Raw genomic sequence first — 1,071,811 nt, 5'->3', positions numbered from 1 at the left:
CTGACTCAATTCTCCACTAGAGTGGATGCTACCTTAGCCCAAGTGTATAAAAGCCCAATACCCCAATAACCCAACTTTGAAATCAGTACATCCGAGCCTCAAATCGATCCGATCTATTGTGACTCATGAACCCAAAACAAAACTTGGATCTATCTTGTTTGCCCTGAGCTTCTTTATACGAACCCCACTCCTCGCACGCAATCACTCACCATTACCCCAACACCAACCTCCAACAACTCAACTCAGCCAGACTTTACTTCTAACATTCCCCCACCTACTACCTACCATCTATCAACGACCAACATACAAGCAAAACAAACCCCCCCAACCAAATAAACCCCCATCCGAAACAAACCCTCAACCCCAACCATCCAAAATGCACCTACAAACCGAACCAAGAACACCCTCAAATCCAACCCCCACCAGCGCAAGCACAAGCACCCAGACAGCAACCACCACCTCAAACCAACCCCCAAAACAAAAACACCTCTACTTCGCCTACGGCTCAAATCTCTCCCCAACCCAAATGTCCACCCGCTGCCGAAAAAACCCAACCTCCTCAACACCCCTCGCAATAGCCTTCCTCCCGCACTGGCGCTGGCTAATCTGTCAAGCGGGCTACGCGAATGTCCTCCCACCACCCGACCTACGCACGGGTAAACAGAACAGTCAAGCCGCGGACAAGGTTCCGATTTCGTCGCCTGGTTTAAATGGGGTGGATGGCGTTTATGGAATTCTTTATGAATTGGATCCTGCTGATGAGAGGGTTTTGGATAGATTTGAGGGTGTTGATTATGATGCGCCGTTGGCTGGGAAGGAGGGGGTGGAAGGGAGGAAGGGGGGAGGAGGTGGTTGATATCTCGCCGAGGATTCGGCCAAGGGAACAAGGTCTTGGTTCTTATAATAAGTGGTTTTTGGGTGCGAGGGTTGTGAAGTGGTTGTCTGGGAGTGAGAGTGAGGGGGATGTACTTCGTGTCCAGCACCAAGTTCGAGATGATACTGATGTTGATGCTGGTGATAATACGGAGGAGGAGGTAGATATTCTGGTTTATGTTGATGAGAATAGGATTGTGGTTGGGCCGCCGAAGCTGGAGTATATTGGGCGGATGAATCGGGCTATTAAGGAGTGTGCGGAGCTGGGTGTTGATGAGGGGTGGATTGGGGGGGGTTATGAGGAGGTTTATTCCTAAGACATGAGGTTCGGTCCGTATGGGAATGGTTGAGTCTAGTTGAGTTGAGGGAGATGGACTTAGTAACTAGTAGTTACATGGTGCATACACAGGTGGTGCATAGGTAGCTGCTTTTTATTGTGTGATATTCAATACACATTACACATTACACACTTGCTCCGAGCTGGGGATAATGGTGCTATTTATCTATGGATCACTGCGGTACTCGTACTCGTAGCTCATTCCCTTCAAGCTGGTACGATACTCTACTCGATATGCTAAGATGGGATAACGTGGTGTATATGGCAATGATTGCTATTGTAGCGAAACAAGAAGCTTAAGGTATCTGTCTATAGAGTATGGGGTTGATTAGATTTGATTGTTGTTAGATTGTTGATGTGATGTTGATGGATGCTGATATGGATGTAGAATTCGGGCATGCGAGCCCGGCTCTACACACCACCGACGAGGATCCGCAAAGCACAGCACAGCGCAGCGCAGCGAAACCAAACCAAGCCAAACCAACCAAGCCAACCGGAAAAAACGAAGACTTCAAGGATAAAAATAGAAAGCACGCCAATACGGTGACATGTCGGATGAACGTGGGATGGGCCGTTCGGGAGTGGGCGGGCTAGGCCAGGCCAGGCCAAGCCACCGAAAACTGAACTGAGGCTGAGCTGGCGCGAAACACACCGCCGGGTTTCGGCTGGGTCGGGACATTATTGCGATCTCGGTAGATCGCGGAAAGCGAAGTGAATTTGGTGAAAACTTTTGTTAAACTGCGTCAGGCAGGAAGGGACGGTCGCCTCTTAAGTCGAGTCGATACCGATTCCGATGCCGATGCCGATGCCGATGTCGATAGCAGTGCACTGGCTTAGGCCTGGCCGGTCAGAAGGGTGTAGACGGGGGCGGGGAGCTTGTCGCGGCCGTGAAGGAATTCAAGCTCGAGGAGGAAAATGAAGCCGAGGAGTTCGCCGCCCATCTTCTTGATCAATTCGCCACCGGCTTGAGCAGAGCCTCCTATGAGAGTCGTTAGTATAAGACTTTTTCTTCTTTTCTTTTTTGGGGGGGGTTCCGGGGGGGGGTTGCGATTGCGCTAGTAGCAATGCGCCCGCATAATGCATGTGATTGCACATATACATACCGGTAGCAATGATATCGTCGACAACAATAACCTTCTGACCAGGCTTGATAGCGCCAGCCTGCATCTGGAAGAAGTCGGTACCGTACTCCTTCTCGTAGCCCTGAGTTTCACAGGGACCGGGGAGCTTGCCCTGCTTGCGAACGGGGACAAAGGCAGCACCCAGGCGCAGGGCCAGACTAGGGCCCATCAAGAAACCGCGGGCCTCCAGACCGACGATGACATCGGGCTTGACGCCGCCGGCGTTCTCGAGGATGTGCAGCTCCAGGGATCGGATGAGAGCCTCGTGCAGGGTCGGGTCGGCGAAGATAGGCAGGATATCCTCGAAGAGAATGCCGGGGGAAGGGAAGTCCGGGAACTGACGCAGGGCGGCGCGCAGGCTTACTTTAAGACTGGCGAGTTCGGCGGCGCGGGAGGCATGGGCGGCGGGGTGTCCGGTGACTTGGGCGGAGGCATCGGGGGCGGAGGCGGAGGATTGGGACATGATGAAGAGAAGAGAAGAGAGAGAGGAGAAGAGAAGAGGGAGAGGGGAAAAGGAGGGGTAAAAAAGGGTAAAAAAGGATGTCGAGATAATGGAGGAGGGGACGAAAAAAATCAGCGGTAAAATTACGGTGATAAGGTGTGGTGGCCCTCTGCCCCTCCAAGTCTAGATTTAGTATTGAGGTACGGTATGCTAGTGTAGTATACCACAATTAGTTTGTATTCATTCTAACATCTAATATAATATAGTAGTCTATATAATATAATGTCTATATAGTATTATATTATATTATACTATACTATTATATCTGATTCTCTATTTCATGATAATCATACACTCTAGTACCCCAGTACCCCAGTACCCCTGTACCTATCTGTACCGCCACTATATGTACGAACAGCGGTCTACGTACATCTGTATCCCCCCGTCACGCCATGCATTCGACCCGGTTTCTAGAATTCCGCCTACCTGAGGCTACTCCGTAGTGGGTGGCCAGCGCAACAAGATCGGCCAGGACTAATGCTCCTCTTCCTGCAGCGGGCCAGGGCAGTTCCGCTCCCCAGCCAATCACAATCCACAACCCGCTCACCTTTCATGCCTATCACACCATACGGGGCTGCCGGTAGGTTTGGCTTGTTTAGCCTTCTTTCATACCGAGTACTGTACATACTTACTTTGTATGGGTGACTCACACGGTCCCTGCCCATCTCTGTACAGTGTCGATCTAGAACCTCTGGAACCGGCGGCCTGACCGAGGAACATGGCGGGGATGGCGTTCTAAGACCATCAGGCCACAGACCCATGGCGAAGACGGTGTTGACACCAGTCCAATCATGCGTGAGGAGATCGGGTGGTGATTCTGAAACTCGTCCGCGTGCATTAGTGCTGCAGCGAGGCGATCGGACGTTGCGTCCAAGATGAATCGGTTCTGCAGTGGTGTGTTAGTCCAACAGGGGAGTGGGAGTACAGAGCGGCAATGGAAAGGTGAACTACTAGAATACACTACCAATTAATTATAGGAAAAAAGAGCAAAAAATATATAGAATAAGTTTAATAAACGCAGCCATCAATTTGGTTGATTTGGAAGAGAAGCAAAAAGATATCTCAGGTAAGGTTTGTAGGAATAGCCGAACGGGGGGGGGTCGAACCCCCAACCTTGAGATTAAGAGTCTCACGCTCTACCGATTGAGCTAGCCCGGCTGGGCTGTTGTTTGGGACGGCAGACTATGGCTACATGAGGCAGAATGATGGGAAGATCCCAGGGCCACCATGAAGCATTCGAGGAACCAACAGGTAGACAAATTTGGATATTACAATATACACTTAGGCTGGTATGTATATGATATCTGCTGGTATTTTTCGATTTATACTATACTATTCACAGGCTAGTATTAGTAGTAGAAATTTCTCTTCTTAGTACTACTTCTGGAGAATCATACAATCTATTGCATTTTTGCTGGTGCAACTGTCCATGGATACTACCAGTAGTATATATATCCGGCATGCCAAGCTAGCCATCCACTCGAAGCACTAGCAACAGCCTGAGCATCGCTGTATTATAAGGACAATACTAAATATTATTTTAAGATATGAAATTAGATAGGCTTCAATCCCACTACCACCAACATCAATGTAAGTGCTAATTCATGATGCCCATTGCCCATCTACCCAGATCTACCTAGTACATCCACGTGACCGCACGGACCACCTCGCTTAACGTTTTCCCGGAGCTGCGCCCTCGGTATAAATCTGCCGCCTGCAGCTTCTTCCTCCTTCATCTCCTATGGGTGTTTGCATCGAGCTTGGCTCTCCTCTGCTCCTAAGCTTAATGATGCTTCTTTCTTTGTAATACTATTATTGGATTTCGCAACACCATGCCTGCTCCGATCGAGGACCATCCGTTCGATCCGCGTCAGGACCAGCTGCAGGCCGTGGGCAAAGCCTTCGATGCCCTCCTACTAACCCTCTACCGACTTACCAATAGACACAATGACCTCAAACAGCACTCCGAGGATGTCTTCAAACAGGTAATTACTCCTTTCTTCTTTGTTTTCGTTACCCCTTTCCCTTTCACCACCCTCCCCCAGTCTCACATGATGAGAAATTAGCTCTAGATCAGGAGCCACTTATGTGGCGATGACGGATTAACATGTATTATCTGATTGAGACTTGCTTTCATCTGCCTATCTTTGAAATGTTCCTTTCATTTTATGACCCTGGCTAACCTGAAACGCAGTATACAGCCGTGACGCGACAGCTGGCCCCACAGGATAGGCCGCATGCGATGGAGGTGCAGCAAACGTTACTGGATCAACAGAAAGAATTGTGTCTAGGCCTTGTGCAGCACAAGTCCCCAGTCGAAGAACAGTCGCTCAATTCAATGGATGTAATCAAGACGCTCGTTTCACACCAAAATGTAGACGAAACTGCCTTCCGGGCCATCGTGGACGGGGTGAAGGGATATAAAGCTTTGCTCCGCTCTCAGGATGGCCAAGGCTCTTCTCCTCCCAACTCCACCACCAACTCGTGCATGCTCGCCAGAGGCCCCGAAGACCCTTCGGTGTCGCTGGAAAAAGACTTCACCACCAGCGGGACTCAGGGTAACCTGCACTGTCCTTTCTCCAAACCTCCACGATCACCCCACCCAGGCTCCATGCAGAACGGAGGAGCTGCGAATAGTGAGGGGCCTAAGATCCGCATCGATACCTGTGGTAATCCAGACCCGGACCCCATCAAGGCCGACATAGAGGAACGACGATCCAGTACAACCCCCTCGGCTCATACCTCGGGGAGTCGATGCCCCGTGTCTCGTTGTCCGATCCGGTACCTGGATAAGCATTCACCAGAGGAGATCGCTGAATACGTGGAACGTCACAAACATGAAATCCCTCGCAGCCATGCCATCTGCGTTAAGCGATATCAGCGAGACCCCCAGAACATGCGTCAGCTGGATGCCAAGTATGGCGGATTAATCAACATGATCAGTGGTCTCTCCGCGAAACACCAAGCCTTCCTCCCGCAACAGGCCAACGGCAATGGCAACGATGACCAGGCTTCCCACTCCGCATCCACCGAACGAGTCGAGAAATGGGCCGAGAACGTGGACCCCGTCGCCCCCGACACACTGAACACGAATGAGAATGGCCATGACCATGGGCAGGAGAACGGACACGGACACGGACACAAGGAGGAGGATGAGGGGGAGAACGAGGAGGATGATAACAGCCGCGAGAGTCACTTTGACCGGCCCCTTCGAGAGGTCCGAGTGGGTGAATCCCCAAGCAGGCCTTGGGGAATTCATGTCCCACTCGCCGAGCAATTATCTGCCCCAGTGCCTTTCTCCGGATCGGCGTCTGGTCCTATGTCACCACCAGCCCCCGTGGGTCCTCTTGATACCTCACCCGGCGATGCGCCGGCAAAGCCCGCTGGCCGCTGTCCCTTTGGCCATGACGCTCCCAAACCAAAGCCCGAAGAGCCTGTTGTCAAACCCGAGTCTCTCGGATCACCGTGGGCCAACTGGGGCAAATCACTCGAAGAGAAGCCTGTGGATGAGGGTGCTGCAGGCCAGCAGCCGCCGCCGGAAGAACCTATCTCGTCGCAGTCAGAGGCCAAGCCTCCACCACCAGCACATATCACCTTCAACGGCCCCGTTTTCTTCGGATACTCCGCTGAACAAACCGCCAGCCTGATGCAACAGCTGGGCAATCTGGCCAACTTCAACAAACCCCCCCTCCTAATCTACTGGCCTCTGCGTGACTGCATATTTCTTTCTTTGCTTTGCTTTGCTTCCCTTCCCTTAACGATCCGATCATGATACCACGACCAACCTACTGTACAAGTATTCTAGCGAGCGCATCAATAATACCACACATCAACACATTAATTACCACTACACCTGAATAGCCAGTAACCAAACTAGAAGCCCAATGTAAACGTAAAAACTTACTCAAAACGAGCATCCTTTCCCGCATTCCTTCATTCCCCGAGGGAAACCATTGGAAAGCAACCCCCACCAACCGCGCCCCGCCTTCTTATTCTCCGCCTTCCACCAACATGCATCGTTCTCGTCTCTTCTCTCGTCTGCCTTTCAAATCATCTCTTCATCCATCTCTCTCCCGTCCTCAATTCATCCCCTTCTCAAGAATTACCAACATGTCTGCCAACTTTACCGCCGTCACTGCCCAGGATGCCTGCCCTCGTGAGTCACGTCACCCAACCAGCTGGAGCTGTCCTGTCAAGCCAGCCAGCACCAAGCCAGAAACCCACCCCTAAAGTCCAATGCTAACAATTGATTCTCCCAGCTGCTGGCCCTTACGTACGTTCCCCTCAGAAATTGAATTGAATACCCCTCCCCTCCTCGCTCCCCTTCTCCCTCCGAGCAACCAAACCAAGCTCCAAGCAAACGGGGAGCTTCCCCGCCAAGCGAAGCAACGCAAAGCAAAGCAAAGCACCAACATGACAGAAACCCCCATAATAAACCAAACTAACAAAACCCCCCCTTGAATCCAGTCCCAAGCCATCCGCGCTAACGGCACAATCTACGTCTCCGGCCAAATCCCCGCTGACGCCTCCGGAAACCTCGTCGAGGGTAACATCGGCACTCTGACCCAAGCCTGCTGCAACAACATCCAGGCCATCGTCACCGCTGCCGGATCTAGCGTTGGAAAGATCGTTAAGGTTAACGTAAGTACTTCGCTGAACAGTTCCAACTATACTCTATACTATAGTATGTTTTTGCCGCGCAGTTACAGGTGCTAATCCCTTTGCTACGCTACAGGTCTTCCTTACCGATATGGCCAACTTCGCTGAAATGAACGCTACCTATGAGAAGTTCTTCACTCACAAGCCTGCCCGTAGCTGTGTTGCTGTTAAGCAGTTGCCCAAGGGTGTTCCTGTTGAGATTGAGTGTATTGCTCTGGAGTAAATTGGATCACGCCTGGAGGTCAGATCTTATAGAAAAAAGATTCAATGATTCAATGAATTTCTTCGATGTGCTTTCAATTTTTTTTTAGTAGAAGTGTAGATTTGCTTTTGCTCTTAATTTCTCCCTCCCCCCCTCGACTCTAGTACTTATAGATTGTTTCGTAGATATGATATACTGGTTTTTAATAGACATTCTGAATAAGGGGAAAAATGAATGAATTGAGAATGAGAAGTATGTACATACACACCGCAGGAATAACCAACCATGTACAACGCATTTTCATAGTAGAGAAACAAGTTCGAAAAGAAAGGAAAACAGTCCAAGTCCACTAACATTTATAATCGATCTCCGGGTATACATGTATTTGGGGCAAAGTAGGAAAACAAAAGCAAAATCAAATGATGTGCAGATTTGCAATAGGAACACCCTGAGAGCGCATGGTATACCGCCTCTTAATCCCAATCCCAGTCGAAGACTGCAAAAGTGCATACGTCTCATCACCCCCACCAACCATAATCAAGCTTATGAGATGATTACGCGGAATACCACTAGCAGAAACCTGACTCTCATCAAGATGAGGTCTAATCAGCGAAGACTCAGCGCGCAACGCTGCTAGCGGCGCAGACCCCTTCTCGATATTCTCTTGCGGAGAACTGGGAGGTTGTTGTTGGGACTCTTCGTCCGAGGATACGACGATGACTAGTTTAAGTGCTGAGCGCGAGGGCCGGAATGCGGCGATATTGCGCAACTTTTGCGAGAAGGTACAGCTGCCGCGTTTTATGACGAGGACTTCGTGTGTTTGTACAATGTCTCGCAGGATGCGGTCGTCGCAGATTTCGTGGGCGAAGTAGATCGTTGACCAGGTTAGGGGGGTCTTTGGAAGGTTTGCTGAAGAGTGACATTGTTATTGCGTCTTCGACGTCGGGGAGTGGTGCTGCGCCGATACCGGTGGGTAGGGTGGCGGGGAGACTGAGGCGTAGGGGTGTGGTGGTGTCATCATCATCTTCGGGCTCGGAGTCATCGCGAAGTAGGGCGGAGACTGAGTTGACGAAGTTCGAGAGCATGCTTCTCATGGTTGACTCGGGGGAGTCGACTGGGCTTTCGTCGTCGACGACGGCGGCGGGAGCGGGCTTGCGACGGCCGAGGTTAAGGTCCGAAGTTTCTTCACTTTCTGAATACTCTGCTGCATGTGGTTCATCTCCTGGAGCAGCTGAAGCATTGCGCTGGCGAGAGGTTTCTGGCAGAACGTCAATGACGAGGTCTAGCATGGCCGTGTCGCGAACCCGGGTGAAGTTCGGATCATACGGATCAACGATATCAAAGGTGACCTGGCGAGAGATGTATACCTTCTCATCCTTTCCAAGCGGTACATTGTTGATCACTTGCACCCGGTATCCATCTTCGTCATCGTGGCCAAGAGAGACGTCCTGCACCATGCTCAAGCGGAGCCCTCCGATTGTTTTGACTAGAACACCGTCTCTTACCCGTTCCAGCGCCCCCGGACCTAAATTGACACCGCCTGGAAGAGATGGGAATGATATGTCCAATGTGGGACGCACGGCCATCGGTGCACTAACTGCGTCGAACGGAACGAGTTGCGGCGGAAGTGTCCAAGGATAGAAGGTATAGTTTGTTGGAGATGACAAATCGGAAACAAACACACTCTGGTGCTCGGGCGATTTCCCTCGAATAGGGCCCTCGGGTGCTCCGCGACGAGGTCGAAGATGTAGACGCGCCAGGCTGGCAGCATGGAATATATCGGGTCGAGAGGCTGTAAAAGACACGCCGAAAATAGGCGAGGCGATTGCTTGACAGGTATCCTGAGGGGGATTTTCAGAAGACCACGATTGCGTCTGGCGGGAGGGCTGCTTGGGAGCAGTTCTTTTCTTCGGGATGATTAGAGGATGGCCTTCGGTGTTGAAAACCCACGGCGCATCGATTTTGTTCAATGGGTGATCCGGAGTAAAAAGGAGAAACATATACTTGGCCGTTTCACCCAAAAAGAAGCTCTCCATGCGATCGATCATCTCACCAGTTTGGACATTCCGGAGACCTGCCCATCCACATTGGGTCCAACAGCGCCTCTTGATGTCACGAAGAACCATTTCTCCAACATGTAGGTACCAAGGGTCTTGTGTAGATCGGTAGATGTAGTAGGTTGATTCGATAAATTCAGGTCGACCTCCATACCAGGCAAGACCCCCTTCAATGTCACCCGTGGCCACGTTCCACCGCTCGGGAAGGGCTGAGAAGCGTGTCCAGATTGCAGTGGTGAGGAGATGGATTTGAATTGCTTCGTCTACCTTGCCATCCAGGGCAAGCAAGCCCGGGTAGTAAGCACTCAAGCTATCGATCCAAAAGGCCCGCGTCGCGCCGGTGGAGACATCTCCAACAACTAGATGAGGATGCTGGTATCCCTCCCCACGGTACAGATGACGATTGATCGAGGTATGTGAATCTTCCCAAACCTGGAGAAAGGCATCTGCAGAGTGTTGATAGTCTGTCAAGGGGAGATAATGATCATCCAGCAGACTCCAAGGGCTGGAAGTGTCAAAAGGTGGGCGCTCCCCCTCGGAAAGAAGAACGTGTGATTTGACCGCATATTCAAAGAAACTGTCAATTCCAGCACCAATCTGTCATAACCAGTCAGATATCATCCGTGAACTTCAAAAAGTCTTCGCTATATTAACTTACTCCTGAATAGGGTCCCACCCATTTCCCGGATTCTGCATCGATCCCAAATCCAACAAGTCCAATCTCACTTCGACGGGCCCAAACTGCCCAGAATGCTCTTTTGGCCAATTCCTCATACCGGCCATCGCCAGTCAATCTGCTGAGAACGGTGAATTCCAGGGTAAGACTGCCGGCGCCGGCACTGCATGTCTCCGTGATTTCCGCAGAGTTCATATACGCATACTTCCGCTTTTTGTCCTTCTCCTTCTTCTTGCTGGAGTTGGCATTCAGAGGAGAGTTCTCGTAGAATGGAATGCCGTGTCGCAGATTCACTCGCGGGTAAGGAAGGCCGGTTTCCGTATAAAAAGCCGGGAGCAGACGATGCGCTAGATCAACTGCTAATCGGAGTAATTGCCCGTCGTATACGAATCCATCCACCCACATAATGCCATGGTCTTGCTTGGAGAATCCGCCCTTGTCCCAGGCGCTGGCGTATTCGGCATCCCGTTCTGGCGGGTTATATCCTGTGATGGGTAGTTCACCGATAGCAAATAAGTGTGAACTTAGGAGTCCGCCTGGAGAAGTGTCAGCTAAGTTTCCAAACAATGGTGGCAATGGGATCATACCGAGCCCTCGAATCACAGTTTCAAATACCTGCACCTTGCTATCGATATCGAAACCCCTGCTTCTCTCACCCTGACCAGCAGGGCCCTGCGATCCATCACCATAGAGCCTCACAAACTCCTTCACACCGCCCTGGAAATTCGACAGAGCGCGATCGCCACTCTCCGGACTTGACGACAAGATCGCCAGGGTCGATAAGCTGTCGATCAAAGTCAAGGAGTAATTTCCGAGGACATCATTGTGTTCATTGTTCTTTTCGTCGCGGGTCAAGGGGCCACAGGTCAACGGGCGCAATTCGTCTTCGGGAAAGGCGTGATCAAGGTAATTCTCGAAACCATGGTAGAACATGTGTTCTGTTTCCTGTCTGCGCGATTCACGGACGAGAGGGTTAGCAAGGGCACAGTAATACCGGAGAAAGCAACAACAATCCGACTTACCTGAGCTCTTTAATTTGGTAGTCTCGCATAGCCTGCGCCGACGTAAGCCATAGCGACAGCAGGACGGCCCAGACCACCATCATCCACGCGCGACGGGGGTTGAACATCTGTAAGCTCCAACATCGCGAGCGCATCACCGGAAAGGGTGGCCACCGAGGGGCATGGACGTGCCAGTGAGGTCTGTTAGGTTACAGAACTCGATCTTCGATTGTGGTGGGCGTTGTAAAGCGTGGCGGACGGGGATGGCGGAGGGAAAAGTGTCTCAGCGGATTTCAATGGCGGGTCGATTCGGTCGATGCGGCCAGATAAGCCTTGGCCGCCCGCGATGATCTTCGAGTACAGGAGAACATCCGGGTTATTTATAGTACTGTAGAGTTTAAGTGCACTTGAAACCTAGTTGGATCATCTTATTCTATTTTTATTTCTGGAAATACTTTACCTACAATAAAATTGTAGTATTTGTTAGCTTTCTGCAGTGGTGACTCCCCTAAATAACTAGCAGGAAGTTCTTATACCCGGGGAGAGTTGTATATTTCCGAGTTTATAGAGATTTGTTTAATTATTCAAATAAATAATTAACGCAAACACTATCCTTCGGTAATGGAATAAAGCAACAATATAAGTGATTTTCATAGATCTTGGGCGATTATCAAACGGTATATCAGAGCACCCTAAGACACAACGCGATATTTTAAGATCTATGTGACGTATTGTAGTTACTAAATTTACCAGTTTAGTTAGTAAACGCGACGGTATATATTGCGAGTTTGTATGTCAAAATAAGATTTAGGTAGGGGCTGAGTAAGATGTTAGTATACAGTCCTTATTCTGCAGAATTACACAAGTGTTCTTTGTAGCTTTCTTGCAGGTTTTGGGATATTGTCAGAATCCCAGAAGAGCTGCTGGCTGTACACTGGGTCATGTCTTCCTGCCTAGGAAGCTGTATAATTATAAATTTTCAAGACACTTTCTATACTAATCAATAACAAAATTATCTTGTCAGTTAAGGACTTGGAGACTGAGATATATCTAATAATCAATTTAACCTGTAATTAAGCTTAAACATAACAAAAGAAACGAAAGCACTTCCGAAGTGAAAAGACGGCAGGAGCGATCCTGTACTCCATCACCAAAAATAGTGCCTACCAACATTCACTGGGGTACAAAACATCCAAACATTTTCAGTTCAAGCATCCACCTCAACTCTGTCTCTTATTTCCCCATACCACAAGATCTCCCTTTACCTACGCTTACTTACCCACTGGCAGGCGATAGCTCTCTTCTTTTCTCATACTGCAATATCTCCCTGTGGCCAGTCATACTTGCCCATATGTTAACAGCCCGTACTGTCATCATGGTTCCTTACCTTCCCCTGGAGATCATGGAGATGATTTTCTCCAGTCTTGCCAGCCCGGAAGATGGTATCGGCTTCGCCCTAGCCTCAAAGTACACTTACGATTGTTTCCTGTCTTTCTTGGAGCAGCGAAAGATCGACAAAAAGCTCTCAAAGCTTCTGCCGATTGAAGAGACTCTCCACCGTCAACCGTTTGGTGCTGTCGACGAACGTGGTCACCTTCCACGAATCCGACTTCTTCCATGTCTCCAGACCGATCGTTTGAGAGCATGTAAGTTGTGTTTGACTTTGCACCCTGTTGAGTGGTTATCTGCGCAGTCAGTGTCCCTATGTTCAATCTCTAACTCCTGCGCTGTGTTGATAACTCACCAAGACTAGATCCATGGCAGCCGGGACACAGGATCTCCAATCCACTGATCAGTTCCAGAATCGCGGTAGCCTGCCTCATTCTCGTCACCCGATGGTTAACGTCTGTCCCTGTATCCGCATAACTTTCGACGAAGCGATACATCTTCACCGTGGCCTATCCAAAAATGCCGGATCGTGGAATTCCTTTGTGAGACCTTTGCCTCCGAATAGTCCTGCGGTACCTCTTTACACTCACGGCTCAGTTTTCTTTGAATCCGAACACCAGTGCAGCTATGTTAGCTCTCCTGACCCGGACATGCCAATCCAAACAAAGTTCACACTTGTCGATGGAAAGCTGCACTTGGTAAACGTGATATTACTTGATCGCGATGCCTACAACTACTTGATACCTCGGGCTTTGTACCCGCTTTACGCCAAGGAATGCTTGCGTCAGATTTTCAGTCAAATGGGACTGGGCTTCTGGGGTCAACGATATGATGACTGTGGTTTTTCTGGCTACGAGGTACAACTGGACGGCCGGTTCTTCTTGCAGATTCTCATTATCAGAGATTTGGGAGATGATGCCTGGCCGAATATGGACTGGGAACGGAATTGTCATGAGCGAGTGAGTTGTGACTGACCTGAGTAACCACAGATTTGATGCCTAGATTCCAAGGCGTTGAATCTGTATTTGGTTGCCATGTCTCGGGGTGGGTGTTCCTGTTACTGCGACGCACTTGTGGATGTCTGGTGCATCATCATGGTTAATATTGGCCAAGTCCTGGCAAGTGCCGCTTGGTCAAAGGCAATAAGGAGCTCGGAACTCTATGGGAGCGCTTCCATGTTGGTCAGGGTCGAGGTGGATTCTGCATTGCCTTCCATCTTCTTCTTTCTGTCTGTTTATCTTTTCAGGTGCGATGGATAATCCATGGCCCCTTTATTATCTTACTGGGCTGTTCATATGGCGTGAGCTTGTGTTTAGTGCCTTTGGCGTTTGTACAGCATTTAGGGAGTATTTAGATGCTTCTTTTAACCTTTGTCCATGGTTCCTTTTCTTATCTCCATGCTTAGTATTCCGTTGAATGCTCCACTTTAAAGCTTGATCAGCTTCATTGTACTGACCTGTTACAGTGTGGGTGTTTTCTTTCTTATTTTCTCTGCTTATCTTTTCGGCTAGGGCAGAAATAATTGATGGGCCCTTCTTCTTTAATTCCTTTCTAGACAGTTCCCATGGTATACTTCATGTAAGGAGCTTCGGTACGATAAATGTCGAATACTGGGAATGTGCAGACAACAAAAGTAATAGGATTAGATAGAGGAAGATAAAAAAGATGAAGAAGACAAAGTAGACGCCGACAGAGAAGGCAGAGAAGGCAGAGAAGGCAGAGAAGGCAGAGAAGGCAGAGAAGGCAGAGAAGGCAGAGAAGGCAGAGAAGGCAGAGAAGGCAGAGAAGATGAAGCTGGAGCATCCGGAGCAGATGGAGCAGATGGAGTATCCGGAGCAGACAGAGCATCCGGAGCAGACAGAGCATCCGGAGCAGACAGAGCATCCGGAGCAGACAGAGCATCCGGAGCAGACAGAGCAGACGCAACAGAACAGGAGCAGAATAGGAGAAGAAAAGGAGAAAAAAAAGGCTCGGCACATACTCATCAGCAAGACAGTAACTAGAGGCTCGTCACACTTTATCACAAATTCAATCCTAGTTCGCGGCTAATGTTGACCATAAGGACGGACCGGCCATCAGGCAGTGTCTGACTACCCCCCAATGACCCACGAATAGGATCCACGGACCCAGAAGCCCGGTCCAACTTGGCTAAAGGAATTCTCTAGCCAAGTTGAATCGGGGTCTGAGGATCGGGGGAGATCCGGCGGTGTTATGCCAGGATAGGCGTTCAAGTCGAACATGAACCAGTTGACCAATTGCAGTTTGCCACCATTTAGTTGAAAATATGAATTGATTTGAATGTCCTGGTTTGGGCTGCCAGGATAGATGCACTGGTGTTCAGATTGAAAGAAAACGGAGCCGTGGGTGTGGAATGGTACCAGAGGAGGTATCTGCATCTCCGCCTGCGCATGCTTAAACAAGCCATGCGCAATATGCGCCATTCCGCCCACAGTAATCTGCTTACACGGACAGATATAAACGGGGAGACTGCTATGAATCAGATCGGTGGATTGAAGTTCAGAAGTCCCGTTTCCGAGGTCCTAGGGTCTTATTAGTTATCAAAATTATACGGGGTTTGAAAATAGTATAATACTAACTGCTCGTAGAGCCATTCCGCAGGGTGAAGAGATACACACAGCTGACAATAGACCCACCGCTCGTTTTGTAGGGATTTAAGTACCCTAATCCGTCCGATTTGATTACGAACGTCACTGGTATCGAACGGTCGGTGGTGAAGGGCGGCTTCAATCGGTAGAAGCTTCGAAAGCTTCATTCCACAACGTTCAAGGAACGAGAGAAAGCAAATGTATGCGTATTTTGAACTCAACGCAAAACCGATACCATCTTCTGGGCACGCAAGGCTGGATAAAACAATCTCCATGACCTCCGGGGGCAGGTAGCTAACCATGTTGTCAGAACAACAAGAGATAGTGTGTGAGAGGAAGAGAAATCGATTGTTGGTGAAGTGGGGGATTGCCTTGTGGTCTGGTTCAAGCTCTGGAGGTTCGATCATGTTGCATGAAAAGGGATGAAAAAAATCCGGGGTAGGTCCAAAATGCCCCAGTGAATGCTGGCCGGCGTCCTTGAAGGAGGAGTTCAGGGTTGCTCCTACCCATCCCCGGCACCAGTGCGTCGCCCACAAGAGCATTTTTCTGTCAATATAGGAAGCTAGATAGGCTATATACTATACTATTAGTATATTTTGCAATAGGGTAGTGGAGTGAGCTGTTGAATTACTTATTGAATTATTTATTAAATATATAGTGAATTCAGGTTTCTATATTGGCAGGAGGTAGAGTAGTTAGTGGTTACAAAGTAATACGTATACTAGCCTCAACTTATTTATGTAGGCAGTATCCATGTCAGAAATTAATTATCTATGAGTTTGCTTGCTTCATTGTTTGAGTTATCAAAGGCACTTAACCTTAGACCTGGCACTCACCCTCAATTTAGACCCGCCAAGACGCCAAGGAGGGTCCAAATTTTGACCCTGGACCCTCTTAGGTAACATTTTGTGACATAAATATGCCTAAATAGGTAATTTTCTGCTCATAAATAGTGTTCTATACACTTTTATGAAGAAAGATACCCTCAATGAGGGCCCCTTGGCGGATGGAGGGTCTGGACCTTGGACCCTCCAGCCGGGTCTACTTAACCTGATATCCGAGGAAGGTGGGATGTGTTGTAGATAGATTTGTCAATCCTGTTGATAATTGATACGGTACGGGAATTATTTACTCCAAGCAGTTTGGCAATCCTTCTAGTAACCTCCTCGGCCAAGAGTAGGTTGGTATTCGCCGTGGGAACACCATAGGCCACCATTCCCCATATCGGAATGCTTATCTGCGCTTCTGGCTCGAACACTTTGGCCCATTGAACATGGTGCTTCTTTTTGCCCCACCAGTCGTACGGGCACGCAGGCTAAGCTGTTGAAAATCAGCGATGGAATCTTACCGCTATGATCGCATGGTTCGGCGAAGACTTCTCTACCATATGAAAACGAAGGTTCCTTCGGAATATAGGGATCGTCATGTGACAATACTAGTGTGTCAGGATAAAACCCCTTCTAGAGTAGCCTTTTGGCATAATTAACTAACAGTATCGTGCTTATAGGTGCTGGTTACCTTGATAGGAGCCGACACGCACAGCCATTAGGTCGACATGACGTCCCCGGATGGAAGTCTCTAGGTACCGATAACACAGCTTTAGCCAGTGCTCCGTTGACGTTCCGTAAACACGCCGCTTCCCTCACTCGCTCAATCTTCTCAATGCTATGGTCCCGAAATACGGGCAAGTGTGGCTCGAAATGATCCGGATCCACACTTTTCTATAAGACATTCGTGCCTACCTGGACCGAATATGGCGAACATTCAAGCACACGAGAGAATAAACAAACGCTAAACAAGCTCGAGGGAATCCAAGGTGGACGCGAGGTTGAAGGTGGAGAGCCTCAATTTCGGCCCGGGATCATGGACATGTACTACTTGTGTGGTAGTGCGAAGATGTGGACTATCATCACCGATGACGGCAATTTAGTGACACATCTCGTATCCCTGTCTCACTTGGGACTTTCCTTTCTACACTTTTTCTGACAGCAAGGCATTTATTAAAATATGGCAATAGTAACTGGGCTTGGACGCTAGTAGCCCGTTCCTAGTAAGCACTTTGCTCGCAGTCTGTTATGTCGACCATTGTTCACGACTGGAATTTAGCAATGTGACTGTCGTTGCTCGGAGGCTTATTCTACCACATTGCAAAATAGGAATCGAATAGCTCTGGTGATATTGCTCTTAACAAAAACTCACCTTCTTCTGCCTATTACACAAACAACCCCAGGGAAACGGGCGCTGATTTCATTTGATCCTCTTGGATCTCCTGGATCAGCGCATTGGCTGGATAATCTTCCAGATCTAGATCCATGTATCCGATATTGGGAGCCCATTTCCGTCCCGAGACAAACAACGAATGCCCATTGATGCTCACATCGCTGAGAATCCTCAGCAGACATTGACCTGCGTCTTCCGCCTGCGCAAACTCTACTCCGACTTTTGAAACATGTGCGAACACATCATCGGATAGGATGTTCGTCTTGACGTACCTTGTAACTTGATAAGCCAACGAAATATACGATACTTGACAATATGGTGCTTACCATGGAGAGATGATGTTCACCCGACTACCGTAGAAGGAAGCGGTTCTTCTCAATGAGTGCATGATTCCCCGCATGGCCCACTTGCTTGCACAGTATTGAGGAGCCCGTGGACAGTCCAGAAAAGCTGCACCTGAGCCAATCAACACCAAACAAGTATCCTCTTGCTTGGGGGAAATTTGTTGACCGTTTTGTCGAATAAAATAATGTGCGGCTAATTTGGCGGTATATAAAGCACCTTTGATGTTCACGTCAATGAGGGCCAGGCTGGGCTCTTCCGGTTCCTGATTGTCGCCAGAATACGAAAAAACCTCGTCTTGGCGAAAAACCCCCGCATTAGCTACGACATAGGAAATATTCCCTGATTGAGAAAAAGTGACTGCCTCTCGAAAAAGATGGACTTGATCGTTCCACTGGGTTATGTCGCAACTAATGAATTTGGTACTTTGCGCGATACATTAGTGTCATAGTACAGAAATGCAGCTTGAGCCGTGTACCAACCCATGGAGTTCCTGTGCTAGTTTGCTTCCTCTTTCCACGTCAAGGTCGCCGATGCAGACCCTCGCTCTGATGATTTTGTTAGTCAAATTCCCTAGCAACATCACGGATTTTTATCTCGTACCCTGCGGCAACCAGAGCGCGAACGTAAGCCTCTCCTATGCCATTGGCACCTATCCATGGTTATTGAACATTCATTGAATTGAAGTGGACATTCTAGAAAGCAATCATACCACCAGTTACAATTGCAGTCTTTCCCTTGATATTTCCGACATCGAAGGGCTTATTACAATCAACAGGCCCTGAATGTGTATAGCCTTGCATCGTATATGGAAAAGGTCGTAGGTGAGCCCCAGTGAACCAGTATCGATATAATCCCTATTCCGACAACTGCTCGGGAAGCTGGGTGTTGAGGAGAACAGAGGATTCTGTTGCTCGAAACAATCCACCGCCAAGGTTTTTATACTTTTTATTATCATATGAGTATCATGGAGAACGTCGTCATAGCTCCAGAAATAAAAATAGTGGTACCAATGTGAGATAACTAAGCCCTTTAGGGTTATTGTAGACTCACTTAGCCACAATTCAGTATCATTAACATAACGCACAGCTCACCAATATGCACAAGACATCTGAGCGCTCCACTAGTCTATTTCAAGTTAGACAATATAAGCATCTTGCATTAGCGTATTCTTATTCGTAGCTGAGCCAATGACATCCACGTTTGGCATAAATACCCAGCTTTGGTCCGAGGTTTAAGTACTTTACTGCAACCGAGTCTCAAACGGCCCACATTCAACCTTGGCTTGGCCTACCTTTGCAGTAAGTCTGACCTAGTGGGTCGCGTTGATGACCTCGGACTAGTTACATACTTCCGCTAAATCCGCTCGCTGACGCAACTGACGTTAGCGATCTAATTATTACCCTCTACAATGCCACTATGCTGAGATCATGGCCGGGATGTTCGTCAGTTAAAGGATAATCTAGTGAAGAGTGTTCGTCGGTCTCCCCAGAAAAAGGTCAGCAGATGTTGCAGTGACGCGCCAGGAAGGTCTACTCAGCCCCACCCTTAAGTCCGCTTTGCTTATGTCGGCACTCCCTAACGAGGAGGCATCTCCAAAGTCCAAAGGGAAATACTATATTACTGTGTATAACAACGACTTATCCATCGTTACCATGGAATAAAATACAGCCCGGCAGGGACTACTCGCTAGTGGCTAACATTAGACTCGCTTATCTTGACGTAGGGTTCGGGAATGAATGTCTCAGAGTGTAGGGTTAATTTGATCTTGAATTTAATTGTACAAGGTTCACCCTTGCCTTGACATTTGGGGTTTCTTGATAGAGCGACATTTCCTGTGGGTCTGCAATACCCACCGTGAGCCTTACTTACTGCTCAGTCATCATAAGCCAAGACGGCCATGTGGCCTAGTAGAGCTGTAGAGCAGAAAACCCCATCACAGACATTTTTTTATTCGCATTGTTCAGATAGGATCACTAGGCCCCGTCAACACGGGCTGACTCGTGAGAATGTGGAGCTTGTCGCCACCCAAAGGGTCAAGATCTTATAAATTCATGGCCGTGTCATTCCATTTAGCTGAAGCGTTTCGGCTATAAATCTTTCCCCATTTCCGGAACTATATCTGTCTTCGCTTTCCTCTATCTACAATCCAAGTTGTTCCTTTGTCATGGCACTCAGCAACGCCACTGCTATCAACGCAACGATGCGAGCTGTTGTGTGGCAAGGCAATGCCTACAATGTTAGCGTTGTCGATCTGCCTATGCCAACCATCATCAATCAAACAGATGCTATTGTTCAGATGTCCAGGGCAGCTATTTGTGGATCGGACTTGCACATCTATCGTGGGACGAACGTGGGTGAGCCAGCTCCATTCGGCCTTGGTCATGAGGGAGTTGGCTATGTATCCGAGGTCGGGTCTGGCGTTGGCTCGCTCAAAGTCGGTGACCCGGTGATTGTTCCTTTCACTGTTGATGAAGGTCACCTGCACTCCGACCTCACTTCGCACATGTATGCTGGGTACGGCAACGGAGGGGATCTAGGTGGAACTCAAGGTAGTCGCTTCCTTCGTCTACACAACTTTGGCTAACATAGACAACACAAGCTGAGTACCTGCGCGTCCCCTTCGCGGACAACGGCCTTATCCCAGTTCCGTATTTAGAGTATACGAACTCAACTACAAACGAATCTGTTTCTCTGGCAAATGACTACCTTATGATGTCCGATATCTTTGCCACAGGCTGGACTTCCCTCGATTTTGCCGGGTTTGAAGCAGGTGACACTGTTGCCATTTTTGGAGCAGGCCCGGTTGGCTTGATGGCTGCATACTCAGCTACCCTTCGAGGTGCCTCGACTGTATATAGCGTGGACTACGTCTCTGATCGGCTCCAGCTAGCTGAATCGATTGGAGTCATTCCCGTCAATTTCCTCGATTCCGATCCGGTGACGCAGATCTTGGCACTCGAGCCCAATGGTGTTGCTCGAAGTATTGACGCAGTTGGATACGAGCAAGTGAACAGAAACCTCACGGTCCAGTCGGATGTCATTATTCGCAATATGTTGGCCGTTACTTCCTCAGGTGGTGGTATGGGCACTGTTGGAGTCTATAATCCAGAGTCCCATAATACAGCGACAGCGCCGCGTGCTTCTTCCGTCAACACGCACTTCAATTTCTCCCTTACGGATTTCTTCTTTGGAGAATTCCAGTGGGGAGCTGGACCTTCGAAGCCGATTGATCTCGCGCCGGAACTCTTGCATCTCGTTGCTTCAGGCAAGGCTAGACCAGGTTTTATTGTCAGCGATGTCATTAATATTGAGGACGCACCGGACGCCTATGCCAGGTTCGAGAGACATGACTCCATAAAGGTCGTTATCGACTTTGGTCTGTAAAATTGGAGTGTGAATATTACATTGACTCAGAGATAATCCCTCAGATTCGGAAACGGAAGACATCTAGTTACAACGAGGGAATGCAAAGTAACGTCTCCATCTCCCAGCACACTACACTTAAAAGCGAGATTCCCCCTGACCTATGCTAATCTGTAGAGATATAATATCCTTTAAATGTTCATCTCGGCACTAGCAAAATAGTTCGAGAGATTACCAAGGATACTGATCCGGCCAGTATTAATAGCGAAAAGGCTGTTTAGGATAGCTTTACAGATATAATTAAAGAATTTAGTAATAGCTACTGGGTTAGAGGTAGCTACAGCCTTATGAATAGTGGTATTTGCCGTAGCTAAGTTGACTCTAGAGTACTCTATACCTACCAGAATCAGTACTAGAGGGTTCGTATGCTTTTTGGATTATGATTAATCTCTCTGGAGGGAAGCGAGGGAAGCCCTCAGTAATGTCGGTGTAGATATCACTCAAGGCAAGTTGCGGGGTCCCACCAATCCCAACAAAAGCGACCATGCAACTTGAAGTGATTATTTAAGTCTGGCAAATACATCAAGAGACATAAAACTCATTATAATCCACGAGTTGAGTAAGTTCAGCATTCTCCAGATATCGTTATTGACACGGTGGTGAAGCCACGTATGGAGATTCGTTGCCGTTTGGTCTCCTGAGGATTTGTGGGGATCGTCAAGTCGGTAACCGGAGAAAGCTTTTCTATAAAGGGCCTCATTTAAGTCGCCAGTCATTAATAATTCAAATACCGTAAAACCTACTAACGTGACATACAACAACATGTCCTGGAATCCATTTAAGTCCGTTATATACTAAGCCACCGACTTGCGGGCGAAGCCCGAAGTTATAAAAGAGAGTGTAAGTTACGTTGATCTCGATATTATTCTCAACCCCTTATTTTCTATAAAGAATAGTCTTATAAGGCTCAACTACTACCGGGTAAATCAGACCGTAATCCTGGTTCGGTGCCGGACCTAAAACCCCAGTCCCGAAGAAAGTTGGTGCACCACCACTCGTCCTCTGCTGGCTCCAAAATGGTGAGATGACATTGATGAGAGTGGTTGCGACGACAATTTCCACGTTATTTATACCCTTCTTGAGATAGGTACCGATATCGGCGCGAGCCAGGACGGGGTCGAGCGGCGGTATGAGCGCACCGTTGACGTAAACGCGTGCGAAGTGCACGATTGAACCGAGGTCGATGATAGCGCCCGCTGCCTTGCTCTTTCCGGCTGGTGGCCATAGGAGGGTTGTGGTGTAGTAGCCGCGACCGGAAACGTTGGTGAGGTTTGTGTTTGGGATGTGGCGCCATGGAACGAGGGTTTCAAGGGTGTAGGAGGTGTTTGCCTTGACGGTTGAGCCGTTGAAGGCGTAGAGGTCAGCCGGCGGCGACCAGGCTTCGATGGTCAGGTTCCAGGGACCCAGGGTGATGGGTGCGAGATTTGCGGTTGACTTCACGGAGTACGTACTGGCGGACACTGCGGAGATGGCGACGGCATTTGGTGGTGCGGCGGTGGCGGAGGCTTCTACTGCTTTACCGTGCTTGACGCCGATGATGACGGTCTGATTACCAGCGATGGTGAGGGGGATGGTGATGGAATTGCTTGTCTTGGTGAAGACGGTGATGGGCGTGATATCGCCAGTCCAGGCGTCGTAGAGCATAGGTGCGCCGGTGGTGGCGAGTGTGATGTGTCCAGTAGTAGAACCGCCGGGGAAGGCTATGCCAGTTGCATCGTTGTACAGCATAACGTAAGTCATGGCATTTGCGGTATCTTCGCGCCACTGAGAATACCAAGTGCCGTTGGCGCTGACTTGGGCTCGTGGGAGTACGCCGATACTGGCGAGCGAGGCGGCGAGACCAGCGAATGGTACCGTGTGCACGTTCTTAAGGGACCTGATAGATTGCAAGGTTTTGTTAACGTATGCAGCGCCGGTTGGATTGTTGCCCCAGAATAGAGTAGGGACACCGCCAGCGAAGACGACAGACAATCCTCGGTGGGCATACATCGCAATGTATTTGGCGCCCTCAACCGTCATAGTATCATTTGCCCTGACAATCAAAGCTCCGAATGCTTGGCGCTCAGGTGCCAACACATTGTCAGCTACATGGGCAGCCGGCAACGCGAAATTGTCGGGGCTCAGGTATTCGTACGTGTAGCCTATGACAGTCAGTTCATGTAAGGACCAGATGGTGAGACAACCACTCGTGTATGACATACCGGCAGCTTGGAAGTCAGTTGGCATGTACGATGTGCCCAAGGAGTAGCTGACAGCCTTCAGGTAGAAAGCAACGTCGACCTTCGGGATACCAGTTTGCAATACCCACTGGTTGCGAGCGGTGTAATTCATGAACTCTCCGTAAAAATCCCAAGCGGGCTGCCTCGGTCCGTGCATTTCGCAGTATTCAAAGTCAAATCCTGCAAACCCGGGCCAAGTCGTGTTTGGATAATAACCTGAGAAGGGGTATCCGTGGAATACATGAGTGTTTATTCCTCCGGCGAAGGCCCGTTTGACGTCCCACAATAAGTTTGGGATTGTTTCAGCATAAGCTATACCCATGTTTGCGCCGGTCTCGGAGGATATAACACGCTTTTTAGCGAGGTTCGCCGGCCCGGAAAATTGACGGAATGCATCAATGTTGTGGCTGAACCCAAGGGTCTCAGTTTCAGGCGCATTGACGAATGGAATATTGGCAAGCATGTCAAAAGGTGCGTTGTACGATGGCTGTGCTGAGTACTGTAGGCCTAAGCTGTTCGCCCAGTCGTCCATTGTTTCGAGGTAAATGGAGTACATGTTTGTAAGCTAGAATCTTGTCAGTAACTGTTCCGAGTTAAAGTCTGAAATATACGCAATACCGTTTGCTTGTAGTCCTCGAGGTGGCTCAAACCAGCGTCAGATTGATCTGTGTTGTAGAGTGAAACCGTGACACTGTTCACGAAGCCGACTCGTCCTCGGACGATGATTGGAAGATACTTGTTGATGGAGTAGCCGTGTTCCTGCTGGAAAACCTTGGGAAGTTCTGCGCTCCACCACGCATATCTTGGGAAGAATTCCTGGAAAATATCAGAAAGCTGCAAGCAAACGCCAGCTGGGGTAAATGCCTACAATGGAATCTTCCCAGATGTAGTTGCCGACTTTCTTTAGAAGCTTCCCAGTTGTCCCGGTGAAGAGGTACTTGTTCCAGTATTTGATGGCAACCTGCGCACCTCCGACGGTAAAGTGATCCCAAACATTAGATCCGTTGTTCCGGAAAGACGCCGGTTGCGATTGTGGTACGCCAGCCTTGGCGGGGAAAGAGTCTGAGTTGATGTCCAGCGGACCAACTTGTTCACGCTGATGAGTGAAGATAAGATAATAGACAGCCAGAATGTAGTGTGTTCCGGTAGCGTTGGGAAAGGACAAGGAAATCTGGCCTTGCGCGTTGACTTGATGGGTCACTTCGGTCAACGAGGACGTCGACAAGACTGAAGCTGCGTTGCCGACACCTTCAGAAATGACTAGCCCCGTAGATGCAGGGATCATTGGACCAGTGCCCCAGCCAGGTAGCGTGCCGTTAAAGCTACCACCGACGGGTACATTGACATAGAAAGGTTGAATGTCACGTTCCAGATTCACGTCATCGTATTGACTGGGTACACCAGCGCCACCGAACCCGACTCCAAGAGCGAAATCAATAATCATGTTGTTAGCATTGGCTGCTTGGACTGCCGTGTCCTGGATATTGGTCTCTGTAGAACATCATAGTCAGTAGCTATTAATTATACATGCACCAAGAAGAACCCAAATCCATACTCCACACATCTGTGCCCCATCCATACACCGCCCAATCCGTTGGAACATATGCGGGATATGCTGGATTGGTACCGCCGTATAAATAATACCTGTAATGAGATCAGACCGTCAGCGTGATGAACAACTTGCGAGAACAAGAACCTAGCAATACCCAAACAGCTCCATACCGCCAGCTCCTTGGGCGGCGGCCTCGGCAACGTCGTTCGCTACGCCCGCCGGCTCGACGGATGCATCAGGAATCCAGTAACGCCATTTGGGCCGGATATAGGCGGAAGGGTTGTTGAATGAACCATAAGGGATGTTTGGATTATTGACCTGATCATTCATGCCTCGACCGTGGCAGAAAGGTAGGACGAACAGGACGGCTGCCGCAGCCAATGCGTAACTCGAGCGAGCCATGACTTGAAAGCTCAATACATGCATATGTTGCCGCTACTATTCCTCTGAATCCGAGAGAGGTCGTGATGGAGGCTCTATATGACCTAAAAAATGCAGGCGATGAACGTGCTTGTCTGCAAAGGCTGCCATATAATCAACACTGACACGATCTCGGCATCCTTTCTACCGTGTCCAAGGCAGAGCAAGTGCGGGGGCTGCGGGGGCAGCTGGCGCAGCAATGCCTTTCTTGACATTGGCTCGGGTTAGGATTGTACCGTATAGAGAGGGAAAGACAAGGCCGAGTCCAAAGGGGGTTGTCCAAAAAGGGACATTGTTCAATTTGTTTCGCTTAGATGCAAAGGGGATGGCTCGCTCGTGATCAGTGTGCTCAATAGTTTTACTACTGTGATACGGCCAGTATTTAGACCCTTATAGTATTCCGACAGCTAGACATTGGACATGGCGGCCCATGGAAAAAGGGAGTCGATAAGCTGTCCATGGATGGTAGGCCATTTCAGTGGAGTACCAGAAACCATGAGGTAGGGCCTACGAGAAAGGTTAGACACAGAAATTGGGGCCCGGCAAAAGACTCAAATAGGGGGAACCGCTTTGGGTGGGGCGGTAGGCACGGATATCGCCAGCTTTGTGCTGCGGACGTCCTGCATCGCGCGCTGCTGGCCCGAGATGCTGGGGAGAGTTTTGACCCATTACCCGGTCATATTAGCAGGGTGATGCTGCGGTACATAGTACGCCACTCACCCAATCCGATCGCCTAACATCGGATGCGCAATTACAAACTCGATATTACTGTACTGACGTGAAGGAAGAAGCGGGGACCTTGACGATGATCCGGGATCAAAGTAATTCGGATACTATCTATGAGTAAAGTAAAGATACAACACAGTAGGTCGATTCTAGTGCATTCAGGACTTATTGATGCAGGAGAGTGAGCGGAGGGGAGGCAGTAGGAAAGAAAGTGAGGAAGAATGTGCTACGGGAAGGTCAGATTCCTCCCTTTTGTGGTGAGCTGCGGACGTTATCGAGGTGAGAAGGATGGAGAAACATTAACCAGATGATAACAAGAGCCGAAGATCATTGGCATTTCGGAAATCACCATCGACGACAAAGACGTTCGAAGGTTCGCTGCAGAGAATTTTTTGGCCCCAAAGCTTAAACTCCATACTCCCCACGACCCTGATATCTCGACTCTACCTGAAGACGGCGCAGTATCTGCCAGAGATTGTTTAGTTTAAGACTTTCGCTGGGAAGGCATATCATGCCCCCGTGTCAACCAGCTGAGATTCAACAGACAGTCTATTGGCCCGGTTGAATCCGACTTGATTATGGAGTTCGATTAATGGCAGTACTTCCTTGAAAGGAGCTTGATCAAAAACTGGTCATAACAGATTGGTAGAGTGCAGCCAACGCGACATACAAGATACAGACCTCCGGAGCCTGACACAGAATACCGGTTCAGCATATACCCCCTGGAGCTCGCATGGCCTGACAACGATTCTTCTCTCTCGCTTCTCAAAAAGCAATGGGCTATGGAAATATTCTCCAAATTTGTTGTGCTGGAGCACAGCTTACGCACCTCTTGCATGAACCGTGAATAATGCCTTCAATATCACTGTGATACCAGAATTCCAGCACTCACTTATCTACAACCCGAGCCGACATCCGCGCAAACCTTTTCTCAATGATGTCCAAGCCAGATGCCACATCCTACGCATACAGTGTGAAGATCATCCCAGATCCCAAGCAGAAGTGCCATATCCGACAGATCTTTAGCTCGTTGGAAATGGGCTCAAATAAAAGGCTGCCTGCCTGCGACAGATGAGGCTCAGTGGATCGTGACCTGCAAGCCGCTCCCTTTCAAAGAGACATTCGCCACATGTGATCCCGACACGAACGAAAAGGTGGTCGATGAGATGCTGCCGAAGGGTTTGCCATGGTCAGCGTGACTAGAGAAGTTACAGAAAAGAAAATAGTTGGCATGTGTTGTGAGTTTCGCATTGTACAGATCTTAATGAATTTTCTTCTAATACTTTATGTGAAGAGCCCCGATACGATGAAGATCAAAATCAACATGTGATACTATTTACTGAAATGACGAAGAGCGGGAAGGAAGAAGAGGAGGAAGTGATACATGGTAACTAGATGCAGAAGAATGTCTAGATGCTTAAGCACCAAATATGTGATCCGTCGCGCCACCTCCATCCACGAAAAAGCAGTTTCCCGATGCACAATAGTCGTGTTGTTCAATTTTTCTCAATAGTAGCCATATTGTACCAAAACCCATCCAATCACTGTTATTGTCATCGCCATTTTCAGTGAGCCTAGCCTCCGCCCTGAAATTGATAGAGCTCGAGCGGTAACTTAATATCAAGAGTATTGTATCCCGTTCCTTCACCCTTTAATGGCCGAAAGTACGGGCGAGCTGAACGAGGATGGAATTGTAGTCGTAAATACCAGAGGTTCGGGCAGAGGCAACCCGAGGGAGGACCATTGCCTGGACATGACTATCAAGATTTAGATAGAGATAGTAGAACTGAGCTTTGGCATCACCGATGGCCTCACCATCGACGGTGAGTTTGCCTCGTATGGCAGCGTCCCACGTATCAAATCTGGTCCTTGTAGTGAACTTTTCAGGATGCGGAAGCGATGGTCTCGGGCGTTTCTCTTGTCGAGGTTGGGCTTTAGTGAGAAGCTCATGGAATGCTTCAGCTTGGCTTTTTTGGATCTGAAGTAGATCGGATTGCGCTTGTTGCTCCTTGAAGATTGCGTCGATCTGATCGATCATGCACTCCATTTCGAGGTTTGATGGAAGGTTGCTTTGTAGTTAGTATGTGATAAGTCCAGATAAAGTATGCTAGGAGGTGATGAAGGATGAAAAGTTGGTGATATGAAGAGGGAAAGGAGGAGAGAGACGACGATGAAGCCATCTAATAGATATGGCAAAGACGGCATGGCGGCCTGAATGCCTGAGACACCAACGCTCAATGCAACAAAGATCAAAATCAACATCAAGCACTATGTAGCATTCAAGAAGGATTTTAAGATGGGAAAAAGCAGATACACGTGGTGGCCGGGCACAGATAGCACCTAGTTGCTTAGACTTCCTATACAAAATAAAAGTAGAGCCAGACACTATCCAAAGGAACCTAGTAGTATACTCGGTCATTTTAAACGTATTTGTATTTTTATTTGTATTTGTGCGAGCAGGATTCGTGGAGATACCGTAGGAAGCTATAGCTGTACAGTACTCCGTAATCAGTACGTAAATCTATACCGAAAAAGGAAAGTCCAACTTTATTACGGACCACATAAACTCCAGCCAGATATGTAGATCCATAGATAAACAAATCGTAAATCAAGGAAGCTATTTCCTCCACCTGAGGTGGGTCCGAGTCATTGCGGAATCGGAGTTGGAGTCGGGGTCGGATATTTAACTTCAATTCAAATTCTATATTGCGGAGCATCATGATACCTGCAAAACAACTTAAAGAACTAGCATCTAGTGCTAAACTTGGAGGCTCGAAGTCATAATCATAAAAGCCAAATACAATAATCCAATGCATTGCATCCAGTTTGGAAACCCAACTCATTCCAACAAAAACAAAACAAAAAACAAAACAAAATCTCCCAGCAAGCAACTTGCTTTCTCCGAGTCATCCCATCCATAAACAACCTGGGCACTTATCGTTCCGAGTCCTATTCATATATCATATCATCCATACCTACTAACCGCATAACCTCCCCCGCTACGGTAATTTTGAGGGAGACCATTGCTTATAAAAGTCGGTTAGGGGGAATAAAGAAAAGAGAAAAGAGAAAGAAGAAAAAGAAATAGATTCCAGGCCCGAATTAGTTGCATGAATGCCCAGCATTTCAAATGGTCAACCTTACAAGACGAGTGAAGATAGAAAAAAGAAGGAAAGGTAATAGAAGTGTCACAAAATGATGAAGAAGGGTTGGTGTTGGGGTTGGGGATTGGTTTTGTCAAAAAAAAGAGAAAGAGCCAAAAAGAGGCAAAAAGAAGGACCAACAGTTTCAAAACTGGAATCAACAAAACTGGAATCAAGAAGAAGGTAAAAAGAAGGAAAAGAAAAATGAAGTGAAGTGAAGGAGGAAGCAAAGCGGCAATTTTCGCTGCTAGTATACTGACTGGACTGGACTGGAAACCCTATCCAAGTAAATGTGCAGTGGGTAAAGTCCATGTCGAAAGAAAGCAAAGCAAGTGGCAATGGGCGGGGGGAATTAGGTTAATCACACGAGTCGAGTAATAAGTAGTAGTAATAGAAAGAAAGAAGAGAAGCGAATCGAAGCTCGTAGGTCACAGTGCAACTAATCTCGAATACAGAATCAAAATCTCAGTCTCCGGTCAGTTCCCAGCATCGCAACAAGCAACAAGCAACAGCAACGAGCCTTGGAGAGAGCAGATCAGATCAGATCAATGAAATGAGGGAGGACAAGAGGGAAATGCAACCAAAGACTAGGAAGACAAAGACACCAACGCCAATCTCACAGCATGCGCACACGAATAATCCAAGCGGAAGAAAATGGATGGGAAAAAAAGAGGAATGACCAAGGGTGAGAGTATCGTATCCGGTGGCAAAAAAAATGAAAGGAAAAGGAGAGGGCAAAACAAGACAAGACCGCAACGCACTAAATCGATCAAATATACAAAAACAAGGGTATATCGGAGAGGGTTAAACACCTGAAGAGAACCATCAAGACTTTTAAATCATCCCATGTCTGGACCGGCCTCGACACCGTCGATGCTTAAAGGCATGTTTGGATCGAATCCAAAGCCAGTCCCGTCACCGTCAGTGTTAAGGAAGGTGTCAAAGTCGAAGCTCTCCAGGATATCAGGGTTATCCAGAGCGCCGAAGTCAAGATTGAAAGCATTCTAGAATACCGGAATTGTTAAGAGGTGTCCAATCACACACGAGGTTTTAAAGGTTCGCACGGAGCTTACATCAGGAATTGAGAGATCATTGTAAGATTGCGGGTTGGGATCCATGGTAGGCTGGACCATTGTTGGGGGAGCCGGGGCCGAGGTGGGCTGGGTTTGCGCATTGGCACCTCCGTTGGCACCGGCCTTGTTGAAGGAATTGGGATGTTGAGGAGTGACAGGGGTGGATGGAGTAGGCGTCTGAGTCGTCTCTCCAGCTTCGGTAGCTTGAGCATTGGCGGCATTGGCGGCGGCAGCAGCACCCTTCTTAGGCCGCTTGCGGGTGTTCTCCTTGGCGCCTTCTTTCTTGGCCTTGCCGGGAGCTGCCTTATTACCCTGCTGAGGTGTGGGGGGAGCGTTTACACCTGTCTGGGGAGATTGAGGGTGGGCGCGGCCGGCAGGACCAGTAGGCGGGGCCTGAGGAGGAGGCATCGCATTCCGTTCTTGGGGAGTTCCGGCCTGGGGCTGAGATGCGGGTGAGTGCTGCGGCGGCATTGGCTGACCGGGCTGCTGCCACTGCCCACTGGGCATGCGGCCGCCGGCACCGGCAGGAATGGGCTGGCCCATCTGGGGGCCAGTGAATTGTGGGTTAGAGCTTGGGGGACGCATGTTGGGGTTGCCTTGGAAGAACTGAGCCGCCATCTCGGGTGGCATTGGGCCGCCGTTCAGATTCATGGATCCAGGAGATCCGCGGTTCTGGCCCATATCGCCGGCGCTGGGGGAACCAGGAAGACCACTCTGGGGCATCTTAGGTGTACCCCGCTTCATTTGTTCACTGGGGTTCGGCGAGGCACCTGTGCGACTGCCCTGTGGGGAAGTGCCGGGTGGCAGCTGTCCTTGACCGGGCATTGGTTGACCATCACGGGCCATGCTGTCCTGCTCCTGACGAGCCATCATCAAACGCCGCTTATTCTGCTGTTCAAGCAGCATAAGTTGCATCTGATAATCCTGGAGAGCATGGTTGCCGCCGCCTTGCTGGCCGTTTGGTTGTGGTTGCATGCCATTTCGAACCTGGGGCATTTGACCGTTCTGAAAGTATTCGGCACCCACCTGGAACATTCCTCCATTGGCATCCTGCATCGCCACAAGATCCGTCTGATTCGGCATAACGCCGGGATTCATCATACCACCGTTCGGAAGACCCTGGGGAGACAATGCTGAGCGAGTGTGATGAAGGGCCAAGTCTTGAGCATATACCTGCATAGATTTTTGTTGCGCAGCCTGTCCTTGCTGGAACTGCTGGAATTGCGCCGGGTTCATTCCCCTGTTCATTCCATTCTGCATCATAATAGCCTGAGCCTGGGGGTTAGGCTGTCCTTGCATTCCCTGTCCCTGACCACGTCCGTTAGGTGCGAGCTGTTGTCCGTTAACGGGGCCTCCTTCCAGGCGCGGGCGTTTCGATGGGGATGGGGCGTTGTCCGCAGATGCTGGGGACTGGGGCCGATTGCCGTTCATGTCCATGTCGGGCTGGTCACGTTGCATCTGCTGCATGATCTGCATCTGTTGGTTCTTTTGGAACTGCTGGGCCAATTGCTGTTGCGAGCTGTGTAGTAGATTTGGGTGTCAGTATCACTTCAGTATCACTTCACGTCCCCTTCGAAAAAAGGATAAATAGCATCATGTCCTGGACGTACAGGCCAGTGGTGTTTTGCAACACCGTCTTCTGAAGGTTGGGGGGTACAGGGTGCATGCCATTGCGACGCATGTTGAGCGGCATCTGGCCAGGCATCAGCGGCTGTTGCCGCATGAGCTGATTCTGTTGCTGCTCGCGAACACGCATAAGCGCCTATTGAGCAAGTCAGTTCGATTACCAGGGCGAGACAGCTTGGTGGGCCCCAAGCGAATTCCATGAACGAACCTGATTGTGTGAGAGATATTGCCGAATGTCGTGGTTGTTTCCTCTCTTGCGCTGAGCCTGCCAGAACTCCCAGAAGAGACTCCACCAGTCGAGCAGGAAAGCTGTTTGCGTACTGTCGTTGGGAAGGCTAGCACGAGGCAGATCATCGGGGATTTTGATCTTCTCGCCATCCTTGCCGTCGGTCATCATGTCACCATCGATACCGTTCATATCGTTCTGGCGATTACCGGGACTTGTCTTGGTACCGGGATCCGTGTTGATCTTCATTGATTCTTCGCGGAGAAGAGCGCGTGCACAGTCGTGGTAGCCGCGTTTCAAAAAGTAATCGTAGATATATGTATTCAAGTTGTTGAGACTCCCATCGGAGTTGCTGTTCATGATTTGATCGTTACGAGGGGCAGTGGAGCCGTTGCTCATCATGGGGATACCACCGACGGGGCCTCCGACCCCGGGATTCATCCCACCGGCATTCATCTGGTTCATGGTGGCGATCGGGGGGGACTGGGGCCGCCCTTGCCTATTTACTGTCGGATGCGAATTCAAATCGAAGGTGATGATTAGTTCCAGGCGCGCGTCCACCGACTCAGGCGATGAAGCCTAGGCGCGGGGGTGGGACGTGCAACGCGTGGGAACGGGGGGGAGGGTGGGAAAGGGTGGAGGAGACAAGACGAAGACCGAAGCGGTGAGCGCTTCGAGTCTAAGTTGCAATAGTCTGCGACGATGACACGCGTGGGAGTATGAGGGCGCAAGATAGAGCGAGTTGGTTCTATATCACGGATGGTGGGATGCGATGAAGAACTGCGGCGACTCGGGGAGGTCTTTTCCGGATGGAGGCACGCCACGCGGTGATGTGATAAAGAGTCTCGAATGGAATAATTGTTTGGGGGCGCAATCGACAAACTGAGACGAATCCAACTGTAAGAAAAAGTGTATAAGCGACGGAGATGCGACTGAGTGAGAGGCTCAAAATGGCCAAGAGAAGGGAAGAGAGGCGCGATCGATGATAACGGCAGTACCAAGGAGGCGGGAAAAAGCGCACAGGTTGGAAGTGGCTGGGTAGGGGAGGGGAGGGGGGGGGAGAGGCGGAACGGAGGGGAGAAGAGTGGCCAAGGCGATGGTTGGAAGTGATACTTGGAAGAAGAGGTTGACATACAAGACACCAAAGAGAGTCGGTCGCAGGGGGGGGTAAGTAGTGAGGTACGGAGTAGTCAAGGTGAAGTCGAAGGGAAGTGGATCTCAGCAAGGTGGAAGGGGACTGAGACTGGAAGGGACAAGACTGGAAGGAGCGGGTTCGGGCTGTCGCTTGTTCGGAACCGGATTATCTTGTTCCGGAGAGCGCAGTCTGCGTATTTCTGGGACTGGCGGGAGTAGGGTATCGATATCAGATATATCAGATATCTAGACCACAGGCAGGGTATAGATGTATAGATATAGAGAGGTCGAAAGATGGAGAAAGTAGGTAACCAGGGAGAAGGTTGTAGAAATAGAAGAGAGAGAGAATGTGTGTGCTCACTGGCATACAGCGATGGCGATATAATGCACTCAGCTGCCCCAGGGCCCCGTCTATAGATATGATAGATGAGAGATGTATCGCTTCAAGATCGGCGATCGGGCCAATCGGACACTGCAGCCACTATCCAAGCCCAGATATGAGAATGCAGAGGCAAATTCGATCTGTAGAAAAATCCGTGGAGAAGGACCAGAGAGGTGAAAGAGAAAGAGAAAGAGAGAGAATGAAGAGGGGCGCAGTATTAGAGCGGTACGGGTATTGTTACACCACCACATCAGATCATCGCTGCCCTATGACGGACATCCCACCAGAATTACTAGTACGAGCTAGTAGTACCTACCACTGGCACTAGTATAGTATACCAAGACAAAATAGAGACATCATATGGAATCATCTCGCGTGGAGATTATCCTTTTTCTTTCTCTCTTCTTTCTCTCAACGGTGAAACACTTACCCCTGCAACACGATAAATCGCGTGGCGGGGAACTGCGCTTGTTCCTACAGCGCGATAGATCAGAAACCTTACCTTACTCCAGGGACGATCGAACCGGATCGAACCATATCCGAGTATGTACGGAGTAGAAGTAAGAATTTTCTTTCGTTAGGCTTCTTTCTGTCTCTCTTTTGTCTTTTTATAAAATTGTGAACATTGTAGAAATATTGTAGAACATGGTAAAATATCATCCCTGCCAACGCCATAATACATGCAACCCATCACTCACTCATCCTCCGGCGGCATCTCGTCCTCAATGTATCGTACCAGCGACACTCGCATCTCCGTCGTGTCGTCACCGCGGAGCACATCGCTCACAAAGTGCGCCTCGATCTGCATTTGAACCTGGATCCCGGGATCAACGTCAGCGGTCAGCGGTCAGGGTCAAAGCGAGCAACAGCGATCGGTCCCGACGCAAAGGTTAAGGTAAGGTGCATGGTCTGGGTCTGGGTCTGGGTCTGGGTCCGATGGAAGGGGAGGCTGGGGCAAATAAAAGAAAGTTTGTAATATAACACATACCATCTCTAGCGATCCACGCAGCACACCGCAAAGGATATTCGAGAACCATAGCTCATCTTGTGCGCGCCCGTCATCCGGTAGCTCGACAAAGTCCGCCAGCGGGTTCTCGTCGAAGATCAGGGAGAACTGGTTATTGTCGTTTGTCCAATTGGTGACTGTTGGTGCTACATTCAGAAAGATCTTGAAGCCGACCTGTTTGTCTGTCTGTCAGTTATCTCTCTCTGCAACAGTACTCTGCAAGTGCCTCGTGTAAAGCACCCGTACCCACCTTCGCAATCATATCAGCCGTCTCACGGAAATTGGCGCATCGACCAACCCCAGACTTGGCCAGGAAGTCCTCAATCAACCGCATCCCAATGTTGTAGCCCATCTTCTCCAATTGTTTGTTCACTTCTTGGTAGTCGCTGTCATAGTCTTGGCATAGTTGCGCAACGATTGTGCCGTAGGTTAATGTGACCAGCTCCGCGTTGACTTTATCGATTCTCGTCCTGACGGTTTGTTCGTTAGCCCGGTTGTCCGAAGTATAGAGGCAGTGGCGCAAAGCAGGCAGAGGAGATCAGGACAGGACGGGATGGTATGATATGGTAAAGGCAAGGTATCAAGCGCCACCACATCGCGAGTAAAGTAAAGTGAAGTGTAAAAGCAATACTGACTTCCATATTCTGTCAAGAACTAAGCGTTAGTGGAGACTCCGACAGAAACCAGACAAGATCAACTCAAACTCACTCTTCCCCTATTCTGGAGGCCTTTGTAGCCGACATTATTTGCTGGACGGGCACACCGACGACGTAGCGTATTTGAACTGGTAGAGAACGGCAATACCCAAACACACACAGGCGAATGCGACAACGGAAGAAGCAAGGTTGATTGCGGGGAGGAGGGAGTAACTAGCTGGAAGCTCTGCCCGTCGTACACAAATCAGGTTGACCGCCTTTGGGGAGAGGAGGGGAGGAATATCATTCTTCCCGCTGAGCTCCTCCAGCGGGAACTTTCAAGGTGAATCTTTCGTCGCTCCGCTCCGCACCCACGACCAACGCCCACAACCACCAGCTCCAATTACGAACCCCCTTGGCCCATATTTTTATATTTGTGCCCTATACCTGGGATTTACAGGCTAGCGCTGCTGCGATCATGTCTGGAGAAAAGCGTCCCGCACAGGCGGCTTTTGGCTCGGCCAACCAGCTCGTCGTCAAAAGAAATAAGCCCGATGCAGAGCTCAATCCTGGCACTGCGGTAGTCAAGGGCTCGTCTCAGAACGGAGCTCTTGTGCAATCGGTATGTTTGGTTTTGGCTTGTTGGATTAGGAATCGAATTGTGGCTAGAAAGAACCTGGCTAACCATACCCTCGTTCTCCCTCCCTACAGGTCCCGCGCACCAGCGGACTAGATGCGCCTATCATGGAACTGACAGGGCATTCCGGAGAAGTCTTCGCCGTCCGATTTGACCCAAGTGCCCAACATATCGCATCCGGCTCGATGGACCGATCAATCTGTACGTTCACCAGCTCCAGAAAGAAAAGAAGAAAAAAACCGAACCGAACATAATCCACTAACCGCGAACGCTCCACAGTACTATGGAACACATATGGCCAATGTGAAAATTACGGCCAACTGAACGGCCACCGAGGCGCCGTCCTAGACCTCCAATGGGCCCGCGATTCACGAGCACTCTTCTCCGCATCCGCCGACAAAACACTAGGAAGCTGGGACGTGGAAACAGGCCAACGCGTCCGTCGCCACGTAGGCCACGAAGAGATAATCAACTCCCTCGACATCAGCAAGCGTGGACAAGAACTTCTAATCAGCGGCAGTGACGACGGCTGCATTGGAATCTGGGATCCGCGACAAAAGGACGCGCTGGAATATCTCGAGACCGAGCTACCAATCACAAGCGTTGCGTTGTCCGAGGCCGGCAACGAAATTTACAGTGGTGGTATCGATAACTCTATCCATGTTTGGGATTTGCGCAAAAAGAGCATCGTTTATTCTATGACTGGTCACAATGATACCATCACATCTTTACAGATTTCGCCAGATGGGCAGAGTTTGTGTTCTAACTCGCATGATTCTACGGTGCGGACGTGGGATATTCGTCCCTTTGCGCCGGCGAATCGACAGGTTCTTACGTTCGATGGTGCGCCTGTGGGTTTGGAGAAGAATCTTATTCGCGCGAGCTGGGATCCGAAGGGAGAGAAGATTGCTGCTGGTAGTGGGGACCGGAGTGTTGTGGTTTGGGACTCGAAGACGGGTAAACTTCTATACAAGCTTCCCGGTCACAAGGGTACTGTCAACGACGTACGATTCTCGCCAAACGACGAGCCTATCAGTGAGTACAAGCTCGCAATATCTTCGCGCGAAAATGATGCTTTGTTCCGATTTGATAAGTGGCTAACTATTTCTTTCTCACAGTCGTCTCCTGCTCTTCTGATCGCAACCTCATGCTCGGCGAACTTGGAAAGTGAGGAGCCCAGCCATACAAAAATAATACTTGTAATGATGGTTAAGCGGGCGTTGAATTATCTTTATACACATCATCTCATCATTGGACTCTGCCTATTCTATTTGTTGGGTAGAGGTAGATCCAAACTCAAACTCAAACCCAAACCTTATGAATATCAGCTGTACTATAAACCCATACACATTCACTATATGCAATCTAGCTTGATTTGATGAATATGTCACGGGAAGTAGGAGTGTTTCATAGCCTTGCTTAAAGGGATTGGTCGCTAAAATGGATCGGACAGCAACCGCTGTTCAATTCAGTCCGGCCGAGTCCATCTTGGTTGGGCACGCTCTGTATATCCTCGATCCTGATAAAATACGGAAATTGTATTCTCACCCGAGCAGAGTCCAATAATCAAGTCAATGATGTATGAATTGTCCACGGTATCACCGAGAATGTCTAACATCAACAGGGCGAAGTTGTCGACCTCCACAGCACGTCGGCCAGTCTATGTCAAATTCCCTTGACTGGATGATGTAGACCGAGCAGAATGGCAGGCATACCAAGCAAGAGATCTACATCTACGAATAATCGGGATATACGAAGAAACTGTAGAAGAGAGATGGATATCAAATTGGAACCTATCAACCGTCGAGCTGACTTCAGCCGACTCGAAAGTCTGACTATTCTAGATCCCCACAGCCGGTGCGCTGCTCAATGGTCGACTGAACCCAAAATCAAACCCCATCTCCCAGAATCAAACCCATGTCCATGAACATGGGGATATCCATGGGGATAGCAATAGAAGATAACAATAGAGATGGAAATTAACGTTCCTCCGCAGCTACAAATCAAACCAAAGTACATAGACTTGATTTGATTTGGTACTCAGAGAAGTTGAACACGAAACACTGCCAGTCCATTTTCAGCAGATGCACCGAGATAAATGTTCAAATTCTTCCTTCTCACCATGGTATGCTGCTCGGGTATCACCCTCCGTATCGTGCTGTCGGATGACGATAAAGTATCCGACTCCTTGTACTGAGAAAAGTCAAATAGAGAGCCAGTATCGACAGATGCAGAATGGCTCCCAAACTCAAGGGATGTAAAGGTTGATGACTGAGGAACTTGAAGAGCTGGAACCGCTTCTCGAGGCGCTGAAGACTCGAGGCATAGTGACCACGAGTGGATCAAAAGCCGCTCCGCCCCTCTCTCGCCCCATCCGACAATATCGTCTGGAACATCCTGGGGTTTTGGCACACGTGCGTGGATAAGAGGCGGCGAGTGCGTATGGGTGCTTTTTTGTGGGGGTATAGATGCCCTCCAGCGCCGTGATGATTACTGATGAGAAGACTCACGCACTATTTTGTATGCCGACGCGCCGCCAACATGAAAACACAAAACAACAACAGACATAAAAGAAACCACAAACTCAAGATGCCTTGGAATCTTGATAGCAAAACCAAGACATCAAGCCGAAAGCATTCATGGATTTGCAGGACAACCATGAACCACACTGGAGCACAAACCGGACAAACCTTCAGCGCAGACAGACCTTCTTAGCTTCACATCACTTGTATCATAATCATGGAAACATCGGGCACAGGCATATCCTCAGTCATTTTTAGATTGAGCGCGCAAAACGAAGCTCGACCTCATTTTCGAGATCTCTCAGAAACTTCAGATCCCTCTTGTATTCGAGATCATCGAAGTCCAAGCCCGCATCCTCACGGAGCATTCGCAGAAGATACAGGATGACCTTCATGATGCCCAGGGACTCCGCCGAATTAGCGCCCATCTGATTGACATTTGCCAAAAAGATGGGACTCGCGCGGTTCAGGAAGGGGTGGCCTCGGTCAAAGAGAGCAGAAATTGTGTACTGCCCCCGGGCAGCTCCGTGATCAGGGGGGGTTAGCTAGCTGGTAGCGGATTTTAGGGAGTTGGACGTTGATGACTTCGCAAATTGCTGTGTTTGTAGATTGATACGTCAGTCGCGAAATCGGCCAGAAAAAGAAAAGAAGAGGAGGGAAAGGGAAAAGGAAAAGGAAAAGGAAAGGGACAGGGACAGGGACAGGGAAAGACTGTTGGGCAACTGGGTGTTTGTAACATACCAGTCATCAAATCCAGATAAGCAGCATTTCCAGGAAATTTCTTCAATCTTTCCTGGAGAGCTTCTAGCGTTTCGAGTCGATTGTCGACTTTCTCTTCGACTTTGATGTCTGACAAACGACTTTTCTCTACCGGGACACAATTGGCCTTGGTACCCTTGGGTTGAGAGTTTTTCAATGGCAATTTCTTCCGACCTTCATTCACGGCGGGGATAGGGCGATAGGTTGCCACGGTGCTCGACGGCAACGGGTCCGGCTTGATCCTCTTCGCTGGAGGGGGCGGAGCTCCACGGTTTCGACGCTTTCTCGAAACATTTTTTGCCTTTTCGCGACGTGATCCCCTCCAGGTAGGCGAGGTCAGATTCGAGTACCTTCCTCGATCATCAGAAGAAGAGGGATCAGCCGACAACCGCCGACCCCGAAGCTGCCCAGAATTGCCTTTGGATTTGATCTCGGGCAAGTACTGGGATTCAGCCGGCAGGATGTATTGATTGTCATTAGAAACCTCGTCCAGGATCAAATCACGGAGAGCAATATGGGCAGCCCTATTTCGCGCCTCCTGCTCCGTGCTGTACTCTCTGGTAGCGTGGAAGCGCTCATTACCGATAGCTACCTCGCCGTGCCATTGGTAGAAATTGGGGACATGTGAATAGTAAAGAGGAGGACCCAAATCTCTCTCTTGGCAGTAATCTTGGGAAGACGAAAAGAAAAAAAGTCAGCTTTGAACTAAATTCAATCTTGAAGATATAGTATGAAAAGGAATGATAGGGGGTTCTCTTTTCTCACCAGCCAACAGCTTCGTCCAATCCCACTCCGGCCCAATGGGACAATCCATGGGCAGGGGTGGGAACAACCAAGTCGGGTTGTACTTCTTGAGCTCTTCGAGAGCAAGACGACAACCCTCAACCCTGGCCCTATCAACGGTAGCGTAGATCGGTTCGACCAGGATAGTATGGCCGTAAAGCGTGAGCCTTGCACCTATCCTTGACCCGTTCTTGTCGCCGAATTTAAACTCGAATCTCGGCTGCAGCTTAGCCATAAGATTGATGACCCCCAAGGCGAAGAGGAGCTGGATTCTAGATTGGTATCTCGGGTCAATGGAACCAAGATTGTTCTATTTCGTAACGTCAATTAGTGATCCAAGACAATGACAATGACAGCTCATGGGAATAGCGCTGGCTAGATATTACTCACCCTTGGATACTCCTCAACGACAAAAGATTGATGATGATTTAGACTAGGCGTAGAGATGCTCCTGACCTCGCCCGGTTCCAGGCTGCTCTCGGTCTTAGCAAGAGGGGCAATCGCACCACCAAAGCCAGAGCTTGGAAATGAATCCAATATTGAAGATAAAGAGTAGGTGGGATCAACTGCTGGAGGAGGATGAATTGAACGGCTTCGGGTTCGCATCGGGATAGAGAATGAGACAGGCGCATAGTCCTGTTGACCACCTGGCCAAGGGTTGCGCAAGCTGCAGAGCTCCCGAGACTCGTGCTGGACTGCCATTGTATTGGGAACACTGCTCGTGTCCACAGGACTCACGCCCAAAGGAGTATTGTCCCACATTGGGAGTTGATCAAGAAGTGCTGATGATTGGAAAGTACTCGAGCTTCTGTTGACTTGATTGGAGAGTTCCACTGAACTAGCCCGAAGACCGCTGCTCGGGTTTAGGGGACCCAAGGTAGAAAAATCGTTGCAAAGTATTGAAGGCTGACTGCAAGGAATTGCGGACGAGGTTATCTCCAAGTCCAAGGGACTAGTTTGTACTGGCTCAAATGTAGCAGAGATATCGCTTGTCATGCGCTGCCCGGAACTAGTGTCGCGGTTTGGTTCCGACACGATGGGTTGAGAAGACTGGAAGACGGTCAGAATGAATTCGAAGAAAAGGGGAAATGATGGGAGTATACAGGGCTCGGTTCACTTACGAGCTCTGCCCTGGCCCTGTCCTCGTGGAACATGTCCATGGAAGTACCTGGAGCGATTCCATGGACATCCTCAAGGGTCACATTACTATGATTGCTTCTCTCGTGCGCCATTTTGAATGGAATACTGTGGTCTGCGATGCCTTTTTCCGGTTCCTTTTTTCCAGGAATCATGGGGGATTCTGCTTCGCCCTCGAAAAGTTACTTAAAATTGAGATCAAAGATTTCTGGGGCTGTACGAACGTCGGTTAAGGTATAGAAAAGGATGGAAAGGGGACACTCACAATCGACCTCAATCGAAAATCCACGGAGCCAGCCAAAGGCACCTTCAGTCTGAGATTCAAGAATGCAGATAGAATCTGCGGGTGTGGAATTGGCAATATTGAATAGGCCCGCGATTTTCTTGACTAAGGTTGGAAGTCCTGCGATTGAGAGCTCCGAAATTCACACTGCTGACGGTGGTCAAAATTGAATCTACCTTCCGGTTGAATCTGTATGTTTATGCCAGTCGAGCAGCGTGGATTGATCTGCAACACAAGAAAGGATTTGAATTGAGGGTGTTGACTCGTAATAGTTCTGCGGAGTAATCGGAGCACACAACAAATAGAAAGGGAGACAAAGAGCCTGATGATGGACACACGTGTATCACGAAGAGTAGATGGTAAATGGAAGGTCCAAGGGAAGTGATGCAGACGCACCGAAAAGTGATGCCAAAAGCGGTTTTCCTTGCCAAGATGACTCTCAAGGTTGAATAAATTCCCCGATTTGTCCCAGGAGAGTCGAAAGTCGAGCAAGAAGTGTCAAGATCACGGAAAGTAGTCGGGGTATTTCGAAAAAGCTTGAAGTTATTTGGGGCGTCCGGTTAGGTCACAATAAGTGCCTGCGAGCATAAAATGCAAGGTAAGGAAAAGAACCTAAGGGTTTGGGGTGATATGGGATAGTGTGAAGCCACTAAAGCAGAGACTTGAAGTCAGCTTTGGAATCCTTGCGAGAACGATGGCCTGTAAGACGGAAAGAAACTGACCTTGAAAGCACGATTTGATGAAACCGCGTTTCACCTTCCAGTTGATCTTCCAGAGCTTGGTGATGAGGCTTGGTGATGAAGTTTCCAACCTCCACTCTGAAAGTCCTCAAGAAGGGGATTTGAACTTGAAAACTGAACAGGTGAAAATGCCCCGCGAGATTGAAGTTGAGCTCGTCGAAGAATGTGAAGAGGAGTTGGGGGTGTTGAAACTTGCAAAGTTTGATACGAAGATCACAAATTCTGCAATAGTTGTCGACTTCGAATATGACTGATGGTATTGAAAACAGCGCCCTACGTGCAGCCGAAAACTTGAAGCTGCAGAAGCGGAATCGATCTTGAAACTCCACACGAGTAAAGAACCTGAAGGTCAAAGCTGGAGATAGTAGCCAGTCGCAAAACTTGGCGTGAAGATCGAAAAAGTTGTTATCGGTGTCCACTCCTGAAGTGTGTAAGAGTATGGGAGAAGGAGGTCCTCCGAATACTTAAAGTTGCAGAGGCGAAGTTAGACCGCAGTCTTGGACTCAAGAAACAATGCCTCACTGTCAAAAAGAGAATTGATAACCTCGTCCCTCGGGACGTTTTGCCAATTCGAATGAATCCCTGTCAAAAGCAAGAAAGAAGCCCTGGCCGGACAACCGAGGGCTGACAGAATCTTTGCGTGGACCCTAAGGTACCAAAATGCCCTTGAACTTCAGTGAGTACACAGAACCAGGAGGCAGGAGATGTATTGGAAGAAGGAAGCAATGAGGTCAAAATACGGTTTTGTCCTGAGGCTTGTGAAGGGAACACCTGAGGTGTGTGAAGAGAACAAGGCCGCTCAAAGTCTTGACGCGACTTGAAACAACTTGAAGCTGCAGAAGCGGAGTTGAGTTTGGCAATTGGATGAGTTAAACGACCTGCAAGTTGTCCCAATGCACAGCTTAGAGAACTTGCGAGTTTGACACCCGCAAAGGATTGCGGTTTCAACTTGAAAGTTCAGGAGAGAGAGTAGAAAAGGTTGAATACCCGTCAAGTATTGCAGTTTCAAAATAGAGGGTCCCGGAAATGTAGCGATTGCCGAAAGCGTTTCTTTTGTTAAGACAGCAAGAAAGTGACCTTGGAGATCAAGCGGAGAAGAAGTTTCTGAATCTCGAAGGTGGTAGATACCCCTCCTTTTTTGGGACCGAAATTCAAGGGGGTCTTGAACTCGAAGAAAATGAACCAGGCAACAGATCTGGAAACTCGCAATTAATCGCGGTCTGAAATCGGATATCCGAATACCGCGACGAAAGTTGTGTCGGAAGACTGTCTGAGAGACAGCGTCAGAACGCAAAGGTCCACAATTGAAAGTAAAGTCCTTGCCGATTGTACAGATTCAGTAGAGCAAAGCTCTTTCTTGATCACCACTGAGGTAATTAACGGAGAGGTCTTGAATGAAGTCAAATTACCAGGGTCTCAATGGAGAAGCTGTGTCAAATCCAGAGAACCAGCCTTGGAATAAGACACTGGTTGAGTGTCGACTTGTTGAAATACCAGATGCCGAACGGAGGAAGTGTGTTAGCTTCGAGTGGTAGACGCGATACCGGAAGGATGAGGTATAGGCTTAGAAGGAAATGCCTTTCGACTCGAATAACAAGAGAAAGGATTGTGGTCTCAAAGCGGATATCCGCACTCTGCGATGAGAGTTGTGTCGAGAAGACTGTTTTGAAAGACAGCAGTGGAGCAAAGTTGCTCGTGATGGATGCAAAGTTCAGGGTCACTGTTGCGTTGCCAGATATCTTCAAGGGCATGCAAAAGCAAAGCTTGTTTGAGAGATATTAACAGCCTGAAGAACCTGCGGTCTCAAAGCGGATATCCGCACTCCAGTTATGTGGATAGAATTGCCAGTGAATATCGGCAACGAGTGTCGAAGAAGAGCAGTCTCAGAATCCGGATTGAAAGGAGTTGTTGAAGTTGTGGTTGGCACAGACGTCGATTGATGGTGAGGGAACACTGGGTTGTTGTAAAGTTGGACCCAAAGAGAACCACCGGGTGTTGGTACTCTCAAACAAATCCCGAATTGGAAAATCAAGGCAGAGATTTGAAGTCGAATTTGTGAACGACTCGACCTCCGGTGGAGTAAAGAGACGTTTTGGATGACCACCTGCAAAAACGAACAGTGGCACGAGGTGAAAACTTTGCAATCAAGAACAGTGACACGAGCTGGAGCCTTTGCAATCTCGGTGTCTGGTAATCACAAAAGTCAGGGTGTTTTCCAGCCAGCTGGTCAAAGTTGAAAAGGAAGAGGGTGAAAGTATTGCGAGGTGACAGTATTCCAAGCTTTTGCAAGCTCTCTGACTGGAATCGATATTGTCGCAGCTGCAAAATGAATAGAATTCGGGTTCCGTTTGGGTCTCTGACTCGGTCACAAAGGAAGAGGGTGTAGGTGTAGCTTTGCGGCCGCCGCACCACTTCCAGAGCTGAAGACTTACAGCGCTGAAGAATAGCAATCTTTTGTGACTTCAGTGCCTTTAAGCCCGCACAAGGAGAATGTAACTGTACTCCGAGGCCTTGTTGGCACACGAGATGTGAAATATGTCGGAAATAGCAGTTACTGTTTGGGTTGAGATTGAATCGATTCACTGGATCGTTGATGTGGAGAGACCCTGTCGATTTTGACTTGGGATATTCCCAAAAATGGCGATCTTGAATCTTGGCTTTTGGGATGGTAGCACCGTATAGGGAAGTCGAAATACCACAACTGAGTCACAGAGTAAGCCAATTGAAAGGTGGGAGATGTGTAAGATACTGATGATAGCTGAGGTGCCTGATAAAAACAAGGTCGGAGATCACGGAGAATGACTCGCACGGGTTTGAACAGTATACTTGAGGGTGATGGAGAGCAGATCACTTGGGGTGATGATTGGAGAACACGGATCTTGAACCGCGAAGAGAGGGTGTAGTTGTACTGCAAGAATTGTCGACTTCAAGATAAAGATCACGATGTGGTGACTATTTTGTTTTGGCGAAGGGATGTTTTTGTCGATTTTGACGTGGACGCGGAGATGCTTAGAAAAACTTTGAACCACGAAGGATGAGGCTCTTGAATCTTGACTTTGCGACTCTAAAACTTTGACGAGGAGTAACACTTTCGAAAATTGTATCCGAGAGTAATAATTGAATAATTGGAAGGCGCGATTTCGGAAGATAGTTAAGGTTGTGCCTGAAAGCCGGGCAAATGATCCACGGAAATAATGAATCGCTCGGATTGGAACAGTACCGGTTGTATTGGAAAGATCAAAGGTCGAGAAGCGGGTGACGAATAAAGTTTGAAAAGTGCAACCGTAAGGACGTAGAACTGTTTTCTCGCTGCAGGTTGTGTTCGTAGAAGTACTCCCAGATGGAGATCCTGGAAGTATACCAGAGCACGAAGAGTGACCAGAGTGCAATCAACGATTGAAGGGTGCAAATATTGAAGAAACTAGCAAAACTAGCTGAGGGGCCAAGTTTGAAGTGTTTGAAGGACACCGCAACCGAGTAAGGGCGTAGGCCCTTTTTTCTCGCTGTAAGTTGTGTTTGTAGACCCGGAAGTATTCCCAGACAAAGGTCCGAAAAGTGCAACTGGGTGCGAAGAGTGCACCAGAGTGTAAAGATCGAACAGATATCAGGCAAGTTGGAAAATTGATTGACAGAACCCGACTGAGGACTTAAAATAAGAACAACTTTTCTTTCGCAGCAGGATGTGTTTCCGTCGTGGAAGTGAAATGGAAAGTGTCGAGGGTTCAAGTTCGGATTTGATGGGATCTAGAGATGCAGCCTTGCTCCTCGTTCTCGTGAAGTTTGATTTCGTCGCAGCAATGGCAATGAAGGCCCAAGAAGAGTTGAAAAATGCACCAGAGTACAATAATCGGAAACGTAAGATTGAGAGGCAGCCGACGGACTCGAAAATTGTAAAAGGCGATGGCGTAAAACCAGATGGACGGTAGAACACACGCGTATCCGACGGCGTAAACTTCTTTCTCGTTTCTCGCTCTGATCGAGAAGTGTAGAAATGCGAAGGCGTGAAACGCGAGTGAGGGCGTATGCCTTTCCGTCTTCTCTTCGACGCAAAGTGTGCGCAGATGAATGAAGAAGGATATCAGGTATCGGCTGATAACAGCGAAGTTCGAAGGACAACGGAGAGTAGAAGAAGAGCTAGGATCGAGACAGCGATGCGGGCACTGCAAGACAGCGATGCGAGTGCCACAACTCGAAGACCTTTCGACGCGCTCCCTGTGAGACCTGCGGTGTTGATGACTTGAAAGGCCTCAAGTTTTCTTCTCGATACGAAGTGCTTCGTATGTAGAAGTAAGGAGACGGAATTTAAAGGCTTCATTCAGAGTTGAGAGTTGATCAGAAGGATACCGGAGACCGAGGGTAAACCTTGGAGGAAGTCGAAGCTCCTGAACTGAGAGTTGATCAGAGCGACGAGGGTAAACCTTGAAGGTCGTGACTTGTTTCAGAATCCGAAGTCGGGGAAGACACATTCACGACTGGAAGTTGAGAAGGAAAGGGTATGGGGAGGAAGTTGAAAAGGCAAGGGTATGGAGCGGATATGAAGAAGAGAAGAAGTTGACGATCCCAGCCGTAAGAAATAAGCGAATGTAAACAAGCATCAAGAACAACGGCAGGCACGCGTGTAGTCATCTCCGGCAATTAGGAAGGCACGACGGTACGGTAAATGTTATAGACCCCCGTGCCCCGGAGTACGCGGGATAGAGTACAATACTAGACACTGTCTGTTTGGTGAGTCACTAGGTATACCTAGATGCCTTGAGGCATATCTTATATTATGCAGATTGGAATGCCGATTCTTGAATTTGTTCTAGGTTGATCTTTGATATTGGATATCAAATGCAGGGAGGTATGCCAGGGTCACCTATCATGGAATCTATGAGGCCGGGGAAGTAGATCGGAGCGGAGAAAGCCCTAACTCGAAGATAAGGATTCATTTTTGGATACGGGGACAGACGATAAAAGTTATAAAACTGAAGTATACCCCTTAAGGTATACATTAGACCTTCTTGGGAGTCACCATGTTATCCTCCTTCTCCTTCTCGACCGCGGTCTCGACCACCTTCTCAATCCCCTTTTCGTTTTCCTTCTCATCGTCCTTGTTGATGTTGATTGAATTTCCAGTTCCGCTGGTCTTTTCCTTCCGGCTCTTGATAATCGTACTCGGGCTGCTTAGCGTAATGGATTCCTGAAGAACAGTGAAATCTTCCTCATCCATGAGAGCAGCCATGCTTGGTTGTTTGCTGTGTTCGAAACTCATCCCCGTAACGCTGGATATAGCGCGGCTATTCGACGAACTGTAATCGAGCATTGGGATATCGTCACGGGAGGCACGCGCACCACGGTGCTGCCAGGCGGGATCGATTGGTACATCTTCTCGGGACGAACGAGCACCACGCTGTTGCCAGGCGGGATTGGGATCAGTCGTAAAGATGTCGTTCTCTTGGTCAATATCCCACCGAGGATCCTGTGTACTATATGCAGGCCAATGAGAAATCGGCACGTCAAAGATACTGCTCGTTGCCCAATTGGTATAGAATGTCGGCGGGGGCGCAGCTCGGGGGACAACCTGGCCGTGAATAAGTTGCAGAGGAGCGCGAGACTCTTTGGTAGGTGTGTTGTGGGCGTGGCCCTCTGCATCTTTGGTGTCGATTGAGGCTGAGCTGTATTTGCGATGCCACATGCTGGGGTTTGGCCAGGCAATGTTCGAATACTCGAGGATATCTGCAAGGATATCAATCAGTCAGGTTATGGAATAGAAGTAGATGTATAAGGTCTGATAACTTACTCAGCGGAGCATGCTGGAACGAAAGGGCGACGACGTCTTTGACTCTTTCGAATGGCGGCGAGCGATGCGGACGCGAAAAACCCTCTGTGAGAACGATCTTGATTCTACCGTACGAATCGCCGGCATCCCAATGTCGTTGTTCCAAGATGTCCGAATGAAACTGGGGGAAACGGAGGACGTCTTGATTGCCGTCTCGGTCCATCTCTGTTTACCTTTGTTAGAATAGAGAATGGCCAAAGGGAGGGAATTGCATCAGCATGAGCGCCGACGTACGAGAACTGAAATCTGGATTCGAGAGATTAGCACAGTCGTCTCAATCGAGACCGACCATAACTCACTAATAAGGTAGGGCCAATTTGCCCTTTGCGAAAAGATGCCGCCTCTAATTTCCGCAGAAAGTGGTCAACAAAGAACTGCCACGATATGCAGGATCGAGGTCCAGTACTCACCCGACACAGTCCCCATCAACATACACCCTGGCCTCGTAGAGTAACATATCATCCAGTTGCATGACACTTTCAATCAGACGACTAGGCCGAGGCTTCTCCCAATTATGAATCGAAACTCGAAAGCCAGTGTCCTTGGGTACGCTGGGGATGAAGGTTGTAAGAATGGGCAACTGGCCGACATTGCCATGGTGAGGATAGAAGTAAGTATTTGCTGCACCGAACGTCGAGTGGTATTTCAAATAGGGTGAATCGAGGTCCTTTGTGACGAAGCACTGAGTTTTGAATTCCTGAATCGGAGCTTTCGACTCGTCGGAGAAGAGTAGAACATCCCAGTTCTCGTAGCGCATGGTGGAATAGCCGCAGGGTAAGCGAAAGCAATACAGTAGGCTTCAAGTTGAGAGTTGGGGGTAAAGGGGAGACGGTTGGACTTTTCGTAAATCAAGTCCCCCAAAACTTGAAAGCAAAGAGGATGGACAGAGTTGGGAGGTAAAAGTGGAAAGGAAAAGTTGAGGGGGAAGTTGACGGGGCTGGAAGGTAGTCGATGCCGCACCATCTGATAGAGAAGGTGCAGGATTAGTGGAAGGTGCATCTACTGCTGTACCCTAACTACTACATAATGTCTAGGTATAATAATACTACTCCTAGTACTTATATGATTTGACAAGATACGATATCCAAGATCAAAAGTACAGACCAAAAGATTGCCAACCAAGTCGAGTACACACATACTCATACAGTCAATCTAGTCAAGTCCAATGCAAGAAAAGGCAGAAGACAAAGAATAGGACCTCCCAAAAGGTATGCGCCAAACGAAACCAACCCTTGTAGGACACATGGGTAGAGTGAGTGAGAACAATGAACGCAAGGTAGGGGGAATCCAAATCTAAAGCTACAGAAGAGGGAGAAGAAGAGAAAAAAAAGAAAACAAGCGAGAGTCCGATCAAGGCTGAGGATAATTCTCAGGGAACCAAATATCACGCCAAAGACCACAGCAGTCAGTTCCAAAGATGTATCCGGGACGCAAAAATGTGGCAAATGCAGGATGCGCATGCGTATGCATATGCATATGCCGGTTCGAAACAGCGTTCAAACGCCCAAGCGTGGCAGATAGAAACCAAACAAAGAATTTCAAGGACGGTGTTGTACATGTAGTCAATCTTACAATTTGAAAGAGACCAAGAATAGAAAAAGACTGTTAGTTAGAGCCGTTCCAAGACTGGCGGGATCTTCCATCTTCCATCTTCCAGGGGACGAGAAAGAAAGCAGAACGCATCTTCGAAGCGAACATAATTCAATTTGACTGCTGGTGGATTGCGAGGGAGCAAATGTAAATTGGAGGGTTTAAAGAAGAGGACATATGAAACGTGAAAAGACTGGAGGAGAGATAATAGGGAAGAACTTGAAGAAAGTAAATGAGATTTGGAACTTTTGCAGAATGCCTTGCCCAAGGAGTATAGTAAAAAGAAACGCATAAACAAATACGCACTTTCGTTACACGCGAACACGACCCCCAGGGCGGGGTTGGATAAGAATAAAACAAAAGCAGGTTTCACCGTAAAAAGTTCGAAGGGGTTCTCATCAGTTCATCGAAAAGGCAGATTGGTTAAGAAAAAGCAGATTGATAAAAGGAAAAAAGAGTAGAGATCCGTACGAAAAGTGGTGGGTGTACAGAAGATAAAGAGAAAAAAACGAAGCAACAGCAGCAGCATCAGATAAGAAAAATGAAATAAGAATGTGGGGGGATTGGGGTTTCGAAGGGAAGAAGAAAACGAGCTCAAATCTTACTAAGATAAAAGCGCTCAGGGAAATGCGTAGCAACAAGAAGGAGAAAGATGCTCATCAAGAGCTATAAGAGCGCATTGATGAAGTATCGGTAGGAACCAGGGAAAAAATAGCAAATTTGTTATGATAACACGGGAACCCATCATTGGAATGACGCAAACAACTCCTGCTGGTGCTTTTCAATCAAAGGAACGCTTACTGGAGAGAACGTGAAGAGTCAGCCGACCGAGCCTGTAACTCAAGAGTGTTCTGGGGCCGGGCTGCCGGGGTGACTGCTAACCTTCATCGGGGCAAACCCGCCATACTGGTGAGCCGGGGGCATCCCCATGGAGGGGTACATGGGGGGCGGCGGGGGAGCGGGGCGGTAGGGGCTACCGGCAGGGCCGGAGTTGTTCTGAGAGCGACCCCAGCTCAGACGAACGCGAGAGTTACCGATGGGGTATCCCTGCATCTGGTTGATGGCCATCTCGGCAGCGTGGCGCTGAACGAACTGGACAAAGCCGCAGCCCTTTCCAGGGGGGATCTTGACGTATGTGATCTCGCCGAATCCCTGGAAGAAAGAGCGGAGCTCATCCTCAGTGACGTAGCCAGACAGACCACCAACGAAGACAGTGGTGTTGTTGGGGTCGGTGAACTGGTTCATGGGCTGGGGAGCACCGTAGAAGGGCATGGGGGGGACCGCCCATGGGAGGGTACATGCCGGCGGGGCCGGGACCCATACCCATGTTGGCGCCAACGCCGGGGCCCTTGTTCTTGGGGGTAGCGGTGGAGATGCGCATGGGGCGGTTGCCACAGTAGACACCCTGCATCTCGGTGAGGGCACGCTGCTGGTCATTCTCATCGGAGAAACGGACGAAGCCGTAGCCGCGGGACATGCCGCTGATAGGGTCGGTCATGATCTTGGCGGACTTGCACGAGGGGAAGCGGCTCTGGAAGAGAGAGACGAGAACGTATTCGTTCACCTCTGGGCCGAGGTCACCAACGAAGATGGAGTACTCGGGACCACGGTCGTCACGGCTGCAGAGAGAAGTCAGTAAAAACGCTTCAGGATAGAACAATAAATCCAGTCGATTATTACTCACCTGCGGTCAGCGAGACCGCCGCCGGTAGCCCAGTTCAGCTTGAAGACCCGGTTGGTGTTGGGCATGGGGGTGCCGTTCAGGGAAAGGGCCTTAGCGGCGGCGGCAGGGGAGGAGAAGTCCACGAAGCAGTATCCAGCATTGCTCCTACTACCACCATTAGTATCCTTTTGGAGAAAAAAAATATAGGAGGAAACATTTCTTACCCAGAGAACTTGTCACGGATCATCTTGACGTTGACCTGCTCACCCATCTGGAACCAGAGGTTGCGGATGAAGTTCTCATCGATCCAGGGCTCGAGCTCACCCATCCTATGTTGGTCAGCGCTTGGTCCGCAGGGATCTGGGAAACGGATTTGACATACCAGAGAGTGGTCTTGCCATCGGCGCCCTGCTGGGGGCCGGCGGAGTTGGGCTCACCAGGAGCGGGACCCTGGAAGGAGGCAGCGGCCATATCGGGCTGACCGGCCATGGCAGTGTCGGCATCGGGAGCACCGGGGCCGGGAGCGGCACCATCGGCCTGGTTGGGGAAGGAATCGAAGTTTTGGAAAGACATTTTGTAAAGCTCAAACTTGTCCGAGAATCGACGTAAGAATATAGAACGGCCTGCGACGAGAAGTTCGTGGAGTCGTTAAGGGAGAGACGTGAACGAGCAATTCGTAATGAACCCGAAACGAAGAGATGGGCGTTAGGATTCCTGATGAAAGAGATGTTAGAATGGGTGAGGTGAGAGAATTGAGCCCAGAGCAAGCAATGCGATGTGAAAGGGAAACGATGCGACGCGGGTCCAGATGCACATGTGCGGAGCGCAATCAGGCAGGCTGTAAGAGGAGATGCAGACACCCGATGAGCGGAGATGTGAGAGCTGGAAATGATCGAAGTGATGGAAGTGATAGAAGCGAAGCAAGCGATGAGATTCAACGAAATGATTTGCGTGATTCAAATCGACGAAAACCTCGACGAATGGATGCCTGGTAGTAGGTAACCAGGGTGCGCAGCGAGATCTGGTAATGGGAGCTCAAGAGGGAGGAGAAGAAGAAAATGGGATCGCCGCAGGCAGCATTGTCCAAAAAATCCAATGCGCCAGATTGTGAGCGACGTCGTCGTGCAGTGCAACTGTTGTTGTGGAGTGGGTGGTTGCGCCGGCCGTTTCCGTCCAGCGCTCCACGCACACAGTTCGGTGATTGCGACCGTCTTCGCCCCCAGTGTATCCACTCTTCGCTCCCAACGAGACCAAGACCACTCCTAGCTGGCGCGACCTGATGCGACCATGTTTTCCATGTTGGCGACAAGCAAGGAGCACTGGAGATGAGCGGCGCGAGATCCCGGCAGGCAAAACGAAAGTCCCGGCTGGAGCGGACGCGCAGGCGGAAAGCGAGGAAAGCGACCGATAGGAGACACCCGGCGACCGAGAAGAATGGAGGATCGAAGATCGAAGAGGCGAAGATGGATGCGCAGCTTGCTTCCCTTGGATGGCTCTGGGCGGGATGGAATGGGATGGGTGGTGGTGGGGAGGAGATGCATAGGCATTGGGAAGGGCGATGATGAAAGAGGCTGATGAGAAGTGACTTTGAGACTTACCAAGGGGATTTTGGAATTAACCTGTGCGAGAAAGCTCAAAGCAGAAGGACGAGTGAGACCTGAAGAAAGCACAACTCCCGAGAACGGCGCAAGACAGAAACAAATCCGCGAACCGAAGGGAACAATAGGAAAGAGGAAAAAGTTGGAGGAGGGGAAAAGCGATGAAGAATGGAAATCTCTTGTGAAGAGAAAGTCGCAGAGGAGGGGAAGTGGGCTTTTGCGCGAATTTGCTTGGTATGTATGTATCGTGGTATGGGATGGTTATGTATATGTATTACAATACAGCGGCGGTGGTGGTGCTGAGTGGAAGTATACAGCTTATTGCTTACCTTATACTAACACTACTGTAGTTCATCTACGGAGTACTCCTGCAAGGAATATGACTTGTCGCAGACCCTAGCTTCAGAGAACTGTATTCACAGTATCTATACCTGTACCCGTACCGAGTACAAATATGAGGACTCTATTGACCGGCGGAGCTGGTCAATAGAGTATACATACGGAGTACTATAGCTATAGGTGTACTCGTACCCACATACATACACTCTTCATCAGCTCTGTGAGCTGAAAGACTGAGGGGCGAGCTCAAAGCTCCACAACGCCACAGAACCATGGGAGAGTAACATAAGCGATGTGTTTCAGTCATTGAGATACGGTAACCACCTATGGTCATCAGGGTACTCGGTACTCTGTGTTGCCATCGCCATCGCCATGCCATGCCATGCCATCAACAAAGTCTAATAGCGCCAAAGACAAAGATAATGAACAAACCAACTCTATGCAAGGTATCCGATTCATCCTTGCTGACTCGATACGTCACCCGCAGCAGACCCAGATCCGTGGGTGGAGTGGCGGGGTCCATACAATACCGTCAGCTTAAATACTCCGGACAGAGACTACCCAGTAATGACTCTAGAGAAACCGGTTTGAAGTGTCCAGCTGGACATGAACAGCATGACCATAGCGATGGCCATGGCACAGGTATGAGCAAGGAGGACGCTGATCCCACCACATCTTCTGCTTTGATTTTCGATCGTCTCCCCTTGGTTCATAATATGAACTCATATCCCGTCGGGGTCTTATGTTATGTACCTTACCATTCAATTACTGTACCCTGCTTACTGTACCAGATTACCAGTTACCGCAATCCCGTGAGATCGGATCCTTGCATCGCATCGGCTAATTCTTCGCATGATCGATTCCTATTTTCCTCAATATACGAAGTACTCCGTAGCTATATACAGGTATGTACTTATTTATCCCCCCCCTGTCGATTTAACCTAGTGGATTCGCTGCGACCCCTGCAGTATGGGGGGGAAGAGCAGGGGAGGGGGATGTAGAACCCGCGACCCTATGTTCTGCAAGGCCGATACTGTATATAACTGTACTAGTAACTACCGACCACCCCTACCTCATGTACTTGGGTATCCCTGCCTGCCCTCCTTATAGTGCTTACTCTATACCGTGGAGTATTATATAATTTAGCAAGGTCCAGGTACAATGAATTGAATTGAATTGAATCGACCTGAGCATGATTACAGCTTAATAATGCTCTGTTCCGCGAACCATGGAACGAACCTCGGACAACTCGGATTGGTAGGGTAAGCCCTAGCTACCTCAGACCTATGCTGTGTATAGGATTATGTATGTATCCGTGGAATATCAACAAAGAAGAGAAGGGCCTATTCATGAATACATCAAGGAAAAGAATTTTTTGGACAATAATTTTTTTTAAAAAAAAACTACTTCCGCTTCCCTGAACACATTTGAAGCGTGGCTCAGGCCCGAGGCTGAGTCCAGGACGTGAAAAAGAGAAAACTCCACTTTCAGGGCTCGCATCCACACTAGTTCGCGACGCTTCATCCAAAGAGAAGCCCCGGACTCGCTTCGTTCAATACCGCCCGCGCTCCTCGTATTCCCCTTTCCAAACAACCACACCATTACTCCGTACGCCGCTGAAACATGTCTGTGTCAAGTTTTACTTGCTTTTTCGCTTTTCGTTCTTTCGGGATGGGAGCTATCGTACTAGCTCCAGAACTGCCCAGCAGAGCAGAACAGGGCTTGGCTTGGCTTTGGGTTTGATTCCCGATGACCTGGTTACATACAGTACCTAAAGTACGTAAACCCCAAGTCTCGGGCTGCGCTTGGGTTTTTTTGTGCCTGAATTGTTTTCAGCTTCCCCACTGTATTTTCTTTTTTTGGGCACACCTGTCTCGAACTAGTGTTTTCGAGAAGGTTCTTTTGTTCCGTTTTCTTGCGGATTTTTAAGAGTGGGACTTATGTTGCTGTGAAGGGAGTCTAGATCTTAGTTTGAAGGTGGATGGTCATTAGCGTACAGAGCTACACTAACCTTGGAAGTACTTTACAACTGATCTCTCTTAGTTCCTACTACTATATACTAATACTATATATCCAATTGCTTCAAAGTTATTATCATATACCAGTACTATTTAGTACTACTAGTAGAAAGCACAATCTTCTAAAATCAAGAACCAACAAAGCTTCAACGCAAGAATAATATAATACTATATGCATACTACTCCATCCTTTGGAAATAAACCCATCACATTATACTAGTATCATATCGCATCTAAATCACCCTCACCCGCCCCCCCTAATCATCATCCGCAAGCAACATCAACGTCCGATCATAAACCCTAGTCGCCTCCAAAACCCACGGCTGCTCGCCAGCCCCTTCCTCCTCCTCCCCTTCCTCATCGTCTTCTCCCACAGGTAGTACAGAAAAAACCTTATACCGCGTCGTCTCCGCAAGACTCCGAATCCGCACCTTTTGCGTCTGTGTCACCAGAACGGGGCCACGGCCCGTCTGTGCTTCCCGGAGCGGTTCCCGCGTCAACGGATGAATACCCGTGCAGAGCGCGACGAAGACCTCGTCGAATTTATGCAGGAGGGTTAAAGCGGATGGCCCGTCGAATGGGTGTGTTGGTAGGGCTGTTTCGGTAACTCCCGCGAGCGTTATTAGGCTTTCGGTTTGGATTGAGGCTGGTTTGATTCAATTAGTACTAGTACATGAAAATGAATAGTGGATATAAATATCCGTGGACAGCCACAACCAACTCACGAGAAGCAGATCCCCAAAGTAAATCAATCAACGCATCCACATCAGCAGCGAACTCGGCAAAATTTTCATACCGCCGGTGCGAGACGTGGGTGTCTGGTGCATCCATTCCCATCTCGGATTTCATTTGTCGGTATGTTATGCGCTCGATGGCTGCGCTTACGCGGCCGCGGAGTTGGGTTTCTTCTTCTGAGCCTGGGGAAGGGGTTGGTTTTTGGGGTGGTAGGTTTAGGGTTGGTGTCCATGATTTGGTCTTGTTCAAGTTTGTCGTGGATTGAGCTGAAAAGAAGCCGTTTGAATTGGTATTGGGGTTGGGGTTAGTTGAGTGCTCATGGATGCCGGGGACGTCTTCGAATTCCTCGTTTAGGTCCGAGTCTGAGTCACATTCGCGGTCTTTGGTGGTCATTTTGATCTGATTTGAGATGATATGAGGCGTGTTCTGAACTTAAGTTGGCTTCCTGCGTTATGACGATCTGATACCAGTACTAGTTAGTATCGGATACCTACTACTACACCGTCTTCCAGGGTTCTTTGATAGCTTTGAGCTTACTGCGGGGTAGAGCTGATCGGTAATGGTAGTGGTGATGGCGGGAGTCGGCGTACCCAGGAAGCAGGTAAGCTGTGCGGAAGGAATAAGGTATTTCTTGTACGCCTGGTCTCAGCTGGAAGAATGGGGTTGTGCAACGAATTAGTTTATGAGGAGGTACGAAGCTTGGAGCTTGATCGGCGATGTCATGCCAAGCCTTGGTCTGTGCGCGGGAGTGATGAGATCCATTTCGTTCAAGTTGTACGGTGTATCTAGGATAGAAAAAAGGACAGCTAAATAGGCAACAATCAGGGCTGCAGAGACAATGATTCTGACATCGGGAGGACGAATTTTTCAATGATAGTCGGCCTCCTGGGAGATAGTTCGAAGGGTGACCACGCCATGGTGACATATACTAGTACTGGTGGTGGTTTATATATTACTCGCTCTATACCAAATTATGCCCACAGCTCAGGCGAATTAGTTTACTAGTAGATTTACGCTCAGCACAAAAAGGTTGTAAATGGAATCTATATTCATTTCTTGATTTGATATTCGAACATTCGTAACTATATTCAAATGACAATTAGCACAAGTCAGACCAACAAATAAGATCGTGAACAAGGTAATCAGGGAGAACTCCATGTCAGAGGTCGAGAAGATTTGATAATGCTGGTTTTTGTTGACATGGCAGACAGCGGCTAGCGCGTCTTACTACACTGGCCCCAGCGTACTCATCATAGAGTGAAGAAGATGGAAAGGAAAGAGAGTGAAAAAAAAGGGAGAGGCGGGGGAATTTAGAACAACTCACCATATACCAGAACAATATCCCACATCGGAAAACTCCACAAACGCCATGATGATGCCACACTCACTCCGGCTAAGAAAGAGGAAAAGTTAGCATAAACACCGACCAAAAAAAGCCAACCCTGCTGGGGTCAGAGAATGAAACTCACCCTAATCTTTCCTCTCCGCTCCTTAATATCGCGCAACTTCCGCTTATCCTCATCGAAAGCCCGAAGAAGCTGATTCTGCTTCTCCTTCCTCTTCTCCCTCGACTGGAACCGATAAAAGTCCTCAAGACCCTCATTCTTCTTCTTCTCCCGCTCAACAAGAGCCTTAAGCTCCTCCTCCCTGGCAAGCGAATTAAGCTTCGGCCCATGCGAAACAGTAACAAATCCATCCTCATCCGGCTCAGTAAGTCTCCTCGCCTCCTCACGACGCCGCGCCTCAGCAACCTGTTCAAAGACAGTCATGAAATCATTCACAGATCGTAACAGCGCCGCCCGATCCGGATACCGCAATTTCTCATGCGCCATGTACCGCGCCACGCCGAGGTTCGCAACGCGGTCAGCGGGCACACCAGCACCCCAGGAAATCAGCGTGCCCTTTTTTGATGCCTTGAGCGCCGCTTTCAGACTGCTTTCCATGGACGGTTTATCGGCGAAAATGACAATCGCGTGTGAGCCGGATTTTTGTAACTGTCGGTCCCAGGTTGAGGGGACTTTTATTTCGTCGAGAGTTTCTTGAAGTTCGTCGGCTGTTGCGAGGGCGCGGGCGCGTTTGCGTTTCTTGCTATTTCCTCGTGAACCGTGTGTGATGCCGGTTTCTGTTGCGGCGGCGGCTGCGGCGGCGCTGCGTTTCTTGTTGCTGGGAACAACATCTTCGAATTGGACTTTTTCGACACGGCCTGCTGAGAGGGATGTGGCGAATAGGGCGCGGAGGTGCGCTTCTGTTGTGTCGATGGGAGTGTTGACGAGGAAGAGGGAGCGGGCGGAGTCTGGGTCTGGAATTCGGGGTTCGTGAGGTCGGATGTAGAGGTAGTGCGTTGCTGGCTTGGGGTAGGCTTCTGTGCCTGGGAGCTCGAGGGTCAGGGTGGTGTACCCTGCCACCTCCACGGAATCTTTCTTCATTCTTGGGGTGGGGAATGGGTTGTTGGATTGCGGGTGCTGTTGAGAAACTTTTTTGAAGGTTTTGCGCTAGCGTTGGGATTCTGCCGGGGTTGATGGGCGGTGGAGGGTGGATAGGCGGTGAGGTCTATGCAGTACATACATTGATGAAGATGGGATGGAATGGGAAAAATAATTGAATCATTGGATAAGCTGGGGGTAATTATAATAATTTACAAAATGTCGTAGCTCATAATAATACATAATTGTCGTTTGATTTGTTGAAGGTTTCGTTCAAATCGTGGTCATCTTTATCGGTAGTATCATAGCTTGTCGGGATCATTGATACCTCCATTCGTAATGATATAAGTCGCCTCTCGCTCGGGGCAGTCTAGAGCCATTAGCATCATCCAAAGCATTTCTTCGATAGGGCGATAACTAACCAGGCGAGTCTTGAATTTTGGCCACTCGTTCTTCACCACGACCCTTGCGGAGAAGCACACGGGTGGTCGACGCATGCGCAAGAACATGCCCTCCAACAGGCTTCCGGCCATCAGCTCCAGCAAACAGTGCACTAGCACCAGGGTCACTCTGAACTTGGTTTGTCTGATATGGTATATGTCAGAAATCACCTCGACGTGTCTATCCACTCGGGAAGGAAAGCTCAAAAAAGCAAAAGAAAGAATCTCACCATGAGAACACAAACATTGAATTCTGCAACCCACGATCAAATCAGCCCAAGAAGTTGCAAAGCGCACCTGGACAAGACTCGGACTAACTCACCCTCAGCCATATGCGCTAATTTCATAAGAAACTGATTAAGCTTCTGCTGTCTCTCAGCAAGTTCCCCCCTTCCACAATAATCGACCCGAAAGCAATTCATAATCGAATCAATAACAAGCAACCGAAATTCTCCTCCCGCAAACTCACAACTAAGCGTATTCAACAACTCAAGCTGATGCTCACTATTCAGCGCGCGCGCGTAGGCAATATTTTCCTGCGCAGTCTCCGGCTCGACCCCGAATCGTTCCGCAATTTGCACAATTCTTTCGGGTCGGAAGGTCCCCTCGGTGTCGATGTATGCGACTTTTCCGTTGGCGCCGCCGAGACTGCGCGGGAGTTGGGCTATTACTGACATTGTGTGGGAGAGTTGGGTTTTGCCGCAGCGGAATTCGCCGAAGACTTCGCTTATTGACATGCTTTGGAAGCCACTGGGATGAAATGGGTTAGATGGGGGTTGGTGTGCATGTAGATATATTGGATTGGAAGTTGGGGAAGGGGAGGGAGGGAGGCAGGGAATGACTTACCCGCCGAGGATGGAGTCGAATTGTTTGCTACCGGTTGAAATGCGGACGACCTTTTTGCGTTGGTGGAATAGATCCATGGCGGTGATGAATCCTGATGCAGATGGCTGGAATGGGATGAGATCGTTAGAGTCAGGGTCTTGTCGTCTCTATTTGATTGCGAAGCCACACCCATAATAGGGAAGGCGAGGGGAGAAATTTACCAGACATTTCTGAATCGCTTCTTTGACCTTCTCGACCTTGATCTCGCTGAATCCCTTGATTTTCAGAAGTGTTTTGCGCGTGGCGCCGTGGACGGACTGATGAATTGTAGTATGAGTGTTAGTATAATGAAGCAAATTTGTCTCGGACGAAGTTGAAGCCAAGGCCAAGGCTTACGGCAACGGTGTAGAATCCATTTGTTTTTAGTTTTGTGATGTCTGCGGCGCCGATGCCGTGTGCTTGAATGCTGTCGATGTCGACGATGAAGTTCTGGACGTATTAGTGTTAGTGGTTGAGGGTGATGGAAGGAGGGTGGGAAGAGCGTACTTCGTCGTTGAATTCGTCGTCGGAGAGTGAACCTGCCATTGTGATGATTCAATTGAAATTTCAATGGAAGAGGTGGTGATTGCACTGGTGGTGGTGTGAGGGAGAGGAAAGGAAAGAGAAGGAAAGGTGTCGGAGGGTAGTCTGGCTGCCTACTACTACTACTACTACTACTACTACTACTATAAGTTCCGTCCCTTTCCCAAGCAACCATGACCATAAATCTGCTGCAAGAAAAACTACAGCCTACAAGTAAAGCATTGAATAACGATTTGCGTTTTCATGTTCTCAGCACCGAGGATCTTCTCTTCCCACCAAAGGCCTTTCCAACAAACTTCGCCAATATTCTCTCTGCAATCCACACATCCATATCCATCATCTCATCTCATCTCATCGCCACCTGCTTCACGCCACTCGTCTCATATCTCTCTTCTCTTCTCTCCTCTCCTCTCCTCTCCTCGGCCCTAGGAAAACCGAACCGCAATCAAGAGTAGAATCGAATCGAACTTTATCATATAGAGAAAGATTCATCCATGGGGAAAACATATAGGACAAAAGACGCCAATCATGAGACTTGAGCTTTTTGCGACAGTATCAAGTTAAATCAAGTCAAGTCAAGTCAGGAAGAGGGTAGGGGGGATCGTTCGTGAATCAAAAACCAAAAAAAGTGGGAATAACTTTTTTTCCGTTTGATCGTCGTATACATGATAAAATATAAGGAAAACAAATAAAAAGAAAGAGAAGAAAAGGCTTGGAGAATAGTAAAAGGCTGATGGGAAGTTTTTTTTGTCGAAAATCAAAATCAATCAACCAAAGGAAGGGGTCGGAAGTGGTCAATATATGCAAAGGAGAAAGAAAATGGGCGCAGAGACTCCGTAAAGGAAGAAAAGGATCGAATCGGACCGTGGCCGTGGCCGTTCAGGGAAAGAGTTGACCAAAATACAGAGAATTGAGAGGAAGAAATGATGTTCCGAGCATTCCAGGGAAAAAAAATTGAATGGTGGTGAGACATTCAATCCAACAGAATGGTCTAGTAAGCTCTCACTCCTTATGCGACAGCGGTGGTAGGCGCCGCAGGCGCCGCAGGAGCAGCATCAGCATTAGCCTCGACAGCGGGCGCAGCAGCGGCAACGGCAGCAGCGGGAGCAACAGGGGCATCAGCCGGGATGACCGGGGCGACGGCATCGACAGCGGGAACGGCGGCGACAGCAGCAACAGCAGCAGCACCGGCCTCGGTGTTGGTGTTGGTGGGGCAATCGCGAGAAATGTGACCGGCCTGAGCACACTTGTAGCAGACCTTACCGGCGGAGCTGAGAGGACCACCGTTAGGAGCGGTGCAATCACGCGAGATGTGGCCCAGCTTGCCGCAGGCGTAGCACTTCATGGCCTGAGCTTGGCAATCGCGGGCGAAGTGGTTGGGTCCACCGCACTTGTAGCAGGTAGCGGCGCGAGGGTAACCGCCAAAGTTGCCGCGGAAGCCAGGCTGGAAGTTACCGCGAGGAGGACGGGGAGGACCTCCAGGTCCGGCTCCGGCTCCAGGTCCAGCTCCAGGTCCAGTTCCAGCGCCGGGGGCGGCGGGGTTGGGGCAGTTGCGGGCAAGGTGGCCGGGTTGGCTGCAGTTGTAGCAGCGGCCGTTGGCACCGCCGTTCAGGCGGAGAGTCGGGCAGTCGGCCTGGACGTGGCCGAGACCCTGGCAGTTATAGCATTGCTTGGCTAGAAGAGGTCAGCATGACTGAGGAGGGAGCTAGGTATGTGTATATTTCTTACTCTCGGTGGTGCGAGGACGAGGGCAAGCGCTGGACTCATGTCCTATTTGGAGATCAATAAGAGCTGGCGGAGGAATGGTTATAGACGACGAACATACCCGGCTGCTTACCTATGAGAAACAGGTTAGTATGGGATTCCAAAGCAAGTCAGGGAAAGATAAGAGGGAACTCACAGTTATAGCAGAGACGCTCGGAGGAGGAGCAGACCTCTACGTTAGTTAGGTTAGCGACATGCTTCAAGATTGGCCAAAAATTCACGACATGAGCTCATATCGGGGCCGTGAACTCACCAGCGTAGTGGCCAATGTTGCCACACTTGTAGCACGCGCGACGAGACAGCATCATCTTCTATATTCTATGCAAATGGTTAATACCGAGGTAAAACGCAGAATTGCACCGCATGACGCCGCGAGCTTGTTGTCCCTCCGCTCCCCTCGCATGGTGTAATATTATGGAATGCGCAGGATCCAGCGAATCGATACGTCAAGCTCCGAGTAATCATCCAGCCGTGGCAGTGTTGATCGTCGAGTCGGAAATATTGGGGATTGCCCTCGTGCGGTGCGGGATGGAGGGGAGCAACGTCGATCCGCGGGGTGCAGCAAGCCAACAAGCTCGCGACAGAAAGGGCATAAATGGAGCAAAAGGAGTCGAAAGTGGGAAGTTCTCACATACCCTTCCAAAAAAACACTTCGATACCTTGACAGATCTGAGCGGGGAGAAAAGGACCTTGGTCAGCAAGCTGAAAAAAAGAGAGCACCACGTTCTTGACAGGCGGGGGGAAAGGGAAGGGAAAGAAAAAAGAAAAAGGAACACACAAAGTGGGGTATACCGCACAACGCAGAGAGAAGGGAAAGGAATAAAAAATAGAATCAAAGAGAAAAGAACAAGAGCTTGAAATCACTCACCAACTCGAACTCAAACACTCACAAACGTTTAAGAAAGTCTTGAGTTTTGTGGAAGGAAAAGTTGCAAACTCGACAAAATTGGCCTGCCGGACTTTTCCGCATTGCGTAAGGCCTTGCTGATTCACCCGCCCTGCCATTGGACTAGGGGAGTACTTTATAACATTCATATTAACATTATTAACATTCATTTTGACATTCAGGTAATCTACAATAGTAGCAGTTTAGTAAAAGTGAATTTCATTGAGACTACGAGTACGGAGACTTTGACATGAAGGGCTTGGAATTGGGGGACTCCCTGCATTCCCGCTGCAAATATGATTAATGCAACGCCGGTCCCTCCATTCTCCGATCTGCGATACGATACGATGCGATGCGATGCGATGCGATGCGATTCTTCTTAATAATGTATTTCATTTCTTCGTTCTCAAGCTGCATTAAGCCCGAGATGTGCCTGCACAGGGCGCGTACATGTTTTAAACTTCAAACAAAGAATAGGGAGTGCTTCAAAAAGCTTCAAGGTACGAGGAGAGCGACACCAGGTCGAATCTACTCCTCCTTCTCCAGAAGAGCCGGGGCCTTGACCTCGCGACCGGCCAGGAATTCAAGGTTCTCACCTCCCTGTCAAAGGTTAATTATAATTAGTCATTGTTGCAAGTAAAAGGGAAAAATGGTATAATCACTTACATAGCTGATCAGCGGAGAAACTTCCACTCCAGTCGCCTCGGCATCGGTAATGACAATACCGCCAGCAGCCTCGAGCCACCGTTGTCCCTGCTTCATGATATCGTCGCGGCTGGTATCGGGATCGTCCTGCCCGGTACCACGGGCGTTCTTGAGCGGCGAGAACTCATCCTCACGACGCACCTCAATACTGGCAAACTTGTTCAGAGGAGTCATGGGGAAAACGTCAAAGACAAACTGCTCCAGCTTGATGCCGTTGGGCTTCTCGGGCTTCTCGGCCGCACCGGTCTCCGTGTTCACGAAGGGGATCTTCTTGCGGGCCACGTGGTGGGGCAGTTGATGCGCCCAGTTCTCGATGGACTCGAAGAAGCGGAAGGAGTAGTAGTGATTGACGATGTTGGCGGCGCGGTACTTGAGCAGATCGGCGTTCTTGGGGTCCTTGGCTTCGGCGGTCTCCTTGTCGATCTCGGAGTACTCGACGACATCAGGCTTGCCGTTCTTCTGTAGGATCAGACCGACGGACTCGGTGGCGTCACGCTTGCGAACGACCTTGGTCGCGATGTCGACGTCGTGGGCGGCGGAGAATCCAATGAAGACGGGGTCGGCGACCTTGACTAGGCAGTTGTCGACGCAGTAGGCGTGGATGTGCTTGATGCCGCGCTTACGCATGTCCTCGCGGGCACCGGAGGTGACGAGAGCCTGGTAGATACCACCGTTTCCATCGGGAGCCACGGCGGCCTGGTATTTACTATGTCAGCGAATGTGTCGAACCATATGAGGGGGGGGGGGGTTTTGCGATTGTGGGGACTCACCTTGCCCTTGTTCTCTAGAATAATCTTGCCCTCGTTTGAGATGCAAGGAAGAACACCTTGCTCAAAGATGAAGATGTTCTTCTTATCGAGACCGAAGTAGTTGCTCTTCTCGAAGAACTCCTCGGTAGGACCGCGGGTAGGACCGCTGGTCATGACATACCAGGGGATGGTGGCGGCGGTGACACCGTGAGCCTTTGAGGCCAGCTCCTGTAGCTTAGCGATACGCTCAGCCTGGAGCTGGAAGAGAGACTTTTGGCTCAGCAGACCGATGTCGAAGCAGCCCTTGGGGGCAGAGCTACCGAGACGGGTTCCCTGGCCACCAGCCATCAACACCACGGCCACCTTGTTATCGGCCACCTCCTTCAGACCGGCATCGTACCACTTCTTCAGGTCGGCGGGGTCAGAGTCGAGAATGGAGGCGGTCGCGGACTCGGGCAAAGGCTCGAGCGTCACTGCGGTCTCCTCGGTCTTGGGGGGGGGTTGAGCGCCTTGTCGGCCAGCTCGTTGATGCGGGTGGGGTTGAAGGTGGACAGCTGGTGGAAAAGACGGGACTTCTCGACGGTAGGCAGCTCATCGATGAAGGCGAAGACTTGGCCTTGACCGGCATCGGAGTACTTTTTCTGTAGTTGCTGGAGCTCCTCGGCGGAGGGCTCGCGGGGAGCTTCCTCAGCACCAGAGAATTTTCCAATTAAATTGGAAACGGTTTCTTTAATTGCAGCAGCCATTGTGAAAGGTGGAGGAGGAAAGGAGGAAATAATTAAAGTGGGAGGAGAGGGAAGGGAGAAAAGAAGGGAGAGGAAGAGGAAGAGAGGAAGAGGAAGAAGAAAGAAAAGAAGAGGGGAAAGTGGCAAAAGTAAATAAATTGAATTGACGCGGGGTGAAGCTGAAGCACCCAACAAAAGTGGCTACACCGTAAGTTTCACCACTGTACTCCGTAATGTACTGCCCTCTGGAATGTGCTAGTTGCTGTAGTACTTATTTTTAGCGTGAGACGAATGAAACCCATGGATCGCGGCACTAGCAGTCAATCGAGCCTGAGACATGTCCACTGCCACTCCTCGGCGGGACCCGCTGGCGGGGCGAAGCTGCCATTCAAGTTGATATTTGAATTTGCATCTGCATGAGCATTTGAATTTACATGAGCATTTGCATTTAGTGGAGAGTGCAACGGGAGTGCCTTGCGAGAGGGGTTTGTGTAGGCCTTGGGGGTAGTACTAAGGATAACTAGGTGTAGATATAGATATTGATACTGCTAAGGCACCAAGTACACCCCACTCTTCAACTAAATTAGTCGCTATGACAACAGGAAAAATTAATCAACTAGAGAACGAGCTGGACAATGGAATTCACTTGCCTCCAGATCTCATCGATTAGTCTACTAGTATTTTCGAGTTTGCTCTGTTGTGCTAGTCATCCTCTTGTACACCTAGTAGGTACTTACTCCAACGTAGACAACTTTACAATATTCTCAACCCTTGGCTATTTTAAATCTAGTGGCACTGGCACTGCCAGTAGTATATATAGTTGTGATCTGATACACTACGTTAATCCACTTACCAGTTGACAGCCTCACACGAAAAAAACTAGTCGCAATCGTTAGCGCCAATAGCGCGGGGTGATCTGGCGGGGCACAATAATCCCAGCTACCACACATTCTTTACCCAAAAAATGACTACGAGTAGGACCATGGGAGACACATTGCTACCGTGAGAATGATATGATATAGTATAAGTATGGTCTGAACTCCAGTTAAATACAATGGACCCCCTCTCCATATCAACCGGCATCGCCGGCCTCGTCGGCCTGGGCATCCAAATCGGCCCCGCCATCCACGACTACATCGCGACCGCCAGAAAAGCCGAGCAAGACATAAGTTGGTACGCAGACGAGGTCGACGCCTTGATAGAAGTCTGCGTATGTCTGGACGACTTTATCAAAGCAGACGCTGCATCGCAACGGAATCATTTCCGAACAACGGACTCGGTTCTCGGCCGTACGGTTACCTCTTGTGACGCGTCGCTGCGCAAATTGGGAACCTTGCTCGCGGTCCCGGTTGATTGGACGCAGAAGTTGAAGTGGCCTTTTAAAAAGAAGAAGGTTGATGAGATTATTTTGAGACTTGGGAGGTATACGGCTTTATTTCAGTTTTCTTTGACGGTTGAGGGGTAGTAAGTTTTTTTCCTCACCCGCCCGGTTAGGGCTTTTTTTTTTCTTCTTTTCTTTTTGGGGATACTGTGAGGCTAAGTAAAGCTTAACAGTACGGTCCTTTCAAATACGCCCAAAGATGTCGAGGATCTTTTGAAATTACAGGTGGAAGCTTCGCAGAAGCTTCACGAGATTACAAAGGATATCGATGCGCTCTCTGTGAATGCAGAGAAATACCGCAGCACAGCGGAGAACATGTCGTCAATGCTCGAGGGTATCCAGTCGCTGCGAGAAGCTTCTGATCAACTATCATCTATCCAGCGGGATGTAGGTAGTATCAAGAGACAGCTCACTGATACCTATGACATGGAAATCCTCGAGTGGCTGTCACCAGAGCATGGACGTGGACGACACTCCGAAGTGCGTTCAAGACGAACGCCAGGAACGGGAAAGTGGCTGGCAGATACGTCAAGTTTTCAGAACTGGCTTGATAAAGAGTCTTCGCAGAGAATCCTCTGGCTTGTTGGTGATCCGGGTTGTGGGAAGTCGACACTACTGTATGTATAGGGCCTGACCCCCCCCCCCCTCTCTCCCCTCTCTCAATTCTCAATGCGCGAAATTTCGCTAATTCTTTTATAGATCTTTCGTGGTGGACGAATTGAAAGAGTCACATACAGAAGACGAAAGTGCCATTGCATATCACTACTGTGACTACAGGGTTCAAGATACACATCCCCTTGTCGCTGCTCTCGGGGCTATCCTCCGCTTACTGCTCGAACGCAAGAAGATCATCCCGCCGATGCTGCGCGATACATTTGAGAAATCGCGACATGAAGGAAGAAAGCCATTCCCGTCGGAGCTAAAAGAGATTCTCTTCTCTGTCACGGCTTCGTTCGAAGATTGTTTTATACTTATCGATGCCATGGATGAATTTAGCATTTCTGACACAACACATCTCCCCCAATTTATCCACACTTTAGACGAACTAGCTACATCTGGCGTCAATATTCTAGTAACGAGTCGCGCACCGCCAAGTCCGCCGTTGAAATGCAAGCATATCGTCAAAACGATCCATGCAAATGAGACCGATATCAGCAGCTATGTCGCCCACGCTCTGCATACGGATGATTCCTTGGTCGATATCCTTGATAAAACTTTGGAGAGAGATATCAGTCAAACAGTGGTTGAACAGGCAAAGGGGATGTAAGTGGTTATCCTGATCTGATCAAATCTAAAATTACCATGAATATTAATATTAACTTAAATATGAAAAAGGTTCCTCCTCGCCGTCCTCCACCTCCAAAACATCCGCGGCCAAGTAACCCGCTCCGGTGTCCGCAAAGCCCTAAAAACCCTCAGCGGCGGTCTAAGCGACGCCTACAAAAAGACCTTCGAATGCATCCAGCACCAATCGCAAGCTCGGCAAAAATTAGCCTTCGACTCACTAATGTGGGTATCAGCATCGTACCGTCCGCTGAAAAGTCTCGAGCTCCAACACGCACTGGCAACACAACCAGACGACGAAAAATGGGATCCGGAAAATATCCCTTCCCTCCGGTTGATTATTAGAAGTTGCTGTGGTCTTTTGGCTGTTGATGATCTTGATAACTCGGCGTCTGATGTGCGTTTGGTGCATAATACGCTTCATCACTATTTGTATTCTTGTCAGCCGGAGTGGGATAGGAGAGCGAATCAGCTCATTACTCAAACCAGCCTGACATACCTGCATTTCGCATCAGAGCAAAGTCAACACAGTACCAACGACAACAGCGCCAAGAGCAGAAAATCACCACGACAAAAACTAATCCTAACCCCCTTCGCCCGCAACAACTGGGGCCACCACGCCAAACGACTAAACCCATCGATCTACGAAAAACAAGCCCTAACCCTCCTATCAAACCGCTCCCATCTAAACATCATATACCCAAGAAGCCCACGCATAACCGGCCTCCACATAACAGCCACATTCGGTCTAACGACCCTCCTAACAACCCTTCTGTCGCAAAAGCCACAATCTCAGCCACGCAATAACCGTGACACCCTAGAAGACTCATCAGCTTCAGCTGGAGCCGCACTCTGCAAGGCATGCAAATATAACCACATAGACTGCGCATCAATACTTCTATCTCACGGCGCGAGACCAGATCCGCCGGCTGTGAGTATCACGCCGCTATACACCTGCGTAAGCAACCAGAATATCGCACTGGTGACGTTACTCCTCGACTCCGGCGCGGATCCGGATCGATCTTGTGCGGATGGGTGGACGGCTTTGCATAAGGCGGCTGATGATGGGAGTTTGGAAATTGTGAGGTTACTTGTGCAGAGGGGGGCTTCTTTAAGTCGTTCTTCTGCGCGTGGATTGACGGCTTTGCATCGTGCTGCGGGACGGGGTCATGTTGATGTTATTGAAACTTTGTTGGCGCATGGGGCTAGGGTTTGTTGTAAAAGTTCGGATGGGTGGACGCCGCTTCATGGGGCTGCTTCTGCGGGGAGGACGGAGGTTGTTTCTTTTTTGATTGAGTATCATGAGATGCATTCTGGCGGTGGGGGCAGCCGGCCCGACGATGATTTTGAAGAGATACAGAATCTGGCTGATATTGCTGGTGGGGTGAATTTCCGGACGAAGAAGGGCTGGACTCCTCTTCATCTTGCTTGTCAGGGGGCGCATGCTGATACGGTTGAGGCGTTGCTTTCTGCTGGTGCGAGTGTGGGCGTTGCGGATAAGGAGGGGGATTTGCCGCTGCATATTGCGGCGAGGGAAGGGAATGCGGGGATTATGGAGGTTCTTTTGCGTGGGGTCGAGAGGAGGGCTGGACAGTTAGAGTGTAAGAATTTGAAAGGGTGGACGCCGTTGCAGGAGGCGCAGTTGAGTGGGATTTATGAGGCGGAGCAGATGCTTTGGAGGTTGAGTGGGTTGAGTTTGGAGAGTGTTCATGGTGATTCTGATTCTGATTCTGATTCTCGTCCTGGCCTTGTTTATTCTGATGCTGCTATCCGAGCGGAAAAGTTGATCAAGGCGATTCGAGTGGATGATGTTGAGGCTGTTTCTGGGTTATTGGGCCTTTCTGATGGAGGGGTGGTGCATGAGCATCAGGCATTGGAGGCGAGGAATCAAGGAGGTCGCTCGCCGCTTCAGCAGGCTCTTCTTTTCGGTTCATTGAAGGTCGCGAGAATGCTTCTGGTTTCTGGAGCGAGTGTTCATGCGAGATCGGATCCGGGGCAGTGGTTTGCCATTCATTATGCTGCGCTGTCGGGGAATGCCGGTGCCGTGGAACTGTGCTTGTCGAATGGAGCAGATGTGCATGCCCAGACGCAGCAAGGACAAACACCTTTGCATCATGCTTGTCGACGTGGCTCGGAGGACACGGTGAGATTGTTGTTGGATCAAGGTGCACGGGCAGATGCTGTAGATGATCGCGATTGGATGCCAGTGCAGGTTGCTGCTGCTGGAGGCCATGAACGGGTTGTCCGGTTGCTACTGAAAGATGGAGAAAAGGACAAGACCGCGAGATTCCTAAGTATAGAATCGATCCAGTCGTGCGCAGCACAGGGAGGACATCATGGACTGGTGGAGCTGACTCGGAAATGGAGATATTCCTGGTTGACATAGTCAACTCAGCAACGTTTGTGATTTAGATGGGGAATTAGGATCATTAGACTAGTGTACATGGACATGGGATATAATTTGTTCTACATTTACTATACTCATCGTCGCCGGTCGTACCGATCATCTCGGTGTCGGTTATCTCGGTGATCATCTCGGCGATCCCGATCACGTCGCGAGTCTCGGCGTGGACTGCGACTGTTTGATCGCCGACGGTATCGATCGCGACTGCGGTCCCGTTCTCGTCGGGGGCTGCGGTCACGATCGTTGCGACGAGGAGGTTGAACAGGTTTGGATGGCTGGTTGGATGGCTGGTTGGATGACTGGTTGGATGGCTGGGCCTTGTTCTTGCGGGACTTGTCGAAAAGCATGTTGTACGACTCATCATCCTCATATGAAGGGGCATCGTCTGTTTCACGATACTGGCGTTTCTGTTCAAGATCATCAACACCACCGAAGCCACCTCGATGGCGGCGCTTGGTGACAGTAGCGTTGCGCCAGCTCTCTGAGAGTTTGGAGACACTTTGGGAGAAATCGACGTGGATGCGGTGGTCATCGATAAGCACACCCTGCATCTTGAAATAGGCCTGCTCACAGTCCTTTTGATTATCGAATTCGATAAATGCATATTGCAAACTGTCGCCGGTACGCTTATCACGAATCACTTCGCATGAGAGGATTGTACCAAAGCGACTAAAGATCAGGTTAAGATCCTCATCTAGAGTTTCAATTAGCCGCGTCATTCCCGCTATAAGGATACAATATGACATACCTTGTGTGACAGGATTCAGTTTACAGACGAAGAGAATATTCTCCGGCGGCTTGACATCGGCAAATGGCAGATCACCCACCATTTCCAAAGTCAATGCCTGCGCGCGAGCTTCACGCTCCCGGCGCAAATTCTCCATAGCCTCCTCGTCCATATTATCGTCGAGTTCTTCATCATCCGCGATGCGCACGGTAGCCAATTGGGCCTTGGATGGCACCGGGCTCTCTGGTGGCTCAACCAACCCAGCGGGATCCTCGTAAGGGTCATCGAGCACGACTGTATGGCGAATTCGAATATCCTTCAAAGGGCGTTGACGTTCATCCACGAATGACTCGTTAATCTTCTCCAATACATCGAAGCCCTCAACAACTTTTCCAAATATAGCCGCTTTCCCATCAAGATGATCCTGATTGTCGCCCAGAGTAATGAGGAATTGGCTTGCCGCCAGTCTCTGGTCGGGGTCGTTCTTGGCTGCAGCCGTTGCCATGCTCACCGTACCGCGTTCGGTGTGCTTGAGCTTCGGCGGCAGGTCGATTGGAAAGGTTCTCTTCGACGGGCCGTCCAGCACACCCCAAATGGAAGAGCCGCCATCGCTTTCCGGGGCTCCAGGACCAAGTGGATCGCCGGTTTGGAGGGTGAAGCCTTTTTGAACGGTATGGATCGGGGAGAAATTGTAGTATTTGAGTTTGCAAAGTTTGAGGAAGCTATAGAAAAGGAATCATAGTCTTAGCAATTTGAATCCAGCACAGCAGCACAAGTACAAGTGACAGGGGGGGGGGAGTCGCAAGCTAAGGCTGGTTCTGCAGGGAAGTGGAAGCTTGGGGGCACTCACTTTTCACAGGCCTTGGGCGACTCGTCGACCAGCAGGTCAATGACGATATCGCCCAAGGAGGTTTCCAGGAGGGCACTCATGGGATAAGCCTGATTGGCTAGAGGTGGCAGTTGTGGTGGTAAAGCAGAAGCAGAGAGGAAGTTGCAGGAAAAGGAAAAGGCCAAGTCGCGCAGCGCAGATCAAATCGGAGCTCGGGCCTCAGTCACCGCGGGGAAAAGGCAGCCGCTGCCAAGCTTGTTTTGATCAACTTCAACTTCCCTTCTTCCCTTCCTCCCTTCTCTTCCACCACACAGTCCAATCAATTCCTCCCTTTCTTTGTTTTGTTTTCTTTATTTGACCCCCCCTCGTGCTGGGTATCGGACTCCCTATCACATCTTCGGGGGCATTTTGATCAACAATATGCCGTGAAAGCTCTCTCCCGATGATGGTCCCGGGTGCCTGTGCAACCTTACCTTGTCAATCGAACGGCATATCTTCCGGCTGGTCCCTGTTGGACAATCCGAGTTTACTCCTCCGGCCGAGATGCAGATCTTATTAAGGAGCTTGATCGTGTTTGTCCTAGCTCACCGGCTCTCAGAATAGTAGCGGCTGCACGGCAGTCCTAGCTAGAAGGTCGATCCAGAATTTCCTTCTCTCTTTATTCCAAAAAAAAGAAGGAAAGGAAGAAGGAAGAAACTTCTAACCAGTCCATGCTTTGCCGGAGCCTGTCTCGCCCTGCCTTTTTCGAATTACCTTGTGTTCATTGTGCCTCGGACGGGGACTGAGATCACGATGACACTTCCCGTCCATCCTCGGTATACAGTACCACTGGGCCTCAGCGTAGTGGCATCTACATTTCGTTCCCGGTGACTGTTTCACCGCAGAAACCCCCAATCCAAAAGAATGAAGAAAAAACGGGCGGGGAGAAACGGGCGGTCTCCTGCAGCGGGCTCAAGCGGCGCCGTCGTGGTGACAGCTGTCACCGGGAAATGGTTCTACATACCTACATAGACATGGAATCCTGAAGGAGATCGCCATCGAGGGTATCAACTTCTTAGAACCGCGCTACCTCAGCCCCCAAGCCTCCGATCGCCCTGATCCTGGCCAGGCAAGAGTCTAACTTTGGCCTATGGATTGAGACCAAGAGAGGCAGGAGGTGTGTGGGGTTACAAAGAGGAGTAGTAGGATCTCGGGTAGGAAACTCCTTCGCTGCGCAAGATGAAGAGCCGGCCTCAATTCCAATGAGCGTTCCTGGCGATTAGTGAGAACAGTCAGCTGGCCTTGCCCCAATTTGATCTCTCTTTGTTTTCATTTCGTCCTCTTTTTATTTTTTATTTTATCTTATTTTAACCCTTTTCTTTTTATGCCCCCATATCGTGCATCGTCAGACCTAGAGACTGCGTGGTTGGAACTCAACCAATCCCATAAACACTAGAGATTTGGTTCTTTCAAAGATGAATTGGGTACCTTCGTCTCGTGGGGTTTCCCCCAGAGGGACCCATGGGATCTTGACTCATCGACATGGGGGTAGATCCCAGCACCTCAGAGAGATCCAGATCCAGATCCACCTACATATCTCCAGCAATCGCCTCCACCTGCTCTCAGACCCATCGTGGCTGTCCCATGTGTAAGCAACGGATCTGTATATCCCGGGACATTCTGCATCTATCTCCTACTTCTTTCAGACTCAGACATGAATCCCGAAATCATTTCTTCCAAAGGTTTTATGTTTTGCTTTGTTTTCCATCGGCTCCAGGCTCTTTGGAACCTATCCTCCTGTCTCAATTTATGGTTCGCCCCTTTTTGCTTTTTCAGAGATTTCCATTTCGATCTAGCTGCGCCCCGGAAGCGCTAAGATTTCCCTCCCATGTCGTTGATCAACCTTAAGACCACCAATCTTTGCCGACACGACTCATTCTAGAGACACCGTTGCGGGGCCTGCCAAGGTTGAGATGTGCGCTTGATCGTGCCCGTCGATCAAATTGACAGGTGTCAACTCTTTTTTTTCTTTTCTTTTTCTTTTCCATTCTGTTTCCATTCTCGTTTGATCTCCCAATCCATACCCACCAGCTCGCACATCATTAAGACATTTGTCGTGTTCGTGGTCTGAGACAGAGCAGAGCTCAGAGAAAGAACCAAGACACAGAGAAACAGAGAGACACAAGAAGGCCTTTCTGTGTCGGTCTGGTGGTCTTGTGGCAGAAACCTCAGAATCCACCCCCCGGTCCTTTCTTTCCCAGCCATCTCAAATGGGGAGGCAGCTATCGCCTCAACTCAACGTCCCGTGTTTTAGCGGCCCGTGTTTGATGCACCAAGGAATGCTTTTGCTTTGACGACCAGGGGCCTCAGCTTCAACGCTACTCCCAATACTATTTGAAGCGCTATCTCTCGAACTAACCCTCTGTCGTGAGGTGCATCGAACCCTGGTCAAACCGGGCGTCGTACTCACGCCAATCAGCTTTCAGACCAATCCAACTGGGGACAGCAAACATTCTACCAGCATCGATATTTCCACCCGGAAGCATTTCCGGATCGACACTAGGATCATCTTTGCAAACGTAGGCGGCGGTCTGCCGTGCCTAGTTGCCAGCTGAGGGAGTTAACTAGGACGTCGCTCCACATGTTCCCAGGGACCACCCAGACAAATTCAGAGACCTCTCCAAGCGCCTAAACTGAACAACGACCAAAGCGTGATGGAAGGCGAAAAAGGGAGTTCATCCCCAATTGGCTGAAACATCTAGGCGGAACAGGCTCTAATCTCCCCGTCTGGATTTGTTCTCGTCATGGCCATCAGGTCATGTTCCGTGTGACGTTACTTTGTGAAACCAAGCCTGTTAAAACGCCGGGGACGGTCTTGCTGGTCTTTCACCCTGAGAGAGAAAGAGGAGAGAGAGACTGGGGGAATCTGGATTTCGATGCACTGCGGAACTGTGCATATCATTTCCCCTGGGTACAACGAGTCTTAGAACAGGAAATAATTAAAATAGAATTAATAATGATGATTGAAGCACATAAGAAGAAGAAAAGAAAAAAGACGGGGAAAAAGGCCATCGCATTCATTATAGTACTTCCGGGGTTCGTACTGACGGTGTACGCCTAGGCCCAGGCACTATAGCGCTCCCAGGACACGATCTAGGTAATTGTAGCCATAGATGAAGGGGGGGCAAGAAACGATCTAAAGCACAAGAAAGGAAAAAGAGAAATTCAAATTCAGAATAGGTAAAATCTGGAAAAAGAAAATCCAAACCCCGAGTGACCGGGGGGTGTTTTTAGCCACTCTCTGTCTTCCCCCCCTCCAGAAAATCCCCATATCATAGAGCAACCAAAAAGAGCAGGCAACCAGACCGACTCCCGATTGTTACCAAAACCTGGGCTTAAAAATATAGCCCTACATCTCCCAGATAAAAGGATCTTCCTTTTACTTATCTTCCTTGCCAGCATGCCGTTCTTCCTCTAATATCTTGCTATTCTTCCTTTCTTCTCTACGGATCTCGCATAACTATCTCGGAGCTCTACGTTTAAGTAGGTGTATGTTTGAGCTGCCGTTTGTTTCTTTTACCCGGCTTTCATTGATTTCCCTCAGAACGGCAAATGGACTCCTTCTACTCCGAGAAGGCCAGGTTCGAAACGTCTCGGCACGACTCTGCTATCTCCATGTCCCGAGCAATGCTGAGCATGAAACAACACGAAATGGGTGATCGAACCAACTGTATCAGCTCGGTAGGAGAGATGGATAGCAAGCGTAACCCCCAAAGGCGTCGAGTTCCTGTCGCAGTATGTACCCATCTCCCTTTCTTGCTTCGGTGTGAGCTCATTCTTCTGATACCATCCAGTGTGGTCGATGCCGACGACGAAAGATCAAGTGCAGCGGGGATTCTGGCGATGGCCAGGGCTGCTCCAACTGCCGTAGTGCTGGAAATACGGACTGTCAGTTCTTACGAGTATGTCCTTCTTCTCCTCCATTTTCCTTCGTGAGAAGAGTTATTGTGTCTACTAGGGAAGCAGAGCTGACCCTGGTGAATTCTAGGTGAATTCCAGTGCCGTTCTTCCCAAAGGTACAGGTTGGCCATACCCAAATGCAGTTGGGATGGCAGCTTCTCCCCGGATGAGGGTATATACGCCACATGTATCTGGCAAGTCGACGATCCTTTCTATGGGCTCGCCACAGACTCGCATGTCCGGGTTCCAGCGAGCCTCGGATTTCGATCTTGGAACTGATGCGCAGGGCTTTCCGCGGCCAGTTGGTCTCGATTCTATTCATTATGAGAATGAACAGGGTGGGAACTATAATCAGTCCCCAGCATATATGCTTCCCAATGGTCCCTCAGGGATGCTGGACTACGAAACATCGTCATGGAGCTCTAAGAACTGGGAAAATGTGTTGAACGTCAACAGATCCGCTAATGGGGGCATCTATTCTGACACCGATACGAATGGCCCTATGGGACAATCCCCTTACAACTACATGGTTACAAGTCAAGGCATTCCTTCCCATGAAATTTCTCAAACGACCGCTGCTGCCATGAACATGGTCTCTGTCTCAGAAGTTCCAGGGTCAGACCGAACACTCCCCACACCTACTAGTCGGTCACAGCAGGCCCCAGGCAACGCATCGACCATGAAAATCCTTGCAGAAGGCATGTCCGGACTCTCCGTTCCGTCCGACTTCAAAGGGTCCTACTGGAATCAAAGATGTGTAGACCAAAACCAAAGAACCCATACAGTTCCCAGCAATGCGCCATTCCAGAGCAGCACATCCCAATCCACAAAATGCAACAGCAGCAGCAACAGCAACAACGCTGCCCCCGAGCTTATCTTCCCTTACCTATCGCTCTCCTCCTCTACAACCGATGGTTCCTCTCCATCTCTATCAACTGCAGTCCCAGCATCCTCCACAACTAGCAGCAGCAACACCTCATACGCCGGACTATCAATGGAAACTAGTCTCGACAGCCCATCTCAGGACTACCACACCCTACCAAGCGATACTCGCCTAGCACGCAGCTTTTCCCGAGACGAAAGCACCTCCAACCAACGCCTTCTCGCCTTGTCGAATGAATGCTCGCCAGATATCTACGGCTACAGCAGTACCGAGAAGAGCAGCAAAGGCCGACCCGATGAATCAGGGTGCTCTTCAACTCTCATAAGCGGACTACCCTATACAAGAGTTCGATATGCCGACCCCCCCAAGCAACATGTTCCCATGCGGTTTGCTCCCGGATAATATACAGGAGTTCCACCACCGTGGTGTGGCAGGAAACATGCACCGACCTCCCGTCTCGCCGCTGGGCAATCAAGGTGCTTACTAGAGGGCCGTTTACTCTCCTTTCTGCCTAATCCTTGCTCGCTTTGTCTTTCCTCGGATTCTGATTCCCGTGGTTTGATATTCAGAAAAGGGAAGATGCTTGTACGTGGGATACTTGCTGGCTTGAGCTTGTGCACGTGTCTCAAATGCACAGAACCGGCCGAAACGGAGTAAATAAACTCCCCTCCCCCCGTCAATCTAAGCTCTTCTTCGAATGACGCTAGAGGTCAATGGGGAGTATCTTGCTTCGACTGGACTGGATACACTGCAGTTTTGGCACCTGCGTCTGCACTTTGTCATGACCGACCCTTTCTTTATTGTTGGACCCGTCTCGTCTCTTGTACATGGCGGCTTATTTTGTACCTGATCTTGTATTCATCGAATGGTTTGGTTTGGCTTGGTTGGGTTGGACTGTGCTCTACTTTTTTTTTCTTTTCTCTTCTTCTCCTTTCTGTCTTCCTTGTCCCCCTGTTTTCGCTCGTTTGTTGTATTTTTTGCTAAGTGATATGATTTGCTTTACCTCCGCCATCTCCACCCATTATCTGTCTTGCACTTCTTACTTCTCCTTGCAACGACAGCCTCAATTTCAGATCTCACTTAATACCCCCCATCCTGCGAGTCCGTGGTTTCTCTATACAATATGTTTTTTTCCCTGTTCCTCTTTCACTTCTGTTTTCTAGCTTTGTATAGGTTGTTTTATCTCAAGTCTGTCCTTGATGAATTCGAACTACTAACTCACAACCAATTTTAACAACACCCTCCTCTCGCATTGCATTACATTACATTCCTAGCTCCAACCTTTTTGGGTACATTATGCTCAGAACCATGTGCCACCACATGAGGAATCCCGACTTCCATTCAAGGATTGCCGGGCGAGAAAACCCTGGAACCAAAAAAGAAATGAAAATTAAGCTTGATCTCGCGGTCGATGTCACTCACTGTACCTGCAGTGCGCGCGTGTTCTCGTGCCTCGTGTTTCCCAGTCATACACAATACAACTTGTCTACCAATGACCAGATTCGGCAAATTTCGTTCTTGATTTGGTATGTGCTTAGCTAGCCTGCTAGGTAGAGTTACAGGAATCAAGGAAGGGGACTATTTTCGAATACCTTTTACCCGTTCTGTATTTTCTTTTTCTTTTTTTGGGGAATGTTTCTTTGGCTATTTTTATCATGGCTTGCTGGGTGGGCTTTTTCTCAGTCTGGATGTGGTAAAGAATTTTGTGTTATTTTCCCCCTTTCTCTTTCCACCTATGTGCATTTCCCGAGATGCCCAAGAATCCCGAGAAAAAAAAAGAAAAGGAGAAAAAGAACAAGGGCTATGCGGTCAGTGCGATGTGTGAGAGGGTTGTTTTCTGTTGGACAGCAGGAAGGCAGATTCATGCCCGCGGGGAATACTGATTTTTATCCGCTGAGTTTGGTGGTGGAGGCTTATTTTTCTGGGGGTTCTTTCTTTCTTTATTTCTTTCTTGGTTTTTTTCTGGGGTAAGTAATAGGATTCAAGACTTTGTCATTTTGTGTGGTTTTATTTCAGTTTTATTCCCTCTCCTTTCTTTCTGGATCACTCGCTCACTTGCATACTTTCCCTTGTCTCTTATTCGTGAGCGATGTGTTTGGGGTCTTCCTCTTATCAACTTAATAGTAAATTAATTTAAGCTAATTAATCCATTCGTTCTATTTCTCTCGAAGCACTCGTGACTATCAGTATCCTGGATGGGTTTTCTGTTGCCTACCAACATAGCTACCCTGGCGGTTTCAGCGTCGTCGTATTCTGGAGCCTGTATACTTGAGAGATACTTCGATCTCATGTACCCATGTAACATATGAGATGTACACAACTTATAATCAAGGGGCGATGAAGGACAGTATCAAGCCCCACAAAGTCAATAAAGGGACTCCGAGTTAACTCAGCCCTATCCGTTGACTTCAAGTTTGCGAATATCACCATGAATTCTAAACAAATATCATCTACACCACTCCCAAGTCATCTAGATCAAGCGAAGCTACCAGGCAAATGACCATACAAACCCCAATATACCCCACTCAAGTCCAGGGCCTTCAATTGAAAATAACCAGTAGGCAATGAAAAAGACACTGGCATAACCCCACGGCACCGCACTCCACGAGCTGGCTGTGTATTCCTGCACAACACGACTCCACACAGATACTAGTATTTGGAATCTTTAGCATAGAGTCCTGCATGTGGTAACCTTCCAATTCTTCTCCTTGCTCTCTCTGGGATTATGTACCAGCACGCACTAAACGGGGGAAGTGTACAAAGAGCCGCCTGAGATTAATTCAAGTTTGTAAGAGGGCAAACAGGTTCGATATATCTTCCGCTCAACTTGGCGATGCACCCACCCCATTCCCCCTGACTTGATTTCCCGATTGAGACGAGATCGTGATTGGAGAATTTTGCAAGGTTGATTGGTGGGATCAGACTTGGAGGTGTACTACATACATAGTACTAATACTCTAGAGTCATTGTCTTTAATAGCTCTGCTGTTTAACAATGGATGAGAGTAGAATAGATCGAGCGAGCATCACAATCAATCTAGTGGACCGGCTCATGCCGGCTGCGATTTAATATAGACTCGGATCAGTGCACTGGAACGGCATATGTGAAGACGCTGTGTACAGACGGTCGACTGCATCATTGTCTCTCACCGGCTTTTCGGACAGCGGACTGCCGGTAGTTACGTCGAATGTGGATTTTTTTTTTGGAATTTGAGTTGAGGGTGTGCCTGGGTGGGTTGTACGACACGATAAGAGTTTGATCCCTTCTGATTTCGTCTTGATTTTCTTTTTCCAGTGTTAGCCTAGATGGGAAACCACAATTACTGTAGTGACTGGGGGGTTCAGGTCCAGGCCCACCCCGGATTCTGGGTGGGACTGAAGCGTCGAAAGGGTTTAGGGTTAGAGAGTTGGCCAAGCACATATGGATAGCACATGGTGTACGAGAGTGTACATGCCAGTAGCCAGATTGTGTAAACCACTCACTATTACTACACTGTGATCTACGATCTACAAGACGACACGAGGGAATCGATGAACAGAAACAAAATATGTAATTCATCCGGGACGAAGCCCGTTCTCATATCCCTCGCTGTTTTGATTCGAACCCGATGATTCAAACCACATAGAACAAAACAACACTGACGCCTTTCTTCTTTTGAAAAGGGGATCATCAGATCACCGGTCCTCAGCAGCATAGCATCAGCCATCCCCGGGGCACCGGTAACAGGGGAAAGAGTTCCACATCCATTCGGAGACGGCAAACGACTTGTAAATTTTTTGGGAGAAAGCTAAATGCAAATGCCGAGAGCCATCTCCGGTTCACACCGACCACGTCCTATCGCTTATCCCAGTCGTTATGAAAAACCGAAACAGGCGGGACTCCCAAACCACCAGGCCACCAAACGTATCCATCGCGCCATGAAAATCCATGATTGTGAAGTTATGCGGTGTGAGACATTTAGTCCTTGTTCTTCTTGGGGCCCTTGGTCTTGGCGGTACCGCGGAACTTCTTGGAGCGGTTCTTCCGTTGCTTGCCTGGAGGGAGGGGAAATGAATGTTAGCATTGGGGTTCGTGGGCGAGGGAAGGAGGTCGACGTACGCTGCTGGCGGGAAGGCTTCTCGACCTTGGTGGCGGCACCAATGCGAACCAGACGGTAGGCGGGCTCGAACTTCTTCAGGGCCTCCTGGGAGTCGTAGACCAGGGCGAAACCAGTGCTCTTACCACCACCGTACTGAGTGCGGAACCCGAAGACGGAGACCTGGTCCTTGTTGGACTTGTACAGGTCGGCCAGCTTCTCGCGGAGCTCGTCCTTGGAGACGTTGGGACGGTTGGGGTGGAGGACATCCCTAAACAAGCACGAAAGTCAGTCGCGCAGTTCTGTGTGAAAAGTATTTCCAATCGATGATGGGTGGTCGGATTCGTGGTGCGATTCTCGATTCTCAATTCTCAAATTCTCGATGCTGGATGTTGGATTCTGGACTCTGAATGGGTCGGATGTTCTTGTCTTCTTTTCAATCCTCCTATGTATGTGTTCGTAGATGTATGCCGATGTCTTGTGTGGTCGTGTCGCATCTCATTTGTCCAATCTCGAATTTTCGAATCTCGAATCGAATCGCCCATGTCTCCTCCCACCATCGCAGAAACCAAGGGGGAAAAAGAAGGGAATTCTTACACGACCATCTGCTTGCGAGCCAGCAGAGGGTTGCGGATGAACTTGCGAGTCCGCAGGGTAACGGGGGTGTCGGCCATTTTGGTGGTGTCGTGGTGATGCAGAGAGGAACACTGTGGATAGGCGACGACTTCAATTCAATTTTCGTGCGGTGCGTTCTCGGCTAGGGCTTGGCGCTAGCCATTTTAGGCGGTGACTAAGGGTGCATCTTAGTCATCATATCAACAGAGTCACCTGACCATGGTCACCTGCTGCCCCGGAGCTGATCAGCTGACCCTTATCGATAAGCAATTACATGCCTGAATCCACAGGCAGAACATATTTCTGCTTCTGCGGGGATCGATCTCCAATTCGCAGAAAGAGAAACAGAAAGACACCATACAACTCAATCCCACAGCAGAATGTCCCACCTCATTTACACCCTCTCCAAACAGTACTTCCAACTGGTCGATGTCCATCAACTATCAATCCCACCAAACAATGTCCTAATCCAGCCCGCCGTACAAGAAGCCTTGTACGAGCACATGTTCAACGAATCTCTCACCCCACTACCACCAACAACCTACCGATCTCGAGTTCTGAAGCTCCTCCTCGCGCGAATTGAAGAAGGAATCACAGACCCAGAAGAAGATGTACGTAATAGCGTTTCCAAACCATCCACCACGCCAAGAAAAGAACCCGGCGCAATTATATCGCAGAAATCGCAAAGACATTCTTCAAATCTAATATCTGACTCTTTTGAAACCAGGAAATTCTCGACTCATTAATGGAAACATGGGCCAACCTCCTCACAACACCCAAACCCAGCGCCCTGGACCAAGCCCAACAACTCTCTCAAATAAAATACACCGCGCCTACATCTACACCCTCAACCAGCACCAGCACCAGCACCAGCACCAGCACCACATCTCCCCGAACAGTAACAATATCCGAATCCCGCGGCGTAATCCTCTCAGGCGGAACAACAGGAAACAGGACCTGGGAAGCAGCCCTTCACCTAGGTTCATTCCTCGCAACAGCGGCCGGCGAGACCCTCATCCGCGGTAAACGGGTCATAGAACTCGGTGCCGGCACGGGCTTCCTCTCACTATTTTGCGCGAAACATCTTGGTGCAAAGGCTGTTGTTGCGACAGATCGGGAGCCGTTTTTGATTGATAACATGCGGGCTTGTGTGGAGGTTAATAACAGAGAAATAGAGATTGGGGAGGATGGGAGGGTAGCTAGGACTATACCGATGTACCCGGCCATCTGGGACTGGGGTACGAAATTAGAGACTGTGGAAAATGAAGATAGAGAGGGAAATGAGCAGGACTCTGTTTCGGTGGTGGAAGAAGAGAGTGTTGGCTTTGATATTGCGCTAGGGGCTGATTTGGTGCGTTTTTCCTTTCCCTTTCCCTCGCCTCGCCTCGCCTACCAGCAGGGATGAATAGGAAAAGATGAACCTTTCGTCCCAGAAAAGGTCATTGGTTGATTTGCACCTACTGACAAAAATTCTTCCCCCTCGCAGATCTACGACGCAGATATAATCCCACTACTTATATCGACGGTACGAGATCTCTTCGAGAACTACCACATCGGGCAATTTATCATTGCGGCGACATTAAGGAATGAGAAGACGTTTAAGACGTTCTTGGATGCTTGTGGTGAGTCTTTTCCTCCCTCTTTCCATTTTTTGGGACTGGTGAGATGCTAACTGCGGCGATGTATAGAAACGAATTCTTTCACTGTCGAGACGCTCCCGTTTCAATCTACAGCTGAAGAGGAGCAGACGGGGTTCTTTCATTCGACTAGTATTCCGATTCATACGTATCGGATTTTGCCTTCTAAATGAGGGGGGAGGGAAGGGAGCCTACGATATTCGAAATACTAATACTTCAAGAGAGTCGTTCCACGATGGATGGATGCCAGTGTATACCTAATGGTGACTTATCGGGCTCTTTGATGGATGACTCGGACTCAACCCGGTCAGGGGAAGATGTATTACTACCTAAGTTATGACAATGCAACATATAGACTCGGAGTTTGGGGCCAAGTGAGGTCATTATTATATTTAAGAGATTGTATTATTATCATTGAAGCTATACCAGCAGCACAACACAAGACAAATGTTCGGCAATAGTATCTAATAAACGAATGTCTCGGGGTATCACGAAATTATCTGCAACGCCAACAAGCACCATTCAGATCCCTACCAGGAGTAAAGGATGAAGACAAAAGAAAGAGGAAAGAAAACGATAACGAAAACGAAGACAAGATAGCAACAAAACCGAAACCAATGCAAAGCCGTCCATGCGATTGAAAAATTGAGAGAAAAATGCAATGCAATGCAAGATAGATATGGGTGATTGGGTATTGAGATCAAGGAGATTCATAAATAGGGAGGGAGATGGAGAGGGAGTGTAAGACCGTAGCCCCAGACCCAGACTCAATCTCAGGATCAGCTCTCCTCGGCAAGACTCTCGCGAAGCAGATTCTCGTCAATGCCTTGTGGGTGAATTGAGACCGGGGCTCGGGGCGGGGACGGAAACCGAGTATTGGGCCTTTCTGGTTGACGCCTGTGAATCTGAAGCGGAACTGGGGTGGCGAGTCGAGATTGGGAGTCGAGGAGAGGGAATGAGTTGTATTATTGGATGTTGGTATAGGTTGCGAGGTCTCCGGTTCATGGTTGGGTTGTGGTGGAGGAGGTATAGATTCGGATTCATGTTCAGGGCCGGGTCCAGGGCCAGGCTCGTTTGGAGCTGTCGTCTCGTTCGCTTCATTCTCATCACACTCCGTCGGGACAGGTGCTGTACCCCACTTTCCAAGAACCCAGCCTCCCATGCGTCGACCTAATGTCGTCGTCTTCCGCGGGACCGGGGTGGTAGAACTGGTGCTGGCACTCTCTGCCGAAACAACAGACGCTGTTTCCGTCGTCACGCTGTTACTGGCTGCCATGGAGGCGAGTAAAGATCGAGATGACATCTCCGGAGCCCTGGCGCGGTCGACTGTGATTATTGGCGCGGAAAGGACGGGTGGCGTGGAGACCAGCTCCACGCTAGGTGAGACGATGCGTTGTGGGATGCGCATGCCTGGATGCCAGCCGCCCATTCGGGAGTGGCGGGTTATAGGGGTATGAATGTCCATGCCAGCTACAGAAAGTAGACTGTCGTGGGACGATGATTTGCGGAGTGTAGGTAAAGGTATTTGGATACCGAATGGGTTGTCTGTGGGCTGATCGCCAGGTACATGTTGAGACCAAATTCCAGATGATGATGGTTCGGATTCTTCTGGGATGACAGGTTCTGCGAGATCCAAGAAACCTGTTCGGTCATAGTGCTCGTCGTTGAAAATACCGGACGAATTCTCGGGGATTTCAGGAGAACCGAGCCCTGGCAATGGACGGAATGGCATGTCGATACCCTTGAGGGCTCGGGCTTGCATGAGAGGCGATGAAAACACGGTGCTTTCAGGGCTTGTCGGTTCAGAGAAATCCATGCCGCGATCAACACGGTCGAATATTGAGGATGTTCGGAATGCAGATTGCGGCGAACTGGCCAACGAATCGGCGGGAGGTGATTGATAGGACCAACGGCGAGAAGAGGACGGTGGTGGGATAGAGACAGAGGTGTGAGAGAGGATCGTATTCAAAGATGAACCGGAGGATTGGGAGCGATGGATAGATCGACGAGGTGAATTCGTGCCCATCGCCGAATGTAAGGGAACCGGGCTACCCAGGGAAGGACGCTTCTTCTTGACGCGACGATTGGCCGAACCTTTATCCTTCTTCGTCGAAGGGGTGTGGTAATGATGGTGAATATGGAATTCCTGCGAGACGCGACGTTCCTTCGACTCCAGCTCCTCACACAGAGTCGGCGTGCGCGCTCCATCAGATTGCTCCTCACCTATACCGGCCAGCGGCTGATGAAACAGAACCTGATCGCGGAGGTTTTGGACCTCCTGATTAGAACTTTCCAGCATCTCACGCAGCTCCATAATACCAACTTGCAGATTCGCATTATCCTGCAGGATATCCTTAACGAACCGCGAGACGACTGGAGTGCCAGGATTGCGGCCTATTTCGGACGCTGCAGCAGCACCTTTCAAGCGACCAGCAGCATTATCCAGCTCGCGTTCAACATGTCGTTTCCGCTCCATGCGTTGAACAAGCTCCTCGTGCCTCTCACGCTCCTCTCTCGCCTCAGCCTCGATGCGCTCAACCTGATCATTCAAATCACGTAGCGCACTCTCAGCATTCCTCCACCGCTGCATGGCAGATTTCTCATCTTCATGCGCAGAAGAGAGGCATTCCTGTAATCTGGACTGCTCAGTCTCCACTAGAACAAGCTGGGCCTCAAGCTCAGCCGCCCGCGAAGCGGCAACTGTCAACCGGCGCAGCTCAGCCTGCGTACTTTCCAGCGTAAGCGTAAGCGACTCGACACGATCATCCGACTCGGCAACACTCTGATTCAAGCCCTCGAGTTGCTCAAGCAGACTTCGGTTCTCCTCGACGATACGCGCATTCTCGGCCTGAACCAGACGCTTCTCGCGCTCCAGTGCATCGACATTATCGACTAATCGCTGGCGATCCTCTTCCGCCTCCGCCATATAACTCTCATGACGGTGAAGGAGAGCCTGTAAAGAAAAAGTCAGCGACGACAAGCCCAAGGAATCTGCATCTGCATTTGCATTTGCAGAGTAATCATAGAAAGAAGTGGCCATGACGGACGCCAACGCAGTGGGTGAGGACGGTAGACCTCGGCAGGAGAGATGCCATGGAACAGGATGTGGACTTGGACTGGTAGTGGAATGCAAATGGAATGAACAGAAGTATGGGTCGGGAGTTTGGATTGTTATCCGTTTCGTCATTAATCCCTTCGTTGAAGAAAGGCGGGGAGGAATCTGAAGAAAATCCCCGGCCCAAAAAGCAACGATCTGGAATTCCAAAATTATGCATCAAACATGCAGCAGCCTCAGCCAGCCCAGACCCAACCCAGCCCAGCTGTGCCACGTCGATGACCCATCGACCCACAGGATATCACATTGGCGCCCGACAGGTCAAGAAAATGAAAATGAAAATGAAATGAAAATGATTGCCAGTTGCAAAACGTACCTGTCCTAAGCGCGCCGCCGTCGCAAGATCCTTCTCCAACCCTTCCAGCGCAAGAGAATTATGCTCCAACAGGGCACAATCCTGGCGTCCACAGCAACAACGTAGATTCGCCGGGGCTGTTGAGTAAGTCGGAATGCCCGGGACGATCTCAGGCTGGGTGGTTGGGCAACAACTACCGGCACCAACAGTGTTGGTGCCGGTGTCGTTGTTGGCGGAGGATATCGCGGAATGCGGAGAGGAATCCATCGCAAGAATGTGGAGCTGGAGCTGGCCCCCTCAGGTCGACGGGGGCGGGCGGATCATTCGACGGGATTGGCGAAATCAGTGCGGGTTGAGTAGGGCCGAGCTCAGCAAAAGGAATAGCACCAGGAACAGAAAAGAAGACGGTGAGGAGGCGAAAGAGGGGGTGCGGTGCAGTTGCAGGTGGAGGTGGATGGCGTCTTTGGGGTTGCACAGCGGAGAAATGGTGTCAGCTGATTTGATTGGCTGGTGCCAGCTTAGTAAGGTAAATTGGGCATACAGTATACAGCTGGGTACAGCTGGTATAACTGGATATAGATCGAGTTAGATGGGAGAGTATGAATATCAACAGAGTAGAAAAGAGAGTGCTATATCAAGTACGTGATATTAGAGAATACTTGATTCCTAGGTATTTCTCCAGCCTCAAGGGTGACTGTATTCTTGCCACTAGGCTCGGAATGAGTACATGCCAGATACTGGACCCTTGCATCGCCGTACAGATGAGAGAGATCTGGTGGGGTGAATGACAAATGTGAAACGAAGAGAGGTACCCGTTCATCTTCTAGGGCATGCTCAGCGGGGCCTGTTGTGCGACTGTGAGTATTGGTTTGTAGATACATTTGTTCCAGCTGTGGATACGAGTACGAATACTTGTAGTACCAGTGGACGGGGTAGTTAATGTCTGGGAAGACTACTAGTAGGCTCATGCCCCTGTCCCACAATCTCCCGAATCTAATCTTGCGCAGCTACGCCACCGTTGGGTATAGATCGAGTTGAGTGGGAGAGTATGGATTTCTATGGAGTAGACTAAAGAGCAGATGCTCTGCAGGCGATAAGGGCCAGGCCATACCTACCAGTAAATATACCTTCAATTTCCAAGGTTGCAATGCGAAAAATGTCCAAAAAAATAGCGGATAACTGCCCCCACGCCGATGGACGATGGACCTCGGCATTACATAAAGTACTTTCAAGTTGGAAAGTTACCAGTAGTAAAGATCAAGATTCGACCGATCTGATTGATGACTAACCGAGCACAAAAGTGAAGCACTCAGGCACAAGATAAATATCAACATATACTAGCACAGTAGTAGCATTCAAGGAACGTGCTAAATATAAGAAGACGCAGATTGGTAAATACCTTACTTAAATTTGAATCCTTTGATACTAGTAGTTCAAAGTCCTTTGCTCGAGGAAGAAATCACATACCAGTAATCGGCATAGAAGAAATCACAAATCTGGGAACCAAAGCTAGAGAGGTATACTGGTATTAGTATTAGAATTGCTAAATAAAACTACAAGTCCCCTTAAAGGTTGAATAAGAAATTTGATTATAAAACATACCTCACTTTCCTTCTCCTTAACTTCCGTCGGTAGATCGCAGCACCCACAATAATGGGAAAGACCACAAGAAGTTTCATCACAATCCAAACTTCCTCCACAATAGCCCTGGAGGGCCGTATTCTACTCCCCGCATCTCCGGTGGGTTACAAAGGTGCCAGTAGTTTATTGCTTGTTGTTGATAGCCAACAGTCGACAACATGCAGCCTGCCTGCCCTGCCAGCCTGAGATCCATACTAGTTACTGGTTAGTAGACACCCAGACCTCAACACTGGCAGCAGAAGCCAAATGAAAGGGAAATAACGAGATGAGGTCATAGCAAGGCAGCTTATGATGATTTATAGAAATATGGAGTGGAATGTAAAATCTAGAATAGATCATCTCTTCTCGATTACGACTGCGTATGGCAGAGCATGGCAAAGTAGAATAGAGGAGAGAAGAGAAGAGTAGACTAAGCGATTAACATAATAATGATACTAGTAGACCCGAGGGAAGTTTCTGAATTGAAATCGAATCAAAGTATCACAGAGACAAAGGGGGAGAGATGATTGAGCTGAGCTGTAGAAAAAAAGAAGAAAGAGATAGAGAAAAAAAAACACCCAGCGCCTTTCAAAGCTCAAGATAAGCTCAAGTGGAACAGAAATAGAAGTCCAGTTCAAGCTTAAGTCGAAGCCCAAGCCAAGCTAAGCTAAGCTCGGCTTGTCTCAACTCAACTCAACTCGACTCAACGGGCTCATCATAGCAAAAGATCATTCCGAACATTGATAAACGCCCCAGCGCCGCCCTCGCTGATTTCATTGACTAGCACTTCGGTCTGTTGATAAAGCCTCTCTAGAGCTGCTTCGGAGTTTTTGCCTAGCGAGACTGGTGGAAAAGAAATTAGGTTAGCAAGGGTGGTCTACAAATAGGGTAGAAGACTCGGCCCGGGAGGCTGAGGTTGGGAGCTGGGGGACTCACCAAGAATAGCCGAATTCAACTCCTCAGCAACAGCATCCCGCCCCTCAGGATCAAGGTAATGACCATGCGGCGACCCCTTCGGATCAGGATAACAAACTAAAGAAAAAACCTCATCAAGCATCTTAAGATCAAGACCGTCATCGCCAGATTGATGATAGTCAAGTCGTAACTGCTGCCCATACTCCACGGCTTCGGTAAGAAGTTCATTAAACCGTTCATTCCGTTCGTTCCTTTCGTTCGTCTTGGGACTGGGACTTTGACTTTGGTCTTCTGTATCCATGCCCATCCCATCATCCCACCCGCCATCATCAAGTTCCATTTCCTGGCCGAAGACGGCGTGCTCGTCTAAACCGGGCGAGGTTGAGCGACGGCGCTTGGATGCTGATACTGGGCTGGATGCTGAGAGGAGCAGCTCTTGCGATTTGCGCATCATTTCTATGAATTTGCGGCAGCGAAGCTTGAAGTGGATCTGTGGGTGCTCTTTTAGGACGTCGGCGTAGTATGCGTTTGTGTGCTTTAGGGCTTTGTCGATGTCGCCGTCTAAGATTGCGGCGCGGATTTCTGGTGAGTGTTGTTAGCATGGGAATTTGAATTGGCAATGACAGTGGCACTGAGGAAAAAAAGGAAAGGAAGTACTTACTATTCCGATGAACCGCATGATGATCTTCTTCGACCTCATATTTCTTCAGCGGCGCACCATGTCCGCTTTGCAACGCTGCAGTTTCCGTAGCCACTTCTTGCGCGAATGCATGTGCGGTCTCGACATAGCCGTCATGGGCTAGGAATTGGGCCACCAATTCTTGCAGAAGTGATGATTCGTCGAGGGGTGGTTGGAGGGTATCCGTGCTTGTGGTGTTAATTTCTGCTTGGATTGATGCTCGCTCGTGCTGTGAAACGGATTAGCCACATGCATGAAATGCATGAACGCATGAACGTATGAATGAATGCCGAAAGCACTTCCAAAGCCCTAGCTAGGCCAAGCCTAGTCTAGAGTAAACAGAACAAAACTGACCTTAACCATCCCATCAATATCAAAAACAAACGGCTCCTGACCAAAATTCGTCTTCAAACAAACAGGAGGCTGCCGTTTCATCCCAACCGAAGGAAAAAGTTGAATCTCCGGCAACCCAGAGAACGCCGTTCCCAAAAACACGCCATTCTTGGTAAAAAACGCAGAGCGAGTTGAGAAATTCACCCCACACCCGACCGTATCACCAACGCCATAAGTCGGCCCATAACTCCGACCCTGGCCCTGCGATTCGCCAAAAAAGGACTTCCCGTCATCGCCGTGGTAGGCCCATGATTCGGTTTCCCAGCCGGGTAGACGCTCGATCGAGGCTTTGGGACTTGAGAGCCCGATCGCTACCATCCTGCAACAAGAGCCGAGATCAGTACGGATTCCACTTGCGCCCGAGGACGAGGAGGTGTTGGTGTTACTGCCGCTGCCGCTGCCGCTGCCGGTGTTATTATTATTATTTGCATCTGCGGCTGCGGTCAGTGGCAGCATAGTAGTAGTTCGCACATACCCTTCCTTCGGCTTTGACTCGATTTTGATCTCGAAGTAGTAGATGCCGCATTGGGGCGGCATCGGGTTGTCGGCTCGTAGGGCGGCGGCTTCGTGGTCGTTTGTCTTATGCTGTGGTCCTGTGTAGCGCACTTCGAGCCCGTCGCTGGATATTTCGAGGATGTCGTGGCGATCGTCTACACCCCACTGTGTTGGTAGGGGCATCGGGGTATCGGTTGCTGTTGGCGGTTCCTTCTCGATGATATCATAGGTCATCCCGCGGTGCGAGGGTGCCATGCGTGGTAAGTGGACATTGCTGGATGATGTGGAGAGGGGTTGTTGGGGGTTGTTGTTCGAGGTGGAGGTCGTGATAGCTGAGGCCTCACGTTGTTGAGCTAGTAGCTTTGCTCGGTGGGCGGCGTCGAGGCGGGAGACGTAGCGGGAGTCACGGAGGTAGGAGGGGGTGAAGAAGGAAGGGGAAGCATCAGGAGGGAGGGCGAAGGATGAGGGAAAGTCTACGGGTCGCAGACTGGCATATTTGCGGGAGAAGGTGGGCAGGGCATCTGAGGACGTCATGTTCCTCCAAGCGGAGTTCATGTGCATGTCTGCGGCATCCAGGCCGGATAGTGGCCGATGTGGACGGCCGTCGTGGTGAGGGTGAGGGTTGGAGGAGGTTGCAGATGGGTAGGATAAGTTAGAATCGTGGAGGAGGTTGGTCAAGGAGCCTGAGATCGGAGGGGAGATAGCGGTGCCCGACAAGACGGAGGCGTAGGAGAAGCGGCGTGGTGGGCCGGGGGAGATGCTACTAGTTCCACTTCCACTGCCACTCCCGTATGTTGGAGCTCGAGCTCCCGCTCCACCGGGGAAAGGAATATCAGTCATCTCGTCGTACCCACCCCCGAAATTCGAATTCGAGTGACGCTCACAATCCCCCTGTTGGCGACGGTTCGTGCCTGTTTCGTGCTTGGAACTGAGGGGGGTTCTCTGCTGACGTTGCGTGACAAGCGGGTCATCTGGTGACCGGAAGCAGCGAAGCCGCGAAGCCGCACTAACGGATAACGCTTGAACGCGGACGAGGAGAAAGTTATCGGTAGAGGAGGGACCTGTCGGAAATAAGTTCCTTTTCTATTCCTTAGGAACAAAAACAACGAGAGGTCAGTTTGGTGTAGTGATATAGTCAAAGACTGCGGGGAAAAGGCCGAAGAAAACGGAGGGGGAGTTGCGCAGGTGGTAAAGAACCCTAGAAACTTGAACCGTCACGAGGACCGTTCTCCGATCTAGGCGTTTTGTAAACTACCGGGTATTATTGCAAGGATAGTAAGCAGGGGGATGTGGAAGAAATGAGATTAGAATTAAATTACAGAGAGAGGAAGAAAGGGTTTCTTTGACAGAGGACTTAATCTACTACGAGTAGTAGTAGTAGTAGTAGTAGTAGTAGTAGTAGTAGTAAGTAAATAGTTACTACTACTATGGCTGCTGATCTATACCTACTAGTACTCCGCACTATCCACAGAGCACCGTGTTTGAGTATAATAACTTGAATATCGTTGACAATTAAATTTTGGAGCAAAAGGCAAGAAGAAATAATAATAATAATAATAGTAATGATAATAGGGTAGTCCTTCACCCTTCCCAGCAATCAAACACCGAGTCTCAGACATGATAAAAATATGATACAGTAATGTAGTAAGACTCCGAGTCCCAAAATGAGGATATTCCAATCCAAGCATGACAGGCCGGGATCATCGACCAAACATAACGAAATCCGAACCAAAACTTCCATCAAAACGCCACTTGAACCCTAGATCCGTAAAGGCACACACACAAACAAAGAGAGAAGAAGAAGAAAAAAGAGAAAGGCCAGACATATGGCGAGAACACAACGCGCAAGTAAATGCGTAGATGCGTTTAAAGAGAAGAAGAGAGACAGCAAGAGAATCAGATAATCAATCTAGGGAGATCCCCTAGATGTAATATACAACAACCACCTCAAGCAGCCATTGCGATCGCCGGTGATGAAGCCTCGACCAAATTAGACGGAGCCGGAGTAACATCGCCATCACCCGAGTTACTCTTCTCACTGGGGACAGCACTGCTACCGTTCATTGTATCGGTGCCGGGCGCCGTCAGAGTTGGCTTTGTATCGCTATCACCACTTTCCAAGGCTGTTGTCGTAACTGTACTACCATCGGCATTTCCTAATTTCGCCAGGGCATGCGTTTTCCATGATGGGAGTTGCCAGAGAATACCCGTGAAACTTCTCAGGCGGAGTGGTTGTTTTTCCCATTTGCGACAGGGAGATCCGGTGCGGTCTAAGGCGCGGAGACCAGCGTTGATGGCGCCGGTGTTGGCTTTTGGTCCTAGTCGGTGTGCGGCGGCTACTTTGCCCAATTCGCCTTCGTCACTGTGTAAAGTGTTAGCTGTGTTTGGCCAGGTGGTTCCGCGCAGGGTTGACTTACAGTCTGAGCTTCTTCTTGGGACCTGGTCGACCTCTTGCTTTTGCGGGCTCTGTTTGGCTATTTGCGCGTTTGTTGCCGGGCTTGGGACCCGGAACGCCCTTCCGGCGTGGTGTGTCGCCAGGAGTTGCGCCGGTGGCTGGTGTTGAGGTCGCGTCGGCTTCGGAAGCATTGTCGGCGGATGATGGACGAGGTACAGGGACTTCGGAGGATGATGTTGGGGAAGAGTGTTCGTTTTGTTCGTTGGTCTTGTCGTCGGTGGGGATGGGTGTGGCGGGTTTCCGGTCGGCCGGGTCTAAGAAGCGTTGTAACAAGTCGGGCGACAGTTTCAGTGTGAGGACGAGCGAGTTGACGGGTTTGGCGGCGGCGGCAGCCCGGTTGGAGCGACCGTTTGGAGTGCCGGCGGGCATGATGAAGATGGTGGTATAGCGGGTGGTGGAGGAGATGGGATGGATGAGAAGGGATTGGAATTCGGATGAATGGTGAGAATGACAGGGGTGATTGTTCCACCGCCCGGGGCGATCAGAGTTGGTATTTCAGGTTGGTGGTAGGCAGTTCAGGCGTTGCGATTCAGGGTGAGGCGAAAGTCGAGGGTGATGGTATGGTTGGGGGATGAGATGATGGATTGAAGATGAGAGGAGGGTAATGTGAGATGAAGATGGGAAAGGGATGGGAGGAAGGGAGGGGGGGGAAAGGGGCGAAGTGGACTGGGCCGGAGGCACAAGGCCGTGTGGATGCCATCTCGTCTAATTCTGCGATGGAAAAAGGTTTCTTTGCTGAATGCTTTGCGTGGTTCGTTTTGACGAGGATCGCGGTCATGTAATTACGGGGGCGGGTGGCCAGGTGGGTGCCAGGGAGCCCAGGTGAGCCCGGGTATGACTGTATTGTTACAGATTACAATACAGATCTATGTTGACTGCCTAGTATAGTAGAATATGTACAGCAGAGGAGTGGAGGAGTAGAGGAGAGGAGAGTATCTAGATACTATAGGGTATAGTAATAGTAATACTACAATAGATATAGACATATCTCTACTTGCCTCTATTGTACTTCCCTATACCTATACCTATACCTAGCCTCCCTATACTGGCATGTCAGCACTGGCACTCCGCCATCTCCCGGATTGCCCTCGCATTGGCCCGCTTCCATGCTTTTTTCGTTTTACACCTGTGTACTCCGTACAGTAATGATATCCAGTACTCAGTACCAGTAGAACAAAGACCTCATTCACTTCTTTCGCCGCAATTTCTATAACTCCATTTACACTTACACTTACCAGCACTCCATATAGTTATATTCATTCACATACCAACTATCTCGAGTACAAAGTACTACAACCCCGGAGAGAAAATTTCACCCTAGCGTACCAAACTTAAGTTGACTCGTCATCACCATCTGAAACAATCTCACAGCTCACAATTCACAATTCACCCGGAAAATACAACCTAGAATGTCTACCAGTAGTAGTTGTCTACTCTGTACATGTCTAGACATCGAGAAGAAAAGGTACTAGTACTGTACTTGCACATAGAATGTCTCCACTTATTTACTCGCTATGTATGCAATAATGTACTCTATATGACCAGACCATGAGATACCTCCACATGACCCCCAACAATCCCCTTCCTACGTCGAGCCAGACCCATCATTCGCCCCAGCATCAACCATACCCTGTCGCCTCTGAATAACTTCCCCAACAGCCTGCTGCACCCCCGGACTCGACCGCACCCCAGCAAGAACAAGAGCCTCCTGCATCCCGCGTCGCAAACCAGAAACAGTTTCGCGATCGCCGCGGAACGGCGCCTGCGCCAGCTGAAGCGACCGTGTAGCTTCCAGATCCGTCTGCTGCGCCGTCTGCACCAGCTTCACGACCTGCTGCATCGTTTGTGGAGAGACGCCGCCGTCGCTCCGAGTCGCTTGGGCCTGGGCCTTCGGAGCCATTTGTGAGATGAAAATGTGGATTGTTATTGAGAATCGACGCGCGATCGTTAGGACTTGGAATGGGAGGAGGTGGAATGATTGGGCCGGTAGCCAGGCGCTGAGTGCTGAGGGGAGATAGGCTGCTGGCATGAAGACGGCGCGGGGACGGGTGATTAGGGCTAGTTCGAGGACGACCATCGCGGCGAGGGAAAAGAAGCGCCACTAGAATGGTTACAGTATCAGTATAAGTATCGGTATATGTGTTGACCTCGCGACAGTATAGTAGGCCGGTGGTGGTGTGGTGACTTACGTAGCGTCCGAAACCTCCCCACCAGAGCCAGTTCAACACCAGCATAGCCGCCAACGACATCACAAATTGCGGCAACACCAGGCGGGTAAGCGAGATCATGAAAAACTCCTGCGTAGTCTTTAACTGGCCTCCCCATTTCAACGCATCGGGGCCGAAGCGATCATAGGCGAAGCGCTGGACGGGGTCAAGGAGGGTTTCCTGGGCCTGGCGCAATAGCATAAATAGAATATCGGTCCCCTCCTGGTGACCGATTTTATCAGGATGGTAACGCGCAGCGAGGCGGCGGAACTTGGACTGGATCATCTTGTCGGTGTCGAAAGGTGTTACGTCCAATAGTGTGTAGTAGTTGCCTGCAACTTGTACTTGGTGAAAGGTTTCGTAGAGGGTGTAGAGGAGGTAGCTGACGATGACGAAAATGAAGATGCGACGGCGATGAAGTTCGAATCGTGGGGTTTGGGGCATTGGCTTGGGATCACCGGCGCGAATGGTGATGCCATAGTAGACGCTTTGGAGGAAAGATGTGGCGTACTATGTTGTGTTGTGTTAGTAGAGATCATAGTATAGCTCTCGCTCTCCGCACATCGATAACACCAAGTAATCAACTTACGCCGGGTAGCACCGCCCATCCGATGAGAGGGAGAAGCGACATGATTGCGGTGAATCGACCAGCTTAAAAGGTCAACATGAGATGTTGGAGAGTCCGGGATTCATTCACAGCATCGCACGAACAAAAGAGAAAGAGAAAAGGACTGATGCAATGAATTGGTGTTGCCCCAGGGTGGTCTTCAATGAGTGTCCAGACCCACAGCCAACTCCAAAGCGGTGAGAGTTCTGCCCACCGAAGTAGAAAATAATTTTAATTTTGCGGCTTCATTTTTTTGGAGAAGAAGAATATCCCCAACAGCAGATCCCCCCCTCCACACACGACAGCTCAATTGCCGGTCTCAATCATGGCTGTCGACGCAATGGATCTGGACAGCTCCCCCCGTGACGACCACGGACGTGGAGCGCAAACGCAAACACAAGAACAAGGATGCCTCGCCCTCGAAGAAGCGCAAGCAGACCGAGCTCGGTGAAAAGAAGAGCAAGAAGGAGAAATCTAGCAAGGCGACTGGCACCAGCACCAGCACCAGCGCCACTACCACTACTGCTGAGTCCTCAGATTCACCATTCTCCCTGATTACCGCTACGATGTATCTCCCTCTATCGCCCATCTCTATCTCGCCCACTCACGCCTTGGCCTCGCTGCTCGCAGAGCACCTCTCCCCACTGCTATTGACCTACTACCCCCCCCTTGAAGGGAATCGTCATGGCCTACTCCAACGCCTCGATCTCCAGCTCCAAACCCTCATCAAAACCCCGCCCATCCTCCGACCCGAACCCGCAGCCTCTGACACTGGCCCGTACCGCAGACGAGTACGGCGTGCTGTACGTCTACCTGACAGCAACCTTCCTCGTCTTCCGACCGCAGCGCGGCCACATCCTCGAAGGAAGCGTGAACGTGCAGTCTGAGGGTTTCCTTGGCGCCGTCATATTCAACCTCTTCTCCGTCGGTATCGAGCGCAAGCGACTACCGCCTTCTTGGCGCTGGGTCCAACCCGGCGAGGAAGATGAAAATAACGATCCTACAACCGGCACAACAGACGACGAGTCCGGTACCAGTGTTGACGGCGTACCTGTGAACTTCGATGTCGAGAAAGAACTCTTCCAGCCGACTGCTCTTGCAGCGGACGAATTGGAGCTCGAAGATGGCGAGGACGAAGATGAGGCGACGGGCCATTTCCAGTCTGTGTCTGGACACCGTGTGCGCGGTAATTTGAAGTTCCGCGTCGTTGATGTCGATGTTATTCCCGGGTCGGATCGGGATCGTGGCTTTTTGAGTGTCGAGGGTACGATGTTGTCGGTTGAGGATGAGGAGAAGCTTTTGCTTGCAGAGCGAGAGGGTCAGTCGCTGCCTCCAGCTTTCTTGTCTACGACTAAGAGGTCGAATCGTGTTGTTCCGATTTCGATTGAACCTGCTGCGGAGGCGGTTGTTTCTACGGTTGATGTTCATCTGGATGGGGAGGTGGACGAGGAGGAGAAGCCTAAGAAGGAGAAGAAGGAAAAGAAGGAGAAGAAGGAGAAAAAGGAGAAGAGCGAGGACAAGGATAAGTCTAAGCGGGATAAGTCGAAGCACAGCAAGAAGAAGAGCAAGGAGTGAAGGGGGCAAGATACTTGCATCTGTGATATTTCCATTCCATGTTATTTACATTCGCGGAGGGCGTTCCGGCTAAAAGGATTACTATGTACAGTCATGCCAAAGTCTACGTGTATACACTACGTTGCCTTATACGAATACTCTTCCAGTAGTAGTAGTAATAGTAGTAGCCTTGATCCAAGTAAATGTGAACGTCAATTTGGCCTAAACATAGATAGTCAATATAAAAATGGCAATAAAACTTGAACCATACCAAATCCAAATCCAAACATACTAGTATCAAACTCCCAAAACATCCACCCCAGCAATAACATCCTTCTTCCCAATCATCCTACCAACCCTCATAAGCGCCGCAACCTTAGACATAACCGGATCAACTCCCATAGTAGCAACCGCAACAACAGTCTCCCCCTTAAAATAATACGCCACGAACTTTCCATTCTCCGGTTCTCCAGAGATAAAGATATCATCATACCCATTCACCGTATTACCAGCATACCGCATCTGCGCTCCGAGCGCAGACCAGAAAATCGGTATAAACTTCTTTGGCTTGAGTTTGCCAGCAGCGCCAGAGTGCAAAATCGCACGAGCAGCACTCCGCCCCGCATTCTGCGCTACGTTCCAGTGTTCAATGCGCGTGTGTGATCCGTTTCCACCAGGGCCGGTGTAAGGGAATGTAGCTATATCACCGATAGCAAAGACGTCGGTGTGAGGACCAGTCGAACCCGAATCCAGGCCTTGAACAGCAAAATTCTCATCCGTCCGAACAGACCCATCACCTTCAAGCTGAATTGCCTCATTACCCTTCAAGTAATCCGTCGCAGGACGCACGCCAACGCCTAGAATGACGATATCTGCGGGAATCACGGATCCGTCTTTGAGATGGACTGCAGAAACATTGTTGGAGGTGGAGTCAGAGCTGGCCTTTTCAACAGAAGCACCAAGTATAAACCGGATGCCCGATTTCTCCAGATTTTTCTGAAAAATGCGTCCTACTTCCGCGCCCATGACGCGTTCCATTGGTGCTGATTCCATGCCGATTATCGTTACGGCGTGGTTTTGGGGATCTTGTGACGCGATGGCGTTTCCTACCTCCATGCCGATGAAGGATGATCCTATAACGACAATTTGCTTTTTTCCGTCGTTGCTGCTGTTGGTGCTGGTGTTGATGCTGGCGATTCCATCTAGGATAGATTGAACATCATCAACATTGCGAAGCGTATATACGTTCCGAGTCTTCGCTTCGTCCTTGAAACCCGGTAGTGGCAATCTTCGCGGAACACCACCCGTCGCAAGAACGAGTTTAGTATAGGCATGTTTCTCCCCAGATGCCGTGGAGACGATTTTCTCGCCAAAGTTGACGGACGTAACTTCCTGAGACAGGATCTCGATGCCGGCATCTTGGTACCATTCTTTTGGCCGGAGGAGGATCTTTGATGGATCTGCGATGAGGGCTTTTGAGAGTTTTGGTCGGTCGATCATTTGGGCTGTTGGTTCTTTTGTTAGAATTGTTATTTTGCCGCGGTATTTGTTTTCGCGGAGGGCTTGGATAAGGCCTATTGTGCCGCTTCCTCTGTTTTGTATGTTAGAGATCGGTTTAATCTGACTCTTGGGAGTACTAGTACGTACCCTCCAATAACAAGAACCCTCTCATCCGTAGAGACGGTGCATTTCGAGACGGGATTTCGATGTCCGGATTTGATATCTGCTTCTTCGGCTTGGATGTAGATACCATCGGCTTTTTCGATGATCTCGTATTTTTTCAGGGCGTTTAGGGCTGGTGCGTCTTCGACGTCACCGGTTGTGATGTTGAAGCAGGCTGGGAAAAGTTAGTGCTTTTGTCTTTTGGCTTGTTTGTTTTTAATATCAACTTGAAATGAGTAGAGGAGAGAAGAACAAGGCAGAGTCAAATACTATATATAGCGCTCTGCTCTGATCTGCTCTACCCAGAGCACCGAGCTATAATCCCCAGAATAAATGGGAAAGGCCGGGCTTTTTTTGGGGGTTTGCACAAAAAGAAAAGAAGAACCTACCCCCCATGCCACGGACAAGTAAGTCTCTCACCCTCAAGAACCCCACCCTTCAGCGGAGCCCCATAATGCGTGCACCGTGGACTCAGAGCGTGGACAGTGCCATTCTCAGATTTGACGAGGAGGACTTTACCATCTTCTATTCCTTCGACGTCGACTTCGAGTTTGTCGTGAATGTTGTCGAGAGAGGGGATTTTGAGTTTTAGGTATGTCATTTTGGATTCTGGTGATGAGGAGGTGGAAGAGAAGGTGGAGGTAGAGAGGTGTCGATGTTCGGTGCGTACAGCTTTTGTTTTGTCAAGGGGGGTTGGGGGATAATTTTGGTCTTGAATTTAGGCTGCGACTGGGACTGGGACTGGGGCGGGCAGTGTGATATTTTCTGGGCGGGGAATGGAATTGCGGTGGGGGGTACTTTTTTTCTTTTTGAATTTGGGAGGGAAGAAGAGGAGGTGTGGGTTTAGCTTTAGCTGTAGCTATAGCTATTGAGAAATGGGTAGGTTTAGATGATATAGTCCGAGAGCAATGATATGGCAATGAGGGAGAGGAAGAAGAAGAAGAGGAGAAAAGAAAAGGATCCGATTGAGTCTTCTGTCTCTGACCCTGACCCTGCCTCGACGAGTAACAGTAAAAGTAACGCAGACTGACGCCAGAGGTGCCGCTAATTGGCGATGGATGGTGACGCAGGCGGGGGAGGGGCATTGGGGGAGACGGATTGGAGTGGGAGAATGCGGAGGAGAAAAGATCAAGTCAGTTCACCTAGGAAGGAAGGCATGGAATTTCCAAGCTGCACTTCAAGCTTTTATCAAGTTATTTAATTTCAAGTTATCTTGAACCTGCTCCGGTCGTGGTGCTGCATGCGGTGATTGTGCTGTAGTTCGATGCTCGATTGTTTAGTGTTGATCGTGACATCACATCGAGCCAATCAGCGAGGAGATAATGTCAACATTTCCTGTTTGCTGCTTGGTTGATGCGGGACTACATTTAACGCACTGCAGTACTGTGTATATTGCAGCCCAAATTAAGGGATCCAGCATAATGCGTCCTACTAGTATCATTCAAGTTTCTCTCTTCATTTTCATTTCTTGCAGAATAAACTATGTACTGACATAATGGCGGAGCGTCGCTACCTAAGCCTAAGCCCAAGAGAATAAATGCATTGTGGATCAGAATGATACATTCAGAAGAACCGTGACATTAAAGTAATTCCATTCTTTCTTAATCTTAATCTTCTCCCCGAAAGTAGGGTCCTGTCATCTCGCTGAATCGAATCGAATCGAATCTGATTATTTCAATTCTGGTAGGCTATGTTGTACTAGTAGTATGTATGTAAAGAATGTCCAGATCCATCATAGGTAGATACATCGAAAAAGAACGTGGTAGATAGATACAAAGCCCCAATGCACAGCATGGGTCGGTAAGGTGGTGAGTTGGGTTGGGTTAGGTGTATGATATCTTGAGCCGAGAGGCCCCATAGGTAAGTGAGTACCTCCTATCCAAAGGAGTGAGTGAGGGATAGGTAGGTAGTAGTCCGTTGATTCCCCGGCACATGGGCACATGGGCACAGGCCGGGCACGCAGGTAGGCGAAGCGATTCCATCAAATTCTCCACTCAGGTTTCTTGGGCGAAGGTTTCTGCTTCTGTTTCTGCTTCTCAACCCGCGATTTCTCCTTCGTATTTTTCTTAGCCTTGCGTTTTGGAATCTTGCTCGGAGACTGCGATGACAACTGTAGAAGTTGTGCCTTGGATGAGGCACGAGTGCGGCGCGGACGATATGGTGTTTCAGTATCATTAGTACTGATTGCCTCGGTATGGTCCGTTGCCGCGAGGCGAGGTGTCGACGTATCGCGTGGTGGGAGGATGGGAGATGAAGTCTGCGTGAGGTCGATGTAGTCGAAGACCTGCGATGCTTGGACTTGAGATGGAGGTGGAGCAGAAGCCTGATCCTGATCCTGATCCTGATCCTGACCTTGAGACTGAGACTGAGATGCAGAACCCTGTGCCTGCGAAGACCTCTTCCTAGACCTCGTCGAAGCAGCCGGCGGCGTCAAAGATTTCAGCAATGGGGAAGGCGAGTGTGAGTATTTTCCGATAGCCGGGTCCGAGCCTGGACTAGAATTTGACTCTGGTTCTTGCTGTGCGCTTGTTGGGAGTTGGCGCGAGGAGAGAGAGGGGGAGCGCGAGTGCGAGTGCGAATGTGATGGCGAGGGCGAGAGGTGGAGACTTGATTCGCCGTGTAGGAGGGTGTCTTCGTCTGGGGTTTGGCCGAAATTGAAGTCAGGGAGGACTTCATCGTCTTGAGGGCCGTCGCCTCCTGGTGTTGGTCTTGTTTCTGCAGCAGGTTCCAGTTCCACATCAACGCCGACTTCGACTTCGACTTCGCCTAATGCCACACCCGAGTCTGCACCGTGTTCGTTATCATCATCATTACCAGACTCAGTCTCAGGAGCGTGCAAGCTGGCGAGAAGTGAATTCTGGCTCGAGTCTCCTCCGAACTGGTGTGATGGAACGAGGAGAGAGTAGTCATTGATACTCGTAATCTGGCCACTGGGCGGAATGTGGGATTGGTTTATGGATGCCGAGGCGAATGATAATGCCGAGCCATCTTGGTTGCTATCGCCCAGCATTGACGGTTCACCAATTAGGGTATGGCCCAGCATAGACTGTTGTTCGTCGATGAGGGTGTGGCCTTCTAAGTGACTTTCCTCGTCGGCTTCGTTTAGGCGGATGCTGATCCCCGCGCCGGGCGACGATCGCGCGGAGTGCGAGTGGGAGTGGAAACCTGAGAATGAAGGGGATGGTACGGGGGCAGAGTCACTGTGCTCTTCGTCCACATCTTCGGTCCTTGGTAGTCGCACGCCACCGGGTGTTTGGACGGATGGCACGTCGGAGGTTCTACCGGGGGTGTTGGGTAAATTGCCTGCGACGCCGGCGCCAGTTACAAACGTGGTGGTACTCGGATTTGGATCATCCAGATCCATATCCATATCGACCGGGGGTGCGGATGGTAGCGCTACCGCTAGATGGGCGTATGTATCTGGCATTGAGTCTTGAACTACAGAGACACTTTGACGAGTGAGCGAATGAAACAGCAAGCGAGTTAATTGACTGACATGCTACCTTCACGAACAACGCCATTCCCCATTTCTACCGGTGGGTCCTCGTTCTCTAGCTGCGCGGGCCGTAGAAGCTTGGGTTCGCTGAGTTCCGCAAAGGCGAGGTCACGGTATCCGTCGTCCTCATCTTCGTCCATCCCAGGCGTTTCGAATCCATCATATAAGCGCGGTCCATCGTCTTCGCCAGCGGCGTCTACCGTTGGTCGACGGTCTCGCAGGGCCAGTCGTACTTTGAGAATACCGCCGTCGAGAACTTCGTGGACTTCTGCGACTCGGTACTCGGACATTCGGGGTTGCCAGTTGGTTGCTTTAGACATGTCTAATTGTCGGAAGGCGATAATTGATCCGGGTTTGGTTTCATCTTCGAGGAGGTCTGCGATGGTGGAGGGGTCGGTTGGGAAGATAGGGAGGTCATCAACATCGGCAGCGGTGACGGTTTGCTGATTCTCATGCTCATGCTCGTTCCAATTCTCGGCATCAGCATCGGCGTCATGAGCAGGCTCCTCCTCGTAGTTGAGTTCCATGTTACTCTCATCGTAGTCGTTGTAACCCTCCTCATAGGCATACCCTTCCTCATCATACTCTTCATCCCCATAATATTCATTGTAAACCTGAATTCGTTGCTTGCGCTTCCGCTTCTTTCCCCAGCCCATTCGTTCACGGAGAATCTGGTCTGCTTCCTTATCCCAGCGATTTTTAAACGGGAATGGAGGCGCCGTGAGGTTGATGTCGGTGTAAATACACTCGGTGGCACTGATATCGAGCTTAGATTCCCAGTCAATTTCCTCATCGTCATCGTCATCGTCATCCACCGCAGTCTCCTCAGGCTTCGGAGGTCCTTTTTGCGATGATTTCCGTCGAGAATTAACGGCGCTTGCCTGTGCGGCTAGCTTTTGGCGCGTTGATTCTTCGTCCTCTTTGCTCTTGGGAGTACGTACACCCAGGGATCCAAAGAGAAGTCGACGTGAGCTGCCGATGTCGAGAGTTCGTCGGCGAGAAGATTGTTCTTCGGGTCTTTCGTTTTCATCTTCGGGGCTTGCTTCGTTCGTCGTCGCAGGTGGCACGTTTTCCTTCTCGGATGTCTCGTCTACAGCGACGCCGCCAGATGAAAGGTCGCGAAGCAGCTTTTGACGTCTGGCTTCAAACTCAGCCTGCTCCTGCTCCTTTTTCTCGGCCTTGGAAAGCTTGGGTTTCGCAGGCTCTTCCTTTGACGTTGGGGTAGAGATCATGCTAGACTCATCGAAGTGCCAACCGCCGTTTGCCTCTGTCACTGACCGCAAGGCCGCAAAGTCAGCCTCGGCGGGTAGGAGGCCTAGTTCTTTGAGTTTGGATAGACGGCGGCGCAGTTTGAAGCGTGCATTGCTTTTCTTGGTGCGGATGGACCCTTTGCCGGGAGGGGCCATGACGTGAGCCTTTTTCTGGGAGACTTTGTCTTCTTCGCCCTCGGAGTCGGAAGAGTCATCGGAGGATTCATCGGAGCTGGAGTCGGAGCTTGAATCTGAGGAGTCGGATGAGGCGTCTGACATTTTCTCGTCCGAGGAGTCGGAGTCGGAGGAGTCAGAATCGGACGCGACGCTGGACTTCTTTGAAGAGGAATGGGTGGACTCAGCCTCAGACTCGGAAGATTCAGCCGCGCCCTTCTCGATTTGCGAGGGACTGAGAGGGTGTTCACTTTCGCCGCCCTGGCTGAACCTAACAGCCTTGGAATTACGTGGGGACAACTCATCCACACGCGAGCGTTTGCTAGAAAGAGACGAAGCACCCGCCACCGATCCTCGACGCAAACTATCCGCCGAAGAAGGCCTCTTATCCACCAAGCTGGAGCGCAGTGCGGGACCAGTACCAGGGATAGCAGGATTAGCGAGTTGGCCATGATTTCGAATATCAATGAACTGAGACGCAGGTTCATCAAAATCCGCTTTCAATGCTTTAAGCTCACTCTCTAGCTCCGCCTCTTCGGGCTCAGAGATGTCCTCGTCCGCATCCGCATCCGCATCGCTATCCTCCTCATCCACAGAGTGGTCACGGCCATGGTCAATCGGGTGCCGAATGACAGTCCCCATCTCAGAGACTTCCGGATCAGCCGGCAAAATGGAGAGTTCTTTCCCGAAGCCCGCATTCGGCGGCAGCCATTCACCATCACCTTCTTCATCGGCATTCATTTCTTCCTCATTCGCATATCCGGGGACCCCCTCCCAGCCCGAGAAGACAGTGCGTCGTTTCTTGCGCGGAGGGATGGTGATGGTGGGTCTGGTCGCGGTACTCCGTTTGGAAAACGGGGAGCCGAAAGGAACGCCATCGATTAGGTGTCTTCCTTCGGGGGTGATTTGATGACGACCGCATAGTCTTCTAGCGCGTAGATCTGCGAGTTCCAGAGATCGAATTCTGCGCGTTGCGTTAGCAGGTGCCTTCTAGAAAGAATATATAGAGAGAGCAAGCGAGGGAGAAGGAGTATCGGGGCAGACTTGACTTACACAACTTCATCCCCATCCCTAAGTAACCCCCCAATCTCCATAAAATGAAGACACTCCGACCCATCAACTTCAACAACATAATCCTCCAACCCCCACGTCCCACTAAACTCCGGATCAAGGTCAAACATACTCGGCTCCGTCTCCAGCGGGACGACATCATTCACATCCTCTAACAATTGCGCGACCGTGTACCCGCCGATGCCGCTACTCCCTCCGCCTCCGCCTGCGAGCGCGAGGTGCGGAGTTCGAGTCGACGCGATTGCGCCGCTGCGTTGTTGCGCGTAGCCATTTCCATTTCCCACAGAGGCGGGTCCAGATCCGGGGCTCGTCGTTGTTGTCCAGAGGATGCGCGTGATGGGGAGCCCGTGTCGGGAGATTACGAGGTGGAGGCGCATTGTAGATGGTGATGTGACGTGACGTTTGACGTTTGACGTCTTGTGGGTGAATCAGAGCATTGGGTCGGAGAATCGTGATTGGGATGGAGATAGAGGTAAGAATTGCGATTGCAATTCAGGTGTACCTTTGAGCTTGGTTGGGGTCGCGGTTTGTTTTGTTATTGTTAATCGCGAGTCGGGAGAGAAAAGAGGGGGTGTTGCTGCTTGGTCGGGGTAAAGTTCGATAATGCTTTTTTTTCAGCACACGATTTTTGGGGTTCTTTGTTCGTTTTGCCCGGGGTCTTGCCCGGGGTTGGTATGATTGGAAGGGTGTATCGTGTATCTGTTAAGATTTGGTTCGTGTTTGTTTCCGTGTTTATGTCTGTGTTTTTTGTGTTGGTGGTGTTTTCCTAGGACACGCGACCTGGAGGTTGAAGGTTGAAGATGGAGAAGTTCAAGTTGGACGAGGATGGGCCGAGCAGAAGCAGCTGCGAGAGCTTGGGGCGGGCTAACCGTATTGGGACGGATCGGCGGAGTAGAACTGCACGAGGGATTGAGATGATATGGATATGATGGGTTGAACTGGTTTGGTTGGGCTGGAATGCAGTGGCGAAATAGAGAACTGTACTTTGTTTAGCAGTACCTTCCAGGGTTATGTATGAATACTCCATCTTCAACCCTGACACGGCAGGACACGGGCAACACCCAAAGAGGCCATCTACATACAACGTCATCCGTGCCTGACAGCCTAACCTAAACAACATGCTATGCTACCTTAGATTACTAGTCTGTCCTTTTTGTCTTTTTGAACCAGCTGTCTAGGTCATATCATATGTATATACCTCCGGTAAACATAATCTCGTCCATTAAATGTTCTATGTAATTCTTCTCGTGTCCGACTGAAAAAGCGGTGACTCTTCAACAGAATGCAAGGACTTGGTCATGGCCAACCCAGAAAAAAGAAAAGAAAAAGAAAAACCAATAATAGCCCACTTGGTTCTAACCGTAGGGTATCAAATATGCAATCACGGAAGATGGGATGCGATCTGTCATTTGGGCCACTATATTTGACCAATATAGTATGCATGTGTGAGTGGGGGTGTGTGGGTATAGGTATAGGTGCATCTTGGCCTGGCCTGGCCTATCCTGGCCAAGCCAGTCCCGTCACAGCTATGTACCATCAACGCTGTCCTTCCGAACTGCGCGGAACAGGTTTTCGACTAGGCACACCGAGATTCATCGGGCGCGCATGACTCTGAGAAGTCTGTCTCTGCGCCGCACCACCAAGTGGCTGTTGCTGCTGATTCTCCGCAACGGGCTGGTATACAGGTGGACTCTCGTCATCCACAGGATTCCGCGTGAATTTAACCGTACTCTGAGATCGGCGCACCGGGGAAATCGGAGGGGATCCGGAATTCGACTCGGGCGGGGTCGTAGGGAGCATATCAAAGGATTCGGACGAGGACCGGCCTTCGCGGATACTCGCACCGCGTGCCAGTGCCGCCACCACGAACCCCTCAGCCGCCGGGCCCTTGCCAGTCTGGACTGGGGATTTACCATCAGTTCCTGGTTCCACGGAGCTTCGGGAGGAGGTGGAGGCGTCTGGTGGGTGATACTCGCGACGTGGTCCATCCACCGGGGCTGAGATTATCTGCCATGGCATCCTCGTAGCTTGGGGGTGCGTCGTCGTAGACGGCTCCGGCGTCTGCGGGAACGGGTTCGCCTTCTGGTCTGGGGGGCATTTGGGGTCTGGGTTGTTCGGTAGAGGTTGGCCAGGAAGGTCGGGGTGCGATTTTGGTCGGCGATGGTTGGAGTTTGGCGGCTGCCATTGCGTCTAGGAGGGCTTGGGGCGGTGCGATTCCAGAGTAGACCTTCACGGGCATTCGTAGGGGTAGAACGATGAGTTGAGGCTGTAGAATATTAGCCAAAAAAGGGTTGCGGAGAGGGGGAGGGAGTATATCGTACCTTCATATCTCCAGGAGTGCCGTGCATTAATCCAATGCGAATTTCCAGCTCATATCTTCTCTCAATGTTGCAGGTCTCGAATGATGGAGCTACCGAGTTTGGTAAGGGGAGGTTGTTCCATAGCGTTGGGTCGATGTTCCAGTCGGTTCCGGGCGCATCGCTGGCACTCCCCAATGCGATGTTCATGTTACTACGGCTCACAATAACCCAGGAGCCGATCTCTTCACGGGTAAGATCATGAGCGACAATCTTGGTGAAAGAGATCAGTTCGATCTGCAGCATTTGAAGATAGATGCGATCGGGTGAGTCGGTTAGATTTTTCAGTATCAGTCGAAGCGGCACTGGCTCATTGCATGTTAAGATCGAAGGATTTGGGAGACGAGCATCCAGCGTCACCTTTGGAGGCTCGGCAAGGCCATCCTTGAGAGAGCTGGCACTTCTTGAGAAAATACTCTTCTTTTTGATATTATTTGGGGGACTTGAGAATTGGTGTTTTCGTCGGGCATAGGTCTCTTCGTTAGGGTTTCCGATTCTCGGCGGTTCAATCGGTAGGAAATTCAATGGTATGATCTATCGAGGGGTCAGCTTTGGTCGGGGCAACTTTAGGAACGATCCACTGGGATCGGCATCGGCGGTGGAACCTACAGCTCGAATATTCTCTTTGTAGAATTGTGGGCGGATGACTGTGACTTTAACAAAATATTTGATATCTGCCATGCCGGAAAAGCCGCTTAAGCTTGGCGGAAGGGTCTTTTTCACATGGCGGTTGGTGTCGCGGGCCATTTCGACTTTGTACCCGGTGAAGTTGAGGTTGGTGAGCATACTATTGTGGGTGTTGCAGGCATTATTGAAAGGGAACTGGTAGATTGTCAGCGGGGCTCTTCATTACCCGTATGAGCATCTGGGGGCATTGGGGAGCATTTGTACCTTGAAATGGAAGGGATATTCATAAGAGCCTGGGGCAAAAGTGTAGGAAGTGGCGGGTTGTCCGGTTTGCATGACTGCCGCGGTAGGGAAAACGGTCGCAACTTTGTACAAGATCTGCCATGAATTAGACACTGCTTCCATGGATTCTTGAGAGCTGGTTTCACCCTGAGACAAGCTTACCTTGTGATGCTCCAGCTCCGTTCGTTTCTTATCCGAGTTCACATTGTGTGGGTTCCGAGGTCCCGAGAGTCGCGTTCGACTCTCTCCTTCCAGCTTGACTTGAATGCCTCCAATGGCGGCTTCGGTCGGAAGGTGGAGAACGACCTTGCCAGAGAGAAAGTCGAGATTGGTATAGTGTTTGTGTTGGCTATCAAGCAAGATCGTCGCCGTAGCGGCCATGACGGCGGGCGCCCGGGGGTTCGGGGGTCCGGGACTTTGGTATTATTTCGTGGAGATCGATGGGGGCGCGAAGGGATTGCGAGTGCAATGGGGTATAATGGATGGCGACCAGTATCAATTGGCGGCGGAGAGACAAAGCTAAGGGGGAGGGGAGGGGAGAAGGTGAGGGTGAGATGGAAGATGGAGGGGATTAAATGCAAAGCCGGGAATGACGTTTTGGGGCACGCGCAGATCAACTGACTGCACTACTCTGTTTGCACAGCACTGTAGTGGTAGACCCTGATAGGATCAATTAATGTTAATTCTAATTCTAATTAATGCTAATTCTAATGCTAATACTAACACTCATGTATGACTGCGCCTCGCTCAGCCACACCAACAAAGAAGTAACCCTGGAACGTGAAGTACCGAAACAGGCTGGGTGATCTCATAGATGTATGCTTTCTCATAAGGCTGGAGTAAAAAAGAAGATTTGACAGTGGGCCATAGCATAGTGGATTGCGAAGAATTATCAGGATCGATCGGTTAATTTAAACCGAGTTTTCCAAGCACAGATTTTACTTAAAAACTACCCTAACTAAAAAATAATAATAAAATAAAAACTGGCATCTCCAGGCACCAGAATTCCCCGCCAACACCGACAACAGCCAGTGGAAACTCGAACTCGGAATAGGCATCACTCGAACCCTGCCATGGTTTAATTATAGCTTGCAGTTGCAGCTCGTGAAACACCTTCGGCTCCTCAATTATTCCATCTGACTAAAACAGAGTTTACTGTTACCTAGTAGAAATAGAGATCCGAGTACCAGTATATACATTCTGAGCCGATCCCGTTTGGTCTGTGCCCGACTCGGATGATCTACCGTATATCCGAAATAAACCCGAATATCCGAATATCACTCCAGACACCCTATCAGCCACAATTCAAGAGAAAGAATTTCGGCCAGAGTGTGAACTCGAGAATGTGACAACTTGAAATCAACGAACTAGGGCCGAGGGTTCACTTGTAGAACTACATACTTCAAGACACGATTGAAAGTGTGTCATTCTTTCTCACCACATCTGACCTCAAACTGCTTACACTGTCTTCAACAAGTGCCCTCGCATCAGGGTATTCTTCTTTCCAGCATCGTTCTATCACAGTCCTAGCCGCCAGCCCGTCAGCCGACGGGTACCCTTTCGAGCCAAACAGATCATCAACCATTTCTCGGTATTAATGCATCTCCTCTCCAGATCCAAATATCTGAGCAAGGGACTTTACGAACCCTGTGTCTGAATGAGCGAAAGAAACTATAACCAGATCTTTGGGACTGAGTTCTGTATACTCGGGATGGCATTATACCTAAAAATCTGTGGCTTTGGTTTGCTCGTGGCCCAGTAGTATGGAATTCCCACCGTCCACGGTTTCTGAATCTTGCGTCTTTCGGGGATTTTATTTTGGGAGAATCCCGCTCAGTTGATCAGGTGAGATGTGATCTGTATCCAGACTAAAGTATGATTAGCATCATTTGAAACATTATAATCACGGAATTGACAGGCCCCACAGAATGTCATAGAATATGCAAAAGAAGCAGCAATTTCTACCAATTCACTTTCGATCTTCCGATCTGACTTTCGAGGCTTCAGAGGATTCAGTCGGGGTCGGGGTGGTGGAAGAAGAGTTCTCCGTGGTGGTTGGGGTTGGCAGACTTGCCATGACACCCGATAAAATTATCGGGTCAATAATTATTGAATTGTATTATTGTAGCGTTCCGGAAGTCTCCCCAATCTCGTGCCGAGTCTTTTCGCTTTTTCTCCACATGCCCAGCTTCACTTGCCGTCAGACTATGGAGCCGTACGAGTGTTAGCTTCCGTATCTGGACCGAAAGACGTGGGTAACGATCCGAGATTAGCTTCGCCTCGGCATCCGCCGGGGGGTTGCGATGTCGGTTGTAAAAACCCTGCTTCAAGCCCCATATGGCCGAAGTGTTCCTTTCGAAGAAAGCGTGAATATAGTTTTATAATTAGTATAAGAGTCTCTCTCAAGGCTTCAATCACGGCGTGTTCAAGGGCTTCCTTCAGTGTTTCCGCCGCGGTCTCTCAATCGCGGAAGCGACGTGAAGAGGGAACATGGAAGGCTGAGATCGCCGTCCAAGCAACCGTTCCCGGGCATGCATCGGCCTGTAAATTTCAATGTCTTTAAGCTCCGTGAGGCTCGCGGGTCGTGAAAAAGACTGCCCCATATCCCTCATTTCAGAAAGAATCCCTCCTCATTCCACTTTGACCGGAATGGACGGAGATGAAGCCGCCGCCCCAACCTCAGCCAGAGTCAACTTTGCCGTGCGCTGCGGTGGCTGTATATAGTTAGCGAGAGAACCGGAAAGATGAGATGGAAGAGGTAAGCCTCACGCTATATCTATCTCAGGACAAACGGCGGGCAAACGATGTGCAATCGGCGTAATGAAAGCAATGCTATGCATGAAAGGGTAGAACTTACTCATGTATGTATGAAGTGTGATCTGACAAAGCCGCATGTTCGAGGCTGGAGACATGATCATCTCAATAAGAGTATTCTTAGTTGTGCCTGGAGGGTAGACTTCCATATATCGACCGGACCAGAATTCCTTGGATGTGGATTAGAGTCATCCGGACCTGTTGCAGGATCACTAGATGGCGTCTGCGAAGGCTGCTTCGTCATTCAATGGGAATTGGTTGAAATTCTAGGGTGCTGCTGTCTGTTTTTTCCAAATAGGGCATTGGCAGATTCACTGGCTAGGCACCCATCTGCTATAGATAAATGGTTACTTCAGCCCCCAAAGCCGCAATTTTCTGTTTGTGCCCAAGGCAAGACATCAGCTTGTACAGTATTTCTGCCTGGTGATGAGGGATTTTTGTTAGTATACCATTGAAAAGATCAGACCTTTTTTGAGATGCTGCAAGATTGCTGGGGAATTCTTTGGACGTACAGACATTGCGATGCAGGTAGGTTAGTCGATCAAATCTTTCATGAGGTTATCGATTGCCTTTTAAAGGTCTTGAGGAGAACCTTGGAATTTGACGATTCACCGATTTTCAATTATTGCACCGCCATTAGACATTGTTGTGGGATTGTCCGGGCGACTCTGAAACCCCTACTTCTAGAGCTATTGATGGTTAGAGTTCTTCTTGGCCGCTCATTGAATTGCAAGGCTCATGCAGATATTCCCGCGTACCCTCGTGAAGTACCGGTTGACCCAGTGTACAAGATGAGGAATAATTTTGATCTGGAACGGAAACATACTCATGATCAAGTCAACCGGTCCGGTAATCTGATCTTCCTGAGTTTCGGAATGACCTTATGTCAACGTGTCAAGGAGACTCCCATTCTTCCTTCCATTCATTCCACTGTTCGCTGTGTCTCCGGTACCCTGGCGAGCGACTTGGCGGTGCTTTTTGCTGTTGTTGTGCTCATTTTGGACTCGTGCTTTTCTTGAATATGTCTTCCGAAAATGTTCTTGCTGTAATTTTCAAGTCAAGAGAAGGCATGATCGAGAGCAGTGGCTCGTGATGCTTTCAATCTAGAGGAAGTTGGTATGAGACTAAGGTCTTGTGATGATGTTCGTGTAACAGTTCTTGACCCTTTCCGAAATATTCAGTAGTATGAGAAATTGATCTCGGCAACAAAGGTTTGGATCCAGTCTTGCTGGATATAGATTGCGCTTTTCTGGAAATCAGAGGAAAGGGAGGAACCGCATAACATAACAGCTACCGAAGCCAAAGGTATCTCTTTTTTGATCGTATCGATTTGTTTGTTCTCGAAGTCGCTAGGAATACCGTGGTGATATTTTCAGTTGTCCCGCGAGAATAAGAAATCGCGGCCATCTTGGGTTTCCACTTCACAGTTCAACCCCCCCGCCTCTGTTTGATATTGATCTCCTGGCGGTCTTTACGACGCGGCTCAAATACCACACGGGCTCTGGCCTCGCCGGGTGCTGATTTCTTCGTGGGCGACTTTTCAATGCCCCATGCACAGCTTTCGTCTATCGCACAGTGTGCAGTAGCTGCAAAATAAAAGCGAGTCGAATCCGGGTAATAGGCCCCGATTCGTGTGAATGGTTTGGGATTTCGGACCATGCTTCCACAACGATCTCATACACAGCCCGAATGGCGACCTTAACGACAAAAACCAGCTGAGTATAGTGACCTTGACAAGTGGAAGATCTTGATGAGGCCCCAAATCGCAGCCCATACGCGGTAAAAAGCTACTTGGTTGCCGATCCTTGGATGGAGGCAGGGCAGGTCCAATGGCCCTGCAGGACTCCCCAAGAGAAATATCATACAGTAACTGCAATCAATATATGTTAGCCTCCGTCTGGGTACGAGGATCGCCAGGATTTCAAGTTCAATATGGTATCTTACTTCTGTACCACTGACAAGGGTACCGGCCCCCGGACCAAGGCCTATTCAGCAAGCGGAATCAACAAGGCGATGAAATCACCTCGCCAAAGGTCATAATTAAAATTCTGGGTTCGTTGTTGATATCGGTTACCCCACGTGTCGGAATTATTTCCGAGTATCTTGAGGTCCCGGTAGGAGATATGCTGTTCGAAGATTTCGTTTTTCCATGCAAACGCCCTCGCAGTTGGCCTGTGTCCTCGAATAGAACCTGTTCTGAAGACATGGATTTCATTTTAGGCGCACAAGTGATCATACTGTTGGTGGGAAACAACGACATGAAATAAAGGAGCAGGTTCGAGAGTCAAATAGATGTAAGCAGAGGTAAATAACTCGGTTTGCAGATAGGTTGAGGATATCGCAGAATACATTCCCTCTTCCGGTTATGTCGGAGGTGATTCAGGGTAGTTGCTTAGGCTACATGAATGGGAAATGGGAAATTGTAAACAATGGGCTTTGGAAGGTGGCGATGGGATGGGAGAAGGAAAGAGCGAAGCTATCAACACTCTACACTCTACACTCTACACTCTCGACACGGAAGGAATGACCAACCTAGATGGAGAGGGTATTCTCTGGCACAACCAATTAGAAGAGCAGTCTTGACGTTGGATGGATGCTATTCGCTGAGTAGACGCAATGTATCCTGCAAGTATGTGAGGATGTGATGTGCTGGCATAAGCTTGGGGGCCAGCCTGAACCGCATGGATCACCCGTCGAGGTTTAAAATTGCAGGATTCCCCTCTTTATTTTTTATTTTTCTACTGTTGTCTAATCCACAGAGTTAATGAAATCTCGGTTTCTACCAAGATCTGCCTCCATAAAAATGGGCGACGACATGGATGAAGGCTACGAGACTATCGTGAGCTCGACCTCATGTCAGTCTTGCACAACCTGGGCAAGTATTCAGGGTACTTTGATTGATCCGCGCGAGACAGAAACCAAGGAACAAGTAATCGCCAAAATCGATGCACTCTACGAGTCTGGCGTTCCCTTTTTCACCAAGAACGCAATCCGTGCGTTGTCAGACCAGCTTGAGACCAAAACCACACCCGGAGATAAAATCATCACCAAGGACCTGACCGGTGCGAGTATTGAATGGAAAGTGAAAATTGGAAAGTCTATCAAGCTCATATATGGCGAGGATCTCCCGGAGAACAGGAAGGAATGCTCCTAGTAAGACTTCCGCCGATGGCTGGAACTTTGAGTGGGTGGATAATTAAATCGGCAGCTAACACCACCAAGCTCTGAAGCTGGGGTAGGGTATACATCTAGACCATCCCTCAAACAGTCGTTGGACTGGTATGGCGTTCAGGACACGGCTTACGAACCCCTGTCTTTGACGTACCGAATTCGCCAGCTTGACCCCAATAGTAAGACCGGGGAAACTATTCCTGACGACTTGGAGGATACAAAAGACCGCGAAACGGTAGCCAAAGACTTCCGAGAGAGGAGTCAGGCCTGGGAAGAAAGCGAAACATGCCAGCGTTTCAAATCGATCTTATCTTCAGAGGTCAGCGGCCATAATATCAACAAGATCGTGGGCCTTGCTTGCGGTAGCCTGGCCTTGCCGAATAACGAAAGTGCTACGAACCAAACCGCGTTACTACTCACCGTGAGAAATTGGTTGAAAGACCGAGACCAGAACACCGATATATCTTGTTACATCCAAGATCCGATGAACACCTCTGTTGACAGGGAAGTTCTCGCAGACATCGGGTTCGAGATGATTGACGATCCACGCGGCTGGCTTGAGATCGACGAGCGGTCGGTCGTGCTCTCGGTGGCTCCCAATGTTCCTGTTAAGGAAATTCTCGCGGACACCGCGAGGCCTGCTGTTGTGATATGGAATCGGGTTGGAAATGAGGATACAAAATCGTGAGTTTTATGGGTCATTATACGGACGGCTTTTGTATTATAGGTCTTAGGACTGATATCTTTACTAGGACTGACCCCAACACGGCACGCGTTCGGAAAATGATGACAGGGTATAAATTGCATGAGTTCGGAGATGAAGAGAGGTGGTCAGATGTGGTAATCTATACCAGGGAGTCCAAGGTGGCCCCAGTTCCCGAAGAGGATGGTACTTTCCTAGACTAGCCCCTTGAAGATGGCTAAGGGAACCAAGTGTCTATTGGGACTTTTGAGTTGCATCAATTATCGACCAGTTTCGAACTGTCTGCACATGTAGGGCTTCCACTTGAGTAATAACAAGGATTTAATTTATAATCTTAAAGATAACTTCAAAGTTGAGCATACGGAACAGACAGGTCATACCGGTTTAAATTAGCTAAAACCCCCCACGAGATCTTTCATTAACTGCACACAGCAGCAGCGGACAGTCAACCAATTTGACTTTGATAATTGAAATGCAGTTGCATCGCGCTTTCACCAGCGCGTTCCCCTTTCCCTCTCTCTATATCGACCCACCCTCTCCAAAGTCAACATGGTAGCAGAAAGAGGACTGTACCCTGCCAGATCAATTAAGATTGAGGTAAATCTTAGAAAATCCTATTGGGAATGGCCTGGACAGCCATCGTGCCACTTCCTCGATCTGTGAAGACGCGGATTTGCGCTCACCAGATGAGACCGTTTACCGCTTAAGCGAGAGGGCAAGGCACAGGAATGCGTCAAAACCTTCTTTTTCGCGAAGATATCCTCCGTTTTCACAACAGTTTTTCCCAAGTTTCATTCTTGCTCTAGGGAAAAATGTTCCCTCCAATAGCTGATGCACATTCCAAAGTCCCAATCAAGCTCGACTAACCCTCGTTGGGGTTGTGATTATGCCAATCATTGAGCAACATTCCGGCCCTTCAAAAGGCAAAAGACTTCAAAATATGAATGGCACCCTATCCTGCCATATCCTGCCCTGTATTTAATTGTTTTGTTCTTGGCTCATCACCTTGGCCTGGTCAGATTTCTATTCAGCTCGACGACGTCCTTCCACCTCGGCCTGCCTTCGCCATGTTTGTCACTCTTTTAGGCTTGTGTATAGCCACGCTGGCCACTCCCTCGATGGCACGCATTGCTCCACGTGCTAGCACCTATCCGGCCCCGGGCCCTTGTATGGGAGACTGCTGGACACATGATCCGTCCATGATCCAACGCAATGTCGACATGATGTACTTTCGCTTCTCGACCGGGGCGGGCGTTAACACCATGGTTTCGCCTGATCTCGAGGGTCCATGGGTGGATTTGGGTCCAGCGCTACCAAAGGGTTCAATTATCCAACTGGACGGTGTCGACGACATGGATATTTGGGTAGGCCTTCCAGCGAACCCCAATTTTGACATATTATATGCAAAATACCCTACTGACGCTAAAGTAACTTAAACCAGGCTCCTGATCTACACTATGCGGATGATACCTATTATATGTATTACGTGGTATCCAAACTCGGCACGCAGACCTCTGAAATTGGCGTGGCGACCTCCAAGACTATGGACCCGGGCTCATGGACGGACCACGGCGTAATTGGCCTTCCTCCAAATAGCGCCTACAACCGCATCGACCCCAATTGGATCACCATTGACGGCAAGCAGTATCTGCAATTTGGCTCTTACTGGGAAGACCTCTTCCAGGTCGAGCTGGAAAGCCCACTGCAGGTCAGCTCTGAGAGTCCGCACCAGTTGGCTTACAATGCCAGCCTGAATCACCGCGAGGAGGCCTCTACCATGTTCCAGCACGGCGATTACTACTATCTCCTGTTTAGCGGCGGTATTGCAGGGTCGTATACGGCGGATTATCCAGCTCCAGGCGAGGAATACCGAATTCATATGTGTCGTTCGACGAGTGGGACTGGGGACTTTGTAAGTGCTGTTCGTCATGATATACTGCGTTAATGAGACTGACTGGTTTCCGTGCAGGTTGACAAGGCTGGTGTTTCGTGCTTGGATTCCGGCGGTACTATTTTATTAGAGAGCCATGACCAGATCTATGCTCCCGGTGGACAGTATGTACCCCATATTGCGTTCCTAGTTCACATATACTCCACGGACAGCTTGCTAACGAGACTTTCTAGGGGTGTCCTTAATGATGAGGACAATGGCCTCATCCTGTACTATCAGTACTATCCGCTGAGTCTGAAGGAGGCTGGCGGTGCTGGCACGGCTGGCTTCCTGTACGGGTGGAACAAGCTGGGCTGGGAGGATGACTGGCCGTACGTGATGGCCACAGACGGCTACTAAGCGCGTTTTTCCCAGACACTGCAGCGCTGGTTTCCTGTTATGCGCTGGAACACGCGTGTTGTGACGGGGTTGAGAGTGTATGCCGGTCTTAGGGAGGAGGTTGATTTCTTCGTTGCTGCCTTTTTTGCGAAAAGGCCTTGACCGCGACAAGACGCGAGCACTAGAATGGATGGAGGAAGGTCTAGAGTGCCAGGCATCTGTATATGTGGTCAAAGCACGATTGAGGATTCAGCGTGTTGTTCCAAAGACGCAAGAAGAAAAATTGTTGTAGTAACTGAGAGGAATTAATGTAATACTGCAAGTACGTTGAACCCTTCTATTTTAGACTGGAGACGCGAAAATTTAATTCGAAACTTGATAACCCGGCTGGGGATCTTAGGAGGTGACCGGAGAGGCAGGCAGCCAGGGACCGCAATAGTCGGGTTGGACGATTCGATCCAGTTGTATGAAGACAAATGCTCCACCTTTGTGATGCATGGGTCGATCTTGTCTTTGTTTGGAAGATACGGGCGCGTATATTTGTAATCCAAATCGAATCCATTGTTGCGTTGCTTGGCTGGAGATACTTTATTCTGATGGCCTCGATGGTGAGAATAAGGAAGGTTGGTGATGATGAAGTTTGATGATAGTAAAATATCGGGAATGGAGGTGGGTTAGAAGAAGATGAAGAAGAAGAAGAAGAAGGAAGAAGTTTTACATTTATAAGTGTAAAAGGTCGGGTCCGCGGAGAGTTCCAGGATTATATAAAGATTGTGCATCCGAGTCCGAGTCCGAGTTCAAGGTTGTGTTGGCCTTGGGATCAAGGCAAATCATCCACCAACCCATCGCTCTCATAAACCCTCCTTAGCCAACATATCTATCCCAAAATAAACAAATTAGCATCCCACAAATCCAACCCAACCCACCACAGCAAAGCAAAGCGTAAAAGCCAACCACTCACCAGCAATATCCAAATAAAAAGCAATAGCATTAAACTTCCTCGGATTCCCGAAAACCTCCCCAGCCAACCACTTAACCCGATTAGTCCAATTAATCAAATCCAAATGACTAACGCCCACCAACGTCCCCTTATACCCATTCTCCCCGCCCCAGCGACTACTAGCCACACTGACAAGGCCATCATTTGGCCCCTCCGTCTCGGCAAGAATTTTATGCGATAGCCGAAATACGGACCAGATGCTCGGCTCGACGGCGGCGCCGTAGGAGAAGTATCGTACGTCTTCCATGTCGGGCGTGTTGGGGTTGAAGGTCTCGGCCATGTATTTTTGCGTTAGTTGTTCGAAGGCGCCGGTTTCGACTTTTAGTCGGTTTAGTGTGTAGTAGATTTGTGGGAGACGGTCGGCTGGATTGGGGGTTTAGTTTGGCTCTGCATGGTGTGTGTGTGTGTGTGTGTGTGGATATTGCGTACCTCCTATTTGGTTAAAAACGTAGTCTGCCACAGATGATCCTGTCGCGAGAGAATTAGTGAGATACGCTCTGACTGAGCCGCGGCGGCGAGTTGGTCAAACCTCGATGTGGAGATGCGATGGTGGTTAATGATGAGACTTTGAAGTTTCGAGATTTAAGCCGACTAATCATGTATCGAGAATCAAGGCCGCTGGGGAGAAATGTTGTGTTAGATTGAAGGAGACTGAAAGTAGTAGTATGTTTGATTTGCGAAGGAGAGAGCGCAGAACATACCCCTAAAGCTGGATTAGCGAAGTTCAAAATCTCAAGAATATCATACTAATCCAATCAAGAGAAATCACTCACCATGCTATGTCTATAATGGCAGACCGAAGCGTTAGTACTGGATCTTAAACTCAACATAGAGTCTTTACATACGCAATAATATTCACATCCTTCCCCCTCGCCCCGGCTTCAATATCCCGCGCCAGTTCCTCCGCGCGCTGCTCTATCGACGCGGACGGAGGTACTGTAGCAGTGATAACCTCCACGCCTCGTGCTGTCAAGGCCTCCCGAATCCCACGCCAGTATTGGACGCCAGGGGGGTAGGGACCGGCCAGGCGCAACTCATCGAAGCCGAGGAGGCCGTGCGCGAGGACGATAGGGTGTTTCGGGACATCTGATGGAATTAGCTAGCTATTCGCGTGTATATTTGGGCCTGGATAGGTCTTTTATGTACCGTATTTGTCTCGGATTAACGAGTACTCGTCGTGAATGACTCGTCCATGGTCTTCTAGCCGGGGTTCGAGGATGGGCTTCAGTCTGTGCGCAGATGTGTGGATGGTCCGATGTATCGCGTATTTTGGGATTAGATGAGTACAGCTGGCAATTTTCAGTGTGGCAATCCTGGGATTCACCGGTATTCCCATCGTTAGCCTTTGTTGTGGCACGTTGTAGCTTCCACGCGATGACGCAACGGAAACATTTGATGGGCGGAGCCGGCGGGTTGTCCGGGGTAGAAGAGTTGAGTTGATCGGGGTACAACAGGTCTATTGCAACGACCATTTGAATTCAGTCATATTTAGGGGGTAATTTAAGACTACGCAATCTTACTTGTGTTCTTAATATGAATACCTGATATTCGTATACATAGTGCTACTTGACCAACACATACGGTAGACACCACCAGCTATAATACCCCAAAGATACCTTAAGACATACAAGATAAAAAAGATCATATTTCCCGAACAATGGATATCGATGAACAGCCACGAAAGCGCATCTTTATAGCGACAACCGAAGAAAGATAAACGAAGATAAATAACAAAAAATAACCAAGTGTTCGCTTTATGCCTTGGCAATCTTCTCGGGCACCTGGGGCTTGACGTCGGTCGTCGCCTTAATCAGGTCCGCCACCACCTTGTCACCCTGCTTCTTACCAGAAGCCTCAATTCCCTTCAACTTCTCCTCGGCTTCCTTGTTCGCATCGGCCTCGGCTGTCTTGAATCCGCTCGAGTGCTGTATAGATAGTTAGCATGGATGTAGCGGCGGCGGCGGTGTCCGTGCAGCAACAAGCAGCAACGAAGAGTCTCACCTCAGCCTCGAACTTCTTGTACTCATTTTCCTTCTGGTTGCGGTACTCTTCAATCTCCTTCTGAGCCTCGGACTTGGCGTCTCTTATCCGCTTGGTGCGGTCTGTCACGGATTATGTCATGTCAGATCAGATCTCAATCGCATATCGACGTAGAGGAGGGATGGATAAGGAGGAATGGGGGTGATTCGCAATATCGTACATTCTCGGGCTAATAGGATAGAGCATTAGTAAAGCTAGTTTGGTCTGGTCTGAATAGACATAGAGGAAGATGAGGGGGCGACGAGGGGACACATACCTTGCTGCACAATCTTCTGAGCCTCTCTCTCAGCCTGAAAATAGCGATTAGTACAACGACACCACAGCTAGAATAGCATATCCCCGTCTAGAGTGCCCGCCACATACATCGAGGAGGGTCTGAATGCCCGCGGAGTTCTGAGCCGACTGTTCACACGTTTATCGTTAGCACCGCCACCAAACCAAACGACCTCGCCAGGTCCCCAAAGCCCGTGCAATCTCACCATATTCAATCGGAGGCCCCTGATATCTAGATGGAGAAGGCGAGAGGGCGACAGGGGGGGAATTCAAGATCGAGGAGAAGCGGAGCTTTCGATTTGGAGCTCCAGCTCGATCGGCCACGCATGATTGTCTCCGGGGGCGGTGGGGGGGTTGGTTCTGCCAGTTCATACCGCCCTTCTCCGCGGTCTCGCCCATTTTTGAATGGTTTGACCTGCTTTGATCTGCTTTATCCATATCAATCCGACAAATACCCGGAAGAGACGAGGTTGTTGATCACAATGTCTCGTGCTTCGAAGTTGACTCTCGCTGCTACCGGTCTGGGCACGGCTGGTATTGTCTACTTTGTGCACTGGGCCCAGGAAAATGATCGTGCGGTATGTTAACTGATGGGCGGTGGAAGTTTCTTTGCGCCATTGGGGGAAAGAAAGAGAGAAGATCATGGGCTAATTGAAGTTATCTGCTTTAGGCTATGCACCGTGGTGTCGAGCGAGATATGGAAAAGCAGCGCATTCGCCAGGAACGCCAGGCCGAGTTTGAATTGCAGAAGGCTCTCGAGAAGGAGTATCTCAAGCTTCAAACAGTACACAGTACAACCGATGATTCGAAAGTGGGAACCAATCCAAGTACGAATACAGGGACGTGATTTGGATTATTGAATATGCTATATGCTCGTTTTGTCATTCAGCAACTGGATCTTTTGGAATGCATATCTGGTATGTCTGGTTCTGGGTGCTACTTGTTGTTTCTCGGAGGCATGGAACTACTGGCTAAATGTTGACTTTAGGAGTTGGAATTCTCGACACATCACATATCTTGTATAACGTTGGTGCCGTGTACGATTACTTTGTATTATATTTCACCACGAACTCATCTCTTTTACATCGATTTACGATACATATTCACCGCTATATTTGCCACTCACATTATTTTTTTGCAAGGGCCACGATCTGGCAAAACGATTATGGATAATCTCAAACTATCATACATGATTGTGCAACAGACTTTGGCAATATTAATCATAGATGGACAGGCTAATACCTTGATACTGCTTCCTTCTCAGCTGGTGCTGCCTCGTCCACTTCCGTGGATTGCCTCTCAGGCTCTCCGTCGTTCGCATGCTCAGACAGCACATGCTTGGGAATCACGACATCATCCTCGCCGTTGAAATATTCCGTATCTTTGATATGGAATGTGGCAATATAGGTGAATATGAGGACACCAGTCGTATAGAATGTGAAAATAACAGCGGCTTCCTTCATAAATGGGACTTTAAGAGAATCCACACCGAAACAAATGGCCTCACCAGCACCAAGGAACCCACGGAAAACACCCTATATATCAAGAGCCATTAGTCAGTAACTCTTCGGTTGGAAACAGGGAAAGAGTTGGAAAAACCCACAGCATAATTGGCCGATTTCTTGGGAGAGTTTGTCAGAGCGCCTAAGAAATAGAGCACTATGTATTGCCACAAAGACCCAGTGACCCAATTTAGAACAAAAAGTACCAGAATTGGCCAGAAATTAGGCTCAGTCCAGTCCAAGCCCTGGGCAGGGGGATTATGGCGGTCGTAATTTCTGACCCGAATGATCTCCCAAATCCACGCGCCGATGAGAGGAATTCCAACCATGGCTAGTCCTAGAAAAGCTCTGTTTCGCCGTTTCCACTTTTTGTTGTCCAGGACGTATTGTAGGAGAATGCCGCAAGGAATTTGTATAACGACTGCTAAGAAAGACAGTAAACACCTGGTGCGTAGGTTGTTGTGGTAAGCGTTGACCGAGCCGCCATAAACCAGGAAGGTTTCAGCAGGGAGGAAAGCAGGGACCTTTCAAGCGATTAGCATGATGTATGAAAACAAATGACTTCAATTCAATCTTTACCATAATAAGAAGCTTCCAGTCACGAAATATCTCCAAATTTGCTTTGAGCTCTTCCTTGAATCCCCGCGACTTGACCGGAGCAATCTGCGTTCCATCGTCTCGGATAACGCGAGATGGAGGCATCAACAGGAAAGCAGCACATGCCCCAACACCCATCATAACCATGAAGACGATATAGACAGCCGGTGGGACACCGGTAGTCTCACTCTGTGAAAAAAAAAAAAAAAGGTCAGACACATTGCGCAATTCCGAGAGAAATTATTGGAGTAGAACATACCGAGTCCTTGTTAATGATCAATGGAATGATACCACCAATCACCGACCCAACAGCCTGAAGATTAACAGACATAGTGATATACGCTCCTCGATCTTGCTCTTCAGAATAAGACATCGCAATAGATCCCATCGTAACGAAGATAAGACCAGCTGAGATACCAACAGCCGCGCCGGCGAAGATTGGAAATCCACTCTTGCCTGTATTATCAAAGTACATCAAGCTACCGACGTAGATGATATAACCAATTACCCCAATACAAGCCGTGATAGCAGGGCCAATCGTGTTGAGAATTGTTCCGCCGAAGGAAGCGGAAAAGAACCACACAGTGCAAAGTGTCGCATTGACTACTTGCACTGTTGAAGCGGAATTCGGTTTGCCGCCGCCTGCTCCTAGAAGATTCAGGGAGACGTAGAGACCGGCTGTGAGTCCGACGAGAACGCCGATAAGAACACTAATACGTTACTTGTTAGTAGTTGAATGTGCCGCATTCGACATCGCGGAGACGATGGGGGTTGGTTTGCGTGGTGTCAGTGGGTGTGCCTACTTTTGCCAATAGGGTGAATTGAGCCTTAGTTCGGGTAGCAAGGGGAGCTTGATTTTTTTTTCATAGTACCGAACCATTTTGCACCCTGTAGTCACGGTGTTAATTTCGAAGGTTTATGGCGTGAACTTGAATGACTCTCATGAATTCACGCGGGTGTTCGTGTGAGATATATACTACTAGTAATCGACTCGGATGATTCGGAGTTGGAAGCTAGGTATCGACTGCTGGTTGATTCCACGCCTCAATTCTCCCTGAAAGTTAATCCCTTTTTCTCTATCACAGAGGCCAGCTCCTTTGATATGATGTCGATAAGATATCTTGAGCTGTGGGGGAGGCGTATTGAGCAATTTGCGCTTATCTCCGTCGTCCGTGCGCCTTTCTGGTAGATTTTGCTGGCTGCGCTCATCTCCGTTGCCAAGCCATGCGGGGAGATATGCTGGTGAATCGCAACATTTCCCACTCAGCAATAGAAGTTATCTCGGATTTCTACACGTGGAAGTAGTAGTGCATGACCCGAGCTTCTATATTCCATTCACGATGTTTCCTCCAAAGACGATGTCACGAGAGAGGCGTGTAGTACCACAACGGATCTTGGTAAATTCTTACAGTTAACTAAGTTTTCAAGTTTGATTCGACTGATTATGCGTCTTTTATTGAACCGTAGAATCAAAAATGTCCATTTTGAATATTTGGTTTCTATTGTGATTGTGCACTTTGCATCTGGAGGATTGGAGGAATCTAGATCACTAAACAGGAGGCGCAACATTTTCGGACGATGCTGGAGGGCTTTAAGCTAGAACAGCTACTATGAATGTTACAGATTCTGACCTTTTTTTAAATATATTGATGAGCTGTATGATGAAGAATCATTTCTGAGTTTGATAAATGGTCATTCAGGGTGTAGGCATTCGAAAGAATGAAATCTAAATTCAACCGGGCTTTGCTCCTATGCACCCCCTTCAACAGTTGCCCCTGGGATCTTGCCCGCTTTGAATTCGTCCACAATTTGTTCCATAGTAACCCATTCCACGCCCTCATGCGAATTGATATGGTCAATAATATTCTCATGCATGAGAATCACCTGTGGCTTCCCGCTCACTTGGGGATGGATGGTCATCGGAAAAATGAAAGTGTCATATTCCCGGTAGAAATAGTCAAACTGTTTCTTCCACAGCTTCTCAATGACATCTGGATCAACATAGCCGTGAGAGTTAGCTGCTTTGCTGACAACGAAGGGAGGCCAGTCGTCAAGGTGCCAATTAGCTGGAATCTCGACCACTTTGCTCGGCGTGATCTTAGTCATGGGCTGCATCCAGGTTGACGCTTCCTTCTTGGAGTCGGTTTCTTGCCATTCTTCTTCGCCATTAGGGACATAGTATGGCTGGCAATCATGATGCATGAAAGAATGGTCGTACTCCTGAGATGGTGGTCCGTGATCAGTATTTCTGTTAAAAGCTTAGGTCTTGGGCTCTTGGTGTCTTGACTCACAATACCGAATTCCTCCAGTACTCGGATTGATTGTTTAGATGTGTTCCATGCGGGAGCGGTCCATCCACGCGGCCCTTTTCCAAGGAAATTTGTGAGTACATCGATGGACTTCGTCATGATATCACGTTGCTGCTGCTCATTCATAGTGGCAACGAATTCATGGGAATAGCCATGAAGACCACTAGAGAATGGTTAGGTTTTGGTATACTCATAGATAGAATAGAGCGATGATTATAACCCACATCTCATGTCCAGTATCGCGGACCTTTTTCAGCTGACTCGTGAAGGATTCCACAGAGTGGCCCGGAACGAACCATGTTCCTTTAATTCCGTACTTATTGAACAGCTTCAGGATACGATCGATCCCAACGGTGGCTCCGAAAACACCACGAGAGACATCGGTAGGACCAGCAGGCTCTCCTGAACAAGTATTGATCCTATATAACCTGATGAGTTTCTGTCCTTTCTCATACTATGTTCCCATAGTGCTCTGCTCTCACGTACCACCCACTGACAGCATCGACATCGACACCATAGGTAACCAGAACTCTTTTGACCATTTTGAAGAGGTATTTGAGTCTTCACTTTATTTGTAATTCAAGATTTTCTCCCAAGTATGATAAGTATATGAGGGAGATAGGGGCGGTGCTTAAATTTAAATAACGATTTAGGTTTCCGTTATGTGTACCGAGTTAATATAACCAAGATAGCTCATTATGCTGCCCAATGAAGACGAGATGCTCCGTATCGTAGGTCGGCTATATCCATTCCGTCAAAAGGGAAAGGCGGGGTGTCTTGACAAATCACAGAGGCTCGGGCTGTCCGAATCTCATGACTTGTTGGGACCATGCGCTTAAGTCCGTCGCCCAAGTCCGTCGCTCAAACCCGCCGGTCTGCTCGCCATGTATCAGGATCAGATCAGCACCATTTTGCCTTATGGCGACTGCGTCCAATGAGAGCGCAAATTTTATGTAGAGATATCATGCTAATTTAGAATATAAATGTAAGACGTTAGATCAGATAATCCACAAAGCCCAGACTTGTCCGACTATCGAAGTTTGCTAGCAAAACAGAGAAAGAATTGTGTTCAGGATGAAACAAATTGTGTGCTCAGGGACCCCTTACGAGGTTTGTTTCGGACGATATTTTCCGAGGAAGGAAATCCGTGTAGCTTACATGTTTAGATTGGCTATGTTCATGGCCAAGGCTCGAAGGAAGAAATTCAACGGAGCCTTGATCTATATGCTGCTCTGTTCTGGAATAAAAGTGGATTTCGCTGGCCTCAGGTTCAAGAATTGGCTAGAGGCTTTGAGACCATAATTCTTACAGAATGGCCTCGTTATTACCAAGAGCTAAAAGGTGAGTCTTACGCACGAGCTGTATGATTAGAGTCACCAGCTTAAAGCCCTCCTAGGTGTCGCAAACGGAGCGGAACAGGATATTATTGATATTATCGCATTAAATGTACGAACCGAAATTGTATTCGGACACTTTAGTGATGGTTGTACAAGTGCATACTGGAAGCAAGGGAATGAGGCTTACATAGGCCAAAATTGGGATGTAAGTAAATCCATCCGCAGCGGAGATGTGAAGTCGGTTCTCTAATAGTTGTCACAGTGGGTGGAAGCCCAGCTACCTAATTTAATACAACTCACAATTTTCCAAGAGGGACTGCCCGCGATCATAATGGTCACAGAAGCCGGAATTATTGGTAAGATAGGCCTCAACTCGGAAGGAGTGGGGGTTTGCTTCAACGCGATACGTGCAAATGGCGTCGATAAAAACCGTCTCCCAGTCCACCTTGGGTTAAGAATGGCACTGGAAAGCAAAACTGCCAAGTTGGCAGCGGAAATATTGGAGAGTGTTGGCATGGCCAGCTCAGCATATATCGTGGTTGGCGATGCGACAACTGCAATTGGACTTGAATTTACGTCTACGACTTTTCTCAGGGTACCAGTGAATGAGGATGGCTTCTTGGTTCATACAAACCATATGCTACTTCAACATGAGAAAATCTACGAGCCAAAGTGGCTAGAAGATTCTTATACACGGTTGCAGACCATGGGGCGAAAAATCCTTCAAACAAAGGAGCTGTCTCGAGAGAATTTTAGCGGTCTCTTCGAAGATGAATACGACTTTCCGCATTCCATCAGTCGAGCACAGGAGGGAGCTAGCGATTTTGCAACGCTTTTCAATATTGTTATTGACTTCAAGGAGGGGCTGGCAGTGGTTAGAGAAGGAAGACCAACTAGCGATAAAACTAGCCGGACAATGTGTTTGAGATTTGAAACCTCTAGATAGATGGGAATAATCATACGGCTCAGATAACTTCCGCCAGGAGAGGTAGAGTCATTATAACATAGCTGAAATTCCCATAATATGTGTTGTAATTTGATACCATTGTTCAAAATCATGATGTTCAAAAGGGTTTACTGGGACGTGAACTACATTGGGTCTGTTAAGGATGAGATTTCATCTGTGTTCAAATAATGAATAATCGCTATCAGAATATGGCCAAACTCCCGAATTAGTGATCTGTGTGAGCAAAATAAAAGAACCTTAATTGCAGTAAAGGGGTCTGCATATCATGGGATTCATGCGCTTCGGAGATAGGCGCAGGCTTTTGTCCACGTCTCCACCTCCCCCACACCTGGATTTCCGATAACGGTTGGTGCCCCCGCACGGATTTGCTGCGACCTGGATAGGATAGGAATGACCTGTTCCGGACTATATCTTGGCCTTTTATACGTATCGAGTAGTAGAAGAGGGGCGACGTACTTAAAGTACACCTGGAGACCGAAATTTAGCAGTCCAAGAGAATCTGACCGAGATCAGCACTATATACCAGAAAGGTTCGGATTTCGCGGAAATGGCGGCCAATTCCAGCGCACTTGAAACTGTTGATGCGGACTATAAGTCGAGAAGTATACTCGACTTGATGGGGTTGAAGGGGAAGGTGACGGTTGTGACAGGTATTTAGAACGGACATGATACTTTGATGCTTGGCTAATATTTACAGGGGCTGCTCGTGGAATCGGCCTAGCTTTGGCTAGAGGAGCGGCTGAATTGGGTAGTGATGTTGCCATACTGGATACTCTCCCTGAACCTAGCGAGGACACGAAAAGCTGGGAGCAACTCGGCGTTCGGATAGAATATTATAGGTGAGGATCATTTCCAGAAAGGACTGCTGGTGGAATAACTTCTGAACTGATATGATATAGGACCGATGTGACCCAGCTCGACCAGCTGACTGAGGTTTTTAGTAATATTATAGCCGACTTTGGACATATTGATAATTGGTATGAAGCAGATTCACAGAGTAAAATTACTCACAACTGATATTTTCCATCTAGCATCACCGCAGCAGGGGTAGTTCTGGACAAACCATTCCACGACCACGAATGGAATGAAAGCGCGAAGGTATTGAATGTCAATGTAAGTGCACCAGATATTAATATAACACTAGATATTGATATCTATCAGGTCATGGGAACGTTTTTCTGCGCCCAACTAGCCTCAAAAGCCATGAAAGAACAGAATAAAGGAGGCAGTATCGTCATGATTGCTTCAAACGCGGCAAATGTCGCGATCCCATCCCGGAATATGTCAATCTACACAGCCTCAAAAGGGGCGATTCAATCTTTGACTAGGGCCTTGGCTGTGGAACTGGCGGAATATGGAATAAGAGTCAATTCCGTTTCGCCTGGCTTCATTGCAACAGAGATGATCATGAAGGCATGCCGGAAGGATGCAGAACTTTGGAATGTTTTCAATTCCAAGCCGCCGCTTGGACGAGTCGGTACGCGGGGGGGATTTGAAAGGAATTGTTGGGTATTTATTGAGCGATGCGGCGGCTTATACTACGGGGACCGATGTTGTGGTGGATGGTGGACTGGCTTGTGGTCACAATTGATTTCAAAAGGGATACTATCAGGTTTTAAATCAAGATTTCATAGAGTTGTTTCTTCTGGGAGGGCAACAAAGAAAGCATAAAGTGGTCGCACCCCTATTTCCTCCTACTGTATCAGGTCCTAGACGCAGCGTCTTGTAGCGACATTCTCAATGCATTGGCGCTTGGCCATCTCCGCGAGCACTGCTCTAGGAACAATAAACAATTTCCGTATGCCTGGTAGCTTTTATGTAGGTTATGGGTTTGAATTGCGCCCGGGTGCAGTTGATACGTTGATATCTTGGAGACAATAACTAAGCCTGCTCGGTATGCCCATGAAGGACTCAGCGCGGTTCGGATATAGAACTTCTGGGAATATATCTCAAGTAGACACATTGCGCTCTCCTCGTCATCCGATCGGATCAATAAGCGTGTCTCGTAGACGGTTGCAATAATATTAGGTATTGATCGGATCGGCATTTGCTCAATAGTAGAGACATAACCGTCAAGCTCCTGTAGTAGTGACGTGGCATCAACATTACCCCGCTGGGACCGGAAACAAGCTTGAATTCGATAGACCGCACAGAGGACATCTTGAGGTGTGCTAGATTCAGGATCTATCACAGGCTGGGGCAGAAGTCCCGGGCGATCCAAGGCTGTAGCGTACTGATTTTCGAGACAGTAGATCGACTTGTAAATTTGCTCACTTTCGTTTCCCTCGTTTGAATTATAGCCAGGTTTATCAACAGCTCCCAAGTCAATCGCTAATCTAGCAGCCAATCCGACGAGTTGTCCAATATTTCCCGCTTGCGGGGAAAGCAAACTATGTAACGCAGCGAGAGTTACTGTTTCAAGGGTGTGCATGCTGATATCTGTCGCGGCTTTGTCGAAGATCATGAGTCCTCTGCGGTGGGACGCATCAGCCAGCTTTTGGTAGTAATCCATTCCCTCGTGGTTTGGTAATTCGTCGAGTACTCGATGACTTGCTATTGAATAAACCATTTCCAGCATGAAACGTTGCATGTGAGTCAAATCTGTTTCATTATTTTCGACCAGCCACTCCGGCGAGAGGAATGGCAATGTCTCATCCAGAAGTGGATAGATACTTTGTATATCTGAGAGATATTTCGCCACTAGATACTCAAAGGTCTCTTGATTGGGTGTCAAGTCCCCCTGAAATTGTACATTGGGCGGCGTAGGCGCTTGCGATGCTGTGGCCTCGGTATTTCTGACGATTGACAAAGCCGGGGCCAAGCACGATAGGGGTCCAATATAGCGGCTAGTGTGTAGCATCATCTCAATCTCCGAATATATCAGGCTGCTAGGCGAAGCCAGAGAATCGTCATTGCTGTCGTTTGGTTTGTTGCATTCCTTTTGTGTATTTTGAAGGCGTTGAATGAGTCTCAAGACATATCTGAACGAGAATATGTAAGCCGTAGATAAGGATTTGAATGCAAAGGATTATACTGACAATCTTGAAATATCCCTTTCCGTGACATGATCAAAGAAGATGCACTCTGCACCCGCCTTGGAGCAGTTGCGACAAGAGGGCAACTGGGTATCACATCTGCGCTTATTTGACCTACACCGACGACAGGCCGGTAAGGAACCAAGGAGCTCATCAATATCGAGCGAAGTTGATATTTCGTGCTCCATCGATCCAGTCCATCGCATCGAAGTGTATGGAAATATCAGCTAGATATACGCTCTCGCATGGATTGATGCCAGGTCGGACTACCCCGAGGTGGACCCCAAAAAGCGGGGGTGATCCCGGTTTCGGCGCCGGGTTGATTGTAATCCAGACATCATCTTGCATTGGCTGGTGTTTCCCGGGCCGCTTATCTGTTTTTCTGGTTGGGAATTTGGAATATTTGATTGGCCTGATAGAGCGGGGAACCAGATTGGGCACAGCAGTGGCCATTCCCACCTTGAGGCAGGTAAAATGGTCAACGATAAGATGTGTGGGGTAATGCGCTCATCTCGGCACCAACAGGAGCGACTATCTTTCACTGCATGTCGCTCATTTAGCGTGCATCGATTTCATGTACATGGCTCCATCAAGAGTACGCAGAAGAGTGATAGCCTGTGCACGATGCCGGGTGCGAAAAATAATGGTGAGTGGCTTTCTGAATGACGCTTTGATATGAGTGTTGAGACTCCAAGCTTAAGCAAAATGATAGTGTGACGCTCGCTCTCCGAGCTGTTCCAAATGTCTCGAGGTTGGTGCTTCTTGTGTTGCGTCTGGAGAATCTAAAGAGCGGACAGTGCCTCGCTCCATTGTTCAATTCCTAGAGAATGAACTTGACAGGAAGCAAGCACTCCCCTCGGGTTCAGAGACCAATGATGATTCAGGCCAAATGCTCGCAGAGCAAGTGCTGGATGATCTCACAACCCCATTCCTCGGGCTTACATCTGCAGTTCCCCTTGTACGGTGTACGGTAGCAGGGACAAAGTTGCCATCTACAACCTTTCTCGGTGCCACCGAGTCCAATGACGCACAAGGACAGACAACCCTATTATCCACGAATCAGCCAACAAGCGGCCTATCCACGATACCAAAGTCCGTCGCAGACTTCCTTTTCGAGAACTATATGACAAGAGTGGTCGCGCAATGTCCGCTATTCTATTCCGCCGACCTAGTGGCTTATTTTGATTCCGTTTTCCGTGACCCCCTTCGGATTCTCGAAACAAATACCTCGGATAATCCACGCGCTACCTTCGTCATCGGTCTTATCATGGCAATCTCCCTTACGACCTCAGCACGAACTCAACAAGTCTGGGCAAATTCGATTGCGACCGGTCTCGTGAAGGAGGCAATGCAGTACATACAGGCTGTTTGTACGAATGATATATACGGATTACAAGCTCTGCTGCTACTGCTTCAATATGCGAATCTTGATCCCACCGCGGCGAATGTTTGGCTCCTATCGGGCTTTACAACACAAGCATGTATCGATTTGGGTTTACATATCGAAACTCCCATGACTCAAAGAATGGATCCCCTAGCAAAGGACATCCGGCGAAGGGTGTTTTGGTGCGCATACGAAATGGAGATAGCAACATCCGCGGCACTTCTGAGACCTTCCACCTTCTTTGGCCTCGCGATAAATGTCCCATTTCCTGCAGAGGTGGACGATGAACTCATATCACAATCCGGTATTGACATGAGCGGCTACCCGACAAAATTTGCATCCCGACGGATCTGGCAGTTTCGTCAAATTGAGGCTGAAATTCTTTTGGTACAATTTCACAACGGGGCACTACCATCCCCGTATCTCACACTTGACGAGTGGATGAACGGGATAAAGCAACGAATCGACAATTGGAAGCAGGAAATTCTTTGGACAGCTTCTCTCAACGCCGATACAACCAAAACGTCCCAATGGGAAGAGATGTGTTTATATGCCGATATTGCCCGAGACGTCATAATCGTGACATTGTTTCGCCCAAGTCCCAGAGTCAACGAACCAAGCTGCGACAATCTCATGAAGGCTTTTCTAGCGTGTATTGGGGTCGCCGATGGTTACTGGAAACAATCAAATCTCAGTTTTGGTAACAGCAAATTCGTTTTTCACCCTTGCTACCACACATTCTCCGCCGGTATGCTATTCTTGAGAACACTACAACGATGCAAGGATGTTATATCTGCCACGTATAGTTTGAATGAGGTTGAGAATTTTATTTCCTGCTTTTCCCGACTTTTCACGACAATCGCTGAGCGGTGGCCGGCTGCCTCGCGGTGTCTTGAGGAGTTTGAACGATTGATGGTTCCGGTCAAGAGGGAATATGTCGACTATACAGTGCAGAAGGCGAGGAATGCCCCTCAAGGCCCGTCTTATCACCACATCTCAACATTTGGAGACGAGGGAGAAGATTTGACAATGGACTCTTCGGCATGGCAGTTGGACAATACTAACTTCGCGCCTCTTTTGACTGCAGGAATATGGGACCATGAAAGTCCCGAGCTGGCGCTCTCGTTTCCTCTGGATTGGAATGCAGAATTTGATTTCGGAATGAATTGACTTGAATTTTATTTTCAACATTTCAAGATCTTTACAACCAGTTACATAGTAAACAGGCTTCACACACCATAATCCACTTCATCATCGATTCCTGTATCTCCATTCTTTGAACACTCGTTCCAAGATTGCCCTTTGTTTCCCTATCCCCCGTCTGGTCGCTTCCCACACTTGTTGCACCTAGTTGTATTGACCTGAATCACAACAAGCACGACTCTAGCTAGGGACTTTCATTGCTTCTTCAAGTATCTTTGCTGCTCCTTCCCGTAGATCGTCTGCTTTGTTGTGCAGCTTGTCTGCTTCTTCGCGTAAATTGGCCTTGGCCGCCTTTTCGTTGGTATTAACTGCTTGTTCGCGTAGTTGGTTTGCTTCCTCAACGAGCTTGTTTGCTTTCTCAACGAGCTTGTCAGCCTCGTCACGCAACTTGGCCTTGGTTACATCCTTGCGAGACTTGACTGTTTCTTCGCGAGATTGGATTCGCAAGGGCGGGGCTGATAGCAGCGGCTGATTCTTCATGGATTAGTTAATTTATTCCTCACAAATCTGAACTAGAATATTGAATATTACTTCTCGACTGTCTTCACCTGGTTGCAAAGGAGCTTCCGTCGATGTCTGCGGGGGCTGAGTCTGGGCCTGGGCCTGGGCCGGAGCTTGAGCTTGTGAGGTGGCTTGCTCTTGAGCAGGGCTTAGGTCTTGTTCCTCCCGGCGTTGTGCCGTAGTGTTTATGATGATAGTCATATTAACTTTCTGGTCGTTCATGGCACAGTGGTCTGCGGTGTAGGTTTGGCTCACGGTCCGAGGGCAGCCATCGTGTGGCCCAAGTGACTTGTTAAGACAACTCATCGCGCTGCCCTTAAGATAGAGAAGAGAAAATGAATGGTGGTTGATGGATGGAAGTTAAAATAAACTCGATGGTTGGTAAATTTTGGTGGTGGGTGGGAATCAGTGTAAAGTGGATGGATGTTGGATGGGATAAGGAGGTGGTGGGTTGATGGAGGAATGGGATATGCCCAGGTGGGCACATCATTATATAGTGCCTAGTACTCCTTACGGTACGCCGGCTTTAAAAGACCCAGACACAAGACAACTGAACAGAGAGTTGATTAGTCAAATACTCCTTCCAAACAGAAACGCCATCCCGTATTAACATGCTCGCTCGTCAGATAGTGGTATGTACAGTGCAGATTAGGGTAGTATGCATTTTGGCCCTCTACCGGGAGGGAACGCCCATCAAGTCCTCTAACTCGTCAATGGTGAGAGTGCTTCGTCGGCGATTGCTAGAACGAGTAGCTGTCTTCTCCGGACGACTACGCTTTCGGGTCTCGCCCTCTTTGCGCGCTTGCTCGGCAGTGCGAGCTTCATCTTCGGCTGCAGCGAGCTTCTGGCGAACATTCATTCGGGGCTCAGTGCCAGTTGTTTGCTTATCACAAATCAGTACTAAACCGTGATATTCGATGCGATTAAACTTACCTGACGAGTGCCAGTGGTTTTTGGATCAGACTTGCGGCGGGAAGACCGGCGAGTGACAGTTTCGGATTTGAGGACCTTGACCTGAAGATTCTCCTCGGTGGCATCGGGACTGGGAATGGCTGGAGAGCCTGCCAGGCCTGGGGTAAATGACACCTTGCGATGGCGTTTGGGCTTGGCAGCCAACGTCGCATTATCGCTACGTTCCTTAAGCGCGCGTTCCGACCTTTCAGGCACTTTGCGGATCTTGGATCGAGTTTTGGGAGGATTGGAGGCCTCAGCCACAGTCGAGTCTTCAGCTTCGCTCATCGGTTCATCCTCCCGGTCTTCAAGAATAGGCGAAATAGTGTGTGCACCTTCTCTGCTCTGCATGCTAACATCCTCGGTCGAGGTAAAGCTCAGATCAAGGTTCATGCCTCGCGTCAACTCTTCCACTTGTATGGAGCCACCACCATCGGCCAGGCGTCGCTGCCATCCATCCATCATGGTGACAGCCTGTCTCCATCGGGTCTCCATTTTTTCCCATCCCTCACGAAGTCTGATGATTTCGTCATCTCTGAGTTCAACTTCCTCTAATGGCACGAATGAGGGGTTGGTAAGCAGGGTTCGCAGGTGGTCAAGCACGGTATGCATGCGGAGGGACAGCTCCTCGCAGGACGTAGGAAGAGAAGTCACGGCGCTTGTCGACTTGCCATGCCCAACACTAGTAGACATGGTCGAAGCCTCCTCTTCATTTCCATCTTCGTTTTCCGGTAGCCCTTGTAGCTCCTTAAGCGTGTCTACCGTGTTTCGCGCTAGCTCGATCAGTGTGTCGTTCTCATCGCTCAAGTTTTGGCAGAGCTCGGTCAAGAACTCTGTTGTTTCCTCCTTGAGATTGTATTGGGGGTCATGGACTCTCTCGCCACCACTTGCACCCAGTCGAGATCGGTCCGCCTGGGGGTTGATGTTGATTGTAGTAACGCTCAACCCCTCGCGTTTACCCCGCTGTCGTTCCGCAAGGTGAGATTTGAGCTTTTGCATTTCAAGGTCGCGTTTGCGCACATCATTGGCGCATTGCGCGCGAACTTGCTGGACAGTGGTCTTCATACGCTGCGACTGTTCTTTGAGACTGCGAATGGTCGTCTCCGCACCGGTCATGTTCGATTTCAATGTGCGCTGCTGGGCTTCGGCGAGAGCGAGGGATCGCGACAGTTCAGATGATTTGGTTTTCAGTTTCCCCTATGCGATAATCTCGATTAGATTTATGGTTTGGTATGGTTTGGCACCTCCGTGCTGCCTCGTGATCAACGTACAATTTCGGTCGTCTGTTCCGATTCAGTTACGCGCAACGCCCGAATGGTTGTCGCGAGACTCTCACGGTGGTCGGCCTCGCGCTACAAGACAGTTAGAAGGATTGCGACACCAAAAGAAGAATAATAGTGACGAACATCTCTCCTCAGCACCAGATCGTTGACCAGGTTGATGATCCGCGCCATGGTGGCTTCTGTGCCTCCCTCTTCATTGTCGGGCTCCGCGAAATCAATGGGGCTCCCGCTCTTCAGGAGACCCCTGGCTAGTAAAATATTGTTGACATAGGTCGACGCAGCCTGCAAGTTGTGCGCCTCCATGGCGATGGTCGATTTGCTTGAAGTGGAGCTGGGGCGAGCTCAAAGCGGAAGAAAGTAAACACTGCAGGAATATATGACTAAGCGGATCACGTGCCATGCCAGGGCGGGCTTCACCAGAATGTCATTTCAATCCTGGTTTGATCTCTTCCAACTTGTTGAAGACTCAAAGACCATCGAGTTTACACTGCTCGACGGTCTGTATGTGAGCAGGCATCATGCGGTCCACCCCGTCGGCCTTGCATTCGCAGGGCCAGAAGCTCTATCAAAAAGGGGACTTCAAGGCGGCCATCTCGGCGTTTACAGAGGTACCCCCAATTTCCATTCTAACCCAATATGGCAGGCTGTTGATCCTTATCTCTAGGCCTTGAAGCAGAAGGATGCCGACTCCGTGGGTATCTTGGACAACCGAGCCGCAACATACTGTAAACTGGAGCAGTATGACCAGGCGCGCCGAGATGCAAAACATATGATTAAACAAGCCAAGGAGGATGAACGGGTAAATAGTCCCGTGCTTGTCGATTCGTCACGACGCCATGTCTCACATTTTACTTACTAGGGTTACTTGCGATGTGCCAAAGTTCTCCTACTTGAAGCTAAACCAGACAAAGCATTGGAGATCTATGCTTATGGTCTCAAAGTGCTTCCAAATGGACACCCTCGTCGCGAGGTACGTTGCATCACGATATATGGGGGCCAATTCTACTTACTGATCTCGCCATAGACGATGGAGCAACTGCACAAGAAGCTCGAAGATCGAATGAACCTGAACAGGAAAGATCCTTTTACAATGCTTCCTCTGGAAATTGCAGCGCTCGTTATCCAGCACTTTTCATTCAAAAATATTGTGTAAGTGGATACCGAATCCTTTGCTTTGCGCTCGAATTTCCTCTAATGGCTTTAAAGGGGTATTCTTCGAGTTTGCAAAAGCTGGGAGCGTTTTTTTGGCAACATGCGCGAGCTCTGGATGAAGATAGATCTGTCTGGGGCTCGCCAAAAGGTGCCATGGACCGCCGTTAGGGCGTACATCCGTCGCTCTCGGGGGTTGCTCACTCATGCGACATTCAAGAACCTCGCCTTGCCGTCGACGCCAAAAAGCATCGAGTTCCTCAGCAGATGTCCGCGTCTAGAGCATCTCGAGCTTTGGGTCAACCACGACTTTAAGGATATCTTCCGAAGGTTTAAGGGCTGCAAGTCCTTGAAAAACTTCATCTTATCGGCAGAGGTTTCCGTGCCACATAGCTGTCTTGAAAAGCTCTTGACCCAATTCCCAAAACTCGAGCGGATTGAACTGTGGAGTGTGAAGCATTCCCCTCTTACTATCGGCGAGGGGAATTGGCCGCAAAGCCTTCCCAACTTGAGGAGCATCACTCTGGCCACCCAGCAAGCGGTGTCGACTGCTCCACCAACCGCTCTCGTTATTCCAAATCTAGATCATGTAGGTCCTACTTTCTTCCCCGGCTATCCATGTCTCAGTGTTGAAAACTGACAACCCGCGAAGAGTCTCACAGATATTCCGAACTACCCAAACCTACAAGAGCTGCGATTGGATTGGGAACCTCCAGTCTATAGACCTTGGTTGTTCTTCCCCCCGGACGATGCAAATGAAGACCCGCCTATTCAATTCCCACCACTCAAGCGCCTCGAACTAAATGGCTTGACGATTGGCAGCAACTTCTGCTCAATTTTACCAACTTCAATTGAATATCTCAGCCTCAAAGGGGGATCCTCAAGGTCAACTGCCAATTTCTTCGACACCCAAAAGCTTGAGAAGCTCAGCACTCTTATGCTGAAAGATGCTGGCTGGGTGAACGTTACTACAGCCACTTTCATGATCTGTGGCACCCAAGCACCTCTCCGAGTCTTGCATATCGACGAATGTTTCAATCTGTCGGACGGATGCTTCATGGAAGTGCTGCGGTATGCAAGCGAACACAACCCGGAAGTTTTCAACTTGACTGAGCTGAGTCTTGTACAAATGCAAGGCTTTGACGATTCTTTCATGAATCGTGTCTGTGTACAGTTTCCAAAACTGAAAGTCTTGAATCTTTCAAAAACCCGGATCACGGGCTGCACTATCCGCGATCTCGCTGATGCGAGATCAAATGAGTCTTCCGAGCTACCAAGCTTGGACCGCCTCTGTGTCCGGGGTTGCGAGAGTGTCTCTTCTGACGCGGTCACCTATGGCCGTGAACGTGGGCTAGACGTTATCACTTGAGCGCTTTTCATCTAATGCGATATGAAACCTCGGCGAATTATGTCGAACCAGTGCAGAGACACCTCCTCACTGCCTACCCCTCTCCGGATAGCCCATCTGTGACTATCTGTGCGCGAAACCCCTATTCAGGATCCGTGAGCTCTTCCCAGCGTTACACCGCCAATTTGAAATCTTCTAGGGATTCTTTTCCCAATTTGGGACACTGGTTCAAACTCGTGATACATGATGGATTTTCTTTTACTAAATTCCGCACCAACACATCTCACAAGCGGGGGAAGGACCGTGCGAACGATGATAGCGACGTTGCCCAATGTTTCTAACCACCCGCTGAAGAGCCCCCACGCGAAAACCCATTGCTTCTCAGTCAGAACAAATCTCGAACACAACCATGAACTCGAGATTCAAGCGACACTCCATTTCCCAAAAGCCTGGCAGCTCAGCAGGCAACCCCCACTTTAGATACCCATTAGTTATACAAGAATGAAACATTTTAAAAGAGATAAAAACCATTCTTATGAATACCATCGGACTAAAACTGCAATTTTATCAACACGCAAACACAAACATAAACCTCCCGTAGCATCTAGGTAGTTGGTCATGAAATCGTGATGCGTATGCAAGGTAGAAAAGAAATCGGCAAAAGCGCAGCGAAAAGAAAACAAGATGCAACTCAATCTCAATCTCAAACTGAATCGGCCATCATTTCAAACCCCGCGCTCCTGGCACCACCTCTCAACCTCCTTAGCCAACTTCTCCCTCTGGTCCCTGACAAGTTCCATCATAGGCTCAACCTGCTTCCGATGCGACGCAATCAAATCCTCACTGCCCTGGATAGCAACAACGCCCTCCTTGGGCGAGAGGTATGTGTCATAGATGGTGACCATGAGATCCATAACGGCGGAAAGCTGGTTAGGAAGCCACTAAAACGAAGAATACTAGTCAGTATCGTTTTCATACCTCATTTTCACCCCGGGGGAGGAAACTCACAGTAACAATCGGACTTCCGCCAGTAGCAGTGGGATGCGGTGTGCGACGAATAATATACTCACGCGCGAACAACCAATGACGCCAGCGGAACGAGCGGACATGGTTAAGAACCTTGAGGAACAAGACAGCCGTCTCTGAGTCCTGTACACAGTAATCCCGGACTCCGATTTCGGTGGACTTTTCGCGAATGTAGGTTAGGAACTCGCGGTGGGGGAGCGGTCTGTAGGCGCGGAATTCGTGGAGGATTTTTGTTAGGGGCGTTTCGGGCATGGGGATTTCGCAGAGATGGTCGAGGAGAGGGATCTATGTGTTGGATCTGAGTGTTAGCGGGTGCCAGAATATATGGTTATATTTTGGAGGAGGAATGAGGAGACGACGTGAATGGATGAATACTCACGATACTATCATTTGCACCGCTCTCTCCGCGGAAGTGGAGGGGTTTGTTATCTTCAACGCCGTCGTAGATCACGCCGTTCGGGAACATGGATTGGTTGGTGATTCCGAAGATGAAGACGCGGAAGGAGAGGTAGTCGGCTGGCTTGGAATTTCCCCACATTGCTAATTTGTCAGGTTAGATTAGGGTATACGAGCAACTGGTGGTTGATTGACTTACTCTCCATAGCAGCCTCGATCTTCTCCATGGTGTTCAGGATGAGGCGGAAGCCATCGTTGACATCCTGTCGAGGACCGTTTTGCTCGAGGTTGTCGACGACCCGAAGAACGCCGTTGATCAGTGAGCCGGTGTACTTGACCATGTCAACGTGGGTCAGAATGAATCCGGCCTCGGAGCTCTTGGGGTCCAGGCCCTTCTCGAAGGCGCGGACTAGACGGAGGTTGGAGTAGTCATCGAGACCCTTTGCAGGGTCGGCCATTGTGTAGTTGAATAGCGCATATGAAGCTGCGTAAGACATGAAAGGAGGTAGATCCAGACTATGATGATGTTAGTTGTGTGTCATGGAAGTGGAAATATATCGTCAAGGATGTTCAAGTCCCGGGGCATGCGGAATTTGAAAAGGAACGCGAAGTAGTTAGAAGATAACTCACATCTGTGCACAGCGGTACATAGGACGGGCAACAGACTTGGGGAGAATATCCCGACCAAGACCATAGCTCTGGTCCGGCAACTTGTTCCAGTTCTCCCAGCATGGCTCAAGGAGGTAGGAGGAGGCGACGAAGGTGTAGTCACGGAAGATGGCAGCAATAGTAAACTTGTCATAAGAACCATCGGCGAGACGTAGCTTCTCGACTTCATCAGTGAGATCGGTCAGCTCTGACTCGACGGCGGGGCCTAGCTCATAGGTTGCAAGCAGACCCGGCTTGCCATCGAGCATGACAACAGGGGCGCGTTCCACCAGAGAGGCAAGAGCCTTGAACGCTTCGGGCAGGGTAGTGGGAGCAGTGGCATAGGGGAGGAAGCCAGTGGATGTGGTGATGGTGAAGGGATCGAGGGACTGGGAAAGGGTAGAAGGGTCCTCATGGACATGAGGGAACTTCTTCAGGGTGGAAGGGGAAGGGAAGGACACTTGAGTTCGAGTCATGATGACGACGACAATAAGTATCAGATAGAATGAAAGAGAAGAAGATAGGTCTTGTGCTTGGGTGTGATGGGCAGGGGGGTATGTTGATGTCTTGGTGAGGCGGAGTGTGGAGGAAGGTTTGAGGTAAAGGCTAAGAAGGAAAGCCAAAGACCAAGTCCGACTAGATATTTTGGGGAAAAAAAGTAAAGGAAAAGAAGTGGGAGAAAATCAGATTTCTGGGAGATGCTTAGAGAAGAGAAAAGGAGCAACCTTGGGCGGGTGCGCAGCGGATTCTTATAACCTCAGAGGCCGGTATCAATTCCGGCCTCATGTCGAACGGCGCAGCAATGGCGTGGATCCGGTTACATAAAACTTCCAAGTGGATTCAAATCGCACGGGCATTTTCAGTCACGCTTATAGAAGTTCAAAATATGACCCCTGGTCATTTTAAGATGTTCCCCCCCTCCTTGAAGGTATTCAGAATATCTATACATCAGCCCTGTCAGGGAGGGCAGAGAAGGGTCACGGGAGGACACTAAGCCTATTTCGGTAGTAGGTCAGTTCGTGTAGTGAGTGCTTTATTGGTGTATGTCAGCACTCAGATTGATCATCAACAATTCTATTGGGTACCGCATTACCTATAATATCGCTTCAATTAAATATATCCGCCTCAGGAGCAAGCTGGTGGTGTGATTTTGCTCACTGCGCCCCTGATGCAGACCCTATACCTGCTCCAATGCCAAGCCAGATGATCCAGATCCCCCGCGCCGATTGGTGGAGATCCCCAATTTTGAGTTTGTTAGCGCTAGGAGGCCGGAATAGAACCGGCCTCCGAATATAACCGGCCATCCCGACTGTATCCGGCCACCATGAAGTAGATAACGGAATATGTTCACAGGCTCACCAGAATGACCTCCACACACAGAAAATAGAAATTGTGACTAGCCACCAGCCCAGAAAGTGAGATGTGTGCATAAATTGTGTGAATCAGTTTTCCAGTGTGTGACTCGGAATTTTCAAGATCTGGCTGGGTGCCTAGGTGATATATGTACACAAGTATTAACTTTCCAAACCCTAGAGGTTCCTTCGAAGATTTCAGGTTTTAGTGACTCGGAACCCGATCTAACTAGTGACGTGTAGAACCAAAACCATATGGATACTATGTACTATGTGGAGGGAATCGCCCCCAGAGCAATATCTAACACTAAATACTAAACTACAATCAAAGGACAAACATGAAACAAAGGCCATGAAGGCCACAAAGCAGCGTGGGATGAGACTGAGCCATAGGACTGAGGCGTCACCGGTGTCAGTACAACGAACGAAATATTTTCACTGTATCTATTTTGATCAATATCCATTTTGGTAGCGGATGGTCTGTATTTTGCTCAAGCTGTAGGAGATGTACTATACTGTGGGATATATTGATGTATTGATTGGCTGAAGTGATTGGGAACAATTTGTGAATCGTTACACGGGAGTGTCTAGCACTATGGAATCTTAGTGGAATCATCTGGCAAGGGCCGTGTGGATCGACCTTTTGGCACTACCCATTTCCTGGTGAGAGTCAACCCAAAGACTCACTCTCTTGGCCCCGAGTAAAGACCTGGTTCCGGTAGCTTGAGCCCATGGCTTCGCCTGGTGAGGATAATTTACCCAGTAGCCAGAACCATGGCGACATCGTCAACCTCAGCACCGTCATGATGAACTATTCACCTCACTCCTATGCCACTCTGAACTTTAGCTTCCACAGCAGTACAGTGGAATATGCGAAGAGCAATGATCGGGTTCAGACATCTCAGCCAGACCGCGAAGACCAGGCGGTGTACACCGCCGAACCTGCACAGAATAAGGCGTCTAATGTGTCCCATTCGACTACACTTATCAGATAAGTGAACAAGATCGACGAGGCCAACGCGGTCGAGGCAGTCAACAAAGCCAATCTCACGACTCAACACGGCGGACTAGGCCAAGCCCTTTTCACCAGGCCCAGTGCCCATGGCCCAGCAGGACCACTTGACCAATAACTATTTGCATGAATCGTCAATACAATTCAAGGTCTACAGTCTACAGCGGTACGCTTGGTTCCACTTGGTACTTCCAGAACACAGAGAATGAAGCAGACACCAACAAAAGGTTCGAAGACGGCAGATGAGACTTTGGCCACGGAGGCGTCTGTGCCTAGCCTATTGAAGAGCTGAAAGTTTGATGAGATCTCAAGTCGGAGGCATAACCTTTCTGGAGCTTGTGATTCTATTTCATTCGATTCCCATTTCAACTGCTTTCAATTGGGGTCAGATTTGCAGTAGAGGAAATAGATTCATCTAGCTGGGATCAAAAGGATAATCTAATCTACACTTTTATCGCGCTCCTGCCGGCAGGAAGTATGGAGAGTCCAAGGGATGGACGACTCATAAACACTAGAATTATGGGAAGAGATGGAGAGCCGCGGACATCCATCCAGATCACTACTTTGCTACCACTCCCCCTCCTAGATACTTAGTCATTGGGATAAATTGACCACGTTTATAGTTCTGAGCCTCTTTTAGTGTCACCCTGGCTGAAATACCGGGTCTTTTGCGGGTATTGAGTGCGGAGTGCTGCCTGGCCCCGGTCCAGGCCCGGCGTTGGCGTCGGACTTTGTGCTGTTTGCATGGCGAGCTTCTGTCTTTCGTGCGTTCACATCTTCTTTCTTATTCTCCCTTCTTCATCCTCTTGTCTATCATTACCATACAATAGTTCTTTCCTCCAGCCTTCCTACGAACTCTGTCACAAAGCTTCACGACCAGTCAGCTATCCAACGTTCTGACATCAAAGCCATCATCCGGTGAGTTTCAAGCCATCGAATCCTTTTTAGTTAATTTGATAGCTAACCCGGAACGTAGAAATGATGGAGGGTGATCGGGAGGATCAAACTCATGGCCACATTTCTTACCATAACAGTCAAATCAACATTGCCCTGGCCACCAGCAACACGATGTCCGAGTGCAATTTCGTCTTCAACCATGAACTTACGGGAGCTTCTCCCACCGTGAATGATCAGGCCCAGTCGACTCGAGGAACCAATAAGGATGGTGCTGTACCGACGGCTCAGACTTACCAGACTCCAAAGAGTGGCGAGTTTAACACAAAGAAGTCCAACACCAAGGAGTCCAAGCCGGTGGGCTTCGCCCTATCAAGCATACAAAACACACCTAAAGTGGTGATTCCTGGCCTGACCCTCCTTCAAAATTCGGAGAGACGATCCCATTCAGGTAAGTTCAATCTCCGATCCCATCCATGCGCTATTTGGTAACGTATCCATTAACAAAAAGTGTAGAGGGACCCTGGGGCGGACAGGCCGCATCCCGACCTGCCATGATCCAGAACGACGCCCAAACCTGGGAAGATCTTCCCGAAACCGAAGCCTCGCAGAATACTCTGAAAAGGGTGAAAGTATTTACAGTTCCGCGACCCCGAAGTGACTGATAGGTTGACTGATGAGACCCTTGAAGGCAGCTCCAGTCATGCCGGGGAGCTGCCCCAGTTCCGAGGACGCAGCATCGCCCCCTTTTTTTAGTATGTTTCATTCAATTCCCTCACTTTACAACAATACAAATAATACAAATGCTAATGAAGCCTTTGAAGTCAATAATTGATATGCTGCAGGTGGACCTGGCTACTGTCCAGCAGCTCAAGAGAGATCAGCACCGTCGGTCACGCCGTGACGCTTGATGGCATCTACGAGAGGTGGAAATAACTGTACGGATATTCGCGATGTCTCCATTTCTTCGACTGATCGGCTCGGTTCGAACTGTGATAATATCTACTCTACCATCTGCACTCTACGTTGCAATAGTCCTTCTCTCCTATTGTGCTTAATAGTCAAATAAACCAAGTGTTTCTTCCGGGCCCCAAGCGCGAAATTACTCGTGATCCCGGTAAAAGTTTGAACATGACCATTATATGGCGTAGATAGCTTGGAGATGGTACTTATCAACAGATAGTGGGGTAATTAAGTAGCTGTGGACTGTGTTGACGAGGAGTGGCGGCTGGGTGGGAGTGGCGGTTTTTAGGAGTAGCAAAATATTTTAGTTCATACAACTTAAAATCCTACGCCGGCCGGGTATATACTTCGGTACCCTGCATGATAGGTATCAAAAGTTAATATACTAGTTCAATGAGTTCGTCAAAAGGGTGGCAGAGACCTGGCGTAATAGGCTGGCTCAAATTTATAGAGCCAATGCAGGCAATTTTGGGATACTCCACCTTAGTAGTTTTCTCCGGTCCTGGCGCAGCTAGATCTTCTTTCCTGCCATTCATACCTTTCCATCTCGCACCTTCCATCAACTTGCATCCTCCCTGCTACACCCCTTTGGTTTCGTCTTCTTACCTATCCACCCGCCAGCCTCCATCACCACCTTCGATCAACATCCATTCAGCTTCCAGGAGGCACAAAGGGCACCACTCGGTGAGATCCACACCATCTGACATTTCGATTAATGCTAAGAGCTAATGTCGCGCCCAGGAATCATGGCATCCCCACACAAAGAGGATGCATATGGCCGGCTCGTGAATAACCAAGAAGTTCAAAACAGCGGCGTTTTTACGACCAATAATACGACTTCTCCGAACAACACCATTACCACGAACAACACCATTACCATGATCAACATCACAAGTGGAGCTACAGGACAGGGATATCCTGTGAATGTCCATGATCAGACTATGCCTGCCGACTTGAATGAGACCAATGACGATCCGGTCCCGATGGATGTGCCAGAACAGAATGGCAACCCAAATATCGAGGAGTTCGGCCCGGACGGATCAGGCCTGTCCCTACCGAGATTGTCAAGTGTACCTAGGGAGCTTTTTTATGGCCGCCCGGGCCGTCTTGGGATTATTCAAGGGGCTCTTACAGGTATACTTGATCTCTGATCCTTTCCGTACGATACTTGATAGTATATTTGCTGACAACATATTCAGCGGAGTTCCGAATCGCAGATCCAGCGCGAGACACCTTGGTCAAAGAGGAAAAGTACCGCGAAAACTCCCCCAATCCCGAGCCCTTGGCTTCTCGACCCGTGAAGGGAGCTCTAGGCATGAACAGCTTGCGCCGCTCGGAGCCGATGTCTGCTATGGTAAGCTTGATTTCATTGCATTCCCCATCAACAAACCAAACCACGCACGCACTAATGAAATCTTTGAAGACTGTCGATGAGCTTATGGCCCTCGGAGCAGCCACGCCTGACCCATTCGAAAGGGAACGAAGCGATAAAGATACATGATTGAGATAATGGCCGGCGGGGATAAATTTGTGGGGATTTGTATGTTCAATCCATGTCCTGTTCGATTTACATTTTCCCTCGATTTGAGTAATAACGGCAATGTAATATCAATTGTGCTCGCAACCTAATGGTGCTCCGTCGCCGCAATCAACCCAGTGTTCCTGCCAGCACAGCAGAGTCCCAAAATTACTTGTGCTCCCTATTCGAAGATCGAAAGAGACTTTTGTATGGTGTAAATGAAATGAGAATATGCTATATGACCAGGAATGGATACGGGCACGAAGCCCGTAGATAGCGATGATGCCAGGAACTTGAATGGTAGATAGTCAGTATCAACGTCGTAACCAATGTTCTACTAGTTAATACCGGGCATTCTACGCGGGTATATACGAACTACTCAGTACTAGTACTGTACCCTGACTCAGAGTCCTTGAGATGGAGCAAATAGTATAGTGGAATAATATCTCGGATAAATTAGGAGAGCCATGGTGTATAGTATTAGTGAAGTCCCAATTCATATCGGAAATACTAGTAGTGATTTTGGGATGCCGGGCTGGTAGTAGTATAGAGGATTGTACCGCTCCCCGGACCCGGTGTTGGGGCTCGGAGCCGGCCTCGTCGGGCTTCGTTCTTGTGGACCTTCCATCTTGCATTTGCTATCCAGTCAATCTTCCTCCTTCTCCTCCTTTTTCTCCTCGCCTTCTTTCATTTTCTCTCTTTCGACTCATACATTCGTGAGGTTGGTCGGCTTGCTTTGAAAGTTAGTTCAGGCCATAATTATCATTAATCGCGGCAGTTAATGCTGCCCTAGCCATCTCCAAGCACCCAGCCATTGGGTCTCTCGTCAAATCTATCCCGAGGCGAGCCCCAGTCCAGACGGAGCTGAAAGTCTCCAATGACAAGAAGAATATTACCACCAAAGAAACCGAGAAACAAACCAGCTTCAAAGATCGAAGATAAGGTAATCTTGAGTGAATACGTCAGCAGGGATACAAGTAACACGGGCAGTGACCGGGCGTCCGAAGTCCTTCCGGGGTTCATGGACTAATATATTCTGTTCAACAAGGAGCAGCTCCATTCCACAAGAGGAGGCCCGTCACTGGTATGGTACAGCGAGTGCCATGGAAACGGATTTCCGTAGGCCAGATGACCGTCTCTGACTGGGGGGGGCTTTGGAGTTCCAAAGAAAACAGCCCTTTTCCGGTATGTCTGAACTCTGAGTACATCCACGCAAGATGTGATATTGCATCTACTGGCAGGGGGTTTAGAGAAATCTGGGATGGTCCTAATTCAAAGGGCCTACTATAAGAGGACCTATTCCGATATCTGTCTAATGGCGGGGCTGATTAGGACCCTCTATTGAACTCGAGGTTTGTTCCATATCCTGATTCGCAGATCAAATCATCGATTGGCTGACAAAACTATTCCACACAGTTCGATCAAGCTCGACGCAAACTGAGGTCCGAAGGCGTGGTAGGCAATATGTTTGGTGTGATGATATCCCCGAACTAGCAGTGGTTATTTGATCTTACTGAGACCGAGAGCAGCCTAGAACCTGGCGAGGCCAGAAGGATCTCTACGCCTAGTCTACAGCGTCATCAATCTTACGTCTTCGGAGAGCCTGAACCGGAGAATGATATCTAGGCAGCGTAATCCGCATGTCTTGTCATCGTCATTTTCTCAGCTGCCTAGCGTTAACATGCTTGCTGTAATCATTGGGCTCTTTAGGTTCTTGTAGATATGCTCCCAGGTATACTTCCGGATATACTTTGGAGTACCCCAATGTCTCCACTTTTAAGCTCGGCTGGCGCAGCCTCGGCTCAACCTCGGCTCATCGTCTTCTCCGCATCGCATGCGCGCGCCAATCTTCCATGCTTGAAAACGAACCCCCAAACCACAATTTTCCTTGAATTCGGAGATTGAAGAGCCTCTCAATCAGAGCAACAGAAAATCATCAATTTTATCCAAGAGTGCGCCCACAACTTCGCCCACAACCCCACAGCACAATGTCTGAGCCCGCAAAACCCTTCAACGGCTGGGTTGCCCATGACGCCACAAACCCCTTAGAATTTGGAACTTTCACGCCGAAACCATTCACAGAGACAGATGTCGAAATCCGCGTCACACACTGCGGCATCTGCGGCACAGACGTACACACTCTTCGCTCAGGCTGGGCCCCAACCGACTACCCCTGCGTCGTGGGCCACGAGATTATCGGCATAGTCGAGAGAGTTGGCTCCGGTGTACCGACACTCAAATCATCAACTGTATCCCGCGAAATTCGAATCGGTGACCGTGTCGGCGTTGGGGCTCAGAGCGGCTCTTGCCTCAAAGCGGACTGTGAAGCTTGCGCTGATGGAGAGGAGAGTTACTGTACCCGGATGACGGGTACTTATAATGGACGATACGGCGACAAGAGCAAATCCTACGGCGGATTCGCAGAGAAATGGCGCGGCCCTGCGCATTTCGTTTTCAAGATCCCCGATGCATTGCCCTCAGCTGAGGCTGCGCCTTTACTTTGCGGCGGTGTGACTGTTTTCGCCCCCTTGAAGAAATACGGCGTTGGCCCCGGCAAGAAAGTTGGTATTGTGGGCATAGGAGGACTAGGACATATCGGTATTATGTTTGCGAAGGCACTTGGCGCTGATCAGGTCGTTGCTATTTCGCGGTCTTCGAGTAAGAAGGCCGATGCGATGCAGGGTCTTGGCGCGGACTCGTTTATCGCGACCGGTGAGGAGAAGGGATGGGCGAAGAAATATTCACGGACTCTGGATGTGATTATTTCCACTGTCTCTGGTCCCGATATGCCCCTGGGTCTGTATCTGCGGTTACTGAAGCGGGATGGTGTTTTTGTGCAGGTTGGTGCACCAGAGGAGCCGTTGCCGGCTCTGGCAGCTTTCTCGCTCATTCAGAAGGGGGTTAAGGTCACTGGCTCGAATATTGGGTCCCCCGAAGATATTCGGCAGATGTTGAGCCTGGCAGCGGAGAAGAGGGTTTTGCCTTGGATCCAGAAGAGAGATATGCGCGATGTTAATGCTGCGCTGGTTGATATGCATGACGGCAAGGCGAGATATCGGTACGTGTTGCAGAATGGGGGGAAGGAAGCTAAGTTGTAGATACTATGCAGATTGATGAGTGCGTACCTTGATGGTCGGGGACCTTGATAGAATACAAATTCGGAGTCTAGTGTTTATTCTCGAGCCGGGACACCCCAGCCGACCTCGGCATAGCATTAAAATCAAAAGCTTCACCCGCTGGCCCTGTTGATGTCCCACAATCCATACCATCACGGCATCCACAATTCTTTTATTGGAGACCCTCAAATATCTCCTAAGGGCAGAAAGATCATTTATATCCCAAATGGCATTGATAGCCTTCAATTCTTGCCCATCGCTCAGATTTGGGAAATCGATAACCCCCGCCGAGTTTCAAGCTTTGAAATTCCGACCAAGCTCTGTAAAGGGCCTATTATAGAGTTGTCATCAAATGAGGAGTTTTACTGTATATGGTGTCAAGGACGAACCGATATTTAAATAGGAAACTTCCCTAAGAGTCAAATCCAGCTCCAAACCTTTGAAAACCATGTCAATATGGTGAGATTTACACCTGATAGCAACCAGGTCTACATTTGCATGGAAATCCAACTGCCAGAAGTTCAAATCAAAAATTATATCTGGGACATTCAACAGGACGATCTCAAAGAGCTTGCCCGTGGAGGTTACAGTGTGTCCCGAAACTGTTGCCACCACTTTCACTCTTAATCTCTTTTTCGATCTCGATTAGCTAAGCAGAGTAATCTAGTTATATTACGAATAGCTTCGGATTATTGGTCTTCCTGTGTATTCAAAGAATACAAGATCATACGTATCACACTCAAATTAGAAGACGACGCTTTGGTTTTATTACTGCATTGACGACCCCTCAGTAATTAGAAGCTTCTACGTAATGCAAACAAAGCAAATGATTGAGCCAGAGCCGACTCGCGACACCGACTCTAGGTTATGATAGCAAACTTCACCCCTAGTTATGCATTCCGCCCTTCACCTAATTACCACTCCTAGGATGCTCCGTAACCCCAGGTTCGCCTCAGCAATAAATAACAATCTTTTTCAAATCTCTGAGTGAGAAGCAAATAGATTGGAAGATGGTTTTCACCAAGCTTCATCCGGTATGAAAAATTGACTGGAAAGTAAAGGGGAACAGCCGATTCAGGTGGGAGAACACGATAAGGAATGTGGCTCTAGCTCCAAGTGCTCATTAGCCTTCATTTCTGCGGGATAAATTGGAGAAATTCCTTCAAGGAAGAGTCCCACGTAGCTGAAGAGTCAGGTCGGTCAACGATCGCAAACACAAGAATGTAAAAAGAAATGACACAAATCCCTTGATATTAATTGGACCGCAGCTTAGGAACAATTACTTGCGTGGGGTAAGCTTCACACTCGAGGCAAGGAACATAAGGTAACGATCATCTTCAACTTTATAGAGGACGATAGTCTTTCCGGGGGCGCAACAGGCAGGCCGTCTTTGGAGGGACGGTGGAAGGGGCCAGAGCATCGCTGACGCACCGTGGAGAATATATTTTTCCTTGCGCGCTCTGTTTACCCTCTGCCCAGGGAGTGGATAAAATAATTTTTCTTCGATGTCTTGGGTGTTGCTGGACTTAAGGACCTGCTCGAGACTATGGGGCTTTTGGTTCCTGGGAGAATGTGACCGTTGCGATCGCAAAACCGAGGGCATTGATCAGTGCTAAATAAAATCGAGTAACAAAGGTGATATTTGACCCCGCAATCGCGATCCTGCGCCTAATGAGTCTTGCGCCTAGTTACATACAATATGCTATACTGATGGCTACAATCATTATAGCGGATCTAAAATAATGACTTGAAACACTGGTGAGGCCAGCCGATGGCCGAAGAGAACATCGCAAGAGTGCCTAGTGGCGACTGAGATTGGGATTCGGAAGGAAAGCAAGCAGGCCCCAGATGAAGATATGGCTAGTCATGCATTGTATAGGGGCCGTGCTTGGAGAGTGCGAGAAATATGACTCGACCTGATGAACATCCGATTGCCAAAGTGGTTGCAGATATAGCGAATACAGAGTAGTGGGCAGGTCGATATTCAGTAGGTAGCCATAGGAGATTGACTCTGTTATAGGTTACCCAGGAAAAATCATCATTCAGACTATATCCATGTTTCTCGCGCAAGAAGGTCAAGCCATGAGTTATGGGTGTTTTTGAACCAGTTGAATCAATATCAAATGTACCAGTGGCCAGGTGCAGTTGGCTTAGGTTGACTTCATCAAATTGAAGGAAATGAGGTGAGTTGACATGAAGCATTGAAGCGCATAAGCCGGTGGCCGGATCCCAAATCCTGACGGTCTTATCAAATGACGCTGATGCCAGTCGGCTTCCATCTTGCGACCAGGCGATTGAGAGGACTGCGTCACTATGTCCCTCCAGAGTTGATGTGCACTGGCCAGTGGCCGGATCCCAGATCCGGACGCTCTTATCCCGAGATGCAGATGCGAGTCGGCTTCCATCTTGTGTCCAGGCGATCATGTTGACCAATAGGTCATGTCCTTCGAGGGTTGAAATACATTGGCCAGTGACTGGTTCCCAGACCCTCATGGTGTTATCATACAACGCCGATGCAACTCGGCTTTCATCTTGCGACCACGCAATTGACGACACCGGCAGACCATGACCTTGGAGAATTGACACGCACTTGCCGATAGCCGGATCCCAGATCCTAACGGTCGTATCGTAGGAAGCCGATGCGAGCCGGCTTCCATCTTTCGACCACGCTATTGAGAGGACCGAGCCACTATGTCCTTCGAGGGCTGATGCGCACTTACCGGTAGCTGGATCCCAGATCCTAACAGTCGTATCCCAAGATGCCGCTGCGAGTCGGCTTCCATCATTCGCCCAGACAACCATATGGACCGGTTTTCTATGCCCCTCGAGGTCTGAGTCCTCTCTGGTGACAGGATCCCAGATCCTGATGGTCCCATCAAAGGACGCCGACGCAAGGCGGCTTCCATCTTGAGACCACGCGATCGAGTTAACCCAGTCGCCATGGCCTTTGAGTGTTGATATACATTTGCCAGTCACATGATCCCAGATCCTGACAGTCTTATCCCAGGACGCAGATGCCAATCGTCTTCCATCGTTTGCCCAGACAATTGTATTAACCGAGTCACTATGCCCCTCAAGGATCAAGGCGCATTGACTGGTCACCGTATCCCAGATCCTGACAGTTTTGTCAACTGACGCTGATGCGAGTCTGCGTCTATCTGGTGACCAGGCAATCCAGTTGATCGAGTCACAATGGCCAGCGAAGGTTGATAAGCACTGGCCAGTAGCCGGATCCCAGATCCTGACAGTCTTATCCTGGGACGCTGATGCGATTAGGCTTCCATCTTGTGACCACGCTATCGAAGACACCGAAAGACTATGACCTTTGAGAATCGACAAACATTGGTTACTAGTCGTAGCCCAGATCCTAATTGTCTTATCCTGGGACGCTGATATGAGTCGGCTTCCATCGTGTGACCAGGCGACCGACCAGACCCCACCCTTATGGCCTTCAAGGACTAGAATGCATTTACAGGTGACCCGATCCCAGATTCTAACCGTCTGATCAAATGACGCTGAGGCGAGTCGGCTTCCATCTTTTGACCAAGAAATTGAGGGAATTGAGCCACTATGTCCCTCGAAAACTGACGTGCACTGGCCTGTGGCCGGATCCCAAATTCGTACAGTCTTATCCTGGGACGCTGATGCGATTCGGCTTCCATCGTGTGACCATGAGATTGAAAGGATTGAGCCACTATGCCCCTCGAAGACTGACGTGCACTGGCCTGTGGCTGGATCCCAGATCTTGACAGTTTTATCCTGAGACGCGGACGCGAGTCGGCTTCCATCATGTGACCATGATATCAAAAGGACCGGACCTGTATGTCCCTCGAGAGTCTGAAGACATGAATTCCAGTCCTTTTCTACCACTGGCTCATTCAAAACCCAGTGAGGTCTTTCTTTTCGATAACATGCCCTCGTGACACTCTGCGTTGGACTGAAGATTAAAGGTGAATAATATATTTGAAGAGGGCTATTTTCAATAGCGAGCCTGTGATATCGGAAGAATCTGGAGGCGTCTTGAACTCGACAGGAAAGGGATTGTAGTTTTCCTCTTGTCTATCATGATGAAGGATTCATTTGTCAGAACTGAGTATACTTATAGCACTTCAGCAATCACTCACCTGAAGTAAGTCTTCCAGCTTTAGAATCGCTGCTATACCCTGTGATAGACTTCCCAGAATGCTAAGGGCTTCGAGCCAGTGAAGATATTCATTTTTCATGAAGATATCCACGCATCCACCATCGTCAAGACTAACATCATTAACTTTATCAGACCAACCATTCTGAAGATGATCAACCCAATGGACACAGGCGTATTTCACAGCCGCTAATGGATTTGGACTGGGCTGTGTGACTTCTTTGATCGCAATTCCAGGAAATTTGATATTGAGGATATCCCGCTGAAGCGTCTTGTGCATAGCTTGTAGAGAGCGCGAGAAAATTTCGTAGTGTCCAGCTTCCTTGCCTTTAGGAAAAATTTCGTGTCGTGTCTCCTTCAGTAGGAACTCTATTGCAGACTGATGGACGAAAACGATGCTGGTCTCGCGTAATGTCAAAAATGAACCACAGGTGGCCACTATACCTTTTAGGGCTTCATATTCAGGAATATCAATCAAAGAAAACAGTTCATCCAGTGCGACAGGCTGATACGCTATTGACATGAGGCCCAGTATTCGTTTGCAGAGCTCGGCATCTTCCGAATGGTAAATCTGATTAACCATCCGACGATAGAGAGCATCAAGCCCAGCAGGGAAAGCTTCCAGCTTCTTGAGTGCATTCCATGGCGATGTTCGCGCAAGCTCTTGACAGACCAAGGCTACCCAAAGGAAAGTACCTTGCGATTTTGACAACAAGCGACAGCAGATAGTGTCACGAGTTTCAACTTTGTAGTTCTTTGTCATGGTCAAATGGCTGATCTTGTGAAGAATGAACTTGTTCACGGCTTCCGATACATAGGCTTCATTTCGTTCCAAGGGGATCAGAGTGGTCTGCGTAGTGTTGAGAAACTCCTCGATATCAGGCCAGTTGCGACTCGAAACAATCCACTTTGTCTGCGGGTAAGCAGAAGATGTTTGAGTAATCAAGCCGAGAAGTGAGGGTAGTCCTGTTGTGCATTCGTCGAGCGCGTCGATGATCAGATACGTGCTCTGTAAGTTCGAGTCTCTGAGCATATCCGTAAATATTCGCGAAAGAGCATGCCATGCGTTTATGTCCTCGAACAATGCCTTTCCAGACTTATTATACTGACTTTGTACGTGATACAGAAGATATGGTTTCTTTTCGATGAGCGAATATATTAAGCCGCGAAGAACAGCCGTCGCAGTGTTGATTCGTACGTCTGTAGCTTGGCAAAAAAAAAGATAATGTTTGCTGTGTCCCCAAGTGACTGTGCTAGCTCATCGATTATACCGCAGAGGAGCATTGTCTTTCCTTTGCCTGGGTCACCTCTGATCCAGAGGAGACGACTGCTCGGATTGTCTTGCCATTGTTGAAACGCTTTGTTGTCTAGAATCCAGCGATATGAATCTTTGAGGAGCCCCCCCGTTGGTGTTCTCGATACGCTCTTTATCATCTTGAGGATTTGTTATCCGTAGATCCCGCAGGCATGCTTGTTGCACAGATTCTGATTGTACTAAAGACGTCTCGCTAATTAGCACCGTCTAATAGAAGTAAGATCACCAACTCACGAAACTGCGCAGTAACATTTCCATTGATGACAGCGGCTTGCAACCCAGAGTTTGAGTTGCCAAATGATGTCGCAGATGCCATTATGGAAAGTGTATTCACTTTGGATGGGTTCTCAACACGATGGTTGCCAATAACCCCGCTCTTCGGTAATGGTCGTATTCTGAGTTCGGATTAATTACAAGCCCCATCGCTCGGCCTCTTGTTGTCACGCTATATTCATAGCCTGGTGTAGACTATATCAAATTTGGAATAGCGCGCTTCAAATTAGAGGCTAGGTAAAGAATCTGATGTAGTAAGGTACAATCGAATACAAACCCACCCGAGCGGTCGATACAGTGTGTAAGAAACAATACAGGCTCCAGTGCCAAGGATACATGGATTAATTCACAATAGGGATTAGCGGTGCGTAATAATCCGGATTCAAGAAACAATAAAAGAGGGAAGGTGGTGACACCAGTTTCGGGACGTACTATACGTGAAGGTTACGGACATATGGCTTTTCGCAGGATGGAAGACATTTGGCACTTTTGTTTGCCGACACTGCCGCATCCATTAAGGTATACGATATTTCAAGTGCAACTCACTTTCACAGCATTAAGCTTGACTTCTCGACCTCAACATTCCAATTTTCTCCCTCTGGCACGCATATTATCACAGACCGGGACACTGTGACTTTGCCTGGCAAATCACCGTCATCGTCGTCGCAGCCTTTTATCACTAGATCATGGACACAGGAGGATGGCGAAGATGTCGTGGGAATCCCATACGCAAACAGGGATTCCCTGATTAGACTAAATGGCCACTCAGTTGCATTCAAGGGCTCGGTGAATGGGGTGTTGTTTGTGAGACTTGATGAGGGGGTCAAATCTATGACTTTGTGATTGTACTTCTATTTATCGAGAAGGGAATTTCTGGAGCTACAATTGTTTTATTCAACGTCGATCGAAACTCGGACAACTATGCTATTTCGAGGCGGCGTTATTTTTGACTAATGCACAATTTGATTATTTCAATAGTCCCCATTACATAAGAGTGCCGTAATCCACGCGGTGGGTAAATTGAATGATATCCTTTGATGTGGAAATCAGAGAAAATACAAATTACAACAGTGAGACAAAGCCATTGATTCAGCATGAGGCCCTCTGATTCTTTCTTCTCACAGACTTCAAAGCGAAAAGTGGAATGAGTGGTGTCCCATCAAAGCAGTCGAACTAGTATATAGTCCCCACCAAATACCCAGTTCCACACCAATTCAATTTCCCACGCCTTTATTACTGCGCCAATCAGATATAGAATTAGATAAATCTTCAGACACATATATTACCCAGACGACAACATTCCCCGGTGTCCAAGTCATCGCTGGTAAGTTTTATACAAAGTCGCAAGAATATTGTTTATTATCATGCTAACACTAGACTAGTGACGATTGCAAATTGACTGCTTCCGTTCGGTGTATCAGAAAAGGCCATTTGGTTGAATGTAAGATTCATAATCGGTACCACAAGCCCGGAAAACTTTGTGTATCCTGCCATGAAGCTGAAGTGAGACAGACACAGCAAGCAAGCAACAAGAAGAAAGACGAGGGAAAGTAATGAGAGACGTTCTAATTGGTACTAGTAAGATGAATGAATCCCTTTCGCTAACTAACCACTACTACTAGTATATTTAGGGCTTCTTTCGACGATGCATTGTAGCTATATATAGCTTTTCCGTTAGTGAGATTCTTAATCTCTAGCTTGAGGCTTTTCCAGTCCCGACTTCCGCACAAATCCCCTTTTCGCTGTAGGTATAAGAGGATCTACGTAGGTTTTGAAGATGTTGAGTTGGTGACAGCAGCTAATAAATTAGAGAGACCCATTTAGATTGTGATTTATTATTTCGCCTTTTTATTCCTAATCCCTTTCGATCGTCTGACTACTTGTACGAAATTTTCCAATGTTGGAAGAGGGCATATTTTTATCTCTTGAGGACGTCGGGAGATCCTGCAGCAATGCTGAGAAAACCTGGAAACACTACTAGTACATAGTACACAATGGCTCGGGTTGTCTGAAATGACCATTTTTCATAAAGTTTCTACTTCGCTTTAAAGATACCTAATTCTCTGAATAATAAGCCAAAGGAATTTTGGCATTGTCCTGCATTGCGTAAAATAATTTCTAACCGTGGAACAATATCGCAATCATCTTGCGTGTGGTAGAATAGTATATTAACTAACTAAGTGAAATTTGGAAATTGCAAACCCGTTAAACTAACTAAGTTTCAAGGAAATTAAGAGTATTTTTGGACAGCGATGGATTTCGTTAATTGAAATCATCGCAATTTAGGTGGAATGAAATTGCGATAATGCAAAAGGCAAAATGTCTGCTTTCCTATTGGTGGTGACTGCTACGTCTGCTGTTTCGGCGGCGATCCTCATAAATGGCTCGGGATACGCAGATACAGCTATCGCGTTCTGGAAATGGGAACCTGCTCCCTCTTATTGGCCATCGCTATGAACCAGATGTTGAGTCGTTTCGACTTGATTGCGTTATCACGTTGTATATTCCGCATTTTTTTCATTTCGCCTTCGTATTGTCCCCACTGGGGCCAAAATTGTGCATTCCCCTACGAGAACAAATTTGCTGTGTACTTCATCAAGCCGAGCTAGTTAGTACCTGGAACTACATATCAGCGGACTCAATTACGACTGCGATTCTAGCATGCGGAAGATAAAACAGATTCGGTTCCATATAAATTGCTGGACGAGACAAACGAATGCAAAAAAATATTTTTGTGAATTCTGACTCGGGGCATTTAACTATCAGCCAGAGAAGGGATGTTTTCAATTCGTAAATATGAAATTAGCCTCCGGGAAATGTGTCTGTGATTCCTCAAGTACTAGACTCAAAATGGCGGGGACGCCGCAGAGAGCACGGATCAGGGTTGAAATTAGACCTCGGGCTAGCAAGTCGGCTGTATCGTTTATTTGAGGTTCACGACACCATCGAATGGCGTAAACGGAAAATATTGGAAATCGGGTCTTTTAGAGGAATGTGGGTACAAAGCGTGGCAAAACGTTCCAAGGAGGGGGCGAGGTTAATTTCCCCGCTCGGGATGAGCGAGTCTTGGAAACGGAAAGGTCTCACCTCATGGTTCAGATCACGAGCTAGACAACTCGGAGCTTGAGAGCAGAGCATTCAGTGGGAGATAAGGACTGTGTGACTGCCATGCGAGTGTGCATTGATTAAGCTGATCGGGCCCTGTCTTGGTTCCTGACTCTGAACTCATGCATGGTGGCTTGTCGACAAGTCGTACGCCACTCAGCGCTCTGGTCACACTAATTTCCACGATCAAACTGCTTGCTCTAACCGAGAAACTCTTCATGAGAGCCCCTAAATAAGTCGTGATTTTCACTCCGTTTTCCCTGGCGAAAACCGGGGCTAGTACGGGGTACGTTGGGGTCGATCTCAGGAGATGTCTTTGAACACAAGGAAAGTCTGATATATTGAATCGAGGACCCGTCGTCGGTAGATCAAGCGAGTATATTAAGATAGCAAAGGAATCAAAGCGACCGAGGTCCTCATATGCGAACTGCTCGAGCAAAATGCTTATGAAAGAGGAGATCTGTGGACGAGGCTTAGGGGTCAACCAACAGGAGGGCTCAAGGATCACAAGATGGCGAGGAACAAAGGAGATACCGAGGCGCTACAGGGAATGCGTGGCTTTGGCCGCCCGGTCGTGCAGGCGGTGCCCAAAATCCAGCTTTCTCGTTGCTCGCTGAGGTATTGCGACCGATGGAGGATCAATGCGATACGACGAATCCGCATTGCTGCTCCACTTTCCCCGCATGTTGATTGCAGATCGTATTCTTCCCCACGGGGCTCTATATCGTCCGGCCAATGATGCAATATGTAATAGTTGCTGCAGGGGAGCAGCAGCTCGCTTCCACACGCGCATTTATGTACTCCTTCCCGTCACCAGATTGAGTTGGAGACTTTGTTCCGCTAATTTCCTGTCAAAATGTCTCCCACTAAAGGAAAACACATCCTGGGCGCAAACCGGGGGCCATTGCTCACCCATGGTGACGACAGCTCTCAGGGGCTCGAGAAAGTCGAGTCGTCTGGAGGCCTTTCATTACACAGAACTCCGACGCGAACGGAGAAGCTGCGCCGACACTGGAAGCGATTTTGGTTGATTTATTGTGTTGGCAATGTTATTTTTCTCGCGATTCTCCTTCCTGTCTTGTGAGTTGCCCCTTCAGGTAGAAATTTCGCGAAATTCAACTCTGACTCCTATCTAGCTTCCTCGTCGCGATTCCTGCGATCGCGCAATTGGTCGTCAACAAATCCGACATTGTACTCGTCAATGCGGTCGTGAATGACCCGCAGCCAAATTCGACCATGTTAACTTTGCAAACCAAGGTGGATTTGAAGATCGCGCTCGCTGCGCGCATTGAAGCTGTTACTTTCCACCTCTTCCAACGAGACTACGGCGTCGATGAGGCGTATGCAGACATCGATATCCCGGGTCAGACTATCAAGGGCAACCACACTCTGGGTATCGAGAATGTCCACACTCCGATCTTGAACCAGAAAGCCTGGAAGGAATTCGTTCGACAAGTCGTTTTCCAAGAGTCGGTTTCCCTCGCTCTTGATGGTTGGACAAATGCCTACCTGGGAGTCCTCAAGTCGCACGTTCATCTCGATAAGAATGTGGTTACACCAGGTACGGACTAGCTGTTTTGCTTTTTCCCGCCTAGCCCCTTGCGCCTTGCTCCTTGCCCCTGCTTTTCGTGAACCAATAATTGTCACAGATTGGTAAATTGTGATTGCAACTAGTACTAACCAAAATTAATAGGGTTGAATCAGTTCGATGGATTTGCAATCTCCGACGCGACCCTCCTACTCCCGGCCGAAGACGACGGCACGAACCTCATCGGCAACGTTACCCTTCCAAACCCGACCGTTATCAGCTTAGAGGTCGGAACACTCGTCTTAGATGTCAAGAGTGCTAACGTTACCATCGGAAACGTGACGATCGACGATGTTATCCTTAAACCGGGCGACAATGTCTTCCCAATGAAGGGCATCCTCGATATCCGAACAATCTTCAAAAATCTCGGTGATGTTCTTAAGGCCCAAGCTAGCGCTCTGAAGAATGGATCATTGGCCATAGACTCAATCGCCAAGTCTGTCGAATGGAAGGGCACACCTGTCGATTACTACGCCGATATCCTGAAGACTCTTACCTTGTCAACCGAGATCCCCCTTGGCGACACTATAAAGAATACGCTCAAGAATCTGCTTCATGGGAAGAACCTGACAAGTGCGCTGTCAGGTCTCATAGGTGATAGCAATAGTTCAATTTTGTCGAGGTCTGTGGGCGATAAGGAGCGTCGTGGCCCGGTTGACCTGGCGCCCTTCCTGAAGGAAAATCGCCATGTGCAAGACTTCTTCGGCGATATTGACGCGGATCAGCGGGATACATTTATTAATGCGGTAGCTGCAGCCTACTCGAATCTCTAACTATAATTAATGAATTTATGTTTTTATGTTTACGCGCTCGCTTCATTTCACGTAGATACAATTACTCGCGCGTTCAGTTCTGGTCGCAGGATCCCAGAATGTGCAAAGGACCCACAGCGCGAAACATTTTGATTTGCCGAAGCGTGTAGACTGGGTCGATGAGGGCCATCATCACGATCAAGAGGGCAGTGAGGGCCAGCATAGTTAAGCTAATCGGGATAGCCATGAGGGTAAAATCGACGAGGAAGGAGATGAGGAAGGAGATGTTTATGGCCGATATGGTGGCGATGAGGGCTAGAATAGCGAAGATAGTGAAAACGACTGTAAAGAAGCTGGGGATGACAATGTCCGAGACTTCCTTGAGAACAGCCATGCTCCGTCAGTGTTGACTCTGGCCGGAAAGATTGCAGTAATCACGAGACAAGAGTCGGAGATGGTAGTGGCCATGGCGGCGCCACTGATGGCCATAATGGTGGATGATATGGGGAGGAGTGGTCGGATTGACGAAATTGACTGTAATTGATCTGAGATTGATAGTCTTTGGATGAAAGGTGACTGCGTCGATAGTAGGGAGAGGTGGTTGTGGTAGTGATGGCCAGTTTGGTTATTGGCTGCTGGGGAAAGTGAGAAGACGTGAGAGGCGCGTCAATTTCCTTCCCTTTCCCGTGCGGCGCTCCATGGCGGCTCGGTAGTAGTTACTGATTTCAAGCAAATTATTTCTGACTCAGGCTATTATTTCAATACACATCTTAATACAATATCCATTTGGTTTTCAAATCATTCCTGCTACCTAACCGAGGATACTTGATTACCACCTTGACATTATTATGATCTAATCTTGATATATTCCAAATGTTCCTTAAACATTGATTGTCCAAATATTGGAAGTCTACGTGAACAGGCGGCTGCTGGGACGGTCAGCTTGAATTTTAGACCCACTGAGCCGGTTGCCGCTATGAAGCGCCGCATTCATAACAGAAGAGGATGTGCACGTGGAAGAATGACTACGTGGAGGTAAGAAGGCATCATGAATGGCATTTATGGAGTGGTGGGCAGGTGAGAAGTGAAGCTATGTGGACATGCACCCCCCTCCCCCACGAGCCAAAGATCCTATCATGCCGCGGATGTAGGATGCTGTAAAAATGAAACTCGTGTACATGAGAACACCCCGCCATGCAAATGTTGTAAAAGGTGAGAGTTCGTTGAAATGGGCGCCATCATCAATGTCGTGAAGGCGCGTGTTGGCAAGCAGAGAAGAACCCAGGACGTCCTCGCTGGCAGAGGTGGAGGACCGATTGGAAGCTCTCAAAACCCCCATGCCAGTTTGAAGGGTGGTGGAAACTCTGTGGCTCTTTTTTCAACTCGTATAACTCGAACGCGCACAGAAGGGGCATAAAGATTCTCCATATGAGAATCATGGCCTTCAAAGTCAAGATTTGCGAGGAATAGCTGAACAGCATGGCGCCCGTAGTGAAAACGGCGATGAAGGAGGCGAGAGGGATGGCTGTGTTTGTCAAAATGGCGTTTGCCACGATCTTGTCTTGAATGACATGAACATGGACAGAGTGAGTAAAGGCCACGCAAGAGAGGATAGAAAAGCTGGTGAACATGGCGTGAAGGGCGAAGGGCATGGCTGTATCTGTGTCCCGTGCAGCGTCATTGATGGCGAGGATGACAAAGATGGGGGCAGTAACGAAGAAGGAAAGGCGAACGAGGTTGTTGATGGCCTGGCCAGTGGTCCTAACTGCATCGATTTGACCTGGGAAGCCACAAGAGCAGCAATGAACAAGGATGAGTCGACCCGTGACAGTGTGCATATTGTCGCAAAAGAGGGCCACGGCGATGGCTGAGATATGGAGCGGTCAAATTGACAATATTGACTGTAAGTGAGACTGAGTATATACATTTTTTGGACGAAAGATGAGAGGAACAGCGGCTGCGCGATAGTGACTAGAGATGTTGGTGATGGCAAGTTCGGTGTTTGGTTCAGGTTCTCTGGTGAAGAGATAGATGCGGCGCCCCGTCGGTTCCTCCCCTGCGGCGGTTCTTGATGGCTCCGTAGTAGTCACTGACTTTAAGCAAAGGTTGTTTTTCAGCCTACGGTATTATCTCAATACATATCCCATTAAACAACCACATTTTCTGTCTTAGGTGTGATCAGTGCGCGCGATGGGATCCATTGCGCCTTTGTGAACCTTACAATGTACAAAATCAAAATCAAAATCTTGAAGAAACGATCGTATGCATCAAAGTGGACTGCTGTTTTCGAACTTGATACTCTTGTAGATCTATGATAATGTCAAAGTGGCAAGGTATTTTCACCCCGGCTCGCCCAGTCGTATATTTGTTCCCTATTGGCAACATTTTGCGCTCTTGTTGATATTCTCAATATAATGCACAAAGGGCGAGTAGTTTAAGCACAGGACTTTTTACTGCCAGTCAAGGCAAGGGTTGATAACTTGGTGAGTGATGTAGTCCATCCAGACTGGAAGTACTCCGCATGCATAACGTGGGGGCCATTCTGCCTCAAGTGAGGGGCAATATTCAGCCTCACTATCAGGTGATTACGGCGCTAAGGGCTCCCTACCCCTCTCATCTCGTCGATTGGGCAGCAGAATGTCCCGTATGCGCTTCTTGAGGCTGAATGGTTTCTCCCCTAAAAGCCTAAACCGTTCCCTCTATTCACACCCTCTCCCACCATCACCGAAGGTCAACTTGACCTGACCAGCCCATTCCTGTTCACAATGTCCAAGCCAGAAGATTTCTCTGTTGGGTGGATTTGTGCCATCCCCACCGAGTACGTTGCTGCCCAGGCACTGCTCGATGAAACTTACGAAGTGAAGTTTCACCTGCCCAATAACAACAATGATTACGCCTATGGGAGAATCGGAGACCACAACGTAGTGATCTCAGTCCTCCCTATTGGCGAATATGGAACAGCGCAAGCATCTCGGGTGGCCGAGGGAATGATGATTAGTTTCTCAAATCTCCGAGTTGCGCTGATGGTTGGTATTGGCGGAGGAGCACCGAACCGGAAGCACGATATTCGGCTCGGTGATATTGTGGTCAGCTCGCCTTCTTCTGGAGAAGGCGGGGTTTACCAGTATGACTTTGGAAAGGCCATTCAGGGCAAAGCTTTTGAGCAAACAGGGTTTCTAAATATGCCACCTCCTATATTGCGGGCGGCGGTAGCCGGACTCAAAGCCAAATATGAATTGAATGGACATACCTTGGAAGAGACCATCGAGAAAGCTCTTGCGCTGAAACCACGTCTCCGCAAGAAGTACAGGCGTCCAGACCTTGCGTCCGATCGACTGTTCCGAAGTGAAGTTGTCCATCGATCTAGCGATGAGCCGTGTGATCCAGGGTGTGGCGATAACCAATCCGATCTTGTGTCACGCGAGCCACGCGACGAAAATGATGACAACCCGGCAATTCACTATGGTCTTATTGCATCGGGCAACTCACTCATGAAGGATGCCATCATACGCGATCAATTTGCAGCAAAGAAAAATATTCTATGCTTTGAGATGGAAGCAGCTGGCTTGCTCAATCATTTTCCTTGTCTTGTGATCCGTGGAATTTGCGATTACTCCGATTCCCATAAGAATAAGGAGTGGCAGGGATATGCAGCCATGGTTGCCGCAGCATATGCCAAAGATCTGCTGTACCGAATCCCCTCGCAGAAGGTCAAGGAGCAGCACACTGTCGCAGACACTATGAAGGCAGCTGAGGTCCATAATTACAACTTTTCTTTCGGGGACAACAATCGTGGTGTTCAAGTCGGCTGGAATGCAGGTTCGATCAACGAGGGTCAAGGTCAAAGGGCAATGCCAGCCCTGCAGCGTTTCGGAGTCGCTGAAAGGACTCGGGAGATGTAAAACGCTTGCAGACCTCGATCGGTCGTTTATATATTTGATTCCACCATCCTGTCTGTTTACAATGTCTAATTCACGAATTTTTGCTTCCGAAGCACTGCTGTTGCGTGATTGATTAGCTCTAGATTGAGAGTTATAATTACAACTCTCAGTATTCAGGATCTCACCTTCATTTTTCCTTTCGCTAGTCAGCTCCGGTCATTGAGAATGGTTCCAGAATGATGATGCTCGTGATGCCGATAAATTACCGATAGATACCAGAATACCGTATCTTCATTACAAGACCATGCTGCTCTCACGTGATACGCATCGGCTCCGCAACTGTCGGTTCCGCAGCGAAGACCCGCTTTCCAAGATCGAACTTCATTGTTCATCAACTTTTCCCTTTAGAAACTTAACTTCGTTTCTCATTCTTCCTCACCAGTCAGTGCATGCAATTGTTCCGTTGTCCAAATCAAAGAACGAAACCTTGGAAATCGCGAAATCAATCATAATGCCGAATCAACCAACCCTCGTCTTCATACACGGTTCATGGCACACACCCACATGCTACAACCCACTAATCAAGCTCCTGGAACCAAAATTGAGATGTGTGGCGGTATCTCTACCCTCAACATCCGGAAATCCAAAAGCGACCTTTAAAGACGATCTCGACGCAGCTCGGACCGTCGTTTCCGCCGAGACAAGCAACGGCCGCGATGTGGTTGTCATTGCGCATTCATACGGCGGTATAGTGGGCGGTAGCGTTATCAAAGGCTTCGCAAAGTCAAAGGAATCACCAGCCAGCGATAACCAGTCGGGATACGTCATTGGTTTGATCCTCATAGCCTCCGGCTTTAACCTAACCGGGCTGTCCTTCATGGATCCATTCTTCGGCCATCCTCCACCTTCGTGGCGTGTGAATAATGAAACCGGCTACGCTGAACTCGTCACGTCGCCCCGCGAGTTATTTTATCACGATTTACCGGACGACGAGGCGGAGTACTGGGTCTCTCAACTTACTACCCAGAGCCTGAAGGCGTTGTTTGAAGGAGGCGAGTTTACGTATGCTGGGTGGCAGGATGTACCGTCTTGGTATATTGGGACTGTGGAGGATCACGGGTTACCGGTTCTTGCTCAGCGGTTGTCGGTTGGTATGGCGAGGGAGATGGGGGGTGTTGTGGAACATCGTGAGTTGCAGACCAGTCATTCGCCATTTTTGAGTCAACCTGCTTTGACGGCGAGAATAATACTCGAGGCTGTTGCTGCGTTTACGGACTCAGGGCGTGATGATTCCTCGCCGGCCATTGATGGGGACGAGACTTCCATAGTTGTCCCGCGCACGACCCTCTTCAAACCATTGTCCTGGTTCAAATTTGGAATACCGATGGCATTTGGCCGCTTTATGGGGAGAGGATTTCTTTTGTTTGGATGGGTGCGGAGGGTGTGGGCAGCTGGGCCGCGTTAGGGTCGGTGGGTTGGTGCGTCTGCTCGGTAGTGCAACCCTCGAAGGCTTATTCTAATAGAGGTTACTGTATAATACGAGTCACTTGAATAGAAGATATACTGGAAAATTATTTTGTGCCTGTCGCTTTGATGGGGAGGTGCTCTTTGAAGTCGTTAGAGCTTGGCAGCCGACGTCCGAGTCGACAAAGACGAGTCCAGGACGAGATGAGAAGGACAGAGAGGGTGATATTTTTCCCTTTGTTGTCTGAAGGTGTATATGATTTCTAAATCTCTGGGCTTCCTTGCCACATATTAAAAAAAAATTCGAATCGATTTCATTCTCCGAAAAAGAACTTGTTTACAGCACATCTAAGTCCACGGGAATATTTGATCCCTCGCCATGCCTCGCCGAAGCAATTGAAACAAGCAGCAGACCAGCTATGCTGAAGATCCAAGCTCTTCCGAAGAATATGTGCCCAAGAATCGAAAAAGAGAAAATGACCCCTAAACCATAAGGAAGTCATCAATTGAATGGCCATTTAGGCTTATCGAGATGTGTAAAGCCCCAAGAGGTCATGTCAGCGCCCGGATATAAGTGGTTAGACTTGACATATTGAAAATCCAGCCAGAGATCCTTGAGCGAGAATTCCATAGACATGAACTCGTAGAACCGGAAGAAAATGAAGTTTATGTGGATTTTGAGTCGGCCATCGTAACCATCTTCATCAACCTCCGACAGGGGCCAGTCGGGATCAATTGCCCATAAATATCCCCAGAAAATCTCCGAGCGCATGCCAGCTGTACCACAAGATAGTCGTGCCTCATCTGTTACCAAAAACAGGACGTTTTTGAGAACACCGGGCTTTAGGTCATCTCTCTCGCGGCGATTCCGAAAGTCCCTGAGCCTTATATTAATAATGCTCACGATTTCATGGTAGATAATATAGACACTTACTGCTGCAAAAGGGTGAGTTCACTCTCTTCTGTCTCAAATGGAAGAAATTGAGCGAATTTGTGATCGTGTATCTCCTCATATCCTGGGAAAAAATGAGGCATCTCAAGAACGGCGTTAAAAATTTCCATAAACTCATCCCATCCAGCCATTGCCTTCTGATGATAGAAAACACAACCCCAGCTCTTATCGCCTTCTCGATCGATGATCTTTTTGACCCACCCTTGCGGCATGTTTTGTGGTGGCTTTTTCTGTCGCTCTGCTTCTCTCGCCTGGAATTCCTCACTTTGTTTTCGGGAAAATATCTCATCCACAGCTTGAACCGCCTGGAGCTCATCTGCTGTCAAAACAGCCTCCTGGGCTCTTTTTCTTTTGGTGAATAGATCAGGATCCTTCCGCGACCATTGGGACCGATTCCATTCGTCACCCATTTCAATCATTTTCTTAATACGGAACTGATCACGAACGAGACGACACTCCGGGTATGTCAGGGATTCAGCATTCGTGACGGCTTTTTGCAGCAAATCTTCAAGCGAGATTCCCAGGAATTTATTGGCGTTGGCTTGCATCTCCTCTAGGGGTGGCCATTCCATCATCCGGTGTTTTTCCTCTAGCGAGATTTCCGATGGGGATTGGATTGCTTTGTCCCAGAGGGGCTCTAATTGAGCGAACTCTTCCAGTGTTTTTGACATAATCGAGGTAAATTGGCTTGTGCTGAGATTCGGTTAAAGAATTCCGTCTCTCAATCTCTTGAAAGGCGTGGCTGCGGGGATGCAAGGGTCTTTATAGTCATCCATATTTCAAGAATATTTGCAAACTACAATACTAGTTCAATACCCGTTTTGTACGCTATTTTACTGTCTGGGCGGGGCTCAGGATACGCTAACATAAGTTATATGTATGCTATCCGTGGACGCGACACACCGTAATTTACAGAAGTTCTATGCAAATTATTACTCCAGGGCTGTGCCACCGCCCATGGAAAGTGCCATGCCTCGTATATTCGAGAATGATTTGAAGAACCTCCTTGAGAGGAAGAGAAAAGAGGAGTAAGTAGCCCAAATTGTTTTTGGAAGCGCCATGCCGATGATATTTCTCTTTGTCTAGTTTCATGGTTAATTCCGAGGTCTCGGGCTATCATTCAATGTGGCAAAGCGTCTTCAGCAATTGAACCGAACGAAGACATGGCTAGAAGGAAATGGCGACGAGTATAATTTCTTGCCAACAGTCAAAGCTATCGCGAGTGCCTATAGGAAGAAGGAGCTTGACTGGAATCTCGGGCTTGTAACCTATTGGAGCGAGGGCAAACAAATCTCCCAGCCCAGAGTCCATGATATGGAAGTTGTCGCGATTGTTACCAAAGACCCGAGATGCAAAAGGGGTTTTTGGGTAGAACGAGTACGTTGATTATCCGAAGAGAGAAAGAAATTACTTTAAAACTAATTATTCTTTTAGAGCCGCTTGGCTGGCCCCTTGCCACCTGGCCCGAGTAACTTAAATGCCCTAGCTGGGAACCACTACAGATTGTATCCGAAACAGGTAGATACCTTGGGCACTGGTCCTAGGGTTGATACCTCGACCTGTCTATGTTACGAGCCCACCGCAGAAGCGGGTCCCTTTCAGGTCAAGGTATGATCGCCCCGTGGCTAGGGTTATTTCAAGATTGGATATTCATTTTGAGTTCTGTTCAGATGAATCTGAAACTCAAGATGTCGGAAGATTCTCAACCTTGGAGTTTTGAGTTCTCGGACGACAGCGGTGCCGATTTCATGACGCTATATCAGGACGACGTTTTCACTCTTTATAATGCGAATCAGCCCCCGCCGCACAGTTCATTCATAGTGCAGCAGGAGGATTATGGAACGTCGCTCCCATTCTAGGAGTAGTTGAATCGCGCCTGGGGGATGGTACCAGTGTCTTTAACTATGTTATCACCCTCTATTTTAACCTCGAGTCTGCCATCCCCGAGGAAGATGCGGCAGGTGAATGCTAGAGAAGACTATTTTCCCATCGAAGTTCTGGTGCGGGATGGAAATATTCAGGCTGTTCTTGCGCCTAGACTGAACGGACCTGCTCTGAGAGTCTCATTCAACACCGTTACATCCTGTACTGATATAATCCGACTTTATGTGATTTCTAACCTAACTCATGGTACAACATATGTAAAGAGGCCGCATTTCAGAACTCGTCTGCCAACTCAGTTACCTGCTGGGCCGAAAGATCTTCTGCCAGATCACACTCCAGTTACCCCTATGGTTGATCGAAATGCATATGTGGGAGGTGGCCCGGTCAGGGTGGTACTCAGGGAGATCTCCCACAATATGTCCCGGGAAATTATGGAGAAGGGGGCGCCGAGGGAGGTGCTGCATCACAGAGTATGCCATTTCCCTACCAATATTCAAGTTAGCTTCTCTAACAATTATTCAAGTTCCTAATCAGGTTGAAGCTCTGCTACATCCCTGTTGCAATCCCGCAGGGGTAAAATTGCAGGCTTCTTCGCCTCGTTCCGAATACTTGAATGGCTTATACCTACGTACCGGATTTCCCATCCAAAGTCTTGGCTCTCCCCTTCCGTTTTAGTGCTCAGTGAGAGCCGCTTTTGCTCATTGAGTAGATCTGAGCACGTCTCTGAGCGCGCTGAGCGGATCAGTGATCATCACGTGACTGCTCTGATTTGCTCTCTGAGCCATTGCTTACATGAGAGCCAGCGGTCTGACCAAAGCACCTCAATAAAACGCAGCGCGCTACCCCTCACAAATCATGGGCGTGCTATAAGCGGGAGTTGACTGTAGCATTCGAACAAAGGTGCTTCATTAACCGCTATCTTATAAAAAGATTTCTAGATAAAATTATATATATATATATATATCGGTTGTTACGATTGCTTGGGAATTTCACTCTTTAAACAAAACGAATAGGAAATGTCGTTCGGCGATTAGAATTCGTTTTCGAGGAAAGTGAATGCATGGCCAACTTGCAAAACATGCTGCGAGACTCCATGGTCTGGAATGTGGAAATCCTGATTTGCAGCCACGAAATCAAAGCTTCTCTGGGGCGAAATTCGGTTTTTGGAACAGACTGATTCTTGTTTGATGTGGGATTCAGAGCGGGTTTAGATAATGGCTCCGTCGTTTTGCATTTTTGAATTCGAAAATTTCGTCCCTGGCTTATGGGCTACAAGCATTCATGATGGACGTCTTTAGAGCTTCCACCAAACAACCGCTGTCAATTAACCCTAACACCCCGAAACGCTTGCAAGATTTATTGCTGCTACTGGCAAAAGTGTTGCGCCGAGGCGTCGAGGCCGTGGACATCTTGAAACTCCATAGATCACCTGGTATCCAAGTTAGACCAGCACCTTGTGAGGCAGAAGGAACGTGGAGATGCGCGAAGTCTAAGGGGAAGTGGCCTCGACATATAATAGCGCTATTGTGGAGGATTCGTTGTCATTGCAAGTACCCTCGACTTTATTGACAAACCCTATCAGGCTGGCCTACTGCAACGGTGTGCAAGAGGTGGACGAACCCTGAGGATTATTCAGTAGCAGAGAAGCAGCATTCGGTTGTCCGTTCGAGACTATGCCGGTGCAGATGGTTGGACAAACCCATTCCGTACGCCCACTGCCTCCCTCCCGATGTTTGACCTTGACCTGCGGCGGCATCGGCGTGCAGGCGGGGTTTCAGCTGGGACTGAGGCTGAGATCGGCGGTCGCTTCCATTGGTGAAGTAAGATTTCCAGTGTGAAAAAATTGGCCAATCAGGCGATATAGAACATCTCGCTAGTTCTGGAAGCTGGAGAACCCCTGGCGAAGTGGCTTTGCTAGAGTAGTGGTTGTGGTGGCAGAGCCAAGTCGCCGTGATTCGAGTCGCGCTGATTCGAGACGTCAGCACTCCGCCAGCCCAGCGCCAATGCCAATGCGTCCTGGGTCGTGGCTCAATCGTTGAGATTGGCGTGGATGCTGAGTCGAATCGATCGGATGCCCAGTGATGTTAAAATTTCATCCCGGTCTGGAGGCCTGCTGGCGAGTACTGTTCCAATGTCCCGGCCATGCGGCCACCCTGCAGTACTCATGCTCGGAATGCTTTATCTATTTGTTGACTGCTCCCCGTCGATACAATACCTATCTGTTATAAGAAAATTCGAAAACAAATTAAACCCAGAAAAACACACAAGTCTTCTTTACTACTGTAGACCCTCACTCAGATCGCACTGAAATGAGTTTGGTCAGGCCAACCCCCACTACCTTTTCTTGATCTATTTCTGGCTGGGTACAGCCACTCCAGCTAGGATTCATGCCAGGAATACAACGCTGTAACCCAAATGAAGATTAGCGTTTCACGGTATAATTATACATAAGATTTTTGTGACAGCCTGGAGACACTACTGAGAACAAAAACTCTTAGCTTTCTGGGGTGAAGATGGTGCAGATAGAAGCCAAATGATCCACTAATAGCCCTCTACGCTGTCGAGAGCATTGCAATACCGCTCCCTATCAAAAAGAAATAGTGTTATAACATAATTTCGAGGGATAGTAAGGGTTTCTATCTGTTTCTGCGAGAATTTGCAAAATTTCATTCAAGTTCACGTTTCGGAAGTTGAGATCTGTGTTTTTCCGATCAGTAAATTTAGCGGAATCATTTTGAAAGTCACTGTGTCGGAATCATGGGGAGTTGCTGATATTTTTGCTGCCAACTGGGACAGCTCAAATCCAGTAGGATGTTTGGCTTCCGGAATGATGGTGGTAGAAGGGGGCTGAGTGTAAGGGGCAGCGGCCGAGCAAAGCTAAAAGCACGGGAACCATGACCAATGAAATCACAGGCTCGCCTGACTGTACCCATTCCAGCATACCGCCTCCTCCTTAATAGGCTACAAGAACGCCAGGAACTTAATCTCAGATGATCACATCGATAGGTCGATTACTTGATCGTGTTGTAATTCAGATGTAAAAATTGTATTGTTGTTCAGAGGGAAACATAAGGCTATATATACAACGTGAAGACCAAGTTGATTTCCAATCTTCGTATAGATATCTCGGGATTAATTCCGATGGTTCGGCTTGGTTCCTGATCTGCACCAGCCTCCTATCATAACACTATGTCGTTTCTGTGTCTCAGACCCAGCGATATGCTCCTTTCAACATAGCAGACCCGAGAGCGCTCCAAGGGTGTCCTATCCCACGACCCTAGTGTCCACTGATTGTAGGATCGGTCTCGCAGTCGTGTGTCGGGTAATTTTCAAAGTGTTCCCTTGTCGCCTGCGGCTAGGGTTAGCCCCTGACCCCTGAGCTCTCGCTCCAGCCGTAGCCCTAGCCAGCGGACAATGCTGGCCGGTGGTGACTCTTCTTAGCTCTGCAAATACCATCCAGGCTAGGTATTCACAGGTTCCCAGCCGGCACCACGGGGAGGTGAGAGTCGTCGCCGGCCACGCACTCTACAGTGTAACGATCGAAGCTCTCTCGGTGCCTGAGCACGTGACGCAGGCAGCCGCTCATGTGTAGATAGTTGCGATGGGAGCTTCTCTCCTTCTTCCCTTCTTTCTCTCTCTCAGCTTAATACCTTCGTTCAATGCTACTGCTATCTTTCAAAGCATCTGAGTCCTTACATACAGTCGTTCTCGAAATCGGCTTGACCAATATACACAATATAACTATTTTCTGGACCCACAGCCAATAAATGAAAGCCTCATTGCAATCATAGTAAATACGAGAAACCATCACGCCGCCGAGGCAGTATCTTCTGTCCGAGAGTTATACCATAGCCAGCTCAGATTCCTCCGCCGAACACCCCGCATGTACTTGACTTGATCCGAAGAAATGTCTCGAATGCCATATGTCGGCATTGTTTCAATAAGTTGTCGGATTCCGCAATATATCATAGTGGTGATTGCACCCCCCCAGGATGAACAGACCAACAACTAAACTGCCTTTGTCATCGCTGTCACTCTTCATGGTAGCTGTGTAGGCCGTCGGCTTAACTGGTGCCTTTTTGGTTTCCATATCAGAGCTAGTTACTAATAGTAGTCCAGCTTAGGTTTAGACTCACAGGATCGACGATTGTATGAGGTTGTGGCTAGTCCCTAGTCCCACTAGAACTCAAGTTCAAGTTGCTTAGAGAGCGAATTTTTGACCCTTGGGAGTCTAGAAAGTGGCTCGGTCAAAAGGAGCATACAAGTAATAACTATATTTGTGCGCATTTCAGATCTTTTATTACCTTCTCGGATGGTGTTTATCCCTCGGTTCCCTAGCGTGATCTGACATCGTAGATACATGTCGCACTACGCCGGCCAATCATGTTATAGAGCGAGTATCCACTCCTTCCCACGTAACCTGAGACCCGCCCCTCAGTTCGCCATTCGATCCTCTGCATTGACGTTTCACTCGAGCACACTCTATCGTCACGCCATCTCTACTGTGTATGGTACTGTGTATGGATTTATGACACTTTTACTCGGCTCTGTCCAAAATCACTTCCACGTACCTCGGATATTTCTTACATTGGCTGGTCTTTTACCTTCAGGGCATGGAACCTACCTTTCGTCAGTCAATTCATCGATCTGTAAAACTGAAATCCCGAACAGGCTGTATAGCCTGTAGGTGCGTAGTGATTTCCTCCACAGGGACCATCTAATGGACTATAGGACCCGCAAAGTGAAATGTGACGAGGAAAAGCCCTATTGCCTACGCTGTCGAACCTCTATCCGATCCTGCTCATATGACAATGCCTTCGAGGCGCCGGGCCCGGCATCTATTCTGCGTACGTACTCTCCGCTTGACCTATCTCTTCGAGAAAATCGAGAAGAAGTAGCACTTAAGTACTATTTTGAACGAGTCGGTCCTGCGATCGGAGGCTGCTTTGATGTCTCCTTTTGGCAAGGAATAGTCCTAGAGACTTGCCGCTCTGAACGAGCAGTATGTGACGCCATTATTGCTATCAGCGGGCTATACGAAGATGGGGACCGCCTTGCTCGTACATCAACGGTATCTACTGCAACGGAACTAGGGCCCAAACAACGCGAAGCACTCAGGTGGTATTGCCGATCAATTTCCCAAATGCGTCGGCAGATAAAAAAAAAATGCCACTGATATGTATATCGCGCTTGTGACCTGCATCCTATATATCTGTATCGAGACTCTCCAGGGTCATTTTGAGAAAGCCCTACATTTATATGACCAGGGTGCTAGTCTCATCGCAGCTCTGCCTGACAGAAGAGATGCGTCTTGGAATTCGTCAGTCCTGCGAGATGTTATTGTCCCATTATTCCTCCGGCTGGGTACATTCGCGTTGGTAGCTACGCGGTATCCGATTAAAAATTCGTCGGCAATTATTGCATTCACGGAAACTGCGCTTTGTACCCCCGACGATTATCGAACAACGATCATCTCGCTAATAGCGGAAACGATGCTTCTCCAAAGAGAAGCAAACAGACAAACCCGTGCTGGAGAGGTCGTGAGCAGGTCGCCCCTATTCCAGTCGCGTCAATGGGATCTTCAGTCCAAGCTCCAGCGGTGGAGGGTCGACTTTGCCATATGGGGTGAAAAGGACTCTTCGTTCGCAAGAACAGCTTTTGCAGCAACTCTATTGAGTTGGCACGCAGCCATATCAGTCATGATTTCAAGTTGCCTTAAACAACATGAGACCGAATATGATATGCATTTTGGTCAATTCCGGTCTATTGTTAGCTGGTCAAAGCATATTCTAGATCTCTCAGCGACGCCAGGTCGATCACAATCACCGTTCACATTCGAAATGGGCGTCGGCATGCCTCTATTTTTCACCACTGTTAAGTGCCGTCATCCGACCCTACGCCGAGACGCACTGGATCTCCTTCGACAAGCGCCTTCGGTACAAGGTTTCTTTAACTGCCCATTATGGGCTGCTCTGGCCGAGAAGGTCCTTGAAATTGAAGAGGGACGGCTTTCCGAAGTAAGGAAACGGGTACCGCTGAAAGGAAGGCATCTCAGTTTGCCTCCGCGCGAGGACGAACTGGTCATGGTTGCGCCTGAAGAGTGGTACCCGTCCACTGCCGACAGGCAGGAAGAACTTATTCCAGAGAATTACAGAGTCCATGATTATGGAACTTTTCGTCTAGCCAGTTCACGCCTTCGAGATGGTCTGAGCTCAGACGAAGCGAAAACGTTTCTTCGGTTTACGCGAAACAGACGAAGTGCGAAGGGGGAGTGGTATTTAGAGGAGCTTTTCTGCATGATGTCTTGAATAGCGGTTACCGAGGCTTATAAGGTCTGCACGCTGGATACGTTGGCAGCAAGAGTTATTCTTGCCATTGTTACCCAATGGCTTTTTACAAACCCACATCTATCCATTTTGGCTTTAGCGAGAACCTCACTCTAGGTTCTTCAACTATAGCCACATCCATGACCGACTCGAAGATTACTCTTCAACACATAGATAACGAGTGAAAATTGACGTAAAAGAGGCTTTGCATCATCACTAGCTACAATAGAATTCTTCTGAGCACGGCTAGCCTGGTTGGTTACTGACGAACGCCGGCAACAAATGAAGATTTCAACTGAGAAGCTATGGAAACGAAAGACCGAGTCACCACCAGGAAAGTGCGACAGCTCATGGACACCGTGAAGATCACTCTAAAGCGTTCCAGGAGCAAAATGTAGAATAACAGGCGTTAGGAACTGGCAGCTTGGATTGAATCTTCGGATACGACATCGAGGACAAAATTTTGATATCTATAGCTCCGAGGGGTTCCATTTTAGAAATGTTTCGAGCGGTCGCGAATACACGGTCGCCTCGTCGGTGGAAATCTTTGGCAAGTGCTGCTTCCATGTCGCCGTCGGAGCAGCCAGTAATGAGAATGGTGCGAACCATCACGTCTAATGATAGGGCAACGTGAGAGGGGGTGTCAACAGTAGTGTCTGATGTATTGCAAATACAGCTGCATGGAAAGATCTGAGGGCCCTGGACCTTCATATCCAGATTATCAATCTGCGGATGGAAATTCGCTCGCACGGAATACCACTAAGCATCCATTGTGGGTCCGCTGTATATGTATGACACGGAATTCCGGGGATGACCAACGAACCAGCGACGGAAGTCACGGCCAACATCTAAAGCCGGGAGTTCCGTTTCTCAACATCGGACAGAATACCTGGTAAAGCATCAAGAGGTCTAAGGGTGGCCACAATCGCTAAGTACAGTTGGCTGATATGATTATGGTTCTTCTAAAAACCCTCCAGACTGCCAATGTCGATAGTTCCCCTTTAGTGGACATCTACCAAAGAAGGCCATACCAAATCATCCGGTGATCGAATATACTCCATGTCGATATAGAGTTTTTTAAGTTTAGCGAAGAGCGCTATTGGTCATTGCTGATAAGACGGATTTCTTCAAGAGCTGGGAGAACTGACGGAGTATTTTGAATACCCATACCCGTAAGTGTGGCTATAAACTCTCCTTGACGACGTTGACAAATAACGCCAAGCGTTGGTCGATTTATCAACGGCCGCAGCGCTTCATGGCTCAAAATCAATGAAATCAGATAGGAAATTGTATCACTTAGTCCTACTTGCCCGGATAATATAACTTTGATGAAATGGGACAGATCAACTCACGCAAGGATTTCGTTGAAGGATTTCGAATTTTCTTGATGACCGACAACTTGACGAAATAAGAACTCAGTAGCTACCCAGCACCATTTTCAACAGACAAGGTAACATTTCTTCAGACTCTTGAAGTTAGCTATTAGAAATATTTAAGAGAGGAATTCCTGCATTTGTCAGTAACGTTTTATATCCTGTGACATTGCTCGTTCCAACCTCAGGAAAATTTTCCATTGAGCCTAATTTCAAAAAAGGTAAAACAACTGCTGGCAGTTTTCGGGTCTCTATAATAACAGGAGAGGGGGTCTATCCGCTAACGAAAGAAAGAGTATTATCCGCCGTCGACAACCCCTCTCTTTGCGAGGGGCTTAGCAATGCTCGGTTAAATATTAATCTGAGAGATCCCTGTAATTCCGATAAAAAGTAAGCACTGTAATGGGGAATTCCGCTCTCAACACCGGTATCCCATAGTCAGGTGATTGGGGCCTTAGTAACAAGGCAGCCATATCGTTTCGGAAGAATAAGTAGCGTTCGTTCGATAGTATCAATAACAACATGGGTGTTCCCCCTTATGAATTATTCTTTCTGCGGGGTCTACTGAGGCTGAGGTTGCGGTATCGGTGTATCGCATGTCCATGAAGACTCGAATGTCTTACTAGTCGCATCTCTATAGCGTCACGCTCTGTCTACTACTCTCCTGCACTCTGCGAGTGTGGTGGTTTTGTCTTCTTGTGATCGACCCGTCTGCTTGACAGACTGCCAGCGAGCATTCCCATCTTACAGCACGTAATATTGAGCGGAATCACTCCACATAGGACACCTCACCGCAGGCCCAAAGGCGAAGGGATATTAGCAACAGCCCACTGGCTTAATATAAGAAGGGAGGAGGCCGAGAAGCTTAAGGTACAGGCGATAGAGACTTACAAGAAGAAGTTCGGCAGAGATTATCCTGACTTGCTATTAATTATAGCCAATCTATCTGATCGATTATAACATAATTCAGAGAACAAAAGACCTTTAAAGTTGTATTTCATCTCATTGTGTCTATACTGTGTTTAAGGCCTTTTTGCTTTTTCATTGGTCGGTTTGGTCTGGCCTGATCTCTGATTTACAAATTAATCTAGCACTATTTCCCCCTAAATAGAATAGTTGTTTACTGAGTATAATAAGTAAAGACAGTCCATAAATTTCATTCTATAGCTATTCTATACTGTATGAAATCAATTTCCATCTCATAGTCTAATAGAGATGAAGACTGCTGTACCCGAGGACGCAAATCTTCTAGTTCTCTCTCTGCCCTTTGCTCCTGGACTCTTTAATCGCTATTTTTAGATCCTCTGCCAGCTTACCCACTAATCGAAAGTCTTGAGGGGTGTTGTATGATCCATTTTAATAAAATATAAAGTAAGTCCTCGACTGATCGAGCCACTGTATCCTATAACTGTTTCAGGAGATTATAACAAACGCAGTAGAATTTATTCTCGATCTGCTGCAGGCCAATCTCTTAAACTAGTTCTTAAAGGTCTTGCATATCGGAGCCTAATAAGGTTTGGTGGTTAGAGTTATTGAAGTGCCGTAGATACCCCTTAGAGGTATCTTCAAGATATAATTAAATTTCTACGATATCTAGTAGCAGTGTTCTACATTATTTATTCTATTTAGAATATAGCAACCTGGCTAGAGGCACTTATTATTATACTAGGCTACCCTCTGAAATGATATAGCTATATTATATAGAAACAGAGGTCTTCTATCTTAAATAAGCCTAGAAAGTAGCTATATAAGCACCTGCTCTTTAAAAATAAATTTATATATCTTAATATAAATTTTATTTTTTGCTTGTCTATTAATTATAACTACTTTCAAATATTAATATCTAGGAATCCTTGGTAGATAAGAAATATATTATTTTTCTGCAAAACCAAATTTATTAATTCTATTTAAATTTAATAAGTTAATCTTTAATATAGAAAGAAATTTCAGAATATCAGCCGCTATAATTATAGATAATTTCCCCTGGTGAAACTTGAGTAATTGGAAGATAATGATCCTTTATAATATATTTATATTTTTTATATAACGAATACCTGTTACTCTAAAGGCCTATAATATAAAAAAGTATCGTAAATTACTCTATACGGACAAAATCTGTGCTATAGGTATTATTGAGCGTATTGTTTAATTACTTGGGGTAGTACTCTCTACTTTAGTACTACTATATACGGCTACAATATTTACTGGACCAAATATACCTCTGTTATTATCCTAGTTAAGCTTTATTAAGGTTATTTAATATCCCTGTCTGAAGAATTTAAGGTTGACTCAGTAGAAGATAAACCTAAGAGAAAATTCAACAGGTATATAATATCTAAGCATCTTGACATAGGTTTGTTACCTGTTAATTTTAAACTAAACTTACCTGAACCACTTCTTTAAAGTTTCTAGGTACCTTTATTATCTGCGAATTATGGAAATATGAGGAGGATTTAATCTAGCTCTCTGAAACTGTAATAGGCTCTAGGTCACAAGCTGCTAATACCTAGTATAGTTAATTAAATTCCTAAAGCCCGGCCATAAGGCCTAAATTGATTCTTCTTCAACCATAGATATTACTTATCTTGTTGGACTTCTACATTATTGCAAAGTAAGAGGTGCTGACCGGCCCTCGATGAATTGCTCAAAAGTAAAAGTTTCATTTGAGCCCTATATTTTATAAATTATGGGTATTGGCTATTTATTGTATAATGATAGTAAAGAAAAAGATTCTGACGATAGGTCTAAGAGGTTATTGTTCTATTTGGCCTTCTTGATTTGGGCTTATATAGCCGGGCTGCTTGCTATAGTCTTAGCTATTGTCTTTGGTATATAGTCCCTATTAAGTAATAATTATGGTGTCTATACAGTAGTCTACTCTACGGTAAGCAATGGATAGATAAATTGTTGGACATTGGCATTGATAGGTGAGTAGTTATTATTATTGTGCCTAATAAGTGCTACAGCAATCTTAACGTTGGCGTATTATATCGCTCTTAATGGTACACAGAAAAAACTTTAAGCTGCTAGTTTTGAGGCCAAATTCGGCAGAATTTTTGCATTTATATTGTTACTAGTACTTCTTTCTAATGCGTCTTTGGTAGTCTGGTTAATCGTTCTAATATGTTGTTATATCTAAAGGATGTACCCTATTACTATAAAATCATCTTGCACAATTAGACTATTTATAGTAGAACTAACAAACATAATTTAGTATTATATACCTCATTAAATTAGAAACTATGAAGATACTTTATAGGTGATCCTTACAGTTTTGAATCCTACATAAAATTAATATGAATATCCACCGAATACCTGAAAATAAAACCTCAGAAAATATTATAGGATTCAAGTTGCTATGTATATTGATATGTTTTAGTCTGAGACTTATAGAGTGGTTGGTTTGAGTCAGTATAGTCGGTGGGAGTGGAACTTAAAGAAACGCGATTACTCTGCTTTTTGAATTCATTTGGTCCTTTAACTTATGGACTTCCTTCCAGAAACGAACCTAATCTTTGCCTATACGCTCCAGACTAATTTTGAAATTCTGTAGAAATATTTGAAATCAGATTTATCTCTATATTCTCTTTGTTTACTTGGTGCCCTATTTATTAATGTACTAGCCCTTATCAGGCAGTAGTTCTGCCTATCGCTATGCGCTTAAGTATCTGCTTAAAGATTATATAAATTATATCTAGACAGAGATATAAAATAACACCTTAATAAAGCTCAAGTATAATACCTAGGTACTATGAAGTTTATTTTGGATTATTGGTTTATGCTTCATGTTTACGTTTACTTGACGATATTTTTGTTTTTTGCTTGGTTGCATGGCCTGGCAATTGCGTCGCTCTTTAGGATACAAGTGAATTTATATTGAAATCCGGAGAGATTTTGTCCTAGTTGAACCATTCTGACTGGGTATTTTTAATTTCGATCCGATCCAAAGCTTATTTTGACGACACGCCAAAACCGAGAGAGGAGTAGTCCCGTGACTAGAGATGGGCGCTTCGAACACCAGGACTATGATCAAGCGTCTTACGTGTAGAGCAGACGTGAACTTGTGGTATAGGATGTAGTAAGGGTAAAATACATGTTGCATTCTGATTTAGTGGGCTATTTACCAGGGGATTGCCACTACTGAACACGATATGCGAAGCCCGCGTCGGTAGGTCAAGTTCTCGGGTTGGTCACAGAATAGCAGGCTCCATATGTCTTGTCGTTATTTGGGGTCATATTCTAGTGCATATTGGCGACTTAGAGATGTTTTCTACGGATTTAGGGCCGCTGTCCCAGTAGAAGCGTGATGTTAACATGGGATGGGTGCGGCGGGCATCCGCGGCGTCCTGCTGGTGACGCTCGTGGAGGAGATGCTTGGTCATTCTAGGCACATGGAGAACGTGTAGATCATGAAGAGAACAAAGAGCCCGTGGAGCGTTGATATCGCAAGGGTGGCGCGGCGTGACTCGTTGCGGCTGGCGGCCGGATGGCTCTCGATGCTTGTCCAGCGCTTTTTTGACGCCCCCACGGGATCTTGGGGTTTGACATTGATGGAGAAAATTAGTCATAAGATTGCTCATGTATTCAGTGTACGATATTGTCCTTTTTGGTCCGCTGAGCTGGTGCATGACGCGCTGTGGCAGCGGGTATGGCTCTCGACGCACGCTCGTTCCACGCCACCACGGGCTCTTGGGGTCTGATATTGGTAGAGAAGATGATTTCTACGATTTCCTATTCTCCCCGCATACGGGGTTATCCTCTCTGGCTTGCTTGGATGGGGCACGGCTCGCCGTGGCTGACGGTTGTATGGCTCTCGACGCACGCTCGTTCCACGCCACCACGGGCTCTTGTGGGTTGAAATTGATAGAGAAGATGGGTTCTACGATTGCTTATTCACTTCGAGTATGATATTATTATCTCTGGTCTGCTGAGCTGGGGCATCGATCTGATGCTGCGGTGTCAACACACGGACCTCGCCCGTCCACGTCTGTGCTGGCAGACTTTTGATATTGATATTCGGGGTGTATAGGAATGTATACACGTAAATGACATTGCATCTATCAAAATCTAGTCAAATCCAGCTCATTTGTAACACCTGGTATACCCCGTATACACGCTCGCTGTCCCCATACTGTCCGCCGGCATCCATCGTCCCATACATAAACTCCATGGGGACGCTTTGTTGTTGTGGTTTCGTACGGCGTGCCTTCCTTGCCAACCTCATCCGAGTGCAATTTGAGTCACGATGATGGCATCTTTCCCGCGGTCCTTCCATCTTTTGGCAATTTTTTGGTGTGTTTTGGCACTCTTCGACAGCAGGAACGTCCTCGCTCTAGGAAAACATACAAAACCCCCGCCGCGCTGCCACCTTTTCCTTTTCTTTTCTCTTCTTCCTCACACCTTTTGGCTGGTTTGCTGCTTGTATTTGCTTCTGCTCTGGCGTTTGCTACCCCCATAGGTGTTTGGCTCTTTTTTCTTTCCTGCTGCTGGTGATTCGAGATGTTTTCTTCGGAAACTCTCGTTTCTCCCCTGGCGGCTCGTTTGCTGCTAACTGGCTCTGCTGATCTGCCCAAGGTTGGTACCCAGTTAGTAGTTCAGGCAAGTTGCCCCCCCTCCCTCCCTCCCTTCTTCTTCACCCCCTCCCTTGTGCGAAGTGTCCTTTTTGTACCCTTCTGCGTTTGCGAGCGTTCCTGTTCTTTCCCCCGAGTGGCCTGTCCTTCATGCTTCCCATTTTGTTCCCCCACCTCGTGGCATCCTGAAGGTTCCGGGAGCTTCCTCCGGGTCATCTCACGCTCGGCGTGTGGCCTTTGGAGAAGTGACCGTTGACAACTACCCCAAGTGGATTGGCCAAGCGTCCTCTTGGGAGGGGTCACCATGGTGTCGGGCTTCCTGGGGTCCTGTTGGTGAGTCTGAGGAGGATTCGGACAGTGAAGATGACCCTCTCGATCTCTTGACGAATTTTATTCCATTCGGCGATGATGCGGAGAGCGAGCCGCCTGTGGTCGCTCCCCGGCAAGAGGAGGAGGACATCACATGGAATGGGGTGCTGCTGGGTCTGTCCGGAGCTTACCCGCAAGAGGAGGATCCTGAGATCGATGATGATTGGAGTCCGTTGGTTTGGGCATGCTCGTTGGTTGCCTCTGCCGTGCGTGTTTCTGCTCGCGTTCTTGTTGGTGCTGGTGTTGTTGCTGTTGGTCTTCTCCGTCGTTTGTGGTGATCATACGGAGTTATTCCTGTCCACTCCTTTAGCGCTCTGTTTTTTTTTTTTTTTTGCCCAAGCTATGTCTGTCCTTACCTTTTCTTCCTGGCTTGCTGGCTTGCCTTTTTTCTTTCTTGTCGTGCGTTCCATTGGTACAGGACCTTCGCACGAGTTCTCCGTCGGAGGCCTTTGTGCCTCCGGCCTCTTTTCTGCTGATGTGTGCCTCATATAGGCGGCCTGTTAGGCATTTAGATTCGCGGTCCGTTGGTTTGTTGCTGGAGCGGGTCTGGGCAACCCGTGTCCAGGTGGCTTTGGGTGAGTTCTTCCATCGTCGCGATCAAAATTGGTGCTCTGACTGACTCTCGCAGGGGGTGAACGAAGAGCATCGTCGTTCCGCGCGCCTGGCAACCGCCCGGGACGACGATGCTTCAAGGGACGTCCCCGACTTCCGATCCCTCGCCCCGTTCCATGCTGACCATGCTGGGCTCAGGTCCGTCTTTCTTCTAGGTACGATTCCCCGACGCCGCCGACCGAATCGAGCGTGCATCTCTCAGGTAAGTTGCCCCCGGTCCTTTCAGGTATGTTGCCCGGATCTTTGAGGTAAGTTCCCCAGTCCCTCGCTTCGTTCTTTGCTGGCCCTGCCTGACAACTTGACAGAGATGCATTGCCGCCCACATCGCCAGTGCGTTTGTAAACGCATCGTGGCTCGCGCGGAGAAAGCCCTAGGTAAGTATCTCCGGTTGGTCCAATGTGGACGATGACTGACTGCCGCAGGTGGGAGATGCCTGAATCTGACACCGAGGTCACTTGTGGTAGCTTTGGGGTGAAGGGTGCCCCGGTAAGTAACCTCCTTTCCTTCATGATGACTTGAGCTGACTGCTTGCACAAAACAAACAGGGAGGTTTGGTCGGCCGCGTCGGCGCAGAGCGGTTGGGGCGATGCTTCACTGTTGTTGCGTGTTGAGGTTGAGGCTTGGACAATGTGCATAGTAGACTCTAGTTCTAGCCTTCAGGTAGACCAGTGAATTGAATCTATTTTCTACTACCCAAAAGTTGTCCTTGTCTCTTACCATCATCGTACATCGAAACACTGTTCCACAACTCGAAATGTTGCCCGGTAGAACTATAGCCGGTCCCAGCCAGTCCCAGCCTCTCATCGCATCCTTCTCCCACATCCATGACCCACTCACCAGCCTCGATGAACCCTGTATCTTCGAACATTCTTCTCAGCAAAGCAATGCCAGCATCGATTCAGCAAAAGCGGATAAAAATGCCTTGAAAAAGGCCGGTCGCAAGCAGTTTCACGGGGCCATGAATTCACTCGCTCGCTCGGAGAAAGGCTCGATTGCACGCCCCCACGAACGACCATAGCCTCCCCCCTCGATGTGTCAACCCGGACGAGTATATCGACTTGTCACCGGAGTTCTGGAACAGTACGATCGCGATGAGGAGCGTGGAGTCGACCGGTACTACTGCTGCTCTACCCGGCTGGTCTTGGAGGTCGACCATGAGATGATGAACACGAGATTCGCCCAGTGGGGTGGATCCGACTCTTCGCAGGGCTAAAGGACCGGCGACAAAAGACTCGGGGAACGTTTGCTCGCACATGGGTCTTCGCGATGGATGGTATGATGCTCGTCCGATCTATGGCAGACTGGTACGTAGGGGAGGTTCGGGTTCAGGGGATGCACTCGTATAGCGCAGACGGTTTCACCGAACAAGCGGTCGAAGACGGGTCGAAAATTGAATCGCTCTCGGACTGCGTCTTTCCGCATTTCTGGATGGATCTGTAGATTCGTGCTTGATCATGGATGTAGGGCCTGGCGGACAGCGAAATGGACACGTTCCTGCTCAGCTTGGCGATGCTGTATGCCTCGGCGTATGCTGGCGTTGGAAAGGACATTCACTGAAGGATGTAGCCGATTGGGAACGCGGATACTCCAGGATAACATCTTCCAGGTCCATAACGCAACCGATCAAGGGGTTCTCTTACGAGCGTCGAGGAAGACGAAGACAATCGCCCTACCGATATATTTTACCGGGATCATGAAGTCCTTGTCAAATTTGACATGAAGGGAGAGGGTAGCTGGTCCGGCTTCAAGTCCATGATTGAAATCCTGGGCTTGTCTTCATTGGTCATTGAGCAGTCCCGCTGTGCGTGAATTTGGTGGTATGTGGCCATTTCCTGGGGGTTTCTAGTCAGTGTTTGGCCTGGACAGTAGTAAATTGGGCTCACTTTGCAAATAGAGGTTGGATTTCTCCAGTTTCTGTGGTTGAGGCGTTGTTGATGTGGGTCTTGCGGGGATTTACTGCATCTCGTATTGGGCGCGTCGGCCGGAAGGCGGTGTAAGGCGAAATAAAATGAGTGGCAGTATGGGATATCCTCGCAGGATGGCGGCGACCCTTGCAGTGGAATGCAATGTGCTACATGTCAGACTCGTGGTTCGGGGTTCGGACACGTGTACGAAGTGAATATGTCCATCGGGTTGCCCAAGGGAGTTTTTCTTCATTTTTTTCCTTTTTTTAATATCGTGGATTGGATATTTTCTCCTATCTGATGATGTATGCTTCCTTGTTTTGCGGGTACATTGCCGGTACCGGGATGAAGTAGGATACTCACCAGTCTCATTTCTGTCATGGGAACTTCAAAAAATCCTTGGAGAATCATGCGTTAACGGCTTTTGTGGAATATTTCATGTCTCGGATTACACTATACAATGTTCTAACCTCCTTTGCCTTCTTCCATCCCGTGAACTGGCATCATGTAGTTGCCATGGTTTATCCCGGTACCGGAAAGGCATAGTCATCCACCGGGGACTATTGCAATATTTGACTATCAACTTTTAACAAAAGACAACATCTTTTCCTATTCCCCTTACTCGACTACTTCTGCACCTCTACAAACACTGAGGCTCTAGGGGGGCTCGCTGCCATCGTCAATATGACCAGCGAGAACACCCCATCCCACCCTGCAGCTGCGGCTGAAGACTGCAAAGAAGCACAACTTGCCCCGGATCCAAATCCCACCACCGAACAACGCGACTTCTCAGTCTTTACAGTCGGTCAAAAGAGGGCTATCGTGGCTACCGGATCTCTCGCTGCATTCTTCTCGCCGTTGTCATCGAGTATCTACTTCCCTGCGCTACAGACGATCTCGAACGAGCTGGGCGTTTCCATCTCAAAAATCAACTTGACAATAACAACATATCTGGTGAGTACCACCCCTGTACCTTTCTACTTCCAGATCTGACAGACTCTACTATTCCAGATTCTACAAGGCTTCGCGCCCATGCTGATCGCCGGCTTCTCAGATACCGCCGGTCGACGCCCTTCGTACATCATTTGCTTCACAATCTACATCGCCGCCAACCTCGGACTCGCTCTACAAAATAGCTATGCGGCACTCCTAGTGCTCCGATGTATCCAGTCAGCCGGGAGCAGTGGAACGGTGGCCCTGGCAAACGGCCTCGTGGGGGATACCATTACATCCGCAGAGAGAGGCTCATACATCGCATTCGCATCTCTCGGCTCAATGCTAGGCCCGTCGCTGTCCCCCGTTATAGGCGGACTAATAAGTCAATATTTAAACTGACATTGGATATTCTGGTTCCTCCTAATCTTCTCCGGAGTCTTCACAATCTTCCTCATCCTCTTCCTACCAGAGACATGTCGGAAAGTCGTCGGCGACGGATCGATCCCACCACCACTACCCAGCATGTCCGTGACCGATTACATCCGACACCGTAACAGAAGACGACGCGGCTCAGTCTCAACCCAAGAAATCGCCGACGCGAGAAAAAATTACGCCTTCCGCTTCCCTTCACCAATGCCTACCCTCCGCGTCGCCACGGATCTGGAAACCGGCGCGATCCTCCTGACAACGGGCCTCATGTACGCCGGCTTCTACGCCGTAATGACAGGCGCAACAACAACCTTCCACGAAGTCTACCACTACAACAACATCCAAACAGCGCTGATGTACATCCCCATTGGCGCAGGAGGGATAGTCTCAGCCTTCACGACCGGCCGATTAGTAGACTGGAATTACCGTCGTCACGCGAAGCGCGCCGGCCTCCCCGTCCAAAGAAACAAACACCAAGACATCAGCGACTTCAATATCGAAAAGGTTCGCCTCGAACTCGCTATTCCGGTATACTATGCCAGTAATATCCTCATGATCGCGTTCGGGTGGGTAATCGGGAAAAAGGTTCACGTTGCGGCGCCGGTTATTCTGCTCTTTCTCTCGGGTTGGGCTTTGAATGCGACTTCTCAGATTTTAAATGCGCTTATGGTGGACCTTTGGCCTGGGAGTTCGGCTGCAGCTACGGCGGCGAATAATCTTATGCGCTGTGAGCTTGGTGCGGCTGCTTCTGCGGCTATTAATCCTATGCAAGAGGCTATGGGGTGGGGGTGGGCTTTTACGACGTTGGCGCTTATTTCTATTGCGGCTTCGCCGACGCTTTGGGTTATGACGAGGTATGGGATTGTTTGGAGGAAGAGGAGGATTCGGAGGGAGATCGAGAGGGAGGAGGAGAAGGAGAGGAGGAAGTTGGAAAATAATGGTGTGGATGGGAGTGTTAGGGGTTGAGCAAGTGGCTCGTTGTTGTGTGCTTCCAGGGCTGTTTATAAAAATAGCCAGGTACAGGAAAGATTCAAATCAAGTTGAACTATCCTCCAGGCCATTTCTGGCTTAATGAGATCTCTTGTGGTCGTGGGAAGATTCGTTTGTCGTAGCGGGTCGGCACGAGTAAATGAATTGTGAAAGACACGGAGGAATATATTGCCAACCGATCTTGAGAAGATGAAAAAAGATCGCAAGTAGAAAGAAAATCACAAAAGCAAACACTGGAATAATAACCCCCACAACGCCGATAAGTAGAATTGTCGGTTCAATCAGCTTGAAAGTGTGCTCCAAGAGCATCATTACCCTCTCATTGTATGTTTGGATGTCCATGATATGATTGCAATATAGTGAATCCGAGTGCGGAATCTTCGTGGGTAGATATGTTTCTATCGAGTCTCTGAGAGTAGAGTCTTGTTCGTGGTTATGTTGAAAATTGGGGGAATTGCTAGGTAAAGGTAGTAGACTAAGAGATAAAAATCATAGATTTACCAATATGTACTAGTAAAGTGGTTCTATTTAGTACTGATAGATATTGCATCATCATTCCAACGTTCTTCATTTGGTACCGCTGCTGAAAGGATCCGCGGCTAGATAGTAAGTCTAACTTAGTCTACAATAGTTGCAGCATATCGAATTTGAAGGATTCCTAAAACGATACATAGGGTTCATAAAAGTCACGGGATAGCAAATATTAAAGCTGAGAATGGTCCAACTGTTTAAGCAAGCGGCCCTCGGTTGTATGTGTGCTATGAAGCTAGCTAAGGCACTGGGCAGGTTCAAATCCAGTGTGCTGGCCATCCGTCAATAATCAGCTAGTTTCTCCTGCCAATGAACTGGGAGGATTGAATAGTTGTATCTGGCATGAGCGAATCCAGAAACACCTTTATAAAAATGATACCCAGAACCGGGATGAGGTAAACTATTAAAACGATACCAAGAGCGAAGAAACCACGCACTGCCAGACAAATCACACTAAAGATAAACTGCCACTGTGTTTTAGTTGCTTTAAGACCATCATCGCCTTCTCATTTTATATTTGGGGTCCGTCCTTGCAAATATTTCAGTATAGCAAGTCAGAGGGAAAATGTTCCTGAGGATGTGTCTCTCAAGTCTGACTTGAAAATAGAGTGTGGCTTGTAGTTGTGCTTCGATAATTGGAGAGCTACTAGGGTTAATTCAATCCAATTTCATCCAACATTCTATTTCCTAATTGAGCCACAGTTGTGGAGTGCTGCTAAAAGGACCGCCCATTTTGTAGAGTGTCTCATCCCCTTATACTATCATCATGATACACATATAGCGAGTTTCGAGGGATGAGTTAGATAGTAGATTATGGTATTCATTATCAAAGCATTTAGAGTAGCGGGAACTGCTGCTGGTAAGAAAACTTCCGATACTATATACTATCAAGGCCCCCGGGCTGTAGCTTCATGTGGGGTATGAGGCATATCCGAGGCGGATAGCGGTGATACAGATGGCGGCCAGGTATCGCCAGTAGTTTGCGGAGGTAGCTGAGATAAAGGTGAAACAGTAGACTCCAACTCAACGGGCCTGTCCTGCGGGTCACCACCTGACAGTTCGAAGGTATCAGATGGAGGGTCAGTATGCAGCTCAGCCCTTTGAGGAGAAATCTGGCCATTGGGCTCATAGGTTCCCGTGGGTGGCACATATGGCGTTTGAGAAGGTAACGCCACGCTTTCCGTCTGAACATTGTTCGGACGATTATCTGTAGTAGCTTCAACCGGAGACACAACAGCAGGCTCAGAAGAGAAACACGGCGAGTTCAGAGTCCGCATAAGTGACGCAGTTTCTGGGGGCGGCGTGATGTCCCCACGGAGCAACTCCTTTGCGGTGACTTTCCGTCCATAAATCTTCTTATTTGCATCGGCCCGTTCCAGCAGGACTCCGCCTTCAAGCGAGACACCGCCGTACAGGCCGCGAGTCTTAGAGTATGAGAGCATGCTCGCCACGCCTTTCCTACTAGCTGTACCAGTTGCCTCGGCAGTACGTCCCATAGGGCCGGCAGCCATCGATATATTTAATCCCAAAGTTAACGAACCAAATGTAGCCAGCGCATTCACGGCCTCATCGCTTGTAAGAACAAAAACAAAATCTGTCAGCTCTAAGCCAAAGAGGCCCCCAACCCCAGCCCCTCCGGTCATCAGAGCACATGGGGCAGACCAGCGGCCATCAGGTAGGCGAGCGACGATCAAGCCAGACCCCAAGCGAGCGGAGCCGAGAAAACCTGCTCGTAAAGAAGTCAGGATGACAAGGCCCTACAAACATGAATCATGGAAAGTCAGCCTAGTAGAAGAAACTTCTGAATATGTAAATGAGATGACCTTTGCTTTGGCAAGAATCTTGTGCGGAATTCCGATGTCAAGCTTGATATAGCGAGGATTGATGAACGAGTCAAGAATCATACTAGCCTTCTCGCATTCGCCTGATGAGGTTGTCAGTATTATTGGGACTTTTTGTGATTAACCCTAACCCCCCCCTAAAAAATAGAAAAAGAACTTACTAGCCAGTGAGGCTGGGAATGGGTTATGTATCGACTTCCCGCGACCGGGCCTTTTTTCCTTTGACATGATTATAGCAGATGTTAACAAGCAGTCGTAATCGGAACACCTTTGTTATTCGTAAGGTCAAAATTCGTGTTGTGAGCAGGCCATAAATGGCCCCCACGGCCGGATCAACTATTTTTACCCCTGAGTCTTGAGTTGTACTACTCGTATTAGAGCCTTGTTCCTTTCCTTGTTCATACTAGTGTCTTGGCAGACGCTTGGCACACGATAGCAAACAAACAAACAAATAGCCATGGAATATCAACCAGTTGGTGTTTGCATCTTGGTACACCCCATTGAAGAAGCCTTCATTGCTAGACGGATAATGAATATATGTTGCATCGCGTCCGAAAGGTGTTCTGTTATGGGATACGAGAGCGCAGGAAAATTGTTTACTACAATCGGTTATTTAATTTCTTTGTCATTTCGTATCCCATGTATGTGGCGCTTTGTTCACAATTGGGAGCGAGCTCGAATCTTTGCACCTAAGAAATATAATGGAACCACGAGCAAATAACTTGCCCATAAAACTCCTGCCATAACACCAAACTACTTCAGAGGACCATCACGGAGATACCAATCCATTGACCGGAATGAGACACCGAATACTAGAAGGGTTTTGATGACATTTACCAGTAATGCTATGTTCGCAGCTTTGTAAGGATAAGCGTCGACCGTGTAGGTGAGAAGAATATTTGCAGAAGCAGCTAGACCCAGCGAGAGCATACCCCATCCAAACGCTGGTCCAATCCAATGAGTGTGGTGACTCATGGTAAGGCCGATAATGAAGTCACCAGCAGGGCTAAGAACCCCGCCTACAGTGACTAAAAGGAGCCGGCTTTCTGGGATATGGATCCCTAATTGTCGCGTTGCAGAACGAGCTGACAGGCTGTCCGCCAAGATGCCTCCGATTGGGAGACCGACCGACAATCAGTCCAGTCAAAGGAGCAATATTGAAAAAGCCGATAGCTCTTGCAGTCCACAACATAGGTGGCTCTTGGAAGACATTGGAAAAGACAAAGGAGCGGGCAACGGTCCATCCAATCGTTAGGCCGAATACAATAGTCGTCACGAGAACAGCAGGCTGAGAAAGCATCAAGAATGGCTGGTATACATACTGAAATGCATTTTCGTCTCGATTCCAGTCTGAGTTTCGAACTTTAAAGGACCGCGACACCCATACATCCCAAAGAATAACCTCTTGTTGTGTGTTTGGGATGCTTTCGGAATGCTCAGCAATTTCTGCACCCTCTTTGCACGCTAGTACCTCAGACCGGTCGCAATAGTCGACGGATAGTGAGATTGTGGTGGTCTCACATAGCATCAAAATTCAAAGCAGCATAATGGCCCCGGAAAGAATCGCCAGGAGCGTGAAGTACCATTGCCAATCGCCCATCCCCGTTCCGATGAGGCCAGCGAGAACAGGTCCAAGAGCAGATCCGGCCGCCATGAATGCTACATAAATAAGCAAGGCGTTTCTCATTTCACGTCTCATCCTTCTGGGCATTCTCCCATTTTGATTCCACTGCGCTAATCATCAAGTAATTCTTGTATTTCTATAGCTATACGGGCACTCCTGTTACAAAACATATCAACAGGCCCAAACAGAAGGTGAACTAATCTCCCTGCCTGATATGAATCGCCCCAAGGGAAATACGTAACCTCAAAAGCTCCATCTTTCTCCACCTCAAAAGAACAACTGTATTTCGCGAAATCCGCGAGTTGATTTGACTAATCTACTGTCACTATTGACAACCGATCCTGCGACTTGCTGATATTGTTTCTGCTTATCTCGGCAGCAGTGCTTTTCCTGGTTTGGGTAAACTCCGTCGCCGCCCCCAAGGTTGAGCTCACTCAAGAAGGCCTACTACAGCAACTACCGTATTGCTTTCCATTTTGACAATATGTTAGAGGTCTCAGTCCTAATTGTATGACGAGCTAAGCCCATTGTGCACTAGACGTCAAATAGAACTTTATGCGGGAAGAAATCGTATGGAGGATACAACAAGAACCGAATTGACGCAGGTTGATGTTTAGACGCAGAAGGATATAGAACAAGAAATGAGAGAGGCGAGATACCACCTGATGGGAACAGTCTACATGAATAGAGTCCATGTAGTAAATTCAAATTTATTGGGATACAGTATCAAGCGAATGACGAGTTAGATGTACCTGATGTTGATCGGATAGAAAAACAGAACAGATTTTGTATACTTCCAATAAGCGGGTGCGTGACTGTCTCTATTGTTGCGGCGTGAAAATTGATGAGCGCATAGCTTGCGTGAAAGGTGCTTTATGTGAATTTCAATGCTGGGGCCATCTAGATAGAATGAGAGAGCGACGAGAAGAATGAAAGTGAAGAGCGGACTTTCCCTCTATGAAAAAGTGATCCCAAATCGGTCCAAGATAGTAGGGTGGAGCCGAAACTAACACCGGGGAGTAACCGGAATCTGGATCCCGGTCCTGCCCCGGCTGCGAGTACCTCTCACCCAACTTTGAGCAAAAGAAAAAAAAGCCAAGTCAGTCTAGGTGATGTGACAGCGCTGGTACCATGGCTTTGACGCGTGAAAGTGCAGCCTTAATCGCCCTGGATAGCCCGTTCTTGGCAACCACATCGGCTAATGGCACAGCCTGCCATTGAGCAAACTGCCTCCTGCATTTGACCCGTGAATACAACTCGCATTCCCTCGCATGTAGCCAATACCTCGGACAGCTACACTTAGGATTCTGTGTGGTATAAGGAGAGCACCGAAACCACAACCACACCTTCTTCTAAGTAAGAAACGTGCGTACTTGTGAGATCTACACGTAATATGCAGGCAACGAGTTCCTGCTGTTTGTCTTGTTTGGCTACCCGTTGGTAACCCACGGCTCAAGAGAGTCGCGCCTGGCCTGGGCCCTCGCTGCTGGTGAAAACGTTGGACTATTGAACCTCAAAACGAGGGTCACGGAGCGACACTCCAATGGTCACCCGCAGGCAAGACCGAGATTCTAAGTTTGAAGATAGCCTAACTCAGGCGCAGTTAAGCGGGCTCAGCCACATAATTTATATATCTAGAATGACCGATAGATTATTATTTGTGTTGTTTCAAACGGCAAAAATGCCACACCATAGATGGGAGGGTTCGGAGATTTACGGGTTACACGATTCATATTGTATCCACACAATATCCGCTGTAACAAGTCAAACTGACCCGGTTCTCACTACAAGACACCCTTTCAACGCATCATTCCGTTCTGCTATGACCCGTACCTTGTTGCTTCTTCTATTCCCTCTCTCCTCCAAAGCTTTTGGAAACAGCATGATGGCCTAGTTGATATTGAACCGATCTGGCTTTAGCCCTTCGCAGAAGGAAAGTACCAGAATAAGACATTACTGTAGTCAGTTGTAAGGTTTTCGCCCAGTATCCTTTGATCTAGTGGTATAATAATGACGCCTAGGCGAGAAATCCGATACACCAGACAGAGGAGAAGCAGGTGATATGGTGGCGTCATAGACCACGGCTACGCTTTTGTCAAGACATGGAGCGGTAACTTACCGCCTAGATAGAAGTCATCTTCGATGACAACTTTCTTTTGTGTTTTGTATGGTAAAGTGGTGTCATTGGCAATAGGGCGTCGTCACAGCGTGTATCTTAACCATCTACCAGGTATTTTTTACCTGCTCCATGATTTATATTCTTTCCCCTATCAATATTTGTCTTCTGAAGATTAATCTCTCTTGTTTTCGCTTCGTTACGCATTCGCCCGAGGAGATTACTAGTTTATAATGTCTCAGCTTCCTATAATAGTTTGAGAAAAACTGTAAGCATGGTAGTTTGGTTTCGCCCTCGGATACCGGTCCGAGGCAAGAGCAGGTTTGCGGCTAAGCGCCTCAGTCCGAACTAAACCTTGAGACTTGGAAAGAAACTATGTGGCAAAAAAATGCCAAAACGTATGCTTTGGGGGCTCTTGACTTCCTTTTTATAAGGAAATGCTGTCCTTAATTTTTCTAGCTCTTCACACGATTCCGAATTTGTCCTTTTGATTAACCGCCAAACATCTCCTTAGAATGAGAGGGCAAGGCCTTGTCGTCCTATTTTGGGTTCTAGGGGGGGTCTAGCCACAGTAGTAATAGCCTTGCGCGTCTTCGCCAAGGCGAGGATCGGTCATTTACGTGTGGACGATATGGTCATGCTATTTGCCTGGGTAGGTGGGTTGCTGCCGTGGGATGTGCTTCACTTCTAATTCATTTTTGACTCACTCTCATTGTTCTCCCCAGAGTCTAGCCATTACCGCCTCCTCCCTGTTTACGGTTGCTGTGCATTATGGTTACGGGCAAGATATGCAGGTACTTCTCTCGGAAAATTCCGTCCTTGCAGTCAAATACTATATTATCACTCAGGCGTGTGTCATTGGCAGCACTGCTGCAGCCCGCGTGGCCTTTATCATCTACCTGCTGGCCATACTAGGGGGCGAGAAGAAACATTGCATTATCTTGTCGACCCTTGCAACTCTGGAGGTGGTCATTAACGCTGTTTCTATCATCCTGATATTTACCAGCTGTAAGAATGTGCGGACGATCTGGAACAAAGCCATCAACAGTGAATGTGGGCCTCCTGACCGTCAGATACGGTATGGCTATTTCCAGAGCGGTATGCCTTCCCCTCCATTTCCAATCAAATTATTTTTTATCGCCGCTGTTGTTCTCTTTCCTGTATACTTCCCCTGGATAATGTACCACTTCATCAACTCGGCTGACTGCCCCCTGATCAATAGCCTTCAACACTGCCGTCGATCTTTACCTTGTCGCAATCCCGACATTTATCTTCTGGAGGCTTAATCTTCGACTCAAGGTAAAGATTAGCCTTGTTGTGTTGATAGGTCTTGGGCTACTGTGAGTAAATCCTGCTTTTGGTACTGTTCGCCGTTGACAAAATAAATCTGATCACGCTAAATCGATTCAGGGGAACGGCGGCTTCTTTAGTCAAAATTGTAACTCTTGAGGAAATTGCTAGCGCTAACATTACGGGGGCGACTGCCAGCCTAATACGCTGGGGTCTTATTGAAAGCTATATAGTGATTATTACTGCGTCCTTACCGTGTCTGCGGTCACTGGTCATCTCAACCGTCCATTACATAGCGGCCAGCTTCCGTTCCAGGTTTACGAGCCGCAATTCCCGTCCACAAGGGAACCAAATGACATGCTGGTGGGGCAATTCACCTTCGCAGAGTCAAGGCCCTGACAGTGAGAGCTCCGATCATGTACTCCCAAGTTACGTACCCGCCGACAAGCATCGGAGTAGTGGGTTTTCCAGACTGCGTGATATTGAAAGACACTCGTAGCCACTGCCGTCGAATTTGGCCACAGCGATAGTAAGGACGACCCAATGGGACTCTTCGTGATTAAAGAATTATGTAATCGGAGTAAAGTTCCCGGAAAAGGTGCGGCCGATTTGAGATGCAAGATTTAGAGAATTCAGATCTAGCTAACGATGAAGCTTAGCTTGAACCCTTCTTATATCTACATTCATCCATACTTATCCCTGCTACCAGGCCCTGATTTCCCACAGTATGATGACCGTCCCGATATGATTCAACCACCCGATACAGATAGCAATGCCGTTGATCGATCGGTCTATTTTTCGTCACTGGCCTCCATCGTCGCTAAGCCTTGCAATATCCGCCGTATTAACATTGATTCCGCTTCCTCAAGAACTGATTTCGCTAACTGACGCCAGTTCTTCGCTGAGACGGTCCTATTCACAGTTATTTGCAGATTCGGCGCTGATCAAGGCTGAATCGGAAGTAGCCATCTAGCTCTAAGTATGGATGAGTCGTCGCTTTCAAGAAGCAGGGATTAAATATTACAGAAATACTAGTCGTTCCTTAGTTTTTATAACTATTGTAATGGGGAATTCCGCTCTCAACACCGGTATCCCATAGTCAGGTGATTGGGGCATTAGTAACAAGGCAGCCATTTAGTTTCGGGAGAATAAGTAGCGTTCGTTCGATAGTATCAATAACAACAGGCATGTTCCCCCTTATGAATTATTCTTCCTGCGGAGGCTACTGAGGCTGAGGTTGCGGTATCGGTATATCGCCTGTCCATGAAGACTAGAATGTCTTGCTAGTCGCATCTCGATAACGTCACGCTTTGTCTACTACTACTCTCTCCTGCACTCTGCGAGTGTGGTGGTTTTGTCCTCTTGTGATCGACCCGTCTGCTTGACAGACTGCCAGCGAGCATTCCCATCTTACACTATTTTTTTATGATTTTAAAATTTAAAAATAAGGCCTGGAAAACTTATTCCTAGGACATTACTAATTTGAACTTAGATATCTAGGAGAGCCTATAAAATCTCCAAAGCCTGAAGAATAGCAGCAAGGCTCTGATTTGCTCCCAGGAACCAAAAGATATCGGGATAATCTATGCAGAATTTAAGTCTCCTGGGTGCGAAGGTGCCCTAGGAGATACATTGTGGGTCCTAGGGGCTAGTGATAGCATTCCGAGGAGCCAATGCTACGGTCCTAGGAGCAATATATCGCACTCCTAGGTCCCCCTTGTACCTAGGAACTAGTACGAAAGGTCCTGGGCACGATGGCCCACGGCCCTAGGAGCTTTAGTGTCAATTTCATAGGTCTCCGGAATAAGCAAAGTATCGAGCATGTAATTCAGCTCGTAATGTATAGGCATGGCTAGGCTGATTTGGGATTGCCTCCAGGAAACTGGCTGAGTGAACTCACCAAACCTAGAGAGTACCATTTCGGGCTGTTACGGCTGCACCCAGTCATCATCTGAAAATGGCGGGAACTGGTTCTGGTGCTTTGGCTTACGGGGCACATTGGGCTATATGATATGTGGAGTACTAGCATTGGAAACGTTGACAGGAAAAGAAGTGATCGACTTCAGACGCGACTTGGATAAATAGACAGTACGTGACACATGTTGCCTGATTGGGTAGGAGTTTATCTGGGCGGCGGGGCACTATTCATAGTCTGTGAGCTGTGAATGCGAATGCGAATGCGATTATCTCAAGTTTTTACGAATAACTATTTTTGCCGACCCCACAAGAAAATTCCGCTTGGGGTTAGGAAAAAAAAGTCTCACCGGAAGAAGGCGTCGCGCATTGACTAACTGTCGTAAATGAACTGACAAACTAATGAGGGGTGGTAGTTAACTAGTCCGTTATTAGCTTTCAGGATTATTCAGCATGTTCAAGTTCTTAGTGAACAGTTTCTCAACTTGATTTTCCAATCGAGACCTGGAACATAATTTGTCGAAGGCACTTTACGAAGTGAAATTCTTGAAGCTTTCTGTTTGCCGTGCCTCGATCGAAACTGCTTTTTTCTTTTCCCAGACGCCGAAATATCGAGAAATCCTTGTCCACTACCCTTTGCAGAGCTCTCACAGCAAAAATATTTGTTTCTCCTAAATTTCGCAAGATCCAGCAACTCTTACACGATGAGTCCTCTTCAGAAAACTACGTTTGTCTACGCAATCCACAATATTCCCCTCCATTGTGATGTATATGAAGCAGCCGGCTATCCCGTCGATGCTCCTGTTTTCCTTTTCTTCCATGCCGGTGGACTTGTTGGCGGTGATCGGCGTTTTGTTCCCCCTTGGCTCCAACAGGTATGATTGGTTTAAGACAAACCAAAACGCAGCCGTGGACTAATCAGATAACCATACCCAATGCAGCTATGCTATCGAAACAAATGGCCTCTTATGAGTGCAAGCTACCGTTTACTCCCACAAGTGAACGGAAGTGGCTTACTTGAAGACGTCAAGGCTGCATATAAATTCGCCGGGCAGTTGGGAGATTCAAAAAGGCATCTGATTGTAGGAGGGGCAAGTGCAGGTGGGAAGCCTTCTTCAAACCCTCTGGCAGTCTGGATGATCTTTCTAACTTAGAGAAGGTGCGTTCATGGCTGCAGTGGCAATCCACCATCTGCAGCCGCCGCCTTTAGCACTTTTCTCGATTAGTGGCATTTTGACGTTTCAACATCCTTTCTTCAATTCGTCAATCAAACTTGATCAGAATTTGGCGCAAGCGGACATTACTCCTTATCTCTCGGGCGCGGTGACCGTTGGTTACAACCCTGCTTATGACGAATGGGCTTTCGATCCCGAGATGTTGACTCCATCGTCTTCGATGAGAAATCACAATTATGTTCGCCCCACCAAGCCAGCGACAATGTCTTCTACGGATGCAAGAAGTTATCAACGCCGTAAGCTCTACGAATTTTTCGTGAACAAAAACATGTACGTCGAAATGGTAGAAGGGGTGGATCTAGGATTCGATTGGGCAACTGAGCGGCACAACAAGTGGAATGATTGGCCTCCTACAATTATCGTCCAGGGTGATAACGATGATGATGTGAATAAAGATGTCGCAATTTATGTTGCTAAGCTGCTTGGCGAAAAAGCCAAGCTTTTCCTAGCTGAAAGAAAAGGCCATATGTTCGAAGCAACTGCTTTTCTGGATGACGAGGTTGAGGGATTAGACGTCGTGAGAAGAGCCGCTCGGGAGCTGGAAAATGTCATCGAAAGGAGTAATTACCCTGGCCTGGTCTGATAGTGTTGGCAATTGAGGCGGGGAAATTGCCATGCGCCCCTCTGCTATGGGGAAGCAAATTATTGTGACTCTTTTCTTCAACAATAAGAATCAATTTCAGATCATCGATCCCACTCGGATTTTCTGAAGCAAATGAGGTTGGCATCCTACTGATGCTTAAATCGCGTCACAGACCTAGTCCAAGGGTCGACAAAGATGTTCGTTCCCACTTCTTGTTTCCCAATTCAGACTCGCTGGCCTTTAACTATGACTGCTAGTCTAGGCTGTAATAAAATCCCAAATGACATTCCAGAAAGCATTCGCTACAGTACCCGTTTGGCCTCATGTCACAGCGGAGAATTCCCGTCGTGGGGTAAGAAACTACCGGTCATTAATTCCCGACTATATCTAACTAGAACGGGCGAAAATGATAGCATCATCATAACTCTTGGTCCGGCTCCACTTCCCTCGGATCCGTGCATCTGCGCAATTAGTTCCCAACTTTTCCGGGTGATGACAAATCCACTAGAGATCTTAAAGTTGTACAGATCACGCTGATTCTCCGCTCGTAAAAATTGGAGATGGGGGTTCAGGTTGGTTGTCGAAAATTATGGAAAGCGCTTACACCTTCGTAAGCGATTGTTGGAAGACAAAGGGTAAGGCTATCCCAGGTGTTATTTGACAGAACCGCTCGAAACGCCGGTATAACCCGAGTTATCAAAACCCTGTATTATGAATATTAACCGGGGTGTATTCGGCGTATACAGTGACTGACTCTGAGGAATCCACGCATCCTCAGCCAAATAATGCTTCCAGGCGCCGTGAACAGGTGCGGAAGGCTCAACGGTGAGATTTTTCCACCTCCCTCTCGGAGCCACCACAAATGAGCTTATCAGACATAGAAACCACCGTGAGCGGAAAAACAAGTATTTCACGTCTCTCGAGAAAGAGGTTCTGCAACTTCGTTCCCGCGATACGGCCCTGTTGGAAGAGATTGAAAAAATCAAAAGCTACAACGATTTACTTGAAAGCACTCTCATTCGTCATGGCGTCGAAGTCCCTGAAGATCCACATCGGCACCAGTCTCTTACCATGGGAGGTACCTCGCCGTCATCTGATGACATATTCACTAGTGATTCTCGCATGAATGATGACCTTCGAATATGCTCAGGGGCGCCGAATCAGGAAGATGACAGAAACCTACGCCGGCCACTATACGGCTGCGACAAAAGTGGAAAACTGCCTTTTCAAGCTTATGAAGATTCCACTGGTCATCATGAGCTAGAGGCATTTCCAAGTTCTAGTTTTGTTTTAGGGAAACAAAAACTCTCAATATCTCACGGTGAAGGCTTTTCTCAGATTGGAGTGGATTTCATTTTAGAGTAAAGTTTTCCTTCGACTATGGGAGAGTTGGACTGAGCAGCTGAGAGTTCACATATAGGCTTGAACGCCCTTGCATCCCTCATATGTATTCGGTTTACGAACCTTCCGTTGAGCCTCGTGGTCACGCTCTGACAGAGTCCGGACCGTTAGTGGATTGTTCTAACCCTCGGATGGAAATGTCAAGCGACGGCACAACTTGGGAATCTTCAACAGCTGCTTTGCAGCGTCTGTTATCTCTCTCAGAAGAGCTTTTGCTATGCAACGAGATCACCCCTGTCCAGGCGTGGGTCTACTTAACACAACAGGAAAGCGGATTATGTGACAAAACAAATACAGTTCACGAGTTGTTGAATAAATCACTTCCGCATATGAAATGCTACGGGTAAGGTCCACTTTTCTCTGTTGAAACATGTCCCTGGGAATCTCTGTTAATCTTTCAATTTGAAGATTTGGAGCCGTTGTAGATGGCAAAATATTCCGGGGGTTAGTCGCAGAGGCTTTCGGTTAGCTCAAAACATTCATTACGTCTCGGATGAAGGATACTATCCCCTACAGGCGTTGAAGACAGCCTTTGGAATGACGAAGGCGAGATAATGTACAGCAAAGCAAACAAGCATCTTCGGGACTTGCAACCCGTGACGCAGCCGTGATTCAAACGAAGCTTTCCGACCAAGAGAAAATGTGAAAGAATGAGCTATTTCATCTTTGCTGCAATAATAATGACTTGTGGACTTTTTAGGATGTGCTTCACATTATGTCAAAACACTATATCAAGGACAGCAGAACGAGGACTTAAGATACTTTTTCTGATATATAGGACCGATAATTACTCTCTCATTCTTGCATAGGTTGACCAGAGAATTGGTCTTCTTTTCTAAGCCAATGATATTCATTTTCCATTTGGTGTTTGTACAGCGGCTCTCCCTCGTCCGATCTCGACAGGTCACGAACTAGACCTGATATTCGCCGGGTGCCAGCCAAAGCAGCGCTTTCGAGCTCAGTATCATAGAATAAGAATCTTTTCTACAAAGCCAAGTATAATTTCTACTCCAAAATGGTTTCTATTATAGATGAATTTTAGCTGAAAGAGATTGAACCATGGTCTGGAGCTCAAAATACCTCATAACAACGCCTTGGCAATATGCCCATCCTTGATTTCCTGGAATCTTAATTATTTGACTGCTTTCAATACTCAATTATTGTCATGACTATTTATATACATATTTAGGTGAAAATTTCCAGTCGACGCATGTGAAGGTTGACGAATTCAGCGTACTATTTGAGCACTTTCACCCACGACCACGAAACCCCAGTAGGAACCGACACCATTTCATCAGCCGCGTGGCAATTCTGCGTGACTTTGAAGTATCATCGAATCTCCTTTCGAAAACGGCGAAGATAAAACTGTGAATAGCGTTCAATGAGCTTTTGCTGCCATCTTATTTATCCGTTTGATTTTCGGGATAACCTTACGCGTGGAAGGATGGTAGTTATTCATGATTTCGAGGCCTGGTTTCTCCGGTTTGAGAGCTGAGAAGATCAAGGGCGTGGCTGTCCTGCGTATCTTCCGGGCGGAAAGTTATACTCATCGTCTAGATGAGTCTTTGCCGCGAGAAGACTTCTTTCCCAGGAACCAACGAAGATGCGGATACGTCTTTTGGCGGTTTCCCATAGTTCCGACATGATGAAGAGGATTTGATGTAGAGATGACGGAAAAGCTATCGACTCGAAAGGGCAGAGGTGCGACGACACGAAATTTAGCAACGGGGACATATTGTGGCCGCTTTATCAACAGGGCCGCTCCCCTCTTCTCCTTCCCTCAGAACCAAGAGGGTGGCAAGTGGGTATGTGATTCCGTAATCAACAACACAACAAGGTTTGTTTGGTCATAAGCGCAGCTCGCGATTTCGGGGGCGACCTAATCGAGGTCGTTTCGCTTCCGACTAGCCGGATGGCAAAGGGCACTTTAATTCACGAATCTCTACTTAGTTCGAAGCCCTGGTGAGGCAATACTTGGATGCGTTTGAGCAAAGTAGCGGGATGGGTACCAGATGTTTCGGCGGTGGCTAGAAGCTTACAAATCTGCCGCCATACCCCGATGACTGCAAAACATGCTACAAAATGTTGTAAAGGGAACCAACAGACGAATACTTTTACAATAGCTCGTTCATCGGATCTAAAAACCCTTACGATCGGAATCTGTCATGGCCTGTCGAGCTTTTGCAGTTATCGCCGGCGTTGGACCCGGGGCCGTAAGTAATTAGGCTTTTTTCTTAAGCCGCCGTCTGTGCCAACTAAAAATGGCGCATCTAGGGATCTGCAATCGCGAAACGATTTGCGAAATCTTACCCTGTTGTCTTGCTTTCCAGAAATGCCACCAGTTACCAGCCCGTCGTTCAAGAAATCTGCTCGGCTGGTGGCTCGGCTTTGGGAATCAGTACGGACCTGTCTGACGCTCGCAGTGTTACTCTCGCGTTCGAAAGGATTGCGTCCGAATTTCCCAACCACATGCTTGTTGCGGCCGTTTTCAACTCCGGGGGTGGCTCCGCTCGGAAAAATTTCTTGGAGTTGAAAGAGGAAGACTATTGCAACGGACTAAAACCAGCGTAAGTTTTGAGAAAACATCAAGATCTTGGGTCTTGCCTCACAGTGCCAACGCAACTGATCCATTGCTAGGGTGAGTGGCTTCAATTTTGCTCAGCTTGCACTACCGAGGCTTCTAGACGCTGTCGGCAGATCTGTGAATTCTCCAACTTTAATTTTCACAGGCGCCACAGCTAGCTGGAGAGGTTCCGCAAAATTCGCCGCCATAGCGTCTGGAAAGTCCGCACTACGCACTATGGCACAGTCCATTGCGCGTGAGTTTGGACCTCAAGGTCTACATATTTCACATGTTGTCGTTGATGGTGTCATCGATAGTCCGAGTGCTCGAGGCATTTTGGACGAAGTCCCTGATGCCAAAGTGAGCCCTGATGCGGTAATTTTCCCTGCTGATCCTATGAGAGAGCTGCATTCATCCCTAGACCCTGGCCTTCTTGAGAGAAAGCAAAATTCACCCATAGATCTACTTTAACAATCGCGATGAAGTTTTGAGCCTTAGCTGACATGGTAATAGATCGCGGATACATACTGGCATTTACACACTCAACCACGCTCCGCCTTTGCGTTTGAGCTCGAAATACGACCTTACATCGAAAAGTGGTAGTTGATCGGACCTGGAAGGTTTATCCGGTTTGGCTTAAAGTATGAACTGTATATCTTGATAGCCATCAAAAAAATACGAAGGGTTTCTAATAGAGAAGCCCCCTCCCCTCCCTGGAAAACAAGTTAGTGATGTAAGCTCCATAATTCTTAAATAGGGGCCTTAAGTAACGCCTCGAATTTTCAAGCCAAATTTTAATACAGTGTCTTCATCAAGGAGGAACTACACCTTAATTTGAATAAAACTTTAAAGGGCTTCACGCTCCTTGTTGAATTTTCCATTTCGCTTTTTGACAACTCTTGCCCGAATAAGATTGATTCGTCTTTCATCCGAGGTAAGTTTGGCTACGTATGAAACAACCCAGCCTTATGCCTACCTCTGCTAGTCGTCGCAAATGCTATACATAGCCACGAAAACTGGAACCTGAGGACCTAGCCCTCGAACATTGGCTTGAATTTCTTCCATATTAGAGAAATTGAAAAAAAAAACTTCATCCAAAACCGTCGTCGCATACAGCCCTACTTCATTATAACAAGGACAAATGAATATAAAAAATGCAAGATTTAGACGCTAGATCGAGAAGATAAAAGATATTAATGTGATCTTCTCTAAATCCGGCGCAGTGCCATTGCTAATTTCTCCCATAACTTCCATTGAATGGTGTTTCTCAGGAATAGGATCATAAATATAAGGTTCAGATTTTATTTTTGCAGACATCCGTCAAGCTGGGCAGATTATGTTTATCTCAATTCGGTGATGTGCCTGTCTATTCTTGTGAAAATGCAATATCTATATGAATAAGGAAAAAATGATAGTGTCATCAATATGATTCGGCTCCACTTTCTCCGCTTTTGACAAAACTGCTGGATATCCCCACCCGCAAGCTGAAATGCTCTCAATATGACCCCCATTCCAATTAATAATTTGAAAAAATAACCTAATACCCACCCGAGGCACGGTAGGATACCGTCGTTACCCACATTGCATAATCGAGGTTGATTATTCAGCACCCGGGACATGCATCACCTCTTGGTTATAGCTTTTTGCCTGAAGTCGTTGACGTAGGCGACACTGCATAGAGCCGAATTAAAACCCATCACGTTCCTGGAGCTGTCAATTTCTTGATGGATAGTGGCCTTTCCCAGTTATATAAATCTTGCCCACGTCTGTAATCTACCGGCAAAAATAACCACTTTGGCACAGTAATTGCTCAGCGACGATGTCGAAGCTATTCACATCTCTTCAGATAGCCGATGTTACCCTGGCACATCGCGTGGTCATGGCCCCGATGACCCGCTTCCGCACCGACGAGAATCATGTCCAGTCTTCTATGGCTGTTGAATACTATGCTCAGCGGGCCTCTGTTCGCGGAACTCTTCTCATCACAGAAGCTACTTTGATCTCACCTAGCCACGGCGGTTTCCCGGACTCACCAGGGTTGTGGAACGACGCCCAAGTAGAGGGATGGAAGAAAATTGTAGATGCAGTGCATGCTCGAGGTTCTTATATCTTCGCCCAGTTGATTGCAACGGGTCGCGCCGCAGATCAAGCCTCGATAAGGAAGGAGGCTGGTCATTGTACTTTGTCGGCCAGCCCGATCCCGCTGACGGATAATGCATGCATCCCGATCCCAATGTCGGAGCACCAGATTGAGGCTGCTACGGCTGACTTCGTCAAGGCGGCGCAAAATGCTATACGAGCAGGTTTTGACGGTGTCGAGCTTCATGGCGCCAACGGCTATCTTCTGGACCAATTTTTACAGGACACATGCAATCAGAGAGAGGATCGATGGGGTGGAAGTATCGAGAACCGAGCTCGATTTCCCGTCCAGGTCGCCGCTGCAGTTGCCCAAGCAGTCGGGGCCCAAAAAGTCGGCTACCGAATCAGTCCGTGGAGTACCTTTCAAGGCATGCGAATGGCTCATCCTATTCCTCAGTTCTCGTATCTCATTGAAAAATTGCGAGAGTTGAAGTTAGGATATCTTCACGTAATCGAATCGCGAGTCGTCAACAACGTCGATATTGAAAAGACAGAAGGGATTGAGTTCGCGCTCGAGATATGGGGACAAACCTCTCCAGTCCTGGTGGCTGGTGGATTTTCTCCAGCATCTGCGAAACACGCGGTTGATGTAGAGTACTGGAACAACGATGTCGCCGTTGTTCTGGGTAGACATTTTCTCGCTAATCCTGACCTTCCCTTCCGCATCAAGCACAACATGAATCTTAACAAGTACGACCGACCAAGCTTTTACACACCCAAAGTCAGTCGCGGCTACGTTGACTACCCTTTCAGTCCTGAATTCCTCGCGGGGGACAGCCAGATGCATCTGTAACCTCTTTCCTTTCATCCAATCATCATGTATTCGCTTGATTTTTCAATGGATACCTTGACTTATCGCAATTTGGATTTGTTTCAGCTATCGGGATATCTTATTGCCCTAACCGCGACGTTCTTTTCTAATTTCCTTCCTAGCTCGTCAGTCGAGTTAAAAGGATTTTGGCACTAGCTGAACCAATTCTTATGTCTGGTTTTAGCTTCTTGCTCAATATGTAAATGCAAATAGCTAAAAGCGAATTTTTTCCGACCCTCGCCGAGATAACGTTCATCCGCAAGTGAGCTCAAAACACAGCAATAGTACGTTTCGAAGGTCTCAAGTGTATGAGCTGACCAAATTTCCAATTGTTCAATTACATAATTTTCCATGATTTAGCACTAAAATTGACAGTTTTGGAGCTCACAGAATTGGACCACAGCTGACGGAGTGATCGCGTCCTTAACGAAATGGCTCCGGTCAAAGCTCCTCTCGGCATCTGATGGCGCTTAGTTGCGGCAGGATTTTCTCATCGAGGAAACAATATGCCATAGTAATAAAGAGAGAGCATTACTTAGTGAAAGTAACAAAAATTAGCATGGCGAGTCAAAGACTTTCTAGAAGGAACGATTCATTTATAATCTACATGCTAAATTTCCGAATGTTGAATGTGAGCACTGGGAAATATGCCGGACACTCTTTCCACATGTGAGGTTAGCTACGCCATATCGACCGAAATCGCAAGACTGTCTTTAAAGCTGGGCTGGATTAGTTTACAAGTGGGCGTGGTATGCGCAGAAATGTGGCAATATTTCTGAATTGCGGGAAATGGCATCTCTCTATATAGAGCAGAGAATAAAGATACTAAGAGTGGACGATAGAAAAACAATCAGAAAATAGGCTTAGAAGCGGCCATTTTTTGAAGACCTCGTAACAGAGCACTGGTTAAATTTTTAGGAGAAAACGCCGAAAATTTAACGGATCTAAATAATATACCGAAACGTTGTACACATTAAATGTGGGGTAGCGGAACATTGGATAAAAATCATATGATTTACATTTATTCTAAATGTAAATAAAAAATAGTGTAGAAATAAGGCTATAATAATAGAAGTGCCGAGCAGTGATCAACTATTTCAAGTGCAATTATAATCATACGATATCTCCTTTTTTTCTTCGATTTTGTTACCAAAAGACAAGGGAAAAAAGCATAAACCTCGGAAGCTCTGAATGTCACCGCAAAATACTGGAATGGCTTCGATTATCTCATCATGATAAACAACCAATAGCCTTGGAACTTGAATTCAAAGGACTATAGCTTTCCCACTCCCGCGTTCGAAGGAACACTGCTCTGGGCCACACTATACGTATCCGCCGACGCAATATTCTTACCACTAAAGTTGACCAAGAAGCTCGTATCCGACTGACTGAAAGATCCTGAGCTTCCAAATCCATTAACCTGGCAAACGTGTCCCAAATAAGTCGAACAGACTTTATTCGTGGTGGCATCCGGCGAGGTGAACAGCTGTCCCTCGACAGTACCATCAACAATAGTGGCGATGTTTTGGAAGACATTACCCTCTGCGAGAACATAGCCGCCAGATCCAATCTCGAAGGCATGGCCTGTGGAGTCATACCAGTAATTGTTGACCTGGAACGGTGGTTAGCGTGTGATTTCAGTGAAGAGGTAGAAATGTGGAAAGGCTTACGGCATGAAGTAGGGTATTGCCCTGGACCTTGGGGCTGCGACCGCTGAAGTGATAGATATAGTTGCCCTTAAGGGTGATCAAATCGCTAGATCCAGCGAAGTAAATGCCCCAGTAAGCATAACTGTTGCAGGTGGCCGAGTAGCTTGTAACGCCGTTGAAGTAGTTGTTCGATATAGTTACGCGCTTCGATGCGTCGGTCCCCAGGACGAGGTGCTGACGGCCAATGCGTGCGGTCTGCAATAATTAGTATTAGCGGGTGTAAGATTAATTTTCGCGGGCGACTGACTGTAACATGATCAATCCAGACCATGTCAGCATTGTTGATGGTGAGTGCGTCACCTCCCCAAACATATTTCTCATTGATATCGGTAATAGCAATATTTCTGTCGGAGTGAAGTGTCGTTAGCAAATTTCCAAAAATATAGAATTACAGAGTGCACACCCACTGGATAATGATATTGCTTGCGCCGCTGACAATTCGCAGCCCCTTGCCCTTGATCACACCGCTAGAACCAGATCCAATCAAGGTCTTGTCCGAGTTCACTGTGATGCCAAGGACGCCGGCGTTATAACTGAAACCGTTAGTTTGTAAATAGGTCGGAACAGATATCCACATACTATGAGACGGAGACCTTGGCAGCACTGGCCTGATAGTTGTCACACCAACTGTTCTGGTTAATTGCCAACTGACACGACGAACCGGTTCCCCATGGCGCGCATCCAGTCGCTGTCGTTGTACCTTCGGTACTAGTGAAGTCGAATCTAGAAATCATAGGGTCAGTATTGCACAAGGCAAAGTTTCTAAACAACGTACGTTTTCGACAGCACGATCACACGAGCAGAGCTGTCTCCAAGATAAGATACAAGCTCGGCGGTGGTACTGGGATAAACGGGCGTTGCACTTCCACCACCGGTAACACCCTTTGCGAATCCTTCTGCAGCGCCGGAGACACCGACAGCACTAATGCTGCGTACATAACTTGCAAGAGCAAGAAATAGGATTTGGCACTTCATTTTTGCGGGTGTTGCTGCGCAAGTTCAATTCCCGGATCTGAGCAGAGTGCCAATCTGATTTTCTCTGCAAGACTGATGACCATCGCCGGCTCCTTTTATAGTTTCTTTTGTATTGATCGTGCCATGACACATAGTACGGAATAATTCGCCTCCGTGGAGGTAGCACCTGAAGCTAAGCCACTCAGCAAAGGAATCCTTGAGTAAAATCACTCTTCATAGGGATCTGGGCAATGAATCTGGGTACACTTTCCTTAATTGGTGGATTGGAGAAATGGTCTTCGAAGGTGACAATCTGCAGCCCCGCAAATGGCTGATCAGTGGTGAACAGGCTTGAACTTTAAACTCATTTAGCGTCTTATACTCTGCAGCTTGAGGGTAAAAAGGACGGATTAATTTATTGCAACTTCTTGGCAGGTATGGGGCAACAGATTGCACCAATGGAAGATTGTGGAACAAATTCGAAAGCTGGAAACTTTCTCTCACAGGGAATTTGGCGGTATGCAGCTCTTGGGCTGAAGAATAACTAAATACTAGTTGCCATGCATGGATCTATTGCAAAATAAATGCTTTATACTGTAGATCATACGAGGAAGATTCGGCGATTCACTATAGCCGGTCTTGCGCCACATTCTGCTAGCGTGGTGGCTTCTCTATTATCGTATGATTTTTATACAAGTTCTTGAATATATAAACTAAAACAAAGTTGACCAATATCAAATAGGATGGTATTCCATGTGGGGTGTTTGGCAAAAGACTCGGACATGAGCCGATCGTCAAACTTGGCGTGATAAGCCAAGCTTGATCTGAACAGTACTACGATTTTTTCCTTGCGAAACGCTTTAGCTTTTGCTCTTCAGCCTCAGAGGTGATCCACTCATCAAAAAATGATATTTTTCTGCTTTTGGTTCCTATTAAACCCTACTAAATGAAACCTCCGTTCAAAGCTCTATTCCTGAATCATAACAAACGGCAGAATATAATCCTTCTTTCCAAGCGGCACACCTTCCTTGCGCAAGATCCCATAAGCAGTAGTGACATGGAAGAAGATATTCGCTTGGAAAATACCAGCGTAAGCGACACCCGAAAAGGGCTGCAGATCGGGGCCGAGAGGGGCAGGCGTGACATCCTCGCAGTGCTCGACGATGTAATCCTTGTCGGTGGCGTCGAGAGCCTTGAGGGCCTCGTCAATGCGAGTGTGCATTTCTTCGTATGTGTATAGATAATCTTTGCTCGAGTCCTCGTTGGGGAACGGTGTGCTGTTCAATTTCGCCAGGACCATGAGTGTTTGTGTGGTCGAGGCGAATATTTGGTAGCTTAGAGATTTCATGTCGGCGTAGAGGCGGGCGGATGGGAGGTCTGAGGCATTAGGCTGTTCTTGGGCCTTGTGGAGGATGTCTGAGAGGGTGGTTAGGGATCGCTTTGTTTGGAGGACGAAGCCTTCGTAGATCGTGTAGACCATTGTTCCGGCTGGATTGGATTGGATTGGCTTCGAAGATGGATGGAGGTTCAGGTTGCTTTGTGTCTAGGGCGAGGAGGAAGAGTTTGCATGTTCGTGTCGAGGTGTGCCGATCAATTGATTTATAGGTCTAGTGTCGGGATTACTGCGGATTTGGCGATGGGGGGCCTTGATTGAGGGGTCATAAGCACTAGTGATCAGCACGTGAAAGACAGCAGGATAAGCGCAGGTACACGAACCATCTACGGCTAGAGTAGTCTGATCACAGAAATAGACCTTCCCACATTAAGATAGAGTTCTTGGACTGGATGAATCTGTTCGCATTAATGTGTGGGATTATCTATTCTCGCATCAAGACTTGACGGATTCCCGATTGTGTTGAACCACTCATCTAATTAGCTAGTGACAGGACCATTCCCTTCTTGATGTTTGCCATCATTTCCTTCGAGCAAGGGTCCTTGCGATCTGAACTGTTCTTCTTGCGCTTGGCCGATGTCCAGCTCGTCACATCATACTTGTCCCCGCCCATCTTCTTCCCCTCTCCCGCTGGGGTGTACTTCTTCAAAGTCTTCGTCCATTGCCAGGGATCGTTGTCGTTCGCATCATATTCAGGGAGATTGAATGCACGAGCCTTGTCCGAGAGTTTCTCGACGCTCTTCTCCGTACGAAGGAGCTCTGGCAGGACGATATCGTGCTTGAGAGCATAGGCTAAAACCTTGATGTCAAGGCCCTCGAATTCCAGGCCATAATTTGCCAGTTCGTATGCATTTCCAATAGCCAAGGACATGATAGCAGCCAGATTTTTCACCTCTGAGTCGGGTTTCAGGAGATCGAGGCTCTCGAGTTTGGCAAGCATCGTGAGGAAACCATTCTCCACAAGCGCCAGGAAATCAGCGGGTTCCTCCGACCTAGCATCAGCCTGGTTAATCAATGACCACAATTGAGAATCTGGGTGATCACATACCATCCCATGGAATTAATTTCTTCTGCCCCGAGGAACATGACAAGGGCTTCGCAGACTGCCCACTGTTCCCTCCAGTCGATCGCCTCATTGAAGTCCAATACCTGGTTTTCTATCACTTCGATCGTTCCCCAGGTATGAAAATCGCTGAACATCAGGATTCCAAATGTTTCCGGGTTTCGATATGGAAGTTGTTCGCGCATCATGTTGAATCGCCATACGCCAGCCCGGCTAAGAGAAAATTTGGCTTCTGGGTGTTCGGCGAGCGGTTTCATGCAGGAGCAGGTCCGGCCACCATCACAGGGCGGTTCCTGGTCTCCTTCCTATAGATCTCGTAAGCATTAGGAAGCAAATTTAGTAGGGGTCACTGGGCACACCTCGTCATCACTGGCCTCGCGTTGGCGATGGCGTAGAACTTCCTCCGGGATTTGCTCGAGCAGTTGTTTGCACACATTGAGGTATTCAAAGGGGTTCTGGTCGGGCTTTGTCATGGCCTCACGAAAGGCCGCGTCCGAGTTTCCAGAAGCAGAGACTTCTGACCAGCGTGGGTGTCGCCAGAGTGATGGCTCGTCGGGCTGGTCCCCGGTGGCATTGTTGGGCTTTTTGGCAGCGCTGCTTTCTGCGGCAGCATCCGATTTTCTTTTGGGTGCCATTTTATGGGTATCTTCACTCTTTGAGAGAATAAATAAATGCTAGTAGGGCTTAGAAGAGTGAGAGTTGAGGAAGGTAAAAACTTGCTTGAAAAATTGAACATCAAAAAAAAACCACAAGCAGAAAGGGAATGCCTAGGTCACGGTACAGGTTCCACCTAAGAAAACATCAGCTTCAAGCAAAGTTGATAGTCATCGACATGGCGGGGCAATATCTATAGGAACCGCCGATCGGAGGCCCTGGGGAACGAAGAGTCTACCAGCAGAGCGGATAGAATTTCAAGGCCTTACTAGCAGTAAAATAGTAGTGATTCGTCCATCTCGCAAGCTAGATTTGTGTGAAAAGTCTTTTTGGGAAATCAGAAGGTTCCGTCGGAGCGGCTGGCCCCAACATCATGTGAAATTATTCGATTTATGTGAATTGGCAAGAATTGTAGACTTCACGACGAGGTGAGATGTGATGTATAACATATGTTGCTTCTTCTCTTAATGGACCGAGCTCGTGTTCAAGTTGCTAGCCGATGGGAATAACTTCGTACATCGTCATCGAATATGTAGAATGCCAAGACCGGGACTTACATTGCTCAGCCATGCTGTGGCAGTGCAGCGCAGGGTTGGAGATTAGGCGACCCACCTAGAAATATGCGGCGAAACGCAATAAAGTAAAGTCATAGTTCCCATCACTCACTTACTATCTCGAACTTCCACTATTTTCTCACATTTACTACTTTGGTAGTTTCTCAACCAGCTTGCGCGGCTTTCCCTACCGAGCTGAGTTTCCAAGAGAAATTGAACATTCACATTATATTCAAGTTTCTTCCTACGTTCAAATATACTATTCAACCATGTCCGCTGATATCGGGTTCGCGAAGAGTGATCAATGGTCTTTGGCAAGTGATTCAACGAAAGTCAATAACACATTTGGAAGCGATGCATCAACCATCGTTCCCCAGTCCCGCAACTCAGGATCAAGATCAAGGTCGCAAACTTTGGTATTCTCTCGCTTGGCGCCGCTGAGAGTGAACATGCGAATATCTGCAAAGCACCACGAACAAGCGCCACTTTATTTCATACATGTCGGAGGAATGCTAGGTGACCATACCGATATAACCATGCACGAGGGCGTCGATAAAACTGGCCGGGTACTCGGAAGTTGTCGATTCAACAAATTTCGATCTTCAAAAATCCACTTCAAGTTGGGTAAAGGTGAAAATTCCACCCTCGATCTGGTCACTCAACATGGATACTACCAATGGTCGATGCCTCGAACTTTGGAAACGAGCGACCGCAAGGAAGATGTTGGGGAGAGATTCTTTCTTTGGAGAAGATCTGCCGATCTGGATCGGGACCCGAGAAATGCAGATGCTCTCAATTTGGACTTATGTAGTCCCGAACCTTATGAAGTACATGCTACATATGCGGGTGCATTACCGGGGAGGGGGAAAGGGGGTGTGCTTGAGTTCAAGGATGACTTGGGGGAGGACTTCAAGGTTATGGCCGTTCTGACTCTCTCTGTATTGGTGGAAAAGGCGAGACAGAAACGAGATCGGAGTGGGGATAATACTGCTCGAATGATGGCTTTTTGGTAGCGCTGATCGAACGCGGCGTCCTTCAATCTCCACTACGTTTCGTAGTCTAATCTAGGCCACTAATCGTCATTTGGTACTGGTATGGAAATCGCAATAAGTCTGTCATTTCTGAAATACTGGATGAAAACTATTTAACATGCAAATACAGCTTTGTAAGCTGTTTACCTAATAATGCCAAGCAATTGGACGTGTATCCGACTAGTAATGGTATACATGTCGCGACACTACGAATATTCATATACAAATACTCAAAGTATACCATCGTCAGTAATTATCAGCGTACACGCCGCCTACTCACTTGAGTGCAGTGATTGGCAGAAGAGCTGGCTTGAGTATCATAGATGGACCAAAGGGGATTAAAGTAGTCCAAGGTTGAGTAAACAGCAAGCACGTCGCAGGTGTCAGTTCTCTCTGAGAGCACCTTGAGGGTAGCGAAAATCCGGGTTCAAATCCCGGACATGGTCTATTTTCTCCATTTATTTTTCGTGGCACCAAGGCCTCAGGCATCTGGTTTGCCCTGCTCAGTTGCGACCTCTCCGACGCCTTTTAATGATAATTTCCAAGTTTAAGGTCCTGTCATCAAGTCACTAGCTTTGTATAACAAACATATTCCGCACATAACTAATATTTGTCCGAGATGTTCCCCACCCGCGCACAGTGATTGGCTGCCATAAAGAGGGGCTAGAATAAAAGTGGGGAATACTGCTATAGATATTCAGCCTAGGTGGTGCAATGGCAAGCACATCGCGTTGACACCTCTCTGCAAAATTGAGGGCCCTCTATTGAGGGCGGCGAAGATCTAGGTTCAAATCGTGGCCTTGGTCTCAGTTTTGTGATTCACTTTGATCTATGGGCCTTAGTCATCCATGTCCCTTCCCACATATCTGGTAGCATTCAGAGCTCTAGCTGTGCATCTTTCTAGCAATTCTTTTTCTTTCTTTTTTTTTCTGAAAGAGCTACTATTGGATATCTTATTCCATTATTTTTATTTCATGGTTCCGTATACCCTAGAAGTAAATTATTGGTGCAGTAAGAGTTGCCTTTCAAGCTCTTCCCAGTCAAGCTCAAGAGACCCTGAAAGCATTAGATCATCGGTATTGTAGACCGTACACAAGTCGTAAGGCAAAGATACAGAGGAAGGATCGGTAATTTTGCCTTCACTATTCCATAACGAAGATAAGTCCGTAGGATGGAGCGAATGAAGATAACTTGGCAGGTTGGCTGACTGGTTGACGTTCTCCGGCTGTGTAGAGGTCGCGGCTTGAATTATCTCAGCCACTGGGTCACACCGCAACGGGAATGTAAAATATGGAGTCACAGCAGTAAAATCCTCTGGGGATGCGCCAAGATCGTTGCACATCTGCTCAACGTCAGCCTTCCGAAACAAGAAAGCTTTGTTCCCGCTCACCAAGGTAGTCCAACAACTTCATGGCAATTTTCGACCCATGACATATTTTCTGCAGGCCAAGGAGGCTAATTTTCCAAACAGAGGGTTTTATAAGTTGCACCCGTACGCCCTCGAAATAATTATCCTGATCAGGGTTTTCCTATCAAGAGCGATAACGGTGACATAAGATATCAAACAATGGCTCAAACGATAGATACACGACACTTAAATCATTAGTGGGTAGCATTTGGAATTATCATAAAAGGAGAATGAATCTCCCGTTTGGCCGAGAAGAATCTCCTTGTTGTTCAAACTACCTTTTCTAGTAATACATGTCATCCCATGTACAACCCATAACACGGCAAGCTGGACCCCTCAATTGAAAACTACGTTGATCTGGATCCACTCCATGTGCATACATTTTCCGTGGACTTGCAGACAATATCCGGGTACTTTTTCCAGGAGTGACACTAAGATATAAATTAGCAAAGATCCTGTGAGGAAATGCTCTTATAAATACCACGATGCTGACATATTAGAAACAAACCGCGGCGGCAACAAAGCTTATAATCCAATTGTTTGATTAAATTCGATAAAGACAAGATGCACCTCGGTCATATCATATTTGGTCTTCTTTTTGCTCTCGCTCATTTCTCTAGTGGTGACACTCTACTCGATCCACCTGAGGACCCCTCCGGTTTCATAATATCGTTCGTTGCCTCAGACTATTTCCCCAAATCTAAAGGCAATCTAAGCCTCTATGATGTAGATGCCTACTATAGCAACTACGATGCCAATACAACTTCATGGCTCAAAGCACTAGATCCCAACACTGGTGCCACAGATGAAGACAAAGCTAAACTGCTCACTGAGGCGGCATACGCCAAAAAGTTCGATGAGCAGGATTCCGACATGGTAGAGGATGCCCAGTCTTTGCTAGCCGCTGTTTTTGGAAATATAAGTGCTTCCGTGGACGTACCTGCCTTTCAGTTGAGTTCACGGCATGCTGTGATTTGGGAAGATTGTATTTCGTTCTTCGCCTGCAAGAGCGGAAAGAGGTGTGCGTTTCGTCTCAAAACAAATCGTCGTCCACGCAATGTTTGTGAGCAGCGAGGTGGTTCCCACTGTTGCATCAGCTGGTCTACATATACAATCAGCAGGTGGCTCTTCGCATCTACTTGGACATATTGCGATGGTCTGGTCCGTGAACAAGGGAAAACGAGCGCTTCCTGTAAGGGCTTTGGGAGCAGGAATGAAAGAGGTAATATATGCCTCAGCAACCGTGCTGGTTCCTGTACTTAGTGATGTCGTCTGGTTTACAGCATCTTGTAGGTGAATTTGAAGTAAATTGAATATATTAAATTTTAAATCACGTGAGTCTTTTTACTCCTCTAGTTACTTCCATCATCGTCATTTTCCTCACTGTCCTCCTCGATAGTCTCTGCTTTTTTGCTGGATAAAGTCAGATTATCCCATTCCTCAAGAAGCCGATCTAGTTCAGCCTTATCAGCGGCTGCGCCAATTCCTTCCTTGAATTCCGTAGAGACAGCGAAATTCGGATACAGGCTGCTAAACCTCTGACGATCGCTCGCAGTCCATAGCTCTTCTTCAAAATCACGGAGAAGAACCACTGCCTCGGCAGGGAGATTAGACTCTTGCTTCACAGCTGTCAACTGTATAAGGCGAAGCATCCCCTTGGCCAATTGCCAGCGACGTGCAAGGGCGCGAAGGCTGGTCAGAACGTCTGTAAATGATTTCTTTTCTTCCTCGTGCTTGAGACCACCGAGTAGTGCGAACAGGGCCATGGTGGCATATTGCATTGAATTCATGGGCATGTATTCCACTGGCCAAAGTGAGCGGAACTGGTTGAGCACAACGCCAATTTCGCGGGCTGATGTTGTGCGGATCCCTTCGATTCTCTCCCTTTCAGCTGATTGACTCTCATCAAGGCCTGGAAGAATAAAACCGAACATGATCAAGACTGCGTTATGGTATCTCATGCTATCACGGTCAAATTAGTATTGATTGTTCGAAAAAGGGGATACTACTTACTGGAGATCCATAACACCAGGTGTTGCGTTGCTTTTCTGGTCAATGCATTTAGGGAGACCTTCAGCCCAATTTTGTAAACGATCGTAAAACCCTTCAATCTTTGTGGCGTCGAGACTAGCGGGCTTCTCATCCCCAAAGAGATAATCAGACACCTCCCACATAATGATGCCGAGATCAAATGTTCCGTTCTTCACACAGTTGGTGTGGGCCAACAGCGCGTCGGCTTGTCTGGGGTATGGAGTCCATTTGTCAGCTGGGTGATGATCCTGTGGGAAATATTCGAGCTGCGGCCGTTTTATGATTGACGGTTTTTGTAAACTTAGTGTCGCCACCCTTCAAAGATCCATTAGTTGCAGCAGTAGATATCTGGCAGTGGTTTTGCTCACGGATTCAGGCTGAACAGGCCATGAAGTGCGGTATTAATGCTTCTCGACACTTCTTGGACGTCGCCCTTTGTTTCCCTGATGAAGAATTCTCGTCTATTCATAAATTGGCGAGCGCAGTCTGCTATCTCCACCAAATACTGCCAACCAAGTCTATCTTTGCCCATAACACATGCACTGATTCTTTCTGTTAGTTCCCACTGGGTGCATAAGACACTGCAGAGAATATATACCTAGTATAGATGTCTCCTCTTGCTTGAAGGTTCGTGAGTGTCAACTTTCCTTCTTCTTCCCCTAGAAGACGAACTGCCTCTCTTAAAAAGTGCTCGCCCCGAGAGCTTGGATCATCTGGATTGGCAAATCCTTCAGGATACCAGGTATAGAACTAATTCGAAATTAATAAGTCTTGCCATCTTAATTGGGGAGTAATTTCAACGAGGAAAAACTGAAACTCACACATCCGACAGCCAATATGCTGTTGACCAAAAGCGGAGAGCAAAATTTCGAGTTCAAGTCTTTCGAGCGCATATCCCTTAGAAAAAGGTCACGATCCATCCAATTCAAAACAGGATGTTGCCACGTGAAGTAAAGCGAAATAAGGTGAGACACAAAGCTGCTGTCCTCTGTCACCGAGGTCCAAGGTTGTGCTGGGACCTCGTAGAGAGGTATATCAGATAAACTCTTGATATCCATGTATCTCGTCGATGTCTTTCTCCGAACTTTGGTCGGCATTTCGTCGGCAGTGCTAGAACTAGGCTCTGTATCGAAGAATTGTCGAATCTCACGCACAGATGCATTGCTCCGGATCAGATTCAGGACTCCAGGAGCCGTTCGGGTGTTATCACTGCGAATAGTTTCCATCAATTGTAGAAGCAAGTTCCGGTCCTGCTCCAGAGACTGGATCTTTCGTTTGAAGGCGACGCGTCGTCGGCCATCAGTGTCAAAATCTAGTTCGCACTTTGTATCTGCTTTACGACATGGCTCGCATGGTACGCCCCCGACACACTTCAATTCGTGTCAGGATATTCGTTATATTGCCAAGTGGGACGGACACGAGAAACGTACTCTTGACTTGCGCCTCCGGCATGCTGAACAGGCGCTGCTGGCATTTTTCACGAGTTTCGGGTTATTGGCTTCCGGCCTTTCGGGTGCTCGAGGCTCATCGGCTGGTTGGGGGCGGATAGCTCTATTTGAGTCCCGTGCTGTCATCTTGCGTTGGCAGAAAGAGAACGCTCAGGGTGAGTTGGACAAGTGGTCGTAGGTCACCGGAGAACTTCTCCTGCCTTCCGAGTAGTTAAAGTGGGGGGGAGAGTGTACGCCTTGATTTGCTAGGATTCTTTTGGATAATCATTATCTAGCTTGTGAGTTTAAGCCTCAGTATTTCTGTATGAGTATGGTAAAGTACTTTTGCACTGTTGCTAGGAAACAAAACTTGTTGCTCTTGTCGTATCAAGGGATGAGAGGCTCATGGCGGTATCTGAAATGCCGAACGGCTGGAGATGAACCAAAAAGACCCGGACGGCCAAAAACTTGGAAATTTGTATTTTTTTGCTTAACCCCGCCATCCGGGCAAAATAGCAGCCAATAAGATACTTCGCAATTTTTTTCCTGGCCATAAGCCCACGTTACATGTCGCGTTCTTCTTCGGTGCTCCGTACTCTACCTATGAATATTGCTGAGATAACAAATTTTGGAAGACAATCGTTAGTGTCAACATAGAATTTCATCGAAGAGAAACATCCGCCCCTCAGTATTCAATGAAGTGCTGCGTGGTGCGAAGGAAAATAAATGTGCAGCCACACCAAAAAGCATCTGAAGGTTCCTAAAGGGTCCTCCACGGCAAATCCCAGTCGTAGCTCCGCGGTCTGGAAGTTCCAAACCCACTGGGAAAATGTCACCGTGGTCAAGTAAAAAAGACGAGATGGTAGGTAACTGGACACAATGGCCGGGTTGATTGTATTTTATTATACTAGTGGTTGTGTGTCAAAAATCTTTCTTTGCTTAACAGTATATCGTTGTATAAATGACGTACTGAAAGCAATCGCGAAGCAAGGGCTATATTGTTGGTGCTTGTGTATATGAGAATTCTGTCCGTAGTAAGACCTCGGGAATAGTGAAACAGTAAAGGCTATAGATATGTACTTACTGACGGGAGCGAAAACGAAATGAGATGAATGACGGATGATGGAGGGAAAAGCGCTCAGAACGAAAAGTAACACTGTATACAAACACTAGTTAATATCAAAAGACAAACGTGTAAGAAAGACCCTGAACCTGAAGCAGTGCGGCTGACTTAGTCGCAGGCCTGAGGCGTGAGAGGCCGCAGTAGTAGGATAGCATCCTCGGGATCACTGTGGAAAGAGGCGCGTAGTGCCCGGGGGTGAAATCGCTCCCGGCCGAAACAGACCTCAAGAATAGCTAAACCATCGTTATACTTCATCGAGCACCATTCCATTCGGGGACCTCGGGCAATGGGCTGAGTTTTGATGTTTCCCGTTAATTGGGCTAAAATATCCAAGTGGAACTCTCACTATGTCCGGTCGGAACCAGTCCAAGCGCTGTCAAAAGTACCCGCGGGCCTGGTTCATGCAATTATAAATGGGAAAAAGGGTAAAGTCAAAAGACTAGCCTCATCACAACGCCACTAGGCTGTTCCGGAATGGTCTGGTCCCTACGGAATACAAGGATTGAGCCCCGTGGACTTAAAACTCCTCACTAACCTGAGCAGTAATTAAACATTAAGGGAACCAAATTATATAGTATAGGAAGGACGTGTATCCTATATCTAGGTACATATACAACGTGAACAGATGTCCGTCCTTCCATGGTTCCTGGGTTCTCTCCTTGACTCTATCAGCCACATTGGCTATGCGATATGCACACTTGGATGAGCACTTACGAATTCCACACTAGAGAAAGAGTGAGAAAGACTTCCACTGTTAATTTTGACTACTGGTTGTCCTCCAGGTAATGATCTATAGTGTGGGGTGCGAACGTCAAGACGTCCGTGGTAAGGTTTGTGGTAAAAGCAGAGTGGCTCTACTAGCGCATTAAAGCTTTCTCCAATTTTGTTTTCATGTGAATCTTGTCTGTACTAGTATGTTTACTGGCAGAACAGTGCGAGACATGCTGACATTAGTCACCTCCCTGTGTATGCGTAGCGCAAGGCTTCTACTTGATGGATATGGCTCGCTAAATACCCTTGGAACTTGATTCGAAGGGTTTCATCAACCAACATACCCACTCAATTTACCAAAGTGAGCCAGAGTATTAAATGTTGGACTGTCAAATGCGAACTATGCTTCCCACTGAAAGTACTTCAAGTATTTTTGCGCACCTGAGAAATCATGCAATCTACATTCGCCTTGTAAATACAATCGCTGGGGAGGGGTCGGGGCGCTACCTCTTATTAGCTAGTGGCATGAGTGGCATAGCTGATGCTCCTGATAACCGGGATTTGCTAACGCCTTGTGGCGTCGGTTTTATCCCGCCGACGTGTCATATTGTATTGCATGAACCAGATTGTTAGCTAGGACGGAGGAGTTCGTGGTCGGCCCGGCGCACAGGCCGTGAATCCGTGCGCTGCAAATCCTCGTATTCTACCCCGTCAAATACTCTATAGCTGATTCGCTCTCCTTCTCAGAGACTGACTCTTCCATTATTCCTACGCAAAGGGAACTGCATACTAAGAAACTATTTTACGAAATAGGCGTAGAGTGGAGGAAGATCTAACTGCGCCGGCGATTCTTGGGGCATTAAGCCGAATTGTTTAGGCGAACTGAACAGAAACATGGGTTTTGTTGATTTCCATTATTCAGACAATATGCACACACACCAAAGGAGTACTCGTTGTTTTCAGATACAAGGTAACCCATCAACATTATGATCAAACCTAATTATCTACATACACCTACGAATAGTCTGATCTCACTGGTATTTTAGCCCGTTTGACGTTAAAGTCAACGATAACAACGCCAGGCACTACATAGGAGCCTCGCGCTAAGACGCAAGGATCGCCATTGGAGGCTTGAGCTAGTTCTCCGCGCGTTACCGATTCGTCTTGATACATGCATAGTTTGCGCCCATCAGGAAGGATCGACGCCCGGGAAGATGTTCCGGCCATTAGAAAACGGCCCTCGGCAAAAGCCACACGTTTAACATAAAAATGCATGGCAGAATCACAGGGACCTGGGATGCCCCGGAGGAAGACTCTTGCCTTTTCGCGGGCCTGTCATTCATTTCCGTTTTCTTATCTTCGATATACTCTCAATCTCCAAAGCCTGTCTCATGCATTATCCAACGCAAGGAGATTATATAACGGCGCAGAAAAAGAAATAAAGAAATTTTCGACTACTTTGACAAGGTACTTGGTGGCATTTGTACGCGACCAACAGGTGATCCACATTCCAGCCCTGTTACATTCGGCCGAACATGAAGGCAGCCTTTGACATGCCAAATTCCATGAAATTTTGGTGCAGCGGGAAATATCCTCTTTTAGCTCTAAGTTTTTTTCTTTTGAAAAGTCTGGTTTCTGGTTGGCCAAGTCACAGAAACTCCTTTCAAAGTTGCTTCATAGACCGAATAGCTGGGATTAGCTATAACTTAGAGCTTGTACTTTTGCTATTGGCTCGTAGATGTATCATTTCCTCTCATGCAGTTGTCCTCATGATACGGCTGACGGAATGAACCGTGCTAATGAGCATGTCAGACACAGCAGAGACAGCCGGCCCTTCCAGCCAGGGTATATATGTCTGGGGTAGATTCCACACCCCAGATTTTGTCAGATCTAGCCGTCGACACAGCTTTTCCTTTTTTTCTCCTCACTGACAGCGTCTTTGCGATTCTTCTACGGCGGCATTTTTAGCCTCAGAGCTCTCCCATTTTCGAATTCCAGTTTGGCATTTCGCCAGGCTAAGGCTCAACTAAGACAGCTTTGGGCAAAATTTTGGTTATAAAGAGAAGTGAATAGGTCTTTATCTCATGGCATGGTAGCCACTTGTGCTGAATTCTAGATTCAAATATGCTGACTGCCTGTCAGGAGAAAGCGAATGTACCCACGGCAGCAAAATCAAACAAAATGCCATCCACACAATTCTTACTCGTATATCTCGACGCGAATGGACAAATTCGACTAGAATCATCTGGGCCAATTGCGGATAGTTGCCACACGGTACTATCCATGAAGGTGATTGATGCATTTCTGGCAGCAGTTCAAATGTCTAGAGAAGTCTGCGTCCCCAACCACCAAGGTAGTTATCACTATCATCCTAGCAATGATCTCAATTGATGATAATCAACAGTTGAGCCCAACGTAACACTTTCCCCTCGTCAAAAAGAGCCGGATATAGAGAAAGGTTTTTCTCATTCATTGATGTCCATCCAGAGGCATTCTGGAGGTGCCAAGCTTGCGAATAATCGGCCCATGAGACAGCCTATCACCGAGGCTGCTAACCTTCAGCCTGTTTACAATCAGCCGTCGCCCTTTTCCCCCAGCAAATCTTCCGAATATAAATGGCAGGGCTTTTCAAAAGAAACAGACAAATCTGTGGGCGACAAAAAAGCCGCGATATCAGTCAAGAACCATGAGCTCTTGACCCTTTATTATGAAAAGGCCTTCGAGAATATCCAGCAGACCAATTGCCGGACTCTAGCTAAAGCCTATGTCAAGCTCGTAGAGCCTCAGAAACAAGTGAACTACCCATACAATGGACGAAAGGTCATCGCAGGCACTAAAAGCCAACTTGATCCTAATGAGACTAAGCCACCGTGGTGGCCCTCGAGAGTCACCCACCGGGAGCCAGATCACCTTCCTAAATTTGGTAAGCGAATTATCATAATGTAGATGCTAAGGTAGCTAACCTGATAAAGAACGCATCCAGCTTCTAGTTCATATTCTTTGCGAGCTGCGCACCAGCCATGGGATTTCGGTTGCAAAACTTAGAGAAGCCGACCAGCAAGTTCGCCATCAGATTAATCCATCTGAACGATTGCATATCTTGGACGAGTTATATCGAGTCAGGCAACAAGAGGAGGAGTTCTTAGACGGACACAATGGTTGGCTTTATGACATATTCTTCAATAATGAGTTGTTTTAACATTTAATTTCCTCTGCAGGCGAGCGAACGATGGCTTGGATCTCCTACGCAAATTTTCCCGGGTCTTTAGAGGCTTCTGGCCAGACAAGCGATACTATCAACAGCGGCTCTATCCACACTATTTTCACTCGAGATATAAAGACTTCGGACCACTCAGCATCACCTTGGAACAATCACACCCTCGGAAACAAGATTGACACGGATGATAAGAAAGATATGATCTCGTTAAAAGCCTGTTCTGAATATGGCTCTTCGGTTGCCGCTCGACCTTTGAAGAGGAAAAAGGTTGCAGAGGTCCACTCAGCAGCTCGACCAAAGAGCTCTCTTCTTCCTACGCCCTATCCATTTCCTCCTACTATTTCCGATCAACTGTCTCTGGTCGACTACTATGACCCGGCCTTTCTGATCCAACCCCTCAAACTTCCAGAACCCAGCCACTCGATAATCAACATACCAAATCAACCATTGCAGCATCAGGAAGCGTGCGACAGTTGTCTCCAGAACCCCATCTTCGACACCTCGGCCCAATACTGGCCAATGCTCGATCCAATCTGCCATCTCACCCCCAACATTGGTGTACCACAATCCCAACCACTTGCCCCAGATTCACGATTTAATATGCACTTTCCCTTGATGCCGCTTGATAGCATGGCTGCTCCCAGAACACCAGTCTGTTCACTCCCAAATCCAATAACACCGAAGGCGGAAGCGGCTCATAACCCGACTCGGAGTTTTAGGTTGGCCTGATGCAGAAGCTTCGAGTGGTTCGTGGTGCTCGGTATAATATACGGACCGAGGTTTTGACGAAGGTTGGATCCGTATAAGATCAAAAACTTGAACAGTATCTTCTTTTTTTAGCGCTCTTCTGCCTTCAAGCTCCCTTTCCTGTCTCCTTGGCCTCTTTTCATATTTGGTACTTTGTCTTCAATCATATTTATTCCCAATACATATCGGGCATGAGCAACCATTCAAGATTTTCAGAATCTATCATAGTCCCTCTGATCCATTACCCCCAAACACTACCGTTGAAATCTTCGTGTGAGATAACACGGTACGCGCCGCACTCAAAAGTACTTATCAATCAATCCTTACTGCTGGGGATGACCACAAATGCATGCTGATCAGCCAGCCATCTCTCAAACCTTGCATGAGCCTAGCCTGACCCTGAGCTTAGGCCCTGGCCCTGAACCGATAAAAATCCCAATCCCTAACCAAACACGAACAAAAAAGTCAAAATCAAATTTAAAACTAAACTCCAGGCAACCCAAAAAACTAACTTGAACCCTTGATTCGAACCAAAATCGACATCGACAGTATACCATCCTCGGGTGTGAAAACGAAAGGGAGCATAAAACTCCGTCTGCATATTCAGCGCGAAACAAGCAGTTCACGCTTAACTGTTTCGGGCACTGGCTACGAAGTATGTGAAAGGATTCTCTACTCTTGAGTGGGATATAGGTAGAACTATCCTACTACTATTGTCCCCGGCTATAGCATACCCGAGTAGGTCGGATTTACCTGATATACTCGACCGACCACGTATGAAAAATTAGAATTGCCATATATAGTGTAAGAAATAGGAATAGATGGCGCCACAGATACTACATACATTAATATCCTGTTGCTTTCCAAGGTTGAAAATAAATCAGAAATGAAATAGAGATAGAGCTTAAACGCCTTCGATTTCCAAGTTCTCAACATGCCCTCTACGATACTCTAGATCTCAAAATGATAATTGTGGGGATGGTCATATTGACAACTCGGCCAGGAGGAATATATGTGTCTACAAGCAGACCGCACAAATATTACGCCCCGGCCCATTCTGTGCCGCATTTTCCATCCTCTCAGGTGCCTCTCATCGAGTTATCCAAGAAAGCCAAATCCAGATCCTGAAATTCATTGTCCTCAATTCTAGCCCCTGTCCCACGGTATTCAATCTGCTGCATGGGATCCTCTGAGAGAACTTCTGAGAGTACTGGCGCAAAGATAGCAGTTGCTTCATTGTTCGTTCTGTTGCTATTGATTTCATTGCGGTAATAATTATTATAGGAATCTTGAGGCAGTGGCGTTGCAAGAGACGTTGGCTGTGTGTGCGTCGCTGGTCTCTGCTCTCCTTGTATGCTGACTGGGGTTTGGCTCTGTCGGTAGTATTCCGGTGGCTTATATGGTGCTTGGAAACTCATCTCGTCAGTGTGACTCTCGCCCGCAGCTTTATTGACCCCAAAATACGGCGGTGGGCGGCACAGCTCTCGTACTACAATTTCTCTCCTTGCGCATGCCAAAACATATAAAACCCACCCCTGCAACGTGGAAGGAGATTCTACTGCATCTCGATCTCCCCGGTTGGACTTGGCTGTTCACCTCGGTCATCTGCTTCACCTTGGCTCTGGAATGGGGTGGCCTAGAGAAACCATGGAGTGACGGCTCTGTCATCGCCACTTTGACTCTTTGGGTTGCCTTGACTATCGCATTCGTGACCGTCGAGTGGTTCCAGGGCGAGTACGCCATCATGTCCCTGAAAATGTTAGCGGACCGTAATATGTAGTCGATTCTCTTATACGCGTTCATGTGAGTATATTTCACAACTACTTAGCTTTGGCCAAAAGACCCCGGAACTTGCCTGCTTTGAAGTCAACGGAGCTAACTTGCGATTATGTTCTTCAGTGCCAACCTAGCCAACTTTCAGATACTATTTTATCTCCCCATATATTTCCAAGCCGTTCATGGCATGTCCGCTATCGATAGTGGCGTCAACTGCCTTCCGTTTATGGCCTTCTACACCTGCGGGGCTATAGTCAGTGGTGTACTCGTTGGGAAGACACGCTTTCTACAGCCCATCGAGTTCGGTAGTGGGCTGATAGCAGTTCTTGGCGCCGCCATGATCTACTGCATCGACGTCAAAACCTCGAAGGCTTGGTATGTTGGCGCTCAGATCCCTTTCGGGCTTGGAATCGGTCTAGGAAACCAGGTTCCGGTGACAGCGCTACAGGGTTTTGCGACGCCGGAAACAGCGGCAGCGACAATGGGGGTAGCTTTCAGAGAGTACTAACAAATCCTATTGACTTTGACGTTGATGATCTCCATTAATCTTTCCCCAAGTGGCCCAATCTATCAGTGGGGCCTACTTTGTTTCGGCCGCTAATTCTATCTTCGACAACTACCTACTGCAGACCTTGGCACGTACTGCTCCTCAAATTGATTCATCAGATATCTTGTACATTGGAGTGTCGGAACTTACAAAGCAATACGAAGGGGAGCAGCTGGCTTTGATTCGAGACGCATATATTGTTGGGATCAAGGATGTCTTTGCCTTCGCCTTGGCCGGTACCGCCCTAACCGTATTCCTGGCCCTTGTGATCGCGTCCAAGAGGCTTCCTTCCCATGAGACGAAGGAGGTTGAGGATAATGAGGCAGCGGCCAAACAGCGTACCAGAAGGGTTTAGGAAACACTAGAGTCGATTAGACGTCATTTCATTTAAATAGCAAATGATGCATAACCAGTAACTTACTGTGTCGGCATGTACTTTTTAGGTGCGTTGAGCTACTGTTGAACGACGAAATTCCCCGAGCCCCGATCTCCCTGCAGTGGGCCTTTGGACGCCAGAAAATTACATTCAGCCCCGTTCAAGTTTCCATTCCACACTTGTTATGTGCTGAGAAGATGAGGTATTTGAGTAGGTATCGCGTCATTCGCGTATGTATCATCGAAGCCAGGTTGAGGAATGTCGTCACTAACAAAAGTCAGATGTGGCCCATGTATATCAACTTGAATTCATGGTCGTATCTACCTCCCCCTATACCTGCATCTTTATCTGCTAACAATTTCCTAGCCTGACTTAGGTAGTGCGAAAAAGCCCTCATGGCCCAATATAGCCTCCAGCGTATCGATGTACCAAAACGTAAATCTAAGTACTAGTATAAGCATTGAACAATAAAGAAAGCAACCACCCCCGCCACAAAATTAGAATTGAGAATATTAGACCCTCATCAGTCAGCCGCTGCTTAAACCTTGCATGGGCCTGGAGCTTGAAGCGATCAAAATCCAATTCCCCACCAAACACGAATCAAAAAAGTCAAAATCAAAATTCAAATTAAACTCCAGGCAACCACAAAGAAACTTGAACCCTTGATTCAAACTTGAAGCCAAAATCGACACTATACCATTCTCGGGTATGAAAACGAAAGAGAGCACAAAAATCCATCTGCCTACTCGGCGCGAATGAGGCAGATCACGCTAAACTGTTTCGGGGAATGGGTACGAACTATACGAAGATATTCCCCACTATTGAGCGATATGGGTAAAACTACACCTACTAGTACCAGCTTTAGTCTAGAAAGCGGAGTGGAGAGCAGAGCAGAGCTCTGGTCTGGATTGAAGCAGGGTTGTTAGTAGTAGATACTTACTAATGTCGTCTTGTGTCGTCTCGTGTCCGTACCGATGCCCTATTTAATATGCCATCGAGAGAAGAGAAGAGGAGTTGAAACATGGATAGTAAAAATAAACTGGCTTTTCATGGGTATATAAGTAAAGTACTAATAACTAAATGGATCAAAATATCCACAAATCTTTAACATTGACTCGACTCGACTCGACTTGACCTGGAACAAAACCAGCTCCGATCAGACCAGATCAGATCAAGCCAAACGAGCTTTTCCTTTCTGCACACTCCTTTGACAACTCACTCTTTCTTCCAAAACTTGAACTCAACCGCCAAAATGCCCACCCCAACAGGCTGGAAAGCCTACGAATACAACCCCTCAATGGGCGCAGCAATCCTGTTCATAATCCTCTTCGGCGTAACAACAATAATCCACACATGGCGACTCTTCAGTACGAGAACGTGGTTCTTCATCCCGATGATGATAGGCGGATACTGTGCGTAACAGAACACCCCCTGCTTCACTTCTCTCCCTCTCTTCTCTGCCGTACGCAACCCTCGCTAATGAAGCCCGTCATCGTTTTGTTGAATTGCAGTCGAAACAGTAGGCTACATAGGCCGCGCAATGTCCGCAAAGCAAACTCCAAACTGGACAACAGGCCCATACATCATTCAAAGTACACTCCTCCTCATCGCGCCGGCTTTGTTCGCGGCGAGTATTTATATGGAACTTGGTCGGGTCATTCTTCTCGTGAGGGGGGAACGGTTCTCGATTATAAGGGTGAATTGGTTGACGAAGATTTTTGTTGCGGGTGACGTTTTGAGTTTTTTGATGCAGGCTTCTGGTGGGTTTGATTTTCTCGTTTCCTCATTTCCTTCTCTGTCCTCTGCCCTGCTATTCCTTCGATGCCATCCGAGTGTTGTGCTGTGTCAATCGCTAACCACCACGCGAAACAGGCGCCGGCCTAATGGTAACAGCCGCAAACGGGGGCTCAACGGACTCAGCAGGCACAGGTAAAAACGTCATAGTCGGCGGCCTATTCGTCCAAATAATATTCTTCGGTTTTTTCCTCGTCAGCGCGATCGTTTTCCAGCATCGTTTGGTCTCGTCGCGGGGCGGTGGATATGCGTCCAGCATTGACCACCTACCCTGGAGAAAACATATGTTCGCGCTGCACACGTCCAGCGTGTTGATTCTGATTCGTTCCATTGTTAGGGTTATTGAGTATGTGCAGGGGACGGATGGGTTTGTTATGAGTAATGAGGTGTTTATTTATGCGTTTGATGGCTTGTTGATGTGGGTTATGTTGGTTATTTTTGTGGTTGTTCATCCGTGTGAGGTGGGGGTTCTTTTGAAAAGGGAGAAGTTGAGGATGGGGAGGGGGTTTGGCGTGGATGGGGCTGAGCCTTTGGTTTAGTGTTAGGCGCTGCAGTGTAGTGGGTTGTTTGTCTGGGCCTGTGGCCATGCCATGGTCGTTTTATACATAGCTGGTAGCTGGTGGCGTGGCGGGAGTTGCGACTTTATCGTGGATCCATGGAAAAGCAGCGTGCGTTTATGTTTTCTTTTGCTGCTGTACACTATTATCACTAGCGTGGCGTGTCGATCTGAACTGATCTGAGCTGATCTGATCTGTGCAGTGAATATCAAGACGTATGGCACGAATCCGTGACTCGGCACAGGTTTCGCTCTGCCTCGTTTTGCCCATCGCTTCGCTTCGTTCCGCATTTCGCATTTCGCATTTTGCATTGCTCTGCTCTGCTCCGCTCCGCTCACGCAACCATCTGCTCAGTATAATTCGCACCAAGTATAGCCCTCATAGCCCAATCAACCAAAGGTCTCCACTGATCATCAAGAATTGCCCAAACAGCCTTAGCGACTCTAACACACCACTCCCCAAAGCACCACCGATGACGCATAGCCTGAAGCAGAACGCCATAATGAGCCAACATGACAAGGGCCATCGGTTCGCGCTCACGAAGCAATTCCATGAATCGCGCTGGTAGTCGAATCGCCCAGCGACCCGCTATCACGCTGGCAGTCATACCGCCGTAAACCCAGCTCAACATCTCGGCGATATTGTCGATGGTTGAGGTGTAGATTTCTGTTTCGTGGGATTCGTTTCGCGAGCCGCAGACTTCGTTCGCTTCGTGGAGTTGGTTTATTGTTGCGGCTGCGTCGGCGGGTAAGGGTGCTGCGGTGATGGGTTCTACTTGGAGAATTGGGGCGAAAGTGCTTTGACTTAGATAGTCTGATGGGGATCGGATGACTTGTTGAATTCCTCGCGTTAGGACGAGAACTTGATATAAATCGTCGACAGAGGTCCAGGGGTCTTGGACGTCTGGCGGGGCGGGGAATCCGAATGTATACACGACGACGATACTTGCGAAAGCAAACATGGCTTTTGCATTGGACTCGGTTATATCGCCGAGTATCTCGCGGAATAGTGCCAGGGCTTGATTCTGGTGCGCGACGGCTCGGGTTAGGTAGGACGAGCGTGAGGGTGGATCTGAGTCTGTGCGCGCGAGATGGAGAGCTGAGACTGCGAGAATTCCGTGCATGAGGAATGGGTGCGAGAGAGCTTCTTCGGGGACATTGTTGCGCCAGACTGGATCTGTTCGCTCGTTTCGGGAGAGCGTTTGGAATGTCATGTTACACCATTGCATCATGAGTTCCAGATCGTGCAGGTTGAGGACTGGGACTGTTGAGCTTGAGTCGGCTAGTCGGTTTAGTAGGCCTAATGTGTCGGCGGGTGTGGTCGGGCTTCCTGTTGATACGGATACTGAGCCCATGGAGCCTATGCCACTCATGAGGTCACGCTCACGATCACGATCACGATCACGGTCTTGGTCGGATGGACCTTGGGGTCGCTCCTCGTTTGCCCAGAGGAGAGAGGTGGATGAACCGTATTCGCACTCGGCATGGCGTTTGGCGCAGTTGGAGCAGACTGGCCTCGCCTCATCGCACTGTGTCTGGTTAGTCACGAACTTGAGCTTAATGATTCATGCCGGAGGGGAATGAATACCTTTACCCGTCGCCGCTTACACTCCAGGCAGCCATGGCGAGATTTGCGGTGCGGTCGTCTTAGGGCCATTGTCAGGGAGCCATATCTGGGGAAGTAGTGATAATGGAGGGAGGGGTGTAGAAAGGGAAATAAACTATGAGGTCAGGCTGGGCATGGGCATGGGCATGGGCATGGACATGGACATTGGCATGGGGAAACAAGGAATAGTATACGCGTTAAACGAAGACAAGGCTGGGGATCAAGGCTGGGCATGGGGCAGAAAGGGAAAAAATAGCAGTGACAGGCTGCAGGCCAAGCAATTCGAATGAACCCCAGAGTTACAGAAGCAAAAGTCCAGTTAAAAAAAGAAAGAAAAAGAAAGAAAAGAAAGAGGTGGAAATTCCCGACTGGGCAGCAGGCAACAGGATTGTAGGTGAGTTAGTTAACTATGGGGCTGACTAAGTGGTGAACCCTGTCGATCAAACAACAAAAAGGCTTGTCGATCTGAAACATTGTCTTTCGCTTCTGGGTACGGAGTATGGGTATATAAGGGTCCTCGTACATGATGGGGCGGAGTCACAGTACATTCCAGGGGAGTTTTAGACCGAGGGCCAAGAACCTGATAGCCTGAGGTTGTGAACTTGGCAGCCCCGGGGGCCATGCACTGCCTCAATTGAGTGCAACAATGTGTGAACTAGCGCAGGGTTTAGTGTTTAGCTACACCGATTGGATTGAGTGGGGAGACCAGGATGGCTCATTTGGCAATATTAGCACGCGAGGCTTAAAAGAGTCAGTAATTCTAGAGAAGGGAATACCTACAGGATTGTGGAAGCGGGATTACGTATAATCCACTAGATTAGGCAGACTTTTAAAGTATTCCTTTCGAGTATTCCTTTGAGTATTCAAATAAATAAATTATAATTCATGAGAGATGCCCGAGTGTGCGGCCCGCGGGATCCGAGGAATCCGAATGCCAAGCCGGGCGTCCCGAAGGCACCGAAACACAAAATAACCATAAAAGGGTACCCTAGTGTACCCTAGGGCAGGGAGAACCAGAACCATACATCTGATCCCCACCCGATCTTTGGAACTCCAGAACGCTGCAGCCTGAACCTGAGCCTGAACCGAACCAACCTGAAACAAACGCTAATCTACAAAACGCTCAATTTAACTCTCTTCTCCATGTGGCACCGACATGCCATATGGCTTTGACTCTTTGACTCTCCGGTGCCAGTGCACGGCCAATCCATTGAGCAACCTGAGTGGCAGACTGCCACTGGCAGTCCATTGATTTAAGCTGCCGCCGCACTGGCACTAGCACTACTGGCCGCACCAGCGGCAGCAGCCTCATTCCGCCTCCGAGTTTTCTCCGCCAATGTAATACAAGTCATCAAGACCAACAATTGGAACCGCTCGCCATGACAAGCATTAATAGTCAACACGTGGTCAGAACCCTTGAACCCGCAATGACTAGCAAAGACCGCTGCAACGGCCCCGGTCCGATCATGTACCAGGTCTAAACTTCCCCCTCGCGTGAGAGACATCTTATGCGTTGGGCGCCAGGTATATTTCTCCAGTCTCCCGTTGATTTCTGCGGTCATTTTGTATTTTGAAGAGCGCCAGCCGTCGCGGTGGAGGGTGTCCCAGCGTATGGAGTTGGAGTTGGAGTTGGAATTGGAGTTGTGGCCATCGCTGAGTCCGATCTCGATATCTGAGGAGAAGTGTTTGTATTTGGATAGGGCGATGATGGGTCCTTCTTTGTTGGTTGTGTGGAAGGTTAGGTCTGGTTTTCCAGGGGTCATTTGGGAGTTGTCCACGTAGAGGTTGTGAGAGCCGGTGATTTCGTAGTGGTGTTTCCAGAAGGTGGTGGTGATGTTGTATCGGGCTGGGAGGGAGGTGTTTTGGGAGTAGTACATGGTGCAGGTGAGATGGATGAGATAAGATGAAATGATAAAGTCCTTGGCTTGGAGATGATGATTTTATTGATGAACTTGAACAGAGGAAATGATTCCATTCCAGGTTTATATATTCAATTCTCCTCTTCACAGCCCTCTCCCTCTCCTCTGCTCAACAGCCCTGGAGCAAGGCTGAGCCAGGAGTTCTTGAACGAAGCAGCCAATCACCCGGGGCCCAGCAATCCGCCCCCACGAAAGATGATCGCATCTCACCACTGCCAAACCAATGTTCAACCCTGTCGAGTCTAAAAAGAGTAGTGTCGATGCCAATCCGCCAAGCTCGGCCAGCGCACTGAGATTTGGCCCCCGCGCTAAGCCAAATTGGCACTCATGCGCCGCCGGGATGGCGTGGAGCGGAAGATGGAGCAATTTTCTTCGGTGGCGGAGCCTTTTTGCGGAATCTGGGGGTTGAATTTGAAGTTGAAGTTGAAGTTTTTAGGCTTTGACAGACTATTGCTCGTCTTGGCTTAGGGGATGTCAGCCATATTTGGAACAACTGAAAATAGACTACATGGGTAGGTATACTTGCTGAGTTCACGATTCCCGACCGGAGTACAACTTAGATCCGATATATACATGGCGGTGCTTACTGGATTGTGTTAATGATGGAGCCAGAAAGGAGTGAATATACTACTCGAATATATAATACTGAACGCTGTTCTATCGCAAATAGCATGTGCAGTTTAAAAACACGAGCATTACAACGACTTATACTTGTGCTGGTGCAAGTCCACGTGACTAGCACGTGACCCGGCGCGTCGTTTTGCAGATTGGCAAACATCCGATTTGGGTAGACTTGAAGCTCCAGATGGACCTTGCCTAACCTACAATTCTCTCCCCTTCTTCCCTCTCTTACATTTCTTTCATTCCTTCTTCTCACCGCGTCACTGCGCGCTATCATTTCGACCATTTCTCCCTTCCCCTGATTCCCCACGAATTGCATTGCTGCTCCTGCAGCTTGCGGCCCAAAACTGCTCCGTCCATTAATTCTTTGTTTCGCACACAATGTCTTTTGAAGTTCCCTACGACTCGAGTCCACCGTCCACCCCGGATAAGACCAAGACTCAGAGCTTCTTCAGTCACGTCTCGACGACCCCGGCCGGTCTACCGCCATCAGACGCCTCCTTCACCCCCCAAGGCAACCCGACCTCTACCATCTTCAACACCTCCCAACTCGAGTCGCATTCCAAGCAGAATGATTTCGCGACCTCTACCAACTCGCTCTTCACAAAATCCGGCGGTTTCAAGAAGGGCGACAGCATTTTCGGCTCGTCCTTCGGCTCCGACTTTGGCATGCCCAAAGCAAAGGCCCCATCATTTGGAACAAAGCAGACTCGTTTCAGTGCTGCGACGAATGGAGGCGGATTCGGTCGGCCCGGAGGTCTTGCCCAGACAAACAACTTTGGCATGTCAAATGGCTTTGCGTCATCGCAGATGAGCGACTTCCAAGAAGAGTATACCAGAGACTTCGAAGACGAAATGGAACCCGAGGAAGAGCAAGTAGAGGAGGAATACGAAGAATATGAGGAGGAGGACGCGGAAGGTGATATGGATGTAAGCATTCAGCGGCCATCAAACCGCCTCAGCTTCCTCGATTCCAACTACGGCAACCCACTGCCACCGCAATCAACCGGTCTCAACTTGAACGAACCGCGCAAACCCATCTACACAAATCCCACCGATGCGAAGCGCCCCAAGCTTGACGAACGATGGGCCACCCGGTCGCCTCTACGCAAAGGAAAGCTGTCTCCGAAGAAAGCCTCAGCCATGCCCTCCATCCTACACAACCTATCCTCCCGATCCCGCAGCGCTGCGGTCGATGAACCCGCCGATATGATTATCAACACCGAGGACTCGCTGGGCCGGTTGTACGATGAGCTCCGCGAGGCCGAGTACCGACACATTGACCTGGACCAGACTCTGGCCTACGTCGCGAACCGATTGATAAACACCTGGGATACATGCGCCGACCGTAGCGGTATTAAGCGTCCCTACGGCGTCGGGTCTAGCATTGGCCCCGGCGAGCAAGCACCAGCTCTGGTCAAGGCCAGCTTCCTCGCTTCTCTTCTTCTTCAGATCCACCATCCTTCCCGCGCTTCCATGCCGATTGCCTCGGCATCCAACCCGGCCGCTCATGCCGCCAACAGCATGGTCAAGGCTCTTCAGCGTGCCAGCGTTGCTACACCAGTTCCTCAGATTCTCCTTGATTGGCTAAATGGCAACCATGCTTCCCAAAACAACGACCTCCAAGCCCTGCGCTATGTCGAGCCCAACCCTGCGGCATCCTCCAACTTCTGGGATATCATCAATGCGGCCATTCTTCGAGGACGATTCGCTGAAGCAGCTGAAACCCTTCGATCCGCCGATTTCAATTATGCGCGGTCGGCTCTGGAAGATGGTCTGCCTCAGCCCGGTTATCGTGGTGTCCAACTACAGAACATCCAACGCTGTGTGAACAAGGCTCTTCAAATTCTCGACTCCTGCCCCGGCTTCTCAGACGACGACTGGGACATTACCGGTTCGGACTGGACTCACTACCGCAAGCGCGTTCTGTCGGCCGTGGAAGATCTGGAAGAGTTTGCTGAAGGCGAGGAACGAGAGGATGCGGCCGCGCCGCAGAGTAATGGATTCCAGGCTGTCAACTTTGGCATGGCGAACTTCGGGCAGAACCCCGTGAGCTTTGCGCAGTCAGCGCGCATGGCGGAGAGCCGTGTGCCATGGACCATCTATACGAACCTGCGATCTCTGTACAGGATCATTCTCGGAGATACCACTACCATCAAAAGTTACTCACAAGACTGGGTGGAGGCTACCATCGGTCTGACTGTTTGGTGGGATGGCGAGGATGACGATGCCGCCGGAGGAATCGATTTCGGTGCCAGCGCCAACAGCATGGACTTCTCACGATCGCGCGGCTCCCGGGTGAATCTACGAGCTGTTGATCGCAACATGCGAGATGCGTACCTTGCCCGTTTGGATTTGGCCTTCGGCAGCGCTACCAGCGAGCCGTCTGACGGTGCGGGCTTCCGCGTGAACACGATGAATGGCTTGGAAGTCGGCCTGGCTTCGGTCTTTGAGGGTAATGTCAACGGTGTGATTGAGCTATTGCAATCTTGGTCGCAGTGCGTTGCCGCGGCTGTCACCGAAGTGGCTAGTCTTGGAGGCTGGTTAGAAGCTGGCTCTAAGAAGATGCCCGGTCTCAGTGATAATGACCTGATGGTCCTCTCATACGGACAGAATGGTCCCCCGTCGCGTGGACTCAACAGAGATGACATCCTCAAAAGCTATGCCTTCGGCCTGTTTGACCGTGGCTCTATCGAGAATGAGAGTGGCACCCGCGAGGGCTGGGAGATGGCGCTCGAAGTGCTGAGCCGAGTACAGAATGCGGATTCGATGAAAAAGGCCGTCTCGGAGATTGTCGACAAGTTGCCGCTAGAGAACACCGCCCAGCTGGACAAGTTGGTGGTACTATGCTCTGATCTGGGATTAGAAGATCAAGGCCGTAAAGTCTCGGAGGTATGTTCACTTACACCCATCGCCGAAGCATCAGCATAAGCGCAGCCCCAAATCCCACCCAGCCTGAGACGAGACTAACATTGTTCGTTACCCACCAGCGATACGGCGACATGACAACGGAGAAAACCGACAATTTCGGCCTGGCACTCGTGTGCTACGCCCGCGCTCAAAACAGGAGAAAGGTCAAATCTGTCGTCGACCTGCTGATCTCATACTCTCTCGTCCAATCGCGCGCCTACCCAGCCACAGCCGATCTAGACCCGGAGCTGCGCTCCATGATCAAGGACCCCAAGGCGTGCCTGTCATCTATTGCCTCGGTCGACGAAGAAGCCGCCCGCATTCTCCAATTCTACCTCAGCGGCTACGCCACACTGCGCCGCTTCTACGAGATCCGCGACGAGGCCTGCTCCCTGGCCGATGGTCAGCGGCCCCGCTTCAAACCGCTCGCCAGACGCCGTGCGGCGGCCAAGGCTTTGACTGCTGTCATCAGTAGTGCTGCCGATAATATCTATGGCGGATTGTACGACCCGAGTCGGGATTCTGCTGTGCAAGTTGATGGCCTGCTTGCGCTGTTGGGCGAGGCGTTGGTTTTTGTTAATCGTGAGTTTTCTAATGCGATGCGCACTGCGCATTACCCTACTCTGCCCTAGCATGGTATGGTATGTAACTAACACCCCATCAACAGAACAATCACCAATCCTCACAGTCCAAGAACAATTCACAATCCTCTCCGCAATCGAAGATCTCGAAACAATCACCCCGCGCGTCTTCGCCCAATGCGAAGAATGTTTCCGCTCAACCCTCCTCTCCGCCGCCAGTTCTGATTCCTCTTCTACCTCTGGCTTAAACTTAAATGCCCACGCCATCCTCAAGAAATCCGTCTCCTCCCTCTCAGCATCAACATTCTCCCTCATCGGTTCCTCGGACCTTCTTCCTTCTACCTCTACCGCTACGTCCTCGGGTGTGCTGGTTCCACCGCCTGGTTCTGAGTCTGAGCGCGGATGGGATTGGAGGATTGGGTTGCAGGTTGATACGAGTGGGCGGGATGTACTGTCTTTGTTGAGAGTTGGTCTTGCGAGGGGATTGAGTTTTGGGGCTTTGGGGCGTGTTTAGGGATGAATGCTGCAGAGTGATCTCGCTGTCGATGTTGCTGTTGAAGGTCGTTGCGAGAAGTATGTAGCAAGAAAACACGGCAAGGGTGTTGGCGTTTTGTTATTTGTTTTAGCGGCTCCTGGCATTATCGTGGATGTTGATGTGGCTTGTTAGTTGGATTGAATCATAATTTTATTCCATCCAGGTAGATTGATACCCCCGAGGTCGTAGTCTTCAAGTTGCTTCAAGTTGGAGGTGATGGAACCTGGCAGTACGGACTTGGACTGGAGTACTCGTACTACTAGATGTTAGTAGTAAGTAGAGTGGCATGCATCAACTGTGTCTATACTAGTAGTACTAGTAGGTACCTAGCCTCGTCAATCTATGCGCGAGTACTACCTACTATAGCACTAGTAAGCAGTACTCTCAGCTCGATTTGACTCCCGCGACTCGACTCAACCTTGGAATTCAAATAAAATCCCGGCAAACGCGCCATCCATCTACACATACCTAGGGAAAATGAAGTCGTAAACTTGCAGCGCAGCGCATCACAGCGCAAAGAAAAAGCAAAACAAGGAACATAGTAATCCTTGGAAGAACCCTCAAACAAAATCTCGGGCTCTAACTTGAATCCACCCACATGAAACAAACCCCGTGCACAGCCCGCAGTAGTCCCCGTTGACCCCAGCTGAGCCGAACGCTGCCCGTTGCAGATGCAGATGCAGATGCAGATGCGAATAGCACATGGGATGGGATTTCTCAGCCCTACGAACCATGGGGGACCCGGGGCCTGTCAGGATCAAGAGATAGTCCCAGCATTGTGGTGCGTATGTGGGATAATTAAGTCTGACCAGGGTGATGTATTGTCGGGGTCCGGTTTGGTATGATCTGCTTAAAAAAAAAAAAATCAATTTCAGGCTAACCTTAGGAATGCTTTCTAGGTCAGTGGTAGGGATGGGCCGTCAGCAGCTGAACGTGGGTGCCTGATAATTTGATTTGCTCCACTATGACATGAGTAACTATTGTTCGTGTGTCGGGGTTCATGAGGAAGGAGGGGAGGTTTGTCATTGGTTGTTTCTTTTTTTTTTGCTTATTTTTTGTCTGCTTCTGCAACTTGAAGGTTTGGGCTCTTCGTACGGAGTGACCGAGTATGTTGCTAAAGTAAAAATGAAATGTCATCCATTACTCGTAGTAAGTTTCGCCAAAAGCTTGGGTGGGACTAAACTCATTAGGGCATGTATCTATTCTGTCTATGGAGTAATCGGTCTTATTTTGGTTACAGAGCACAGTAATTTGGATATCTCCAGCCACATTTCCATATAATAGAAATAATAGAGATAATAGTGGAGTGGAGTGTATGTATAGATCGCCAGATGCATACCTAGGTATATACCAGATAATGTCTGGCAATTCTTGGCTTTACCTTTCCGTTCTAGTGCTCACCCCCCTCGCCGCTTTTACTCCCTGAGTAGAATTAAGCACGCCCCTGACCGGCCTGAGCTGATCATTGGTCATTATGTAATCAAACTGAGCCTGATCGAAGCACCCTGATTTGCTCAGTGAGCCTGCCCTAAGTACTACAGTACATATGATCTGATCACTGACCCTGACCATCCATGGGTGGCTCCAACTTCAAGATTTCTAGTAATTCTTGATTAAATGAAATTATAAATAGGGGCGTTAAATGTAAAGGAAGTTCTATCTTCATTAATTGTTTACTTGTCAGTATGTGCCCATCTACTACACTTTTGTAACACTGAGAAATGGAAGTTTTTTTTTTTTTTTGGTGTAGCAAATTGCTGGAAATTTTGAAGGGTAAACCTCCACGCACCGAGCCCCACACGCCACGTCTCCTACTTAAGTAAAGGTCCCTCGATCTCCCAACGATGCGACATTAGTATTATTTAGTATGGCGCCCAGAGTTTTCGAAAATTTCTTCAAACGAGAGAAAAAGAGAAAATGACCGCGATCGACCGTCGGAAAGTTGGCCTACAGCAATAGGAATTTCAGACCCAACGTGTGAAATCAAGGGGGACCGATTTAATGGATGGAAACTACCAATTCCAGCTCCGGGAGAAAGGTCCTTGATATCATGTAAACAGACGCGCGCTGACCAACATGCGAGTGGATTCTTTGGACTACCCCCCCGAAGTGAGAAGAAGAATATACATTGAATTGATGGGGAATCGACGCGTACATATCGAATATGCGTGGATGCTGCAGTCTCCCTTTGAACCGCCAACGAAACGGGGAGGTAAACGCTGGGACTGGTGGCATAGTGTTTGTCAGGAAAATGACTCTTTTGTTCAAGATACCTACCTTGAATCGTGTCCCGATCGCGGCGACGAGAGGTGGAATGCGAGGCAGAAGGGGGTGTCAGTGAGACCAACGCCCGGGACAAAATTTGAGGGTGTTGAGTGGCTGAGGTGCTGTCAAATTGGGTATGTTGACTTGGTTGGGCTGGGTTTATTGTACTGACTCCATTGAAATCAGGTACGAAGAAGCGCTGCAAGTTCTTTATGGAACAAATGTTTTCGTCCCACGAAAAGGGATCGATTCTCTATTCATCTTGTCAAAAATGTTGTCACCCATTTGCATACAACTTATTAAGTCCCTGGATATTACAATTGGATTTTACTCTTGGCTTGGTAGTAGCCAACACGTACAGGCCTGGGAAACAGTTTACCCTGCTCTCTTCAGGCTTCTTGAGAATGAATTTTCCTCCGTGCAGTCGCTTCGACTGACAATTCACTTCCTGGATTGGGAAAGGGCGAAGGATACTATGACCGAGGAGAAAATGAATGAGATAATGGGACCGTGGGATCGTCTCGCCAGGAGCCGAGAGTGGAAGTTATTGCAATTATGTGTGCCCTTTGATTGGCAACCTGCAATGAAGCCGAGAGCCGAGGCTCAGGGTATATGGGAGCTTACGCACACGGAATGGTATCATAGATTAACCTTCGCTGAATGTACATGAGATATTTAGTAGGCTTTAAGCATGAGACATGAATCTAGCAGTAAAGGCGCTTTATTTTATGAGCTCATACATAGACTAAAAGTATGAGGCTGGATAGGCAAAAATTGAAATAGAAATCAAGTACTATCTAGTTGGTAGTTGTCGCCGGCGCTGGAGTTCCACTGGTGATTGTGGTGATAGGTCCTCTAGTTCCAATGCAAACGAAGACAAATGCTTGCAGACCTGCACAGTCCGTGTTTACAGCTAGATTCCAGCTATAAAATTCACTATGTTGATGGTGTTAGTTGGGGAAATGAGTTAGGATATGCCTAGTAAGAAACTTACGATGTAGCAATACCTGCTTAGGAGGCTATATCGCCACATACCTCGTCCTTCTGGACATCGTAGAACCGCAGGCAACCGTCCACCATCCCAGTCTGATATAAGTTAGGCTGAAACCTTTCTTTGAATGAAGTTTTGTGGGTTAAATCCTACCTGGGTCGGAGTTGGCGTGACAGGGACCGGTGAGCCAGTGGTGATGGTTGTTGCATATCCAGACTTCCCAATACAAACGTATTCGCTTGCTTGAAGACCCGAACAGTCTCCATTCATGGCAGGGTTCCAGCTATAAAAGTCTTTGAGTGTAACACCCGCATCTTGTGCGATGTCATAACAGTCCTTGTCTTTCTCAACCTTGTAGAATCGTATACAGCCGCTTGTCATTCCAGTCTGCTTTTGTGTTAGTACTGTGCGGGCTTACAATATCCGATTGAAGTTTACATACCTGAACGGGCGATGGAGTGGTTATGCTAGTAGATGTGGTTGTCGCAGTTGCTGTGGCAGGGGAGGTGCTGGATTGACCCGACCCATCGGTGATGGTTCCGGCGGTTGTCGATGAGCTGGTATCGTTGCTGGGACCTCCAACGCATATGTAAGTATCCGAGCTAAGTCCACTGCAATTTGACTTCAGAGAAGGGTTCCAAGTCTCCAAGTCGGAAACAGAAGTTCCGTTTGTCTGAGCGATTGTTGTGCAATTGTCATCACTGATATAATTAGCTTTGTCATTTGAGCGATAGAAAGGGAATACGAACGCGGAAACGAGCCAGTAGTCTGCACAGTCCGAGATAGTATCAGAAGGAGTTGTCGGAGTCGGCAAGCTAGATGCTGATGCAGTTCTAGTGGTAGGAGCTCCTGTAACGGCGACACAGTGGTAATCATTCATCACGATTCCAGAGCAATCGGAATTCACAGCCGGGTTCCATTTGATGAAGTCTGATTTTGAGAAAGTGCCAAATTCTTCCGGGATCAAATCGTAGTCATCTCCGTCAGTTGCTTTATACCAAGCAGTGCAGCTGGAGATGATACCAGTTTGTACGGAAGATGGCAATGAATCAGTAGTCGAAGGCATGGGCAAAGCAGTCCCGTTCCAGATACAATAGTAGTATCCTGTCTTAATATCCGAGCAGTCGCTTCCAACGGCGGGATTCTACTCGATGAATTGTTTTCCGAAAGAAAACCTTGTGAAGCGACGATACTTGCACAGGTATCATCCTACTTTGTATCAGCAAGCATTCCAAGGTATCAGTAGATATGATAGAAGCTCCTACCTCATCCATAATTTAGTAGTCCTGACAGTCACTTGCAATACCGTCTTGCGCAGGAGTGGGAGAAAAGTTTGTATCCATTGGGGCCGGGGGCAAATACGACCATGTAGGATACCATTGAGAAACCGCAGTCTGGTTTTGACCGATTGAACTCTGTGGCTTTGTTCCGACGCAATACCAATACCCATAGTGTATACCTGTACAGTTTTCGCCCACAGCGGGATTCCAATTAAGGCTATAGTCCTCGAATTAGTGCTGTTTTTTTAATCGGGCATAATCAGCTTACAGATATCAGCGCGCTAGTTATTACAGAATAGATAGCCTATTAGGCCTATGCCGATTTCAGAATAGCTAGAGCCATACTAGGGAACAAACGCTAATTAGATATAGAACATCAAGGGGCAACTAGGTATCGAATAATCACTAAGCAATACTCAGTGATCCCTGAGCAGCCCTGAATAGTCACTGAGCGATCAGTATGCCTTAGTCAGGCATCACATGACTGGGCTGATTCGATCACTGAGTCTGAGCCCGTGCTGACATCTACTCACTGGGCCTGACCCTGAGCGCCCTCATAAAAGCGGCGGCAGCCGAGAAAGGAAAGCCCCACCTGGCAGACAAAATCTGGTGTGTATACGTGCATATATTATGCAATGTACCGCTAGTACGCATGTACTCGTACATATACTCTGCATTCTGCATTCTGCATTCTGCAGTCACCGACTATTCCCCCGCAAACCAACATCTAATGTATAGCAATCAGTCACACATTGACGGTGTACTCCCAAGCTGGCACCATCTGCATCTGCATCTGCACCTGCATCCGCGGCCGTGACTAAACTAAACTAAACAAGTGTACGGAGTAGCATGTAACTCACAATTTCCAGTGACAGAAATGAGGCGCAGCCCCCACCTTGTGCCCGGCTTCCCAGGCAGAAACTCACTAAATCAGACTAAGGCAGCGTATTCCATCATACTGGGAATACATCTGACCAGTCGGAGGAGTGTGCTAGACTCTAGCGTGACTCCACTCTAAACGCAAAGCAGGGCAATGGGCAATGGGCAAGGCAGAACATGCGGAGCCAAGCCACAGATGAGGATGAAGGTGAGATCCACTTGTGCTTTCAGCCTCGCACTGCTTTCCTGCTCACCAGCTCACCGACTCCATCCGCGAAATGGATGTCTGACCGCGGCGGGATTTATGGTGTGTTCACCGTTTCTTTGCCAAGCCACACCACATTCCTCCCTTTCTCCCTTCTTCCTTTTCCATTTTCAGTGTGTTCTATTTTGCTCTTTGCTTTCTTGGTTTAGTTTGATAGGATTCTCTTTCTGGTTTGGCGTTGATTATGAGAAGTGTGGCGAAGGAGAGAGCTGGTGGTGGGGCTGTGATGGGCTGGTGATTTCCGAGTTTGAGTTGAGTCTTGGTCCCGACATGACGCATCGCGTCTGTATTGTAGAGTTTGGTATGGACATGAACATGAACTACGAAGTAATTACTATGGACTTGTTTTCTTTTACTTTAATTTTGATTTAGTTATTATTGTTTTCTAGTAAATTGTATTGAACTAGAATGTGTTCATTACCTTAGGTTGAGTGCATCACTTCTTCCAATTGAACGACTGAGCAGACATCAATATCATAACATCTCCTTAACCCAACTTACGAGCAGAAACCACCTACTCCGTACCTTCCGTAAATCACCTACCCCCCTTATTAATAGCCATCCGAACTGACTAAGTGGATCGCCAACCGGGGTACGCTAGGCCACGCTGTACTCCATCAGGGCAAGATCCCCCAACGCTAACTGGCTGAGCAAACAATACCAAGCTAAGCTCTCCGACATCTTCAGCTCGTCGTATCCACCGATTGGCGCGTGCGTCGGTCTTTTCCGGTGACCCCTCCCACTTTCACTGACCTTTCTGCCTGGGGCGGCCAGTCCAGTCCCATAGGGCTGGCCGTTGGATGGCCTTGCATGCGGGTCTTGCACTTGCTCTGCTTCACGGGCCAGGGCAATGCGCGGTTCCACTAAGATGATCTGCGAGGAGTCAGAGGTGAGCGATGGAGTCGTTTGGTTTGGTTCCGTTTGGTTTCGTTCTGTTCCAGGTGTATATAACCGGCCGGGATTGTGACTTCCAACGTTCTTTTTCTTCATTGTGCAGACCTGTCTTTCTTTCGACCTCCCCAAGTTTCTTTTTATATTCTCTTCTTTTCTCTTGCAATCGTTGACGACTCTCTTTATTGTGTTCGGTTTTGACTTCCACTTCCACTTCCTCTTCAACTTGACTTCGGGCTGGAACTCGCTGCATTCGCTTCGACAGCTTTGAACTTCTGCATTTCTCAACCTTACATTAACACCTTCAACCATCACCACCCTCATTATCATTTCGCTTATCTACACTCCCGTCAAAATGTGCTACAAGGTCGTCGAGCGCTACTCCGTCTGCAAATGCGTTTACTTCCAACACTCCATTGACCCTTGTTCCGCCTACGGCCAACGCGGCCACTCCATTCAAGAAAAGACCGTGCTGGTTGGCTACGCCTGTGCACGACACTCCTCCCACTCCTCCCCGACTTCACCAACGACTGGCCGCTGGCCTGATTCTGGATACTCTAGCTCGAAGGGATCTGGCAGGTAGATCGGCGTAGAGGGGTGGTTTCAGTCTACAGGTTAGACTGGCTGGTCAAACCACTTGCTATCACTACGTTTCTACGATTCTATCTGTCACGCTACCCTATGCGATGCTATGATCTTCCTCCGGGGAACTCTTCTTGATGAAGAGTTCGGTTCGGTTTTGTTTGGTTCGGGTCGGGGCTCATGAGAACAGTTATGGACGATGCGATGATGAGACAATGTGCGACAATGTTTAATTTTCAATTTCATGCGGTTACGAGGTCTGACTGGAACACTTCTGCTCTTCGTTTCTCTACAATCACAGAATCAAAATCATCACCCCGGGCGGGTGAGACATGAATGATGAGTGAGGGCAGGGGGAGGGGAAGGGGAATCAGGATGGGCGCCGGTCGCCTTTTCAGCTTGGACTAATCTATGTGATTGATCAGATTGTGTTTCCGGGCGAAATACAATAATCGCCTCACGACGTCTGGTGGTGGAATTCGCTGTACGATGGATGAGGAAAAGCACTATATTCAATTCGTTTCTCGCATTTGGTATCGTGTTTGTGGATTCGCGGGACGACTTGTAAAGTACATTGCACTGCTCCTTTTTTCTTTTATCTTCCTTGGCAGCTTCCAAGACTAGCCATGTTGTTTCTACTCGGGTAGTAGGCTGCATGGGCTGCTTGAAGTTGTTTTGTTTGTTTTTCGCTTTTGACTTTTGACTTTTCTTTTTCTTCTGCGTTCTTTTTGCTGCGCTGGTTCTGTAGCACTGCATCCTGCATGGGCGAGCGAGTATATTCTGTCGTTATCAGTTAATATGAAACAACATCCACTCTTTTTTTCGTGTTTGGCGCAGTAAAATGTAGAGTAGAGAGAAATGCGTTGGGATGAATATGGAGTCCGATGTCATTTTATTGCAGCTTCCCCTTGCCTGAGATAATAGACCCAGAAACATGCGTTCTATTGTCTTGAATCATGAGTTCGGCAGGTTTCAGACCTGGTGTATTATAATAGAATCCGAATGTGCCAGTGGCGCTTGGTGAAATGCTTGGTATCGAGTGCCTTCTCCTTGGGTTATGTGTCAGAGACCCGGGGGCGCCGTTGGATGCGCTGTCTCAGCCACTCGATCTGCTGACATTCATTTATCCATTTACTGCCAATAGAATACATGGAATGGGAAAGATGAGATCTGCATTCCGATTCGCTGGCTCGGAAATTAAATGGAGGAACTGACACTCAGCCTCAAATTGGTCAAACTTTGCTGACAGCCCCTTCGCACTTTATCGATTAGTTGATCCATTAGTATGACATTCAAACACACTCAGATTTTGCTTCACCCCAGAATCTTTTACAAACATCGGTTTGCTCTCTAAGTTTGATTCAAATGCAATTTGGCGATTTTTCGGCTTTTCCTGCCACTCTTCTCCATCACATCCGACTGCCCCGCCCGGAATTCCCGAGTTCCCCAGTCCGGGGCAATCGACTGCTATAAAACTCCCCCCTCACGCCACCTGTCGCAGAAATTCAAAAGTAGTACATATACTATACCAAGGCTACATCATGTCGACCGATAACCCCCCTCACAACCCTCTACAAAGAGGTCGACGGCAGCAAGATCTCCACCGACATCTATCTGCCCCCGTCGGACGCGTCGTCACCCCAAAAATATCCCGTCGGTAGGTCCGAGCAATCCCGTCTAATCGTCGCGAGAATCAAATTTAACATACTCACAGTCATTGACATCCATGGCGGCGCTTTCATGCTTGGACACTCCCGCATGGTTTCCATTCCCCAGGTAAATGACTGCCTGGACCGAGGCTGGATCGTGCTCGTTCCGAACCATCGGCTTTGCCCCGGTGTGAACCTGTTAGACGGGCCGATGCGGGATATCCGCGATCTATTAGCCTGGATTCACGATGGCCACCTCGATATATTCCTAAAGGACCACGGACCTTATCAGGCTGACCTGGAAAATGTCGCTGCATTCGGAACCTCGTCTGGTGGGCATTTAGCTCTTAGCTTGGTATGTATCCTCCAGAAACCAAGCATCTACCACGAAATCCATTTTTTTGGGAGTTCTCAAGCTAAAGAAATACAGGGTTTCAACGTCCCAATCCCCGCGAAAGCAATCCTCTCCCTGTACGGTTCAGTAAACTTCTCAAATCCACTCTGGTCAAAACCAATCCCCCACGTCGCCGCGAAACTACCCAAAGATCTTTCCCCGGAATTCCTCAACAAGATCTACGACGAGATCCCCATCCCGACGGATTCCTCTGTCTCATTAGAAGGTCAGACTGAATCCGGCGTGTCGAAGGGTCCTGATTTCTCAAAGGCCCGAGACGCATTCGCTTTTACCCAGATTGCGGGCGGAACGGTCACAAGTGCTATTTACCCTCAGGGTCAAACTATTGATACTAAATTTGATCTTGTGGATCCGGCGAGGAATATCACGGCTGAGTTCCCGCCGACCTATATCGTGCATGGGCAGGCTGATACGATGGTTCCTATTGATCTTAGTAGGGGTTTCCTCGCTACATTGAAAGGGGCGGGTGTGAGGTGTGGAATGACTGAGGTACCTGGGGAGGAGCACACTTTTGCGGCTATGATGGAGGTTGGGTCGAAGACTTGGTGGTTGCAGAGGGAGGGGTTTGATTTCCTTGAGGGGGTTATTGGGAGAGGGCCTAAGTAGGGGTTGGTTTCAAGTTGCTTGAAAATAGGGGCTAGAGAAGGCTATTTTCCCATTTGTAGATAGTTTTGCCTTTTGGCTTGGTCAAATATAGAACGAGATTTAATGATCTGAGGAACAAATATCCATCTTCATCCTCGAAACACCTATTCTCGCGGAAGTCTGATGAATGTCGAATGATGGGGTTCTTTGTGCTATACGCTTGTGACGAATTTACCCGCTAATCCAAGGGGACTGGGTAACTGTAACTTCCTGGCTATGGTAGATTTTGATTATCTGCCCTCCTCGCCGACCAAGCACATCAAGAATAAGCGACTTTGTTCCTCGACTCGTCCATGAATAAGTTTACATCGCGAAGGGGAGTTCTTGCAGCTTGGTTGTAGGGGGGGATTGTAGCGAGTATTGTGGTAGTACTGGCCTGCCTGTCCCTTGGAAGGGCCAGAACTCGGAGAACTAGTGTTCTGAGATCTGTAATTCTGCAGGTTGAGGTACCCAGAGAGACTTGAAGAAGCCTCGATAAGCTCGGCAAAAGACCTAATTGGAGAGATTGTACCCAGTTGTCAAGAACGTAAGACAGGGTATATGACTTTTTAAGAATGTACCAACCTGACAAATGTGCCCCGAAGCATAGCATTAAGTAACTTGTTGCGTGCCTCGAGCTTGCGACGATACTTACGCAAAGTATCATCTCGAATAATCCACTTGATCCATTTTCATGAGGCCATGATCTGGGGCTCTCGGATATCGAGGCGCGTCGGTGAGGCCCTTGGTTTGTCGGTATTAGACCATGAAATTGCCGAGGTCCTGTCCCTTGGGAGCTTTTCAGTTCTCTTTGTGATGCACACTTTGAGCAATGTCTCCTGGCAAGACTGAATGGGTCCCAAGTATTAATCTATTTGTGAAGGTGAGTCGGACTGAGCCATTTTTCTTGCCATGTCAACTTCGTGTTCTCTTTTAGAGCTTGTAATGTGTGACGGACACGCCATTCGTGAATTAGAAACATGGTGGCGTAAGACAAAATTGAAGTTATCATCATCGCCGTCATCAGGTGATGTCGCGTGCTGTTGTTGTTGTTGCTGTTGTTGACGTTCAACTTTTGATCTTAAGGTTTGGTCGCAAATCGAGTCCGGACGGCCTATAAACATATTAGCTAGACTTTTTCACAGAAGTTTATCGTATGTAGATGTTTACATTGACAGTCTGTGTTTGTAGGGAAGGGGCAACGTGTTGCAGTAGAGGCGTTGTTTTCTTCATCGTAGCACTGGTCAGGACGCCTCAGTGGGTTCGAAATTGTACTAAATTCCTCAACTGATCAGTGCGTCATTCACACAGAAACTCCAATTGGCTTAAAATCACCATTAACTTTCTATCTAGGAGCCTATTGAAAACCCACTGTTCTTCCAGGTCTATTGATTTCATAGCAATAATCTCATCCGCCTTCGACTTTGATACAAATTGCTTTTAATTGGGTACGCAAAAAGAAACATTAATGTCATTTTCATGATAGAGGTATTTTTTATGTAAATGAAGCGTTGTAGAATGTTGACTTAAGTATTGTGATAGTAAATATCCTTGCTCCTGAACTATACCTGGTTTCACAGCTGTGAAATACTTCTGGCAAACTCCTAGTCGGGTCTCGGCAAACCCTCCCCTTCCCCCCCAACCAAACCGAGGTAACTGGGAACTTCCCCTCATTGTTCTGCTCCAAGAAATAAAATCTGCCATTAACAACCCCATCATACTGCTTTTCTTTCGTACTTCATTGGGTACAGACTCTGATACATTGGGTTTCTCCAAATATGATATCTACTAGTAGGTCGGTCTTGCGCCCCAAACGCATACGTGCCTTAAGTCAGAACTGAACACACAAGTATTTTGTCCGTGGCCAGTGAGCCTGCATTTCCAGGGTTTCCCACTTCGATCGGTAGAATATCTCTTCTTGCCTAGCCTCTCTTTCGAAAGGGTTTGCTATGGCCTCGGAATTCAACAAGGGGTCGGAACTCGATGCCCATGAGCGGGGTATATCTGCCGCGGTAGAAACTCAAGATTCACCCACATCTCCACCCGCTTTTATCAAAGATGATGGCCTTCATGGCTCTCTTCAAGTCGTTGGTGCTTTTTTAATTTTGTTCAATGTCTGGTGAGTTGAACCATATGCTGTGCTAGAAGTAGATCCGAGAAGCTTATTGTTTGAAAGGGGCATAAACTTTGCGTTTGGAACATTCGAAAGTTTCTATGCACTTACTTACATTCCATCCTTCACGGCATCTTCCATATCATGGATTGGTACCATTCAATCTTGGCTTCTGATTGCCTGTGGCCTATTTTCCGGCCCGCTTTTTGATCGTGGCCACTACGCGGTCATGCTCTTGTCTGGAAGTATTTTGGCCGTTTTTGGGTTCATGATGCTCAGCCTCTCTCATGAATTCTACGAAATCTTCCTAAGTCAAGGTGTATGCATGGGGCTTGGATTTGGACTGTTATACACACCCAGTATTGCACTGGTTAGTCGCTCTTTTACACGCAGGCGAGCTTTGGCTCTGGGTGTAGCGACAAGTGGTGCACCCGCAGGAGGCATCATCTATACCATCATGTTCAACCAGCTTATCCTCAAGACAAGTTTTGCCTGGACTGTCCGCATTATGGGGCTGGTGATGCTTGTCTTGTTTACTGTCGCTGCTGTTCTTCTCTTCTCCCAAAGAAAAGCGATGGAGAAGATTGATGACAGTCGACCCAGAAAGCTGATTGACTTGAGAGCATTCAAGGATCTTCCTTTTTGGAGCTTCACCATCGCCAACCTTTTAATTTACCTTGGTTACATAACGCCGTATTATTACATTCCGACCTATGCGCAGACGACGCTACACACATCACAGTCGCTGGCTTCCTATGTCCTCGTGATCTCACAGGCTTCATCAATAGTCGGCCGCGTTGGTACAACCTGTTTAGCTCACTACTACGGCTCAATGGTCTCATGGATTCTTTGTGCTTTGCTCTCGGGCATTCTATGTCTGAGCTGGATAAGTGCCAACACTCTTCCGCGTTTTATCCTATATTCGGCCTTTTACGGTGAGCAAGTCTCTTCTTTGCGAGTTTTAAGCGGATGTATCTAATACAGTATTCTAGGTGGCATATCCGGTGCCCTGGTTCCTCTTCCACCAAGTGTCTTTTCACATGTCTGCCCAGACTCCACATCCCTGGGAACCTGGTTCGGAATGGCGCAAAGCATCAGCAGCATTGCGTCGCTGACGGGACCTCCAATTGCCGGAGCACTCGCTTCTATTGGCTCTCGTAGTAGTGAAAATCTCAATTTTCTCGGCATTCAACTATTTGGTGGTATTACCATGGTTCTTGGTGCATTTGAATTGATGTTTTTGTGGTATTTACTTCGCAAGACTAGAGACAAGAAGGGTCTATTTTGAAGTAAATAAACCTTAGCAGTCTAACATTATAATGAAAGCTCAACAGTGGCAGTGTCTTTATTTCTGACGTTCTACAGATGTGAGGGGTGGTTTAGATAATATTTGACGTAAGAGGAAAAAGACTTGACTATCAAAACCCCGCATTGACTAGGAAGAAATTCCTATATCAGATCCTTCAATATCTAGGGGATCTACAAGATCATTGATACCTTGCGGGCTCCACCTTCCCCTCCCATTGATGTCTAAGCCCAGAACTTGAAACGAGGTAATTCCAATAAATTTACTAGTACGTTTGTAAGAAGAAATCAAGAGATCCGAGTCATTTCTCATTATTCATAGCATCTGAACTAGACAAAAAGCCTGAGCAACGAATAACTCATGACATCTAGATGCTCTTCGGAAATATCTCCGCGGGGCTATATCCCAGCCTGATTTATATTGCAAATGGCTAAATGCAGGACACAGAGCAGAATTGTCCTTATGGCTTGCAATGCAAGGTCGCAAGATAAGCTTGTCAATAACAGTATTACCGGGTCTGATCCTCATGCAAAGAACAAGGAAAGGAATCAGCGGCATGTTGTCTGGCGCATCGGATAGGGTTCATCGATGTCTTTTATCCTCTGCTCTCCCTCCGCAACGGTTAAATTAACAGTATATTCCCCACTCGCTCGCGGAGTGAAGCCTGTTCACCCGCGGCGAAGGGTTATATTTCTTTTTTTGTGATTTTGTGTTGGTTTTTCGTTATCTTTCGTAGAAATCATCAAGCAAAGCAAAGAACGATGACCGGGGCTCCTGCGGCCAAGATCCAGGTGGATTATTCGCAAAGCAGTATCTCATTGCCCAAGGGTAATGATCGACTGAAAGCTCCTAGCGGCGGACGACGATGCCCTGGCGACGGACACCACGGCGAGCACGGCGGTACTCCTCATCACTGTCCTCGGATTCGGAGCAGCTGGCCTCGGAGGACTCGGAGATGTAGCCACAGCGGCTACCACCGCAGTCCAGCTTGACACGGTCACCCTTACGAGTGATGCCGTAACGTTCACAGCGGCACTGCACGGGGGGGATCGCTCATAGAGGACAGAGAGGACGGCGAGGTCGAGCCCGAAGAGCGGGACGACAGGGACGAACCGGCGGAGCTGGGTGGGCTGTTGGAGTAAGAGTACTCATCGGACAAGCGGGAGCCCGCGAAGCGACGGGTGAGGTCGTCGACGGTGGGAGCGTACTCGGCCTCGCGAAGTTGACGGGAAGCGTAGGGCTTGGAGGGCTTGGGGTGCTGGATTCTGGAGGGCGAGAGAGCGCGGCCAGTAGCGACATTGGTTGAGGCACGGTGAGCCTTGGGGGCCTCACTGCGACGGCTGGACTTGCCACCGGGGACATCGAGGATGTTAAGCTTGCGGCCGGTGGTGGGCTCGACGGTGTACTCGACGGCGGGATCGTGCGAGACGTGGTGGCCATCCATGATATAGTAGTACCAGTAGCGGCTACCGAGTTGAAGCATGGAGGATTGGAAGCGGAACTTGCCCATCCATGCACCTGGTTTGTCCTCGGCGGACAGAGGCAGTTGACGAGAGTAGTTGTCCCAAGAGCCGACAAGGTGGACGGTCCTGACGTTGGACGAGGTGCGCAGAGAAAACTTGAGTTGAACGGCGGCCATTATGAAGACGTGTTAAGGTCAAAAGACGATGCAAAGTTGTAAAGATAAAGTATAAAGTTGTCGTAGATAGAGTAAAACAACAAAACTACCAGAGTTGAGTTGATGTTGATGCTCTTTGAAGGGAACCGGTCCACGACAATGAGAATATAATAAGTATATCCGAGCGAGATTAGATTAAAATTGATTTGTTGATAGAGCTGGCACAGCAAGGCGTACGTTGACCGGCAACGATGAGGCACAGACTGTAAAAGTTGAAAGAATTCGAGTGTAAAAACCGGCGAGGCTGAATAATGGGGTGGGCAAGGACACAGAGAGCGCAGCTCGAACTGTGTGCAGAGTATGATTTTGGTTGGTTGGAAATGTGGCTTAGAAAATGGGGCAGTAATTAGAATAGTAGAATAGTAGAAGAAAAAAAAGAACTTGACAACCAGTGCCGGAGTTCACTCGAAAAATGGGCAGCTCTAACAAACAAACGCTCGCTGAAGAAAGAAAAGAAGAAATCCGCCTGGGCGGTTATGGCCAGTTTTAAGGGAATCGAATCGATCAGCGCTGCAGAATGTTGGCCCCATCGATGTGGGCGGGTAATTCTCGCGATTCATTGGTGCTTGAGTGTGTTGCGCAGTGATGGGCTGGCTGCAGGGTTGATTCCCCGTCACATCCAATTGATTATGCCGAGTTGACGCTCGCGGTGAGACCTAGCATGAGGGGCTGACCGAATCAGATCTCAGGATCCCCATTGTTCACAATCCCGGGCTTCTAGCTGCTGTCAACTTGTCTTGTTCTCGGGACGGCCTGCATGAAGGTCTGGCCATGTACCGGGTACAGGGCACCCCAGCCGCATGTTAGAAGGTTATTAGCAGACGAAACCGTGGTTGGAGTGCGGATCAATCCCTGTGGAAGGATCTAAGGTCATGTTTGTAATGAATTAATTGCAATTAATGGAGAAATGCTTTCATATTGATTGAATCCTCTCCCGCGACGGGACGGAAATAGGTGCAAGTACCAGGTACAACCTGTCGATCCGGTCGCAAATGACATATATCCCGTGTCATCTGGATTCTGATGCGCACAGTCCATTCCCTCGTAATTCGGAGAATTTCGCCGACTTGACTGGACTCGACGAGGCGGGTCAATCAAAGAGGAAAGTGCACTGTCCCCGCACGATCCGACCGCCCAGCCTCTGAATTATCATTTCCTCCAACAAAGAAGAACTTGATACAGAGGATAACTCATGAATATGATACTAGATTAAAGGAGAAAAGTCAGATCCAATCAACACATCACCACTGCTATTCAGCAGAGGCTCCCTGACGTAGAATCCTTCTTATCACATCGTGCAGCACTGCAGCACTGCATCCTGCAACAAAAGCCACAGCACGCCCAGTCCAAGCCCCAAGCATAACGAATCAAATCCCTGCCAAAATATCAACAATTTATTGGCACCGCAAGACGCGATCCTCCAACGGCGTACGAATTCTTTCAATATTGTGGCGCGGAGCAGGTCCCAACTGCGAACAAATACTTGAGAGGTGAGTAGTTGCCAATGGATCATAGCGTAAATATGCCGATTCTCAACAAAAGCGTCTGGTCAATATCGGCAACGCACAGCCATGGATAATCTCTCAGTTGGACAGTGATGTATGCTAGATTCACGTACAAGCATGTAACCTAGGAATTAGAATCGAGCCTCAGGTTCTCTCATGCAGACACAAGTACATACAGCAAGGGTCTATCGGGGCTATAAAATATCGTGTCCCCGTCCACTAGTATGCAGAAACTTCGAAGTTGTACTAGGATATGTAGCCCTGGAGGTAACCTTGGGGAAAAAACGTTCAAATCTCGTCTGGTTTGATCAAGTCATTTTTTACTTTGGTTTAAATTGCGACTACGCGTTCACTGTCATAATATCATGTCCAACCAAAGCATCGCCGTGGTAGGTAACCAGAATGCGCTTCGACACTGTCACGCGCAGCCAGGGTGTAAGACTAGTACGATCTCGCAAGCTCGTGCATATTAGGGTCCTGCTATCCTAATAGGGGAGATTCTTACCCTCGATTTGCCAGACATTGTCCAATACATCCATCATCCATCTATATAGACTGCATAATGTCCGGGACTATCCTATCTCATCACAAGTTGTATGGGGGTCCTCGGACCCCACCCTCATGATAAGCAGTACCGCCCTCTCCTTTTCCATTGATATAAAAAGAACCTCCCACCTACCCGCACGCATCCTTGTGTATTGTCAAATGTCATGATACCGTTGGTCATATTAGAGAGTGTCTAATTCAAGCCTTTTGTATTGGTTTACAAAGTCTTCAAACAGCTTGTTGAAAGCCAAGAGGTCCAAATGGTTCAGGAGTTCCTTGCTATTCTCCTGTTCCACATAGCAAAGCATGTTGTGGATGTCCCAGGTTATAGCCAGCAGGTACCCCAACTCAGATTCCCTAAAGACCTGCTCGCCCGTATCTAAGTCACCAGTCTCCCGGTTCCACTGTTCGACATACTCCTCGCAGAAGCGCCTCTTCTCCTCTTCCGTATAAGGCCTGTAGCTGGCCGTTGTGCCGTCCTCGTCAACCCACCTGAATACCTTTTGCATAAAGTGTCCACCAATATCAATGCCTCGGTAGTTTCGAAAGACGAACTCAAAGTCTATTAGGACGACCTTGCTTTCTCCTTGTTTGGGGTTGTTCTTCACCATCACGTTCGTAAATGGTACATCGTGAATGCACCATCCTTTCTTCCCCCCCTATTGACTCCAGCCTTTCTGTTACCCGCCTTATATTCGACGCAAAGTCGTAATCAATGAGATCATCCATGTTAATACCTCTTCCATAGAAGAGGTTTTTAAGCTTATGCATCTTATGATACTTTTTAAGCCCCCCTGGTGATGACATCGTAATAAATCTGAACTGGTTTCTCCTCCAGTTGAGTCTTCGTGGAATGAAAAGTGGCATAACCTCTGGCCACATCGGCTCGGATGCTTGCATCTTCCACATCTTCAGGCTCCAAATTGCGTGCATCCAGAAACTCGTCGACCCTTCCCAACGTGCCGTCCTTTGTCTGGAAGAACCCGTAAACCTTAGCACCGAGGCCTGACTGACCATAATCGTGACATAGCTGTGCCTCCTCGAGCTTGTTGGGGACTAAGTCCTTGAACACGTCGATTATTTTGTCGTGTTCACTGTGGAGTTTGAGGAGAACTTTGCAAGGTTCTAGATCCGCATCGCCTTCAATCTTTGGTCGTTCTATTACATAGTTTTGGTTTGCTCCAGCATTTCTTTTCACAACCAGTGTTTCTGGATCCGGGATTTGCCAGTTGTTAGTAGCAAACATTTGAACGATATCTTTGATGGCAGTCTTAGCCAATGGGCCATCTCGAGGCAGGGCCACGGAGACGATTTGACAGGTTACCATCCCGTCATGGAGGTTTGGGAGGGTAAAACGCTGAGAATTCGGCTTTGGGGGAAATGATTGCAGAAAAAGAGCCAAAAAGATGTTGAGAGAGAAGGAAAATATCAGCGGCGTAGCGAAAAGAGGAGCCAGTACTATTCTTCCGCATGTGAAGATTCCCCAAGTGTGTGGTATCTACTGTGCCAATTTAAAATCGATTGCCCCGTCCCATTGTGAGGGATTCTTTCGTCAGTCGATTGGCATGAGCCAGAATGAGTCACCCTTTGTCATTTCTCACGGCCAAAACTCCAATACTACCGTGCTTAGCTAATAGTCTAATAGTGAAAGTTGTGGCATCACCTTCGGGACACACTGTAAGCGCACAATATTAAGATGATACAATAAGAAAGTTTGCCAGTTGTTCAATTGCTATCTTAATGCCACTAATAAAACTGCGAGAAGGGCCTTCATCACTAGGAGCGGGAATGTTTGCCATTAGGACCTTGGAATGAACGGAAATGCTTCTGTCTTGGCGGCTTCCCGAAAGCGTTTAGCGTGTTCGGCGTCCTGAAAGAGCCTGTGGATACATATAAAAAATTGTATAAGGGAGAAGAGATAATAAATGAAGACTTCCTAGAGAAGGTGGTATGGCGCTTTTTGTTTCTTTCGATTTGTGGCATCACAATGAAGGCAAACAACTGCAGCGACTCATCACCTCCACCATCAGCGAGAACCAATAACAGCCCCTCGAGCACGTCCTTGAACGAAATGGAACAAGACTGCGATTTAACTTTCCCAGACGGTGGCTGGCGCGCATGGGGCGTTGTTCTTGGCTCCTGGTGTGCGATGGTGCCGTCTTTTGGACTCATGAATACGATTGGTGTGTTTGAAGCATGGCTGGCAGACCATCAATTAAAAGACTATTCGAAAGCTTCCATAGGCTGGATATTTAGTCTTTATATATTCTTCCTTTATTTTGGAAGTATCCAAGTTGGTCAGAATTCCCGCTTGAATATTTTAATCTCCTTTTTCCAAGTTAATACTTAGCAGGGCCTATTTTTGACGCGCATGGGCTAAAGCCTTTACTGATTCCTGGGTGTGTCGGACTTGTCGCATCATTGATGGTTTTCAGCGTGGCAGAAGGTGTGTTTACTCCACAAAATCGAGCTTGATTCGTCAGGTCTAAGGCGTTTCTTTTCTAAAAAAAATCAGAATATTATCAATTCATGCTGGGGTTCAGTGTTCTTGGCGGTATTTCATCGTCCATGGTTTTCACACCTAGCGTTGGTTGCATAGCTCATTGGTTTCTTCGACGCCGTGCTTTGGCTACGGGAGTAGCAGCGACTGCTGGAGGAATCGGAGGTATTATTTTCCCTGTTCTGGTCTCCAATCTCGCTGGGAGCCTAGGATTCCCATGGGCCATTCGAATCGTTGGCTTCATAAGTGTTCTGTTCTGTTCTGTGCTCTCTCTGTGGCGCTTTTGAGAACCAGAGAACCTTTATTAAATCCGGTACAGAAAGGGAAGATTGATATCAAATCTTTGAGTGAACTCCGCTTCTCATTGTTGACGGCTGCCATCGTTTTAATCGATTTTGCTCTACTGATTCCGTTGACTTATCTACCTTCATATGCTCAATCTCGTGGCCTGGGTGATTCTTTTGCATACAACCTATCACCTATTCTGAACGCAGCGTCAATATTAGGACGGATTGTCCCGGGATATTATGCTGACCGATTTGGGCGTTTTAATGTGATGATCGTAACGGCATTCGTCTGTTCGGTGATTACTTTCGCTCTCTGGCTTCCATCCCAGTCCAATCGCGCCGCCATTTTGGCGTACGCTGTGCTTTTCGGATTTTGGAGTGGCTCTGCAATTAGTCTCTCCCCTGTTTGCGTTGCGCAAATTTCCAAAACCGAAGATTTTGGAAAGCGTTATGGTACTACCTATTTTCTGGTCAGTCTGGGTACCCTTGTTGCTATTCCAATTGCTGGCGAACTTTTAAAGGTTCAGCCACCAAATGGGGGATTGGATAACTATTATGGCTTAATTGTCCTTTGCGGGCTGGCTTATTTTTTTGCATGTCTTTTTTTTATTTTATCTAGAGCTGTGAGCGTTGGTTGGGGATTCAAGGTTTTTTAGTGTTTTACATTAAATGTTGATGGCAAACTCGAGTCCACTACTTTTGAACGCTGATATTAACATTCCGGGATTACCCCCTTAATAAAACCTAGTATCTCTTGGCGGTGAGCTCGTGAATCACATGAACTTGAAGGAGTGTAGGCGGTTGCGCCAGTTTCGGAACGTACTAGTAGTGTACAAGCTATGCGAACTATACAAAAAAGCAATATGATCCATTGACTATGTATGACCAGATGAAAGAAGATGCGATGTGCCAACCTCCAGACGCCGCAACAACCCAGCGGACGCATTTTTCGAAATCATTAAAATACAATAAAGAGAGAGATAGAGAGGAAAAGGAGATAGAGTCAAGTCCATATCAGAATTACCGCACCGATACACCCGACCGGTCGGTAAACATCCGAGCGGCAATGTTCATCGAGGCCAGCTCTTGGAACAGAAGCTTGGCGGCATAGGGGATGTGTACCTGCGAGATACGGTGCTTGTTGTTGCAGAGACGGCACTCGAATAGACCCTTCTTCAGTTTCCTGTTCACGTGGTTAGTGGATTGTCTATATATCGGGGAATGAGCTGAAAGGGAAAGGGGGAAATATGGACTTACGCAATGGGGGTCATCAGACCGCAGTCGTCGCAAATGTGGACACGGAAAGGATCCGAAACGTCGAAGAGACGCTCCTTCAAGAATGCACTGGCGCCGTGCGCAATCATACAATCACGTTCCATCTCTCCGAAACGCAGACCACCGTCACGGGCACGACCTTCAACGGGCTGGCGGGTGAGAATCTGGGTAGGACCACGGGCACGGGCGTGAATCTTGTCGTCGACCATATGGCGCAGACGTTGATAATAAGTGGGACCCAGGAAAACCTGCGCAACCAGCTTCCGACCGGTGTGGCCGTTGAACATCACCTCGAAACCGCGAGATTGGTAACCGTGCTCACGAAGTAGACGAGAAACCGAGTCGACAGTGACATCGGTGAACGGAGTGGCATCACCCTCGAAACCACGCAGAGCTGACACCTTACTCAATTGACACTCGATCAAGTGAGCAATGGTCATACGAGAGGGAATGGCGTGGGGGTTGATAATCAGATCAGGCACAACACCCTCGCGGGTAAAGGGCATATCCTCTTGTCGGTAGGTGATACCAATGGTACCCTTCTGACCGTGACGAGAGGCGAACTTGTCACCGATCTGGGGAATCTTGGTGGTGCGCATACGGACCTTAACGAATTTAAGATCGTCATTTCCGGTGGAGATCAACACCTGATCAACAATACCATTCTCGGTACTTCGCAGCGGTGTGGACACATCGATCTTGGTGTGGGCCTTAGTACGCTGACCAAGCTCCTCTGCGTCGGCCGCCAGAGGTGCGGTCTTTCCGATGATGATATCCTCTCCGGAAACACGAACACCGGGAGCGATAATTCCATCATCATCCAGCTTGTCGTAGGTACCCTTGCGCATACCGATGGTATCGGAGCGCAGCGGCTTCTCGAATCGTTCGACAACCGTCAAGCCAACCATCTTCTCGGAATCGGTGTATGTACGGTAGAACAGACTGCGGAACAGACCACGATCGATACTACTCTGGTTCATGATGACGGAATCTTCTTGGTTGTAACCAGAGTAGGTGGCAATGGCGACAATCGCGTTCTGTCCGGCGGGCAGCTCGCGGAAACGAAGGAACTCCATTGACCGAGTGGTGGCCAAAGGCTTCTGCGGGTAGTAGAGAATATTCGCCATAGTCTCCATACGCTGCGAAAAGTTGGTCAAGAAAACACCCATGGCCTGCTTACCCATGGCAGACTGGTAGGTGTTACGAGGCGACTGGTTGTGATCGGGGAAAGGAATGATACTGGCGCAGACACCGAGAATCATACTGGGGTGGATCTCACAGTGAGTCCAGGTGTGTGCGCGCTGGCTCAGAATGGAACGGACTCGCTTGTTCGGGTCACTGGTCTCGTCCACGGGCAGTGCATAGCCAGCCTGGAGCTGCTTGGAAATCTCCAAATCTTCAGGCGTCATGACAATCATAATGGTCTCTTCTTCTTCCGCGTCCACGTATTCAACTGCACCGGACCGGACCAGACCCTCCCATCCGAAGTAGCGCTCCCGGCGCTCTTCCACGTCCATATCAGGGGGTAGGTCCTTGTCCTGTTCCAGCTTATTAATGTGCTCCTTGTTGAGAATCAACGATCCAGCGTTCTCGCTCTTCGGGTCATTGTCAACCACAAACAATGGACGGCACACACGACCAGTATCGGTGAAAATCTTGAACTCTCGCTCGCGGATATCCCGAATCAAACTGACTTCGTGAGAAATCATGTTTCGTCGACGAAGAGATTGCATGGTGTTGACCAGATGCGATGGGTCACGGTGGATACCAACCCAAACACCGTTGACGAAGACCTTTGTGGCATTCGGTGTCACTTGGGGCTCGAACTCTTCTAAAACTTCCATATTTCGCTGAATCATGAAGTCAATGATGGGCTCACTAGGAGTACCAACAGTGATATAGCACATAAGTGCCAAATTCTTGACAAGACCACAAGCCTGTCCCTCGGGTGTTTCTGCGGGACACACCAAGCCCCAGTGGGTGTTGTGAAGCTGGCGCGGTTTGGCAATCTTACCATCACGACCAATAGGTGTATTGGTACGGCGCAAATGCGAGAGCGAAGAAGCGAATGTGTAACGACTCAGCACCTGGGACACACCGGCCTTGGCGCTAGCTGCCTTCTTTTGTTCACCCCAGTTACCAGTGGCAAGGGCATACTTCAGACCACCTGTCAAGGTGGCAGCCTTGAGACCAATGTTCAAGTAGATCTCACGGTTGGTCTCAACGCAGCGCTGAACGTAACGCTGCAAATCGCGAGTAACACGAGTGAAAAGAACACGGAAAAGGTTGGCAAGAAGGGGACCACCCAGGTCGAGACGCTTCTTTCCGAAGTGATCACGGTCGTCAACGTCGCGGCGACCGAGAGCACACTGGAGAAGACGGTGAACCATATAACCCAGGAAGAAAGCCTTGCGAGTTTCACTACCCTCGCTCTGCGAAATGTGAGGCAGCAACTCCTTCTGCATAATCTCCCGAGCGTACCGCACACGGCGCTCGTGGTTCAGGTTTGACTGGGATGAGCCACGCTTGGCAATGAAATCCAGAGCAACCTCTCGGTCTTGAATGACGAAACCCTCCTCAATACACGGCTTGAGCATCTCCAGCATCGGGGTATCATTGCGGTCGTAGCAAATGTGGTTGAGGATATCTTCGTCAGAGACAACACCGAGGGCTCGGAAAACAACGACAATGGGGATATCGGACTTGACGTAGGGGAGGGTAGAGCGAATAGTTGGGCCAAATCCACCCTTGGCGCTGTCACCCTTGGCGAACAGCTTGAGCGCGAGCTGGGAGAGGAGCCGAGATCCCTTCTCAACGGCACTTCGAATTTCGGCGACGTAGGGTGTCGGGCTCGGAGGCGCCTTCTTGAAGACCTGCACGATGTTTCCAGCACTGCGCTCCTGCGCGATCAGAACCTTTTCACTACCGTTGATGATGAAGTAACCACCGGAATCGTAGGGGCACTCGTTCCAGGCGTAGAGGGACTGCTCGTTCAGATCCTTCAAGATACAGTACTTGGACTTCAGCATGATGGGCATCTTTCCGATGAACACTGTATCCTCTTTCCTTTGTTGCTCAGGAAGATCCTTGGTCTCCCATTGCAGGTATGTTCCACGGTTCTTCCGATCCTCGTCGGGCTCGGCCTCATCCTCATCGCCATCACCGACCATGCGCTCTCGGCCTTCCATGATTTTCTTCGAGACGTTCAGATACAGCGGGCTGGCGTAGGTCAGGTTTCGGAGGCGGGCTTCCTGCGGCAACATGATCGTTGTCGCACCGTCACCTTCTGTTACTGATGGTCGCGAAAGCATGATGGTTCCGAACTTGAGTTCATAACGGCGAACGACGATTGGGTCGACTTCGTCTTCGGCGGGTGGGAGGGTTTGATCGAGAACCACTTGTCCTTGTTCCTCCACTAGCTCCTGCATGGTCGAAGAGATGAATTCATCGAAAGAGTCGAGCTGCTGGGAGACGAGACCCTTGGTGTCGAAGAAGGAAGAGATGACGGACCAGCAGTCCTCGGAGGTGATTCCCTCATCCGCGTCGTCGTAAAACTCATCCTCGTAGGCTTCGTCGTAGTCGGCCATGGTGGCGATGTGGTGAGAGCTCCCTGGTGCGATCACCAAGGAGGGGGAGGTAAGAATGGGGAGATCGGGGTGACGAAAGTGAAAGGCAAGGAAGCCTCAAAAGCGCAGGGAGGCGCGTCGGCCGAGGAAGGCAATCTAGCCCGTGAGAATTCACCCAACGCGCAGTCCCACCTGTCAGTGACTAGAAGCAGGATACGACGGTCGTCACAGGCAAGCGAAAGGGATGCGACAGTGAGGGGGTTGGAGGGATGCAGAGATCACCGATGGCAGTTGAAGACTTCAGTTGATCTCTAAGCAATTCGAGGCTCCGCTAGGTTGGGTCACGTGCCATGGATGTTGATATCACGTGATATACACTATACAGACGTGATACACACTGGAGATGGTTGACTGGGATCTAGGCACCGACTGAATAATTAATTCCAAGTTAAATACAGGTTTAGTTCCATCCAAGATGTTACTATTCACTTTCATTGGAAGACTTTGTACTATTTTCCCAGTGTTAGACTCCGAGGAGCATTAGTACCTTCTCAATCCTTGGAAGTGACCTCCGAGTCCGCGATAGTATATATTCCCCTTCCAACTTGATCCTAACAGAAAGTTTTTCCAAGGCAGGTATTTTTGTTTTACTCAATTAGCATAGTAGCTACTACTGGTAGGTATTAGGACCAGCTTCAAATAATGGTTCAAATGGTTTCAACTTGGTTCACTGATGTGTTCATTGGATTTCAGTGGATCATCAAATACTATATTACATTCCAACAGCTAATCTCAAACAAACTGCAGCAAAGTGCTGAGCATATCCTTAAAATCCTTCTGACCGGGCTCTCCCTCGTCAAGTCCCTGAAGTTGTTCTACGAATCAATAGAGTCAGCACCGAACCAAAATACTCTCCTCTCCATATAGAAACACAAACATACCTTGCAAAGTACCGCGAACCAAAGACAAATCCTCGTCCCGGTCTGCAAGAAGCGCAACAACCTTCTTCTTAGCACCGTCATCTTCAGCAATCAGCCATGCCAAAATGACATCGATGGTCTAGAATTGATTACCATTAGTACCGGAAAAATTCTTTAAAAACCAAATGAAAACCACTGCACTAACCTGCAGCGAGAAGAGTCCCGAATCGAGTCGACGTGAGAGCCACTCGCCTGCCATATATTCTTGATCTTCCTTTGAATAGTCCTTGCGTTCCTTCTCAATAGCTTGTTCAACTGGCGAGACGCGGGCAGCGTACTCCCGACGTAACTTGATCAGTTTACCAATCTTCTCATAGTCCTTCTCCATGAACTTGGCCAGTGTGCGAATACGCGGTGCCGACCCACCGGGCAAAAGCCGGAGCAGCGAGGCAAAGATGCCCAGAAGATGTTCGATATTTTGTCCCTCTTGCTGTGATGGTGTAAGATTGGAGACGAGGCTAGGGTAGGCTTGGATTGGATGCTGAGTCTTTCTTACCTTTTTCATAAACATGCCGAATACTGTTCGGAGACCAGCTGCTTCAATGAGTCGCTCGCACGCAGGACCGCCGCCGATTCCGCCGAAGGCGTGGTCGAGAACCCGTAGAGCGCGCGGCTTGCTGAATTTTCCTTCTTTCAGCATGATCTGTGCTAGTTCAATACCCTCCGCTTCAATGAACTTGTCCTTCCCCGAGTCTTCGTCCACAAGGCAGATGAGGCAATCGAAGAGATTCTCCACAAATTCCTCCTCATCCGAATCCTTCTCCGGATCGCGTTTCCGGTACTGACTGAGAAGTTGGAGGATGAGGTCGATGCCATCAAGACCGATGAACCGTTCTCTGTTTTTGGAGGATGATTGCAGGAGAATCGCCAGGATTTCTGCAGAGTATTGTTTGTTTTGGGTTACGGGGGATTCCTTCTGTTGGATGCGGGATAGAATCCAGGGGAGGATTGAAGCGTCTTGTCCGATTTTCTCCGCGAGTGCGGTTTGAGAAGCTAGGTTCTCCATGACACCTTGCAGAAGTTAGTGGGCGCTGACTTAGCGGGAGACGGAGACATACCAAGAATGTAGTAAACACCTGCCCGATCAGTGTCGACATTTTCATCTAATCGAGAGAGATTGGAAGCCAACAGCTCAATAAGATCGGCATCTATCTATTATATTGTTAGCTTTTATTATCGCAGCACATATTATAGCACTTACCATCGCATTGACTAGGGCATCCCATTGCTCCTGTTGGGCCTCCACGTCCTCATCTGTAAGCTCGCTGATGATTTGGACAACACCAATCGCGATATCTGCATTTTCGTGTGCGAGGAGCGAGATCAAGGATCCGACACAACCCATCTTGGCGAATTCCTCATAAAGTTCTGAATGTTCGGACAAAATCGACAGTCCCTTGATCTCAGTGTCGAGGTCGGCTTCCGAGGCCATGAATCTGCGATACGATTACATCAATATACCCCTGCTCCAGTTTTATTCGATACAAATATTCAACCTACTTTTGAGGATCATTCTCGAACTTGGCTCGTAGCTCGGCGTTCTTGGAGATCTTCTTCTCAAAGTTCAGCGCAAATCGGCGCACCCACGTCGTATCGAATTTCTCAGGCGCAGCTTCGTCTTCCTCTTGTTGGTCGATGTATTGCATTGCCTGTGCCGTCTTTTGTTCCATACCTCCGCCAAAGAATCGGCCTTCTTCGTCGTCTGGTACGTCATCTTCGAAATCTGGAGGCAGCTCGGGGCCGGCCTCGTCATCGTCCTCCATGTCGTCCTCCACCATCGGTTCCTTGCCCTTTCCTTTCACGTCGCCATTGGGATCGGTCTTTGCTGCCTTGTAGAGCTCATCTTGGGTATGTCGTTAGCACAGAGTTCGTGGTAAGTCGGCGAGTGGGAGGAGGAGGAGCGTACTAGGATCTTGGACGGGTTCGAACTTGCGCTTGGAGCTCCCGGAAGCGGACTGTTTGAATGGGTTAGTGATACTGCGGCGATTTGAGGTACATAGGTTGTATATAACTGACCTTGAAAAGCTCATCAACGCTCGTCATAGCTGCGGCGTGATGTGTTGGAAGGAGATGGTAGCGTGCGCAACGCTCTGGGGTAGGAGGACCACGATTGATCGGGATAATCAGGGTCGCAAAGAGGAAAAGAATAAGAGCGCAATTCCACTAAACAAACGCCCTTGGCCAGGGAAAGGGCATATAGTTATAAACCGAGCAAATGCAAGTTCGTCGCGAAGTCGCGCAAAAGAATGCGGGCGGCGGAAGGAACCAACCACGCAGTCCGCAGATTTCTCGAACTCCGCCGAAGTCAACTCAACTTCACCACTCAACTTCAACTCTCATCAATAACTCCAACTACATTTCCACCTCTACCTCCATCTCTTCTATCCTACCGCAGCAATGGCCCCCAACCGTGTCGCCCTCTCCAAGAACGCTGGCTCCAACAAGAGCATGTTCAACACCGTCTATGACGAGGCCACCAACCCCGAGAACACCACCATTGTCCGCAGCCTGATGGTCTTCACTGTACGTGCAGGGCTTCCCTCGACCTCAACTTCGACCTCCGCTTGAGACCATCCAAACTGACCGTTTCTTCTTCTTCTAGGCCGGTGTCGCCTTCCTCCACAGCAGCCTCGGCGAGCTCCTCCTCCCTCCGTAAGTTGCGCCACGCCGCGCCGCCCGCACCGATGCGATGCGATGCGATGCGTCCATCGTCGACCAGCCGTCAGAACGAAACCGTACTAATTCATCATCACAGTATGTAAAACATTATCCCTCGAACCTACCGGATGAATTGTCGATCAATCCCATCCGTTTTCTCTGGATTCCATGAAGCATATTGGCGTCGGTTGGGGAATCGTGCATAGGCATCTCTCACTCGATTTTCTTCTGGATCTTTCTGTATAATAGCCTGTTGGACGGGGCGTATGTTGCTGAGAACTATATGCGTGCCCTGCTCATTTTGTCATGAATACCAATCTCGATTAACTACTGTTTCTTTCATCTGGTGGATAGTACTAGTAGGGTTGTATGTAGACCATGCCTTGACCCGCGATGGGGAGTTCGCATCTACTTTGGAAGAATTTGATTTGGTCAAGATGGTCACGGGATGATGGAGTTCGCATATGAGTTTCACATCATAATTCTCCACTCAACTTGGTAGCTCTTCCACGCCGTCCACATTCTCTACCAGGAATTTCCGACCACCCGGAACCAAATCAGTGATACCAGGAATGGCATTCTCGCAATAAAATTGGAACTCGGATGGAGTGCACAACTCCTTTCCAAGAGACCCAACCCTTTCAACAGTAACACCATGTTTAGTCCTCTTCTCCGAACCTTCCACCTTTTCCCCAACCAACCATCGTTCATCTATAGTCCCGAGATAAAGATCCAAAGTATCTGTTTTATCTTCAGATCGCCATATCAACGGACTCCCGCAGTTACCGCAAAACCCTCGGAGTCGCCGGGGCGAAGATGAGTATTCTTTGTAGGTGGGAAATGATGATAATGCCGGGACGATTTGTTCAGGCGAAATAACCATAAATTGGGTTAGGAGGCTGGCTGTCCATTTACGGCACATTGTGCATTGGCATGTTGCCGACTGTAACAACCTTCTGGTTAGATTTCAACTTGCATTTTGATGTGACTAGGTTTGTCCTTGTCTGGCCACTTACTGGTGGTGGCCATGGTGTGTTCTTGTCAAACAGAATCTCGTACTTGATGGATTGGCATAGACAGCCCCCCGATATTTTGTCTGGCTTGGCGCTGTCGTGAGACATTTTCTTTCCTGGGGAAATTCAAAATTTTGGAAATCCATATGAGTTTTGAGGGGAAATAAAAGGCATATTGCGGGGAAATGCCAGTATGAACCCGAGTATAAATGTAACTTGAACCTAATGCCGTGACGATGATAAGGATGACTCATTCAGCGCAAACAGAGTCGAGGTATTCAACATGCTTTAACCCATTACTACTACCTAACTACAATCTCCTAGTACGGTGCACACAATAGTATTTCCTCTCTTCAATGAGTATTGAAATAATACAAGTGATACTATTTTGGTGCGACTAGCGATACTATACTACTTGCTGCAAATAGGGTGAAACGAGACTAAGCTTACCTTAGTTAGAATGGTGGTTCCACTAGCGAATGCCGGTAGTTATAAGACACGCGTTGCATCACGAACCAAAAACCAAATACTAGAAATCTCTATCCAGGAAAAGAAGATAAGACCATACCAGAAGCTGCCCCAGGGTGCTTCCTGAAGGTTTAGATAATGTCGGCATTTGAAAATCGCTTAGTCAGTTTGCGTTGCAGGGCTTGGCACGATCATTTGCTCAAGCGGCAATGAAAGTGTCAGTGGCTGTACTTGACGACTAGCTACTATATGTGGTCATCTAAACTACTAGTAAGATGGTGTTAAGCTAGAGCCATTATCAATTTGGTGGCTTTTCACGTCTATTTCTCAATCAGTGAACGAGCAAATTCTTTGTCTGTTGTTCATTGGTTCTATAAAATTCCTCTCACTCGTGGTAAAAAGTATAGGCTAACCCAGTTAGGGCAACAAGCCACATGGCGCCCGGAAAATTGGAATACTCGCTTAAGATTGGTTACGGTTCTCATGCTACGCTCGATGACACTTCCGTGGGGGCAAGTTGATTCCAAAGTTCAATCAGCTTAAGGAGGTGCTAGCGTTGAACTTCTATCCTATGATTGGCCACCCAAATCACTCAACATATAGTCTACTACTACGCGAAGGAATCGCATCCTCTTTTTAGCCCTGGAGCGAGACACCTTGAATATGGAAGATGCGCGATTAACGAGTAAAAAGAAGCACTGGCGAAATTATAAAAGGGCTATGCATACCACTGTATTTTGTATTTTTGGATAGTTTATTTCTTCCTCCCGCTTCACAAGAGAGTGCCTCTTATCTCTATAATGGCCAATTCGGGAACCGCCCTGCGCTGGAAAATTGGTGACGAAGAGGCAGTGGATGAGATCTCAGCGGAGAGAAAAGACACTGAGTATGATAAAGACAAGGAAAAGAGGCTTCGTCGGCACTCAAGCTCGAGGACGATTGATCCGAAATCTGCAATTCCTATTGAATATCGGAGCCTGTATTGACCCCCCCATCGTTACTTTATGGTTATCCTAACATTCGGCTAATGGATTGGTATCAGTTCGTTCGAGATTGAGGATGAAGGAGAGAGAAACAAACGATTTAAACGCCAGGCAGAAAATGATAAAATGGTCGAAGGTAGGTCTCTCTTTGCTTTATCATGATGAATTATAGTTGGTTAACGCAGAAGGTAAAAGAGTGGCGCAATATTGAGTGGCACACCTTATCCGCGGAAGAAATTCAAAAGCGTCTCGATGTAGATGCATCGCTTGGAATCTCCAGCGCCTCTGCTAAGGAGCGTCTTCAGAAATATGGCGCAAACAAAATCTCTCCGCTTCCAAATTCTTGGTTCTGGAGGATTCTGGGCTACTTCTTCAAGGGATTCGGCTCGATTCTTATGATCGGTGGTATTTTGGTCTTCGTCTCGTGGAAGCCGCTGGGTGACCCACCAGCGATTGCCAACTTGGCTCTTGGTATCGTTCTCATTGCAGTGTTTTTCATTCAGGCCGCTTTCAACGCGTGGCAGGACTTTTCATCCTCTCGAGTGATGGCCTCCATTACTGCAATGCTTCCTGAGTCATGCCTCGTTCTCCGGGGTGGCTCGCGTGTGGAGATCTCGGCTACTGATCTTGTTCCGGGAGATATGTTGATCATCAAGGCTGGGAACAAGATCCCAGCAGATATTAGGTTTATTGAAGTTTCGCATGATCTGAGTATCAACAGATCAGTTATCACCGGAGAGTCGAATCCAATCAAGGGCAGTACTGAAAGTACGTCTGACAATTATCTTGAGACAAGGTGCATTGGACTTCAGGGAACCCATTGTGCCGCTGGTAATGCACTCGGTATTGTGGTTGCTGTTGGCGACTCCACGATTTTCGGTCGAATCGCGAAATTGGCAGGCGAACCAAAAACTGGTCTAACAACAATCGAAAAGGAAGTTTTTCGCTTTGTGGCTCTGATTTTTATTATCATGGTCACTTGGATCATCGTTCTGGCTGCTGTCTGGTATGTTTGCTGTGTTCATTTATCTGCTGCCCTATCATAGCTGAAATTTTTCAAGGGGCGGCTGGCTTCATAAAGTTCATCCCGACTATATCAATGTGCCGACGCTTATTGTGGATTGTGTGAGCGTGGCCATCGCTTATATCCCCGAAGGTCTCCCCATCGCCGTCACAGCCAGTTTGACTATCACTGCAAATATCATGAAGAAGAACAAGGTTCTGTGCAAGTCGCTCAAGACTGTTGAGACTTTGGGTTCTGTTACAGTTATCTGCACCGACAAAACAGGTACACTGACCAGAGTAAGCATCGATCGTGGATTGCGAGCAGGGGTGTACCTTGATGCTGACATTTTTATAGAATCGCATGGCTGTTACCGATTATGCCGTGCACGTAACGAAATCTATCCTTGATTCAACAGGCGAGCACACAGCGGCCAAACTGAATGATCCTGTTCTTCGACAAGTTCAAGCCGTCACAGGTCTTTGCAATGCGGGTGAATTTGATACTGAATCGGCGAATGCTCCACTTAGCGAGAGGCGTATCTTCGGTGATGCCACAGACCAAGCCATTCTGAGATTTTCCGAGAGCCTGGGATCTGTGGCTGAGCTTCGCAAATCCTGGCGAACACTTTTCACCCTTGGATTTGACAGCAAGAATAAATTCATGATCAAGGTGATCAAAGCGGCCAGTCCAGAGGCTCCGACTCTCGTTCTTTCCCCTAGTGAGGCTGGGAAATTTCACTCCAATGATGTGTATGTGTTCCGATCAGCCTATAGCTAGACATAAATTAATTCTTTGCAGGCTTTTCACTATCAAAGGCGCTCCCGATATTTTGATTGAGCGGTGTTCACAAGTGCTTTGTCCAGAAGGCGAAGTAAAATCTTTGACGCAGGCTGATCTTGCCGCCTTAAAGCGCTTGAAGGACGAATGGTCTTCTCAAGGCAAGAGGGTCATTATGCTAGCTCGCAAGGTTCTCGAAAAAGACACGATATTAGCCAGTCCTAGCTCTGTGGAATTTGAGACTCAAATGCTTCATGAAGCTAGAACCGGTCTTACCCTGGTCGGAATGGTTGGATTAATTGATCCGCCACGATCTGAGATTCCAGAGGTCTTTCGGGTGCTCCGACAGGCACAGATACGGGCTTTCATGGTTCGTTTGATAATTCCACGTTGATGGAAAACCCCATCTTACTAACTATATGATACAGGTTACTGGCGATTTCGGACTCACGGCCCTTGCAATTGCCCGGAAATGCAACATTGTCACCACTGATTTCGTCCACGATGTATCCTCTCTTTCTAAATCTGCCATCTCAGATGAGAAAGAAGGATTGATATGCCAATCTGCCTTGTCAATCAGTGGACCAGAGTTGATGACTCTCAACGATCATCAATGGGACCAGCTGTGCAAGTATCCTGAGATTGTCTTCTCTCGTACTACCCCCAATCAGAAGCTGCGGATTGTGCGTGAGCTTCAGTCAAGAGAAGAGATTGTCGGAATGACAGGAGACGGTGTGAACGATGCTCCCGCCCTTAAAGCAGCTGATATAGGAATTAGTCTCGCCAGCGGCTCAGATATTGCCATCGAGGCTGCCGATATGGTGCTGCTCGATTCGTTTGCTGCGATCGTTGAAGCCGTGCGCTATGGGCGTGTTGTTTTCGACAACCTCAAGAAGACGGTGGCCTATCTTCTACCGGCTGGCTCATGGTCTGAGTTCTGGCCTGTGTTCTGCAATCTGGTCTTCGGAATTCCTCAGATTCTTTCTTCCTTTCTCATGATCATCATCTGGTATGTTATCAAAACGGAATGATCTTATTCGTATTGCCGAGCTAATTCATTTTGAAGTTGTTTCACGGACTGTGCCGCCGCTGTAGCATTGGCATATGAGACCCCAGAAGCAGATGTTCTGTTCCGACCGCCACGCCATCCGAAAAAGACACGACTCGTCAACTGGAAGTTAATGTTTCATGCTTATGCTTTTATTGGCATGATTGAAACAGCTTTATCGTTCACCATGGCATTCTGGTACCTGGAAAGGAATGGAATTCATTTCTCAGATCTTTGGTTCAAGTTCGGAGAACTGCCTCCAGGCGTGACGGAAGACTATTATACGGCCAAGGTCAATGAAGCAAGTTCGATATACTTCATTAATCTTGTGGTCATGTAAGTGCCTCTAAAGCTCCTTGATCCTCCTCTTTGCCGACGATTAACAATTTCCAGGCAATGGTTCAACCTGATGGCGGTACGAACGCGTCATCTATCAATATTCCAACATCCTCCAGCGTTCAATAAGCAGACCCAAAATCTGTATTTATTCCCTGCGATTGCATTTGCACTGGGAATCTCGGTCATTTGGCTGTATGTCCCCAGCTTGCAGGTCGTTCTAGATACTTCGGGTATTCCTGCCGAGCACTATTTCCTCCCAGCTGCGCTTGGCATCGGGCTATTGTGTCTAGATGAAGGGCGAAAGGCTGCTGTTCGTCGTTGGCCTAATGGTGTTCTGGCAAAGATGGCTTGGTAATCCCTTCGTGTAAGGACTGAACCTTTGTGATGGCTGGTGCGGATTCGGAAAGGGAAAACCCCCCCAAAAATGTCATCGTGCTTTTAGGTACCTGTGAGAATTATGGCGAATCCATTCTGATTACGGACCTAGAATGCTATCATGGAGGATCAAAAATATGATGATTTATATATAGAGAGGAAAGAGGCGACCCTGTGGCATCTTGTCTCAACATATATGCCCGATATAACTTGCTCTAACTGTATGCTGCCACGCGACGAAGCTTCACTGACATCGAAGCTAATTGCTGATTCTTAAACACCTAATATACATAAAAAAACATTGTGGACACCTTATAATCAAGGCCAACGTCACAGGATCCTGCATCCCAAAATGCAAGAGGTACATATAAGCTCACCGTTGTTACACATCCCTGGCCCGAATGGAAATATCTTATCTAGTACTACGTACAACTAGTAGATGTCAAAAATTCCCACAATCTCAATCATTACTCCACGGAATTACCCCAGGGTCAGGTCGCCTGAGGATCCACGTAAGCCTCCACAAAACCCCACATCTCCCCAGTTCCGAACACCGCCTTTGGCCACTTTGCCGTCTGTGGCCTCGCCAATTTCCATGTCGATCGCATCCAAGACCTGCGGCAGTTGGATTTCACTAGCCGCCCTACCGAGACCTCCGTACGCTTTACTCCGTACGGCTTCCTTCAACCGAGCAGGCATGCAGAGCCCCGCTTGAAAGCCATGTCTCTGTCCCCCAATAGCAATGCGCTGGCCCTGAAGCGCAAACTGCAGGGCGCGGACAGTCGTTTCGAGCCCGGAAAACGCCATCATCTTCAAGGCTACGATCCACAGGCCCCATGGCTCTCCGAAGGGAAGCAGCACAATGGCTGGAGTCGGCTCGGCCACCCGGCCGTGCAAAACTCATTGCCACTGGCCAATATGGTCTCTGCCGTGCAGGACTTGATTGACCCAGACTTTGACCCGTTGACGGCTATGTTGGATGACGAGCCTAGATTTTTGAAGCCGTTGCCACAATGCATTGCGCCGGAGGATGTCGAGTTTCTACGCTTTCGTGGTGCCTTGTCGATTCCGGAGAGTGGTTTGCGGAACGAGTTGCTTCGGTCGTATATTCAATGGGTGCATAGCTTCATGCCAGTGCTAAATCTACAAGAGTTTTTACGATGCGTCGCTGAGAATGACCCTAATGGGAATGTTAGTGTGTTGCTTTTTCAAGCTGTCATGTTTGTTGGCACGGCATTCGTCGACCTTCAACATTTGCAGGATGCGGGTTATTCCACTAGGAAGGATGCGCGAAATGCATTCTTTACCCGATTAAGAGTATGATACTTCTCGCAATAGTGGGGAGCTTTCTATTAACATCATATTCGATAGTTACTATACTCCCTCGATTGCGAAGAGGATCGCATCGTTATCCTGCAGACAGTTTTGCTGATGACCTACTGGTCTGACCCTTGGAACAGCCTACAGCGCGATATCTGGGACTGGATCGGAGTTTGCAATATACAAGCGCAGTCGATCGGATTAAATACAGACCCCTCATCAGCGAGAGATATGGACCAAAAAACCAGACGATTGCGCACGCGAATTTGGTGGTGCTTATATTCTCGCGATCGTCTCATAGCCATGGGAATGCGACGACCACTACAAGTTAATGAAGGCACATGCAATGTCCCGATGCTTAGGATGGAGGATTTCGACTTCGAGCCATTTTGTCCATCTGCGGTCGCTCAATTTCGCTGTCGTCAACTTGAAGATGTCTCGCATCAAAAACGACTGGCAACGATGTTCATTGAGAAAGTGAAGCTTTGCCAGTGCATCGGGAGAGTATTGTTCGCACAATATGCCCCTTCACAGCGCCAATTTGGTGCGACGGATCGTACAACTGTCACGATTGTCCCCAGACAAGCTTCGGAGTCAGAATTTACGCGATGCAGCCAGAAACTCGATTCATGGCTAAGTTCGTTACCGAAAGATGCCCAATTTATCCCGGCATCAAAAAGCAATTTCCGCGATGGTGAAGACGTTCTGCTTCTACATGGAGCTATGCTACGTATGCTCTTCCACGCCACAACCAGTTCCCTCCATCGACCATGGGCGGCAAATTCGAAGGATCCATCAAAGACCGGAGTGGAGTGGCGTGACGCTGCTCGTAAGAAAATGCATGACGCGGCTGCTGGCATCACGCATATCATCCAGGGCCTGAACCAATTGAATCTGACGCGATTCCTGCCCCAATCTGGCGTAACGGTTATTCTCCCCGCTGCAGTTGCCCATTTATCAAATTCAATGTCAGACAACCCGGCTGTACGTGAGAGCAGCATTTCCAACTTCCACCGATGCATCAAAGTTCTGCACTGTCTGAAAGATATCTACCCAGCGGCCGAAAGCGAGTTCGCGAATCTCGAAGCAGCCATAAAATTGCGTTCTGGAAGTGCCAACTCAAACACATTCTTCCAAATCATGCAGAATAACTTTGACCCCTCACCCTCACCCACCAATATGAATCCACCAAGGAGACCAAGCATGGCCGAATCTATCGCAACGCCAATGAGTCAACGACATGAACAGAGCAGAATGTCAGATACTATAAACACAGCGCAGTCTCGTCAACGAACACAATCTACATCCTCCACACCTCGACCCAATATCCAACAACACCAAAGACGACCCAGCGCAGTGACGCCCATGAACGAATTCCCAAACCTAAACCTCAACGCCAATCACACTGACCAGAATACTCAACACCAACGCCGCCCCTTCCCAAACGACTTCGACGACCATTTCGCCGTAACAGAAACTAACCTCAACCCATCCGCCGATAGCCCCTTCAACTTTCTAAACATCGACTTCTCCACCTTCCCAAATTTCGCCGAACAACCAAGTCAAGATATCAACCCCTCCCCCTCAAATAACGACCTGGAAGGCATGGACTGGACGCAAGCACTATTCAAGGGCTCGTTAACAACATCCGATCTCGAGAAGGACCTTTTTGGCGAATCTAGTGCGAATGAGAATAGGAGGACGCAAAGTGTGCCGAATCACCCGGGCGAAGGTCAGGAAGAGCGGGATCTTTTCCCTTTCGCTATGAAGGATGATCATGGGAGTCGGCACCATTCTGCTAATCATGTAAACCCTGGTATTACGGGGGATTTGGATCGGGATTTGGGATTTCAGACTGGTGATGAGATGTTCTGATTGGCTGTGAGTAGTTTGTATGAATGTGCAAAGGCGAGCAACCTCGGGCTTTTATTTGATGTATTTATGGCCTTGCGGCCTTGCGGCCTGGTGACTTGTATTTTTAGGGTGCTTCATCCCGGTGTTGAGGCGAATGGTCCCGGATTTGTGACTCCGCGTTTGCGAAACGATATACTATATGGATATTTTGGGCTATGAATTAGGTATGAGATAAGACTGTTGATAATGGTACAGAAAAAAGGAAAACCACAGAGTTCCTTACTTTACAGGAGTTTTTCAGTACTGAATTCCTTTAAAGTAAGGAACTCTGTGGTATTTTTCTTCTTTTCTTCTTTTTTTTGTAATCTGAAACGGAGATATGGAGAAGCAAAACTAGGAAACTCAATATAGAATGTGGTCAAAGCTCTGCATCAAGCAGGCCAAGCTTGAAGAACGTCTTGAATGGACCTGCATGACCAAGTGAACTGGTCATTTACTTATACTACCAGGTAAAGATAAATCATTCACTGACGTAAGCTCGATATTCTCTATCTCTATTAGTGGGATATCATGACACTGTACCGCCTCTATCAGATACACGGTCTTAAAAGCAAACAGCAAACAAAGCTACCAAGATAGCAAAGTCTAGGCGCCACCAGTCAAGCCAGGCCCATGGAGCCAAAGCAGAAAAAAAAAAAAAAAAGGCAAATCTACTTCTGTGTCCAGCGATTCCTCTCATCTCCGTCCTTCCAATCCTGCTCAACATAGCCAAGCGTCTTCTTCACCTCTAGAACCTTCTCATGGTCGCCGGTATTTTTGCCCAGATTATCGCTAAGCTTGACAGCTGGTCGACCATTTGCGGTGGCGATTTTAATGACGATGTTTAGGGGCTTGGACTTTTCTTGCGTTGATGTGTTGATGTAGTCATCTAGGACTAAGTTAGTAAAGGAAATCTGGGTTGTTTGTGTAATGCACTTACTTGTGAAGAACGTTCCCACGCCAAAGGTGGGTGTGAAACCAGCCTCCTCGGCAATAGTCTTGTATTCGAGACAGTGCTCAATATCCAATGAGTCGGAGAAGACGACAACCTTCTTGTCTGTGATGCCCTCACGATCGTAGAATTCGCGCACCGTCTTGACGAAGAAGGTAGGGTCCCCAGAATCTTGACGAACACCCGTGTAAACCTGGGCGAACGTCTTGCCATTGTTGTTTGTCGGAGAAGGGTCAGACTTTGGCGTTGAGATGGGCTTGCGGAAAGCGTTCAGGAAAGCGGGCGTTCCAAATGTATCGGTGAGAGCGATGCCGAGGACCTGCAGTTGGATGTGAGTAAGTAATGAATCGGTATAAAGAAGGGCACGGCAAATAGCTTACACCCTCGCCAAAGCAGCCAAGCCAATACTGCAAAGCCAATTCATTGGCATTCTTGTAATCATCCGTGATAGCCGCGATAGTCATGTACCATTCGTGGGCAACCGTTCCAACAGCATTGGTGTCGTACTTCATGGCAAAGTGCACATTGCTAGTGCCGGTGAAGACACCCTTCCATCCCTGCTTTTTGCCTTCGGCAGCGGCGCGACTGAGTCCCTGCATGACGAGATCGTGGGTGTGATAGTCTCGGCGGCGGCGCGAGCCAAATTCGGAAAACACGCATCCGTTCTCTAGCAAGGTACAGCCCTTGCGGTAGGCCTTTTCCTCTTGTTGGTTGTAGTCCCACTCTTTGTCGGTGAACATGAAGTAGGCTTGGCTGGTCAAGGCCAACAAAGGAATCTCATAAAGAATCGTGTCCAGCCAAAGTCCTTTGATGATGTACTCAATATTTCCCTCATCGTCGTCGCTGCCGGTATCTTGTGTGGGGGTGAATTTGATCTCGATCTGTTCAGCGGGTTTGAGATGGAAGGTCTCGAGGAAGGTGATGTATGCGTCATTGAGGTAGGGGCATTTGCGCTTGAGGAATGCGCGCTCTTCGGCGGTGACGCGAATATTGGCAAGCTCTGGTGGGTGTTAGCTTTGAATAGTAGAATAGTGATAGTCTGACTATCGCTGAGTAACACTTACTGTCCATCTGTTGCAGAAGCCATTTGTGCGCCGCGCGTCGCAATTTCATATGCGGGGTCCGATTCGTGAAGCTGTAGGTCACATCTAATCGCGAGTTAGGGATTCTATCCTTCGATTCTGGACCAGCTAGACTCACCAACATCAGGAAAGTATTTCAGGATAGCGCATTGCATGGTCAATTTGTAGAGATCTGTATCCAAGAGCGAAGAGATGCCCTCCGGCAATGGAGGGGTAGCTTCCTGGACCATTTTGCTGGTGGGTTCCGGACAGACAGGATTGTAAGGTGGAAGGGAAGTATTGGAAGGAGGAAGTTCAACCAGCAGCAGGGCAGAACAGAGGAGAGAAAAGGAAAGAGAGTAACGGGGGAGTCCGGTCAAAGAAGCAAAGAAGCAAAGAAGCAAAGCGGACGAGGGCGGATTTTCCTTTTGCGCGCAACGCGGGGAAGACTCTGTTTGCCTTGTTTGCATGAAGTATACGCGTTCTGCAGTGACTAGCACCAAGAGAGTGAGTGTTATTCTAAGTGATGTTGCTATTTATTCAGTATTTTTTTTTGACTTGAAATGTTCAGAGGGTCTGAATTTGCCTACTTCTTTGATTCCTTTCAGATAAAGATAGCTGTGGCTGGTATTGGTGGCTGCTCTACAGCGCGGGGAGTCATTATTGGGACAAGTTAAACATACAATATACTAACTAGTAACTAACCCAAAAGACCAAGAGGAAGTATAAGAAAGTACTACTAGTAGTATATGCTACTAGTGGGAAGTAGTATGTCCATGACTTAAACTGAACACTGGCCACTTATGCTAGTACTGGTGCAGACTATCTATGTAATCATGTTCACTTTCTACGCTATCGAGCCATTCCGAGGCTGTATATAACCTAATCTTGATCAAGATTGTCTTTCATTTTTTGAATGATCATAGCATAAACAATTTCTAACACTCAGAAGCACACCCAGGAAGCAAAGTTCCAATGCAATAAGTACTAGTACAGAATAAAATCACCAACATACCCACTGGCAGGTGTCTGTCTGTCTGTCTGCCGGTGAAAGCTCCCTTCTCTCACTCTCACCACAACTCTCCTTCTCCCTCTCTTTTTCACTACATGATAATTTCTCATAACCTTCATTCTGATGAATTTACTCTCTCTTGAAGTCGATTCTTCTCTCTCTACTCTGCTCTGCTCTTCTCTTCTCACTCTATGAACTCTGTATGAATCCATATCTGCCCGAATCTTCAGGCACGAATAATAACGTGACCACGATGGAGTCACCTGACGCCATCCCAGCGATCGCCACCGTCAAAAGTCCGACGACATCCCTTCGATTAACCATCCGTCACGAGCGGGGCAATTCCGAGGAATACCAGCCGTCCGAAAGTGCATCATCCTCGAGATCGCGTCCTCCTCGTCGCCGCAAATCTACCAACCCGCGCCTCCGTAAGGCCCTGACAGCACCCCGTCCACCGAAGTCACCGCAACCGAAGCAACAACCCAAGCGCCCAGAGATGGCCCACGGCGCCGAAGACTGCGCGACTGTCCTCGACCAATTCGTCCACGATGTCGCCAACTTACCGCTGGAAATCAACCATCTGATGGAGGAGATTCAGGCGAAAGACAAGGTCATGCAGGATTGTCGGGCCACCATCAACTCGCGCGACGGCAGCATCCAGAAATTCATCAAGCTGAACGGCAGTCTGGCTCCAAACCCGAAAGAAGAGCAGTACAGCAAATCAGTACTGCAGAGTCTGGACAAATGTTCGAACTTACAGGATGAAAAGATCCAACTCAGCGAGAAAGCATGCGTTTCTCCTAGATCGCCAGATCAAGCGCCTTGACGTGCGCATTCGCGATCTAGTGAACGAAGGCCTCCTCTCCAACGACCCTCCTTTACCCTCAATGTTCGATAAAAAGGCCGACTACCGCGAACCGCCAAAGGTGTTCTTCCCGGATTCCACTCCCTCCGAAACACCCGCATACTCGACCCCCCTCAACCCGACCTCGGGAAATTCAAACCCAATTCTCGCTGCCGCTCATCGTCTCAGCCAAGCAACGCCGCGTATCTCGACCGCTGCCGCTCTGGCCGCAGCACAGGGTAGCGGCCGGAGCTCGGCGCCAGCTACACCTGGCGGCGCAGCGGGCATGCATCTCCAACAACGGCAGCGCGAATCCTCCGCCGGCGCAGTGGACAGCAAGCGTCGTCGTTTAAACCCACCATTCGGTACACTGCCCTCTGCATCGTCAAATCTTCGCCAGTCATCTCTTGGCCCTGGCACACCCAAGGCAGGAACACCGACAGGAAGTCGAGCGGGAAGTGCCCAGCCTCCTCGCGGCGTAAACGTCGGAGTTAAGAAAGCGCTCACGAAGAAAATCGCCCCCCCACCAACAAGTCAAGAAAATCAAATCGTCCGCTGGTACGAAGTCAAATAAGCGCTCATCTAGCGCAAGTGGTCGGATCAAAGCGTCGAAGAAATCCCCCGGTGAACGCGCGGATGATGATGACGACTCCATGCTCAGTAGTGCGGACATGTCTGAGTCGGATAAGAATGATGAGAGTGCTGAGGATGATCTTGATGATGACGATGATGAGGATGAGGGTAATGAAGATACCAAGGTGTACTGTACTTGTCGGACTGTCAGTCATGGTGATATGGTTGCCTGTGATAATGATAATTGTCCGTATGAGTGGTTTCACTGGAAATGTGTCGGGCTCACCAGGGAGCCCGTGGGTACTTGGTATTGTGATGAGTGCAGAAGTACCCTCGGCAAGTAGAGTCTCGATTTGCGATCGAAGGTTTGATAGCTGGCATGCTTCGTTTTCATTTCTCAGTTTTTATTCTTTTTCTTCGGTTGATATCCCCAAGGCGTTGGGTAATGATTTTTTCTTCTTTTTTTCATCTTTCTCTGTGGCGCTCGTAAAGAAATTGGCGTATATCAATGTACAATTACTGTGTTCAATACCAATCTGAAATCACTCTTTGTGGCCGATTCTTCGCGGTTCCTAGTACGCATCAGATCACTCTCTTTACCTCTAATCTATCTTGATGTTGATTGTTCTAAATGATGCATCGCAACTCTAATCATCTAATACCTGGTGTAACAGCTCAGGACAAATGAAGTTGGTCGGGCCTCAAAGTGTAACATTCAACGATATACTAAGTATGGAGAGGAAGAAGGAAAGGACAATGGACTCGGAAGCACCTAAATACTTCCTGTACGAAAGTCTGGTGCAGTAATCATGCAATGTGTTACACCTGGCGACTTCAAGAAGAGGCAAAACGTATGAAAGCCTCGCGGCCTGACATGTTGGATCTCAGAACAACAGTGATTTCATGCCAAGCTAGGATACCAGAACGATAGTCAGGAGGAATCCAGAGTAACCTCATTGACCCTCGATATAACCAGTCGCCATCGAGAAGAAAAAGTCTAGTAGCATGGTCCGATTTTGAGAGTGCGCCGGAGGAATCTGGAAAGAGATCGATCCAGCCACATTTTGTCTTCAAATACCGACCGTCAGGTGTGAATGACGGACTGTATGCGCACCTGTATCCAGATCTCAATCGAATAGTCTCAGGTCGGTTCTGAGCATCACTGGGATGTATCGGATCCCAGATGTGAAGTTCATCATTGCCGGCCATGGCTCCTGCTAGGCATTTTCCACCTGTAGACACGGCTAATCTGTCAACCGGGGCACCAGCCGGAGTCACATCTATCCATTCCCCGGTTGCCAAATAACAAAGACTTAGAGAGAACGAGGCATTTCAACTCCCCCAGTAGCCGCGGGATTTCGGGCCTTGTATTCTTCACGGCAGAAGAGTATTGTAAAAGTACATTTGCAATCTTAGCAAAGAGCTCAATGATCGCTATGACGCTTGCAGCTGACGACACGCCGTCCATTGTCTCAATGGTACAGGTGATAAATCAGGGAAAGGGAAGCGGCACCAGCAAGAATCTCACTCAAGTCAGCAGTGTTTGAGCCAAGTAGTGAATGAACGAGGCAACTGGCGGGGTAAACAGGACCCACACGTGTCGAATGACTTGAGGCTATGCATCTTTGAAGGGCAACAACTTCAAAAGGTCACAATTACTTTGACCGGTATATTACTAAGACAATAGTATATCCAATAGCGGAAATTGAGATGGCTTTCCCAAATCGGCTTTTATTATAGAGTTAAGTCTTCGGGCCGTGATTACATTCGATATCAGGACATTCTTACAGTACCCAGTAATACTAACTAGTGGTATAGCACCCCAGGTCCCTCATTGCCTGGTCAGCGCAGGAGATCATGACAACAGTAGTAGTACCTCGAGGAATACTACTAGCTGAACTGCCACCAATCGAAATTAAACAGATATTCAGTGGTGTCGCCAGTGAAAACAAAGAAAAGGTCGTGAGTGGACTCGGCATTGCTGATCGAACAACTTGTGGTTTTCCATATCTCCCAGCCTCCTGTTGAAGGAACAGAACAGGTTCCAATTAGTTTTCCATCCTTGCTATCCATATGAAGCTCGATACTTCCACCATTGCTTGCGGACGAAACTCGAGCGGAAAACTTGTGTGCCCCTTTGCCGAATGCAATACCCTTGACTTTGATATAGTCGCCATTATTGATGTAAGCGACATGAATGCCGCCGTCACTGGCGCTTTCCACCTCTATGCCATCAGACCAAGCAATAGTCTCCGCTTCTTGGCGGGAATATGGGTCCAATGTGCCAACCTGTGCCGGACCTTGTGTGGACATGTTTATTGTGGGAATAGTACCGTCTGAATTGTAGGCAAACTCCTCAACAGCCACAGACCTTGTGAAGCCGCCACCACCAGGAAGAGCTCCATTGTGGTAGAAAAAGTATGATTTGCCCTTGAAATCCACAATTCCTGGGTGATTTGTGAAGCTAGCACCCTGCGTCGGCATTATGACCCCTCGATAGGTCCAGGGTCCAGTAATGCTAGGACCAGTCGAGTATTGAATGTTCTCGGAACAACAATTAGCAGCAAAGACCATATAATAAAGATGACCGCGCTTATAAACCCATGGTCCCTCTTCAAAAGCGGTAGCCCGCTCAGTTTCGGAACCGCCTCGACTGCCGAATCCTTCAACTGTGAGATTGACTTGGTTGAGACCCCCGGTGTAGGAAATCATGTCCTCGTTCAACTTCACGTACCAAAGACCGGGGTTCCCCCAGTAGAGATAGGCTTGGCCATCATCATCGATATAGACTGTGGGGTCAATTTCGCCATTTTCGACCAGAGGATGTCCCAATGCGTCAGTGTACGGGCCAGTGATGCTCTCACTGACGCCAACCCCGATGGCCATGGAGCCTGTTGTTTTATGGCGAACCGGTGCATAGTAGTAGAACTTGCCATTCCGATTAATGACCTGTCCAGCCCATGCGTTGAGATCTGCCCATGCAAAGGTCTTTAGGTCCATCGGCGAGCCATGGTGCTGCCAATTCACCATGTCCGCTGACGAGAACAGACGCCAATCTAGCATAGTATACCACGTCGAATTATCTTCATCATGTCCGGTGAAAACATAGACGCGGCCATCGTGAACCATGGGAGCTGGATCTGTTGTATAAATGTCCTGGGCGATTGGGTTGTCGGCTTGGACAAGACCCGCGCAGGCAAAGAGCCATCCGAGAAGCAACAGGAAAGAAAAAGTATAAGTCCTGCCGACTGCCATTTGAAAGCACTTCCTTTCTAAGGTCTTTGGAGTATCTAGCTAGATATGGATAATATGACTCTTAATATTGAAATAAAATAGGTTTCTTGGAATTTAAGTATCGAGAGCGCAGCGCCAGGTTGAAGCATTACCCCATATCATTTACCCCGAGGGGTCTCGCCTGCATGAGTTTAGCCGAATCATCCATTGAAAATCTCGAGCCAAGGGAGAATATTCGGTAGTTTCGAGATCTCTAACCTGTAGAAGCAGCGATCATCGCAGATGGCACGTGTGAAGATAATGAAAACCATGCCCGGAGAACCCCACATTCTTGGCATTGAGAGGATTCTCCGCACATTGTACGGCAAAACAGCCTCTCGGAGAATTCATCAATCAGCCTAATTAGTAGACAGGGGACTATGTAGGTGCTTCCTCCGATGGAACGTGACGGAAACAAGAGTAATATGTGGTGAGAGACAACCTTGGAGATGCAACCAATGGGCGGATCGTCCCGCATGACATGCACGCTATTTGCAGGGTTTGCGGCGGCATTTCTGGCAGCGATACAGCCGAGTTTGCATAGACATCCATGGATACTTGTATTCACTCGTGTATCTACGTAGCATCTCTGCATTCCAATTTTCGTCACGGTACACTTGAAGCTCTCTGGGGCTGGAAAATCTGCCGGCGGCCATGGGGGCCAGGGGAAGCGAATATATATCCACGGATCTCTTACCCACTACTACTTGAATGAGTCTTCGTTATCAAAATCATCAACTTCCAATCAACAACCTTGTAACTTGAACTTAAAGTTTCCATGAACCAACCGATTGCCAGTGGTAGCTCCAAGTCTTAAATATTTCTGTACGGAATATAGTAGCACGTGATGTAATAGAATGTATTGTGTGTCTGTGTGTTGTTAGAGAGAGGTGTAGGAAGTGAAGGTGGAAGCTATGGAGACATTGCTGACTAACAATTTCTTTTTAACTATTAGGCAGTCATATCACAGGTATCATTCATGTGCTATCACTTCCTCCAAATCTGTCGTCGGTATCATCAACCTTTGGACCAGCCACGGGGCCAGCTCACTGCAGGGACCCCACTAAGGCTGCCGGAGGCTCAGCAGCCCCATCGGACCCCGCTGCGAGAGGGCCAACGTCGACTTGGGAACAATGGATTAATTTCACCTACATAATAAACTAGTACATATACCGTGACCTTCCAAGGTTCTCCATATATGGATCTACCCACTCCCAACCCCGAGATAGCGTTCATCTCCGGCCCTATCAGTACGGACCCGCAAGAGAACTACCTTCCCCTCCATTATGCCCCGACACTCGATCAAGCTGTCCAACGAGGCGACCATTTCGTCATTGGCCCCATCCCCAGCGGCGTGGATGCAGAAGCCCTTGCTTATCTCCTCGCCTGGCCCATTTCGCCAGACCGCATCACCATCTTCATGACTCCCGCCGAAGATGGGATGTGGGGCACCAAATTTCGCGGATTCGGGGTGAAGGTTCACGTTGTGGAGGGTCAAATGCCACGGGAACGAGATGCGGAGTTAACTAAAGCGAGTACATATGATATCTGCCGCGTACGCACCAAGAAAGAAGCAAAGGCATTCTACGGGAAGTCATGGCGCGATGGGTTCGTGACCAATACCGAGCGGAACTGGAAACGGCGGCGAGGAATTGACGAGGATGTGGTGATTGAACCAGAGGAGATTAATCGTTCTTTGGAATTTGATGATACGCGGTCCTCTCTAAACGATGCCAAGACACGAATGGGTGTTCTAAGTCGATGGGTGGAGATTCTACGTCGACATCATTAATTGGAATGGCGAAATAAGAAGCAGCCTGAGGCAGCTCTCAAGTCATTTCGATGCCATTTACATCCGCGCTATTTTATGAAGTATTATTCCATAATCCCGAAGTGTGGCGGTACGCCATGTGATAATGGTATTCTTGACCTGTTAGGTATCTTGAACTAAAAGACATCTGGATACCCAATAACAGCAATTTCGGACCATCTCTCGCGCCCAACTAGCTATCTAGAGATCCTCGTGATTGTATGGACTTCAATTATTGAGAGCCTGAAATCTTATTCTGATATTCTACTGTACACACGCTTTCCCCTTCCTTCAAATTACCCAAAAATATGCCAAACGCGGTATCTTAACCCTCGAGCATGTCTATCGCCATTGAATAAGCCCTCCACTTAGCCTCTTCTTGCACGGGTCCAAGATTCGGAGCTTTATCCCAGCCATGCTCACACTGCTCCATTCTATGAGCCACAACATCATCAGAACGAACAGTCTTCTCTTTAACAAGGGAAGCAAAATGTTCAGCTTCCGGCGCCATATTATCCCTCGCGGCAGTTATAACCAGCAACTTCGACTCAAACCCCGAAAGATCTGCGAAAAGTGGAGAAATCCGCGGATCCCGCGCATCGACACCAACAGGAATATAGCAACGATGAAAAAACCGAGCTATCCGTGGCGGAATCACTTTTCCAGAACTAGTATCAGGAGCGACCTTTTCCGCTGGATCCGAGGCCAAGTCCACGCCAGGATAAAAAGTCAGGACGGATCGGAATGTATTTTTGGGCATAATTGCGGTTGCGGCGACGATGGCGAGATTTCCTCCAGCGCTGAAGCCGGAAATACTCAACCGGGTCAGATCGTACTTTTCTGCCTGTCCCTGTACCCATCGGATAGCGTCTTCCGCGTCGTTCATGGCGGCTGGGAAAGGATTCTCGGGTGAAAGACGATATTTCACGTCAATTACGGCGTACTTTGTGTTTTGGGAAATGTGGTGGCAGAATTCATCGTCGGAGCCGAATGCAGGGAATATCATTCCACTGCCGTGGAAGTTTATTAGGACTGGTTGTGGAAGAGATGTAGATGGGTCGTCTTTTGTGTATAGGTTTGCCGTGATGGTTCTGCCCACATCTCGACTTGGGATATTTAGAGTGGAACGGGCATGGCTTGGAATTGGTGCCGGGCGTGTTAGTTTAAACACGGCCCGTAGAAAGTTCACGGTGATTCGGAGGTAGAGATTTCTGAAAAATAGCGTTATTCGCCACATAGTTATGATGACAGAGGCACTCTGATGAATTTCGCTGGATGTGGTTGAGTTTGTCGATTCTTTGAATGAAATTAAGAACAAGAGATATCTTTTTTGGTTTTATATCTGTGTTGATGAAGTAGAAATGGATATCCAACCCATCGGAGTCCCAAAAAAGAGGACGAGTGGAGTTAGGCCACCCAATCGGATGCACCAGGAGATGCACTAACGAGCTGCAAACCCTTTTGGGAAATAAGCAGATCGTCGGATCTCGATCATATAGAAACGATATCTACTCTTTTTTCCTCCTACTCCTCCTATTTCTTGAAAAGTCCGAGTCTGCAGGGTGGATGTGCTGGAAATATGTTGCTCGGGTACCCCGGCAATCCTTTCAAGTAGATACAGACTCAAGTTCCTCAAGCCCCTGCAGTGTCATGATATTATCGCAACTTGAAGGCCGCTGTGTCAGAATATGAATTGTGAATGGACACTCTTATAATTGATGGCTCTATTGATGACATTAATATTTGCAAATAAACATGTTCAAGCAATAACTACAGTGGTACGAGGATAGCCGACGACTAGTACCTCAATATAGAGAAACACAAATAGAAACGAAAATGAAGTCATTGAATTCGTCTATCATATGGCTATCACCAGATACCTAGCAAGATATGAAAAAGGTGATGACCATCATTTCAGCTCCATTCCATTCCTTTCCCTTGTCTTTCCTACTTTCTTTCTCCTCTACATTGAAAGTCGGTATGTTAAGCGAACACGAACTGGCTCGGCGCATCCACTCGAGCCTCCAGAAAGACAGCTATGCCAAAAATCAAAAAGCAACGCCAACGCTATGCACAGTTTCCTTTTTTGTTTTCCTCCTTCTGTATGCAAGTTGGCTGGCACCTTTGCCATGCCATGGTGAGGGGAATGAGAATGACGTGTTCCGCATTCCTTGTCGGGGCTGTCACCCTCAACCGCACCCGGGATGTACATAATGAGGACACTTGTTGCCCAGCACAGTACACTCAGTGAGCAAGTATTGGTTATGCTGAGGTGCTGCTGACTGGTTGGTGCGACATGTGACGGAATGGGTGTGATTAAGGTGTGACATGCGGGTATCACATCATGTCAATCAACTCATCAAAACCCGAGGACCTTTTCCTTCCACGGGTCGAAATATTCACAGGTTTCGGGGCTGATGGCCGCGCCGGGGGAGCAGAGCTTGAAGTTTGGGCAGGGTCCGCAGGGCGATTCGGTCATGCCGTTCTTGCCGAGAATATCGAGAGGCGCAGGGTCGACGCCTTCAGTGGGGGTCTTTCGGGCCTGAAGGGCTTTGATGATATCGGGGTTTTTAACGGATTTGTAAGAGCGGCCTTCGCCGAGAGAAACGAGCTTTTTGTCGTAGCAGAGCATCTGGAGTAGTTGGATGACGCTCTCGCTGTGGAGTTGGACAGGCGTGATACAACTCTCGTTCACGGCTTTAGTTATATCTTCCACGGAGGGGTAGCCCTTGTAGTTCATGGGATAAGGGATGAAGGTGCGTTTCCCGGTTTCACCGTTGACTTCGGCTTTGCCAGTGGCAGTCTTGACACGCTTGGCGCTGCGGCCGCGATCACGATCGACGGTCACTTCGTACCAGCTCTTTCGGCTTACGGTGTACTCGATGAAGCCTGCCACGGTGTTGATGAAGTTGGTGTCGAGAACGCCATCTGTGAACCAGGCACCTCCGGTAACGTCCTCGTTTGGTGCCAGGCCGGACAGCATGTACATCTTCCGGTTGGGGGCTCTGACATTGTGGATGCTTTTGATGTAGTTTTTGCCTTCGAGCGATTTCAGGCAGCGGTCGAGGATTGATTTATGCAGGTTGGTACGGTGTTGAATATTGCGTACCCAAACGCCGGAACGTCCAGTCGAATGGACGACATTGTAGACTAAGGCCTCGTCGGCGTTGAGGCTGGAAAGTCTGCACAAAGGAAAGAAGAAAAAAGCTGGTTAGAACTTGGTTCCCTCCTCGATATACCCTTTCCACCAAAGGCACCGAGTCAGATTGTAGTACTTACTTTTCTGCGTCTTCACGGGCAATTACTTTCCATCCGATGCGATTCTGGCTCTGGTGGAGCCGGAACAGTTTCTGATCGACCAGAGACTGGGTGCACTGGAGGAGTAGCGCAACATCGCCCTTGGGGACGACATCTAAGTCAAGAAGATCGGGCTGGTAGAATAATGTATCCGGGTCGAAAGTATCTGCACAAGCGTCGTAGAGCTTGGAGGCGAGCTTCGCGACACGGGAGTCCGCGGCGGCGGCCATTGTTGGAGGGGGGGTTTCGGTAACAGCTCTAGGGAGGAGGGAGGGACAGGATCATTGGAGGGGGGTGGTTCATGATCGAATCGCAATGTTGCGAGATCTGGGTAGAGTCAGAGGAGCATGGCGGCACTCTTTCTCTTTGTGTGATGATTGAGTCAAAAGTCGAAATGAATCACTGTGGTTCTTTTTTTCAGGCGGGGAGCCCCATTCCTAACGGGGTTTAGTGTGAGGAGCTGTTAATGCCTGGAAAGTCAGGTGTTCAGATGAGTCATCAGGCCCAGACAGCAGGCGGTGAAGATAGAGCTGATGGGCAGGCAGAATATCTGAGTAGTCAGCAGTCCTACAAGGCGGTGACAATGTCCATTCAGGCATAAAGGCATCGAGGCATCAAGGCATCAAAGAAATTTCAACACGGTCATGGTTGGAGCTCCAAGCATGGGCATAGCTTTGTTGCTCTGTCCGAAAGAGGAAATAGGGCTACTCTCTAGGGCTGATTGGTTTTGAATCATTTCCTTGATTGTTCGTTGTTCATTCCTCTACTCATTATGGTCTGATCTCATCACTAGATATGTTGTATGGCACGAGTATCTACCATAACCCATTCTACCTTCCACCCTTAACGAGTCGTATATCCTCCGTTCGCAAAGATCGTCTGTCCGGTGATCCAAGGGCCCTCCGTGCACAGGAAGCGGATGAGTGGCGCGATGTCCTGCACCATCGTCAACCGATTGCCCATACCGTTGGCTTTATGGAATGCCACAGCCTCGGGTTCTTCTTGTGGATAGAAGAAGGCTGTATTTCATAGATATTAATGGTTAGCCACCGCGTTGGCTGTCCTTGAAAGCGGAACCACTTACGAGTGTCCATCGGGCCTGGAGCCACATTGTTCACACTCACGCGTCGTGCCTGCAGCTCCTTGCACACGCCACGAGTGAAGTGCTCCACTGGTGCCTTGGATCCTGCATATGAGGTGTAATGTCCAGTAAAAGCGCCCAACAGAGCGGTCACGATGCTGATGATTTTGCCTTCGTCGGAGACGTGGATGGCTGCAGCCTTCAGGATGAAGAAAGCAGCCTTGGAGTTGATTCTGCGAAAGAATTCCTGTCAATTGAACTGTTTGTCTTGTAAAGATTCCGAAGGGCAAGCAATTCGAGGACGCTCGAAGCAGAGAAACTCACGCAAACATCGAGTCGTACTCCTCTTCGGAAATCTCGGTGATCGGCTTCTTTAGCACCTTGCCCACCGTATTGACAACGATGTCAATCTTTCCAAAGTCTTTGAGCACCGACTGGAATAATTTGTCCACATTTCCCGCGCTGGTCAGGTCACCTTGGTAAAAAGCGACCTTCTGGTTGGGGTACTTCTGTCGCAACTCAGCTTCCAGTGATGTGGCGCTGGCTTTGCTGCTCTCGGAGTTATAGTGCAGAGCCAGATTTGCTCCAACACCAGCCAGTTCTCTCGCTGACTCGGCCCCGAGGTTCTTCACACCTCCAGTGATCAGTGCGACTTTGCCGTTCAATGCCATAGTGAGGGGATATAGGATAAGATCTTTCCAAGGAGAACCAAGTAGGAAGGTGAGAGACGTGGAATTAAGAATTTTGCGCAATAGAAGGATCATTTAGCACGAGAGGCATCGCAATCCTTTATACCCCTCTAGCAACATTACGTCTCTGTGCAAGGCATACGAGTAGCTGAGAAAACCCCATCCTCTATAAGCACGGTTACATCACCTGGTTCCTACAAAAAATCATCATTGGTCGAGCTAGCAAATAGAATTTCCCAAAAATCAGATACATAGCGGCAAGATCAGTTCCAGCTGCATCGGATCTTCGGGCTGGATCTCGGAATTGGGTGCTGGATTCTGGAGTAATGCTCACAGCCAATGGGTTTGCTCTCTCACGCTGCGGCGTGGAGAATGCGGCGGTGGGTCGGTGCCCACACCGTCAATCACTGGCGTCATAGAGTTCGGTTCGGCTGTAAGAGATACGTACGAATTAGATTCCTGTCTCAGATTTGTCCCGGTGGACCTGTCGGTCGCGGGTTTATCTTCGTAGACCGTCGGAGAACGTTTATTTAAATCCGAAATTATTTGGCCGGTACTGTTATTCCTTTTGGTGTCTTTTCGCAATCAATTCTTCCAGGCGAATGAAGTGAAGTGGGTAGAAATCCTTGCAATTACTCAAGCAGAGAAAACAAAAAGTGAAAAAAGACACTATTCCTGTCTCGCACATACTGAACTATCTCTTATTCTGAAGCATCTCAGCCGACATGTTCTTATCTCAAGTTTCCAAAATTCAAAATGCCGGCTCCCCCTTTCCATTGAATTGCCAAAGTTCAATTTGGTTCATACCATTTAACTGACGGTAATATCAGCAGAACCACTGCTGAAGTAACCCTCCGTAGCCACAATCATATAGTTGAACGACCCCATATCCATACCCAGGTTCTCCCAGGCAGTGAAGTGGTTGCCAGTAGTGACGGTTCCCTCGGAACGCTTGTTCTGGCGAACAGACCAGTACTGGGTGAAGGTAGCAGTACCTTCAATAGAAGGCTGGTTGACTCTCTCGCTGGTGTAGATATCGTAAGTGCTGCCGTCGCTAGTAACGGTGCCCTTCTTCGTTGCGCCAGAAGATGGGTTGTAGGTGCCAAAGTCTTCGACGATATAGAATTCGATGAGGGGGTCTTGGGTCCAGCCGTAGACGGAGAGGTAGCTGTTTCCTATTGAAATTGTTAGTTTGATGGAAAGTATTTGAGACACTGGGTTAGGAAAATACATACCACTGGGGTTGTAGGAGCCGGAGAAGCTCACCGAACTAAAGGAATAGGTCAGTCTCTAAGTAAATTCAACAATATACTGGGCAGTGATAAATCCTACCGACTGCCACCAGGGTTCCATCCCTTTCCAGCGACAAAGTTCCCATTGTCGCCAGTCCAAGTCACGCTGTATTCACCAGCGGCGCCGTTGGAATAGGTGACGTCGCCCGAGCCGTCCGTCCAGAACGAGTAGTAGTAACCATTGCTGGTTCCAGTTGAGCTGGATGTGTAGGTCTCTCTCTTGGAGAGCTCGGAGCTGGCACTGAGGGCTCCAGCAGCCAGAGTAAAGAATGAGAGCAGGGAAGTCAAAGACGGCATTTTGGTTTGTGAAGCTGGTTGAAACTGTTGAGCTGTTCTAGCTGTCAAAATCGAGACGGTATCACCTTTATATCTCAGATTCACACCCAGGGCCTAGTCTTCAGGGATAGCGCCATTTCCACAGACTAATCCACAGAGTAAAGCGCCACCTCTTCAGCCAAAACAGCGAAGTTTTACCGGCGGATAAATGGACCCCCATTGGCACCGCAGGAGATCGGCATTCACCACAGTTTACGCGATGCACATTCTGTGGGTATAGTCCTGTGAATAGGCTAGAGTGAAGAGCTCACAGTCCTCAATTTATCAGATTTCCAAGTACTGTGTCCCCAATCCCGGAAGCGTTGTCCGGATGGGGAGAGAGCCGAGAGACGGAGATGGACAAAATAGTAATGGTGTAGATTGGTTTCATCTAATTTGCCGAGATTTAGGCGGGAAATCTATTTGACCCCTACTCCGTGTTTAAGCATGGGTTGTTTCGTTCTGCTTTAAGTGCTCTTTTGCTTTGACTTTATTGGTCATTGGGTCTTGAAACTTGTCGCTGCTTCATGTTGACATGGCATTTCTCCACTTTTTAGTGGGCTTAGTGCCCCACATCGTTGCCCCTGTCTTGTTACACATTATTTTATGATTTAGCTATGTCAGAGGCAAAGACATTCAGGTCTATTTCTAGGGGCTTTCCGGGTGTTTAATATAGGCTCATTTCTATATTGAATCTGGGCATCCGTCTCATATGGCTAGTCTTGGCATTTATTAGGGTTGGCGTGTGGAAAGAAGATGAACAGAAGAATGAGATCATCCAATACACCTGGCTTGCCTTTGAGTACCTTTGTGCATATTGGACCTATCTTAATTGAAATGGTTTGAGCCGACAAATTTCGGCATACATTTTGGTCTCCAGCATGCATTCAATTTAAAAAATCTTCTCGCTTTTCCTATTAACAGCTTCGCAACCCACTAATTCAACCAGTTACTTCTACCCTCACCAAACTGTGCTGTAAATATTTATACCTCTTAAGTGCCCAGGTGGGGGTAGTCTCATTCACCTGGGAATACTAGTAGTAAGGAAATGGTCTTGATCAAAAGCCTATTGCTCTACTCATTGACATACGGGATGCCGCCAAATTGCGACCGATGCATTCAAATGAATCTCCAGTGCCCGCGATTCAATAACCATTTTTTTGATGAAGAAGGGCAAATGCATCCCATATGTTGGATTTCTTTTATGGGTACAAATTTTCAAACCTTGGGAGCGGATCCGCTCGTTATATTGTAGAGATCGGTCGATCGGATATAGCCATGGAAGTATGAGCTTCCCCACATCTCCAAGAAGAGGGGAACCCCGGACAGCCAGCAATGTAACAACATAGAAGCATACTTTCCAAAAGAGGGGTCGCACCAGCTCGGTAAGCTTTCACGGTCAGTTGCCTCGGTACTGAAAAGACAATAGTTTGTGATTCTTATAGCCTTGGAGAAGACAGTTGAAGCTATAGTTATCGACTCAACTTCTACATCACTTGCACTTGCACGGATTGTTCACCATGGGCTCTATAACCGAAACTCGGCAGTTTGACATCCCGAAGCTTTGTAAAGCTGGGGTTGTGGTCAATGAGGGGCCCGACTTTCAGGTCGAGGTGCAAATGGTGCCGGTTCCTGAGCCTGGTATGTGCTAACCGGAATAATCTCTTTGTATGGAAGAAGATACATGCTGAGAGAGGCTCATTAGGACCCGATGATATACTTGTTCGACTCAAGTTTACCGGACTTTGTTCATCAGATATTCATCTCATGCAGGGAGATCTTGGTATGCCGCCCATGTCAACATTTGGCGTGCGATCTCCGGGCCATGAGGGTGCCGGTATTGTAGTAAAGGTCGGTGCAAATGTCAAAAACTTCAAGCTGGGCGATCGAGCTGGAGTCAAACCGATTGTTGATACTTGTGGAACGTGCTCTTTGTGTTTGGTCGACAAGGAGACATATTGCAAGGCCGCCATTCACAGTGGCCTAATGACGGCTGGTTAGTGAAAAAAAGAGGACATCCATGGTGATAGATTCTAGTACTCACTCATCTAGGCACATATCAGCAATACCTAGTTTCACCCGCCCGATATGCATCGCCCATCCCAGATGGAATTCCTGACGAAGTCGCCGCACCGATCATGTGCAGCGCAAGTACAATCTATCGCTCGCTCGTCGAATCCAACCTTCGTGCCGGATCCTGGGTAGTATTTCCAGGAGGTGGTGGTGGTGTCGGAATCCAGGGTGTACAGCTCGCCAAGGCAATGGGAATGCGGCCTATTGTTGTAGATACCGGGGCCTCGAAACGCGAACTGTCGCTTAAAATGGGAGCCGAGGCTTTCGTGGACTTTGTCGAAACTGATGACTCCGCAAAGGCAGTCATCGAGATTGCCGATGGGGTTGGAGCCCATGGTGTCTTCGTCACTGCACCTGCGGCGTATAAGACTGCCGTCTCCTTCATTGGAAATCGGGTTGGTTCTATGATAATGTGTATTGGGCTGCCACCTGCGGGTACAATGATTTTAGGGACAGATCCTTGCGAATTTATTTTTAAGAATCTTACTATCAAGGGGACCTTGGTTGGTAGCCGAAGTGATACGGCTGCAGCGTTGGATTATGCGAAACGGGGTATGTTACATCAAATTTGCGAGGTTTATCCTATCAATCGGTTGCCAGAAGGTGTCGAGAAATTGCGCAAGGGGCAAGTTGCTGGGCGCATTGTGGTGAATTTTGATTGGGAGGAATAATTTACATATAATTGATCTATGGTATATCGTTTCCCAGTTGTACAAACTTCTGTTCATCGGTCACACAAAGGTATTTTGGAGTGACATCGGGTTCGGAATGTGTAAAAAAAAATTCATCTCCAATGCCGATGGTTAATATCAGGCCCATTCAAGGATTGATACGAAAATGAAGCAAAAAATGGACTCGCGGGGAATCGAACCCCGGACCACTCCCATGCTAAGGGAGTATTATACCACTAAACCACAAGCCCAATTGGATGAAAGAATGGGTTCACTTTAAGCAATATGAACTAGAATACTGAAAGATAGATTCACTAGATCTTATTTTTTCACAGAATACAATATTATGGGGGTCTATAGGAGGGATTTGATCCTGCTATCTTCCAAAAATAACATTGATTGATTTCTAAGGCTCCTTACACCATTTGGTAGCCAATGGCGCTATGGTAACTTTCAAAGTTGAAGATTCATCGACATACTACCTAATAGGTAATAGCACTGACGCAAAATATATTTCCACACAGGTAAATTTCCGAGGTCGGAAAGACCGCCAGGGCTCAAACTTGAATCTTCCAGGTAGTAATAGTAGTAATTAGGTAGTTCCGTGACCTTTGAAGTTATTTTCTTCCAAGATTTCGAAAGACTATTGTCGATTGCCAGGTGCCCGATTCTGGCATCTGGGCAGCAACCTTCAAGGTGGAACATGCATCCTATGATTAAGGAACTACTCTGGAACTTCAAGTCTAGGCGTGAAAATACGGCGTGCATTGGGAATTGAGAGAGATACTAAAGTAGAAGCTCTTGGCGAAACCGGATGATGAGAGAAGTATTGCTAAGCATAAATACTAAACAAAATCCTCCATTGACTACCAGTATGGGCCCATGTTACTACTAACGTGAACCTCTCTACTCAGCCTTAAAACACTCCAAGCTAGCCACATAGAATGGCCTGCTGAACCTCTGCGTCTTCTTTCCGTCCTCGGCAGTCTTAGGGACTTCGATAGTCCAGTCGTCTCCCTGGCAGCCCGGTTCCCTAACATTGTTAGCCATATTCATGGATTATTTTCCATAGTAGTAACATACGTGTAAAAGATACACTTAGGGCGATCATCTCCTAATTGGCTGACATCAATGCTTCTCACACTTGTAGTGCTAGTATTTAATTAGCAATAGCTACGTGCACTGGGACGAGGAGTCATACGGATAATCAGTGTCGTAACAGCCAGTATCGGGGAGGATACTAATTGGATCTTCTCCTCCATCTATGTATTTGATATTCACCTAAATGTTTATCAGTCTCGGTGGTTCATGGTAGCAGAGTAGTTGTTCATATACCTCCGCAGCCACACCATCAGCCAAGGCAGGCGTGATGTATGTAACGAGAGCAAGACAGAAAGGGAGCGAGAATTTCATATTGAATGAGATGAATGCGAACCTGAAATTAAATAAGTGTCTAGAGGTGGAATGATTTCTTATTTATAACCCAAGAACTATCAAGGGGCGTAAATAATGCAGCTGATCGTTGTGTGTAGATCGTTCAGCTAATCTGTACCTACACAAAATTACTTCGCTTCTCACATTCACCGCTACTCTAAGCTAAAATTATGCATGTACTTCGTATAGAGAACCCAAATGTACCTCCACATTTTCAGGTACAGAAGTACAGCTATGTGAGCTGAAAAATGCAGAATACCAATAGATCAAAGCAGAAGCCAATGAGATGATAGACCATCATGTCGATCTTATCCGATTGGAAAAAATTGTACTACATCTTAATTTTCCATTACCTACTTGATCTCCATGACAGGATCTTGTGCGAAGCTGTTGGTCAATCTGCCGAGATTTTCCCCAGCCTCTCAACCCTATTCAAGTTGATCGTCAGCTGCGGGTGGCTTCTATATGACGGTTTTATTGGTGTTCACATGGAACATTAGATTTGAGACATTTACACTCTCTTGCCAATATATATATTGTATCCGCTGCGGTTGAGATCACAATTCTGGCTTCGTATTACAGATACTCGGCCAATATTTCTCCTCGGTATAGCCCCTGGTTTATGAACACTCAGCTGTTTGTTACAATATCTCGCGCTAATATACGCTAAAACTGATCCAATGGACTGGCCAGAGAGTGTAAGCAACAGAAACGGTTCTAGTAGTAATTGGAGGGGAGAGCAGAGAAGAGAGAGCAGCATTTAAAACAGAGGTCACCGAAGAAATGGGAGGAGGAGCCGGCAACATAGGCAGTGTACAGAGTACAATTACAGCATAATGGGCTTAGGTGTTACACACTAATAACCACCAGCCATATGTAAATTCTCATGAGGAACACTCTTAATTTTGGGACGCTGGCGTTCCCCTTTTCTGCCGGCCTAAATTGCCTTGGCCTACTGAGCCAGTTGCTCCTAATTATGGAGCGCCGTCCTGCGATCGCGCACATGGAACAGAATATCAACTTGAAAATCTCCAATATTTCTAGGCAGCCAAGATTACGGCGGCGCGAAAAGCTAGAAAAGTGCGACTATAATGTCCTCTTACTGCATTTGGAGTCTAGACTCCACGAGAAACACGCTCAGCCACTGACTTGGCGCTTAGCCCCCGGCGATCTCTGACTGTCGTAATCATCCATTCTTTACCTTTGGGATCATGGGTTAAATCACCCCTCTCTCGACGATTTCCTTCAATTTCATTCCCTCCTTCAACGATTGCTTTCAAATTAATCCGTATACGTATCAGCCGTGCCTTTCTTTGAGGACCTTTCTTTGAGCACCCCTTAAGTCGGACACGGTGTATATCAAGGGATCGTTGTTTAGCCCCCGCGATCGCGATCGCTATTGCGCACGCGCCGACACATTGGAACGCCCTTCCCCTTCATCAGCAGGAGAATCGACCCTTCGCCTCGCTGGAGCGCACTCAATTATTTGGCGGAGAGTTATATACTAAAAAGGCACCGAAATGGCTTTACAAGATTTGCTAGCGCGCATCTCTAAGCTCCTCGTGCTATCATACGTGATCGACTGGGTCTTTATCATGTAGGTCTGCCGCCATCGCACACCCACCTGGTGCCCAAGAGCATGAACTGACAAATCGCCGTAGTGGAATTGCGCTCATCGGATATGGATTTTCCAAAGTCGACCCCAGCCAACACCCCTTCTCCCTAACCGACCCGACTATCGCCTTTCCCTACAAAGAAAATGAGACTGTATCGACCGCAGCTCTGATCCTTGCTGGATTGCTGGCTCCCGCCGTCATAGTGTTTGCTGGAGCACTCTTCATTGTTCCCGGAACAGCGGCTGAAGGTGGTCCGCGGCCTTCCAAGTCGCAGATCCTACGGCGCAAGGTCTGGGAATGGAACGCAGGATGGATGGGTCTGGCCGTGTCGCTAGCGGGCGCATTCATGGCTACCCAGGGATTGAAGAGTCTATTGGGGAAACCACGTCCGGATATGCTTGCGCGATGCAATCCGGATCTCAACGCCATTGAGGAGAATCTTGTCGGTGGACTTGGTGTTGCCGGAGCACCCATAATCGTCACCTGGAAAATCTGTCAAGACCAGTCCGATTTCCTCAAGGTGGATGGGTTTACCTCTTTCCCTTCGGGTCACGCCTCCTGTAAGTTTCACATCAATTTAACTAGTAGACTTGATAACTACCGGAGGATTATGTGCTAACGGGCCATGCTTTAGTTGCGTTCTCTGGACTAGCCTACCTGACGCTATGGTTTTGCGCCAAATTTTCCGTTGGCTTCCCATACTTGTCATATTTCCCAACTGAAGGCCAAAACTATTCCGACGACCGTACTTCAGTGCGAACCCGTGGTGCCGCACCGCCAGTTCTGATGATGATATTCGCACTCGTACCTACCGCAACGGCAACCTTTATCGCAGCATCGCGCTGGGCTAATTGTCGACACCACGGCTTTGACGTGTTATTTGGCTCTGCGCTGGGAATCCTCTTTGCCTACATTGGATTCCGCATGTACCACCTCCCGATCCAGCGTGGAGCTGGTTGGGCTTGGGGACCGCGGGCGCGCCGTCGAGCTTTCATCCGAGGCATTGGATTCCCCAGTTCTTTGGGCATAGATAGTTGGTCTTATGCCCCTGAAATCGAGCAGGGTGGTCGGAACGGAATCCATGCAGAGTCCAATGTTGTTCATGATGATAGCTACGTGGAACGTGAGGCTGAGCACATTCCCATGCAAGAACAACCGGCGCATAGTCCGGTTGAAAGAGTATAAGAGGAAATGGGGAGAAAAACTTATTTAATGGGCTCATAGATTGCTTTTCACAAGCAGCGCCCTTTCTTCGCATTATCCCATTCGGCATAGAGGTGTCGACACTATACATAATAAAGCCGGTATAATTATATGGATATGACATAGGTACTCTCACATAAAGAATTCAGCAGCATAGCTGCCAGTGCTCATTATAATTATTCCTTGTCAATATACTAAACAAGCTGAATATACTCATCGGATGTATTTCCATCTCTATCGAATGGTCCGATAATCCGGGAAACCATCCATTCCATCCCATCTATTCGCGCGAACCATTTCGCGGTATGGCGTGTTAGATCCATTTCTCCTTCTCCATTGCATCACAGTATCTCTAGACACACCAAGCGATTGTGTGTTACAAAGTATGAAAGGAGAAAAAGCAAATACAATCAAAGAGGTCAATGAGAGACCAAGCGGGTGTATTCAATAATTTAGTGCTTATCCTAACCGGATGGCCGTGAAATTTGTCATGAATAAACAGCTTTGGCTGCATTTGACCTAGCTACCGCAGCGACGTATCCATGGATATTCCCCTCTGAAGCAAACTGGACGGCAGAACTATGATACACATTCCTGCTTGCCATAAATGAAGGGTTGTAGAAGGCAAGGGCAAGGAGCAATGCAAAGGCAGACATAAGAGGTTCGATCAGCGCCTATACCACGCCCGGGTGATCTTTGTTCTGCGCATCTTCTTTTGGAGAAGAAAGATGCCCTGCAAAAGCGCCTCCGGGGTTGGGGGACAGCCAGGGACGTAGATATCGACAGGGACGAGACGGTCCACCCCGCGGACAACGTTGTAACTGTAGTGGTAATACCCTCCCCCATTTGCGCAACTACCCATGCTGATGACCCATCTGGGCTCGGGCATCTGGTCATAGAGGAGTCTCAACGCTGGTGCCATCTTGTTGGTCACGGTGCCGGCCACTATCATCACATCGGCTTGTCGTGGGGAGGCGCGGAAAATGATACCCAGTCGGTCTTGATCATAGCGGGGCATGGACGAGCCCATCATTTCGATTCCGCAACAGGCGAGCCCGAATGACAAAGGCCAAAGTGAGCCCTGTCTGGCCCAGTTGATCAAGTCGTCTGCCTTTGTACTATCGTTGAAAAGGAAGTTAGAACCAGGCGAGATATGACTATAATCTGAAAGCACTTGGATAGAGAACTCACAGAACATATCCGGCAGCCCCATCCATTGCATCGTTCGACGGCAGAGGAGAATCTGAAGGTTTATTAGGGCTTGACAAGTTGCTGTGACACCGTACTGGCAACGCTCTAGGAAAAAGTAGACACTGTGACAGCTTTGTGATGATCGGTCGACGGAGGACGCCTTGAAGGGGGGCAAAGAGTGTCATTTTCACCGAATGAAATGAGTGTTGGAATTGAAAGTTTGACGTGAAAACGAAAGACAAAGATAGGAACGCAGAGTGTGATGCGGAGAGTAAAGAAGTTCTGAGAAAAGTATACTCAGTCACACCTGCTCTGCCTAACAATAGCCAATGAGGGAAAGTAGAAGCTTGGAATGACCAATCAAAAGAATGAAAATTCGGCGATTTGGTGGGTCCAAAAATGGCCGATATTGCCGAACTTATAAACGCCGAACTTAGCCTCTGACAAACACCAGCAATAGTCATTCCAGATATGAAATGCCCGGAAGTCGGCCATCAGTTAAAGTGGCATGTACATCTTGTCATGATAGGCGGGTTAAATGTGATCGAAGTGAAGGTGTCTCGTGTTCCAACTGTCGAATTGCCCAACGTCATTGTGAGCCGATCATCTCACGGCGTGGACGGTATGTGTATGCCTCACCTTTGAGAATTATTTATAAAACTAATATAGAATCAGAAAACGCAAGCTTCCTCTGATACCTAGTCAGAGTGGATTTAGCAGCAGCGCCCAGGAGTATGCCCGAAATGAATACCCCCCTAGAAGCTATGCTTCGGGCCCACCTAACAGCCACTATGCTCAAGAACAACAGCAGGAACCGTGTTTCCCGGCTCAGGGACCTAATGGGAAAACGCCATATATTGGAGATAGCTCTAATCTCAACTACTTGGTCCAACAATTCGGGAACCCCTTCCGAGGTACGACAGATATAAGGCCGCTTGAGGAGCGCTTGCAAGGGGCAATGCTAGCTCGGCTGGGAAAATCGACGGAACAAGAGATTAGGAGAGTTCACTCATATACTACTGACAGACTTCAACAAGAGGGTGCTTTCGATCTACCCCCGCTGGAGATCAGCGGGAAGCTTCTCAACGCCTACTTCTTTCATTCGCTCGCGTCGTTGCCCGTGATTGACAGGTCACAATTGCTTGAATCTATCAACCAGGGCACAGCCTCAAACTTGCTTTTGAACGCCATCTACCTCGCTTCTACTATATATTGCTCGGATGAAACTATAGCTGATGCTGGGTTTGTGTCTCGATATGTGGCTAGCCTCACGTTCTACCGCAGAGCAAAATCCCTTTACGATGCCGGATATGAAAACGATGCGGTCGCGACCATTCAAGCAACATTTCTCATGTGCTATTGGTGGAGTGGTATTTTAGAGCCCAAGGATACGTGGTATTGGCTTGGGATATCGGTGGGAATGGCGCAAGCTTTGGGCATGCATCAAGAGTGGGGTTGAGCTTGTCGCAACCTGCGTGAATATCGCTGAAATTTCGATAGGAAGTCATACATGCGCCTGAGCGAAAAAGACCGGAAAGTATGGCGGAGACTATGGTGGATGGTTTATGTTAGTCAACTGCAACAGTTTTGTTCCCCTTTTCTTTTCGGCCTGCTGACACGGGAATAGGCCATGGATGTCAACCTGTCCATGCTGTTGGACCGCCCGCCACGCGTACAGGGAAGACTATGCAACGTGAAACCTCTAGCGGAGGATGATTTTGAACAACCGACAGACTCTGCTGATCAAGAGACCTTCGGCGAAACTCTCAACGCGGCAAATCGCTTCACTATAAATGCTGTTCAACTGGCTCGGATAGGTATCCGCTTTTGGGTCCCACTTCGAGACTGTTCTTTTGCTAAGAGCGATGCTAGTGGACCAATTTTATACGATCAAATTTGATGAAACAAACTCTCACTCTCAAGATGTCTGTCTGGACCAGATTTCAAGGTGGTCCTCATCACTCCCAGCGGAATTGCAAAATGTGTCGATGAACAGCAGCCCTTGGGCCATGATTACGAATCTTTTGTACCAGTTAGTGACACGCTCAAGCATTACCTTTCTGGGGATTTCTGCTAAAAAACATCAGAGAATACCGACTTCTGTTGCACCGAAGCAATCCTAGATTCTCGCACAACACAGGACCAGGCACTCCGACATTTGAAATCTGCACGCAAATGTTTCATATATTAGAGTTCATTGTCGCAAATGATCTCATATACCCAGCATCCGCCAGCATGTAAGTTGCTCTACACTGGTGATATTTATTTGCCCAAGATACTGAGTATGTTTCTACTAGTGTTGCACCCATTTTGTCAATCCTTTCCATCTATATTGTCAACATTCATCGGGGGGACGCCGGCATCAAAATGATTTCCGAGAACAGAGCACGCTTCTGCATGGTAATACTTGAGAAATTACTTGATAGGTTCCCAGTGGTGGCGTCTTTCTACCCCATCTACGAGGCCCTGCTAAAACGCTACGCCGTGGATGTTCCTGCGTATGATGATAAGACCAGATCCGGGGGTTCGGAAACGGGGCATCCTTCAGACGGCATGACCGGTCTACACGTAGACGAGTGTGACGCCGGAAATATTGAGGCCAGCGGTGGCTCGATCCTACAAGACAGCACGAGTGGGACATTTCCATTCCCACTTCCATTTGGAAATCTGTTTGAGGAGTTCCTACTCAGTTCCCCGCCCCCCAAAAGCTAGGAGGATCCTCGAAAGCCATACATTACTATTGCCGTTATTAATACGAGAGAGCCCCGAGAAACAGAATCGTAGGAAATTTGAGAAGGAACCTAGCTCGTCGACTATTTTAAGTCGCAATGAATAGCATCGAGAACATGCTCCGACTCTCCACTATTCCCGTTGATGGGTATATCTTTTTCATGATCGCCAGAAGACCATCGGAAAACCCTACTCCCAAATACTCAGGGATAGCTTCCCCTTCGGGATCTCTCAGCCTCTCCTATGCTCTCTTCTCACGCTGAAATTCTGCTTGCCAACGATTCTTTTCTTGTTTGAGGATGACGTTCGATGGAAAATCAAGAAGTGAAGTCTTTGCTTCAAGTTCCACACGATATACTGTTCTGCGCTGATTGAGCTACCCCATCGTTCTCGCTGTGATTATCGTTTGCGGTTGCGAAAGCCTAACAAGATCCTCAGTTCCAAGCTAGGAAAGGCTCTCTGTACGCCCGCCCGGTGGCCCCACGGATTAATAATAATAGCCGGCTTTAACGGGGATTAGGTAAAAGGTACCGACGGTCCTCAAGCTTTAAAGCGCATCCCCATTCCAACACGTTAAACCTTGAGAACAACCTAGCTTCCACCTCAAATAATGGCCTCATTTCTTATTACCGGTTCCTCGCGTGGCCTGGGCCTTGCACTTGCCACCCGACTTGCATCTCTACCCAGCGGCCAAGTGGGAACTATCTTCGCGACCGCTCGTCAGGATAATTCGGCACAACTCAAGGAGCTCATAAGTGCTTCTTCCGGTCGCGTTGAATTTGTCGGTTTAGACGTGACCGATAAGAAAAGTGTACAGGAAGCGACTCACCTGGTTGAACAGAAGTTACAAGGCAAGGGACTTGACTATCTGATCAACAATGCTGGTGCGATGGACTGGAACCCCGCCGGAGTGGAGGGGATGTAAGTTTTTTTCTCCATAAATCGGATGGTCATGTCTAAATAAAATTGATCAGGGATAATCTTAATGAAATATTCAATCTGAATGTCACTGGTACTCATGAGGTTACACGAGCCTTCTTGCCTCTGCTGCGTCGCGGGGAGAAGAAATCTGTTATTAACATGTGAGTTATTGAAGCTGAATATTGCTCGGACAAGGTGCTAATGGGGTTTAGTTCGACGACTCTGGGATCTATTTCCAGAGCTCATGTCTACGAGCAAATGCGCTCGCCTGCCTACAAGATAACTAAGGCTGCGTTGAATATGCTAAGCGTCCAATATGCGCAACAATATGCCTCTGAAGGATTTACCTTCTTGCTTGTTAGTCCTGGAGTAAGTTGCACACCGGGATCTGTTGACATAGGAGTTTTTGCTAATTTACCCAGTGGTTGCAAACTGATCTAGGAGGCTCACGAGCAGATCTGCCTGTCGAGACAGGTGCCGAGAAGGTGGTGGATATCGTGCTGAAGACTGGCCCTCATCAAAATGGAAAGTTTGTCAACATTCATATTCCAGGTTGGGAGAATGCGGAAGGAAATAATTCGTACGCAGGGGAAGAAGTCGAATGGTAAATCTTCGGACAGAGGAAGCTTGGCTTAGATCCTACGAATCTACTATATTCTCCAAGTGACAATAATATATTTATAGATAAAGATTTAAGTGTGGATGTTCACAGCCATTTAATTGTGTAGATACAGCGTGTACTGATATTACATGTAGATCTTGGAGACCCAGAGGGAAGTAAATTTAACTTTGCAGCTGTTAGGCTCGGCGTGTTGAATGGCAGCGTGATGCTAACTTACCCCTCGCAGTGGTGGCTGCCCTCCTGCTCCGAGTCCTTGCAACCACTTGTGCAAAGCTTGGGGTGGCCAACATCACCGGGGTTCTTGCAGTGGAACAGAACATTCTTGAGATCCTCGTTCTCAAGATCGGTACCCTTGAGGACATCTTTAAGATCGGCCTCGGTGAAACCTATCAATGTGTTAGATATCTATTACAATGAAGCCCCAGACTTTGAAGACCTACCGTGTGACTTGATCAGGACATCCGAACAATAGTCAAAGCTGGGTGTGCAAGTCTTGTCCGCCAAGCCGGTGGCGGCAAGTGCAAATACCGTGAGCAAGACTGAGGAGAACTTCATTTTGACTTCGTATACAGAGATGTCAGAAGGTGGAGCAATGGTGTCAGGGGAAATTGTTGCGCATTATATGCTTATTATTTCCGCAAAATGTATAGCAAAACAAAAGCTTTCACATTCCCATCGGCTTGAAAAGCTTGGTTTGCATGTCCAAAGCGGAATGTAGTTCGGTATGCGGTTACGCCATGCTGCATATTTCGCATCCCGGGCTATGAGGGATTTTGACCAATTCCAACAAAATAAATTTTGATTCTAATTCTGAATATCGTTTAATCACCGGCAAACGGATCTCAATATAAGGAGCCTGGGGATCTAGAAGGGCCTACAACCTCCCCTGGGGGTCTTTTTTATGGCGATGTGACGTATTGCCTACTTTAGCATCATATATGAGTGAAATGATTCACGGGTATGTGCATAGTAGGTAGTGCGCTGATTCTGTGAATCTTTTCTCTCAAGTTATTGTTGCAAGACCTGAGGTATTTCTTCTCAGTTGTCTCAGCAGAGACTTGTATTTGGCGCATGGGTAGTTGCTAACCCGAGCATGAGACAAATAAGGACGAGAGAAGCAGCATGCACGAGATACGTAGTCTTGGGGAGATGGCATACTGCTTGGTTGTTAGCAATTAATCGTCGCATTGGCCAATAGCAGCCAGAGCCGATCATTGTATCGCAAGCCATTCCCAACCAGGCAGCTCTACGCGCCCCCCCTCAAGATGATAAGATAAACCCCGCACAAGACTGGGGCACCTGCCCAGGTGGACTTATATCATTCACCGGATGGAGCTTTTTCGAATTTATAAAACTAGCATCTTGATATTAGCTATTTAGAGTTGCATTTCCATAAGCACCGCCTCTTATTTCCACTGTTTGATTTGGATTCTTCACACCACCCGTTTCCATCCACCCACCCAACACAATGGCACCTAACAAGGAACACGGTCAGAGCCAACCAAGTGCTTTGACACATAACTGCATTTATTATAGTCTACAATCAAACTGACAAATTCAAGTTACCAAACTCGTCAATGCAGATCCAGGTTTACCCAGATCAAACCCAACAAAGTCTTACTGGCAACACATCCCCCACCCACTCGCCAATACCCAATCTCCAACTCTACCCTCGGAGGTGAATTATACGATAATCGGATCAGGAATCACAGGACTCTCCATCGCAAAAACAATTCTGGAGAAAAGTCAAGCTGCAAGGGTCACGATTTTAGAAGCTCGGGCGCTGTGTTCTGGTGCAACAGGCCGTAATGGCGGACAAATGGCCGCTAATGCGGGCGAGGAGTATATGCATTTGGCAACAATGCACGGACCGGAGATGGCGGGGCGAATTGCGAATTTTACTCTGAGAAATTTAGAGCGAATGCAGGATCTGATTGAGGAGTATGATGCGGTTGAAGTTAGTGAGATGCAGCGGTTGCAGAAGTTGAGGGTTTTCTTGACGGCTGGGAAATTTTCTGAATTCAGGGAGAGTATTGGGAGAATGGAAAGGGATCATCCTTCGCTGAGGGGGCTTTATACGATTCTTGATAAACAGACGGTGCTCAAGGTATATCGAGTTTCTTTGCTTCTTTGCTTCCCCCGTGTTGATGATCATTTTATCTAATGCTGGTGGCTTGCGCAGGACTTTGGCATCCATGGTGCAGCTGGCGGAGCACTGATCCCGGCTGGTACAGTTTGGCCGTACAGACTAGTGACGAGGGCTTTTGCGGACCTGTTGAAGAAATACTCAGATCGATTCACGATAGAAACAAATACTCCGGTCCTGGGTGTGGAGCATGATCCGAAGTCCGCGACTCCTTTCCCCTACACGCTGCGCACATCCCGTGGCCCACTTCGCGCAGGAAATGTCATCTATGCCACAAATGGACATACAGGACATCTTCTGCCTCGTCTTCGAGGACGGATTCATCCATTCAAGGGTACAATGACAGTTCAAGACCCTGGTACCTCGGCCCCTAAACAGGGGGATTCTGTTTCTTGGGGATTCCATTATCCGCCCACCTACGACCCTGCCACAGGACGATCGGGCTTTGGGCTCTATTATCTCGGCCAGAGTGCGAAGACGGGATACTTCTATTTTGGAGGCGAGAATGCGCGAGTCGATGATACCGTTTCGGCTGATGATAGCTTTGTTGGAGAGAATTCTGTTTCGCATTTGCAGAGTGTCTTGCCGCGGTTTTTTGGGAAAAGTGAATCTTCCCCTTGGAAGCTTGTTAGCTCCTGGAGTGGAATTATGGGGTTTTCGTCTGATGGATTGCCTCTGGTCGGACGTTTACCTTCTTCTATTTCTGGGCGTAGTGGCGAAGGGGAATGGATTGCGGCTGCGTTTAATGGGTATGGGATGGCGAATTGCTTGCTGAGTGGAGAGGCATTAGCATTGATGGCTTTGGGGGAACGAGTCGACTGGCTTCCCAGTGCATATGGATTGGACGAGGAGAGGCTGAGGAATGTTTTGACTGCGCCAGAGTCCGTCAAGGCGCTGACTGCAAAGTTATAAAGTTTCAAGTTGTTTACTCGCCAAGCCAACACAGATCTAGCAATCGAAACCCACATAGTTTGACACTGGTGGTTGTAGGATATCTTTCCTTTCCACGAGATATCTTGCCCAGTTAAACATATAAATGAAGCGCCGACCGGGGTCGAATTGCACGACTTTCTCTATGGCGAAATACGCATGTGGGTCTACCGGAATATCCATCAAGATACCCAAACATACAAATGAAGAGTGGCATCAAAGCAGGTATGGTTGGCTAGGCTAAGTGACAGGATGTGAAATCATTAAATGAAACCCATGGCGCTTGATAAATGGTGTACTTGGTTATTCGTTGACGATTAATCTGTACATGGCGAGACTAGATTTTGGCCACTCCTAAGAGCAAATGTGTCAATCGCAGAGACAGGCCCTCGTCATCGAACACAAAATGCTAAATAAGACATGTCATGATGCCGACGGCTTCCAGATCTTTGTCTGGCGTGTGAATACAACTCTTTCGCATTGGAAAATTTTGTTTCGAAATTTTGTGGCCCCACTCCTCTTCCCCTTCGTCGGTGACATCCTTCTATTCCTCCAGGAACCAAAAAAAAACGCGTCACAACAGCAGAGAAGAAGCTGAAAGAGCAAAAAATGGACTCGCGGGGAATCGAACCCCGGACCACTCCCATGCTAAGGGAGTATTATACCACTAAACCACAAGCCCAGTTGTTATGGTGGGTCGGCGAAAAACGGACTCAGGTGCCGGTGGCGATCGCTCGGCCCGATCTGAATCGGCTAGGTCGATGTCTCGGCCGTCACAAAGTCCATCGCTGAGGATTGTTGGTTAGGGCTGCCGGGGGATTGTTGGAGTTTCCAGGTCTTTGTTTCTGTATGTAGCGATCGTCCCTCTGCTGCGCCAATTCCAATCCCGTCAATACAGCGGACCAGGTAAGTTTCAAGGGAGAGCTGCTCGCGGGATAGGACAATTCGCAGTTTCTTGTGCTTTTCGGGATGGTCGTAGGGAAGAAGTAGTTCGCCCATATGAGGATAAATAGGATCCCACCATCGTTTGGCAGGGGTATCCGGTTCGGTCTTTTTCTCCTTGTCCGCTGGTGTAGATGAGACTTTCATGACAACGTCAAGTAACAGAAGGTGGGCCACGGCAGCTTCAACCTCCTCTCTCAGACTTAGATTGCCTGGGGACTTGAGGTCTGGAACAGATGGTAGGTTGAAAGAGACATCATAGTGCGTGCCAAAAGGAGGAAATGACATATTGGTGCGCATTCTCACGGTAAAGGAACTGTTCGGCGTGAGGAGGTTTCCTTGAAACACGGACTCGATTGGTTTCAAAGAGCTTGCAACGAGACCTTCAAGCACGTTCGGGGAAGAGGGTTGATGGGGTAGTTTCCAGTTGGAAAACATCTGGGCTGTGAATTCGGGAACCTGGAAGCCCGAAGACCGCAAAGTACTAACAATGTCGTAAACGAATGATTCTAGATAGCGAGCTTCTGAGATGTGCTGAAGATATGCGAGTGCAGGGCGTAAAAGATGATACTCGGGATTGGGTCGTCTCTTCGGAGTCAAGGGCAGTGGGACTTGCGTTCGTCGGTGTAAGTTTTGACGATGAGCAAAGGAAAGCAGTATGCGAATAGAGTGGGCCACACCATCCGCAAGAACAACATCGTCCTGAGATGACTCTTGTTCAGCGTGAAGGCTCTCGTCATTGGTATCCACCAGATCAAGCAGAATTTCAAGGTCATCAGCGGCCGGGATCTGAATGAGATTTTGTCGCGTCGTCACACCGCAGCTAGCCATCGCCCTGGCCTCTCGAACAAGCTCATGGAACAGTTCGTCCTCGAAGACGGAATCGCGAGCTTGGAGGATCCGTTGCTCAATAGATTCCGCATCGTTGGAGCTAGCCCCGGGTGGTTTTGTACAGCCGGTAATTCTAGAGCCTCGTTTCACGCGGACTCGAACGAAGCGCGAACCCGAGGGAACCAGCCCCTGGTCCAACACTAAACTGCCGTCGTTACCACGTCGCAAAGAAGCAAGTCCACGGTCGCGGAAAGCAGGCGTAGCTATGTGTCTTAGTTAGAAAGAGCCGGTGCGCGAGTTGAGAAGTAGAACTTGATCTTACCTTCCATAAATCCATACTGCACACCCAGAGATTGTCTCTCCCGGGGAAGTCTGCAGACCTTCCATCCTTTATCTTTAATCGCTAGCACCGAATTCCAGTATTTCGTCTCTGCCTCAACTTCCTTTTCAAGCCGAGATGCTGCGCCGAGTAGTTTGTTGGCCGCGGAGTTGAAATTCTGGATTCTCCACCCTCTCGATACCGTCGATATATCTTTATTAATCGAGTCTGGCTTGGGAGGAGGGTGTACGACCTCGGAATTGAGTGAACCAACGGGGGCGACTTGTTTGAGGAATGCGGACATGGAGGTTTCGGCCTGGCGGGGAGCATGCTTGGATAGCAACAGCGATATGAAGTCGAGAGCGAACATAGTTTCCATATGTGAGGCCCTACCAACATCGAGTTAGATTTTGTTTCAATCTGCACCGTAGCTTTCATTGAGTATATATTTGGCATACATCGCAAACTGGGTGATCTCCGCACGCCGCTTGTATAGCTCCTCCCGACGCTCGGTGGTGTCCATTTCTTTTTTGTCGCCATCTTCATCGGAATCCAAAGATCCACCTCTTTCCTCCTCTTCGGCGAGCTTTGCTAGTAGGACTTCTTCGTTGACATCGCGGAAGCCACCCCACTGCTCGTTGATCTGGGCGATCTCGACTGGAAGGGTATCTGGACGGTCGGATTTCTCCAGGTTTGGTCGCAAGGGGAGAGTAAAAGAATCAGCCATTCTGGCGATTGTCGCAGTCCATTTGCCGCTCGAATGCGATCGGGATTGGGCGTGAGTGTGGGCGTGGGAGAGTTGTGAAGTTGCGAAGTCACAACGAAGCTGCCCGTTAAAGGGAAGGCGCCATCACGTGCAAGCTCGGACCGGGTCAACTGGCGAGTCCGAAGTATAAAAACATCAACAGCTGCAGGAACAGCAAGAATAGCAACATTCAGGGAATATTTATGGAAAAACTACTTGTATTCGATTGTATATTCTATCTAAGATCTAGAGTTAATCTTTCTTGCCCTGTCTGGTCTTCACAAAGTCTACCAGATCAAAGAAGCTCTTCTTGTAGTGGCGCTGCTGAGTGGTCCGGTTCACCACTTGGATGCCAAATTGCGCAGAATAGTCGCCAAATTCCCAATTATCGACGAAACTCCAAGCGAGAGCTCCCATGACGTGGACACCATCTTCGTAGATTGACTTGAGGATCTCAGACATAAACGAGAGGTAGTAAACACTCCGGGGAGAGTCGAATCTGTACAGACATTAGCATCATGACGGAGATGGAGTACCATCGATGGCGAGGAGAGGAAAAACAAGATGTAAACATACAGTTGATCAGGAAGGTCCTTGTCAGCCTCACCATAAACAGGGAAACCAAACTCGGACACGAACACGGGGTGTCGGAATGTGTTCCACAGGTAGAGTAGGTACTCCCGGAAGTAAGTCGGCGTGATATATACATAGGATTCTAGTAATCATGTCAGTCGTTGTACACCGGGGCATTGATTGTCAAAACTGAAGGAGAAAAACCAACCTGAGCGATAACCAATATTCCATCCGTAGATATTCTCCGTCTCTTGCTTAACACAATATGGGAAAAGCGAGTTTGAATCGGCGGTGTTCTTCGCACAAGCATCAATACCCTCATCAGCCGGCGAGACCACCGTTGCCGTGTATGGATCAATTCCAAAGAAATCAGATGTGCCATTGATATATTCCAGCTCGGAGTCATTCAAGCGTCGCGCTCCTGGCATTGTGTCTAGAATAGACTTGGGGTATTGCTTCCCGAGAAAGATTGGGTTTCCAAAGAAGCCAAGTTGCATCTCGTTGAACCGATTAGCAGCACTGACATGACTGGAATTTCCAGGGTTCTTCGGGACTCCAAAATTATCATTGAACTTGATTCCGATTCTGCCATTCCCTTTCAGTTGGTCGTGATAGAATTTGTAGACTTGGGCATGTGCGTGGACAACATTGTCAACTCCTTGGAAGTTGAAAGCGTAGAGCAATGGCTCATTGAAAGTCACCCAGATCGGAACTCGGTCGGCGAAATGCGTGAGAAGAACTTTGCCGTAATTGACAAAGGCATCAACAAAGGTCTCATTCTGATAACCGGCATTGTTATACCCGATATCGGGGTGTCTCGCTAGAAAGAAAGATGTCAGCAGCTGCGAAGGCTAGTATACTGGGGAATTAGGTGGACTTACTAATGTTATCACTGGCGACGAACATGAGAGGACTGTCGAAATGAAGCATAGTAATCACGGGCTGCATTCCAGCATCCAAAACCGTATTGATCAGGTCATCATAGTGGTCGATCGCCTGTTGATTGACGGGAGTACCAGCGTGCACAAATGGCAAAATGCGAGTCCACGGAATGGTGAAACTGTAGTATTCCACACCCATAGCTGCCAATCGCTGAATATCTTGCTTGTAAAGATAATAGTTCTCATTCGTGACATAGTCCTTGGGCCTATCATCAGAGATCAATTTCTCCAGTAAGCTAGGAGACCGGCCTTCAAGGCCGACGGCGCCTTCAATTTGGGCAGCACTGCCAGCAACGCCAAATACAAAGTCATCCGGAAAGCTATAGCAATCGGTAGGCCCAAAGTAGTCACTCGGAGGGAGGACAAGCTCGCTGGTTGGAACGGGGGTGGGGCTGACAGTCTTTGAGTACATGCCAGTAGTTGTCTAGAGAAAGAGATGAGAATTGTCCCAAGCCGAAAGCATGCAAGCCACGAACTCACATAGTTTTTCAGATCAGCTTCCTGCCACATGGATGACCATGCAGCCTGTCCAAAACGATCATCCGTATCAGTTGCACTAATGGCGGTCTGTCCAGGTAACCAATTACCCCATGTTGTTGTTGACAGGGAAGTGAAATGCTTGACTGCATCGGTGTACGCTGGCGCATATGTCGTGGTCGTAGTAGGCGACGGCATAGATGTTGCATATCTTGAAGATGTAAGCTCGCGCCATCGTTATCCTAGACCGGAGTACCCACCGAACAGTCTCATTGAGAGTGAACGAAAATGGCTGGAAGTAATAGCTCGCCGAAGTAGTAGCATGTGTGCATTGAGGTCGAGCTGAATGACCTTTTGTCGTATGAAAGACCTCTTGGGCCTCAACGGCCGCTACAAGCCCCGCGATTCCCAGGAAGGCGGACCACATGGTTGCTAGTGGAGGGGAAATTTCTATATGAGTAGGACTCGCGCCGACCAAGCTCCTTATTTTAATATCTTTCCTTCGGGATTCCCGAGTGCGTCAGCCCCACACATAACTAATCTCGTCGGGCAATTGTCGGGGTAGGCAAACTTGCGGAGTGAAGCGCTTCCGACGTGGTGCCGAACTTAATATTATTACGATGTGGAGTGCGTAATGATACTGTCAGGGAAGTTGCAATCAGATTTAGGGGTGGATCGGCAGCTCCAGCGGTCCGTTACACTGTTTGGTAGTATAGCCCGTTCCTGGCCAGGAGCTATACCCACGAAGGCCCCAGTTTCCCCGCATGGAGGTTGTGGGGAGCCAATGGCTGAAGCTTACAGCCGAGGCTATCTTGGTTAAGAGGGGCAGAAGGGCGCAGGGAAGCTAGCTGGATCAAAGATAGTTTCCAGAGTTTACCCGATTGGCACGGCTCTTCAAGTTGAAGACTGAAGTATTAGCACCACAGACGTCATACCAGTTTAAAATTGAATTGCAAAACTAGTTGACAGACGTATGCTGAGTAGGAACGTTATTCACAAAACGCCATGTACGCCGACCCAATGGAAAGGAATATTCAACGCCGGAAAGAACAGAACGGAAAATCGGAGTATGAGAGAAAAGACAAGAGAAGCGACATTCTACTCCCAACATAACCATCCAGCTGAGCCACCGATGGCAACCATCATCATGGCTGTCAAAATACCAGCACCGGCACGGTCTGCCGTAGTGATATCACGCATCAAAGAGCCAGGCTTTGGCTGTTCTGGCTTGCCTCCAGCACCGGGATCACCTTTACTAGTGCCGCCGTCATTATCTGTAAATGGAGCAGCAACACGCGTAACAAGATTCGACTGGATAGCCTCCAGGGCTGCCATCTGTTGACCAAAATCTCTCGTGTTGTCCCATTTCTTCTCCGTCCATTTCATTCCACACGAACTTCCCTTAGGTCCACCAGTACAGGTCTTGGCTGCTGCTTCTGCAGTGGCTTTGAGTTTGGGCATGATTTGATCGTAGGTAAATGGGGCCATTTGAGTGGTGGCTGCCATCCATCGGGCAAGATAGCCTTTGAATGAACGTTGGTCCACCATGCAGGTATTCACTGTCTCGCATGCGCGTTCGTACATAATGTTCTTTTGGAAGAAGACATCGGTCGCATCGAGGACTTTCTGGGTCCTCTCCTTCCATTTCTGGTCTTCTGTCTGCGGAACTCGTCAGATTCAAGTTTACTATTGCAAAGATTGGGATTAACACTCACCAGATTATACATGTTGGCTGCACCCAAGAGATAGACACCAGCGTTGTAGGTCCACTCAATCTTGTTCATGTCGGTGCAGTTGCTCAAATCACTTGCGCCGTCCCAGAAGTGATATTCGTGAGTCATAAATCCGACATTATAAGTCCAGTCCCACGCTCTCTCAGCCCAATCGGCGTAAGTTTGGTTGCCGGTATATCTCGCAAGACGCGCAGCCAAGTTGAAGAAACCACCGGTAGAAATAGTGTTCTTGTAGTTATATCCGTTGTTCCATGTGAAGATCTGCCATCTCAATCCACCTCCGCAAGAAGAGTCGTCCCAGCGCGGAGCCTGCGTATTGAAGGTTGCTTGAGCCATTTCCAGCCAGCCCGGCTTGTCATCAGGAGGATTTGGGAAGTTTCGTTCCGCGGCAGACATGGCTGTGAATCCCCAGAAAGCCTGGTCATCGTTTCCTTCCGTCTTCGTTTGGTTATTCGGCATGAAAGCAGCGCTGTCACCAGCCTGCCATAAAAGACCCTGGATGGTCCACTCATTCCATTGGTCGTCGCCAGTCACAAACCAATAATCGACAATAGCGTTGAACATCGCACCGGCTTCCCACCAGTAGTAAGGATCGGGCAAGTTACCGGGGTTGTCGCCAGGTCGATAACCAGTATAGTAGCTCATCATGTCGGTCGCGACGATCTTGGCTGCTTTCTTGACGGACTCTTCAAAACATCAGTTATAGATCACGGAATAAGCTCGGGCAACAAATCGATTGACTTACCATCGTTACTTGCATCCAAGTCCAGAGCTTGGACAGATGATAGGCTGGCCAGGCCCAAGGCAAAAAGGCCCATCCATGAGGGCCGAGTGGTATGGCCCGCCATCCGTATATAGTAACAAGTCAAATGTATCGAGGATTGAAGTGAATGTTCTGTAATTGATGAGTCGCTGCGCAGTCACTTTGTATCTCACATCCCCAGCAACTGAAGATGAGGCTATTCAGCTAGTAGAATGTCCAGCGGGAAAAGCGAGGTGATAGAAAGCGCAAAAGGAATCGACGAGACAGTAACAGGAACGTGTGGATCGAGCGGCCGCATTCCAACAACACTAGGAGCTGGTATGGGAACAAGGCGACCATCCCTCGAATCACAACGGCTCCCTGGAAAGGAGACAGGATCCCTGGAGCACCACGCTCGACCGCATGAAGCGTTTTCCATTGTAAGAGAGGACTGCGTCCACCGAAAACAAGTGAAGTCTTCCCATGAGGTGCAACATCGGGGCTGTCATTATGTCGTGGCTCCCATGGTTCTGGCCGGTCGGTCTCCACGATGAGGGTCGACAGGGAATGCGGGCGGACCTGTCAGGAATCACCATGCGAGCACTGGATGAAGTCGATGGAGTCAATGCGAGCGATTAATGGGGCTATCTATCGCTCAGGTCCACTGTAGCTGGCCGCCCAGGTGGTTCCTGGCCGAAACCGACGATACAAAAGTCGACGCATTCCGATGTTGTAACGACCATCCCTTTCCGGAAGGGAGAGAATGGTCGTGCCAGGGCCCTTGCTCTCTTTCCAACCCTTCCAGGGCTGGGGCTTCCAGGGGTCTCTTCTATGGCGAGGAGGAACAAGAGAATTGTTGGTGATTTGGTAGGAAGCTTGGGTCGAAAGATATTCAAGAGGGATGGCGGGTGACGTTGGTAGAGAGGAACCAACGACTGGGGCGCGGTTTTCCGTAGTAGGATGAGCATGTCGTTTCGCCCAATACGCGATTTCGATAAAGTCAACTACCTCGTACTGTTTCTTTCTACTAGAAGTCAAACACTGACGAATTATCATATTTTGTTCACTATTCACTGTGCGCACCGATCGAATTCCACATATTTGATCCACCACTACCCAGTACCCTCCATTTTCAAGTTTCGCACCAGTTTGATTTGATTGCTTTCGAGCTATTTGTTTTACATCTACATCAAATGCTTCGATTTATTAACCATCAGCCATGATAGAGTAAAGAAAGGTACCCTGTAAGGCTACCCCACTGCCCATCATGCCGAGGCCGATCATGTTCTTCCCACGTATAGTTGATTTGAACGACTCATCATGGCTTTCACCATATGTCATGAATACCACTCGACACTCCAACTGCATCCTAGTTCAAGTACCTGCCAAGAGTCTACCCACTGCCTCGAAGAGGAAATTCGTGGTTTATCACAAGCTCAACCGGGGAAACTTCCAGCTTTCCCGGAATCGCCGACGCCACGCCAGACGCGACTAACCAAATATAAACGAAACTGTGCAACCATAACCTGCGATATACCCTGTTGATCTACCACGGTTGTAAAGACCCCCGTCCGATCGCAATGCAGTGCAACTTCGAGAGTTTTGTTTACCCCACAAAGGAACTCAACGGCGACAATATTTATGAGTTCAAGCTGCACGTCGGCGCAAGAGAAGACGAGTATCCTAGTCAGCCCGGCCGAGTTGGGCCTTGAACAAAGATGCGTTTACCTCTACAAAAATGGCTTATAGCCCTTGCCGCAACAATATGCAGCCTAAGTGCAGTGGCAGCGGCTGATCCTCTGGTTTCAAAGGCCGGCGATAAGGCGATTGTTCCAGGATGGCATCTTCAGTCAGTTATGCGCGTCTCGGATGACATGGCTATGCTATCAAAGCCAGGGCTCAACACAACTCACTGGTACCGTGTTGCGGCACGCGGAACAGTCATGGCTGGTCTCATCGAGAATGGCATGTATAACGACACGCATCTGTTCTTTTCCGACAATATGGAGAGTGTGGGAGTCGGGGAGATCTTCCGGCAGCCATGGTTGTACCGAGAAGAGTTTACAATAAACCCATCTGGCGATCAGCACTTCGATTTGATCACTCACGGGATCACCTCGAAAGCTGATATTTATATGAATGGTGCACGCGTCGCATCTAAGGAGGAGCAGCAAGGCTCCTACGATGGACACATATACAACATAACAACTCACATTCAGGAAGGAAACAACTGTCTTCTCATCCGCGCATACCCTACGAATTATGATCGGGATTTTGCACAGAGCTTCGAAGACTGGAATCCCCGCCCCGCAGATAATGGCACGGGCGTGTGGCGCAATGTCGAGATCTCTCAAACTGGCGCAGTCTCCATGTCCCCATTTCGAGTGAATACCGACTTCAAGGATTTCATGACTCCAAACGGAAAGGACGACGTGGGTGTTACACTGACGACTGACTTGGTTAATAAAGAGTCAAGAATCGTTCGCGTCACCCTCGACGGCGCCATACAACCGCCAAACGGCGGCGAGCCAATTCAATTTACCCGAAACTTCAGTCTCATGCCAGGCCAAAAGAAAAAGGCATCTATCAGGGTCAGCGTTGAGAAACCCCAGATCTGGTGGCCTGCTAGCTGGGGCTCACAGCCTCTGTACTCAGCTCATGCCACCATGTTTCTTGATGATGATAGCCAACAAATTTCAGATCGCTCTCGTGCTCTTCGATTTGGAATCAGAAGCGCCCACTCATCTCTCAATTCACACAATGATACCGAATTCATTGTGAACGGATATCCATTCGAAGTTCTAGGAGCAGGCTATGGGCCAGATATTTTCTTGCGATACGATGAAAATCGAGTCCAGACTATCTTTCAGTACATGCTTGATATGGGACTGAACACCGTCCGACTGGAAGGAAAACAGGAGCATCCTGAGCTTTATGAATTAGCTGATCGGATGGGAATGATGATTCTGGCGGGCTGGGAATGCTGCACCAAATGGGAAGGCTGGGAGGTGAGTATATCTATTGAACGAATATAGTTTCATTTACTAATATTTTGCCAGTACAATGATGATGGCACTGGATACAAATGGGAAGATGCCGACTATCCGATCGCTGGCGCTGCAATGCTTCACGAAGCTGAGATGATGCAACCACATCCGTCTATGCTTGGCTTTTTGGTAGGATCAGATTATTGGCCTAACGATCGAGCCACGGAAGTATACAATGACGCTTTAACGAAGATGGATTGGCGCAATCCTATTATTGCATCGGCGAGCAAGCGTGGATATCCAGAGGATCTCGGCCCATCGGGAATGAAAATGGATGGCCCCTATGACTGGGTTCCACCAAATTACTGGTATGGAGACAAATTAGGGGCTGGGTTTGGGTTTGGCTCTGAGCTGGGCTCGGGCGTCGGCACGCCTGAGATGGGAACCCTGAAAAGGTTCATGTCGAACGACGAACTGAAGACTCTTTGGACTGAGCCTGAGGAAGGGTTGTACCATATGTCAAGTGCGGTTTCGTCTTTTTACAATCGGGAGATATACAACAAGGGTATTTACAGTCGTTACGGAAACCCAAAAAGTCTGGAAGACTATATCCTTAAGTGCCAAATGGCAGACTACGAAGCAACTCGCGCTCAATTTGAAGCCTACTCTGCTCACCAAAGTTCTTCTCGTCCTGCGACCGGCGCAATCTACTGGATGTTAAATAGTGCATGGCCTAATTTGCACTGGCAACTATTTGACTACTACCTAAATCCGATGGGCTCATACTTTGGCACTAAGGTTGGATCTCGCATGGAACATGTTGCATATGACTACGAGACCGAAAGTATCTGGCTCATCAACCACTCTATCAAGAGCAAAGGTGATCGTCAGATTTTGGTCGATTTAATTGACGCGAATGGCAAAAAGATTTCCAGCACCAAGCTGAAGACTCACACATTGCCTACCACTTCGAAACAACTTTACTCGGTGAGTGGCATTGACAAGATCAAAGATGTGGCATTCCTGCGGGTTGTCCTCAAAGATGCAAAAGGAGAGCATGAACTCAGTCGCAATGTATACTGGCTTTCGCCCAAGCCTGATGTATTGGATTGGTCAAACTCGACATGGTATCACACTCCCGTGACTAAATATGCAGACCTCACCAAGTTGGAATCATTGGCGCCTGCTACCGTCAAAGTTAAGGTCAAAAGTTCCAAAGTCAAGAGTCGAAATGGTTGGACTCATAGAGAGGTTGAGTTGGAGAATAAGTCTAAAATTCCCGCGGTATTCATGCACCTGAATGCAATCGACTCGAATGGCAATGAAATTGCCCCGGTCATTTGGTCTGACAACTACATCACCTTATGGCCACGTGAGAAGATCAGCCTTGCTCTTCAGTTGGAAGGTGATATACACTCATGGAAATTGGAGCTCTCTGGGCGCAACATAAAGAAACAAACCTTCAAGGGGAAATGATTGCGCGATCCATGGAAGAGTTTCGCTTGTTATATGCTATCTTGCAACTGTTTTGAATGTCAGAGCTCGACAATAGCTGAGGCTTGATTTTCGCTTTGCAAATGATATGGACTAATAGCTTTGAATTCCAGCAATGCACGACCCCAAGCAGTTTAATAGTGGTTGGTTCGCATGTGACTATATGCTACTAAAATAGCCTCTATTTTGTGAAGTAAGTTTTTTTGAGCTTTTTGAAGCTTTTGTTGTCATAGTGTTCCTGGCCTGGGGGAGTGTTAGGACCTAAGGGCTTACTAGGCCTACTACTTAGTTATTCTATGTCCACCATGTTGTTGTTCTAGCTCTGTATGTAACTCTCTCTGGATATAGCACTATATATTGTGATTGAGCTCCTATTACTAAGTATCCCTACTATTAATAGAGCTCTCAGCATCATGCCCACCTGACGAAGACTTTATCAATGAACCATGACGCTCAGAAAGAGCCTAGTACGTAAGAAAAAAAGGGGATAGGTACGCACGTCGATAGGAATTGTAGTCTGTCCTCTGATGAAGCCATATATTCTTCTACTATCCAAGCCAATCCTCAACCTTAGCTTTATCCAACCCCTAGCTACCCTTCATTATCTGTCTGTCTGCCCGTCCATCCATCGGTAACGATGAGCGATATGATGAGATGTAATAAACTTGTCTAAGTAGAGCTATCTCACGGGTTCAACCTAGTAAGCATAAAATAGATTTGACTCATCATTATTCTGGCGGATCTTGCGGTTCGCGCGCTGCAGCCAGATCCTCATAGCCCAGGCACAAGCCGCGCAGGTAATCGAGAATGCGGCGCTGGATGACATGGCGATTGTGTAACGTGGTTCGTCGGAGGATGGCCAGAGGTACTGCTCACGGTTAGGAACAACTCCCTTTTCCGATGAAAAGAGAAGGAAAGAGGGGACATACCGGAGTCCAGATAAATGAGATATTAGCACAGGTGTTGACGATAGCTAGAGCTGAAGCTTTCTTCTCCTTCGTTTGACCGCAGGTACTCGAGACCCAACCGAGGATGATTGAGTTGACTATTCCGGTAAATCAGTAACCAGAGACAAAAGAAAGAAAGTACTCGTCAGTGTAACATACCAGCATAAGTACCAACTGCAAAGACACACATGGCAAAATACCTCGCACCGGTATTGAGAGTCGCACATCCAAGGACGAACCCAAAGATCGCAACCGCCTTCGCAAAGGTGATATGCCATGTTCGCTCGTTCATGCGGCCAGAATTCCAGGACCAGTATACAGAGATGATACCGGCGATGAGATAAGGCGGGCATGTGAGGACTAGAGTAATTGTAGTGTTGAAGCCGAGGGTTTCGACAGCTGTTGGGAAGAAGTTCTTGAAGCCGTTGGCTGCGAGATGCATGTGTTGCATGAAAGCGAATAGCCAGACTCGGGGATCTCTTGCGGCTTCTTTGACACCGCTGAATGTGCTGGTTTGGTGGCGGGCTCCGACGGTGTCAGCGAGGATGCGCTCGTGGGCGAGCTGCCGTTCGTCTTCAGTGAGCCAGCGGGTGTGGAGAGGGTCGTCTGGTAGCACGAAGACGGAGCAGACAGCTACAACGAAGGTTACGGCACCCTGGAGAATGAAGAGCCACTGCCAGCCGGTGATGCCAGCGAGGTCATCCATGCCGTGGAAGATACCGGCAGCAATAAGGCCAGCGAAAGCTGTAGCGAGAATGTTGCCGGTGTAGAGGATGGAAATGCGGGTCGCGATCTCCTTGCGTGTGTAGAAGATCGAGAGCATGTAGAGCGCACCAGGATAGTATGGTGTTTCTGTGACGCCGAGGAAGAAGCGAACTAGCAGAAGGCTGGTGAAGTCCTTAGCTAACGCAGTCAACGCACTAACAATAGCCCATGCGGCCATGGCACCAGCCATGTAGTATGAAGGCCGTAGTCGCGTGATCAACATGTCTATTATAAAGTTAGTGGTTAGACAATGTCAGTCGTTAAGAGACAGACAGACTCACTGCTAGGGACCTGCCCAGCGATATAACCGACAAAGAGAATAGAAACACAGGTCTGGTACTGGGATGAAGAGAGGTTCAGATCTTCCTCAAGATCATTCAACCGTGCCAGAGCGATAGCATTACGATCAAGGTAGTTCAGCCAGTACATCAGCCATAAAATAGGCATAATCCACAAATCGAGCTTGCGGACCAAACGAATCTCAGCAGGATCGGTCTTTTTGGTCGCGCCAGAGTAGTCGACATCCTTCAGCTGCTTCTGCCTTTCTTGGTCGATGGTGTCTTCACGGTGCAAGACACCGGGCTTTTCGTCATCAATCTCCGGGGAGATCTTGTTTCCAGTCATGGCGGTGAGATTGTTTGAAGAAGGAGACTGTCAGTAGGATATAGTGCGACTGCAGCTTGAATTGATCCTTCATCTTGTCCGGCCTGGCAGGTGGTTTTATATGATTTCGCCTCTGTGGTGGGCCTGGTAGTTTCACAGCATAGCGCGTGGAAAGCTGGCTTACCCCGGACATATCACCCCGCATCCTGCCAACGTAGGCCTTATTAGATCAGCCTACCTGAGTTTTAACTCAAGAGCCAAGCCAGATAACGGAGACCCAATGAACAGCATTGACGGGCCCAGTCTTGCAATGCCCAGCATCTAGCAAGTACAACGAGTCAGGATTCCGAAGCGATGTAGGCGAAATAGGTCTCCAAGAAAGAGGAGAAACCTCAAGTCGAAGGTTAAAAGACAAGAAAACCAAGAGCTCTTGAAATCTGTATGGCCGAGGACTGGTCGATATCCAGTTTCCAAGAGAGCACAGCCTCGCAATCCGTGCTTGGCTAGCAGCCAGTTCGAATGAAGCGGCAAACGGACAGGACATGTCCGTGAATGGGAAGTAAACTCCGTCAACAGGCTATCTCTGGCTTGGTCCCCTATTTAATTAACTTTGCATTCTTTTGTGGCTACGTGCCAGATGTGCCCGGTGTCTTGGACCCATGATTATACGATATTGCCAAGCTGAGACGGTATCTTGCGGGATATTATTGTCTTTGAATTTTGTTGATATATCGCCTTATTCTCGGATTGCCTTCAAACGTGTTCTCTGGTTGATGCGCTTGGCATGGAGAACAGAAGGTTCGAGCCTTTGGAAAATCTCCGCACTTTTAAAGCCAAGACGCCCACCGGATCTCCTCAACGAGACGAAAGTTCGCACCCTGTGCGGAGCACCGCCAGCCTGAAAGCCACCCATTTGGGGACAGATAGTACACTGTAAATATCTCTATGAGCAAGATAATTACTTGAACTATCAGCCGCAGAGAGATGATAAGCCCGTGCGGTATACCAACACCCAGCAAACAAAAAAGCTAATAGTGGAGCAGAGCGCTGGGCTGGCTATAGAAAATGGGAGAATGTTTCCTCTGCAATTTGTCTGGCATCGATTGCGTTCCATCTACTTTCGGTCGATTGGCTCGCCAAAGCTTTCTCATCCTCGACAAATGCTATGTAGAGCTGATCTTGAAGATCATTTCTATCTTGGTGCCCCACATGCTGCTGAAGTGGCCCCTTTACCCAGGGTGATGCCGAATAGGTATAGATTTCAACTTCCCCATCCAGAACGCCTGCGGATAATAGGCCAGTGGCACTCCAGCGTTCACCGCATCGGAAAGTTATTTCAACATCAGGGTAACCATTTCAATGAAGCACCAAGATGTAATAGCCCCAACTGTCTCGAAATCAATATCACACGATGAATAGATAAAACGACAATCTCGCTCATCGATACAACCATCTTCAATGCTGAAAAAAAACTGATTTCGGCGACAGTAATCTATGACTGGAGCGAGCCAAGTGGCTAAGAAGATCCATCCTGAGAGGCTCTTGCAGACGGAAAATCAACTCTTCGAAGCAATCAGGCGAGACGCTTCGCTAGATAGAAGATTTTGGTCCACATACAGATATCTTAAAGAAGAGAAGCTTGTCAGTGGGCCAAGATACTGATCAGAGGATAAGCCAGTGAGTGGAGCAAGGTACTGATCGGTGTCAACATCTTTGGTGTCCATACACTCATCAAACTCCCAAGAAGCAATAGTATCATCATCAAAAAAAACGTAATCGTTATCACAAGGAATGCTTTAACACGAGTCTCTCAAGGCTGTCCCTAGAAGAGTGAAGAGCCTGGGTGATCTGGGCTGGACTGAAGTGGGTTCCTTTTCGAACCCTATAAATTGCAGCTTCAGTGTAATCAAAAGACCGCAGATATCGGCTATTCTCGAAAAGTTTGTGGATAGCTACATAGGTAAGATGGCTCTCCATAAAGCTGATGACACGGGGGCTCAGCCTACCTGGTAACTAAAGAGCCTTGTCCTGGTAGAGGCCATGTAAACAGATAGACAGCAACGCTGCACTAAGCATGAACGGCCGCAATTGGCATAGCTTATTTCTTTTCTTTGAGCCACTGCTAAAATTTCTGCCTTGAACGGTCTGAAGGCATGGGAATATGGCATTCTGAAGTGGTCTGAAGGTATTCTTGTCAACTGGAATGGCAAGAGTGCATATATTTGGAGCTTCAGCGAGTATTGAATCGAATAGATAAGCAATTTGGGTGGCGTCAGGGATATCGTGGGGAAATTTGGCGATTCTGATAATGCGAATTGCCCCATAAAAAGACGGTTGTTCTTTGAGAGCATTCCCAAATGCTTGCAGTCGGACCAATGTTTTTTTAAGTCACGACTTGATTGAAATTTCCTGAAAAGGAGGGGTTGCGTTCAAGCTCGAAAACACTGGGAGACGCAACAAAGTAATTTGAAACGGCTGGCAATTGCTATCAAGCAAATTGCTTCGGCTGCCTCAGCTGGCTCATCAAGTATACGCTAGAAGCTATATGATCAGCCAAACACATTAGGCACCTGGACATCATTTTGTTGCATAATAGTATACATTATCACTCAAAATATTATACTATATGTGCGACAATCTCACTTGAAGATGCCCTTGGATACTAAGTATAAAGTACCAACACCAGTAGCTACATGGATTGCTTGCGCAATGGGAAATGCGTAAAAATGCTATGATGAAGCGAATTTTTCATACCTCGCTAACTTCAGAACGATCGCTCTCATATCACTCGAAAGAAATGTCTGAAAATGAGCAAATCCCATTGAGTTCAGACACATCGGCAATTCGACTATTTTTCACTCTTAATCTCCTTTTCCGGCGTCTTAGTTTCTCCCTTCATTTTCAGCTCTTCCTCCGTTGGCTTGCGTGCCCACACTCGTCGACTGTATCTTGTTAGCACTCATGCATAAAATGAGACACTGAAACATACACATATTGATATGCGTGAATACTCGGGTCCGACAACTCCTTCCGGACAGTAGCAAGAAAAACATAAACCTCTTCCTTACTCCACGGCTCTGGCGCTCCGAATTTGGTGAGAAGCCACATGGCATAACCTTCCAGGCCAGAGGTCCAAACAAGATAGTTAATCTGGCCCGCTTCCTTCAGGAGCTGATTCTTAGCCCATGGACCCAAGGGTACCTTATAAACGTGCTCGTGTACATCAACAAAGCCTGCCTTCTCGATAGCAGATTTCATGGTTTTCTGGGTGGTAAGTGGACGGCCAGCTCGCTCACCGCACGCAATCATGTCTTTGCCCCAGCTGGAAAGTTGATGCTCTGGCTTCAGAGATCCATCGTCGCTGTGTAGATTGATATCAAATTCCAGTTGCTCAATCCAGCCGCCAGGATTAAGGCCCCTGGGCAATATGTCAGTACATTCCGGTATTATTAGGAGGTTGTAGTTAATGGAGATTGGATTTACTTGTAGCAGCGATCATATGCCAGGGACCAGCCGGCATCATCAAACGCACCAAGGAGAATACGAAGATGAATATAATCGAATGGTTCTCTCCACGTCCATTCGCGGAGGATATCGTCGACTTCAAGGACGCAATTTGGGGGCATCCAAGAGACAGGCGGAGGAAAGATATCAACGCCGCGAACGGTTGCTATATTTATCAGAATCGCGAAAGAGAATGCTGAGGAGCAGACACATAATTACCTGAAGGATAGCTATCTGCCATGTCACTATTGAAAATATGGTTAGATGTGTCTCATTGGCCTTGTGATGTATGATTTTTGACCTACATTGCCCATGATCCCCTACCCGTACCGATATCGAGAATGTGCTGTTGGCTGAGTCAGTATATATCGAATAAAAATAATTGACTAGAGCAACCTTAGGATTCTTGATGGGTGCTCGGTGCAGTGGGTCCTTCTGCTGGTGGTCTAAAACTAGACACAATATGTGCCTAGACTTGTCAATAACGAATACTAGAGCTAAGATAGGGTGTGACGATTGATTTACCCATTTTCCAAGGATTCAAATTGTTGTTCATCAGCAGGACTCCTGGAATTTGGTCAATATGAATTTGAGAAATTTATCAAGGAGCGTCGACATGGTACTTACCAATAGTCATCTTCTTTCATGGCCTGGTATCTGCTCTTGGTTCATTATAGGAGCTTCTTGATGTCGTGAATGCGGAGTCTAACCTTCGGCCATTTTCTATTCTGCCTTTGGAAATTGCTGAAGCAATAGAAGTGGTCTCACTAACTGAATGTCAGGGGAAAGTGTCAACAGATAATTCTGATTTAGACCCACGAATTGAAATCCTCTGGACTATAGCCCTCATTTAAAGTATAGTAATCGGGATCCTGGCAGCATAAGATTCGGCTCCAAAGTGGTGATTAGAAATGATCACCTACTACAGCGATGTCGTCTGCCATTTTGAAAGGCAATGGAATTGCTTCGTAGTGGGGAGTGAGAGGAAACAAATTGGACGGGAGGACGGCTGGACGGGAGGGGGGGCTCCTAAAACCAGAACTAAAACTAGGCTCGGCTGGGCGCATTCGACAACGCCCAGACCAAGCTGAGAAGTTGTTTGGGATTTGTTGGAGCGAAGGGACTAAAGATTTAGTTCCAGAACTAGTTCGGAGTTTCATAAAGGGTTCCAAGGTTATTGGCCGGATTTCACAGGAAGCGGGCCAAAATTATAGAGCCATGCTACTATGCTCCACCCGTCTTGCAGAACAATGTATTACTCGTACATGGGGCAAAGGACAGGAGCCTAGCAGGGATTTAAACCGAGCTACGTATGTTAGAGCCGACCTTTGCGAAGAGTCGGACCATAGAAAGATGGAAACAAGAAACCTCCTGACTGAAATGTGTCTTTTATTCGATGTATCTTTCACCTGAATACGAGTCATGCTAAGTACGAAGCAGACCAGCAAGCTGACCAGCAAGCAAACCAAATACAGGAATATAAGTAATATTGGCCTTATTCTATTCGTGGATCTCTTATCAACCGAAGGCCGATCAATAAAGAAGCGAAGGAAAGGGACGGGAATAAGGTCAAAACGTCATGTGCGATCAATTTGAATTCCCCACTGACTCCTATGAACTCTAATCCAGTGCAATGCAACGCGAGTCATAAAAAGACAGTCGTTAATTCCGTAATAAAATCAAGTGGGTAGAGCTGTGTTCTGCAGCAAGCCTAGAATCTGTGACATCTTTGTACCGGAATACTCGATTCCAAGAACAGAATGGCTTTTCGGGTCCTCCGAATAAAACGTGTGCAAACTTCGGCCTGGCATGTCGGATAAAGTGGGCGACTTATGAATATCTGGAAAAGAAAGTAATTCCTTTGTCGGATCTGTCGCCCATAAATAGTAAAGCGAGATTGTCTTCAACGCAGTGAAGTCTTGACTTAGTTGCTTGAGAACGGCAGCCCAGTTATTGTCCGGGAGGGACACATGGTATAATGTAAGCGCAGTAAGATTCTCTCGCAACCCACCGAGGATTCTCATCAAATCTGGAACTCTGATAGAAGTCCTGAATAAAGCCAGTTCCTGCAATTTGGGGAATGCGGCTGTTTCGGCGAGCTCGTGCATGAACTCACACGCCAGATCCTGAGACCCCAGATTCAAGAGGAGAGTCGTGAGGTTTGGGGCACTGAGTACCAGCTCAAGCAGAAATCCAAAGTTATCCAGCGTCAAATATTGTTCCAGCGATAGTTTCTGCAAATTTGACCAAACGATCTTAAACTGTGGTTGTCGGTAGAGCATCTTCGGTATTCGCCGCATATCCATAATCAAGGTCCGTGAATGTTTATTCGCGTAGATGAGGTGAAATGATGAGACAGGCAGTCGGGCATCCACGACCAGCGCGAAGAACACTGCGACTGCATCTGTGACGGTGACGTGGTTCATGTCGGGGTGACCCTCTGGGTATCGGCAAAAAATATAGAACGAGCGACAGTTGGTGAGATACTTGACCAAGTTATCTCGCAGACGGCGTATTTCATCAACTTCTAACGGGGCGGACAGTGGACCCCAAGGATGACGATCCCAAATAAGGCCGCGACCGACGCCGTTCTGAAGCATGAATGCCAACCCGTGAACGTATGGTCGCAAGGCTGCATTTTGTGACAGCGCGTTGATTCGAACAAGACTTTCCTCTGATAAATCGGTTTTGATCGAAGAGAAGAATTTGCGAGCGAAGTGATGGAATGTCTTCGTCTGGAGGTCGCGACAGACGAGGCGGAGTGCGAGTAAGCTCTGACTTTCTGTGTGATCGGCGATGAGTTCAACAAGTTCAACAGCGAGGGTGGGGAAGAGAGGTATATTATTGGGCCTCATATTGACAAGAAGTCTACCCAGAAGCCAAGGTAGATTTTATGGAGATATGTATGGGACAAAAAGAGCTTCATAGCATGATATTGCGGAGAGACAGCTCAAGTCATGATGAAAGTGGAGCTGTGGAGCTTCCCCAGATTTGAATCAAAGAGGATTCCCCGTCACTACCCCTCACTTGTCACTTGGCTTCTCCGAAAGAAGTCCTGCGGAGCTGTCCGGAATGAAATCGGCGGGCGATGATGGGCTGCCGGGGTCGAGTGGGGAGGGGCTGGACCTATAGCATGCAGATGATGAGGGGATACCTTAGGAAACAGGATGCTACAGCGTTGCATGAACGTGTCTAGGACAGATGTTTTGAATTTAAAATTAATTATAATGATAATATTTACAGCTGTTCTTGAAAACACCTGCTTGCTATACAACCTTGGGGTAAAGTTCACCAAGGTGACAGAAAGACTGCCTGTGAAACCCGAAATCAACAAGTCACGCTCCTAGTGCTCCAGAATATCCGAGAAATTCTTCCACATCGCGCATCTTTCGATCTGCGACTTAGGAACCATTTCCATCTCAGTTTTGTTGGTCTGGAGCTTTAACCTTTGTCCGGTACCGTTCCCCCAATTTTCCCACTCGGGCGCATCTTGGTTTCTCAGGGTGTTTGGGTTCAGCGTCTTGATAAAGCTGAGGTAGTAGTCCATGGTGATGGGGACGATCTTCGAGTTGGTGTTTGCGAAAGATAAAGAAGGCGCACTGGTTTGTCCCAGGCCGAAGATGGCAGGTAGATCGAGGACATGAGGAACACCTTTGCCTTGGCTGATCTCCGTCTTATCTCGCACATTGAAACGATAGTTCCAGACCTTTTCGGAGGAGAAATACTTTGACATGCTAGCTGTCATCATATTCCCGGGGCAGGTGAAGGTCGACTCGCCATATGCCGCAGCAGCAGAGGGGAAATATGCCGCATGCTTGGGAAGAGGATCCATCAATGGGTAAGCCTTATTGATTGCTTTTAGTTGAGTGTCGTTGAGTTTTGGGTAATTGTTCTTTATGAACTGCGATACTTCGTCTGCACTGGTCGCATTGTACGCAAAGTCCGTTCCTTCGTTGGTATCATCCGTAACGATAAGTGGAACATGGATGATCTTGTCCTGCTCAAAAGAGCTATACAAGAGATCACTGACAAGACCGCCATCGTACACGGGCAGGAAATACCATAGTGGTGCCGGGGTATCGCTTCCGTTAGGAAATGGCGATGCGACGTCGTATTTCTGAATGCTGTCGATATCGACCGATCGAAGACAAGAAAGAACATTATCTGAATCATCACAGTCGAGCTGCTTCGCAAGGCGCTCATACTGAAATTCCATATCTGCGACCGTTCGCTGTGTTGGCCAGAAGGTGGATTCGGCCACTGCGCCAACGAACAGATTCTTGTTCTCACCACCGTAGGCAGCTAGATGAAGCGCGACTGAACCAGCACCGGCGGAATCACCATGAATAACCACATGATCGGGGTTTCCACCAAATATGTGAATATACTTCTGCACCCAGAGAAGCGCCTTCCGCTGGTCAAGCAGGCCGGCGTTGAGATCGCCATTCTGGCGGACCTCTTCACTAGCAAGAAATCCGAGGACGCCGACGCGATAATTGAAGTTCACGAAGACGATATCCTGTCCAGAGTTTTCCACAACCTCACTGCCGTTGAAATTGGCGTTGGCATCGTCTCCATACCCGCCTCCTTGAATGAAGAACCACACGGGCAGACTTGAATTTGACGACGCATGCTTAGGTTTGAAGACGTTGATGAACAAGCAGTCCTCGGATTTTGAATCACTGACCGACTGTCCTACTCCGACGCAAATGGGGCCAGTCTGCTCCTCAGTTAGCAAAAATGTGCATTAACAACGACGAGGGGCGAAAAGGAAAAGGATAGCAAGTGAAGATCTTACTTCGGATGCATCTTGAACATCAGAAGAGTGTTCCGGGTCTTCTGGAGCTCTAAAACGAAGGTCATCTAGGGGTGGCTTCGCAAATCGCATGCCCAGATACTGATCCACGTCATTGTATAATGAGCTCCCTTGATAGCGCGCGTACCCAAGGTCAACAATAGCTGACTTGGGCAGCGGGTGCGAAGAAGTGAGAACTCCGGCCACGACGCCGGCAATGACCAGCAACACCATAAACACAGACATGATATATGTGCAAATATGTGACCTAAACTTGGGAAAAAGAGAACCAAATCAGCTCAGTCTTGACCCCCGGGAAACAAAAAAGGGCCCAGTTCGTCGCCTTAAACGCAGGCATAATTATGTAAGGGGCGAGAGTTCCGAGGAACAGCCGAGCCCAATTCATCTCCTGCCTGGTCTCCAACGTAGAAAAATCTGGAGGCATTGGGATTTCTTGGAAGACTTACCTGAGATGATATCTAGTGCTCATCCATATCCCGGAATACCCGGGTTTGGCCTTGATACTCATGAATTCGCGCTTCTCCCAACATTTGCGTCCAAACCCGGGCTCTTTCCATTCGTCCGTAGGTGGATAGGGCGATTTATCGAAAAGGACGCGATAGGTGTATAAATTGTGGCCGCTGTCCCATCTTTTCTTTGATATGGCTTTTCCGAGATGAACAATAAAGGTCTTTGAAGCAAACGCTACGTCATGCAGCTGACGCTCGTTCAATATCCGACCGGCACCGTGATCCGACGATACGAATTCTTCCAATTCATTGTTATTCTTAATTTTAATCTCAATCGTGAGCTTTGACACTCCTTTTCTCCGTTTGATCGATTTTTCATCGAGACATGTCGGGTCTAGAGCTCGCCAGTTGAATTCGGCTGTGAAGGGTGTTTGCTCGATATAATGCCATAACTGCGGGCATGAGCAAAAAAAAGCAAATTGTCAATAGTAGCATAGCAGTGACTTACTTCTCCGGTACCCTCTTTGCGAAAAAGGATTTTGTTATCGCCATCTTTGGCATTCCAATAATCGGCCGTGAGAATGTCCAGCACGGTTTGGGGCCAGGCCGTCATAATCCACCACCAGCCTCTCACATCACAATCCAAACGAATATCTAGGATTCAGAGCTCAGCTTGATTTTCTAAGCCTATACAGAGTAGGGGGTGCCGTTTTTCAATAGTGATTGATCGCCGCGTGGGCGTGGGTGCAGTTGACAAGTGTTGTCGGTCGCACGCGGGCGATCTTAGCCTCGTTTGTCAAGCCACAATGGAGTCGATTGACGCAATCATTGAAAGCCTTCGCCAAGACAGGTTTCGGGCGAAATTAAGACTTCACCGCCATCATTTCTCGATCTTGATGTGGCAAGAATCGGTTTTATAATGATTCAGAGTAATGCTTTGAAGTAAAGTTCAAGTTGATAAATTCAAGTTATCTTGTTATTTCCCAGGCTGAACGCATCTAGTACTAATGAAATAATAATGTACAATTTCGTGGCTCGTCAAGACTCGTCAGAAAAATATATTTAATAGACATGATGGTGATGACTTCCGCGACCATCAGTACCATGCATACGTCGAGTGCCAGCAGCCTAAAAATATGAAAGATGATTAGAGACAGAGTTCAAAAAAGTGTCAAGAATACTGGAATTGTCATAGACATACCTTCACGCCAGGGCGATGGGTCAAGCTACCCTTCAATTTCAACATCGCACCGGAAACTTTGTCGCCGAATGTCACCTTCCGGCGATGATGATGCTGAGGCCTGGAAGCACCCCAGCGACGACTGGTTGTGTTATGCGCGGAAGGACCGTGATGCGCGGAAGGACCGTGATGCGTGGAAGGACCATGGCGAGTTGTTGTAGTCTTTGTCTTCACAGTCTTGCTTTTCGCATTAGGGCCGCGGAGACGAGTCAGGAGACTAGGCTTGGAGGAACGAGTGGTAGTTGTAGCTGGGCGACGACGATGGAACATTGTGAAGGATGATTGAGAATAATAGGAGTATTCAAGGTTGGAATTGCTTTGTATAGATAACGATCGCAATTTATTGGTATGGATATTCAGGTTTGATATTTTGGATGGGGTAACTATCAAGTGGAATGCAATTTCAATTTATACAAAAATCAAACAACTTGTTGCGATCTAACTTGGACAACCTGATAGCATCACAACGTATGCCAAGTGGCATATCATTCTCTAGATTGGAAGTGACAGGCCCTAAATTTGGTGGCGCTAAGACCGGCACGTCATCCGTGAAAGGATCGGCGCTAAGTCGCCTCTGCGAGGTGGCAGCGGGATGAGACTGCCCTATCAGCATCAAATTTATATCTGGCATGCGCCTGGAATCGTCATGCCTTGCAGGGGTGCATTTACTGCCATGTAGCTGATATGAAATTTGATAGGGCGGACATATCAAGTGGAGGTGATGTCATGGCAACCTTCTGACCGACAACCTTGAAGCTATATCCGTATATGTTGTCCCTTTAAGAGTTGAAATTACGCCTGAGTCGTCATCTCGACCGGGGATGTGCAAGTTTTCCCATGAAAGACAAGCACCTCAGCAATGATGTCAAGGAATGCTGGTTGCGCCGCCCGTCAGACTTTCGAACCCACTGGCCAAGAGAAATCCAAGGCAACAACATGCTTAGAAGATATTATGGTAAAAGCGGAGGAGTTGCTTTAGAGACATCATTCAAAGTTGCTAAGTAAAAAGTTGGTGGTATAATTGAAAGGAACCACCGGGAATGCGCTATACTTAGAATCCCTTCTTCAGCCACTGGGTCTGCGAGTTGCAGTACCCAAGCAGCCCAGACAAACCCCACTCGACCCCAAGGCCACTCTGCTTGTGTCCACCGAAAGGCGCGTTGGGTTGAACATCGAAGTGAGAGTTGACCCAAACCACTCCGGACTGCAACTGATCCGCAATACGGGTGCCCCGTTCGAAGTCCTTACTCCAAACCGAGGCACCGAGACCAGTTTCTAGGGCATTGGCCTTTGCGATAACGTCATCCTCATCCGACCACTTCATGACGGGCAGAATAGGCGCGAACGGCTCTTCTTGTACAACACGTGAAGACTCGGGCGGGTTGTCGATGATGGTTGGGTGGATAAAGTATCCCTTTGAATCCTCGATGGAACCGCCTAGCACGGCCTTCAGCTTGTCGCTTGAGATGGAGCTGAAGAGATCCTTGGCCTTCTCATATTGCATTTTATTTTGAACTGGGCCGAAAAAGGTATCAGCCTCCGTGCCGTCGCCGACCTTGAGCGTCTTGACGAAGGCGACTAGCTTCTCAAGGAATTCATCATAAATTTTCTCATGGACATAAAGGCGCTTGATCATCATGCAAATTTGCGAGCTGCAAAGATATGATAGGATTCCGATCTGAAAAAAAGTTAGCCTTCAAAGACGCTCAGTTATTGTCGAGGCAGTATTCTTACCTTTGGGATGATAGCGTCAATATCAACATCGTCGCAAAGAATACAGGGGTCATTTCCACCCAGCTCAAGGGTAACTCGCTTGAGAGTCTTCGCGCAACTAGCCATCACTCGCTTACCAGTGGCAATTGATCCGGTGAACGAGATCTTGTCAATGCCGGCATGCTCTGTGATCATCGGACCGAGACTATCATCACCACTAAGGACCTGTACCACACCAGGTGGAAAGAACTGTGTGGCTAGCTCAACCAATTTAAGATCACAGTAAGGAGTGAAGGGCGAGGGCTTCACAATAATGGTGTTTCCGGTATACAAAGCCGGGGCGATCTTTCCTATCGCAAGAAGCACGGGGAAGTTCCAGGGAACAATAGCACCACAAACACCAAGGGGAGTATAGCGCTGAATGATCTTGCGCTCTTCGGTTTCCTCGATGGTATTGATGGGGATCTCAAGGGCAGTAAGTCCGCGAATCCAAGTGCCTGCCATGCCGACCTCCACAGTAGACTGAGACAGGGGCTTGCCTTGCTCCATCGTCAGCGTCTTGGCAAAGTCATCCACATTGGCGTCAATGGCATCTGCATATGCATGCAGAGCTTTGCGACGCTCCTCAAAGGAAGTTTTGGACCATGTCTTGAAAGCATCTCTAGCTGCTTTGACGGCCTTGTCAAGGTCTTCTTGTGTGGAGACGGGGACCTCGGGATTGGGCCGAGACGTTGCGGGGTTAATGCTGTGTCGAGTTGTAGCGGTGGAGGAGAGCTGATTGTTAATCACATTTTGGAATATCTAGAATTGTCAGTCGAGGCACGATGAGCTTGTATACACTAAAAGCGAGTAGAAGCAAGCTTACGGTAAAATCCAGTGGCTTCGCGTTGGAGCTCATCTTGACAAATTCGGTGAGAATTTTTCGCTGTGGAAGAGAAATAAGATGATGAGAAAAAGATGAAACGAAGAAGAGAGGGGTCAATATATAGCGTGGACTAGGCCCCCCATGTGTAGTAGTCTTGTCTTGGGTTGGTCATGCCATGCCACAAAGACTCGGAGCTCCGAGTCTAGCTCACAGTCAGCTCTTCTGCCGATGAGAGATCCCTTGATTGTAGATCCAACAATAATTATGCTCCTATTGGACAGAAAGCTCGGACCGAAATTCATCGGAAGAGCCTCGGAGGAGTCTGCTGTGGGATTCGTAGAATTTGCTCTCTGCAAAATCTCAACTATCGGGCAGTGAATACTGTGGTGGAGAGCTGATCATTGCGGAGAGAAGGAGACTTACGCAGAAACAGACTTCAAACCCCGCAAACTCAGTTTTATTCGGATCCATAAACCGGCATGTAAGCTGATACGGGACCTTCTACCGGCAGCTCTAAAATGTAATTGTTGGCAGCTTAGATCATCTTCATCGATGCTACGAGTTGTGTAGCGGGAATTATTTAGAGACAGGGATCATAACTGTCTTATTATACACTACGGCAGTCCTAACTACCCTTTTTTTGGTACATCACATCAAATCATCAAAGCGTCAAGTCATCAAAACTATTCGACCGGCCAGCGGCCTTTCATGTTGCGAGACAAACCAGCCCTTTCGACCACCTCGCGGCTGCGTTTCTTTGCCTCTTCCACAATCTCATCCTCATTCATGGTAAGCAACTTGCCGTTCTGGACAAGTATTTTACCATCAACCACGACAACATCAACATCGCGCCCGGTAGCAGTGTAAACCACTGCACTAGCAGCGTTGTGCCATGGCTGAGTGTGAATACCACGAACATCAATTGCCACAAAATCTGCTTTCTTTCCGACCTCCAGACTGCCAATCTTGTCATCAAGTCCCAGAGCTTTGGCACCATTAATGGTCGCCATCTCCAGAACCGACTCAGCAGGCACAGCAGTTGGATCATAAGATATGCTCTTGTGAATAATGGCAGCCAGCTTCATCTCCTGTAGTAGATCACAGGTATTGTTGCAAGGCGCACCATCGGTTCCAAGACCAATGTTCACACCCGCCTGCTGTAGATCGGGGACGCGGCAAATTCCCGAAGCCAGCTTGGCGTTGGAAGTCGGGCAATGAGCGACGTGAGTTCCCGAGCCGGAGAGTAGCTTGATATCGGAGTCATCCAAGTGGACCATGTGCACGAGAACAGTGCTTGGACTAAGCAGACCGACCGAGTCGCAGTAAGACATCGGCGTGTGCGACACGGAAGAGAAGAACTCTCGGTCAGCTTTGACCTCGGCGCAGTGCATGGTGACAGGGATTCCCTTCTCTCGGGAAAGAGCCGTCATTTCCTTGTAGAGGCCATCGGAAACACTAGGGAACAAATTAGCAGGATGTCTGTAGCACTCAGAAAAGCAAATCATACCCCCCGGGAGTCCTAGCCCCGAACCAAACTCGGATACGGTCATTCGCAGCTCCATTCCATTTCTCCCACATCTTGAGCGTACCAAGTAGTGAGGTCTCGCGATTCTCCACCAGACCGGGGTGCATTGCCCAAGCATCGTCTTTGGCGTACTTGGCAATGTCCATGACAATTTTACCCAAGCAGCCACGAATACCAGATTCGTCAACCGCGCGCGCAAGACCGTCAAAGCCATACCGATCAGCGAACTGGAGAAAATGTTAGCCCTAGCAAACATCAACTAGGCAAAGTTATACTCACCATACTCTCTAGGAAACAAGTAGTCCCGGATTTCAGCATCTCGCCGATACTCAGTCTAGCAGCCGCATATCCATCTGCCTCGGTGAAATTGCCCTGAAGCACCCAGATGCGCTCACAGAGCCACGAAACAAGCTCGAGGTCATCTGCAGTACCACGCAGCAAGGTCTGCGCAGTATGCATATGAGTCGAGATCAAACCGGGAATAATGATACGACCCGAAAGGTCAAGTTCCTCATCGGCCGAGTAGCGCTCCTTGAGCACGGCAGTCTTGCCAATATCCGCGATGGTATCATTCTTCACATAGATAGCACCGTCATCAATGATGCGACGAGTGCCATCGACCGTGATGATGGTGGCATGCGTATAAAGCATGGTAAGGAGGGATTTCCAATGAATTGGTTGAAACAAGTGGGTCTTATGATTTATCCAGCCTCAGGTTGGATGGTGCTCTCAAGTCAGGGGTTGTTGAGGGACGTTTAATACCACAATCGATGCCTATCTGATCGACTATGCATTTACAAAACGTGGTTAGCGTTCGTAAGCTCCATCCCACACCATCAACCCCTCTTTTTCATACCTGGGTGTTTTAAGGACGGAAACCGGCGACCCCCACAAGAGCCCACACACAATAGGAGGGGCAGATGGGGCGTCTTGATAAGAAATGCGGATGAGTGCGGATTTTAAGATGAATAAAATAGAAACCAGAAATCCATATCGCCGATGCCCGCTATGAGGCTAGAAATATGATAGCACACTTATGCGAGTAAAAGCTGTTAATTTATCTTTCGTCACACGGTCATGTCTATCCCATGGCAAGTCTATTTAATGCATCAATGTGTAGAAATTCTCATAATGCTACAGATATGTTCGCAGATATTCACCCAGAGCCATAATGGCCATTGCTTGACCGTACGGCATCGATGTGAGGGGGATATCCTTATAGAACTGCAAGTTGGGACCCATGCCCGTGCCGAAGCTAGTGTTGAGTAGCTCACCACTCGGGTCGATATCCTTCAACACAGCTTGGATGGCCCTCTCCGCAACAGATGTGTACTTCGAGCTGATATAGCGCTTCCTGACGGCCTTGAGGATACCGTAGGCAAACCCTGCGGTCGCGGATGCCTCTAAGTATGAATCGGGGTGGTCAAGCAGAGTGTGGAAACCGCCCGACTCAGCCTGAACGCGCGCCAGAGCCTCAACTTGCGCATCCAGTGTCTCGATCAGGTGAAGACGGATTGGATCAGTTGGCTCGAGATCCAGCAGCTCAATAATCTCGGGAATAACAATGGTAATCCAACTATTTCCCCGGGCCCATCGCGCATCCGCAAAATTATGTCCACCATCCTCGAATGTCCATCCATGGAACCAGAGTCCTGTCTTTGTGTCGAAAAGGTATTTGATGTGGGTGAGGAACTGCTTCTTCGCTTCGGCGACATAGTGTGGTCGGTTCAACAATTTGCCGATCTTTGCGAGAGGCATAACTGTCATCATAAGAGTATCGTCCCAGAGCTGCTGATTGTGATCGGCGAGATAGGTGACATGCTGCATGCCGCCGTATTTGGTACGTGGAAGGTCGTACATGGCCCAATCAGCCCATGACTCGAGCCAAGGGAGGTAGGTGACATTTCCAGTCTTCTCATAGACATAAGCAAGAGTAAGGAATGGAGACATGGTGTTGATGTTCTTCGTTGTGCCTTCTGCGAAGCGCCCGGCAAACCAATCCTCGATGATCTTCAACAAGTTCTCATCGCCAGTCATTTCATAGTATTTCCAGACACCATATAGACCGATACCGTGAGTCCACTCCCACCCGTGCCAGGACTTCGTATCAATAATGCGACCGTCCGCAAGGGGCATGAGGAATTTTCCGGACTCATCTTTGATGTTGACGAGATTGTTGATAACCAGGTTGACAACCCGATGAATTTCGGTTGCGGGGGCCTTTGATGCTGCCATATTGGACCGTGTCACAAAAGAACTAGCGAGCGAAATTTAGCAAGCAATTTTTTGCAAGTCGCGACAAATTTCAAGCGTCGCTCCTAGCAATAAGTATTTGCCCCGCCGTGATTTGCGGAAGAATTGCTATCACGCGCCTCCACAATCCCCGCGCGAGCCAAGGCGGGCTCGGGGTAGCATATACCGAAAGACTTGACTAGCTCGCCTGGACCCAAGCTTACTCGTGTGAACCGGTGTTGGCGCCTTTTAACTAACGCTAATGAGCTGAAGGTTGGGATAAGCGAGGCCCGTTGCGTGAAAGTGCTCGGTTGATTGCTTCCCCGGACTCTCCCCCAACGTGGGGCGATTCTTTGACATCCAATCCCTCACGTCGCCCCATCCAATACAACCGAAAGGTAGCTGGGGAACTCTTTCCGCTGCCAAGAATCCCTCGGGGGCGGGATATAGTGCCTTCATTGGGGTGATTGGTTGATCGGGTAGGATGGCTGTTTGATGGCTTGATAGGAATGCGCGCACTGGCACATGCAGGCTGCTTTTGAGTGTCACCACGGTTAAATTGGGGGGGAAATTCTGTTGTCTCCGGCGTGCTTGAAGCTTGGCGATGTTTTTTTATAAGGATAATCGGTGACCCCAGGATTCCGCTCCTCCCCCCTTGTGAACACTCATAGCACTTTTATTTACCCTTTTAACTTGTTGCTGTCTGCGAATATGGGTCAGAGCAGACCTCCATCGCAGGATGGAAATGATGGTATCGAGGCAGTGGATGCCCAGCAAACGTCGATCGAGCTACAACAGAAAGACAAGCAGGATGTGAAGGCCAAAGAGGACATTTCGCATGTCGAACGTGTTTTATCACCCACCGATGACGATGATCTGAGGAAAGAAGACATGGACTTCGACCGTGTCGATAAGGAAATTCAGATGTATGTTGGCCGGGGCGCAGTCGAGATCGATGAAGCCACCAACGCACGCCTGAAGAAGTTGATTGATCGCCGCGTGCTGGTCATCATGATCCTGACTTATTTCCTCCAAGCACTGGATAAGGGAACCATGTCTTTCGCCTCGATCATGGGAATCAAGGAGGATGCAGGTCTTGAGAATGGTCAAAAGGTTTGTGCATTGGAGACTTGATCTGGATTGAACATAGCTCACGCAATTGTCTTAGTATTCCTGGCTTACGACCTGTATCTACATCGCTGTCCTGGTTGTCGAGTACCCCACCAATTGGATTATCCAACGTGTTCCTATTGCCAAATATCTTGGAATCAACATCTGCATCTGGGGTGCAATTCTAGCCATGCATGCTGCCTGCCACAACTTTGCCGGGCTGGTCGTCGTGCGTACGTTGCTGGGTATTTTCGAGGCATGCTGCCAGCCCACCTTCGTCCTTCTTTCGTCCATGTGGTACAAACGTGAAGAGCAAGCGGCTACCGTCACTTACTGGTATGTACTAACACAATGTGCGTTTTGGGACTATGTGATACTAATATAGTATTGAATAGGTATATGATGAACGGTGCCCAGCAGATTGTTGGCGGTCTCCTCGCTTATTGCTTTACCCTCATCGGAGGCGACAAGGTCATCAAGTCATGGCAAGCGATCTTTCTCACTTACGGATGCATATCTGTGCTTTGGGGCCTCTTTGTTATCTGGTGGATGCCCGATTCACCCATGAGGGCTAAGTGCTTCAGCGAAGAGGATAAGCACCTCATGGTTGAGCGCATTCGTTCAAACCAGACCGGTCTCCAGAACAGAAAATTTCGATCTTACCAGATGTGGGAAGCCTTTAAGGACCCCCAGACATGGTGCTACTGCAGTGTCCAACTTTTCACCACCCTCCCAACCAGCGGTCTTGGTGCATTTGCCGGTATTATTATGACCAGCTTCAACTTCACAACCCTTCAGAGCCAATTGCTCGCGATGGTTCTAGGTGCCTACATCATCGTCGTCTTGTTGACCTCTGCGTGGCTCGTTAAGAAGTATAAGCAGAATCTTCTTGTTATGCTGGGCTTTGTCATTCCATCTTATATCGGAACCATTGTCCTTATGACAGTCCCGAACACGACTCTGGCAACCAAGGCTGGCTTGCTTTTCAGTTACTATATCACGCTTTCTTTCTGGTCTGCGCAGACTCTCACTTTGTCTATGGTCTCTCGCAATATCGCTGGCCAGACCAAGAAGGCTACCGTGGTTGCTATGACATTTATCTCCTGGGCCGCTGGAAATGCGATTGGTCCTCAGGTCTTCCTTGACTGGGACGCCCCGCGGTATCACATTGCCTGGAGTGTCCATCTGGCCTGCTATGCCTGCATGACTGCTGCGGTGATTTTCCTGCGATTCTACCTTATCAGGCAGAACAAGAAGAAGGATGAGGCTCTTGCCGCCCAGGGGCTGTCTGCATCCGACCCAAATCTCATTCATGCCTTTGAGGATAAGACGGACCAGGAGAACAGCAACTTCCGTTACGTGTTCTAGGCGATAATTATAATCTTTGTTAGTTAATTGGGCTCGATTGGATGATCATGAAGAACATGGACTCACACCCCACGGAAATGCAAAACTGTCGCAAATTAATCAAGTTTCGAATCGATACTGACGTTAACCATGGAGTACGGTCGTAATAATTTCTTCTGATTTTGGTAAATCTATTAGTATTGAGCCAGCTGGTAATTGCATTACTGTAATTCTAGATGATTGGAGTATTTCCGATCCTAGGTCAACTAGCAATAGCAAGCCCATGAAGCCCGGCACCAACCATGATAACATCCAAATGTATCGGGTTGCCATAATCTGCCGGCCTTGCCTTTGGTTCTGGTGCCGACCGATCCGCACCCTGAAGAAAATAAAGACAGTTGCTTGGATAGTTTGGCGACTAGTGGAGCCAACATTGATTAACACAATCTGATTCGACCGATCATGCGGGGATGCACACCTCCCCGCGCTCTAAGATGGGGACCAACCTTGAGCCTATTGCCACTGCTCATTTCTGAGCGTGTTGGAATATCACAAGGCTGACCTCTGATATCTTGGAGATTAAGTTTGCGGCGTCGTTTTGAGAACCAGGGTGCTGCGTGTGAACCAATGAAGTGGTTGGCCAAGGTATACAATTTTGAGTCTGTTTCTTAGCCCCAGTAGATCCTAAAATCCGAACAAAGAGGAAATTTACATAGGGGATCAAGGGCCTGTCCACTGTCTAGGCCAGCTATGTGAGTAACGTGGTCAACCACCGAGTGGGCCACACCACCGAGTGGGCCACCTATTCCCACAACCACTACGTTTTGTATGAAAAAAGCCACCAACACCAATTAAATTGCAAAAACTAGGCGTTATTATTGAGCGGGCACCTATTGCGCTTATGCCCTACCTTCCTATAATTACCACAACTTTGTGGTAGCCTCTCATTCGCCGATCCTGCTGCGCGCGGGGGTGCCGATGGTGTAGCGATATTGGTTTCATTTACCAATTATAGACGAATTTGCATATCCTCCACGGTAATACCGCCCTCGTAGGCAATTTAAACACTATTTATAGCATTCTTGTACTATTTCTGCCCATTCTCAGCCATCACACAAGTCATATTAGCCTTTAGAATAGCATAGTTATTTGTAAGCTTTTAGGCATCCTTGCTAACCTGCTCTAATTACTGTTGTATATCAGTATTTATAACTGATTGCTTTTTAATTAAGTGATTAATTAAAGCTATTTATTGTCTGAAATTGACCGATTTGTATAGTATATATAGTATAAAATCATTGCTGCTATTGCTACTGTATGATAGTGGTAGTATAGGTGTTGTGGGGTGTATATCCAGTTTTTGTAGGACTCTCTTAGGCAAATAGAGGATAACACCTAAGCCTATAAAGCTTGCTATAATAACAGAAGTTTTATAGGTTACTATACATGCTTTAGGGTATATATACAGAAAGTCAAGCTCATCAATATATATACTGCCTAATCAGGCTATATCTTATATATACTGGCTATAAAAGTGCTTTAATATACTAAAACAACCAACATCTAGTAGTTATAATAGATAGGATAAGTATACAAATATACAAATTATAATAATATTATTTGCCATACGAATCCTATTAATTTAGGAGTAAGATAACTCCTATAGCCATCTATCACCAAGAGTAAGTAGGCACTATATTACCTTCGTTTAACGTACAGAATAAAGTAATCTTCAAGCCATAAGAGGCTAATTTGATCAGTCGTCTATCTATTATTACTCACCTCGAAACGCCAGTCTTCAGGTATAGTATTAAACCAGCCTGACATTAAGTTCTTGGCTTTAAAAATAATGGTTAGGGGCAGAACCTTGTTTATATTGATATACTTAATTGTAGTTACCTACTCCCGGTTATTAGGCTATAGAAGTTTTTGCCTACTATGATAGTCTCTGCAAGTTACAACCTTTAAAGTACTGGTAATCCCCATTGCAAAACCAGTTTTCTCGAAATTATAGATATCATCATCGAGAATACTATATTCGGTAATCTTTTAGGTATATTGTAGGAACTACTCCTTTATAACCTCTGGATCCTCATATAACGTACGTTGTACATTATATCGGCGTGAAAATCAGGTTTTGAGAGTCTCTTGATGTTTAACGTATTTGTACGCCTAGTTTTGGCCAACAATAGTAGTATACCGTTCCGTAAGCAATATATTGGCCATATCTGCTACTATTTTGTAGGTAGGGGCTTTTCCACGCGAATCAAGGTCCAATATCCAATTTTTTAATGAATCCTCCTCGATTGTAGTCAATTTCATTGAATTTGGGCGAGTAATTGGTCGATGGGTATTGCCATTCAGCCGCCCTTGTAACGTTGTGCGCGGTACACCAAAAACGCGTGCAGCTTCGCGAATCGATGTAATTTTTTGCTCTTTTAGGGCCTGAATAGCAAATTCAATCCTGCCCTCTTGTTCCACCAATTTTTGGCGTCTTTCATGTCGAATTGGTGGCATGGTGGTGGTTGTAAAAGGGGGGGATTGTGACACGCGACGCGTCTGTGGAGATGGGTGGCCCACTCGGTGGTGTGGCCCACTCGGTGGTTGACCACGTTACCAGTAGGCGGAGACAAGAATCGGACGAGACCGGCCGAAGGGATTCATGCCGTGGGGGCGGAGAATGTGGGCGGCGCCACTGGGGGCCAACTTGATATTATCGATATTAACTAATGCGATGCCCCCTATTCGTGTATGTTCGAGGGTGAATTCTGCCTTCAAAACCGTTCCAGACATGGCTCGCCCTCTTGAACCAACCAACGGTCGAGGCACGTACTCCGATCTCGCAATTGTTTGCTCTCTGCGCCCGAGAAAGCCTACCAGAGGCCCATCGGAGATCTCCATTCCCCGGCTATTGAAAGAAAACCCAGGTGGAGACGAAAGTTCGCGCTTCCCCACGCGCCTGATCGCATTCCGTGCGTAGTTCGATGTGTGTGAAGGCAAAGGCAATGCAGCGCTGGGAGTTCCCCGGGCGGCTCTTTGGCTCGTGTATTTTTCTACGGTGGTTCCACTGAGATCGTAGTCCAAATCGGTGATCACTGCTTAACAGAGGCCAGCAGGCGACCATGAATCCAAATTCTTGTCCAGTCGATGCCCACGATTTCGTGGATGGGATGTGGTCCTCGACCGTGACTATTTTTACGAGTGGGATTCGCGGTGCCCAACAGAATCCCTGCAAGGCACAACAAGGATCGAAAAGTTAGACGGCTCAAGCTTGGGAGAGTATCCGTGGAAAAGGCCGCACAGGCTCGCATAAACTCTTTTGGGGCCCATCTCTTAAGCATTAACTTGGCCACTTTTGTAATACGAATCTTTCTATTTTATTTCCGCATGGCGATTTTTTCAGACTCACATCCAGAGACACTTTCCATACAGCATTTCTGGCGTCGAAAAGCATGTCGATTCAAAGTTATGGCGTCACAGTCTTGGCCGTGAGCTGGTCCGAATGTGCAATCGCTTTATTTCTGTTATTTGCTCGCATATACACCACTTGGAAAATCACGAGACATATCCGACTCGATTTGTATTTGATCTTAGTTACTTTTGTATGGAACGGTTGACGGGAATATACCTTTTTATAGAATTCAACTAACAACTATCTGCGATAGGTCTTCGCCATTGCCGGTGTAATCCTCGTTACAGTAAGCGTCATCTACGGAATCGGTTCCCACGAAAATGTTCTCTCCGAAAGCGATAAGGCCGAGGCTCTCAAATGGGGCTGGATAAACCAATTACTTGGCCTTCTAGCGACATCTTTCGGAAAACTGGCGATTGTCGCCTTTTTACAGCAGATCCATGGGCCGGAACATCGCGAACGGGTCGTTGGGTTGTGGATCCTCGCTATTAGCAATCTGATCGTCAACGCCATCGCGGTCGGCATGGTCTTGACTCAGTGTGCACCTCTTAAGAAGTTATGGGATTTTTCAGTGCCGGGTACTTGTGATGGGCTAGAGCGCAATGAACATTTTGCGTATTTCCAAGGAAGTGAGTACTCTCATTTTGCTTGTCTGAAAATGGTTCGCTGACGAAACTCGATTCACCTAGGCTGGTCAGCCTTCTGTGATCTAGCTCTGGCACTATATCCGATCGTCTTCTTATGGACTGTGAGACTTCAGATACGAGTCAAAATTGGTCTTTGTGCCTTGATGGGAGTGGGCGTGATGTATGTCCTCTAATACCACACTACGCTATTTTCAAAACTAACCATCGCCAGTGCTTGCATATGTTCAATTCTAAAGACAACTTTGGGACTGACAGCTCTGGGAAATGGAGAAGATTTGACATGTAAGCCGGAATCCATTTCATGTTTCGATTCTGTCCGCTTCAAAACACTAATCATATCAAAGATAACATTGCTCGTCTGATCATCTGGAACGAAACCGAGAAATGGGCCGTTATTATTGTCGGTTGTATACCACCAATACGGCCCCTTTTCATTGCATTATTCCACAAGGTCGCAAAATCTACCAAATCAAGATCGGGCCAAACGAACGGAAATGGCAGGTCGACAGAGTTGCACTCCTTCTCGCAAGGCTCCAAGGCTGCCCCACGCGTGCGTCATTCGTCACCAGCACTGTCTAGCGCAAAGGAAAGCGAGGAAAGTATACTCGCCATGGAAGATGGTGCGATTATGAAGACCACGGATATTAGTCTGACTTATGAGAATGGCGAAGCCCATCATGAACCTTTACCTTCAGAGCTTGAACATGGCGGATGTGTCGTGCCCTCCGAACGGATATAGACTGCCAACTCGACGCTGTCCAATGTATATAGTATCATATGATACCCACTGGCAGCAAATATTAAAGTATAGGCAATTAATGATAGAGGTCTACAACCTTATCAGTACTACTGTACTACTTATTTGCATTCCATACTGGTAGTATTCCAAGGTTCCCCGCTTCCTACTACTTCAAGTTCAAGTTGTTTCCAAGTACTACCTAGGTAGATCCCAGTATATATCTAGCTATGTACCTAATTTTACTGAGGCCCTCAGGCCTCAGACCTACAGCTCCGAGTCTAAGTCAGCTCTGAGCCACCTCACAATTCATGTATTGCCTTCATGGCCTTCATTCCAAGGTTGCTTTGATTAGTCGTTTGCACAACCGTTTGTCCTTTGTTGAGAGAGTACTAGATCTGTGAGGGGTTCCCAATTTCAGCTACTAGTAGTATCATCATCATCAGATATCTCTATCTCGCCATATTTTAATCCAGTAAATATTATCCAGGCTAGCTTCAAGTTAAACCGCCAGGGGACGGACCTGAGACATGGCACTGAGGCCGATAGGCCCCCATCACTACATGGAAAAAATCAGATTTGGATTCAATAAGCACCGTATGAAAACAAACAATACTCCCTGTACCCTACATGTTACCCCAGCCCTATTACATACTATTCGTTGGTTCTGCGTTCAATCAGGCGTCGGCTGGCGGTGCGGGCAGTACTGGCAATTGCTGCCCCACGTTGCAAACACAGATTCAAGTTAGCGCCCGCCACTGTTTTTCTCTTCTTTGACCTGACTCGAGCCTCATGACTTTCTTTCATAATGCTGGGACCGCTGATCGCTCGAGAGATCTGCATTTATACCATTCTTTCCTCTTTACTAGAATGTCTGCGCTACTGATCCGGACCAGGGCGGTTGTGTCTCGATATTCCCAGCGGACAACACAGTCGACGTCGACATAATGGACAAAGCGTTCAATTCCCCGCCAGCTATGGCCTCAGAGCAGCTGGTAACCTATAGGCCCCGGGATATCAGTTGGAAATGCTCGACGCAAGCATGAAGCAGAACATTATTGTAGCGGTATGTCTAATCACTTCCCCTCCCTTTTAGTTTTGACGGCTAAGCTGATCATTGGGCTGCAGATGGATACGGGTAGTGGGAAGACTCATATGTAAGATCATTTTCCAAAAAATTTGGATCGACCAGTGAACTGATCAAAATAGAGCCGTCTTGCGCATCAAGGCCGAGCTCGAAACCTGTGCCTCTCACAAATTGATCTGGTTCTTGGCACCAACTGTGGCTCTTTGCTTCCAGCAGCATGGAGTTCTAAAAACACATATTCCGAATGTGCAGATTCGGATGCTGACTGGTTTGGACAACGTCGACCGCTGGGCAGAACAGTCTGCCTGGGACAAAGCGCTGCAAGATATTCGTATCATCGTATCCACTCACGCTGTGCTAGCGGATGCCTTGAATCATGGCTTCGTGAGGATGTCGCAGTTAGCTCTCATTGTTTTCGATGAAGGTAGGCTGGCTCATATACGGTTTGATTGATCTGCATGAGCGAATACTAATCGTAACCCCTTCAGCACACCACTGCATGCGCCGACACCCAGCGAATAAAATAATGCAGCTACATTATCATCCACTACGCGAAAGCCATGGAACAGAGGCGGTGCCAAGTATCCTGGGACTGACAGCGAGTCCAATTGTCCGATCTAACAAGGAAGAATTGCAAGCGATCGAAGCCAATCTCAATGCTGTGTGCAAGACACCCCGAGTAAACCGCACCGAGTTACTTGAATGCGTTCATCGACCCCATCTAAAACGACTCAGCTACACTCCAACTGAATTGGATGACAACAATCCCAATAGTCGATTTTTGCTTCCGCTACGCCGTTGTATTCGGAAATACGATATCCAAGACGACCCATATATAGAATTAATGCGACAGGATCCGGATAAACTAGCAGAAGCACATGAGCTTCTTGTTTCGGGCAAGACCTTTTGCAAGGAACAGCTTGTCAAGTTCTTGGAACGCAGCGTGCACATGTACGAAGAGCTCGGAGGCTGGGCCACGGACTTCCTCATCAAGACATCAATTGAACAATTCCGACACTCAGTCGAGAATGACAAGGATCTGACAGGCATAAATCGCGAGGAACGGCTTTATCTCCTGGACCTTCTAATGAGTATGTCTGTGCCGGAAGGTGAACCAGAGAGTTTCCACATTTCACCCAAGCTGGCGACACTCTTTGAATACCTGGAACAAATGGACCAACCCGAATTTTCTGCCATCATTTTCGCCCAAAGACGGGCGGTTGTTGGTGTGCTGGCGCGATTAGTTTCGCTGCACCCTATAACCAAGGGTAGGTTCGAAAGTGCTCCATACGTGGGATGGTCATCCTATCAGAATGGCGATTGCCTCGGTGATCTTGTTAGCAAGGACATGCAACGAGATACCCTCTCTGAATTCAGAACCGGTAGAAAAAATCTCATTGTAACAACTGATGTTCTAGAGGAGGGTCTGGATATTAGCTCCTGCAGCTTGGTGATTTGTTTTGACAAGCCGGCGAACTTGAAATCATTTGTGCAGCGGCGAGGCAGAGCACGTCGCCAGGCGTCGACATATACGATCATGGCATCTACAGAGGATGACAAGATTAACGTGGCGAAATGGCAAGAACTGGAGAAGGTTATGGTGGAGACCTATTTGGACGATAGAAGACGGCAAACAGAAATGGAGAGTTTGGAACGCTACGACGAAACAGTCGAACGGCGTTTGTTTGTTCCCTCAACTAGGTATTGTTATTTCCCACACATCCCAGTGTTGTTACCATCTTACTCAATCTTTCTTCACTAGTGCTTGTTTGTCCGCCGATGAATCTATGCAACACCTTCACCACTTCTGCTCTGTTCTACCACACTCAAACGATAACGACAACGAGAATCGACCCATATTCATATTCGAAGAAGACAACACCGGAATGATTCAAGCAACCGTCATTCTTCCTTCCTCTGTTCACCCCGCTGTCCGCCGAGCGCAAGGCGAGAACTGGTGGCACACCGAACATGCCGCGACAAAAGAAGCATCCTTTCTCGCATACGAGGCCCTCTGGAAATATGGCCTCGTTAACGACAACCTGCTACCCGCGACTCAAAAAACACAACTCGAAATGTCTAATGCAATGAACGCACCCACCCAGTCCAGCAGTGTCTGGATCTCTGGACAGTATGACCCGTATGTGCCCTTGGCGCGCGCATGGACATCGTCTGGACGGTACTGTCAGACGAAAATCACCTTCTCCATCGACGGCGTCGTCGATGAGAATCTGACTACATCGATAGTACTGCCCATGCTTGTGGCCATGCCCGCCCCAATCACACTTTACTGGTCCCTGGAAAGACAGCTTCTGGTACAGTTCTCGCTTCCAAAGCTTCTAACTAGCATGACACCAGAGCACATCTCGACGATGCAGCAGATCACCGCTATGCTCCTCAAAGCACCCTCTGCCCGGGGTGCTAATCTGAAGAAAGAAGACTATGTTGTTCCTTTTGTCCCATGTATTGCGCCAGAGCAGTTCGCAGATTGGCTACACGACTATGAAGGAACGGACTTGGTCTTGGAGTCCTTTGAGCGAGACCCAGACGCCGCCCCTCTTGGTTTCATCCGCGATACCTCTATTTATGCCGAGGCGCGTATATTTATGAGATGGGTCGTTGATGCAACAAAGAAGAATGTCAGCATAGAGTGCCAGTCTCTACCGCAGAGACGAAACCTCCTCAACCCAGCTACCATGTACCAAGAGTCCAAGATGGGCGGTCCTCCTGCCCTCGCGCCAAAGATTCAAATAATTCCAGCAACCGGCTGCACGGTGAGCAAGATCCCTGCACAAACTGGGATCATGGGACGGTTTTTCTCCGCCATCCTCGACCGACTCGAGGCCACACTAGTTGCCCAGGAGCTAGCCAGTACTATCTTGAAGGGAGTTGGCTTCAACGACATCAGCCATGTCTTGACTGCAATCACCATGCCCATTGCACAAGCCAGGACTGACTATCAGTTGTATGAATTCTTCGGCGACTCTGTGCTCAAGTACACTGTGGCTTGCCAGCTCTTCTACGCAAATCCAACATGGCAGGAAGCGCGTCTCTCGATGGAACGTGATAAGGTCATCAGCAACTCGAACCTCACACGCTCAGCCTTGCTGGTCGGTCTCGATGCCTATATCTTGGCCGACCGCTTCACGCCGACCAACTGGTCTGCACCCTCCATCGAAGACAAGCTTTCTCGAGAAACCCCGAAGCGCCAGCTCGCCAACAAGGTCATTGCAGACGTTGTGGAGGCATTAATTGGAGCTGCATACATGGACGGAGGGATGGCAAAAGCCCAAACCTGCCTCTACCGCTTCATGCCCGAAGCAGATATCTTACAAGATGGCCTTCCGTCCCATGCCAATGGTCCCAGCAAAGAGCGAAGATCTACAAGTGCTGACCCCCCCCATCTTCTCTGGGCATTTTACTCGGCTACACGTTCAACGATCCATCTCTTATGACGGAAGCCCTGACCCACGCATCTGGCAGCCATGACGGATCCCAAAGCTACAATCGCCTCGAATATCTCGGCGATGCAGTCCTAGATATAATAGTAGTTTCCACACTTGCCAGCCTTCCGAAAAAGATAACACAAGGCCAAATGACGCTCCTAAAACACGCCTTGACAAATGGGAATCTACTGGCCTTCCTATGCATGAGTCTGTACATCGAAGAAGAGCTCGAACCCTCTTCTGGCTCTGGCTTGGGTTCACCTTCGAATTATCCACATCATTCCAACCCCAAACCCAAACGAATCCACCTTTACGATTTCCTCCGCTACAACGGCGACATAACAGCGAAATCTCGCACCGCCAGCATAACCCGATACAACACATACCGTGAAGAAACAACCACAGCCCTCCAAACCAGCCCCCAATACCCCTGGCTCCTCCTCGCCCAAATGCACGCCGACAAATTCTTCTGCGACATTATCGAGTCAACGATCGGGGCTATATTTGTCGATTCCCGCGGCGATATGGAAGCTTGTACATCCTTTGTGGAAAGAGTCGGCGTCCTACCCATCCTGCGCCGATTCATCCAGGACGAAGTCGACGTCCAGCATCCGAGGAATAAAGCGCAGGGAATATTGAAAGAGGAGAGGATGGTTGAATTCAAGATAACCGGTGCGCTGAATAATTATACCTGTACGGCGAGATATGGGCCTAAACAGGGACCGCTGGAGGATATGACGGTTGTTCGGGGTGTGGCTTTTAGGGAGGAGGCGGAGGTTCGCGCGGCTTATGCGGCTATTCCGTTGCTGGTTGATGGGGAGATTATGAATGCTGAGAAGGATAGACAGACGCAGTTGGAGAGGGTGGTGCATCGGCAGGAACAGAATAAGTTGAAGAAGAAGAGGAAGCGTGAGGCTAAGTTGCAGGCTGAGCAGGAGAAAATTATGAACGATGGGAAGGGTGAGAAGGGCGATCCGATGGATATGCAATAAATGCTGCATGTGTGTGGTATTGCTGGATGCTTGAGAGAGTTGTACTAGTATGCTCTTTGGATGGATGAATTGGGATGGATGAAATGGGATGTTTCAATCAGCGATTAAGCGATGTCTAGCCTTTAGTTCGCGTGGAGAATAGAAAGAGGGCCTTATTCTATTTCGATGATAACTTTTCTGAATGATATACTTACCAGTCGGCCAGCAATGCAAGCGTTTATGGTAAATCCGATGTATGACTAGTACTGTCTGGGTGGATGGCCCTTGAAAACTACGAATGGTCTACGACGATGCTAGTTTGGAGCTTGATAGTAGCAAGATACTAGTACTCCACTTAACGCTATTTCCTTGGGCCTCTACCTATGTACCATGATGTATCTCCAGAATTGGCTTCCTTGCGTGGTGTGTTGTTGTAGTATAGTTAGATGGCGCCGCCTACCCGCAAGCTATACACACAAGCTTCAACTACTCTTGTGACTACAAACAGTACAAGAAATTGAAAGAGACAGTACCCCGGTAAAAACCTCGGTAGGGAATATTTATTGCAATCGGTGATGAACAGTAACATCCAAAGCTATTCATATCCACTACTTCTTCCCGCCCTTCCTTTTGGATCGTCTCACAGGCTCAGGCTCGCTCTTCTCCTCCGCTTCCTCTTCTTCTTCTTCCTCCTTGACATCATCCTCCTCGGATTCCTCCTTAGCCGGATCCGCATCCTCCTCGCTATTCTGCACAATATCTGTGTCTTCCTCCTCAGTTTGCCCGGGGATGTTCTCATTAGAAACCCGTCCGGCATCCCAAGATCCCTGACCAGGCGCCCGCTGCCTCAAGCTCGAGAGCATCTTAGTAGTCTCACTCTCAACTCCATTCCAAGCCCCGCAGCTCCCACATCGCCATCGACCGAGTTCCTCCGGTGTCTTGATCCCCGGTGGAGCCTGACCATTAACCAACCGACAAGACGCGCAGATCATAGCCATGCGATTCCGCGGCTGCATCTCATCCTCGCCGAGGAGAACGTCGAGAAGTCGGTCATACCAGTGAGGCTGTTCAATATATTGACCGGAACTGGGGAAGGCGTTCGGCGCGAAACCTGGTTCGTCGGGCTGGGGAATAGGAGAAGGAGGAGAAGGGGAGGGAGGCGTATTCGGCGGCAACTGCTGCTGGCCCGATTCCTGGTTGTAGCCTGGCGGTGGGGATGGGGCGGTACCGGGGGGGTCCTGCAAGGGGTTGTTGACTGGGAGGAGGAGCACGCCGGATATTGGCAGTGGGTGGTGGGGGTAGACCTGTTCTGGCGACGGGTTGCGAGGGAGTCGCTGGGTTACGTTTCTCGGTAGGTCCGGGTCCGGCATGGGTGGTTGGAGATGGTATTTGTTTGGGAGACTCGCCGCCGTACTTTTCTAAAAGTTGTTGGGTAGAGTTGTACTTTGTAGCGACTTTCAGCTTCTCGATCGTCGCGTCACGTTGTTTGTTGTAGTCATCCAAGCGGCGCTGGATCCTGGTGATGCGGTATTCAAAGAGGCGGGATCCAAAGGTGCGAACCACGTAAATCCTGAAGAAAATCATAGGTTAGTGAGTGCTTGAGGGTTGCGCTAGCTGGAGCTGTATCTGGAGGAGCTTACAGAACGGGTCCGCCAGCAATGGCGGCGTACTCCTTGACACCCCAACTCTCCCATCCTAGCACTAGAGCAAGAACAATGCTGTAGAAGAGATATGCAAAGGTCGAATAGAGGGTCCAGAGAGCTTTGAAGCGACGAGCAGAGGAGCGATGCTGGTCAAGACGAGTGGTGGCCTCTGCGATCTTGGTGGACAGAGTTGACAGGGTTTTCTCAAAGTTGGCTGGGGAGTTATCCTCGCCCTAGATGTATTAGAATTAGCATTAGCAAAGGTCATAGTTCATAACCAGGCGTTCACTCACCTTCCAGGGCCACAGGGAGACCATCGTTGACAGCTTCAAAGCGGGTCGAACTGCGAAGGCGGAAGTAGCAAAGAGCACGTGCCACAGCCACAGCCACAGCAGGAACTATCAACTTCACTCAACTTCATAACTTCACTTCATCACTTCACTTCTTCTACTCCGATTTTACTTCATCTACTTCTACTCACTTCATCCTGACACTCGCTGGCATTATCTGCCGAACGCTGACACTTCTTACTGAACTAAGCTCTGGTCATTCATTACGCTGTCCATCAACTCCACTCCAAAGCCTAGATCCGTCCAATCTTCAAACAAAGAAATGTCACCCACCAACCACAACCAACCACTATTGGCCGGATCGAACCCCCCTCAAATGATTACCCCGGATTCAAATGGGTTGAGAAAAAATTGTAAAAGGTATCCGAATTTTTGTCCTGCATGGACCATCCTCATCAACGCCACCAATAGCCAAGAGTCGACAAGTGCATGAACTCTCCCTCGACGTTCTTTGTTTGCCGCGCTGCATCCCTGTCTGGCGCGACAATAGCTTCGTACCATTCTCGCTTCAGGTCACCGCAGTCAGCCATCATTCATCACTGATAGACTCTCCCCCAATATTGATCCCTGGGTCCAAGAGGTCATTGCGAGCTCTTTCCCAAAGAATGTCCTGAATACTATACCCGTATTCTCCACGGGGGCTGTGGAACTGTCATAACTCTATTCTTTCATACTCCGGTTGCTGCACTATCGAATCTACCCATACCTGCAAGTTCAGATGGTCATTGCTTCGATCCGCGCGATCGATCACACCGACCCCACGTTCCGCGTCAAGGATCTATTCCCTGTCATCAACTAGGTACAGCAATTCAGCAATTGGGGAATGTCTAGTCACATAACCTGCCGGTGCAATGGCAATGGCCAATTCGAGCTTAGCCCGACATACACTCACAGAAGCGCACGATCCATTGAACGGTTGTCCCATCCCCAACCTTATCAGACTTGACCCGGGGACCTCCTTTTCAATTCAAGCCTTGTAAAGCCCTCTCGCCTCCTTTCCTACGATTCCGCGGGAATAGCCGCTTATTCCATACAACTAGACCCAAGGTGCTCCAGGCCCTAGATGCACCCTGTGATGATGGATGCATTCATAGATCTCTTGGTCCGTGTTCCTTTTAATCCTGGGCTTGACCAAGTCCTCTCGTCGTCTCGACATTGCTCTGCTTTGACCTTTTTCAACACCCCCGAAGTTAGCGGCAGCCTCTATGCACGCTGATGCACCATGGCGATTCATTTTGTCGGCATACCGGCGCTGCCACCAGAGATTGCGAAGATGCTGAGGGAGAATTTAGTCATTGTCGAAGTGATTATCATGTATACCATAGGAGCATTTACTGCGCTTGAGGTTGGCATCTCCTCTCTCAACCTCTTCAAGCGCCACCGCGGTCTCTACTTCTGGAGCATGCAAATTTCTGCCTGGGGTATCCTGCTACATACCATCCCGTCGCTGGTGACCTTTGTCGCACCTAAAAATTTGCTCGCTTCAACGATCATCGCCTCCATCGGCTGGGGCTGTATGGTCAATGGTCAACCTTTGGTCCTTTACTCGCGCTTGCATCTCGTTGTGGCAGGTATCTCCCGCTTTCGCTGGATCCTCTGGATGATTATTTTTAATGCAATCATCGTCTATGTCACAATGGCCACCCTCGTTTTCGGTGTTTCTGTTGGCCATGAGAATTTCGCCCTTTCCGCCTTTATTTGGAACCGAACCCATGTTTTTATCCTCCACGCGCAAGATCTGATCATCTGCGTAATTTACATCCGCGAGGCGCGTCGGGCACTGGGGCCTATCATCGCGGTTCGGGGAGGGAAGGCAAAAGGGTCATCAACCATCTCATTATCATTAACGTGATTGTTATTCTTCTAAACACCCTTGACGTCGTGATCACATGGAGAGTCGCCGTTTTGCAGCCCCCATGAAAACAGTCATCTATGGCCTGAAGCTGAAACTCGAATTCGCCATCCTCAACAGATTACGCTCTTTCCTGTCCTCGGGCACCCCTTACGTCTTCCATGGAGGTGATCATGGGCGTGGAAACAGACAAGACCTCAATGATTCCAACTCAACGACTTATCGCCGCCATTCCAGTGACCTGAATATCTACACCATGGTAAACGCAGACCATCGACCACCGTACGACGGGGTGTCCAGCATGCCGACACCCACACCCACACCGGGTCTCAATACCTTCGAGCCAGATCCGTTCGCGAGTTGTTTCCAGGTCACCATGGCAAACTGCGAGTCCAGGAGAAAGAGAGAGCAAGAATCCCAGATGGGCAGCACGCATGATTTCCACGAGGGTATTCGTGAAACCTCCTCGAAGGACAATATGAATCTACCCGCTTCGCCTGCGCCGACTGTGGCCTCGTATACCTCGCCTGGATCACTTCGTTCCGAGCGGTGTTCCAGTGGTAGCAATACGCGTGGCAGGATTGGATCTTCCGAGACAAGGTCGACTATTGAGGCGGAGTTATTGGTGACGCCGAAATAGGTCTACCATAGCACAGCTAGTCGGGTTAGGTTGGGTTGAGTCCCTTGTCTTCTCCTTCGTTCTTCTTCCCTTTTTTCCCTTTCTTCTCTTCATTTTGGGTTGGCTAGATTCATTACTTCGATATCCCTGTGCTTACTTAGTCGGCTATCTGTCTTTTCGCAAGTGCATGCATATTCTATACCCATCGCAGCTTACTGCGTGTATCTCAGTGTGGTCTTTTGTTTATGGGTGGTCCCCCCCCCCCCCGAGGTTTTATTGTTTTCCCTGGTGGGCAAGTTAATTGGATTTTTAATGCTGTTCTTTCTCTTGATCCAGCCCACCTGGGCACTCATCTCAGTGTGGTCTTTCGTTCCACGTTCAAGTTTACGGCGGTCTCATATTTTTTCTAGTGGTCTAATTGTTTATTTATATAGATTGTTCCAAAATTACTATTTTCTTTTTTCCAACTTGAAGGTTGCCCCTGTCTGAGCTGCTTCAAATTGTACTACTAAGTAGTATTACCTAGTAGTAGTAGCTAGTAGTAGCTATATCGCCACCAGTCTTAAGTTCGAGTTGTTTACTATCCTCAGAACATTTTTCTTTGATTTTTCACTTCTGCCCTTCTTTTGAAACCAACAGTCAATTGTTATTCCTACTAGTAGCAGTACTATGGTGGTACTAGTAGTACGAGCCCTGGAGTATTGAGGCAGTCCCATTGCTGCCCAGGTGTTCAAAGCAACCCGTGACTTCCTGTTGTGACTTCCACTTCTCCTCCGCCACTCTTCTCTCCACACGAACTTGAACATCGCCAATCTCTTACATTTCTATTTACTTCTACTTCCACTTCCAATTCCATTGCTTTCAACTCCTCACCGCCCTTGGTTCAGAGTAGCCGCTTCGGTGGCAAACCATTCACTGCCTGTGGCTCTTATGACCCGATCGCCGACGATTCGGCCGGGTCGACCGTGCAAAGCCTCAACGCAACACACCACTTTGGGCAAACACAATGGGCCCAGGAACCGTTGAAATGCCTTCCGGATCTTCAAAATATAGTCTGGTATTTCGTCATACTGCATGGTGCCTGCAAGCCTCATTGAGCCATGAGCTCTGCGACAACATCGAATTGATCCTCCCGTGATGATGTCATGAGGATTCGCACTACCAGCGCAAGGCATTGATATGCACACGTCATGGTCATGATGTTGCTTGGTCCCACCCATAAGCCACCTCAGGTGTCTAGAGTACCAGGTACATACTCAATCCCGGTTTTCTTCACCCCTTTGCTGGTACCGAGTACGCCCCCCCGCTCAGGCACCACTGATCCAAGGGAATTCCAGGAATCTTAGGATCCCTTCATCAAATTGTTCGGCCCGTAATCTCTCTTGGCTGAGCCACAATCCAATCCAATCTCATGCAAGCCAATCTCGCATCGTTCCAAACTGCCGGACCTCCCATGGAGCCCTTACACAGTGGACCAACCTGCTCCATCTACTCCATCTCGCGCGCCTACCATCCAATCGCATCTGACAGACTCCAAAGTCTGGCCGGTTGACAGCGGATTGCACATCACTTCCCTATTCCCTTTTTGCCCACATGCTGAATGGCCATTCTCCGCTTGCCCCTCCATAGGGCTTTTTTTCCCTCCTCTCCACTTCCTCTAGCTTCTCCAGATCGTCGTTCGATTTCCATTCTCTCGGATTCCACTCCTCCCCCAGGTACAGTACTGTGCTGTACCCATTCTCTTGCAGTTCGATCGACACGCCTCCCGGTGGAAAACGATCCCTGATGAACTCAACTGCAGAGATCCACCCCACCTTTGCTCGGATTCCTGTGCTGTTTCACCCGCCGGGGCATCGATAATAATAACTGAGTGGGCTACGTGGGTTGCGAGCCCTTCTACAAAAGTCTTTATAAAAGAGTCGCAAACTAGACCCGTCGATGGTGTAACCGTTCATTTGGTTTGCTTGCTCGCACTCCCCACCAAGCGACCCCTATACAACCCCGATCGCTAGATCCGAGCCTCATCTCAGATCCCTCGTCCCTCCCTGGGGTCTCATCGCGTTGTTCCCGCCTCGACCTCTAGCGCAAATATGTCGTCCAACCCAGGAGGCAGCCGACCGGGGACCGCGCGACAACGTTCCGGAAGCGAAGCCCCGTCGAACCGACCGATCTCGATCGACACATCCTCAAAACGGCCAGATATTAGGGAGCGGTCGCAATCGGTCTCTCACAATGATGGACAACAGGCACAGGCCCCCGACACAGGATTCGATAGCACCGATCGAGTTTTCCCCATAAGATCGGTCGTCTCAGTTGACCCAACAGCTGCCCAAGCTGTGCATTTAATACAGCCACGGGGTGCGACCTCGCCTGTCCGAGAAGGCGCTCGTCAATACCCGATCATATCCGCCCAAACCTGGAACGAATTACAGTCTCAGACCCCCCCCACAAGCTCAGTCTCAGACCCCCCCCGCAATGCCAGTCACCGCCGCCAGTATATCCCTCTGTCGAAACGAGCCTAGAACCTACGATCCCTGCCGATGTTCCTCGCCACAAGACCTATGCCACAAATGATGAAACGGAATTGGGTGCACACTCCATGGCATCCGAGGTGGCTCAACATCCGGAAATATTTGCGAAGGCCAAGAGTGAAAGCCGCTCGGGGGTTGGCTCTGCGAGATACCCGGAGCAGTGGCAGCAGCAGCAGCAAGGAGAGCTACAAACACCGTCACCACATACACAAGATGAGCAGTATGGACATGTCACTGCACGCTTCAAACATGTAGAGACTGAAGGTGGACACGCCGTTATCACGGGAAGGGATGGTGAGGCATTCCAATATTGCGAGGACGAGCCGATCCGATTCCCGGGTGCTGTGCAGACTTTTGGTCTCATGATTGTGATGAGAGAGGAGTCGCCAAACCAACTCGTCGTTCGCATTGTCAGTGAAAATTCCACCCAAATCATGGGCTACACCCCAAAACAGCTTTTCGAGCTTCCCAACTTTTGCGACATTTTGAGCGACGACCAGGCCGACACCTTACTGGACCACATCGACTTCGTTCGAGATGACGCCTATGACCCGGTCGTCGATGGCCCCGAAGTCTTCATCATATCAATACCTCTTCCTTCTGGAGGTGAACGTCGATTTTGGTGTGCCGCCCATGTCAGTCAGTCTGAGAAAGATATGATTATATGTGAATTCGAAATGGAAGACGATGAGGTCAATCCATTGAATGTGGCCGGACTTACAACTCCAACCATTCCAGTTGACACATTGAAGGGCATGCCAAGCGCAGAACAGTTTGCTGCTAGCACCATTAACCTCAGTCAACCACTTCGTGTTCTTCGCAACGCCCGAAGACGAAGGGGTGAAGCAGCGGCAATGGACGTGTTCAGCATGTTGACCCAGATCCAAGAACAGCTCGGCCGGACCACCGATCTAGACCAATTACTCAACGTTGCAACTGGTCTAGTCAAAGAGCTTACGGGATTCCACCGAGTTTTGATCTATCAGTTTGATAGCAGCTGGAATGGTCTCGTTGTTGCGGAACTTGCCGACCCCAAAGCTTCGATCGACCTTTACAAGGGACTTCACTTCCCTGCATCCGACATCCCCGCCCAGGCCCGCGAGCTATACAAGATAAACAAAGTTCGTCTTCTATACGACTGCGACCACGAGACTTCACGTCTAGTTTGCCGCACGGTGGAGGATCTGGAAACCCCTCTGGACATGACACATGCGTACCTCCGAGCCATGTCCCCGATTCATATCAAATACCTGCGTCACATGCAGGTGCGATCGTCAATGTCTATCAGTGTCAATGCCTTCAACGAGCTCTGGGGACTTATCTCATGTCATTCCTATGGTGATCATGGTATGCGTGTTTCATTCCCCGTTCGGAAGATGTGCCGACTTCTTGGAGACACTGTTTCTCTAAATATTGAGCGACTTTCATACGCATCTCGACTGCAAGCCCGGAAATTAATCAACACGGTTCCTACAGAAGCTAACCCTTCTGGCTATATCATTGCCTCGTCCGACGATATGCTTCAACTTTTCGGTGCTGATTATGGTGCTCTATCAATCCGCGACGAAACCAAAATCCTGGGCGATAATGAACACTCACAAGAAGTTCTTGCTCTTCTGGAATTCATTCGAATGCGACAAATCAATTCTGTGATGGCATCACACGATATTATCAAAGATTTCCCCGATTTGTATTATCCGCCAGGTCTAAAGGCAATCTCGGGAATGCTCTATGTCCCCCTATCGACTGGTGGAAATGACTTTATCGTTTTCTTCCGCAAGGGCCAGCTTACTGAAATCAAGTGGGCAGGAAATCCCTATGATATTGCCAAAAAGAAATCTACTGCAGGCTATCTGGAACCGCGCAACAGTTTTGCAGCGTGGCGGGAAACTGTCCTGAGTCAATCACGCGAGTGGTCCGAATCTGATGTCGAGACAGCTGCAGTTTTGTGCCTCGTCTATGGAAAGTTCATCAAAGTGTGGCGACAGAAGGAAGCCGCTATGCAAAACTCGCAGCTCACGAAGCTTCTACTTGCTAATTCTGCCCACGAGGTTCGCACACCTCTCAACGCCATCATCAACTACCTCGAAATTGCGCTGGAAGGAAGTCTTGACGCCGAGACCCGTGACAGTTTGACAAAATCGCACTCCGCCTCCAAATCACTCATCTACGTTATCAATGATCTCCTGGATTTGACGAACACCGAAAAGGGCCAGGATCTCATCAAAGATGAAAAATTTGACCTTGCGGCTACTTTCCGAGAGTCCAGCGAGATGCTTGCTGGTGAGGCAAAGAGGAAAAACATCTCATATTCTGTTTCCGTCCAGCCGGGCATCCCTCCACTAGTCATGGGCGACCAGCGACGCTTGCGGCAGGTCTTCTCTAACCTCATTTCCAACGCCATCCAACAGACCGTTTCTGGAGCGGTTACTGTGGAATTATGGCCTTCGGTGACCCAGAACCTAGAAGGTTACAGCGCCATTGAGATGATGGTTATCGACACCGGCGCCGGCATGTCTAAGGAGAAGCTGGAAGCTATGTTTCAAGAGCTTGAGGAGGTCTCGAATGATGCAGATCACTATGACGGCGAACAGAACTCAGAGGAGGGACCGGAGACTCGCAGCAGCGGATCTCGGCAGGTCCTTGGTCTGGGCCTTGCGCTCGTGGCTAGGATCGTTCACAACATGCGGGGTCAACTGGGCGTGAAATCAGAAGAGGGCAAGGGAAGTCGTTTCAAGATCATGTTGCAGTTCAAGTTGCCAGAGGGAGTTGCACCCCCTCATTCCACCGCAACAACCTCCCCAGCACAATATGTTTCTGTCCCACCCACGCCTATGATTTCAGACCGAGAGTTCACTTTAGTCGGGGGTGTTTCCGAGAGTCGGGAAGTACGCCGACAAAGCACCGAGAGCCTTCGAAGCGGTGGTAGCTCTCGCAGTGGGAAGAGTCAGAAGAGTCAGGCCGACAGACTTATCAGTGCAATGAAGGAGGCCCCGTTTAGCAAGTCTCGGAGCGAAAGCATGGACAGCAAGCACGTGAGGTTCCAACCGACCAGCCCAAGTGGCAGCCAGCTTTCACAAGCTATCGCGTCTCCGCTTAGCGACAAGCGGCTTTCGTCACAGAACCCTCTCGCAAGTCTGGGCGCCGTGACGCATACTCCTCCGATGACATTGCAAGCATTGAAGACCCCACCTACCCCGGGCACGGCAAATATCCAGGATTCTGGAGTTCCGATGAGCGCCGTTCGCGTTTCTGGACGTGTCTTGAAACAAGCGGTGCAGACGCAGATGCAGCAACAAGAAGGACAATCCTACTTCCCTCGAATGCCAAATGAGAAAGTAGGCACCGCTGAAACCATCTCGTCTAATATCCCATCTTCTACAACTCCAACATCAACTGTCCCGGCGCACGCCGGAATATTGCGCGTCCTCGTTGCAGAAGACGACCCAATCAATTCCAGGATTATCCACAAGCGCCTGACCAAGTTGGGCCACACGGTCGAATTAACTGGTAACGGCGAAGCTTGTGCGAGTGCATTTTGCTCTAATAGCAAGAGTTTTGATGTTATCATGATGGATATACAGGTAAGTCAAGCGAATGCTCAAAAAAGGCATTCTTAAACATACCATCGAACATGGATGGAACTGGACTGGACTAATGCAGAAGAAAACAGATGCCCATCGCAGATGGATACGCCGCCACCCGAATGATCCGCGAATACGAAGTAAACGCCACCCCCGAAGCCCTCTCCGAGAAAGCCCAGCGAAACTCCCGAGTCCCTATTTTCGCAGTATCTGCCTCTCTCTGGGAGTCCGAGTATCAGAAATATATCGATGTCGGGTTTGATGGCTGGGTTATGAAACCGATCAATTTTGCGAGACTTAATGTTCTTCTTAGCGGTCTTGTTGATCTTGACGTTAGGAAGAGCGCGACTTATACGCCAGGTGAATGGGAAAATGGGGGGGGTGGTTTGATCATCGCTGAACCTTCGATTGATTTGATAAATAACTACTGCGCCAACACACAAAACAAACACATCTACTTACTTCACTCCGACCTCATTCAAAAACACCATTTCCGATTCCTCATGCATTTTCATCGCGGAGCAACGTGGGAACCAGTCCACGATGTATATCACAGCGCATATGACGTATCGACGACTTCCTTAAATACTGCATAACTCATACTACATGCCGTGTATACGAATAACGGCCTGGGTTCCATCCATTTTCATTTCCATTTCCATTTCGGCGTTCCATCTCTTTCATATTGTCCGTTGTTTTTAGGAGCTTGGAAGAAATGCTAGTATACGATACCCGTTTCCCATTTTGCTTTTATCCATGAGTTGGATTTCTTTATTTTGGCCAGGGCCTTCAACTTTTCTGTTTCGAGTTCAAGCTCTTTTCATATATTTATGATATCCGACTCTGACTCTTGGTCATAAGATCGTCTGCATTTCCTTTCCATTTATCTCACTGTATCATATTTTGAAATGGTATTGGGCCCAATCTAGGCCCAATTGAAGTGTGCCTGGTGGTGCAGTCGGCTTTTACGCATAGTGGTGGTACTATTGAGCAAGGCCGAATATCGATCTGCTGAGCCCTGGAGAGGAAAGGTGAACTTGATTGGATCATGGGTGGCCGAAGTTGAAGTGAATGGTAACTACCCTCACAGAAGATAGTATTGGAATGCTATATACAAATGCACAATTCCAACCTTATTCATGGATCCTTGCCAGTAGCTTGAATTTCCGACACCCTCCCTTCCAATGGGGTCCAAGTTAGAGAATATACCGGAAACTCTCAATCTCGGTGTCCGTCTTGTTAGATAGCTCATCCTGCAACTCCGCACCAACAGCTATATCCTCAGGCCGACCATACAACCGATCCCGACGCCGATTCTCATAGATATAGTAGAAGTAAAGAACGACCAGGAAGAAAATACTCAATACAAGACCAGACATGGCAGCCTTGATACCGGTCTAGAAAAAAAAAGATCGAGTTAGCATGGATCACTCGCAGACCAAGAACAACATAGCAAGAAGCCCTGCCTCAGGCGTAATCATAACCACGAACTAACCGGATAAGAAGGCTCCTCACTAGCCAAAAAGAACTGAGGCCCAATAACATTACCAACACAATATGAAATAAAAAGCAAAGAGCTAACAACACTCTTCTTCGAGAACCCCGCCACATTAGATGTAACGATACTCAACGAGATGGGCAAATTGATCGCGTAAACGATACCGATACTAAGTCCGACCATTCGCCCGACTTGTTCTTCCGGGTTGAGTTTCCAGATCAGTAGCATTCCGACGACCGAGACGATCGTGTTGAATATTTGTGCCAGAACGCGCGAATGTGGGATATATGTTACCGCCAGTGATGTTAATACTAGGAAGATTATTTGCGCGGCGCCTTGGGGCATTTGCATTAGTAGGGCTTTTAGGTCTGTGAAACCGAAGCCGGCTGTTATTATTGATGTGAACTGAAAAGTGGAGAGATTAAGGTGTCAGTGAGGTAGGACACTGGCTGTCATGATGGGATCGGATCGGATGGTTTGAAGAGGGAGTGAGTTGGCTCTGGCTTACAGTTGTGATACCTCCATTACACAGGTTCGAAGTAAGCGAATTCAAAATCAAACACCAGGCCTGTGGATCTTTGAGTGCTTGGACTGCCTGAGACCATTTGAATTTGCCGTTATCCAGAATACCGGTCTTGTTTGTGATTGTGCGTTGGACGGCGATGGCACGTTCGTTCTCTGTTAGAAATACGGCCTTATCGACTGCGTCTGGAAGGAAGAAGAATAGAACGATTGAATAGCAAGAGGTCACGGCGCCAAGAATGAGGAAGAGTAGTTTCCAGTGCTCGATCGCTGTTGTGTTTATGTTGCCGATTCCGTAGGCGATTAGGCCCCCGACGAGGACGGCGATGCAGTTTCCGAAAAACCACGCCGATTGCCTGTGAGTTGGTTAGTGTGGGAAGCGAAGAAGGAAATAGTATCGTGAAGCAAACTCAAGTCACGTACCGCATTGGCTGCTCCTCCCGCTTATAGAACATTCCTGTGAGCAAGGTGAAGCCGGGGGCAATGGCGGCTTCTCCGACGCCCAGGAAAAAACGGGCGCACATCAGGCCGGTGAAATTCTTTGTTGCGGCGTGGCACATCAGAATACCCCCCCCCAGATAAATCTAGAATATGTCAGCGATCGCCATTCGGGATAGAAATCAAAGCGATAATAGCTTACACTGAACAGGCCAAGTACTTCCCAATTGGCAGACGCACGATCACGTACGAGCTCGGCCAACTCCAGAAAAAGTAGCCAAAGTAGAAGACAGCCGATGTCCAGGAGTAGTTGGAGCCTTGGAGATTCTATAGTGAATCAGATTTGAAGAAAAGAAAAAAAGAATTGTGCTGTGGGGACCTACCAGGTCTTCTCGCAAATTGAAAAGTGTCGCTTGGCTTAGAGCAAGCTTGTCCAGGAATTGGAGAAAGTAAGCAAACCCCATCAGAGGCATCAAACTATTCCACTGTGAGCAGAATGCAAGTGCATCATATAAAAGCGATCACTTACTAGCAATCCAGCTTTCGCAGAACAGCTCGCTCTTCCTCCGGCGTGGCCTCGACAGCCAGCATCTGCCCGATATCGACGTCATGGCGAGAAGGCTCAATATCATGTTTGAGATCACGTTCACCCGACATTCTGCTGAAGTCAACTTCAATAGAATTAACCAGCAGTAAAGAATGAATGAAAGAAGGATATCCAGAAAATCCAAGAGAACAGATCGTACCCACAGCCCCTATTTTATCCCCACGATGCGCGGAAACAAGCGCGGCATTTCCATAAAACATCTGCAGCATCAATCCAAGAATCGCTGTCAACTTCCCTCCCAGCTCCGACATCGCGCGAACGGGGATCGCATGAACCTACCAATACGGTTGGGCCCGGTAGTTTTCCGAAGTGGAGAGCAGACGCCACATCAGGGAAAAAATAAGAAAAAGAAAGCAAGCTTAGCACAGCACGACCAATGAGTGTGCGCGAGTGTGTTTTTACTGTGTAATGGGATTCATTTTTCCCCGGCTTGGTACTACTTGCGGGGAAAACCTATTGTTAGGGGTTGATGCGTGCTTCTGGATCTAATTGCCCCGGATTTATGCAGTCTCCACGTCCAGACCCCCGGATTCCTTCCCGGTCATGCAGCCGGTCTGGGGACGCGGGGATTTCTCCACGGTCGGATGAGATATTCGGCAGATTTTGTGTTTTATAGGATTTGAGTTCGATGCTAGGGGTTGGGTCGGTTGTTCGGGCTTGTTTGGGGGTTGGTTTTGTGGACTTGGTGGCGGGATTAGCCGCGAGGGTCTTGAGATGTGGAGGTCATAGCACACACCAGAGGTGGAGTGGGGGGGAAACTCGTAGATTTGAGTGACATTTTGTTTTATCCATGTGTCGAAGACTTATTTGGTAGATGCACGATATGTTCATCGATATCATTCAACCTCTACCGAGAAGTCTCGGCGAGTGGAAGGCATTCAACGGCGAGTTGCCTGAAAAGACAGAAGGAACACGCTGGAAATCATGTTAGAGCTTGGAGTTATTCCTGTGCTCACGAAGGCTCCGCCTCCCTAGCTCCTTCACCAAAAGCAATCCCAGCATTCAACTGCTGCGCACGCGCCTGAACAGGCTTCCTATCCATAAAAATCCTCATCTCAACAACCTGTAGATCATCCTGCTCTTTGCCCTCCAAACCCAAAAAAATATTGAATTCGCGAACCTTAACAACAAACTCATCCGGGTCATTCTTGAACACCGCACTGCTCGTCGCTTCAAACATTACTGTTCGATTAAGACGCATCGGACCCGGAAGTAGCGCATAGAGCGTCATTTTATCAGAGGTCCCATGTTCGGGGTTATTTTCTGTTATATTGGCGAGGGCGGTACTGGCACTGTCACGCTGCGAGAGATCGGTGTCCCATGCTATATGCACTTGGTCCTGGGGGTGGGATAGATGGCGACTTCGTACTTCGAGGAGTGGGATTGTGGTGCTGGCTGTACTTGGTGGATTGCTACAGATGAGATTGGGGGCGTTTGAGGTGAAGAATGGTGACAATGGGTGGATTGTTGGGTCGAGGGTGACAACTGCAGGGAGGAAGGACTTTAGGAACCGTAAGCCTGGTAATGTGGTTGATGGGATTGTTTCATAGGGGCGGGCCATGATGGATTGAGTTTGCTGATTCCATTTTGCAATAGCTTGGCATAACGATAGATTGGTGAGAAAAAAAAATACCATCTCGCCCCGAAAAGCTCCTCTCCTCTTTAAAGCTGTATCACTCTCGTGAGACATGCCATATATCTTTTAGTGACTGTGTTTCTTAGAATAGGGTGATATCTGCGCCATCAAGCCATGAGATACCGAGCAGAACCACAGGCCAACCGGGACAACTCATACTCTGTTGCGTCTATCAATATGCTGCGTACTGCCACGTATAACAATACAGTCAATTTTCTCTTAGTAACTCAACTCCCCCTTCACTCTACTATGAAAAGGCTTTGTCTACGGACGACCAATCTAGAGATCAGATTTATCCGTCTCAAGACGAGCCACCCTTCGCTTCCTCCTAACCTCAATCAGTAACCACGCCAAGCAGGCCGCAGAACCAACATAAACAAATCCCGCAAACAGCTGAACGCGAAGATACGGTTTCGAAGAACCCACCTCATTCCTCAGCTGTAATGCAATGGCTTCAGCAACCGCCGCCGGAGGCGTGAGCACGAACCAAATAACCCCCAGCGCAGTCCCGAGATGTTGAATTCCCACAATCTCCGCGGCAAGGGGGGGCAGCAGATGCCCACAACGTGCCAGCGAACAAGCCAACAATGATAGCAAAGAAGTACGTCAGTCCAGCGGAACTGGCAAAAATCCAGATAACCAGTGACAGCAGTCCAGCAAGAAACGAGGCTATCATTGAAATAAAGATCCGACCGAAATGATCGCTCAATAAACCGACTGCTGGACGTCCAAATGCCTGGCCTAGACTAAGTAGTGCGCTTGCAAGACTGCCCTGCTGCTGGGTTAAACCAATGGCAACGCAATAACTGGACAAACTGAATAGTAAAGTGACGTAAGCCAGCGCGCTGAGGAAAGCCCAAGCAAGCAGCAGGGCGAAATCGAGTCGTTTAAAGAGCGATAAGGGAAATGTCGGCGCTTTCACGCTTGTAGCTGATCGTTTTTGCGATGGAACCCGCAGCAGATTTGCACAGGGTATATTCACCACGAAGCAAATGATTCCTAACGTACGCATTGACCAGGGTAGACCGAGTTCCGGAATCATTTTGCCGACTGCGAGGGAATAGATCAATCCACCGATTCCCGATCCAGCGGATCCAATGCCGTTGACCAAGCTTCGTTTCTTCTCGAACCAATGCGATGTGATTCCCACAGATCCGCAGAAACATAGACCCATGCCGAAGCCGAAACATGCGCCCTGTGCGAGAAAGAGTTGCCAGCTCTTCTTTGCGAAGGATGAGGCTATGAACGATAGGGTTTCAAGGACGGCGCCGAGATTAAGCACGAAGCGGGTTGAGATGCGCTTGTCGAGGTATGTTGCTAGTGGGGCGATGAGCATTGCGCAGGAGATACTCAGGCCGCCGACGAAGGCATATTCGAGACTTGATGTTCCGGGGAAGATATCGCTTGAGAGGTAGTATGAGAGGAAGACTCCGTATGCCTGGGATGGGGTTATTTCTAAGATTAACGTTTGTAGATGAGATGTTGGGGACGGAGTTGATGATTAGGGTTCGGCGTACGGCGTTGATGCCCCAAGTATGGGCATTCATGAGGAATGTACAAGCCACGCAGACCCAACCATATCCGCCTTCTCTGAATGTGGTCGGAGGGGGAGGGGACTCTGACATTGTGGAATCTTGTGTTGTGGTTGAGGTACCCATATTAGTTGAAGCAGGTGGTGATGTGATGTGAGGTGATGGTCCGGATCCGATCAGATTATCAGATCAGATAAGATGGACTATGCTGCAGCAGGGTGATTTCAAGATCAAGATCCCCCGTTACTGACGCATGTCTTTATTCTTTATTCTCTATAATACTTTCTTCTATCAACCCTCGGCGATCCGGTGCTTACTGACCGAGATAATCACTTCTGTCTCCACTAATACTCCAAGATAAAGATGACTGGCCCATCCACAAAGAAACCAACAGCCGATGATCCTTCGGCCGCCTCGGCACCGAAACTCCGACCGATTTCAACGACAACTGCAACACCACATATACGCCTCTCTTTCACACTCAACGTCCAAATTTACATCTCATCATGCAACGCATAACAAAGTCATCCGAAGAAAAGCCTTCCCGGACGGCAAACCGCAGCTACAGACTCGCCGCCCGCTCATGCATCGCGTGTCACCGGCGCAAAGTTCGGTGCGACCGAGGGGTCCCTTGCACGAACTGCACCCGATGCGAATTTACCTGCGTTTACCCCAAAGAGACAGCTGAAAAGAGGCCTGCGTCTCTACAGCATGTTTCTGACCGGTTGGAGCGGGTCGAGTCGATGTTGGCTCGTTTCTGCGAGACACAGCTCTCGGATTGCAATTTACCGTCGGCAATCAATGAACCCAATGAGAAAACTGAAGATGGACTCGGAGAGGGCAGAGAAGCTGATAATCGACAAAATCACCATACCAACTTGAATCAAGGACAATCTACACAGCGAAATAACATGTCCTGGGAAGTCCTCCTGAATGATGGACATGTGGTTCAATATGTGAATAATCCGAATATAAAAGATCTTCTTCAGGATGTGAGTAACACCAGCACCAGTGCCCACTGAATAAGCTTAAACGTTGAAATTGTCCCCATTTGAACCCTCATATCTGAGATAAAACAATAGGAAGACAAAATGAGAGCAACCCCATCGCCCTCAAATCACAAATCACCACCTAATCTCCAAACAAACAACAGCCACGCCATTCCAACCCCAATTCCAACTCCAGCAGTACCCCCAAACCAGAACCAACAATCAACAATTCTAGCCTGCTACCCAACCCCCGAACTAGCCCTCCACCTCTGGTCAATATATTCCAAAAGCGTCGACCCCGTCCTAAAGATCCTCCACAAACCAACAACCCAATCCGCAGTCCTATCAACAATCCTCGACCCAACCTCCGCAACCCGCTCAATGCTAGCATTAACCTATGCGATATACTACGCAGCTATCACGGCGCTTTGTCATAACCACACCTCTGGCAGTACTACTAGAAGTGGGAGCAACACGATTATGCCAGAACACTGTCAAAACGAAGAAGAAAGAACAACCCTCCTATCAAACTACAAATCAGCCCTGGATACAATCCTCCTCTCAACAGATCTAATGAATAGTCCCGATTTAACATCTTTACAAGCATTGGCTATATACGCCGTACGTTACCCCTCTCCCCTGCATCACTAAACCAATACCATCCATCCAGTCTCTCGCTCACAAATAACTACCCCAGACAACCCTCCGCACCCACTCACCCACCCGCTCAGTCTGGGTCCTAACAGGTCTAACAATCCGTCTATCCCAATCGATCGGCCTCCACCGAAACGGCACAGATTTAAATCTAAGTCCCTTCGAAACCGAACTCCGACTACGACTTTGGTGGCATCTTTGCGTCCTTGATTCGAGGGCCCCGGAAGATCAGGGGTTTGAAATTAGTGTGGACATTGCCAAAGGCCAGCAAGGCCAGAGTCAGGGATTAAGACTCCCGCTGAATGTTAATGATGACCAATTGTTTCCGGGTATGAGGGACTTTCCCGTTGAAAGTGTTGGTTGGACGGAGATGTCGTTTTTTTTAATGCAGACTGAGTCTTGTCGTTTGTTGAGTCCTGTTTTGGGGCCGTGGTCGGGATCAGGAGCAGGAGCAGGAACAGGAGCAGAACGGGGCCGAGGGGAGAGTATTTCTGAAATCAGGACGAAGAGAGCATTTATTGAAGAGAGGAGGAGTGAAGTGTTTGCGAAATATGGAATTTCAGAAGACCTCAACTTGAATGATTCCGCTCCGGCAATCCTTTCCAAAATCGCAGGACAGCATTTGACAACAGCGAAGAAAAAAATGGAATTCATACTCCAACTTCGAGAGGAATCGATATTAACACCGTCAGCCTCGAGCACAGCACACTCAAAATCACAATCCGAAAGACCAAACACATACACACAAACACAAACACCCAAGTCATTCACCCTAGCCTGCGACGCAATTGATTCAAACCGCCTCCTCCTCCAATCCTCTTTCTCCCACGATTTTCGCTGGTTATTCACGACATATACGCAATGGTATGCGCTGGCGTATATCCTGCGCTGTCTGTGTAATGTGCATGTGCATGTGCCGCGTGAAGTCAGAGCTGTTGACATTCAGCGCGCGTGGGCGTTAGTCGATGATGTCTTTCCTGATATGTCTATGTCTGCCAGTGTCGGTGGACTCGGATATGGGGGGTCGGATGTGGAGCAGCATGGGAGTATTTGGAAATGTTTGGTTAGATTGAGGCAGCAGGCGATGGTGTTGAGGGTTCAGGGGAGAGGGGCAGGGACAGATTGGGACTGTGCTGCCAGTGGATGGTGCTGGTGCTGGTGGGAATAGTGGTACTGGCACCAGCAACAATGACAACGATATGGTGAAAGTGAAGCCTTTTGCCAGTGTGGATGCCGGTGCAGGTGCCGGGGCCGGGGCCAGGGCCAGTTCAATGGATGTTGATTTTGCCGAATTCGATATGCAGACTCTCGGGGATGGGGATTTCAGTGCATTCTCCGGCTTTGCGGCTGATATTCCGTTTTTGCCGGAGTGGAATGCCATTATGAATGGTTGTTTTGATGAAATGGGGGAGTCTGTTCAAGTTTGAATAGGCTGAGGGCGGAAGCAGAGTTTTAATAAATTAAATCTAATTTACTAGGGAGGTATATGGTAAGATACAATGTCAATAATCATCAATAGTTATACAGTTATACATTCAATATACATCGTTTCGTGACGCGTCATGATAAATGCGGACTCGACGGAATCGGACTATTCGTATCCCTCGTCGAAGGCCGAATCCTCCGTTCCGACATGGGCAAACTCTCCATTGAGAGATTATTCATATTGATCCCCCAGGGAAATCCGCTCCCTCTCCGGGACTCCCGTTGACCAGACTCGATGGGCGCAGCATGCGTCACATCGCCCGTGAACTGCGACGGATCCACGAATGCCGGATAGTCCTCGTGCTCCAGAGAAGTAGGCTGAGACCGCTGCGTCTGCACCAAGGAAACGAGTTTTCCCAGGACGCCAAATTCAAGCTTCAGCTTGATGCTATAGACCATTGGTTTCAGCGTCGTTTGGAGAGAGTAGTAACCGATATATTCGACGAGGAGTAAAGCAACATCCAGGAGGATAATGACGAAATTAATGGCGAGTAATTCGTACATGATTCTTGATCTGCGATTATCCTTGTCTGGCATTAGGCTGAGCAGTTTGATTGTTTCGGAGATATATATGCCGCTGATGGCGAATTCCTGCGCACAGAACCAGGCTAGTTGCATTCTTTCCATGACGTTGTAGCCGCGGATGAATGGGACTGTTCGGACATAAGCGGTGGCGAAGGTGAGTACTGTTGTCGGGATGAGGAGGAGGATTGCATCGATGATTATGAGCCATAGGACGAAGCGGAGGACTGTCCGGTTTTGCACTACTAGATGGAGGCGCGAGTAGAGGACAAAGGATTGGCCGGGAACCATGAAATAGAAGCCAATGGTGGAGAGGGTGAGGCCGAGCCAGAGTGGAGCGAGAGCGAAAAATTCGAGAATATATCCGACGGTGTGAGGGATGACGCCTAGGGTGACGGAGAGGAGGAGTGTCCAGAAGTAGAGACCGCGGTAGTGTTGGAAGGTGAGGAAGAGGAGAATAAAGAGTTCGATGGCGTTGTAGAGGGCGATGGAGGAGAAGACGATCATTAGGATGCGAACGACTAAGACGCCGCCTGTGTAGCCACCGATGAGGCCATCTGGTGGCTCATCGAGGGTGGATGTCATGGTGTGTATATAGCAGGTGTGCAGTTATGTACAGAGAGTTGTTAGATTTGCGTGGACTGCGTGTTATTCGGCTGTGTCCACAATCTCTGCTAGGAGATGGGTGGGTAGAAAAAGGCCGGGCAGGGGCGAGGCCCGGAGGGGAAGGGTGAGATGAGAGTGTAGTCGCTGTTCACAGCCATTATCCGTGCTATGACTGGGACATGAAGACTCGTGATCGAGAGTCGCAAGTTGAGGCGAGAGAGACGAGAGAGTAGAAATCTCGAGTCCGATGTCGGAAGTCGGAGTTGGTAGTCGAGAGACGGGGACTCGACGGATGAGTGAATGGAGGGGTGGAGGGGAGTTCAATTGGGTCAGTTGAACTTCAGGCAGGCCAAGCAGATTAAAGGAGTGGCCGGTGAGATGGAGTGTGGAGGAGTGAAACTGGAGAAGACTGGGGAAGAGGGGCGAGTGGGACTGATCAGCGGTGGGAGTAGTGCAATGGACTACTCTACAGCGAGTCTTGGGCAAGTGTATCCAGTATATCCAGAGTAAACTCTGTATGCAAAGTGTATACAGTGGCCAGCAAAGGTGAAAGTGAGTGAGTGAGGAGTGAAAGAGGAAAAAAGTCAAGTTGGAAGTCGCGGAGGAAAGAAGAAGCCGACGTTTGCCGAGCCGCGCAAAGTTTGTTTCGGCTTTTGCTTTTGCCACTTCACTCAACAACCTCCATTCCTCCCACCACCACCACCACCACCACCACCACATCACTTCTCTCAAGCATGATTCATATACGTCCAGCTACCCCCAATGACCTCCCCTTCATCGCAGACATCGCCGCCCAGGCAATGCTCCACGACGAACTCTTCATCCACCTCTGCCCCCACCGTCACACCTACTATGCCGACTTCCGTACTGCCTTCCTCCGTCGCCTGAAAATACGCCTATATACCCCGGGCTATGTTATGCTAGTTGCCGTCGAGTCGAAGTCAGAGTCGGAGTCGGGGGACCACGGGGCCAGGGACAGGGACAGGGACGAGCGCGTGCGCGGTTACGCAGTGTGGAGCAGACGCGGGGATACTCCGACCGCCACACAATGGCAGAAGAATGGGCACGGGGATGGCTGGTGGAACGGTAAGGAACTTGTCAATGAATACTAGCTGATTCATAGGCACAGACTAATCAATTGCTTCACCGGTTGCCGATCGCATCAGCTCTCGAGCGCACCCTCCTCGCCACCGAAAACCGCTACCACAACCTAGTCTCCCCTGATCGCAGTATTGACCCCCTCCGCTTAGACCAGTATATCCAGGCCTGTGCGACGGGCTATGATTTTGCCGCTTTCCCCGAGCTCTGGTTCCTGGCCACTGTTGCGGTGGATCCCCGGCATCAACGTCGCGGGTTCGGTCGGAGCTTAGTGCAGTGGGGTCTGGATCGGGCGAACGAGGAGCGGATTCCCGTTGGTCTCGATGCTAGTCGTCAGGGTCTGGCCCTTTATGAGGATATGGGGTTTCGCACGGTTGCAATGGCTGAAGTTGTTCCTGGATTGGAAGTGACGGCCATGTTATGGGAGCCTGCAGATATTCCTGCTTAATGCGTGATATGTTGCACGGTACTCGTAGATATATTTCCAGTATACCCAATTAATACTAGTCGATGTAGGGCGAGAACACTCCAGGTTCAACTTGAAATTGACTCAGAAGTTGCCTGCCACTGCTATTGTGAGTACCTGCAGTGGTATAATATATAATTGTACCTACACGCACTTCAGGCTAGTACTACCTAGGTAGTAGCTACTAAACTCACTATCAGGAGCCAACTGATGCAGAACTTGAATCCGATCAAGGGATGAGAAAGGCAACCGCTTGATAGTACCTTTGATAATTAATTGCTACTAGTATAGAACCTTGGAAGGTTGTGCGGTTTCAGTGGCTAATGTAGAAAATACTAGTACTATACATATTCCAAGATTTCAAAACCCAAACTGGACTTGAAGTCAACATACACACGGGCGCTCTGCCAGTGGGCGTGGAAAAGTAATTTTATTCCAAATTGAATGTTCGGGATTCCGAGTCTAAGATTGAACTCCCATAGATTCATCCCACGACGTACTATTTGGGAAGGTTGCATTATTCGAAAGATTCAAACCCATTGCTACCGTTATCTTTGAGCTAAAGGGGTATTTCAAGTCGACGAAGCTTAAATCTAAAATTTCGTGTGATGAAAAAAAGCTCGATGATGCGTAACTATCCAATAACATTCTGAATTGCATACATCACACCTTACTACCAGTAGTACCATCCATACATAATGAACCTGTATTCGCACATCGCGGGCAGAAAATGGAATTCTTCCATCAAATTGAGTCGTAAATTCAATTCAATCCTTTGAGATGCGGCAACAATCGCTTTACTTGCACTGCATTGAGTTGAGTTGTTGTTAGCCATCCGCCGCAACGCATGGTCATACACTATACTATTTTCAATTGGGTGCAGTGACGGGACAGACTTACCACATTACCCGAGCAACTTCCCTGTCCGGGACAGCATAGGAATGTTCCTCCATTGCAGTATTGGCCCTTCTGTGAACATCCGGCTCTTTCTTGCAGATTTGGGCTTGCTTCGGCCATGGCGAAGGCAGCCAGTGCGAGAAGAAGAGACATGTACACCTTCATTCTGAGGAATTGAATTCGATATTTTCGAAATGGTTTGATTGGGGTGAGGAAAGTGTAGAGAAAGATGAATCTGGGATAGATTTGTGAAGAACCCAGGCTTACGGGTGTCTAAGCTGTCTTTAAATACACTTGACAGAGTGCCACATCAATTCTAGTCTGTCGGTACTATTTACACCGTCGACATTCTTCAATTGGTTCGCTTTCAGGCCAAGGTTACATTGCAGAAATAAAATCAGCTGACGATGTAAGGCCTCCAAGCCCCAAGCTAAATTACTTGTAGAAAAGGAATACCCGTTAGTCACGACGCAGATCTTCACGGAGATAGGACCTTGGCATTCTCTGGCTTGAACGCGTATTTGTGGGATTGTGCCTGCGTGCTTGTCCCTGTGCATAAATTCACAACTTGAAGTTGTGGGCCCATATACCCCACGGTAGTTACTGGTTAACTTGATTTTCAGACGAGGAATCGGTTGAAAAAAAGAGATTCGAAAAGCGTGAATATAATCTCCTCTAAAGTAGGGTATAGATAGAGGTCGGAGGTCGAATCCATGGTCGATTAAGACGGAATCCGATCAAAGGCATAGCAAGGATGAAAAGGCGGTGATGGATGAAGAAGAGAGCGGAGCTATCTAGAACATGCAAGGAACCGCAGCCTGGATGTCCAAGCCAACCCTGCTCAACAAATATCAACTTAATATTTGACTTCTCAAGCTTAATGGTTCCTGGGAATTAAGAGATGCTGGCTAACATGCAGAGCCGAATAATGAGATGAACTGTTGAGGCCCAGCGGCCTCATACATCTTCGTCCCCTAGATAGTCGAGAGCTTACCTATTCTTCCAATACACACACTTTCCGTGTCACTCGCCTCCCCACTAGTACAGCTCAACTTGAACAAATATAGCACCATGAAGGTGATCGGATGATGGCTACCAAGGCTATCTACACACTATGTGGTGCGTGATGATTCAGCGCCTGGGTGACCAGTAGGCTCGGTTAACCCCGCAATCTCCAATTCCAGCTCAAAGGAATTGACGCGGAGATTCCAAATAATTTCGAGAGCTAAATCCGAGGCCAAAGATGCTTCACGATACACACCCAATGCAGACACTTGAAGGAAACACAGCAGGATAACGCGAGGCAAAATGGGCTCGGTATTCTGGTGGCATCCATAGTAGATCTGCAGAAGTTCAAGTAATGCAGGTATTGTCAAGATTTGTGCCATGACCTTGACATGTCGGCACTTCTGATATTGGGGTTGTGAGTTTTGCAAACTTAATGGCTTCAAGTTCTAAGGTTAGAATGATCTACTGTCATGGTATGTCAGTGTGACTGATAGTACTATGTAGGATATACTAGTATATTCTGCTTATTACAGTGGCGTTGCAAAAGTTTGAAACCTCCCATTGCCCACCATTATCGACTGCCTTCTAATGGCAGACTAGTAGCTACTAAGATAGAAGAGATTGGCCAATCTATTCCATCCTAGGTAGCTACTTGTTACCCTTGAGAAGGCAGAGATCAGGGTGCTCAACAAGGGGTTTCAAACTTTTACAACATCACTATAGTATTACGGCGGTGCGTTATATGGATTGACACCCTCGGAAGTCAAAAGCTTACTACTGAGGAAGCTGCCACGGAATGTTCGATATGAATAAAATCAGCAGCGACAGCGCGTGGGAAAAATATTTCCTTTGCCTCGTCTGTTTCACTCTCGTAGCCGTCACTTTAGCCGCTGGGCTATAAATCGGTATTACCCGACTTAGAAGTAGACAAGAGAAACAGAGTTGACTTTATTTCGCAAATATACATCTATAACATGCCATATGGGGCATACAATGTAATTTGGTTTATTGTTATATCTCTCTGGATCATTTTGGAATTGACAATAAAGTCTTACTATGTTTCTTATAATTAAATACCTGTATGTACACTTCAATGCCCCATGCATCCGGCCTTTGAATCTGTGTATTTCTTATGGTCATACTTCTCACGGCTATTTGGATCTGGTTTACTTATCAAATGTTTCGAGGGGCATCATAATATTAGCAACCTTGGTTGACGCACTCCAGGGCTGGGAGTGGGTCCTCATTCAAAAGGGTTACATTGGATTCTCAAATCCAAGTGATCGACGTGATCGACGTGGATATGTTGTCGAAAAGCATCCTGTTCCTTTGAATTCATCTTATTTCCATTTTCCAAGTTTCAGTCGCATTGAAATAGACTTTAAGATCTTCAATAACCAATGAACACCCGTAGACGAGTACTTGGTTTCAAGTTGACTGGCGCCCGGGCGCAGACACGTTTAATTATACTCATTACAAGTAAAGTACCCCCAAATTCAAAACTCCACCTGGGCAAACGTTCCAACGTTTCAGGCTGAAACCCTTATGCCAAATCGCACTCAATTAGACTCTCCGCGCTGTCAATTCGAGTCCAGATTTTGGTTATTTTGAGACCAACGCTTTCAATCAAACTATGCCACTGCTTTTCTGTGCGTTCCTTAGCCGCCAGATCGATCATCATGATGAAATCAAGGGAGGTGGCCTGCCAGTGAGCTCCACGGTCCGGAACAACATTCTCGTTGATCAAAATCTTGCTGTACCCCGGGGTCATCGCAGCCACGAGCTTTGAGAGAATATCCTGGCAGATCGTGTCGTTCCAATCGTGGAGGATGGAATGCAAAAAGTATGCCCGAGCACCTAGAATATGGACCGCATGTTAGAGCACTGATCCGGCCATTTCATCATTTGTCGAAACAAGAATATCTGGCACATACCTTTGATTGGCTGCGTGGTATAAAAATCGTGAACCATGGGCTCGACCGCCGGATTCAATGAGCTGATCTCCTTCAAAACATGCGGCTGATCCTGCAGGATTAGTCGGCCGGGCGCATCGGGCCATTTCGATTTGAATTCCTCCAGATCGTGTCCCTTATTTCCACCTACGTCAACTATCAACACGTCTTCTGGGCCATTTTTTGCCCCCATAATCAACTTCTCTTTCACAGGGTAGAATCCTTCATCCATCCAACTGGGCCGGCCTTGATGATATGCGGACATGAGATTGTTGAACTGAGATCCAAGGTTTGGATAGTCGGTACTTTTGCCGTTAAGGTATTCGAAGAAGGAATGCTCGGTCTTGTTTCCCATCGTGAAAGGACAGTCTTTGCCCTCAGTCGGGCTTTTGTAGTTGTTCTCCTTGAGCCACTTTGGCAATGCGTAGACTGGACCCATGGTAGAGCCGTTGCTGCAACCGAGAGAAAAGAGTCAGCGAAATGCTTTGATTTATCACTAAGCTCGAGCAACCTCAGATTAGTTATAGAGGGAGTGCTTTGCTTACATGGCAGGCCATGCGTCGCTGTATCTTTGCAGGGCCAAAGTCTTGGTAAGGCCGTTGTGGGTGTATTCGTTCAGCCCAGTCTCAACTAATGCCCCCATGGTGGCAAGATGTTTCAGAAGACGCTCTAACAAAAACAATCAGTCATCAATCGATCTTGCCGTTCTGGCGCGGAAGAATATACCGAGCAATTCCTCGCTTGCACCTGTTACCACCGCTAGGTCTGCAACAGATTTCGCCTCGTTGGTATGGGCGATCAGGCGAAATATCCCCAGGTCGATACATGTTTCGATGACGGCAAAGTATGAAGGCTAGATTGGTTCAATGTATACTGTATTAGCCTTTGATTTGGATATGCCCGACTCGCGCCCTCAAACTCGTCAAGAAGTGTACGCACCTCTGCCCAGCATGCACGTAGCATGGCCTCCTGTGGAGTCTCCATTGCTCGCACGAGTGCGCGAGCTGAATCAACGAGATGCAACCGTGCGAGTGAATCCCCGTTCGTGAATGCATTGGCATGTGATTGGATTCCGAGGAGCAGATCTGCAAGTTGATGCGGGGCTGTAGGGGAGACGGGGACCTTAGGATCAATCTCCTCGCCATTTTCATAATTAATTCGCGTCATAATGAGAATATCAATGTACTGGTAGAACTTGGAGAGGGAAATAATTGAGTGTTGATCCAAAGAATCGACATGGTGGAATGGAGCAGCTTAAGGCTCAGGGGTAGCAACTAGGCCAAATGCACGCGTGCGGAGCTTCTGTTGCAGAGGGCCAAACGGTGGAGGTCTTGGAACCTCTGAGGGCAGTTGCAAGTCTCGAATATTTGGTGGAACTAGTACTAAATATGCAATGACGGGGCGTGGAAAGTGAATTATATTCCGGTGGAGCCACGAACCGGGCATCCGATGGCACCGATGGCGCCGATGGCTTGTTCTGGTGGAGATTTGTGATGGGACAATAGTGGGTTAATATTGACAACTTCAACAAATCAGTCCAATTGTTTATATTATCGCCTGCACAATCAATCTCAATTTCTAGGCACTCACTTACTAGGAAAGACTAACGGAATCGGGCGCGGAATCGGGCGGGCCGTCCCACTGACATTGACATTGACATTGAACTAAACAAGGCCGATACCACCCTGAGGCCAGATTATTCGATGTTGTAATGGGGGCCAAAATACTCAAGGATTTTCATCTAATTTCACCAGAGCATTATCAAACTTTAGTTCATTCAACTATTCCACATCCACACGTTATGTCTTCCGTTGCCGATTGCCAGACCACCTTCGACCTCCCAGTTCTGCCCTAAGTTCGACTCCAGAAACCGTATCCATGGAGGACAAGGGCCCCACAATATTGGCCGTGATGTGGTCGATGACTGCACTGGCTCTGGTGTTGGTTGTCACTCGTCTATGCGTTCGGCAGCGAATACTTCGTAGCTTTGGACTAGACGACTGGTTGATTACCTTCTCCATGGTGAGCTACACGGATTTCCCTATACTGTCTTTTCCCAGATGATTTACTGGTTTCCTCATCTTGAAAAAAACTGACAGCGAAAAAATTGGTATCATAGATATTCGGCCTTCTTTTCTCAGCCACTGCGGCAGTATCGGTGGTGAAGGGATTCGGCCAGCACACGGCTAGTCTTTCGACACATGCTGCCGAGCAAGCTCTTCTATGGAACATGATCTCCTTCATCTTCGGCATCGTCTCTTTTGCCCTTCCGAAACTCGCCGTTGCAGCCCTACTTCATCGAATCCTCAACCCAATACGGATCCATCGCATCATTCTGTGGACACTCGTTTCCATGATTACTGTCATTGCCATAATCAATATTTTGATCTATGTGACGATGTGCAGTCCACCGCAAGGGCTTTGGAAGTCAACCTTGGTTCTAGAAGGAGTGGCGAAATGTAGACCTGTCGACGTCTTGATTGGGTTTGCAACATTCAATGGAGGTCAGTGGACCTTGGCCAACCGGCTCGCATATTTTGCTAATGCTAGTTTTGAGATAGCTTTTTCTGCATTCGTCGACCTATACCTCGCTACCTATCCCGCCTTCATTTTATTCCACCTTCAAATGTCTCTGCGCAAAAAGATCGCATTGAGTGCTGCCCTGGGCCTTGGGACGATGTACGTAGTTGGAGATTCAATGGATCTTCCTACTCCTTCATTTTCATTCCATCCGAGTCACGAGTGCTAACAAAGACATTAGAGCATCTGCTATAGCTATGGTTAAGTGTGCCCAGATTGGGGGTCTCCGAGACCAAACTGATCTGACCTGTGAGTTTATACACCTCCAAGGCTTGACTTTAGTTGCTCGAATTAATCAAATATAGACTCTACTGTTCCCCTAGTTATTTGGACAAGGTACGAGATCATCTCCCCAAGGCCCTTCTAATCCGTCTTAACCTGGAATTGTAGTGTGGAGGCCAATATCGTCGTCATTGCTGCGTGCATGCCGACCCTGAAACCAGTTATCGACTTCATCCTCGTCAAATTGAAATTGACAACATTGAGTGATCAAAAATACCAGTCCAACTCATTTAGCCAGGGAAGGGTATATGCCAAGCCCGCTGTCGAGAGGAGCAACCGACAAGCTTCACAATTCAAGAACATTAGCGAGGAAAATATCCTGGGTGACCAGGAAGACCTGCAAATCAGGCGCACCGACGAAGTCTACGTGGGATACGAATTGCAACCAAATGCACCGGCAAATCAAAATCAAGGCTTTACATAATTCATAGCAATATATTATTCTACTTCTGGGGTTGCATAGCTCATGGCACGTTTACTCTTTAACTGGTATGTTCTTACACTTTGAAGGGGTATTGTATAACGAGTGACACGGCAATAAAATGCAATGTATCGTATCCTAGTGTAGCAGGGGCAGCAAACCAAAGTTCTGTGGAGCAAATGGACAATTTTCTATCACTAGTTACATGAACCCTTTCTGGGAGTATCTAGTACATACGACCATAGGGTGAAGTCATACGCCAAATGGCCAGGCTCGCCAGTCGATCGGCCTAGCCTAGTGGGGAAACAGTTGATCGCCGCTTTTCTGTCGCCGACCTGAGGTGAAAAGGGTGAGTGCTTGCCGAGAGATTGTGAGCCTGGGTGAGAATTATCACCCTCGCTCGCGCGACTGCTGTGCGGGCTACTTCAGCCGGACGGCAAAATTAAGAGTGATTGGCCTGCAATACCTCTGCCAAGCTGTCCGATCTAAATCTTCCATTGCTCTAGAGATAGCCTCTGTTCACGATGTTTTCAAATTAATTCTAAGGGTATGGTGATCCGGGCGTTAGATCTCATAAAGTTGCTGATAAGTGGATCACGGTATCTGTTGAGCAAGTTACTTAATATGATCGCCTTTTAGGTCTAGTTCTCTTCCTTCAATAGGACCGGATTAATTATGGCCGTCACTATAATTCTTGAAAGGTAGACGAACAGGCATGGGACTCAGTCAAGCTTTTGAGACAAAACCCGCTTTGCAAAAAGAAATGAGCATTATACCATCGAAAAGCGGTCTCAGCGGCCGAGGAAGGTTTTAGCGGAATCAAGTACTCATGTAACGGGACAAACGGGAACTCACTCTTCAGCCCACTCATTTTAAATGACGATATGTGGTTCTGGTCGCGAAGCCAGGATATTTGTGTCACGGCATGGAGGGCAGTTCAAAAGTTCAGCAGGACCATGGGTCTCCCAATCGGTGACAAGGCTGGTGGTGCCCATATCACAGCTGAAGATCAGCCCATGACCACCATCAATCCGAAATTGCCAGATGGGAGAACCAAGTGGGGGATGCTGTATCTGAATCCAGAATCATGTCGTTTTGATATCGATTTAGAGATGGTAGATGGTCACATCGACCAGTTGAAACGCCAGCTCCAGGATAAAGAAGCAAGCATCTTCAGTTGGATCCAGGCATGGATGCATTCGCTTCAACCATCTTTACCTATAACTTTGGTTCACCCGCAAATCGCTTCGGCCAGCTGCATGTCGACATTCAAGCTGGTAAATATATTATTATCCAAAAGTTACATTTCAACTGTAATTTCCTTAGTTTCTTATGCACAACTGCGCTTTTTGAAAAGGACCCACTATAAGAGCCCGCAGATCGGACGAATAGGCTACCTAGAAAAGGTATCATGTCTTATAACATTATGCCTGCCCAAGTTAATAACAGTGAATCAAGTGGGCGCTTTGAAAATCGTGACTCTGGTGATAGTAATGCAACTGTTTTGTAATCGTTAGAAGCGAATGCGATACTTGTATTAGGCTATATAAATGCTATTGATAATTATTATAATGAAAGACCCAATGGTCAAGTCTGGTCAAGACATAACATTTTCACTGTCAGTGCGGGGGTTCAAATCCTTCTAGTGTGATAGAAAATGAATACAATATATTTATCTTTGAAAGATATGACAACCTGAAGAAGTGGTCAAATATCACTAGGACCCTTCGGGACAGGCTTATTCATCTTTCACCCAATTTCCTTCTAGTATGGTGTCATAACAAGCCATAAGTTTATAAAACACGTCATCCGCAGGATGAATACGCGCCCATGCACGTCTCAGCCACAGCGCCAAAACGAATTGGGGCCAAAAATGCCCCACGCTAGATTATATCCTCCAAACGTCTTCTTCGGAGTGATAAGGACTTGTCACAGTCCTGTTCATCCTTGACAAACGACACAAGATTTAATTTTGACTTCATCGAATACGAAATGGAGATACCGTCAAGAGTCGAGAACCGATTTGGTGAAGCGCGTGCCAGTGGTGACGGAATCACATTCCAGGCGGGGGTGAATACGGGCACGATCAACATAAATCGTGAGTGTCCTCCCTTTGACCGGGAAAATTATGTCCATGTACTCATTGTTGTCGAATTTACAGAGAGACCCAGAAAAACCCCTTTCCTGAAAGTGGCCTACGGAGCAACGTGTGATGCGGCAAACAAAGAACATGTACCGAGTTGTCTCCCAGGCACCCGGGTCGAGGTGCTGAAAGAGATACAAGAATGGATTGATGGTGGTAACCCCAAGAAGCTCTATTGGCTCAACGGCATGGCTGGTACTGGAAAATCGACCATCGCCATGACGCTTGCACGGACATACAAGGGCATGACTGGGAAAAACGTTCGCCCCGAGAAAAATGTTTGCCTGGGAGCAACCTTTTGCTTCTCGAGAGGTGGCGGTGATCTTGCTTCTGCTAGCAGATTCGCCGCAACAGTTGCCATTCAACTCGCTGAAGTTTCTCTGCAGCTGCGAAAGCTTATTGAGAATGTTCTTGAAGACAACCCTCGCCTTGACAGCTTGAGTGTTCAAGAACAGTGGGATAAGCTGATCATCCAACCATTATCCGTGTTTTATCAGTGTACTCCTACAGGTTCAATAAGTCTCCTTTTTGTGATTGATGCATTAGACGAATGCAATAATGCGGAGGATGTCAACGTCCTAATTCGGTGTCTTGAAAGGGTGACACAGATCGGGGGTGCGAATTGCCGAGTTTTTCTTACCAGCAGACCTGATCAACCTATCAAGGCCGGGCTGGGTAATTGTGTATCTGGATCCAGGGAGAGCTTTGTGCTACACGATATTGAGAAGTCGATCGTCGATCAAGATCTCAACCTCTATTATAGAGACCAGCTCTCCCGCATTAGGATGATCATGTCCTCTGAAAACGATATCTTTTCCGAAAGCTTGATAGCAAATCTAGTTGAGCGGTCACATGGCCTTTTCATTCATGCAGCCACCGTGTGTCGATTTGTGCAGAACGGGGGATTCCTTGCAGTCGAACGGCTGAATCTTCTAGCCAAATCGGAGAAAGCCGACAATGCAGAAAAGGAACTTGATAAAATGTATACAACGGTCCTTGAATACTCTTTTGTCTCTGCTTCAGACGGCCTCTGCCCAGAGGAGGCTGAAAAGATCCACCAACTCTTTCAGCGTATCGTTGGAGCAATAATTACGATATCTGATGCTATGAACTCAGAGAGCCTGGCACTGCTTCTTGGAGAGAAGAGGGAGAGGATAGACACAATTTTGAGTGTTCTGAATTCGGTCATCAACGTGGAAGAAAACAACAATGAATTGATACGAATCCTTCACCCGTCCTTCCGCGAATATTTGTTGGATGCCAAGCGTTGCACCAACAACTCCTACTCCATTCTGGCAGACGATACCCACGGCTATATTCTGACGCGTTGCTTTGACCTTTTGATGTCTCAACTGCAGAGAAATCCCCTCCGTATTACGCAGCCAGGCGCAAAGGCTCGGGATGCGGAAATAGAGACAATTAACAGATACATTTCAATACCACTTCAATATTCCTCAAGATACTGGTGGAATCACTTCCAAAAGAGCAGTGACAAGTGGCGTAATAATGTTCCCCTACTGGAGTTTCTGCAAGACAAGTATCTTTACTGGCTTGAATGTCTCGCATGGATTGCGCAGCTCGGGCAGGCAGTCGAGGCGATGTTGAAGCTGAACACTATTTTTGTGAGCCATTTCTGAAAGATACTTTAGATTTGGAGCTAACGATTGATAGACAACCAAGCTGCCACCGGGAAAATCATCTACCTCGAGAGTCAAGCGTCAAAAACGGAAGACAGAATCACTTCTCCAACTGTTCTTGCCAGACGCATTAAGATTTCTTTTGAGCAATAGATTGACTATAGAGGAGGCACCTTTGCAACTTTATGTTTCAGCCTTGGTATTCAGTCCAAGGCATAGCGAAATAAGAATAAAGAACTACAAAGAGGTTCCAAAGTGGATTTTAAATGAACCTTCCACGCCAAATAAATGGAGTGATTCATCCCAAAGAGTGTCAATTCCTCATTCGTCTTGGATTTACTCACTTGCTGTTTCTTCTGACAGCAGTTTGATTGCTACAGCCTGCAGTGACTGCATGGTACACATATGGGATGCAATGAAAGGAACGGAGCAGTTGGCACTTGCGGGAAATGCTCGAGGAAAGGCAAGTGTATCATTCTCACCAGACGGGTGTATGGTTGCGTGTCTCGTAGACAATACTGTCTCGATGTGGAACGTTCGAGCTGTCCTCGGTCGAATACCCCGGCCGGACTTTCAATTAAACCTCGAGAGTTCCGGCTTTGATAACAGATGGAATGACTACCCGACATGTGCCTATTCCCCAGATGGTACTCTCTTTGCAGCCGTACCACCCCCAGATGGAACTACATTTGCAGCCGATTCATCATCCCCTCATGACATCTGGGTTTGGGATATGAAATTTGAAGGGTCTGTCAAGTTCCACCTCCAAGGTGAACCTGCAAGAAAAATTGCTGGATTACATTTTTCATCAGATGGATCCTTGTTAATTTCTATTTCAATCAGTCCCGGGATTGGTGACGATCAGAATATCGATATTTGGGACACATCTACTGGAATTAAGCTTTCAGGTAAAGCTAGAATTCCGAAAAGAGCGCCCGGTGGGCTTTGTGTCAGGGACAAGTTATATTATGATCTCGCCTCCATTCTCGAAGAGCAAAGCGCGTCTAGTTCTTTGTGATGCCCGTACTGGCTCAGTTCACAAAAGCCTTCCACGTGGCCCTGATTTTCCAGTCATCGCAATGCTTCGCCCTGAAGATGGCAAGCTTTTATTTGCATCATACACGTGGAAAGGGATTTTTGTGTGGACGCCTGACGAATACAGACAGCCGTTGTTGTTGAAGAGCCGTGGGTCCATATTCAGAAGAATTGTGTTTTCGCCAAATGGCAGATTCATAATGGAGTCCGACGAGGATAATCAATTGAGAATCTGGAATATTGAAGATATTGGATCGGGATCATCTCGATTGGCGGAGATGTATCGGAGCATTCGGAACATTGGTACCAACTTGGGGGGGACTAATTAGGTTGGCCTCTGATACTGATGCAAACGAATCTGATACCGCGCTCTTTCTGAGATCTCCCGATGGAAACCTGCTAGCTACCTTTGCTAAAGATTGGACCATCACTACACTTTGGGATACGGCCACCGGAAAAGAGAGATTTAGACTAAAGACACGCAGGAGTCTTGGCGATTCAGTGTTTTCTCCAGCTAGCAACGTCTTCGCCATGCTGGCTGAGACAGGAATTCATTTTTGGGACACAGAAACCGGCAGAAAAGGAGACATACTTAAAAAGAATGATCAGCGAACATTTGGGTATGGACATTTTCAAATATCTCCCAACGGCAAAAAGGTCATTTATGTCGCGCATGATACATCCGCTCAATCTCAACCTTTCTGCAAATGTCATATTTGGGAAATCGATAATCTACGCAGAGTTTCCAGCTCTGAAATACGTTTCACTTTCTGTGAAAGGCCTCAGATTGCGCTGTCACCAAATGAGGAGTCCTACGGTATATGGTCTGAAGCGTCAACTGTCATCGAAATCAGATCTTTTACAAACAGTCAACTCCAACGAAGGACCTTAACAAGGGGTGTCAAATTGGTGAAGTTTACCCCAGACAACAAGCAGGTCTATATTCTCACAGCAGTCTCTGAATCTCAGAGCACTAAAAGCAACAATTACATTTGGGATATTCAACAGGACGACCTCAAGGAATTTGGCCCTGAACGCGACGTGATGGCGGCAGACACATCTCAGGATGGAAGACTTTTGGCACTTTCGTTTGGCTCTGACAGCAGTACCATTGAGGTATACAGTGTGTACAGTACCGCGCTTTTGCATAGTATTAAGCTTGACTTCTGGAATTTCAGTCTTCAATTTTCTCCATCTGGCACGCACTTTACCACAGACCGAGGTACTGTCATGATGCCTGGTGAATCACCTCCACCATCCCCGCAGCTATTTGCTTCCGAATCGTGGATCCAAGAGAATGGTCAAGACATTTTGGCAATGCCATCCCCATACAGAGGGGCTTTGATAGACATAAAAGGTCACACCATTCTATTCAGGGACTTTCCGAATGAGCCAGTGATTGTGAGACTTGATCAAGGGTGTAAATCTATGACGTCGTGATTATTTTTGTCATTTTCTACAAAAGAATGCCTGTAATTACCCTCCTTTCATTTGAACACGAGAGAGGCTTCGAAAGTTGTGCTATTCCCAGACCCCTCTATGACTACCTAATTCTCCATGACTGTTCATTGTTTTGAAAGTCCCCATTCCGAAACATTATCGTAATTGATGAGCTGGGGTAAATAGTATAAGACCCTTTGATGGGAAAAGCAAAAGAAATGAAAATAGAAAGCAATACAATCAAACAAAGGCACTGAACTTCCAAGAAGGCCCTCGGATTCTTTCTGCTCGTAAAATTGAAAGAAAAAGATGGAACGTGTAGCGTTGGGTCATATACTATATTACAGATTCCGCAGCGTAAGTATTGGTGAGAGGATAATTATGGCTTCAATTATTTCAGACCGTGGTACCGAAGACGCACATGTAGCAAAATTGCAAAGTTGGAAAGGAAAAGACTTGCAGGATCTCGATCTCCAATCCTTTTCTGCGATGATGGCTGAGGTATGTCTTTTGGAAAAGTCCTTGAGAGAGACTATTCTGATATACAACCTCAGGTACATATCTTGATGGGACTTCCTCAGTTGGTAAATGCCGGATTGCCTACTTTCTCTAGACATGTATTAAAAGCCGAGATTTGTGGCCCGCAAGAAGATCATCTTAGCGTGATTAAATGTTCCTAGGTTATTCAGCAACACAATACCTGGAAAAACCATGGTGCATGACATGGTGCAAGCATATATGGAAATTCCCGCTCCATAATTTTGACGGTGGTTCCAGCGAACGTTGATATAGCCACTCAAGAGATTGTTGAGATGGCCCGCGAAGTTCAGCGAGCCGTGCTGGATGCAGGCGATATTAAGGTTCAATATATTCCGACTGGGGAACAGGCCGTGGACAGTCTTACCAAGCTATTGGGACCTATGGCCTTTGCCAAGTTTTGTAGTCTCTTAGGAGTCGATGCTCCAGAGATTTCGAGACAAAACGCGTGACAGCGCAGGCGCTCTTTCCACTCTCGTTTCCCAAGAAGGCTTTTCAGTGGTTTTATCGAGGCCTGACTGCTCTGCGCAATTCCAGAATTGCCTTGCCAGCAAAGCGATTCTGAGGAGGAATGTTGTGATATGAGGCTGGTTCAGATCAGGAATCAAGCCGAACCATCGAAATTAATCCCGAGTTTGTATACAAAGAATAAAGTTGATTGGAAATCAACTTGGTCTTCGTTTTATATACAGCCTCATGTCTCCCTCCCAATAGATAATAACTATTATACCTCTGAACTTCAACACGGAGGATTAAGTGTTGTTCACGTGGCTTATCACGTGATACGCATCTTGACATCGCCCTTTGTCGGGTTCAGGGTGTTCAAGTGCGGGGCTAAAGGGACTGAAAGTAAAGCGGCAAGGGCACTAAACCCGAGGAATCAAAAAGAAATGGGTGATCACGGACATACAACTGCTGTTGTATGTTTTTTTGCCGATTTTCAGGGCTGCATACGATATCGTAATTTTGCGATATCGCATCGGCGTGGAATTGAATCAAACAAGAAGCAACTATACTTTATCATATTTCCCGGCAAGGTTCCAAAATTACCCGTGAACATAGTACCTTGAGTGGCTCGATAAATGACCTCGGAAGATCCTAATTATGCTTTAAATTCCGGGCGACACTACGTGAATCACTGAAAAGTTTTCTCAATTGACGTTACCGAAAGAGACGATCATCATTCTTAGTAAAAACCAATTTAGCTCACAGTTGTGTTCACTGGACCGAAAACAAGTACTGGTATTGACGGAGTTTCTAGGAATTTGGCACATCTAACAAGGAGACTACTTTCAAATTTTTGAATATGAACGAAGTAAATGATATCATGGATTCTTGACGATTGTATCAGTTACCAAGAATTACTGTCAAAATTGATCACAATCTTTGTAGCGTTGTGGTTGTTGAATCTAGCGTACGCATCTGGTGCATCTTCGATATTGATGACATCGCGGACGATGAACCTAGGCCTAGCTTTCCCAGATGCAACCAGATGTAGAAGATGAGGTGCGAGATCCAAGGGTCTAGGAATACCAGCTCCCCAGTGGAATTATCTTCCCCAGAAATCCGCGAGGGAAAGATTAAAATGGGCATGGATAGTTGAAGCACGAGGCTGACTTGCAGTGTTGCCGTGCTCATGGGTATAAACGCTATCTGTTCCCATGTCACCATTGGTTGAGGTGACGGCCAGCATGTTGCGAATTATAACGTCTGACTACACGGTCAGGCTTCGATTGACCTATTCAAATCCGCCACAGTCGAGGCTTCGAGAAATGCCGCTGGGCTCTAGTGCCATAATTTGATCGACTGGATCTGTGTCTTCGTAGTTAATAGGTATCGCACCAATCAATTTGGCGAGTCGTAAACGTTCCGGGACGCAATCAACGCTGTAGACGCGGGATGCGCCACGCAGAGCTGCCGAATATGCAGCCATCAGCCTAACAGGTCCAGCACCAAACATCGCCACTGTATCGCCTAGTTTCAACCCGGCGAAGTCAAGAGCCGTCCCACCCGTTGCAAAAATATCTGACAACATGACATAATCGTTGAGCAGGGAAGTTGTTTCGTTGGTGGCGGGGTCGGTATAATTGAAAGAAGGTATAGGAATGAGTCCGTCATCTGCAAACGGGACCCACAAATATTCCGCTATGAACTTGGATGTGAGCATTTTAAGAACATCTTCACATAGCAGGCAAATATTTACCTTGAGTTCCACCCAAGGCTCCTCCTGTTTCATCCTACAGATAAGTCATATTAGAGGACGGCGTATTTAAAGATCAAATTTATAAGGTTGCAGCTCTCTTTGATGAAAGATGTGGCTTGAAGGGCTCTCATGAAGGCTACATTATAGGCTCGAGGCCTGGTTTGCCTAGAGCTTTATCGTGATTGTCAACAGATGGAGAAACCACCCGTCCGCTGAAATCTAACCATTGCTAGTATTGGCATTCAAGTACTTTCTTATTTTCTGGATATTCATCTGCTAATAGGGGCCCACTGCGTATCGGCCGAAGACACATTTTTCTTCATTATTGGCTGCTGCCTGGTATTGCTATTTATGTGTCTATTTGGTACATTAATTTGAACAGACCCCACACAGCCTTGAACAACGCCCGTGCGGGGTTGAACAACCATAGCTTATCCACAAATTATGCAGTTATAGAGCAACTTGAGAACGTCTAGGCTCGCCAACAATTTAAAGAAACCTGAAAATACTATTCGGTCCTCGTTTCGCCCGCCAATAATTAGTTGAGTCAATTAACTCGGGAAGCCCACGCACCACCCATGGCCACCTTTCCAAAAATGCCTCCGTAATTTCCCAACTCCTGGGGTCCGATGGATCCCCCCACACCAGAAAACTACAGCTCTCTGTAGACACATCCCAGAATTCGATGACGTCAGCGCAGAATTGAGCATTGTCCAGCTTATCACCGGCAGAAATCAAGTTGTCCCGCATTCTGGGAAACGGGAAGAAATCCAGCCAGGGGGGGGGGGGGTTTGTGAGGAGTTTCGCACTGTATTTTCGTAGGCCTTAGAGCCCTCCGGCAGATCCTTTTCCTTGATCTGCTCTGGTGTGTAGGTATTGAATGGTGAGAGTGTGCTTTCTGACGTCCAATCACGGTGTGGGATTATCCCAAGGATTGAAAGGTTTTTGAGAAATGCGCGATACACATATAACTTGCCAAGTATTATTAAGTGCCTCTCAGTTGAGGAGTCTCGCACGAAGCTCTCCAAAGAGGCTTCATTGATTTCCGCTAGCAGAAACTCCGTATCATTAAAGGAAAGCCACCTTCTAGGATGTCCATTTTGCTTCCGGTTGTTCGGTAGCGGAACCGATTCACTTTCGGGGACTTGACCAGTTCGGCCATACTTTCCGTTGTCTGTTTTCCAGTTAGACATATACTTCATATAGGACTTATTAATAAGAGATGAATTTTACATACGACAGGCTCTCTGGTTCAATCGATTCTGTAGCCATCTCCGCGTTCGGGGATCATTTATGCCCGACCAGTTATCGCCCTTCTGGTAATGTAAAGAGCAGCTGTCGGGGAGAGAGAAAGAAGTGGGCTCATCAGCGTCACATTGCATCTTAGGTATTTATTGAGCGACCACTTGAACGTAAATCTGTAGGCTAGTTCCACCTGAACAGTTAGCGGATTGCTTTAAGGCGCCGCGGAACGTGAGAAAATATGCAGATAGCTTACCTCCTGATGGAAATGTCCCCACAACTCGAATGGTGCAGTGGACGGGTGAACGTATATACTATAGCAACAATATCTGCTCTCTCGGCTACTGAAAGTTGCGTGCGCTTGCTTGGACCCAACAAAAGCCCCTAGATATTGATCTAATGATGAATTGATGACCAGCAAAAAGGGTCTGAACCATTTGACCTATTCGGGGTGACGTACAAAGCGTCCAATGTGCTTGGGAATTGCAGCAAACTGCATTGATCACTCATAATCTTCGGCTGAAAATTTCATGGACCTCCCACTAGAAATTGAGTCTAGGCCAAGGGTTTTGTTATATTGGCGCGCGAGAAGCTCAGGTGGGTCTTCCTCGGCCGAAGGGCCACTATTAGTTTTTCTAGTAAGCCGAAATTCAGATGTTGAAAATACACGGAGATCTAGATGGATGATTAAAAGGGGTTTCAAACACTTTCGATATTACTTCTAGCTAATAGAAGTCTCCTTGAATTGAGATATGTTATGCTTCTGCTACTGTACCGCACCTGTCCCCAGATCTAGCCCAACTCTTCCATACCGATGTCCTCAATATTTTCTGTATGCCCCGCAGTCGCGGCATCGCTCTTATCCTCCAAGACCGCCTGGTCGTAAATAACATTCTTCTCCTCCTCAGTTAGTCCATACCATTGATTCGCAATATTTTTGTCGCCGAAAAGAGTTCCAATCTCCTCTAAAGTTCGTCCCTTGGTTTCGGGCAGATAGATAAACAGAAGGATGATAAAAAGGGAGCTCGGGCAAATGAGTACCAGATAGAACTTCCATCCGATGCTGTCCATAGCAATGGGTGCGACCGATAGAGTCACCTCTGATGCCAAATAGAAGGAAGCAAGACTGAAAGCAACACCCGCGGAGCGTAAATGACTCGGGAATATTTCCGAAATATACCTGGTCTCCTTGTTAGTTTCACATAGCCTTCCGGAGAGAATGGAAAGGAGTTAGGAAAGCACATACACGTATTGTGTAGCATCTATGAAGAAACACCACCAGAAGATATACAGGAAACAAAAAAAGACAGTAGCTTTTAGACCAGCCTTATTCGTCGTATCCAAATAAAGTGCGCTCAATACACAGAGGCAAATGCAAGTACAGAACGTTCCGATCGCGCCAATCAATAGTAATGTGCGACGGCCGTACCTGTCGACATAAAAGGCTGTCCAAGTATTCCCAAACCTATGGAACAGAAAGGTCAGAAGGTAATTTCAACGAAGAAGCTCCGCGATAAGCTTACAGAGTGAGTGTTGTCCAGCATGCATTCAGTAGCAGTGAAATTGAATCACCTTGCCCGAGCTGGGCATAGATAAGAACGCCGTAGTTTGAGATCACATAGACCCCGAGAAATTGATTTCCGAACATTAACATTGCTCCGATAAGGGTACGTTTGCGGTTGGGGGCAGTTCGGAACAGGTCATGCCGTCGATTCGGTAGATTACTGTCAATTTCGTATTGTTTCTTAGTGAGAAAGAACTCCTCACGAGCGCGAACATTATTCAGGTCACCGCTGGATTGGTGCAGTTTGCACATAATCTGGAAGGCCTCTTTCTCTCTGCATTGAGAAAGAAGCCATCGAGGAGAAAGTGGTATGAAATTCTGACCACACAGAAAAATAACTGGGAATACACACTGGAAAGCCAGCGGAAAGCGCCAGGCGAATTGGGCGTATTGGCTCGTATCTGACATGAATGAGCAGGCATACCCAAGCCAACCAGCAAAAGAGTAGCCTAGAGCGTATTCAATCTGCATATTTTAAGTAGTGCTCGATAGCGAGTACTACATAATTAAAATAGACTTACGCCAGTAGCAGATACCATAGCACCACGGGTTTCTGGTGTGGATATTTCCGCTTGGTACATGGGAACTAAAAACGAAAGTTTCAGTCAGGACGCTTTTCAGGGCGGCTAGTTCGAGGGGAGTTTGATATACATACCAACACAGGCGAGAATACCAGACCCCTTATTCCACGTTCCTATTTTAGCTTTTATTCTTCTATTTTCGAGGAAGGCGGGATAGTCTTACAATTCCAGCGATACCGCGACCAACTAGAAACATTGCGACGTCAACTGCTCCCGCGCAGATCGCACCGCCGATAGTCAAGACGATACAACCTACTATCATGGTCTTCTTGCGACCGAGGCTTTCTGAACTCCAAATATGGTATAAACAGCCTATAATTGCTCCAGCTGAATTCACTCCATTCAAAGAAGCAATGATTCTGGTGGTATGGCTATAACCGGTTGTACCTTGTGGTGCAAGCTTGAGATATGTGTAAAAGCTGGGTTGGCCGACAGTGGACCCGATGATGGCCAGGCCATAGGCTGTAGAGATAGTGCCGATAGCAGAAAATACCACAGCCCAGAGATTGTAACGATTGACTATAATGTGGCCAAGCATTGTGAATGAAAGATATGGGGTACACTGTAGAAAGGGTTCATGCTCAGGAACGGGTCGTACAAGCATAGCTATTTATCCCGGTACCCGATAGCGCCTACATTTTGTATGAATGTCATCCTCAAGTTCCGGTGGAGGAGGACTCCAACCGATTACGGCCGTCGGCAACGTAGTGTACTAGAATTGCTCGTCAGAACCCCGAGCTCGGTTCCACCGGGGATTTCCCCGCAAGCGGGGAAAGGGAAGGTGTGAAGATCATTTCTGCGCTTGCTAACTAGCGAATCGCCATGTTACCCGTTGCTACATATCTCATTGGTGGAGCTTTAGAGATTCTTAACTTGGAAGGTAGACTTTCGTCGGGAAATTTCAAATAGTGTATGGGTCTGCCGTCCACGCCCAGAAACATGTCGATCGTAGCCGAAACCCCGTTTAGTGGCAGTCTGCTCGGACCCCATCGACTCCCTGTGCGAGCGTGATTGATGGCCGTGGACAGGATTTCATTGAACGCGCGTGCTTGTCAACCTCCATTGATCCGACACTTCTTTGAGTGATTGGTGAAGAAGTCCACAGATCCGATCCCGGTTTACTTGCAATTCCGTCCGAACAAGCAATTGCAAGTACTCTCTTCCAACATTTATTCCCGAGCCTACAGTGATCCACCCTACCCGCGTTGGCGAATTTTCAACGACCAAGAATAAATCCCGATACCTGTGATGATGTACGACGCTCTCGTTCTCGAATGACACCTGGAGGGTGCCAGTGTGTGTCAGCCTTCAGCTTAAGGCATCCCAGCATGCCACCTAAAGTGACTGAGGTAGTTTGTTATATAGAATATATAGTATATTCCAATGCGACAACCATACTACGACATTCAAATACAGGCACTTCCAGGGCTAACATACCTAGATTCTACGGTTGCCGTCTAACGGTAGAAATTGATCCAATCTCTAAAGGTTGGACATACAGTACGTCCCGAAACTGGTGCAACCGCCTACACTCTTTGAGTAATTCTCTAGCCCCACCGCCAAGATAAAATAGACTACATTAGGAGTAGAACCGGAATCTCAATATTCCTGTACCAGTCTCGATACCGTGATATACTTTAGTTAAATACGGTGCCTCGTCTCGTAACTGTATTTAAGCCCCCGTATTGTAACAACTCAAACTTACTTAAATCCTCGCAGGGCGGTACTAGAATCAGCCGCACTACAGTGGCACCGCAAAAGTCTGTGACCCCTTGTTGACCGCTTTTGTCTCCACCTTCCTATGCTTGACAAGTATCACCTGAAGTAGTATAGTGTAATCAATCACTTCTACTTTTGGCGAGACCTAGTCTTTATATCTTAAGAAGGCGGTCAATAGGGGTGGTCACAGACTTTTGCGGTGCCACTGTAGCATGGCAGGGTAGTAGGCAGGCATCATAGGGTCAGCATCGAGTGATCCGAATTTGCCATTACATAGGGGGCTTGGAACCTACTTGTTTGTCGTAAAGTTCACCGAACGGGTTGGACATACTAAGCGGTACTGGTACAGGGTTTCAAATAAGAGAAGCGGCTCCAAACGGTAGCGGCCTGGGCACACTAAGCAGGAAATATAGTAGAAAGTTCTAATAAAGACGTAACTAGAATTCATCCCAGAATGTCTTTGCTTAAGCAAGGTAGAGAAAAACATTGCTGCTAGAATTGGGGGTCGCGAGTATTAGGAAGTACAAAGATATTAAGACGGGTGGAGATCAATAGTAATAATATCTGGTAAACACAATTCTCCTTTCAGGCCCCCAGGCCCGAGCCCCAGCCCCAGGCCCGAATAGGTCGTATATGCAAGCCTCGTCTTTAGTTCTTCGCTAAGCATTCGGAGTTTACACCAATCAAGAAGGAAGTTATCAAAGTTTTCGCAGCTCCGTGCGCTGGGCTTTTCAGCCCCAGCAAGCTCCTTAGCATCCATACCGTCTATAAAAGGTAAGCACAATCCATATTCAGAGTCTCTGAACGCGCTCAATCAATCATTCATAATTACTCTTACCTGGTCCACTTGAAACTGGCAATGCCATCTTTCAAGAGTCTTCTGCTTATAGCCCTATCCCTCGCGGCCACTACAACGGCAACCTGCCCACAGGGCTGGGAGAGTGGCAAAAACGACCCATGCTGCTTCGGCGTTGAGCAAGATTCGGCCGACGGCAAATATTGCTGTGTTGGCGGCAAAATGGGCAAAATGGCTGACATCTTTGCTACGGAAAGCAGCAGTAGTGTTTCATGCTTCACAAAGATTCCCATGACCGCGAGCGATTATTCGCAACAAGTCTCTTCGGCATCATCGAAGTATCAAGCAGGTGCTACCACAACTCCTGCTACCAACATGGCGACTTCTACAAGCTCGACAAGCTCGGGTTCTGCAGCTGCCACCTCCAATGCGGCCATGCCGATTGCCACCGCTCAAGAAATAGTGCTGGGCGGTGCCGCAGTCATTGCCGGTCTTTTTGTGCTCTGATTAGGAAGGGGTTGAGTTGGCAAGATGTTATTGGATGGCCGCCCGCCACAGGAGCCAGGGGGCTGGTTGGAGCATTTCGAGTTGTGATGTGTTCTGTTGACATCATTGACAATAAGGGCTCTAAGTTATCCCTGTAAGTAATCAAAATTGGCAGAAGCCATAGAAAACAATATCATCTTGGGATACCAAGTTTTACTCTCTACCGTATTGGCACAGCCTTCTGTATTATGGATAGTAGGTGTAAGATGAAAGAGCAAAATGTGACAGTTAAGGGAAAGGGGGGGAAGCAGGCGAGCGATCTTTGCTAAATTATTAGAACTACCAAGCGATCCTACATGATTCCATAGGACATAACGGTATTACAGGCAGTAGTAGTAGTAGTAGTAGTAGTAGTGGTGGATTTAATTTACCCGCGACCCCTCGCAAGGTTAAACCCTGGATTGAGGTACAAGTGTGATTTGATTTATATGACAAGATCCAGCTGTTGTAGTTGCAGCAGCTGATCTTCCTGTTGCCTGGCGGATACGGGTCTATATAAACCACGTGAGCTGGGGTCCAACTCCCAAAGCAATATGCAGGCTACAGCAATGATACTGTGACGCGCGCTGCGCACGCTGCGGCCCTGAAATACTGAAAATGAAGGGCCGGGATAAGAAATTCAGGAAAAAGGGGCGTTGCTTTGCTTCACGGACACTTCATAGTGCAAGTATGACCATGTAAAAAAAGTTTGAATTAGGCATAGGCACAACCCACTCCGAGCAGAAAGATTACACCGTGATCATAAAACCAAGTGGTATCACTTCAAAGCACCGTAGCAGAAAGGCAAAGGCAGGCGAAGCAAACAACCCCAACCCCAACACCTAACGACGCAATTATTTCCTTTGTCCGGTCTGCAGTACCTCGACACGCCCACTGTCGTGCCAAGTCGCTAGTTTAGCACTACACTGGCCGCAGTAGTGATTGATATCCTTAAGCGAGGACATCAAGTAAGGAATGCATCCTAGACAGCAGCAGCAACAGAGTAAAGCAGCCCACCCACTATTAAGACGTTAGTATCGTATATCACATTTGATCGACCTGCGTAATCGACCAGTCGATCGGTTTTGTATTAGAATCAGGGCTTCAACTCACTGTGTCTTCGTTCCACTAACCGCCTCAATTCGCGTCATTTCGCGTTTTCCGCAGCATGGACAATCCACCGGACACGGTACTGATAGAAGCGCATGCAAAGGTGTAGCCGTGGCATAGCCAGTCTGCTGGCCATGCGATGTATTGTACGCGCCCTGCTGTTGTTGAATCTGGGGAGTTGGCTGACCAGGGTACGCCTTGACATCCGACGGCGAGTTCACCGGATACTGGCCAACACCGGGTCCATTGATCTGATCGGGGTGCGGCTGTCCCTGGTATGCCCTGGTAGATTCGCTGGTGTGGACGGGAGGGGCTGCATTATAGTCGCCGTGAAGCGGAGGCTTCTCAGAGTGAGCACTTGTAGCTTCGGAGGGAGCTGGCTGGATGCTGCCCGAGTACGGAGGTGCTGCGAGAGGAGTGAGACCTAGGTTTAACTTAGAGATGGTCATTCGAAGACTCGGAGAATTGAGGGAACTGACCTTCGCTGTCCTGGTTATTGATCTGGTTATGCTCAGCCATGATGAACGTTTGTTCTCGCAATCCGGGGGGTCTCAGGGTTGTAACAAAGAGCAGATCGCGAAAACACTGGGCAAAGCGAGTTGGGCGAGATTTTAATTCAATCGCGAGATTGGGGTCTACACTTTTATCACGAGCGGGTTATAATTAAGGCGCCCCAATTCGATCGTTAAGACTGATGCCCCTTCAAATCTAGCTGTACAGGGCGTCTGTGAGTAGTAGTGCACTGCCCTATCTCGTATTCCGTACCGACCTCGTGTGGATTTCGACGTGCTGTTCTACCTGAACCTCCAATGGAACAGCTCATCTTCAACCCTGAGACATCTTCTCGTTCAAGGATCATCGCTTATTTCTCTAACTCGTGGCGTAGCCTCGTTGGGCAGCTGTCCGTGAGAGGAGGCTATGCACTGACTGGGGCTCGGTTCGTGGATGGGCCGTGGGCCAGACTTTTTGTCCATGGTGTATTACCAGGTATGGCTTCAGGCTCGCTAGTGAACCTAAATAATTCAATCGAAGCTGACGGACTGAAAGGAAGCTAACAGCCAATCTCTAAGGGTTGACTTAAGCCTCGCCAAGGCTCCCGAAGAAACTTAATTCGACGAGTACTCCCTACTAGCGGTGGAAGCCGGGGATCGCACCCCTTCATCCCGTCAGCCCGTCAGCTTATGGACCCACAGGGCTTTCGGTCTAATCTAATTCACTTGCCAACCACCTCCTGCCATGCTAGTGCGGCTGATTCTAGTACCGCCCTGCGAGGATTTAAGTAAGTTTGAGTTGTTACAATACGGGGGCTTAAATACAGTTACGAGACGAGGCACCGTATTTAACTAAAGTATATCACGGTATCGAGACTGGTACAGGAATATTGAGATTCCGGTTCTACTCCTAATGTAGTCTATTTTATCTTGGCGGTGGGGCTAGAGAATTACTCAAAGAGTGTAGGCGGTTGCACCAGTTTCGGGACGTACTGTACCATATATTTAGGTAGGCTTTTGAGAAATCACTCCAGGCTTGGTGTAGAAGTCCATGTCACTCAGTTGGCGATGGAGTATCACCCTACCCCCAAATTGTCACGTCCTGCTGCCACTCGCAAGTCATACGGTTTTCCATTCCTTCAATTCTGCCTCTCATTCTAGAAGAACTTACAAATAGAAATGCGAGATGCTCATAGAAGAGCATCTTAAGGGGAATGATTCTGAAGAAAATAGCAAGAGACATGCCCACAAGCTTGCAACAAAGCACCCTTCAAAGACTGTCATTATACAGATCAAGGGCTTTAAATGCCCAGATGTGCTGCAGAATGTCAGTCAGACCTTGGGATAATAGGCCAAAATCCTCTATTGACACCGTGACCTGAACAGAGGGAAATATACTATTCCGTTGAAGAAGGAATACTGTGTTAAATAGTGTTAGCAACTTGAATGTAGTATGCTTTGTTCACTCCTTACATAGAATTAGTGATGGTGGATTTTCAGGAAAAGGCTAAAGAGGCTACTTAGTAAATTTAGGAAGGAAATCTAAAAAAATAAAAATATTGAACATTGACATAAAACTAAGCTTTTTGATGAGACGTTGTCTCTAATTTTTCAATAGAAAAAGGTGTATTAGGCATCAGGTAAATAAAGCCTTGGGCACCTGGGCGTATGCCGTTCCTTCTGTCTTTTCATATTTTTGCACCATCCTCCCATCACCATTTTTGTCTGTCTACTTCACCCTTTCTGTATTGTTAACAACAACACAATAACAGCAGAACAAAATTGTTAATTTCTTCAAAAAAACGAGCCCATGGCGAGGCTCGAACTCGCAACCCCCAGATTAGAAGTCTGATGCGCTACCATTGCGCCACACGGGCTATAGTGCTAAATTTAGATTAGCACTGGCTACATTAATGAGGGGTGATGCCAACGCCTAACCGTCTCCGAGTAGTAACCATTCAACTAAAAATCACATAGGGCGGTATGATTCTAGTTCTAAGAGGAGTGAGATATATAGCTGCCTCCAAGTCATATTAGGAAGACCAGTAAATTTAACCGCGGGTAATACGCGGGTAATACGGGCGGTCTCTTTTTCTGCACAATTGCCGAGCCTACTTCGTCAACGAGCCTGCGTTTACTTATGGAGCGCTGTACTGGACGTTGAAAACTCGAACACGCATTTTTTAATCAGATGTTGAGAATTAGGTGGTATAAAATCTATTCTAAAAGATACAGACAGCCATTGAAAGGTCATCATGGAGATCAAAACACCTTAGTCGAGATCCTGCGAGAAAACCCTCTGCTCTTCACAAGGAAACATTCTCCACACTTCTGGCTGTTCCATCGACATGGTGTACTTTCCCTTGCTTCACAAGTTCCCCCGCAAACAGCGTCCAATATGTAGTCAAGAGCCTAAAATTAAATCAGAAAAGGGACTCATCATCAATCTCGTCTCCAAGGAGCGCGTATTTCATAGCACACAACAGACCGTGTTGCATATAAAAAAACCCGAACCATTATTTGATATATATATGAAGTTATACCAGTGAGTCGGGAGGATCTCCGATTTTAATATCACGCTTAGTAGTAAATTCCTTTAGATTTCGGTCAGGATTCCGGTAGAGGTGCCTAATGCCCATTCTTTTGGCGTTTCATCTGGATAAAGAGATGATCAAGCTCTGAAAGCTCAGGGCTATTCTACAGGAAAAACGACCTCTGGGACCTAAATCGTGAGTACGCTTTCAAACCAAACCCCTGTGGCTGGAGGTCAGGAAAAAGAATATAATTATGATGGTGGTTGGTGGCTAAATTTGGGTCGAAGGTCATCTCGCCCGGGCCCGAGCTATGCGTGTGCCAGTGTTACTACCTAGGTAGTAGTAATTCAAGTTCGTTTAATAATAGAAGATCAGCAATGCTACTAATTATATATCTTCACAAAGCTTCACCTGGGCAGGGCATCCAACTCTAAGTCACCATTAGTTTGTGTTGAGCATAGCAATTTCCGGTCTGAAGTAAGAGTAGGTACCCCGGTGAGTGATTGATGGATGAAAAGATAGGGAGAATTTGTTTCAAATTTCTCAAAGCAGAATTTAGCCGCAAGACTAGCGATGTGGAATCATTTGAGTTTGGTGCTTTGGAATCATCTCGCATGGCCCCTACTTCGCGTGCAATCTTCAGTCCTATTGGCCAGAGCGCCTCCTAGCCTGATTTAGCCAGTTACGTAACATCTTATCACCAACAAACATGTGCTGGCACTTCTTCTCCTCCTTTGAGTTTCACACTTTCAGGGAAAAAATACATTTCTATCAGTATCGCCAAATGCACTCTAGTATAGCACAGCCGACGGAGAATGTGGACCCCAGCAATCCGCCAAAAACAGATTATGACCGCCGCCGCGAACAAGTGCGAAGGGCACAAAAGTAAGCTATAGAGGCGAAGAAGGCGAAGGAGATTGATTCCGTGGGCAGTGCTCAATTTTCAAACTTACAGGAAACACCGCGAACAGAGGGATCACCGACTTCGTAGCCTTGAAGATGAGCTGCATCGGTTGTATAGCCTGACCTCTTTGGCAGATGAATTAAATGAGCTTGAGTTTGAGAATGGCGTTCTGCGGGAGATCGCTTTGCGTTGTTCAATCCCACTACCGCAGAACTTCCAGCTGAGAAGTGCCCCGCTGGCGGAGGTTACTATATTTGGGAATCATGGGCATCATCAACATCTTTCAGTCACGATTCCAAATTCGGCGACGCACATGGTGCAAGATGCTCACCGTCATCACCATAACTCGGAACTCAGCGATGAGCAAATAAATAACCCATCGGAAAGTGGGAGTGCGAAATATCTAAATTTAACTCAAATGGGCATAGATTTCGTTCTATCGTAAGTCTCCCAGCATAACCTTCCGAACGGAAACTCACACGCACGCAGTTTGGAACGACCATGTCTCTTTCACACCCGGGCTCCAGACTCGGATGAGCCATCCGGACATGCAATGTCCATGCAGGGAATGATTTTAGTGGGGGCCCCTATGGAACTCGAAGATAAAACATCATGGGAGGTCCCTGCCCAGCAATTGGATAAGCTGTTCGAATTATCTGGTCATCTTGGACTGGATGGATATGTCACACCCGTGCAAGCGTGGAATCGATTAATGAAATATTTTGATCTTGCGTCCATAGATCTCGAAACATTGGAGATGTTGCGATCGGCTATGATTCCTCATATTAAGTGTTATGGGTGAGTGTGATCTTTTGAATGCTTGAGAGTTTTGCTGATAGTTTTAGGTTTGGTGCGATTATGGAGGAAGAGGTGTTTGAGGAGTTATTGGATCAAATAATTAGATCGAATCTGTAAGGAATATGAATTGAATTAACAGATGGAACGGATTATTCAACTTTTGCCAGGAGTGAAATCATTCTGGAAGGTAAAGGGTCCAATAGACATTGTGTATCTTCAGCGGATCTGAGCGACCGTGCGCCAAGATTGAAGTGCAGGTAATGATTCCAAAGATTTAGGTGGCGCAGCATACTAGACCCCAAGAATGGAATCCCGTAGGACAGCTCGCCGGGAAAGGTTTGATATCATTCGGTGGGGCTTTCGATATGTGATGTGGAATCATCGATCTGCTCGAAATACAAATGCCCGTCCGGCCCCCGACGAAGATGAGGTATCGAAAAGAAGAATTTGCTCACAGACATCATACTAAGAACCTACCTTCGAACCTACCCTTGAAGTTATCAACGAAAATGCCTGGTTCCGGAAACTGTGCCTGCGGCAATATCGCCTTTACATACACCGGTACGCAAATTCGTCAAACCTCACAGGAACGCAGGATTAATGGAAAATATCAGGTGAACCTGCCCTTACAGCCCTATGCCACTGTGCCGGATGTCAACAGTGGAGTGGGAGCGCATTCTCATCCAATGTCGCCGTCCCAACCACCAACTTTGCGGTCAGCAAAGGAACGCCCAAAAGTTGGGCTAGACTTGCAGATGTATCCGGAAAGGAGCATCGCCATTTTTTCTGTGGAGGTATGTCTCTACCCAAGTTCTAGGCTCTGGAATGCAAACTAACAGTTTCAGACTGCGGATCAAGCCTCTACTCCCAGCCGGAGGGCATGCCGGGTGTCACCCAGATCAAGTCGGGAAATCTTCACGATACTGCAATTCCTATCGGAGTGGAGATTTTTGCTACGCGTCGGCTTGGCTATGTTACGCCTATCGTGAGTGCAAACCAGGCGCCGGAGATGCCTTGAGTGCTGCATTGTTTTGGATTTCTGATCGATAGACGGAGGCATGCAGCGCTGATGACCACAGGTGCTTCAAGCTCTTTTCAAAATGGTATATGTGCATATCTTTGTTGAGATGGAATCTGGCTCTTTCCATCTCACTAGTCAGTATTTGGATGTATTGAACTGATTACAAAACGAATTTTCAATGATTCTATCATGACGGTATATTAGTTCCATATCGTCGGCGCCGGAAGCGGGTTAACTTTTGATGGGTGGCTCCTTTCCTAGACAACCCAAAGAAGTAATTATTCCCAAGGAAGGCACTTGAACCATAGTTAGCGATATATAAACACGACTAAACCAAAATGAGAACTGGCTATAGTTCAGATTGGGAGTCGGAAGGCGCGAAACATGAATAAAAAAGCTTCCCTCAATGCTAGAACTTTTCCCTCCTCAACTAAACACACCCACCTTCCAATTCCCACACCCACAAGCACTCTAAATATACAAATCTTCGCAAAGAATGTCCCTGCATAGTGTCCATGACCCGCAGTTCCGCCGAGCTGTCAACATCTACGACTGGACTCTATACCCTGGCTCCCTATCTCCCCACGGAGCCAGCATAATGAAGTACGAAGACCCGGAGTCACTACCGGATGTTGCATCACCCGTCACTCAGCGGGCGTACGTTGATATGGACGATGGTCGAGGAAGATTCCCGGTCACAAGACACACGATCATCTGCGGCGATGGCGAAATCGCGACTGTCGCCGTTGAGTGCGTCGGGGGCATTTCCGGAGACAGGAATGACACGTCCAAAGCCGTCTTCGAAGTCATTTTCAATGGGGTGACATGTATAGCCAAGTGTTGGGCACCAGAAGGACTCGAGAAGTGAGTATCTCCTAACTATCTATCCCCTACTGGACTGAAGTACAGCAAAGAAATCCGAACTAACGAAATCAGGTACGCGATCGAATCAAAAGTATACGAGACCATCGAACGGCGCAAAGCGAATGGAGTAGCCGTGCCGGATTGTTTCGCAAGTTGCTTTTTCACTGGGCAGATTATGTGCTCGAGTATCTTCCCGCAAGGATACATTATCGTTATGGAGAAGAGATCCGGGCACCGGGTTGCTGATATCATTGAGGAGTTGAGCTTCGAGGAGCAGAACGTCCTTATTGAGCGTATCCGGGACGCTATCAGTTTACTCGACGAGTGTGATGTCGAGGTTGGTAATCCTCGACTTCTTGAAGATATGCTGTTTTGTCAGCGGACGGGACAGACTACTCTGATTGACTTTGCTTCGTTGGTTGAGGTGGGGGATTGGAGCTTCATGGATGAAACCGAGGATGAGACCGAGCCTGTGGTGCCAGCTTCCTCGGAAAATTTTGTGATTGGCGATCGCGATGATGATGCTGTTTCGGAGGATACTGTTATTGCATAAATGTATTGGACTTGGGATTTGCTATAGTTGCCCAGGTGGATATTATATGAATGACATGGAACTCTCCGAACTTGAAAAAGAAATATATTCAGAAAAACGGTGGCCACCGTGGGTAGAAACAATATGCATGTATTTTAGAAGATCCTGAGTCGCATCAAATGCCAGTGCCCAGCTGCTCAGGCTTTCTTCCAATTGCGGAATACACTGATATGAAGTCATGATGTTCCCTCTGTCGCTCAAGAGACAGTTGCAGAGAGAAATGGTGTGCGGAAGGGAAGGAGATAAAGGATTTAGAGACGAAAGTGACGTGGCCCGCAGAGAAATAAATAGAGCTACTAGTATACCTAACATACTACCGGAGTAGGAGTGGCGCCGGGGCCACACCCAGTAGAAAGGGCATGCAGTACTATGGAAATACTTGCTCACCGACTGTCTAGTCGGTTGATTTTCTTCTACGATCAAAGACCCCATTTTCCGATGAGCTGGAATTATCAAAGATTCAGTCTATTGTTGAAGGTATACTTCTTCGGCTTGGCATGGCGATAGGATCGGAGTTAAGCCGAAAGACCCCCACACATCCCACGCGGGGTAACAATTGGGGTAAACAGGCTAAGGGTTTACCCTTCCACTACTACTCCCTACTCTTTCCCACTCATCTCCTTCTTCTTCCTCCACGTTAAGTTTCACTCTTCAACCAGAAACAAAATGACCGCGCACCCATTGTATGGGCCCCCTCCTCCAATCTCCCCGCGACTTGCGCTAATACACCTACAGCTACGTCCTAGTGACCGGCGCAACCGGCTTCATCGGCGCGCATGTTGTCGATAACCTCCTAGCCAAGGGCCTGAAAGTCCGCGGCTCAACCCGATCAATTAAGAAGGGCGAAGAAATGAAAGCCGCACGCCCGCAGTACGCCTCGCAACTCGACTTCGTCGTCGTGGAAGACTTCACCAAGATCGGCGTCTTCGACTCAGTGATGGAGGGCATTGATGCTGTCATCCACGTCGCTAGCGTGAGCTGTCTCCCGCGATCCTCCCACCGTACCATACCCTACAATTCTAAATGACGGTCTTCTCCAGCCTTTCTTCTACAACACAACCAACAACGAAGAAGAACTCATCCTCCCCGCAATCAACGGCGTGAAATCCATCCTGACCGCGTCCGCAAAGCCCGGTACAAACGTCAAGCGGATAGTCCTCACCTCCTCCTTCGCCTCAATCGTCGATGTGAACAGCACCCCGGGCCCCGATTTCACATACACCGCGCAAAACTGGAACCCACTCACCTACGAAGCGGCCGCCTCCCCAACAGCCACCTCCGTCGAAGCATACCGCGGCTCAAAGAAATACGCCGAATTAGCAGCGTGGGAGTTTATCAAGACCGAGAACCCACCCTTCGACCTCGTCACCTTGTGTCCGCCAATGGTCTTTGGACCTGTCGTCCACCCCGTGGCCAACATCGAATCACTCAATGAGTCCAACGCCGGTCTTTGGGCTGTCGCTGCGGGTGTGGACCCGTTGCCCGGAGCCCGTGTCCCTGCATGGATTGATGCGCGGGATCTAGCCGAGGCGCATGTTCAGGCGCTGCTGAGACCGGAGGCGAGTGGGAAGCGATTCTTGCCTGCGGCGCTGGAACCATTTTCTTACGAGTATGCGGCGGATATCATCAAGGAGAACTTTGAGTGGGCGAGGGGTGTCGTTACGGATAATTATGTTTCGGGGACAAAACCTACTTTCCCGTATGGTGTTGATGGGCAGACGGTGGCGGATGAGTTGGGGGTTAAGTATCGCAGTTTCCATGAGACGGTTAGTGATTTTATTGGGCAGGTTAAGGATAAATTGGCGTGATTTCGGGAACTCGGAAGGGTATTTCCTGACCTCGCATTCATCGAAAACTGGCGATCATGTGAACTATAAATGAATTGTTCAAACACAACACTATATACTATCAAGATTCACCCATATCACCGGGATGCAATTCGGGATCGCTTCACATAACGTCATGGTACCAGTAGCTACCCTGGTATTGAACACAACTTGAACTTGAAAAGGATCAGGTCTGCTCCTTTTGTTGATATTTTGATACTGGTCTTGGCACTACTATTATCCCCGTTCCCATTTCCAATAACGAATGAAAGCTCTCCCCGGAATATGTTTAGCATCGAGGATGTCGCAATATTTGAAAAACGAATACCTCAAAGTCTTTACCCTGGAATTAGGTCTAGACCCATGGTATTCTGACCAATAACAGGAAGCATTTTGTTTTAAGCCAGTCGAAAATTGAATTACTAAATATTGCCCACTGTCCTACGGACCGCCCTACACTACCAAGCCGCTCCCTGCACCGGTACGAGTATTATTCAAGCAATACCGTTGCCCTGGATGTATTGAAAGAAAGATAAAGTATTGACACAATATTAGAGTCATTATGTTCATAGTATTCAATGCCCTTCCTACTAGCCGTGGTCCTGGGGATTGATCATTTTGTATTGTGGGCTGCCCCGGGTGAGAACCTTCGAAATAGGCGCTGTCTGCGAGATTTTCGACGACATCTGGATCAAAGGATTCGGTGGATACGGCAAAGCAGCCGGGAATCACAACACGTACTTCATGGGCAGAATCTTGCACCATAACATCGTTCTCGTTATCCTGTCCAGTATGGGGAAGATGGCTAAATTAAAGGCGAGGCGAGTGCGAGAACGCATTGAGACGAAGCTTTCTCTCCATCTCGCTCTCTTGCAGAGTATGTTTAGCCCTGAGATGTCTGGGTATCCAGGCATTGATAAAGACGAGCTATTTCAGTCCGAATACCAACACAAACATCAAGATCCGGCGGCGTGCAGTGTATGCGCCTGGAAAGACGGGTCGGACTTAATATGTACAGAGGCACGACGGCTGAGCTGCCAACAGCTTGGATGTCAAAAGGGGTTACTAATCTTGAGCAAGCCACTACAAGAGGCATCGACTAAGGATTACCCGCCAAGGCCCAAAATCCACATCGGCATCGTTGGCTCCGGGGATAAAGTCATGAGATCTGGGCAAGACGTGAAAGAATTGCCCTGAGTATAATTTGATCGCCTTTGACACAATGGTCCCGAGAGATTGGGTTAATTTACCGACCCTTTTCATTAAGGGTGTCTGTGATTACGCGGACGGCCATAACAACAAAGATTGGCAAAGCTATGCTGCTGTCACGGCTGCGGCGTGCGTGAAAGCTGTGTTGGAGGGATATGCGGTAGACGATAGTTAGCTTTCGCTCAGTTCAATTGATTTTTATCCAACAGAGCTACGGACCCTTTGATGCCAGTGTTAACCGTATTCTAAATTTCACAATCATGGAGATTAAAGTCTAAGTTAATATGTACTATCACTACTAGTACTCAAGTTCTACTATTTTTCCTTCTCTAAACTGAAAGTACGTTTATTAGTACTAGTAGTGTTGGCATATTTCTAGCTCTACCCATCATCCACCCCTGGACCACCTGGGCACCACTGGCACCAGTGGACATCTCACTCCTCTTCAGGATCATAAATAGGCCCAGCAGCCGTCTTCTCCAACCTCACCCCATCCTCAGTAACAATCTCCTGGCTGGGCACAACGACGCCAAAAATCCTCGCAACATCCTGTCCCCGATTAACCCATTCATGATTCGTCCCACGACAAACAACAACATCATGCGGTTTAAGAACCTTCTCCACACCCCCATCAGTAATCAACCCCACAGTGCCAGTCAACACGACAAAATAGTCCAAGCTCAGGGTCCGATGCATCCACCCCGCTTCAGCGGGCGGGAGATCGATAACTCGACAAGAGGGTCCCTTTGTATCGGCCAAGGGCACGAGAGTCTTATGTGGATCGGGAAGCTGGCGCATATTGTCCACGGGAAATCCGCGCGATCGGTGGATTTGAATCACGCCGAATCCGGAATTGGCATCTGGGGTGGTGAATTCTGGTGCGGTTGTTGGGTCGTAGGGGGTTAGGTACTCGTCGGCGACGAAGGAGGCTTTGCCTTTTTTGTCATGTTCGGCGATGATGCGGCGGATTGGAGTGTCCATTTTGAAGATGGAGATATTTCTGATGGAAATGTTGTGGTTTGTTCGAAAGATTGGTTTTCTGCTGTATATTCATCCTTGATTAAGTAGACTTTTGTTGCCTTTTATAGTGCATTCAAGTTTCATTGATGCTCTGCGAGACCAAACTGCTGTTTGATTGATAATCTTCAATTTCTAAGCATGAGGCTTCTTTAGCTGCGGACCCATTTAGCCCCAAAAAAGAATCGCCAAACTAATATATGGGGCTGAATGTGAGGTTTTCCTCGTTTAGTGCAGCCTTGTGTTTCTTGGCGACGCTACCGATGGCTTACAAATTGACCACGCTTGCCTTTGGTGGGTGTAAAGCTCGGCGTTAAAAAGAAAGAGAAAGCCGAATGTGCGAGATTCTTAGTAAATGGGCTAAGGGTAAATGGGCTAAGGATAAAGGATGAATGATTTCATCCTGAAACGCCGAATTGAATTCGTCGATTCGCTATTTGTGTTTGTTATTGGGAGGTCGATCTTTGTTGGGGCCTTAATGCCTCAGGCGGCAAGGCATCAGCAAATGTTGTACCAAATCGACAGATTCACAACCTGTATGAACGTTCGGAGTAATATCAAAAACATATCTCTGTTCAGACTCGTATCTAAATCTTACGAAGGCTCAGCGAACTATAAATTCACCAAACTTACCACGTGAAATCCCAGTAAATCGAATGATGACAGTCTGGAGACGGAGATCTGCACTTCCCCGCAGCAGTGACGCTATCACTTAGCAACACCTCAACCACCACTGCCACGCCCAGTGTTTAGTCTTAAGAACGGGAATAACACCTCTCAAAGGAACCGCGAAAATGCCGGCTGCCGAAGCAAAACTAGGCGACCTCCTCCTGGCCTCGGCCTCGAGTTGGGAAGAAGTCGAAGGAAACATCTACGTATGACCTGGTCCCCGCCACACTCAAAATATGAACAGCCACGAACATTGGACCGCCGGTACTGACGGCTTCGAGGCAGTTCCCACGCTCTTCTATTAAAGATAACGCTGTCTTTGTCAAGACGGATAGCACCACCTTTTGCCCATGGAAAGGGACTGCGAATTACTACCGCATCAATACGGGAGGTGAGAAATGCCCGTGATAAATCTGACAAGGGCATCCAGCTGGGTTTGAGAATACATGTTGACAAATATTTATAGATTCAAGTGTCGAGGATGCAGCCTGGTATTATGCGGAGCCATATGAAAAGGCGAAGAATATTAAGGATCATATTGCTTTCTGTGAGTCCATCTTACTAGTACTTCACAATGAGACTTGACCTTGGAACTGACTAGCCTCGACACAGATAAATCCAAGGTTGAAGTGACTGTGCAATGAGTTGAAGTTTCATGTCCAGGTGTAATCCTAGCATGGTAATACATTCAGAGCTGAACGCACTAGGACTCGGAGACGGAACACACGGGGCTATCATATCCGCGCAGAAGGCATCACGATGTATCCCACATTTCCCGCATAGCCCAAATACAACTCCAACTTGAAAGTCGCACATATTTCTAGGGATATTCATGTTCCCAGGAGAACTGGGAAGATCACTCCCCACCTCCATCTCCTCTATCCCCATCCCCGCCCCATCCGGCTTATCAAACCCCTTATCGTAAACCTCAGCCTCCAATTCCTTCCCTTTGACAACCAACTTCACCATCGGCAAAAAAACAAAAAGCAACCGACACCACCTATCCTTATCAACGTTCCTAAACGAATGCGCCGTTCCCCGCTGAACACAAACATCCCCCCCTCCCCAATCGTCTAACCTCCCCCGAATCCAACACAAGATCAACAGCTCCCTCAAGCACAATCCCATAATCAAGACTAACAGTCCTATGCATCGGCGTCACCTTTCCAGGTTGTAAATCAATCATTCGAAACACCGTTCCATCCTCAACGGTAATCCCGGGCGGTTGGTGTAGGAATTCGTCATACATTGCGATATCGCATTCGTCGGATGTGTTGGCTGGTGTTGAGGTTGTGGAGTACAATAACGCGATTTCTCCGTCGGTTCCGGCCGGTGTGCTGGGCATGTAGTCTGGTATCTGCGCATGGGAGACGAATACTGCTTCGCCTTCTGTGCTGTGGGTTGTTATGTAGCGGTGGATGTGTGGGAGGGGGTTTTCTGGATGGCAGACCATTTTGGGGGTGCATGGAGGTCGAGGTGGAGGTGGTTGGTAGTGGTAGTGGTAATGGCAGGTAGCAGTACAGGGGAAAACGGAACTTGAAGACAAGACAGGAAGAACGTGAGATTGCCCTGGAAATGAAGCTCAGATGGATGATTGATTGTGGTGGTTGTTCTGAGTCACATCATAATTGCATCATTTGGGGGTATATAGGAAGCTGTCAATTCCGTGAAAGAGCCCTGGAGCTCCAGGACTGTATGTGGCGATGGTGGCGATCAGAGAGACAGATACTACTAGTAGAAGGAGCACGGTGCTGAAGATGCCGAATATCATTCCATTCTCTATGTATCTACAGGGCCCCGGTCCTGATACATCATGATCTTCAAGTTGGACGATTACCAGCCATCATCTTCGCAAATTTATCACCAAGATGATTCTCCAACATCTTCTTATGACCCTTCGAAATACCCAACCGCTCATCCATCTGCGCAGCCATCTTAGCAATACAAGCATCCAGGTCCGGACCATCTTCACCTCCACCTCCACCTCCATCAATCTTAGCCTTAGCAGCAACAGCCTCCTTCCAAAGAACCTCAAGCTCATCACGCCAACCCAATGCCTCCGCAAACTCACAAACCCCCCTCATCACAATTCCCCAAAACACAAACATCCCCATCCCGATTCCCCATATCACCAGATCTTTCCATGTTAATCAGAACCCGCGGAACACCCGGTTCAACCTGTCGCGGAATCGCCGAACAAGGCGCAACTCGCAAACTAGTCCCCATAACCAGCATCAAATCAGCCTCAGGAATAAGTTTCACCTTCTCATCGAATTCCTTCGGTAAACTTTGGCCAAAGAAAACCACATCGGGCTTTATAGCTCCCCCGCACTTGGGTGCGAGACAATAGGGCACATCACTGGCGTTGATTGCTTTTTGCATCAGATCGTCCGGGTACTCGGCCTTGCATTTGTAGCAGTGTTGACTTTTCCAATTACCATGTGTCCATAGTATCTTTTCCGCGGGCACGCCGGCATCTTCTTCAAGGCCGTCGATATTTTGGGTAAATAGGAAATGAAGGATGTTTTTCTTTGCTAGGAGGGCTAGGAATGCGTGGGAAAGGGTTGGTTTTAGAGTTGTTGGATGGCGGGCTCGTGCGATGGCGTAGAATGGTTCGGGGAGTGGGAGAAGTAGTTTATGTGGAAGATTGCTTCCGGGTAGGGCAGTTTTAGTGGTGCTAGTCTGTCGTATAAGCCTGTTGTTGGGGTTCGGAAATCGGGTATGCCGGCTGATGTGCTAATCCCTGCGCCTGTCAGGACAATGATTCGGGTGATTTGGCCGGTTTTGATACGGTCGGCGATGGAATGGATGGTGGGGTTTGTATTGATGGTATTCGGAGGGACGGACATTTTGTTGGATTTGGTGAATAGCTGATGGGCGCAATGTGTTATTGGAAAGACTCCGCCGTCAGCGCGGTGTGGGGTGAGGGACTGTAAAAGTAAACATCATGTGATGAGTGAGATCTAAACAGGGCCTCTTTTTTAGGCTTCAGGATAAGCAGAGCCCCACACTTGCCGATCACTCGCAAGGCGCCGTTGTATTATTCAGTTCCGTTAACATGTCAATCCAACCCGGTGTATCAAGTCCAGCGTGGGCACTTCCATCCAACATCTCCGTCCAAATGTCTTCCAGTGGAATAAACGCAGCCGGGTTCACAGCTTCGTAGTTCTGAGAAGGAATAGGGAAGGGTTGGGACGGGGAGAAGTAGCTGTTCTTAACTCCGACTCCATGCATGGTAGACGCCGACATCATTGGCTGAGGCTGGGCTTGGGACTGGGGCTGGGGCTGGGCGTTGGAGGAAGATGGTACATCGGGACCTCTTGCCGACGGCTCAGTCTGAGCAGCGAGTCGCTTTTCTTGTTTCCAGTGCTTTTGCAGAATCCCCATCATGGCATTGATGCCTTCCCGAGCAACGGAAGACGACTGCTGTGCGCGACTGAGCATTCGACAAGCAGCTATTACCTCCTCCTTACGCTTCTCGGCGAGAATATCATCCCAGTTGAAACAGACGTCGATGAGAAGGATCACCGCGGCCATGAAAACATGATGCATGACAGCCCAGAAGAACGAGCTGTTCGGCGTGAAGAATGGCTCTTCTTCATCCATGATGCGCTTCACCTCTAATACCTTCCGAGCAGATTGTAAAGAAACGACATGCGAGTAGGAGTATCGGGGGTCTCTTGCGCCGCGGACAAAGTATTGGCGATGCAGGCGACAAAGGCGTGAATGGAATCCTTGCTGAATGAAAGCGCGCTGCCAGGCAATCGCTGGTCGCTCGCGGTAGAGGTCGCTGTAATCTCGGCGCGCAATTTTGTCGTAGCGGAAGAAGATGGGAAGTTCTGCGTGGGCGTCGTGTAGTTTTCGGTCTAGCTCGAGAATCTTTTCATATGGGACATCTTGGCCATGGAGATGTTCTGGTCCGACTTTATCGACGATCTCTCGGCAAACTTCCGCCAGTCGCAGGCGGGCATGGGTGTATGACATGCATGTTGGTGTTGAGAGAGGCTGGCCGGTTTCGATGGAGTCAAGATCTTCGTCTTTGATGTTTAGTGGTCTGCGCACGTTCATGTTGTTGGGGTGGATTGTGTATGTCCACTGTTGTGGGCCGCTGAGGAAGCCTATCAACCTATGAAAGTGTTCACTATATGTTAGCTATCAAATGCGCTGCGTACTGGTGGTGAGTAGAAGCAGACTAACCAGTCATACGAGGCCAGATCCCACCATAACCTTCGCTTCAGCTCGACCTCCGTTTTATCGTACCCCGTTCGCTTTCGTTCCTCTGAATGCGATTCGTTGTCCATCGCATGAAGTCTCAGGGCTTTGGCCTGACTGACCAGGGAGCCATGGACGAAGAAGGAGCTTACCAATGGGCTGAGGGTATTACTGGAGAGATGATGACCAATGATCATGGTCGCCTGGAGGCCTTCGATGGAGGGATAAGCGATGTAATTAGCTTGAATTAAAGCGGCCCCGGCGAGAAATGCGGCTTCTGAGCTGCATATATCCGCGAAGTCTGCAGATTCGGTGGGGAGAAGTTGGTAGAAGAGGGCGGAGGCGATGATACTAAACAACAAAGCAAGATGATGCAAATTGACCGGCTCATTGCGCGCCGCGCTTTCATAGATGGCGTGGATGTCTCGTTCAGTGCGGCTAGCGACGACCAGATGATATTGGTAGTCCAGGTGGTTGAAATAGTACGCCAACAGATCCAGGGCTTCAGGTTCGGATGGTAACAGGGCGGGAAGATGAATGTTGGCGGGATTTTCATTTGACACAATGCGGCCACCGCGGACGAGGGTGAGGAGATTGCCGGGGATTGTACCCAGACATGGCTGGGGAAATTCAAGACGTTGATGATGGGTCAACCCATCACGTAGGGGAATTGGGGCGGCGGAGGGCACTCGATGGGCCATGACAATGGTCTCCAGCCAGTCGGCCGTAACGAGTGGGTCATTCCGGTCACTCCTTGACTGTGGCTGGGCCTGCAAGGGCGAGGAGGATGGCAGAGGCAGCCTTCGAGTAGATCTGTCATCGGAATTGGCATCGGTGGGCCTTTGCTCCGACTGGCTGTCCGATTTCACGCCGGGACTCGGGGCTCCATGGCCATAGCTTCCATAGCTACAGACGAGTTTCCGAACAGAGCAGCTACTGCATGGCTGATTTCGATCACATTTGAGTTTCTTTTTGCGACATGATTCACATGAGACAGGATCTTGTCGGGGCTGCTTTCTGGTGGTGGTGGTTGTATGCATTGCACTCAGGCTGGGGGAAGGTTTCCGCTTCATATCGGGTGGAAGTGGGGCCGAATGGAATGAAGGCGGCGGAGAACAAAGTAGAAGAGGGCTTCCAGTAATCCCAGTGGGTCATGAATGGGCAAATAGGGAGTGATTCAGAGATGATGTTGTGGCGTGTTGTGCTGTGGTGTTGTTGATGATGATGTTTGATATCAGAGAAGTCCAGTCGGAGTTGGAGAAGAAAACACCGAGGAAGGAGCCCGGAGACTCCGTGCCGATCGGGTGTAGATCAGGTGACCCACTCCGCGGAGGCTCCGATGTATACAAAAACATTCAGCAGGCACAGGCACAGGCACGTTACTTCCCACTCCCACGTTACTACAAGGTAACCTCCTGTCCACTTCCTCTTCTTCTCTTCTCTTCACTTCACTTCCTCTTCTCTCTCAACATTCTCTTTTCTTCCCCCTCTCATCTACTCCCATATACTCACATTCCCATCGTCTACCCGCCATGGCCAACACCGGCCCCCCAACCCAGTCCAAGTATACACTTACCCAACCCTTCTCACGCGATTTTCACTAACATCTCTTCTCCTTCAGTGCTCGCACCTGGATGATCATTGTCGGTGCATCCACCAGTTTATTCTGCACCGTCGGCTTCATGAACTCGTTCGGCATCTTTCAGGAAATCTACGTCGCCGATAAGGCCCACAAGGGCTTATATCTTGCGCACGGAAACCCATCGACCGTCGCATGGCTAGGTGCCGTGGCAATTCTGTTTCTTTTTGGAATTTCCCCTGCTGCTGGTGTTCTCATGGACATCTTTGGTCCAAAGGTCTGCCTCGAGTTTCCGAATTTATGTCCCAACCAGATATATATTGCACGAGGACCGATCTTCTGACTTCTGCTTCTCTCTTCCCAGCTCCTTACCTGCGCCGGTGCCATTGGTATGGTCTTCAGCATTATGATGATCTCCCTCTGCCGAGTGTTCTGGCAGTTCCTTCTCGCTCAAGGTGTCCTCCTCGGAATTTCCATGTCCCTGGTTTCATGGCCCATGCTGGCCCTCGTCGCCAAGAGTGTCAATCCGAAGAATCGAGCTGCCGCCATGGGCATCGTGCTCGGTGGTTCCTCGCTAGGCGGAATCATTTGGCCTATCGCCATCGACCAGATGCTGAAGAACCCCAGTCTCGGCTTCCCCTGGACCATGCGAATCGTCGGATTCATCATGATTCCCCTCTTCATTGTTCCCTGTGCTGTTGCAAGCGCACCTCCTCCTCCCCCGGCCCCCGCAGCGACAGACCCCATCGCAATTAGTGATTCCGAAACAGAGGTATCTGCAAGGGAGGACCATATGGAGCGTGGAAAGCAGGATGCCGAAAAGCAGGCCACAGCCACACAGAACACCGTTGACCTAAAAGAGGAGCGCAGGAAGCTGTTCAAGAAGCCGGCGATGTGGTTTCTTTGCCTGGCCTTATTCTTCACCTACTTCGGAATGTTCAGCCCGTTCTTCTACATTACCACATATGTAATCGCCAAGGGCTTCTCTTCCACTCTTGCCTTCTACACGATCTCCATTGTGAACGGTGCCTCGTTCTTTGGCCGTGTGATCCCCGGCATCCTGGCCGATAAATACGGCAAATTCAACCTGATCATCCTGTCCACCCTCCTTGCCGGCATCATCGCCATGTGCTGGACCAAGGTGACATCGGTTGCGGGCTTGGTGATCTGGAGTGCAGCCTATGGCTTTGCATCAGGTGTAAGTATATGTGTCTCACTCCCTTCTTTTAGCATTGGCTCATGACCACAGGGAATTCTTTCGCTCCAACAAGCCTGCGCCGCACAAGTGTCCGGCCCACACACCATGGGCCTTGCCATTGGCTCCGTTGTGGGAGCAACTGCTCTTTCGTATGTATCACACTGTTGCTTGTGTGACCCCTACTAACCTTTTTTCAGTGCAATGGCCAACATTCCGATCAGTGGAGCACTGGTCTCCAAGCATGGCTGGATCTCGATCTCCATGTTCTCTGGATCCACGCTGCTCCTTGGCGCTGCTCTTCTGATCCTCGCCCGTCTTGCTCTAAACCCCCGCGTTTACGCCATTGTCTAAATACCGATAGAGTTGGAGATACTCTTGACTCTTGATGCTAGGCTTGCTCATCCCAGAAGCTCTGTTCCGTCCCGTCCCGCTACGCTGAAGTTAAAGTTAATACCATACCACGCTATTAGTAGTATCCCCAATGATACATCTTACGTGTTCCCATAGAATATGATTCTCTGTTGCAGTTAGCTCGAAGTATTTCTTTTTAATGACTGAATAGCGCATTCAATTTGACCAATCCGCTGTTACTGTGGATTCTTTTCTTCTCGCTACAGTAGCACACCGTTGAGAGAGAAAGCCACTGACCTAATAGAATCTGAATAACCCTCGAGAGTTTGTAGCTCTAAGTTAATTCGTGTAGTTAAAGCCAGCATGAAGATTCGTTTGAATCTTGCTGAGAAAGGGGTAATAAGCTATCGTCCTCTAACATCGCTGTTATTGAGCACCTCAAGTGAGCGTTCTGAATCACTTAAACACATATCCTTTAGGAAATCAACAGGGCACCAGGTAAAGCTATCATTCAATGTGATAGCCTTGTGAAAGAATAGTCAGGTGAAATCTTCCCGATTTCTTTCAGAACACTCTTGAATATCCCCCACGGATCTTTCTTTGGCTCAGATTCAAACAAAAGAGCAGCGATCTTGGACATATTATAAGTTCAAGATGTATAGCGTGGCTTTAGCACACAGAGGAGATCGTCCAAGGTAGAAACCCTGCGCCGGAGTCTCCTAATTATCGAGGAAGCCTCTTTACGTGGACCATCAGGCTTATTATCTTGTGCCAGAATCTCTTCATCGAGATCTTTGATAACTGGTCCCTTGCCCTTAAGAAAACCATCACTTTCCGAGACTTCAGCAGTTCAAGAGCAGTCTAACCTCGACTGAACCAAGGAGACATAAGGACAGCAAAACATGCCGTTTCAGGGTTCTATTGCCAGCTCCGTAGGAATAGATCGTGGACTAAGGTGATTCGAGCGTTCTCATGGGCGGTTTGGATGTTCTTGGTAGCTTTATTGCGGGCAGTCTTTCCGCTAGGAATGCATAGTGTATCCCACCAGATACTATAGCATTAAAACCGATACGCGATATCCACGAAAATCTCGTAAAGACATTCGTCGACCGATCCATCCGCCCAGGCTCCAGTTTCAGTGCCATCTGACCAAACGTGAGAAATAGCCATATACGGGACAGGCTGTTTCAGTAGGCGCCTTCCGCGCAGGTCCCACGCTGTGCATACTTCGCTCAACATCACATGTTCCAGTTCACTTCTACTGAACAGGGTTTTTAATCGTAAACACTAGGAGCCTCCACATTCATGTCGCTGACGAACTCTCGTGATGTTTTGGTCAGAGTAGACACATGCCTTGATCGTACATTGTTTGTGATCATTGTAGCCACCCAGTGAGTTTGGCCTTACAATCAAACTCGAATTTGGCCAGATTTGGGCTAGATTCCTTCCGGCGGCTGCCCATAAGCAAACATGGCAGATATTGAGCTCCCTTGCTTTCATGAAAATCGGAAAGCTCTCTTGATCCAGAGAGTCCATTGTAAAGGGTGGAAGGAGCCTTTGTCAACATAAGCTTTGCTCTCAGCATATACTTGTACTCCGAAGTTATCACTACTTTTAATCTTATGGCAGAGGAAAATGGTGAAACAGGAATTGAATCATTGGGTATGACTGGTTTTGTCACGGGGAACAAACCTTTTGATGAATCAAACTCGGTCTTGGTGATGGGGGGAATGTGTTTTCGGGATTGAATCGGGTGCTGTTAGAGGATAAAAATTAGGAATTCTGACTCAGAGATTTCATATGGCCCCTGGTCAGTATGAAAAGATCCAACCTTCAATCCTGGCAGCAATTGTTCTGTTTTAGCCTTGAGGCGAGCCGCCTGGTAGGCCCGTGCTGCATCTTCTTCCAGTGGAAGACGGCTGGATGGGGCAAGTACAGCGCCTTATTGGGTCGACGGCTGTGGCGCCTGTGACCAACGCAACTCACCCCGAACACTTCACATCGCTTAGGCCATTTTGCTCCACTCTCTCCCTGAGGGTAAAATCCGCTGGATGGTGTCGGACCGACCCGCCTAACTTTACACGTGTTCATGCATGTCCAGCAAATGCCATATTGAGGACTGTTTGGTAATGTGGCGTCCAGACTCGCAGCCCCACAGCTTGATTTTGTCTGAGATTTGCTGATTACCGCTCAGATGGTCAAGGGTGCTGACCGCAGCGTCCATTCACCACTGTAGGGTCATACAGTAGGAACAAGAATGCCATAGAGCGCAAATGGTGGGAGTGAATTCGAAGTTCAAAGGAGAGGGCGGGGTTGAGAGGGGCCTGGATATAAGCCTCCAGGCAGATCTTCCACAAATATGGTTAGAGCTGATTTGTGGAAACCTACTGTACGCTTCCATCGAACTCTCGTATGCATACTGTAATATTATGTTCCAGATACGGTACTTTATGAATGCATTTTTCTGCGGCCTTCAATTTAATGAGGCCCGCTAAATGATTGATGTGCGCTAAGTCCTTGGTGGTGAGGCTAAAAAGAGACTAGAAAAGAGTGAATAAGTGTGTTTATGTCAAGCCAATTTCGAGAACGACTGTAACTACGATCCACTGTAGACATCTTCCCAAACTTGGAAGCCGTGCGAGCCTCAATACGATTCGCGATCGCCACGGGTTTGACCCCGCCAGTTCGAACAATTGCTAATCTCGCCACGTCTAGCTCGCTGGGCTCGTGAGATGCCAACGGTCGCAGTCCAGCAGCCAAGACGAACTCAGCTTATGCAGGTCCCTGAGATGCGTCACTATCGTGACGAAGCCGAATTTTGACAAGCTTGCGAATTACTTTCTGAAGCCACGCTGATGCGTGAGCAGACCATCGCCGGCATCGAACGCTTGAGCAACAGGGTGAGCTAGCGCGCAAAGCGTTCCTTGACCCGTGATTCATTTGAAAGACATACTCCTCACCTGCATATACGTGAGACCCCTCTTATAAAAGGTCCCCCGTTCCCGAGTAGTAAATGTCTTGATCTTGACACAGCAGCCTGAGTAGTCGATTATGAGTTAAATTGTTTCTTCAGTCGCGAGAATTGCTTTCATACAACTTTTGTATCCAAGTTAGTACTATTCACATGACAGTACAGGCAACTACAGCCGGGACAACTACAATAAAGGTTAGATGACTTCAATGTTGCAGCAAGCCTAGTCTTCCAAGGTTGAAAGGAATGGAAGCTCGTCGGCTTGGAATGATACTTACTAGCACCGAGAATAGCTGGAATAGCAGCGATTGTCGCTTCTTGCGCGAACTTCTTCTTCCTAGACACGGCTACTTCAGCCTGCTTTTTCTCAACAGCCTCCTCATAGCTCGATGGTGACTCTTCATAGTCATATCTGTGGGAGGATCGGCGTCTGGAATTAGCCGACGTCCTCCTCTGCAGTTCTCGCTTCTCTGCTTCCAGTCGCGATAGTTGACGCTCGTGGGCCACTATTTGGGCCTTGGTCTCCATATGGGCATGGTGCAGTCTCTGGATCTGGGAAGGCAAATTCTGTTAGTAGTCATCCTTAGGGGTAAAAAGAATCATGCACACTAACCAGTAACTGCTGCTCCCTACGTGTAACCTCCGGTGCGCGTATAGCCATCTGGGCTTCCGTCTTGCTAAGCTGTCTTATCATTCTTTCCTTCTCCTCTTTCATCTCCCGCAATTCCATCGCACCTTCATAGTCAGATTGCCTGATAGCAAGTTTAAGTGAGGCAATCTCTTCCACCGCCGCGTTGTATTTGCGAGCCGCTTCATCAAGTACAACTCTCCCGGCTGCCGTATTGTCAAGTCGCTTATTCTGGTCAACGAGTTCACGCTGAATTGCTAGGGCCAGAGGTGGGCCACGATGCCTGTTCATGTTGATCAGGTGTCTAATAATGCGACGTGCAGATGGTGCGCCGTCGTCTTGTCGAAATAAGATGGCACCTTCGTTCACTAATGGCCGGAAGAATGCATCGTGCTCTCGCAGGCTGTGCTCCCTCTTTCTCAGTGTCGAGAGTGATTCTGTAGTGGTACTCCAATGTGTGGTGGCAAGGGCAACGTTGCGGAAGAAGTCAGAGCCACATAACGCTTTCATTAACTCGATGTTGCGTCGTGCGGAACCAGTCATTCTGTTCTCTATGATGGGGTGTAAAAATATAACGCCGTGGATATAAACACCTCGCGCATAGGAGGCGCTAAGGTAGGCGGAGATGGTTTGCAGAATGACGAAATCAGGACGCTCGGTGAAGTTGCTATCGTCAAATCTAGATAGAGAGTCCTGTGATTAGTTTATTGATGAAAGGCCAGATCATTCTAGGGGCTTTCACACGGTCAATGACTTAGTACCTACCCGGGGGTATCAATTAAGTAGACTTTTCGGCCATCCAATCTGAAGTCGAACACACTGATCTCGGATGTACCTTTTAAAATTATGGTGAACTGGGGTTCTGTCTCATAACTAGACTTGACTTACACGATAAAAGATCATGGCCAATATGCACATCTTGTCCAGTACATTGGGATATAAGAGTACTCTTTCCAGCTCCAGTGACCCCCATCACTGCAATAAAGATCGCATCAGACGGGGTGTCCTTCCCTCCAGCAAACGCCAGGAGATTAGCAATCTGTTGATTGACTTCAGCTTGAGACATGGCCTCCTAACTTGAAAACTATGGGCAAATGAAAAGTTGGCACTGGATTTCTCTAAAACCGAAGAAACCCCGAGTAACTTGTAATACTCAGATAATGCTGGGGTTATATCAATGGATATACCGAGGATAAATGTGTATCATTCAAGATATGGGAATCTAGCCCGCCATATCCGCCCGTCTCGATTTGATTTCAGGTGCATATTAGGTGTATGCACTGTGAGCGGGCTGAAACTTCCCGGCGCGTAAATGGCTTGATTCAATAGGCCTGTTGTAGACTTCAAACGCTTGCATCCTCTTAGCCCGGGTTTAGGTCTTGTATCATCCTAATTGAGGTGAGGGGTAAGCACTAATCCTCTCCGTATCTCTGCACCTCCCTTTTTCATCGCTAGATGTGCCGTACTCCCGTGCGCGTTGCACCGTGAACTATAATGTTCGCGCATTTCCCTGGCGTACTGAGCGCCTAGCTGCATGAACTGGGGGGCCTTGTTAGCGTAGTAATTCCTTGATTTAGTGAGGCAAGTACAGTTCGAAAGCGCAACTATTACTGTAAATCAGGTGAGTGGTAAGCACTACTCCTTTCTTGCATGTTTTTCTTCCGTTTTCATTGGTTAGTGGGCAGACTGGCATAAGCCACCAGGCCGTCAGACGGTAGCGGGAATAGCGATTCTACATACATAAAATATTATTTTTGGGGGAGAACTGACCCTGATTGTTTCAAGCAATCCACCGCGTGGTTTCAGAGGCGGTTTAAAGGTACCTGGGTTTCAGCATGACCTAGATATGCATGGCCTCCATGGCCCCGGGGGCTGATGGCACTGCCACACAGATAGGTTTATAATATGAGGAACAGGCAGGAAGTCGAGGAAAGTATTAATTTTCTACATTCTCTTCCATTCTTGCCACCTATTATTTTACAATACCAATTTCCATTCCCTTATCGTTCCCAAAGCATCTTTCACATCCTTCAAAATGGGGTGGTGGCCCTTTAGCAGGAAAAATAAGGGAGAGTATGACTGTGACACTGATACGACCGAATCGTTTGTTTCTTCTGATTCTCTTTCTTCTGATTCGAGTGATTATGACAATGAAAATGACAATGAAAATGACGGCAATGGAGCTCGCATGGTCTTCTCCGGTCAGCAATTTCGAGCAGGGCATAATCCCAGGTATGTGATGAACCGTCAAAACGACAACGCGTGATACTGCATAGCCGCTAAATAAAACCAGACCAAACGATAAATTCATCGCCATCATGGGAGTGACAGGCTCAGGCAAGAGCTCGTTTATCTCGTTACTAACGGGAGGACAAGCCAAGGTCGGCTCAGGGCTGGAAGCTTGTAAGTGCAATAACTCTCCGGGGCTGGCTGTGGATATAAGCTAATAGACCCAAAGACACAAGAAATACCGACGTGTATGCCTATACTTTCGCTCCGGGCCAAACAGTGTACCTCATTGATACTCCTGGGTTTAACGACACCTACAGAGATGACACAAAGATTCTGGTCGAGATCACATCTTGGTTGACATCTTCATACAACAACAAAGTCAACCTGAATGGCGTGATATACCTGCATGATATTACACAGGGTAGAATGTTCGGCTCTGCGCTAAAAACTTTGAAAACTTTCAAGGAGCTCAGCGGCCCCGATGCGATGCAAAAGGTTGCCCTGGTAACTACTCATTGGGATATTGTCGCTCTGAGTACCCGTTCCAAGTGTGAGGACAAGGAGAAGCAGCTCATTCAAGATGAAAGGTTCTGGGGGTCGATGATCAGAAGGGGAAGCTGGGTTAGAAGACATGACAACACGCAAGAATCAGCGGATAAATTAATCCGTTCAATCGTTCGCCAGTCTCACGTAACACTGGCGGTGCAGTCACAAATGGTCGATGAGAATCTGAAGTTATCTCAGACTGGCGCTGGAAGGTCCCTGGGCATGGACTTAGCCAGGCAAATGGAGAGCGACTACAAGGAACAACTAGAGCACGTGAAGCAGCTCAGACTGGACAAGAAAAGGAGTGACGCTGCACGGGAAGCGGCACAGAAAGAATTTCGACGAGAGCTTGATAGAATGCGAAAGCAGCTAGAAGTGACCAGTCGTGAGTTGAATGAACGGATGCAACGTGAGCTTGCAGCGAAGGAAAGAAAGATTCAACTCGAGCGGGAACGGCATCATCGGGAACGGGTGAGGTTGAGGGCTCAGCGGGAAACTGGCTTGTCCCGGGAGGATTATGAGAGACAAAACCGTGGGAGACAAACAGCCAGGTGGCAGATGCAGATTTCAGAGGAGGAGGAAGAGGAAGAGGAAGACAGTTGGACGGGCTCAGACAGTTCTTCTGGATACGAGCCCAGCCCTGAGCTACGCAAACGTCCCCAGGCCACCAATATTCGGCATCTCAGAAACACGTCGGCCAGGACGCCTGGCCGACCAAAGAATAGGACCGACAACAACGATCCATTCTCTAGGAACAAATACAACGACGCCGCCTCGATGATTGTACATACAGGCACGTGAATTTCGCACGATGGAGGCACCATCGGGATAGACATCGCCAAACCCCCCCAAAGCCCAAACCCCAACCCAACCCAACCGATTTGTGTGGGTTGGGTTTTGAGTTCGTTATTCGGCCCATTATTGGGGCCCATTAGGCTTCAAACAGTGCAAACATTTACTAATTTTAGTTCAAAATCAAGATATAGTTATGTACTGCCTAGATATAATAAGAAGCAAGTCGGCGAGACACAAGCTTACACGGGCAGACTGAATCCGAGCAATGCGGGAACCCCAACAACATTGAAGATAAATACGTGTAATGACTTCATTTATCTACTCAAATGATGATAGATTGGTGTTTTTCTGCAAATAACAGGCAGTTTGTATGGAAATCTCGTCTTGGATCATCCTACGGGGTCATGTCCATGCGACTGCGTAGATCACGACATATAGCTGTGATTCAGGCCTAATGTAATTGCGCGTGCTATCCAATTTGCAGCCTTGTATCTCATATAGTAAGTCCGCGGAGACCTCAAACAACAGTACAATCTGACGTACGAATACCGCGCTGGACCGGAGATACAATTTATCCTTCATGTATATCACTTATGTAATCTAGAATCCCCCCTATAAATTGCCAGAATCAGGGGTAATACAGAAACAGAGTTTTAGACATAGATGATTGGTCGTATACAAAACATTCCGATTGACAACCCCCTTCACGTGAATCCCGACCAGGCGCGTTCCTAGAAACTCTAGGCTTCTATTTTTAGGCCTTTCTATCTGTGTTACAATCTATAAAAAGGAGTTGGTATTATTACTAGTATGTACAGAATGTGTTATTTACTTGTATCATGTAATTAGGGTTTGAAAGAGTATCTCTATATTCGCGGCATGGAAACCGATGTCGGGTGCTTCTGTATTTCTTTATTTCTCTCTTTTTCTGTAAGATTCTTTTCTTTGTCTTTGGATATTCTTTCTTGGCTATAAAAGTATCGCTGTCTTGTCAATATTTTCTAGGACAAGCAATGGATTCCTTCTTATCAGCCGTCAAGTCGATATGCCTACCGGAGCATCCAAGAATGGCCCTGTGGATGGTATAGTAAATGTCCATCTGCAATCAAATATTTCACAATTTTGACCTACATAGCATTCAAGTCAACCGTGCTTCTAGTCTCGCTTGTACGGGCAAGAAAAAATGAAACCTTTGGAACGTTCCTAATCCGTCTCCAACCAAGCATTTCACTCAGATTCGCAGCATCAACAACACCCGTGAACAATCCATATTTAAGTTCCTAATAATACCTACCAAGGTGGCTACCCATCAATAGATTCGACAGTCTTTATGTTGTTTTCTGAGTTGACTGATGATGTATAGAAATGCGTTTATAATTATATTATGGCCTGGGAATTTCAGCACACCAGAAACCCATTTGAGATATTCGACAACCATTGAACTTGAATCCAGCCAGTGAAAAAAAAATACTACCTCCAGCGCACTGGCTGGATTAATTAAATTCCCGTGCACCAATCTGGACAAATTCGATAACATTGTCAAGGAATATACCTGCGTTTAACTGGAAGCGAAGGTCACCGCCGATTCCCTGGGCAGCCATGATTCTATTACTCCGCATATGTCACTATTCACAATCAAATTGACCTTTTCAGAATGTGCAGTTGGCCCATCGCAAAGGAGCTATTGCTTCGTATACTACCAAGTTTGCCACCACACAGCGTGTTTGACTCCGAGATTAGTTAGACGCTCAGTGCAACATGATGGATTCTTTGTCTTCGTGGTCAGTTGATGAACCAGGGAGAGACGCCAGAGATCGTCCTCGGCTCGGTTGGAACAGGACCATGGGTCAGTCTGGGATAAAATCCCCGCTATGTCTTCTTCCGGCCTGACCATGTATATAGCCGGGGCTCTTTCCCATACTGCACAAAAGGTACCCAGTCAGCTGAAAAGATTCACTACAGTCATGTGGATATCGGCATCGGCAATTTTATCCACACTTGACGTGGCGGAGTATCCTATTAGGATCAGTCTCCCAGAAATGAGGGTGTCGCTAATTAAACGAAGATGCTGCCAAGTAGGCGAGCGAACCGACAAAACTTGCGATGTAGAAGAAGGCCTGACTGATCGCTGATAATGAAAGGATGAAGCTTTTTTTTCGACGATGATGATCCTCGCAGGGCCTTTTACGATAGTCACATCGATGAGCTTGCGGAATGGGTACGTCGGACCCGAAAGCAGCCCAAGACTCTCGATGAAGAAGGAAAGGTCAGGACCGCTGGATAAAAGAATTTCCAGGAAGAAGCTTGATGAGGCAGAATGCAAAGCCACCTGAGTCATAGAAATCGCAATCATGACTCGGAATGGCTGCTGGAAGGAGTGTGAGAGTCGACAATGAAACCAGGCCCAGAGGCAAAGACGCTCTAGACTTAAGGGACCATCTATAAAAGTGCGGCGCGAAACAAGCCGGTCGATTTGCATTATCTTGTTTTGCTGTTTAGTATTATTGCGTCTGCCCTCTTCTAGCAGCTTCTCCTAACGAATCTGCGGACTTTGCCGAGATATGCAGCTCAGAAACTGCATTCTTAGCCGTCGCTGCTTTGATTCAAGCTAATTATATCGCTTACCTTACCATCGAAGGCCTCCAGGCGACCATGATCGTTGGTCATCAACTCTCCAACAATACCCTCAGCCCAATGGTGAGCTCCTGCTTCACCCATGATTGTTCAGCAAACCTTTGCCGATTTGCGAATTAAGGAAGTTAAGATGATGTATAAGCTGGCAACAGTGGAAAGCAGGGCAAAGGGTGTTCAAAATCAGCTCGAACAGACCGCAAGCGAACGGGGCTAAATCGGAACCTGGAAAAGTGGTTCATTTGAAATACAATGGCTGCCATCAGCCTGTCCTTGATGATGCTTTTCCTTTCGTTTTTGCGGAGTCTCCAGGGCTGTATGTGGTCAAGGCATTTCAATGTGGCTTCGGCTGTGGACGGGACGGCTGCAAAGGATCCCCAGGCATGAATCCTGTGAGCCACACAAAACAGGATCGCACAAGCTTGCAACAAAGAGCCATGCATCGAAAACGAAACTGGAAAGCCCCTCTGGTCCGCACAGGGGAAGAACCTAGGCGGTTATCTCCAGACAGTTCGCGTGGAATGCAGAGGCTCGAGCCGTAATCACGCGTCCAGGGGGTATCCATAAAACACAACAGAATACATAAGATGCTATGCGAACTGCCTACGCATGGTTACAGATATCATTCCATCGATTGAGAAACAAGAACTGGGCTGCCAAAATTCCTGATTCCCTCATGTTTCCCTGGTGGCAAAGGCGGCCTTTGACGATTGTCAAGGCCCATCGAGTGCCCAGCGCCGCCCCATTCCCCTACGTGACGGTTTGACCCATCATCAACGTCCTGAATTTCCCCAGCCATGTCTGAGTACAATCCGCGGCAACTTTCTCACCGCCGCATCGCCTCATATGAAAACCCCGCCAACATTCATCAGGGCAAGCGAAATGTCACTCTCAACGATGGTGACTCTGCTCTTATCAGCCAATACCTGATGCTGCTTCTGTTTACTCTGAGTGCAGCGGCTGTGCCACCGAGAGATGACGAGCTGAATGAAGCTGCGCGGAGAGTGTTGATTTCAACATGAAGGATTACAAACCAGTTATGCGGGTTTTGATTTACTGTTCACTATATAGAGCTAGAGTGCGAAATGAAGAAAGCTAAAATTTGATTCATGACGACATAAAACTACAAACACTAAAACACTCAGATCTTCTCCGATGCATACAGTTTCACCGGGACACCGCGATCATGCATCATTGTTAAGTTAGAATTCTTAATCGGCTCCTGGCGGGGACTTGGATCCGCATTCTCGACCGTATCGAAATGCTGCATGAGTCGGACAACAGCGTAACTAGCTTCAGTGAGAGCATATTGTTCTGCGTATAAAGTTAGCATTCGGTCAAGTATACTGCTGCTGCTGTTGCTGGAGACTCACGACCAAGGCAAATCCGAGGACCACCATTGAAAGGCAGATATTCCCAACCATGCTTCGCATTCTCTTCCCACCGCTCCGGTCGGAACAACCGCGCATCCTTGCCCCAGTAGTCTGTTCGACGGTGCATGGCAAACACGTTGTAAGCCACCATTTGACCCTTTTGCACATAAACAGGAGAACGCTTGTCGGCACCACCACCAACAGGCAGGGACGTATCCTTCGTGGCGACGCGGAAATTGACCGGAACAGGAGGCTGCAGTCTGAGGACTTCATTCAGGACATAGCGAAGGTATTTCAGATCTTTCAGTCTAGTCTGAGTGATTTCACCATTGGGGTTCTTGACATCGCCGAATTCGTTGACGATTTCACGGCGCAGGCGATTCCACACATTCGGATACTGCGAGAGATAAAAGAATGTCGAACTGAGCAGACTGGCGGTCGTATCACGACCCGCGAGGAGAATATTCAACATATTATCGCGCAGCATTTTCGGATTGTCGGTTTCCGCGGCCAATGCCTCGAGGAAGATATACCGGCCATCACCTTGCTTGGTATCTGGATTGCGCTTTCTCTCGAGCGCGACGTTGACGTAGTGATCGACGACTTCGTGAACGCGACGATTCGCTTCACGGAATTCCTTGGGGTTGACGAGCCAGTATAGACCTTGTGCACGCGACCGTGCGGCGAGATAGTCTTGCGCTGTGGTGAAGGCGTCGGCGAAACCTTGCGCGTTGCGGACGGCGGATTTCTCGAGAACGCCGGTTGTTTCCGATGGGGGGAGCATGCAGCCTACAGATTCTCCGAAGAGGAAGTGCGTTGCGGAGTCTAGGGTTAAGAGGAAGAATAGGCGCTGGATGTCGAATGCGCTGCGGTCTTTGGGGATCAGGTCGATTAAGTGCGAGATATGATCGTCCAGCATGGACAGATCGGCGACCTGAATCAATCAGTCCTTATTTCTTCAAGTCAATCTGAAATAGCGCCTGGGTCATTGAAATACCTGATCTCTGGCAAATTGCGGTCGCAACATGCCACGGGCATGCGACCAACCCGCACCATCAAGTGTAAAAATACCATCACCAAGCAGCGGGTCAAATTGTTCGTGTCTCGTTCCTGAGACAAAAGTCCTTGAATTGTGTCGCTAGAATCGCTTTGATGTTCTCAGGCTCGATGGTGGTGATTAGCCTGCGCGTCAGGAAACGCTGGCTGAATGTGGTGCCGTTGATATCGAATTGATCGGTAAGGTAGTCGATCCATCGCTTCTCACGCACAGCTTTGGTGAGACGCAGGAATGCGGGGATTCCGAAGAATCCAGAAGAACCACTTGCGGGCTTCTCACAGTGCAGCGCCTTTGCTTGTTGGTAGTGCCGGTGTATGTTGGCGACGTATCGAACGACCAGGAAAAGCACGAACAGCACTCCGGCCAATTGGACCGTGGGGCTGACGAGCACCATATTGACTCCGACCGGGAAATATTCGTATAAATTGTGAAGTAGTGTGTAACTATGTATGTGGTACGTGAACCCTTGAAGGTGGTGACACGAGATCTGGTTCTCCGCAAGGGATCGAGTATTCAATTGCTAGTCAGTGGAAATGGAATAAGGATAGATAAAAGAAATCAAGTCAATTCTATTTGACGTATATCCAAAGGGTAAACATCCTCGGCTCAGCCGCACGTGTGCAGTACATTACAGATCGCAAGCACTGGGCCGGGGTTTAGGGCTCGATCACAGAATGTGAATGGACGAGCCACTCTCGCTAGTCATCGATAGGCGAAAGACACCATCGGATGTCCCCGATCGGCGCGCTGATCACTGCCCTCCCACCAACGGGGTTGAACTCTGGCAGAGAAGTGGAGGCTGTGAGATCATTCCATCATTCTTCTGGCTTTTCCCCGGGGTCCCCGGAATACACACCCGCGGACTGTGACCGCGGCTTTGGTTCTGGCCCTGGCTGAAAAAGTGGAAAAGCTGGGGGGAATTGCTTTGGTCAGCACCTTGTGAAAACCCCCGCGTTGTATTTGGTACTTTCAGGGACCGGAATGCACCCGGATGTTGAAAGAATCAGCCGGGATGCGCCCGGGATGCACCCGGGGGATTAGCGTGTGAACCCGCAGACTGTGGGGCACTGCGTCAGGAGGAAGAGATAAAGTCCGCCAGGTTTGAATTTGGCCATGCTTCCGCACCTTGAGTCTAATTGTACGCAGTACAGAGCAGGTGTTCACGGATATTTTGTCTGGGAGCCGTGAGACCTGGAAAGGGGGCACTCCGCAGGGCGTGTACTCGCGTCAGGAGGTTAAATTGGCCTGAACCTTTCTGCCTTCATGTCAACACAACCTTGGAACTCGTATTAGTAGTTTAGCGCGTCAGCTTCATGTGAATGGTAGGATCCGTGTCACTCCATGCCCAGGTGGACAGAGTGATGATGTAGTAGTTGGCGGCACTCCCCTGCACCTGATGAGGGAGATTCCATTCAGAATCCGAATCAAATGCTTCTTGCCCAGAGAGCAAGAAGTTGTCTTTTGACGCATAGCTGATGAAAGTTCGACACAAAAGCCTCATTTCAACCTTGGAAGGTTCGAAGGGGCAAGGTTCTTGTCTCGAGGGATCGTGGGCAATGCTCCCTTAAAAACAGAATTTTGTTATTTGGGCCAAATTGACACGACAGGGGTCCGCCTCTTACTACTTGATTCACTATATACAGTATTCCTATTGTAAGTAATTTTGAAAGTCCGGTCGGGGTTGCGTATATACATCTATCTTCGTGCTTCTCAAACTACGACCTTTGAGATAAAAACAATATATATGCGAACTTGAACTTCAAACTTGGGGTCAGAACCACAACCATCTATGAAAGGGGCTCTCCGAGATTTGTTTATAACCTTGGAAGGGGCTGTTGTCTTGGCTAGTGGTGACGCTACGTAGGTGACTAGAGTGTCTAGAGTGTGCCGTCAGTAGGTGGTGGGTATGCAGTTCACTGGGGCCGGTGTAATGCTTTGAATTAAAAAAATAGACCAATCATCAAGGAGAGTTTCATGAAGAATTCCGTTCCTGGAACCCATGACAGCCACGAATTTTCATCGGACATATCGCGAAGTTCTGACCTGTTAAAAATCATCCACCAGTCAAACAAGCTAGAGCTTATGTACCCCGCAGAGGCCTTGGCAATATTAGGAGGCGTACACGAGTATGTAGACGAACTGCATAATCCCGCTCGGTTTTTCGTGGTAAATTGAACCGAGAATTATGGCTTGAACTCCGGGCGGGGTCGACGATTTTGATGGAAATGCAGATCTTATTCTGTACGGTATAGAAAGTTGCAATCCTAATCGTACGCGTCCGCCAAGTACGAATAACTCCCATCCATCTTGATGTTTTACCCACCACTTGCCGCCGCTCCCTTGAAACAGCCAGTGCCCCCCACGTGGAATTGCAGGGGTTCTTGGCAAGCCTCTCGGATGATTCTTGTGCTGAAAGGGAGTCGTGATGAGATTAATTCAGTTCGCTATGTTATTTCAGTATTTTACTCAGATGATGACGTGCAAGGATGGTTGTCACTAGTTGCCGTGACGAAAGGGGCGACGGAATGCTTCGAACCCCTTAATGTGAGCTAGTTTGATATACCGAGATTGGTGGAACCAAAGTCCAATGCAGAATAATCCCCGAATTCTATGCAGGGATGGAGCCGAGCTAACGGTAAATCTCCACCGTTCAGGATAGAGGGTTTCAAGTGAAGAGTTGGCCCTTGAAGCCAGTATATAAGCCACAGATGGAAGGAAATACTAGTAGAATTCACCGGAGTGTCTGCGAGTGTCTGCTTCTGAACTACCTTGTCGCATCGCAATGTTCTCTCGGGCTTTGGGTGCTGTTGCATTGGCCCTCTGGGCCAAAGTAGCCAATGCTGCATTTGGACTCACAACTAACAGTGGCACTTACGTTGTGGACGCTGGATCGTCAAACCCACTTAAGTTTACCGTCTCCCGCACCAGTTGTGACATCTCGTCGATCAGTTTCTATGGATCCGAGCTGCAATACCAGTCGACCGGTTCGCACATCGGATCGGGTCTGGGAACTGCCACCGTCAGCGCAACGCAGAGTGGTGGGTTCACTTCTTCCTCCGCGTCAGTTCACTAGAAAGGCTAACCATTTCAGGCGATTACATTACGGTCACTTGCGCAACGGATACCCTCACTCACTATTATGTTGTTCACAGCGGCGATCCCATCATCTATATGGCCACTTACACGACTGCTGGTAAGTGAGGGCGAGCTGGAGATATGTGTCTAGTTTGCGCTTAGCTGACTTCTACAAGAACCATCCATTGGCGAGTTGCGATACATCGCCCGACTGAATGCGGACCTGCTCCCCAATGAAGAACCTTTTGGCGATGTCTCGACCATTGCCGATGGAACTGCTATTGAGGGCTCAGATGTGGTGGGTAAACCGAACCAGCGACACTGTTCAAGGCTAACGGAATGCAGTATCTTGTTGATGGCGAAACCCGAAGCAAGTTCTACTCCAGTGAGCGATTTATCGATGACCAAAGACATTGTATGTGCTTCTATGACTGCCCGAAAGAAAGACTCTAATCAAAGCCCAGGTGTGTCCGGCAGCGCGCATCGTGTCTGCATGATTATTCCCCAGTATGAGACGTCAGCTGGTGGACCCTTCCATCGGTAAGTACATTGCTACTCGTAACTACTTGCTACCACGTTCTCGACGAAATCTCACTGAAATTCTTAGTGACATCAATACCAACAATGTCGGCTCATATACTGGCCTGTACTGGTACATGGTACGATTTATCTCGACGACGCTCGATTTCAGAAACTGACAAGCATAGAACTCTGGCCATGTCCAAACCGAAACCTACCGTCAAGGTCTACACGGTCCATACATGATGTACTTCAGCCGCAGCGGTACTCCCGCAACCAACATCGACACTTCGTTTTTCGCCAACCTGGGTATCAAGGGCTATGTCGCTACGTCCGGGAGAGGCTACGTGTCTGGAACAGCCTCCGGTGCCAGTTCTTCTTTTGACTGGGTAATTCACTGGTACAACAGTGCTGCCCAGTACTGGACCTACACATCATCTAGCGGCTCATTTACCTCGCCTGCTATGAAGCCTGGCACCTACACCATGGTCTACTACCAGGGAGAATTCGCCGTCGCAACCTCCTCGGTTACTGTTACTGCTGGCTCAACCACCTCAAAGAGCATCTCCGGAAAAGTGACCACCGGTACGACAATCTTCAAGATCGGAGACTGGGATGGGCAGTAAGTAGACTCCACCTACCAACCCATACATCAAAGCTGACAACATAGACCAACCGGATTCCTCAATGCCGCCAACCAGCTCCGCATGCACCCCTCTGATACCCGCATGTCCTCTTGGAGCCCGGGTACCTACACCGTCGGGAGCTCTACGACATCCCAGTTCCCAATGGCTATCTTCAAATCAGTGAACTCGCCAATTACCATCAAATTTACCGCCACCTCATCCCAGACTGGAGCTGCTACCCTGAGGATCGGTACTACCCTTTCCTTTGCTGGTGGTCGACCACAAGCTACCGTAAGAGCCTGCTCTAAATCAATCGGATATACAGCGTGCTGACCCTGAACTAGATCAACAGCTACACCGGCAGCATTCCGTCCGCACCCACCAATCTCGACTCGCGCGGTGTTACTCGGGGAGCTTACCGCGGTCTGGGCGAAGTATATGATGTTTCCATTCCCAGTGGCACTATTGTTGCAGGAACCAACACTGTAAGTGAATATTGAATATAATTTTACTGGCTAGGAGGATTGACATATGGCAGATTACCATTAACGTTGTTTCTGGAAGCTCGGGTGATACCTATCTGAGTCCCAACTTTGTGAGTACCTCTCAGTGATCCCATCTGCATAAATTAATTTGGATTTCAATAGATCTTTGATTGCGTTGAGTTGTTCCAGTGAAAGCCGCAAAGATATCTGCACCTTAGACAGAGCACAAGTCTATGTCATAGGTGAAGACTGTTGAGAAGTTATATATTGAAAATTATTCTCTCTGAAAATTGTGGTCAATTATGAGAAACAATAGTCTATAAATTGCGGCAGCTGGGCTGAAATGCTAAGTAATATATCTAGTATTGATTGGATTAATCAAATCAATTGCTCAGGATCTTATGGATCAAGACCGCCAGCTCCTTTGGCTGAGTTGACACAACACAATGGCCAGCATCAATGCTGAAAACGCGGACCTTTTTGCCACTGCGCTGCTCAATGAGATCTATTGTCTCTCTTTGGAAAGCAGGCGGAAGTAAAACATCTCGTTCGCAAAACACCCATGACGATGGGATGTCCAAGTAGCCCGCGTAAGTAAGCTTGTCTCTAAAGCTCCTCGCCGAATGATCGCTATGCCCTTTCGCGAATTCCAATGCCTGCTCCCAGGGAACATCATTGTAATTTCCCTTCGCGCATCCTTCGTCTTCAAGAACCATGTATTCACCCTGATTAGGTCAGAATGGGAACGATTCACGCGAGTTCTATGTGGTGATTTCTTACCTCCAAGGGAAATTGGTCAAGGCCAAGTTTTCCGGCAACGTCAAGGGCAGTTTCACCCACTGCGGGGCTGAGAGTGCTGATATTGACAATCTCCACAATACCGCCGGTCTTTCCAGCTTTCGATCGATCGGACTTAAGAAGACCCTTGGCGCTTTCATTGGCGACGATCCCGCCGTATGAATGGGGTATAAGGACGATGTCTTTTCCCTGGTCGGCTAGCTTTGAGATAACCTCGCGAAAATGAGACGCATCATCGTACATCGACGACGACGGCGATGACTCTCTCCTAATAGCGGATTGCAGTGGCTCGACGATTGCTTCGAAACCAAGCGATCGGAGGTTGTCGACGAAATTTGTGTAAAGGGCTGGGGGCGAAAAAGAGCCCGGGATGACCACGAGAGTTGGTTGGGACATGGTTTCGGGAGAGGGAGTTGAATATGATTCGAAATCGAATGGATTGATGATATTATTGCTATTCCGGTGGTGCAGTGACCTCTCTCTTTAAATAATTGCACGCCAACTAGGTAGAAACCTGGCTTGATTGCCCAGAATATTCCTCCACGTTCTCCAACTCCAGTGTTTCTCTCTGGTTGGCTGGATTTGTCATGTACCTAGGTATCTTGAAAATGGTGAAATCCTTCGGGGCCATTTCATCGCAAGATGAATGCTGAGTGGGCGGCAACAATTCCCAGAGACATTTTAGTGTGGGTAGGTTGGCCTGTGGATCGGGCCGATTGACACATGCATCGGCGACATAAATTCGGCCCCCACGCGGAAGATTTCAACCCGATTTCTACTACGTAGTACCTACTAGTTAGTCAAGCATCATGATTCCAAGTTTGTGATGATTTAAAATCGTGACCACCAGTTGTACAAGTTAATAGCCAATCTACTTACTTCATTGCATTTTGTTTCAAAAACAGAATTATATTGCGAAATAACCCTGGAGATAATCGATTTCGTAAATAAAAAATTGTGCATATTGTACGCCTCTTACCCGTGGAATTTAGCAAGATCTACACTCTCCAATGAACCATCCTTCCCCCAACCCAAACAGCTTTAACATTCCGATCATCTCCACTCCAAACCCACTTCTGAATCTTCTCTTCCCAAGATTCAGTTCCAAAGATATCAACATTACCCACAGGTCCAGACTGGATCAGACTGGTACAAGGTCCCCCGTTCATATTAGCAGTAGAGGAAAGCGGAGATGCACCGTTCATCCGCACAGAACCGAGCTGAATCAACTGCGCATCCATGATCATCCCGATCTCAAACCCACCAATATCATCTTCCATGTTGACAACAGCGGCTCCGCCACGAGTGGCCAGGTACAAGCTCTCAGCGACGGATAGCTTTTCTCCTCCTTCAACAGATTTACTGCCGTGGCCGGCATGGGAATGGTAGTCAACGTAGTCTTTCGTGTGGCCGAGTAGTCGAGATGAAAGACAGGCTTGTCTGGCAGCTTCTAGGATGGAAGGACTGTAGCCACCACTCACGTCCGTGCCTAAGCCAACGGTGATGCCTTCGTTGAGATAGTCTCGGACTGGGGCAATTCCAGAGCCGAGAGCCGAGTTGGAGGCAGGACAGTGTGAGATCTTCGCATCACGCGCTTTGATGAGCGTCCGTTCCTCTTTGGAAAGGTGTACCGCATGCGCGAGAATGGTTCGTGGCGTGAGTAGATTATGCTGGTCGTAAACAGCAGCATAGCTTTCTGCTTCGGGGAAGAGGTCTTTCACCAAGGTCACTTCGTTCTTGTTCTCCGCGATGTGTGTCTGGATGTGAAGTGGGGGGGTTATAGCTAGCTGCCAATTGACCGAGCGCGGTGAGAGAAGGTCGGGAGCATGTTGGCGCGAAACGAGGCGTGACAATCGGTTTCACGAGAGCGCCCTTCGGGTCTAGAGTGTGGATGTAGTGAATTGTATCCTTCGTCGCGGACAGAGAATCCTCGGCGGAGAGATCTCTGTAGTAGTCAGGGCAAAAGCCTGGCTCGTCCATACACACTCGGCCGATGAAGGCGCGCTGGCCCCGTGTTTGGCAGATTGCTGCCAAAGCATTTGTCGCTGGGACGTGGATTGTCGCGAAATACGATGCGCAGGTTGTGCCATGAGCGAGTGTGCGTGAAACGACCTGGTCGTATTTAAGTAGTGCTGATTCTGGTGCATCTTCTGGCTTCTGGGCCTGGCTTTGGCCCTTCACGGTTGGCTGTGTGCCGAAGCCTGATTCTACTGGAAAAGTGTAGGTCTCTAGCCAGTCCAGTAGAGTTGAGGAGCCGAAGAGGCCTGCATTTGGGTATTGAGGCGCATGGATGTGGGTATCTGCGATTGTTAGAAAAATTATTCATGAGGTATGTTGAATGATAGCAAATATTCGCGCTCACCGATGAATCCAGGGAAGAAAAATTCATTCCTATCTTCGCGTGCCTCGACGATCTTCACCTTGGTCGCGCCGCCAAGATTGCCATTCGTCTTTCCATCAACATCAACCCAGCCATTTTTGCTCATGAACCCAGTGAATGCTCCATCCCTTGAACCTTCCAGTCGAATCCCTTGATCCGACCGCTCTCGGCGGAAACCCACAGGATACCCTGAGTGCGCTGCAGCTCCGGTTTAGACGGTGTTGAGGTCAAGTCTGACTCGGGCAGCCGACCAAGCTGGATGAATGTTCCCCGGTAAACAGTGAATTCGTACTCTCGTCTCATATTGAACAAAATTTCTCCTGTTCAAATTCAAGCTCGAAACAAGGGGCAGTGTATTGTAGATTCCAAATTGGTTGGCGTTTATTGGCCACAAGTAATGCGATGCAATGCGATGCGGTATCAAGAATGCAGAACTAAATCCAAGTGTATCCGATCTATTAACTCAACAGCAAGCCGATCAGTTCAAAAAGATTATTCCAACGAGCGAATGCGGGCCTGATATATCCTCGTTCAAGGGTCAAAGCTTAGAGAAGGTTGCGGTAACGTCGCCTGATAAAACACCCTTCCGAACGCCGAGATGGGTTCCAGGTCTGGGGTAGGTCTATCAAGGTTATTCCTTCTGCATTCGACAGTCTTCTCAGCAGTGCCCTTGCATCGAAGCCTTCTAGCAAATTGTTTCAAGGTCGTAGTCGTGAGCGATCAACAGGGCAGAGTTCGTGGCGGGGATCGGCAGTTTCCGACTATTGTAACGTATTATTACATTTATTACGGGCGTGGTGATGTTATTTTGGTGGCAGATTAGGTGAGGTGGGATGGAATTCATGTAATGTATTGTCATTTGACCGCTGATAAGAAATTGCGGGCAAAAACGGGGCTTTAATGCGGGCGAGCGGCGTTTGTCATCCGCCTTTTCTTGTGCAACTGACCCCAAGAAACGATAATTCATCACATTAGTTACCAGGTGGTTGTAGAGTCGCGTTTGACTGCGGGAATTTCCCCATGTCTGTCAAAAACGTGATGGTCATGGTACACGTACCTACTCAGGAAGCGATCGGCCCATTGAGCGTGCGTGAGTTGGTCCCCGGCTGCCTTCCGCGATCCTAAGTGATATGATTGCCTAGCCTTGGTCCTTTGCCTGGCTGATAACATGCTTCTTTGCTGATTTCACTTCCTCCATCGATAAATAATTCACAATAATTTTTGTGCAAATTAATAGAGGGAACAATGGGTTGATTGCGGCCATCGAGCGCCGCACATTAGAGGAAAGGAAAAAAAAAAGAAAACTCGGGTCAGGGTTCGTGGGGTATGTAGTATGACATAAAATCTTGCGTCTACCTACAAATTTCAATTTTCCGTTTCATTATATCTTTGTATTTCCAATGTACTAGCCAATAGGCTGACAAAATGTGACGATACCATAGCTCCTCGGTCCGATTCAACGACTGAATGTTGTGAGCTAAGGTAAATGACCCTCCCGAGAAATCGGTTAGAGTAGCAACATTTACTGATTGAGCGTATTGGCTCCACCTTGCCTGTATGTATTTAGCTGGAGTGCCGAGGAGAGATAGTTACGAAGGGAGATTGCTGACATTATCCCAGCTTTCTTATGCATCTGCATCTGAAGAGAGACGGATCTTGAACATCGCGTATTCCCTCGGACAAACTTTTCACAGGCCATGGGAGCCGTATCCAGTCAACTGTTTGCTGTTGAGGCGAGTGGTAACTTCTTCTCTAATTCGGTCGAGATGAAAAGACCTGAATTATTCTCGGGGGCTCTTATTTATGGCCAATCATCAGCTTCGTTTTAACACCATTTGCCCAACATCGGGCAACACCCCACTCCTCAATAAGTTTGCTGGAATCGGAGATGGTCCAGTTCCGGCTGCTATTATCAAGGCGGAATGCGAGGCAATTCCTATTGGCCGACTCGTTGAGGCATCTGATGTTGCCAATGTTGCTCTATTTCTTGCCGAACCCGCCAGCTCTATTATAAGTGGAGTTGAGATTCTGGTTGATGGAGCTCGCTATGTATACAGCCAATTCAGCTATAGAACTAGGATCATCAGCCCGTTGAAAATAATTTAACTTGGAAGTCTCTAGGCAATGCCTTAATAGTAAGAAGCCGAACCTTGGAACAAGCTTTAATCTGACGACACTACTTGGCCCAGGAGTACTGACGATGATGGAACTTGAGTCTAAAGGATACCTAGTGTAGTTGGGAAGAGCGGTATGAATAAGCCACAGATTGTATATAAGGCATCTCAAGCTTATGTAGTCTAGCAACACAAACCATCCCTCCTTCTCTCAGCTACCCCTCGGTCTCCATCCCTACTATCTCCATGTGCCATTCGACAAACACGTTTCGATCATGCGGGTAGAATCGTATTAGACTGCGGGATTCCCGCGGGCCCGCACGGCATTACCCGCGCCCGCAATGAAGGGTCCAATTAATCCCGAGGTGTGTTGTAGAAATTTCACGTGGGACTGGTTAGTGCCTTGTGTAATACGTTTGAGTTAGCGCCCCTGCGCTCCTCTGTTGCACAAAACACCGCTATAACCAATTATAGACCTGACATACGCAGGTATACTAGTTTCTTGGCATCTGTACACTGCCCAATCCTCCGTCCAATTTAACCGCTGCGATGCAGAACCTTGCACCTACCGCACCTTTTGGTGTGAACTGATCTGCCCCCTTGTTTAGCCATGGATTTTGTCCCAGAATCCGAATTTTTAGAATTCCTACATCCGATAATACCATACCGAAGTACTTTATAATTGAATCTCAATCATGCACGTCGAGATACGGTCCGATCGAAAGGATCCTCATGCTGAAAATCAACATCTTTTTGCTTTCCCGAAAGCAGTCAGCGATGGCTACCATCCGAAGCAACGACACGGCAGTCCAAGCATCAGTGGCGAGCGTCTCTTATTTAGTATCATGTTCATCTTGCTTCTGATTCCCTTGACTCTGAGCATTCTACTGCTATATAGTGATGTTCAAAACTGGCTCCTACCGGGGAATATGTACAACCTGGTGAATCAATACAGGTCCTCTGTTCAAACATCGGTCCAGGTCATTTCTGCTACTCTAGCAGCCATCGAGGTCTTTGCACTCTGTCGCCTAATCAATCTGACAACCCGCATTCGCTTTAAAAGAGCTCCGGTGTCACTAAATATGCTAAGCTTCTGGTCGGCCCTTTCGAATTCAACAGCGAATTGGAGCTTGCCTGCGTGGATGATCATCGTGACTCTCCTGGTCGCTAATCTGCATACCGCTCTGACCGCAGTTTGGACTGGCGCTTTGACCCCAGTGAATACTCTAGGCACGCAAAACACCACCATTCAACTGCCTAACTGGTCTAATAATAGCCTCATCAAAGAATACCCGAGTCAGATCGATCGGACCGGGCCGACTGTTCGTAACACCAAGGGTTACTTCACATATTCGGTTGGCGTAGGCCTTCTTGGGTCTCTGCTGGGCTCGGCTAATTCAGCTTCGTCGATCGATAACAGCATTCGCAATCACAATAAGCTGGATAATACACGATATAATTACCACGGCCGATCATATGGAGCAGGTTCAAGTGCCGGTCTCACGGATCAGTCTGTTCTCGATATACCACATGCGATCAACTATACCTATAGTGAGATGGCTCTCGCACCCTCCGTCTCTTGCATTTACAACCGCAGCTCGGAATATGCCATCGACCAGCAGGGCGATGGCAATGTCTACGCCGCCAACGGATATCTCCCAGACAGCACTAGCGGAGAGTGGTCTGATTATGTGGGGTTTGGAACTGGTGCAATTGTGGCAATCGGTGTTTCTCATAACCCTACCGCGTGGTCAACATTGCGATATTTGGCTATTTCGGCGGGAAAATATTATAAAGATTTAGATATGATACAGTGCGCTGTGAGCTTTACTACGACATGGTTCAACGTTTCTGTCAACGTCAGTGAACGAAACATCACTATCCACAAGATTTCCGGGCCCTCGGAAAGCTCTATCCCGGAGATTGACCCTCACGGCAATATCACTCACGTGGTGATGCGTCAGCTAGCGCTTATTTCCGCGGACCAGACCAGTTTCTACCGCTCCACTGTCGGGGACGTCTTCAACGCTAGTATTGGTGATTATCGAACAGCCGTCACAAACAACGCGACCACAAAGCCATCAAGATCGGAGTCAGAGATTGCTCTGAAAGGAATCGAGAACGCAGTGATATCTTTTGTTGACGACATACTCGTTGCCTACGCATCAGCCCAGCTAATGGTCAGTGGACTGACAGTCTCCGCGCCGGCGTTGGTACATGCCGAGGCTATTCGTGTCGGATCACGGGCCTATATAATCATAAATTCAGTTATCACCATTGTGATTGCAATACTGGTGGCTGTTGAAGCCGTTCGCATGCGAGGATGGAGAGCGCTCCCGGCATTTGATTACACGGATACTCGAATGCTAGTTGTTGGTACGTCAAGGGGGGGGTAATGGAATCGCCGAATACGTGGACCGTGAAGGAGTCACAGACTGGGGCTATGTTCCGATTGTGTGGAGTGGTTGGGCACTCCATGAACATGGATTGATCTCTGTCGAGACTTCGCGTAAAGGAACTAGAAACTCCCTAGCCGATGATTCAGTGACCAGAGAATCTACTCACAGCGACGAATAGAGCACCTAACATCGAATGCTTATGTTGTGCGACCTCAACATTCTCTTGTCGCCTCCTTCTACGGTATTGCGGTCAAAATAGCGCCTCATCGTGTTGTCTCTTAGTATCCAGGAGGCGCGGCTACTTTTGTTATCTTGCTATTGCTTATATCCCTCGTTGTCAATAATCCAGCAACACGAGCTTTCGAGCAGCAGCGTTCCGTTAAAGCAATCTAGAGGTTGCTATTATGAAATTTCAGGGAGCAAAGAAGGATTAAATAGAGATAGAATCGATGATCAATTAATTTATTTACAGTACCCAACAGTCAAAACCACAGTAAGAAAGCTATTTAAATGTTGAAATAGTCTCCACTTTTGAAACATGAGTCATGATCATGAAAACAGAAAAAAAGGGGGAAAATGTTGAATGTATACATCAGAAAGAAAAATAAATCGTCGGGCCAAGCAAGCACTCTAGCTCTAGAACTCAATCTAACGAGTTCTAGTCTAGGCTGAGGTAGACAAGGGTCACGATCACGCAAGACGGAAATGCAAAGCAAGCCAAACTAAACCAAGCCATCACATGGGTATCATAATCTATTCAGTATCCTCGACCGGGCCGCAGGTGCAGAAGAGGTTCTGGTCACCGAATGCTGCAAACGATATTAGTAAATGATCAGGAATGGAACGAAGGTGGGATTAGGGATCGAAGGGAGAAAAGCATACCATCATCAACACGGGTGACGCTGGGCCAGAACTTCTTCTCCAGCAAGTAGGGCTGGGGATAAGCGGCCGTCTCACGGGAGTAAGAGCGGGTCCACTCGGTGGAGAGCAGATCGCGCTGGGTGTGAGGGGAGTTCTTGAGAACGTTGCCCTCGCGCGGCTGCTTGCCGGCCTCGACATCGGCGATCTCCTGGCGGATGGAGATCAGGGCGTCGCAGAAGCGGTCCAGCTCAGCCTTGTTCTCTGACTCGGTGGGCTCGATCATCAGAGTGTTCGAGACGGGCCATGACATGGTGGGGGCGTGGAAGCCGTAATCTTGCAGACGCTTGGCGACATCGATGGCCTCGACGCCGGCGGTCTCCTTGAAGCCGCGCAGGTCGAGGATGAACTCGTGAGCGCAGCGACCGTTCTCGTTGGTGTACAAGATCGGGTAGTGGGGCTTGAGGCGGGCGAGGATGTAGTTGGCGTTGAGCAGGGTGATCTTGGTGGCGTGAGTCAGGCCGCGGTCTCCCATCATGTTAATGTAGTTGAAGGTGATGGGGAGAATGCTGGCGCTGCCCCAGGGAGCGGCGGAGATAGGGGGAGAAGCGGTATCACCACGCTTGGACTGGAGGTACTCGTTGGCCGGGTGGCCGGGGAGGAAGGGGCGGAGATGCTCCGCGACACCAATGGGACCGACACCAGGACCACCACCACCGTGGGGAATGCAGAAGGTCTTGTGCAGGTTCAAGTGGCACACATCAGCGCCAATCTCGCCAGGGGAGCAGAGGCCGATCTGAGCGTTCATGTTGGCACCGTCCATGTAGACCTGGCCACCGTGCTCGTGGACCAGTCGAATGGCCTCCTTGGCACCAGGCTCGTAAACGCCGAAGGTGCTGGGGTAGGTGATCATGAAAGCGGCGAGCTCGTCCGCGTGCTTCTCACACTTGGCCTTGAGATCAGTCAGATCCAGGTTACCGGTCTTGGTGTCGCACTTGATGGTGACAACACGCATACCAGCCATAGCAGCAGAGGCAGGGTTAGTACCGTGAGCAGAGACGGGGATCAGGCAGATATTGCGCTTGGCCTCGCCGCTGGCCTCCTGGAACTTCTTGATGACACGCAGACCCGCAAACTCACCCTGAGCACCGGAGTTGGGCTGCACAGTGACTTCAGCCATGCCGGTGATGTCGGCAAGTTGCTGCTCCAGATCATCGATCATCTGGATGTAGCCCTTGGCCTTATCAGCGGGCATGAAGGGGTGCATCTGGGAGAACTCGGGCCAGGAGACAGGAATCATTTCCGTGGTAGCGTTGAGCTTCATGGTGCAAGATCCAAGGGGAATCATGGAGTGGGCCAGGGAAAGATCCTTGGACTCGAGGTGCTTGATATAGCGGAGCATCTCAGTCTCAGAGTGGTGGGTGTTGAAGACAGGGTGAGTCATGAAGGAGGAGGTACGCTCCAGGCTGGCGGGGATGGGGGTGACTGAGAGAGTGCCATCGACCTCCACGGGAGAAACCTTCTTGTGAGCAGCAAAGATATCCAAGATACCCTTGACTTCATCACGGCCGACGGTCTCGTCAAGAGAGATACCGACCTTGTTCTCACCGAAGCGGCGCAAGAAAACGTTCTTCTCACGAGCGGCAGCAATAACATCCTCAGCCTCGAAGGCATTCTCGAGCTCAATGGCAAGGGTGTCGAAGACAGCCTCGCCCTCGATGTTAGAGCGGACGGGAACATTGTAGCCGAGACCGACCAGCTTCTCGCGAAGGAGAGCAGTCATAGAGACAATGCGTTGAGCAATGGACTTGAGACCGACAGGGCCGTGATAGACAGCGTACATGGCAGTCATGTTGGCAAGGAGGGCCTGGGCAGTGCAAATGTTGCTAGTGGCCTTCTCGCGACGAATGTGCTGTTCACGGGTCTGGAGAGCCAGACGAAGGGCGCGATTGCCAGTGCGGTCCTTGGAAACACCAACGACACGTCCAGGAACCTTACGCTTGTATTTATCGGCACAGGCGAAGAAAGCGGCGTGGGGACCACCGAAGCCCATGGGGACACCCAATCGCTGGGCGTTACCGAATGCGATATCAGCGCCAAATTCGCCGGGGGCCTTGAGAACGGTCAGGGCCAGCAGATCCGTGGCAACACTGAAGGTACCACCTTGGCCGTGGATGGAGTCACTCAGGGACTGGAAGTCGTAGACACCACCCTCAGTATCGGGGTACTGAGCCAGAACACCGATCAGGTGGTCACCCTGGTCCTTGACCAGCTTGAAGTTATCAGCCATCACATCACCAATGACGAGGTTGATTCCGAATCCCTCGGCGCGGGACTGCATAACGGCGATAGTCTGGGGGTGGCAGAGGTGGGAGACAACGAAGGACTTCTCGGCCTTCTTTTGCTTGGAGGTGGGCATTGTGGCGAAGGACATGGTCATGGCCTCGGCGGCGGCAGTGGCCTCGTCGAGAACGGAGGCATTGGCGAAAGGTAGACCAGTCAGGTCGGCGGACAAGGTCTGGAAGTTAAGGAGGGACTCGAGACGACCCTGGCTGATCTCAGGCTGGTAGGGGGTGTAGCTGGTGTACCAAGCGGGGTTCTCCAGGACATTGCGGAGGATAACCGGGGGAACAATGGTAGGGTAGTAGCCGGTTCCAATGTAGGTCTTGCCAGAGACATCGATATTCTTGCGGTAGGTGTCAAGGAGCTTGAGCATATCAGTCTCACCGAGTCCACCTTGCACAGCTGAGCGGTAGAGGTTGATGTCAGCGTGGGGCTCGGAGACCGTTAGGTTCTTCTTGGACAGAATGTCCGCGGGAAGGACCTGCTTGACGAATTCGTCGAGAGACGCGGCAGGAGGATCCAGGACGGCCAGCATCTCTTGGGCAGCTTCAGGTGAAGGGCCAATGTGTCTGCGGGGGAAAGTATCGAGGGGTTGGAAGACATCAGGCGGGTGAGGGTCGCCATGAGCATAGACGGAGCTAGTGTATACTCCGCGGCGAGCAGCGGGAGCTTCTTGCTTGGTGTGCACGCCACGACTGCCATTGAAGGGCGAGAGAGTCACGGAGCGGAGGGCCACCGGGGAGGGACCAGCTCGCACACGCGAACGCAGAGCGAGCTGGCGGCCGCCACGCAGGGCAAACCAGGATGCCGCCATGAAGAGCTACCGGGGGAGTGACGTAGGGAGGGGGTGGGGGAGAGATACCTCAGCACACGACACAATTGAGGTAGAAGACAGGGATGAAGGAATAGAGTGAGGAGAATGAGAAAAGAAGTTAGGTAGGATCACAGAGAAATAATATTTATGATCCGCATCGGTCTCGTTTTTCCCGGTGGTTCAGGGCCGTAGGAAGCGTGAACCCTACAGCCGCCGACCGACGGGCAACGCGACGGAAAACTGCGATAACGGGGTCGGGAGTGGACCCGAGGCCCATTGCAGCTCCTATCGCACCAATGGTGGTTCTCCGAAGAGAGAATGTGGGTCGTGATCCAATGAAGTTGGCGGTGGCATTCGGCGGTTGATCGTTTTCCGAGGGAAAAGTGAAGTCGCGGAAAGATAACGAGTGGGTCATGTGATCGAGAATCAGGTGATTCAGTCACGGTGACTCGATCACCGCTGCTCTAGACTCGTTGCTCTTTACTTTCCTACAGTAATATGGGAGAAAAAAAGGGGAAAAGATACAGTTCGGCAATTACATTCAGTCCTGATTTATCCCATTCTCAGCACTGTACAACTACTATAGTGTTGTAGTGCCGGGAAAGCGAAATTGCGGGGATATAAGGTCATGTGACACTCCGCTGTCACTGTCATGTGATTTCCACCCAGTCCGGGGAAAGCAAAGGTCCCACATACAACTATTATCTACACTCCTTTCTTCTCCGGTCTGCTCTCAATTTTCCAGGATAATCGTCATAACATAATTCAATTCAATTCGTCTCCATACCGTCCATCCATCGCTATCTGACAGCTACGCCTAAATGGTATACCGGAAACTGGGCTCCCCCTCGATCTCGCGTTCGCCCTTCTCCGCCTGCTTGTTGCAGAACCAGAACCACACACTCAGACAGCAAACCACCAAAATGATCATAATGTTGCATCTGGTTCACCGGATATATCAGTATACGTGAAAAGCAACCGGGGGAATATTTTGGAAGGGTCAAACTCACGCAATGGCAGCGTACATGCCTGGCCGGTACTCCGGCGCATCCTGATCTCGGAAGACCAAACTACTAGCAATGCCACCAATACCGCCAAATCCAACCAGTGTCGCACTGCTGAACGCGCGAGTCCATTGACCACGCACGTTGTTCGCCTGGTAAGCCATGCAGGACGGAATATTTGCATTCGCGCCTGCGACCGTAAAAAAGACACCTGCGTACCGCACTGCGTTGCCCTTGGCAAATCCCATCATGGGCAATCCGATGATGCAGAGCAGGCAGTTTCCAATGAGAATTGGTCCGCGGATTTTGTATCGGTCGCCGATCCAGGCTGTGCTATACATAACAATGCCGGCGAAGACGTATGGCGGGGCCACAAGGCATTGCGACTGACCAACGTCAAACTTCATTCCTTCCATCAGGATGATGGGGAGGAAATAGGCGATTGCGTAGGTGACTGTAGTAAGGCAGCTGTAGGATTTTAATGTTAGCATGTTCCCTCACTCCCTTGATATATGTAGATATTGCGTACAAGAAGATAAGAGCGAAACCCCAAATCTTAGGATCAAGTCCTGGCTTCAGGAACTTCTTTAGGGAGAACGCCTCGAGATTGCCGTCGTGACGATCATTGTTGATGCGGCGGACAACCCAATCGCTCTCTTTTTTGCTGAGGAATCTCCAGGATTTGGAGGCGCGGTCTGGAAAGTCGACTAGGAAAGCGAAGCAGAGCATGCCGATGAATCCGGTGATCTTCAGTCATTAGTCTCGGCGAATGGAGTGGAAACGGCGGCGGATTATAAACATACCACTCCCTCGAGGATGAAAATCCATCGCCATCCACCAAGCCCATGCTTACCGGACAACTGCATCAAACCGAATGCCAAAATACCGGATAATGCAGATGCAACACAGCCGATGAGGTAGAATACCGAGAATCGCTTTTGCACATCATCTATGTCGCATAAGTCGACGCATTCAAGAACGGGCTATTTCCATTGCAACTTACATCGGGTATACCAGCAGGAAAGCAGGTAGACACACCCCGGGAAATAGCCTGCTTCCAAAACACCCAGTAGAACGCGTAGCCCGACTAATTGGCCCCAATTTTTGACGAATCCCGTTCCCTGAAATGTATCCTGTCAGCGTGTTGCTAAAAAAAATATCCAGTGATTCGACGAGGGCGTCAACTTGGAGGAACTGGCATACAATCATAATAACCGCCCACGACATAACAATGGTCCCCAAGAATATAGTCGGTCCGATCTTGCGAATTAAAATCGTCATGGGTGGTTGAAAGATAACGTAAGGCACAAAGAACATGAGCACAACAATGGACTATTGCTTCGTTAGATGAACGCATTCCTCGCCATGAATGAGCCGGGGGAACATACATAGCGATTGCCGACACCGAGTTCCAACTCTGTTTTCAATCTTCAAGACCTGTTAGTAAACACAAAGAATAAGGTAAAGGCTAGATTGCTCAACTCACCCCGCAATAGCTGCAGCACTCAGATTAGTTCGGTCCATCAACGAAATGCAGTATGCCAGTCCAGTCATAGTCACGAGGCGCAGATCAATGCGGCGAATGATCTTGCGCTGCTCTTCCTCCGTAAACTCTTCCTCATCTTCCACACTGCTGGGGGTTTTCTGCGCGATATCCTCGATGCGATCATCGTAGATGACCTTCTCGTCGGGCGTGGAGCCCATGGTGACTTTTCTAAAAGACTTTCTGGAAACGTCAATATATTATATGGGCCCCTTTGGTGAAGTTGTGAGTGAGAAATAGAAAATGTCAGGCGTGGTGACAGCACAAGTCATGCACAATGATAGAGCTCCAAAAAAAGTGGTGCAAGGATCCCAGCATGCTTTTATGATTCCCGTCCCGCAAGAAGGGACTAGGAACGTGCGGAGACCAACCTGCAGTACTACTCCATGGGGTCTGAATCGAGAGTTTGTTCCACTCGGGCCAGATACCTGATTGAGTTTCACGCCTCAACAGCTAGGGAGTCCCTGGGACATTCTCAAAAACCATTGGTCGGCGGCTTTTCTTCCAGTAACATTTTAATCAGTACCAGGTGACGAACAGATTATCGCCCAGAACGCCTAGCCCTGAATAGCCAGCTAGCGAGCTTTGCCAATCCCCTAACAATCAGTTGGAAACAATATTAGCCGACGAGATGTGAAAGATGCCTCGGTCTGTTGCAGGGGATGTACTGTAGAGAACGAAAAAGAGAGACAGAAAATGGCCACCGAGACTCGGTGAGGAGGGGGAAACCCCACACTTCGTGGGCTGGGGCGAGTCAAACACGTCGCTCGGAGGGAGGTGAACCACTGTGGCGGCTGGTGCATGATGATCTGGGGAATTCTGATGCGTTTGGATGCGGGGGAAAGCTGCTTGGCAGCTCTTGGTGCTGCTTGGCAATGTGACACGGCTGGTTAGATGCGGCGAATTCCTTTTGGTTGCTTTTGTCCTAAAAGTGGGGTGGAACTTTTGATAAATTTGTCTCTTGCTTTTGTCTTTGTTTCTCTGTTTTGGTTGATTTACTTGTTCGTTCTTTGTTGCGGACCTCACCTGAAGCTGTGATTTCGGAGGGTATTTTTGTTCTGATGCATGATACTAAACTCTACACTGTAGGGATGTCCAATGCTTGTTTGATCGTTGTTTGTTACACAGTGACAAATGATGACCTGTTAAATTGCAATAATGAAATGTCATACATCTCTTTATCTCGCTTTGCCACCGATATTCGACATACGATGGTGGAAATCTAGCCCCCGCCCCCGAGTTTCATGGTAGGTCAAAACTAGCTACCTTCCCGATTTACTCCGCGGTCATTTATCTCTCCTTCCTATACGGAGTAGAAGGAGGTTTGAGCCTCGGATGATCTATCGATCTTATTGTCTAACCAAAGAGTCATGCGCAACTTAAACTTCAGCCACAAGTTTTATACGAAGGACATTTCCTGGGGTTCGGCTGTCAGTTACTACACAGGGCAAACCGTGCGTTGTGAGACAACCTTATCCATCTGAAGAGCTCGCTACCACAGGCGACCTCTTCCTGTACTTGGATCGTACGATCGTAGTGGGGATTACTCGTGTACCAGCTTGAATACCTTCCATTTCATGCAGAATGACCTCACCACTTGGTATACAGCACCCACGATCTGGCCATGCGGGTTGCTGCAGGCATACAGCCGATTAAGATACACCAATAAAGGGGGTTAAATGTGCTTTGACAGCGGTCTGAACCTACTGTAGGCATCCAGATAAGAAAGTCGAGCTGGTCAAAGCTAAACCTGCAGCTTGGGTGGCCCCACGTGGGGAAGGTGTCTGGGGAAGGGGAGAAAAGAGGGGATGATGCTTCGGAGTTGCCGATCATTGTTTCAACTGTTGGTCGACCCTGGTATATCATGTTATGGAAGTATTGCCATCGCGATGCAATTATCTTCATGTACAGACAAAGATAATCTAGCGAGACGGGCTTCTTGTTCTTTTTTCTGCAAGCTTTTTATGATTTATTATTTGGGCATCTGGAGAGCTTGGCCCGTACATACTGGCAGCTTTCTTCTCTGCATTTGAAAGTTCCCATTCATCACTACTCCTTTATTCATGTAGACATTGGAGATCCGTCGTATACATAAACGTAAATCGAGAGAGAAAACTACAATCAACTTTCATTATCGTTGTCTTATCTATCATGTGCTGAGCATCCCCAAGGCTCGTGTCGCCATTCGCCTTTCTCTAAAATTTTGTTCTTGCGAAGCTTTATCTACCATTGTATTAACCTGGATTGCTCATAGTATAAGAGCGTCTTTGCCATTTTGGGCGCTCATATTCCGTGTTCATTCAATACCTAGGGATGTCAACTCCCTCCCGATGCCATCTATTGTCACTACTTGTTTATATTCCCCGGATTTAGAAATTATGGCCCAACACCACGTACCCAGGTGGCACTAAACAATGTCAAAGCATTGAATGAAACTGAATACATTGCCAGTAGTGCTCTAGCGTTCAGGATTGATTACTTGAATATGCCAGCTGATCCCTTCCTGAATTCAAGTTCCGTCAGGAATTTCTCCTATATCCCCAGGGGGACATGAAATACATGTCTTTTGGAATTCAATCTACCTGGAGAGATTTCATAAAGCATTTCACAGGCTACCTAGCTTCTATTCCTAGCCATTCCCATTCAGCTGCGCCACATTCGGGCCCACGGACGCACAGGTTTTGGGTCCGGACTGGATCCTTGACTTCGAGATCAAAGTGTCTGGGGTGAAAATGATATTTCAGAAAAGGTCTTGAAAAAAGCGCCTTTTAAGTTAAAACGCATGTCGGATGGCTTGCATGATGGATTTATAAAGGCGGAGCTTTGGAGATTTCGAATACGGAATGTTCTGGTCATCTCTGGTTGCATACTTCAATTGGACTGATACACTGGCGTTGCAAAGGTTTGAAGCCTCCTACTGTCCACCATTATCGACCGCCTTCTAATATAAAACTAGCCAATCTATTCCATCTGAGATAGCTACTAGTTGCTTTTGGGAAGGCAGAGATCAGGACTGTCAACAAGGGGTTTCAAACTTTTGCAACACCACTGGCAACTGGACTGCTGGACTGTCATATGGTATTCACTCTCAGGCTGACCATTGAGCTGAAGAATTGAGAAATAACTTAAAACGGACCCAATATTATTAAAGCTGGCCATGAGGTTCGCCATCAGCACGATATATTATCTGAGAACAATGTAGAACGATTGAGTGGCGAGCAGATAAGTGCCAGGATAATCCAAAGTCGCTTCAGTCAGGACACAATGTACCAAGCATCTCGACGGGGGGGTTTTCCCACCTTGAATTATTTGAATCTGTGACCGAAAATGGGCTGTCGAGCCATTATCTTTAGCAGTTCTAGAAACGGAGAGCCCTTAAGGGCTAGTGGATTACAGTCGAGAGCGATCCGCCGATCAACATTGCATTCCTCTAGCTAGAAATTTGGTTTCTATCTTACTGTTAAAGAATGTGTTGAGGCTGTGATGCCTCAGGCTGTCAGTTCGCGTATAACATTAGCTTTCCTCCATTGTTCTATTAATCTACACCTTACATCACCCATCATCTCTATCCCCTTCCTCCACCAGAATGCCTGCATTAGCGAAACTGACGGGCCCGCAGGATCGATCCCATGGATGGAATGCTGCCTGTGGGTAAGTGGTTTGCGGCATTTCTTGGTTTTCTTTCCAAAATTAAAAGGACAGATCATCTCAGGCCGCATTCACTCGCCCATTTACATGCATCCTCCAAATTTTAGACTTTCAGCCTCAGGCACTCCACCTGGGCAGTATATATATATTCTAACAACTTGAACGGCCCCCAGCAACACCTGGGCAGCCTTCGACGCGGCAGTTGCGACTCAGTATTGCATCCACGCCGATTCTATCCATACCCAAGTGATCTTTGACATTTGAAGTATCATATGGTCTCTTTCAAAACCCATAACCTTCTTCGAACCATATCCCACACATTAATTATCTACCAAGCTCGGAACTTAAGAAGAGAAGCGAAAAACTGATGAGATATTGGTAGGCAATATCAATTTCATTTGATTAGATTAGTAACTTGAACCTTTCCTCTCCTCTTCTTTCCTCCTCTCCCCCTCATCAGTCTTCGCCACTTCCTTCAGCCCCATTCACAGCCACACTCGATTACCGCCTCACTTCAACCTCATCTCGCGGCGATGAGCGAACCCTCTCCAGGTCTCAACCGTGGGGCCGGCCCTCAAACCCCTCCCTTCCAGACACTCCCGGCATACACAATGGCATCGTGCCCGCCCCTGTCCTCATCGGAGGTTGGTGAGGAGCCATGGGAGCCCTTTCTCGCACAGATCCGTGCTGGATATTTTGATACAGTGAAGGAACTCCAGACTGCGAGCATGGAGCAGGCCGCGAAGTGGGGGTATGAGCTGAGCACCAGGGGACATTTCGAGGAACAAGTCAAAGAAGCGTGGACCGAGTTTATCTTCGACAGCGGGGGCCTGGGAGTTGGAAGTCAATTAACACCCTGGTGCTTATTTTAGTGCATCGATTGGGTCACACTATCATATTGCAAAATATGAATACCGAAGACAACGGGAGGTTCCCCCCTTCAACCCATACACCCAGGCCCCAGGGCCCTTCATGGCGAGGTTCTGCCGAGGTATTCATTGTAGCGAGCTTGACTTTTATGATTACTCTCTGTATCAAAGGTGCAATCTTCAAGTCTGACAGCTTTTTCGTTCAGTGGGGAATTTTTGCGTCATTATACGTGTTATTTAATTTCCTGTACCAGAAAGTCCTCCAGTCGATTTGAACGTATTTATTATATTTGAGAACCAGCCTTCATATATGATACCCAGGTAGCTTGAACCAATTCCAAGGTTGTATCCAGGTAACGTGGGCGTCGTGTTTCTCCCCAACGGCTTTGCCGTGTTTTTCGCATCAGTTCCATATCGGAGTCGAGGCCAGAAAGACTCTATCTGTGCGCGCCATCTGACCAAAATGAAATGAAATCTGGATATATAATAGTAGTGGTGGTAGCATTTCAATTTCTCACGAAGTGGTAGGCCAAAAAGGATATAATAATATTATTGTACCGGCCCGGGGCTGCTTATATCAACTTCTCTTAACGTACGAACCTCTACGATTAACACCCAAAATCTGGTTTCTATATTATTGTGAAAGAAGACGCTAAAACAACTACACCCATGGGTGTTTGAGTGGTGGATAACCCCTGTCCCATCGAATCTTCCCCAAATGGCCAGTTAATCTATTTTCCTGATGATTTTCCATGGAAGGCGACACAAATGACGTCGAGGCTAACCTGACAGCGCCGATGACGTAGACCCGTTAGCTGTCATGCGACGAGGACGGCATCCTCTTCTTTTCAACGTTGAGCTTCATTCCAACTGATTTTAGTCTTGTTTTTGCATGAACAGGTCAATATACGCGCATCTAAATATCCATCGGTCGGCGTATCCTTGAAATCCATCCCGACCCACGCGGGGAATCCTCACGGAGAATCAACAACACTTCCACCGGTCGCATTTTACAAAATGGCGACTGTTTCTATCAGTGCCCCCGGATTAAGCAACGGGCTTCTTTATAATAATGGCAACAATAATGCGCGAGTTTGCATCACCTCCGAGACCAGCGAATTTGACGACCAAACTATCCAAGATTGGCAGGAGGAAGGGTTCGATGTCATCTATATACCTCTGAATGGCGGGGGAAAGAGTACGAGAGCCAACTGAAGGCTGTGAAGGAAGGGCTGGGTGTCGGAGAGAATTATGCAGTGATTGGTATGTTTCTTTAGTGTGATTCTTTGTGGTGGCCGAGCTAAACAATCTTTGGATAGCATTTGGAGAAGCGGCCAGCTACTGTCTGGAGTATTACAGCAAGTCTTTCAACTGCAGTCGCCTTTGTGGTCTAATCGCATACTACCCGACCGTCATTCCTGATACTCGAACGAGCTTTGCCCTCTCCCTGCCTGTTTTGGTTCACCTGGCGGGCAAAACGATCGATGTCCTCGCACAACCACAAGCATTGGGATTGCAGGGGAAGAGGCGCCGCAAGACCAGACCAATTCAACCTGGGCTCGGTACTGGTGAACGCATGACACTTGCCTACCCGGCATTCACCTACGAATATGCGGAGCCTGGGTTTGCCGAACACGACATGGAGGAGTATAACAATCTGGCGGCAGATATTGCCTGGGCTCGGACTGTCAAAGCGTTGAGAAAGGGATTTTCTCGAGACGAAGATCTCGAAAAGCGCTGGGATGATCATCAAGAAGGTATACTATCGAAAAAACTGCTAGACATAATGACCCGAAACTAATGGGATGTAGCGAAATTCTTTAGATCAAATTTGTCCAAGACGTTGGAGGGATACGTCAAGAACAAAGTCCCATCTGTGACATATACCTCGACGTTATCCGGCGGGATTGGCAACCAAGCTCTCCGCCGTTTCTACGGGCAGTTCTTCCTAGGAAAGCTTCCTTCTTCGATGCGTATCCGTCTGGTATCACGAACAGCCGGAGCCGACCGCGTCGTGGACGAACTCTACATTTCCTTCGAGCATACTAATGAAATTCCATGGATGCTTCCCGGAGTACCACCGACCAACAAGAATGTCGAAATAATGTTAGTTAGCATCGTTAGCCTGCGCGGAGGGCGTCTTTACTCGGAACATGTCTACTGGGACCAAGCAAGCGTGCTAGTCCAAGTCGGACTTCTCGACCCAAAACTTGCGCCCAATAACCCCCACGGAATCGACCGTCTTCCCGTCGTCGGTCGAGATGCAGCCCGCCGCATTCTTCATGAAGATACCGAGCTTGAACAAGAAGATTATCACAACCGTCTTATTCGTCGGGCTCATGCGCGCGCGAGAAAAGCTCGAAGCTCCAAGTCTTCACAGGCGCCGAATGAATCTGGGGCCGAAGGGAGGAGTGAGGTGGGAGGCTCACTACCTGTAAGGAACAAGGGCAAGGCTGTGCAAGAGGAAAAGCCGGAGCCAGAGCCAAAGCCAGACCAAGAGCAGGAGCAGGAGCAGGAGTCGCAGAGCACTGCGACGGATATTACTGAACACATGAATGCCGATGATGATGAGGGTGCTGCTACTGAGACTGAATCAACTGTTAAATCGAAGGAGGAAAATGTCGATCACAAAGCATTTGTGGAAGACGGGGATTCTGGAGATGAGAATGGAAATGGACAGTCTTAATTTTCTATCGTTCCGAGTCCAATTGTATTTTGAGTGTTGGAATTGCATACCGAGGATGTTAATGTTGATTGGGTCTTTTCATTTCTAGTGTTAAAATTCCGGATATCACTACTTTATGCATCCAATGCTGTTTTGAAATATTTGATAAAATCGTACTAATACCAGTATCCACTAGTAGTGGTTAGCGGAATCCATGGGTCTTTATTGGTACTATTGGGATATATCGGTGCCGAAGTTATTTCCGTCCACGGGTGACTCCATGGGCATCAGCAAATTTCTACTTTCTGGGACACCAACTTCCGTAATAATTATTTAGCTGTGTATAGAGATGCGGTTTAAAAGACATCCACCGTTAGTTGTGCCTTTTGGGATGTCTTAAAATATATCATAGCCCAGTATATTGAGTAATTGTGTTATAACTTGTGCTCGTCACTATAAATGACAACATTGTAAGTCGGGGACCATATTTGGAAATCGGACGTCGGAAGCTTCCGCATTCTTTGCTTCTTTTCTTCTTCAAATGATATCGGTTCATTTTTCATTCAATTGAATTCCTTAAATTCCTATCTCATTTCCCACCATGCCGTCCGAAGCACAAAATATCTACGACAATTCCGAGTTCTTCTCAGCATACAGTACGCTTCCACGCTCACAGGGCGGGCTATCCTCTGCTCCGGAATGGCCGGTTCTACAAAAAATGGTGCTACAAGATAGCACCCAACCATCCAGTTCCGAGGAGAGCAAATTGAGCGGAAAGAGGGTTCTTGACCTTGGTTGCGGCTATGGCTGGTTTTCCAGGTGGGCGCGTGACCATGGCGCCTCCCACATCAGAGGGATTGATCTCTCCGAGAAGATGATTAGTCGGGCGAAAGAGTTCGAGGATTCCGTTCGCACAAAATCTTGTGAAATTGGGTTTGGAACAGGCGATCTCGATAAGATCACCTTTGGCAATAGCCCAGAGGAAGGCACATACGATCTCGTCTACAGCTCCTTGACATTCCACTACGTTGAGGATCTCTCTCGGCTTTATCGCGAGATTTTCGCTTCATTGAAGCAAGGGGGCAGATTGGTATTCTCGGTGGAACACCCTATCTGCTCAGCCCCAACAGTCCCCGGTCCAGATTGGACGTCTTTCCAAGAAGGAGGCAAAAATAAGAAAGTCTGGCCACTTAATTCCTATAGTGAGGAGGGCTGGCGCTATACAAGTTGGTTGGGTGTGTCGGGTGTCAAGAAGTACCATCGGACGGTGGAAACATACATTACCCTCCTCCTGGAGAACGGGTTCAAGTTGACTGGATTGAAAGACTGGGTCCCTTCCAAGGAAGATGTTTCTGAGCACCCAGAGTGGGCGGATGAAAGACATCGTCCTTATTTCCTGCTTATATCCGCGGAACTATAGGGAAAACAAGTTGTGCCAGTAATGAGCCGGCACCTAGTGACATTGTTATTAGATCAGTGGAGAGTTTGTATTGTATTTCTGAGCCTATGGCTATGACCTTGACATCTCCTTTAACACCATTCATCCGTACAATCTTTCGCGATCCGACCTAGTTATTTGATCTTCTTCATCTTGCAAGGTTCTCTTGCCTCACACACAGGCCCAGCCATGAACGAACACTGACAAGTCCGTGAGATCGGGATGGGCTGCTCGGTCCCTCGTACCGACAAACATGGGGTGCATCAAGTCCATTTCACTGTGAAAGCTGCGCAGAAGGGATTAGTCGCTCCGATCCCGCGGGGTCGGAATCACTAGAAAATAGTCGGCTATTTCAACTTCTCAAATTCAATTGGGGTGCGCGCCACTGTAATGCGGGCTGGAGCGTCATCCAGAACATGACCATTGGTTGAGCCACATCTATAACGATCTATCTTGCTGGGACACTTGGGTTTATTGCTATCACCATCGATGACTCGTCAACCTCGATTTATGCCTCAGGGTCCTTGATAACCTTGATCTGGTGTAGATTGAGAAACTGCTTGTCGACCTTTGTATAGGCCGGGTCCTGTGCAAAGCATGTGATATCGGTAGATTTTCCTCCCAATCGGACTCTTCTGTTGCGAAGACATTCACAAATTGTCAATAAAAGCAGATGCTGGTTGATGGTACGGTCTTGAACTGTATTGTGATCGTGGTGGTCGAAGAGAGTCGGCGATGAAATGGAGTTCAAGCCAACTGTGATAACTTTGCTGACTTTACCGCAGGTGATGATCTGTAGCACTTCTCTCACTCGATGGCCAACCCCTGAAGCCAGCCATTACTCCTGGGCGGATTTGTATTTCGCCTTCACACCGTTTAGATCCAGAACCACCCGCTTGTGAATCAGCTCTCGAGTTTTGAGATCTCTGTGCTCGGTAACGTACCCAATATTCATTGAGCAGAATGGCAGGTTCAACTTGGATGATTTATCGGTGTTGCCAAGCGCGGTTACTTTCAACACATCCATGGTGTGGTAATGAATGAAGGGTTCTCCTCAGTCAAGGATTTTCAAATCAGTATTAACAGTGTAGGAGAGGAAAGGGAGTTCCTCCCAGAATCAGTTTTCCAGGTCCATCGCTCGTGACATCGTTCGTGCTGACCTCTTCACCCGTGCGAATCTTGAATTTGACGCCTTGTCCTGTGATGTCCTTTGAGGTGATCTCGTCGCCCCTTTTGACTCCATTTCGAAGCTTCTTAGAGATTTTCTGCATGGCTTCTTTGGGGAAGATTGGATTGCAGTCGAGCTCGCGCTTTTCGAGCGTCTCAAACGGCGTCATTTTCCTCTTGTTAGGGCTCGCGGGGGGTTTCCAACCAGGCTGTTTTGCCGAAAACCTTTCCCAGCTGATGCCATGTTGCCTTTTGAGTTCGTGGCAGAGACTTGAAGAAATGAAAAGGATAGAAAGGATGGATGTATGTGAATGAGTAGATCTGAGGCCCCACACCTCAATAGATTGTTCTTTTTCAAAATGCGAATTGGGAAGGGAAGGAAGTACAGGGGTGATAGGTTCGATAAATAATCGTGTGAATGGAAGTAGTGGGAACCCCTAGTTCATCTGTAATTAAAAGAAAAAAAAATAAGATAAACAATACCAACTCGGGTTTGTACATTCTGACTTACTCTGTCTTTCTCATTCCCATTATACAAATAGTACCGACTCCACCATATTTCTCCGCATCCATTAGGATAGGTTCAGTATCCACAAATCCAAATTTCGCATACAGATCATGACCATCAGCAGATGCGTCAATCCAATAGTCATTCAGGCCCAGCTCCCGGCCGGTTGAAAGTCCTTGTCGCAACAAGGCCGACCCGACACCTTTCCCACTATATTCCGGGAGTGTAGCAATGACCTGCAGGACTACTGTGTGTTAGCCATTACTCAATAAAAATGGGAAAGTTTTTATGAATCTCCTACATCTAAATCTCTTCCCATCCATATGTTTCTTTTTCGCCAGCTCAATAGCCCCGATAAAATCGTTGCAAGCATCGCGATTCGCCGTGGCGGGCCAAGGAATATCCTTTTTCAATGGCTCTATGGTCTTAGGCTCAGTGAAATAATGCCAACGGGCCCAGCCAATGATTTTCTCCAGTCCATTATCGTCCTTGGTCACAGCCTTCCAGAAGCGGGCAGTCGGGTCTGTCTGCATTTTTTCGAGGAAGTTGCCGCGTCGGAATTCATTGCCCACATCGCTGTATGAGCCGAACATTATCTGGAAGGTATTGGACCCAGGGGGCTCTTTCTTTGAATTATCAAACGCGATAGCTTCCACTTGCGCAAGTGTTAAACAATCATCTTCGGTTGCTGGGATGACTTGGAAGTCTATCAAAGCAGGCCGCACAGCTCCCATATTGGTGGTGGATGTGGTTTCAGGGTGCAGGAGAAGAAAAATGAGGGGCAAAGGATCACGACAAGTGTAAGCATTAGTTCAGTCTGGAGGTCGGGCGTCTGTTGGTCGAAATTATTTTGGCCCCTTATGATCTAACCTTTTTGGGTGATCAGCTTTATCTCATATGGATGTTCAAAATTTGGAAATAGATTCGGTGTCTCTCAACTAGAAAGATCTATTCAATCTTAGGATTTATTTGTTTCATTAATGATAACTATTCTCCTCGAGCCACAATATCAAATCCCCTGCAAAGAATAACCATAGTTAAGCTCTTGTAGCCCGCAAGTCGATCGGTAAATCGGCAGGCTGGAGCCCCGTCTGCAGCCCTTCAATCGCGGAACGATCCGGCCAGTGGAGCTGATTTTATTTACTAAGTACTCCAAGTTTCATCGGGAGGTGGAATATCATTAGCTCCATTCTGCATGGAGTAGATCATGGCACATATTTCTTAGAACCTCACCAGCCCCTCTTATGTGGGTGGGGTGAAGCCCAGATCGCTCAGCATTAAGCTTATGGATAAGGTACAATCCTCTGAATGTAATTAGAATGTATGAGATGAATCTATCGGGAAAATCCTCTGTGGTAGTGACTTTGGCATTTAAATTGCAGAAATTCCCAGTTCTGATGACTAACGCTTGCACATTTAGTTGCCACCGTCTGCCTTAGCCTTCGACCGGTATTAATTATCTTGCAGGTGAGATATCTTGAGATAATGGCGACAAATTGAGTACAAATTATTAAGATAAAGCCCATCGCATCGAAGTATATCTATGAGACAACGTGGAAGGTATAATGATTGGCCAAACCATCTAGTCCCCCGTCGGGAGGGGAATGCTCCTCGGACCGCGCAGTGGGTCTTAGCGCGCTTACCAAAAGTTTGGGGACGGAAGCCTTCATAAAGGTATGATAACTAACCGGAAGGTTGCAAAGACCAGAAAGCGTCCGAAATTCACCTTCCGAAATGACACGAACACTCCGCGTTGCGATTCTCGAATGCGATACGCCAGTCCCGCCTGTTGTCGAACAAGTCGGCAACTATGGAGTTATCTTTGAAGCGCTGTTGAAGAAGGGTTTAGTGGCGGCCAACTCTAGCGTGGATTTTGAGATCAGCAAATGGAATGTCGTGGGGAATCCGGTCTATCCCAATCCGAATGATATTGATGCTTTTCTGCTCAGTGGAAGCAGTAAGTGACCTTTTTGCTTACATGGATAACTCTTGGTGGCAATCACTAAGCTATAGCAGAACACGATGCTCACTCTGATGAGACATGGATCGTGAGCCTGACTCAATACGTATGTGGTATTCTGCAGAATCATAAAAAGCCTGTAGTTGGTATCTGCTTCGGTCATCAGATCATCGCACGCGCGCTCGGCGCTCGTGTTGGACGGAGTGATGGTTGGGAAATCTCTGTCGAGGAAATCACGCTGACAGATGCTGGGAAAGCTCTGTTCGGGCAGGATAAACTGGTATTTCAAGACATACGTCCTCGAAATGTCCAACTTAACTAACTTTTTCTAGTACCTGCAACAAATGCATCGCGATGTCGTGCATGAAGTCCCAGAGGGCTGCGTCAACTTGGGATATAGTCCCCGCTGCGCGATTCAAGGTCTTCATATGCCCGGACGGGTATGGAGTGTACAGGCTCATCCTGAATTTACAGAATTCATCATGTCATCTGTATTGAAGGTCCGACATGAGACCGGGGTTTTCAATGATGAACAATATGTCGATGCAAAGTCCAGAGCAGGAAAGAAGACTGATGGTGAGAACCTGGCGAGAGAAATTGTGATATTCATTACCGAGGCCTGCATAAACCCTTGAAATGATTGAGGTAGCACTACTAGCACATATCATATAATCGAAATAATGTAAACAATAAATAAATCAATAGGTGTCTACTCCGTACTTGCGTGCAATACACATACATTCAATGCTGGCTGACATCGTACCAACCCGCAATTGAATGGACATGGAAAGGATAGATAGTGAGGCAATGGAATAATTTGACCTTTAATCAGCTCCGAATGATCCTTCTATGTGACCATAATGCATTGCACTCTCCAAGTTATAAAAATGCAACTATATAGCGATGACTAAGGACCATGTCACCTGATGGCGGGGGGTCGTGGGGAATTTCCAACTTTCAACCTCCAATCGAATGCTCCCCTCGCAATGCCCCCCTCCAAGACCGCGATAAGCGGAGCCATTTGCCATTTCACCGCGCTACCTATAAAATCCAGCTCCGTCGGGTGCATTGGAATTTCAATTCAACACATCTCTTCATTGCGACTCCGATTATACCCTTTCACGTACACCACACATCACCATGTCGAACCAAATCCGAACTATCTCCCCGTCCACCCATGAGGTTATCTTTGACAAGCCCGGCGCTTCTCTCGCGGATGCTACTAAGGTCGCCGCCTCTTCCAAGCAAGCATTCGAAGCTTATCGCACCACCACATTGAACCAGAGAAAGGAGATTGTGAAGCGCGCTCTTGATATCGTTGATACTCGTATCGATGAGCTGGCGAAGGAGCTCACTACCCAAATGGGCCGACCCATTAGGTACTGCGCAGGGGAGATCAAGACCATGCGTCTTCGTGCAGAGCATATGATGGATATCGCGGAGGAGAGCCTGGCAGACCTTCCTGGACAGCCCCAAGAAGGCTTCAACCGCTCAGTCAAGCGAGTTCCTCTGGGACCGGTGTTGATTGTCGGCGCTTGGAATGTAAGAGGTCCCTTTGTGCACAGCGTGCCCGAGCATTTCACTAACTAACCGTTTCTGTTTCCTAGTACCCATACCTGACTACCGTCAACGCATTGGTTCCTGCTCTGCTCGCTGGCAACAGTGTCCTCCTTCGTCCGTCGCCCCAGACTCCTCTCTTCGGTGACAGGATGCTTGAGATCTTCACCGAGGCTGGTTTGCCCAAGAACGTGCTGCAGGTCCTGCAAATTGGAAGCCTGGATGTTCTCGACCAAGTCGCCCAGCTCCCCACCGTTCAATCTATCTCCTTCACTGGCTCCACTGCCGGTGGAATCCGATTGCGCGAGGCAACCGCGCGCCAGGTCAAGCCTGTCAACCTTGAGCTGGGTGGTAACGATCCCGCCTATGTGCGCCCTGACGTCGATGTGAAGAATGTTGCTGAGAACTTGGTTGATGGCGCTGTCTTCAACTCCGGACAAAGCTGCTGCTCTGTTGAGCGCGTGTATGTGCACGAGAAGATCTACGATGAATTTGTTCGTCTCGTGCAGGAGGAGCTGAAGAAGTATGTCCTGCATTCCGCAACTTAAGATATCGATACTGACCACCCTTTGCAGCTACAAACTTGGTGACCCTCAAGATGAAACCACCACTACCGGCCCTGTTATCTCCGCCCCAGCGAAGGTTAAGATTCAATCTCACATCGACGATGCTCTCAGCAAAGGAGCTGTTAATTCGACCCCCGAGAATGCCAGTTTTGCTCTGGCCAACACCGCCCTCAAGGGCAACTACCTTTCCCCCCATTGTCTTGACCAATGTCAACCACAAAATGATCACCATGAAGGAGGAGACCTTTGGCCCTGTCATGCCGATCATGAAGGTCTCTAGTGACGAGGAGGCCATTGCTCTGATGAACGACACTGACTATGGTCTGACTGCCAGTGTTTGGACCAAGGATCTTGCCAAGGGTGAGGAGATCATCGACCAGGTTGAGGCTGGCACAGTATTCCTCAACCGCTGCGACTATCCCGCTCCGGTAAGTACTGCAATCAGTTCTGATTCTCCTGCCCTGCTGCCTTGAGCAACAGCTAATACATTCTCTAGGATCTGGCATGGACCGGCTGGAAATCCTCTGGTCTGGGATCCACCCTCGGACCCCGAGCCTATGATGGTTTCACCAAGCTGAAGAGCTACCACATTAAGAATGCCTAAGTAAAACTGTTCGCGTGCCTGTTCTGTGAAAACAGGTAACTAGAGTTATTTCGGTCAAACACCATATGTACATAATGAATGCAATAAAATGAATCGATGCCTCCTGAATTATTCCCCCTATTCTCCCCAATAAATGCACTGTACATACTCGTAGGTATTTCGAGCTATCTTGTCCCGTTTAGTTACATCATTCACCAGTCCAACTTTCTTCCACTCCTTTCGCTCTTGGCATTCGTCGACATTCCACCGAGTGGCGCTCGTAGACCCACACCACACCGCGGTCCGGGACCGCGCTCCTACTTTCGAAGCGCGGTTAAAGACTTCGAGTGGCAGATCCACGTGAACGAATTCAATTTGCTTATCGAAACTCGTGTTCGGTGGCTTGTTACCCCGCGTTCTAACATGATAGTTGACCATGGTACAGCGCCATCCGACGGCATAGCTGTCAGAGGAGCGCGATGGGCGAAATGCATCGCTCAGCAGGTTGTCTCGCGGAGCCTGTGCATTCAGCGCGCCTCGAAGGGCGTTTCGCGATGTGCTTTTTCGATGGAACTGTGTTGATGACTTACTAGTAGTGGAGATGGGGGTTTTATATAGTCATTCGGTGATAAAATATAAGTCATAGAATGATAGTACTAGATTATACTTCTCCGACTCGTTCCTTTTCACCATTTTGAGCTTCTTGCTAGGTAATTTACATTCATCATATAATTCTTTGCTAAATTACAACATAATAATGGTCGGACGACTCCAAGGAAAGAATGCCATCGTCACCGGTGCTGCGGGTAAGGACTCGGAATTTCTCGAAGCCTGCCAGTGAAGACAAAACGAGCGCATACTGACCATGGCCTACAAACAGTGGCATCGGCCTCGAGACCACCATCCTCATGCTCCGCGAAGGCGCATCCGTTCTGATGACAGATATCAGCGACACGGGCCTCACCACCGCTCTGCAAAAAGTAAACACTGCCATCCCTCCGAATCTTCGAACCGGAAACGTCGAAACAAAGACCGTCGACGTATCAGACGAATCCCAAGTCAAAGCCGCAGTGTCACACCTAAATTCCTGGGGCGGAATCGATGTCATTTTCAACAATGCTGGAATCATGCATCCCCGCGATGCCGACTCGGTGGGGTGTCCGGAGGATATCTGGGATCGAACGATGGACATCAATGTTAAGGGCGTGTGGTTTGGATCCAAGCAGGCCGTGCTCGGATTCCGGAGACATGGGAAGAAAGCGGGTAGCGTGATTAACACTGCTAGTGTGGTTGGGCTGGTTGGTGCTGCGACGTCTCAGTTGGCGTATACTGCGAGCAAGGGCGCTGTTTTGGCCATGACCAGGGAGTTGGGTATCGTTCACGCGCGTGAGGGTAAGTGGAAGATTTCCAAAAAACGGTTATGATATGGGTGCATTCGCTAATGATGCATGGTTTGGATAGGATTCCGGTTCAATTCGCTTTGCCCTGCGCCTTTGAATACACCCTTGCTCCAGGACTGGCTGGGTGATGATAAGGAGAAACGATTCCGTCGCGAGGTGCATTTTCCCAGTGGTCGGTTCGGTGAGGCGATTGAGCAAGCGCATGCTGTTGTTTTTCTGGCGAGTGATGAGAGTAGTTTTGTCAATGCGACTGACTTTGTTGTCGATGGGGGCATGACAAAGGCGTATGTGACACCAGAGGGACCAGCCACAAAGGTACCGAAGAACTTGGCCGGGCCATGAGTAGGGTAGGCTTTGCTTTGCTTTGCCTGTAGTGAGAATATACCAAATTATTCAATTAATCCGATTGGAGCTCACGCAAATGAAATCCAAATTTGATTCTGCTGCATTGTCCGACAGATATTCCAAGGCCCGGCCTCGGATTGTGGAAGTTGCCACATCACTTCAAGGAGTAGGAGTGTTCTCTGCATATTTCCCAGGCCAAAGTGCGTCGCCATTGCGACAAGGCGTGTTCTGAGACATTCCTGCTGCTCAGGTTTGGAAAGACAAGAACCGACGACGGCAATGGGCCAGCATAAGCCGGAGTTGATGCGTGCTTCTGGTGATAGCTCGCCCAGGTATGTCATTGCTTCTGTGACGGCCGTCTGGATAAGGCCATTGTAAATCCCATCCGAGGTGTGCTCATAACCGCCGAGAGATGTGTATAGATAAATGATCATTGCTTGTTGGAAGATCAACCCAGCAAGGTAGACCTCAGAAACCACGAATGGATAAGGGGACCATCGGAGGATCTGCGCTTGGATAGACGCAAACATCGCCATGTCATCTGCTGTGGGTATCGTTGCCGGACCATCATCCATCATCCACTGTCGGCCAAGGTCGAAAATGCACGGGATCAGGAGAAGGAGTTCAAGCCAGCAGCCGCAGAGGTTTCCGACATATTGCGTTTGGAGGAGTTCTCGCGCTCGTTGCTCAAGCTCGAAGTTTAGAAACAGCTGTCCACTCAGTCGAGCGTCTATTGAGATCATGCTCACGGTCGCTGTGTAGGAATAATATTCAATCACGAAATCTTTCAACTCTCTTGGTACAGCTGTGTCACTCTGGGCAAGAAGCTTCACAAGGAGAGTATTTGCGGCCGATAGATGGTCGAATATTGTGCCTGTCATGTCACCTTTGGCTGTCTATTTTATCTTAGTATTAATATTCCCCGAGCAGGTTTCGAGTGAAACATCGTCTTACCTCGGTGAAACACATCAGGAGAGCGCCAACTAGTAGCATAAGCGGATTGGGCTCTTTGCCTTCAATAAATTCGGTCACCCCGTGTCGGAATAGTTTGATGGCCTTGGAATAATGGGAATGGGCGACAGCATCTGTCTCATCACGGCGGCGAAACGCACGATGGGCCGCACTCTGAGTGATGACAAGTTGGAGTAAGAGGTCGCTGCTAAATGCAAGGGGTACAATTTGCACCAGAAAAGGGTTGATTGGGGTAGACCCGTTGGCCATACAGTCCGCCGTGGTGCTCAAATAATGACTGAGAAGTTGATATGATTCTGGATCGTAGCCAGGTAACATGGACATTGTCCTCGGCACCACATTTCCAACATGAGCCCTGTGTATCAGAGAGATGTCGTCGTTGCTAGTATTTCCAGCTGATGAGTTACAGTGATCTGCCGACTCGTTCTGTGCCATAGGCTCGTCCAGGTCATCACTAGCAGTAACTGATGGCGACCCGATCGACGAAATCGAGGAGGAATGCCGCCTTGACGCTGGACTGGCCGATAGTCTCATCGCCTCGTGTTCGTCAATCGTTTCAGGAAGACTGAATCGCCTCAAATCCGCACTGTCTTTTGAGGCCTCATTCTCAGGCCCGGAATTCCTTCTCCCTGGGATAATCGTTGGCCACGAGCAGCCCAGTTCATTCCGTGAACAGCCGCCACAAATCGGACGAACCTCGTCGCACTTCTTCTTGCGGCGCCTGCAAGTCCAACACCCAGTGCGAACGCGTACTATTCGCGTTGTCCTTGGCTGTCGATCTGCTGGCATTTCGCAGGGTTGGGGGTTGAAAGGGACGGGAAAGCCACGCAAAATAGAAACCACGAGGCACAAAGGGTTTGGAAGGGGGGGCCGCGCGCTGATAAGAAGCCGGTGTGGGGTAGAAACTCTATTATTGTGCTTACGCTAATGGTTGTTCATCGTTTAGTTGGGTTTGGTTACGTAGGACGTGCAGAATTGGTTGTTGGCCCCTATGTTCTTAACCTGATATCATGCATGAAAAATTAAAAAATTATCGGAACTAACTCTCTAGCCGCGATATATCTTGAGGCAAGTTAGGACTAGCGTGTGGCATTTTTCCACGAAATTCATCACCTCCGCCTTATCGTGCCACGCATCATTGTATGCCGCACTCAGACACATGCGACCGCGGAATGTTCCAAGAAATACCCCCAGTCCTGTGCCTAATTCCTCTCCGGTCACCCAGGGATTTTCGACTTCGAAGGGGCCCAGCTGCGAAGGGATTAGATTGTCGATAACACCTAGACTGGTGATAGAGGCCGAGGGCGTTGGATTGGGCGCTGGGACGGGTGGATCCTCTTTGCCAAGCGGATATTCGGGTGTTGCGAGCTGCCAATACGAGGGGGGTCATTGATAAGTGTTCATGGTCATTTTTGATAGTCAAATAATATTTTTTGACCTCACCAACGACCCTTCGCATCTCTTCTCTGATTTCGCCTTCGCTGGGGGGATTGCTGGAGGTGTCCGAAACTTCCAAATCGATTGCCATACTTTGTCCTGAAACTGAATGGTAGACTGCTGCTGCATGGAGAGGGGTATAGAATGGCTCTTTACAGTGTCCGCGCTCGTTTATTAGAGCATAGCTGATGTATCGAACTGACCGCTTCTTGGATCGCCGCTCCTGGAGGTCCCGTATGGTCATGGCGATTGAGGCGTGGTATACATGTGTAAGACTAGCGTTGATCTTCTTACACGCGAGCAAAATTCGAGAAGAAACCTCTGGAGATGCAGCAAATGCGACACGCTGGTGACGACCTGGTATAGAGCGGCCAAACCGAAACGGGATGGTTGAAATCTCAGCCTCTTTGCGCGTCACGGTGTTAAATTCCACGATCTGTCGGAATCTTGCCTGTTTCTCCGGTGGTAAATCATTCGGGATACCGGCTGCGACTCTTAAAGGCGGACTGAGATGTTTCCATTCGTCACCAAAATCAGGGATCGCAAATATGTGTGGCTCGTTGAACGCTCGGGCGGCGTAGCGAATGAGATTGCCCATTAAATGAAGCGTGCCGATGCCGTCGATAATATTATGCTGCGACCTGAAAACTAGATCCAGAATCAATGCATGATCTGGAGCTTCCTTTCGTTTAACGATGAATACTGTGGGGAGTTTGGGGACAGGTGGATCTGAATTGCACCATTCCTCGCCGGACTGGCTGTCCGTCACTAGGCGGAATGTATCGTCGAGCCAAGCTTTCATATGTGAGATCGCGTCTGTTTTCAAAAATTCTTCATATATCTTTTTGCATTTTCTGGCTTCTTCATTGTATTCCACCCAGGACGCAATAGTTGGGTGGTCGTATCGCAGGCATACCCATGCTTTCTGCAAGGCATCGATCACACGCAACTCTACGGCCTCACTGTCACGGACAATGTATAATGACATGTGGGCAGTCATCGCGAAAATGGCACTTCCTGTTCCGCCAAATCTCCTCGCAAGTGTTGTATAGAACTGTTCCACTTCATCGATGTCGCGCTCCCAACGGCCTGATGCAGTGGGTCGCCAGAGAAGACCCTCTTCCACCATGGTTTCGGAAGATGATGCTACTTTCAATTATGTTGGCCAGGGCTGAACCTTTTTGTTTCCAAGAAACTGCGGAGGACAGTGTCTGCTTCAAATTGCACGCTGTCACACGCTATCCCGGCAAGCGGAGTCAAAATCCCGTGTCAGATCAAGCGATGATGTGTCAATATGAAGCCTTTTCAGCTTCAAAACAACAAAGAACCCCAGATACACCGTGCAGGTGCCAGAAAGATAGATACGAGGAGCATATGACCCAAAAGTCTCGGCTGGGATGGTTATACGAATGACTGTGCATGAGCCGAGGATTAGCCGTACTGCCCAGCCACTAAGCATTCTCTGGAGGCCGGACCAAGCATCCGGGCGTTTTGTCTAAACTTTATGTTGTTCGTGTAGATTTCAAAGCAGGGATCAACAGCATATCCAATTTTCAAGTGCTTTTCCAGTCTTCTATGATCATGGCTGCTCCCTTCTCGGCAATTGCGTACACAGTTGCCTGGGGATGAGCCCCGATCTGCAGAGGCATTATACTAGCATCAATCACCCTTAAGCCATGTACGCCATAAACTCGTAAACGCTCGTCGACGACTCCGTCGCGTGCACCTCCTGAACCGCCCATCGCACAGGTGCCGATGGCTGCACTTTAGTGTTAGCTTGTGCAGAATTTCAGAGGCAGAAGGTTGGACGTACGGTGCCAGTCAGTGATGGTGTACTTTTCCATTAGGCCATCGTCAAGTTGTTCATTCTTCTCGGCCTCGTCGTTTTGCACGGTCCCCAAATCAGATAGACTATCTTCTGTGTTCGAGTCATCCCGCAATGGAGGAAATACACGACCTTTGATGATTCCTGCCAATGGCTCTGTTTGGCATATTTTATCTGCAAATTTCCGCGCCAGGGCCATTATCTTCTTGTCAAACAGACCCATCCCCAGATAGTATTTCGGATCCAGGATGGGCATTTCTTCAGCACTAACCAAGTCGGCCTCATCTAGTCGGGCTCGGATATGCACAAACCCTTGAGATAACGGATATTGTAGTACCTGAAGCATAGTTGCATACTTTTTATCCGGATCTGACTCGAAAAACGGACACCAATTTCCCAAATCAAAGATGTATTCAATGCGGCCCTGGGGTGTGGGAAGCAGGGTTCGTTCTACGTGTTGCCGCAGTTTTGTGTTCACGGAATCATCTCCAAGTTGATGTTCAAGGCTTTTGGAAAACGAGATCAAGCCACAACGTTCTTTCTCTGAGGTGATGTCCGACACGGAGCAATAGGCAACCGAACACGGAAGTACAGTCCACGGGCCAGTTTGCGAGGTCTGATAAGCATGATCGGCGGCGGCGCGTAGAGTTGGGTTGCCGATAATGTCATCCCTAGATGACAGTTTTGGAAGTACCTCGTATATACTCGCAAACACTAGAGATATGTCAGATCGGCCTACTTATTGAGGGTGTATTGACCGGTGGTGATTTCTGCCTACTCATATGGTCTTGCAAATTCTCTCCCACGTTCTTATTTTCAAGCTTCACTTCGATTCCTGCAGCTTCTAGAACTCCTCGTGCACCAATGCCGGAAATCTCTAAGATCTGTGGCGATTGTATTGTACCAGCACTCAGAATAACTTCTCTTCTAGCTTTCAGCTCCCAGATGTGCTGGTCATGGCATACACTTGCACCAGTCGCTCTCAAGCCTGAGTCGCCTTTCTCCAAGAGCACTTTGAGAACAGTCGTATTGGGAAATACATGCAGATTTCCCCTATATGCGATTGGGGCATAGTAAGCTGAAGCGGCATAACTCCGTGTTTGTTGGCTAGGATCAATGCTGCAAACCATATTCCAAGTCCCGTAGTTAGCCCCAGCGAGGCTATCTTCACTCGAAGGAATGTTCAGAGCGTTCATTGTGTCATGCCAGTACTGGTGTGTTGGGCCATATTCCTTGGTATGTGTCGTCTGAACCGGACCCTTCGTACCATTGAATTCGGCTTGATAACTTGACTTGTAGTCTTTCTGATGGGCAGCACTAGGGGGGGGTGAAATGTCTCACTGCGAAGGAAGTAAGGGCTGCTAACATGTCAGTTGCAATCTCGTATTTGATTTTTATCACACACAGCAGATCGTCCCAGCCCCAGCCCGCATTTCCGAGATCCGCCCAGGCATCATAGTCGTCACGGTGCGCTCTATTCCAGGCCATGAAATTCAAGGCACTTGTACCGCCAAGAACGCGTCCACGAGGCATTGGGAGAGATCGACCCGCCAGCCCAGGCTGGGATATTGTTTCGAATTTCCAATCATATTTCGAATTGATGGCTTCTCCGTAGCGACCGGGTACAGTGATATCCCCACCATCCTCGCCGTTCAAGGCCGACGGGCCAGCCTCGATGACCCCCACTTGAACCCTGGGGTCTTCACTAAGCCGTGCAGCAACTGCCAGCCCCGCAGTCCCACCGCCAATGATCAAATAATCGAAAGAACGATTTTCAAATTGCATTCTTTATCTCGTCGTAGGTTTGTTGGCAAAGGTCGTTGAAGATCCAGGTGTTGAAATTCAAGAATGGGAAGAGAGGTCTGCGCGGGGTGAATCGATGAAATTGCCATCCTTGCACCGCCTCACTTTTATTTTCAATAATAAAAATTGCTACTCTCGATAGCTGTATGAAATGTTGGTATTTTCTGACTACCGTTTGTCGTTTGTCAGGATATCGTACTAATAAATTACTACGACTCAGAGCTTAACCGGTGTGTGAAGCAACTTGAATCAGTCCAGGCTGGTTCTCGTTGGTTGACGATCAGCGGATGGTGATCCATCTGGAGATCAAAATATATACGAGCGTCAGCAAACCATTACCGTCTGACTACTTAGAAATACAAAATTCAAGTTGAAACCTTAGAATAAATTGAACCCCCAAGAGCTGGAAATTTAGGCCGTAAAAAACACCAAGCTTTTTGCATTACCTCCGAATGTCAGATAACGCCAACCCGTCGAAGAATCGCGCGATTGTATTTAGTATTTCTGAAACGAGTACGAGTATCCTTCACTGCCTAGGTGAGACCTCCCCCCCCCACAGTACTTGAACCGAATACGGTCGTCTTGATTCTACCAATTAACCCCCAATGCCGGTCGGAGACTGATATCGAGACAATGAAATTGTTGTGAATGTTCTCGCGCATTAGATAACTTCAAATTGAGAACAATTTGCTTATTTCTGAGAAAAATAAATTTCTTAAATTTCGAAGACCCCCGCTTCTCACTCCTTATAAGGCTGATTCAATTGTAAGGCTGATTTTGTATCGCGCAGCCAAGAACTTGACTGTATGTACATTGCCACGGAGGCAAATGAAATGATTTACGTCCCGAAAATTTGAACCCCAACAATTCTGCTCTCGGAAGATGATCAGCGGAGGAAAATGCTGGATGGCCACAAGCGGGGAGCTCCTGGCAAACAATCATTGCTATTTTCTCTAATACAAGGCTCGGGTCATGACAGTCATTAGATCTTCTATCGCATCCCCTTTGACTGCCATCTTATCTACGAGTATCCCCATGATCAATGGTTCAACGGTGATGAACTAGGGTCTGGCATCCATTTCAGGGGCAATACGCGGGATTAAATGCCTCAAGGCCCCTGAAGCCAAACAATTGGTTCACTAAATCACCAAAACTCCGCTCTCCATAACGGCCAACCAGTCACCCGAATACGACACACGCTTATCTTCTTGGCAAGGGTCATTTGGCTTGGCCTTGACCCCCCCTGAGGGAATTGTATTGCCCACAAACCGACTTCGGCTAGCGTTTACCAAGCCACTAACGTTGCCACGATCGATCATCTCACTCCCTACACGTGATTCTTTAAATTGGCAGTCATAAGGGGGAAAAAGGAGTTCCCGCTGGTTTAAAATGTCAAGTGGCTCTGAACTGCCAAAGATCTCCTCTCCGCCAGATTTTTCGATTGGGTCGCTTGCCAAACAAATCGCTCACCCCCCACGCGACAGCCACGCGATCCCTTCACGACACTCGTTTATTTAAGATTCCGACCCCAGTCACTCATAAAACCGAATACGAAATAATTCTTAGATCCGAAATTGGGGCCGCTATTACCTTGTCTCTCGAAACCCTGAATTTGACAACATCTTTCTCCATTATGGTCACGAATGGCAATGCTGCACGAGACGGGAATCTTCATCACAATGTTGGCCTTGGAGCCTCTGCACCAGAGGAGGAATCGGGTTTAATGGCAGATTGTGCCTCTGAGCGCAGTTTTGGAAGTGAGCATCGATTCAAGAAATGGTCTTCGAATCGGGGGTCATTTCTAAACCACTCATGCTTCCGATCTAGTAATGCTAATACCTTTTTATTGGAATCCATGAAGATCAAGACGCGCACCGTAAAGATGGGGCCTCCCATCAGACCAAGAGAATATTCCACAAGAGCCAAACCTCGGCGGATTTTAGGAGTAGAGAACCCCGAGCGTGTCCTGCTTGCGAAAGTCCCATTATAGCCATCAAGAGCCAGCTCAAGGTCCTACTATCATTCAAAAATTCCACGTCTCTCGTTTTCGCGCTGGTCGCCATCATTTTTTCTGCTCTCAACATGCCGGCGTTGGTTGTTTTCATCTGGAATTTGATCGCTATCATTCCTTTGTCGATAACGCTCACTTTTGCGACCGAGAGATTGGCCCAAGATCTGGGCGAAACTGCGGGAGCACTGCTTAATATTTCACTGGGCAATCTGGCCGAGTTAATCATCTTGTGAGTAATCCTTTCTAGCCTCTGACTTTCTGTGATTGTACTAACCTCTATACAGTATGTGAGACAAATCATCTTATGGTGTCGATAATGGTGGAATTTGGTACTAATTGTCGGAACTAGCACCGCCCTATTGAAGAACAACATCAGAGTTGTTCAGGCATCTCTTCTGGGATCAGTCCTTGTGAACTTGCTGCTCGTTCTTGGATCTGCGATCATTGCTGGAGGCGTGATCAGCCCGGATCAGACTTACAACAACGATGTCACTCATTCATTCGTCGGGTTACTGAATCTGACGGTCTCTTGCCTTATGATTCCAGTTAGTGAATGCACAATACCTTCACGAAACTCACACTAACATCTATACAGAGTGCTTTTTACGGAAGTGTGAAAAGCATGAAAACCGCCGATCATATGGCCTTGGAATTCAGCAGAGGCGTTTCGATCATCCTTCTCATCATCTACTTTCTTTACCTCTTTTTCCAGTTCAGAAGTCACCCCCATATCTTTCGATCCCGCTCACTGGCATTCCCAGTTGAAGATGAAACCGGTGATCAACACATCTATCGCCCATCCTACGACCCAGTTTTCACAGACATCGAGTCACGACGAAATTCGGAAGACAACGCAAAATGCCACAATCAAAATCTCCCTGAAATGCGGGAAGTCTCGTCTCCGGCTGGTCCAGCTTCGGAGCCTACAGATCTCGAAAGCGAGGCGGGTCTTCCATTAACTCATATCGACACAGAGGAAAGAAGGGATGCTACTTCTTATGGTCACAACCGCAGAAAAAGCCAGTTTTCTCAAGCAGGTGAAGATTCCCACTATTGTCGCAACACTGTGTTGGCAAATAGAGGCATGTCGTTATTCGTACTCACCCTTGCGACGGTCTTAATCGCTATGTGTGCCGAGTTTTTCGCATCAAGTTTTGATGTTCTCAATGATCGCGGAGTTCTGGGAGAATCATTCGTCGGACTTATTATCATTCCCATTGCTGGTAACGTGGCAGAGAATGTCACCGCTGTTGTTGTGGCAGCCAAGAACCAGATGGATCTTGCGATTAGCGTCGCACTTGGATCGGCCATTCAAATTGGTCTCCTAGTTGCTCCGATGATTGTTCTTGTTGGATGGGCGATGGATAAGCCAATGAGCTTGCACTTTGATAGCTTCGGAATGGTCACTCTTGTGGGATCTTCCGTGCTTGTCAGTTTCATTATTATGAAAGGAAAGACCAACTATCTTGAGGGTGCCATCTTGTGCGCGTGCTTTACTGCTATATCGTGAGTCAATTCCTCATTATCTAAACCTGCCCATAACTAACTATCTCGCAGCGTTGGTGCTTTCCTTTTGCCAATCAAATAATGACACGACGTCTGGAACAATCCTGGACCTCGATCATCCTCTCCTTCTCTTCTACTTTTATTTTATTTCCCCTGTACACAATTGGGCCCAATATTGCTGGTGATTGTTGGGTTTACCTGCACATACGCATCATGGGGCCGGCCAGGCGGCCGGACCCAACTCCATAAATCGATCGGGACATCATTCCCTTATAATGAAATAAATTTGAATCTAAGAAACTTGGCCCCTCTACCTAAGCCGAATAGATAAAAAAATACAGAGAAATGAATCAAACTTCAACGCTAGTGTAACCAAAAGTGTCTTAGCGTCGCTTTTGGGGCTGTTCTGCCTGAACCTACTATCTTTCTGCCTGGACCCTTGGGGCGATCGCGCGGGTACTTAAGGGACAAGTTTCGATGCTATCTGAGAAGTAATCCCGTCAACCTCTTTAGAACGAACTAGAGTTGAAATTTTCAAAATGGGATCTGCAAACCAGCCAGTCTCATCGATGCCGGGTTTCAATGTACCCTTGAACAAGCTGCCAAAGGTAAATCTCCTAGACTTGACCACTTCTGTACATGTTCTAACGAGCTAGAAAAATGTTTTCAACCCCTATAACGAAGGGTTTCCCTTGGCCTTGCTGCCTGAAGAGATCGGAATTGATATGTATGTTATATCTATCAATGCGCTAGAGATTTTCATGTTCAATAATGATGACTAGGAATGCGATCACACAACGGGAAATTGTAATGATGCAATTCATGAACACGATCATGGAAAAGCCCGAGTGGGATCGAAAGGTACCTCCGATTATTTAAAAGAACTAAGCGCATGTGAATCTAATATGTGGCAGATTTTCGACACAGAAATCACAGCAAAATGGCGCAACGAAATCGCCCAGAGTGGCCAGGACGTGTCACCTAAAATGATCGAATGGATCCTCAAGGAGCTTGAGTGGAAGGCGAAAGTACTTAAAGAAACAGGAATCGTCTCAGCATTCGATCCTGGTATTTTCAGATCCGATACAGCAGTTCCCGAAGAAGTGCAACAAGCACTGAAAGACGCCGTAAAACCTCTCGAAGACGTACCAGAAGACCGAAAGGACTACCATCCAGGTTCAGACAACCAAGTCATCGATCTTGTGCATCCTTCTCTCTTCCCGGTCGTGTATGGTAAGACTCGGGTTCTGGCTGACAGTATTATTGGCCTCGATGATTGTCTCCATCATGTAGGGCAGGGTGAGCTGATCCCAATTCCCTCGAAGAAAGATCTCGGCCATGCAAATTCCGGGCCGCTTGACCCTCACAGTTACAGCGCTTGGGAAAAGTTATATAGTGGGAAATTCCAATGGCTCCCTTGTGAAGTGCAACTGCTGGATGGTGGTGACTGTCGAATCGTGTCATACATCAACAATGCACACCCTGTGCAGCACAAGGCCTTGTACAAAGTTATTGAAAATGTCATCTCCCAGGCATTACCCCTTTGGGAGAAGAGTTTGTCCGAACTTCCCAATCTCAGAATCGCTTATCGCAAGGTTGAGTATGCTGAGCATCCAGAACCTGAGCCAGAAGAATCATCAGATAATGAGGATTTCGACCAGGCTGAGTTCGATGATGCTTATACAAAGTGGCTAGAAAACCAGCCTATTATTCTTCCTGAACCAGGCGTTTTCGTGCCTCCAGAAGAAGCTGGCGATCTGAACATGCAACGTCATTTTCCGGACACAAATTTGCAAGTTATCGTAAAGCTGGCAAACATTGAATTGACTCCTGAGAAGCCAAACTATAATGGCGGCTCTTGGCACATCGAGGGACAGTTGGTAAGAACGACAAATACCTTTCAATTGGCTCCGAGTTGAACAAAGTACTGAGTCTTTCCTTCAGAACGAACGTATCTGCGCTACCGCGCTGTACTACTACGACAATGAAAACATTAACGAGAACACTCTGGATTTTCGTAAACGTGCGACGATTGATGAGGAAATCTCATACGAACAAAGCCGCCATGAATTTTTACAGGCTGTTTTTGGATTCGGAGACGACGTGAGTGGCTTTGGGGGCGACAACACCACCCAGTATATTGGAGGCGTACTATGCAAAGAAGGACGACTCCTCACTTTCCCCAATACTATTCAACACCGTGTGTCCTCGTTCTCACTCGCCGATCCGTCTAAGCCGGGCCATAGAAAGATTCTGGCACTTTTTCTGGTGGATCCTCACCATCGAGTCATTTCCTCGGCCAATGTGCCCCCACAAAGCGAGGAATGGGGTCAGGAAAAACAGGGCCTCGTGGACCAAGTTTTATCACGATTGCCAGCAGAGCTACAGAGAATGGTTGAGGAGGGTCTGGATCCTTTGATGACTATGGAAGAAGCCAAGATGCTCAGGCTAGAACTTATGGGCGAGCGCGGACTCAGCTCAGCGAATGCTAATAAGGAGTTTGAACAGGGTGACTTCTCCCTTTGTGAGCATTAAATGAGGCATTACCTTAGCCAGATATTCAAACGAAAATGATTGCTAGTTTCCAAGTGGAGGCATGGATGACATTGGAGGGGCATGGCAAGGGCCAGGCGACGTCTACATTAGGCAGGAGTCCTAGTTTAGCTACGAGCATTCCGAGCGCCCAAATATCATTAACTTTTTTTCTTCGTGTACATGTTCATCTAGCATTGAATTTGTAGAATATGGCATGATGTTTGAATACACTCAACAACCTTGGAACCATCACCCGGGAAGGGGCACTCCTGGCAGAAAGATTCAATTGCTGGGTCATTCACCCCGGCCTTAATTCATCTGGGGACCAGAGGCGTCGTCACTACTCCGTATGAGTTCGAGAAAACTTTATGGTTAAAATACGGTCGCTGCTCGGGTCTTATTTTAACAGAATTGCCGACTACACTAACCCTACAAACATCATCATTATCACAACCACCATCACCACCACCACCACCAACAAGATTTCTTTATCGTTATGCAATAGATATTCGGACATTCCTTACATTGCAGAATCCGGAGTATCTGTTTGAATCTTCCCCTTCGCCGATTTTGAAACTCCAGTTGCTTCGGCCGGTGGGGCTGCAGAATTGACTAGAATTCGGGTTAGGTAAATCCTGATGGCGATCGTCCATAGTGGAGAATGGCATTCGCAACCTGTTTCGCAGGTTTCGATACCGGACCGTCCGGGCTGTTGAAAACCCGTACCTGAATGTTGTACCTGACTCTGCCGATCCGGGTTTCCCGATATACTATTCCCACTTCTTCAAAAAACCTCGCGCGTGAAGTTCATCATTGCGGAGAACACTCCCGTTCAGAAGCCCCACGCTGGCCAATTCCCTCCCAGTTGATGCTTGTTGATCGAATTAGACCGGAAATCCCGGCTGCTCTTGAAGATGAATATAATGCTTGGCCCGGCACCATCGACCGACTCCCGGCGGATTTTATCAGCTCACCAACAAGATGTTGACATCGCCACTCGTTCTACTTGCCTCCCTCGGCGCTGGTCTTGTCCAGGCACAGCAGCATACTCTTGATGATTTGTTCGTTGACAATGCGCCCTCTTCGCCGCGTCCCTACGTCATCCCTCACTATGCCAACTCGCACTCCGTGACGATTGGTTCGCAGCTCTACCGATTCCCCGTTACCGGTCCCTCTTCGGGTTATGCCTTCACCCTCATGGGCACCAATGCGCCTTCTAGTGGGAATCTAGGCGTGCTTCCTCACGTTCACCGCCGGCATTATGAGAACTTTTTCGCCCTGAAGGGCCGGTTCCAGCTGTGGGCTCAAAAGGGCGGCAGCGAACAGCAGGGTCGTCTGCTCACTCAGGGCGATTTCGGTTCCATCCCCCGCAACACCACTCACACATTCCAAATACTGGATCCTGATACTGAGATGGTTGGTGTTATCGTCCCTGGTGGATTTGAGTAAGTTGCGTTGAAGCTGCCCGTGGACATACTTGTAAATTGACATATCAATAGGGATTTGTTCTACGCCCTCGGCACCAACTATAGTTCCGGCACGGACACACCATATGTGCCCAGTGTCTCTCATGAACCTGGTACTCCCAGTAGCTCCATCATGTCCCAGTTGGAAAAATACGATGTTTATCCTGAGACCTTTAAGGCTCGCCGTGATTTTGTCAATGGATCTGCCCCTTCTCACAATACTGTGTGGCACACTGGCAGTAACGAGCTCGATGCACCTTCAAAGCCCTACTTCTTGGCCGGCGGCTATGGCCCTAAGTATCTCAGCTCTGAGCACGGATATCAGGTCATCCAGCCACTTGTCGAGCCGGAACAGGCCGAGGACCTCAACTATACTATCTCGACTATTTCGCTCAGTCGTCAGACCAAGGATAGCCCGCCTTCGTATACCCTAGATGGGGCAGCTGCCTTTGAGGTTGCGGAGGGTGCTTTGTCTATCAGAATTGGCGATTTTCCCTTGGCAACTATATTGACGGGTGACGTGGCTTTCATCCCTGCACAGGTGCCTTTCACTTACTACACCGAGACGGCCTTCACCAAGGTACTTTTTATCGGCAGCGGCAACAACAGTCTTGATCAGCAGTTGATCAGTAGCGGCAAGCAATGGGACTGGGTTACTTTCCCCAAGTACTAAGTATACCCAGGATGGGCTGCATGTGCTACAAAATTTCTAATAGAATATATTTATCGTCAGGAAGGCAGCGAACACGAGCCTTGTGACATATCAGCTTTGAATTTCACCGTGTTTCATATGAATTTACAAAATTCCTGGAGCTACAGTATTCTCCACGGTCGCTAGAAAATTCCTCGTATCTCGTGGACCAATCACCTGCAGACAAGTTGCAGTCATCATTTATCTTGGGCAGAACGAATCATCCACGCTCCACAAACCAATTCCAAGGTTCATCATACATTTCCCCATATAGGAATATGTATTCCTGGTTAAAGCTACACATGCCAGCACGGTCCTTTTTGACGGCAGAGCCTCGAATTCTCGACCAATAGATGTATAGTTTGATCTCCGCGGGCCGAACTACATTTGTACGATGCCCCCACGGCGCCTCCTTACTCGTGCAAATATTTGTTTTCCCGGGATAAGCTTGTTGAATGCAACCTCAAAACGACCCTTCTGGTAAGGCGATTACCAATTATAGTTTTGATCCCCATCTGGTGTGTGAGATCGCCCCGCTTCAGCAACCCCACATATACGAGCAAAGTTACATTAAGCGTCTGCCCCATCCAAAAAAAAAACAACAATTCTCTTAACCGTTGAAAGATTGCACAATCAAAATGGGCTCGATGAAATCTCCTCTCCTGCTGCTACCAGTTGCCAAAGAAGATATCCCCACATGTGTCGATATCTGGTTCAAAGCCTTCTCAACAGACAAGGACATGGTGCGAATATTCCCCGATACGCCGGGCTTGCGAGAATGGACGGCGGGGTATATTACCCTTGATCTCGAGACCAAGCCATATCAATATTATGTCAAGGTAGTGGATCCAGAGATCACGGACGAGCGTGGTCAAGCTCAGATACTCGCCTATGCGAAATGGGATACAGCCTCGATGGAAGTGCGAGGTCGACGATTTCCGCCTTGGGCGGCAGAGACACCAGCGGACGAAGCTACTAGTGTTTTTGACTTTCTGAATGGCAACCGGAGTCGTGTTATGGGGGATTTGAAGCATTATTGTGAGTGAAATAGGCCCACTCGAGAGTTAAAATTCGATCCACCAGGCGCAAGATGATGCTAACTACGGTCCGATCCAGATCTGGACATGCTCTGTACTCACCCTGATTTCCAGAAGCGTGGGGCTGGTTCGATGCTAGTTAAATGGGGCTGCGATTTGGCTGATGAGGCTGGAGTGTCTGCATACGTCGACGCGAGCAAGACGGGCGCGCCTCTGTACGAGAGATTTGGCTTCGTTGATCGCAGTCTACCTGATCAGGGCAATATTGCTGCAATGGGTCGTTTCAAGGGGACGTAAAGCGACCTGATATTAATTTCTTTACACCGGGGAGCGATCCCATCGACCAATTGAGTGATAAATAGATGAGATCGGGGCGGTGTATAGGCGTCTCGGTCTGATCATATCCAAGTTCCTGTGCACAAAGCTGTCCTCTACATAAACTTAAAAAGTCAAAATGACTTCTGTACTGTTTAGTATCCACATGATTCTCTTGATATTCAGTCTCTGATTATTCCGCAAATGGACTGGTTATTGGGGTGTGCTTAGCGGGCCTCGCTCTCCCATTTATAGTCATCTGATTTTTGGGGAGATGATATTTCCTCGGTCGCAGAGCGACATACTCTCCGACCCAAGTTAAAAAGGACCTTTAACGTAATTCTTCTCTGCGTACGAGTAAGCGCTAGATATGCCATCTCCAAAGCATTTTGCACCCGCAATGCACCATGCCACCTCCGCATTGTCCAAAATTAGTAGCAACCAGGAACGGTCATAATGAGGAAAAATATGCACGACAAGACCGCCATTAGCTAAAATTACCTCACTCCCTCTGCGTGCTGGAAGAAAATTAAGTCTATCTTGGCTAGCACATCCGAGGGACCATTCACAACACGCCTGGGATCTTGCGACCGTGATAGTAGATCCACAGTCGGTAAAACTGCAGAAAGAAAGTACCGACCAAGAAGGGCGAAGATTGGCAGGACTAGCAGGGGTATGTTGCAACAGCTCAGGGCGATCTTTCACTTTCATCTCAGGCTCTGTCCCCGCGTTGCATAATTCGGTGCTCCGTACGGAGCACATCTGGGCAGATTAAGGTGTCCAAGGCGATTCCTCCTCACCTCCACTCGCTGTAGCATGTAAACAACAGATCGGCCTGAGACAATTCTGCTGTTTCAACGCTGTTAATCAAAGATCTGCAAAGCACAGGCGGTGACCATTGTATGTCTGCAACGACCCCTAGATCCACCAGTAATCGCAAACTACTCCGTACCAAGACAAGATTCACAAGACAGCAGTGACACCAAGACTCCACGTCATGAACAGAGCACAAGTATCACTTTTCCAAGCCTTCATCAAGCCTCTTGCAATGCCAAGTCCCGCCGTCATCTGGCAGTTACAAAGCCATCATTCTGAGTGGATACTATCCCTGGAGGGGCTGGACTAGGGCACGCTAGGCACGGGTGCGCATCATTGCTCCAGACCAGCGCCATTACCAAGCACCTTTGGGCTCGGCCTTCTAGCTTCATCCCCGGCTGAATAATTGCCAAGAGTACGGAACAGCCCACGCGTATCTCTGCTCTGCCGTCTGATGAATCTGCAGCCTTGGTTCCTTTCCTGGGATTTTCTCCGAAGTAAAGCCAGTCCTGCCAAGCTTACATGGTGCATCACAACCACTCCGCGATCATGCTCCACCCAGCCCCAGCCCAATTGACCGGAAATTCAACCTGTGACCGACCTTAGATGTGTCTGCTCTGCAGCCTGGGCACTCTAGCTGTCCACTCGGCCGTAGCTGCAGCTACTAGCCAACCACTGATTGACTATCACGCACCGGGCGACGCTAGGGACTAGGAATAGGGCCAACGGCAACAAGCATATTGTACGACACGAGTGGCCTGCACGATGAAGAGGGTCCTCTGCCAAACCATATTCCCCACCGGGCATTGAGACAGGCCAGTTGTGTTGCACAGCCGGTATGGATTTTGATTCTAGCCCGCCATGCTAGAATAATCATCTCGCTCTTGGTTGGTGAGCTGCACCACCATGTGCCCTTCGCTCGGTGGGATTTTTGTCTAGACTGGAAACAAGATTAGTCTGCAGTCGGCCCCGCGAACCTTTCAAGACATTGGAACTTGAAGTTCTCCGTCATTTTCCCCTGCATATAAATAAGACCTGCTTCTCGTCGTCGCGATCTTGGACTTTCTTCACCACTCATTGACCTTTCACCCCTAAAACATAGCTTCACAATGCATTTGCTTGCTCTGGCCACGGGCCTTGTCGGCATTGCCAATGCGGCTTGTCCTTATATGACAGGCGAAGCGGGTGAATATAATCCACACGAGCTTCATCGTCGCGCAGACGATGGCGCTGCTCGCGATACGGAAGAATTTTTGTCGCAATACTACCTCAATGACAAAGATGCCTTCCTGACCTCGGATGTTGGCGGGCCAATTGAGGATCAAAACAGTCTGAGTGCAGGAGAGCGTGGCCCAACTCTGTTGGAGGACTTTATATTCCGCCAGAAGATCCAGCACTTTGACCACGAGCGTGTATGTAGACCTTGGGGGTGAATGCAGTCCTCAATCCACACGCTAATTAATATTTCTGCATAGGTCCCCGAACGTGCAGTCCACGCCCGCGGTGCCGGTGCCCATGGTGTCTTCACCTCGTATGCCGACTGGTCAAACATCACAGCGGCATCTTTCCTCTCGAAAAAAGATAAAGAAACACCCATGTTCGTGCGGTTCTCTACCGTCGCCGGTAGTCGAGGCAGTGCCGATACAGCGCGCGATGTGCACGGGTTCGCGACACGCTTCTACACCGATGAAGGAAATTTCGGTACGCATATCCCTGGAAGCAAACGGCAGGCCAGCTAACACCATTGGCAATGATGCAGATATCGTCGGAAACAATATCCCAGTCTTCTTCATTCAAGACGCAATTCAATTTCCCGACTTAATCCACGCCGTCAAGCCCAGCGGCGATAACGAGATCCCCCAAGCAGCGACAGCTCATGATTCAGCATGGGACTTCTTCAGCCAACAGCCTAGCTCGTTGCACACTCTCGTCTGGGCGATGGCTGGTCACGGACTTCCTCGATCTTTCCGGAATGTCGACGGTTTCGGAGTTCACACCTTCCGCTTCGTCACTGACAGCGGTAAGTCGAAATTAGTCAAGTTTCATTGGAAGGGCCTCCAGGGTAAAGCCAGTTTGGTGTGGGAAGAGGCCCAGCAGATTTCTGGCAAGAATCCGGATTTCTTGCGTCAGGATCTGTGGGATGCGATTGAAGCTGAACGGTTCCCTGAATGGGAGGTGAGTGACCCATAACAGCTAACAGCTGCAGATTGCAGCTTGCATAACTTCTCATGTTCGAATGCTAACAACCCTCTCATCTCAGCTGGGCGTGCAAATCATGGACGAAGACGACCAACTCCGTTTCGGCTTCGACGTCCTCGACCCAACAAAGATCATTCCAGAGGAATACGTTCCCGTCACTAGACTCGGCAAGATGACTCTAAACCGCAATCCCAAGAACTACTTTGCGGAAACCGAGCAAGTCATGGTAAGCCCACCTCCCCCTCTCCTGCCCAGGGGCTCTCGCAGCTAACCCTCTCTACTAGTTCCAACCAGGCCACATAGTCCGAGGAATCGACTTCAGCGACGACCCCTTACTCCAAGGTCGCCTATTCTCCTACCTAGACACCCAACTAAACCGGCACAGCGGCCCCAACTTCGAACAACTCCCAATAAACCAACCCCGAACACCAATCCACAACAACAACCGCGACGGCGCAGGACAAATGTTCATCCCACTGAACAAAGACGCCTACAGCCCCAACACCTTAAACAAAGGCTCACCAAAACAAGCAAACCAAACAGTCGGCAAAGGATTCTTCACAACCCCCTCTCGCACAGGTAACGGCAAACTCCAGCGCACGCGTAGCTCAACCTTCGAAGACGTCTGGTCTCAACCGCGTCTATTCTGGAACAGTCTCGTGAAAGCGGAGAAACAATTCGTCGTTGACGCAATGCGATTTGAAAATTCAATGGTTGTTTCCCAAGTCGTTAGGGAGAATGTTATTATCCAATTAAATCGGATAAGTAACGATCTTGCCAAACGTGTTGCGGAAGCAATTGGCGTTGATGCACCGGCTCCAGACCCGAGTTTCTATCACGACAACACGACGGCGAACATTGGTGCCTTTGGTCAAAAATTGATTAAGCTTGAAGGACTTAAGGTTGGCGTTTTGGCTTCTGTGCAGAATGCTTCGAGTCTTGAGGTTGGCACTTCGTTGGCGAAGGGTCTGAAGGATGTTGGCGTTGATGTCGTTGTTGTTGCGGAGAGACTGGGTGATGGTGTTGATCAGACTTATTCTGGTTCGGACGCTATTCAGTTTGATGCTCTTGTTGTGGCTGGTGGTGCGGAGGGATTGTTCAGTGCACGCTCGTTTACGGAGAAGCAGAATAAGGCTTCGTCGCTTTATCCTGCCGGACGACCGTTGGATATTCTTATTGATGCTTTCCGCTTTGGTAAGCCAGTTGGTGCGATTGGGAAGGGTGTTGATGCGCTCAAGGCTGCGCAGGTTTCGACTGAGCGGGAGGGTGTTTATGTGGCGAAGGCTTTTGGGGATGAGTTTGTCAAGGGTATTAAGGAGGGTCTGAGGACGTTCAAGTTTTTGGATCGGTTTGCTTTGGATGCGTGAGTTAGAATGACTCGGGATATTGTATAGTTAGTTGTTGTTGCTGTGGTTTGAGCGCGGTGCTTTGAAATGACCAATTGCATTGAATGAGAAATGGAAAGTTTTTATATACAATCAGGATGGACTGTTCGTCTGGATGCATCTGCGCCGGCATCGGCACCGGCAAGAATCAATCCTGATAGAACGTCTTCCTCTAGACGAAAATCTCGCGACGACGACGCATAAAAGATCCAGAGTCCGACAATCCCGCGGTCCGCACCTTCATCCGCTTAGCAGTCTCCACGCTGGAGGAGTTACTGCTACCTTGTGTTTGTCCAAGGATCGCCCATTCAGCGACGGTGGCACCGGTTCCATTCTTCGCCTCGATATCGGCGGCGTCCAAGCCCTGGTTACCCACAATAAGCAGAGAGGCATACTTAGCAGCGGGAATTGCGGAAGGCAGGGTGACATTAGTAGTGTTCCCGACAGGTATGGCGATAGCGTCCAAATTGGTCGTGTTAGTGTATGGATCCGAGAGGTTGACATTATTCAGGGAAGAAACCACTTGGTAGTCCGAGTCCTGGCTTCCCATTGTGATCTCTGCGTTGCCTAGGGTCCTGTTGTGGAAGACAACGGTCGCATTGACAGGTGGGGCTTGAGCCCAGTCAAAGTAAAAGCCCGAAACAAGGGATCCTGCTTCCTTTCCAAATGACACTGTGATCGCGCTCACATTGTCTGCCCATGAAGGCTGCCACTTCGTCGAGGCGGCACCGTCATTCACCGAGATGGGGAATTGGCCAGGTTCGTAGGCACTTTCCGACTGGACAGACTGGCACTGCACGAGATTTCCCTCAACGGTGTTCTTGAGGCCGATTTGGCGGTTCTGCAGAACGACCGAACCTTGCAACTGGAGGTTGTGAACAGTGATGTCGTCGTCAGAACCCGCGTGGATGGGAATAGTCTTGTTGGCGAAGCGTAGGTCTGCAGTTTCCAGAGGCGCTGAGTTGGATCGGCTGATTGTGGTATGCGTCTGGTTAGACCAAGCGGAGATTGGCCATCCACGCCAGTAGAATGTGCGATACTTCAAGTGAGGGATCTGCGGCGGGAGATTGGGGTCAACTCGCAGGAAGTCCTCAGGCAGCAAGCGAAGTCCTAGGTACCCGAAGATGGCCACTTGATTAGCTCCGCCGTGTCCTGTCAAGAAAGGGAAAGCAGGGTGGGTGCCGCCATTGATAGTGGAATCATCGATGAGCTGTTCGGACATTTGGTAGAAGGGCGCACGAGTATAGGGCCGGAAGGAATACAGCCCATATGTGTAAGCCGAGCATCCCGAGGGGGACATCTCATTCGCAACAGCAGAGAAAATGGCCCAAGTCATCGCCGGTCCGTCAGGAGATTGCTTATTGGCATACTGTGAAAGTCAGCATCAGTGCTACCATGTGCCAGTTTAGCTTTGAGGATGTACTCACGTAGTCAAGGTCATTCAGCGAATCTTGAGCACTGTAGTTCGAAGTAAAATCCAGCGGGAAGGTGTTTAGAACCACATCAGCCTGCTTCACTGCGGCACTCCCATTCATAGTCGTGAATTCAAGTGTCACTCCACCTTCGCGGAGAATTAAAACGTTGTCAGCCATGTCGTCCCAGGTGGAATTTTCTTCGAGTCCAAATTGCTGGCGGAAAGAGTTTGCATGGCGCAAAGTTTCGGCGATGGCCGGCATAGTGAAGCCACCCGCATCGACATGATTAGCATACTCGTCCTAGGAGGTGTTAGTTTGGTTTGACCTTTCATTAATGCGCATGTGGAAGGAGCGCCATACTGGGTCAGTCATATTGGTTAGGGTCCAAGAAGACCCGTTTTGTACCAGAAGATCGGTAAAGAGAGTAGCCACAGAATCGTAAATTGGGAAATGATTCTCCTTAAAGAATTTCGTGTCACCACTAGTCACCCACTCATTCACCATGGAGATCCCAATATCGATATTCAAGTGGTATTGGTAATCTGCCGAGTGAGGTTAGAATTCGAGGTCATGGCTTTCGAGATCAGGACTCATCACTTACCCCAACAAGGGCCAGTGGCCGTGCAGTTACCAAATCGCCCACTAGTCCAGGGATAGACGGCGGCAGAGGGGGAAAAGCCGGTCTTATTCTTGGAACCGGCGTATGCAGTCTTGATGTTCTCCTGGGCCTGTGGATATCTATCCAGGCGGTAGTTGGTAATCCGCTGAGCGGCTTCGGGGTGCGATGTCGTGAGACCCGGCTGCATCCAGACATCTGCGTCCCAGAATACTTGTCCAGCTGTTGGTGAGTGTTAGCCTAATGATTCAACTTGATCTTGGTCACCAACGGCAAAAGCTCATACCGTACGAGTCAGAGGTCAAACCACCGACCGAAATGCTATCCCGGTTGAGCGCAGTGTTGTTTGCTTGCTTGATGGCATTCTTGCCAACAGTGTTTTGTAGCAGATAGTATGTGTTGGCCACGGCGATAATCTGAGTGTCGATTAAGATACTGTCCGCGGGGAGAGATCCATTTCCGGGGAGAGTATATTGATCGACGGAATCATCTGGCATAACGCTTGCCCACTCGGTGACATGCGATTGAAGTGACTTGGCCCATCCATTCTTCATCGCAGTAGAGCAAGCTTCCTTGGCCACCATCTTTGGATCCGCAAAGGCATCGGTTGATGCTACGCCGACGAACTTGGTCACTCTCACGGATTGGCCGGCCTTGAAATTCACATCAGCAGACTGTGCGATGGAGGAATCATTTTTACTGAGATATGGGGCATCGTTGACCACCTGTAGCGATGACAGATCGACGCCAGAATTTCCGGTAACATTGGCGTAAACGTAGGCAGTGACGTTGCTGATTCCATTCGGTCGCACGGCTGAGAAAATGGCATGATCGTCCTGGTCCGATTCCACAAAGTCTGAACGCACAGCAGCGATGCCATCGATGACATTCACGACCGTTCCATTGGAGTCCTTGGAAGGAATGACCTCTAGGTCTACCACAGCCTGATTAACGAAGAGTTTGTTCGTGAAAAGACGGTAGTTGATTTGGAAAGACCCCTTGTCGCCCTCCGGGGTCCAGGTATAAGACCAAGAGAGAAGACCCGCCTTGAAATCGTAGGTGGAGCGGAAGTCAGAGATTGTGGAGTTGTCCACTGTCGCGTCGAGGTAAGTGTCATCACCGAGGTCGATAATGAGGCCGCTCCAGTGAGGGATACCGCTGATCGTTGTATCGTATCCATACTGCGACAGCCAAGGGAAGTTCGAGGAATTTGTATTTGCCTGGGAGTCAAAAAAGCCACTGACGGTCGCGAAGGCTTGTCGTTTCGAGAACAGAGGCCATCCACTGGTTCCTTCGTCGCCATCGTCCTCGCCGTCCATTTCAAAGAATGGGCCAGCGCTGGCCACGCTGATACCGATGTAGCCGTTGGCGACAGAGCCACGCGACTGGAACTGGCCTTGCTCTAGATTTGTGGTGGAGAGCAGCCAGTTATCCTGATCCCAGGTTACCCCGGAAAAGTCTGTCGAATAGACATTGCTGCTGAAGTTGGTAGCCAGTTTCGGGCCGCCATACTTCTTGAAGGTCTTTGCAATCCGGCTTTTGGGTGAAGCTCCGTCTACCAGAGTAGTGAGACTGAGCAGCAGAGGCAAAGCCCGTGCAAGGGCAAGAGTCTGGATTTGTGTCAGCTTGTTTCATTCGGATCTGGCGGGGAGACTTACTTTGAGCTGCATCGTATTGCGCTCGCACCCTGAAGGGTAGATTGAGAATATAAGGTCAGCTCAGATCAGCTCAGCTCGGTGCGATAGCTTGCGCGAAAGAAGTGATCGATGGATCTGTATCGCCGATAATTAGAAATGGTGGGAGAAGGCGGGAAAAAGAAGAGCAGTCACGACCAAAGTGGATGGCGGAGCCGAGATATTTGAATCGCATGCAGGAAATGAAGTGCCGATCAAATTCACTTCACTCGAGCCAGGCACCTGGCAATGCAAAGGCTCGCTCGGGCCCAGTTCCACCCGTCTTTCCTTCTGGGACGTTTCTGTGGGGAAATCAAAAAGTCAAAGCTTACGGGAGGATGGCGTTGCAGTCGTGCAGGATGGCCGTTTGAGGCAGGTCGTATACGAGCTGAAGCCTGAATGGTGGAGAAGGAGGAGTGCAGCCAAGAAGCCTTTAGTCAAAGCAAGGCAAAACCGACGCAATGTCGTCTGCGGCTGGGTGGTTTCATGGTGGCTTCGGATCAGCCGGCAGCGCGGGGAAGGGAACCATACTCCGTAGTCAATGAAAGGAGGAGACCGTGGGAAACCGTGGGAGACCTCAGGCTCACTTCACGGCATTCCGAGTTTACACACGGCTTGTCGTCATCGAGACAATAAAGTTCGCCGAGCGTTGACCGGGCGTGTGGCAGTGTGGGGAGGCTGGCTGGGGGCCCGCAAAATGCCCGACAATCGTCCGCGGAGGGGATCTAGGGTGCTCCACTCTGTTGATGGAGGGATGGGGTGAAATAAGTGAATTCAATTGAATTCAATTGAGCTGAACTGGGGATGGGAGGGAAGGGAAGGGGAGTGTGGAGGAGAGAGCGTGAAAGTGTTCGTGCCTGAATGTCTGGATCCCTGGATGCCTTGGTGCCTGAATTCCTCAGGCAGTAACAGACGTCATGACTAAGACTCACCACGCGAATACCTATATATTCCACCATTTGCAATCAAAAATCTTTGAATGAGTAGGCTACAAAGTATTCTCATAATGTTATATTTATCCTATCTCCATAGGCAACCCTGGGTCTATTGTGGCCACGGATTGTGTAGTTGTGTGGCACTGGCCAGAATTTAGTAGACCCGTTATGTTCCTACCTTGGTCCTTTTGTTGACTTTTTTCACATCTACCATTCACCACCGCTCTATTCTATTTGTCTCGTATATCAGGAGCAGATATGTCTCGATGGGTAGGTTTATCAGCTGGATAACTTCTCTCACGTACGTTTAACTTACTATAAGCTATAGTTCTGCACTATCCAAGGGCTCAACAACTCGTATACGACATTATACCGCGAGTTCCAGACACCGACGACTGTTACTTCGATGGCTGTTCAAGTGGTCTTAGCCAATCTCGAGGAGAGACACCTAGCCCCTGCGGATAAGAAAGCGAAGCCAGAGATGACACAGGCCGAGAGACAGAAGAAGGAGGAGAGGAACCACACTTAGATACAGGAGCAGAAGGCTCCTCCAGGGGCCAAAGTCACCGGTAAGCAAATTCAATTCAAAGACAGGGGAGAGGACGATAGATACTGACGCTACCTAGAGCCCCCGCGAGCCACATCCAGAGTCGGGTACTTACAACACGCCCATTGCTGTATACTCCTCGGTCGGCAAGTCCGCGAGCCGATGCAAACCGAAGTGCAAGGCCTTGATTTGAAACAACCTGTACACAAGCCAAGACTACAGCCGGTGGCAGAAAAAGCTTCTTGGTTATTCAGAGCTGAAAGGAATTCTGGCAGCCCGCTGGTTATCCCCATGCTCAGAATGCTATTTCTCCTGCAGGAAGAACCATTGAACAAAAAAGCCAAACCAAATGCTCTTCAGAAAATTCAGTCGATTTATTCAACACATCCAAAAAACAGATTGCTCTCTGATATTACTCTGCTTATTGCCGAAGCAATCTGTCCCCCTGATTACATCAATTGGGAAGTCATGAATTTTAGCGGCTTGCTATCTATTTTCGCATGGGAACTTCCCGAGCACGTCGGGCAACGCCGAATAGACGAAGACTTATTTCTTATTTCTCGAACTCAAAAACATCCGGAATCCAATACCAATACACATTGACTGGCAGGTTCTACGACTTGATTTCATACAATTTCCCAAAGGAGTGATGGCATTTGCTACTAGTATTCTTGGATGCATTTTTAAGAACGCGTCAATGCCGTGACAGAACGACACCTATCCTGCCACCTGGCCAGTTTCGAGTCGCCTTTCCCGCCAGACTGGTTGATTGACACGCCACGAGCTTGACCAAGGGGGTATTGTCATAGCTTAGCTATCCGTACACGTGACTAGACAGATATCTCTCCCTCAGGGAGAGGGAGAATGGGATCATCTTCTTCCACACCAGTCCTCCAGACGGTTAGACCTTGAATGAATGGCGACTTTCTTTGATATAAATCCTTCTTCCGAATACTCTAAGGTTCTGTCATGGCGTAATCCTAAAGCATCACACAGTACTAGACCGCATGCACGGGCGGTGGGATCGCAGCCATACTAGTCAGTGACGGAAAAGTTGGGATTGATGAAGAAGATGTATTGATTTTTCCTAAAGGGGAATCCTCAATCTATATCTATCTATCTGATGAAATAGATTAAACTGCGTGTAGCATGCTCACCACTTGAATAGATACTAACTAGTATATATTTTTGACATAGAAATCAACTTTATATAGAATATGAAGATCCATGGATATTAAAGCTCTGCCAAGGTTCTCTTAGTTACCCTACCTAAATAATGCTAAAGTGGACCGTCTATATTGACTTGTCGTATAAGAGAGATCATCCAATAATCATCTTGTTCTTGATGATACCAATACCCTCAATATCAACCTCAACATCTCCAGATTCTAACCACTGAGGAGGATCCAAGAAGGCGGCAACACCGCTTGGTGTGCCACTTTTTTCTCTGCTCCGCCTTGCGGCGAAGTCGAGCCGGCTCAGCAGTCAGCACGGCTTGGGGTGTCTTGTTGACATTGTTTACCATGGAGTAACTCAGGTAAGAGTGAGAGGGGGACAGAGCGAGTGGAGAAGCGTATAGGGAGGCGCGTAGCGATGAGCGTAGCAGAAAGCCGGGGCGGGTGTGGGAGAGAAGGTGTCGTTGAAAATAAAATGGCTGGTGAATGTTGTGAGTCGCAACAAAATACGAGCTTCTCGCCTGGTATGCCCTACTATTCTGCCCTCTCCCTCCCATTTATTTGTATTGGAAGCAGACACTAATCTTGATCAAACAAGGCTTTCTTTTCGCCCGGACAGACGGTTTAAATTCCAGGCTTCTCTCGTTGAAATGAATACCAAAGATACCTCCATCTACCAACATGCCACTTATCTTTTTCTACTCGCTTACTGAACCGAGCAGACTGAATTGAAGTACCTACGAGTAGATACCGTCATGAATGAGGTAGCGGAGAGTAGCGGAGAGGCTCCGACGGCGTTGCATGCGTGTTTACCAGGGCTAGAGGTTCTTGGGCTCAAACACCGCTATTAGCAAGCCCGTCGAAGTCAGATAAGAGCGAGAGGTGGTGTGGTGAAGCTTTTCATCAACCACACCTTTCACTCTCAAGGGAGGAACTCCGCACCAGCTTGAAGAGATTATTGGCCGATTGTCTGCCCATGAAGAAAGAGAGACCTGTGAAGTACTATCTACATTGTATTGTATTCACAGACCCTGAAGCTAATAAAGGGTGACCTCGCTGATATAATCGGCGCATCTCAGCGCGATAAAAAAGATCCCGAGGTGTAATGTCTTTGAAGCGATTCTACCAGAACCAATTGCAGGATCCTAACAATTCAGCGTACTCGGTATATAACTGAGTAGGATACCAAGTATTATAAAATTCATTACATCTCTGTAGGAATGGAATATTGGCTCGTTGGCGGCCCGTGTAGTTGCGTTGCACTACCGCGTTCCTTCCTCAGTCCTCCCCTTTTCCTTTTCACCTCCCCAATCCACCATCCACCGCCGCTCCATTCTACCTTTTCATTTCTGATCTCCAGAGAAATCATATTTCGACATGTAAGTTGATCAGCTGGAACAATATTCCTTGTCATGGCCGTTGAGCCTAACACAAGTCATAGTTCTGTACCATCCATGGCCTCAACAACTCGCATGACACGGCATTATGCCACGAGTTAGAGACTCTGGCGACTGTCACTACGATGGCTGTGCGAGCATTCCTGGCTAATCTCACGGAGAGAAACCAGCCGAAGAAGGAGATGACAGAAGTCCAGAGGCAGAAGAAGAGGGAGAAGAAGCGCGCTCGCCGCCGCCGCCGCCAGGCGGAGAAATGAAGGAGCCGACGACTCCTTCGGGGGCCGAAGTCACCGGTAAGCAGATTCGGTTCAAAGAGAAGAGGGGATTATGGTTATTGACACTAGATAGAGCCCCCACGAGCCACCGATCCTCTCCCCGAAGACATGCCCCTGCCCAATGGCCTGCCTGACTGGACCTTGGTGAAGGTTGAGGATGATGTTGATGCCAAGGTCAAGCTGTAAGGGCCGTTGTTCTTTTTGTTGCTTTTTTATTATGAATGAATGAATGAATGACGACTTTCTTTGAACCTAAATACTTCTTCTGGGTATTCTGTCAAGGCAGGATCCGAAATCACGGAAGAGTAGACCGCCTGCACGGTGAAATCGCAACTGTTGTCACTGGTATACGACTTAAAACATTGTGCTGAGACCCTGTGGCCTCAAGCCTGCGGCTTTGCCAGCTCATACTCCATGAATACATGTCTAGGATCTACCCTTGCCTGCATTGCATTGCTTTCATTGCTTTCATCGGCGGTTGCAGACCGATCGCACGCCATTGTCATTAGATAGATAGATATAGCGTGAGGATTCCCTCTGCTGTCGCATAAATCTTCATCTTCCATATTATCTTCCCGTCCCTCTCGCCACATTGTATAGTGTCTAGTATTCGTTCTTTCTAGTTTCTCCGCGCATATACTAGTTAAACCCAACCCCATGCGCCATGCACCGATTCGGAATACCGTGGCTCAATGTCATACGTCTCCGAATATATCCGCCCATAGCAGAATGACTCTATCTATCTCACTCCGGCATAGTATGTAGCTTGGCACTTACTAAGTTAGGTCACGGTATGACTAGCCCTACTCAGGTAGCAAGCGGAGTGCAAGCAGCAGCAAGTACTAGGACAAAGAAATGGATATTTTGAATATAACTCAGCCTACTCTATTTCCTCCCCTTTTCCTTTCTTCTCCGCTCGGAAATATAGTCTAGTCTAGTCACCGGCAGTGGACTGAGTTGATAATTGCCATTCCGATGCATGTAGGTCACCGACTTGGAGTTGATATACTGACCCAGGGCTGGCATTCCATGACAATTTCTTACTATTATTAATTTCCTGAATCCTATAAGAACTGTTCTTTCCATAGAATATAGAATATAGATGTCATGTGCATGTCATGTGCATGTCATGTGTCTCCAAGTATACAGGGCATCCCCTTCGTTCCTGCCAACATTCAACGTACCTTCCTGATATCTGTGTTGTTCCCACTTTTCTGCTTGTTTACTTCCTTCTTTCCTCTCTTCTCTCTTCTTCTCTTCGTTTCCCGTTTCCAACTCACCTCGCACATTCGCCTGCCAGTACTAGAGTGACAACCCCACAGCAGCCTGGCCGGCAGGACTGTATCAGCTTCAACGGATCAACATGGTATGTTTGGATGCTCGCTTATCTGATTTATACAGAAGTCAACATCGGCCATAGCTGTGTTCACTTCACGGGCATTACAAGACCCATGGCTTTGCCGCGTGTCGCCCGAAACATGCTCTCAATCATGAAAGCAAAGTCCTGATGGCCTGCCTGGCAGGCGGGGTCGGCATTATGCCTTCCATTGTGAGTTTGGATGCTCTTCATCGAGTGGAGGTAGAAGCTAACACGCGTGCAGATGTGCGCGATTCAAGCGGCAAATTCCGGTCACAACACCAGTTCCCGCTTGAAGCTGGAGACGGCTTCCGCGCCTGCCTAGGGCGCTGAGAGGACCCTGGCCGCTTCAGAAAGCGCTTTGTCCCTCGAGGCCGGGTCAAGCCTGCTTCAAAAAACCAGCAATCTGCCGCTGGGGCAGCACAGGGAAGGCCCAGTGAGAAGGTCGAGGCTCCGGAGAAGAAAATGTCACTCTCAGAAGCATCCAAGAGGGAGGAAGCCGGCCTGCCACCAGATCTGGAAGGCCAAGAATGCCGCTGAGAAGGGAGCTGGAAAAACATTCTACCAAGAAGCGAACAACTGCCCGGCCCCTCGAAGTCACTAGTAAGGAGATTCCGTTCAAACGGAGAACGAATCGACACTGATCATCGCAGAGACCACGGCTGAGCAGATGATGGGGATTCTGGCGATCTCCGCTTGGCCGAAGACCACGAGAGGATTTTCCTCGACGCGTGCTAGAGACATCTCGGCATTTTGCAGAAACACGAGTACAATGCCTACGGTACACAAGCTCGATTCGATAGACCGGAAGTACTACTACCCTGTATATCCGGACAAAGTTTATAGATCGATGCCAATCCCCCTTCGAGTCCATTATTCCACTACAGTAGCTACTGGTCGATTCTCGTTTCATAACCTCTTCCTACTCGTGTACCTACGGTCTGCCTTGTGTGCCCGAATCGGAGAGATTCTGAAGGCCGGGACCTCGAGACGGAATTCGTCAAGTGGTGCGATATCCGGATCCAGATCTGTCATGACTACGGTGCGGCTCAAGCTCGATTGAAAATGTCTGATCTCGAGTGTCTGGTTACAATTTGAAGGTTGAGATGACATATGTGAGTTTTTACCGGTCTTTTTTCTTGTGTTGTTGTACTAACTTCTTTCCCTCTAGGTTAAAGTCCGCGGCTCGAGCTTTCTCACGGCTGTCCAAGACATTTCCAGATAATGCCGATTCATCGCAGCACCGTGATCTTGTCAAAATTCTGCCAGTCTTCCTATGACCGTCGTCTGGATTCCGATCAACGCAATCCCGCAGAACAGGTGCTTCGTATGTCTCCAGTTGCAATTTTGAGCCCGATACTCCAAGACGAGGCTAATAGCCTACCCGAACCGTCCGCTTGTAGCTTCAATTCGCGCAAATGGGTCACTTGCAGTTCTTGAGCTGAAAAGTCTTTCACTCGATGGACATCCGACAACTGCTTGAAAAATCTTGCTTCGAGATCGAGAGTACAAGTCTCAACCCAACAGTCACGATGTCAGACGCGGCATTTGCCGAGAAATCATACATCTTCATGTGAATGATTTGCCAGAAATACCATTGGAGCTCGTTCGGGAAATTGCTCGTCGGTCACAAAAGCTGGAGAATTCCGGTACCATCGTGGAGCTTAGCAGGCCGGTCAGGGATGTTACTTGGAAAAATGTGTCAAGGGAGTTCGTATGACTCCTGTATCCTATGTATCGAGATTGATATTTGTATTGGAATGTGATCTCCACGGGCTCAACAAGACGCACGCAAAGCAACAGAAAATTGCAACGACATCTCTTGCATCCTTGTAGTGAAAATGACCGTAACGACATCAATTCTCTTGCAGACTTTAACTCCAAGGCAGTCCGTTGCTCGATCAACTCGTCCAAGAAACGACATTTCTTCGGGCGAGGGCTGCGGAGGAATCGGACACAGCTCCTCGTTCGTCTGGGACGATGGTGATCCATGGGGAGGAGTATGCATTTGGGTGGGAAATTGCTGGCAGTGGTGCACTCAGGCAAGGTCGCTATAGGATCACATATGTACCTCTTCCTCGGGGTCCGCAGCGGTGGGAACTATTCGATATAATCGATGACCTGGGTGAAGTCAAAGATCTGAGTGAGACGATGCCCGAAGTGTTCAACGAGATGCTCAGGTTGTGGAGTGTTTATGCAGAGGAAGTCGGAGTAGTCGGGTTAGCGGGAGATTGGAAGAACGAACACCTGATTGAAGGGGTCAAGGACGAATTTGAGGATACAGGTCGCTGGGTCAGATTCATTGAGAAGAAGGATGTGCCAGCTGATATTGCAGACAAAATTCCCCGTTGAGTGGGAGATGCCAGTGGATTGGGTATATATTAAATTGTATAAAATGCAGGCTGCGCGATTCAATCCATGGATAGGTATTTAAGGCAACATTTCCGGCCCAGGATCCCATGTCAAACAATTCGAAAAGTCATCAGCGATCTGCAGATAAGAATCGATGTCCATCAGCGCTTCGGCAGATGGTAGATCGTCAAGGTTCAAGTTGAAGGAGCTTTCAACAGCAGAGTCGGTCATGTCTGAAGCACTGTATAACCCCATTTAGCACCTCCGAGTCGATTTTTCATATTCTTTATTGAATGGAACTAGGAGTTTTGCACCCTGGCATTCGTATCCGGTTTTCGAGGACACGATATTTCCTTCCATGCCATTCGATACAAAGACAGCGGGTGAAGATGATGTGATTCTGGAGTTCCATCTTCTTGGTGGAAGGAGGGAAGCTAAGAAGAAGATTTAGAATTGATTTCATCCATGACCTGAGCTTGAGCATTTTCTCACCCACTATCATATCGATCCAGCCAGTCCCTGTTCAGAAGATGTAGGCGTTTATCTCGTTTAGTGGGAGATGGCGAGTTTCCACGACCCGCATTCCTCGAGGGAAGAGCCTAGTTGGTTGAATTTGGATAGAGTGTTCGGATTATCTTGTCGGATTAGACTAGACATGGTGAGTGTCAGCTTTTGCAGAAGATTTCTCGTCATTCTCTTCTATCGTGGTAGTAAATGGTGACAGTAGGGAAGGAAAAGGTTGGTGCAACTGGGTAACCGAGTAGCTAGCTACTGGTAGTTAACTCACCGCATTACCTGCTTGCGTAGATAAATGATTCGCACAAAGTACGCTTCCAGACAAATATTACACAATCACTCCTCTTCCATACCATCCTCCTCCTCATCAGCCCCTTCCATTCCTCCAAGCGCAGGACTCGAAAGTGACGCACTCCCCCGCGACACATTCGCACTCGCACTCGCATTCGAATTCGAAGTCACATTTCGACTCTGTCGCCGATTCGCCGCAACAATAGCCCTCTCTCCAACAAACTTATCACCCGGCCAATCCTGCTTGCAAACGGGACATTTCTCTGCCTGTTGCATACGAAAGAAATTGCGGACGCAGTGGTCATGCAGTCTGCCCTTGCAATCTCGTTCACCGCACCGTTGGCCCTGTAAAATGTCAGCTCAGCTCAACTCAGCTCAACCCTGTTACCAGGGTCTGCAAGGAAACACGAAGAAACTCAAACTCACCACAGTAACAATATCCTTACAAGCAGCACAAAACTTGATCCTTCGCGCACGTCTCGAACCTCCTCCTCCTCCTCCTCCTCCTCCTCCTCCTCCTCCTCCTTCCTCCCTCCTGTTGATCATCATTATACGTCGAAATCAACCAACCCCTCAACTCCATCAGCGCGCGTGGCGTCAAACTGAAAATGCCCGCACGACTTTTCTCCAACCATCCCTCGTCAACCAAATGGCGCATCATATTTTCCGCCTGCGTCATACTAAGACTTTGCGCCGCGCCGCCTTGCGTTGCTTGCGTTGCTGGATTCTGCGAATGGCGGCGGTGGTCTGCAGCGGAGACTTTTGCTTGTTGGATTGCTTGGATAGATGATATGGCCATTCCTTCGCAGAGGCGTGTGTTGTTGGTGTCGAACATGAAGTCTAGGATTCGTTTTACGAAGGCGATTTCGTCCGCGGTGTAGGTTGTTGATAGTTGGGTTATTGGGTCGCTGGTTGTGTTTACCAGGGCGTAGACTCGGTCTGGGGGTGTGTCATTGGCAGCAGCATTGGGGGAGGAGGGATCTGGTTGGGTTTGACGGAGGGTGCTTCTTATTTCGAGGTCGAAGGGGGATATGGCGGTGTTGGCGGCGGAGATGTAGGATGAGAGGTGTTCTTGGGTTACGTCTTCGGGGTCGATGGTTCGGTGCTCTAAGGATGGAGTTGTGCGATTAGTTTTGCTCCAGGGCTGTCCAAGGGTGATTGATGCGATTGCTGTATGGTGTATATACCATGAGTGGAGAGGATAGCTGCGAGGATGGGTTGGGCGTCTTCGAGGGTCATGGAGGAGCGGGCCATGAAGGCTTGTAAAAATGCGCGATTCGTGTCATCGTAGCCGTCTGCGTCCATCGTGACGGTGAACTCAGAGCTGGTGGGAAAGAGAAAGGTAAAGTGAAGTGGTGAGTGGTGAGGTTAAAGTTGAAGTTGGAAGTGGCACGCGCGGCGCGTCAAGTGCCAAGCCTTCCAGTTGCAGACTCAACTCTTCGTTTAGCAGAAACAGAGAGAATAAAGTGGTATATTTCAAATAAGAAAGTCGTTAAGACAACCTGGCGCACTAATTGGTACTAGTATTTCCATGCGCGTAATTTACTGGGCTCTTGATTTCCAACCTTAGTCGCGTCTACGGATATACTTCGACTAGAGGCTTGACCTATATATATTTAGTGCTAAGGTGCTCCATACTTCGCGTCAACAGTGCGCAGCCTTCAGCCCTATTGGAACTTCCAAACCCTCAAGCTGGAATAGAAATCCATGGATTCAATTTTGTGATTGCTCTGAATAACTTTAGATTAATGCTTGTAAAACTTATACTAGGACTATTGTATCCACACAGACGTTAAGTGCTCCGAGTCGACATTTAACGACTCCGAGTCTGACTGAACGAAAGATTGAGTATATCTACTGGTACTTCTAGTAGTAGTTGCCAGTACTGGTAGTACGTACAGATTGAATAGAAGATTGAATATACCCGAAGAAACTTGAAATGCAGTTGATATCATAATAGAATACAAAGCAGCAAAATGCCGAAGCCAGCCTTAGACCTCGGGGAGGTACCAGAACGCCATAATGAAAACAGACATCAGAGAAAAAGATCAAGAAAAGAAAAGAAAAAAGACCCATGCGGAATTTTGTCCAGATTCAAAAGGAAACACAACTCCATCCACGCAGCAGAAGCAGCACTACCATATCACCGCACTGCCCTGCACTGCATTGCACCGCTTCGCTCAGTATCTCCGCCGAGTAGGTTCAGGACTAGGACTCCTGGTCACACTTCTCGCATCACGACCACGCTCCCGGAGCCACTTCTTCGTACTATTCCGTAATTCGCTATCGAGCTCCGGACCGGGGTCCTTGCGATGAATGAAATTGCAGAATCCACCGCGCACACAGCCCTCACCGCTATTCAGTCGACAACAGGCTTCGCGGAAGTCCGTCACGGGCGATAACTCGCAATAGATCGGTCGCGCTGCGTACCAGCGGGAATTAAGCGTGTCGCAGGCTACTTGGGCGTCTTCTTCGTATTTGAAGCGAGCGTAGACGTTGCCGATTAGGTCTGTTCAGTTGAAGATTTGTTAGTATAAGTTGGAGTTGGAGGTAGGGTACGCGGAGAAGAGAAGAACAGCCCAGCCCAGGCCAGGCCAGGCTGGCAGAGGGGAGGGAGGAGACCAGGGGAAAAGAAAGACTTACGGTCATTGTTATTATCACAGATAACCAGTTCCTCCAATTCGCCGTACTTGCACATCTCGCACCAGACATCTTCGTAGAAGGCGTCGAAGTGATTCTGAAGCTGGGACGGGTTCATCTTGCTCTTGGGGTCGTAGGCGGGGTTCTGGTACATGTTGGGCATCAGGACGGTTTGCGAGTAGGAGGGCTTGACGTGTTTGCGGGAGCAGCGGTCTCCATGACGGCAGGCGCCGATTTTGTAGTAGAATGAGCAGTTGACCTTGTCTTGCTCGGTTCCGAAGATGGAGGCGAGATAGTTGGCCATGGCGGAGGTGGAGGGTGGAGGTCGAGAGGGAGAAGGAAAAGCGGGAGATCAGAGGATAGCGCGGGGACTCGGAGGTGAGGTGAGGTGGGCGCAGATGGAGGTGGCGATGGCGATGAGATGGGGGAGGCGTTGATTTGATATCGCGAATGCCTGAAGTTTCTGGAGAGCTCCATGGATGACTCAGCGTCCGGGGAGCTCTGCGGAGAATTGTTCCTCCGATATCAGTATAAGCAGTAGAATATACTAGTATACTATAGTTCATGGATAGTATAGGCATTGTATAGCAAATCTAGTAGAACAGAAAGAAAATTGAAATGACCAATGAATATTGAAATAATGAAATTCAAAATTGAATTGAGGTGGTATATCATGGAATACTCGATTCAGTACCAACTCTGGAATAAGAGAGGAGAATCGCAACTGGGAATAATGCGATATGTGATACTAAATTAATAGGTACGACTAGATAACTGCCAATGAATTGAAATTGGCTTTCATTAAAACACTCTCCCTGTATCTCATCTCTCTATACTCTGTAGTGCTATCAATCCCATGTAACCGACCGCAGTCCAACCGCCGCGGAGATTATTAAGCCCCGCACTTCCTCGGCTTCTTCTTGGAGCTTCCCTCGACAACTTCCCTCCACCTCCACCTCCTCCTTCACGCTCACCAAAAGACCCAATGTCGAAGACAATCATCGTAACTGGTGCCTCTCGAGGTAATTCCCCCCACCAGTCCCCCCTCCTCCCCTTCGCTCCCAGCTAATTCCAATCCCAATCGCAACCGCAACAGGCATCGGCCTCTGCATTACAGAATACCTCCTCACAACCCCGCAACCACACAACGTTGTAGTCGTCGCCCGAACCCTCGCCCCGCTCCAAGCCCTGAAAGAAAAATACCCAAAGCAGGTCGAAGTGGTCAACGGGGACCTGGCAGACTTTAGTCTCGCGCAAAAGGCCGTCGACGCTGCTGTATCTACTTTCGGCCGTTTGGATGGAATGGTCTTGAACCATGGTGTTCTTGGTCAAGTTGGTAAAATTGATGTCGCCAGTACGGATGAATGGAAAGCTGGCTTTGATGTCAATTTTATTAGTTTGGTTGCTTTTGTACGTTGCTCCCTCCGAACCATCCCCGCACTCAGCACCCATCTCCGATTCGATTCCCCCCGGGCCGGCATACCGTGCATGCATGCATACCTATACAGCCTCACTTGGACCAGACTGCACTGGACCAGACAGGACCGGGGTCATGGCAATAACCATAAACGCGATTCCCCAGATCAAGCTAATCCTCCCACCAAACAGACAAAAGCAGCCCTCCCACACCTCCGCACCACCCACGGAAAAATAATCTTCACCTCCTCCGGCGCCGCAGTAACCGGATACAGAGGATGGGCCCTATACGGCGCGACAAAGGCAGCAATGAACCATTTCGCAATGAGTCTAGCGGCCGAAGAACCGGACGTGATTTCCGTCTCCATTCGTCCCGGAATGGTCGATACGAATATGCAGCGTGAACTCCGCGAGGATCATGCGACTAGTTTGGATGCGGAGATGCATGCTAAGTTTACGGGGGTGCATAAGGATGGCAAGTTACTCAGGGTTGAACAGCCTGGCCATGTTATGGGTAAACTTGTGCTTGATGCGTCGGCGGGACTGAGTGGGAAGTTTCTTTCGTGAGTGGATTGGTTCTTTTTTCCTTGTTTTGTTTTTGATGGGTGGATTGAGCTTGAGCTTGAGCTTGGGCTTGAGAGAAGTGTGGAGCTTTGTGCTGACTTTTCCTTCTTCTTGCAGGTGGAATGATCAGGAATTGGGGGCGTTCCAGGAATGATTTATCAACTTGAAACGGATTGTATGTACGAAGTAGAAGTTAGATTTTGATTTAAGTGCATTTGCATTGATTATAGAGGGTATTATGCTATATCGGGTGATCCGATGGATGCACTCGTGCGGCCCGGACTAAGACTAAGACTAAGACTAAACTGGGAAGTTTCTGTACATCAATTAGTATGATGCGGCCAAAGTAATGAATGCGAACAATGTGTAATGGCATGGGTTGTAATCAGCCGAAAGATGAAAAGCATTTACATTTTATAAGCATCAGGTGGTGAAACACCTTCATACTTAGCATGGAATGTAGGAGGTTCATCATACAAAAAATGGGTGGAAGAGAAGAGTGTAATTGTATTGGGTCTCGCATACCTATAGAAGCAGAAACAAAAGAAATATCTCGGGATGTATTAATGTGATTGTGATTGCTGGTTGTTCGGCTGGTTGGCCGACTGGCGATGTTGTGATGTGATGTATTGATAGCCCTGAGTCTTTTGTACAAGTTAGCGAGAGAAACTTCACAACTTGAGTGAAAATCAAAGAGATTTGAATTTTTCATTTCAGCTAGTCCGTTTGGCTAGGACAGGTAAATCACCACGGTTTTGTATGATAGGGGCGACAACAAAAGTTCATCATGTAGAGGGTATGCATTGCACGGAGCAGTGCATTGCAGGCAGGGGAGGAAAGGAGAGCAGAGCAGAGCAAAGGAAGCTTACCATTAGTGAAGTATCCCCGAGGAATCAATCGCTCAACATTAAGAGGATTCGATTCACTCGAGGAGAGCCGAGTTGAATGAATTGGAGTTGTGTAGAAGAGAAGAACTGAAGCAGGAAAAATTTCCTTGAAGTAATCCGCAAAGCGGTCAGGGAACCTTTTTTCTGCCACAGACGGGGCCACTCTCCACTCACTCAACCACCCACCATCCACTCAGTCTCGGCTCTGCTTTCTCGGAGGGTCTATTCATTCGCATTCGCATTCTCTGAACGTTGCCCCGGGTATATTTACCATGTCGGATCGAGAATTTAACTGTGAGTCCGGCGGAGCTGGAAGCCTTGCTCTACTTCCGCAGTTGGCGTATTACTGTGCTGCGGTGCTGTGTCGCGTTTACTAACTTTCCTCCCACAGCCAACGACGACTTGTCGCTTCCAAAAGGTTCGTACCGTGTTGATCGAGCGTGAGCGTACCCAACAGTGGAACTCCGACTAACACTCCAATCACAGCGACGGTCCAGAAAATCATCACCGAGATCCTACCCCCATCATCGGGCCAAACCTTCTCCAAGGACGCGCGCGACTTGCTTATGGAATGTTGTGTTGAATTCATCACACTGATTTCCTCGGAAGCGAACGAGATAAGCGAGAAAGAGGCCAAGAAGACCATCGCCTGTGAGCATGTCGAGAAGGCGTTGAAAGAGCTTGGTTTTGCCGAGTATGTTCCGGATATTCTCGCCGTTGCGGAGGATCATAAGGAGCAGTTGAAGGTATGTCGCGACAGCGGAGAAGTGCCCAATGAATGGATGGAAATGCTAACGTGTTTGTGCTGCGCAGTCCCGCGAGAAGAAACAGAGCAAGATGGAGCAGAGTGGACTTTCTGAGGAGGAATTGCTCCGACAGCAGCAGGAATTGTTCCGGTCTGCGACGGAGAAGTATAATCAGGGACCGGAGTAGGCGGATAGACGCCATGGATGAATTTATGCTGGTCATAGAGAAAATGGATGGGCGTTTGACGGATTCAAGTTGGATTGAATTGGATTGGGTTGATGGGAGTCTTGGCTTAGGTTTGCACATTCTATAGCATTTGTTTATGGGCGGTCAATTTATTATGTCTGCGTCTTGATGCGGATGCCGATTTATATTCTTTTGATTTTTCGTTTTTTTAGAGGCTTGAACTTACACCGCGGACGAGGAGGTGATAGAAGTATACGGAGTCTCCCCGAGATCAACTTGAATGTGGTTACTACGGTACATCTTGATATCATAATCCTCACCAGCATCAAGTCCTCATCAGCAGAATAAGAGAGCAGAGGCGGTGCGGTGACTGAGGTGCAGGCCTTCGTGCCATTGTAATGAAAGTGATACCGATCAAGCAAAGGAGAGATGGACGAGATTGGTGATGAGATAAGAGAGTGTAGCCAGGCCTTTAGGAAGGGAACCCGGATTGAAGTTTAATTGTTCCTGCGTTATGTCTTCAACACAAAGAACAACATCCTCTAGGTCATTTGGCGAAATCGAAAGGGCATGTCCCTCGGCGATGGTAGCGATGTGCAAAGTAAAATAGTCGTGCTGAGAGTGTAGATTGTCACGATATCTCATCACAGCCCATCACAGCTCCTCAAACTTGTCCATCTCCTCCCAGATGGGCAGGCCATGGGGGAGCGGGGGGGAGGTCTTCTGGGCGCATTGGAGAGTAGGCGGCTTGGGGGGAGGGGGCTCTGAAGATCGATCTAATAGTACCCATATGGTATCTTTTCTGTTGGAATTGGATTTGCTCACCTGTGACTTCGGCCCACGAAGGAGGTTCTCCTTCTCCTTCTCCTCACTCGATTCTTGAGCATCTCCAGCCTGGTTATCATCACCAGCGGATGCTAGACTAGTGCGGGAGAAGTAGGTATTGATCTTCTGTTTCCCGGATTTCGGCTCCGCATGTGGTTAAAAAGCTGTGCTTGACTCTGCGATTGGGTATGTAGGGTGGCATTTGTCCTAGAACAGTATCTTCCCACTGATGCTGTGGTAAATTGTTCAAATCAAAATCCCCGGGATCAGCCAAGGCTGCTCTGACCGCATGCTAACAAGCTGGCACATTTTCTCCAAGTGGTTGAAGCTTGTGGCATCGACGGCGAAAACATTTGGAGTTTTCCTCCCGGAATATTTGGCACATGTGCGTGAGATCGTAGCGGCATTTCTTGTAAGCAAAGTCGTCGGTCCATTTTGCTTTCGTAGGTCTGCGATCGTCTTATGATGGCAAATTCTGGAATGGTACGGTGATCGATCGTATGGGGTCGCGGGTCACACTTCGAATCCCGAAGAAGTCAAGGTCCCCAACATCGTGTATCATATCTTGAGAAATTTGTACTAGAATTGTGTTAGTAAAAATCTCTCTACATTCCATTCTTCGTGAAATGAAATTAAATCCGCCTACCAGTGACTTTAGGTCCTCGAGGAACCGTCGGCCTCTTCTCTGCCCTTCGGCGATGCAGGGCCTTGATCTTCGTATTGAGAGTGTGGATCGAGCGGGTTGAAGAAAGGATATGCCCAGGCGAAGGGAGTAAAGTTGAAAATTGTTATATGATAGAAAAGTAGAATTATCGAGAAGAGTTGTCTCCCTTTCAGGAAACTTTGAATCATCACTGCAATCGGGGGGGATGAAGAAGAAGAAAGAACAATGGAGAGGTAGTAATAGTAGTAGTAGTAGTCAATGAGTATTAAGAAAAGTAAACAAACCTCTACGGAAGGTGTCTAGGGCAGTTAGAGATATAATTGAGGCAGGCATACAGGTATACTGGCACTGATTGTTAATAAAAGCACTACTAATACTAATACCCTACCTTGGGTATAAGGTAATCGATCAAACAATCAAGCCTGGTAGACTCGGAGTCGATAGATATATTAGTAGTAGCACTCCTAGCATAGACTGCATCAAAATTCTAGTACACACTAGAGGCTTAGAATACGAAGATAATTCATTTTCCAAAGCATCAACTGACAAGGTTCCATATCGATAGACTGTCTCTATTGAGGCCTGCGGCTGAGTACTACTGGTATACTGGAGCCAACTAAGTAGTACTTCCTGCTATTCAGAAACACTGGGTAGATCAGTCTACTAGTAGAACGCTTCCGTTCTTGCTCTGGGAGGTTTGACCTCCTTAATCACTTCGTCCTATATCTCGTTCTATCCGATCGTTCCTTGGCCTTAGCTGGCATTCATCAGTGGTCTCCTTATCTCTTTGGCCTCGTGAGTGTAGAAGATCGTGTAGTATAGGGTCATGTGACTGCCTTTGTCCACGACAACTGCTGAATACATCGATCCCCATAGCCGCAACAGGTTGAATGGGCACTCATGCGACTGGGATAGTATAGATGAGTGGATAGGTTGCACGACTGCCTGGGTGGGATATAGATCAGATTTACCTCGATCCTTGACAGCCTAAGGTTTAAATCCTTAATTATTTAAAAAACTACAAATGTACCTACTTTGTGCCTAGGAGGAAATAATTCAAGTTGAATCCAAATATTATGATGTTATAGTAGTAGTATTCAAGTTCCATCCCGAGAGAATAAAGTGCTATTGCAAATACTACTAGTAGTACTATATCTCGGGAGTCGAGACAAAGAGTTAAAAGGTTCCGCCGAAACTAGAGCGGGGGCGCGGGCGGGGGTAGGAAAGCGACATTATTATCAAGCTTTAGCTGTGAATGTCTAAGTAACTTAAAAATTAGATAGATAGATATATTGTATACTACTAGCAGTGAATGTGAAAATATGTAGTACGCTGGAGTCTGTACTATTGGGGGGGGCTAAAGAGCGCGTACAAACGGATAGCAACACGTGACGTGTTTGACGTGATGTTTCTGCCTGACATAAGCACTCATGCACGCCCCACCCGGACAAACTGACCTCGGAACGGATCTCGGATAAACCAGCCACCGACGCCACTTCGGCTAAAAGTAACACCGCTCCGACACCAGGCCACTTACGAGACAGCAAGTCTCTCGTAATCAGCGCGGGAGAGCTCGCGCCCAGGAATCTCGCGAACAGCTTCAATCTGCTCAGAAATCTCGCGGACTCCTCCCCGGTGAACGCAAATTCGCCCGTCGCAATCCACCTCTCCCCCTTGATTATTTCATCTACCCTGGTCGGGAAGCCCATCCAATGGCTCCGTTCAGAGATGAACACCTCGTGGTGCGTCAAATCTCGACTATCTGCTATGGAAATTTAACTGACACTTGCTAGCTCATCGCGCCCGGTTCTGAATTGACCCTCGCGCAACTCGGTCTCCCGGAGGCATACTGCCCAGCCAAGCTTCGCCTGCAGACGCGCATGTTCCCAGCTGAAAAGCCGGGCGAGTACGAACCTCATCGCATCCGCAAGGTCACCACACCTTCTACCTCTACCACCGCTCCTACCAGCATTCCCGGCGCGTCTGGACAGCCTCCCAAGGAGGATGTCGAAATGAAGGACGATGGAGCTTCTGCTCCTCGCGAGGAAACTGTCGAGGGTGCCGAAAAGGCCGAGACTGAGCCCGCGCAAGAGGTCATCTACGAGGAAGATGTGATGTCCGACGAGGGCGCCGTCTATCCCATCCGGGATGGCCGCATTGTGAACCGAAACGCCTTCTTCGCCCTCATCCAGCATGTCTACAACCTGCTCAGCCCCCCCGCTCCACACACCCGTTCTCATCGTCGCCCAGCCCAGCTGGACCCAGACTGACCGAGAGGAAATCACCCGTTTTGTCTTCGAACATTTCAGCACCCCGGGGTTCGCGTATGTGGATGCTGCCCTCTCTGTCGCATGGGGCTACGGCGTTCTAACTGCCCTTGTCATCGACGTTGGCAAGACCAAGACTGATGTGAGCGCGGTCATCAACTCTGTCCCTCAGAGGTACGGTCGAGGCATCGCTCTCTCTGGATGTGGCGGTGATGCCATGACTGATCGCCTCCTTGAACTTCTCGGATCGAAGGGCTTCACTCGCGAGATGTGTGAGCAACTCAAGAGAAGCGATATCGCTGAGATTCTTCCCCCTGGAACTCCTCTTCCCGGCGCTGCAGCCACCGCTCACCAAAGCACCCCCGCTATCCCTCCTGGAGAGTCAGCTGGCGGTAACTTTCCCCGAACCGAGGGTGCTTCCGAAAACAACGGAACGGATGAGGGTGTTCTGGATGTTGCGGCCATCGTCAGTGGCGACACCTCCGAGTATCTCGCAAACATGGAGAAGGATAAGTCAACCGGTAAGAAGATTGATCCCAAGCAGCCCAACGCTCAGAAGGAGCGGGCTTCTTTCCAGTTCGAAGAGTTCGTTGAGATGGAGAACGATACTCAAGCTGGTGGCTCCAAGCGCTACAAGCGCAACACCCGAGAGATCACCGTTGGTGTCGAGCGTTTCCTGGCAGCAACTCCGCGCCAACGTGCCGGGCCTCTCCTTAGCAATGGCATTCTGGAAGATATTGCATCCCAGGTTCAATACGCGATCAACTGCTGCCCCAACGATAAGCGAAACGAACTGTGGAGCAACATTATCATCGTGGGAGCCGGCAGCAGAGTCCGAGGTAAGCTTCCCCCGATCACATGTTTTTATATTGAACCTAGCTAACCATCCCACAGGTTTCAACCAGGCTCTTCTCGGGGCGATTTCGCAGAAGTTCTTGAACTCTCCCTCCGCCTCCATCTTCACCTCGGAAATTCCATCCACCTTCTCCACGCCTCTCCCCACCGGCGGAACCAATACGCCCGCCCAAATTGGCCCGGGCCAACCCCAACCAGGCTTGCAACACCATCCTGCTGCTCACGGAGTGAATCCCCTTCTGGTCGCTGCCACGCATAACAATCCCGGGATGCCTACTGCTCCCGGCACCCCTGGCATGGACCAAGGCCAGCAGCACCGAGCCGGTCACTTCCAAGGACCCACCGTCATCAAGGCTACCAAATTCCCCGAATACAACTCAGAGTTCAAGGGCCGTCCGAACAGCAATGCTCCCGGCGCCACCTCGGGTCCTGGAAGCACCTCCCGGGGCGGACACGGCCCTGAGGAAGCAGTTTTCCTGGGCGCCCAGGTCTGTGCCAAGGTCTTCTTCGTGATCGATCAAGGCCAACTTAAGACCTTCATGTCTCGGACCGAATACAACGAATTTGGCCCCGAGGGCATGGGCGAATTCTGCATCGCATGAGCAGCGGCCATGGCGTGCACCTCGAGTGCGAGCGAGAAGGGCAAGGCGTTTGTTTTCCGGCGCGCATGAATGTACGACTCAGCGATCTTTTTTTTTTTTTTCGAATCTTTCCCATCTTCTTTTCGATGATCTCTTTTTTCTCTCCGCCGATTTCGATTTCGATTTCGAGTACACTCATCATCTCTCATCATCTCTTGTCGAAAAAAAGATCTCCTTTGGCGCATGGAGTTGACATACCTACCCTTTGGTTTGTCCGGCTTTTTTCTGATTTCCTTTGTGTTGTATTTTTCTCCACTTTATTCGGGCTCCCTTCATTCGAGATTTCTTTTCTGTTTTAGATCGGAGATTTCCTGGGAAATGCGACCAGACCTTTGTTTTTTTCATGTATGATGGGCCACCGGACTTCAAGTGGGAATCTCCCCGGACAGAGAATAGCCCGCCGATTCTCTTGCCTCTCATAGCCGCAACATGGAAATCGGCCTGGCTCGATGGTAGATACGCTTACCTCTTAGCAATGACATTATCTACCTCACTGCTTTCCTCTAGACTGAGTATTACAGTAGTCATTCAATCATAGGGCTCATGTTTATTGCCATTGCCATTGCCATTGTAGGGCTTTCCACCACTCAATATCAATCACGTGCAGACTCTTATCGCCACCGCCTGAGATAAGCATCGGCCATCGCGGACTTTCACCTTCAACCATTCTCCAACTTTCAACTTCCTTCACTCTACCCTACTCAAATCACAAACCAAAATGCCCAAAGCAGAAGCCGGCTCAACAAAAGCCATCGCAAACGCCAGCAGAAGGAAAGGCCTTGGCCGACTGCGGTAAGTCTCTCGCTCGCCAGCGCAGCGCAACACAGCACCTCCGCTCGCTCCCCGCTACCTGTTCTACTGTTTCTCCGAAGGCAACACAAGCTAATTCAATCCCCGTAACAGATGGTACTGCCAAGCCTGCGAAAAACAATGCCCGGACGAAAACGGCTTCAAATGCCACGTTCAAAGCGAATCCCACGTCCGCCAAATGATGCTGATTGGCGAAGACTCGAAGACGCATATCGAGAGCTTTAGTCGGGATTTCTCGAAGAATTTTATCGATACGCTTCGTACGGCGCATGGTACGAAGAGTATACATGCTAATCACTTTTATCAAGGTTAGTGAACCCCGCAGCCTGTGGCCGAGGTCAGGCAAGGCCAGGCAAGGATAATGCTAATGCTTGCTTTGCAGAAATCATCCGCGACAAATCACACATTCACTTAAACGCAACGAAATGGAAATCCCTCACGCAATACGTCGCATACCTAGGCAAAGAGGGAATCTGCAAAGTCGACGACACGGAGAAGGGGCTGCATATTGCCTGGATTGATAATTCGCCCGAGACGTTGCGGAAGCGCGAGGCGCTGCTTAAGAAGGAACGGCAGGATAAGGGTGATGAGGAGCGGGAGCAGAAGGCTATTCGGCAGCAGGTTGAGCGGGCGCAGAAGCAGGCCAGGGAGAGGTTGGAGGCGGAGGAGAAGGAGGCGAGGTCTGAGGAGAAGATGTTGCAGCATGATGGGGAGAAGGTTAAGCTTGATTTTGGATTTGGGGCCAAGCAGCAGCAACCTGCGGCTAAGGCTGAGGGTGTTGTTGTTGGTGATACTTCTGCGTACTCGGCGAATGCTCCAGTTGAAGATACTGCCACGGCCACGGCCACGGCTACAGCTACAGATACAGCTACGCCTGCTGTGCCGGCGGATTCCCCCGCTGATCCACCCGCCGCGCCGAAGATCTCAATGTCCTTTGGGGCGCAGAAGCCGAAGAATGTGTTTGCGTCTGGTCCGAAGAAAAATCCGTTGGCCGGGAAGAAGGGGTCTGTTCTGGCGGCACCGAAGAAAATGTCTGAGCAGGAGAGGATTATGAAGGCTGAGATGGAGGCTAATGAGCGGAAGCGCTCGAGGCCTGCGCCGGGCTTTAAGCCGGGTTTGAATAATAAGAGGCCGAAGATTTCTTTGTCTTAGATGAGGGGTCTCGACGTGATTTACTAGTCCTTTGACTCAGGACGAACCAAGGGTTGCGGAGACTTGATATGATTTTCTTTTTTTTTGGCATTGGATATGCATATACCCGGAATTGATAAATGGTTCTCTTTTTTGATTTTGTATAGTAACTCGCATGTATGTGCTGCTAAGCTGGAGTTATTGGTCTCCCTGGTGCACACAGGGAGGAACTTGTAGTATAAGATGATTTACATGAACCAAAGACAAGCCATCCACTTATTGACATGAAAAGATGAAGTATATATTACTGGTAATTGATAAATAGTCTTACTGACTCCCAAAGAGTCAATCAAGTCACAATCACCAATCGTAACCCTGGACTTGCCTGGACTCATTAATTCCCAGCCCACCAAGTATAATTGCCCGTCTCAGCAGGCGTATCAAAAACAAGCAGCGAGCTACTATTCCTCGGCCGATCAGGCCAAACATTAAGCAACCCATCCCAAATCTCAAGCCTAGAGTACTCGACATCAGCACCCTCTCCGGCAAAGAAGGAAATGCCCGTACTATCCTCGCGACTAGGATAAATCCGGCTCGTCAATGCGAAGCGATCGTTGGCATAAACCTCGATTAGAGAGCCATCCACAAAGATCGTTAGATCAATAGTCTCGGCCACAGGAGAAGTGTTCTTCTGTGCAATCTGATACGGCTTGAAATATCCCGCATGAGTGTAATTTGTGAATTCCTTGATAAGAGATGAATGAGCGCGGTCGACACCGATTGTGTTATTCGATGGATCGAAGTAGATGTTCGTGTACTCTTCACGATCAGGCGATGCCCCGATTGTGATACCCGCCACGCCGGTGGTGCTCTTGATGCTCAGACTGAGTTGGTAGGAGTTGGAGAGGTGGTTCGGTAGTTTGATCTGGTTTGTCCTGCAGCTTCGTGCGTTGCAGGGGTATTTTGTGTGGTTTGAGCCGTGCTGCAGACCCTTTACGACATCGGGCGCTGGTCGGACGCCCAGTGTGCTGGCTGTCCATGTTCCATTGGCGTTTTTGAAGAAGCGTGCGTTGCCGAGGGTAGTGACTTTGGACGGGGAGTCGCGGAGCACGTTCAGAGTGTCTTGAATGAAGACTTCTCGGGGTAGAGCGAAGGCGCCTTGGTAACCTTGTTGAACGGCGCCGAAGTCGTTGAGATCTTCCTGCGCCCAGCCCCATTGGATGCGGCGGTTGTTCTTTGTGTCGTTGAAAGATGAGATCTGAACGAGTTAGGATATTGAAATTTGTGAGAGTTTTCATGCTGGAAGCTTACTGCGTATAACAAGCCCCAATCACTGGCACCACCGGATACTGGTTCAAAAGCAATGCTCCCATTCGAACGGACGGAGATTGTACCCTCATTCCATAAAGACCACTTGTTCTGGTGGAAACTCACGTTGCCTCCCTCTGCACCCATGCTGACGAAGTAGCGATCACCAATAGAGAAGAAGTTGGACAGCTCGAAGTTGAATCCGTAGGATCCGGTTTCCTCGATACTACCTAGAGAAGTATTCTTCTCCGGTTCCCAAAGCGCACCCATAAAGGTCCAGTCCGTGAGATCAGAGGCTTTAGCTTTGTATAGAGGAATACGCGGACCGACTTCGCGGATGCCAGAGCCAAGTACGGCATAGAAGTGAGGCTCGGTCGCGTTGAGGAGTTTGTCCAGCTCTGGCCACGAGACGAAATATGGATCACGCCAGCCAGTGACGTTCCAATTTTCTGGTGGCTCACTGATCACTGGGTTGCTCTTGTAATCTTCCCATGTTTTCCCGCCATCAGTGGAGTACGCGAGCGCCTGGCTTTCTGTTCCGCGAGCGTAGGGCGTGTTCCATGCTGTTGGCAAGCTCGAGGCGCCGGTGTAGAAGAGTAGGATTGTGCCGTCGACCTCACCGGATAGATTGACGGGCTGGGCACCGCCGGAGAAGATGGCGAGGTGGTTGTATAGGGCGGGATTGTGCTTGCCACTGCCTGTGGAATTGGTTGTTCCGATAGACTGCGCTTCGGAATCTTTCCAAGCTGGAATGTCGTTGTCGTGGTGGTCAACGTCGGTCCAAGTTATCAGGTCCGGACTGGTGGCATGGCCCCAGGAGACATTACCTAAGGAAGTTAGATTATAGATTGAATGAGTTGGAATGGGTATGTCATACCCCAGCTGATATGATTTGGATGGAATTGATACTGAAGATGGTAGAGTCCACGTACAGGATCAAATATCGGACCACACGGATCCTATTAAATTAGTATCGTTCGACCAATATCCCCTTGAAAAGGACTTCCTACATTCATCCATCCTGCCGGCGCAAGAAAATGGGAGGTTGGCCTCCAACGCTCGAAGAGAGTATTATTGCCCATCTTCTGGATTGACTCAGCTGTGAGGGTATGTTGTCCCCGCACCGGGGCGACAGAAAGTGCCGCGCCCAAAATGACGCTCGACTTCATCTTCATCTTGATTGATCTTGTGTCGTGGGGTATTCTAGAAGACAATACATTCAAACACGCGGAGTCGTTCTCTTATAATGGGCTTCGTTATGCACAAGCGGCCTTTAGTCGCGCTATCTTCGGGCATTTTTTTTCTTAGCATTCGGGGTGTAGTGAACGGGGTGGAGTGAACGGGGAGCTTCCTCGGACAGATATAAAGACTAAAGTCTTAGTGCTTTCCTCCGGATGTGGAGGTATTGCCACTAAGAAGTTTATGGTAAAGGTGCCTGCCAAGATGTACTTTGTCGTCGAATCAAATGCTCGGGAATTGTCCGAGGATATTCCTGAGAATCTCCATCAATTCGCCGAGATCGATGGTAATCGGCGTATATTACTTGGAATGAATGCAAGCAAATGAAGACAAGGAATTAAATTGTCGCAGATAATATGAATAAGAAGTTTCACCAACATAAAGTTGTCTCATAGTGCTAAAAGTCCCCTTAAGTAAATAGACTAGTATGACGTCACCATGGAGAAGTATATTGATTCGATGCGACAATTCACACCAGCAAGGTTAATTCAATTAACAGAATTGTCGCCTTGAAAGTTTGAAAAAGTGACTCCGATCCTCAAGTGTTAATATAAAGGAGGATACCCGCCAAGAGTTCAAAAGGATGGAGTTATTATACCTCTCTGAATTGTGAATTTACGTGAAAAACTTAGCCTCAGAGACCAGAAATCCTCACCAACGAAAGGGAAGAGGACCGAGTGGCATATCTTGCATTTATTAAGACCACCCAAAGCTCGACAAGAGCTGACAAAGACGCTCATTTCCGCATCTGATATCTCAACGCTTGGTCCTTTGTCTGCTGAGCAGGTTTTTGATTTACAATGGATGGTGCATCAGACCATCAAAAAATGATCTTCTAAAAGGACTGAAAGTTGTGACACAACAGTCAGCTTACTCTAGGGAGCTATGTTTTGGACCCATCGAAAACGAGCTCGCTAATGGCGAGTGCCAGAAGGCAAGCTGTGACGATCGTCCGTCTCATATGCGCAGGGTGCTAGCCGACCAGTCACTTGAACGGCTTCCATAGTTCATAGAGAGTAGGAAGGGCTTGAGCACAAAATCATGTTTGCTTGTCAGATGTATGGATTGTTTGCGGACACGTTTGCTTAAGCCTCTTCAATAGTTCAATGCAAGATCTGAGGCGAGTGGCTCATGTTGAGTCGATATGCATCTGTACATCATCCTCAGGTAACACCAGCAATCATACAGAAATAGCAAGAAAGTGAACCCAATGGAGTAAAACCGGTTACGAAAAACATTATAATTGGATTATATCATTCTGGCTATAGTTTTTGTTTTGCGTCGTTGAATGTTTAGCTTCTATGCCAACCAGAGTCAAGGTTTAGTTGTTATTAGCGTTGTGGCCAAGATCGTTTAAATGAACTTAGCTTCAGTAAACTCAAATCGGAGACTAGCCAAAAGAATGGAATTGACGTAACACAAGATCGGTCAGGCCATGTAAAATATCTACACGTGCCAGCCCTGGAGTTTCGGGGTTGCACAAATCTGCGCCACGTTACACTATATGTACCCCGCAGGAACTACGTTTCGGATCTATCTAACGAATCTGTGTCCAGGTACAGGAATTCTTATTCGCGATAGGAAGATTTACCGAGCTCACGAACCGAATCCTAGTATTCATGTTGGTACAGCATAAGATGCAGCAGCAATGCACTCAATTGCAATGCTGTGGAATGCAAAATGTGTAACCATTTCAATGCTAAATCCTGATCAAAGCCCCAGGAAGAATATGCCGCCCAATCAGCATGTTCTTCCAGACTATAACCCGGCTTCTGGTGATTAACAATGGTCCACTGACAAGTATAGAGGTTCGAGACAACCTGCAACGACTAAAAAAATATAAATATGCTGTTCGCGAGCAGAAAAAGAAGGATATCAACAATGCGATTCATCGATCGCCCTTTCTTGATACGTAAAAACTGAATCTTCACATTGTGTGCTTGACCGAACATGCCTTACATCGCTCGGGTGGATGAGCTTCCCGAAATCGCCCTGAGGGGCGGGCTTGTTGATCCCCGTGCTGACCACCAGCATTCTTTCAACAAGCGGATCTCCTGTCGCGATGTGACTGACTTCATTTCCAACACCGCCGAGGTCTCGCCTCTGGAGCTGCGTGACAAGAAGGCTGCTGCTCGACACTCCGTCGATAACAAGTCCCGGCTCTACAAGATCCTTGCTCGCACCAATGAACTCAACCGGCCCTTTTCAGTCCGGGGTGCTGAACAACCCATCTCCGACCTACTTCCTGGTCTAGTCGTCAGCGGTGGCCTGAGTCGCTCGCCCGCTTTCGATTGTATTCCCGTCGTCTCTCACTGGGGTGATCGCACCGACGAGGTCTCTGCTGAAGATCCCAATGCCACTGTCCGCCTTACTTCTACCTGGAATACGGTTCACGTCCGTGGTGAAGGGGCTGTGAGAAACTCCCCACACGGCGCAGCGTGCTGGTCACTAAAGACCCATGGGATCAGTCCTATTGAACCCGGCACGCCCAAATTCTCACAGGAGTACGATTCTGAGAATGATACTCTGACGACAACTGTCAACGTGGCCCGTCGTGCCGACACTGACCTGACTAAAGGAGTGCTTGGTGCCGCGTCGAGCATATCTTGGTTGCGTAACGCACGCGTTGCAGATGCCGTCGACTGTGCAGTTGGCCTACTGGCCGACTCCTCTGTACTTTTGCAAGCTCGTGACAAGGTCGTCACCACTGGCCAGACCGAGCGCCTTGACTTTGCCGAAGTGCGCCAGGTTGAGATGCCCACTTGGCCAACTGCTCGCAAGCCCCTGGCTCCGAAACTGAGTGGCGTAGCAGACTCTCCAGATCAGGTTACGGATGACCTCTTTGCCGCAGAGCTGTGCGAAGGTCCTCTTGTGAATTGCAGTATTTACAGTATGTCTTGCGGTTACAATCGAGGCGTTTACGGCGGATCTATCTCCGGCCTGTGGGCTATCATGGACTCTGCATTTGTTCTTGATTACTCCATCGGTGTTCACAACTCTGCGGTCTCGGACAGACTTTCATTTGCTTTCGCTGAAGTGACTGCCTCTGCTGAAGCATCTGCCTCTGCTGGCCCTCATATCGACGACATCCGGATTGTTAAGGGATGCAACTACGGATGTTTGCGCCAGAAAACCATCATCGAGGATGATGACCCCATTGATTCTGCCCCGTGCATGGTTGTCTGGAATGACCTCGATCGCCTTGCTCGTTACAAACTCGCCGATGCTGTGTTCTGCCACGTCTACTATGACTCTGGTGGTGGCGAGCAGATGGCTGCCATCGCTGGTCTTGGCTGTGTTGCGCACGACTGGATTGATCTTGGACCTGATATGATGTGTGGAGAGGTTAGCAACATCATTCCCTCTTTGACTCGTGGCTCTTTGGAGGAAGGACCGCTGTCTGAGGTTTACGCACGCTTGATTGGTGCTATGATCTGGTACCGAAACAATGATCCTTACAACCCAGCAGCTCTCTGTCTTTTGTTCACTCACTGGTGGCAACTCTCCAACTGCCGCCATCGCCCCATCACTCTCCTTGGTCGGACTGACTTTGATGTCAACGCGGCTATTGCCCCTATCATGCCGGAAGGACGACCGGAGCTTGAGCATTTCCGTGCCAACGGTACCAGGGTCGAGCGTGGCAACGGTCCTCTCTCTAGCGCTGAAGCCCGTCTCAAGGACCTTGTTTCTGGCGACATGTTGCCGGAGACTCGCTCCGTTGTTGAGCACTTGGTCGACCCTGTTCTCGCTTACGTGAAGGGTGGTGATACTCTTCCCACTGAGAGCGAGTTCGTCGGAACTGTTCTCGCAGCTGACCTGGCCTATCCCCATGGACAGAAAATTATGGAGTTGTGGGACCTTGCCATTGTCATGTGGGAGTGCGGCGCAATGTGGGGGGCTGGTATCGCAGGTCTCTGCTATGATCACCGTGGAAAGGTCAATGCGGACCGAGCGAGACACGATTTGGCTGATCACACCTGGAGCTAAGTTTATCGCTATCGACAAAAGTGGAGTGCGCTCATGAAGAATGGTCCTAGAAATGGGACGGCACGGGACATGACTTTTCACGATTATGCTGAATCCATAATGAATAATGGATATCGATGACGTTTCGGTTCTTAAATTAATACTTGATTATCGCCAATACGTGCGAGAGGAATTAGTCTATATCTCTGTTATAGGCCTAGACCATCATCACTCTTTACTCAAATGAAAGCAAATATACCAAGCGATGTATGGCCTGCGTCTTTGGTAACCGGGCTACTCTACAGCGCCCCATAGTGGCAACTGCCCAAGGAGTAGCCTAAATGCAGGAAAAGGTTTTGTAGCCTACTGTTTCAATGCACATTTCAAATATGCATTCGGTTTTAAAGCCTTCCCGGGTACACTTCCCGGGTACACTTACCGGTAGCTTCTAAGGTTCCCAATGCCAGGTATGCTTTACAGTACTACCTTAGGGAGGGTTAGGCCTTTTCTTTACTTTATGTTAGATTGAAGATTTGTTATATTATCAATATAATTATCTATCATATACACAACTTGAAATTCTACAGACGGGTGCTGGCTTAGACATCGCAGCCTCAGGCTCTCAACAGAAGACACTTCGAATTTCAGAACTTGAAGAGTATAAACGCAAATGTATTCTTTCTAATTACAAACAGACTCGAGCTAAATAAGGAGTCAAAATCAAGATAAGTTTAGATATACGAGAGGGAAATGAATGAGGCGGCCAAAAACAATTGGCAAGAATGAGCAGGAGAGAAGGAGAAGAGACAAAGTGAAGGACGAATTATTCAAGAAGGATAGTCGAAAAAGATTGAGAATTCCACTGCTTTTGAGCGGTGTCATGACCATGTTTCGTCTAGGTAGTGCCGGAGGTCTTGTTTCCTTTGGGTACTCGCGCCAACCAATAAATGAACACCGCACCGAAGATATTGAAGGCAATATAGACCCACATGAGTCCGAAGTTACGCCAGGCGGTATCAAACGAAGATCCAATTTGCGCAAGGAAGGCGTCAGTCTTGCTGATCGTGCAGAGTGAACAGTCGGATAGTGCTTCGGGGTTGAGGATGTAGCCCGTTCCGACAGCGGAAATGTATGGATCCAAATAATCTCCACAGGTTTGATTGAATGGCGGAGAAAACTTCAAATATTCCACTGCTTCGCATTTTGCATCGGCTCCTGCCAACGCTGTCGACAACATGCCTGACACAAGGTAGGTGAATGGGGAAACGCGATACATGAAAACCCAGAACCCCGGTAAGGCCTCTTTCGTAGCGAGAACGCCACAGAAAATGAGACACAGCGAAAAGAGCAATGTCGCAATATTTCCACCGGTTTCTGCAAGCTCAATGCCTGCGATAACCATATGTGCAAATGTTGATGTAAAGAGAAGGAAGGTCCAGATAAGGAGAAACATCAAAGCACCACGCTCGTGAAGTGTGCCTTCGGGTGCGTTGTTGTATAAACCAATCGGGTAATACCAGCAAAAGAATATCAAAGCAGCCATCAATGTATTCCAAGGTAGCTCCACAATAATATTAGCCGCCATGAATGCCTTCCAGCTGTATGCCTTGGAAGGCCTCTCGCGGACCTCATATAGCGATCGCTGTGTGACAAAGTTTGGCATAATTTGTTGTACCAGGTTGCCGAAGATTGTCATTAACATGAACACGCTAAACATCTGATTTTGAAGTCCTTGAATCGAGTTTGAAGCGTGGAAAAACGAAAAGCCAATATACAATGAGGTCAAAACACAGAGCGCTGCCTTTGACCAAATATAAGTCGGACTTCTGTAATATTGAGCGAAGACGCGAACCAGACATTCGTATAGTTGAATATAGAAAGGGGCAGCAAACTCAGCGTACGAACCAGGGCCGGGTTCCTCTTGAGGCTTGACAGCAAGTGTTTCTTTTAGCTGGCCCAGGTGTTCCTTGACCTTGCCATACTCAGAGCTCTCTCGCCAGACTTTTGGCCATTCAATCTCACTGTGGGAACCGGGGGCAGCGCCAATTACTTCTAGCATCCATTCTGCAGGATTTTCGCCAGGAGACAAATGGTGCGCGCCGTTCCGTTCGAAATAACTAGATAATGTCTTTGAATTTTCACCAATTTCGCCGAAGTAAATCGTTTTACCACCCTCGCCAAAAACAACAGTCGATCGAAACGTTGAAAGAGCATTGCCGAAGGCTGATGAATCGTGCAGAGAATTGCTTGACCATGTTTAGTCAATGTATCGATAAGGTCCAAGATCGACCATGATGTTTGGCTATCCAATCCACTGGTAGGCTCATCCAAGAAGAGTAATAGTTGAGGCTTAGCTGCAAGCTCAACGCCAATTGTCAAACGTTTGCGTTGTTCCACGTTAAGTCCTTCGCCAGGAACGCCAACCACAGCATCCGCATAAGCGCCCATGCCTAGAAGATTGATTACTTCGTCCACATAAGCGATCTTTTCCGTATGGCTGGCCGATGCTGGCTGGCGTAGGACAGCGCTGAATTCTAAGGCCTCTCGGACAGTCGATGTAGGCAAATGGAGATCTTGCTGTTGAACGTAGCCTGTTTTCCGTTGGAATGATTGATCGCGGGGCTGACCATCCACAAGCATTTGGCCTGTAACAACTCCCATAGTGACTCTGGTGGCAAGGACATCGAGAAGCGTGGTTTTGCCGGCTCCTGACACGCCCATCAGGGCGGTACACGTTCCCGGCTTCACCCATCCGTCAACGTTGTCCAAAATCCGCCGAGACTCGCCTTTAATTTTGATATCATAGCAAACATCCTGCCACTGGAAAATAGCTGTCTGACGCTGGATAGCCGGGGATCCGGGGTTTGTTTCGTCGGTCTTTTCATTCGTATTAGGCAAGGGGGATGACTCGGCATCCGGCTCGCCCCCAATATACTTCGGCTGATGTCCTTGGCGGAAGAGAAGAACTTCACCCTTAGATTTCTGTTCCGAAATATACTCCGTTGCCAGTAGATGAACGGCCGTGAAGAACACCATGAAAGCAATCAATATGCCGAAATTCCGCCACAGGTGGACCTTTGAATATTGAAAGCTCAATTGGAGATAAAGCGAGCCAGAAACAAGGGCAGACCCAGACTCTGCTCCAACAGTAGAACAGATTCTATTCTCCATTGAGAGACCGTCATAGACTCCACCAGAAGGCACGATTGCTGCGCATGGAAATGTCCGATCATGAAACTCATTGACCATGAAACTTTCAAATGCATAAGCGATTGGGTTGATATAATTCATCCATCTGGACCAGCCAAGCATATTGCGCGTTGGGATTGTGAAGCCAGTGTAGATCACCAGCCCCAGTATCAGGATCGCAGCGGGTACCAGTGCTTGTGATAATGATCTCGATGCCGATGCGATAGTGCGGAAGATCATGGACATCGTAAATGTAGTGACTACGCTGAATATCCAAAAAGTGAAAAAAGCTCCTGGCTCTTGACGGAGATTGGTCATGAAGTAGAGAGGAATGTTGAAGGTGAATGAATTGATGAGTTTGTAAGGCACGTCACAAAGCATCGACGCAACCGCTTCAGCAAAAGGGTGATAAAACGCGAATCTTGACTGCTTTTCAACGATTGGTCGTTGAGCATAAAGTGTGAGGATCTCTAAGGCACTGGAGAAGGCGTTGAGCAGGACGGCAAAGAAGAGTAGAGCACCGCGGCTGTAAAAACTCTGGGTGTCGTTGGGTAGCCGGTAGAAGACGCTGCCTATAATCAAACTCATAACGAAGTTACCAAATAATGCAGTAGCCGTTAAGCTGAAGTCTCCCCGCAGACGTTGAAATCCGCGTATCGTACAGATCTTAACTTGATCAATGGCAGAGATGGTGTAGGGAGATCCAGAGCGCTGATGTTTTGCCTGAATAGTTCGGTGGGCGTTGAAAAATTTACCGTAAGAGTCACCACCAATTGGATGCTCACTCTCATATTCTTCGATCTCTTTTAAAAGCTTCGCACGAGCCGGACTCGATTTCCAGGCTCCTGCAAGTTCATCCGGTGTCTGGGGTACGCGACCTTCGAACCCTGGACGAACCTGTCTCTCCGAAGGACTTGTGATTGATGTGAGAAAGTCGGCAGTTGTTTGGCGACCAGGGCAATCGAATCCCATATCCACAAAATATTGCTTTGCTTCAGTTGCAGGCCCAAAGTAAATTTGGCGTCCCTCATAAAGCAAAGTGACTTTGTCGAAAACGTCATATGCGGATTGAGAGGCTTGATAAATTGCGACACACGCAGCCGTACCTGAGTATTTGCTCATCAGGGCCAGATTTTTGCAAAATTCAAGGGCGTTGGCACTGTCAAGGCCGCGCGTGCTATTGTCCCAGCACTGCAATGGACTCTGACTCAATGTGATCTCCGCAATACTGACGCGTTTACGCTCACCACCACTGACGCCGCGAATAAAGTCATTTCCAACACGGGTGTTCACGGTATGAGAAAGGCCGAGCATTGCCATCACAACATCTCGCATATGTTCAGCGTACTGTTGGGTACTGATCCCATCGAAGCGGTTGCGGGGGGCTCGAGCCAGGGCTGCGAACATGAGGGTGTCTCTGCAAAATCGAAACATCACATTAGATCCGAGGTTATGGGTGGGTGCTAGAATTGCCTTACCCCACGCTCAACTGTGGAAAGTGAACTTCAGTCTCTGCTGAGTAGATAGCTTCACCTTTAAAGTTCTTCTGCATTCGTTTTGCCGAGATTCCTAAAAAGTTGAAGAAGTCAGTATATCGAATCGACTTGCTGAGTACAAACATTCACCTTCATAGTTCAACACAGATTCCTCGGACATCGAGATCCCACTCATTTCGCCAGCAATTGTTTTGAGAAGAGTAGAGCATCCAGAGCCGGGCTTTCCCAGCACAACAAGCATCTCTCCACTCTTCACAAGGCCGTCAAACTCGCGAAGGATTTGAATCTTCTGCAGCTTTGAACCAAGGAGGCGTCGAATCATGGTTCCAATCTCCAATAGACTGTTCAAAACATCCTTCTGGTAATCAGTGGGCGATCCGAATCCATGCACGCTCAGATTCCTGAAAGATACGCCCGCGGTCCGATTAGGGTATAAATCAGGATCACGGGAGCGAATAGCTAAAAGATTCTTCATCCAGCTGCGCACATTGAAGTTGGGACTGTTGGGGTTGACTGCTGAGTCGGCATTGTCGCTGGTGAATGGGTTCTCAAGAGTGCCGCTAACGGAGTATCGAGTCGAGTGTCTGGTCAGCTGTCGAACAAGCGAGCCCACCCTCTCTTCAATTTTCTCTTCCTCTTCCCGGAGTGTAGCACCACTGTTGCTTTTTTCAGAATCTTCATACTCGTGGTGGACGTACGGTCCGTCTCCTCCCACTTCCCCAGGAGAAGGTAATTGAGGCATATTGTGGCTAACAACGGATTGAGATCGGGCTAGATTGGGATTAATCGTCCCTAAGAGAGACATATTGCGGTACCAAGCCTCTCCGCGGGCAAAAATTGCATAGGAAGCAAAAATTGAAAAGTTGGGCAGACAAAGAAAGGTATAGAAAAGAACAATCGACTGAGAAAGTATAAATACTAATACGGCCCCGCCAGATCCGACTCGGTTCGGATCAAGGGTTTCAGATCCAGGCATCAACAGATGGCAAATAAATTCAAGAAAAAGAATAAAAAATCTAGTTTAGGTGATGGTTGTGGCTCATTGCGTATATTAGCTAGCAGATCACAACCGGGATCTCTTTTGGCGCACATAGCACCTCCGGCGGTCCGACTAATGAATTTCGGGATGGACGGGTACTTAGGGCTGTCATATCTTTAAGAAAAACCTCCGGGTTACCGCGCCCAGTCTTATAATTAGCGAAATCGAAACTCGTTAGCCGTAGAAGTTGATTGGCAATCGATCGCCAAGAGATCTATGGATGTTATGCACTGCGTTACATTATTTATGTGCATAAAAAGCAATCATAGACTCATCATCGCGATGATCTTGCTCTTGGTATGTCGTTTGCCAAAGAATACTTTATGAACTGAGGTCCCCTTATTTACCAGCCAAGTCTTGCGACGTTCATGTACCCGGCGCTGTTCTCGGGAGATGGGCCACTCTCTACCGATACGCTCTCGGATGTGGGTTTTACCGCATCAATACGACCGCTTTGGCACTTCCGGCATCCGAGACTCTTTAGGATTCGTCTGACCAGGATTTAACTGTTGGTCCGATGACTATCTTAGTTAGATCCTGTAACGCGGATGTTAGGGTTTAACTTATATTCTCTAATTTGCCATTTACCTCTACCATTTAGCTTTTAATGGCAGAAAACTCGATCTGTCATCGTCATGCCACGTTAGGGGCTTTGTTTTGCGGGGAAAGCCCGCAGTCCTTGACTCGACTTTCTCTGACTTTTCCGCTCCTTAATTCTTCTTGACTCTACTGACAACTAATCTTATATATTCTTCGACCCCACGAACCTCTTTCTCTACTCGCTGTTTACTCGGTCTAAATTTGAAATACCTGGCTCTCCCTTGTGGGCTTTAGGCCTGGCCTCGATTCGCTACCGGCCATGCGGAGTAATGATAAAGGATCCCCCACAACTGGTACTCTTGCGCACCAGCTTCGACATCGCAAGAAGACCTCGACTCCCCGCAGCGAAAAGGCCATGTCGACATTATCAGATCGTGTGGGTAAGCGTGGCTGGACAAGAAAAGTGGGTATGTCGACATATCCCCATCGCGTCCACTAGTTAACTTTCTTAAGGCTTGCCTAGAGTGTCATCGCAGAAAGATAAAATGTAACATGACTACAAAGAGTAGATGCACTTCCTGTGAAAGGCTCGATGTCCCCTGTTCGGTCAATGAATACCGTCGTCGTCGCAATAAAGAGAAGTTAGTATTCCATCACGTGTCTTGATAATTACTTACAAACACTGTTATTAGGAGAAGCAAGATTGATGAGCTTGAATCGAATATTGAGCGTATGGAAAATGTTTTCGAAAGGCTGGGCTTAATGCGACCGTTCAATGACCTTCCTGGAACACCTGTGTCATTTTCCCAGTCTTATCCTTCCTGGAACATATCTGACACGATGAGCGAGTCAGGATCGGATCTTTCAGACCATCCTACAGATGTTCCATCTGCGCATCCGCCCGCCAGCTTGGTTGATAGCAAGGCTTCTTCCGGAGTGGAAGGCGACAGCGATGTCTTTTTGCAAAATTTGGCGTGTCCGAGAATCCTGGTGGACCTCACAAAAGACAGGGCGGCCAATAGAAGATCTGAGCATGGAGAAAACCAGCACCAGGCCAAGGACAATTTAAGAAGATTTGACCTCCACAATTGCACCTCGATGTCTTCTCTGCCAGTCCCAGATCAAGATGAACCATTTGACGGCACATCTACCCCAAAGACATTCTATCCACTCCCGGGTATTGCTGAAACCATGGTGCTTTTCCTCGAGTTCCTCGAAAATTTCAATTCCATTTGTCCACTATTCCAGCCGGTCTCACTACTATCGATCTGTGACGAGGACAGCAGCATAACCCCCGACAAAGCAGATCTCTGGGCGTGCATAAATGTTGTTTTGGCATTGGCGCATACTATGCGCTCGAGGGCGTCCGACGTGGCGCAGTCCAACCATCAAATTAGTTGGATGTTCATGAAAAATGCTTTGCAAGTGGCGAACAGTTTGTGTAATAGCCCTCCAACTCTCTGGGCAGCGCAAGCCCTTCTTGGAATTGTAAGCTTGCCAACCTTAAGCTTCATATTGGGCGACCTAATGCGTGTTTTAGACCGTCTTCTTACTTGGCACATTGAATGACAAGCCATGCGATCTTTTCGTCCCATCGGCGCTCCGGATCACTCACGATCTTTTATTAGGGGGCCAAGGCAAACCGCTTGTCTGCAAGGATAATCTTCAACTTGAACAGTGCCGAATGGTCTTCTGGATTGCGTACTGTTTAGATCAAGAGTATGTTTCCAGGTCATATAGAGCTACATGTATATCTTACGTCTAACATTTCTTTAGTATTTCCTTGCGGTTTGGCGGGTCTCTAGGGCGGACCGACGAATACATTGACATTGAGTTCTCGCCCGGCTTATCATCGCACCATTGTATTGTACTATCGGACCAAGAACAAATCGATTTCGATGTTTTCAGATCTTATTGCGAGCTTTCGGTCATAAAGGGCCAAGTTTACAAACTTTTATGCTCAGCGACAACGCCTAAACAATCAACATCAGGTCTTGCCGACTTGGTGGCTAAGTTGGACGAAAAGCTTCGAGGCTGGAAAGCGAGTGTACCCAAGACATTCCGTCCTGACGTTCAGGATACGGCTTCATTTCCCAAATCAAAGGCTTCCGTTCTTCTTCTTAGTCTCCACTTCTCATATTTCAACTGTTTGTTATCAGTTCATCAAGCGCTCAATTCTCACGGCTCGGATATATATATGGAGCTCGCTAAAACATACAGCTCCGGAATGTTATCTGAAGATATCGCTCACTTTTCTGCGATTCTATGTCAAAATGCAGCCAGGGCATCGATAAAGCTGATCAAACAAATGCCCGCACAGAATCCGTCTATGGTAGGGTAGGTCGATTTCAAAACTCGCTTAGCCCACTTTTCTATGCCAACGATCTAACTAACTTTGATAGGATTCTTCTTCACTACCTCGTTGTAGCGACTGAGATGCTTTCGAAACAAATAGTAATTAATCCAGCATCGGGGGCATGGGGCGATATCCACATGATTAATCAAGTTGAAAGCTTTTTATCATCTGTCGTGCTCACAGCACCGAATGAAGGAATGCACCGAGTGGTTGAACATTGTACCGAACAACGTTTGCTGGCCGAGTCCGCAGTCAATGGAGTCGATGCTCAAGTTGCAGTCCAGCTCGGAGTTAGTTAGTAGTACCAAAGGTTGGGTGCATCGACCCGGGGTTTCGAGTTCCTGGAGGCTTCAGGTTGGAAGGTTTAAATCCGTGGTCTTCAGCTACCAGAATTATATATTGCTGCATCGTCTCGGTGCTACCTATTAGGTACTACAACTTCAAGTTTAATTTCATGCCAAGGTTACTACTAGTACGACCGTGGACGTTGGTGGGATTTCTACGTCGACAATAATAAGCCCTGGGACCAGATCCCGAGTCATCGCTTATAGTACTTCAAGTTCAAAATCAAATCATATTCGTCATCAGTTCATGATATAATTTATTCGATAATTCTATTGAATCGAGCATGATCCTCTTGTAGCACCAGACCTCTCACTGGCTAAAAAATGCTAATATGCCACCGATCAAGAAGACTCAACTTGATACACCAGTTTGCTAGCTCGGATCTTGCCTTCTCGTAGCAGTTGTAGGCCGGTCAAGGCTCCCTCCAAGCCACCGGGCTTGATCTGGTATGGATGGGGCTGGATCCTGCGATCCTCAAGGAGCTTCTGCACAACGTTCCACCACTTAATTCCAAATTCCGGGTTACTGCCATCGGGCGTGATTTCCTGCGCACTCATGCGGTAGGGGTCGCCCAACACATCATATGCCATTGAAACATGGGAGTCGACATCATCTCGAGCAGATTTAACATCAAGAAGGGCATTGTAGGATCCTCCCGCAGATGAAATTGCAGCACTGCATATCGCTGCTGATTGAGGCGTGGAGATGGTGTCTAGCACAAATTCAAGAGCATCGTCGGTATCCTCCTTGATCTGTTCGCCGACTTGTGGATCATGGTAATCAAAGACCGCGTGCGCGCCGAGCTCAAACATCAAGCTGCGGTTTGCTTCAGAGCATGCTGTCACTACTCGGAGTCCGGACAACCTGGCTAATTGGATTGCGAGAGTGCCGGTGGCGGTTGCGCCTCCATAAATGAGGATATTCATTTCATCCTCCTCGCTTTCCTCGCCCGGATAGGGCAATTCCATGCTTTGGTAAAGATTTTGACCAACAGTTGTCAAACCAACGCCGAATGTAGCTGCAGCCTCAAAGGTCATGCTATCGGGTATGCGAATTTGCAGGTCTCCCTTGGCAATCACGTACTGAGCAAATGCACCGCCATTGGGACGAACTGCATTGCTGCCATGCACGAACCCTGCCACTCGGTCGCCCTTTTGAAATGGCTTTGTAACTTTAGAGCCAACTGCTTCTACCACGCCAGCGTAGTCACAACCCACAGTAGCTCCGTTGCAGGAAACATAATCGATGTGACGCCAATCCGTGGGGTTCAGAGCCACTGGGCCATATCTTAGTCAATTAGTCCGCACATGACGTAAGGGACAGGAAATGTAGTGTGACAATTTGGCATACCTGCTTTTGTTTTGACGAGAATATAGTCTTCCGGGACGTCAGGAATAGCAACATCCCGGCATAGCACGGCGCGGCCTGGCTCTTGGACAACGATGGCGCTCTGGGTAGCCATTTTCCAAATGGCGACGTGATGTGGGGGAGGAATGACGGTGAAGGAAGGACAGGAAATCGTAATTCGGAAGCTCCGAGGTAAATCTTGTCGATAGCAAATTCCAGCTGGGGAAGGCTACCATTTGGTTCGAGAATGGCTGTGGGGTGAGTTGGATATTTTAGCGTCATGAAATCCTGATAAATGCTGGGTGGAGGCGGATAATTCCATAAAGGAGCTTATACGTCTGATCAAAAGAAACTATCAAATACTATTCACCTAGCGTGAGCTCTGACTCCAGTGAGACAGTGGGAGTGGAGCAGAAGGGTGGACATCGGGGATGTGGGGGGCGAGGGGGAGCCCCTGAGTTTGCATTGTGAAGGAATAAAAAAGCACATTGCGGATAGAAATTTGTAGCGTTCAGAGTGCCAGGATCCAGATGCCCCAAATAAACAGGGAATGTGGCTTCGATGCTCTCATCTACGGAGGGGTCACAAATTGAGTGATGGTAATAACTGATAGTACGTAATAGTGTCAACACAACCGAATTTATTTCCGAAGGGACAACCTGTTTCAGTTAGTAATATGTATTCCACCCAGTCACGATGCTTTCTGGTCCTGCCACCACCTTGTGCAGTCCAGAAATTGTTGAACCGGGGGGCCCGGAGGGGGACAGGCAAGCGAGGCCAGGGTACTTTCTCCACTGCGGGAACGCAAGTTCGGGATCTTCTCACCCACGATCACATCTCGCGGATGTTTGGCGCGCGTGGACTGCCAAGACGGTCGAGTGGACTTTAGGTTAACAATTGCGCATAAGCCCTCTGCGGGCCGGTGGAGCATGCACTGAAGATTGTTTCCTGCATGTGTAATGAGGACTGTGTAATACCAAAACAAAGTCCGGTATTTGGGTTTCATGGTCCCTGGGGTCATCATGAGATTCCTTCCCCTCAAGATGGTAAGTATGATTGCATGGGAGATAAGAGTGTGTGTGGGTCACGATGCAGACAGTTGTTGGGGTGGCACGCGAAAGTGCATCGCATGCATGATCATGATATCAAATTGCCCCTCACTCCTCGCGTCTTGAAGATTTTGGCGGGAATGACGATCCGGTTCGTGGATCTTGGGCTCCGCTCAAAGAAACTTCTTCCATGATTTGCTAGGGGGGAACCTCAGCTACACATGCCAGGAAATCAAGGTTGTGTACTCTGTAGTCCGAAGCTGACTCTACTTCAGATCCATCCAATGTAGGATGCATGCACGTTCTTCTCCAAAAGGTTAGCACTCCTGCCATTTCAGGGGCCAGTAGATGATCGATCGGCAAGAGTATTTATTTTTTTAATATTACACTCCCATAGCTAGGCGGCCCTCTACAGGAGATGTAGCGTGAACCTACCGGATATCTAGCCCATTTCACTAATCCTCGGTGCTCCACAAGGCTTTCCCAAGACGATGGATGGCCAGTGAACGACGCGTGTGATAGCCAGACTTCCCATACCTTGACACCGACCTTCCAAGGTCCACATCTCCATGTTAGTTGTCTGCCAGAACGATTGGGACTTCCCGATCCCGGAAGTCACTGGCCGAGTATAATTAATACCCCACAGCTGCCCGTCTCTTGGACCTTTTCTTTTGACCTTTGCAAAACAACTTGTTTTCAGCCCCTTTAATAATAATAATTCCAAGATGCCTGGAATACCGACCGCGAAGGCCACTGACCCAGAGATGGAGTCAATCGCGGTTATTGGAATCGGGTGTCGATTTTCAGGAGGTGCGACGTCAGTGGAGGATTTCTGGCAGATGCTATGCGAGGGGCGAACTGGACACGGAAAGATTCCCTCCAGTCGTTATGAAGCATCCGCCTTTCACCACCCGACTCATGAACGAAAAGGCGCGGTATGGAGTTCCCATTCAACACGTGGATTTCTTGAATCGACTGAACTGACGCGTGCGATGAATAGATCAACCATGATAGCGGTTTCTTCTTGCAAGAAGACCCGGCGCGCTTTGACGCGCCGTTCTTCTCGATCACCGCCAAGGAGGCGGCGGGAATGGACCCTGCGCAGCGACTTTTGCTCGAGGTCGCCTATGAAGCCTTTGAAAATGGTGTGTTGATGGTTTTTGATTAAGAGGGAAATGGCATTGTCAGCTAATCAAGAATCGCAGGTGGAATTCCCATTGACACACTTCCAGGGAGTGATACGGCTGTATACTCCGGCTCAATGACAAATGATTATGAGTTATTGTCAACCAGGGACATTTATGATATGCCCCACAACTCAGCCACTGGAAATGGTAGAACTATGTTGGCCAACCGGTTATCATGGTTTTTCGATCTCCAGGGCCCGAGTATTATGATGGATACCGCGTGTTCCTCAAGTCTTACTGCAGTTCACCTGGCAACCCAGGCCTTGCGCTCCGGCGAGTGCGGAATGGTAGGTTTCATCATTTAACCAGGCGAATCTTTCTTCAACGTATACTAAATATTGCGATAACAGGCCCTTGTGACAGGAGCTAGTCTCATTTTACACCCTAATTTTACACAGAGACTTTCATATATGCACATGATGAGCCCTGATGGTCTTAGCCACTCCTTTGACGAATCCGCAAATGGATATGGTCGAGGAGAAGGTTTTGGTGCTGTGCTTCTGAAGCCTCTCTCAGCTGCTATGGCTGATGGAGATAATATCCGAGCCATTATCCGGGGCACCGGAATTAACCAGGACGGTCGCACCCCTGGAATCACCCTACCAAGCCCAACCTCTCAAGCGAACTTGATTCGGTCTACCTATGAACGGCATGGCCTTTCAATGAGAGATACAGCTTACTTTGAAGCACATGGAACCGGTACCCCTGTCGGTGTAAGTTGGAACAGAATTATCAAGCCCCAAGCCAATGGAAAGCTCGATCTTCTAACACAAACCAACAGGACCCTATAGAATTATCTGCTGTTGGGATGACTCTTGGTCAGGCTCGAACTGAGACCGACGAGCCGATATATGTGGGCTCTGTGAAGACCAATCTTGGGCATACCGAAGGCGCCGCTGGCGTCGCTAGTCTAATTAAGGTCATCCTATGTCTGGAGAAGGGTACACTTGTACCGAATGCCGGATTCAAAAACATCAACCCCAAGATCCGCTTAGATGAATGGAGACTGCGCCTTAGCGACAAAACGATGCCGTGGCCTGATCATCTGCCCCAGCGGGCAAGTATCAACTCATTCGGATTTGGTGGCTCAAACGCGCATCTGATCTTGGAAAGCACCAAAGAATTTTTCAAGGGAGATGGCGAGGACAAAGAGCCCCTTCCTCATATCGTGGTATTCTCTACCTTTGATCAATCTGGTATTGAGCGACTCGGCGAAAATTGGAGCAAATATCTTCTCCGGCAACAAAAAGCTGAGCAAGATATGCCGTTGAAGGATCTCGCTCATACCATGTTGACACGCCGTTCGCAATTGGGCTTCCGCAGTTTTGCTGTCGCCAACTCTCTCGGTCAGCTGCAGACCAGTCTCGAGAAAGGATTGCCAAAATTTGCCCGCGCAAGCCGCAAAGCCCAAAGTAAACTTGCCTGGGTTTTTACCGGCCAAGGTGGCCAGTGGCCTGGCATGGGTAAAGAGTTGTTGAGAGTCCCGGTATTCAAGGAGAGCATTGCTCGGTCACAAGAAATTCTCACATCAATGGGTTGCCCTTTCGATATCGTCCAAGAGATCCGCTTGGATGGAAAGGAAAGTCATATGAACAGACCCGATCGCAGCCAACCCATCACATGTGCCCTTCAGATTGGATTGGTTGATGTTCTCACAAGCTGGTCCGTTCGCCCTCAGGCCGTCGTTGGCCACTCTAGCGGCGAGATCGCTGGTGCATACGCAGCCGGATATCTTTCCCATGAGGACGCCATGAGAGTGGCCTGGTTCCGTGGTTTTTTCTCACAACAGGCTGCCGAGAGTGATCGACGCGGAGGTATGCTGGCAGCTGGACTCTCAGCAGAAGGCGCCAAGAAGTATCTGGATGAGGTGCCTCCTCGTTCGGTCGTTGTTGCTTGTGTCAATAGTCCTGTCAGCGTGACGCTTTCCGGTGATGTAGACCAGATTGATAAACTCGAGGCAAAAATTCAAGCAGATGGTATCTTTGCTCGCAAGCTACGCATCGACACTGCGTATCACTCACCTCATATGGAGGATCTGGTCGAGGTCGTTGGAAATGCAATCGCCTGTATCAAGCCAGAAGATCGATTCGATGGGTCAATTCCCATGCTTTCGTCTGTCACGAAAGAGCGTGTTTACCCTGCAGAGCTGGGTGGGCCATACTGGGTGAGAAACATGATCAGCTCAGTTGAGTTCACTGCTGCTGTGACGCAGCTTTCGAAATTGAGCGAATCTATCAAGGGTCGTCGACGCCCGGTCCCAATCAAGTGGACAGCTTTGCTAGAAATTGGTCCTCACTCTGTCATGAAGGGACCAGTTTCCCAAATTCTGCAAGCCGTCAGTCCAAGCATGGTATCGCTGCCATATCATTCACTGGTCTCACGCAACCAAAATTCCCTGCGGACTTCACTTGAAGTTGCTGGTATTCTATGGAGCACAGGACACGCGGTAGACCTCGCTGCAGTGAATAGCTGTGTCGACTCCAACCCTCCAGCAATGGTCTCTGATCTGCCTTCCTATCCCTGGAACCACCAGACATCCTTTTGGCACGAGCCTCTGGAGACTGCTCAGCTGAGACAGCGCAAGCACCCGCGCCACGATATCCTGGGAGCGCCTCTTGACTACCAAAATGCTCTCGAGCCTCGATGGAGAAATTTCCTTCGCCTCTCGGAGAATCCGTGGATGTCGGACCATGTCGTTGCTGGGTCCATCATGTTTCCCGCCGCTGGAATGCTTGTGATGGTCACAGAGGCAGCGCGACAAATGGCCGAGAACCAGGCCAACATCAAGGGAATCGAGTTCCAGGATGTTCACTTTATGCGTGGTGTGGTAATTCCAGACGATGAGAGAGGTCTCGAGACTGTCCTCCAAGTCTCGCCTCACCCAGGAATGCCTGGCTGGTATGAATTTGGAATTTTCTCACTTCCGTCGGGTGGTGGTTGGATCCAGCATTCAAAGGGCGCCTTTGCGACCAGATATGAAGATCGCGACAGTGTCCAGTGTGCAGACAACTGGGCTGCTGCAGTCGCTCGCATCAAAGAGACCCAGAATGTCGCTCAAGCGGGCGACATGAGCCAGGCATATCAATGGCTTTCGCAGACTGGAGGACTCACAGTTGGCCCTGCTTTCCAAGCAATGACCGATGTCTCATTCTGCGACTCTGCACCGCGTATCTGGGTATCCGGCTCAGTGACCGATACAAAGTCTGGCATGCCATCTGAGAAAGAGTCCACGAGTTTCATTCACCCTACTACTCTTGATTCCCTCTTCCAGAGTGCCCTTCTGTCATGCTCTGAGGCCCTCTCGAACAACAACGCGAACATCCCCGTCGGAGTGGACCATGCCTACATCTCCGTAGGATTCCAACCTCAAGCTGGTGAGAAGTTTGTGATCCACACGGAAACTCAGTATCGGGATGGAAAGTCACGGTCGCAATGTATCGCGTCGGACACCTCTTTGTCTCAGCCTTGGGTGACTTTCGAAGGCGTCCGTCTTGGACGACTTCCTTTCAACCCTAACTCTCAGAAGCAGCAGGATCTCAACTCGGAGAGCCGCTACTCTTCGATCGTTTGGGGCGAGCATCTCGAGTCCCCACTCGCCACGGCCTTGACCGATGCAGAGAACAAGAAGGGAATGGCCGTCGAAAACGGCCTGCTGCAGCCCAGTGACTGGATGAAGCGCTTGTGCCATACTAGCGGAGACGCTAGAGCGCTCATTGCCACTTCCACCGCATCCAGCCCTTGGATTCAAAGCCTGCAAGTCTTCTCTCCGAGCAAAGGAATTCGACCCTGCTGGAGCAAAGCCACCATAGCCCTATGCGGCGGTGATGATGAGCTGAAGGAGAAGATATCTGGGGAGAATGTTGGAACTCAAGTGACGTCTCTATCTGCTCTTGACGATCTCCCATCATCCTTCTCGGAGGCAACTTATGACTTGATTGTTATTGATGAGCCAAGCATCTGGGGCGGCAAAACTACCAATGCTGTCGTGTCTTCTTTGCCCACAATCCTTGATCAAGGTGGCTTCGCAGCAATCAGGGTGTCGGACAAGAACTTTGGTCTTGCCGTTGAGACTCTCCAACGCTTTGTCGGTTTAGAAATTTATGATTTGACTGCAGACCGCGGCTTCATTATCGCTCGCAAAACACCGGAGGCCTGGACCACTGGGCCTGAGATTTTCGTTCTGGGTGGAAAGGAAAAGTCTGAATCGCAGCCCATCTTCGATTCCCTCACCAAGGTCTTCGCCACTCGTGGTGCTCGACTGGTACCAACTGGATTAGATGAGGCTGCTTCTCTGGCAGGCAAAACTGTCATTTCGTTGCTCGATCTGGAAAGTTCCTGGGTGTCTGACTGGAAAGAAAGTGATCTGAAGAGCCTACAGGGCCTCATAAAAGCCCAAAATCTTCTATGGGTCTCGCCCTTCTGGGGCCAAGGGCCGATCGAGAATACTGGAAATGGTGCCATGGGCGGCCTCTTGCGAACACTACGCAATGAGCACTGGAATACCACTATTCCCCAACTGCTTGTCGATGAGCATGATTTGAAGAATGACACCCATCTAGCCTCCACAGTCATCCATGTACTACAGTTGACCACTCAAACATCCACGCGCCGATCGGACTTGGAATTCAGACTTTCCAATGGCAAGCTGCTTGTTCCACGAGTTGTCGAAACACCTGCTGTTGACGAGGCTATGCAGACATTGATGCATGGCCCTAGACCAGTTCCCTCCGAGCTTGCGCTTGATCCCAGACATCTCCAATTGAAATACCAAGATACAGATACATTCCACTGGGAGGAGAAGCCAGATGTCGTTGCGGAGCTTCCTCAGGACCAAGCCGAGATCAAGGTTGAGATGGCATCGTTGTCCAACTTGAATGGTGAATCCGGCAAGACCCCAGATACCGTTCTCCCGATGTTTGAGATTATCGGCAAGGTTACTCGCATTGGTTCCAGTGTGCGAGATCTTGACGTCGGCGACAAGGTGTTGACACTGGCTTCGCAAGCATCGCCACTTGCGACAACAATGTGCCTGCCCGAGAGTGAGACAGTTAGAATCCATGCCAATATGAGCCCAGAAAAGGTCATTTCTACTCCAATTGCATATCTCAACGCGCATCAAATTATCACCAAGGTCGGGCGTCTCGGCTCGAACGATTCCATCCTGCTTGTTGGCCCCATCAGCCAAACTCTGCGATCAATGATTGACTACTCCCTTGCCTTGGATATGCAAGTCATTGTTGCTACCGACTCTCAAGACACAATCGACATTCTGGCTTCCCGCTATCCGACTCTCAAAGACCGTGTTCTAAGCGTTCACAGCAGTCTAGAGACCAGTGTTTCCAGACTGACCAATGGAAGTGGAGTTGATGCTAGCGTGTGCTTCATGGGTGGTTATCCCGGCCGAGTTGCAGCAAGATGTCTTGCTTCTGGTGGGCAGTACATCAACCTGTCGAGCGATATGAAGCTCAGCGCGCTGCCAGAGAGCTTTATCGACAGTGGCTGTACCTTCTCTTCTCCTCAGCTTCAAAAGACATTCTCGGAGAAGCCCGGAAATCTCCATTCTTCTCTTCGTCATGTCATTGACTTCATGAAAAAGCATCAACTGCTGGAGCGAGTTGAGCCCTACCGTGCATTCCCTATATCCGATCTCCAGATTGCTCTCAAGCACTCCCAGGGTAATAATACTCGTGCTATACTTGACGTGCAGGCACCTGGAAAGGTTCCAATTGTTCTCCCACTGCCTGATCTAACCAGATTGCCTGCTCAAAACACCTATCTCCTGGCCGGTGGCCTGGGCAACTTAGGACTGGCATTTGCTGAGACTCTAGTTGAATCTGGGGCTCGGCATCTGGTATTTCTCGGACGATCTGGCGTGGCGCAACGCGACCAACAACTATCCCTCGATCTACTCCGTGATCAGGGCTGCCGTGTCGACATAGTGAAATGTGATATTTCCCGAGCCGAAGATATCGAGCACCTTGCTTTCAAGATTCGAAGCATGAAGTGGAATGTTGCAGGTGTTATACAATGCACGACAGTTCTCAAGGTAAGACCGAATCACTACATTCACCTTCTAACATCAGCTAACTAAAACTTACTTCCCAGGATGCAATGTTCGAGAATATGACATTTGATGACTGGAAGAAGTCTACTGATCCAAAGATCCGTGGCACGCTGAATTTGCACAACCTCTTCTCGGAGGATGACTTGAGTTTCTTCGTGGGTTTGTCCTCTGTGGCAAGTGTCATTGGTAATATGGGTCAGACTAACTACTCTGCTGGAAACGGGTTTATCGACGCTCTCATGGAGTGGCGTCGTGCCAATGGCCTTTCTGGCGTGTCCATCAACATTGGTCTTGTTCCAGATGCCAGTGGTCTGAGTGATGTTGCTGAAGATCAGGAACAACGTCGCCGCCGATACAAGCACCTGGAAGGAACTGAAATCATGACTCATGAACTCCAGACCTTGCTTCGGGTGGTCATCAACAGCAAGATCTCGCTGCCGCCTCAGATTGTTGCTGGTATGACTGACAATTTGTCTCGCAAGACTCCTCCGGCAGACTGGCTGTTTGACCGCAAATTCGACCACCGTCTGTCTCTCGCCGTTGAAGAGGAGGATGAGTCCGCTGTTTCTACTGCTAGCCTGCTAAAACAGGCTGATTCTCCCGAGACAGCCACCCAGATCGTCATCGACGTGCTGAGTGAATACCTGGCAAACGAAATGGCTACAACTGCCGATGCTATCGATATGGATCTGCCCTTGTCCGCGCTGGGAGGTAAGTGATTCAGTCATTGGCTCATTCATTTTTATGGCTTATAATGCTGACAATTGTCTTTAGTTGATTCTCTCAAAGCCACAGCAGTTCAAAATTGGGTCTCCCGCGAGTTGGGCGCCGAGCTGACCTCTTTCGAGTTCCTTGGTTCTCAGCCCACCAAGGCCCTAGCGAAAAAGATCGCTGACGCTAGCTCCTTTGTTCCGGCTTCAAGCTAGATAGACATGGATCAGATTTTGGGCACGGCGTTATTTTGAGGCAAATTGTCGGCCTTGTTCGGGACAAGGGATATTGGAATGTGGAGACTACTGGATGGAATCCTCTGCTACTCTTGACTTGGAGTTCATGTGAATATTCTTGTGGTGTATGGTTTCTATCGACCTACACCGGCGCTTCTTGTTTTATGCTTTTCTCCCTTCATTTGAGGGTTTCTAATATATCCATACCAATTTAATCCGTTACATTAATATCCTCCAACGCACGAGGTCTAGTAATTCCCACGCAGTAGTGAGACTCTACAGTGTAATTTACTTACAATACTGTGTCTTGAAATGTTTCGATACTTTCAACAATGTACGACGTACAATAATCGTGAATACAAGAAGCTCCACTTAGTCGAGCGCCTATCGCAAGCCACCACGGTGGCGCCGGCGGGTCTCGGACATCAACCGTCCCCGTCCCCTTCCCCTGTCTCCCAGATCCTTCTCCCCTCAATTACATACGAAGGATTTGAGATCATTTCCCTTTAGCTGCATGATTAGCTGGTGGAATGTAATAATTCGAGATCCTTCGCTTTCGCACGAGACACTGAGTGGCACTCATGCGCGGAGAGGAAGGTCTGCCACGAAAAGATCTCCTTTAGCCCGTGGCTCCACTCCATCAAGGGGGTTTGCGTTGCAGGCGGGTCCCCGCAGCTTGCAGGCAAAGGGTTCTGCGCCGTGAAGATGGGACCCAGATCGACGAGACTGCGATCTAGGCGATCAGATCAACATGGTGACAGAACTTTTCGTGCCGAGGTGACAGTCCGCTGCGGAGCAAGCTAGCATACGCCAAGTCTCATCAGAATCCTTCGACTCCAAATCGGAAAACAAATGAGATACGGGAATCCGTCCGGAGTACGACGTACGTCCCACGTTTCGTACTTTGGACCCCTGTAAACATCGCATTGGCATATGGAAGTTACAGCAGCGGCTTTTCACATCAGCCGGACTCCGTATGCATGCGTGGCAGAAACGTGAGTGCATGAAGCAAGGATCTTTTTCTGCAATCCGAATCGGGATTGTACTAGTAAGGTTGTTTTAAGCGACCTATCGGGACCTGTTGATGCTTCGTCTGAACTAGTAGTGAGTTTCCGATTATTCCCGCTATTGCCTCTCTGTTCTTTCTTTTCTTTTCTTCGAATCTTCACCGCCACTAGAACCTAATCGGCCATAGGAAATACCATGAGTTCGTGTGTATGTGGATTATGAAGATGAGTACACCAACTATCAGCAAGACATTCGTGTTTTCTTTTGGCCCAGCTTGTCCCACCGCGGGGCGGCCGAGGCTCTCCGAACGTGGACTCATTCCCACAGAACCCTAAAGAGAGCTTGGGTAACCTAAGTGGGCAGTTCAAGTGGCCCTGGTTGCCACATGAGGGGCACGCTACGCCGTGTAGATCCCAGACTGGACCTTGGTCGAATGTCCCGGGGCAATGGTGTCGGTGTTTGGATCAGCAAGGTTCTTCATTGGCGCTGCTCCAATCTGTATTGGAAATCATCTGGCTGTGGGTGATGCATATCACTACCTCAATTGTGCTGCCACCATCTTTCAGATCCCCACTTGCGATGGGTAAACCGGGAACTATGGGGCTTTCGTGAGAGACTTTCCATGAAATCCCCTTTCCGTAGACTTTTTCCCTCCACCAGCCAGCTTCAACGCAGACTGCGTGCCCTCTTCTAGTCCCCCGCAAGATAAACTATTTGTTTCTGCCTTTGGGACGTGATCCGCTTGATCCCATTCTTCTTCCTATACTCACCCCTTATCTGCCATGTCGGACGCGGAAAGGAAAGAATTGGGCCTCCCGAAACGCCCTGCAAGGGTGGCCCACAATCGGTTTAACTCTGACAATACTATTTTCGAGCTTTACTTCTCTAAAAAGCCCCAAGCAGAAAATGAGAAGACAGCTGCTCTGGAAGATGATCTTGAGGCCCAGGCTTCTAAGCCGAAGCGCAAGGCTTTTTCCCATTTGAGATACAACGTCTTGACAGTCTATCGACGTCTGTTCGGTCTTGTTTTCTTCGCCAATCTGGCTGTGTTCCTTTGGGTTATGATCTCAAATCGCCAGTTACTGGCACTTGTCGATGCGACGGCTGTGAATCTGGTGGCTTGCGGTCTGGCACGACACCCAATGGTCGTCAATGCCATCTATAGAATTGTGTGTTCAGTTCCTAGATCTTGGCCCCTTTGGATCCGCCGCAGAGCTGCAAATGCTGCCCACTACGGAGGTGTTCACAGCGGCTGTGGAACGGCATCTCTAATATGGTATATTGGATTCGTTGCGGTGGTGTCAGAAACCTACTGGACATCTTCGCCCATTAGTCCCGCCTCGGATCACGGTTTTTCGGCTGCGCCGATCGCTGTCTCATATATCATCCTTGCTTTATTAGCGGTGATGGTCATTGTGGCATACCCCACATTTCGCATGAAGATGCACGACTATTTCGAGCTCACTCACCGGTTTGCCTCATGGCTGGTCCTGGCTCTTTTCGTCGTTCTGGTGATGATCTTTGTCCACGAAGTTAGCAGAGCAGAGCTGGACTCATTCGGCCACTTTTTGATCACCCTTCCTGCTTTCTGGCTATTGCTTGCAGCCATCGTCGCTGTGGCCCATCCATGGATTTTGCTGCGAAAGGTCAAGGTGCAGACTGAGCCACTTTCTACCCATGCTACGCGTGTTCACTTTGATCACACCCCAATTGCGTTTGCCAAGGGTATTCAAGTGACGAAACATCCTCTTCGAGATTGGCACAGTTTTGCTGGTTTCCCTGATCCCGCATCGTCTGAAAATGTGGCCCAATCCGAGAAGCCCCAGGATCCTGAAAAGCCTCCTCAGGAGCCCGAAGAACCTCAGCAGCCCAAAAGGATTGTGAAGCCCCACGGCCATGGTCACCGTAGGAGCTGGTCAATTGTGGTATCCAAGGCCGGTGACTGGACCTCCGACACCATCCAAAATCCGCCAGCTTACCTCTGGAAGCGTGCTGTACTGATGCGTGGTGTTGGCTATGGTATGCGTGTCTTCAACCGCATCATCATTGTCACCACCGGATCTGGAATTGGACCGTGCCTCGGCTTCCTGGGTGATGAGAATCGACCTCTGATCAAGGTTATTTGGCAAACCCGAACCCCGGTCAGGACCTATGGTCAGGGTGTCATGGACCTTGTGCATCAAATGGGGCCCGATCCCATTATTTTCGATACCAGTCGTGATGGTCGTGTTGACATGCTTCCGACTGTACGCCAGCAGGTGACTGAATTCGGCGCCGAGGCCGTCTTTGTGATCAGTAACCCTGCAATGACCAAAAAGGTTATTTACGAGTTTGAATCCCAGGGGATTCCGGCCTATGGGCCTATTTTCGATTCATGATGAACGATCCGTGTCCAACGATATATGATATATTACTGCGTGTCTCCGCTCTAGTATTTATACTAGCAGACCTGTCATCGTGTTTCCAATAATCTTAGTTCCTACCAAAAGTTTAGGTATATAATAAATCTCAATCAATAATTCAAATCACATTTTGCTTTCCGCATGACAATCTAACAAAACTTACATATCCCCTACGACATGCATCAATATCTCGTCCTCGTGAACTTTCGTGTGAACTTTCGGCCCCTGAAGATCTACTACTAGTAAGGCACGGGCTTCGCCGAGGCCCGGAAGGCCCGCACTGACTCGAACAAAAGTACCGCCACAAATCGTCGACATGTCGCAGCGTCGCAACCAAATATATTATCAAATATAGTATGCATAAAATAATGAAATATTTGTTTCAAATGTATGCTTAGCTGCTCTAGCGTATTTTCTGCGTGGGTGGATACTATCTAGTTGGTAGTATGAAACACCGGTCTCGAACTTAGACCGTTTTGCCAACGTGCGATCGGTCAAAATCGCGACAGCGACGTGTTAAAGGGCACAAATACCGGCACGGGCCGTTGAGGAGCAGGCTGTAATATCCACTGGCATCCGCTACTTCCCGTACCGAGCTGCAGGACGAGATGCGACCCTGAGCCCTGGCCCAGGCCGATTTGGATGTAGTCCAGATGGATCGTGCGCAACGGGTGAAAAAAAGACAGGATAACGACCTGGGGCAGTCGCCATGCAAGTGCCAGCAGTCTACCGGCTCGAGCCAAGCCCGCCTTTACTTCAATCGTGACGTGCTAGGAAAGACAATCCGCTGGCGACTAAATTCGCGCGTTCAGAATGTGACCGAGTGCATCTTCGGAACAGATCTCAGACATGTGTTCATGGAGGGGTTGAGAGTTTATTGGATAGGAAACTTGATAGCTCTCGGAAAGTGAGACTCATGCTCTGGTCAAAACTAGCTCGACTACCTGATAGATATGGACTGGACCTTGAAGAATAATAATACAACGATGTCAAGAACCAACGCGTAAGTTGCACGGTATGTTGAATCTGAATGCCAGGAAGCTAGGAGCCAGATCGAGAATCCCAAACGAACTTGAATCGCTAGCATATCTCGAGTAGTAAATGCACACATCAACCTTGGAATACCCACGAGACTATATTCATGATGAGTGCTTAATTCACCTAGGATCAAAAAGGATCTCAAACGCCTGAAATTATTGATCTCTCGCCCTCCTTGTTGCCCTCGGAAGATCACACTTTGAGATAATGGTGATCAGTCGTCATCCCCTCGTCACCATCAAGCGGTAATTGTCGATTGTCGACTTTTAACTCTCGTCTTAAATTACTAGAACCTGTTCACCACTGGCATGATCGCATTCTATACGAGTAGTGAAGTAGATGATTTGATAGAGCATCATCAAAACTCTTGCCACTCTGTGGGCCAATCGGGAATTCGATTTTCCGCCCTACGACGCATCCACAAAAAACCTAGAATCCCCACCTCTATCGTCTCTTTATCGGATTGTCTGTCAATTGACCATCTTCAGATCAATCTATATAATGGCCAAGTCCAAAGCAGCCAAGCGGAAGCGCAATGCGCAAGCCGATATCCCCCAGAAGATCCAAAAGCCTGACCCCGTCTTGACTCCACCCCCCGATGGCACATCACTCGACCCCAAACACCTCAACACGGTAGTTTCAGACGAAGAACTTGACATTACCATCGAGACACTTACGACCCTTGCACAATATCCCAATCTCACAAAGTCGAAGGCTTGCAAAGATCTCCGGGTTGCCGTCTATGACTTCCGCCAGGCTTGCACGACAGGAGCCAATGCTGCTGGTACGTATCTCTTGGGATCAGACCGCAATGGCTGCATCATACAGCTGTGGCTAACACTTTGACAGAGGGTGCAAACCTCACAGCGCGTATAACCGGTGCCCTAACCGATCAGAAATATGTCGATGCCAGAATCCTCCTTGCCGAGATGAAAATCAAGGGCGAACAACCCAAGATCGGATCGTTGTGTCGCTGGGTGCGAGACCTGGATGTTGTCAGTGGCCTTTCAACGCACCCAGATACACTCGACAAGGACCCCGTGGAACGGACTGCAAAGGATTTAGAGCTCCTCGCTGTCCTAGATGCCATCCTCCGCGTCAGTGCCCCGATCGATAACAGCCCCAAGGCTCTCCCTTCCACCTCTCCCATCGCCTTCCAGTCAATCTGGGACCTTCGGCCCTCTAGCCCTTCCCTCGAAATATACGCTTCCGTACTCGATAAGTCGATTCTCGCCCATGCTCCGAAATCTCCCACCGCACTCCGCATCATCGAAGAAACACCGGGCCCCCAGCGCAAACCTCCGAACCACCACCCCGCGATCCTCTATACCACCGCCCCAAATGCCGTTCCTCTCGCCCCCGTCGCCCCGACTATAACATACCACCCACACCCTGCTGTGCCGGGCCTAGGTGTCGCCATGAATGTGCTGTCAGAGGAGGAATGCAAAGCGATTATTGCGGCAGGCGAATCCGTCAATTTCCTTCCCGATGCGCCGCTCCGCGAGGATGGAGATGTGAGCATTCTAGCCCACAACTTCTATTGGGTCATCGATACCACATTCCACGATATGCTCTGGGCCCGAATCTCCCCTTACGTACCGCCCTCTATCAACGGTCGCCTTGTTCGCGGCATTAACCGGCGATTCCGTGTATACCGATACGTCCCCGGTGCCGAATACCGCTGTCACATCGACGGTGCCTGGCCTCCGTCAGGTATCCTGCCTGATGACACGTACGTGTACGATTCCTCGCCCGAGGACAAGAGGCAAAGCTCCATGTACACCTTTTTGCTCTACCTCAATGATGAGTTTGAGGGTGGCGAGACTACTTTCTTCCTACCGGCAGCCCGGGAGGGAACTTTGAACGCCTATCCAGTCCGACCGGTCATGGGATCCGTCGCTATCTTCCCGCATGGCGAGGCAAATGGTGCCCTTCTCCATGAGGGTACCGGGGTGAGGAAGGGTGCTAAATATATTATCAGGACGGATGTCGAGTACGACGTGAAGCCTTCCGATGAGTGATAATGACAACTGGAATATATAAAATAAAATACAATCCACAACTTGACCGACACACGACTGGAATTTTTTTTCGAATTGTCTATGGATGATTTAAATGACTAGAAATTGGCGCAGCAGAATCGTTTTTCATTGCAAGAATGAACATTCATTATGAGCCGATCGACCTCGAGGCTTTGGCCATTGATTGAAACAACGGACTCGGACCTCGCTACACACAAGTGAACGATGAAGCGACATTGGGGTCGCCTCCCTTGTAGGTGAAAACTTGGGGGTAGGGGCAAAGATAGCCCGTACGCTTCGCAGTGGCGTCCGAAGCTCCCACGGCAGAAGCCACAGCCTCCAGACGATCAGGCACAGTGCCGTTCTCAACCCAGGCCCGCATAGCGCCGAAGACAGTCTGACTAGGATCGAATCCAATGCCGTATCCGCAATGGGTGACTCCAGGAGCCAGGAAAAAACGGTAGTAGTCTGAAACGTGGGGATCGAATGCAGTGGCGCGTGTATAGTAATCCACTGTTCCGTTCGTCGGGACCAGCTGGTCGGCCATACCGTGCCACGCGAGTAGCTTGGTACCGGTGTGCTTCATCTTGGAGAGGTCTGGGCTTGAAGTTCCAATAATAGACGAATATTGCTTGATTGATTGACGGAAAAGACGGTCGTAATCATCGTGGTCAAGACCCTCAGAAGTGAAAGAAGGATCCCTGGCCAAGAAAACCTTGACCCAGTCGTCGGCGATGGGGAATGGAATAACCGTGCAGTTGTCGATGGATGTGCAAGTTGTTCCCAGCATTGAGGTGAGGCTGGAGTCGTAGTGGAAGCCATACCATTCGAATCGACCATCTTTGGATCGAGGACCTTCCCAGATAGCTTCAACTAGCTTGGCCATCTTCGTTGTGATTGTAATTTCTCCGGCAGGGTCGGTGCAGTTGATCTTTTGACCGACGAGCGAAGTGGCCTTGAAATGACATTGTCCCGGCAAGGCGATGATGCCGTCTTTGACGCCATCAAGTTCGTCGCATGCCTCAGTGGCCGCAGCTGTGAAGGCATCGAGAACACAGGTGGGTGGACGGGTATCTGTGTGACAGCACATCGATTAGAAAAGTCCATCCGAATAAAATGAACCCCATCTTGAACTTACCGAGCAGTTGAGCCATGAAGGGAGCCCACCAGCCAGCTGGAGCGAATTTGTCCCAACTCACTGCCGGGGCACCACCGACGATTCCATCAAAAAGCTCGGGGTATTCTTGCGCCATCGCATGTCCCTGTCTTCCACCAGTCGAGCAGCCATGCCAGTATGAGTAGTTTGGCTCCTTTCCGTAGTAAATCTTGGTGGCTAATTTTCCAAGCTTGGCTGCTTCGGCAATAGCAACGCTAGAAAAGTCGATCAGCGCCGGCCAGTTAGTCTTTCCGTGCTTGGTGAGACCCCATTCCGCAGTCAAGGCATTGTTATCGTGTCCTCCGTCCGTTGAGGATGTTGCGTATCCCTCCAAGAGTGGCGAAAGAATTGTACTCTTGCCGCCGGCGAACCAGCCACCACCTCCATCCATGACAAAACGCGAGTTCCAATCCTTTCGATTGAAAGGAAGACCGATGTAAGCGTTCACTTCGTCATGTTCGCCAGGGTGAGTATACGTCACTTGGATCAAGCAGACATCCACCGTGGGCGCTGGAGTGCCCGGAATGTCAGGTATAATGCCCACACCTCCAGTAGCATTGCGGCCGCTGGTCGAAAGGTCATGCGTGGCGGTGACATTGAGAGATGTGATATGAATTCCTTTGAGGCCGAGGGATGCGAAACCTCTGGCAGTGCAAGCTTGGTTGCGAGATGATACAACGCCAGTTGCGAGTATAAACAGTGTTGTAATCACGGCTGTCTTTTGAAACATCGTGATGAACCACGATTTTAGGTTCTCACCCTATTCAATCGTGAAGAGATAGGTAAGCTGAAATATGGAAAATGAAATTTATCTTCGGCGCGAAATGACTACTTTATACACGCACAGACAACTATCCGCCATGGTTGGAAAAGCAAGACCCTGAACATCAACGCAATGTAGAATTCACAAATGTAAGCACAGCCTTGCGAACCGCTGGAAATTGGAGAAGTAGTCATTCCTGACACGGAGATCTAACAGGCACACTACACTCAAACGAGTATTTGTGAAGATCTATTTGGAAAGTATTCCATGCAGGATTTCCAGGAAGTCACCGAATATGAACCGCCAGCGAATCAGCAGATTGAATAGTTGTCGTTCTCATGGTTGTCGAGGCTTAGATCGGGTGTTCATGCGGGCTTGGCATCTTAGTACACATGCCCAATCTGGGGTATCACGTCAGCGCGGCCGACTTTGGAAAGTATCGATCGTTCTAATCACAAAGTTAATCTAGATAAGTCGATTCGGCCCCGGGGGGAGCCAGACCTGTCACTATTTCTCAATCCAATACTATTTACCCAATTTTTCCGGTGATCGATGATGACGAGTGAACCAAATATAACGAAGTCCAAATAGTTTCACATACTGGAAACATACGGTTGTAAGACGGAACTTAGGGATGAACACGAATCCTTGACTTCGTACTCTTTCCGTTCTTTTTGACAAACAAAATACAAAAGGCGGAGTAGAATCGCCAACTGCCTAGTTTAGTTTACCTTGACTTCAATTCATCAATATGAGCTCTTCTGGGCAAAGGAACACAGTACGTGTAGCTATACGTGGTGTTACGCTTTCCATTCTCTAGAGCAAAAGAGATTAATATGTGACATGCTTTGAAGTAAGGAACGCCGGTAGAATATCTCACAGCTAATTGTCTTCCAAGGTTGTTACATCGTCTGTTACTGACTGTAGCATTTACAAATGCATCACGGCATGCATTGCACAGTCACAAACCACATGCACCATCCCGATCACTATAACACTTTCCAGCCGATAACCTCACCGAAAAATAAAAAAGAATTGTACACGGGCCAGATAAAGCGACTTCCAAGGTAAGTGTGAAATATATAAATGTACCTTCAAGTTGCAAGACCCGATTCCATTGTTCGGCGCCCGAAGAGGATTCTGAACAGCTTAGCTTCAACTCATCAAGCCAACCTTGAAAGTTTCTATGGATATCATCTAGTAAAATGCAAATTCCACGCGCTATATTGAATGTTATGTCGATCGGTACTATATTCGTCACAGCCCTTCCTCAGACAGAGCCTGGTAATGCTTCGAGTTTGCATTTTTCTACCAGTTACAAAAACGAGAGCGATCTGATGAGCCGATTAGGGTCTCTACTATCTAGCCGTGCTCTTGAGGCTGCTCTATCCCAGGAATTATCGATTGAGAAACACCGCATTCATGATATGCAGGACAGGAAAACCGCAGATGAACCTGATGGAATAGGAGCCATTTATGAAGGCGTAATTCCATCTTCTCTTTATGATATATTGTAATTTGGAGACTGAAAAGTAATGTTTTAAATATAAGCAGTACTGTTCGGCCAGTACTGTTCGGCCAGTACTGTTCGGCTGGCCAGTCCCAAAGATGCTATTACTGTCTCAACGGAGAGCTGCACTCGGGAAAATTTGCACACAACCACCGAGTAAGTGAATTGCCCTATGATTGAAATATGCCGTAACAAATACATAATAATGCACTCGGACTGGAGATTACTGTAACTATTCTGATAGAGATCAAAATGGTGTTTGTAGCTAGGTCATAATTTCAAGTACTGTTTTCCAGGCCTGTTCAGCCATAAAGAAAGTCAGCTTGAATTCTATAGATTCTTTCCAAGGTTCTTTATATAAATCATAGATAAGTTATGACTACTAGTCATTAGGGAGATAGCAACTTAAGATAGTAAGTTATAAGGACATTACTTATAAGTAGACTGCGGCGTACCCGCGGGGCGCGAGGGTATCCATCAGTGATCACCCGCACCGCAATTTAGGGGTGCAGGTAGGGCAGCTTATTACCCACAGCAATTTGACGGCGGAGAAAGAAATAGCGAAGAAGCTAAATTAGTACTGGTACTGCAACTACAACTCGTACCCATGGGAAAGGCCTTCACAAATATGTGGCCCCCAAACCTTAGATGAGCACATTCTGACGTGTCGATGGTTGAGCTTTTTTGAGTCTGTCTTGTGTAACAGAACAGAGCATGGATGCTGCCTTGGACTAAGATATATAAGTTGTAGAAGATTCCAGGGCTTGATCTCGGTATTATCATTGATCATACAATCTTCTGAGTGACACCAGCGTACTGAGTCATTGCGCATGCAAATTCTCGTCCCATAACCACCTTTCGCCTACAACCATCACTCTCTTGTATCCTCTCAATACGATCTTCCATCATGACTGCAGAACAACCTGAATCACCCCCCCGAGGGAATCTGGGTACTTGATGACACTGGGAAAAACCTCAAATTTGTGACGGAAGAAGAGCTCGAAAATGCTACCGAAGCCACTGCAAGTACGAAACCGAAAGTAACAACCGCAGAGGTCATCACCAAATATCTTTCCAACCTGAACTCCAATCAGAAGATCATTGGAGACAAACTCCGCGAGTTCGCTGGGATGACGCCGCCATTCACAACATGCTCACTCTTCTTGAAAATCACAGCGGTATAACTGCGCGAAGCTACGCCAGAAGGGATACACTGAAGCTGAAATTCAAAGGCTCGACGCGCTCGGCAATCGAAATGTAACAGATTTCTCGCATCTCAAGCGTGGACTTGCCAGCGCAGCTGATGAGGATTATCAACTGCAGCTGTATTTGCTGAAAGAGGCAAAGCAAAGGCGCCTGGTAACTAATGCTCAGAGAAGAACAAGTGGAAGTGGAAAAAGAGTGAGGCCAAGAGGGAAGGTCTGACTATGGTATCGGGGTACTTGTAGTAAAAACCCAGAAGGAGATCTTAGAAAAGAGGAAGATCGAGGCAATGAATGGCCTAGCCCTTTCACAGGTTAAGGTGGAGATAATCACAGGCCTGACTGGGTCAGTCTCCAAGTTCAACATCCAGAAATTTTCGTGGGAATATCAGTGGATCAAACCTACACGTATCTACACAGTAGGGTAACATGAATATTGCCTCATTAGCAAGGGGCCGACTTCCGCGAGGGAAGAAAATTATCTAGCGAATTAACAATTTCCACCCCGCGAACTGATCGATTGCTTCATCTAATTCAATTCAATTCACCTAAGCCCTGATGGAAAACACAAGAATCTTGGGCCTCAAATCCGATCAAATCCGCGACAATACAATCTCACCCTTCAACACTACTGGCCAATAGCAGAGTGACTCTCTACATACTCTTCCTACAATGCTCCAACCTACTGCCATCCAGCGCTGTACCCTACATCACCCATGGGTAGACCTACTTCCTGATCCTCAAATGAGGAATAACTTGATCCTTGTGGGAGAATTTGAAGAGGAGACACAGCTTTGTCTAGATATGAAGGGTAATAGGGGTCCGCAATCGCAGACAGGCGGTATTATCGTCTGGCGTGATCCTTGGGATCCATCGGAGTCGGGGATTACGGACCCGTTTGCCCGTTCTTGTGGCTGGGTCATTCAGAATTGTCATAGCCTAGCCTATTCGACAAATCAATGGCGGGCGAAACGGCATGAAAGACGGTTTTTTCGTATGAGTTGATATGGGATGTTGTTATTGAAGAAAGCTTGAGTTCGACGTATTATTCAGAGCAACTCTCGTCGTCGCAGCCTATGAGAACTAAATTGCGTGACATGCTGTGAATTAAATCAAAGACTAAATTTCAGCTACTCTCAGCCACATTGGATGTGAGTTCATATTCAGCCAGTCTCGGTTGGGTGAGTATTGTCCCGCAGGATGACCACATACAAGCCACAAATACAGGCGATGGTCGCTCAGTACGAGATTGCTCTATGTATTATTCTTCCATATTTCCTCTGGGTTTCCTCTCCATTTCCTATCACATTTTGGGTTTGCAGACGAGGATATTATGTACCTCACGATATTAAGCAATATAAGGCATTTCGGAATTATGACATTCAGTATATGCTCTTTTATCCGAACTAAATAGAAATCTTTCGCTTGCGAAATGTACACTCGAATCAACCCAGGGACAAAATTGCTCTCCCTGCCTGGAACCCACAAAACAACTTGAAACTGAACATTTATGGGGAGCATATTAAAGCTTACAGGGACTCTGATCAACCTGAATTATTTTTCTACGGGTACCTCCGAAATTCCAAAAAGACCCAGGCCCGCCTGTCAGCCGCCTAGGAAGTCAGTCTGCAGATTGTCAGCCGGCGGCTTCTTGGCGTCTTGATCACCAGTATTTTAATCGACAACTCGATTGACACGCGACACGGGGAACATATGAAGATATTAATTGATATTAGACAGTTTTCGTTTGTCAGAGACTGTCAATAACTTCACATAGTTTCCAGAAAGTAAGAACTCGTCAGGTGTCTCGAGATTAACCAAACGCGAGTTTGTGAGGAACGGGCAAAAATGAAGATCATGGCCAAGATTTCAATCTCATGCAATTCTAAGCCTACTTTAATGATCAGCCCAGAAATTCCCGCCAAGTCGTCGCTTGGCATGTCCTTCAAGCATTATTGCAGTTGCCCAGCGCTGCAGTCGGCCAGCCCAAGGAAACATATTGCAGTCGAATACGATGAGTCGGGGTGAAGGTGAACTTGAATCCCGAGGTCGGCGACCAGGTCTCCTCGCCAATCAAGGCCAAAACGAAGGCACAGTCATCTCAAAATGCAACTCTACATCGTTTCATGCCCTTCTAGAAGACTTGACCGGGCTATAACCCTGATATACACCTTGGCGAATGCAGCCATACTAGCTGACTACTTCGTCGGGCACAAGCTGAGGACGAGAATCGGAAGAACGAGTCCAACTTGAAGCACAAATACCGAATTTTCAATCAATCTCCTCGTATATAAATACCTCCAAACCATCGCGTCTTCTTTTTCTATCAACAATCTGCTCACTACTATTCTATTAAGCCTAGAAATCTCTTCCAAGAACTCTATCCTCTTCAAAATGTCTGAAAGCGAAGTTTCCACCTCTTCTACCAGCTTCGTCAATGGAGCCACCTATTCCATCAAGGTCTCTGGATCCGGTGCTCTGAGCGTCGTCCCCGGCAAATACAAAAATGAAGAAGTCCACATGCGAATTTGGGAAAAGGCCCGCAATCAGCTTTGGCGCGCAGAAGCCAACAATGATGGATTTGGATTTCGCAACGCTAGTACCGGCAAGCTCTTGGGTGTGAACAAGAACGGAGATATTGCCTGCGATGCAAGTGACCTGAACAGCTGGGAGAGATTCAAGTTCGAGGGTGCCAGTTCGGGCTCACTTTTCTCTCTCATCTACAATGGTTCTCAGCAATATCTCTATCAGCCTGCTCAGTGGGACTCGCTTCAGGTTACCGAACACAGATCGCTTGCTGCTAATATCACCGTTACGCGGGAATAATGTGAGTTTGATGACTGAAGTGCGATCAAATATATGGTGATTGATAATATTCTCCAGGGTCTTCCCATTTCATCGAAGTTATTGGATATTCCAAATCATTAGTTGGCATATTTTCGATAATGAGCGAGGTGCAATTCTCATTCTGGTCCGTGTCTCACTTTGACAACCGTAAACACCACCTAATTATTCGATGTTGGATATTCAAAGCCTACTATGTAATTTCTGATCCTGATAAAGTTTTGTATTTAAGATGTCTTTGCGAGTAATCGAAGTTGAGGAATTCTATAATTGTCCGAAAAATGTTTTATTGTAACCCGATTCGGAGCTAGAGCTGGAAGAAAACAAGTTGGTTTGTCGAGGGAGTTTCATGGCAGACGACTGTCGCTAGGGTCACTAGAAAGGCACTCCGAGTGAGAGATGCATTAAGGGTATTTGAAATCATAAGTAATTTGGATCGATGTTGCACGCCGAATCTCTGGGCAACAGTTCTCGACGGCCTCGGGCTGTCTTGTCAGACCAGGGAGGCTTTACTCATAACCAGACGACACGGAGAGTGCTGACGTTCGAAGTAGACCCGCCATATGTTCCCCGATCACTTCACCCATTAGGTCATATCCATCTGGAGTAAGATGAAGTCCATCATCGAAAATCTTGTTCTGGAACTCCTTCGAGGCGGAGTGATAGGGAATTGCAGCGCATAAATCGAAGGCAAAACTATATAAAAGTTAGCATAGGCTCCACATAATCCTTGATGAATTAGGTTCTGGCTCACAATCTGTCTTCCTGGTGGGCAAGTATCAAGCGGTTGACCTCATTGCGGTTTTCATCTGTGCGTGCAAATTTCGCCGCACAATCGAGGATGGTCAAAGCGAGGACTTTTGCACCCGTGGTGAGCGCCATCATCCAACACTTTTTCAGACCGTCATAAATATTATCAGACGATTTGCCATAGCCTATATCGCTGTCGATGGGTTTAGCATCAGGAATCACGTGATGTTGACACTGGGATAATAAACAAGACGTACTTTCTCCCGCCGAGGAAGATGACCAAGTCATAACGCTTTTTGGTCATCTGCTCTGATATGCGGGAGACGAATAAGCCCGGAGAACAAACTAGATCGCCTGGAAGACCGGCCACATCTGTCGTGATCTCCGTGGTAGGTAGCACTGGCTGGAGGATTTCTTTGAGCTTTTCAGCATATGGGTGGTAATGTTCGCCATAATTGTAGTAGCCAGCGGTGAGAGAGTCGCCGAAGCACAGTATTGAGAGTTTTTCAGCCATGTTGAATGCAAATGAAACAAGCGAGTCTTGGTAGTTGGGAGTTGGGAGTCGGGAAAACGATGTGTGGAGTGGAGTGGAGTGAGATGGGGGGGGAGCCTAATCTCCGCCGAGCCAGCAGAGCCGCACAATTATTATATGGTTGCCTTGGTGCCTTAATGCCTTGGTAAACATGGTAAACTGGTGTAATAGTCGATTTCTGACTTTCGATTTACCACTGGAGGCTAGGAAGCTATCTAAACCCCGAAACATCGATATCTCGATTAATTTGGTCGCAAGATAGTTTCAGCCTACTAGTAAGCCATGCTATAAGACTCTATATCCTGCCCCTTTTCCCATTTTTTGCTCAACTCCACACTATAGATCCGGCCCGCAGTATGATCGCCACATATTAAACATCTGGAGTGATCAGATCACTTTTGGAGCGAATTAAGTTCAGCCATGAAAAACACCATCGGTCCACATCGGTAGTTAGGAAAACCATCTCATCCATCAGCGTTGTCCTACGGTTGACTTAAGTACGCCAGGGTATCCGAAGAATTTCCCAAAGTCATTTAGCGACGCCGGTTGGACAAAAGCCTTGTCTTAAACCCGAGGGTGCGAATTATTGCACATGACTCCGCGACAATCATTGCCCTCGGCCTTTAGCCAACTTCCGGACACTCCCCCGGACTCCGAAGACCGGGTTGGAATGTTATACACGAACGCTCCAAAGGCTCCTATTCGTTGCTTCGCATTTTTCAAGGGTCTCGGGGCTTCATACATGATCGACTTATATTTCTTCCGTTGAATATTCCAAGGTTGTTCAAGTTGTAAACTTGAACTTGAACCTTGCAAAGGCCCTGCCAGTGGAGTTATGTATTATACTAGTACTTTATATATTTCAATATGGTGTACTACTAGTAGTAGATTAACTTGAACTTAAAGCTATTCACTAAGCTGTAGGTTCAAGTCATGTCGATATCAATCTATAACTTAAAAACAGCCTGAGGGCTTCAAGTTCAACTTAATTCGGCGAATGCTAGAGAAGATCGGTACAAATTAGACTACAAAACTATGCTTTATAAGGTCACAGAGGTCTTCCAATCAAGACTTTCATTTCAGGATCGCGTCGGTTATAGTAGGAGTGTTAGTCACCGAGTTGCATAGTTGCACTGTAGACCCTGCACGAAACCACGATCTTCCAAGGTTTCTCAAAAGTTCGGGGCTTACCTACCACTTCCTATCTTCAGGACGACGGCAGCAGCCGGCAAGCGAATCGGACTATACGCACAGCAGTCAACTCAGCGATATAAGAAATACCTTGAGAAGAATCCAGAGAATCTTAAGCCAACCCTATTCACAAATATCATCGACACCAGAAAGTGTGACTTCAGCGACTCCGAGATACGAAGCGAGGCGTAGGACTATATTGTTGCCGGTAGCGATACCATGGCTGTTACTTTGACCTATCTCATCTATTCCGTCTGCAAAAACCATGAGGTAAAAGCAAAACCTGTGGAAGAGCTGTCTACTTTACATGAGTCATTCACAGACAAGGACCTTCGCAATCTGTCTTACCTGGATAATATCATTACCGAAACACTACGTACACTGCTGTGCCCTGCGGATTACCTCGAGATGTGCCACCAGAGGGTGTACACTTCAATGGTTATTTCCTTCCTGGGGGTGTGACAGTCTCCACACAGTCATATAGCCTCCATCGTGACCCGGTGATCTTTCCGGAACCAGAGAGTTAAGGTAGACGTACTACTACTCGGATTTGTGGTTCAGATCGCTGATGGTAAACCTGCTTCAAACTGGAACAATGGCAATATACTAGTACGAGCAAGGAAATGAGAGACATATCAATCCTATTTGGGGGGCGGATCACGGAGTGGGTTTTCGTGTGACCTTAGGTTGCCAATACCTTAAGAGATATATTGCTAACACGATGTTCATCAGTCTGCATCGGAATGCATCTTGCACGTATAGAGCTTCGTCTCGCTACTGCTTTGTTCTTTCATCAATTCCCCAAGGAATGAGTGATGAGGATATGCATATGAAGTGCTTTTTGCTAATGGCTCCAGCGGGCCATCGGTGTCTGATTGAGGCATAATGGGGATCTACAATACTCAAGTCCGGATTCATCGCATGAGTTCACCCAACAAAAGAATGCAATCAACTTGAACCTACATCTTTGTTCAGAGCAATTAAATTCCACTGTGACAGGTTAAATTCAAAGATGCCTAGAAAAGGCTGAAGTTGCTGACTTCTGATGTTGTTCTGCAAATTGATCGCGCCAATCGTCTCCGTCTTCACCACCAATTATTAAATCAACCTCTCTAAATATTTCATTACTTACATCCGTCCATGAACTGAATACCGCCTGGCCTTCGATCTGCGATAAAGGTGTAATGTCAAATCGATGACCCGACCATCTACCTCGAGCAACATTATCACATCAACCGATCTTTTCAATCGCATCCGACCACGAAATCCGCGAAACCAGAATTTCCGCAAAGTCCAAGACGTCAATCTGAGGTCCATGCATAAACTCGCACCTGAGTGCAATTGCTTCTCCTCTCACAAACTCTTTTGTAGTGAGGTTGCGTAGAATCCATGTTTGGTCGCGAGGGAAAAATTCTAGAATTTCGGGCTTCAGTCCCATCATGATCTCGACACGGTCAACCTCGGGCATCGGGTAGTGCGACTCGTACTCGAGAAACGACTTTTGCAAGTTCTGTGAGAGCGATGGTCCTCCGACCCTTTTGTATGAATTCTTTATAGAGAACGAATTTAAGTCGAAGACCTGGTTCAATTCTCTTACCTCGGCCTCTTGTTCCGGGGTGAGCAAACCAGGTGGATATTTGCTTGGGCCACAGCGATCATCTATACAGATAATAGGCTCACCGGCCCAAGGAGCAAGGGAGCGAACTATGTGCTCCTCAATACGCAAGAGACCAACGGCCCAGAAATATCGACTGCTGAGACTGAAGTGCAGGACATCCATCACATCATCTAAAAAGGCGAATATTCTGCAATGGATTTCAGACGGCATGTTCGATAGCGATCTGACTCGAGAAAAATCTCCTAGTTGAAGAACTTCATGCATATCGTGATGATCGATTCGGGCGGCTTTGCTGGAATGACTTTGTGGTAGTGCGCTTTTTCGCGACCGTTTTGTACAAGCCAGGTCGCCTTCTTCATCTTCAACATTTTCGCCGGGAAGAACATCTAGGCCCTCGTGACTGATGCATATAATCAGTGAGGCTTGAATGAGTTGACCAGACTATGCGAATCACTAACCTATGCACACTCACGGGTAATGCTAAAAGTGGCACGAGCCCGGTCGCACTACCGGATACTAAACCCTCGATAAGTTGACCGATGCATCCCGTCATCTCCCTGCGACCAGGTGCAATTACTCGCCAATTCTAACTCATATCCTTTGGGGTTTGTATGAAAATGGTGGACGGCCATGTAGATGATTTTGGCAGCGAGGAGTGATTAGGCTGAGGTCAAAGTCGCCTGGGTCCACGTTGGTCACGTCAAGCATACGTATTCACTGGTCACTAAACACTTGAATTCCGCGTCTTAGCAGATTTTAGGCAGTGGAATATGTAGTTTAGAAGTTAATCAAATACTAAACGAGAGCCCCCCCATTGGCAGAGATGATGCTCCCAGTACACCAGCCGAATTCGGGATTGCAAATAGTCGCAATGAGACCAGCAATCTCACTGGTATACGCTGGCCGTCCTCCGAACCTAGCACCGTGCTCCACGATTTCTGGTGTATCAAATCCTCCCATACTGGGGCCAGGGGCGTATGAGGAATCCATCGCGCAATTTTTTCCTTGATTTCATCCGGTGCGACCAGTATTGCCCAGTAGCTACAGCTCCCGGGTTGACCGAGTTCACGGTCGCATTTTCTGCAAGCTCGCGAGCCCACACACGAGTCATAGCTTCAATCGTGCCCTTAGTTCCAGGGTAAAGTGTTGTATGTTCTGTGCCTACTTTGGAATTTATGCTGGAAAGAAGTTATATGCGGCGCGTACGACCCGCCGGGAGGTATGGCTTACAAGTTACAAGCGCCAGTCAGAAGAATTTGGCCCAGAACATTAACCTCGTAGTTGCGCTGGAATTCATCCTCTTTTACTTCCTCCATAAGTCCAAGGAATGCGACAGCCGTGTTGTTTATCACAATGTCAATTGTGAAGGGCTTGGAATTGGCCGAGAAGGTATTTTTTGCCATTTCCACAAGGCGTTTGCATTCTGCTCTTAAGGTTATATCGACCCTCGCGGGGAGAGCAATTATTGCATGCGTCTGGGCAAGCTCAATGGCGAGGATTTTAGCGGAGGCATCGGATCTCTCTCTATATCGCTATTTGTCGCATACTACTAACTAGTTCTGGATCAAGCCTTAGGTCTCGGGCATCAACTTCCAAGGTTGGATCCGAGTCAGTTCATACCACTCCAGATAGCCTCTTGTCACAACTAAGGCCACATCGCCAAATTTTGCTTCCGCTTACGCCCGGATATTTGCTTCAAGACTTGGCGAGTACCCAGAAGCATTTAAGTATTTGAACGAGGTGCGAATGAGATCAACTAACTCTGAGTGGCGGCAAAGTACCTGCTGCAACATCTGCCACAGACATAGAACCATGAAATTGGCGATATATGCAAAGTGGCTAGGAGAGAGAGATAGAGAAAGTGTGTGTGCGTGTGAGGGAGGAAAGGAGGTAACAGCGGAAAGATGATATGTCTTTTACGCATGTCCACCTTAGTAACTTTATGCTCATTGCAGTGGCAGACTTGAGAAACAATTCAAATAATCCTTGATTTATGTACTAATCCCACTGTACAACTCATCTGTCCCCGATCTAGTCCATGGATACTTAGCACTTGCTGCCATCGCTGCAAGACTGGTCACACTTGTAAGTTCCAATCCAGTTATCATCACCATAGACATCTAGCCCCAACAACCATCCATTGAGTACTTGGTGAAGATAATCCAAGTTTTGGGGCACTCCGTTCGATTGTCCCTCAGAGGAGCAGGGATAATCCTCTGTGAGTCCCTTGTTATCGTTCAATCCATTACCAGCCACGAACCATCCGTTATACGCGCCAAAGGCCTGGATCGCATTGCCGCCATTCGAGCTGATCTGGCCCTGCAGATAGTTGGTGCCGGCATCGACGTTATCCTGAATCGAGTCGGTGCACTGGCCGTTAGGATAGTTGGCGCAAGAGACCTGCATCAATCCGGGGGTTGGCCCGCCGGCATCAGCATTGCAGGAGGATTCCTGCATCGCGATGACGGCTAGGATGACGGGATCGACATTGTACTTTGATCCGGCACTTTGGAAATACTGGTCGTACTGCTTGCAAGAAGATCCGATACCGCCGTAGAAAGTATCTAGCGAGATGTGGTAGATGTCTTCGAGTGCGAGGAAAGGCGGCTTCCAGCCACTGTCGGTAATACCGGTGTTTAGCCAATCTTCGGATCTATGAAGACGGTTAACAAGCTTGATCAACCGTGAAATATTTTGAAGAATATTTCGTACCCATTGGGTCCAGTATTCGGAGTGACTTCGTCGGTTGCACCCTCGGCCTTGGGGTTTGAACCAACGCCAGGGTTTGCAGACTGGGCATTTGCCAGTGCAGCGGCCAAGGCGACGAGAGTCGCTGTCTTGATAATAGTCATGGTGTATATTATAACGTGCAGAGATGTAGGATCTTGAAGTCTAATGGAAAGGAGGTCGTAGCCTTGGAATGATAATACATCGTAGTGTTGAGAGGAAATTGTTGAATTATATACCACTCGAGCCAGGTTCAGGTTGTTCCTTCGATTGCCACTCATCAGCCACCTCGCAATTTTCTTCCATTTCAAAATGAAACCTGAAGCAGCGAGAGAGAACTGAAACAAGCTACTGCACTATTTCTATCGTCAGCAGTTTCTACAAAGGGTAAGCTGAAGGCAATGCTCACTCATGTGGCTGATGGTCTGCGAGATACCAGTTTCCAAAAAGAGACACTGATAGATTCTATGCACAACAGAATAATTTAATCACTTCACTCAGGGTCCAGAATTTGGGGTCGAATTTCTCCATATCGCAATGATTGTCGCATAAACGTCTGCTAATTTGGAGCTTGCAACCTTGTAAGCTGTTCTTATTGGAGGGATGACGCATGGGGCTGTGCGGGATCATTACCCCGTGGGCCATTTGCCCAATCAAAATGCGCAGAAGAGCATTGTGAAACAGGGGTAAAATGTAAATCGACAAGCGGCCGTGGGCAGGCTCGTTGATCAACCTTAACTTGAATTGCTGTGCAAACTGAACTACTACATACGTGCGTATGTCTGTCTGCGGCACCTACTTATACAGCGAACCAGCCTAAACTGGAGCTCCAGCAGACCCAGCAAAATGTTTGACTCATTCAAAGGTAACTGCACTCTACCGTACGTAGTACCGAGGTAGAGAGGTCTAAGATGGTCCCTTGATCTATGGCAACAGCCATCTTAAGAAGGAGGGAACGGAGATCAGGTGATTTTCTGCGCGAGTCGTCGTCGTCTCGAAGAACTCGTCGCCCTTAACGAGAAAGCGAGGTGTAGAACAGGACAGGGTACGAAAGGAGAAAAAAGTGCAGAACCTTTCGAAATGGAAGAGCAAGGTACAGAGGCGGGTGGTCATCTCGAACCACCCGTCGGCTTAACGGCCTCGCGAATTGGTTATCTGCAACATCCCCTGTAAGTGACGGAGAGACCACCATACTAGCACCAGTCATATCTCATTCAAATAAAGGCGACAGGCCAGGTCCAATGTATTAGCATGCGATCCACCTTATCCTTTGACTTCAACTTGGCGAAGGTCGTTGCGCTGTTATCAGGGTTCATGTACAGCGGTCTGGGAGATATCCTTGGCAGGCCGACCACGCTATATTTTGTAGGAGTCGTCATCATCGTGGAGAATCCTAGGATAGGATCAATATTGCTGTTCCTGCCAGTGAGTATGGCCTTGCCGGACGCATACATCCATGTACCCAGCAAAGCCACCTACCCCAAGGGCATATTTATGTGTATCACCACCTCAAAGATAATCTAGCGTGTGTGTCTTTATAGTAGTATAATACTCAAGGTAGCATTGCCCGTAACAAAAAGAGAGTTTTTATACCAAGAAGCTGACTGATGGCCCAGGTTGTTACCCTGGTTCTTCTTGAACTCCAGATGGTATGCATGCTGGGGACATTGCTTGAAAGAATGGTCCTTTTCAAGCTTTGAAAGGCAATGCCTGCCATCGTTTGCAGCTCGACCATTCATAACAAAATATCCTGGTTAATTCAACATGATTGCAAATTTCACCCTCAAAGGCTTGAAGTAGGTCAGAATCAACAATATTGATAGTCAGCTGGCTTCTATCTTCCAACCTGAACAGCCATCCTAGCTAAACAGGACCGAGAGGTTCTTAGATCACCGCAACCAACTCTGCATGAATTGCGAGTACGGACCAGTCGTCATATCGGTGGGGATTGCCACTTCAGTGTGAGAGATAGGATTTGGACAAAGTATGAAGAAGTGAAAGGTACCAGAGAGAACTTCTGACGCGAGGAGGTAAGGCAACAGCAAAAGGTGGTTGGAGAGGGAGGCTTGCCGCCAGTTTCTGATGCATCAAATCAAACGGATCTCACTGAGCCGGCGGCTCTCATTGGATCTCTTCATGTGCATCACACATAGGGTATGTGCGACTCTAATCTCGTATGACAAACATGCCTCTTCGGAGCTAAGCCACCAATTGATCAAGGGGCTAGGGCCTCACAACGGCTTCTTGCCTTTGCTTAACCAAATGCACGGTTCATTGGTAGAGGATAGCACCATCGAAACTTTTTTTTCAATGTGGAAGGGGGCTAGTCCGGTCCAAGCATGTATTGGGAGAATATTCCCAAAAATAGTGAAAGAACTAACCTCAATGAGAGCGCTTTAGTCTTTGTTCTTCGATAGCCGGATTCCGAGTCACTGAATTGGGTTCTTGTAGGGCATAGTGATGCCTCTAGCACACAATTCCACGATAGCTATCTCGATCTGAGCAGATCACAAACGAAATAGATCACATTTCGGAGATCGAACGACATGTTACTCCGTCTTCCTCCTTCGGAGGGACATCCACAAAGTTTGATAGAAACGGATTACGTCTGTGGACCAATCTGAGACTTTTCAGAAAGAAACCCCATAACCGATGGGGTCCGCTTTCTCGATATTCTCAGAGTCTTGGCCATTTGTCGAAGCTGACCCACGAGCACGGGATGGAATGGAGTTGAGAATTGAGAGGCGGGCCACACCGCGCTGGTCGTGTTGCCACCGTATTGTAGAAAGTTCTCCGAGTGGGATCCATATCATCCCCGCTTCTCACTGAGTGGGCACTGCCAATGTGGGCCACGGCAGGATCGAAATGACAGTGGAGTTCATATCTTCAGCATGGTGTTCCCCCCTGAAAAGCCGAGGTCCACACGTTCGCAGGGTCTATTCTGGTGGCTTGCACCATCACTCAGCCCAGGGCATAGTTTGTTCTTAAATTTGATGTATCTAAAATCATGCGCCAGCTCTTGCAGATGTACTGGGCTGCAGCTCTGGGCATCTTTTTCATGGATTGGGGAAAGGGGTAGGCGAGAGCTGGGGGCCAGGCCGTGGTCCATGTGTGCGGCATGGCTAATTTGATCCTTCTCTGCATTTGCTGCATATGACAGTGGCCCCCGGATTTTCTCTGCTTACATTTCCTCATGCTCAGGCCGACCGCCACCAAATGCAAGGAACCACCAAGTTGAAAGGGACGAGGCTTCTCGGGAGGCGTAATAAGCGGTCTGCTTGGTACCCCTGTCGTGTCTGGGCGCGAACCGCGGGGCTCACAACCTGAGCTATCGGACGTGGGTGCACGGAGTATTGATTTGTACTCGTAGTTTATCGAGGAAGTACCAGTTTTGGGGCCGGGCGGAGTACGGAGTATTTGAGAGTCATTTTATCGACCCCAGTCAATATGCCTCTAAGCCATTGCCTTGTAACTTTGTCCCATCAAGCCGGTTAGCATAACCCCTGAAAACAAGGCAGCGCCGTCACGAGCGCAAAAACAAGAGATGGGGCAGTGAACCACACTAGCAGGCCGAGGACTGTGGTCTGCGAGTGGGATCAATCACAGACTGCGCTACCAAAGCTAGTGGCTCGGGGTGGGTCGTGCATTGCATATAGAGTTTTATTATCCAAGCTAGTTCGAAGAGATACAGCCGAACTTGTCAACAAAGGTGATGAGTAACAGGGGCACGCCAATCAGAAAGCTCCAGTTGAGCGAATGGACCGGCCTCGTCGTATACCGGTTCCCTTTCTTGCCTGCTTGGCAGTCTTCTTTCCATGAGGATCGACATCGACTCCCCTTTTCCGACAATGCAAGCGTGGAGGTCCGGACGCTTTGGCAATACTTCCTTGACATACATTACCTGACGGATTTCCTTTTCTCTTCTCTCTGCAACTGCTTCGTTCCTTTAGGCCTTGTCCCACTGTCACTCTTTTTTGCTGTTCTCAGCGTCCATTCTTTTCCAACAAGATACCAATCACGTCTTTCAATTCTTTACGCAAATCTACGTTCTTTTCGACAAGATGAAGCAAACTATTATCCCTTCCCTCGTGGCCCTGGCTGCCTCCTGCTCCGTGAGTAGCATGTCTCATTGATCTACAATATAATGCATGTATAGCTAATCAATTGGTTTGGTTTACAGGGCGTTATGGCCACCGATGAGCTCATCAGCGTCCCTGTGGGTCTCTGCACCGCTATCCTCGGTGATGCCGAGTGCAAGCAGACTTCCTCCTCTAACGGACTGATCAATGTCCCTGTTAACGGTTGCGTTGCTGCTCTTGGTAAGGCCAAGTGTGACCAGGCCTCGACCTCCAGCGGCAAGGGCTCTCTGATCAACGTCCCGATCAATGTCTGCCTGGCTGTTCTCGGCGAGGCTCACTGCCAGCAGAGCTCCAACGACAACGGTGGTCTGATCAACATCCCCATCAACCTGTGCCTTGCTGTTCTCGGCGAGGTTGACTGCCAGGATGGATCCAGCACCTCCGCTGCCACCACCACCCCCTGCGACACCGAGACCAGTGAGATCGTGCACTCCACCGTCATCCCCGGTGCCTCTACCACTCAGGCCTCCGTCCCTGCCACTACTACTCCCTGTGACACCGAGACCAGCGAGATTGTGCACTCCACTGTGATCCCCGGTGCCTCCGGCACTGGCTCTTCTCCTGTTGCTCCTACCACCACCCCCTGTGACACCGAGACCAGCGCCATTGTCAGCTCCACCGTCATCCCCGGTGCCTCTGGCTCTGGTCCTTCCGGCCCTGCTGGCCCTGCTCCCACTGGCCCTGCTTCCTCTGGCTACCCCGGATCTCCCTCCGGTGTCTCCCCTGGTCACTCTTCCGGCTCCGGCTCTAAGCCCGCCGTCACCGTCACCTCTACCCGTTACCAGACTGTCTGCCCTCTCTCCGCTGGCCCCAGCGGCTGGTCCAAGACCAGCTCTCTGCGCCGTGTGACCCCCACTGCCCCTGCCCCCATTGCCTCCGCTTCCAGCGGTGTCCCCGGCACCACCGGTGCTCCCTCGGCCACCCCCACCCCCGCCTTCAACGCGGCTGGACGTGCCACCTTCTCCGGTGTTGCCGTTGTCTTCGGTGCTCTCTGCGCCTTTGCCATGCAGATCTAAATGGGGATCTAAGGTGGATTAGTCGGTGATGCGAGTAGATCCTGTCAGTGACAGTTGGCATCTCTGCCTTTTGTCTTCAATTCTTTGTCGACATTCACGTTTCATTTCAAGCTGGACATAGTCCTTATTTTACTTCTGTTCTTAATAGGCTCAATCGGCCTCAATTCCAACAGCAATCATAATTCCATGATATATGTCTCTCGAGTCTATCAGTTGCCTACGCAATTAATGTTCATGTCTATCTCAGGTAGCCTTTAGTTGCGCAGTGTTGACATAAAATTTCGTTTATTCATAATCTTTCTCTAGGAAATGGTTGTCGATTCTTCATTCGGAGTTCTAGACCCCAATCCTCTGTATAAAGGGCTTCCTTGGCGTAGTAGACACTCAAGCTCAAGGGGAAGATTGATGATAGTAAAAATAGCTCGATTGTCGATCACTTAGTACTTCAATCTCAATTGAGAGGTTCCAGAACTTGAAGGGCGCGCCCTTGGTTATACCGGAACTATTGAGTTCCCTCTCCACTAGTAGTCCGATCACATCAACCTTCGAAGTTCTCGATTCAGCGGAATTGCAACGGGTATGGGCCCTTCTCGAAATTGAACTTGGCGATGCCACGCCATTCGGTAACCACTTTCTATATTAAATTACTATCTTCAAGTTCAATTTATTCATTCCAGTCATCATGTACTGCAAGGCTTAATGCTTTTTTGAAGAGACTAGCCCTGTATTATGGATTCCAATGTTCCCCAGGTGCCAGCTCCAGGGCTGCCCACTGGCACTGGCAGGTGCCCAGGTGAAATTATAAATTTTTCCAATGAGTATATTGTGGAAATATATATTCGAATCTTCAACTTGAACCGCCCGATTCCCGGCGTGTTTCCAAATTTCACCTGGCATTCTCTGACCAGAAATTCCTAAGAGTCTCATTAAAGATCTCACATCATCGAGGCGAATTCTACCTACAAGTAGTTGTGTGACATTTTCCTCAGTTTATTTTTGGACGGCTGGCGTCCATGGATTGCCCTTCTGGGACAGCCGTTGTGGGGTAAATTAGGGGTAATAATTTCCGGCACTCGCTTAGGCGGCTGTTTCATCTCCAGGAACTTCAGTCCCTGACTCATGCCAGTCCCGGTCCCGAGGTCCAACTTCCTTAGCAATCAATATACAGACAAATATACAGCAATCATATATCTACCACCCTCTTCTACCAGTAAAAACGGTATATTCCGGTGGATATTGCCAAGTCAAGGTCTGGAGCCTCGAGCCTGGAACCACCGAGGCACGCTCTTCAACATGTCTTCAATCACCATATCAACAGACAATCCCTTCCAGAAGCTGATCACTGAAACACAGGATGACCCGGTAGGGAAATAAAGTTCTGTTTGACTACTTTTTGTCTAGACTGACCCAATCAAATTAGGCACAATTGCAATACTCATACGAGAATCATCGCGTCAATCGCAACGCTCAGCAGCAAGCGATTATCCTCGCAGATGACTTTCCAGGCTGGAAGGTAGACGATATTCTTATGCGACTCGATGGGCCGAGGAAGGAAGATGACTACATCGATCCTCGCAATTGTCTGGTATTTTGGGGGCGCCCACCCTCTCCAGTCCGCGACTTGATCGCGTACGTGCAAGATGAACTGAAGGCTGTTGCACCTTGTGAGTTCAATTAACCTGCCTGACCTGAATGGTGACTTGACCTGTTCTATTCTAACCGAATTTATCCATAATAGCGCTCTGGACAATGCCCTTGCAGAACCTACACATTACAGTACTGGAAGTCGCGCATTCCTTGACCAAGGATGAGATTGAAGGACTTGTCCAAACTCTGAAATCTTCGACAGAAGTCACCCCGAATCAAATCTCCGAGTATCCAACGAGTCATAAGACGCGTCTTCTCAAGCCCATCGTTAGCTTCGACTCCGCCGCACTGGCCCTCAGCTTTGTTCCGGCTGCCGGTGAGCCTGCAAGGGGCCAATCAAGGGGTGCAAGTGATGATTACAGCTACCACCATCTTCGCCGCGACATTTTTGATCTTACTCGACAAGCAAATCTTCCAGTGGCTTCTCGTTACGTTGTCCCCTCGGCGCACCTCACCATCGCCCGGTTTATCAACCATGATGGATTCCTTATCGAGGAAGGGGAGAGGAAGGGTCAAATTGACCGTTCGCGCGTGAAGATTCTAATTGACAAGATTGATGAGATCAACAAGAAACTCGAATCTGAATATTGGCCTCAAGCCGATGGTACTATCCGTGAGGGTGGTGAATTTATCGTGGGAGGGAAAAGGGGGTTGACGATGAGGAGAAACCGCGTTTGGTATGGGGGTGGCGAGGACATGTAGATGGAGCCAATTCATAGACGCTGTCGGATTTACATGGCCGGAACTTTTCATTCGAGCAATTTGTCCCTCGAGCATACTGATTGTGCAGTACTACTGATCCAAGCGACCAATCTAGATCGTCTATATTCAAAATTCATAGAACCTGCAGAAGCACTGACGCAATTCGTTGACATCTCATTGATTATTCCAGATCAACCTAGCGCTTGCAGAATAACCTCGGTCATCATTAAAGCACTTTCGTCCTCGAGCCGCCGTCCAACAAGTTGCAGACTGACAGGCATTCCATGAATGGAGTCCGCATTGTCTAGTTAATCAGTTAGCCAGGCCAAATGGAGATGGAGGAAAAGCTACTTACAATCTTTTCGGATCTTCGTATCGACCTTACCCAGCGATTCGTCGCTGGGATATGCTGCATCAAAGACCTTATCGGCAAACACCCCGGAGGGGAAAGAAACAGCAGGGTAGTCGAGAACATTGAAAACTCCAGTATATCCGATATAACCAAACTTTCCGTTTTCAACGCCGCTGTATGGAGTCGTGGGGCCTAGTTGCATCCGAATTAGAAACCATAAGTCAAATTCCAAAGGATAAACTCACAAAGGATAGCATCAATACCGCTCGCATTCCACTGATCAAGGTAGGCCTTGCAAATCCCGTTCCGCTCAAGTTGCAGCTGCCACATATCGTACACACCCATCTCTGTTGCTTGAGAGTACGCCTCCATCTCCGGTCGGAAGGGCTCCTCTGTCGCATCAAGCAATTTACGGACTGACTTCCCACCATCCGCGACGAACATGCGACCGAGAATAGAGACAAGCTTCGAGTGCCATTTGGGATCCCAGTCAACAACTTCGTGGCCGGCTTGTCGCAGCTTTGCGACCGTCTCCTTCAGCGCTCGGGCAACTGGAGGTGTTGGTGTGACTTGCTCGTCCTGCCAGAGCACGGCGAGTTTGAGTGTTCGCTTGGGAGTCACAGTGCGCCAGGGAATTGGCAAGCACTTGGGATCGTTAACCCAGGGTTTTTGACCAACGATAGTTTTGGCCCAGAGTATAATTTCTTCCAGGGATCGAGCCATAGGCCCGTTGACGCTGTTCACGGCTTCTTGGCCCGCGAGGCCAGAGCGAGTTTGGAAGTTCGGGAATCGGCCGGAGGATGGTCGGATGGTGAAGATTCCTGTGCATGCGGCTGGGATTCGGAGCGATCCTCCTGTAGGCGATGAAGAATTAGGTTATGTACTAGGCGAGCTGATGTTGAAATGACTTACCGATGTCAGTTCCCACTCCAAGACGGCTTCCACCGAAAGCGATTAAGGCTGACTCTCCACCGGAAGATCCGCCAGAGGTGAGTTTGCGATTGCGAGGGTTCACAGTACGACCGAAGACATTGTTGACTGATTCAGCGATCATCATGGCTGTGGGGACATTTGTTTTGACATAGAGGACCGCGCCAGCCTCAAGGAGGAGGTCGGTCAGAGTGCTATTATAAGTCGCCGGGTCGTTGACGAGAGAGGCAAATCCCACAGTTGAATCACAGCCGATGAGATTAAAATTGTCTTTGATTGAGATTGGGAGGCCGTGGAATGGGCCTTTGGTTTTACCTGTTGTTCGTTGGTATTCGTCCAGCTCCTGCGCACGAGCGATGGCTTTGTCAAAGAGGATTTCGGATAGACAGTTGGTCTGTTCGATCCAGTTAGCAATTGTCGCATATCATCGTGCGGGTGGAGAGGCAATTGAACGGATATACCAATTGATGAGCTGCGGCTGCGGCTTTGCAAAAGACACGAGTGACTTCTTCCGATGACCAGGATCCAGTCGCTATATTGAGGAGGATTTGGGGTGCGGGGGTTGATGTTATCTCCAACTCGCGTTCAGTGAACCAGCCAGATTCTTTAGGAAATCCTGTTACATCCGCCTGTGTGTCAGGAGGTAGAATATCTGCGGGAATCACCCATTCTGTCGGAATAGACGCTTTAAGGGCGTCGCGCTTTTGAGCCCCAATAGTTTCCCAAGACATGGTTGAGCCTAGTTACCCAACAATAAAACCAAAACAGGCGGTATGGGAGTTGGCTGTCCCGCGAGGGTAACATGGGAAGAGCTCTTCATTTGTATCTCATCGTGCGGGGTCTTTTTTCGGAAAATGTGCCGTGATATTCATCTTAGCGTTGGATAACCGTAGTGTTGTTGTCGGACCTTTGGGGTGCCAATGAAACGATTGTCAGGATATGAAATACGCGGTTAGAGGCAGAATGGTGAGTGGAACTCTGGAATTGCTCCCACTTCGCGGTATATTTCGTACTACCTTTGTTCTAATCGAATCCTTTAGTTTCTTTGGACAGCTCAAGCCCCATAACAGACATTCAGGTGATTCAACTGCACATCTAGCAATTTGCCGTTGCTACCCCCCTCACCCAGAGACAGATAAGATGTATAGATTAGTTTCCTAGTCCGGCAGGTTATGTATTTCTGCCAAGCTTGCCAGTGAGCGCTAATCTGAAAAGTGGAGCTATCCCCGCACTTTTTGCAGCGAGCCTCGGGCAAAAGTAGACGATCTGATCGAGATAGCAGTTTATTTTCTTTGATAGCAGAGCCATCTGCTGATACTCCGCAAATCCGGTATATCAGACCGAGATTTGAAAAGATAACGGTTGGCTCCTGGATTGCGGCGACCTTTTGAGTGCGGACCTGGAGAGATAACCACGGATAGATAAATAGCGCTTCCCCCGATCCACTCGACGTCAAATTTTGCCATCGTATTTTCCCCACAGCAGGGGAGTACGAATATCAACCACAATGGGCGTACTCGGCCGATTCAAGTCCTATCTGAAGGGCCATGAAAGTGTGCCTGGTGAGGCTAAACTACTTCGCAAAATTGACACGTTTATTTTGTCGTTCTGCTGCCTGTGCTACTTCGCGAATTACCTGGATCGCAGCAACCTTAACAATGCTTATGTTTCGGGAATGTGAGTCAAGAACTTGGACGAGAAAGCCTTACTATATGGTGAGAAATATACTGACGATATGCTTCGCAGGAAGGAAGAGCTCAACTTCAAAGGAAATGAACTCAACCAGATCAACACTGTTTTCACTGTTGGGTATATCGTTGGGCAGTTGCCCTCCAACCTCGCAGTGACCTATTGGCGACCGCATCTTTTCTTCCCAGCGATGATGGTGATATGGGGTGCCTTGACCATGGTAACTGCTGCAGTGCACAATCCGCAGGGAATCATGGCTATTCGCTTCTTCCTAGGGTTGGCTGAGTCGAGTACTTTTGTCGGAACACACTACATTCTAGGTTCCTGGTACACGGAGAAAGAGCTTGGGAAGCGAAGTGGTATTTTCACCGCGTCGGGCCTAGCTGGAACGATGTTCGGAGGCTTTATTCAAACCGGCATTCAGTCATCTCTTGATGGCAGACACGGCCTGTCAGGGTGGCGATGGCTATTCATCGTACGTATTCTGCTTCTGGATCAAAAAGTTCCTTCCAAACTGACAAACTAGATTGACGGTTTGATCACTATACCGATCGCGATCTACGGATTCATGCTCTTCCCAGATACACCGACAACAACGAAAGCCCCTTATCTGAGCTCGGAGGAGCGTGCCATGGCCATCGCGCGTATTCCAGAATCTGCCGCCGAGAAAGTCCCTTTGAACCTTGCTTTCGCAAAACGCCTATTCACCTCTTGGTATTGGTACGCATTCGTCATGTTGTGGGTTATCGCTGGTGAAACAGAATCATTCTCTACCAACGCCCTGCTCGCGCTTTACATGAAGGCTCATCCAACCAATCACTATACTGTCGCCCAATTGAACAACTATCCAACCGGAATTCCCGCTGTTGGTATTATATCCACACTGTTTTGGGCGACCTTGACCGACTTTATGGGCGGCAAACGGTATCTGGTTGGATATTTTATCGCAATGACAGGGATAGTCACATCTGTTTTGATCTTGACCCGCTTTGACGATACTGCAGTTGTCTTTGCCGCATATTATTGGGCTGGATCTGTCTATGCTTGCCAGGCTACATTCTTTGCGTGGTGTAATGATGCCATGCGCTATCAGAATGATCGCTTCCGATCCGTGGTAATCGCGAGTATGAACATGGGCAGCAATGCAGTGAATGCCTGGTGGATCTTGCTATTTTACTCGGCCGACTTCGCACCGCGATTCACCAAGGGTATGTGGGCTATGATTGGGTGCTGTATTGCTTTGGCTATCTGGACGACGGGGATTGTTCTTCTCACAATGCGCGAGGAGAAGCATAACGAAGTTCAGGACACACGTATCAGAGATTTAGATGCCAAGCAAATGGATAGTGTTAGGGAGGTATGATCTAATTTTATGGTCCCAAATAATACAGCATGAACAAACAGTTTTGAGATTACGAGCCAGTATTCTTTTTGTAGAGAAGGGACTCCAATTCCTGTAAGCCATCGAGTATTGTGATTTGGCTAGCGTTGCGGTCGATGGAAAATCCGAAAAAAAGCCATGCAGCTCTGCATTAGCTTGCTTTTATCAGCGCCTGTCAAGCGTACACGTTTGAGTGCCCCACGAGTCACGACCCCACCTGTTGTCGAGACAGTACTAGCCAATTTGTGAGAGAGAATCTTGTCTACTTTGGCACCTGCATGCCAAGAAACAATCAGGTCCGATCATGGAAGGTTGCGAATATCATGCTGCGAAGGTAAGCAATGCTCGTATTACAAATAGTAGGGAATACTAGGGAGTCATGGTTGATTCAAACCTTCGAAAGGAAACACCAGGTGGAAAAATAAATGTTATGTTGTCTTCTCATACATAGTAAGAAGCAGCATTAAACCCAATAAAAATCTGATGATTAACAGTACAGCAAAATGGAAGTTTCTTTTCAATACGAATTATCAAATAGTTTCCTCCGAACTGTCTCAATCGACCCCTCCTCGCCTGATAATCATCGTCCCACCCAGCGGGGCAAAATTATCCACTTAAGCTGCTTCCGAATTCTTAAACCATTTGGAAGAGCAACTAAGTATAGCACGAACCAAAGCTCATTTAGTCTTTCGGCTCCCAGCAGGGCTGACTTGAATTCTAAAACGCCCCCGCGCGCCCCCGCGGCCATTATACTTCTTTCTTCTTTCTCTGGCTTCCCTCTCTGATACTGCGAGGTGTATCTTCACGTCTTTTTTCGTCTTATAATCGGGTCAATTGCATTATTTGTTCACCATGGCTGAAGAAATTTATGATTTCATTATCGTCGGTGGTAAGCCATTTCCCCCAAACTCAAAACTCAGTCCGAATCCCAATTGCAATTCTCCTTCCTACAGTAACACTAAATTTCACACAATATCCAGCCGGTCCAGCCGGATGCACCCTCGCCTCAACCCTAGCACGAACAATTGCCGAACCGCGGGTCCTCCTCCTCGAAGCGGGCAGCAAAAACGACGACAAATCGCACCGCGTCGTCGGAAAGCGATGGATGACTTTCCAGGAAGAGTCTATGAATTGGGGATACAAAACTACGCCCCAGGATGGGTGTGATGGCCGTGTTCTGGATTATTCCCGTGGAAAGGGGTTGGGTGGTGGGTCCGAAATCAATTTTGGGCTTTATAGCGTTGGTGCGAGAGATGATTATGAGTCTTGGGCAGAGATTGTGGGGGATGAGGGGTTTGGGTGGGGTCCGATGCAGAGACGATTTAAGAGTCTTGAGACGTTTGGGATGGGGGCTTGTGAGAGTGAAGAGGGGGAGGAAATATGGGAATCCTAATGTCGAGGATCATGGCCATGGTGGTGCGCTGAAGGTGGGCTTTGCGAGGGAGTGGGAGATGGATTTGAGGCCTTTGATGGACAGTTTTGAGCAGGCGGGCTTGAAGAGAAATTTGGATCATAATTCTGGGGATCCACTTGGTATGGGATTGTCTGTTCATTCTGCTGGGGATGGAGTGAGGAGTACGGCGAGGGATCTGCTGATTGATGGACCGGGGAATTTGGTTGTCGTTACGCATACCCCGGTGCAGACGATTCTGTTTGATGATAAGAGGGCTGTAGGTGTTGAGACGAGAGGAAATACATGTGGGTGCACCTTATTAATGAGGATTCTGGTATTGTTTGCCAATTGGAAATCATACAATACGGCTGAACTATACAGTCCTTGCCTCAAAAGAAGTCATTCTATGCGCCGGATCTCTTGACTCTCCCAAAATCCTCATGCATTCAGGTATTGGCCCAGCATCCGAACTAAAGAAATTTGACATCCAAACCGTCCACGACATACCTGCCATCGGCCAAGGACTAAAAGACCACTTCTTCGCACCCCTTCTGGTCTCACGAAACCCAGAGACGAACGACCGAAACGCCTTCTTCAAGAGTGAAACCGCCATGGCCGACGCCATGAAGCAATGGGAAGAAGATGGGACTGGACCCTGGTCAAAATACGGATGCCAGCTCACAATAGGCTGGTTCAAATCCGACACCATAACCTCGACCGATGAATTCAAAGCACTGCCAAAATCCGAACAAGAATTCATGAATCGTGAAACCATCCCTCACTACGAGATCGTCGCGGGATTCCCTATCCATCTCCTATTTCCGGGGATGTTGTCGGATTATAGCTACACCTGTCTAGCCGTCTTCCTTATGAACGAACAATCAGCCGGCGAGGTGCGACTTCAATCGTCGAATCCGGACGACCCACTCCTCTTTGACCCGAAGATTCTATCGCATCCCTTTGACCAGCGCGCCGTGATTCATATGTATCGCCATCTGCTGGAGATCTCGAAGCATCCTTCTTTCGCCAAGGATACTTTGGCTACTATTTTGGGACCCAAGTCCGAGTCTGATGACGATATTTTGCAATTTTGGAAGGATCATACTTCTTCTTCGTGGCACATGATGGGGACGGTCAAGATGGGAAGGACTGGGGATAGTGATGCTGCGGTTGACAGTGGGTTCCGTGTTTTCGGGGTTGAAGGCTTACGCGTGGCTGATATGAGTGTCGTGCCTGTTCTTACCAATAACCATACGCAGGCCACAGCGTATGTCACTGGTGCGACTTGTGCGGATGTTTTGATTAGGGAATATGGATTGGATCAGTGAGGTTCCTCAGTAAAGGTATTTGTTGCTTTGTCCTTTTGAGACATGTGGACCGGGCCACTCGTACGCAAAGCGAGGCCATGACCCAAGATATGGAGCGAGAGAGTGGAATATTTAGATGCATTTAATTAGACTCATTTAATATACCATGCACTGTTACTCAGCGCAAAAATTTAGAGCCCCCAAAAGCAATAGTAAAAGGAAAAGGAAGGGGGAAAGAAAACACCACCATGTCAAGCCAAAGACATGACGTCACTTATCGCGCCGCGCACCAGTACTGAAGAGCGAGGGACGAGTTGAGAAGCAAAAAAAGCGAAAAAATGAAATTAAAAACGAAAAAGGGATATCGAGTGACCAGCAGAATTGCACAGAGACGGAGAAAAGTGAAAATTCAGGTTGGGTCACCGGGAAGGAATTCATTGTCCGAGGGGGATTCCATGACCCTCCTGCTTCGGCACGGTAACGTCTTCTTGGTTGTCATCTCCACGCATGCGCTTGCCGGGCTGGGGTTGGGGCTGGAAATTGTTGCTCATAAAGTTGGTTTCCTCGTGTGGCTTGCGCATGAGACCAGCCGAGGCGATGCGGTTCAGCGAGTTCATGTCGTCGTTAGGATTGCCGGGGTGTTGTCCTTGGTGGGGACCAGTGGGAGCTACCATTGAGCCCGAGGGTCCGCCGAGGCTGCTGGCGAGGTTGATATCGGGGCGCGGCTGGTTGAGATCGATGTTAGGGGGAAGCTCGGGCACATCGGCCTGCAGGTCCATCAGGCGAGACTGCAAGGTGATGACATAGTCGCGTAAAGCGTAGTTCTCGTTAGATAGCTGTTTGAGCTGCTCGTTCTTGGCATCGATGTTCTTGACCTCATCCTCAAGTTTGCGGATATAGGTCTCCTTCCGTTGGCGAAAAGCGCGCTATGAGGCGTGAGTGGGGACTCTTGTAGATGATAGATGCCAAGGCGTTTCACTTGACAGGGGATGATTTACCTGGGCGGCACGATTCTGAGCGGCACGCTTGGATGTTGACAGCTCGCGCTTGCCGAACCCCTTGGGCGTGTCATCTGGAGATCCTTGGTGCGGCTGAGTGGGAGTCTGCGGGGCGGCCATCATGGCGGCCCCCGAGATGGCCGGGTCAATGTTGGCTTGATCCCGCGACCCGGCCGGATTTGGCTGCAAGTGATGCTGTTGCTGTCCAGGTTGGGGCTGGGGACGTTGACCCAGGTTGTGCTGGACAGCAAGAAGCTGGTCGTGAAGGACTAGCGGGATATGAAGTTAGTTCTCCGTTTGATAGCGTCGCGTCATTGCCAACATGGGGTTGCCACAAGATGCCCAGCCCGCCCGGAACCGGAAATGTCCGGGGATAAAGGGGCGAGGCTAATCAATAGTCCCATGTCGTGGAAGAGCACGAGAATAGCCCTGCCATTGCGATGTAGATCACATACCTTGATCATCATGGTCCTATATCGCGATTGTTAGCGGGAAAGGTCAGGGAGAGGGGCAATGAACAGCGCGGAGGTGGCGGGACGCAGCCCGGAACCCGACCACGCGTCAGAGCGACGGCGAGATGAGCATCCAGGAACATCGCGACAATCTTGCGTCTTCCATCGAACATAAATGTACTTGGCGCGGGAGACGATCTGATGACAAACGCGTCGAAGAGTGGTTGCTTACCTGAGCAGACTGCATACTGGGATGCGGCGCTGGGGCCAGCGCAGGTTGCATGGATAGCTGGGAGAAAAAAGGGGGAATATAAGGAGAATATGAAATCAGGCGACCGGACGACCAATTTCAACCAATAAAGCCCGAGAGTAGGCAATCTAGAGGGGATCTTGAGATGTTGAAGCTAGAATGAGGTAAGCAGTTGGGTGGGTGATGCTGTAAGCAGAAGTTGCGAATTATCTAAGACAGGGCGGTGGGAGATGGCAGTACTCAAAGGGAGCATTCAAAGAGAGTAGTTGATCCCCTGTGGATCTATGTATCTGTGAATAATTAGTATTCCTGAGTAGATAGGGCTACTCTGTCGTATATGTCTCTTATTTTACAAATTTCTAATTTACTTGAAGTGAACTTTGAAACTGGCTAACTCTTGAACATGAGTTTGACGCGCTCGCCGCTACAGTCACATGACTCAGTGCGACGCGTTCCGTTTCCGGACCGGAGAATCGTTACCCCGTTATCACACTTATCTCCGATGATGTCATTTCGCTCGCTGCTGGCGTACCAAGGTACTCCGTCCCAAAGGTTTGGTACCTGAGACTAATGTACATAGAGATAGATCTGGCTACTACTGGCATTTGGCGACTGCCGAGGATAGCTGACTGTTGAATGTATCAGAATACAAGTCTAGAGGTCTACATGCTCAGAAGAACTACTCAGCCGTCCTGTGCAACCTAGTCCGACGTTTCACAGCCAACCCTTCAAAGCAAAATATTTGTACTGCTGATGTCAGCACTGCCAGATGGTGACACATGCCCTAATCTGACTAGTTTATAGTTCCGATGGTGCGAGCTTTGAATTTCTGTGCCGAGGGTGCCTACGCAAGCATGCAGTGTTTCTTCGGCTAGTTCTTGAAATTCTTACAATGGACACCAGTGATATTCACAGTAATGAAAGTCTGTTCGAAGAACATTCGAAGTAGAAAATAAAAATATTTAAAATAGTATCTACAGGTGCAATACAAATTAGAAGATTCCGGCGGTCTCCAGAACTTCATGCCTTTTGATCATTGTGGTTCAGCCAATGAAATGCAAGCGTGGCCTCTTTGAGCCTCTTCCATTCTTCAAATCCGTGGTCCCCGAGGCCAGAACCAGATGGATTGTATTTATGCATCTCTTTGATATGCCATATCCTTGAAATATGATGAAAGACTCGCTCAACCTCGTGGTAACCTCTCTTTTGTAGGTATAGCCATTCAGATTCCGTTGTTGTGGCCAACTCCGGTAACGCCAACGCCTTGTCAATGAATAGGTCGTTTCAGAATACAAGTGCTACTGTTTGAGAGAGAGGGGTTGAGTCGGGGAGCAGTTTTGAGACAAAGCACTATCCCTCCCTAATTGAAATAGTACTACTGGACAAACCAAATCCAAGCACAAAGCGCAACCGCAATCTAGTCTATTGACTACACGATATACGATTCTAAATCCAGAGAAATGTGTAAAAAGGAAATAATACCCATGGATGCGATGAGATATTCTACTTTTCTCTTCCGCACCATAAACACCCATTCTCTCCCCAATCCTCCTTTCTGTGCCTTTTGTTCACACTGCTTTCCCTTCCTTTTCCCCCTTCATTCCTTCCAGCTAAACCCCCTCAGCAAGCCTCCCCAACGCCTCCCCCTCAACCATCATCTTCATCCACTCCTCCATCCCTTTAGCACCAACCTGCTCATAAAACCTAATACTAGGCTCATTCCACTTAAGCACACTCCACTCCAACCTCCGACCCTTAATCTCAACAACCTGGCGCGCGAGGAACTTGAGCAACTTAAATCCATACCCGTTACCCCTAGCTTCAGGTTGCACGTAAAGATCCTCGAGATATATTCCCGGCGCGCTGCGCCAGGTGCTGTAGTTGTAGAAGTACAGGGCCATGCCCACGGGTTGCGGGTTAGTGTTGGTGGGTGTGGCGGGAGGAGTGATTAGGGCTGTGTAGACTGAGCCACGTTTGGGGGGTTCGTTGGCGAATGAGAGGGTGTTTGTTAGGCTTTCAATTGTGGCTTCGACTTCGTGGAGGGCTTTTTCGTAGATGGCCAGTTCTTGGATGAATTGGAGGATTTTGGGGACGTCTGGGGTAGGTTTCGTTAGTATTTCTATTTGTTTTTAGATGGTGGGGGTGACTGGTGGGGGTTTGGTACCCTCGACTGTCGCGAGGCGGATTGTTGCTTCGGCCATTATGGTAGGAGTAGTAGTGGCCCTGGTTGTGGTGTGTGGTATGTGCTGAAGTGAAATTTGCGGAGGTCTGCGGAGGGAGAAATTTGGCGGTTCTTTTTTTTTGACAGCGAAAGGCGGGGGGGGAGAATCGGGATGGAGGACCCACGTAGTGAAGGCCTGGGTCAAGGTGGGATTGGATGGTTGAGATTGATGTTTGAAACTCAATCTGTGAAGGTTATTTGGGAGTGATTGCTTTGACTTGGATAACGAAGAAAAAGTAACAAATCAATCGGTGAAAATGTCTTGTTCGTCCTTATAAAACACCATATTGTAGAGACATCTCGGCGACCTCCGAGAAAGACTCCACTTTTCGGAGCCCCCGAGTCGGCTTTTTCGGGCCGATGTCAAGCAAAGGGCGGACATCGGCATGGAACCGGTAGCCGGGAGCCAGGAACCAGTTTGAATACGGCCTAGTAGAGTTTGTAGAGTATAAATGGATATTAAAGTAGATAGACAATTCGACTCGGAGTCGTTGGAAGAAGTGCAGAAAGGGTATGGTATTGACTCTACACAAAGAATGATAAAGCCACAGTATTATACAGGGAGAATGTGCTGGGTGGTCTGGTCCATTGGATACATGAGGAGGAACACCGATCATTTAGACATGATAGCCGACATCCACTTTTGTTCGTCCGTTCTATGGGATTCAATCAGTATATCGTTCGAAGCGAAAATCGCAGGGGGTAAGGAGGGGTATGCTCACCGGTCGAAATGGAGCAGCATGCCCAAAACAGGAACAAGCTGCTTCTGATAATTCTTATCCTTCTGCTCCATAAATTGCAGCAGGACATTCTTCAGATACATATAGTCGATTGCCGCATTCGCATTAGCATTGCCAGTCCCCGTAGGCGTCTCACTTCGGTGAATCGAAGCACTTCGCTCCTGCTGCCCAGGCGGCGACGCAAGTCCACGCCTGGACCCAGAATCCATCGATGACCGCGACGACTGTCTCCCAGATGGGGATCCGCGCAGACGAACATCTTCGCCAAGAGTCTTGTGTGAACGACGCAGTTTCTCCAATCTGTTATTCGTCTCCTCGACTGAGCGGCGGAGCTCAGCTTTCTCTTTCTCCAGATCGCGCACCTGCTTCTCACTCTCGTCTAGCTGTTCGCGTAATCCGGACATCGCTGCGCGAACTTCCTCTGCCTCTTGCGTCGATTGTTCGGAAAGAAGTTCCAGCTCATCGCGTCGTCGTCGCCAGTCCTTCTGCGACTGTTCCAGCTCCTCTCTGTCCTGTTCCGCCGTACGTAGCGCGCGCTCAGCATCGCGCACCCTGGCCTTGAGATCTTCCATCTCGCGCGCCCGACGACGTCCTTGGGTGCTGGCTTCGTCTTCGGCGCGGTCGCGCTCTTCGACGGCGGCTTCCATTCGCTCTTTAAAGTCTCGGACCTTGGTCTCGGCTCGGCCTTCGATTTCGCTGAGAAGGCGGCGCATCGTTTCGCCTTCGCGGGTTCGCTCGTTGAGGAGGCGGTGGGCGTCTGCTAGCTCTTCTTCGAGACTGTCGCACTTCTCACGTGCTTCTTTCATTTGCATTGCCATTTCGGTTGTCTGGTCGCGCATGCTGTTCATCAAAGACTGCGCGCTGGAGTGTTGGGCGGTTTTGAGAGAAATCTCTTCGCGCAGGCCTTCAAGTTCTTTCGTCACTTGTCCTAGTTGTTCGTCCAACTCGCGGATTTTAGTGCGAGAGCCCTTGAGGCCATCTTGGGATTTGGTGAGTTCTCCGGTGGTTTTCTCCTTGGCTTTGATGGCCTCTTGCTTCTTGGTTTCGGCCGAGCGTAGGTCTGACTGAGCGACGGTGAGATTTTCTTCAGCCTTCAGACGACTATCGGTCTCCTGTCGGATCTTCTTGTTCAGAGTTTTGACTTCGTTGTCTCGCTCTGTGATCTTGGTCTTCGAGTTGCGCACCTCCGCACGTAGGTCCTCGTGCTTGGCTTCAAGGGCAATTAACTCGGTATTCTTGTTGGATAGGGTTTCTTTCAGGTTCTTCAGCTCGGAAGATTCCGCGCGTAAGTCACGCAATTCGGGCTGGATCTTTTGAATAGTTTCACGCAGATCGGTAAGATCCTTGAAACGGGTTGCCGCCAGTTGTTGGGCGGCTGAAAGGTCGGTCTCCAGGGTTGCGGCGCGAACCTTGAGAGTTTCGTATTCCTCCTTGAGGCTTGTGTGCATCTTGTGAGAGTCGGCTGTGCTAGACTCATTGCTGGTGCGGAGTTCGATCAACTCCTTCTCCAATTTGCCAATGGTTTCCTCCAGTGCGTTTTTCTCAGCAGTAAGCTCTTTGATCTTGTCCTTAGACTCGACATGCTCCTGGCCGAGGTTGACCAGATCATCGCGAAGGCTCTCGATCTCCTCCTTCAGATCCTCCTCGCCCTTTAGCTTCGAACTGAGACGGTCGATGGCCGCCTCCTTCTCCTCAAGAAGATGCGTCAATGACTCAATCTTCTGCTTAAGCTGGTCCAACTCGGCGGAGGGAACTGTCTCCGCTGGGGCTGTCTCCGTTTGAGCTGGCTTCTCCTTAGGAGTAGTATCAGCAGGCTTCGCCGGTTCCTCAGCCGCCTTGCCGCCCTTCTTCTTCTTTTTATTCTTCTTCTTTCCACCACCGCCTCCAGCAGCTGTTGCTGCTGGAGCAGGCTGGGTCTCTTCCTCGGCGGGGCTGCCGACACTGGGCTCCGGCGCCTGCACGACTGGAGCAAGGCTCTTACGAACCTCCTCAAAGTCAGCATTGCGACCAGCAGTAACGTTCTCCCTGGCAGTCTTCCAAGCAGCGTTGCCCTTAAAATTATCATCGACGAAAGTGACGACCTTTTGGAGTTGAGCAGAGCTCTCAGACTTCTCGTTGACTTCCTTCTTCAGATCCGAAACGCTTGCCTCGGTGTCCTTCAACTGTGATCGGAGGTTATCCACCAGACCTTGAACAACATTGAGCTTCTTCTCACTGGCATCCTTGTCCTTCTTGGCCTGTTCGAGTTGCGAGGCAATTTCAGCATCGGCTTCGGACTTCTTCGAGTTACCAGATTCAGCGACCTGGGCATGCAACTTCTCGATCTGATCAGTCTTCTCTTTGAGATCGGTCCTGAGCTGCTCAGCTTCGGCAGTAACCTTTCCAATCGTCGTCTCAGCCGATACCAACTTCTCTTTCAACTCGTCGACATCCTTCACCTTCGAGGTCTTCAAGTCCTGAATCTCCGCATCCAAGCTATCCTTGGTATCGCGCAATTCGACCAATTCCCGAGCAGAAGTCTCCAAATTTTGAACCATACCTTCTGTCGACTCGCGCGTAACAGAAATGTCCTTTTTCAACGATTCAACCTCGGTCTTGAGCGTCTCAATCTCCTCCTCTCGCTCCTTGAGCTCGCCCTCGAGACGGGGCACCTCGTTATCGAATGAGAAGAACTCCTCGCTAGTCTCCTTCTCTTCGTCGGGGGTGACCTGCTTCTCCCTTTGCTTCTTCTTTTCGTCCTTGGAGCTCTGGGCGGGCTTTGCCTCATTCTCCTTTTTCAGCCCCGCAACCTCGTCCCATGCGTCCTTGGCCGATTTCTGCGCTTCCTCGAGCTTTTTCTTGTAGTCTTCCCGGTCCTCGGTCACGCGCTTGAGTTCCTCCACGACCATGTCGCTCTTGAGTGACATCTGGTTCAGATACTCGGTCAAAGCTTTGGGTTCGCCGATCGAGGTGAGAGGAGTATTTTCGCGAAGGGCGGCTTCGAAAGGTTCAATCGATAGGACACGCGAGTGGGCGGTTCGGTAGGCTTTGAGGAGTTCTGTACGGTAAATCGAATATAGGTGGTTAGATTATGCATGCGATGGCAATCGTAATTGTAACGGAAGCCATCTTCCCCCGCGGCGGACGTACCATGGTATCGCGATTCCAACTTGTCGAGTCTCCTCAGCTTGCCCTTAACTTCGGCGGGCAGTTCAGCCGAGACTTGCTTTTCCGTCTCGGTGGGGTCATCTTTGGCTGACTTTTCAGACTTCTCGGTTGTCGCTTTGTTGTCTCCCTTCGAATCGCCATCCTTGGCTTCAGCTCCGGCTCCGCCTTCGGCATCGGCGTCACCTCCAGCTTCCTCAGCGCGGCTGCCATCGCCATCGCCTTCGCCGTCGGCGGGAGTGATTACTTCGGATGCGGCATCGGGAGTATCTAGACGTGGAGTAGCCGAACGGGTAGAGGATTCATCATCGCCGATGGTAAATTCGCCCTCGAATTCTTTGGGGTCAGGACCGCGGACGGGAGTGCCAGAGTGTCGTCTTGGGCGGGATCGCTGGCCGCCGGGGGAGAGGTTATTGGGATTGCCGCGACGGGTGGAGGAGGACCGGGCAAGGTTATCCTGAGCGGTTTTTTGGCGAGCTTGTTCCTCGGCGATGCGAGAGTCGATGGCGTCGCGGAGGCGCTGGGTTTGTTAGCTTATGCCGGTGTGTTTGCGTCGTGGTGAGGCTGACGACTAGGGTAGCGGGATGAAATGAGAGGGTCAAAGGGCCAACAGACCTGAAACATCGCCGCGACAGGTATCCAGGGCCACCGGGAATCACCTGGGCAGCAGTTGTTGTGTGAAGGTGGGTGGGTAGAGCTGAGGAAGTTCAAGTTGTAGTTGTACACTCGGAAATGCCGTGGTCGAGCGGAGCGGAGGCGGAGGCGGAGGCGGAGAGGAAAGTCAGCTGCCACAAAGAAACATACGAAGTGTGTATAGTTTGGTATATTTTGGTATATATCCAGCTATGCTCGAGAAAAAAGTGAGATTTGAGCAGTGAAAGATCATTAAATTTGAAGTTGCCCAGGTGTTTATATTAGTAGTAGGTGCCCAGGTGGGCGTTATATAACGTGGAATGCCCCCTGCTCGCCATCCCCCCAGCCCGCCACCCCCCAAACACCATAGTTAAGAAATAAAATTATCTCAACAACAACACCTTTATTCGATTTAAATTTGACATAGCGGTTAATCTCAAGTGACGTAATAACATATTATTTTTTGTGATCATTTAAGTTATTAATCATGTATAATACCAAAAATTACAGTGCATATTTGCTCAATATATCATAAATATATATTTTAACAGTAAATTTTTAAATTAAGGATATCGAAGCATATAACCCTGGAAGTAATATTATAAATAATGCTATGTTATCCAGAATCCTATTACAAAGTAAGTGTTGTTGAGATATTGAGTTGTAATTTATTGCCTTAACTATGGTGTTTGGGAGGTGGCGGGCAGGGAGTGTTCCACGTTATTAGGTGAGCGGTAGGGTAGTAGTAGTACTGTAATCGAGATACATAAGAGTTGAATAACTTCAAGTTGAACCATTTCTAAGACGAAAGAAGAAAGCACGAGAAAAAAAAAAAAAAGACGGGTTCTACAGTTTAAATATCTTCGAAAAGGCCTCTTAGACTTAGAAGTCTCCATATTAATCTGCGTCCAGAAAGTAACGATAGCACTAATACCTCGTCAGCCAAGATCGAGATCGCCTTACCGAAGTGTGGGGCATGTGGAATCGAAGGCCGTAATAGAAATGCATATCCAGATAGTCGTCGATTTTAACTTCATCAGTTTAATGGCGTGTGGATAAAGAAAAGCATTCAAATCTAGTAGGTAGGGCGAGCTGATCCACTCGGTAGTGAAAGAATATAGTTACTGCTCGATCATCCAACGGATGGTTGACTAATCGAGAACAAAATAACTAACGTAATTCCCGCCCGACCAGGTCACCCTCCCGACCGGGTCACCTAACCCCATTATAGAAGTTCAAAATCGATTATCGCAGCCAACACCCATTAATTCAACTAGATATAGCGATTTTTACATTTATTAATCTTGTGGCCAATCTCCCTACACCCACTACACCTAGGCGGAGCCCTAGTTGCCCGCCTATCTGCATGACTAGGCAGTTCACCCTGCGTATGCGAATCTACCACAGCTTCTTCTGCTAGCAAATCTAGCTGCATAAGTAGCTGTAGGCCCTCTTCAACAGTTAATCCCTCTTCGCAGGGTATCTGCCTAGTTGACCGATTACATTTCTTAACTATCTTCTCGTTCGTCATACATAGATTCGCGTTCTCCTGTACAAGCAATGCAGTATTGTGTAGCGCTTCACAGTGGCCCTTAATAATCTGATTAAATATAGTTTTTGATGGGTTCAGAGGGCTATTTGACCGCCGGTGTAATAGATCCTTAAGTATTGAAACTTACTTTTGTAGCTGAACGATAGTTCTAGGTGTTTTTGGTGTAGATTAGCTTGATCTGCTGCTTGGCTGGCTGTTTAGTGGTAACAGAGTTCGTAGAGAGATATTAAGCTTTAAAAGTACTCTTTCTATGTCGACCGGTACTAGGCCACTAGCTGTAAAGCTATTCTGAATAATAGCTGGCTTTTGGAAAGCCTCTAGCTGTATATGTTAATAGTTCTCTAAAAAATCGTACTTATTAATATGGTTATATCCCCTACGTACAAGATCGCTGACAAAACGGCTATATGCTCTCTTAATAACTATAAAGCAGCCAATATCTAGTGGTTATAGTAGATATAATGTATGCAAAGGTATACAAAGAGGTATAATATCGTTTGCTGTATAAATTTGGTTGAATTAGGGCGAAAGATGGCTACTATAGCCGTTAAGAATCAGTAGGCGAAATTAGCTGTATATATACGAATTCGTTGATGGGATAAAAAGCTTTTGTAGCCAACATAGGCCAATTATGTTGGTAGTCCAGCCGTTATCAGAGACCTCAAATCGCCAGTTTTGTGGTAGGTTTTTAAACCAATCTGCCATAGCCACTTTACCCTTAAAAATTATATACGGCGGTAGCGAATAACCATCGGCACAGATTACTTTAATAGCAGTAACCCATTCACGATTTCCTGGCTGTAGAAGACGTCTCTGACTGTAGTATTCTGCTTGAGTTACTACCTTCTGCAAGGATATAAGGCCTATTGCAAAGCCTGTCTTATCAAAGTTATAGATATCCTCTGCTTGTATTCTGTTCTTGTTAATCACACTTTGTACAGTCGTAAACCAGGCTCGTAGGGCTTTTGGGTCTTCGTTTAATGTACGTTGGTAATCGTATCGTACTGAGTAGCGTGTATGAAGCTCATCACGACGTTGAACTAATTTTGATGGCCAATTCTTGCCAACAGTAGGCGGAGGTTGGTTACTCCGCGCAGCCAGTAGGGTATTAGCTATCTCTCTTACAGTAGCAGGCCTAGGCGCTGCTCCACGTACATCTATAGAGAGTATCCATTCAGTAAGCGAATAATCTTCTAATTGGGTCAGTTTATGACCAGTTGGGCGTTTATCAACGCGTGAGGTTTGACCATCGGCACGCGCTTGCAGTATAGAGAAGGGTATTTCGTATAGCTTGGCTGCCGTGCGTAGAGATTTGATACGGCCATTTTGAATATCGTCAAGGGCTAATAAGATCTTGCCCTCTTGATGAGCCGACTTCTGCGAGGATTCAGTGCGTTTTGGTGGCATGGTAGGTGGTTGAATTAGGTAGATTGGTAGGAAGACGCGATTTTAGATGGGTTGACCCGGTCGGGCGGGAATTACGTTAACTAACGTAATTCCCGGCCGTCTCGAACACCCAGCCGTCCCGAACACCCCTAAACACCATAGTAAACGCGATATTTCAGGTCGCTATATATCAACAACAAGAATACAATATTGCTTGATTTTTGGTAGGATAGTTACTGGTAATACATTAACTAGTATGGATTCATCAATAAATAGATTACATTGTTATTTACATATATTACTGAAATACACGCCGACAAGGTGATGCATATTTATATACTAATATTACAGAACCTGAAAATAGTTTTGACCTGATAAATATACGTAATATGACATATTTAATACTTGAATATCCCATTAACTTATATAAACCCTTGTGGGTTGAAATATCATAATCTGAAATATCGTAATTAGTATGGTGTCTGGGGTGCGCAGCTCGGCCGTGGATTACGTTAACTAACTAGTTGACTAGTTATCTAACCTCACGCAGCAATCCCTTTTGCGGGAGGATCACTAATCGAGGCCGATCAAAACTCAGGGAAGTTTGCCGATGATCCAAATGTCAATGAGTTGGTGGTGATCGATTACTTTCACATTCCGACCGGTCGCAGTGCCTCGAAGATTAAATTGATAATTGCCCTCCCACGGGACAGAAGTATTCTTTTTCATGTTCCGTTCCATATATATAGGTCCACGTCTGATAATACAGACTTGACTTTAATATCCTCGGCCTCACTTATTATTCGACCCCATATCTAGGCAGAATGACTTCACCAAAACGCTCGATTCTTATCACTGGGTATGTAAACCTGAATAGAAATCACTTTGCACCTCTTTTAGATAATTGACTTAGCTGATAAACATTACGTTGAGTAGGTGCTCACTCGGGGGAGTGGGATACGCTCTTGCTCTTGAATTTGCAGCCCACGGTATGCGCGTCTTCGCAACTGCGCGATCCACTGGATCCCTGTCTACTTTAGAGGATAAGGGAATTGAGACCTTTGCCCTCGACGTGACGGATTCGGCAAGTATCGCAACACTCAGGGACGAAATTGTGAGGCGGACTGGCGGCAAATTGGATATGCTGTTCAACAATGCTGGCACAAGTACGTCTAACAAGTTGTTGATTACCCATGGTCTTTTGACACTTTGCCACTTGTTTCCAAGGTTATATAGTCTTCACCTTCTGACCGGATTCTTTGTTTGAACAGTGTATGAAGCACCGGCAATCGAAGCCGATCCTACTCGCACACGTGCCATGTTTGATGCCAATGTCTTCGGCCTGTTTGATATGGTTTCAACCTTTACTCCTCTTCTTCTAGCCTCCGCTTCGAATACGCAAACACCACCCGTCATTATTAATACGTCGTCAGTACTGTCACGCCTCCCGTTCGCCTTTTCGGCAGCGTATAATGCATCCAAGGCAGCTGTGGCTACCTACAGCGACACTCTCAGGATTGAGCTTGATCCGCTCGGTATTAAAGTGGTTACGGTGTTCATGGGCGAAGTCGCCACCAACCTCATGTCGTCTGACAATATCTCCTTCGGCCCCGGAGAGCATATACATCGATGCTGAACAGAGAACCAAAGAACGAAGTCGAAACCATTTCAAAAACAGTCAGAAGCCAGAAGATTTCGCCAAACAAATTGTCGAGGAAGTAGTGGTGAAGAGCCCTAGATACGGACAAGGCGAGCATTTGTGGAAAGGCAGCAATGCTGTATTGGTTTGGTTCTTGAATGCTATCGGGTGGAGAAAGGTATTCGACAGCACCGTGAAAAAGACGGTCGGGCTTGACCAAGAGAAAATCCGGAAGTCTATCTTTGACAAGGGTCAAGCATCCGTGAAATTAGAATGACAAATTGGCCTTCGCAAATGATGACGTTCCAAGTTGGTGTTAGATAATAATTACAGACTAATTGGCTAGTTCATATTCGAAACTATATCTTCCAAGCTTCCTGACATTCTTATCCACTACAGCCGAATCTTTGTTTGCTAGTTATGAATCGCAACGTGATTTTGACTGTGGTGCCCTTGAGTAGGGAACATCGAATCATCAGTTGTACGGCTGGCCTTCTACAGAGCACTGTTATGACAAGGTAGATCTAGGTATTGTTTTAGGGTACTTACAGTCCACTGAATTTTCTTACATTGGGTTGTCTCGGGACAAAGAAACAGTCGCGACAGAAAAATGGGTCAAAACATGCCATTCGACCAAAAAGTGCGCACGCACAGTTTGGTCGCTGTACGGTGGTATTTTTGCCTCGACAGAAACAAATCACAACCTCTGTGACGGGGAATGTAGGGGTTATAACCTACCCAATCCCGGCTGAAAGAGGAATCATCGGAGGAAGAGTTTGTAAATATACTGTAGGTGTACCGGGCTCTAATGTATTAAGGTTTAAAGAGAACCCTGGAAGTCAAGCATAGAAAATGAAACGCAGAACTCCCATTTTCCCGCTCTCCAAAGTAGCTCAGCTTTCCTTTATAACCCGAATCGCAGGCACGTCGCATTGGATTTTTTGCCTTGTCGATTCGCATGGCTATCTTGACTTCAAGACAGGGATCTGTAGACATTCTGGAAACATTTTATTCAATAGGACTCTTTCTTTCGGGTAAGAAACTATTCAGCGATCTGGGCCACAAGATGGTAACAGCCTTTCGTGGCAGAAATTAACTAGTATGATTGATTAATAAACTTAAATCCACCCAACTCCGTTATTCTAGCAATAAAGCCCCACTGATAGTACTCGCATTTTAACTTTATTTAGTTAGCCAAATTAGAGCCTCGAATGTTTAATAATCGCTCCGTCCGAACATACCTCCTCATCCAGATGAGACAACAAAGTAGGTAATCACGCCGAAGGAGGTGAGTTGTTGAGTGATTGGCCGAAATTTGATTATACAACAAACATAAAAGCTTGTCTTGGCTCGCTAATGAATTCTCTCGGCCAGGAATGAATTTAGCACGTAAGATGCTGTCTTTCCCAACCACTTCGGTTACTATGTTCACAAATTGATATACATTGACTTATCTCCCGCAACTTATTGCCTTTCAGAATAATTCACAACACCCACACCTTTACGACTTTCGACTGCTCCCAATATGGCCTCTGGTGCATCAAGCATGGATGCAGAGTCCACAATTTCCGACGACAGTCTAAAAACACCGGATGCCAAGAAGGATATGGCAGATACATCAGTCTATCGTGCTCAAAAGACATGGCATATGGCTTCCGAATTGCGCCAGATCCAGGAACGAGATGAAGCCAGTGGAGAGAAGCCCAAAATGCTCGGTGTCGCCTGGGACAATCTCACAGTCACAGGTGTTGGTGGCGATGCCACGTTCAATGAGAACGTCATCTCGCAGCTTTTCAATTTCCATCGGAGTGACAAAGGCAGCAAATCCAATACCATCATTGACAATTCGTTCGGATGCGTTAAGCCAGGGGAGATGTTGCTCGTTCTAGGGCGACCTGGGGCGGGTTGCACTACGCTCCTGAACGTGCTCTCAAACAACCGCCTCGGCTACGAAGAAGTCGCCGGAGAGGTCAGCTATGGCAACATGTCTGCTCTCGAAGCCAAGCAGTATCGTGGCCAGATCGTCATGAACACCGAGGAAGAGATCTTTTTTCCAACCCTGAGCGTTGAGGATACGATTGACTTTGCTGCTCGCATGAAGGCCCCCTATAAGCTGCCACCAGGAATCGCGAGTCATGAAGAATACACCCAGTCCTATAAGGATTTCCTTCTGCGCTCAGTTGGAATCTCTCATACCGCACGGACAAAGGTCGGTGATGCCTTCATTCGGGGTGTGTCGGGAGGAGAGAGAAAACGTGTTTCAATTCTGGAGTGTCTCACAACGCGTGCCAGCGTCTTTTGCTGGGATAATTCGACCAGAGGCCTTGACGCCAGTACAGCACTTGAATGGATCAAGGCAATCAGGGTGATGACCGATATCCTCGGGCTCAGTACAATCGTCACCCTCTATCAGGCAGGAAACGGCATCTACGACCATTTCGATAAGGTTCTGCTTCTCGATGAGGGAAAGCAAATATTCTACGGGCCTCAAAAAGATGCTGTTCCCTTTATGGAAGGTCTAGGTTTCATGCTGGATCCGGGTTCCAACCGGGGTGATTTCTTGACAGGTGTGACAGTTCCCACTGAGCGCGTAATTGCCCCTGGGTATGAAGCCAAATTCCCACACACTGCGAACGAGATCCGTGCTGCATACGAAGAGTCCCAAATCAAGCCCAGGATGTTGGAGGAGTCCCAGAGTTACCCTACAAGCAGAGAAGCGGCCGACAACACAACCATATTTAGAGAAATGGTTTCTCGTGAGAAGCACAGGGGCGTGTCCGATAAGTCTCCCGTCACTACCAGCTTCGTCACTCAAGTCATCGCTGCTGTAATCCGGCAGTATCAGTTGTTGTGGGGTGACAAGGCTACTCTCCTCATGAAGCAAGGCGCCACAGTGATTCAGGCACTCCTTGGCGGTTCTCTCTTCTATTCAGCGCCGGATAATTCTGTCGGTCTTTTCCTCAAGGGCGGCGCCCTGTTCTTCTCCATTCTGTACAATGCCCTCCTTGCCCTATCGGAAGTTACCGACTCGTTCACAGGCCGACCTATTCTCGCCAAGCACCGTGCTTTCGCATTGTATCATCCAGCGGCCATCTGCATCGCCCAGATTGCTGCCGACGTTCCCATCCTCTTGATTCAGGTTACGCATTTTGGCCTCGTCCTCTATTTCATGGTCGGCCTCAAGGCCACAGCGGCGGCATTCTTCACCTATTTGGTCACCAACTTCATGACTGCTTTGTCTATGACAGCCTTATTTCGCCTGATTGGTGCCGCATTCCCCACCTTTGACGCTGCTACCAAAGTCTCAGGTCTTTCCATTGTAGCGCTTTTTGTCTATATGGGATATATGATTATCAAGCCTGTGATGCATCCATGGTTTGTATGGATATTTTGGATAAATCCCATGGCCTACGGATTTGAAGCTCTTCTTGGAAATGAATTCCATGATCAGGTCATTCAGTGTTACGGCCCTAACCTTATTCCTACCGGTCCTGGCTACATGGGTGAAGGGGGGCAATCCTGTGCCGGTGTAGTCGGTGCGATGCCTGGTGCAACGAGCTTGACTGGTGATGAATATCTCGCAGCCATGTCATTTAGCCACAGCCATATATGGCGTAATTTTGGAATTAACTGTGCCTGGTGGGTGCTTTTTGTCGCACTGACCATATTCTTTACCTCCAGGTGGAAGCTACTTGGTGAAGGAGGCCGCAAGCTCTTGATCCCGCGAGAGCTACAGAACAGATCAAATCATCTCTTGAAACCCAAAGATGAGGAAGCGCAACCCACGGAGAAATCTGTGAGCACCGGGTCTGATGAGCCGGGAGCCAGCCTCGGAAATGACCTTCTCCGCAACAAGAGCATATTCACCTGGAAAAACCTCACCTATTCTGTCAAAACGCCCGATGGTGACCGCGTCCTTCTGGATAACGTTCAAGGTTTTGTCAAACCTGGTATGCTTGGGGCTTTAATGGGTTCCTCTGGTGCTGGCAAGACAACCCTGCTGGACGTCCTCGCGCAACGCAAAACATCGGGCACTATTCACGGATCTGTCTTAGTGGATGGGCGTCCGCTCCCCATTTCATTCCAACGTTCAGCTGGTTACGTTGAACAACTTGATATCCACGAGCCATATGCGACTGTGCGTGAGGCTCTCGAATTCTCAGCACTATTGCGCCAGCCTCGCGACACACCCACCGAAGTAAAGTTGCGATACGTCGATACCATTGTTGATCTTCTGGAACTCAACGACCTGGAACATACCCTCATTGGTAGACCAGGTGCTGGTCTTTCAGTGGAGCAACGGAAGCGTCTCACAATTGGTGTTGAACTTGTGGCGAAGCCGAGTATCCTAATCTTCCTTGATGAGCCTACATCAGGGCTTGATGGCCAAGCTGCGTATAATACTGTTCGCTTCCTTCGCAAACTTGCAGAAGCAGGCCAGGCCATCCTCGTCACAATCCATCAACCATCGGCACTCTTATTTGCGCAATTTGATAAACTTTTATTGCTGGCGGCTGGCGGAAAAACTGTATACTTTGGGGATATTGGCCTAAACGCAAACACCGTCAAGGAATACTTTAGTCGCCATGGCGCAATTTGCCCATCTGAAGTCAATCCGGCTGAATACATCATTGATGTGGTGTCGGCAAAGGACAGTCTTGATTGGAACCAGGTCTGGTTAGACTCCCCAGAGCACGACAACCTCTCCAATGAACTGGATACCATGGTCGCCGAAGCTGCAACTCGACCTACAGCAGCAAACACCGATCCGCACGAATTTGCCACTTCGCTCTGGACGCAAATCAAGCTTGTCACACATCGCATGAATGTCTCTCTTTTCCGGAACACCGAATATCTCAATAACAAATTTGCGATGCATATCAGCCTAGCGCTACTGAACGGGTTTACCTTTTGGAAGATCGGAGACTCACTTACGGATCTGCAGCAGAATCTCTTCACTGTGTTCAACTTCATCTTTGTTGCGCCGGGTGTTATCTCTCAACTGCAGCCGCTCTTTATTGACCGCCGAGACATTTTCGAGGCGCGAGAGAAGAAAAGCAAGATGTACCACTGGGCTCCCTTCGTGACAGGTCTTATTGTTTCGGAGTTTCCTTACTTGATTGTGTGTGCGCTGCTGTATTATGTTTGCTGGTATTTTACCAGTGGCCTTCCCACTTCTGCTGAGCACGCCGGCAGCGTCTTTTTCGTTGCAGTAAGCCCGCCCATTAACCTCTCGTTATTCTTTGCGTGCAACAGCTAACAAAATCCCAGGTAATGTACGAGTGTCTTTACACCGCCATTGGACAGATGATTGCCGCCTACACGCCAAATGCCGTGTTTGCGTCTCTGGTCAACCCGCTAGTAATCACCACTCTCGTCTCTTTCTGCGGCGTGATGATTCCATATAGCCAAATTGTGACATTTTGGCGATACTGGTAAGGCATGGCCCTCGGTGATGCAGTTAAGCAGATTCTGACGCCCTTTTTTTAGGATGTACTACCTCGACCCCTTCAACTACCTCATGAGTTCCCTATTGGTGTTCACCACTTGGGATAAGCCCGTGCACTGCAAGGCCGAGGAGCTAGCTGTGTTTGATCCGGCTCCTAACCAAACTTGTGGTGAATATCTCAACGCTTACCAACGTGGCATGGGAATAGGTACGAATCTTTTGAACCCAGATGATACTCTCGGATGCCGCGTTTGCCAGTATACTACCGGTGGGGATTACCTCCGTACGCTAAACTTGAAAGAAGAATACTACGGATGGAGAAATGTGGGGATTGTCGTTGTGTTTGTTGTCGGCATCTATGGGCTCGTGTTCCTCATGATGAAGCTTCGTACTAAGGCTACGAAAAAGGCCGAGGATTAAGCGGGGAATAACATTCTCTATATCTTTTCGGTTCTCCAGATTGCCCTTATTTGGCTTTTGCCCAGGTCCGAATGCCCAGGTTGTTGATAATCGTTTGGCACTGCAGTGTTTAAGTGGCTACTAGTAGTATAGATTGGGTTGAAATTATAGAGATACAGTACTAGTGCTGTCCAGATAGCTAATGTTCAGCTCTTCAAGTTCCATTTTCACAGCACAAAATTTTAAAAAACGAACAGAATGAAAAACATATTGGGCTTGTATGAGATCACCTCATCGAGTTGCTATGTGACAAATTGAACCGATGGCGAAATTACTGTTCGCATTTTAGAAGCTTGAGCAGAAAACGCCATAGAATCGTCATCCAATACGGTCGGTTATCTAAAAAAAGCTGACCCAGGCTCGTGAGTTCTGACGTAGCCGGTACATCCCCGGACAAATGGACACGATAACCACTGATACCGAAGTCAAATACCATCGAGATCCGGCAGAAAAGAATCGGAGACAACTTGGATGGGATCATCACACATTGCGAGGCGCAATGATCTCTCAACGTTCCGCCTTTTAAACACAGGCCCAGATCCAATACAGATACATCGAATGGCGAGTACTTTATCGTTCATCCCAATATTAGTAAATTTCCAAGTATTTCGTGTAACAAGCAACTCACATTCGGCAAAAGTAGCTACGTCGAGCGTCGAGTTGAGGCTCGACCTAGATAACGACGGAGCAAATTCTTTGATGTAGAATCCCCTCTTAAAGAGCATGTCCTGCACATCATTGGCATCCATCAATCCATCCAGCTGCATCATAGCCGCAGAGTTCGACCCTGCATAGAACGCTGTGAGTTCTTCGGAAGTATAGTTACTTCCTCTCAACTGTAGAGGGGCCAAAACGGTAGCCATTTGATTAACCAAGTCGCCGTTTTGATCTTGAAGTCCTTGACAAAAAGCTGAAATGAAGGCGTTTCGCTCCGTTGAAGAGAGGAAAGTTCCAAAGATTTCTTGAACCTTCCTGTTGTTTGGAGCGTTGACAAGCAGTTGGTATCCACTTTGACAGCACACTCTAATTAGAAAGTGTGAAAATGTTCTAGATTTCTCCGTTCCCTATGCTTGTGAGTAACGAGCTTGGCATAGGGTCGGGTGAACAGGGTATTGCAGCGTAAGAGTGAGAGATGGTGGTCGCCATAGCCGTGTTGAATGAACACGTTGATTGAAATGGTGATAACGATTGTTGTTCATTTAGTAATTGTGTTTTGGACTGTTTCATAGGGCTCTGGTGTCGCGTAGCAGTGTTTCCATCAATCTCCAGGGCTTTCACGCAGTCGTCACTTTGCATAGAATTTCTTCCCATAGCGTTCTTGGTGAGAGCAGGGTTGAGGTGAGCACGTTCCTCGAGCTCGTCACATGTCTTGGCAAGTGCCAGGCATTGCTGAACTAGTTCTCGGAGGCTCAACGTGACACGAGAGTCACGTTTCGCGATGTCCATTTTCAAGAGGAGACTGCTGAAAGCTAGAAATGAGTGGCCGATCTGCTCAACGCCATCTTCCAGCTGGTACACACGACTACGCAGTGTATCGATGGTTTTATCTTTCCGCTTGCGATACGTCTGCTGCGCAGAACGCAACTGCTTGCGGCGTCGCTAAATGAAATAAGTACTGCGTAAATTCGGTAATGGAGTCCTACTGACATCTTGGGATTCTTCTATATTCGCATTTGTCCGAGGACGTCCTCTTTGCCGACTCGTCGCGTTCACAATTTTTCCATGCAACTGGGATGAAGATTAAAATTTGAATGACACCAACTCACCCAGACGTTCATAGCAGGCCGCTGAAGGTATAGTCCATTAAGGAGGCAGTGATGGACTTATTAATCATCCTGGGTAAGCGAAAATGTTTAATAATCACTAAATTTGAACCCCTATACCGATGATGCCGGGACCCAAATACTTCTTGTGCGTGTATTTCAAGTAACATGCGATCAATTAGAGCCAGAAATAGCCTTTTTATCAGAAGTTGTATATATTCACAGCCAGTGGGGCTAAATACAGCCAAGGCTGTCAGTTAAAAATCGAAGTGCTAAGTGTGAAAATATACCTGAGTGGGGATTGTATGTCGGGGGCTCATGTCAATGCATAACAATAACCTCTGAATGGTCCACTGAGCCTGTGGGTTATTCAAATTGGAGGGCTTTAGCTACTCTTCAAATTACTGAGCTGGGTGAGCGATACTAGCTAGTCATATGTGCTTACGTACCAACAGAATTAATTTATATTCATTATTGTTACGGAAATTGAGACCATATCGATTTGCATCATGACGCAGGTAGTCTCTCTTCAATTATCCCATACAGACCTCGCACTGGACACGGAATATTGGCCTCCATAGATCTTCGTATGAGTTTCAATGAAGTGATTATCTTTCATGCATCCATGATCTTGCCCAAAGCAGCTCCAGTGTGCCGACGCTGAACGGCAACTAAGTTGAATTGCATCAAAGACAACGGAGCTCGATAATATCTGATCACGCCAGGATTTAATAGTATGGTGAGATGGCGAAGTAATCAACGATATAATTTCTCCGTACAGCAACGACGAGTGAGTTATAAGTCGTAAGAAAGAATAGTGCGCTAAATACCATTATGTAAGTAATTAATGTTCAAGCAAATGAATCAAGTTGGAAAGTGAATTGACATCGATCATGATACTATCTTCCCGCACATACCATTCGATCGTTGCCAATGTAATAAAGCACTGAGTTGAAACTAGGTCGTTTGAATTATATTTGGCTGGCGACGAGAGAGCATAGGCTTGCAAAAGAAGCACTGTCAGCCAAAGAGATGTTGAAAGGACCTCGACTGTCGGAATCGCAAATTGACGCTCAAATTGAGGAAAGTGAACTGGGGCCAGAGCAAGGTAAGGGGCTGCAAGACTGGAGGTCCAAATTGCAACACCAAAAGTATACAACGTGGGAATGGTGAATGATAAGTTGCACAGCACTGTTAAAACTAAGAATTATCTCAATTTCAGTAGTAAATTTAGGAGGTTGACAAACTGTACGCTGAAGTAAAAAAAAGGCGATTGCCAAAGACGTTTGGACAACACGTGTCACACGATACCAGGGGATGTATAATGCCATCGTACAGTTAGACCGCAGCTGAGAAAGTTGCATCTCCTGGTATATATGGAGAGAAGCCCTCTCCGGTGGGATTGATAGATCAATCATATTGATGGGCTTTCTTATTTGCTTTTCTGTTCTCCACCTTTCCGTTCTCCAGCTTTCCAACGACAGGCGGCCAAGGCCAAAACCTGACTTGAGGAGTGATTATTGATCATGCCGAATGATATCGACCAGTTGAATGCGGTATCAAGACTTGGTGGTTCCACCTTGGTAGATCACTCCAATGGCTTCTCAACGTCCGCTTCAGACACTGTTTACGCTTCGGTCCAGAAGCTAGTATTAGGGTTCTGCGATACCTGGTTCTGACAGCATTGTTCTGTTAATCCAATATGCACTCAAGCATTTATGTTAAACTCCTAAACCTAGTGCTGGATTGACACCCACAAAGATCTGTCACTACCATGAAACGTTACAGGTTTGCCTTGAAACACCTGGGCAAACCTTTCAGTTCTCAGCCGGAGGTGAAAACATCCAAACCTCAAACAAGTTCCCCGTAGACAGATGCGCGGCTATTTAAGCACATGTGACACAGAATCATACCTGAATGAAAGCAGTGTAGTTTAATAGAAGTATTAGGAGACCAGCTCTATGTTCGTCAGTGTGTACAGGATAATTCAACTTCTATAAGGGTTGTTCTGGTTGTTTCTAAAATTAGCGGAAGACACAACTATCGACAATATTGTAATTACAATAGACAACACCATGAATAATAGGCGGTGAAATGAGATGATTGAAGTCTGCCCCCAAGAAGGAGATGTCTATGCAACCATTTGTGCCCAGGTGGTGCTGAAACATAATTACTGAGGGTGTTACTGCATGTGGCATAGTTAATGCCGACAGCATTTTCATGAAACCAACGCTTCGTATGTTTCTCTGAATTCCAAGGTTCGGAGCTTGATGCATTCAGCCAAGTGATCTGGAGCTCTATAGCTAAACTTGGTAGGGCCTTGATATATACCAGATTATTAATCAAATTTCTGCTCGATATAATCGTGTTGTGTACTTTGGAATGCGATTGTAATCATTTTACCGCTGACGGATCGATGGGTCGGTCTTGATTACTAAACAGAATCATTCCCCTTATGTCGGAACAGCTGTGGGCCTAGGGGACATTCATGAATGAGATAGCTCTACCGTCTATTAAAATCAAATTACTGAATACGAAAGATGACAAAACAAAGCTCCACAGATTCCAACAAATTTACAGATTAGTTGATATTCGAATTAGAAAACCAATATCCACCCTTGATAAAGCGAATCGATGCCTTATTTATTACAGTGAATTCTCTACTCAATTTCTCGGGAATGCACGGTATATTGGCTCTGTGTTGCTAATACAAAGGAGGGACGCAAAACTGTGCTACGGAGGGAACAAATGCTTGGGTCTACGAGCAACCTTAAAGATGCATAGAAGACAGAATGGGGTGCAGGCCTTCATTTGGACAAAATGCACGATATACTCTAGCATCAAGGCGTTCATATCATACTCTTCATCGCAATCGTAGCGGTTCCATCTGCAACATACATGGCTTTGAAGTTGATCTGCAGCATGCTGATAACAGGTGAACCTTGAAGGCAGCGAAGCCGCCAACAAATAGAATCGAGCAAGCAATGAAAGCCGACCATTTAAAAGATAAGACAGATGATGACTGATGGAAGTCTGTTCGACACGCTTAAACCTTCCGATCGCCTGATCTCCCGGAGCTAGTAGGTGGTACCTTTGTTGTGAGACTCAGCACGATCGCGTTCGCGTTCGATGCCTACACAAATCTTGGAAAAGTGGGTTATTTTCTTCTTGTCACTGTGGTAATCAATGGGGATAGCAATCAGAGAGGTTTATTGTCATTTCTGACTAAGTATCAATCTCAACTTTCGAAGTATATCATAGGTTCCTTTTGACAAATTACGATGTCCCAAAATCTCAGTGCTACTAGATCCAAGTCGAGGCGACATTATAGACTTTGAGATCAACCCTTTTAGTAGCTCCACCAGTTGATACCAGCCGGGCGTGAAGCGCGTCGCTGCTTGGAAATATTTGAGCCGTCAAGGTAGTCTCACCCTGACCGCCGAAGACTTCCACACTAGACCGATCAACGAAGACGGTCAGTTTGACCATGCCATTATTATTAGGCGTGAGGGGCCCGCGGTAGACGCTCGCGAAAGTCGTGTCAAATGACACATCTCCAGACTTGGTGCGATCAATGAAGACCTCCTTATTAACAAAGTCGTAGCCGACAAGCGTCTGCTCGGTGAAGTCTGCGGAGGCTCGAACGGCAATGGCAAACTTTGAAGCCGTCGAAGCAGCAGAGAAGCTCAAGTCGAGCTTTATCGTCTCTCCAGTAGTGCCCACTTTAACGGAGCCTTGTGGGATACTGTTGTATGAGTGTGAGTAGGCTGGATGCTTCTTCACAATAGAGGACCAGGCTTCCTGAGGCTGCTGAATGAGAAGGGCTTTAGCACCGATGGTCTTGAGGGACAGGTGTCGAGGAATAGACATAGAGCTGCGCCAGGGGCTGGTGGGAATGTTCGTTCCATACTGCCAATTGTTCATCCATCCGATTTGGACGTAGTCGTCAGCAGCGAGGCCATTATAGCCAGCCGACGCATAGTAGTCTGGGCCCCAGTCCATCCAGTTGGCAGTGGCATTTCCGGGATACACACTATAGTCGTCAGGCGTGAAGGTGATCCCGTCAAATTCGCCCACGAAGTACTGGGTTCCAGAACCAACAGTGCCCGGGGACCGCCGGGGTTAATTCCGCTCGTGATGACCCATTTCGTAGATTTCCCTCCATCGAGGGGAAGCTGGAAAAGTCCAGGACACTCCCAAACGCCGCCTTGCGCGTTGTAAGGACCGAATTCACTCGCCAGCTTCCAGTCCTTGAGGTTGTCAGAAGTGTAAATTGCGAGCTTGTGTAATGCGGCCAGAGTAGTCACGACGACCCATTTTTGGGACTCTTCATGCCAGAACACGAAGGGATCACGGAAGTTTTGGTACTGATCCTGGTATGGGGCTGGAGGTTGATAGATTACTGGGTTGGCGGCATCGTACGTGGTCCAGGTCATACCATGGTCAAGACTGTAGGCAATGGACTGGGCCTGTTGATTCTCCTGAATGTACTTTCCACTTGGCAGGGTCTGCGCAATAGGGTACTGTAAAGAGAAAGTGAATCAGTAATTTTTCCACTCCCACTCTAGTTAATCATTTTCTGATATGATGCACTTACGTTCGAAGTGTACATGGCAACCATAGGGACCTTGCCATCTTTTCCAAAGCCACTGGTGTTATCCACATCAACGACCGCGCTTCCACTGAAGTACATCTCGGTGACGTTGCCACCATATCCCCGAGCGAGGAGGGCAATGGACTGCTCCTCCCAGTGGGTGAGATCCTTGCTGGTGGCGTGGCCCCAGGACATGTTACCCCACTGAATACCTCCGGGGTTGTACTGAAAGAACAAATGGTAGGTCCCATCATAATATAAGAGTCCATTGGGGTCATTCATCCAATGTTCCTTGGGCGAGAAATGGTATTGGCCACGGTAGGGCTGGTCGTAAGTGAATGCATTTGCGATGGTCGCCAAAAGACCGACCCCAAGGGCGATGGGGAGAGAAATCATTGTGCAGCAGCTGAGGATTCACTATGGATTGAATATAAACACCGAAGATTGCAGGACGACACGGGTATGTTTATATGAGCCTATCGCTCCAGGCCCCAGGCACCGAATATTCTCCAGATTCCCCATTCCCCACGGGGAACACACCTGGAGAAAATCGATGTTTGTTCATGCGTTGGAGGTCGTCAACATCTTGGTACATCGAGCGGAGGTTCAGCTACGTGACGCACGGAGGCCGTCGCTCTGGGCCTTCTTCGGAGAAACTCAAATCCAAATACCCAAAAAATGTCGAATGGCGGGGATGATACTGACATGTCAAAAGGATTAATCTCGGAGCCCTGGGAATCAGGAGTTTCTTCGGAGCGTACGACTCAAAAGGGGCTAGTTCTCGTCATCTACACTGGAAAAGATACTTTGTGGATTCTCACGCCTTCTCTGCATAACCATGTATATCTCGACGGGTGTTAACGTTGCATCTTGTCATCGAAATAACTCGATTATTAATCGGTACTAGGTACTTGATCGTTCCAATCGAACTGCTAGATATTCGCTAAGTACGGGCATATCTCGGGACAGCTTCGGGTGATCTTTCTAAGCGTCAAAAACCCCGCGTTTGTTAACGTGGAGGCTTGTGTGAAGCTAAGGGGCTTCACCTCCAATATATACCCGAGTCACGCATAATACGTGACGAGTAGAGATGACTGGCAATAGGGAGATGAGATAGGAGGAAAACATGTTGATATATGGATGTGGAGGAGGGGAGCTCCTACTAACTACTAGTTAGTGACAAAGGGTGCGGGTTGCGGCAACCCGGATACCCGAGGCCGCTTGGCCTTAACAATACGCAGAGCTTTTCACCGGCAACCCGATGCGCTCAAGGTCGTGATCTCGTACTTTGCACCACTCGGTCTGGAACAATCATGTGGTCGTTCTCTCAAACTTCTCGCTGATTCAGTGCTTATGGCACTCCAGACGATTAGCTGGCGTCGATTGGATCCACCACCCCGCATCTCCACATTTCTATACTTTTGGACCCTGGAACTAGCTGTGGATGGAAAGCCCCGGGGTTAGCCAGTTGTGTCTTAGAATGTTCTACCTTTCACGTTCGGTTGTACTGAGTAGGACGTGGCTGGTCCGGTGGCTGGTCCGACTTGGCTCGGACTCCCATACAGAAACTCTTTCAGGACCGATTGAACGCCCGATGGTCGTGTTCGGCGATATCTCGCAGATATACAACATAATCGTTTAGTCTGACTTCTTCGCCATTGGCGCTAATGCTGACGCCCGGTCCGAAAAAATAATCTTAGCTGCTCATACATTTGTTCGTTTGTTCGATGTTAATGTATCGCTCTCACTTAATCGGGAAGTATAAGACGCAGATACGCCTCCCCTCGGAGTCCTGCTTTTTCACCTTCATCCACTTTGTGTTCTACAATTTTCCAACTTACTCTACTCTTCCACTGACTCCATGGGTATTTTACTCAAGAACCCTCAGAGTACGGCTGGCGCATCATGGCCAGCCATTGCCATCTCGGGCTTCGTCGCCTTTGGTGGTGTTTTGTTTGGGTAAGCTTCTCAAACTACCACGGTTATTGATTACATCTGACTTGTATCTTCACCAAGATATGATACAGGCACCATCAGTGGCATTCTTGCCATGCCTTACTGGCAGGATCTTTTCTCTACAGGCTATCGGGATGCTACCGGCCATCTCAATATTACTTCTAGCCAGTCGTCTGCCATAGTATCCATTCTCTCGGCCGGAACATTTTTTGGTTCTCTCGGCGCCGCTCCTCTGGGAGACTCTATCGGTCGTCGGTGGGGTTTAATTGCGTCTAGCTGGGTTTTTATTTTTGGTGTCATATTACAGACAATTGCTACCGGAATTCCGCTGTTTCTGGCAGGTAGATTCTTTGCTGGATTTGGCGTTGGCTTGATTTCGGCATTGAGTATGTTGTTTACGCCTTCTCGCGAATCGCTTTTCACTGACTGGTATTAATTTTACAGTTCCGCTATACCAGTCCGAGACCGCACCGAAATGGATTCGAGGATTCATTGTCGGCTCTTACCAGCTGGCCATTACCATTGGTCTGCTGCTGGCTTCCGTGGTCAATAATTCGACTCACGGACGGAATGATACAGGATCCTACCGTATCCCGATTGCAATCCAGTTTGCTTGGGCTATCGTCTTGATCATCGGAATGCTAATTCTTCCCGAGACCCCTCGCTACTTGATTAAAAAGGACAACTATGAAAGGGCCGTTAAGAATCTTGCAAAACTTCGCCGTCTCCCGGAGGATCATCCTGAAATTAGAGAGGAGCTTGCTGAGATCCAAGCCAACCATAAATACGAGATGAGACTAGGCCAGGCCAGTTATCTCGAATGTTTTAAAGGCAATCTTGGAAAGCGGTTGCTCACCGGTTGCGGTCTTCAAGCTCTGCAGCAGCTGACTGGCATTAATTTCATCTTCTACTACGGCACACAGTTCTTCAAGAACTCCGGATTCAAGAACGAGTTCGTCATCAGCTTGATTACCAACTGTGTCAACGTGGTTTCAACTGTCCCTGGTCTTTACGCTATTGATAAATGGGGCCGACGACCAGTTCTGCTATTAGGTGCCATTGGCATGTGTGTTTCGCAGCTGCTCGTCGCTGTACTTGGAACAACGACCACCACCCAGGATGCCGCTGGCAACATTATTGTGCTCAACGATGCGGCACAGAAAGGCGCAATTGCCTTCATCTGTATTTTTATTTTCTTCTTTGCTGCATCATGGGGACCTATCGCTTGGTAAGCAAGTCATAATTCATTTGCCACGAACAATAGCTAACCTGAGAATATAGGGTTGTTACTGGCGAAATCTTCCCTTTGAAGGTTCGAGCCAAATCACTTTCCATAACCACCGCCACGAATTGGTTATTGAACTGGGCTATCGCCTATTCTACCCCGTACCTAGTAAACTACGGCCCCGGGAATGCCAATCTGCAGTCAAAGATTTTCTTCATTTGGTTCGGATGCTGCTTCCTCTGTATTGGTTTCGTTTACTTCATGATCTACGAGACCAAGGGACTTACTCTAGAGCAAGTGGATGAGCTGTACTCTGAAGTCAGTAGTGCGCGCAATTCCGTTGGCTGGAAACCGACAGTGACCTTCATGGAGATTGTTGAACAGAAGGGATCGGACAGTCATCACCATGAGGAGCGTACGGAAGAGACAAGTTAAGCTATGTGGTTTTAAATTGTCAGATGGAGACAGAGAACATGTTTATATTGTCCTTGAAGGATATCGGGAATTAACAACACTCAAAGGATCAGGTAGTGCACTGTCTTATAAGTACATATGCCCCATACATCTCGACGAAAATAAGCATTCAAGTAGTAGTAGTAGTTAGAAGTTGATTATGCGGTCCTAAATCCGGCCAGATTCAGGCCTCGCCCCCTTGAAGTAGGAATTGCTGGAATTCCCCAGTTGCGTCTTTATCCAACAAGAATAAACAAGATGAGGTTCTTCAAGTATGTCCGGTGAAAAGAAGAACAATAACGTACTGTCCATATATTAGTAGATATCATGAAAAGGAAGCCGGGCAGTAGGGAAGAACGGCGATATGGGATACGCTGATGCCTGAGGCATGAATTTACTCTCCAAACATTGAAATTGTTAGTCATGTAGTTAGTAGTCCGTACTCCCTTCTCAGCCCCTCTCTCTTCACCACTACGCACCCCTACCCTTCTCGATCTTCGCAATGCCCGAATATAATCTCGATGTTCCAGCATCGTGCCCATTCCACGTGAGACGTTTGAATGAATCAATCTATGTTTTCCGAGAGCACGACAGCTACCGCCAATTCCCAAACATCTTCGCAAAGATATGCTCAGCTCGAAACAGTGATGGGTATGCTGCTGCCTCCAAAGTCGAAAGAAAAAGAGAGAAAAATTGAAGCTAATGACTGCGGCAGCTCCAAAAATTCGGTTATAGTTCTCAGTGATGCTGGTTGCGCAACGTCTATCAAGAATCCCGATTATGGTGTCTCAGGAGACCCTGAAACACCTATGCATTGGAATATCTATACAACACTCAGACAAACGATCAATCCGGGTGGCCGGCTACCATACCTTGTTATCACCACCCACTGTCATTTCGACCATATTCTGGGTCTTGGTCTGCTACCACCTACCGACTCGGACCCGCAACACCGGAACGTTGACCAGAGAAAAGGGCCGCAAACTACAGTCCTTTCCTCAGCACACAGCACGAATCATCTTAGTCCTTGGAAGCGTATATGTTGTCACTCGCTTGCTGAAAAATTCGGCGCTATAGAGTGCCCATATTACTCTATCGGAATGTGGGCGTCCGATTACCAGGATGTCGTATACTCCCCTAGCACGACTGTGAAAATACCCACTGGGATTACAATAATTCACACACCGGGGCACACTCCTGACTCTCTTACCTGGTACGATAAAGATTCTCATCTAATTTGCGTTGGGGACAGCTTCTATGAGGCTTCTTCTACGGACACGAAAAAGTGCGAAGTGGAAAAGACGATCCGGGCACCAATTCTCTTTGAGGAGAGAAGTCATTTAATGACTTGGTGGAGGAGTTTGAACAAAGTTTTGGAATTTGTTCAACAGGAAAACACTCGATTGGCAGGTCAACACACGGAGCTCGGGGCACCCCCACGCGTAGCTATATCTGGCTCCCATGTGACGACTACCTCCCCAGATGCTGTGCAATTCCTACTCTCAATCCAAACGTTTATGATTCGTATCCTCCGGGGTGAAGTACTAACTACACCACTTCATCCTGGCAGACTCCCTTTCAAAGAAGTCATGGTGTATGATGATGGCCCGGAGGCTGCGCTTTCTCAAGATTTTGAATGGATCGTCTGGGCGCCAAAGCGGATAATTGAAGAAGGAATCAGGGAATTAGCCGGGGAGTATTGAAAATATGTTGTGGAATCTCTAATTCCACCTTCCTTGGACCACTGGGACTTACAATGTGTTTCGACCGTGATGGACCTCGGGATGATTTTCTGCTTTCTGCGCCTTCAAGTTGTAGGGTTGTTCAGGTTTCACTTATATCAGCTCTCTCTATACCACCAAAGAAAATGCTCTACCTATCTTCTATTCCGTCTACCTTTATTCTTCTGTCTATTATAAGTGTACTTTTTGACAGGCCAGCTGAGACGACTCGTTGCGGGGTAACCACGTTGAGTTTAGTTTCGTTTCCCCGCCCTGTGCATCGATGAGGAATTACACGAGTGCCCTTTTCTGACAGGTAATGATAGAGAAAGGCATTGGGATTCTCAAAGTTCTTCTACCTTATGTCATGTTCTCAACAATCCAGCCCGACGAGGTTTCCTTTCCTCTCTCCAACCAACCACGCATTCCTAACCCCACAGTAGACCTTGAAATGCATACTGGGTCTAACGAAGTTCAAATCCTGGATACCAGGGGCGACGATATACAGTCTGACGTTATACAGCCTAACGAAGACAAGTGTTCACCCAATGATGAAACTATTAGTTTCCCAACACCCGACCGACCTTCAGAACAAACCCAAAGTGTTTGGAACCCATATAAGAACAGATTCAGATTGCTAGCAGCTTGCTCCACTGCATTTGCAGGTGGAATGAGCGACTCTGCCCCTGGAGCACTAATTGCTAGCATTGAAAAGTATGATGATCAGATCGTTGACGCCTGTGATACTACTAAATATTACATAGAGACTATAATATCGACTATGGCACCGTCTCTGTTATTTTTGTATGTAATGCACTCGGTTTTATCGCGGCTGCGTTCTTCATCGGCACTTTGTCTCAGAAAACCGGAAGTGCGAAAGTTTTGATTATCGCTGAAGCCTTGTTGATTCTGGGATACGCGGTCATTGTTATCACCCCGCCGTTTCCTGCCGTGGCTGCATCGTGAGAAAGTCTCCTCCTCATATTTACAGTGTCGCTAATTTCGAGTCCAGATTCTTCTTTCTCGGCGTTGGTGCGGCGATAAATCTTGCGATCGGCCAAGTCTTCTGCTCAAATTTAGCAAGCAATACAGGAGTTCTCGGGGCCTACCAGGGCTCATATGGAATCGGTGGCATCAGTGGTCCTTTGGTTGCGACCACATTCATATCCTCAGGAAGGTTATGGTCGCGATTCTACGTTATTGAATTAGGACTTGCGGCGTTCAATCTCGTCTTCTGCGCCTGGGCCTTTTGGAACTACGAACTTAAATCAGGTTCAGATTTTTCATCAGCGACTGATGACCAGTTTAATGATGGTCATCATGAGTCGGCAACTCGTCGGTTTAGTCAAAGAAAATGGCAATCTTTCAAGGTACTCGTCTCAAACAGGCCAACAATTCTAGGCGCATGCTTTATTTTTGCGTATCAAGGTGCCGAGGTTGCGATCTCTGGCTGGGTTATCTCCTTCCTCGTACAATTCCGCCACGGTGATCCAAGTAAAGTTGGATTCGTCACAGCTGGCTTCTGGGGTGGCATAACACTTGGTAAGTTTGCAGGGTCCGAGGAACTGATCACCACTTATTTTGAAATAGGTCGCTTCACGCTATCATTTGTAGGCCATCGAGTTGGGGAACGGCTATTTATATTTATCGTCACTGCTGGAGTATGTTGATACTAGTACTAGTATTCCATCATGATCCTCTCATTTTTCTCCTATAACCCATATCGCTAATATCTCGGCAGGCTTTGGTTCTCGAACTTCTCATTTGGTTTGTGCCATCAATAGTAGGTAACTCGGTCGCCGTGGCCTTTTCCGGTTTACTCCTGGGTCCTGTCTATCCGTGTGCGACGCATATTTTCCAACGTCTCATACCTCGCAAAATGTTAATCTCGTCGCTGTCGCTCATTGGATCTGTCGGAAGTTCCGGTGGTGCTATAGCTCCGTTCATGACCGGGATGATTGCGCAACGCGCTGGCACATTTGTATTACATCCGATCTGCATCGGGCTCTTTATTTGCATGGGGGGGAGCCTGGTGGCTACTTCCGGAACCGGAGAAGAGATCAGAATGATATTTCAAACTTGAATATTGGAATACGTTCCAAGGTTGTACAAGGGATATGTTTTTTTTGTCCAAAGGCCGGAGGGTTGACCCGGGTGGGAGGGATTGGTTTGTCGGTTGCTGTGCAGTCATGAGTGCATGTTAAATGTGTGCGTGCAGATAGTTACTTGGGCACTAGATACTACAGGGTTATGTACCAACTGCCCAGGTGGCAGACCATCAAATTTTGCTAATTTCCCCGAGTCCCACGACTCCATTCAATTCTACTTTAGTACATATATGATGTTAAAGGGTTACTTGTCAGGATGAGTGAGGATCAATCAACTGCCGAGAATGAGATTGATGATAATGCTCAACGATACTGCCATTTCCGAATAATCGGCAGTGATAATATGTAAAATCCCAGTCTTATGCTAGCTCAACAGGGACCAGGTTCCCAAGGGGCAGTATTACCGTTAGCCTAGATCTCCACCAATAACCAACTTGGAAGTTAAGATTCCTCATATATTCAAAAGCTCAGCGACAGAAAGAGTGAGAGTATCGATTTTGTTTACTTTGATTTTTTTCTATCTCCTTGTAGTAGTATGGCTGTATGGAGATTATAGATAGCTTAATGCAGGTTGTACTAGTACAACGGCTGTGCAGGAGTAGTGGCTGTAGTAATAAATATTTATTACCATTTTAATTAGAATGATCATTATCATTATCATTATTTTCTTTTATTCTACTTTACCTCAGGGGACTACTTTTACTTGTTGTAGTCAGCTGACCGAGTTGCACTGACCTTCGACAACCTCCTCTTCTCCTCTTCTCTCCTCCACCCATCGCTGTCAGGGCCCGCACGTTTCCGATGACCTTGATTTTGACTTCCGGTGCCCTGAACTAAGAGCGGGGCCCACTGGCTCTGGATCTGGCACTGGACTAGGCCTGAAGACAGCGACAGGGAACAGGGAAGCGCCATGACGCTGTCCTTGACTGGGCTAGCGCCATCGCTGGCCCTCAGCCTAACTTCCATCAGCACCACCACCACTTCGGCCTCATACACCCCCACCACCCCCTTCCCCCCCTCCATCTCCTTCCACAATGGCCGGGTGGCTCGGTTGGTTCTTCACCTTCACCTTTCAGGTCGTTCCCCGCGGCCTGTATTGGTTGATCACCTTCACGACCATCTCCCTGCCCACTTGGCTCTTCACCCTCTTCTCCATGAGCCTAACCTTCACCATGAATTTCACCACCCTCATGCTGATCTTCCTCGCCATCGTCTCCACTGTGAGCTGGTTCATTCGATACCGCTTCCTCAACATGTACAGCCGTTTACCTCCCGAGCCCCAACGCAAAGAAGCCCAGATCGACCTCTTCCCCGACATCCAAGAAGGCGACTCCAAACCCGGCCTGGCCAACTACCTCGATGAATTCCTCAGCGCCATCAAGGTGTTCGGCTACCTCGAACGGCCCGTCTTTCACGAATTGACTCGGACAATGCAGACAAGGAAGCTGATCGCCGGCGAAACACTTATGTTGGAAGAGGAAAAGGGCTTTTGTTTGGTGGTGGACGGCCTCGTGCAGATCTTCGTCAAGTCCACCCGCGAGAACAAAAACGGGTCGGAAGAAAACTTGCACTTGGACGATGACAGCTCCGATGACGAGGACAACAATACCAATGGCCGACAGGGCTACCAGCTGCTCACAGAAGTGAAGAATGGCGCCTCCATGTCCTCTCTATTCTCCATCTTGCAATTGTTCACCGAGGATATCCAATTGCACAAATCGCGCAGCTCCAGCTCCAGCGCGTCAAGCGTCAGCGGTCGTGGAAATCCTCGCGCCCCGGATTCCATGCCGGTGAGTCCACGCGTCGAAATGATGGATAGCCCACACTCCGCCGTAAGAGATGACTTAAGCGACACAACCATCATGGATGGCCACCCAGAGCCTTTCGCTCCTGTGCCGCCTTTACATTTGGACGATAGGAATCATACTCCCAACCGCACACCACAACCACCCCCAAGGCGACGCCGCAAATCAGTTCACCCAGATATCGTCGCCAGAGCGACTGTAGACACCACTATCGCTATCATCCCAGCCAGTGCGTTCCGCCGTCTGACTCGGGTCTACCCACGCGCCACCGCACATATCGTACAAGTGATTCTCACCCGTCTCCAGCGAGTCACATTTGCTACCGCCCACTCGTATCTCGGGTTGACGACCGAAGTCCTCAGCGTCGAACGGCAAATAGCAAAGTACACGACCTGGGATCTCCCGAATGATCTCAGAGGTGGTGCGCTCGACCGACTGAAAGACAAGTTCATGCGCGAAAGGGATCGCCTTGGCCCAGAGGAGGTGGTGAAAGGAATCGCGCTCCATAACCCCTTCGCTGGACGTAGACGACGCTCAAGCAGCTCACTTAGGAAGGATGCTGTGCTGCAGTCCCGCATGACCAGCGATCAACGGCCCGCCTTGCCGACCCGCCAGTCAAGCAGTTATAACGGAGACAGTACGGGTGTAAGCCCTGGCGACTTACTGTCCACCATTCAACTCTCTCGATTCGGTCCTCGCCATGAGCTCATGGGTCCACGCTACGGAACCCCCGTGGCCGAGCGTGAGCGTGCGCCATTCCGACCAGCAGGAATTGATGGCAGACCTTCCCCGTTCCAGCGGAAGGACTCGATTGATGAGGACACTATCTTCCGTGAATCTATCCTGGACTGCATGATGAAGGGTATTGGTTTGACTGAAAGTACACGGGATGCCCTACGGAAAGGTAGTCATGTCTCAGGTGACGCTTCTCCCAGGCTACTGTCTTATGATTCTCGCCGACAAAAGGCTGTCTTCTCCAATGCCTTTGGCTTCATCGACCCCTACGAGGGCTCTGGAGATGGCGAGACCGAGTCTATGATGTCCATGTCGGTGACAAGTGCAGGCGGAACATCACCCGTTGTCAACCTGCGTGAAGAGCTGCGCCATGATATCGAAGTCGTATACTTCCCCCAGGGATCTGTGTTGGTGGAACAGGGTGAGCGCCCTCCGGGCCTATACTATGTCATTGATGGCTTCCTGGATGTGGGCATTCCCGTGAATGAACGAGGTGATGATCTTGTAGGATCTTCGCGTCCTTCAGCCTCGTCAGCCCAGGAAGAGCTATTCCCGAAGCTGAGACGTACTACTACTGGTTCCTCACGCGCCTCTGGTGCGACGGGGACTAGTGACTCGCGTCGCAAGTGTCAATCTCGCAAATCGCTGTACTTGATCAAACCAGGCGGTATGCATGGCTATGTCGGTGCGCTCGCATCCTACCGCTCCTATACCGATGTTGTTGCCAAGACCGATGTCTACGTCGGATTTCTTCCAAGGGCGTCTCTCGAGCGGATTTCAGACCGCTACCCCATTGCTCTGTTGACCCTAGCTAAGAGGATAACTAGCCTACTTCCCCGTCTGCTTCTTCATATCGACTTCGCACTTGAGTGGGTACAAGTTGGCGCCGGACAAGTCATTTATCATCAAGGCGACGAGAGCGATGCAATTTACCTTGTCCTGAATGGACGACTGAGATCCGTTCTCGAAGGCCAGAATGGCAAGATGACTGTCATCGGGGAATACGGCCAGGGAGAAAGTGTTGGCGAGCTGGAGGTCATGACCGAATCTACTCGACCTGCCACTCTACATGCAATCAGAGAGACAGAGCTGGCCAAGTTCCCACGCTCTCTGTTCAACAGCCTGGCGCAAGAGCATCCCGGAATCACGATCCAAGTTTCAAAACTCATCGCCCAGCGCATGCGGGACTTGGTCGAGCATCCCCTGTCCGAAAAGGGTCTTGAACAAGGCCAGGCCAGCGGCGTGCAGACGGCTACCTCCACCATGAATCTCCGGACCGTTGCGATTGTCCCAGTTACAGTGGGGACTCCTGTTGTCGAGTTCGGACAACGTCTGCTCCACGCACTGCACCAGATTGGTGTGACCCGAGGCGTCACTTCGTTGAACCAAGCTGCTATTCTAAAGCACCTGGGTCGGCACGCTTTCAGCAAGATGGGAAAGCTCAAGTTATCACAATACCTCGCTGACTTAGAGGAGAAATATGGACTGGTGCTATACATCGCCGATACCAATGTCAACGCGCCCTGGACACAAACTTGTATCTCACAAGCAGATTCCATCCTCCTGGTTGGTCTCGCCGAGTCATCTCCTAAAATCGGCGAATATGAGCGATTCCTCCTCGGCATGAAGACCACTGCCCGCAAGGAGCTGGTCCTCCTCCACGTGGAGCGCTACTGCCCTCCTGGACTAACCCGGCGATGGCTCAAGAACCGAGTCTGGATTAATGGCGGGCATCATCATATCCAAATGGCATTCCGGCTCTCCAACGAGCCCTCACACCCCCAAGCCAAGAAATTCGGTACCGTCCTCAAGCAACGAGTTCAGATCCTGCAGGCAGAGATCCAAAAATACACTTCACGCCGCATTAACCAAACACCACTATACTCGCCCCAAACGCCATTCAAAGGCGACTTCCACCGTCTCGCCCGTCGTCTCTGCGGCAAATCTGTCGGCCTGGTCCTCGGCGGCGGTGGAGCTCGCGGTATCTCCCAAGTCGGCGTGATCAAAGCCCTCGAAGAAGCCGGTATCCCGATCGACATCATTGGAGGCACATCAATCGGCTCATTCATCGGGGCCCTCTACGCCCGCGACGCAGATGTCGTCCCAATGTACGGCCGTGCGAAGAAGTTCTCTGGCCGAATGGGCAGTATGTGGCGATTTGCATTGGATCTCACATATCCAACCGTATCATACACAACAGGCCACGAATTTAATCGGGGAATCTTCAAAACATTCGGCGACAGCCAAATAGAAGACTTCTGGCTCGAATTCTACTGCAACACAACAAACATCTCCCGCTCAAGGGCCGAATACCATTCCTCCGGCTATGTCTGGCGCTACGTCCGGGCATCCATGTCATTGGCCGGTCTCATCCCACCCATCTGCGACGAAGGAAGCATGCTACTGGACGGAGGCTACATCGACAATCTAACAGTAGCCCACATGAAATCTCTCGGCGCAGACGTAATTTTCGCCGTGGACGTCGGTTCAATAGACGACAACACACCCCAAGGCTACGGCGACTCATTAAGCGGATTCTGGTCGATTCTCAATCGCTGGAATCCATTCTCTGGCTTACCGAACCCGCCGACACTTTCCGAGATCCAGGCCCGTCTCGCTTATGTCTCGAGTATTGAGAATCTCGAGCGCGCGAAGAATACCTCTGGCTGCCTTTATATGAGGCCGCCGATTGATCCGTACGGCACGCTCGATTTTGGCAAATTCGATGAGATTTATCAGCTCGGTTATGCGTATGGGAAGGAGTTTTTGGATAGGCTTAGGAATGAGGGGTCGTTGCCTATTCATGAGGAGACGGAGGAGAAGAGGAAGTTGCAGCGGACTATGGCGCCTAGACGGGCTAGTATTTGAAGGGCTTTGCTGGATGACTTCAAGTTTGCTTGGGAGGTCGAGGTCGATTTGGATCTCCCTCTTTTATAGAGTAGATAGAGGTGAAATGGACTTGTAAATATCTTATGCATACACCTTATCCATCCGAACAGTCTCTATCTAGCCAATCGTACTAGTTACTGTCTATTCATAGGCGCTGAAACCCCATCGAACCGTCCATCGCAAGCCTCATCGGACCATTGCCCTAGTCAGGCAGCGACCAATACACCTAGTAGAAGACCGAGTCAGCACACGGATACACCACCTGACCAGTGCTGGACCATTACCTATACTGGTAGTACAATTGCCTGTGCACTGATCATTCGGAATTTTCCATATTCACAGTGTTAACTATGTCTTGATTGGCTAGTACCTTGGTTGGATCTCCGGGGCTATCGTCTCGACTGGCGATTTGCTGGCGATTGACGTCATTGTATGCGGTTTAATATAAGCAAACTCAAATCGGACCACATTGCGTAATTCCTGTTTCTGGAACTTATAACAAGACCGGAGGATAGATATAATCTCAGAAGAAAGTCTTGAATCATTTGCCAGAAAAACACGGTTATCATTATTTCAAGTTCCATCTCCAGTGAGCTCCAAGGACTTAGTCGTGCACCGAGATCTAGTATATTGAGATTCAATCTTGAATACGCACAACTTCAACCTCAAACCAACTTCAACCAAAATCGAACTTCAAATCGAACACCATGAACGTCCAGGATAGTGTGAAACAACACCTCCCGTCGGAGCAGGGAGATGGGACGGGTATAAATCAACCGAGCCCTGCGGAGCAAGAGGAGAAGCAATCCTATAAAGCCTGGGCCCAAAATGCATACAACTCGCAATACGAATCCTGGATGCCATGGATAGAAGATCAATATCTGCGGTGGTTCGGGAAGGGCGATAATAAAGCTTCCTACGCGACTAAGGGTATGTTACGTTTGTGGAATTCAAGTTGGAAGATCTCATTTTTCTTCCGACACCTGCTAACTACCGTGCCCTACTATGAATAGATTCACTATCCAAGACGAAAGTCACCGGCATCGATCAAGTCGACCAGGTTCAAGATGATACGTCGAATCTGGTTGGAAACCAGATTGGGGATAAGGGTCTTTTGAGCCCGGTTGGTCAGTTTGTTTCGAAGGAGGGGATTAATCGGACTGAACGGGGTGGGAAGGATGAGAGGGGGGAGTTTTTGGGTGGTCAGGGAACGCAGACTGGGGGTAATGGGGGTGGCTTGATTGGGTCGATTGGGAGTGGTGTTTCTGGCGGTGTTGAGGGTGTGAAGGGGGTTCTTGGTGGTGGTGGGAAGTAGTTGGGTGTAGTCTGAGAAGTGTGATTGATGTGCGCGATGATCAACCTCTGCAGAGCTGTGCTATCTTCCAATTTGTCCTCCTTGTGTACCTAAAGTGATGCTGTCCTTTCGTGGAATACATTCAAGTTGTAATTCCCCCTCCAGGTGATGTCAAATAATGGAAAAAGCCGCTTCATTGAAATAATTGAAAATTTTCCGCCCTGATGATGCTGTGCTTTGAAATACAGGGGTATATGCACCACACATCTTCCAGTCCATCATCCATACTTCATGATGTTTCTCAGGTGAGATAGGGTCATTCACTGAGGTACGATGCCGAGGTTTGTACTCTAGCTACCACTTGCACCGATACCTAATATACGATATGATGGAAACGATCGATTCCCGTTCTTATAACGACGATACTGTCATCTTCACCCCGCATCTTATGACTGACTCAATCAAAATAAATATTCTTTATATACAGTTGTCGAGGTATGGGTGTCTTCCAATGTTGGACACCCCTGGCCTTAGGCATTCAGCCCGCCGTGCCTTCCGTTTCTATGGACAGTTTCGCTCTCTTTTTTATCTTCCCCGGTCTCCTTCTCCGCGGGTATTCCACCACTTTCGTCCCATTTTTCTACTCAGCACCTATCAGTAGCAATATCCAACCATCAACAACCCCACTACCCCCAGGACGGCCACCATTGTGGGCGTCACTGTCATCACCGCCATGTCGCGCTCTGGCTCCAGCGACCCAAACCCGAGCGAGCTTATCCCCACCCTGACCGGTCCCGAGACTTGGGTCAGTTGGAATAGCTGCATCTACTGCGCCCTCGAAGCTCGTGATCCGAAGCTTTATCGGGTCCTTGTTGGTAGGTACTCAAAGCCTGCTCCCGTTGTCACAGCACCTGCCACTCCCACTTCCCTTGCGGTTATTGCTCATCCGGATCCGACACTCATTGAAGAATGGGATAACTACTCCCAGATGCTGATGCATTTGATCTCTACCACAACTGATGAAAATCTCAAATGCCTCTTCGAAATTGCCGAAAACTCAGCCGATGTCTACCAACGTTTCAAACTCGCATTCTTTTACCATGATAATTACGCTCGCATCAAACGCTTTGCTGACTTCGTCCGCCTTCATTAAGACACTGGAGTGGATCCCCTGGAATTCGTTAATCGCTGGCTTTCTCAACCCGGCGAACGCGGACAAGTTGGATACCACCAATACCTGGAGACTGCGGCGTTTTCGTCAGTCAAGACTCCTGAGAAAACGACGACCCTATCTAATTCCGTCTGGTTGCCTTACCGGCAACTTCGTGTAGCCTGCTTCTTCTTCTTCTTAACTAGTCTCAATTTCTACTTCTTCTCTTATCATCACTGGGTGTTTCAGGGTTATAGAATACTAATTGTGGTAATTTTACACTACTGTTCTGCAAATATTGTGTATAGGGCGGCTCTATGACTGAGGGTGAGAATTAGTACCTTGTCGTATCCTGCTTCTTGTATTGTCTATTGCATACTTATACTTCTTACCCGTGGCTGCGTGATCATGATGCTAAAGTGGCACTAAGCCATTTCTTACCGCACCCTCAGGCACATGAAGACCGACCGCGTTTAGGCCACACAATAGCATTTATTTAGATGTTTTTGAGAATTCAAGTATTGGTGATTCTGGCCCTGGGAAACTCAAGTTCGAAGTTTAAACGTCGACAAATTCCACATATATATCCTGCGGCATCAGAAGATTTTCTGCTATTTATTCACCGAAAATTACACAGTGCCCGAATTCACTTTCGCAAAAAAACCTCCATTAACCCCAAACAAAGATCTTCGTGCCGCCGAATGTGTGATAATCTCACGGACCTGCAGCCAGAGGCTTCTGTTTTGAAGCCTTGACAGGATCCGGACTTTCAAAAATCTCCGATAATTCCTCCAGAGTATGATTTTTCGTCTCAACAGAAACAAAATAACTCACGGTCGCTTCAAAAAGATCCCAAACAATAAACACAATATATGTATACCAACCAATCTTTTGCAAAGCCACCGGAAAACAAAATTGATTGAGAAGGGTGAAGCCATGAGCAATCGAAAAGGTCAGCCCAACCCCCTTCCCTCGTGTCTCGTAGGAAAGAGCTTCAACTGGATACAGCGCCTGCAAGGGCGTCATTCCAAAATTGTAGCAGAAACCAAAGACAAAGATGAAGGCGATCCCGGCAGATGCGGCGGAGCTGGCATGGGTATGTGCGTAGAGCCCAGATCCGATCGTGATACAGGCGAAGCAGATTGAACACGCGACGGCTGTCCAGATAATTGTGGGTCGACGGCCCATTCTTTCGATCTGGCTTGCGCCGAGGTATGATGCCACAGTGGAAACGACGGTATAGCCCAGATTGACGTTCAAGACTTGCTCAGACTCCGTGATACCGGTAGTCAGAAGCATTGCTGGGAGATAGTACGTGACGACTGCGTTACCGGAACATTGGCCCCAGATTCCGGTAATGAGAGCGTTGATAAATCGCCATCTTCCTGCTTTGGTCTTGTAAAAGTCGCTGAAGTCCCACCAGCGTTTGTCGGATCCGGAAAGGGAGATAAATTCTCGATATTCTTGCAGTTGGAGTTGCACGAGTGGATGATCGGGATTTCCCTCGCCATGGTAGAAGGCCAGAAATTCCAGTGCTTTGTCTTCTTTACCGTGCGAAAAAAGCCATCGCGGCGATTCGGGGAAGAATAGAACGGCAAGGAGGACGATCCCTGGACAAATCATTTGACACCATAACGGGATCTGCCATGATTTATTGCCTCCATATCCAGCAGACCCTCGAGTAACGCCAGCAGCAATGAGCGAGCCGACTGCATATGTGCAGTTGTAGAAGGCCATGATGATACCGCGATATGCAGGAGGGCAGACCTCAGCACACCAGATGGAGCTTGTTGATCGAATTATGTTGACTCCGAATCCGAGAAAGAATCGACCGGCGACAAATTGAGGCACGCCATGGGAAAGGGCAGAGACGAAGGTGGACGCAACCACAACGACACACCCGATAAATGTGCCCCATTTTCTTCCACGGATATCACAGGCCGGTCCACTGAATGGGAGCGAGCAGATTGCACCGACGGTGTACATGGCGGAGATGTATCCGATTTTCGAACCGTTCTTCTCAACTCCGAAGTGTTCTCGGAAGGAGTCCAACGCAGGAAGTGATCCAAAGATAGATCCATCATACCCTGCACATCAAGATATGAGCAAGGGATCTCCAGATACTTGTGGAAATGATTTAGTACTTACCATTCATTGTCGAACAGAGGAACGCAATCAGGCAAAAAGCATATAACTTCCTCAGATTCGGTGACCATGGCGATGGCTTCTCAGATCGAAGAGCCTCAAGCAAAGCCTCGCGACTTGGCATGCCCTCATCATGGCTCGTCGTTTTCTCTAAAGGAACCTTGGCGCTACGTGTCTCTTCTTCCCGTGGATTTGAAGAGCCCATTGCGATGAAGATTCGAATTCGAATGGATATCCAGTGATCTTCGACGCAACTTCCGTTGATGACCTGGCGGCAGGCATGGAATATGTATTTAGTCTAATCTAATCAGCGGATAATCCGGGGGGAGCTTGCATGTCACCAAGCAGCAGTGCTGTTCTGCTAGATTGGACCCACTGTTACGGTGAGTCGTAGCCAAATAGCTACAAATGGCTAGCCCTGGCGCTACGTCGGGCGGGGAAAGGCCCGTCACTCGGGCGAAGGAATCGTCCGAGCCTTTGAGGTGTATTACCTACACCAGAGGCGCTTCATGGTTGGTTCAAAATATACTACCTCCTGACGGCAATGTGACATCCAGCGCCCTCGGCATTTCCCCGGCCTTCACCCCCCCACACTCTCTCCACACTCAGACAAGGCCCATGCGCGCGGAGGCTTTAGTCCGAGTGAGATTCCCTTCCTCCGCTACTTACCCACACTACTAGTATGGAATCCTCCGATGCCCGAGATGCCCCCATGCAGCAGGTAGCTGATACAGAGACACCCGCTTGCCAGACATGTCGAAGCCGGAAGCTGCGTTGTACGAGAGAGCTGCCAACTTGCTCTCGTTGTGCCCGTCTTGGTGAGATTGTGCCCCACAAGCAAAACCGCTATTGGCACTAACGCGAGAAAGGCGTGGAATGCGTGTACGACTATCACAGGAACAAACCGGGTGTCAAGATCGGTATTATCCAGACGTTGACCCACAGAGTTGGTACGAGACACCAATGGGCTCTTGTGTGCAAATCTTGACTGACTCTGTTATAGAATTACTGGAAGCAGAGCTAGATGCCGTCAGATCTCAACAAGAAAGACCCAGCGTGGCTCCGACTACAGAGGATGGGGCCCCTGATGCGAACATACTCCGCGGCGTGGTATCGTCTCTGATGGAAGAGTGGTGGAGCAGCAACTCTCGCCAGGGTGATACCCGTCCAGGTAGTTCAATCGAAGGCATTCAAGTCGACGAAACATCTCAGCCAAGAACACCTACCACAGCCCCAGATAATAGAGCCTCTCGTAAGAGAAAGCGTCAAGAATCACCGAACCAACGAGACCCCAGCGGACAACGGGCATATCTTCCCTCAGACAACCTGATCAATGCGGTTCTTGATGCATACTTCTCTGCTGTACATCCGTTTATTCCAATCCTTCATGAGATGCTCTTCCGTTCACGCCTGCGAGACCCCGCTGAGCGACCGAAGTTGATCGTTGTATTGCATGCCATGATGGTCTGTGCCCTTCGCTATGTCGCCAACGAGAGATTAGCAAAGGAATGGATTACTCAACATCCCAATGCTCTCCACAGATCACGGGAGTACGTTCTTTTGTCAAATATGAATGAAATTACGGTGGAAAATATACAGGCCCTCATCATAATCGCCTTTGTACATATTGGGGACGGAAATGCGAAAAAGGCCTGGCCCGCCATTGGGACGCTGAGCAGGGCGGTCGTGCTTTTGGGTCTCAACCGTGAGCCTGATGAAACAGAACTTGGAGAGGCCTGTCTTAAGCCATTGCAGTGTCTACCACCTGCGAGGGTTTGGACTGAAGCGGAAGAACGAAGAAGAGTATTTTGGAATGTGTTTTTGCTAGATCGGTAAGGTCGTCCGACATTCCCAACCTGGCTCTTTCTGACCTGTTGCCAGCTTCTGTTCCATTACGACTGGGTAAGGTACCACCTTGAAATCCTTTCTTTCAGCTTTGAACCTAACACCAATTATTTGCAGGTGGAACATAAACCTGTCAAGCGATGATGTTCAGGTCCGATTGCCAAGTGATGGGCTATACTGGGTAAAAGAGGAGCCTGTAACAACTCCATTTTTTAATATCTGGGATACTTCTAAGGCCAGATTGGGAAAATCTGTCTCTTTTATGGCTGGTCACTTTGCATCTCTGGCCGATAAGGAAAAGCAGGCTCCACCTACAGGTCCGAATTCAGAGCGAGTGTCGCCCGCTATCCAAGCCCCCGAGGCTAGAGCTGTTGATGTTTCGACAATCGGATCCTTTGCATATTGTATAGAAGCGACCGAGGCTCTAAACAGAGTGGTGAAATTCTTCCTTCAGCAACCAGTCGATCTCCAAAATAGGCAGGAATTCAGCGCTTGGCTGACACGGTTCAAAGAATTAGATCTTCAATTGATTCAGTGAGTACAACAGCGTACCATACAGTGATGACCAAAAATTCGAGCGCAGCTGACAGACCGACAGCTGGAAGATGTTTCTCCCACGTCGATGGAAGGATTCCAATATTTCGAGAGAGCCGGCCTTTGTGCACATGGATCCTAACCTGACCCTCGCACATATCACCCACAACACATCCATGATTCTACTCCACCAGAGCATTGCCTATCCGCGAGCGCATATTTTGGAGAAGCTCCAGCTGGCGAGCACGGCAAGCGCCGAGACTTGTCAGCTGGCAGCTCTCGAAACTGCTAATATTGTACAAAAGTACCTGCAATACACTCCGTTTGTGGGCCTTGTCAGCCCACATTTCTCGTTCTGCACCTTCATCAGTGCTCATGCTATACTAGGTGAGCTTTTTCAAATCGACGGCACAGGTTCTATCTAACACTTCAACCATAGTGCACTCGAATATTCACAAAACAGAGCTCCCGGATACTTACAAAGTTCTATTGTCAAGCCTACAACAAATGTCCGACCGATGGATTTCAATGAATCCTGAACTCAAAATGGACGACGACATCAAAAACTTTGCCGGCGGTCTACTCGATCAGCTACAAGTGTCTCAAGAAGCATCGGCACCCCTATCATTTGATTACATCATCGAGGTGAATCGTGCTCTGGGTGTTGAGCTGCCTGCTCGCAGCCCAGACAACAGTCAATGGATAGAGGAGCGTCGCGCCCAACAACGTCACAGTATTATTCCAGTCACCGGAAATCGATCACATTACATTAGCACTGATGGAGTAATGGGAAGCTCCAGCCATGATAGTAGTTCGCTAGGCTCCAGGTACATGCGCTTCTTAAACACGCCATGTTTCCTTGCTAACGCCATCTTAATAGCACGCAAACACCGATTTCAAGGTCCATTCAAAGTGATAGAACGCCGGGTCAAAGCCAAATGCAGTCTAACACAGCATTGTCGTATATGAGAACACCTCACACAAGAGCCGATATGGAACTTGGCGATCTCTTTCCCGCGCACCGTCAAATGCAGCCACTAGCAGATAGCATTGATGGGTTTGCGCCGCTTTATACTTTCCTTTCGGATCCTCAATATATTGACATGGATCGTATTATCAGCTTTCAAGACTCATTTGTGAATTAAATACGGCTTAGCAGAAAATAAAGTGGACCACATCGAATTTAAATAGGGAACACATTGAAAAGAAAGAATGTGGGCGAGAAGGAGAAGAAGAGAAAATGAGACTGATGTAATCACACACCACCATGTCAGTTTCCTCCATGGGCTAGTCAGCGTCCTTCGGCCCCTGCATGTTACGTTGTTGTACACGCGGGCCTCGGGAGAGGTATCCACCCGAGATGCCGTCGACCAAAAGGGTCGCGACATTCGAGCCTGCTCGGGTTTAAAAAACAATTTGCAAGGTCACTCTCAGCAGTTAAACCCAGATCTTCATTCACTCTACTTAAGCATGTCACCGGGAATTATCAACTCTCCCCCGAGGGGCGGAGAGATGGAAATGGGCGCCGCTTCAATTCTCGCTTCAAGAAAGCCAGTTTCTGGCACAGCTAGCAGCGCCAATGATATCGCCACAATCCTTGCCCCGCTGTACAAAGAAAGCAATCTGGTCAAGATTATGAGCACTGCAGAAAGGTACTTGGCTAAGAATGTGAGTGTGTAGACAAATTAACTCGCTTCTTGACGCTGGCGCTGACGCATCTCGCAGGATCCCCCCCAAACGCTTTCCCGAAACAGTACCCCAGATCGGTCCGCAAAAGGGAATATACCAGTGCAGGGATGCCGAATTCTGGACATGTGGCTTTTTTCCCGGGAATCTTTATTGTGTCCTGGAGAGGCTCAGAAAATATCCTGGATCAAGCGTGTCCAAAGTATGCCAGCCAGAGAACGTCCCACGGGATTTCCCACTCAGCCTTATTGAGCACGTCACAGATCTATGTCAAAGGTGGTCTGCTCCGCTGCATGCTATGTCGAAACGAACGGACACTCATGATCTCGGATTCATCGTCCAGCCAGCCCTCCGAAGAGACTGGGAACTCTTCGGCAATAAACAAAGCCTAAATTCGTTGCTCACTGCAGCCGAAAGCCTTGCCAGTCGATATGATGAGCGTGTTGGGGCCATTCGCAGCTGGGACAGTTTCAAAAATGCGCACCACAGCATCACTAGTATGGACGATGATTTTCTGGTCATTATTGATAGTCTCTGCAGTAAGATATGCCCTTTTGCGATCTTGTTTCACATAGCTAATGAGAGTCTAGATCTCGACCTTTTGTTCTACGCCGGAAACTACAAAAGGTCCCCCTCGTCTTATTGAGATCGCATCCAAACACGCCGAAACCCTCCTATCTACGCACCTTCGAGGAGAATCCGTCGAGCCCGGAAAAACAATGTTCTCAACCTACCACGCCGCGAATCTCTCTCCGAAAGATAATGGGAAAGTGAAGAGAAAGCTCACAGCACAAGGCTATGACGACAACTCAACCTGGGCACGCGGGCAAGCATGGGCGATTCTAGGCTACGCCCAAACCTTTGCTTGGACAAGGGACCCAAGGTTTCTAGAGGCTGCATTGGGCTTGGCGGACTTCTTCATCTACCGTTTGGAATCGTCGCCGAATGTTGTAGAGGAGAATGGTGTCGGGCGATATGTTCCTTTGTGGGACTTTGATGCGCCAATAAAGCATAAAAATGTTGACGGCTCCGATGTCCCATTGAGAGATGTTTCTGCTGGAACGATTGCCGCAAATGGGATGATTATCCTCTACGGTTTACTTCAGGGAGCTGGGAAAAATGAGCTAGCAAAGCGGTACTTGGAGTATTCCCTTCTCATTGCCAAGGACACGGTTGCGCTGGCTTATAATAAAGATGAGATGGGCATGATGTTCGACTCGGACACAGGAAAGATAAAGACCTACGCGATAGGGGCTGTCGACGGGATGTTCTTTGATGCGATTTTGGAAAGGTCAACAGCGAACTTTAATCAAGATCATGCAGATCGGACTTGGGATCATGGGTTGGTCTACGCGGATTACTATTTTCTGGAGCTGGGCAATAGATTTCTAGACATGGGTCTTGTCTGAGCAGGAACGGCCATTCAAGAAGAAATTTATTTGAACATGAAATTAACTTAAAATGGAAACGAATCGATTTGGATTGTTATGGATGAGGAGACCCCATCTGCCCTATATTACAGAATCAGATCGCGTTAAATAGGTCATACTGAAACTTGAGTCAATTCCGGCAAACTCTGATAGTAGTGCTAACTATATCCTCCCAGTGCAAGCTCTAGGCATTGTTATTTCCATGTGTTAGTGTCTCATATGCCACAAAAAGCCCATTCTCCTTAGCCGGTCGCTGCTTGAACGTGAGGTTTCTAGTTTGAGGCATATCGATACCCATCCTGAATGCAAGCGCATTATATCCTACTTCAGTGATCGGTCCCAAAGTGAGACTCAGCTTCCCTCCACAAAGCCATGAAGGCACCGACTCTCCATTCACGAATTGTGAGTGGAACTCGAGTCCATAACGAAGTCGCGTCCCTAAATCTGTCTTATAAAGATCCGATCCTTGAATTCTGGAAGTCTCGGCAACGTGCGCCATGGATGCGAATGAGTAGCCTGTGTGCTCAAGATCACGGCATGTCTCCTGTGCTTGACCGTCCTCCTGAAAGGTGGTCTCGTTGAACCACCAGGCGATAATTGCGTCGGGGGAGGAGCTTTGTCCTCTGGCCGCGACGGGATACTCACCGTCGCTTGTCATATAGACTGTTGCTGGGACTCGTTTCAGAAACCACCCCATTGCAGTATTGTACGTGTCGGCGTCTTCTAGAAAGACTGACATGAGAATTGCAGCTTCTGTCATGACTAGGGGATAAAATGTTAGCCTTTAGTCCTTGCTATCCGAAGAGAACTGCAGCTTACCTAGCTCCCAGTTTGCGACATTGTGATCGGTTCCATTTACTGTAAGCGGCATATAAACATCACGGAGCATCGCCTCGAACTGATTGATGCTATCGGATGACCATCCCGCATCTGTATAACGGATGAGCTCTGCTGTCCTGGCCCACACCGAGCCAACCCATCCAGACTGCAGTGGCGCATTGGAGTTATTGTGGCCTTGGATCGTCGATGAATACGCATCCATGATTTTTATAGCTTGTTGGGCGTATTCACTGGAACCACCGATTGCCCAAGCTAACGCATTTCCATACGCAGCGATCGAATCACTGCGTTCCACGGTACATCCGACGTCAGGATTTGAATATGAGCCACACTCCACGATAACGTGCGGCGATGGATCCGTAGGAGTTGCGACACCATCATCGGCAAGAAGAGCCGCGTAGGCATCTTTCCAGGGTTGCTGGCCATTCTTCACTTTCTCGCGAATGAAATCCAATTGAGATTGACTGATCATCGCCCCTGGATGCACCCACTTCGAAGGGGCCGAGGCAGTCACTGTTGACTGACTATCGCCATAGCAGGATGGTAGAAGCCCCAGAAGGGGAATAATAGTGGAAAGAAGAATGTTATGGCACAACATGATGGATGGTAGATTGATAATGTAGAATAAATCACAAGGCTGCCACAACTGATCTAGGAACAAGAATCACACGATACCTTACTAGTAGTAGCCCTGGTAAATTGCATTTTTTGTGCTCAATAAATACTAATATTCCGGGCGGAGGCGTTTGCCAAATTTGCGTTTCATATTTAGGATGCAACAATCACATCTATCTGTTTCAGTGCGGAGTCGCGGGAGAAGGAATCGCCCGATAAACGCGCCTCGGACGAAGGAATCTTCCAGCCTTTGATTGCCTCGGCAGGTCCATCCAGGAAAGATGCGTCATGAGCAGGATACAATTCGCTAGAGCGCCATGGCCCTCATATCTGAGAGAATCCATATTTAATATTTAGTTGCTGCGGAGACGTTTGAGAACATCGACGGCGCGAAAAGCCTCGCTTACCATCACGATGAGACTGTCAAGCATGACCACAAACGCCATTCGCTTTGTTCGCGGCATTGCTCTCGTCGCAGCTTTGGCGCAGCCCCTGCTCGCCAAAGACATGTATCTGGACTGTGGGTCGGCTACATCAGGCGACGGAAGCAGATCGCGTCCTTTTTCGACCCTCGCCAGTGCGAACAACGCTGTCTTGAGCCCCGGAGACTCACTGAAAGTCAAATCTGGGACTATTTGTGCCGGAACACTGTCGCCAAAGGGCAGTGGCACCCAGCACAGTCCTATTACCTTGACAAGCTACGGAGGCGGGCCACTACCTATCATCAATGGCTCCGGGGCGGCTGAGGCAGTGAGTTTGACGAATCAGAATTATTGGGATATCTCAAATATTGCCATAATCAACCCCGCATCCTCCGTCGCTTGGAGGCGTGGCATCGTTGGGACTTCAAGTGATGGGACAGTCCACCACGGCCTCTATATCCATGGCATTACTGTCTACAATGTTGCCGGGCAAACAAACAAAGCGACCCAGTCCGCTGCATTTATTGCTTCTGGCGGTATCCTCGTGAATGGAACCGAGAACCTCAGTCGCTATGATGACGTGCAAATCTACAACAATACTATATATGATTGCGGCGGTGGGGGTATCAAAGTTCGCGTTGGTCAAATGGACAACCGTGGCAAGGGCACACACGTTTGGGGCAACGAAATATCGAACGTCGGTGGTGACGGCGTTGTTGTCTCATACGGCGAGTCACCCATCATCGAACGGAACAAAGCTGGGTTCCTTGGTCATGGCAAATACCCATGGACTGGGGGAAATTTCGCTGGCATCTGGGTGCTGGGGTGTCAAGACGCAGTCATGCGATTCAATGTCGTTCACGATTCACTCATGTCAGATATAGACAGCGAGGCATTTGACTGTGACTGGGGCAACGAAGGCACGTGTACAGTGGAATATAACTACAGTCATGACAACGCAGGGGGTATATTCCTAAATTGCGATGGCTGTGGAACTCCCGGTGGCGCACGACAGATTGTTCGATACAATGTGTTCCAGAATGACTGTCGAATGTACAGCAATGGTGATAACGTGCAGCTTGACTTTTACAACAATGTCGTCTACTGTCCACAGAAAGATTTCGAAATCGCAGTTCCCCCACACACAAACATGTCGAATAATATTTGGGTGGGAACCGCAAACTCGACTCTGCCGAAAGGAGACGGGATTGAATGGACCGCGAACCTGTTTCAGACAGTGCCGAAGCCAGTGGAAACTGCCGGCAGCACGGGAGATCCTCGATTTTTGAGTCCCGGTAAGGGTCAAGATACTCTCGAGTCGGCAGATGGGTATAGGCTTCAGAATGGGAGTCCTGCATTGCGCCTGGGTGTTGTAATCACTGATAACGGAGGTCGAGACTTTTGGAATAACCAGGTCTCCCAATCGAAGCGACCGAACACCGGTGCCTATAATGGCAGGGGGTTGTAGCTAAGAGCACGCAGCCGGTGGATCACTTAGCCGGGATCTAGGTAACGGTCAGAGCGGGTCAAGTAGGTTGTTATGTTCAGAATGAAATCGATGTATTATCTTGACCCCGTCAATAAAGAAAAGAGAGATTATCCTCTTAATCTAAAATCATTTGCAAATTATTGTCAGGGTAGTTATTTTAACATCGTGATGGAATTCAGGATAGAATCGAGGATACAAGGGGGGTAGAAGGGGGAAATGAAGTCGGCCCCTTAGCGGATAGCAAACAGTCTCCACCACGTTGACACGCCGATGCTTCAATCGATGCATAATTCTTTCATCGTGCAACTTCGGAATCGCAAACTGATGTGTCCATTCATTACACTTCATGATTGGCCGTCGTGGTTTGTCTGGCCCATAAATATCCCCATTCTGCTTTGTCCAATTAAGCTTATTCCGCTGAGCCGGATCCTTGCTCCAGAATACTATCCCCTGCTGTTTGGTCGGTCTGGGCAAGGCTTCCAAGATATTCATCAGTCTCAGATAATCAGCTTTGTGAATCCATCCAATCTCTGTAGTTCTGTGAAAATACTTGTCCACGCTAGGAACATAATTATCTTTCACCTCGAATCGCATGCCACTGTTCGAGATGATGTCGCCGGTGACGTTATATAGCTCTCATCGGACAGTCTCCGGGTCTGTCTCAACGAAGATCCCTATGTGGTATCGCTTGGGAAGGTCCAGAGGATCGTAGGCTACTGTGTCGAATTCCGCTGTGAAGACTTTGTATTGCTCGGGTGCTGAAGGGGGACTACAGTGTGGGCTGTGGGATCCTTGCTCCCGGACATGTTTTCGATTAAGACAAAACAGAGTATATGAAAGTATTGAAAATATGGTTCTTTCGTTTAATACGTAGTAGTATGTATTCCCGAGGTCAGTGCAAATACGAAGACGTGAATCGGTCGAATGAGATAGAAAGAGATGCCCGTCACGGAGGCGAGAAAAAGCGGGTGACTAACGGAGGCACGACTCGGAGCGGGCCGAACCCAGGCCGAACAGCGCCAAATACCATATTTAATGAAATTCAACCCGGGATATCTCATCAACAACGGCTTCATTCTCTTTAGATTTTTGTATAGCAGTTTATTAATTAATTTTTGAAATCGTTTAAGTGATTATTTGCTCATGTGTAGTACTGAAATCGGGGCAAGATCGTAGTTTTCCCCAGGTTCTACAATTATATATTCCGGCAGTGCTACCAGTACTATTAAGTAGTAACAACTTCAAGTTGAAAAATTGAGAATAGACCCTGGGGGATTGTGAAATATTCAAACGTACCTACTAGGTACTACTTAGAAAGCTACTAATACTAGTAAGTATTATAAATTGAAAATGATAGTTGTTGAGATATTTTAATTTGAATTTCATACCTCAACTTGGCGATTCCAAGGTTGTTCTACTCCTACACTAGTTGCGGCGTCGCGTGTACTAGGAACGGCTAATCATTCAAGTTTAAAATCACTCATAATGAAATCAAATATTGCGAGCACAGATTAATCGGCATCAGACAGAAATAAATTAAATATCAAATAATTGGTATTAAACAAAAAAGGGTTCACAAAAGAAAAAGAGGGAGAAATGAGGGCCTCCCAAAACCCAACCACAAATCAAATCCACCCACCCACTGGCTCAATCAACCAATAGATCAATACCACCCCATAAAACATTATATGCATAGAAAAATCAAACATCATTATCTCCGATCCCTCAAGATCAAACCATACCGAGAACCAACTCGAGCTGGAAGTGGAAATGGTAGATAAAACTCGGAAGATTAAAGTATCAAATGATCAAAAGATCCTCCTAAAGAAACAATCCACCAAATAGGTAAAAAGACAATACCCCAGCAAAAGGAAATTACCCAAATACCTCGAGCCGGAAGACATCGCCACCCAGGTGTGCGAAAGATCCCACGGGCTTTCATTCACCCACTTAAACAACTGCTGCAGGCGCAGGACCTACTGGGCCATCCAGCGGAACGCGAGTGCCGTCGTCCTTCTCCTGTACGGCCGGTGCGGGAGTGTTTCCTTTGCGGTAGGCCCATAGGGCGGCGACTTCGAGGAACATGCCGAAGAAGGTGAAGATGCTGGGGATGAGGGTTAGCTGGATGTTTTCTTTTTGTTGTGGAGGATGGGGAGTAGACTGGAGTAGGGCTTGAAGTGGGGACGGATGAGGATGGATGGAATGAGGGATCTGGAGAGATGGAGAACGGGGTTTGTGTGACGATACGTACAAGGCGAGGAAAATAAACGACTCGTTGGCCTTCTTTCGGCCGCAGGTCACACCAGGTGGGGAGCTGAGGTAGCACGAGTTCTGGTTGTAGTCTTGGGCGGCGAAGATGAAGGCGGTTAACCAGCTGGTGGTATCACTGTTAGTGGCGTTCTCAATGAAGATGGATGTTTGTGGCAGAGAGAAGAGGGGTGGGGAGCGTACAGGTAGGAGAAGATGACGTCGATTAGGAGGACGAATTTGCTGAGTGCTGTTGGGAGGAATGGAGAGATAAATGCTGGGATAAAGAAGACGACCGAAAGGACGGACTGGAAATAGTTAGAAAGCTGACAGTGGACGATGGGCGGATTTTTGGCAGTGCTCACGATGACCTCTTGATAGAGAAGGTGTTGTCCGTGTGGACCGCGGCTGATGAAGAACGAGGTTAGGCCCATAACGATTACCGCGCTGGACCACTGCAGTGTGCGGGTTGCCAGCTGCACGGGGCGGGCAATAGCTGTTGAGAAGATCATAACGGCGGTGTTAATCGAGATTCGAGACAAATGTTGATATGAATGAGCGAAGGCACAATTAGCCTGTAACAGAAAGTGGTGGGATATCGAAATACAAGCGAAAGACGGGATGAAAAAGAATCAGTCGGGCACGAATACAGCAGGAATGCACTTTATATCTGTTTCCAATGACCAGCATAACCCGACGCAGGCGATGAAAAGCAAAACAAAGCAGAGCAAGTCCGTCGATAGCTCACCATGAGACACAAACACCACTAGTGCCAAGTCAAAATGACCGAATCCACACCCCAGGGCTGTTCCAGGCCCAGTAGGGATGGAGGATTTGCAGCTAGTTTGTTGTTGGGTAAATGGGCTGCTTCCCCAGATGCATCATGATAGCCTCTGCATGAAGTCAGTTTGGGTCAAATCATGTGGTGCAGGGGTACAGGGGGGGGGACGGATTTGGCATCTGGATTCGGAGCGACGCATGAGTTTGGGTGGTTGATTGTGTTCCTTGCTTTTTTTTGTGTGGAGTACTGCATATCTACATCCTTCAACTAATTTCTAGGAACTAGGGGGATAAGAAGCGACGTGGGGAGGACATGTAAGTTGTGTAGTACAACCTATAGCGCTTGACTTTTCAGCATCACCCACGCAGAAGAAGACTATGGTGGTTTCATCGAGTAAGGTCTAGTTCTGCCATTCGAGCTATCGATTGATGGTAGCAGAGTTAACAAGTAATTACCTGCGTACCCGAAAAGTGGCATGTCATGTCCTCGTGCGAAGAAGCTCATGTCCATAAATCCCAACATCAATGGTAAAGCTTCAAGTCGGACTTGGCTGACAGCTCACAGGGCTTTCGGCACACGGCCGAAGCTAAAGATTGTTTACCACTAACCGCCAGCAACGATTTTAAAAAGCCCACTCAATCTGCTTAGCAGAATGGCCCGATTGATGTGATGTGATGAGAGGACCAACGGTGCGTATGGCCAATCATGTCCCTACAATTAGCCAAAATCACACCACCCTCGCCGTGCTCAAGATGTATGCATCGTGCCAGCCCTGGAGTGCGTGAGATTAGGTCAAAGGGTCATGTCATTAAGCACAAAAACACGGGCGACCTAGCTAGTTCTGCAGAGTCATTCAATAGCGGGGTTCTCCCTGCAGAAAAAGAAAAACAAAATATATGCGGGATCGACAGTGGCGCAGAGCCCGAGGAAATAGGCCAATTGAACTAAAGCACATGACGAACTGTGCTCCTGGGCCTGGCTGTCGCTAAGTATGAATGTACATACTAGTACCCTACCTATCCCTTGCGGGTCTCGAGCTTAGCATGTCAACGCTCCTGCACCGAGTAGACCCGGGAAATAAACTTGAACTGAGACAAACAACAACTGGCATATATGTAGTATACGGAGTATGCTTTCTGCCATATTAAATTGTTGTTTTTCCACAGCAGGTTCCGAAGAGGGGGAGCTATAGGAGTCTTGGAAGCTACATGGTCCCGCATGTGGGAGGATATTCCGCAGTATTACGATACAGCGCAGGATTGTGACGCAAGAGATTAGTTCATGGAGACCCGTGGACAACGATCGTGAACCTATCTTACTAGAATATTCATCAAAGGTATGCAGAAAAGATTTCGCGCCATGTACCATTATATGAACGATAGAATGCCCACTTGGAAGTAAGCCAATTGACCCCTTCCCGCCCAAAGTTACTACTATCCAAGGGCAAATAAAGTAATCAAAGCAAAACAAAACTAAACAAAGACAAAGAAAAACTCGAACTTGAATGTCTTAGATCCCCAGCTTGAGCGTAGATGAGGCTGAGACCAGTATGCAAGGGAGTCGTGAAGTATACACAGATTCAACCCTTCGACTCGGAACTTACTACTAACTAGCACCTACTCTAACACCACATGTACACTGTACATCTACATGGGAAGATGTTTGAAAGAGAACTCACAAAAACCCGAAGCATTTAGAATGAACAATTTCATTGTATTTATCCTTATAATCGGCTATTCAATTCAAAACAAGCCAAATAAATGCCTACCCGTTAATCTTAATTCCGTGCAACAGACTCCATAGCGCCTGATCTGCTCCGGTCTGCTCTGCTCTGCTGCGAATACGATGCCAGTGCGGTATAGCATCGCATCGCAGTCCAGTCCAGACCACACTTGCTCAAGTCAAATTCAAGTCAATTCAAATTCACCATGTAACGTTACCAAGATCATGCTCCTGTAGTAATAAAACAATTAGCCCAAAGTCATCCAACACCAACCAATCGCTACGCATAACTCACCTTGATATACTCGCTCCCCTTCTCCAAATACTCCTGCCTAGAAACCGAAGATTTCGCAAAACCCGCATTCGAATCAGCCTGAGCCTCACCAGCCCACTGCGCCGCACCCTTCCAAGCATCAAGAACAGGATCCTTAGCCCTGCGCACCTTCAACTCCGCATCAAGTGAAACAACACCCCGCAACTCATTCCGCAATCTCTCATCAAAGCCCTGGAAAAGCGTATTCCCACCCGTAAGAAACACATCCCGCAATAACCGGTTCTGATCTTGCACACCCGAGAACCGCTGATTAACAATATCAGCCGCGATCTCGACCAGGCCGGACTGATCTACGCCTGCAATGGATGGCTTAAAAACAACCTCGGGCACGCGGATTCGTTCCACGTTAAGATGCATCTGATGTGCCTCGCGCTGAGACTCCGGGTCAAATGGCCACGGTCCGCGAAGGAAAGCGTGAACGAGAGATTTTGTCCAGTCGGTTTGTGCGGCTAGGGTGTGGTTTTCGGTGAATTCCGGGTCGTAGGTTAGAAGTTCTGTTTCGAGACCGTTGAGGACTGCGCCTAGATCTTCTTCTTCTTCGTCGTCGGATTGTTCGTCTTTTGCTACGGTGCGGTAGACGCCCCAGTCGTCGTCGTTGGCTCCGAAGTCGTCCTCGTCGTTGCCGCGGCGTCGCTTTTTAGGCCCGTCGGAGGCGAGGTTTGCGAGGGTTTTCATGCGTTGTTGGCTTGCGAGGGATTTGCGGTTGCCGAGGTCTGCTTTCATGCGGTCGCGGTCTTTGATTTTTTGTAGAATTATCTGTTGGTTTGGAGTGTTAGAAAACGCGTTTGGAAGGAGTAACAGGGCACTTCTTGTTACGAGAGAGAGGGGCTAATTACCTGTCGGTTTGTTCGTCGCTCGTCGATCCAATTTTCAAAGTCATTCTCTCGCTTCTCGCGGTCCAATCGCTCTTCTTCTTCACGGCGGGCCTTTTCTTTCTCTTTTTCTGCCTTCGCGCGGGCGCGGGCATCCACATTAGACTTCATCAGACGCTGGTGTCGCTTCTCCTTCAGACCCGCCTCATCTAGTTCTTCATCGGGGGTGTCCAGAAGGGGGAAAGTCATTTCCTCGGGCTGCTGTTCTTCCTCCTCGATACCAAGATCGCGATTACGGGAGCGTTTGATAGATTTCTCCAGCTCGCGAACCATCCGCTCAAGCTGCACTTCGTCTTTGACATCTTCCGACTCGAGAATGCGACGGACCTCCTTCTTTGTCTCGGAGGCTAGACGTTCCTGGATACTCTTCCAGTACTCCAATTCCTGCTCCTTCTTGACCAATTTCTCCAGTCGCATTTTGGCTGCTTGTTCTTGGAGACGACGACCGCTTTCCTTCTTGCGCTCCGCGATGCGCGCGAGTTCCTCTTCCGATTTCTCTACCACGATGTGCTCTGTGAAGGGGTACTGAATTACATGGTCGCGGGCTTCTAGTCCGGTCCAATCGAGATACCCGCCGAGCTCGCGGTCGAAGTCTTCAGAGATGTAGCAGTGTTTTTGAACCAGGTCTTCCATCTGGTGGTCGGATACTTTGGCTGGGAAGGTTGGGTACTTGAGCTTCAGCAGCTTGGCGAGGTACTCTGCGTTATTGAGACCGCCCCAGTTCAGACGGGTGCAGTTGTTGAGGAGGGGTTTCGAGTTCAACACGGGGATAACGTGGGTTGAGGTGTGGGAGGAAGAAACGACTAAACCGTCTGTTCCCTTGTTGTAGCGGTAGGCGAAGAGTGAGTCGATGCCGTAGGTGACGGAGGGGGCGTTGTAGCATTCGAAGAGGATCTCATTCATCACTGCGTTGTTTGTTAGCTGAGTGTGTATGACAGAGACGGGGACCCTGGGATACTAGGGGAGGCAGGTCATACTCTTTCTGGGGTATCCGAGGTTGGCAATTGGCTCTGTCATGAGAATTGGACGGTCGACACCACCGTTCGAGCCGTCCACGCCCATCTTGAGGAAGATGTAATCCAGGACACCCTCCATCACGTCCCAATTGCTGACGACGCTGGAGCCCGGATCAAAGGCGCCTTTCAGCTGACCGCGAGTCGTCGCATCGAGGTAGGCGTCGTATCCGATGAATTGGCATTGACGTGCGAGCTTGCGATCGCGGTATCGGCTCATGACGGGGGGAAGGACGAAGCGGGGAGTCTTATCGAAGGACCAGCCGGCTTTGACGAGGTGGGAGCCTGGAAAGACCGCAGTTAGTATGGTGATGCAGTTAAGGCCAAGATGCATTCGAAGCTCGCTCACCATTATCAATGACGATGGCGCTGTTGGGGTTGGCCTGGCTTTGCGCAAAGCCATCGAGTTGTGGAGCTTGGTAACCCTTGAAAGGGAAGTCTGGCACGCTGTGTGTCTGTGGTGGAGGCTTTTCCTCGCGCCTCTCGGAGGAATTGACGGCAAAGCGCGAGGGCAGAACGGTCTGCACCGAGGTGATGGTCATGGTGGCGCGCTGGGATGCGCTGGATTGCGCGGGTGTGGACCAGGAGCTGGAGATTGGAGTCGATTGGCGGTTAGAGGGAGCTCATGGCCAGGGCCGGGTCGATAGATGCAGGAGGGAAGTTTTCAGCAGGAGTGGAGTGGAGTGGAGTGGAATGGAGGTTGGAGAGATGAAAGGGCGGAGGTTGGAAGTTGGAGGTTGCCCACGGTTTGCGGCGAGAGTGCCAAGGCGGAGGAGAGAAAGCAAAGAGCAGCGATGAGAAGAGGGAGGGATACAGTGGAATAGAATATAGTAGAAGATAATAGGGATAAATATACAGAATATACGAAACTACTGACTACTTTGACTATTATTATTACTATACTATTACTCCAATATACTCGAGTTGCTGAGGATTATTCATTATCATTTCATTTCTCGTGACTTAAGATAGATTCGGGCAGTCTAAGTTGGGTTCTTCAGGTTATCCGTGGCTATAAAGATCAGTATATGGGAGTGGATATAGCTGTTGCTACTAGTAGAACATGGTGACATACCCTCAAGGTGGAACAGCACATTCGATTGGTAGTTCTTGAACATCTGGGCAACCAGTTCAACATTCATGTTTTGGATATTGACCTCCTAGTCGGTGTTAGTTCATATATACACCACACACTCCGTGGAAACAAACCTGTAGACCCTTGTTCATCACCATAACAGCTTCATTCAATTTTTCCTGTGCCCAGGTCAGCTTTAGCCACCTCCAACCAAGCTCATCCAGTCTATATCAGGCAGACAAACCACATTGGTGATGATGCGGGACAGCAGCACCGACTGCTGGTGCTCGTGGGGGCTTTCCTAAGGAGGGTTAGCTTGGACGAGGGGATTCTGCAGGATATAATGGAGGAAAGACTCACCATGCCGGAGGAAATGTGACTAGTGAAGGAGTATCGAAAGTTGAAAGTCAAAGTAAACTTGAATGTTGTTGAAGCGGGCGACTCGCGTTTCCCCGGGTCACATGACGCTATACAAGGGCAGCCCAGCAGTTCACTTCTTCATTTACCATTGACAACTTCTACTTCTACTTCATCCACTTCACTTACACTTCCTCTCCACCTCCACCTTGACTACTCTATTCCACTACCCCCATCTACACCACACAATGCCACCCCCCGCCAATCCCGCCAACGACGAAGCCCACCAGGCCCTCCTCAACGAACGAGACATCGGCATCCTCCCCAAACCCTTCCGAAACCCGCACTGGAAACCCTCCCAACGTCGCAACAAGAACCTCAAGCAAATTATCTCCGAAAACTCCCGCAAAGAAGCCTCCGTCCTAGCCACCCAAGCCAACTCCGGCGCAACAACCCCCTTCACAGCCGCCACCGACGGCTCCCAGACTCCCGCCGAAGCTGCCCCAGTGGGTAACAAGCCGCCCAATCTCGCGCAAGCATCGCAGAATCTCTCAACAATGGTCCTGGAGAAGAATGCTCGCGCTTACGCGACGGGGCCGACCGTCACATATACGAATATCGAGTCTGCGCCGTCTCTGAGTGCGGCGCACCAGCGTCACTATTGTGATTTGACGGGATTGCCGGGTCCGTATACGGATCCTAAGACTAGGTTGCGGTATCATGATAAGGAGCTTTTTCGAGTTATTCGGTCGTTGGCACAGGGGGTTCCTGAGAGTTATCTTGAGGCTAGGGGGGGCTCATACGGTATTGAAATAGATGGTGCGAGAAGAGCGGCAGAGCGGAGCAATGGAAATCCATTGCTGCTTGCTCTTTCTACTCAAGTACATATGATAATTTGGAAGGTGAGTTTAGTTGCTCCAATTGAGCTCGTCGATTATATTCACTCATTCTAACTGAAGTACAGTACAGTACTGTCTGAAATGACAACTGCATGTCCGACCAACACAGTCAAGCCCTTTCCATCCCACCTGCCCCTTTCAGGACAGGCTCAAGAAAGCGCTCCGGCTTATTCGTGACCGTTCTTTTCTCCGCCTTGTGCCAGGATGCACTCGACTACTACCGACGCCCCAGGGGAGGGGGTGTCAGTTACAGCAACTTTCTGGGAGGCTGTCGTCGCGGCGTGACTATATATGGGTGGTGGGGATGAGCTATATCGAGCTAATGGGGAATGATATCCTTGCTCTCATGAATCGGCAGGGAGGGGGGAGCTGTGGATAGCATGGTGGACATGGCGGGCATGGCTGAACATGAACATGAATTGTATCGAGGCAGCATCTCATTAGGCTGGTAATTCAAGACAATTCCAGGGCCAGTGCCAGCGCCTTTGCTGGTGCTTATGACCAAGACCAAACAGCATCAGCATGTTCCTTTGCGTAGATTCGAGTGTAGCAGAGAGAGATGAGAAAAGAAGAAGAAGAAGAAGCAGAATTGTGAAGGAGGAAAGGCTTGCATCGCCGCTTAAACGGGCAGCACTCACCGCCCGCAAATCTCGGCAGAATCGGCCAAAAACAGAAAGACGCGAGCGACTCTCGACTTGCCCTGCTTGATTTCTCTCCCTGTTTTACTTGTCCAAACACTCCCCTCGGTTCTCTTTGCAGTTTTGTCCTCTTGTACCGTCGAGTTCTCTCACAATGCCCAGCATGTGGTTATCCGATAATCAGAGTATGTTTACACCCACACCTTCCCCGATCACACGCCAGCAACAAGCCCTACAAACAGACACCCTCGAACAAATGCGCTAACACACCACAGAGATCGGAGTCGTTTTCTGCTCTGCAGGTTCGTGAATTGCTTCGCTTACTCCCGCGACGACAGCAGTGTCAGCGCAACAAACCTACCAGACACCTAACCATCGCATCGAGTATAGGTGGCCTATTCCTCTTCGGCGGCGTCCTCATGTTCTTTGACCGATCACTGTACGTCTATACTCCTCAAACCAAGCATACATATCCCTTGCAACAGCAAAGAAAGAGCAAAATAGAATACTAACCCACCCCTCTCTCCAGTCTCGCAATGGGCAACGTGCGTACCATACCCACCATCAACTTCATCCCACCGTGACCACCACCACTAACACACAACAGATCCTCTTCCTAATCGGCCTAACTCTCATAATCGGCATCCAAAAAACAATCGCCTTCTTCTCGCGCCCGGCAAAATTAAAAGGGACCGCCGCCTTCACCGCCGGCATCATCCTCATCCTAATCCGCTGGCCACTAACGGGCTTCCTGATCGAGCTGTATGGCCTCTTTATCCTTTTCGGTGACTTCCTCGTGACGATTGGTCAATTTGCTGGTGGTATCCCTGTTATCGGCCCTTATATCCAGCGCGGGTTGGAGATTCTTGCTGGTGGGAGAAGTAATCAGGAGTTGCCTGTTTAATGGGATGAAGGAAGGAAGAGAGGGACGAAGGACTGAGGGACAGAAGAACATCGGCTTGCTGGATGTGGCTTGCTTCTACATCGCACTGCGCTGGGAAGTTGAGGCTGGTCTGTTCTGTTTCCCTGTGTTCTGCTTGTTCCATTCCATTCCTCTCTTGCACGAAGATACGGGCGCTTTGATGTAATTTACTAATGACCCTCGATCAGGCGGAATTGGAATTATTCCTATTCTATTCGCGTCGGATTGGCATCTTATACATACCTAATAGTTATAGAGTAATAGAACTCCTCATGAATTGACATACTACTAATACGTAGGCTTCGGGAATAGCAGAGCTGGGCTGGGCTGGCCAAACTGTAGTAGTTATATACGCACTCCATGTGTATATGTATACATATTCAAAGGTTACTAGAAATTGGACTAGACAATCCGCATTTCAACGACAACCAGTAGCAACAAGTCGCGACGCAAGATAAAAGGCAAATACAATTCCTGCGGCGCCAGTGCCCAGCTGGCATGGAACACCCGCATCCAGGTGAAAAGCAAAGAGAAAACGAAATTCATGCTCCTTTATTTCAAGTTCCTATTCTCACAGGTCCCATCACATCACATTGCAACCAAACGACGCGACGTGATGCGATGCGATATGATGACATGATGCCGCGCATCGATCGAGCCACAGCCACAAGCCACAGCCCCAGCACAGCGACCACCATAGCTATCATATCATATCATATCATATCAAAGATGGATAGATGATCCGATCCGATCTGATCCGGCAGCATAAACACCAAACCCATATCTACACCCGCAGCGCAGTGCGCCATTTATTGCGGGTTGTTGATGTAATCGACCAAGTTCTCCACGACAGTCGCGGCGTTGGTGGTCTGGGCACCCTCGCCGTGGTGGGCGATCATAGTACAGGCGGAAGCGCGGACGACGATGGCGCCGGTCTTGCCCTGGAGAGGAGGAGGGGTGTTAGCGGGGTATTCATTTCATTGCATGCCATTGATCGCGTCGGATCTTTGACGGGATCATATAGTTTTCTCTATTTCCTGCGGGCTGGGCGGGGCGGGCGTACCTTCTTGCCGTACAGACTGCGCTCGTCAGCCTTGATGGTAACGAACTTCTCGCCACCGATGGAGAAACCGTTGGCGAAGGCGTTGTCGGCGGAGGTGAAGGCCGCGGCTAGGGTGTTGATGTCTTCCTGGGAGAGCTGCGGGGAGGGAGTATGAGTTAGAAAAGATATTGTTTAGTTGTAGCTACAGCTACAGCTCGCCGAGCTGAGCCGGGCCGAGCTTAGCTAGCATAGCTTGGGTTGAATCTCACCTCGAACCCGGGGGAACCAGCCTCCAGACCGGAGAAGTCAGCGGCAAGAATACCGGCCTTGTCGAATTGACCCGAGCCCATCAGGCTAGATGGAGTTAGCGGGGTGAAACCAGATCAGGTTGTGTGTGGGTGGCATCGTGGGATAAATTCGTGGGGGAAAGGAGGGGCTGAGGTATGATGGAATGGAATGGTGGAATGGTATGTAATGTACCTGGAGTCGACGTAGCCTGGAAGAGTTCATTAGAATCAGGGGGGGGATCACCCAATAAAGTAGATTAGAGCAGATAGACATACCTTGCCAGATAGCAGAGTGAGCGCCCATGGTGAAAATGTGGTGGAGAAGAGAGAGAAGGAGAGTTGAAGAGGTTCAAGTTGGAGGTGAAGTGAAGTGGGGGGGGGAGAGTGCGTTGGCGGTAAACAAGCCCCGCCGCGAAACGGTGAAAAGGAGGTGGGGGGAGAATCGGTGGAATTTTGGTGGTGAAGTGGTTATTTGGATATTTAAAATAGATTGGGAGAGAGAAACATATTTTATGGAATTGATTGGGATTATTCTATTCAGTATTCACCAAGTTCCGCCATGCCCTAAGTACTACCAGCGTGCTACAGTGTGTGTAGTGTATACTGCAACACACTATATCTACTCTACTGCACATGCACGGCCCTGGCAGGAGCTGTTGCTGTCCTCATTCCGCCCTCTCACTGGCCAGAGTATCTGCTAGCCATACTCTACCTTCTTCAACATGACTTCTAGGCCGGCATTTATGCTGAAATACTTTGATCCTGCGCAGCTAGAAGTGGAAACCGAGAAGATCGTTGGTCAATAGAAAATATACAACCGCACCGCACCATATACTACTATTCAGCCCCAGCACTCTTCCTTTTCTGTTGAAGTACAAGTCCTTACTACGACTGTGACTCCTTAACAGCCTCTAACACAACAAGATCAGCAAATCTTCGCCCAATATCAAAAATCTGCCCCGAATTCTGCATCCCATCCACCCACCGCCGTGGAATTGCATCCGCACCATAAAACACTCCAGCCAACGCTCCATAAATCGCCCCCGCGGTATCTGAATCCCCGCCAAGATTCACAACTGCAAGAGCTCCCTTTTCCCAGCTGTTAAACTTGAAAAATCCCCAGAGCGCGACCTCCAGCGTGTCAACGACCCACCCGCTACTTTTGATGTCCCCGCTCTCTTTCGCCTTCCAATTCGCAAGTCTCTTGTACGGAATCATTCGGACTCGAAGGGCGGATGAGAATTTGAAATTGGCAAATGCTTCGCATAGCTGTTCTTTCGACTGTCCTGTATCGATAGAATTAGTTATATGTTTACCAGCGACGGAATGTGATGTGATATCGCCAAGTAATGGGGTGGGATAAAGTAGCGGTGACGGCCAAACACCCCCATAAAAACTTGAACAAATCCATCTTGACGAGTACAACTCACCCCTCATAGCCCGACAAATAACCTCAGTAAAAGCATCACAAGCCTCCAAACAAGCAATAGCAGGATGCGTAATCTGACTCTGAGCCCTGGCAACTTTCCTAGCAAATTTAGAATCCTTCCACAGCGCCACCCCGATCGGAGCAATGCGCATTAAACTGCCATTTCCTGATTTATCGTCGCGATCGAGTAAGTCGTTGACTTTGCGCTGCGTCTTGGCAATATCTTCCGATGAGTCTTTCCATGTTCCAATCGCCTCTCGCGTCGAAATCCCCATGTCCCATGCATAATCTGTCGTGCTGAATCGGCCCTTTCGCATCCATTGTATGTAGTATTTTATGCATAGCTCGTGGTCGTATTTTCCGTTCGAGTCTATTATTGATTGGGCTAGGGCGAGGGTCATTGCTCCGTCGTCGGAGTAGGAGCTGTAGTATCATTAGTTGAGGGTTAGATTGGTATGCACTTTCAATGTTGGACCATGTAGCTCGTATTTTTCTGTCTTATTTTGGCATGGATGGGATGGATGAATGCCTTGCTAGTTGACTTGACTTACCCCGCTGGCTGATCAAATGGATAAACATATTCAAGATCGGAGATCAGTTTAAAGGAACCCTTCTCTTTGAATTGCACCGGTCCGCCCAAGGCATCGGCGACACAAGTCCCCCATATAGCACCGAGAGCGCGCGATTTCAGTGACAGTGCCATACTACTTGGATGCTGAAGTTGAGATGGAATGGTGACATTGATTCTGCTTATGTTGTCGGTAATGTGGCTATGTATATCTTGGCGGGGCTAGCGGTTGGAGCTCGTATTCCGCTGACGATTATTCAGCCTCATCGTGAAATCGAAATTGTTGATGAGAATAGTGTAGGCTTATAGTATGATGCTCATCTTGGACTTTGGGAGGTAGAGCCCCGTATTCTCTGCATCAACTTGAAGGCAACAGCGTTCGAAGAGCCGCCAGATCTACGGCGAATTTTACGCACGAGGGACTTGAATGTCGCAGCCTGCAGCTTTGCTCGAGAGATTTTTGCCGATGGGCATTATCTGCAAGTTGCTAGTCGGTAATATACTCGTAAATAGGACAAGGAAATTGAAACTCCTAGAAATGGGAATAAATTGAGATGGGAACTTTTGACTTAGGTCTTCCGAATCATGATGATCCGAACTTGAAGTTAGAACACCACTCCCTAGAACCGATTGGACTTCGATTCTCGTAGAATATCCAAAGTCTTTTCGATCGGAAGATATTGGCTTGTCATTATTCATGAAGTATGCTCGTGTTTTCTTCGCATCTTTGAACTCCCCCTGAGCCTGGGCTAGCCTTTATGCCTGCAACATCGCCGAGCCTCAATTTGGCACGGCGTTGGGCTTTGAATCCCAATAAGACGCGCAAGACAATATGAGGGCCACATCTGTCGGTTGCCGACGCGGAGGATTTAATAGGCTCGGGCGTTAATTTGTTGGATAGATTGCATGGTGGATGCGAATGTCTTAATCAAAATGTGGCGATTGGTTAATCAAATCAGCATGCTAGCGTTGCACCAGCACTTAATGATCGTTAAACCAGTGCCCCGTAGGCTCATTTTATTCGTGGGTTAATTGATCCTGATTGAAGATAATAAAGCTGGCCCAGCCCGTGGGATGTATTAGACATGAAGCCTCCACCGAGACACCATCGGGTTTTTCAATACAACTCGTATTAAAGGGAATACCCGATTGGAATGGAGCAACCTTGGCATCACAAGACCGATCCAAACAACCACAGCGAATCAACAGTCCCTAACAGCCGACGCTCAGCTACGCGCAACAACACTCAGCGACATCTGTCTGTGCAGACTCCCTGAGCGCCCCCAGAAAAATCACACCGGCTAACGGCCTGGCCAATACACATCCGAGCCGCCCTTGTCGCATCGACCCCTGCCCTTTCGAGACAAATATTTGGGGGTCTCAGTTTCGGGCTGAAACACGCCCCTCTGCGCCGGGCGACGCCCTACTGGTCCTTGGAACGTGGAACGAAGCTAATCAATCCGCAACTCACACGTTCATTCGCTCCGATTCAAATAAGCATCGGACGCCCCGATCCTCGTGTTGGTTTTTAGCGATGTTTTGCCCGGTCGTGCATTGGTCTGGCCCCGTGGCGTTGCGACCCCTTATGTCTGAGCCTGAGCCTGACCCTTTGCCCATGTTTTCACGCTTGTCAAGCGGTGAATTGAATCTTACCTGAATTCGTTTAGCCAGATGAGATTGGCCCCCGAAATTCGACCCTAATTGCGCTAAGGTCCTGCTCTGATCCTGTCCCACGGCGTATTGCTATGTTTTCTCTGCTGGCCCCTTTTTTATTTCTTCCAATGGCTGAATGGCCCGTTTCGCATTGGCCGTCGGCCCGGCCTGAAGGCTTTGCGCAGCACATTTGATACACGTTCTCTGACTGTCGTTGGCTAGCTTTGCTTCAGTTGGAGGGGATTAATTGGTCGCGGACCACACGGTGTCTCATGTACAGACCTTGGCGTAATGGAGGCTCCACCACCGAGACTATGGACTTTGTCTGGTGCCACTCCTTCTGGTCCTAGTTCACTTCATTCAATTAATCCATTAAATCTATTAAAAAGAGGCTGGCCCCTCTCCCATCCGGTTTTTGGTTCTGTTTGGCACCGAGGCCTTCTGGAAGGCCGTCCTTTCCTTTCGATCTGTGATCATTTTCGAGTCGAGCTTCTCACCTTTCCTTCTTTTCGACTTCTCTCGACATCTTCACCTTTGCATTTCTGCATATCTTGGCTGGATCCACATTTTCACGAGACAATATGCCTGGGGTCATGACGATGGTCAAATCTCGCACTGCGCCTACCGAAGAGGCCATTTCATTCCCGGTTTTGACATACAGCGATGCCGCGCCACGATCCGATCTTTGCGATATCAACGAAAGAGCCAAGCTTCAAGAGAATCAACAAAGTCTCGCCCAGTTCGAATTCCCTCGGCCCAGTTCTGGAGATGGACGATCAAGAAGAAAGCCGCCCCCGGGTACCGTTGCGACCTTTGATTTTAGAGTAACAGCGCCTCCGGATGAAGTGGTTCCTTCGCACGCCATGTGGGACCGCAGTCCTATCGGAGTTGGCATTGCACTGGGTAGTCCAGGCATGTTTGATTCGAAGGATAATCTACCCCCGCCGCGTTTCAATACGTCGGTCTTTACGGATCAGCAAAAGGAACAGCCGCTGCAGTCACAGTCACTCCGGAAGGCAAGCAAATGGAAGAAGATTGGAGGTTTATTCAGGGCCAAAAGTGCACTTGCATCTCCGACACGACCAAGACCACCTCCAATAGCATTGCCCAACCATGCCGCCGCGATGGATAAACAGACAACCCAGAAAGCCGGGACTGAGGAATGGCCGCGCATCGAGTCAGATCCCAAGTATTCAACGACTAAAACTACTTCTACGCCATCGCGCAGCCGCAAATTTTCTTTATCCAATAAAAAGTCTCCAAAGGAAAGCAATGGAGATCTCGGACCTCGATTGGAGATTGATATTCCCGACGTCCAAATGGAAAGGTACAGTGTGATGTTCAGCAATGTGATGAATAAGAATCAGAGACCCTCTCTGCTGGCCAGGAGGAGCAAAACACTTGACAGCGTCCAAGTTCCGCACAACTCGGTAAGTGGTCACACCGTCGGCATTAAGAGAGCCTTTGTTAACCGTGATACTAGGATTTCCTCGCTGCCAAAGTACCACCGGTTCCCCAACGCCGAGCAACTTCACCAGCACGTTCGAGCTTTACACTTTTTCCCACTTCACAACCGTCAAAGGCCGCTCAAATCCTCGGAACTCAGAATTTCTCCCGTGGCCCGAGCCCTTTGCTTCGATCGAATACACTCCCTGTAGAGAGTCCATCTCAAGCATCGCCGATGGAACCCCCTCGAGCAATCCATAATAATAATAGCGTCTCGTCGTTCGAATCGTTGCCCATCGCCAATGTCTTTCAACGTTCACATACCCCGCGCTCATCCACAGCATCTTCTCGCTATGACGACAAACCATTGCCTGCTATCAAGCCCGAGCCGGAGACCGAGCCTTCATCCGAAGAGACAACAGTGTCAAGGGTAACACAGATAATGACGCAGAATTCTGTTGCCAGGCCATCGAAGCCTCAATCCCGATCTCAATCCCCAGCACCGGTCCCGGCACCAAGAGCTCAACAGATCCCAAGACAAAGGTCTTCGCCGCTCAAAAATGAGAGATCTTTACAGCAAGAGAAGCCTAGAGCTAACCGGCCAAACCTGACCATTAAAACTGCTTCGACACCACTTCCACAACCCCCCCGCGAAAGACCTCCCCGTTCGATCTTCATCAATCCCAGTTGCCGGCCAGCAAATTCCTAGATTGATCACGGACCAGCCTTCTATAACAATGTCTCCATCCCCACTCTCATCCGGTCCAATGTCAGCAGTCTCTCCGCGACAGTCACCCCAACCTGCGCGTTTACCTCTATCAAACGGTGGCACAATGGTCAAAACAGGGAGCGGGAAAACTCCAATTATAGAAGTCTCGACCGCCAGGTCGGTTTCTGTTTCGAAAGGGAGAAGGCAAATGCTTGTGCCAATCGGATCGCGAGCTGATCATTTCGATTCGAATGAGCGGCTCGTGGAGAGGAAGACTTTGACGCCGAGGATCACGGAGGTAACCTCTGGACATCGGCCTGCCAAATCTCAACAACTTCAAATTGAGTCGCTGTGAGACTGCCGAGGTCTGCATTATCATTTATTCCACATTCTCTTATCTTGAAGTTTCATCTTTCATCTCGGAGCGTTGCTCTTGCATTCGGGGCGGTTTATAGGTTATTCTTAATTCTTCTTGGACATACTATTCTTCAATTATATTCATTTGTCTTCCTTCATGTCACCCGGGAATCCTTCCAACTTCCTCCAACTACTATATTTGACGCAGCTTATACTAGTAGAACACTTCAAGTTCGAAGACTCCCCACCTATTGAAAAACAGCTTGGGGGAAATGGCCAAAAGGTGCCCGTAGGTGGACCTCTCGGAACCCCCCGAGGTAAAGCGGGCGCCAATCAAAACTTCAAAACCAGCAACTATTCAAAGCACTCGGAAGCTCCGAAATCACGGAAGGGTCCGAGACGAATATTATTTGAATAAAGGCCAACCGCATCTCCTCCAGCACAGTTCTTCTACTCATTACACTATCTTACACACCCGAAAATTCCTCCTGCACAATGTCTGGAGAAATTCCACTTACAGAATACCTCTTCAGGAGGCTTCACTCCACCGGCCTACGCGCTGTCCATGGCGTTCCTGGCGACTACAACCTCACACTCCTCGACCATGTCATCCCATCCGGACTAGAGTGGGTAGGAAACTGCAATGAGCTAAATGCAGCCTACGCGGCCGATGGATACGCCCGTATCAAAGGCATCGGCGCAATCGTCACAACTTTCGGCGTGGGTGAATTATCCGCAATAAACGCTATTGCCGGCTCATACGCGGAAATGGCACCCGTTGTACACATCGTCGGTACGCCGATTCGTGCTTTGCAGGAAAAGGGCGTGAAACTTCATCATACGTTTTGTTCCGGGTCTAAGCGTGACTATGAACTTTTTGCTGAGATGTATGCCAAGGTAACTGTTGCGCAGGCTGACCTTGTTGATATTGAGCATGCGCCGGGTCAAATTGATCGGGTTATTCGGGAGTGTATCCTGCAGTCAAGACCTGTTTATATCCAACTTCCGATGGACTTGGTGGATGCGAAGGTTCCAGTGTCTTTACTGGAGCATGAGTTGGATCTGAAGCCTGCGGTGAATGATGTCGCGCTGCAATCGGGTGTTTGTGATATCCTTGTTCGTCGGATCATGGGTGCAAAGCAGCCCTTGATTCTGGTTGATGGTGGTACCTCGCGGTATGGACTCTCGAAATTGACCGAGGCTTTGGTCAGGGTGACCAACTTCCCAACTACTACGACTCCATTTGGGAAGGGCATTCTGGATGAGACCCTGCCCAATTTCCATGGAATTTATGCAACAGTCGGCGATCACGACTATGCTTCCTATGTCAATAGCTGCGATCTGATTATCAACATCGGACCTGTTCACAGCAACGTGAATACCTACTACTTCACCACCGTCCCCGATAAGACGGTAACAATCACCATTGAGCGGGATTCAATCCAAGTCGGAGAGCGCATTTGGAAGATCTCACCAGCATCCGTCCTTGACCAGGTCATCTCGACATTAAAGAAGGAAGGAGTCCCCAAGATGGATTTTTACCCTACTCTACCAAATATGCAGCAGACACTCGCAACCCTGCCTGGCAACAACTCACCCAGCGATAAATTCGCGCAGACCAATTTCTGGCGTCGCATGTCGAGCTTTTTGCGATCGGGCGATATCATCCTGACAGAGACCGGCACGCCAAGCATGGGTGGGCGTGATTTCATTCTCCCTCAGAATACAACAATCATCAATTCCGCGGTATGGTTATCTATTGGATTTATGTTACCAGCTACACAAGGAGCTGCCTTAGCGCAGCGTCACCTCACTGCCTCCGATTCACAACATCCAGCTGCACAGGGCCGAACGATACTTTTCCAAGGAGATGGGAGTTTCCAAATGACCGCTCAAGAATTGAGTACTATTATTCGCAACCGGCTCGATGTCATTATTTTCCTGATTAATAATAACGGATACACCATCGAACGACTTATTCACGGGCCGGAGGAACACTATAATGATGTTGCTTCGTGGAGATATCTTGAAGCTCCTTCGTTCTTTGGGGCTGAGGCTACCTCGACTTCTTATCCGATTTTTAAGGCGAAGGTTAGCACTTGGGGAGAGCTTGATCGGATTATGGACGATCGTGACTTTCATTCTGGGAAGGGCTTGAGAATGGTGGAGGTTATGATGGATGCGCAGGATTGTAATGATACGTTGAGGTTGTTGTTGGACATTTATAAGACTAAGTAAGGTTGAAGGAGTGTGTGTGAAAATGAATTTCTGGCATTTGAACTCTTCATGTACCTAGGTTTACGCACAAAATTAGACATATTCAAAGAATCAAACTATATATCAGACTATGTGCCCTCTCCGTTCTGAAAAGTGTCTGTCTATAGAGTCGGATGAAGGTCGGCCCGAGGCTCGGAAGCTTCCGGAATTCACGCAGGGGAACAAACATCAAGATTCTTTAATTTCTCATGTAATAACAGCTAGCATGCCGCCTGTTCGGACAGAGCCGAGATCATCCCCAGCCAGTCGGAGGGACTTCAATAAAGTTATTTCCGCGTGAGAAAATCCAACACAAACATGAAGTGGCGTTGAGCTGAATGGCTATATGGCTCTGGCCCGCTAACATTATGCCCACAGATGCACGAACTGCAAGACGAAGAAGGTCAAATGCAGTGGAAACTACCCATGTGAAAGGTGCGAGAAGCGCGATCTGGTTTGCACTTTTCCAGCTTCGGAGCAACAGCGGCTATATTCTGCAGCGTAAGTCTTCCAGACTATCGTTTTGTCCTTCTCGGAGACATACGCTGAGGCTGGTAATAGAAGAATCCAGGAGCTGGAAGCTCGGTTAGCCCTACACGAGTCTCCAAATGTATTCGACGGGTCCTCTTTGTCCAGTCCCTCTGGGCTCAGAGGCACTGCTGCTTCATCTACTCCTCTCAGCTCTGTTCCACAGCCCGAAGCATTACTATCAGCTCAACGTGGGTGCTCGCAAGATACATACTAGGTGCTAGTATTTAGACGAGCTGACTCACACCCTAGGTATTACCGCTGAACGTGACATCGGATCAAGCCAGGACTTTGGGGATCGGGTGCAAAGTCTTTTCGAACGACGGTCCCTACAGTCCACAGAAAATCGGCCATCACCCACCAGGCCGGCTCGTACAGCGTTGTTCCCAGAAATTAGGCCTTTGATCACCCTCCGCAAGGAACCCGGAGGCGACGAAAACTTTCTGGTCCTTCCTTCGGAAGAGATAGCCTTCGATTTGCTCGAGGCGATCATGCTTTATTTCTATGAGCCCCAGCATTTATTTGATGCACGGGATGTGTCCGATCGCATATCCGGGCTATATGAGAATAAACAGGAGCAGCTTCAAACGCCCAATATATGGACACTGCAAACCCTGCTAGTGTTAGCGGTGGGAAGATTATTGCGAGGAGAGTCAGATGTTGCTGGAAAGCCACCTGGCTCTCAGTTCTTCAGTTTCGTTGAAAGGAATCTGCCAAGCCCGACTGAACTACGGAAACAAGGATTAGCGGGTATAGAGGTTTTGGTCTTGATGGTTATCTACTTGCAAAACATCGATCATAAGGATGATGCCTCTATCTATGTGAGAAAACATTGCTCTATTTGTTGATCTGTATTAATGTTCGTCAGGTTGGACTTGCATTTCGACTAGCTATTATGCATGGTCTTCATCGAAAGCACACCACGCAGAGACTCCGGCGATCAGAAGCTACGAACGCGAATCGCCTGTGGTGGACAATTCAGATGCTTGAGAAACGACTGATGATTGCGACCGGATCCCCCCTTATTTTGGATGATACATTCAGCGATGCAAAACCTCCAGTCGACTCGCCAGGGTTTCCAAGCCCTTCCTCCATGCAGATCAATATTCAAATCGCCCAAATACAGGGCAGGATATATTCTGTAATCTATAGCAACGAGTCACGCGCGAAGGAAATATTTCTTGCGGACGTCCAGGAAATAATTTCTGCTCTCACACGATTGGCGCACCAAATTTCCCATACATCCTCACTCGGGGCTTCCGTTCTGGGCCAACAGACGTCGAGGAGAGAGCAGCGGACTAGCATATCGTTGTATACCGTTCTCTATACTGTATGTATATTTTAAAGAAAACTGGTCTCATTAGCTAACTTGAGTCTCCAGACCATAATGCTTACCTTGCGGCCAGTCATGCTGTATCTCACAAAGTCGATACTCAACGGCGAAACTACCTTTGCGCAAACAACGAAGGACTTCCAACAACTATCATGCACGTGCATAGAAGCAGCTCGAAGAAGCCTGGAGCTTATGATAGTCTCACGAAAAGAAGATATGATTGGTTTGTTCGTATGTTCAGCTACATGAAGACGAGGCTGATCTTTTGAAATAGCAAAATTCGGTTTCTTCGATCTAGACACCATCTTCTCCGCCGGGTTTATCATGCTACTCGCTGCAATTATCGAATCGACAAATAACGAAGGCCAACAAATTCCTGTCCTGAGACCGAGCCCAGGAATATCCGAAGCAATACACTTGCTGGATTATCTTGGAAGCTTTAACAACCAAGCTGCTATCCAGAGGCGCGACCAGATTCAAAAATTGTACGACCGCATCCCGTCACTCATGAGTCAATCTCGCTCCTCAGAGGGACCTACTACCAATGATGAATCTCACCACGCGGGACTCTCTGCGCAAAATCTCTCCGGTCCGATCTACTCTGTCGGGAATAACATTGACGAGAGTCAAGCAGCCCAACCCTTCGATTTCATGGGAAATGCAGGCATGGAAGGCTGTACCGTAGGCTCCTTGCCTATTGAATTTCCAGATGACCCCCAGGCAATGTATTCATTGTATCACCCAGAAGACTTTACTTTGACTGGGGGAGACATTGCCGATTTCGAAGAGCTACAACGTCATCTATTCGGAAATGATGGCTGACTGACACTCCGTGATGATATGAAATATTTGAATGACCTCGGGACGGGTTTGAATAAATTATTACCATGTCAACATTTAGCTGGATAATGGCTCGAAGGAAATCGATTGTTTTCAACATGACGAACTTGAAGTAGACGTGACCGTGGCACTTGCCCAGGTCGGCATTTCAAGACTTTTACGAGGCTCGAGAATGCCATGATATATAATGACTCGGAGGTCCCGAGGTCGGCAATACAAGAAAGAAGCCCCACCCCATGTTCATAGCACTACCTAGGTACCCCACTTGGGCAGGTACAGCCCTGGAGGAAGACGCTCAGAGCCCTGGAGTGATTCACGAATATCAATTCAAGTTTTGCGTTCGATAGTCTATTTGGCTGTTTATCCTCGGTAGCGAACGTTCTTGGCAAATTAGCGGACTAAATCCCAAGTCCGATATCAATTGAGTCAAAATGCAATGAGTCATCCCCGTAGGATAGCACGTCAGCAAAAGCAGAAATAAAACCAACACTGTAACATACCATCTAGTAATAGATCTAGACACTTGTCCAGAGATCTCAATTGGTATCTCAAAATGATCTCCGCATATTCACAAGATCAATTATCCAAATATTTGACTTACATCGCCCTACCAACCGAATACGAAGAATACATCGAAAACCCATCCTCATTTCCAAAAACCGATGAAGCACTGACAGCGCTATTCCGATGTCAAATAACCAGATTTCCATACGACAATCTATCAGTGCACTATTCCACGACGAATTTGGCAAATATCGATCCTCAGAGCATTTACGCGAAGTTCCTGGGTCCACGGGGTAATGAACCCACCGGGCGCGGCGGGTATTGTCTTGAATGCAGTATTCTTTTCCACCATGTCTTGCTTGGACTGGGATTTTCGGTTTACCTCACTGGTGTGAGGAACCGGGCGCGCATTGATGGGATTCCGCAGGGGGAATTCAAGGGATGGTAAGCGAGGAAGAGCGAAGTTGCGCTAGATCCAGATCCATTGAATCACCCCGCTAATCCTGTCGCAGGACACATATTGTGAATATTATTCGACTTCACGACGGGCAGGAGTACCATGCCGACGCTGCGTTCGGTGGAGATGGACCTACCAGGCCCCTACCCTTGATCTCGGGCAAAGTGTGGCCGAACCTTGGTGCGCAGGAGGTTCGACTGGTTTATGGTACTATGCCGAAACAGCAGCGACCGGAGCAGAAGGTTTGGATGTATCAGTATCGGAATGGCGCGGACAAGGAGTGGAATACTTTCTACAGTTTTGCGGAGTTTGAATTCTTTCAGGATGACTTTGAGGTGATCAATCGATATACTAGCTGGGAAGCGCGGGAAAGGGGTAATTTTTGGATTGTCAAGTTTCTGCGCAACGGGGAAACTGCCGGTCTTCCTGTTCTTGATGGTGAAGCGCTAAATGAGAGACCGGAAGATGCCTATGTGGTGGGAAAAATCATGTTTGTTAATGATGTGGTGAAGGTCAATTTTGGCGGTAGGACGAGGGTGATTGATGAGTTTAAAACGGAGGAGGAGCGGGTCAATGGGTTGAAGAAATGGTTTGGTATTTTTCGACTCGATTAGAGGGGGTATGCTAAACATCTTCGCTAGCTTGTTTGCTTATACATAGACTAGACTAGACCAGGGTAGTTTAGACCAGATTGCAGGTGCCTGAAGAATACAAATCTCCGAATGTAACCTTACCGCGTGAGAAGAATGGGTGATCTGATAGGCTGGATTTGATAGTCCCTTGGCCATGATTTGGCGGGGCTGATAAACTAACATAACATAACTAGGTCATTCGTCTGCACCGCGGGGTTGCAACTTGTTCTCTTCAAAATCGTCGCAAGTATGAATATCGTCGCAGATGAGAGACTGGACCTCGCAGCCGTGACGAACCACGGAGAAAATGCGTTCGATTTATCGGGTCAAGAAGAGAAACTATTCAAGGTTCTGCACGATGTTGTCCAGCCCGGGGATGCGATAACGCCAGATGGAGCTGCAGAACAGATCAACGAGTATCTTCGTAGCCACCCGAATCGCTCAGGGGAAAGGGAAGAAGACACTGAAGTCGTCGGGGATTTCCTGGGTTGTTTGTGGTCGCTATTGACCACCGTTGTGGAGTATACTCCTTACAACCATCCCGGCCAAGACCGACTCATCGCTACGATGCAATCCTTGATCAAAAGAACTGAAGGATCTTACGCAATTTGGGGGGTATGTTTTCCAAAGGCAAAGCTTTAACTAGATGATCAGCTACTAATCCTATCTAGCAATCTGCACTACAAGTCTGGCACGACCTACCCTTACTAGGACCCTGCGTGCGAGAGAAATGGAACTGGGCAGGTAAGTAGTATGAATATAATGAAAAGAAAGAGTATGAAATAATGATACTGACTATCCCAGCAACCCCCTCCTTCAACAAAGCATACCATGAAATGCCGGGCGCAAAAGAATGGATCAACACAAACGCGTTCACTGCCCGATTAATCGGCGCAAAGATCGTGAACTGGGAAACATTTCCAATCTGGGCCCTGCGCGAAGCATTCGAAGAGCCCTTTCGCAGCGTGGCGGAAAACGATATCCACGCCCTCGTCGCGGCACAGTGGATTTTTCATGCTGGGAAGATTATCTACGAGCTCAGTGTTGAAGAGTCTCTTGTTGAGAACCCGAGGATTACGAAGGGAGGTTCGCTGTTTGATGGAGAGAGCGGGTTTAATATCAAGCGGTGGGCGTTTTGGAAGAAGAGGGCGGGGGAATTGAATAATGAAGCTTCGGACGAAGTTAGAGGGATTGCTTCTGCTGTCGTTGAGAAGATGTCCGAGATCGAAGGGAAGTAGTGGGCACATCAATATATTTTGTATTTACATCGAATACCCGTTGTATATATTGTTTACTCTAGTGAGCATGGCATTCCTTACGCTTTGCTAGGAGCACTTGGTGCTTCTACTGCCTGTGTCGTACCGGCATCCACATCAACTTCCACATTCGACAATGACCACTGCATGCCGATGTAGGAATCGCTGAATAGCTTCACATTCACGCGTGCCATACCTGCCGTCGTAACGGAGGACGATTGGGCAAGGGCAGCGCCGGGAAATTTGACCAGCGAGCGCACACTGATCGACCCATTGCTCTTATCCTTGCTCGACCCTTGAGCACCTCGGCTGGGACCTGCACCTGCGCGGCCCTTGCCGTGATATTGCTTGGATGGCCACGAGACTCGCTTCAGACCAAGAAGCTCGCCATCGGTTCCGTCGGGGCGGGCATTGCACACAATTAAGAAGTAACCCTCGGTTTGAGGCTTCGGGAAGCGAGGGGCGTAAATACGGAACTCGGAGTGCGTAGGGGCGTTGTGACGGGTCAGATTGACACTCATGCCCTTGGAAGAAATGCCAGCAACGGAAATGGAAATGTGGGGCAGATGCGAGGTAGCTTTGGGGAATTGTGCAGGAAGGTTAAGTCTCTTAACCATGCCGAAGACCGAGGACGAAGGCTGCGAAGAGAGTGCGACCAAGGAAGATGGAAGGCCTTGGGGTGGTTTCTCGACAGCGATGCCTGGTAGGATGGATAGAGGGTGATCCTCGGGCCAGCGGGCAGACTTGATGCATTGAAGCAGGGTGATCAGCATCTGGCAAGCTGGAATGTATCCGAGCTCGGCCATGACATCGATGGATGCTTGAATGATACGAATGCCCTGGTCCAACACGGAGGTCTGATCTCCCACATAATCTGAGATGGGCAGGTCGATTCGCGACATGTATGCCTGGAGCAGCAGGAAGGCTTTGACATGCGGGTCCCACATTGGAACATCACCCATCGCTTCGATGGACAAGGGGAGGTTCTGGGCTAGCTCAGCGTTGATGAGATCCTCATTGTGTCGGACAGGGAGTTCGTCGAATTCCGTGGCAGAGCACATCCAGCTGAGAACGTCCTGGAAGGTCGGATCGCGCTTCGCGTGGGACATCAAGTAACGGACCGTTTTATGCGAGAGGTAGTAGTAACTCATGATCTTGCCGAATGGCGTGGAGTTGACTTCGCCGGTCGCAGAGTCGACCAGGACACAAGAAGATTCGGCGAGGTCATTGAGGGACTTGTCGACGAGTTCAATCATGAAGTCTTGCGCAACAGCCTGAGCGGCCATGGTATTTTGTTCCTCGGCACAAATCTCAAGACCATAATAGGATGGATTCTTGTGCAGTCGGCGGAAGAAGAATGTCCAAGTCAGGTAATCAAGAGCATCCTGCTTAGTTCCGATCGTGCCGGCAGAGACTTCAGCGCCCAAGTGGTTATCCAAGACCTTATGTAGTGTCGACTCGACGGGGAAACCAGTGTGTAGGAAATGTTTGTAGAACGCCTTCTTGGAGTCTTGGGTGAAGATGCGTGCAATACCGGAATTATCGAATTGAGGGCGACCAGCACGACCAAGCATTTGCAGGACATCGGTCAGGTCCATGTCACGGTATCCTTCGATTTTAGCATCGAAGAATTGGGTTCCCTTGACGACAACGAGATGCGCGGGTAAGTTGACACCCCACGCAAGAGTACTGGTAGCCACCAGAATCTGTATCTTGTTATTGGCGAACAATTCTTCGGACAGCTGTCGATCAGACTCGACTAGACCGGCATGATGCAAGCCGATACCAAAACTGAGTGCTTCCCTTAGGGCATCATCCTTGACGCGTGCAAGGTTCAGGTCTAGGTCATCTTCGGACATCCGCACAAAGCGACGAGGGTTGTCCTCCATACCGCAGTAATTGATCAAGTCCTTCGCAGTAAGACGAGTCTGCCGACGGGATGCAACAAAGACAATGACGGGCTTCTCGGGGGAGTGGTTCTTGATCGCGAGGAATGTAGGGCGATTCATAGACTGCATGAGTGGGCAGAAGCCACGCTGCTCGGGAAAACCGTCGATGAAAATCTCAAGAGGAACAGGACGGACAGAGTGGCGGAAGTTGTAGAGACCCTCCTTCACGCCGAGCCAGTTTGCGAGATCAGTGGCATTGGCGCAAGCCGTAGACATGCCCATGAGACGGACGGAGCCCTTGGATTGTGATGCGATATAGTTCATACGGGACACAATAATTTCGAGAATAGGGCCACGATCACCACCCAACAGATGAATCTCGTCAATGATAACGAGACTGACCTTGCGGACATAATCACGAGTCTGCCAGCTACGGGAGATACCGTCCCATTTCTCAGGGGTGGTGATAATGATGTCTGCATCGCGGATAGTGCGGGTGTCGGGTGTGTTATCACCAGTCAACTCAACCAGCTTCAGCCCCATCGGACCAGTGAGACGTTTTCGCCAGTCTTGTACACGCTCACGAACAAGCGCTTTCATTGGTGCGATGTAAACAACCTTCGACCCTGGCTTCTCGCGGAATGCCCACCACATTGCCAGTTCGGCTGCCACAGTCTTTCCACTACCAGTTGGCGATCCCAGAAGAACATTGGCAGGGGTGTGGTAGAGCAGGTGGAAGATCTGCGTCTGCATAGGGTTGAAGAAGGGAAACCGTTGAGCGTACAGCTCCTCAAGAATGGGATTGCGAAGAGCAGATACCGGCAGAGGCTGAAGATTCAACAAATCGGTGTATACACTCTCCGTATCAGGCCGGATGAGATGCTGGAACGAGACCGGGCTGACGGTTTCTGCACCGAGCCAGCGATCGGAAATGAGGCGAACATAGATTTGACTGGGCAGGGGATCGGATAGTGGAATAGTGAAGTTCAATTCGTGATCATCGTAAAGCTTCTTGCGGCTCAGGATGAAGTACTCATGGTGGTAGATCTCGGAAGTCTCCGAGTTTTCAACCCAAACCCAGAACGACTCGGAAGTTCCATGGTGGCGATCATTCCATGAAAATTCGGGATAGATGGAAAGGCGGATGCGAAGCACATCTCGGTTCAGCGGGGCGATCTCAGTTTCCACACTGAGAGTGGGGAAGTTATCCAGGAGTTTTCCGATGGTCTTTCCCATTTTTTGGTTGTGTACAAGCTGACCAATCTCGGCGGTATCCATCTCCTTCATCGACTCTATCGATGATGCTGGGAGGCGATCCTCCAAGTTACGGAGGATGGGCTGCGGAAGGTCGAATTGGCGGAATGGGTGATCGAAGGGCCAGATTTGCTTCTCGATCGACTTGCACAGGGAAAGGAGAACCTGGCATTGGTAGCCCCATCGGCGGTTCAATGCGATCATGAAAAGGGCTCGGCAAATACGGGCAGAGTTCTGAGAGACATATCCCATATCAGATACCAGAGCAAAGTCTTCCAGCTTGGCGCGAGAAATGTGAGCTTGGAGGAGCAGATTTGTCTTCGCATGTGGAGAGTCATTGCCACCTTCGACCTCGGTCTGGGCTACATCATCGCGAAGCCGTTGCAGTTCTTTTGATTCCGAGTCGCGGGACTGGATATTGTCGAATTCACCACTCATACTGATCATCTTGAGAACATCTGCCTCGCCAGCGCGAGCACGCATCATCGTGTTGAAGATTTCTACACTGCTCTGAAGAACATAGTACTGGCTGGCGATGCGACCAACATCCTTCGCTTTCAGGTCCTCGGTCTTCTCGTTGAAGATGATCATTTGACTCTTCTGCAACGTCTGTGCAGCTTGGATAATTAACTGTCGTCGTCGCTGAACGAGCATGGGATCATCACGAAGCTCTGCGAACTCGATGCCGTAGTTGCGAGGTTCACGCTTCATGCGAACAAAGAGGTAGGAATATCCGAGCCACTGCACGGCTTCGGGGACGGAGGTGACAGTTCCGAGTGAGATTTCGGCATTTAAGTTATCAACAAGTCGACTTGAGAAACGAGACTCAATGGGCTGCTGGGCTGTGACTGCCGAAAGATAATGGGTGAGCTTATCGTGGGTAGTACAGATGAAGCCAATACCGGTATCCTGGAACTGAGGACGACCCGCACGACCAAAAATCTGCAGGACGTCAAGAATGCTCAGGTCGACAAATTTACCCTCCTGGGCGTTGTAAAGTTGGGTTCCTTTGATCACGACCGCAGCCGCCGGAAGGTTAACACCCCATGCAAGGGTCGCAGTACAGCAGAGAACCTTGATCAAGCCCTCAGAGAACATGCGCTCCATCAGATTGCGATCACTTCGACTCATACCAGCATGATGGGCTCCAAATCCACCAGCGAAAAGGTCGCGCAGCTCGCGTGCACGGGCGTGCTTCATGTCTCGTAATCCGTTGGAATAATTCTCGTGGTCATGGCAACTGAACAGGTCTTCACAGCCTTCTTCGGCCGCAAGCTGCTTCAGCATGCGAGCGGTCATCACAGTATCCTTGCGAGAGTGCACGAATACCATTACTTGATGACCACGTTCGAGCATGTCTCGAACCTTTTCATAAGAGACAGCATCGATATTCTCTCTGGATTGCTTGCTGCCTGGCTTTCCCTTGACACCGATGAAATGCTGCTGGAGAGGGACAGGTCGAAAAGATGCATCGAAAAAGAAGAGGCCGGCCATCTTGTTGACTTTTAAGAAATCGGCGACATCGACGTAGTTAGGCAGGGTAGCGGACAGACCCACAATGCGAATCAGGGACTGGGTGCTTTCCACTTGACGCTGTGTTCTTGCAACCAAGGATTCAATGACAGCACCACGCTCATCGTGCAGCATGTGGACCTCGTCGATGATGAGCAGCCGCACCTTTTGAACTAGCTCAGTGTCACCTGTGCTTTTGCGAGTTACTACATCCCATTTCTCAGGCGTGGTGACGATGATCTGAGTATCGACAATTTCGCGCTTAGTTAGCTGCATGTCACCAGTCAATTCACGGACATGAACTCCCAGCCAAGCGAGACGTTTCCCAAGCTTCTCTGTGATTTCTGCCGCGAGGGCTTTCATAGGGGCCACATAGACAATCTTGAAGTCGTCGACCTGCACCGTGTATTCGGTAGCATCCGGCTCTTCCAGCGGGTTAGGGGCGGTGTTCTTTCCGATGGCGTTCAGGATAGTCAACATCGCTGCGTCGGTTTTACCAGCACCAGTCGGTGCGCAAATAAGCATGTTCTCGCTGGTCTTGTATGCGACATCGTAGAGCAGACTTTGCATGCGATTGAGTGTTTTGTAACCCTTGAAGGTCCCGCGACAAAGACCATCCAGATCAGATATCTGGATTAGCTTCTGGTTTTTGGCCAACGATCCAACCTTGCTAGCGGGAATCTCAAATTCGGTGTACTTAGGCTCCTCATGCTGTTTGCTACCGACTGGGAGACCATATTTCCTGCCGTTCGCAGAGAGTGTATTTCCGGAGGTGCTTGACTTGAAGACGTGCGGATATATTGGCTCCGAGCGGGTCTGAGCGGCCATGATAGGGGCGTTCTTATGATCGTAATCCTGCTGCCACACAGCTTCCTCCCTCTCAGCCCGTGTGAGCAGCTTTCCCTTGGCTAGTCCATCTGTTTGTGACTCCACACGGTGTGGTTTGTCCGACAAGATCTCTGCACGGTTGGCGATAAGCTCAATGACCAGGTCCAGGTCGTCGAAGCCAACGATCTCGGCCAGAGACATCTGTAGTTCCGCATCATCACTGTCTGCCGCTAAAGTAGCCACGATCTGCTGGGAGAGCTCTGTAGGATCCATGGTCGAGTTACGAGCTGCCAACTCCTGGCATTTGCCTTCCAACCATGACCGATTGTAGGAGGACGAGTGGGGAGGGTAGGAGTGGGAAACATCGTTCAGGTCGTTTAAATCGTCGAGATCGTCAGTTGTTTCTTCATCGGAGCTAATGGCATCCCATACGTCATCAACAGTTCCCGGGGAGGAATAGTCATCGTCAAGATCCAGGTCGATATCACTTCCATAGCCCGTTGAATCGCGGGGCAAGTCTTTGGGGAGTTTCAGATCGGCAATGGCCTGGCGCATGGCGGCTAGTTGGGATAGCCATTGGTCTGTAGCCGATGAGGCAGTATCAATATCCATGACTCGGTACCTCAGGCAGAGAGCAGGCCAAGAGTTTGAAAGTGCGAAAGTGCAAAAGTTCGACAGGGCGAAAGTGTAAATATGTCGATATGCAATGAATGTTGTAGAGCCTCGGCGGGTCCCAGGGCGGTGAAGATATAAGGCGGTGAGAGGAGGGTCATCTGGGCGGTGAATGTTATGCCAGACAAATAAGGCGGAACCGCCAACGTCGTCCCGTGCGGTGACCTCCTCAGGAGACCAAAGCTTACTTTGCCTCTACCTGTTCATTTGCCCCTCGCTCAACTTTGGCTGACTTCTGCAGAGCGACTCCTAATTCAAACCTTGTCAGACGCTTTCTCTCCCTCTTTATCGACTTCATCTTTCCGATCAACCTTATTCACCGCCCCCGCCATCATGAAGATCCTCTATATCGGAGTGCGTTTCGAAGGCAGCGAGAGCTGTTTTCTCCATCGTGTCATCATGCGCTGACTTTTGATCCTTCTGCAGGTTTTTCGGAATGGTCTTAACCCGGACCGTAAAGCAGGTGATCCGAAACGTGATACCGTGCAGCTCTGCGGCGAAAAAGATCTCTCGCCGTAAGAGCATACCCACACCGCATGCTGCCAGAGACAAGCGCTAACCATAAACATAAACAGCATCAACTACCTGAAGCGATCTGGGTATGCATCTACCCCTCCTCCGAATCTTTTGTGGAAAATCCCTCATTAACAAATCGTCGCCAGAGCCGAGACGGTCATGATGATCGACGTCCACGGCGTCGCCGAGGGCACCCAGCCCGGTCAACGCCATGACATGGATCACCTGGGATACATCTTTCACGGTTACAGCCGGGTTAAGGGGATATCTGGTGTTATTGTCACTGATGGTGAATATCCTTCACTTGTTGCTCACCAGCTTCTCTCCAAGATCATGGACGAGTTTCTCACAAAGTACCCTCGTGCCGCTGTCGACCCTTCTCCAACTGAGAACGCATACCCGTTATCCGTGCCGCTCAAGCAATGGATTGAAAAATACGACAATCCCGAAAATGCCGATAGTATCATAAAAATTCAGCAGGAGCTTGACAGTACCAAGATTGTTCTGCACAAAACTGTACCATTCCCCGCTCCGCCCCGCCCCTAGATCTTGTGTTCCCATACTCACATTTCACAGATCGAGTCTGTTCTCCAGCGAGGCGAGACGCTTGACCAACTGATGGCAAAATCTGCCGACTTGAGCAGTAGCTCGCAAAAGTTTTATAAGCAATCCCGAGAACAAAACAACTGCTGTATCGTGATGTAGTTGAAGAGGCCCCTCCATCGCGAATCAATAACTTTGGACCCTCGCTACGAATATCCTGTCTTGCTTTTGACTGAATGAATGGCGGTATCCGCTGAGCCTTTTCTTCCAACCATCTTCAACCTCTACCGCGATGTCAAGTTTTATTGGACCCAATCCGTTGATGTAATCAAATCATTCGATGCTTGCGTGCACATTTCTTAGTTCTGGACTCGCCTTCAATATATTCCCCGCCGGTATGTGACGATTTGCTTTTGAAATGTGGACACAAGCAGCGTGTTTATTCAATTGGAAACGATATTTACTTTTATGCATAATGTACTCTTTGCTCATACTAAGATCGCTGCGATCCGATACTCCAGATCCCATCTATCGAGGAATTCCAGTATTATCCAACTAGCACTAGCCACGATTTGGGCTAAAGGAACACATGGCCCTTGCCAGTGGTCACCCGGTCCGTGCCTCCTGCCCAGAGGCGCTGCGCGCCTCGACAATACAAAAGGGGGGGGGGAGAAAACTTGAAATGCGCTACTAGGCAAAAAAGTGCACACGCTGTAATAGCGCTAATTCATTGTTTTTTCTGTTCTCGCAGCCCTCTATGCTCTCTGTACCGAATGAAGAGCTTTGAACCTTTTCCGTTTAAATGCCACGGCACTGATCCAATTATTAATAAACATGAAGCAGAATAGAGCACCAATGATGCCGACGGCTACCAGGGGTCCAAGGATAGAGAAAACAGTAAATCCGTACAATGCTGACTGGAACGTGTGGTTTCCAACCAGGGCATCCGTCCCCAGGCCAACCTGCATAGCTCCTAGAAAAATGGCGATATAGACCGTGGTAGCGGTCAGCCATGCAATGTTCTCTTGGAAGAAATCGCCATATCGAGTCCACTGCCAGTGCGACATATAACCCCGTAGAGGTGTTAGGTAGCGGACAAGTATTCAGCCCAGAAATCCACAGCCATGGAGAAATAACATGAAGTCTGTTCAAGTCAAGTTCCCTCTGAATACAGGACGTGATGTCTGTGGTAGAAGCAGCTAAATCATCAGACGTGGTGCGGTACGATGCCGGAAGGAGTGGGTGGAATGACGATGATCGGATGTGCCATGGTCATCATGCTTCAAAGGGTTGACAAGGAAAGGACAAGTCTGCGCAAAGTCGTTAGCTGATCATTTCCCCATCACAGTGCTAGTCACAGTGCCATTATCATGGTTAGGTATGGGTAAGGCACGGTACACTGACTTGCTTTTGTTGGTTCTCCGTGTGGACTCCGTCCTCATTGTGGTTAAGATCCCGCATCATGCCCGAGCCATTCATTTCAGGGTGGACACGGAGTATAACAGCCATCCATAAACATGGTCCCTGCCTTCTGCTCCTTATGCAGAAGGAGTAAATATCCGCATCACGTATTTTGGCCCTATCCCGTGCATCCGGCGTGATGAGATGTGTCTTGGGAATGCTAAAACAAGTGGCTAAGGCTGGCGGCTAGCTAAAGTACCCTGTACCGATGGAAGCCCCAGGTAGAAACAACAGCTCCTCCTACTCAGAATCGCACCTCTAAGTGTGTGGTGGTTTTGCAAATCAGGACCCTCGGAGTCCCGCCCCCAGTACCATGGATGGGTTGGCTGGCTACAGCCGTTTAAGGTTTTGGGTTGCGGTTACCGCGACCGCTACCGTGGTAGTTCTTCCTGTCTAACTCCTCCGCATCCGCCCCATCATTGGCAGGATAAGTCGTCGTGGAAATTCGGGGCGTCTTGACGGCCTTCACATTATTTCCGAGCCCGAGAATGCGGAGGATGTCACTTTTCCAGTTACTCCCACTACGGCCGCCTGCGCTAACGTCCTTAGAATTGTCGCTGTACATGGTCTCGGCGCGGATTCAGAACATACATGGACGGATGCCGCTGTGGAATCGCCTGATTCGAATAAGAACGACCGTAGGCGTGTCCACTGCTCAAAGACTTCCTCAAACATGACTTCCCAGCGCAAGAATCTCAGCATTCGCTCACAACTCGGACTGGTTGATCGATGCCCCGGTCACAACAGCTCAGTAAATCGGCCACCGCTTGCTCGACGAGCTGGTGGACTATCGATCCAAATATCGGGTGAAAACTAGTCACTCTCAAAAGAACGACGAGGCTAACAGACGCCGGTAGCGCGTTCCCATTATATTCATCGGCCACAGCTTCGGGGGTATCATCATAAAAGAGGTACGCCAGAACACCATTGCCGCCCACAGAGACCTAACCACCTCTGCAGGCCTTGTGTAAACCTGGGGATGCCGCGAGAGACATAGTCGACAGCACTTCCGGAATCATCTTTCTCGGGACGCCTCATCAAGGGTCGCTTGTATCGACCCCGGGGGCTCTTCTAGCCTGGGTGACCGGGGCTTTGGGTTCCGAAATCGGGCTGCTCATCTCCCTGACAAGTCATCAAACAAACAGGATCGACAATGGATAGCATTGAACGGTGATCGCGCTCTGTTCCTCCCCGCTGAAGCTCGGACTGAATATTGGGTAACTAGGGACCGAAAGATTGCGCTAGGACTGGATTCTGGGGAAGTTATTCTTATGGAATTTGAGACACAGTCTAGCTATGGATGACTTTCACATTCAATTTAATTTTTAAGTATATCTCGATCGGCTCCTCTAGAAGTAAGACCATCATTCTCAAATCATCTTGCTTCGCATTTCATGAAACTATGCATCGTGGAATTGAGACATCCTGTTTACGTTTTGCAAGAACTTAGAAAAGGAGAGAGTGATCTCTTTGAGAATAGCCACCGGCGCATGCGACTCGGGGCAGAGAATAGTTTCATCCTAGTGCAAAGCACAAAACTCCTTGTAGAGGAGCAGAAATAGCAGAAACACCACGAAGTCAAACAAAACGCATGTAGGCAACATCGGAATGTCCCCACCTATCACTCGGTTGCTCCCGACAAAACACACCTCGCCTTCAACATCTCCGCACCCCAGCTGCTGCAGTCCCCTCCAGCCAGGATCAACATCGCGAAGGTATCTCTCACTACAGACATGGTCGATATTGCCCGGGGATTCAAGACTATTCGGATTCGCCTCACCTGGCACCTTGCGGCTTCTTGGTATCCTTCTTGGGTGGCTGGGTCTTCTTTGTGGAAGCTGCACTGGTCAAAGGTACGCCGGTATGGAGGACCTAAAAAGTCCGCGTCAGTACCCAAACTGCTTCTGTGAGAAATTCAATTCAATACTTACCACCGGGTCAGGGACTGGGCTCAGAACCAGATTGCCCTCAGCGTTCAGGCGGGCATCCCGCTCCCATTCCACGCCGTTCTTGTTGAATCGGGCAAGTCTGATCTGCTCGGGGCTTCCGGTCATGAACAACGGATTGTTCCTGACATTGAGATCTTCCTTGATTCTCTTCGCGAGGGGAGACTCCATGGCCGCGAGAAAGGCCTTGCCTTCATCATCTTTGAACATCTCTGCAAAGGAGGTTTCCACGAATTGGATCTTTCGTCCTTTGTCAGCTTGTTTGTGCTGATTGGTCTGGCACTCTGGTTGAGCCGCAGAGGGAAATGAGAGCTAGCATGGGGAATACGTACCTTGGGTTCGTCTTTGGATGACATGATGGCGCAGAACGGAGCGAGTAGTGGATAGATGATTTGGAGCAATAGAAATGGGGAGAGATCAGTTTTCGAAGAGTGAGCTTTGGATGCGTGGGAGAGTGGAAGAGGAGGAAGAAGACCAAAAGGCAGTCACGTCACGCTGGGAGGGTTCGTTTGCCCACCCGCCTCAGGCAGCAACTTGAACCATTCACAACAACAATCCCCCTGGATGTTTGCCTTGTCTTATTGAAGCAGGATCTCGGGCATTACAGTGTGTATTACGATTCAATAGGCCATACAAGGTCGACGTTGTTTCAGTATTCAGTTATTTCTATCCAGTCGCTACTGAATCCATTCGCCCAGATATTGAAAAAAATCAGCATACCTAGGCGGCTGAAGTTCTTGTACTATGTCCTCAATAATCAAAAACAAGGAAGGTAAATGTTTTATTTTTGGACAATCAATCTTATTGTGTGCCTGGCCGGCGTAGGAGATACATTTATGGCATTCAATATCACCGAACCTCTCGTAAAATGGCCAACAGCACCTGAAGAAAAAGAGGGAGTATCGAGGCAGAAACATGTCGCTCCTCCAAGACCCGGCATATGGCGACCGTTCCTCTCGTATACGGACTTAGGTCTTTTCCAGCCTGAATGATTTGCTGTTGGTGTCGTGCTTCTTAGCGATCGCGCCACCGGGCTGAGACTTTCCGGTCGTGGTGGCCTCAATCGAGGAGGTCTGGATAGTCCGCGTCAGTCTTTGAGATTGGAAAGTGATGACAGTTATTGCCGAAGCCACTTCGAAAGGAATGTCAGTCCTTACCCGATATTCTGTAGTGGACGGATTTCATAGTATCGCTGAACCCGCTAACGTTGAGGCTCTGCTGTATCATTCTCCACAGTGGAGAATTGTCATGGGCGAAGTAAACATTCGGTTGGCCATAGAAGTCAACTACCTACTGTCCAAAGTAGAAGCTGGTGAGATCTGTTAGTTCAAGTTCGATCGTCATATTCCAAGGGTAACACCGGCTAAAACGGTTCTCCTGGCACTGTGGCCAACTCCAAGAGCGCTTCAAGCCTCGGGGGTGGCTCAAATCTTGGTCGTAGGGTTGGGCAAGAGCAGTTCTCTCTAGGACCTGCAGTTTCCTGGTATAATAAATAGAGTGATAATTTGGGCCAGAAAGTTGCGGGATTCGAACGGGCAGCCTCGCCGTCGCCGTTGCCGTCGTTGCCAAACTTCGGGATAACTTCAGTTCCTTCCCGATTAGGAAGTGCATTCCCAAGATTTGGGAACAGCCTCATCCAATCTTCAACAAAGAAGACAAAGATGTTGGATAATAAAAAAAGAAAAAAAAAGACCATTGTACCTCGACAGCCCTTTGGGAATGCCTTTTGACCACCCGCCCACCTGGATCCTCACCCGCCAGTCAGTGCCAGGCCGCAACACTGAGGGCGGCTCCCCAAGGAAGGGGAGCTTCGGTGGTGAGTAGCTTAGCCACTGCACCACCTGAGGTGGGGACGTTGGGGGTACTCCTGATCATGAACAGATATGGCAACTTTTTGACGTCATTGTCAAAGTTGTTTGCTCTCATAGAGGAGACCATGCCCGAAACTGGCGTTTATAGATATCCAGCGGAGAACTGCCCAGATGGTAATTGTTCAAAGCGCAATCCTCTTGATCTTTGTTTGCTGATGCACCAATTCCCAGATAGCAAAGTTCTAGTGCGCCCTAGAGCTCAATAAAGACACTTGATACTCTTCCTTTTGAGGCCAGTGGCAATCCACCGACGATGTGTCCATTCAGAGGGAGTCCCATCCGCGATTGGTCCTTTGACCCCAATGACGAATTCGATCAAGTCTTTCACCTGTTCGCTGAAGCGGTGGGTGTTTAATACATCTCTTTATCGATTCAAAACACCGACTCTCTATGTTCAGGTCGCTATTACATACACTGCCACCGGTGACTCTCCAATCGAGGAATTCTGGCTGGAGGCATCCGGTGTCATGCTCATTAGACCTACTCGGTGCACATGCTTTGGATGTTTCCAGGCCGAATCTATCCGTGAGCAGAAGGAGGTAGGTTTTTATCATTTTCTCCAGGGGCTCCATCTCTCAATGTACGAGAAGTGAACTGATATCGTGGTCTCTTCAAGTAGAGCCACTGCGTGATACTTCTTCGTTCGCCGAATTTTTTGACGACATTCCGTTCAAAAAGGTCACACTCTCGAACCAGAGACTCCAGGATTCCATGAACTCGGACGATGGGTATCCCTTGACTTCCAAGGATCATCCCATCCATTACCCATGAGTTACATGGCCAACAATATCCTCCACGGGGAGCAGCTTGCGCTCAGCGTCGGGGCAGCTGATCATCTAGCTAAGTCAAATACAATAAAATCAGTAGGTCTTTATGTGTCACCGAAGTCCGCTTTCCCCCTGCGAAACCTCGCCAAGGTCAACAAGAAGCGATCCCGAGACATTGGCATTAGCTACAATACAATGCGCCAGGCCTTCTCTCATGATACATTATCTCGCCTCTAGCTGAGGTATGCTGATTTGCGCGAGATACTTTGGAGATTGGGATTGTTACGAATCCAGAATATATTCTCCTCCCGCGAGGAAGTACCGAGGCAGGATATCGACCATACCTTCGAGCCGGTAGCTGTAAAGCAACCGGGTGCAGACGTCCTGAAGAATCACGACCGGGGATGACTTTCCGATGTTAAATTATGTACCGCTGTTATCGCTATTGATACAGTTACAAAAATACGACTGTCGAGGAGATTGCATCGCGCGGCACCGGTCGGCCTGGTCGCGCTGATGTCGCCGTCTTTCGATCTGAAGACGACACGGATAATGATAATTGCGAGACATTCAACTCTACAGTACCGCAGACAACGTTCAGCTTTTACAGATTTACCGACTAGCATGAACTCTGCGTGCAAGGCGAAGAAAACTTCAAGTCACGAAATCTCGGAAATGATGTATATGATTTCGTGGTTGGTTTTCCCAGTTTTCATATTTGCTATTGACGGGCCATGTTTGCAACAACTGAGCACGGGATAATTTCGTCGTTTCATCAACTTGAGTGTTTTCCATGATCAAACATCAGGCTATACCCCTTAGCTTTCCTGCCTAATCTCAAATTTTGTTGAGTGTTCCAAGACTAGTGAGTTGCGTGCTGTTGATTGGTTGCCGACCAAGTGGATCGTGTCCTGTCGCCTAAGGCTGCCTGGACCCTCGATGCACTAGATCCAAACCAGACCAGCTCAATTCTCACGCCTTGATACTATAAAATCACTCTTCTTCTTCTCAATGGGATATACAATATCTGATTCATCATCTCCGTCAAGGAAAATTCACAATTTTCTGATTTTTACCCAATATGACTTCTCAATTGCCTTCGGTGCCTGTAAAGCACAAGGACTTCGTCCAACATATCCAGTCCCACCAGAAGACGCCCATCGAGGAACTCGTTAAGCCTTATAATGACTATGATGCTTCAGCACGGAAGATTTATGCGCAAGACCCAGCTCATACTTTGCTGAAGAACAACCATGCTAACATTGTCCCTCTTTATGATGTTATGACTGGATCTACAGATATTCGTGTTCGAGCGCGAAATCTGAGTTCAGAAACACCTGAACACAAGCAGAAGTACATCTTACCTCTCTCCACCGACAAGCGCCGAGCCGATGGCTCGCCTGCTGTTGTTCCCACGCTCGAGGAGTTTCAAAACAATTTCGCACTTTTCACCGAAGGTGCATTGGGCGAACTCGACTGGAGTAATGTGATTGCTGCTGGCAGTGCTGTTGTGACATCTCTCTTGCCTGTGCCAGAACAGTATCGCAATTCCAAAAGAGGTCTCCGTCAATACTACCATGATGAGTTTGCACCAGCCTCGGATGTAGATTTGTTCTTGTATGGGTTGACCGAGGAGCAAGCCATTGAGAAAATAAAACATATCGAAGACAAGATCCGCAACACGATCTTGTACGAAACGACAACTATCCGCACAAAGAACACGATCACAATTGCATCCCAGTACCCCAACCGCCATGTCCAGATAGTCCTTCGAATCTATCGCTCCGTTGCCGAAATCCTCACCGGATTCGATGTGGATTGTTCCTGCGCAGCCTATGATGGTCAACAAGTTTATGCATCTCCTCGAGCCATCGCGGCGTACATCACGCAGACAAATCAAGTAGATCTCACGCGTCGATCTCCTTCGTATGAAAACCGCTTGTCCAAATACTCCCATCGTGGCTTCGAAGTGTTTTGGGCCCAACTTGACCGGTCGAAGGTCGATCCAGTATGAATACATTATACCAAAGACGATGTGGACGACTGGTGGTGCTGACTTGTGAACTAGACTATTTTTGAAAGGAGCTTTATGCGAACTGAAGGACTCGCACGACTTTTGGTCCTCGAGAAGCTCCCAAAACCAGGCGACCGTGACGATTATCTGAGGAAGAGACGCGAAGAGCGAGGAAGGCCTGCTCTCAGTGTGTATTTACAGCGTCGTCAAGGCAAGGAGTTGCGAGGCAATATCAAAGACGACTGGGAAGATGAAGTCCCGGAATGGCAAGAAGAGGACCAAATCTCAGACTACCATACATTTGTAGGTCCTTCCACCCTGTCTACGCCTTGCAAGTTAGTCTAACATTTCAATAGACCATTCCTTACGGGCGGAGATTCAACGCACGGAAGATTGAGAAGCTCCTCTACACGAAAGATCTGCTTCTTAACGCCCAATGGAATCAGAAAAAGGATCGCAAAGTTTATCTTCATCGCCACCCTGCATTCTTCGGTGAAGCTGAACATGTCATTGGAGACTGCTGTGGTTCCTGCCCCGAGCCAGTGACCGACGAAGAACTAAAAGTGGCAGAAGAGGAGAGCAAGATATACATCTCTGGCAACATCATCTTCATCAAAGACAATCCCGGTCGTCAAGAAATTGGCAGTTTCAACCCAATCACCGAGACCGACTGGACAGGTATGGCCCAGACATTCGGGTTTTGTGAAGAGCAAGATACTGACACCTACCACAGAAATGGCGTACATTGGTCGTACCGAGTTGCTCTGCCAGGCAATTGTCTCGCATAACCTGGAATCTGTGAAGAATTTCCTTGACCAGGAGGACTCAGATCCAAATCGCCGAGATTACACTGGACGCACTCCTCTGCAATTGGCCTGCATGGCCTCTACTCCAGAGATTGTTCAATGCCTCGTTGATCACGGTGCGAGACTTATCGCTCGGATGGCAGATGGCCAGACCGCATTGCATCTAGCTGCTGCGAGGGGCGCAACTGAGATTGTTCGCATTCTACTCAACAAGAGCAACCAGAACGAGGAGGCAGAGGGTCAGAAACTTGCAAATACGAAGGCCGCCCCCAAGGAAATCGATGGTGAGAATGATGAAGACGATGCCGCCCATGACGATGACGCATCGCAGACATCTGCCTCGTATGTCAAGGTGGACAAAGACGAAACGGACGAAGTGGGACTAACCTACAACACAATTGAAGAGAACGGGCTGGACCCGGACATCTACGACCTTAACGTCGCCGCCTGGGACAATTTAGCATCGCCCCTGCATCTAGCAATCCTTCATGGGCATGTGGAAACTGTCGAAGAGCTCGTTACATCTTTTGGCGCTGATGTTTTGTTGCCAATCAAGATTACGTCTGAATACGACAAGCGACCGAGAGGGGCAATCATGACTTTGGTGCTGGTGCTATCCCTCCCCTTGGATAAAGCAAGAGAGATGTCAAAGACTCTGTTGAAGCTCGGTGCTTCGCCTGCCCAAGCCGACATGTACCACCAGACTGCGCTTCAGTACATCGCTCAGTCCGACTATAACGACCTTCTTGACATCTACCAAGAGCATGACGGTCCAGGAATGCAGCGAGCAATCAGCCACCTCTCAGTCCATGGCACCTATTACTCTGTTCCAAACTCTACTTTCGCCTCGGCTTTAGTGAATGCTTTATGTGCGAAAAACCAGGTTGGAGCCAAGAAGCTTCTCGAACTAGGTGCTAAACCTAGTAATGATCTGGCGGATTGGTTGCAGGCGGTTAAATCTCAGGTGCCTGATGCAGTGCGATATGGTAGAGAGGCGAGCCTCGCGGAAGCCCAGCCCAAGCAGCCTATTGTCTACGCCATCCAAAACGATCTAGCAATGGTCGCTATTGATCTCCTGAAACGTGGCGTCGATCCCAACACGATGCAAAAACAAAGATACGATCGTGAAGAAACACTTCTAGATTGCACAAATCGATACTTAAAGGAGTTGCAGGATTCTCTGAAGAAAGAAGATCCTTCATGGCACCGCACATATGGTGTTCCAGATCCCGTCATCTTGGCACAACACGATCGCTCATATTTCACAGAATTCGATGAGGGTAGTTACAAAATGTTCGCTGCGAGAGGCCAGCTAGAGAAGGCAAAGGAAAACAACAAGAAGGCCGAACAGAAAGAAGCGGAAGACAAGGCAAAATCGTCCGAAGACAAGCCGGGCGAGGCAGAAAGGAGAGCAGCAATCATCGGGATGATTGATCAATATGAGTTGCTAAAATCCGAGTTATTATCCCGAGACGCAAAGACTTGGGAAGAGCTTCACCCCGGGGAAACACGGGAGCCTGAGCCTGAAAATCATCGAAACTGGAGAAATCACACGAAGAAACCTTCCGCGAAGGCATTCAAGATCAAGTTCTTTAGTTCACTTTCGGGTCTTTCTGATATTGCGCATGAAGGATATGTGAAACTGTATGTACACAAGGCCATGTATCCGTGGGGATTTTTGATATCACTGCTAACATATGAAACTAGCTTCGAGGCTGCATGGAGGGGAGATCTGGACACCATCAAATCTCTCACCCTCAGCATGTGGGGACCAGCTAAGGACCAACTACCGCTCCATATTTCCAAAACAGATTCCTTAGGGCTCAACTGTCTTCAAATTGCCATCTTCCGAGGCCACCTTCGCATTGCAAAGGCCATATTGCAAATACTTCGGACGCAATACAAAATAAAAGAGTATGACGCTCATCAACACTTCGAGATGGACATCGACTCAGACAACGAATCTTCCGATGGCGAGAGTCTCAACATTGTCGGTCATGCTGTGGATGAGAAATTCACATATGACAATGTCGGAGAAGTTGCGAGCCAAGTTGAGAGCGAAGTGTCACCACTTCAAGCGTTGGAGCAAAAATGCCCCGTCCAATTATTTTTGGACGAGGAACTGCCCCCAAGGGATACCTTTCGCCTTGTGGGTATGAATCATTGGAGTATGTCGCATCATCTGCTGGTTAGCAACCTTTTCCAATATGCAATTTTTAAGAACGATGTTCGGCTACTGGAGTGGCTTCTAAATGCTGGGCACGAGTGCGTGAGGAGTGATTCTTCCAGCAAGACACCATTCACTCTTGACCAAGAGGAACTTCAGCTTGCAATGTCCCTGGGGCATACTGATTGCCTCGCCATGCTTATCAAAAGTACTGCCGTGGGCCTTCCGCTCATGAAGCTGAGTGAAGAATCTGGGATTCCTGCCTGCGAGGAGCCCCACTATTACCAGGGCTTGTCAATTCGAGGCCAGAAACGCAAAGACTGGGCAGATTCTGGACGGCCAGATAATTCCAGCGAAGTCGAGAGCCCCAGTCGCCCGCCTCTCCTTATTTCCGCGTTACGAGGAAGCTTAGCCAGTACTGAGTGGTTTCTTGGCACAGCGCCCAGTCGTTACTATCTGGAATATGTTCATGCGCACTCGGAAGACGAGAATGTCAAAAGAGTTGCCGAGTCTACGCTGGGTATTGACGCAACTGTTCTCAAATGGCTCCAATCTCGAAGTGAGTTTCCGGTCTGCGACCCGAGGCAAAAACATCCATTGTACTAATTTCGGTAATAGATAACCTTGTCCTTCACTGCGCAGTGATGGCTCGCACTTCTGAAGAGTCAGAGCAACTGGTTCAGTATCTCGTTGACCAACACCCGGAATGCTTGGAAGTACGATCATCGGAGGGCCACACGCCGCTCGCACTATCGATTTCACTTCAGAAGGTTAATTTTGCGCGGATCCTGATCAAAGCCGGTGCTAACCAAGCCACTCGGGATAACCAAAAACGCAATATCCTTCACTTAGCAGTATGCTCCATTTCGGACACAGCGAGCAGGGTGCCGGAAAGGATCCGTCAGTTGGTTGACTTGATGGACGAAGAACTTGTATCCAACATGCTTATGCAACGTGCGGGTGAAAGTTCACAGACCCCCTTTGCACGATGGCTCAGTAGATATCCATTTGACCTTTCCGTCGACGCCAGGGACAAGGACGAGACTCGGTCAATCACACAAGCCTTCTTAGATATGGGACAAGCTAGCAACCAAAAGTTCTTGGAACTGCTAGATGGCACAGGCAACACGCCTGTCTATGAGTGTGTGAAGCGAGGCTTCCCTCAAGTGCTAGAACCAATTTTGGACCGACGACCTGACCTTCTCTACCGAGAGAACGCCACCGGAAGCACACCACTTGACATGGCCGTGGATGCCTGGGTTAATGCGACGACTCGCAAGGTTCCCCAGATTTCCGTCACGTCAAATCGGCACACCCAGCGGCATAGCCAGTGGCAAAACATCACCGCGCACCGACCGGAGCACTTTATCAAAAACAAGGACGGTAGAACAAAGGTACAAATTATGCTTGATCTCTGTCATAAGCGAGCACAGAAGGGTGCTCAAAAAAGGAAACTCGTGACTCTTTTCGAAGCTAATGAAGTTGCCAAACGTTTGGCTACGAAGAGAAATGACGGCGAAGAGAATGGTCATAGAGTAAACCGATATGGCAGGCGCATCGGCCGCGAAATTAACAAATATCGAGAAGACAAGGACAGTAATCTCGATGAAGTTGCTCTATGGGCGGGAATGGCTTCGAACTGGGATTAGTTTCTAGATATTAATGCTTGTTACATCTCTAGCTTTGATGTTCACCTATTGGTATCAGCTGGGCTATTGAAATCCATTTAGTATAGATCAATATCACAGCGCATAAACCAGTTTCTTCCTATGTACACGGCCTTCCCTAAGAGCAGCGATTCCAACAAAGATATTCTCTAGCCCCTTATGTAGATGAATCTGGATGTGATAAAAGGATAGGCTTTAGGCGAACGTGTTGGTCCCCACTCGGTACCACGCCAGTTCAAGTGTCCAAATTTCATCGTCACCAACATTATCAGATACTGCCTGTGTATGCACAAGATGGCATTGTTCTCTCGAATGTTCGAAGGTTCAACTGACCCGTCTGTCTTTGAGGCTTTTATCGAACAGCTTCCCCAGCACTGTGGGAATAGCCCGAGCCGAAGTCCGTATTAGTCATGGACAACGCATCCTTTCATCACTCGGACCGAATTGAACAGATGTGCTCGGAGGCTGGCGTAAAGCTGGTGTATTTGCCTCCATATTCTCCAGATTTGAATCCCATTGAGGAGTTCTTTGCTGAGCTCGAGGCCCTTATCCGGCGGAACTGGCAATTCTACGAAGATAATCCGGATCAAGGATTCGATAACTTCGTCGAATGGTGTGTTGACGTCGTTGGTGCGAGGGAGAAAAGCGCAGAGGGACACTTTCGGCATGCAGGCATGACTATTGGAGACTTATATAATTGAAAATCTATTTCCTAGTCATAAGAGCCTGAAAAGACTAGAATATAATTCGCTATGCACCCCTCTTTCCAGATCCTATTACAGCTACCTCGCCACATAATTTACCATCGGTCCTTCTCCATCAGATGGGCCTGAAAAAAGGCTGTCAATTTATGCTAGTCGTATCGCCCTACGCAATCTGTATTCAGCTTACTAATAGGTACATATTTAGTACTGTAAAATATTGTGTCGCAGAGTGATACATATTCTTGAAGCACCGTGTCGATTGCCTAATGAGCAACCGGTGGGCTCACGGCCCCAATTTGGAGCATTATCCCAAACAAATCAGGCAACCCCGTCTCCTCCACAATCATTCCATTTGTGAATCGATAAATGTTCATAGCTCGTGCCTGGACTTTCTTTCCAGAAGCCGGAGCACCAAAGAATGCGCCTTCTTGAGTTCCACGCAGAGTAAACTGCGCTACAACTCTATTGCCCTCGATGACTGTATCGTCGAGTGTCCACTGGATATCTGGAAATGCCGAGCGCATCATGCCGAGAATTTGCATGTATCCAGGCAATCCTTGCAGTGGGGTATCCGAAAATGGAACGTGGAACACGGCTGACTCGGAAACCACCTCTTGTCCTATAGTTTCATCGCCTGAATTGATGAACTCAACGAATCGTTCCATCCTTTTTAGTAGGGTGCGAGCCATTTTTTTGCTTGAGGATATGTTAAGACTTTTTTCCACAGAACAATGATTCCAATTTTGACTCACATGTAGTGATTCCGATCTGATCAAGTGGAAGGAAGTGGAAATCTCTTGTCTTGGCCAAACTTCGGGAACGAAGAATTAGTAAACATGAAATATACTTCGATCAAAACTACCCCCCCCCGGCGACTTTACAAGCACAATTGGTTCGCTCTGAATCCAAAGATTGTGGATTGAAATTTAGACACCTTCGAAGGCACCGCTCAGGGGGTCCAGGGGGGTGTGTTAAACAGGCATTAGGCATCAGGGCGGTGGAAATTTACCTTTGCTTGCAATAAATTTGAGTTTCAAGTAAATTTATCAGTTGTGTCTTGGAAGATTTCTGGAAATCGAGGCAAACTTATATCCCGAACTCCCATGTTCATGTGTATGATGCGTTTCATCGGGAAACTAGATTTCTAGGTTTTTGATGTTTGCACAGGATGAATCAGTATAAGATTTGCCTTCTCGGAAGGGAGTTAGCCAATAAGCGTGCGGCAGCTCGGAATTTCCGGGCTTGGCTCCGGTGTTTGTATGTTTTGCATGGTATGCATAAGCGCAAGATTTCGCATTTCTTATCACGGCTATACCAAAACGCGCATTATAACCCGGAATTCCCGGCAACCGCGCCGCTATTTGGTATACTGGTACAGTTTGCAAACTTTGCACATGGTGCCGCTAGCCCAGTAATATATCAATCAGAACAGTTTATATCGGCCGTCTGTACGTATTAGTATGTGATAGCCTACTTAATTCGCAAACTTGGAAAGCCTCATCTCGCATCAATTCCCGATATCAAGCTGAACTTAAATCCATTTTCGAGTATCCACCGGCGAGTGGACGATATATATTTAAGCCTGGAGTTATTGGCGAAATCTGAGTCGCTGGACCGGAATAGATCTTGAGAGCGATTCTTGGAATTTTGGAACGGAGGAAGCTTGAAACTTGAAGACGATTAACTTTGATGAAATAGGACGGTAGTATGAATGGAAAGACGGATAGGGGAGGAAGGAAGAACTTGGGATGAGAGTCTTTGATTCTCGGGAAGTAGAGCGGCCAGCTCGTATGAGCTGGAATTCCAGCTCACACATGTCACGAATTTGGGGGTATACATTCAATCCCAACCACAACGATGTAGAGCTTCAGGCGCCAATTTAATAGTGATACGCGTCTCTTGATCGCCTGAGCCAGTGAAGTATCAAGGTAGGGAGGAATTGGCCACAACGGGTCAGTTGGATCTACTCGTGAGATACCATCTTCATCCGGAGCACGTCAAATTTGATCCTTCGTTTCTGTCTCTTGGCGCTCACGACGTGGAACTCTCTATTCCGCATACATCTAGATTTAGAACGTATGGACAAACTACAAATTGGTGTAGTGATAGTCACACTCCTGAGCAGGAAATGTAACTTCAAATGATTGGGCAACAGCAAGTAATATCAATGATCCAATCGCTATATGTCATCCTTTGTGGATCTACTGATGTATTGATTTCAGCAAGGCAAAAGAATGCGCAAGATAACACATACGCAATTCGAGATGTATTGCCCTGTATCAAGCGCTCTACGGAGTAGATCTGTAAAAACAGACCCTTGGACGAGTCTATCGGCGTTCAAAGAGAACCTGCCATTCCCCGGGATGCAGAAGTCCAAAACAGCCTCGTACCTGACGGGGAGATGCGCAAGCTGATTCACTGCGCCAGAAATAAGCCGGGCTAAGCTCCATGCCTGCTCTAGTGTGCGGCCCCAGACCATCTCGCCCCCAGCCGCCGTTGCGATGGTTTCTTGGTTAGATTTATGCGCTGCTTATTACTCGACGATGATGATATTCCATGTCTCATAATTGAATGTCTGTCTCCAGCGAATTTGGATCAAAGGAGCCTTCGTAATTCAGAATTCAGCCCTATTGAATAAAGAAAAATAAACAATTACGATCGCTCAACTCTCAATTGCTTCCTCGTCATCTTGTGGAGAGACCCACATAAGATCTTCGTGCCGCGTGTCTCGAGTATGCCCAGTTTCGGCCCCAAGTCGAGAAGCTGTCGATCACACGGACTCGATCCCCATATTTGCATCAGACTTCCTCCACTGTATCCAACCATTCTACTAACTTACGCGCTATTCCATCTACCCGCGCTTGGTTTACTTCGTGCATCTCAATGAATGCTTTATTCTGTTTCACTTCACCCCGAGCTACCATCACCACTCTTTCATCTCGGTCGGCTCCTCTCTTGAGAGATCTTTATTTAGCGCCAGGCAACCCCAATTGCACCATAGATATAGTATATCCAAAATTAGTAAAGAGGACATCCGGGAAACAAAGATCCACAAGCTTCGTAAGTGACCACAGATCGCATTCGTTTCAGTTGGACTCCAGTCTAGAACCCCCGGGCCAAATGTCGATCGTTTCAACTACATTCCAATTCCGAGTGTAGATGCCTTCCTTGGAGGGAAGCAGGCTGCCGACAACTTCACCAAACGTTGTGACTTGCGATGGGTCATCATTGCGAGAGACCATGACGTGACAAGAATTGGTGATGTGCTTCTTCCAGCGCAACTTGTCCCAGAAAGCAAGATGCCCTGGTTGTATATAAAGGCTGCAAGAAACCACCATCATTGCTTCCATCCAACCCACAATCAATCGTTCTTTCCAATATCACAACATCATTACAATTCCACCATCGCAATGAAGGTTTCCGCAGTTATGACCACTCTGATGGCCGCCGGCCTGGTTGCTGGTGCTCCTCCCGCTCCAGGTACCTCATTCTCTTTCAAATATTGGACACAGTGCCGTGTTTGCTAATCCATTTCGCTTCTCAGTGCCTACTGATCTCTCTTCCATCCCGCTGCCGCCACCTCCCAGCGGCACTGAGCTGCCCCCTTCCAAGGGAGCAGATGACGGCCAGAAGCGTGACCAACTTCCTACTGGCACCGAGCTGCCGCCACCACCACCTACCGGCACTGAACTGCCTCCCCCACCGAAGGATGGCAAGGATGGCAAGGACAAGCGTGATGGGCGTCCTACTGGCACTGAGCTGCCCCCACCACCACCCACCGGTACTGAGCTGCCACCTCCAAGCTCGGATGGTCCTCCCCCTCCCAAGCCTACCGAGGATGGACACGAGAAGCGTGATGAGGAGCCCAAGGGCACCGATGTCCCTCCCCCCTCCTCCTCCTCTTCCCTCGGGCAGTGCTCTCCCTCCCAAACCCACCAACGATGGGAACGAGAAGCGCGACGAGGAGCCGAAGGGTACTGATGTCCCCCCTCCTCCTCCCTCTGGATCTGCTCCGGCTCCTCCTCCAGCTGGCACTGCCCCCCCCCTCCCAAGCCCACCGATGTTCAAACCGAAGAAGGACTTCTGGGATTGTCTAGATATTGATTTGTCATGACCTTTGTCGACGCATCAAAGTCGGATAATCAGTTCTATGGTACAATATCAGGTTCTTGTGTTAGATTTAGATGCGGTGGAATATTAGGGTGGCTGGTTTTCCTTCTAATTGACTGCCGTTAGACGGTAAGTATTTATATTACTCAAACGCCTCGATACACTCGCTACTCAGGGATCGAATTATTGCGTCAAAATCGACTTAATCAAATAGATGTAACTGAAGATCTTAATTTGTTTGTTTTAAGCCTCCGTTGTCTGCTTCAAAACATTGGCCCCTCTCTCTATCACCACATCGCTCTTCCAGGTTTTGAAGTCTCGGGTAGATAGATTGAGCGCGAACATTCGATCAATTTCCATAGGCGACCTGTCTTTCATCTCAGGGATGGTGAACCAGGTTACGACGTAGCCAATAGCCGCAAATGCTGCCATGACAAATCCAGTCTTTCCCCGTAGGTTACCAGAATCCGGATTGTAGATGTATGGGAGGATGATGGAAAAGACTCCAGTAGCTACTCCGCTAACAAACCAACCCACCCCTTGTGACTTTGAACGTAGTGTGAGCTCTGAAGTTTCAGCGGCAACAACGTGGGATGCTGGCCAAATTCCTAGACCGCACACCATAGTTATGACCATCATGCTGACGGCAGTGTACCTAAAGTTCGGTTAGATTGAAGGGGAAAAATTTTTGTATGAGACATACCAGATAGTTACTACACCGGTGAAGCATCCGGCGATCCCTAGAGCGAGCCACAAAACAAACGCTGCTCCCAATGTCCATAGAATGAGAATGCGCCTTCCGAGTGCGTTCAGTGTGAAAAGACTGACACCATTCGCAATCAAACCTAACCCAATTCCCAGAATGAGAAAGATCAAGCTGTTTGTCGCGCTCATGCCCACCATTTGCATGAAATAGGACGCGCTGGCCAGAAGCTGTAGTCCGAAAAATTGTGGCAGAGCGCTTGCAAAACATACTATGAACGTCCTGCGGCGATTTGCTGGCCCTTTAAAGCAGTCGGAATATGTTTGTGTTTCGCGTTCCTCCTGTTCTGCTTTAATTGAGGTTTGCAAATCCTCAATTGTCTTCGCAGAGTCCATATTTCCGGTATCAAGCTTACACTGCATTTTCAATGCCTTGTCGAATTGCCCCCGTCTTAAAAGCCATGTCGGACTTTCAGGGAGCACCCAGGAGACGAAAAAGGGCACCGCTGAAAATGCCCACTGTGATGCAAAGCATATTCTGTACGATTCAGCTCCAGGATGTTTGAGCGAGGTATACACCACGATCGAGCCTATCAGCTGACCCAGAAGCGTAAAGATCGGTAGAAAGGCGATGATCGGCCCACGAAGCACGACAGGGAGTACTTCTGACATGTACGTTTGAATCATGCAGAGCAACATTCCGATCGTGACCCCTTGTAGTAATTTCCCGGTGAGAAAAAGACCTCTACGAGAGTCCATGTCCGGGTGAAGATCACAAAGATATATAACAACTCCCGCAACGGCTGATAGGAAGGACCCCGTTGCTAGCGACAGTCTGCGACCTCCTCGATCCTGGTAGTAACCCCCGATAATCGCCCCGACCATCATTCCAATGGGACTTGCCGCATTCCAGAGCGAAAGCCATTCGGAGGGAATAATATATTTGCTATTCAGCTCGACACCAAAGCGATGTCTAGTAGGAATCGTCAGCCTAGGTATGATCCGGTGTGTTGGCAGGGAACGTACTGAAAGGCTGGCATTGAAGCAACATTCGCCACAATTACCAAGTCATATCCATAAAGCAGGATGGCGGAGCTCAGCGCAAGATTGTATCCCACCACTTTGGGCCATTTCTTCAGGGAGTGCCACAGCGGGACATACCCCTGACTAGATGTATTGGTATCGGTAGAAGATACATCTTCAATAAACTCCTCGGAACGCTTGTCTGTGGACTCTTGCATGATTATTTGATCACACTGGGTAAGTTGAAGACAATGTCGCGGTGGTCCGGAGTTGAATTATAATCGAATTCCGCCCGCACAGACAAGGAGGGGTGAGCGAGGCACCGCGGCTCCATCTGTTCGGTTGGCGTTACATGAGCTTGGACATGATGCAAGCAACTCTCTAAGCGAGCACTCGGACGGAAGAAAACAAACTCCGTCCAAAACCGTCATATATGAAGAATAAGCTGCTGATGTATTCGCTCTGGGGAGCTCTACTGCCGATCACTACGCCAATCAGGTTTCGAAGTAGGCTTCCCCGCACGAATGCCAAGTGGGTCCCACAGACCATGATTCGTGTTAGATATGTCCTGGATCATGGCAAACGCAAGGTTTGCGGGGCTGGGTCAGAATTAGGATATATCTGCGGTTTAGTAGGCTGTACTGTATATTACTTCACGGTCTAACGTCAGCTGATCGGTCATACTATTGGCCATTTTCCAATGGAGCATATTCTTATTTTGGAACTAGAGAGGGAGGAGCTATATTTGATCTTCCACTGCCTTTTTGTTCCCGAACGACGACACAGGTGCAATAGCTGGTGCTGTCCATGATCAATGGTGAGCGTCATCCCGTGCTAATGGTGCGATCTCCACCGGTGATCGAGCCTCTCTCATCCGCTCTAACTTGGCCAACTGTTTCCTGGTACTGCTTATCTCTGTCTCTAGCTCACAGGTCGATGCAATTCGATATTTTAAGGCGAGTATTGCGGCCGAGATTATGAGCAAAGCGATACCGACCAGATACGACCACTGTCCTACCTGCTGCTCCGATTCTTGGTTTGAACCCCCCTGGCCCATCGTTATGAATCCACCACTCTATCCAGACAATAAACGCAACGGTCGTAAAGGGACTGATTATCATGCTGAACAATAACCCGAAAAGGATCAGGCAATCGAAGGTGACGCGGATTGCGGCCTTGATGAAGCGGATAGTTAAGGCTGGACGGACTTTCCTCCAGATCGAAAGAGCTTTCGCGGATGGTCGTTCCATTCCTTTCTCCAAGGTGAGCTCGCTGGTTGATTTTGACAGAGCATCACGAAGGTCACCCTTGAAACTGTTCCACATGTTCCTTCGTTCCCTCCAGATGACGATAATCTGAGCCGACGGAATGTTTGAGCGATATGGTAGCCATTTGAACGTGAGATGAACAAAGTTGAGGATAACAGATAGACCAACTAAGCTGTAGATGTATCGCTTTGAATATATTACCTTATTGATGAATTTGTTCGGGTTGTCAAGCTCTGAATCTCTAGTTGCAACCCAAGACTCTAAGCTGGTAGGTTGCCGCAGAATCTGACTAGAGTTGAAACAGGGATTGAAGCAGAGATCTCCGAGCTCATTCCATCGGGATATATTCGAGAAGGTTTCCCATACACTTTCATTCCAAGACGAAGTTCGCCAGGATGCCTGCCAACCATCACTAGAGGTTTCATCGAATGGCGGAAGATCGGGATAGCAAAACATGTATTGGGTCGGAGTTTTGGACTTTTGTTTCGAGTATACCAGTGCGCAAATTCCACCGGCCAGCATGAGAAGGTTCCATAAGCAAAACAGAAGAGCACGGGCTCTTTGATGACCAGAAAAGTATCGTGACCAACACATCAGGGGCAAGAAGACGAGGTAACCCGTAACGACAATAGCAAGTACAGCATCGCCATCAAGCTCGAGCGCGCCCGGGGAGATCGACAAAATGTTCGTGTCTGTCACTATCTGAGGAAAGCTTTGTTGAAGCGTCGTATTCTCTGCGACATATGGAATTGTGACATCGGATAACTGCTGGAACTTTTGTGGGCTCGACACGAGAATAAAAGATTGGATAGAGGCAGTTCCTGCGTACGTCGCTGCGGCCCCCAAAAATACATCGCTCAGCCATCCAGTCCATCGTGTCAAGATTGAGACCGCAAGCAGGGCGTAGAATAAATATCGCGGACACGAGTCATAAATAGTGCTGATTGGGTAGAAGCACACAGCCTCTTGGGCCACGAACAGGGGGCTGCTAGTGTTCATCTGGAGATCTGCATGGTCATGAGTACCCTGCCAGTGTTGCGGAAATACCAAGTGAAGAATTTGACGGATTCGCTTGATTCCAGGCACTCAAATTTCTAACTTTTCGCCTGCCACGGCGGTCTATAATTGCTGCCTCGGAGAATGTGGATACTCGACGAGGTGTCGACGTCATATACTCCCCGCTGCCCGTTTGAGCGTAGCAATACAGTTACATAATCAAGACTGCTACTGGTGATGGATATTTAAATCACTAGCAGGAAATCCAGGTTCAAAGAAATTATCATTCAACTATTTAATGTCTATTTATGAAAACTACATAGCGAAAATCTCCAGCTCCAAACTTGGGGCAGCCTTTTCTAACCTTGACAGGCCCCGAGGTGAAACATCCAGTTCGCAAAGCAAGGCATCACCCGTTCTACAATAGATAAAATGAGAAAACGAGCTTCACGAGAAAATATATGATACGCGTACCCCCCATGCCTGTGTTTGTAGTCCATTCAATATTTGGCTTTCGGCGAGGCAAGCTAGTTCTTTTATTTTTTTCACTTACCTCCCATCGCGGACAGGTGTGGTGACTTGGTCTCAGATGGTTTACACATAGATGACGATTGCACAAAATGCAGACGCCATGTGTGCGAACGGAGGCGTTATTGCAATTTTCAAAGTCACATAGCACAGCATCGTTGCCAACAATTTCCCAGTCACTTGCAGACATTTCGCGGGAAGGGCGATCCGGACATTTATTTATGTCCAGTTGTGTCTTGCTGTTATGATGAATCACGTGGATACTTTATTTTGCTGGTGTTTCGGAAGAAACCCGTACTACGCACACCGCCAATTAACTAGCATATGATGGCTGCGTCCACTTCTTAGCTTCTGATTCACCGGTTTTTGGTCCAGGTCAGCTTAGATCGCACTAAAGTCGAATGTGGCGGTAGCCAATGAAACGTGGTGGTGCTATAACCCTTGCGTAAGGCTTGTGAAGTCTATTCATGATTGAGGATTATTGACATTAGTTGATAGATTAGGTTTACCGATTTCATGACAGAACTCCCATCACTAGAGCACGTCGCAACTCGCAGCTTGCGTTTTCGATATTGCAGATTCTAGCCCGGCAAACGGGTTCACGACACTGCAGGATTTTCCGTGAGCATTGTAGGCCCTAGCTGCATATCCTCTGTTAAGCAGTACCAAGGTCCCTGCGGCCCGTCTAGCTTGCTCCAGAACGTCACAGAAAACAAAGGGGATTGTCCCTGGTCCGTCTGAGAAGCACCATCCACACTAAAATCATGAATTCGAATCTGCCTCGGGGGTGGGTGACCCTCCTCGAGAGCTGCCTGTGGAGTTGAGTCCAGATATAATCGTTCAAGCTCTTTCATTCGATACGAGATCGAGTTGTAAGGTTTCGTGGTTTCTAGCAATTCAGGTTGAGCAATGCGACTTCGCAGATCGAGCCCGTGTCGATCAATATGTGACCAACTCGACCTCCAAGCAACAGAATGCAAGGGGAAGGCCATTCCGAAATCCAAACTGAAGGCTTTAGACAAATCATCGGTGGATCGGGTAGCGTCGGAGGATAAGTTGGACAGTCGCGTCATCACAGCCAAATCGTACGCGGAGCGATTGGTGGCCCAGTCCATGGGGAAACATTCTTGTTGATAGCTTCCAATTTGGCAGTCAAAGCCGAACGACATAATTTTAACGGCGTCAGCTGCTCGCTGTTCACTTTCAGTCCATGTCCGCTCTTTGCAGCGAACCAAATCGTCGAATTTGGAGTTCCATTGCGTCCGATCATATGTTACAAGCTCTTTGATGATAGATAATTGCGTGTCAGAGCGTTCTTGTTGGTTAAATGGTGAATCGTATTGCTGGAATTGCAAGCTTGCGGAGGCAATCAAGTCAAGAAGGGCGACCCTGGCTTCTTCAATCGACTCAAAGCTTTCGGGTAGAATGACATTTCCTTCGGCGTCGACTGGATTTAGTAACAGAGTGGTGCCCATATCTACGTCCCATTGAAAAGAATTGATGTTAAAGAGTGAAAGGAGTGGCCCGATTTCCGTTTCCATGAAGTTAGCCTCGTGTGAATCGTATTGTTTGCCCCAGGGCCGGCCGAGTTGTTTGCGACTCGTTTGGCGCCAGGAGTTCAAAAGGTTGATCCCACTTCTTATATGCGATGCAGCGGCCTCGAGGTTTCCCTGGAAGTATTCAAAGCATATGAAAAGAACATTGACGATAGCAACTAGTTGAATGTCATGAGGATCCGTCGTGAGCTTTTCTATCAGGTAGCGAATAGCCTTATTATATAATTTGTTCGGTAGCCCCGGTGTTAAGGCATTTTGGCGTAAAGGTTGGAGCTTAGCTGCTGTGGCTTGCTCATGGAGACTACCGAGGGCTGCGATTGCTTGGCGAATGGTAGGCTCGGCAAGACTGAGATGCAGAACACTGCTCTGAAAGAATGTTTGTTGAAAGTTGCCGGCAAGTTGTGGAGCCGTGCGCAGAAAAAAAAGTTCCAAGGCTTTCGCAGTGGTTGAATCGACCTCCGGTGATGGGGCCAGGGTTCGAGGTAGCGGTACAATGACGGAAGAGGATGATTTAGGCGTACCATAAGCGCAGATTCGCCCGCCGAGGAGGCATCTATGTCTATCAGCTGGAGGGATTCTAATTTTGGCCTATGACTGAGGAGACCAATCAGACACGCAAGGCCAGGGTGTCTAGACTTGATCATCACAGCCAGGATATAAGAGTAAAGGACCATACCGGGCGCACACGGGCTTCTCCTCGTCACATTTAACGTGACGAGCCCTGTGGGAAGATTCAGTGGCGAGTTAGGTTTTATACCGGCAGGGATAACGAACTTGCATGTAAGGCAGCCAGAACGGACTTTTGGCTTGCTCGCACGCTGTCGAGACATCGAGTTGGGTTTTTTCACGACTCGCAATGTTCTTTCGTTGTTGAAGAGCTACGCACAAGGTGGGGAGGGGGGAGGCTTGGCTGATCAGTCAGCGTGGAATGTATCACCGCCCCAAAAATGCAGGATGTAGCGTCAAAAGAGGTTATCAAATTGTTTTCTTAAAGGTAAGAAGATTGCCATTTTAGTTGGAGATTTTCAAATTTGAAGAAATAAATTGGAATCTGCCCAGATATTCCAAGTTGTACGAAGTGAGGGGGATGCGCAGCGTAGATCAGGAGCCCTGGAGTGGCTTAAGCCTCATGAGTGATCGGCGATTGGTTTGGCGGGGCTGGTGAGGCTGTGCCAGATGACACACACCCTGAGGAAATGAGCTTTTCCCCCACAATGGCGCCGTCCATTGAGCTCAAATCGTACTGCAGCTTATTTGACCCGAATCAGACCCGCACGAAGCTGCCGCAGATGCACTCGGGGTTGTTATTTTGGCCACACCAATCGTTCATTGATCCCGAGGATAAGCAAGCTGTCAAGCTCAGGGGCAAAATTATCCCTGTCCGAGATGTTTGCCATGTCATTTCAACAGGCTGGAAGCGCTGGAAGTTTGTGTGAGCAAGGTATGTCGACGAAATCCCTCGAACGACCCATCATGTAGAATAATATCGACCCGATTGCCATTGCCGATTAACCTGGCAAAGAGAATACTTGCCAGGTACTGCTCAGGTAGGCGTGATTGTAGGACGGAGTACGTGATTGGGCCCAGCTATCCTGGTGGGCGCAAGTACATGCTGTCGAGAACAACATTTGAACCAGGCTACCGACGAGCGATGGTGTGACACGATGGTCTTGGATGGGCTCTTTTGATTGAAATCTTGGTTTCTGATCTTATGCCTTGCATAAAATTTTATAACGTCATGGATAATTCGAGAAGATCGCTGCTCTTACAAATCAAAGTGGGGAGCTTCTGTGATAAAGAAGCGGTGCAAGCTGCCCTTCACCCCCGCAAAACAGACCATCACAATTTAGCATAATGAAAGAAGCAGTAATCGACAAGGACACCGGGGTGACAATCCGCGATGTCGACATCCCTGTTCCCCAGCTAGGACAAGTCTTGATCAAAGTGATTGTTTCAGGAACCAATCCAAAAGATTGGAAATTGCCAGTTTGGCTATCGGATGCCCCGCCTGCCAACCAAGGAGATGATATTGCTGGGTTTGTTGAGGCTGTAGGAGAGGGCGTCTCCAAGTTCAAGAAAGGAGATAAGGTGGCCGCTTTCCATCAGATGATGACCCCTGCGGGAAGCTATGCGGAATATGCGATCGCTTGGGAGCACACAACCTTCCATATCCCGGAGAAAACTAGTTTTGAAGGTATGGAATTCACCGAGGACTATGCTTGGATAATAATTAACCTCAACAGAGGCTGCCTCTATTCCACTTGCCGCAATGACATCCGCTCTGGGATTGTTTCAAAGATTAAGTTTGCCCGTTCCGTGGCATCCCGCGACTGAGGCGTTACCCCTGGTTGTGTATGGCGGTGCATCGGCGGTTGGGGCCTTTGCAATCAAGCTGGCTCAACTCTCAAATATCCACCCCATCATCGCAGTGGCCGGTAAAGGCGCACCATTTGTGGAAACCCTCATTGACAGATCCAAGGGGGACACCATAATTGACTACCGCGAAGGTGACAACGCCGTCCGCGAGAAAATCCGAAGTTCTGCCGGCGGTCTTCCAATCCACCATGCCTTCGATGCGGTTTCCGAGAAGGGGTCATACCAGAACCTGGGCGAGGCCCTCACTGTGCCGGCAAAGATCACGGTCGTTCTACCCGGTAAAGACTATAGCGATCTTCCGAAGGGAGTCGAGGCCATAACCACGAATGTTGGAGCGGTTCACCAGTCCGCAGAACCGGGACAGACAGTGGGCGACATCGAGTTTGGTGCTGCATTCTTCGCCTTTTTCGGAAGAGGTTTGGCACAGGGATGGTTCACGGGGCATCCCGTCGAGGTGCGGCCTCGTGGGTTGGCTGGTCTCGAAGGCGCATTGAGAGACTTGCGGGAAGGGAAGGCTTCGGCAGTCAAGTATGTAGTGCGTCTCGCCGACACGCCAAATCTGTAGGAACTATTGCAAAGCTTGTCACTTGAGTTTGGCGGACGCCGTCGGAAACGCGTCCGAGGGTGACATTTTGGCTGCAGGAACGAATCGACCGTTGGAACTAGCTTCTGCAGGTTAGTCTGAAGGGGAAATAATAGAATTAAAATTAAAATTAAATAAATAAATAAACAAAAAAAGTCTCGGCACGTAATAGGATTGAGATTATCTCCGGGAAATCCAACTATGGAACAAACGACGGGATGCCATTATTCATCTGTGTATAGTGAAAATGCCACTTTAATTTACTTCTGCGAACCACTCGGACATTGGATTTTCGCACGTGGAAGACACGGTGGGAAAATCGTCCGACGTCCGAAATCTTATCGCTTTAGCGAGGGAGCTAGCAGATCGCGTAGTGGGGTTCGTCCGAAAGAGATCTGGTCACCCGCTTTGCAAGTGTATAATGTTGCATATCGCGAGCTTAGTGCGCGTTGATCGGCATGCTGCTGAATTCTCGCGAACGGCGTGGGTTTCCTATTCGGCATGATTGGGCTGGCTGATCAGCGCCCTACGCGAGAAGCTGGGAAGACGCGCCCAAGAATATAAATCCTCCGATCGGCATGCCTGTCATACCTTCTGTGAGAAACAAAATTTGTCGGCCAATCCTGTCGTGGTGATTACTCGCGAATCATGGTTGGATTTGCTACCTTTGTGAAGGCATTGCCCCTTGTGGCAGTCGGCGCCCTCGCCGGCGTCACTTATCCCCCCATTCCTGAGGATCTCACCACCCCTGTTCAACAACGCCTTGCCGTATATGGTCCCAATGGTGAGTACGCCCCAAAGCTTGGTCAGCTTCCAAGTGGAATGGAGTCTAACGATTTTGTAGCTGTCTCTGTCGGATGGAATACATACGAGAAGTTGAACCAAAGCTGCGTGGTCTATGGCACATCCGCAGACAAGTTGTCTCAACGTTCTTGCTCAACTTCATCGACAACCTATACGACATCGAGGACCTGGTCGAATGTCGCGATCCTCAATGGCCTTGCGCCGGCGACGACTTACTATTACAAGATCGTATCCACCAACTCCACTGTCGATCACTTCCTCAGCCCGCGCACACCTGGTGATAAGACGTCTTTCACTATGAACGTTGTGATTGACTTAGGCGTCTATGGCAAAGATGGATTTACTGTTGACAGCAAGAAAAAGGACACAATCCCTGTTATCGAGCCTGAGCTCAACCATACCACGATCGGCCGTCTCGCCCAGACTGTTGACGACTACGAGATTGTCATTCACCCCGGTGATTTTGGCTACTCGGACGACTGGTATCTGAAGTTCAAGAACATTCTGCAAGGAAAGGAGGCATACCAGGCGATTCTGGAGCAGTTCTACGATCAACTCGCGCCCATTGCGGGTCGCAAGCTCTACATGGCTAGCCCCGGAAACCACGAAGCTGACTGCTCGGAGATTCCATACCTGTTAGAGCTATGCCCCGAGGGTCAGAAGAACTTCACCGACTTTATGCACCGCTTCGAGAAGACAATGCCTGTTGCTTTTGCTTCGTCTTCATCCAACAAGACCGCCCAGCAGCTGGCAGCCAAGGCGCGGAAGCTATCCAACCCCCCCATTCTGGTATTCTTTCGATTATGGCACGGCCCACGTCGTTATGATCAACACTGAAACCGACTTCCCTGACGCACCTGACGGCACTGATGGGTCCGCCAAGCTCGACAGTGGTCCCTTCGGAAAATCCGGACAGCAGCTCGAGTTCCTGAAAGCGGATCTCGCCAGCGTCGATCGCACCGTCACCCCCTGGGTTGTCGTCGCAGGACACCGCCCGTGGTACTCAACCGGCTCTGGAAACACCTGCGATTCATGCCAGGCCGCATTCGAGAATATCTTCTACAAATATGGTGTTGATTTGGGCGTCTTCGGTCACGTTCACAATTCCCAGCGTTTCCTCCCGGTGGTCAACGGCACCGCGGATCCGAATGGAATGAAGAACCCCAAGGCTCCGATGTACATTATCGCGGGAGGTGCTGGAAATATTGAGGGACTGAGCAGCGTTGGGTCTAAGCCGGATTACACCGAGTTTGCCTATGCGGATGATTACAGCTATGCTTCGATCACCTTTGTCGATGAGCAGAACTTGAAGGTGGATTTCATTAGCTCTTCGAACGGTGATATCCTGGATTCGAGTACTCTGTACAAGGAGCACAATGTTCAATTCGTCCAGCAGTAGATATTTATGATCACCCCGACCATCTGCATTGGTAAATAATAGTCTATGTCGGTATCGGTGATTACGGACATCCAAGATCATGTATAGCTTCATTCCCGAGAGATATTTAATTCACGTTACACTAGTACAGTCTATATCAGTATGTTCTTCTACCATTTTCAACTGGTTAAACTTTCGTCTAGACGAAAGCATCACCGCTTTTTTTTCCTTTCCGTCTGTTTTCCATCTGTTCATAATCACGCAGTAGTTACAGATTTTCTTTTGTATGATTTGACTCCTGTGATCTCCGATAACTGGCAATGTCCTGGGTCTGGCATGGCACTGCCTTCAACATGGCTGGCAGCTTGCAAATGTACACGTCTGCTGGTACCTAAGTTTCATTTAGGCTTCCACTCTCACTTGGACCCTCGTCCTATGTTACAATGTGGCTGGTATAATTTTCACCTGTTCTACAACCGAAATGAGCCTCCATGTTCACAAGCAAAGTGCCATAGAGCTTGTACGTACACCAACTACTCTCGCATACCTAAATACTCACCTATTGCCATTGATCACGGATGAGACTAACTCACCTTAAAAAGGACCACATCAACGCCCTTTCGACTGAATTCAAAGCCCACGGTGCCAATTACCAATATGCCTTGACTATTTCTAAGAAAATTACCCAGGAACTCGCCGCGTCGGCCCCAGCGGAAATCTTCTCGCAATCCATGACGGAATGCTGCTACGAGATGGAGAGGCTGATCAGGATCCTCGATCCAATTATCAAAGTTCGTGAGAATCGCAATGAATAAAAACCGCTACGAAGGGATCTACAGCATACGATTCTGCATCAAAGCTCGCAACAGATATTCCGGTTGGACTTTCCTTCCTGATTATACACAAGCTCATGAGTCCCAAGGCTATCTTCCCTCTGGCACTGGGCATGCCGGAATCCCTTCTTGAGGTGTAAAAACCCATGCCACATGCGGCCTCAGGCGTCGTTACCCACATGGTATTCTCGATAAACCGATAGCTTTGTTGTCTTTTTTCTTCCTTTATCTGAAGGCTGATTACTATCACCTTTCTTGTTTGCTCTCGGTGAACTCTGGCATTTATTTCTCTATGTTCGCTTTCAGGGGTAATTGGCGTCTTTGCCATTTGCTACTCAACGGGCTCCATTATAAATGAGAGGAGGTCTCTAAAATCTGCTGCACACTCCTATCATCAGAGCCCAGCTTCTTTTCCACTTCACTTTTCGGGGTCCTAAGTGGGGATTAATATTATAACTAAACATATACAACAATTCAACGTATCCAACCTTGGAAGACCCGGCATGACCTTCCACGTTGGAGAAATCCGCTTGGTTTATGGACTGGTTTTGAAAGGCTAGTACTTTTAAATAGGTTTGTGTGCGTGTCAAGATCGATAAGATGCGGCTTCTCGCTAGCCTGAAGTCAACGAGCTCACACAATACAACCAGATTCTCGATGGTATCTGCGTGTGAATACAAATTTTCAAGCGTTATAAATTTCCATCAGTTCGCTCGGGGTAATGAGTTGTATCCTTGTTTGGGCTTTCATACAATGGCTGGCAGACTGGGAAGGTAGCCTAGATAACCGATTTCGCGTCCGCTTCCCTCCAAGTTCGTTTTACCTTTTCCTACCCACCCCCAAACACCGTACGCGATTCCAGAATCTGCTCTTTCAATTCAGTACCTTTCATCTTCTAGTTACCAACATTGAGACTAGATTACCTTGAAACGGGCACTGTCGAGCTTGTAAGTGAAACCCGAGAATCTGCAAAGGACTGTTTGAACATACTACTAGTACTTCGTTTCATGAGATTGGGAGCCTGGATCCTAGGCAAATCGCAACAACCTTTGCATCTAATTATCTCATAATAATCGACGAGGCCATTTTACAGGCTACGAGTACAGTTACTAATTTCTTGCTCTCTTACCATCAGTCAGTTATATGGTAGAGTAGTATAACTCTATGAAGCACGAACCAACCGCTCCAGGCAGTTTGTTTACATTCACCGCATTAGGAAGGCACGATTCCCGCAAGCTTCAGGCATCCATAATCTGACCTAACCTTGGCATTAGTAACTTCACTTTCTCTACCTTTTACAATTCACCACATTTTCCATACCCCCGAATACATTTTTCCAGTAATGCCCGACTGAGCACCATTCAAAGATTACCACCATGGATTCCGGAGAGAAAGTCCTCGGGTCCGAAATGCTCGAGGCGACAGCCCACGGGCTGGTAAGTCTCATTAACTCAATTGCACTTCCCTACTGGTACAGATGCTAAATACTTTGCCCAACATCAGCTCGGCCACATGGAACAGCTTCGACAGAACCGCCCAACTTGCAACGAGGGATAGCAAAAATGGCTACAGGACTTCACTCAGGTCATTGAAGAAGGAGTGGCCGCCATTTTCTTTGTTTTCTTCTTTACAATAGATTTGACACTTACTTTTCCAGCCTTCCCTTCATATTCTTGCACCCCACGATACATCCCAGCGTAATCTAGCCTAATTTAAGATTCATATCCGGAACAATCGTGATGCAGACAAAGCTTGAGTCAGGCAATAGGATGGGTGCTGTTCATTATTGGGGCATTAAATTTCAGCAAGAAATAGATTCCATGTTCATAGACTGCGGAGGCTGTAGTCCGGGCCAGCACTGCTTCTCATGACAATTCTGCTCCGATCCGAGTAGCACCGTGGGGTGGACTTTAGATTTGGAAAAAAAGCTTCGCCTTGGCCACGTACAACAGATTTGGCTCTTAGCTTTGAGAGAAAGGACTGTGTACTTCCTCAAACTACGCGATAGTCTGTAGTCCATACCGCGCAAGAATCAGATCATCGTTTTGTTTACGCCAAAGGTAGCTATTTTGGTTTGGAATCATTTCATCACCACCCCAGAAAGCCCTTTGATGCAGGCGAGCCAACGATATCCGGGGAATAGATATGTCAGCCCCAGAGGCGACTGCACATTGAGGCACCGGTACTTTGAATAGAATATTTCCATTTACCAGATACACGTCGTCTTTGTTGGGCAAACCAAACTTCCCTTTCACATCTTCCCTCAACCTTGGAATGTCTGAACAATATTTCCTCACCATGAGCGAAAACTTCATCGCATGCACGGAGATCGTCGCTCAGATGGTAAGTTTGTACTTCCACATAGTAGACTTCCCGTCACTTGAATCTGACGAGCCACCATATCCCAGGCCCGTTTTATGGACGTTTTGAACTCCGCGTCGCTTCTTCCTCCCGAGTCCCGACCTGCATTGGACTCTCTCGCCTTGATCATAGCAGCACGAGCTGAACAGCAGCTTTCAAATATGCGTCAGATGGCCCATTTATCGCAGGAAATTACCATGGCCCTTGAGTGTGTAGCGAAGCAGTTCAACGATACTGCTTTGCAACGATGCAATGCGAATGAGCGGGATTTAAAGGCATTGGCTTCTCTTCAGGCGCAGGATGTGAGTGGCGACGGGAACTTGGAACCGCCATTCGGAGACAGTTGATCCATAGTTAACATGTCGTGGAAACTATGTGGGATTTGGATGATGACGGATGACTGAGTGTCTGGACCTCGGGGGTTCTTGGATTGAGTACTCACGCTTTTGTGCTACATCGAGTTCTCAATAACCAACTATCCGGTAATGATATTAGCAATATGGCCATGCTTCCTAGTTCCCTTAATCGTATACTAGCTCATCTTCATTATGATATCCCGCTTTCGCTGCTGGGCAATGGGGCGGCTGCTTGCAATCCAATAGTTTTCTCCCGACGAACCATAACCACAACCACGCATGATATTTCGAATGGAAAAATACAGACACAATTCACCCTCAAAGTCTACTCTACTCTACCCAATCTCAATCTTTTCCATTATGACAGCCCCCGCAACCCCATTTTTCCGATCGCCATACACATCCGCAACCCACCGACATCCACCGACGATCATTCTGCATTTCCCAATTTGAAAGGAGATCGCAGATCCAAATCGGGACGAACCACTCGATCGGCATGACATCACACAATACGAACCTCGTTTCTTTTCTTTTTTTCTGATATTTTCCGCGACGCGTTTTCGCGACGACATCTCCATACCTTTCACCACTCCCATACCAATACCATAAATTCAAAGCTCAACAAAATGTCCAAAAGAACTCTAGACGCCTTCTTCAAACCACCCCCTAAACGAACAAAACCCGACAACACCTCCACCACCAACGAAGAAAACAACCCATCCCCACCCCAATCACCAGACAACCACCCAACCTACCCACACTCAATTGCCAAATTACCAACACACCTCGAAAAAGCCCTATCAGAAGCCATTGAAACCTCAAATCGCGAGGGCAAAATAATGAACAACCAACCCGATCTAGACTGCGTCTATTTCCAACCATTTCTCCCGCGCCGGACCGCGAATGAATTGTTTCGCGTGCTGAGGGCTGAATTACCCTTCTATCGGGTTGTGTATTTTGCGAAGAGAGGTGGTGTTGATGTTGAGATTAAGACGCCGAGGTTTACGACTGTTTTTGGGGTTGATGAGGAGTGTTTTTTTGCTTGTGATGATGATGATGCTGGTGATGGAAATGGCAATGTCAATGCCGACGCAACACCTGCTGCAGCAGACATCAATTCGAATTCACAATATAGAACCTCTCCCCTAACCCTCCGCAAATCACCCACCACTACCACCACCAGCAGCACACTGCCCAAATACACCTACCCACCCCGCCCAATCCCCTCAATCCTCCAGTCCCTCAAAAAAGCCGTCGAGTCCGCCACAAAAGAAACCTACAACTTTGTCCTGGTGAATTACTATGCCACCGGCGAAGATAGTATCGCCTTCCACTCGGACGACGAGCGATTTCTCGGATTCCAGCCTTCTATTGCCTCTTTGTCGCTTGGGGCTGAGAGAGAGTTTTTACTTAAACATAAACCTGCACCAGCGACAACGACAATGACTGGCTCTGCGGATGGTGGTGGTGGTTCTGGTGGTGCTGGTGGTACAACGATAAAACTCCCCCTCAGCTCAGGAGATATGATTCTCATGCGCGGAACCACACAGGCGAATTGGTTACATAGTATCCCCAAACGAAAAGGAAGGGGACTGGCTGGTGTTGGGGGGAGAATTAACATTACTTTTCGGAGGGCTGTTATTCCTGCTGGTACGGATAATTATTACCATTATAATGTTGGTTCTGGGGGGGGTTTGGGGGTGGGATGAGGTTAAGAGGGAGATGGTTGAGAGGAGGGAGAGGGCGGGATAGTACGAATACGAGTAGTAGTGGACTCGTAGCTGGAAGCGAAAATAGAGAACCGTTGTGATGTCTTATGACGGGTTTACCCTCGCACGAGGTGGCTTGAGACATTGTCTTGCTACGGGGTACGCCGAGTCTGTGGACTGCCAGTGGTTATTCGTTTAATCATTTACGAGGACTCGTTTAGCCGAGGGTCTTCCGAGGGTCCGTGGGTTGGGGAGCATGCCAAGGGCTGGGCGGTTTCTAGACTGGCACTACCGAGAATATCAAGTGGATATAATTACCAGGAGGCTGAGACTGTTGGCAACTCAAACATCAATTCATATACAGCAACACCCTCAATATGCGAGCTATGGCCCATCAACTCCATGTACAAAATATAGCAAAGAATAGTCACATGAAGTCGAGTCGGTCGAGTCGATTTGGCTCGACTCAACTCAACTCAAATAATCGGAGAGAATAGAATGGAAGAGAATAGTCATGCGGTGATCGTGACGGTCGCGGCCACCTCCCGCGAGAAGAAGGAAAATAGTTGAATACAATGTAGTGAATACAGGAAAAGGGCGGGGGTGGGTGACGGTGCGGCGGAATGGGATAGTCCAGTCTCAGCTGATGTCAGCTGGGTCTCAGTCAAGGACCACGGCTAAGGGGCCATGATGACTTCTTCGCCATAGACGTTTTTATAGCACTCGAATGTGTCAGGGCAGCTAGAGGGAAAAGAACAGATTAGCAGGTAGTTGGTGAAGGGGGATGACCCACGCAGTAAACTCACAAAATAGGCTCCTTGCCAAAGATAATATGCCAACTATACTCCATAATGTTGGAAGTCACCTCATCAGGCAAATCATTATTCAACACCCAATCGAGCATGCGCTTATAATCACCGCGAGGACGCTGCAACACCTGATCGCGGGAGACCGCGAACTGCGAACAGCAAGGGGCGCCGATCTGTTTGGGCACGTTGCTGTTGCCGAACAATTCCTTCCAGGCGGTGGCGTAGTGCTTCTCGCCTGTGTTGCCGGGCTTCGCGGGCTGTCGGAATGGTTGCATTTCGGCCGGACATCCGGGGGAAGTTTGACAGCGCAGACTGACGTATCCCTCGGATTGCACCCATTCGCGCTGTAGCGCCCGCACCGAGTCCACGTTGCTGTATTCCATGGTGTCGGTGTGCCAGGCGGCGGGCCAGCCGTCGCGATGTGGGTGAAGGAAGACCATGATTGGCGGGAGGTCATCGTAGTGCTCGACGAGGTATTGGAGGTAGGGTTGGGCTTCGCGGCCCTTGTTGGAGCGGGTGTGGATGGGGGCGTTGACGTCGTCGACGGTGTAGATGAAGTTGCGCCATCTAGTGGGGTTAGCGTGTGGTGCAGAGGGAGTCCTGGGCAGGCCCCGGATAGCCCGAATTGTTTCATCCATTGGGATGAAAGAATTCAGGAGTTGAGTTGAGTTGACTTACTCGGCCAATTCGGCGGACACCCAGGCGGTATCCTCATCGCGCAACTTGCCCATCACAATGATACCCTCATTTGGGACTTCGATGGGGGTGTTTTGGTAGGTCACGCCATTGGTGCGGTCGGTTCCAATTCCCCATTTGCGACGAGCGGTCGTGGATGTCTGGGCGTGTGGTCGCAAGGCGGAACGGAACGATGTGGTGTCAAAATGCCAGAAGGAGGCGGGACTGCGCGAGGAGTGATAGCGTTTGTTGAGGAGGACCAGGGCGAAGAAGATGAGCACGGCGGCAGAACCGACACGAATTGCGAGTCTCATGGCATTCCGTGGCCAGACGGACTGGACTGCTGCGGGTGGAGGGGAGGTGGAGGTGGAGGGGGGGGGTGAAGAGGGAAGAAAAGAAGTTGAAGTTCTCCGAGCGGAGGAGGAACCCCGGGAACAAAACACTAGCACTAAGGACTAAGGACTAGCACTGGCACCAGAGAACACCTGGACTCTGGAACAAAATGAAAAATGAAGAGGAAAAATCCCAATCCCACACATGAAATGAAATCCAATCAAATCAGAACAAAATGAGAATCAAGAGTGGAGCTGGGAGAATCACCCGAGTGGGCACGGACTGTAGATAGTTGTGTATATAGACAGTACTATAGTAGACAGTATACCAGTATACCCAGTATACTATAGTGTCGAATAGTAACACAGAGTACGAAGTACTCTGTTGCTATACTATACTATCACACATAAACCATACTACTCATATACTCGTCCTCATATTCCAATGTCTCATCAGCCCCTGAGAAGTGGAACTCATATTGACTTTGGCGCTTGGCGGGACTGCGTGAGATTGGCAGATTGCGGTGGGGCGATCCTGCAAGGGTCCATTGGATAGGAGGAGTGCAGGGTATATTACTTTGAGTATACTATACGACGAGTATAATTTGTAGAATAGTATACTCTACTATGTATAGTGATAGTGGTAGTATGTATTCTATAATTATGTAGTATATTGTAACCCTGTGCCCTACTAAATATATCCTAAATATACCCATTGTGCAAGATCAATTTCGCACTCGCACTTGGCCCGAGCATCGGCCGAACCACATATGAACAGAGTTCCGGTACGGAACTCTCCGATACTCCATATGTTCGTGTCTACTAACAGTATTACTAAATATACACGAGACAGTGGAATTGTCTTCCTACTCGTAATATTAGTACGATCCATGGCCTAGGCATGGTGGTTACAGTACGATATAGTAGTGTAGTACAGTACAGCACCCACGCTGACTAATGCCAATTCCAAATTCAATTAGTGGGACCAGCTCAGCCTGCAGCCTGCAGAATATATACCGGGGTAGTGCATCGGCAGATATTATTTATTCCTTCTGCCACCTGCGCAGCGCTCAATAGATACTAGTAGTAGTCTAGTATTACTTATATAGTGTATAGTGTATACTACCTGGAGTAGTGTCATATTTATGAATGCCCCCGCCATCTACTACTACTGCTAGCTATGCTAGCTAGTATTAGTACTGGTAGTAGTATGGCAAGGCTAAATCGGAAGGTGCAATCGAGTCTATAACTGCCAGTGCCAGTGGCACACAACAAGGGCAGATACTTCAAGTTCCCGAAAATGGAAACCACAACACACTCTGCCTAATCAGGCAATATCAATACAGTATTACATAATAATGATAGACCTCACCCCTCACCTTCGCCTTCATCTTCTGATCCTTCGACTCTACGAACTTCTAAGGTTCCGATCGCAGCCCGTTCTATATTCATGCTACTAACTTCGGGTGGTCACCTTGACTTGAGGTCTCATTTCTTCTTCATATGCCGGTCGGTTCACTCGCTTCGATGACATGAAACCCCATTGCCAATCGTGCCCGCAATATCATATAGTCGACCCAACCCTGTCCCACGCGAAGCCTCTGGCCATCGCTGCTTTACAGCCCATGATGCTGTATGTAATTCGTCAAGAGTGGCGAAGTCTGTGGAAACAGCCCCAAGCTCGCCAGGCTCGTTACCAGCAACATATTTGCGTCCCATTCCTCCCATCGAGACACACACTGGCATTGCCTCAAACGAACCAATGTCGAGTGTTATCAGAATCAGATCTGGCGCAACAATATGAGCCTTCCTGCGAAATATCTAGGTATCTCATGGACCCGTGGATATCTGATATATAAGTGCACAAGATTCATGGGAATATATATTCTCGCCCTTTGCCAGTGGCATCCATGGGCATGAGCAAACTCACATCTGATTGCTACTACTTGACTCATTCGCTAACCATACTCGCCTTAATGTGCCACGCTTACTCATCCCGAGGTCCACAATAAGAACGGAGCGCAGATTCAGCTTCTCAGAAAGCTGCATAAGAAGAGTCCTCCAAAGACTTATTCGAATCAACCTCAAGGACTCTACCGACCAGATCCCAGGACCGTTCGCTCACGCGACATAGGTCCCCTAGGGCTCCTATTCTCCCAGGGGCGTTTATCCCACTGATAGCTGACATATCCCAGGTGGTCACCGACACCTAACTGTTTGTGACCAGTGTTACGACTAGACAAGTTCCGAGTCCGACTCGTGGTGTGTGGTGGCCCCTCTTGACAAGACCGAGAGCAACCTGAAAGCATCTATTCGAGTCTACGCCTAGTAGTGGTAAAAATTGTGGATTTCATTTTCTTTGGAGAGCCTGAACTGGTGAGTGCGAAATAATCTTGTCCCCGATCAGATTTGACGGTGCTAATTGGATGGCCTCGTCGAAGACAGGTTTTGCATTCATTTCGAATTGGGTATTCCAGGTCATCGTAGATCCAAGCAGTGTGAGACGGCTCCAATGAAGAATCCGAACACGAAGAGGACAATTAATACGTCTCCGTGTCTCTGGGAAGAGTTAGGTAGTAGTATCGGAGCTTAATACAGAACCGAAAACACATGATCATTAATTTAATTAATCTAACAATCACTCATTTAAGTACCGCGCGAGAAATCCTTGGCCAGGAAACCAATTGTCAATACAGGCCGAGGTGCCACCTTGCATTCCTCGCCGGCTATTACACGGCACGTTGAAATTTTCTCGTCACCCCAACGCAGAATGATCTCCAAGTTAAGAACTATAAAAAGCCAGTTCATACTAGTATTGTAGGCTTAAAAGGTCTGGAAAGGTTCAAGTATCCGCTTGGTATTGTGAACCTAGCATCCTTAAATTCATCCCTACGTGTTTGGGTTGGAGAGCGGAAATTTAGCCCCAGAATTCCTTGCAAGACACCTCTGGTATGTTCATCAATAACAAATAAGACAGGTAGTCACGCCCGTAGCATCCTGAGCTTTCTCACACCCTAATGCCTCTTGTTATCGCCTATAGCTGAAATCTCATTCCTAGATGTTCGATATGATTTTCCGAAGAGCTTCATGGGGATCCCTATTCATGATTGCCTTTGCTGTCTTGATTTCTTCAGTTCAATGCGCAAGCGATCCTCCGAAAACGTCGCCGAAAGCGAAATTTACATTCAATCAACTCTGGAATCTTGAAAAGACCTTCTGGGATTCGTTTCTCTACCCGGCCAATGTGAAACAGACAGAGGGAAACGAATCATCCGTTTTTGCCCCCAATGTACGCTGACCTCACCGGGGCCTGGGCAGGCTTTTAAGGCCAATTTGCTCGAAGCAGATACTGACACGGGAGAACGTAGGTTCAAGGCCGTGTCGACATTACGCGTACCTTCGACGGCGATGAGCTAAACCGCGAATACATATTCGGCCTATTTTCAGACCCAGCACACGTCAGTCTGGTAGGTGTCCCAATCGCATACAATATCACGCAATTCAGCGCCAATGAAAACATCGCATCCGCAACAACCATTGTCACTTTCAACGCTACAACCTTCGGCATGGTCGTCCCGGTCACGATTGACACGTGGATCATGTGGGACACGGATGGCAAGATCACGCAATATGACGCGGTTTTCCGTTACTTCGAATACTTGGTGGACTTTATTATTGGAAATGTCGCGACCAAGATCAACGCAACCTCATCGGACCAGGCTGTCGGATATGTTTCGGACCTACTAGCCAAGACTATTTGTGCTACACATGAGCAGTATTGCACCGGGTCAAACCAGCAGTACACGGACACGGCGGCTTGTTATGACTTTCTGACCAAGGATGTGCGATTTGGAAAGAGCTATGAGCTAGGGAAAAATACACTGCTTTGCCGTGAGGTTCATGAGCATATGGTGCACTACAGACCTGATATTCATTGTGCTCATATTGGACCCTCGGGTGGTGGATACTGTGTGGATGATATGGCCTACACGCAGACTGTCCTGCAGAGTTACTTTAATGATTCGTGGATTCCGTTTGGATATGAAGGAAATCAACGAATAGCTCGTTAGTCGCGTATGCATAACAGTCTTTATAATGAATTGTTAGCACTCGGAATTTTGGCATAACTGATATTGGCTCCCAATAAGTTCAAGCGTATTTGGATGTATAGCGAGAGCCTCGCTCAGAAGCTACTGAAAAGGGAGACGAAGAGGTGCTCGGCAGCTGGATAGAGAACGGATGTATAATATGCGATTCTTTATACTCTATGATTATCAGGGCCTGTAAATAGCACACCAAGAACACCGGAAACTCCACATACTAACCCAACAGCCCAAGTCTCCGTTTTCCACCCAGCTCTTTGCTGGATCCAACCCTCCGACAACGGACCAAGAGTACATCCAATGTTATACGCCGCAGACTATAGAGAATAAGCTTGCGCAAAATTGGGTATATTATCCTGCGCACTCCTTTTGTCCAACACTACGCAGCTGACTTCGGCCATATAAACAGGAATCGTTGCCGAGATAGAAGCACCGATGATAACCAACATAGAAACCAACAGAATCTTGGCCTCTGTGGAATTTTTGTCAACAAACCTCATACACACAAAGGCTGGATAGCTTATCAGAAATCCAGCGGCACCAATGAAGCGTCCACCATAGCGGTCCACCAGTCGTCCAATGAGTGGTTGGATAGAAGCAGGTCCAGCCAATGCGAGAAATAAAAGTCCAGTCTCTAGAGACGAGAACCCGAACAAGTCATCAACATATAACAAAAGTGCGCCGTCGAAGGATGTGATGACTGTGATCAGACATATTGTTGCGACGACGGCAAAGCTGAATCTTGGAGACATAAAGATTTCAAGAAAGTTCGGGTGCCACTTTGAATTCTTCTCGCGGTGCTGACCCTGATCTAGTGGGGCTACAACTTCACTGGCAGCTAGCACATTATTGATCTCATATTGTTGTTCAAACATAGACCAATGTTCCGATTCGCTATCTTCGGAACCAACAGTCCGTGCGACAGCCCTGGGCTCAATCATCATCAGGCGAAGAATCAGGTCAAGTGTAATTAAAGCGAAGAACATTGACCATACCGCGAAATGGCCTTTTGCGTGATAGAGAATGCCACCTAACATAGGCCCAAAAAGAGCAGCACAGCTGTACTGACTCCTACGTAACTTATCGACGAAACTGCATAGCCCTCACTTGTTTACTGGTCGTTCCTGTATTTCTATTCCTTCCAACCTCTGGGAAAATCGACAAGAAATCCATGCTTGCTCGATTTGAAGAAGAACTATCCGGAAAGAATGAGCTGGTATATGATTGGGCTAATATGGATCACTTGGATCCTGCAGTTTTGCGACAGCTGCAAGAATTTGTGGCAATTCTCGGGCGAGAGGGAATCAGATCAGAGTCAGTCCAGTCCCTGCTAGCGGCCAATTTCTCTACAGCCAGGGGTACATCTCTGAATCTGATATCCTGTGGGGTCCAACTTCGGAGAATCGGTATGGATATCAATATCGCTGATATTCTTTTGGCCAAATCACTTAGGGCGGTGTTTGACTCGATTGTCAAAAAATTACCCTTTTTTCCACCTTGTTCTCCGTCACCCAGTTGAACAATCAGGCCTTTGAACCAAAATACTGCAAATGAAGCATGGGAAATGGTGGCATCGAACATGTTTGACATTCAGCCGATGAACAACATTTGGAATAAATCTCCAGATCCTGCTAAAGCTAAGAGAAACTGCCATTATGAATTTGTACAAATACTGAGTGCTTTGGAACCTTTTATGCTTCGGACTCTTCCTATCACATTCAGAGTCTTTGACTCCAAAAATTCGCTAATAGGTGTCTGTTGCAATTTACTCTCTGATAGTGCCCCCGAAGGTCTCCCAGGCGACGGTATTGTAAAACTGTTCATGCAATTCTTGGCAGAGCTTGAAGAGCCCGTGATAACCCAACTGCAACAAAAGGGGGACATGGATCTTTTTATGGAAAATATGGTTACGGCTGTCGATAGGAGGCAGCTCCGTGACCCAGCGGAGCGGGTCAAGTGTATGTATTTTATTGAGGAGGAGGAGGTGCTGAAAGTCGCGCGGGAGAGGAGAGCATCTTTTGTCATTACAACAAATACAAGTCCGGTGACGAAGGACATATCCCGGCTTCTTGCGTATAAAGAAGAAAGGGTGAGCAAGGCTTCCATTGAGTGGACAGATGATAAGGGCAATCCATATGTACCGTCCCTGGTGGGTGATTTCAACATACAGGTCACTTACAAGCTACTGATGGAGTGAACCATACTTTCAATCGCCATGTTGTAATATTAGCATATTTCTAGTCTAGAGGACCATGGGGAGGTGTGGTGATCTGTTTCTCATCTGGGTGGACGCAATAATTTTGGAGTTTTAGTATATAATCGCTTATTTTCGAATGATTGCATTATAGTACTATCTGTCAAACGAAGAAATTGCAAAGATAAAGGTCATTCGGGGACGGAGCTTTCCAAGTCCAGTCCCCACAAGATATCCTTTCTGGATCGGGATCGGGATCGGGATCTAAGCTTGGCTCCTCAAGTTGAAGCCGACCTAACCCCTTATTGGTATCGCTATCACATGTACCATCTTCAGGCATGGAATTTGAATCTGCAGCTAACCCATCATTCTTTTGGCACGATGCCACGTATTCAGAAGTGAGCATCTCCCAGTATGCTTCAAGCTGTTCGTCGGCTAGGAAAGCAGGACAGGAACCGAGCTGAATATTTGGTGTGCATGGTGGACGTATTTCATTCGTGGTCATCATTCTGTTCGCCGCGTATGTCGGTGATGCTATGAACGAATCAAAACTTCGTGTCTCGAGGCTTGAATTTGTTGACCATTCACGCTGTGAGGACGTTGTGCGCCCGTGGGTGGTTTCAGAGTGGTGACGACAGTATATTGACTTTGATGTTGAGAAAGATGTTGGCGCGGTATTTTCAGCGGAACCGAGCTGCGAGGCGAACTGGGATACCTCAACTAGGGATTGTTGGGGGTTGTCAATTAAAGGGAAGAATGCATCTTCCTGTATAAGCAGATTGTCTTGGCATTGTATCCCGCTCTTTGGGGGTATATTCCTGAAATATGGAAAACTCTGAATATTGAAGTGAGAGAGTCTCGTATCTACTTCCGTCATTGGAAATTTCCTGGTCTGTTCCGAGTGAGATGGCCTTTTGTTGCACGTTGTGATCATTGTTTGTCTCTCGGGATTCATGGTCGTCCTTCGTTTAGGGGATGGAATTTGATCTCGCCCGGGCATTTGGTTGCCCAGGAACTTGAACGTACTAGGAAAGCCAGTACATGTCTTGCCACGCTTGGTACAGCGTTGACAGGCGGGTTTGAGGCCATCACACTGCGATGCATAAGTCGGTACTTCCGGGTAGCGGTGTGATAAATGGTGCACTTACTTTCACTTTTCGTCGCCGACATTCGTGACAGCAGTAACTCCTCGGTCCGGAGGAAACCATCTCGGCTATATTGTGGTTTTAAAGAGAATTGTGGCTTGAGCAGCTTTCTGTCGAAGCTCCTCGAGAGTCAAGATTGCCACAGGCGTGGTGGAGTTCTATCAATCTCTGATTGATAAGACCGAGTCAGGTCCACAGGTGGCGCGCTAGCCAGGGCTGCCTTGGCATTCGTTGCTTAATTCCGCACTTAGCAAGGCCTCCTATATTTCGTGTCCAGTACGGAGTAACCATCTGGAATTGTTTGACGTTTCGAGTGGTTAGGGCCATTTCGAGGTCCACATTCAGCTCGGTTCGTTGCCGATTCTGCAGAGTTGATGGTCGGGTGGAGCCGAATCATAGAATAATGTGCTCACTCTACCACTTTTTGGTTGCTCTCCCATCCAGATGTGCTTACCTAGGTATTTTTATGCCAGATCATCGAGAATCACACGGTCATAGGGCTTCAGGGACTTCTCTATCTCAGCTTCAATGCTTAAATTGATGCTGTTGTCTAATGTATATTCTCAGTGACGAGTTGGCACTGTATAGCACAAGCAGCTTAGATAATTCGAAATAGACAACCTAGTCGTGAATTTGATTCCAAGGTTGATTCGCGAAGTCAAACATTTCAAGCGAGCCAAGCGACGAAATCGGCAGTATAGGAAGCCACGCGTCGACGCTTTGTTCCGGGGGCCTCGTATGATGCCAAGCCTCCCAAGAAATTACTAGCATTTCTTGACGACGATCGGGAGATCATATAACCGCTCTCCTGATTTGTCTTCATCTCCGAATTCTCCATGTCAAAACCTTCCCAATAGAAACTTTTTCGGAACCCCCACCGGAACCATCTCGGTCCCGCGGCCTCCGTCTTCGCTCCACTTAGTGAATCGCCATCTCTGATTCGTCATGGACAACATATTTGCTCAATATCGTCGGCCGAACTGTCTCATGCCAATTTTGTCAGCCCCCTGTGGAAACAGGGTCTCTTCAAATCGGCTAGCCGAGTCTGTTGATGGAGCTAATAGGCAGGATATTCCTTATCAAGTGCACCTTCGGGACATGACCGGGAAAATATGACTGTCACATGGAAGTACTGGAATTGTTTTTATCTCGATTAACTGCGTGGCACGACATCGACTTTCATGATACATCGAACTACTTTTAAAACAATACAACCTTGGGTCATTGAACCGAAGTCCGGTCATTCGAATTGTGTCAAAGATACCGGTCAGAAACTAGACAGAACTTCAAGTTAAAGTTGGCTGAGGGATTTCCGAAACGATAATGATATTTATTTTTCGACCCTCGCCCATTGAGGAAACCAGCTTTTCAGAGTATTTATTATGTACGGGGTGTCGCGACATGGATATCAATATAACCTCCAACCATAACTAACTCCAACCCAAGTCAAACTCAACATTGGTCGACCTCGGGAACCGAATAAAACCAAAGGAGATATAGGATATCCAAACTAAAAGAAAGCGAATACTCCTAGAAAGTTAGCAACTCACACCACCTACGCAGGAAGGATATTAATATCAAAATTCTCTTCCAGACCCGCAACCCTTCCAACAACACACCTAGTACTACCGAGCAGACTTCCCGCAAACCCCCCGATGAACCGTCCCTAAATGATTCATAAAAACATCCAAATTCCCAAATGCAAGAACAGACCGATCATTCTCAAAACAACAAAACATACACCCAAATGTCCCGATCCTCGACGCATCGCCATTATTTCGGGTCTTACGTGCAATATGGGACTTTGCAAGAAACGACCACCGGTATCGGATTTTACTGGCTGCGTGTGTATAGACCTTTTGGTCGAAGCGCGCGTCATTGGAACCATTGCGTCGCGATTGAGACTGAGAATCTGTTGATGCCATGGGCATTTCGAAGAAACAGCTTACGCATTTCCATTTCGGAACAAGACTGTAGTATCCAACAGGTACCGAGTGGACTTTGAATCCCTCAAAACCGGAGTTTTGCTTCCAGGCCCCTTTGCAGAACCCGGCGTAGTCGTTGCTTCGACTTGGTGGCCAGAGCGCAACGGTGGTCGACAGGGGTAGGATGATTATGTCGCTCCGGTTGGAGCTGCCGCTATCAAGAGACACATCACTGTGGATGGATGGTGTTGGTGGTGCTCTGGGTACGATGAGGTTGGGGTTCGATTGTTGCGTAGGGGGTGGTGTCCTCAGGCCGGGGCGAAATCCGTGGACTGGTGCTTTTTGCGGTGGTGGCTGGTGCTGCTGCTGCTGATTGTGATAAGAATGCTGCTGTGGGATGTTTTGATATTGCTGCATATGGCTGGGACTATAGTTATAGTCATATGTATGACCATGGTGTTCCTGTTGTCCGTGAATCAGGTCATAGTCTTCTCTTTCTTGTTCTTTTTCTTCAATGACCGAGATCCAGGGATTCTCGCTCAGCACAGTCTGCTCAACCGGTGCCTCGAGCTCGGAGGGCCTTCTCTGTGGGATTTGACGTGCGCCGCTGGGTTCTATATAGGAGCTCTGCGGTGGGGAGGGAGCGCTGTTGGTGCTCCTGAAGGTAGCCCTGAAAAAGCTGCTATGTCGGATCGATCATCTCGCTCGCTTCGATCGCTTGATTCTACGGAAGATCTGCGTCGGTCCCGAAGCCAATTAAATGTTGAACTGATCGAGCTGAATCTTCTATCACCTCTGTCGCGGGGACTTCCTGCATCGACTGAGGGGCGATGGCTAGCCGAGGTAATTTCCGGCGGTGAGCTAGATATACTCCCAGTGGAAACCCGGCCAGGTATTGGACCTGGCGGTGGTTGGCCCGGCGGGTAGTAGAAACCTGCAGGATCTGAATGCTGCTCGGTAGGCGCTTGGCTGGACGACAGTGTGTTGATAACACCAATATATTGAGCGAGACCCGAGTGTGGCTCGATAATAGGTAGCCCCGGCGTAACAGGCGACATCATTTGCCATGGTATTGGGGCTGTTTGTGCTAAACGCTGATATAGTTCGTGCATGGCGGAGATGGTTCTGGCACGACTCAGATCGGAGATGTTGAGGAGGGCGAAGATGTCGAGGTGAGCACCATCTTCGCGGAGGTGCGTGAGCAGTGTTATTTGCAGTCCGATGAGGATATCTTTCATCGTGGCTTGGGCGATTTCGTCGCCGACTTCGAACCGTTGGCCGAGGCGACCGACGTGTCCGTTCCACTGGGTTAGGATATCGACTCTGCTCCGCTGCAGGGAATTCTCCAGGTCAATGGCGGTGGAGGAGGCCGCCTGAGGGTGAGGGTTACGGCGTTCGCGCCATTTCTTTCTGACTTCCTGGAAGACAGCGCTGCCATCGTGGTAGGCGGAGATGACTGCGATATAGATGTGAGCATGAAGCCGGGTAGCTGAATGAGAGCAGTATTCCTTACCAGCAGCCACACACGCGACAACAGCAATTACCTCCACTCCAGACATCGCGGGGAGTGGAGAGCTTGTTGGGACGATTTGGGTGATAGAATGGTGTTCCAAGAGTTGGCAGTGTGGCTTTGAAGCAGATTAGCGATAGTTGAAGATGGGGGCCGACGGGGAAGGATGGAAAGGATGAAGGATAAAGAGGGGAAGGGAAGAACGAGTCCAAGCTTCGGACAAGCAGAGGAGAAGAAATGCCCAGGCATTGCGGTTTGGCCCAGATTCAGTCAGCACGAATAAAATGAATCATTTAACCCGGGTGAGGGGCGCCAATGAAGACGAGCGCTTGCAGTGAGGCTGAGTCTTGGCTCGCTTAATCCATCCGTAATGCAGTGAGCAGAAGCGTCGTAGGCAACTACAATTCTGTTATAATAGGGATGATAGCTGCGATATAGCTTTATGCATTATCCGATATCCTGTCACTATGGATATTTCGTGTCAATATAGTTACTGGAGTGGATCGACCCCACCGCATCCGCCATGATGTCAGATGCGATCCGGCTAGACATGTCCAGGTACAGCAAGTTGGTATAGTTATCAAGGCGAATGATTCACAGCATCCGGGAGGCAGGTCAAGTTGGGGTTGAGCGGGTATGCGAACTATCCACTGGTGAACGTCCCGAATCGTAAAAGCGAAGATTATGGCCAACCCTCCCCTGATATCTCGCCTGTCAATGTGTGCTCGGACATATTTCACCACGTGATATCAGCTAAGATCCTTGAAAAATGTCCGAATGGACCAATGCTGTCTTCCATATAGACGAGGCGGTGTCAAAGAGCAAAATTCCACACACATGATTCACTCCAAAATGATCAGTGTCATTATCACAACTGTCTGTGGGGAGTGGCAGAACTTGAGGTGGGCGCAACTCAGGAGTGCCACTGGCAGTGGATCTTTCTGCAATGACCGCGGTCAAATTCTTGAAAAGGCTTAGTATTCCTTTCGCCAACGTTGGAGAACATCACGGACCAACTATAAATCGCTTATTTCCCCCCCCCCCCCGTTCCTTAGTCCAGTTCATTTGGTCAGTTGCCCCGGTGAACATATCATACTATATATAACTAACTCATGATGACTATAGTACATAGTAGTGGTACAAAATGATAAGTATCGGATATTAGCAACCCTGGACTACTAATACTAGTATTACCTAGTACTAGGTACTAGCAACTGGACACCAGTGTTCGACATAAAACCTTGGAAATGCTACCGAGGTGAACTTAGCCTTCAAACGTTCCGAAATTGGAGTTCCAAACTTGAAGTTCTTCAATTTGGGAGTGATCACGGTCACGGTGTCCTGACCTGGTCCAGTCTTGATATATTTCGGAGGAGGGGTTGCAAATGGTGGAAAATTGGGACTTGCATGAAGATTTTCAAATCCCCTCTCCTACTAGTAGTTAGTATAAGCATCAGTTGACAGTAGTACCACTAGTTCTAGTACCGCGTTCCAAGGTTGCGATTACTAGTAGTACTACGAGTATTATTTTAATGCACTCCAAATAGTCCCCAGGTCTCATGCTGGAATCTGGTAAAGACGTCAACTTGAAGCGTTTAAGTTCGAGGCTTGTATATTTTCGATCCCCAGTAAAGGAATGTATATCCATGTACAGACTAGTGGTCCACCGACTACCAAATCAATTAGCAATATCAATAGTCCTTGAATTATTTCCACCCCTGGGCCGTATTCCGACTTCCATTCACATATCCTAGGCCTCACTCGCTGTGTGCATAGGATTTGGTTGTTGGACCTTCCCACTTATGCCGTCCGCGAACAACCCAATCAATACAGGCGAATAACATCACAAAACCAAGCACGGGCCCGGCGTAATTCATATTCTCCGCTGTAACTGGCAGCGTCGCCGGGAAGGGCAGGAAGATAGAGAAGTAAGTAGCGAAGAGGATGGCAACAAGATTAACGGGGAGACCGAGTTTTCCCAGGCTAAATGTTCCCTGCGGGATATCCTGTGGTGCCGTCAGACGCTTCCAGACAAGGAGGCTGAGAGGGATAAGGTATGAAATATAAAGGCCGAGGGTGCTGAGCGAGAGAATAGCGTTGAATGCAGCAGTAGATCCGATCTGAATGAACGATAGAGCGAATATGCATGATGCAACCAGGAACAAAGCTCGAAGGGGGATCTTATAGGTTGGGTCAACAACGGCAAAGAAGTCGGAGAAGGGAAGTCCATTGTCTCGAGCGAAAGCCCAGGTGAGACGCGTGACGGAAGCAAGGCCGTTGAAGAGGGCGATCCAGCCGGGCATCATACCCATTCCCATAAGAACGAAAGTGGCTGCCTTGGACCCGGTAGCCTGATACGCGATTGTGATTATTGGGTAGCCTGTTGCACTGGTAAGGGCCTCGGTGTAGTCGCCCATGCAGTAGAGGGTAGCGATTAGGTAGCAGAATGCGAGGGTTCCGTTGATTAAGGTACCGTATATCATGGAGCGGGGAACCACGACTTTGGCGTTTTTGACTTCTTCAGCCATGTGGATCACGCCGTCGACACCTGTTGTCATAGATTAGATTTGTTGAATTGTCTGACGGTAGAGGAACGTACCGGACAGAGGTGTGATGACACCAAGGAGACCGATAGAGTATACAACTCCGGAATCCTTCCAGCCACTCAAACCCTCGACGAATGTATTCCAGACAAACGAGTCGGGGTTTCGAGGCGCGAGGATAACGAAGACAGCAATAGTGACTGGTAGGAAGACGACGTGCATGATACCCGCGGCCACCTCGATGCCTCCCATAACGCGACGAGCGAATATATTGATGATAATAGGAATGATTGCGACTGCCCACATGAGCAAAGTACCGCGCCACCTTTGAAGTTCATACTCAGGATGTGCCAGCACAATCATGCCTTGGATTTCAGTTCCGATGAAGTATGGCGCGATACAGACCAGAGCGGACCAAGAAAATACAGTAACCCAACCTGCGATTTTGAGCATTTTGCCATAAGAATGGGAATTGAGAAATGCATGTACTTACCTTGGAAGAAGCTGATGAAACGGCGACCACGAGATGCGAGGAAATAACTCCAGTGATATTGAGCACCTGCAGTTGGGTGTCTATTCATCTTAAGGTTAGCAGGGGAAGATGACACCGAGATTGTGCACGTACATAGAAGCAAGCTCCGCCAAGGAACACGCGATAGCCATGTTCCCAATAGTGCTCAGGATAATGCCATATACAATCACGGCAGGGCCACCGTTGTAAAGACCCGCGAGCAAACTACCACCGGCAGATTCCCACGTGGCAAGCAGAGTAGCAGAAAATGCAATTGAAGAGAAAAAATTCAGATATCTCTGTTGAACCATTAGAGCCTGGAAATGACATCTGAATCCAAATACTGACCTCCAGTTGTTGTTTTTGGCGAAATGTAGCGCCCTCATAGGCGTTATTTTCACTGCCTACTGGTCCTGTTCGCACAGCACTCTCGCTCTTCATTTCGATCTCTTCTTGCATATTATCCCGCATGATGAAAAATAGCTGAGTACGGTAAAGTCAAAGGGAGAAGAAAATCCGAAAGAGAATAGACCCCAATCGGCATGTGGACGGCAAGATGTACTCGGGAATAACTTTCGCCCCCCTCTTTTTTATAAACAGGGGCTAGACAGGGATCTTTACAGAGCAATGAATACGAAACTAGTATTCCACACCAATGCTGCGAGTTTCTGCGCAGCGCTGGAACTGTTCCTTTTAGCTTCGGCGCAGACCCTTGTCGTACGAATTGCAGTAGCGGGACCGGTGCTGTTTGGTGCTAAATCTGGAATCCTCCGAACCAGCCCTGATCCCCGCTCCGTAACAAATTTTAATAGCACGGCCAAACCTCCGCGCTTTGTTGTTGGCTGCTAGCTTTGTCTAGTAAAATTCTCGGCATACTTTAGAGGCCCGCAGACGCGGCCGTCTGGATCCTACGTGCATATCGCCCGGCCGATCTCAGGTCTGTGCCAGACCCAAGGGACAATGCTATTGATGGAAACATATCAGACCCACTTAATTAGTCTCTAGCCATTGGACGAACTGTACTCCATCCTGGACAAGGTTCACTTTCTGTTGGTTTCACATCCTCCAGGATTCGTATCCCTGTACATACAGAGATCTAGACAGATACGGTGGTGCCATACCAAATAAACAGCCACCGCGCGCGGCTCCCGCAGGGATAACTCGCCAGACAGAAAGAAAAACCAAGAGCTGTAAATTGGCCCCAGAAACAAAGTTTTCATAGTATCAGGGATACGATGAAGCAGGCTCTTATTATGTGGTGGCACCCATCTTTGCAATTTTGAAAATTCTGAAGACAAAGTGATGGTGCCATGGCCGACCGAAAGAATGCCTTCCTGACGGTGTCAAGCGATAATCGTGGTGCTATTATCACTGTGACTTCGGTCGCCTTTCTGATTGTGGCCATAATATTTGTGCTAGCCAAGTTCGGTTCAGCGATTTACTTCAAGCAGCGACGATCAGCAGTCAACATTCCGATCTGGATCGCTCTAATCCTTGCATTCATTCAAGTCATCATCTTGCAAAAGGCCGTTGACCATGGACTAGGAAAACACCAAGACCGGCTCAGCGAAGGCGAAATTCAATCCTGGAGCAGGTTCGCTTTCGCTGGCCATATTCTGCGCATCCTTGTCTTGACACTTTCGAAATTGTCGACTATCCTGTTAGTTTGGAGATTGACACCAAATAAGAGCCTCCGGCGCACCTGTGCTATCACCTCTGGGGTAGTTGTTGGCTGGTCAATATTCGCAGTTCTGGGCATTGCTTTCCAGTGTGAAATGCCTGATACGTGGCTATACTCGCCAGAGCAATGCGCCGGAGAGGTGAGTAGTCTTCCAAGCAACTAGCGACTATTTACTTACCATCTTATCCAACCTTGAACAGGGAGCCTTATTCTACCCGGTAGCAATCTTCAACATCCTCACAGAGATTGCTATTCTTGTCCTGCCTTTCATTATGATGCGCAATGTGCAGATGGCTTGGCACAAGCGGGTCAAGATACTGTCCTCGTTTACTTCACGCCTAAGGTATCCTCGCATGAGTTCCAAGAATCTCCCACCTAATTTGATGGCTAACCCAACACCCCTTTACAGTATCGTCGTCCTTGGTATCGCTCATATAGCGCTTCTACCTTCATTCGTGCACTCAAATGATGTCTCTTGTTCGTGACACCCCGGTCCCCTTCCAACTGCCATCAGTGTCTGTTGAATTCATCTAACACCCGTGTAGGGACAATTGTCGACTGGGAAATAGTCGGCCAAACAATGATGCTTACATCCATCATAATTGCCTGTATCCCAACTCTCTACCACATCTTCGCTGGCCTGCACTCTGGCCTGACAACAACCGAGATCCCCGACGCGATCGGCCTCGAGGGCCCGCGGACAAAAGGTAGCGCATATATGAATCAATCTTGGTCCGGAGCAAGCCAGTCACAATCCCAATCACAGTCGCGGTCACGGTCGCATGGAAGGCCGAGGAAGAATGGTCGGTCAATGTTTGATGGGTGGGGAGGTGAGCACCGGGTAATTACTGAGGTTTCTTCGGGCCAGGACCCGAATCAAACCGATCGCCCTGGTAGACACTCTGATTCGAGCGAGGGCACAGAGAGCACGAGACATTTAACACAAGATCATCCTGGGAGGGGGACGGTGTTGAGGACGGTGGATGTGACGGTGGAGATTGAAGAACAGGAGCAGTATCAACGGGACCGACTTTGAGGACATATATTATAGTACAAAATAGGGTGTTGATAGATGGAGCACACGAAGCAGACCAATGCCGATATCCCGATCATGCATATTACGTCTAACATGGGCGTCCATATCACAAAGAGTTTGTAAAATTTCTGGATCAAAGATATCTCGATTAATGGATCTTCATTAGGGAAAGCCTGAACCCTTTCTTTTTCTTTTTTTGAATGTGCTCCTTGGGGCCAGCCCCCACGAAGGATTGAAAGTTAAATTCAACATTCTTGTATGATAGTCCGGCCTACTTCCAAGGATGTCATTTGAATAAAGTAAATTTCCAAATGACAAACCTGCAATTTTGCCACGCTGTCCTTCGTATACTACACTTGGGTGGATGTACGGGGATTGAAAATCAAGTACTAGCAAAATGTATCAAGGCTAGTACTACTAGGACCCGTTTGATCACTCAGAAACTGGTGCGCTAGCATATACATAGCCTAGTACTTACTAGGCTCGGTGTGCTAACATAAATTATCTCCGGCCTTGGAAACCACGTTGACTACCGCTTATAACTTGACCTCGGAATAAGCGAGCAACTTGAAGACCGTAACTAGCAGGGATTCCAAGGCTCATCGGAACGCCACTACTCCCTGCCAGTACTTTTGTCCTAGACATAGCCTCGCCTAAATGGAAGTACGGTTAGCGTCCCGGCCCATTAACCTTTTTCCGTTAACGGTCTTGGCTTTGAGGGGCCCAAATTTTCGCTAAGGATATTCAATACTAGAAGTCGTATTTTGGCTGTGTCGTATTCCTGCTTGGCCATACCACATCAATTTAGTATGAGCTCCTAGCGACAGGTGGCGATGTTCAAAGAAGCCGGATAATCCGGGCGAGTCGTCTACTTGTACGAAACATGTCTAAGCGTGCATGGCCATACTAGTACCGATTAAAAGTCCATCATTCGATGTAGAATTCATGTTTCATCCGAGAGGTTCGAGAATAGCTTTTCTCTACTGCAGTAGAGCGGTGGCTTAGATTATATTAGGACAATTTTGCAATCGCGTGAGCCCATTTCGAGGCCGGCATTACCCCTTTCTATACTAAATGCCCGTCTGCGATATCCAAGACTAGATAAGTTTTCTTCATTTCCAAGTCGACACTCGAATGCTGTGAGTGATTTTCTAAAGAGCACTACAATCGCCCTGGATGTTGACTTTTCATAAATATCCTCACCCTTGGGTAATTATTCAGGTTAGTTGCATCTCAGTTAATAGTCTACACCCCGTTCTGTCGTGAAGTCAATTAAACCTATGCAGTTTGCCGGCCTTGCCTTGGGTATAGCCTATGCGGGGTACAACACTGAAAATGTCACACATCATAGCTTCGGCAATGGCATTTATAGCATGCTCTAGTGGGATGTGTGATTGTTGATTTACAAGTTGAGGCAAATTAAAACTAAGGTCTACTTTTATGGGGTTCTCATGCATTACAACTACTTGTTTCCAAATGTGAAGAGTAGCTACTAGTATGCTTGAATGTCCATTATACTGTATCGTAGGGCGCCAATGCAGGTATCAAAAAACACAAACTAAGGGGGAAAAAAGGAGGTATTAAGCATTAAACCAGAGACAAACCACCAGGTAAAACAAAATCGAATGCACTCCGCTGCTGCTCTAGCAGCATCCCCCCCTCCGGCGAGCCTGAACAACCTGCACCTCCTCAGCCTCGATATTCGGCGTCGCCAGTCCAAGCCAACTCCTCCTCTTATCACCAATCCCCAATCGAAAGCTCCCCTCGACACTAGGTGTCGGCATGCCAAACACCCCATCCATGCTCGGGGTGATGGCAGCCAGCGCAGCAGCCTCCGCATCCCGTCGATTCCGCTGTTCAACCAGCTTCCGCGTAATAACACGGAAGACTTCTTCAATCCCCTCCCCATCTTTCGCACTGATCTCATGACAACAATCCCACCCAATCTCCTGGCCCCAGAATGCTGAGCTCCGCTTACTGTCAGGGCTTTGTAACGCACAAGCGCCCGCCGAAGTCGATATCCCGATCGCACTCGTACTCCCCGCCGAAGCAGATATACTCCCAGGCCCAGGGCCAGGGCCAGGACCACCAGCCACACCCCCACCACCGCCGAAGACGCCAGACCCAAATCCCAGTCCTGCGTTGTTGATTCCCATGGCGGTGGCGGGCGGCGTGGATGCTTGTGTTGGGTAGAGCTGCTCGGCGACGTAGGCGATGGTTCGTTCGAAGGGGATACGTCGACAACTCGGATCTTCCGAGACAATGTCGGATTTTGTTCCCACGACGTGTATCACGAGGGGTTGTTGATCTTCCACACCGCTACCTGCTCCGCCTCCACCTCCACCGCTTTCAGTGCCGAGGTTGCGCCGCAGTTCGCGGAGCCAGCCGGCCATTTCTTGGAAGGAGGTTTCGTCTGTTATGTCATAGCAGAGTAGACAGGCGTGTGCGCCGCGATAGTACAGTCGCGAGATACTCCTGAATCGCTCTTGGCCGGCTGTGTCCCATATTTGTAGGCGCACGGTTGTGTCGGAGGGGGTATCGAGGACTCGTTTTGTTACAAAGGAGGCGCCAACGGTGGAGGTAGTTGTTGAGGGGTCAAATGCGTTGCGGACGTAGCGTTGCACGAGGGAGGTTTTGCCGACTCCTGAACAGGCGAAGTAGTGTGTTAGCTGGTCTGTATGCAGGGTCTGATATGTTCTGCTGTGGAGGGGTACGGTACCCTGTGCGCCGAGGACGACGATCTTGGCCTCGAGGGACGAACTCATCGTGTGTGAGGGGGTTTGAGCATGTCGGATCAATATGGAGTAAGAGATATCAGTAGGCAGGAGATACTAGATAGCAAGGGGATAATGACAGAGTGGAAGAGGTGAGAGGAAAATGAGTCAAGGGGAACAAGGGAAGAGAAGAAAATTCGCTAAAAACAGGATGAGATAGGTTCACGGGATCAGCTGAGCCGATCACTCGCGTCAGCCCTGCGCCACTTGATTATTGTTAGTGCCTTAGTACGATAGAGCGAGGGGTAGAGTTAAATGGTTAAGTGTAAAGTAAGTGAGATTGCAGCCCTGTGGAGACCTGCATGAACTACTCTTAAGTATGGGGAAATAGTTCCACTTTGTCAAATGGGATGGTATATAACTGGATTGAATTTACGCAGTTGCTGAGCAAGAGAACCTTCTGTTCTAGTTATTTATTCATTTACTGCTTAGCGTCTTTATTGCTCAACTGCTTCATTCTCTGTTTGGTTCTATTCATTGGATCTTTTACTTTGTGATCTACGTCACAGACGGTGGTAAAAGTGTAGAAATGTAGAATTGCTGTACGAATAGCTAAGAAGATGCCTTAATTAGACATAAATCATAAGACAAAGAGAAATGGGTATATAGAAATCCAATCTGGTCTGGCCTGGTACGATCTTGTCTGATCCCACAGTCCCGCAGACAAAGAACAATCACATCATTTGCAACACCGCGATCGCGTTTCATCGCATCGCATGGCAGTTGTAAGAGTAGTAAAGTATTTATTCGCCCTCTACTGCTACTGAGACTGAGAGTACTCCTCCGTGAACTGGCTACTCTCCCCCTGCTTCTTGGTATTGCCCTGATGCGATGAGTTGGACGAAGCGGGGTGACCTTTCTCGGCATCATCACCACCTCCACCGCCGAATCCATACTCCAAAGCCTTCTGCTCGATCTCCTCGTCGGACAGCTTGGGAAGCTCCTTCGCCGCGCGCACATAGGACATGTTTTCGCAGAAACCCTTGGCAAAGATGATATCAATCTCCTCCAGACTGCGACCGGCAGTCTCGGGGTAGAAGAAGATCATCGGTGGGATGAAGACGGCGTTCATGACGGCGAAGAAGAGATATGTTCGCCAGCTGATGTGTTCAATCATAACGGGGGTAATCATGACAACGGTAAAGTTGAACAGCCAGTTGGAACAGGTTGAGACGGCGTTTGCCTTGGCGCGTGTTCGAATGGGCGAGATCTCGGCTGGGTATAACCAGGGAAGAGGGAGAATCGATGCACCGAAGAAGGACATGTAGAGGAACAGTCCGAAGACGGCACCCTTGGCTGGGCCGGGGGTGCCAGGAATCAGACAAGCGAAAACGATGATCATTGAGACCATTTGACCTGTCATTCCTCCAATAAAGAGCTTACGTCGGCCGATTTTTTCGATGAAGAACCAGGAGAATGTTGCGAAGATGGCGTAGACGATCATGTTTACACCGCCGATAAGGAGGGACATGAATTCGGTTTGGTTGAGGGATTGCTTCAGGAGCACTGGCAGATAATAGATAACTGCGTTGCAGCCAGAAAGCTGTTGAGCAATCTGGGACGATGATCCGATCAGCATGCGACGGAAATGTTGCGTCTTGCCGCCGGTGAGTAGGTCGGAGTAGCCAGATCCTTCGGAGACGCCAGCCCTGGTGAAAGTTAGCTTGTTTCTTTGAGTTCAGTTATCTCTTTAGAGGGTACATACGCTTCAATGGACTCAATGACAAGTTGCTTCTGTAGCTGAGTCTCGTGGTCATCAATTTCCTTGCCGGCCAGAGCGGCCAACACGTACTCTCCTTCTTCGACCTTGCCCCTAGAGATGAGGAAACGTGGAGAGTCGGGCAGGTAATACATCCCGACGATTATGATAGCGCCGAAGATAACCTGGAAGCCGATGGGGAATCTCCAGGCAAGGTCAGGCGGGCCGTAGGAAGCACCGAAGTCAATCCAATAAGCGATCATAGTACCGATGGCAATGGTACCTCCCTCGATACAGATGAGTAGACCACGGTTGCTAGTGCGCGAGCACTCGGCTTGGTAGGTGGGAATAGTGGAGGTGTTCATGCCATTTCCAATACCGGTGATCACACGGCCGAAGAAGAACTGCAAGAGAGGAATGTGGCCGACAAAAGATGTGACCTGAATAATGACACCGATAATCATAATGGCCGCACCGCCGATAACCATCTTGCGACGACCTAACTTGTCAGCAGTAAAGAGGGCGAACATGGCTCCGAAGAGACACCCCAGCTCGTAGACTGCAGTGATTAGGGCTTGCATTGTGTTGTCGCCCTTCGCAGCTGTGAAGACGTCGGTGAAAGCGGTGGATGAGATAATTCCAGACATGACACCTTGGTCATAACCGAAGAGTCTGATAATGTTAGACGTGACTGGAAAAAATGTAGTAGAAGAGGGAGCAGATACAAGAAGCCCATCGTCGCAATGGTCGACACTGTCTGCGACAGTGGCCGCCCACTCATGCCAATATAGGAGGGCGCCATGGTTTGTCCCAGTCGAGCCGGTGTATGCTAATAATATGTATGTTCGAGGTAGTATACTGGAGAATTGATGTTCAATCCCGTTCGTGGATAGGGGAGAGAATGGAGACACGCGGAGAGAAGAAGAAAAGAGAGGAGACAAACCGCGGGGGGAGGAAGGGGATATTTGAATCCCGCGACATTTTACGAAAGTGGCAAAGAGATGCAATCGTGGGGCATAACTTACTTCCCCGTGTCTCTGGTCTCGCACAATGCGTGCAGCTAGCAGCCAGCAGCGAGGAGAGACTAGGACAGAACCAGGACCAAGGACGCTGTCCAGACGGTACGAGTACGGAGTCCAACACGATCCACTTGTTTGAGCTGGCGGCTCCGCTAGGTGGAGCCAAGATCCCGGATGCATCAATTATCATCGATTAAGCATTTCCCATCACCCCCGCCCGGGCTTGTGCGGTTTGCGTCCCTGATGACATCAGGTTTGGTGGAGCGAGCCGAATTTTAAGTGGACGCAAGAAATGGCCCAGTTGTGATTGGTATTGTCGATTGGTATTGTCGTTGTTTTCCTGGTCCTGCCTGCCTGCTTGGGCCAAATGAGGTTTAGAAGGAGGAGATAATTAAGACAAAAAAAATACAGTTCCAATATTAACGGTTGAGGCAAGGGGCTGGCTGAGAAACCAATAAACAGAGAAATTGGTTCTAAGCATTCACCAAAAGCGAAAAATCAAAACAACATCAACAACATTAGCACGCAGTCTATGTACCGTGCTGAGGGTCTGGATTGTCAATTCGCCTTGCGCCCCGAGTCGGCGGATTTTGTTTGTTTCCGAATCCATCAGGCAGGTATGTCGAGGTACGCCATCGTGCAGTGCGGTAGTTACACCTACAGTACAAAATCCCCCTGTACATAATTGTATAGCTTTGTGGCCTCACTCTTGCCCTAATCTATCTTGTGCATGTACGATCTCTTGGCCACGGCACATCATCGACCTCGGACTCGGACTACAACTATCGGGATGCCGTTCACCGCATCCCGAATCAAGCGGTACGGTGGACAATGATGCAAGAATTCAGCCGTGTTGGAACTACATAGCGAGCGGATCAGTGGGGCGAAGGGCGGGTCCATGCGTGGAGCTCGGGCTTCTTCACAGAGAGAATGTGCATTCCTTGCTCATAAAAATAGTGGCAGGCCAGATCAGTTGTATTGTTGGAATAAAAAATCCAAAAAGGGGGTGGAGGGCAAACAGAAAGTACGGTGAGTGGCTGGGATGATTTTGATCTGGATATTCTGCTTACAATTTTATCTTGATTTTATTCCACGTTCTGGTTACAAGTCTGCAGTTTTGGAGGCGAAGCTTAGCCTAGTCTCGGCCGTAACCCCGAATGCATTGTGTAGCGTGTGGTTCGTGACCTAAATGCATTTGTTCGTCTACGCCTCCTCGTAAACATGATTCCAATTTTGAATTTTCCACGACATACTTCGTGGTGTTTTATAGTTTGATGTTTGGCTTTTTTTCACCCAGGGTAGATCTCAAGCTCAACTTCAGGGTATCTGGTCGGTACTCTCACCCGCAAACTTCAATGTTTCGGCTCTCAAACAAATACCGCGTCGAGGATTAGATGCTGCCAACCCGTCAACTAAAGCATATTGCCCCACGCCATGTCTCAAGACCCGACCGTGAAAACTCTGGCCCAACAGGCAACCGAAATCAGACTCCGCCATGATAGAGGTGCCACAAGTGGGCCGTGTAGTCCTTCGAGAACCATTTAGGACGATCAGTGAGTGGGCGAGGTTACGAAATAGCACGGAGATTTTAATTCTACTCTCCCACGGCCACGACCACATTTTAGTCATTGGGTAGACTAACCTGCGGACAACGCCCGAGTTGGTCAACGCTGAGTAGAAGGATGTTTGTTTTGCCATGAACTAGTATCGACGAAGAAGGTCGATTGGGTTCTCGGAGTATCGCTTGGACTTTTATTCAGTCTCCATTGCGTGTCATCGTTGAGGCAAAACCCTCAGGTAGTCTCATCAGAATGAGGTTTGCTCCATCTCGCGTGCATTCTGGCACGGTCACCCTCCGCTTTCCCCAAACATTCCCTACTCCATCCCCATCCTCCGAGTTGCAGTGAAAAGGGGCAGACTCCGTGACGCGTTAGTCTAGCCTAAAGAGATCAATATCATGTCTGCCTTGTTTTTGCTATCGCCACGTCATGTCGAAGCTGACGAGTAGCGAGTCGCCATTCGCTCATATGTAGCTGCAAAGGCTATACGGCGAGAGTTCTCGGTTCTACTGCTATAGGTTACTAGTTTATTATGAACTCTCAATACGACGTCGGCTGATGGTTTGGTGGTGGTTCGTCTAGCTCGGCTGTGACGTACGTGGATCAGTCGCGTCCACGGTTCAGCTTCATCCAGTGCACATGTATATAATAACCCCGCCATTTAATACCCTCATCGCATGTGTCTTTGAAAGTTTTTCACATCAGTCTCTTTAATAGAGTAACACAAATACTTGAGCTAGCAGCGTGTGGTAGACCCTACATTAGGATTCAGCAACGCGGAGACGCGGTAGCACTCGGAAGCCCCGGTATCGACGGATATGAAATGATGCAGTTGTTTTTTTGAGTCCATGGACTGCTGCAGTGGATGTCAATGCGGTCCCGATCATTTAATCTCGGTATGGGGATATTCCGGGGTGTCTTTTCTGGAAAAGAATTTCCCAGGAAAAGCCCCATCGTATGAAGCTTAACGCGGGATCCGCGGTGGCGTCGCCAAGCATTCTTTCCCCCGATCGATCTGCTCCCTACGATGGTGAACTTGTTTTGCTGCTTTTCTGCTGGGATCATATGCACTGTCTTGTTGTACAGAACGAAGCGAATTCGCCCGTCTATTAACTGTTGGAATAATCTGGTTGAGGGTATTACAATCGTCGCGGAGTCCCCAGCTTAGCCCCTTTTCTGCCCCAGAAAAGGGGCTGTTCGCGTTGCGATCGTCGCCCTTCGGGCGTGCATTCTCGCCTCGCCTTTCCTTCCCAAGGGATAGCCCTAGTGATACATTGACCTCGCGGTCGCTTCTAGAATTCTGCTGTCTCGCTTGTCCTACCTTTTTTGAACATTCCTGGAACGCCCTGTCGCCCGCACACGTTAATACATAATAGTTCTAGCTACATATCCGAACCTGCCTCGAACTGATTATCGATGATCGGCAGTGAGGTGTTGCTGATCACTTTCTCTGAAAACAAACAATGCGCCCGATGCTATTGGATGGCCTATGTCCATCATTCGACCCAGCGACGATAATCTGTAGAACATTGTCTCCACTTTGTGTTTTCGATTGTGCTATTTTTATGCGGACTTGGGCGCGATTCACGTCTGAGAATTATACTTGGAATCATTGGGAGAAAAGGTGCCAATACGTGGTTTCTTCTGAGTTGGAGCGTCATCCATACTAATACCAGATTGTATGTACCTTACCCACTAACTGGAGCTGAGTACATTTGCGGCAATTATTTAGAATAATAACCCTTGAGTATCATCCTTATGATTCAGCTAAGAATAGATGAAGCACATCCAATGTGGTCTAGATATCACCACAGGCTCCATTTATATGCATCTCAAGCTACAAACATCGAGTAGTTTTTACAACAACTTGAATGTAGACCATGCGCGAGAAGTATGATTCGCTCTTGGGGTAAGAGACACGACAATTGTTCCAATAAATGAAATATATTAGGCAGTTTCCAAGTGCCCGATCTGACTCTATTGTATGCCCCTATATCTGGCCGTGAATGGACGCTATCTGTAATCTGCTCGTCCTCTGACCCCGAGACAATAATGTTCAGTGAATGTTTATCACCATTATACAGACTATAATCTGATAAACTGGGTTTTATACAAAAGGTTGAGGTAGATGATGAAGGAACTTATATCTATTACTAGATTGAGTGGAGGGTAAAACTAAATAACCATATGGTGATAAAGGATACGGAATAAGACTTGTCTCTGCTATCTAGGTCTTACTAGGAGCGGATAAAGAATACGGCTGGAAATATTCTGCGGAGAAAGATAGCCTATAATTAACGGGTGAGACTAGAAGATACCAACCTAGTAGTGTCTATAAATGAACGTTCTTAGTCTGATCTTATTAAGTGCTTTGAAGGCGCTAGTGTTGATTAGACTATGGTAGAGAATCAGCTGCGGATGTAGGCTAATCTCTGTTGTCTTAGTAAGAAACTTTAAATTCAGATAACTATTAATTATATAGATAACTATAGTCGACTTCTATCCAGCAGCGATAAAACAGGGATATTATCTGTTACTAAAGGATTACTGTGATAGATGCCGAGCAGGCTTCCAGGGTTTATGAAGTATGGTAAGATAAGTATAGAATTATACGTTGTCCTGGACCTCTAAACTACTATAAAGGACAATATTGCTGGTAGGACCTATACGGAAAAACTTTTTATAGATTATGTATAACCTACTTAAAGATGCATATTAGATATATATAGCAGGGAGGGATTATCAAAACTTATAACAACATTTCTGATATTGTTTGTAAACAATTTTATGCCGAGGAGAATCAGCGGCTTGAACGACAGAAGAAAAGCCCAGACAGCTCTATATGTAGATCTATATATTATCTAGTCTACTTTTATCTCCTATCTTAAATACCTATCCCTACAGCTACCGCTACTGCTGAATATCCAAAATCCAGCTGCTAAGCAAGCTAATCTAATTAATATTCTGGGACTTGTTGATATAGCCGTCAAAGAATATGCTACCTGGCATCATTTACGGGTGAGCAGTGAGACCTTCAAGGAGAGAGTCCAGAAAGCCCGCGATATAGCCCTTGAGAATTATCTGGATCTCAAGCAAATCCACGATTATCAAGATCCAGATTTCCTTGTCAAAAACTGCGTAAAATCAGGAGCCGCCCGGCGATTTCTTAGCGATGTTGCCCGCTGGGTGACGCGAAACAGAGATATGAATGAAATTGCAGAGTAATCGTAACCTTTCCAGGCGTTACAACATATAGTTATTAGAGAGCAGCTGCCACATGCGTAATTTTTTCAGTTTAGAATTGATGTCAATTGTTTTCGCAATCTTTCATTTCACTTTCATCAAAGGTTTGGCAGTGCCCTGCTTTCTTCAAGCGCCGGTTGTCCCCAGCCTTTCATCCATTCGGAGTGCAATACCTGCTGTGCTGTCGCTCTTTCGTTCGGCTGGAAGACTGGCATCGTTCGAAGCATCGTCTCGAAGGCCCCCCTCTCTTTCTCTGTCACGGGCTCTAGGCCCGCCTCAGTGCGAGGTTCCTGTATGCAGTCGCAGTCAGAATGTCCACATATCCTTCTTTTACCAGCATGTCTACTGTCAATCTTGTCAAGTATTATTTTTACAAAGGCAAGATGCCAAAGAATCCGAAAGATTCGCGGGATGTCGTGGCCCTAGCATATCAGACTGCCAGAGATATGAAACTTTATCCGTGGGCAATATTGATCAGGTAGAGATGCGCTCGAAACATTAAGTTTATTTGCTGCTGCGAAAATGATTAATTTGTATGTGTCTCGCGTACAGATCGAAACATCACAAAACCACAACTATTAATGGCCAGACTGGAGAGGACCCGAAAGGCTTTCATTTGGCGTTCTGTTACAAGGATGATACAGTGATATTCGAAATCAGATTTACCTCGATATTCTCTCTTGGTATCTCACAGCCACCCTCATTTCCATATCGGGTTAAGCTCCCTTTAAACTATGTAGCCTTGATGAGTAATGATAAATTACTGTAACTAATTATGTGTCTCGTACGTGCTTCTTTCTCGCCGGTCTAAAAGCCGCCAGTTTCTTGGTCTTGTTTTAGCTAGACAGCACCTATCTCTAGTGCCTTTTTGTCCTTTCATTCTTAAACCCCCAACATTAACCTTTCCCTAATTCCTCACTCTTTCCTCGTGAAATCCTCACACCAGCTTGATTTTACCCTTTCCCACCCAACGTAGTGATGTCTTCTCCAAGGGCGCTATTCGTTGTTGATATCCAAAACGAACTTATAGCCGATCCTGACACCTGCATTCCTAATTCTAAGCAGGTTATCAAGGCAACGGAAGAAATCCTTAAGGTTTCTAGGTTGATCCTTGACTCCTATGAAGGCAGTAACAGCCCACCACCCTGGCTTATTGTTTTCGTCCAGCATGAGGAGTTTCCGCCCGAGGGAACTATGTTGAGGGGCAGTAAGTCTTGGGAGCTGTTTTTCCCTCCTCGATCAAACCGGCAGGACGAGATATTAGTGGCGAAGAGCACAGGTATGTATATTCTGAAATATATATAAGGAAAATTATGTTAGCTAAGCAGAGATTGTAGGAGATACTTTCAAGTCAAATCACGATCTCGTACAGAAGCTCCGCAACAGAAACATCACCGAGATTGTCATGTTCGGTCTCCAGAGTGAGGGCTGCGTGGAGGCGACGTGCACAGGGGCGCTAGCCGCTGGATTTGGTGTGACCGTACTCTCCGGTGCACATTCGACCTATGACAGCGATGGGAAAACGGCTGTGGAAATTGAGCGTGAGGTTGAGCACCGTCTGTTCACACGTGGCGCTCGCATCGTTCCTGGGAAGAGGAAATATCCACATGGGGGAGCGCTTGAGTATGGCACGGTTAGCAGCCATGGATCGCTACTGCGATAATCATCAAGGACCTACATTATGTACCTATACAGTATGGGTGGATTGATGGATTTCCCTGAAACGAAGGAACGGAGTGGAAGGGGTTACCAACCCCGGCTGCCCGACGCCAACGTTGACGCTGCCAAAAACACTACGAGAAACATACTTTCGTAGTCCAAAATAGGCCACTAATCGTCATTTGGTACTGGTATGGAAATCGCGATAAGTCTGCATTTCTAAAATACTGGATGAAAACTATTTAACATGCAATTACCGCTTTGTACGCAGTTTACCTAATAATGCCAAGCAATTTGGAAGTGTATCCGACTAGTAATGGTAGACAGGTCGCGACACATACACCCTATTCGCCCGCCAAGCCTCTCTCTCATTGGGGCTGGGTGGGATCCCTTCTCGTGTTCGGTTGTTTCTTGCCCTGAAATGAGGACCCTAGTACGAGGATTACTACCCCGCGCGAGCTACTCGCGAAACTTTTGCTGGCACTCCGACTATTAACTTGTTGCTGATCTGGACGCTGATTGGTTGGCTTCACTGCTAGGGAAATTCTGCGCCGCTTCCTGGAGCAGGAGTTACCCTAGGGTGAGTCTAGCCCAGCCACTGAATAAAATGGCTTTCGTCGAGCCACTTGTAAATGGTGTTTCGATGATGCTTGGTACAGAAGAAAGCCTATCAAATGCCGGGGTAAAGAAGTCATCGCAGGAATCCACCAGCATCATGATGTCTACGTCTAGATGGGATGTTAATACCGAGGCGAAGCTCAAATCCCGAAATATAAAGGAGATTAAGAAAAATTAGGGGCTATGTCATCTTCGTCTGGTACTTGCTAGAGCAGTTCCAAAATTAGAGAACGTTTCAGTTGCGCTCGTGGAGCAAGATAGTAATCGGCAGCATCTCTGAAGTCAGATGGTGTGTTCTGATCTGGAACTGGGGGACGTAATTGATGTATTCCGGTTCGGTACCATTGGCTTCGGCTTGAATGGGCCCGGTGATTTCTTCAAGAACCGAAATCTTACCAGCCGCATCTTCGGTTTCAAGCCAGCCCTCCCGATTGCCATCGCCAATGTTCACCTTCATAGATGGACTTCACCCGAGGTATATATAGGCACTTGTAACTTATAACTATTGCCAATGATGATTCTAGTACTACTAGTACACCTCTCCTCAACGATGAAATATGGCCCACAGGTACTATTTTTAATATATTTCCAAGGACCTCGGGATCGATAGTTTATGTATTCCAAGGTTAGCATTTAATAAAGAGCGAAAATGAAGCCCCATCATTTGCCTTTCTCAAAGCCTCTCTGATTTTACAAACGAACGTCAGAGCCAGCTTGAGGATGCCCATCCTGAATCTTTAAATATTTAGACAATAACATATCTTTTATCCTTCTTGCACTGTTCGTGCTCTCTGATAGAGATGCTCCATGTCGACCTTCAAATCCAGAAACGTAGAATAAACCCGGTGCCAGCTCCAGCTGATCATCCTGGCCCGGTTGGCGTCTGGTTCCTTCCACTACAGGTAATGCGTATGGCCAAAATTTCCGACCAACCCATCGAATCCAGGGCTCGTCAACACATTCGCTCCTGCCCATCCAGCGGGTCTCTGGACGTGTGGGGTAATTGATCGCTAGGTCCGGATCGGTATTCATTGAGTATCCATTGTTTAACTTGTAGCAGCTTTGATCCGGGAAAGTGACACTCTCTCGGGCCTTGCCACATTTTTTCATCAAGGCAGCAATGTCATCGTCCGAGAATGGGTCTTTTGAGACGACACGGTAAAGATTCTCGTAGTCGGATACACAGCCCGAACCTACGTCGCTGAAAAGCCTTGTGATCGAGATAAACGGCGGGGTTGAACATGGATTTCCAGGCTGAGCTACTCCGTCACTCTGCACGTTCCATATAAGATTTGGCCCCTCGCCGTAATCCAAAGACATGTTGAAAGCCGTATGATCCAGTGGTCGCTCCGTTAGGAAATTGGTAACGTGAAGAGAAGTGTAGCTTATATTATCCGGAGTGATTGGCAACGATTGCTCGAACCGGAGAGAGGCTTGCCCGAAAGGGGCGGCAATAATGACAGAGTCAAATGTGCCGTTGTGATTTTCTGTCAAAACGTGAGGAGACTGGAAAGTCCAGTGGGCATCCCAAGCCGAATCAGGCCGCTGAATCAATTTGGTCACCGCGGATTGTAGATTGAGAGAAAAGTTGGTTCGTCGGCCTAGTTGCTTGACAACGTCATCTAATAGAACTCCAATGCCAGTGTCGAGGGTAGATTGGGGCTTTGAGCCGATGAAATAATGTCCTGTGAATTCTGACAATAAATCCTTGTCTGGGCCGGGTCGCGCCCGTATGAATATCGATTTTACCAACAGTTGGAAAGTTATCCAATCGTCATATTCCTCCCACTCCTGCCCTGTCTTCCAATTCCGGCAACTCGTCAATAAAGGTTCGATATATTCGCCATTGATTGACTCTTTCAAGGAATGGAAGACATTCCACCAGTATTTGGGGGACAAGGCATGCCTTGAGAGAGTCCTTGCGACATTTTCCCATGTCAGAGGCACTCGATCAGTCGGGTTCAGGTTCAAAGTCTGGCCATCCCAGGTACTAGCTCGATCAGGGAGACTTGTGCCAAATGATCGGCTCCAAACAAAAAAGTCACGATCGATGCGATCCTCGGAAGAGGTCCTGCGAACCATGTCACCGATCGCTTCATCGTCCGAATCAAACATATACGCTCCGCTATCGGTAGGTGCTATACTTGTCCAAGAACTATCCCGGGCGTCGTATCGATAGGCTTTTCCAATTCGACCTCCAATCTGTGGCTCTTTCTCAAAAATTGTAACTTCTGCTGATGTGAGTCCAGGGTCGTTACTCTCGAGGAGGTCCGCTAGGTATATTCCGGCAATTCCACCACCTGAGGGAATGTTAGAGACCATGTACCAGTAGATATGAATAAAATGTGGTTCCCTTATTGGTGACACATTTATTTTCAAATTCGTGCAGATACTCTTACCGATAATAGCGACCTTCGTTTTGTTGGCTTCAAATGGCTGGATCCTGAGGGGTTGTCTGTATGGATCTGGTTGATCGGTCGCAAGTGAATTTGAATTTGAATCTTGTTGATTTTGTCCCTGAGATGGGCGGTTTGCAAGATGTTGTGAATTGAGTGCTGATATCGGGATGACAAGAAGCATGATACAGGCCACGCCTAGAAGCCCGTAGGACGGGCCTTGGGAACACGATGACTTCTTACACCGAAGAACCATTTTATCAAATCCAAGTACCATCTCGGTACTATTGGTCCTGTGGTAGAGTAGTTGCACAAGAGAAACATACCTGATCATAATGTATTTAAATTATGCACCTCAAAGGTTTGGCCCCCATCTCAGTATCTCAACACGGTGGCCCCAGGCACCTTGGCAAATGATGGATTCAAGTCTTCCCGGCCTTCCATTGGCCGCTAGTTGTGAGTCATTGCGATATTGATAAACAGGACAGATTATATTCAGAGCAAAGGAACTTTGGATTTATCGAATGATTTCCGACTATGAGCACTTGATAGTAGGCAGGAGGATGTATCAACATTGGGACGCACTTTACATGCTAGGATTTCTCGCTCATGGTTTAATGAAATTGAACACGAACAGCATGGCAATCATTCGGTATCCACATAGAGGTAAAATATTAAAACTGGGATAGGAAAATTAGCTTCATGTGGTAAATAAATTTCTAGGAGACCTAAATCTAGACGATCATGCTAAGCATCAGAGGTTAAATGTGTATTTTAGTAAGCATGTCTGTGAGTCCATTCAATTGATCCTAACATGCCTACTATGCAAATTGGTGAGGAATGGATTGTTTCTATATGTATTCAAGTGTCTTTCCAAAACTCCAACTATATTCCATCGATAAACAAGTTGAAAATCCCAACCCTCAAGTCAACCAATTACCCTTCTCATCCTCCCACCCAAGATCAACCACACTCCAACCCATAAAAGTCCTCCCCTTACCAGGCGTATCCTTCCAACCGAAATCAAAAAAGGCCTCATCCGTAACCCGCTGCCGTCCAGCCTTCTCGTGAAAAGAATTCAACTCTTGCATTTCGTCTTCCGTCAGTTTTGCAAGCTGTCTATTCTTCGCAAGACGGGTTGGAGAACTCGAGTGCGGAACCACGATGACTCCGCGCTGAACAAGCCAGGAGAGAATCACAGTTCCGGCCGATATATCGTATTTCGAAGATAGTGCTTTGAAAAGGGGATCGTCGTAGATGGTTGTTGTATTTGTGTATTGGCTTGATATTCCACCGGCCAGGGGACTAGGTAATTGTTAGTATTTTCGTGCTGTTGGCATTTCCGGCAAATGAAATGTAAACTCAAACCCACCCCCAAGCAACAGGTCGAATCCCATTCTCCAAACAATAAGGTACAAGCTTCAAATTAGGATTCCTCGGCTGAATCTCAATCTCATTAACAACCGGCCTAACATAAACGCCTGGATCATTCAAAAGCGGGCCCAAAGTCCGAATCGTAAAATTCCCCACCCCGATACCCCGACACTCCGGCCCAACCAGTTCCTGCATCTTCTTGTAAACTTCAATATAAGTCGGACTCTCCTCAGGATTCAGCGGCCGCGCTGGGTCATCCTTATCAAACCCCTGCGGCCAGTGCATGATATATATATCGATATACGTGCCCAGCAAAGCGCGAGATCTTTCGAATGCGCCCCGCACATCGTGAGTGTCTGAGGGAGCTAGCTTGGTGATTATGGTGAATTCTTCGCGTGGGATGGATGTTTCGCGCACGGCTTGACCGACTAGGTCTTCTGTGGCGTAGAGTCTTGATGTGTCTATTGTGCGGTACCCGGCGTTTATGGCTTGGGTTATTAGGTTTTTTACGTGGTTTCTTTCTTCGGGTGGGAATGTGCCGCCGCCTTCTCGAATTGGTGGTTTGGGGTTAGTTGTTGAGTGGAATGGAGTGGATTGAGAACTTGTGCTTGGGATTTCTGGCTAGGGCTTACTTTTCATTGCACCGAAGCCGAGGGCTGGTACCTTTTGGCCTGCGGGGGAATTGTAGTGAGTATTTATGAGGTATTAAAGACGGGAGTTAGATTCATACCATTGTTCAATTCGAAAATGGTGGCTCCTTGCGGAGTAGCATTAGATGAAGCCATAATCGGAGTTCTTCCTAGGTGCTTGAAAGAGTTGCAAGCGGGGTCGATGGGAATATCCTTCCCCCTGGGTGAAGCATTTGCTAGTAGAAGAGGTAACGACAGCAGGATGTCAGTGGCTTTAATAGCTGCAGTAACTAACTATAGTACTAGGATTATTCAGCCTGCAGGGGTAGGTGGGGGTCTCACATCAGCATTCTATCGCAAGGCTAGCTTCTACTCGCTTCTCGCGTGGATTAAGCTCCGAGGGCCGAGTGGCTAGTCCATTTAGAGGTAGCTTTGCGACGGTTTGATGTTTGTTGTGGAAGTATAGGATCAATAGCTCGAATTGTTCTACACTGGATGGAAAATTGCGCATTGTATCGATCTACGATTATTACCAGTACTACTCGTAGTATCCGTTTGCGTTTGTATGATTAAGTGATATTTGTCAGCTTATACGGCTTTATATTTGTCAGAATTGTATTTACTTTTTGCTGGGTATCACTAACTGCAGGGTTCCTGGGCATTAATGAAAAATCCATGAAATGCTCGCCGTTGAGATGTAGTTCTGTACACATAGGTCGGTGGTTTGCATGTTTTGGTATAGAGGATGTACATTGATATTGAAATATTTCTTTGGTAAAAGCTAAGAGTGTGGTATATTTATACTTCAGAAAATGGCATGGTATACACATCGACTGATGGGCAACCAGTACGATGGATTAGGTGGCAACAGCTTTGATGGGGCCACCAATGTGGAATATTTACAATTAATCAGCCCAATAGGACAAAATCATCAGAGAAGTGAAAACGCCAGGCTCAGGCTCAGGTGCAAGCGCAAGCGCAGACGGTATGCACACAACACAAGACAACGCTGAAAAGAACAGTATGCAAGCAGTGGTCAACTCCACCACGGTGTTCACAACTCAACCACCTGCGGCGCATTCGCCAGTTTTCCACTCGACCTATACATACACGCCGCATTCACCATCCACCCACCGTGTTGACTCTCTCCACCCCAAACCTGCGCCCAAACCACACCCAGTACACCATAAATCAGCACTCGCGCCGCATCGAGCCAGCTGGCCGGGTCGAATAGGTCGCGCAGTAATCCCGCTAACGAGAGAAGACGCCCGTACTTTGCGCGCGGTCGGCGCGACGCACAGAGTCGTTCCCAAGCGCGCTGGGCTTCATCCCAGAAGACGGGTTCGCGGCCGGCGGAGTTGTGGATGTGGCCGAACACGTGGAGGGCGGGTTTGATGCGCCATGTTTCGGCGAGTAGGTTTGGGCAGCCGGTTGAGTAGATGGGTGACATGTCGAGATGGGCTTGTGGTGGGGTGTGTGTAACGAGAATGTCTGTGTTTGTTGGGATGGTGCGTGTCCAAGCGTCGTGGTGGGGTGGGTAGGTGAAAGCGTGTTCGGGACCGAAGGGCATTAGTGCAGGGATTTGAGGGGCGCCGTAGATCGTGAGTGAGCGGGGGTGGTCGCTGGTCAGAGGTGTAGTGGCGGTTGGTGGAGAGGAGGGTGCGAAGTCGAGTGTCACGGAGGAGTGTTGGAGGTAGTGGATGTCACCCCAGTCAATGCGCGAGGCGGTTAGCTCGTCCAAGGATCGGATGGAAGCTGTGGAGGAGGAGACTGCGGCAAAGGAGGCGGAGGCGCTGGTATCTTCGCGATCCTGCTCAAGTCGCGATCGCAGGTCGAAGTAGCTATCGTGATTACCGCCAATGACGACCTTGTGTTGGTGTGGCAGACTGCGCAGCCAGTCGACGGCAGCTTGGATCTCACGGACGGAGCCATCATTGGCGAGATCGCCCGCATGTATCAGAAGGTCACCATCGGGGACATCGGGCCATTGTAGAGTATGTGTATCGGAGAGACAGACGACTCGGATTGGTGGCTCTGATGGTGGGAGTCGGGGAGAGCCGCGGAGACGTAGGAGGAGCTGGTGGAAAGGGTAGAGCAGGGCGACGAGAGGGGAGGAAATGAAGTAGTCTGGGATAGAACGATGGTGATAGGGGTTTGACATGGTGAGGGTGGCCCAGGAGGGAGCTGCAGAGGTGAAGAAGAAGAAGAAGAAGAAGAAGAAGAAGCGGAGGAGAAGTGCGGAGAGAAATGGATGACATCAGCAGGGGCCAACAATAGTTATTGCTCCAGGAAAAATGCAATTAATTCGGGTAAAATAGGGGAAGATTATAGAAATGAAGAGAAAATCAGATATAATATGAAAGATGTAGAATAAAGAAGAATAACATGGTGGTAGTAGTAGACATACTCGGCGGCTTCAATTGCAGTACTAGAAGAGGGGATATCACAGAGGAGAGTGGATATAGAGATGGACAGTATTAAATCGAATAAATTAAAGAGAAATAGGGGGAAATACAATTTTTTGAATCTGGACACCTATATGAATGTATCTATCTAGTGATAATCAGGGAGAATAATCAAAGCTGTGGGGGGAGAGCCCAGTAATAGAAGTGACAAAGTACTTGGAGAGTGGAGTGGATATAGAACTGGACAAGAGAATAAATTAAATAAATTAGATAGAAATAGAGAAAAATATTCCCTCAAACCAGTATATCATACAAATTATAGTCTATACCAGAAAGCGAAGATATTAAGTAACACTGGGTAGAGATAGCCCAGTACTATAAGATGCAGTAGAGTGTATAGTAAAACACAGGAGTGGTGATGGGGATACAATCATAGAAGTGTAGCATATTTTAGAATAACACACCAATTAGCAAAGATCAGATCCCCTATTGTCATATTATTTACTCAATTTATTATCTAACATTGATAGTACTACTAATAAACAGTACTGCTGCTGTCTACTACCACCACTACTACTACTGCTATGCTCTGCCCGGCTGTGCCTCCCACTTCTTCCACTTCTTCCCTCCGCACTCTCCCCTCGACCTCACCTCACCTTGCGGACTCGATTCCCTCCTCACATCCTTGGCCTAGATTGCTAGTTTACTCCCTTTTATTACTCATTGCCATACTCTGCAGTTCTCCCATGCGCCACATCCCCCAACATTCCAGGTATACTACTGCACTCAGGCCCACTTGTCGCCCGATGCGACATTTTGCCACATCCGTCCCAGCTGTACTCAGCTCTGCTGCTTGCGGAATCCGATCGTTGTCTCGATTCTTCTATCTTGATCTTCGCCTGATCGACGATCTCTATCTTGATCTTGACGGTGGGAATATACCCACTCTGGACTCATCTCGCTGGGCTCCCTTCACCTCATCTCTCTCACTGGAGTCAACTCGCCACTCACCACCCACCACTCCCCAGCCACTTACCACACTCACTCAACACGGGCCCGCAACTTCATTGCCCCGCCTCACCTTCACTCCACAAACATGGAGGGCGTTGATCTCACCAAAGTCCTAAACAAGGGAAAACAGATGGCCAGTGTCGCCGCCTCCGCCGCCAATGGCAATGGCGCCGGGAAAAAGGGAGAAAGGGTGATTTGAAGCCCATCGTCACCAGTGATGCGACCCCCGGCGCGACGGAATCGTATGTACTATTTTTCTTTCGGCTTTCCCAGCTACGAAGCTATCAGCTTCCACTGTGACCCCTGCTCTACCCTGCTCTACCCTGCACTCTGGTCGAGCTCTCTCATCATCATCCTCATCCACCTCCCATCAACATCTCCCATCACCCACTAATGCCTTTTTCCAGTACCGGCGCGGCCTCCACTGCCTCCGCCTCCAAATCCTCCGCCCCCGCCTCACGATCGCCCTCCGCCTCCTCTGGCGATGAGCTTGAAACCACCGCCGAAGAGGAAGACTCCGAAGACTACTGCAAGGGTGGGTATCACCCCGTGGCTGTCGGTGAAACCTACAACAACGGTCGCTACGTCGTCGTGCGCAAACTCGGCTGGGGCCATTTCTCCACGGTGTGGCTATCGCGCGATACCACCACCGGCAAACACGTCGCGCTCAAAGTCGTCCGCTCAGCCGCCCACTATACGGAAACCGCCATCGATGAAATCAAACTCTTGAATCGCATCGTCCAAGCCAAGCCCTCCCACCCCGGTCGCAAACATGTCGTCAGTCTGCTCGACTCCTTCGAACACAAAGGCCCCAACGGTGTCCACGTCTGCATGGTTTTCGAGGTCCTCGGAGAGAACCTGCTGGGTCTGATTAAGCGTTGGAACCACCGCGGGATCCCCATGGCCCTCGTCAAGCAGATCACCAAGCAGGTGTTGCTTGGTCTGGATTACCTTCATCGCGAGTGCGGTATCATTCACACCGATCTGAAGCCCGAAAACGTTCTCATTGAGATCGGCGATGTCGAGCAGATTGTCCAGGCGCATGTTCAACAGGAGCAGGCGAAGAAGGATAAAGAGGACAATCGCAATGGTCGCCGACGGAGGCGTACCCTCATTACTGGCAGCCAGCCGCTGCCCAGTCCGTTGAACAGCAGCTTTAGCGGTTTCGACTTTAAGCATAGTTCCTCAAATTCACACAGCAGTCTCAGCCAGATGGTCAATGAAGCAGGTGAGTGCGGTTGAGATGATGAATCGATGCTTGAGGTCCGTGTATACTAACTTGACAGCATCGGGAGACCCTCCATCGATGAAGGAGTCGCTTGGCATCGCAGAACAAGATGAACAGCAAGGCCAGCGCGAGAAGACCGCGTGAGTTACACCAAATCCTCGCCCATCCTCGCCCATCCCCACTCCCTCCATGAACTGCGCTAATGGATCACAGCGATCTCCTGGAGAGAGAGGTGTCTGGTATCTCACTCAACAAAACCTCCCAACCCGAAGACGAAATCGATCTGAATATAATCTCCGTTAAGATCGCCGACCTGGGCAACGCCTGCTGGGTTGGCCACCACTTCACCAATGACATTCAAACACGACAATATCGTTCCCCCGAAGTTATATTAGGTGCCAAGTGGGGTGCTAGCACGGACGTATGGAGTATGGCCTGCATGGTGAGTTCAGCAGAAAGCCACATATAGGCTTGTTCTGGGTTACTTAGAATCATATTACCTACCTCAGTACTAACAACTTTCATCAGGTCTTCGAACTCATCACAGGAGATTACCTCTTCGACCCACAGTCCGGCACAAAATACGGCAAAGACGACGACCATATCGCCCAGATCATCGAACTTCTCGGCCCCTTGTCCAAATCCCAATGTCTGTCCGGCAAATGGTCTCAAGAGATCTTCAATCGCAAGGGCGAACTGCGTAACATCCATCGTCTACGCCACTGGGCTTTGCCCGAGGTCCTTCGCGAGAAATACCACTACAGCGTCGAGCAGAGTATGCGTATTAGCGAGTTCCTTCTCCCAATGCTGGATCTTCTTCCTGAGAAGCGCGCTAATGCGGGTGGCATGGCGTCGCATGAGTGGATCAGTGATGCGATTGCTATGGAGGACATTGGGTTGGGGATTACGCCCGGAACCCGCGGTGAAGGGATTGATGGATGGGCTCAGGAATTTAAGAGGCGATGAGAGGGTTGGATTCGGATAGGGGGGGAGGGGATTTATTTGTCTTGTGCTGAGTTGAGTGGAGCGGAGCGGAGGTTGCAGTTGCAGTTGCGATCTATTACATCCAGTCCAGTCCAGCGACTCTGTTTGAGGTTGATCTTTTTCTTTCCTTTCCCTTTCTCTTGGCTCTTTTCCGATTTGGATTTCTTCAGCTATGACCATGATGTTGTGAGTCTAACGATCTTTTTTACCTTTCTCCATCTTCTCTTTCTCTTTCTTCTATTCCTCTTTCTTTATCTTCTTTCTTCTTTACGGGATTCAGTGTGGTCGGGCCATGTCTTTGATTTGATTTTGTTGGATATCTTCAAGTTGTTGTTCTTCTTCCGTTCCTGGTTTGAGTTGGGTGTTTTCTGTTCTTCTCTTTGCCTTTCCCCGTATCCCTCCCCTCCCACCACATCCCATGCCCTCCCCCTCGCTCGCCTAGCCCGCGTTTCCTGGCTTCCTATAGATTCTATTCTGCTAGTACTGATATATTTGGATTATCTGGCGAGAATGAGCACTGCGCTTCTGCCGCTTGTCTGATCAACGTATACGATTTGAACTGCCTGCATTGTAGATTCGGATTCGGATTCGTATTCATGTTCATTTCCATGTTCATTCAGCTTCGCTAGGTAACTCGGCCGGAAACCAGCCTACCGTCGAAAAGTCAATGTAAAATTCCCCCCATGCTATCGCCCTTCACTTCGACGCCTTCGGAGCGAAGGACGTCTGCTTGTCGTTGGGCGCTGCCGGGTCCACTGTATGTGAATTCGGGGGCGATTGGTTAGTTGTGGTCAACTTGAATGTATATGGAGATATTATGTAGAAGAAAGGGGTATATGGCAACTGAAGTGTATCACGAAAGAAAGGAAAGCAAAGCAATGTGTATAGTAAGTAGTAAGAATCAGGAAGCACAGCGCAGACAAAGGCCTTGTTTGAGGTTGAGTTTGTTTTATGCCGGATGGGACTCACCGATGAGAAATCATTCCCTTGGAATTAACGACTCGCTGCCACGGGACGGTGTCATTCGTATAATGTTGTCCAGAGTCAGCGTCGGGTAGTGATTTAAGACATACGCCGACTTGGCGGGGTCTTTGGGCTGGATTGGATGGATTGTTAGACTTGGCTTGTTACGGTCAGTGCGTCTCCCAACTTGAATGTTGGTAACGCTTTTATGACCTAGCTGGCCTGGTACGAAGGAACTTGAAGCCCGGGGATTGAGAGAGCACCGAGGAAGATCAGGTGTAAACGTACGTTCTCCTAGAAGTAGGGCAATATGTCCGTATGAGGTCACTTTTCCATGGGGGATTTCTTGGATGGCGGAGTAGACTGCGTTGGCCCATTGTTCTGCTTCTTCGGAGCGGGGCATTTTGATTTGATTTGGGAGGTTGAGGCGTTGAATTTGGATTTGGTGGACTTGACTCTTGATTGTTGTATTTCAAAGCGTACCCTGAGGAGGTCCAAGGAATGTCAGTCAGTGTGGTGATTGGTCGAGAGCTGGAACTTTATTCTTCCGGTTTTTGGGTATGGTAACTTTTGTGTTTGAGATATGCACTTGTAGAGTCAGTGGTTATTGTATAGATGACTCTGCTAGTATTGGTCATTCTTTTCCATTCGACCCAATGCTTTCTACGATCTTTCTCACTGCTGTTTGAAGTTTCATCTTTCTTTGGTCTCCGGACCTTTAGATTGCTCGGCCATGTACTAGAACATCCTTCTTGTCTTGTTGACCCGGTTAGTAGTTAGCATGTATATCATCTTGAGGTCCCCCAGCGGCGGCACAATTCTAAGAGCTACTAGTATTAACTTCCCATTTCATCCCAGATAATTAAGATCGCACTGGTATGATGGTATCTCAATTGGAAACAATTGCTATTTGCCTGTCCATGCCCTCATGTACTGAAATGAAATGTCACCATTGAAGTGTCTGCAATACGTAGCATGCCCATGTGCAACTAGGCTATCTTGCTCGCGATGTGATCCGTCTCCATTGTTGTTCTCATTCCGAGCGATGTCCAGTTGGATCTCTTGCCATAGATGATTTCCGATTTCTTCGTCGAATTCACCAGGGCATCCTCTGGGATGCTTACTTTCATCAATGTCCTGTAGTTTGAATTCTAGAAGTTCAGCATCTTTGATTCGCTCTTGGTGTCTGTAGGTCGATGCCATACCCGTAATGCTAAACTGAGTGAGGGGCTGGCCTGGCCCAAGCTTTCGCGTACGTGTTTCCATGACAAAGGATCCCAGCTCTTCAGCTTCTGTTAGTCGACCCTTCTATTAGGTCAACATGTGACTGCTACTGCATAGTTATTCTACTAGTATGTCCACTACTACTCTGTGGTTATCTAGTTCTGTATATAGTATCCTACCGAATACTACACACTATATGTAGTCACCGAGTCCTATTAGTAGTATTACGTATCCCTAATACTACTAGTTCTCTTAGCATAATTAGCATCTAATTCTTCTACTCTGTTTCCACTTTGTACTTTTGTTCACTGCGATACACTTCGGAGAAAAGATGATCCGGGCTCGGCTTCGCCAAATATGGAAGCTTCCAAAGCGGAGGATCGAACCAGCTTCAAAGTCCAAGTTAACTTCATCACAACTACCCACACACACATTCCAACCGTCGCCATGCCCGGTTCACTCGCCGATTACCTGGCGAAAAATTACCTGAACGCCGACCCAACCACAGAACGACCAAAGAAGAAGCGCAAGAAGACCAAAACCACAGATCCCTCCAACGGCCTCATCATCGCCGACGATGACCCTCCAGACTTGCGCAACATGTCTACAAAGACGGGCGATGACGACGAGTATAACCCCACTATCGATGCGTCTTTCAGATCCGCCGAGTTTCGCCGCACAAAGAAATCTACCTGGACGAGCGTTGGCGGATCCGCGCCCGGCGCAGATAGTGAACAAGCCGCCGCCGACGCGATTCTCGCATCTGCAGCTGCAGAGCGTGCTGCACGGGAGGATGATGATAATGAGGAAGGACCTACACTGGTTGAAGAGGAAAATGAGGGCGGACCGAAGATGGAATCCGGAGTTCGCGGAGGTTTACAAACAGCAGCGCAGACGGCGGCGATGGTAAAAGCGCAAGAGAAGAAGAAAAAGGCCGAGATGGCCAAATACCAAGACCCCGCCGCTGCAGATTCAGGGTCACAGGAAACGATCTACCGTGATGCCTCCGGACGAATTATCAATGTTGCCATGAAACGTGCGGAGGCGAGGAGGGTGGAGGAAGAGAAGAAGAAGAAAGAGGCGGAGGAACGCGAGGCAGCCATGGGTGATGTCCAGCGACAACAAAAGGAGACACGGAAGCAGGAGCTTGAGGATATTAAGTCTATGCCTGTTGCGAGGACGATTGATGATGAGGCTCTCAATGATGATCTCCGGTCGCAGAGTCGCTGGAATGATCCTGCTGCGGGATTCTTGACGAAAAAGGCAGCGCCCGGTGCGAGTGTCACGGGGAGACCTTTATATCGGGGTTCGTTTCAACCTAATCGGTATGGGATTCGGCCGGGACATCGGTGGGATGGGGTGGATCGAGCGAATGGGTTTGAGAAGGATTGGTTTTCATCGAGGAATAAGCGGGATCGCATGGAGGCGTTGGAGTACCAGTGGCAGGTGGATGAGTAGGAAAGAGACGGGGTATGGTTTGGATATAGATATAGTGTTGGTATACTAGTATTAATGTTGGAATGATGTGCTGGTGCTGGTAGTACTGGTGGGCGCTGGCGTCCGCAGTCTACAGTGCTGTCTATAATCTATTGTCTCTGTTCTCCTTGTAGTATGTCATCAGTCTTGCACTGTAATACATTGTACTGCATTGTAGTATTTAAAAAAGACTACATCCCCTCCCAATATAATCCAAATTGCAGTGTAGTGTCCCATAGTGTATAGTGACTAGTACTCCCCGTGCAGTCACGTTGCCGCGGAGGTGATGTTTACCCAAACAAAACTTCTCCCCACAATCCAACTTCAACCTCAACTTCAACCTCCTCCCCTCCCATCCACCAACTGCAGCCCACACAATGCAGTCCAGAACAGCTGAGAGTCCGATGGAATTCGAGTGGCAACATCGCCAGCCTGGTGATGCCAGCTCCGGATTCCATCAGTTCGCTTTGCAGCATGAAAACAAGAAGCGTGCGCCCTTCATCCCTCCCCTCCCATGCATTTCATTCCATTCTATTCCATGCGCCTTTGGCTTTGACATGGTTCCTTGCTAACAAACATCCCATTGTAGGCACATACAGCGCATTTGGTTCTCCTGAGAAGACAAAAGTCCCCGGTCTCCGCGCTCCGAATTCGCATCCTTTCCTTTTCTCTCAACAACCAGCTTCGCCCTCGCCAGCACCCTACACCTCGCAAACCTCTTCACAGACCCCCCCGATTTGGCCAGTCAGCTTGGACAACACCGCGCAAACCTGCTGAGATCGATTTCTCCTCCGGCGCAGAGAACTTCTCTTCACCCGAAAACGCAGACAACGAAGATACCCCAGAGCAGCCATTCCGACACGAACGACAAAACTCCCTGTTCAACAACCGCGGACGCTTCGCTCCCAACGCCAGTCCGGGTCGCGGGGAGATTCGCAAGAATCACTACTCCGGCGCTGTTGCCCGTAGGGTCTTCAAGAAGAGACAACGAGACAAGGAGATTGGCCGACGAGTTCGCGTGGATAGCGACGACGACAGTGATCGACCCAGCAGTAGCGAAGGGCTACCAGGCAAAACGAACAACCATAAGAGATATTCAAAGAAGCACGATCAAGCGACGAACAGCTCCGCCTTATCACAATTATTCACCTTCCTCGAATCACACCCCAATATGCCAAGCATCCTGTCTTGGTGGGCGCAATTGACGCTCAACGTATCCATCTTCTCGATGGCTGTGTACGTCGTTTGGTCCGTCCTGCAGTCCATCCGCGGCGAATTCCAGCATATGGCCGAACAAGAGTCGAGTGGGATTCTCACTGAGATCCACGATTGTGCTAGAGATTACCTGACCAATGGTTGCGAGAGCCCGCATCGCGCACCCGCGTTGAAGAAGATGTGCGATTCCTGGCAGGTCTGCATGGATCGTGATCCGGCCAAAATCGGCCACGCGAAGTTATCGGCGGCCACCATGGCGACAATAATTAACTCTTTCATCGAGCCAATCAGCTGGAAAGCGGTGGTACGTAGTGCTGCAACTGCAGCTGCAGTCACAGCTACAGCTACTCGGCAGTTCCCCCCACTATGATGCAGATCTTCGGCTAACTTGTCCTTCTCGTATCAGATTATCTTCCTGGTTGCCATGTGTGTCATGACAGTTGTCAGCAACTGGTCCCTTAGCGCGTTTAGAAACAACCTTAACAACCAGCAAGGCTATATGCAGCAACAAGGATACTCCAACTCCTCTGATATGAATAGAATGTACCACCCGGGACTGCTCCACCACTCGATGCCCAACTATGGGTTCCCTCCACAACAGCAGTCGCACCAGCTCGCACCGTCGTCCGCCGCAGATGCCGAGAAGGAAAACGTGCCCTTGAGACTTGAAGCGCCGAGTATGGATTTCGTCACGGAACGCAGTCGAGACCGCGAGGCCCACCTCCGCTCGCCGAGCCCCTCCAAGCGGACCCGTCAGTTCTCGTGAGATCAACAAGAAATTCTTAATTGGGTAGGCGTCTTTCAATTCTGTTTTCCTTTTCCCGTCCGTGGTTGGGATGGTCGCATAGCCGGTGGATTTTATCGGAATGGGTCGGGTTGGTTGGACTCGGTGGTCTTGGTCTTGGTGTTGGTATTGGTGTTCTCTTTATCGGTCAATACTTTTCATAGTCTTCCCATTCGGGTGTATTTTCTTTTCTTGTATTTAGCACTGGCACTTTTTGCCGACTATCACTTGGTCATGGCCCAACATTTACTTTCCTTGACTCCGTCGGATTACAATTCGGTTTTGTATAACGTAGCGGGATGACCCTGGAGTACATTGGCATAAACACAATTGTCTTCCCCATCGATAGTCCCTTATCCTAGAACTAGTACGAGAGAGCCTCATAATAATAGCAGAAGAAGATCCGCGGCAAACATCGCCAACTTACTACACCATTGCTCTCTCTACTGACGAAGTATTGGAAAACTCGAAGGCCGACGCTTTCCCGACAACAATTCACCACCACCCAAAACGACCTAAACAAATCTCGGCCAACTCAGATATACTTCAAAAAGAAATATGAAACAGCTCCACTACTAGTTGACTAAACTAACTACGTACTAATAACGCATCGTCCACGGCCGACTCCGCCGATGGCCGAACCTTGGCAATTTTGCCGCCGCAACCAGAGAAAGTCCTCGGCATCGGCGAACTCATCGCCCAACCAGATTCACGAAACCATGAAAATTTTCCGTTTGGACCGAGAGCTTGATTGGGTCGTTGTGTGCATATCGGTCTGATAGTTCTCGGCATCCATATGCGCCACTGTGACGCCGCCCCGTGCCGCACCGCTGCACATGTCGTCTCGCCCATCGGCGAATTTTCTTACTCGGCATCGCATGGCAGCGCAGCGCATGGCGTGCGAATGGATGGAAACGTGCAGGCGAGCCCCGAGAAAAATGATGTTTTCAGAAGAGCCAGTGGGTGGTCGAACTCGGGCAAGGTGAAAAGTTTTCGCTTGGTTGGGATAGATCTAGGTATAATAAGCTTCCATTGTCCTGATTTTGATGCTTTTCATTTGAAGGTTTATCTATACTTTCGATCAATACACTCGCTCTGATCTTCACGCCAATTATCCTCGAATTATAATACTACAATTTATCCCGCCTACTTCGATCTACTCTCACCCGTCCACAACAAATTATCCACCAAATGCACCACGAACCCAAAACCGATGTCGAAAATAACACCACCTACCCAGAGGGCGGTCTCCAAGCCAACCTAGTCGTAGGTGGAAGCTTCAGCTCGATAATGGGCGGCCTGGGCCTAATGAACAGTATCGGAATCTACCAAGCCTGGATATCAACCCACCAACTTTCAGCCCTAAGCGCAGGCCAAATCGGGTGGATCTTCGGAATATACAATTTCATGGTCTTCTTCTGCGGTATTCAGATCGGTCCTATCTTCGATGCTCGCGGTCCACGATTACTGATGTGGATTGGTTCCGCGCTGATTATCATCACATTCGTCGCTATGGGCTTTTGCACCCTCTACTGGCATTTCCTCGTCGTTATCGGGATTCTGGGTGGTATGGGAACTAGCTTTATCTTCATTGTCCCGGTTGCTAGTATTGGGCATTTTTTCAATCGTCGACGTGGCGCTGCGACGGGTCTGGCGTTGTCAGGTGGAAGTATCGGTGGTGTGATTTTTCCACTTGTTCTTGAGATGCTTGCTCCGAAGATTGGGTTCGCATGGTCAACTAGGATTATTGGATTGATTACACTGGTCCTCCTCATTCCTGGCGTCGTTCTCGTGAAGGCGAACCACCCGCCTAAACCGCCCTCGCCGCCGTCGGCGAAGGTGTTTTTGCCTGATTTGAGTATACTCAAAAATCCCGTTCTGGCGCTTACCACGTTGGGTGTTTTCTTTATTGAGTGGGGTTTCTTTATCCCGCTTGAGTATATTGCTTCGTATGCTCTGGCTAATGGAATTGATCGGAGATTGTCTTATATGATGGTTGTGTTTTTGAACGCGGGTTCGTTTCCGGGGCGGTGGTTGCCCGGCATTCTGGCTGATAAAATTGGTCGATTTAACACCCTGCTCTTGACGAATATTCTTTGTCTGATATCTGTTTTGGCGATTTGGATGCCGGCCGGTGGGAATGTTGTTGCTGTTATAATTTTCTCGGTCGTCTTTGGTTTCGCCAGTGGGAGTAATATCAGCCTTGTTCCTGTTTGTGTTGGGGAATTGTGTCCTGTTGAGAATTACGGACGCTATTATACGACGGTGTATACCATTGTCAGCTTTGGGTGAGTTCAAGTATCCCCCTTCTCCTCCTGAGTACCTATATCCATGCTAACACGTTTCACAGGGCTTTGACAGGAGTTCCGATTGCGGGAGAAATTCTCCACCGCTGCAATGGCGAGTATTGGGGTTTGATCGCCTTTGCTGGGTGTGCTTATGCTGCTGGCATTGTGTGTTTCTCGCTGACAATGTGGCTGCGACGGAAGGGGGTGAAGAATTGAATTGACCCATGTTGGTGATTATGGTGGTGGTGGTGGTGATGAATATAATGATGAAAATAGATCTAATGATAAAATTAATAGCATGAATAGACAACAATTGCATCCAACAGGCTCCTCTCCTCACGGCCCTTCCTCACACTCTCTGTATCTCCCCGCACGACCCCGCACTCAATCAAGGCTTCCCCGCACACACGGGCCGATCCTGCGCCGAACCGAATAGGCAAGCATCGACTTTACTTTCCTCTAATGATTGCAGGCAGCGGGGAGGTATCGACTAGACTTGCTAGCCCAGCGTCTTATTATCATTGTTTTCTGAAGTTTTCGAACGAATACCTTCCTCTTATGAGAGACTCGAAGAAGCACGCAATGCTATTCGACTGATCAGAATGTCCTCATTGGAGAGGCACCGGGCTTGCCAGCCGGCCATTTCTCCACTCTCGGGTGATGCTGCCGGGACTCAACATCCTCATGAGGGAAAGACACGCGCCAGGACTTCCCCTCGGGGATGCCGCCGATGCGGAGCTCCAATCTTTATAACAGGCGACCCCGGACGTTGTTGGTTGAGCTTTTCTATTTCGATCTGAATCGCCAACACATCTCTCACCAAAAGTGAGTACTGCTGCCACCCCGCCATCTGTTCAAGCTTGCGATTTTATATGGGAACTGTTAATGGTGCTGACCCTCGTTTCCTCCCCAGTGTCTACCAACCTCGTTCCTCTCACTGTCATCAAGGGCGCCGGCTCTGAGTTCATCCCCCCTTCCCCAAGGAGAGAACGCCACCCTCGCCGACTTCCACTCCATCCAGACCAAGACCACCCACAGCCCTGCATACTTCACCTCTGGCTTCTACAAGATCGAGGCTGGCCCCGCTCGTCCTGCCCACTACACCTTCGAGGAGACTAAGTATGTCCTGAACGGACAGATCGATGTTCTGGTATGTCAATTGGTTCCACCTGCAACTTCCCTCTCTGCCTCAATCCATCCTGACACTTTGCTTCCCCAGGACGAGGCCACCGGCATCACCCACCACCTCATTCCAGGTGACTTCGCCTTCTTCAATGTCGGGACAAAGGTCAAGGTTCGTTACGACGAGAACCCGTTTTCCGCGCTCAAATCGCCGGGTCGCTCAGAAAAAAGCAATACACTGACATGGATCTTTTTCCGGCCAGTTCTCGACGAAGTCTAGCGGTCTCGCTTTCTACGCTGTTACCCGCCCTGTTCGCTCTCCCCACCCTAACCTCCAGGGCCGTGAGGAAGAGAAGAAGTCGTCTCGTCTGTAGGATATGAATGTTATGAAATAAATGATAGATGCAATAGATACCGGCATTGCCTATATGGATTCTTTCTTGCTGTAATTGAGTAAGGTGTGGCACACCCATTGATGTATGCCCTTTCCCTGCACTGTAAGCTTGACATGCGAATTGTCGCGTTGAAACAGGTAACTTGGAGCTCTCTTTTGAGTTGAATTTAAATTGAGTGGGGTAGTAGTTAGTAGCCTAGTGCAATCATGGGATGTATATTTTTACCAAAATGGATGATTCTGAGACCAGGGGCATCATGTTACTCAGAGGCTTAGTCAGTTCATGGCAACATAGTATCAACTTCTTCGAGCCTCAGCTATACGCATATATTTATGATCCCCCTCTCTCATCATCGATGAGTATATGGTCATCCATCAACTGTGGACAATATATGCATTGATCCTACATCCACTGATCACCCACCTATAGCGTAAATCCTGTCAGTAAGCGTTACATACTACTGTCATGTCGAATTATGTCAAGGATAGTCTACATTCACTAGGCACAGCAATCGCCCAGGCCCAGCCGCCCACTACTGAGGTAGCTGTCATCATTTCTTTTTCATTTCACCCTCCCTCCCCACTACCAATTCTGCTCGCGAAACGGAAGAGGCCCAAGGAGGAAGGACATCGTCGATACTTAGACCTGATTATCACGATCACAAGATTTTTATAATTTATTAGAAGAGACATGACAATAGTAAGAGATACGATTACCCGGAATTTTAATATCCTGGGTAGCCTCACCCGCGCTGGAAGGGCACAGCTGAGTACTCCGAAAAGAATCCACCTGCTCCCCTTTCGATCAATGAGATGTTGATTTGGAGATCGAGCGAGTAACCCAAGCTTCGGGAGGCGCGGGCGTGAGTCCGGGGATGAATGCCTCCCGGCGGCGCCTACCTCCAGGGCTTGTTGCATCGTCTTGCTTTTCGCCAGCGCCTGCCAGTGTGTCCAATTCACTTTGGTTTCCTGCGAGGAAAGGGGGTAGCCCTTCTAAAACACCCTCCTTCTCACCATTCTCCGTTTATTCATTTCTTCATGTCTCCATCCCTTCTACACTTATTCTTTCACGATGGACTCGGAGACTATTTTCATGCTCTTCTTCTTCTTTCTGATTGTGTTGCTTTTCTTCTTTCACAAGGACCTGGATATGAGGCAACACACCTGGCATTTATACCTCTCGAGACCTGTGATCTTGTAAGCAAAGGAGGGCTAAAGATCTCAACCAGTGAGTCTCTGCAGAGTCCCCAGAGGATTACTTACCCTGTCCGCGTCGCGCACCGGAGAAACGATTCCCATGTTAAGAGCCCTGGAACAGTCGGGAAAATAAGAAAGCATCATTTCGGTTTCCAGAGCCCACTCCGGGTTGGCAAGCGCAACTTTTAATCACCAGCTGTGATTGAATAGGCCAACCTTAGGAATGTCGGTCCCGATCTATCTATCGCATCTTCTCTGATAAGCTTAAATCCAGGCCCCACATGCCGACCATCTGGATGCCGATGCCGACGGTCACACCACTCAATTTTGCCGATTTAAGGTTGGAATGAAAGTGGAATTCAGGTTGACTTGTATTTCGCAGATGATTCTTCCATGTCATAAAGTAGACGCTTCATCTCATACATTTCTCTGGGCTGTCTATAACGTACACACAGACCCAGCTGATCTCATCGTTGAGTTTATGGCGTGCGAGTTCTCCACTTGTTCCTGACCCTTTCAACCCTTTCAAACCCTACGAGCATGTACGAGTACTCACACAAGTCTCTAAATACACTGGTAACTACGAAATTTCTCTACCACATTGGCTTCTATTATTCCCGTTCAGTTTTCGCACAATCCACTGGTAGCCACACCAGCTGCGCACAACCGAAGTCCATTCAAATCCACCACAATCCACAACCCCAATCCACCGCCCACAATAAACGCAGCGCGACCGTGGCCCATCACGACATTTTCAGCAAATGAACGCAGCCCACATTCAAATGTTACCACACACAATCACAAGCACGGTGGATCGGAGAGCACCGTCGGCCCCGCAGTCTCGTGTTGATCAAAATGGTTGACCTGCAGCTTTTTTTCTCTCTTCAACGCATCCCTTGCGCAGCTTTGCATTTTTCAGATTTTCGCATTTGAACGATCAAGCTTCAATGCGCCGAGACGATGGCGGACAAAACTGACATCGATGCGGTCGCATACCGCGCGACGGATACTGAGAATAGCATCAAGAAGACGAGCAGCCCAATCGATGGGGTTAAGGATCCATTTGAGGCGCCGTTGAAGCGCCAGCTTAAGTCGAGGCATTTGCAGATGATCGCGATCGGGGGTGAGTTCGACTCTACTCTGCTGCTGGGTATCTGGATTCAGAGACTAACTGAGTAGGTATCATTGGACCTGGATTGTTGGTTAGCTCTGGAAATGCTCTCCATGAAGGAGGTCCTGCTGGTGCCTTGATCAGTTTCCTCCTGGTTGGATTCAGTGTCTTTTTTGTCATGTTGGTCAATCTACTGCAATGCAAGGCGATCCGATGACAGACTTGCTGATCATCATAGGCAATCTTTGGGCGAAATGGCTACCCTCATTCCTGTCACCGGTTCTTTCATCGAATATGCCGAGCGTTTCATCGACGATTCTCTCGCGTTTGCATTGGGCTGGGCATACTGGTGGCTATGGGTGACGGTGAGTGCGGCGGCAGCAAGGAGAATTGCTCCATTTCCCGGGCCTTATGCATGGCCCAAGATCGCTAATGGTAGTTAATTTCAGGTCCTCGCCAACGAGTACAACTCGATTTCTCTCGTTATTGGATATTGGACTGAGGCCGTACCGCAATGGGGCTGGATCCTCATCTTCTGGGCACTGTTCCTTGGACTTTCGAACTTAGGAATTCTTGCATACGGAGAGATGGAATTCTGGCTTTCACTGTTAGTAATATTTATGCCTCAAGTTACTTGCACGTTACTAACAACTCCCAGGATCAAGGTGATAGCACTGATAGTGTTTTTCATTCTTGCTATTATCATCAGTTCCGGCGGTATTGGCCCTGAGCCTATTGGTTTTAAGTACTGGCATCAACCGGGTGCTTTTGCAGATTCGATCAATGGTGTTGCGAAGACATTTGTCGTTGCCGGAACACTCTACGCTGGAACCGAAATGTATGTCGTTGCGGAATCCTTCTACTATTTTGTTCACGGCTGACCGGATATCAGGGTCGGAATCACCGCTGGAGAGTCAGCGAATCCTCGCAAGGCTGTTCCGCGGGCCATCCAGCAAGTTTTTTGGCGAATTTTAATATTCTACATTGGTTAGTCACATGTTTCTCCTGGACGAAACGTAGCCTAACTTCTCCCAGGCACCATATTTTTCATCGGAATCCTCATGCCATACAATGACAAGAGACTTCTTGGCGATACATCAAAAACCGCCAGTTCGCCTTTAACAATCGCCCTTGCAGACGCTGGGATTCTCCCCGCTGCACACCTCATCAACGCTCTCATCGTCATCAGTGTGATCTCCGCAGGCAACAGTTCTTTATACGTCGCATCGCGAACGCTACTCTACATGTCCCGCAACGAAAAGGCACCCAAATTTATTGGACGTGCGAACAAGGCCGGGGTTCCTTGGGTTGGCCTCATCTTCACCAATGTCTTCGCCTGTATTGTCTTCTTGGGCCAGTCATCCAGTGCAGGCAAGGTCTATTCGGCCCTCATCACTCTGTCTGGAGGTATGTCACCAAACATCTCTAAAATATCTGCAATCAATTAACAACTTCTAGTCGCGACATTTTTGGTCTGGTCCGTCATTGGAATCTGCCACATCCGCTTCCGCAAAGCGCTCGTCGCACAGGGCGAGGATCCTGCGAAACTCCCTTTCCGCGCTGCATTTTACCCCTGGGGAACTTATTTCTCTCTGGGCCTGAATGTATTTCTCGTCTTTTTCCAAGGGTATACCTGTTTTCTCAAGCCATTCAGCCCTGACGACTTTGTGATTAACTACATCCTATTACCGGTGTTCGCCTTGTTCATTATCATCTACAAATTCTGGAAGAAGACAAAGTGGGTCAAATTGGAGGAAATGGATATTCAGACCGGCAGAAGGGAATTTGCCGAGGAGGAAGAACCACCCAAGGAAACAGGGCATTGGTGGACGCGTCTTCGGGATGTTGTTGTCGGCTAGCCTTCAATTACCTTATTTATGCTAAAGGAACTTACCACTTTCTATTTTCAATGGCGCTCGGCATTTCTCCAAGGTTCTCAAGCCAAGGTAATCCCCTAAGCGAGCTCGCGGACCCACGCCGATCGCACCCCCAAGCCCATCATTCGGATCGATCGAGCACTCGCCGCCTCCCATCGACAGCTTGGCACCACTCGGCGTGGTTGAGATGACGCCGCTGACTAGCCGAATCTTCACTGATTCAAGTTCGGCCAGCTTAGCCTCTTCACTAGTCGAAATACATAAGTCAGGCGCTTCGCCATGGTGATTCCAAAAATTCCGCATCAGGGGACCCTCACAACTTAGTATTTGCGCCTTCTGTCGCGCGGCCTTTCAAATGGGTGCAAACGCGATCGCTGGTCCGTCTTCAAACCATTCAGACTAACTTCGATTATTCATATTCTAATGACTATAATTAGAACGCTCATTTGGCTACATCGACCCGAATTTTCCAGTCCCCCACGGGGAAAATGACACCAGCATAATTATCTACGGCTACACGCCATCCATCGCAGTCGCAGCTTTCGCCGCCGCGTGGTTTTTCCTTCATCTCATCGTCCATACGGTGCAGAACATCACGACTCGCAGCTGGTGGTGGATGACATTTTCCGTCGGGTTGGTCTTCGAAATTATCGGATACATCGCCAGATCTCTTTCGGCCAAGCAGAACCCCTACAATCTCATCTACTTTGTTCTGAATTACTTCTTCATTGTGACGGCTCCGGTATTTCTCGCCGCGGGCATCTATACAATTCTCTCCGCACTCATTCCAAGACTGGGCAGCCGATACTCGTTCCTGAGTCCGAAAGTCATCTTGGCTTTCTTCATCACCTCCGATGTTATCTCGACGGTTGTCCAAATTGCGGGTGCGGTACTGGTCGGTGTGAAGGAATCGCGCCAGGAAGATCCAACTACAGCAAACCACATCCTCCTAGGTGGTCTGTCGTATCAGGTTTTCGCTATGAGCATTTTCGTCATTCTCATGTCCACTTTCCAATTCCGGGCTCGTCGTGCTATCAAGCAAAATGGCCTTCGTCTTTTCTGCCTCTCGTTCTCGGTTGCTACAATCATGGTCTACTTGCGAACTATTTTTCGCCTGGCGGAGACAGCGGAGGGTCTGGGTGGAAAGTTGTCGACTCATGAGGTTTACTTTGCTTGTCTTGAATTCGCACCCATCGCTCTTGTTGTCCTTCTGCTTGCTATCTGGCATCCGGGCCGTTGTATTGGAGCGCGGGTGCGGACTGAGGTGTCCAAGTACTAGGCAATAGGCTCCTGGAGTCTACTGGAGTGCTTCAACTTCAAGTTGTGAATCTTGGAACAGAAATGAACTTGAACTTGAAAACCAAGGTCTGGAAGTTTGGAATGTACTATATATTTGCCGACTCATATTCTTCAATTCCCGGCATTTAATAACGTTAATTCAATGCCGACCTGGCCACCTTGGCATGCACGGGCGCTTAATCATGACGATTCCTTCAAGTTCCAAGGCATTTGATTGAGATGATTGTTTTCTGCTTGGCGGACCGAATTAACGCAGGTCACATATGCTGCCAATGCCAGTGTGAGAACCAAACATTCTGACTGGTGCAATAATTTGATGTATTGCTACCAATGATATCCCTGTCTCAACGTATAATATATTGCCTAGATATTATACTACCTTGCAGATCAATAAATCAGCATAGAATTTATAACGTGGAGGTATGCAATCGCCCTCCTCAAACTCGGACTCCGTCGGAGCGCCAAGATGCATCGGAGTCCTCCGTCTGCGATAAAGCAACAACCAAACCCATTGCGACCGAGTTGTTATTGTTTATCCATAAATTTCGGTTTAATTTGCATTGTCCGAAGGAACTTACGTTTGTTTACGACGAGCTAAGAATATCGACAAGCGACTTCTTAGCTATGCAAATTGGATCCCCACATCAACTCGACGATCTGACCGTTAAACTCACATCGTGGCCGTAAACAAGTCTACCCATTGGTCCGATAGCAACCTGCAGAAACATTTGCTTCGGCATGCAAAGGGTCCATGCCAGATTCAGCCCAGTGCCGACGAAGAGGGCACATGTCCAAATTCCGAGCGCCAGTCACTTTCTCACGCTGCTGGTTCACCCAATCATCTCCGCGTTGTAAATCATCCCTTAATCATTGCAGATCGGCCGATATTCCTTTTGCGGTATGGCTGCTCTTGAGAAGAAAGTAGTTCCTGGACTTGCAGTTCACGCGGCCAATTGGATTGTTGTGTCGACGGGAAGGTCAAATGTAACATCGCTTGGCGACGTTTCGGCTGAAGATGAGGGGGTGCCAGGAGGAAAGTTGGGGGATGTTATTATATTTATACAATGACAGAAGTATATAAGGTCTTGAAGATCCAGCAGCTATTAGTATTGATCATCAAGATATCGAAGATCATCCATACAATCCAGCTGATCTCCCGTTGATCTCAACCAAACCTTGGAAGATGCAGTTCACCAAGGTACAAACACTCACTCTCCATCCCCGAAGTATTCTATACTGATATAAAATCCAAAGATCATCACCCTTACCACCCTCCTCCTGACCGGTGCCGCTGCTGTCGCCATTCCCACCGATCTCCAGACCCGCGCCTGCGCCTACACCTGTGGCAGCAACTGCTACACCAGCAGCGCTGTGAGCACTGCCAAATCCGCCGGTTACAAGCTTTACTCCGCGGGCTCGACCGAGAACTCCTATCCCCACGTCTACCACAACTACGAGGGTTTCGATTTCTCCGTCAGCGGCACCTACTATGAATTCCCCATCCTGAGCTCGGGCAGCGCCTACAGCGGTGGTTCTCCTGGCGCAGACCGTGTTATCTTCAACACTGGTAACCAGCTTGCTGGTGTGATCACTCACACTGGTGCTAGCGGTAACAACTTCGTCGCTTGTACTTAAGTCTCAGATGGAAGATCCATGGATATATTATGATACATATCAATCCATTGACGCGACTTTATCCAGTCGATACAACCATTTGTCTGTATTTCTACGCTCGTACCCGTGGGCGTAATCTAGAAGACGATCTTTCACGTAAACACAAATTGGCATCATGTCAACATGCTGTGTTGTCTTCCTTAAATTTTGGTACCTAGAGGCAAACGGCAATCGACACCCACACAATGCGAAAATGTGGGAGCTTGTCGTTGCCGGGGTTTGGTACCGTCCGCCTGTGGAATATAGCCGGATGAGATGGTACCCGGAGTGGTTCTTGAGACCACAATTAATCCCTTTTCGTCTCAATCCGAATTCCCAATTATCCTAGCGTCATTAAATTATCTCCAAGATGCCATGTGATGCCGAGGGGATTTTGGATAGAGCACATCATCTCATTGGGGTTCGTGTTTCTCCATGGATGGTGTCGATTAAGAAAGGATGGGATGGGAGGTCATCGTGATATTTTACCGCGTATTTGGCAGTTACTCCGGTTGCAGTATAGGAGGGCCGAAAGCTTCAAGAAGAGAAGTCTGCGGTACGCCTAGCCCTGGGAGAATGAGAAATCAAAAGCGAGGCTAGGCTAGTCGGGTTATTTAAATGGACTAGGGCGGAAACGTGGGAATCCGGGGGTGCGGTGTAGCCTGAGCGACGCGAGTTGTGCCCAATTCGCATCCAGACAGCTGAATAATATTCAGCTTGACAGTCAGCAATATGTAGTTGCTCGCAATTTTATCAAACAGGCACACAGAGAAGCCATTAAATATTTGAACTTCAATATCGAGGCTATCAGTGGATTTTCATTTCGGCACTAGGACAAATTTCAGCCAATTTGGTGCAGAGTATCTACTCTGAGAACAAAGAATTTGTGCTCCTTCTTCCAATGTTCACTGTTCATGCGTACATCACTCGGTTCCCCTCTGCGAACACACGCAAGGCAAAGGCCCATTTCAACTTTCACACATTTGGCCTCATTCTCCAAATCGATCGCACGCGTTAGCCAGTAATTCTTCCAATCACGTCCGACTTCGCATGTGCACGTCAACGAACTTTTTGGACTAAGTAGATTATCCTGATCTGCTCTTTGCCATATAGGCTCAGAGACACAATTAAGGCTCTTTGGCCAAAGTTCCTTATCCTCGAGTAGCCTTATACAATATTGTGCACCGATACTTGACAACTCACAACAAGTGAGACCTATGGGGCCACTAGGGGATCTGTAGGACCCTAACCATTCAAGTAAGTCTGGTTTGACTTCATTCAATTAATACCCGTGGGCTCCAGAGCTTTGAGCACTAATTTGAATACGATCTCGGATGACTTACCAACTGTTTCTTGCCAGTAAATTATACAATGTACAATATTCTTAGTGAGAAGAAGCATGTCATACGAGCCGCTGTAGTTGAAATTTAGCCACGCTGTCAGATCTTTGAAGGCATTTGCATCACGGAATAGATAGGCGGCTGCAGTGAGAGTCATGACCTCCCCAGCCTCTTTGTCGTCAGGCTAAAGCCAACTTTTGCTTCTGAAAGAACAGCCTCTGAAAATCATATTTGTCAGCCATGATAGCAATGTCAAGAATTTCTTTCGCAGTAAAGGCTTCGGGAAGTCTCCGATTTCGATCGTGAATAGCAGTGCAGATGTACTTGAAAGATATTGCATCGTCGTCGGGGAGCTGTATTTCGATTGGCAAGTTATCTGCATTCTGAAGATCGCATGCGGCCTTCCTTCCAGGTTGCTTTGAACATGGCGGCAAAGATCTTTGATGAACCCTTAAGGACGACGGAATGGACACGCAACTTTGTCTTTTCTGGCCCGATGATGAGGATAATATCGCACGGAGAAATTTCACAATTCCATCGGCGTTGTCTGATGTTGTCTCTGCCATTGCGAGGGTCGGGGTGATGTTGGATCCACAACTTCCAGAAATCGGGAAGGTTTCACTACTTGCGCAGTACAAGTACGAGGGGTGGTTAGAGGATGAAACGAAGAAACATGAAAAGGTACTAGTAGATGAAGCAGAAGAGTGAGCGAAGCAATCCACACCTGGGCAAATGGCAGGCACGTCTACTGGATGCCTGGGGCAGCCCTAAATCAATTAGAGAGAGAGAATCTGGTTTCGGAGCTTGAGGGAATGTATCGCCGAACGGGGTTATATATAAGAAGAGACCCATAATGCGGAAAGCTCCTATCACTGGCGCTATTGATAAGCTTTTCCCGCTCTTCGAGGCGCAAATGGTTGATTCGATAGTGAACGATCAACCTAATTCCACCTGGAACGTGTACTTCCAACACAAATTCTGCAGAGTAAGCAAATCCTGAGAATTGTGCTGAAACTTGCAGTCTTTTCCAAGGTTTCAATATTGCGTGATATAACTTTGGAATCTTCAATCGGTTACCTTGAGTCCTAGTAGGTAGTATACCCCCGGTGGTTTTGCAAGCCATGATGCCCCCCGGGCAATACATTCAACTTTTTAAGTTGCAACAATCAAGTTGCATTCATCATTCTTCAAACGCTTGAACGCTGGAACTTAGAATCCACTGTAGAGACAAAGGGCTCAATGGACGTAATTTGAATTATATGCAAATATAATTTCTTTTTTTTGCTCTTACTAGTAGACGATGAGTAGCAAACTAGGCACTCATAGCGCCCTTCTCTTAGACCCACTTGCGATCGTACCATGGTCTGGGCCCTTTCATCAGGGCTTGGCAAAGGTGGAATATTTCCTTCCTCCGAGTCGTAGACATTCTATATCGCTGCAATTTATTGAATCAAGTCTTCTCGACCTATCGTTCAACTATTGCTACTATGAGCAGTCTAATATGATAAAAGTGGTTGGTGGTAGCGGAATATTCACGAGCGTTTCATAACTAATGCTCGCTCGCTAATGTTGTTTTTTGCGAGTAGAAGTGCCCAGGTGGTTCGCCGAAGGCAGCAAAATTCACGTTCAGATGTGAGACAGTCTCATATTTCACAGCAGGTATATCTAGAATTATATGTCAAATTTCGTGACAAGTTGTCGTATATCGAAAGAAGGGTTGAACTATCTTCTATGAGAGGATGTAGTCCTAGCCTGGATCAAACATGTAAAGCAAGATCATGATGCTTCCGATTTTTGTTGACCCATCGTTCTTCACACTGAACGTCAGGTGGTATATCTCGATTCCTTCCTGTTAATGCTGGATCCACACGCAATCGCTGAAGCCTACCTGGCCTCGGCATTCGGGATGTTGATACTCCCGCCGAACCAGATGTGTTTGTCAACTGGTAACTGGGCATACAACAGACTGGGCACTGAAAAGTGGGCCATAAATATGCCTCGCCGAGAGCACCCATGAAAAATATGCTTCCGTTATTTATTGACCACGCGATAAAATCCCACTATCAACGTTAAAGCAACTTCGGCATTCCTTGTCTCGGTCGCCACACCGAGCGCATATTGGCTTCTCCGAATCGGCACCGGCCGTCGGCCTCTATTCGGGGCGGCAAAGAGTCGGAGTAAGGTGGCGTCTATCTCTACATCATTCACGCCGAGTCTGGACTCGCACATTATACTATTGTTTGATTGCTGAGGCGGGGGAAGGTCGCTTTTTGAGGCTTTTCGCAGTGACGACAGATGCTAAAGAACCCCAATTACCCCCCGGGGTACATAATCAAGTCCTCATGCGGGGATCCTCGGATTCGTGCATATACTATCACTGCGACAGCAGCTGTTTGCAATCGTTGATTGACGTCAGCCCCCCCTCGGAATACTTACCTGTGGGGCATAAAGTGTGCAGGGGATTCGTGAACAGCATCGGGTGGGTCAACGTGAAAACCGGTATGACGCAAAATCTTTTCGTAGTAATCAGTACCAGATTCGCAAATCTTCGAACGGAAATAAACGCACGTACCTGGAGTTTGCAAGATTTATTTTGCCTTCCCGCCCAGCCGACTTTTGTACCCGAATTTTCGTTTTCGTGTAACCTTCCCAAGGGACTCGATGCTATCAAGTACCCGTGCGGCCCCCGTCGATCATCCATGTCGCCATTAGCCTCGGATGCATTCCTCAACCCTTCCCGAGGTATTCCCGTCAGTGTGATTGGCTAGTTTTCCAACGATCCTCTGGGCTGTGTTCCACTTTTGGGGATCTGGCTGCTTCTTCAGAACTTGCTTCCAACGAGGCTGGACATGATTTGGGAGAAGGAAAATTGAGAAGGTTCCATCGAAAATATTTGGTTGAATGAGTTTCTGTATATGTCCCATGGACTGCCTTATAAATTAGACAGTATTAAGTGGGCGTTATCAAAATTATCGCGAAAATTTTTGCAAACATAGCCGCATCCACCTCGGCCGACCCACACACCACCCAAATGTACTCCACAGGACCCTCTTTTTAATCAGGTTTCTAGAGCTATGACGATAGAAGGGCAATCTCAACATCAAAGTTTTACTCGGTGTACATAAGAAAAGGGATGGAATGTCAGTCGCAGAATTCGCGCTGACAACAATCCCCAGTCCCGACCATCCCACGATTACCCCGGATGGCGACCGACTCCTCAATTTCATCCGCTGAAAAGCGCGATGATCTCATTCCCTCGACCGAGAAACACGATGATTTGATTCCTTCGACCGAAAAGCGAGAGCTAACGGAGGAAGACGCGTACGATGTGCTAGGCTACTGCTGGCCTCGCTGGAAGAAATGGACCTACCTCGCTGCTGTCGCTTTCGTCCAGGTGTCCATGAACTTCAACACCTCGGTCTATCCCAATGCTGTCAAGCCCCTCGCAGCAGCATTCGATATTAGCGAACAGCATGCCCGGACTGGTCAAATGGCCTACCTGGTCACCTACTCCATTGGTTGCGAGTTGTGGGCACCATGGAGTGAAGAATTCGGTCGCTGGCCCATTCTCCAGCTCTCCATGTTCCTGATCAACATCTGGCAAATCCCTGCTGGTTTAGCACCCAATTGGGGTACTATTGTTGTGGCGCGTGCATTGGTACGTCGTTCTCGGTCTTTCAATGTCGATGTCACCTTCATCTGCTAACCAGTCACAGGGTGGACTCTCGACCGCCGGTGGTAGTGTGACTCTTGGTCTCATTGCCGATATTTACGAACCCGATAATCAACAGTTCCCACTGGCCTTCATTGTTCTTTCGTCCTGCATTGGTACCAGTATTGGTGGTGTGATTGGTGGCCCAATCCAGCGATGTGAGTATCATTCTCATTCTTTTTTTGGATTTAGACCTAGACTAACATGTCGCGATCAGTCCTCACCTGGAAATGGTTCTTCTGGATCCAGCTCATCTTCGGCGGTGTCACTCAGGCAATTATCTTCTTTATGCCCGAAAGTCGATCGACCATCCTCCTGGATAGGGAGGCTAAGCGTCGTCGTAAAAGTGGCGAAGATCCGAACGTGTACGGACCGAACGAACTCAAGAACCCCCGTGTGTCCCTCAAGGAGGCTGGCAAGATTTGGTGGCGACCCTTCCGCATGCTCTTGACCGAGCCCATCGTCTTCTGTCTGTCACTGCTGTCTGGATTCTCCGATGCCCTGATCTTCACATTCCTGGAGAGCTTCGCTATCGTGTACGAGCAGGGATGGGGCTTCGGTATTCTTGCACAGGCCTGGGCTATCATTCCCATTAACCTTGCCTACTTCATCGCGTACTTCACATACTTCCCTTGGTTCTGGCGAGATGAGAAAATCAGAAGGACCAAGGGCAATGATGCACTGGCACCTGAGCGTCGCATGAAATGGCTCCTGTTCCTGGCACCGTTCGAGCCGATCGGGCTGTTCGGTTTTGCCTGGACTTCTTTTGGTAAAGAGCGTGGAATTCCCTGGATTGCATCCATGATCTTCTCTACCATGGTTGGTATCGCAAATTACGCGATTTACCTGTCTTCGGTCGACTACATGATCGCTGCCTATGGTCCCTACTCGGCGTCTGCTTGCGGTGGTAACGCCTTCGCTCGTGATCTCCTCGCTGGTATATCAGCCATGTACGCAACACCCATGTACAACAACATCGGAAGCAAGTGGCATGTTGAGTATGCCAGTACCGTCCTGGCCTGTCTGTCTTGTGTTGTCGTTGCCCCCATCTACGTGTTCTACTGGAAGGGTCCTCAGATTCGCGAAAGGAGTAAGTTTGCTTCTGCACTTGCTGAGGATCGCAAGCAGAATGAGGGTCGCAGGGTCAGCAAGGCTGCTCCCGAGCAGCTGCCAGAGAATGCCTAAGTAGGGCCTACTAGTATTCTCCAATACTGTCCAACAGGTCCAGTGGGGAAGATCGAATTGTTTTCAATGTTTGCATTTAGTAAGTGCGGACTCGGAGTTGGTGATCTGATGAATTAGATGTAAATACCACGCATTACATGTTACGAGCGCGAGCCACCTTGGCATGATTATATATACCAATTCAAGTTCATGTACCTAGAGGTACTTATTCGAAGTGTTAAACGCGCACTCAAGAACTCAACTACTAGCAGTACTGTAGTATCATAAGATTAGAAAGAATCAATGTAACCTTTTCACTGGGCAGTAGTACGACTTGTGCTTGATCATGGAGATGGAGCAGCGAAGAACTGGGGCAGACCTCGAGAGTGGAACCAAGAAGCACTGGATAAGGAGCGATCGGAGTTACTATTTCTGGGGGCTTGTGGGTCAATGTTTTGTCGCGGTCGCTCACTCCACTCGCCGTCTCCCTAGCAGCAGCGACCAGCAATTAACGATTGAAAACCAAGCAAAGGTGACACGATGAAGCGATCAATATCAAGGCTGGGAAATATATCCTCGTTTCACGCAAGGAGACAAGCCGTCAGAGCCCCTGGAGCCACATGCCGAGGTTACGCGACCGCCACGGGTCCATCACGATCGCTGACTCCCTTCACATATGGAGCCGTAGGCGTGGCTGTTGGAGTTTTAGCTACGGCTGGCATCCTGCGATCAAATGATGCAGGGCCGAAAGAGAGTGTGGGCAAGCCCTCTTACGCCGATCAATCGACGATGCTCAAGGTAGGAATCTCGGAGCCGCGTGGCAGAGTTTCAGGCTGATAATTGGCAGGCCGCGAGGGAAATCCAGAGTCTTCTGGGCGAAGATGCAGTGAGCATGGATGTAGATGACCTTGAATCTCATGGGTATTCTGAGGCATCTACGACAAACATCGACACTCGCCCGGTCGCGGTCATCATGCCTACTTCTACCGAGGAGGTTTCTTTGATTGCAAAGATCTGCAACAAATACCGAATCCCCATGATTCCATTCGGCGCGGGATCGAGCGTGGAGGGTAACTTCACTGCGCCTCATTCCGGATTCAGTATCGACTTGTCTCGCATGGACAAGATCCTTGCCTTCCATGAGGAAGATCTCGATGTCGTTGTTCAGCCCGGTGTCAATTGGGTGAATCTCAACGATACTCTCAAGCCGGCGGGTCTTTTTCTTCCTCTGGATCCCAGTCCTACGGCTCATATTGGGGGAATGGTCGCGACAAACTGCAGCGGGACCAACGCTCTTCGCTATGGAACAATGAAAGACTGGGTCGTGAATCTCACAGTCGTTCTTGCAGATGGATCCGTCATCAAAACACGTCGCCGACCGCGCAAAACTTCCGCTGGATATAATTTGAATTCTTTATTTGTCGGATCCGAGGGAACTCTCGGTATTATCACGGAGGCAACTTTGAAGTTGGCAAATGTGCCTTCGCATTTCGGTGTTGCCACTGTCGCCTTCCCAACCGTCAAGGAAGCATCTAACGCGGCGACTGCGATGATTCGCAGCGGAGTATCTCTAGCTGCCTTGGAACTGATGGATGATGTTCAGATGCGAGTTTTGAACCAAGTTGGAGGCACTGCAGGAAAGCTCTGGCAAGAGAAACCGACCTTGTTTATCAAATTCTCCGGCTCGCAGCGGACCGTCGAAGATAGCACCGGGGCTTCAAAGACTATTAGTTCCGCCCATGGAGGTTCAGAATTTGTTTCTGCTACAGACGAGAAGACGATGGAAGCTCTTTGGTCAGCACGAAAGTCCGCCCTTTGGGCCATGCTTGCGATCAGACCAGAAGGCACGCAGATTTGGTCAACCGATGTTGCAGTCCCACTATCCCACCTCGCTGAGATTGTCGAACAGTCTAAGGAGAACTCTTCGAAGCTTGGTCTATTCTCAACTGTGTTGGGCCACGTTGGCGACGGCAATTTTCACCAAACGGTTATGTATAATCCGGAAAAGCCCGATCAAGTGGAGGGAGTGAAGCGCTGTGTTGATACTATGATCACACAGGCCTTGAAGATGGATGGTACAGTATCCGGCGAGCATGGAATTGGCCTCGGAAAAAAGGAATGTCTGGAGAAAGAGCTGGGTTCGGCCACTATCGCTGTAATGAAGACCTTGAAGAGGAGCCTAGACCCTTATTGGTTACTGAACCCAGGAAAGGTCATAGATTTCTAACTTTACGGCTGGGAGTACATATCGTGATTTCTGTAATGAGAATGCAGGAAAACCCAAGAATACCTAGTCCTACTCACCACTCCGAACGTATTTCCATCTCGTGCAATGCAGGGTCCAGCTGTACAAGGCTGCCATTCAACCCCGTTCCTGTTAGCCCGCGATGGGTGTTGATAACCGAGAGTGTTCCGGAAGTCTTAGTGGCCTTACTAGCCGATACTGGGCTCAAAATCGCGAAAACAGCGCCTCGAGGCTCGGAAGAGAAGACCCTGCCTGACTTAGGTGGGGAAGAGAAGGTGGAAGAAGGGAAAAATAGAGCCGCAAATGGGGGCCGCTTCAGTAAAAAAATAACACAAATAAAAAGACCGCCACCTTCGGGTTGAAAGAACCTCAATTCTTCGTTCCATTTCTCCCAAACCCTCTCAAAAGAAATCAAAATGGCATCACCCTCGCCTTCTTTCGGCTCTCGTGTTTACACGTCTATCTCCATTGCCCTCTTGACTGGGTGGACTCTCACAGCGTTAGGATTTTCGGCCCTAGACCTCCTCAACCAGAGCCGCAAGTTTATCGAGCCGATCGCGTCGATCAGTCTGCTCACCTTCCTTGCTTGCCGCCTGGTGGTATTCCTGGATCCCAGCCAAAAGGGCCCTGGTGGCGACCAAGCTTCTGATTCTATCGCGCATCGCCTAACGACTGGATACCGCCAATCGCGTCAACATGCACTCGCCATGCTACTTTTTTCCGCTGCTTGGCTATATGAGATTGCCTTCAAAGCTGTCATCATGTTCTTCATGACCCTTTTCGGCGGAGTGATGGCTGCAGCTATCTACAATGACGCATTTCAAAGGGTCGAGGAAACCGTTGATGATCCAATTGCAAGTACGAGTGCCTCTGACCTGGACGAAACTTCTCTCGCCCAAATTGAGGATTTTAAAGACATGGCTGGTTTTGATCCGGTGGCACTTTTTAAGATGATTCCACCACAGATTTTGATCTATTGTGCTGCTCTCGCCTGGGCGAATCTTGCCGCCTTGACGATTTATGTGCTCCGAATCTGCTGGAGATCCATTAAAGTCGTGTTTGGGTCGGTCCCTATTGTTGAGGCAAAGCAATGATTGTTCGTGGCGAACAGAAGGGTAGACGTTAATGTAGATGCAATGGCGACTTTTATTCCTGCTTTGGCGAACTCAAGACGAAACAGGTGCAGCCCCAATGCTTGTCAAATGGAAGCTCCATTTGCAATCGAGAAGCTGGACAATCTCAAGAACTCTTAGTCCGAAATACCCTGAATTTTGTACTATCACTGGTCTTTACCGGTGGGAATGTAGCTTTCGGTTTCCGTTCGCTTTGCATTCTGTCTGTCTTTCACGATGTCTTTCACGAGATAGAATACAATCAATGGGCTGAGTAAAATACCCAACGGAATTTTAGCCCAGAGAGGAAGACGTTGCCTCCGACTAGTCATGCTTATAGTCGTCATCACGGGAAACTTGGCGTATTGAGGTGGTTCTAGGATAAAGGGTCGATCCTGCTAGCCTGACCAGCCTGACAAGTTGCCTTCGAATGGCTGACAGTTCGATGATGTCCAGTAACGTAGCTAGTGAAAATTCATCCACCTGCGTATTTCAATCCGCCACATAAGCTAGTGCGCTGTTTGCGAAGGTGCCTGATCGATATTTGAGAGGGGTAAATAAGGGGAACCTGTGAGTGGCTCGGAGATGCTCGATAACCGAGCGCATCCCCGCATCGTCTCCGACAAATCCGAGCTATCTTTAACATCTCCGCGCGCCGGCTTCCATCCCGGTGTTATTGATTTTATTTCATTCCACCCCAGCCGGATATCTGCGGTATGGAGTCTCCGAAAGAAAATACCGCAACCCCGTCTCCGCAAGTTGCACCAAAGCGCAAAAGACGGACATTGTCGTGCTTACAATGCCGACGCCGAAAGTTGAGATGCGATCGGAGCTACCCTTCTTGCAGTCGATGCCACGGGCAACAGATTGAATGCATCTTCGAGAATCCACCGATAAACCACAAAAGGCAGATTTCCGACAATAATCACTCCCACTTGGAGCCTCGGGCTGACACGCTAGCTTCGCCAATCGCGATACTTACGCCGCCACAGGGCCAATATGCCCATCCAGCAACAATCAGAAATCCTATATTGGAAGCCCCGCAGAGTCAAGGAACCTGGGGGCTTTTAGGAGAGCAAGCGATGAACCCCTTGGTGCGGGAAAGACCAGCTATAATGTCAGATTCGCTACATCTATTGGAGCCCCCAAAGCCTCGGAAGAAGGAGAATGTCATTTTTAGAGGCAAGAATTTCAAAACGCAATTCTACGGGGGAAGCAATCCCACGAGCTTGATTGGTGATGTAAGATCCATGTCTCTCTTCATTTTCGGATATTTTACGTGCTTAATCTGATTCTTGCTAGTTCCCCGAGCTCCGCTCATTTATGCAAGACAGTATTAAGCAGCATCCATCTCTTCCACGTGTCCAACGCGAACTAAAGTCTCTGCAAATCAAATGGAAGACAGAAAGGCAAAAAGTGTTCCCCGCAGTCAAAATGGACTTCCTCCATCTGTTTCCGAATGAAGAAACAACGAATCGCTTGATTCATGCCTACCTAGACACCGTCGAGACAACATATCGCATCATTCACGTCCCAAGCTTCTGGAAAGAGTATCAAACCTTCCTACTGGACAGAAAGGCTACCAGGCCCGCATTCGTTATTCTTATGCTTCTGATGATGTCCACCGCGAGCTGCCTGTCGGAAGAAAAAAGCACCCACGTTGGTGACAGCGCCGTGGTACGTGAACGTGCGGCGTTGTGGATTGAAGTATCCGAGCGCTGGCTTCAGAATCAAAGCCATAAGCAGATTTATCTAGCCATATGGCAGATTCGCTGCCTTTTACTACTCTCCAAACAGGTCAATGTGATCAAGAAGAAACGCATCTGGACGGAAGCAGGCACTCTTCTTAGGCAGGCCATGGCTGCAGGATTTCACCGAGATCCGGGGAATTTGGGTCAAAAGTGCACTGGCTTCGACCATGAGATGCGACGACGACTATGGGCTACCATAACCGAGCTAGAACTTCAGGCATCGATTGACCGAGGGATGCCTTCGGCCCTTGCTGGTGTCTCCTCGGACTGTGCGACGGTTCAGAATATTGATGATGATGATCTCATAGATGAAGCTGACGATACATCTCGCTCGAAGGACTGGGACCTGTACACAGACAGCTCGTATCTGCATGCTTCAAAGTCTAGCTTCGCACTTCGTGCTACGCTGAACTCGCTAGTCAATAACCTCGGTCTCCCGTTGCAATGGGAGCAAGTCGTGGATTATGAAGAGCTAGTAAAGGCCGAGCTCGAAAATCTCCCAGCTTGGATGCGATCGTGTCCTAGTGATGGTGGAGGGGCGCTATCTGGGGCAATTTTACAAATCCAGCTCCAACAGCTTTTAATTCTTTTGCATATGCCATTTGCCAGGAAAATGGATTCCAATTCTCGATGTTCTGTTTCTCGGATGATATGCTTTCAAGCAGCACAGAAAATTCTCGAGCAGGTCCGGCAATTACCCCAGCATCAGTACTCGTTCATTCTACTCTTTCGACAAGAATATTTTCGAGCAGCTTTGGCAGTTTGCCACTGTGCATATATATCCCATAATACTCCAGGTACTACCCAAAATTCCCTCCGAGTCCCTACCTTGGGCAATCGGCAGCTAACTCCAACAATCTAGGTGATCTGTTCGGCATAAATATTAGACCGTCCATCGAGTATCTTGAAAATTCCTTGCTTTTATTTGAAGATAGAATTACACGCCTCGGCACTGATTTCACACGATATTGGTATATTTCTGCTGGTCGATCTCTACTCAATTCAGCCATGAGTCCATCAGATGAGACCAGACAAAAACAGCAGGCAATTGAGCATGTTGCGAGACAATACCACCGAATTCGAGGCTCTCAAGAGGATTTGATATCCGTGAAGATGATGGTATGTATTTGGGAGATCTTTGCCAAAGACAAACATTAACTTCAACATACACAGCTCAACTTGACAGAATCACCACCGGCCGGGGATCACAATGCCCTGGCAGCGCTTTACCACCCGTCATATGATTATGAAGCAGTTAACCCGGTATGTCTTAGAGAAATCGATCTAGTGACAATACCGTTGAATATTTGATATCTAACACCAGTCAGGTTGATTTCCCTTTGGAGTCTCTGGAGGAGGAGTTCTTTTTCGGTGATCCGGCTGCCTGGACATTCTCGAATTTCGAATTCATTTAACCCAAATTCATTTAAAATATTGCAGAAACAATGAAAATTTTTATGGACACAAATTTAGCCCCCTACAAGCTCCAAATGTTGCATCTGAGTAATTTCTGAAACTAGGCAGCTTGTATGAGGTGACTCGGAGAGTAAGTTCCGAGAGTCAAAAGGCGAAACTGGTCAATCACCTCTTAGTACATTGGAACTTGAATGCACGTGTTTTGCGTTATCAGATCTCGGGGCTATCGGAATATATAACGGGAAAGCTAAAATCACAGGCCACTCCTTGGCAAGTTGCATCCCCTGCTCGGAGATTGTTGCAGGCCCGAGATCTAAAGCCGAGACGCTGATTCATACAGATCAGAGCTTTGTATAAGAATGACCAAAATCCAGCAGAAAATGAAATTTCTAACAAGCAACACACTCCATTCGAATCAAGAATAATCCACCTTCCAAATAGTCAAGACATCTAATCACCACAATGTCCTCCAAATCAACCGATCAGACAAAAGTCGTTGACGCCTACATCAAAGAACATCTCATCGGCGTCGACGAAGGTCTCGAGCATGCCTATACAAACAGCACCGAAAGGGGTCTCCCAATGATCGCGGTCTCTCCAGCTCAAGGAAAATTCGCATCGCTACTTACAACCATCGGTTCTGCACGCAATGTGCTGGAGATCGGCACTCTCGGGGGATACTCTAGTATATGGTTCGCGAAGGCCGTCAAGGGGCGCGGGAAGGTTACCAGTATCGAAGTCTCGCCGCATCACCGAGATGTTGCCATCGAAAATCTGCGCGCCGCTGGTGTAAAGGTGCCTGATGAAGTGGATGTTCTCCTCGGAGCAGGTCTTGACGTCCTCCCGACGCTGGTAACAGAAATAGAAAAGGGAGTGAGAGAACCGTTCGACTTTGTGTTTATCGATGCGGACTGGCCTAATCAGTGGAATTACTTCGACTTTGGCGTGAAAGTGTCTAAGGGTCAAGGGGCTGTGATCTACATTGACAACGTTGTTCAGAACATGTTGGAGAGTGGAATTGTGGGAGAAAATCAACGAGACAGGGATGCTGTTGATGTCATTGCTAAGGCTGGAGCAGATGATCGGGTCGATGCTGTTGTGATGCAAACAGTTGGATCGAAGACTCATGATGGATTTCTGCTAGCCGTTGTGAAATAGTCTTCTGCTAGAGGACAACCAATGCATTCAGAATTTAAGGTATCTTGATTTAGTCTATATGAATACCGTTTCCATGAACTGACAGGGAAATTAATTATGCTGGGAAATATGGTGTTCTGTTCTTCTGACCTTCGCTCCCAGAAACACTAGTTGCCAGCAGTGCGATTATCGTCGGGGAATGTGAAAGAGCAGAGGAGCAGGGTGAGATCGAATGGGCCAGTCGGCCTGAGCATTGAGGTGAGCGATCAGGCTGCTCAGGGCGGCGGGGTGACTTAACTCACCCTGTGCTCTGGGAGCCAATCACTTCCTGTGGCGGCAGTTTTACCGTCACCATTAGTACATGTTTGGTAAGTATTCATTGGATGCGTATCGTCTCATCGGTGAGCAGTTGTAATGGACTCAATACTCAATCTAGATTGCGTGGCTCTATACCAGAAGAAGTAATTACAACTTTGAGAAAGTGAAACTATCTGTTCTGCAATTGACTCTGGATTTATTAAGCATCACCTCCACGGCTGAAAGCTTGGCGACCGAGTGGACGGGCTGTGGCTTACTCCCATTGGCTTGGAAACCCCCCTCATTTCGAGCAGCTGAACTTAGCCGCTTGTCGGTTGGGCATTTTTCCAGCCCCCCTACCTCTGTGTTTTTATTTGTTCCCCCGATTTGTTCAGTGGTCAGCTTGTCTTTAAAGAAGCGTTTTCAGCACCGCGCAGAGGCAACAGCGGCTCCACTTCAATAGCTCACAATAAACATCGGCACATTACCCGATGTCTGCTACTGAGATTAAAGAGGACTATAACCTGCAAGAGGCGTGGGACCGGGCGTGTGGGTCATTCGCTCAGACAACCAAAGTCGATCTCACAATAACGCCAAAATATACTGTTGACGAGGTGCTTGACCAAATCCAGTCAAATCTCGATCAGGAGGAAATCGATCTGACACGATCGTGAGAAAGATGGATCTCCTGAATGAAACACTTAGTGACGATGAGATCTCCGACCTGAATACTCTCCTCACCTGGGTCGTCTTTGCCAAACGCTCCCTCAGCCTGCAGGAGCTAGAGTCAGTCCTTTTTCTTAAGACTCGGGAGTCTTCTCTTCGACCACTAGCGGAGAAGATCACGAACCAGTACTCCTCGCTGTTTCGCATCCTGGGCGAACCACATCCCGTCACCAAAGTCACCCCGCCAACGTCACAGGTGGTGCTAGTCTCTGACTCCATCGAGGAATTTTTACGAACAGAGTTGAAATCACACGACTCCGAAGATGCCCAAAACTTGAATCTTACTGAAGATATCAATGAGGTTGAGGTAAGGGTTGTCCGGCGAGGTCTGGAGTCCGTTTGCGACCCGAAGTTATTCAATAAATTCGGGTCTGATGATTTCTTCCAGCGGAAACTCAAAGGGAAGACTGCTCGCATTGGAGTGGATGTTGAAACAGCGGATCTGAGAATCGTGGCAGATTGCTTAGAGATCATCTGCTCTAGCAAATCGCCAGATTCAGCTCCGTTGCTCGATTATGCTATCGCCTGCTTCGCTGACCATCTTATGGATGCCGATCCCTCTCTGACACAACCACAACACAAAAGGGCACTCGGTCCTCCGTTAGTGCAACTCTTTGCAGACGAAGCTACTATTAGGCAGTGGTGGACCACGGAAAACTCCTGGCTTCGGGCAATGTGGATCTTCGACGATGAATATACCGACGTCATATTGAGATGGTTCCAAGACTCTGCCTTCACGAAGAATCTTTCGAGTGATCAAAACAAGTGGGTGAGAAGTCTGAGTTCCAAGTCTGAGCCTGATGCAGATCTTCTCGAACACATCGCTCGGTTCTTGGGGCGCAGATGGTTACAGGAAGGCACGGATGGCATTATTTACGTTTTCGCTGCGATACACGGGTATCTCACAAAGGTACGACCGGCACAGCTGCTATCAAGAACAAAGTACCCGAGGGCTGACCGGTTCATAGATTGAGAGCCGAAATAATTCTAGCGTCAATCGATTCAATATCGATTCAGAGATGAAGGACATCGAAACCAGTCGGATTTTCGACGCTGCGCAATGGGTACAACGCCAGATTGGATTGGATAGATTGGGCTATGAAGAGACTCGTAACCTGGCACGCACGCTCCGAGAACTTGGCAGACACCCCCAAGCCATTGAACAATTCAAGCTCGCGTCCTCACTCCAGAGTGTCAACTGGCTCTCGCAATGGGGGCTAGCAGACTGCTATGCCTCCCAAAAGGAGTACAAGATGGCAATCGAAATTTTGGAGTCGACGGCAAAGTCAATTGAGTCCGGCGAAATAGCAGACGCTGATGATGCTAAAGAAGAGCTCTCTTGGATATCGCGCGATCTCGCTGAATGGAACAAGGAGGCTGGTAATACCGATCAAACGTGCGCAATTTACAAGAGCATACTTCAGGACCGGCCAGATGACTACGAAGTGACGCTTTCGTTGATGATGTTCTTCCACGAGAACAGTGACTATCAAGGTCTACTTGAGTTCCTACAATCGCGCAAGGACTCGACAGATAAGACGACTGGACTAGATCATCGCACGGAAGCGTTCCATGCTAACTACGACAAGGAGAATTACCATGAAGCTCTCTTTGCGCTAGCTTACAATACCGAAAGTTTCGAAATCATTCTCGAAAGTTACAATATAGCGGTCAATGCTGCAAAGAAGCGATACAAAGAAGGCAGAAAGGCTGGCGATATCGCCGAGGAGGAGTTTGGGAGGGTCTGTCAGGCCCTACTCATGCACAGGGTTGCGCTTCTATGCTATAACAACACCACCAACATCGCAGAGCACAGGGAGTTTGCCATCCACCAATGGGTACTTATTCTGCAGATGGATGAGCCCAGTGCATCGTATCTTCCAACTGTGAAATCGACGGTTCGCAATAAGCTGTCGATTGTCTGTTTCCAGGAAGCTCGACGCGATCCGGTTACTGCCGCGCAGTATCTGGAGCATCTCGAGCAGATGGCGTCTTTGAGAAAGAACAATTATAGGGAAGAGGCATATGAGGAGACGTACCCAATGCGGCTCATTTCCCGATGGCATGTGCTGCAGGGCGACGAGCAGAAGGCCAAGGAGGCTTTGCGGGGTCCCGTCAAGGTTTACCTTGACCTTCTTTCAGACGAGGATCCGCTCAATGACTGGCAGGGCTATCATGGGTTGGCAATGCATCTGATGTTTGCAGGTCAGGATGCCGACGCCCTCGCCGCATGGTCTTTAATTGCTCCACTCGACGACATGGGGACCGTGGGGACTGAGGATAATTCTTCAGAAACAGATGGCAAGCCAGCTGGGCTTCAAGGCCCAATGGATGACAGATGTGATGGGCGTTGTAGAACCAGGTGGACGTTCGCAGACAATATCTACGTGTGTAGAGACTGCGACTATGTTGAGTTTGATGAAGGTTGCTTGAAAAAGCTCCGAGAAGGAACCTCAGCCCCTGGGATTTGTGGAAAGAACCATGAGATGCTGCATGTTCCATCGTATGATGCAACCGAGCGCGAGAAGATCGGCGCGGGCAATGTAAAGGTTGGAGAGCATGTTCTTCCAGTTGAAGAATGGCTTCAGCGGCTTAAGGCAGAATGGGCGATCAGATCAGCATAATCGCTGGGGTAGTATAATATACAAGACTATCATGTTTTGAAAGAGATAGTTGAAGAAATATTTGGAGTTACTTCGATCCCTAAGATTTAAATCGGAGCAACCTTAATTGTGATCTGTAAAGCAAAAAAGAAAAGCTAAGACATGCCATACATTGTCCGGTCTATATGCCTCCAGTACTACCAAGTTTGACCTGAACGCAAAAGGTAGAACAGCGGAGACACTTCCGGGCGTTTAGAGATGTGGAGAGTTTTCTGAGGCGGTGCCGGGTGAGAGGAAGTACGTAACCTCGAACCCTGTGGGTCCTTACATCCATCTTTACGCCTTCCCTAAATTGCGGGGCACAAGTACCCTAGGAACAGCAGTTCCCAGGAACGAAGTACAGGATCCTGGAGACACCTCCAGAATCCCACAACGAAGAAATTTTGGTGACACCAGGCCCCAGAGGAGGGCTGGGGGAGAGGGAGGGCGGGGTTACCAAGAAGAACAGGAATTACGACAGGTCTACGAGACCGGTGGCATGGTCCCGGGGGACCCTAGGCAAATCCTCTTTAACGAATCTGACGACGGCGAACCAGCGCCGTACAATAATAGCACGGAGGCAACTTACCCATGCCACAGTGAAGATTGCGCTTGATATTAATGCCCAATCTTTAGGGTAAATCCATTCTTCAGCATGAGCGTGAATCCACCGTCCGAGAGTAGATTTCTCGGCTAGCTTACGGAAATTAGCGTGCAGTTACCTATGTCGATCGCAATTGCTGCACAAGATAAATACCTAATGTAGTAGGGGAATCGCTCTGGTGATGTCAAGTGACATTGTAGGCCTTTAGGCCTTACGTTCATGCAATATATAAGCCCTCGATGATAGTTAACTTACCAACCACCTTTCGGGTCAATGTTATTTTCGTTATTTCGGATGCACGCTGCGGTTATGCTAAGGGCTCGAATGCTCTGAATGCTGTTTTCTCAGTAGGGCGCCGCTTTGTCTACTGCTTTCCTGCACTCTTCGAGTGTGGTGGTTTTGTCCTCTTGCGATCGACCCGTCTGCCAACGCGGACTGCCAGCGAGCGTTCCCATCTTTCACTAAGTAATTATTCGCTATGATTAAATGTTGGACAATCAAGGCTGACAATCCTTTTCGGCGTCGAGCCAAGCACACTGCAGTTGCAACGAGTCATACCCACACGGCTGCGGTGCTGATTTCGATGATTTCTGAACTGAAGACTATCCTACCGCAATAACATCTCAGTGGTGAATGAGAAACTTAACAAAATAATAATGAGATGAAGAGTTTTGGAACAGTCGGACTTATGGGAAATCCGAAGCCAGGTCCTAAAGGGACTCGTAGGGTTAATAAAGTGGATTTCCCGAGTGATTGAGGGATATCCTAAATAAACACTGCATAACTGCCCAGGTGACAACCAAAAAATTATTGGCATTTCTATATTGCATATCCGTAGTAGAAGTCATTCACTCGTATAATGAGTCATAATTGAGGCTTGGCCAGCTAGCGGCAGCAAGTGGGGGCCAATTATCTCCCAATTGTGACCACTCACCGAATTCGAGATTTCGGCGGTCTCACTCTCTTAAAAGGCGATGAAGCCTTCAAAATCTCGACAGAAAGCCAGAGCTCTTTGAATGAAGCAACAGATAACATGGCACCCAATATTGTTGCATCGATATCCAACCTACCGCCCGAAATTTTGACCCCGATCTTCCAACTCTTGGACCCAGCCAGCCTAATATCGCTCAGCCAAACAAATGTCCATTTGCGACGTGTCATTCAACCAACGAAGCTGGATTTATGCGAGCGGCTGTTGTTCTTCGAATCCACACAACAAGGAGGGAACACTGTACCGGTATACGACTCAAGGACCAACACAATCTACCCTGAGTGCTCCAATAAAACTGAATGGAAATCGATGTTATGGGCCTGTGGCGACTGTCTCCGCATGTTGCCTCATACTGCGTTTGACAACCATCGTATTTTCGGGCTAAGCTACCGAAAACCTATCCCTGGCTCGCCTATGGTCACCAGATTTACGAGTTGGGAACCGACGAGCATAGGACGAGACCTTACTGCAGATGAAGCTTGGCGCCTAAGACACCCTGGCATCGAGAATAAGATTGAGGTATTCCAAAAGAGATACAGACTTGCTATAACTTATATAAATAAGTATATAAGCTGGGGTGAGCGACAAGCTCGATTAGCCCAATTTCAAGCATGCGGAATGGCCGCCTTTGCGGAGATGTCGATCGAAGACTTTGATGATTTATCAAAGGACGAAAGAGACGATTTGTTAAGCCAAGAAGCATGTCTCATCGAATTTACGCATTGTGGTCTTATGCGTCACCGACGCAAATGCAATGAATGCCGGTATCAACAAGGCGACCTTAATACTCGACCCCCATGTATGGGCTCTCCCAAAACCCCCGCCGTTCGAAGTCGCCTTCTACGGTGCGAATCTAGAGCCGACAGATATCTTCCAGGACTAGCGAGATGTCTGGTTATCAAGAATCAATCGTTAGATCAACCAAGTTTTGCTGTCTCGCCGGGTGATACCGATGATGAACACTCATATTTGACAACGTACATGATTCGATGCCCGGGCTGCTCGACATGGAAAGAGTTACATTCATTCCGGCCTGGGAAGGATTGGCAACGCGACTATCAGCGTAATCCTTCTGTGCATTGCACAGATATGACAGATGAAGAAATAGGTCCACAGGAAACAAATAATCAAGAGGAGCTTCAGAAGTGGAACCACACCTCGGAAGACCAAGAGATGTTTGACGATATGCGCTGCAACAACTGCTTTGTACAAGCCTATGGTCGACAGGAACTCGGAAAGCTCTACATCCCTTTGCTCGAAAATTATATTGGGCGGCAGAAGAAAAGGTTGGTTGCGGGCATATATGAGAAATTGAGCAACCTTTCGGAAATATACTTATGTCCTTCTAAATGGAGGAATGAGGCATATAACATAAGTTGTGGATATCATGGGATAATCGGATCCAGTGAATCTAGCGATGAGTTTTTTTCGACGGGGATGCTATCTTGTTACAAGGCCATGATCAAATTTTTGACTCGCACGAAAAATGGGGGGAAGAAAAATAATTGTCGCAATTGGCATGGTATGGAGGGTCAGGTGGACGGCATGCGAAAGGATTATGAACAGAGGATGGCGCAGTTGGAATGGATCAAAGACATTCTTCTTCAAGTGAAAGAGCCGGGTGCCATTGAGAAGACGGTTGAGTGGGCTCTAGGTAATACTACTAGACTTCTATACTTCTAGAAGAGATAACTCATGGTAAAGTAATCATATCCATAAGATACACAGGCTAGAAGACTCGGAGTACAAGGGAATAAAAACCAATTGAAGAGTTTCTAAACAATATATTTCACCTTCTATTCATAGTCAAGGAGAGCCACACACTAGCGCCTTAAAATTCATTTCAATTGCTATCACCTTGGATGATAAATCCCTCGCCACGCCCTGAATTTTCTATCAGTTCCACACGTACACTCTCTAGCTCCTTGTATATTGACTCCGGGCCAGCATTCTCTTGGAGATGTTCAAAATCAAGAAGTTTGACCCCCTCTTCCGTTACAAGAAACTTATATCGGTTCGCGTCCCCATGTAAATATCCTAATTCATGGAGTTTCTCCAAAACTTTTTCACAGGTACTCAGATCCAGGATGGAAGCAGTGCGTCCTTATATTGTCACTAATAGAAACCCCATGATGCGTCCATTCTCGTGAAGATGACCGAGGGATCGCGATGACAGCCCTGAACCCTCAAGCAGCTGATAAGCTCTCGTTTCGCGTTCGATACGAGGAGACTCCCATTCGAAACGGGCTATTCTAGCGATGATGCTGGTGACTGGCGATTGGAAGAGAATTGGAAGGATCGAATGTGAGACAGCTCCGAAAGTCATTGCGGTGAGCAGTTTAATTTTTTTTAACTCTAAGCAATTAAACAGGGTTTGATTGCATTGACACTTGACATCGGCTAGTGTTCGGTTCGAAATGAAAGTTTTCAAGTCGCCGCTAGTTCCGTCTCGCGAGATGTGAGCTACTGTCCACTCATCGTACCAAGAAAGTCTCGGCAGGGACTGAATATGGAATGAAATCGTATCTCCGTCGAAAGTTTTAAGAGCTATGATGATATATCTGACTGAATCTCCGATTCGCAGTCGATATTTACTCTCAAAAGAATCGGTATCATCCACTTCAATAGACAGGACTTTCGGAGGCATTGACAACTCTGGAGACATATTCGCCGATGGATCCCTCCCTATGATTGAAAGTTAGGCTTATAATATATGTTTCGAAATTTCTCTTGGCGCTTCGGTGTCTCGTATGTATATTTAATAGAGAATTGCTAGTCACATATTATGTTCTCTCAGGGATCAACCGACATTCTTCGATTTCAAATTATTATTGGCGAATGCCAATCAGGGGATTCTTCGCGACTGATTGGCTTAGTAACAGCGGCTGGGCAGGCCAGTGAAATTCCTGGACCTACCAAAAGAGACTCTAGCTTAACTATTCTCAAATTACAGGGGTATTGAACTAGATAAAAGTATCCGAGCCTGGTGGCAACACAAACGTGTGCCTTCTCTGGGATATATTCTGCGGCGACGTTGAGATACAGTCTGACATTTTGTGGCGAGTCTCTGTTCAAGCCACCAAATAAATCATGCTATATGATCCTCTAATTCGAGCAGCTACCCAGCACGAGCAATACGGACTGCACTTGTCGTCTAAAAATGCCGAAAGAGGCTTCCTCCGAAAATGATTAACTGCCGGGGCTTTCTTTTACTCTTTCGCAAATTTTAGAGTGTTCTTCATATAATTTTAAGTACTTTCTTTTTTCTCTTATCCTTTTGTGGGTTCCGATCGTCCGCCACAGAACGTGCAGTGAATAGGAGGCATGACGCACGAAGGATCCTAATAAAGAGTTATTATTGAAACTAATTGGTGGCATCTGGCTCCCTTGCTCCATGTTCTCCTATATCACATATAGCTCATTTACCCCGCTCGTTCCCAGTTTCGCCGCTGACTTTTTTCTTATGTTGGAGCAAAGTTAAACAGTCACACGTCGGCCCGTTCCGTTCACGGCCCGGGCGATTATCAGCAGCCCACACAAGCTTTTCGGATAAGCTATCTCCATGATCTATGGACTTCAAGGATTGAAGAGAAAGCAGTTGTTCGTAGCAGTCCATATACTGACTCATATTGCATTTCAAAAACTGACACTAAATTGCCATTCACTGCACAGATGACGTGTTCCGGTCGCTTTGCAGGACAACTCATACTTGCATTACCTTGCTTCTCCCCCTCCCCGGCTATATTAAATGTAGTCGGGCTTCTTCTCTCGCCATTATCTTTCAAATGTTTCTTGTATAATCTCTTGGGGATTACTTGATAGCCAGCAAAGTTACAGGAAGACTGAAACATGGCAAAAAAGAAAACGAAGCAGCGCAAGTCCAACGAGGTGCCTAGGCGGCCCCTCACCTCAGAGATCTCTCCCAAAATTGACTACCATCGGCCTTTGTCATCGTGAGTTCTTGAATGAGTTATAATAGGCGTTTTCTAACCTATTCACTGGCCCTACGAATTCCCTCTTGTTACCCTCATGATAGGGAGTAAGCGATATGGCATTCCCGCTCAGTTCCTTCGGAATCATCCAAAATTCACCGTGGCATCTCTTGGATTATCAACTATCATCATGTCTGATGTTGATGAAGACGTTGGGCATACTGTAGTGCACTTCTTATACACAGGCGGCTACGAGACAGTCAGTTCGCCTCTTGACGAAGGCACATTAGATCTCGCCAGAGAGTACAAGAGGAGCGTTTTAGTCTACCAGGCGTCAAGGACTTGGGGCCTTACTGATCTTGAAATCCTTGCTCAGCAAAAGATGCAGCAATTAGATAAGGAGCTTCCTGTTCTTGAATTACTGCGGGTAATGAGGGATATTTTTTCAAGTCTTCCTGTAGGTGAAACTTGGGTTCCAGGTTACATTCAAGCGAACCTGCAGCGCTCACTAAAGCCTAATGATCCGGGGCTTGGTTTACGCGAGTTCTACGATATTATCGGCCAAGACCATCAGTTTGATAATGCGGTGATGAAAATGATCATCGAGATATTATCTATTCGCATTTTTTCTATGAAAGATCAGCAGGGTAAGTCACTTCTAGCAAATTAAATTTACGCTAATAAGCTGAACCAATGTTTTGCTATACTGTTAGTGAAGACACCGAACGGCATCATCTCAAATAGAACCCCTCTTCAAGGGCCTGTTTCCGAAGGGCCTGAGTCTTTTGTCGAAGAGCCCGAACCTGCCCCTGAAGAGCCTGGGCCTTTTTTCGAAGAACCCGGGCCTACCCCTGAAGACCCTAAGCCTGCACCAGAAGAGACTGACTGTTTCCCCGAAGAACCTGAGCCTTTTTCCGAAGAAGCTGGGCCTGCCCCTGAAGAGCCTATGCCTGCCCCTGAAGAGCCTATGCCTGCCCCTGAAGAGCCTATGCCTGCCCCTGAAGAGCCTATGCCTGCCCCTGAAGAGCCTAAGTCTGTACCAGAAGAGACTGAGTGTTTCCCCGAAGAACCTGAGCCTTTTTCCGAAGAACCCGGGCCTGCCCCTGAAGAGCCTAAGCCTGCCCCAAAGAAGACTGAGTGTTTCCCCGAAGAGCCTGAGAAAATTCCCGGGGAGCTCCCTGCTGAAGCGGGTAGCGGACTTTGGACCATCCCTCGAGCATCTGCTAAGATTGGCGACTGGCCGCGCGCTTCGTTGTTGCCCGAAGATACGCCAAATGCCGAAATACAAGAAGCTTCTGGCCAGGGCCACATAGCGAGGATTTCATGCTCAGACTTGACTCTGTATGAAAATTAGGAAAATCTGTCTTCTAAGAGAAGAACTAAAAGGGCTAGGAAGCTTAGGTCTAGAGGCCTTCCTGTCCCAAGCGAGACCGGTTTCATTTCAATAGTTGCAGGTTGAGAGTGATTTGAAGGAGTTTCAGCCAGGCAATTAAACCATTTACTTCCTATTCATAAATTCGTTAAGTACCAAAATGGATAACTTGATCTGTAGGTAAAGAGGTAATCCTTGGGCTTGGGGCGCTCCTTGGTTTAATGGAGGACAACAACGATCATGAGCGGCTTCTACCTATTCGACTACCCTAATATGATTGGTTCGATGTTACTCCTTTCTCCACTTTGGAGTAGCTCCGTCGCATCGTCAGTCATGCTGTCTTAACGCTTTCATGATCGTTGCGTGATGCCGGCTATGGTCGGCCGCCGCGATGGCCGTTCAATATCGCTATGTTACGCCTGGCCGCCAAACCATCTAAAAATGCAATAAAAATTGAGCAGCATCTACCTCCTATCTAGAAATAGCTCTGATAGTGTTTATATATTATAAATATGGTAAGTGGTCGTATATTGGCTTCTTCATCAAACTTGTCATCTCGATCGTCATAAGACTCGTCATCTTCATAGTCATCCTCATCATCGGAAACAGCATTCTCAGATTCCAGTTCTTCAAACAAATTACCAATAAGATAGAAAAACTCAGGAGCCTCGTAAAACTCAGCTGGCTCCAGGAATCTGCCAAGATCTCTTTACCTCAAACTTGTCGAGATCGCGTGGCTCCAATCAACCCCGGAATACGATGCGGGGCAGATGCATCCCACTCTCGTCGTTATAGGCCGAAACAGTGGATGCGATGCAATGCGCCAATATTTTGCTGGCGAGATCCAGATGGAGGGGTTTCTGGTTTTTTGTCCCGGTGTTTATTGGTCTGGCCAAGGGAGGTCGAAAATTTCGAACCTTCCCAGTTCCGTTTTCTATAAGGCTGAGGTCAGTTCATCTGAACTGTAGGGCTGAAATCAGCCACTTCCGCGTTGATCTACACGGAATACCACATCTACAAAAAGGATATTTGTAATCATTCGACTCGAACTGCACAAGAAGAATTTCCGCGCCAATGCGTTGCACTTAAAACAAAAGAGCTAATATCCCCGAATAAAGACCTGAGCCTCCTAATCATCGTAATACTCCTCATCATAATCAGCCTGATCCTCACGACCATCCTCGTACGCCTCACGACGCATTTCATTCTCCCGCTCCTCCTGCTCTTCCTTATCAGACGAGTCATCGGAGTCTGCAAAATTATATTAGCAACAAGTCTCGCTCCATATATTGGGGACCTCAACTCAATTGAGGTTTGGTTTAGTTCCCGGAAATACGTACTAACTTCATGCTCAATAACAGCACCCGCAATACCACCAAGTGCTAAACCAGCCGCACCAGCCGCAAGGTATTTACCCGCATTACTAGACTTCTTCTCCTCCTGTGGGGGATACCCGCCACCGCCGCCATAGCCACGCTCATCATATCCGGACGGGGGAGGACCGGAGGGCGGCGCATAATATCCGCCTTCGGGGGGAGGCACACTGCGCGAGCCATCATAATATCCGCTGGGAGGACCCTGAGGTGCGGCGGATGGGAAGGGTGATTCCCATTGCGAGCGGCCGGTCGCTTCTTCGACCCAGAATGCGCGCCGGGTTGAGGGCTCCCATTCTTGGTGCCAGCCTGGTGGTGCGGGTGGGGGTGGGTTTGGCGGGGGACGGGCGCCGGGTGGAGGGGCGCTGTAGGGGCTTCGGTCGTAGGGGGGGTCGGCTGTCGTACGGTGCTGGTGGAGGTTGTTGTTGGCCGTAGCCTTCGTAGGGTGGGGCTTGGTAGGGACTGCCCTGTGGGGGGGCGGTTGTAGTCCTGGTAGTAGGACATTGTGGGAGGGAGATGGATGGATGAGAGGAGAGGAGAGAGGAGAGAGGAAATGGAAAGAGAGGGAGGAGGGAGGGTTTATAAGAGGTGGTGGAGTGGTGGAGTGGTGGAGTGGGGAGTCGATGTTGGTGCTAGTGTTTTGTTGGTAACTGTCGACTAGACAATATCGATATAAAAGACTAGACTAGACTGGAACAGAACAAAACACTGGCACTAAGGGGACTTTCATCCGGGCCACTCCGTTGACTCCACCCGTTCTTAGCGCCAGGAAAATGGTGGAGGGTGAGAGTGGAGGTTGGGAATGGAGGTTCAGGGCCAGGCAGATCCATTCGTGAGACAACCGCTGCTGCATACAAACAGCTGAGCAGATGCGGGTGGAAAGATGGCATGGGATGAAATGAAGTGAAACGCCAAGGGCTGCGTGTTACCGTCGGCTGATATTGTCCTGTCAATTGTAGATGTAGTCTGTAGGTACCTATGTATACTAGATCAGATGGATGCGGCTATACGGAGTAGGGAGTCTTAGATACAGACAAACAAACCCCTAATTCCAATCCATGGTTGGCTCAAAGCTTGACGGCGGCTAATAACGTGGCAGCCTGGAGATGGAACAAACCCTAACTCACCCCTATGCAATACAATATGGATCCCTAGCCACACTGCCACACTGCCACCCCTATCACTATTACAATAAACAAAGGGGCATCCTGTTGAAGGTAGCATAGGCATTCTGTACTCTGTACTCTGTACCCCTCCTATGAGAGAATAAACCCTGCCGATGCGGAAATCCCGCAGCTCCACATCGGCTGTCAGGAGAGAATTCGGTCGAATCATTTCATGCCATGCCTCCCTTACGGAGTATAGGGCGGACCAGTCAGGGCTGCTAGCGTGCTTGCACAGCCACTCGGAGTGGCACACGTGGCGCAGTTACATTCGGAGATGGTTGGCATCGGCTTGGCTGGGTAGGTTGGGTCGTTGGGCGTGGAAGTGGGCTGTTTTGTGGGTTGAGTGGAGAGAAGGTGTAGAGTGGAGTTGGAGACGGAAGTTGAAGGATGAGGGCGACAGATAAAGATGAGGGGTTTGTTACAGGGGAGAACAGGACTAAGAGAGAGTGTTCCGGAGAAATCATATGCATTGTAAAGCTATCCAGCTAACCTAGTAAAGAGCAACCCAGATTCGGCCAAGGAGCTACCATCTGCAAACTGCAAATGGCCCTGCAGCTCAGATCAAGTCAACTGATCCTAAGCCCCCGCCCACACGCTGGCCTTGCTGTTATCGGGGTAGAAGAAGGCCCCCAGCGCGATGATCACGTACGCAGCAATCAACAGTGCACCTTCCAGATAATTACTGCGACCATCCAGGACAAGGAAATTCACCACGAAAGCTGTGACAAACAGACACACTGTTTCAAAAAGGGTGAAATACAGCGACATGTCCTTGTCCATGCACCATCCGAGAATAACAACAAGCGGGGTGACAAATATAGCTACAAGAGCAATTAGCGCGCGTGTCCATAGCTGGTTCCCACATGATAAAGAGGGAAGTCAAACTTACCAATTTGAATACTACTTCCGACAGAAACACCAATTGACAAATCCATCTTGTTCTTCGTCGCGACAGTGACCGCCGTAACGTGCTCGGCAGCATTTCCGACAATCGGAAGAATAATCAATCCAATGAACGCCTCGCTGACAGGCGAACTGGCGATCATTTCCGGAATCGCGTCAACCAGGAACTCGGCGCACACGGCGACCAGACCGGTAGAGAGAAGAAGCATGACCACCGCCGCCGTGCGCGACATTTCGGGCTCGATCTCCTGCGGCTGTACGGTGGGAGCGATGGGGTCCAGAGGATCCGTGAGACGAGATGCACCCCTGGCAAACTGCACCGCGTTTCCGACCGGCGGCTGTCGAGTGACCCGCGCGGGGAGGGAATTACTCCGGGCCATGGTCGGGCGCGCAGCGGCACTACCCAGTTGAGGGGAATTGGCCGGACTCTGCGAGCTGAACACGGTGTTCGAAAGCAGAGAAGGAATTGGTCCAAAGGGTGACCATTTGCGTTGGGCCTCGTTCTCGACTGCACCCTCCATTCCTGCGAAGCTCGGGACAGACTTGGCGCCCGCCATTGAAGGACGCGGGGCCTGAACGTGCGCCGGCAGGATCTGCGGGTGTGCCTGAGCTTGAGCTTGAGCCGTTGCCACGGCCTTCTCGGCACGTTTGGAGCGGCGCTTCTTGCGTTCGCGACGACGAGCCTTTTCACTCTGCGCAGTGCCAATCTTGGTGAGGGCTTGACCGAAGTCGCGAGAGCGGACTTCAGACGAACCCTGGGCGTCGGCATCAGCATCATAGTTGATTTCATCATCAACAGCAACGCTGTTGGTGCTGCCAATGGAGTTGTCGATGGAACCCTGATTCTCATTCACCATGACCTGCTTTTGGGTCGATTGGCGCGACACAGTACCCTTGCCGGACGTGGTGCTGGTACTGGACTTACGACGACGACGATTCCCAATGGCCTTCTTGATGCGCTTCGCAGTGGACCATGAGGTGGTAGTATCGACAGAATCGTCGCTAGAGCTCGATGACGAGTCGGAGCTGTTCAAGAACTCGGCGAGAACACCGGGATGCGACTCCTCGTCAATGATGCGCTGGGGCACACTGGCGTAGAGGTAGGAGTGCGATTTCAACTGGAACAGAATGTACAAGATGTAGACCAGCAGGAGAACCACGCTGGTACCACGGCTCACTTTGAGTGTTTGGCTGTCGGCGAAGGTGCTGTCGCTGAAGGACGCATGGAAGGCGGTTGGCAAGAGCAGCGACATGACGGACAGACTCAACATACAAGCACTCATCTGCGTGACGGTGCTGTTGTACATCTGCTCCTGGAAGCGGAGACCACCGAAGAGGAAGGCCATTCCCATGATCAGCAGTAGATTGGCCAAGATGGATCCGAGCAGGGAGGCCTGCACGATACGGATCTCATTCTTGACGAGTGCAATAATGAAGATGATCAGCTCGACGGCATTACCGAAGGTGACATTGATCAAGGCGCCAATGGTATCACCGAGGCGACTAGCGACGCTCTCCGTCGCGTGGCTCAGCAAACCAGCCAAGGGGATGATTGCGACGGCATTCATGGCGAAGACAATGGCCGGGCTAAGACCTGCAGCCTTACAGGCGATGCCGATAGGCACAAAGACCAGGAGGACATTGACCCAACTGTGAATGAGGGCATCCTTTGTGTGGTGATAGAATCGGATGCTGCCATTGCGCATGCGACGCAGCATGCTTAATTGTTTCTTTTCATCGTCGGCCTCGGTGGGGCTTTCACCCTCGGCCTTGGCGACGGGGGGAGTCACTTCAGCATCGCGGGAGGTTGAGGAGGAGATAGTATCGAGATTTGGTTTGCTGGAGGTCCTGGTGATGGTAGGACCGCGAGACGATGCGTGAGCTTTCGCCCACGAGTTAATCCGGTCTGGGGGGTGGAGGTGGCAAGTTAGTAAAGATGATCATGATGAGATAAGGGTGGAGGTGGAGAAGGAGATGATAACTCACGCATGTATTTCTAGAACCAGTCACTGATTCAGGGTAGGCAGAAGCCTTGTGTGAAGTTGAGGAGGTGAAGATGGAGAAAGGAAGAGAAGAGAAGAAGAAGAAGAAGGAGGAAGCTAAAGAGGAAGAGGAAAGACTGAAGGAAGGAAGGAACGAGTCTTGGCAACCGGACCAAAGATCGAAGATGAGGAAGGATCGACTTGACAGGCGCCTTCCCTCTTTTGTACTTTGGACGGTGCCCTCCAGTCGCTCCTTCCCTTCGGTCCCCTCCACATTCCTGCCTCGTCAGCCATTCCCACCTGACGAGTTCAGCCCTAACTGTAACTCTATTGTATGTACATCGACACTGGCATGAACGGACAATCCTGATGTCACTCGTCTAGAATGTACACGTACTCTCAAACATCCCAATGATCCCGTTGTTTATCCCCAAACCTTGCACCTCCTATTCGATGATCGCCACGCCTCACAGGGCGGCTCCACTCATCTCTCGTCACCCTCCATGATTGGTCCTCACCAGGGTCGACCTGGCGAGAACAAATAGGACACCTATCTAACGTTGTACGAATACGCCATATGGAGTAACCCGTACGTGTACATTACACTCATATGTGCGGAGTACAACAGACTAGATCAGATACGCTGCGCTACTCTCTACATGATGTCATTGTCATACAAGTTTCGGGTGAGATCAACTGCGAAACAATTACCGGATTCTATCCGTTCTATTTCCAGACATCCGTGCGAGCGAATCGAATCAATTCACATCGCTTCGCCTCACTATCCCATGGGATGGGACACACCTTCGTATCAGTTGCCCCAATCGGTACTACTGTGGCGGTGACGGTGACGGTGACGGTGACTGTGGCTTGCACTGCCACGTCTTCTCCTCTTTCGCCAAGCCGAGCGGAGAACGGAGTATTCCCACCAATTTCGGCGAATCTCCGTGCTGTTCCAAGTCAAGCAAACCAAGCAAAGCCAGGCCAAGCCAGGCCAAGTCACTTCTATTCCGCGATACCGATCCTCTCCTCCCACCGTCTACCCTTCCAATTCACATACCCTTTCGCCCCGCTAATTGCCAAGATCCGCGTCACGCTCCGGTGCACGCTCAAAAATTGACGAGACGGCGTGGGAATGCCTTCGTGAGGCTGTAAGTTCACTACTGTCTCATTCTCAGTCCGTCGCCCGACACCATCCTCGAGTGGTGACCATAAACAATACTCGCATGAATGAGATGTCGCCTCCAAATAGATCAGAGAGGATGCGAACAGCTCGTGTTGCACTTTATCCAGTGTGAGCATGTTGTCGGAGCTTCGCAGTGTGGCCTCGTCGAGCATGTCTCGAATGTTTGGCTCGAACATTTCCCTCATCAATATGGTCGCGCTGCGCATATCTTGAAAGTAGTTCTAAAAGGAGTTAGTTGTATATGTTACTAACTGCGAGAGAAAGAGACTTACTTCTTCCTCGCCTTTTGGTCGATCTTGATTCGGGTTGGTGGAGGGTAACAAGTTCGGAGGAATAATATAAACACCCCGGAGTTGGCTATGATTTGCACTAGCAGCGGGTACTTCCTGGCTATCGTCAGATATTGTCGCGGTCTTCGTATTCAACTCCCTCTGCCCATCACTCCCAGTGATCACACATCGAGCGTGATCCCGCAAAACCAACGGCTTAGGTAGACACGCAGATGCATCTTCGGAGTTGGCCTGCTTCAAATAATTCGCAGACCACACAGTAACTGTCAACATCTAGTTAGCTACTAATCCTTCTTGTCAAGATGAATCGATCTGATTGAAAAAGGTACATACACCGAAGAAGAATGCGATCTGCCAAGAACCCCGCAAAATCCTGCAGAGCCGCTTCATACCACTGCTTGTTACCTTGCAACTGAATGAAGCGCCGCTTGTTAAGCCTGTTTTTAGCTGTATAGTAGTGACAGATAAATCGGTAGATATACAACTGGAAGAATCTATGAAAGTGCTTCTTCAATGTGACGTGGTCGCAAAATGCTTGCACCAGTCTGGGGGCGCTGTATCCCATCTGCTTTTTTTTTGAAAAGCCTGCCAACATCTTTCCCATGAATAATTTTGGGTCCGGATCATTTAAGCTGGGAATCCCCTGTTGTGTTGACCCTTGCCGGGTAGTCTGTAGTATCTCGTTTATGATTGATATGCTCAGTTTATGCATGTTGGACCGGGGTGTGGGCCAAATTGTGGTCGTGACAGTACTATGATCTAGATTGATCTACTAGGTATGCTTGCTCTCTTGCAAAGGGAAGGAGACAGAGGACAAATATGTCGATAATCATTTACTTTTCGTTAGGGAACATCTCTTCGATCATGCCAGTGTTCATTGTATCTCTATTGCATTGTGCGTCGTCGCAAACAATTCCATTTTCTTTCATGGACAAAGGACGCCTGTCTCAAATTTAGTGACAAGCTGCAAAATGCAAGTCTGGACTGTGTATCGCAGTATATTTCTCATCATCGACCGACGATGAACGCCATTCACATTCAATTCTTCCTCCCTTCTGCGCCGAAGTAACATCACCTGCAGGATGCGTTAGCTAACCTCCCAGAGTTTATGGGTCAATGTGTGTATATCAAAGTAAACTTGAAGTGGAAAGGTCAAACATTCAACTTGGACGAATAATTTCAACTTGAATCCATTATATGGGCCAAATGTTCAAATTAGAAGGTGCAAAGCAAGAAATATATACTAGCTTCAATTCAACCTTCACGTCTTAGTAGTCAGGGTTTAGAGGCACTTTCAAGTTGTGGACGGCTGACTTTAAGATGAATCCGGCAAATTTGAGACCTTCATTCTGTTCAGATGGCAAACATATCGATTGCTACATACTGGTAGATATTCCTCCCAATTTCCTGAATTTCCCTAATTTTTGAAAAGGAAGTTGGTACAAAGCATCATGTTTTTCACGTGACCGGAATCATTTACCGACATTTCCTCATTTCGTGTCGTCGCCTCCCAGGTCGACAAGTGAGCTAAGAGCGAAGTTTGGAGCTACAAGTACTAGGAGTGGCTATGAATAAATCCACACCTCGAAGCTTGACGTGATCCACCCTCCACTAGCCCCGTCGGCATTTCCTCTCGGCACAATCGCGGAACCCTTCTCGGCAACCCGATCTCCGCCGCATGCAGTTCGCGCCCGCAACTTCGACTTTTCTTTATTTTACAGTAGCGAAATCTCAATTTCGCGATCTTGCTGATCCGCCGTCTTCCTCTACACTAATTGATTCATCTGAATGTCTTGATGCATAGCATACCGATGAATGTGCACGAACTTCTGAATGACGTCGAAAGAATCCCGGTCTCAGACCGGAAAAGAGAGGTACGCATACGAGATCCAATGCATGTATGCTGCTACTTACACTCTGGGATAGATGGCTAAGCCCCGCGCGGCTGTGGGAATATCTCGATTTAGACTCGCATAGCGTCCTCATGATGCTGAAGGGAGCATTAGCGCCGACTATCACAATTGCAATGTATACTTAGTACTCCAGGGCTTTCAAATCCACAATTGCTGAGACACTACATACAGATACCAGAGTACTGCAATTTCAAATATCACTACAACTATCGGTTACCTGTCGGCCCTGATTTCCGTCCTTTCACAGGGCCTCATGCCGCGCGCAAAGTTCATGAAGATCATGTTCTTCGACCTGTTATCCACATGCGTCTCGGCATCTATCTGCTGTCTCGCTGTATTTTGCGCCGTTAAGGCACGCCAGCACAACACGCCCCACAACGCTAGTGAGGCGGTTCGAAATGGCTTCAGCAGCGATGCCTGCGCTGTCTCTGCCATCTGGCTAATCTTTATGATCTGGTAATTTCCCAGAAAGCATATCTACTCTCTTCAATACCTGCTAAGGAATCTTCTAGGGCGGCAAATTCATTACGCGCACTTAAGCCCATGGAACTACAGGATCCAATGGTTGCGTTTTCTATCTTCGCTTCCGTGACCATCACCCGCGCTGGCATGTTTACCTCCCTTTCCGAGGGATTGGAGTTTATATCTCGGCTTCTGAAAGGGTTTATGATCGGCTTCGCCATCGCGGCTGGAGTATCGTTATTGATACTCCCCATCACTAGCCGCGGTAATGTCTTCCAAGACATGAAGCGGTACGTTGCTGCCGTGGAGGGGGTACTTGATGCGCAGATCGCCTTCGACGAGGGTGGTGCGACGGGCGGGATCTTTGGAAGGGGCTTTCTTCGTCGGGCACGGACCGCGATGGGCCGTGATGGGGAGGAAGATGAAAGCGAGAGCGACACAGATCTACAATCCAGGATTAAGGATCTGCAGGTTTCAATGGCTAAACTGAACGCGATGCATAACACGCTGCATGCTGATCTGTTCTATTCTAAAGATGAGATCGCATGGGGAAAACTGTCAGCGGACGATCTGAGTGGAATTGCCTCGTTGTTCCGAAGTCTTTTGCTTCCACTTGCTGGAATGTCGATGGTGCCGGAGATCCTGGAGTCGATCATTAAGAATGAAGGCGTTGGGACGGCTGAGCGTGACGATCTACGAGACTCGAAAACGAGACAGGGGGATATTCTGAGGGTAGTGGAGACGCATCATGCGCGGCTTGTTGAGGCGGCTGATTTGGTTCGCTGTGGATTGGCGCATTTTCTTTCTGCCTTGGAGCTTATTTCAGCTAAGCATTTGGATCACTTGAAAAAGACGCACATTGCCAGGTACCGCCATGACGAGGAAGCAAGGGGGGAAAGCTTGAATCCGGGTGATCAAGACTTTACGTCACGGTTTGAGAATCAGCTACACGCTTATTACTCGCGAAGGAAAGACCTATCTGAGGCGCTTACGAGTCTTGAGGCATTTTCTGAGAAATATGATCGTGATGCTCTTGGTGGTGGTCGTGGACATGTCGTCGCTGCAGATCCGCCTATCTGCCAGGAGTTCTTCCTCATTCTCTATATGGCTCATCTCCAGGACGATCTCTTGACGGCAACCATGAAACTAGTCAATTTTGCTGACAGCAAGGTTGTGGATGGAACAATGGTGCGCGGGAGATTAATATTCCCCAGGCAAAAGTCCATTCGCGACTGGTTGTCCTTGAGTCACGGCAAAGACAGTCAATCCTTGCAGGAAAATAGGAGGTCGTCTGTGGACCCTGCGGATATTGATCGCACAGAGCGAGATACCAGATTCCCGGATCCAGAACACCTGCCGCCTGCAAATATATGGGAGAAAGGTAGTGCGGTATTGCGTGTGATTTCTCATGCACTGAAATCCGACGAGAGCACCTTTGGGTTTCGTGTAGCAGCCGCCTCTTTCTCGGTCGGCATTCTCGCGTATCTGCATCAGACGCAAGACTTTTTCATTCGTCAGCGATGTATTTGGGCGATGATTGTCATTGTCATTGGCATGAACCCGACAAGTGGGCAGACTATGTTTGGATTCGTAGCGCGTATTGTCGCAACGGTGATTTCGCTCGTATTAAGCTTGATAGTATGGTATATTGTTGATGGGAAGACAGCGGGTGTGATCGTTTTTCTCTACTTGGCAAATGTGTTCGAGGTAAGCTGTCGATCTAAATCCCTAACATCGTGCCATTCTAACGAGTGCAGTACTACTTCTACGTCAAACTCCCGCAGTACTTTGGCCCGTCGGTTATTTCAATCGTCACCTTGAATGTCATCATTGGCTATGAGTTACAAGTCCGTAAACTCGGCATACAAGCCGCAGAGTCCAACGGCCAGCCTTACTATCCCATTTACCTTTTTGGACCCTACAAGTTGGCAGCGGTTGCAGCCGGATGTGCAATATCCTTTTTCTGGGTTATATTCCCATACCCCATCACAGCTAAGTCTCAGCTCCGCCATCTCCTTGGTCGAAGCATGTTCGTCCTGGCCAGATTCTATAGCTGCATGCACACGACAATTGAGCTTTGGTTTGGTGGTGGACTAGGCAGTACTGACGATGAGAGCTCGCCAGGTTATCAGCTCCAAGTTTCCCGACACAAAATATTCAAAGAGGAGATGATGCTACTGAACAGCCTCCGGGTGCACAGCCATTTTAGTACATTCGAGCCCCCGATCGGAGGCAAATTCCCGAAGAAAGTCTACGATGATATAATTTCCGAGATCCAGCGCATCTTGACCAGCATGTCACTTATGGCACACACGACACAATGCTTGGACGTGCTTTCTCTCGAATCTGAACACGCTGGTCATAAAGGCGATGATCAATGGATGGCACGATTGGCAGAAATCGCTTTGAAATCCGCGGATTTTAACTCCCACCACATTACCTCATTACTGTGCCTTCTTTCTGCTGCTATCATGAATTCCCAGCCCTTACCGCCATATCTTTCGACGCCAGACTCGTTCCCTCTTGCGCGGCAAATGCAGAAGATTGACGATGAGCTGTTGAGTATTCGACATATCGGAGACCCGTCGTTCTCTGCATTTGTAGCCTTGGAGGTATTGAGGTCTGTTGTGAGTTTCAGCTTGCAGGAATTGATCGAGTGAGTATAGTAAACCCTGTTTGGCTTTATGGAATGCTAACCTAGTCAGTAACGTTCGGAAACTGGTCGGAGAGCTGGATTTTGACTTTCATATTCCTCAGACTCACCACGACACAGAGTCATCGGGACTACTACAGCCCAACAATGCGAACACCGACGCCACATGATATCCATAGAATCCATCTATTACTAGCATTATTATGGAACTGGAACTTCAAGTTTCAATAAAGGTAGTGGTATTGAAAGTAAGCCAAAATGGTCTATAATGCCGCACTTCAAGCTCGAAAGCACATCTATCCACTGGCATCTACAACAACTTAAACCTAGCAGCAACCCCCAAACAAATAACCATAAACGCAACAAAGCACCCCACAATTCCAAAAAACCACCCCAACCCACTGTCTTCCTGACCAGGAACCTCAACATTCATCCCCCACAACCCCGTAACAAGATGACAAGGCACAAAAATCGTTGCGATAACCGTAACCTTACTCAGTGCCGAATTGATAGTCAAACTAACCCTCAAACTCGACGCACTAAGCTGCGCCAAACAATTCCCCTGACTTCGACCGATAATTTCATCAATATGGCCCAGTGTCGACAACGTCGTGACGAGATGGTCCTGTACGTCGCCGAGATACAGGAGTAACTCGCCGCCCGGAAAGACGGGGGAGCGGTTGGGGGCTTCGCAGCGTTTCACGAAGCCATTGAGGACATCCACTTTGCTGTGTAGACAGCGGATGATGTGGGTGATTTTCTTGCGGAGGATGTCGACCGTTGGGATGAGGGATTTTACGTCATCGATTCGCGCGATGAAGACTTGATCTTCTATTGCTTCGGATTCCTGTTCTACGGAGCGGGTGAAGGGTTCGAAACTGTCGACTATGTCGTCGCTGTGGACATCGTTAGCCTTGCATCCTGTACCGTCGTGTGGGACTCGGCTTGACTTGACTTACATCAGAGCGTAGCAGATCCAGTCACTGGACAGGATCAAGGGATCGTGCATTTTGCGGATTCGCGAGCGAACACGCCTGATATGATGGCATCCGCTGGGCGAAAAAGTCACAACACCATACTGAAAGACAAGGATGTACATCTCGGCTGGATGGGGGAACCCAGGTCTTTCCTCTTCTTCCTTGGGATTGTCAACCAGGGTCTGGAAGGACATGAGGTAGTAATTCTTAAACACTTCTACCTTCTCTCTCGGCTCACGGATAACAATATCCTCCACCGTGAGCGGGTGAATTGATAGTGCCTGCGCTAGCTGGGATACATCTTCTTCCGATGCATCGCACATATCGATCCACCAGGTTGGTCGGGATGGGTCGGGGCGCTGTTTGGTCTTCTCTTGAATGATGTGGTCGATTTTACCGCCGGGGAAGAGTTCATCCCATGACGATCCTGTGCTGGTGTTCAGTGTGTCCGAGGAGAAGAAACTGAAGCGGTCCGGTTGGATTGTTTTTTTGATTTGCGCCAGTTTTTCAGGGATGGAGGAGGTGCTGGTTGCTGACATTTTGGCAGTTTTGCTGCTCGGCCATCTGTGGGCTTCTTTTGGCGCTGATCAAGGCGCTATTATTCATGAGAGAGCTTAGCTCATAGTAGTATGATGGGATTATCTCGTTGTGTCGTGCCAGTGTAGGTGCTGTGCACGTCTTCATCGGTATGTACAACAGAGTGCCGAGCGAAATGTGATGATCTGGGATGGTATGCAAGGAAGTAGGATGAAATGAAATGCAATGCAGCAAAATGAGTAATGAGTAATTTAGGTGAAAACTCGGCCAAGTCTTGGCCCCTTTCGCTCTTTGCTTTCCCCTTCTCCATCTCTCCATGACCCATGTGCCCTCAGCCCTACCCGTCGACCCACTATGATGAAGGTGGGTTGTGGTAGCCAATTGTGTCTGGTTTTGGCATACATTGGATCGGATGGTCGGCACTGAAAAGTTTTCCGTAGACTTGGCACTAGGCAGATGGATTCTCAGGTAGTAAACGAGAACGAAGTGAAAGGACCTTGCGGACAGCAGAGAGAGAGAGCGCGTAGAAAGAGCTATGTTGGGAATTTGTCTAGTTGGAACAAACGAAATGCGATGTGATCAGGTTGGCGCGGTATTAAATTATATTTAGTAACGGTGGATATGCCATTATTCATATGCTTGAACGCGGCCGTTGATCCATCTCAGATCAGTATTGGGTCCCTCGTCTCCATCCAAGGAGAAGTTCACTGATTTGATGGTGCGTGGTGATTTCCGGAGTCCGCCGGCTCTAGCAAGGGATGAGATCCGCACGACGAGTACAAGTTGGTACCCCAGCAGGAGAGATACAGGATGATCTAAATATCAAGCAGAGCTCGCGAACTACTCGCCAATTTTCCTGGTCGATTATATTGAACATGAAATCATGAATGAATTGCCCCGAATCATCCATCAAAATGGGAGCAGTCATGAGAGACTGGAGGAAATCGCACCCAGCACCAAGCTTGGGGGTTTGGAAGAGAAGAGCAGAATCTTTGATAGAATCAGCATTATTTAAATGTGATGGAAGGATTGCATTGGATATATACATACGATGACTTGCTAGATTGTTAGTAATTATCAATGCTATCCCCTCGAATGGCAGAGAAGGACCTGCGGATCCGGGGATACGCTAGGACGAAAAAGACGATGACAGCCAAGAGGATGAGAAAAGTGGGTAAAAACATGAACATAAAGAGGAGCACGCTGAGGCCGACGGTGGCTTTGCCACGAAAAGCAGGACGAGCCATGGCGAGTTGCTAGTGAACCGGAAGAAGAGCAGACTAGTAACTCCTGAGTGGGGTGGTAGATAAAATGACTTGGCGGAATGCGATCGAAGGGAATGGGGAATTTTTGTGAATATTGGGGATAATGCCCAAGTGCCAGGTGATTGGAATTGAAGATGTCACCCCGGTCGCCGATCGGAGATCGCCATATATACGGGGGTGGCTGCAGGGGAGAAGAAAGGAGAAAGGGAAGACGAATGAATGTGGGTGCCTACGTTGATGAGTGGGCCATTTGTCTTGGCTGAGGTCGTAGTGACGAGGAGAGTACTCGTAGTCTCTGTTGAGTATCTACAATTGCAATTGGCATACGGGGTACTTGGGGGGTATTGTTTAAACACTATGCTGCGTGTATCTGATTCCCTTTCAATTGCAATTGCTGCACCAGAGATCCCCCATTTTTCGTCGTGGAAAAAATACCCGACAAGCTGATGCGAGATTCTAGATTGGGCTTGGCGCAGGCAGCAACTTTTTGCCGAAATTTGATTCTTTTTTGTTGTGTTTCTTGTTTTCGGGACATTCCCGCTGGGACCCGAGTGTATGTACATCAAGTTCGGTCTCCAGTACCTATTCTACTACCCCGTACATAGACTAGGCTACGCTGTATGAAAATTCTAATTTCGATCCTGCAGCAATTCCTGTGCCTGGTTCACCGCTGCCAGGTGTTCTTCCTCCTTTTCTGCCACTCAGGAGGCTCTCCACGGTGGGGCGTGAGAGAGATTGTTCCACAATGATGCAAGCGAGAGAAGAGGAGGATGGTGAGGAAATGGGAGTGCAAATGATGAATAGAGATGTTATAAAGGGCTATTCGAAGTCAGTGTCATCTTATAAAATGTACATCACTAGGCGAGTCACGGAAAAATGTCTCATGCAATGCAGCTGATGCTTTTCGCCTTGTAGGGCTGAGGTGGATCTATGAGACACCACAACAACGCAGTGTAGGCAGTGTAAGGAGATAAGGAGAACAGGCAGAATAGAATAGAACAGAGCATAATTACTATTTTATGATAATAATCTGATTACTCTTACTATAATTAGAGTAATAATGATGATAATAATCCCCCAGTACCCCGTAAAGGTAATAATAATCCTCTTCCCCTTAAGCGCTGATCGATCGCTAGCGTCTCCCCGCCGCCTTTTTCTTTCTTCCACGCCCGCCTTTCCTTTCCAACCTCACTTCTTCTCCCACCTCCCCCACACCGTCTTTTCTTAACCTTTTCTCCGTATGTCTAGATGTCTTGGCTCGCCGGGATCTCCATTGAAAGTTCTGAAAATGATAACCTCGGCGTCGACTGGGTCTTACAATATGAATTCGGCGACATAGGTATGTCCGATAGCTATACCTTTCCCCGCGGAGTTAAGCTCATATGCTAATAACCCACCCTAGACCAATCCCATGCCATCGCAGAGTTTCGTACTCTCATGGCCGATCTGACCGAAGCTGGTCTTCGTGTTCAGGTCCGTCATGGTCATGGAAAAGCCCTCCTCGTCTGTCTTCGTGTCCCGAGGGACCATCTTGGCAAAATGATTCAGAAGTCAAGGTATACACCCAGAAGAGCATCTCGCTGCACACTCCCAATAATATCCCATATGATTTATACTGATATGATGTATAGAGTAAAGGATTGGATGTACGCCATCACCCATACCCTCCCATCAGCCACCGACATTTCCGCAGCCGCCGAAACCCCCGCCGAGGAAATCCGCTCCATATACCACGCCGTCACCTGGTCGAAAGAACTCGGCGGCGCTGGAATAACACCTGAATTTGGCAAATGGGAGCGCATCACCGCTTCATTCCCGCTACATGATAAAGATGCCTGCACAGAGTTGTTGAGGGCGTGGAGTAGGAAGACCGTCCTCACCATCCGGGATCTCGATACCATTCGCGCGCTCTTTGGCGAGAAAGTTGCTTTTTATTTCGCATTTATCCAGTGCTATTCCATTGCTTTGGTTATACCTGCCGCGCTGGGCATCGTGGGCTGGCTTTATTTCGGGCCTTATTCGATTATATATGGGTCTACGCTATGTGTGTGGTGTATCTGTTTTGTCGAGTATTGGAAGGTCCGCGAATTCGACCTTGCGCATCGGTGGGGTGTGCGTGGTGTGGGTGCTCTCAAGGTCAATCGCCCGCAGTATAAATGGGAGAAGGAGGTCAAGGATCCGATTACTGGCCAAGTGACGCATGTCTTTCCTGGATGGAAGCAGTTTCTGCGACAACTTTTACTCATCCCGTTTGCTTCGGTCGCGGCATTTGCGCTGGGAAGCTTGATCATCGTGACCTTTGCTTCGGAGGTATTTATCTCCGAGGTTTATGATGGGAAATTCCAAGGTTTTCTGGAATTTGCGCCTACAATTATTTTCTCGCTATCGCTGCCATTTATCACATCGCTGCTAACGCGCATCGCGACCCGCTTGACGGAGTACGAGAACTATCGCACGAGAGATCTTTATGATCTGGCCCAGACGCAGAAGACCTTCGTCATGAACTTTATCACTTCTTTCCTGCCGACCATCTTGACGGCCTACGTCTATGTTCCCTTCGGCAAGACAATTGTCCCGCAGCTGGATATTATCAAGCGAGCGGGTTTGAATATCGAGATGGCGCACAAGGACTTTCAGGTCGACGCGTCTCGCTTCCAGCAAGAGGTCATCTACCTATCCATGACAGCGCAGATCTTCAGCTTCTGCGAGGAGATCATCCTCCCCTACGTCAAGCAAAAGCTATACCAAAAGTGGCGCAATTACCAAGATCGCAAGGCCGGATTGACTCGCCAGCGCAGTTTCTCCAAAGCCACAGATCTTCTCCTCCTGGATCCGCCCGGTGAAACTCCATTTTTGCAACGCCTCCGTGAAGAAGCCGACTCGGACGGCTACGAGGTTGAAGAGGACATCCTGGAGATGTGCGTGCAATTCGGATATCTCGCCCTGTTCGGCGTGGCCTGGCCACTCGTTCCACTCGGTTTCTTGCTAAACAATTGGCTCGAGCTACGTGGTGACTTTTTCAAACTCGCTCGCGAAAATCAACGTCCACCGCCTATCCGTGCAGACTCAATCGGTCCTTGTTTGCTGGGACTGGATTTCCTGGCTTGGATGGGAACGCTCTCCACCGCTGCTATTGTCCACATCTACCGCGGTAATATGGAAGAGGTACACCTCTCCTCCCTTCTTCTTACCGTCTTCATCGCCGAACAGGCCTACCTAGCCATCCGCTTCACCGCTGCTACAGCCATGCAGAAGATCTTCGCGGAAACTTTGTACCAAGAAGAAACCTGCCGCCATGCCGTGCGGAAAAATTTCTTCGAAATGAGTATGGGCATTGCGTCGGGTCGGGCTGGATCACCGGGTAATTCGCCCGGTCGTGTGCGACAACGTGTTCGTTTCCATGAGCGGGTCAATGTGTACGAGTCTGGGACTGATACGACGCAATCGGATGGGTCTCCATCTCCGACGATGGAGAAGGTTCAGGATGATGTTCTCAAGGGGTCGGATCGGGAGGCGGCGTTCTGGAATGCCCACTCTTACGATACGGCCGATGCCGGGGTGAAACTTATACGGGCGCTGAGTGAGAGTCCGATCGAGGAGAAGAGTGCTAAGAGAGCTTAGATTGCATTTTCAGTTACTTGTTGCATCAGCGAGCGTGAATTATCCAACTCATAGATTACTTTTTCAACTTCATTTTTTTGACCTTTTCCTGTAGTCGGTCTTTTTCCCTTCCATGCAGTAAATATTGGGTTTGGGAAGGACTCGGAATGGTCATTGCACTACGTGGAGCACAAAGGATTTCAATAAGCTTCATCCAAGCATCAGCAGATTTCCTTTCGCATTCCACTTGTTGTTGACATCACGATTGCCCCTGGTGATACAATTTACAACGCAAATTGGTAAGTAGCAGCCAGCTTCAAATATAAGATAAAGATGGCAAACTGTCAAAAGTCAACCTTGGTATAAGGAGTCTAAGTACATGAACCATTGAAAAAAGTCCTGTCGATGATCCATCTGCGGAGAATGCCCATTGTAATTTCCAAACAACCGGTGCCTTTTCTTCGGACAAGCGACATAGAGATTCAATGCGTATAACCCTCAGTCCGTACTAGAATGCCGTGCTCTTATCCCTCCTTTTCAAGGTTCTAGTTGCAGGGAGGGTCGTCCTTGCAGTCAAGCTGGGAAATTGTCAGTCATACTGGTAGCCTTGGTTTGGGAGCTTATTTTATTTCCCTTACCTCGCAGCAGACTGCCTTCCGAGCAAACTTTTGGTGGGATGCTGCCGGGGTTGCAGCTGAACAGCAGCGATGAGCAAGGTGAAAGTGAAGAGAAGAATATCGGAAGTCGAGAGTTGAGTATACCGCGTATTTGTACTAGACTTGATTGATGACAACAAAAAGAGATACTGGTCCCAATTTATATCAAATACCATAGGCGATCTAAATTGACACTGACGAAGGTAATCCGAGAATTGGACCATCGGACCTACGTGAATTCGATGGCTCTGGCACCTTACAATCGGGAGAGTTTGCTAGCATCTGGCGGGGGGATGGAATAGCAAAAGGGAAAAGTCTGGTTATCGTATCTGGGCGCCCGGGCTGAAAGGCTTATGCGGAGAGATTGACGCGATGGCATTTTCTGTTGACAATCGGCTTTTGGCGCAGATACGCACGGAGAATCAGACGATATTAATTTGTGACACAGCAGCTGGTGCCCCAAAGAGGACCCTTAAGTCGCCATTTCTATTTGTTCCCGTGCTCTGCTTATCTTCTGTACACTTAGCATTCGCGCGCAATGGCTGGTTGGCATCTAACGTAAATGACAACGTCGTACTCTGGGACTATTCAACCGGTGCACATCTTCGACATTAGGCGTCAATCGGTGGGGAGATCACTTATCTAGAGTTTTTTTGAAGGCGAACCTTGTTCAAAAACAAACTTGAACTTGAGTTCCCACGAGACTAGTGAGGAGATACATCTACGAACAGACTTTGGTGCCCTCAAACCTGGGGAAGATATTAGTTCGATGAATCTCCTGCATGTGAGACTACTTGCCTCGATAAAGGGCAGTAAATTTCGCAAAGTCCTGAGTTCAATGAGTGTTGGGCGAAGCACAGGCGTATCTCTTAAGGGTGGACAATCAGAACAGTCAGATGGTGGACCAACAGCCACAAGGGGAGCGGGTACTCAGTACCATGCAGTGTCTGAAATAGCCTTGACCGTTGAGGACGGGCAGTGGATTGCATTAACTGGCGAGAAAGGGGGTTGGTCTCCTCCTGAGTTCCGTCCTCAGGATTTTTAAGACTACGATGCGCAACAATGACACTTTGATTGCTTTGGGATGCAAGTCCGGGGCAGTCTCTTTTCTTGGATCTCGGATGTGTTAAGAGACTAGGATTGTTAAGACTCAACAATTCTAATTTTGCGGGTTTATATTTAAAGTTCCTAAAAACCAACAACAAGCCAGTGAGAGGCAAGCTCACAAAAGACAAAGCGCGCAGAAATGATGTACTGGTAATACATATTTTATCCGGTACAATTTGGCTGCCTGTAGTGGGTCTATAGGCTGCGTACTGCAGGGAGTAGTGCTGTTGGTGTAGCCAGAACCAGTGGAAGACTTCATCCATCCAATCAATATAAAACAGAATCACTCAAACCCGGTAATACTGGTAAGCACTAGATATACATACTAGTATATTACTATGTAAACTATGTATATGTAATATACTAAAATAGCCAAGCCGTAGGGCTGACTGCGGGTCTTCAGCCCTACGCGGCTACGCCCCACACTCTCCTCCTCCGCCTTTTCCCCTGCCAACTTCCACTTCCACTTCACTTCACTTCTCCCCTTCTCTTCCCCTGTCGTCCCTCGTCTCTTCTGACCCCCTCTTCAATTCTCTACTCCCCTTCCTCTTTTCCTCTTCTATCCACCTCCACACCTCTGTCGGTCGTGAGACATGTGAACTGGTTCAATTCACGACCGACGACATCATGGCCACCCCCGGGGCCTCCTCCGATACCCTCATCGCCCCCCTGTCCTCTCCATCCCACCCCCAATTCCCTCCAAAATCTCTCCAAAAAACATCAGAAACCACCTCATCTACCTCGCCATCGGATCTTGAACTCGCCCCAATAACCCCCATCCCGAAACTCGCCCGGGAAGCCAGTGATATTACCTGGCAAGAATCCCTCGAATCCTCCGAAGACCAGATCATCCTAGTCCGGCGCCGCGGTCGCTTCCGTCTACTCCACCAACAACAGTTTAAAAATAGCCTCCTCGCCAGTGTTGGATACCTCGAACTTGCCAATGCTGGTGACTTTGCAGCAAATGTCTGGAACGAAATTCCGGTCCCGAAATTTGCTGCGGTACTCATGGGGATTGGTGGCACGCTGGCGTTGGGAATGGTCCTCGTCGCGATTCAGGATTTTAGACTGAGTTATCGCAATGTCAAACTTCTTCAGGCGGAGCGGGAACACTTGACCCGGCTCCAGGAATATCACTGCAAGAATGTGGATATTACGAGGTTACTGGGGAGTCGATTGGGCGTGATATTCAGGGAGATGGGCACCGAGGTCGTCGACCGCATTGTCATGGATGTTCTCATGGGTGCTGGGTCGATGCTAGTCGGCGTCGGTACGCTAATGGCTATTGGTGGTGCGGATCCCAAAGTCTACAAAGCTAGCAACCTTCTTTCTGGCTATGTCGGCAATGGACTAGCAGCCCTGTTTGGACTCGCCAATGCTGTCTGGTCGGTGTGTTTGATTCAAAGATTTTATCAACATGACGCTGCTGTCAAGGCGAGCGAGCCGGATGATGAGATTCGTCGCCGATTGCATACCCGCTTTCGACGCTTTCATTGGCATGCGATTGTTAACGGAATCAATGGATTGGTGGCCGGTGCCGCGTCGATGGTCACTGCGGAACGTTGGTGGGGATACATCGTCCTGATCCCTTGTATCATCTCTCTTGTCTTGTGCAACTATTTCTGGAGAAAGAAGCTCGGCTACGACCGTCCTATCTTGGATCATGCTTCGCTTCCCCGGATGCAGATGACACCCTTGCTGGAAGACTTGGAGTATGTCATTGCGATGCAGAAGGGACTCGCTGCACCAGAAGATCCCCTTTCCCAAACCATCGTCCAGCGAGACTCCTTTTCATCCATCCTGCAGTTCATTGTGCGAAACCGAATGTTCGAGACATACTGCGACTCACTTTCCCGCGATAAAAAGACTCGCATCCTCCTCAATTCCCTCCCTTCGCCAACCGACCAAATCGTCCTCAATTCCGAATCTCTTCTTCAGTTATCTGTTCCAACCACTCACGCCCCGATCCTTCTTCGCCATGCACAGAAGTTCCTGCGGGACGAAGGCGTGCGCACTTTTACCCATCGCGAGCGCCACCTGTTAGAGTTACTCGGTTACGCTGTCTGGCGGGATCAGAAACCGGCCGTCGATGCTCGATAGGATGGATAGACTAATTACATTTCGATATTCCACTGCCCAGGCGACTGGTCGCCTGGCTTGCATTGCATGGTGTTTATTGTCATAGATGCTGGCCATTTTCATACAATACAATGTACATCTTGATGAGCGGTGTTATTGTCTAGCCATTCTAATGTATCCAATGAAAGAATAAGACAATGATCGTTGATCAGTTTATTCACATTCAAATTCTGTTCGATGTTTCATAATATCTCGTAGCCAGCATGCGTAAATATCATATCGGTCTTCACAATGCAATGCAGTAATGCAGCAATTTAGCTATCCAGACCAGGGCAGTTTTCGCTTGTCTGGGCGGTAATGGAATCATAAGGTGAAGGGTCGGTCCAGATAATGTTGAAGCTGTACACCAAGTTAGCAAATTAACTCCAACCCTACTCACGGCTTTTACAGCTGGCACACAAACCTATCATCAGGATAATCCGGCGCATCCTTATCACCCAGTTCCTTAACAATATCCGTCAAAGCATCATGCTCCCAGCAAATCAAAATATTGCCACTTCCACTATACCCATCAACCACATCCTTCACGCAATCCGGATCATCCCGGTCGCAGGATGTATCAACCGTCAGGCCGAGGTCCGTAGCAAGCGGCTGGACGGTGTCGAGGGGTCGTTGACGTTTTCCATCTACATTAAATCAGCACTGCTCCACGTTTTGCCCTCATTTCTCTCGGGCAACCCACCACTCTTAGGCGTCTGAGCCATAATATATCCAATGTTATACTCGGAGCTCGATCCGAACACATTTCGCAGACATTGTGCGCGCTGCACACCCGCGGCACTGAGTCCGTTTCCGTCGTCGGGCTTTTCGCCGTGACGGATTAAATAGAGCTGTTGGTGAGGCTGTTGCGACCGCTGCGGCCGCGAGGAGGGAGATGAGGGATAGGTTGACCATTTTGTTTGCTTGCTTCGTGGAGAAGTGGAGGAATCACTGATGAGTTCAATTTTTCAAGTCGAGCGCCAGGTGACTCAGGTGTGACGAATGGCTGATATTTATATCCTTCCGTCTGGTTCCTGCGTTAATCCCCGATCCAACCAAGGTTGGCCCGATGTACTCCAAGGCTGGCACAACTCGAACCTTGTTGGCCATCGCACGAAACTTGAAACTTGAACTTCGAATTGTCCCAGCTAGCAATCAGCTAGTCCATCCGAATACCACCCTGTCCTGCCGACTTTCTCTCGGTCGGACATTTCCGATCGTGCCTGGCCAGACATCGTTGCGATCGGCGCGACATGCGCGGTAGCGCTGTTTTGATTCGCTTGTCGATCCTGAGGCTAAGGCTTGTTTGGGGAAATGAAGATGTGTCCCCGCTCAGGTTGTTTGGGGACGCGAGAACGCAGACAAGATCTAGTGTTGTTTTACTGATTTGCATGGGATGTCGGGATGGCTTAGGGTTTTGTTGTTGGTTTGGTAGAATAGCAGTATACTAGTAGTAGATACAAGAGTGCAGTTATAGCCAGAATCTGTTCAATTGAATGGTTTGAATACTAGTTTATTTGGGGGTTTGACAGGTGTCTGTAACTACTAGTAGTGTCTCTCGACCTCCTCGAGGGCTAGCAATACACTGCATCAATAGCAAAATTCTTGGACTCGGGATATACGTGGTCTACTCGGGCACTACTAGTAAACTTGGAATATGGATATATATGGAATTGACTGCCACTACTCCGTAATTCACCATGAATACGAGGTCTCGTCCAGCTAAAAGCTAAACAATCCACTTCTCCTCTTCCCATACGGATAAACAATCAATGCTGCAATAAACAGTCCAATAGTAATCCCAATAGCCACCTGAATCATGCCAAATCCCAAGCTAAACACCGAACTAGCAGATGCAAGACCCGCCCCGGGCGCAGTACTAGCGGCCTCGTGCGACGAAACATTCTGTCGAATCTCATCTGCAGACTGGACGCCGGAGATCAAGGTTCCCGTCGCGGCCAGACCAGACGGTACCAGAATAAATATACCTGGAAGAATTGCAGTCGCCGCATGTCCGTGCCATAAACGACTGTACAAATTCCCCATGATCCCGATTGTGAATGCCCCGACAGTGTTCGCTACTTGCGAGTTCGACCCCAGTCGCTTTGTGCTGAAGTAGTTCGTCGTGTAGCCGCTCAGCGCGATGATCGTCATTGGAGGAAGTTGTTTCCATTTGCCCTGGTTGATGATGAGTAGCCAGACCGTCATGATGGCGACGAAAGGGAAGCGTTGGACGTAGGGGTTTGAAAACGCTCCATCCTTCGGACAGGTGATGTCTGATACGGCGCCCTTGTCCATGAGTCCATAGATGGTTGTTCCGACCGTGATGCCGTAGCCGAGGAAGAGTGAGAAGATGATTGCGTACACCATTCGAATAGAGCCCGCGATGATCTGATGGGATTGTAGTTCGAGACTACTACAAAGGACCAAAAACCCTGGCAGGATAAGTGCGATTGAGGCTTGGGAGATTGCAGAGAAGCAGAAGAGGTATTGTCGTTTGCCATCCACGATGGCCTTGGGGATACTTCCAAATGCTCTTGCTAGAAAGGAGGTCACTACTGTCGAGGTCACTTCGAAAACATTCGAGTAAAGTGCCGATCGAGGTGCAGCCACATGTTGCATCAGCCCGACAAGTAGACCATTAATGAAGATGATCGGCATATCGATCGGCCGAGCATTGAATGCGAATGGCCCGACTGTCGCGGTCGCAACCCCGTATACGAAAACAATAATATACTTTGGGTAACGAGGCTTCTTAGACATTACATCGTCCAAATCTTGAACAGCCTCTTCAATGCCTATCACGTCGTGAATGACATTTTTGTAGATGAGGTGCGTATCAGATAGTCGTGCTAGATCAACCCCTTGCGCGACGCGAACAAGCTTCATCTCCGTCGTTCTCGTAGATGGATCATCAAAAGACATTATCATGCACCCGGGAAGATACAGAAATTGGCTGTCCACTTCCAATACCTTCGCCGTCATTTGCATATACTCTTCGAGTCGATGGGTTGGAGCACCAAAGGACATCAGTGCCCGACACAACTGCATGATATACCGCTGTCGACAAATGATCTCGGCAATGTGCACCGTGACTCGAATCTCATCTTCCAACCTCACCTTCCGGTCAGACTGTTTGCCCCGGCGTTTCTCGGCCGCGGAAATCACTTCATTCGAGACTGGCGTGGTCGCTCCGCTTAAACTCACATTCTTTCCGCTAAGAATCGACTGTGATGAGTTAGGCGGCCTTTTATACCATTTCACTGGCTCTCTTTTGGGCGTAGTTGTCCCAGCTGCAGGCTGAGACGGTGTTCCTGCCGTCGATCCTTGTCCTCGAGACTTGGAATCGACAGAGGAGACGGACGTTTGACTATTTGTGCGCGACCTATCTCCCCCATCCTGGCCACCGCCATTCAACTTGATCAGCTGCGACAAAATCCCACCTCCACCAGAGCGATATCGTAGTCCTTCATCTTGACTATACTCATCCTCACCTCCAATAAAGTCGTTACCACCATGCGGATACGGTTTGGGGCGCATCTTGCGCCGCTTGGCGGAATGGTCTTGCGTTAGGTCTCGTACCAGTCGATGCGCTTCGGAACTGCTTTCTGCTTGATCTTGTCGCTTTTCCTCTTCCGACTTGTGCTTGTTGTCCGTGACATCTGACACTGGTGGTTGACCACCCGTCGCCCAGTCACTGTGGTATACGCCGGAATATAAATCGTCGCCACCGTTTGGGGATCGTCCCATTCGCTCAGCCCAGATCCTTGCTCGGCCCTTGAGTTTGTCTGCTGTTGATTGGATTCGATTGCGTGTGGTTTGCGGTGCACCTGGTGGCTTCGGCTCTGGTGCTGGTCCCTCGACCTTTTCTTTTCTCGCACCTGTATCCTGGTTCTGATTCTGACCCGCTTGCGGCGCCCTCTCCCTTAGCGGGGTGTCTGCTATATCTTCTGATCCGTGGGCGTAAGGCGCTGTCGGACGATGCGGTAGTCCTTCGCGCTGGGAACGGTCTTGTTCGGCCTCGGCGTGTCGGCGTGGCGCATTTTGTAGCAATCCGCCTGTGGACCGGAATCGCACTCGGGGTGATGGTTGTTGTGTTTCATCTTGGATGGCGGTTTCGCCGGAATACCGCGACGTAAGATCTTCTAGATCCTCCGGTGGATCGGTGAAGTAGTTATCGCTGTCACTGTCATTCGAGGAGGCGTCTGTACCTTTCTCTGCAGAGAACATTGTCCTGGTGGACTATTGTAGAACTTCTAGAGAAACATTGGCCTTCGAATGGTGAAGCGAAACTATTGAATATCAAGTTAGCTTGGGCCTGGAATTGAAAATTGAAACACTTGTTTACCTTTTACTCCGATCATCCCACTATAGGTATGGCTGAGAATCCGGATTGTCGAGACAAGATTGGTCGGTCACATAACTGATTTCCCTTCGGTCGACGGGGCACTGTGTCAATGGAGTGGCCATTTGCACTCCAATGAGCTCATGGAGGCGGGACGGGGTATACTCCCTCGGGCCGTGGCAAACTCATCACCGATCGGCAAGTCATTTGGTCCAATGGAAGGAGATGGGGAAGTAATCTTCTTCATCTCGAAGCGATTAGGTTTTATTTGCCGCTTTGAGCCGCGTCATCCCTCGGGATAGTTGTCCGAGCGGAATAATAAGCAGCAATGGATCTCCAGAGGGAGTGTGGATTATCTCTCCTGTTTGTGGACTTGGACCTAATTATGCCCGGGTTAAATTGATGCGATTCTATGTATACAAGAGTTTTGACTTCGATAACAGCCCACACTGGCTTTCATCGACAAATTGCACCAGTCGCTTCTGCGATCGAAGACAGCAAAATACTATACTGAAACTGCGCTCCACTATCCCCTCTCCCCTGCACCGAAGGGACTCAGATTTAGTATCTCCTGCGGCCGGGGATCCACCGATCCTGTTCCAATTTGGCACATCGGCTCGACCTTATGATCGGCATGATCTCCATCCTTTCAAGTCAAAAATTTACCCTTTCTCTTCCCCGACGGACTTTTTGCTCCGCCATTTTTTCGGAAGATGTATGCTCCTCAAAAATGCCAAAGGTTTTCATCAACCTGTGAGAGATGCCACCGACGGCAATTAGGGGTGCGTCTTTCTACGATTAGCTGGCGAGGATTTTTAGATGGAGGCTAATTATCTGACGTCTGATCTTACCAGTGTGTCTCTGCCCGGCCATGCTATTTATGAAATAATCATAATCACGAATACCGAGAAACCTCCTTGAGCAGAGTCTCGGCAGCTAGCTTCCCTAGATTGTTGGACGCCAGCGGAGAATCGCCGGTAAGGACTAGCCGATCCCGGTGGGTCTCACCGCTGATGCTTTTGTTGAGAGGTGTGACACCGAGCTTGCGGAGCCGTTCGCCAACATACCACGCCATCTTTCCAGGTATATAACCGATATCAACATTGGTCCCTTGATCTAACGAGTCCGGGAAAAGATCAATTTTGTAACCATCGTAAATAAATTTGCTACCCTCAGGCTTGTCGATGTCGGCGGCAAGCATACATACCGGGCCATGGCACAGCGTAATGAGGAAACGCTGGTTATCATGTGCCCAGCGAAGAACTTTGCCAACGGTTGCTGAGAAAGGGACGCCGTTCAACACGCCGTGACCACCGGGAACGAATACAGCGATATAAGGCGTTTGTTGGGTAAAGCCTTTGCCCCATACGTCATGAAGATTGAGGGGCTTGCGTATTTTGGACTTGTATTTCTCATATATCTCCTTGACCGCTTTGTCCTCCTGCGGGAAGGCCCACAATTCAAACTTCACGGGGTCACCAGAGAGAGTCGCAATATCGATGTCGAAGCCTGCAGCGTCGAGGTGATACATAGGCAATAGCATCTCTACTGGATGGTTACCAGTGGAGAAAAACTCGCCATCAGCCATCTCGAGATAACGCTCTTGCGATGCAATGAGAAGGACTTTCCATTTGCCACCTTTGTAAGGATTAGGGTAATCAGCTCCGTCAAAGTCGGTCTTAGAAGACGTATACTGGGTGAGCGAGTAAGGGGATGGAAACCAGGCATCGCTTTCAGCTTGGTCTCGTACAGGGTTGCGATCCGTGGTGGCAGACATAATAGCTGTAAGGGTAGAGTCACTGATATCTTCCTTGGTTGGAAATCAATTAATATAGTGATTCGGATAGGACTAGACCAAGTTTTTATAGCCAAATTGCTACCCGGATACGGTCTCTGTCTTACCTATAGTGTGGTCAATGATATGGACTATGACCGGCATATTTCGTCAGATCTAGATTCATCTACGAGTTCCATCATTGAATTCCCCCACATCAAACGCTCTTTGTTGTAAAATGTGGCGCTCTCTTGCCAATAAACCTTGTTATCTGGGGTCTCATTCTCTGGATTGGTGGGGTCATGCGCTCTGGGTTTAATAAGCCGTACCGCAAAATAAGGAATAGCAGCAAGATGAACTGTTCCTACAATACATTACCCCATCAAATGCACCCTTTACACTCGCCTGGTCGCTTCTATTGGAAGTTGAACAAATGAGTCTCAATTTTTTTTTTGAAGACGAAGCCATTTCCAAGTATGGAAATCATCATGCCGAGACTCTCCATATACGTCACAGTTGTGGCTGAAAGCATCGAGCCTGAATCCTCCCGGAACAAGCGAGAACTTGACAAAAAAGCAGCCGGGCGCTAAAACTCCATCGGAGTTGATGACCCAAACTCTAATCGCATTCCCCAAGGTCCTATCCACGGATTGAAATTTTAATGAGCAATAATGACGTTTTCTAAAGAATATTTCCCGTTTGTCCTTCGGGACTTTCAGCGGCTTATCAGTACACACACAAATTTGAGTTGGAAGGGAATTTTGTTTGCTCGTATGTTACGCATTGTCCGAAGTAGGCATCGCCATAACCCATTATAACCGGGACCCAACCCAACCCAACCCAACCCAAAATGGGGTTTGGGTCCAATTCTATAACCCATTTGGGAACCCAGTGGGTACCTATTTTAGTCCTAAAATTTGAATATATAATAATTAATACTATATATATATTGTAAGATGGGAATGCTCGCTGGCAGTCTGTCAAGCGGACGGGTCGATTGCAAGAGAACCAAACCCATCACACTCGCAGAGTGCACGAGAGTCGTAGGCAAAGCGAGAGCTAGAGAGGAACGATAGAACGAATAACAGAACCTTTCATGAGCAGTATATCGATACCGTAACCTCAGCAGCCTCAGTAGAACATTTCATAAGGGGGGAACATGTATGTTGTTATTGATGCTATGGAACGAACGCTACTTATTCTCACGAAACCAAATGGCTGCCTTGTTACTAAGGCCTCAATCACCTGACTATGGGATACCGGTGTTGAGAGCGGAATCCCCCCATTACAATATATATATATAGGATCCTAGTATCTAAATCCTTCTAGGAAAAAGATATAAATTAAGTATTGAAATATACTACATAAAAATTGTGAATGAATTATGTAAAAATAGGTTAAAATAGGTACCCACTGGGGTTATTGGGTTTAACCCATTGGGTTTTGGGTTTACTGTCCTTCTGAAAAGTTACGCTCTATAATTATGAGTTTTGCATACCCTCTGAGCTATATTCTAGCCTATACTATTTAATAAATATCCTTTATATAAACCTTAACTTACACTATTCCCTACTAGTAAGCTTCTCCTCTAAACCGGGTAATATATTGGCCGTTTAAGTTAGGGATATGTTGAACGCTGTATTCGTCGGAAAATATAAAGCTTTATAGTTAGGAATTATAGCGTTCGGCCCTCTAATTTCAGCAAAATCAGACTTATTTGTAGGCGTTCTCCTTCAAAATTAGGATATAATGTCTTGCTTGATAGCGCTAGAGGAATTTTAAATATAGGAATTGCTTAATTGTTGATCAAGATGGATGACTGGGTATGTGCGCTTAGCTTACTAAGGCTTAGCTAAGGCTTACGGTATGTAAGTAAACAGATATATTTGATAGTAGAGTACCTATAGACTTTAGGGGTACCTAAAAAAGGCAGTGATTTAAGTGTTTAGTGCTCTCGGAATCGTTTGATTGTAGAGTATATTGTTGAGCGTGCAACGTTGAACCCAGCAGCTATTTTAGTAGGCGATATACCATATTCATAAGCCTATATAATAGCTGTGTGGGCCTCAGATGAAAGCTCACCTCCTAGCCTTCGGTTGCCACTTATTTCAGTGCCAACCGACGTATTTTGAAGGTGTAGGGGGCAGTTGAAGAAGACAGGTTGGGGGTGAGGCAAAAATCGTGCTAAAAAAATAGCGTGATGTCTTCAAACTTTTGGACCGCCTTTGTAGTTAGTTAATGATCTAATGACAAAGTGGAGACGGACGGGCTATCCAACCAGAATTGACTCTAGGGAACAGAGAGGTAAAGTATATGTATTGAATATGATCGAAGCCTCTCGATGCATATCAGATGGGGACTAAGAAAGGACCAAAATCCCAACGTATCTGCGGAGAAAATAAATATCTCAGATATTTAGTATTTGCTTTATTTTCTCATTTTTTTGAAAAAAAAAAATTTGTCCCCTGACTCTCGACTCTGAATGCCTAGGCATATATCTGCGCCGCATAACTGGCTGTACTCATATGACTTTTCTTTTCTAGGAATATCTTGCGTCGATATCCTTTCTGTTGTAGTGACTTCTTAGCCACGCTGGAAGCCTTGGACTGCTTACCGGAGTATCTGGCTACTGTGACTGAGTAGTTTGAAGTATTATAGGTAAGTAGTACGACTGCGTTAAGGCAAAGTATTTGTATCATAAAAGACTGATGTGACTTTAAGGGAAAATTACGTAAGGAAAAAGCGCTTCCAAAATACTACTTTTGCTAAAAGCCACGATTTTTGGGTCTGCCATGGTTTTTAATCGCTAGGCATGGCCTGTGCTTTCTACTCTTGCTCTACTGTAATGCTCTGAGTATTAGATTTTACATTGGTGCTTTAGAGGAGGATAGTAATTAAGGGTGAGTTAGAAGGTAAGCCGAGGTGCGAATGAGACTGTACGAATTAATCTACTTTGATATAGTCCTCGCTGAGTCAACCTGCTGTTCTATTTTCGGCAGTTACTAGTGCTGTCTGCTAACAGCGAAAGGTGTTGTATATTATAGGGAGGTACATTGAGGAGGCCGTAAAGGAACTAATACGGGCCCTTTTGTGAAAATTGTTTCAGACTCCCTGATGCTGGTTCTACCCAGTTTAGATCGCTATGGCAAACCTCCTGCGGTACTCTTTGAGGGCCAGGAACAGAGCTACCACTTTGCCATATTTTAAGGGTCTGGTGGAGGTTCAGATATATGGCTTCTTGAAGTATATATCATCTTGAAGTATATATCATCGTACGTGTCGGTAGATGCGGGAAGATTGGCATAGATTAATCAATACAAAAACAGCTACTGTCATATTATTTGACATTATTTTCCGGCTGAGATTTTCGTGAGTATTTGGTCGAAGTACTTCGTCATGCCCGCGGTATCCTCTAATTCGCCCACCCATCCAACATACTGATCAGGGCGAATAATGGCCACAGCACCCCGAACAAGATCGACTCCCCACTTCTCATAGGCTTTGCCTTCACATTCAGAGTCGTAGGTGCATGCCCTCTCAGACCAAATACGATCATAAGCCCATCCCATGACTTCATCGAAGGGTCTCAATACCTCCGGGAAATCGTGATACTCAACCTCGTCCCAGGGACTGCTGTGGATGGTCAACGTATTGATTGGGCCGTCAAATTGGCTGATGGGTGCGACATATCGGTTGAGAATGGAGGGTAGGACGCTGCCGAGTTGATCAACTCGTTCCTTTTGCATTGGAAAGCGTATGTCACCCGCTAGAACGACAAGTCGGAACCGCCCATCACTTTCTAATATGTTTGTTGTCCATCTCGTATCAAGACGGGCTTGGTTGAGAAGCTTGCGAACAGGGAATTTCTCTCCGGGGACGAGGCCTTGGAACTTCTGTTCCTTCTCACTGCTGAGCTTGTGGACAAGATTGCTGGCAGGATAGAAAGCCTTGCGTCCTTCATAGAAATCTTCAAATTCCTGATGGATCGTGCGTGCGTCCGTCTTCTGTATGTCTTCGGACGCGTTTTCGTCTTTTGTAAACTGTGACGAGATTTGCCGATCGTATTCGACCAGCATCTTCGCCAAAGGCAGTCGCTCGGCATTATAAGTGTTCAGTATAGAAGGAGAGGCGCCTCCTTGTGTCACCAGTGCCAATTTCCAGCCGAGATTGAAGCCATCCTGTAGACTCATATTCATTCCCATTCCGATCTTTGGCGAGTGTGAGTGGGCTGCGTCGCCCGCAAGGAAGACCCGGATCTCTCGAGATAGTGTCGAGGCGACTCGTTGACCGACGCCATAGGCAGAAAACCATTCGCAAATCTTGAAATCGAAATCCCAAGGACTAAGGATTGCCTGGACCGATTTTCGGAGATCGTCGGGGGTGAAAGTAGATTTATCACGGCGACCGTTGGTTGTGCCGTTTTCTGCGTCGGGTGTCTGTGTATCTTGACCCTTTGGCATTGGCACGTAGAGGCGCATGAGGTTCCGTTCACGGGGAATTATCAAGATCGAACCGGCAGCATTCTCCACCATAGCCAAGCGGCGAATGTCGGCTGAGGTGGTCTTGGTTATTATGGTACTAAGATGCCCATCATGGATGAATCACTTACGGAAATTGGAGATAGGGACGATATCAGCCACACCCCTGGGTAAAAGTTAGCTAGTGACACCAGTGGACTTCGGGGGCACGGGTTACCTACCAGACATATTCGGTGCTTGATCCTTCCATGGGGAGTCCCATCTGGGTCCTCGTCCAACTGCGCGCCCCATCGCATGCAAGTAGGTATCTCGCTTTGACAATCTCGACCTTCTCCTCCCTCTGGATTTGCGGTGGGACACCATTCGATTCGTCGGAAGGTTGGCGATTTACAATACCATTTTCTAGCTTGATCGGCCCATTCTGCGAATGTGCCTCCCCATTGACTGGCTTTTCATGATTGAGAGTCCGAAGTTGAACAGTGATAGGGTAAGCACTGTGATCCTCCTGGTCCAGTTCATTAAAATTCAATCCCTCGGCAACAACGCCTCGCTCGACCTTGATGGACGAATTTTCGTGGATAGAATCGAGAATGAATTGTTCCAACCGGCCTTGTCCCAAAAGCGTATGAACGAAAGGCATACGCGATTCTGTATTCTCGCCAGAATGCTCTTGGCGCACAAGCTTCCCTTCCTCGTTGAGGCCCTATTCACTCACAGACCCATTAGTCGAGTCCAACGTGCTTCAAGGGCACAATTAAACGAACCCAATAAGTTGAAATAACAGCTGCAACCCCTTCGTTTCGAACCCGATGATTGAACCCACAGCTATCGAACAGCTCCAATGTACGCGGCACCAGCCCGTCTGCATGCCCGAGCATTACCTTCTCCGCGCGTTTGTCAACGATGCGAGCTTTCACCCCATAGCGAGCCATCCAGTATGCCGCCATCAGGCCGGCAGGGCCAGCCCCAATAATGAGCCTGGAAAAGTCGCACTGTTAGTTATTGCGAAAACAAACGGATGCGACTTTAAAGAACTCACACATCTGTTTCAGACTCGGGGTACTTTGTCACGGTCATGATGGATTTTTAGTAGAGTACCTATCGGTGGGTGGTGAACGAAAGAAGATCCAGGAAAATATTCGCGTTGCGACCAGATCACCGAGTCTTAAGAGAAATCCAATCCATCATATGTATGATTTGACAGCGCAGCTTGGCTTGGTCGTGGCGCATCTTCTGCGCATCCTCGAATGCATCATGCACATATGTACATATGCCAATGGTCAGATAGTTCGTGTAACCTTGTCATAATTGCTTTCGCTAGCTGGTCAATGCAGACGCTTTATTCGAGTGGATCGTCCGGTCGGGTATTATTTCTGGCTGCAATTGAAATGCAAGACTGGCGTGGGAAAAACAAACCACACGGTCGCGGTGGGGAAAGGCGCAGCTGGCAGCAAGGATATCACACAGCTGAACATGCGTCTCTGTGGGGAGCTGAAGGGAAGAAGGGACATGGTGGCGTTTTTTGAGGGGGGGATTTTCCCTCGTTCGTCAAGTTTGCTCGTCGGGTTCGTCGAGGTCATTGGGCTCAGCTCGAAATAAACCATCAACTTGAAGCGTAGAGCTCAGGAGGGAATAAATTCATGTGGAGAAGATAGATGGCGGTCCAAAAATCCGAATCAGTGGCTGGCTATTTGTGAACTCTTTCCTACGGTCTTACAGAAAGAAAGAGGATGAGCTTAACTATACGGAGTATTGCGCTCGTAGTCCTCGCTACTGTCTTTCCTCATCCGAAATGTTCAATCTTTTTTTGCTTTGCTTTTTTGCTTTTTACCTTTTCTTTTTTTTCGCGACCCCCCTCGCGTTGGATGGAGTTTGTACCACTTTGGATGTGTCATCATGTGGCGTTTGTACAGACAGCTGGGATATGGTGCACATGCAATTTTGATAAATCGCTTAATGATTCAAAGAAGTGTGAAGAATATTCACGGAGTAGATTTACTCATAAATCATACTTGAGTGCTCTGTACAGGAATTTCTGGCCATTTGCGACCATTGTCTAGTATTTATTTCCCTCGGCGATCGGGGTCGTTGCTGCAAACCTTGAAGATCTTGACCCACAGCTCAGCTGGGCAGCTTGATTCAAAGTTGTGTTGCTACTAGTGGTTACTAGTTAGCATGACGGCCACCTACAATTGCCCAATCAAAGACTTTGAATAAATGCGGGTATGCAAGTGTTCATCCGGAGCAGAGATCGCTGCCCAGTGGTATTCCGTACATACAAGCCCCTCATCTTCCAGGGTTACTTTTTGTATGAAGAACTTGAATCAGCTGAGTGCATCACGGCCTCAACGTGTTGCGATTTATTGCTGTTATGGAATACAAAATTCTGTGTCGATATTGACCCCTCGAAGCCTTTCAGATTACACTATTTGCGATTGAATTTACTGCAGCACGTCGCGCTTCAAATCCAAAGCCGAAGAGATGTCGGTCTAATACTACAGAACTTCCTTTAGGTCATAGCCATTAACTGTTATTTCTCGGGTGCAGCTATCTCCTTGGGTATCACAATAGCAAGGGCCATCTAGGCCACACAATAATCTCAAATGCCATCAATTGAATATGATGCGCATGCCGCCAGCGAATCCATCGTCATCCAGTCCATGTTACCAGAGTCCCCCAGATAAAAGTGGGTGTCGGGCATCTTCTAAGTATTAGCAGGAATCAAGATTTCTATGGGAAGGGTCACTCACCATCAAACTCCAGTCCGCCATTATCTCGGATACCGGGTCCATTGCCATATCATCCTGTCTTTCTACATCAATCGTCGCGGAATCGATCTTGCCCTCCAGGATGCTCAGACACCCGGCCTCCGCCTCTTCTGCTGCCTCTAGGAGTACAGTGGGAAGTTCTTCCCTCGACAGACCGTTCATCAATCCTTTAATCTGTGCACAAACGAGACAGAGAAACAAGTATCCTTTGATATTTGTTTCACCTGCTTCGATGCAGTGCAGAGACCACTTTTTGGCCTCTTGCAAGACGGAATAAAGATCACGGCGGAGGGACATCGGACCTAAGGTGGAGGTCTCTTCCTGAACCTGCGTTTTGAGCTCGGCTGCGATGAGGAACACGGCTTGCATGGAAGATGTGCGGAAGGTGCCAGTTCCACAAAGTGCAAGTCGAGACAGTTCATCAGTCTCCAAAGGCAAAGCATTATTTTGAGAATGGCTTGCCATGGCCGATGACATGGGGAAGATCGTGCACCATGTTTTCAGCGATGTCTCGATGACGACCTTTCTCGAAAATGCGTACTGGGTTTCGTTCAACGACACACTGAAGAATGGCATGTGAATCGCGGTCATATAACGCCGAATGAAGAAGTCCACGATTCGTGTCTGGTAATCAGATGGTACTCTTCCACCGCTCCCCTTGGTTTTGTATCCCTGTAATTCACGAGAGATCAGTTTTGAAGCTACACGTAGTTCCTGGTCAAGGCGAAGCGTATCCTCGTATCCGGCGTGGGAGGATATGCCATTCAATATCTTGATAATGCATAGGCGGAGAGGCACCATCTTGCGAAGGGCCAAGGCAACAGATACATCAGTGAACACATCATCTGGTGCTGGGATTGGGTTTTCTTGGGTAATTGCTTCATCATCGAAGTTTCCGGGTGGCAAGGTGTTGAAGTCGTCCAGGGAGCAGAGGGGAGGGCCTGCTGCTTCCATACTCGATTGCAAAACGAGTTCCAGAATAGTATTCCAGAGTCTTCGTCGCATTTCCGATGAGTAGCAGGGCATTATGGGGAGGAACTCTGGGTCCCGATTAAGTCCCATGTACACAGCGAGGCGAAACAGCTCACCGGTGGAGACCCACACAAGAGCGCCGTCGACGCCGACAATCTCTCTGGCTAAAAGAAGGAGAATGTGAATTTGAAGAAACTGGAGACTGAGCCGGGCTTTGGATTCGGGCTCGGAAATCCACGTTTGCGCTTCATGGACCCATCGGATGGCTGTTGCTCTCATGGAAAACCGATCATCATAGATTGACGATCCGATTGCCATCGCCAGTTTCAGAAGAATCAAAAATGGCATTTCCGCGTTCTTCGAATTCATGGCATCCTCGTAATCTCGTTGGAATGTTGGAACATGGAGGACGCGGTAGACGGACTCGGACGTTCGGAGGTAATTCCCAACCAGGGCATCAGCAACATCCTTACGGGGGAGATCACGCGTTGGTGGGCATGGCCATGCTGGTGTGCGCTGAGCTTTAATCGTTTTGCCGAGCCACTTGCACCTGGTCAAATTTGACATTGCTCGCGCACCCTCCTTTTGAAGAAGGGGCTCTATCAGATCAAGAACCTCGGCAAACTGATGATTCACTGTCAGCATCTGTCCTCCGTCTTGCATGAGCCAGAGTAGTAACTTACCTGAGCAACTCCATTCATCCAGTGACTTTGTCCAAATACCCTTGTTTTGTGCATGATAGATCGTGAGATGGTTGGTGGCTGACCGGCAGTGGCGCTCTCCGAAGCTACATGAAATGTACCAGCGAAGTGAGATCTGGTTGTACTGATATTGTAGTTGGGACTTGGGGTCGCAGGTCCGGCAGAGACCCGGACTGTCTTGGTCAGCTGTTCCTCCAGTTGCTTCACTCGAGATCTCAGGTGCTGAAGCTCCTCTGTTGGAGGTAGACTTGAAGGGGTTAGGACCGCCTTATCAGACGGGGCCGACATGGATGGGCTTGGCCCACTCGGCGCGGTCATCACGGTATCGGATGCAGAGACCTGCTCAATCTGGATCTCCATCCGAGTACTTTCTAGTGGGTGGATTTGGCTGCTATGATTTGCAGATGCATTCATCGTACTGCTTCGATTAGAGGGCGGATTTGGCGACATGGCGTCGTAAACACAAGCCACATTTTTAGATCTCACGCAATTGCTGCATGGTGTCTCCCGATTGCACTTAATCTTTCGTTTGCGGCACAATATACAAGATCTAAAAAGTTGCCGGTTACTCGGAAAATCTATGCATCATGAGGAACCGTCATATTCCTTTCTCTTACATCGGTGGCCGGCGACGACGCCGTTCAGATTGCGGCATTTGGAGAGGATCCATACTGTAACTCGGAGCCTCCAGTGTAGATCAGATAAGAGAAAGAGCTGCTTTGTTCAGCCACAGTAGACTCCGATCATCTGCAAAAGACCGAGATCCGAGATCCGAATGATGACTGATGACTTGCAGAAGGGAAGTTGGAAAGACAAAAGGAGCGTGACGAAGGAAGAAGAAAGGACGAAACAGCAAAGGAAAGCAAACGTCGGAGTCGGAGTCGGAGTCGGGAATTGCACAGTTGGTCCTTCTCGTCTGCAATTTCCCGAAATTCTGGCTGAGCCAATCACGGGACTTCATGGTGAATGGGCATTAACTAGTACAACGGGAGTATAAACAGCACCGGACAAGACATCTTTGCATCTTTGATAATTCTGGAACTGCGAACCAAAAGAAGGAACATTGACCTATTCACAAACTTTCCTTTTTCATCACTCTTCTCACTCCTACAATTCGCCCATCATGTGCGACGACCGCTCTTGCACCCACTGCAATGAAGATGCAGCTTCGGACCGCTTTAACACGACTACACAACCTTCTAACACATCCAAAGTGGCCTCAAAATACAATCAACCATGCTTCGCTTCTAACTACCAATGGCAGAATGAAGCCGCTACTCTCAAGTCTGTACAAGACGGCAGCAACCTGGGCCCACCTCCAGATGGAGGTATCAAAGCTTGGCTCGTCGCAGCTGGGGCAGCTTGTATCTTCTTCTCGGCTCTCGGATTTGCTAATTCCTTCGGCGTCTTCGTGGAATACTATCTCTCCCATCAACTCCAAGGCCATTCAGCAGACAAAGTGGCCTGGATTGGATCCGTCGCTGTTTTCACGCAATTTGCGGCAGGCGCGGTTGGTGGCCCTCTTTTTGATCGTTACGGTGCTTGGGTATGTAAACTACACATCTTCTCATCTTTATTTTCATTTTCAAGACGAACCACTAATATGAACAAGGTTATTCGACCCTCTGCGGGACTTCTTGTGTTTGCCATCATGATGACCAGCCTTTGTACCCAGTACTGGCAATTCATGTTGGCCCAGGGCATTCTACTCGGCATCTCCATGGGATTCTTGCAGTTCCCAGCAATGGCCGCGGTCACCCAATACTTCGACAAGAAAGCCGGCGCAGCACTGGGCCTGGTGATCTCCGGATCCTCCATCGGCGGCGTTGTCATCCCAATCGCGCTCTCCAAAATGCTGAACAGCACCAATCTGGGCTTCGGATGGTCCATTCGCATCATTGGCTTCCTCCTCATTCCGCTGCTCTCCTTCTCCTGCATCGCTGTTCGGAGTCGCCTACCTCCTCGCAAGTCCGCTTTTCTTCTTCCCTCCGCATTCAAGGACCGCACGTACTGCATGGTAATCGCGGCGCTCTTCTTCATGTTCATCGGAATGTTCGCTCCACTCTTCTATATGCCCACCTACGCTGTTAAGCGTGGCATGGATGCGACGCTAGCATCCTACCTGCTAGCCATCGTCAACGGAGCGTCTACTTTTGGTCGAGTCGTCCCAGGAATCCTCGCCGACAAATTCGGACGATTGAACGTGTTCATGTTCGGAGGAATAGCTTCGGGGGTGGTTGTCTGCTGCATGAACCAAGCAGAGTCCACCGCGGCATTGGTGGTTTACGCCGTCATTGTCGGGTTCACCACCGGAACAATCATTTCCGGTGGAACGACAGCTTTCACGCTCTGCATCAAGAGCCGACAGGAAAGTGGCACCCTCCTCGGAATGGGAGTCGGTCTCAGCTCCATTTCTGCTTTGATCGGTCCTCCTGCCAATGGAGCATTCGTGCAACACTATGCCAGCTTTGCCCAAATGTCGATCTTCAGCGGTGTGATGTGTCTGGTTGGTGGTTTAATTGCCTTTGCTGCGAAGTCGACTACTCCCCATGGCCTGTTTGGGAGAACTTGAAGGTGTCGTTACGGGGATTCTTCGTCGATATTCGCGCTTGTTCAAAAGATTCCCTTCGAAAACGGCCAATGAATGTGAATGTGGATTTAGTTCTGAATCAAAACTTTTCTCATATGGCTCTTGTTTCTAAATATTTAACAAAATCCAAGCGCAAGCTTTTTTTTTATTCCAGTTTCGACCACCTTATCCTCATGCCAGCGGAAATCCAGCAGCAACTTGAATATTATGTGGTCACCGTAAATAGATAAGACGTTTGATTTCACATAGAACAATCGCGTAAGCTTTCGCAATTAGGTTATTTGCCTGTATCCTCGTCATGAATCTTTTTTTAATTAATGGGGCTACAGGCCAGGGGTAGATCAAGGGTACCCCAAAAATAGCTCGACAATAGATGATGATATTGACTTGTAGGGTTTACAAGATCTTCTCTTGATTGATAGTTTTTAGTAGGGCAAGAACTTCGGGATCGACGGGTCTCTTAAACAGAGGTTCCCCTTTCCACAATCTGATATTGTTTCACGAGAGACACGTAATTCGCGATTGCTTTGGTCGTAAAGAACAGGTCCCAAAAGTCCGACTTGGGGTTCTCGTCTTCTAGATACTCTTTCCATTCCGTAGAAGTAGCCGCACCATTGTCTCATTTTTGGATTTCGCGGCGATTAAGAGAGGCATTCTGGGCTCATGATCCGGGTAGACTTCAAATTCAGGCTGATCATCAGTCGCATTGGGATCTGCGCCAGCGTCCAGAAGAAGCTGTACTGTTTCGAAATCTTTCTTGTTTGTTGCTTCCATGAGCACAAGACTGTTTTCACGTGGTTAGCACCCAGGTCTGCGACACGATTTTCAAGCAAATAACATGCCCGAGACATTGCCCTTATAGAACGCCGGCATTTGTCTACTTTCCCATTTCCATTAAAAGACGAAGTATCTCTGTGCCCCCATGCTTCATAGTAGCGCCCAAGGCTTCTGGACCACCATAGAAATCGCTCATGGTATTCCGGCTTCCCAAAATCTCGCCCGTAGCCCGCTATATTATGAGTTAGTAATTGTACGGGTATGTCATTGTTTGAAATTGCGAGTGGTGTATATGGCAAACGCTTGCAACCCCTGAACCTTGGAATCTGATTGCATATTTTAGTGCCCGGAGCTCCAACCAGATATCGCCTGAGCGGATCCTTCTCTACGTTTCCCATTAAAGATTCCCAAGTTCTCGGTGAGGAGAGTGTTATAAAAATGGATATTCCTCCGCAATCAGACATTAAGACGCGCTTTATGCGCCGCCTATTCTGATAAAATTAAGCTCCCTACCTCGTGAGTCACTATGCCATCTCTCACACCCTTGTGCTCCTCGTAAAGCCGAAGTTGAAGTAAAACGGTTTCGTTAGGGATGGGCTCAGCCTTCAAGTTCTCATGGCCATTCCGTATCCTATGAATGTTGACTTTGCATGATCAAGATTAAGTGGTCAATACTAGTATCTTCCGAGGCTATGTTAGAAATGAAACTGGCAGATAACCGAAAGATATTGGTGGCAGCCCTTCGTATATCAGGTAGAAAGGCCGTCACTTTGTATTTCTTAGCGAGATCTTCATCTTCCACTAGCGATTTTCTATCAGTATCGCGTATTGTATGACTGGTAGTCTGCCTGTTCATACCCTTTTTTTCCAATTCTTGGCAAGTGCGCCGTTTATTAGCAGACGCCAAGTCTCGTTAGCTCGCTCGACCCCATATTCCTAATCAGGAAAGCAGGACACTATTCCCGAATGAGAAAAACATTCTCATCGGCAGAACTACAAGTACGAACTTGCAGCTTGTTGCTTTCAATAGCTGTCAGTTAATTTAATTATGGAATGGAATCTTGAGCTCGTGTCATCTGTTTGCTGAAAATTTGGTACACAGAGCCAATCAGATAGAGTCGAGCTGGCGAAGCTTCGTAGAGGGAGGCATTGGTTAACTATGGAGTATTATACTTGGCCACCGATATATCTGAAGTATACGTTTCTGGAAGATTCAGAAACTATCCAGGCATGTTTGACAGTCTTACAATCACTTAATAGCACACCAGAAAGTCAATTTGGTTCGACATATTCTCGGTTCGGTAGGTTGTTATTATGGTCAAATGAGATGGCCATTCAGCGGCGCGCCTCAAGAAGTCATCAGTTTTGAGTAATGTCTCTTAGTCTCGTGTGTTACAGTATTCCTCCATCTAGAGTAATCTCAAGGTAGATCATTTTTAACAAGTCCGCTGTCTATGCCTAGACTACATTCCCATCTTTGAAGGGCACCTTCTCGCTTCCCCTCTACGCGTGGACCCACAACCATCTCAACAGCATCAAGATCGAGATCATCATCATCATCATCATCATCATCATCATCATCATCATCATCATCATCATCATCATCCTCATAATTTATCTCCATCATCTATCGAGCGAATATGTTGTTTCTGCTATCGCCCATCCACCGCCGTCGCGTCTGTGCTGTCCATCTCCCGTTCCGCTCGCAAGGGGGACGATCCGCGCGGTCCGCGAAGCTACCGCATTCCAAACATCCTGCCCAGATCAAAACATCAGGTTTGCCGGTATCCTGACGACGCCATGCCAACCTCCTGGTCTCCTGCATGCCAGGCGGGCCTGGCCAGATCTCTGGTCCTTTTTCCACCATGTCTGCGGATCCAATGTTTACTTCTTCTTCTCCCTTCCTCTGCTAACAGCTTGATAGGATATCCTTGAGAGTTGCGGTTGAGAAATTGAGGTCTGAGGATGCGGAGCTCACTGTCTGTTGCTACTCTGGTAGCAGTTGTCTCTGCTGTGTCGGGATCGGTCGCTCCTCTTCGCGAGAGTGACATTGAACATCTCCATGAAGTCAATCAGGGACCATCAGAGTCAGTGTTCTTTCCGGGTTTGTTTCCGACACTGTTATCCCAGGTTGGCGGTGCTCCAGACCTGATTGATACTCTCCTTGGAGGTGGTAAGACAACAGACACCCCAATCCCGTTGGATACCCCGAGCTCGGAGCCTCCCAGTCCTCCTGAGACTGTCAGTCCGGTGGAAACGCCCACTCTGGCGGGGACACCCTCTCCAGCGGATACATCCACTCCAGTTGAATCTCCTGCTGCCTCAGAAGCACCTGATTCTGCACAGGGGCCCACATCCCCGCAAGCACCGGTTTCGCCGCAAACACCGAGTTCTTCAATTACTCCCTCGCAAAGTCCGTCGCAGTCTACTCCTGCCGTATCGAGCTCGAAGCGGAGTCCTGCCTCTGCACCAGGTTCTTCTACTCCAGCCACTTCCTCTGCGCCAGGTTCTTCTACTCCAGCCACTTCCTCTGCGGCAACTGCTCCCACAACTTTGACCTATACTTTGACTCCAGGCTCGAGCCAAAGTTCGTCATCGAGTCAGATTCAGACTTTCACAACTCTACCAAAGCCAGCGTAGGTGATGGCTACCTTCCAAGCTATGACTTGTACTGACTATCTCTAGCTCTAGCAGCCCAGCCTTCGCTGCGGCCTCCAAGACATGCGCTCCCAAGGGACAACCCTCGCGCGGTGTCTTCTGGTTGGACCAGCAAGATCACAAAGGACAAGGCGCTGGTCTAGCTCCATATATCTCCAAAGATAACTCATATCCCGTGTACCGAAATGTGATGCACTACGATGTTGCGAATGATGGTACGGGCGATCAGACAGCAAACCTCCAGAAAGCTATCGATGACACCGGAGCCGGGGGTAGTCGCAAAGGAAAAGGAGTCACTCGGTTCCCGGCAGAGGTCTATCTTCCCAGCGGAGTCTACCAGCTTGGAAGCACATTGAAATTGACTGTCGGAACTATCATTGTTGGCAACCCCAACAATCCACCCGTCATCAAAGCCTCTCCCGGTTTCCGTGGCCAATTCCTTGTTCTGGGATACGATAACAACAACGGGAACCCGGAAACTAGCTTCATGATGGTGATGAAGAACGTTATCTTGGACACGACTTCGGTGGATGCCAATGTCGCCATCACTGCCCTCCAATGGGGAGTGGCTCAAGGATCCGGCTTGACCAATGTTGAGGTTCGAATGCCGACTGGCCCTGGTACGCATACTGGTATTGATATACATGCCGGTTCAACAATTGCCGTCACCGATGTGGTAAGTTCTTCCTCTATGATAATATTGCATTACTGGCTTATACTAACTTCAACAGCGCATTATTGGCGGTGCCACCGGTATCATAAACTCGAACCAACAGGTCAATTTCAAAAACATCCACTTTAGCGCGGTGGGCACGGCGTTTTCTGCCGCTGGCGGATGGACTGTCCTGCTCCAAAGTGCGACTTTTGAGTCCTGCGGTACTGCTGTCAACATGACCGGCAACGGACTGGGCAGTCTGGTTCTACTGGACTCGACATCGACCAACAGTGGAACCGTCATTCTGTTCCACGACTCCTCTCATGACTACGGCAACCAGAACAGCCAGTTCATTATCGAGAACCTTTCTCACGATTCCCAGCACCCTATCGCGGTTGATAGCAACGGCGCTACTCGCTTGGGACCTGCGTCGCACATTGACACTTATATCTGGGGCACAAAGGTACCCGGCCAGTATGAAGCTGGAAAGTCCTTTATCACTGAGCGTTCGGAGAATTTATTGATTGGTGGAAAGTATTTCACCAAGGCTCAACCTACCTACGGGGAATATGGCGGTGATGATATCGTGAACGTCAAGACGGTTTCAGGCCATCTCGTTAAGGGTGATGGCCGTACCGATGATACGGAGGCTTTGAATGCTATCTTGTTGCAGAACGCCGAAGATTGCAAGATCACTTATATTCCCTTCGGTGTTTACCGCGTTTCCGATACTCTCTTCGTCCCTGTGGGCACTCGAATGGTCGGTGAAGCATGGGCTGTCATCTCGGGTTATGGCGATGCCTTCAAGAATCCCCTCCAGCCTCGCGCGGTGGTCCAGCTCGGTCGTCCTGGAGATGTTGGTGTTATTGAAATTCAGGATATGCGGTTTGCAGCAGGTGAAATTCTCCCTGGTGCGAAAATTTTGGAGATCAACGCTGCAGGAGCTCAGCCCGGAGATGTTGGTCTATGGAACACCATTGTCACAGTTGGTGGTACCGCCGAAACGACAATCTCCAACAGTTGTACCTCGCAAGATCCCAAGGACTGCATGGCTGCCTTTATGGTGATGCACCTGACAAAGAGCTCGTCTGCATATATTGAAAACTTCTGGGGATGGACAGCAGACCACAACCTGGATAGCGAATCCCTTTTCACTATCATCTCAACCGGTCGCGGCATTTTGGTAGAAGCGACTCAAGGTACCTGGCTTACTGGTACTGGCTCCGAGCACCACTGGCTCTACAACTACAACTTCCACAAGGCCGAAAACGTGTACGCTGGCCTCCTCCAAACTGAGACGCCTTATATGCAAGGCTCTGGCGAGTATGAGAAGGCACCCGCACCTTGGTTTGCCAATGCTCAATATGGAGATCCAGACTTCTCATGGTGCTCCACTAACGACGACAAATGTCGCTCCGCGCTGGCCACTAATATTGACGGGGGATCCAACATTGCCCTTTACAACTCTGCTGCCTGGGCCTTTTTCGATGGGTCATGGAATGGTCTCTACAACCAGCCTTGCGAGGGCAAGTGTCAATCGAATATGATGCGTGTTGTTGGTTCACCGCAGAATTTGGTGTGGTACTCGATCAGCACCCGCATGACGGACGTCATGATATTGGATGGAAAGACCAATCCGACCGAGACGAGCCATCCTGGTGGATGGGAGGGGATTATTCAGGCCTACAGGCAGTTTTCTGCATAGACCGGAATTGGATTAAACTTGGTGCGCGTGTGGTGGTGGCATGTGCATAGCATGGCATGTTATTTTGGACATATGCATTTCTTAGACGGTCTTATATGACTGAGTACTCTTTTCTTAATGACTAGTATGATTTGATTTCTGCTTTCGTTCACTGGCAAGTTCCACTGCCAACTTCTTGAAGTTGAAGGTTTCGTCTGTACTCTTAGTACTGGTAGGTAGTAGTACTGATACTAGTAAACTTGAAATTTTTGCCGTACTCCGAGTCGCGACTCCAGCCCTGGAGTGGTCCGAGTCCCCGTAGGTCACGGTGCTTAGTATCCGACACCTTCAATTTGAAATCCAAGTTGACTTCTATTACTACTACTAAGTAGTAGTAGTAGTAGTCGCGGACAACAACTTGAACCTTGCCTGAACTTTTTGGAAGATATATATCCAGAACATCCAATACTGTAGTACTAATACTAAACTTCGAGTTACAGGTAGTACACTATTATACCTGTCTCAATTCTCTAAGTACATGATTTACAATATATTACAATATTTAGTTACTTAAATGTATTATTTTGATTCCTTCTTCATTGGGCACTGGCAAGTTGATGTTTGCTCGTCCATTGCGCGCCTGCATTTTACGTACGTAACATTAGGCCCCCAACAAACCGCTCCTTCCTAAACCCGGGTGTAATCACGTGAGCAATTGAGAATATCTATTTTTACCTATTCACGTGACTTTCCCGTGACCAAGGCTACGCCCATTTGCCTCTCTCGGTGCTGGCCGGAAGAAGCCATCCAAGACCACACATCCACAGCCACAACCCACACCCGCGAAGTCATCCACTTTGCACTGTGTAAAACGTCATCAGTCTTGGCTTAGTCGGAAATACGAGGCCCATCAATCAATTCAACACGCATTTCGTTTCCTTCATCCCGCTTCAATTCCGAAATCTCTTTAGGCGGAGGCTTCCTGAAATGAAATTCTGAAATGTCGTCCCACCACTCATATGCTTACCTGCCGTGGCTGGTGGAGATCTTCCCCAACATTAGGGAATTAGGGGGGCAAGGCCTACGATGTGGCGCTGCCAGCCGAGGTTTCCGAACTTTGACTCCAAGTTTTGTTTGAAGGCAGCACCATATCTGTTTCTAATTCAGTGTAGGCTGTGTCAATTTTCGACCCCCTTTGCTAGCATGCAGCACAGCACAGCACCATTCAGTAGAATCGGGCCCAGCTCAGAAATAAGCATCAATTCCGGTACACAGCTCATGCAGCCCGTCGCAGCATGTAGCCTCATGTGCCGCTATTCCCTCGTGGATCTCGCACTCAGCAGCAATGATGGGGGCGGACAAGGGCTCAGACGAATCATTGTCTGTCTGCTCAGCCCAAGTGGAGTTATTAAATGATGATTTGCTTTCCAAAATTGCACTTCTCCCCCAATCCCACTGATCGGCCGTAAGCCTTGGCCCCAATTGTTTTCCGTCTTCCCCCTAAACGGCGTCATTGCCACTGCCACAACTGCGGACCCTGATGCCTTGTCCCCAGTTAGGTATGTCCTTCGTAGTTGGTTACTATCTATATCCAGGAGGAAATTGGATGGTCCGATCGTCACTATAAAGAACCCCTGGATCTCCCCGAACCATAGTTTATTATTCTCATCCTATCCACAGCCTAACCAGCCCTATATCAATACTTTATCTCCAACTAACAACCACTTCAAAAGTATCTCAACTTCCTCTACCTTCCACCACCTCTACCAAAATGAAGTTCACTGCTATTGCCTCCGCCCTCTTCCTGGCCACCGCTGCCATGGCCACCCCCGACATCGATGTCGACTCCATTGTCTCTCAGGCTGAGGACGTTGCCACCTCCCTCAAGAGCGGAGGTGAGTCCATTGGCTCAGATGCCGCCGCGGAAGCTACCTCCATCGGCCATGCCTTCGAGACCGGCGGTGCTGCTGCTTTGTCCACTCTGACCGGCGACGCTGCCTCCATCGCCACCGCTGTCGAGAGCCACGCCAGCTCGATCGCTTCAGCTGGTGAATCCGCCGGCTCTGAAGCTGCCAGCAAGGCCTCCGCTTGGGTCTCTACCTTCACTTCCACCAATTCGGAGGGTGAGAAGACCACCGGTGCTTCCACCATTACCTCCCGCGCCTCCACGGCTACCAACACTGGTGCTTCCACCACTGGCTCCGAATCTGCCAGCCCTACTACCTCCAACGCTGCCGTCGCTGGATACAAGATGAACGCCGCTGCCGCTGGTATGGCTGGTATGCTCGGTGTCATGGTTGCTCTGTAAAGGATATCTCTGAATGTAATGATTTTTGGACTCGGGTTTCTGGCATACGGCTTTTCTTTCACGACTTTCCTTGATTGGTTTTCCCTAAAATATTTTGCCGTGCATTTTTGCTGGCAGGGATTAATACCGGCGTTTTGAACTGTATATATACCTGTCTATACTTTTGAACTATGAACTTGAACATTCCAAGGTTTTCTCTCAATTGGTTTCCATTCGAATAGTCGTATTTGTACTGCTATCGTATATGTGAGCAAACTCGAATGCATTGCACGCTAACAAGCATAGATCTATGCATTCTGCCTTGGGCTCTACTAGTATGCCTAGATAGTCCTCTAGATACCTACCCCTTGGAACATTATCACCTGCTCTCCCAAAACTGCGCATCAATCGCAACCAATCGATTGAACAACTGATTCCGAGACCTCATCCCTGTAAGATGGAATGACTGCCCGATCTCATTGCCAACAACGACCATTCCATCAGCAGCCTCTTTACTACCGGCCGTCAATTCAACAATCAGCTTTCCCTTCCACCCCAATCCCTCCGTCTTCCGCAGTTCCTGGATCTCAGTGACCGGAATTTGAAAGAGAACAGACCCCTTCTTCCGCGCGTCAATGCTCAGATCCTCCAATCCGGCCGATTGGTACGTCGTGAAGTATAAGATAGGTGGTTCCTTGGTGGAATCGATGACGGCTGCCCCGCGCTTCCGCTCAAACTTCGCGTCGAATTTCAATGGCCCGTATGGTGTGCCGGAGAAGCGGTGGTTTTGAAGCATGCCTAGGAGGTTCTTTGTATGTGCCGATCCTGCAATTGCCATTGCCCGGTCGAAGGCGATGTGGCCTCGGATTGCGGTTGCGATTGTGCGGCGGAAAAACTTTAGGATTTTGAAGAAGGTTCGTTTTTTGGGTTTCGGTGCTGCGAGACTGTCGGATGACAGGTTGGTGGTTGAATCGTTTGATATGCTAGCTAGATCGCCTGATTGGGGAATGGTCACTGCCTTGGACTTCTTGCGCTTGATTGGCCATGCGGGCTCGCTGTCCTCGGTTGTTGGTGGTGGTGGGAGAGGTGATGAGTTAATTTCACCGATTCGGAGGAGTGTTAAGGTTAGTTGGGCGTTAGTGGGTACACCTTTCAGAAGTGTCCTAGATCATGATGGTGTTAGGAGGTGTCACTTGGTAAATGGTAGGTTGGTTAGTGCACATACATGTTGATATCGAGTTGCTCTTGCCACTCGGGGAATTTGCGGTTCAGAAGATCCGTCGTATAGGTGAAGGCTGGTGCACCGAAGAAAGCGAATCCTAGAGCGAATCCGACAAGTTTGATGATCCAGTAACTGGATGCAAATGGCGCGACGAGACACACGATGCTCAAGATGCCCGATATGCGAAGACGTGGTGAAATGAGATAGAATGGCGGAGTAGGAGAAAGAATACTTCAATCCAGTTAATGTCAACTTTCTCATTTGATCTTCAATCTGGGGAACTCACTTGGCAAATCTTTCATAGATATCGGTGATATCGCTGACCACTCGCATGGCCTGATCCATCCCTTGTGAGACCTTCTTCTTCATGGGCTTTTTGGTTTGGTCCTCTGCAGATTTCTCCGCGGCCACTTCGGGTGTCTCGGGCGTGATATCTATAGGTGGTGCTGCAATAACTGCAGTAGAATTCTCCGCGGTCTCTTCATCCAGAGGATATCCGAATTTCCCCGCAGCACCCTCGACGGCCATTGTCGCAAAGCTGTCGAGCAACACCTTGGCTTCTTGCTCGGCAGTTTCTCCCTTATGATTCTCCGGTACACCCGTCAAGCTGTCTTGAGATTCCTGTTGTTCATTTGCCGACAGGTTTGAGGTTGAATCGTTTGTTGGCGGCTGCGGCGGAGGAGCGGGGAATAAGAACGGCCGAATGGGAGGAAACATTATCAAGGCAATGAATAGGCTCATCGTCATCGGAATGAGGAGATCTGCTGCCCAGGATGCGAAGTAGACCTGCGTATAAATTAGCATTGAGTGCTGTCAAGCTGAGGAGAGACAATTTACACCGCAAAAGACCGCAGTGCGGACGGGCTCTTTCCACGACCGCAATCTCCCAACATGTCGAAAGAACTCAATCAACCCGACAACCACAGAGATATAAAATCGTTCAAGTGTCATTCGAAGTTTTTCCGGAGGATATACTTCATTTTGCGCCCGATTGAGATCCAGATCTAGATTCGCGCCCGGTACAGCTTTCACATGATAGATTTGCTTCACATGTCAGTCCAGAAGCAAAACTTCCGCAGGGCCAAGCCTTACCTTATTGAATCGCCGAATCAACATCCAAAGATCTTCATTCGAAAGACCATCTGCAAGTGTCTCATCCACAGTTCTCGACGATGGCTTCCATTGCACATTTCGTGGGTTGTCGGTCGCCGCTCGTTGGAGCGGCCCACTCTCTTCGGGTGGTTGGGTGAGTTCGAAGCTGTCGGTGTCTTCTATCTCACCGGGCGATTCATGCTCTTGGCTCATATTCAACAGTTCGATGGCGGGAATCCGACGAAAACTGCATGGATGTTAACGTGTCGCGATCGTGGAGCGGGGGGATTGGAGAAGACGGGGCGAGCTCCGTGTCCCTGATGGCTGTGGGGTTGCAACGTCATATTTCGGGCTACTTTTAGCTAAGATCGGCATGCTGTTATGGGGATTTTTGGCACAAGAGAAGCTTGAACGAGCCAATTCATCCAGCGGTTTACTTTCGCATATCGGTATGTAAATTCAATGGCTATAGAATTGATACTGCGGAGAAAGGGGTATAGAACATGTACAACTTGAAGGAAATCGCTGAAATAAAAGGAATTGAAGCAGTCACTCTGCCTTCGCATTCATCGGCCCTCCGCTTGAGACCACAGAATTGTAGGCGCCACTTTCCGAATTTGTAGAGCTGTTATCGTCGACTGTCATGCGCGGGCCGGTGAACCAGTGTCGCGCAAACAAGAAATAGTAAGCCATGCATCCAACCCAGACAAACCCATTTATCACAATTGTGTAGTTCATATCCGCCGCTGCGACGAGAATTAGTCAGAGTGCCCAGTATTGATAGCCGCGCATGTGGAAAAGACTTACGTGAAGGATTGGGACCACCGGTTGGAAACATGGAAAGCACAACACCAAATAAGAGGTAGACAACTGCAATCCACGCAATAGGCTTGCTTAGCCGACCAGTGTAAAACTCGCCTGGATGAAACCGCTCTTGGCCCCAGACAAGACGACAGAAGATTGGAGTTCCCCAGGATAAGTAATTGCTTGCGACGAAGAGGGAGAATAAGGCATTTGTTGCGGCATTGTTGATCAGACATAGCAGACCCAGGATGAGGCATGCCACTACCAATCCACAAATCATTCGTACGGGCTGGTACTGAATGCGTTTACTGATATGGCGAAAGAAGGTCGAAAATGGCAGGGCACCATCTCGTGAGAATGCCCATGCCTGACGAGAAGCAGCGACAGTCTACTTTGTTAGCATGGCCAAGGGGAATGATATTGGGGATAGCGGATTTACCAAGCTGAGTCCAATGAGGAATTGGATCAAACAGAGTACAATCATGAAGCCCAAGGCGCCATCCCTACCCAGAGCATCGTAGTAGATCTGGAAGTTGAATTAGCAAACATCATGCTATCAAAGAAAGGGGTGACGGATTACCTGTGCCATTGGTTGTCCAAATTTCGAGTTTAATGTATTGCTTACATTCGGATCCATTGTCGCAGCCATAACAGACAATGTGAGAAAGCCAAGTACACAGGCAGAGCCGGCCGACCAGATGATCCCCAGGGGCACGGCTTTGGCTGCATGCATCGCCTCTTCGCTCATATGCACACAGGAATCAAAGGAACCGATAGACCAGATAGGCGCAAGCCATGCAAGCATGAATGCCCACCCGGTAGGCCATCCAGTCTCATTGTCGACGTGTTGAAAAACATAGCTTCCGGGATTCAGCGCCTCACCACGTGTGACCTTTCCAACCGGCAGAGCAATCACGGTCGCGATGACAAGCGAGACGTTGATATAAATGCAAGCAGTCTGGATCTTGGGCATAATTCGACCTGATAGCGCAGCACAGATCCCATGCAAAAGAACCAGACCCACGTAGACAGCGTAAATCACGCCTCGCGACGCAGACCATCCATCATCGCGGGAAATAGAGACGCAGGAAAGAATCATGAGGGCGAGTGTATAATCCACCGAGCAGATTCCACCGATGAGACCGAGCGTGTTGCTGTATCCGATCAAGAAGCTCAGCGGATTCTTGTATTTCACGCCCGCAAAATAATGGGTCCACCAGTATAGACCTCCAGCGGTTGGCATCGCAGACGCAAGATCAGCCTGAACAAGAGTCAGTCAAGAGAATTGTAACATGGATTTGGGCGAAATCTAAGAAGGTCGTACCATTGCCAGTCCAACCAGAAGAATGAAAATGCTCGCTGTGAACCACCCCCAAACCATACCGACAGGTCCTGCCGGTAGCGAAAATGCCAAGGTTGATGCGATTGAAGGAACCAATCCCATTATACTAAACGCGACCGCAAATACCTGCGGTGTCGAGTATTGCCTCTTGAGTTCCTGTTTGTAGCCCATTTTGGCTGAGCGCGTGCCCGTTAGATTGCAATTCACGCATATCGGCATATTAACGCGCTTGTGAGAACTCACCCAGGAGTTGCGAATCCCCGGAGTCCGATAAACCCCGTGTCCCGGAAAAGCTCATAGCCTCCATGTCCCTCATCTAAGTCTTCGAAGAAATGGCAAGACGACTTAAACGAGATCGAGAAGAAGACACTCCGGCAACATGGCGGGGAAGCTCTTTAAGAGCTTTAGAATTGCACGCGGGTCACACAAGGCTCTAGCCTGGCCTGGGAGTGCATGTAGGGGTCTTCCAGGGCTAGGAAGATTTCTAGGTGGATCTGCAATCGATGGCAGATGGATCGCTGCACCGAATCCTATACCGGCAAGTGAATAGAATATCACGATTGGTTTCTTCAGCAGCAGGCATTCAGAAGGCGTTTGTTGATTTTCCGTTTTTGTGAAGGTAACACTGTCTGATAAGCTTACTGTGCAGATGTGGCTGATGTGTAGGCGGCTTGAAGATACTCACTCATTCTTGAGTCTTCGACCCTTGCATCGCCAATCGATGGTGCATTGATTGGTGGGGCCCTTCAAGTTTAGTCCGAGTAAGCAGCCAAGTTCCCCCCCCCCCTTTTTTTATCGCGTTCGTTAGCCAGAAGATCTCCGGAACGGTAGATTTGAATGTTCCGCCTTTTATAGTACGGAGTATATGTGCTTTATACATATGCAGTTTTATTATTTATCCAATCGCAAGATGATCCCTAAGTACTTCCATTAGGGGTGAATTTAACCAGATTGTGGTCCTTCCAACTGGCCCCGCAGCTGACTAGGTCGCCCGGCTGATCTGCAGCTAGAATGGATGCAATTTGCACTGGTGAGGACACTATTGAAATTGCTACTGACAAAACATGCAGACCAGTGCAGACGAATAGATTAGAACTTTCATTGTGAGAGGGAAAAATCTCCGTGCATCTTCATTACTTGACCCGCTCTCGCCAGGCTGCGTGTCAGTAGCTTTAAATCCTTGGCCTCTCCCCCCGGGAAGAATTAACTGTCGTGACAAAGTCACTGTTACTAGTCGGATACATTGCCTAGTTATTACTTGGCAATTAGTAATTAGCCTGCTTACCAAAGCAGTAACCTTTGTTAAATAGCTTTTGCCCCTATTATGGAATAAGCCAGATTTTCATGCAAGCGGCAATACCATTACGAAATGACGACTAGCGGCCTATTCTGGTCGTGAAATTAACCTTAAAAATCGATGATTAATTACACCGTCCTCCATGGATGTTGGTACTTTGAAAACTAGGAAAAAATGAAAAGTATAAGATACTCTCAAATATTATTATACTACCATTATGTTACATAAGTAGATACAGCTCAATATTCCACGTACACCTGATGGTTTAAGATCAAAATTCCAAGATCTAACTACCATCCAAAATAACTATAATGGATAGTCTGAATAGTAGCCACCCAGGGATGAAGAGCTACTAGTCAGTCAAACCCTACAACATTTGCAGATTTTGTAATGGTTCACCCTAAGGATGAATACTTCATGTTTGAGTTATATCTCAAACCTGCTCCTCGGGAGGCACCTGGTGCCTTACCTCATTCTCTGGATGATGGTGCAGGCCATCCGTGACAGTGTGCTCCGATGCAGCCGAAGATTCGGTCTTGCCGGCCCTGACTTCCCATTCATTGTAGTCTTGGCCAGGATTGATATTTTCCCAACGGACGAAGCACAGGAGATGGTAGAATCCAGAGGCAAGGAGTGAACCTAGGAGAGGTCCAACCCAGTAAATCCAATGATATCCGGGGAAGCTGCGGTTGATCACATCGGGACCTAACGAGCGTGCTGGATTCAGAGAACCGCCGGTATAGTAGTCGCCTAGCAATCGATTGACGTTAGTTAACAACCATGGGGTCTAAATTCGAGTAAAGCCTACCGATCAATTCTGCGACGAAGAATGTGAGACCAATACCGACTGGAGCAAGATAGGTGGACTTGTGCTTGACCACTGCCAACATGATGATGACCAAGACCAATTGGGCAGTGAGAAACATCTCGATGAAAAGACCCTGTGAGATCGAAGCACCGCCACCCAATCTGGTGGCACAGTTCAAGGGGCCTGGAAACAGAGCGCTAACAACACCTGCCGCGGCAATACCACCAACTAACTGTGCAGGGAACACAAACAGACCACGCATCGGAGGTAGTCCCCCAGTGATACAAAGGGCTAGCGTCACCTTGTTGAAGTTAGCATTTCGAAACATTCAAATACGCGTTGTGCTTCGTACCGCTGGGTTGAAGAGACCGCCAGTCACGCGGAAGAATGCCCAAACATTGACAGTCAAGGCGAAACCGAAAGAAAGAGCCGAGTATAGAAGATTCGAAGTATTTGGGTAAGAGCCAGGTGGAGGCATTGGGGTATTAGATACTTGGGTTCCGGCAAACGAGAAGAACAAGAACAAGAATGTTCCAACAAACTCGCCCACCACACAAAGCAGGTTATACCGCAGGCTATCGGGCATTTGCAACATGGGAAGCTGGCCACGACCACCGGGCCCCGGCGGGCCGGCCAGAGTAGAGGCTCCAGACGGCGCACGTTTGTGGAAGATCATCGCGAGGCGGGGATTTCAATTAATTGTTTGAATTGATCCAGATAGAAAATTAGGAGACTTAAAGGTATAAAATCTTCGAAAAGTCCAGGCGACCGATTCCATGCAAAACGTCTCTGACGAGATATTTATCCAACAACAACAAGTTATCTCAGACGTCACTATAGTAAGCTCCCCAAAGGTATTCTTGGTCTATTCATCATCGACCGGATCTTGGCGTGGGGTGTGATCGAGCTCGTCGCTAAGCACTGTGGTGATAGTTAGGGCAGTCTTGCTGGCCCGGGCCCTTTTACTCTGCCTAGAAAGGCGCACTTTTAAGCATCTGGGATAGTACTCCAGGCGCCAAACAGTGGTGAGGTCAATATTCTGATGTGTACCATGTTTATGGAGTGCCAAGCCAAGCCATATGCCAAAACGGGTGCTTCCGAGTGTCCGCAAACGGATGTTCCGGCATTGTCTAGAACGCAATCCGACACTATGAATGGGGTTCCACACAAAGATCGGCTCTATAAAAATTGGTAACCACTTCTATTGGACAATATTTAAATCAACAGATCCTATCCCACAAACCCCCATTACCCAGGTCGTAGATATTGCTAACTTCTCGAGGCTGTTACATTTGAAGTTTAATTTAACGAGATGTAGAGTTCAGCTACACTCCGAAACTTTCGTTCTCATAGATCAATTTGGATTTTATGGACATGTGAAATGCTGACTGGTATCTCATTAATGAAATGTGCCCCTCTAGAGGGTACGCAATATTTTCTAGTCCGGTGATATTGTGTAGTGTCTTTATCACGTTTTATTCGTAGGTATTGGATGCGAATACTTACTTCCTCGAATCTAACGGATTCTAAATTAGGATCTCTGGGCTATGAATGGCAGTCGAAAATCCGGAAACACCAATATGGTTCGAATCTGGTCGGCAGGTGGCGATTAAAAGGTAACCTCCATATTTTGCCCACTTGGCATGATTCAAGCTCTGGAATTGTATGAATCATCGTCAATGTGCATGACATGCCTTGCGCTCAGCTTACGGTGCATTCAGCTGAACCCTAACATTATGTCTTATGATAGGAAGGTCGACAGACCATCGGATTCTGGGGGTCTTAGCTCTTCCCCGATAAGAAACTTCCTCGTCATTCGCGTATTTCTTATTGTTCGTCGGACGACTAGATATTGCAAATCCTCGCCAAATCAATATGCGGCTCCCTTATTTATGCAAAGCATCCATCTTATTCCACGGGGTGAAATCAAGGCAAATAATTGGTATCACTCCTGAGGGCACTGTCCTATGCTTTGCTGTCGGTCAGAGCGGCTGTCTAGAGGCCATTGAATTGGAATATTCATTGCCAAATTCCACGCCATATTTTTAAACAATGGAAGGAATGATATCTGATCTGCAAGTTGATAAGGACTCCTCTGTCATATGAAGCCAAGCATAAGGCTCTTGGCGATGGGATGCTGTACCATATGCGAACTACGATTATGCCCCGCTGCATTATGCGGCGATTAATCAAAAATAGGGGTTCGGGTGCGGCAGATTGGTCAGTTCATTTATGTCTAGGATATCTTGATTGGAAGACACGGCTGCGTTGTGGCGGAAAGTACGGGTTGTGGTTTGGTTACCAGTTTGTTGAGGTTCGGATACATCTTTATCATGTGACCGTAAACGGTCTTTCCTCCGATCCCTGCTTTAGTTTCTAGCCTGCTTATCACCTTCTTCAATACACATCAGTCAATCCTATCTCTTGTTCCTTCTATTCCATCGTGCGGACATACAAGTCCTTGCCACTACGGTCCTCCTGTGGGAAAATGTGTGTGTTCAGCGTTCGAACTCGGGGGACTTCGGCCCCACTGGGGCCGTTCCTAAAGGTTCTCGTGTGGGCTGATTCGGTCGGGATTGGCGACCGGCGCGTGACCAAACTTGAAGAGTGAAATCGGTGAATTAACAGGGCTAAGCGACGTGGCGGTGGTGAGTCTGGGACGAACTGCGCAAGCCCGATCATGTGTTGTAGTCAATGGAGTCATCTTTTACTTCAAACTGTGTGGCTCTCATTGGCGAGAGCCTGCTATCTGTCAAGTGCGATCGGCGATTTAAAGCTATTATAGAGCTTGCAATAGGTAGGCCCCGCTCTGTCATATCATACATAAATATCGGATGAAAACTCTTTTGAAACATTGGACAAATTTTAGCAAATACATACATTCTCTCCGAAGAATGTGCCGTTAGGTGTAGGCGCGTCCCGAGCATCCTGAAACTGGAGCTACCGCCGAGAAAACTCCAGCGGACGTAGTTCAAACACACCAGGGTCAAACAATTTGATTTCCATGGTGAAAGGGCAGCCACTCAGATGTCGGGGTTTGGTCAACCTCCGCGGAGATGCGGGATAGTCCGTTACCCTCCCGTTTTAACCGCACATACCGGCCAGGTACACCATCTCGATATTTCTAGAATTTTTTATTCCGGCCGAGGGCGGGTCATAAGTTTACGAGCTTGGATGGGATCATAACTTGACCAGTGGAATAAATACCTGGTGCTTTTCCGGCCCACAACAAGAAAATTTCATGCCTATATACTTTAATCAGACCAGTACATAGACCTTTGTATTCAAGATCTATACCACATTCACCTCGATTGATCTCATTGTCTCACATCGAACAACACACACTCTTCACCATGGGTTCCATTTCAGGTTTGCGACCAGACCAAATGCAACTCATCAAAGCGACAGTCCCTGTCCTGGTGGAGCATGGCAAGACCATCACCACTGTTTTTTACAAGAACATGTTGGATGCACACCCCGGGCTGAAAAACGTTTTCAACATGCCCAACCAGACCAATGGTCATCAACCTCGTGCTCTAGCGGGTGCCCTATTTGCCTATGCCTCGAACATCGACAACTTGGCCGCATTGGGCCCTGCCGTGGAGCTCATTTGCAACAAACACGCCTCCCTCTACATCAAGCCCGAGGACTACCAGATTGTCGGAAAATACCTGATCGAGGCCATGGGCGAGGTTCTTGGAGACGCACTCACTCCCGAGATTAAGGATGCCTGGGCCGCTGCTTACTGGCAGCTGGCAGATATCATGATCGGCCGCGAGAAGCAGATCTACGAGCAAAACGAAGAATGGACGGACTGGCGCGATTTCGAGATTGTCGACAAGGTCAAGGAATCGGACGAAATAACTTCCTTCTATCTGTCCCCCGTGGACGGCAAGCCATTGCCTGCGTTTCAGCCAGGCCAGTACATTTCGGTCCAGGTTCATATCAATGAGCTGCAACATAATCAGCCTCGCCAGTACTCACTCAGTGACAAACCATCCCCTAAATACTATCGCATCAGTGTGAAGAAGGAAAATGGGTTGAACTCGAGTGAACCTGGTGCTGCAACTCACCCCGGCTACGTTTCCAACCTGCTTCACGAGACCAAAAACAAGGGCGATTTAGTCAAAGTCTCCCATCCCTGTGGCGATTTCTTCTACTCCTCAAACGAAGAAAGTCAGCCTGTCGTCTTGATTTCTGCTGGTGTCGGTCTTACCCCGATGACCTCAATTCTGAACACATTGATTGCCAAGTCATCAGCCGCCGATCGCAAACTCCACTTCATTCACGGTGCCCGGAATTCTAAGGTGCGTGCCTTCCAGGGTCACGTATCCTCAGTTGTGAAAGACCATTCAAATATTCAGGCTACTTTCTTCACCAGCCACCCCTCCCCCGACGACAGGCAAGGAGTGGATTATCATCATGCTGGCCGAGTGGATCTGAGCAGGCTCGATGCAAGTGATGAGTTATTCCTGGACAACTCCCGAACACAGTATTATGTTTGCGGGCCCGAGGAATTCATGAACGATACGAAGTCCAGTCTTGAGGCTTTAGGTGTGAAATCTGGAAACATCAAGATGGAGCTCTTCGGAACTGGAGGCTTGTGATATCTGGTGTACAGCTTTTATAAAGGAAATTTGTCATTTAGCGGGCGTTCATACATACCATCTCATCTCTTTTATTGAACGATTGAATGAAGCAAAGAGGCGCATATTCTTTCCCATTCCCCCCCCCCCCCCGCGAACACAACTTGGATTTGCTATACACCCCCCTGGGCATACTAGTAGAGATGCCATGTCCATATTGTTAGTATATGTCTATATATACGGCCATACTTCGTAGTAGCAAGGGTAATTGGGAGACTTCCATCTCCTCGGATGCTAGAGTAAGCGGCAGACCTTTCCGTTTTAGCTTCCAAGGTTAATCTAGTTCTTCCAATGTGGTCCCCAATAATACTCCTCAAAACTTCTTTCTTTTCCTCCTTAATGGACTTTAGGTCCGAACTCCAGATTCATTTCCCGCGTTGCCAGGATCTAATCTTACGTTATACGACATTCACAAGAATCTGTAACCCCAGCGGCTATTTTAAGCTCCTATCCGAGTCCTGGCCCCCGCCAAGTCTCGTATTGTGGGGTGATCGGCACCCAGTCCAGGGCCCCTCTCGTATAATCTTGGGACACGAGCATAGAATGTTTGTCATGATGGCAACTTGAAAGATAACTAAGGGGATTGTTCGTATAATGCCCAAGAATTTATCCGTCGCATGGTTCATGGTTATCTTGCATCTATAAATTCCCTTGTTCCCAATCTTTCGTCCCTCTTCTCGACAACTAAATCGAAATTTCCTGCTTCCGGGAAAGTACCAAATCATGCAGTATTCAGTGATCTGCCGCTTTGCGCTTGCTCTCTTTTCGATATCAGTGCCTCTTGTTAGCGGTGCCGACTCTCGTTCCTGCACAGGGAATAAAAGGTTAAACGCCGGAGATTTTACTCTCAAAGAATCAGCCGACAATACCCATCTATCTGCTCTTGCAAAACATTTTGAGGGTACGGGGAAGAATGTCAGTGTCACGGCTGTCTTCGAATCGGCAAATAGAGTCCTGAACAAGGGGTCACCCTCTGTTGGAACGGGATCCCCATCAGAAGCATGGGCATGGAATTCGGGTGACTACAAGACTACCAAATGGGTACCACAAGGAATCACCAGTTCTGCAGATGCTCTTGGAGCTGGAAAGTGGAATGACCACGAAGCCTGGATCGTTAGCTGGCATCGTGACGATGGGGACAGTGTTCGCCTCAGCTTCGTGGATCGTAAAACGCACGAATATCGCCATGTTCTCCTGGTTTACCCTACAGCCGATGACGACTTCAAGGAGATTGCTATCCATGCCGGTGGTATTATGTGGTACGGTGATGTTCTCTTCGTCGTGGACACCAATATTGGTATTCGGGCTTTTGACCTGAACAACATCTGGGAGGTTGACATTGCGGATCCTGTTGGCAAGAACGGCGACGGTTTCTCTGCTGCTGGATACAAATATGTTCTGCCTCAAGTCCGGTTAGTAGTATTTTCTAGTAGGATAGTTCGCCATTCGATTTATACTTACAAAATTCCTAGCTACTACAAATGGACCCCTGGCGACTCGTCTCCGTTCCGCTTTTCATGGATGTCTCTTGACCGCAGCGACTCTCCCGATACTCTCCTGGTTGGCGAGTTCGTACGTGATGGTGAAAAATATAAAAATGGCGATGATGTGCCCATTCGACTTGTCAAATACGAGCTCGACTCGACCACTCGCCGCCTTCGCACTGATGACAAGGGCATAGCCACTTCAAGCTGGGCCCATTGTGTTGATATTCTCCGCATGCAAGGTGGTGTCTCATATAATGGCAAGTTCTATCTCAGCCGGAGCAATGGTCGAGATCCCAAGGCCGGTGACCTTTTCACCTGGGAAGAGGGCAAGGCAGCGCAACAATTTCCTGGTTGGTTCATGGCTGGGAACGAAGACCTTAGCTTCAATCCCGTGCGAAAGGAGTACTACACAGTTACCGAGTATGATGGTGGACGTTACATCCTGTCCTACAAGGCATGAGTGGTTCCAAACCTGTGACATTTATTCTAACTTGAAATAAATCCATGGCTATATTATTTTGGGCATGTTAAGTAAATTTGAGATTAAAGATAGAAAACAAAAATCAATTTTTGGATTCGGATTTACTAGCAAGTGTCCGATTCTTCGGCTCTTACGACAGCCGACCGAGCACCCTATTTATAAGCAACGCCAAATCGCGCACCGCCAAGTTCATGAACACAATCTTGAATCAGCATAGAAAGGCACTTTTAATGGTCTAAGAGCCTTTCGAAAAAAAATTGTCTTACTGCCAGCTTATCCGAAGAGAAAAAGATCTATTCAAGCAGCGCTGTTAAACAATCGGGTTCCGACGTAAAAATATTTTCGAAATGAGCCCAATCATCGGTGTCTTCCCCGCCTCTGGTGGGCTGGGATCCAGCGTTGTGAATCATCTGAAGACACTCGTGCCTGCTTCGCAATTATTGCTGATCGCCCGCCACCCCGAGAAGCTCGTCGCCATTAGCCGAGAAGGTGCTTCTGTTCGACAGGCCGATTATGATATCCCCTCCTCCTTGACCAATGCATTCGACGGTGTAGATGTCTTGATGCTGATTTCGTATGCATCTTTTGAGATCCAGCATCGCGCTGATGTAAGTATTCTGGACTTTTGATCTCGAATGAAACGCTTACAAATGAACAGGCTCACAGACTCGCAATCGATACGGCTATCAAAAGTGGTGTGAAGCATATATTCTACTCGTCGCTTGGTTTTGCTGGCAATTTAAGCGATGAAAGCGTTGCACATGTCATGGGCGCACATCTCCTGACCGAGCAATACCTCGCGGACCAGAAAGATAAAATCTCCTATACTTCCATTCGGGAGGGGATCTACTCGGAGTCATTCCCTATCTATACGGCCTGGTTTGATCCAAAGAGCCCAGTTGGAGAAATCACGATTCCGCATTCGGGAGATGGACCTGGCGTCTCGTGGGTGAAACAAGACGATCTAGGCGAAGCAACTGCTAAGCTAGTCGTTACATACGCAAATACCCCAACGGAATTTAATTATCTCAACGAGAAAGTTCTCCTTTCGGGACAAAGGGAAATCTCGCTTGCCGAGACGGTGGAAATTCTGGGTCGCGCCATCAGCAAAAAGCTTCACATCAAAGAGATTTCGGTCGATCAATATGTCGATTTGCCCCAGATTGGGAATAAGCACACATACCACGGCATTGATCTCTCTAGAGAGTGGTCCACTGCCTGGCAAGCCATTAGGAATGGAGAGACGGCGGCTGTTTCTCCTGCTCTAAAGGAGATCCTAGGCCGGGAGCCTGAAGATTATGAGACAACCATTCAGAATCTGATCGGCAATATCTAGGCCCTTCAATTCCAAATAGTGTTTTTGAATTTTGAATAGAAATCTAGTTAAATTGCCCCCTTGGGCTTTTTTTCAATTTCCGATCGGTCAAATTTGGTTTTATTCCACTCTGGAAGAAATTCCTGCCTTGCCTCTGAATACAATCCTTTTTTTCGATGTAGACCATTATCAATGGAATACAAGTATCAAATGACAGCTCGCTCCATTAGGGGTCGACCCTCCGGGATACGTGAATACGAAAGAGTACCCAGATCCAGACTTTTGAATGCACCATGCACAATTAATTCGGCAACAGCGCGGCCACAAGCCGGAGCTTGCTGACTTCCATGACCAGAGAAGCCAACACAGAAATAGAAGTTTTTCATGACACTATGTGGTCCGATAACAGCATTGTGGTCGAAGGTGTTGAATTCATAATGACCCATCCAAGCATTTGTTACCCGCGCCGTCTTGAACTGAGGAATGCGACGCGTGATGATTGGCAGTATTTTCTCCTCCCAGGCATTTTCGGCAAAGCTTAAATCATCCACATCGACTGCAATGTCTGGTCCAATGGGCGGGCAACCAACAAGATAATCCTTCGGGCCATATGATCGGACGTGAACTCCGGTTGGATCGATGGTCAGAGGGAGGTCTTGAGGAATAGGCTCATCAACCGAGAAGATATAAGTATAACGTCTCCGAGCTTCGATCGGCAGATCCTTGATACCAGCCATCTTAGCAACTTGAGCCGCACAAGTACCCGCTGCATTTACGACGTTCTTGGCGGAGATTCTATCGCCACTGCGGAGCTTGATGCCCTCGGTTTTGTCTCCGTTTGTCATCATCTCAACGACCTCATTATTGATATAATCAACACCAGCCTTGACTGCAGACATTCGCATCCAATTGACCATACCGATGGCGTTGAAGCAGCCCTCGTCTTTGGTGTTCAAGCTTGCTGAGTCAAGGTCTTCTGTGAAGATGAATGGGTACTGACACTTGACATCATCTGCAGATAATATCTGTGTTCCTGCACCCATACTAGACTGGAGCTGCTGGTCCTCTCGAAGGATTTCGGTAAATTTCTTCGAGTCGGAGAGGTAGAGATAGCCGAAATCGCGAATCGGAGGGGTCGGCACGCAAGGATCATCTCCGAACTCTAGTCCGAAATTCTTGACAAACCCAGCAGCGTACTGGGCGATCTCCACATTGATTTTTGTAGCGAACTGTTGTCGCATACAGTTGTTGCTAGCCTTTGTGGCAGAGAATTGAAGTGACGGGTCTCGCTCGATTACCAAGACCGAACCGCTGAAGCTTTTGTCGTTTACTAGATGCCAGGCAATAGATGAGCCACTTGTAGCACCTCCAATGATAACCACATCATAGTGATCGCGAGACGGTGTAGTAGGAAATTGCGTGGTAGACATATTTTTTTGGATAAGACTTGAAATCTGAAAGCCAAATTCACGTTCTCCTGGTTCCCTTATATACACAATCTATGGGGGGGTCATACTATTACTTCTATGTCTGCTCTTCCAGATTTGAATTAGGAAATGGAATCGACTGCCTTTCCTGAACAAAGGAGGTATTTATTTCCCAAACTATTGAGATCCATGAGCACCGATACCAACGACTACATTGGTCACGGGTTAAGTTTCCTTAGAGAGAATGAGAATGTTCTGGTTCAGGGGCGAAGTGGATCCCGCTTCAATCTCGATGGCCGGCTCCCTGAACGGCTGATCGTCGAAAGGGAAAGATATCGCGATGAGGTAAGCAGGACGGTGGTCAACATTCAGGTTTAAGAAGGATATTCTGGACTGGCTCTTAGCACAGATTTCACCATTTTGTTTTTCTTTTTTGGGAAAATTGTCTCCTGAACAATTCACACAACCTGCAGTCTAAACGTTGACACAGCATGAGTCGCATCTTCATGTATGAGATTCTCTCTCCCATGGCAAAAAGATGCCTTTGTTTGATGTCTGGTTACTGATACTCATACATTGTCAAGAACCGGGGTTTCCGGTTACATCGGCGGTGATGTACTATATAGGCTCTCCAAGTCCAACCTCGCTTCTAGCATTGTGGCATTGGTACGCAATGAAGCTCGAGCGGGGCGTGTCATTGAAAAATATCCCTCTGTTATACCTCTGATCGGAGATTTGGATTCTACCGCCGCGATCCAAAACGAGGCCTCTAAAGCCGATGTTATCCTGCGTGAGTTAATACGAAAAGAATCTTCGGGTCAATTATAGCCATTCTAACCAGGAAAACTTTATTCAAATAACAGATCTGGCGAGCTCCAACCACTTTCCTAGCGCTAAGGCCATCTCCGAAGGCCTGTCCGAGACTGGAAGAAAGAGTCCAGGTATTACTACTTCATCAAAATATAAATAAATAAGAGATTTGTGACTGACAGCACCTAGTTTGGATTCAGATTTCTGGCGCGAGCCTGCTTTCTGGTCCCGAAATTATCAACAACGCTTATGGCGAAGCGCGCCTGAAGGTGTATAACGATCTGGAGGGGGTTGACGAAGTCCGTGATATTATCGCTTCAAATCCGAAGCGGGCTGTCGATAATCTTGTGACGGGTCTTTCTGCCGACCAATCTGGTGTTCGGACAGCTATTATTTATGGACCCATGATTTACGGTCTCGGAAGAGGTCCAGTCAACCAGCGCAGTATCCAACTACCCGATCTTGCAAAGGCGACTCTGCAGCACGGCCATGGTCTCCATGTTGGAAAGGGCAATTCCATTTGGAGCAATGTCCATGTTTCGGATATATCACGCCTAATCCTCATGTTGGTCGCAGAGGCCTCCAATCTAAGTGGTGGCTCACTATGGAACGAGCATGGAATTTACTTCCCAGAGGCAAGGAAACAAGTACGTCCCGACAACTCCAAACTCATCATTGAGCAACAAATTGATTAATGGATTTTCACTAGTCTTTTAAGGAAATCGGGAGAAAGGTTGCTTCCTTTGCCCACTCGAAGGGTTTCATCAAATCGGCTCATGTAGAAGCGATCGATGCTGGCACTGCTGATCGCCTCACTGCCCACGGCGCGGTGCTTTGGGGAACAAATGCGCAGACTTCAGGGTGCAGGGCACGTCAACTTGTTGGATGGAAGCCGGAGGGCCCAAGCTTGGATGAAGAAATCCCCCGAGCCATTCTGGCGGAGGTGGCTGCAAAAAAGGATGCATGTTCTCTAAAGCTAGCATGAGTACATAATGAGGCTACTGGATATTGCGAGCTGTGAACAGGTGTTTAGGTACCAGTATCTCTCAATAGGCCAATTATATTATGTTTTGGTTATCACTCGTTAACCCAGCGGTCGTGATCAACACCTGTAAATTATTGCCCGTCGGAGAGTTAAGATGCGCCTCGCCCGGTTACAGGATCAGAAGCGGAATTACGTGAATAAAAGGAACATTGCATTGGAATATTTTTATTAATCGGGCAGGGAGACATGGTAAGCCAAAGCTGACCTAATGCCCGGACCCTCTCTCTCTTTCACTTTTTGGCTTTCTTTTCTTCATTTTTTTTCTGCCTTCTTGTCTTTCCTTTTCCTCTCCCGTTCTCTCTCGTCCTCTCAACTAAGCGTGAACTTTTATTAAAAACAGCTACATTTCAAGTTCGAATAACCAAAAAAAAGAAATACGCGACCTCATATAGCAGAAAAAGTTCTAGTGAATGGTAAGCCACCACTATTCGTGCTGACAAATTTCCCATAATCGCACCTCTTTTTTACCTGCGTGGTTATCTCCAACCTCTCACAAGATTTGAAAGTTCTGCAAAGGAAAGCAACTTCTAACTAACTTGTTTCAAGAAAATCACTTTCTGGGTGTTGATCAAACTATCTCGCCATTTCTGGTGCTTAAGTTGCTCTGATTTGCCACCATATGACAAATCATCACGCGCTCGCATTCTCAACTCTCGTCTTTCGCGACTTTCTCCCGAGCAAACGAAAGGCTATGTGAACCATGGCGCCTCGAAATCGTTCCCTGACTGGATGTGGGACGTGTCGCTCTCGGCATCTGAAATGCGATGAGACTCGTCCTGGTTGCCAGCTGTGCCAGGTGCTTGGGATGCCCTGTCCCGGTTATCCATCTCAACTTAAGTGGACCCGAGATGCTCAGGCACAACTGGCATCACCACCAGAGGCGCAATCAGAAACTAGAGTCTACCGACGTCCACTATTCCCAAGTAAGATCCATGATGGTCTTGCCACATATTTTCCGCTCACTGATTTCACAGCCCACGAACAAGAGTTGATGGCACAGGCGACAGTACACAGTCTTCAAGGTCAGAATGCCAATGAAGCCCTCGAAAACCTTGATATTCAAAGCGGCCACCACAATCTCCTCCCATCGAAGTGTCTATTCCAAGGGCCTTTTGGGATTCTGAATCTCATGTCCAATGAGGCTTTGCCTAACGATCGAGCTGAATTGTACGCATATTTGGCTGGAACACAAAAGAGACAAGAAGCTCCGATCAGCCCAACTCCGGACTTACCGGTTGTAAACCGTCATTTCTCCAATACAATCCCCGAAAGTCCCAGCATCACAGGTGCCGAAGAAGATCCATGCGCTTGGTCACGCAAAGAGGATGAAATTCACGATAAAGGTCCAGTATCCCATACGCTGGATAGCTGTGAAAGCGATACCCTCTCCTCAATTTTCTCTAATTCTCCCCTTTCGCCTACCACCTCTCAGTTTATCCCGGAACGCGCAACACAGCTATTACGGTATTTTGAGAACCACGTGGTGACACTTTCTCCTTCTATTGAAGACAATAGACTGTGTCCGTGGAGGAATATTCACGTTCCTAGTGCGAAGAAGACGTTTGCCGAACTCTTAATTCACGAAACCGCCAATAGTCTAGGCCTTTCCTTATTCTACTCGGTTCTCGCTGCTAGTTGTATACATCTATCTCGAAGAGACCAAGAGTCAAGGGATTGGGATCGGCTCGGTAAACATTATAAACAAATATGCATGCATCACCTTAATCTCAGTATCCAACAAGAGGTTGCCACAGACGGTCAACTCCCATACAAAGAGCTGCTAATGTCTCTGCTTTCTATGGTTATACTGGAGGTATCTGCACGATTCAACCCATACAATTGCGATATTCATGGCTAATGTTTTCTCAGATCAGTTGTGGCGACTACACTCATGCACAAAGTCTACTCATAGAATCTGAGTGTCTTATTCGAAAAATAGGACTGCCAAAAAAGCGAAAATCACTCAAAGTTCGTACTCTGCATCATGTTTATGCCTATTTGCGAATCATGGCCGAGACTACATGTGGATGTGCGTTCATGCACATCTGCCCTGAGCGACCAAATGCCAGTCTCGTCTCTGTCCATTCGGCTTTCAACTCATTGCGGAGCTTTCGCTTGTCAAATGATAGCACTGAAGACGATATGGGCTGTGATACTGAAAAGAGCAACGAGCTTGGATACAATGACATTCATTTGGAGCTACTCGGGGCCTGGAAATGCTCGTTATTTCAGGAGATGTACGGAGTTCCAGAGTCGTTGTTGGGTCTTCTGTCGCAAACAGTTCGCCTAGCCAATGAGCAAGAGCTTTTACATCGTGATACTGAACTTGATCCTGATATTGTCATGACTCTCAACAGACGGACTAAGCTTCTTGAGCAATCCATTCTTTCTTGGGAGCCATCTGAAGACATGGTATGTCCCCAATCTGGATGCAAGGCTTCTCCAATTGACACCCAGAAGGCAAATGCGGCTTATCACTCGGCTGCAGCTGTCCACCAGGCTTTAGTACTCTTTTATTACCGGCGTGTGCATAACATAAATGCATTGATGCTCCAGGACACGGTCCGCAAAGTGATTAAGTCTGCAGAGCTGGCCGAGGAAGCTGCCATGAATAATCGAAACTATGAAGCGTCATTGTTATGGCCCATTTTCATCGCGTCTTGTGAGGCAGTGGACAGAGATTTACAAAACATCCTACACGAGTGGCTACTCTCGACTGGAAATCGCACTCACGTTCCTTTGTTTGCTGCGGCTGCTGATACCGCTCAGCGGGTATGGGAGCTGAGGCAAAAGAAGCAGGATTACACTCTTAGCTGGTTCAATGCAGTTAGCGACGATAGATGTCCCATTATTGCGATTTAATGACCTCCTCGGCTTGATCTTATAACATCTATGAATGAAGATGACTCTGTGTCTGGGCTACACGGCAATAGCATTTCAGCGATCCGGTGTAACGGATCGTCCCTCTTCCGAGTCCTTGTCTCCGATAGAAATCCGGGGTTTGTTATTGTATACTGCCAAATATAAAAGCGAGCAAAACGCATTCGAATAGGTTTAGGCTAGATAAAAGGGATTCGGAATATTTAAATCCATTATTAATAAATGGAATTTTGTTGGGCATCCACTGTATCCCATTTGATTTGCTTTTCAGTCACTTTCTTTGTTACACATAGTGCTGCACTGGCTTATTCCTTGAACTTCTTTACCCAAAGGTTGGCGCCCGCGTACTCTGCGTTGTGAGCACCGTACCAGAAGATCTCTTTGGCCTTGTTCTCTCCGTAGCCATCAATAGCGAACCAAGCGTCGCCCTTACGTGCGAAGTAGCCCTTGGCAGTTTGGTCAAAGCCGATAGTGGTGACATCCTTGGGGGTGGCACCAGAATGAGGACGAGTAAGGCCGATTTCTGAGACAGAGTTTTCCACTATGTAGAGGCTCTGGAAAGCAGTTGGGACACCATTTTGAGAGGTGAAAGAGACGGCACCGTTCGCACCGCTGCGAACTATTATAGAGTTAGATGAGAGTCGGAACATTATCATGCCATTTGGGAACTTACGAATGGCGATCTCGTGAGTGGTGGTGTTGGTTCCGATCCAGAGGTGCTCTGTAGTATGGATTAACTCATGTATATCTGGTGAATTGAGACTATTAATGACTTACCGCCGTCAGTGAGGACGGTATTGCCGCCGTCAGCGACGAGGGTGAAGGCAGCAGGAAGTTTAGCAGCAGCAACGGCGCTGGCAAAGCCAGCGATGGCAGCAAGGGAGAATTTCATTTGAATTTAGTTTGGATAATGATGGAGGAGTCCATCGATGTTGAGGGCTATGAGCCTTTATACATTATCTCTCAGGTGGCTATGTTGTAATCTCCCGGTTGAGCCGTTTGCAGCTGGTGAGACACTACTAACCCCAATTACCATCAACAAATTGGGGGTTTTACACTTCTAATCGGGATAACCATTGACTGTAGTGGTAAACCTGTTTGAGGGACGATCATTCGGGGGAATTGAAACATGTCTTTCATCACCTCACGGCCAGGCAAAAAACTTTCACCGACTCTCGCAGAGCATCCTTTGGACAATTTGTCATGCATAACGAGAGGTTACCGGTGTCTCTGACATCGGAATTTTACCTAGCGAATGGAACTTTTGTCGATGACCCCTTTTCGCCTTGATGAAAACTGAACGCCGACCCTGAGCTGAGGGGCCTTTCTATCCGCTGTGTGGAGATGGCTTGTTAAGGTATTATTTACTGCCGATCTTCTATGATCATCGGGATTTGTTCGGAGGTATTCCCCATGACATCTTTTTGCTCTTCTTGTCGAAAAAAGGCTGGGCAATCGGAATTCTGGGGGGATGCGGAGTACGAGTTTATAATCGATTTCCCATCACTCAATGATTTGGCCTTTCTCTGCATAAATATTATGTGATTTGTTGACCAAGACACAATTCTTGGGTACGAGTACAGAGCAGTCAACGTGGCTGTGCTAAGCACGCGGCGTTTTAATTCAAGTTGCATACTCCGTACATAGAGGATATATTTCAATCCGAGGTAATCATAATCCTAGATCAGAATGCCCACGACTCGCCAACAACGTCAGAAGAAAAACTCAGATCTTCTATCCGGTCTTGTCGAGGAGAGGCGTATTCGGAATCCAAGACCTGCTAGGCCCATTACTACGTCTAAATGATCTGCGACTAAGGTACCATGCCCCGCTACTCTCTTTCTAACAATGCTGATACTGCGAGGCCCCACCAGGGAAAAAGCAAGAAACGAGACCCGAATTCACCCCATACTTCTCTTGCAGCCGCCCTTCTCGAACGTGGGGCCGATCTTGATTTCCCTCAAATTCACGGACAAGTAAGATCCGAAAGGGTGGTATGGGCGCCGCATGAGTTTCCTATTACGGACCCATCCCAGTTGCCCGAAGGTTAGAGTGCGGATGAGCCGGATCTCAGCCCAGAGTAAGACCAAGAGTAAATTCCTTTTTTTTTTCCTTACGTTTCTGGAAGTGATATCGAAGGCCAAATTGGGAGAGCTAAAGAACGTATTTTACTGGGTATCATGCCTCAATTGTTCGAAAGCAGATTGAAAACCTTTTCCGATATCAGACACCAACAAATGTAAGATATAACGGAGGCTAGTATAATATTTTTCTTTTCTTTTTAATCACACGCACTAATGTCAATGGGTATTTTCCTTTTCCTGTAGGGACATGATCAAATCCGAACCTCATGGCCTTACTTGGGAAGTTGTCCAGCGCCTTAGTTGCTTGAAACAATCAGAAAGCCTTGGAAAGGAAGACGATGACAATAATATTTCTAACGTTAAAGCTATCTGGCTGCTGACCGCTCCAAGAACCTACACTGGAATAAAATGCAGTCACTTATTGGGCATATGGCCAATTGACTGCTGGTCCTAAGAAGTTAGATATGCCGGAACTCTATGCTCTTAGCGCAAAGTATGGTCCAAAGGGATTTTGGGTAGAGGGTGTAAGTTTCAGTCTGAACCAAGTCACAGACAAGCATCCCTGCAGTACTGATCTAAAGATTAAGATCGATTGCTTTAGCCCGGGCCCTTTATATGTGTTTCTTACTTTAGGCTCACGCCACGATAGATTTGCGCTTCATATGGTATCTCTCACGACATGAATACTAAGTTCACAAGCATTAGTCAACATGAATAGGTTCATATAACCATTTGAAATCCAACCACCCAGGCAACAAGTACAATGGCGACTACGCTCACCTTGGATTTTCTCGAGGACAGTGGTTCTTCAACCATGCGAATTTTTTCTGATGATAAAAATCAACTTGAAATACTATCGGGTGGGCCTCTACCCATTCCCGGACAAGAAATTGAACAAACCGCCATGGATCAGATTCAGGTTCAGAACGTGATGCTTCAAGTAAGCATATTCCATGATGGTCGCCACTTACTACCATTTTGGGTTAACTTTGTTGCTTCTATAACTCCAAGAAACCACGCGTCAGATGATCGCTTGTCTAATTCATGGATACAGCATCTGCTGTTTGTTCTGTCAATGCCCGACAACACCCGAAGGAAGCATATTGGCACCGATGTCGGTGAGATCTTGACCAGTATGCCTATTCCGGACTACAAAAATGCTGCTCCGCCGCCTTTCTTTGAAATAGTCCCACTGGGTATTGGAAATACTTACAGCGCTGCGCGGGTGGGGTGATGAAGCTTATAGCTATTCATAGAAGATGTGGTCCCTTTATGAAGATATCATCTCGTTCCTCGGTTTAGGTTTGCTGTTATCTTATTGATTGCTACTAAATAATTTCGTTTCAAAGTTGTTGATCTAAATTCTCGCTCGTCGTCCTCCTTCATCGCTTGTCTTTATATGTAATTTCCTTAGCCATCGAAGTATAAAACTAGTATATTCATCCCGAAAAGAGTTGAAAGAGGCTAATTGCGATACCTTAAATCCTCCTCATTCCAAGTTGATAGTAATCTTATTTATACAAGTAAAAGAAAAATGTTCCCGGTGCAGACTTCGCATCCATCGCTCCCAAAATCAATGTGTCATTGACGTATTTGAAATAGTCAATGATAGGTTTATCATCATAGATCATGGCTGTCGTAATACCACCACGGTATTGCATAGGACGAAGCTTTGGGGGGTACAGAGTCAGCTTATATCCGCCAAGGACTAGCATGCAACAGAATCCTCGAGATTTACTTACTCTGGCATGGCCCCAGTCCTCGTTCCAAACTCGAGAGCCATCTTCCTTGTAGCCCATGATGGGGTCAACATCTTCGGTGGATCGGAAGTCTTTGCCAGCCCATTTCAGGGCCTCCATCTTTGCCTCGGTCGGGTGGTTGGTGTTCACGTTACCGCCTTTCCAGGCGCCTATGAAATGCTCGGGGCCGACAGGCTTGAGTTTATCAAAAAGCCCCCAGACCTCATCGTCAGTGAGATTTTGACGTTTGATCAGGTCTTCGACTTGTTCTTCAGGTGCACTTCATTTATTGTCAGTTGTCATCCTAAAAGGATTCCCACCTAAAAGTAGCAACGCAGTACCTACGGAGACATGTTATCGGTCGACCGGGATAGAAATTCGGGGTTCGTATGAGGGGGTTAACCCCTGACAGGAGCCTTCTTATTTATAATCGAAATATTCGCCTCCATGTAGCTGACTCTGCCTGCGTCACTGGGCTCCAGTCTCCAGTCTAGTGCATGAATCGTCGTCGCAGATGATATCGATCGGCCCCTCCATCTCAACTCTGTTGCTCCATTCGCTTGGGCGAGAACGGTGGGGCTAATCTCCGTGGATCAAAGCGACCTTGCTCATTCAATGGACAACATACTCCATAGCGGATAACCAGCTGCGCCAATGAGGGGTATTGGTGGCAAAGCTGAGCTGACCATGGACCCTGATGGATTTTCACAGTCAGAAATCCGCCACTCGCATATTGAGTACGGCAATGTCTGCGATAACATTGGAAATCCGCATTGTGACTTGTGAAGCATGATAAGGGATATTGGAGGGGTACACAACAACGCAGATGTGTGTGCAGTTACCAGTATCAGAGGCAAACGATCCACTAGGGCTGCCCCACGACCTGATGCTTGGAACGAGATCTTCGCTCGAGATCGCCGACGATCGAACAAGTATGTAAAATCTGGGTGGCTGGAATCGGGCTCGTGGGCCTCTCCGAGTAGGCCGAGAATGCATTGGAAATTGAAAGAAGTCTCCCGGTGGACGATTAAAAGAGCTCGAATTGATATCCACTCCGAAAAATGCCGCCCGAGCCTCGTGCCCGCGTACCGTGCAAACTCAGATTCTGTTATCGACTCCGTACTGTTGCACGAATGCATCACAGTTCGTGACAATGGTGTTTAGAGCAATTTCTCCCACCGCTTCTATGACGAACCTGCTATACCTTTGCTGCAGGCTTATTTTGTTTTTTCATAATTCCAGCCTGTACTAATCAACATATCAACAAGCTCGCGTAGCTCAGTTGGTAGAGCGCGGCACTAGTAATGCCGAGGTCTTCAGTTCAAATCTGGACGTGAGCATTGTCTTTTTGATGTCGATCCAATGTCTTTGGCTAGATAGAGCCAATTGCTTAGCGGTCCGGTTTTTTTTCTTTTTTTTCTTTCTTTCTTTTCTTTGAAAGAATGACAACAAGCAACAGTCCAAAATTTCTTGCCAGCCAGAGAGGTTCCTCCCCGTACATGATTGATAGTCAGCCCTGTGGCTGAACTTGAGGAATTAATTATACCAGAGGAGAAAGGCATGTGGGAGTTGCAATGATTCCGCAATCATTCCCACAACCTTGGAATATTGCGGAACTCATTGCGCAAATGAATTTCAAGTATGTGTTGCCTTCATCTGGGATCAATTCCATGCGAGTTACCCGAATCCTTTCCTGAACTTTCGACATCATGTTGGACTCGATCCCACAAAAAAAAGGCCGAGCCGGTGTTTCTCAATAGGGTGGTTCAAACTTTATACCACTATATTGGATATTCATTTATATAGCATCCTGTGTGCACATTTTTGTTATATACCAAGGTAGATCCCGGAACCGGAACCCAAAATCCGGGGAAGCTTGAGGCCGGCAGATCAGATCCATTCAGATCCGTGGATGCTGTCATCTGGCGATACTAGCGTTAGCATTGTATCCACCACCGGGCCAGCGGGCTGTCGTGTCGACTGATACCAGACTGATGTGGGAGATTACCGTCGATTGACTATGATATGCCACCGAAAACGGGGGGATAACGGTCAGCTCGCAGCAGGCTAACAGAGTGGCTCGGGCCCACTCGGCTCGGTGTCGAAATCGGCTGGTCAAGGCCGACCCTCAGATCTGGATTCCCTACGCTTCGGGCGCTGCTGTCGATCCTGCCATGAACAGGTGTTGAAGAATTCAAAAAGGACATAGGCAGGAATTGAAAGCCACATACGCAATCCCAATATATTCAAGGCGCCGGCACGGCAGGTTTCCGTGGGTACCAGCAGCTGGAACTCAGTTTGGTAGGCGTAGCGTCCCTCTGTTCACCAAAACATAATAAGAGTGGGCAGATCAGGAGATTTTCGTATGGCGGAGAATTCAACGCACGGAACTGTTCACCGAAAATGGATATTGGGGATGTTCCGTTTCAATTTCGTGGCCATGGAAGCGCAGCCTCGGAGTCACGAGGCTGGCCTTGTCGCAGAGTCCATAGCAAAGCCCGGCGGCTCCCGGGTTGCGGGCGAGGAAGGACTCGATCCGAGTCACCCCATGGTCCAAAGCGGCAACTGACAGGAGAGTTTGTTCTATGTGTACTCCGTAGGTCAGCGGGAATTATGTGGACTTGGAATGGACAATGACCAGTCGTACTCGGTCCACTCCTATGGGTGCGGGACGGAAGTTGTGCATTGCATTTGTTTCGGTTTCACTGGGGCCTGGTGCATGGAGTCTGGATTGACATCGCAGACACTGCAAGGACTGCAGGCATGTACTGTAGCCTGCAGACATCCCAGTCAATCGAGACGGGCGACGACACATGGAGTTGACACGTCGGAAGAATTTGTACGAGTGGAGAGGGGACAGGGTTGCAACTGTTCCATTCAGAGGATACATATGCCACAGTTTCTAGATGCATTATGTTCCTCTATATTATATCTACCGACCGTGGCAACGATTCCGTTGGGGTAATGTTTACATATTGGCTTTTGTGACTATTAAGCCCTGATCATGCGGCTGATCAAGAATTCTTTTCCCAGGGATAGAACACATCACAAACATGGCTTTCTGAATAGTATTTAATTATCCTGGATTTTATATGGGTGCAGCTGAGCTGCATGAATACCTCATCCAGGTCCTGTTTACACTGACGGGTCGCATAGCAGGGATTTATCTTGGTCCTGCAGGCATGTAGAGTGACCAGGAAATGGATTTTTCCGCTCGAGCCGAGCCTTTAGGCCAAATAAAAAGGATCAATCAGAAATCCGCGTTATGAATTAGTAAGAGCTACCCTGTATACACTAACCACATGCACGGAAAATAAAGTACGAAGTACTTTCGGCCTACTATATAAAGCAATGATTGCTAGCCTTTTCGGCTCCGAGTCTCGGCCGGCGTCACTTGGCGACTCCAGCTGACTGGATCGACATCCGTTGGGTCTCCACCGCTAACATTCGCCCCGGCCCTGGCTGGCCTCGTCTTCAACGGTTTCACCCTTTTCTCTTGCTTGGGGCCCATCAGAAAGGGCCAACGGCTGCATTCGGAGCCGGCCGTATTAGTTTGAGGTAACTATAATTTATATTAGTAGTTAGTAGTAAGTATGCTAAGGTGATCTCGGCTCGCCTGCACCGGGGCGCAATAGATTTTCGCGCCCGGAGACGACGCCGTTTGTGGCACCAGGGTCTTTTGCTCGTTTTGGCCTGGCGTTTTCCCTGACATCACAAGTAGATCTCGGCTCCTAGCTTCGGCCATTCGACCGTGAAGCAGTCGTAATCCTTTCCGGATCTGCCCCATCCCCCTGGCCCATTTTTGACGAAGATCTTTCGGGTAGGTATATAACTGCTGCTGCGGCCGATTGGAACCTAAATTTGTTCCATGGTAACATATCTGTTTCGGTCGATTCATTATTATTTTATAACCTTTCGATCCTGCCACCTTTCTTTCAACTTGGCTCGTCATTGATATCTCGATATCTTCTGATACCTCACACCATCGACTCCACTTACCGCTGATCAACACAAGCATCCTCTCAATGTGTATCCCTCCCATCTCCACGATGGCCGCTTTTAGTCGACCAAATCCAATGTCGACTTTAACGGCGGAAGATGAGCGATATCTCAATCAACAGCTTAGTCCACAGACGCGTCCAATGGAAATGTTCCCTGGCACCAAGGGAACTGATCCTTTGCCCGTCAATTGGACCTACGACAGTGCCATCGATTTGTTTTCTGTCAACCCAGCCGATATGGATCCTGTTTCATTCGACTTTTCCGAAATGACCAATGCCGACACCAAGGATCTATTCATGGATCCCTTCGGAACCCCGACCGCGATCAATGGCTTCACGATGCCAGCCGGCGATGATGCCATCTCCCCCTCTTCGGTATGATATCCACACTAATGCATGATCAAATAGGGTCAATGCTAACCTGATGTAACAGGAGATCGACAGTGACGATCAATCCTGGTCAACTGGGGCTCGTCAATCGATCGATCTCGCCCTACCCGAGCCATCCGTCAACCCCAGCAAGCGTATCACTCGGAATGCTTCACACAGTTCATCGGCCAGGTGGTCCTCGAGCCCAGATATCAAGACCGAAGAATACACCGCCCCTCGAACTCAGAAGCAGTCAACAGCAACAACATCCAGCGGTCGGAAGACTCGCAGTCTTTCCCAAGACTCTAATCACTCAACCAACCAAGACCCTCAGACACGCAATGCTGCCAAGCGCGCTGCTCACAACATCATTGAGAAGCGCTACCGCACAAACATGAATGCCAAGTTTCTCTCACTGGAAAAGGCCATATCTCCAGCCGGAGTGCATAAGCAGACCTCACGAGCCGGAGCTGGTTCTCTCAAGAAATCCGAGATTCTCACCAACGCACTCACCTATATCGACAACGTTCAACAGGAGAATCAAGCCTTGCATAAGGAGCTAGCGCTTCTGAAGCAGAATCTGCTTCCGGGTGGAATATGGCGCCATTCAAAACAGTCTCGCGTGTGACTTGGTGCATGAGCATCACACACGATCACACCACTGGTTGGTGTTGGTTGAGTTTCCTTTTCATGACCGTGACACGAATTGTACATTTAGAATCGGCGACAATCTGTCGATCAGGCGTTGCTTGGGGTGATATACGATCTTTGTGACATGGTTGGGATCGGGCGGCGTTTTGGTTGCGATTTTCTTTCTCCTTTCTCTCTCCCATCTTTATATGGTCATTCTCGGGTCATGGTGACAACAAAAGTGTTTCTCGTTCGTCTTGATGGGGTCGGAATTGTATCCGTTAGTTATGTCAAGCATCAATGTAATTGCCAAGACTCGGTTGATTTATCTTTTCATGCTCAGTTCCTCTCAATTGTATGCTTGCTGGTGGATGTAGTTGGTTCCACTGCAGTGGCTATATTGTCCGATCGGGGAAAGGATGCGCCTGTTGTGTGTCATCGGTACGCAGTGTCAGATTGCTTCAAGATATAAAGGTCAGTTGTACTCTCGTATTTCTTCTCTGCTCATTGATTTCCCGCCATTGTCTAATATGATTTTTAGTAGGTTTGAATGCTGTCTGGATTTTGGATTCTGAATGACCGGAGTTCTGAGGATGACGTGCAACTCAAAAACGTCCAAATCTTCCACCCCAACATACACTCACCATGAATAATCTCTCGCATTGTCACATCCGACATTCTAATAAATAATTGAGAGTAGTCTCAATGCCAACGTCGAATTCAAGTTTCCGGTCCCAAGCATCTGCCAAAGTGCTAGAGTGCCCCATTCGGGGGCGCTATGCTCGAGACTCAGGACGAGAGAATTTGGGCTTCGTCGATGCGACTTTGCTGTTAAATGAACGGATTCGGTCGAGCAAATCACTCGAGCAAGACTAATTGACTGCTAACATTGCGAGTCAATAGCCGTCTAGGCACGGCTGCTGATCAGCAGACACGACTGCTTTTCTTAAAGTGAGAAAGGGAAGCAGAATTCCATGCACGGGCGGAAATTAGCTGCGGAATTTTGATCATGGTGTGAGAAATTGGAATCATTCATTAGCGCTGATGTTCATGCTGCCACGACCACGAACACGACCCCTATAGCGGATATCGCTTCAACCTCACCTAGCCGAGACCGGTCTGGCTGCGAATTCCTAAACAGGTTTGGCTTTCTGCGTGGTACCTGACTATCATCAAAGCGGCGATAGTACTTCATGAATTTCAAATGCGCCATTAATGCCCATTGCCGCGAAAATCTCAAGATTCTACGAAAACGAAACGAAAAACATGACGGCCGGTTAGAACACTTTCAGCCATAAACTCACCCCGCATTCCAACATCCGTCAACCAAGAGTATATCACAACAACATGTATTCATCCGCAATCACCCTGTCTTCATTCCTGGACCGAAAAGGGAAAGACAAAGAGATTCTAGCACCGAGAACGGCGATACCGGCCAATGATGCGGAGACAAAGCTCCCAGCTCTCGGAAATTCCCTCCCGGATCATCAGGTCTGTATGACGGACAATCCCTAAAATTAACTTCCGATCCATTCGCCTTTCGATCGGCTGCCACGTTTCCGCTTCTGTTCTCGTTGCGCCCGATGATGAATCATGTCCCCTTCCCGCAGATATGATCTCGACTATACTCCATATACTGCGGCCTGATGCCCAAGCCATCGTTTCGTCTTTCCTGATTCATGATTCAATTGGTAATGAGGCTTTCAGCCCAAAACCGCCGCTCGACGGGATTGGCTCTCGGACAAAATGTGGCTTTGAATGTTCCTTGACCCTCAAGTACGCTTTAAACAAGCGAGTGAGTTACTTGTCAAGGGCATCTGGGCATAGTCTCAGGCGGTGTACTATATATCGTCTCCAAGACTGATGAGACAATGAGTTTTATCAGGGATCTCAGCCCTACCGGAGTGATAATGCTGATAAGATGTCTTTCATCAACTACAACAACATTGTCACTATCCTGGATAGGACGGAAGTCAGCGGACAATTGTCCGCTAGCGATAGCGGCTCTTATCAGTCCGCATGGACTTGCCGTTTTAAGCTAGTGTTGCCACCCGTCAGTTCACGCTTCGATAGCTTACGATGGTGGATGGCGGATGGCTGCATGACCCTAACATGCAGATATGCTTATTCGTGTCTGCTGGGAAATAGCTACTATATGAATATTCTACAACCACTGGTCGATACCACCACCACATAAAGTGGATACTAAAGGTAAGTAACACATGCCGTGGCATAGCCTAAAATGCCGATGTCACATCACCTTCGTGGTTCTTGAACAATTAACTCAGCAGAAATGTATAGCATTCTTCTTATCTCCATTGTGTATTGTATTCAATTACTATTCCAAATGTCGGTTCCATTTTCTTGGAATCTATCCTACATATTCTTATCTGTGGAGAAAATGGAGCATGATACATAGTATTGATGTGGCTCACTCGAGAAAGTCCTGCCGAGGGCGGTGCCATTTGTGGATCTTTCACGGTTCCGCCCCCCGCAAAAAAAAAACGAAAGAAAATGACCAGAGTTGATCGATTATATGACCAACATTGGTTGACTGCGTGACCAATTCCTACTGTGTCCACTCAATCTAACTTCCGTAGAGTCTACCATTGGCTCGATCCACCCCCGGCTTTATATGTGCCCCGTATCTTTCCTGGGGAAGAGAACGCGACACTGATACTGCATGGTCCGTGTGTGAGGGGGCGATTGTTCACCGCGGAATTCCGTCTTGTGAGAGACAGAGATACACTTATAACCCCAGGATACCAATCTCAGAAGGCTCCCTTCTCTTCTCCTGACCCAGCTTTGGCAGAAAATGGGCGTATCTCTTACTCGCCTCTACGCTGAATTGATCTTTATTGCCTCAGGTTGAAGTACGATGGACGTTGAAACAAATTCGCTTCCCCTTAAGCCACCCATCGAAGATGAGCAGGATGTGCAAGATGCGACCGACCTGGCTGCGATGGGCCATGCCCAAGCGCTAACACGCAAATTCAACATCTGGAGCATGCTTGCTCTGGCTTTCTGTGTTCTCGGTATGCACCATCTTCATAATCCCCTGCAGGTGGCAAGCAACGAGGGTCGCCACCTTGGGGTATCTTCTTCCAACACGCTGACCATATTCGATTCCTAGGAACATACTCGACCTTTGCTCAGGATTTGAGCAGCGGTCTCTCCAATGGTGCTTCCATCACCATTCTCTGGGGCCTGGTGTTGGTCACGGCCTGTAACCTCTGTGTCGCCCTCTCGCTAGGTGAATTAACCAGCAGTATGCCTACGGCCCTCGGACAGGCTTACTGGGTCTACCGTCTGTGGCCCACCCCGCTCGGTCGTTTTGTTTCATACATGTGCGCCTGGATCAACACGTTCGGATGGTGGACATTAACCGCCTCGCAAGTCGCCTTTATGACCGAGTTTCTGTTGGGCATGAAGACGATGTTCAATCCTGACTGGTCCGGTGCTAGTCAGGGGTGGCTCAACTTTGTCGTCTTTATTGGTGTAGTCTTTCTTTTGACTGCAATCAACGTGGTTAGTTGCCGCCGAGAGCAGATCTTGCCGTGGATCAATAACTTCGTCGGTGTCTGGTTTGCAGGGCTTTTTGTCGTTCTATCGATGGTGATGCTTATTTGCGTCGGCGTCAAAAGCGATCTGAAATTCCAGCCTCCATCTTTCGTGTTTGGTCAATGGATGAATGAGACCGGATGGAGTGATGGTGTCGTCTGGTTCACCGGTCTTGTGCAGGCCGCGTATGGTTTGACGGCCTTCGACTCCGTCATTCATATGGTGGAAGAGATTCCTGCGCCGCGAAAGAATGCTCCTCGTGTTATTTGGATGGCGGTATTGTTTGGCGCTATCACAGGATTTATCTTCATGGTAGTCTGCCTGTTCTGTATTCAGAACGTTGATAACGTCGCCGGAGCCGACCTCCCATTTATGGAGCTGATGCTTGAGACCGTTGGCCTGAAGGGCGGTGCTGTCTTGATTGCCCTTTTTATCTTCAACGGCTTAGGACAGGGAATCAGCGTTTTAACCACCGCCTCTCGGTTGTCATGGGGGTTTGCTCGTGATGGTGGCCTCCCTTGGAGCCGATACTTCAGTCATGTCGACCCTGTCTGGCAAGTCCCTGCTCGAGCTCTCTGGGGCCAGGGTGTCATTATCGCCATTGTTGGTATCTTGTATCTGTTCGCCAACACCGTGCTCGAGGCCATCCTGAGTGTCAGCACTATTGCCTTGACCGTCTCGTATGCCATGCCCATCCTTGCGCTGCTCATTACTGGTCGTGACAAGCTGCCTCCCGGGCCTTTCCGTCTTGGTCGCTGGGGCCCCTGGTTCAACTGGGTCAGTATTGTCTATTGCATCATCACGACCATCTTCTTCCTATTCCCGGGTGCTCCAAACCCAGCGCCTAGCGACATGAACTACGCCATAGCCGTATTTGGCGTCATGTTGGTCATCGCGGTCGCCTTTTGGTTTATTCGAGGCAGTCGAACATATCTGCAGACAGAAGATGCAATTGCCCAGATGGTTTATGCCCAGCACTTGGAGGACTCCGGATCCCCTGTGCCTACACAGGAAGCAGAAGTTGGCTTCAAGTAATGCCCAGCCCAGTTGTGTAGATCACTACTGCTTGGCACATGCAATATGTACATAATATTTTGGATGTGTCCTTTTCGCATCCCTGTTTGGATGTTTAAGACCAATCATAATCAATCAAGTTCTGATGAATATTTGATCCGAGTTGCATAGTTACTAGAGCACTAACTAGTATACTAATTACTACTACTAATACATCTTTCGGGAAGTTGACTTCAAGTTGGGAGTCATACTATCTTGGCACGAGTCAACTCAATCTTGGGCCGGTTCAAGATCGATATCCACATCTCCTTTTTAGAATAGCTCATGGGCAATTGTTCTGCCTGGATTGACTGCCTACTAGCAGTAGTACGTAGTGTCCATTCATGTCATAATGTTACTTCCGGTACCCAGGTGATCGTGTATTCCGTACTGATAGGCACTTGAGAGCGTAAGCCTACCGCCGGACTCCGTATCAACAGGACAAACTGGATTTCAATTAACGCCATGTCTTGCATAATCCGTCGGAGACCAGATAACTGCCTGCCTACGTGAGCACAATCTCGAGCAAGGCGTGATTCTAAATAATAGATTGAATAATGACCAATGCCTTCGCATAAGTTTCACAGTTGGACGGAACGCAGAATTAGTTCCCGTCTATTCGATACGCAAGTCGCCCTGGCTTCGAATTACATACTCCGCAGAAGCTCATGCTGGTCTAGCCACCTGATAAACCAGGATCCACGGGAGCACAGTCGGACTCCCCATCTCTCTCCCTGAACTCTACACGAATTACGATCCCAAAGGTGCCGCGTGCCCCTAAGGAACTACTAATTTTCTCATGTCTGCTCTACCTTCGAGAACTGGACGGAATAATTGCCGTGCAAATGTAACCCACTCGCGGTAACAATCATCAGGCCAGTTCAGTGTTTCTTGGCAGGGCTCGATGGTCACATTCTAGATCCCACCACCAGCCTGCGGTTGTTTTATACAATTGAAAAGAGCCATACTCCGTCCATGAAGACAGTTACACCACAGATTACTTCGTATTTTGTATGATTATTGTCCCTGACCCCAGCGGTTTCTCGAAAAACCAACCCCCAGCCCCGTCATTCACCTTTCCCTGCCCCTCACTTTATCGGCGTCTCAGAGAAGTGGGTCTCTCCCCTGCAGATCGGAGCGGAGTGGCGTCGGTCGCGTCGCGCTCAGGGTCGTATGTTGCCTGGGTAAAGGGTAGGATACCAGTCACATCACTGGCTATCTTCCTTCGTCATTTCGCGAGTGCGGCAGCACGCGTGAGGGTCAGTCGTGCGAACATGCGACCTCACGGCATCTTGCAGAACCGCACAGCTAATCCATTGGACATTGGCTGGTTCCTGGATTGCTGCCGACGGACCTCCGGCTTTCTGGGTCCACTGAGGAGTAGTGGGACCCTTCAAGCAAGGCCAAGAGACTGGTGAAGAGCCCGATAGTGTCGATTGTTAGCTTGTTAGCTTGTTAGAATGGGGTTGTGTCTTTTGCGCCACTCCTCCGCATTCTTTGCATCGGTCTTTCTCCCTTCCAATGCAACCATAATAAATAAAACCTTCACGTCCCCTCCTCCCCTTGTCTCGGCCATTCCAGACCCATTGCCCTATTTATACTTGGGCATCTGCATCGACGGGTTGGAATCGTGTTGCTTGTCAGTGCTATACGGTCCTTTTCGCTATGCTTGCCTCACTTTTGAACGGCGGCAGCTTGTCGCTGGCGGTCATCTCGCTGCTCGCATCCACAGCTGCGGCAGATGTTTTCGAGAGTCTACCTCGTATTCCTGACGGTATGTCCCCTTTGCTGGATAATAATTTTTGTAAACAAAGCCGAGGCTAATTATACTTTACTTTGTAGGATGGCGCTACAGTCGCACACCGTCTGGGAACCAACCCATCAAACTTAATTTCGGGTTGACCCAAGAAGGCCTCCACGAATTTGAGAATGCTCTCCTAGACATGTCAACACCCGGCCACCAAGATTACGGCAAACATTTCCAATCGCACGATGAGATGAAACGCATGCTACAACCTAGCGACGATTCCCTTCACAGTGTTCAGAATTGGCTCGAAGGCGCTGGTGTTAAGGATATTCATCGCGACGCCGACTGGTTGACTGTCCACACCACTGTTGAGAAGGCAAATGATCTATTAGATGCAAACTTCCAATATTACGTCAACCGTCACAAGCACGTTGAGCGTCTGCGCACTCTTGAATACTCTCTGCCAAAGGCTGTCGTTCCCCACGTGAATGTTGTCTCGCCTACGACTCGTTTTGGTCAGCTGAAGCCGAACCGTGCCACTATCCACAGCAAGGCAAAGGCTGCTGATGAGGCTTTCAAGCAGGCAGCTCTCTCTCCTTCCGCTAGCTGTGACACTGCCATTACCCCGGAGTGCCTGAAAAGCATCTACAACGTCGGTGATTATAAGCCCCAGAACGACAATGGAAACAAGGTCGCTTTCGCCAGCTATTTGGAACAATATGCCCGCTACGAGGATCTTGCTCTCTTTGAAAAGAACCTTGCTCCATATGCCAATGGCGACAATTTCACTGTGATCGAATTCCATGGCGGTGGCAATGACCAGAATTCTCAAACTGACAGCAGCGAGGCCAACTTGGACTTGCAGACCATTGTCGGTCTCAGCTCTCCGGTTCCCGTCACTGAATTCAGCACTGGTGGTCGTGGATCTCTTGTGCCCGACCTTGACCAGCCTGATATCAACAATAATAACAACGAGCCATACCTTGACTTCCTCCAGAACGTTGTCAAGATGAGCAATGATGAACTGCCACAGGTCATCTCCACCTCATATGGAGAGGACGAACAGGTAAATATTCCCACATAATTCAAAACTTCTTGACGTCGCCCATGCTAATTATCCACCAGAGTGTTCCTGAAAAGTACGCCCGCTCTGTTTGCAACCTGTACGCCCAGCTCGGCAGCCGCGGTGTCTCTATTATTTTCTCCTCTGGCGACTCCGGAGTGGGCTCGGCCTGCGAAACTAATGACGGGAAGAACGCCACGCACTTCCCCCCCTCAGTTCCCTGCCGCCTGTCCCTGGGTAACCTCCGTCGGCGCCACGACCCACACATCCCCCGAGAAGGCTGTTTACTTTTCTTCTGGAGGCTTTTCCGACCTGTGGGAGCGCCCCAAGTATCAGGAAGATGCTGTCGGTTCATACCTGCAAAATCTGGGTAACCAGTGGTCGGGGCTCTTCAACGCGAAGGGTCGTGCATTCCCCGATGTTTCTGCCCAGGGCCAGAATTATGCTATCTATGAGAAGGGTCGGCTTACCAGAGTTGACGGGACCTCTGCCTCAGCACCTGCATTTGCTGGTATCATTGCCCTTCTCAATGATGCCCGTATTCAGGCCGGCCAGTCCACTATGGGATTCCTTAACCCCTGGCTTTACTCGGACGCATCTTCCGTTCTGAACGACATCACCAATGGTGGAAGCACCGGCTGTGATGGTAACGGTCGCTTCAGTGGCCCGCAGAACGGTGGCCCTACTGTCCCTTACGCCAGCTGGAATGCGACTAAGGGATGGGACCCCGTCACTGGACTGGGAACCCCCAACTTCGCCAACATGGTGAAGAATGCCGTCAAGAGCTCTAACTGAACATTTGCATGATTTCTTTCGTTTTTCTGTTTTCTCATATTTTTTGAATCGGCTCTTTTGTCATGATCCATATATCCATCCGGTGAATATGCCGGGTTCACAATGCATGCTGGTGGTGCACATAAACTGTGTTTGCCATATTCAGATAGGTATATAACGACTTTGGACGTTCTATTCGTCTTCTGTATGTATTTTACCCACAGAAATCAATTTCCTCTGCTTAGGTATCGCAGACTGATATGTGCAGCCTCATTGAAATGATCTTACCCTCACCTTCGCTAAGCACATGTTGATTGTGACATGAATATGAGCACATCATTCTGAGTAGTAGAATAACAGTTCCAGTATTTATTTATGTGCTACCTAGGCCTATAACAACTTGAAGGTGCTCGGATACCTCAGGCGGCCAGATCACCTCGCCGCGCCTTCCTCTCTGTTTGCTAGTATAGCTCCGAGCTCTCTCCCTCTCCCTCTTCCTGGTCCCCCATCACCCCACCACCACAAACCTGGAACCATCTCGTCAGTATCCACATTCCGCTTTTCCATTTCTTCATTTCTCAGTTCTTCAATCATTCGGACTACCGAGTTTCCTGTCCCCGTGGACCCCTTGGCCCTTTGGAATATCAATTGACTTAATATCGGAGCTGTGGGCAGGCCGTTCATTCTTGCCACACCAGATCCAATTACTAGTACTCCGTACTCCAATCCACGTAGAATGTCCTACTCCTCACTCTGGATCGCAATTTTAGGCGTTGATATTCATTGGTACCCACGAGTCTAAAGAGGCAGCTCACACCAAAATAAACAAGCATTAGTCAATTCGTAATAGTAGTAGCTCTACTCAGTAAAGGCTCACCTTATGATCCCTAACGTATTATACCAAGCAAAATTCCAAATTCGATAATTGCCAATAATATTCGCAAGACCCATAGGGGCCGTGTCAACCCAAAAAGAGGCAATTCATTCCATGATAACGGCAGAAGTACCGAGGCTTTACCGTTTTCATGTCAGTGGATCAAAGAACATCCACGAACCTCTGATTTTCGTGTTTATCTCGTCACGAACGCGTGGTGAGTGCGCGGATCTATTACTACATCTAATGGACCCCACATTGTTATTGCATGGCTTCCAAAGTTTACAAGTGGGCGGCGCGAGGATTTATGAAGAACGGATTATGCAGCGCTAGAGAAACGCCCTGACAATGGGTTTGTCATAGTATGTATCTTTGATTTGTCCGGCCTTGCTTGTTCTGGGTTTTGTTTCCGCGCAGTCTCCTTGTTTTTTTGTTGCTTTGTGGGGCTTTTAGCTAACGAACCTTATTCCAGATGGACAAATTGAGGTGTCGTACTCGTACGGGCCTGAGAAATACTCTGTGCTCACAAGTCGCAACAGCTCTCCCAGAAACTTGCCAGTTTTATGGAGATATTATACTCCGTATCTAGCTCTTTTCGCCGGAACTAGTAATGACGTATGTCCAAGGTGAACCTTGTCGAGCTGGTGGTGGCTTGATAATATGGGGCTCAAAGTTGAGTGGTTCCACTTATTTCCTGACCAGGAGGTGATGTTGTAATGCACAACACAGCCCACTTGGGTGGGATTAAGCGATTAAGCGACTCACGTGTTATTGAATTGCCCCGCAGATCTTTGATTCAGAGATCAAGACCGATCATCCATGGATGTTTATCACCTCACATTAACCATGGGTTTAACAGTTGCGGTAGCTGGCGCGACGGGTCGCGTTGGAAGAACAATTGTTGAACAGATCCAGCATGAAAATAAATTCTCAGTCATTGCTTTGACTCGAAGCGTAAGTTTACTAGTCAAGACCCACATCCTCAACAGGACGCATTGATTGACAGTTCGACGAAGGAACATGTTGAATCGGCACTCAGCGGCGTGCCATATGTGCAAGTAGACTATGATGACATTCCGGCACTCGTGCAAAAGCTGGAAGAGTATGAAGTACAGACCGTTATTTGTACCATCGGAATGCTGGGAGATGACTGTTCTGAATCCCAACTCAACTTAATCAAGGCTGCAGACCAGGCAGACACCGTACAGAGATTCGTCACCAGCGAGTTTGGCTACTTGACGCGTGCTGAGTACTACTCTCCAATGAAACTAGGCTCTCCACTTGATCGTATCACTAATCGCACGATTCCAGGAGGAAAAATATAGATCCAGGGGTTGACTGGTTTATAACAGCTGCGAATCTTCTTAAGAATAGCAGTTTGAAATATACCCGACCTGTTTGTGGCGCTTTTATGGATTTTATGGGAGCTCCGCATGCACGGTCAAATATTACACCCAACACTATCGCCATTGACGTGTATAATCGTGAAGCATGCATTCCTAACGATGGAACGGCTGGGATAACTCTGATCTATAGCTACGATGCTGCGACTTTGATTGCAAAATTACTCGAGCTCGACGAGTGGTCAGAGTTCAGCTTTTGCAATGGCGAGGATACTACTCTTGGTCAAGCTCTGAAGGAAGCAGAAGAAGTTTGCGGTAAGTGTGTTCCTTTGTAATGAGTTGTGTGCGTTTCTAACTTCCACCAAAGGCGAGAAATTCAATGTTACTTGGTTGAAACCCGAGGATGTTGCCAATGGCGATGTTCCGACCATGAAGATTGTCGAAGGAAGCGGCATCCAACCTGAAGAACAACATGCCTATGCTGTTTTTGGTTATCAGCTATATCTCGCGGAAGGGTTTAATTTACCTGTTGAAGGCCGACTGGGAGACAAATTTCCCGGTTTCAAGCCAAGGACAGTCCGAGAGTTCTTGGAAACGGTTTGGAGGCCGCATGTTTGATGGGCCATAAATGCTTGACCAGGATCAAGGAGGTATTTTGATTTGCATCGTTTTTCTTCGCTAACGCGTTATGTATTTTTCGCTTTTGGAAAGGCATTGTCATCCGCTTGCTTTGTATTGATTAAAGGAAAGAGCCAGTACTACCATATTTTTAAACAGCATCGAAGACGCTAGGGTCTTCAAAATAAGTAATTTGACTTGGCAATTCTCCATACTAGAGCTTCATTTGGTACGAGTAAGAATTCAGGAACATGGAAACCCACAAATCAAGCAACTCGTATCCCAGGGGCGAATTAAGCTAGTCAAAAACCTTCAACCCCACGAAGTCTGCCCCATAGCTTTGAAAAGAATCATCGCCTGCTTCGTTCCCCACAACCACAACGTTGTCGCCACTCTTCCATCCGCCAACCAAAAGGCCCAAGGTCGACGTGTCCCACCATCCCTTTCCGGGGCCAAAAAGCTCACTGTGTTTTCCTGATAGCGGGACTTCCAGTCGCACAGGCTTGTCGTCATTCACGGAAATTGTAATGTTGCGCGAGTTGGAACCAAGCCCCCAAGATGTCGAAAGTGCAATGTCGTTATTTGTGAAGTCGACCTCGATGTACTTTGAGATTGTTTCGTTCTTAGAACCTGCCGGTAGTGTGACTTGAACGTCTGCGGATCCTTTGTTCGAGCTGTTGATGTATGACAGCTTGGAGCTGGTGGGCTTGCAAAATCCTGAGTCACAAGCTTCGATCTTGGCAGAACCGGAAATCGAGAACTCCGTACAAGGATAATACTTTCCCGCTGGGGCTTGGATTTCGATTGACTTAATTGTACTAGATGATTCGATGACGAGTTTGTTGTCCCTTCCAGCAGAAAGTGTGAGTTTCGAGGAAACGGATTTTTGAGATGCCGGCACTGAAATAGTTTGCGTAATTTGATCCAAGGAACTTGTAATTTTGAGGCTTGATTTCTTCGAAGTGGCGCTAGCAAACTGGACGACAATGGCATGATTACTGCTCGTGGTGTTTGCATAGATCGACCCAAAGGTATAAGTGTTTCTGTCGACTGTCAGCGCAGTGCACCCATATCAGCTTCCCCCAACAAACTCACTCATTTAAACTTGCAAAATCATGGCTGTTGTAAGAGCCGGCAGCGACCGTATCGTCAAGCTCCAGCAGCATTACCCCATGGGGCTGAACAGTAGAAGTATATGACGTTTTCACGTTTTGCACCGACTTACCCGCCCATATATCCTTGACGCGACCAGAAAATTGAACACCAATATCGGGTAGATTCAGTGTCAGCTCTCGAGACTCACCTGCCCAGTTGATCAATGCGGCCACAGTCCGCCCATTAGATAGAGGGCTGCTCCAGACCTCATATCCCTCCTCGGACCAACGTCGCTTCAATTCGGCACTCTTTCCGAGAGTGTCCTGGTTGAATCCAATCACATCCTTGTTGGATAGTATGGCAAGGGAGTCTTTGTGAATTGAGGTCAAGTCGTCTTTCAAGGCCCCACCAATGACGAGCGGACTTTTCAAGATAGCCCACAGCGAGAAATGAGTTTGCTCCTCAGGGATCGTGAGAATATTATTTCCAACCTCCAGCATATCGAGATCTGGCCATTGACCCGGACCCGCGAAGGAGGTTTGAGGCACCGCTTGATTGAGCGTACGCCAAATAGCGCGCCAGGCAGGAATGATGTCGTTGCCGATGCGCCATGTATGACCAAGAGCAGGCGCCCACAGTGCTGGGAAATCAATCCCCCATTCGCAGATTTGGAACAGAACCGCCCGGTTTTGTGCTGCCAGTGCCTTGGTCATGTTGGCAAAGCGAGGCTGCGGGGATGTACTGGGTTCATAGTTGGTGTTGGGGTAGCCGGTTGCCTCATCAGAGAAACAGTTGTCGTCTGAAGAGAGTGAGCTAATGGTACATAAAATTCTGGATGAAATACTTACACTTCAAAGCATCAATTTTCCATGATGTAAATAGTGCCGCATCTTGAGCCTCATGGACTAGGAAGTTTTAGCTCATGTTGCAGCAGAAAAAGATTCACAGCCACACGTACACAAACTCCCGGCCTGTTCAATGTCCGTCTGACAAGAACGAATCCCAGCATCTTCATAGACTCCGAAAAGAAGTCCTAGGTCATGAATGTATTGCCCGATCGCGGGAAATCCACTTGGGAAATTCGTTTCATTCCAGGCCAAGGAACCATTTACACGGTCGGGAATTGTCCAGCCACAGTCTATAGTCACGTAGCGATACCCAAGTTTGTCGAGGCCAAGATCAACTAGGGCCTTCGCGTTAGATTTGACGATAGTCTCGTTGGGCGAGCATGCATAATGGTTGTACGTATTCCACCTGCTTTGTGTTAGGCGTGAACATCAGTGCATACTAAATGGTTGGGCGTACCCCATCGGTGGTGTTTTGGCCAAGCCATTGTCGATCCGTGGCTTCAAGGCAGCACTGTTTGCTAGGCCGATTAGAAAGATCTGAAAGCTCCAAACGAGATGCATCTTGCTAGATTCTCATAACACTACTCCATATTCACACAATTATCCACAACCCTTCAGTTATGTAGGTGACCTCGGTTAAATTTCTCCGGAGAATACCCCGATCACAGTTTAGTGATCTGCGGGGTACAAAACCCCAAAGGCGCCGCCAAATAACTAGGATGTCTAGAGGAACCCGGAAATTTACCTAAAGGAGCCAGGGGAGCTTGCATGTCACTGTAACGCGGGCGCGACGATCACCAGCGACGATCGGGAAATCCCATTGACTGTCATTCGCACGTCGAGCTCCGGTGGACCCGGCCCTATCAAGGAATGTAAAAATCGTAACAAAGGGAATGCTGAAAATTAAGAATTAAAATTTCGTCAAGGCTATCGCTAGTGGTACAGAGAAACAAAGCTCCTCGCGAAGGAGTAAGAGTAGATCAAGCACATATCCATATCCGTGCTTCGTGTTTGATTGTTTTCCCCCCCCCCAGTTCATCAATTACCGTTTTCCGTCTCTGCGGTCCTCCGGTTGTCATAATCACAGTATCCATATCGCAGTGGCTCTGTTTGTTCGAATACGAAGGGTGATCGCTTAGGCGATAACACCGGCGACGGCGGAGCAGAAGAGCATGGCGACGAGGCCAAGACCTGTCTTGGAGATAGGCTGGCTGATGATCGCAGCGCCGGTGGAGGTCGAGCTACCCTTTCCAGTGGTGGTAGAGGTGCCTGTAGCGTCGCTACCAGTTTCCCTGGTGGTAGTGGCCGATGCAGTAGCAGTGGAATTCTCCTTTCCAGCGCCACAAAAGATACCGCCATAGTTCTTGCTCTTGTCGGTCAAGCAGTCAGACAGCTCCTTCTTTGTCTGGCCCTGCGCAAGGCAGTAGATGTTGCAGTCGTCATTGTACTTGACAGGGCTGTTACCCTTGCAGCAGGAGTCGAACACATCGGTCATGTTTCCGGTGATGGGACCGGCACAGGCGACATCGTTGGAGGGGATTTTCCAGGAGGGAATGCAAGTGGAGGAAGTGGAGGCGGCGGTGGTAGTGGTAGTGGTCATCTTGCCGGTAGGTGGGTAAATGTGGTAAATGTGGAGGTAAAGGTGTGAGGCGAATTGAGATAGATGCTGAAGAGAGAAGTTGAAGTTGACTGGAAGCTGAATGAAAAGGAGAGCGCACAAAAGAAAAAAAATGAAAGGCTGCAATATAAAGCAAATCAAGGCCAAGGAACGGGGGTGAGACACGACAAGGAATGTGTCAGACGCAACCCAACCAGGCGCCGTCTTGTGGGGAATAACTCCACTTTTTTGCTATATTTAAGGCACACTAGGGCTGAAAGGGTCCATGTGAGATCGAATGATGTTTTTAATTTGTTGAAATCAAGATTATTATGCTTTATGAACTGATGACTCCCCAGTTGATACCCAATTCAGGACACAGAAGCATGGAATATTTTAATAGCGTAAAATCACGGAGTAGCGAGTGATCCGTCATAATTCGATGTGATCAGTTCCCTGCACTTGGAATATAGTTATAAGCCACATGGGAAGCCCCAGCGGAGAACTAATAAGGAGAGCAGAATTCGCCGATCGGTGCATCGCGACAGCGCGACTACCGACCGCTTATCATCGGGAATTGATGTATTCGATGTATAAGGCCACTCGGTGTAGGCAGTAGTGTGTATTAGCATACATAAGGCATGGGTATCTCATCGACTCCTTGCCGATTCAAGGATTTCAACCTGCAAGCGCGTTCCACAATGACCGCAACGTTTGTTTAATCCTTTGTCTCGACAAACTCCTCACTGCCAGCAGTTGTCTCGACATGCTTCTCGCTTTCCGGACTTTCCATTCCAACCAGAGCCAGCAGACCGACTTCACTCTCGATGCGATGCTTGCGTTCTGCGTCAGCGGCGGCCATTCCTGTCGAACCAAAGAGATCGTCCATCTCCTCCAATGTGCGACCCTTTGTCTCGGGAACAAAGAAGTAGACGTAGAAAACACCAACAGTGGTTACACAGCCGAAGAAAATGAAAGTTCCTAGAGTAGAAACTTCGATAAAGGGAGAAGTAGCGGTCGCGACAGCGAAGTTGTTCAACTATGGCGATGTTAGATGATCCGGCGTTTCCGAATTAGCGAAACTGGGATACTCACCCAATTGCTGCTGCCTCCCAGACTAACACCCTTGGCCCGCATGCTTAGGGGGAATACCTCTGAAGTGACGATCCATGCGACAGGTCCTGAGAAGGTTAGCTTGATTATGGTAAAACAGGATTTAGTGGGCGACACAAACCCCAAGAGTAGGCAAAATTGATGACGAAGATCCAAATGAAAACAATCGCCGTCCATCCAGCCGCCCTGTTTTCGCCAAATTCACCCTGGTATGCGCCAATGATTCCTGCAACGATAAAATGGCAGACGGCCATTCCGATCGCACCGGTGATCAAGATCTTCTTACGACCGATTTGATCGACCCACAGCACAGCAGGGATGGTGAAGATGAACTCGACGATACCGACAACGCCGGTAGCCAGCAAGGAGGTTGTGTTGCCGGGTAGTTCCATGTTGTCGAAGATGAAAGGCCTAGACGTAAGGTTAGTGAAAATGAATCCAAGGGGGTGTAGAAGGAACTTGCGCGTAGTAATTGATGGCGTTGATTCCATTCCACTGTTGGAACACCATGATCAGGCACTAAATAGTCAGCTTTATATTCCAATAAACTTGAGAAAGTTCATCATACCGCAACAGTTGTACGTTTGAAAAGCGAAGGGTTTGTGATGAGCGACGCATAGTCGGCCAATCCCATCCTAAAGCGACTGGAGAACGAGCCGTCCAGCCACTGAGGATATTTCTCGGCCGCAACCTCCTTCTCAAACATATGAAGACTCTTGATTTCGAGAAATTCGATGCGCACGAGTATGTCGTCTGTTGAGACGCCACGCAGTCGGGCAAGGGTCTGTAGACATTCCTCCTCGCGCCCAGTGTTCATCAGATGGCGTGGTGACTGTGGCATGAACATCATCATACCAGCCGCCAAAGTAATCGCAGGTAAGAGCTGGATGCAAACTGGGACGAGCCAAGCTGCATTGGATTGGGTGTCGCCAGTGCCACCGATGTAGTTGGTGCCATATCCGATCTAAGTGCGTGGATGATGAGTATTACTCCTCAGGCGAGGAACAGATGGCGAAAACTTACCCAGAAGCTAACCATGATACCAAAGGTAATGGCAAGCTGTTGGACCGCAACAAGGGATCCACGAATCTCTGGTGGGGCCTGGGAACACTTTAAGTAAGCATTGCAAACATTTTATTTGGTATTGCTTCGCTTGCAATGGCGACTTACCAGCTCTGCATTGTACAACGGCACAACCATACTCAAACTACCAACACCCAGACCTGTTACAAAGCGACCAGCAAACACAAAGTCCTTGTTCTCCGTGCAGGCTTGCACGATCACACCAACACAAAATACCAAGACCGCGATCAATACAGTTAGCCGGCGACCAACCGCGTCAGCAAGATATCCATTGAACAAGGTTCCAACCCAGGCACCAAGCTCCAGAATTGATGTCAAGATACCCTGTTCAATACCAGTGCCCTTGGCATATGAATCTGTGGCCTTGACGAATGAGTTCATTGTCAGAACTTGGGCGAACATGCCCTGGTTGTATCCGTACACCAGTCCACCAAGCGACGCGAATAGTCCGATCGCCGATGTCTTCTTATTACTGAGGAGTCCCATAATTCCTCCTTTGCCAGCGAGCTCAGCTCGCTTGGCCGAAACGGCCGACTCTCCAGCGATGAGAGGTGCCATGGTCAATGGATCGTGAACAAAGATACAGGTAAAAGGAGTGAGAAACGGTCGAGGTAAATGTCAAAACCTCTTTACTCACCAGTTCGAGGATCAGCACTGCATTTATTCAATCTGTCGGTTCTTCTCTGGGTAATTCCCCCGGGAATTTATCCCCATGGGGGCCAGAATCTCTCTTTCAGACCAAGCTTCCTCTTGTGGCCCCACCGCGAGCCGACACGCCGCGTGTTCCGGGGAGGAGATATGGAAGTGCCCGGGTCGGTTGCGGAGTGTGCAAGACGTGGGTGGGGACACTGTCAGTGGCTGCAGCTGGGCGCCGGCGTTGGCGTTGCTTGTGGATCGGCCGTGCAGTAGTAGAATTTATCCGGACAGCCCAACTGTGAACCTTGGATAAATACAGGATGCTACGATAGATGTTCTGTGCTTTGCAAGACATCGAGGCTAGAATGACTCGTGGATTAGCAAGGTAGTAAATCCCCTTGTGATTTCACAAGTGACATCATCTCCAACACCATCCCCAGCGTCGATAAAGTCATGAAGTTCACAAACCCTCCCTTTCGGCATCTGAAATGCCGCAAATGGCATCGTCGGCCACGCCCGCTCGGCATGGGGGACTCCCTATTGCTTTCATTGGCGTGCTCTCCACGGGTCCCACTTGATGGAGACTCCTCCCTGGGGAACCCCGCGTGGAGAGAACCTAGAAATACCAACTTCAATCGGAGAGAAGAGTCCAATAAAACAGCCATTGGTCTACATTCCAGCATATCGAGATAAATTATGACAACAAAGTACTTCCAATAGCTTTACGGGAAGCATTATACGACGCCTCCCGATCCCGCACGGTTATGATTTGTTTCAATTTCAATTCCCCGCCTGGCAATCCCCACACGCTACACCTATTTCGCCCGGCTGAATCCTGTTCATTTAGCCTGTTTCTCCCCTTCCAGCCTCCGCAAGCCTCTCCCGCCGCCACGCGAATCGGCTTCGGACAGAGAAAGGAACCGGGAGATGCCACCGGCAATTTGGGATACGGCTGACATGACACGGCAATCGGCCTGGGGCAGAGTAGCAAGTTGATGGCTAAAGTGGGATAGAGGCTATTCTCATCATTACTTGGGGTCAATCGCAAGACTGGACCTTGCTCGGTTGCTCATCGGCGTTTGATCGGGTGCTTGCAGCATGGCATGCTTTCTGCCGGACCGTATGACTCGCGGGACCACCTGCATATTTCGTGCCGAGTCTCGCCTGGTTCAACTTGTGTATTAGAATCAAATGCACTACTCCGTAGTTAGCTGGAATCCGAATGTCCGATGTCGTTCTCGGCCCGCCCGATCTGGTAATCCCGCCGACTCGGATGAAGCAGCTGATTTACACAGGGTGCTAGAAAATATCAAGATGAATGCATGTAAGGTGGACAACATATGGAATTAACATCGGACCATACATTGAGAACTCCCCTACTACCTTTCCTACAGGAATATTGCGGCTCCATCCTTCGTCACTCATGACGCGCCACTACCGAGGTCCGTGAATCTCAAAGCCAGCTAGCTACCTCAGTGTTAAGGTGAATGGATCAATTAGGAGAAAAGCGATAGCTATATTTCAAGTTGAATCCATGACCATCGCAGTCGTTGCCGAGTCGGATATTAGCGTGGCACATTCCATTTATTTCGATGAAGGATTATCGCCAACAAAGCCCCCAAATACAGACAATGGCTTCCATTATGTTTCAGTTCTTTATCCAGGCGTAAGGGTCCATGTTATGAAAGAATTCATTCTCTTAAAAGTCTTTGTCATGTACTCAGAATTTAGTCGAATACATCGAGTTTCTTCATCCATATAAACAGCATGCTGGACTATCCTAGTAGGATCTTTATCGACATTCTCACACCTGGATACTCTCACACTCTCACACTCCCCAGGCAGCTTACGGTGAGACTTCTTCGATATAGTTCTTTACTGAGCCAGTATAGCCACCATCAATCTGCAATTATCGGACTTCACTGTATAGTTTACCTACGTAGACAATGGAAGACGATATGGGCATCGAACTGAACGTGACTCTTTCCGAATCGGCAAGTTCGGATTCTGGCCACGGTGGGCTCCACAATTTACTTTAGGAGATCATCGCTGGCATGCCTGGTTTTATAACGGGGTATTTATCTGCTCACCCCCGTCGCCGTCGCCGTCGCCGACATTCAAGCTCTGGAGAGAGCCAGAATGCTCAGGAGCATAGCCATGAGCATAGCTATGAGCACATGGAAATAAATAATAGGATACATGCGATCAGAATAGAAATGACACCTTATACCTCGCCTGCGGGAGTTCTTGACTTCCGCGTTCATCCGAGTGGAATAGGAATGACTCCTTACATCTCGCCTGAAGTACTTGGCTTCCACGTTCATTTCGACTCCGAGTCTTTTCGTCGGCCCCAGCGCCCATTTCACTGATTTGGGCTCTATCAGCAAAAAGGATTGACGAAGAAATGTTGGTAGATATGCAGCAATCTTCTAGTTCTTGCTGTTCGATTTGTCTTGACGATTTCCAGCTAGGTAAAGAGGTAAGTGCCCTCTCCTGCAATCACCTCTTCCATAGCGTCTGCATCAGGCGTTGGTTACTTGAGACGAACAGTTGTCCTGTTTGCAGAGAAGGTAGAGCCGTGAGAGGTATTATTCAAGTGTAACATTATTCGAAATTCATCTTGGCATTATTAGCGCATATATACTGCCCAGGCGGCATTAGTAACATTTGGTATATTATTTGGCATGGATCTTCGAGATATTTATCTGAAAGAAGTCTTATTTTGTCTCCGTCTACTTAGAATCTTTAAATCTGTAGTCCATGCATCAGGAGGATCGAAAACAATTACAACCTTGACAAAATTCAGTTCTGGTTGATAACAACATTCACCTGATTTCCCCGACATCCTCCATTTCGTAAAAGCCAAGAGCTAAATTAATGCAAAAGAATATCTCCCAACCCACCGAGCCTAAGCCCGAATCTCCACCGCCGACAAAACAGTCGCAAAAGCATCAGCCAACTCAAACAACGCAGTATCCACAAGATCCTTCGCCTTAACGCCGGGAATATTGCGATCACCAACCGCATCCCTAGCAACAATAACATCATACCCCTTCTCAGCCCCAGCCCTCGCCGTCGTCGAAACACAAACATGCGCCATATACCCAACAAGAACGATCTTCTTCCCGACCTCGCCCAACCCCTTTAGATACTCATCAAGATCGGTCTGAGCGAACGAATTGGGGAAATTCTTCGCTACGACCTTCTCGCCTGACTGAGGGGTGAGTTCGCTGAACTCTTCTGCTAGAGGTGTTCCCGGTGTGAAGACTGGTGCACCGGCTGGTACTTCGTGGACGACATGAACGATGTTTTTGCCGTTGCCCGTGCTTCGGTAGAGGGATAGGAGGTCGGAGATTACTTTGCGGGTTTCGTTCACAAGTTCGACTTGGAGGTGGCCGGTCGCATATTCGTTTTGAGCATCGATTATGATTAGGGTTGAGTCTTTGGTAGAGGCTGTGGAAGGGGGGAGACCGATTAGGTCGCGGAAAGATTGGACGTTTGTCATGATGAGTTGAGTGGAATTGTTCCTGGTTTTCTTCTTTTAAAACTGATAATTTTAATTCAAGTTGAATGCGGAGTTATAAATTCTGGATCTAACGAGATTTAAATAGGAATCGGTCACTCATCTCCTGGTGACCTCAACTGTGGAGTATACCGTACATTGCAGCCGCGCTAACCGTAATTGGGAGCATATTCCGCCAAGAAATGGATTATTCATCGAGCTGCATTGTTTGAAATGACGCCACAGGCATCAGGGATTCGGATTGAACGTCTCTCTCAGACCAGACACAACGCAGAATGGCGTGGAGGCCACGAGTATGCACGTAGTGAGCGTGTATGACGCACTTTATCCACAGGACAAATGAAGCACAAGAAACGGACCGTCTGCAACACCTGCCGGCGTCGAAAATTGGGAGTATGAAGCGGAATCCGCAACTTCGATGTATCCACCATAAACTGACTCTTCCTTACCGTTTCAATAGTGTGATGGAAAGCTGCCGGGGTGTAGCCAATGCTCGCTATCCGGCTATATCTGTGATGGGTACTCGACAGGCTGGACATTCATTCAGCAGGGCTCTTTCGACCAAAGTCGAAATAGTGGAAAGAATCATGAACAATTCGAAGCCCCGGCACAAATAAGACGCCGCGACAATTCTCCACGTTTAATCAAAGTGGTGCCAGAGTCCCCGGTAGCTCATTCCACTCCGAGTCTGCAACCGGAGATATCAACCCCGCCAACACTTCACCACCTCTTAACTGTCATCGTGGAAAGCTATCTCCCCGAGAGTGAAAGAAATTCATCCGCCGTCGCCGTCGCCACCGGCCACAGATACCAACATCCACGAATCTGCGGTACCTGGGTTGAAGTATTATACGAACTACCTTGTCTCGCACACACCAACTCCCTTCTCTCAAAAGCAGTAACCGCCCTCGCTGCGGCAGTCCTGACATCGGTGTGTTTCTCCCGTCAAAGTATTTCAGAGCCATATCTTCTCGCCATCCGGTCTCTTCGAAAAACGCTTGAGGATGGGGTTTGGAGGACACAAGAGCTCATTCCTGCTGTTATGTGCCTTATCTTGGTCGAGGTGTGTTCCGCCCAACCTATTCTGAATTTCATTAGTTGTTGAGGCTCTGTTAACGATGAAAGGTCATGATCCCAAACGCAAGTGTCGCCCTTGACGCCCATTTAAATGCCGTGGGGGCCTTTTTCCGTTTCGCTGGGCCAGAAGCATGTAAGACGGGGCTTCTGCATAGACTGTTTGTTGGATTCCGACCATTAATGGTATTCACCCATCCCCAATTAAAGCGATGAATCGAAGCTCTTGCTGACCGAGTCAATTCAATTTTTCTAGATTATACATGCCATTCAAAACCGCCAACCAACTTTCCTCAGCCTCGCAGCTTGGATCGAGATTCCATTTTCCGATATCGCCCCGTCTGTCATGCAGGCCTTTCTCAACGAGTTTGTTCATCTGTCATCTTTACTCTGTCAAATGGATGGTCTTTGTCTTGCGGTGGATTCTCAACCAACCAGTCAGTCCGGGATTGAGCAACAAGTACTACTATCCCTCTTCACAGATCTTTCTGCGCGTCTGGATCATTGGGAGTATACTTTGACTACCTCGTCTTTCTCCTATGAGCGGTGTCACTATTTCTCTCCCGAAGCCGACGATGACTACGACGATGAGAGTGGCCATCGACCCATCTCTTACCCCAACGTGACAATGGCAAATATCTTCACGCACCTATGGGCCTTTCAAATCATCACTCTCCAGGAGATGACTATTCTCACCTCTGCCCTCTCTGAAACGATATCGTCATCGCCGTCTCCATCATCCACATCGTCCCCGGAGGACCGTGCAATAGTCCTCGCCAGAAATATTTCTCTGAGTATGGACTATCTCATGAAAGAGGATATGGGTCTTTTTGGCCCGGCTTCATCATATTTTCCTCTCCGGGTGGCTTGGGAAGTTCTCAAAGAGGGCGGTGATCATTTTTATGGTACTCATGTGAAACGGAGTGTCAATCGACTCGTTACAAGAGGGCTTTTGTCTGCGCCGACTCTTGTCTTTGGTCCTGAACTTGAATTGCATTAAAGAGTCTTTAGGATGATTTTATCAGACAGATATTGATATTGATATTGATAGATCCTCCCTGTACCTAGTTCTATTCCACATAAAGCATCAAATCAAATAGCCACCCATGACATTCCATTTCATTTCATCCATCTCATTCTTCCCATTCCTATGTCATTCATTCCGAATTCCCATCCTCATCCCCATCCCCCACCTCCCCCACCTCCCTCTTCAAAACCTCCCTAGCAATCCTCTCTTCAGGAATCACCAACCTCCCATAAAACCAACTCGGCAAAACCCGCAAGCAATTCGCATGATCGACCGCGAATTCGGGATCAGCCCACCCACTCAGTCGACAGTGCGTGATGGCAAGACGGAGAAGGGATCGGCCGACACCGTTTCCGCGGTATGCTTGTTTAACCGTCCATGCGCGGATGAGGGTTTTTTTTCTTAGTTGTTGGCGTTGATGATGGTGCAGGGTAGACACGCAATATAAGCGTTCCGACGATGGAGTCTTTCCATCGACTCATGAAGATTATGTCCATTTCCTTCCTGTCTGCGTCTCTGTCTTCCCCCCTGGTGCCCTTCGTCTCCGTTCTCATCTCCCCCATATAACCACCTCCACCCAATATCACCCGCCGCATCAAGATACCCCGCCGTAATCAACTCGACGCTCTTCAGCGCGGCGGCGATGGTAGCGAGGCCTGTGAACGCGGTCGAGACGCGGTCTAGTTGGTAGTATTCTGTGGCGAGGGCGAGTAGGATTATGAGACCCAGCACGGTGGTGAGGAAGGGGGTGCTGTGGAGTAGGGCGCGGCTGGTTGTTTGGCGTTGTTCGGCGATGGAGGTTGATATTAGGGTTAGGGCGGTTGTTAGGTCTTTTTCGGAGGTTGTGGTGGATGTTGTTAGGGTGGGTGGATTCGGTGGTGGTTCTTCTTTGTCTTTGGGGTTGGACATTGAGATTAAGTCGGGGGTGCTTGTGGTGCTTGTGGCGGGTGTAGATGTGGGTGAAGGTGAAGGTGAAGAAGGAGGAGAAGGGGAGGAACTCCATCGTGAGTCCAGTTGGGTCAAGTCCATGGTGAATGGAAGTAGTGAATGAGTAGTCATTCAAGTGAAGTATTCCAGAGTTGTTAATATTATTAGAATATGATTAATAATATCTACATCCACATCTACATCTACATCTACATTTGTATAGGATCGGATGTAAGTGTCAGGATCGAGTCATCCCTGGTCCATGGATGATGCAGAGGAACTTGAACTAGTGACGAACTAAATTGACTGGGTCATTGAATAATAATAGTATTTCAGTATTCTAACTAGTGTTCACTCAGAGTAGCACTCTCAGGTTTCATCGGTGCAACCCCGGCCATTTTGAGTATACAAGCCGAGTCAGACAGAGACAGAAACAGAGTATTCTGGGGTACCAGTAGGGACAGTATAGATAGATAGATAGATAGATAGATAGATAATAATAATAGAGAAATCACAAACTTTTCAACTCGATTAAATCAAGCAATAAAACACATAAGAAAATCCATTATTTGCCTCCTCTCGGCATCTTCCATCTCCATTCCATTCCATGAGAGCAAACCAAAGCAAAGGGAGCAAGCAAGAACAGAGCAAGCTCAAGCCGCCTCAACTCGAGCCAAAACACTCTCATCTCCATTCTGATTCCGATTCCCATCCACCGTATTTAGATTCGAATTCACATTCATATTCCCCTTCTCCGCATCCTCATTCCTCGCACCATCCTGTACACCCGCGATTTGAGGCCGTAAAAGAGGATGTATCTCCCCAGATAACACCTCCAATGTCTTCCGCTTCGTCTCAGGAATCAACAACGAAGTAAAGATCCCGCAAAACATAAACAGCGCAAAGATCTGCATAACATGATTCAACCACGGCGAATCAGACGAGTCCTTCTTCGCACCGCGATGCACGAGCGGTCCGAACACACACTGCGCAATAATGGCGCCGACCTTGCCAGCCGCAGCACTGAACCCGTGAGATGTTGAGCGGTATCGGGTTGGGAAACATTCGCCCGGGACAATGAAGGTCGTCGCGTTAGGTCCGAAATTGAAGAAGAATTGCGCAATCACGTAGAGGCCCAGCAGGCCGTTGTGGGAATGTTGTAGTTTTTGAAACCCGAAGCCGATGGCGATGAAGAGGATGGTTAGAATTGCGAAGCCGCCGATTTGGATTGGTTTGCGTCCGATTGTGTCGACGGTTGCGACGGTTACCCAGTATCCTGGGATGGCGCCGGCGCAGATCAGGATCAGATTGCCTACGGCGTTTCGGTAGAAGATTTGGTAGACGTTTTTCCCGCCTGTCCAGCCGATGGCGCCGAGGATGATCGAGTTGTTGAGACCGAGACCGTAGAATGCTGCGGGAGGGGAGATAAGAATATCCCGGGTAAGCAGAAGCAGAGGTAACAACTAGGAAGTAGTGTCACAAGAAGGGTGAGTGTAACGTACCGACATCCAAGAAGAACCAGGAACCAGCAGTCCCCAGGAGAGTCCGGCCATTCTTCCAGTTCCAGTAATGAAGTGCAAAGTCCTTCCAGCTCGCCTTTGTAATAGCCTCAATGCGGTCGTTGCGCTGGACTTGGATACGCTGCATCTCATCCGGGTTACCCTCTCGGAAACCCTTGATGTAGGCCTGAATATCGGCTTCTGCCTTGACAGGGTCACGCGAGACTTCCAGCGTGTAACGAGGGGATTCGGGGATAGTGAGTCGGAAGTACAGAGCTATCAATCCGGGGACTGCTCCCATGCCAATGATGGTACGCCACATCTTGTCGACGGCGAGTAGACAGACCCCCGAGCAGTGTGCGACGTCCTTGGCAGATTCGAGGGATTTTTGAAAACCGGCGGTCACGATGAGGGCCATGATGGCTGCGGCGAACTGGCCGATGCCCTGCATGGCGAAGACCGACCCCATCATGGCGCCACGCCATTTGGTATTGGCGAATCTGCACCGTCAGTGGGGACGAGAAAATAGAAGACGAGGGGAAATCAACTAACTCGGACGTAATGATGGAGGAAAGAGGGTAGTCTCCACCAATGCCAATGCCCATAATGACACGCCAGAAGATGAGGACGCCGGTGATGGAGACAGCTGGGGAGGCAGCCGCGAGAGACTGGGCCAGAGTCGCGAAGATGATGATAATCAATTCGATACCATACATGCGCTTGCGGCCATAACGATCGGCGAGATAGCCAAAGAGCAACTGACCGATGACGGTGCCACCGGAAGTCGAGACTTTGAGGGCTGTGTCGGAGTTGGTGGGAAGTTTACCGGGGTTGTGCTTTGCATCCTGCCAGTATACCACGCCGAGCATACTCACACAGAGGTTGATGGCGAAGATATCGTAGGCATCGGTGAAGAACCCCACGCCGGCGACAACGACAGCACGTAGATGATGCCAGCCGGAACGGGAATTTTCGATGCGCTCAAAGGCCAGACGACGATGTTCGTCGGGGTCGAAAGGAGGAGAAGAGACCTCAGTTTTGGAGAGAACGGACTGCATGTTGGATGAGAGAAATAGGAATGGGACGAGGTGGGTTGATGGGGAGAGAGAAGAGGTGGAGGGAAGAAGGAGAGACCAGGATAGTCAGACATGTGGGTGAATAGAAGAAGTAAAGAAAGAAGAAGAACGAGAAGAAGAGGAAGAGACCAACCAGAAGAGGAGGTTGAGGCACATGACATGAAGGTGGTAGAGGAGGCAGGCACGAGGGAGGGAGGGTCGTACCTGCCTTGTTGGTGGATAACACTGGCATAAACATGACATAACTATACAGCATAGCATAGCACAGCATAGCATAGGGCATAGGGGTGTAGGCTGTAGACAGTACTAGAGTATGATTAGTATACTTAGTAGTAGTAGTAGTAGTAGTAGTAGTAGTAGTAGTAGTAGTAGTAGTAGTATAGGGCTAGTAGTTACTAGTAGTATACTATGTATGAGTAGAAGAGGATGACTCAGACAGCTCTGCAAGTAGTATAGCATAATTATTCTATTTTTATTGGTACTAGTCTTAGTAGTACTAGTATTAGTATTCTCGTCCTCTCGTATTCTATACCTTTTTCAAATGGCAACTGCATGATGTATCCTCAACATCACCGTGGCGGTGGCGGAGAAGCACCCTCAAAGTATAAGTAACCACCGGGGCAACCACCCCTACACTTGAACTCTCGCTCTACAAAAATCAAAAAATCAAAAAAAAGAGGGGAGATCCGGTATTCATATACTTCATATTCATATTCATATACATCAAACCAGAAATCTACATCCCTCTCAGTGTCAACCGCAACAGAAAAGAACACATCACGAACGTCCTATCCAAAGTTGCCATGCCCGGCCAGAGCCAGCCGGGGTGAGTCTGACACCTGGGCACCATGCACTATTCTATTTAATACTATAGTATGCATTCAGTACAGAGTTATAGCTAACACACCACAGAGAAGAGGGCTCCAATCAGGTTCATCATTCCAGTTGCTCTCATCAGCATAATCTGGATGATGAGCCGCAGATCAAGTAAGTTTACTAGTACATTAGCACTGGTCTATCTCTGACACTCTCAGGACCATGCATGCCTCCTGTGTGCACGGATATACGCAACCGCGTCACAGTCAGAACCAGAGCCAAGGTCAGAGTCCCAGCCACTTCGAGATGGAGGGCGACCTGATTGGTCTGGATGATTAAAAGAGCAAGCAAACTCAAGCTCAGTCTAAAGTCGATTTTAGTTTTGTTCCTGGTAGTTATTCAACCAATACGATCTTTATATTAAATATCAACAAACTTGGAACTTGAATCGTCTATAAAGTATCCCGACAGCATCCAGCATCATTAGAAATTATCTTCAGGTACTAGTACTAAGTACTACTACCAGTACCTACTATTATTAGGTATGCGTTGACCGTGGTGTACTAGTATCATATCATCACTCCACACAGCCCCACCTCTACCCCATCATGCATATCCCCGCTTCATTTTCCACCGCATAATGAAGGTCGCCACCGGGTAAAACGCCAAGGACACCGCAACCCAGATAAATAGCACCGCAAAGTCGAGTCCAATCCGCGAGTGCGTGTCGAAAAGGATAGTCCGTAGCGCTTCGACAACTATCACGCATAAAGTTAGCCACAATATCGTCACCATTGGTACGCAACAAGTCGAATCAATCGCTCGCTGCTCGAGAAAAACTTACTCCGATGCAAAGGCCAAGCATACCCCCAAGCATAAAATCCCGGCGCCAAATCGAGCGCATAAAACCCCGTCGCAACATTCGTAATCACCCAAAAAATCAGGAACAGCGAACTCCACGGAAACCCGAGTACCATCGCCATATTCTCGCACGGTAATCCCAACGCCGCCATCCCGACCCAATTGAGCATCCAGAATACCACGAATGAACCCTGTCCGTATGCGTTTGGGTTGTTGGCGGATAATGTGTCCGGTGCGGGCTTGTTGCTGAAGGGGATTTGGAAGGCGAGGGAGACGAGGGAGTAGAAAAGGGATAGGAAGAAGTAGGCTGTTATTGCGGAGAGGATGCGCCAGATTATCCAGTGGGGCACTTTGAGGGTCGCGTTGATGCTAGTCTCAGTGGAAGAAGAATCGGAGGACGAAGGAGAGGAGGAGGAGGAGGTGGTGGTAGGTTTCATGAACTGCGCGTGGATGCCCATGAGGAAGGGGAAGTTGAAAAAGGCGATTATTATTAGATAGATTAGTCCGATTGTAACGGCCGGTGCAGCCACGGCGGGGGTGAATGGGCGTAGATCGATGGTTGTAAATCCAATCCCTGGATTGATGGCTTGCGGAGGTACCCGGGAGAGATTCGTATTCGATATAGATCCCGATCTCGAGGCAGAGGTCGAGGTGAGTTCACGGACCCATCGGGGGCCAAATTCCATAAGGACAGTGCTCTGGAAAATTGCCAGGTCGGGCATGATATAGTTGTAGTATGCATTTTCATCTCGTGCAGAGATGATCACCGATTCGATCGCCCCAGTCGGGTCATATGTGCTGTTTCGCTCGGTCACAGCAGCGCGGAGCAAGGCGGTCGCATTGGGGTTGATGATGACAGCTGCGTAGGCTTTTTCATCGTAGACAGCTTGACGGACAGCCCAAAAATCGTGGTTGAAGTCAGCAGGCGACTTGATCTCATAGCCCAAGTGCAGCCCTGTCGAGTGGATGATGTTCTTTGTGGCATTGGTGACGGCCGGTCCAACGATGGGATTGTCGGTGCGATAGGGATCGACGGTGCCGTCAAAATCAACCACAAAGACTTTGAGAGCCGGATAGTTTGCCTCTGTGCGATACTGCGAGCCCCAGAAAAGGGAGAGCACACCAAATATGAAGACGCAAAGGATGAAGACGGTACGCGTCCATTGGTAGAAGACGCGCCGGCGCACTTCGGTTAGAGCCGGGTCAAAGAATCCCACCGGCGTGGGTTCATCTATCTCTGGCTTTTCCATCTTGTTTCACGGGGGTGGTGAATCTGTGCATTTCATTTGTATTGAAGGTGAGATTTTGAAGTAGGACGAGTGACACTGTATGACGCTTCCGGCGAGTAATCCCAAAACGGCGAATTCCAACTCCGAGCAAGGATATAGTGGCTGGCTGGCTGGGTACCTCCCTGATTAGTCAGTAGGAAGCAGTTATAAGCCACAGACAGAAATTAATATGGTTAAAAACATAATGTTCCTGTTATGATGTGCATTGCTGTGGTGCATGTCAGAATTATACTGTAGCACAGGTACTGCCGTCCTGCCCCTTGAAGGGGGATTTCTCTCAGAGCTGGCAGAAAATGAATCAAGGTTAAGCAAATAATCCTCCAACCCACCCTCAGGGACAAACACGAAATATAGAGTGCATCAGGGGTTTTGAATCCCAGTCATATTTGGATGTTTAATCGAGCTACTGTGATATTAGTGATGCAGATCCGCGAAATCCAAATTTAATCCCCCGCCCCTATGGCCTAATGGTTAAGGCGCCCACCTTCTAAGTTAACTAACTAATAATGATTAGCGGGCGATTGCAAGTTCGACCCTTGCCAGGGGCCATTCCATCAATATGATGTTCTTTTTTTCCCCTCTTTTTTGGATTTTCTTCCTTGAAAGAGTATCTTCAACACCCCTGCGAAAATTCAGGGTAGTATTTTTTGACAAACTGAAGAAGTGGTCAAATACCACTAGGACCCTTTGGGATAGGCTTATTCATCGTTCACCTAATTTCCCTTTAGTATGGTGTCATAACACGCCATAGTTCGATTATAGAGACCCCTGACATTGCTCAACCGATCTTAACACTTACAATCAATTATCTGATTCTATTGGATATATTCAGTACTAGCCAGTACATCAATTCTTCAACCTGACATTTATGGTTGAGAAGGCCAGTGTAAAATAGTCAGCGTGAGAACCGGGCGAGAGTCCTGCGGGCCAGCCGACCGTTGCACTGATCCTCCCAGCTGGCCGAAAGTGGAACATCATTGGGCACGACCCTTGCTAAAATATTTGGACTCTTTGGTGGGATACTCTCTCAGTGGGTCTTTTCATCATAAAAGTCCCTTGCTTATGCGCTACCGGTGCTAGCTAAGAAAGTAATAATCGGGTCGTCGAACACCGCCACACCGCCACACCGCCGGCCAAGCTCGACGGCTCGATTACGTCACGACTTTCTTTATACTAAATGAGTATCGACGATGCCCTACCCAGCTCTGTGCAAGTCCCATATTGCCTACTATAAGATCCTCATGTGGTACTTTGGTATAGATTTAACGAGGGTTTCACCGTATAAAGGTGATTGACGACCCCAAAGCCTGTCAATCGTTGCATCATAATCTGCAGGAATAGAGAGAATTGACTGGTACAAGGTATATGAAGGTCCGCCTTGATACTGCAGGATCATCTTTGCTTGCAAAATATTTTCAAGATACGGTGTGCGATGCAAGGGTTACTCCAATACATGTCAGCATGATACGCCACTCTGAGAACGTGCAATTCGCTGATGATTAGGGTGATCACGACCAGCGGTTAGCCTTCTCTAATACTTACTTACTGGTAACCACATAGAGTAAGCCTCAGGACTTTTAGCTGGAGTGAATCCGAGCGGAACATGAACTCTCCCCAAAATCCGTGAAGTCCTCTCAATTAAAACTAGTCTATATTAGTAGTATCAATAAATCGTTAAAATTCGCTGATTCCATTACTATCCAATCCCCGCTAAAGAAAAATAAACAATTCTTGTGATCAAATTTCTTCTCATAGGACCATCGTGCATGCATCTCTAGCTGAGGGCTTACGCCAAGGATGTACAGGAGAACCAGTCAGTGTGATCGGGGTCCTGGGTTACACAACACCACCCAGAGTCCAGAAACCGACTATTGTGGAGCTAATTACCCCTCCATACTCGAGCATAGCTATGCCAATCAAAGCCGGTTATATTTGAGCAGTGTCGTCTATCGATCAGTTCCATCGTAAGCCGCATATGATCAAATATTTGCCTCTGCCATGGGTCGGCAAATCATTCCTAAGCCATATTAAACAGATGATATTCTGATGTTTCTAATTTAAACATATGGCCTCATGAGAACGATATTCTAATATTTCAGGAACTATCATATAGGGGCGATTCAAGCATTCTGTCACATATGAATCGAACGTATTGATTAGAAGGATTTATCTACACCCCACGCAAGGGGCCAGTACGATACACTGCATAATGCAGCCAATGACGCTGAACTATTTCCTATCCTTCAATGTCGTGTAACATGCCCTAACAAGATGATAAGACTTATAGAGCAAAACGTCGATAAAACAGGTGAAAATTATTTATGCAATATTTTCTGCTGTAACAGCACATGACGTTGGAGAGAATCTTATGGACAGGAGCTTCTCCTATTAAATAGGATAATGCACAGAAACTGCATATAATAATAGCATTGCTACCGGTCAGGAGATCCAATTTTAGAAGCAGATACCCACTTTAGACCTGATTATTCTCAAACTAAAAAGTTATAAATAGTGGCAAATCCTTCGATCAGGAGTAACCTCTTTATTTCCATAGTCAAGCATATTTCTCTGGAACTTCTTCATAGTCCCAACATGTCTTCGATTCGCCGGGGTTTGTACCAGTTTGATACGCAGTATTCTAGATGCTGACACTATAACCTGACAGGCACTGCGATTGACGCCTGCGTAACCGCGCATGACAGGCGGGTCTATGTTCAGGATGAGTCAGACTGGATTGTTGAACTTATCCACTCTGACGGCAAATGGAGCCAAGGAGAGAGATTGGTTGAGGCAGCCCCGGGGGCTGGGTTTTCCGCTGTTTGGTGGGATCAACTCGGTGCAGCCAATTCCGAGGTATGAAGGTCTTCCCCACAGCGCGACGGGTTTCTCAGAGTCGCAATTGACTGGTACTTACAAATACTTGCCTAGCTTGATCTTTACTACGTGAGTAAGGATTTTATCCTTAGTGAGATGTGTTGGAGGAAGGAGAAGGGCTGGTGGAAAGGAAGTCTTGCCACTAAATCTTTGCGACTGAATCCCCAGTCTCACATTGCAGCTAGAGTTCAACAAACTAGCAGTACATTCAAGACGGCTTTGCGACTTCATGTGGTTTTCCAAATGGAAGACAACCGCATTTGTCATTCCTGTGAGTTCCATACATTAGAATTCACATTTTCAATTGACTTATTTCTGAGGTAGCTTACGAATCTGAATGGAAATTATCCAAACAAGACCTAGGATATGGGCTGCCGGGAACTTCTCTAACTTCTCCGGATCACAAGTTCCAAAATCGGTAAGCTCAAGGTTAAAATATCGCCTCGAGATGGCGGACTGCTAATAAAGGCATTGTTAGGTTTTATTATCAGCCTCCAGACCTGAGCATTGTGGAAATGATTCCTCAAGATGGAGGTGGATGGAAAAAAAAATAAGATAATCGACAAGGCTCCCAAGGAGTCCGGCCTTGCATCGTGGCAAAGCGCAAGTTACCAGCCACGAGTATTCTACGTAAAGCCCGATGGCAAGGCCGCAGAACTTTGCGCGGATGGATCTGGTGGATGGTGGACTGGGAACTTCTCTACCGAGATTAGTGAAGGGTCCAAAATGGGTGGTTGCTTTGACGTCAGTGGAGACTACGTCTATGTCTATGTGCAAAATAAGGAGGATGCTTCAAAGATAGATGAGTGGAGGGGTGGCAAATGGAAGATTATAAACTCTCTCACTCTGAATGCATGAAGAAGGGTTCAAAAATTGCAGTACTTCATAGCAGTTCTTTGCCAGGTTCTCAAATAAAGTTATACATTTGTGTTCGTAACATCCAGCATTGCAAGTTTTCGTATCTGATCATTCCCCTATTCCAGGTATCTAAGGTAGTAAGTAAATATCATCAATTTGCCTCGAAGGTTAGGAGTGAGTTCCGTATTTCTATGCATAATAGAATTAATAGGCTGTAGAGGGGTTTGTGGAACCATGGTTAGGAGTTAATGGAGGTAGGTCAATCCACGCGTCGCGTTAGGATCCACGTTCACACGGAGACTTGTTTCTTGGCACTGTATGAATACGAAGAACCAAGTTGGTTGGAAACTCCCATCGTCCTTGAAACCAAGCCAGGTGCACTAGCCTTGTGGGCCAAGCCACGGGCCCCCAGTATGCTTGCGCCTTCGTTGTTTCTAAAGACTTTGTCGAAAGGGCCACTTCGCCTGGCGTATTTAGCGGGCCCAATTCAGAAAGGCTTGGTGCCCTCTGGTTAGCCATACAGTAACATTCCAAAGTGCTTTATCTCTCCAGCATTATCCTGTCCGATCGAAGGTTTACTATCACTGTGATAGGAGGTTTCCGTATTCCGACGGCTCTGCACCTCTTGTCCCATGTCTGATTCGAAGCCTCGAGGACGGCATGATCCGGTCCCATACTAGACTGAGTGAGTCATCGCAGCGATTGACGACGAGGAGATGTCCAGCATCAGTCCCGATCCACCCTTCCTCTGGGAAACCATTAGACAGAGCTTGGGCGACTTCCAATATGATCGAATCTGTAGGCAAAGTGAGTTATAAACTGCCTTCATAAGCTACCTACTTAATATAAGTACAGTGATATTTAATATAGTTGGAGAAATCTACAGCTTTAGCTTATATAGGATCTCTTGATATTACAAAAAGATTAGAAAAATATATTAACATCTTCTCTTCAATATTTTCTATGCTAGCACTATAATTATCGTCTGTAATTAACTGTATCTGCTTATTCAAAAGTAGAAGAAGGCCTGCTCGGTTCCCGAGTCTGGATATAATACCTGACTCTAGCATCTGTAGACCTTTCTGATATGGTGGCAATACTATTCAAATGCTATATCCCACAGAGTCACAAATAATAGAAGTATATGTTTTTTAAACTTTACGTAAAAGAAATTGACTTTGAAGAGATATTTTGACACAACCATCGTAGGCCACGCTCAGAGTACGGTACCTACCCCAAATCGGATCCTACTGATAAGTAATTGGCCTATGAGTAGAAGTGATGCATACCTGAGAGACACTATAGATCTGAACCGAGATAATAGCCTTAAATCTGCTAGGCCTCTCAAGCTTAAGAGTTAGCTTTGCATCAACTAATCAAGATCTTCCTCTTATTTGCTGTAGTATGTGGTCGATAGGATCGCATGATGTATCGAAAGACGTGCCAAGCTCTATTTCAAATTCTTTCGGATCTATCAAGGCGTCAGGCTGGGTTTGCATCCCACGACGACACAAGTGTGTTAAAAGGGGGCCCCATTGTGGTCGCTGGAAGGCCTATATAAATGTGCCTTGAATCGTGACCCTTTACCGTCTGTTTTCCTATATTGATCATCTTAATTTTATTGGTTGACTGTAGATCGAGGATGACTGAATCTAGGATCTAATATTCGGTTGACCAATGATAGAAAAGTGGAAAGCTTTTCCCGGCCCATGAGACTCTTAAAATAAAGCATGCTTTCCCGAATTTTGCAAGGCCTTTTCTATTCTGGCAAGCTAAGGAGAATGATCTTTATATCCGTTAAAATTCCTGTGTAGAGAAATCTGACCTGATACTCCTCTGGTTTCGGATTTTTTAAGTATGCTGGAGGCTATACAATTAACCTTCATTAAGAATGACGAATTTGCCTGCCCTGTCAGGCCGGTCGGAAGGATGATCCTGTGGTATAATTGTGGACTATAGGATAGTATTGATGCTCTGGCTACAGAGCTTCGATTGTTCCTATTTCCAGACAAGCTTCTCGGTTTTTGAATATGGGAATGGAAACCTGCGAACAAATACTTGAGAGGAGCGGTGGCCCGTAGGGTGAGGTTTGATTTTTTGGAGATTAGTATTCTCGTTTGCAATCGCCACAATAATGCAGCATATACCAATAGGTCTTTTGCGGAAGTGATTGAAGTTAAGCTTTGAGTCTCTATATGATGGCTCGCCATAATGATCCATTTCTTCGTAATTTCCAAGACCAGAGATGGTTAGGTCAGCATTTCATTCAGGCTGTACAAGGGAAAGCTGGCGATCCAAAGGTTTGTATAGGGAGGGCTCACTTATAAAAGAGAATCAGGACAATATGAACTGAGATAACGAAATAGAGAGGAGCCCCCCCAAAAGAAGCCATGCATGTATGGTTGTATTTTGTCTACATTAGACTCTAAATATTATGGTGGGAGATTAAGATTAACCATTCAGTCATGATTCATCCAACAATATGTTGTTGATAATTCAATGGTTAATTACCTGTACAGAAACTGATGCTTTTTAAGGAGAAACTCGGGTCCTTTGTAAATTCCGTAGTCAGGCAGGGATTCGAAATATTGGTGATTGTCGAAACAGGTTCTCAGCCTCGCCAAGAAACAGCTGTTCGGGGTCTTGGCAAGGCTGCATAGGGTTCATTATAGCTGTGGGACTAGCTATTTCCATCCAACTTACAATATGTCCTTCGGCATAATTACTCTGATGATGGTAAAGTATGATTCTGTTCTTATAGCTCTGGATACGGTCGAATATCTACTAACTATTTCTCTCTATTCGAATTAAAAGACTAGATTTGCTACTTATCTCTGACCATCAAGCCGGCATATTTGATTGGCCTCCTTAGGCGATCTGTCTTGCTATAGGTTTTATACCAATATAAAATACATAAATATGCAGTACTTCTAAACTTTTATCCAGCGAATTTTCCTGCCACGCTTTAACATGAAACATTTCTGTCAATACGATTCGATTATGCTTTGACTGCATCACTTTAGGGACTCTTTTCAAATCTTCTTCCAAATTTTGGATCGTATACCTGCTGTAGAACACATCTGCAGAGGTAATAGCTAATTGGTGAATGTTGCAACTGGCTGACGGTTCAATCCCCAAAGCGACCAAAGTGATTTTTAGAAAAAGGAGAGGGCCTAGTGATAGAAATGCCTGGGTATAATAATTTATCATCTCTGCTCTGTTGGTGAGATTTTAATCTTTTGTGGCTTCATTGCCGCAACCCGGACTTCTTCGTTCTAGAATGCCTTTTGAAGGCTTATCAGGATGGACTGCAGCTGCCCCATCGAGAGACCAGAGGAGGATATTGGTGACATTCTTAAATGTACTAGCATGGCAGAAAATAAAATCTCCTTTGACTCGTAGCCTTGTATGTGCAGAGCATCAATGCCCATGAAAGAGTAATATAACAGAGCGATACTAGCACCCACGCCAAAACGTCGGTTAGGAAAACCAAGGTTGTTCAAAGCACACTTGAATAAAGCTAGACTCTTCTGATTAATATTGTCCGAGAATATATTGGATCTGCATCTCTAAGTCTTCACATGGCACAGTATGCAAGCCCTGAGATTCGCTTAAAGCGTCGCGAATATCAGTGATTTAGGACTGCAACTGACTGTATTTCAAGACGAAACTCCTTTCCCGAACCTGATCATTACGGTATTTGGTGGCCCACAAGGCGCCTTCATTACTAGGGAGCCTTATATTAACGAAAAATTAGTTGAGTACGAGCAAGAACTAATGCAAGGTGTGGGATTTCTCGGCTGACAGAATACCAGATGCTAGAACTCGTGTTTGAAGTCGAGCCGGCAAAGAAACCTGGCCTGTTGCTAGCTGTGAAGGAAGATAATAGTCGGAAGACTTTACGGGAAGTGTCATATCAAAGTATGGCTGCTTTGGACAAGTGCTGAGGGAACTCGGGCGCTCCTTAGGCTCGGCCGTATCGACAAAAAGGCCACCGAAGAAACCACAGGGTGGGCTCTTGTTTACGTGATATTCGCCCATCGGGACATTTCTTGTTTAGGAAGCTCTTTGTAATGAGGCTGTATTGGCGTATGAGGATTGAAATTTCTGTCCAGATTAATCATCAGCCTCAGTAGCCTCGCAAGTCTCCTGGTGGACATCGAGCATCTTGTCAAGTCGATCATTTGTTCGCGTACATTCGTTCTCGAAAGTATTCTTTGCTGCCTCGAGCTTCTTGTTTGCGTCGGTGGCATCGTGTTGTACCCCAGAAAGAAAGAAACATGCTCTTCATAAATACACAGGTCTGGTTTCTCACGCTCGCAGCAAGACTTACAGGCGGGTTTCTCTCGATGACATCCTTTTTTGGCAACGCGGCATGGGATAAAGGGCCGTCTTGAATGTTTAGGACGTGAGATTCTCTTTTTGTGGGCTTCGGCCATGGCGGTCGTAGCTAAGTCAAAGAGTCTGGATGGGTATCTTTTTCACCTTCAGTAAAGACCTAGAAATGCTTGAGAGCAAAGCTAACGAGCAGAGTAGGAGCCAGCGACTTGGAAATCTCCGATTGTAAGGATATATGACGAAGTATAGCAAGACAAAATGCATCGAAAGCTACAACAACGAGGCTGATTTATTTATATGAGCAACTGTGGCCATGCTACTCCTCAGGTGGCATTTTCCATCACATTCTTCAAGATTTTGGTGGCGGGCTGTACAAATGCTGACATGAGAGCTGGCGAACTCTTTGAGAATTCTTGATCCAAATGTTAAGTTACACTAGCTAATGTGGCATTATCTGGAAAGCAGCGGAAATTCCAACTCTTCCTTAAAATTCTTTGGCAACACCTCTTTCCCTGGCAGAGATAGCCCGTGATCTACTTGCAGACATACCAATTGTGAAATACTGAAATTTATGACTGGAGTGATCCTGGGAATCTCTCTCTTGCTTTTGGGAACTACAAATCTCTTTAGGCCTTCCATGCTGACATCGACGTCAGAAGTTTCACCCTTGGATCCGCCGACCAGATAACCAGGAGCCCTATGCCGATGCCTATCCCTAGCTGCAGACACTTAAATGACTGGACCGGTCGAGGACTGAAACCATTCATAAAGCTGTTTCTTTCTTCCAAATTTCTACAATCCCCTCTTAGTCTCACACCCCTCTCAAACTCCCATCACATCATAGTTCGTCAAGTCCTTCTACAATATATTGCCCATTAGAGAACTAAAGATCAAGCAGCCACAGATCCGAGACTTACCTAACGAGATATTGTTTCTGATCGCTACGTACCTGCACAGCAGCACAAAGTTCTCTTTTGCCAGATCATGCAGAGGCCTATATCACCATCCACGACCGGTCATTCTCCAATTTAATGTCGAATATCAGAACATCCAGCAATCTTCTTAGCCTGGCCGCCAAAGACAACGATATTAATCTTACAGCGTTATTGCTTAATCACAGAGCAGACGTCAATGCCATCTTCCGCAGAAAGACCCCAGTTATGCGAACTCTCAAGAACTCTTCTTCTACAGTGCTTGAGCTCTTGCTAGAGAGCCCTATGCTAGATATAAATATCTAGAACCAAGAGCAGGAAAGTACCTTATAGTGTACGGTTATATATAGATCATACTCAACGCTGTAAGCTCTTTTACAATTAACTGACTGTACAGTTAACCTCCGACATTAAAGAGGCCAAATTGCACTCTTCCTTGCCGTATAGTAGAGCAAAATTAGATTAGCGCAACTATTGCTTTCTAAAGGCAGTCACCCCTACATGTATAATAATACTGACAGTTTACCATAGGCATAGGCCTCCAAATACAACCAGCCCTCTATAAAGGCTGTCCTCTTGAAGGAGCAAGACTATTTCCAGCCAATAAAAATTCATTCCGATACGCTAGCACTGCATCAGGCAGTCCTCTATGGATCAGTGGATACTATAGATATGCTCTCAAAGCAAAATAATTTTGACCTAGCGGTAATTAACAGTAATAGTATAACAGCACTTCATCTCACTGTCTGCAGCCGACACTTAGAAGTACTCAACCTCATTCTCCAGCATCCTCATACTGACATAAACTGTATAGATAATAATAGAGAAACCCCTCTTTGGTAGTCAACGCTTTCGTCTTATTACAATATAACCAAAAGTCTGCTAGCTATAAAGGACATTGATGCTAATTTAATCGGCAGCTTTGGTCGGCTTAACATAACCTTAGCACTGCTGCATTATACCGTGACTCGCTCGGATACTATAATTTTGAGGCAGCTGCTTACAGCTCCAGGAATCAATCTGAACGTCGGTGCTGCGAGACAGACGCCTCTTTCTGCTGCTGCTGCTGCTGCTGCGGGCAGAGTCAATATGATGAAGATGCTTATGGGTATGAGGGCCGTAGAAATGAATAAGGGTCGAGAGTTGATCGATCTGCCTCTATGTCAAGCGGCAGTATGAGGCTACGTAGAGGCTGTTAGACTGTTGTTGCAGCAAGGTTAACAGCTCAGAATTAGCCAGGGTACCTTGAAGATGTATGACACGGCTCTGGGGATTGCTGCTCGTTCCGGAAGCCTGGAAATAGTCCAGAATCTGTTAGAACACGAGAAGATTACCCCCGACCTAAAGAACCGGCGGATGAAATCTCTGTTGAGATTGGCCCTCAAAGGGGCACATGCTCTTGTCTTTAACGCGTTGCTAGCGGATCAGAGGGTGGATATGGTTAGCCTGTGAGAGGTGCGAGTAATGGCGACGCATGAGAATATCCGAATGGCCATCCAGCCCGATATTGATGGCCGAAGAATCCGTCGCGCACGGATCGCAGCGTCCCCGGATGAAGGCATATTGATCCTAGCGTAGAGGCCGCGGGTAGTCAGCACAGACTACGCAGGAGCTGAGGTGTACTGCTTGAGATATTTGCTGCGAGTCGCAGAAAAGTGGTCGACTAGCTATTATTCACGATGTATGGCGTGCACTGGAATGTGAAGTCGTGAAAATAAACTTCTCATCAATCTCACGATACATGGTGACAACCAAATTGCCTCTAAGAACTGCATTTTTTGGCACAGATTCTTCAACAGCGTGCATCAACGGGTAGAACGTGCGTGAACTGTCTCTTGACCCGGCCCGTCTGAAGTATGGCCGAGACTGATCCGAGGGTACAGTACATCTCGCATCCTCGAAGGAATATCCGTATCTGGGACCTAGGGAAATCCGCTATTTAGTATTCTGTCATTCCTCTCCCACTCTGTCGTGGTTGTTACATAAGAAAGAGCCCCAAGCATAGATAAAGTTATTTTCGTAATATATATTAGATCGTCCTGGGTCGAAGAACAACATAGATGATACATCTTCTTGCTCTATATCGTCTAACTGAGTGTCTTTTTTTTTTTAGAAATATCGAACGAAATGAGAAGTTATAAAGCGAATCCCTTTCTAGGTCGTGTTGGATGTTGTTGCCATCCGCAAATGCGGATGTGGGGCAGCCCGGAACTTGGAACCATTCCAGCTTATCCTCGTTTTCCTTCGTTCTCGGTCTCGGTCTCGGTCTCGTCCTCCTCCAATGACCCAAGCAGGCATTTAAAATTGGGCAATACCTTTCAGTGACCCAAAGGAAGTCCCCATATTCATTACGCGAAGCGTTCACTGTTTCATTGGAACCAATTCTAGCAATACTTAGCATTCTCATCGATTTCGCGCCTACAGTATCGCTCAATGGCCTTATAATCATCTGTTGGCTGCTGCTGTTTCGGAATGACGAGAATTACCCCTCGAACTTGTCTTTATCCTCTTACAGGCAGCCTTCTGCTCACCTTTGCTCTCTCAATCGGTCTGTCATTTCGATCGAATCATCATTGCTATGCTGGTACCTGCGGTGAATGGCTTTTCCCTCTCCAGGCACGATTACATGTGGTGGTCTGGTATTCCTGGATTTTGGTATCCGTGGTGTTCTTCGCCGTTCGCGCCTTTCACCCCGGGCTGCGTCGTTTTATCCAGCGACGGGTGTTCAAGTTCAAGCTTCCCCTGGTGGGTGAACAGTTGGCTATCAGCACGTTAGTTGGATTTATCTGGATTGTCAGCTTATATGGCATCATCGTAGGTGTCTGGTGGATTCGCCTGCGAGACTATTTCCTGGACAGGGGTCACAAGGGTGGGATTCTGGAGGGAAACCACCGTCTCGCTGCGATTGCATTGACTGGTCACCTATGCGATGTCACGATGGGAATGGTCCTCATCCCCGTCTCCCGGCATAGCGCGCTTGCGTCCTTCTTCAAATTATCCGTCTCAACAACACTCACCTTTCATATGCTGATGGCTTATACTCTCTTTACTCTTGTTATCATCCACGGATTAATATATGTATCCTGGGTACCAGTTTTCAACTCTCTCTCAGAGAGGCTTCGGGAGGTATTTCCTGTCTTAAACCCAACTTACTTATACCACGAGACTTGGCCGGGTAACTCGTCGGCTTTAGGTGTGTGGCGAGCCTCTCTTATATTTACCGGTATCTTCTCCACCACGATCATGGGCCTCATATTCGTCACTACGCTGCCGAAGATTCGATCGAAACATTTTAATCTCTTTTACTTTACCCATCTCCTGAGCATCGTGGCTGTCATCATCATCTGTTTGCACGCGAGTACAATCTTTTACTGTATGGCTCCAGGGTTAGCCATGTGGATACTCGACTGGGGTATGCGACTGTACGAACTGAGAGAATTTGTGCAAGGCAAGGTGATCCATCTAGGGAATGGATGGTATTGGTACTTCGAATCTTTTATAGCATCAAACTGACTAAGCTAATTTCTCTCATATTTAGCATCGAGCTGCCACTTCCTCGACGCCGACTCGACGGGTGTGCCTGCAACTCACCGCTTGCGCATTTCTATATTCGTCACGCAGAATCCTCCTTCTGGGAGCTCCATCCTTTCACCACTATTACTCCTCTTGCTTCCGAAAGCAAAATCACTTCCGCGTCCGAAGAGGATATTCCAATCCAATTCATTTTCCGTAAGCGTGGTGGGTCCGGCAGCATCTCTCAGGCCCAGGCTAGGAAAGTTATCTTGCCGAAGTGGTTCAACTTCTTTCGCAACCCCGTGAAGCCAACTTTTCAGTGGACAAACAAGCTGGCTAGTATCGCCGATGGAAGCAAAACATTATTGGGATCTAGAGATAACAGCAGTATCTATCAACCAACTGGCACGCCTTCTATTGAGCTTCACGGCAAAATTGAATCATCTACTTGTTCCTCACAAAACGTGGACATTCCGTTACGTCTCGAAGGGCCATATTTTACAGTGGCAGACCCCTCAAGGTATAAGACTGTCATATGCATTGTCGCTGGTACAGGAGTAAGTGGGGCTATAGCCATAGCACGCGCCTTTCTTGAGCAGAAGAGACAGCAAATGGCAGCCCTTGAAATTGGCAGTGAATGGGAAGCCAATGGCAAACTGGCAAATACGTCTACCTGGGAGAGATGTGTGATTATCTGGAGCGTTAGGACAGAGGATTATATCAATCTACCCTATATGGAAGGTGAACAACCAATTTCCATGGCTCATCGTATTGAATTACACTGATACTTTGTTTAGCGGACCCGACTACATGCCTTGAAATTCGGGTGCATCTGACTGGCAAGGGAAGGCCTCGGCTGGATATTCAGGAAAGGCTGGGTTCCATTTGTGGCCAGTCGCCTACAGGGCCCATTTGGGTCTATTTGTCTGGCCCAAGTCCATTTATCATTTCTGGAGAAGACGCATGTAAAACAACCCCAGGCGTTGAGTGGTATAGCGCCAAACAAATTTGATGCCCTTGCCCCTGACTTAGTACATTGTTCTCTGTGCCGCTTGTGCTGTACCTTCCTATCGAGGCGCATCCATTGTCAAAGACGATATGATCACAAGCTCCACGATCCCAAGTTAATTGTTCATGAGGTAATCAAATGCACTACTGTAGATTCTCAAAGTGAGCAAAATGTACAGTGCGAGGAGACTTTGATCCTGCACGGTGGAGTCATAGAGCTCGCAAGCATTACCAATCCCGAATATGCCGCAGCCAACTTCGAGACAATAATTGCCCGTATAGAAAGCTCCAGTGCCCCGAGCCTTTAATGTTGTTATATTTTTATTAAAACTGGTATTGCCCATAAGATTTTGTTTAACCCGACGGAAGGCTATCGTCATATTCTAAGCGACAAACGCCAGCCTAATATGAGGATTTATTGGATTACTATATACATATGTCCCATGACTAATTTTTAGCGGGAGCCAGATGATCAAGATCGATTGTCACACTGCTGACACCAGTCCTTTGTTAATGGGGTAACAGGAGCTAGCCAAAATGGACGTGAAGGAGACTAGTGTGTTACATTTCACTGGGGTTAGCCTACTTAGCGCTCAGTGGGTTGGGTTTCGACACTTGACCCAAAATCTACTAAGAGACTTATATAAATTTAATGTATGCCATATTAAATATTACTACTATATGCGTTAATGTCTATATTGCAGCAGTTATTCCGTAGTATATAGGCAAATGGGTTTTTGGCGGGTTCGCGGGTACCCGTTGAGTACCCAAAAGCAATATAGTGAGGTCTAGTAAAACCCACTCAGCAACTCAGGGGTGTACTCAACTCTAATCGATGAGCAAAAGGCGGCTAGAGGTGAGCATTAAGGCGGGAAAAGAAACCCAAGACATGCCGGATATCATCTTGTCTAATTGTAGTACCCAGTGTATGTTTCCCGCTAGATCTTGAAGTTAAAGCACAGCAATAATTTCAAGAAAGTTGATTATTTGGGACTTGAATATACAGTAATACTAGTGTAATACCGCTGGCATAGATTATGCCGATCAATCAGTCTCCAACTCAGGTAGGTGAAATAACATCTTCAATGAAGGACCCCCTTTCAGTTGATATCTGTATGCGCGGGTATGTATAATACAGATGTTGAAAGTGAGCTAGAGCTAGAGTCAGAGCCGCCCGGGCTCGGACTACCCACAAACACGAATTCAGCTGCACTGGCCTTGGCTCCAGGACGATCGATATGGTATCGGGAATCTGTCGTGCTGGGGATAGAGCATTGCAATTATTGCTCTTCAACGAGGAATTCCTAGTAGGCACGAGTCATCAGCTCGTGCCGATTACGTCCCTGCCCTTTGTACACACCGCCCGTCGCTACTACCGATTGAATTCACCGATGCTTGGATCGCAGTTTGCTTACGCTCTGTATTGTTACTACATGTAGAGCCCTTATTAAGTTTGGCTTGACCAATATATAGTTGACCGGCCCAGCTTAAGTTTTAGCGTGGAGCAATCATTGAGCGAACCGGCAATAGGGACCAATTTAGCCACCTGAGTTCTTAACGTACTTGAGATGAAACTCCGCTGGATATTCATTTACCGAAAGAGGGACCAAGAATTCACAATCCCCACCCGGAAAGATAAAAAAAAGAAAACAGCACGTTTCCGGGTCGGGTGAAGAAAATCTTCAGCACCTTCGCAATTAAACGTAGATAGATCTGTGGAGAAAGAACATGGGCTACTTTAGTGAGAACAGGAGACTCTATAGGGTAGGAAATATGTATGCCATAGGTATTCATATGAAAATCTTGGGACAAATATGAAATAAATTCCTCGGCATCTGTTGCAGCCCATCCCAGCCGTCACTAAAATTCTCTTAGGGCCCGTAATCTTATTTCCGAGAGCTTGTGACTGGCTCTCGAGACCTTAAATATACCATTATCGCAATTGCGCTGTTGTTTGAATGAGCGCTATCGAAGTGCAGCTTCTCATCGGGCCATTCGTTCTTCATTTGTACAGATATGTGAAAGCAACAGCAGAATTCTGGTCTCGTCTCGCTCTGAACTGCTCTAATCAGAATTCTATGACGAATGCTTCAAGAAAGCCAAAAATTAGCCTCAGCAACATCACAGTCTATTTATTTATACTGTACATGGGTGACCAGAGAAGGTGGCCTACAAGATACTACCGCTAACTTTTCTTCCCTGTCCATCTCCAAGAACTGACAGTCTATCCCGAACTTTTCAGATAGTATCTCCTTTGGTGCCCCTGGCAGAGAGGCCCAGAAATAAAGAGCAAAAGAATGGAATTCGCCGCTCTGCCTCCGCAATTCCTGAACCAAATCAGTGGCCATTTCGAAAAGCCAAATAGCATCCTCTCGCTAGCCTGTGCAAGCCACCGACTGTCTCCCATCTTTTTCTCGCTCGCTTGAAGACTTTAGCATTGACTGTTAAAACAGCTCGGCCGTGCTGTGGGCTATTCCGCATAGCCGGGTAGATCTTTGACGACTGCTCTGCCACCCTCAAATTGCTATCAATGCGCTTGGCAATGCTAGGACTACCTTGCCTTTCTAACGCTATTGAGCATGGAACTATTGAAATCCCCTCAATACTTCTTTCTAGCCGTAAATTGCACGTCGAAGGATGAGAGAGAGACCAATTAACACCAATCGCCTTGGCCGCGGCGCTTGGTCTTAGCAACAAGACTTTGCTCCTTCTGAAGGACGGAGCCAATATCAATACCCAGTATCAGCAGCGCGATACTCCCTTGCACCACGCGGCACGACATGGCCACTATTTAGCAGTAAGAATCCGCAGCTTAATTTAGGCCACCTGAAACTGCCTTGGAACTTACTTAGCGCTAACACACGTTCCTTTTACCGCAATTAAGAAGGCACTGTGCCCACAAACCTTATCCATTTGGCCAGCTCCAGGAAACTCGCTAACCTCGTGGCTAAATTCGTGACTCCTCGGCGATTCCAACGAAAAGGCCGTGCTACACTTGCTAGCCTCGCCGTTCTATCAGCCTACCATATCCACAACTTCCTTGAGGATAAGCCCTTTGATAACAAGCACTCCCAACGTCTCATAGACGACGCGAGAGAACTCAAATCCATCACAACAATTCGGGTCAGAAATCCGATTTCGCCTGACACCATTACGAAACTATCCCGAAGGCCTATCCAAACTCCCGTTACAGCCCTGGGAAATGACGTCATAATTTTTAGACGACCTGAAGTTTGCAACCACCTGCCGAGTAGCTGTTGCTGGTTCCCCGCCTTCGAGAATATACTTGCAAGACAGAAGGTTTCGGCATGCGTTCTATCTTCTCTGTCACAAAGCTTAGCGCTCCGACGTTAGATTCTTGTCCTCGTTAGACCACGCCCAACTCATACTCAAGCCCAGCAAGACGGACCGCCATCACGAAAGAAGACAGATTGTCCTTGCAAAAACAGGAGACAGAATATTCCATGCCAAATTAACGTGCTTCAGAAGCTGCTACTTCTCGATCCCAGAGGAACCGAAGCTCCATTGTTCTCCTTCCAAAGAGGACCATTCAGTCGCAATGATTTTCTTGCTAATTTGTCTACTAAGTCGAGAGCAATTGATTTACAGACGGACGGCTACTCAGGCTACAATTTTCGGAAAGGTGCAGACCGACCTATGCACGATAGTGGGATCCTCGACGACCAGATCCAGGTGCTTGGGAGATGGACATCGGAGAATTTTAGGGTGCATTTTACGACGAACGCGTCAGCTTTGTACAAGCCCAATCACCAGTTCTATACTGACTTTCCTGTTTCATTGTCTCTGCTACCTCCACCTTCAGCAGTCCCCTCCACCATCCTAATTTGACGGGGTCACTTGGGCCCTATCTGGCGCTAGTCTAATGCGTTTCCATTCAAGACCTTAGTGGCGGCTGGCCTGTTACGGCCAAACTATACTTTCCTTGTCACTGTTGAATATGTGGGGTCATCAGTAAAATGGACCTAAAATTTCAGATTCCAAAATAATGTCAATGCAAAATGATGCGTGGTTTGTCCTTAAGAGGTTATTCCTGATAGGGTCCCTATGTACATAAATATGGGGCCTTTTATAGGAAAGTTGCCATTTGGGGTCTGATTGAGGTGCCCTAGGAAGGCTAGAGGTCATAGTCTTCTCTAATGTCAATTTAATGTCAATTAGGGCTGCTTCTCAGCTGCATTTTCATTTTCAATATGTTACTAAAGAGCCTGAGGAGGCGATTCAGAATAGTAATGGGTTAAACACATCCGTTCTGTACATTGAAGGTATGCCAGCAATTCGAGATCGATCATGTTACCTTACTGCAAAAAGGCAGCAACAGCAGCCAGGAACCCGAAAATCCCAGCAAAGCCGCTAATGTTTTTCCCACTTGCCCCATTAAAGACGGGAGTAGAGGAGGCAGAGGCGGATGCGGACATAGAGGGCATAGACCCCGAGGCCATGCTCATAGACGCTGTGGGCATCGGCATGGCCATAGACGACCAGGCTGACATGGACGACATAGAGGAAGAACCGCGGCCACTGCACTGCGAACCCACTCCCATAGGTCCATTAGGCTCCCCAACCTAGATAAAAGTTAGTAAATAATTTTCCAATGCGGTGTTGAGATTTTTTTTTCTTTTTACCTCAACAATAGCAGGGCCAGCGAGAATGTTATCATCCGAAGCTTGCTTGTTACCCTTGGTCAGAACCACATAGCTCTGACCAGCAACACCCTCTGGGATGGTGACTTCGAACTTTCCATCGCCAGTTGACTCAAGAGAAGCCCAGACAGGGCCAGTGACGGTGATAAAAGCGGCGTAAACATCCTTAGTGTTCGTAGATATGCCACTAGCGGCCATCAGCTCAACCTTAGAGCCAGTTGTGGCAGGGGCCATAGAAGGCATGGTCAATGAGGGGAAGGCCTTGACGGGAAGCTTGCCATTGCTCTCAGGGCAAGATGCAATAAACATAGAAGCAAGGGTATAAACCTCATTAAAGTCGAGCGGGTTGTCGAAGGCCTGAGCAGCGGGAGCCTCACCAAGAGCAGCACGCAGATAGGCACTGTGACGGGCCTCGGTGGTCAGGATACTGCCAGCGGCAGTGAGATACGTCTTGTCCATAATGCTAGCAGCGGCTCCAAGATAGGCGCTGACTCCGACACCCTCTAAGATATTACCGAGCGCAAGGAATGTTTTGACGTTTGTGGCAGGGAAGGAATAGGTGCAGGCTTCGACGGGTTTTGCGCCGGCGGCCTTCAGAGCCTTGGTCAGGAACTGGACATGCTGCTCCTCGTCGCTGGCGGTCTCCTTCAGGTTGGCATAGAAAGGATCCTGCATACCAGATTTCTGGAATTCGGCATGGGTGTAGTTCTTGAGACCTTCTTGATAGAAGGCAGCTTCGAGATGCTCTAGGGTCAGGGCGTAGTTCAGGATATCGGCATCAGTGATGTCTGCGCGCTCAGTGAGAGGAGTGGAGTGGGCAAGGCCCATGGCTGCACCAGCGAGTGCCACAGAAGAGAACTTCATTATAACGAGTGACTTGAGTGAGAGAAATTGTCAAAAAGGGATGATCATTACATGGGAAGGATCAAAAAGCCCTTTTATAATTTCAAAGCAAGGTAGAGCCACAGGTGTAGAGGTGCAAGACAACAGTCCGGCTCATAACCTTTCAACTGCACCTCCATTGTTTACCCCTTTCTCGATTCTCCATGCGGAGCATATAGTTTTCCAAATCACACATGCGCTCAACCTGAATTTATTGTCGATCTTAATTCAAGTCCAGAATAAAGGTCCGTGTAAACGTCAGGATAATCTCCGGTATTTCAAAGTAAGACCTGGATCAGCTTTACTCAGGCACTATATCCTAGGTCTGAATTTAATTGGTGCGATAAATACGATTGACATTTGGCTTGAAAGATTACAATATTTCTTGTAAGATAGTATGGAGTCAATTATTAGGTCCATTTAAATTTGGAGCCAATAAGATCATGTATACACAGAACCGAGAATGAGCGAGAGCGAACCTCCTTCTAATTGTCTCACCCAAATGGAATATTGTGATCTTTCTTTCTTGGCGGTACCCTCTAGGTTGATCAATCGATCGATCGAAATTAATTAATTGAAGACATTGATTGTGCCCGTCTTTTAAAGGCTGTGTTCGAGCCCTTGAGCTTGTTATCAAGAACCCGGCTTTAGGCGTTGCTGTGCGACCTTTCTCATTTTGAGTGGCACTGACCATATAAACCTACGATGAATGAAATGCCCCTCGCGAACCCCAACCCTGAACTATTGAGTCTGTGCTATTGGCCGTGACTTCAAGTGTTGATCGATACCAGTTCTAGTATCCCCGACGCCTTCGGTCGCTCTCGCTCTCGCTATCGCTTGGCGGTACAATATCCGATTGGCCCTCTTCCTGGGATATTTACGTCCGCCCCAGGATTAATGTTTATGTGCGGTTCTGAGGCCAGAGGGATATGCGGGCTACTGTTAGCGTAATCAAATCATTTCCTTGTTTTTATTGTGCCGGTAGACATCCTGGGAAATTTATCAATGTGTCATCGTCGGAGCCCAGAACTGGTTTCACTCTTTCCCCCAAGGAGGGTTTCATCGATGCTAGCCCGATAGAGGCTGCCTACAAAGGTCCTAATGACGCGCCATTGTATATCTTCTAAAAGCATAGTAACAAAAGTCATAATCATACGTGATGTTAGATCCGAATAATTCACCGGATCATGGCCTTCTCCTGTTGGTCGACACAGGGTCAATTCGGAAGATTTCTGCCTCTAGTAGGCCTAGAAAATCCAATTCAAGTTCAAGACAACGCCACCCAAAGTAATTACATTTTTAGGGGCTTCAGGCACAAAGATTAAGTATCATGGCTGGTTTGTTGACTTGTTCTCTTCAATTTGTGAAAATTGCGATACAAGCGACGAGCTGTGTGGATTGCAAGCAACAAGTAATCTAATCTCAGAAATAATCCAACTGTCGTTACGAATTATTTTGCTCACCACATTACTTACAAAGTGCTAAATCGGCCAGAATTTCAGCTGTCCAGCGAGCTCAGCGAGCTGCTGTTTTTCTAACGGCCCATGATATATATGACGAGCCTCGTTGTGGAGAATTGAAATTATACTTCAGACATAAGGAGCACATACCATTCCAAGTAGAAAAAAAAAGTGTGTTTGAATTGGAAAGCCTTGCTTACCAGTTTCTAGTGGTTATTGTAAAAGGTCTTTTTTTCTTCAACAACCGTTAACTTATCACCGTTGGTGGGTGTTTCCGACCGATGGTTGATTCCTTCAAGCCGATCAAGAGGGGTAATTTAGATACTCTAAATACTGCTGCAGCCTCTGATGTGGAAATAAGTATTTCTTGGTTACTTTTCTGAGCTACAATAGCCATTCGCATTCGTTCTTTTTTTTTTTAGTAAGAGGCACTTTATTATAATGGGGGAAAATTGACATGTCGAAAAATGATTAGCGGAGATAGACGCGAAAATGGAGGGCTTGGACGGCGATTATGAGACTAGAGCAAGCTGATCTATTGTAACCTTCATTGAAAAATGACTATTTTTTTCGCAGCCATCGTGCCCTACGTCTCTCATCAATGCCCCTCTTGGTGCCGCGCATGCCGGGATAGCCCTGTTGGGAACCATCATGTATGCGCACGAATGCCCAATAAACCTTCAAGGATCTCAAGGATCTCCTGATGCGATATTTTCTGATGTACTGTGTCTAACCCTCATCTGAACCGGGGATTAATGCAGGATGTATATTTCTAGCAATTAATCCTTCGACCATTTTCTCCCTTGCCAATTTCCGTTTGCAACGCACACTCCGCAATAGGGCGACAGCGCGAACGATAATAAATACTCTCCAAATCGCTTATGAGGGCATATGAGTTAGGACTTGCGCAGGCAGCACCGCAATCTTGCATTTTCTTCAATTTGCAGTATATGTGGTGAGAGTTTAGGAAGCTGGGCTAGGCCCGCCTCTTTTAAGACCATTGACTCTGGATCGCCGCCGTTGCAACTCCGCGTTCACGAGATTTCAGACGCCTCCTGCAATTCGAATCTCATTCCGACAGATGATGCCCATTGGCAACCGACCGCAAGAATATTGTTGAACCCCCTCCCAGCCCTGCAGTCAGACCGCACAAACACACCATGAATTGCCCGTCGCCGACCGACGACACTTTCGAGCACCTGGGCTGGAATAAGAATCCGCCACATTACAGCCCGGACACCACCACATGCAATGCCTCTAACAGCATCACCAACTCGTGCGTGCACGACAAGCACACTACAAATACTAAAAGTACCGTGGGAGCTGACACAATACGCATCGACCCTCGACTGCACAGCTTGGAGGACCAGAATCCTGCAAGCGAGAAGACCCTGGACGGTGGAGTGATTGCTACGTCCCCAGGGAGTGAGCAGCCCTCGAAAAGCAACGGATCACTTTGCCGTCCTTTTAGGTTATTCCTGTCGTCGTCGACCTTACCCTGTGCGCGCAGCCTGGCTAAGTTTGCTCGCTTTGTCGGGCCCGGATTTCTCATCGCGGTCGCCTATATCGACCCGGGGAACTACGCCACCGACGTTGCGGCCGGAGCACAGTTCAAGTACGCCTTGCTGTTCATCGTTCTTCTATCCAATCTCTTTGCAATCCTTCTGCAGTCCCTGTGTATCAAGCTGGGCACCGTCACTGGTCTCAACCTGGCTGAGAATTGCCGCGAGCACCTCCCACGCTGGATTGTATACATACTCTATGTATTCGCAGAGGCTGCTATTGTTGCAACTGATATTGCGGAGGTGCGTATTTGTAAATGCACGCATTGCATATTATTTGCTGATAACTGAAATAGGTAATTGGCTCAGCAATCGCACTAAATTTGCTTTTGAACATTCCCTTGGTAGCGGGATGCGCTATCACCCTGGTGGATGTCTTCTTCCTGCTCATCTTCTGGCGACCCAATGGATCAATGCGGGGGTTACGCTCGTTCGAATTCTTCGTGATGGCTCTTGTGCTGGGTGTTGTCATATTATTCTGCATTCAGCTCTCGCTTATCAAGGATCAATCTATCGGAGAGGTCTTTCGGGGCTATCTCCCATCTTCTGCTATTGTCCAGTCTGAAGGGTGAGATGAAATTCCCGAATTTATCACAAATGAATTATACTAACCTGGACCTATAGTCTTTACCAAAGCTGTGGTATTCTCGGTGCCACAGTTATGCCCCATTCTCTCTTCCTCGGCAGTGGAGTGGTTCAGTCTCGACTGAAAGAGTTTGACGTCACAGCAGGCTATGTCCAGTCTAACGTGCCTCTGGGTAACAATGCCGGTGAAGTAGAGTATCGCCCTACCATCCACGCGATCCGTGGCTGCATGAAATACTCAATTATTGAGCTAACACTGTCGCTCTTTACATTCGCGCTGTTCGTCAACAGCGCCATCCTCATTGTCGCGGGTGCCTCCCTCTATGATGTTCCCGGCGGCGCCAATGCCGATCTCTTTGTTATCCACAAACTCCTTTCTTCGTCCATCGCGCCAGCTGCCGGTTTGGTTTTTGCCTTGGCTCTCCTACTGTCGGGCATCTCAGCTGGCATAGTTTGCACCATGGCAGGTCAGATGATCAGCGAGGGCATGCTTAAATGGAGTATCAGACCATGGCTGCGAAGACTCATTACTCGATCCATCAGTATCATTCCCAGCATGATAATTGCCGCTGCTGTTGGTAAGGAAGGGCTGGACAAGACGCTGACTGCGAGTCAGGTTGTTCTTAGCATTATCCTGCCATTTGTCTCTGCTCCCCTCATTTGGTTTACATGCTTTAGCCACTACATGGCTGTCCCTGTTGAGCAGACCCGCGAAGGTCATGGTGAGGTTGACGTGGAGCAATTCCAGATGCGAAATCACATTGTCACATCCATCGTAGCGGTGCTTGTCTGGATTCTTATCGCCGTTATGAATGTCGCGTTACTGGTATTGATCGGGATGGGTAAAACCTAATTTTCAATCACCACTTTGCATATCCTGCTTAGGACATCTGAATTTGAAAAAAAAATGAAATCCATTGTATTGGGCGCGCTATTGCATAAAAGGAGCCTGGCAGATCGTAATTGGGACGCCTGTAGTCTATAAGTCTCTTTTGGCTCGCGTAGTGCGCATCCCTCCATATACGAGACTTGCCCCACGCAGCATGGTGCTACGCGTATAAGAGTTTGTAAGAACTAACTAGTCAGTGGTCCAAACCCCCAAAAAGTTCTTGAACAGGTATAAAAATTCTTCCCAGAAGGTCGGAGCGAGATCGGGAGATACATAGCGGCACTACCCGCAATCAGACCGATTAGCAGCAATAAAAGCTCCACACTAGGCCATCAACCAAGAAATTATAAGAGCAATAGTGGCGGAGAAGATAAGGCAAGATAGTCAGCGGAAAGCACTCTTCGCCACTGATGTCAAGGAACCAAGTAAATCACCTTTACGGGACTGCTTAACGGGTTTAAGAGCACAAACATAACCGGTAAGAAAAGCGAAAATTATAACGCCAAGTCGACCTTGCCAGGGAGTTCATAAGATAGGCTACTGGAGAATATGGGGCAGAGTACCCTCATCATCACAGGGAGCAAAAAGTTCATAACCCCATGCGCGAGCAAGATGGGTCATGATAACTAGAAAAGACACAATACACAATTCCTCAAAGTTCCTATTCATACAGTCAGCAAAACGGTGACTGGTCGCTGCTTCTCACTAAATAACTCACGTCGATCCACTTGACGCTTTTCCTTGTGTCACCCTTAACGTTGGGATTCTCAGACTTCCAGGGGAGGCTCTCGATGGAGCAGGTATACAGATAATTCTGTCGAATGTAGTCCATTGCGGAAATGCGGAACAGATGTCAAAAGGAACAAACTACTCAAATCAAAGACCGATCATCTAGTTGCACTCCTCTTAGCCAGCAGAGAATAACGTGAAGGAAGGCTGGAGCGGAGAAAGAGTCGGAGATTGTGAACGAGAGTGAGGAAAAAACATGTCGACTTCCTCTCAGTCAGATAATTTATGTATACCAAGATGGGGCAAATAGATGTTGACCCACTAAAGGCTGAAAACGATCGAAACGGCGAAGGAAGGAATGAGTGGAGGCGGGAGGGGACTGCCGAATGGTAGACCCACTAGTAGTGCCGCGCTCCTATTACAATTAGAGCAATTTGTCACGATGAGGAATTGATGTACTGGCTATTACTGAAGATGTCTAATAGAATAAAATGATTGATTAATCAATAAAGGATGAGAGTGGTTGAGAACTCATGAGAATCATCTAGTTTTGGAGTGTTACCACACCATACTCCGAGTTTAACCTGAATACTATACGAATACTTGGGGGAATTGGGTGGACGATGATCATCCTACCCCAAAATGGTCTTAGTGGTGTTTGACCACTTCTTTCGCTCGACATATAATATAAAGAAATGAAAGCAATAATAGTAGAATTCTACACAGTAAGGATCGTGTCAAATCTACAAAGATACACCAGTGTATGATAAGGTAGATGTTGATATATACACTTCATTCAAGAAAACTTTTGTAAAACCAAAAAACACCACTTGTTCACATCAAACTTGGCGTCTAGATAGGTAATCAGCATGAAGAAAGATCAACCATGTCATATTACAGACAAATTTCGTAACTTTTCAAAGGGATTATACTAGAAAAGCACAGCGATTCAAAGTATGAACCAGAACCAATGTAAAAAACAGTATGTTATTTTGATAACAGAGCAGTTTTATTATTGAAATTATGCAGAAGTTGGGTCGAGTTGGGCCCAAATTAGGTCTTACCGGGGCCCCAGTTGTTGATTGATAAGTGATGCTTCGATGTTCATATTATTTAAGGGAATTGATTGTGTTGTGTTATGTGTTATTTACAACTAGGCTGGTAGACTAGTATAACTGTATGCACAAGATTCCAGCCTCCATTAGTTATTATGTTTGTAACAGGAATATTCAACACCGGTATCAGGTCCGAGTTGGGTCTGGGTCTTGGGTCAAATTGGGTTATGCGGAAGTCTAGTGAGGGCCAGCTAGTTACGCAATTTCGAGAAGGAAAATCTCCAAATCGTGGAAAGGGACCTATCTATGTGGGATGGGTTAATCGGAGTTGCGGGAATTTCGCTGCTACTTGAGGGGCTGTTTATAACCAGGTCTCAACTCCATGTTGTTACCGCACTTTGAGCCTTCAAGAAACCGGCAACTTATCTACCTAGGTGATTTCCTCTGTAACTTTTTAGGTTTCCATTTCTGGTTTATTTCTGAGATATTGAGCTATGAAATATCCAATTTCTAACGTAGTAAGAGAGCCCCGGGTGAAGAGGGTCGCGGAAAAGCCAATGATATTAAGACTATTACTTCTATCCGAAAGAGACTCCACCCCTGGTGACAATGGCGAGAATGAGCATAATTAACAAGCATGCATCGAAAACAACAGCAATACTCCTAGCCTGTTTTATATCAGCTCCAATGTATGATAAAGATGACCTATGGGGCTGCTACATGTCGAAACGAATTTGTAGTCCATGTTGCCTTTGCTAGATAAAAAGCGCTTGCCAGGCTCATTTGGTGCCCTCCTTGGTACCGATCTATCAATACAATAACGTCAGTCTTGCAAGTACACGAAATTGAAGTAACCCAAGAAGTATATTTAAACTACCTCGATAATGGCGGGGCCAGCAATGATGTTGTCGTCGGTTACCTGCTTCTTGCCCTTGGTGATGACAACGTAGCTCTGGCCCGCAATACCCTTAGGGATAGTCACAGTGAACGTCTTATCTCCCTTGAATTTGAGGGGAGCCCAGATAGGTCCAGTAACAGTAATGAAAGCAGCGTAGAGATTGCTCGGGTTGGAGTCGTCGAAGCCGCTGCCAGCCACCAAGTGAACCTTGGAGCCACTGACGACAGTTTGGGCTGAGGTCAATGTCAGCGAAGGGAATGACTTCACAGGCAGCTTTCCATTGCTGGCAGGACATGAGGTAATGAAGGGCGACGCAAGGGTGTACACCTCATCGAAGTCGAGAGGGTCGTCGAAAGGCTGGGGGAAAGGAACTTCACTGATGGAGGCGCGTAGGTAAGCGCTGTGGCGGGCCTCAACGGTCAGAATGCTACCAGCGGCCGTAAGGTAGTCCTTGTTGGCAATAGACGCGGCAGCACCGAGATAGGCACTCACACCGACACCTAGTAACCGTCGTTAGCAGATATCGTCAAATTATCAGGGAGAATAGTACCCTCGAGGATGCTAGCAAGGGCGATGAATGACTCCACATCGTAAGAGGGGAACGAGTAGCTGCAACGCTTAACGGGAGAAACGCCGGCAGCTTGGATGAATCAGTAGGTGTCGCACATTATGTTTCGTTTGATACTCACTAGTGAGAGCCTTTGTGAGGAAGGCTACGTGTGTCTTCTCGTCCAAAGCAACTTCCTGCAGATTTTCGTAGAATGGATCTTTGAATCCAGCCCTTACGAAATCTTCCCGGGTGTAGTTCTTTAGCCCCTCCTCATAAAAGGTGGCCTCAAGGTGCTCGAGCGTCAAGGCATAGTTGAGAATATCGGCTAAATGATTTAAATTTATTAAATCAATTCAGCTATTAAGTCTGTGAAGAAACCATACCGTCGTTGATAGCTGCGCGGGTCGTAACAGGGCCAGCCTGGGCTGTAGCAAGTATCGCTCCGGTCAGGACAATGTTTGTGACCTTCATTGTGTGAGGATGTAGAGCCTTTGGCAAATTGAGTAGGTGGATTGCTTCGTTGATCTTGGCAGAGCAAGGTTGTCCAAGGCCGGAGATCAAGAGCATTTATATCAGAGGGAATCGAGCTCCTCGTGTTGTTTAATTGTTGTAAAGGGCTCGGACCCTGCCATTTCTTTACTAGCTAATAACTAGTTTCTCATTATGTCCTTTTTTCGGAATTTGGGCTTTTTCATACGCGGTAGGGATATATTCTAGGGCTAAAATATTGTGATTGGCCCCAGACCTAGAAAAAAGCTGGTGGAAGGGTTAGGCCGCTGAGAAAAATAACAACACCACGAACGACAGATCGTATTTTGGGGGTTAAGCGAGACCGAGAACGAGTCCGACGCTTTGGAATTTGACATTTGACATTTTTGTGGGCCTCCATGCTTTTTCAATCAGAATGTAAAAGCAATATTGAATCGTCCTTACGCGAAAAGTCCATTCTCCAGGGGATGATGAGAAGAAGGCGCATTGAAAAAGGTGCCCCTTAGACAATCATTTACGCCGGGGCTTATGCATGAGAGCAAGGCCAGTGAGTAGATGAATGGCTGAGGTTGTTTCAAATATTGGCTGCAGATTCCACTTGACCACTTTTAACTGGTCTATTAAGCCCTGGTTGCATTTTCTACTAGTATTCCGCACGAATAGAACAGCAGAAAATGATTAGCCTTTTGCCTGATCTGATCTTTATGATCGCCCGTCCGAGGTCTATCTTGCAGCCCCTAGGTTATATCCAATTTTTTCTTGAATATTTGAGTGGTCAATTTGGTCCTGTCAAGGGGTGGAACACTTAGCAACCAATCAACTCTGATGCTATACGCAGGTTGTAATGTGGGGTCGCGGCGGACTCCAGCGTGATGCAACCATTTTAGGACATTGGTTACACCTGGGCTGATGATCGCGGGTGAACGGGCCTGCTTTTCAAAGAAAGCATGAAGGAAATACAAAGGGTTGCATCTAGAGCCTTCGAAATACTCCCCAAACACTTGCAACTATGCTAATGGCAAGATGGACTTGAATTCCTTTGTTTCCTCCTGCGTGGAATCTTCGAACTCCCGAAATCACAAAAGAGTAGACTAGTCAGACATGAGACCTTTTGAGATTTGTTGAGCAAAGCCTAGTGCCAGAGACTTCTTCAAGTTAGAATCATCATTACTGGCTCATCTATTCTATCGAATTCCCAAGCGCACCACACTCCCCATTTTGTGAAGAATGTCCTTCAAAAGAGCACGAACAATTGCTATATGAAGAATTCCAACGCGTGAACTTTTAGAAGGAGAAAAAATCGCGACAATTTCTTGGAAAGTGAGTCTGAAAGGGAGGCTCGGAACTCAAGAACAAGTTTCAATTCAGATAGCGTAGAGTTGTGAACCGCGAATCAACCTACCAAATAAAGGCGAAAACAGCTTTGTCCGAAGTAAATTGATTATATAGTGAAGCATCACTTTATTCATTTATTTTCATACTCAATTGCTGAATGGCGTTGATCATCTTTATTGCGCTACTCTACGGCGGTTGTCATTGAGAGTGCACGGGAGCAGAAGGGAATCATTCAGACTTAGCGTATTCAGGTAGCACAGATGGAGTCAATTGAGGAGAACCCCCCCGTAATTTACAGTATCTAACAATGACTCATTAAATGATGAAATGCAATACAGTATGATGCGCGGATGCGGCTAATCAGGCCTCGTTCATAGAGTAAGCACATGCGGATAGGCTGATTTCGGAGACGGGCCAAGAAGCAATACGGTACTTACAGGCGGAGGGGTAGCGTGTACAGACTACTGACGGCAATTTATCATGACTCATTGAGGCTACATCGTAATTGATCTTGGCCCGATAGGGAAACGTGAGGCACCGTGAGATAAGCAGAGAGAGTATCAAGGTAAATCTGATTTCGAATATCACTGTATCTTTTATTTGATACTCACCACTGAGAGCCTGCGTGAGGAAAGCCACGTGCGTCTTCTCGTCCGAAGCGACCTCCTGCAGGTTGGCGTAGAACGGATCTTTGAAGCCTGCTTTCACAAAATCTTCCCGGGTGTAGTTGTTGAGACCCTCCTCATAAAAGGTGGCCTCGAGGTGCTCGAGCGTTAAGGCATAGTTGAGGATATTGACTAATCAATTGAAATTTGTTAAAGTCCATTCCTTGATCAGTTCTGTGGGGAAAAATACCGTCGGTGATATCTGCAAGTGTGGCAACAGGGCTAGCCTGCGCTATACCAAGCATCGCACCAATCAACGTAATGTCGGTGACCTTCATTGTGGGAGGATGTAGATCCTTTGGCAAAATGTTTCGGTAGATTGTTTCTTGCGCTTTAACACAGCAAGATTTTTAGATTCCAAAAGCAAATGGACAAAGACATTTATACATAATGGCGATTGAACCCCTTGTGTTGTTGATATTTTAGGGCTTGGGATTTGCCATATCTTGACTAGCTAATGACTAGACTCTCGTACCTTTCTCTTCCGGAATTTGGGCGGCGCTTTCATCGTCAGTGGGGACATAATGTTAAGTCAAGTCTTATGTTAGGCGTTAGGGGTTCCAGATCTAGACAAAGCTGGCGGAAGGGTTAGATTGCAAAGAAACATAGCAACGCCACGAACAACAGGTGATGGATCTTAGGATATAGCGGACCGAGACCGAGACCGAGACCGAGCGAGAACAAGACCGAGTTCGACGTCAGGAATTTGAAATTCGAAACTGGTGGGGGTTTCCATGCTTTTTAAACGGAATGTAAGAGGCAACGTTAAATTCTCCTTATGGATAAAACTCCATTCTTCAGGAATGATAGGAAGAAGACTCTGGAAGACGTGTTCCTTGGAAAATCATGCATGTGGGGGCTCTCTTTATGAGACCAGAGCCGGTGAGAAGATAAACCTGTTTCAAAGTTTGGCTGTAAAGCCCACTAACCACTATTGGCTAAATTATAAGCCCCAATTCTATAGGGAGTGTATACTCACAGTACATTGAAATGGGTTGCACTAGACTAAATACTCCTACCCCTTGGATACTGAATTTAGTCCCATTAGAGAGACCAATCGTTGGATTGCTTCGTCGTTGCCACAGATCCGAATTCTCACACCCGGGCCGTAAAGCAGATTTGGTGGCGGCCTTGAAATCGAAGGGCTCGAAGAAGGGGAAATTGGCAGTCAGATACATTATGGAATTGGACGCAGAGTCGATAGCACGAGTAGGGAGGCAAAAGTGGTCGGCATCTTCATGTCAGTATCGAGTTTATTTAGTGGGGAAGGGGTTTTGAGGGGGGAGGGGAAAGAATCAAAGGGGTTTGTTTCGATAGCTGGAATGTAGAGTTAGGGATACTCTGTATCTAGCCCGACTATCGGAGATCAGAGGTGCATGATCTACTATGTGCACTTAAACTGCACAGATAGTTCCACGGGCGAGCGTGTCAAGGTCAAGTGCGGGAGAGATAGACATCTCGTTCGAGGCGTTCTTTTGGCGCTCATCGCGCCTAGCAGGCATTTTGCCAGCAGAGGGAACTGAGCGATAATTATTAGCAGAGTAGGGATACTTAGCTATAACCCTGTCTTCAATTTTGAAATTCGTTCCTAAGGATTTGTTTATCTTTGAGCGTTCTCCGTGAAGTCTTTGACTTTTGTTGTCCTCGTCATAGCCGCTTAATAAGGCACCGATATGGACTTTGTACATGCCAACTAATGTGGGTCTTCCAATCTTTCTTTCTGCGGAAGTAAGCATTAAGCTCTTCCCTTTGCGCCAGGATTCCCTGAAGGCGGCCAGGTGAAGCTGCTGCTAGTCACTGTTTTCTGGGCCGTTTCGTTTCGTGCCAGCTATTCCGGTCGGCCCTTCCTTTGTACTATGTATCTGCTCCTCTCACTGTCACGGCTGTCTCTCGCCTCGATTCTGTCTCCTGGTAGATTGTCTCTCTCTTTGAGATCCACTGTGGATTCCAATTATCGTGAATAAATGTTGCTTTTCGTTGTGCTATATCAGTTATCCTGTTTCCTCGGCATTCTCGATTATCTTCTCGGCTGCCGGACACGATTCCAAAAACCCTACTATGGAATGGTGGCGGCTGTTCAGTGGAAGTGGATTTCAGAAAGAGTGTTAAGTTGGTCGATGCATGATTTCCCCCCCTATTCTGGACAATTTATTGCACACTTCACGAATCCGAAGGCAATTTAGCTAACTCACACCTAAATCTCACACGGCCTACGTGGGATTGCCTCATGCTCAGTCGTATTAACCCATCTTGCCCGCAGATGGGACTACGACCTCTTTTCACCACGGAATACGGAAGAAGCCACATCGCGAATACTACAATAGCCCATAATTCGCCTGCTCTGGCAAGGCCGGATTGAGTAACCATCTTTGCCTTCTTGACGGGATACTTTTGTGCTTAATTAAATGAGTTATCGCGAGCAGGCGACACGAGTGTGGCGCTTTCGACAATCGCGAAGAGTGCTTTCCGTCATGCCCCACGCCTTATCTTCTTAGCCACCCTTCTCCATATGAACGGCTATTTATTATAGACAAATGGAAGACGACCAATGACTCTTGTTGTGATATAAGGCTGGTGCAGATCAGGAACCTAATCGCAACCTCGGTATTAATCCCGAGTTGTCTATATGAAGAACAAGTTGATTGGAAATTAACTTGATCTTCTCGTTGTATATATAGCCTCAGTTATTCCCTTGGTACAAGAACAATCAATTCATACCTCTGAACTACATGAATTCTATCAAGGTGCTGGATAAATCATTCGTAATGTGGCATGTTCTCGTCGTCATGTCGCTACAGAACCACGCAGCAGGAGCTTTTCCGCTTATCCGAGACTATCAGTGCGGCTCGGGTGGCTGCTTCAAACACGTCGTCGATGCCCTCACCTGTAAATGATGAGCACTCGAGATATTCACGGGCGCCGATTTGGGGACCCATGTCGTTTCCTTCTTTGGTCGTCACAAATCTGAGCGACTTCTTGTGCATCTCTTCAATGGCAACAGAATCTTTCCTAATATCCTTTTTCAGACCTACCAGGATAATCGGCACGCTAGGACATCGTTCGTTGGCTTCTTCAATCCACTGTATCAGGGGTTAGTAGGTGGAATGAACCAACAATTCTGGAAGCTATCGACCTTGTGCTTGACATTCTCCAGAGAATCTGGTGCGTCCACAGAGAACCCAATAAGGAGGACGTGGGCTTTCGAGTATGCCAGTGGTCGCAACCGCTCATAATCTTCCTGTCCAGCTGTATCCCAAAGAGCCATTTGAACCGCACGGCCGTCTACCCGGCAATCAGCCACGTAATTTTCAAATACAGTAGGCATCTAAACATCAACAGTTAGAAGAGAATAGATGACTTCGAGCAGCAGTCGATTCAACTAACATGGCGCTATGAAGAGATTAGTCAGTCAAGGCCTATTTTTGCATATTAATAGGAATTGGTAGAGCTCACTGTTGGAAAGCAACCGAGAGTGAAGACACTCAGCAGACTTGTTTTTCTACATGCACCGTCGCCAATGACCACTAGCTTCCTACACATGCGAATCTAGATTAGTATTTATTCCATAGTATACTTGCGGTAGCCTGCAACGAATGTGAGTGAACTACCACTCTCTTCCGTAGTGACATTTCCAGCGACGATGTGTCAAGGCGACGGTCACAGCAGGAGCTGGGCAGTTGCTCTGCTATACTTTGGCGCGGGAAGGGCTATGGCAAGTCACAGTGAGGAAATGAAATGGCCGCGCGAACTTCCGCATCACATTGTCGTCGTTCCGTTGTTGGGCCATGATCGATGAGTACTTGGCGAATGCTGCTGGCAGAGAAGGAAAGGAGGGTCAACAAGAGTATTGAATCGCTTGGAACTTCGTGGCAGCGATGCCCTGAAACGAAGGAAGGGAGTGAAAGGGATTACTACCGCATGCGAGCTGACCGCATACCTGTCTTGCGCTCCCACTCCCGACCATTTTTGCCGATCTCGACGCTGATTGGTCCGATTCTACACCAAGAACTGCTCTTATTGACCTCTAAGTTCTCGCTGTTGATTCGCCCTTCGTTCTCTCGTCTCATTGCTTTCTGCCTCACCACGTTCCATGTCCGATTGTTACTTTGGCCGTTGATTCCTAGGGTTGTGATATGGGGCTGGTGCAGATCAGTAAAAAAGCCGCATAATAGGAAATAATTCCCAAGATATCTATACGAAGAATCATTTTGATTTCCATAATAATACAGTCTATTTACTCCTGAACTACAATAGGTTATGAGCCTGGTATCCAACTCTCAGGAGCCGTTTCTACTCATCCGAGCAATACCGACAGTAAAAAGAATAGAAGACTTCATTTCGGTAGAAAAGGTAAAGTGAGTACCTTTAGTCAGGTAAACGGCCATAGACCTATATGCTTTCGCACTATCCTTTCTGCTGAGCCAAGCAATCTTAGCCACAGTAGTTTCATTCTCCTTGCTGAAGGCTGCCGCAGCTTCGGCTCGGATCTCGTCTTTCTTGTCTAGCACCACAGCCTTCTTGACGCTGTCGACCTTGATCGGGTAGAGATCATCACAGAGTATCCGGGCTCCCGCACCAATCTTGGCTTCCGCCACTTTCTTGACCAGCTGGTGTTTATCTTCGTCCCGGCAAGCTATTCTGATTCAGTTGGTGTTCTTCAGGTCCACGGTAACAGCGCGACGGCGCCAGTACGTATGGCCTTCCATCGTCCGAATCTCTGTCTCCACCGCCGCCCGGATTAGGCCAGCAGACATCCTCTTGTTTTCATTTTCTGCTGTCTTCGAGGTGTCTACCGTGCAATATAACGTGTCGGTGAACGTGGTTGGTGTTGTATTCAGTGACTGAGTGGAGAAGTACAGGTAATATCTGCATAGGACAGGGAGCCAGAGGGAACAGAAGGGCTGATTGCATCACACAGGGATTGAATTTCGCGTCAGGGCCTGCAGATCGTGTCGGACTTCGGCGAGGGCGGCACTAAATTCCTCTTTAACTTTCTGAAGTTCTCCCTTGTACAATTCATCTCGCCGTCTAATCTCTCGCCTGAGATCGATAAGCTCCTTTACGAGTTTAGAGGCACTCAGGTCGTCGCTCTCCGTCAGAGAGTCGTCCAAACTTGCCGCGTCACGTTGGGTTACTAGCTTGTCCTGGGGTTTCTTGCTCTGTTGAGAGCGTATCTTTCTCTGTTCGTTGCCGATCTCTTACTCCCAAGCATAACTATTTGGTGGTCTGGTGGTGCGTCTCGGTCTCGACAATCCTGTCGGTGAATCTTCATGTTCGTCGCGGTCGGGCGGTTCAGGGGTTCGCATCGCGGTCCGTCCCGCCATTGTTCAGTCGATACCGGGGAAGTCGGTTCCGTCGCTACGTGGCACGCTCAAACTCACACAGTTCCTCAATAGGTACAGTACCTGTTTCTCGTGGGATACAGGCGCGCTCGAGAATTCCTCCGTCCCACGATATCACGCCACCAATTAGTAGTAGTACATGTACCATGACTGGCATGGCTAGACTCAACGGATATCTCTATCGAATCAACGTAGCGCAGACAGATCAGTGTGCAGGTGGACAAGCAAGAGAAACCGTGGAGCACTTTCTCTTTCGATGTCGGAAGTGGACTACATACCGGACGGAAATGCTGCAGTGCATCCACACCCACCGAGGCAACATATCCTTCTTCCTGGGCGGAAAATCGCCGTCCGATGATCAGAACTGGACGCCGAACCTGGAAGTAGTGCGAGTCTCAATACGATTTGCAATCGTCACGGGTCGATTGGACGCCAGTTGACCACGTCGACCAACACAAACGAGCCCCTCCCCCAAACTAACCTACATCAACCACCTCGTACCAGAAACGATAGACGTACTTCAATTGCAGAGAATAGGATGTTTAACACTTGAATAAGCGCCTTCAAGCCCGTCTACTAACAAAATAACTACCCCACGAGGACCCGTCACGATATTGACAGCTGAGATGACATAAACGGAAAGTCATCATGTGTGGGCTCCAAGGAGACACGGCATATATTAGGACATGTATTTAATAGTTGCCCTTTCGGCTTAGCCGCCGGGCGTTAATGAATTGTGTGTGTGTGTGTATCAAAAAAAGGGGTGTGGACAAGCGAAGTGCGTTGACCACCGTTTAACCCACACCCCCTGGGTGTTTATCAACCTTAGGGTTAAGGCACGAAAGGTGCGCCGCCTAAGGTGACTATTGTCCTATCAGGAATAGCCCGAATGATCAATATTCCTGGGGATTTTCTTTTGTAGTATCTTACCATCAAATAAACAAGACCTTACGCCTGATCACTGTACGGCGTATGGAATAGATCTTCAGTTACTCGCGCATTGCCAGCGCCCCACAGGATGTTGCTTTCGGTCTGGAACGAAAGCGAGACCGAGAGCGAAAGTTTGCAACTTATGTATGCATACCGTACTCGTAGTGTATGAGACGTTTGGGAACTGCCTAATCATACGTTTGTCAAAGTGCTATTCGGAAAGTTATATTTAATACACGTGCCTAGACAAGCGTTCGGGAAAATGGTCGCTATATTACGGGGTTCACGACACAAAAGCAAATCAAGGCTCGCTCTCGCTCCTGACCTTCCTCACTCCACTCAACAAAAGTGGAACACTCAAACTTTATCGTTTGTTGTGAATCATATTACTGATATGCCATATTTAACGTAATAAAAGCAACTTCTTAGGTAAGGCATAATCAAAAAATGTGTCGGCGACCGATGAATTGGTCAGGCTTCATAAATATCAACGGAGTATCATTAAGCGGCTGTTTTGCTTCAAGTCCATCGGCCCGTCTGTTCTGCATGAATGTAAAAACTCGGGGTTTTTTGCTTCATCAAAGGTCCCACTCCTGTGGATCCAGCCTGAAGCGGGCTATAGTGGTGTCTTCCCACTGATAATTGGGTTAAAAGGCATAATCCAGCTAGCCACAAAGACGCGAGCCGGCCAATTCCACTGGTCTTGTAGATCAGGGACAGAAAAAATGTATATATGCTGCTGCCTCTTGTAAAATCCAATGGGCAAGGTGATTCAAACTTCAATAAGACGAACACTTTGCGACAGAATCCACCACGATGGTTCGCGTGTCCTACCTGGCAGCCCTGGCGGCTCTGTGCTCTCTCACCAGTGCGCAGGCTGGCCCGAACACTCTCGCACAGTATAACCCATCTAAAAGGACCATGTCTGTGAATTCGAGTTCGTTTCCCCTAAGCCCGTCTATATGTGCTGTAGTTAACAAATTCTAGCGTTCTGCATTCTCCCCATCAGCAAAGCGGACGCCCGGACCATTTCCGGCTATGAGCCACTCGACGTCCCTAAGAGTGTCCTTCCATCCTTCCCTGACGGTATGCACCCGCTTATTGTACAAGCTGGCTACAATAATGACATCCGCATGACGGCCTTGAGCCTCGTTCCGCTGCAGATTCCCAATCTTATGCAAGGTTCTCTCGTCCTGCCATACATCGACGTAACCAAGGATGGGAAAACACCTATTAACACTCCCATCAACAACTATGTCGGAGGGACTGACGGCCATGATCTGCAAGCGCTCGTTCCTGCTATTGCTGCCGGTATCTCGCCTTTCGAGGGTACAGATACGTTCCCCGCAAGCTTTGCGCCGGATAATGCCGCCGTCGAGAGCTTGCCGGGTGGCCTATACAGCATTAATGTGAAGCCATACTTACTGCCTAATACCATTTCTGGGCCCGGTGTCTATGCCGAAGCATTCGATATGCTGTACACACTCACGCAAGTCTCGCCGTACACGGATCACACCTTTCACCATCTACTCAACCATCCACAGCTGCTGAACAATGGGAAGTGCCAGCGTAACCAGCTGTATTTCAATGAGACGTTTGCAGACCCTAAGATGGCCGTGGCAAATGTGACGTTATACCACCAGATCTTGTCCACGCCACCGGCACTAATTGAAGGACAATACACGAATGTTCACTGCTACCTGGCGAATGCAGAGCAGGTTGGAGAAACTGGCGAGTCTTGTGCCTCTGCGGCGGCGAAGGTGGATCCTATGGCGCTCCAGTAAAACTCTGTGCGACCACTCACGAACTGTCACGATGAACCACCCCTGTGGGGCATGAGATTGTGGGGCGAATCGAGTAAATCCCGGCTTTGGTGGAGTGATTATGTATCTCGCCTGTTACTGCCGACTCGTTTTATCACGCGTTCAGAAGCTCTGAAGGATTGAAATTTAGCTTCGGTACTGATGCAACTGCTACTTGAATATGTTGTGAGATTGTGATTGATCGAATTTCCACGCTTTCATGTCAATATTTCTCGAGCGAATGGAGGTAAGTGGGCTATCACAGGATTGTATAAAGAGTAGCAGATTCACACGCCTTTTTGTTTTGGCACCCACAAATCCTCGATTCTCGATGCATTATGTACAGCAATTGGAAAAACTCATATGCGCTCTATTCAGCCAAGCTAGACCCCAGACTTACAGTCATTAAGTATACATCCTTCGCCTACAAGGCCCTCGTCATTGGGACCTACAGTATAAGTGTTTCGGGATTGACCATTTGGAATTATCATCTAACTTGATTCAAACAATACACCTAGAGCCCTTCATTACACATTACGCAATGGACTGATTGTACATTGTCGACATAGTGCAAATGATAAGCTGGATCTAACTTGTGTCAGCTCTCCCATCACGTAGGCTCAAATTATGGAAAAATACCTCAAGTGCAATGACCCGTTTCCTTGAAATTGCGCCAAGAATAGCGGCTTCTAACAATATAAGACCCATGTTTGATAGATGAACTAAGGTAACATGCAGCTTTTTCCGGCCCTGTGTGGCGCCTTTTACTAACCACAGGTACCATGCCATTTCACTAAGATGATCCAAAACAGAAGGAAAGGAGTGATGCAATGAATGATATCTAGCGTAAATGTCCCAATGAATGTAATTTGTGTCTTTGAGACCGTAGAGGTTAAAGCATTTACTCGGCATACGACACGTGTCGATCGTTTTATGAATGGATTATTGAGCTGCTGGCAATTGATGCGAGGAAATTGGGCCAGTATTAGCTTAGAAGTAGTCTATTTAGTAATCCGAGATATACAGTTTGATTGGGCGGAATTGTTGAGAGAATTCCAAGTATTATCTAGATCCATATCGATGGTTTCTTGCCCCAGATCAACCCTGTCAAAACGACGCATTGGGGTAATGATGACACGTATAGAGCCAAGTCAATCTTATAAAACGGTCAATCATCTTTGAAGACCCACAGAAAGAATAACCTGGCAACCAAGGCAAATAGGATCAATATGATGAGCATTGATTGGATGGACTGTTCAGGGCCAAGGTAAAAATGAAATTGACGTCGATGTGTCGTGGTGGGGAGAAGACGCAGATGGTGAAATATAGGTTTTTTAATATGGCGATACGCAACTGAACAACCGGAGAGCCTTGGAGATTTTCCATGAAGAAGTTGGTCAATTTAAAATCAAAGTGCATCGTAATGCCAGAGGGTCTTAAAAAGGTGAATGTAACAAGTAGTAGCCTTCTGTGGGCCCAACTGTCTCGCAATTCTGGCTTCTTTACGCTCACCCTCCCTGAATCCGACGGTCACCATCGCCTTACTTTTTCCTTTAGGATTTTTGTAAGGTAGGGCTACCAGGTTAAGGAGGTAGCTTAGCTTAAGAGAAAGGATAAGATACTGGGGAAGTTTGTATTATTCAGTATTTAGCTAGACTCAGCAGAGGAGCCGAATTTATCCTTAATAATAGTCTTCTGCTCGGCCAACGGTATATTGGCAGTGTAGAACACTGAGAAATTAAGAAGAAGAGATACTTTCAGTATCAACGGTTCAGCCACCTTATATAGTCGTACAAAGAAACTCTATACTGTAGCTATTAAAATGAAATATCATAATCATCATCATCATCGTCTGTATATGGAAGTTATACAATATCATTTACTCTTTTGCCTTTTGTTCAAAATCAATATTGTATTCATGTTTGGTGTTCTGGACACTTGTACTAGTGAACAAATCTTCTTGGGCATACCAAGACATGTTCTTAAGATTTGGTGTCAACACGTCAAACACGTTTTAGACTTCGGAACATCATACCCCCACAAACCAAGTGAAAGATCACTTGGGAACTTCCGGGAAAGACTTATACATACCACACGCACTGAATCAATCAGAAGTACAAATATTGAGGGTATACAGCATATCAGGAACCAAACTTGCACCGATGAGAAGCGAGGCTCGCTGGGAATGTGGGGATGATCGGTAACAACCCATCCTTCCATTCAGGCTCATCCACCTCTACAGATTGTTGCTAACCGTTTTCGTTCTCTCCTTTGCTTCAGGACTCTCCACGGCTCCTTAGAACATGAAAAACAACAAGCAGTCCAACACTTAATTGTGCGAAGTCACTTGTGCTGCGCCTTGAACGAGTGACCTTCTGGTCGGCCAGGAACACATCAAAGCAGCAGGTTCCTTGGCACAAATCAACGCGATATTTGCTCTTAGATTTGCTACCCCGGCTCACTACGCCCCACGAACCCTGTTGATCGTCTTGGCTGTTCGAAATGGCACCGAAGTAACCAAGGGACCCTTCCTTCACGCACCACTCGCTGCCATGCCTGTTAATTCAAACTTGACAGAGTTTCCAAGACAGAGCCTCCTTCATATTCTGCGCCGAGGGGCGCTCAGAGAAAACCCTCGGATGGCTTGATCGATGCCAGCGACCAAACTACAACATACTTAAGCTCGGCCTACCGGTCGGGCATGGTCACACGCCTCAAGAAGAGCCCACATCTCACGCCATCGAAGCGGATGACACAGACAATCCCCTCGATAAGGAGTCTGCTGAAGAAACAAAGGACTAGTATTAGAATGGCTCCTAGGCATGGGAAATCGCGCGGCGTTAAGCGTCGCTGGTCCCGCTCCTCTGGTCGGCTTCTTTGTGAAGATCAGCAGCACGTCTTATGATTCCTGGCGTTATATTGCATCACCGAATACTGTGGTTTCTATTATTGCCACCATCAGCAAAGCAGCTCTACTGGTTCCTGTTTCGCTCCTCCTGGGTCAACTCAATTGGAATCAGGATAGCACTCCCGCTTCGGCTCTGCTTTATCACTTACAAGCTATCGACCAGGCGAGCTATGGGCCTGGGGGTGCTTTGGATGTGCTTTGGAGAAGCATAAAGGAACTGAGAATGAATGTGTTGATATTTGCGGGAGCATTCATAACAATTCTAGCCCTTGCTGTGGATCTATTTGGGCATGAGATGTGGACTCTACGGAAGATGGACGAGATGCAACCGATATCCGAAAGTATCTATGCAACAATGCACCGAGAGGAAGACCGCCCTGTGTTTATTGAGGGATAAATCCAAATTTATTTGTTTGAAAGCTTCCGGATGGCACATGTGCGCGAATCATTTAAAATATCCCAATTTGGAATATCTCCTCAAGGGGTCTGGTCACCTTTCTACAGAAGCTAAGTCGATCCGGCTGCAGCTGGTCTATACATTCCACTGCGCAGCTGCTTACAATCATATGAAACCACGCCGATTCCGAGGATCAAATATGCGAAGCGAACCACCCACTTCCAAAGTCTTAAAATCTACATTACAACCTGTCTCCAGTATACTCCGTCCGACGGAATCCGCCCCTCGCCGGGCTGATCCTTGCCACATGAAGCTTGAAGGAGTGAACAGATCAGGAATCTCCTTATGCACTCGCCGTTTACAAGGGATCCTAGTGGGTAGACCTGTCACTCTCCTTTGACGGGGCGAATGGGTTGAAACAGGGCGAAAGGCAATCTGCAGCAAATTACAGGGCCAGGTCTGCGATCATCAATCACCGATCAGCAATCTATAATACGAATTGCCTAGACGGGCTACATGTGGGTCTCATAATTTTAATCATAATCATTTCATATTGATCTTCATATTCATATCCTCTAGGGTATCATTATCTATTGCAGTAGTGCAAATCGAATCCAGTTCGTTCGCATATTCTATGTATTGACAAAACCAAGTTAAATCAAAGTGACTCTAGAACTTCAAATTCAACGATCGAAAACGCCTTCCCTCCAGTGCCAGCCTGGATTTCCTTCAGTTTTCTTCCAGTCTGCTTATTCAAGATTTCGCTTGATTCTCAGCTCTCGACCCTCGTCGCAGGTCACTTGGTACGATCCAATGCGTCGGGTTGTAGCCTGGCAGGACTCGGCGCCCGCCGACAGATCGACGATTACGCCAGAGGTCTCGCTCTTCTCGCACATGGTGTTCTCGAAAAATTCCACCTGGCAGCCCGGGGCGATGGTGTTCAAGCGGTATGCGGATGCCATGGTGTTCAGGTCGGCGCGGCAGCCGGTGCTACCCATTCCGGAGTGGATGTCGCTGCTGACCTCGCCGTCGCATTGTGTGCTGGGGTACAGGTCGAAGGACCACTGGATGCCGCGCTTCATGAAAGGGAAGGCGATGGCCATGTTGACCAGGAAGAGGGTGGTGAAGAGGCGGATAGCGAAAGACATTTTGTAGGGGTGCGAGTAGAACGAGGGTAGTATTTGCAGCAATGCAGCGAGTATGCAACGAAAGATGCCTCACGATCTGAATACAAGTTAGCACCGAAGAAATGCTTGAATTTGGCATGGGCAGCTGGGTACATACCGTGCTGGTGCACTGGAGTGTCAAAGAGTGAACTGGTTGAGGATGGATGAAGGAATCGATCTGGCAGTTCAGGGTCTTAAGGATAATCCAAGATAATTCAAGATAAGTGGATTCACCCGGTGGATGACGGGCGAAAGTCTCCATTTTAATAACATTGGCTTGTCAATCCCTAACAGTGTGAAAAAGCCCCCGCCACCCGTTTGTTTCAGCGCCGATCAGTTCCTGCACTCCACGGCGACGTATACTCCGGCGCCACAGCGCTTGGACGTACATACCAAGTAGGTATCCGGACTCCGTATCCACGAGAATTTAGATTAGAATGATTCTCATACTTACTAGAACTGCAAATAATATTTTGTTAATTTTTTTCCCCTTTCTTTTCCAATCATCAGATCGAAAAACGGAGTCCGCCGCGAAGGCCTCATTCCGGCGGGCGCAGATCTTCTTCGCAGATGGAAAGATGTGGGGACTCTTACGTCGCCAGGGACGCGTAATTCCAGAGACACATGTACCCCTCGAGCCTGCACACTGGTTCAGGGTCCAAGTCATATCTATTAACTATTATTACCCCTACGATGGTGTCTAGGATTCGAGTATAGTACTCGTATACTCGTACTCCGTACTCCTTGTGGAGTGCAAGAGACAAATCGTGAAGCTAAAAAAAAATTAGTTTGTGCTTTTCGAAGAGTTGTTTAAAGTGGCTGCTGACTGTACAGAATACATAGTTAGGAAGTGTTACTATTTTCATCCACTTCGCCACTGAATTTGCAGTACCTGCATATCTCAGCTGGTCGGCCTCCTCGATCTCAGGTTCAGTGGTCTCGGTCGATTAGTCGCCTAGTTGCCTGGCTGGCTATGCCCTTACTCGTATGCTCACCTGCTAGATGACCACATCGTCATGGCAAGGTATTTCCGTAGCGCATTCCTATCTATAGAACAATTCGTGTCTCGTGTGCGCAATGCAACTACAATGTACAAAGCAGAGTGTACGAGTAGAATGTGCGATCAACCACGCTAGCAACCACACGATTTCCTCCGCGGATCCAAGTATTCTGCCCTACAAGCCATGGGAATATTCGACGATCGTCGTAGAAAAGTTCTGCGCCGGTGACGATCATTTCGGGTTCCGCCGGTCTTTACGAGTACTCGCACTCCGTACTACTTTGGCGCCATAAGCCCCCCTCGTTTCATACAAACTGGGGTTTTTTGGCGAAACACCTCCTGCAGATTCGTCATCCTGGGTAAAGTTCCATTTGATCATTTGCAATTCAACTCACCATCGCTATAGCCATCATTTAGAGAATATTGAAATGTGGGATGCGGGACCAGCCTCGTTCTGCTCGGCTTCCCGGGTCCACTCGGCTGTCTCTCCACTTGAAGATTCGCCCAGATCCAACATTTTTGACGGGGTTGGGGCGCCAGCCTCCAATACGTCATTCTGTGCAGCGAATGGCAATATCAGTGTGCAGATGGCGAAATCACACCAGCCTTCAACTTGAGAGGGGTCGGTGATTTATTTCATCCGGGCGCATACGGTCGCATTTGTATGCAGAGGATGGAGTAGATGCACCCTAGGTACTTTGTACTCGCGCAGCCACTCTTTTGTTATGCGTATTCGTATGCATCGCTGTCCCTCTGATCAGTCTGACTAGATGTGGATGCTTTTTCCAGGACAACCCGGCTTTTCTACCGACGCTCCACTGCTCCATGCCGATCTCTCGCTTAACGGACATGACCTCATGCCATGAGAACCAGGGAATGTCTTGATACAAGTGCTCCATAGTACTCCATACGCTGTACTCCGCTAGCAACGGGTACGGGGTACTTCGTAATAGTAGTTAGTTTGTTTACTATCTCCAATCCTACTCACAACTCAAGTCATTGTTTCCCAATTGAAAGACAAAAGCCCAATCACTGTCGCCTGCAAGAGTCTCAAGGATATTGACACCAATGTTAAACTTGAACCTTCCAAGCCTGCGACATACAGAGTAGAGATCATTGAATTCGGTTTCATTTCAGGGGTTTCCTATGGAGATGGCCCTGCAATATCCCATATGTCTTCCCTTGACGAGTCATGCCCCTCAATCGACAGATCACTTTGCGCCCAACCTCTTAGCGCAGCCGATCTCCCTCCGCCTTCCGCCAAACAAGCCCACAATCAAACGATCTAAGGGAGAAAATCCAAGCCCAAGCCCCGTATAGAGTCACGGGAGGGAAGACGAAGCGTCGCGCCAAAACGGCCGTCAACTATGAGTAGCAAATAGTATGGAACTATTCCGGTCCGTTCGAAGATGGCGATGCGATGCGATACGATGGAATACTCAGGCTGACCTGACCGGAGCAGATAATGGCTCGCCTTCATCTGCCCAACGAGATCATCTTGATGATCGCGCAGTATCTTACGCCTCGTGGTGTTGCGAATCTGATGCTTGGTAATCGGGAATTGTATAATCTTCTCCGGGGTGGTGTAATCTTTGATCGGACGCCGGGTTCTTCGAGGAACGAGGCTATCCTATGGGCGAGTCAACATGACCGCAAAGATGTTGTTCTTGCGATGCTGCACCGACAAGGTGAATTCGGATATCGGGACTGGCAAGGATTCGAAATTGTCAGTGAGACCCCGAGTTCCGAGTTGCACTTACCGTTGAGATTTGCGGCTTGGTATGGACATGTGGAGATTATAAAAATCTTGCTCGATTGGGATATCAACACTATCCGGGATGATCTGCGTGCCCTGCCCGCCGCAGTAAGTGGTCAGCATTTGGAGGCTGTCAAGGTTCTCCTCGAATATTCGGCAAAGGTGCCGGAGGATAGTCCCGAAACATCTGCCTCTGAACAGGAGTACACCATAGATGAGAATCCTCCGGTCCCAGAGCCTCTTTCCCCCCCGCGCCACCGCCACCAAAGGTTCCTGAACCAGGCGTTCGTTGACGCTATCAGACATGGGCATGATGAGATCATAGAGGTCCTAGTGGCCGATGGTCGGGCACAGATCAGCCTAGCAGAGGCTGCACGTATTGGGAATGAACGGTTCATGAAGCTCAGCTGTGCTAGCGAAACCCCTAATGCTCTAGGTGAGGGTAGATTGTCACCGTTGGGGGTGGCTGCAAAGGTAGGGCACGAAGGTGCGTTGCAGATTCTCTTTGAGGCGGGCTGGGATGTGAATCTTCGTGATGGAGATGGCAGAACACCACTTTTCGTCGCGGCTACTTCTGGCCAGGAGGCGATTGTGAGGATGTTGCTTGGTAGGAAAGATGTCAATGCCGATCTCGCAGACAACCAAGGGCACACACCACTTCTTGAAGCCTCACGCAAGGGGAATGTGGCCATCATCGAGCAGCTTTTGGCAGCTGAGAACGTGAATGTGAACCCAAGGACTTCATCCGGCCAATCGGCATTGTCATTTGTGGCTGGCCAGGGCATCGAAAACGCAGTGCGTTTGTTTCTTTCTGCGGGCGCCCATCCTGATACCCGCGACCATGTTGGACGCAGCCCATTATCTCTCGCCGCCGGGGCTGGATTCCCGGCCGTTGTAGAGCTGTTGCTTGCAGTGGATGGCGTGGATCCAGATTTGAAATGTAAACAAAGCCTGACGCCGCTTGCATACGCGGTCCTTTCGGGTCGCTTCCCAGGAAGAGTCAACGGCGAAAAGATCAACACTATGGCCGACCGAGATGAGCAGCAGATGTTGGATGTTCTTCGGGGATCGATGGAGGATCGCATGGGTTGTTTGAGAGTTGGAGAGGAAGCTCTGGGGAATGGTGCTGCGCTGTCGATCATGAAGCTGCTGCTCGAGGATAATCGGGTTGATCCTAATTCGCGAGATGCCAAAGGCAGGTCAGTATTGTGTTTAGCAATATTGAGGGGAGAGCTTGGAGCAGTGCGACTTCTCGTGTCTTCAATGAAGATCGATTTGAAGAGCAACATTTACCGGAATCTGACTGCGGTTGACTTGGTCAAAGAGAAGTATAGGAGGAAGCGCTTCAGTGAGTGGCGGTTAAACTGTGACAAGAGCACATGAATTGTTCGATGGGCTTATACTCCGGACCTTCTTCACAATTAGAACTTATTCAATAAAATATAATGATTATTCAAAGACACTCATCCACTTCTGGGCTCTCTACTGAAGTTAGCTGAAGTAATGAGTATTTATTCTCATATCCAACTGCCACTTCTGCGGGCACTTCCCACCACCATTGTGGGAAGCTTTTTAACCCTTTCCCCAACAAAATTAAATGTAAAAACAATCATTATATACTTATTCTCACAGGCACTATCTATAGATACTAATTTAATTCAGTCCGGGCAAGAAACAGGAAAAAGTGAGGTCTATCACATGGCATAGTTATGGCCGGTCCACCCACACATCAACAATGTAAACAAAAAATATTTGTCACAACGTAAGGATGAAAAAGAAAAAAAGCTAGGCAGAGCAACGAAGGATTTGAAATGCCGACCTTGAAATTCTGAAAAAAAAAATGGCAAAAAGATCAGCCCCTATTCAGCTTCTCCTATCCCGCATATGGACTTTCCTAGAGGAACCAATTGTTCCCCTAGACCATAAGGGCCAACGTTCCAGGGTAGAGACTTCTTAAAAATAAAAGCACGCCATTACTCCCCTTAGGTGACTGATATCACAATTTGTATGTGTGAATGTCATCACCCAACACACCGTGATACACATGCTCACTCTTCTGTTTACTTTTGCTTTTAACCAACAGTATATACACTCACGATGTATTAGACTGCTTATTTCCAATATCCTCTTTCATAATTCGAAAATAATTTATCGGAATTGATATAATTTCGCCAGAAACGACAAATATGGATGATCTGTTGATTGGAAAACGCCAATATCCTAAGTAAATACCATCCACATCAGGCATCAACAATAGTGACGACCCAGTCCATTACAGTATTTTCACCACTGATATAACACACTACTAAAAATCTCCTTCATAATCCTAACCTAGAGAGCTCCCCAGCTTTCTAATATAATGATAGGGTCACTATGTTTCACTTCGCAAGGGTAAGAGCCAACACAAGCTTGCATCAATTCAAGGTAGGGACATGTATTTGCCTCTGATCAAAGATGTATGAGTCCTTCATGTTTATTGACTCTGGTGTCCTTTAGAATTCTACACGTATTTTTATCCTAGTCCTTTGGTCAGCAGCAACTTCAGAATAATCGACAATATAGGCGTAAATACATTTGTAAGACCGTCTTCACGCCGGCCATCAGGCACACAACATGCAATGTAGTTTGTGCATTCAATCTGGGCATTTCCTAAGGCATTGTAAGTGGCTGAAATGGAATACGGAATTGCATTATCTCGAATTTCCATACCTATGATTGGGGAACATCCAGAAAGTATGCTGGTCGGAATCAACTGTTGTAAAGGTCCTGTAACAGCTTCCCCGAGGACCGCAACAGAATTGCCAATGATATTGGTCCCCGTACCGGGAGTATCAAATATTTGGGTCCCTTCGGCAGAGTTTCTGAAGTTCGAGCAACAGGAAAGCTCAAAATTGGCACACTGCTGCGTCAGATGTTTGAGTTCCCGATATTCGGAACCTTCGGGGGAGGGCAGCAATAAGCAGCGGGCAGGAAACGATGGGAAATAAGAGAGAAAGCTTCATAATGGATGGAGTGAATATGAGTCTTAGGGAAGGTGGATTAAAACACGAGGTTAACGTCAATTTTAGGAAATAACATACTCAAACTTGAAGGTGGAAGCGAGGGTTTTTAAATAAAGCGAAAAATTGAATTGTAACTATGTAGGTAAACAAGCCATGAGGTTATTATTTGCAAGTTGTTGGCACATTTTTGGGACTTGGGCAAATTACGTACAGGGGTTGCTTGGCATTGGATAGATGAGTTCAGGCCTCCAAATGAAGGTTAGGAAAATGGCATGAGGGAACTCGGGCAAATTATCCCGAGGCAAGTTTGAATATACCCTGAACAGAGTTTGAATATAACACCCACCATCATAGCAATGTCAATGATAGGAATGCACCTATCAACGATGTGGCGCATAACTAAATAGTTAACAGACCCTCCTCAGGGAACGATCCAATATCGGAAACAAACGTATAGGCCAGTCTGATTCAAGTTAGTGTATGTTGGAAAATCAAGGGGATACGCTATTCAATAGACACGGCCAACCCAATATATGTGGCACGAGACTATTCAGGTACTCCGACAATACACGATCCAAAGGCCTAAATTTCTTAGCTTCAGGAGCCCCATGAATATGTACTGCATTCCTGTGTCGGTCCATTCTGAACGTCTTCCTAGGTCAAGGTGATAGAGTTCACAGCACAATGAAAAACAAAAGCATTTCAAAAAAGCGATGCTATTCCTATAGGCCACATCCTATTATTTTTTCGTATTCGGTTCAATTGGTAACGCTATGTGAGAAATTCTTAGGCTGCTATTCAGCATGATAGGTATTGCTAGTCATCCCTTGATAGGTTGTTTGATAGCTGTAGCAAGGTATTCTGTCGCTTATATGAACAGGTTAGCGAGAGTTAGCGAGAGTAGACAGACAGAGGCAAGGGGTAACTTTTCCCGTGCAATAGGGAAAGCGAAAAGACCCGAACCACCAATCAAATACCAATAGGGGTTTCTCGCTTTATTTTTGAAAATATCTCAACGGCGCCCTAGAAAAGTCTATTCTTTTCTATCTCACTATTGCAAATTCATGTTGCACGTCCTTTATGGGTACCTTGTTCATTCCCGATAAATATTGCGACATGAAGGCCACTCACTGCATTCAGCGGCATTCGCATCTAAGAATAATATCTAGTTTTAGCTTACGAAGTATCAGGTTGTGAATGAGATTCAAATCTTAGTTGAATGAAAAGATTCAAGGACACCACGCACTAGTTATACAAAGTCAGAGATTTTACAGCCTTAACAACAATCTAAACAATTGTGGCATATGTGCAAAGAGTGTAAGTTGGGCCTAACCTTCCTACTTCTAGGTGTGCTACTAGTATTATGTCGATGTTCTATTGCTACTTTAATCCTTATACGCTGATATCATTCAACTTGAAGTTCATCCATAACCGAGACATGCGGATGGATGACGTTGGCATCCAAGAAACTCCATGTTCAACGGAGACGAAATTAGTAAATTATATTCTAAGGCTGGTTGTTGGTATCGGGGATATCAAGGTTGTCAAGAACAAGAAATAGATTTACATGTCGTCTGGTATTGCTAGTGATCAGGCTGCTGTTGAACAGATCCGCTTCAAGTTGAATACTACTAGTACGAAAGACTTGCAAGTAGATAATGAAGTGGATGTGTATGTATAAAGAATAAACATCAATGCATGATCTTCTCTATATGGCATAAAAATATTCATAGTCATCAACCGGTCCGGGATTGCGCTGAATCCAGGACCGTCTTTTTTAAGCTCTAATCTAAGCGAAAGCCTTAAGCTCGCCCTCCTTAATCTTACCAGCACCGACAAGACGCGAGCCCTCGGCAGACCAGGCAGACTTGACGGCAGCACCGTCCTTGCCAGCAATGGTCAGCTTCTCAGCCAGAACAGCGAGCTCATCAACGTCGATCTTGCCCATAATCAGCTCGACGTCACCCAGAACAGAGTCGACCTGGGAAGCGCTGGCCTCGCCGTCAGCGAAGTAGTTGACATCCTTGACGGAGCCCTTGAGCACACGCTTGTTCTTCTTTGAGGCGTTCTTGGCGGCCTCCTTGGCCTTCTTGTTCTTCTCGCGGTCAGCCTTAGCAGATTCCTCGGCAGCCTTAGCAGACTCCTCCGCCTCGACGCGGGCACGCTCTTTCTCGTCGGCGACGCGCTTGATCTCGTCTTCCTTGGCCTTGCGCTTGGCGTCCTTGCCGGCACGGGCTTGTTGGCGGAACTTCTTGATACGCTCGTCACCGGCCATCACCTCGTCCAGCATCTCGCGAAGACGGACGTTGTCCTCTTGCTTGCGCTTGCGGCGGGCGTTGGCATTCTTCTTCTCGGTGTGGCGCTTCTGGTCACGGCCCTCACCGTCGTCGGGAATATCCTCATCCAGGTACTCGAATGTACGCCAGCTGTCGAAGTTGTACCAGAAGTTGTAGAAGGACTCAACCTCCTCTTGGGTGCTGTCGTCACCACCAAGCTGGGGAACGGGCTGCTTGTTGGAGAAACGACCCTCGGCGTGGAAAACGGGAGCCCAGGCCTTGAAGTAGCCCTTGGCGAGCTGCTTCTTGGAGGGGGGGTCCATCTCGGCGGCCTCGTCGACGGAGTCGAATTGGCGGCGGCGAACGGGGTCGAGCATCAGCTCGGTGGCCTTTTGGATACACTTGAAGAAGTTGTCGTTCTCATCACTCTTGCCGGAGGCAGCCTTCTTATCGGGGTGGTGACGGAGGACCTTCTTGCGGTGAGCCTTCTTGATCTGCTCGGGGGTGGCGCGCCAGCGGTACTTGGTCAGACCGAGGACAGCGTAGTGATCCTGGCCCTTCCAGTCCTTGGCCTCACGGGTGAACATGGTGGGGTCTTCATCTTCGGAGATGTCCATGTTCTCCTCGTCCTCAGTCTTGGCGACGTTCTGCTTGGCCTGGATGCGCTCATCCTCGGAGAAGGTGCGGTTGTGACGGCTCTATGAGGATGTTAGTAGATGTTATCATCATAAATAGAAGGGAAATATCAGTATATACATACACGGCGAGCGTGGGCGAGGAAGTGCGGGCCCACAGCCTCAATGTTGCGCTGAGTGGCAGCAGAGAGACCGCCGACGGGCTTGAAGTCCTTCTCAGCGGACCAACCCGAAGGAAGGGCAGGGAGAGAAACGTTGACAACCTGAACAGGAGCCATTGTGAAGTACAAAAAGTGGATGGATGTTCAAGAGGAAGTCAAGTCAAGTCAAGTTTTGGTGGGGAAGGAAAAAAAGGAAGTTTTTCGGTTTTTTCTGCCACTTCCGCCCGCCCAGCACTTTCCCCGTTCGATTGCACTTTCACTTCAACTACATCCACATTCGCATTCACATTTATACACTCAACTTATACACTCTACTCTCACACATACACACACTCACAATGCCTTCTCCCAGTGTGTCCGCGCTGAGCGCCTACCGCCAGATCATCCGGGCCACCCGCGTTGCTTTCCGAGGTACGCAGATTGAAGACTCCGGCTGCTGAACCGGCGCAGCCAGTCTACACCTACACCTATACAAGATGCTTCCAATCTTTATATAGGCCAATGCTAACATGATCACTCCCTCACAGACGATCTCCCCGTCATGCTCGCCGCTCGCCAGGAAGCCCGCCGCAACTTCGACCAGAACCGCCGAGTCGGCATCGACAACGGCATGCAGATCAACCACGCCCTGGAGGTTGCTGATATCCTCCGACACAACCTGGTGCAAGGTGCACGGGAGGATGGCAATGAGGCTGCCAAGTGGGGTATGTATAACTGGCTCAAATGAATGCAATTTTGGTCTATGCCGGGTTACCTGGTAGATTGGATTGCATGATCTCGAACTGTTGACTAATGCGACTGGATTACTTTAGAACTTCGGATCCACGATGAGATCGAGCGAGGTGATAATGACTCTATCAAGATTGGTGGACAAGATGTCAAGATTCACAAGGCTTGTTCGTCTTCGTCATGATCCGAGCTGGATCTGCGCTACTTCCATCCCATCCCGTTGCATCACCATCGCATCTACAACTACATCAGCATCTCTGCCGACTCGCATCTTTGATCTGCTCTGCTCTACCTTACGACGGCTGGGGTCAGACTGGCTCACACTGTGACTGTGTATTATAATATATACCCATCCCCATCCCCATCTCCCTTCTCTGTTCCGGCGTCTCGGGGTATTTTTGATTTGAATCTTCCCTTCTCTTCACTTCTGCATAAAGAAATCCAACAACGCCCGCTTTGTACAAATCAATGGAACCGTGACAGAATAGATCCATATGCAACCGCCAATCCATGACTGCGAACCTGGGCACAAAAAAGAAAAAAGAAATCATGTTTCAAGAAGATCGTAAAGTATTTTGTTTTTGGCTTCGGCGCTCGACTCTCAATCGCCATTCATACTGGCATACTGAACATCGCCCGAACCCGGTGGAGGTGCCACCACATTACCCTGGGCTTTGCTCTGCTCAGCCGGTTCACCAGCAGCCGTGACGGCCTTCTTGCCAGCACCACCAGTCTTGGGACCAGGTCCAGCGGCCTGTCTCCCTTCACGAGCATTCTTGATCCGTTCCTCGCGATCCATATTATCAAGTGGCTTGGGCTTACCCCAGCGAACCCGAAGCGGACAGCCCTGGATAACAGCCTTGCCTTGACACTTCGCAGCAGCGGCCTCGGCGTCCGCGCGATTGACGTAGTTGATAAAAGCACAGTGTGATCGGTGCGAACAGACCAGCGAACGAAGCTGACCGAATTCTGTGAAAAAGAGGCGCAGCAAGTGCTCGGGGAGATCGTCCTCAACTCCCGTCACGAAGAGTGAGGTCACGTTCTGATCGGCGGGAGGTCGAATGTCTTGCTCGGAAGGTGGTAGCTGTGCCGTTCCTGGGAATGGTCGTCCACCTCGTCCACCACCTCCGCGTCCTCCGCGTCCACCTGCGCCACCGCGACCGGGTAGGCGATTCCCACCGCGACTATCGCCTGTGCGGATCGGACCTGGTCCGTTGCCGTAGCGGCTGTGTGTTTGTGATTGTGTTTGCGATTGGGATGACTCGCCTTCCTCGGCGGTCTCGGTGTTTGCTGAGGAGTCCTCGATGCGGCGGGGTTTGCGGTAGTAAGGTTGACTGTTTGCTAAACGGCGGAGAAGCTCGCGCGCCTTGTCGTCGGTCTTTTCATATTCCTCGATGGCGCCGCGACCTTCTTCGATTTCCTTCTCGTTGTTCTGGGCGTAGAATTCGCGGTTGATGGAGCTTTCGGGGCCTGGAGCGACCATTTTCAGGGCGGCATCTCGGACGACGATGGGGAGACCGAAGGATAGATCGAGCATGCAGCATTGGCAGCAGTTCTTGAGGCGGGCGCAGGTGAGGCAGATGTTGGTGCGCTTTTGGCGGGAAGTGCGGTCGGCTTTCCAGCGGAAGATAGTGAATGGACGAGTGCACTGGGAGTGTTAGCAGGGGCTTATATCATAAATGGCTGGTGGGATATAGACTTACAATCTTGCATTCGGCGCCGTGGTCTTCCTTCAGCATCTGCACGTAGGGGTTTTCGGGAAGGCAGTTTTCGCAAACGGAGGGGAAGTCGGTGGATTCCCAGCCAGAGCGGTTGAGGTCATGCTTAATCTGAGGGGGCATGGCGGTGGTGAGTGGGAGGAGGAGGAGTGACAGTGGAAGTGTGAAGCAGAGTCAAGCCGTGTCCAGAGCAGCTTCAACTTTCTTTGCGGCTTGCATATGGATGACTAATGTGGCTGGTGACTAATGTGGCTGCTAAATTGGATGACTAATGTGGCGAGTGTCATGCCTTTCTCGGAACATCCGAGACCGAGAACACTGTACAGTGGAGTATACAGTGGAGTATACAGTAGAGTATACATTATACAGTGGAAGAGGGAATAGCAGAGTACTAAGAGTAGACAGTACTGAGTAGAGTGCATTACTATGCGTACTATTGGAGTAAGGAAGAAGTAGTTAATTCCCATCGGCCTAACAAGCCTACTCTACGCCTCCGCCTGGTCTGCACCTGACTAGTGTTTACTAGTAACCCGGGGGAATGCTCTTAGCAGATATCATTTTCATTCCCATTCTCATCCTCATCCTCATCCTCATCATAGCCCTCTTCTTCACTTTCGTCTTCACTTCCACCTTCATCCTCCTCTCCATCTCCTTTTATCAGGTCCAGTACTTCCCCAAGTCCCTCGAAAACACAATAACTCTCGGCAAGTTTCTCTAACTCTTCCAGCTTGGCAAAAAGGGATTCGGAGCCCATTGCCTCATTGCAAATATCGTCTCTTTCCTGAGAAGACATCTCAGAAACAATATCACACATGGCGTTCTCAAGGCATGGGTCGGACTGAAACTGCTGCTGCACTTCATGGCCGAGTGTATCATTGGAAGAAAGACAGATTGTCTTGCCAATCTTGCGCAGCGTCTCAAGGCCACTCCTTCGATTGCGTGGATTCGGATATTCGACACATTGAGCTGCGATACTGCTGATTGTAGAGCTGATCTCCCCAGCCACGTCAAATGCGATATCATACTGCCTGGAGCCCTTCATTGATCGATATGTGACGTTGATTGTTTTCCAGATCGATTTGGAATGATAATCGAAGTCAATCACACGGTTTCTCTGCTCTTCTTGCGCGCTTTGGATCGCGGTGAGTACCATGGCGTTGACATCAACGTGCTTCATAGAGGCCATCTGGAGAAGCTCAACCACACGGTCGGTTTTCAGAATTTTGAGTTGCTCTTGCGTTGGAACTGATATTTCGGCCAATTGGGTGTGGTCATCCCCAGCAGTATTGGCACGGGCCCTTTTTGCAACTTGCGGGGAGGTCATTGTAGTTTGTTGTCCCAAGTTGAGGAGTTGAGGACTCTGATTGATAAGGCCCAAAGTAGGGAGGTGAAGGGATCCTGCGCACTAGGTTTGCGGTGAAAATGAAGACACGCCTGTGGATATTCTACTCGAATGCTGAAGTGGGTGAATGATTGTGTGAATCGGACAGGTCTCTGGGATATTCGAAGGTGTGGGGTGAGAGGAGAGCTTGTGCGATTGTAGTGTTTGCTGAGCCCGCGGCCCCACACCAGCTTCAGCACGCAAGAGAGAGCCTTCGAGAGGACTTTGTAGTCAACAATATATATTCAATTCATTGAGGAAAAAAATGATCCATATGTATATTTTCAAAAAATAGTTTTTCTATTGTACCAAACAGGTCCTTCATAATTCCGATGTGTTGTTCTTTCTTATTATCCCAAGTCACATACTCGTATTTCGGGTTGTCTCCCAAGTGCCGAGTCAAAGCGCAGAGATCAATTCCACCTCCTGATAACATATACTAGTATATAGGAACTGATAGCAAGCATTGTATCGGTCATTCCCACATCAGACCCAATATAATCACCTACAGAATCAAAGTGTGGTCGGAGTAGTACTCGTAGTAACGATACCTAGTATATGTGGCTGACTAACGTGGCTGGTGTCAGATGACTAATGTGGCGGTGCCCTCGTGCCTCGGAAGGAAGGACGGTAGATTAGGGAGAGTACGAGTATAGTAAGAAGAAAGGAGAGAAAGGAAAGAGCGATCCAACATCATCTGGCGATCTTCAACCTCACCTTCAACTTCCTACTGTCATCATCGTATCACCTTCTCTTCTCCTCTTCTCTCCGCACCTCCGCATCTCCGACATCCAAGGCATCCTCAATCTACCCTGGGCCATGCATGCCTTATCGTGAATACCTCAGGTCACCCAGTCTCCTCGCCGGAAAGCCCCCCCCTCCGGCTGAGCCACCGCCCGGAAGTCCCAGTACCCGCCCTGCAGCCTCGACCGCGCTAGTCGCTCAGGGGTTCGTGATTGGCCTAAGTTTTCGCATTGGCAAAATGTCTCTCTGGACTGGTCTACTATTTATCTCCTTTTCACTTCCCTATTGACTTCACCTCTTCAATTCAATTCTCACGGCTTGACCTCCTCCTCTTCGTGGTTGGCCTATTTGCTTTCTCCTTATCCTCCTTTAATTGACTCCGTCTCTCCTTCTCTCTTCTCCCTCCTCCTCTCTCCTCCACTCCACTCCCCCTTTTTTCTCCCCGCAATTTTTTTTCGCACCTTTTCGCAATGGCTCCCACCGCTCTTGAACAAGAGAACCTTTCTCGCGATGCCGACTTCAACAAGGCCATGCACGGCAAGTCCGCCAAGTCTCGTGGTGGTTTCGCTGCCATGAGTGGCAAGGACACCGCCGCCCAGAAGGCCGCCGTCGACGAGTACTTCAAGCACTGGGACAACAAGGGTCACGAGGAGGAGACCGCTGAGACTCGTGAGGTGAGCGCGCAATTCTTCCTTTGCTGTGTGCTGCAAATCTATGAATCATGCTAACCACCTCATCTTCTCCATCAGGCTCGCCGTAAAGAGTACGCCACCTTGACCCGACAGTACGTTCTTCCACTCTCCCTCTGTCTCTCTCGCGCAACCGCATACTAACTCTTCTCCAGCTACTACAACCTGGCCACCGACCTCTACGAGTACGGTTGGGGATCTTCCTTCCACTTCTGCCGCTTCGCTTTCGGCGAGCCCTTCAACCAGGCCATCGCCCGCCACGAGCACTACCTCGCCATGCACACCGGCCTTAAGGACGGCATGAAGGTTTTGGATGTTGGCTGCGGTGTCGGTGGTCCTGCCCGTGAGATGGTCAAGTTCAGTGGTGCCCACGTCACTGGTCTGAACAACAACGACTATCAGATCGACCGTGCCACCTACTACGCCGAGAAGCAGGGTCTGTCCGACAAGATGGCCTTTGTCAAGGGCGATTTCATGCAGATGAAGTTCCCCGATAACTCCTTCGACGCCGTCTACGCCATTGAGGCCACCGTTCACGCCCCCGAACTGGTCGGCGTCTACAGCGAGATCTTCCGTGTCCTGAAGCCCGGTGGTACCTTTGGTGTCTACGAGTGGCTCATGACTGACGAGTACGACAACAACAACGCCGAGCACCGTCGCATTCGTCTCGGTATCGAGCAGGGTGACGGTATTTCCAACATGGTCACCATCTCCGAGGGCATCAAGGCCATCCAGGATGCTGGCTTCGAGCTCCTCCACCACGAGGATCTGGCTGCCCGCCCCGACGTCACCCCCTGGTACTACCCGCTGGCCGGTTCGTTCAAGCACATGGGTTCCGTCTGGGACTTCTTCACCATTGCCCGCATGACCTGGTGGGGCCGTGGCATTGCCCACCGTTTTGTTGGTGGTTTTGAGAAGGTCGGCCTCTTCCCCAAGGGAACCCGCAAGACTGCCGACAGTCTGGCTCTGGCCGCTGACTGCCTGGTCGAGGGTGCGGAGAAGAACCTCTTCACCCCCATGTACCTGATGGTCGGCAAGAAGCCCGAGTAGAGCGAGTGCACAATTTCCCCAAAAGAAAAAAGTTGCCTTTTGTTTTTGAACCTCTTTGCCTCCTGCCTCTTGTCCTCTTCTGGCCCGTGGCTTCTCTTCATCTCCTTCCCTTTTTTTGATAACCCCGCTGTTCCTCTTCTGTTGACATTATTCACCCTGCCCTTCCACCTTTATGCTGTCCGATCTGAACTGATGGTGACGACTTTACTTCGCTTCTTCCGTGTCTCTTTTGAACCGTGATAAATATGTAATAGTTATTGAGGCAAGAATCATGAGCAAAGGATTTCATTTTGTACTAATATTAGTTGCTGTCGAAGTTAGAAATAGACGATTGATCTACCAACGGTGTTCTGTAGGTGGTAGTTCTATACACTACCTAGTAGTTAGTAGCTAGCATCAGTTACTAGGACTAGTACTTAATACTGTACTCCCAAGGTTCCTAGAAGGTAGTAATTCTTACATTACTTTTCCAACTTAAAGCCCCGTCATGAGATCCGACATCGTGAGTTTATGGTAATGCATGGATATATATATTACCTACTCCCCAGTGCTTATTAGTACCACCGTCTAGCTCTCCAGTGCCTACTACTAGAGTAGTATACCGCGACACTAAGCAAAAAATTTAAATACTAGCAGTCCATGTATACCACTTTACCTAGCAATGTGAATAAGACTCTATCCATGGATCATTATCTTCCTTTTTTTATAATTGACAGTATCTCTTTATTCCAGTTAATCCTAGGATAACTTGAACTTTTTGTTGATTTCTGTTTTGGTGCATCACGTGCCCCTCCGCCTTCCGCCTTGGTAAAGCTTCGCCTTCGCTTTTCGCTCCTTTGCACTTCCAACTTCCGCTTCTTCCATTTCTTCCACTCCACTTCATTTCCCCGGGCCTCGTCCTGCTTTCTTCTCGTTGAGTACCCCCTCGTGATCGACCAGTGATACCCCTCACGCACACAACGTGCCAGGAACAACCCCACCCTCTACCACCAATAATATCCTCTCTCTCGAAGCCTCCGATGTCCGACTCCACCACTGGCCCCACTCGCGATTCTTAGTGTGGTTGTGATGAAGAGCTTCGCCCAGTCATCCCGTCCTGCGATGCAACGTGATACCTCCTCGTCTCCAGATCAGCCCTGTCCGCGTGGTATTCCATCCCGACTACTCGATTAAGCGAGGTTGGATGACAGTATGGCAGATGGGATCTAGTATCTGCCATCTGCCATGCATGCTCTAATCCGGGCCCCGTGACTGGCTCGCATTCCTCCCTTGCTGCAGCTATAAGATCGCGTGCATCGCCGGATCGTCTCCCACGTTTCTTCTCTTGTTTAGGCATTCAATTTCCCCCGAGACCTTGGTTCAAGTAAATATTGTTACTGAACTTGTCCAGAAAGATGTTCTCCAAGCAGACTCTACTCTCCCTAGGCCTCCTGGCTCTGGCCTCGGCCCAAACTATCACTGAGGAACAACCCACTGAGGCTGAGATCCAGGCTGCGCGTGCCTCTGTCCTCCCTTACTCTCCTGTCACCAATGTCAAGGGTAAGGCCTTTGACCGCTTCGTGAATATCTGGATTGAGAATACCGTGAGTTCGAGTCTCCATCTGCTTGCTTGCTTGCTTGCTTGCAATGCACATAACTCTATCCGAACATGTCAATGCTAATTGACCCCCGCAGGATTTCGAGACCACCGCCAGCGATGCTAATTGGGCCAAAATGGCCAAGGAGGGCATCCTGCTCACCAACTACCACGCCGTGACCCACCCCTCCGAGCCCAACTACGGTGCCTCCGCCGCTGGTGACACCTTCGGTATGGACAACGACGATTTCCACCAGATCCCCGCCAATGTCTCCACCATTGCCGATCTGTTCGATACCAAGAAGATCGCCTGGGGTGAATACCAAGAGGACATGCCTCACGCGGGCTACCAGGGTTACCGCTACCCTCTGTCCGGCGCCAATCAGTACGTGCGCAAGCACAACCCATTGGTTCTGTTCGACTCCGTCACCAACGACGCCGTTCGTCCTCGCCAGATCAAGAACTTTACCACCTTCTACGAGGATCTGAAGCACCACAGCCTGCCCCAGCACTTCTTCATCACCCCCAACATGACCAATGATGCCCACGACAGCAACATCCACGTTGCGGGTGACTGGCTGGACAAGTTCCTGCCCCCTCTGCTGAAGAACGAGTATTTCAGCAAGGATACCCTGGTCCTTGTTACCTTTGACGAGTCGGGCAACTACACCGTCCCCAACCGTGTCTACAGCATTCTGCTTGGTGGCGCCGTCCCCGAGCACCTGAAGGGCACCACCGACAACACCTTCTACACTCACTACTCCGTCATTGCTTCGCTGTCTGCCAACTGGGGTCTTCCCTCTCTCGGACGCTGGGACTGCGGTGCCAACCTCCTAAAGCTGGTCGCTGAGAAGACTGGCTACGTCAACTGGGAAGTCGACACTAGCAACCTCTACATCAACGAGACATACCCCGGTCCCCTTTCGGACAATGACTACTCCGAGTATGAGTCGTACTGGCCGGTCCCTGCCACTAAGGGCGAGTGCTCTGCTGGTCACGGTATCCTTGATATCGTCAAGAAGACCTACCACGGCCGCAAGGCCACCTACAACTACACCACTAGCCCGATTCCCTATGATTCGGTTAGCGGCAACAGTGTTGGCATCAAGTTCCACCGCTCTATCGTATGTAACCACCGTTTTGTTCCTTGATGAATTCCACTAACTTGTTTATAGCACGGCAAGGAGCAGACCGGCATTACCGCTTAGATGTGAGCGAGGTGATTCATCTAGAGAAGTCCCAGGAAATTGATGCGTCGTTATGTATATATAAGAATCTAAAAAGAATGCATGTGGTGGATAGCAATACATGATCAACAGTCGTCGACTTGAAAGCTCAAGAACTTTGAAGCGTCTAGCCCAACTCGGACTCGTTTTCGGACTCGGTCTCAAGTCTCGACTGGAACCAAATTTGCCCGATTCGTTCTCGTAAACCATTCACTTTCTTTGTTTGCTTACCCCCACTCGTCTCCGCGTCTTCCGGGCTCAAGTCAACCGTTGAAGTGGATCCCCGATCGATCAACCCCGCAGCAATAACCTCGAGTCAATGCAGTATCGATCATCCCTACTCCTACTGGTTGTCATGACGTGGCTTACTGCATTCTCCATTTCCAGTTGTCGATATTGGGCAGTTCCCTCAAAAGGTTCATCGTTCTTTAGCCAGGTATCCCGAGGTCACGGGTAACCCTGAATCAAATCAAATCGATCCAACAACCAGCCGTGCATCTCCTACGGTTCGTCCCAACTGCACAAAAATAGAACGAATCGTCGTTGGCTGGCCCGCTTGTCCGTCTCCACTATCGACCATATTGACGACTAAACGACAACTTGCAATACATCATTCATCCGGTTGATCCTCATATCAACCAATCATCTTGCTTATTGAAGGCAACTGACTTTGTGATATTTCAGGGTCATCATCTTGCCTAGACTGTCGTTTATTTACCCTTTCCAGGTTTGCTTTTGCTTGCTTTGCAAACCTGCTCGAAAGCCGTGACGCTGCACGGAGTGACATTATTGATACGGTCGCAGATCTTTATCAGATATCCTTGAATAGTACATTTCAGCCACTCAGCCCATTCCGCTACACAGCTCTTCTTGCAACTCAATCGTCTCTCGATCTATCGATCTATCGAATGGGAACATACCTGCCAGCGACAAAGTCATTGACACGGAATCAAACCACGCTATGACCAAGGGGATCCCGGGAATGATCAAGTCTGGAAAGTTTCATTCGGCAATGCTTGCACCTCGTCTCCACCGGCATTCTTCAAACAAGCGACTCACATCGAGCAGAAGCAAAGCAAAGTACGTACCCCGCACCAGTCAGTACCATTGGCCATGTCTATGCCTGTGCGTTACAAGCTCTATTCCCAGAAGTGGTTGATTGTTTTCCCTCAGAATTAGCAAATGCTTCGTTCGGCGAGCCGTGGTTAATGTATTGCCACTACATTCCCCTCAGGCTGTCAACCCCATTTTGTGATCAGGAGGTGTTGATGTGGGTGCTATTATTGTCCACGAGGTAGATCTCATTGGCCAGTATTAGTTGGTTTGCTTTCCTAAAACCCTCTCGTGTTTATTTTGTATGACGTCGACCATCCTGCTTCATCCTGTCGGTTCGCTTCGGCTATTGATCAGGTTTCTTTCCATTTCCAACAAGACGTCTATTGTCCTTTTTCGTTTGGCTATAAGTATGCCTTGTCTCACCTGTTATTTTTTGTCTCGACTTTCATTCGAAGTTACATTCCAATCTCAATATCGAGCTCAATCTTTTCGACCGTGACTCTTGGCCATTTATTCATTTCTTTTCCTACTTCATTATTAAGATGAGGGGTTTCATGACTCTCGTGGCTTGTGCCGCTGGCGCTCATGCCCTTGCCAATCGTGGTAATACCTGCTGCTTCCACCTCACTGCATCAGGCGGTGCTTCTGGCCCTGTCGGTCAGCTGAGCGATGGACAGAACCGAATTGGTGATAATAGTCTCTCTCCTGCACAGTTCTGCATTGATTCGAACGGCGCTATCACTGATGGAAATGGCCGTGGATGTATCCTGACTCGTAGGTCACATCTCATATAAAACCACAATTGAAACTCTGCTAACTATCTTAGCTCCAACCACTCAATTCCAATGCGACGTTGGAGCAACCCCTACGCCCGGTTTCTCTGTTGGCTCCAATGGCGAACTGGAATTCGCCGGAAGCCCCAACTTCGTCGCCTGTGAAACTGGCGACAACGGCGGTCTCAACATCTACACTACTCTGAGCAACGCTCTCAGCCAGTGCAAGACTATCAATCTTATGGCTGACTCGTGCTCCGGCTCGACTTCTCCCCCGCCTTCGCCTCAGCCTAACAATGGCTGTGGCCCCATCTTGTCTTCGGGTAACTTTGAGTTCCCTCATCTGATTGTCCCCGTCGACTCCTCGTCCCCCGATACTGCATTCGGCACTCGTTTCAACGGGACTGTCACCTCGACTATCTCAAGTATCTTTAACTTCGACATTCCGCAGTCCGACTCCGGGAAGACCTGCAGCCTGGTCTTCCTTTTCCCCAACAAGGCGGATCTCCAGACTTCTTCTTTCAGCTTTAGCGGTGATGGCAAGATTGACGTTGAGAAGCTTGCGAGTGTCGCTACTGCACAGACAACCTTCAACAATATGCCCTCTGTCGCAGAGGATCTGGGTGATATTACCATCTCCCCTGGTGGTGCTTTTGTTATTTCCACCTTCTCCTGCCCGGCTGGCGAGGCTATTTCATTCGAAATGAAGAATGCTGGTAGCACGGACCTTGACTTCTTCCAGGACTTCAATCCCGCCCCGTAAGTTGATGCTTTCGACTCCTTTGTCTTGGGCAAAGCTAACGTTTCTTTAGTATTGGTCTGTTTATTACTGTCTGCTAGAGGCTTGACACAGCTTCTGCTAATCCAATCCTTGAAGAAGTGTCGTCTTATGCATGAGACTGTATATTCGTCGCGTGTAATTGATTGTGTACTCTGAATTTGTCGATTTACTGAATGTAACTGTACGGAACTTTCATTAGTTTAGTAGTAAATAAGTTGGAATAAATAATAATTCTCAAGTTTTCCAAGCTGACGATGATCTCCACTTCGTATACGATAACTGATAACCGCAAAATCACAAAGCAGACCTCAAAAATAGCAAAAATCAGCAAAAAATGACAAGAGTGGGATTCGAACCCACGCCCCCTTGCGGAGATCAGGAAATTTGGAGTTAAGGTTGACCTTAACCTGACGCCTTGGACCAACTCGGCCATCTTGCCAATTGGGATAACTGCTTGTTATGACGAAATTTGGCGGACTTTTTGGTATCAAGAGGGGAATCCTTGACGAATGAATGTGCTCCACATTGAATTAGTGCACCGAATTGTATAGAAGCTGCCATGAATAATACGATCGAAGGTTTATTTAACTCAAGCTCATGATAAAAAAGAATTAAGGGCTCAAATTGTTAGATTAAATTTAGTAGTATACATTAATGAAGCTGAGTAGCCAACGCAGTCCCCATCTATTCCATCCAATTCACATTGCCATCATTCTCCGAACCGCTTTATTCTCAACAACATAGCCACCACCAAGTCTGAACACACCAGGGCCCTGCATCTTGGAGTCCATCTTTCCCATCGCCAATTGAGTCAAGAATGAACCAAGTTCAGGCGTGGGCGAATGGAACGATTTGTAAAAATTCTTGATAATGGGCATGAGAACGACCCCCATAGCTTTGTACAAGAATCCTTGATCCGGGAGATACGGCTTGATAGCGTCGTGACCGGTTGGATCGACGCCCGCGGGCCGAACACTGTCCACTTGGAATGTACCTGGGTGCTTGGCTGATATGTCGCCGAGAAGCGACTCGGTCTCGCCCTTGACTTTTGCGAATAACTGCGAGAACATTCCTGGTTCCTGGGTTGCTCCTTCACCGGATACGTGGATGAATCGGAAAGGGGGGGTTCGCGGGCTTGAGGGTGGAGAATGCATTTGCGGCTGCTAGGGCGTAGTCTTTGGTTATCTTGACGTATTGTCTGTTTATTTGTTAGGTTGGGGGAATTTGAAGATAATGGGTTGTGTTCAAAATGGGAGACTTTTCATACTCTTTATCGACGCTGTTTTGGCTTATTCCCAAGGCCCACACGCATCCGTCCGCGTCTTTCAATTGTTCAAGTAGCTCGGGTTGGTATGTCTCGAAATCCTTATGGGTAATGACGTGTACCCGGGGGTCTTTGGCGTCTTCTGCCATTTTCACAGGTCGTCGACTGAGAATTGAGATTCTGGAGATTGCGCTGTTCTGGAGCATGGCGTCCAGGACGCCTGAGCCGACAAGGCCAGTGGCACCAGTGAGAATGAGATGCATTTTGGTTTTGGTGTTCGTGTGGTTACTCTGCAAAATTGTGTTGAGGATGATAATTTTCAGAATCAATCCAGCGATCGCCTAGTATTTATAGTATGAAGCAAGGCGCCCAAGTCCGTTGCTAAGTCCGTGATTCTTCCATTGCTGATGCTGACAAGATACTAACCCAAAGCAGAAATCGTGGTAAGCAAAACCCAAAGGAATGTGGGTTTTGATTTTTATCTTGATTGGCCATTGTATGTCACTTCTCCCCACTCGGGCCGCAGCAGAAACGGCACGATGCCGACGGACAAGGCTCGGGTTTAATTTTGCTTTGACTCACTCAAGAAAACAAATATGATTATTCTTATGACTGTATTCAAACGTTAACTTGAAGCGCATTAAGATGGACTTTTAAATGGTATATCTAAACATTATGTTGGGGTATGAAGAGCTGAAAAACGCGAAGCAAAATCACAAAACCACTCGTGCCTTTCAATAGAAAGTCTTTTTATCCAGCAGCATAGGTGCTGCTGGCTCTCAATTTCGCGCCGTACTTCCACAAGAATATCGGAGCCGGGATACCAATTGCAATCGCGACAAATGCGAGCACGCTATTTCCCCAACCATAGTGTAGAGCGTCGTACATATAAGGTGCAAAAAGTGGGAATCCGAAGCCTGCGAGCGATCGCAGAAATGCTCCCGCAGCAAGAGCACTAGCGGCATATCGCGTATAAGTGTCAACCATGTATGTCTGCATGCATTGGAAGGAAATAATGGTTCCTGCACCGAAGAGGAGGGCGCCAATGTTGGGTGCGATCCAGTGGCAGTGTGACTGCGCGGTCCAGCCGTAGATGAATAAACCAGCGGGGATAAGGAAAGCCGCGACTCCAAGGAGTGGGACACGGAATTCTGGACGACCGATGTTGTTGTTGCGTGCTTTCAGGCGGCGGTAGATGCGGTCGTTGAGCGGAGCGCAGAGTTGAGATCCACACCAGAAGCCCAGGCCAAGAGAGATATAATTGAGACCCCCGATTCCAATGGACTCGTTGTAGTATTCCGGGTTGGTCCAGAGAGCGGGAAAAGTTGAAAGAACGAGGTACATAATGCCGTAAACGTAGGCCATGTAGAGCGCAAGTACTTGGACGATAGATTGAGTGAGAAGAAGGCGGAAAGGTCGAATCAACGCAGCGCGTAAAACTTGAGCAAGGGTCTTCTTCTGAAGCTCGGCTTCGGTTTGATAGGATTCATCGTTGGTTTCCTTTCGCAGTTTCTGGGCACGATCACGGAGAATGCGAGGGGCATATGTTTCGCGAAGGAAGAAGAGACCGGCCACTTGGATTATGCCATCGGTGATAGATGTCGCGTAGAAGACCCAGCGCCATGTAGTATTCTCCGCAATGAAACCGCCAGCGACAGGACCCAGAGCTGGACCGAGGAGGGGGGCCAAACTATAGATCGCGATACTCTTACCACGTTCTTCAGGACGGAAACAATCGGATAAAACTCCTCCTCCAACCTATTCAAATTAGAATTTGTTTCTTCTAGTCGATAAATAAAAGTGGGGGGAAAACTTACAGCGAGTGGAGCACTGCCTCCTAATCCTGCAAAGAATCGGCATACAATCATTTGCACTTTGGTCTGTGAAACCGCACATCCGATATTGAACACGAGGAAGAATAGGTTTGACAGTTGTAGCACAATCACACGACCATAGATTTCCGATAATGGGCCCAGGAAGAGAGGACCGACGGCATAGGCAAGGACGAAGACGGAAAGCATCAACTGAGATACTACCTGGTCCGTCACGTTGAATTCAGCCGCAATCGAAGTTAAGGCGGGTGCCACCATCGACGAGGAGACGGGTGAAATGAAGGTGAAGAACGAGACTGTGATGGTCGCGGCCCACTTCTTCTTGTTCGGCCAATTCTTAGGATTCTCGGGGTCGTCGGGGCCGTCCCAATCCACCTGGCAGGGTTAGTAGCGTTAGCATTTTGCTGTTCTTGAGGCCTGAAGCCTGAAGCCTGAAGCCTGAAGCCTGAAGCGGCTGAAGGTGGTACATACAAGTTTGGCATCCTGGCAAGATCTAGTCGAGCGAGCCGACTTTGATTTTTGGATCTCTGGGCTTTCTTGTGGACCTTTCTCGAGATCGACATCCCGCTCATTAACAATACCGTTTCGTACCTCCTGGATGGTCTCGACTTTCTCCGCATCCAAAGATTCTTCGTCGCTTGTCGTTGGGTGGTCGCTATGGTACACAGACTGATCATCAAGATGCTTGGCGGAGTGGACTCGGTCCAAATGTGGGGTATTGGGATTTGAGGTTGATCGAAGGCGAGATTTGATTGATTCTGCGAAGCCTTGAGGTCGAGATTCTGTCCTGGATATCTCATTCACTGAGTCGGAGGAGGCACTGGAGCTGGAAATGGAACTGCCTGACCGCGCATGTTGGTCTGCCATGGTGGACCATGCACTAGTATGGGAAGTCAAGAAGTGACGAGGAGAAGATGATATGAATGGCGAATTCAAATTCAAGATGGAGAGCGATTCTTGTTGGATTGTAGATCTATGGTTGACAAAGAGACACACGATCACGCCCTAAAATAGAAAAACAAAATAAAAAACCAGCGGGGGTCCGTTCTTATACCAAGTTACATCGCGGAGGAGGTGCAGGCCGACGTGGACAGCATAAGAGTTCCGATGATAATGCACGGTGATAATTCAGGCTTAAGACCGTCCAAGTGGATTCGAGCATGTTGAAAATCATGACTTCGGGTCATCTTATTGGAGGCAAAGGTGAAGCTTGACCAGGTACAGGGCCCAGGCCGCCCCGCCGATGGATTTTTGCATGAAAAATCACAGGCCGTTTGCTGGATAGCGGCCTGAACCGGTGTGACCACCGTTTAGAAGCGGAGAAATTCCCAAACGAGGTCGAATGAGATCGAATGAGAGGGCTTCAAAGTCACGGGAAGCGGAGCTCCGTCCCCGGTTGGACTCCGGTTCAGGGATGTGACTCAGCAATTCGGGAGTTCGGCACAGAATACTGTTGTATACTGTTGTATACAACACAACTTTGTATAGAGACAGTGATCATAGTATTATGGGAGTTTTGTTTCAAAGATGATGGAGTGAGCAGTAAACAGGTGACCCTATGTTGGCTGGCAATCGAATTGCCGGAATAATTTAATGTGGTAGATACAAACATCACCTGTCAGCCCACAGTAACCAACTAACTAACCAAACTAACCAAGAAGGAATCATGCAAAACATACCCCTTTAGGGAGACTGCCATGCCCATCTTGAACGATTAGCAAAAAAGATATCTCAGGTAAGGTTTGTAGGAATAGCCGAACGGGGGGGGTCGAACCCCCAACCTTGAGATTAAGAGTCTCACGCTCTACCGATTGAGCTAGCCCGGCTGGGCTGTTGTTTAGGGAAGCACTTTATGGCTATAAGAGGCAGATGTCTCTGGGTAGGAATATCAGCACTACCAAGATGCGACACACCCAACCAGGAACAGAAAATCAACGAGTACGATTATTCACAGATTAGGACAATACAGGATAATTTCATAGGGGATATGATAGTATGCCCAGGTGTATCAATAATTTGCAAGTATTATAGTCTTTCTCAATGTTCTTAGATTTAGGTATTCATGACTCTGGGTCGGAAATATATATCAGGTACCTACTAGGTTGTATCACCATTAGTGCTGGCACTCACCAGCCTCAGGCTGAGGAGTCCGAGTTCTGAAATGCCCATGATCCATGGCCGTCATAATTTGAACGTTACAATTACCTAAGGATTGTGATCGCAGTATTCTAAATTGACCTTGCGTTCACAGTACAGAGATACTATCTTTCCCGAGCATGTTGAAAATGGGTAGTACTAGTACTGCATCGATCAAAAGAAGAGACTTCATAACTCATGTTCATATTCAATATACTACTAGTAATGCAACTATTTATCATCTGCCAGGGTCACACTAAACGTGGGAACCCGAGCGTTCCACATGGGCTGCGGTACCCTGTTGCGTGGCAATCGCCTCCATCTTCTCATCAACCGCCGCATCCTGCAGCTCGGCCTCCGCATTACCATGGCGACCAATCTGGTACCAGGGCAGAGAGAACAGACGATCCATACTCTCGAGAGACCGACCAGCCGTCTCTGGAACACTGAACCACACCCAGGCACCACCAAGAATCGTCACGGCAGCGAAGCACCAGAAGGTTCCCTTGGGACTAATGCCACCGTCCGCCACGGGAAGAAGCATGTTGGGCACCGCACGAGAGTTACCGTATTGATTGGCGAAGTGGAGGGTCATAGAGAGCGAGGTGCCCAGCGCACGGATGCGTAGAGGGAACAGCTCTGCGGTGAGCAGGTATTGCATCGAGTTCCAGCCCAGTGCCCAACCGAATCCGGAGAGATAGATCATAGCAACGGCACCCCGGCTAGCTCCCTTCTGGCTCTCGGGTAGGATAAACCCATCCACCACACCCATCTGAGGCACAGCGGTAAGGAAGCCAGCGATGTAGATCATGGCAACAGCCTGGAAGGTGATTCCGAGGAGCAGGGCGCGTTTGCGACCGATCACGTCGACCAAGAAGAGAGCGCATGCAACAGCGGCGATGAGCTTGATGATACCGAAGACGGCGGTCACCAAGAGGTTCTCATTACTTCCAGTGATTCCCAGGAGCTCGAAAAGATCAGTGGCGTAGACAGTGATAGATCCGGCACCGGACCATTGGGAGAGAATCTGAGCCATGAGAGTAAGGTAGACTCGGTATAGGTTGGAGGGAACAAGGAAGGTCTCCTTGAGGATACCGATCGGGCCCGATCCCATTGTCGCCTCCAGTTCCATCTGGTGGGCGCTCTGAATAGCATTGATCTCATTCACGACGTATTCGTGGTCGGCAGGGAGACCACGGAGTCGGGCAAGATTCTCCACGGCCTGTTCATTTTTGCCGCACTTGATGAGGTATCGAGGGGACTCATACTGTAAGAAGGAGAGGCAGAAGATCAGGCCAGCGAATATGATGTGGAGACTGGTGGGAACCTCCTGTGCGGGGTGTTAGTGATGATCTCAACGGGATCGGCGACGGGGAAGGTGAAGGTGAAGAGGCAGATAAGTAAGAACATACCCAACGGTTGTGAGTGTTATCTCCGAGGTTGACTTGACATCCATAGTTTGCAAAATATGCGAGGACAATACCTGCCAAGAGAGATGTTGTTAATGACAACTGATCGCTGAGAACAAGCACCGCGCCAAGTCTTGGGTGCGTTAGACTTTCTTGGCTGGAGACAACATACCGAGATAGACAAAACCAGTGAAGACGCAGGTACAAAGACCTCGAATAGCAGCCGGGGCCTGATATTCAAGTTAGATTGGAGTTCAACTTCGTGGTGTTGAGGAGGGGATGTGGGATGGTTGAACGTACAATTTCCGCAAGGTACACAGGTGCGACAACGACAGTTTGACCAACACCGAGTCCAGCGATGAAACGACCAGCATAGACAGCACCGAGGGAACCATTGTTACCCATGAAAATTGCCATACCGATGATCCAAAGGACACAGAGTTGACGAGTGGCCCAGATACGACCGATGCGATCACAGACCAAGAAGGCGCTGTTGACAAGAAGGTCAAGATTAGCAACAGGAAGACATGGAAATGGAAACCCAGAAAGAAAACACGCAAGACGTACAAAAGAGCACCGCCGACAGAGCCGATTTGCACCATGGCTGTGACATTGGCCTTGATGTTGGTTTGTTCAGTCGTGGAATAGGATTCATAGTTGATGTAGCGTTGGAAGTCCTTGGAGTTGAAAGCACCAGAAATGAGACCTTCGTCGATACCGCGCGCCGCTCCCATCAAACCAAACGAAACGACCGCAAACCAAAGCTTCCAGTTGAAGATCTCCGGCGGTTCGCCGGTATTCTTCAACCGGAAGATGTTAATGGGCTTCTTCGCACCGCCGGCCATGGTGGGCGATTTCACAGTAAAATCAAGATCGACTTGAGAAATATGACTGTGAAGCTGAAAGAAGACTCGAAGGCGAAGGAGAGAGACTGTCGTAGGGAGGGAGAAAAAAAGAGATCACCAGCTGGTGAATACGAGGGGAAGCCCTTTAATAGCCTCGCAAGACCGGGGGGTCCCTGCGATGCGGGGAACTTCCGGGGCATGGGGGATGAATTGAGGGGCATAGATGAGGCAAATCATAAAAAAAAGTAAATTATGGATTCGACCTCGTGTATACGTTGTACCAATTAGTGCTATGGAGCTCGGCATTCCATCATGCATCTGGCATCTCGTTGCGCACCCCAGATTCCCAAACCCGACTATCGGTGGGACGGAACGGAGCCGGCCCAGGCTGGGGGACAGCGCCAAGTGAGCTTGCATCCCGAGACGAGACAGAGGGCCGATCATTTCTATTCGACGGCATCGCCGGTAGGTAGGTCGGGCTTGTTAGTTTATTTTTTATTTTTTTTTCTGGCCGAGGTTACACCGGTGTCCTGATCCTGCGACCCGCAAAGAAGTGGCGTGCAGCGTACAGTTCACAATTCAGCAGTATCAAGGTTAGTAGTTTAGAAGCAACAGACATGAATCACAGAAACAAAACCGTGATAGCAACAACAGATATCGTGGAAGCAGAAATTTCCTTCACTGCCCTCCCTAAAACGCTGGATAAACCTCGGTGAACTTCCGCGTGGAGAGGCGTTTTGTGCCGCGAATGCCAAGAAGCCACTCCACGAGGGGTGAAACCGGGGTAGGCCTACCATGACACTTGAGTTGCTTCTGATTGGCTGGTTAATAGAAAAGGGTATCGGGTGGACTTGGCGTGGGGGGGAAAGCTGGGAAAAAACTCCTGGAACCACACATGGTGGACTTGGGGCTGGAAGTCTATCTCTTGCAGTACCGTCCGTGCGAAGGAATATTGGGTTTGAGGCACCACGCCATTATATTACAAGATTTTGCTCGGCGATGCTTCGACAGTCGCCTTGGTTTCTGCCGATTCCGGGAGATCTTGTCGGCCTGTTGCGATGCTTGAGGGGTCCGGATATCGGATCGGTCAAATGCTCAATGGATCACGTACTCGTATGTCCAGCTCACGAGCCGACCCCTCGGAGTTTTAGATGGGGGCCATATGCTACATCGTTCCACTCAGTCTTGGCCAGGCTACCTCCGGACATGATTTGGTGTGAAAATTCTGCTTCTCGCATGATCATGTTTGTGCTGATGTGATCGGTCTGGTTCACCGAGAGGTTGGATAATTACGACAGGCTCGGATTAGTTTCCTATAAGCGCTAGATCCAAACCCTTGATCGGGCCGAGAAATGGTGATTGTAAAGAGACTGCGAAACAGATTACTCCGTGGATGTTCACTGAACAAGGCTGAGATTGATGCAGCCCTAAGGGACGCACAACCACTCAGCGTCGCTTGATATGCAGGTCGTAAGATGCGGTAGATTAGAAATCAACTAGACGTGGCGTATCAAAACATCCATATCCTTTCACTACGCTCATCTCGTCGATTTCGGCGAATTTGGTCTTGAATGTCCAGCCCCCAACCGAATTCTGGAGCATGTCACACCGAGTGCCAGACTTCTTGGCCGTTGTTCGCTGCCACAAACAGCATCCCAACACGCCTAGTTCGGAGACTGTCTTTCCACCGTCGAGACATGCGGATCCCACCAGGAGATTGTCCGCGTCCGGGGGGTGGATCTTCTCCATAAGAATATACCTTGACCAATGTGCGATCGGAGTTGACTTTAAAAATGCCGGAATCGCATTCCCGTATACATTGTTGCCACCCCCCTCGAGGGATGGTTTGAGAATATAATTGGTCGACCGTTTAGGATCGCAGGCTATCCGCCGAGCTTCCAGACCTTCTGTGGATTCATTCAAAGGATGGACCGGAACAAACGTCTCTCGAATTCTGGCGACTTCGGAGGGAGATAGAAATCGCTCCAATGCCCCTGACTCCGTCAAAGCCTGTTGGACTTTCTTGAAGGTAGTCAAATGTCCCAGCACCGAGGGACATTTAATTGCAGTGGATTTCTCTAACTGTAAGCGGGCATCCCAGCCGGTTTTGTTGTACTCATGCGCTTCATAGCCAGCTCTTTGATAAACCACTGATATCTCCACTGGTTTCTCCGATGCGAGCCACGGTGGGTGGAAGAGTAATGCCCGTTCTTCTGTGAGCTGAGTATACTCGAGTATGTCTGGGAAATCAAGCCGGTAATTTGGAACAATATCATCTCGATTCCAGAGGGCGTACTCAATCGGTCGCTCATCTGCGATGTTGAACTGGATTCAGAGTTAATCTTGCCTTGATCAACTACGAATGGGTGAGACTGACATTGTAAGGCTGAACAATGAATAAGACCGCTGTCTTACTCGCCAGCTTGCTCCTTGGCGGACCATATTTCTTGTGTGCCAACGCAAGAATCGAGGAGACCGAATCGATATTATGGTTTCCTGGCAGTGAGTCGACAGGAAATGGCTTGTCATTCATGTCATACACCCCGATTCTTGCGAGATGCCGGTGCATATTGGCAGCTTTGTTCGCATGCGAAAAGCCAGAGCATGAATATGAGTTGAACTCGACTTGCTTCAATGTTGTCTTCGACAGGTCCCCCCATCGATCAACTGAAGCTGCCTCCGTCAGATGGAACATATAATCAGAGCGAAAGATGCCGGCAGAGATGTCTTGTACATATCCTGCATCCTGCGCGGCCTTGTAAATTCCCCAGAGAGCGTTGGCAAGAGGCTCAACGGTAATAATGTCCTTGATTGTGTCGTAAATCCATTCTTCATCTTCGGCAATAGAACAGTATAGCTTGTTGTAGATTTCTTGCAGTTCTAATGCCTGCTCAAACCGTGCCCGAGGCAAGGGGGAAGGAAAACACTGGACAAGATTGTCAGAATGCCTCGCATCGCAGGTTGAGTCCAAGGGAAATAACCCACGCTAACACCAACAGGATAAGAGAGAACGCTATTCTCTGTCTCCGAATCGAGTTGCTTCAGTAGCGAGCCGTGGTTGATTTGCCAGTCCTATTTTGCGTTGTTAATTGCGACCGGCGAAGGGGGGGAGGGCAGATCGAGACTGGGAAATGAATTCTACCTTGATCTGTGATACCAGGGAGAACAGACGATCCTCGCTCAGATCTGGAGGATAATCCTCATCATCCAAGCAGTGCAAATTTGCCATGTCGGTGGTCAGGAACTGGTGAACCGTGGGTTGAGGCTCATAGGAAGATAGTCCCGCGTTGCGGGGGTTGGTGGGGAGGAAATCGAGCAAAGTCGGAGGCAAATTTGGGGGCAAAAGAGGTGACGTCTTTGAAATGGGCATTTCATAGCACGAAATGCACTTCTACATTCTACATCTCGCCCTTCACGCCTTTTCTTTCATCAACGCTGCTGAATGAATTACCTGGTTTTGTCTCTCCAGGCCATCTATCTCGTCGCATCCCACGATGGTCTCAATCCGCTGTCGATCTAGAGCTTCACCAAAATATCATGCCGAACAAGTTCGATGAACGCCCAAATTGAATCCAGTGCACTCTGGATTACCCCTTCCAGAAAGACGGGCCCGGAATTGCACGGGCGCGAGGGTCCCCATGGCACAAATTCCCACGACACATTGGAGAAAAGTACTGATAGTCGTGCCAATCGTCGGCACGACTGTCGCGACAATCATATACGCACTTCGTCTTTATGCTCGGCACATGGTCACACAGAAACTGCGAGTCGAAGACGTGCTCATGGGTATAGGTCTGGTCTTTACCTGGGGTGTTGCAGTGTGCACTGTCTATGGTAAGTGAATCCGATCTAAGATGACCAACCGTTACTAGTACTCAAAATTTGGTGCCCCAGCGGCCATCCATGGCATTGTAAATGGGAGGAATATTTGGATCTTGTCCCCTCAAGAACGGGGGCGCATTGCACTGGCATGTCTTGCAAAATAAGATCTCATTTACCGGGGGTATCTGACTTCTATGATTTAGGCCGACTGGATTTTGCAGAAGTTCTGGCCCGCGGCTCAAGTTTTCGTCAAAATTTCGATCATTCTTTTTCTTCGCCGGCTGCTCGATTGCGTCCCAAGATTTAGAATATACGCAACAATGGTCATCATTCTAGTGGTCGCGTGGGGAATTACTGCGATTATTGGAAATATCTTCCAATGCTGGCCAGTACAATACTTTTGGATCAAACACCTACACGGTGACTGTATGAGTGGTCAAAATACGTTTTTCATCATCATTGGCACCGTGTCGCTGGTCCAGGATGTTCTTATTTTATGCCTGCCTCTGCCGATAGTATGGAAGCTACAGACCCCATTGCGACAGAAGATTGAAATTACGCTGCTATTCTCAATTGGTTGCATGTATGCGACAAACTCCTGGCAGAGTCAAAATCCAAAGCTAATTCTCTACAGAGTCTGCATCTTCAGCGTCCTCCGATTGGTGGCTTTGAGAGAATTTCAAACAGAAAACTTAACACGTGAGCTTTATCTTTTAGTAGAAAGACATTTTATAAGCTGACCTGGCGTTTTTTGCATAGAACACAGCTCTTTTACTTTGCTCTGGACAATCTTGGAGCTCGACGTAGCGATCATATGTGGATGCCTCCTTCTGATGAAGCCCTTTTTCCAGTCCTGCATAGGATACATGCGAAATGGCGCCACACGACTGAGCAGCGGATCTTAGTCCCGTGGCTGATATAGAATGTTCGTTGCATTATAGCCCCATGATTCCCGCATGACTCTAGATTTAGTGACCATTATTGGCGGCCCCGCGTTGGAAGACGTGGGGCCTCGAGATGGCATGGAGGCCTGAGCAACGATATTTTTGAACATAAGTGGCTATGCAAAGAGAGTATACGATTAATGAAAATGAAAATACACCATTTTGCCTCCGCAAAGGTGATATGCAATCAAAGCGGGAGGCTTCAGAGAGTTGTCATTAAAAAAATACACTGCCAGGCTCAGATGATCCGACCCGAATTAGAGAAATCACCTTGCAATGTCCGCAAGGGACGGATGATCCGTGACACGTATAGCGTAGATCAGGATTATCAACAGGATTGTACAATCTAAGTTTCTACCAACCAATAAGTTCCGGATAGGCAGCAGGTTGCATACTTGTATTCGAAGAGAGCTTCAAGCTTCAAGTTAGTAACTACGAGGAGAAGTTGTATGAGAGAGAGAGAGAGCCGACTCGTCACAAACACGGAACACTTGCAACTATCTGCCTATGAAAGAGCCCACGAGGCTAAGTATACCATACCAAAAGATTTGAATGTCAAGTCAGGGTCTTGGAAAGGTAGAATCTCACCGGACGGATACCTAATACTATATACAGGGATTGAGAGCCAAGAGTTTGTCATGCCTGAGGAAAGTTCTTGGCTCCAGTCCATGCGATCAAATTAAAAAGCCTTCAGTTTGAGCTGTCCTGAAACGATACGGGGCTGTAGCAAAACACGTTGGCGTTCCGCTCTGCCAAGGGCGCCTAGTCCTGCGTGGTTGTATTGACCCGGCGCCTACTTGGGGTAAATCAAGGACTTCCGCCTCGAATCTGGGTTTCATGCTGTGAGTATGAAATTCGTGGACTTAGTTGATCTAAATTTCCACCTGTCCCTATTACCAGTACGTTCTTGCAGCGGCGCTCCTTAGCCTGGCGCTTCCTCACGCCACTAACCTCCGTGCAGATGTGACTAGCAAATTGCTCATTTATCTAGAGCCAGCTAATCGCATTCCTGGTTGACTCGAAACCAGTAATGGTTTGAACCTACGGAGGCGACCCCATCGAGGTGGTGGACGAGGCATCAAAACCTAGTCTCTGTCGCCTCTTGGAAAGGATTTGATTCACCCAAGTGACTCGACGAACAAACCTCTAAGCTCAGACCAAAGATAGTATTTCTTCTAACTCTGAAGTTCTCCTCCAAAGATCAGGTATCTGGAAAATGCTACCGATTGTTACGCCAATTTTTCTAGCCACACTGGTGGCCAGTCATGGGCATATTAGCAATATCGTTATAAATGGCGTCAGTTATGACGGATGGGACATCGGCTCATATCCTTATTCGTCTGATCCGCCGGTTGTTGTGGCATGGGGTACTCCTAACACTTCAAATGGATTTATTTCACCAGGTATGATGTCCTCTCGCGGATCTTTCATCGCGGCCCAGCATTTCGTTCCTCTGGACTAACTCGAAAAAAATCAAGACGCCTACGAGTCTGATGACATTATCTGCCATTTGAATGCAACGAATGCCAAAGGACATGCTGTCGTTGCTGCCGGAGACAAGATCAGTCTTCAATGGACCACCTGGCCCGATTCGCATCACGGACCTGTTATTACTTATCTAGCTAACTGCGGGGACTCTTGCGAGACTGTTGACAAGACAACACTGAAATTCTTCAAGATTGATGGCGTGGGTCTTGTCGACGACACTGATGTTCCAGGAACTTGGGGTGATGACCAGTTGATTGAAAACAACAATAGCTGGATGGTCGAAATTCCACCTTCGATCGCACCCGGGAACTACGTAATGAGACATGAGCTGATTGCGCTTCATAGTGCAGGATCAGAAGACGGCGCTCAGAATTATCCTCAGTGCTTCAATCTGCAAATCACTGGCCCAGGCAGCGATGCACCTTCAGGCGTCCTGGGTACCGATCTCTACAGTTCAACGGATCCAGGAATTCTTGTGAACATCTACGCTTCGCTTTCGACTTATGTTGTGCCGGGTCCAACTTTGTATAGCGGAGCTGTCTCCATCAGCCAGGCCTCTTCTGCCATCACTGCCACTGGAACACCAGTTACAGGATCAGGATCCGGGGGCGCCAGTACGACAGGTGCTGGCACGACCACGACCACCACTTCATCGAACGGTGCATCATCTACCACTTCGTCTACTACCAGAGCTAGTACCACCACTTCTACCACTACCAGCCAATCGACGACCTTTGCAACCACGACAAGCTCTAGTGGAGGCAGTGCCTCGACCCAATCGGTTTACGGTCAATGTGGAGGAAGTGGATGGTCTGGTGCGACAGTGTGCAACTTGCAAGCGACCTGCACTGCGTACAACGATTATTACGCCCAGTGTGTCCCGACCTCTTGAAATGTTAGAAATATAGCCAAGGAAGGGGATGTTGAAGTGTTTTGATGTTGTTAACGCCGTATTGTTTTTACCTTTGAATGTTTCTATTTTTGCATATCGCATTATATTAGCACTATTTGATCTTTTCTCATTTGATTATCACCGGAAATCGTATTTGATGAAATAAGGCGAATGAATTGTTCAATTCGCCTCGTGTTTCGCCGGAAAATACTACCCCGCACTACCCTAAAACTCCGATTGGTTTAGACCTGAGCATCCGAGCACTGTTCCCCCGCAAATAGTTACCGCGTCGCACGCGTCAGGCCCTCCAAAACTCTACGCGCATCACTCCGAGGTCAAACATTTCAACCTTTCAAAATGGGCTCAGACGATCAAACCAAGCTTCCTCTAGGATACAGTCTTCACGATGGCTACCCTTCCGTTCCTCACTACCTAGACCTTCGTGCAGCATCCGGTCTGTCTCCGAAAACACAATCACAGGCAACCGCCATCTCCACAGGAAGTTGGCATGGTTGCTACATCACATACGACGCACCCGGCGAAGAGCCATTTCCGATCGGAATGGGAAGAATAATAGGTGATGGGGGCTGGTATTTCCATATCGCAGATATGGCTGTCCATCCAGAACATCAGAGGAAAGGGCTTGGGGGTCTGATCCTCAAGGCGCTTCTTCAGAGAATTCATGCAGAGTCCCCTGCAGATGGCGAACCCTACATTACACTATTTGCCGATGAACCTGGGCGGAAATTGTATTACAAAAATGGATTTGTGGACTCGGCACCAGGGGAATTAGGCATGGCTTGGAAGCCATAGTGCATATACAACGGGAAAACAAATGTCAACTTACATGATCTCCGCTTTTTTGGCTATTTTGTCTCTCCCGGTGATGAATGATCATAATAATCATCTCGCGAGTCTGAACGCCACCTACGAGGTCGGTTTCTCTATGGCAGGACTTCTACTTCTCTAGGGCCTCGGTTACCATTTTGACTTTTCCCCCGACATGGGCGGGGGAGGAGATCCGCAGGATTATTCCAGAATTGCAAACTCACGGACTCGAAAAGGCAGTGCAATGTATGTACATATCAGTACTATTCTCTCATTTTTTCACCCCTTATAGCAGACACGGCATCATAGTTACCTCCGTGTATATTCTCTGAATCTCCGCGTTCCCACAGTCTATTTCCTGAATTCTCTTGTGATTCTCTTCAGGTGCACAATAACTATAGATCGGCACATCTCTATTTGCCCCCATAATATTCAATGAAATGGATCGATAACGTCGCCGGCGCTGACCATGGCCCACAGAGAAAATACAAGGAGGAAGAAAGTATTACAAAAGTCGTGACGAGAATATCGAATTTTTTAAGAGTTGCTTTGTGGTGCACGATGAAGAAACTGTGGCTATCTATTCTATTTTAGTCGATCTCGGTAGCTAAACATCAGTGGAGCCGAACCTTCGTAAGCAATACGATGGCCCCCCTGAGCAGATGTGTATTGAGCATAGCGCAAGTTATGCAAGCCCGTTTCGCACGTGTGACCAATCGTTGGCTCGTAGACGTACTCGGTGGGGTCGCTTACGGAGCTGGTGGATGTTGCACCAAACAAGGTATGCGATCACCAGGAGACACGGGAGCATCGATCCGCTCATCAGCCGATGGATTCGCGTTTGGGTCGACTGCCAACCCGTATAAAAGGGTGCCTGGTAACTGATCGGATTGGATGATCGATCTCAAAGCCGTCGCCTTATACGCCATTCACGATGCGAGTCAACGTTCTCTCTGCGCTCGTCGGGTCTCTTGCTCTCGCAAAGTCTTCTTTGGCAGTCAACATCGTCTCGTCGAATGATGATGGCTGGGCGGAAGTGAACATTCGTGCCTTCTTTGACGCTTTGACAGAAGCCGATCACTCGGTCGTTGTCTCCGCGCCTGCAGAGAACCAGAGTGGAAAAGGTTCGCGAAATGTTTGCCACCAGCTTCTGCCACTGTCACTAACTTATATCCTCCAGGGTCCACTCAGGGTACTCCAACGACACTTGATAAGGAGTGCGAGTTCAACAGCTGTCCTTCTGGTAGTCCGGCTGTGGGACATAATGCCTCAGAGCCTCGTCTGAATTATGTCAATTCATACCCTGCAACTTCAATGAAGTATGGTATCAACTCGATCGGACCTCAATTTTTCGATGGCGCTCCTGATCTTGCGGTGGCAGGACCAAATGTAAGTCGCCGAAGCACCATTCACAAACGAGAGTGGAACTGATATCAGCAGGTTGGTTCAAATATCGGACTCGCTGTTTACATCTCCGGGACGGCTGGAGCAGCTACATACGCGGCGCATTATTCTGGCATTCCTGCCATCGCATTTTCTGGAGCGACTGGTTCTCAGACAGCTTGGAACGCATCTTCAACCTATCCAACTTATAGCCAGGTCTATGCAGATGCGGCTACCAACCTGACCAACCACCTTATCGCGGCCGGGAAACCTTACCTTCCAAATGATGTAAGTCATTCGCACCCTACCCAAACACCTTGGACTAACGGAATGTCGTAGATTTGGCTAAACGTCAACTTCCCCTCCGTTTCCGACTCCGAGTGCACCAAAGCCGAAGACATTTCTTTCGTGTTGTCGCGCATTCATGTTGCGGTACCTCTAATCACACCGGACGATGTTACTACTTGTGGTGGAGATCGACTGCCAAGCGAGATTGGAGTCTCTTTGACCTCGGGATGCTATGCAAGTGTGTCAGTTGGCATGGCAGGTACCAAGGGAGATGCAAACGCCACTATGCAGGAGATTGTTCTAAAGAAATTCAGCAGCCTGCTCACTTGTCTGCCTTGATTGGCGGAAATTCTCATGTATATAGTGCAATATCCAATACATAGCAATGCAACTCTGATTTTCATTCCTTCAAAAAACATGACGTGGTTTACTATTCCTTTTTAAGAGCCTGTGATATCCTTGCGATGTCACCTTTTAGCCTCGTGCAGGGATTAGATTGCTGTGGATAGAACGGTGGCTGCATGAGTCTTCATGAGGCTAGAAAGCCATTTGCAAGCGAAATAAAGAAGCTTAGGTGAAACGAATCACTGATAATCGCGAACCCACGGGGATCGACCTCCTCAAAACCTAGCGGGGTGTTTCTCGGCCACCATCCCGATTCGGGATCGACGGCCGCTGACCGTTTTCAACTCGGGTATTCTCCGGCTCTGCAGAGTCCGGCTGTTTTGCCATATTGGTTCAAAGCAGGTCCTGACAGGAAGCTTCTGAGACGATCTTGCAGAATATAAAGATGGCTATGCGAAAGGAGAAGGGTAGATCACAAAATAATATTCACGATAGAAACGGCATCAGTAATGATCTCTCAGTTATTTCTCGGTCTTTTGTCTATCGCCCATTCATCCGCGGCATCTCCCCGACGAGGAATCTCTCGGCGAGGAACAGTCGGTTCTGATGACATAGTCGGCTTTGCGCAGACTGTCCCGTCGGGCACAACCGGTGACGTCTATCTGGCCTACCAGCCAGATCTGTATGTTGTCAATGGATGCGTGCCATTCCCGGCTGTTGATGCAGATGGAAATACCAAGTGAGTATTAAGTCTCCAGATAATGATGTATAGTCTGTGGCTAATGGTCATAGTGCTGGACTGGATATAACTGGTGCTTCGGACGGGGACTGCAGTAGCAGTACTGGCCAAATTTACGTGCGAGGACAGACCTCTGGCGATTACTACGCGTTGCTCTACTCTTGGTACATGCCGAAAGATGAGCCCTCATCAGGCCTCGGTCATAGACATGATTGGGAGGGGGTGATTGTTTGGCTGTCTAGTTCTACAAGTACAAACGCGGACAATATTGTTGCTGTCTGCCCCAGTGCCCACGGTGGTTGGGATTGCTCGACGGATGGCTACACTCTTGATGGAACTGCACCGTTGATTAGATATTACAGCATCTGGCCCGTGGATCATCAGTGTGGGCTTACCACCACAGTTGGTGGCACGCAACCCCTAATCGCATGGGAATCCTTGCCAGCTGTTGCACAAAGCGCGTTGGATACTACTGATTTTGGCGACGCAAATGTTCCATTCAATGATGGAAATATGGACTCAAACCTGGCAAAGGCTACGTTTTAGATCCCACAAAGGCGGAGTCAACTCTGCTGCATTTGAGAACAATCAACGAAGGGATTTTGGTTTTACGTTCTATAATCTATGTCTATTTCTAAATTAACGCAATAAAAGCCACGAATTAATAGATATTAAAAGGAAAAATGTCACATGTGAAAATAAAAGGAAAGACGCAAGGATCAACATGATGAAAAGCGAATGTTTGATAGCACGGATGCGACATGATGTTGGGACTTGGAAAGCCGTTCTAAGATGAAAAGAGGGCCTTTCACTCGGATCGAGCGCTTTTGGTTTTCTTGCTTCTGAGCTTCATCATAAAAAACACAAGAGCATACGAGGAAATGCAAAAGAGGGCGGTAATTCCCGTCTATATAAATATGTTAGAAACTTGACGACGCAAAGGGTTAGAACACTCACGTCTCTCCAGGAGTAGTATTTCTCTTGCAAGTTGAAAGTTTTGGCATAGTCGGCGCCCGTCGAGTATTGACAAAAGGAGCAAGTATCCATTGAGTTTGAATCCAACAAATAGCCAGCCCGGGTCGAAAGAAAGTCTGTCATATATTCACCGCATGTCTGACCGGACGGAGCGCTAAACGTGATGTATTCGGATGGTTCACATTGAACCTTGACATCCCAGAGAACCTCCCCAAGCAGGCCACCCACAAGATAGGTGAACGGGTCAAGATAGTACATCCAATAACGCCAGAATGGTTGCATCTGGCTGTAGGGCACAACAACACCACAGAAGCTGACCAATCCAGCCCCGATCAGGACAGGGTTCATAACCGCAGCAAAATACTCATTTGGCGCGTAAGCCGCGATAGCTTGGCCAATCGAGGTATACAGAAACTCGTAGACTATTCATGGCTTAGTTGATGCTGATATGGACTGGGGATATCTGAGAGGTAGCACGTACATATCATTTGAAGATAAAAGTGGCCCGAGATGCTGGCGAGAGTTTGAAATCCGGCAGTGAAGTAGAAACAAACGAAATAGAGCGTTGCGCAGATGATGAGATAAGGAATCTCCGTAATTGTCTGAGCACCAATGAAAGCAATCCAGTGATAAGTTTTAGACTGTTAGTTTAGTATAGGTTAGTAAAGTTTCCCAAGCCTGAAAATAGGCGATATGACCTACCTTCTTTTCGCGTGTCTCAAAGATATCGCGGTTGTGCAAAAAGAAAGGCTGCATCTGGTTAATACAACCAGGAGCGACAAAGATAAAGTTAAATATGGCGAAAAGTCGCAGTTGAAGGGAAAAGGTGCCGTCTCCAATCTTCCAAAACGTGAAGCCGCTGAATAAAGCAGCGAAGATATGGAGAATCATCTTGTTCCACATATAATCCTTTTTGATGGTTAGTGATTTCCATCAAAGGACAATTCAAACGATCGTTATAATGGAGGTTTCTTACAGGTGACCGCCAAATCTGAATGGTAAGGCGTTTTGAAACCACCTTGAACTGAAACCAATGCGAGGTAGCAAAGTCCGCAGTATCCTCCACATAATTGGGATCGGCCATCCCGGCCGCATTCAAGGCGTCAAGCTCTTGGAGTGCCACTTTTCGCTCTTCCGAGTCTTTCCAAACGTCGACCCAGTCGGCGCCATTCTTCGCACTTCCTTGAATGACATCGATGATGTGTTCAGCCGGATTGGCATCTGGTGGACACGGGCACCGTTACGTGAAAAATAATCCAAAATCTTGTTCGAGTCTTGGCCAGCTAAGGAAAGGTTAATTCTAGATAGCTCAATTTATGGGGTGGAATGCTTACTTTCACCAAAGTAAGTCATTTTGCCGCCCTTTGCCAGCAGCAAGAGGCCATCGAATGCATCGAACAGGACGGCAGATGGCTGGTGAATCGTACACTAGAGCAAATTAGTCTTCGCAATCTGCACACTTATAAGAAAAGAATTTACCAGTACAGCTTGTCCTCCATCGACAAGCTTCCGAAGAAATCGCACAATGTTATAAGCACTCTGGCCATCCAGACCAGAAGTTGGTTCATCCAGGAAAAGCAAGGTAGGCTTGGCCACGAGCTCAACACCAAGAGTTACGCGCTTGCGTTGCTCAATACTGAGGCCAGCTCCGGGCACTAGACGTAATCAGTATTGAGTCATCTCATTGAGTGAACTTGAGACTTACCTCCAATCAGGGCATCACTGATATCGCGAAGCTCCAAAAGATTAATGATATGGTCGACATAGGCGATCTTATCTTCGTAGGATGTACTGGACGGTTGCCGAAGTACCGCAGAAAAAATAAGTGCTTCTCGTACGGTCGCGCTTGACTCGTGCACATCCAACTGCTCACAGTATCCAGTCATTCGCTGAAAGCTGATCCCTTGCGGGCGTCCATCAATCAGGATAGATCCGTGAATTTCACCAGAATCTTTGCGCTGTGCAAGAACGTCGAGTAGCCTGGCAATCGATTCGTTAGATATTTTTATCAGATATAGCGCAATTCTTTACTCACGTTGTTTTCCCAGCACCAGAGGCTCCCATCAGAGCAACCAGGTTTCCAGGTTTCACAAACCCAAAAACCTTGTCAAGTAACTGTTTCTTTTCTCCATTGAAGGGAACATGATAGTCAAGATTATTCCATGTAAATGTCGAATTCTTGACTGAACCCCGGAGAGCGCTCATATCTCCAGACTGCTCGTTTTTGGCTGGCATTTCCTTTTCGCCCAACTGATGCTGATTCTGGCTTCCACGCTTGTAAAGCAAGACCGAGGACCCACCTTGGCTATTCTTCCACTCGAATCCCAGCGAGGTAAGACCAATGAAAAATATCCAAAAGCCAATGATAATACCAAAGCTGCGCCAGATGTGATGGAATGAATAGCTGTACTGCTCCCGGATATAGGCTTCCCCACTAATCACGCCATCCTTACTTCCGGGAACCGAACATCCCCTGTGAAGCGATACTGAGCTAGAGTAACCTGTACCGTATGGAATATAATCAGGCTCGATGCATTGGAACTCCCGTCCAACAAACTCGTTCGCCATGAGCGCCTCGAATGCATATGCTCCGGGGTTCAAGTAAAATATCCACCGGAACCAGACGTGCATGCTTTCAAATGGAATCAGGTAGCCTGTAGTTTCATCTATTAGAAAAGAGAAAAAAAAAAAAGAAAACCCGAATTGACATACCTCCATAAACAAAAAAGACAGTGGAGAGCAAGCCGGAGATTTTGGAGGCATTTCCAAACGTCTTGCAAATCGCACCGACTGACCGGAAAAGCTGAGAAAAGCACAGTGTCTGGGCGATGATGATGACCCAGAATGTAAAGAATCTCCCGGCATCCATCTGAAGTGCCGACATAAAATACAGAATGAGTGCAAAGAATGTCACCTGCACCGTTATAACTGGGATATCTGTTATGGCGTTTGCGATGCAGAAGGCTGTCGGACGGTAGAATCCGAAGCGCTTTTGCCGAGAGAGAATTGGGCGGCCCATGAACGACTTGGTCGTTTCTGAGAGTGACTCGAGAAGGAAATAAAGGATGGGGAAGAAAAGGACACCGGGACGCAGGAAGATAGAGCTACTGTCTTCGGCAAGGTTGTAGAAGAGGGAGCCGCAAACCAAAGCCTGAAGAATAGCAGAGACGATTTTAACCACCAGGGAGAATTTGTCCCCCCACATGATCTGGAATTGCCGAACAGTACAGGAGCCGACTTGCTCCCAGAGCCCTGCGGTATAAACACTCTTCTGTCGAGGCATATGATGCTTTCGCTTTTCTCTAGCCACGGCAAGCTCCAGATCTTGAATTTCGTGAACAAGTTTTTCCGTAGGCTCCATGGTATCAATCTGGTCACGACAGATTGAACTTTGGTGGTATCTTTCCTCAAATTCCTCGGGAGTGTTGGGGACCTTTGCCTCCCATCCGGAGCGAACGATACGCTCTGTCAGAACGGTGACCGAAGTAAGAAAGTCAGCAATATTAGCCCCCTTTGGGAAATCGAACCCCATTCTTTCGAAGTACTCTCTCGCTAGAGCACGAGGACCATAAAAGGTCACTCTTCCTTCCGCGAGAACCAGAACCTTATCGAACTGGTCGTAAATGCCATTGCCGGCTTGGTAAGTGGTGGCAATCATAGTCTTTTCATTTTCGTCTGCTTCACGGCGCAGCATACGGGCAAATTCAACCGCAGCTTTAGAATCCAAGCCTCGAGTGGGGTTGTCCCACATTTGAACAGGACTCTAGTCACTCAGATTGTTAGCTTGTTCCAGATTAATGACAAAGCATGACTGGGGATGTGACAAACCTGTCCTGCAAGAACTTCAGCAAGTGAGACACGCTTGCGTTCACCTCCAGAGACTCCACGAATGAATTCGTTGCCAACAAGAGTCTTTTTCGTGTGGCCGATTCCCAACGAGTTGAGAATATCATCTCTTTTTTTCGCTGACAAAACCCTTTCGGTCGGCTAACTCTGGGGGTCTCTCATTCGGAATTTTATTTCGCAGAGCGAATTTCATGGTTCGATTGACAGTAAGCGTGGGGAAATGCAGATCGTCTATTTCCATTTTTAATTAGTGATATTGACATCTACATTTAGCGATATGTTAGAAGCGCACCTTCATTATTGAACATGATCTGCTGGCGGTATTTCCTCGCGTCTCTGTGATCCAGACTTCCGTACATGGTGTCACCACAGATCTCGTCGAAAGTTTCGCGGTCATTTGAAAGCACTCGAAGGAGCGACGTGCAGCCGGAGCCTGGTCTGCCAAGCACGAGAAGCTGCGTATTTCAGTTAGCTCCAGTCCTGTAAATCTTTGAACAGTTGGTATTTACCATTTCGCCTGGCCGCACTTGACCGGAGACATCTTTGAGAATTGACTTCGAAATTGTTAGTTATATGCTGTATCTTTGCCATATCACCCTGCATACCCTTTTTGACTTTTTCTTGTTGAATAGGTTGCCAAGCTGGCGTGGGTCAACTTCCGACCAAAGCGTGTCGCCTAGGGCGGCATCGGGTGCTGTAACATTGACAGTGAGATCGCGAAATGTGACAGTCAAGCGTTTGCGAATTTGACTGCTGCCGGATTCCACATCCACTGGTGTTGCAGTCCCGGATGAAGGCGTCTCCATCCTGGTGATGATGCTATAGAAGCAACGGGCGCTTCTTTACCGGTGTAAACGCTTAAACTGCGAGCTTAAATAGCTGTTTGTATTTGATGACCTTGGAAGTTCGGTAAATCTCAACCGGGGCGATCTTTTTTCTTATATCTCAACACGCAGATTGCTCTCTGTGCATCTAGATCCATATTTCCGAAGATGTGGGTCGTGACTCTAGGATAAGGGGATGTGCGGATCTTCATGTCGCGAGCTATCATTAAAATGGGCCCCGGATATGCTGAGTCATGTACGTACGGCTAGGTGAGCAAATTACATTGCTAGAGAATGCTATAAAGCCGAGCACGGCAATATATCCTTTTCGCCGGATATACTGGTTCTGCATATATGTATATTCCACGCCCTTCCTTGATCAATAGCCCCCCGAGTCCGAAACCTGAGTGATCCACGGTGATCCACTTTGGATCAAAGCTCCGATTTAGAAAACCTCGTAATGATTTTCCCGCTTTCGGATATACAAATTTGATTTGTTATCTTCAGTCTCGACAAGCTTTGTTGGGCTTGTCTATTTATTCAGTTGCGTCGAGGAAAGATGGACAATAAGTCTTGATAACATCCATATCGCTCGGAAGATAAAACACAAAATCACGTCAGAGTCGACCTTGGAATCCATGATGGATGTCTAAGGTCTGCAGTATAGGTATGGATTGTATTTCTCTGCCGGTTAAATAAAATGCCGTGCTCAACTTCTTCAGCTCCGAGCTTGGTTTAAGTGAATTGTGGGTCATTCTCAGACCTCCAGTTTATGCTCGGGATTTAATAGATTCACTGCATTCACTAGAAGGAGAGTATTCACGAAAATTATTGATAAAATAAGCTATGAATAGAATGGTAAGACATGAATCAGCTTTTCCTTGGCATTGACACGACCCTATTGGGGAGCGGAAGAGTCAATGGGGGGGGTAGATAGAAAAGAAGGCTTCCAGATCCATAGTCGAGAAATCAAAATTCCAACCCATATCAGATTGTGTGAAGTCGAGGAGGTCCTCACTCGACCCCCCCTGAACGCCCCGTTTCAGGTGATTCCAGAGGGAAATTCCACTGCGACGCAGGGAGGTCAGGAAGTGGGCCGAGGAACGCGTTCCCAGCGAGTGAAGTACCGGCTTGAATCTGCTGATTCTCTGCGACTCTAGAGCCCTGGGGGAAGGATATTGAGTTATCGCGGCGAAGGGCATAGTCGTTTTCTTGACTTGCGTATGGTAACCATTCGTATGATGGATTGATGTTACGCAGTACAGCCTGGATGGCTCCGATGGTACTTTGAATTGGATCGCCCGGTCGCATTGTCGATAAGTTCTGCAGAGTTGCATACGCCCAAGGTAGATGATTGGATGCAGCGCTTGGATCATTAAGTAGGTCGTAAATTATCGTGAAGACCGAGCTGCCCATGAAATAACCATGGTACCGCAGTTCCTAGTGGGATATTTCAGAATAATGCAAAATTAATGATGCTCGTGATTTGATTGTTAACACACCTTCACCAAGTCGTTGGCCTCCGAGGCTTCGCATAAGTGATGGATAGTTTTTCGGGCGGCAGAAAGAGCATGATTACAAGCTTCGTTAAGCCATGACGGAATTTCATTTGGGCGGTTGTGCACCCTAGTAGCAGACTGGCTTGATGGGACTTTCTTACCTCGTCGCCAATGCCCGCGAAAGATGAGAAACGGCCGGAATGTAAGTAGAACAGTATGGTAGTACACTAGGGAAGGTTAAATGCAAGTACCAAGAGAAATCGACATGAAACTTACGCGTTACAAATATCGTTTGCTGCACACCCAGGGAGCCCGATCTGAGGTCGGCATCGAGGCCGAAGCCTAATGTCTGTTTCATGTGCAACTCAAGTGCACGGAGGTCTTCCGTGATTGATCGAGCAACTCGCCACATGTGCAGCAATGACTCGTGACGCTCGCTATAAATTTCCGTGGTCGACCGTGAGATTGTTTTGCAAAGCTGGACTAGTAGTCGGATGAACGGATCTTGTGGATATTCAATGGCAACGTCGCGCAATGACAATGAACTAGGTCGACCCGCGTGGAAGCAAAACCATCTAGAATAAAATTGAGAGGAGTGGTTTGGAGAGTCACTGTGGGTTTATTCACTTACGTTTCAAACATGTATATAGACCAGAAAGTAGTCCGTCGCTCCTCGATATTCTCCGGGCTTTCAATATTGTCATGGGGGACATCCTTGTGTAGTCCTGCTGAGACGGCTTTTCGAGAAGCTACTCCGAGGTGCAAGAATGCGGAATTGGGCCGACCCTGTTCATTCTGATAGTTGGCGTTTAATCATGTCAGCTGGGAAGTCTATTAGCTAGATGGGAATGGCGGAGAGACTTATCATGAGAAGGGATATTTGGACGGTCTGCAAATTAACGACGTCATCGTAAGATGCAAGGGAAGCCTTGACACGGTCGTATAAGATATCACCCCAAGAGAAATACTCGGTACCAAGGGCTGCCGTCGCCAAAATGATCAGAACGATGGCTTGAGTCAGTGTATCGGGGTGGGCAGAAGGGGATGGGTTATATAGCCGCTCTAGGCAGCTTTCATAGTAGGCCTTTGGACGGTACGGCGTCATATGATAAAGGCTAGACAAGAATCGTGACATAAACACCCTGGCGAGGTCGTGAGGCAAAAACATGATTGGGGTATCTCCCCTCCAGTTGATTTCCCAGGTTCATGGTTATCCGGTGTGCCAAAGAAAATCCGTCGGAAGCTGAATAAATCCAAACCTGCACTGGCCTCATCTACGCCACCTGATGGTTCTGGTTGTGCGGTCGGGTTGGAGACGAGATCCCTGTAGATGTGCTGCATCAACGAAAAATGCGACGTCGGTCCATAATAGAGCTGCATCTGACAGGATGGCGATGCCATATGTGTCGCCGAGACACTATTCGGGAAATCACGCATGAATGAGGATCTTCGTTGCTGGGCTGGCTGGGCTGGCTGTGCTAGGCCCGGAGAGGCTGGCGGGGGCTGGGTTTCATTTTGAGCCTCTTGATATTCATGTTTCTTTCTTCTGTGGCGAATGAAATCCCGATAGTTACAAGGTGTTTTTCTTTGTTGGCATGTTTTGCACCTTTAAGATTTCGTCAGACATAATCAGCAGTCGGTGTCGCGTCGAGTTGGTCTCACGGGTTTAGGCCATTGCAGCGGATCTTGCGCTTTCGGCACTCCTGACAGGCCTTGGGAATGCGCCATCCGCTAGTGGGGTGATTTGAAACCTCAGACATATCCGAGCCAAGTCCACTGTGGTGTGTTAACGCGATCCTGGCAGTTGTGGATGGCTTTCTGTACTGTTGAGGGTTTGTTCTTTATCCGCGTCATCCGTCTATATCCGGCCACACGTGACTGGCCTTGTATCCACTTGGTTTGTTTGCATTTTTCTTTTCTGAAGCTCTAAATAGTGTTTAAATAGGAACTGGAGCATCTCAGCACTCCGAGGGAAATATGTGATTTCCACTCAATGATACCCCTTATCTTTGTGGGCTTCCGACCCCGAACTTAAGGCTCGATAATTTGAAAATTAGAGGCGTTGGTATCTTGTGCGAGGCCCCTTCTGCATATTCCTGCGCCCGGACAGGGCTTCCAACGGTTTTTTGAGATCGGGTTTGGGCATGAATTCACTTATGTACTAAAAATCGGTGTTTGAGATCGAGATGCATCTAATTCTAGACGAACCAGGGTGCCTTGTCAACACGCGCGTTGCTATTGACTGCAGGGACATTTGCAATCGCCCAATCATTCTCACTATTTCCCTCGGAGTGGGGAGGTCCCATTTTTGACTCACAAGAAAAGAGGGAAAATAGCAATAGGCGATCACCCCATGAAGCTGAAACTCTCGTCTATTTCTGCTGTGTTTATTTTACTATCCGATCGGAATAGACCCGCTTCCGACGGAACGCACTCCGACTCAAACGTCTCTTGGCGATGGCGTCGGTTTAAGTTAACACATCTATGCGTATTGGCCAGCGATACCTGGCATCGCGTGCCCAGAAATCTCGGATGAAGCTCTCGGTACTTGTACTCGGGGGTTTTAATGGATCTGACCTGGCAATCTGCCGTGGAAACGAGGTCTGGGGTCGGGGTTCACGGATCGCCTTCAGCCCCAGAAAAGTCTGGGGAAGCCGAATCCATCAGTTGTGGGTAATCAGTCTATGGTCCCGCCCATCAAATCTTGTCGTTGACTTTTGGCTGTTCGTAATCATGTGTCCCACTTATTCCCCAACCATTCAGAGACCCAGCCCCATTCATGGCTGCTATCAACCATTCCTACGATTACTCCGTACTGATCTTTCATCCATGTAAACGAGGCTTGGCGACTTGTCGGATGGTATCGCAATGATTGATTGATATCAGTTTAGACACAGTTTCCGATGCCTCTTTTCGCCCATTTTTGATTTCTTTTCCATTCTGAACCTCAGGACTGGCGCGCCTCGCCGAATCTTTACTAGAACCGAGGTGCGGGGGGCCAAAGCAATTGGCCAAGTGACGCATCTTTTCCCGTCTGCCAAGATGCACCCCCCCTTTCTTTCGCCTCCAGACGTCAATTTTGGAGCTTGGCAATCCTAACATGGGGGATTCAATCAGCCGGCATTTCCCACGGTTCAAAGTTTCCCCACGACTTCAGATCTTAAAGCTCGGGTCTTCCGGAATCCATCCCGGGCAAACTCAAGCCCATAAAAACTGCTGATTGCGCTGACCTGCCAAAATCTATCCGAGGTTACTCGAACCTATAAGGACTGCAGCACCCCCCCGCTGAACCCTCCGTGATTATCTTGCGGACTTGGATAGTTCTTTTGGTTTTCCTTCCCACCAGGTGTTGGGGTCCAGCTCATTTTCTACCATGGCCATCTCCGCTGCTGCTGCTGAGTATGTCGGAGACGACAAGGCCATTGCAGACCACAAAGAGACATTGGCGAATGAACTCGCTCGCGATGCCGCAGAACGTGGCCATCTTGCGACTGACCAGTTCGGCCACTCTCTCGTGGAGTTCGACAAGAAAGCTGAATCGCGCCTGCGATTGAAGATTGATTTCTATGTTGTGCCTACGGTGGCGCTCATGTACCTCTTCTGCTTCATTGACCGCGCCAATATTGGTAAAAGATCCCGCCACCGACTTTTCTTTGAATGTTCTTGCACTGACTATCATTCCTGCTTTAAGGCAACGCGAAACTTGCCGGTTTCAATGCCGACCTCGGCCTGAAGGGATACGACTACAATGCGGTACTGTCGGTATTCTTTATCTCATATATCATCTTCGAGATCCCGTGCAATGTAAGCGCGCATATAATCTAACCAGACAGTTGACTCGTTCGCTAATAGACTGTTTATTTTATAGATTGCTTGCAAGTGGATTGGGCCCGGTTGGTTCTTACCAGCCACCACTCTGGGCTTCGGTATATGTTCGGTTGCTACGGCGTTTACCCACGACATTCATCAGGTTTCCGGAGTCCGTTTTCTGCTGGGCATGTTTGAGGCCGGGTTGATGCCCGGTATTGCCTATTATCTCAGTCGTTGGTACCGTCGAAGCGAGGTAGGACTCTTCCATGTTGCCAGTTTGTAATTTCGAATGCATTTACTGACCTCCAGCAGTTAGCCTTTCGCCTATCCTGTTACATCGTCATGGCTCCCCTTGCCGGTGCGTTCGGTGGGCTGCTTGCCTCTGGCATTCTGCGTCTCGACAACTTCGCCGGTCTGCACACCTGGCGGATGATCTTTGCCATCGAGGGTATCATCACAATCGCCATTGGCGTCATTTCCTTTTTTACTTTGACTGATCGACCTGAAACCGCCCGTTGGCTCTCACAAGAAGAAAAAGATCTGGCAATCGCCCGCGTTAAGTCCGAGCGCATTGGAACAACCGAAGTGCTGGATAAAATGGACACCGCCAAGACACTGCGCGGTATCTTCAGCCCAGTGACGATCACTACAGCGTTCATATTTCTGCTGAACAACATCACTGTGCAAGGGCTGGGGTTCTTTGCACCAACCATTGTTGCAACTATCTATCCCAATGCCAGTGTGATTTCCCAGCAGCTTCATACTGTGCCTCCCTATATCGTGGGAGGGTTCTTTACGCTACTTTTCCCCTTTCTCAGCTGGCGGATGGATAAGCGACTCTTGTTTTTTGTCCTTGGTCCACCACTCATGATGATCGGGTACATCATGTTCCTTGCCAGCAAAGACCCGATGGTTCGTTACGGAGCGACATTCATCATTGCAAGTGGCGCGTTCGCTTTCGGTGCGCTCTGTAACGCCAATTCTTCAGCAAATGTCGTCTCCGATACTGCACGATCATCGGCAATCGGCACCACTGTGATGTTTGGAAATATCGGCGGGCTGATTTCCACTTGGTCCTTCTTGCCCTTTGACGGTCCCGATTATCACATTGGAAATGGTCTCAATTTGGCGACAGCAACAATGACCTTGATCCTGGGTTCATTGATGTGGGTGTTTATGCTGTGGGACAACCGTAGACGTGAACGGGTTGATGTTGGCGCTGCGCTAGCGGGTCTGTCACAGAAGCAAATTCAGGACATGGACTGGCGTAACCCGGCGTTCAAGTGGAGGCCTTGATTGGTCTTGCTCTCTTTGTCATTCGAGTGGTGGTATTCGGTTCTCTTCCTTTAGTATGCTGTTATGAGATTAATATTAACGAGGTTGCGTCTTCGAATGACCAACAGAGTTCAGTTGTCCGATCTTCGAGACGGTTATATCTTCCAACCTTGTGTTGAAATGTACGCTGTAGACACACGGAGATATCCCCAGTGACCCCCGCACTCCGTCATGCCCCACCGACTTCGTCCAACAGGCGGCTGTCACCGCAACGCTGCCTTTCTTGGGGGACACAATGGTGGGGTCAGGGGCCAAAGATCCCCGGGACCGGGAAGAGTGCAGGAAGCAAGTCAAAAAAGACATAAATAACGGCGTCCTGAGGTCCCCTCTAGGATTCATTCACAAAGAAATAAACCATCATCAATATGTCTTGCGAGGCCTGTCGAACCATCCCCGCTGTCATTGCCCAGGGATATACCCCCCAAAGGCCAATACGAGACCGTTGCGGGTCTCAACACCTGTAAGTGACCATCTTCAAGATTGTTTGTGCGCCCCCTCGATTGGTTTTCAGTCTACTGATCGACTTGGAAAGACGTTACCGGCAAGACGGATGGCCGCGTCGGGATTGTGCACATTTACGATGTCTTTGGACTGACCAACCAAACTCTCCAGGGCGCTGATTTGCTGGCTGCACGGCTGAACGCTGTGGTATTGGTACCCGATTTTTTCAAGGGCGATGCACTCGAAGCACATATGATCCCTGCCGACACCGACGAGAAAAAGCAGCGAATTGGCAGTTTCTTGGCCACTAGCGCGAATGTTGAGCGCAATTTGGGAGTTCTGCTCGCAGCCGTTCCAGAGTTTTGCGTGCGGTTCCCCTCTGTCAACAAATGGGGTGCCAATGGCCTCTGCTGGGGAGGAAAGGTGAGTCTCGACGCAAACTTGGTCACAGTGATTGTGATGTGAGACAAGGTTGACATTCGCAACGCAGGTGACGATCCTAGCGTCAGGTTTCAACACCCCTTTCGCAGCCTCAAGCCAGTGCCACCCCGGGTACGTATATTCTGCTCTTATTGTCTCTGCAAAGTTCGAAAGCTCATACAATCATAGCCTGATGGATGCAGCTGATGCCCAGTCGGTCGCCATTCCTCACCTCGTACTCGCATCGAAGGATGAGGAACTCGCAACGGTCGCAGCGTATCAACCGCTCGTGGGCCCCAAGGGCGGCGCTGTTGAGACTTATTCCACGATGTGGCATGGCTGGATGGGAGCCCGGGCGGATCTTGAGAAGGAGGAGAGTCGTGCGGAATATGTGCGCGGGTGAGTTGATCTCGAGGAATCCCTGGTAAAACGTGAAAAATCCATCGGTCGCGTCGCTGACAATCCAACAGATACACACAGTTGGCCGACTTTTTCGAGAAGCACCTTGCCTAAGGCCAGGATGACTGATCGACCAATAGCAATTATCGCTACCCCCTACAAGGGCTCAATATCATATGGAACGTGCTAGTGATTCACTTTGTAATATTAAATCAAATGAACAAGCCGGAAAAAAAAAACCAAGTAGTCCGAGTATATTCCCGTATCTACTACTACCAGTCAGTAGATAAAAATGTATCCATCGATACCTCCTACTAGGTGGTATCCCTGGATTCATGGATCTCCCGAGGTCCAGAACAGTTGAAGTCCACTTGTACCAGTGTCCGCAACCACATTATTTCCATTTCAATTTACAATCTATTGAACCAAAAAATATAACATAACGAGTGAGTGGCCTATTTGATGTTTACGGTTAGACTGCACAATGCGTAGACAAAAACTTCATGCTCGAAAATTCCCTCGCAAATCTTTCCCGATTCGACCATCCCGGTACCGGCCCGCCACCGGATCGCAGAACACATTCGCCTCAGCAGAAAGAACACACTACACGATCCAAAATGGGGAAAACGGATGAGGTCTGTGGACTACTAAATACGATGGATCGCCCGCGATTGACAAAATGCCGAGTGAATGAAGTGCGACAGGATTTCATTTTCTGTGAGGGATGGAAGTGACGATCGCCGACCAGCGCCCAACCGCACCTCAAGATGACACTCATCACGACTCGGAAAAGGTAAATGTGGATGCAAATATTGGGGTGCCAGATGCGCCGTATAGCGTGCTACCAGCAGGCGAGAAAATCTTTGTGATTATTGCGGGCTCTTTTGCGGCTCTGATCTCGCCACTTTCAAGCAGCATCTACCTGCCGGCGCTCGATTCGTTGGCGCGTGATATGGACGTGTCGGTTTCACTGATCAATTTGACCATTACGACCTACTTGGTACGCTTATGAGAACTTGAGAACTTGTGTCGCTCAGGGAATGTTAAACTAAAATTATTCAGATATTCCAAGGGCTGGCCCCATCCTTCTTAGGAAGTTTCTCTGATGGCTATGGAAGGCGACCGGCCTACATCATCGCCTTTGTGATTTACTTGGGAGCCAACATTGGTCTCGCACTGCAAAATAGTTACTCGGCTTTAATGGTTCTCCGGTGCCTGCAATCCGCCGGAAGCAGTGGCACTATCGCGCTCGGTAGCGCGGTCGTGGCGGACCTGACGACTCGAGCAGAGCGTGGAAAGTACATTGGTTATGCGGGCATGGGAATCGCCCTGGGCCCAGCACTCGGGCCTGTTATTGGTGGCCTGCTGGATCACTTCCTGGGATGGAGAGCCATTTTCTGGTTTTTGGTCATTCTTTCAGGGTCGTGTTTTATCATCACGCTCATCGTCTTCCCGGAGACCTGCCGGGCTGTGGTAGGGAATGGGTCAGTTCTGCCACCCCGATGGAACTGGCCTTTCTGGGCCTTCCTGATACCTCGATCTCGCTTTCGAGGAGCCGAACATCCTCCAGACCCAAGTACTGTCCAGGTGCTCAAGCATCGCCCGAATCCAATCTCTTCTTTGCGCATCGCTACCCAGCGAGAGGCTGGCTTGATTCTGCTCTATGGCGGCCTGTTGTTTTCAGGATACATGGCGGTACTGAGTACACTGAGCACGCAGCTTAGTTCTCGTTTTGGATTTAATTCTATCCAGGTTGGACTTTGCTATCTGCCTCTCGGAATGGGGAGTATCAGTTCCCGGTTCACGGTCGGTAAGCTCCTGGATTGGAATTTTCGACGTGAGGCGCGCATCCAAGGCATGTCTATTCAGAAAAATCGACAGCAGGACATCGATAACTTCAATATCGAGAGAGCTCGATTGACGATTTCTATTCCCATGATATACCTTGCGTCTCTTTGCATCCTTGCTTATGGTTGGGTGATGCAATTCCGTACTGCCCTGGCGGGACCTATGGTGATGCTCTTTTTCACCGGCATGGCTACCACGGGTGCTTTCAACGCCCTTAGCACGTTGATTGTGGATGTCAATCACCATAGTGCAGCTACTGCTGTCGCAGCCAACAATCTCTGCCGTTGCCTGATGGGTGCCGCGACCACGGCCTTCGTATCACCCCTAATCGAAGCCATCGGCTTGGGATGGACGGCTACTTTGATCGCTGGACTATGGGTTCTTTTCAGCCCCATGCTGTGGTTGGTATATCGCCGAGGGCACAGTTGGAGGCAAAAGGCAGCTCTGAAGAAGCAACAAAAAGCAGAAAACCGCGGACCGTGATGTTCTTTCATCGGTGTCAAAGAAACGAGGTGGCATATCCGATGTGATCTCTGATCTCGTGCATGACCCGACTGTAAATAGTGGACATAGATAGGGATAGAAGACTGGGTATGGACTGCTCAATACATTACATAGTTACTATGCCAGGCATCAAGGGGTTATGGAATTAGGATTCTCCAACTCTGTGTTACCTAGGTATGTATGAAGGAGTCGTTCGAATTCGGGCGGCATCCATGGGATTTACTAGCGACTTTTATATCATCGAGGTGGTTCAGCCTTGGAAGTTGCTCTGCCCGGTTAGCATTCTGACCTCCCAAGTTATATTCTTAATCTATGTAATCCATATCATAAGATGAAAAGTGGATTTGCTGTTGCCTAAAACTGCTGCCTGGGTTCGCTGACTGTGTCCTGCATTATTCACTCAAGCCCTGGAGGGTAAGTGCCACCCACCTGGTCCACCTTATTTACCTGCCAAACATTAGCTAATTGGAATACATTTACCTCCCTAGTCTCCTCATTCTATGAAGAAACAGAATATCTATCGCAGAGATGTCCTGCCGCTATGTGTCGAAACTGAGTTGCGAAGAGAAGCGAGCGCAATATGATCTGAGTAACTCACAGGAAACATGGCAGGGACTGCGTGATGAAGCAGTCAATATCGGCAGCCAATTTGTCAATTATGAGTTGGAGGCCACTCAGATCAAAGAGCGGATACATGATCTGTGGGATGAACTCATCCATGCGGCAATAGCCATTCCGACAGGAGGCGCGGAACACGACCGTTTGGTGACTTTGGTGTTGAGTACGCGTGAAATGGGCGTTCTGGCTCGCAGGGGGGGATCAACCATTTTGCACGAAACCTCGTATGGCGAAGAAGCGATTCTACCCAATGGTCAGCGACTATGGATAGATCTCCCCTACTTTATCGAGGACGTCCAGGCTTTCTGGACACAAGAATCGGTGTTTCTTGCCGCCTCAAAGCGGGAGAATCTAGCCACATGGACGGCAAAATTATGTGCAGCCGGTGTCTTTGCAAACGAGCTGAGTAGCGTGGCGCTGTGGCTGTTCAAGGAGACTTTCGAGATCTTCAGGCGATCGGATAAGTCGGAAGCCGGCGGCAATGCTGAACAAATCTCCATGATCGAGCTGTTACCTGCCTGTACGGCTTGGATGCAATTTAATAATTTTAAATTGGTGAAATTCGCGGTGGCCAATCGTGAATCACAGTCTGCGAACGAAAAGAGTCTAGGGGCGTTAACACTGCCGGGTGAACTAGCCAAGAACGCGCAAATACCGACGAACGGGTTTAGCATCCCAAGGTGGGTCTTTTGGAGGCAGCGACTGAAAGACCTCCACGAGGGTGGAGATGCACAGATGATGAAGATGACAAGAGCCTGTTTCGAGGCAATGATATTGACGGGAATACACATCGGGGTTGCTGTGCCAGGAGAGAGGAGGTACCTGAATAATTTATTTCGGGCACTCGATGAGGAGCTGGCGTCACGAGAGGTGAAAACTTCGATTGGCCCTGAAGATATTGCTATTGATATGAAGTGGGCCGAATCGGACGAAGAGAATGCTTAGTCCGGAAGAAAGTAATTTCTCTCTTTGTGCCTGTGCGTTTGTTACAATTTGCCCCCTTTATTTCGGCGGGCTAAGATGCAGAATGAAACAGCACTTCCCTGAAAACTTGAAGGCACCCTTCAGCAGGTGTTTCACTTTTCGTATTCCCATTTTCCCCGCTGGCTTTAATTAGCTCATCTTTGTGGGTGGGGGAAGGTGAGAAGGCGTAGTTTCTGATGAAAGGAGGAGGATAACGGACCAATACAAGTACAAGCATCATGATATTCATAATATAATCCGTATAGAAGAACTATAGTACAAATAAGGCTGATCAAGAAGGATTATCTGGGGATGCCGATCGTTGTAAATGCCGATCGCTGATAATCCTGCAAGAAACTGCAACAATGACTGAACACCCGATTGTGGAGAAGGGTCAACTAGAATTATCTTTTCAAACCAAACAGGTTCATCAGAAAACCCTGGGATCTGGGGAAAGACAAGCACCAAGGCTGATTTGGTGTTTATTTCTGCAAATGCGTGATCATCGTCAGCCCAGAAGCTTGCTAAAGCTTGGCGGGATCCACCGAGAGGCGTCGCTCGAAAAGAAAGGTTGACGACGCTAGCGCCGAGGATTACGCATGCTCTGGCGCTATATTTAATCTCCCAGCGCTATATGGGTCGCCCGCCGCGATTTGGGTGAATCCTGTCGGATTCTCAACTTTTCTCTCTCTCTCTCTCTTGACAAAGTTGTGTCTGATGCCTTCTGCGAATAATCAGAACTGAAACGTCTTTTTTCCATCTCGGCTGGCTCCGTCCCCGCGTGTTGTCGGTAATTCAGATCAATCGGCCCACTAGAGAAGAAGTTCTCGACGGCCCTCTCTCTTCCGTCAAAAATGCGTTTACCAGGAGCGGGGCTGCTATTCAGGGGCCTCTGTCTTTCAGTCTTTTTGTTCAGCCCTGCTGAGGCCATTGATTTGGATATCAGCGATGAACGTATGTATAGCGCTTCCCCGGTGATGTTGACTCTGGCTGACTCGCTTTCTACAAAACAGAATCGATCAAAGATGCCGCAAGCACAGCCGTGTATGCTATGATGACCTACTATTCTGGTAATGAGACCGGTCAAATACCTGGCGCTTTCCCCACCAAATGGTGGGAGGGATCGGCGTTATTTCTCGCCCTCCTTCATTATTGGCATTATACCGGCGATACCACATATAACGACGAGCTACGCGTTGGCCTGGAGTGGCAATCTGGTGATGATGGAGACTACATGCCTACCAATTATAGTAGTTACTTGGTTAGTCCTCCCGGTGAAAATTAGGGCTATCGAGTCAGGACTAATTGACTATCCAGGGAAATGACGATCAAATGTTTTGGGGAGTCGCTGCTATGACTGCCGCCGAATTGCAATTCACCGATGTCTCCGACGGATTTTCTTGGTTATCCCTCGCTCAGGGAGTTTTCAACACACAGATTAAACGATGGGATACAACCAAGTGCTCGGGTGGAATGCGCTGGCAGATCTATCCCTACCAAAGCGGCTATACCATGAAGAACGCTATCTCAAACGGCGGACTGTTTCAGCTGTCCGCTCGACTGGCGCGTTATACAGGAGATGCAATTTATTTGACATGGGCCAACAAGATCTGGGACTGGTCTGTGTCGGATGATTCTTCGCCCTTGATCAATAATGCGACATGGGATGTTGCCGATTCAACAAACATGGAGAATGATTGTACAACACGTGGAGACACCCAGTGGTCATACAACTATGGGGCCTACATGACAGGAGCCGCCTACCTATACAATTATGTGAGTTCGATACAGCTAGGGAATTTTGCGAGATGTGTTGCTTATACCATATGCTCGCTATAGACCAACGGAAGTTCTTATTGGCTCGAAGCCGTCGATGGTCTCCTGAATAAGACATTGGACAAGTTTATCCCCGACAGCAACGGCGGCATTTTTGAAGAGGTCACATGCGAGCCTACAGAAGTGTGCAATAACAATGAGATCCTTTTCAAGGGACTTGTCTCCTCCTGGCTGTCGTTTACCGCCATGCTTGTTCCATCGACCTATAGCAGTATCATCCCCAAGCTACAAACATCAGCCCAAGCCGCCGCTAAATCCTGTACGGGCCATAGCAACAGCACATGTGGTGTCCGATGGTATCAATCCAAATACGACGGATGGATCGGAATGGAGGAGCAAATCAGCGCGAGCGATATCTTTACGGCAAATTTGGTCAGCTTCAACGCGGTAGCGCCAGTTACTTCGACAACGGGAGGAAACAGCACCAGCAACCCAGATGCTGGAAATAACGACACAACGTCAACCACTACGACGAGTACTACTATCACTACAAAAGATAAGGCTGGTGCCGGAATTTTGACAGTCCTTTTTGTTGTCGGGTGGGTAAGCCTCATCGGATGGACAGTTCTGGGTGGTTAATATGCATGGTTTTGATTAAATGGCGTTTTGATGGAAATTGGCGCACTATTATCTTGGAAATGGTCAAGGGCATTGGGATTCGACTTTGAATACTTATTGGCTTCAGGCCACTCAGCGGCAAGGGTTTAGGAATAGAAATGACTTATACAAGCTTCTGGGAAGCATTTCTCACATGCAACTGTAGGGATGATTTGCGAGATTATAATATGATCATACAATATTCAGTCCACATCGGACTTGCATCTGATATTCGCTCAAGAGAGGCGTATAATTGTCAGAATCTAAGCACTCAGGCCAGCAACCAACTTGTCACCCAGCTCCTTGATGCTGGCCTCGAATGCATCACGGTCCCCAGCTTTCCAATTAGCATCGCTGCCAGGAACAGCATCCTTTCCGGTGAATCCCAGATAAAGAACGTCTTCTTCGCCATGCCCATTATTTCCGTTGATATCGTCGTCGGGGAAGCACATCTGAGCCAGAGAGATGGATGCCTCGCCGGTAGAGTCCTCGCCATTGGTGTCGCCCCAAATTCCATACAGCTGGCTCAAGGAATTAGCTTGAAGGGCATTGCAGTCCTAGAGAGGGGACTAAACATACCACTTGATTGTTGCATACGACGGCCATGACACTCAGAGGCTCCATTCCGTATTGCTGAGGATCAAAGTTTGTGTTTCCGAAGACCACATAAGGGTGGACGTTGGCATCCAGATCTTGAATTCCATACTGACTGAGTTGGTCCTTGAATGCAGTTTCTCCTTGCCCGGTCTCATCGGTCCCACAATCCCCCCCTTTATCATTCAGTCCATCGCAATCCACATCCATGTTGTCATATTCACCACCATTGGCCGAGCCGTGCAGGTAGATTGCCCCATCGATATCACCGCAGTACGAAAATGTGTGAGCGCCGTCGATACCGTCCGAGAAGCCTCCTGCGATCTTGTTACTGCATTGACCAGACTTTTTTGCACGTTAGCAAACTGTAACTAAACCATGTCGCTTCCCTGGATACCTGCCTTGTGATTGTCATAGATTGTCTTGAGATTGTCCGGCAAGTCATATGCAGCAGCAAGACTGGCTGACAACAGAGTGGTGGTGGCGAGAATATGCATGATGATACTGGTGATATCGATACAGAGATGGGATCTCTTTGGACATGCGGGCGAGCTGGAGTATATATGCGAAGTGCCTCGCTCCACTATTCCCCATCGGGATTATTCAGTTTTGCGATTATGAGGCTTTCTGCAACGCAGGGTCTTGGATTCAGCTAGAACTTAGCATCCGATCATTCGGCTCCAGTCATTAGAAGCCAATGAGGACGACGGCAGAAATCACAGGCGATGATCCTTGTGAATTTGGGGAAGAGGTAGTATCAAGGGGTCATTTGTTTTGATTTTAAAAAAGAGGCGGAGTGGCATTCACCTCTTTCTTCAAAACCCTTGGTGGGTATGGCTCAGGGTCTAGGCTCTCATTTGGTGACGCTGCTTACATTTCAAAATCCATTTTATGACCAATTCCCCAAAAGGGTAACGAATGGGGCGAAAAGGGGCCCTCATAATCTTACCGTAACATGAGTTTCAGAAGATCAGAGGCGGTTTCAGCTAGCGGGGCATAATAACACTTAGACTCGCATTCGGGTACGGGAAGTGGTGATGATCGACAGCCAGGCCCGTACTATTTCTATCGAACTTGGAATCGGCCTCATTGCCATAACTATGATCATGATCATTGTGGTGATTGTGAGCAAAGTAATGCAAGGGAATTGAGGAACTTGGGGTTATCGAAATATAATGTGACAATTCTCGCTTTTACATCAATAGAGATTTAATGCTGCCCCTGTTGTACATTTCCGCCATCTGTCTCCGCCGAAGAGAGTATTGATGCCAAATCCGACTGCAAAGTAGCACCTTCACTAAGAAGAGCACCGATTTTGTCGGCCGTTTCCCTGGCGCCATTTTCGCCCACAAAAAAGAAATGATTTCCCGAAATCTCCCGCGACATTCTTGATGGCGCTTCATGGAATAATGCTCTTAGCTTGTCCCACTTTTGAGTACCTTCAATGTCTTTCAGATGCTTCTTTTCAATCGTGGATTCCAATTTGTATGTCAGCAAGAATCCCCATGTGGCCTTATCAGTGAGAGAATGCCCCGAGTCCTGCGAACTTGTTGGATATAGTGCTGATGGGTAGGGGGTGTTTTCGATATCGAAGACCCGTGAATCCTCTTCGTGGGTTACTTCGTCTTGAATGAAAGAGCCCTGGCCATCGTATTTGAGCCTGAGTCCAATCAAGTTGATTGGAGTTCCTCCGACATATTCTCTCAGATAGATTTCACGGGGTATGATACTCCTTTCATTGTTTGCTTTGTCCACAGCGTCCAGCTGTTTGCAAAATGCGTCGATCCGTGAAGCGATGTCGAAGTATCCCGCTGAAGTACAAGACATATCCTGGAGTGATCGGATACCTGATATTCCAGGGGTAGCAGCGAGACTGATATATTGCTGAACATCAAGGCCTAGTTGCTTGCATGCAATGTTGAATTGGACAACCATTCTGCCACCCATACTCCATGAAACCAACACCACAGAGCGAGTTGAGAGAGAATGACGTTCTATGCAGCTTTGAGAGCCCAATGCTGCTTGACGTCCCCAATCTCCAATCCGGAATCCTGACCCTGTCGCCGGCATCAGTGGGGGGTTTGTGTCGAGCGGGTAAGATAATGACAGGACTCCGAAGCCAGATTCATTCAGCCAGTGAACCACAAAGTCTTCTTGGCGGTATCCGTGATGCCCACCGTAAAATACACGGGCCAGATGTACTGCTCCTGGGATGCAAACGATCAAGGGTCTGGAAATTGTATCCCTGGCAGTGGGCGGCGGTTGATAGTGACAGATGGTCGGGAATCCCCCGATTGTCTCCAAGGTCTCCCCCGGGTATAAACGAGGCTCGCCAGCATGATCTGCCTGGACCATCTTGTCGGTCTGCGTTGGAAAAATTCACCTCGATCTGTCGGGGTAACTGAATGTTCCGAGGATTCAAAATGAAATGGAGGGGAGAGTTGAAAAATGCGGATCGAAATGAGGGGCTCTCGGCATTTCCCCGTCCATCCCGACTCCACGCGTCACAAACCTGGAGAATACAGGTGCCTTGATTAATATCTACATTTATGAATACTCTAAGGCTCATTTAGTTTCGTGCAATGAACTATGCAATGAACTAATCATTAATGTGTATTTTTGCCTGATTTTCTCTTATCCTGAAGCATTTCGCCTTTTATAAGTCTCATTGTAGAATAATTAACCAGGCGATGTCATGATCAGATAAGTCACAAGGAAGAGTGGTTTAGATATTATCAAATATGCTGATGATGAGCTGGCCACTTTGATGGCCTATCTCTGGAAGTTCTATCCTCGCAACCAAATCAATTGGACCAGCTATCAGGGGCCACAAGTGGAATCTTGCAGACTTTGATATGTAGCTTCAAGGACGCTTTAAGCGCACATAGTGTATTAGCGATATTTCATTAGGGAAAGGAGTCGAAGGTCATACTGAGAACATCTGATGCCGTGCATGAAGCAGCCAAACAATTCATGAGAACCTCAACGTAATCGGCACTCGGGCAGGTACACTCGATATTCTCAAAACTGCCACAGTTTATTGCTGTAGCGGCCTCTTTGTTGCATCGGAGCTGTTCCGTGAGACATTAGACTGTTGTTCTTTATTTGGCTTTCACCATGTCCCGGTTGGGATGTGCTAGTACAAACCAGACAAGGGCTCATAGCCTGTGACCCATTACTAGGATCTTGAGCTACCGTGTACGGGGCAAGGGAAGAAGAGCTAGCGCAAATGACAACTTCATTTTGGAAAAACAAAAACTGCCAGGTGAATTTTACTATCTGAGAGCGGATAAGAAGCGTCGAGGTTATAGAGTTAATCCAACAAAAACGAAAGAAGTACAGTGGCATTCTCAAATAGTTTATATATGCTGATGAGGGACTAATCGTACACAATCCATACATCTAATTCCAAATTAAACTACGGTGACACCATAATGCAGATGACTGTACGTCCTGGAGAATTCGCCCCTCAGCCCCCGAGCTCGAGAACATCGAGGGCGAATACGAGATACGAGATACTAGTAGTAGGCTGATTCATTTTTGTGCGAGAAGATCAATTTGGTCCACGGGTATTGATAGATGCGATCGGAGGTACAGATCATAGAGATGTAAAAATGCGTATAGATTAATGGCCTCTAGGACCGTCCTAGCCCTGGAGGGTAGGACAAGATTCCCGATCTCTGTGTTACGCTATGCACTAGATGTGATATGATGCGAAAGGACTCATCAGTCTGCATGGTTAAGAGTTATTTCTCACGGGTCTTTCGGAATTGTAGTTCTGTTTTTGTAGTACTAGTACTAATATAAATTGATGTTAGATATTTCGAAAGAGTTGACCTGCGAGAGAGTGGCTTCGTATTCAATATGCCAGATTAGTCTCGAGCAACTGGCATCCTACACAACACCTTTCCGATCGGCGTTGCATCTCGCTTGGCCAAGTTTAAGTTACCTATATACTTAGAGGAAAGACGATATTTGAATTTCAAAAAGACTGGAATTTTAATATAGAACCATCTATCTGACCAATTAACTCGGGCTATGCGAGGAATAATCAACGTTGCAACAGTACGATGATATCAAGAGCACCCTAGAGCTAAGAAAAGATATCCAAATTGACATTGCCGCCCATCAAGAGAAATTTCAATCATCACTCACGGTGTAATCAACTTATCTGTCTCATCTTATAGGATAACCTTGCCCATTCATGAGTGGACCGGAAAACTGCGGCGGTACTACAAAAGACAGACAACCTTGAGAAGTCGGAATCATTCAACCTAATAATTACGCCAGGTGTCCATGGTAGGAATGTGGATTATGGACACCTGCATACTCACAACTTACGAGCGTCTAGAGGAATGTTGGTGCCGGAGAAGGGTGTATGGTGTTGGTTCACCGATTTTTTCATAAACTTCATGGTGGTACAATTGAAGAACGCGACGCTTGGTCGGCCCTGCAACCTCGTTAGTCTAAGAAGGAGCTGCGGTAAGAGTTAGTCAGTCGGAAACTGCGTGCGAATGATGGGAGACAAGGAATGGAATAACCCTAGGATGTGGTCCCATGCGATGTCAATGCGAGTCCGTGCCAGGCGATACATGGCTCGGAAAGCTAGACCGTTTGGAAAACCTGAAAAAGAGAGACCAGCTCTATGATTCCGCATCGGCGTCAGTGTGCGACGAGAGGCCCAGGACATTGGATTCCTCCTGGTTATCCTCATCCTCGTCGTCGTCCACGTCTTCCCATTCAAGGTCGGCGTCGCCCTCGCCGAGACCTGCGACCATGGCCTGCAGCTCTTCATCGTCCTCGTCTTCGCCGTATTCATCGCCGAGCATGCTTAACAGTTGCAAGAGTCCGGCTTGTGAGCGCCATATTTCGTCTGCGGGTGGGCGGTCCTGGCTATTGGGATCGAACAAGCCGTCTCCGCCGGTGGTGTTTGTTGGTGGTGTGTTCGAGCTCGACTTTGGTGTTGCACCGGGAAGATCGGGGGCCAGGCTGATGACGCGAATCGCTTTGGTTGGGAAGATGCGGGCGGGATTCTCATTTTGCTGCACATCACCGGGGATATTAGGCAAGGATTGTCGCCAGCCGAGGGTCTTGTGAATCATAGATTAGCAATGCGACACACGCAAAGGAGTGGGTGAGATTTGAGATGTTCAAGGGGCGAAGCATACCGTATAGGTGGTCATGATCGCATCGTCGCACAGCGTCATGAAGCTCACCGGGACTGCCAGCTGAGGGGCAGAACTGGTGAGCAATGAATAAGAAGCGCGAGATGGGGATTCAACATTTTGAATCCGATCGCGATCATCCAGTGCGACGATGTAAATGCGATCTTGGATCTCAAACATCACGCGGTGATTCTGCACTGACAGCCAGCCACCTAGGTCGAAGCTTGACCCATCCGACTTGCATTCAATCACAGAGCTGTGTGCAGCCAGAGCTGCTGGATCCCGAATGGCTTTGCGCCAGTCAGAACAAACGAACACGCTGCCCGCCCGGGAGAAGCCCACAAAGAGATCACCATCTAGCATCCCAGCCCCCCATTCATTGACGCCATCCCACATATGCTCGGAGGTCGGAATGGGCCCGGAATTGAGTTCGAGAGGTACGAGGGAATCTTTTCGAGGGGCCCCGGGCGGGAATGGTCGATGTGCTGTTCCATATCGAGCGGCGCCGGCCAATGCTGCGGTCGCAGACGGCGAACTGGGGGCGGGTGGGAGAATGTGATATTTATCGGTGCACTGCGATGGTTGAAGAATCCCGAGGAAGCCACCGGTTATTTTGTCGTAGACGTAGTACCCCTTTTGTCCGATGGAGTAAATGACGGCATCTTCGCTTTGATCGAGATGGCCGACCGCGTCCTTTTCGATGTTGAGGTGGGTTTTCAACGTGGGCGGACGCTGTGTCATATCGTATACGAAGCCGTGGCCCTGGTTGGAGACCACGCAGAGAGTCCAGTAAGATAATTGGAACCCTCTCGTCTGGCAATCGTGATTCAAAATGGCAATTCGACGAAACTCCCCCCGTACCGCACCATCTTGATCGGCCTGCCAAACCTCAACGCCATCCCCTTCCCTATCGAATACCACCATACCATCTTGATATTCGAGATGTGCGTAGGGACGCACCGCATCGCCGTCGCTGTCGGTTGTGGAGGGGAGTCGCCAGAGAATGCGACCGGTGTCCATATCGGTGACATTCAGCCCGCCAGCATGGGAGGAGGAGACGAAGAAACGGCGTTTGAAATCGGGTCGAAAGCGCCACACAGGATCATTACCGATTTGTAAGACTGACTCCTGGCTCATGGGACGACAATCAACCCAATTGCGAGCTAGAAGAGTCTGGCGCTTGCAAAGATCCTTCCATGATGCCGTCCCTTCAAACAAGCGAGAGAAGGAGTGGGTATCGGATAGGAAGGATAGTTCACGAGGACGAGAGCATCCCGGTGGACGAAAGGTCTTGTATTCGGAGTTGTAGATAGCTTCTTGGTGGGTGTAGTCGATGAACTGATGCCAGGCCTTGGAGGTGGCAGTGAGCGCGGCGAGGGCGGAGACTGGGGAGAATTCCAAGATTCGCAGAACAATCTCCGGGGGGAAAGGCAGCGAGGGGGTCTGCAGTAGAAGAAGTTCCGGCAGTCATATTCTGAGAGGAGGAGAGGGAGGGAGGGAGAGAGAGGGAGAAGGAGGGAGGTGAGAAGTTAAGAGTGAAGTTGAAGTTCAAGGAAGTCGAAATGGCAGAATCCTTTTGGACGCGGGGCATGCCGTCATTATTCACCGCCTTCCTCGGAGTATACAACGAGTAGAGTATACTAATACTAGTATATTAAGGGGAAATGGGATACTAGTATGGGATATTAGTATGATATTATAGTAGTATAGTGTAGTATACAGTATGAAGGCTCATTGATAGTGGTAATATTATAATGCAGGAACGAATACGCTGCGAGTAGAGAAGGACATCAAGTTCTGCCAATTGCCTGTTCAACTAGTAGATTTATATACCAAAAGGTGTGTCGTTCCATAGACGCCTTTCAGCCTCGAGCTCCTCTTCATATTTACCCTCTGTAAAGGCATCGCGAATGAGTTGCTCGATTTCTAGGAATCGTTCCGCACCGTACATCAGCTTTGTGTATTCCCAATACTCAGGGTAGAAGCCGGCACATTCCCAGTCCACAATCCCAGACAGGCGTCCGCGGTCAATAATGATATTGCTAGGATGGAGGTCTGCATGAGTGAAGACCTATCTATACTGGCGGGCATGGATGGTCGAGATTTGCTTCTTTGTTTCCGCGCGTATATATTGATGCACAAGAAATGAAATGAATTCAGGAAGGGATTGGAACGGACCACAAGTTCCAGAGGGAAAACGGTGATCTTTCAGTGGGCCACCTAGGCAGTTACCGAAGACGTGTGGAGTTTGATTAGGAATGCCGCGCAGCTGTGACCAGACATTTTTCAAGTCCTTTGATAGCTGCTTTCGCTCGGGATATGAGAGTCGATGAAAGCTAGGAATCTCCTCTTTCTCATAGTACATCACGGAATTCGAAACCCCTTTAAGACAAAGATAAATCTAAGGAAAAGAAAACAGAGCCATTACACTTTGCGAGAACGCATCCATTCCATACACAATATCCGATTGTTCTTCAAAGCCCCGGCTTTGAAGCTCGCCGAAGATCACTCCGAGCGCCGTGTCAGCCGACGAATATCAGACCAACTGGGTATCAAAAACAGCCCAATTTGGGCCACAAATAGCCAAACAGCGACCATGTCAGTCTCCGAATCGATGTGATTGCGCTGGACAATAAGTTCTGTCCAGAGAATCAACGGCCATCCGATTATAAGCATTGCAATTGCCCCCAGGGGGATAGCGGGATATTTGTGGAGATACCACGGCATCCTTTTAACTTCCTCGGAGTCGATACTCCCAACAGTACTAAGATAGCCAGCAGCGAGGGCAGCGTTCAGGACTAGAAACGAGTCTCCAATCTGCCATAGTAGAGTGAAAATATGCCATCCTTTGCTCAGAGTCCTCCACCCGAAAAAGAAGAATTGATATTCGCCAAATCCCTCCGGCTGATTGGTCGCCCAGCTAACCCACGCAGAGATAGTATTGAGGATGAGCACCCCAATAGTGCCAAACGAGAGGAATGCACTCAGAAAGATATTTCCCGATGAAACTCCCCCAAAGTAACTGATCGCATAGACAAAGTTAAAGTGGATCGGCAAGAGTGAAAGTGCGTGGAGTTCCTTTGCCTGAACAGCTTGGTACCATTGAATTTGCGTGTACCAGTTGTAGGCGAGGAATCCCACGTTGGTGGGGATATTGCTCCCAACTCCGCCCGCAAATTGAGCAGGAGAAAGCATCATGCTCGCATAGAGGAGCCATCGGTTGGTGAGACTGAACCCTTGGACGACTTGTGTGGTGGACATGTTTCTCTGCGTCCCTGGTACCAGGTGGGATGTTATTGACGGACAGCTGGAAGCGGCATACTACTTGGTATAGAAAAGTCGAAGATACCAGAGCCAGTAGAAGGAATGACTAGACTCGCGAGGGTCTATCCTCAAGTATGAGCTATTTTATTTTTCTTGCGCCGGCGTCCGACAAGAAAAATGGGTGAATGTGGTAAAGAGATTGATCAGTATCCTTGAATTAGGCGAGTGCGACGTGGGTTTCTGTATTTATTTATCTTACATCACTTGCACCCGGGCGCATGTCAAGTGCATGGCAAGGCGGTGCAATGAGGCTAAAAGAGGCGATGGGTAGATCGTTACTAATCTGAGTCCAACCTTCCGCGAGGAAAGCCTCAGGATGGGCTGATAATACGAGGCTCAGCCCCACTGGATTCACCTAGCTGCATGGGAATCACCGCGATCCGACGATCCTATTGGCCTGGTATGCTGCATGAGGCAACAAGGGCTTGTTGAAGACAATGGCTATCGAATCAAAGATGGTCCGCATATATGAAGCATATCGTTAGTTATTTCCTAAAAAATTCCCAAAGCCCTGAAAGGATTCATGACCTACACCGTGCGTTTCAATACCCAGGACATCTAGTTATTTGACGTTAGCCCTAGTTCAAGCCCCGCCAGCTTCAATCACAATGCTGACACCATTTCTATCACAGCCCATCGCTAATTCCATCAAGTAGTGATCCGATCTCCCGATCACCGTTAATGTCGTTTGAGAATTCTGATCTGGGTGGGGGGATTCTCTAGCTTGTGCAGTTCATTTCTGACTTTGATGATCCTCGAAGCAGGGCCTCAATTCATTGCTGGCACGGGCGCTAAGGTTGCCAAGTAACTAACGGCCCAGGATGGTAAGACTCCGAATAAAATGGCACTAGTCTACTTCTGTCTGTACTTCTGAGGCAGCGTCATTGCTTGCAGGGTAATATCTTAACCTTGACCAAAACTTCATATCAGGCATGATCGGCACCAACATGCCAATACCGGATGTCAATTATGTCGGCTTTCACCCGGCCTCTTTGATCGTTCGGTGAGATCCCACACTGGAAGCCCTCTTCGCACATACCCACAAACCCTCCCTACCTCAATTTTGTAAGGTGGCTGGCCCTATCGTATTACACCGCATTGCATACTCGTGCAGGGCATGATGCGCCGAGCCTCTTGGTTCCAGCTCATCGCGGAATGCTCCGATATACGGACGGCCCGTCCCGGGGGGGGCCTAACGAGGCTGGATCTAGCCCTGATCGTGAGGATCATCGCGCATATACGTAAGCTCGGGGAGTGAATTGGCCCGGTGTTCCTGCATGACCCTGATTGCATGATCCCCTATTCGTTCCTATATGACCATCATCACTAGAGACTAGTCGTGACCCCAAATGAAGAACATTGACCATGGAGACGAAAGGCTCATTCAAAGTTATTATCATCGGAGCCTCGGTGACGGGTCTTACCCTGGCCCATTGTCTTCACCGTGCGGGGATTAACTATGTGGTTCTGGAGAAGCATGCCGAGATCCATCCGCCGATCGGAGCCGCTGTAGCCATTATGCCCAATGGGGCGCGAATTATGGAACAGCCGGGATCTTCCATCACGTTGAAAGGAAGTCTTCTTCAATCCAGCGGGTCCATCTTTGTTTCCAGGACGGGTTCTACTATGATAGTCTTTCTCCCAGTGTCATACTTGAGAGGTGGTTTCATTCCTATCAATGCATACCGCATAGCCACTGGAGCATAAAGCTGACAACATGCCGATCAGATTCGGCATCAAATTCGCTTGTGTGGAGCGGACTCAACTTCTCGAAATTTTGTATACGACCCTGCCGGACAAATAAAAGGTTTTCACGAGCAAGGACGTCGCGACAATCACTCCACATGGAGCCAAAGTGTCTGTCACCACGGCTGCCGGTGAAGAGTTCCAAGGCGATTTAATTGTAGGAGCAGACGGCGTGCATAGTCTGACGCGACGTGAAATGTGGCGGGTTGCTGATCTCGAGCAGCCGGGACGGATCACACTTAAGGAGAAACGCAGTGAGTTGAACGGGAATTTCACGTCCCTACTGTTTCTGATTCTTGGCAGGCATGGGTGTTGAGTTTAGGTGTATCTTCGGAATGTCTAACCCTATACCGGGTCGGAAGGGCTGGCAGCACGTAATCCGATTTGGCCCCGGGTTCACAATCCTGATATTCCCAGCAGTCGCTGATGGCTTGTTCTGGGTGCTCATTGAGAAGCTCCCGCGAAAGTATATCTATCCCGATGCACCATGTTTCTCGCAGGACAAATCCATATCACACTGCGAAGGAGCTGCCGACCTTCCCATCTGGGATGGAGTCCGGTTCCGAGATATCTGGGCTCATCGCCGGGAATTCCGGATGGTTGCGCTAGAGGAGAATCTTTTCCGGACCTGGCACCATGGTCGAATAGTCTGTATCGGAGATAGCATGAGCAAGGTAGGCCATCTAGTCCACACCACTGCATACGACTAACACTGGCTTTTAGATGACACCAAATATTGGTCAAGAAGCTAACACCGCCATGGAAGCAGCTGCCGGGCTGGCCAACATGCTCCACGCAATCACTCAAGACAACAAGCTTCCCTCGACCGATACAATCGAACAGGCGCTAACCATGACCACTTAAAGCGTCGCAAGCGTCTCGACGCAATGCACATGGAGTCCCGCTGGATCACGCGGCTGGAGGCGTGCCAAGGTCGAATGACAACAGCCTTTGCGCGCTACATAGCACCGTATTGTGGAGATCTCTTCGCGCTCGGTGTCGTGCGAAGTTCCTACAATGGCGAAGTGCTGCAATTCCTGCCCTTGACGGAACGTGCAGGGAAGAACTGGCCAGAGTTGGAATGGTGGAATACATGGGGCCTATCTAAGTGGCGAGATATGTGCCAGAAGATGGGCTGTCTGCTTTTTATTATGATAGTTTTGTGGTTTATCAATCGAATGTCGAGAATTACGGAGCTATGAGAGACGGGACTACTTTTCAGAGTGGCAAGATATCATATTCCTCGGACAAATCAAATCAATTCAAATCAATTCAAGATTCTATAACCTAATTCAGCCACACATTCGAATGTAATAGCTATATAGGCGTTCCCTCCTATAGAAACTAGAACTATCCTAACGCTATACTTATAGTAGTAAAAGACAAAGAAACTTAGATACAGTATATTACTATAGTAAAATTAGTAATAACGTAATTCCCGCCCGAGCGAGACACCCGGCCGACCGAGACACCCCATCCAAAATCGCGTCTTTCTGCCCACACATCAACTTCAACCACCTACCATGCCACCAATTCGCTCTGAATCCTCGCAGAAATTGGCTAATCGAGAGGGAAAGATCTTATTAGCCCTTGATGATCTTCAAAAAGGCCGTATCAAATCTATTCGTGCAGCAGCGAAGCTATACGAAATACCGCTTGCTACACTACACCACCGCGCCCAAGGACGCCTTTCACGCGTTGATATACGCCCAAACGGCTATAAATTGACCCAATTAGAAGAAGATTCACTTGTTGAATGGATTCTCTCTATGGATTTACGTGGAGCAGCACCTAGGCCGGCTACTGTACGAGAGATGGCTAATATCCTACTGGCTGCACGTGGTAGCTACCCCCCGCCTACTGTTGGCAAGAATTGGTCATCAACCTTTATAAATCGACGCGATGAGATTCGATCACGCTTCTCTAGACGATACGACTACCAGCGTGCACTAAATGAAGATCCAAAATCGCTACGAGAGTGGTTCACGACCGTACAACGTGTTATTGATGAGAACGGTATACAAGCGGAGGATATCTACAACTTTGATGAGACAGGATTTGCAATGGGTCTTATATCTACACAGAAAGTGGTCACACGAGCTGAATACTATAGTCGGCGATCGATACTACAGCCAGGAAATCGTGGATGGGTTACTGCTATTGAAGCAATTTGTGCAGATGGCTATTCGCTACCGCCATGTGTGATTTTCAAAGGTAAAGTCGCTATTGCTGGTTGGTTTGATAATCTACCACGCGATTGGCGATTTGAAGTATCCAATAATGGCTGGACTACCGATGAGATTGGCCTACGCTGGCTAGAAAAGCTATTTATCCCATCAACGAATTCACGTGTACGTGGTCGATTTCGGCTACTAATTCTTGATGGCCATGGTAGCCACCTTACGCCTAAATTCGACCGATTATGTGCAGAAAACAATATCATACCTCTGTGTATGCCTTCGCATTCATCACATCTACTACAACCGCTAGATATTGGCTGTTTTGCAGTGCTAAAGCGTACATATAGTCGCTTTATAAGTGATCTTGCACGCAGGGGATATAATCATATCGATAAATTCGATTTCTTGGAAGACTACCAGCATGCGCGGCAAGAAGCCTTTCAATCAAGCACTATTCAAAATAGCTTCACAGCCAGTGGCTTAGTACCAATTGATGCAGAAAGAGTGCTCTCGAAGCTTAATATCTCTATACGAACACCTACACCACCACGCAGCCGGCCAAGCAGCAGATCTAGCCAATTCACACCACAAACACCTAGAACCGTTACTCAGCTATTCAAACAAGCTTCTATGTTAAAGGATCTGCTAAAACGACGGTCAAAAAGTCCTCCAAGCCCATCAAAAACTATCTTGGATCAACTTATTAAGGGTCACTGCCTATCGCTACACAACACTGCATTGCTTGCGCAGGATAATGCAAATCTACGCGCAGCAAATGAAAAGAAACGCCAGAAACGTAATCGGTCGCATAAACAGATACCCTGCGAAGAGGGTTTGACCGTTGAAGAGGGCCTACAGCTAGCTACGCAGCTAGAACTATCAGCAGAAGCACCTATGGTAGAATCATATACGCAGGGCGAATTGCCTATTCAGGCAAATAGGCCGGCTACTAGGGCCCCGCCCAGGTGTAGTGGGTGTAGGGAGATTGGCCACAGGATCAATTCATGTAAAAATCGCTATATTTAGTCAAATGGGTAGGCGTTGGTTGAGATAATCGATTTTGAAATTTTCTAATGGTGATGGGTGTCTCGGTCGGCCGGGTGTCTCGCTCGGGCGGGAATTACGTTAATCTGTTAATGGTTACTAAGTTATCAGGCAAGCGATATATAGTTGAGCCGTAAGTTGCTTCGTTACTAAACTTAGGAACATGAAAAATAAGTTACCAATGAAAATATCCAAATAACTTTAATTCTTTTCAACTATCTAATTTCTTTCCACAATAACTTTATAATTTAGTTAATTAAAACAAATATTACATTTAAGTAGGGAATAATTCATAGATATTACCAAAATATTGCTGCCAAGACCTAAATTACAGGCAATTTGGAACCGCAACAGAACCGCGGTTCTGCCGCAGTCTAGCTGGGAATATAGAAATACGTATATGTACTCTTCCAATAAGAAGTTTGGTCAGCCCATTAAGAAAATGACGTCAACACTTTCGCGCATTTGCCTATCCAGGTGATGCATGAGAGCGACAGCCTATTTCCTTTACGCGTTCTATGTCTGGTGTTTGCATTCAAGTACATGAGAAATTTCCCCATAATCGAGACTTCGAGTACATCAACTCCTGGACCGTCTTACTATAAGTTTGATTAACTTATGATGTGGGCACTTACTTCTTTCTTACAATAACTCCAAAAACGAAATCGAATGGCGGATGATAATTATTGGCAAACGGTGCTAATAACTGTTCCCATTATTGGAGCTACTATCGCCACCCTCTTCTTTCTTCTCCGTCTCTATAGCAGACTACTCATAGGCAAAAAACTCGACATTGGTGACCTCCTGATGTTTTTTGGCTTGTTCTTCTCTTATGGAGCGACTATAAGCACAATCCTTGGTGAGTATAATTTGTTGAGGCGAATATATTATGAGCTGACAGTACATCTCAGCTGCTGTCAGAGAAGGGAAAACTGATATATGGGGACTGGGAAGTGAACATCGCCAGAAGGCTGCACTTGTAAGATGGTGTTTTAGGATTGCTCATTAAGTGGGCGTGGCTATGCTAACGCCCCGAGTCAACAGCTTTTCTGGATCACTCAGACATTCTGGCCGTTATCGCAAGCTTTCATCAAGTTCTCGACAATTATCCTTCTACGTAACCTACTTGGTTCTGCGCAAAAATTGCATCTCACGACTACGATCCTCCTTATATTCACTACAGCTTGGGGTATAGCCTCATTACTGGTGAATATCTTCCAATGCTGGCCCCCTCAATATTTCTGGCTTCAAGAAAGTATCCAGGGAACTTGTATTCCCTCACAGACAGCTTTCTACATATCAATAGGCACCCTGTCTCTCGTGGAAGACATTTTAATTCTATCTCTTCCAGTTGCCGTTGTATGGCGATTAAAACTCGCACTCTGGGACAAGATTCAACTCACGGGTCTTTTTTCTATTGGCAGTTTGTATGCCCTCAAAAATATCCTGATAAATATTCAACTTTGAAACTAAGCTGCTTTATATAGAGTATGCATTTTTAGTCTTTTACGCCTAATCGAATTCAATAACTATTTAAAACACAATTCGAACTGTAAGTTTGGGACCCATTATTGGTCAACTATTCTGACTCATGATATAGCCAGCGCATCAAAAGAAGCCCTATGGACCCTGCTTGAACTTGACCTTGCCATTGTTTGCAGCTCACTTATTCTTATGCGGCCTCTTTTCAGGAAATACAGAGGCGCATATGAGAATTCTTGCCGTAATCGTCATGGTAAAGTCTAAATCCATGTTGAAAAGCAGTGGTTGAATATGGAAAATTTTTGATCGCTTGAATATTTGATATATCCCTACCTATTAGCCACGAGAAACTGAGATATGTAAGGTAGACTAGCATGGAATGATCAGCCAATTGACTCCATGTATTTGCAATGGCGGGCTTTCTATATAAAGGATTCCTGTATATAACGAATAATCATTGCTCCCAAAAGCAATTCATCACACAGAGGTATTGACTGTAACTTGCGTTATTGTCGAAATATATACTGATCCAAAGCTACATGTATTATGGGGCCGTTGGCCATGGTTTCGGATCACTAGTGGTCATCATGTCTCTCGTGCGGTTTGGCGTATGTGGCTTACACGGTCACTAGCGGAGTACGCACTCCAAGCCGATGAAGTAGTCCAAATGATGGTTCAAAGTGCTTCCAGAGCATGGCTGCTGCGAATACGAATATTCGCCACAATCAGTAATATTCGTTATGTTGAGAAATAGGTTGTACTGAGTTGAGTTAACTACCTTGTTGAAGATGAAGAGCCACACCATCAACAAGATAGTTAACTCAACTCAATACAACATACCTATCGCAACAGTTTATGAGCCCGGGTGGCGCAACCTTCGGGCGCACGCAGAAAATTAAGCAGACAGTTCCTTGCCTGCCATTAAGGCTAAGCCTCCCTATCAAATGATAACTTCATCAACTCAAGGACCTGACCATATTGAATCAGTAACTTGGTGAATAATCGAACTCTAGTTTACTAACATCTGGGTAGAAGGAAGCAGATGAAATTTATCACCGCCATTATCACACTATAGCCATTGTAGATATCACACTAGCACAGGATAACACAAAACTGAATCCATAGCTGAGATTTGTCCCCTTCGGCAGCGGTCTCAGAAAGTACCTTCTCGGGCCCACCATCTCGATCTCAGAAAAGGCCAGCTCAACTTCCGAAGGAACGAAAAACGACAAAATAGACTGCCTTGGACAAATGAAGAGATAATCTTGTAGAGAATGTCATGTTATGCTAAGTTGAGTAAATGCCTACGTATAATGTTACAGTAACATTCGAAATCAGATTTACCTCTACACTCTTCGACTTTAATTCCCGAATTCTATTTTTAAACACGCTAATCCAAATATGGGAATTCCATCGATCCCCTTGTTCCTAGAATGGAATCCGTATTTTACATAACGGGGGTGGGACAGTAAATTACAGGAAACTGCTATACATACGACATCACGCTACTCATGATCTTTTCGGAGTTTGGCTTGGTATCTATCTGCATGAGTTCGAGATGATTCCCGTGGTTTCCAGGTTTTGTTTAACGTCAACTAAGTTTGAGTTGAAATAGAAACTCCACCCATGACTTCTGCTTTTAAAACTTGGTGGGGATTCGATCCCCGTTTGGCCCCCGGGGCCAGTCTATGCTTGCCTTTTGGCCGGCGTGCTTTCGTACGTACTGAAAGTAGTCCTGAAAGACCAAAATGTTTCGGCTACTTTGTCCGGTGCGAGTGAGCTTTTGGCTATTATTCCTGCAATCCTGGTATTGTGAGTAGACCTTATTTGACTCAAGAGCTTTTTGAAACATAGCTTGGTAGAGAAGGCTAACGATATGCAAGCTAATGCGCCGGATTGCCATTCGTCCCCAGCATTTACTCAATTTTGCTCGCTTGCATGAGGTAGGCTTTGTATCATGGGCGGGTAAGCAAACGCTCTTCCGGATCTTTCCTTGTTGTCATCACACCGGACTGACTAATCCGAATATGGCATGGTTCAGGTCCCCTATTCGAAGAGCGTGTCGCCGAGGGCACGCGTCTCTTCAAAGGATCTGTGATCGTCGTTAATGAAAGAGACCACTGGAGTTTATTTCTGCAAATTGAGTCTGATGTTTACGTAAAGAACGCAATTTGGAATATTAATAGGGCTCGGGTGTTCCCGTTCCGCACTGTGCTTTGGAAAACAACGTGCAGTAATTAAATATGTGGAGTCAAACGATGATCCGCTGTGACCTTGACTAATTTGCAATTACATCAATATGATTTATTCTATAGAGGCCATTTCCTAATGGACTAAACCTTGGAAGAGCGTCATACACATTTCAAACACCGAGAAATTGAAAGTTGAGTAAGACTTCCAGCAATGTACTCTTGGGAGGCCAAAAATGGCAAGTGACTGGAGATAAGCACCGAGAAATCCTTCAAGGTGGCGTTTCAATACTTACAGGGGTGGTGAGGGGCATGACAAAGAGGAATGCTGTCTTAACCCCCAAAATGCTACTTCCCCTCTTTTTCACTACCCTGTTCTTTACTTTTCACTCCTCGACAGAGACATGATGCCAAAAATCCTGTGTTTGGAAAATCCTTTACTTGGTAAGACACCTTAGTGTCAGTTCATAGCTATCGGCTGTAATAACACGTTCATTAGATGTACAGGCCTTCGGGTATGACTGTTGCCGACGCGACTCCGGTCTAATTATTCTTCTAACGGCATAAAAGGACCCTGAAGCTTCTTGATAAGTATGGATTAAAAGCCAACAATGCCATTCTCGCCACAGAGTCCCACAGGGGTCTCTTTGATGACCTGATTGACAACTGGTCCGCGGAAACGACCGCAGGCGGTGGTGCTCAGAATACAGCAAGAGGGTCACAAGTATGACGACAATTTCTTAGCTTCTTCGCCTTCTTTTTCTTTGCCTCCTTGAAAGTGACTGAAAACTTTCCTAGTATATGCTTCCACCCGACAGTGTCGTCTATATTGGTTGCGTCGGTAATGACAGTTATGCTGAAACCTTGCGAGAGTCGTGCAAAAAAGCAGGGGTTCGCACGGAATACCTCGTCAATAGGACACACCCAACAGGTCGATGCGGCGTTATTATCACGGACAAAAACAGAAGCCTCTGCACCGAGCTAGGTGCCGCTAATCATTACAAATTGGAACATTTGCAGCGGCCCGATATATGGAAGATTGTTCAGTCGGCGCAGATCTATTTTGTCTGTCCAGCAGCGGCTTTGGCCCTGGCGAAAGAGGCCGCTTCTAAAAACAAAGTATCGCTCGCTTTTCTGTCCTTTCTTAGCTCTTCCCAACGTGCTGACCGGTAGTTTCACTAGATTTTCGTTATGTCGCTATCTGCTCCCTTCATCCCAGCTGCATTCAAAGATGCCCTTGACAAGACTGAGCCATTTTGGGATTACATCGTGGGCAACGAGAGTGAAGCCCTGGCATGGGCACAATCACATGGAGCAAAGGTAATAGCTCGCCATCTATTAAAATATTATCTGAAAATGAGGTCTTTTTCACAGAATTAACGTGAAGAAAGTCCGAGTCTATTCCTGCGATCGCCGAGCATCTCGCCAACCTACCAAAAGCAAATCTTCAAAGACCCCGGGTCGTATTGATTACTCAAGGTTCTTCTCCCACGGTCGTTGCGGTATCTGGAACTCCAGGATATAAGGAGATCCCTGTCCGCAAGATTTCTGTAGAGGATATCATTGACACGACCGGTGCTGGCTGAGTGTACCCTGGATTTTTGAACGAGTAACCTCATTTTGGGAAGATCATAAGGCTAATATATTTACTATCTACCCAGTGATGCTTTTGCAGGAGGACTTCTGGCCGGTATTATGGGACAAAAATCGCTGGAAACCTCTGTCAATATGGGACACTGGCTAGCTCATCAAGGGATAAAACAAATGGGCCCGAAGTAAGTGAAAAAGACCTATCCGTGCTTACATTTGCCCTTACTGAAAATTATAGCTATCCGCTTCCAAATCAGTCCTACACCACGGCATAAAATATTTCACACAATTTCCTCGGCTGTTAACTGTCCAATTCAATAAGGCAGGAATTATTCATTGGCAGTGAAGCGTACTGCGGGTTTCAACAACTATTTCTCATGTCTATCTTCACAATTGTCTTCTGGTAATGCTAGAAACCCATTAATGCAAGCTGTTTCTAGATTTGAGGGAAACCCATTGAAATCGGAGTAGGATGTGCAATTCGGTATGAAACCTACTCACATTTATATATAATGTATGTTGGCTTCAGATCACGCTGACCGATCCTTAGTGGGCAGCTCGTGCAAGGGCCAGACTCTTTGCTGCAATACCAGAAATGTGAGTCGCGAATCAGAGCGACGCTGACGTAAACAGTTTTCGATTGACATTCCCAACGTTTACACCGAGCCTAGTGAAGGTGGTGGTGGCACTAGTGGTGGCCATGGCGGTATTACTGGCTGATTGTTGACTTTGTACACACCTATCGCCTAGGCACATGAAGATGCCGACGAAATAATTTTGATCAACTGTGCTGGAGTTGTTTTGTTTTCGTAAACGCCCTCAACAATGAAATGGAGTGTATCGCAGACCTCAAATATAGAATAGCCAGCCTGATGTCCTTTGGCGGCGAACGTTCGCTTAATTATCTTACCACTAGCTGCCACCATACCGTATCCGATATCTGTAGGGGTAATTATAATCCTACCAGACCAAAGTACTTCAAATACCTTTGCAGCAACACGCCTAACGTTATGCAATTCGCCCAGTAGCGGTATAACTAGAGGGCAAGGAGAGCGACTCTTTTGTACGCTTTCTTGCTCTATTGTGGTTCAAGAATAAAGAGATAGAGAGAGGGAGGTAAGGATCAAGATAGACTGACAATCACAAGCAAAGTAACGTGATCAAATGGGGGTTGATAAATCATATAAAATGATAAACGAGGCAAAAATAATTGAAGTAAGCTTATTGATAATCTTAAATAACAGACCGGATATACCGGATAGAGGCACCGCTCACACCCCGCATTCTTAGCCCCCAAGTACTGTAACAAGCAAGCCGAACACCCAAGCGAGCCGAACACCCCAAAACACCATAGTAAAGCCAGCGCTCTACACAGTTCAGTCAGTTCAATTCAATTCAATTCAAGATTCTATTAACCTAATGCTGCCTAGTGAAGCGAGAGGGATGCTCGAAGCGGCACGATTAGAACGTGCGGGTTGAATGGAACATGGGAATGGCGTCAAAACCACCACCACCAAAGCGTAGAGCTCTAGTCCACAGGAAGACGGAGCTGCGAGAGTGTAATGTCTGTCTTGAAGCTATTCCTGCCTATCAAAACGAATATATCGACCAGCAATCCAAATGGAGCCTAGCCTACTATTCTAAATCTGACCAATCGAAATAATTTGTCTATATCGACCGCTTCTCCCCATTACACTACCTACTAGCCTAACCACAGACTTCTTCATGTTCATTCAGTTTGGTTTCTGCTTGATCCTGTATTTTACACAATATCAACCCGATACTAGCTATGGTGCAGCGTGGGACTGATCCCCAAAGCCCCCATCTCACAATGGATCCCCTTGTCCTCTCGCTTAAGTTAAGAGCCCGAGGCTGTTCCGGGGCGGGGTAAACTCATTTTACCCGACGGGTATTTTCACATATCACGCTACAGTGAGAACAAAGCTTATAGTTATATCCTTCGGTACAGTCATTTGCTACTAGTTAGTAGCACGCCCTAGATTGGCACAGATTCGCTATCGACACCAAAATTTATTGTATGGACCCACTTTTACCCCCCACGTTTCCGTCGCAAATTTTGTTAGGATGTCATGGTGCAGCCTTGAATTTCTTGCTTCTTACAATTGTACAACTGCCTCGTATGAGTCAGTTGCTTGCCTCATGCTGCTAACTCATCTTCCCTAACGCAGGCAAGACTCGATTTTGTCCCTCCCACCTTCCCTCTATATATAGAACCTCTGCAATACTGAAAAACTGCTCCTTACAAGGGAGCACAGACGGGCTCTATCTGATGCTACCTATCTGACGCTACGGTCTAAGACCGCAGCGACAGGTGACCCGTTACGGCCAAACTATACTCTCATTCTGCCTCTTGGCTGCGTTAGGTTACCAATAAAGCTATTTAAAATTTGCTAGAAATGAAATAACACCCATGTAACTATACTATCATTACTACTAGTAGTTACATAGATGATTTCGTCCCGTGGAGAACCAAAAATTCTAAGCATTACTAATTCGATGAGCCACACTGAAACTTGATTTTGAGGGAGTAGACATAGTTATGGGATGGGTTGAGTTGTGCGGGGTACATGCGGGTGAATATGATGGGCCTCCCCGGATTGGCGCCCCTACCACGTTGACTTCGGACTATTCATTGGGTTGTGCCGATGTTTAAACCCCCTCGGTGCCGGGAGGCGGGGGGCTTCGCTTTAGATTATGTTACCTTCGATACCCTAAAACCTCAATTCAGGCTAATTTCTTTCCCGTTACCACTGCAATCGGCGGCGGGATTGTCTAATTTATCACGTCCGCTGTCGATTCTGTCTCTCGGCAAAGTTGAGCCGTATAACTAATGTCCCCAATGTGTGCCATTTGTGGTTACTCCGCAGGAGATTCCTCAGATAGGGGGATAGGGATCTACAATTATATTCAGCCGGAATTGTAGATCCCTAAGTAGCCCAAAGCTGGGTGAAGCTCAGGGTTTGGGGTTGAATGGAGAACATCAAAGTATAAAAGCTCCGTCTTATCCAAGGTTGTGTCTCTGAGCACAACATCATCCTCGGTCCAAGTTCCACGATGGTCGGTGTTAAGATCAATTCATTGAACACTTCAGTTGTGTCTGTTCTGGCACTCTTTGCTAGCGAATCCATTGCCAGTAGTCCTTTCCCGGACTGCACGACAGGCCCATTGAGTAAATTGGCAGTATGCGACCCATCTAAAGATGTGCTCACCAGGGCCAGTTCCCTTGTGGCTGCCATGTCGCTGGAGGAGAAAATCAACAACACACAATACCAGTCTCCTGGGGTACCCCGCCTTGGTTTGCCTGCGTATAACTGGTGGAGTGAGGGTCTACATGGTGTCGCCGGTTCCCCTGGCGTTCATTTTGAAGAAAGTGGACCCTTCAGCTATGCAACTTCATTCCCGTCACCGATCGTTCTCGGTGCTACGTTTGATGATGACCTCGTGAAGCAGATTGCCACTGTGATCAGTACGGAGGGTCGTGCATTTGGCAATACTGGTCACTCCGGTTTCGATTTCTGGACGCCAAACATCAACCCCTTTAAAGACCCTCGTTGGGGTCGTGGTCAAGAGACTCCTGGTGAAGATGCTTTTCATGTTGCTCGATATGTATATAGCCTTATAGACGGCCTGCAGAATGGAATTGGGCCTGCACACCCAAAAGTTGTTGCGACATGCAAGCACTTCGCTGCGTATGATCTTGAGGACTGGGGAAATGTCACGCGCCATACGTTCGATGCCATCGTCTCCACCCAGGACCTTTCCGAGTATTACTTGCCTTCCTTCCGGTCTTGCACTCGTGATGCAAAAGTCGACGCGGTGATGTGCAGTTACAATGCTGTTAACGGCGTCCCCAGCTGCGCCGACCCGTACTTACTCCAGACAATTCTACGGGATCACTGGAACTGGGAAGCAACGGGTCATTGGGTCACGTCAGACTGCGGCGCAATTGACGATATCTATCAAAGTCACAATTATACGTCCACTGGTGCTGAAGCAGCTGCTGTCGCGCTAAATGCTGGGACAGACCTCGACTGCGGCTCAGTCTTCCCAGATTATCTGAACTCATCTCTTGCACAGAATCTGACAACGACCAAGACTCTGGATCAGGCTATGGTCAGATTGTACTCCTCATTGGTCAAGCTGGGCTACTTTGACCCAGTTAAAGACCAGCTATATGGGTCCTTGGGATGGTCGGACGTTGGAACCCCAGCCGCTCAAGAATTAGCCCAAAGGGCTGCGGTCGAGGGGACTGTGCTGCTTAAGAATGCCAACACGCTTCCTTTAGCGGCAAACAAGACGTTAGCTTTGATCGGACCGTATGCAAATGCGACGGACCAGCTACAGGGTAATTACCAGGGCACTGCCAAATATATTCGGACGATGGTTTGGGGCGCTATACATGCCGGATACAAGGTCAAGTTCGTTCTAGGTACTGAGATCAATACCACCGACACTTCTGGGTTCGATGCTGCCGTGAATGTGGCCAAACAAGCCGATATAGTGATATACGCAGGAGGCATCGATAACACAATCGAAGCGGAGGGCCATGATCGCATGAAAGTTGACTGGCCTGGAAACCAGTTGGATCTGATCCAGGGTCTGGCGCAAATTGGTAAGCCCCTGGTTGTCGTACAATTCGGTGGAGGGCAAGTCGACGACTCAACTTTGCTGTCGAACGATGGCGTTGGAGCACTACTTTGGGCGGGTTATCCGAGCCAAGCTGGCGGTGTGGCTGTGTTCGATATCTTGACAGGAAACGAAGCTCCGGCTGGACGACTCCCGGTTACTCAGTATCCGGCGAAATACGTCGATGAGGTAGCTATGACAGACATGGCACTGCGACCTGGAAGTGGCAATGTTGGTCGGACATATCGATGGTACGAGGGCGCTGTATTGCCATTCGGCTATGGACTTCATTATACAACTTTCCACGTCTCCTGGCAAAGGAGCAACCTCAGTCCGTACAACACTGGTAACCTTGCTAAGCATGCGTCCAAAGTAGCTCCAGTGGATTCTGCACTCTTCGACACTTTCACTCTTGCCGTCACCAATACCGGAAAAGTGATGTCTGATTATGTGGCACTTGTTTTCCTGACGACTGACAGTGCCGGACCCACGCCATATCCAATCCGGACTTTGGTAGGCTACCAAAGAGTCAAGAAAATCAAGGCAGGGCAGACCCGTAAGGTTGATATCGACGTCACATTGGGTTCGGTTGCCCGAACTGCAGAAAATGGCGACTTGGTGTTATACCCTGGTCCCTATAAGCTGGAGGTGGATGTTGGAGGCAAATATCAAACCTCTGGCTTTCAAATTGTTGGAAAGGAGAAAGTGTTGGATCAGTTTCCTCAGCCCTCAAAGTAGATGGGCACATTCGGAGGCCCATGAAATCGGTGGTTAGCTTGTTATATCAAACCATTCCTTTTGGACAAAAGATGCTGCACAATTCGTTCACATTTACTCTCCCGCAGTAGCTGCCAGCCATTTATTAATTACACTGTTCTTTATTTTTTGAGCCAACTTATTGTCGTACTTGTAGTTAGTGGCCTTTGATCCATTACTGCATGGTGGAGCTTTTGAGCGAGTCAACAGTCGTGCCCACAACGCCCATTGATCTGACGGCGCATATATCAATAGTTTTACAAACATGGTCGGTCCATGGGCGTGGGCCATCATATGCGGACAGCAGTCAAGCTAGAAAGAAGCCTTTGTCTTTTTCCCCCACAGCCCTATCTGACGATCACGCCGTTTATTGGGCTCCAGAACGCTTCAGCCATTGCATGTCCTCCAAGCCAATGACGATCAACCGGCGACTCAAGTCATTCCACAACATATCGCGGCACTCACTGTCACTGTGGATGGCTATATGCGACCGGAATACAGCTAGAGCTTTCTTGCGCTTCTGAACGAAAAGATGGAACTCTTGTGATTAATCTCATGCTGAAGTCGGGTTCCAGGCCAGCTCAGGAGCATCATCTGTACAATTAGTTTGCCATGGTACCAATACGCAACGTGTGGCTTAAAGTCTTCAAGGGAATCTATTGTTCTTGAAAGCTTCCAAGCTGGCGATAATTGTCCACTTCTGCTTGAAGGAGATACTGCTCCTGCGCCGTGGTACAGTAGCCTTAATGGCTACAGTGCATCTACGTATTTCAAAAAAACACGAGATAGCCCGTCCGGTCACGCACGGGAAGTGGTTCAAATATCTCATCTCGATTGCGTAGAATACCTCTGACCGGGGATATTGAAGGTGATCCTGCAAGTTTGGGTCAGGCATTCTCCATCCGGAATATCTGGTTTGACTCTGTCTCAGATTCAGATCATAGTACAATACGGTCAAGTAGTACAGCCAGCACAGGTAGAAACGTCCGCCCGCGTCTGCTAGACTATTCTTTGAGCCAAGAATCGTATGCAGCGTGGCAACGACAAAGCAAAGTCTCGATCGATTGAGACAGGAAAACGTTGAGTTCATCACCGATGTCAGACCAGAATATCCCTCTCTCGCATACTGTGTTTGTGCCTACAGTTCCTAGTGACGCGAGCGAAAGCCTGATCATGTCCGCAGCTGCCTTCAAGCTTCCGATATTCCTTTGTGAATCAAAACCAACTAAATCAATTTCCCTTGAATTATAACACATACCCCTATCCACCTTCCAGCAAGCCCCCATGGAAGAGCTACTGCACTTTCATGTGCAGTAACGAATTTCTATAACTTCGCATTTGGTCTCTTGGTCCCAGTTTGCACAAGAGACGTCTGAACACTTGCCTCAGATGCTTTCGTCATATCCATAACAGACCTCTTACTCTGATATTCAGCCAGGATATTTTCATCGGCCAGCCAACCCTGGAACCACCGCCGAATCCAATCCGCCGCCACATCCGTGCTCTCATCAATCTGCTCAAACACAAGTGTATGTGAAGCTCCTTCAAAAACATGCTGCTCAACCATTCCTTGTGCAGCACCGCCACTTCCCCCAGCACCGATCCCTGTCTTTCGAAGTTTGGCAGCTCGCTCATCTGGCGGCGAGAGATAGCTACGACTACCAAAAGCCAGGAGTACACTCGGTCGGACAAAGGGGAGGTTCCTCATACAGGACCATACCTCCGGTCGACCGAATTTATACGGGCGCTCTGTTTCTGTATCCCAGTCCGGCAATAAGAGGCGATCCAGCCCTGCAGACTCGGGTTCCAAGTTGGGGATGGTGTAGGACCATGATTCCTGGTGTCTGGTGGTTGTCAGTGTTACAGCCGAGGTAGGCAGATTAGGATTTATGTTTTTGTTATATAATTTAGTCGGAAGAGGCCGTATCCCGAATTGGACGAGGCGATCCACGACGCGGGGATTCCACTTCTGAAACATTTTGCGCAAGGCGGTTTCTGCTTTTTCACGAGTTTCCCAGAGATCTTGTCTTCTTGAGACAAGTTTTGCGGGATTCATGGGCCCCCAACCTGTTTCGAAAATGATTGGTTCGTAGAGGATGAGGGTTGAGAGAAGACGTGGATGAAGGATGGAGAGGTGGACTCTGAATGGAATTATGAGTAAAAGGATTGTCAAGTTCCTAGGGGTTGATGTGGTCACAAACAATTGGTTACAGCCCATACTATGCGCAACCCCAATCATTGGCCGAGGCATCTCATCACGAAAGTGGTTGACCATATGCAAGAGATCACGCGAGTGGTCATACCAAGGAGCTGAATGATAATAAGCATTATTTCATTTGGCACTAGAAAGGCCCAGAACGGACTGGTATCTCCCTGCACAGCTTCATTCAGTACACCACTAGCGCCTTGGTTGGAGACATCGGCGATCCAAATTGCGCGTAGCGGCACAGAGCACCTTTTCAAGTGGGCATACAGATGTTCCCAGAAGGGCTCAAACAGTTCCTGGCGCCAGTTAATTTTGTAATTTCATTAGGTATGGCATGCTGAACACCTTCGGTGTGCCATTCCCATGCACTCCAATGACGGTAACCGCATTATCTGGGATGGAATGAGCGTCGCCGAGTGGGATGTACTGTTTGATGGCCAGCTGCAGGACATCCTCTTGACGCCCCCTCACGCTGTGAGGGTGCTCCCGGATATGTTGGCCCGCGATTGTATGCTCAACGATTTTGAAGGAATCCATCATAGATCTTGTGTTAATGAAATCTGGAATGGGAAATAGAAGCCGTCATTTTTTTTTAAAAAAAAAAAAAGCTCGGGCTTCTAACTGGAGCGAACTCAAGATGTCGCGACTTGAGGAATTAGCCCACATTGATGACGTCAGATATTTAATCTAAGCTAATGTCCGAGCTCCCCACTCGGGGGGTGGGGCCTGTGCGACACGCTAGAAATGAACAAGAGAAAAACGTGGGTTATATATCTAATGAGAAGATCAAGGTGATTTACAGTCAACTTGAGTATATGTACAAACATCACGAATTATTTCCGATGGTGCGGCTTCTTTCCTGATCTGCACCATCCTCATATCACAACTTATTGCAAATCAACTTGGTCTTCCCGCGGTATATACCCTCAAATGTTCTCTCAAATTTTAGAAAAGGCAATCAGTTCAGTTGAATTTCAAAGATATTGTGCAGTTAATCATATTTCTGCTCTATATTGAAATTACGTGTGTCTCAATGAGGTCTACGAGTAGTTAACCACAAATATGGTTGTGGACTTACGCGTAGATTAAGAGGTAAATGATAACCAGCAGCGATAAGTTTCAACAACTGAAAATATCATCGCCTCATTTAGATGGCATATCCTTCGCTAGCCAATTTCTCTTCGTTGATAGTCAATTTCTGATTGCGTACGTAGATAAAGCGGGCAAACGGATTCACCCATTGGCTCGTTTCATAGACTGAACATCCAGTGGCATTTGCTAGAATATAGTACTGCTAGTCACCGTTAGCCTTTCCCATGATAATAATCATGAGTGGGTAATGAAGAGCTTAAACAGAGTGAGAACTTAAATTATGGTTGCTCTTTTGAGCGTTCCCAGTTAGACACCTCATATTAGCACATTAGTTTGGGTGGATATATTGGCCAAAAGTCTGGAAGGACCGACCCTTGCTCACTTTATGATTCTCATAGAGGTAGAGGCTGGGCTTACATTCTTCGGCTATACCCATTCCAAAATCTGCAAAGAATGCAGCGCTGTTCAGCACTGCATAAAAGTGCAAGAATGCTAGCGAGAAATGAATGTAATGATTTGACTCGTCCAAACACGGATGTTGTGGGGGATGAGACAATATTCCCAGCATTCCTGTTCAAAGTCAAAACCCGTTAGAAGCCTCGTCCTTCTAACTAAAACAATCAAGTCTGACGACGTAGGTTGTAAGCGAGCGGCTAATCTAAACGAGTGGCCCACCCCCCACAGTTACCGACAATCATTATATATTGTAGTAGAGGTTCACCGGACGGGGTATTGTGACTATTCAACACCCACATCTTCTGATCCCTAAGGAATTAATTGCCGGATCAGTGTATGGAAGCCCCTATTTACACATATTTATGTATTTTAGAGCAATACATCTCAAGTACCGTGCAATGGTTTCAATTTCTTATTCTAGTTTTAGTGCATGCTGCATAACTTGGATTTGACACCATATATATATGATGGCATCCGTAATTTACAATTCAGACTCGTTGTCCATCGATTGGTGCACTTGCCTAGGGGCCCACATGGTATCTCGGCAGATACGAGGCCAGTGCATATCAAGAATAAACCCGCAACATCCGAAGAATATTCTGCGCTGGCTATATGAAGAGCCTGATTCAAAATCAGCTTGGACTTCATTTGGCATATATAGCCTCTTCTATCCTCCCAGAAATATCAACAAGAAATCCATCCTCTGAACAACACAATCGACTGAGTTATCACGATGGTTACGGTCCACTCTATAGAAGAACTATGGCTCAAAAGGGTCATTCTCTGTCATTTATCCGAAGAAATCTCAGCTGATGAGTATATGACAACTTCCTCTCCTAGGTTTGTCGGTTTTGTGACAGGAACATACGTCTTGCAAACGTACATCCAACTACCCCAACCAACGATCCAATGCCAGCGCCGCCGACGAGCCTACGCCAACCCCCCCATAGCAACCCCCGAAGGCCTCCGTAAAACCACTGTAAGCACCCCTAGAGCTGCTGCCGGCTCACCCCAGTTGTCAATGGCCAACTGGTCTGAGTTGTACCGTAACCGCCAACTGCGGTCTTTCCATTCTATCTCGCCTCGGCCCCACATGTGTGCGATGAGGCCAATTCCTGTTATTCCGGCCCCGATGGCCCCTCCGACACCCGCCGAGCGAAGAAGAATGGGACAAGTGATGGATTGGCTTTTTTTCAGGGCTTCAGCACTGCTACTCAGTAGGCCGACTGCCGTGCCAAGCTGGAAGCCGCGGGAGAGGACGTGGGTGGCGAGAATAATTCGCGCCAGAGGTTGGTCTTCCGCATACTCAGCGCTGGGAAAAAAGTGTGACATTGTGTTCTGGAAATAAACACTAGCAGATAAACTGGTTGTCGACCATCCACTAAGAAATCTTGACGTTTTCGCGTCCTGGTACGCCCTACGGGTTAAGCCCACGCGTATCATGAGGCTTTTTGACGGTAACGATCACGTGACAGTGACTCCCGCGGGCCGCATCTAATTCTGTAGTAGTTTAGCTTGGTTTATAACATCTCTTGACTCAGTGGGGGTGCACACAAATAATCACTATACGAGTATTAGTACGAACACTGCGTCTTAAGTTTGTGGGAGTTGGGAAGCACACCGCGTTCCTATTGGGTTACTAACTCCTAATATAAAGCTGACGACGTCGGGCGCTAAACTAAAAGTTTGGGGGATAATCCTAACAAAGTTAGCATCGGATTTGTCATCCGCAGCTATAACTTACTAACGTATTTCACTAGTATTCCGAACACCCTAGTATTCCGAACACCCCATCAAAAACGCGCTCCTCACGCGTCACCTACGACTTTCCACCACACACAATGCCACCCAAACGCTCTGAAAAACGCTCAAAGTCGCCAAATAGGGAAGGTAGGATCCTACTAGCTATCAAAGCTATACAGGATCACTCAGTGACCTCCCTACGCAAAGCAGCAGCGATCTACAACGTGCCGATCACTACACTACACGACAGAATCAAAGGCGTGCCAAATCAGCAGGAGAAACGATCAGCGTTGAACAAGCTTACACAAGAAGAAGAGGATTCGCTTTGCAAGTGGATTCTCTCACTTGATCTACGTGGCGCATCGCCTAGGCCTTTGGCTATCGCTAATATAGCAAATCTTCTACTAGCAAAGCGTGGTGATCGTGTGATATCTACTGTTGGCGATAACTGGGTTATACGTTATATTCAACGCCGATCAGAGCTTCGTACACGATATTTAAGGCGTTACGACTATCAGCGTGCTTAAAATGAAGACCCAGCAAGCCTACGCGAATGGTTTCGATTAGTACAACGTACGATTGAGGAAAACGGGATTCAAAACGAGGATATCTACAACTTTGATAAAACTGGATTCGCAATGGGCCTTATATCTACTGCCAGGGTAGTTACACGTAGAGATTTCTACGGTCGGAAATCTCTTCTACAACCAGGAAATCGGGAGTGGGTAACATCAATCGAATCTATATCGGCAACTGGCTATTTGCTTCCGCTGTGTATAATCTTCAAAGGCAAAAACTATATTGCAAGCTGGTTTGACGACCTCCCAAGCGATTGGCGAATCGAAACATCACTAAATGGTTGGACAACTGATGAAATTGGTATACGATGGCTACAAAAACTATTTATTCCAGCAACAACTATACGTACACAAGGTAAATATCGACTATTGATTCTTGATGGTTACGGTAGTCATTTGACACCTCAATTCGATCAAATCTGCGAGGAAAACGATATTATACCAATTTGCATGCTATCGCATTCATCACATCTTCTACAACCACTCGATATTGGATGTTTTGCAGTATTAAAACGCTTATACGGTCGCTTAATCGAATCCCAAACCCGCCTAGGACACAACCATATCGATAAGCTTGATTTCCTAGAATCCTACGTTCTAGCACGCCAGGAAGCCTTCAAAACAGATACAATTCAATCAAGCTTTGCCAGTGCAGACTTAGTTCCAATCAACGCCGAGCGAGTCCTATCCAAACTTAATATATCGCTTAAAACACCAACACCACCAGTAAGCAGACCTAGCAGCAGATCTAGTGTTTTTACACCAAAAACACCACATACAGCGAAGCAGCTTGCTAAGCAAGCTTCCTCAATTAAGCGCCTACTACGCCAGCGTTCAACAACGCCAGGAAGCCCTACCAATCGTGCACTAGATCAACTAATCAAAGGTTGCCACCTAGCGCTTCAAAGCGGTATACTACTTGCTGAGGAAAATCGAGTACTACGCAAGTTTAACGAGAAAAAACGCCAAAAGCGCACTAGATCTAATCGCCAGATTGAGCGCCAGGAAGGCCTAACAGTTGCTGAGTTCATTCAGCAGGAATCGTTGCCAGAAGTGCCTACTGAATCGATTCAACCTGATCAAAGCGAACACGCTCAGCAGCCTACCGTGCACGCTGGGCCTACAACTAAGCGTGTATTTAGGTGTTCTGGATGTAATAATTTAGGGCATCGAATCAATAAATGCCCTAGTAACCTAGTTTGAATCAATCTATTTGGTGGTTGTTGAATAATCGTGTATTGAAGATTCTAGATGTGGTGGGGTGTTCGGAATACTAGGGTGTTCGGAATACTAGTGAAATACGTTAACTAAGAGGCGATTTAGTATTGACCTCATAATGACTGAAACTCACCTTAGAATCAGTTGACCAACAAAAATTTAATGTCATCTCCTATTCAGAATCGCGATCGTTAGATTCGTCACGCTTGATACCAGACCATCCAAGCAGAAATCAATTAATTCTTTTATACTTCAATTCAACATTCCCGCAACCATGTCCTTTGCTGCTGCCATTCGATCGCGAGTTGTCCGACCTAGTTTATTCTCTGGATCAGTCATTCTTCAAGGGTTTGCTATCATGAACTACCCCAATCTGGTACTAAGAGGGGAACTCCCTCAATCTCGGTTGCTGCCTCATTCCCTGATGATTTTGAATCCTCGCCATTAGCCTCGGACCTGCCCGAAGAGGAGCACGCCTAAATGGGAGGAAACCCTGGCTACTTTGAGCGAGGCTACAGTAAGCCCTTCCTCAAGAAACCTTTCCCCTTTCCTGTCAAAGCAAATCATACTTTAAATTATCACGGATAGAAGAACTTTACATTGAGACGCTGTTACATCCGGGTTAAAGCCGATCGAGGTGATATTAGATTTAATATGCAGCCTCGAGTGAAGAAAACCGAGACTCCGTCAATTGTAAACAGGGAGCCGGAATTGGATGAAATGCAATTGCGTGTCCAGATTAATTAAGAAGGTTCGGCTCTTCAGACTCGCGTGTGACAGCGGAGGCGAGCAGTTGGAAGGGTTCAAGTTGTTGTCCAAGTTGAAGAATAATTGATGATATATCTCTTCTTTCTGTACGTGGCTATGACGCAGTCATCCTTCCAGTAGACCACACGCTATTGAACGCATCGCTAGCTTTCTCCCACAAGCCCCGTCGTAATTCCCACGGCCTCGGGTAATCCACCACGACGTAGACTACTCTTTCTTGTGGGGATTGTGCTGGTATTTTTCTCAGTATGGTGTAGCTTATATAATAGTTGTCGACAGGCACCTTGCTCTGCCTCATTGTCCCCTTGAAATGGAAATACATTAGCATAGTAATTCATGGGTAGGGATTTATACCCAACGGCCACAAGCCGTTTCAACAAAGAACGCCAAATATGTCGTCGTCAGGAAAGCACTTGGTTACAAGACAGAATATGCAGATTGGAATGACTTTTTACCATCATCTACTTTCACGACCACGATAGGCCGCTAGTTGTCATTTCGTAATGGTATTGCAGCTTGCATGAAAGTCTGGTCCATTCAATAATAGGGGCAAAAAGCTATTTAACAAAGGTTACTGCTTTGGTAAGCAGGCTAATGACTAATTGCCAAGTAATAGGCAATGTAGCCGACTAGTAACAGTGACTTTGTCGCGACATCTACACTACAAAACATAGTATTGTACAGTAACATGAGCTGCTATTAACATTTATTTTATATGGAAATCGGATCAGACTAATTTGAGGGAGCTCTTAGCATGCTTAATTTGTGCTTTATGGCTCTTCTAATATCTTGATCACCATATGATCCTATCAGACCAAATACAGATGCTAAATATAAAGGCAAAAGTGATATCAACCTTTAGTGAATGATCAGAACCGTTCGCTTCCTGACTTTGGTACAACGCCTTATATATGTCCAATTTGGACCTTAAGATGGAACGATTCCGCAAGCTTGGAAAAGAATTTGGATAAGTTCACGCATCCTAAGATAAAAAAATCAAAGGCTACATACAAGCAGTGTAAGACAGTCCTGGATCATCTACAGCTTAAAAATAGGACATCTACTTTGGTCAAGCATATCAAAGGGTCGGGATACCAGACAAAACTTAAGAACGCAAGTATCAAGGACATTATACAACAGCAGGTACGATATAATAATACTCACAACTCAAAACACAATAAGTGCAGGACTTCATATAGGAATTGTCCTCTTCAGCTTGTCTACAACCTCACAGGATTCCTAGGAAGCGGCGCAAATTCGGTTTTTCATCGAATTTCAACTGCCATTTCAATTACTGAGCCATACTGGATTCTCGAGTTGATTGTAATGGCCCAGCATATGACTTCGAGACTAGAGCTTCTCATTCCAAAGACTACACAGCGTTCAATCAGTGCGAGCGTGACTACCCGTTAGCGTAAAATTCTGTCTAGGCTACCAAAAGGGGCCAAGATATCGTTTACTGTAGATTGTTAGACTTTTCCGTTCCAGCAGACATTTATGGCGGCCACTGGGAACTTTATTAATGATAAATAGATACTTCTTGTATTGACCCTCTGACCGGGACACATACATGTATTATTAATCCTAGTACAGTTGTCATGGATCTCCTCAAAAGACATAATATTACTAATCAAGTGCTGGCAATCACCACGGATAATACATCCAAAACAATATCTTGATGGAAAGCACGCCATCCAATCACTCAACCTTGGTGAGGGCATTACAGTCATTCAAGTCTCTTACTTTGCTCATGCTATTCAGCTTAGTCTGAAGCAGCTTCTTGGGTAAATGAAAGCAGACCCAAAAATAACATTGCACAGAAAGACTGGTCCGACCCTCAAGAACAGTCACCCCGCAATAGACAGCAGCAAGCAGCAATCATTAATAGCCTGAATAAAGTACACCAACCCCACTTTACTAGAGCTCATTTAACTAAACATGTAAAAGGTTCCGCACTTGGCTATCTTTGTCAACGCCAGTCCTCAGCACCGAGAACAAGTTTACGAGCTCCAGACTGAAGCACCTAAGCTTGTACCGATCCAAGATATTCGAACAGGTTATAATTTAACGTTTTTAATACTTCGACGTGCTAATCGGCTACAGTTTGTATTTGATCAGTACTGCTTGAAGTATGGACAGTCACATTTAATGTTGGATCAGGAGCAATGGTGTCAGATTAACTACTGTTTATGGATTACTCGGCCATTTTTCAAGTTTACCACCACACTGTCAAAGACGAAGGATGTGACTCTTCTTCTAGTACTCGGCATCTTCAACATACTTTTTGACCATCTGGAAAAGTTGATTGGACAGTTCCAACAAAAAAGGGTGCCGTGGAAGAAGGTCATGCTCACTACCCTTTATACGGTTAAGGATAAGCTTGCATACTACTATAGCAAGACAGACAATATCCACAGTAATCTTTTGGCGTCTAGAACAATCCTTTCCCACAGCACAAGCTCCAGATCTTTAAGAACTGGGCGGAAGAGGATGTAGACTGGGCTTCGCGGTATCAGAATAGCAATGTAGGGTACTTTAGGCCTTGCAGTCAACACTATAAAAATGGACGTGGGAAGACCCCAGATCCCGATAGTGAAGATAAAGTAAGCGAGATCAACATTGAAAAATAATTCAGCCAGGCGCGTTAGCACAGGCGTACCAGTAGGATAAGCTAACTAGATATCTTGACACAGGTCGGTACTATACATTCTAGATACTTATACATCTTTACTAACCTAAAGTATAGAGATGGTTACTCCAAAGTTGATCCAAGCTTAGTAAAAAGAGCATCAGTACGAGTATCCAACCCTTAAAAGCCTCGCGCGGGATATTTTTTCAATCCCGACGACTGGCGCTGGTGTTAAACGTCTCTTTAACTCTGCCTGTGACATCTGCCACTATCATCGAGGGTCACTATGCGTGACAACAATCCAGGAACTCATATTATACAAATTCACAACAAAGTTCGATATAGAATCTGAAAATCTGGCTCTACAGGAGGAATATCTCTCACATCAAGAGATTGAAGCGATTCAGGAAGGATACAGGTCTTCTTAAGGACACTCTTGACCCTATCAGTAACGATGAAGAAGATGAAACAATAGGCTCTCAAGACCAAGATTTCACTCAGACTGCCACGGAGCGTGTTGGAGAAAAGCGGCGGCTGATTTGAGTGTCTGATACCGTAGAAGCTCAAGGAGGTATGGAGTCTGATAATAAGGCAAATCTTCCTCTTCCAGACAACCAAAGGCGAGTTTCAGGAAGGATTCGAAAGCGTTTAAGATGTGATGATGATCAGTTAATAGAATACTAGACTAATACGTAATTGAAATGAATATTATGATATAGATTCCAGAACTGCGGAGAAGTCTGACTTCAAAGACTGCAGTTAAAGGAAATTCTCCAAACTGAACTGAACTGACTGTACTAGACTAAAATTCAGGTTCAGTTAACTGAACTGTGTAGAGCACTGCTTTCCATTCGGCAACTCAAGCCCTTGTTGACTGTATAGGATGGCCTCCTATATCCCAGAAGTTGACGTAACGCGCCGGGCATGCAAAGGAAGAGAGTAAGAGGTCTCGGTTCTCATGAATCAACACTTCATAAGTTGTTTGTTGGCGGGAAGTTGTAACGTATTTAATCTCCGTTTGAATGACAGTCGCGACACGGAAAAACAGTTCCTGCGGTTAGCAAGCCTGTTCGGTATTTAGTTACATAACTAGTGACGTGGGGAGGGATGCTCAAAGCAGCACGATCAGAACGTGCGGGTCGAATGGAACTTGGGAATGGCGTCAAAACCACCACCACCAAAGCGTAGAGCTCTAAGCCACCGGACTAGGAGGGCGAAACTACGAGTGTGTAATGTGTATATTGAACTATTCCTGTCTCTCGAAACTAAGATATTGGCTAGCATTCCAAATGGAGCCTAGCCTGCTATATTAGATTTAACCAATAAAAGCAATTTGCCTATAGGCCGCTTCTCCCCATTACAATAGTTATATACAGTTTTAACATGACAAGTTGCTACAGTAGGTTCTGATATCTGCCAAAATCATCTTATTACCGAAAACACGCAACAAAGACCAACCCGAGAAGACGTCTCACAGAGAAGCGACTGTGATAGAAACCATGAACCGTATGCTCTGGGAGCGAACTTGCACCTGGTCCTAGGTTGGAGGTCTTCATGCTCGGGTCCAAATCGAATCCTAATGGTGCCCCACTAGGAAAAGCCGCGTTTTGCGCAGATGACGGACCAACGTTGAAATACGATCAACTTTTAGACCGAAATACCGAGATGGAAGTTGATTGATGACTGATGCAATAGGGATGGCCCTTCCGCAGAAATAGGACTGTTGATTAACGTGGGAATGGTGTTGCCTCACGAAACACAATGAGCCTAGCACGGATGATCATCGAAAAAATAGGAAGATTGTGGTGCCACCTCAAGCAGTATACAATTAACGGTGAAACGGTTTAAAAAGCCACACTGAGGATTAGCTCTGTCGGGACACTCACGATTCTCAAGGCGATCACTGCTGTGCAAGCGACATGGCGGGGCCACGGCACTATAAATACCCCAGGTCTATCGCCAGCACAGCAGTTACTCGAGGAACATATTATAGTCACCCCTGGACAAAAGATCATAAGTTTCTCCTCTACTTCCCCGATTCTTTGTCCTGACATGATTGAACATATAGTGACTGACCACTGCCTCATCTCTAGCTTGTCTACGCTTAAATAAGAACCACGCTCATTGTAGGTATGTTTATCGCTGCCCGATCACTTACCACCATGCTGATGTGGAAGATGCTTTGGATATCAACCTCGTTCCGCTGTTTGCCACGAATCCAATCGACGCATTTTGCTTGGCCATGGGAATCTCACAGAGGCTGCGAGAAGGGTGAGCTAAGTTGAGCCGCCTTATGTCAGCTGCTAATGATTAATGATAGATCGAGACCATCTAGCGAGCAACAGGTTTGTTTGGTCGTGCCAACATGCAGTCCCGTGTTACATGTTTCTAAATGATCCCAGTGAGTAGCTAGACAGTTGATGGACGTACTTTGTATTATGTGGAATCACTCGGTGATCCTTAAGTATCGACTCGCAATCGTACCGTCGCTTGTGCTAAGCCTTATACGGATTCGATTTTTGTTGAATAACTTCGAAGGATGTGCCAGGTAGAGCGCCAAGTAGGTCAGTCCGAAAAGCTCCCCTACTTGTAGGTTGTTTGTCACAAGAGATGAAACTGTATGAAGAATAACCCGAAAGGTATCCTGTTGTAACTGAGATTGGTTGATCGCGAAGAACTAAATAAATGTCCGCAGACGAGCGTCCCTATATACCTAATCCTCCTCGGTGTGGTATATCGAAGGGTATGTTTGGTAGTATACCAGCTCATGACCTTCCTCTACCGGTTGGTATACCCTCCGGTATACCCCAAGGTCACGTGGTCTCTTACCAAGTCCTTGCGCTTGCGACGTATTAAAGGGTAATTTAGGGAAGGGGCCGGTCAGTCAGAACCGCGGTTAGAGTTGAGAGGGAAACCCCAAAACAATAGACCATACAGAAATGATGACCTCAGTGATTGCCGATGAAGGTGGCAATTCGGTGATGTCTTTGCCACCATCTCCGCAAGTAGGGAGATGCAAGTCAAACTGCCACGCAAATGACTGAATAATGGACAATTACAAGGACAGGGATTTAATATTTTCTAAAATCAGCATTAGATTCAATTGAAACTAATTTTATTTCGTTAGTCGCATGCGCTGCATATTTAGACATACGTACTATTTAACCTGCCAAGCTTAGTGTACGTTTTGCCCCCAAAACATAAATAAAACCCCGCCTACGCCATGTCTTCAAATGTCCCTATGTTTCAAAGACTAGCATCTCCACTTTACGAGGTTGTTATGAGATGTCCTCGTCAAGCTCTTCCAGCCCATGGGACTGGATTACAGGCAGCTATACTGGAAACAGCAATGGAGTCCGCATCACCATCGCGACCTTTTTGGGCGTCGCCTTGTACAACGTGATCGAGCTTCTTGTACTAATTTTCCTCACCTTTAAGCGATATCAAGGTCTCTATTTCTGGAGCATTTTGATAGCCTCCATGGGTATATTGCTATACTCGATCGGGTATCTCATAAAGTTCTTCGGTCTCACATCCGCAACTTGGGTTCCCCTGACCCTGTTGACTGTGGGCTGGTGGACCATGGTCACGGGGGAGTCGTTTGTACTGTATTCCCGCCTGCACCTGGTTATCCAGAACCTGCGGGTGCTTCGCCTGGTGAAAGGCATGATTATCATGAACATCTTCATACTCCACGTGCCGACCACAGTCCTGACTTACACTGCCAACTTTTCTGGCTCCCCAACCTCCATCTCGGGGTACAATGTCATGGAGAAGGTGCAGTTGACCGGATTCTGTATCCAAGAAGCCACAATATCTGGGGTTTATTTGTGGGAAATCAATCGTATGCTGCGATTGGAGGCCGACGATGTCAGCCGAAATACTATATTGCAACTGCTCGCCGTCAATTTGGCCTGTATCCTTATGGATATTGCGCTGATGATTATCGAATTCATGAACTTCTACATTTATGAAACAACCCTCAAGGCCACTTTATACAGTATTAAACTGAAACTTGAGGTTGCTGTTCTGGGAAAGCTGGTTGAAGTTGCCCATCAACATGTCAGAAAGCCGCCAATGTTCAATATGGCGGGCGGTCGGTACCCATCTTTTGTGGATCCAACCAAAATTGTGTCGGATATAAATCACGCAGAAGCTGTGGGAACAGACCAGGCCTCCGAAGGACATGCTGCAAGACTCAAGTCTGGAAGCAATCGATAATGATGTTGACTGAGGCGCTGTTTACTCTCCATCACGATTGTCTGGGGAAGTGTATTGTCATCTTCGCCCTAAAGCCCTAAAGTCCTATCCAAAAGGATGCAAGCCATTACGAGAAAGGTGATTCCACTGGCTAACGTGGCCGGTAAGCGAGTGGGCCATGTAAACCTGTGTGCCACCCAACTCACTTTTGCGCGCCTATGCCTTCTTCAATCAACCATTATGCCGCCAAGAGGTCGGAATATCATAAGCGATGCAACAAGAAGTGGCATGGGCGGTTAGACCTGTGCAATGGGCGGCCCATGGGCCAGAATCTGGCTACCCGCCCATGGGCATGCCCAAAGGTGCCCATTTAGCCAAGACTAGGCATCGCCATAACCCACTATAACCCGGACCCAACCCAACCCAACCCAACCCAAAATGGGTTTTGGGTCCAATTCTATAACCCATTTGGGAACCCAGTGGGTTTCTATTTTAGTGTAAACAAGGCAAACATACTAAGCTTTTAAATACTATATATATATATATATATTGTAATGGGGAATTCCGCTCTCAACACCGGTATCCCATAGTCAGGTGATTGGGGCCTTAGTAACAAGGCAGCCATATCGTTTCGGAAGAATAAGTAGCGTTCGTTCGATAGTATCAATAACATGGATGTTCCCCCTTATGAATTATTCTTTCTGCGGAGTCTACTGAGGCTGAGGTTGCGGTATCGGTATATCGCATGTCCATGAAGACTCGAATGTCTTATTAGTCGCATCTCGATAGTGTCACGCTTTGTCTACTACTCTCCTGCACTCTGCGAGTGTGGTGGTTCTGTCTTCTTGTGATCGACCCGTCTGCTTGACAGACTGCCAGCGAGCATTCCCATCTTACAATATATAAAATCTTAGTATCTAAATCTGTCTAGAAAAAAAAGATATAAATTAAGTATTGAAATATACTACATAAAATTTATGAATAAATCATGCTAAAATAGGTTGAAATGGGAACCTACTGGGTTATTGGGTTGGGTTATGATATAGCTCCTATAACCTAAAACCCAATAGGTTGGGTTTTGGGTCGGCATCTCCAACCCAAAATGGGTTATGGCGATGCCTAATAACGCCTATTTGTCGCTGAATTACTTAAAAATATAATAAAATGTAAAGCAGCATCTATTTCCTATCTAGTACTAGCTCTGACAACCTTTGTATTCTTAACGATAATGCGATACGATAATGATATTAACGATAATTATTGTGAAAAATCTGACGATACGATAACGATAACGATATAGCAAAAATCCGACGATAATTTATCGTGAACAGCCTTAACCAGCCGCTCCACCATCCTCATTCGGCCCACCTGGTCATTTGGGCCCGCCTGCAGCCCTCACGACGCTGTAGCCGCCCTCTGTCAACGAGGCCTACATCGCCAGTGTTCAGACCGCAGGTGCCCCGTGCGGGCCAAGATATCTCACTCGTCTTCATTTGTAGCAGTGTCGCAATGGTTGGAATAGATGAGTTTGTTTCTCTGAAAAGGCCTTTCAATAAGATGGACCATGACAGAGAGTGAGAATCGCTTTCAACAGCCCATAGCGCCGACAGCCGGATTATCAGTGTTTAGGTAAGCTTACATAAGATCAATATGATTTTTCTCGGTGTGAAGAGCTTCTTGTGTCGTAAAGTTAGGATTTGATCTTTAACAATCTTAGTTGAAGTTTCAGAGGGTCTGGAGCATTCATGGATTCCGAAGGCCGGAAAGCATTTAATGGAGACGGGAAAGTAAAAGGCAAAATCTAGATCTGAATCTCTAGGAATATTCCACTCCAGAGAGATTGACACAGATCAGGACTACAGAATATACCTAAAATATCTGTTCTGCTTATCCGTTTGGTCGACGTGATTTATATCTTCATCAGTGGTGATTTCAATCCGGCGAGTCTCCTCCGGGTCAATCTTGACACCCTGTTCCTTATCCCGGCGAGCATTCTCCCACACGAGATAAAACCTAAAGCCGACCAGTAAACCAATGCTAATCGCGTAGCAAACCAGAATCGTGGTATAAGCAGTCTATCAAGAAACACATTAGAAATCTCAATACTGACCGTATCCGCAAAAATTTGTACGTACGTGGTAATTGGGTGCTTCCGACGAACTGAAGAACTGCGGTCCAGCGAGGTTTCCCGCACAGTAACCCAAGAATATCATAGCCATGACAGTCGATTTCTTGGTGAAACCTGCGATATTACTAGCTGCTAGTGATAGCATCAATGGAAATGCCGGGGCGATTGCCATGACAAGCCAGAACCCGGCGAGTCGGGATAGCTTCTCGCTTGTAGGTAGGAGCTTCACCATGAGTATTCCGACCATTGCCATGAGGTGGAGGAGGACGAGATTGATCAGACGAGACTTTCGAACGTTAGAACTCAGAAGTGCCGAGAGAAGCACGGTTGTCAACTGGAAAACAGATGCCGGTAGTCCCATCAATATCGTCTGGAACTTGTCATAGCCGAACCCATTGATGATGAGTGTGTTGAACTAGACTTTTGTAAGACTTAAGTTTATTCAGGTAGAACAGGATACTTACGCTGGTCGTACCACCATTGGGCACACAAATGACAAACGAGAAGATAAAGAACCACCATGACTTGATATCTGTTAAGCTTTCGATAAACTGAACCAGGTCCCAGGTCTTGGTTTGCGTGGTCTTTTGGAATTTATGAGGACGTAACGCCGCGAACTCGCGCTCAGATTTCGAGAGGAATCTGGCTGTCTGTGGGGAGTCGGGCAAGTAGAAGAATGACACGATAGACCACGAAACTGTGATCAGACCAAACAGAACAAAGAGGATCTGGAGGAATTAGTCACTAATCTCGTGCAAAGTCAAGTAGAACAAACCTTCCACTGGGCTATGCTGCCTTCGTAACTCAAGAGCCCGTAGGCGATGAGGGAACCGATAATGCTTGCAGTCGCATTTCCTGCGAACCAGATCGAGTGTCTTGACACATGCTCTCGGGGTGTATACCACATGCCCGTGATAAGGGAGAATCCTGGACTAATGGCACTCTCGAATATACCGAGAAGCGTCCGAAGTGCCATGATACTGGCGTAATTGTTGGTGACGGCATGGAGAGTCAGGACGACGCCCCACAGGAAACTGGATTGTTAGCTTCAAAGACAATTCAATATGGGTGATTAGTTCGCCTTACATTAACACACTGAGGTATTTGCCCAGTGGAAATCTCACGAATCCGAGAGAAATCGGATAGGAGGCGACAAGATAACCGACGTAGAAAATGCTGGAAGTCCAACTGTACTGTTGCCCAACGAGGTTCTGTCACAGTCAATGACTGATAGTGAACTAGGACGAAGGGTACATACAAGATCTTCTCGAAGTCCGAGAATAGCACTATATGCAAGACTAGTCTCTGTTTTGATTACTTAGTAGAGAGTCAGATACAGCTGGAGGATTGAACATACTATCAAGATATTGAAGTCCATAGGTGGTGATCAAGATCGGCATCAAGCTGGCGACCATGTGAGATTGAGTTCCAAATTGCCACGAAAGGGATTTGGTATTTACTGCCAATCGATCTTCCTGATCAATCTTTTTTCGTCTGCTGGATCAAGGGTTTCGGCTGTACCAGTTTCAACCCTCAGAATTTCGTTCTTAACACCTGCTCTGTCCGCATGTTCGGCGGGCGGGCGCTTTGTCTCCATAGCTAAGAATTGCGGTGTAACTCAAGCCACTGTGCCAGGCGAAGAATATGCGGGGAAGTGACTGTCTCGGTAGGACGAACGGTGACAGCAGTCTTTTATATAGACTTCCAGCGCATGGGCTATGGTTGGAGCCAGGTCAGTAGAAATGGAAGAGCCAACAGACCAGACAGTTCGGTTGGTAAATCTGGACTCCGCACTTGTCCCGAGATTGGATCTGTCCTTGATAGCCAACGGGTTGTCATTGGTCAGATCAATCGATCGCCAAGAAGGGGAAAAGAGAGAAAGGGGGGAGCACCGAGTGTCGCTAGCCAGAATAGGTAAGTATCAGCATCACTAGTGTAGAAAATACGATGCATTTTTAGGAATCCTTACCGATCTTCATATTTCTGTGCGCAGATTCACAAGCAAATCTGGAAAAAATTAATACGTACGGAGTATTCGTGGTATTTAAAATCCAACCCGGCTCATGGATGCTCGTGGTTCATTGTGTCAACGACTTTTCTTATTTCGTCCATTGAGACGGGATATATTGCTTGCCGCCTCTTAACATGCTTGAGAATCGCTTTCAAAATTGGATCGGATAGGATGCCAAAGATCCAGTCCAGATGAACTGGATCGTGTGTTTCTACCCCGGCTATAAGGAGTGACCATTGAAATCGCTCTAGGAGCTGTACTGGCCCTGCCGCAACGGTTTGATAAGCTGTAGCAATAAGCTCGTTGAGAGTTCGCTGGATCTCGCTAGAAATTGGGAGTTGGCCAAAGTATGAGTCACGGCTGCGGAATAAATATATCTGGATGGCGTGGAAGAATGTAACCGCAACGAGAGCCATTAAAGGTGGCACACGCTGATTCATTTTGCAGTCGGCAAGCAAAGACCACACAAATATAAAATCCTGTGAGATTTCAACAATAAGCAATTTTTAGATTTTGTGAATGCTTGACACTCACCTCTTGCGCCTGGGCGAGGTTCCTCTTGATCCTTCTCAGCCAATGAACCGTTTGGGCTTCAACGGCTTGGCTATAGCGGTTTATATCATGATGTATGGATATGAGCTCGAAATAGAGCGTAAGAATGTGTGAGTCAGGTGGATCTGAAGTTCCGGACATAGTAAAAGATGTAGGAAGGCCACGTGAAGAAGTAAATACAGATCTTGACAACTGCCAAATTGTCTTTCGCTTTTCCTGGTTTTGACTAACGTAGCTTGCGAAAGCACCGCCACAGCCGAAGAAGGCACAGAATCCGTCACGATCATATAGGTAGGTGAGAATTCGCGAGAGAAGCGTAGTGTCGAGCAATGAGCTAGAGCTTGCACATAGCCCATCGAGGTCGAAGCTTTTGACATAGCTGCATACGAACAAGCTAAGTCCACGTAGCTTCTGGTAATTGAGGGGCAAGACTCTCAACCAGAACATGTATATGTACAACATGGACAGCATTGAACCGACATGATCTGAATGAAGAGATGAGTTGATGGCGAGGGTCAACTTTTGAGAGCCGTGTTGGAAGTGGATCCATGACTCCGGTGGCGGTTGCTGACTGGATCCAAGACGAATGGATAATTCATTGTGGGAAACAGCAAGAATGAAATCCAAAATCATGGAATTACGTATTCCAAGATCAAGAAATAGGAAATGTGCCGATGAAGCTGGCTTTTGAGTTGACTTGAGAGGCGCAAATACGGCCCGATGAAATGACACCGCTCGGAAATCGCTTTCTCCGAGAGAGGAAGGAGATCGAATCTCGATATCACTGGTAAAGAGAGTAGACGGGGCGAAAAAATTGGGCAGTGTAAGTACTGGCAGAGGGAATTGGGGAGTAATTGGCATCTGGATGTCTGGCACAAATGTGACTCCGGTATTTATTTGATTAATTGGATTGTCCACTGCCTCGGTACTGGTAGGCCAGGTGTTGAACATCACCTCGGGGAAGTGACCAGGGCCAGGATTTGGTGGCTCGATCACAGAGTCACTGGTCTCCTCGACCTGTGAAGGTTCATCTGAGACTATGTGCTCAAGTTGGTCTCGTGCCCTCGGCTGTATCGTTCGAGGGGCCCAAGATTCTCGGCTCTTGATAGGCCCAAATCCCCGTCTTCTGGCAGACAAAGAAGGTGGTTGAGTTGTCCATTCACATTGCAATTGGAGTCGAATGCACCGACGACAATGTGGACGTTGCTCGTCACATTTCACTTTCTTACTAATGCACGTTTGACAGCCTATAGCAGATGTCAGTTTAGACCGGTGCGGCAATCACCGAAGCATACCATTTTTGGAGCGGGCTCCACGTTCGGTTCGATGGCGAGTCTTGCTGGCATTCATGATTCATTATCGAGCGAATCAATGTCCTGCCTCGATTCTTTCGGAACGAAAAGAAGAAAAGAGACGAAGTCCGAAGTGCGGAGTGACCCCCGCCTTTTATCTCATCGATTAGTCTGACCAATCACAGTCATCCACCCACTTTTGGCAACCCTAACTGCCTCGACGACTTGTTTTTCCCACTGGAAAGTGCGGAATCCCATTCCCCTTAACTCTCAAATCTCCTCAAATCTCTTCATTTCAAGCGCTAGTTATGGGGAATACCATATCATACTCTACCACAAAGTGTGAAGTCGTTCTTCCAGAGCGAGGACGGATCTCTGGTTTACAGTTCGATGACAAGTCACGTCGATTTGCAGGCATACCTTACGCACAGCCTCCTACAGGGGACCTGAGATGGCGGAAACCCGAGTCTTTTCCTTCTGTTTATAAATATTCATCAAGAAATGGCCCATATGATGCTAGCGAGTTTGGACCGGTCTGCCCTCAGCCAAATTACTCAAAGGTGGTCAGCGACCATGTCCCAAAGCATATTTACGACGAAGATTGTCTTCGTTTAAATATTTGGGCACCTGTTCCTGATCCTCAAAACCCAAACAAGAAATGGCCCGTCATGGTCTGGTTCCACGGCGGCTGGTTTCAGGTCGGAGATCCCAGCCAGGAAGCCAGTATGGATCCAACAGATCTGATCTCCAACGGTAATCTCCAAGCTGTGTTCGTTGCTGTGGGATATCGACTAAATGTTTTCGGCTTCCTTGCCTCCAATTCTCTGCTGGAAGAGTCGAACGGGGCATCCACGGGCAACTACGGCCTCTGGGATCAGCGGTGTGCAATTGACTGGGTCTACGAGAATATTGAGGCCTTTGGTGGAGATTCCAAAAATGTCCATTTGACAGGCCGGAGTGCAGGTGCCTACTCAGTCCTGGCTCAGACTTTATATGACTTCCGTTCAGCGGGTAGTGATCACTTCCGATCTATGGTCATGTATTCTAATGCCATTCCAACACAGCCCAAAACGCCCGAAGAGTGTGAACCACAGTTTGAAGAGCTGTGCAAGTACTTTGATGCTCCGCCAGCAGCAAATGCGCGAGAAAAACTCCATTTCCTTCGTGGGATAAGTGCCCAAGACCTGTGCGCCGGAATTATGAGCCTCGAGAATCATACTTTCCGCCCCGTAACAGACGAACTATTCATTCACCAAGGGATATTCGACTACTACAACGATGGGTCTTTCGCGAAAGAGTTCAAGCGACGAAATCTGCGAATCTACATTGGCGAGGTCCTCAATGAAGAGACCCTATACGCAGCTACAAACGGCCCAGACGCGAACATAGCATCGCTCCAGAAACAAATCGCCAATTACTACCCTCCTTCAACAACAAAGCGTCTTATAGAGCACTATCACCTTCCAAAGTCAGACAAAAAGCAAGAATGGGCAGATATATTCGGAAAGATCATCGCGGATGGCCAGGTCAGGGCTCCATCGCGGTATCTTGTCAAAGTTCTCGTGGATAATGGTGTTGATATGGCACATATTTGGCGCTATTTGATTGCATATCGACTATCATTCATCACAGAGGAGGTTGCCCCAGCATCGTTCGGAGTTACACATGCTATGGATCGGCCTATTTGGAAGTATGCAATCTCCATTCTGCTTTTTTGGACGTTGCTAACACCCCCTGGTCAGTTACTCGATCACTCACGGGCCCAATCCAAGCGAGCTTCAGTTGATGTCGGCTTGGATACAGGATCTTCGTGCCTTTATCCACGGTGAGAAGGGCTACGATTATGGAACTTCCGCTCCAGAGCAATACAAGGTTATGACTGACGAAGGAAAAATTGTTGTTCAAAATGATACCAAGTGGGAGGAGTTGATAGGGGCGATGGATCTGTTTTCGGGAGTTTGAGAGGTTCCACCGGAAGATTTCGTCTAATAAAATCTGCCCTTGGCTTGATGGCATCATAGAAAAATCGAGAACTGCGAAAATATTCATGGCCCATGGTGTAGCAATTTCTAGCTTATCGAAGTCAAACTCTTGAGGACTCTCCCGATTGGTGACAATCAAGTCTCCACAGCCATCCTGTCAGTCACTTCGAGGGAGCCCTCCGACCGGCTCTCGTGGTCAAGCAAAGCTTGATTGCCCCACTTTTGTCGGCGGCTATTTGTGCTCCGCCCCTCTGCGTCCACCTTCCTTTCACGCTGAACATCGCATCTGATTGTAAACTCGAATTCTCTCACAGAGCCGGGCCTCGGCTGCTTCGAGAGCAGTATTGAACCCACTGGGATTTTGCAAAAGATGCTTAGCAGATGTGTTCCTGGCCTGACTTTTGTAGAGGATTCTTCAGCGTAAGAGCCGCCGCTTTGTTACTTATAAGCAGCGTGAGCCTGCACCGTTTCAGTCCCCGTAGCGTGCTCAGTACGAATACCATTGCTGCTAATTCGCCAGAGTATAGGTTCTGCTCAGTTCTTATACCCAGAGTAACAGAGAAAGCTTTCAGCCTTGGTTTTTAATATCGAGGTGGCTGCTTCTCAATCGCCACGCTAAATCCTACTATCTTATTCCGCGCCGAACTGCTAACTGTAATCTATATAACTCTGCTAGATCCTGTTGATCGCCCTATACCTGTTCCTCCTATAGCGCTAATATAAATAGATTAATGGTTTCCAGTGTTTCTATGTCAATGCTCTTTAGTACGTCTATAACCTGATACAATAGCAAACGATAGTATCTTCTAATTTTCTTAATCTGAGCTAGGCATCGCCATAACCCATTTTGGGTTGGAGATGCTGACCCAAACCCAATGGGTTGGGTTTTGGGTTATAGGAGCTATATCATAACCCAACCCAAAACCTAATGGGTTAAACCCAATAACCCAGTGGGTTCCTATTTCAACCTATTTTAGTATAATTTATTTTATTTTTAAGTACACAACCTTTAGGTTTTCTAATGTATAATATATATATTTTAAATATAAAATAATATTAATATTAAATAAAATTGGTTAAATACCTATATATAAGACCTAAAAACAGTACTAATACATACTATATTTAAAAGCTTAGTATATTTGCCTTGTTTACACTAAAATAGAAACCTACTGGGTTCCCAAATAGGTTTTGGGTTGGGTTGGGTCCGGGTTATAGTGGGTTCTGGCGATGCCTAGTTCCTAGTAACTTCTACCGTCAAGGTACCATAAGATAGGGACCAATTTTTGATTAAAATGTTAAGGGACAAATACAAAAAGCTTACTCAGAGAAATCTTGCCAGGGATATAAAGAGGCTCAAAAGAGAATTCACAACCGTTAAAACTAAGATTAAGAAATTTAAAGAAATACTGGTAAATAGACAATAAATTATATATAGGAGGTCGATCGGTTACAGTACAGTTTTTTAATCAAGAAAATCTTAGTCAATAAACCAAATTTAATTTTGATAAATTAATGGTATAGAATAGAAAGTTTCTACTAATAATATATAGACTCGCTTAGGTAATTTAGCTGTGAATATTAGGGCGTAAATAAGATAGAGCCAACTATTTTCGCAAAGATAGCTGCGGGAAATTTAAATAGCGGCCCTTCAATTGCTGCTTCAGTATAAATTTTCAAGTTACCGGTGTGAAAACCGTTTCTCCTTATTAACAACGTTGATAAGGCATTTTATTTGCCAGGCCTAGACCCAGGAAAGCCAAGGTTCCAGGTAGGGCGATACGCAGTTATTGGCTAACGTTGACAAATTCTCATCCAACGAACGCAGAAATATATATCACAAGACTCGCACTGTATATACATTTTAGCGGTAGAATTTGAAAAAACCATTAGAATATCGGCGATAAAAAGGCCATTCTTCTGAAACTCTTTCAAATATCATATTCCATTAGCATTGCCAAATAAAAGACACATGTGGAGCTCAAAATGCTGTCCTAGTTGGGTGCTGGCCGAGAATAACGGTATGATATTCTGAGAAGATGGTGGATATAATAATCCGAACACTTTGCTACTATTCGTTAATTTAATGGATGAACAAACCACAGTTCTCACTATTCATCGGCTAGTGCAGTTGACCGTGCGTGTATGGCTGAAAACGCATGATGAGCTTGATCTCTGAAAGGGAATGTTTATCAGCAAGTTGAGCTATGCGTTCCCAACCGTGAAGTACGAAGACTGGAAAACTTGCCGATCACTCTTTCCACATGTTCGATCGGCACATTCCCACCGTCCAAAACCACGTGATTCACGTGGGAAATGGGCCACGCTCCTTTACAGAGGTGCCTGGTATGCATCCGAAAGTGGAAATATACCAGAGGCCACAGAAATGGCACAGAAATCAAGAGATGAAAGATTATAAATATTCGGTGCAGGGAATGATGAAACGCTGTGTGACAGCTGTCAATGGCTGAAACCCATGGAAGAGTCAAGAAATTACGTCACTTCCGTGGATTACCCCTGACTACAGCTGGCTATGTACGCTGCAAGCTGCAAGATTTAATTAGATTGAACTCTAAATCCCTGTAAACTTCGTGACGCATTTTATATATCACTTTACACAAACCTACTATCCACAGACTGCTCATTCAAATGTTGCTGAGAGTTTCTGAACATATTCCTTAAAGCAATCCAAAGCACAGCGCCAAATAAGCTAGTTGAGGTGATCAGCACTCAACCCCCAAAAAAGACCACAGGACGGCACGTATAATTTAGCCCTTGACACAGTCAAGGTACCTCTCGCCACGCTTGCAGGGTGACTCGGACATCAACTTGCAGCACGAGTTTCCGGCCTTGGAGGCACAATCGCCCGAGCCGTCCTTGGAGACGGCCAGGACAACGTGGCCGTCGCTCAATTGCTGACCAGCATCGAAAGGCGATACCCCGCAGTAGTCACTGCCGTAGCCGTATTCAGATTGTTTCCAGTCACATCCGTAGATCTGGTAGACACAGTCGTAATTGTCGGTGTTGATGGTGCTAGCCTGGGCGGCAGACTCGGCAGCAGCGATGGAAGAATAGGAGGCAGATGGAATAGCCTTGATAGCACTCGACACGGCGGAGGGGACAGGAGTGTTGATGGATGGAGGTAAGGGGACGGAAGTGATAGGAGTGAAGGTCGCAGAGGACGAGCTGGCCGAAGCCATGCCAGCTAGAAGGAGGGAAACGGAGGCGAGTGTGAACTGCATGATGATATGAGATACGGAGTATCGAGAGGAAATTATTTCAAGGGGTTTTTCGTTTGATATAAGGCATTTGGATGGGTAAAACCGATAATCAAAAGCCGCAAAGGTACAATATTGATGTGAGATCTCAGAAAATGCTGCGGTGCTACTTGACGATTTGTTTGCTAGTCGTCGCCCCTACCTCCTATAGATAGTTGTCTTGGGTCGTTCTCCAATTCTCTGATTCAACTCTCTTGCTCTGGAGTCACCTTTCCCCTTCAATACACAGGACTGTAACCTATACCCCAGGAGTACGCACTAAGCTATGCCTGATCCTTGAATTCATTGAAGAGACCAGGCAAGAAACTAGCCAGATCTTAGATAAGAACACGTCAGCCGTCATGCTTTCCAATGAACTTTATCCACTAAATGCAACTCACATTTCATCTCCTGTGCACAATGGACGGTAATATTATGTCCGATCTGATCTGGTCACCTAGAATTCGATCAGAACCTGGATCGCAACTCTCTGTTGCCATCAGGTAGGCGGTGGATCTGGTGAATGACATACGAATAAGCGACCTTTCCCCCTTCAATGCCCCATGCCCGATTTTTTTACTTCCCCCGTTGCCAGGCTCCTCTGTCGCGCTCTCCCTAATCTTTGCAGTAAATCTCAGGCGCCCCGAAGAAGAAATACCTAATACTTCGGACTAAGTTGCCTCTCCGCACCTCAGGCTCCTTCTCAACCCAGCCGACTAGCCCAGGGGGCAGGACAGCAGCTTCCGGAATGAAAATCTCATCACGAAATGTCAATGTATAGTTGAGTATGCTCCCTTCACCTTGTATTCTTTGTCTAATGGCCCTGTTACCTGTGCAGATTGTCCTCAAGTCCAACGAATGGAACAGAACCCTGCGTCGCTGCCTTTCACATACGACATGAACTCGCCGTCTTCACCACGAACACACGACTAACCTACGAGGGGGAGGCATTGAATGGCACATTGCTAGTACCTCACCACCCTCTCAAACTTTTATGTTAGGCAGAATACGGAGTTCGATCTTTTGGCTAGGTCTCACAACACTCGAGCGTCTTGTCTTGAAGTTACTCGAGATACCCGTGCTTTGCGCCAGATATGGGATAATTTGGGAGATATTGTCCATTTGATGCTCTCCTGAATGAAAAATCGATGGGTACGTAGCACAGCGCTAATAGCAGGAGTATACCAGAATGGGGGACAGCGGAAGAAGACTGAGCAACTCCAGGTGCAGATGGAGACTTGCCAGACCAAACTCGGTGGGGACCATCTAGATACGCTGAAAAGCATGGCCAACCTGGCGGCGACTTTTAGGAACCGAGAACCTTGAGGTACAGGTTATGGAGACTCGCAAGGCCAAACTCGGCGGGGACCACCCGGAGACGCTGACGGGCATGGTCAACCTGGCAGCGACTTATAAGAGCCAGGGTCGGTGAAATGAGCCAGAGCAGCTCGATTTAAAGATGATAGAAGGCTATAAAAACAAGCTCGGTGATGATCTCCCCTACACGCCCCAGAAGGGCTCGAATACTAGTCTCTGACACCACGAAGAGGTGCCTGCATGAGTACTCCGTATTGAACGCGCCATTGATCGGGCAGTGATGGGCAAGAATATCGCATCAAGGATAATAGAGATAATCTAATAAGTCAATCCAAAATGCTTACTAGCAGCCAGTGGTTGAACATGAATGCAAGGGCGAAAAGAGGTCCGCCCTCATTCCGAAGACTCCGAAGAATGCTAAATGGAGAGATATTCTGGAAACCCCAACAAACAAATTCTTTGTCTTATTTCTCGTCTCCAAGGCACCATGCAGACATGCCCGAAATCAAGAAAAATGACATCGTTCGCGGTACTCCGTACAATAGGCAGTAAAGGCATGGCAGACTAAAGTGAAAGAGAAAGCTCCATCAACGCCATGTCGTCGTCTCACTTGTTAGGCGTTCTCATAAAAGGCGACGAATGATTATAGGAGTGGAGCGTACCCCCAGGGATCCGCCCTTTGGCGCACTACAGTTACACAGAGGTGTTTAGCTATTCCGACCGTCCATCGTGTGTTGGCACAGCAGGAACTAGCGGCTCGTGGTCATGCTTCTAGCACATGGGCAGTCGACGACAGGGTTGCACAAAGCTCCGGTGGTTAGCTTTCCACTTGATTCTCCATGATTCAAACCTCAAAGAAATGTCTCCATATTCCAATTTCACCCACACAAACGTATTGGTTCGTTCCATGGCTCCATCGCACGGGTTTGCCGAGACTGCGAACGCTATTTGATGTAGCAAGGGAGAACAAAGTCGCGGTGTAGCATATGCGACAGGAGCTTGAGATTTTTGATGACTATTAATATTCCGTAGCAGCTCAAGGTCCGTAAGGCAAGTCACAAGCGACACATAAGCTATAAAATTGTGTCTGCGAAAGCAGAGTCACGTGTGGCTCCGAGTCGGGAAGATCCTCCACACAACGCTTCCGATCGGCGCCTCAGTTGCCGTGTTCGACGACAGAGGACTACTTTGTCCAGGATATGGTCGGCTGATGGATAAGACGTTTCAGGTGTTCATAATATTGTGATGACACTCTCAACCCTGCAATTTCTTTTTGCGATTTCTCGATCGGCAGGTCGCATGACAGGGATATCTGAACGTAAGGTATTGCGAATGCGACTTGATTTTCACGGCCTAGTTAAGCTGAGTGGAGACTACGGGCGCGGGGTCCGGTATTTTACGGTGTTTGCCGGTCGAAAGGGAAAAAACACATTCTGGTTACAGGTTAGGTGCGTCAGTTAATCCCTCTGAGTACTATATTTTAGTTCTCAGTGGAGGAGATATGATATATTTTAAACATTTACATCGACTAGAGGGATTTCGTCGAATGGTCTTGCTAGATCTAGGTTACCTTGGCATCGTCCCTATTGTCATGGAAAATCGAAAAGCGAAGAATTACTCAACACTGATGCTTCTGGCCGCAAAAACTGCAAATCAATCGATGTAGTATCAAAACCAGTTAACAAAATGACTTGTGTTGGGTCCGAAATGGCCGACATAGTGGATGATTTCATTGCTTTTCTTTTCCTGTTCATATTTTGTACACAGTACCGATATCTCAAATGGCAGGCGTGAGATACGAACTCCTCTGTCTTGTTGAAAACTGCGCTACATCATTGGTCAGAGAGTTTCAGTCCCAGAACTGCATGTATAGCGACCCGAGTAATTAATAGTGGCGTTTTACATACCTTTGATTATACTTCGCCGTGTCGCATTCTTCTCAATGCACCACTGGTCACCAAGTGCAACCCAAATTTATTCTCGCGAAAAACGGCTTTCCTTTTCTGATCATGAAAAGAGCCCGGCCATTGCAGTTTTAGCGGTTCATCGGTAATAATGTCCGAAAACAATGTGCGAATTCCATTCATTTTCAAGCGTCAATATTTCAAATGTGTTTGGCATGCTATTCAGGATCTTTGACATGACCCACTCTCGATTGCACCTAGGACAAATTCTTCTGCTTCACATTCCGACTTAGCTAAAGCTCTGCTGGATTCACGTAAAAATCATCCGGTATCATGGTAAGCATACCGAAGCTCCGGATCAACATTGAACCTCATCGGCTTAGTTTATTCTGCTTTGCTCAGCCAGTGCTGTGAAATATCTTGCGACTACCCTGCTCCAAGACTGATAGGTTCAATTTGAAATCAAGTCAGACATACTCTCTACCTATCTGCGATGAAACTATTCAAGGGGAAACTTGGGCTACAACAAACCCGAGGTACACCAAACAAGAATACACATCCAAGTCCTGAATCTGAAGCGACCGTTCTGAGATGGCTTAATGAAGTCTTTCCAACGGGATCCCAGTCCCTGGGATACGTTTTAAGGCTACTTCCTTTCCTGAGGTGGATCAGACATTACAATTTACGATGGTTTGTCGGTGACCTGGTAGCAGGTAAACATCTCCGCTCTTTGCTGATTCGTATCCAGCTCTATCTCTAACTATAACCTAGGAGCTACGGTCGGCGTTGTTGTAATCCCAGAAAGTATTGGATATGCGAAGCTAGCCGGATTGCCTGCGCAGTATGGCCTTTACACATCTTTCATGGGGGGTGTGGTATATTGGTTCTTTGCAACATCTAAAGATATTACGATCGGGGTGAGAATTCCTTTTGAGAATAATTGATTTAGCCTCATGTTGACAAAATTCTAGCCAGTAGCTATCATGTCAACAGTCGTCGGATCGATCGTCACGGATGTCCAGGCTCTTTACCCCGGAATTTCTGGCCCACAGATCGCCATGTCGATCACCGTCATATGCGGCAGTATCGTCACGTTTATGGGCTTGGCAAGGCTGGGTTTCGTGCTTGATTTCATACCTCTTCCGTCGATCACTGCCTTCGTGACTGGGTCTGCTATCGCTATATGTGCGGGCCAGGTGAAGAATTTACTGGGAGAAACTGCGGCTTTTAGCACCCGAGCGCCCACCTACCAGGTCTTGATTGATGCTCTGAAACATCTTCCATCGGCCCAAAAATATGATTCCGTAATGGGCATATCCGCCCTTATTACTCTCTATGGCATTCGCACTGTTTGCAAGTACACAGCGACCAAATTTCCGGGCCGTGGAAAACTAATCTTTTTTCTTTCCGCATTGCGCATTGTATTCGTGATCATTTCTTTCACGATAATAAGTGTGGTCGTGAACTGCCATCGTGAAGACAACCCTGCTTTTGTTATTGTTGGAAACCTCCCTCGAGGCTTCCAGGATGTTGGCCCTCCTCAAATTAGCGGAAGCATTGTCCGGCTGTTCATACATAAACTTCCCGCTTGCGTGATCGTTCTTATCCTAGAACATATTGCTGTGGCAAAACATTTTGGTCGAAACAACAACTATACGATTGACCCGTCACAAGAGCTCATTGCTATTGGTGTCACCAACCTTCTCGGCCCTTTCATTGGAGCTTATTCTGCGACCGGATCTTTTTCACGAACCGCTATTCAAGCTAAATCAGGAGCCAGAACACCTTTGGCTGGTATGGTCACCGCTATCGTCGTTCTGATATCGATGTATGCTTTGACCAATGCACTGTACTACATTCCCAACTCCACACTGTCCGCGGTTATAATTCATGCAGTGGGAGACCTGATCGTTTCGCCAATCACAATTTACCAGTTCTGGCAGATTGCTCCTCTCGACGCTATTATATTCGCAGTTGGGCTAGTTGTTGCCGTTGCGAATACTATTCCAAATAGTATCTATGTGACTGTTTGCCTGGCTGTCATACTTTTGCTTTTCCAACATGCAAAATCCCCAGGCCATTTCTTGGGTCAAACCTGGATTGGCGAAGAAGATAGCAAGCGGCCTTTGTTCTTGCCAAACGAAGAGCTGAAGGGCAGCCACGCAAATTTTGTCTTCTCGCCCTCGCAGCCAGGTGTCTTCATTTATCAGTTTTCGGCAAACTTCAATTATCCAAATGCCAGTCATTACACAGATGCAATGGTCAAATATATCCTTCACCATACACGTCGAAACAATGAGCAGATATCAACTAGAAAGGGCGACAAACAATGGAATGACTCACATCAAGGCGAGAAAAAAAATGACACCGAACTTCCACTTCTTCGAGCAATCATCCTAGATTTTGGGGCAGTCATAAATGTCGATGTAACTAGTGTCCAGAACCTAGTCGACGTGCGCAATCAACTCAATCACAGAACTGCGCCTCTAGAGGTCGAGTGGCATTTTGTCAGCATAAGGAATGAATGGACCAAGCGCGCCTTAACTGCAGCAGGCTTTGGAATCCCGCTGACCTATATTGCCAGCCCAGCGATAAGTGGGAACCCTATCAGCTCACTAAAATCTCATTCCGATGGGACTCCGATCGATGTGGAGAAAGGCGGAAAGGCGAGCGACGGGTGCAGGAAAGGGATTCGCTCCTTAGAAAAACATGCTAGTAACGACGTTGCTTCGGTTTCGCACAGGACTGATTGTTGTTCGTATTTTCATGTTGATTTGACAAGTGCACTGGAAAGTGTGAAGGTCCAATTAGAACTCAATTCTGTCAGATAGGTTATACCAGTTCATAATTCATACAGCTGCTCATACTGAGAAATGAACTATCAGTGTCGTCTTTTGAACCCAAACTAAAAAATCCGAAACTAAAAATGAGGATATTAGAAGAGTATTGCATTCCATATACTGTATCAGATCATGTCCGCACTATGCGTCCTTCAAAACTTGAGGATATCGAGCCCTTCAAAACCTCCTACGTACCTCAGAAGTTACCCTATCGGGCTTTTTTTTACTTAATCACACCAAAGCCCTTCTTTAGTCCCTGGTTGAGAAGCCATTTTTGAACAAAGGGCCGAAAGTGAGTCCAGCTGGCGAGGGCGCCGGCGACCCATACCATGCAAATTCTCTGGAAACGCAGGCGGTGGTCATAGACATCGACAATCATCCATTTAGGGTTTAGGCCTTAGGCCAAGTGGTGCAGAATGCGCAACGTCAACATCTGAACTCAATAGTGAAGCCGTGATATTCGAAGAAGAAGCATGCAGGAGTTTCTCAGGCCTCCGAGGCCCTGTGGCACCCTCGGATGGGATATCTGAACCGTGTAGACTTGACAGTGGTCCTCCGGCATACTAGCACAATATACCGGCCATTTACGCGGCCCCAACATCTGGAAATTCCGCAGTGACCGGCGTGTATGTCGGTTAAGTAGCATCATAAGAGGACCTCCCGTGCAAGCCGGCCACGTCTATATTCATCGAGAACCTTTGAAATGATCCATTCAGATAATATGGAAATGCCGATCGCCAAAGGTGGCTCCAGGTAAGTGATCCCCTTTCCTGAAAATTATTCTTGAGTGCCGTGGGCATATGTGCCATGAGATGGAAATACGAAGCGCTGCAGCAACTCCGACAATTCGGTGCCTGGATCAAAAGCTTTCTCATCGACAACAGGACAGAATACTTGCCTATTGGAACACATCTCAAATCCTAAAGAGTTGAGTTTGACACCTCGCTGCTATACTGCAAAGAGTCCTTTGCAGAAATTCGCTGATCGTGCGCACGAACTGCACTATCCGGGAGCGGGTCAACATGCTCCTGCGCGGTTCGAAACTTCCTTCTTCCTGGTGGAACAAGCTTATGGACATAGTCATCTATCCGAAGCTGCAAGCCCTAGCATCACTCTATCAGAGGAAGGCACCCTACTCCCAACATCAGCTCGCGAAAATAGTGCATTAGATTGACTATCTTGATTATTTTGCAAATCGCAATTAAGATATTTTTAAATATAGATATGATTAACATGATGGAAACCTTTGAAGTCGTAGACTCTCTAGCTCTCCCGCAAATTGTCGTCGCCGAGAAAATGGACAGTCGATTAATTGAGATTACCAGCTACACCGGAATTGATCAGTGTGAATGATATGGATCACGCAAGAAATAGCGTGCAAATCAGGATCTGACCTTATCAACATATGTCGCTTGTCTTACGTTTGAAGCCACCGGAAAGGATTGTCCCTGCCTACAGCAACATTTCCAGCTCTGGCTCTGGAAAGTCTACAGTACTTGGTTGTTTAATATCATTTACCCTGCCCCCTCGGAATGGAAAGCGATATGCAGCTTGCCTCAGCTACATATAGTATAACGAACCGATGTTTCAGAGTCACGTGTACGACCACGTGACCCAACCGTCCGTTCCATTTGTACCATAACGCGTGAGAGCTTACCTCTCTTCCTTTCCTCAGCTTTATTACTTTTTACAATACTACATGAAAGTCATTTTATCTCGAGTCCTTACATATAGCTGTACGTATATCCAAGTTTACAGTTATCACAGCCACGTCTAGTGCTACAGTACTTCATTTCGCTCTGTTATCTAGCGAAGGGTAGATTAATCCTGCTAAATTTTTTTTTTTTACAATAAAAAATAAAAATTTACAGGGATTTTTTAAATGGCTTCAAACCTTTAACTGTTGGCACTCGTAAATTCAAGGTTCTGATAAACATTTTATGTTGTCGCTATAACACTGTAAATTACGTCAATTAGACCGGCCAACTCCGGCCATTAGATTTTGCTTGTTTGAATTAGCCTCGTGACTCTGCTACATGCAATTCATCCTCTTTTAAGATGGGACGGCTTGAAGATCTAAAACCCATCATCCGTGACCATCGCCTCTCGCTTGAGTGTTGCCACCTATAGAAAGAGGGTCTGTGAATAGTCAAATCGCTAGATTGGACACTGTGTCGCTCGCCCGTGGAAAAAATCAGTTCCGTCTCCCCCAGAATTTCGACCACAAAGTCCAATTGCATAATCTGAAACAAACGAACTTCGGGGTCAGGTGGCGTACCAGTGTATCTTACTTCCGTACCTCCACCTGGATCACGAACTGAGGTCGTTCATTTATTGGAGCGATGTGGAAATTCAGAATTAAATCTTTTCTGAGTTTAGCGCGTGTGGCCGTTCCGCGATGCATTGCTTTTTATCAACATCACAATCAGCGCAGCTTATCGGGGTCTGTTCCTGTGGAGATGGGCGAGATGTCATTATTGCCGCTATTTCCAGATAATTGTAGTTGGATAATGCATGAGTAGTGCATATTGCGGTGACAAGACAATACCATCGGTACAGGGATCCAATAACCTCGAATCGCACAGTAATGCTCTATCTTAAATCGAATCGAATCGAATCAGGCAAATGTTCGATTGGATTAGATTCTTGCGGAGCGGTAACAGGCAGTACCCCCATTAACTTGTCTATGGGGCTTAGTGCTGACCAGCGGAACTTCCAAAGCAGCCAACATTAGTATTGACGAATAATCATTTTAGGCCTCCGATAGAACGTCGTCTTTGCGATGTATCCCATTTAGCGGAATCTTAAGTCGGCTCTTAAGGTGTAGTTGCAGCAGCAGCCTGATCATTATGGATAATGAATTGGACGTTAAGAATGGCTACTTCCAATGCGAGAACCCAGCCTCTTTAGACAAAATGTTGGTTAAGAATATCTCAAGCATCATTCGCCAACAACCTCACACCACTTCCTCTTAAACCAAGGCTTCATCTCCCAATACCTTTGATCCCATGATGGACAGTTTTTACTACCGCTTGTCACGAGCCCATCCCTGACATAAATGTCTAATTTCAGGTCCCACAGATCGAAAACATCAGGCATGGCAAAAGAGATCATGATAACCCTCTCACGCAGCAACGGCAACGGAATCAAATCCAGGCTGGCAGGGTGTGGGATTAATATTTGAGCCATTGTAGGCTGGAGATGAGTTGGGAGGGAGGGGTCAAGCGTGGAAGCCACTAGATCTCGGGGATTATCGGTTGGGGTGAATGTCCGAAAGAAAGGGGATATGTCGGCTTTGTCGCAGGTCATCAATTTTTGGATATCAAACCCTAAATACACTGCATTGTTCAGAACTGCGGAGATGGTTTTTGTTTGATTTGTTTGGAGAATGTTCACTTTAGGGTCGGCGTGCAGTAATGGTAATGTGTTTTGGGGCTTGGGTGAAAAGGTGGACGAGCTTGAATCCTCGCTGGTGACTTCTTGTCCTGAATACCAACGTTAAAAACTCATCCAGACTAGACTGAAATAACTTACCTTGATAAGAATGAAGTAGTGGTCCTGGGATTCTTGGGTGAACGACATCAAGCACGTCAGGGCTGGGGGTTTCCAGAGATGCCTCAAAGGTCAGCTCCGCATGATCGGAGGCTTTCAAATGCAATGGGGATGGCCCCAATTGCGAACTCCGGGTTTGGGACGCGAGACTACTCGCGTCGTCGCGAGACACTGCACCTTTCTGAAGCACCTTTTGTCTTTGGCCTACGTTGATATTTTAGCTTCAATCCTCTTAGATAAAGCAGAGGAGCCCTTACGCCATGTCCGCTGTGCAGCCCTGTTTTGCTCCCTGCGCGCTGTGGTAATGCTCCGTTTCTTCGGCTTGTTGAATTGGGGTCTCTCCGACTGGCCTCTCTCGCTCATGGGTTCAGGCATTATATTTCTGTAACCAATGATCTACCACAGGCTTATGGCTTATGCTCGTTAACATTAATGGTGGACTCGTGAAGGCGATAGAAATCCAAGTCGCGAGGGGCGTTTAACCCCGCGCTTTACCTCCGGGCCAGTGCCAGCACCAATTCCTGACCGTAAGCCACTGGGGCATGGCTTACGCTTAGCCTATGACATGCGGTAAGCCATAGCTTATCCTGCCCTCGGTTTCTTGCGGCATCTGTTTGGGCTCTGCCCAGAGATTGGACAGAAGGGTCGGATGTGGATCCGCGAAACGAGCGTGATACGTATTTGCTCCACTTTTGCTTTATCAATTAGTCACAGGCCCACCTATTTGGATTGGTTGCTGATAACTAACTAGTTGCATCAGAAGACCCAACTGACAAATCGATGCAATGAAAAACAAAAGCTACGATATGACATTATTGAGGATGGAGTATTTAAATAGAAAGAGCTCATCAATGAATCATGATTACACACCCATCATTTTTTTCAACTCACCTTTTTTGAGAGCCATGGCTTCCAATATCTTGTTCACAAGCACCTATCACTCCAAGCCTTACCCAGCAATCGAGCCATCTCTGCAAGAGAAGAACATCAATGGGAAGATAGTTTTCATAACCGGGGGTGGTTCTGGAATTGGAAGGGCCATTGCCGTTGCTTTTGCAAAAGCGAAGGCTGCGAGCATCGTCATAATCGGGCGCACGAAGGAATCTTTGGATGCCGCAAAAAATGAAATCGAGAGCTCTAGTACTACGACAGTCAGAACAATTGCTGCCGACGTAACTATCGCTGCCGACATCCAGACCGCCTTTAATTGTGTCTCCTCAGAACTTGGTGCTGTCGATATTCTTGTCAACAATGCTGGATATTTAGCTGAACCAGCTGCGGTGGCCAGCGCGTCAGTTGAAGAATGGTGGAAAGCATTTGAGGTTAACTGCAGAGGCGGTTTGCTTGTTACCCAAGCATTCCTTTCCGTGGCATCTAAGAAGGCCGTTATGATCAATATGAGTACTGCGGGGACATATTTGCCTCCCACTCACCACCTCTCTGCGTATTCCGCATCTAAACTGGCCTTCTTGCGTGTTCTCGACTTCGCTTTGCTAGAAAATCCCGAACTAAAAGTCATTCATGTCCACCCCGGTTTCATCAGGACCAAGATGAACCTGAAATCCGGCATAAAAGAAGTCCCATTTGATGACAGTATGTTCGTCCTCGCCTAACAGATATTCTATTACTGACATGGAATCAGTTGATTTGGCCGCCCATTTCGTGGTGTGGTGTACCAGTCCCACTGCTGGATTCCTCAACGGCCGCTTCGTGTGGGCGAACTGGGATGTCGAGGAACTGAAGATGAAAGAGTCTTCGATACGTGAAGAGAGGAAGCTTACTTTTGGTTTGTTGACTTGATATGTGTTGATTGGCTAGAGAACGTTGCGTGACACTCTTGCGAAGTTATGATTGACGACTTTATGTCGATACTTTTCATTTAGAAGCAGCTTTTCAAAAGTAGTCTGAGAAAGGAATCGATTTTACGCCGTCTCTTTCCATTCAAAAGCTTGATAATGAAGCAAGCTCAGACTCTCGACAGGGCTGTCTATTTTAATGTTGTAATTTAGTTAAATGAACCAGAAATATATACTCCCCTACCTAAATTCCCTAAACTCAATTTAAGTACTATCTTTACTTTATAGAACATGACCTTAGAGTTTGCTATCTATATAAACCCCAATTGTCGAGATATACGATTGCAAAAAATGGCATTTAATATGATGTTCTACGGTGGCCGGGTGGGTAGTGAATTACGTTAGGTGTCATGCCATTTTGCATTCCCCGACATGATAACTATTATTGAGTGTTTATTTGATGATGGCCAAAAATTCTCCATCCAAAATGGTTGGGTTCAGGCAAGAGCCAATTGGAGAATTACCTGTACCGAAATGGATTGGAGTATTGAATTGAGGGAGAGTGCTTTCAAAGCGTAATATTTGGCTTCAGACACCTACACCCTCAGGAAGCCACCCAAGCAGCCAATCTAGTGTTTTTACCCCAAAACAACCCGCGATCGTCGCCGAATTGCTTAAAAAGCATCATCAATCAACGCATTCCCAAAACGACGCTCAAATAACCCACCATCGCCCTCGCCAACTGCGTTAAACCTGCTTATTAATGGTTGTCAGACTGCTATGCAAAACGGCATATTACTTGAGCAAGAAAATAAGGAATTGCGCGCTGCTAACGCAACGGAGAAGCAAAAACAAGCATTATGGGTTTAGTCTTTAGAAAACACTAAAGAAACCCCAAGTATTAATAGGTATTTAGCCTAAGAAGCTGGTATCTCAGTACAAGAAGCTCAGGAGCATTTTCGAGCCTGTGAGCCTACTATACGGTCTACAGCACTTGTTCCCGGCAGCACCCACGCAGCCTATTCAGCGAGCGGCAGCACCAGCGTGACTGCGTCAATTTACCTGTTCTTTATGTAATCAGGTATGGCACGGGGCTTTCAGTTTAATCAGGAATAATTTAGTGAATACAGAGGCGTTTTGGTTTGAAAAAGGATGGTTAAAAAATATAGAGGGTGTGTGCGTCACTCGCCTACCGATTACGTTAACTAGTTAATTGTCAACCGGCAAGCATTTGTCAGCCAGCTGCTGGAAACCGAAAATCACGCATCCCGCAAAAGCACGACCGACCGAGTGAACTGGTCAACACTAAATGCATCCACGCTCATGTACAACCTGCCATCAGCGCAAAACAAAATGTGACAAACAATCACCGTGCTCGGGTTGTCGGAAATCCAATTTTGCCTGCGTCTATCCCTCCAGAACGCGGGCAAAAGGTATGGCCAGGACAAAGGCGATTTCAACTTTAGCCTTGAGGGAGCGACTTGAAAGGCTGGAGACTATGGTCCAGAGTATCCGTGGAGATAGCGTCAGGGGCGGATCCCCGTTTGAAAAAGGGGCAACGCAATACACACATGTCAGCAGCCAGGCGAGCAATGATAAAGTGGAACTGGGGAGGCTGGAAGTTGAGGAGGGAGAAATCCGGTACATGGAAAATAGCTTTTGGGTGACTCTGTCTGATGAGGTAAAATTTGCTACTTTGGTGTTCTGATGAATTATGTTGATACCTTTGCTGACTTGTCGATACCTTACATAGGTTTCTGGCATGAAGGATATCCTAGACGCATGCCCAGACTACGAGGATGCCTCTTTTCCTGACAATGAGCCGTCGATATCAGATGAGGGACAAGTATATGTGTACAGCTTCAACTCGATTGTGAGCAACCTCGCTGCATTTCACCCAACAGCGCATCGAATCCTCTTTCTCTGGCAAATTTTCGTCGACCAGGTTGATCCCGTTATCAGAATGCTTCACAAGCCCACGATGCAAGCCCACGTTATGGAGGCAAAAGATCACGTAATTGAAATGAGCAAACCTAATGAGGCGTTGTTGTTTGCAATTTACTTTGCAAGCATCACGAGTATGAATGAAAAACAGTGTCGCGACGCTTTTCAGGAGGGGAAAGTCTCCTTGCTGCGCAGGTATCGATTCGCGGTGGAGCAAGGCCTTGCGAGAGCCGAGTTCCTAAGCTGTCATAACCTTGTCACATTACAGGCTCTTGTAATTTTCTTGGTAACACACCAACAACGATGTTTTTGGTCAGACCGCAAGTTAATATTCTCTCACAGATATGTCAGCGCAATCATGATGACTCTAAACTGGTTTGGACACTGACAGCCACTGCTATTCGGATAGCCCAGTCCTTGGGTATCCATCGCGACGGTTCCAACCTCGACCTCACCACATTTGATGCCGAAATGCGTCGCCGTGTCTGGTGGCAGATTTGTATACTAGATGTTCGTACCACTGAAAACCATGGCTCCGACAAAGACATTGCGCAGCAAAGTTTCGATACGAGACTTCCCTCTAATATCGACGATGAAGCCCTTGTCCCTGGGTGTCCCGACCTTCCCCAATTGCGAACGGGAATCACTGAAATGTCTCTTTCGCTCATGAGATATGAAATTATCAGCGTCATTTGGCAACTGCGGTCACAGTTCAATACCTGCGGCATTGCTTATGATGCCGAATATTCACACTCAGCCGTGCAAGAAATAGACCGAATCACGGATGATTGTCGTAAAAAGCTCGAGACCCAAATCCTTCAGTACTGCAACATGGATGTTCCTTTTCACTGGCTTATTGCTACTGTCGCCCGTATGATGCTTGCGAAGATGTGGATTAATGTTCATCATCGCTTCCAGCTTGCAGGAATAGGAAGCGACTACAAGGAGCATGGCAGAGATCGCCTTTTTTCGATGACGTTAACGGTTGTGGAGACCTGCTTGCTTTTGGAGAGAGAGCAGTCGATGCAACAATGGAAATGGGCTTTCCGAAACTACGTCCCCTGGCAAGCTCTGACCTTTATGCTCTCCGAGCTCTGCGTGCGGAAACAAGGCGATACAACAGACCGAGCATGGAAGGCAGTGCAGGGTGCCTTTCTAGAATGGACAGACGTTGCCGCAGAGAAGGGCCACGGTATACTCTGGCTACGCATGAAGAAACTATTGGCAAAAGCCCAAAGGGCAAATGGTCTGGATCCGATTGATATCTCTTATACCAAAACCACGGACTCTCAGCCACATGCGAGTAGTGAGACAGGTTTTCCAACTATTGATCCCGTTACCTTGCCATCCGGGCCAAGAGGCATGTCTAGCCTAGATACGGAGCTGTTCTCGGCGTGCAACCCTTTTCTTGCTGTTCCTCCAGATGCTAGCGGAAGCTCATTGATGGCACAGCAGGATGAGTCCGAGTGGAATCATGATGATATTAGCTTTCCAATTGCGGAAGATTATTTCGACACGGCAGGTTTGACAACGACAATGAATTTGTCACTGGATCAGGATGGCGCAGCAGCCCAAAATTTGCTGCCGTCGGCGGCATTGGATAATTTGTGGTAATAATTTTGTCTGATGCGGCGAGCATCTTCACAGCTCCTAATTCCATGTGAGAAATCGAATATCGGTTGATTTCAAATCATATTTTCTAAGTACATAGGAGTATCCCCACTTTCTAGAATTTTGAGGGGATTATCTGACTATCTTGGGGTCCCGATCGAGCGATTGATAATCTTTGCTCTATTTTCTTTGAGAATCCCTCGGTGCAGGGACCTGGTGTTACAAAATGCCGAGGGATGCTCTCTCATTCGTTGTTTCGGGAACGGGGCCGTTTGGCCGAAATCCGAAAAGTCGACTATGATTGGTGGATCACAAAAAGGCTAAAAAGAAGAGCCATAACCGTGGAAAAAAGGTGAATAATCAAAGCCGGTTTCCACAATTTAAAAGGAGCTGCATTTGCATGTAGCCACGATCAAAACATTGAGTTATCTCAGCTCGAACAACTGATTCTCCCCGAGATTCATCTCTCGTGCTGCCAAGACGAAATGGGTCTTCAATCTGAGTTGGACGATATGCGACAAAGCTCGTTGAAAACAGTCAATTCAGAGCTAGTCAAAATCATCAAAAAAGCTGGCGATGAATTCAAGTCATCCTATGACGCCACCCAAGTAATACAGCCTGGTGCTCGTTTTCCGGAATCCATTTTACAAGATGCAACCGGTCATGCAGTCAGCCTCTCTGGTTTAATTGCGAATGGACCAGTCTTTTTTTCCTTTTATCGCGGAAGCTGGTGCCCGTACTGCAACTTAGAGCTGCGGGCTCTGCAAAAAATCCTGCCCGACTTCAAAGCCAAAAGTGTGCGTCTTGTGGCCGTCTCACCCGAGCTACCCGATCAGTCGCTCACGACTTCTGAGAAAAACGGATTGGAGTTCACTGTCCTCTCGGATGTGCAGAATGATCTGGCTCGGAAACTAGGGATTGTTTTCTCTCAGCCAGATCAGATGAGGACGGTTTTCAACGCTATCCAAGTGGATTGGGATACGCGCTACGGGAACGACAACTTACAGGTACCGATTCCGGCGAATATCCTGGTGGATAAGTCAGGGTTGGTAAAGAACGTGTGGTTAGATCCCTACTGGCATAACCGCATGGAGCCTTCAACTGCATTGGAATGGATCAACCAACTATAGCCGCTCCATGTTCGCCTTGATCTCACGCATCTGATTCTTGAAGACATTTTTGATAATTTTCCTAAAAGTCGGTACCTTCGACTATGCTTTCGCGTAAGATATGCCTCCAAAATATCAATGCTGAACGTATAACAATCCTCCCTTTTTCCACCTTTTGTAGAAGTGACCAGTAGCCAATTACACCGTTTTGACAGGGTGGAAGAGAATCGTGGATTAGGTCGCTCTCATGAAAGTCACGTATAGTATGAAGGCATTTCATTCAATATAGGCCAGGAATAAATCCTCAACTATACTGAGATGAGTTGTTTTTTGGCGTTCAAGACTCGTGTAAGAACCGAAGAGCAAGGAATACTAGAGGGAAGACATGTGATCCTGTTGTATATAGGGAGTTACCTGGGTGAAAATCTTATCGGGGCTACGGATAGTAAAGACGTAGGCTGTTACAGTCTAGCTAGAGCCCCGCGTGGAACGCAAAGTCAACAACATGTAAATACCATTGGATTAGAGAGCAAAGGCCAACTGGCAAATAAGCGACTGCATTATTTTGAAAAAAATCATTACTCTTTCTTGTGATCACGGTTTATAATATTTAATGCTCAGGGTGAGAAAGAACGCAGGTATGTTGGTAGGGATAAGTGAAAGTGTCATATTAACCAACACACTCAACAACAAGCAATGTCTGAGTTGCGCGCACACCAATTTGTATATAGCAGAGGAAGTCGATATCGGTTAAAGTACCAAGTCTCACAACTCTAGGAGAAGTGTTTGCGTAAAAGTTTAATCTGCACCTGGACGTTGCGGTTGAAAACTTCCACTTGGTAGGGTTCGAAGTGGCCACAGTCAAACTTCACGAGCTCTTTGCTATCTCCGGCCTCGTCGAATGCTTTCATCGTGACATCGGTTGGGATAATTGAGTCTTTCATGGCCACAAGCATAAGCATAGGCCGAGGACTGATACGGTGGATGTACTGGATCGGCTTGTGCTTGAATATGTGATAGTAGGTCTGCAGGGTAATTTTGTTCTTCCACTTGAAGTCTGGGGGAAGTTTTTTCTGTGAAACATCCTGAAAGAACTCCGCGGACTCCTTAGTCCCAGGTATGACCCTGTGATCTGAGGTGCGGGCCTGCTCTACCGTCTCGGACTATAAGCGCGTATACTTGACTGGAACGGTATAGTCGTGGTTTGTATATATCGTAAGTACGGACTGTTTTGGAGCTGTGGGCTGAGCGCTCTTCCTAGACACGAAGGGCACCTGTGAGATCATGGTCTTTACTTGTGGATCAAGAGCAGTGGCCGTTAGGGTATTCCCACCTGAACCACTGCTCCCCCAGACCACCGCCTGATTCGGATCGATATCAGACAGGGTCAGTGAGTAACTGATTGCAGCATGGATATATTCGATCTGACGCCATGGGTCCGTCTTGTTTTGTGGCTCACCGCCACTGGATCCCCAGCAACGGTTGTTATAAATCAGTGATGTGAAACCTGCCTCCTGGATACGGGCGGCAAAATTATTAAGCAAAAATTCCTTAAGAGCAGAAAGCTGCAATTGGCAACATAGGTTAGTTAATACTCCTATCATATAATGCATGATGTGATACACCTAGGAACAGGATATTGAGCGACTCGCCCTATGGGATATTATAATCACCGGGCGCGATCTCTGCCTGTAGCTGGATAAAGCCAACCCGGAGAGCTATGCCATCACAGGTTTTGAATTTAATGACGCAGCGGAGATCAGTCATTTGAGAGGATGATAGATAAACGGTACTGTGGTGGGGTTGGGTGTGAAAGTCTCTAGGTACAGCGCTGGTGTTGTACGCAAATTTTGCGAACGACAACTTAAAAAAGAATATAACCAAAGTTGTTAACGCAATAAGTATATTTATATTTTATAAGGGGCTGGAAGTAGTTCTATATTGTTCCGGGGTCTTCCCTATTTGTGAGTGTGACGGGTTGCGGAGTTTGGATCTCTACTTTTGCCGAACCCAGAGCCCTTATTTTCCAGTTCGGGCAGGGTCGATAACTTGACATTACAAAGTCAGAAATATTATTAATACCTGGATAGGCGGAGTATAAGCCGTAATAATCTATTATATCTGGCCGAGCAATTAAACTTTGGTAACGAGAAGTAGGCCGGCTCTCTGGAATGAAGAGCCTCTAGTAGGTTGTTATTCTTTATATTTCACCTTAATCTTTCCATCTTCACGGAGCTGCTATAGTTCTAATACCCCCCTATCTTAATTGTTTTAATAGAAACAGCTCTAAATATGCGAAATCTACAATAACTTTTCTCTCGTACCAGCACCCTTGAATCTAACGAAAGACATTACCTTATGGCTATTTTGTTATAACCCTGAGATCAAAGACTTTAATGACCCTGTTCTGATTGATGTGGAGCAGCCATCTTGCAGCTATACATACAGTACAGCAAATTATATGGTGAGAAAGCTAATTGTAGGCCTGAGAGTGTGTGGGCTTCAGAAAGCCCAGTGTTTGTGTACATTCCTTCAACGATATTGACTATCCCGTATTGGTAAACGGCATTATCGGGGCATGGAGGGGGGGGGGGGTGTCTGGGCACGCTCTAATCTATTGTACACATTGCCTAAGCTAGTGCACGCAATAACGATTGCTTGAATCTCATTCTTCATCGTCGATTGAAAAACCTGCTCGAGGCTGCTCAGCAGGTCGGCTTACCCTGTGATCACGACTTCATTTTCGACCAAGGTTCTGAGCAGAGTTTTCCAATGGGATTTCCTAGTTGGTGTGAACTTCTGGAGCATGGTGAACAGGACTGGGAAAGCTTCGATGACGAGCATAGGTCGAGAAACACAACAGTGACTCATTGCTTTAGCTCAGGGACAACAGGTCTCCTAAGGCTGCTGTTGTCAGCCATTAAAACATGATCGTGCAGTATTGTATCCTAAATTTAACTAAAAAGATGTACCAGGTAAATCCTGCCCGAGAATTTGTGATCTAGTGTTTCGTGTTGTGCTATATGCTAACCAGAAGAAGGAGGGACGACTTGCCTCTATGCCTCTTTATCATATGGCTGTTATGCCGACAGTTTATTTCTCGGTATTGCGCAGTGGATTCAAGGTGTTTCTCATGTGCCGTTTCACTCTTAAGAAATCTCTGAGAAATATTGTGCGGCATCAAATTATGGGTTTATGAGATTATTTTAGTTCCTTCTATGGTGACGGATATAATTAATAACTGAATTACGTTGAAGGACTTACAGTATAGCTTAAAAATTATCCAGTATGGTATTGTTGGGGCAGCACTATCAAGGCAAGGCCCTCAGAAGTGTCTCAAGGCATTGTTGGGGGAGGGAGTTCCTTTTGCATAGGTATGGGCGATGATAAGTTTGTTGCTTCTGGCACGTATGTTGGTACCGAGCTACTGACCTCCTATAAAGAGATAACCTGTTTTGTAACTATATTCCTATACCCTCTGGATGACGATACTGCTTCTGTGGGATATTCTCTACCCGGGATATATCTAAAGCTGGTTGATGACACGGGAAATGATATCTTAAAGCCGGAAACAGGTGGCGAAATTTGTATTCGAGGTCCAACAGTCATCCGAAGCTATCTTGACCCTTCTTACTTTACTTGATCCGAATAAGCCTGTATACGAAAGGATCATCAGTGCTGACTGGAAGACGGACGAGTTTTTCTACATGCTGGTAGATGGTATATTGTGGACCGTGAGAAAGAGCTGATGAAGGTTTGCGGGTTTTAGGTGGTGCCACCGGAATTGGAAAATGTACTGCTTTTTTATCCTCTTATTGTCGATGCAGCTGTGGTGGGCACTGAGGCGTTGGACAATTGCGGTGAGTGTGCTACGGAGCTCCCGAGGGTATACGTCGTCAGGAGCTTCCTATGTCTGAGAGATGAAGAGGTAAAAATTTATCTGGCACAGAGGCCAGCTAAGTATAAGTGCCTATAAGGGGGAGTCGTATCTATTGACTGTATTCTGAGGGATGCATCCGGAGAAATTATGAAAAGGTTCCTGAGGGAACAAGCAGCTCGAGAGCTGAGCAAGGAGCGGTCGGATGGCGAGGCTAGAATGTAGTTTTTGTTATTATGTTATAGATAAGCTTAGGTTTTGAAGGGGCTAGGTTGGGCGCTATCTCGGTTTGATCCTCTATGACTGACTGTTAGGATGGCCTGTCCCTTAAGAAGTTGTTTTGGATGCCAGGTATAGAAGTGTTGAACTATTGAATTTATAAGCGAGTATATAGTCTAAAATGCTAGATTTCTCAGCTGGAAGAGTACCGGATGCTGGAATTTGTGTTTGAAGTTGAGGCGGTAAAGAAACCTGACCTGTTGTGAGTGAGAAATGATGTAAATAGTCGGAATAATTTACTGGGAGTGTTATATAAAAGTATGGTTACTTCGGACAAGTGCTGGGAGAGCTCGGGGTCTTGTCCGTATCGATGAAAGAACTACTGGAGAAACTACGAGGTAGGCTCTTCGATATCTCCTGAGTGCTCTTTTCTATGTGATCTTTACCTATCGGGATATTGCTTGTTTGGAAAGCTCCTTGTAATGGGATGGACTTTGCGTATGGAGATTGAAATTCTGGTCCAGATTGATCGGCAGCCTTATTAGCCTTGTAAGTCTCTTAGTGGATATCGAGTATCTTGGTATCTTGTCAAGTTAATCTTTTCTTTGCGTAGACTTATTCTCAAAAAATATTGTGTCCTGCTTTGAGTTTCTTGATTGTATCGGTGGTATTGTGTTGTACCCCAGATATAAAGGAACTTTCTCTTTATAGAAATATAGACTTGGTTTTCTACGATCCTAACAGGACTGGCAGGAGAGTGTCTCTCGATTATATCTCTTTTTGGCAATGCGAGATAGGATGGAGGGCTGTCTTGAATGTATAAGGGGCAAGGCTCTCTTTTTGTGGGGTTTGGCTATGGCGGTTGTAATTGAGACAAAGAGTCTGAATTGGTATCTCTTTTTGGCTTCAGTCCAGACTGGGAAATCCTTAGGAGTAAAGCTAATAAGTACAGTAAAAATTAGCAGCTTAAACTTCTCTTATCTTAAGTATATATGACAAAGTATAGTAAGAAAAGATATAATGGCAGCTATTACCGAAGTTGCTTTATAAAGTGAATAACTATGGCTGTACTACCCCATAGGCAGCCTTTTCGAATATTCCTTTCAGATTTTGGTAGTAGGCTATATAAATTCCTACCAGGAAGTCAGTAAGCCCTCTAAAGCGCTAGATACAGCTGTTACCCTGGCTAATATGGTATTATCTGAAAAGCGGCAGAATCCCTACTATACCTTGAAATCCGTTGCCTATATGCCTTAGGCTGGATAGTAATAGCCTGTGGTCTAGATATATAGCGATCCCAATATACGGAATTAGAGTGATCCTGGGGATATCTCTTGCGTTCCTCAGAGCTATAAGGTTTCTTAGGTATAAAATACTAATATCGCTACCAGAAATTAGACCCTTAGACCCACTGATAAGATCCTAGGACCCCTTTACTAATACCTAGCTATAGCCGTAGACCCTTAAATAACTAGGCTGGTCGAGGACAGAGTCTTTAATAAATCTATCCGTCTCTCTTCTAACTTTCTGTGGGCCCTTAAATCTTACGCCCCAATTAAATTCCCATTATGTTGTAGTTTATTAAGTCCTTCTACGATATATTATCTATTAGGAAGCTAAAGATTAAAATAAAAACAAATCCGAGAATTACGCAACGAGATATTGTTCCCGATTACTATATACCTCTACGGCAGCGCAAAATTTGCCTTTGTAAGATTATACAGAGCCCTATACCACTAATTATGGCTGGTTATTCTCTGGTTTAATATTAAATATCAAAATAGCAATCTTCTTGGCCTGGTAGCCAAAGATAACGATACTAATCTTACGCTGCTGTTGATTTATTACAGAGAAAACGTTAATACCTTCTTCTGCGGGAAGACTCCGGCGATAAGGGCTCTTAAATATTTTTCTTTTACAGTACTTAAGCTTTTGCTGGAAAGCCCTGGGCTATATATAAATATCTAGAACTATAGAGCAGGAAAGTGCCTTATAGTGTACAGTTATACATAGATTATACTTAACGCTGTAAGCCCTTTTAGAATTACCTAACTGTATAGTTGACTTCCGGTATTAACGACGCTAAATTATACTCTATCTTTTGTATAGTAGGGCAGAATTAGATTAGCACAGCTGCTGCTCTCTAAGGATAGTAACCCCTACGTATATAATAACTCTGGCAGCTTACCATAGGCTTAGGTATACTAATACAACAGACCGTCTATAAAGGCCGTCTTTTAAAAGAAGTATAAATCTATTTGGCCAGTACAAAATAATTCTGATATACCAGCACTATACTAGGTAGCTCTCTATAGATCAGTAGATACTATAAAGCTACTCTTAAGGTAAAAATATCTTGAGGGTGCGGTAATACACCAAAGTAGTGCTACAGCCCTTTATTTATCTGTTTGTAGTTAATACTTAGAGGTAGTTAACCTTATTCCTAGCATCCTTATCCTGATATAAACTATATAAATAATAACAGTAATACCATACTCTAGTAGTCAGTGTTTTTATTATATATAATAAGATTACCGGAAAGCTGCTAGCTACGAAGGATATTGATGCCAACTTAAGCAGCGGCTATGGTCGACTTAACATACCCTCAGCACCGCTGCACTATACCGTAACTCACTCAGAGATTATTTATTTTACGCAACTACTTACGGTCCCAGGAATTAATCCGAACGTCTGTACTGCGAGACAACCCCCTTTTTCTGCCACTACTGCTGCCGGCAGAGTCAACAGAGTGACAATGCTTTTGGGTATAGAGGGCATAGAAATCAATACTGGTAGAGAGTTGATCGACCCACCTCTATGCCAAGCGGCAGCGTAGGCCACATGGACGCTGTTAGCCTGTTGGTGAAGCAAGGTGAACGGCTCAGAATCAACCAGGGCACCTTGGCAATGCATGACACGGCTCTGGGGATTGCTGCTCGTGCCGGTAGCCTGGAAATTGTCCGGACTCCGTTAGAACATCCGAATGGCCATTCAGGACGAGATCGATGGTCACAAATCTTGCCGCGGACGGATCGCAGCTTCACGGACAGAAGGTACATTGGCCCTCGGCTTAGTGGACGCGGGTCTCCAGCATAGACCACAGAGCAATCGTTAAGATGGTACTGCTTGAGATATTTGCCGTGGGCCGCAGAAAAGTGGTCGACTAGCTATACCCTAAGATGTACGGCATGCACTGTAATATGAAACCGTGAAAAATAAACTTGTCATCACTCTTATGATACACAAATTCATTCATGAGGTCGATGATTAAATCCGCTTCGCCTTTTCTTCCCAAGGATATATCGTCTCCTCCCCAGAGTTCATCATGGCGGTTGAAGTCTCCGACGATCATGATTCCTACCACCGTCCCCGTGTCTCGCCGTACCTTTGTAATTGCTTTTATGAGGCGTTCGCAGGTGTCGTCCAACGCCAAGGCATCCCCTTCTTCTACGTAAACTAACGCTATGAGAATCAGTCGCTCGGGAAGCCGGATGACCGCCGCTGTCAAATCCAGCGACTCGATCCGCACTTGCTCCTCTTCTACATCCTTATTGTCAAGAGCCGGCCTTAAATGATCCTCGCTTGTGGTTCCTGAATCGCTAACGCCGCTGCCCCCTGAGTTTCTTCGTCGTTCATTAGACTCTCATGTACTGCTCCCTGCTTTCTCACGTTCAATTGGATTATTCGGAGTGTTTTATTCATGACTTGACGGGTAGAGCTTCCGGCAGTTTTCGCTGTACGATTCATGTGGGCCTCCGCATAGAACGCACTTTGGAACTGTTTAGGCGTAGTTACTATAGCGATGGCCCTCCATGGCGTATTTGGCACACCTCTGGACGTTATTAATAAGCGGGCACATAGAGGTAGAGCTGTAGTGAATCGTCTTGCTGTGCGACTGAACCCTCTGGACGTTATTAATAAGCGGGCACATAGAGGTAGAGCTGTAGTGAATCGTCTTGCTGTGCGACTGAACCCTCGGAAATCATTTTTGATCGGATCCCTCCGTAGCCGTGGAAATCCGGGAAATCCAGCCTTGGAGCTCAATACGACCAAGATTGATCCACTTGCAACGCCCTAAGCTACCACTTTTAACAAGTTTGGCAAGTCGGAGAGTCAAACCAGGGAATCGACCTTTCCAGGCCACACCACCCAAGACACGCCAAGAAACACCAAGGCTAGCCAAAATCGGCGCTAGTGTCATTTGTCGATTCTCTGGTTCGTAGATTCAACCCTGCCAAGCCGAAGTGGGCGGCAATCCATCGTTTAGCGAAAGCAGTGGAGATTGCGCTTTAGCCTCATTCGAATAACCCCTAATCTTAGGCTGCTCTAGCATGCGGTGGAAGCGAAGGTGGAGGTGGATGATGAATGGCGTATATAATGGATCACTTTGGACTCCATAATATAGTAATTCTTTTTTATTCTTTTTATCCTCATACCAGCCGCAACCATGACCGGACTGAACGTCTCCGTTTCTGCGGGTTGGTATACCTACACCAACCTGGGTCCTATCACAACCACCTTCACTCCAGCTCCCAGCTGCACTACGTCTGGCCGTGTTGCAGTGGGCTATATCAACATAGATGGTGGTAATCTGTACCTCGAGTATTACACAGAGCCCATTGAAGGGCTCAGCTTCAGCGGATGTACGCCAACATCAACACCAAGCATCACCGCTACACCAACCTCGACCGGGTATTTGACTTCGGAAGAGCCAATTTCTGTCTTCTTAGCCGAACGGATAAGCTGGAGGGCTTACGGTCAATACTACTCTCCTGCCATATATTGTCCCTCGGGATGGGAGACAATTGGTATGGTCGGGCGAGATGCCAGCAGCTCGCTCACTTCGTCGGGCATTTATATTCATACTACGGCTACTACTACTACTCAATCATACAGTACAGATGATGTGTACTACTATATGTTCAACTACGAGGATAAGGCTTCCGTTCTGAAAGATATTCTTAAGCCAAAGGAAACGATGGTTGCGTGTTGTCCCAGGTAAGTCCATTTATCCACAAAACTCAGATGGATAATATCTCATTATAGGAATATTGCTAAAAATCTATGCAGTGGTATGATAGCAGACTCGACGGGTCTTTGCTACTCTCTCGTCAAGGACTATAAACCATCCGTCGGCTACCAGGTTGCCGTAGGATACAACTACGAATATGGCACGACCACGAAAGTATTGACCGAGACAAGCGGCACTGATACAATCACCAAGACTCGATACCATGAATATGAAACGGGAACTACATATCAGACAGACACATACACCGCAACTTTTGACCGGGCAGAGCAGTCTCCCTGCTACAGCGCATTCTCTTACGCACCTGTCATCACAATGCTGTATCATGAGTCTGATTTGCACTCTAGGTCTGCAACATCATCGGCTACCGCTGATTCTACAAGTGCTACCAATGCGGCGGGCAGGGTCTCTGCTGTCACGTCGATTTGGAAGGGACTTGGCTCCGTCGTGGGAGTTTGGGCTGCTGCGTCTGCCTTGGGGGCTGCTATGATCGTTCCATGGTAAAGATGCGTGTATTATTCGATAAGACTTCAGTTGAAGGAAAAGGCGTATAGTACAGGGCTGCTGCTAAGAATATCCCTAAAATATTCCGGCCCACCAGGGGGGGGGGGTGTTCCGCATTAAAAAGTCTTGGCAAGGGGGGGGGGGGGGGGGTGTTGGCCTAACCCAACATCCCCCCCTAACTAGGTCAAATCTTAATATTTTCTGATCGGGTTTTTTAGAACTTTTATTGGAATTATCTAAACTATTCTTCTATCAGGTTTAACAAGATGATTTTTGGTTGGAAGGGTAAAACCTTAAGGGGTCTGATTTTGGTAGGTGATTTTTTGATGGGGTATGCTAAGACCAGGACTGATAGGTAGTCTATACTCTTTTTAGCTTCTATACCTATAATCGTGACCTTGAGCCAACCTCCTACGTTAATGATTAACTTCAAAATTTTAGATTATATTTGTTTTTATAAGACTGTACGTCTTACTAGGCTCAGGGAAGTAGAAGGTAGATCAGATGATCCAATAAGAAGCTGTTGGTTGGTAATAGATAGGATGATTGATGTATTGCATGGATGTGTATGATATTAGGATTGCAGGAGATTGAGATGCTATTTATCCCTGAGGTTTAGCAGGCCTCAGGCCACCATTATTAGTAATTATAATGGTCACACAACAATAAGTCGTCGTAATGTATTAATCATGATTAGCATCGAATGGTAATTGATTATATAGGTTGCCATAGTTAGCACCATAGTCAATTATGTAGGTGGCAGATGGCCAGAGTTGCCACAGCATCCAGATAGTTTGCCACTATCGATCAGGTTCCATGAGGTTCCATTAGGCTCAATAGGCTATTGCTATATATTCAGATGGACCAAGCAGGTATATAAGGTTAGTGACGTTTGTCTTAGCCTACTGATAATTCCCTATAGCTTAACTGATTCTATAACTCTTCTTCGTTAAACTAAGCTTCTCTGGTATATTTATATACAGGATAACGGGGTTATACTCAATACCCTAGAATCTGGTACTTAGGAGGAACTGTCTGTGGCTTATCGGGATCTCTTACCAGTAAGTAAGATACCATCAAGGTATACCTCTGCTAAGTATAGGAAGATACTATACCTATTCCTAGCTAGTACCTATCTAAAGACTATATCAGAGATTTCGTCTTGTCTTATTGGCCGACAGAGATAGTTAAGCCCTATAGTTATTAAGGAATTAGATATTCTCTTCGGCGCAAACTCTTAGGCTGCCCAGGAAATAATCAGTTTATACCGTAAGGATAGCTATCGGTGATTCACGCTAATATATAAATCTGTTAAGCAAATAGAGAAGGCAGTATTTGGTAACAATTCCTTCTTTCACCGGAAGGAGGCTGGTCTGCCTATAGACCTAGTCCCAACTACAGAGACTATAGAGGTAGAGGAGGTTGATTCGGAGGATGATAGCTCAATAATCAGAGATAAGGATGTTTTGGAGTTGCGGGCCTAGGAGATGTCATAGTATCAACTGAATAGTTTACTGTGACAGAATAGCTTATAATATTACTGTATTAAGCTAGAATTCTTCAAAATCATATAGCATGTAGAATATAGGACTTGCCTTAGAATAAAATACTTATAATAGAAAACTATCTGGTACCTCTGTAAATAACATAATTCCCTATTGCTTAGTGATCTGATTTATAAACGCCAAGACCTATGGCTTATGCCAAAATGGGTTGAAATGGGAACCCACTGGGTTATTGGGTTTAACCTATTGGGTTTCGGGTTGGGTTTTGGGTCGGCATCTCCAACCCAAAATGGGTTATGGCGATGCCTATACTAAATAGTAAATTTAGCGCTACAGCGTACGCCTAATAGAAGTACGAGTATTAGACCTACCAGAGGCCAAAATTTTTGACCTCTGCTGCGAATCGAATGGAAAACCACGGAACAATAATTACCCGAGGCGGGCCCAGACCCACCCAAAAGTCACGTTATTTTTTGACCTCCGCTCTGCTGAATCCCGGTCTTGAAAGGGTGCCCGAACAAAATAAGAACTCGCATTGATTGCCTGAAAAGCCATTGTTCTCTGACTGGGATTTCTAGAATCCATTTCTTACACCTCCTCTGTGTGACCAGCCATGCTGAAATTGCCTAATGAGATCCTGCATCAGATCGGGGCCGATTTGAAAGAGCGCGACCTGAATTCTCTCGTTCAGTCAAGCCATCACCTTTGTTCTGCCCTTTCTCCAGCTCTATATGAAAGGAACATGCGGGAGAACGACGGGTGGGCACTTATGTGGGGAATCATCCATCGAGAAGGCCGAACGATGGAAAAGGCGCTTGATACAGGTGTGACAGATCTCGGTGAAGCACTTGCGTTTGCGGCTGAGGACGGACAAGAGAAAATTGTGGAACGGCTTTTGTCCGTCAAATCTGCCAATTTTTCGCCCCAATTTGACTACAACGGCCGGCTGGTTCTTTGGACCTCTCCATCTCGCCTATATTCCATATCAACTACAACTTCTGGTGGGGGTGTTGAGCATTTCAAGCTCCTGCGTCGTGGGGATCATTTCAAAGCTCACAGTTCATCACCTTTGTCTCGTGCGGCTAGACAAGGCCACATTGGCATTGTCAAGGAACTGATAGAGTCCGGTCATTGTGACCCAAATATTAAAGACTTGGATAACAAAACAGCTCTCTTCTACGCTGCAGGAAGAGGGTTTTTGAATATTGTGGAGCTTTTGATTCAGTCTGGTCGAGTTGATTTGGACTCTGGAGACGGCAGAAGGTCCCCTCTTTCATATACTGCAGAACACTCGGATGCATCGATTGCGAAGATTTTTATTGAGTCTGGCCGAGTCAATTTGGATTCTAGAGACAGTAAAGGAAGGTCCCCTCTCTCATATGCCGCACAACGCTCGGATACGATAATTGCGAAGCTTTTGCTTGAGTCTGACCAGGTTGATTTGGACTCCCAAGACAGAAGAAGACGATCCCCTCTTTCATATGCCGCAGAGCACTCGGATACATCAATTGTAAAGAGTTTGATTGAGTCTGGCCAAGTCAATTTGGATTCCAGAGACAATAAAGGAAGGTCCCCTCTCTCATATGCCGTGCAACGCTCGGATGCGACAATTGCGAAGCTTTTGATTGAGTCTGGTCGAGTTGACTTGGACTCCCGAGACGAAAGAAGAAGATCCCCTCTTTCATATGCCACACAGCGCTCGGATACAACAATTGCGAAGCTTTTGATTGAGTCTGGTCGAGTTGACTTAGACTCTCAGAGACAGTAGAGGAAGATCCCCTCTCTCATATGCCGCACAGCACTCAGATCCAACAATTGTGAAGCTTCTGATCCGATCCAATCGAGTCAACTTAGATTATAAAGATGACAACGGACGTACTCCTCTTTCATATGCCGCAGAGCACTCAGATTCGTCAGTGATAAAGCTGTTAATTAAGTCTGGTCGGGTTGATTTGGACTCCCGAGACGAAAGAAGAAGGTCCCCTCTTTCATATGCCGCGCAGCGCTCAGATACAATAGTTGCAATACTTTTGATTGGGTCTGGCCGAGTTAATTTAGATTCTCGAGACTTTTGCGAAAGGTCCCCTCTTTTATATGCCGCGTATCACTCAGATCTATCAGTTGTGAAGCTTTTGGTTGATTCTGGTCGAGTCGACTTAGATCCTAGGGATGATGACGGACGCACCCCTCTTTCATATGCTGCGCAACGCTCGGATACAACAATTGCGAAGATTTTGATTGAGTCTGGCCGAGTGAAATTAGATCTAAGGGATAATCGAGGACGAACCCCTCTGTCATATACCGCGCAACGCTCAGGTGCAACAGTTGCGAAGCTTTTGATTGAGTCTGGCCGAGTCAATTTGGATTCCAGAGACAATAAAGGAAGGTCCCCTCTCTCATATGCCGCGCAACGCTCGGATGCGACAATTGCGAAGCTTTTGATTGAGTCTGGTCGAGTTGACTTGGACTCCCGAGACGAAAGAAGAAGGTCCCCTCTTTCATATGCCGCGCAGCGCTCAGATGCAATAGTCGCGATACTTTTGATTGGGTCTGGCCGAATTAATTTGGATTCTCGAGACTTTTGTGAAAGGTCCCCTCTCTCATATGCCGCGCAACGCTCAGATCTATCAGCCGTGAAGCTTTTGGTTGATTCTGGTGGTGTCAACCTTAATTCTAGGGATAGTCAAGGGTGTAGTCCTCTCTCATATGCCACAGAACGTTCAGATACATCAATTGCTAAACTTTTGACTGACTCTGGTGGCATTGACTTGGATCCTAGAAACGATCAAGGGCATAGTCTTATTTTATATACTGCGCTACGCTCAGACGTATCAGTTGTCAAGCTTTTAATTAAGTCTGGCCGAGTCGACTTGGACCCTAGGGACGATGACAGACGCACCCCTCTTTCATATGCCACACAGCGCTCGGATGCGACAATTGCAAAGCTTTTGATTGAGTCTGGTCGAGTTGACTTAGACTCCAGAGACAGCAGAGGAAGATCCCCTCTCTCATATGCCGCACAGCACTCAGATCCAACAATTGCAAAGCTTCTGATCCGATCCAATCGAGTCGACTTAGATTATAAAGATAGCAACGGACGTACTCCTCTTTCATATGCTGCAGAGCACTCGGATTCGTCAGTGATAAAGCTGTTGATTAAGTCTGGTCGGGTTGATTTGGACTCCCGAGAGACAGAAGCAAAAGATCCCCTCTCTCATATGCTGTACAGCACTCGGATCCAACAATTGCGAAGCTTTTGATTGAGTCTGGTCGAGTCGACTTGGACTCCCGAGACAAAAAAAGAAGGTCCCCTCTTTCATACACCGCAGAGCACTCGGCTGTATCAATTGTGAAGCTTTTGATTGAGTCTAGTAGAGTGAACTTAGATCTAAGGGATAATGACGGACGCACCCCTCTTTCATATGCTGCGCAGCACTCGGATGTATCAGTTGTGCAGCTGTTTATTGAGTGTGATCGAGTCGACTTGGATTATAAAGACCGCTACGGACGTACTGCTCTTTCATATGCCGCGCAGCATTCAAATACATCAGTTGTGAAGCTGTTGATTGAATCTGGTCGAGTCGACTTGGACTCCAGGGACAATCGAGATCGGACACCAGTCTTCTATGCTGTGGCATCAGGGGATAAGGAATGCGCCCAGCTTCTAATAGAAACTGGAGAAGCTGACATGAACTCTCGGGACTACCAAGGCCGAACACCACTCTAGTTTGGTATTTGTACTTTGTATGTTTTGTTTTTGCCGGTAAGTGGGGCTACTTGCATAGGTAACTAAGCTCACGCCGCATTTATGAGGGCGATCATACTTGAGCTTTGTGTGAGTCTTATTAGGTGCTATTTTGGTTGTTGGGGTGCTTAGTTAGAATTTTGTGGCCATGATTATCGTATTTATTTTCGTGCAAGTTAAACCCTCATGTTGTTGCTAACATGCCAAAAACATCTAAACAGAACTAAGTCGAGTCTACTACGAAAGAACTCTCTTGACAGTCTCTTCAACAGTCTCCAACTTCAATCCTAACAAATCATTGGCGAGTTCCGTATCCTTAATGTAGTTTGCTCGGAGACCAGGAATACTTCCTACCATCATAGCACGAACCAGCGAAAATGCTCCTGTGAAATCACCGACAGAGAGTTGCTTCTGGCCTTCGCTAACTACTTCTTCGGTCTTCACATGAGTCACAGACCATTTAGCTCTCGTCTCTTTCTCTAAAGCTGTCAGAATTTCGTTCTGAGAGGTTTCAACTGAGGCAACATAAAGATACTTGTTGGTAGTCTCCTGAGGACGCTGCAGTACAGAAACAACAGACTGTCCGAGAGCCTTTTCGTTGATAGCAGTGAACCTTTTGTCACCGCTATCCCAGATAACAGCAGTATGCTTTTGAAGATCATACTCGAGGAAGCCAGTTGTAAGGCTCTGTATTAGCCGTTAATATTCTGAAGATTAAGCATCAGTGTTGTCACTTACCCAGTCGAGTAACCCTGATGTAGCAATTCCAGTCCATGACAGTCCTTCAGACTCCTTACTCTTAAGGTAGTCAATGATATTCTTCTTCACCCCAAACAAAGGCAAAAGGCCAATAACTGCATCGTCCTCGCTGCTTGTCGATAGTTCAGATGGAATGAATCGTTTCACACCAGCACGCAGTGCAGCGTCAACAAACTTCTGCTGCTCGGCGAAGCCAGTAGCTCCGACAGTAGAGATCACAGCATCTTGGCCCTTGAATATTTCCTCAAGACTTTCTCCCGATAAGTCAGATTTGATCAATTTAATACTTGGGTGGAAAGTTGCCTCGCTCTCCTTTCGCTGGATGGCAGTGATATTGAATTGTTCGGAAGAGACGAGAGCGTCCAAGACGATTTTGCCAATGTTTCCACCGCCCTGAAAGATTGTTAACAGCTCAGGTTTTTTATCAACTTGAAAGTATAGAATCAACATACACCGATGATGGCAATGTTCTTCAGAATCGAGGCCATTGTTATTTTTTGGATTGGGGATTTAGAAAGAGCGGTTTCTGTAGAATATGTGCTTTTGCTTGTTTTCAGAATAGATGATGACTAGGGAAGATGGGACTATGAACATCTTTATAGCTCCAAGCCTGACTCAAGTACTTCGTATTTTAAGGCTATCATAAAAAAGCCTCATAATCAACTGCTTCATTTTTAGAACCATAACGGACCCCAACGGCTACGAAGACCGCCTTTCTCCGCTATAGCCAATGATGTCCGCGAAATCAACCCCACCGCTGCGAAAAATGCTGACAAACTGCGGACTCCGTCACCCCGCTTGTCCGCTCTGTCCAACCTCATACAAGCTCCCTTTCAAACGGCTTTTGAATCCAAGCTTTACTCATGCTAGAAGTGCATTAATAACTCTTCCAGAAAATGACGCACATGAGCGAACCGTCTAGAGCGTCCTGTCTCGAGTGCCGCCGCCGCAAAATCAAATGCGACAAGTCTTTCCCGTGCTCATACTGTATGAAAATTAGGATCGAATGTCGCTACCCTTTACCCAGGAACCGAGAGAGACATGCTCAAGCTGGTAACAGCCAAAACCTTGATTCGGATCTCATTTCTCGTATTGAGAAAATAGAACGCACATTAGAGTCTTTTGAGCGAAGCTTGTCACAAATAAATCAACTGGTGCTATCAAGCCCGTCCTCGCTCGCCTTTAGCCCGGCCAACAATCATATTGAGGGGCAGAATCAATGTGAGGTAAGGCCATGAGGCTCTCCATTCCTTTCATTTTTCTTTGCTCAAAATTTAATCCAACAATTTACCAGACAAGTAATCGATTAATACAATGGGGCTTGCCAAATACGCCATTTAGCAGACCGCCCGAAACAGTCTCGCACAATACACCAACGTGTCTGGACATATCTCCTACCTCTGAGCCAGCTATACGTGCGACAATCATACTTCCCCTATGGCAAATATTCTTAGAGCGGGTGGATCCGGTTCTGAAAATGATTCATGTTCCAACTGTCCAGCAAAAGATAATGGAGGCTATGAGATCTCGAGTGCCCGCTTGTATAGCATTTCAAACTCTTATTAGCTCTATATGCTATTCTGCAGCTGTGACCATGAACAATGAAGAATGCCGGTGTAAATTCAATAAGGAAAGAGAAGATATCCTCGGCAGGTAAGAGCGTCCTGTCATTTGCGGTAACTGCTTCTATCTAAATCTTAAACTTTATAGGTATCGAGCCACAGTGGAAGACTCTCTCACATCGGCAAACTTTCTTCATTCAACAGACATGACGGTTCTCCAAGCTTTCACGATATACATTGTAAGAATATATTATCTGATTCCTTCTTTTCATCAACGCTCATAGTATCTAGGTGTGCGGGAGGTTTGACAAACAAGGCCCCAATATCAACAGCCTAGTTCCAATTGCCGTCGATATTGCTCAGAAAAATGGCCTTACTAGACTCGATAGCGACTCGATAATTTCGCCATTTGAGAATGAAATGCGCCGTCGAATTTGGTGGCAACTTTTTACGCTTGACATCCGAAATGCCGAAGATCATGACTTGGAGCCATGCATAACAGAGCCTTCCGCTACCCAAAAGCTTCCACGAAGCATCAATGACATAAATATCCATCCTGGGATGAGTGAGATACCCCCGTCAAGCTCAGAAAGAACTGAATTGCTTTTTACTCTCGATCGACACGAAATTAGCACTCTGGCGCGCCGAATACTATTCTCAGAAAAGTTCTGTCAAGAAAACTCCTATCCAATATCATCCGTATCGGAGAAGTGTAACGAGATTGATAGATTCCAAGCCCGAATCGAGCACCAAATATTGTCGCTGTGCAATACGGATATTCCTGTGGATTTTATCACAGTAACTTCCAGTCGTTTAGTCTTGGCAAAACTCAAGCTCAGCGTGATCAAGCCAAAGACAAGACAAAATCAACATATTCTCATTGGGGAAGACTTTCGATATACCTGTGTGGAAATCTTGAAGAGCGCTCGAGCACTTCGTCTTTATGAGGAGGGGAAGCAATATCTTTGGCTATTTCAAACATATCTGGAGTGGGACGCTCTAGCATATCTCATCATCAATCTATCCTTAGTACCATCAAGCCATACGACTAGCTCAGCGTGGGAAGCGGCAGAAGACATATATGAATATTGGAAGAGCCGTAGCGAGGTTCTTTTTGATGGCAGATGGAAACAGATTGAGAGTCTACGCTCGCAAGCTTTGCTAGCAAGACGAGTGTATCAAGACAATCCGGCTTCCATGGGGCTATGGCTAGTTGACTCGGGAGATCAGGCTGATTCCGGATCCGCAAACGCGGTGGAATTCCAGGGAACTTCACCAGAACCGTTTATTGGAGCATACTCGAATACATTGGAGCCAAATTCAGATGTAGATTCTGATATTCCGGTCCCCACAACGGGAACGGCTTATCAGTGGAGTGCGGCTCTTTTCGAGCGCTATTTTCAAGTCCTAGACTCTGAGCATATTACAGAAGTAGTATCATGGCTGTGATTTGTACTCCTTTGATTTATTATTACGCTCATGTATCGGCTCAAGTATCTAAACGGAATATCTTTGACTACAAATTGCATCTACTAGTGGCCGAAGTAGGGGCAGGGCTCACCATTGTAATTTTGAATAAGATCAGTCAGATTGCGGCCGTTAAAAACCCTTTAGAGTTTTTACTAGTATAGCTAGATTTCCATGACCACTGGTATAGGATAATTAGAGAACAATTTTGACTGAGAAGGTCACGCTGGATTGTGTTGTCTTGCTCTAACTCTAGCCCATCATTAGACTACCGCAAGTTGTTAAGTGGCCGCAATACACAACTTGAACTCTAAAAATCCCAGTCAACAAAAGCGGCAATGAATGAGCATGAGTGACATGAGAAAAGGTAATATCCATATGTAAGGTAGCGCCACCTGGTAGTTATAGTTATAGTAAGTCCATTATGTCAGCAGGTCACCATCTGCTAACGTTATCCACGGCCGAGCGGATCACACAGCCGGGCGGATAACCCACCCCCATAATATAATTTTAAAGCAGGATATCGCAACCGAAACGCATTAATTGATACTAATCTAGCTTTTTTTACATTGATTAATCTTGTGGCCTTTTACTCCACATCCACTACAGGTAGGCGGAGCCCTCCTGCGTAGCTGATCCTGCTGAGTAGGCAAATCGCCCTGTTTATGCGATACTACCTTATTAGCTTTAACTGGCTGAATTAGCTCCTGAGCTAGCTGTAGGCCCTCTTCGATCGATAGGCCCCCTTTATGAGCTATTTGCCTAGTTGATCGGGTGCGCTTTTGACGTTTCTTTTCATTCGCAGCGCGTAGATTTGCGTTCTCCTGTGCAAGTAGCGCAGTGTTGTGCAGCGCAATATAGTGATCCTAAATATATTCCGGCCCGTCCCCCCCCCCGGGACGCGCTTAGAAAAGTCTTGGCGAGGGGGGGGGGGACGAGTAAATACGTCCCCCCCCCCCCTAACTAGGTCACCCCTCTATATTTTTCGATCGGGCTTTTTAGAAGTTTGATTAGAATTATCTATACTATCCTCCTGTCAGGTTTAACAGGATGATTTCTAGTCAGAAGGGTAAAACCCTAAGGGGTCTGATTTTGGTAGGTGATTTTTTGATGGGGTATGCCAAGACCAGGACCGACGGGTAGTCTATACCCTTTTTGGCCAGCCTTCTAAGCCTAGGGTTTCTGCCTTAGCTATGAGGTATTCTAGGGCTTTTGGGTTAAGACTAGGGTTGCTGCTTATTGGCTAACTAGTGAAGCTAACTAAATCTGGTTTGTACTACTATATAGGTAAGCTTAGTGAGTAGGGGTCTAGAAGGCTATGATTATATAAGCAGGGCCTATAGAGGTTGAAAACAGTATAAAAGAGGTCTGGAAATTTTTAGACTGCTGACTAATATTAATTTATATAGGGTAATAGAGGGGATTTTAGTGATCAGAATGATATTAGTATAAGCTAGGTAAGCCTAGTGGTTATTGAGATATTGATAAATAAATATTTCTATTACAGATATTACTACGGGTACTGTGGCCAGTTGTTGAATAATACCTTATAGTATATATGTCTATACCTAGGAATATTAAAGTATAAGCTTGAATATTATAATCTTCTTAAAGTATTAGAAATAGTATATAATCCTACTATAGTAAGGTACTAGGGGTAAGGTACTAGAGATAAGGTGCCGGGGGTAAGGTGCTAAGGGAGAGGTACTAGGGCTAAGGTGCTCAGGGTAAGGTACTAGTGCTAAGGTGCCGGGGCTAAGGTGCCGGGGGAGAGGTACCAGAGGTAAGGTACCCAGGGAGAGGTGCTAGGCGAGAGATGCTAGGGCTAAGGTGCCGGGGCTGAGGTGCCAGAGGTAAGCTGTCCGGGGAGAGATACTAGTGCTAAGGTACCCAAGGAAAGATGCCGGGGCTGAGCTGCCAGAGGTCAGCTGCCCGCGGAGAGCTGCCGGGGCTAAGGTGCCAGGGCTCAGCTGCCAGAGGTGACCTGCCAGAGGTGACCTGCCCGGGGTGAGCTGCGGGGGGGTGAGGTGCTAGGGTTAAGGTGCCAGAGCTGAGCTGCCCGGGGTAAGCTGCCCGGGGTGAGGTGCTAGGGCTAAGGTGCCAGAGCTGAGCTGCCCGGGGTGAGCTGCCCGGGGAGAGGTGCCAGGGCTAAGCTGCCACAGGTGAGCTGCCCGGGGAGAGGTGCTGGGGGTGAGGTACTGGGGGTGAGGTGCTAGGGCTAAGGTACTGGGGAAGAGGTGCTGGGGGAGAGGTGCCGGGGCTGAGCTGCCACAGGTGAGCTGCCCGGGGAGAGGTGCCAGGGCTGAGCTACCACAGGTGAGCTGCCCGGGGAGAGGTGCTGGGGGTGAGGTGCTGAGGGTAAGGTGCTAGGGCTGAGCTGCCACAGGTGAGCTGCCCGGGGAGAGGTGCTGGGGGAGAGATGCTAGGGGAGAGGTGCTAGGGCTGAAGAGCCGAGGCTGAGCTGCCACTGTTGAGCTGCCACTGTTGAGCTGCCACAGGTGAGCTGCTACAGGTAAGCTGCCCGGGGAGAGGTGTCAGGGGTGAGGTACTAGGGCTGAGGTGCCAGAGGTAAGGTACTGGCGGAGAGGTACTAGTGCTAAGGTGCTGGGGATGAGGTGCTAGAGATGGGGTGCTAGGGCTAAGGTGCCAGAGCTGAGCTGCCCGGGGAGAGGTACTGGCGGAGAGGTACTAGTGCTAAGGTGCTGGGGGTGAGGTGCTAGAGATGAGGTACTAGGGGTAAGGTACCCGGGCTAAGGTGCCAGAGGTAAGGTACTGGGGCTAAGGTACTGGGGCTACGGTGCCAGGGGTGAGGTGCCGGGGTAAGAAGCCTGAGATAATTTGCTAAGACTATGTAGTGCTGGATAGTGCTAGGGGGTACTATATCAAAATTTAGTTAAAGAAATAATTATTACTTTATTTTAAAAATGATTATAATAGATTAACCAATTATAAGGGATCTTTATCCTATCACTAAGATAGTTAATAGACTAACTAATAGACTAGTAAATTAACTAATACAGATCAGGCTAGCTATCTAATCCTAAGATCGCTAGTACAATTTGATTCACTAGGAAACCACCAAAACCCTAAAACCCTAGTCCCAGCCATGTATACTAAAATATAACAAAGCAAAGTAATAGAAAAATACTGCCCCCTCTATAACCTCTGTATCCCACCGCCATCCTTCTGTCTGAAAGTGATTCGGACGAAACCCTTTAGGCCACCAATCCTTATCAAAATAGGGCGTTTGTAGTAGATCAGCTTCACTCTGCCAAGTAGCCCTTGCACACGATAACCAAAGTACTATCAATAGCTTGCTAGAAAAGCATATATCGCTATTAGTCCCTAAGGGGCCTTTACAGACCCTAGTAGGTAGATAGCATGTGAAACAGCATGTATTAGGCTTCGGGTCTATAGCTTCTCTCAATCTACTAATATTTGTAGTATATTGAGTCTCAGCTAAGACCTTACAGCTAGCTAGTGTGTGGCCTATAGCCTGCTGCCTAGTTTGGCTATCTTCTTCTGAAACTATATAGATATAGTTAGTATAGTGGTAGGGTAGTAGTAGGCTAGTAGGATAGAGCACTTACCTAACCATCTTATAAAACAGATAGGGCACCGCTGTTCTGTCCAAAATTTCACTGTACTAGCAAGGAAGTCGATAGTTCCTAGATTCTGCCGCTGTTGGCTACTAACCCTGGTAACTACTACTGATTGCCTAATTAGGCGGTCAGAGCAGCGGTCATACTGTGCCCAGAGAGGATCACATACCTCTAGGGCTTCTCCATTAAAAACCCTAGAGATTACCCGGCGGCGGCAGATCTGATCAGTAAGATAGTGCTGGAAGAAGACCTTCTCTGCTGATGCCTGAGGCACTAGATCTGCCTGAGGCAGCTGATTCAACTGGTAAGGTTGCACTAGGCAATAAGACCAAGCAGGCGAGCTAGGTGATCTACCAGCCCTACCTGACTCCTGCATAAAATTAGTTATCTTATATACACCAGGCATAAAGTGGATAACTAGGTTTACATCAGGGAAATTATAGCCAGCACCAATACCACTAATGGCTAGTAGGATAGAGGCCTCTTACCGAAATTAGTCTAGCTGACTAAGCTTCTCGTCATCAGATAGTCTAGCATAGAATCTAGCTGCCTGAGGCTGTAAGGCATCAAATAGCCTATCAACTAGCGCCTTAGTTCGGCAGAAGATAATAACCTTTACATCTGCCCTTAGACCAAAGGGGCCATGCTGGAGATTAAACTGTTTAATAAACTGGCTAATATAGCCAGGATATTCTGCCGCTGCTAGTGAGTCTGGAAGGGCCCTAACCCTATAGGTTATATACTTCAGGGTAAGCTTAGCCCTAAGGATTTGGGGTTGTGTACCTAGTTGAAGCATTTGACAGAGCTCTTCCTCTAGGTGCCTAGGTAGGGTTGCTGAAGCAAATACCATAGGAGCCCTTAGGGCTAGGGTATGCCAGGCACGACATATAATTGGCCGATAGCTCTTTGATAGAGGAATCAGATGACATTCATCCCAAATCACCCTAGCTAGCCGCCGCTGATTAATTAGAATATTGGCCATCTCTTGGAAACTCGGATAGACCATATACTCGATTTGTACTAAGATAACCCTAGAATCAGCAGGAAGGGTTACTTGTGAAGGATCCCATACTGTAGGGTTTAGCCCTAGGGTCTTAGCTTTACCTAATAGGTCAAGCTTTAGTGATATCAATGGGACAATAATAATTGTCACCTGATTATCAAAGAGACTAGCCCCAAATAGGAATAATGTGGTTTTCCCGGCAGCAGTAGGCAGGATCAGGATCAGATAGGGCACATACTTCATCATATGATAGAAGGCCTCTTCCTGTTAGGAACTGTGAAAGATAGCCTTATCGTCATTAAGGAACTCCCTAAGTAGCTGGGTCAGTAGCCCCGGCTTGATTAGGCTAGTGCCTACTAAGGGCGAATTAGCCAGTTGGCGAATCTCCTGGCTAGCATCAAGATCAGATAGATTAGCTAGCTCTATGGCTGCTGTCTGAGGGGCTGCTGCCTGAGGCACTTTATATAGGCTCATAAATTCGTTGAATTGGCCTATTGAGACCTGGTAGGTAGGACCTAGAACCCTAGGGTTACTAGGGTAGCAGAACCGGACAACTGGCTGATCTAGTGGAAGCACTAGGGTTGATGGCTTAGGCTGTAGACGCTGGCTAGGCTCTTGTTCTGCCTTAGGCACTAATAAAGCCCTATTATAGAAGAGAGAGCCAAGCACTAACTGGTCAGATGATACACCAAGATAGGCATGCCATCGCTGGCTAAAGCTAATTAGGGCAGTTTGGATATCAGCCCTAACCCCCTGGAAGCTAGCCACACTTCTGCCATAGGTAGCTAGGCCTGTTGCCCTTGAGTGATTCATCTGATCTGCCCCTAGGCCCTCATCGTCAATCTCATCAGTAGTAGGATCCTCTAGGGTATCAGATAGGCCTAGGCCATGCCTAATAAACCCTTGCATCACGTGACGCCAGATACGAATATTAATCCGCTGACTAAGTATATCGTTGGTAAGGCTCTTTAGCGTACGTGATAGAACCTTCGACGAAAAGGGCCGAGATGTGCGATAGTCCCAGAATAGTAAGAAGTGGGCTTCAGGTAGCTGCTGATTTAGCGAGATCAGAAGGGCTTCCTCAAAAGGTCTTATATAAGCCAGATAGGCTAGTAAGAGATAAGAGACTGATTGTGGTAGAGCCCTAATAGCATCCTTCTCTTGGCCGCTTCGGCTAAAGGTCTTTGAATAGGCTAGCCGAATTAAGAATGTATGGCTCACAGGGTCTAGGAAGAGATTCCTTGTGTTTGTAGACGTATTATACCAGATTATCTGATTAATCTCTGTGCCCCTAGCAGGTGCACCGCTAGTCAGATGACAGATGGCAAGTAGCCTAGTTAACCATCTACTACTAGTCTCTAGGTAGGATTGGGCCCTAGACCTCGAGATTTCGATAGCAGGACCCCCCCTCGCCTGAGATCTGTGATAACCAGCTAGGGCTAGCTAGGGCCTTCTGAAGAAGGAAATCACGGGTATCCTGGCTAAGATAGGTAGATAGGAAGGACCAGTGATTTGTATTGTTGGTGATATCTTCAAAGGAAGCAGCCTTAGAGAGGTCAAGGGAAGGCAGGATCTATATATATATATTAGCAGGTATGTTTGTAGATCAAATAATATATATATCGATATATATATATATATATATAACTAACCTCTTGGAAATTGGTGAACTGTAGGAATAGGTCATTTGATAGGCCTAGGGCTAGCTGGCCTAGTCCCTTGGCTACTAAAACCCTAAGATCCTGCTGAGAGAGGGTTATATGCCCATAGCGTAGGGTGTTAGGCCCTATTACATGAATCCTGCCGAGAGCTGTAGAGGATTTCATAACAGAGAAAGCTAGGCCCCTAAGGACTAGCACGTGACCTAGTGGCGATTCTGATTGGGCAGTAAAATACTGATGCATCCAATCTCTCACGAAACTAGCCATTGATTCACCCTGTGTAGGCGTGGCAAACTTGACTGTATGTAGCCAATAGAGAAAGACAAATTGGTGACCTTTGATAATAGCGGAATAAGCGTGACTAATCTGCTCTAGTGGCTTAAAGCAGTCACGTATGTAGTTTCTGCTATAGCAAGCAAGGAAGGCAAATAGTGGAATCTCTTGTTGGTGAGTTATTTGACACTCTGCTAGGGCAAGGACTAGCTGCATGAGCAGGCTAATACCTCTATTAACCCTAGGGTCATCAAGGATAGCCTGAGGCAGGGAGGGCGGGGTCTCATCGTCTGAATCAGTATCAGGTTCTGATTTATCAGAATCACTAATCAAAGAACTAGCCCTAGGGCTAGGGCTATAGGTAGTGTCAGGGGGAGGTAGGCTAGACAGAAAGCTCTCTAGGGTATCTAGTATAGCCGATTGGCTAGGGCTTAGGCTATAGAGCCCTCGATAGCTAGTCGGGCCTTTACCACTACTATCTAGTAGATGGTAAGACTGAAGAAGGAAGCTAATAAATGCCTGAAAAACGAGGCAGTATCGCTTCATTGATGCCTCACTCTGTAGGGGGCGGAGAGGACGAAGGGTAGCCTGATAGATAGGATCTTGGCTAAAGGAGTTCAATGCACCTAGTGATTGGGTACTAGTGCTTCTAATGAATAAGGAACCCTGGTGAAGAAGGCGGTAGACGATAGCAGAAAGCCAAGTCATTTGATCCGGGTTCTCTAGAGTAAAGAGCACCTCTAGATCCTTTGCATCTCGGCCATCGAGGAATATCGGGTACTGGCTATCGGTGAAGAACCCCCCTAGCTTCATAGGTCTCGCCAGTCGACTTGATCACCCTTGAAGCCCTTAGGATTTGACGTAGGGTAGTGAAGCTGGCCAGGAACTGAGCAGGATCAGACAGCTGAGGTAGAGAGTCTTTCACCCTAGTCCGTTGAGTAGTAGGTTCCTGGCTAGCACTAGCTACCGAGAGCTCCCTAGATCGTTTTCTAGTAGGCTGGATAGGTAGTAAGAGTGATTGCTGGGTAATACTGAATAGATAGGCAGATCCCTCTAGGGCCTGAATAGGGCATGTGATTATCTCTTGGTCCTGGGCCTGGTAGCCATGAATCAGATGGGCCTGGTAGAGATGGTTACGTAAATGGCGATGGCTAAGCCTAATTAGGCCACATTGCTTGCACTGAAAGCCTGGCTGTGGGTCTTTTAGGCTGAGGATCGGAAGAATAGGTTGATTTGAAATAATCATATGATGCGCTGTCTCTAGTGAAACTAGACAAAGACTATCAAGATAAGACAAATCAAGAGGGTTATCATGGTGGATCTTGGTCACATGATCTTGGATCTTCGTCTCATGCAAGGCCAGCTGGTGGGTAGAACAGATGATCAGACCATACTGATCGTAGTAGGTCAGGTAGGTAGGAAGAACAGAAGACATTGATCAAAGGTGATATCGTTTGAATCGGCAGTCGGAAGATTGGTAGAGAGATAGTGGATTAGAGAAGAATTCTGAGTGATACTGAAGATATATATATTGACGAGAGTCGTTGTGGTATCCGTATAGGTCAATTATAAATTCTGGTGGTT

The 1,071,811-nt window shown here is 48.1% G+C and overlaps 417 protein-coding genes across 417 annotated transcripts; 218 read left to right on the top strand and 199 right to left on the bottom strand.

Moving 5' to 3' along the window:
* Positions 1 to 376: 376 nt before the first annotated feature.
* On the top strand, positions 377 to 1,190 carry N7481_007258 (gamma-glutamylcyclotransferase family protein; the record flags this gene model as incomplete). Its single annotated transcript, XM_057266477.1, is given in 2 exon segments — positions 377 to 804; positions 818 to 1,190. The coding sequence occupies 2 exon segments, from the start codon at positions 377 to 379 to the stop codon at positions 1,188 to 1,190; spliced, it is 801 nt and encodes a 266-aa protein (XP_057120678.1).
* A 380-nt stretch (positions 1,191 to 1,570) lies between these two features.
* Positions 1,571 to 1,804, top strand: N7481_007257 (uncharacterized protein; the record flags this gene model as incomplete). Its single annotated transcript, XM_057266476.1, has 1 exon — positions 1,571 to 1,804. The coding sequence occupies one exon, from the start codon at positions 1,571 to 1,573 to the stop codon at positions 1,802 to 1,804; it is 234 nt and encodes a 77-aa protein (XP_057120677.1).
* A 239-nt stretch (positions 1,805 to 2,043) lies between these two features.
* Positions 2,044 to 2,794, bottom strand: N7481_007256 (adenine phosphoribosyltransferase APT1; the record flags this gene model as incomplete). The annotated part of the gene is made up of 2 exons (XM_057266475.1): positions 2,044 to 2,189; positions 2,314 to 2,794. 2 exons carry the CDS (start codon positions 2,792 to 2,794, stop codon positions 2,044 to 2,046), a joined length of 627 nt encoding a protein of 208 aa, XP_057120676.1.
* Positions 2,795 to 4,665: 1,871 nt separating this feature from the next.
* On the top strand, positions 4,666 to 4,899 carry N7481_007255 (uncharacterized protein; the record flags this gene model as incomplete). The annotated part of the gene is made up of 1 exon (XM_057266474.1): positions 4,666 to 4,899. One exon carries the CDS (start codon positions 4,666 to 4,668, stop codon positions 4,897 to 4,899), a length of 234 nt encoding a protein of 77 aa, XP_057120675.1.
* A 176-nt stretch (positions 4,900 to 5,075) lies between these two features.
* On the top strand, positions 5,076 to 6,605 carry N7481_007254 (uncharacterized protein; the record flags this gene model as incomplete). The annotated part of the gene is made up of 1 exon (XM_057266473.1): positions 5,076 to 6,605. One exon carries the CDS (start codon positions 5,076 to 5,078, stop codon positions 6,603 to 6,605), a length of 1,530 nt encoding a protein of 509 aa, XP_057120674.1.
* Positions 6,606 to 6,943: 338 nt separating this feature from the next.
* N7481_007253 (Protein mmf1) lies at positions 6,944 to 7,715 on the top strand (the record flags this gene model as incomplete). The annotated part of the gene is made up of 3 exons (XM_057266472.1): positions 6,944 to 7,024; positions 7,301 to 7,474; positions 7,569 to 7,715. 3 exons carry the CDS (start codon positions 6,944 to 6,946, stop codon positions 7,713 to 7,715), a joined length of 402 nt encoding a protein of 133 aa, XP_057120673.1.
* Positions 7,716 to 8,109: 394 nt separating this feature from the next.
* On the bottom strand, positions 8,110 to 11,583 carry N7481_007252 (glycoside hydrolase family 47 protein; the record flags this gene model as incomplete). The annotated part of the gene is made up of 5 exons (XM_057266471.1): positions 8,110 to 8,589; positions 8,636 to 10,348; positions 10,410 to 10,963; positions 11,015 to 11,376; positions 11,450 to 11,583. The coding sequence occupies 5 exons, from the start codon at positions 11,581 to 11,583 to the stop codon at positions 8,110 to 8,112; spliced, it is 3,243 nt and encodes a 1,080-aa protein (XP_057120672.1).
* Positions 11,584 to 12,779: 1,196 nt separating this feature from the next.
* N7481_007251 (uncharacterized protein) lies at positions 12,780 to 13,791 on the top strand (the record flags this gene model as incomplete). The annotated part of the gene is made up of 2 exons (XM_057266470.1): positions 12,780 to 13,074; positions 13,193 to 13,791. 2 exons carry the CDS (start codon positions 12,780 to 12,782, stop codon positions 13,789 to 13,791), a joined length of 894 nt encoding a protein of 297 aa, XP_057120671.1.
* A 1,116-nt stretch (positions 13,792 to 14,907) lies between these two features.
* Positions 14,908 to 15,725, bottom strand: N7481_007250 (uncharacterized protein; the record flags this gene model as incomplete). Its single annotated transcript, XM_057266469.1, has 2 exons — positions 14,908 to 15,357; positions 15,498 to 15,725. 2 exons carry the CDS (start codon positions 15,723 to 15,725, stop codon positions 14,908 to 14,910), a joined length of 678 nt encoding a protein of 225 aa, XP_057120670.1.
* Positions 15,726 to 17,635: 1,910 nt separating this feature from the next.
* On the bottom strand, positions 17,636 to 18,788 carry N7481_007249 (putative short chain dehydrogenase/reductase; the record flags this gene model as incomplete). Its single annotated transcript, XM_057266468.1, has 5 exons — positions 17,636 to 17,915; positions 17,970 to 18,410; positions 18,468 to 18,533; positions 18,589 to 18,637; positions 18,698 to 18,788. 5 exons carry the CDS (start codon positions 18,786 to 18,788, stop codon positions 17,636 to 17,638), a joined length of 927 nt encoding a protein of 308 aa, XP_057120669.1.
* A 1,364-nt stretch (positions 18,789 to 20,152) lies between these two features.
* On the top strand, positions 20,153 to 21,372 carry N7481_007248 (glutathione-independent formaldehyde dehydrogenase; the record flags this gene model as incomplete). Its single annotated transcript, XM_057266467.1, has 2 exons — positions 20,153 to 20,537; positions 20,588 to 21,372. 2 exons carry the CDS (start codon positions 20,153 to 20,155, stop codon positions 21,370 to 21,372), a joined length of 1,170 nt encoding a protein of 389 aa, XP_057120668.1.
* A 915-nt stretch (positions 21,373 to 22,287) lies between these two features.
* On the bottom strand, positions 22,288 to 25,512 carry N7481_007247 (uncharacterized protein; the record flags this gene model as incomplete). Its single annotated transcript, XM_057266466.1, has 6 exons — positions 22,288 to 23,552; positions 23,613 to 24,195; positions 24,249 to 24,446; positions 24,499 to 25,121; positions 25,186 to 25,274; positions 25,337 to 25,512. 6 exons carry the CDS (start codon positions 25,510 to 25,512, stop codon positions 22,288 to 22,290), a joined length of 2,934 nt encoding a protein of 977 aa, XP_057120667.1.
* A 1,753-nt stretch (positions 25,513 to 27,265) lies between these two features.
* N7481_007246 (uncharacterized protein) lies at positions 27,266 to 27,527 on the top strand (the record flags this gene model as incomplete). Its single annotated transcript, XM_057266465.1, has 2 exons — positions 27,266 to 27,299; positions 27,355 to 27,527. 2 exons carry the CDS (start codon positions 27,266 to 27,268, stop codon positions 27,525 to 27,527), a joined length of 207 nt encoding a protein of 68 aa, XP_057120666.1.
* A 452-nt stretch (positions 27,528 to 27,979) lies between these two features.
* N7481_007245 (uncharacterized protein) lies at positions 27,980 to 28,375 on the bottom strand (the record flags this gene model as incomplete). Its single annotated transcript, XM_057266464.1, has 1 exon — positions 27,980 to 28,375. One exon carries the CDS (start codon positions 28,373 to 28,375, stop codon positions 27,980 to 27,982), a length of 396 nt encoding a protein of 131 aa, XP_057120665.1.
* A 1,935-nt stretch (positions 28,376 to 30,310) lies between these two features.
* Positions 30,311 to 32,861, bottom strand: somA (putative cAMP-dependent protein kinase pathway protein (Som1); the record flags this gene model as incomplete). The annotated part of the gene is made up of 4 exons (XM_057266463.1): positions 30,311 to 30,475; positions 30,545 to 32,063; positions 32,155 to 32,306; positions 32,379 to 32,861. The coding sequence occupies 4 exons, from the start codon at positions 32,859 to 32,861 to the stop codon at positions 30,311 to 30,313; spliced, it is 2,319 nt and encodes a 772-aa protein (XP_057120664.1).
* Positions 32,862 to 34,606: 1,745 nt separating this feature from the next.
* N7481_007243 (TRAPP complex core subunit BET3) lies at positions 34,607 to 35,661 on the bottom strand (the record flags this gene model as incomplete). The annotated part of the gene is made up of 4 exons (XM_057266462.1): positions 34,607 to 34,726; positions 34,901 to 35,092; positions 35,169 to 35,388; positions 35,627 to 35,661. 4 exons carry the CDS (start codon positions 35,659 to 35,661, stop codon positions 34,607 to 34,609), a joined length of 567 nt encoding a protein of 188 aa, XP_057120663.1.
* Positions 35,662 to 36,031: 370 nt separating this feature from the next.
* On the top strand, positions 36,032 to 37,361 carry N7481_007242 (WD40 repeat domain-containing protein; the record flags this gene model as incomplete). Its single annotated transcript, XM_057266461.1, has 4 exons — positions 36,032 to 36,175; positions 36,265 to 36,391; positions 36,470 to 37,225; positions 37,309 to 37,361. The coding sequence occupies 4 exons, from the start codon at positions 36,032 to 36,034 to the stop codon at positions 37,359 to 37,361; spliced, it is 1,080 nt and encodes a 359-aa protein (XP_057120662.1).
* A 1,605-nt stretch (positions 37,362 to 38,966) lies between these two features.
* Positions 38,967 to 41,016, bottom strand: N7481_007241 (uncharacterized protein; the record flags this gene model as incomplete). The annotated part of the gene is made up of 4 exons (XM_057266460.1): positions 38,967 to 39,235; positions 39,454 to 40,140; positions 40,237 to 40,564; positions 40,645 to 41,016. The coding sequence occupies 4 exons, from the start codon at positions 41,014 to 41,016 to the stop codon at positions 38,967 to 38,969; spliced, it is 1,656 nt and encodes a 551-aa protein (XP_057120661.1).
* A 5,078-nt stretch (positions 41,017 to 46,094) lies between these two features.
* On the top strand, positions 46,095 to 46,340 carry N7481_007240 (uncharacterized protein; the record flags this gene model as incomplete). The annotated part of the gene is made up of 1 exon (XM_057266459.1): positions 46,095 to 46,340. The coding sequence occupies one exon, from the start codon at positions 46,095 to 46,097 to the stop codon at positions 46,338 to 46,340; it is 246 nt and encodes an 81-aa protein (XP_057120660.1).
* A 1,067-nt stretch (positions 46,341 to 47,407) lies between these two features.
* Positions 47,408 to 48,992, bottom strand: N7481_007239 (uncharacterized protein; the record flags this gene model as incomplete). Its single annotated transcript, XM_057266458.1, has 5 exons — positions 47,408 to 48,132; positions 48,197 to 48,400; positions 48,470 to 48,481; positions 48,535 to 48,578; positions 48,646 to 48,992. 5 exons carry the CDS (start codon positions 48,990 to 48,992, stop codon positions 47,408 to 47,410), a joined length of 1,332 nt encoding a protein of 443 aa, XP_057120659.1.
* A 1,673-nt stretch (positions 48,993 to 50,665) lies between these two features.
* N7481_007238 (RNA-binding protein) lies at positions 50,666 to 52,061 on the bottom strand (the record flags this gene model as incomplete). Its single annotated transcript, XM_057266457.1, has 5 exons — positions 50,666 to 51,073; positions 51,165 to 51,444; positions 51,510 to 51,653; positions 51,713 to 51,817; positions 51,871 to 52,061. The coding sequence occupies 5 exons, from the start codon at positions 52,059 to 52,061 to the stop codon at positions 50,666 to 50,668; spliced, it is 1,128 nt and encodes a 375-aa protein (XP_057120658.1).
* A 689-nt stretch (positions 52,062 to 52,750) lies between these two features.
* On the bottom strand, positions 52,751 to 53,035 carry N7481_007237 (uncharacterized protein; the record flags this gene model as incomplete). Its single annotated transcript, XM_057266456.1, has 1 exon — positions 52,751 to 53,035. The coding sequence occupies one exon, from the start codon at positions 53,033 to 53,035 to the stop codon at positions 52,751 to 52,753; it is 285 nt and encodes a 94-aa protein (XP_057120657.1).
* A 2,665-nt stretch (positions 53,036 to 55,700) lies between these two features.
* On the bottom strand, positions 55,701 to 56,571 carry N7481_007236 (uncharacterized protein; the record flags this gene model as incomplete). Its single annotated transcript, XM_057266455.1, has 2 exons — positions 55,701 to 56,089; positions 56,169 to 56,571. The coding sequence occupies 2 exons, from the start codon at positions 56,569 to 56,571 to the stop codon at positions 55,701 to 55,703; spliced, it is 792 nt and encodes a 263-aa protein (XP_057120656.1).
* Positions 56,572 to 57,629: 1,058 nt separating this feature from the next.
* On the bottom strand, positions 57,630 to 58,604 carry N7481_007235 (putative ribosomal small subunit assembly protein; the record flags this gene model as incomplete). Its single annotated transcript, XM_057266454.1, has 1 exon — positions 57,630 to 58,604. One exon carries the CDS (start codon positions 58,602 to 58,604, stop codon positions 57,630 to 57,632), a length of 975 nt encoding a protein of 324 aa, XP_057120655.1.
* Positions 58,605 to 58,903: 299 nt separating this feature from the next.
* Positions 58,904 to 60,451, bottom strand: N7481_007234 (recombinase DMC1; the record flags this gene model as incomplete). Its single annotated transcript, XM_057266453.1, has 8 exons — positions 58,904 to 58,971; positions 59,024 to 59,186; positions 59,272 to 59,294; positions 59,364 to 59,791; positions 59,888 to 60,033; positions 60,088 to 60,183; positions 60,263 to 60,355; positions 60,413 to 60,451. The coding sequence occupies 8 exons, from the start codon at positions 60,449 to 60,451 to the stop codon at positions 58,904 to 58,906; spliced, it is 1,056 nt and encodes a 351-aa protein (XP_057120654.1).
* A 1,006-nt stretch (positions 60,452 to 61,457) lies between these two features.
* On the bottom strand, positions 61,458 to 62,520 carry gisB (putative zinc knuckle nucleic acid binding protein; the record flags this gene model as incomplete). The annotated part of the gene is made up of 5 exons (XM_057266452.1): positions 61,458 to 62,122; positions 62,177 to 62,218; positions 62,274 to 62,285; positions 62,349 to 62,384; positions 62,466 to 62,520. The coding sequence occupies 5 exons, from the start codon at positions 62,518 to 62,520 to the stop codon at positions 61,458 to 61,460; spliced, it is 810 nt and encodes a 269-aa protein (XP_057120653.1).
* A 1,106-nt stretch (positions 62,521 to 63,626) lies between these two features.
* N7481_007232 (UDP-N-acetylglucosamine diphosphorylase) lies at positions 63,627 to 65,298 on the bottom strand (the record flags this gene model as incomplete). The annotated part of the gene is made up of 4 exons (XM_057266451.1): positions 63,627 to 63,698; positions 63,765 to 64,499; positions 64,574 to 65,041; positions 65,071 to 65,298. The coding sequence occupies 4 exons, from the start codon at positions 65,296 to 65,298 to the stop codon at positions 63,627 to 63,629; spliced, it is 1,503 nt and encodes a 500-aa protein (XP_057120652.1).
* A 1,033-nt stretch (positions 65,299 to 66,331) lies between these two features.
* Positions 66,332 to 70,328, top strand: N7481_007231 (ankyrin repeat domain-containing protein; the record flags this gene model as incomplete). Its single annotated transcript, XM_057266450.1, has 4 exons — positions 66,332 to 66,648; positions 66,832 to 67,275; positions 67,358 to 67,921; positions 67,994 to 70,328. 4 exons carry the CDS (start codon positions 66,332 to 66,334, stop codon positions 70,326 to 70,328), a joined length of 3,660 nt encoding a protein of 1,219 aa, XP_057120651.1.
* Positions 70,329 to 70,423: 95 nt separating this feature from the next.
* N7481_007230 (PPIL4 family peptidylprolyl isomerase) lies at positions 70,424 to 72,003 on the bottom strand (the record flags this gene model as incomplete). The annotated part of the gene is made up of 2 exons (XM_057266449.1): positions 70,424 to 71,795; positions 71,924 to 72,003. The coding sequence occupies 2 exons, from the start codon at positions 72,001 to 72,003 to the stop codon at positions 70,424 to 70,426; spliced, it is 1,452 nt and encodes a 483-aa protein (XP_057120650.1).
* Positions 72,004 to 75,556: 3,553 nt separating this feature from the next.
* On the top strand, positions 75,557 to 77,126 carry N7481_007229 (uncharacterized protein; the record flags this gene model as incomplete). The annotated part of the gene is made up of 3 exons (XM_057266448.1): positions 75,557 to 75,676; positions 75,736 to 75,843; positions 75,930 to 77,126. 3 exons carry the CDS (start codon positions 75,557 to 75,559, stop codon positions 77,124 to 77,126), a joined length of 1,425 nt encoding a protein of 474 aa, XP_057120649.1.
* Positions 77,127 to 80,681: 3,555 nt separating this feature from the next.
* Positions 80,682 to 81,473, bottom strand: N7481_007228 (40S ribosomal protein eS24; the record flags this gene model as incomplete). Its single annotated transcript, XM_057266447.1, has 3 exons — positions 80,682 to 80,758; positions 80,823 to 81,070; positions 81,397 to 81,473. The coding sequence occupies 3 exons, from the start codon at positions 81,471 to 81,473 to the stop codon at positions 80,682 to 80,684; spliced, it is 402 nt and encodes a 133-aa protein (XP_057120648.1).
* Positions 81,474 to 81,794: 321 nt separating this feature from the next.
* On the top strand, positions 81,795 to 83,224 carry N7481_007227 (protein-lysine N-methyltransferase; the record flags this gene model as incomplete). Its single annotated transcript, XM_057266446.1, has 4 exons — positions 81,795 to 82,025; positions 82,142 to 82,765; positions 82,901 to 83,036; positions 83,103 to 83,224. 4 exons carry the CDS (start codon positions 81,795 to 81,797, stop codon positions 83,222 to 83,224), a joined length of 1,113 nt encoding a protein of 370 aa, XP_057120647.1.
* Positions 83,225 to 83,751: 527 nt separating this feature from the next.
* N7481_007226 (uncharacterized protein) lies at positions 83,752 to 86,728 on the bottom strand (the record flags this gene model as incomplete). The annotated part of the gene is made up of 2 exons (XM_057266445.1): positions 83,752 to 86,004; positions 86,483 to 86,728. The coding sequence occupies 2 exons, from the start codon at positions 86,726 to 86,728 to the stop codon at positions 83,752 to 83,754; spliced, it is 2,499 nt and encodes an 832-aa protein (XP_057120646.1).
* A 2,068-nt stretch (positions 86,729 to 88,796) lies between these two features.
* N7481_007225 (uncharacterized protein) lies at positions 88,797 to 91,403 on the bottom strand (the record flags this gene model as incomplete). The annotated part of the gene is made up of 5 exons (XM_057266444.1): positions 88,797 to 88,924; positions 89,018 to 89,578; positions 89,658 to 89,904; positions 90,030 to 90,471; positions 90,544 to 91,403. The coding sequence occupies 5 exons, from the start codon at positions 91,401 to 91,403 to the stop codon at positions 88,797 to 88,799; spliced, it is 2,238 nt and encodes a 745-aa protein (XP_057120645.1).
* Positions 91,404 to 92,510: 1,107 nt separating this feature from the next.
* On the bottom strand, positions 92,511 to 93,387 carry N7481_007224 (uncharacterized protein; the record flags this gene model as incomplete). The annotated part of the gene is made up of 2 exons (XM_057266443.1): positions 92,511 to 92,925; positions 92,981 to 93,387. 2 exons carry the CDS (start codon positions 93,385 to 93,387, stop codon positions 92,511 to 92,513), a joined length of 822 nt encoding a protein of 273 aa, XP_057120644.1.
* A 1,216-nt stretch (positions 93,388 to 94,603) lies between these two features.
* On the bottom strand, positions 94,604 to 95,856 carry N7481_007223 (J domain-containing protein; the record flags this gene model as incomplete). Its single annotated transcript, XM_057266442.1, has 3 exons — positions 94,604 to 95,119; positions 95,208 to 95,735; positions 95,815 to 95,856. 3 exons carry the CDS (start codon positions 95,854 to 95,856, stop codon positions 94,604 to 94,606), a joined length of 1,086 nt encoding a protein of 361 aa, XP_057120643.1.
* Positions 95,857 to 95,995: 139 nt separating this feature from the next.
* On the top strand, positions 95,996 to 97,407 carry N7481_007222 (DNA-directed RNA polymerase I subunit RPA43; the record flags this gene model as incomplete). The annotated part of the gene is made up of 3 exons (XM_057266441.1): positions 95,996 to 96,029; positions 96,187 to 96,635; positions 96,679 to 97,407. 3 exons carry the CDS (start codon positions 95,996 to 95,998, stop codon positions 97,405 to 97,407), a joined length of 1,212 nt encoding a protein of 403 aa, XP_057120642.1.
* A 276-nt stretch (positions 97,408 to 97,683) lies between these two features.
* nfr1 (putative AIF-like mitochondrial oxidoreductase (Nfrl)) lies at positions 97,684 to 99,649 on the bottom strand (the record flags this gene model as incomplete). Its single annotated transcript, XM_057266440.1, has 3 exons — positions 97,684 to 98,977; positions 99,034 to 99,223; positions 99,454 to 99,649. The coding sequence occupies 3 exons, from the start codon at positions 99,647 to 99,649 to the stop codon at positions 97,684 to 97,686; spliced, it is 1,680 nt and encodes a 559-aa protein (XP_057120641.1).
* Positions 99,650 to 101,029: 1,380 nt separating this feature from the next.
* Positions 101,030 to 105,416, bottom strand: N7481_007220 (uncharacterized protein; the record flags this gene model as incomplete). Its single annotated transcript, XM_057266439.1, has 3 exons — positions 101,030 to 102,497; positions 102,545 to 104,932; positions 105,022 to 105,416. The coding sequence occupies 3 exons, from the start codon at positions 105,414 to 105,416 to the stop codon at positions 101,030 to 101,032; spliced, it is 4,251 nt and encodes a 1,416-aa protein (XP_057120640.1).
* A 1,159-nt stretch (positions 105,417 to 106,575) lies between these two features.
* On the bottom strand, positions 106,576 to 108,686 carry N7481_007219 (arrestin (or S-antigen), N-terminal domain protein; the record flags this gene model as incomplete). Its single annotated transcript, XM_057266438.1, is given in 6 exon segments — positions 106,576 to 106,935; positions 107,012 to 107,305; positions 107,361 to 107,930; positions 108,006 to 108,218; positions 108,288 to 108,452; positions 108,468 to 108,686. 6 exon segments carry the CDS (start codon positions 108,684 to 108,686, stop codon positions 106,576 to 106,578), a joined length of 1,821 nt encoding a protein of 606 aa, XP_057120639.1.
* A 5,236-nt stretch (positions 108,687 to 113,922) lies between these two features.
* N7481_007218 (SRR1 family protein) lies at positions 113,923 to 115,196 on the top strand (the record flags this gene model as incomplete). Its single annotated transcript, XM_057266437.1, has 3 exons — positions 113,923 to 114,272; positions 114,342 to 114,974; positions 115,043 to 115,196. The coding sequence occupies 3 exons, from the start codon at positions 113,923 to 113,925 to the stop codon at positions 115,194 to 115,196; spliced, it is 1,137 nt and encodes a 378-aa protein (XP_057120638.1).
* An 864-nt stretch (positions 115,197 to 116,060) lies between these two features.
* On the top strand, positions 116,061 to 117,283 carry N7481_007217 (uncharacterized protein; the record flags this gene model as incomplete). The annotated part of the gene is made up of 4 exons (XM_057266436.1): positions 116,061 to 116,357; positions 116,435 to 116,905; positions 116,963 to 117,048; positions 117,118 to 117,283. 4 exons carry the CDS (start codon positions 116,061 to 116,063, stop codon positions 117,281 to 117,283), a joined length of 1,020 nt encoding a protein of 339 aa, XP_057120637.1.
* An 875-nt stretch (positions 117,284 to 118,158) lies between these two features.
* On the bottom strand, positions 118,159 to 119,598 carry N7481_007216 (triglyceride lipase; the record flags this gene model as incomplete). The annotated part of the gene is made up of 7 exons (XM_057266435.1): positions 118,159 to 118,625; positions 118,692 to 118,730; positions 118,792 to 118,913; positions 118,964 to 118,965; positions 119,036 to 119,045; positions 119,108 to 119,348; positions 119,409 to 119,598. The coding sequence occupies 7 exons, from the start codon at positions 119,596 to 119,598 to the stop codon at positions 118,159 to 118,161; spliced, it is 1,071 nt and encodes a 356-aa protein (XP_057120636.1).
* Positions 119,599 to 120,016: 418 nt separating this feature from the next.
* N7481_007215 (uncharacterized protein) lies at positions 120,017 to 120,784 on the bottom strand (the record flags this gene model as incomplete). The annotated part of the gene is made up of 6 exons (XM_057266434.1): positions 120,017 to 120,187; positions 120,264 to 120,364; positions 120,463 to 120,471; positions 120,559 to 120,592; positions 120,666 to 120,704; positions 120,782 to 120,784. 6 exons carry the CDS (start codon positions 120,782 to 120,784, stop codon positions 120,017 to 120,019), a joined length of 357 nt encoding a protein of 118 aa, XP_057120635.1.
* A 273-nt stretch (positions 120,785 to 121,057) lies between these two features.
* Positions 121,058 to 121,422, top strand: N7481_007214 (protein PET117; the record flags this gene model as incomplete). Its single annotated transcript, XM_057266433.1, has 2 exons — positions 121,058 to 121,153; positions 121,246 to 121,422. 2 exons carry the CDS (start codon positions 121,058 to 121,060, stop codon positions 121,420 to 121,422), a joined length of 273 nt encoding a protein of 90 aa, XP_057120634.1.
* A 388-nt stretch (positions 121,423 to 121,810) lies between these two features.
* On the bottom strand, positions 121,811 to 123,554 carry N7481_007213 (uncharacterized protein; the record flags this gene model as incomplete). The annotated part of the gene is made up of 5 exons (XM_057266432.1): positions 121,811 to 122,110; positions 122,284 to 122,601; positions 122,657 to 122,863; positions 122,934 to 123,384; positions 123,547 to 123,554. The coding sequence occupies 5 exons, from the start codon at positions 123,552 to 123,554 to the stop codon at positions 121,811 to 121,813; spliced, it is 1,284 nt and encodes a 427-aa protein (XP_057120633.1).
* Positions 123,555 to 124,423: 869 nt separating this feature from the next.
* N7481_007212 (polysaccharide deacetylase family protein) lies at positions 124,424 to 125,525 on the bottom strand (the record flags this gene model as incomplete). The annotated part of the gene is made up of 4 exons (XM_057266431.1): positions 124,424 to 124,894; positions 124,966 to 125,146; positions 125,208 to 125,402; positions 125,470 to 125,525. The coding sequence occupies 4 exons, from the start codon at positions 125,523 to 125,525 to the stop codon at positions 124,424 to 124,426; spliced, it is 903 nt and encodes a 300-aa protein (XP_057120632.1).
* A 1,126-nt stretch (positions 125,526 to 126,651) lies between these two features.
* N7481_007211 (uncharacterized protein) lies at positions 126,652 to 129,098 on the top strand (the record flags this gene model as incomplete). Its single annotated transcript, XM_057266430.1, has 7 exons — positions 126,652 to 127,194; positions 127,814 to 127,937; positions 127,985 to 128,126; positions 128,187 to 128,264; positions 128,319 to 128,400; positions 128,449 to 128,764; positions 129,001 to 129,098. The coding sequence occupies 7 exons, from the start codon at positions 126,652 to 126,654 to the stop codon at positions 129,096 to 129,098; spliced, it is 1,383 nt and encodes a 460-aa protein (XP_057120631.1).
* N7481_007210 (fungal specific transcription factor domain-containing protein) lies at positions 128,990 to 130,147 on the bottom strand (the record flags this gene model as incomplete). The annotated part of the gene is made up of 1 exon (XM_057266429.1): positions 128,990 to 130,147. The coding sequence occupies one exon, from the start codon at positions 130,145 to 130,147 to the stop codon at positions 128,990 to 128,992; it is 1,158 nt and encodes a 385-aa protein (XP_057120630.1).
* Positions 130,148 to 131,211: 1,064 nt separating this feature from the next.
* N7481_007209 (fungal specific transcription factor domain-containing protein) lies at positions 131,212 to 132,876 on the top strand (the record flags this gene model as incomplete). Its single annotated transcript, XM_057266428.1, has 1 exon — positions 131,212 to 132,876. One exon carries the CDS (start codon positions 131,212 to 131,214, stop codon positions 132,874 to 132,876), a length of 1,665 nt encoding a protein of 554 aa, XP_057120629.1.
* A 213-nt stretch (positions 132,877 to 133,089) lies between these two features.
* On the bottom strand, positions 133,090 to 133,632 carry N7481_007208 (uncharacterized protein; the record flags this gene model as incomplete). The annotated part of the gene is made up of 2 exons (XM_057266427.1): positions 133,090 to 133,383; positions 133,441 to 133,632. The coding sequence occupies 2 exons, from the start codon at positions 133,630 to 133,632 to the stop codon at positions 133,090 to 133,092; spliced, it is 486 nt and encodes a 161-aa protein (XP_057120628.1).
* Positions 133,633 to 134,083: 451 nt separating this feature from the next.
* Positions 134,084 to 135,947, bottom strand: N7481_007207 (uncharacterized protein; the record flags this gene model as incomplete). The annotated part of the gene is made up of 4 exons (XM_057266426.1): positions 134,084 to 134,293; positions 134,344 to 135,558; positions 135,633 to 135,713; positions 135,768 to 135,947. 4 exons carry the CDS (start codon positions 135,945 to 135,947, stop codon positions 134,084 to 134,086), a joined length of 1,686 nt encoding a protein of 561 aa, XP_057120627.1.
* Positions 135,948 to 136,162: 215 nt separating this feature from the next.
* N7481_007206 (Leucine Rich Repeat domain protein) lies at positions 136,163 to 138,162 on the top strand (the record flags this gene model as incomplete). The annotated part of the gene is made up of 6 exons (XM_057266425.1): positions 136,163 to 136,252; positions 136,309 to 136,443; positions 136,504 to 136,614; positions 136,669 to 136,793; positions 136,851 to 137,382; positions 137,446 to 138,162. The coding sequence occupies 6 exons, from the start codon at positions 136,163 to 136,165 to the stop codon at positions 138,160 to 138,162; spliced, it is 1,710 nt and encodes a 569-aa protein (XP_057120626.1).
* A 704-nt stretch (positions 138,163 to 138,866) lies between these two features.
* On the bottom strand, positions 138,867 to 140,687 carry N7481_007205 (indoleamine 2,3-dioxygenase family protein; the record flags this gene model as incomplete). Its single annotated transcript, XM_057266424.1, has 5 exons — positions 138,867 to 139,082; positions 139,150 to 139,452; positions 139,547 to 139,707; positions 139,763 to 140,079; positions 140,194 to 140,687. 5 exons carry the CDS (start codon positions 140,685 to 140,687, stop codon positions 138,867 to 138,869), a joined length of 1,491 nt encoding a protein of 496 aa, XP_057120625.1.
* Positions 140,688 to 142,294: 1,607 nt separating this feature from the next.
* N7481_007204 (uncharacterized protein) lies at positions 142,295 to 142,558 on the top strand (the record flags this gene model as incomplete). Its single annotated transcript, XM_057266423.1, has 1 exon — positions 142,295 to 142,558. The coding sequence occupies one exon, from the start codon at positions 142,295 to 142,297 to the stop codon at positions 142,556 to 142,558; it is 264 nt and encodes an 87-aa protein (XP_057120624.1).
* A 995-nt stretch (positions 142,559 to 143,553) lies between these two features.
* On the top strand, positions 143,554 to 144,134 carry N7481_007203 (uncharacterized protein; the record flags this gene model as incomplete). The annotated part of the gene is made up of 2 exons (XM_057266422.1): positions 143,554 to 143,920; positions 143,986 to 144,134. The coding sequence occupies 2 exons, from the start codon at positions 143,554 to 143,556 to the stop codon at positions 144,132 to 144,134; spliced, it is 516 nt and encodes a 171-aa protein (XP_057120623.1).
* A 1,044-nt stretch (positions 144,135 to 145,178) lies between these two features.
* On the top strand, positions 145,179 to 145,933 carry N7481_007202 (uncharacterized protein; the record flags this gene model as incomplete). Its single annotated transcript, XM_057266421.1, has 3 exons — positions 145,179 to 145,566; positions 145,632 to 145,786; positions 145,856 to 145,933. 3 exons carry the CDS (start codon positions 145,179 to 145,181, stop codon positions 145,931 to 145,933), a joined length of 621 nt encoding a protein of 206 aa, XP_057120622.1.
* Positions 145,934 to 147,939: 2,006 nt separating this feature from the next.
* On the top strand, positions 147,940 to 149,049 carry N7481_007201 (NAD(P)-dependent alcohol dehydrogenase; the record flags this gene model as incomplete). Its single annotated transcript, XM_057266420.1, has 1 exon — positions 147,940 to 149,049. The coding sequence occupies one exon, from the start codon at positions 147,940 to 147,942 to the stop codon at positions 149,047 to 149,049; it is 1,110 nt and encodes a 369-aa protein (XP_057120621.1).
* Positions 149,050 to 150,866: 1,817 nt separating this feature from the next.
* On the bottom strand, positions 150,867 to 154,839 carry N7481_007200 (uncharacterized protein; the record flags this gene model as incomplete). Its single annotated transcript, XM_057266419.1, has 5 exons — positions 150,867 to 151,078; positions 151,197 to 152,904; positions 153,192 to 154,233; positions 154,407 to 154,575; positions 154,758 to 154,839. The coding sequence occupies 5 exons, from the start codon at positions 154,837 to 154,839 to the stop codon at positions 150,867 to 150,869; spliced, it is 3,213 nt and encodes a 1,070-aa protein (XP_057120620.1).
* Positions 154,840 to 158,757: 3,918 nt separating this feature from the next.
* On the top strand, positions 158,758 to 160,262 carry N7481_007199 (DUF3712 domain-containing protein; the record flags this gene model as incomplete). The annotated part of the gene is made up of 3 exons (XM_057266418.1): positions 158,758 to 158,981; positions 159,038 to 159,462; positions 159,595 to 160,262. 3 exons carry the CDS (start codon positions 158,758 to 158,760, stop codon positions 160,260 to 160,262), a joined length of 1,317 nt encoding a protein of 438 aa, XP_057120619.1.
* A 73-nt stretch (positions 160,263 to 160,335) lies between these two features.
* Positions 160,336 to 160,635, bottom strand: N7481_007198 (uncharacterized protein; the record flags this gene model as incomplete). Its single annotated transcript, XM_057266417.1, has 1 exon — positions 160,336 to 160,635. One exon carries the CDS (start codon positions 160,633 to 160,635, stop codon positions 160,336 to 160,338), a length of 300 nt encoding a protein of 99 aa, XP_057120618.1.
* Positions 160,636 to 161,482: 847 nt separating this feature from the next.
* Positions 161,483 to 162,079, bottom strand: N7481_007197 (uncharacterized protein; the record flags this gene model as incomplete). The annotated part of the gene is made up of 1 exon (XM_057266416.1): positions 161,483 to 162,079. One exon carries the CDS (start codon positions 162,077 to 162,079, stop codon positions 161,483 to 161,485), a length of 597 nt encoding a protein of 198 aa, XP_057120617.1.
* Positions 162,080 to 163,006: 927 nt separating this feature from the next.
* On the top strand, positions 163,007 to 164,143 carry N7481_007196 (uncharacterized protein; the record flags this gene model as incomplete). The annotated part of the gene is made up of 1 exon (XM_057266415.1): positions 163,007 to 164,143. One exon carries the CDS (start codon positions 163,007 to 163,009, stop codon positions 164,141 to 164,143), a length of 1,137 nt encoding a protein of 378 aa, XP_057120616.1.
* A 490-nt stretch (positions 164,144 to 164,633) lies between these two features.
* N7481_007195 (alpha/beta hydrolase) lies at positions 164,634 to 165,587 on the top strand (the record flags this gene model as incomplete). Its single annotated transcript, XM_057266414.1, has 1 exon — positions 164,634 to 165,587. The coding sequence occupies one exon, from the start codon at positions 164,634 to 164,636 to the stop codon at positions 165,585 to 165,587; it is 954 nt and encodes a 317-aa protein (XP_057120615.1).
* Positions 165,588 to 166,088: 501 nt separating this feature from the next.
* Positions 166,089 to 167,209, bottom strand: N7481_007194 (uncharacterized protein; the record flags this gene model as incomplete). Its single annotated transcript, XM_057266413.1, has 2 exons — positions 166,089 to 166,464; positions 166,521 to 167,209. The coding sequence occupies 2 exons, from the start codon at positions 167,207 to 167,209 to the stop codon at positions 166,089 to 166,091; spliced, it is 1,065 nt and encodes a 354-aa protein (XP_057120614.1).
* A 6,390-nt stretch (positions 167,210 to 173,599) lies between these two features.
* On the top strand, positions 173,600 to 174,730 carry N7481_007193 (uncharacterized protein; the record flags this gene model as incomplete). The annotated part of the gene is made up of 1 exon (XM_057266412.1): positions 173,600 to 174,730. The coding sequence occupies one exon, from the start codon at positions 173,600 to 173,602 to the stop codon at positions 174,728 to 174,730; it is 1,131 nt and encodes a 376-aa protein (XP_057120613.1).
* Positions 174,731 to 181,620: 6,890 nt separating this feature from the next.
* On the top strand, positions 181,621 to 182,338 carry N7481_007192 (uncharacterized protein; the record flags this gene model as incomplete). The annotated part of the gene is made up of 2 exons (XM_057266411.1): positions 181,621 to 181,706; positions 181,807 to 182,338. The coding sequence occupies 2 exons, from the start codon at positions 181,621 to 181,623 to the stop codon at positions 182,336 to 182,338; spliced, it is 618 nt and encodes a 205-aa protein (XP_057120612.1).
* Positions 182,339 to 182,402: 64 nt separating this feature from the next.
* Positions 182,403 to 183,283, top strand: N7481_007191 (uncharacterized protein; the record flags this gene model as incomplete). The annotated part of the gene is made up of 4 exons (XM_057266410.1): positions 182,403 to 182,537; positions 182,689 to 182,810; positions 183,095 to 183,158; positions 183,218 to 183,283. 4 exons carry the CDS (start codon positions 182,403 to 182,405, stop codon positions 183,281 to 183,283), a joined length of 387 nt encoding a protein of 128 aa, XP_057120611.1.
* Positions 183,284 to 183,426: 143 nt separating this feature from the next.
* Positions 183,427 to 183,690, top strand: N7481_007190 (uncharacterized protein; the record flags this gene model as incomplete). The annotated part of the gene is made up of 1 exon (XM_057266409.1): positions 183,427 to 183,690. The coding sequence occupies one exon, from the start codon at positions 183,427 to 183,429 to the stop codon at positions 183,688 to 183,690; it is 264 nt and encodes an 87-aa protein (XP_057120610.1).
* Positions 183,691 to 183,702: 12 nt separating this feature from the next.
* N7481_007189 (uncharacterized protein) lies at positions 183,703 to 183,885 on the top strand (the record flags this gene model as incomplete). Its single annotated transcript, XM_057266408.1, has 1 exon — positions 183,703 to 183,885. The coding sequence occupies one exon, from the start codon at positions 183,703 to 183,705 to the stop codon at positions 183,883 to 183,885; it is 183 nt and encodes a 60-aa protein (XP_057120609.1).
* Positions 183,886 to 183,938: 53 nt separating this feature from the next.
* Positions 183,939 to 184,481, top strand: N7481_007188 (uncharacterized protein; the record flags this gene model as incomplete). The annotated part of the gene is made up of 2 exons (XM_057266407.1): positions 183,939 to 183,976; positions 184,301 to 184,481. 2 exons carry the CDS (start codon positions 183,939 to 183,941, stop codon positions 184,479 to 184,481), a joined length of 219 nt encoding a protein of 72 aa, XP_057120608.1.
* Positions 184,482 to 185,260: 779 nt separating this feature from the next.
* Positions 185,261 to 186,907, top strand: N7481_007187 (MFS transporter; the record flags this gene model as incomplete). The annotated part of the gene is made up of 3 exons (XM_057266406.1): positions 185,261 to 185,530; positions 185,588 to 185,894; positions 185,949 to 186,907. The coding sequence occupies 3 exons, from the start codon at positions 185,261 to 185,263 to the stop codon at positions 186,905 to 186,907; spliced, it is 1,536 nt and encodes a 511-aa protein (XP_057120607.1).
* Positions 186,908 to 188,349: 1,442 nt separating this feature from the next.
* On the bottom strand, positions 188,350 to 190,831 carry N7481_007186 (uncharacterized protein; the record flags this gene model as incomplete). The annotated part of the gene is made up of 4 exons (XM_057266405.1): positions 188,350 to 189,188; positions 189,369 to 189,386; positions 189,465 to 189,476; positions 190,432 to 190,831. The coding sequence occupies 4 exons, from the start codon at positions 190,829 to 190,831 to the stop codon at positions 188,350 to 188,352; spliced, it is 1,269 nt and encodes a 422-aa protein (XP_057120606.1).
* Positions 190,832 to 193,674: 2,843 nt separating this feature from the next.
* Positions 193,675 to 194,387, top strand: N7481_007185 (uncharacterized protein; the record flags this gene model as incomplete). Its single annotated transcript, XM_057266404.1, has 3 exons — positions 193,675 to 193,695; positions 193,769 to 194,141; positions 194,266 to 194,387. 3 exons carry the CDS (start codon positions 193,675 to 193,677, stop codon positions 194,385 to 194,387), a joined length of 516 nt encoding a protein of 171 aa, XP_057120605.1.
* Positions 194,388 to 197,414: 3,027 nt separating this feature from the next.
* N7481_007184 (Endomembrane protein 70-like protein) lies at positions 197,415 to 198,065 on the top strand (the record flags this gene model as incomplete). Its single annotated transcript, XM_057266403.1, has 1 exon — positions 197,415 to 198,065. One exon carries the CDS (start codon positions 197,415 to 197,417, stop codon positions 198,063 to 198,065), a length of 651 nt encoding a protein of 216 aa, XP_057120604.1.
* A 3,566-nt stretch (positions 198,066 to 201,631) lies between these two features.
* Positions 201,632 to 202,632, top strand: N7481_007183 (Short-chain dehydrogenase/reductase SDR; the record flags this gene model as incomplete). Its single annotated transcript, XM_057266402.1, has 4 exons — positions 201,632 to 201,679; positions 201,741 to 202,033; positions 202,104 to 202,404; positions 202,543 to 202,632. 4 exons carry the CDS (start codon positions 201,632 to 201,634, stop codon positions 202,630 to 202,632), a joined length of 732 nt encoding a protein of 243 aa, XP_057120603.1.
* A 1,216-nt stretch (positions 202,633 to 203,848) lies between these two features.
* N7481_007182 (alkene reductase) lies at positions 203,849 to 204,961 on the top strand (the record flags this gene model as incomplete). Its single annotated transcript, XM_057266401.1, has 1 exon — positions 203,849 to 204,961. The coding sequence occupies one exon, from the start codon at positions 203,849 to 203,851 to the stop codon at positions 204,959 to 204,961; it is 1,113 nt and encodes a 370-aa protein (XP_057120602.1).
* A 1,291-nt stretch (positions 204,962 to 206,252) lies between these two features.
* On the bottom strand, positions 206,253 to 207,663 carry N7481_007181 (polysaccharide lyase family 1 protein; the record flags this gene model as incomplete). Its single annotated transcript, XM_057266400.1, has 6 exons — positions 206,253 to 206,591; positions 206,650 to 206,883; positions 206,936 to 207,032; positions 207,096 to 207,221; positions 207,268 to 207,411; positions 207,464 to 207,663. The coding sequence occupies 6 exons, from the start codon at positions 207,661 to 207,663 to the stop codon at positions 206,253 to 206,255; spliced, it is 1,140 nt and encodes a 379-aa protein (XP_057120601.1).
* A 946-nt stretch (positions 207,664 to 208,609) lies between these two features.
* On the bottom strand, positions 208,610 to 209,122 carry N7481_007180 (DUF1993 domain-containing protein; the record flags this gene model as incomplete). Its single annotated transcript, XM_057266399.1, has 1 exon — positions 208,610 to 209,122. The coding sequence occupies one exon, from the start codon at positions 209,120 to 209,122 to the stop codon at positions 208,610 to 208,612; it is 513 nt and encodes a 170-aa protein (XP_057120600.1).
* A 388-nt stretch (positions 209,123 to 209,510) lies between these two features.
* N7481_007179 (uncharacterized protein) lies at positions 209,511 to 210,733 on the bottom strand (the record flags this gene model as incomplete). The annotated part of the gene is made up of 3 exons (XM_057266398.1): positions 209,511 to 210,027; positions 210,084 to 210,403; positions 210,458 to 210,733. The coding sequence occupies 3 exons, from the start codon at positions 210,731 to 210,733 to the stop codon at positions 209,511 to 209,513; spliced, it is 1,113 nt and encodes a 370-aa protein (XP_057120599.1).
* Positions 210,734 to 211,575: 842 nt separating this feature from the next.
* N7481_007178 (uncharacterized protein) lies at positions 211,576 to 212,319 on the top strand (the record flags this gene model as incomplete). Its single annotated transcript, XM_057266397.1, has 1 exon — positions 211,576 to 212,319. The coding sequence occupies one exon, from the start codon at positions 211,576 to 211,578 to the stop codon at positions 212,317 to 212,319; it is 744 nt and encodes a 247-aa protein (XP_057120598.1).
* A 1,990-nt stretch (positions 212,320 to 214,309) lies between these two features.
* N7481_007177 (uncharacterized protein) lies at positions 214,310 to 215,008 on the top strand (the record flags this gene model as incomplete). The annotated part of the gene is made up of 1 exon (XM_057266396.1): positions 214,310 to 215,008. One exon carries the CDS (start codon positions 214,310 to 214,312, stop codon positions 215,006 to 215,008), a length of 699 nt encoding a protein of 232 aa, XP_057120597.1.
* An 89-nt stretch (positions 215,009 to 215,097) lies between these two features.
* Positions 215,098 to 217,350, bottom strand: N7481_007176 (Zn(II)2Cys6 transcription factor; the record flags this gene model as incomplete). The annotated part of the gene is made up of 5 exons (XM_057266395.1): positions 215,098 to 215,707; positions 215,759 to 216,091; positions 216,375 to 216,526; positions 216,598 to 217,146; positions 217,207 to 217,350. 5 exons carry the CDS (start codon positions 217,348 to 217,350, stop codon positions 215,098 to 215,100), a joined length of 1,788 nt encoding a protein of 595 aa, XP_057120596.1.
* Positions 217,351 to 221,512: 4,162 nt separating this feature from the next.
* N7481_007175 (DUF2841 domain-containing protein) lies at positions 221,513 to 222,236 on the top strand (the record flags this gene model as incomplete). The annotated part of the gene is made up of 2 exons (XM_057266394.1): positions 221,513 to 221,960; positions 222,028 to 222,236. The coding sequence occupies 2 exons, from the start codon at positions 221,513 to 221,515 to the stop codon at positions 222,234 to 222,236; spliced, it is 657 nt and encodes a 218-aa protein (XP_057120595.1).
* A 30-nt stretch (positions 222,237 to 222,266) lies between these two features.
* N7481_007174 (uncharacterized protein) lies at positions 222,267 to 222,983 on the top strand (the record flags this gene model as incomplete). Its single annotated transcript, XM_057266393.1, has 1 exon — positions 222,267 to 222,983. One exon carries the CDS (start codon positions 222,267 to 222,269, stop codon positions 222,981 to 222,983), a length of 717 nt encoding a protein of 238 aa, XP_057120594.1.
* A 1,097-nt stretch (positions 222,984 to 224,080) lies between these two features.
* On the bottom strand, positions 224,081 to 224,419 carry N7481_007173 (uncharacterized protein; the record flags this gene model as incomplete). Its single annotated transcript, XM_057266392.1, has 1 exon — positions 224,081 to 224,419. One exon carries the CDS (start codon positions 224,417 to 224,419, stop codon positions 224,081 to 224,083), a length of 339 nt encoding a protein of 112 aa, XP_057120593.1.
* Positions 224,420 to 224,511: 92 nt separating this feature from the next.
* Positions 224,512 to 225,679, top strand: N7481_007172 (uncharacterized protein; the record flags this gene model as incomplete). The annotated part of the gene is made up of 3 exons (XM_057266391.1): positions 224,512 to 224,759; positions 224,901 to 225,278; positions 225,352 to 225,679. The coding sequence occupies 3 exons, from the start codon at positions 224,512 to 224,514 to the stop codon at positions 225,677 to 225,679; spliced, it is 954 nt and encodes a 317-aa protein (XP_057120592.1).
* Positions 225,680 to 227,240: 1,561 nt separating this feature from the next.
* N7481_007171 (RTA1 domain-containing protein) lies at positions 227,241 to 228,033 on the top strand (the record flags this gene model as incomplete). Its single annotated transcript, XM_057266390.1, has 2 exons — positions 227,241 to 227,460; positions 227,573 to 228,033. The coding sequence occupies 2 exons, from the start codon at positions 227,241 to 227,243 to the stop codon at positions 228,031 to 228,033; spliced, it is 681 nt and encodes a 226-aa protein (XP_057120591.1).
* A 352-nt stretch (positions 228,034 to 228,385) lies between these two features.
* N7481_007170 (Zn(II)2Cys6 transcription factor domain-containing protein) lies at positions 228,386 to 229,707 on the bottom strand (the record flags this gene model as incomplete). The annotated part of the gene is made up of 2 exons (XM_057266389.1): positions 228,386 to 229,585; positions 229,639 to 229,707. The coding sequence occupies 2 exons, from the start codon at positions 229,705 to 229,707 to the stop codon at positions 228,386 to 228,388; spliced, it is 1,269 nt and encodes a 422-aa protein (XP_057120590.1).
* Positions 229,708 to 230,909: 1,202 nt separating this feature from the next.
* On the bottom strand, positions 230,910 to 231,533 carry N7481_007169 (uncharacterized protein; the record flags this gene model as incomplete). Its single annotated transcript, XM_057266388.1, has 1 exon — positions 230,910 to 231,533. One exon carries the CDS (start codon positions 231,531 to 231,533, stop codon positions 230,910 to 230,912), a length of 624 nt encoding a protein of 207 aa, XP_057120589.1.
* Positions 231,534 to 232,577: 1,044 nt separating this feature from the next.
* N7481_007168 (putative nuclear pore complex subunit Nup85) lies at positions 232,578 to 236,201 on the top strand (the record flags this gene model as incomplete). Its single annotated transcript, XM_057266387.1, has 3 exons — positions 232,578 to 235,088; positions 235,187 to 235,688; positions 235,774 to 236,201. The coding sequence occupies 3 exons, from the start codon at positions 232,578 to 232,580 to the stop codon at positions 236,199 to 236,201; spliced, it is 3,441 nt and encodes a 1,146-aa protein (XP_057120588.1).
* Positions 236,202 to 239,583: 3,382 nt separating this feature from the next.
* N7481_007167 (LysM peptidoglycan-binding domain-containing protein) lies at positions 239,584 to 240,544 on the bottom strand (the record flags this gene model as incomplete). The annotated part of the gene is made up of 2 exons (XM_057266386.1): positions 239,584 to 239,865; positions 239,921 to 240,544. The coding sequence occupies 2 exons, from the start codon at positions 240,542 to 240,544 to the stop codon at positions 239,584 to 239,586; spliced, it is 906 nt and encodes a 301-aa protein (XP_057120587.1).
* Positions 240,545 to 242,499: 1,955 nt separating this feature from the next.
* N7481_007166 (uncharacterized protein) lies at positions 242,500 to 242,892 on the bottom strand (the record flags this gene model as incomplete). The annotated part of the gene is made up of 1 exon (XM_057266385.1): positions 242,500 to 242,892. One exon carries the CDS (start codon positions 242,890 to 242,892, stop codon positions 242,500 to 242,502), a length of 393 nt encoding a protein of 130 aa, XP_057120586.1.
* Positions 242,893 to 243,148: 256 nt separating this feature from the next.
* N7481_007165 (uncharacterized protein) lies at positions 243,149 to 243,376 on the top strand (the record flags this gene model as incomplete). The annotated part of the gene is made up of 1 exon (XM_057266384.1): positions 243,149 to 243,376. One exon carries the CDS (start codon positions 243,149 to 243,151, stop codon positions 243,374 to 243,376), a length of 228 nt encoding a protein of 75 aa, XP_057120585.1.
* Positions 243,377 to 245,115: 1,739 nt separating this feature from the next.
* On the top strand, positions 245,116 to 246,045 carry N7481_007164 (uncharacterized protein; the record flags this gene model as incomplete). The annotated part of the gene is made up of 1 exon (XM_057266383.1): positions 245,116 to 246,045. The coding sequence occupies one exon, from the start codon at positions 245,116 to 245,118 to the stop codon at positions 246,043 to 246,045; it is 930 nt and encodes a 309-aa protein (XP_057120584.1).
* Positions 246,046 to 248,012: 1,967 nt separating this feature from the next.
* Positions 248,013 to 249,464, top strand: N7481_007163 (uncharacterized protein; the record flags this gene model as incomplete). Its single annotated transcript, XM_057266382.1, has 3 exons — positions 248,013 to 248,182; positions 248,240 to 249,111; positions 249,169 to 249,464. The coding sequence occupies 3 exons, from the start codon at positions 248,013 to 248,015 to the stop codon at positions 249,462 to 249,464; spliced, it is 1,338 nt and encodes a 445-aa protein (XP_057120583.1).
* Positions 249,465 to 250,331: 867 nt separating this feature from the next.
* On the bottom strand, positions 250,332 to 251,121 carry esdC (GTP-binding protein EsdC; the record flags this gene model as incomplete). Its single annotated transcript, XM_057266381.1, has 2 exons — positions 250,332 to 250,534; positions 250,596 to 251,121. The coding sequence occupies 2 exons, from the start codon at positions 251,119 to 251,121 to the stop codon at positions 250,332 to 250,334; spliced, it is 729 nt and encodes a 242-aa protein (XP_057120582.1).
* Positions 251,122 to 253,393: 2,272 nt separating this feature from the next.
* Positions 253,394 to 253,982, bottom strand: N7481_007161 (uncharacterized protein; the record flags this gene model as incomplete). The annotated part of the gene is made up of 2 exons (XM_057266380.1): positions 253,394 to 253,870; positions 253,896 to 253,982. 2 exons carry the CDS (start codon positions 253,980 to 253,982, stop codon positions 253,394 to 253,396), a joined length of 564 nt encoding a protein of 187 aa, XP_057120581.1.
* A 13-nt stretch (positions 253,983 to 253,995) lies between these two features.
* Positions 253,996 to 254,538, bottom strand: N7481_007160 (uncharacterized protein; the record flags this gene model as incomplete). Its single annotated transcript, XM_057266379.1, has 1 exon — positions 253,996 to 254,538. The coding sequence occupies one exon, from the start codon at positions 254,536 to 254,538 to the stop codon at positions 253,996 to 253,998; it is 543 nt and encodes a 180-aa protein (XP_057120580.1).
* Positions 254,539 to 255,198: 660 nt separating this feature from the next.
* N7481_007159 (MCT family MFS transporter) lies at positions 255,199 to 256,654 on the top strand (the record flags this gene model as incomplete). Its single annotated transcript, XM_057266378.1, has 4 exons — positions 255,199 to 255,508; positions 255,565 to 255,657; positions 255,727 to 255,974; positions 256,031 to 256,654. The coding sequence occupies 4 exons, from the start codon at positions 255,199 to 255,201 to the stop codon at positions 256,652 to 256,654; spliced, it is 1,275 nt and encodes a 424-aa protein (XP_057120579.1).
* Positions 256,655 to 257,018: 364 nt separating this feature from the next.
* N7481_007158 (DNA-directed RNA polymerase II subunit RPB2) lies at positions 257,019 to 260,860 on the bottom strand (the record flags this gene model as incomplete). Its single annotated transcript, XM_057266377.1, has 2 exons — positions 257,019 to 257,181; positions 257,256 to 260,860. The coding sequence occupies 2 exons, from the start codon at positions 260,858 to 260,860 to the stop codon at positions 257,019 to 257,021; spliced, it is 3,768 nt and encodes a 1,255-aa protein (XP_057120578.1).
* A 771-nt stretch (positions 260,861 to 261,631) lies between these two features.
* On the bottom strand, positions 261,632 to 263,862 carry N7481_007157 (beta-catenin-like protein 1; the record flags this gene model as incomplete). Its single annotated transcript, XM_057266376.1, has 8 exons — positions 261,632 to 261,714; positions 261,781 to 261,898; positions 261,965 to 262,830; positions 262,878 to 262,971; positions 263,021 to 263,255; positions 263,320 to 263,662; positions 263,726 to 263,774; positions 263,836 to 263,862. 8 exons carry the CDS (start codon positions 263,860 to 263,862, stop codon positions 261,632 to 261,634), a joined length of 1,815 nt encoding a protein of 604 aa, XP_057120577.1.
* A 354-nt stretch (positions 263,863 to 264,216) lies between these two features.
* N7481_007156 (uncharacterized protein) lies at positions 264,217 to 264,475 on the top strand (the record flags this gene model as incomplete). The annotated part of the gene is made up of 2 exons (XM_057266375.1): positions 264,217 to 264,342; positions 264,422 to 264,475. The coding sequence occupies 2 exons, from the start codon at positions 264,217 to 264,219 to the stop codon at positions 264,473 to 264,475; spliced, it is 180 nt and encodes a 59-aa protein (XP_057120576.1).
* A 492-nt stretch (positions 264,476 to 264,967) lies between these two features.
* N7481_007155 (uncharacterized protein) lies at positions 264,968 to 265,506 on the bottom strand (the record flags this gene model as incomplete). Its single annotated transcript, XM_057266374.1, has 2 exons — positions 264,968 to 265,302; positions 265,494 to 265,506. The coding sequence occupies 2 exons, from the start codon at positions 265,504 to 265,506 to the stop codon at positions 264,968 to 264,970; spliced, it is 348 nt and encodes a 115-aa protein (XP_057120575.1).
* A 1,252-nt stretch (positions 265,507 to 266,758) lies between these two features.
* N7481_007154 (cation-translocating P-type ATPase) lies at positions 266,759 to 270,466 on the top strand (the record flags this gene model as incomplete). The annotated part of the gene is made up of 9 exons (XM_057266373.1): positions 266,759 to 266,937; positions 267,001 to 267,081; positions 267,114 to 267,947; positions 268,003 to 268,243; positions 268,302 to 268,696; positions 268,746 to 269,094; positions 269,153 to 269,733; positions 269,791 to 270,108; positions 270,166 to 270,466. 9 exons carry the CDS (start codon positions 266,759 to 266,761, stop codon positions 270,464 to 270,466), a joined length of 3,279 nt encoding a protein of 1,092 aa, XP_057120574.1.
* Positions 270,467 to 270,925: 459 nt separating this feature from the next.
* N7481_007153 (transcription factor domain-containing protein) lies at positions 270,926 to 273,681 on the top strand (the record flags this gene model as incomplete). The annotated part of the gene is made up of 3 exons (XM_057266372.1): positions 270,926 to 270,998; positions 271,031 to 271,803; positions 271,858 to 273,681. The coding sequence occupies 3 exons, from the start codon at positions 270,926 to 270,928 to the stop codon at positions 273,679 to 273,681; spliced, it is 2,670 nt and encodes an 889-aa protein (XP_057120573.1).
* A 689-nt stretch (positions 273,682 to 274,370) lies between these two features.
* On the bottom strand, positions 274,371 to 275,963 carry N7481_007152 (nicotinate phosphoribosyltransferase; the record flags this gene model as incomplete). Its single annotated transcript, XM_057266371.1, has 5 exons — positions 274,371 to 274,588; positions 274,640 to 274,970; positions 275,032 to 275,651; positions 275,716 to 275,799; positions 275,852 to 275,963. 5 exons carry the CDS (start codon positions 275,961 to 275,963, stop codon positions 274,371 to 274,373), a joined length of 1,365 nt encoding a protein of 454 aa, XP_057120572.1.
* A 1,014-nt stretch (positions 275,964 to 276,977) lies between these two features.
* Positions 276,978 to 278,485, top strand: N7481_007151 (putative PHD finger domain protein; the record flags this gene model as incomplete). The annotated part of the gene is made up of 3 exons (XM_057266370.1): positions 276,978 to 277,470; positions 277,529 to 278,126; positions 278,155 to 278,485. 3 exons carry the CDS (start codon positions 276,978 to 276,980, stop codon positions 278,483 to 278,485), a joined length of 1,422 nt encoding a protein of 473 aa, XP_057120571.1.
* Positions 278,486 to 280,031: 1,546 nt separating this feature from the next.
* N7481_007150 (glycoside hydrolase family 43 protein) lies at positions 280,032 to 281,396 on the bottom strand (the record flags this gene model as incomplete). The annotated part of the gene is made up of 1 exon (XM_057266369.1): positions 280,032 to 281,396. One exon carries the CDS (start codon positions 281,394 to 281,396, stop codon positions 280,032 to 280,034), a length of 1,365 nt encoding a protein of 454 aa, XP_057120570.1.
* Positions 281,397 to 282,612: 1,216 nt separating this feature from the next.
* Positions 282,613 to 283,206, top strand: N7481_007149 (uncharacterized protein; the record flags this gene model as incomplete). Its single annotated transcript, XM_057266368.1, has 1 exon — positions 282,613 to 283,206. The coding sequence occupies one exon, from the start codon at positions 282,613 to 282,615 to the stop codon at positions 283,204 to 283,206; it is 594 nt and encodes a 197-aa protein (XP_057120569.1).
* A 343-nt stretch (positions 283,207 to 283,549) lies between these two features.
* On the bottom strand, positions 283,550 to 284,461 carry N7481_007148 (alpha/beta hydrolase; the record flags this gene model as incomplete). The annotated part of the gene is made up of 1 exon (XM_057266367.1): positions 283,550 to 284,461. One exon carries the CDS (start codon positions 284,459 to 284,461, stop codon positions 283,550 to 283,552), a length of 912 nt encoding a protein of 303 aa, XP_057120568.1.
* A 1,122-nt stretch (positions 284,462 to 285,583) lies between these two features.
* N7481_007147 (RPC34 RNA polymerase subunit family protein) lies at positions 285,584 to 286,751 on the bottom strand (the record flags this gene model as incomplete). Its single annotated transcript, XM_057266366.1, has 2 exons — positions 285,584 to 286,406; positions 286,504 to 286,751. The coding sequence occupies 2 exons, from the start codon at positions 286,749 to 286,751 to the stop codon at positions 285,584 to 285,586; spliced, it is 1,071 nt and encodes a 356-aa protein (XP_057120567.1).
* A 613-nt stretch (positions 286,752 to 287,364) lies between these two features.
* N7481_007146 (uncharacterized protein) lies at positions 287,365 to 288,273 on the bottom strand (the record flags this gene model as incomplete). The annotated part of the gene is made up of 3 exons (XM_057266365.1): positions 287,365 to 287,540; positions 287,606 to 287,835; positions 287,927 to 288,273. The coding sequence occupies 3 exons, from the start codon at positions 288,271 to 288,273 to the stop codon at positions 287,365 to 287,367; spliced, it is 753 nt and encodes a 250-aa protein (XP_057120566.1).
* An 828-nt stretch (positions 288,274 to 289,101) lies between these two features.
* Positions 289,102 to 289,880, bottom strand: N7481_007145 (glycoside hydrolase family 11 protein; the record flags this gene model as incomplete). Its single annotated transcript, XM_057266364.1, has 3 exons — positions 289,102 to 289,466; positions 289,527 to 289,561; positions 289,624 to 289,880. The coding sequence occupies 3 exons, from the start codon at positions 289,878 to 289,880 to the stop codon at positions 289,102 to 289,104; spliced, it is 657 nt and encodes a 218-aa protein (XP_057120565.1).
* Positions 289,881 to 291,418: 1,538 nt separating this feature from the next.
* On the top strand, positions 291,419 to 292,642 carry N7481_007144 (zinc-dependent alcohol dehydrogenase; the record flags this gene model as incomplete). The annotated part of the gene is made up of 3 exons (XM_057266363.1): positions 291,419 to 291,539; positions 291,604 to 291,894; positions 291,951 to 292,642. The coding sequence occupies 3 exons, from the start codon at positions 291,419 to 291,421 to the stop codon at positions 292,640 to 292,642; spliced, it is 1,104 nt and encodes a 367-aa protein (XP_057120564.1).
* Positions 292,643 to 293,548: 906 nt separating this feature from the next.
* On the bottom strand, positions 293,549 to 294,055 carry N7481_007143 (uncharacterized protein; the record flags this gene model as incomplete). The annotated part of the gene is made up of 4 exons (XM_057266362.1): positions 293,549 to 293,675; positions 293,726 to 293,794; positions 293,844 to 293,923; positions 293,978 to 294,055. 4 exons carry the CDS (start codon positions 294,053 to 294,055, stop codon positions 293,549 to 293,551), a joined length of 354 nt encoding a protein of 117 aa, XP_057120563.1.
* A 1,541-nt stretch (positions 294,056 to 295,596) lies between these two features.
* On the top strand, positions 295,597 to 296,877 carry N7481_007142 (phosphatase PAP2 family protein; the record flags this gene model as incomplete). Its single annotated transcript, XM_057266361.1, has 3 exons — positions 295,597 to 295,673; positions 295,738 to 296,252; positions 296,327 to 296,877. 3 exons carry the CDS (start codon positions 295,597 to 295,599, stop codon positions 296,875 to 296,877), a joined length of 1,143 nt encoding a protein of 380 aa, XP_057120562.1.
* A 685-nt stretch (positions 296,878 to 297,562) lies between these two features.
* N7481_007141 (NuoB/complex I 20 kDa subunit family protein) lies at positions 297,563 to 298,271 on the bottom strand (the record flags this gene model as incomplete). Its single annotated transcript, XM_057266360.1, has 2 exons — positions 297,563 to 298,013; positions 298,087 to 298,271. The coding sequence occupies 2 exons, from the start codon at positions 298,269 to 298,271 to the stop codon at positions 297,563 to 297,565; spliced, it is 636 nt and encodes a 211-aa protein (XP_057120561.1).
* Positions 298,272 to 298,557: 286 nt separating this feature from the next.
* Positions 298,558 to 300,798, top strand: N7481_007140 (fungal specific transcription factor domain-containing protein; the record flags this gene model as incomplete). Its single annotated transcript, XM_057266359.1, has 7 exons — positions 298,558 to 298,712; positions 298,756 to 299,535; positions 299,587 to 299,653; positions 299,714 to 299,903; positions 299,950 to 300,118; positions 300,174 to 300,323; positions 300,384 to 300,798. 7 exons carry the CDS (start codon positions 298,558 to 298,560, stop codon positions 300,796 to 300,798), a joined length of 1,926 nt encoding a protein of 641 aa, XP_057120560.1.
* A 628-nt stretch (positions 300,799 to 301,426) lies between these two features.
* N7481_007139 (uncharacterized protein) lies at positions 301,427 to 302,345 on the top strand (the record flags this gene model as incomplete). The annotated part of the gene is made up of 4 exons (XM_057266358.1): positions 301,427 to 301,737; positions 301,791 to 301,898; positions 301,950 to 302,106; positions 302,160 to 302,345. The coding sequence occupies 4 exons, from the start codon at positions 301,427 to 301,429 to the stop codon at positions 302,343 to 302,345; spliced, it is 762 nt and encodes a 253-aa protein (XP_057120559.1).
* Positions 302,346 to 302,572: 227 nt separating this feature from the next.
* Positions 302,573 to 302,914, bottom strand: N7481_007138 (uncharacterized protein; the record flags this gene model as incomplete). Its single annotated transcript, XM_057266357.1, has 2 exons — positions 302,573 to 302,745; positions 302,800 to 302,914. 2 exons carry the CDS (start codon positions 302,912 to 302,914, stop codon positions 302,573 to 302,575), a joined length of 288 nt encoding a protein of 95 aa, XP_057120558.1.
* A 913-nt stretch (positions 302,915 to 303,827) lies between these two features.
* Positions 303,828 to 305,417, top strand: N7481_007137 (NAD(P)/FAD-dependent oxidoreductase; the record flags this gene model as incomplete). Its single annotated transcript, XM_057266356.1, has 3 exons — positions 303,828 to 303,849; positions 303,922 to 304,466; positions 304,542 to 305,417. The coding sequence occupies 3 exons, from the start codon at positions 303,828 to 303,830 to the stop codon at positions 305,415 to 305,417; spliced, it is 1,443 nt and encodes a 480-aa protein (XP_057120557.1).
* A 771-nt stretch (positions 305,418 to 306,188) lies between these two features.
* On the bottom strand, positions 306,189 to 308,254 carry N7481_007136 (mediator of RNA polymerase II transcription subunit 17; the record flags this gene model as incomplete). The annotated part of the gene is made up of 3 exons (XM_057266355.1): positions 306,189 to 307,471; positions 307,531 to 307,916; positions 307,986 to 308,254. 3 exons carry the CDS (start codon positions 308,252 to 308,254, stop codon positions 306,189 to 306,191), a joined length of 1,938 nt encoding a protein of 645 aa, XP_057120556.1.
* Positions 308,255 to 308,524: 270 nt separating this feature from the next.
* Positions 308,525 to 310,690, bottom strand: N7481_007135 (glycoside hydrolase family 1 protein; the record flags this gene model as incomplete). The annotated part of the gene is made up of 6 exons (XM_057266354.1): positions 308,525 to 308,771; positions 308,849 to 308,987; positions 309,054 to 309,665; positions 309,727 to 310,210; positions 310,267 to 310,474; positions 310,524 to 310,690. The coding sequence occupies 6 exons, from the start codon at positions 310,688 to 310,690 to the stop codon at positions 308,525 to 308,527; spliced, it is 1,857 nt and encodes a 618-aa protein (XP_057120555.1).
* Positions 310,691 to 311,361: 671 nt separating this feature from the next.
* On the bottom strand, positions 311,362 to 312,844 carry N7481_007134 (glycoside hydrolase family 76 protein; the record flags this gene model as incomplete). The annotated part of the gene is made up of 3 exons (XM_057266353.1): positions 311,362 to 311,922; positions 311,979 to 312,682; positions 312,742 to 312,844. 3 exons carry the CDS (start codon positions 312,842 to 312,844, stop codon positions 311,362 to 311,364), a joined length of 1,368 nt encoding a protein of 455 aa, XP_057120554.1.
* A 1,612-nt stretch (positions 312,845 to 314,456) lies between these two features.
* On the top strand, positions 314,457 to 317,201 carry N7481_007133 (putative glycosyl hydrolase; the record flags this gene model as incomplete). The annotated part of the gene is made up of 2 exons (XM_057266352.1): positions 314,457 to 315,746; positions 315,798 to 317,201. The coding sequence occupies 2 exons, from the start codon at positions 314,457 to 314,459 to the stop codon at positions 317,199 to 317,201; spliced, it is 2,694 nt and encodes an 897-aa protein (XP_057120553.1).
* Positions 317,202 to 317,916: 715 nt separating this feature from the next.
* N7481_007132 (putative MFS transporter) lies at positions 317,917 to 319,555 on the bottom strand (the record flags this gene model as incomplete). The annotated part of the gene is made up of 4 exons (XM_057266351.1): positions 317,917 to 318,087; positions 318,149 to 318,264; positions 318,326 to 319,156; positions 319,213 to 319,555. The coding sequence occupies 4 exons, from the start codon at positions 319,553 to 319,555 to the stop codon at positions 317,917 to 317,919; spliced, it is 1,461 nt and encodes a 486-aa protein (XP_057120552.1).
* A 2,827-nt stretch (positions 319,556 to 322,382) lies between these two features.
* Positions 322,383 to 323,675, bottom strand: N7481_007131 (class I SAM-dependent methyltransferase; the record flags this gene model as incomplete). The annotated part of the gene is made up of 8 exons (XM_057266350.1): positions 322,383 to 322,476; positions 322,524 to 322,952; positions 323,018 to 323,234; positions 323,258 to 323,283; positions 323,344 to 323,384; positions 323,435 to 323,529; positions 323,564 to 323,605; positions 323,666 to 323,675. 8 exons carry the CDS (start codon positions 323,673 to 323,675, stop codon positions 322,383 to 322,385), a joined length of 954 nt encoding a protein of 317 aa, XP_057120551.1.
* Positions 323,676 to 323,681: 6 nt separating this feature from the next.
* On the bottom strand, positions 323,682 to 323,982 carry N7481_007130 (uncharacterized protein; the record flags this gene model as incomplete). Its single annotated transcript, XM_057266349.1, has 3 exons — positions 323,682 to 323,805; positions 323,858 to 323,910; positions 323,962 to 323,982. 3 exons carry the CDS (start codon positions 323,980 to 323,982, stop codon positions 323,682 to 323,684), a joined length of 198 nt encoding a protein of 65 aa, XP_057120550.1.
* A 735-nt stretch (positions 323,983 to 324,717) lies between these two features.
* On the bottom strand, positions 324,718 to 325,893 carry N7481_007129 (uncharacterized protein; the record flags this gene model as incomplete). The annotated part of the gene is made up of 1 exon (XM_057266348.1): positions 324,718 to 325,893. One exon carries the CDS (start codon positions 325,891 to 325,893, stop codon positions 324,718 to 324,720), a length of 1,176 nt encoding a protein of 391 aa, XP_057120549.1.
* Positions 325,894 to 326,381: 488 nt separating this feature from the next.
* On the bottom strand, positions 326,382 to 328,079 carry N7481_007128 (putative carboxylesterase; the record flags this gene model as incomplete). The annotated part of the gene is made up of 2 exons (XM_057266347.1): positions 326,382 to 327,758; positions 327,837 to 328,079. The coding sequence occupies 2 exons, from the start codon at positions 328,077 to 328,079 to the stop codon at positions 326,382 to 326,384; spliced, it is 1,620 nt and encodes a 539-aa protein (XP_057120548.1).
* A 98-nt stretch (positions 328,080 to 328,177) lies between these two features.
* On the bottom strand, positions 328,178 to 328,916 carry N7481_007127 (uncharacterized protein; the record flags this gene model as incomplete). Its single annotated transcript, XM_057266346.1, has 3 exons — positions 328,178 to 328,268; positions 328,301 to 328,755; positions 328,812 to 328,916. The coding sequence occupies 3 exons, from the start codon at positions 328,914 to 328,916 to the stop codon at positions 328,178 to 328,180; spliced, it is 651 nt and encodes a 216-aa protein (XP_057120547.1).
* Positions 328,917 to 329,365: 449 nt separating this feature from the next.
* N7481_007126 (uncharacterized protein) lies at positions 329,366 to 329,813 on the bottom strand (the record flags this gene model as incomplete). Its single annotated transcript, XM_057266345.1, has 2 exons — positions 329,366 to 329,431; positions 329,505 to 329,813. 2 exons carry the CDS (start codon positions 329,811 to 329,813, stop codon positions 329,366 to 329,368), a joined length of 375 nt encoding a protein of 124 aa, XP_057120546.1.
* A 781-nt stretch (positions 329,814 to 330,594) lies between these two features.
* Positions 330,595 to 332,154, bottom strand: N7481_007125 (aldehyde dehydrogenase family protein; the record flags this gene model as incomplete). Its single annotated transcript, XM_057266344.1, has 3 exons — positions 330,595 to 331,221; positions 331,278 to 332,057; positions 332,122 to 332,154. The coding sequence occupies 3 exons, from the start codon at positions 332,152 to 332,154 to the stop codon at positions 330,595 to 330,597; spliced, it is 1,440 nt and encodes a 479-aa protein (XP_057120545.1).
* Positions 332,155 to 332,804: 650 nt separating this feature from the next.
* On the bottom strand, positions 332,805 to 334,297 carry N7481_007124 (amidohydrolase; the record flags this gene model as incomplete). The annotated part of the gene is made up of 3 exons (XM_057266343.1): positions 332,805 to 333,576; positions 333,629 to 333,873; positions 333,926 to 334,297. 3 exons carry the CDS (start codon positions 334,295 to 334,297, stop codon positions 332,805 to 332,807), a joined length of 1,389 nt encoding a protein of 462 aa, XP_057120544.1.
* Positions 334,298 to 334,780: 483 nt separating this feature from the next.
* N7481_007123 (glycoside hydrolase family 88/105 protein) lies at positions 334,781 to 335,881 on the bottom strand (the record flags this gene model as incomplete). The annotated part of the gene is made up of 1 exon (XM_057266342.1): positions 334,781 to 335,881. The coding sequence occupies one exon, from the start codon at positions 335,879 to 335,881 to the stop codon at positions 334,781 to 334,783; it is 1,101 nt and encodes a 366-aa protein (XP_057120543.1).
* A 708-nt stretch (positions 335,882 to 336,589) lies between these two features.
* On the top strand, positions 336,590 to 338,356 carry N7481_007122 (uncharacterized protein; the record flags this gene model as incomplete). The annotated part of the gene is made up of 3 exons (XM_057266341.1): positions 336,590 to 336,991; positions 337,047 to 337,324; positions 337,384 to 338,356. 3 exons carry the CDS (start codon positions 336,590 to 336,592, stop codon positions 338,354 to 338,356), a joined length of 1,653 nt encoding a protein of 550 aa, XP_057120542.1.
* A 3,431-nt stretch (positions 338,357 to 341,787) lies between these two features.
* On the top strand, positions 341,788 to 343,133 carry N7481_007121 (uncharacterized protein; the record flags this gene model as incomplete). The annotated part of the gene is made up of 5 exons (XM_057266340.1): positions 341,788 to 341,823; positions 342,001 to 342,376; positions 342,437 to 342,554; positions 342,606 to 342,676; positions 342,739 to 343,133. The coding sequence occupies 5 exons, from the start codon at positions 341,788 to 341,790 to the stop codon at positions 343,131 to 343,133; spliced, it is 996 nt and encodes a 331-aa protein (XP_057120541.1).
* An 866-nt stretch (positions 343,134 to 343,999) lies between these two features.
* On the top strand, positions 344,000 to 348,655 carry N7481_007120 (putative RNA helicase/RNAse III; the record flags this gene model as incomplete). The annotated part of the gene is given in 7 exon segments (XM_057266339.1): positions 344,000 to 344,125; positions 344,137 to 344,196; positions 344,259 to 344,287; positions 344,340 to 344,641; positions 344,706 to 345,918; positions 345,980 to 347,649; positions 347,679 to 348,655. Coding segments are annotated over 7 exon segments (4,377 nt in total), but the record flags the coding sequence as incomplete, so codon positions are not given.
* A 587-nt stretch (positions 348,656 to 349,242) lies between these two features.
* On the bottom strand, positions 349,243 to 350,594 carry N7481_007119 (uncharacterized protein; the record flags this gene model as incomplete). The annotated part of the gene is made up of 4 exons (XM_057266338.1): positions 349,243 to 349,889; positions 349,939 to 350,204; positions 350,275 to 350,510; positions 350,571 to 350,594. The coding sequence occupies 4 exons, from the start codon at positions 350,592 to 350,594 to the stop codon at positions 349,243 to 349,245; spliced, it is 1,173 nt and encodes a 390-aa protein (XP_057120539.1).
* A 1,255-nt stretch (positions 350,595 to 351,849) lies between these two features.
* N7481_007118 (uncharacterized protein) lies at positions 351,850 to 353,119 on the top strand (the record flags this gene model as incomplete). The annotated part of the gene is made up of 2 exons (XM_057266337.1): positions 351,850 to 352,425; positions 352,523 to 353,119. 2 exons carry the CDS (start codon positions 351,850 to 351,852, stop codon positions 353,117 to 353,119), a joined length of 1,173 nt encoding a protein of 390 aa, XP_057120538.1.
* A 2,069-nt stretch (positions 353,120 to 355,188) lies between these two features.
* Positions 355,189 to 359,809, top strand: fphA (putative sensor histidine kinase/response regulator; the record flags this gene model as incomplete). The annotated part of the gene is made up of 3 exons (XM_057266336.1): positions 355,189 to 355,456; positions 355,531 to 359,213; positions 359,303 to 359,809. 3 exons carry the CDS (start codon positions 355,189 to 355,191, stop codon positions 359,807 to 359,809), a joined length of 4,458 nt encoding a protein of 1,485 aa, XP_057120537.1.
* Positions 359,810 to 360,409: 600 nt separating this feature from the next.
* N7481_007116 (uncharacterized protein) lies at positions 360,410 to 362,328 on the bottom strand (the record flags this gene model as incomplete). The annotated part of the gene is made up of 7 exons (XM_057266335.1): positions 360,410 to 360,610; positions 360,709 to 361,116; positions 361,220 to 361,589; positions 361,657 to 361,817; positions 361,876 to 361,998; positions 362,055 to 362,148; positions 362,201 to 362,328. The coding sequence occupies 7 exons, from the start codon at positions 362,326 to 362,328 to the stop codon at positions 360,410 to 360,412; spliced, it is 1,485 nt and encodes a 494-aa protein (XP_057120536.1).
* Positions 362,329 to 363,230: 902 nt separating this feature from the next.
* Positions 363,231 to 363,839, bottom strand: N7481_007115 (uncharacterized protein; the record flags this gene model as incomplete). The annotated part of the gene is made up of 1 exon (XM_057266334.1): positions 363,231 to 363,839. One exon carries the CDS (start codon positions 363,837 to 363,839, stop codon positions 363,231 to 363,233), a length of 609 nt encoding a protein of 202 aa, XP_057120535.1.
* A 354-nt stretch (positions 363,840 to 364,193) lies between these two features.
* Positions 364,194 to 365,572, bottom strand: N7481_007114 (uncharacterized protein; the record flags this gene model as incomplete). Its single annotated transcript, XM_057266333.1, has 3 exons — positions 364,194 to 364,352; positions 364,402 to 365,352; positions 365,432 to 365,572. The coding sequence occupies 3 exons, from the start codon at positions 365,570 to 365,572 to the stop codon at positions 364,194 to 364,196; spliced, it is 1,251 nt and encodes a 416-aa protein (XP_057120534.1).
* Positions 365,573 to 365,952: 380 nt separating this feature from the next.
* Positions 365,953 to 368,516, top strand: N7481_007113 (Zn(II)2Cys6 transcription factor; the record flags this gene model as incomplete). The annotated part of the gene is made up of 4 exons (XM_057266332.1): positions 365,953 to 366,438; positions 366,529 to 367,056; positions 367,133 to 368,135; positions 368,230 to 368,516. The coding sequence occupies 4 exons, from the start codon at positions 365,953 to 365,955 to the stop codon at positions 368,514 to 368,516; spliced, it is 2,304 nt and encodes a 767-aa protein (XP_057120533.1).
* Positions 368,517 to 368,649: 133 nt separating this feature from the next.
* Positions 368,650 to 369,681, bottom strand: N7481_007112 (uncharacterized protein; the record flags this gene model as incomplete). Its single annotated transcript, XM_057266331.1, has 1 exon — positions 368,650 to 369,681. The coding sequence occupies one exon, from the start codon at positions 369,679 to 369,681 to the stop codon at positions 368,650 to 368,652; it is 1,032 nt and encodes a 343-aa protein (XP_057120532.1).
* Positions 369,682 to 370,436: 755 nt separating this feature from the next.
* Positions 370,437 to 371,248, top strand: N7481_007111 (GNAT family acetyltransferase; the record flags this gene model as incomplete). The annotated part of the gene is made up of 2 exons (XM_057266330.1): positions 370,437 to 370,788; positions 370,953 to 371,248. 2 exons carry the CDS (start codon positions 370,437 to 370,439, stop codon positions 371,246 to 371,248), a joined length of 648 nt encoding a protein of 215 aa, XP_057120531.1.
* Positions 371,249 to 374,714: 3,466 nt separating this feature from the next.
* N7481_007110 (uncharacterized protein) lies at positions 374,715 to 376,290 on the bottom strand (the record flags this gene model as incomplete). The annotated part of the gene is made up of 5 exons (XM_057266329.1): positions 374,715 to 375,028; positions 375,106 to 375,575; positions 375,669 to 375,792; positions 375,850 to 375,976; positions 376,063 to 376,290. The coding sequence occupies 5 exons, from the start codon at positions 376,288 to 376,290 to the stop codon at positions 374,715 to 374,717; spliced, it is 1,263 nt and encodes a 420-aa protein (XP_057120530.1).
* A 678-nt stretch (positions 376,291 to 376,968) lies between these two features.
* Positions 376,969 to 378,409, top strand: N7481_007109 (uncharacterized protein; the record flags this gene model as incomplete). Its single annotated transcript, XM_057266328.1, has 5 exons — positions 376,969 to 377,145; positions 377,243 to 377,802; positions 377,885 to 377,952; positions 378,009 to 378,039; positions 378,094 to 378,409. Coding segments are annotated over 5 exons (1,152 nt in total), but the record flags the coding sequence as incomplete, so codon positions are not given.
* An 881-nt stretch (positions 378,410 to 379,290) lies between these two features.
* On the top strand, positions 379,291 to 379,759 carry N7481_007108 (uncharacterized protein; the record flags this gene model as incomplete). Its single annotated transcript, XM_057266327.1, has 2 exons — positions 379,291 to 379,683; positions 379,733 to 379,759. 2 exons carry the CDS (start codon positions 379,291 to 379,293, stop codon positions 379,757 to 379,759), a joined length of 420 nt encoding a protein of 139 aa, XP_057120528.1.
* A 639-nt stretch (positions 379,760 to 380,398) lies between these two features.
* On the top strand, positions 380,399 to 382,186 carry N7481_007107 (uncharacterized protein; the record flags this gene model as incomplete). The annotated part of the gene is made up of 1 exon (XM_057266326.1): positions 380,399 to 382,186. The coding sequence occupies one exon, from the start codon at positions 380,399 to 380,401 to the stop codon at positions 382,184 to 382,186; it is 1,788 nt and encodes a 595-aa protein (XP_057120527.1).
* Positions 382,187 to 383,752: 1,566 nt separating this feature from the next.
* Positions 383,753 to 384,661, top strand: N7481_007106 (WD40 repeat domain-containing protein; the record flags this gene model as incomplete). Its single annotated transcript, XM_057266325.1, has 1 exon — positions 383,753 to 384,661. The coding sequence occupies one exon, from the start codon at positions 383,753 to 383,755 to the stop codon at positions 384,659 to 384,661; it is 909 nt and encodes a 302-aa protein (XP_057120526.1).
* Positions 384,662 to 386,936: 2,275 nt separating this feature from the next.
* Positions 386,937 to 387,365, bottom strand: N7481_007105 (uncharacterized protein; the record flags this gene model as incomplete). The annotated part of the gene is made up of 1 exon (XM_057266324.1): positions 386,937 to 387,365. One exon carries the CDS (start codon positions 387,363 to 387,365, stop codon positions 386,937 to 386,939), a length of 429 nt encoding a protein of 142 aa, XP_057120525.1.
* A 525-nt stretch (positions 387,366 to 387,890) lies between these two features.
* Positions 387,891 to 388,783, bottom strand: N7481_007104 (uncharacterized protein; the record flags this gene model as incomplete). Its single annotated transcript, XM_057266323.1, has 3 exons — positions 387,891 to 388,118; positions 388,211 to 388,575; positions 388,639 to 388,783. The coding sequence occupies 3 exons, from the start codon at positions 388,781 to 388,783 to the stop codon at positions 387,891 to 387,893; spliced, it is 738 nt and encodes a 245-aa protein (XP_057120524.1).
* A 652-nt stretch (positions 388,784 to 389,435) lies between these two features.
* Positions 389,436 to 391,326, bottom strand: N7481_007103 (uncharacterized protein; the record flags this gene model as incomplete). Its single annotated transcript, XM_057266322.1, has 6 exons — positions 389,436 to 389,823; positions 389,890 to 390,108; positions 390,167 to 390,672; positions 390,729 to 390,793; positions 390,863 to 390,887; positions 390,952 to 391,326. The coding sequence occupies 6 exons, from the start codon at positions 391,324 to 391,326 to the stop codon at positions 389,436 to 389,438; spliced, it is 1,578 nt and encodes a 525-aa protein (XP_057120523.1).
* A 2,040-nt stretch (positions 391,327 to 393,366) lies between these two features.
* On the top strand, positions 393,367 to 393,810 carry N7481_007102 (uncharacterized protein; the record flags this gene model as incomplete). Its single annotated transcript, XM_057266321.1, has 1 exon — positions 393,367 to 393,810. The coding sequence occupies one exon, from the start codon at positions 393,367 to 393,369 to the stop codon at positions 393,808 to 393,810; it is 444 nt and encodes a 147-aa protein (XP_057120522.1).
* Positions 393,811 to 394,682: 872 nt separating this feature from the next.
* On the bottom strand, positions 394,683 to 395,457 carry N7481_007101 (LITAF-like zinc ribbon domain-containing protein; the record flags this gene model as incomplete). Its single annotated transcript, XM_057266320.1, has 3 exons — positions 394,683 to 394,848; positions 394,942 to 395,362; positions 395,418 to 395,457. The coding sequence occupies 3 exons, from the start codon at positions 395,455 to 395,457 to the stop codon at positions 394,683 to 394,685; spliced, it is 627 nt and encodes a 208-aa protein (XP_057120521.1).
* Positions 395,458 to 398,747: 3,290 nt separating this feature from the next.
* Positions 398,748 to 399,838, top strand: N7481_007100 (bZIP transcription factor; the record flags this gene model as incomplete). Its single annotated transcript, XM_057266319.1, has 5 exons — positions 398,748 to 398,848; positions 398,919 to 399,308; positions 399,357 to 399,665; positions 399,713 to 399,748; positions 399,805 to 399,838. 5 exons carry the CDS (start codon positions 398,748 to 398,750, stop codon positions 399,836 to 399,838), a joined length of 870 nt encoding a protein of 289 aa, XP_057120520.1.
* A 336-nt stretch (positions 399,839 to 400,174) lies between these two features.
* N7481_007099 (GFA family protein) lies at positions 400,175 to 400,683 on the top strand (the record flags this gene model as incomplete). The annotated part of the gene is made up of 3 exons (XM_057266318.1): positions 400,175 to 400,226; positions 400,298 to 400,459; positions 400,511 to 400,683. 3 exons carry the CDS (start codon positions 400,175 to 400,177, stop codon positions 400,681 to 400,683), a joined length of 387 nt encoding a protein of 128 aa, XP_057120519.1.
* Positions 400,684 to 401,182: 499 nt separating this feature from the next.
* N7481_007098 (uncharacterized protein) lies at positions 401,183 to 402,103 on the top strand (the record flags this gene model as incomplete). The annotated part of the gene is made up of 2 exons (XM_057266317.1): positions 401,183 to 401,550; positions 401,596 to 402,103. The coding sequence occupies 2 exons, from the start codon at positions 401,183 to 401,185 to the stop codon at positions 402,101 to 402,103; spliced, it is 876 nt and encodes a 291-aa protein (XP_057120518.1).
* Positions 402,104 to 402,808: 705 nt separating this feature from the next.
* N7481_007097 (SDR family oxidoreductase) lies at positions 402,809 to 403,950 on the top strand (the record flags this gene model as incomplete). Its single annotated transcript, XM_057266316.1, has 3 exons — positions 402,809 to 402,825; positions 402,878 to 403,115; positions 403,183 to 403,950. 3 exons carry the CDS (start codon positions 402,809 to 402,811, stop codon positions 403,948 to 403,950), a joined length of 1,023 nt encoding a protein of 340 aa, XP_057120517.1.
* A 1,662-nt stretch (positions 403,951 to 405,612) lies between these two features.
* On the bottom strand, positions 405,613 to 406,158 carry N7481_007096 (cupin domain-containing protein; the record flags this gene model as incomplete). Its single annotated transcript, XM_057266315.1, has 1 exon — positions 405,613 to 406,158. One exon carries the CDS (start codon positions 406,156 to 406,158, stop codon positions 405,613 to 405,615), a length of 546 nt encoding a protein of 181 aa, XP_057120516.1.
* An 830-nt stretch (positions 406,159 to 406,988) lies between these two features.
* N7481_007095 (DUF427 domain-containing protein) lies at positions 406,989 to 407,507 on the top strand (the record flags this gene model as incomplete). Its single annotated transcript, XM_057266314.1, has 4 exons — positions 406,989 to 407,069; positions 407,149 to 407,254; positions 407,330 to 407,410; positions 407,476 to 407,507. 4 exons carry the CDS (start codon positions 406,989 to 406,991, stop codon positions 407,505 to 407,507), a joined length of 300 nt encoding a protein of 99 aa, XP_057120515.1.
* A 374-nt stretch (positions 407,508 to 407,881) lies between these two features.
* On the bottom strand, positions 407,882 to 409,712 carry N7481_007094 (Sirtuin family; the record flags this gene model as incomplete). Its single annotated transcript, XM_057266313.1, has 4 exons — positions 407,882 to 408,252; positions 408,701 to 409,000; positions 409,062 to 409,545; positions 409,623 to 409,712. 4 exons carry the CDS (start codon positions 409,710 to 409,712, stop codon positions 407,882 to 407,884), a joined length of 1,245 nt encoding a protein of 414 aa, XP_057120514.1.
* Positions 409,713 to 409,881: 169 nt separating this feature from the next.
* On the bottom strand, positions 409,882 to 412,148 carry N7481_007093 (uncharacterized protein; the record flags this gene model as incomplete). Its single annotated transcript, XM_057266312.1, has 2 exons — positions 409,882 to 410,989; positions 411,061 to 412,148. 2 exons carry the CDS (start codon positions 412,146 to 412,148, stop codon positions 409,882 to 409,884), a joined length of 2,196 nt encoding a protein of 731 aa, XP_057120513.1.
* A 459-nt stretch (positions 412,149 to 412,607) lies between these two features.
* Positions 412,608 to 414,203, top strand: N7481_007092 (putative MFS monocarboxylate transporter; the record flags this gene model as incomplete). The annotated part of the gene is made up of 5 exons (XM_057266311.1): positions 412,608 to 412,639; positions 412,697 to 412,931; positions 413,019 to 413,852; positions 413,904 to 414,001; positions 414,050 to 414,203. 5 exons carry the CDS (start codon positions 412,608 to 412,610, stop codon positions 414,201 to 414,203), a joined length of 1,353 nt encoding a protein of 450 aa, XP_057120512.1.
* Positions 414,204 to 417,323: 3,120 nt separating this feature from the next.
* On the bottom strand, positions 417,324 to 418,868 carry N7481_007091 (uncharacterized protein; the record flags this gene model as incomplete). Its single annotated transcript, XM_057266310.1, has 5 exons — positions 417,324 to 417,358; positions 417,453 to 417,741; positions 417,788 to 418,481; positions 418,568 to 418,637; positions 418,691 to 418,868. 5 exons carry the CDS (start codon positions 418,866 to 418,868, stop codon positions 417,324 to 417,326), a joined length of 1,266 nt encoding a protein of 421 aa, XP_057120511.1.
* A 969-nt stretch (positions 418,869 to 419,837) lies between these two features.
* N7481_007090 (uncharacterized protein) lies at positions 419,838 to 421,381 on the top strand (the record flags this gene model as incomplete). Its single annotated transcript, XM_057266309.1, has 3 exons — positions 419,838 to 420,034; positions 420,096 to 420,205; positions 420,261 to 421,381. The coding sequence occupies 3 exons, from the start codon at positions 419,838 to 419,840 to the stop codon at positions 421,379 to 421,381; spliced, it is 1,428 nt and encodes a 475-aa protein (XP_057120510.1).
* A 2,495-nt stretch (positions 421,382 to 423,876) lies between these two features.
* N7481_007089 (uncharacterized protein) lies at positions 423,877 to 424,093 on the bottom strand (the record flags this gene model as incomplete). The annotated part of the gene is made up of 2 exons (XM_057266308.1): positions 423,877 to 423,968; positions 424,006 to 424,093. The coding sequence occupies 2 exons, from the start codon at positions 424,091 to 424,093 to the stop codon at positions 423,877 to 423,879; spliced, it is 180 nt and encodes a 59-aa protein (XP_057120509.1).
* A 710-nt stretch (positions 424,094 to 424,803) lies between these two features.
* N7481_007088 (uncharacterized protein) lies at positions 424,804 to 425,028 on the top strand (the record flags this gene model as incomplete). The annotated part of the gene is made up of 1 exon (XM_057266307.1): positions 424,804 to 425,028. The coding sequence occupies one exon, from the start codon at positions 424,804 to 424,806 to the stop codon at positions 425,026 to 425,028; it is 225 nt and encodes a 74-aa protein (XP_057120508.1).
* A 119-nt stretch (positions 425,029 to 425,147) lies between these two features.
* N7481_007087 (cytochrome P450) lies at positions 425,148 to 426,830 on the bottom strand (the record flags this gene model as incomplete). Its single annotated transcript, XM_057266306.1, has 4 exons — positions 425,148 to 425,320; positions 425,380 to 426,313; positions 426,377 to 426,489; positions 426,578 to 426,830. 4 exons carry the CDS (start codon positions 426,828 to 426,830, stop codon positions 425,148 to 425,150), a joined length of 1,473 nt encoding a protein of 490 aa, XP_057120507.1.
* Positions 426,831 to 429,218: 2,388 nt separating this feature from the next.
* rglA (putative rhamnogalacturonase B) lies at positions 429,219 to 431,333 on the top strand (the record flags this gene model as incomplete). Its single annotated transcript, XM_057266305.1, has 11 exons — positions 429,219 to 429,474; positions 429,528 to 429,629; positions 429,688 to 429,809; positions 429,857 to 429,926; positions 429,976 to 430,051; positions 430,119 to 430,170; positions 430,219 to 430,652; positions 430,701 to 430,947; positions 431,001 to 431,141; positions 431,195 to 431,251; positions 431,304 to 431,333. The coding sequence occupies 11 exons, from the start codon at positions 429,219 to 429,221 to the stop codon at positions 431,331 to 431,333; spliced, it is 1,587 nt and encodes a 528-aa protein (XP_057120506.1).
* Positions 431,334 to 431,524: 191 nt separating this feature from the next.
* Positions 431,525 to 432,335, bottom strand: N7481_007085 (alpha/beta hydrolase; the record flags this gene model as incomplete). The annotated part of the gene is made up of 2 exons (XM_057266304.1): positions 431,525 to 431,866; positions 431,922 to 432,335. 2 exons carry the CDS (start codon positions 432,333 to 432,335, stop codon positions 431,525 to 431,527), a joined length of 756 nt encoding a protein of 251 aa, XP_057120505.1.
* A 602-nt stretch (positions 432,336 to 432,937) lies between these two features.
* N7481_007084 (uncharacterized protein) lies at positions 432,938 to 434,622 on the bottom strand (the record flags this gene model as incomplete). Its single annotated transcript, XM_057266303.1, is given in 4 exon segments — positions 432,938 to 433,722; positions 433,739 to 434,239; positions 434,302 to 434,469; positions 434,481 to 434,622. The coding sequence occupies 4 exon segments, from the start codon at positions 434,620 to 434,622 to the stop codon at positions 432,938 to 432,940; spliced, it is 1,596 nt and encodes a 531-aa protein (XP_057120504.1).
* Positions 434,623 to 437,128: 2,506 nt separating this feature from the next.
* Positions 437,129 to 438,829, top strand: N7481_007083 (uncharacterized protein; the record flags this gene model as incomplete). The annotated part of the gene is made up of 1 exon (XM_057266302.1): positions 437,129 to 438,829. One exon carries the CDS (start codon positions 437,129 to 437,131, stop codon positions 438,827 to 438,829), a length of 1,701 nt encoding a protein of 566 aa, XP_057120503.1.
* Positions 438,830 to 439,585: 756 nt separating this feature from the next.
* On the bottom strand, positions 439,586 to 442,847 carry N7481_007082 (glycine decarboxylase subunit P; the record flags this gene model as incomplete). Its single annotated transcript, XM_057266301.1, has 2 exons — positions 439,586 to 439,641; positions 439,715 to 442,847. 2 exons carry the CDS (start codon positions 442,845 to 442,847, stop codon positions 439,586 to 439,588), a joined length of 3,189 nt encoding a protein of 1,062 aa, XP_057120502.1.
* An 817-nt stretch (positions 442,848 to 443,664) lies between these two features.
* Positions 443,665 to 445,555, bottom strand: N7481_007081 (putative phthalate transporter; the record flags this gene model as incomplete). The annotated part of the gene is made up of 8 exons (XM_057266300.1): positions 443,665 to 443,788; positions 443,858 to 444,319; positions 444,381 to 444,598; positions 444,655 to 444,800; positions 444,855 to 444,972; positions 445,055 to 445,183; positions 445,240 to 445,279; positions 445,338 to 445,555. The coding sequence occupies 8 exons, from the start codon at positions 445,553 to 445,555 to the stop codon at positions 443,665 to 443,667; spliced, it is 1,455 nt and encodes a 484-aa protein (XP_057120501.1).
* Positions 445,556 to 449,653: 4,098 nt separating this feature from the next.
* On the top strand, positions 449,654 to 449,914 carry N7481_007080 (uncharacterized protein; the record flags this gene model as incomplete). Its single annotated transcript, XM_057266299.1, has 1 exon — positions 449,654 to 449,914. The coding sequence occupies one exon, from the start codon at positions 449,654 to 449,656 to the stop codon at positions 449,912 to 449,914; it is 261 nt and encodes an 86-aa protein (XP_057120500.1).
* A 1,014-nt stretch (positions 449,915 to 450,928) lies between these two features.
* On the top strand, positions 450,929 to 452,597 carry N7481_007079 (dienelactone hydrolase; the record flags this gene model as incomplete). Its single annotated transcript, XM_057266298.1, has 4 exons — positions 450,929 to 451,075; positions 451,138 to 451,174; positions 451,231 to 451,668; positions 451,723 to 452,597. 4 exons carry the CDS (start codon positions 450,929 to 450,931, stop codon positions 452,595 to 452,597), a joined length of 1,497 nt encoding a protein of 498 aa, XP_057120499.1.
* A 580-nt stretch (positions 452,598 to 453,177) lies between these two features.
* N7481_007078 (class I SAM-dependent methyltransferase) lies at positions 453,178 to 453,996 on the top strand (the record flags this gene model as incomplete). The annotated part of the gene is made up of 1 exon (XM_057266297.1): positions 453,178 to 453,996. One exon carries the CDS (start codon positions 453,178 to 453,180, stop codon positions 453,994 to 453,996), a length of 819 nt encoding a protein of 272 aa, XP_057120498.1.
* An 856-nt stretch (positions 453,997 to 454,852) lies between these two features.
* Positions 454,853 to 455,041, bottom strand: N7481_007077 (uncharacterized protein; the record flags this gene model as incomplete). Its single annotated transcript, XM_057266296.1, has 1 exon — positions 454,853 to 455,041. One exon carries the CDS (start codon positions 455,039 to 455,041, stop codon positions 454,853 to 454,855), a length of 189 nt encoding a protein of 62 aa, XP_057120497.1.
* Positions 455,042 to 455,093: 52 nt separating this feature from the next.
* On the bottom strand, positions 455,094 to 455,351 carry N7481_007076 (uncharacterized protein; the record flags this gene model as incomplete). Its single annotated transcript, XM_057266295.1, has 1 exon — positions 455,094 to 455,351. The coding sequence occupies one exon, from the start codon at positions 455,349 to 455,351 to the stop codon at positions 455,094 to 455,096; it is 258 nt and encodes an 85-aa protein (XP_057120496.1).
* A 337-nt stretch (positions 455,352 to 455,688) lies between these two features.
* On the bottom strand, positions 455,689 to 456,423 carry N7481_007075 (GNAT family N-acetyltransferase; the record flags this gene model as incomplete). Its single annotated transcript, XM_057266294.1, has 2 exons — positions 455,689 to 455,933; positions 455,991 to 456,423. 2 exons carry the CDS (start codon positions 456,421 to 456,423, stop codon positions 455,689 to 455,691), a joined length of 678 nt encoding a protein of 225 aa, XP_057120495.1.
* Positions 456,424 to 457,423: 1,000 nt separating this feature from the next.
* Positions 457,424 to 458,284, top strand: N7481_007074 (type 1 glutamine amidotransferase; the record flags this gene model as incomplete). The annotated part of the gene is made up of 3 exons (XM_057266293.1): positions 457,424 to 457,646; positions 457,706 to 457,929; positions 457,982 to 458,284. The coding sequence occupies 3 exons, from the start codon at positions 457,424 to 457,426 to the stop codon at positions 458,282 to 458,284; spliced, it is 750 nt and encodes a 249-aa protein (XP_057120494.1).
* A 421-nt stretch (positions 458,285 to 458,705) lies between these two features.
* On the top strand, positions 458,706 to 460,376 carry N7481_007073 (aldehyde dehydrogenase family protein; the record flags this gene model as incomplete). Its single annotated transcript, XM_057266292.1, has 5 exons — positions 458,706 to 459,191; positions 459,257 to 459,729; positions 459,782 to 459,893; positions 460,009 to 460,200; positions 460,269 to 460,376. Coding segments are annotated over 5 exons (1,371 nt in total), but the record flags the coding sequence as incomplete, so codon positions are not given.
* Positions 460,377 to 461,112: 736 nt separating this feature from the next.
* Positions 461,113 to 462,097, top strand: N7481_007072 (oxidoreductase, short-chain dehydrogenase/reductase family; the record flags this gene model as incomplete). Its single annotated transcript, XM_057266291.1, has 3 exons — positions 461,113 to 461,192; positions 461,236 to 461,747; positions 461,817 to 462,097. The coding sequence occupies 3 exons, from the start codon at positions 461,113 to 461,115 to the stop codon at positions 462,095 to 462,097; spliced, it is 873 nt and encodes a 290-aa protein (XP_057120492.1).
* Positions 462,098 to 462,168: 71 nt separating this feature from the next.
* Positions 462,169 to 463,861, bottom strand: N7481_007071 (Zn(II)2Cys6 transcription factor; the record flags this gene model as incomplete). The annotated part of the gene is made up of 2 exons (XM_057266290.1): positions 462,169 to 462,996; positions 463,055 to 463,861. The coding sequence occupies 2 exons, from the start codon at positions 463,859 to 463,861 to the stop codon at positions 462,169 to 462,171; spliced, it is 1,635 nt and encodes a 544-aa protein (XP_057120491.1).
* Positions 463,862 to 464,119: 258 nt separating this feature from the next.
* On the bottom strand, positions 464,120 to 465,638 carry N7481_007070 (uncharacterized protein; the record flags this gene model as incomplete). Its single annotated transcript, XM_057266289.1, has 2 exons — positions 464,120 to 464,440; positions 464,511 to 465,638. The coding sequence occupies 2 exons, from the start codon at positions 465,636 to 465,638 to the stop codon at positions 464,120 to 464,122; spliced, it is 1,449 nt and encodes a 482-aa protein (XP_057120490.1).
* Positions 465,639 to 466,062: 424 nt separating this feature from the next.
* On the bottom strand, positions 466,063 to 468,119 carry N7481_007069 (GMC family oxidoreductase; the record flags this gene model as incomplete). Its single annotated transcript, XM_057266288.1, has 4 exons — positions 466,063 to 466,268; positions 466,323 to 467,048; positions 467,113 to 467,651; positions 467,701 to 468,119. The coding sequence occupies 4 exons, from the start codon at positions 468,117 to 468,119 to the stop codon at positions 466,063 to 466,065; spliced, it is 1,890 nt and encodes a 629-aa protein (XP_057120489.1).
* A 1,651-nt stretch (positions 468,120 to 469,770) lies between these two features.
* N7481_007068 (Sodium/calcium exchanger membrane region) lies at positions 469,771 to 471,736 on the top strand (the record flags this gene model as incomplete). The annotated part of the gene is made up of 5 exons (XM_057266287.1): positions 469,771 to 469,894; positions 469,999 to 470,377; positions 470,498 to 470,693; positions 470,744 to 471,654; positions 471,706 to 471,736. 5 exons carry the CDS (start codon positions 469,771 to 469,773, stop codon positions 471,734 to 471,736), a joined length of 1,641 nt encoding a protein of 546 aa, XP_057120488.1.
* Positions 471,737 to 472,193: 457 nt separating this feature from the next.
* Positions 472,194 to 474,189, top strand: N7481_007067 (DUF4246 domain-containing protein; the record flags this gene model as incomplete). The annotated part of the gene is made up of 5 exons (XM_057266286.1): positions 472,194 to 472,262; positions 472,311 to 472,381; positions 472,437 to 472,515; positions 472,569 to 473,534; positions 473,599 to 474,189. 5 exons carry the CDS (start codon positions 472,194 to 472,196, stop codon positions 474,187 to 474,189), a joined length of 1,776 nt encoding a protein of 591 aa, XP_057120487.1.
* Positions 474,190 to 475,170: 981 nt separating this feature from the next.
* N7481_007066 (cupin domain-containing protein) lies at positions 475,171 to 476,328 on the top strand (the record flags this gene model as incomplete). Its single annotated transcript, XM_057266285.1, has 2 exons — positions 475,171 to 475,634; positions 475,689 to 476,328. 2 exons carry the CDS (start codon positions 475,171 to 475,173, stop codon positions 476,326 to 476,328), a joined length of 1,104 nt encoding a protein of 367 aa, XP_057120486.1.
* Positions 476,329 to 476,984: 656 nt separating this feature from the next.
* N7481_007065 (GNAT family N-acetyltransferase) lies at positions 476,985 to 477,680 on the top strand (the record flags this gene model as incomplete). Its single annotated transcript, XM_057266284.1, has 2 exons — positions 476,985 to 477,384; positions 477,463 to 477,680. The coding sequence occupies 2 exons, from the start codon at positions 476,985 to 476,987 to the stop codon at positions 477,678 to 477,680; spliced, it is 618 nt and encodes a 205-aa protein (XP_057120485.1).
* A 1,943-nt stretch (positions 477,681 to 479,623) lies between these two features.
* On the top strand, positions 479,624 to 482,080 carry cat1 (catalase catB; the record flags this gene model as incomplete). Its single annotated transcript, XM_057266283.1, has 5 exons — positions 479,624 to 479,926; positions 479,990 to 480,215; positions 480,274 to 480,689; positions 480,775 to 480,939; positions 480,998 to 482,080. 5 exons carry the CDS (start codon positions 479,624 to 479,626, stop codon positions 482,078 to 482,080), a joined length of 2,193 nt encoding a protein of 730 aa, XP_057120484.1.
* A 190-nt stretch (positions 482,081 to 482,270) lies between these two features.
* treA (alpha,alpha-trehalase treA) lies at positions 482,271 to 485,754 on the bottom strand (the record flags this gene model as incomplete). The annotated part of the gene is made up of 5 exons (XM_057266282.1): positions 482,271 to 483,467; positions 483,526 to 483,813; positions 483,874 to 484,055; positions 484,115 to 484,351; positions 484,416 to 485,754. 5 exons carry the CDS (start codon positions 485,752 to 485,754, stop codon positions 482,271 to 482,273), a joined length of 3,243 nt encoding a protein of 1,080 aa, XP_057120483.1.
* Positions 485,755 to 486,995: 1,241 nt separating this feature from the next.
* Positions 486,996 to 487,266, top strand: N7481_007062 (uncharacterized protein; the record flags this gene model as incomplete). Its single annotated transcript, XM_057266281.1, has 2 exons — positions 486,996 to 487,007; positions 487,066 to 487,266. 2 exons carry the CDS (start codon positions 486,996 to 486,998, stop codon positions 487,264 to 487,266), a joined length of 213 nt encoding a protein of 70 aa, XP_057120482.1.
* A 2,647-nt stretch (positions 487,267 to 489,913) lies between these two features.
* On the top strand, positions 489,914 to 490,317 carry N7481_007061 (uncharacterized protein; the record flags this gene model as incomplete). The annotated part of the gene is made up of 3 exons (XM_057266280.1): positions 489,914 to 489,953; positions 490,018 to 490,149; positions 490,205 to 490,317. The coding sequence occupies 3 exons, from the start codon at positions 489,914 to 489,916 to the stop codon at positions 490,315 to 490,317; spliced, it is 285 nt and encodes a 94-aa protein (XP_057120481.1).
* A 3,151-nt stretch (positions 490,318 to 493,468) lies between these two features.
* On the top strand, positions 493,469 to 493,840 carry N7481_007060 (arylsulfatase; the record flags this gene model as incomplete). The annotated part of the gene is made up of 1 exon (XM_057266279.1): positions 493,469 to 493,840. One exon carries the CDS (start codon positions 493,469 to 493,471, stop codon positions 493,838 to 493,840), a length of 372 nt encoding a protein of 123 aa, XP_057120480.1.
* An 852-nt stretch (positions 493,841 to 494,692) lies between these two features.
* N7481_007059 (non-structural maintenance of chromosomes element 1 family protein) lies at positions 494,693 to 495,952 on the bottom strand (the record flags this gene model as incomplete). The annotated part of the gene is made up of 4 exons (XM_057266278.1): positions 494,693 to 494,992; positions 495,094 to 495,182; positions 495,218 to 495,754; positions 495,835 to 495,952. The coding sequence occupies 4 exons, from the start codon at positions 495,950 to 495,952 to the stop codon at positions 494,693 to 494,695; spliced, it is 1,044 nt and encodes a 347-aa protein (XP_057120479.1).
* An 875-nt stretch (positions 495,953 to 496,827) lies between these two features.
* Positions 496,828 to 497,591, bottom strand: N7481_007058 (zinc finger CCCH domain-containing RNA-binding protein; the record flags this gene model as incomplete). Its single annotated transcript, XM_057266277.1, has 2 exons — positions 496,828 to 497,156; positions 497,291 to 497,591. 2 exons carry the CDS (start codon positions 497,589 to 497,591, stop codon positions 496,828 to 496,830), a joined length of 630 nt encoding a protein of 209 aa, XP_057120478.1.
* A 681-nt stretch (positions 497,592 to 498,272) lies between these two features.
* Positions 498,273 to 499,421, top strand: N7481_007057 (SDR family oxidoreductase; the record flags this gene model as incomplete). The annotated part of the gene is made up of 4 exons (XM_057266276.1): positions 498,273 to 498,309; positions 498,384 to 498,697; positions 498,830 to 499,266; positions 499,385 to 499,421. 4 exons carry the CDS (start codon positions 498,273 to 498,275, stop codon positions 499,419 to 499,421), a joined length of 825 nt encoding a protein of 274 aa, XP_057120477.1.
* A 1,005-nt stretch (positions 499,422 to 500,426) lies between these two features.
* nctB (negative cofactor 2 transcription regulator complex subunit NCB2) lies at positions 500,427 to 501,087 on the top strand (the record flags this gene model as incomplete). Its single annotated transcript, XM_057266275.1, has 4 exons — positions 500,427 to 500,448; positions 500,546 to 500,572; positions 500,641 to 500,900; positions 500,968 to 501,087. 4 exons carry the CDS (start codon positions 500,427 to 500,429, stop codon positions 501,085 to 501,087), a joined length of 429 nt encoding a protein of 142 aa, XP_057120476.1.
* A 654-nt stretch (positions 501,088 to 501,741) lies between these two features.
* Positions 501,742 to 502,474, bottom strand: N7481_007055 (uncharacterized protein; the record flags this gene model as incomplete). The annotated part of the gene is made up of 3 exons (XM_057266274.1): positions 501,742 to 502,009; positions 502,199 to 502,361; positions 502,432 to 502,474. 3 exons carry the CDS (start codon positions 502,472 to 502,474, stop codon positions 501,742 to 501,744), a joined length of 474 nt encoding a protein of 157 aa, XP_057120475.1.
* Positions 502,475 to 504,288: 1,814 nt separating this feature from the next.
* On the top strand, positions 504,289 to 506,300 carry N7481_007054 (uncharacterized protein; the record flags this gene model as incomplete). The annotated part of the gene is made up of 4 exons (XM_057266273.1): positions 504,289 to 504,318; positions 504,370 to 504,771; positions 504,827 to 505,682; positions 505,738 to 506,300. 4 exons carry the CDS (start codon positions 504,289 to 504,291, stop codon positions 506,298 to 506,300), a joined length of 1,851 nt encoding a protein of 616 aa, XP_057120474.1.
* Positions 506,301 to 507,057: 757 nt separating this feature from the next.
* Positions 507,058 to 508,301, top strand: N7481_007053 (putative C2H2 finger domain protein (Kin17); the record flags this gene model as incomplete). Its single annotated transcript, XM_057266272.1, has 3 exons — positions 507,058 to 507,131; positions 507,243 to 507,421; positions 507,463 to 508,301. 3 exons carry the CDS (start codon positions 507,058 to 507,060, stop codon positions 508,299 to 508,301), a joined length of 1,092 nt encoding a protein of 363 aa, XP_057120473.1.
* Positions 508,302 to 508,674: 373 nt separating this feature from the next.
* On the bottom strand, positions 508,675 to 510,763 carry N7481_007052 (glycoside hydrolase family 32 protein; the record flags this gene model as incomplete). Its single annotated transcript, XM_057266271.1, has 4 exons — positions 508,675 to 509,538; positions 509,592 to 510,415; positions 510,466 to 510,547; positions 510,599 to 510,763. The coding sequence occupies 4 exons, from the start codon at positions 510,761 to 510,763 to the stop codon at positions 508,675 to 508,677; spliced, it is 1,935 nt and encodes a 644-aa protein (XP_057120472.1).
* A 2,014-nt stretch (positions 510,764 to 512,777) lies between these two features.
* N7481_007051 (uncharacterized protein) lies at positions 512,778 to 514,814 on the top strand (the record flags this gene model as incomplete). Its single annotated transcript, XM_057266270.1, has 1 exon — positions 512,778 to 514,814. One exon carries the CDS (start codon positions 512,778 to 512,780, stop codon positions 514,812 to 514,814), a length of 2,037 nt encoding a protein of 678 aa, XP_057120471.1.
* Positions 514,815 to 515,688: 874 nt separating this feature from the next.
* On the bottom strand, positions 515,689 to 520,283 carry N7481_007050 (CDR ABC transporter; the record flags this gene model as incomplete). The annotated part of the gene is made up of 4 exons (XM_057266269.1): positions 515,689 to 517,039; positions 517,084 to 519,399; positions 519,461 to 519,551; positions 519,608 to 520,283. The coding sequence occupies 4 exons, from the start codon at positions 520,281 to 520,283 to the stop codon at positions 515,689 to 515,691; spliced, it is 4,434 nt and encodes a 1,477-aa protein (XP_057120470.1).
* A 1,093-nt stretch (positions 520,284 to 521,376) lies between these two features.
* Positions 521,377 to 523,712, top strand: N7481_007049 (uncharacterized protein; the record flags this gene model as incomplete). The annotated part of the gene is made up of 6 exons (XM_057266268.1): positions 521,377 to 521,524; positions 521,557 to 521,698; positions 521,750 to 522,545; positions 522,598 to 522,776; positions 522,834 to 523,394; positions 523,460 to 523,712. The coding sequence occupies 6 exons, from the start codon at positions 521,377 to 521,379 to the stop codon at positions 523,710 to 523,712; spliced, it is 2,079 nt and encodes a 692-aa protein (XP_057120469.1).
* Positions 523,713 to 524,099: 387 nt separating this feature from the next.
* Positions 524,100 to 525,220, bottom strand: N7481_007048 (zinc-binding alcohol dehydrogenase family protein; the record flags this gene model as incomplete). Its single annotated transcript, XM_057266267.1, has 2 exons — positions 524,100 to 525,034; positions 525,109 to 525,220. 2 exons carry the CDS (start codon positions 525,218 to 525,220, stop codon positions 524,100 to 524,102), a joined length of 1,047 nt encoding a protein of 348 aa, XP_057120468.1.
* A 1,581-nt stretch (positions 525,221 to 526,801) lies between these two features.
* N7481_007047 (type I polyketide synthase) lies at positions 526,802 to 534,331 on the top strand (the record flags this gene model as incomplete). Its single annotated transcript, XM_057266266.1, has 7 exons — positions 526,802 to 527,089; positions 527,155 to 527,299; positions 527,360 to 527,628; positions 527,692 to 528,054; positions 528,123 to 533,387; positions 533,447 to 534,116; positions 534,180 to 534,331. Coding segments are annotated over 7 exons (7,152 nt in total), but the record flags the coding sequence as incomplete, so codon positions are not given.
* A 1,811-nt stretch (positions 534,332 to 536,142) lies between these two features.
* On the top strand, positions 536,143 to 537,738 carry N7481_007046 (uncharacterized protein; the record flags this gene model as incomplete). Its single annotated transcript, XM_057266265.1, has 1 exon — positions 536,143 to 537,738. The coding sequence occupies one exon, from the start codon at positions 536,143 to 536,145 to the stop codon at positions 537,736 to 537,738; it is 1,596 nt and encodes a 531-aa protein (XP_057120466.1).
* Positions 537,739 to 539,301: 1,563 nt separating this feature from the next.
* Positions 539,302 to 540,821, top strand: N7481_007045 (prolyl hydroxylase family protein; the record flags this gene model as incomplete). The annotated part of the gene is made up of 2 exons (XM_057266264.1): positions 539,302 to 539,584; positions 539,650 to 540,821. The coding sequence occupies 2 exons, from the start codon at positions 539,302 to 539,304 to the stop codon at positions 540,819 to 540,821; spliced, it is 1,455 nt and encodes a 484-aa protein (XP_057120465.1).
* A 208-nt stretch (positions 540,822 to 541,029) lies between these two features.
* N7481_007044 (uncharacterized protein) lies at positions 541,030 to 542,707 on the bottom strand (the record flags this gene model as incomplete). The annotated part of the gene is made up of 2 exons (XM_057266263.1): positions 541,030 to 541,895; positions 541,960 to 542,707. The coding sequence occupies 2 exons, from the start codon at positions 542,705 to 542,707 to the stop codon at positions 541,030 to 541,032; spliced, it is 1,614 nt and encodes a 537-aa protein (XP_057120464.1).
* A 5,139-nt stretch (positions 542,708 to 547,846) lies between these two features.
* Positions 547,847 to 548,278, top strand: N7481_007043 (RICIN domain-containing protein; the record flags this gene model as incomplete). Its single annotated transcript, XM_057266262.1, has 1 exon — positions 547,847 to 548,278. One exon carries the CDS (start codon positions 547,847 to 547,849, stop codon positions 548,276 to 548,278), a length of 432 nt encoding a protein of 143 aa, XP_057120463.1.
* Positions 548,279 to 548,805: 527 nt separating this feature from the next.
* N7481_007042 (SGNH/GDSL hydrolase family protein) lies at positions 548,806 to 549,560 on the bottom strand (the record flags this gene model as incomplete). Its single annotated transcript, XM_057266261.1, has 3 exons — positions 548,806 to 548,992; positions 549,051 to 549,239; positions 549,304 to 549,560. The coding sequence occupies 3 exons, from the start codon at positions 549,558 to 549,560 to the stop codon at positions 548,806 to 548,808; spliced, it is 633 nt and encodes a 210-aa protein (XP_057120462.1).
* Positions 549,561 to 550,988: 1,428 nt separating this feature from the next.
* On the top strand, positions 550,989 to 551,231 carry N7481_007041 (uncharacterized protein; the record flags this gene model as incomplete). Its single annotated transcript, XM_057266260.1, has 1 exon — positions 550,989 to 551,231. One exon carries the CDS (start codon positions 550,989 to 550,991, stop codon positions 551,229 to 551,231), a length of 243 nt encoding a protein of 80 aa, XP_057120461.1.
* A 544-nt stretch (positions 551,232 to 551,775) lies between these two features.
* Positions 551,776 to 551,993, bottom strand: N7481_007040 (uncharacterized protein; the record flags this gene model as incomplete). Its single annotated transcript, XM_057266259.1, has 2 exons — positions 551,776 to 551,881; positions 551,902 to 551,993. The coding sequence occupies 2 exons, from the start codon at positions 551,991 to 551,993 to the stop codon at positions 551,776 to 551,778; spliced, it is 198 nt and encodes a 65-aa protein (XP_057120460.1).
* A 7-nt stretch (positions 551,994 to 552,000) lies between these two features.
* On the bottom strand, positions 552,001 to 552,940 carry N7481_007039 (F-box protein; the record flags this gene model as incomplete). Its single annotated transcript, XM_057266258.1, has 2 exons — positions 552,001 to 552,787; positions 552,846 to 552,940. 2 exons carry the CDS (start codon positions 552,938 to 552,940, stop codon positions 552,001 to 552,003), a joined length of 882 nt encoding a protein of 293 aa, XP_057120459.1.
* Positions 552,941 to 553,182: 242 nt separating this feature from the next.
* N7481_007038 (uncharacterized protein) lies at positions 553,183 to 553,910 on the bottom strand (the record flags this gene model as incomplete). Its single annotated transcript, XM_057266257.1, has 3 exons — positions 553,183 to 553,348; positions 553,488 to 553,565; positions 553,618 to 553,910. Coding segments are annotated over 3 exons (537 nt in total), but the record flags the coding sequence as incomplete, so codon positions are not given.
* Positions 553,911 to 554,433: 523 nt separating this feature from the next.
* On the bottom strand, positions 554,434 to 555,239 carry N7481_007037 (putative extracellular soluble lytic transglycosylase; the record flags this gene model as incomplete). The annotated part of the gene is made up of 2 exons (XM_057266256.1): positions 554,434 to 555,040; positions 555,100 to 555,239. 2 exons carry the CDS (start codon positions 555,237 to 555,239, stop codon positions 554,434 to 554,436), a joined length of 747 nt encoding a protein of 248 aa, XP_057120457.1.
* Positions 555,240 to 559,175: 3,936 nt separating this feature from the next.
* On the top strand, positions 559,176 to 560,269 carry N7481_007036 (uncharacterized protein; the record flags this gene model as incomplete). Its single annotated transcript, XM_057266255.1, has 2 exons — positions 559,176 to 559,226; positions 559,295 to 560,269. The coding sequence occupies 2 exons, from the start codon at positions 559,176 to 559,178 to the stop codon at positions 560,267 to 560,269; spliced, it is 1,026 nt and encodes a 341-aa protein (XP_057120456.1).
* Positions 560,270 to 561,562: 1,293 nt separating this feature from the next.
* N7481_007035 (uncharacterized protein) lies at positions 561,563 to 562,618 on the top strand (the record flags this gene model as incomplete). Its single annotated transcript, XM_057266254.1, has 3 exons — positions 561,563 to 561,631; positions 561,690 to 561,933; positions 562,008 to 562,618. The coding sequence occupies 3 exons, from the start codon at positions 561,563 to 561,565 to the stop codon at positions 562,616 to 562,618; spliced, it is 924 nt and encodes a 307-aa protein (XP_057120455.1).
* Positions 562,619 to 562,809: 191 nt separating this feature from the next.
* Positions 562,810 to 564,631, bottom strand: N7481_007034 (uncharacterized protein; the record flags this gene model as incomplete). The annotated part of the gene is made up of 5 exons (XM_057266253.1): positions 562,810 to 562,922; positions 562,974 to 563,162; positions 563,216 to 563,824; positions 563,883 to 564,294; positions 564,362 to 564,631. 5 exons carry the CDS (start codon positions 564,629 to 564,631, stop codon positions 562,810 to 562,812), a joined length of 1,593 nt encoding a protein of 530 aa, XP_057120454.1.
* Positions 564,632 to 565,407: 776 nt separating this feature from the next.
* N7481_007033 (putative MFS pantothenate transporter) lies at positions 565,408 to 566,952 on the top strand (the record flags this gene model as incomplete). Its single annotated transcript, XM_057266252.1, has 3 exons — positions 565,408 to 565,577; positions 565,647 to 566,064; positions 566,116 to 566,952. The coding sequence occupies 3 exons, from the start codon at positions 565,408 to 565,410 to the stop codon at positions 566,950 to 566,952; spliced, it is 1,425 nt and encodes a 474-aa protein (XP_057120453.1).
* Positions 566,953 to 567,822: 870 nt separating this feature from the next.
* On the top strand, positions 567,823 to 569,691 carry N7481_007032 (GMC family oxidoreductase; the record flags this gene model as incomplete). Its single annotated transcript, XM_057266251.1, has 3 exons — positions 567,823 to 567,859; positions 567,951 to 568,325; positions 568,745 to 569,691. The coding sequence occupies 3 exons, from the start codon at positions 567,823 to 567,825 to the stop codon at positions 569,689 to 569,691; spliced, it is 1,359 nt and encodes a 452-aa protein (XP_057120452.1).
* Positions 569,692 to 570,104: 413 nt separating this feature from the next.
* N7481_007031 (uncharacterized protein) lies at positions 570,105 to 571,403 on the bottom strand (the record flags this gene model as incomplete). Its single annotated transcript, XM_057266250.1, has 4 exons — positions 570,105 to 570,596; positions 570,669 to 570,937; positions 571,124 to 571,139; positions 571,353 to 571,403. The coding sequence occupies 4 exons, from the start codon at positions 571,401 to 571,403 to the stop codon at positions 570,105 to 570,107; spliced, it is 828 nt and encodes a 275-aa protein (XP_057120451.1).
* Positions 571,404 to 572,980: 1,577 nt separating this feature from the next.
* N7481_007030 (GNAT family N-acetyltransferase) lies at positions 572,981 to 573,571 on the bottom strand (the record flags this gene model as incomplete). The annotated part of the gene is made up of 2 exons (XM_057266249.1): positions 572,981 to 573,465; positions 573,535 to 573,571. 2 exons carry the CDS (start codon positions 573,569 to 573,571, stop codon positions 572,981 to 572,983), a joined length of 522 nt encoding a protein of 173 aa, XP_057120450.1.
* Positions 573,572 to 574,309: 738 nt separating this feature from the next.
* Positions 574,310 to 578,099, bottom strand: N7481_007029 (putative vesicle-mediated transport protein (Imh1); the record flags this gene model as incomplete). Its single annotated transcript, XM_057266248.1, has 3 exons — positions 574,310 to 577,368; positions 577,461 to 577,995; positions 578,091 to 578,099. The coding sequence occupies 3 exons, from the start codon at positions 578,097 to 578,099 to the stop codon at positions 574,310 to 574,312; spliced, it is 3,603 nt and encodes a 1,200-aa protein (XP_057120449.1).
* A 3,771-nt stretch (positions 578,100 to 581,870) lies between these two features.
* Positions 581,871 to 582,962, top strand: N7481_007028 (Glucose/ribitol dehydrogenase; the record flags this gene model as incomplete). Its single annotated transcript, XM_057266247.1, has 4 exons — positions 581,871 to 581,905; positions 581,983 to 582,212; positions 582,318 to 582,633; positions 582,725 to 582,962. 4 exons carry the CDS (start codon positions 581,871 to 581,873, stop codon positions 582,960 to 582,962), a joined length of 819 nt encoding a protein of 272 aa, XP_057120448.1.
* Positions 582,963 to 584,210: 1,248 nt separating this feature from the next.
* On the top strand, positions 584,211 to 588,554 carry N7481_007027 (uncharacterized protein; the record flags this gene model as incomplete). The annotated part of the gene is made up of 3 exons (XM_057266246.1): positions 584,211 to 587,897; positions 587,957 to 588,120; positions 588,176 to 588,554. The coding sequence occupies 3 exons, from the start codon at positions 584,211 to 584,213 to the stop codon at positions 588,552 to 588,554; spliced, it is 4,230 nt and encodes a 1,409-aa protein (XP_057120447.1).
* A 464-nt stretch (positions 588,555 to 589,018) lies between these two features.
* On the bottom strand, positions 589,019 to 590,371 carry N7481_007026 (bZIP transcription factor; the record flags this gene model as incomplete). Its single annotated transcript, XM_057266245.1, has 4 exons — positions 589,019 to 589,616; positions 589,675 to 590,192; positions 590,241 to 590,321; positions 590,360 to 590,371. 4 exons carry the CDS (start codon positions 590,369 to 590,371, stop codon positions 589,019 to 589,021), a joined length of 1,209 nt encoding a protein of 402 aa, XP_057120446.1.
* Positions 590,372 to 593,659: 3,288 nt separating this feature from the next.
* Positions 593,660 to 595,346, bottom strand: N7481_007025 (glycoside hydrolase family 32 protein; the record flags this gene model as incomplete). The annotated part of the gene is given in 3 exon segments (XM_057266244.1): positions 593,660 to 594,439; positions 594,454 to 594,879; positions 594,954 to 595,346. The coding sequence occupies 3 exon segments, from the start codon at positions 595,344 to 595,346 to the stop codon at positions 593,660 to 593,662; spliced, it is 1,599 nt and encodes a 532-aa protein (XP_057120445.1).
* Positions 595,347 to 596,811: 1,465 nt separating this feature from the next.
* N7481_007024 (sugar porter family MFS transporter) lies at positions 596,812 to 598,566 on the top strand (the record flags this gene model as incomplete). Its single annotated transcript, XM_057266243.1, has 4 exons — positions 596,812 to 596,909; positions 596,967 to 597,292; positions 597,351 to 598,134; positions 598,188 to 598,566. The coding sequence occupies 4 exons, from the start codon at positions 596,812 to 596,814 to the stop codon at positions 598,564 to 598,566; spliced, it is 1,587 nt and encodes a 528-aa protein (XP_057120444.1).
* Positions 598,567 to 599,156: 590 nt separating this feature from the next.
* N7481_007023 (MBL fold metallo-hydrolase) lies at positions 599,157 to 600,287 on the top strand (the record flags this gene model as incomplete). Its single annotated transcript, XM_057266242.1, has 1 exon — positions 599,157 to 600,287. The coding sequence occupies one exon, from the start codon at positions 599,157 to 599,159 to the stop codon at positions 600,285 to 600,287; it is 1,131 nt and encodes a 376-aa protein (XP_057120443.1).
* A 385-nt stretch (positions 600,288 to 600,672) lies between these two features.
* N7481_007022 (MFS general substrate transporter) lies at positions 600,673 to 602,388 on the top strand (the record flags this gene model as incomplete). Its single annotated transcript, XM_057266241.1, has 5 exons — positions 600,673 to 601,019; positions 601,070 to 601,267; positions 601,318 to 601,847; positions 601,920 to 601,966; positions 602,047 to 602,388. 5 exons carry the CDS (start codon positions 600,673 to 600,675, stop codon positions 602,386 to 602,388), a joined length of 1,464 nt encoding a protein of 487 aa, XP_057120442.1.
* Positions 602,389 to 603,447: 1,059 nt separating this feature from the next.
* nte1 (lysophospholipase) lies at positions 603,448 to 607,821 on the top strand (the record flags this gene model as incomplete). The annotated part of the gene is made up of 1 exon (XM_057266240.1): positions 603,448 to 607,821. One exon carries the CDS (start codon positions 603,448 to 603,450, stop codon positions 607,819 to 607,821), a length of 4,374 nt encoding a protein of 1,457 aa, XP_057120441.1.
* Positions 607,822 to 608,549: 728 nt separating this feature from the next.
* N7481_007020 (uncharacterized protein) lies at positions 608,550 to 609,157 on the top strand (the record flags this gene model as incomplete). The annotated part of the gene is made up of 2 exons (XM_057266239.1): positions 608,550 to 608,772; positions 608,856 to 609,157. The coding sequence occupies 2 exons, from the start codon at positions 608,550 to 608,552 to the stop codon at positions 609,155 to 609,157; spliced, it is 525 nt and encodes a 174-aa protein (XP_057120440.1).
* A 712-nt stretch (positions 609,158 to 609,869) lies between these two features.
* Positions 609,870 to 610,289, top strand: N7481_007019 (uncharacterized protein; the record flags this gene model as incomplete). Its single annotated transcript, XM_057266238.1, has 1 exon — positions 609,870 to 610,289. One exon carries the CDS (start codon positions 609,870 to 609,872, stop codon positions 610,287 to 610,289), a length of 420 nt encoding a protein of 139 aa, XP_057120439.1.
* Positions 610,290 to 611,000: 711 nt separating this feature from the next.
* On the bottom strand, positions 611,001 to 612,636 carry N7481_007018 (general substrate transporter; the record flags this gene model as incomplete). Its single annotated transcript, XM_057266237.1, has 2 exons — positions 611,001 to 612,373; positions 612,435 to 612,636. 2 exons carry the CDS (start codon positions 612,634 to 612,636, stop codon positions 611,001 to 611,003), a joined length of 1,575 nt encoding a protein of 524 aa, XP_057120438.1.
* A 548-nt stretch (positions 612,637 to 613,184) lies between these two features.
* On the top strand, positions 613,185 to 615,955 carry N7481_007017 (fungal specific transcription factor domain-containing protein; the record flags this gene model as incomplete). Its single annotated transcript, XM_057266236.1, has 8 exons — positions 613,185 to 613,249; positions 613,329 to 613,381; positions 613,435 to 614,263; positions 614,313 to 614,333; positions 614,394 to 614,810; positions 614,875 to 615,197; positions 615,250 to 615,637; positions 615,691 to 615,955. 8 exons carry the CDS (start codon positions 613,185 to 613,187, stop codon positions 615,953 to 615,955), a joined length of 2,361 nt encoding a protein of 786 aa, XP_057120437.1.
* A 325-nt stretch (positions 615,956 to 616,280) lies between these two features.
* N7481_007016 (uncharacterized protein) lies at positions 616,281 to 617,905 on the top strand (the record flags this gene model as incomplete). Its single annotated transcript, XM_057266235.1, has 3 exons — positions 616,281 to 616,462; positions 616,536 to 617,013; positions 617,087 to 617,905. The coding sequence occupies 3 exons, from the start codon at positions 616,281 to 616,283 to the stop codon at positions 617,903 to 617,905; spliced, it is 1,479 nt and encodes a 492-aa protein (XP_057120436.1).
* Positions 617,906 to 618,110: 205 nt separating this feature from the next.
* N7481_007015 (uncharacterized protein) lies at positions 618,111 to 619,364 on the bottom strand (the record flags this gene model as incomplete). Its single annotated transcript, XM_057266234.1, has 2 exons — positions 618,111 to 618,688; positions 618,746 to 619,364. The coding sequence occupies 2 exons, from the start codon at positions 619,362 to 619,364 to the stop codon at positions 618,111 to 618,113; spliced, it is 1,197 nt and encodes a 398-aa protein (XP_057120435.1).
* Positions 619,365 to 619,810: 446 nt separating this feature from the next.
* On the top strand, positions 619,811 to 621,271 carry N7481_007014 (pectin lyase fold/virulence factor; the record flags this gene model as incomplete). Its single annotated transcript, XM_057266233.1, has 1 exon — positions 619,811 to 621,271. One exon carries the CDS (start codon positions 619,811 to 619,813, stop codon positions 621,269 to 621,271), a length of 1,461 nt encoding a protein of 486 aa, XP_057120434.1.
* Positions 621,272 to 623,242: 1,971 nt separating this feature from the next.
* On the bottom strand, positions 623,243 to 624,051 carry N7481_007013 (MARVEL domain-containing protein; the record flags this gene model as incomplete). Its single annotated transcript, XM_057266232.1, has 3 exons — positions 623,243 to 623,396; positions 623,544 to 623,666; positions 623,744 to 624,051. 3 exons carry the CDS (start codon positions 624,049 to 624,051, stop codon positions 623,243 to 623,245), a joined length of 585 nt encoding a protein of 194 aa, XP_057120433.1.
* A 2,192-nt stretch (positions 624,052 to 626,243) lies between these two features.
* Positions 626,244 to 628,803, bottom strand: N7481_007012 (actin-related protein ARP5; the record flags this gene model as incomplete). The annotated part of the gene is made up of 5 exons (XM_057266231.1): positions 626,244 to 626,273; positions 626,338 to 627,132; positions 627,213 to 628,153; positions 628,226 to 628,546; positions 628,611 to 628,803. 5 exons carry the CDS (start codon positions 628,801 to 628,803, stop codon positions 626,244 to 626,246), a joined length of 2,280 nt encoding a protein of 759 aa, XP_057120432.1.
* Positions 628,804 to 629,244: 441 nt separating this feature from the next.
* N7481_007011 (DASH complex subunit DAD4) lies at positions 629,245 to 629,699 on the bottom strand (the record flags this gene model as incomplete). Its single annotated transcript, XM_057266230.1, has 5 exons — positions 629,245 to 629,273; positions 629,337 to 629,421; positions 629,471 to 629,515; positions 629,581 to 629,637; positions 629,697 to 629,699. 5 exons carry the CDS (start codon positions 629,697 to 629,699, stop codon positions 629,245 to 629,247), a joined length of 219 nt encoding a protein of 72 aa, XP_057120431.1.
* Positions 629,700 to 629,941: 242 nt separating this feature from the next.
* On the top strand, positions 629,942 to 630,672 carry N7481_007010 (uncharacterized protein; the record flags this gene model as incomplete). Its single annotated transcript, XM_057266229.1, has 2 exons — positions 629,942 to 630,595; positions 630,658 to 630,672. The coding sequence occupies 2 exons, from the start codon at positions 629,942 to 629,944 to the stop codon at positions 630,670 to 630,672; spliced, it is 669 nt and encodes a 222-aa protein (XP_057120430.1).
* A 712-nt stretch (positions 630,673 to 631,384) lies between these two features.
* Positions 631,385 to 632,134, top strand: N7481_007009 (uncharacterized protein; the record flags this gene model as incomplete). The annotated part of the gene is made up of 5 exons (XM_057266228.1): positions 631,385 to 631,415; positions 631,506 to 631,532; positions 631,621 to 631,669; positions 631,760 to 631,775; positions 631,838 to 632,134. The coding sequence occupies 5 exons, from the start codon at positions 631,385 to 631,387 to the stop codon at positions 632,132 to 632,134; spliced, it is 420 nt and encodes a 139-aa protein (XP_057120429.1).
* Positions 632,135 to 632,961: 827 nt separating this feature from the next.
* Positions 632,962 to 633,785, bottom strand: pfy1 (profilin; the record flags this gene model as incomplete). The annotated part of the gene is made up of 5 exons (XM_057266227.1): positions 632,962 to 633,093; positions 633,216 to 633,350; positions 633,464 to 633,548; positions 633,675 to 633,690; positions 633,758 to 633,785. 5 exons carry the CDS (start codon positions 633,783 to 633,785, stop codon positions 632,962 to 632,964), a joined length of 396 nt encoding a protein of 131 aa, XP_057120428.1.
* Positions 633,786 to 634,366: 581 nt separating this feature from the next.
* N7481_007007 (ADP-ribosylglycohydrolase family protein) lies at positions 634,367 to 635,613 on the bottom strand (the record flags this gene model as incomplete). Its single annotated transcript, XM_057266226.1, has 3 exons — positions 634,367 to 634,767; positions 634,912 to 635,333; positions 635,462 to 635,613. 3 exons carry the CDS (start codon positions 635,611 to 635,613, stop codon positions 634,367 to 634,369), a joined length of 975 nt encoding a protein of 324 aa, XP_057120427.1.
* Positions 635,614 to 637,712: 2,099 nt separating this feature from the next.
* On the top strand, positions 637,713 to 639,141 carry N7481_007006 (uncharacterized protein; the record flags this gene model as incomplete). Its single annotated transcript, XM_057266225.1, has 3 exons — positions 637,713 to 638,561; positions 638,615 to 638,998; positions 639,043 to 639,141. 3 exons carry the CDS (start codon positions 637,713 to 637,715, stop codon positions 639,139 to 639,141), a joined length of 1,332 nt encoding a protein of 443 aa, XP_057120426.1.
* Positions 639,142 to 640,138: 997 nt separating this feature from the next.
* N7481_007005 (alpha-keto acid decarboxylase family protein) lies at positions 640,139 to 641,881 on the top strand (the record flags this gene model as incomplete). The annotated part of the gene is made up of 1 exon (XM_057266224.1): positions 640,139 to 641,881. The coding sequence occupies one exon, from the start codon at positions 640,139 to 640,141 to the stop codon at positions 641,879 to 641,881; it is 1,743 nt and encodes a 580-aa protein (XP_057120425.1).
* A 2,031-nt stretch (positions 641,882 to 643,912) lies between these two features.
* Positions 643,913 to 644,582, top strand: N7481_007004 (uncharacterized protein; the record flags this gene model as incomplete). The annotated part of the gene is made up of 2 exons (XM_057266223.1): positions 643,913 to 643,991; positions 644,059 to 644,582. 2 exons carry the CDS (start codon positions 643,913 to 643,915, stop codon positions 644,580 to 644,582), a joined length of 603 nt encoding a protein of 200 aa, XP_057120424.1.
* Positions 644,583 to 645,153: 571 nt separating this feature from the next.
* N7481_007003 (uncharacterized protein) lies at positions 645,154 to 646,175 on the top strand (the record flags this gene model as incomplete). The annotated part of the gene is made up of 2 exons (XM_057266222.1): positions 645,154 to 645,548; positions 645,617 to 646,175. The coding sequence occupies 2 exons, from the start codon at positions 645,154 to 645,156 to the stop codon at positions 646,173 to 646,175; spliced, it is 954 nt and encodes a 317-aa protein (XP_057120423.1).
* A 267-nt stretch (positions 646,176 to 646,442) lies between these two features.
* On the top strand, positions 646,443 to 646,835 carry N7481_007002 (uncharacterized protein; the record flags this gene model as incomplete). Its single annotated transcript, XM_057266221.1, has 1 exon — positions 646,443 to 646,835. The coding sequence occupies one exon, from the start codon at positions 646,443 to 646,445 to the stop codon at positions 646,833 to 646,835; it is 393 nt and encodes a 130-aa protein (XP_057120422.1).
* Positions 646,836 to 646,978: 143 nt separating this feature from the next.
* On the top strand, positions 646,979 to 647,431 carry N7481_007001 (DUF3632 domain-containing protein; the record flags this gene model as incomplete). Its single annotated transcript, XM_057266220.1, has 1 exon — positions 646,979 to 647,431. The coding sequence occupies one exon, from the start codon at positions 646,979 to 646,981 to the stop codon at positions 647,429 to 647,431; it is 453 nt and encodes a 150-aa protein (XP_057120421.1).
* Positions 647,432 to 647,508: 77 nt separating this feature from the next.
* Positions 647,509 to 653,544, bottom strand: N7481_007000 (RNA helicase SLH1; the record flags this gene model as incomplete). The annotated part of the gene is made up of 1 exon (XM_057266219.1): positions 647,509 to 653,544. The coding sequence occupies one exon, from the start codon at positions 653,542 to 653,544 to the stop codon at positions 647,509 to 647,511; it is 6,036 nt and encodes a 2,011-aa protein (XP_057120420.1).
* Positions 653,545 to 653,937: 393 nt separating this feature from the next.
* Positions 653,938 to 654,825, top strand: N7481_006999 (palmitoyltransferase YKT6; the record flags this gene model as incomplete). Its single annotated transcript, XM_057266218.1, has 5 exons — positions 653,938 to 653,958; positions 654,031 to 654,119; positions 654,180 to 654,203; positions 654,267 to 654,636; positions 654,697 to 654,825. 5 exons carry the CDS (start codon positions 653,938 to 653,940, stop codon positions 654,823 to 654,825), a joined length of 633 nt encoding a protein of 210 aa, XP_057120419.1.
* Positions 654,826 to 656,464: 1,639 nt separating this feature from the next.
* On the bottom strand, positions 656,465 to 656,826 carry N7481_006998 (uncharacterized protein; the record flags this gene model as incomplete). Its single annotated transcript, XM_057266217.1, has 2 exons — positions 656,465 to 656,668; positions 656,716 to 656,826. 2 exons carry the CDS (start codon positions 656,824 to 656,826, stop codon positions 656,465 to 656,467), a joined length of 315 nt encoding a protein of 104 aa, XP_057120418.1.
* Positions 656,827 to 657,900: 1,074 nt separating this feature from the next.
* Positions 657,901 to 658,280, bottom strand: N7481_006997 (uncharacterized protein; the record flags this gene model as incomplete). The annotated part of the gene is made up of 2 exons (XM_057266216.1): positions 657,901 to 657,996; positions 658,056 to 658,280. The coding sequence occupies 2 exons, from the start codon at positions 658,278 to 658,280 to the stop codon at positions 657,901 to 657,903; spliced, it is 321 nt and encodes a 106-aa protein (XP_057120417.1).
* Positions 658,281 to 660,243: 1,963 nt separating this feature from the next.
* On the top strand, positions 660,244 to 660,534 carry N7481_006996 (uncharacterized protein; the record flags this gene model as incomplete). The annotated part of the gene is made up of 2 exons (XM_057266215.1): positions 660,244 to 660,480; positions 660,505 to 660,534. The coding sequence occupies 2 exons, from the start codon at positions 660,244 to 660,246 to the stop codon at positions 660,532 to 660,534; spliced, it is 267 nt and encodes an 88-aa protein (XP_057120416.1).
* A 174-nt stretch (positions 660,535 to 660,708) lies between these two features.
* On the top strand, positions 660,709 to 660,945 carry N7481_006995 (uncharacterized protein; the record flags this gene model as incomplete). The annotated part of the gene is made up of 1 exon (XM_057266214.1): positions 660,709 to 660,945. The coding sequence occupies one exon, from the start codon at positions 660,709 to 660,711 to the stop codon at positions 660,943 to 660,945; it is 237 nt and encodes a 78-aa protein (XP_057120415.1).
* Positions 660,946 to 661,789: 844 nt separating this feature from the next.
* On the top strand, positions 661,790 to 667,344 carry N7481_006994 (uncharacterized protein; the record flags this gene model as incomplete). The annotated part of the gene is made up of 6 exons (XM_057266213.1): positions 661,790 to 662,716; positions 662,777 to 663,025; positions 663,079 to 663,400; positions 663,456 to 665,172; positions 665,236 to 666,254; positions 666,314 to 667,344. The coding sequence occupies 6 exons, from the start codon at positions 661,790 to 661,792 to the stop codon at positions 667,342 to 667,344; spliced, it is 5,265 nt and encodes a 1,754-aa protein (XP_057120414.1).
* A 985-nt stretch (positions 667,345 to 668,329) lies between these two features.
* N7481_006993 (ester cyclase) lies at positions 668,330 to 668,755 on the bottom strand (the record flags this gene model as incomplete). Its single annotated transcript, XM_057266212.1, has 1 exon — positions 668,330 to 668,755. The coding sequence occupies one exon, from the start codon at positions 668,753 to 668,755 to the stop codon at positions 668,330 to 668,332; it is 426 nt and encodes a 141-aa protein (XP_057120413.1).
* Positions 668,756 to 671,476: 2,721 nt separating this feature from the next.
* N7481_006992 (uncharacterized protein) lies at positions 671,477 to 672,047 on the top strand (the record flags this gene model as incomplete). The annotated part of the gene is made up of 2 exons (XM_057266211.1): positions 671,477 to 671,546; positions 671,611 to 672,047. The coding sequence occupies 2 exons, from the start codon at positions 671,477 to 671,479 to the stop codon at positions 672,045 to 672,047; spliced, it is 507 nt and encodes a 168-aa protein (XP_057120412.1).
* A 372-nt stretch (positions 672,048 to 672,419) lies between these two features.
* N7481_006991 (Major facilitator superfamily domain general substrate transporter) lies at positions 672,420 to 674,119 on the bottom strand (the record flags this gene model as incomplete). The annotated part of the gene is made up of 3 exons (XM_057266210.1): positions 672,420 to 672,831; positions 672,880 to 673,851; positions 673,905 to 674,119. The coding sequence occupies 3 exons, from the start codon at positions 674,117 to 674,119 to the stop codon at positions 672,420 to 672,422; spliced, it is 1,599 nt and encodes a 532-aa protein (XP_057120411.1).
* Positions 674,120 to 674,827: 708 nt separating this feature from the next.
* On the bottom strand, positions 674,828 to 676,168 carry N7481_006990 (uncharacterized protein; the record flags this gene model as incomplete). Its single annotated transcript, XM_057266209.1, has 1 exon — positions 674,828 to 676,168. The coding sequence occupies one exon, from the start codon at positions 676,166 to 676,168 to the stop codon at positions 674,828 to 674,830; it is 1,341 nt and encodes a 446-aa protein (XP_057120410.1).
* A 1,124-nt stretch (positions 676,169 to 677,292) lies between these two features.
* N7481_006989 (uncharacterized protein) lies at positions 677,293 to 679,079 on the bottom strand (the record flags this gene model as incomplete). Its single annotated transcript, XM_057266208.1, has 2 exons — positions 677,293 to 678,615; positions 678,771 to 679,079. 2 exons carry the CDS (start codon positions 679,077 to 679,079, stop codon positions 677,293 to 677,295), a joined length of 1,632 nt encoding a protein of 543 aa, XP_057120409.1.
* Positions 679,080 to 679,463: 384 nt separating this feature from the next.
* Positions 679,464 to 679,761, top strand: N7481_006988 (uncharacterized protein; the record flags this gene model as incomplete). Its single annotated transcript, XM_057266207.1, has 2 exons — positions 679,464 to 679,679; positions 679,729 to 679,761. The coding sequence occupies 2 exons, from the start codon at positions 679,464 to 679,466 to the stop codon at positions 679,759 to 679,761; spliced, it is 249 nt and encodes an 82-aa protein (XP_057120408.1).
* Positions 679,762 to 680,103: 342 nt separating this feature from the next.
* Positions 680,104 to 681,190, top strand: N7481_006987 (zinc-binding alcohol dehydrogenase family protein; the record flags this gene model as incomplete). The annotated part of the gene is made up of 2 exons (XM_057266206.1): positions 680,104 to 680,443; positions 680,493 to 681,190. 2 exons carry the CDS (start codon positions 680,104 to 680,106, stop codon positions 681,188 to 681,190), a joined length of 1,038 nt encoding a protein of 345 aa, XP_057120407.1.
* Positions 681,191 to 681,856: 666 nt separating this feature from the next.
* On the top strand, positions 681,857 to 683,411 carry N7481_006986 (purple acid phosphatase family protein; the record flags this gene model as incomplete). The annotated part of the gene is given in 2 exon segments (XM_057266205.1): positions 681,857 to 682,731; positions 682,748 to 683,411. The coding sequence occupies 2 exon segments, from the start codon at positions 681,857 to 681,859 to the stop codon at positions 683,409 to 683,411; spliced, it is 1,539 nt and encodes a 512-aa protein (XP_057120406.1).
* A 460-nt stretch (positions 683,412 to 683,871) lies between these two features.
* Positions 683,872 to 684,205, top strand: N7481_006985 (uncharacterized protein; the record flags this gene model as incomplete). The annotated part of the gene is made up of 2 exons (XM_057266204.1): positions 683,872 to 683,910; positions 683,993 to 684,205. 2 exons carry the CDS (start codon positions 683,872 to 683,874, stop codon positions 684,203 to 684,205), a joined length of 252 nt encoding a protein of 83 aa, XP_057120405.1.
* Positions 684,206 to 685,599: 1,394 nt separating this feature from the next.
* Positions 685,600 to 686,931, top strand: N7481_006984 (uncharacterized protein; the record flags this gene model as incomplete). Its single annotated transcript, XM_057266203.1, has 2 exons — positions 685,600 to 685,659; positions 686,632 to 686,931. 2 exons carry the CDS (start codon positions 685,600 to 685,602, stop codon positions 686,929 to 686,931), a joined length of 360 nt encoding a protein of 119 aa, XP_057120404.1.
* Positions 686,932 to 687,566: 635 nt separating this feature from the next.
* On the top strand, positions 687,567 to 688,649 carry N7481_006983 (alpha-ketoglutarate-dependent dioxygenase AlkB family protein; the record flags this gene model as incomplete). Its single annotated transcript, XM_057266202.1, has 1 exon — positions 687,567 to 688,649. The coding sequence occupies one exon, from the start codon at positions 687,567 to 687,569 to the stop codon at positions 688,647 to 688,649; it is 1,083 nt and encodes a 360-aa protein (XP_057120403.1).
* A 677-nt stretch (positions 688,650 to 689,326) lies between these two features.
* On the bottom strand, positions 689,327 to 690,447 carry N7481_006982 (DUF3431 domain-containing protein; the record flags this gene model as incomplete). Its single annotated transcript, XM_057266201.1, has 3 exons — positions 689,327 to 689,390; positions 689,456 to 690,025; positions 690,137 to 690,447. 3 exons carry the CDS (start codon positions 690,445 to 690,447, stop codon positions 689,327 to 689,329), a joined length of 945 nt encoding a protein of 314 aa, XP_057120402.1.
* Positions 690,448 to 693,532: 3,085 nt separating this feature from the next.
* N7481_006981 (uncharacterized protein) lies at positions 693,533 to 694,535 on the top strand (the record flags this gene model as incomplete). The annotated part of the gene is made up of 2 exons (XM_057266200.1): positions 693,533 to 693,754; positions 693,834 to 694,535. 2 exons carry the CDS (start codon positions 693,533 to 693,535, stop codon positions 694,533 to 694,535), a joined length of 924 nt encoding a protein of 307 aa, XP_057120401.1.
* Positions 694,536 to 694,885: 350 nt separating this feature from the next.
* On the bottom strand, positions 694,886 to 695,554 carry N7481_006980 (uncharacterized protein; the record flags this gene model as incomplete). The annotated part of the gene is made up of 1 exon (XM_057266199.1): positions 694,886 to 695,554. The coding sequence occupies one exon, from the start codon at positions 695,552 to 695,554 to the stop codon at positions 694,886 to 694,888; it is 669 nt and encodes a 222-aa protein (XP_057120400.1).
* A 593-nt stretch (positions 695,555 to 696,147) lies between these two features.
* On the top strand, positions 696,148 to 696,765 carry N7481_006979 (uncharacterized protein; the record flags this gene model as incomplete). Its single annotated transcript, XM_057266198.1, has 1 exon — positions 696,148 to 696,765. One exon carries the CDS (start codon positions 696,148 to 696,150, stop codon positions 696,763 to 696,765), a length of 618 nt encoding a protein of 205 aa, XP_057120399.1.
* Positions 696,766 to 699,532: 2,767 nt separating this feature from the next.
* On the bottom strand, positions 699,533 to 701,391 carry N7481_006978 (uncharacterized protein; the record flags this gene model as incomplete). The annotated part of the gene is made up of 2 exons (XM_057266197.1): positions 699,533 to 700,487; positions 700,811 to 701,391. 2 exons carry the CDS (start codon positions 701,389 to 701,391, stop codon positions 699,533 to 699,535), a joined length of 1,536 nt encoding a protein of 511 aa, XP_057120398.1.
* A 1,708-nt stretch (positions 701,392 to 703,099) lies between these two features.
* N7481_006977 (putative GABA permease) lies at positions 703,100 to 704,867 on the bottom strand (the record flags this gene model as incomplete). The annotated part of the gene is made up of 5 exons (XM_057266196.1): positions 703,100 to 703,890; positions 703,942 to 704,322; positions 704,379 to 704,458; positions 704,511 to 704,695; positions 704,745 to 704,867. The coding sequence occupies 5 exons, from the start codon at positions 704,865 to 704,867 to the stop codon at positions 703,100 to 703,102; spliced, it is 1,560 nt and encodes a 519-aa protein (XP_057120397.1).
* An 839-nt stretch (positions 704,868 to 705,706) lies between these two features.
* On the top strand, positions 705,707 to 707,113 carry N7481_006976 (uncharacterized protein; the record flags this gene model as incomplete). The annotated part of the gene is made up of 4 exons (XM_057266195.1): positions 705,707 to 706,216; positions 706,278 to 706,420; positions 706,487 to 706,554; positions 706,623 to 707,113. 4 exons carry the CDS (start codon positions 705,707 to 705,709, stop codon positions 707,111 to 707,113), a joined length of 1,212 nt encoding a protein of 403 aa, XP_057120396.1.
* Positions 707,114 to 708,756: 1,643 nt separating this feature from the next.
* On the bottom strand, positions 708,757 to 709,878 carry N7481_006975 (Rab family GTPase; the record flags this gene model as incomplete). The annotated part of the gene is made up of 1 exon (XM_057266194.1): positions 708,757 to 709,878. The coding sequence occupies one exon, from the start codon at positions 709,876 to 709,878 to the stop codon at positions 708,757 to 708,759; it is 1,122 nt and encodes a 373-aa protein (XP_057120395.1).
* Positions 709,879 to 710,647: 769 nt separating this feature from the next.
* On the bottom strand, positions 710,648 to 712,388 carry N7481_006974 (putative MFS monosaccharide transporter; the record flags this gene model as incomplete). The annotated part of the gene is made up of 3 exons (XM_057266193.1): positions 710,648 to 711,536; positions 711,593 to 712,258; positions 712,312 to 712,388. 3 exons carry the CDS (start codon positions 712,386 to 712,388, stop codon positions 710,648 to 710,650), a joined length of 1,632 nt encoding a protein of 543 aa, XP_057120394.1.
* Positions 712,389 to 712,487: 99 nt separating this feature from the next.
* Positions 712,488 to 712,802, top strand: N7481_006973 (uncharacterized protein; the record flags this gene model as incomplete). Its single annotated transcript, XM_057266192.1, has 1 exon — positions 712,488 to 712,802. One exon carries the CDS (start codon positions 712,488 to 712,490, stop codon positions 712,800 to 712,802), a length of 315 nt encoding a protein of 104 aa, XP_057120393.1.
* Positions 712,803 to 713,137: 335 nt separating this feature from the next.
* N7481_006972 (uncharacterized protein) lies at positions 713,138 to 713,472 on the top strand (the record flags this gene model as incomplete). Its single annotated transcript, XM_057266191.1, has 2 exons — positions 713,138 to 713,197; positions 713,299 to 713,472. 2 exons carry the CDS (start codon positions 713,138 to 713,140, stop codon positions 713,470 to 713,472), a joined length of 234 nt encoding a protein of 77 aa, XP_057120392.1.
* A 4,913-nt stretch (positions 713,473 to 718,385) lies between these two features.
* Positions 718,386 to 719,070, top strand: N7481_006971 (uncharacterized protein; the record flags this gene model as incomplete). Its single annotated transcript, XM_057266190.1, has 2 exons — positions 718,386 to 718,686; positions 718,745 to 719,070. The coding sequence occupies 2 exons, from the start codon at positions 718,386 to 718,388 to the stop codon at positions 719,068 to 719,070; spliced, it is 627 nt and encodes a 208-aa protein (XP_057120391.1).
* Positions 719,071 to 719,919: 849 nt separating this feature from the next.
* On the bottom strand, positions 719,920 to 720,141 carry N7481_006970 (uncharacterized protein; the record flags this gene model as incomplete). The annotated part of the gene is made up of 1 exon (XM_057266189.1): positions 719,920 to 720,141. The coding sequence occupies one exon, from the start codon at positions 720,139 to 720,141 to the stop codon at positions 719,920 to 719,922; it is 222 nt and encodes a 73-aa protein (XP_057120390.1).
* A 233-nt stretch (positions 720,142 to 720,374) lies between these two features.
* On the bottom strand, positions 720,375 to 722,006 carry N7481_006969 (NAD(P)-binding protein; the record flags this gene model as incomplete). Its single annotated transcript, XM_057266188.1, has 1 exon — positions 720,375 to 722,006. One exon carries the CDS (start codon positions 722,004 to 722,006, stop codon positions 720,375 to 720,377), a length of 1,632 nt encoding a protein of 543 aa, XP_057120389.1.
* Positions 722,007 to 723,003: 997 nt separating this feature from the next.
* N7481_006968 (aldo/keto reductase family protein) lies at positions 723,004 to 724,239 on the bottom strand (the record flags this gene model as incomplete). Its single annotated transcript, XM_057266187.1, has 4 exons — positions 723,004 to 723,385; positions 723,453 to 724,002; positions 724,087 to 724,125; positions 724,185 to 724,239. The coding sequence occupies 4 exons, from the start codon at positions 724,237 to 724,239 to the stop codon at positions 723,004 to 723,006; spliced, it is 1,026 nt and encodes a 341-aa protein (XP_057120388.1).
* Positions 724,240 to 725,137: 898 nt separating this feature from the next.
* Positions 725,138 to 726,244, bottom strand: N7481_006967 (metallophosphatase domain-containing protein; the record flags this gene model as incomplete). The annotated part of the gene is made up of 1 exon (XM_057266186.1): positions 725,138 to 726,244. One exon carries the CDS (start codon positions 726,242 to 726,244, stop codon positions 725,138 to 725,140), a length of 1,107 nt encoding a protein of 368 aa, XP_057120387.1.
* Positions 726,245 to 727,892: 1,648 nt separating this feature from the next.
* Positions 727,893 to 729,693, top strand: N7481_006966 (serine/threonine-protein kinase; the record flags this gene model as incomplete). The annotated part of the gene is made up of 4 exons (XM_057266185.1): positions 727,893 to 728,727; positions 728,795 to 728,867; positions 728,941 to 729,169; positions 729,256 to 729,693. 4 exons carry the CDS (start codon positions 727,893 to 727,895, stop codon positions 729,691 to 729,693), a joined length of 1,575 nt encoding a protein of 524 aa, XP_057120386.1.
* A 682-nt stretch (positions 729,694 to 730,375) lies between these two features.
* On the bottom strand, positions 730,376 to 731,077 carry N7481_006965 (MGMT family protein; the record flags this gene model as incomplete). The annotated part of the gene is made up of 3 exons (XM_057266184.1): positions 730,376 to 730,466; positions 730,681 to 730,807; positions 730,963 to 731,077. 3 exons carry the CDS (start codon positions 731,075 to 731,077, stop codon positions 730,376 to 730,378), a joined length of 333 nt encoding a protein of 110 aa, XP_057120385.1.
* Positions 731,078 to 731,580: 503 nt separating this feature from the next.
* Positions 731,581 to 731,940, bottom strand: N7481_006964 (uncharacterized protein; the record flags this gene model as incomplete). The annotated part of the gene is made up of 1 exon (XM_057266183.1): positions 731,581 to 731,940. One exon carries the CDS (start codon positions 731,938 to 731,940, stop codon positions 731,581 to 731,583), a length of 360 nt encoding a protein of 119 aa, XP_057120384.1.
* Positions 731,941 to 732,255: 315 nt separating this feature from the next.
* cwc26 (putative cell cycle control protein (Cwf26)) lies at positions 732,256 to 733,356 on the top strand (the record flags this gene model as incomplete). The annotated part of the gene is made up of 1 exon (XM_057266182.1): positions 732,256 to 733,356. One exon carries the CDS (start codon positions 732,256 to 732,258, stop codon positions 733,354 to 733,356), a length of 1,101 nt encoding a protein of 366 aa, XP_057120383.1.
* A 395-nt stretch (positions 733,357 to 733,751) lies between these two features.
* N7481_006962 (putative nuclear envelope protein Brr6) lies at positions 733,752 to 735,355 on the top strand (the record flags this gene model as incomplete). Its single annotated transcript, XM_057266181.1, has 3 exons — positions 733,752 to 733,863; positions 733,974 to 734,893; positions 734,996 to 735,355. 3 exons carry the CDS (start codon positions 733,752 to 733,754, stop codon positions 735,353 to 735,355), a joined length of 1,392 nt encoding a protein of 463 aa, XP_057120382.1.
* A 727-nt stretch (positions 735,356 to 736,082) lies between these two features.
* N7481_006961 (uncharacterized protein) lies at positions 736,083 to 736,268 on the bottom strand (the record flags this gene model as incomplete). The annotated part of the gene is made up of 1 exon (XM_057266180.1): positions 736,083 to 736,268. The coding sequence occupies one exon, from the start codon at positions 736,266 to 736,268 to the stop codon at positions 736,083 to 736,085; it is 186 nt and encodes a 61-aa protein (XP_057120381.1).
* A 296-nt stretch (positions 736,269 to 736,564) lies between these two features.
* N7481_006960 (uncharacterized protein) lies at positions 736,565 to 737,877 on the top strand (the record flags this gene model as incomplete). The annotated part of the gene is made up of 2 exons (XM_057266179.1): positions 736,565 to 737,661; positions 737,724 to 737,877. 2 exons carry the CDS (start codon positions 736,565 to 736,567, stop codon positions 737,875 to 737,877), a joined length of 1,251 nt encoding a protein of 416 aa, XP_057120380.1.
* Positions 737,878 to 738,382: 505 nt separating this feature from the next.
* N7481_006959 (uncharacterized protein) lies at positions 738,383 to 739,157 on the top strand (the record flags this gene model as incomplete). The annotated part of the gene is made up of 4 exons (XM_057266178.1): positions 738,383 to 738,486; positions 738,610 to 738,811; positions 738,881 to 738,955; positions 739,047 to 739,157. 4 exons carry the CDS (start codon positions 738,383 to 738,385, stop codon positions 739,155 to 739,157), a joined length of 492 nt encoding a protein of 163 aa, XP_057120379.1.
* A 2,177-nt stretch (positions 739,158 to 741,334) lies between these two features.
* N7481_006958 (amino acid permease) lies at positions 741,335 to 743,344 on the top strand (the record flags this gene model as incomplete). Its single annotated transcript, XM_057266177.1, has 8 exons — positions 741,335 to 741,497; positions 741,554 to 741,665; positions 741,724 to 741,850; positions 741,935 to 742,092; positions 742,144 to 742,323; positions 742,378 to 742,472; positions 742,521 to 742,892; positions 742,944 to 743,344. The coding sequence occupies 8 exons, from the start codon at positions 741,335 to 741,337 to the stop codon at positions 743,342 to 743,344; spliced, it is 1,608 nt and encodes a 535-aa protein (XP_057120378.1).
* Positions 743,345 to 743,717: 373 nt separating this feature from the next.
* On the top strand, positions 743,718 to 744,641 carry N7481_006957 (RTA1 domain-containing protein; the record flags this gene model as incomplete). Its single annotated transcript, XM_057266176.1, has 2 exons — positions 743,718 to 743,739; positions 743,800 to 744,641. The coding sequence occupies 2 exons, from the start codon at positions 743,718 to 743,720 to the stop codon at positions 744,639 to 744,641; spliced, it is 864 nt and encodes a 287-aa protein (XP_057120377.1).
* A 1,203-nt stretch (positions 744,642 to 745,844) lies between these two features.
* N7481_006956 (extracellular guanyl-specific ribonuclease RntA) lies at positions 745,845 to 746,296 on the top strand (the record flags this gene model as incomplete). Its single annotated transcript, XM_057266175.1, has 2 exons — positions 745,845 to 745,859; positions 745,916 to 746,296. The coding sequence occupies 2 exons, from the start codon at positions 745,845 to 745,847 to the stop codon at positions 746,294 to 746,296; spliced, it is 396 nt and encodes a 131-aa protein (XP_057120376.1).
* A 4,560-nt stretch (positions 746,297 to 750,856) lies between these two features.
* N7481_006955 (uncharacterized protein) lies at positions 750,857 to 752,551 on the top strand (the record flags this gene model as incomplete). Its single annotated transcript, XM_057266174.1, has 3 exons — positions 750,857 to 751,312; positions 751,371 to 751,524; positions 751,584 to 752,551. The coding sequence occupies 3 exons, from the start codon at positions 750,857 to 750,859 to the stop codon at positions 752,549 to 752,551; spliced, it is 1,578 nt and encodes a 525-aa protein (XP_057120375.1).
* Positions 752,552 to 753,319: 768 nt separating this feature from the next.
* On the top strand, positions 753,320 to 754,757 carry N7481_006954 (uncharacterized protein; the record flags this gene model as incomplete). The annotated part of the gene is made up of 2 exons (XM_057266173.1): positions 753,320 to 753,328; positions 753,378 to 754,757. The coding sequence occupies 2 exons, from the start codon at positions 753,320 to 753,322 to the stop codon at positions 754,755 to 754,757; spliced, it is 1,389 nt and encodes a 462-aa protein (XP_057120374.1).
* Positions 754,758 to 755,191: 434 nt separating this feature from the next.
* Positions 755,192 to 755,869, top strand: N7481_006953 (uncharacterized protein; the record flags this gene model as incomplete). Its single annotated transcript, XM_057266172.1, has 1 exon — positions 755,192 to 755,869. One exon carries the CDS (start codon positions 755,192 to 755,194, stop codon positions 755,867 to 755,869), a length of 678 nt encoding a protein of 225 aa, XP_057120373.1.
* A 1,452-nt stretch (positions 755,870 to 757,321) lies between these two features.
* Positions 757,322 to 758,500, top strand: N7481_006952 (fungal specific transcription factor domain-containing protein; the record flags this gene model as incomplete). Its single annotated transcript, XM_057266171.1, has 1 exon — positions 757,322 to 758,500. The coding sequence occupies one exon, from the start codon at positions 757,322 to 757,324 to the stop codon at positions 758,498 to 758,500; it is 1,179 nt and encodes a 392-aa protein (XP_057120372.1).
* Positions 758,501 to 759,516: 1,016 nt separating this feature from the next.
* On the top strand, positions 759,517 to 760,212 carry N7481_006951 (O-methyltransferase; the record flags this gene model as incomplete). The annotated part of the gene is made up of 1 exon (XM_057266170.1): positions 759,517 to 760,212. The coding sequence occupies one exon, from the start codon at positions 759,517 to 759,519 to the stop codon at positions 760,210 to 760,212; it is 696 nt and encodes a 231-aa protein (XP_057120371.1).
* A 767-nt stretch (positions 760,213 to 760,979) lies between these two features.
* On the top strand, positions 760,980 to 763,838 carry N7481_006950 (tetratricopeptide repeat protein; the record flags this gene model as incomplete). The annotated part of the gene is made up of 3 exons (XM_057266169.1): positions 760,980 to 761,037; positions 761,121 to 762,124; positions 762,183 to 763,838. The coding sequence occupies 3 exons, from the start codon at positions 760,980 to 760,982 to the stop codon at positions 763,836 to 763,838; spliced, it is 2,718 nt and encodes a 905-aa protein (XP_057120370.1).
* A 1,655-nt stretch (positions 763,839 to 765,493) lies between these two features.
* Positions 765,494 to 767,134, top strand: N7481_006949 (F-box protein; the record flags this gene model as incomplete). The annotated part of the gene is made up of 1 exon (XM_057266168.1): positions 765,494 to 767,134. The coding sequence occupies one exon, from the start codon at positions 765,494 to 765,496 to the stop codon at positions 767,132 to 767,134; it is 1,641 nt and encodes a 546-aa protein (XP_057120369.1).
* A 2,439-nt stretch (positions 767,135 to 769,573) lies between these two features.
* N7481_006948 (uncharacterized protein) lies at positions 769,574 to 770,737 on the top strand (the record flags this gene model as incomplete). The annotated part of the gene is made up of 2 exons (XM_057266167.1): positions 769,574 to 770,030; positions 770,097 to 770,737. The coding sequence occupies 2 exons, from the start codon at positions 769,574 to 769,576 to the stop codon at positions 770,735 to 770,737; spliced, it is 1,098 nt and encodes a 365-aa protein (XP_057120368.1).
* Positions 770,738 to 771,884: 1,147 nt separating this feature from the next.
* On the bottom strand, positions 771,885 to 773,018 carry N7481_006947 (WW domain protein; the record flags this gene model as incomplete). The annotated part of the gene is made up of 3 exons (XM_057266166.1): positions 771,885 to 772,006; positions 772,096 to 772,595; positions 772,984 to 773,018. The coding sequence occupies 3 exons, from the start codon at positions 773,016 to 773,018 to the stop codon at positions 771,885 to 771,887; spliced, it is 657 nt and encodes a 218-aa protein (XP_057120367.1).
* Positions 773,019 to 773,870: 852 nt separating this feature from the next.
* Positions 773,871 to 776,187, bottom strand: N7481_006946 (uncharacterized protein; the record flags this gene model as incomplete). Its single annotated transcript, XM_057266165.1, has 3 exons — positions 773,871 to 774,115; positions 774,184 to 776,103; positions 776,184 to 776,187. The coding sequence occupies 3 exons, from the start codon at positions 776,185 to 776,187 to the stop codon at positions 773,871 to 773,873; spliced, it is 2,169 nt and encodes a 722-aa protein (XP_057120366.1).
* A 997-nt stretch (positions 776,188 to 777,184) lies between these two features.
* N7481_006945 (uncharacterized protein) lies at positions 777,185 to 777,928 on the bottom strand (the record flags this gene model as incomplete). The annotated part of the gene is made up of 2 exons (XM_057266164.1): positions 777,185 to 777,586; positions 777,638 to 777,928. 2 exons carry the CDS (start codon positions 777,926 to 777,928, stop codon positions 777,185 to 777,187), a joined length of 693 nt encoding a protein of 230 aa, XP_057120365.1.
* A 1,560-nt stretch (positions 777,929 to 779,488) lies between these two features.
* Positions 779,489 to 782,853, top strand: N7481_006944 (aromatic acid exporter family protein; the record flags this gene model as incomplete). The annotated part of the gene is made up of 6 exons (XM_057266163.1): positions 779,489 to 779,529; positions 779,582 to 779,683; positions 779,740 to 780,024; positions 780,081 to 781,737; positions 781,788 to 782,686; positions 782,736 to 782,853. 6 exons carry the CDS (start codon positions 779,489 to 779,491, stop codon positions 782,851 to 782,853), a joined length of 3,102 nt encoding a protein of 1,033 aa, XP_057120364.1.
* A 140-nt stretch (positions 782,854 to 782,993) lies between these two features.
* N7481_006943 (magnesium transporter CorA family protein) lies at positions 782,994 to 784,199 on the bottom strand (the record flags this gene model as incomplete). The annotated part of the gene is made up of 2 exons (XM_057266162.1): positions 782,994 to 783,579; positions 783,643 to 784,199. The coding sequence occupies 2 exons, from the start codon at positions 784,197 to 784,199 to the stop codon at positions 782,994 to 782,996; spliced, it is 1,143 nt and encodes a 380-aa protein (XP_057120363.1).
* A 2,511-nt stretch (positions 784,200 to 786,710) lies between these two features.
* N7481_006942 (anoctamin family protein) lies at positions 786,711 to 789,083 on the top strand (the record flags this gene model as incomplete). The annotated part of the gene is made up of 3 exons (XM_057266161.1): positions 786,711 to 786,801; positions 786,865 to 787,018; positions 787,094 to 789,083. 3 exons carry the CDS (start codon positions 786,711 to 786,713, stop codon positions 789,081 to 789,083), a joined length of 2,235 nt encoding a protein of 744 aa, XP_057120362.1.
* A 2,369-nt stretch (positions 789,084 to 791,452) lies between these two features.
* On the top strand, positions 791,453 to 792,925 carry N7481_006941 (uncharacterized protein; the record flags this gene model as incomplete). The annotated part of the gene is made up of 1 exon (XM_057266160.1): positions 791,453 to 792,925. The coding sequence occupies one exon, from the start codon at positions 791,453 to 791,455 to the stop codon at positions 792,923 to 792,925; it is 1,473 nt and encodes a 490-aa protein (XP_057120361.1).
* Positions 792,926 to 793,218: 293 nt separating this feature from the next.
* Positions 793,219 to 793,858, bottom strand: N7481_006940 (uncharacterized protein; the record flags this gene model as incomplete). The annotated part of the gene is made up of 4 exons (XM_057266159.1): positions 793,219 to 793,303; positions 793,368 to 793,590; positions 793,647 to 793,767; positions 793,817 to 793,858. 4 exons carry the CDS (start codon positions 793,856 to 793,858, stop codon positions 793,219 to 793,221), a joined length of 471 nt encoding a protein of 156 aa, XP_057120360.1.
* An 807-nt stretch (positions 793,859 to 794,665) lies between these two features.
* N7481_006939 (threonine/serine exporter family protein) lies at positions 794,666 to 797,173 on the bottom strand (the record flags this gene model as incomplete). Its single annotated transcript, XM_057266158.1, has 1 exon — positions 794,666 to 797,173. One exon carries the CDS (start codon positions 797,171 to 797,173, stop codon positions 794,666 to 794,668), a length of 2,508 nt encoding a protein of 835 aa, XP_057120359.1.
* A 1,010-nt stretch (positions 797,174 to 798,183) lies between these two features.
* Positions 798,184 to 799,065, bottom strand: N7481_006938 (protein deglycase HchA; the record flags this gene model as incomplete). Its single annotated transcript, XM_057266157.1, has 1 exon — positions 798,184 to 799,065. The coding sequence occupies one exon, from the start codon at positions 799,063 to 799,065 to the stop codon at positions 798,184 to 798,186; it is 882 nt and encodes a 293-aa protein (XP_057120358.1).
* A 3,344-nt stretch (positions 799,066 to 802,409) lies between these two features.
* Positions 802,410 to 804,617, bottom strand: N7481_006937 (uncharacterized protein; the record flags this gene model as incomplete). The annotated part of the gene is made up of 5 exons (XM_057266156.1): positions 802,410 to 803,614; positions 803,672 to 803,706; positions 803,762 to 804,243; positions 804,305 to 804,518; positions 804,580 to 804,617. The coding sequence occupies 5 exons, from the start codon at positions 804,615 to 804,617 to the stop codon at positions 802,410 to 802,412; spliced, it is 1,974 nt and encodes a 657-aa protein (XP_057120357.1).
* Positions 804,618 to 806,139: 1,522 nt separating this feature from the next.
* On the bottom strand, positions 806,140 to 808,341 carry N7481_006936 (fungal specific transcription factor domain-containing protein; the record flags this gene model as incomplete). Its single annotated transcript, XM_057266155.1, has 3 exons — positions 806,140 to 806,241; positions 806,291 to 807,904; positions 807,964 to 808,341. The coding sequence occupies 3 exons, from the start codon at positions 808,339 to 808,341 to the stop codon at positions 806,140 to 806,142; spliced, it is 2,094 nt and encodes a 697-aa protein (XP_057120356.1).
* A 763-nt stretch (positions 808,342 to 809,104) lies between these two features.
* N7481_006935 (MCT family MFS transporter) lies at positions 809,105 to 810,553 on the top strand (the record flags this gene model as incomplete). Its single annotated transcript, XM_057266154.1, has 2 exons — positions 809,105 to 809,527; positions 809,594 to 810,553. The coding sequence occupies 2 exons, from the start codon at positions 809,105 to 809,107 to the stop codon at positions 810,551 to 810,553; spliced, it is 1,383 nt and encodes a 460-aa protein (XP_057120355.1).
* A 594-nt stretch (positions 810,554 to 811,147) lies between these two features.
* N7481_006934 (uncharacterized protein) lies at positions 811,148 to 811,345 on the bottom strand (the record flags this gene model as incomplete). Its single annotated transcript, XM_057266153.1, has 1 exon — positions 811,148 to 811,345. One exon carries the CDS (start codon positions 811,343 to 811,345, stop codon positions 811,148 to 811,150), a length of 198 nt encoding a protein of 65 aa, XP_057120354.1.
* A 1,643-nt stretch (positions 811,346 to 812,988) lies between these two features.
* Positions 812,989 to 816,366, top strand: N7481_006933 (glycoside hydrolase family 55 protein; the record flags this gene model as incomplete). Its single annotated transcript, XM_057266152.1, has 4 exons — positions 812,989 to 813,124; positions 813,351 to 813,984; positions 814,034 to 814,682; positions 814,738 to 816,366. 4 exons carry the CDS (start codon positions 812,989 to 812,991, stop codon positions 816,364 to 816,366), a joined length of 3,048 nt encoding a protein of 1,015 aa, XP_057120353.1.
* A 1,750-nt stretch (positions 816,367 to 818,116) lies between these two features.
* N7481_006932 (putative GPI anchored protein) lies at positions 818,117 to 818,653 on the top strand (the record flags this gene model as incomplete). The annotated part of the gene is made up of 1 exon (XM_057266151.1): positions 818,117 to 818,653. One exon carries the CDS (start codon positions 818,117 to 818,119, stop codon positions 818,651 to 818,653), a length of 537 nt encoding a protein of 178 aa, XP_057120352.1.
* A 358-nt stretch (positions 818,654 to 819,011) lies between these two features.
* Positions 819,012 to 821,159, bottom strand: N7481_006931 (uncharacterized protein; the record flags this gene model as incomplete). Its single annotated transcript, XM_057266150.1, has 4 exons — positions 819,012 to 819,795; positions 819,858 to 820,085; positions 820,141 to 820,640; positions 820,947 to 821,159. 4 exons carry the CDS (start codon positions 821,157 to 821,159, stop codon positions 819,012 to 819,014), a joined length of 1,725 nt encoding a protein of 574 aa, XP_057120351.1.
* Positions 821,160 to 821,495: 336 nt separating this feature from the next.
* N7481_006930 (putative GABA permease (Uga4)) lies at positions 821,496 to 823,263 on the bottom strand (the record flags this gene model as incomplete). The annotated part of the gene is made up of 4 exons (XM_057266149.1): positions 821,496 to 821,692; positions 821,754 to 822,117; positions 822,376 to 823,011; positions 823,075 to 823,263. 4 exons carry the CDS (start codon positions 823,261 to 823,263, stop codon positions 821,496 to 821,498), a joined length of 1,386 nt encoding a protein of 461 aa, XP_057120350.1.
* A 1,559-nt stretch (positions 823,264 to 824,822) lies between these two features.
* N7481_006929 (uncharacterized protein) lies at positions 824,823 to 825,873 on the bottom strand (the record flags this gene model as incomplete). Its single annotated transcript, XM_057266148.1, has 3 exons — positions 824,823 to 825,139; positions 825,198 to 825,498; positions 825,550 to 825,873. The coding sequence occupies 3 exons, from the start codon at positions 825,871 to 825,873 to the stop codon at positions 824,823 to 824,825; spliced, it is 942 nt and encodes a 313-aa protein (XP_057120349.1).
* Positions 825,874 to 828,550: 2,677 nt separating this feature from the next.
* On the top strand, positions 828,551 to 829,804 carry fhpA (flavohemoprotein; the record flags this gene model as incomplete). Its single annotated transcript, XM_057266147.1, has 1 exon — positions 828,551 to 829,804. One exon carries the CDS (start codon positions 828,551 to 828,553, stop codon positions 829,802 to 829,804), a length of 1,254 nt encoding a protein of 417 aa, XP_057120348.1.
* Positions 829,805 to 830,566: 762 nt separating this feature from the next.
* N7481_006927 (uncharacterized protein) lies at positions 830,567 to 831,790 on the top strand (the record flags this gene model as incomplete). Its single annotated transcript, XM_057266146.1, has 1 exon — positions 830,567 to 831,790. One exon carries the CDS (start codon positions 830,567 to 830,569, stop codon positions 831,788 to 831,790), a length of 1,224 nt encoding a protein of 407 aa, XP_057120347.1.
* A 368-nt stretch (positions 831,791 to 832,158) lies between these two features.
* On the top strand, positions 832,159 to 833,147 carry N7481_006926 (uncharacterized protein; the record flags this gene model as incomplete). Its single annotated transcript, XM_057266145.1, has 2 exons — positions 832,159 to 832,419; positions 832,470 to 833,147. 2 exons carry the CDS (start codon positions 832,159 to 832,161, stop codon positions 833,145 to 833,147), a joined length of 939 nt encoding a protein of 312 aa, XP_057120346.1.
* Positions 833,148 to 833,332: 185 nt separating this feature from the next.
* On the bottom strand, positions 833,333 to 834,556 carry N7481_006925 (NAD(P)/FAD-dependent oxidoreductase; the record flags this gene model as incomplete). The annotated part of the gene is made up of 1 exon (XM_057266144.1): positions 833,333 to 834,556. One exon carries the CDS (start codon positions 834,554 to 834,556, stop codon positions 833,333 to 833,335), a length of 1,224 nt encoding a protein of 407 aa, XP_057120345.1.
* Positions 834,557 to 835,044: 488 nt separating this feature from the next.
* On the top strand, positions 835,045 to 836,348 carry N7481_006924 (uncharacterized protein; the record flags this gene model as incomplete). Its single annotated transcript, XM_057266143.1, has 5 exons — positions 835,045 to 835,061; positions 835,138 to 835,343; positions 835,417 to 835,494; positions 835,553 to 836,010; positions 836,073 to 836,348. The coding sequence occupies 5 exons, from the start codon at positions 835,045 to 835,047 to the stop codon at positions 836,346 to 836,348; spliced, it is 1,035 nt and encodes a 344-aa protein (XP_057120344.1).
* Positions 836,349 to 837,108: 760 nt separating this feature from the next.
* N7481_006923 (Zn(II)2Cys6 transcription factor domain-containing protein) lies at positions 837,109 to 838,266 on the top strand (the record flags this gene model as incomplete). The annotated part of the gene is made up of 1 exon (XM_057266142.1): positions 837,109 to 838,266. The coding sequence occupies one exon, from the start codon at positions 837,109 to 837,111 to the stop codon at positions 838,264 to 838,266; it is 1,158 nt and encodes a 385-aa protein (XP_057120343.1).
* Positions 838,267 to 838,415: 149 nt separating this feature from the next.
* Positions 838,416 to 839,270, top strand: N7481_006922 (Zn(II)2Cys6 transcription factor; the record flags this gene model as incomplete). Its single annotated transcript, XM_057266141.1, has 1 exon — positions 838,416 to 839,270. One exon carries the CDS (start codon positions 838,416 to 838,418, stop codon positions 839,268 to 839,270), a length of 855 nt encoding a protein of 284 aa, XP_057120342.1.
* A 323-nt stretch (positions 839,271 to 839,593) lies between these two features.
* Positions 839,594 to 840,180, bottom strand: N7481_006921 (uncharacterized protein; the record flags this gene model as incomplete). The annotated part of the gene is made up of 3 exons (XM_057266140.1): positions 839,594 to 839,907; positions 839,962 to 840,009; positions 840,066 to 840,180. The coding sequence occupies 3 exons, from the start codon at positions 840,178 to 840,180 to the stop codon at positions 839,594 to 839,596; spliced, it is 477 nt and encodes a 158-aa protein (XP_057120341.1).
* A 1,439-nt stretch (positions 840,181 to 841,619) lies between these two features.
* N7481_006920 (uncharacterized protein) lies at positions 841,620 to 842,606 on the top strand (the record flags this gene model as incomplete). The annotated part of the gene is made up of 3 exons (XM_057266139.1): positions 841,620 to 841,671; positions 841,787 to 842,037; positions 842,124 to 842,606. 3 exons carry the CDS (start codon positions 841,620 to 841,622, stop codon positions 842,604 to 842,606), a joined length of 786 nt encoding a protein of 261 aa, XP_057120340.1.
* A 277-nt stretch (positions 842,607 to 842,883) lies between these two features.
* On the bottom strand, positions 842,884 to 843,464 carry N7481_006919 (DUF4334 domain-containing protein; the record flags this gene model as incomplete). Its single annotated transcript, XM_057266138.1, has 3 exons — positions 842,884 to 843,042; positions 843,115 to 843,391; positions 843,457 to 843,464. The coding sequence occupies 3 exons, from the start codon at positions 843,462 to 843,464 to the stop codon at positions 842,884 to 842,886; spliced, it is 444 nt and encodes a 147-aa protein (XP_057120339.1).
* A 3,672-nt stretch (positions 843,465 to 847,136) lies between these two features.
* Positions 847,137 to 848,109, top strand: N7481_006918 (uncharacterized protein; the record flags this gene model as incomplete). Its single annotated transcript, XM_057266137.1, has 2 exons — positions 847,137 to 847,487; positions 847,546 to 848,109. 2 exons carry the CDS (start codon positions 847,137 to 847,139, stop codon positions 848,107 to 848,109), a joined length of 915 nt encoding a protein of 304 aa, XP_057120338.1.
* A 2,880-nt stretch (positions 848,110 to 850,989) lies between these two features.
* N7481_006917 (putative amino acid permease family protein) lies at positions 850,990 to 852,707 on the top strand (the record flags this gene model as incomplete). Its single annotated transcript, XM_057266136.1, has 2 exons — positions 850,990 to 851,146; positions 851,176 to 852,707. 2 exons carry the CDS (start codon positions 850,990 to 850,992, stop codon positions 852,705 to 852,707), a joined length of 1,689 nt encoding a protein of 562 aa, XP_057120337.1.
* A 1,683-nt stretch (positions 852,708 to 854,390) lies between these two features.
* Positions 854,391 to 856,330, top strand: N7481_006916 (S53 family peptidase; the record flags this gene model as incomplete). The annotated part of the gene is made up of 4 exons (XM_057266135.1): positions 854,391 to 854,499; positions 854,568 to 855,538; positions 855,598 to 855,693; positions 855,752 to 856,330. The coding sequence occupies 4 exons, from the start codon at positions 854,391 to 854,393 to the stop codon at positions 856,328 to 856,330; spliced, it is 1,755 nt and encodes a 584-aa protein (XP_057120336.1).
* Positions 856,331 to 858,002: 1,672 nt separating this feature from the next.
* N7481_006915 (uncharacterized protein) lies at positions 858,003 to 859,144 on the top strand (the record flags this gene model as incomplete). Its single annotated transcript, XM_057266134.1, has 4 exons — positions 858,003 to 858,137; positions 858,200 to 858,470; positions 858,536 to 858,841; positions 858,894 to 859,144. 4 exons carry the CDS (start codon positions 858,003 to 858,005, stop codon positions 859,142 to 859,144), a joined length of 963 nt encoding a protein of 320 aa, XP_057120335.1.
* A 298-nt stretch (positions 859,145 to 859,442) lies between these two features.
* N7481_006914 (uncharacterized protein) lies at positions 859,443 to 861,648 on the bottom strand (the record flags this gene model as incomplete). The annotated part of the gene is made up of 5 exons (XM_057266133.1): positions 859,443 to 860,187; positions 860,240 to 861,038; positions 861,088 to 861,144; positions 861,198 to 861,493; positions 861,545 to 861,648. 5 exons carry the CDS (start codon positions 861,646 to 861,648, stop codon positions 859,443 to 859,445), a joined length of 2,001 nt encoding a protein of 666 aa, XP_057120334.1.
* A 574-nt stretch (positions 861,649 to 862,222) lies between these two features.
* Positions 862,223 to 862,687, bottom strand: N7481_006913 (uncharacterized protein; the record flags this gene model as incomplete). The annotated part of the gene is made up of 1 exon (XM_057266132.1): positions 862,223 to 862,687. One exon carries the CDS (start codon positions 862,685 to 862,687, stop codon positions 862,223 to 862,225), a length of 465 nt encoding a protein of 154 aa, XP_057120333.1.
* A 715-nt stretch (positions 862,688 to 863,402) lies between these two features.
* On the bottom strand, positions 863,403 to 865,438 carry N7481_006912 (uncharacterized protein; the record flags this gene model as incomplete). Its single annotated transcript, XM_057266131.1, has 7 exons — positions 863,403 to 863,723; positions 863,780 to 863,865; positions 863,919 to 864,208; positions 864,261 to 864,316; positions 864,366 to 864,761; positions 864,821 to 864,898; positions 864,968 to 865,438. The coding sequence occupies 7 exons, from the start codon at positions 865,436 to 865,438 to the stop codon at positions 863,403 to 863,405; spliced, it is 1,698 nt and encodes a 565-aa protein (XP_057120332.1).
* Positions 865,439 to 868,424: 2,986 nt separating this feature from the next.
* N7481_006911 (putative isochorismatase family hydrolase) lies at positions 868,425 to 869,021 on the bottom strand (the record flags this gene model as incomplete). Its single annotated transcript, XM_057266130.1, has 1 exon — positions 868,425 to 869,021. One exon carries the CDS (start codon positions 869,019 to 869,021, stop codon positions 868,425 to 868,427), a length of 597 nt encoding a protein of 198 aa, XP_057120331.1.
* Positions 869,022 to 870,207: 1,186 nt separating this feature from the next.
* N7481_006910 (uncharacterized protein) lies at positions 870,208 to 871,113 on the top strand (the record flags this gene model as incomplete). The annotated part of the gene is made up of 2 exons (XM_057266129.1): positions 870,208 to 870,249; positions 870,370 to 871,113. 2 exons carry the CDS (start codon positions 870,208 to 870,210, stop codon positions 871,111 to 871,113), a joined length of 786 nt encoding a protein of 261 aa, XP_057120330.1.
* A 429-nt stretch (positions 871,114 to 871,542) lies between these two features.
* N7481_006909 (uncharacterized protein) lies at positions 871,543 to 872,049 on the bottom strand (the record flags this gene model as incomplete). Its single annotated transcript, XM_057266128.1, has 1 exon — positions 871,543 to 872,049. One exon carries the CDS (start codon positions 872,047 to 872,049, stop codon positions 871,543 to 871,545), a length of 507 nt encoding a protein of 168 aa, XP_057120329.1.
* A 671-nt stretch (positions 872,050 to 872,720) lies between these two features.
* phoD (phosphate:H+ symporter) lies at positions 872,721 to 874,624 on the bottom strand (the record flags this gene model as incomplete). The annotated part of the gene is made up of 3 exons (XM_057266127.1): positions 872,721 to 873,478; positions 873,570 to 874,066; positions 874,119 to 874,624. 3 exons carry the CDS (start codon positions 874,622 to 874,624, stop codon positions 872,721 to 872,723), a joined length of 1,761 nt encoding a protein of 586 aa, XP_057120328.1.
* Positions 874,625 to 875,445: 821 nt separating this feature from the next.
* N7481_006907 (uncharacterized protein) lies at positions 875,446 to 875,797 on the top strand (the record flags this gene model as incomplete). Its single annotated transcript, XM_057266126.1, has 3 exons — positions 875,446 to 875,468; positions 875,555 to 875,629; positions 875,677 to 875,797. 3 exons carry the CDS (start codon positions 875,446 to 875,448, stop codon positions 875,795 to 875,797), a joined length of 219 nt encoding a protein of 72 aa, XP_057120327.1.
* Positions 875,798 to 876,064: 267 nt separating this feature from the next.
* On the bottom strand, positions 876,065 to 877,569 carry N7481_006906 (SNG1 family protein; the record flags this gene model as incomplete). The annotated part of the gene is made up of 2 exons (XM_057266125.1): positions 876,065 to 876,216; positions 876,303 to 877,569. 2 exons carry the CDS (start codon positions 877,567 to 877,569, stop codon positions 876,065 to 876,067), a joined length of 1,419 nt encoding a protein of 472 aa, XP_057120326.1.
* Positions 877,570 to 880,200: 2,631 nt separating this feature from the next.
* fleA (fucose-specific lectin FleA) lies at positions 880,201 to 881,340 on the top strand (the record flags this gene model as incomplete). Its single annotated transcript, XM_057266124.1, has 5 exons — positions 880,201 to 880,219; positions 880,274 to 880,461; positions 880,537 to 880,753; positions 880,807 to 880,900; positions 881,085 to 881,340. 5 exons carry the CDS (start codon positions 880,201 to 880,203, stop codon positions 881,338 to 881,340), a joined length of 774 nt encoding a protein of 257 aa, XP_057120325.1.
* Positions 881,341 to 889,082: 7,742 nt separating this feature from the next.
* Positions 889,083 to 890,908, top strand: N7481_006904 (ferredoxin reductase family protein; the record flags this gene model as incomplete). The annotated part of the gene is made up of 2 exons (XM_057266123.1): positions 889,083 to 890,086; positions 890,149 to 890,908. The coding sequence occupies 2 exons, from the start codon at positions 889,083 to 889,085 to the stop codon at positions 890,906 to 890,908; spliced, it is 1,764 nt and encodes a 587-aa protein (XP_057120324.1).
* Positions 890,909 to 895,447: 4,539 nt separating this feature from the next.
* N7481_006903 (ferritin-like domain-containing protein) lies at positions 895,448 to 896,620 on the bottom strand (the record flags this gene model as incomplete). Its single annotated transcript, XM_057266122.1, has 2 exons — positions 895,448 to 895,714; positions 895,781 to 896,620. The coding sequence occupies 2 exons, from the start codon at positions 896,618 to 896,620 to the stop codon at positions 895,448 to 895,450; spliced, it is 1,107 nt and encodes a 368-aa protein (XP_057120323.1).
* A 2,674-nt stretch (positions 896,621 to 899,294) lies between these two features.
* N7481_006902 (NRAMP family metal ion transporter) lies at positions 899,295 to 901,134 on the top strand (the record flags this gene model as incomplete). Its single annotated transcript, XM_057266121.1, has 3 exons — positions 899,295 to 899,939; positions 899,993 to 900,264; positions 900,321 to 901,134. 3 exons carry the CDS (start codon positions 899,295 to 899,297, stop codon positions 901,132 to 901,134), a joined length of 1,731 nt encoding a protein of 576 aa, XP_057120322.1.
* A 2,599-nt stretch (positions 901,135 to 903,733) lies between these two features.
* N7481_006901 (ferritin-like domain-containing protein) lies at positions 903,734 to 904,873 on the bottom strand (the record flags this gene model as incomplete). The annotated part of the gene is made up of 5 exons (XM_057266120.1): positions 903,734 to 903,760; positions 903,832 to 904,352; positions 904,403 to 904,492; positions 904,542 to 904,727; positions 904,786 to 904,873. 5 exons carry the CDS (start codon positions 904,871 to 904,873, stop codon positions 903,734 to 903,736), a joined length of 912 nt encoding a protein of 303 aa, XP_057120321.1.
* Positions 904,874 to 906,786: 1,913 nt separating this feature from the next.
* N7481_006900 (ferritin-like domain-containing protein) lies at positions 906,787 to 907,169 on the bottom strand (the record flags this gene model as incomplete). The annotated part of the gene is made up of 3 exons (XM_057266119.1): positions 906,787 to 906,797; positions 906,838 to 907,023; positions 907,082 to 907,169. 3 exons carry the CDS (start codon positions 907,167 to 907,169, stop codon positions 906,787 to 906,789), a joined length of 285 nt encoding a protein of 94 aa, XP_057120320.1.
* A 2,514-nt stretch (positions 907,170 to 909,683) lies between these two features.
* On the bottom strand, positions 909,684 to 910,678 carry N7481_006899 (Rho GTPase Rho 2; the record flags this gene model as incomplete). The annotated part of the gene is made up of 5 exons (XM_057266118.1): positions 909,684 to 909,971; positions 910,025 to 910,216; positions 910,276 to 910,281; positions 910,345 to 910,423; positions 910,641 to 910,678. 5 exons carry the CDS (start codon positions 910,676 to 910,678, stop codon positions 909,684 to 909,686), a joined length of 603 nt encoding a protein of 200 aa, XP_057120319.1.
* Positions 910,679 to 911,168: 490 nt separating this feature from the next.
* On the bottom strand, positions 911,169 to 911,645 carry N7481_006898 (uncharacterized protein; the record flags this gene model as incomplete). The annotated part of the gene is made up of 2 exons (XM_057266117.1): positions 911,169 to 911,498; positions 911,559 to 911,645. The coding sequence occupies 2 exons, from the start codon at positions 911,643 to 911,645 to the stop codon at positions 911,169 to 911,171; spliced, it is 417 nt and encodes a 138-aa protein (XP_057120318.1).
* Positions 911,646 to 914,146: 2,501 nt separating this feature from the next.
* Positions 914,147 to 914,601, bottom strand: N7481_006897 (uncharacterized protein; the record flags this gene model as incomplete). The annotated part of the gene is made up of 2 exons (XM_057266116.1): positions 914,147 to 914,557; positions 914,599 to 914,601. The coding sequence occupies 2 exons, from the start codon at positions 914,599 to 914,601 to the stop codon at positions 914,147 to 914,149; spliced, it is 414 nt and encodes a 137-aa protein (XP_057120317.1).
* A 2,916-nt stretch (positions 914,602 to 917,517) lies between these two features.
* On the top strand, positions 917,518 to 917,767 carry N7481_006896 (uncharacterized protein; the record flags this gene model as incomplete). Its single annotated transcript, XM_057266115.1, is given in 2 exon segments — positions 917,518 to 917,523; positions 917,543 to 917,767. 2 exon segments carry the CDS (start codon positions 917,518 to 917,520, stop codon positions 917,765 to 917,767), a joined length of 231 nt encoding a protein of 76 aa, XP_057120316.1.
* A 20-nt stretch (positions 917,768 to 917,787) lies between these two features.
* N7481_006895 (DUF3176 domain-containing protein) lies at positions 917,788 to 918,270 on the top strand (the record flags this gene model as incomplete). The annotated part of the gene is made up of 1 exon (XM_057266114.1): positions 917,788 to 918,270. The coding sequence occupies one exon, from the start codon at positions 917,788 to 917,790 to the stop codon at positions 918,268 to 918,270; it is 483 nt and encodes a 160-aa protein (XP_057120315.1).
* A 749-nt stretch (positions 918,271 to 919,019) lies between these two features.
* N7481_006894 (uncharacterized protein) lies at positions 919,020 to 919,418 on the bottom strand (the record flags this gene model as incomplete). The annotated part of the gene is made up of 1 exon (XM_057266113.1): positions 919,020 to 919,418. The coding sequence occupies one exon, from the start codon at positions 919,416 to 919,418 to the stop codon at positions 919,020 to 919,022; it is 399 nt and encodes a 132-aa protein (XP_057120314.1).
* Positions 919,419 to 921,901: 2,483 nt separating this feature from the next.
* N7481_006893 (uncharacterized protein) lies at positions 921,902 to 923,575 on the top strand (the record flags this gene model as incomplete). The annotated part of the gene is made up of 1 exon (XM_057266112.1): positions 921,902 to 923,575. One exon carries the CDS (start codon positions 921,902 to 921,904, stop codon positions 923,573 to 923,575), a length of 1,674 nt encoding a protein of 557 aa, XP_057120313.1.
* A 3,408-nt stretch (positions 923,576 to 926,983) lies between these two features.
* Positions 926,984 to 928,383, bottom strand: N7481_006892 (putative ribosome associated DnaJ chaperone Zuotin; the record flags this gene model as incomplete). The annotated part of the gene is made up of 2 exons (XM_057266111.1): positions 926,984 to 928,168; positions 928,231 to 928,383. The coding sequence occupies 2 exons, from the start codon at positions 928,381 to 928,383 to the stop codon at positions 926,984 to 926,986; spliced, it is 1,338 nt and encodes a 445-aa protein (XP_057120312.1).
* A 221-nt stretch (positions 928,384 to 928,604) lies between these two features.
* On the top strand, positions 928,605 to 929,179 carry N7481_006891 (LYR motif-containing protein; the record flags this gene model as incomplete). Its single annotated transcript, XM_057266110.1, has 3 exons — positions 928,605 to 928,677; positions 928,794 to 928,970; positions 929,079 to 929,179. The coding sequence occupies 3 exons, from the start codon at positions 928,605 to 928,607 to the stop codon at positions 929,177 to 929,179; spliced, it is 351 nt and encodes a 116-aa protein (XP_057120311.1).
* Positions 929,180 to 929,596: 417 nt separating this feature from the next.
* slt11 (Pre-mRNA-splicing factor ECM2) lies at positions 929,597 to 930,836 on the bottom strand (the record flags this gene model as incomplete). The annotated part of the gene is made up of 2 exons (XM_057266109.1): positions 929,597 to 930,643; positions 930,699 to 930,836. 2 exons carry the CDS (start codon positions 930,834 to 930,836, stop codon positions 929,597 to 929,599), a joined length of 1,185 nt encoding a protein of 394 aa, XP_057120310.1.
* Positions 930,837 to 931,257: 421 nt separating this feature from the next.
* On the bottom strand, positions 931,258 to 932,037 carry N7481_006889 (uncharacterized protein; the record flags this gene model as incomplete). The annotated part of the gene is made up of 1 exon (XM_057266108.1): positions 931,258 to 932,037. One exon carries the CDS (start codon positions 932,035 to 932,037, stop codon positions 931,258 to 931,260), a length of 780 nt encoding a protein of 259 aa, XP_057120309.1.
* Positions 932,038 to 933,308: 1,271 nt separating this feature from the next.
* Positions 933,309 to 934,577, top strand: erg6 (sterol 24-C-methyltransferase; the record flags this gene model as incomplete). The annotated part of the gene is made up of 3 exons (XM_057266107.1): positions 933,309 to 933,512; positions 933,588 to 933,622; positions 933,683 to 934,577. The coding sequence occupies 3 exons, from the start codon at positions 933,309 to 933,311 to the stop codon at positions 934,575 to 934,577; spliced, it is 1,134 nt and encodes a 377-aa protein (XP_057120308.1).
* Positions 934,578 to 935,971: 1,394 nt separating this feature from the next.
* N7481_006887 (putative acid phosphatase) lies at positions 935,972 to 937,361 on the top strand (the record flags this gene model as incomplete). Its single annotated transcript, XM_057266106.1, has 3 exons — positions 935,972 to 936,160; positions 936,252 to 937,277; positions 937,329 to 937,361. The coding sequence occupies 3 exons, from the start codon at positions 935,972 to 935,974 to the stop codon at positions 937,359 to 937,361; spliced, it is 1,248 nt and encodes a 415-aa protein (XP_057120307.1).
* A 1,616-nt stretch (positions 937,362 to 938,977) lies between these two features.
* Positions 938,978 to 939,971, top strand: N7481_006886 (uncharacterized protein; the record flags this gene model as incomplete). The annotated part of the gene is made up of 2 exons (XM_057266105.1): positions 938,978 to 939,209; positions 939,262 to 939,971. 2 exons carry the CDS (start codon positions 938,978 to 938,980, stop codon positions 939,969 to 939,971), a joined length of 942 nt encoding a protein of 313 aa, XP_057120306.1.
* Positions 939,972 to 940,687: 716 nt separating this feature from the next.
* On the bottom strand, positions 940,688 to 941,516 carry N7481_006885 (putative nucleoside-diphosphate-sugar epimerases; the record flags this gene model as incomplete). Its single annotated transcript, XM_057266104.1, has 3 exons — positions 940,688 to 941,034; positions 941,093 to 941,187; positions 941,257 to 941,516. The coding sequence occupies 3 exons, from the start codon at positions 941,514 to 941,516 to the stop codon at positions 940,688 to 940,690; spliced, it is 702 nt and encodes a 233-aa protein (XP_057120305.1).
* A 487-nt stretch (positions 941,517 to 942,003) lies between these two features.
* On the bottom strand, positions 942,004 to 943,952 carry N7481_006884 (MFS transporter; the record flags this gene model as incomplete). Its single annotated transcript, XM_057266103.1, has 3 exons — positions 942,004 to 943,011; positions 943,071 to 943,460; positions 943,557 to 943,952. The coding sequence occupies 3 exons, from the start codon at positions 943,950 to 943,952 to the stop codon at positions 942,004 to 942,006; spliced, it is 1,794 nt and encodes a 597-aa protein (XP_057120304.1).
* A 396-nt stretch (positions 943,953 to 944,348) lies between these two features.
* On the bottom strand, positions 944,349 to 944,790 carry N7481_006883 (uncharacterized protein; the record flags this gene model as incomplete). The annotated part of the gene is made up of 2 exons (XM_057266102.1): positions 944,349 to 944,535; positions 944,765 to 944,790. The coding sequence occupies 2 exons, from the start codon at positions 944,788 to 944,790 to the stop codon at positions 944,349 to 944,351; spliced, it is 213 nt and encodes a 70-aa protein (XP_057120303.1).
* Positions 944,791 to 945,477: 687 nt separating this feature from the next.
* On the bottom strand, positions 945,478 to 947,475 carry N7481_006882 (putative MFS quinate transporter; the record flags this gene model as incomplete). Its single annotated transcript, XM_057266101.1, has 5 exons — positions 945,478 to 946,551; positions 946,634 to 946,704; positions 946,803 to 946,860; positions 946,931 to 947,120; positions 947,198 to 947,475. 5 exons carry the CDS (start codon positions 947,473 to 947,475, stop codon positions 945,478 to 945,480), a joined length of 1,671 nt encoding a protein of 556 aa, XP_057120302.1.
* A 312-nt stretch (positions 947,476 to 947,787) lies between these two features.
* Positions 947,788 to 948,252, top strand: N7481_006881 (uncharacterized protein; the record flags this gene model as incomplete). Its single annotated transcript, XM_057266100.1, has 3 exons — positions 947,788 to 947,944; positions 947,992 to 948,068; positions 948,130 to 948,252. The coding sequence occupies 3 exons, from the start codon at positions 947,788 to 947,790 to the stop codon at positions 948,250 to 948,252; spliced, it is 357 nt and encodes a 118-aa protein (XP_057120301.1).
* Positions 948,253 to 948,960: 708 nt separating this feature from the next.
* N7481_006880 (glutathione synthetase) lies at positions 948,961 to 950,845 on the bottom strand (the record flags this gene model as incomplete). The annotated part of the gene is made up of 4 exons (XM_057266099.1): positions 948,961 to 949,800; positions 949,853 to 950,401; positions 950,461 to 950,547; positions 950,618 to 950,845. The coding sequence occupies 4 exons, from the start codon at positions 950,843 to 950,845 to the stop codon at positions 948,961 to 948,963; spliced, it is 1,704 nt and encodes a 567-aa protein (XP_057120300.1).
* Positions 950,846 to 953,457: 2,612 nt separating this feature from the next.
* Positions 953,458 to 954,621, top strand: N7481_006879 (putative endo-1,4-beta-glucanase; the record flags this gene model as incomplete). The annotated part of the gene is made up of 2 exons (XM_057266098.1): positions 953,458 to 953,644; positions 953,720 to 954,621. 2 exons carry the CDS (start codon positions 953,458 to 953,460, stop codon positions 954,619 to 954,621), a joined length of 1,089 nt encoding a protein of 362 aa, XP_057120299.1.
* Positions 954,622 to 954,978: 357 nt separating this feature from the next.
* N7481_006878 (GNAT family N-acetyltransferase) lies at positions 954,979 to 955,434 on the top strand (the record flags this gene model as incomplete). The annotated part of the gene is made up of 1 exon (XM_057266097.1): positions 954,979 to 955,434. The coding sequence occupies one exon, from the start codon at positions 954,979 to 954,981 to the stop codon at positions 955,432 to 955,434; it is 456 nt and encodes a 151-aa protein (XP_057120298.1).
* Positions 955,435 to 956,383: 949 nt separating this feature from the next.
* On the top strand, positions 956,384 to 957,459 carry N7481_006877 (uncharacterized protein; the record flags this gene model as incomplete). The annotated part of the gene is made up of 4 exons (XM_057266096.1): positions 956,384 to 956,573; positions 956,630 to 956,838; positions 956,890 to 957,120; positions 957,172 to 957,459. 4 exons carry the CDS (start codon positions 956,384 to 956,386, stop codon positions 957,457 to 957,459), a joined length of 918 nt encoding a protein of 305 aa, XP_057120297.1.
* A 515-nt stretch (positions 957,460 to 957,974) lies between these two features.
* N7481_006876 (NPP1 family protein) lies at positions 957,975 to 958,750 on the top strand (the record flags this gene model as incomplete). The annotated part of the gene is made up of 2 exons (XM_057266095.1): positions 957,975 to 958,204; positions 958,258 to 958,750. 2 exons carry the CDS (start codon positions 957,975 to 957,977, stop codon positions 958,748 to 958,750), a joined length of 723 nt encoding a protein of 240 aa, XP_057120296.1.
* Positions 958,751 to 959,012: 262 nt separating this feature from the next.
* Positions 959,013 to 963,831, bottom strand: N7481_006875 (putative ABC multidrug transporter; the record flags this gene model as incomplete). Its single annotated transcript, XM_057266094.1, has 15 exons — positions 959,013 to 959,111; positions 959,162 to 959,601; positions 959,661 to 959,820; positions 959,882 to 960,088; positions 960,156 to 960,400; positions 960,514 to 960,607; positions 960,659 to 960,834; positions 960,885 to 961,159; positions 961,215 to 961,833; positions 961,892 to 962,942; positions 963,008 to 963,091; positions 963,150 to 963,256; positions 963,318 to 963,480; positions 963,535 to 963,579; positions 963,631 to 963,831. The coding sequence occupies 15 exons, from the start codon at positions 963,829 to 963,831 to the stop codon at positions 959,013 to 959,015; spliced, it is 3,966 nt and encodes a 1,321-aa protein (XP_057120295.1).
* Positions 963,832 to 964,863: 1,032 nt separating this feature from the next.
* On the bottom strand, positions 964,864 to 966,453 carry N7481_006874 (fungal specific transcription factor domain-containing protein; the record flags this gene model as incomplete). Its single annotated transcript, XM_057266093.1, has 5 exons — positions 964,864 to 965,289; positions 965,352 to 965,575; positions 965,625 to 965,923; positions 965,980 to 966,143; positions 966,253 to 966,453. 5 exons carry the CDS (start codon positions 966,451 to 966,453, stop codon positions 964,864 to 964,866), a joined length of 1,314 nt encoding a protein of 437 aa, XP_057120294.1.
* A 2,268-nt stretch (positions 966,454 to 968,721) lies between these two features.
* Positions 968,722 to 970,454, top strand: N7481_006873 (putative MFS transporter; the record flags this gene model as incomplete). Its single annotated transcript, XM_057266092.1, has 4 exons — positions 968,722 to 968,974; positions 969,040 to 969,152; positions 969,217 to 969,411; positions 969,471 to 970,454. 4 exons carry the CDS (start codon positions 968,722 to 968,724, stop codon positions 970,452 to 970,454), a joined length of 1,545 nt encoding a protein of 514 aa, XP_057120293.1.
* Positions 970,455 to 970,904: 450 nt separating this feature from the next.
* N7481_006872 (uncharacterized protein) lies at positions 970,905 to 971,867 on the top strand (the record flags this gene model as incomplete). The annotated part of the gene is made up of 5 exons (XM_057266091.1): positions 970,905 to 970,953; positions 971,026 to 971,357; positions 971,425 to 971,486; positions 971,544 to 971,753; positions 971,825 to 971,867. Coding segments are annotated over 5 exons (696 nt in total), but the record flags the coding sequence as incomplete, so codon positions are not given.
* A 610-nt stretch (positions 971,868 to 972,477) lies between these two features.
* On the top strand, positions 972,478 to 974,084 carry N7481_006871 (MFS transporter; the record flags this gene model as incomplete). The annotated part of the gene is made up of 2 exons (XM_057266090.1): positions 972,478 to 972,753; positions 972,816 to 974,084. The coding sequence occupies 2 exons, from the start codon at positions 972,478 to 972,480 to the stop codon at positions 974,082 to 974,084; spliced, it is 1,545 nt and encodes a 514-aa protein (XP_057120291.1).
* Positions 974,085 to 974,633: 549 nt separating this feature from the next.
* N7481_006870 (DUF3632 domain-containing protein) lies at positions 974,634 to 975,668 on the top strand (the record flags this gene model as incomplete). Its single annotated transcript, XM_057266089.1, has 1 exon — positions 974,634 to 975,668. The coding sequence occupies one exon, from the start codon at positions 974,634 to 974,636 to the stop codon at positions 975,666 to 975,668; it is 1,035 nt and encodes a 344-aa protein (XP_057120290.1).
* Positions 975,669 to 976,540: 872 nt separating this feature from the next.
* Positions 976,541 to 978,101, top strand: N7481_006869 (glycoside hydrolase family 76 protein; the record flags this gene model as incomplete). The annotated part of the gene is made up of 4 exons (XM_057266088.1): positions 976,541 to 976,640; positions 976,700 to 976,947; positions 977,004 to 977,462; positions 977,526 to 978,101. 4 exons carry the CDS (start codon positions 976,541 to 976,543, stop codon positions 978,099 to 978,101), a joined length of 1,383 nt encoding a protein of 460 aa, XP_057120289.1.
* Positions 978,102 to 978,382: 281 nt separating this feature from the next.
* On the bottom strand, positions 978,383 to 979,210 carry N7481_006868 (glycoside hydrolase family 75 protein; the record flags this gene model as incomplete). The annotated part of the gene is made up of 3 exons (XM_057266087.1): positions 978,383 to 978,640; positions 978,699 to 979,058; positions 979,091 to 979,210. 3 exons carry the CDS (start codon positions 979,208 to 979,210, stop codon positions 978,383 to 978,385), a joined length of 738 nt encoding a protein of 245 aa, XP_057120288.1.
* Positions 979,211 to 979,922: 712 nt separating this feature from the next.
* On the bottom strand, positions 979,923 to 981,068 carry N7481_006867 (thioesterase domain protein; the record flags this gene model as incomplete). The annotated part of the gene is made up of 1 exon (XM_057266086.1): positions 979,923 to 981,068. The coding sequence occupies one exon, from the start codon at positions 981,066 to 981,068 to the stop codon at positions 979,923 to 979,925; it is 1,146 nt and encodes a 381-aa protein (XP_057120287.1).
* A 2,288-nt stretch (positions 981,069 to 983,356) lies between these two features.
* Positions 983,357 to 985,469, bottom strand: N7481_006866 (uncharacterized protein; the record flags this gene model as incomplete). Its single annotated transcript, XM_057266085.1, has 3 exons — positions 983,357 to 983,803; positions 983,882 to 985,294; positions 985,461 to 985,469. 3 exons carry the CDS (start codon positions 985,467 to 985,469, stop codon positions 983,357 to 983,359), a joined length of 1,869 nt encoding a protein of 622 aa, XP_057120286.1.
* A 914-nt stretch (positions 985,470 to 986,383) lies between these two features.
* N7481_006865 (uncharacterized protein) lies at positions 986,384 to 987,139 on the bottom strand (the record flags this gene model as incomplete). Its single annotated transcript, XM_057266084.1, has 1 exon — positions 986,384 to 987,139. One exon carries the CDS (start codon positions 987,137 to 987,139, stop codon positions 986,384 to 986,386), a length of 756 nt encoding a protein of 251 aa, XP_057120285.1.
* A 1,428-nt stretch (positions 987,140 to 988,567) lies between these two features.
* Positions 988,568 to 989,812, top strand: N7481_006864 (FAD-dependent oxidoreductase; the record flags this gene model as incomplete). The annotated part of the gene is made up of 4 exons (XM_057266083.1): positions 988,568 to 988,834; positions 989,010 to 989,202; positions 989,252 to 989,622; positions 989,672 to 989,812. 4 exons carry the CDS (start codon positions 988,568 to 988,570, stop codon positions 989,810 to 989,812), a joined length of 972 nt encoding a protein of 323 aa, XP_057120284.1.
* Positions 989,813 to 992,841: 3,029 nt separating this feature from the next.
* On the top strand, positions 992,842 to 993,639 carry N7481_006863 (uncharacterized protein; the record flags this gene model as incomplete). The annotated part of the gene is made up of 3 exons (XM_057266082.1): positions 992,842 to 993,031; positions 993,084 to 993,151; positions 993,217 to 993,639. The coding sequence occupies 3 exons, from the start codon at positions 992,842 to 992,844 to the stop codon at positions 993,637 to 993,639; spliced, it is 681 nt and encodes a 226-aa protein (XP_057120283.1).
* A 2,608-nt stretch (positions 993,640 to 996,247) lies between these two features.
* N7481_006862 (Adenosine kinase) lies at positions 996,248 to 997,429 on the top strand (the record flags this gene model as incomplete). Its single annotated transcript, XM_057266081.1, has 6 exons — positions 996,248 to 996,287; positions 996,343 to 996,358; positions 996,414 to 996,567; positions 996,642 to 996,962; positions 997,026 to 997,163; positions 997,235 to 997,429. The coding sequence occupies 6 exons, from the start codon at positions 996,248 to 996,250 to the stop codon at positions 997,427 to 997,429; spliced, it is 864 nt and encodes a 287-aa protein (XP_057120282.1).
* Positions 997,430 to 1,000,508: 3,079 nt separating this feature from the next.
* Positions 1,000,509 to 1,002,818, top strand: bxlB (putative beta-xylosidase; the record flags this gene model as incomplete). The annotated part of the gene is made up of 1 exon (XM_057266080.1): positions 1,000,509 to 1,002,818. The coding sequence occupies one exon, from the start codon at positions 1,000,509 to 1,000,511 to the stop codon at positions 1,002,816 to 1,002,818; it is 2,310 nt and encodes a 769-aa protein (XP_057120281.1).
* A 1,342-nt stretch (positions 1,002,819 to 1,004,160) lies between these two features.
* N7481_006860 (putative toxin biosynthesis protein) lies at positions 1,004,161 to 1,005,582 on the bottom strand (the record flags this gene model as incomplete). The annotated part of the gene is made up of 3 exons (XM_057266079.1): positions 1,004,161 to 1,005,146; positions 1,005,200 to 1,005,338; positions 1,005,388 to 1,005,582. 3 exons carry the CDS (start codon positions 1,005,580 to 1,005,582, stop codon positions 1,004,161 to 1,004,163), a joined length of 1,320 nt encoding a protein of 439 aa, XP_057120280.1.
* A 1,938-nt stretch (positions 1,005,583 to 1,007,520) lies between these two features.
* N7481_006859 (uncharacterized protein) lies at positions 1,007,521 to 1,007,922 on the bottom strand (the record flags this gene model as incomplete). The annotated part of the gene is made up of 1 exon (XM_057266078.1): positions 1,007,521 to 1,007,922. One exon carries the CDS (start codon positions 1,007,920 to 1,007,922, stop codon positions 1,007,521 to 1,007,523), a length of 402 nt encoding a protein of 133 aa, XP_057120279.1.
* Positions 1,007,923 to 1,013,459: 5,537 nt separating this feature from the next.
* N7481_006858 (uncharacterized protein) lies at positions 1,013,460 to 1,014,069 on the top strand (the record flags this gene model as incomplete). The annotated part of the gene is given in 4 exon segments (XM_057266077.1): positions 1,013,460 to 1,013,500; positions 1,013,644 to 1,013,674; positions 1,013,691 to 1,013,860; positions 1,013,895 to 1,014,069. 4 exon segments carry the CDS (start codon positions 1,013,460 to 1,013,462, stop codon positions 1,014,067 to 1,014,069), a joined length of 417 nt encoding a protein of 138 aa, XP_057120278.1.
* Positions 1,014,070 to 1,016,811: 2,742 nt separating this feature from the next.
* N7481_006857 (uncharacterized protein) lies at positions 1,016,812 to 1,017,747 on the top strand (the record flags this gene model as incomplete). Its single annotated transcript, XM_057266076.1, has 1 exon — positions 1,016,812 to 1,017,747. The coding sequence occupies one exon, from the start codon at positions 1,016,812 to 1,016,814 to the stop codon at positions 1,017,745 to 1,017,747; it is 936 nt and encodes a 311-aa protein (XP_057120277.1).
* A 1,835-nt stretch (positions 1,017,748 to 1,019,582) lies between these two features.
* On the bottom strand, positions 1,019,583 to 1,021,451 carry N7481_006856 (uncharacterized protein; the record flags this gene model as incomplete). The annotated part of the gene is made up of 8 exons (XM_057266075.1): positions 1,019,583 to 1,019,801; positions 1,019,862 to 1,020,269; positions 1,020,319 to 1,020,582; positions 1,020,630 to 1,020,888; positions 1,020,941 to 1,021,065; positions 1,021,113 to 1,021,159; positions 1,021,212 to 1,021,258; positions 1,021,315 to 1,021,451. 8 exons carry the CDS (start codon positions 1,021,449 to 1,021,451, stop codon positions 1,019,583 to 1,019,585), a joined length of 1,506 nt encoding a protein of 501 aa, XP_057120276.1.
* Positions 1,021,452 to 1,021,915: 464 nt separating this feature from the next.
* On the bottom strand, positions 1,021,916 to 1,023,767 carry N7481_006855 (Zn(II)2Cys6 transcription factor domain-containing protein; the record flags this gene model as incomplete). Its single annotated transcript, XM_057266074.1, has 3 exons — positions 1,021,916 to 1,022,344; positions 1,022,400 to 1,023,664; positions 1,023,713 to 1,023,767. 3 exons carry the CDS (start codon positions 1,023,765 to 1,023,767, stop codon positions 1,021,916 to 1,021,918), a joined length of 1,749 nt encoding a protein of 582 aa, XP_057120275.1.
* Positions 1,023,768 to 1,024,017: 250 nt separating this feature from the next.
* Positions 1,024,018 to 1,025,671, top strand: N7481_006854 (uncharacterized protein; the record flags this gene model as incomplete). The annotated part of the gene is made up of 2 exons (XM_057266073.1): positions 1,024,018 to 1,025,399; positions 1,025,452 to 1,025,671. 2 exons carry the CDS (start codon positions 1,024,018 to 1,024,020, stop codon positions 1,025,669 to 1,025,671), a joined length of 1,602 nt encoding a protein of 533 aa, XP_057120274.1.
* Positions 1,025,672 to 1,028,459: 2,788 nt separating this feature from the next.
* Positions 1,028,460 to 1,028,933, bottom strand: N7481_006853 (uncharacterized protein; the record flags this gene model as incomplete). The annotated part of the gene is made up of 1 exon (XM_057266072.1): positions 1,028,460 to 1,028,933. One exon carries the CDS (start codon positions 1,028,931 to 1,028,933, stop codon positions 1,028,460 to 1,028,462), a length of 474 nt encoding a protein of 157 aa, XP_057120273.1.
* Positions 1,028,934 to 1,032,662: 3,729 nt separating this feature from the next.
* N7481_006852 (SLC26/SulP family anion transporter) lies at positions 1,032,663 to 1,035,000 on the top strand (the record flags this gene model as incomplete). The annotated part of the gene is made up of 3 exons (XM_057266071.1): positions 1,032,663 to 1,032,882; positions 1,032,941 to 1,033,086; positions 1,033,141 to 1,035,000. The coding sequence occupies 3 exons, from the start codon at positions 1,032,663 to 1,032,665 to the stop codon at positions 1,034,998 to 1,035,000; spliced, it is 2,226 nt and encodes a 741-aa protein (XP_057120272.1).
* A 4,466-nt stretch (positions 1,035,001 to 1,039,466) lies between these two features.
* On the top strand, positions 1,039,467 to 1,040,346 carry N7481_006851 (SDR family oxidoreductase; the record flags this gene model as incomplete). Its single annotated transcript, XM_057266070.1, has 2 exons — positions 1,039,467 to 1,040,154; positions 1,040,204 to 1,040,346. Coding segments are annotated over 2 exons (831 nt in total), but the record flags the coding sequence as incomplete, so codon positions are not given.
* A 1,446-nt stretch (positions 1,040,347 to 1,041,792) lies between these two features.
* Positions 1,041,793 to 1,043,915, top strand: N7481_006850 (fungal specific transcription factor domain-containing protein; the record flags this gene model as incomplete). Its single annotated transcript, XM_057266069.1, has 3 exons — positions 1,041,793 to 1,042,038; positions 1,042,111 to 1,042,587; positions 1,042,644 to 1,043,915. The coding sequence occupies 3 exons, from the start codon at positions 1,041,793 to 1,041,795 to the stop codon at positions 1,043,913 to 1,043,915; spliced, it is 1,995 nt and encodes a 664-aa protein (XP_057120270.1).
* A 482-nt stretch (positions 1,043,916 to 1,044,397) lies between these two features.
* Positions 1,044,398 to 1,045,042, top strand: N7481_006849 (peroxiredoxin-like family protein; the record flags this gene model as incomplete). Its single annotated transcript, XM_057266068.1, has 1 exon — positions 1,044,398 to 1,045,042. The coding sequence occupies one exon, from the start codon at positions 1,044,398 to 1,044,400 to the stop codon at positions 1,045,040 to 1,045,042; it is 645 nt and encodes a 214-aa protein (XP_057120269.1).
* A 752-nt stretch (positions 1,045,043 to 1,045,794) lies between these two features.
* Positions 1,045,795 to 1,046,788, bottom strand: N7481_006848 (alpha/beta hydrolase; the record flags this gene model as incomplete). The annotated part of the gene is made up of 4 exons (XM_057266067.1): positions 1,045,795 to 1,046,184; positions 1,046,245 to 1,046,586; positions 1,046,645 to 1,046,674; positions 1,046,732 to 1,046,788. 4 exons carry the CDS (start codon positions 1,046,786 to 1,046,788, stop codon positions 1,045,795 to 1,045,797), a joined length of 819 nt encoding a protein of 272 aa, XP_057120268.1.
* A 562-nt stretch (positions 1,046,789 to 1,047,350) lies between these two features.
* N7481_006847 (uncharacterized protein) lies at positions 1,047,351 to 1,047,952 on the top strand (the record flags this gene model as incomplete). The annotated part of the gene is made up of 3 exons (XM_057266066.1): positions 1,047,351 to 1,047,485; positions 1,047,514 to 1,047,617; positions 1,047,661 to 1,047,952. Coding segments are annotated over 3 exons (531 nt in total), but the record flags the coding sequence as incomplete, so codon positions are not given.
* Positions 1,047,953 to 1,047,987: 35 nt separating this feature from the next.
* On the top strand, positions 1,047,988 to 1,048,997 carry N7481_006846 (uncharacterized protein; the record flags this gene model as incomplete). The annotated part of the gene is made up of 5 exons (XM_057266065.1): positions 1,047,988 to 1,047,996; positions 1,048,056 to 1,048,212; positions 1,048,309 to 1,048,556; positions 1,048,627 to 1,048,755; positions 1,048,791 to 1,048,997. 5 exons carry the CDS (start codon positions 1,047,988 to 1,047,990, stop codon positions 1,048,995 to 1,048,997), a joined length of 750 nt encoding a protein of 249 aa, XP_057120266.1.
* Positions 1,048,998 to 1,053,564: 4,567 nt separating this feature from the next.
* N7481_006845 (uncharacterized protein) lies at positions 1,053,565 to 1,054,650 on the top strand (the record flags this gene model as incomplete). Its single annotated transcript, XM_057266064.1, has 2 exons — positions 1,053,565 to 1,054,115; positions 1,054,188 to 1,054,650. The coding sequence occupies 2 exons, from the start codon at positions 1,053,565 to 1,053,567 to the stop codon at positions 1,054,648 to 1,054,650; spliced, it is 1,014 nt and encodes a 337-aa protein (XP_057120265.1).
* A 2,118-nt stretch (positions 1,054,651 to 1,056,768) lies between these two features.
* On the top strand, positions 1,056,769 to 1,059,882 carry N7481_006844 (ankyrin repeat-containing protein; the record flags this gene model as incomplete). The annotated part of the gene is made up of 3 exons (XM_057266063.1): positions 1,056,769 to 1,057,896; positions 1,057,955 to 1,059,325; positions 1,059,385 to 1,059,882. The coding sequence occupies 3 exons, from the start codon at positions 1,056,769 to 1,056,771 to the stop codon at positions 1,059,880 to 1,059,882; spliced, it is 2,997 nt and encodes a 998-aa protein (XP_057120264.1).
* A 255-nt stretch (positions 1,059,883 to 1,060,137) lies between these two features.
* N7481_006843 (aromatic alcohol reductase) lies at positions 1,060,138 to 1,061,147 on the bottom strand (the record flags this gene model as incomplete). The annotated part of the gene is made up of 3 exons (XM_057266062.1): positions 1,060,138 to 1,060,587; positions 1,060,639 to 1,061,052; positions 1,061,112 to 1,061,147. The coding sequence occupies 3 exons, from the start codon at positions 1,061,145 to 1,061,147 to the stop codon at positions 1,060,138 to 1,060,140; spliced, it is 900 nt and encodes a 299-aa protein (XP_057120263.1).
* Positions 1,061,148 to 1,062,253: 1,106 nt separating this feature from the next.
* N7481_006842 (transcription factor domain-containing protein) lies at positions 1,062,254 to 1,063,670 on the top strand (the record flags this gene model as incomplete). The annotated part of the gene is made up of 3 exons (XM_057266061.1): positions 1,062,254 to 1,062,312; positions 1,062,370 to 1,062,460; positions 1,062,513 to 1,063,670. The coding sequence occupies 3 exons, from the start codon at positions 1,062,254 to 1,062,256 to the stop codon at positions 1,063,668 to 1,063,670; spliced, it is 1,308 nt and encodes a 435-aa protein (XP_057120262.1).
* Positions 1,063,671 to 1,071,811: the final 8,141 nt, after the last annotated feature.

Source organism: Penicillium waksmanii, assembly GCF_028829765.1.
Source record: "Penicillium waksmanii strain IBT 27052 chromosome Unknown utg000007l:1.0-4314555.0:1.0-4317578.0, whole genome shotgun sequence".
NCBI classification, from domain to species: domain Eukaryota; kingdom Fungi; phylum Ascomycota; class Eurotiomycetes; order Eurotiales; family Aspergillaceae; genus Penicillium; species Penicillium waksmanii.
The sequence above is the reverse complement of the archived record's forward strand: the minus strand, read 5'-3'. Positions and strand labels throughout refer to the sequence as shown.